The 1,153,433-nt window shown below is 44.9% G+C and overlaps 6 protein-coding genes, 6 long non-coding RNA genes and 1 other non-coding gene across 46 annotated transcripts; 8 read left to right on the forward strand and 5 right to left on the reverse strand.

Moving 5' to 3' along the window:
* Positions 1-19,275: 19,275 nt before the first annotated feature.
* On the forward strand, positions 19,276-56,253 carry KIAA1614 (KIAA1614 ortholog). Of its 17 annotated transcripts, XM_070591742.1 has the most exons (12): positions 20,459-20,539; positions 22,299-22,506; positions 22,658-23,245; positions 23,980-24,043; positions 33,421-33,564; positions 41,224-42,788; positions 44,492-44,648; positions 46,327-46,585; positions 46,782-46,931; positions 49,567-49,694; positions 50,452-50,636; positions 54,987-56,253. In XM_070591742.1, exons 2-12 carry the CDS (start codon positions 22,431-22,433, stop codon positions 55,178-55,180), a joined length of 3,510 nt encoding a protein of 1,169 aa, XP_070447843.1. In that variant the 5' UTR covers positions 20,459-20,539; positions 22,299-22,430; the 3' UTR covers positions 55,181-56,253. The 17 variants fall into 17 exon arrangements, 12 of the variants coding, with proteins under 12 accessions (XP_070447844.1, XP_070447835.1, XP_070447837.1 ...); XM_070591743.1 differs by lacking the exons at positions 20,459-20,539; positions 46,782-46,931 and adding an exon at positions 19,276-19,351; XR_011532250.1 differs by lacking the exon at positions 46,782-46,931 and adding an exon at positions 45,325-45,542 and having other exon boundaries at positions 20,355-20,539; positions 22,299-23,245.
* A 5,449-nt stretch (positions 56,254-61,702) lies between these two features.
* Positions 61,703-107,115, reverse strand: STX6 (syntaxin 6). 3 transcript variants are annotated; one of them, XM_008543695.2, is made up of 8 exons: positions 106,824-107,115; positions 90,283-90,452; positions 89,151-89,245; positions 81,215-81,277; positions 77,892-78,017; positions 76,550-76,656; positions 72,373-72,467; positions 61,703-67,601 (listed from the first exon to the last, which is right to left on the reverse strand). In XM_008543695.2, the coding sequence occupies exons 1-8, from the start codon at positions 106,856-106,858 to the stop codon at positions 67,525-67,527; spliced, it is 768 nt and encodes a 255-aa protein (XP_008541917.1). In that variant the 5' UTR covers positions 106,859-107,115; the 3' UTR covers positions 61,703-67,524. The 3 variants fall into 3 exon arrangements, with proteins under 3 accessions (XP_008541917.1, XP_070447849.1, XP_008541921.1); XM_070591748.1 differs by lacking the exon at positions 106,824-107,115 and having other exon boundaries at positions 81,215-84,008; positions 90,283-90,449; XM_008543699.2 differs by lacking the exons at positions 89,151-89,245; positions 90,283-90,452 and having other exon boundaries at positions 106,824-107,102.
* Positions 107,116-116,249: 9,134 nt separating this feature from the next.
* Positions 116,250-137,069, forward strand: LOC103567096 (major histocompatibility complex class I-related gene protein). Of its 4 annotated transcripts, none has more exons than XM_008543711.2 (6): positions 116,250-116,445; positions 126,487-126,747; positions 127,439-127,714; positions 131,378-131,653; positions 132,262-132,366; positions 133,563-137,069. In XM_008543711.2, exons 1-5 carry the CDS (start codon positions 116,391-116,393, stop codon positions 132,363-132,365), a joined length of 972 nt encoding a protein of 323 aa, XP_008541933.2. In that variant the 5' UTR covers positions 116,250-116,390; the 3' UTR covers position 132,366; positions 133,563-137,069. The 4 variants fall into 4 exon arrangements, 2 of the variants coding, with proteins under 2 accessions (XP_008541933.2, XP_070447850.1); XR_011532255.1 differs by having other exon boundaries at positions 116,267-116,445; positions 132,262-132,613; positions 133,563-136,283; XM_070591749.1 differs by lacking the exon at positions 131,378-131,653 and having other exon boundaries at positions 116,256-116,445.
* Positions 137,070-142,092: 5,023 nt separating this feature from the next.
* Positions 142,093-158,963, reverse strand: LOC139079001 (uncharacterized). The gene is made up of 3 exons (XR_011532257.1): positions 158,833-158,963; positions 147,466-147,540; positions 142,093-142,216 (listed from the first exon to the last, which is right to left on the reverse strand). It is a non-coding gene; the product is annotated as an uncharacterized lncRNA (long non-coding RNA).
* A 759-nt stretch (positions 158,964-159,722) lies between these two features.
* IER5 (immediate early response 5) lies at positions 159,723-162,159 on the forward strand. The gene has a single exon (XM_070591751.1). The coding sequence runs from the start codon at positions 160,256-160,258 to the stop codon at positions 161,189-161,191; it is 936 nt and encodes a 311-aa protein (XP_070447852.1). The 5' UTR covers positions 159,723-160,255; the 3' UTR covers positions 161,192-162,159.
* Positions 162,160-179,396: 17,237 nt separating this feature from the next.
* Positions 179,397-188,398, reverse strand: LOC139078885 (uncharacterized). The gene is made up of 3 exons (XR_011532059.1): positions 188,244-188,398; positions 188,001-188,133; positions 179,397-179,666 (listed from the first exon to the last, which is right to left on the reverse strand). It is a non-coding gene; the product is annotated as an uncharacterized lncRNA (long non-coding RNA).
* A 13,611-nt stretch (positions 188,399-202,009) lies between these two features.
* LOC139079003 (uncharacterized) lies at positions 202,010-236,610 on the forward strand. 2 transcript variants are annotated; one of them, XR_011532259.1, is made up of 3 exons: positions 202,010-202,339; positions 230,751-230,861; positions 235,083-236,610. It is a non-coding gene; the product is annotated as an uncharacterized lncRNA (long non-coding RNA). The 2 variants fall into 2 exon arrangements; XR_011532258.1 differs by having other exon boundaries at positions 202,155-202,339; positions 233,479-236,610.
* Positions 236,611-351,739: 115,129 nt separating this feature from the next.
* On the forward strand, positions 351,740-826,981 carry CACNA1E (calcium voltage-gated channel subunit alpha1 E). 3 transcript variants are annotated; one of them, XM_070591752.1, is made up of 49 exons: positions 351,740-352,200; positions 456,371-456,806; positions 523,196-523,462; positions 549,505-549,610; positions 550,494-550,633; positions 619,978-620,081; positions 621,166-621,318; positions 622,478-622,659; positions 681,996-682,099; positions 734,017-734,132; positions 738,436-738,489; positions 739,108-739,197; positions 740,161-740,370; positions 741,131-741,243; positions 742,868-742,980; positions 743,337-743,468; positions 743,941-744,013; positions 744,898-745,015; positions 746,784-746,851; positions 748,342-748,439; positions 752,615-752,671; positions 753,879-754,532; positions 754,944-755,257; positions 757,400-757,562; positions 758,752-758,881; positions 759,473-759,532; positions 760,312-760,418; positions 773,195-773,291; positions 776,335-776,495; positions 777,021-777,158; positions 778,004-778,205; positions 779,030-779,194; positions 779,846-779,956; positions 783,479-783,562; positions 784,317-784,442; positions 787,468-787,533; positions 791,849-791,940; positions 792,534-792,699; positions 797,549-797,676; positions 802,838-802,934; positions 805,017-805,122; positions 805,978-806,085; positions 806,766-806,866; positions 807,165-807,271; positions 811,182-811,293; positions 814,132-814,260; positions 815,286-815,466; positions 816,474-816,664; positions 818,214-826,981. In XM_070591752.1, the coding sequence occupies exons 2-49, from the start codon at positions 456,385-456,387 to the stop codon at positions 818,754-818,756; spliced, it is 7,359 nt and encodes a 2,452-aa protein (XP_070447853.1). In that variant the 5' UTR covers positions 351,740-352,200; positions 456,371-456,384; the 3' UTR covers positions 818,757-826,981. The 3 variants fall into 3 exon arrangements, with proteins under 3 accessions (XP_070447853.1, XP_070447854.1, XP_070447855.1); XM_070591753.1 differs by lacking the exon at positions 752,615-752,671 and having other exon boundaries at positions 352,064-352,200; positions 523,196-523,461; positions 549,504-549,610; XM_070591754.1 differs by lacking the exons at positions 752,615-752,671; positions 802,838-802,934; positions 814,132-814,260 and adding an exon at positions 800,830-800,926 and having other exon boundaries at positions 352,064-352,200; positions 523,196-523,461; positions 549,504-549,610.
* On the forward strand, positions 718,290-718,397 carry LOC139079033 (U6 spliceosomal RNA). The gene has a single exon (XR_011532295.1). It is a non-coding gene; the product is annotated as a U6 spliceosomal RNA (small nuclear RNA).
* Positions 826,982-974,190: 147,209 nt separating the features above from the next.
* On the forward strand, positions 974,191-981,440 carry LOC139078823 (uncharacterized). Its single transcript, XR_011531935.1, has 3 exons — positions 974,191-974,521; positions 979,511-979,608; positions 979,805-981,440. It is a non-coding gene; the product is annotated as an uncharacterized lncRNA (long non-coding RNA).
* Positions 981,441-995,174: 13,734 nt separating this feature from the next.
* On the reverse strand, positions 995,175-1,005,869 carry ZNF648 (zinc finger protein 648). The gene is made up of 2 exons (XM_008521511.2): positions 1,005,710-1,005,869; positions 995,175-1,002,299 (listed from the first exon to the last, which is right to left on the reverse strand). Exon 2 carries the CDS (start codon positions 1,002,236-1,002,238, stop codon positions 1,000,535-1,000,537), a length of 1,704 nt encoding a protein of 567 aa, XP_008519733.2. The 5' UTR covers positions 1,002,239-1,002,299; positions 1,005,710-1,005,869; the 3' UTR covers positions 995,175-1,000,534.
* A 27,889-nt stretch (positions 1,005,870-1,033,758) lies between these two features.
* On the forward strand, positions 1,033,759-1,099,270 carry LOC103551854 (uncharacterized). 9 transcript variants are annotated; one of them, XR_011531940.1, is made up of 7 exons: positions 1,033,759-1,033,937; positions 1,056,311-1,056,403; positions 1,082,111-1,082,181; positions 1,082,361-1,082,428; positions 1,085,741-1,085,849; positions 1,097,608-1,097,727; positions 1,099,152-1,099,270. It is a non-coding gene; the product is annotated as an uncharacterized lncRNA (long non-coding RNA). The 9 variants fall into 9 exon arrangements; XR_545104.2 differs by lacking the exon at positions 1,033,759-1,033,937 and adding an exon at positions 1,048,474-1,048,633; XR_011531937.1 differs by lacking the exons at positions 1,033,759-1,033,937; positions 1,056,311-1,056,403; positions 1,082,111-1,082,181 and adding exons at positions 1,074,044-1,074,116; positions 1,075,490-1,075,627; positions 1,076,399-1,076,475.
* LOC139078825 (uncharacterized) lies at positions 1,059,474-1,073,941 on the reverse strand. Of its 2 annotated transcripts, none has more exons than XR_011531946.1 (4): positions 1,073,857-1,073,941; positions 1,072,461-1,073,315; positions 1,070,626-1,070,924; positions 1,059,474-1,060,973 (listed from the first exon to the last, which is right to left on the reverse strand). It is a non-coding gene; the product is annotated as an uncharacterized lncRNA (long non-coding RNA). The 2 variants fall into 2 exon arrangements; XR_011531945.1 differs by having other exon boundaries at positions 1,073,514-1,073,876.
* Positions 1,099,271-1,153,433: the final 54,163 nt, after the last annotated feature.

The following is a 1,153,433-nucleotide window of genomic DNA, read 5'->3' on the forward strand; positions in this document are numbered from 1 at the left end:
TGCTGCCACCAAAGTCATCCACCTGCAACAGAAACCAACACTGAGTCTCCAATATGGCACCATATTGATTGACCTTCCTCAAGAGAAAAACCAGCCACTTGGTAGTAAGTTGATTACATTAGGCCCTTTCCATCCTGGAAAGTTTGTTCTTTATTCTCAGAGGAATAGATACATATTCAGGTTATGGGTTTGCCTTTCCTGACCACAGAGTCTCAACCAGCACCCCCATCTGAGGGCTTACAGAGTGTTTGATCCACTGGCATGGGATTCCACATAATATTGCCTCAGACCAGAAGACCAACTTTACAGCATAAGAGGTGTGAGAGTGAGCTCATGACCATGGGATTCACTTTATTGTAGCATGTAATTCACCACCTAGAAGCTGCCAGCCTGAAAAAGCATGGCAATGGTATACTGAATACATAGCTAAGGTGCCATATCAGAGGAACTTCTCTGTGAATATGGGTGTCATCCTCCAGGATTCAGTACGCACTTCGAATCAAAAATTTGTATGTAGTACTGTGCCCCGAAAGGAAGGACACAAGGGTCTGAGTACACTAGAGTGGAAGCAGGAGTAGCCCCACTTACCATCACACTCATTAATCCACTTTCTGCTTTAACTCTGTCCCCTTAACTCTGAGCTCGGCAGGATTGGAAGTCCTGGGCTCATTGAATTATGAGCTAGGACACTTTGGGCTTCTTATGTCCAGGCACCAACAGGCAAGAAGAAGAGTAACATTTTTGGCAGCGAAATTGACCCTGATCATCAGGAAGAGGAAGGGCTGCTATTATACCATGGGGCCAGGGAGGAATACGTTTGGCACCCAAGTGTAGAAAACATGTTTGTGTTTCAATGAACGCTACGCATCGTTTATAGCATACTCTTCCAGATTATAGATTCTAGGCCTGTTCCTTGTCTTCAAGCTATTTTGCAACTCTTTGTAAGTTGTAGGTAATGATATGTAAATTCTGCCTTGTCTGGTAGTGATTTTAATTGGCTTCCTTCTCACTGTGGAAAAAAATTTTGTCTCTACTGGCAATTCATCCCAACATTCCTTTACGCCATACATATCTTTTGACTTTCTTGGACTTTTGTATATATACACATACCTCATTCGTCTTTATATCTATTTGAAAGTCATGATTTTATATTTTTTCTGCAGAGAAAATGATCTTTTAACACAAGTGTCTTGGGCACCCTTGGTACTTCCTTGCCCAATTGTGACTGTAAATGGAGAAATGCAGAAATTTCAGCCCAAGAAGGACCTGGTGACTAGATCTCAGGCCCCTTGGGACTGATGTCTGCGTCATACCATCAGACTAGGCTCTGAAGACAGAAGTGCTGGTAACTGATGATGAGAGGCATCTAGAATGGTTAAGTATCGATTGTGGCTCAGAGACCAACTGCACCAGAGGAGGCTGGCTCATGCTACTAACCTCCCTCTTAGGAGTTTCCCCTCAGGAAGAGAGGCTCGCCAGAATACTGGAGCAACTGCCATCTGAACATGTGTGGAAAATGAGCCAAATGGCATAAAGGGTGAACTACGGTGGACGCAGAAGTGCACTGCCCAAATCTCTCTGCAAGGAAGGACTTACTTCACAGGTATGGGGGCACAGAGGGGGCGCTGCTGTGAGCAGTGTCTCCAGCTGACGACTCCTTCAGTCTACCTCAATGGCAGAGAGCTCCCTTGCCCAAAACCATGCCCTTCCCGGGGCAATCCACATCGAGACACTAGACAAATCCACATAGAGTGACTGTACTTTATACCAGGTGTATCAAGGCCCAGCCATCTTATCCCACGCATGACAACTCTGAGGGGCAGTATTCCATGCTGAGTTGGCCAAGGTTTTGTCAGGCCTTCTTCATTGCAGTTCAGCTTCTCCCTCCACCCCATCCTGCTTCTCCCCCTTAATTTCACAGTTGTAGATCTCTAATAACCTTTGTACATCCCAAACTCGCTCTCAGTGCCTTCTGCTGAAGAACCCACCCTCTGGCGCCAGTACCCTTGCTTCTAATCCATCTTCCCTCTGCAATCCAGAACTTTGTTTTTAAACACACGTCCAACCATGTCATTCCATCAGCAACTCAAAATCATCAGTGACTTCTCAGACCAGGGTATTTTTCCCCGCGGTATGCCAGGAGATATGAGAAGCCAAAATTTTACTCTCTTCTATCATTTTAAATGTTACCTACAATCTGTCCTATATATTGAAGGACATAAGACCCTTCGGAATCTGACCCCTGTCTGCTAGTTCACTCTATTCCCTCATCTCTATCCGTCCTCAGAATGGAACCCCCACAAAGGCATATCTTTCTGCCTCCATGGCTGAGGAGGATTCTCCAGAGAATTCTCCCCTCCTGCCCTTCACCTGCCCAGGCAGTGCCAGCAAGTGCTACTTCTTCACTCACTCCTTCAAGAAGACTAAGAGGCGCCCATTCTTATATTCTGCCACACCCCCATTGGAGCCCTCCTTATCTTTATTTGGTCACTTGTCAATCTCTACCCACTGCCCCGAATCCTCCCCTCCACTCTAGACTGTTCTCAAGGGCAAGGATACTATTTTTCTATCCTCAGCCTGGTGTACACTAAGAAATATTAGATGAATAAATGAATTGAATAAATTTGTCAAAAGATAACTGTTTGTATATGAATGTAAATAGCAGCTTTGTTCATAAATGCCAACAACTGGAAACAGCCAAATGTCCATCACCAGGAGAATGGATAAACCAATTGGGCATGTCGTCTAGTCTACTAGGGCGACCAGAACAAAATACCACACACAGGGTGGCTTATGCAACAGAAATTTGTTTCTCATTGTTCTGGAGGCTGGGAGCTCAAGATCAAGGTGTCAGCAGATTTGGTTTCTCCGCAGGCCTCTCTCCTTGCCTTGCAGATGGCTGCCTTCTTGCTGTGTCCTCACATGGTCCTTTCTCTGTGGACGCATCAAAAGATAATTTTTTAAAAAGGGCATGATCATGCCTCTCATTAGCTATAAAATGAACACATCAGAGATTTTATTTGTCATTAATTAATGAGAGAACCAGCAAAATGTTACAAACTGTTCAAAAGAGAATCCAAAATGCAGACAAGTATATAGACATCTGGAATGCTGAGAAAAATTTACAAATAAATGCAAAATCAGCAAAGCTGGTGAATATTCATGAGGAAATTCCACCAAATACAATTGGCATTTCTATGGGCAAAAGTCATTTGCGTTACTATCAGCTTTTCTACAACTTATAGAAGTGCAAAATAGCTCAGATAACCTGGAAAGATGCACAATAATATTTTTGATCCATTTCAAAGTCTTTCCTGTTTTCCCCCACACTTTAAGTAATGGCTAACTCCTTCACCATAAATTAGGCATTTATTTATCAGGTCATTTGATATAATTTAGAACACACGCACACACTGAAATGCTTTGTTCTCAATACCCTGTAGGAAAATCCTGTACAGTTTTAGCCAGTTAGCTAAAGCCAGCAGCCTGGTTTAGGTCCTGGGGCAGACGGAATCTGCCTCAGTTCTCCTCGTTTCCTCTAAATCTTCACAGAACTGGCCTAACTCTTAGCAAGAGATATTATTAGCAATATTGATATTAGCAAGAGAAAGAGTTTTTGTGAGTTAGATGCTCCATACTGAAGAATTAGAAAAAGCTAACCACTTTATTTGGTGACACGTAGGGATCTACCAACCATGATTTTCACCGCTGCTCTCCTAGGGGGCAGAGACAAGCCTCCAGGGCCCAGGGCCCAAGGCTGCTGCCAAAGTGGAGCTGGAAGCTGGGGGAGAGGCTTAAGGGGGAAAAGGGGAGTGGGAGACTAGAGAGGCAATTCTGGATGAGCAGAATCTTGGAGGGAAAACAGCCATGAACCATACAGAGTACCTTTCCAGATGTGGCTGCTTATGACGGGGTGACATGGAGCTCAACGGGGCAGGACTTTGCACATATAAAATCACAGTTTTCAAGTGCTTAAAAATGCTCAGAACTGGCACTTCCAGAAGGCTTTCTAAGAAGTTGTATATTGGACAATCTAGAAGAAATGGATAAATTCATAGACTCATACAACCTCCTAAAACTGAATCAAGAAGAAATAGAGAATCTGAATAGGCCAATCACAAGGAAAAAGATTGAAACGGTAGTCAAAAACATCCCAAAAAATAGAAGTCCAGGACCAGATGGCTTCCGTGGAGAATTCTACCAAACATTCAAAGAAGATTTAATACCTATCCTTCTCAAACTATTCCAAAAAATTGAAGAAAACAGACCTCTTCCTAACACATTTTATGAGGCCAACATCACCCTGATCCCAAAGCTAGACAAGGACAACACAAAGAGGGAAAATTACAGGCCAATATCCCTGATGAACGTAGATGCAAAAATCCTCAACAAAATATTGCCAAACCGAATATGGCAATACATTAAAAGGATCATACACCATGATCAAGTCGGCTTTATACCTGGGAGGCACGGCTGGTTCAACATCCACAAATCAATCAATGTGATACACCACATCAACAAAATGAGGACTAAAAACCATATGGTCATCTCAATGAGATGAGATGCAGAGAAAGCGTTTGACAAGATCCAACATCCATTTATGATAAAAACTCTCAATAAATGGGTACAGAAGGAAAGTACCTCAACATAATAAAGGCCATGTATGACAAGCCCACAGCCAACATCATATTCAACAGGGGAAAACTGAAAGCCATCCCTCTGAGAACAGGAACAAGACAAGGGTGCCCACTCTCGCCAGTCTTATTCAACATAGTACTGGAGGTTTCGGCCAGAGCAATCAGGCAAGAAAAAGAAATAAAAGGTGTCCAAATTGGCAAGGAAGAAGTGAAACTCTCGCTGTTTGCAGATGATGTGATTTTATATATAGAAAACCCTAAAGAATCCATCAGAAGACTATTAGAAATAATCAACAACTACAGCAAAGTGGCAGGGTACAAAATCAACTTACAAAACTCAGTTGCATTTCTACACTCTAATAATGAACTAACAGAAAGAGATCTCAAGAATATAATCTCATTTGCAATTGCAAGAAAAAGAGTAAAATATCTAGGAATAAATTTAACCAAGGAGGTGAAAGACCCATACAATGAAAACTGTAAGACGTGACTGAAAGAAATCAAGTAAGACATAAAGGAATGGAAAGATATTCCATGCACATGGATTGGAAGAATAAACATAGTTAAAATGTCCATACTACCTAAAGCAATCTAGAGATTCATTGTAATCCAAATCAGAATCCCAGTGACATTTTTCACGGATGTAGAACAAAAAATCCTAAAATTCATGTGGGGCAATAAATCACCCCAAATAGCTGAAGCAATTCTGAGGAAAAACAACAAAGCTGGAGGCATCATAATCCCTGACTTCAAAATATGATACAAAGCTGCAGTAATCAAAACAGCATGATACTGGTACAAAAACAGGCACACAGATCAATGGAACAGAATTGAAAGCCGAGAAATAAAAACACACATCTATGAACTGCTAATCCTCAACAAAGGAGCTTAGAACATACAATGGAGAAAGGAAAGACTCTTTAATAAATGATGTTGGGGAAACTGGACAGCCACATGCAAAAGAATGAAAGTAGACCATTATCTTACACCATACTTGAAAATTAACTCAAAATGGATTACAGACTTGAAGATAGACAGGAAACCATAAAACTCCTAGGAGAAAATATAGGCAGTACACTCTGACATCAGTCTTAGAAGTATCTTTTCAAATATCACGTCTACTTGGACAAAGGAAACAAAAGAAAAAATAAGCAAACGGGATTTCATCAGACTAAAGAACTTCTGCAAAGCAAAGGAAACCAGGAACAAAACCAAAAGACAACCCACCAATTGGGAGAAAATATTTGCAAATCGTATATCCTACAAAGAGTTAATCTTCAAAATATGTAAAGAAGCAACTCAATAACAAAAAAACAAACAATCCGATCAAAAAATGGACAGAGGATATGAACAGTCATTTTTCCAAAGAAGACATACAGATGGTCAACAGGTACATGAAAAGATGTTCAACATCACTAATCATCAGGGAAATGCAAATCAAAACTACAATGAGACATCACCTTACACCTGTTAGAATAGCTATAATTACCAAGACCAAAGACAACAAATGTTGGAGAGGATGTGGAGAAAAGGGAACCCTCATACACTGCTGGTGGGAATGCAAACTGATGCAGCCACTATGGAAAACAGTATGGAGATTTCTTTAAAAATTAAAAATAGAAATACCATATGACCCAGCTATCCCACTACTGGGTATTTATCCAAAGAACTTGAAATCAACTATTCAAAGAGATTTATGCACCCCTATGTTCACTGCAGCATTATTCACAATAGCTAAGACATGGAAGCAACCCAAGTGCCCATCACTGATGATTGGATAAAGAAGATATGGTATATTCATATAAATAAAGGAATACTACTCAGTTATAAAAAGACAAAATCATCCCATTTGCAACAAGGTGGGTGGACCTTGAGGGTATTATGTTAAGTGAAATAAGCCAGACAGAGAAAGACAAACACTATGATTTCACTCATACGTGGAAGACAAACAAATGCATGGACAAAGAGAACAGGTTACCAGAGGGGAAAGGGGTTGAGGGGTGAGCATAAAGGGTAAAGCGGCACATATATATGGTGACTGACAAATAATAATGTACAAGTGAAATCTCACAATGTTATAGACTATTATGACCTCAATAAAATAAAGTTAAATTAAATTAAAAAAAAATAAAGTTGTATAGAATCCACTTTGGCCTGATCCCTGAGCCCACTGGCCTGCTGGGGACTCTGAGGGCTCTGCTCTCCTCAGCTCAGTCAAGGTGGCGCTCCACACTCTGTCTCAGCCTGCTGGGACCCGGTGGAGACCCTTCCCCAGCGTGCTCTGTAGGGGCCACTGTGTCACAGCCGCTTCACACATTAACTGCACGCTTCTGCATACAACCCCATATCCCCCAGAGGCTCCTTGGGGCGGCTTCCTCCCTTGGAGCACCCCTACCTCCCTGGATCCCGGCTACCCGTTTGCTCTCCACCACAGCACTTTTAAACTGGTGTGCAACCCAACCTCCTTACCTTTTCATTACCAGCTGATCCGTTTATTATTTCCATGGACCTGAAGTTTGTAAAGATTTTGTCCAACAAGCCAACCATATTTATTGCATAATAATCCTTGTCCCCATGACAACTGATGTTGTCACACTGAGTTGATACAATACCAGTCAAAAGCAAAGACACTTCTCATGGTAAATGTATACTTTTCATTAGACTTCTTTAAATATTGGAAATAGCTTATGCTCCCCGCCCCTTTAGGTGTCTGGAGCCCCCAGGTTGGGAACTTCTGTTTCGAGGGCTAATGTTGAGTGAATGCCAACCAACTCCCCCTAGTTCTCCCTTTTCACAGATGGGCAAACTGAGGCTGTTGGTTTCAAAGTGAATTGACTTAATCAAATTGACAAAGAATCAGAGTGGAAACTGCGATTTTTAAGTCTCCCCATTTTTGGTCTCTAAATCCTCATAGCACTAGAATTTCCAGAAAAATAAAACTGGGATCGGCTGCCACTTGCCCCCCTGAGGGAGGCTTTTCTGGCCCTTTCTGTGGCATCTTAGAATTTGTGGTACAGGAGCTGCTGGCTCCCCGCCGCTGGGTGGAGGGGCCTTGGCTACCAGGCAAGAAGGAACCTGAGGGGTTATCTGGTCCATGTTGTCCCAAACTGTGTTTCCTAGGATGTTAACGGCTATTTTGAGGGAAGTGACTTCTGCGGTCAATTACCCTTGAGAAAGGCAGGAGCGAAGGTAGCCTGGGTTAGTTTAATTTAGTCTAGTTTTCCTTCGGGACTTCCCTGAGCCGTTGAAATGCCTTTGGGCCTGATGACCTGCCGGGAGGATGAGATGGCACATACTGTCGCCCAGACTTGTTGGACTGAACTCTCTTTTTCATAGGACACTTATTAACACCTCGTGGGACCCTGGGGTTCTGAGGAACTTAGTTTGGGACCTGTTAGTCCAGTCCACCATTTTTAGATGAGGAAACGGAACTCCACCAGCACTTGGTCCCACCAGTAGATGTGGCCCAGCTAGAATGGAAACGGGCTTGTCAGAGTCTAATCCTGGACTTTTCAAATTTGGGTCTTTCCCCCCATACCTCATCCACCACGTACCTTAATTTAATCCAAGAAAAAATTTTTCAATGGACCGCGGAAGTGGAGGGAATTCTGCTCAGAGAGAGGCTGCTTCTGAGGCTCATTTGTGTCCTCAGCTAAACCTCCCAGGCTGGCGGGGGCAGGATGAGGCATTGCACAGCCTGGGGGCTAGAAAGGGCTTTGCTCTGGAGGCCCCAGATAATCCTAGGTCTAGAGGGCCAGGCTGCAGCAGAGAAGTTCCAACGGCAGCTTCCACACGGGCAAAGCCCCCCCACCCTCCCGGGCCCTGCAGACTAGCTACTCTGGCAGGCGCCCCTGCGAGCCCACATCTGTGGCCTGGGCCAGTTGGAGATGACCTGGCTGCAGCTGCTGGTGAGGGCTCCCAGATGTCTGTCCCCACCAAGGTGGGGACGACATCTTCAGGAGGAAGAAAGGACCCTGTGGCTTGAGGAGCAGCACCCCCAGCCAGCAGTGAACGGTTGGCAGGGCTCTGTGCTGACTCCCCTCTTGCTTGAGGCATGTTCAAGGGGCTGCCAAGAGCAGACAAACAGGCACTGGGCTCCCTGTCAAGAGCAGCCTGAGGCACCTAGTCCAGAGAAAGGACACAAAAAAGATAGAAAAATGAAGAGGGGGCTTTCCAGTGCAATAGCACTGCCTTCTATGCAGCTGAGACGTTCTGTCTTTCCCCTCGGCCCAAAGCAGCTTCTGAGCCCTGGGAGACCCTTCCCCACCCAACACCCTGGAGCCACTCTGATTGGCCAGGTTAGACCTCCACTGGCAAAGCCAGACCTCCCTCCCTCCCCACCGGCCCCCGAGAGTGTGGGAGGCGCACAGTGAGCAGCTGTCCTCCATGCCGAGGCGACTACCCCCTTGTTTTCTTTGGAGCATTAGCCAGGGGGTGGGGGTGGGGGATCTGATTTGAGAGGGAAGCAACCATGGGGTCTGCCCATCTGAGAGCACACTGGTGGGGCCACGTGTGAGGCTCTCTCCAGAAGGCTAGTCCCTGCCGTAACACAGCCAGAAATGTGGTTCCCAGGCCTGGAGTGGACCTGGGGCTGGTCACTCACCTTGTAACTTGTAACAGCCTTGTAACTGTGGACATGTTCCTAGACCTCCTTGGGTCTTAGCTTCTTCCTCCGCAAAATCTGACATGGGAGATGATTTCAAGACTGCGCAGGGCCGCTCTAACGCACAGGCTGGGATCCGCCTTTCACAACAGGAGGGTAAGGCAGACGGCAGCGCTTAACTCCTGTCCATGTGGACGTGGGAGGGTGCCCCCAACCCAAGACCCCCAGTCATCAGTCCTGAATGAAAACCTCCTTAGAGAGTTTCTTCAGCAAGTAAAATGCATTTCCATTCATTACCCTCCTCTCACTTGATCAAGCTCATACCCAGACCTGAGCTTTTCCTGCGGCCAAACCAGTCCTCAGACAATCCGCGACCTCTTGGAGGCTGTGGTGTAAGGAAACAGAGGGGAGGGGGCAGGGGGCAGCTTTCTGAGCATAGGTGCCTTTGGTTGTCGCAGGTGTGGAGGGGAATATCCGGGCTGATCCAGGGCTTACTTCAGGTCCCGCTAACAGAGAAGGGCGAGGTGACAGGGGAGTAGATGGGCCGTATGAACAAAACAGCCTCTCTTAATAGAGACTGGTTGGTCACACCACCCCTTGACAAGATCCCTGTCTAGTCACAAACATGCTTCAGAGGCAGATCACAAGCCTTTGAATCCTGAGACCACCACCTACCAGCTGGGGAAACTTAGGCAAAGTAGTTAGCCTCTCTGAGCCTCGGTTTACTCATTTATAAAACGGGGATGATAATATAAACTCTTAGGGTTGCCTTGTGAATTAGACTAAGTAACGTATGCAAAGTCAGCTGATTCCAAACCTAGGCCTCAACCTCCGCAAAGAGCTTGTGGACGCATCGAAGAGACAAATAAACCCGCCCAGAAGGTGCTGCAGACAGTGAGTGGTGTTGGGACACAGGGAAGGGGTATTTACTCTGGCTGGGGGTGATCGTGAGGGCCCCCCAGGTGGGGAAGGAGGGACCTTCGAGGTGGGAACTACAGACATGTTCATGGAACATGAATCCAGGGTGATGTGAGTGGAGCGTGGGGTGTATACAGGATGTGGGGGGAGATGAGACCAGAGAAGCTGGAGAAGGGGGATTGAGGAGCTTTCACGCTGTGAGCCAAAGTCGTGGACCACACTTCACTGGTCACGAGGACTACAAGCCGGGAAGGCACGACCAGATTTCGGTTTGAGAAAGATCACCGGGCAGCTGTAAGGAGAAGGGATGGGAGCAGGGAGCCCAGGCAGGAGGTGGGTTCAGTTTGTGATGGGAATCCTGTTGCTCTGGACTGAGGCAGCGGAGACGGGACAGGGGGTGGCTCCGAGAGATGGGAACGGGCAGCATCGCTGTCTTGGAGGGTGAGGGAGGGGGAATCCCTCAAGCTGCTGGCTTGGGTGGTTGCTGATGCAGGTCTCTGGGATAGGGTTCAGAGAAGGTCAAGTTGAAGTGTCTGAACAGGTGGAGGTGTCCTGCACCCAGTTACGTAGCACTCAGTAGGAACTTTATAAATATCTGTTGCATAAATATGGTTGGGGTCCAGGTCTGGAGCTCAGCAGAGAGGCAGCCTCATGAGGGTGCAGAGTGGGGCTCTTTAGCACATAGCGGTGGAGGGCATGGATGTCTTGGGTTTAGATGATGTCCCTTAGGGAGTCTGCACAATGTAAGAGGGAGGGGTAGAGCTCTGGGTCACAGACCAGGAGCAGGAAGAGGAACCAAGAAGGAGCAGGTAGAGATGAGCAAGGAACCAGGAAAGAGAGAAGTCGTGGAAGCTGAGAGAAGAGACAGAGCCAAGAGGGGCTGAGTGACAAAGAGTGAGGGGCCCAAATCCTGCAGCCCCAGCCCTGGCACCTGGGGACAGGGAGTGATCCCTGTACGGCTGCAAAGACATTCACTGTTTTTATATAAAGGAAACACTCATTCAGATCCAGAATGAGCAACATTGCCCCTTTTTAACATTGTTTTATAACCTCCACAGAATTTGCATTCATTTTAACCACATGACTGCACATGCAGGCCCTGGCGTTAGCTGGGAGATTTCACAGAAACTCAGGAACTCGGTCGAGAAAAGTGGTTCCGTGTGGCCCTTGGAGGCAGGCAGTGGTTCAATGTGGCCCCCACCACTTACTCGCCCTGGGTCTGAATCCTGACTCTGCCACCTACTGTAGTGTGGATTACTTGACCTTTCTATGCCTCAGTTCTTCATCTAGAAACGGGAGTTCTTACTGAAGAGCAGTATTGGGAAAATTCCCCGAAATGAAGCGTGTAAAGCACTTGGCATAGTCTTGGCATATTAGCATTCAAGAAACCTTAGCTATAATAATAATAACAATTATTATTAATCCATTCGACAAATATTTATTGAATGCCTACTGTGTGCTAGGCAATACTCTAGGGCAGAGCTGTCCACTAGAAATAGAATGCAAGCCACATATGTAATTTCAAATTACATATAATAGCCACACTCTAAAAATGTGTAATAAATTAAACATAGTCATCACATGACAAATATAATAATGTTTTATATTTAACCCAATATATCCAAAATACTATCATTTCAGCATGTAGTTAATATAAACAATTATTGGTGAGATTTTCACATTCTTGTCTTGTACTAACACTTTGGAACCCAGTGTGTGGCCATCATATTGTACAGTCTTGTTCTAGAGGCTGGAGATACAATGATAAATACGAACAGACTCCTTGCCCTCATGAAGCTTACATTTTGGAAGGAGAGATGGACAATGAGGAGGAAAATAAGTTACTGAATAAAATAATTATTGACTATAATATCTACTCCCATCCCCTCCAGGCTTAGGGGTCAGACTCAGAGGGTGAGGTTTTATCTTACTGACTTTCTGTCTCTATCCCACTGTAGGGTATGTTTGCCCAGTTCTATCTCCCTGATGTCCAGGAAATTCTAATCCTGTCCCCTGCAAGGGACAAAAAAAGCAGAGAAGATGCTTACTGAGCTGGTGAACTTAAAGACAATCAGGTCTTAAGTAAAAAGAAAAATAATCATAATATTGGTTGAGGGTCTGATTAAATCATATCCATTTTGAAGAGCCACTGCTTTTATTTGAGTTCAACAAAGGGAAGGCAGTGCGAAGTCACCCTACAAAATTAGATGGCAGAGAGAATGTCGATGCTCTTAGAAAGAAAGTTATTTCTCTAAATTCTTTTTATAATTTATTATAATGACTTCTGTTTATGAAAATGGAACATTGTAAAGAGCCTGAAAATATCAAAAAGCATAAAGAAGAAATTACCCCAAATTCAGAGATGAACATTTTGATGTATTTTCTATCTTATTTTATATACAGATAGATAACTATAAACGTAGATATTTGCTGACTCACTTATGTTTTATCTACTTAAGATCAAACTGTAAATTCTGTTTCATATGCTGCTTTTTTGCTTAATGTTATTGCATGAGCATATTCCTAATTACACATTTCAAAATAAACTTTACTTCTAATGGCTACATAATGCTCCACCTTAAAGAGGTACCATAATTTCTTTTCTAGTGGGACGTTTGGGTTGTTCCAATATTTTGCGACTACAAATAATGCTGAATGAACTTCCTTTTATTCAAATCTTTGTCCTCCTTTTTTATTTCCTTAGCATCGCTCTTAAGAAAGACATTGCTTTGTCAGGTGCTATGAACACACTTCAGACTTTTGCTCCACACTGTCGGTTGTGAGCCTGTTTCTGGACACTCAAGTCTGTTCTGTTTGTCTCTCCTTTCATCAATACCACACTGTCTGAATTAGAGTAATTTTATTATAAGTCTTGATATCTTCTAGCACGAGTCCCCCAGCATTGTTCTTCTTTTTTAAGGTTGTCTTGACTATTTTATATCCTTCATGCACCCACATAAACTTTAGAATGAGCTTGTCAATTTGCACCAGAAAGAGAGCTTCTTGTAATTTAGACTGGAATGTACTGAATACTGTTACGGGTTAAGCTGTGTCTCCAAAAACTCTTTTGTTGAAGTTCTCACCCTCAGCGCCTCAGAATGAAATGACCTTATTTGGAAATAGGATTGTTGTGGCCGTGACTAGTTAAGTTGGAATGAAGTCGTGCTGGAGCAGGGTGAGTCTCGAATGCCTATGCCTGGTGTCCTTCTGAGAAGAGGAGATCTGGACGCAGACACACACACGGCGAGAGCGCCCTGTCAAGACTGGAGTTGTGCTGCCAGGGGCCAACTACCAGAAGCTGGGAGAGGCCTGAACACAGCTTCCCCGATGACTTCAGGTGGAGCGCGCCCCTGCTGACACCTTATTGCAGACTTCCAGCCTTCTGAACTGAGAAACAACAAATTTTTCTTGTGTAACCCACCCAGCTGGTGGAACTTTGTTACCACAGCCCTGGCAAACCAAAGCAAATACATAGATCAATTCTGGAGGACTTGCCGCCTTAACAATATTGAGCCTTCTGATCTATGAACACGGCACGTCCCTCCACTTATCTACATCGCCTTTAATCTGTCTTAGTAACGTTTTGGAGTTTTCAATATGAAAGTCTTGCTAGTAATCTTTCGTCAGATTTATTCCTAGACAGTTGATGTTTTTGAGGCTTTTATTCATGGTACTGTTTTATAAATTTCCCTTTTTACTTGTTTGTTGCTCAGTGTATAGAAATACAACAGAGTTTTATATACTGATTTTGTAGCCAGAAGCCTTGCTAAATTTAGTTCTTAATTTTAAGAGTTTGTAGTTTCTTTTGGATTTTTCTATCGTCATGTAAATCTGCAAAAAATGATTTTATTTCTTCCATTTCTTCTACTATTTTTTCTTTTTCTAGTTTTATTGCACTAGATAGGGCTTGCATTTTAACATTGAATAGAAGTGGTGATATTGGACATCCTTTCTTTGTTCCCAAACTCAGGAAAAGTGTTCAATATTTCACTGAGTACCATGTTTGGTGTATATTTTTTTGGAAATACCTTTTATCAGATGAAGAAAGTTTAGGGTCTGTTTTTTTTTTTTTTTTTTTTTAAAGATTTTATTTTCTTCCTTTTTCTCCCCAAAGCCCCCTGGTACATAGTTGTATATTCTTCGTTGTGCGTCCTTCCATTTGTGGCATGTGAGACGCTGCCTCAGCGTGGCTTGGTGAGCAGTGCCATGTCCGCGCCCAGGATTCGAACCAACGAAACACTGGGCCGCCTGCAGCGGAGCGCTCGAACTTAACCACTCGGCCACGGGGCCAGCCCCAGGGTCTGTTTTTTACTATCCATTATGTTACACTGATCTGGTTGGTTTTTTGCATCAGTTCCTCTCTATTTTAATAGTTATAACCTTATAATACAATTTTATATTTTGTAGAAAAAGTTCCCTTTCTTAACTCTTCTTTTAAAAAATTTTTCTCTTGAGTACTTTTGCCTCTATATGGAATCCTGACTGAAATTCCATTTAAATCTTTAAATTGAAGGAAAATTTTCATCTTCATAATATACAATAAGTGCCATTTACTTAGGTCTTCTCTCACACACATGGTAAAGCGGGTTCTTTTTCACGTAGTTTCCACATATTTTTTAAAATTATGAAATGTTTTGTGTGATATTACGCATTATAATTATACTCCTTTTTAACAATTATTTAAAATATCTGATGTTATTTCAGATATTAACTATATCTGAAATAATTTTCAGAACTTATAAACCACTGTTAAATGAATATGACTATGCAAAGCATCTTTGCTCAGTCCCTAATTTTGATAGGACTACCCGGGGTTTCGCCGTTTTGTAATGTGCTGGCTTCTACATGCTGGATTTGAGAGAGAGATTTTTATCGTATTCAGGAAGCCCCTACTTCTAGGTACAGTGTTGAATTTTGTCAAATACCTCTTTACCTTGCACTGAAGAATCCTAATTTTTAATTGAACTATTGGTATGAGGATTATACTAATATATTTTTTCATAGTCTCTCATACGTGTTAAGCCAATCATTAATACTGAGCACTTTCTTTTTTCGAGATCAAAAACTGTCACAAACACGACATCAGGTCTCAGTCCTCCTCCAACATCTTTCTCCCTAATCTGCTCTCGTTTTGTAGATGAGAAAATGGACTTGGCCAGGATGACAGTGACTATCAACAGACAGGTTAAAGTTGGATGGCCTCCCACAGGGCGGGTCGTCAAGTAGGAGGGAGAGCGTTAAACTATTTCTCTAAGCCCAGTTGTTTTCCCGTGATTAGGATCATGAGATGAAAAGCTGCAGCTTGGACTCAGGCATGGGAACAGATGCCTCGCAGGGTCAGGGTAGATGCGGGGTGAGCAGGCACTGGAGGCAGTGAAGTCTGGAGTCCACATCTCCAGGGAAGGCCCCTGTGCCCTTCCTGTGGGCTCCCTGCCTGCCAGCCTTGGGGAGTGGCACAGGTTGACCCTGACCAGGTAAGAACCACACTTTTGTTCTCCTTGAGACTTAGTTCAGGCAAGTGCGGCATAGCTGTGTTCACACGTGTGTGTGTACGTGTGTGTTGGAGTGTGCGGAGAGGCACAAGGAAACAAGGTGGCTGCTCTCTGGACGTGCCCAGTGGTCATGTTGCCTGACTGTGTGTATCTCTGGTCCTCTCCCAGCCTATTTTTGCATGCGTCACTCTCAGCAGCTTCTCTCCCCTCCTCCATCCATTTCTTCTTCTGATAGCTATTTTATCTCCAACTTTCCAGGTTCACTCAGAACTGAAGCAAAAGGCCCACGCCAGTCGTCTCCCTGTGATTAAGATCTGTGATCAAGGACCATTTTGGGAAGAGGGGGGAGGGGCAGGGGTTAGGAGGCCTGGGCATCAGGCGTACATGGGAGTCAGTTAGGGAGCAGGGGTGCAGTCCTGGGGCAGGCCCTCCGTATTGAGTGAATGAACCAAATCCCTTGGAAATGACCTGGATCCTCTTAGTAGGCAGTGGCCCTCTTTTCTCCTCTTCGGGATCCTTACCTGACAAGAATTTTTTTTTCTTTCATTTAACCATCTGGCATTTAGTCAATACCTTTTATGAGGCAGGCACGTTAGGGGCCAGGGACACAGATACGGATCAGGAAGCACTGTGCAAAGCGTCAGATTTTCACAACTCAGTGTGCTAAGTGCTCTGGCAGAAGCAGGCCCAGGATGCTCTCGCCCAGGTTGAGAGGACTGTGGAGGGTACTGGGGAGGGCTTCCCCGAGGAGGCAACGCTTGTGCTGAGAGGGGAAGGCCTAGCAGGAGACAGGCAGATTGGCAGGCGTATGAGGAGTGAAGCAGGGTCAGCCTCAGGGACACCCTGGGGAAAGGCAAGGAGACAGGAATCCGTGTGCCCAGTCAGGGGGAACTAGAAGCAATTCAATATGGCAGACACGCAGGACAGGCTGTCGCGGGGTGAGAGCTGGGGCTGGAGGGACCGGAGTGCCATATGAAGGAGCCTGAGTTTTAACCCTAGGACTTGTGCTTCTCAGAAATGACTGGGCCTCAAAATCACTGGGGAAGCTTATTAGGAAGCAGATTCCTGGGCCTTACTCCAACCTAAGGAATCAGAGTCTCCAGGAGTGAGACCTCAGAATCAGCCTTTCACCGGCGTCCCCATCCCGGGAGACTCTATACAGGCACAGGGTCAACCAGCCCTTGGGAAGTCGTGGGAGGGTTCTAAGTAGGGGAGAGGCAGGCGCATGGGAGACCAGTCCCATTGCTCCTTGGGGCCCCGCTGGAAAGCAATGACGAGGGCCTGAGGGGGCCCCGGGGCAGTGAACAGTGTCCCCAGGAGCTGCTGCCAGGATCAGCTGCCTCCATATGCTCCTCGGACCGTGTGCCCCATGACCAAGACAAGAGCGACCAGGAAATTCGGGTTTCCAGTTGGACAAGCTCCTTCAGGCAGTGCAGTGAAGGGATGGCCGAGGTGTCCCTCCCATCTCATTCCCGCCCCACCTGGCTCTAACGCTGTGACCTTGAAGGACTCTCTCTCATCTACCCTTCACCCTAAGCGAAACCCAATTTCCACATCCCTCATGGCTCCGTTTTCAAGCTGAGTGTTCAGAGAGCGGTGGGGGAAGGTGAGGAGGAGGGGTCGGCTCATGTTTCATCCGGGCTGAGTCGGGGGAGGCTTCTCGGGATGGTGGGTTTCCCTAGTTGTTCAAACAGAGGAAGGGGACCATGTGATTGCTACTTACAATGTATCTGTGTTCCTCCTAGATTTCTCTCCAAAAGATGGGAACCAAAGAGTCTGAGACATAAGGACATAAGGTGGTTCCCCAGCCCAGAAACGTCCCCTGTGTACAGGCTGAGCCAGCTTCTAGGGACTCTCCACTTCACAGGATGGAGTCCAAGCTCCCCACCAGGACCCCAGAGGCCCTCACCTAGGCCACACCACCCCTGCCCTGCAGCCTTGGCGCTGCACGTGCCTTTCCCCGTTTAACTTTTATGCTTAGTAACACTGCAACCAGGCAGTTTCACAGCTCGATGCCTGATGCCTGTGTTTATGCTAATTTCTCCATCTGAAATGCCTTCTCCCACCCCTCTCCCTCTGTCTGGCTAATTCCTGCTCATTCTCCAGGAAATCCCCTCCCACCCAACATGCACCTCAATCCAGCTGTTCCTATGAGCTGACCTGCACCCCCACCCTGCCCCTACCTTGACAGGAACGCTTACATAGGAAGTTTATGTGCCTGCCCCTCCTCTGGCCCTGCCTGACCAGAAATTTCTCAAAGACAGGATCTATGCTAGAACATTTTGTCTCCCCAGAGCCTGGCACATAGTAGGAGCTTAACGGATATTTGCTGAACCCAACAGAATCCAGATGAATGAAAAGTGCCCTCAGACATGTGAATGTCGTGATAATTTAATAGCATTGAGGATTTGCTTACTGGTATCTTTAGGACCCTATATTAAGGGTAAAATAACAAATTTAATGAGTAAACTGAAGGTGATTATTCGCATCTCCAAAGGTTGGGGGGCAGGTTTCCTTTAAACATTAAGCCTTTGCTGGAACTTTCTGAAACTTGCCTTACAGATCATTAACTTCTGGGGGAGGGAGGGAGCAGGAGTCATGGAGAAGTTACCTCCAACAGTCTGAGCTCCTAGATGCCTCTGCAAGGAGGGAGCCAGGCAGGATTGGGCTCAGATTCTGACTATACTAGCTGTGCAGCCTGGGCAAGTCTCTTAACCTCTCTGTACCCCGATTTCCTTATCTCTAACATGGGAAGACACTATACTCACTTTGCAGGGTTGTGGTAAAGATCTAAAAGACCCTATGTGAAGTACCTTGGTTCATACAAGGTCCCCAGGAACAGTAACAGTATTGTTGTTGTTAGGTTGGACATTGCACATGGAGGAGAGGAAGGAGTCTTTCGAAGTTTACAGGATTTTTCCTCGGATGGCAGGAATAAGGAAGGCAGAAAGGATCCAGAAAGGAAGGGCCAGACCACCGTGGCAGCATATTTTGACTATTACCGCACTTCACAATTTTTTTGATTTTTAAACTACATCCTTCCATGTTGAACATGCAGAATGCTGTGCAAACCACACTGTGCAGTGTGGTTGATGTGAGGGCCTTGGACTCTAGAAGGCCTGCCACTTGGGCAGGTCGTCTGACTCAGTTTCCCCATCTGTAGAAAGGAGACAATAAACAGTACCCATCTCTTATGGTTGCCATGTTAGATAAGAAATGGAAAGTGCTTAGCCCAAGGCCGGGTGCACAGCCCGCTCTCCATATGGTACAGTACTGTATTATGAAGTGCTCGGTACTGATAAAGAGTGGTAAGTGCCCTGTTGGAGGAACCACTTGCTCTGGGAATATGGAGCCGGGAGGTGATTAATTGCAAGAGCACTGGCCCTAGACGTGGGAGACCACCTGTCAGGGAGCTGTGTGACCTTGGGCCTGTTCTGTAACACGGAGGGTTGGCCCTAGATAATTTCTCAGGTTCCTAAATTAGCCCAAGGCCAGTCCAGGCACAGCTCCCCCAAAGAGCTGCTCTCAGGCCTGGATGCTCCTGCCCTGCCCAGACGCCCCACCTTCTGCAGGCACTCCCACTCCCTCAAGAGACGGCCTCCTGGAGCCCGTGCTTCCCTCCACCTGGCTGCAGCGCTCAGCACACGGTGTGGTCCTTACTGTCGCTATGCCTGTGATCTAGGTGTGACTGCAGTGCTCAGGTACAATGGGAGAGCAGCCCGTGCGAGGGAGGGAATCTTGCAGGCTGAAGGAAAGATGAATGAGTGCTTTCCCTTTGTGGGGGTTTCCGGAATCTCCTGGGTCCTAACTCTCTTATTGTTTCCCGTCCTTTGTGGAAAAATGGAAATAGGTGAGGCTCGGTCACCTCGCTCTGAGAGGACAGAAAAAGACAGCTCCGCGGCTTTGGGCCACAGCTGCAGGTCAAGCCCTTCGCTGCTACTTCCTCCCGGGTCTGGAAAAGGTGACAAAGTCTCTAGAGGAGTCCCCAGGACCCTCAGAGCCGGGCCCTACCCAAGGGGGCCGGCCACGCGGGCACGGGGCTCTCCCCTTAGCAGGACAGGAGAGGGAACCCACCTCCTCTCCGGGGGACCCCCGCGCCTCTGGAACGCGGAAAAGAATGACCTTGACCTCGGAGGAAGCGGCGCCCCAGGCCGATGGGGACGGCACCGCGGAGAGCGCGGCCCGACTCCTCCGGAGAAGCTGTCTAACAAAGGGCCTTGCTCCGCGGCCCCCCCGGGGAGAGTCACTCGCGTTCCCGCGATGCTCGGGGGTGGCGCGGGGTGGGCCTCGCGTGCGCCCCCGGACGGCACGGATCCGGCGCGCCCTCGCCCGCAGCCCGCGCCCGCCCTCGCGCCCCGGTCCCCGCGCACGACCGGCGGCCCCGCGGTCCCAGCCTCGGGCCCGGTCCTCGCTCCTCTCCCGCCCCTCGGACGCCCGGGAGGCGCTCGCTCCCTCGCCGCCGCCGCCGCCGCCGGCGCCCGGAGAAGCGGCTCCGCTGGGCTCGGGCGTCCGGACCAGGGGCGGGGGGAGGCCCGCTTCTCCAGCCCCTTCCGCTCCCCTCCTTCCCGCCCTCTCCGCCCCTCTCCTCCCTTCCCGGCCCTGCCAGGCGCCCGGCTTGGCCTCTTCCCTCTTAATGGCCAAGCCCTGAGCGAGCAGCCGATGCCACTTCCTCCCCGGCCCGCGCCCTCGCCGCGCCCCGGCGCCCGGTCAGGCCCAGAGGGAGGCCGCGGCCCGCAGCGCCGGGAGCCCCGACCCGGGCCCGGGGCACCGCCCCCCGCAGCCCCCGAGCCCTGAAGGGGCCCGGGAGGGAGAGAGGGCTGGAGGAGGGCCTCCCCCCCGGGGCCGGAGGGGATGCAGGCGGCGGCCGACCCTGCCGGCGGCGGGCCCCCGTGAGTATGCAGGGATGGCGGGAGCGCAGAGCGGGGAGCCGGCCGCCCGCCGCCTCGGAGCGGGGACTGGGGGCCCGCCCTGCACGTCCATCTTCATCTCAGCGTTGCTGAGTTACAGCGAATACAGTCCTTGGGCCCTAGGATCGGCGGCTCCAGTCAGCACAATCTGCCCCAAAGACTGTGCCCCAAGTCCCCCAGTGGAAGGTTCTCACTCTTTTACCTGTCCGAAAGTTCTTTTAATTTAGCTGAAATTGCTCCTATTACATTCTCACTCCCTGCTTTCTGGACTGAGCTTTGGAAGAGAGAAAACGGTGGCTGGGCTGCAAAGAGAAAGGTGGTAAAATTGTAGATTAAACGAGTGGAGTAAATGATCTTGTCCTCCTAAAGACAGTCCTTAAACTCCACTGGCTTAAAACTGATGTGACATTTTGCAGTATGTGAGTATTTTGCTTTATCAAATATGTGCATTCCTGAAACATGTATAAATTGAATTGTAGTGAATGACTATAGAGGGACTTGCCATTTGAGAGAATTCTATGGTGAATCTCTAGTCTATATATGAAGTGAGTAGTAAACTCCTAGTTTGTAATTTAGGTAAATACGGATTTTTATATATGCAGTTTACTTCTAGTGGGATATAGCTAGATATATGATGCTTAAGGAGCATCTTCTCAGAGAGCAGGATAAATATCAAGACAGTGTGGTTAGCACAACCAGAGGCACTCACAACTAGAATATCCAACTATGTCCTGGGGGGCTTTGGGATGGAAAAGGTGGGGGAGAAGAAATGCAACAATTGTTAGCTCAGGTGCCAATCTTTAAAAAAAAAATAGACATTGTGGCATGTATGTGTGCACAAAACCTGGTAAATAAAGTCCTGTGCTCACTTTTGCTCCCTGTGAAGACATTGACATCACCCATGCCGCCAAGGAGCTGAGTGATTCTGGCGGGTCCCTTAACCTCTTCAGACGGGATATTCTCATCTACAGAATAAGGGGCAGGAGGGGTGAGCGGTCACTGAGTGCTGTGGAAGAGCCCTAGCCTTGGAAGAAGAAACTGTGCATTCCAGACTCTTATCGCTGTGTGACCTAATCTCTCTGGGCCTCAGTTTCTCTATCTGTAAGAATGAGGATAATGTTCTGGTTCTGGCAACTGTGTGAGGATTGAGAGAGAATGTTTGGAAGCACTTGCAGGCTCACTGGGCACAGAGCAGATGCTGACGGGAGCTAGTGACTGATCATGGCCACGCTTTGAGCACAGCCCCACGTTGCGGTGGTGTGGCTTGTGCACAGGGGGCAGCTCCACTGGAGGGTCAGATCCTGTGTGCTATCTTCCTGACGTGCATCGTCTGCATTGGGTCCCCTTGGAAAGGGAAGAGCTTGTTGGCTGTTAGCAGATGTTGACATCCTCCCCTGAGACCACTTGTCAGCAAAGCAAGAGGCCAGGGATTGGGGAATCTGGCCCCCATTTTCACTCTGGTCCATGTTTGGCAGAGGATTAGTTGTTGTTTGAAGTTTTCATTGTGCCCCATCTGTAAAATGGGGATAGAAAAACTAGAACACTACTCAGACTTGAAAGAGAAAGCTCAATAATGACTTATTGTTACCATCCAATGATTGGTACTTTTCAGAGTGCTTTGACATTATCTAGAGAGCATCCTTTGCTTTGCCCCCAATACCAAGGCACTCTGGGGACCCAGGAGGTTGTTGGAGCTAGCCAGGCCCTGGGTCTAAGGAGCTCTGTCTGTTTTCTCCTCCAGAGGGCTCAAAATAGGGAGCAGAACAGCCAGCTCCATGGAGGTGACCTCAGCTGTGGAGAGAAGTGACCCCGAGCCACAGCCAGATAATGGACACCTCCCAAGACCCTGGCCCTGTCCTCAAGAAGACAGAACATGCAGCCTGATGGCCCCCCAGCCTTCCAGGGCATGGGGGATACAGTTCCAAGGCCCTTCTGTGCTGGAGTCCAAGGTGAGGGCCTTGAAGGAAAAGATGACAGCAGGCAAACAGGGAGCCAGCCCCTGCCTCACTTCCCATGAGCGGCCGTCACCCAAGAAAGCCAAAGCTAGACGAGTCAAGGTGGGTAGAGCCAAGACTCCATCAGAGGGGTCTTCCCTTCCAGATGCTGTGGTGGTCCGCCATGCTCAGAACCTGACCGATGGGCAGCTGGACAGCAGTGTCAATGAGGAAGAACCTGCCGGGAACGGGGGCCCCAGGCTTTCCAAGTCCCCTGCCCCTGGGCTTGAGTGCTGGAACAGGAGGAGCCGGTGGCCTCCAGAAGCTGTAGGGACACTGCCTGACCGTGAGAGAAGTCTGCTGCCAGGGCCTGGCTCTCTGCAAGACAGTCCCATGCACAGAGTCACTCCTGGCCAGCCTCGGGACCCTGGTCCTTGTAACAAAATCACCCACATGCCCAGACTGAGGAAAGGAAGGTCATATCCCCTTCAGGATGGTCTGGTCACAGGGGGAGACCTGGACAGCTTGTCTCTGACCTGCAAGGAGGACTTTGTCCCGAGGCCGGGCCTGCTGGGGGGGCTCTGGAGAGCTGGAGACCTGGGGGCTCTGGGTCCTGGGTACAGTGCCTTGTCGCTGTCTGATCGAGTGGAGAAGAACCGCCTTCTGCTGCAGGAGATGCTAAGTGTTGGGGGACAGGGCCTCCCCAAGGTGGGAATCCCAGCCTGGACTCCATCCTGGGACAGAGCTGTACCAGGTGAGGCTCACTCTGTAGGTCTGGGTGGGTGGGGGCAGCAGGAGGAAGCCCAGGAGGAGGAGAGGCGGGAGAGGGTCCCCACAGAGGGGTGGGTGGGAAAGGGGGGAGAGCATAGCTGCCCGTCACCAAATCATCAGGGTGTTCTTTTGTTCTTGGCTTTGACCCTGATTCTTTACCACCTAACAGCCAGCCTGTCTGCTGAAGGCCCCAGTGGCCCCTGAGACCAATGAGAGGCCGCCTTCTGTGCTTGGGGTGGAGGCTACCATGACTTCTTCCCTGTGGCTTGTGGCCCATTCAAGAGTGGCTTTTTGCATCTCCCTCAGATGACGTACCCTCACCCCCCGGTGGACCTCGTTGTCCTCTTGGCAGGACCCCTCCTGAGAGAGCTTGAGCATCCTGTCAGGCGGGCTGAGCTCAGGCGGTAGCACTCTTGGGGTGGGCAAGGGTTCAGGCCTGAGACAGCCTTCTTTCTTTCCCCCTTCCTCATTTGAAAGCTCGTTCCTCACCCCGTGCCTGAGAGAACCCACGCGGGCCCCTCAGCCTACAGCAGCGCCCACCACAGTCACCATGACAGGCTGTGCCTCCACCTCTCAGGCCAGACACAGGCAGGGGATGGGGTTTATCTGGAGAGTAAATGCTTCTAGAGAAAACTTTCTCCTCGATATTCATTGAGTGGCAGCTGAGAGCCCAGTTTCCAGCTCTGCCCTGATCTCTGCTGCTGTTTTGGGTCCTAGAGCGACCGGCAGGGGACGTGGACTGGGACTCGGGCATCTCCCTGCAGGACTCGGACCAGAACAGGTAAGAGCTCAGGGCGCACATTTTCTCTCCCTCCCTCGTCACCGCTGTCCCTTCATTCTCCCAGCATCAGGAGGGTAGACCTGAGACAGCAAGAGGACAGGCAAGCCCCTGCACCGGGACAGTGGGCAGTGGGCCACATGGACCATCATCCCTGGGATGGCAGAGATGGCACCAGTCACTCCCAGTGCCCCAGGCTGGTGCCACTTGTTATTCAAGCAAAACCATAGGGCACAGAGGCGCAGGGTAAAGAGCCTTGCAAACGACCTGCTCTGCGTTCTTGTTAGTCATTTCCCTGCCCCGGGCTCTATTTCTTTATCTTTAGAGTGGGCCACATAATATCTGTGTGGTTTACTTCACAGGACTGTTGTGAGGCTAAATGCTTGTGAAAATCATTAGGGGAAGTATAGGAATGCAAAGCAGTGGGGTGGGCAGGGGCAGTGGGCTGCCTTCCAACATGGCAGTGTCCTGAGGGCAGGATACACTCTAGGTGGGGGTAAGGGGCCATCTGCAAGTTTGAGCTGCCGCCGTGGTGCCTGCTCAGCGGTTGGCCCAGCGTCAGTATTGCTGAGCTCCTGGCTCCTGGCACACGAGTCTGAGAGTGGTCCATTTCCCTCGCTGTGCCTTGATGTCGTCCTCCTGAGGGTCTGTGGTTTCTGCTGAGGGCAGAGGTTGCTCTCTGTTATCAGGCCACTCCCTGCATAAATTCTGCTTAGTTTTGACCCCCCCCAAAAAAAACCTGGACAGGGCCCCCCAGTCTTGCTTCACAAAGTGAGGGCTGCACAGATTCGGGCAGTTCAGCCTCTGCTCGGCTGCTGGGCTTCCCGGTGGCTTTGGCCAAGGGCCTGGTAGAGAGGGGCTGTCTAGCTCCTTCACCCCTCGTTACTTGTATTTGGCATCCTAGTGGCCTCCCCTTCTGCCAGGGGTCTCTCCTGCCTCAATGGCTGCTGTTTTCAGCCTCTCCTCACATCTCCACCTAGCCCTGCCACTGTGTGGAGGTGTGTGGCTGCAGAAAGGACGTGGTCCTCTGCGACACCCTGTCCCCTCCTCCTTCCCTGGGGAGCCCGCAGAGGAGACGGCTTGTCCTGCCGAGATGGCGCCTCCTCCTGTAGCCACCCCTTCCCACTAGCGCTCCCACCCTTTCCTCCCTGGGCGGGAGAAGGCCCAGCTGCAAGATGCTGCCACTGGGGGTTTTGTCCAGAGGTCACTACTGAAAGGAGGTGCCGAACTCCTGACTCACATGTTAGATAATAAGTAATAAAAACATCCATTTTGAAGGAGGAGAACCTCAGCCACGGGGCAGGGAGGGACTTTCCCCCAGTCCTGTGAGGAGGTGGCATTCGTGTTGAATCCTCAGGATGAGCATTTCTGTTTTACCTGCCAGGCCGTCTGTAGCATTTCAGGTTCAGGTCGGGTGTGGGTGTGCAGGTGTAGGATCTGTAGGTGTGTGCGTATATGCTGTCTGTATATACAATGGCGGTGTGTGTGTGTGTGTGTGTGTGTGTGTGGAGAGAGAGAAGGTGCCTTAGTGAGCTTTAGGACTCTGCTCAGCATGTATCTGGGCATAGAGCTGGCATGTGGAAAACTTTGTCCTCTGGTTTGTGTAGAAGGTCATTCAGAGTGCCCTGTTGACCTCTGTTGGCTATCCAGTCAGGCCCCTGCTGAGTGGACACCAGGCCAAAGGGCTCCTGGGCAGTTAGTAAAGTGGTCACTAAGATGCTGCAGGGGTCCATCTTTCCCCTAAGCAGGATGGCTTTATTGATGCCACTTCCCAAGAGACCTTTGAAATAAGGCACGCTTCCCTCAGCTCTGTGCCCCAGGAGTGCCACATGGACCAGGGTCCTGGGTCTTAGTGTCCGTACTGAGGGGCTTAGCGAGTGTTCTGAGACGGTGGCCGCCCATCATGATGGCCATCCTGAAGGGAGCCAGCACGTCAGTCAGGACACGCTCTGGCGGTGAGCCCGTCAGATCTTCTCAGAGTTGGAGGCATAAATGGTCCTGCTCCACACTCTGTCAAGCTTAACATCAGTGCAGTTCAGTGTTGCAATCCAATAACCATTTTGACCAAGTTAACCCAACATGTATTTAATTTTGTCCACAACTGTTACTGCTCTGCGTGGTACAAAGACAAGCTCATGAAAGGATGGTGACTGTGCAGCCCAAGACAGCAGTCACTGTCCGACTTGGGGGGCTGGCCCTGCTTGTTGGGGGGTAGTCACAGGGAGAGTCAGCCATGGAGGTGAGACTGCCAAGATGCGGAGGGAACACCAGAAATGCCCCAGGACCCTAAATGCTAAGGGTCAGATATGGAAGAGACCTCCCTCCCCCGACCCCAGGTCCCCTCTACTGAGTCCTAGAGGACCGGAACCCCCTTCCCTCCAGAAGACCATCCCAGTGCTGCCATCTTCCCGCCCAGGCACCATGCTAAGTGCTGTACCTGCATTCTCACTGTAGCCTAATAACTAACTGTGTTGATGGCTCCTGTTTCACTGACAGAGAACCCTCTGGGGAGAGGTTAAGTGACTTGCCCAGAGTCATACAGCTATTAAGTGTTGGAGGCAGGATTCGCACTCAGAGCTGCTTGGCTCCAAGGAATGTGCTGGAACCATTATGCCACATTGCCACAAGCTGTCCTGTCTGTGCCCCACAGGCTCCTTGAGTTAGAGACCTGGAGGTCTTCTGCCTCCCCTGGCCTGGTGGTCTCAGGTAGGGGCAAAGCAGCGTAGGTCACAGCTCCACAGGGTAAGCTGGTTTCTCTCCCAAGTCACTGCTGAGATGATTCAGGAAATGGGGTTTTGATTTGTGGGGAGAGGATGAGGTGAGAGGTAAGCGCTTCAGAGAGGGCAGAAGGGTCAGTGCTGTCAGCGCCTTGTTCGCAGGCTGTGTCTGGGCGCTGGACTCATTAGAGACGGGAGAGGGGAGGAAAGTGAAGTGGGCGCCCTGTTCAGGGCTGTCTCTCCCCTCATCCGTTCTTAGCAGCCCGTGGGTGTCCCATCCCCTTTCTGTAAAATGGCCAGGACCAGCTTGGCCTCTCCCATGTCTTGAGGCTCTGAGAGAGCGTGTTAATCCCAAATGAACCCAGCTTGTGCAAAAAGCACGTGAAACCAGAGGGGCAGCAGCAGGTGATGCAATGCTCACCCCAGGCCCCACACTGGAAGGTAGTCGGGCGTGCAAGGCATGCAGAAAGCACGCAGCAATGGGCTGCTGTGGGTGCCGGGGCAGCCCCTGAGGCCCGAGCCCTTCCTTGGCAGTCTCGTTGCAGAGGTAGTGCTGTGTGACCCAGGCCCGCTCTGGTTCGAATCAGGCCCTTTGTGTGTGTCATCTTGGGGGTCCCAGATCCTGAAATATGTCTACAGGGGCTGTAATTGTTGCTCCACTGTGGGAAAAATGGCGAGGAGAGGGTCTCTGGGGCTGTGTTTCATTTGTGCTATAGTGATGAGGGAATGTCAGAGGATTTCCTGGGCTGCTGATGCCCCCCATCCCTGCAGTGGAATCGTGCCCATTTCTAGATACAGAAGCTGGGGCTGAGAGGGGCAGCCCAGACCCCAGTGGGCACACTTCTTCATGAGAAGAGAGGGAGCGGAGGGCCGGCCCGCAGCAGCTCGTGCTTTGGTGGGTCCCAATTTTCAGGCCCCTGTTGGGATTGCTAGAGGTCACAACTGCCAGCCCCAAAGCAGCCAGTAGACTCCAATTTAAAGGAGGGCAGGCAGGGAGCCCTCAAGAATTTCAGAGGCCTGGCCTGTGGCTCAAGTGGTCAGACCCACTAGTGGGAGGAAATCTCAGGCTTTTAAAATTTAATATCTTAACTAGCATTTTTGGCGACTCTCCTTTGAACCGACCACTGTGTGTAACTTCAGATGGAATTTCCATTGTCGCTTTCACCGCCTGCCCTGCCTCCACCAGCTTCGGCCATAGCTGTTGCTGACGCATCTCCTTCTGGGAACTCCTTGGGACAAGAACTGTGCTGTTCTTGTCTCGGGGTCCCAGGACCTGCCAAGTATCAGCAGAGAACAGGCCTTCAGAAAAGAGGTGCTCGAGCACGAGTGTAAGTGGGGGCTCGCTAAGGGCTGGGCTGCGTGGACTTGACAGGATCTGGGTGCCAACGGGAGAGGGCATTCCAGGGGGGTAAGACCTGCAGGAATGCGTGGGAGAGGCTGAGTGCAGGGTGGGAAGGTGGACTGAGGCCTTTTATGGAGAGCCTTGGAATTTAGATTTTGAGTAAGGTGGTAGGAAATGGAGAGACACGAACTGTCTTCCTCTAGCCACACCCGCTCCCTCCGTGGTGGGATGAGCTGGTCGCCTTGCAGTGCTGGGCACTTGCTACGCCCTGTGGCCTGGGACACGTGTGGTCTGGTGAGGGTGTGGGGATCACTCTGGCTCACTGTTGAGGTTCTGGATCTCCTGGGCCTCTAGTATCAGGGGGTCTTGATGAGTGCTGAGGGTGAGCATGGGAGGAGCAAGTCCCCAGGCTTCTCAGGGCGGCAGGTGTGCCTGAGGACCCCCCAAGGCCAGGGTGTAATGAAGAGCGGCCGAGCCTCTGCCTGCACTTCCCCATCCTGCCCGCCCACTCAGATATACGGACACAAGGGCACCCCCTTCCACTTCCAAACCCACCAAGACTAAAACTAAAAAGAAAACAAATTAAATGGAACCGCTCAACAGTGTTTCCAAATGCTTACAGAGCTCCCGAAGTATCTAGGGTTCTAAATCCCCGGTGGAGCAGAAGGGATGCTAACGCTTGAAGCCCTGCGCACAGCTGGTGCCGCCTGGAACTTTCATGCCAGGTCATTGTCACACTCGCATACACCCCACACTTGAAATCTCATTATGGTCCCCATCTTTAGGAATAAAGAGACTCCAGAAAGCTAATTTACCCAAGACTATTCATCTGTGGGGAGTTGGGCTGAAATTCAAGATGAGGAAGCCCTCTTCCCCGGCCTCCAGAGCTAAGCAGGCCACTCTGCCGCCCACCTGGACACCTGCCTGCACACAGCGAGGCCAGGCAGCACAGGCCAGAGAGGCGGCCAGGTGGGGAATTCACTAGCTGTCCTCAAGAAGGCAGGAGTGGGGCCGGCTCCATGGCCCAGTGGTTAAGTTCGCACGCTTCGCTGCGGCGGCCAAGGGTTCAGATCCTGGGCGTGGACATGGCACTTCTCGTCAGGCCACGTTGAGGCGGTGTCCCACAACCCACAACTGGAAGGACCTGCAACTAAGATATACAACTATGTACTGGGGCGGGTGGGTTGGGAAATAAAGCAGAAAAAAAAAAGAAGGCAGGAGCATGGCCACTCTGCTCTCCCAGTCGATGTCTTAGGGAGGCTCTGCGTGCATCCACCCAGATCCTTTTAAAGATGTTGAATGAGGCGTCTCCCACGGCAGCTGTTCTTAAGGATGCCCGCTCTTCCTTCTCTGTTGAGAGCAGCACCCGTTTGTTGTCCTGGCTGTGAAGCCCCATCAAAGGCTTTCAAAGTCTGGAGCAAAACTGCCAAACCCTCCCTAGCATCAAGATGGTTTGTCACTTCCAAACACGCCTTCCCCTTGCAGCCGACGACAAGGGGATCTCTTCAGCAGGTGACTTAGTTCATGCTCAGGGAGTCTATCCTTTATGCGGGGAGGGGGTGAGAGTAACCCAACCAAATAATGGTGCTACTCCTAAAAGCAATAATAATAATAATTGCTAACATTGATGGAATCTCACCAAGTGCCCGACTCTGTGCTAAGCTCTTTTAAGGGAATCAATCTCGTCTTAACAACTGAGCCCTTATTTAGCAGGTGAGGAAACTGAGGCTTCACCTCTAAGTAACTGCCAGGTGACACAGCTAGTAAGTGGCAGTCCAGAGTTAGCACTGGGCAGGCTGCCCCAAACCGTGCTTTTACCCACGGCCCTAGGCTCTGTCCTGTCAGTGTCTCGCAACCCTGGGGAGAAGGCGCCTGTGAGGGCGAGCCCAACACCGGCTACCCCCTCATGGAGCACGCCGTCCAGAATCCATTCCCGCCTACCTTTCCTCTTCCTCTCACTCGGGAACCTGCACCCAACATGGCAGCAGGAGAGCTCTATCCTTGGTCATCGAAAAGCTTTATAATATACAAAATATATATACATATATACACCACAAAAATAGCTGGGAACAAAAGCTAGGCAAAAAGGTTTATATATGTTCTGTCCACTGTATTTTCCGTCTACCTGCTGCATCCTGGAATCTGGGAAGTGTCAGATCTCTTATAGTCTAAATTATTTCCCTATTCATGTTCCTAGGATGAAAGGGTTAAACCCGGACTTGCTGGAGCTTATTATTTTAATCCAGGATTATGATGGCTGTGGAAAGAGGCCACTCTGTCCCCGTGACCTCGCTGGCTAGGAGAGGAATGGTGGTTGTCCTGACTGGAGATCTCAGCCTGCCTGGCTGGGAGGAGGGCTGAGGTCGGAGCTAAGCCTGTCCCTCCACCAGGAAACTGGCTCAGACGGAGAGACCGGAGGGGGAGGGGGCCACATGCAGCCCTTTGTTCTTGGGAAGCAGTTTAGGATGCTGGTGGGCGGCAGAGCAGAGGGAAGGGCCGGAATACTCACGTGGACTCCAGTTGTCCCCAACAATTAGCTCTTTGGAGGGTTTGCTGCTCTTTGAGGGCCAAACATCTGTAGTGGGAACCCCCCAGGGAGGGGACCTCAAAACACCCCCACCCCTCACCTCGTGATGCTCCAGACTACCTGGCCAAAGACCCAGACTCACAGGGTAGCAATGTGAGTCCTCTCCAACTCCTACTGTTTACAGATGGGGAAACTGAGGCCCAGGGAGGAAAAGGACGCAGCCACCTGATCCCTATGCCCTAGCCACTGAGCTCATGAGCCCCAGATGTGCAAGCTTTCAAGCACGTGACAACAGCTGTCTATTCTTAGGTGGAATCCCCTTTGCCTAGCCATGACTGAATGCCCCAAGTCTTCCAGGAAATTTCCGGAGGAGCTGTGGGAGCTGGGATTGTGGGTTCCAGTCCATGATGAGAAGGGTCGGCTCCAGGGCTGTGTGCCCTTGGCAGAGGCCAGGGTCAGACTAGACTGGAAAGCCTCCCTCGGCCTGCCTGGCAGGTTGGCGCCCCTTGAGGGGACCAGTATGACGCAGTGATGGGAGGCGGGCGGTTAAACTGGGACAGACTCAGCATCCCACAGCCCGGCACCTGCTTTCCCCCTGCTTCTGGGAGAAAGCCCGCCTTCCATCGGGGCTGGTTAGCGTGCACCACGACCAGGGGTTGCCTGGCCTGCTGACCTTGGCTGCCGTCTGTGAAGGTGGCTGCAGTCTCCTCCTTGCTCCGACTGTTACTGCCTGGGTGCCTCCGGGTGCCTCAAAAGCCCTGCTTTTTCTAATCAGTGAAGAAACCAGCTTTGTCTGCGAGGAACCAAAACAGGGCAGCTGAGGAGGAGGAAAAAAAAAATTAACAGCTCCAAGTAGAGGGAGCAGAAAGGAAACAGCAAAGCTGGAAAATGGCTTAAAAACCTGGGGGCAAGGCTGATCCTGGCAGCATCTGGCCAGCTGCCTGGGGGCCCTCCTGCCTGCCCACCAGGTCTTGTGACAAATGCCCTCCGACAGCCGGGGAACCACAGCTGTCACCGGAAGGCTCCGAGTGTGCGGGCTGGCAGCCAGAGGCCCGCGGCTGCAGGGGCGTCTCTTTGGGCTGGTAACCTCATTATCTCTGCTGTTGGAGCGGGAGCCCCAGGGAGCACAGCTGCTCTCAGCGGTGCGTTGGAGCAGCGGCCTGCTCGGGAAGTGTGCAAAGGGAGGTCTCGCCTGCCAAAGGAGGCTTCGCAGGGCGGCGGGCCTGGAGAGTCTCTTTCACATCACTTCAGTAAAGCCCCCCCAGTTCCAAAACTGTGCCTGGGCCCTGCCAGCGTTCACAGGCACAGATGGTGCCTTTATTCTGGCAGTCCTTTTTTTTTTTTTCTTGGGCCCCAAAGCTGGGTTAGGTACAAATAATGAGCAAAAGAAAGAAAAAAGCGTCATCTGCGCAGAGCTTGTCCAAGGATGTCCTAAGGAGGCCTCAGAGTTGTGCCATTTTCCGCTCACTTCTCTGTCCTCCAGGAAACTACTTGGTACCTTCCCCCTGTCAGGACAAGACCCCCTTCTCCAGGTGACATATGGGGTAGGTAAGGCGTGGGAGTAGGGGGGCTGCAGTCTGAGATCTATGCCCGCTGAGCCTCCCCCTGCCTGAGTTCTTTGTGGACCCTCCCTGGTGAGGACAGCCCAGTATATGTGACAGTGAGGAGAAGGGCAGCCATGGGGGATGCTGAAGTCACATCAAAGAGCATGTCTGACTCCAGCCACAAACATCCTCAGCCCGTCCTGGGACCCAGGGAGGGGAGGGGAGAGGACGCAGAAAGGATGCTGGAGGCAGTGGGGCTGGCCGTTGTCTGCTCTGCTCTCAATTCATGTTCGACCTTGAGCAATGTGCCAAATGTTCCTCTCTGCTCCGGAACACCCTCATCTGTCAAGTGGAGAGAACACGTGCCCTCGGCCAGCCTGGCTGGGGAGAGTGAGCTCCGTGGAGAGAAACGGCTTGTCAGTGGGAGGTTGTGGGGCTGCTGTTATTGCTGTAGCCCGGTGCTGGCTGTATGTCACTGTCTGAGAGACAGCTTTGAAAAAGGGCTGCTGTCACTTTCTGCAGCTCTGGACTGGCCGAGGAGGCAGCACATCTGGTAGGTGGGGAGGGCCAGTGGAGGACCCTCATTATTATGAAAATCAAGCCATTTGCTGAGTTGGTGTGAGTCCAGCTTAATTTCTCTCAGCCCCAAACTGATGCCTGACAGGTTTGGGTTGGGACTGAGGCAAGAAAACACCAGGACTTATAAAAATGTCATTTCCTCAAAGGAGCAGAACTGTGATGGGCAGAGCCCTGATTCCTTGTGTCTGTGGAGGGAGCTCGGGGTGGTGCTGTGTGTGCTTGAGTGGGTACGTGTGGGTGCAGAGAGAGACAGAAGGAGAGAGGGAGGTGATGCGTGTAAAGACCATCTGGCTGGGCGCAGGCCCAGCCTGACAACCCCGGGCCCTTTTCTCCCCCTCCTTCCAGATAAGTCCCACTGTCTGCCCAGGGAAGGAACAATAGAATAATCCGGAGATTCCCCTACCCTTTTCTAGATCCTGCTGGGGTCTCTGCCTTCAGTCCCTGAGCAGAGGTCCAAGGTGGGCCAGCTCCCCAGCCCTGTCCACCGTCACTCAGGGCCGTTTCCCAGGCCCCCAGCAGGGTGCCTTCTGTCTGGGAGCTGGACAAGGAAGGCTGCACATGCAGGGCTTTTTCTGGCAGAGCCATGCTCGACACTGTGAAAGCCCTCCTAATCCGTGTTATTTTCTTCTAATCCCTCCCTACCCCGCTCTGGCCTGTGTGCCACCCTGCAGGACCTTTGGTCCCAAGCCGGAGCCCGTGCAGAGCCCCAGGCATGAGGAAGCCAAGCATCTGCTGCAGCGTGCCCGGATGAAGGCCAGGACCCGGCCCCTCCGTGCCAGCCATGATATTGTGCCCGCCATTGCCCAGGGCAGCCGGTGAGTGGGGCCCCGGGCCAGGCTGACCTGGGAGGGCTGTGCAGAGAAGGAGGCAGGGAGCAGAGACGGGATCTAGCCAAGATGCCGCTGCTCCCTCCTCCCTTCTGTCTGTGCACGTGTTTTTCCCATGTCAGGCACTTGCCTTCGTTCAGTCAGTCAGTCAGTCAACACACCTTTACTGAGGGCCTACTGAGTGTCAGGCGTTGAGGAATTGAAGATGAATGAGACAAAACCTCAGTTCCCTGGGGAGACAGAGGTCACAGTCTCCAGGGAGAAAGACTGGCAAATGGATCAATACAATTCTGTGGACGGTGGCGAGGAAAGGAAAAGGTGGTGAGGAGAGGAAGGATGTGTATGCAGAGCGGGAAACCTGTGACTCCACCTGGAAAGGATGCGGGAGGCTCTCGAGAGGAGGTGGCTTCTAAGTTGGGGCTTGAAGGAGATGTAGATGTTCACTGGGCAGGTGTGGGCGGCAGGGCGGAACCCGTGAGCAGGAGCTCGGTGCTCAGGTGTTTGGCCAGGCTGGAGCGTGAGGACATTGGCGGGGTGCGTGGTGTGACAGCCAGAGAGCTCAGGGGAGGCCAGTCTGGAGGCCATCAGGCCCACTGAGTAATTTGGATGCCTCCCATAATAGCGAGGAGCCACTGAAGGATTTTAAGCACGTGGTTAGCGTGGTCACGTTTGCATTTCCACGAAGCCCTTCCGGCTGCAGGGACGTGTCAGAGCTGGGGACAGTGGGAAGGCTGCACGTGGTCCTGGTGAGACGAGATAGGGAGGAGGGTATGGAGATAAGAGATTGCAAAGAGCCAGAGGCAAGCAGATTATTGAGGCAGAGAAGTGGTGAACACTCTGGAACCAGACCACTGCATTTGAATTCTGGCTCTGCCACTTATTAGCTGTGTGCCTTTGAGGAAGTCTCTGTGCCTCAGTTTCCTGACTTGCAAAACGAGAATTATAATAGTGCCTGTCTTACAGGGTTGCCGTGAGGGTTATATGAGTTAATACAATTAAAGTGCTGAGAACAGCACCTGGCACATGGTGAGTGTTATATAAGTGTTACCTCTTACTCTTGATCATGTAATTAACTGGATATGGGAAGTATGAGAAGGGGAGGCATCCAGGATGGAGTCCAGGCTTCTGACTCGGTGTCTAGAGGTTTGGTGGGGTCCTAGCCAAGGGGTGGAGTCTAGGTGCCGTGTCAGGCTTTGGAGGGGGTTGCCCAAGGAACATCCACTGGAGATGCTTATCAGGCAGTTGGATACAGGCTCTGTAGAGGAGGAGAGAGGTTAGGACTGCAGATTTGGGCATTACTCTGATTTCACGATACATGAGCCATGGGTGAGGGTGAGCTCATCAGGGATGAAGAGATGGGAAAAAAACAAGTTCAAGGACATTCAGACCAGCACTTCACATACGTGGCTGCTCCCTGAGTGACATCCCATCCCCATCATTGTGCCTGTTCTGTGTACGGTGCACCTCAAGGAACCACTGAGACACAGAGTTCACCACACCAGAACTGGTGCACCTGGGCCTGAGATCTGGTTGCCAGCCCATGCCACACTGTGCCTGTCCCAAGCAGGACCATCTGTGCAGCTGACAAGGCCTGTGGCTTGTTTGGCACGGTGGGCATGCTGGGTCTGCCGGTTTGCCTCACCACGTGGCACTAGAGGGAGCGAGGATTCTCAGTGGAACTGGACCACATGCTCTTGGATGGGGGATGCTGAGCCTGCTCATTAAAGGCTGAGGAGCTCATGGCACCATTGAGATGATTCCAGCACGAGCAGAGGGCTGCAGCCTGCCTCTGTTCAGCCTCATTGTCATATTTAGGAGGGGGGCTCAAGAGACCCTAAATCCTGGCAAGAGGTGCCAAACAGGCTCTGCTTTTATTTCTACATTTTGTGCCTTGTCTCCCTCTAGCTGGAGGGCACCAGTTAGGAATGGGCATAGCCTCTTTGAGGCATCCTAGCTATCCTCTGCATTTACGTGGGGCCCAGAGCCTTGGACTCCCATGAGACCCTCCTGTTCCACTTTCTGTGGGTGCTTGGGTTGGCTTGGGTAGCCTCAAAATAGGCGAGACTACCTGCACAACAGCCTGGACTGTGTAAGTGTACTCTTGGACCCCTCCTCCTCCCCAGATCACATCAGCAGCTCACAACAACCCCAATCGCTAGCCTTAAAGTAGGTTCCCTTTTGTAGGCTGCCCCTGGCCGCAGAAATGCTATAGAAATGCAAGGTGACCCACTTTAGCAGCTGCTGTGTCCAGAAACGAATTACTTTGACTTGGCAGCGCTGATGAATCCTCTGAGGGTATAGCTGAAACTCAACGCCAGATGGCTTGCTGCAGATGCTTCTAAAGGTTACGCTTGTCAGATCCCCCTGGAGAGCCACGCTGAGTTAACATGGAGATGTCACATGGGCCCCAGGCCTTGGTTAGATGCAGGAGCTCCGCCCCCCAGCCCAGGGCCATCAGCCCTTCCAAAGGGCAGCTTGGTGAAAGATGATGGAAGCCCAGGGGCAGGCAGAGCATCTCCAGAAGGCCCTCTTTATCCTCGGTCTGGCTGGAGGTGGCTGGGGGAGGCCGAACAGACAGGCTTTTCCAAGAGGTGAAGAGGTGGCAGTAGCTGCATTTTCTGGAAGCAAATCAACGTAGAAATTGAGCAGCTCCTGGAAGCACAAGCTCTTGCCTTTTGGGGACAGGTACATCTAGGTTGGTGTTCCTAGTCCTGGGAGGGCAGAACATGTCAGCAAGATGCTGGGCCTGGGAGCGTGACCCTGGAATGCTATTGGTCTGTGTCAGATGGCAGCTGTGTCAAGACTGTAGAGCTTGTGCAGGTGACATTGGTTGAAGGCAGCAATTGTTGTAGGACCACACTGGTGTAGAAAGTGGGCCTCTAGAGAGGGGCCTTCCCATGGAGGCCATTCAACCCTGGGTGCTGAGGCAGACAGAATCCCAGAATCCTCCCCTCGAGGGATGGTTGTTGGGGCATCCGTGGTGGCTGGCCTTGAGAAGCTTGGCGTGTCCACTGTTTGCTTGTTGCTGAAATGCCTTATTCGCTCTGCACTTGTCTCCGAAATCCTTACCTTTATGCACGTTCCAGCACTGCTGGGGGAGGCCTCTGAGTTTCAGTAATTGAGTTGAAGCTACCTTATGTGATTAAGCTCTGCTTTTTTCCTTTTAGAACAAAACAGTTATTTCTACCTTTGACGAGAATTCTAGGCCAGCTTGATTCACTATCTTGTATGTGAAAGTTAAGGGCACTGACGTGGCTGGCAGGACCTGGACTCTCTTGTTAGATTAGGAATGTACTGTCTTTACTGGGCTTCCTTTTTTCCTCTCCAGAAAGTGCAGCCCACGTCCTGTCAGCAGAGCAGGGCATTGCGCTCTGGGGCCTGTGCAGGAGTTGTTGTGTCTAAGCCGGGGTACCCAATCTCCCAGGAGGCCTTTCCTGCATTGGGTGGGCCTGGCCAGTCAGGGTGTCCTGCCTTTGCAGTGGGGGTAGACCTTCTGTTCCGTGGGGCTCCCCTTGTTTCTGGAAGGTGAGGTGATGCTGTTTCTCTGGCTAAAGGCTTCCTTTCCTGGGCAAGAATGTTCTGGAGAGCTGAACACATGGACAGCAACCCCACCAGAGTGAGTGTCCACAGCCCCTCCCTCAGGTCCTGAAAGGCTAAAGAGATACAGGTACCGGTGCAGGTGGGGTCCTCAGGGGCAAGGGCTTAGGGTTCCAGGGCCTCATGGTCACCAGCAGAACACGTCCCAAGGGCAGAGGGACCTCCCCAGCCCCGCTGAGACAAGCACAGAGACCCTGTACCATCTTCAGGCCGGGGAGATCCTGTCAGGAACTTTACCTCTCAGCTGTGAACCCCTCTCTGAATGGAGGCCCACGTTGTGACTTTCGGGGGCCCTGAGTACTCTTGCCTTCGTGGACCCCTTCCTCCATAACAAAAGTTAAAAGCTATATTTTATGACCATGCTGGTTTAAAGGTGAATATATCAATGTTCTATATTAGACTGTTTCCTTTGACATAAAAGTTATTTATTTATTTTCTTCTGACTTTAAAAGAAATGAAAACATTTTCATGGGCTCCTGGGCACTGTGGCTATTGTACCTGATGGATAAGTTGGCCCTGTCTGAATGTGAGTTCCGGAAAATGGGGTGACTGACAGCTCATCAACATTCCTCAAAGCAGCCCTTTTAAGCACAGGATCTGCTCAGATCTCAAAGCAGGCGGATCCACTTGCTTAGCAATAGTACTTTTCTTAAAAGAACTGCCTCCTGGAGCAGTGCTAATTGAGGAGAATACTGGAGTCAGGAGGCGTGGCACATGTGCAGGTCCCTATCGCCCACTGCATCCCAGGGCAGTGTAAATATATGGTGGACACCCAGGTGGGACTCCAGGGAGGCCCCCAGTGCGGGCACCACAGCACTTCTAAGCTGCATGATTTAGAAACTGCTAGGAGACAATGCAGTATGACATTATGACATCTGCCAGCATGGCGTTCACAGTTGGGTGAGCACTAGCCTCTCCCCTGGTGTCATCAGAGGCCTGGGGACCAAGATTTGATGTTGCAGTCTATGTGACATGGTACAGGGAGTGAGTGCCCTAAGCCCTCAGCCACAGCTGCTTCCCAGGGAGCTTTGCAGGGAATCAGCCTTGCACAATTTTAACTCTGACCTCTCAGTTCACCTCTGGATCCCAAAGGGTAACCTCTATACATTGTGCTCCATGCCATCAGCAATCCACACCATTCCAACCCCTCAGGGCTGGGAGGCTAGTCAGTGGCTTTGCTGTCCAGGCACAGAGGGAGGGCAGGGTTAGGAATGGCCAGTGACACCCCCAGGGCGTTCACCTGAGCCAGGCAGGCAAGGCCATTTATCCATTCAGAAAGAAACAGCCTGGAAGGTTGCCCTGTCCAGTACAGTAAACGCCATGTACGGTTCTAGAAGTCAACCAGTTCAGTGGCCGCTCTCCCCACTGGCTGGCATGTTTTAACAGTAATTCTTAAGCGCAGATGGTTTCTTCCTGCTGTTATCTGAACTCCTTTCCTTTTAATTGCATGCCATATTTGTCCTTCTGTTGGGTGGCTTAAATTTGGTGAGGCAGGAACTCACGTTGAGGCAGCCTTTTTGAGAACATTGGCATCCTTCTTCCAGAATCAGTGAAGCATCCAATTAGAGGAAGGAGTAGTAAATCCACTTTTCGCTCACATACATTTTGTTAGAATAAGTTGTTGGAGAGTCGAGGCGAGCTTGAGCAAGTTGTGCTGTGTACAACATGCTACTGGAGCAGAGTTTAACTCTCTGTTCGGGGAGAGGGAGGAGGAAGCCTTCGTAGGCACGTTGAGGATGAAAAATAGTAACATAACACATAGAGTATGCCAGCATAGATAACTGTCTACGTGGGTACACTTCTGGGAAATTGGAAAGGAGTGGCAGGTCCCTAACATCCAGGCCACTGCCTCTAGGCAGGACTTGACCATCAGCATAGTCCGTGTCTACTCCTATTTACATGGCTCCTTATGAGGAGAGAAAATTGCCACAGCTTGCCTTTCCCAGCTTCTCAGGTGCTAGTCAGCTGGAACTGGTCTTGTGTGGCCCATCCTTTGCAGGAATGAGGAAGGGCCACATGGTCATGCAGTCCCTTCCGGCCTTAGCATCTTCTGAGTCTGTGATGACAAATGAGTGACACAGGTGTTCAGAGGAGGAGGCATTATCATGGTGTGTTAGTCAGGGTTCTCCAGAGAAGGAACCAACAGGATGTGTGCATATATATAGAGAGAGAAAGATTTATTTTAAGGAATTGGCTCACACGATTGTGGAGGCTTGCTAAGTCCCAAATCTGCAGGGTAGGCTGGCAAGCCTAAGACCCAGGGAAGAGTTGCAGCTTGAATCCAAAGGCCGTCTGCTGGCAGAATTCCTTCTTGCTTGGGAGATCAGTCTTTGTTCTTTTAAGGCCTTCAACTGATTGGGTGAGGTCCACCACATCATGGAGGGTAAGCAGCTTTGTTCTAAGTCCACCAATTTAAATGTTAATCTTATCTAAAAAACATCTTCTTACAAACATCCAGAATAATGTTTGACCAAGTACCTGGGCACCATGGCTCAGCCAAACTGACACATAAAATTAACCATCACAGGGGCCGGCCCAGTGGCTGAGTGGTTACAGTTCCATGTATACCACTTAGGTGGCCTGGGTTCGTGGGTTCAGATCTTGGGTACAGACCTACACTGCTTACCAGCCATGCTGTGGCGGTGTCCCACACACAAAATAGAGGAAGATGGTCACAGATGTTAGCTTAGGGCTAATCTTCCTCAAGCAAAAAATTTAAAAAAAAGAGGGAGATTGGCAACAGATGTTAGCACAGAGCAAGTTTTTCTCAGCAAAAAAAAAAAAAAAAATTAACCATTACACATGGTATCTCTACAACAGGTAAGATTAATGAACAAGATTCAAATGCAGACAGGTTAAGAGGAAAGATTCCAGGAAAGGATGACAGGAGGGCTGCATGACAGGATGGAGTGGGAAGCCTGGAGGCCCTACAAGTAGGTAGTGGGGGACAGAGCTGGAGAAGAAAGCAGGGAGGAATGTGGAGGGCTCTGTATTTACCGCACAGTGTGTGAACTTGATCCTGCGCCCCCTGTGATGAAGCTGTGCTCCATGGGGACCAACAGACAGGAGGCAGCCAGGCCAGATAAGAGGCCACTGCAGGGGTCCGGCGTGAGTGATGAAGAAGCGATAAGTGAGAGAAATGATGTGAATCTCGAACATTTAGCAATAGATCGGGGGGAGGCCGCTGCAGGGGAAAGGAAAGGAGAAGTAGGGTCCTCACTTAGGTGGCCTCTGAGGGGAAATGGCCTATGGGCCTGGGTCCATTTGCATAGTGGCCTGAAGCTCAGGTTCCCTGGCTCGAGGGGACCCTGGTGTGAGATTTGTGGGGGCGTTTCCTTGGGCTGAGTGGGACTTGACCGCCAGCCTCGGTGCCTCCAGAAAGTGGGACTTCCCAGCACAGCTTCTCAAGGGGAGGGTGTGCGAGGGGGCTGGGGAGGGCCAGGTACAGGAGTGGATGTCGGACAGACAAGGTGGAGAGTGCAAGGAGAGACACAGGAGTCACTCTGCCTAAATGTTGTCTAAGCAAGATGACCAGGAGTCCCGAGTGGACACTTTTGGGAGCGAGAATGCTTAGGACCCCTGACTTCAGGCCCCACACAGCCTCTGTAGAGACTTAAAATATGCTCTTCCCATTAAACCTTTATAGGAAATACAGTGTTGCCGCAATCCATCACTACCACATGCCTGTGATGGCCGGGCTCACGTCCTCTCCTAGACGCACACACATCACACACACGAGGACTTTGGTATCATACTTCTCGACAGTCCTGAGTTTCATTATATTTCCTCTGAACTCAGGCTGAGCCTGGCAACAGAGGGGGACAAAAGGGAGGAAGGTCGTGTTGATTTTGTTTAGCGCTGTGTCTCAGAGTCAGGATAGGCTTGGAAGCAACTCTGATTTGCTGCCTGACTCCCCAGGAACCTGATTTGGGGTAACTTTGGGGTTGTAGTGACCATGGAGCACTGTGGGAGACTGTACCCCAGAGTGCCTTCCTCTGCATCCTTCGGCCTGTGACCTCTCTCTGTGACCTCTCTCCTGTCTCCCATCAGAGATGGCCATAGGAGCCCAGCCCTGGGCCCAAGGATGACCTTTGCCTGCAGAGACAACCTCCAGAACGGGAACACCAGTGACTCCTCCAGCGGGGAGAGTCCGAAGCGGGGCACCTCCCCGTCCCACGTCCGCTTCGAGGATGAGTCTGCTCGCGACGCTGAGTCCCGCTACCTGGAGCGTCTGCAGCAGCGGCAGCGCCACGTGCTCAGCTCCGCGCTGCAGACTGTGGACCAGGGCCCCCTGCGCTCCAAGCCCGAGCTCGCCGCCTACGTGAATGGGGGCTTCCAGCGCAGGGACGCCGTGGAGGGGGCCCTCCGCAGGCCGGTGGGCGGGCGGGATCGGAGGGCCCTCCCCGCGCCGCAGCCCGCACGGGGCAGGGAGAGGAGGTGCCGAGCCTGTGGCAACTGCATAGAGGACCGACGCCCCGCCCAGGGGAAGGCAGCCCCCGACCCGAGGGCCCACCAGGAGCGCAAAGCTGCCTGTGGGACGGAGAGGGTGCTGGCGGAGCCCCTTAGTGCTCGAGGCCGGAGCGCCCCTATCAGACTCCTCCCTGTCCCCCCGGGGCTGCACGCCAAGTGGATCCGAGAGACACACATCGGAGCCCCTGTGCGCCCTGAGGAGGTGGACTCTGCCCTGGACAGCACGGACACCTCCGACAGCTGCAGGACCGACAGCGAGGAGGCTGGGACCTCTCAACCCGACAGGACCCGCAGCCCGGCCCGAGGCAGCAGCCCCCGGCTGCCGGGCTCCAGGCCTCGAGAAGGCCACAGGTGGTTCCGGAAGGCTGAAATGGAGCTGCCCCGGTGCCCTCAGGCCCCGCACTGCCTGCCTGGGGTTGATCCCCTGGAGGTTTCAGATGAGGGGAAAGAAGGCAGAGCACACACACCCGAGGGGACTCTGTTTCCCAGAGAAGATGCTTTCTCTAAGCCTCCAGTCCTGGAATCTAAGAGGACTTCCCTGGGATCCCAGGGGCAGCCTGGACCAGAGCTGGGAAATCACTGGGCTCACCCTGTGGCTTCCCGGGCTCAGTACAGGACAGTCTGTGCCACGGCCTCTTGCATGAAGCTGGTGTCCTCGGGGCCGGGCAGGCAAGCCCAGGTTCTAGAAAGCCACCGGTCTCTGGAAACTGTCTCTGCTTCCTCCCAGCAACAGAGCCATGCAGAGCCCTCTGCCCCCCACCAGGCCGAGCAGCCAACCGCTTCCTGCTCCCCCAAAGGCTGGGTGCCAACCCCTCCCTCTTCAAGGAAAACCACCTCACCTGTGTCTCACAGGAAGGCAGCCCTGGCTGGGCCCCGCAGGCCGGGTGATCAGGGACAGCCTGCGGACACCCCTGTGCCTCCTTCAAGAAGTGTAGTTCCCAGGACCTGTGAACTCAGCCCCCTGCAGACCCAGCCCTGCAGCCCCCAAGTCAGGCACGCACTGCTGGCCCTGTCCACCAACAACTGTAACAACAGCGTGCCTCGGGGGCTGCAGGAGCCCCAGGAAGGAGCCGTCCGAGAGGGCAGAGTGGAGAAGGGCCCCCGAAGCCAGGAGCCTGAGGCACCCCTGGAGAACCATGCAGATGGTAAGGGATTGCCCCTGGTCTAGGGCAGGCCTAGAGCAGAGACCCTAGGCCAGGTCTGTGGCCCACCAGGCACTCAGGGTCTTCACTTACCTTTCATCTTAATAGGTGACGTAGCCACGAACACTCCCAGCAGCCCCTTGGAGCCCCTCCGAGCAGCGGCAGGTGTTGGGGAAGCTTGGGATCTGTGGGCTGGGTGCAGGATTCAACATCAGCCTGGAGGCGGATTGGCCAGCTCCCTCCGGGGGTGCAGAGCATGGGGAGGCAGTGGTGGGAACTGCTGGGCGCCCTGAGGGGTGTTCAGAAGCTCCACGCTCTGTGGCTGCTGGAGGCCTGGGCTTTAAAGGCGTTTGAATACCGACCCACAAAGCAGGAAGTGGCACCAGCTCCAGGATTTATTATTTGCTCAGAGGAGCAAATGCCTAGCAATCACATGGTTGAGGCCCCGCCCCTTCAGCATCTTCATTTCATTCATGCACTCCTTCATTCATTCAGTATGGATCGAGCACCTGCTACATGCAGGCCCTGTACCAGGCACTGTGGGGAATGTGTGAACTAAGTCAGCAAGAGTCCTGCCCTTGAGACCTTCTGTGGCCAGGCAGGCATGCTGTCTGGAGGACACAGTGACTGGCGGGCAGAGCCTCCCAGACCTCTGGCCTTGCTGGGCAGGCTGGTAGGTTTCAGCAGGCAAGGCTGCTGAGGGATGTAGGATATTACCTCTGCCCTTAGAAGGGGTCCTCGTATTGTGGGCACGTGCTGAGCGTCAACAGCCTTAGGCTCTGATTCCCGATGTTGTGATTTGAGGTGAGCAACTCAGCCACTCACTCTTAGGCAGAGAAAACGAGCCCGCCCCACACAGCTTTGCCTTCCTGTGCCATGACTCTGGCCGCCCTGGGGCTAGAGGAGGACAGGGCACAGAGATGACAGGCCATATCGAACTTACTGAGGAGGTGGACAACCCCCGGATGTGGGTGGGGCTGACCACCCCCTCCACTGCACAGGGGGACACAGACACTTCCCCTCTCCAGCCCTTGCTCACATGAACCTTGAGGAAGCAGGCCCATCCTGAGCTCCCTCCCGCCCTGTGCTAAGGTGCGGGTGCCTTCTCTTTGGTGGGCTCCAGGCTGGCTGCTGGCTGCCCCTAACCACTTCCTGTGGGGCGTGTCTCCTGAGATCTGCTGCCCTTTCTGGGCAGCCTGGCCTCCACCTCTCGGGCCTGGAGCAGAGGCCAAGTGAGGCCCCTCCTCTCATTAGCCAGGAGGTCTTGGGCATGTCACCGAATCCCTCTGCGCTCCAGGCTCCTGCCCTGTTCCTGAGGGTAATACTAGGAGCTATCTCCTAGGAACCCGGACACAGTCTCTGTAGAGGGTTTAACTCATTGCCTAGCACATTGCAGCACAACAACTATCTGTTGATATAAGAGGGTCATGACTTATCACAAGCAGCCGCTTCATCTTACAGACACTTATTAATTATCTACTGTGTACCAGGTGCTGTGCTGGGGGTGATGGGGCTACAGGGGTAAACAAGACCCCATTCCCTGCTTCGTGGATGTGTCACCACTGTATCCACTGCTCTCTTGGAGCTCCCGCCTCGGCCCAGCTTCCCTTGGCTCTCCAGCCTCTGTCATTGGGAATGACCCCTCCCCCCACCGTGACCTGTGGGGATGGGTGAGTGACACAGGAGGGATGCTGTGGTTGTTGCAGGAGGACTCCAGGGCTTTCTCGGCTCAGCAGCTGCCAGCACCATCAGCTCTAAGGGCGTCACCCTCTCCCTGGCCTCAGAGGAGCCAGAGTCCAGCCAAGAACCAGAGGGAGGCCTGCAGAGGACAGAGTTGAGTTCTGGAGGGCATGCGTCATCCCGGTAAGTGACAGGAGCAAGAACTCTGACCGCAGGACTGGGGGACCGGGGATGCTGGGTGGGGAAAGAGAGCCCCCTGGAGTGGTGGCATGACTGGCCTCACTACTCCCAAATCCTCGAAGGTTCCTGGACTGTGTCCAAGCATGGAACCCTAATACTCTTTTCCCAACCATTTTAGTCTACTATACTTGATTATTCACTCAGTGAGCATTCATTGAACAGCCTCAAGCTCCAAGGGCACAGCTGGGCACAGCCGACCAGACAGCCCCAGCCCTGAGGTGCTCCCAGGATGGGGCTGTCTGTCTGAGAGGACTCGCTTCTGACTCTGGGCTTGGAAACAACTAGATGCTGAGGAAACTGAACCCAGCTTTCACATTTCCATTCTCTCCTGCAGTGTGGAGGGTCTGAGTCCACGCTCTGGGGCCCCCCAGCCCTGGTGAATCAGTCCTCTGGCTGGGGCCTTCTGCACTGCGCACCATTCCTGGTGACATGTGGCCCAAGGCTTCACATGCCACCAAGAGCCAAATCGCCGTCTCCAGCCCAGTAGGCTCCCCAGAACTCCAGATTCGTACCTCGGGTTTCCCCCGACATCTCCACTCGGGTGTCTGAGAGGCGCCTCAGACTCAACACCACCAAACCGACGTCTCATTCTCTCCTGCTCCTCCGGTCCTCCTCCCAGCAGACACACCGCCATCCACATGGTGCTGCCCCCGCACATCCGGGCTGCTCTTCTTCCTTCTCCCCCACTCGAGTCCACTGCGAGTCGTCTCCAGCTCCTCATCCCCCTGTCCCACGTTTCTCCTGCTCTGAGCTGCGGTCCCTCTTCTGTGGAACCCCTGCCTGCTCTCTGCCTTCGCTCCTGCCCCCTACAGTTCCTTCGCCACACAACAGTCAAAGGTATCTTTTTAAAACCTTAAATGATGTCATTTCTCCTGCTTAAACCCCCCAATGGCTTTTCCTCTCACTTGAAATAGAATTCGAACCCCTTACCTTGGCTTATGGCTCAGTGTAATCTGGCCTCGGCCCACTTGTCTGACCTCATCTGGCACCTGTTTCCCCCTCGCGCATTCCGTCCAAGTCCTAACGGCCTGGCCCCGTCGCGTTCTGGAACACGCCGAGCCTCTTCCTGCCCGAGAGCCGTGATGCCAGCTGTTCACTCGCCCTGGAATGCTCCCCTCCGGGCTCGGCAGGACTGGCTCCTTCTTGCCACTCACTTCTCACTTTCAATATCACCTTCTCAGAGAGACCTTTCCTGGCCACCCTGTCGCTCTCTGCTTCACCCTACTCATCAGTCACGGACGGTTTTCCTCATTGGTTACTAGGCTTTGTTTATAAGCTCCTGAGAGTGAGGACCTTGTCTGTCTTGATTACCACGTGCCCCAGTGCCTACAACAGGCCTAGAAGAGGTCCTGAAAAAAATACTGAATGAATGAAGGAATGAATGATTAGGTGAACCCATAGTCGGGTGGGACGCCAAGGATCTTGGCTGAGCTCTTCTCCCTAAAAGCTACCCAAGCAGAGGATCCAGCAGAAGTCCGCTTGGCCTTTCTTTCTGCAGCCTGGCCCTCACGTCCTCCACGAGGCATCCGTGCTGGCCCATCTGGGGCCTCTGGTGCAGTCCGCCCTGGCCTCTGCCCCCTAGCCCTCTCCTGCCCGCCTCATGTCCACCCTTGCATTTCAGAGCATTACCAGGGGTCAGCGCGGCTCCTGGCCCACCCTCAGCCGCCCCTTCTGACAGGAACAAGAAAAGCAGCAGCGGCATCGCCTCCACCCTGGGGCTGAAAAAGTTCTTCTTGGCCCTGGGCCAGGGCACGCGGCCCAAGTTGGGCAAGTCGCGCAGCTACAGCGTGGAGCAGCTGCAGCCCCCTGCGCCTGGCCCAGCTTCACACACCAGCACCCCCAAAGTGAAGAGAGCCCCATCGTTACAATCCCTCCGTGTGGTGAGTCCTGAGGGCCCCAGCCGAGGGGTGTGTGAGGCCGGTGGTGGAGGAGCCGCCATTGGAGCGAAAGGGGAAAGGAGAACTGGAGCACTGAGGATGCGCCCAGGGAGCCGGAGGTGGAGGCCGGGAAGCTGCTGGCATTCCCACGGTTGATCTGGGAGACCTGGATTCCCCTGGACACGGTGGGGGTGGGCAGCCTCCCCCACTTCTGTTTTTCCACCAGCTGCCCCTGCCTGGGCTCATCCTGGACTCCTCCCTCTCCTCTGCTCAACCCTACCACCTCTCCCAAGTCCTGGAGTCTACTGCCTGGTCATTCTGGAACCTTCTCCATGGCCACAGCGACTCCGTTAGTTGAGTACAAATCACTTCACACCTGGATTACCTCAAGGGCCTCCTGACTGGCATCTCTGCTGTGTCTTTCTCCACGTGCCTTCCAGAGTGGTCCTCTGATATGCAAATCTGGCCTTGCCACCCCCTTGCTGAACATCCGCTGTACTTTTTCATCCTCAGAATAAAGTTCAGATCACATGGCATTGCCAAAGCGTTTCTGTGATCTGACTGCTGCAGTCTCCCATCACACTGCTTCTAACACCTGACCCCGCTTCCCCTCGGCCTCCCTGCAGTTCTGTAATTAGGTCACACACTGACTTTGAATCTTTACCTGAAATCTTTCCTCCACCTTCTCTCCCTGCTAATGTCTGCTCCCCCATCCACACTTCAGGCATTGCCTCCTCCAGGAAGCAGCTTCCACCCCTTCCTTGGGCTGAGCTGGGGGGCCCTGCTCTGTGTTCCCATCTCCTCCCGTGCTTCCCCGCTTCACGGAACTTGTCACATAGTATTTTCACTGATGTTTGTCTTTCTCCCCTCACTGGAGTGAATTCTTTGAGGGAACGGCACTGGATCTTTATATTCCCAGTATTCAGTACAATGTTAGTATAGTGTCCATGCACAGTGAAGGAGGGAGGGAGGGACCACAGGGCAGCGAGCTGAAGTCCTGCCTCCCCGTGGGCTGGAGGATAGACCAGCGGCAGCGCACTGACTCTCAGCTATGTTCTGAAAACCCTGTTCTGTTGAGGTGTTTCCAGGTTTATGTTTGTTATTCTATTCCTTGCCCCCCTCCCCTGGGCACAAGGAAGCAGGTGATGTGGTCTGGGGCACTGGAGCCTTTCATTTTTCAGGCTGAAGTAGGGAAGAGAGTGCGGGCCGAATGGAGATTCCCTTGGTTGTCTTGAGCGGGCGTGGTTGGTGCTCAGTGAATATTTGCTGGAGGAATGAATGGAAGCAGAGCGATCGTAAGCTGGGGAGAAGAGCCCAGAGTGGCACTGTGCTCCAGGAATTCACTTTCCTCGTGATGTTAGATTGTCCCCTGTGCGTCTGGGCCGGGGCACCCGGACGTGTTGCCATCAGAGCTCCGATCTCTGTCCAGCCCTCCAGGGCGATGGCGTGTTAGTGTAGTAGAGGGGTTACGGCCCAGGCAGCCAAGGGGCGAAGAGAGAGTAGTCTGGCCCAGACAGGGTGGGAGCAAGTGTGGGGAGGATGGAGCAGCAGAAAGAAACATTAAGAACTGAGAGAAGAAGAGGAAAGAAGAACTCTCGCCCAGAAATATTTCTGACATATCTCAGGGTGGACTCCTTCCTGTTTGATTGTTGTGCTGCCAAGGGGGTGTGTGTGGTGAGAGGAGATGTGTGTGGTGCTCAGGCGCAGCACCGGGTTGGTGTTCATTTTGCCCTCCTGAGTGGGCAAGTGACCTCACACTCCTGACCACGCTGGCTGCTCCTAGTGGCTGTGGCTCTTTGACCTTTGAACCTGCCTCTGCAAGGCTGTACCCCCTTCCCCTTCTCCCTTTCCCTAGGGACCTCCTGCTTGCCCTTCAGGTCTAGGTTGGACATGACTTATCCCAGGAAGCCCTGAACGCTGATACAAGGCCAGGCTCCCCTATGAATCATCTTGATAATTGGCCATATTTCTTTAGAGCGTGGGTTCCAAATGTGATCCATGTGTGTAGTATTGTTTACAAGTCAGCTTCTCCCTGCCTCCATTGCCACCACTCCCACTCCCCACCTTCGGAACAGCCTCCTCATTGGGTCAGTTTCTAGAACACAGAGCTGATCTTGTGACTGTCCTGATTAGCATCACTCAGTGGCTCCTTAGCAGGCCAGGTAAGGCCCTTCCAGGTCTGGCCCCTGGCTCCAGCCCATCTCCCATCACCTCTGCAGCCTAGCCACCCAGACCATGTGTATGTTCCAGAACATACCATGCTTTCTCTCGCCTCTCCGTGTCTTTGCATACACTGTTTCTTCTGCCTGGAGCACCTGTACCTCTGTCTTCACCTGGAGAGTTCGTGCTTCAGGCCTGGCTCAGGTGTCAGCTCCTCTAGTGTCCCCAAACCTCGTGAGCGGCAGTCTCTCTGCTCCCCTGCACGTCATCTGTGCTTTCCGCTGAGCACTGACAACATGCATTCAGAGCTTCTGACTTCCCTGCGCTCACCCCCACCGTGGGGTCAACTCCTCAGGGACTTTTGTCTTGTCCATCTTTTTATGCACAAGGCTTTAAGCTGCATCGATACTTAAATAAAAATTTTTGAATGTAAGCAATCATAAAAGGGAAACTAGGGAATCACAAAATAATATTTAAGATTTTAACTCTAAAACTCTGTTTATTATCTTATAATTAATTTTCTTTCACTTTTTTTCTTAATCAATGAGAAATTTAGATTTTCGTAATCAATGAGATCATTAGTATTATTGTACTAAGTTGTTACTTTAGCCAAAAAGAAAACACTCGAAGCTTCAGATCACCTGTCTAGGCCCATCCCCTTGAGTAAGTTATGGGGATTCCTGTTGAGCACGTTGAAGTAATCACAAAAGCTTGTACAATGCATTACTGTCCTAGAAGGCCCTCAGGTTCTTGGTTGGGGTCAGGTCATGTCCACCCATGCCAGGTGGCTTTTCTCACCTGCAATATTGGGCCTTTCCCACCAGGTGTCACCCTCTCACCAGCATCGGAAAGCTGCCTCCTTTCAGAACCTCCATTCTCTGCTGAGCGGCAAGGTGGACCGGTCCAGCCTCTACCTGGTAGGGGAGCCCGGGGCCCACAGCACGGCTGGCAGGTAAGAGGGGGCACGTGGCTTGGAGGATAAGCCCAGAGAGTGGAGTTCTCTGGAGTGGAGCTATAAGCCTAACTCCTTCCTGCCTCAGCAGCATGGCCCTGAGTGGGAACCTGGTCCGGGAAAGTGAGGCCAACTGCCTGTGCCTCAGCTGCCACCGGAGACTTGGAGCTGCACCTCAGTGCCCTTGCCCTGCTCAACAAAGCTCTGAGAAGGGGTGGGGCCGTGCTTCCCCTGTCTCTCTACTGTCTAATGACAGACACGGAAATCAGGGTGTTCAGAGAGCTTCCTTGGCCCAGCTAAAGTTCCAGTTAAACATCCAGAGACAGGGACCCCCAGAGAGGCCCTTGACCTGTGACCCTGCCTAGAGCAGTCCCACCCTCTCTGATGAGACCCTCTGGGCTAGCTGCTCTTACCTGGGGCTCCAGGGAGGGACTTCTGGGGGTCCGTTAACTCCTGGAAAGTTTATATGAAATTATGGCTTTTGTCAGATTCTCAGAGAGGTCTCTGCACCTAAAAAGATGAGAAACCACTGCTCTTGGTGGTTGGGGTGGCTTCTGGTTCTGCAGCAGGCTCCGAGGAGTCTCAGACAGCCGCGGAACCTGCTGTCTCCATCCTGGCAGGCTCTTTTTGCTGTTTGAGGCCGGTGGAGGCCCAGCCTCCAGCGCCAGTGGAGAGGCGACAGTCATCTTTAAGCCAGAGGTGCTGGCCCCAGTACCCGGCCCTCTTTGCCCTCACTCTGTCTCCGGTCCCCTTGCAGGCCAGCCAAGGCCCCACCCCGGCGTGCCCTCAGCATCGAGGACGTGGGTGCCCCCAGCCTGGCGCGCACAGTGGGCCGCGTGGTGGAGGTCTTCCCAGATGGCACAAGCCAACTGCAGCTGCAACGCTCCCCAGAGGGCACTTTCGGCTTCTGTGTGGCCTCGGGGAACGGGCGTCGGGACTCAGGTATGCCCCCTCCCCTTTCTGGGCCCCACAGCCCTGGGACCTTAGCACACCCAGCAATGCCTTTTGGCTGGGGTCATTTCTGGTCTTTGGCCGAGCACGGAGCTCAGAGAGCCTCTCAGAGAGCCTCTCAGCAAAAGCCGGGATTCTCCCCTGAGGGGCTTTCCGAAGAGTCCAGGTGCCGGGCTGCTGGAGGAGGTAGACGTGGCGGCTTGACTCCACTGTCCCGCTGCTGTCTGCTGACGGCTTACAATCAGAAGTTTGAAGCCATCTCTTCATTGGCGAGCCAGAGGGAGATGGTGCTTGCTGGTTCTGGCAATCCCTTCGATGTGGCTGCTATGTTCAAATGGTTCCCTTCCTCCAGCTGCTGAGTGTGTCTGCATCCAGGCTCCTCCCCCAGGCTGGCTCCTGAGGGCTGTGTTCCCCTGGATCCTGGCCGCAGGCTGCTGGCTCGGCTGCCCGCTAGGTCTTGATCCAACACTGTGGGGTCAGGGAGGGGCTCTGGACGTCCTTCCGCACTCTGGCCAGCTCTCAGGCTGCTCCATGAGTCTTTTGGAGCAAAGTGGCTTGCCCAGGCCATTACCCGAGGTCTGTGAGCCAGAATCCATCTCAGGGCGAGGGCCCCTGAAAGATATTTCCCAGACAAGATGAGTAGGGAAGGAAGACAGCTGTGCTAGGGGTGGAAGGAGGGGAGAGAGAGGGAGAGGGAGAGAGAGAGACACGTTCAGAAGCCTGCCCTGGCCGTGCTTTGATCTCCTGGGTCAGTTACTTAACCTGGAAAAGAACGTGCCTGCTGCCACATTTGCAGACGGCCGCGAGTTCTTGCATCTGCTCCACCGTCGTTGTTTCAATGAATGTGTCCTGAGCCCCTCCTCGGTGCTGTACGGAGTGGGGAGATGGCAGTAAGTGGACCAGACAAAATCCCTGTCCTCGGGGGTCCACATTCCCCTGGGGGGTACAGACTATAGCTACGAAAAGCATCCCTGTGTTATCTACTACGTGTTATATATGTCAGCTAGCGAAAAGAACTAAGAAACAAAGTGGGGTAAGGGCGGAGAGGCGAGTCTGGAAGGGAGGTGGGCGGCTTCTCTGAGAAGATGGCACTTGGAGGGAGGGAGGGAGGAGCCAGGTGGTGTCTGGGGGGCGGGCAGGCAGAGGGAACAGCAAGTGCGGAGGCCCTGAGGGTGGCAGCGAGCTTGGCCTATGGAGGAACCACTGGGTGGTCAAGCTGGACAGAGCAGGAGGGGGCGGGAGGGGCTGAGCTCAGAGCACGGGGCCTTGGCTTCCGAGTGAGACAGGAGCATGGGGGGCTTGGCGCAGAGACTGACGGGCCCGGATGCACACTTTTAATGGGTCACTGGCTGCTGTGGGAGACTGGATCCTGGTAGGATGAAGGTGGAACCAGAGAGACCAGCTTTAAAGCTACTTCAGTCATCCAGCAAAGACATGGTGGTGGTGGCCTGGCTGGGCTGGCCATGGAGACGGTGAGAAGTAGCTGGATCCTGGTTGACTTGCAAGTGGTTTTGACTCAGTTTGCTGATGGATTTTACGTGCATGTGAGAGAAAGAGAGGACAAGTTTCTCCCCACTCTGGTCAGGAGGGTACAACGTCTGTCCTCACAGGGAGATGGCATTTGTCACAAATATGGATCACCATAAAGTATTCAGCAGGCTGTTAGCCACTCCGCCTTTTCCTGCAGCTTCCTCTCCCCTCAGGTCAGGGGAAGTAGGCCCTCCCAGAGGCAGCGTGAAGGCATGGAGCTAGATGACATAGCATGGTTTGTACTCCAGCACCTCTGCTGGCTGTGTGACCTTGAGCAGGTTACTTACCCACTCTGAGCCTCAGTTCTCTAACCTGAAGATGATAAAATCTCCTTGGAGTGGTCATAAGGAGCATTCAATGAGGTACATAGGAAAGTGCCTGGTACTTTTCTTCCCTTCCCTCTTTAGGAAGAGAATGAACTCCAGACAGGGACGGGCATGATCTGCAGCACCTGCCCATGTGAGGCCACACACAACTAGGCAGTGTCCTCTGCCCTCCTCCTTCCCCAAAGTCCCTTTGGGCCCTTTTGCGGCAATGGGAGCCCCTCCCCCACCACCTGTCATGGAGTTCTCATGGGCAGGGGTCTCTTGGCTCTGCCCTGCCTGCTCCCCAGGGCACCCCTCCCTTGGGCTGGTGTGAGACCTTCCCTGTCCTGCCCAGGGGTGCCCTGCTCCTGTCGTTGGCCGTTGGATGTCACACAGAGATCCCCACACACACAGGACCTGGCTGGTGCTGGTGTCTCCTTGCCACAGGCTATCCTCCCACAGCCGAGGGTCACTTCTTCTGGGCCTCAGAGGGGCCTGGGCCGGGGCTGGTTTGCATTCCTCGCTGAACGTCAAGATGTGGTGTTAACTTGCTGCCTGTCACATCGATGCTACACAGCCTGTGAGAACAGCGGGCTGTGCCTTCTGCTTCTCAGTGAATACCACACTGAGACCACGCACCCTACCCGAGGCCATTGCCAGCAGACGGTCAATCCTGGAATAGCAGTCTCTCTGTCGTATTTCTGTCATAACTTTCTGTTATGAAACCTACCCCAGTCTCCCCCAAATGGCCGGCATGACATCAGGGTCTGGTCTGGCTCTGGCTGCATTCTTTGGGCTTTCCCATCACTCCCCACGCGCACATCCTGCTATGCAGGAGCCATTTCTGCAGGCTCCACCCTCCCTTCTTACCTGCTCTCTCCCCGTGCCACCAACACGCAGCAGGGCGGGCAAGTGGTTCCAGCCCCAGCTCGAGCAGTGGAATGAGGGTGCAGGCCCAGAGGGAAGCCTGTGTGGCCGCCTGGCTGATGTACCACATCAGGAGACAGCCTCGTAGGGACAGGGACCGTGTCGAAAGGGTGGATGGGCTAAGCCCAGAGCTACAAACCTTCAGGTGCCTTGGAGGAGATTTCAATGCACTTTAGAACCCAGATTGCGGAGCGTGACCTCTGAAAAGCCTGACTTCTGTCGGGGCCAGAAGTTGGGCTGAACCAAGCTCCTGGGGGCTGGGTGGACCAGAGAGATGATCTCCTGCCAGTCCACGATGTGTCAAATGGCTTCAGCCAGAGACTGAGGACAGAGGAGATGCCCTTTCGGGCCCGTCTGAGGAAGCTGATTTTAGGAAGAGGAAGTAGAGAGTAATGTGGGCAGCTGCTTGCTGTTCCTAAGTTGGCGCCAGCCAGCAGCCAGGAGCCGAGCCGGCCTGTGTTGGGGAGCAGTGGGGGTGCTACGGCGGCACTTGGTGAATCTGCAGGTGTTGTCGTCCCCTGCAGCCCGCCAGCAGCCTGGGCTGAGCTCTCAGACCCCTGCATTCACCCAGAGAGCAGGCGGGGTGCCCGGCTCTTCCTGGAAGAGCCTGGGCTTCCTTTAACCTCTCAGGTGGAAGCAGCTGAAGGGAACTTTGAAAGGTTTTGCACAGGAGTTGAGGCGAGAGGGGCTCCCTCAGCAGGACTGTTCAGTGCTGTGTGGCCAGTAGAGGCCGACGGGACCCAGCCTGGACGGCCCGAGGACCCCAGAGTCTGCCCCACTGATGTGGGCTCTGGGTCAGACCCAGGAGAGGAGGAGACACAGGTTCTTCCCGGGCTCGCTCTGCACCTTAGAGACCCAGGGAATGGTCCTCCTGGCCAGGCACCGCCTCTCAGGGGAAGCTGGGGGAGAGGGTGTGAGTGAAGAAGGGAAAGCTGAGCCACCGTGGCTTCAGATATGGGGGTAGAACCTTTACGTTTTCTGGGCTTTTGCCCAGATGCCTCCAAATCGTAAGTGAGGAACCCCATCCGAGGAAGACTGAGGCCAGGGCTGGTCCTAGACAAGACTGTGAGGCAAACCAGGGTTGGACTTGACCTCAGCCTTGTTCGCTACTCCAATGATACCATCCCACCCCTCCAGCTACTTGAGGCCAGCAACTGGGTCTTATTTGTGAATCCCAACTAGCACAGTGCTAGGCATTGAGTATGTCTCTTTCCTAATTTTTTAAACATTACTTTCCTCCCTCTTCTACAATCAAAGCTCATCTCAGAAAAAGATTAGCTCATTCACACTGGGGTATACATGAATAATAACAGCTTAAAGCATTATTTGTACTAGGAGCATTTAAAAGAAGAGATGGAGAAATGAAGTTATGCCATAGAGGCGGGCCCACTATATCTGGGTATAAGGCTAGTTGTGGTTGTGAGGTGGAAATAATGAGTGTGTGTATGTGTGTGTAGCAGTGCCCTCTATGAGCACCTGCCCCCACTATCCCAAAGAGCACCCACTAGGTCGGCCTTCCCCAGAGATGCATGTCTCTGTTTGGATTTCATGTGCTCAGTTCTCCCGTTTTCCTTTGCAGGGTTCTACGTGCAGGAGATGGCCGACGAGAGCACGGCCAAGCTGTACTCGGGGCTGCTGGGGCTGGGGGACGAGATCCTCGAGGTGAACGGGGCCAAGGTCGCGGGGCTGGGCTTGGCTCACATTCAGGAGCTCCTGGCCCACGCGGAGAGCTTGTCCATCCGCGTGCTGAGGCAGAGGCCTGTCCCACGGTGACCCAGAGGTGCTTTTGACCTCACCGTCCCCCCTTGGAAGCCCTGACCCGCCCCGGGGAGGTGGCTGGGGTGCGCTGACAGAGCTGAGCTGCTTGTTCCCCAAAAATGAAGAGCACAGTGGCACGTAACCGCCTGGGCTGTGGCAGGGCCCCCGCGATTGACCCCCCGGGGGAGAGGGAAGCAGCCTGCTGGTGTGCTTTGTGTAAGGATGTCACTTCATGCAGAGCTGGGGACAGAACGCACGGGTCTCCCTCCGCGCCCAGCCCGAGGTGGTGGCAACATCTTCCTGCACCTTTGTTGGCAGGGGGAGGAGAGGGATTCAGTGGGTCCTTCGGTTGGTCCCTGAGTGTCGCCTCGCCCCAGGTCCCGTCCCACTCTCTGTCAAGGGCTCCCCCAGCCTCTCACACTCCAGAACCAGAAAAAGTGCTTGCCCATGTTGGCCTTGAGCCTGCCTTTGTCAGTCTCTTTTCTCCCTGCTCCCATTCGGCACCTTTGCTCTTTTTCCAGAAATGGGCAAAGTGTCCTGGAGTAACAGTCTTACAGCCATTGACCGTAGCTTCCAAACCCCAAACTGGAACATGTTGGTGGTTCTAAAACTAGAACAGGTCTGGTGTGAGAACATCTGGGTGATGTTATTTGGTAGCCAAAATATTAAGAATTTCTGGGAAATTTTTGTGATACACAAGGTTGAAGGAAAAAAATGAAATCAATTTCAGGGAAGTGCAGCTGTGGCCAGTGGGACCGGCCAGACCAGCCCCACCCTCAGGGCCCGGCCCTCTGCCTTTGCCCAGAGCGAGGCTGGAGCTGCCTGGCTTCTCCTGTCGAGCTTGGACACAGGGCTGCAGCTGATGGCAAGCTGTCCCCAGTCACGAGCTCTCTGCCCAGATTCCCTGACGGCAGCTGTGGGTGGGGGGTGGCCAGCAGAGAGAGGGCGGGGCATAGGCGGGGGTATGGGCTGTCCCCCCTGGGCGCCTCCCCGCTCTAGGCCTCAGCACTACCCAAAGAGTTGGGACGCTCTGGGAGTGGATGGCCGTGTGTCAGTCTTAAATTATTAAAAAGCAAAGCTGAAGCTTCTCCCACTCTGAGTTCTAAATTCTAGGTGGAACACTCACTTGACCTTCACTAGCTGTGGGCAGGGGCCGCGGGAGTGGGGGGAGGACACAGGTGCAGCAGTGGGGAGGCCCCGGGTGGGGTGAGGCCAGGTAGCTGCAGAAGCCTCATGAAGGAGGAACGGGGAGGCTCCAGCAGGTGTGCAGAGGGCCAGTGAACAGGTACTTGGGCCTTCAGGATGTGACGAGAGCACTGGGACACCTCAGAGACCATCTGGGGCCCCCACAGCAAAGACGTGGCCCCACAGCAGGGAACTACAGGGGAGGGGAAACCCTGGCGGCTCCTGTACCCCAATTCCTGGCCTTGAGGTCATGAAACTTTGGGAAAATTTCACTGTCAAAAAAGCTTCTAGGGGCAAAAGGCACCTCTGCTTTCCCAGTATGGTGCTTTTCCAGTCCTGGCCAGGAAGAAGGTGGGGCGCTCAGGCAGGGTCAGGACAGGGCAGGGGGAGGACTCCAGGGAGAGAGAGCATCTGCTTCTATTACCTCCCAGGTGCGGGGCCAGGCTCTTGACACATGTTATTTCATCCTTAAAATCGTCCTGCCAGGTATGACCTGTTTATTGTCTTCATTTACACAGATGGAGAACCAAGGCCAGTGACAATGACAGGACATTCAGATCCAGACCCTCTGACTTGGGGCCACTGTTCCTCCTGCGCCCGCTCACCCCCCCCATGCCAGAAAAGGCTTGATGGAAGGGGAGGGAGGGAGGCACTGGGGACTGTGTGTGAAGTAGACCAGCCCGGGGGGCGGGGAGGCGAGAGCCCTGGGAGGGGGGACGGAGGTCTGTCGCGGGCCAGGGACCAGGAGGCGACTGTGCGCGGGCAGCAGCCCCGCGACCTCCCCAAGAGGCTCCTTCACTCCGACGCGGGTGTCGCCTGCAAATCGGGGTGGCCCTGCGGGTCCGGGAGGTGCAGGCGGCCGGCCGCCGGGAGGTGTCCTCCAGCCTGGGTGCGCGCCCCTCCCCCTCGGCCGCCGGCTCCGCGCCGCCCCTTCCTCGCCTGCGGGCGCCCTGCCCGCCCCGGAGGTCCCTCCGGCCCCGGCTCGGTGAGAGCGGGGATGCAGGAGCCCGAGGGCTCACATGGCCTGGGGTCCCGGGGTTACCCGCCCCCACTCCCTACCTCCGCCACACACACGCACGACACCCGGCTGGGCGCCGGAGGCGAGATGAAGAGGACCTCGCCGAGCCCTGGAGGAGTGCGCCGTCGAGGGCGGGAGGGGCAAGGAGGCGACGCGAGGCGGGGGCGCAGTGCCCGAGGTTTCGCGCGCGATGCAGGAACCGCGGGTAACTTTCAAATTTTGGGAATCGAGCTTAACCTGGGAATTCAGGGACGTGCAGTCTCTGTGCCGTCACCCCCCTGCTCCGCCAACGTTCCAGAGCTCTGATAGAGACATTAAGGACACAATCCTGAATCCTCAGGGCAACTCTGCGAGGGAGGGACTACTGAGCCCCGGCTTACAAACTGGAGCCCGAGCCTCAAAGGTTAAATCACTCATCCAAGGTCACAGCGAATAATTCGCGGAGGATTTGAACCCGGCCCTCTGTGACTCCCAGCCTGCGGCCCTGCACCCTCCTGGGACCCTGGGGGACTCCCCTACCTCACTCGGAGGCCGTGTGACAACCCTGCCAAGCCGCCCGCCCCGCTTCCGTTTCGCAGCCAAGACATGCCATGGGCTGGGCCTCCCCACTCCCCGCCGGGGAAGGGGAGACGGACGGCAGAGCACTTTCCAGAACAGTGTTTCCGAGCTGCAGGCACGACCCGCTCGTGGGTCACAAAAACTTATCTTGTGGGTTGAATCCAGTATTTGAGAAAAAAGAAGAAAGTATTAGTGCCCCGCACAAGGCAGGGGCAGATTTTTTTGGGGACACGCTGCTTTCAGATGTGTGTGTCTTGAGTGCTAATGTCTAGTCTTGTTAAGGCCCCGCCCTGGAGGGAAGCAAAAACACGCCCCCGCCTCCATTCCGCCCCGCGCTCGCCTTCTGCCCGGCCTTCTGCCCTCCCGCTGCCTGCGGAGGCTGCTGGAAAACTTTTCCGGCCTGGTGGCTGGTCTGTGTGCCTGGCCCCTGGGGAGAAGAGGCATCCTTGATCTAACATCCTTGTGGCCAAGAGGAGACCTGTGTCCCAGAGGCAAAGTGCAATGACATGACTGGACTTCCAGGTCCTGCAAACTGGCCTCTAGGCTTCCCACACGGGTATTTATTGGCGGGAGCTTCACGCTGTTGATCCCTGATGCCGGCAGGCCCCAACTCCACGCCTGCATCCACCCACCCATTCATTAAGCTTATGCCTTACAAGGGCCTTTGCTGGAAGGCCCTTCTCCTTGTCCACCCACGGACCCCCTAGCAGCCTTCAAAGATATTAGAAGTACCCACCCTGGGAAGCGTTCCATGACACCTGCATGCTGACTTCGGCCCCTCCCCTTCACCACCATAGAATCTGGTACCCAGGGCTCTGTATGGCAGCTCTCTCTCTATAGAATTGCATGTTTATTCCCTACCGAATTTACCTGGCAACAACTGGACTTCCCTGGTCCATCTGCCCAATCCGTTCCCCACCATAAATCCCCAGGCTGGCTCTGCAGCTGTTCAAAAGGCCCTGCTGTCACCGATCTCCTTCATCTGCTCCCTCCCTCCCCATCATCTCTGAAGTTTCCCTCTTTCCGCTAGAGCCAGAGCACCTGCTCAGACATGGCAACAGCCTTCCTTGGCAAGAAGCTCTGCCCAGCTCTCTCAGGCTGTGGGTTTGGCCAGGTCGGAGAGCTGGGCCCCGAGGAAGGGGCTGCTGGGATTGGCTCTGAAACGCTGCCCATGGAGCCAGGCCTTAACAGCTGCCCTGCCAGGCCTGCAGGGATCCGGGCTCTCCTGTGGATGCCTGGCTGCCCACTGGGCCTGCCTTTGTCTTGTCCTTCTGCAGTCTGGCCTCAGGCTCCGACTCACAGTGTGGAGCTGCCCTTAGGGGTCTGGCCAGGTGCCAGCACTGGGGAGAGGTCTGCTCTGCCTTTGAGATGCCCATGTGCCCAGGGTGGGGATAGCTACAGCTGTGAAAAAAGACAAGCCAGTGTGCCAAGGGCGATGGTGGAAGCCCCAGGCAGGAGGCTCCACTCCACCCGGTGAGAAAGGCCAGTCCCAGGCTCGCCAGCCTCCATCCAGTTCTGGGGTTAAACTCGGGAACAGGAATGATGGCAATCACGGGAGCTCACAGCAGCTCAGATGCTACGACTTTGGTTCTCATCCTGGGCGGCTCAAACTGAGTCTCCAGGCTTTTCTGAGTTTATGCAAAAAGGAGCTTGGCTGGCTGACTTTTTGCACATTACCAGCCAAATAAACAAAAGCTCCAAAACATCTGATCAGCAAGGCTGACCCGCCTGAGGTCCCTGACCAGATTTCTTGAACCCCACAGTGGGTCCACAGGGTCTGAGACATGGTCAAGTCTAAGGCAACTGGTGTCCGTGTTTTTCTTCGGCACTTCTGAGTTCAGTGCTTTAACCCACTGCTACCCTGTACGACCCTCCTCCCCTCTTCCGCTTTCCTGGACCATTTCTGTGGTTGGAAAGATGGCTTAATGAAACACCTGCTTGCCGCCACTAAAATCTGAAGGGTGTCTTTTTTTTTTTTAGAGAGAGCCTACATAATGGTCGAGTCAGACCTGGGTTCTAATCCAGATTCTACCACTTTCTGGTTGTATCCTTGGGCAAGCTTCTTAATTGGTCTATGCCTCGGTTTTCCTGTATAAAATGGGCCTCAACAGTATTTCCCTCATGGGGTTGTGGGAATTAAATGAGAACGGTGTTTTGCTCCTCACCGGGTCCCTAATGCCTTGGTCAAAGACCTGCCTGGCACATCAGATTCTCATGAAACGTTGGCCAGAAGTGTTAGCTACTAATAACAGAAAACCTGAGAAGTTTGCTCCTGAAGAGTTGAGGACCCCTTCCCAAAGGCCAGGCAATCTTGATGTGAGCTTTAGTGAGCGGAGAGAGAAAGCACTTAATGGTGTGCGTGAGGAAGGGGGATGAGGAGGGGGGAGGGAGGGACACCATCGCAAAGGTCAGAGGCCAGACTTGGGAGTAACCACCAATCCCGAGGGGGCTTGTGGAGCAGGTCACTCTCTGAGAGGCGTCCCGGTGGGCTGTTTGTGCTCAGGCTGTGCTTGGCCTGCACCAAACAGGAGCCACTGCTAACGTTCCAGGTGTCAGCACCTTGGTAGGAGGGGCCCTGTTCCCAGAGCGCCCACATCCCGGAGGTGCCAAGGCTCAAGGTTTACCGATTTGAAATGTATCCCGTTGGGCAGTGGAACATTGTGGCAGCGTGGGTGGATCTTCCACTCCTGTGGTTCCAGTTGTGCCTCAGGTCTTGCCTTTTTCCACGTCTTATGTACGACTTGCAGCCAGTGGGGCCCTTCTGATGCTGGCACTCTGCTGCCCAGCAGCTGCGAGTGGAGTTGAGGTGCCGGCACACCGGGAAGCCTCAGCCTTGCAAACGCACTTTCTCCCCGTCCACACCACAGTCCACGCTTCCCCCTGGGGTGGCAGGAGGTGATCTGCTCTCATCAGGGGACACACGTAACCATTTCCTCTGCCTAAATCCCTTCCTTCTCAACTCTTTAACTGTAACTCTGAAGCACGCCCTCATTCCTCAAGCAAGGCTGGTTGTACGTTGATCTGCCTGTACCCCTTCCAGCTAGATATGACGACATCTGGGGGGAACCATGCTGAGCACTCAGGAGGCACTGATGTGCCAAGTTCTGTGCCAGGCGCTGGGGGCAAGCGGCTCTGCCTCTCACCAGCTGTGTGACCTTGAGAAATTACTTCTGTGTCCCCATTTCCTCATTGGTCAATTCAAGATAATATTAGAGTGGAAACTCCACAGTTTCATGCAGTCATTTTAAGGATGATATGCATTAATACAGAGTACTGAGAACAGATCTGGGCACATGGAAGGCGCTCAATTCCTGGAGTGAGGACATGATGGGGAATGGAGTGAAGACTCCTGCTCTCTGTCACCCTGTGCCACACAGATCTGAGGGCAGGCTCTTAACTAGCGATTCACATGGCCAGTATTCTTGTTTGCCAACACATCAGTGAGGGCGGACCTAAAGGACTCGATTCCTTTTGTGTTCCAGTCTCTCTGCTCCCCTGTAACTCCTTGTCCCAACTGAAACACTATAACACTTTGAATACACAGTATGGTTATTTTGGGGTTTAAGAATTTATAAAACTTGCTCACTAGAGAAAGCACAATTTAGAATTCAGATCTCCGAGCAGCCACAAACTTTCCCCACCCCAGGCACAGGGGTGTGCCCATATCTATTAGTGCTGGTGGAAGGAGGGGAGGGAGCCGCGTTTAGGTATGAAAAGAACTAAAAAAAGAAAAACAAAAAACAACCAAACTGAAAAAAACCAACCCAGAAAAAAGCTCATGGTCTCTCCATTTCTCTTTAATACTGAACAGTATTCTTTATACAGTTGTAACATGATTTCAAGAGCAGAAGTAAGAAACATAACTGATAAACTTCAGGGTGTAAAAATATCACTTTTTAGGATGGCTAGTTGAGGTTTCTTTTACACAAGTATTTTTTAAAAGTTTTCAAGTTTATAGTGTCATCAAAGTTTGTTTAATGTCAAGATTACAATCAAAGCTGTGGAAGATGTTCTATTTTGGAGGATGGGTTACTGCACCCTAGACCCCACGAGGTGGTAGCAGTGGTTCTGAAACTACAGTGGGCATCACACTGACCCCAGCCCCACAGTGTGTGACTCAGCCAGTCTGGGCCGGGGCCTGAGAATCTGCATTTCCAATGAGCTCCCAGGGGACGCTGCTGCCACTGGTCCCACACTGCACTTGGAGGCCCAGCGTGTAGAGGAAGCAAGAATCTCTCCCCCGTGGTGAGGGCGGTAAACTTCTGGCACCAGGGCTCTGGCGCTCTCCTCATGGGGGTCGGGGGAGCACCAGCTGGAAATCACCCAGGCATTTGCAACTCTAATCCTTGATCTCACTTCTTTAGCTTGTACCTTCTAGTTATTTAAAAATAAAACACTGTGGGTTATTTATCCTTGGAAGAAAAATGCAAGTTTAGTCCTGCTGAGTACTGCCGTGTATTACACATTCTGCTAATGACACAAATTTCTGATTACAAATGAGGCAGTGAAAGCGTATTTCCACATACAAAAACTCAATGCGTATCGTTTACAGCTTGTCTCTGGCCTTTTCGTGGTTTCCAGGCCACCCTTGGGCATTCTCTGAGCTTTCTCGACAGCAGCGCGCAGCCCAAGCCCATTAGGACGCAATCAGATGGCACTTACCAGAAGTTCCAAGAACTTACTAGTGGGACACCTGGCTGACCCTCCTCACCCGCTCGGACGACAGGGCACAGGTACTCTTTTCCTGAGGACTAGGACGTCTGCCTCTCCCAGAACAGACCTTAACCACAGGGTCACAACTGCCCTTCAGCAGCAGGGTCTCAGCTAAAACCTACTTTCTACAGAGCAGGAAGAACCACCGTGAACCTGGTCCTACCCTGGGGCTGACAGAAAGCCTGGCACCAGGCTGCCACCAGGAAGCAGGGCCCGAGAGCTCTGGTCAGCCAACAATGAGGCTGGGTGGTCTTATTTCTAACACCTCCTGGATAATCAAGTGGCTTCTGGGCTTTACGACTCATAACCATAACAAAAAAATGCTAAAATACACTGTCGCACAAGGGTCTGGCTGCAGTTGGCAAACCAGGCCCATGAAACGTTCATGAGAAACCCAAGGCAGGGGGCAGTAACGGACCACCACTTCTAAGCACGGTCCCATCTACACAGCCTCAGGAAGGGCATCTCTGGACAAAGGGCACGTCAGAAGGAAGACAGCACCAACATGTTGGCTCACGTCAGAGCGACACCAAGTTCTTTTTCTTTCTGCCTCACCTCCCCAAGTGTCTGTGTTGGTGAAGAGGCCGTAACCTAACAAAGCACTCCCCACTGTATGCAGCCTGCAGCAACACCAGCAGGGCGCCACCACACATCCAGAGTTCCAGCGTTCTTCCCGAAGCAACAAACATCACACGGCGCGGGGAGGGGTGAGTACAAGTTACTATCAGCCTGTCTTTTATGTCACTGAGGTCAGCTTTACATCCTTAAGCTTGTCCCAGACAGGATGTGGGCAGCCTGCGGCCAAGTCCAGGATGCAACAGGCCAAGTGACTCCCATATTGTGGGGGGGCTGTAACCATTTCATCTCTAAAACAGCAGGGCTCAGCCAAGTGAGTCTGCTGTTAGGGATGCTGACCCCAGAAGTCAGCGAGTTTGGCCTTTTGGCCCTGCCCTGGATGCCCCAGTGCCAGGCTTCAGCCTGGAAGGTTCACAGCAGTGCCGTTCTTGTCTGGAGGGCTGTCTGACTCAGAACTCTCTGGGCTTTCTGGACTCGACACCAAACAGCAGTTCCCCAGTGAGCATTCTTAAGTCAACACAGGTGAGAAGGGCATGCATGTTTACGCATGGCAGACAGATGCAGGCCTGATAAGAACAGGACGGCCTTATTCTGAGCATAAGCACGTCTTCTGAAGGCTGGGAGCTGGGAAGGGCAGCTGGACATTACAGAGAGACCACCTCCTCTTATCAGGCCAGCCAGGGGACTAGACCGTCCCTGACACAGAAGCAGAGGCTGAGAAGAAGCGCGCGCTGCGCCTCCGACGGCCCCCAGGCCTTTTGATGGGGCCCTGTCTTCATGGACTGACCCTGGTCAGGACGGCACAGTGTGACTGTAAGGAGGGGCCCGTAAGTCTGCGATCTCTTTGGTTTCACTTTCTGTCTGCTCTTGATGGACAAAGAACATACTTTAAAAAAATTACTCTTAGAAAACCTGGGAAGGAAAGGAATGCCAGTGGGAGGAAGACGCAACATCAGAGGTGGTGCATTCCCTCCTTCGGAACTTCAGCTTTCCAGACCGCCCGAATTTTGTTTTGTTTACAAATTCATCCCATGGTACAAGGTGAAGCCAAACAGTCCCCATCCACAGGGGAAAAGCAGCTCATATTTATCATTCAGTCTTTAGATCTTCAAAAGCTATGAATTCTCTCGAAAGGTAACGGTCTCACTTCACAGCCAGGGAAATTACCAAAAGAAAAATCTTGGCTCTGCCACCTTCACGTACAGAAGGTAAAACACTTCACAGAGACAGATTTCTGTTGGAGTTCGACTAGATTTCTCTTCACAGCCCTTAATCTCACGAGGTGAGAAGGAGTGGAAGTTGCCAAGTTGTTGGCTACCAGACCCATCAGTCTGTTTAACTCTGGCTAAAAGCAGAGAATAATGGGCAAGTTACCAAGCTTCCCCGCTCCGGCTCTGGCGCGAAGATCCTCCTGTAACACACACGCTGCGGCTTCCAATTGCCGCACGGCAGCGGGCGCACAGAGCGCACTGTGACTGTTCACAGGCCACGCAAAGACGAGATAACAAACTGGGACGGAAAACCAAAGGTATTTTGGTTTTCCAGCTGGATTCCCACTCTGGCAAACTCTCTCAATGGTTCATTCCCCATTTTACCCCCAAGTCAGCTGATTAGTGAAACGTTCTTCCGATAAACATGGATTGAGCTCTTTCTCTGGTATCCATCACGTTCTGCCAGTTCTTTAGAAGAAATGACTATGGGATGAGGTGCTGAAGGAGAAAAAAAGCCCAAATACCACAGGATGTGCTTCTAGGCAGCGTGGGGTCAATGGGGTCTATGCTCTGCTCGTTCTACGACACAGGGGCAAGGGACCACCTGGGTGCCCTCTACATCACCGATGAGGAAATATTTGTCCTTAAAAATAAACCCAGGCCTCTGGTCTGCTCTCTTTGACGGCCACAGTTTGGAGTCTGAGAGGAGGGCCTTCGAATGAATACTGTCTGTAGTGACTGCCCAGTCCGGGTACAACAGGGTCAGACCTGGGATCAAGCCAGCGGGGCCAGAAGTTATGCTGGGGGCGGGGCCGGCTCTCAAAGAACAGCTCCTTGGAGCAGTGGAGAGAACGGCGGCCCTACAGGGAGAACGCATGCTATGCTAGTTTTAAGAAAACTTGCGCTCTCTAAATATTTCCGTCCTCAGCTTCAGCCCGTGGTTGGTCCACAATAGCCGCCCTCTAGCAAACCCCTGAAGTCAGTGAGGCCAGCATGCTGATTCTAAATATAGCCAACATTTAGTCACAATACTTGGTCCCTGAAGTGAGGGGAGTATCTTACTCGTTAATGACCATGCGTGTTCCCAACAGGCCCCACTGACACACACAGCAGTTCCGCAGGGCACAGTAAATCTGGTAACAGCAGGGCAACAGCCTGGCTTTTAACTACGGCGACCGCAGACTCCACTAAGATGCCAGTGCTTCTTGTAATGTGGAGAGTGTGGAGTACAGTACTGAGATGAGGTCCACATTTATTTTTAACACAGACTTGTATATTTTAATGCAAAGCTAAGGACCACCTCTGTTCTCTATTTATAGAAGACTATTTGAATAAGTCTCAAAACTTTGTAAAACAAATAATCTAGTACCCTACATTTGAAGCCCTTTGTATTAATCACTTGTTTTTGCTAATTTCAAAAGAAATAACTTATCTATATCTCAAATACAGTTGAGTGTAAACGTGGATGTCAGCCACCCCTTTAGTTTTCTAAATCTGCTTTTAGCTTCATCAACAGGCAGACTGTTACCTATCATGATCCTAAACATGAGAAAATACCCTTCTTTTAAAATTTGTTACAAATATTTATTAAAAAGTGCAATTCAAAAGTTAGCTGGGCAAGTACATCATTGCAAATCACAAGGGGGGGAAGCTCAAAACAAAGAAAAAAAATACAAACAAAACAAGAAAAAAAGTTAAAAACAAAAAACAAAAAACAAAAAAACTGTGCTGAGGAATGAACTCCAAAAGATGAGGAAAGAAGACAAAAAGCTAGCACTCTGTCCAAGGCTGCTGTGCTTTCTAAGCGCAAACGACAGCGGGGAGGGGACACGCGCAGCATCCGCGCCAAGCTCGGGCTGTGGGTTCCGCTGCTACTTCAGCATTAGGTGCTCCCTCAGGGGTTATAAAAATACCGTGTGTACAGGTATACGCCAGAGGCATTTTAAAGTCGTGAGAAGCTTGACGTTTAGTGTCTCAGCAGTTTCAGCTACTAAAACTCAATTAAAGCGCCGGTCATTTAACTTTGGATTGGCTCAGTTATCTGAATGGATGGTAAGATTGAGTGGTCATCGTAGGGAAAACAGAACCCAGTTCACCTACCAATCCTTGCAGTGGTAAGAAAGTCTGGTCCAGAACTAGCCTTTCCTGTCATTAGTTTCTGAGTAAATGTAATAAATGTGCTAACCATGCCCAACCCCATCCCCCTACGTGGAGTGACCCAGGAATAAAATAACTGTCAGCGAGGCTAACCCAGGTCTTGATCCACTCAAGGGGACCGCCGAGCTGCTCAGCAGCCAGACATTTAGGGGTCACCCTGCAAAGGCCAGTTGCTCCTCTGGGGAGAAGGCTGTAGGACAGGGATGGGAACTCCGCAAGACTGACCTCTGGCGACCTTGCCCGCGCTTCCCTGGGCTGTGCACTCAGGGTCCTGCTGCCCTTTCCTCCCCTTCAATTCAAGCCACAAGTCAGCACCCCAAAGCCCAGTGCTTTTCATTTGTTTCCATTAGTTATTCCTACTACAGAAAAACGTGCCAGGAAAAGCAACTTCATCCTAGCACTTATCCCTGAAAAATCAATCACTCCATTTTCTGTCACAAACCACTGAGCCCTCTATCCCCGTTAATAGCCAGCTCTCGGGGGCCAAGGAATGCTACCACAACAGGATAGGAACCTACCCGGAGCGGCAGGTCGACAGGGTTCTCTTGGAGGAACAGCGGTGTGCTGAGCGGGGGGAAGGGGCTGAGCAGGAGGAGAGAGCTGCCAGAGACGAGGGAACGAGCAACAGCGAACACTGAGTCTGCGAATTTTTCTGGATTCCTCAGAGGCCCTCCAGGCGGAACGAGGTCCGGGGAGGCAAAGCTGTGGCCAGCTGTCCTCAGAACAGGACAGGCGGTGCCAGGAGTGTGCAGTTGTCTGCTTCTTCTTCCCATGGGCCCCGCAGCGCGGGGACGGAGGAGCTGTCTCAATTGTGGATCACAAAGAGAAAAGTCAGTGCAGGCTGTTCTCCGGAGAGGACCGTGAGGAGATGGCAACGTCGGCATGCCGCCTCTCCTTCTCCCCCTGGGTTCGTGCTGTGTGTGCGGGAGGAACAGCACCCATCACAGCACTAGGAAGAGGACCAGCACGACCAGCAGGACGGCGAAGAGGATGGCGATGGCACACCACTGGCGCCGATCTGGAAGGCAGGACACGAGGATCAGCTCTCTTGGGACTCTCCATTCCCCAAGATACAGTTACATGAATCTTAAGGTAACACCCTTAAGAAAATGGACAGACCATGCAAATGCCCGGGGCAGAAAGGGTCCTGAACCTGCTGAGGCGTCCGGGACTGTCCCGCTGCTCCGCTCCTGGCCCACACTGATATGCAGTTGCAATTCTGCCAGGGCCCTGCAAGTGAGCCTGGGAGTAAGTACGGGCTTTGTGTCTCAAGTCTTTAATTAGGCTCTGTGGGTCTCAGCTTTCTGCTGGTGGTTACCTGTCCCAGGAAAAGGCGCTGGCACTGGTGGTACAGATCAAAGCCTGTCTGCTTTAATCCCCCACGAAAGTCACATCAGTCAGTGCAACAGTAATCATGTGCTTTTCTCACTGAGCACTAAGGGAGGATGGCACGGAGATGAAAGCGACTTCAGGAAACGAAGGGCTGAAAAAGCAAGCTCCAGTGATCACTGGCATGATGGGTCTACACCACACCTCATCAGGAAGAAATGAGACTATTTAACCAGTGACCGTGTGAAAGTAGCTTATATCTAAAGGAAAGTGGAATGTCTTTTCTGAGACTTTCTGCCCTACCAACAACTTAGAACAGGCACAGGAAACAGTGGCTCCAGTCCATCTAAATGGCCAAGAACAAGGAAGCCCTGAGGGACAGAAGGGCCCACACAGGCCCGGGGGAATCTTGTGCCAGCCCACAATCCTGACTCAACAGCAGCGGCCTCACAGGCTGCTGAGGGAACTGAACAACACAGCTGGCCTCACACACATGCTGTGCTGTGTCCGGGGCACAGGACGCTTCCCTAACTCAGGGAGACGGAGACAGAACACGCAGTCTTTCTGTAGGTGAGTCCTGGTGTTTTCCACAAAGGGTCAGACTCATACAAAAGAATTTCACTATGAAAGTGTAGTTTAACTGCTAGAAATCAGAGTTCCATTTATTTTTTAAATTTTTATTTATTTTCAGGTGAGGAGGACTGGCCCTGAGCTAACATCGGTTGCCAATCTTCCTCTATTTTGTATGTGGGACACCGCCACAGCGTGGCTTGATAAGCAGTGCGCAGGTCCACGCTCAGGATCCAAACCTGTGAACCCCAGGCCACCGAAGCGGAGTCCACAAACTCAACCACTACACCACCGGGCTGGCCCCTAGTGTTCTATTTAAATACAAATATAAAGGTATACTGATTCATCAAAAGTTTATCTGAAAGCCTGCAGGTTTTAGCACATCATTAGCTATCAGATTTTAGCTATTGAGAATCACATTATACAAAGGTCTGAATCTAGGAAAATAGATTGCAGAACTTTCCACAAAGAAATGCTAAGTCCACAAAACACGGGTAAATGTCATGGGTAGCAGTCTTAGACCCAGCCAAGAGAACTGCCACCAAATGACAGTCACTAAAGCAAGCACCTTCTTGGCGGTGGCCATGTTGCCCTACCTCAGACACGCCAGAAACTCAGGTAGTAACTGCGATTAGGGCAGGGACCCCTGCTCTCCGTTCCCTTTCTGAAACAGGACTGCTCCAAAGGGCACGGGGAGGCAGAGCTGGCTACTCCAGATGATGTTTTGAATCTGTTTAACTATGACTTCAATGGTCAAGAAAACTCGGCTATCTAGCATTCTTTCATCTATTCAAAAATGTTTACAATAATTTAAAACCCCTCTCGTTAAGATGATTAGTCAGCATTCTTCCAGGAGTAAGCAGTAAAGGTAACTGCTTGCTAACCTCCACCCCCTGGGGTCCAGCCATTTTCAAACCCGAATTTCAAACCCGGAACCAGCTTTCCACTTTTTGGCTTTCAGTCTGTACCCACCCCCCTCCCCACCTCCAGTCGCTTTCTCTTCTGCAATTGCATTCAACAGGCGTTTTCATCAAGGAGAACACTCTCACACACGCTAGTACAACCCGGGAACACTCTTTTAAAGCTGAAATCTTTGAAGTGGTGAGTTGCTTCTGTGAAGCATGAACTAAGCAACCCCAGGGAACTACTTTCCTAGCAGGCTCTCCCCAGAAGGGGCGGGTACTAACCACAAGGGCTTTTGTGACCTCAAGTGAAAAGTCCTAAGCAGCTTTTTGCAAGCTCAAGACCAGCCTCAAAAAGTCAAGAGGGAAACAAAGGGAACTCCATGGTCATTTGGTTTTTTTTCCTCCCAATATATTTTCCTCCCTCAAAGAGAAAACATGAACAACAGAATTTTGGAAAGTGAGCAGAAGAAAACCTTGGCTTCTACTCAAAAGAAGATACCTTCTTTGTAGGAGAATGAGGAGACTAGCATCGCTGTTGGGTCATTCAAAAAAATAAGTGTGATGTCTTGGCTGATTACTGCCCACAAAGCAGCCAGGCATGGGGAGAGCAGACGTGCTGCCTCTCAGGAATTGAGAAGTGTGCGTTCAGTTACTGCCCAATCAAACCTCAGTGTATCTTGATAAACTTTCTTTACGTACAGGTTTGATTAAAAGGCAGTGAACTTTCCTGAAAGTTACAGAGGAGAAAAGACCTAAATACAAATTGCTTTGTCATCAAATTGAAGCCGACACCACCCAGCAGGAGGCCCCGGGGAATCTTTGTTTGGGGAGCACAGGCAAGCTGTCCAACTGGGGGGCCTTTCAGGCTAAATGCCCTGTTTCCTGGCTCTCTTAGACAAACATAACTAAAGTTCTTACTTTGCTCCCCAAACTCTTCTTTTAGGAGAAAGTAGAATAAAGCATAAGGCAGGCTCAGTGCTATTGACACACACTATGCCACTCATCACAACACAAGTCCTTTTCTAAATTCTTCGTGCCCGGATGCTGGGAGACAAGGACACAGTGCGTCTTTGTGCACTTGTTCTTCCCCAGACAAACTGGTGCTGAAGCAGCTACTTGACTTTGGGACTAATACATACACTAGTGACAGGCCCTGTGTTTAAACTGGGTTATATGATACTTCATTAAAGCTTTAATTTGTTTTTAATGAATCTATTTTTCAGTAGATTTTTAAAAATTTATTTTATTGAGGTCATATTGGCTTTTAACATTGGGTAACTTCAGGTGTACATTATTATATTTCAGCTTCTGTATAGACTGCATCGTGTTTACCACCAACAGTCTAGTTTTTATCCGTCACCATAAATATGTGCCCCTTTACTCCTTCTGCTCTCCCCTGACCCCCTTTTCCTCTCGTAACCATCAATCTGTTCTCCTTATCTGTGTGTGTGTTTATCTTTCACATGAGTGAAATCATACGGTGTTTGTCTCTTTCTATCCGACTTACTTAGCTTAGTGTAATACCCTCAAGGTCCATCCATGTTGTCACAAATGGCACAATTTTGTTTTTTTTTATGGCTGAGTAGTATTCCATTGGGTGGGGGTGGGTGTGTGTGTGTGTGTGTGTGTGTGTGCGCTCACCACATCTTCTTTATCCATTCCCCCCATTGATGGGCACTTGGGTTGCTTCCACATCTAAAGCCTTTTTTTTTTTAAGCAGAAGGGTGAGAGCGGAAGAGGAGAGAACAGAGGGAATCAGGAACAAGACTCTGCAAACCTTTCTCTAAGGGAGTGAAAGATGAACTAAGGTGGTGCCTGTTCCAGGCAATGAAGAGCCTGCTGGAAGCATGAAGACACATGCCCCTGAGAAGAAAGGAGGACTCAGTCCAGCTACAAGTTTCTCTCCGTTTTGGATATACAGGTCCTTTGCCCCTTAAGGTCAACTTCTGCCCATCTTACTCTTTTTCTTTAAAGAAACATTTACTAAGTACTAATACATGGGAGATACTGGTAAACACTTGTACATTAATTATTATTATTTAATAATATTATTTAATCCTCACAATGACCTTGAGAGGTTGGCATCAACCTATTTTTACAGATAAGAAACTAAGCTCCAGAGAGCTTTTATGTATGTAACTTCACTACGAGTTAAACTGCTGAAAAGCAAATATACGTATGTATTTAAATCTTGCCTCAAAAGGCTAAACTGTTAGACCCTATAACGTGCACCTGACAGGAAGAAACCAATAGAGGAACGAGGTGTCAAGAAACAAGAGATGTTCTAATGGAGGAGGGGTGCCATGGTCCAGGAACACTGAAGTTGCCTCAAGGGGTATCTCAGTTCCTCCCTTCACAAAGCCACCCTGACCAAATCACGAAAAAAGGAGATACTGAATTTTTTTTAATTTAAAATATATCATGTCTCTTGTAATAGGGGAGGTGGGCTGTAGTAACTTAAAAACAGAGTCAGTGGAACACATCTTCCTACATAGCAACTAATCTGAAAATTGTTACTTCTTCACCCCCATCCTGGAGCAAATTTCCCGGAACATTTCACTATGGATTTAAATAAAAACAACTTAAATTAGATCTGCAAGGTCATCTTATTCTGAAATGGTAGGCGTTTTTCTTTCAATAAAAGAAAGTCAGTCTAGGAGAAACAGTAATGGCTCTTAATTATTCTTTAAAATAAGTTCCCTATTTTGGCAAGGAAAAAAAATAAAATAAAAAGGGATTTTGTAATTGCAAAGAAAGTTGCCTCACCAAGAGAAAAGCCACCAACCACCAGCAGCCTCGTGCAGGGGCAGCACAGAGCCGAGCGAAGGCCACAAGCGCAGACAAGTCTTTCCTGCTCTGACCTGAAAGTATGACCAAAGTGTGCCCCAGGAGAGGGATCCAAATAGGCACACCTGTGAGAGAGCCCCCAAAGACTGTGTTTCTAGAAGTAAGAAAGAATTCTTAAGCTTTAAACACCATACATACCACTGGTCATGTGAGATACTTTTGCAAGTTTCTTCATCACATTGTCCAGCCGAGACTGAGTGCTCTCCAACTCGTGAGAGAAATCATCCAACATACTAGAAAGAGCAGCAGACAGAGAAGGTGGCTGGTAAGCACCAAGTCTCAGCAATGCATCGCTCCTGGAACTAAATCAGGGTCTAGGCTTCAGTGTTAGCGAACATAAAACAGGCCATATTGGGATTCAAGCCCCAGTCTACTGCCCAAAATCCTTGGGACAAGATACGTTTTTGATTTCAGAATTTTGGGAATTTAAAAAAAGTAATGTTATAACATGCTGTATATTTAGCCAACAGCCTCAGCAGGGTCTGGGGCCAACCCCATAATCAAACACATGAACACTTCTGCAGAGAAGACTACGAGGAATCATAGTTGCACTCTGTTCAGGTCAGGTTTCTCTGTAACATGAATTTACTGCAAACTTAAAAAAAAATCCTTTTTACATTTCTCAACTTTCCAAATTTCAGAATTACGGACAAGGCAGCGTAGACCTGACCATACAATAAGACAAACTAAGCGTCAGTGAAATGTGGTAGAAAGGCGATGTGAAGTCAGACAACTATCCTCTGCCACTTGCTTACCTTGGACAAGGCATCCTACAGCTGCTGGGAGTGCTTCCTCACCTGTGCAGTGGGGCAATCCTGTCAGCCCAGCTTCCCCACCAGGGTCTTGTAAGCACCATGTAGCATACAGAACACTCTACCGCAGGATGAGTTAGGAAATGCACTTTAATCAAATAATCTCTCCTTTTTAAAGCAGTCTGTACTTTATCATAAAGCCAGAGGCCTTAGGACTGACATTCCCGACGGTATGTGCTCTTCCTTGTCTATAGCCACAGGAAGCCAGTGTTTCCCCACTAAGAGAACTGGCTCCAGGAGGCTCAGACTATTTGCTGTCCAAGGTGCAGGTGGCAAAGAAAACACCAAAATACTGCTATTCCAATAGTGTTTATTTCATAAATTATTCAACATTCCAGACTTTTCAACTTTTGATTAACATATGACTATTCTGAGGATAGAATGCAACATAACAATTAGAAGCAGAGGTCTTACTACAAAGGGTTTATTACTCTGACAGTATCAATGGCAGCTCGAAACTACTGGTCTCGGTCTGTGCCCACACAAGGCACGTGACAGCTCCATAGGATTCAGGGCAACCGACTCCTCATTAAGTCAATTATTAAATAAACTCCCTGCTGACAACTAAATAAACAAGTCTTTGTCCCTTAACTGAATTTTCAAATTAAAATATTTCTAGCTCATCTTAGATCCTGGTGGCATCTTGGCTGTGCAGGTCGCAGACCTATCCAGGCAGGGCAAGCGCTGACAAACAGAGCTACCTTTGTGCGCTGGGCATGACTTTTCTTCCTGAAGATAACATGAGCAAGTCATCTAACCTCCAGCCCAAGGAAACCCACTAACCAAGTCTCTAGCTCAGATCTATGTACCTCACTGCTGTCCAAAAGAAATAGGAATGTGAAAAATGGGAGGCACATATGCCACTTTATATTTTCTAGTAGCCACATTAAAAAAGATAAAAAGAAACAGGTGAAATTAACCTTAATAATCTGTTTTATTTAGTCCAAAACACCATCATTTTGAAATGTGATTAATATACAAAAATTATTAACAAACTATTTTACATTTTTTTCAAACTAAGTCTTCAAACTCTGGTGTATGTTTTACACTCAGGGCATGTCTCAATTCAGACTGGCCACATGTCACGTACTCAATGGCTACGTGTGGCTAGCGGCGATAATACTGCACGGCACAGGTCTAAGTCTAGACCCATGTGTTTTCTTTTTAATTTACTTATTATTTTTATCAGTTATACACATTCACCGTTTAAAGAACTAAAAAGTCCTATAAGGCGTTTTATAAACACCACAGCTGTTCCCACTTCCTCGGGCGACGGCTTTCCACCCCTCGCACTGCCCCTGGTGCTCTCCTCTGTGCCGCAGTAACAGACTTGCACCTCAGGATCCTGACCCCGCTGGTTCTGCACTGTGAAAGGCTAGGGCTTAGCTCTCTTCCCATTTCATTCCCACCCCAGCATCCTTCCTACTTCCCTTTCCCCTTCCTTCCAAAGTAACTGTGTCACAATTTGATGAGGTCACTATTCGGGGTTTACACTGTCATGAGTGACACACTCTTCCAAGCTGGGGGGTTCGTGGCATGAATCACATTGCTTGGCTCCCCCCTCTGCTGGTTGAGGGTTCACTTTCTCCGGTCTATTGAGTCAGTAACCATTCATCTTTCTACTTTCCAGGATCTAAAGTGCTACCGTTGTCTCTTATTCCATGCTGTATGTCCCCACGGGTTTATGCCATAAAAAAAAAAATCCCTTTGCTATTGTTCTATTGGGCTTTAGAAAGGGAAATGAGATAAAACTGGCTGTTCAGGGGTCTGGCCCCATGGCTGAATGGTTAAGATCGCATGTTCTGCTTCAGTGGCCCACGGTCTCGCCAGTTAGGATCCTGGGCGTGGACATGGCACCGCTCATCAGGCCATGCTGAGGTGGCACCCCACATGCCACAACTAGAAGGGCCCACAACTAAAAATATACAACTATGTACTGAGGGGCTTTGCGAAGAAAAAGGAAAAATTTTTTTAAATCTTGAAAAAAAAAAAAAAAAAAAGTGGGTGTTTAATTCACCATCTTTAACTGGAAGTCTCCAAGGTTTGCTGTATCATCTACCCAAAGAGGAGCAGCTCAGGCAATTAGTCCTTTCCCATTACCACACTGGAACTTTAGGGTAAGAATGCATTTTACAGAAATTAAACATGTCTGCCTAGATTCCTGCTACTCCAGCCTCCTGCCTGGGGTCCCTGCTTCCACTCCTGCTCTACTGTTTTTCTTCATCTAAACTAGACAGATGGCCTTCCAAAGATGGAAACCCCACCACGTCATTACTCCTAACGCCACCTTCACTGTTTCCCATCACCCTTAGAATAAAGAGTCCTAAAACTCCTTAAAATGGCTTCTAAGGCCTCCCTGATCTGTTTCTCTGCCTCCCTGTCTTGATTCTGGAACTCCCCTCTCAATCCCCATGCTCCAGACACACTAAAGCTTTCTGTTCCAGGCACCTTCTCACCTCTACATCTGCACAAGGGCTCTTTCTTCCTCCTGGTACCCCCTCCCCCTGACTTGACTCTCGGCTCACCATCTTCTACTCACCCGTCCGGTTCCAGTTAAACCTCTCTCCTCAGGGGCCTTAGACTAAGTTGGGTCTGCAGATCAGGCTAAGCCAGGGCCCTCAAAGCACCGTGCACTTCCCCCATCACAGCAGTCCTTCCACTTCGCCATCGCCACTTAATGACTCGCATTCATTTATATCATGTCCATTCTACTCAGTAAGCGGTAAACTCTGAGAGCAGAGACAGTCTGTTCTGTTCACTCCTCTATCAACACCCAGCGCCTCCCAGTAGACTAGACGCCCAATTTGAATTTACAAGGAATGAATGTATAACGTTGAACATGAGATTGAGATAGGAGAGTGTCTGAAATATCCTAGTGGATTGTCTTATTTTTTTCAAAAAAACCTTGTAAAATGGTAAAGGTGTTATGTAGCAGCATTTAAGAATGCTGTTTCTGGTGTTATACATCAGACAGCAAAAGGAGACAGCAAATAAACCCAGTTATATTTTCTTGTGTGTTTTTACATTTTATTTTAGAGGGGGGATATTTTTATTAATTGGAGTTAAATTTATAAGTTTTTTTCATAAAGTTAAAATTTAAGGCAGAACAAAAAGTTGTGTTCAATGTAGCGGGAGAGTCACGGGATGATAAAGTTAAGTTAGCTCACGTCCTATCCTCTTTGGGACAAAAGTTTCCACAGAGGTTATGCAGCCATTTCTTTCACATCATAACTACACTTCAAGTATCTACTCAGAGGAATTCATATCTGTTTTTGTAGGTGTTTAAAAATAATGGTAATAATAATAACTTTGCCTAAACCCTGTTGAACATTTTATCTGATAAATCTTTTGGAGAGGCTAGTCTGCAGAGCAGAATAAAGATGCAGCCATAAATAAAACAGCTTTTGGTTTTACTAGCCATGTAACTGTCAGGCTTTTTGGGGTCCCATAAGATGGCTTTCCCCTCACTTTTGCTGCAGTGGAAGGGGCATTTTGGTACTCACACTGCCTGTTCCTCCAGCTCCCCTCCAATGCGCTGGGACATGTTCTTCAGCACCCCGATGCTGCCAGAGACCAGCTCCAACTGCTCATCCTGCTGTTCCACGATCAACTGGTGCCAGAGAAACGGGAAATAAGCAATTAAAATCCATCTTACCTGGTTCTGAGCCCAGCACTCTAGCAGCTGCTAGCTTCTTTGCCAACTTGGGACAATTCGCATTCAGAAGCAAAGCCCAGAAATCAAAGGACCAGACCGTCGCCTCCGAGAACACGCTGCTCAAAAGGCTGGGTTGTCAAGCTACTGATGTCTCCTGCTGATCCCACTTGTGAACAGTCAGCGGGGCTTCAAACCACCGAGAGAGCTTTACTCTGGCCGGCGGAGGCCCAACAAAGGAACAGACAATGGCTGAAAGCACCTGTGCAGCGACCACCGGCACACGGGGTGCTTGGGGAGAGGAAGCCCAGTGCCAGGGTCAAGGTCTCAACTCACAACAGACTGCCACAGCTTAAATACGAGAGTCTGGCAAATCTCTAGATGCGGGAAAACTACGCCCACAGACTCCCTTCCTCCGTCCTCAAGGACAAACCAGAGACAGCCCTGCGGCAGTAAGTTACCTCAAGGACAACTACTGAGTGAGAAATATTTACTTTTTACTGTTGTAGCCTCCTCACATTTTACAAAAAAAAGTTTGCTTGGTAAATAGCAATTTAAGTAGATAATTGTCTAGACATGCTAGTGGAAAAAGAACAAAAGAATACATAACTTACACGTACACATAACACAGTATTTATGAACCAATCGTTTCAATGGATAGATGATCCTCAAGTCCCCAGACACACTATTATTAGCTTCCTTTTCTTAATACAACTACCTATCAAAAGCAACAATGCAGACATAGTCGACCTCATCTTCCTTCTACCTCTTAACCTCCACCAAAACAATCATGTTTATATAATGGAATCAACAATAATTTTCAATGAAAAAACAATGACAATTTTTCTGAAAATGGGTTTGATGAAACGAACAAAAACTGAGTATACAAACAGAGGCTGGGGAAGAGGCTGTTTTTTTTTTAACCAACGGCCTTGTCTGTCAGTTTTGGATGTCTGGTCAGCTTTTCCTAAGGGACCTAATCAAGCTTGGTTCTCCTGAAACAGTCGTGTTCTGAAGGAGGTTTTAACAACCCTCTATAGATGCAATCATTACACATGAGACACAGGCAGCCGCAGGACAAGCTCTGGCCCGCCTGCCTGTAATCAGCAGCGAAGCCCCATGGCTGGCAGAGGACCAGAGGGAAGGGCCCTGCCCCCCACCTCCTGGTCTTTAGCTGGTGGGTTCTCAGGTACCTGTTGCTGTGCCTGCTGCTCCTCGATGAAATGGGAGTTGGCCAACTGGAGCTCACGGTCAAGGCGTCCGTATTTATCCGCCGTCCCAGTGCTCCAGTTCTGGCTGCCACTGTCTCCCAGCAGTGCCTGCGGGACGGGACAGGGGAGAGCGGGGCCAGGAGGAACACAGTTACTATCTCTGAACCAGCACTCCAGCAGTGACATAAAGAGTTCTCATACTGCTCATGACCTATCTTCCCCCGGCTCAGCCTTTCATGTAGTGGAGTAGGTTGGTGCCTGCGTGGTACGTTTAAGGAATGCCAGGAAAGGCACTCTCTGTCTCCAACTCTCCCAAAGGGACTCACAAATGGGCTTTGTCCCACTAAACTGCAAATAAATGTCAACTTCAAATCAACAAATGCCCATCTGTGTACTGCCTTACAATCTACAAGCACTTGGTCTCTTCAGGCCAGCTCTTCCTAAGCACTCTTGGAAGTTCACCAGACCCCCACAGGTTCTAGCCTGACTCCAGAGATCTAGAGTTCTTTTTATTTAAGTATGACCCAGGAAAGCTTCTGTGTTTTTGGAGGGGGGAGGGGAGAGTTCCCTAGAATGACAAGAAGCTAAGTCATAGCCCCTTACGTACAGAAGGCACAAGAACCACAAACGTCTGTTCAATTTAACCCATGAATAAATCCCAATGTCCTTCAGTTGAACTAAAAGGCTACAGGCTTCCCAGATGGGAACTGGGGGTTGCTTCACCAGGCAGGTATGGCCTCAATGGGTGCCTGACCCTGACAACCCAGGCAGGTGCTGGCCCCAAAGCCAGAGTTCTCTACTGGGGCCCCCAGACGCCAGGGTCAGGTTTCCCAATACAAATTCAAGGAAGTTTGTAGCCAGAAAAGGCTAAGTTTGGGAATGTCTGTGTTGCATGAAGAGGCCAGCCAGGAATGTGAGAGCTCCGTCTAGGCGGCCAGCTCCAACAAGGATCCCACGAACCTTTCTGAGCTGCTAGTCAAAGTAAATTCTTACACCAGGCCTGCACAAAGAACCAGAAGATGCTGGCGACTAAGATTCTTCTTCCTTGTAGGGTTGCCAAGTTTTCTTACCAGTACTTTATCTCTCTGTAACTGTTAAAAGCCTAACTGGTGACCTGGTTCTGTCTGAAAAGCCCTCCAAAAGCCCCTCTATATGACACTGTCTGCCTTGCCCTGCTTTCGGAGATGAATTCAGTCAAACGGCCACACTTTAGGGCCTGGGCTCAGCGGGGCTCAGGATGCGGAGCCTAAGTTCTGAGGTGGTTACAACAAGAGGATCAGAAACGCCTGAGAGCTTCCAGCCCAGTCGAGAGGCTGGACGGTGACTGTCTCTGGTATAAAGCAGACCCAAGGCTTTTTGTGGATGGCTTTGCCCCAACCTGGCCTGAGGGCTGTAAACATTTAAAAGATCCTGCCTGTTCTTTCTGATGGAAAGACTATAAGGACCTCTGTGGAGGGCCCTGGGGCTTAGTGACAATTTTTTCAAGGTCAGAAAAAGGCTATAGTGCATCATTAGGCTACGGACAGAGAACTGGGACTCTGCCAGGGCCTTGTGTGCTCCTGGGACCACAGCCATGGCTATTTTTTCTAGCTTATCTATGGTGGACACATGTCACACTGTTGAGCGTCATCTATGCTTCACTGTGAAGTAGCTCAGATTTCATCAGTCTGACCTCCAGGAGAATTCTGTTTTAATGGGAAAGAAGATGTGGAGAGGGCCCAGTGCACTAAAGACCAGCCTGTGTGAGGTGCCAGAGCAGAGGTCTTGGACAAGCAGCGAGTAGCACAGCACCTGGTCTGACACGAAGCAGGAGGCCGACTCTGGCAGCTTCAGTGCTCAGGGAACCCTGGCCCTGCCACTCCTGGAAAGTCTGTGACTCTAAGACATTTCACTCACCACCCTAAACAAAGTTCCAAGCCATACTTGAAACGGCAGTGTATAAATACACATTTTATTTATGTTAGTTCAACTACACTACCTAGAGAATAAAAAATGCAAGTGAGGAGTGATAAAAGATAGGTGTTACCCACCTCACTGTCACAACTACTTCAGGCACTGCCACTCAACTTCCGCAAGCTGGGGTGGAAACGAAAAGGGAACTCTCAAACTAGCCAGCTTGTGGCCATTCACTAGCTTCTTTCAAGAGGGAGTGCCACGTGGAAAGGGCTAGCTCATGGCTTTTCCTAGCTGCACTGTCAGAGCAAGGGAGGCAGACAGGACGAAAAAATGACGACGACTTGGAAAATGAAACGCAGGGAAAGGAAAAATAAGTTAGGTGATATGTGGAGAGCCCCCTTCCCTTCTTCAAGCTTTTATAATACTTGTTTTCAAACTTAAGAGGGTCAATGAACACCCACAGGTATAAAGTAAGGATTTATATTATGAACTGATTCCCAGTTAGTTAAAAATAGTGAGCTGCTTTCTTGAGATAAAAGTCCATTAAATGGAATATTGGTAACTTTATGGAGTCTGAACAGAATCTAAATCAAGTCTAAATTTCGACTTGTACATTTTTTAAAAAGGACTGTATTTTATCAGTTGGAAAGGAATTTCTATCATACACCAAAATGTCTAATTTTAAAAAGATACTTAAAATTCAAGGACTGGCCTCTTGTAGCTTTTATTTTTGATGTGTCAATATCTGTGCTTTGGTTTCTGAAACTTATTAGGTTTCATAAGTTATTTGTGATAACTAATAAAAACTGGACCTCATCTCAAAAAAAAGAGATACTTAAAACAATGAAAGATTTAATTTAACACACATTAAATTAACACACAGTTAAGGTTCCTCAAATTCTTTACACAAAACTTCAATCATTAAATGTTTAGTGAGTTCTATGGGTAGGCAGTGTAACAGCAGCTAGAGATTTAAAAACAAAACCAAACAGACTATGACAATCCCTCCTCACTCTCACGCAGCTTGGGGTCCAGCAGAGAAAAAGACAAGAAACTAAGCAATTACAGCTCTTAACAGAGAGCCTGGCACACAGAAGGTGCTCAAGAGGTGCGGAATAAATGGCTGTGTGCTAAGGGCTGTTGAGGGTCAGCAGAGGGTGCTATGGGAGTCCAGAGGAGAGAAGCGAGTAGGGGAGTAGGGGGTGGTGGGGACAGATGGACACTTGACAGTGGTGCTGGGGCAGGAGGCTGACCAGACCTTCATAAAACTTGCCATCATCATTCCGGGCTCAGCATGCACAGGGCTTCTGCTTGATCACATGACACACGAATGGTCAGCATTTTTAAATTCCAAATATCCAAACTGTGTATTTTCTTTGATGATATTGTATATTGTGATGTTTACTCACCTGTCTATTTTTTCTTTCAGCTAATGCCTGCACAGATGAAGTTGACATCTGATCCTTCATGTCCTAATAAGTAGAAGACCAGAAAACAAATAAAAAACATACTTACTTTAAACAAAATCATGGTTAATATTTTGCACACTAGCAAAATACACACAATTATTATTATTATTATTTTTTTACAGAAAGAGCATTCTTTGGGCTTTATTTCAAAAATAAAGGAAATAAAGAATGACACCCCCTTAAAAAGAGGTAAGCTGGATACTAAATTAAGAGGAAGGAACTAGCATTTCCTGGGTACCTAACAAGCCAGAAATACTGTTAAACAAGTGCACACAGCAGCAATGAATTCTCACAATGACCTTGTGAAGCTGGTATTACCTCCATTTTACAGCTGAGGAAACGAGATCGAGAAAGCCTAAGACACTTTCTCAAGGTCACACAGCCAATAAATGGCAACCCTGGGCTTCAAACACACAAGCCTGTGCTCAAGGGCTAGCATCTTCGAGTATGATACATATGAAAACCATGTACTTTAGGATAAAGTACATTTACCATTAGAGAATGCTTTCCAACTGTGACGCAACAGGTCACTTCTTTTACTTCTGAGTTGGACTCATGTGAAATCTAGACTATTTCTAATGTCAGAGTGAATCTCCAGAGTGGTACCAAAAATAATTTTGTATGGAAAGAAAAATGAATGGAACCATTACTTAATTTGAGGCAAAACACTTTATTAAATATGAGCCATTTTGCTTATCATGTTTAACCGCAACCCCATATACTATAAAATGATTTGAACTGAGTACATGATTACTATAGTACAATTTTTCTTAAAAAAAAAAAAAAAGGTTGCAAAAATACTTCATAACTTTCTGTTGGCAAGTAGACTATTTTATAGAGGCAAATGTTAAGGTATTAGACTTTAAGAAACTTCTCCCAAGACCTATGACAAGTGAATGGTAGCCCAGACAGTGCCACAGCTTCCATGACTCCTCTGTGCTAAGTATGAATAACAACCACTTGCATCAACTTTCAAAGTGCCCATTCCTTCCTTCAGCAAATACTCCCTGATGCCTGACACGCGCCTGGCATGCAGCAGTGAACACCACAGACCCAGCCCCTGCTTCATGGAGCTCGCCCATGGCTGAGAAGAGGCACAGTCATCACACAAACACGTCAAGAAGGTCATTACCAGGCTGGGAAGGAAGGGCATAAGCTGGAATCGAGTGGGTGAATGCCGCTTTGGAAGGACAGGGGTGACATGTGAATCGAGACCTGAAGGATGAGAATGAGCCACCCACACAAAGCACGAAGGGCAGAGAATTCCAGGCAAAGGGAACAGCAAGTACAAAAGCCTGGAGGCAGGAAAAGGCTTAGTGCTTTTTAGATTTTAAGAAGGAAGGCCAGTGTGGCTGAAGGAGCCAACTGTGTGTGCGGAGTGCAGGGACAGAAGGTAAGGTTGGCCAAAACACGCAGGGCCTTTGGCTGCTTAGATTTTATTCCGAGGCACGGGTTGGCAAACTTTTTTTTATAAAGGACTAGATAGTAAATATTTGGCCTCTAACATATATTCTTTGTTTTTAAACTACCCTTTAAAAAATGTCAAACCATTCTTAGATCTCATGGGCCACAGACTGCAGGCCTCTGTTCTAAGGCAATGGGAAGCCCTTAAAAGTATTTTAAGCAGGGCCGTGGAGTATTCTGGTTCATGTTTTAAAAGATCACTTTGGTTATTCCGTGGAAAAAATGTTGGCAATCAAGCAGAGCAGATCACCTTATTAGAACCTGTCAAGAGGAACTGTGCTGCTCAAGACGAGAAAGAGCACACCCAGGAGCCAGCTCCCTGCTTCTGGGGGCCTTCAACAAGAGCATCCATGAGCCCTTGGAAATGACACTGGGTAGGCAGGGGGGTGCTCCATCTAGGGTCCAGCTGACCCAGAAATTCTAGGGTTCTCTACTTATTTCACCTGCTCACAAACCTCAAAAGACAAAAAATAAATGAATGCTACCCACAGAAACTGAGAAAAATATTCTTAGTAAAAACAGGTATTCATTGTAAAAATATAGATATTGGTATATTTAAAAGAAGGGAAACTCAGTGCTATAAGGCATGTTTCTGAAATGTTTGAGATTTACCTCAGTCACCTGAAGTGTTAAAAATGCAGATCCCTAGGCCCCACTCAGACCTACTGAGTCAGATTCTAAGGTGCAGTTAACGAGTGCCCCAGGTGAGGCTCATGAACACTGAAGTCTGAGAAGCTCTGGTCCACACAAATTCTAGAAGCCTCAAAGTGAGACCGTTACGCTAATATCTCCTGGACTGCAGAATTCCTTTGCTGCTTACCTATAGAGTTTAAGATGACATTCTGATATTCAATCAAACAATATAAATAGTATAATCCCATCTGTTTAATATATCTTAATAACTATGCAGAGCAAATATCTGAAATGTTCACTGGTGGGATAACATATGCTTTTTAAAATGGACTTAATATATTTTTTAATAGTCTTTTTTTTAAACAATGAACATTACTTGCATAACTAAAAATATCAACACACATGTATGGAAAAGTCATTTTGAAGTTCAACTGAACTTTGAACATTATCTGTAGAATGTGTTTTTGCTGTTAGAAGTTAGTGGGGGGCGAGTAACGACTGTAAAGGAGCATAAGGAGGCTTCACAGGGGTGGGGGGAGCTGGGAGTGCTCTGGAATGCTCTGGGTGCTGCTTCCATGGTTGTGATCAGTTCATCAACTCTTCAAGCTGCACACCTGGGATACATGCAGGTACATACCTGGGGTACATACATACATATTCACACACAATTCACAGAAAAACACAAAGGATCAATCATGAAAAGACACACTAACTCACTAATAATCAAAGAAATGCAAGCTAAGAGATATTTTTCCCAATTTAGATTGGGAAAGATTAAAAAAAGACTGGTAATACTTAGCAACGGTGAAGGTATTAAGAAATACAGAATCTGACACTGTTATTAGAAGTATAATTGATAAGGTCTTTTTGTAGGATACTTTAATAATATTAACCAGTATTTAAAATGAGTATTCTCAATGAACTCTTCATTACTTAAACAAATATCTAGGTTATATTCACAAAGATGTTCACTGACATATGATTTGTAATTGCCAAAAATTATCAGTCATCTAAGTATCTACCAACAGGGTCAATGATTAAGCAAATCATAACAGAGCCAGGTAAGAGAACAGGTTAAGAGCATGGTCTTTTACGCCAAAGACCTGGGTTCAAGACTTAGCTATGCTTTTTAATAGCTGTGCCAAGTTAGGCAGATTACTCAGTTTCTCTCAGTGCCCATTTCTTCTGTATAGATAATACCTTATAGGGTCACTGTAGGGATTAACAGAGATAAAACAGAGAGTGAATAACAGTGGCCAATGACATAGTAAACACTCAATAAACATTAACTATTATCCCCATACAAAAGTACTCAACCATTAAAAAGGATAATCTAAATCTGCTCTGTCCAATACAGCAGCTACTGGCCGACTGCAGTGATTGAGCACTGGAAGTAGGGCTGGTGCAACTGAGGAATCCAACTTTTTACTGTATTCAACTTTAATTCATTGATATTTAAATTCAGTTACGGGGAAACTTTTAAGCATATCTGGAAAATATTGAGTATGCAAATCTGCTTTTTCAGTTGTAAGTTTTATAAACTCTAAATACAGATCAAGTATCTTCAATGAAAACTTCATGTCTGAAGTGAGATGTGCTTATGTGTAAAATACATGCCAGATTTAGAAGTCTCAGCACAAAAAAAATTAGAAATTAAAAAAATATATATTTCATTAATATTTTTATAGTACTGATTACATGTTAAATGATAATCTTTGGGATATAGTGGGTTAAATACAGATATATTAAGTTCACCTGTTTCTTTTTCCTTTTTCAATATGACTACTAGAAAATCTAAAATGATGCATGTGGCTTGCAGTACACTTCTACTGGACCAGCACTGCTCTAGATGTGTCTATAGTGATATAAGACTACGTCCACAATATACTTTCATAGAAAAAAATTATAGAACTTCATGCCAGTTCTTTTAAGAGTGTATTCCAATGTCCATAAAATGGCTGGAAAAAATATATGAAACCTGTCAGCAATTATTTCTGGGGAGTGGAATTATAGAATAGAGGGTCATTTTCACCTCTCATACATCAAAATTATTTGCATTTAAAAAATAAGTATAGATTTTTAACTTAAAAAAGTAAAATAAAAAATGCTTATGATTGCATAACAGTATCATCACAATCATGTAAAACCACAACTGTCATATATTGAGAAGAAAACTACAAGAAAATGCAACAAAGATTTGTGTTTGTGTATTATTTTGAGTTTAGTTTTCTTTTTCTATTTTTTCCTCTTGTAAAGTCTTCCTAATTTTCTTCAATGAGCAAGCACTAGTTTAATGAAATAAATATTCACAAGTTCATTTTTAATGCTCTCTCCTTAATAAAAAATATGTGGGGTGGGGATGTGTGCGAGTGAGCATGCACATGTGTATGCATCGGCCCTGATGGTCAGTGAAGTCTTCAACAGCTGTGTGGTGTGCATCTTGCATGTGGCCATGGCTGCAATTAAGGAGCTACGGCTTTCCCCTCTAGGATGGCCTTTTTCCTACACAGGTTAAAAGTCACCAGATACCATAAGACACATCACCTTCATATCAGGATTTGGAATTTTAAGCTATGTCACTAAACAGTTTTAAACAGTTTTAAGCATTATGTAACAACCTGTCATGACAAAAACATAATTACTCATCTTCTTCCTAACATATGAAATTTAGAAACAGCAGTCAAGAAGCTGTTAGTACGAATAAAATATGGTTCATCTGCCAAAAGAACAACAAATGTCCTGATTATTTATGCTCCTGTTCCCATTTCACACTGTCTTCCAAGCCGAGTGACCAGGACAGTATAAACCCCAGGGCATCCTGCTCATAGGCCTCACATCCCAACATCATCTGTGGCTACACTGAACACCTCACCCTTCTTGATTAACCAAAGTCACTTCTATCTTGATGCATAATTAACTATACACAATTCTTGGGTTGGAACAGGTTGGATTTTTTGGGAGGGGGGTATAGTTCTGATAGCCCTCGAAAGCTAAAATAAGTCAGAGAATGTTAGTGAGGATCAGCTCATCGATAAAGAAAACTAAGAACCAGTGGGGCTAAAGGACTCGCTGCGATGAAACTGGATTAGGGTCACGCAGCTGAGCCTAGAACTCAGGTCTCCTCACCTCTCAATCACTGTTCTTTTGCCATATACCACAAAAGCTTCCATTATTAAAGTCACTCGACCTTACTTCTCAAATATATTTCCATAATACAAATACTTCATATGCAAAATCTGATGTACAGGCAACTCCGCAAATGTAAAAATGATTACCTCAAAAATTTCAAGGCTATTTACAGAAAAACAAAAATATTTTGCTCTCTTCAGTAAAAATGGCCAGCAAAAGATAATAAAAACTGCACAAACTTGGGGCTGGCCCCGTGGCCGAGTGGTTAAGTTCGTGTGCTCCGCCGCAGGTGGCCCAGTGTTTCGTTGGTTTGAATCCCGGGCGCGGACATGGCACTGCTCATCAGACCACGCTGAGGCAGCGTCCCACATGCCACAACTAGAAGGACCCACAACGAAGAATATACAACTATGTACTGGGGGGCTTTAGGGAGAAAAAGGAAAAAAATAAAATCTTTTAAAAAAAAAAAACTGCACAAACTTAAAAGATGCTTGGAAAAACATACACAATAAGACTCTTTTTAAACAAAGGGGCTTACTAAACACAAAACCAATGAACATTGAGAAGAAACATGGGAGAAAGATTTCTTCAGGTAGAACAACAACAACAATATATATAAATACACACACACACACACACAGAGTGTATCACCAACTTCCCTTTCTAAGAAGGAGAAAGGACAATTGGCATACACTGTGGATCAAAATGCATCCCTTTTGGAGCAACATTACGAAAACCTGCTGACAACAGTAACAGAAGAGTTTACATAAACTTGTGATGTCCAAATCTCTAACCTGAGTTCAGTCCTGCGTCTCATTTCTCCAATCTGCGAACTCTCTGACCCCTCTCTATCAATCTCCTCCACCTGGAACCCAGAGAGCTCTGCAGACAAGTACTGTTTAACTGAATGCAGGAATACTGAATCAATACAACGTGCTTTTCATTGTTTAAAAATCAAGTTAGCATCAATACCGCTTCCTTCTCTTCCACAGGATTTCAATTAGAATTTACTAAGATCAGATGTGCAAAAGCTCAGTTAGGTGCTACTGTTACCCCACCAGTGGCAAACAGTAACAGCTTTCCAACAAACAGTCGTAAATTAAAACAAGAATGATGAAAACCCCCAAAATATTCAGTTGGATCATCTAGTTGAGCATGGTTTAGATCTCAACTCTAGAAGGACTGTAACATTTCGAAGCACAGATTTGATTTAGAATACTTCTCTCAAAGAAGTATTTTTAAATGCTTTTCCAATATTAGAAAACGAACTTTGGATTTTACTTCCAATTATACCAACTAACAACTTTCAATATATTGACCTCTGAATTTCACTGTGCAAAATTTACAAGCATGACATCACAGAAAGAACAAATATAATGATTAAGGTCAAAAATAAATGCTTCACTGCGAGGTTGGTAGGATTTAAATACCAACACCTACAGAAGTCTCCTTCTGGAAATCTATTACAAAAAATTAAAAAGCAAACTACATTTATAAAATAAATAGTTGGGGAATCATTTACCTTATCAAAAAATGTCACCTAACAACATGTTTCCTTATCAGGATAGCATTCTGAACCAGCTAGAAATTAGGAGTGTCTAATCGAAATGCTCATTGTATAGACGGGGCACCCGAGGACCAAAAAGGGTCACCGCCCCATCAAAATGTGGGTTTATTCATAAACAATTTAGATATATGTATGTAGAAGGGCAACTGATGAATAAAACAAGGAACAAGAATATTTAAAGTTCAGTGATAATCTACCATTTGAAATAATTTCAAAAAGAAATCACACGACATAAAGTCTTTGGCAAACATATACCAAGGTTCCTGCCTAAGATGACTCTTAAAAAGCCATATGTTAGCACTGGTATGATCCCAAGTCTCTTTATTCAAGGAAGCTGCTTTCTAGTACATATGTTAAAGACAGCTGGTTCTCTTATATCTAGTTATGCTAATCAAATGGCTTAGCCATATAGTTTCAAAATACAAACATATCTTAATGATACAAGGTTTTACTTAAACGCAATTTTCTCAGGTTTTTAAATAATAGGTTATTACCTAAATAATTGGAGACTAAATATTTGTTCACTTGGACTGGGTTTTTACACTCTGATACATGTCTGCTTGCTCTGGATAACTCCCGAAAGGCTGTCAAGCAGTTGTATATGGAAATGTCAGTAACATGGGTTGCAAGAGTTCCAGAAGCAATTCAGATGGTGGAAGGGGCCGACATCCAAACCCAATAGAGTCACTCCTCACAATGCAAAGTGATTACCAATCAATCAAGAAACCAAATGGTTTCTACAACAGTAACTCGTCCTTTTGTCCAGAAATATAGTACACTAAGAAACAAAGAGGGAAAAAAGATAACTAGCTTGGAGGAAGGAGAGGTATGGACAAGTAGGATACCATTAAAGTAACCTTCCCAAAGCCAGCAAGAAACGCTCTCATTTCTGCTCTAAGAAATAAGCCTGACAAGACTAAGGATAGATATTTTTTCAATCAGAGTAATTGTATGTGAGAAACTGGCATTTAATTCATACTAAGAAGTGGTTTCAGAGCTGACCTATTAGTTTACAAGTAAGGGAAAGAGTTCTAAGAAGTTTGGCTATTTCTTACACAAATAACACAAGATCATAGTTCTTACCCTGACAACTTGCCGAGTACTAGTGATGAAGGCTTTTCTTATACTCAATTCGGTTGCATCAAGATTGAATTTTCTAGGGTTTGCTTCAACTATGCGTGGGTCAAAAAGTCAAGGTAAAGCAATTTCATCATCAAAAGCCTAACAAACAACATCATGTTAAACGAGAGAATCTCTCACAGGCAAGCAATAAAATCTGGCCCAACGTTTCTGAAACCATAGTCAACTTGACACAAATCACGCTCAAACTTTCTCTGCCCACAGCTATATGAAGATCCTTATGCCCAAGGTGCAAATGACCCGCCAGGTTCAGAAAGAGCCCTTGCTAACGGGGTTCACTACAAATCCGCAGCTGTCTGACCACAGCTGAGCTGGGCTCTTCCAGATGCCTGTGGGCACTTTGGATCTATTCTTTTTTGACTCCAGATCACCTTTAACAGCTTTTGCAGGCCTTTCTCATTTGCCGTTCTAAACCATTCCACTTACATCAAGAAACTAACTGCTTCTTAATCGAAATGCTTCTTCAGTGAAGCTTCCCCAGATGGCCTCACCCCCAGCCTGGTCCTATCACCCCATGTCAGACACTCGCATGGCTCTCTGTACTTTTCTCTCAGTCCGCAAGCACACATTGTACTATTTGATTAATGTCTGTTCCTCTGCCCCCTGAACCCCTCTCTACCACCATCATAAAATCCATGAGGGTTGGTACACTGTGTGTCAAGCACCATTCTAAGCTCTTTATGTGTTAAACTTTCAACAACCTACGAGCTAGGTACTGGTTGTTCTCCTAACTTTCTACTGAAAAGGAAAGTGAAGCACAGAGCAACGTGCCCAAAGTCACACAGTCTAACTGGTGCAGCCAGGGCTTGAACACTCAGTCTCACTCCAGGGTCCGAGCTCAAAGCCATTGCACACGCTGCCTCTAAACTGCAGGACTTGCCATGCACTGTGGAAGAATTTGCTACTCTACCTTAGCTTACTGGGCAATTATTTTAAGTGTGGCATGGTACAAATAAGAGCAACATCCATCAATTATGAAAGGAAATGCCTAATCTATGTACTTGAGACATCTGAATAAAAACTTGTTCATTTGCCTGTTTGCCCCAAATGGCACAGACCCCACAGAAAAGGATATTGATGGTTTCATCAAGGTCCTCTAGATCCCACTCTATGCTGCGGAGGTTGTTTCTCAGCTCGTTGGTGGTCCAGTCGATTTCTTCCCTTGTTGCCGCGGAGGGGTCCTGGAGGAGCTCTGTCCATCTCTGAAACAATCCCTGGGCAGTGTTGACTGCTTTCTGTACCTCTCTGTCATCAAGGTGAAGGGAAAGGAAAGGAGAGAAATCACAGACAACATGTCCTGTGAACAAGTTACCGCATGACTTAAGTTAACATTTATGATCACACCCAATCTTCAGCAACCACCATTCCCAAAAGTTTCTAAGTCTTTATAGAAGGCTCCTCATAGACAAGTACCAAAGTTCAAAACTTTAAAATAACAGTCTGAGTATTATGTTCTCAGCTGACATTCAGAATAAAATAGCCACTATTTAAGCAGTTATAATATCAAGTTTGTTTGAGAAGGACAAAATTTAATTTTTCTCTGAACAGATGATACTTAAAAGTAGTATAAGAAGAAATCCTACAAATTAACTAAGAGGTCATTAACATTTCCACATGCTGCCCTATGGTGTGATAGTAATTTCCAAGATGAAAAAGTCCTAACACAGCTTTTCTTTGGGGGGTGGGAGGAAGGAGAGGCAGCATTATTCTTACACAGCTAGTTTTTTAGAGGTTAAGTTTGTTTTGTTTTGTTTTAGTGAGGAAGATTGGCCCTGAGCTAACATCTGTTGCCAATCTTCTTCTTTTTGCCTGAGGAAGGCTGTTGCTAACATCTGTGCCAATCTTCCTCCATTTTCTGTGGGATGCCACCACGGTGCAGCCTGATGAGCAGTGCTAGGTCTGCTCCCAGGATCCAAACCCGTGAACCCTGGGCCGCCCAAGTGGAGAGTGCAAATTTAACCACTACACCACCAGGCCAGCCCCTAGAAGTTAAGTATTTTAATCTGAGACATTTTTAAACCCAAAATCTCATTAGAGGATTTCCAAACATTATTAGCTTTAAATATATCTACTTTCCTGGATTAAGCAATGCTGTATAGCAGATTAGTGTATTGTTTAGAGAGTGAGACTAGGCCACTAAGTGCCATGATCTAGTATGCTTTTAGATTAGATATAATCACAAGGTTTTAAAAACTTTTCTCCCCACCACTGGGCCAATATTCACCATTTAAATGTTATAATCTAACATTACTGCATATGAAAATCAAAAAAGAGTCATTTTATAATCACATGGTCTCTTGTGTACAAAATAATTACCTTACTGCTCCCAAACTAAGAGATCTATTTTGAACCTTCTATGATTTAAATTTTTTTTTTCTTTTTTGCTGAGCAAGATTTGCCCTCAGCTAACATCCACTGCCAATCTTCCTTGTTTTGTATGTGAGCTGCCACCACAGCATGGTCACTGACAGATAAGTGGTGTAGGTCCATGCCTGGGAACCAAATCCAGGCTGCCAAAGTGGGGCACACCAAACTTAACCACTAGGCCACCAGGGCTGGCCCTTTCTATGATTTCTTAATCAGTTCTTCTGGGTGCTCAATCAGGGTGTTTGTTCTCTGTAGCTTTAAGACAGATTTGCATGCATCCTATTCCTTCTGACATTTCAAGTACCAGAAGAGAAAATACTAAAAAAAATGAAGAAAAGTGCCTTACTTTCCGTCTGTGGAATACTGATGAGAGCTATAAGGCTGAGCATTAAATAGAGAAATAGCAACTGGACCCAGGTGGAATAAATCATTGAACTATATGGCCAAAATGAATCTACCAAGGTATGTTCATACCCAATTTATGGGTTAGGCAAGCCCTCTCATTGTTCCACTCACGTCAGCCTTTAGACTTTCAGTGTCAATGAGAAACTCTACTGGAAAATACCAGGGGAAGGACTAAATAAATGAGGTGTAAATTTACTATCCTTACTGTTATTGAGGTTTTTGGCTGATCTGATAGAGAAACAGACACATCTTCCCATAGTACAAGGTATTTGGTGTATTTATAGGTGCTGAATATCATCGCTGATAATGGAAGACAGTTAAAGAGGTATCTATAATGATACCTCATTTTAAAGAATATAAAATTTGACAATTCTGTAAATATAAATTTTTTTTGAGAACTAGAAGCCTCAATTCTAAGAAGCCACAGGCTAGGGCATACCATGTTCTCCACCACCAGTACATTAACTCGGATGCTGGAATTAAATTTTCTTAAGTAGCAATCCATAAACTTTTTTGGTCTCAGGACTCCTTTGCCTTCTTCAAAATTACTGAAGATTTCAAAGAATTAGGATTGATGTGGGCTACAACTATTGCTATTTATCATATTAGAAATTCAAACAGACATTTAAAAAATATTTATCAGTTAATTTTAAAATTACAATGAACTTACTAAGTTAACATATTTTTGCAAAAACTAACTTCTAAAATAAAAACATTTAGTGAAGAGTGGTGCTGTTTAACATTTCTATTTTTGCAAATCTCTTTACTATCTGGTTTAATAGAAGACAGTAGGATTCTCATATCTGCTTCTACATTCAGTGTGCTGACATACTTTCAGTTGAGTATATGATGAAAATCCAGCCTCATATAGATATATAGTTGGAAAAGGGAGGAGAATTTTAATACTTTTTTCAGATATTCTGGATATTCTTTTTTGACACTATAGCAAAACCTGACAAGTGGCAGTTTCTTAGAGGTTAGCTGCAATGTGGAATGTGAAGCTGTATTCAAGAGTTTGTGAACTCTCATACATGACAATCCATCGCTCTATCTTGTATCCTAAACGGCTTTTTACCCAAGTATGATTTTATAGCATCATGTACTGGTCATTTGGAAAATATTAGTTTACTGAGTATCACAGATGTTTCAAATGCTGATTCCTTTCATTATGCAATATCCAAAACCTTATAATAATTTCACCACCAATCTCATCAGAAAAATCTAAGTACTGGGAATCTGCAAGATGATAGTAGTTGAGATAAGCTTTCCAAAAATTCTGTTTAAAAAAAAAGTTTCTAGGGGCTGCCCCGTGGCTGAGTGGTTAAGTTTGCGCACTCCGCTGTGGCAGCCCAGGGTTTCGCCAGTTCGGATCCCGGGCGCGGACATGGCATGGCTCATCAGGCCACACTGAGGCTGCGTCCCACATGCCACAACCAGAAGGATGTGCAACTAAGATATACAACTATGTATGGGGAGAGTTTGGGGAATAAAGCACACACACAAAAAAGAAGATTGGCAACAGTTGTTAACTCAGGTGCCAATCTTTTAAAAAAGTTTCTAATTTTATCATCAGCAAAAATACTGTCAGTTGTTTTCCATGAAGTGACAGGTTCACCTCACTCATTTTTAAGAAAATATCAAATATTTTTGGATAATTTTGAGATTTGAGAACATATGCAAGTCTCAATAACCAGTTTGTCAGTCATTATTTCAAGCAAAAATGAGATTCTGTGTGGGGAGATTCTGTGAGCTCACAACTCAATCACAGAAGTGCTTTTCCTGGAGACAACCATCGTATCTTACAATATAGCAAAAGTGCTTTATGTACATTCTCATTTTGTCACATAGAATACGAAAATGTGTACTAACTAAGGCAGGGAGAAAACATTTGTGAATCGCACATCTGATTAAGGACTTACACATCTAGAATACATTTAAAAACTCTCAAAACTTAACAAAAAGACAAATCTAATTTATAAATGGGCAAAAGATTTGAACAGTCACTTCACCAAAGAAGACACAGAGATGACAACTAAGCACACAAAAAAGATGCCCAATATCATTAGCCATTAGGAAAACACAAATTAAATCCACAATGAGATACCACTACATACTTAGAATGGTTTAAAAAAGAAAACAAAAAATAAAACTGACAATGCCAAGTGCTGACCAGGTGGGGGAGTAACTGGAACTCACATGCTTTACTGGTGGGAATGCAAAACAGTACAGCCACTTTGGAAAATAGTTTGGCTGTTTCTTAAAATTAAGTGTATACGTACCATATGACTCAACAATCCCACTCCTAGGTAACATGAAAACTTATGTTCATATGACAACCTGCAAATGCTTATAGCAGCTTTATTCATAATAGTCCAAAACTGGAAACAACCCAAATGTCCTTCACCTAATGAATGGACAAACCGTGGTACATCTGCACAATGGAATACAAGTCAGCCATAAGAAGGAATAAACTACTGATACATGTGACAATGTGGACGAATCTCAAATGCATTCTGCTAAGTTAAAGAAGCCAGACTCAGAAGGCCACATACTGTATGACTCCATTTATGTAACATTCTGGAGAAGGTAAAACTATGGGGACAGGAAACAAATCAGTAGTTGCCAGGTGCTGGGCATGGTGGGAGGGACTAGAAGGGACACAGAGAAACTTTTAGGGGAGATGGATCTGTCCTCTCTTATTTGCGGAGGGGTGGTTACATAACCATATGTGTTCGTCAAATTTCGCAGGCCTGTACTCTAAAAGGGGTAAATATTACTGTAGGTACATTTGTTTGTGTGTGTGTGTGTGTGAGAGAGAGAGAGAGAGAAAGACTGGCCCTGAGCTAATACCTGTGCCAATCTTTCTCTACCTTATATGGGATGCCTCCACAGTGTGGCTTGACGAGTGGTGCTAGGTCTGCACCCGGGATCTGAACCTGCGAACCGAACCCAGGCCACCAAAGCGGAGCACACAAACTTAACTACCGGGCCAGCCCCACAACTTTTTAAAAAACGAAGAGAAGTGTATTCGAGGATCAAGATTTGATACAATTAATAATTTTTACTGTTTTGTGAAGAACAGTCTTAAAAGAATACAGCTCTTTTCTTTTCCCTGTGAAGGAGGAATACAATGACTACTAGGATGGTTTGGCACCACTGCCTCAATTTAAACTAAGGCACCAGCAGTTTTACCTGCCACAGCTTATGCACCATCAGTGTAAATATCAACACAATGAAAAAAGCAAGTAACAGCTGAGTATTACAAAAAGCGTTTTAAGCTGAGGGACTCTTGCGAAAGGATCTCAAGAATCTCTTGGGATCCAAGGATCTCATTTTTAGAACCACAACTCTTAAGACATTAGTACTCAGATCTGAGGGAGTAGGGGGGCCCACAGGGGGATGTGATATAGTAGCACAAAGTGAAACCAAGAAGTCCTCAAGCATGCAAGAACTTAAGCATGTTCTGAGGAAGCAACCAAAGAAATGACAGGAATTAGAAAAATGCTACAAAGCAATTCCAGAATAACATTCAACACCCCACAGGCCTAGCCAGTGACTTGGCTTATTCCACTCTCAATCTTTAGTTTTTAAAAGCAGTTTCATTTTTAGTTTTCATTTAACAGCACAGGCATTAGGAAGGCAAAGCAGTCATTATTTTACGTTTCTAAGACAGATCTTTTAAGGGATCACAAAGGTGGGAACTGTCAGCAATGTTTCAGATCTAGAAAGAAAAGCCAGAACCTGCAGTGTATCAAGTGTATCCTATCTTAGCAGCAGCTAAGGGCTCCCTCAAAGCTTAAAACATCTCCCAACCTTTCTTCTTCCAACATCATTTCACCTTAGCATGAACCTGAAAACAGTAGCAGGAATGGAAAGTAGAAAACAACGTGCGTCACCAACAAATCCTATTTTTAAGCCAAATATTAATGGTAATCAGAATTTCCTAAAGAACTGGGGGGTTTCTGAGTATGAGATTCTAAATAGTGAGACAACCCACTCAATTCAGAACCACGTGTAAACATGGGAACTCAATATTTATAATCACTTGGCATTCCAAGTACATCAATTAAGAGAACAAAGGAGAATATAACCACGTTATCTGTTTGAGATCTGAGGGTTTTAACAAGAGAGAGACAAGAGCCCATAGAGTTTTCTTCACTCTTTCTTAGAAAAGGCAAGGGAGTTGTTTCCCTATGAACTGGCTAGTTTGGCACTTCCCACGCCCACACACCCAGCGCTGTCAGCCAGACACAGTCTGCCCATGTGAGCGCTACACCCTGTGAGGCACTCTGCGGGAGCGGCTGCAGCTGTGGACCCCTTAGGCAGTAGCAATCTGCTTTTGTCTGTGGTCTCCAGAAATGTCAAAATCACAAGACACTGCCTCTTTTTCCTGGAGAATCTGCTTTAGCTATTTTCAGGTTTTTCTTCCAACAATGTAATGGCAATGATTAAAGCCTGACACCCAGAATTTTCCATGAGAAGCCAGGTATACCTTGAAGTATTGGGGCTCTTCAGCTTAGCGAACTTCTTGGTAAATAACTATCTGCTCAGTGACAGCTTTGAGAATTATATCTGGCACCATTTCTCCGAAAACTTGCTAATTACTTTCCTAGGAATTACAGGTGTAGCTCCTGACCCAGAGAAGTTTTTTTCAGTTCCTTGAAAGGAGAGAGATAGGGATCTCCACAGCAGTCAAGTAGACTTTCTGCTCCCACATCTGCTGCATAGACTTCCAAAGTCAGTCTGTCTTACACACTTCGTGGGCAAAGAGAGCCACAGCACTGAAAACACTAGGATGAGGCTCTTCCCCCTCACTGTCCACCAAATGGTGTATCAAAATCATGGGACCTGTCACATCCTCAGGGACTGAACTCCCTATGAACACCAGAATGAAAAGTCCTGCACTGTAATCCACCCTAATGTCTGTGGGAGCACTTGTAACGCACAGCCTTTTTCCCAGTAAGCAACTGTCAAAAACAAAAACACAGTCCACTTCGAAGAATGTTATCTTTTGGGCAAAAATAAAGTCACTCAAGCTATCAAAACCAGATTCTTCCATTCCTTATAAAAAAAGGTTGACACTGGCAGGACTAACCTAGTTTGTTTTGGAAGCCAGCCCAACGCTAACCCCTTGCCATTGCTAGCTGAGCCTCTCCCATACAACATTCCAGTCTGTTCCACCATGGTGACGGGCTCACCATCCCAATCCACCTTTAGGGCTACAGGCCATACAACCAGTTGTCCATGAAATCATAAAGTTTTCTTATTTGGATCTAACCTAGTTTGTCAGTAAAATGGGAGGAAGGATTATCTCAGCCATTAGGGAGCTTTAGTTCCCCAGAACTTGTCATTCACTTGTGCCAACAAATTGCAGAATAATTGTAGCTGCAAACTCCGCCATCCTTTTGAGTTCTCCTTTCTTCTTTGACCATGCTGGCAGATGCTGAATTGGCATCTGTTTCAGTTACTGTGGTTGTGTAACAATTACCCCAAAACTTAGTGGTGTAAAACAACCATTTATCATGTTTACGGATTCTGTGGGTTAAGAATTCGTACCGGACACAGAAGGGATGGCGTGTCCCTGCTCCACAATGTCTGGGGTCTCAGCTGACAAACTCAATGGGGTGGGGCTGCAAGAGTGGGTGCTCCTCAGCAGCATCTCTGTCTCTGTGTAGTCTTTCCACACGATCTCTCCAGCAGAGGGGCTTCAGGGTAGTTGGACTTCTCAAATGTTAGCTCAGGACACCCCAGGCTTGTGTCCCAAGACAGAAAAATGCAGGTGGAAGCTGTATTGGTTGTCTTTTATGACTTAAGCTTCAGGAGTCAAGCAGTGACATTTCCGCCTCACTCTGTCAGTCTAGGCAGTTACAAAGGTCTGCTCAGGTTTAAGTGAAAGGAACGAGGACACCAGCTTGACAGAATGCCAGCTTCATAATTTAACAAAAGCAAATGGGACAGGATATATATTGGGGAGGCCATTGGTAAAAAAACAAGAAGTGCACAATGTCACACACAAAGAAAGGGAAGTGAGAGTTTCAAGAAAATAAATACGAGGGCTGTAGTGTCAAGTACACTGAAAATGAGGATGACGTCGAGTCACAACACCTGTATCTGGGGCAGCACCTATTCTGCATGTCTCTTTACAGAGAGACCCCGTTTCATTATATATTGCAAAGCTAGTAAAGGCACATAGTTTCCGTTCTAGTAACGAAACCTGAAAAACCCAGGCTCTGTAAGCCTCTGCAACCACATCGCCCTCCTACCCACCCCATACTCCACCAACCTCATTGCACCACCAATCCCTTGGGCTAGCTAAGGGAGGAGCTCTTTTTCTGCTTGACTTCCACATCCACATCTTTTGCATCTGAGGGGGAAAACACGTGTACCCTTCACTTGCCCTTACTGCCATTTCCAAATTCAACATCACTATGATACCTTTTGCAATTACTCCTGTGGGGGAAAAAAAACCATCTTTACTTAGTTACCTATAGTTATATACAATTTTTGACCTCAACCTGCTGCTGCTTCCACAACTCCTCTGGGATAGTACTACTGCCACCAATGACAGTGCCGGTCAAAATCTTGAGTGGCTTGAAGTCACCCTCATTTTCAATGTACTTGACACTACAGCCCTCATATTTATGTTCTTTAAACAATCACTTCCCTGTGTGTATGTGTGACATTGCGCACTTCTAGTTTTCTACCAATTTTCTCTTTCCTCTTTCTCTACTTGGTCCCAATGGTTCTTAGCACTCTTTTTACAGCTCCTAGGTGCTCATCAACATTCACAGGTTCAAAACATCCCATGAAGATGATGGCTCCTCAAATGCATTTCCAGCCCCTAACCACTTACCCAGGATTAATTTCTACACTTTTAGCTGCCTATAGTATTATTCCATTTGTCTAAAACTGAACTAGCCAGACCTGATGGTCGAGTGGTTAAGATTCAGCGCTCTTACCACCAGGGTGTGGGTTCATTTCCCAGTCAGGGAACCACACCACCCGTCTGTCAGTTGTCATACTGTGGTGGCTGTATGTTGTTGTGTTGCTGAAAGCTATGCCTCCGGTATTTCAAATACCAGCAGGGTCATCCGTGGTAGACAGGTTTCAGCAGAGCTTCCAGACTACGACAGACTAGGAGAAGGACCTGGCCACCCATTTCTGAAAAAATTGGCCATGAAAACCCTGTGAATAGCAGCAGAGCATTGTCTGATACAGTGCTGGAAGGTGAGAGGATAGTGCAAAAAGACCGGGCAGGGATCCGCTCTGCTGTCCACAGGGTCGCTGGGAGTTGGAATAGACTGACGGGACTAACACCAAAAAAGCAAACTAACAAAAAAGCAAGTATTCAAACAAAAAGATAAAACAGAAAAAAAAAAATCTGCTTTCTTAACTTCCCCATTTTAGTCAATAGTGCCACTGTTTTCCAAGCTACGAAACTTGTCTAGACAAGTGTCATCTCTGACTCTTCCTCTTACTTCTTACCTTGCACAACCTCTACTCAAGCCCAATCACTGGATTCCAAATCCGGAAGGAACTTTCAAGATAACCAGTCTGCACTCACTGAACAAATCACAGAACTGGGGCTCAGACGTTTTGGCTGTTCGCCACAAGTCCTTCTGAGCCTGAGGATGAGACACCTTCCACGAGGAAGAGCTATCCAATCCCCTCTTCACTAAGCCTCCAGACTTAGGAAATCTATTCCCTTAGGAGAATCAGAAGACCTGGGTTTGAGCCCTGAAAAGTTGTTTGACCATAGGTAAGTGAATATAACTGCTACTTAAAATTGCCTCCTGATAAAGAATTTATGATAGGAAACATTAAATTTAAACTCCTCATCAGGGTACTCCACACTTCCTCTTCCCCCAAACTGGCCAGCTTGAATATCCAACCTGATTTCTCATTAAAACAAATTCTGTTTCAGTTGGCAGGAGGTCTTCCTACCCTCCCTTTTCTCATTCTTGGTTCTAGAATCTTGTTCAGCTGCTTCCCCAGCCTGGGAGTCCTTACGCCTCTGCAAATGGAAAGCAGACATCCCGCGATCTCAAGGCCCAGATTGAGACGCTGCCTGCTTCACTAAAGTGTCCTTGACCAGCATTCCCCCGTGGGTCTGTCCTGTTTTCAGCCTCCACACCATCTCAACTCTATTCCAAAATCTCACACACAATGCATGCTGTCTTTCACATACATTCTTTCACATATCTGCATAGTGTTCTCCAAACTAGACTACAATGTCTAGAGCCAAATATAGTATTAGGCATTCAATAAATTTATAAGAAATGTTCGGAACGTTTTTCACAATGAAACATATGAATCTGATTTTTAAAAAGTAGACAATGAGATTTGACTTACATTCAATTTTACTGCACTAAAATTACTCTGGAAACAAGGATTAATTTTTTCACATTGACTGTACCAACAAACACTTTTCTCAACATTGTGAACAAAACTCATGATGCTTGCCTTCAAGGACCTCATAATCTAGTGTTTAAAAGGCTGAATATACGACAAGAGATGATTAGAGAATACAACAACACAACCATCTCGCTCATCTGCTTACTTATGCCATCATTCCCACCACTGATCCACGGCCAAGAACCTGGAAATAAAACTATCCCTTTTCAGGAAGATAAAGCCTCCAGATCAGCAGAATATGAAAGAGCCACAGCATTCGCGCCTTTTACCTGCAGGAGAGGCCACACTCTCATATTCCAACAGCTTCAGCTCTGTGGTTTCCTTAGCTGTCTGTTCGATTAGAAGCTGCAAATTTTAAAAGCTTGCCAACAAGAGAGGGAAAAAAACCTACAGAACTAAAAACTGAAAATGGGTTCACTCATCAAACAAGCACTGCATAAGTCTCTACTGAATACAAAGATGAAAATGACAGGATTCAAATGTGGCATTTTTCACCTGGCAAATTAGTAAAGATTTCTTAAAATGAGAATCCCAGTAGTGGCAAGAGATCAAGGGAAATAGGCCCCTCAAGCACTGGGGGTGTATTTCTGGAGGGCAATTCAGTAATATGCATCAAAAGCTTTGAAATGTGCATTCTCTCTGAACTAGCAATTCTGCCACAGAAATACAGACTACGGAAACAACCTGAAGCAGCAATAAAGACCTGTGACAAGAAGGCTTCCCACCACATTAACTGTAATAGTGAAAAATTAGGAACATCACAAATTCCATTCTGGGTGCTACATTATGTTATATTTATATGATGAAATACAATGTAGTCATTAAAAGCACTCCCTTTCAAAGACATTTTAAGGATATAAGGAAATACAGATAAAAAGATTATAAAAACAGTATTATCCCAATTTCTAAAATGATTATTAGTAATAATACACACATATATAAATCCTGACCCTTCCACTTACAAGCATATGAACTGGAAAAAGTTTAATGTTTCATTTTCTTCATTTGTAAAATGATGATAACAGTACTACTACCTACTTCATAAGGATTAAAAGGACAATCCCTGACATACAATAAGAAATCAAACACGGATGGACAATATTACATAAAACTGTTAATAGAAACAAAGGTCCAAAAGACACCAAAATTTTAACTAATTATTTCTGTATGGTGGCATTTTAATAAGTTTTTATTCTCTATAGTTTTATTTCCTAAGTTGTCTAAAATAAGCATCTATCAGTTTAACTTTATTTTAAATGTTACTCAAAAAATGATCAGACATGGTCTCTCCTCTCAGAAAGGGCAGCCTGGTTGGATGGAAACATTAAACAGACACTTAAAAGAGGATGTTTACTGAGCACTTAACATGTTCTCCCAGCTGTGCTGGGCAATTTACATGCATCGATTCATTTAATCCTCCTAACTGATAAAGTAGGCACTTTTTAGCCAATTTTGGACATAAAGAAACAGGTTCAAAGAGGATAATCAACTTGCCAAAAGTTAGACCAAGTAACTGCTGAAGTGAGATTCCAACCCTGGGTCCGCCTGATTACCAAAGCCCAGTTCTTTCCACCAAACCTCACTGCCTCCCGAAGTCACACAAAAGAAAATTACACCCAGAACACGCATTTCCTTTCCCTTTGCCCAGCTTATTCTCACAGAACTCATCACCAGCTGACATACCATATATCCTTCACGTTTATGGTCTGGTCCCTAGAATGTAAGCTCCATTAAGGACAGGCGTGTTTGTTCACTGCTGTCGCCTCAGCTCCTAGCATGCAGAAAACAGACACTCACTAAATATTTTAGAATAAAGGATTCTGAATAGACAAACGCCCTGATCGTGTCTCTGTGGTCGCATCAGGTAGCAGTGTGAAGAGACTGACAGCAAGCAGACTTGCTGAAGAAGCTGCTTCTGAGAGCCCAAGTGTGAGAGGAGAGTCCAGGAGGGAGAGGGTGATGACACAAACTAGGGCAGAGGAACCAAACTAGAGAGGAGGAGAAGATTCCAGAGGCTGGCACTGATAGGACACGATGAGCAAGTGGACACGGGACTGAAGGAGAGAGCTGAGTCAGGAGTGAAGAGGGATAAGAGGAGGAGGGTGGGTCAGGCATTTGTTGGGGGGGAGGGGAGAAGAAAAAGAAGGGGAAGACATCCACCCCACAGGGTGGGGGATATGGAATATTTAGTAGAAAACACAGAACAGCTCTCAGGAGAGAGCTGGGTCAGTGACTGGGGAGGGGATGTGCACGATACCCAGGGGGAATCGGAGGCAATGGGATCATAAAGCTCACCCAGTGAGAACACACAAGAAAGGACGACTAGGGAGGCCACACTCAGGAAGGGGCGAGGGGAGAGAGGCAGGCCAGAGGAGATTCAGTGGAGCCAGGGGTTTCAGAGACCGAGTTCTACCAGTGTAAATACCACTGTGAACGTCTGCGCCAGGTAGGGCCACCTCTGCCTAAGAGCCCAGCTGCCCAGCTGTGGGCTCCTTCTCCTCTGTGTGCTGGGATTCTGCGCTAAACCAGACATGGACAATGTCTGAGCCTCAGAAAATGAGCCTCAAACACTCAGGCACTAATGATTGCATGTTTAAATGAAAACAGCTTTCTACTGGTCTCCTTTTTGTAACTCTTCCTCACACTGAAGCATCCATCACCACTACCAAATCAACATCCCTAAAACCCTAACTGCATGTCATTCCCCTGCTTTAAAAGTTGGAAAGGAGACTCTCCTTGAGCCTATTCTATCTGTGCTGTGAGGTGCTAAGAGTACCAGTAAAATGAGGCAATTCAAATTTGAATCCTGGGTCCATCCCTTATTAGCTGTGTGACCCTGGCAAGTAACTTAACCCCTCTGTCCTCCCTCAGCCGCTCACTTCTAAAATGTGGCTAATACCCATGTCATAGAGCTTCACTTATAAAGTGAAAATCTGTATAAAGTGCTTACTTAGCACAGAATGCCTGGCATAGGAGTGGCAGCCTTTAAATGCTGTTATTATTACTTCCCCAAATAAACTTCCTACTCCACCTGGGCTGCTCTCCTTGATTTCTCAATACGCAATGCTCACCTCAGGGCCTTTGCTGGTAGTGTTCTCACCATGAACCACCACCACCACCACCAAGAGTATTCATTCAACATCTGCACTATGTATTTAAGGTGCTGGCCTGGAAAAACAGTCCCAACCCTCAGAGCTCACAGTCTAACAATGAAAGACACCCAGAGGAAGAGGAGCGACAATGTGTTTCAGGTGTCAAAGGAAGCACTTCCCGGAAGCAGTGGAGATGCTTACAGTGAATCCTGAAAGCTGAGCGGGTGAACGAGGCAGAGTGGGCGCCTGTGGAGCAGAGCATTCAGTACTGCGCTCACGGTCACTGTACTGAGTCTGGCGTTGCTGGAGCCCTGAGCTGAGGGCGGGCAGAGTGAGTGGAGGGAAGAGGAGGGCTGGAGGTCATGAAAAATTGCACTTTATTCTGTAGGCAACAGGCAGCCACTAAATGATGTTAAGTAGGGAACGCCTACTGGGCTTCTAGAAAAGCTACACCTGTGCTGCCCAATATGGAAGCCACGTGTGAGTAGTGAAGGCTTGAAATAAGGTATGTGTGACTGAGGAACTAAATTTTTAATTTTAATTAATTTAAATTTTAAAACTGATACACAATTCAGTTATTGGAAAATTTTTAAGTATGTTTGGAACAATTTGGGTATGTGAATCTACTTTTTCAACTGTAAGTTTAATATACTCTAAATACAGATCAAGTATTTCTTTTTTTTTTGTCAGGAAGATTGGCCCTGAGCTAACCTCTGTTGCCAATCTTCCTCTTTTTGTTTGAGGAAGATTGTCCCTGAGCTAAGGACTGGGCCCATCTTCCTCTATTTTGTATGTGGAACGCCACCACAGCATGGCTTGATGAGCAGCGTGTAGGTCCCCACCTGGGACCCAAACCTGTGAACCCCAGGCTGCTGAGGCAGAACGTGCAAACTTAACCACTATACCACCGGGCTGGCCCTGGATCAAGTATTCCTGATGAAAATTTAGCGTCCAAATTGAGATGTGCCGTAAGTGTAAAATACACACGAGATTTTGAAGACTTGGTACAAAAAAGTCTCATCTTTATATTAATTATACGTTGAAATAATATTTTGACTCTTTGAGGTTAAAGATATTAAAATTAATTTCACCTGTTTCCTTTTACTTTTTTAGTGTGGCTATTAGCAAATGTAAAATGGCATACATGGCTCACATTATATTTCTACTGGATAACACTCATCCCACAGAACTAGGGGCAGATGAAAGAGGAAGGAGTCCAGAAGCAGGAAGACCAAACAAGGGACTCTCTGATAAGAGTCCAGATAAGACAGGCCTGAATTATCTAAATTCCACTCATCTCAAAACCTCATTCAAGACCTTTTACTACCTCCAAAAGCTTTCTCAATCATTGCAATCCCTAATGTTGCCCTTCTCCGAACTTCCGGGGCTGTCATCTTCTGCAGCACTCCCTTTGGCACTTAATCATTACCACCTGTCATTTCTACTTAATTTTGGAGAGAGTTGTTTCTCAGATTAGACTATAAACTCCTAGGCTAAGGGCCATAATTTAGGCATCTTTAATTTTTCCACATTGTGTGACTCATCTCCAGTACTTTTAATAAATGGAGGTCCATGGCTCCCCAAATATGCTGTCACACAAACAGTCTGGAGACACCCACGTGGTCGATTTTACTTTTCTGCAGCAGAAGGTACTGAGAGAGACTCTTTTCCTTCAGACAACTTAAGGACATGAGCTAAAGTGATGTAAAAGTCAACCAAGACTCTGGACTGATGTTCAAAGAAAGCAGTGACATCTCATCAATGAGCAAGCATTGGCAGACTGTACTGGGTACTATCAGGAAAAAAAGTGTCAAGACGGCAGAGCATTTAGCATTTTCACAAATTCCATTAAAAATCAAACAAATAAAAATCTGATTCTCTGGTCTCCACTGTCAGAGTTAATCTTTGCAACCTAAGCATTAAGAACTTTCATTCAAGGGAAAAATGCTTAAAACACAGCTTTAACATTTAAAAATTAAGCCCTAAATCAAGCCTTTTAATATAACACTTTTTCCAGATAGAGAGCCACATATTACTAACAAAACTACAACTTGGCATTTTCCCATCTAAATTCAAGGAAGCTGAAGAAAACCCATTTTAGGGAAATATTAAGAAGTACACAAATATGTTTTACAGTTTTACAGTATCATGGATAGTAAAGCATTTCACCTAAAGTACCATTTAAATTTTCTGAGAACTCTTAAAAACAGCCCCCCGCCCCAAGCAACTTGTCAGCTTTTACCACTACAGAAATAGGAAGCTAGCAGCAACTAGTTGAAGGCAAACGGACACCTTATGATAATTAGTACTCATCTTCTGAGAACTTCGTAGTTCTCGGATTTTTTTTTACGTTTCTTTGACATTTACAACATAAAGCTGACAACCTACAACAGCATCAGAATGATCTTTCTTCCATTTGTTTAATGGCTACAAAGCTGATATAACAAAGTGCAATTAAAGTTTCTATCTCTAAACCACCGAGCAATCAAAGATGGAGTCAGGGCAGCTCAGAAGGAAAAATGAGTTAAGGCAGTTCTAGTCTTTCCGACTAGAAGAAGAAATGGGGGAAAGCTGTCAAAAGGCCTGGATGAAATCTGGAGTTAACAAGAAAGCACTCATTTCCTTCAGCACTGTGGGAAAATCCCGGTGCTAATAGAAAGCTGAGGAAAGTTTAGTTTGGCTGATTGCATTTTGTTTTCCTTCCAACATCATCCCCGAGTATGAGCGCCTGCTTTACCCCCCTCGCATTACTCAGTAATAACTCCCCCACTGAACTGAGTTGCCTTCCGGAGCCCTGCTCCCAGCCTCCCCGAGCCACACCGCCCCCGCCTCCCCGCCCGCAAACGTGCTCAGACGCCTCTGGGCTTGTTGTGGTCTCACCAGGCTGCGGGCGAGCGCTGCAAACTCAATGGACAATGGGAGCGCACCCCCGTCCAGGCCAACTACAAAGCTCAGGAGGGCCATTTCCCTTTTCCTGCCCAGATGCTGTTTTCCCTCCTTCGAAGCAGGGCCCCGTGCTCCGCTACCGCCCCAGTTGGGGCTGGGACCCGTGTCTCCCTCCCCACCTGCAGAGCTGCCGGACCCCTCGACGCCCGGATAAGTTGTACCGCAGCGCACAGGCCAAGGGGACATCCTCCCCAGGGGCTTGGTTGGGGACACGGGTTTCACAGTCCAGGTAGGACGGGGAGGGATGTCTCGACGCTTGGTCATGGCCCTCAAGGCTACGCCGTCCCCACCGCCCCCTCCCCAGCCTCAACTTGTCTCCCCTCCCCCAACAGAGAGCAGAGCGGGGAGGTGCGGGCTGGCCGCCTCCAGCGGAGTCCTCGGCGACACTCACCCTTTCACCACAAAGAAGGGGTCCTCCATGGACATGGCGTCCCGGCCCCCGGCCGCCTCACACCTGCTTCGTGCACAGGGCGCCCGCGCCCTCCTGGCCTCCCTCCGCACACCCCGCTGGCCTCCCTCAGCAGCCACCGGCGCCTCGGCCCGGGGGACCCGGAGCAGCGGGGGCGCGCAGGCCAGGTGCACCGGCCCGCCGCCGGTCCAGCGCTCGGCCGCCTCGGCAGACCGAATCCCTGACTCCGGCGCTGCCTCCTCCCCCGGCTCTTCCCGGCGCGTCCGGCCGGCCTGACCCCGCCCCCGGGGCCTCGGCCCGGCCAACCACGAACGCCGCCCGCTGTAGCACTTCCGCACCCGCGCTCACGTGATCAGGGTCGGCCCGCCCCTCGTCCGCAGGCCTGAGCAGCGCGTCAGGCGACACTGGGGGCGGGGCTTTAGGGGCGGGGGAGGAGAACTGGTGTTTTCTCGGTTGGCCGCTAAGGATTTTGCGGGAGGAGCTGATTGCTCCCTCCTAGGAGGGCGGTTAGGTTTCTAGGCTACTGAGTAGTGCTTGATTTGCGCAATTCTTTTATCTTTCCTCTACTTTCAATACTTGATTTTGATAACGTGTTATTTATAAATCCCTCTTGTCCTAGATTTACAATAAAGCGTGCTCGTATACCTTATCTGACTATGATAATGTTGTGCAACTTCTTTACGTAGGTCTTACTCTGTGTCCGGCCACGCGCTAAAGGTTGTATACGCATTATCTCAACATTCTTGAGAGGAAGGTACTCCCATTTCGTAGATGAGAAAAGTTCAGAGAGGTTTCAAGATTTCCTGTGGTCGTACAGCCTGGACTGGGGAAAGCCACAGATTCTGTGCACTTTCCTCCAGATGGGGGTGTATTTTCTTTTGGTGTGCGTTTTGCAAGTGACCACTAAGGTAATTTTTTCATGCAGGAGAGAGCACCTTTGAGGGACAAAGAAGGGGCCAGGTAAGGCAACTTCCTCTCAGCTATGGGTCAAAAGCTCTTCCAGAAGGATTCTGGTCAGAGCAATTAGCCAACTCATATGCTAGATATGCTGTGGGGTTTATAGACTTTAGTTGCTGATAATCATTGAGCACTTACTGTGTTCCAAGCACTGTGCTAAGTGTTACCTCAGTTGCCCTCTGGATGAGCTAATTACTGTTATTATCTCCATTTTATGAATGAGGGATCTGAGAGTCTTGGAGTATAAGCAACTTGCCCAAGGTTATCAATCTCTTTGGGGATGGAAGTCTTCTTAGAGTCGAACAAACCTGGTCTGCGCCTGGGTTCTATTATTCAGTTCCTCATCTGTAAAACATACATCATTATATTTAGCTCGTGGGTTGTTGTGAAGGTTAAATAAAAATGCATTAAACCCCAAGGCCCCAGTGGAATCACGTGGTGAAGTCAGGGAAACCAGCCAGGAAGCTGCAGTGGTCATCTGGCCTGAAGGGGTGAAGACCAGACCAGGATGGACAGCAACTGTAAATAGAGGGGAAGAAGTGAATCTGAGAGATGTTTCAAAGGAAAAACAAAACAAGACACCTAGACCTGACGAGAGCTTGAATGGGGTTGGGGAAGAGAGAGGTGAAAGTCAGAGACTCCGTCCGGGCTTCTCTGAGACCCTGGAGGAGCAGCGGAGAGCACATGTGGGTAAGCAGGCTATAGGGGGAGAACCGTTTAATGTGGTTATGGGTATATTGAGATGGGGAGGTGAAAAGGGATCATCATTCATTCATTCAACAAACACACGTAAGTTGAGGGGCGGATGACAATAGTAATTAAGAGGTGTACTTGGAGCCAAATTGCCGGGGTTCAAATCCCAGTTCTGCTACTTCCTGACTATTGTCTTGGGCAAGCTGCTTGATCTCTGACTGTCCTCAACTGTGACATGGGTGTCACAATAACACCTCCTGCATAGAGTGTCATAAGGATTAAATGAATTGATGTGTGAAAGGTTCTTAGAACAGTGTGTGGCATGTGTGTGGTGCTCTTACTCTGTGCTAAGCACGGGAGGTGCAGAGATGAGCAGGCTTGGTCCTTGCCTTCAAGGAACTCTTAGCCTGGTAGGAGAGACGGGCAGTTACACACACTGAGAGAAGGGCAAAGGTTGCTAGAGAAACACAGAGACAAGGTACGAGTTTATTTGTGTCTGGATGGGACGTTCTAAAGAGTGACCAGAGGCAACCAGGAGACAGCATGGCAGCCTGTGGGGGAGTCATGGCAGAGGGTGTTGGAAGAATGGAAGGAAGAGGATGGTAGCAGGAGGAGCTGAGGCTGGTGGAGAAGGGCAAGGTCAGATTACCGAGGGCCCTTGATTGTGATTTTAAGAACTGTGGATGCGCTCCTGTAGATCATGGCAGCTGAGGGAATTGGCAGGGTCAGACTGGCACTTGACGTGGATGCTGCGGTGGCTGGGATGTCATTTGGGTGGTTGTGGTCCAGAGGAGGAATGAGGGTGTCCTAAGCCAGGCTCACGGCAACTAGGATGGAGAGGAGGGGTACATTTAACACTTTAGAGGCCAAATCAGTGGACCTGGTGACTGATTGGTTCGGGGGATTGGCGGTTGGTGAAAGAAGACGGAGGAAGGCCCGCAGGGTTCTGGAGTTGGAAGTGGGTCGTTTTTAGTTGCAATAACCAAGAAAGAAAGCACAGGAGGAGGATGAGATTTAGGGGAACATAAATCAGCTGCTGGCATATTGGTTTTGCCCACTAAACTGCAAACTCCTGGAGGGAAGGGAGACTATGTTAATGTCATCATCACCTCAATGCCTGGCATAGCCTCTTATTATCTATTCCGGGAATTTATTAATTAAACCACAAATGAGAGGTCAATGTTTTATAAGTAGAAACATAAAGGATAGAGGGCAGAGGCTTGGGGAATTCCCATAATTAGGGGTTTGGAAAAAGTACCAACAAGGGAGATAGTGGAGGGTTGAGATATGAAATGTGTGTGGAGCAGGGGAGAGTCCCTTCTGTAATATGTCACTCTCCTGCACCCTCTCTCAAACCAAACTAGGCCTTGGCTTCCACTACCCCAGAAAAGGGAAACATGGCTAAAATGCAAGGAGAAACAAAGGAAGCTATTTCTTTTCTTTTTTCTTTCTTTCTTTTTAGTTTAACAGCCTCTGAGTCTTGGCATAAACAGTAACTCGGAAAGAATACTCAGCAAGCAGCCTTCTCATCCCATGCCCCTTCATCTCCCCAACAAAGGAGAATTAAAAATTCTAATAGAGTGAAAAAATCAAAACAGCTGTTGCAGGGGTCGACCCTGTGGCCAAGTGATTAAGTTCACACACTCCTCTTCGGCAGCCCAGAGTTTCGCTGGTTCACATCCTGGGCTTGGACCTAGCACCGCTCATCAAGCCATGCTGAGGTGGCGTCCCGCATAGCAGAACTAGAAGGACCTACAACTAGAATATACAACTATGTACCGGGGGGCTTTGGGAGAAGAAGAAGAAATTTTTAAAAGATTGGCAACAGATTTTAGCTCAGGGCCAATCTTTAAAAAAAAAAGCTGTTGCCTTGGGGTGGGGAGTATTGCCTGGGAAGGGAAACTTTCCGGGGAGATAGAAATGTTCTGTATCTTGATAGGAGTGTGGGTTTCACAGGTGTATGTGTTTGTGGAATGCATCAAACTGTGACACTTAGATTCTGTGCATTTTTCTGGAGGAGGCTAATGCTCGAACTCTGAGTTTTCTGTAGGGTCCTGATAGGGCTTCCAGGAGAAACTCTGGTCCCTGAGTGACTCTCCACAGTTAGGAGAGTGAGTGATGGAGGGCGCTTAGTGGGTCCTGCAAGGCATCTTGTGCTGAAATAGGAGAACCAATGCAGAGACTAGGGCACAGGCCACCAGGCCACAGATCCCATGAGGATAAGGATCAGAAAGGATCAACTCACATCCTACTGCTAAGGATGCCAGGATAGACTCAAGCCACCCCTCCCCCTAAAAGCTGTTGGAATTCCATGACCCCCTGGAAGAGGAGCCCTTCTACTCTTAAATGGGAATGTTAATGCCCAACCTGCTCTCTCGCTAGGTTGTTTTAAGGATCAACTAGAATGACAAATGTGAAAGCATTTTGCAATCAATGTGATACTGTAAGCCACCCTAAATCCTTTTTTAAAAATAATTAAAATGTTTTAATTGTGGTAAAATACACATAACATAAAATTTACTATCTTAACCATTTCTTTTTTTAAAAAAATTTATTTTTCCTCTTTCTCCCCAAAGTCCCCCTGGTACATAGTTGTATATTTTAGTTGTGAGTCATTCTAGTTGTGGCATGTGGGACGACACCTCAGCATGGCTTGATGAGCGGTGCCATGTCTGCGCCCAGGATCCGAACCAGCAAAATCCTGGGTCGCCAAAGCAGAGTGTGTGAACTCTACCACTCTGCCACAGGGCTGGCCCCTTAACCATTTTTAAGTATGTAGTTCAGTAGTGTTAAGTACATTCACATTGTTGCTCAACCAATCTCCAGAACTCTTTTCATTCACAAAACTGAAATCCTGTACCCAGTAAACACTTCCCTGTTCTCCCCTCTTCCCACCCCCTGGCAACCACCATTCTACTTGGTCTCTATGAATTTAACTACTGTAGATACTTCATATAAATGGAATCGTATAGTATTTGTCTTTTTGTAACTGGCTCATTTCACTTAGCATAATGTTCTCAAGGTTCATTCAAGCTGTAGCATGTGTCAGAATTTCCTTCCTTTTAAGGCTAATATGCCATTTATGTATATACCACATTTTGTTTATCCATTCACTCATTGATGGACACTTAGGTTGCTTCCCCCTTTTGGCAAATGTGAATAATCCTTCTATGAACATGGATGTACAAATATCTCTTCAAGACCCTGCTTTAAGTTCTTTTGGGTATAGATCCAGAATTGGAATTGCTAGATTATATGGTAATTCTGCTTTTAGTTTTTTGCGGAGCTACCAGACTGTTTTGTGTACTGGCTGCACCATTTTACATTCCCACCAACAGTGGACAAGTGTTTCAATTTTTCCACATCTTTGCCAGTACTTGTTATTTTCTGTGTGTGTGTGTTTTCTATAGTAAGCATCCTAATAGGTGTAAAGTGGTATCTCATTGTGGGTTTGACTTGCATTTCCCCAAGGATTAGCGATGTTGAGCATCTTTTCGTGTCTTCATATGGCCATTTGTATCTCTTTTTTGGAGAAATGTCTACTTAAGTCCTTTGCCCATTTTTTAATTGGGTTGTTTGTTTTTTTGTTGTTGAGTTCACCATAAATCCTTTTTGAAACAAGACAGAGTAAGGGAGAAAAGTGTTACATAGATGTTAGGTTTTATACTCTTCATCGTTATCCCAGTCTTTTAAACGCCCTAACATGCATGTACATGTTCTGGAACACTCCAGGAAACAGTCGTTCATGTGGGCTTCCATTGATCTGGCTATAGCCGTCACATTTCCCAGCCTCGACCACAGGAAATATCCACACATTGGTTATGTTTTCTTTCCTCTCCTTGGTTGTTACCAACACCTCTACCCTTACCTACACACTGGATTCAAATAAACAAGAAGGAATTCCAGTTGACTTATATATCCAACGCTAGGAAGTGGTTAAGAATTCACAGAGTATCCATTTGATGGATGCTCATTAGAAATGTTGTTTAAAAGTGTGTAATGACATATATTGAAAGTAGCAAGACAAAAAATTGTATAAATGATATGATTTCAACTCTGTTCATTTTTATATATAGGAATGTTTTATACATAGAAATTTTTTATACATAGAAAAAAGGAAATGTATTTAAGGTTTGGCAGTTTTCTGCAATGAAATGTTTACTTGGATAACCAGAAATATAAAAAGTAAAAAGAAAACTTTTAAAAAGAGAAGTGACAAAGCCAAGTGACGACATATGAAAAAGTGCATCGAAAGTTAGCAGTTTTAAATACTTTTTAGAATAAGGCGAATTAAGAATGTTTGAATGAATCGATATTGGTGAGTATAAAAAGTTAAAATAGGAGCCAGCCTGGTGGTGTAGTGGTTTAGTTTGCCCTCTCCGCTTCAGTGGCCCGAGGTTTGCAGGTTCGGATCCCGGGCGTGGACCTAGCACCACTTGTTAAGCCACGCTGTGGTGAGGTCCCACACAAAGTGGAGGAAGATTGGCACAGATGTTAGCTGAGCAACAATCTTCCTCAAGCAAAAAGAGGAAGATTGGCAACAGATGTTAGCTCAGGGTCAATCTTCCTCACACACACACAAAAGTTAAAATACGTTATTCGAATTCAGTGAACTTCTTGACAAAACAGTGGATTTGAACCATTGTAGCAGGACAGGTACAGCCTTTCCCGTCCTCTATGAGTTTGTCAGTGCACAGGGAAGGAAAAACCACGACTCTTGGTAAACTAGTGAATAACAATAATAGTAACAACGATTGCTACCATTTACTTACTGTGTAGCAGACATTGTGCTAAGTGATATACGTGCATTATCTGCAGCAGTGGCTCCAGAATTTCTATGTGGGGCAGGTTTTAGAAGGTAACTTGTTTGGCTGGCAGGTCTAGGAGGCTTGAACTGAGGTTACGTGGTAGACCCGCTGTCTTTTCTTAAATTACGGGTTTATTTGGGTTGGTTCGGGAGGGCTGATGGTGATTATGTGTGTGTGATAATCGTGTCCTAAAGTCCCAAGATGCGGCAAGTCACCTCTTGGTTCCACCACTGCTGATCTCATTGAGTCCTCACAACAACTTCTCAAGGCAGATTTTCTACAAGAGAAATCTGAGGCTTAGACAGATTAAGAATTTGCCCGTGGTCTCATAGGTAGGAAGTGGCAGAACCCCATTTGAAAACAAGTTTATCTGACTCCTAAACCCATGTTCTTTGCAACAGTTCTCTACTGCCCATTTATACCAGGGCTAGCCTTGCCCAAAACCTGGCAAGTGAGGTTTACCTAAGCACAGAAAATGGCTCAGATCAGACTTCACACACACACACACACACACACACACACACACACCCCTATTGAATTTTTAAAAACAGCCCAGAGGAAACTACTTATTGGACGTGATAAAATACATTATATTGAAAACAACATTATTTAATGAACAAGACCCTCTTGCTAACTTGATAATTTGTCTTCTGGTTTTTGACGATGATTTATCCTGTTTGCAAATGGATCAGATTCTTCAGAAGGGCTTTAAGCCACATATCATAAAGCAGGTATTAAAGAGCCAAAGACATAGTTAAAGAGACTGGTAGTGAGCAAGAGAAACACAAGCCGCTGAAGAGTGCAGCCTGAGATTCTAGGATAGACAAGTGTTCAGAGGCAGAGCTTGTTCCTCCCCAGGAGAATGTGCAGACACTCCCCACCCCGATGCGTCCCAGCTTAGTGGGGCAGTCTCCACCAGTCCCTTAAGATCACGATCCTTATCAAATCGATTTATTTAAAAATTTAAGGAGTATTAAAGCTATGCCATAAAAAATGCATGTTAATATTGGGAAATTGCTAAGTGAAAAATAATTTACAAAATAGTATTAGGATGTGAAACCTGTTTTTGGTAAATGAAATCCAAAAAAGTGCGTTTATGTACTAGTATATATAGTCATAAGAAAAGCACTGAAAAGACGTGTACTAAAACGTTAACGGTGGTTTACTCTGAGGGGTGATTTTTGCCTTATTACTCTGATTTTTGGTGTGTTTTTCAAGTTTTCTGGATTGTATTTGCTAATTTGCAATTAGAGTAAAATGACTTAAAAATCAAAGGCATGGTCACCACACCTACTTTTTAATGTAAATGCAGCAGACCGTGGTACAATATGCATTTTTGGAAGAAGATAGGGACAGAAATTCAAAGGGACAAATACACTGCCATAGAGCTCCAGTGCTGGCAGGGGACATCTGGGACTATGGGGGCTTGGGAGGGGCACATGGTGCTCCATGTTTGTTCAAGGAAGAATAAAGGGAAGAAAAAAGGAGAGAAGGAGGAAGGAGAAGAAATACATGCAAAGATCTAAGACTCGAAGCTGCTAGGAGGTGCTGAGAGGTTACCAAATGTTAATTTCCATATTTGGCTTCTTTTCTTCTTTTGGGAAATGGAAGACATATAGTTTCCTATTGTTGCTATAACAACTTGCCACCGACTTAGTGGCCTAAAACAATACAACTTTATTCTCTTACAGTTCTGGATGTCAGAAGCCTGAAAGTGGGTCTCGTGGGCTAAAATCAAAGTGTTGGCAGGATTGCCTTCCTCCTGGAGGCTCTACGGGAAAATCTGTTCCTTATCTTTCTAGATCTAGAGGCTGTCTGCATTCCTCGGCTCATGTCCCCTTTCCAGCAATGACACTTCAACCTCAGTTCCGTTGTCACATCTTCTCTGACTCTGACCCTTTGCCTCTCTCTTATGAGGACCTTTGTGGTTTCATTGGACTCACCAGATAATCTAGGATAATCTCCCCATCTCAAGATTATTAATTTAATCATATCTGCCAAATCTCTTTTGCATGTAAGGTAACATACTCACAGATTCTGCAGATTACGATGTGGATATCTTTGGGGTGAGGGGGCATTCTTCAGCCTGCCACAGAAGGAAGCCAATATGTATATTTCTACTACCTACTGGGTACATAATAAACAGAACCTCATCTAATCCTTCAACACCCTTGGGAAATAGATGCCAGGATTTGCTTTGGAGGTTGAAGAAACTGAGCCTTAGCACAATTTGGGATTCCACCCAAGGTCAAGTTACTGGGATGCAAACCCAGATCCCTGAACCTGAGCTCAAGCCAGGCTGCCTCGTGGCCCTGCCTCCTCTCATCTCTCCCATCCACCTCTCCCTCCTCTTTCTTGTCTGGGCCTGGCCCCCAGCTCACGGGGCAAGCTGAAGCTGCTGTTTCCCAACTCGTCATGCTTGTCTGATGACAATGTAGTCACAGCTTGATCCTAGGGCCTCAGAATCTTCTTTTAGGCTTTTTTCTTGACCTCCAAAAATTCAACAAGCATTTTTTGAGCTCATTGTGCTGGGTCCTAGAATAGCAGGGAAGATAGACCTAAGCTAAAAAATGACAGGACAGTCTAAGTGATACACGCTGTAGCAGACATTTGAACTATAGCGTTGTAGGAAGCCAGACCAGGGAGTTCCAAGTCTTTGGAACTTTATGTGAATCTCCCTCATCGACCCTGGGCAAAATCTAAGGTCCAGAGAAGAAGCAAAGGCTTCTTTCTTTCCAGCCCCCTGAGGGACCAGCTATTGTTAGTCTTTGTGTTCCCTGTGCTTTGCACATAGCTATACTCTATAAATATTTAAAAGTCGGGGACAGGGTCAATCAAGACAGATGCACCAAAAGGAACAAGCAGTGTCTGAGACCAATAAAGGGTTAAAAGTCACTGTTTGGTCTCTCTCTATTCTGCCTGGCAACTGATGACACTAAACGTTTCCCCTGTTTTCACAGGGAGAGGGCCCTGAGTGTGCTCAGTTGCTAAATCACGGAAGAGTGAGCGGTATAGAGCTTCTTGGAAGATCAGCCGGGACCTGTCAGAGTTTGGTTAAAAGAATCCGAAAGAGAAGGATTTCACGGGGCAGATGGTGCTCCTGGTACCTCTCATCATTGTATTAACGGGGAAGCTCAGCGATGCCCGTGAGTAACCCAAGTTCTCTTTGCTCTCAACTCCAAAGCTGAGGCAGCCTAGGGGGAACAGCTTGTCTTCCCAAAATTTGTGCTGAAAGGAGGAAGAAGCCAGGGGTGGAAAAGTGTATTTATGAAGCCAAGGACTTGTAGGAGCGAAGAACTAGCTGAACAGGTTCCCAGTTTATGTGTGTAGGATTTTGATGTCACCCACCTGAGGGGGTGGAAATAGTTCTGGAAAGACCCTCCTAGTAACTTCCTAACTTTCCTTCTGAGCATTGCTCCTATTTTTTTCTGCTCATATCTTGTTTTACTTTCATTTCTCCTCTTTACTAGCCTGGTGAGTCTCGTGGGGATGTAGTCAGAGTTTTCAGGGGCATTGCAGAGTGGAGCAGATCATTGTCCATGTTTATTTATGTTTCCTCCTCATCACAAGCCCGACTTGTAACAAAAGATCCCAGAAAGATAAAACTATGGTTCTAGACTAGTGTACTGGGTGTAAGAGACGTCAACTGAGTAGAGGGAAGAGTTTGTCATTGTTTCGGGGCCCCATGTCACTGGGGAAGCAGGCACCTTCTGTTACCCCAGATACATGAGAAGGCCCATGGGAGAAGCGCCAGCCTTCTCTACCCTAGCAACTGCTCTCCCAGCTGGGGGCCTGCACTCCCAGGCAGGTGGGCAGATAGTGTCTAGAACTCAGTTGTCTGGGCCACCACCAAAGGTGGTAACTCATGAACATGACAGGAAGGAGCTCTTTCAAATCATCTATGTATTAATTCCACTAATGTTGGTTGATGACCTACTATGTGCCAGGCACTTTTGAGGATATGACAGTGAACAAGACAGACATAGTTCCTGCTTCTGTAGAAATTTAATTCAGAAAAGTCCTACCATTCAAGTCATAAATGGGAAAGATTGGGGGATAAGGAGACAGATGATGGAAAGAAGAAGGGAGGAGGGAGGTAAAGGGTGATATTTCTAGAAGTTAAAAGCTTATATGTTACCCGCATTGATCCTCAAAGAACTCTCCGATAATATGACCACAGTATCCTCTAAGCACAATCTTTCATGTGATGGTCTCACTAACCCTTGTGGTAGACTAAGAAAATATGCCCATAACCAGATGAGGAAAGCTAGACCTAGAGAGGTTGACTCAGCTCACATAAGGAGCGGAGTCCAAGGTGGATACAGGTCATCCAGCCTGAGTCCCAGGCTTTCCACAATCTCACAGTGGCTCTGGATGTGAACACTTGGCACTTTGATCATCTGTGGAATTTGGAGTAAAACTAGTCAGCTATAAAGGGTAGGGAAGGTCACTTTGTGCTGGTTATTCTCCTTTTGACTCCTTAGACTCCATCCTCCTCTGTCCCATCTTGTGCCCTGAGAGGCTGACTGCTACAGACTGTGTCACCTAGTCTCTCTTGCAGGCTGATTTCCATTTGGGTTCACCTAATGGAAGACGCTGAAAGGAGAGAGATCAGACAGCAGGGAGGTTAGGGTATTTCCTTCCTCCTTCCTCTCTTTCTCTAATGTCTCTGGTGCTAGCTTGTCCGTCTGCAATATAGTTTTCTCTGAATAGCCCCTTCTTCGTGGTTCTAGCTCCCACTGGGCCTCCATAATTTGCTACTCTTATCTCTGCAGCCCTAGGGGTGGTTACAATTTCCCATAGTTGCCAGCTTCTGGTGCCTCCTCATCCCTCATTTGTTCCCTTAACCCTGCCCATACCTCTGCAAGGAGGCCCTTCACTAAGGTCTCTTCATGTGACTCATCTGGAGTGAAGGCTGCTTCCTGCCAGGACCCTGACTGAGCACTCTTGAACATTGAGGGACAGGATTTGAGAGGGAAGGGAGATGAGGTTATGAAAAAAGACTTGCTCTACTTGGTATTTGTGCCTAATGCTGGCCCTGAGTAGGAGCTTCTAGATATGGCAATGGAGGGAGGAGATAGCAGAGTGTTTGGGGTCACAACTCCAGGAAATGTCAAGATAACTCCAACAGTACTTCCTGTGTGTTGCTTTCATTGACTCCATGGCCTGCAGGTGATTGCTCTTTCCTTTGTACTCCCATAGCTCCTGGTCACAGTTCTATAATATTCTGTTTACAAAATCTTTCCTTCGAGGCTCTCCTTAAAGGCAGAGAGAGATCTCCTCACTTTCCTCTTCTTTATTTCCCTGGCACTACCTAGTGACCAATAGGCACTTAATGAATGTTTCCAAAGTGACTTTACATTCAAAGGTAAGGTCTCTAAGACACTGAAATTATCTGACTGTGAGCCACAGAGAACTAGGGCAGCCATAATGACTAGAAATTTGCAACTGTGGTTTACTGTAATTGCAGAATTTGTATATAAAAAAAAACTGTTTCATGGTTTACAACTCATCCTGTTCTTTATTTCATCCTGTGCGAAACTGTGATTTGGTGATGTGGGTGGGTGTAATTAGTCTAGGGGCGTGAATGGGATCTCTCTTGCATAGCCATATGTGGTTTGTGTTTAATCTTTAAATAACCAGGGTCAGTCTCTTGGTATTACTCACAATTCTATGGGTGTTATCAATCTGCTTAACGAATGATGGAGTCTTTCACAGACAAGGACTGATGATGGATAAGCCCCTAAGTTGCCAACTGGGCTAGTGTTAAAAGACTGACTTGCAGATTGTCTGTTTAGAAATCACCTTGAGTTTAAAGAGTTAACATGAGAAAATATGGGCATTTGCTATAGACTTTATTAGGCTTCAGTCTGTTTCCATGGAGCTGTTGCCAAGGTACATGCAGTAGAAATTTCTCCAAGACGATGTTTCACTCCCTTAAGGCTCTCTTCTTCTTGGTTGACATTGAATCTGTCTAAATCTGAGAAATTCGAATAATTTGTAGGTTTTCTTCTGACTAGTTGGAATATCTATCTATTCTCATTACAATCCATTGACTTCAATGCTCTTACCCCAGAGGATTACGAAGAACTGGAGGGAGGGAACCTGGGTTAAAGATCAAACATGTGGTTCTTTAAACACTTGCTTTATGAAACTCAAACTGAGACAGATGACAAAGGACATTCTTTCTGATGTCCATATGCATAATGATTATGAAAAGTCTTTCAAGAGTATACATATCAAATCACATTTTCTTACATCTTCAACAAATCATTTAAAAAGAACAGAATTCATAAAATTGGAATTCTTCTGGGAAATGTGAGATATATGGTCATCATCATATACAGAGAGTCCTGAGAAAAAAACCGCCAGAGCTCATTCGTCTATCCTCCAAAGCTCTACATCGCCCTACAGTGGTCTCCATCCTACTCCTCAAACGCGCGGAGCAGGCACCCTCCTTGAGGACTTGGGCTTGCTGTTCTGTCTGGAAGGTTCTTCTCCCATGGCTGACTTCCTCACTTCATTCACATCTCTGCTCAACCACCACCTGCTCGGAGAGGCCTTTCCCGTCCCTCTATCTAAGAGATCCGTCCTCTTCACACTCTATCTCCTTTCTCTGCTTTATTTTTCTTCTCAATCTTCATCACCACCTGATCTTGTATTATATATCTATCAATTGCCTTTCTTCCTCCTAGAAATTAGCTCAGAGGGCTGGGACTTTGATGTGTTCATTGGTGTGTCCCTAGCAGCTCAGACTATGCCTGTGGAAATTCAGAGAAGAGTAAAACTGATATGAAGGAAGGTATTGGTAACCTCCAAAGGATAGCCTCAAAGGAGTAACTAAAAAATCAACCTGTCCCACTCAGCACTTTCAGGCCCTCAATGAGTTCCTGTAGTTAGATGAGTTGTGAGGAGAGGGGCTCGCAGTTCTTGCTGTGCATAGTACCATTCACATCACTTCATGGTTGAGAAGTGTCCATAGATCTCTTAACTAAAAATATCGCCATCCACTTCTCCCCCTCATTCCCACGATGCCTGAAATTCTGAAGAGTAGTTCCCAGGAATCCTACTCATTTTGACTATAATGAGGCATTGGGCTATTTGAGAGGGCCAACAAATAATTGGGATTTTGTTGACTTCATTATCCAATCAGGACTCACAGCTACTTGTAGGAAGATCTGGAGCCTAGGCCCCTAGGGACTGGGAAATCGGGGACAGTGAGTCATCCTTGGCACAAGGGGGCAAGAGAGAGAGAGAGCAGTGAAGACAGGATGAGGAGCCTGAAACAGAGCCTGGGTTGGGAAAGTGCCCCTGCGTTAGGGCCAATTGGGTAATCTAAGGCAGAGAGACTTCCCATCAGAGAGATCAGAGTGTGATTCCTGGCTCTTCCACTTACGGATTCTAAGGATGATCTTGGGCAATTTTCTTCACCTCTCTGCACCTATTTTTGGTCTGCAAAATGGGAATTACCTACCTCAAAGCATTGCTGTGAGGAGTAAATGAAACTCATGTTTATTAAGGGCTTAGCATGGTACCCAACGCATAGTACCTACTCAATAAATCAATGCAGTTCTGATAGTTATGATTTGGATGCTGCTGCCCTTCATGGCTCATTGAAGGCTCAACTTCATGGAAGGTTTGCCACCTCCTCCTTGGAGCGTTTCTGGATCCTTCATAGGAAAGCAGGATCTCTCTCCTCTGAGCTTCTGGTACCCCTTTCACGGCACTTACTGCTGGCTGCCGTGTGTTATTGCATTGTATTTATTTATGTTACGTGCTTTAGTTCTCCAATAATCCTGTAAGTGCCTGGGGAAGAGAACTGGTGTCTGGTTTGTTTTTCTCTTCCTGACAATGCCTCACAATTCCTTGTACATGGCGGATACCCAATAAATATAAATTGCCCCCATGAATGAATACCTGAAAACACTTCATCAATTATTTTATAATCCAGTGATTTTCACAGCCTTTTGTAAAAATGGCCCAACTAGTCAATCTATAGGTTAAAGGGAACATCATTTAGGACATAAAGTAACCACGGCATGTGGTCTTCTAAGAGCGGTTTTGTTGTGTTGTTCAGGCTTTCTAGCATTGTCTCTCAGAGGCTACTGGGACAGGCCAGCAAATGCCCTTTGCAAAGCAGCTTGACCGGCCTGGACAGAAGACCAAATTCTCAATTGTAGGTTTCAGTTCAATAAGTGAGTTGATGCTGATGATCTGTTTCTTGAAAGGGAGAGAGAAACCCAATTTCATAATTATTGGAGCAAGAAGAGTCAGAAGATTAGATTGAATGGCATGAAATTGCCATTTTTGTAGATCAAAAATGGTCAAATATAGGTCTTTTCAAATGATCAACCTTCATAGTTATACTAGAAATCTGATCATCTGGGCAACACATCCATAGGAGATAAATTGTTACAAGGTCTAATGTACCATGAGAGAAAGAGTACCATGGACTTTGCCCTATCTTTTCTGTTCTGACTTAATACCTGTCAACTAATTTCCCATCACACCGACATAGCCTTTTGGAAGCCCAACTAGGAAGCAAGCGTGACTGTACTTGTGGATGCACCAGATGGGTAATGAGCCCTTGGCAAACGAAGGGGAGAGGGCTGTGATGTCGTGGAGCCGAGCCATACTGCAGCTGCATGAGGGATGGACAGGCAGACGACCGGCAGATGGAGGCCAGCCTTTAGGGGCAGAGCAGCCTTTGAAGTCAGGGCTGGCTGGTGGAGAACTCTGCTCCAAAACCAGGAATTAGACTGAGATTGAGGTTGGAGAAAAGGACATTACAGTGTACTTAGTATTATCAACAGACCCTATTTCTCTGTATTTACCTCTTATAAACTCTGGATGACATGGACTTTTACGAAGTTAGGTTTTCATAAGAAAGCAAAATTACGTGACTTGTAAATGGTATGTGTGGAGATGATGTCAATGATACTCACTTAGAAGAAATCTTCCCATTGAGCTTTAATGTCCCAAGTCATTAATGCTTTTTTTTTTTGCTTGTTGGCATCTACTAGGAATGCAGACCCCAGAGATCATAAAAGGAACCCTGGATTCCAAGGGAAGTTCTGTACCAATCCAACTTAGCTCAGTAACAGTCTCTTTTTTCATTCCTTCTTCCTTCTCCTCTCCCCTTCTTTGCCTAGAGTTTGATTTGTGAGGTTTTTTCCTATGAATAACTGTGGAAGCGATTCCTACCTATTTTTTTTTTCCCCTTACCCCCTCAGCTCCAGCCACAGGCCTTCTTGCTGCTCCTGGAACATGCCAGGCATGTCCTTTCCTCAGGGCCTTTGTGCCATCCCCTGCCTGGAGTGCTGTCCCCATATATCTGCCTGGCTCCCTCACTCCCTGCACGTCCTTGTCACCTTCTCCAGGAGGCCTTCCTAACCATTGCTGTTTAAAATTGTATTGCTTAGTCTTCTTTGCAGCTTTTTCTCCATTGCACTTTTTAAAAGACATGTTACATATTTCATTTATTTTGCATTGTCTCTCTTCCTCCCCTCCTCCCATTAGGGTATAGGTTCCATGAAGACAGACATTTTTATCTGTTTTATCTGTTGTGTGCTCAGGTCCCAGAACAGTGTCTGGCACAGAGGAGACGCTCACATGTTTGTTGAATACACAAATGGATACTAAGAAAGTGTGAGAGCTGATGCTCATGACTTGTTCTTCCTTTTGCTCGCATCTTTAAACAGCTGTATATCTTCAGAGTAGCTGCAAAACCTTTCCAGATGTGGAGAAATAGAATTGTTTCAGAATCGGTTGCAGATTCAAGCATGTACACCTTTTGCAGACTCTGGACTGGATATAAATTAGATTTCAGTTCTGCTCTCCTTTACCAGCCTGCCCTTTATGAAAAGTATTTGTGTTTTTTTTTTTTTGCTGAGGAAGATTGGTCCTGAGCTAACATCTGCTACCAGTCTTCCTCTATTTTGTATGTGGGTTGCTGCCACAGCACGGCCACTGATGAGTGGTGTAGGTCTGCTCCCAGGGAACTGAACCCAGGCCACCAAAGCAGAACACGCCAAACTTAACCACTAGGCCTTGGAGCCAGCCCCTGAAAAGTATTTTTTTTAAGTGTAAGTTCCAGGTTGAATAGATTCATATTCATGTTGGCATGTTTCATTATTTCAAAGCAGAGAAATAAAATGCTTAGCCGACAATTTAATTCACAAATATTTACAAAGTTCTTACCATGTTCCAAGCTCCAAGTGCTAGGCCTTGCAGGAAATACAAAGGAAAAAAGCTAAGTCCCAGTTCTTAAGTGCCCTAGCATGGAGAAGTGGGTAGAAAGTGAGCAAAGAAAGGAGAGTAGAAGGCAGAGAATGGTAACTGCTGGTTTGCGGATAGAGCTTGTGCTTCTGCCTCAACCCCTGGCTCTTGTTTTCCTAAGAATCAACACTTTGACCTTGGGCAAATTACAAAACCTCCGAACCTCTGACTTCTCACCTGTAAAATGGGGATAATAATCATTTGCGGGTTGATCCAAGGGCCAAACAAACCAATATATGGGATAATACTTTCTAATAAACCATAAAGTAATAAATTTTTAAAAACCCATGATGATCTTACGTCCAACCTCAGAGGCTTCCACTGAATTGCCTCCCCACCCCCCACAGGAAGGGAAAGGCAGAGGTGAAAGGTCAAAGCAGTGCTGAGGGGCCTTGGGGCCTTATGCTCTGCCCAAGCCTGGGGGAGACCAGCCTCCATCTTGCTCAGCATGGCAGCGCACGTGCAGGACCCAGCCTCCAGGGAGGGGGCCCAGGGGCTGGGTGCCTGCTTTGAACCCTGCCAAGCAGCCTCCACCCCAGCTGGAGGGCAGGGAGAAAGGGGAGCTGGACCTTGCACTGTGTTCACAGCTGGTACGATTAGCCAGCAGGGGCCTGGCAGCCTGGTCAGTCTCAGGGAATCCTGTCTCCCCTCGTAGTTAAGGTATGGGTATCCTGGCCTTGGGGTGGTCAGTTCTAAAAGATGCTCTCCATGTTATAAATTCTTTCAGAAGCAGTTTCCGAGAAAAAACAATTATTGACAGACTTGCATGCACAAAAGCTGACCCAACCAGTTGTGAGCTGATGTTTTAAAATTTGATGTTTTTTTTCTTAAATATATATTTATAAATGAAGAGCGCAGAGTGAACATCCTTAAGTGGCATTCGGCCTAGGGAATGGGAGCCTGATACCCATCCATGGTTCTGCACAGTGACAAGGGCCATGTGTGAAGATCTGAGTGCCCAGGGAATTCAGAAAGGGGACAACAGCATTGAGTCGGGCAATCTGGAAGGACTTTGGGGAAGTGGTGTCTAGTATATCCCTTAGACAGGCAAGAGAAGTCCCTGGCAGTGGATGTGGCCCCACAACTTTAGAGGGCTCTACTCTGGCCCTCCTCTACCACATCCTTCCCCACAGAGTGAGGAGTCCATGTGCTTACCCTGTGTCTGGAGTTCGCTGCCCAGATGACTCAGGGCTGCTGGGTTTACACAGGCCTCTTCCTTTGGTCCATTCTCCTAAGGATGGACTATGCTGCTAGGCCTGAGGAGCGGCCAGGAGGCAGTGTGTGTGGATGCAGCTTGAATGAGACAGCAGCAGTGTCTACATGTGGGCAACGAGGCCTTTGGCAGGGCTGGGTGGAGCCAGCGGAGGGCAGTGAAGGAGGTGAGTCTCAGGTCAAGGGCCAGGGGTTGGAGGATGGAGGCTAGCTTTCTCTGTGCTACCTCACTCAGGCTCAGAATTTCACAAAGTCTGATATTTTTAAATTTGAACTTGGCCTTTGAAGTCATACGAAGGGATATTTGTCAAAGTAGGAGGATAGAACTATTTAACAGTTTGTTAGCTTGATTTATTCCTTTTAAATATTTGGATCTCTGATGTGTGCACCTCCTTTGTCCTCACCCACGCAAATGTCAGAGCTGGTCCTGGGAGTGTCTTTGGAGATGGGTTTTGATGACTGAGAAGGATTTAGGTGAGTCAAAAGGGCAGAAGGTTACAAGACAAAAGGCTCTGAGATGGGCGTTTCCAGGGAACAGGGAGCAGAGTAGGGACGAAAGCCAGCGTTGCTGTGTGCCTTCTGTCTGCAGCTCTTTGGCACGGCATGGATGCCCTGCGCCTTCCCAGCCTGGGCTCTGCCTACTTCTCAGGTGTCATCTCTCCCAGTCTCTGTGACACTTACTCCAGCCATCTTAGGCCATCAGTTCCCACAGTCTGCCACATTCTCATACCTCCTACCTACACACAAGGCTTCTGCCCTGCTCCCACCACCCTCCCTTTGTCTCCCCTCCCAGCCCTTTGCCTGCTCACCTTCTACCTGTCCTTGAGATCTCCCCTAAGACATATCTCCTCTGGAAAGTCTTCCTGGAGGGCCCACGCCCCACACAGACACCGTCACAATACCTATCACACTGTTTTGAAACTGTCTTGTCTGTCTCCACCAGACCGTGAGCTTCTTGGACGAGCTGAGAGAAGCTCAGTGTGGAAGTGGCAGAGGGGGCCAAATGCTTTTGGTTTATTTTAGCCTACTTTGACTTTTAGAGATTATTACAATTCTTATCATGATATTCGGCCAGAAGAAAAAGTAGAGAAAGAATAAGAAAATAGTTGACAGAGATGGTTTGGTATAACAGGAAAAGCACTGTGCTTTTAAAGAGATTTTTCTCAGGAAGCCTGAGTCCTTATGTGAATTCTCACACTGACTGACCTGGAGTGTGTGTGTGTGTGTGTGTGTACACTCATGTGGGCACACGCAGTGGTGGAGTGGGGGCCCTCATTTATCCACCCAGAAGCTTCTTCTGTAACACAAGGGGTTGAGGTATCAGGGTTTTCAAACCCTCAGAGTCCCTTAGGGACAGCTCCCTCTGGGGAACCAATGGGTAGTCCTGGGCCCCTCTCCCACAGACCACAGCAGCACTCTCTACTTCGCTTACAAATTGAGATGACCTGTAAAATTTCGTTCTAGCGTTTCCAAACCTGAATCAAAAAGGCTCCAAGTCTTGGGCTAGAGCTCTAAAATCCTTTCCTGGTCCCAGTTCCTGGGGTTGTGTGATTCGGTAAGAGGAAGTAGCAGCTGGCCCCCAGGAGGAGTGGGTGCAGCTGAATGTGGAGCACTGACATGGGGATTAAATGGAATGCAGCTTATGGATCTGGATCATCTGTGACTCTAAATACCTTCCTTCTTTGCTTCCCTCCCAGGGAGTCACTCGCTGAGATATTTTCGCCTGGGCGTTTCAGATCCTGGCCATGGGATCCCTGAGTTTATTTCAGTTGGGTATGTGGACTCTCATCCTATCACCACATATGACAGTGTCTCTCGGCGGAAGGAGCCACGGGCCCCCTGGATGGCAGAGAACCTCGCGCCGGATCACTGGGAGAGGTACACTCAGCTGCTGAGGGGCTGGCAGCAGACATTCAAGAAGGAATTGCAGCACCTGGAGAGCCTCTACAATCACTCAGGTGGTGAATGCAGCAGCGATGAATGCTTTCCCTCGCTAGGCCCCACCCCGACAGAGAGGTCCCTGGGCTGACAGTGAATGTGAACATTGCTGAGTTGCAGTCTCTCTGGTTTCTGGAAAAGGCTGGAAATCTGGTTGTTGGGGTTCAGTGCCTGCCCACTGCCCTATGCATTTTCCAAATTGTCTGTCTCCTCTCTAGGAGCCCTTTGTCCTTTGCTCTCCATGTCCCTACCCTATCCTATTCAGGCTCCTGACCTGTATCTTCTCCTTTCCCATTCTCAATTTGGCCGTTCTTTGTCTCATTTCCTGGTGGCCCGGCCTAGTGAGTTGCTTGCTTATGCGTAATGACTTACTGCATTAAGTTTCCCAGGGATATTTCTGGCTCCTGCATATTTCTCCCTCCTCCACCACACTATAAAGTTTATCAATTAATCATTCCCATTGTAGGATAACTCCCCAAGGCAGGAATTATCATGTTCTTTTGGCATGCAGTAGGTATTCCACAAATATCTGTTGATAGATGGGCTTATGTCACAGGAACCTCCTGGAGACTCAGTGATGCCATGGCTGGCCTGTGGGGTGATGTATTCCGGGATAGAGGATGCTTCCAGCCATGCTCTCAGTCACATCACCTGGGTGCTCACCTCCACATCCCTGTGTAAACCCCTTTCTGGCCTGCATGTGTGTTTCAGGGTTTCACACTTACCAGAGAATGATCGGCTGCGAGTTGCTGGAGGATGGAAGCACCACAGGATTTCTCCAATATGCGTATGATGGACAGGATTTCATTATCTTCGACAAAGACACCCTCTCCTGGACGGCTCTAGATAACATAGCTTACATCACCAAGAAGGCATGGGAGGCCAATCGGCATAAGTTACAATACGAAAAGAATTGGCTGGAAGAAGAATGTATTGCCTGGTTAAAGAGATTCCTGGAGTATGGGAAAGATACCCTACAAAGGACAGGTAAAGAGAACGGACAACACCTTGTCCCCACATCCTCAGGACCCTTGGTTTTATACATAATTTCCTCTAATCTAGGTTATATTCACCATATTCTGAAATCCGTCTTGTTAGTTTGACTATCGTGATCTATAACTCCCTGTGAAAACTTTCCCTATTACTTTTTATCAGCATCTTGACAAGAGTCAGCAATTTCACTTTTCTTGCCAGAGTCGAGTACCTCCAGGGATGCCTGCTTTTTGGGGGACCCAGTGAGACAAGCCCTTCCATCTTTGTCGGTGATAAGTTGGGAAGTGGAGCAATTCTAATAAGTTGTTTAGTCCCTAAGGGCTTACCCAACACCAGTACGAGTGACAAACTGGGCTTACAAAGAAGACAAATGGAGGGTCTTTGTTTTCCTAAAGGATTTATGATAAGATTCCTTTCAGTAAAAAGCTCCTCTTATACATTAAAGACATGGCCGAATTGGTCAACTTTTACTTAATACAGGACTTTTCACTTATAATCTTATTCAGAGCGAATTATGTCTGTATCATGTGATGGGAAACTCCTAGAAACAGTGTAACTTTTCCGACAGGGGTGATCTTTAGTGGTGGACTTTCCAGAGCTGTAGAGGGCCGCTGGGGAGGCATCTGGGCCACAGTTGTGAACATGGACTGTCTGTCCAAGAGTGCTGGCCCTGGAGGCAGATGACTAGATTTTGAGCTTCGGTGTTCCCACTTGCTAGCTGAGCAACCATCTTAATTATAATGGTTGCAGGTAACAGAAACCTGCTCAAACTGGCTTAAGCACAAAGATGGAAACTATTTGAAAGGCAGAAATCTGGGCAGTGTGGGGACCTGGGGAATTAAAATCAAGATTTAATTGGCTTTTTCCAAGGTGAGGATGCGGCAGCCAGCATAAAGCTCATATCCTTGAAGCTTCACCATCCCGGCAGCAGGGGCCTCTCTCTCCCAGCTCTAGTTACAAAAAATTTTACCACAGGAGGATCCTGGTTGGCCTGAGTTGGATGGAGGGCCATCTCTCGGACTAATCATTGTGACCATCAGGATGGGTTTCTAAGGTTGGCCATGGGTAACAGAGTTCCAGCAAGAACTAAATGACCTGCCCAAAATGGTTTAACTGAGGAGAATTCAATAATAACAGGATTATCTACAGAAGTATAATTAGGATTGAGGAAACCAGTAAGGTCTGGTGAGGTACCTAGAGACTCGTAACAGAGCGAAGCCATTACATACCCTAGATCTGAAGGGCAAGGAGAGGGACCGTCATTACCAGAGCCTGGCAAGGGGAGTAGCCTGGAGGAGCCTCTAGCAAGAGCTGGGGTTGTGGAGGAACTTGGTCACTGGCAGACAGCAGTGGCTGGGGAACTGGGAGACAAGACCCCAAGCCCTCCAGTTCTTTGATCTTTTGCTGAGGATGCTCTTCCCAGCGGCCAAACCCAGCTGGAAGCTGGGGACAAGAGAGCCCTAAAGGTGGAGTCTGATGAGCACAGGCTCCTGGGGCACAAAGCAGAGTACAGAAGGTCAGAGACTAGATCTGAGGGCTAGTAAAGAGAGAATAACCAGTGCACACAGTTTGGGTTAGGTTTGGGTGGCAGGATTAAGATCGGTACCTCTTAACAGAAGCACGTGTTGGAGCGGGATGGACAAATTTTCCAATGTATGTCTTGTGTCTGTCAGGAGAATAGGTTCTTGTTATCAGAAAAAGTGGACTAATTGATGCTAGGCCAAGAAAGCAATAATCTTGAATAAAATAAATAGGTGTGATAAGCATGACATAATTTATATTACATATATTTATGCCTGATGACAATCACCGTCTTCATCCATTCAGGCTGCTATAACAACATCCTACAGACTGGGTAACTTACAGAAATTGATGTGAAATGATGTATATGAAAGCACTTTGTATACTATAGGTCTCTGTTCACACATTAAATGTTATTATTGTAGCCAGACTGAAGAAGGCTTGGAAGCTTAGTATCTGGTTGAAATCTATGGCCAACTTGGGGTTGTATGGGACCCTTAATCACTAAGATGTTCTAGGCCAAGGCTGGGCAGATCTGAAGAGGGGCCATATGAGTCTCCACTTGCTGATCTCAATGAGGGGCATAGCCTTTGACTGCAAACAAAGAGAACCCCTGGCCTACTGCTCTCAGCCTACTGCTCCTCAGCCCTGGGGAGAAGGTAGGGAAATTAGGACAAAGTTGCTCTGAATTGGGATTTGAGGGTTAATACTAATCCTCTTGATTTTCTCTGGGGTGAGGAGCTCTTTGGGAAAACAGCGGGGAGCCTGGGCACCTGGGTTGTGTGGGAAGAGTGTAGGAAGTCTGATTTCAGTCTATCTGCCTCCTCTCTTTCTACGATGAGTGTCCTCATGGGGTCTCAACCCTTTGGTCAAAACCTGCTCTTAGAAAAGGATCTGGGATCGGTTTCTTACAGGCAGTGTCTCTCCTGGTGGCGTTTGTATTTTCTTCTAATGTTGGAAAGCCTTTTTCTCCTACTAAATTTCATACCTCAGGAAACAGACAAGGAAGGTGTCATTGAGATGAAGGCTCTTCTCTGGATCAGGGTGGCGGAGAGCAAGGAGGAGTGAGGAGCTGAGTCTTAGAGATGAAAGGAAGCAGTCCCTCCAGGTGTGCCACCAGGCTCTGTGTGGCTCATGCCAGGATGTGACCCAGTGTCAGCAGGAAACGTTGAGGACAGCACCATATGGAAAATTAGCAGAATAGTCAAGAGGAAGCAAGGCCACAGATGGATAATTTGTTGATGTCACTGCTGGAGCCACTCCCTGATAGGAATTTCTATAGCCCCTTAGAGGGTATAACCATGACATAATTTATATTACATGTGTCTATGCCTGATGACAATCACTGTCTTCGTCCATTCAGGCTGCTATAACAACATCTCACAGACTGGGTAACTTACAAACAACAGAAATTTATTTCTCACAGTTCTGGAGGCTGGAGGTATGAGATCAGGGCACCAGCATGGTCAGATGGGCTTGTTCTGGGTTGCAGACTGCCAACTTCTTGCTGTGTCCTCACATGGTGGATGGGGGCTAGGGATCTCTCTGGAGCCTCTTTTATGAGGCACTAATCCCATTTATGAGGGTTCCACCCTCAGGACTTATGTACCTCCCAAAGATACCACCTACTAACACCATCACATTTGAGAGTTAGGATTTCAACATGAATTTGGCGGGGGGGACGCAAACATTCAGAACATAGCAATCTCCAAAGAGCCAGCCCAAGTACACAAGGCAGTCAGAGCCAAGGCTGAGCCGAGATGGCTGTGATATCTATTTGTACTCACACAGAATTAAGAAAAAGGAGTGCTGAGTTCTAATCTCCAATCTTTTGCTTAATTCCTTATCGCAAACAGTCGCTTATGCATTTTGTAGCTCAGTTTTCCTTTTCTTTTTCTCCCCTTGGAGGACAGAGCATGGCTCAGCTCCACATTCGTCGTTCCCAGGCACACTGCCCTAGTAGGAAGTACACGATAAAGCAGTTTGTTGGTATAAAGCTGGGTTCTGGGACATTCTTGGTTTTAGATGTTTCCTGCAATGAAAAAAATTAATTGGGAAACCCAGTTGCCAAGCTGTAGTATTGTATGCTCAGTGCACAAAAGATACTTCCATTTAACTTTAGCTTCTTCTTCGTAGAGCCTCCACTGGTCAGAGTAAATCGCAGAGAAACTTTTCCAGGGATGACAACTCTTTTCTGCAGAGCTCATGGCTTTTACCCCCCAGAAATTTCCATGATCTGGATGAAAAACGGGGAAGAAATTGTCCAACAAGTGGATTATGGAGACATTCTTCCCAGTGGGGATGGGACCTATCAGACGTGGGTATCAGTTGAGCTGGATGCTCAGAGCAGCGAACTTTACTCCTGTCATGTAGAGCACTGTGGCCTCCACACGGTTCTTCAGGTCCCCCAGGGTAAGGACAGGGTTGTGACTCTCGGTAGGGGGGAGGGGTGGTGAGACTGAGGAAAGAGGGCAAGCAGGAAGCATGGATCACTGCTTGCCTTAGAATGGTTCTTTTAAATCAGAGAGTCTCTCACTTTTTGTTCTCAGGGCTCCTTTATACTTTAAAAATTATTGAGGGCCCCAAAGAGCTTTTGTTTATGTGGGTTATATCTATTTTATTTACTGTATTACAAATTAAAAATTAAAAAAATATTAACACAAGAAAACAAAAACACATATTCCATTAGCCATCAGAGCGATGATGCTATCACATGTCATGTAGCCTCTAGAAAACTCCACTGTACACGTGTGGGAGATTGAGATAAAAAGTGGGAAATCATGACTTAGACTTCGTGGACTCCCTGAAAGGGCTTTGAGGACCCCTGGGGCATCAGACACATTTTGAGCACTGCTGTTCCTCTGTTTTAGATTATTGGTCCCCACGGAGCTATGAAGTGAGAAGGGACAGTAAGAAAAATAGTGTTGAGCTTCCCAGTCATCACAGGGAAAAAAGTCTTCCAAAGTTAAGATAGACGGGGAGGAAGACTTGTGGAGTTTTCCTCATTTTCTTGCTTTCAGAATCAGAAACTATCCCTCTGGTGATGAAAGCTGTTGCTGGGTCCATTGTCCTCGCCATTGCCCTGACTGGAGTTGGCATCCTTGTCTGGAGAAGAAGACCCTGAGGTGAGAGGCATGTGGAAGGATCCTGGGGGACTACTGATTGTCTCTCCACAGCTCCAGTTCTACTTTCTGCACCTGCCACTCTGAGCCCATTGAGAAATGGGTTGGGCTTTGCTTTGCGATCACAGAAGGACCTGGAACACCTCTCCCACCCTACAGCCAACACACACCACAGATAATGCTTGCAAGGAGAGTGGTCTGTTTCATAGGTGATGCTGGACATCAACAAAGTGGTACAACTCCTGTCCAGGTGAACTATCCCCCTAGAAGTTGGGTCAGAGAAGATATAGTGATCTTGATTTGTCTTTTTCTAAACTATATCCTTATTATTTATTACTATTGACTTTTAAGGACATTTTGTCCTTTGTTGCAAGACTTTTTTAAGTTTCCCCATTTTGACAACATTTTTCTGCCCCAATGATGAAAGTCCTTTTCCTTCTAAATTCATCTTTCAACACATAAAATGTTGGAGAGTAGATACCTTTGGAAAATGGAACTCGGGATGAGGAAAAGGGAAGGAGAAATGGGAGAGATATAGGCTTTTGATACCTTGGGGGAAAAAATTCATTCGTTCACTAAATGTGTGTTAAGTACCTACTATGTTCCAGGCACCGTACTGGACGCTGGGATATAGCGATGCAAAAGGCAGACATGACCTCTGCTGTTTGAGAGTGTACAGTCTAGTCTTGTAAGGTCTGGCTTCACTAGGTGCTCAAGTCGATCACAGCATAACCTGGATTATGAGTTGAACCCAGTGTGGACCGGGAGTTTGGCTTTGCTTCATAGCCGTAGACTTCAACCCCAATTCAGGTGATACCGTACACAGCATGTTATAGATCAAAGTAAAATCAACTCCTTTATTAGAAAATCAACTCAGAGAGTTAATAGGTCATTAGTGTTTCCTTTATTAAAAAAGTACAGCACTAATCCCAATCCAATAAATGATAGCTGCTGAAGGAAAAAAAATTTCTTTTTTACAATGACACACCTCTCCCAGGAATGCAATACACTGTGAGTTCCTGCTTTTTATCTTATGGAGTTTGTGATTTTGAGTTAAAATTTATCAAGCAAGAGGATCTTGACAAAGCAGGCTAAAAATGTCAACGCTGGCTTCTCAGATTTTGCTGAACATTGCATAATTTATTTTTGAGCTATAAGGAAAAATGCACGTATCTGACTAAAAACTCTTTTCCTTTCAGAGCAAAGTGGAGTCATCTACCTTCCTACACCACATCAATGACAGGAGATAGCTCTTTTCCAGTTGTCTCTCCTCTAGGGACCGTGCTCTTCTCTGTCCCCTATGGATTCAAGTCCAGGGCTCAAATCTCTTGACCATACCCACAACAGACATGGATATTATAGGATTGAATATTTATGGCAGAATATTTGCCAGGAAGTTTTCTTTGTTCTTTGGCTCCAAAAGGACTGTCAGCTTTCAAGCTCTTTTGATGGGCTCCTTTATCATATTTGGCTCTAAATATAGCTTGTCCCATGACACAATACTTCTCTGCAAACCATTTGTCAACAATAGTTTACAAGTATTTTAGAGAATCTCAGAGCTGGAAGGAACCATCGGATCCGGAGCAGGAAATGTCTTCCACAGAGCCTTTGACTTTTGCATCCAGCCTCTACTTGAATACCATCAGTGGAGGGACACCTCACCATATCATAAAATGGCCTTCCTCCTTCATCTTCTTTCATGAGAAGGTTTACCAGGCAAGAGTTTCAACTATTGTGGGTGCCATGACTGTGTCCCTACAGACAGGGTTGGATCACCCCCTGAGAGTAGCCAGCGAGTTTCTACAAGGACCTGTGAATGACCGGATCATTTTACACATTTCCTGGCCTGAGAGAAAGCAAAAATGCCCCTGTTCTGATGACAACTCTGCCTGGTAGCTTGGAATCTTGAAAATATGCCTGGTTGGATCTGTGGAGGTGGTCTTGTTCTTTCTGTCTTTCATGGGAAAGTAAGAATGAGAATCATCACACATATTATCACCTTCAGTGGAACTACAGAAACCTGGACCCAAGTGAAATCTTTTAATGTAAAAATGATACGGAGCCAGCCTTGTGGCATAGTGGTTAAGTACACATGCTCCGCTTTGGAGGCCTGGGGTTCACAGCGGACCTACACACTGCTCATCAAGCCACGCTGTGGCAGCGTCCCACATATAATAGAGAAAGACTGGCACAGATGTTAGCTCACTGACAATCTTCCTCAAGCAAAAAGAAGAAGATTGGCAACAGATGTTAGCTCAGGGCCAGTCCTCTTCACAAAATAAATAAGCAAATAATAAATAATAAAAAATGATAGCATGTTTATGTCTCAGAAGAGGATTCAATTCTAATTTCTGTCCTTCTATTGGTTTACTGTAGATGAACCTGACTCATCTTTAGACATAAGCTATTCTCCATACACATGCATGGGGAATAAATAAAAGCCCCACTGTGAGAATTAACATCCCCTTGATCCTCCTTACTCTCCCCAATCCCCTGAATCCTCACCATCACTTACCTCTTGTCCTGCCATGTGTAGCTGCTGGTCCTAGGGCCGACTGTCAGTTACAAATGCATCCATCCTGCTCCTCTGACCTTTTTTGACTGCACACTTCAGCCCTAATACTACTTCAGTGGCCCCAACATTGACAACTGGCTTGGAAATGCACCTCAGGCTTGACCTTTGCTCTCCCTTGACCATGACGTTTGCCGCCTGGCTTTAATCATCACAGCCACAGGTAAAGACACTTTCAGTGTGCCAGGCCTGAGAGAACCCACCTGCCAGGCCTGCACCTTGCTCCACAGTCCCCACCTAGTTCCATGGATGAAGCTCCCACTGTCTGCCTCTCTTTTCTGGCACTGGTGGAGCTGCACAGGAGCACAACTGTGGTTGCTTATTTTGTTTTTATGGTTGCCATGGGCAATTTCCATACCATCTTTTAAGCAGTATTGCACTATGAAGACAGCACTTTATTTCTGGTTTCTTCTTACAATCAGAATAGTTAAGCCTTAATATGTTTTTGGATGGATGCATAGTGATAGAGGTGATGTATCTATGTAAATGTCTTGCCTCTCTAACTGCATGGTACTTTCATCAAATATACGAATGGCCAACGATAGAGACGAAAACGACATGGTACTGGTACAAAAACAGGCACACAGATCAGTGGGACAGAACTGAAAGCCCAGAAGTAAAACCACACATCTATGGACAGCTAATCTTCAACAAAGGTGCCAAGAACATACAATGGAGAAAAGATAGTCTCTTCAATAAATGGTGTTGCGGTGCCAGCCTGGTGGAGCAGCAGTTAAGTTTGCACGTTCCACTTCGGTGGCCTGGGGTTCCCCGGTTCAGATCCCGGGTGTGGACATGGCACTGCTTGTCAAGCCATGCTGTGTATGTGTCTCACATATAAAGTAGAGGAAGATGGCCACGGATGTTAGCTCAGGGCCAGTCTTCCTCAGCAAAAAGAGGAGAATTGGTGGCAGATGTTAGCTCAGGGCTAATCTTCCTCAAAATAAATAAATAAATAGTGCTGGGAAAACTGGACAGCCTCATGCAAAAGAATGAAGGTAGACCACTATCTGACACCATACAGAAAAATAAACTCAAAATGGATCAAAGACTTGAAGATATGTCCTGAAACTATAAAACTCCTGGAAGATAATATTGGTAGTACACTCTTTGAACTAAAAAGGATCTTTTCAAATATCATGTCCTCTCAGACGAGGGAAACAAAAGAAAAAATAAACAAGTGGGAATTCATCAGACTAAAGAGCTTCTGCAACGCAAAAGAAACTGGGATCAAAACAAAGAGACAACCCACCAACTGGGAGAAAATATTTGCAAATCATATATCTGACAAGGGGTTAATCTCCATAATATATAAAGAACTCACACAACTGAACAATAAGAAAACAAACAATCCCATCAAAAAGTGGGCAGAGGAGATGAACAGACATTTTTCCAAAGAGGATATACAGATGGCCAATAAACACATGAAAAGATGTTCAACATCACTAATCATCAGGGAAATGCAAATCAAAACTACACTAAGATAGCACCTTACACCTGTTAAAATGGCTGTAATCACTAAGACTAAAAATAACAAATGTTGGAGAGGGTGTGGAGAGAAGGGAACCCTCATACACTGCTGGTGGGAGTGCAAACTGGTGCAGCCACTATGGAAAACAGTATGGAGATTCCTCAAAAAACTAAAAATAGAACTACCGTATGACCCAGCTATCCTACTGGGTATCTACCCAAACAACTTGAAATCAACCATCCAAAGTAACATATGTACCCCTATGTTCATTGCAGCACTATTCACAATAGCCAAGACATGGAAGCAACCCAAGTGCCTATCGTCTGATGACCATAGAAGATGTGGTATATATATACAATGGAATACTACTCAACCAGAAAAAAAGACAAATTCATCCCATTTGCAATAACATGGATGGACCTGGAGGGAATTATACTAAGCAAAATAAGCCAGACTGAGAAAGACAAACACCAGATGATTTCACTCATATGTGGAATATAAACAAGCATATGGACAAAGAAAACAGTTCAGTGATTACCAGTGGGGGTTGGGCACAGGGGATGAAGGGGAGCACTTATGTGGTGACGGTCAAGAAATAATGTACAGCTGAAATCTCACATTGATGGAAACTATTATGAACTCAATAAAAAAAAAAGACATGAATGGCCAACGCTTCTTGGTGCTCCCAGGGCCTTGCTCCACACCTGACACAAATAAAAATGCCCAAATGGATGAAGAGGAGGAGGTGGAGGCAAGGACAAGGATGTGGTGAGAAGATATTCCGTAATGCACTTGCACCATTTCTGTTTCTTCCTTGGGGTTTTTTTTTTGGTTTTTTTTTTTAAAGATTTTATTTTTTTCCTTTTTCTCCCCAAAGCCCCCCGGTACATAGTTCTATATTCTTCCTTGTGGGTCCATGTAGTTGTGGCATGTGGGACGCTGCCTCAGCGTGGTTTGATGAGCAGTGCCATGTCCATGCCCAGGATTCGAACCAATGAAACACTGGGCCGCCTGCAGCAGAGCGCGCGAACTTAACCACTCGGCCACGGGGCCAGCCCCCCTTGGGGGTTTTATAATATAAGGAGAGTGACCCAGAAATATAATATAAAGGGGCGACTTTAAAAAATACATAAAATTTTGCAATCTTCATTTTACCAATTGTTCAAAATTATATTATTTCTTAATAATATTAGACTTGTTATCACCTCATTAATTCACATTTGATGAAACATTAAAAACAAAGAACCGTGCTATCACCACAATTATGTTTGGACTTTGAATTGTCTTTACTTAATATTTGGATTAAGAACACTAGAAGACAAGTCTGTTCAACTCTGTTCTTTTTTTTTTTAAATCCACTCCATTTATTATGTTTTCCTTTTCAGCACATACAGACCAAGACGTGGTATGTTTAAATGGCAGAGTAACGGGGCGGGGGCGGGGGGGGGGGGTGGCGCAGGAAAGCAGTTTGAAGAGCAGTGTGAAAGTCAGGCAAGGTTTTCTCTTACCAGACTTCTCTGTCACTGGGGTCCTGAGCTGTCCTATCAGATGGCTGGCCTCTTCTTGCTTCCACTGTTTTCAAGTTCTTCCGAGGCTTCCCTTATGTCAGAAGAACAACTTGGTTTTCCCTCTTCTCTTTATTTTTGGCCTGAGAGGAGATTGTTTTCACAGTCGTGGCCATGAGGAATAGTCATCCACTTGGGAGGCCAGTTGATCATTTTCTGGCAGGGTCCCTCAGAACGGTCACATGTTATTTTGATCATCCATGTGTGGGGTCTTGGTCCTCACATGTGCAGGTCAAGTGTCCCCATGGGCTGATCAGATGGGTGCGTAAACTGGAGCACCAGTGTATTAATTTACTGTGAGAAACATGACTGCCAAGTGGGTCAGGTATTTGTCTTAGCTAGTCAGCGCATCTTCCAGCAGCAGAGTCTACAGGAAAACAACTAACCACAGTCAGAAGAGGGCTCGGTGGCCTCAGAATTGGTGCATGGGGACACATTCCTGCTGTTTAGCTCCTCCTTTCCAGGGTTTGCTCTTCTTTCACACACAATTTATCAGCTCAAGGAGTGTTCTCCAGGGAGGAGAAGGTATTTGCCCAAAGCCTTAGGCAGTGGACAGCAGCGCTAGAGGGAGCACAGGTCACTCATCTCCCAGCCCAGGTGTTTCCCGCTTGACTGCATTGCCCATCTCCCCTCTGCCCCTTCTGAAATGGCTTCACCACCCCTCTTGCTCTGGGCCTTCACCGTCTTTTAGCCCTTTATCTCTCTGCAACATCTCTGCATCTCCCTTTCACTCTGGGCTCCCTTTCTCCAAAGTCCTTCTATTTTCTGGTTGCCCTAAAGCCTGCAGGCTGTGTAGCAAATCCCAAACCCTAGTAGCTTAACACAGCAACAGTTATTTTACTATCTTGCATGGTTTCCGTGGGTCAGGAATTGGGTAGGGCTTGGCTAAGCAGTTCTGGCTCAGGGTTGCAGTCAGATAGCAGCTGGAACTGAAATGGTGCAGGACTGGAGCAGCTCGGGGTGGGCGTCAGGCATCTCTCTCTCCACGTAGACTCAGGGACTCTCCATATGGTCTCTCTGTGTGGATTAGTTTGGGCTTCCTCACTTTATGGCGGCCTCAAGGGCAGTGAGACCGCTCACATGGCAGCTAGCTTCCCTCAGAGAGAGTGTCCCGAGAGATCAAGGCAGAGGTGCATGGCATTTCTATGTCCTAGCTTTGGAAGTCACATAGTATCACTTTTGCCATACTCTATTTGGTAAGGAAGTCCCAAAATCCTACTCAGTTTCAAAGGGAGGGTATATAGACCCCAGGACTCAATGGGAATATTGTGAAAGTCACTGTGTTAGAACATGTGTGTGGGGAGATATTGCTGGGGCCATTTTTGGAAAGAGACAGTCTATCGCAACTGCCACACCCCCGCGCAACTCCACTCTGTGTTAGTTTCCTAGGGCTGTGGTAACAATGTACTGAAAACTGGTTGGTTTCTAGAACAACAGAAACTTATTGTCTCACTGTTCTGGAGGCCAGAAGTCCAAACTCAAGGTGCTGGCAAGGCCATGCTCCTGCTGAAGGCACTAGGGAAATATCTGTTTCAGACTTCTCTCCTAGCTTCTAGTAGTTGCTTGGCTTGTGGCTGTATAACTCCAGTCTTCACACGCTGTTCTCCCTTGTGTGTGTGTCTGTGTCCAAATTTCCCTTTTTATAAGGACACCAGTCCTGTTGGATTAGAGGTCCACCCCACTCCAGTATGGCCTCATCTTAACCCACTACTTTGACAACAACTCTATTTTCCCAGTAAGGTCACACACTGAGGGACTGGGGCTTAGGACTTAAATATGAATTTTGTACCCATAGCACACCCATACCAAAACTCTGCAGGCTCCCCTTGGTCCAGCAAAGCTTCTTTTGCTCCAGTGGATCAACTGACACTTGGGAAATCAAAGTATTAAATGAATTAACCCTACAGTGAGATTGACTAATAGTCCACCTTACCTTAACTCTCCATGAGAGGAGTTAAGTCAAATGAATCTGGTGGAATTTTGGATGGTTCTGGGGGGATTTTGGGGGCGGGGGGTTGTTATCGTTTCTTTAAATCACATGACTTAGTTTTCTCCCATTTATAAGAGTGCCCCCCCAACCCATGGAGGACAGGAAATGTGTTCCTGGCCTCCAACTTTCATCCCTGATGGTAAAAGGAGTTGCTCATTGATATACTTGCCCAACAGCTTCTCCTCTAGAGCCTGAGGCTTCTGATGGCTGCTGTCTTTGATTCTCATAAGAAGGTCACACAAGAGGGCTGATGCTGACGTCTTTCGGTAGGTTCAATATGAGTTCAGACCCCCGGCCTTAAAATTTCTGGAAACACTCAGACTGTGGGGAACCCCTGCTGAGGAAGAAGCCCAAACTGTGGCTCCAGGGGGACTCACTGAGGCTTACACTGTGGCCTCCTTCTCCAGAAGATTTCCTTCTTGCTTCCCCACAGCTGGCTTGACTGAGTAAGAGGAACACCAAATCCAGCCACTTAAAGGAGTGACTTACATGTAGCAAGATAAAAATCATATACACCATTAAGGGTATCTTGTACATCTTATTTGATTACAACACTAAGCTCTGCCCATTTATTTTATTTCTGGCTCGTGAACCAACTGAGGACACGAGCAGGGCCACAGCTAGACCATGGGACATTTGTGCAAATTAGGAAATTTTTCCCTCCTCTAGGTGGACACTGACCCAGCTGGGTCACATCACTTAGGCAGCAGAACATAGAGTGAATTTCTATCCCGTTTGCCCCCTCAGTGGGGTATCCTTGTGCAGAGAACAACCTCATGTGGCAGCTCTGCTCATCCCACTAGAGAATAGATGGGAATTTGCTGTTGACTAAGATGAATGACTTAATTTGGAAGGGAGGGGTGATGGTGGAAAAAACCAGATCAATTCATTCAAAACAGTAAAACTAGAAGCCCTATTTATATATCCAAACAGCTAAAATTATCTGAAAGGTTTTACATAATCCTATCAGAGTTTATTTACGGTGATCTATTTTTAAATTTTTATGTCATATTACACAGTCTGTTTACACAATGCCTTGTATGTAGTAGGAACTCAGTAAATACTTCCTGAATGAACCAGTACAGTATTTTAATTAGCTAGTCCTCATATACCGGTGCAAAAGAACAGTGTCACCTTACAACTGAAGTCATAGAGGGGAAATATCCCACTCAGGATCATATGACATTCCAGGGGCCCAGAATGAATGCTCCAAGGACTTGTCTGAATTCTCCAAAGGTTTCGGCAGCATTAACATTCTTTATTTAATACTTTATCTTGTCTTTGCCTTATCTGTGAGGTGAGGGATCCCAAACATCCTAACCACACTCTTCCTCCCCCCACACATATTAGGGACAAGGACAGAATTCAGAGGTTCTTATACAAGGCACCATTTTTCTTGAAGGCTGTGAGAAGAGGTGCTAAGAAATGAGTTCTCAGCCATCTTGGGGGCTCAAATATTTGATAACTAATATACGCCTTCTTATTCTTAAGACCAGTAGAGCTGTTATACAATCTGAATTTTCCTTTCTATCGTCATTTGACTGTTTACTTAATGAAATACAAATTTGAAATACAAATTTCATCGATCCTTATCAATGAACAGGTATGTGAAGCTGCTTGTTCTAAGGAGAACTGATCCTGCATGTTTTTCCGTCCTTGCCTTCCTCCTATTCGGTGTTAGCTAAACCCAGCAGGAGCTTCTGCATTTGTCCCTTATTTGGCGGGGTTTGGGTGTGAAAGAATGTTTGGGACCAGAAGGTTGGGAGTTAGTTGGAGCTGGACAGTTGGAGCTCAGTGGCTAAGTGGCGGCTGGAAGGCTGGGTTGGCCTGGAGCCCTGGCAAGCTGAGACTGGGTCTGAGGCAAGTGCCAGGCAGCAGCCAGACCTCTCAAGAAGCAAAACCAGGGCCAGAGAGTGGGAACAACCGAGGAGAAAAACATCATCTGAGAAAACGACTTCTCAAATGGAAAATAAATTCAGAGAACAAGAGGCTACAGAACGAAGTGGGAAGCCACCGGAAAGGAAAAGGAAGTGAAACCAGGAGAAATGAGTCTGCAACCCTACGCTACAACAGCCTTTGTTTTCTTTTCCTTTTTGAGGTATCAGTGTGGATTCTAAGGCGATTCTGTTACCTGAACTGAGTAAAAGCTCTATTTTCTTCTCAGCAACACGACGGCAGCATAAATTGAGAATTCTGGGAAGACAATGAGAAGACACAAACTCTAAAAGGTGACAATTCCGGGGAAGTTTGAAGGGCTGGAATAACAAAAAGTGAAACATTTGGAGTTTCATCAGATGCTGAAATACAATGCCTTGAGGTAATTTAAAAGATCTAAAGGCCTGTACTCTGCATATTACTCACAAAACAGCTACAAATACATAGTCTGTGCATTACACACAAAAGGAAGTTGCCAAACCAGACATAACCCACAGAGGCTGCCCCCACTCTACTTTTAATGACTTAATTGTGTTACTCCTTGATCCCTGAGGACCAAGGAGGGCTGGAGACAAAGGCAAGCTGCTCTAACCCAATTTAGGCTTTTGCAACTAAAATTGAGATCAAATTTCAAACATTTGTAAACTTGCTCAGCTTCATAAACATGATATCAGTCTATAAGATGATGTGTTTATAGGCTCAGAGATGAAATTTTCAAGGATTGTCCCCGGCCGCAAAGAATTCGTAGTTTCTCTGTGTGGCATGGGATACACCATATTTCATTAAAGCCACAGAATTTATTTATTCCAATTTCTTACTAATAATTTGCCATGAATGTTGATATTCAAATTAAATTCTTACGGCCTTCATTCATTAATCAGTCATTCATAGAATGTATGTTCCATGAGGACTGAGACTCCAGTGCCTGGCACATAGTAGGCGCTCAATACATACGCATATTGACTGAATGAGTTTCTGTAATACCTGCTATGAGTCAGACTATAGGCAGCAGAGCCCACTGACCATTTGAAAATTAGCAAGTGTAAAAATGGCCCAGACATATGCTTATAAGCAAATCGAGCTCACTTCGTAGAAAATGATTTTAGGGACGGTAATCTGAATGTATTTGTATAAAATGGACCCTGGGCTTTATGTGAATAGAAGAAATACAACTCTGACAGTGACCTTTTGCGGTAATGCTGAAAAACATAGGTTGGATAAAACTTTAGAGTGAGATGGGAGGGCCTGCATATAAATATTCCATCGACGAAAGGGAGGAGGGAGAGCTGGGAAGAATGGGACGGGCCGAGGGCTGCCTCCCTCCCCACAGCAGCCGGGCTGGGCTTCCAGGACCAACAGACAGTGGCATTGGTGACGTCTAGGAACTCAGAGATGTCCAGCAACACAAGTAAGTTCTAACCCTCTAGTTGCCTTTTGCCTTCCCCAAATGGCCAGTCCTCAGAATTAACTCCCTCTCTAAACTGCTAAATACTTTTTGGCTCTGCCACTCAACTGACACTTGCTACTCTGTGTTGGTATTTATCTGTTTCTGCATGGCTTATCTCTCTGATTAGACTGTAAGCCCCTAAGGACACAGTTTGAATTCCATGTCCTTCACTTGGTATCAGGGTGGTCTTCAGTTGTTTAAATTCTCAGCCTCAGTTTTATAAAAACAGGTTTGTAACTACCTGCCTCCCAGCGGTAATGTAGTAATTAAATGAGTTAAGTGTGTGTGTGAAAGCACATTGCGCAGGGCGTGGCACAGGCTGTCTCTTCCTCCAGGTTTCCTCCAGGGACCACCCCCCTGGGTCCCACATAAGCATAGCTACCATTTCTTCAGTGCTTACTATGAACTGGGCATGTTACATACATTTTCTTTCTTCCTCACAACAACTTTAGCAGCAAGTATTATCTCTATTTCACTGAAGTTCAGGTAAGTTTTGTTTCTCGACAAGGTCACAGCTAATAAATGGCAGAGGCGTGATTCAAACCCAAGTCCTTCTCCATATACAGCTTGTGCTCTTTCCAGTACACCACTCTATCTGCATACAGTAGGCACTCAATTGATGCTTGATGAAAATTGTAAGCTATCATCTACTTAAAACTATGTTCTATAGTAAATCTTGGGAACAAAGGAATAAAAAGGACTTTATGATGAATCAGAAAATTAATAAAGTCTCATAAATTTGTGAAAGTCTGAATATTTTTTCTCAGCCTTTGATGATGTGACTTAAATGTTGAATAAGGCCTAGGGCCAATGAAGCACAAAGGGAGTTGTCACACATTTCATGGAAATGTCAGTGAAGCCCATGGATAAGATTCATTCCTTGTCAATTCTTGGCAGACGGGAATAGCTGATGCACAAGGGAAAATTAAAATCTCCTCACCTCGCTAACAAACTCACCAGGGAGATCTAGTGGTACATAGAATTTTAGACCTGGAGGGTCATTTAGTTAAATTTTAGGGATCTTATAGCGAAATTTTCTCATTTTACAAATGAGAAAACTGAGGTTTGGAGAGAGTAAAATGATTTGCCAAAAGAAACTATGAAACCAATGACAAATTTTCATGTCTTTACATAAATATGTTCAACATTACTAGTGATTGGGGCCATGCAAATTAAGACCACAATGAAATATCACTACATCCATAAGAACGGCTAAAATAAAAAGTAGTGACAACATCAAAGGCTGGCGAGGGTGTGGAGAGATTGGATCACTCATCCATTGTTGGTGAGAACACAGAATGGTACAGGAACTCTGAAAAATACCTTGGCCATTTCTTAAACTAAATATATACTTACCCAGCAATTACACCCCTGCGAATTTACCTCAGAGATATGAAAACTTCTGTCCACATAAAAATCTGTACACAATTGTTCATAGCAGCTTTATTTGTAAGAGCCCAAAACTGGAAACAACCAAAATGTCCCTCCGAAGATGAATGGTTAAACAGTGGTACATCCCTGCTGTGGAATACTACTCAGCAATAAAAAGAGATGAGCTACCTATACATTGCAACAATTTGGATGAATCTCAAGGACAGCAGGCTGAGGGAAAAAAAAAAAAAACAATCTCAAGAGGTCACATACTATTTAATTCCATTCTATAACATTCTCAAAATGAGAAAATTATAGAGATGGGAAGCAGATTGGAGGTTGCCAGGTTTAGGGACGGTCAAGGGAAGAGGGGTGGATGTGACTATAAGGGCTAGCGTGGGAGAGGTCTTTGTTGTGACGGAGTAGTCCTGTATCTTGACTGCAGTGGTAGTCAAACGAATCCACACATGTGAAAAAAGTGACGTCAAACTATATATACATATTGTATCACTATCATTTCTCGGTTTCGCTACCATAATTATGTAAGATGTAGCTATGGAGGAAACTTGGTGAGGGGTACATGGAAACTCTCTGTTCTATCTTTGCACTTTCCTGTGAATCTGTAACTATTTCAAAATAAAATATTCTTTTAAATTGAAGGGCAATGCAGCAACTCATTTTTGTTGCCATATTTGTAATTATCTGGCTTAACTACTTATATGAAACTAGTTCCATGTAGAGATTGGTCAAATAATAGAATCGACTCGCAGTTGTAGCTTGTTAAAGTGGTCTGTGCCTGTTGTAGCTATCCCAAAACTCTTTTTAAAAAAATGAATCCCACTTACTTTGTAATCAGTAGGTTGCAAATTAAGATACTTAAGGGGACCTATTAATAGTGGAATAATCTGAAAAGGCTGTATTCTTAGAATTTGGTAGTCTCATGTTGTAACATTAAAAGTAATTTGTTTGGGAAGTACTGGGGGAAATTCCACCGGTTAAAATCACTGGTTTTAAACCCTATAGAAGAAAAAAATACAAAGTATTTGGTGCCTAGATCTTGCTGCCATCTTTTGTAATTTGAAGATGCCCCCTCCTAAGATGAGCGTCACTACCTATGTGACTGAGAATTCTCATCATTTGGTGGCGAGCAGCTCAAGATGTTTGAACTTTAAGCCTCTTTTTGCACAGGCAGGAGGGCTCCCACTTAAGACTCATTACACTTCAGCTCTTCTGATTGTTGGGCTCAAGCTGGTTTCCTTGTAGCAGCTGTTTTCGAGTTGCTCACAGCTGCACCTTGAGTCTACAAGTAAACCTCCCGTTTTGGGGGGCTCCTAGTCACCTCGGGGATGTGATTAATGCTTTTGATTGTGACTGAACTGGTCAATCTAATGAGTAAACTTCAGTTAACTGCATATTTCCTTAGGGGCGGTTCCTCCTGGAATTTATCCACATATTTATCCACATATTTGGTTAAGCATGATGGCCAGAATCTCAACTCTGCTTGGCATATATTTATAAATGTAACTCTGGCCAGTTTTGTCCACAACAGCTATCCCAAATTTCCTTTACTCCCTCAGGCTCCCTGCTCGATCCCTCCCCATTTGCCTCCAACTTCACAAAGAAAGTGAAGGTTCTCAGAAGTTCCTCAGCTCCCCAGCAGAATGGACCTACTCCCACCCCCACCTTTCCTTTCTTACCTTCAGTCTCACAGAGGTAGTTTACTTTTGTTCCGGGCTGGTCCCCCACCTTCGGCTCTAGATCCCTTGCCTTACTGACTCGCCCAAAACTTTTCTCTGCCAATTATCCCCTCTCCCTACTGTAGTTTCAACTTCATAGACTGGTGTAGCTGTTTATAGAAAAGAGCAGAGATTTCACAGCCAACCAGGTGAGAATTTGAATTCTATCTTCCCCATTTACTAGCTGTGTGATGTTAAGCAAGTTCATTTTTTAAATTGTGGTAAAATACACATAACATAAAATTCACCCTCTTAACCATTTTTACACGTATAGTTCAGTAGTGTTAAGTACATTCATATTGTCATGCAACCAATCTCTGAAACTCTTTTCATCTTGTAAAACTGAAACTCTACATCCATTAAGCAACAGCACCCCATCCCCACCTCTCCCCAGCCCCTGGCAACCACCATTCTACTTCTGTCCCTACGAGTTTGACCACTTTAGGTATCTCATGTAAGTAGAATCATATGGCATTTGTCTTTGTGACTGGCCTGTTTCACTGAGCACAATGTCCTCAAGGTTTATCCTTGTTGTAGCATATCTTAAGCAAGTCTAAAAAACATCTCAAACCCCAGTTTCCTCACCTATAAGTCCCACACCTTCACAAGAGTTGTTGAGAGAATTAAATACAATGGGAACTCAGCGTTAGTGGGTTCCCTTTCCTCCTATACCCAGTGGACCTGCCCTGGATGAAGACTCCTTGTCCTTTAACGAATCTCTCTCGACTGTCAGAAACCCTCTCAAGTTCCTGGATTTCTCTCTCTGCTTAAGACCTGTCTTCATCTTCACAGCGACAGTTCTTAAAAACAAAGCTATCTGCTAGCTGTCTCCATGCCTCACTTCCCTACCACTCTTCAACACCCTGCAGAAGGACTTATGTATGTCACTACCATTCCAGCTCTACTCTTTCTGGGGAAGTCACCGGGAAACTCCCAACTGCTCAATCTACTTCTCAATCTAATTTCCCTTGTCTTTTCTGCAATATGTGACATGAATTATCATCACTGGATATACCTTTTTGTTGAAATCTTCTTCCTTGGCTTCTGTGATGCCACTGTGTAGCATTCTGAACTGGTCAAAAAGATAGGGCTAAGGTGAACAGAGGATATGTTTTAATGTATTGTTTTTATTCATTCATTCAACAACTATTTTTTGAGCATGACTATGTGCCAGCTACTGTCCTAGGTGCTAGAGATACCTCAGTGAACAACACAGACAAATGTGGTGCCCTCGCATGCTTTGGGGGCAGATGCTACTTCATTAACAGTTGGATGGTGGCTGGAGTTCCGCCTACCCACTCCCATCTTTCTATGTATTATCCTCCTCTACAACTAGTAAAAGAAAAAGTAGCTGAAGCATCTTTCTCTGACACTGTGAGTCTTGGGCCCCCGCTCTCCTCTCGTCTCCATGCCTGGCATCACAGAACAGTGACGTTTGCTCTCTTTGATCCCATCCTTGTCCTTGCACATTGTCCTATTGTAGAGCTGATAATGATGAATTTCTATTATGTTCTCATCTATCTCCCCTACTAGGGGGTGAGCTGCATGAAGGCACTGCAAGATGGGGTCATACTCATTCTGCTTCCCAGGGTCCAGTATGGTGCCTGGCACATAGAAGATGATCAGTGAATCTTCACGGGTGAAATCCAATTTATTCTTTTAAGTCATTAACCAGAATGTTGTGATGGCTTTTTCTGTCCTCATATTTTCTTGGTTTAGAACCTGAACTGCAGGGATTTTAATAAGTACCGGAAACATTTAGGAAACGTCTCACTTCCTTTTTCCTTTAAATATTCCTCCACTGCCACTAATTTGGCAAATAAAGTTGAGCTGCTCAAGGTCTTTTTCATTCTCTTTTTCTAGTGTTTTGGAACTGGAAGGGACCTTAGAACTTCATCATTTCACGGATTAGGATCCTAAGGCCCATGAAGTGCCATGGCTTACACAGGGTCACCCCACTGCCTAGCAGCAGAACCCAAACTTGAGAATCTGATTACTCATCCAATGTTCTATTACCTCCTGCTATCTCTCAAAAATTCAAAGCAACAAATACTTATGGAGTACCTATTAGACACAAGACAGTAGGCTGGATTCTACTGGAGAGATAGAGGCTGAGAAAAGCTCCCTACTTCAAACCATTTTATAATTTAGTAGAAAGAAAGAGATGCATGCAGGGAATTGTAGAAAATACATGCAAAAAATAAGGTGCATGAAAAATACATGCAGCACTGAGCTCCAACTTGAGGGACTGGCAGAAGACTTTGGAGTAAAGGTGGTATCTTAAGTAAGCCACCCCCACCCCCTACCCCGCTTCTCCTTTGGGAGAGTGGTTATGGGTGTGTGGAGATAGGAGTCTTCGAATCCTTCACTGGTCCCAGAAACCATTTCCAGCACAGCTGGCAGAGTGGGAACCCTGCTCACCTCTCACTGTGTGCTTACAGGAGAGGCGAGGAACCATGAAGATGCTGAGACCAACCGCAGGTTTTCTGAGCAGAGACGAAAGAGTCAGGCTCATTATTTCAGGCACATATTTACAACCATATCTTTTCTTAATCTAAAATGTTCCTGAACAAGGGCTTTTGAGTCAAAAGTCTTAGTTTGCAATTCTAGTCAACACAACTTGATTTTGTAAAACCCCTTCCATAAATGCCCAAGATATTAAGTGATACAGAACTACAGAGAATAGTCAGTAGAATTAATGTGCTAATGAGGTAGTAACACAGCTTTGCTCAGGATTAACACATTCAGGAGCCAACCAATTAACTGCCCTTTCTAATACCTCCCAGGCATATTCTGTGTTCAGAATTTGGTAAAGCTCCTGGCCTGTGTAAATCTCAGCTCTCCTATGCTTTTTGCTGTTTTTTGTGGGGTTTGGGGAGTCGGGGAGGAATTGGATAAATAAATGACCTAAAGGTAGCTGAGTGACAAATCTCAGATTGAGCTATTGTGTCGTTATATTAAATATTGGTTACATACCTGCATAATCACATATTTGCTTAGCATCATCTCAGTCCTTTGTTAACTCACACATCCTTTCCGCCACCCCAATTTGGGTCAGAGTAGAAGCTGTGCTCTCTGGGCTGTGGGTATTCTATTTCGCCTACTGTTCTGGCACTCACCTTGCTTCCTAATTAATATCCCTCTATTATGCAGAGTCCTTGCCAAAGCGAAAAGAATGTAGGCATCTCTGGATCCAAACGTCTAACATTAGAGTCGGCCGCGAATGCCTTTGAAAGAGCATCCTTTGGAAATATCACACCACATACATACTCCCATTCCTCTCTCTTTACTTTGAAAGCCCTTCCATGGTCTCCAAAATATCCCTTCTCTTTGTAAAGTTTTTTCTTCTTAAGATATCTCACAAAGTCAAGGCTGGGAAAGATAATTTCATAAAATGCTTTCTATTTGTATCACTATATACTGCTCCTCCATTCTCTTTCCTGGAAACCTTTCCCTTAAGGGAGAATAGCTGTTTAATTCCTCCCTAAATCATTAATTCAACAAATGTGTGCCGAGCATAACTTTGTGTGTGCCAAGTATAGCACTACGGGCTGAAGAGGATATATGAAGAGCAAGTGTTGTTGGAAATCAAAATTAATCATATCACTTTTTTATTTTGCCTATCTTTCAGAAGAAAGTTTGTCAATACATTCTTTTTTCTAGAATATCAGGAGAAAAAGAGATAATTTATGAGTATTCCAAGTGTCTTCCTCTACTGTCTATTCTCCCATCCATTCATCCATCCATCCATCCATCCATCCATCCATCCATCCATCCACTCACCCCAACACTTTAAGAATCCTTCCAACATTTGATCGTCTCCTTTGGACCAAGTGCTGTGCTTGACACTGATGATACACACAGGAGACCCGCCCGATGCCTGCAGGGAAGTCCCAGTCTAGGGGGCATGGTCATATGACCAGACCGTGAACTAGAACATCACTGTTAGAGTGGGAGCATATGCACAATGCAAAAGTAACCAAGCCCGTAGTTTCTAGCAGCTGAGGTTGATTGTGAGTTAATTCATGGAATGGGTTTCTGTTTTTGATAGCTGCTTTAATTTCCTTTGGGTATATTTTCAAGGAAATTTAAAAAAACAAAATCCAGAATCCAATTTGATATGCACAATCTTTTAATCCTTTGGGGGCATATTTGGTCCTTCCATTTCTCCACCTTCCTCCTTTATCTTCAGGTTCCCGACCTTCTCGAAGGTGTGTTGCTGGTCTGTTTTCTTTGTTTAGTGCATCCTGTGTTTTCTCTTCCCATCCAGTGCCCCACTCATGACAGGTGACATTCCAGGACCCCAGAGAGCCTGGGCTGGCAGAGCAAACTGACATGTGGGAGTGTGAGAGGCGGTCTTTGAGAGAAAAGGAAGAGGAAGAGGTAGAAACGGCAGTCTGAGAGAGCAGAAAGGGAGAAAGGGAAACAGGAAAGAAAGGACAAGGCAGAGAAGGAAGAAAAAAGAAAAAAAAAAGCAACACCAGCCCTAATCAGGTCTCTCCAGACCCGGTGTTGAGCAATTTCTGTAACTGGGAGTCAGGTTTAGAAAAGGGCTGGCTGGAACAGTCCTTCCAAACACGGGGGCGAGGAGGAGCAGCATTGCAGGAATACCAGGAGACCTGACTCATTCACCGAGCTGCATCTTAAAGGGCGATTCGCTTTGAAATTATGAACTGGGGGGAAAGAAAACCTTCCCAGCATCCATCATGTGTTGCTTCTGAAAAGTATTATTTTGGAGCACAAGCTGTTTCCTGTCTTTAAAGCCTATTATCTATTTCCCTTCCAGGTGGAGCCTGGGCTGCCTGCTAATTTAATCCCCTGGGTTTCCCCCTCTGCCTTCAAGAGCTCACAGAGGATGCGGGCTTCATAAAGAGGGCACCTTTGTGTCTTCCTCCCCTGAAGGCCCCCATCTACACTGGCAGCCAAGGGGATGCTATTTTGGGAAACAGCAGCTGAGTGGGGAGGATTGTTAATTGTTTGTCAGACCCTTCCAGTCTAGTTAGAGCTCATGGAGGAAAAAAAAGAGCAAAGCCATAACCTTCATTCTATTTTACTCTCCCATCTGTGAGCGGGGGTGGGGCTAAATGGCTCCTTTTCCTCCCCCAGCACAGGCACACAAACTAATGTTTTAACAAAACAAACCTAATTCCTCTACCCAATAGGAAACACATAAACAAACATAATATTGGCCCAAGAACCAATCAAAGTAGTTTAAAAATCATTTATAAGCCTCAAAACAAACAGCCCCCCCCCCAAACCCAAACAAACAAAAATCCCTGTCATAACAGAAAAGAGACATCAGGGGCTCTGCCATCCCTTCCAACCATAGCATTTTATTCAAACCACTGTGGCCAAACTGTCTAAGCAGATCCCCTCTCCACCCAACAGCCAGTGACACACCCAAAAACAATTCCACGCAGGCACGCTGATCGGAATATCCGTGGTGACACGCACTCACTCCATCACAGCGTGGACACATTCAAAATCAAACGGAAAGACTCAGACTGAGAAAAGGCTTCTCAAGACTCTGACCTCAGGGGCCCCCATGTGACTCTGAAACTTCCTAAGCATTACGTCAGCCCAACAGCCCAGAGAGGGAAAGGAGGGGAAAGACTGGGAACCAAAATCTTAGGCTTCTTAAAAGGGCAATGCCACAAAACATTTCATAACTAGTTTTTCTTCCTTGACCAATTCTCATATGGAAGGATGTCTAATCCTACTTGACTTTTAAAGGGCACTTTTTTCCCCCACAATGGTCTTTTGGCATTTTCAGGGAATGCCAAAAGGAATTATCTTTTATTAAGAGAGGAGTTGGACTCAGAGAACTTTCCAAGTGACAATGATGCAGAGAAGACTATGAGAGTGCTGCCTATTTCACAATCGTTCTTCCTGCAAAGAGCTCAGACTGCCTTACAACCATAAATTTGCTATTCCACACACTAGCTCCTGGTTAGACAGCAGATCTGAAACTTCCTTTTACACTGGAGGATGTGTCTGTATAAATACTTACTCAGAATTTGCTTAGTCAAAATGAGCATGAGACGGCTTAGTGCTTTGGGGTTTTTGAACTAAATGAGCATTCATGTTGGAATTTAGATCAGCTATGTTGATCTAAAATGGACTTGACTGATGATTAAAATGTGTTCTATTAGCTACAGGAATTAGAATGGGAGTGGGGAGAAGAGGCCAGACTTTCTCATCAGCTGAAAGATATAGAGGTTGCTCCTAAATGAGGTGCTAATACCCAGTAGGATTTCCAGTACATTCCCTAACCTGTAGTAAATGTTTAATCAGAAAAGAGTAGGCAAGCAATTACGTTCTTTTTTTTTAAAGATTGGCACCTGAGCTAACATCTGTTGCCAATCTTCTTCCTTTTTTTTTCCTTCTTCTCCCCAAAGCCCCCCAGTACATAGTTGTATATTCTAGTGGTAGGTCCTTCTGGTTGTGCTGTGTGGGCCGCCGCCTCAGCATGTCTTGATGAGTGGTGCTAGGTCCGTGCCCAGCATCTGAACCGGTGAAACCCTGGGCTGCAGAAGCGGAGCGTGTGAACTTAACCACTCGGCCATGGGGCTGGCCCTGCAATTACTTTCTCAGTAATAGAATCACATATTTGTAAACTGCATGGCAGAAAAAGCAAACGGTCTATCAAAAATCAGCTTATTTTATGTGAAAAATATCTTCTTATGGGGAAACGGTAGAGCTTAGGGTCATGAATAATTATGAGTAGGGTAAGAAAAAATGTATTTGGGGTGATAGTTTGGTTAATATACCACTAGAATTATTTATGTCGAGGACGCTCTTTTTACCCTCTGGTGGGCTGTGTTTGAATATTTTAGACTCAAATTTTGGGAACCCACTAATTAGTTTATCAAATAGTTCCTGATCCCTTGATATGTAGGTAGCAATATTCAGGGTTCTGAGTATAGAGGAGGCAGGATGTAAAAGTGTAATGTAGCATCTCCTGGCACTTTATAACATTACTGGGAAATGAGAAGTATGTCCACATAAAAGTGAAATAATATGTCAGTAAATAAAATACGAAACGGAAATATAAGGGTTATCACAAGATAAACGGTATTGTGGTTTTAAGTAAGAAATGACTGTTAGGTTATGAAAGAGAGTGTGTGTGCCCCAGTGAACATAACGTAAACATCACTGGGCACGGAAGGCTTCTTGGAGGAAGTGGTGGTGCAGAATTTGGGTAGGAAAGGAAAGTTGAGGAAGTAGGAGACAAGAGATATACCTTTGATTAGAACTGTCTATCTGGGGGAAGAGGGGGCATTTATGCTACTCAGGGTAGTAGAAATGTTGGAAAGGTTTGCCTAGATTCATAAAATCATAGAATCTAGACCTGAAGTGATTCTAAAACAATCCACTAGTCCACTGGTTCTCAAATGTGGCTGCACATTGAAAGCACCAACGGAACTTTAAAAAATTCCAAAGCCTGGGTCTCACCCCAGAGATTCTGACTTAAGTCATCTGGGGGTGAGGCCTGGCTGTCTCAGTATTTAAAGGCTCCCCAGGTGATTCCATTGTGCAGCTGTGGTCCGAGGACCACTGATTTAGTCCAACTCCCCAATTTTACAAGATAAGGACCACCTGCAAATCTGCCCACTCACAGCTGGTGAGCAGCCAGGCTCTGTTCACTATTCCAGCTGTGTGTGTTTGACACTGTATCTGGAGACCAGGCCAGAGGTTGGATTTTTGCTGTAGAGGTCACGGGGAACCACTGAAGGTTTTTGTGCGGGAAAATGGCACATTGAAAACAAATGGTCCTGCAGCTTCCAGGAGGACATCAGAATTGTAAAGAATAAATGTGCCCTAACAACGCACGAGATTGAGGCTATCCAAGCGAGTACTCTTTCTCCGAAATTTGTTTGCACGTTTGTATTTTGAATTTAGACATAATAAAGCCATAATTTCTGTGTCATCATATTCAGATAAGTAGAGTTGTGCTTTTCTACCTTTGTGGCTACTTCCCAGTTCCAGAAAGAACTTTCTTCTGGCCAATTAGCTCTGTTTTTTACATTTTTCTTTGATTTTCTCCTCAACGGTACAGCTGTTTTATGTTTTACTTCCTTTTCACTTTATCTTTCCTCTCCTTTCCCTCTTCTCCAACCAAGGATGTTTGTTAATTGCTCACAATATGCTCATACATATTCATATGTCCACACCTCCCTATCATTTATTATTCCTAGGGCAGTGTGGTCCAATAGAAATATAATTTAGCCACATATGTAAAAAGAAACTGGTTAAATTAATTTTAATAACATCTCTTATTTAACCCGATATATTCAAAATTGTATCACTTCAACATGTAACCATTCTAAAAATATTATTTTATGTTCTCTTTTTGATGCTATGTCTTTGAAATCTGCTGTGTATTTTATAATTACAGCATCAATTAGGACACCAAATTTTCAAACTTAAAAAATGACACAAACGGGGGCTGGCCCTGTGGCCGAGTGCTTAAGTTCGCGCGCTCCGCTGCAGGCGGCCCAGTGTTTCGTTGGTTTGAATCCTGGGCGCGGATATGGCACTGCTCATCAAACCACGCTGAGGCAGCGTCCCACATGCCACAACTAGAAGGACCCACAACTAAGAATATACAACTATGTACCGGGCGGCTTTGGGGAGAAAAAGTAAAAATAAAAAAATAAAAAAAATCTCAAAAAAAAATGACAAAAAAATTGGGTTTCAGGAATAGGATTTTATCCTGTTTCGGTTTTTAGATTTGAGATAAATAAAATTAAAAATTCAGTTCCTCAGTTGCACTAGCCACATCGGCTTAGTGGCTACCATATCGAATAGTGCAGGTCTAGGGTTTTCTATGGTGGTGTTTGCTCATTCTGTGGCTTGAGAGGGTACTAGGCTCACTTTAATGAGTTTGAATGGACTACTTATTGAGGAATTTGTTTTCCTTAGGAGTACTAAAGGAGGCAAGCATGACAAAGACGATCATAAAAACAACTTAAAGTTCTCTGAACCAAGATGCAAAATTTAGGACAAGAAGAAGGGTGGGGCTGTAATGGTTTAGAAAAGGAAATAAGGAGGAGGAAAAAATGCAGGCAGGCTTCGGTGTCCACCCCTAGTCAAATGTTATTTGAAGATAAAGAAATTCCATAGTAGTCAAGCAGCCAAGAGAAAAAAAGATGTAAAATACAACAGAATAGTGAGGAGAAAAAGTTGAATTGAAAAGCACGTTCGTCAGTTTTCAGAAGCGCAAGAGGAGTATTGTTTGCATAAAGTGCTAATAGTGTATTTTATAGAGCTTTTCCCCTAAAGAATTCAAGATGCCATTCAAACGAGTATTCACTCACAGAAGCAACTTGGACCAAAAACAAATTCCAAATGTTCTAACATTGAAAGGTAGGCACAGTGCAGAAAACTTATTTTTGCTTCACCCTTCTCACAGAGCTGTTGTGGCATAATTCATGTGGGTTTGCTTTGTTTTTATAGAGACCAGACTCAATTTAAGGCAATACAAGTGCTATACTCATCTGATAATAAGACAGCCTTCAATTAGTCATGAAAATAAGATACAGAGTCAACAGCAGTGGGCAGAGAGGCCAGAGCCCAGAGAGTGCCTGAGTGGGAACAGCTGCGGCCAGCACTCAGCTCCTGTCCAACGGAGAAGACGGGGCTAGAAGGACAGAACAGACTGACGGACATGCTCTGGCCACTTCTTCCACAGCAATTCCTTCCTCTGTTCTTCTGATACCCCTAATGCTTCTCACCATGCTACCAATTTTTTTCCTTTTTTTTTTTTTGAAGATTAGCCCTGAGCTAACATCTGTTACCAATCCTCCTCTTTTTGCTGAGGAAGACTGGCCCTGAGCTAACATCCATGCCCATCTTCCTCTACTTTATATGTGGGACACCTGCCACAGCATGGCGTGCCAAGCAGTGCATAGGTCCACTCCTGGGATCCAAACTGGTGAATCCCGGGCTGCTAAAGCAGAGTGTGCGAACTTAACCACTGTGCCACTGGCTGGCCCCTACCAATTTTTCTTTAACTCAGAAATATCTCAAAGACTGTTGAAGGCAAATTCTAACTCAGTTCCCTGCTTTTTACAACTTAGAGGAATATGTTCTATGTCTTCCCATTTTTCTTTGGTAGGAGGAGGTGAACTTGCTGATCATAAGAGCCCAGGCACTCCAGAGATGAATTCTCACGTTTCCGTTTCGTTGTCTCAGAACTAGAGGAAATCCTGACAACAACAGTGATTGTGCTCAATTTCGAGTCAGCAGACATTTATGGAGCACCTATTATGTGGTATAGTAGAAAAAGCATTCAAAATCAACGAGTACTAACCGTGTTCCTGCTATGTGCTTGGTACGGAGCTAGGCACCGGTATAATCACAACAATAGCGATAACTAGACTTAGTAAGTCTTAGTTAGTGCTTGTATGGTGCTAGGGACTGTGTTAAGCACTGTAGGTACTTTTATTAGTCTCATTTTGCACAATAGGTGACTGAGGCACAGAAAAGTTAAATAACTTGCCCACGTTACAAAAGTAGGACATGATATTCTCATTTCACCTAGACATGAAATAACTGTCCAAAGGTCACATAGCAAGTAAGGGGTGGAACAGGGTAATCTAGCCCCAGAGCCGCCCCCTCAAGCTTTAGAGTTAAATAGGCTTGGAGTTGAAGCCCATCCTCTCTACCTACAGCTATAAGACTTTGGAAAATTACCTAACTTTTCAGAGTCCTAGTCTCTTCATCTGTAAATGGAGATAATGACACCTACTTTCCGAGCTTTACAAGGATGATAGATAATGCCTGTAAAGCGACTAGCACAGTGCTGGGTAGACAGTATCACTATTAGGGATTCATGGATCCAAGCGCACAATCACTCGGTACGCATTGGGTATGGCCACTCCAGTTGTTAAAATATTGAAATGCTTCCATGCCCGTTGGCAGAACCTCTGCCCCAGGCCCTTTGAGTGGCCCCCTTCCTTGTCATCCAGCCCCTCCTGCAGGAGCCCCCATAATTCCTGGCACCGTCAGGGCCTCCAGGACTCAGTTCTGATGGTTAGTGCCTGTGTGGCACTGTTGTTAAATATTTTTGCCGTCTCCTGGGTACAAATCTGTGACGGGCTCCTGCCTTTGATGAGAGCACAGGCTGGGAGGGGCCCTGGCATGACAGGAGAAAGTGGTGAGGGCAATGACGAAGGAGGGTGCTGCATACGGCGGAGGACTGGAAACACCCAGGCTGGGGGGTCAGGAAGCCTTCACCAAAGGCCTGCTCTATCAGGACCTGTTTGGGGGGCGGGGCATCCCAGGTCATCACTAAAGTCCCTTTTGTGTCTCGGTGTTTTCATTCTTGCTACCTCCACTAGTTCAGGCCTTCATGACCCTTTGCCTAAACTCTCACAAGAGCTTTATAATTAAATGATCCTCTTTATAATTAAGTGAAATTAAGTGTACCAACCGTTCTAGAATCCATTCTGTGGCTCCCTCACTCAACAACCTTTAGTAGCTCCCTGTGGCCCCATCTCCTCACACACGACCCACTATCATGTTGCCCCAGCCTCTGTTTCCAGCCTTTTCCAGTTACTACAGGTGCCTGCCACACCTGCCACTTGCGATATCCCCTACACTGGACTCTGTTTCTCCTGCTGCTTTGAACTTGTGGATCCTACATTGTGGTTTTTCAACACCCTCCTCACATACAACTTGTTTCTCCCATCTGTGTTCCTTCCCTCCCCAGCCTCTTCTCCCACCCCCAGGTCATGTGCAGGGTAATGTGTCCTAATAACTAACATACATTGATAGCTTATTATTATTATGCCGGGCTGTTCTAAGACCTTTGCATGTGTTACCTTGTTTTATTTTCACAAACACTCTAAGAGGTAGGCACTATTATTATCTCTATTTTAAAATGAAAAAGACCTAGGCACAGAGAGGTGAAATAACTTTCAAAGGTCACACAGCAAGTAAAAAGTGGAGTTGAGATTCCAGCCCAGGATGCTTGTCTTCAGAGCCTGTGCTCTTAATTAGTGTTTTAAAGTGACTAGTAACTCTCAAAGAAAGAGAAAATAGAAGAAAAAATTTGTCATGTTATAACTCAAAATATACACCTTGCTTTTGTAATTATTCGTTATAATTTTATCTCCTTCTTTATGCTAGCTGAAAATCCCTAGAGGGAAGGAATTCTGGGTCTCATGGAATGGTGTCTCAGTTACCATCAATAAGTTGTGGGCATAGGTAATGTGACTGAGCCAGCACATCCCTTGCAGGCCTCCTGATTGTGAATTGGCCATAACCAAGCCCACCCTTCACTGGTATTTCTCCTAACTAAATACACTATGTGGCCCAACCCTCGTGCAGGATCAGGCCGATTGTTTCACATGGACTCCAAGAAGGCTATACTTACTTTTACGATTCAGATTGTGGCTGAGAGTTGTCACTTATCTTCTGCACAACAGAACAGATGTGTGTGTGATCCCTTTTAGAGTTGGAGAAACTAACGTGTCCTGAGGTTATTTATCCAGAGTCATCAGGCAGGTCTGTGGTGGAGCTTAGGTGCAACTAACTTGAATGGACTCTCCAGGAACCCACTCCAGGACCCTGGACAATCCTGTGGTGATTCTGCCACAATGCTGTGTACTAAGGATAGTAGGTAGACTAAGTCATTGACGGACCAGAAAATTCCGGAACACTCTTCCCCTATATTTTTACCTTGACACAAAATAAGATTATGACATCATCATGGGAACACAGGACTTCTGTATTTGTATTTTTAGAACTTGGCTAGACTTTTCCAAGAGTGGACTAGTCAGTCCTCGTGTGGGAAAAGAAAAAATCATTGTGGAGAACCTGTACCACCTTTCATTGTAACATGCGACATGTGTGTTTGTTCCAGAATCTAGAGAACAAAGTGATACATGTTGGCTTTCGTGAAGAACCAATAACTTTGTACCTAGACACAATTCCTTGATAAGCAGGCAAACACAGGCACTTTTAGAACCCCGTTTTTCTTTCTCCGGGGTTAGAATTGACAGATGCTAAGAGCGTGTGACTCTAGGGGGCAAGGGACTCATCCAAAACTAATATCTGCTAACTATCTTGTAGTAATACAATTTGTTATCCAGGGGTCTCCTCTGCGGCATTTTGCCATCATCTCCATTTCTGCCAGGATTGACCGGCAACTTGCAGATGTGTGCAGCTTTGGAAATTGTGGCGGGGGAGGACAGCGGGGCTGATCAGGGAAAGATGCGGACTTTATTGAGGAGCAAAGTCCACTACCACACTCAGATGAAAGTTCGAATGATTTACTTCGCTTTGGTTCGGGCAAGCCGAAATCTTTAACGACAAAAAACACTGTGGCTACGCCCCCTCCCCACCGCCCGCCCCGTGAGCACAGACCCGACCCACCTGTCCCCCGCCACCGCACATCGGCGCCCCCTTTAAGAGCCTGCTCCGCGGGACTAACGTTCGAACTGCCCGGCGCCCCTCCTCGGCCTCCGATTGGCCGCGCGCGGCGCACGAGGGCGCGACGACCGGCCCGGAACGGTTGGCGGCCCTTCGCGATTGGCGGGCGGGCCGCGTATATAAGGCGTCGGGCGGCGCGGCTGCCCTCAGTTAGCGGCCGGATCCAAAACTGGCCGGTTGTCTGTTGTCACTGGGGCGCGGGGGGTCCGTGAGCGCGTCAGCGGAGTCGTTTCCCTTTAGAATCTTCAGTTGCGACGGGCCACCCCGGGCGGACTTGTGGACGTCGCTCGTCCCTTCCCAGTTTCCGAACGCGGCCGGCGCTCGGCCCTCGCCCCCGCGTCAGCCCGGTGCGGCAGGCAGGCAGGATGGAGTTCAAGCTGGAGGCTCACCGCATCGTCAGCATCTCGCTGGGCAAGATCTACAACTCGCGGGGCCAGCGCGGCGGCATCAAGCTGCACAAGAACCTGCTGGTCTCGCTGGTGCTGCGCAGCGCCCGCCAGGTCTACCTGAGCGACCCGTGCCCCGGCCTCTACCTGGCGGGCTCCCCGGTGCCGCCGCCGCAGCCCGGGGAGCCGGCGGCCGGGCCACCCGCGGGCTGGGGGGAGCCGCCCCCGCCGGCCGCCCGCGCCGCCTGGCCGGAGCCCGAGACGCCGCCGGAGCGCCCCGCCGGCCCGGACGCGCGGCGGGCGGTTGACGCGGAGCCTGCGGCGCCGGGCGCCGGGGACACTCTCCAGGGCGGAGAGGCGGCGGCGACGGCGGAAGCGGCTTGGCGCCGCGCGGAGGTTCCGCGCGCGGCGGCGGCCGGGGGCGCCGGGGACCCCGCCGGAGGCGCGGACGTCTGCCCCGAGGGGCCCCGCGCGGCGCACCGCCCTTGTGCCTGCCCCCCAGGAGGCGAGGCCGGGCCGGGGGCGCTGAGCTGTGCGCCGCGGCCGGCCAAGGACGAGCGCCCCGTGCCTCCCCCCGGCTGCCCCAGGAAGCGCGGCGCGGCGGCGGGGGACGGCCCCGCGGACTGCCCGGCACCTGGCTCGAGCCCGCTGAAGAAGCCCCGGCGGCACCCCGAGGAGCCGGCGGGCGGGGCGGCGGCCGATGAGGAGGAGATGGAGACCGGGAACGTGGCCAACCTCATTAGCATCTTCGGGTCCAGCTTCTCGGGACTCTTACGGAAAAGCCCCGCGGGCGGCCGGGAGGAAGCCGAGGCCGAGGAGAGCGGCCCGGAAGCCGCCGAGCCCGGGCAGATCTGCTGCGATCAGCCGGTGCTGAGAGACATCAACCCCTGGAGCACGGCCATCGTGGCCTTCTGAGCCCCGGGCCCCTGCGGGAAGGAGCTTGAGCAGCGGGCGACTCCGACGCGAGCGCTGGGCCTCTCCGGGCTCGAGGACGCCGCAGGGAGCGGAGGCGCCGGGCGCGTGGGGAGCCGGGGCGCTGCCGGGCCGAGCGGACGCACTGCCTTTGGCCTCGGCCGCCCGCCCTGCCGGCCTCTCGGGTCTCCTGCGGAGCCTGGGGGGCGTGAGGCTTATCGGAAGAGGACGATCGTTAACTGTTGTGTCTGTGTCTGTCAGTCTGTCTTGTTGAATTGAGACCGTTTTGTCCTTCTGGAAGACATCACCCCTTCCCCGGGGCTTAGGAGGCTGGGGGCAGACAGGGACTTTCCTCCGCCGGCAGCGCCGAGAAGGAAGCGGCTCAAAAGGCCGGCCCGGGGAGTTCCCCATCCGTTCTCGGGGGAGGAAGGGACTTTACACACACCCCTTACATGAAAGCTGGAGCCTCACCCGGGCCAGGAGTGGCGTTTCCTCCCAGGATTTCCTAAACCTGGAGGGATTTAGTCTGGAGTAGAGACTTGTATTATTTCTCTCCCTCCCCATCTTCCTCTCTCACTGAAGAAACGTCTATAGCCTGTGATTATTCTGGGAAAGGGGGATACTAGCGGCCAGTGGCTTCCCCACGGGGAGAAAAGCTTGATGAACTTCACGGAAGACTTCGAGCTTGGAAATAACGGAGTTTATAGAGAAAAGATATATTTTTAAAAGCTCTAGATCAGAACTACTACACAGTGCTTTTAAAAAGTGTTTAATGAAACAAAGTTTACAGACAGACGCCGTAAGTGGAAAGACCTTATGGTTTTGGTAGATATGGTGACTCCAGTCTTTGTTGTATAAAGGTTGGGGGAGCTGACAAGGTTTTTGTACAGTATTTTCTCCTTCGTTGTATTGATTTTTGTATAAAAATGTAACTTTACGTGTCTAACACGTATTAAATATTTTGAAGCAACTGCACTGCCTCTGTCTTTCTGTGATCACCTGTCTGTACTGGGAGGGAAATGGGAGGAGAACTATGGTCTGGGCTGGAAAATTGGAGGTGTGGTTTTTACTATCAGTCATGCACAGACTGGGGACATTGTTTGCTGACTTGAGTCAGTATCAAGAGAGACACATTTAAGGTTTCTCCCCCAGATCAGAGGACTGCTATTAGATACTAATATCAGTGGCCTGCCAGTTTCTTGAAACCTGCCACTACAACTGTCTTTTTCTAAAGTCATTTTAGGCCAGTGTGATTTTCTACAGCCCAATCTGATGGTGTCTAATGTTAAGTAACTTAAGCACCAAGTTTTGAAGCCCTTCCCATCCACAAAAATGGTTTTCACTAAAACTTTTTTATAGTCTCCTGTTAAACTATATAACATGGGTCATTTTTCAGCTTTGTTACTGGAAAAAAAAAAAACGTATGAGGGAAGCTGAGACTGACTCGCCCAGCTGGTTAGGTCCACCTCTGCATTCCAGTGGATATCAGGATGGAATTTTCAGTGGTTTTTTTCCCCTTTTATTGTTACATCTGTAGAAAGTAAATGCATCAGTGAAAGGAAATTGCTTGTGTCAAACTAGCTAAGGAAGGAGGCCAAGGAGGGCTGGGCGAGTTTGACTTATTTAGCAAAACTTCCTGATTTGCTTTTGTCACCCAAATGGTGACATCAGTGTTTGGGTCATGGTAAACATTTAGGTGATGACAGCCAAGTGATCTGTTGATTTTAGAATTACTGCATGTAAGAGAGCTTTTGTCTAAGGCAAAATGTTTAATATTTGAGAGGTATACAGTAATCTATTTCTGAAGCAAATCAATTAGAAAATGGTATCTTAAAATATGCTTGCTAGTTCTTTAAAAAATGGCATTGGTCTATAACAGCTTATCAATAAATGTGGTGTTTGAGCGATGGGAGAAATTGAGGGAAGATTACACAAAGCTTTAAGTAAAGGTTAGAGACTTGGAGGGAAAGGAGCAGGTGAATGGGGCTTTGGCCTTCCAAAGTCCCGATTATAGGAACTTCTGTCATAGCTGAGTAGGCCAATGCTTTGATATTTTTGCAAATGTGTTAGTGATTCATTAAGTGAAAGGAACTTTCTACTTTATGCTCCATCACCATAATGATATATTCATAGAATTAAACAGTCTCTAATCAGTCTTGTTAAAATTGTCTTTCGGATATTAGCTACTTAAGTTCCGTTATAGCCACGAGAGATCCATTGAGTGCTGACTCCTTAAACTGAAGCAGGTGTCCAGGGCCTTAATTTTGCTAACATTTCCTGTTGCTAGAAAGTAATCATTATGCTTGAACAGCTATCTCAGTGTGTTTTTACATTTGAAAGGGGTAACATTCTGTGTGTTTTAAGAGGGTTCATATGTTTTGGATGAGACTAATGTTCCTGTTGATCCTTGTTTTCACATTAAGATGAACCATGGGACCATGTATCTGCTTAATTTAAAAAATGTAAATGGATGTATTTGATCGGGAAATACAGCTTTGTAGGAAATCAGAAAAGATCATTTTTGTTGCGGAATTGTTGCAGAAGCAGCATAGTGTAATGGTTAGAGTGTGGGCTCTGGAGCCAGACTTCCTGGTTTTGTATCTTTGCTCTGCCAGTTATTAGCCAAGGGACCCTGGACAAGTTACTTCATCTCTCTGTGCCTCCGTTTTTTCAAATGTGAAACTGAGATAATTGTACCTTCTTCACAGGTTTGTGAAAATGAATGTTACTGCCCCTAACGTTCTTAGAAAAGTACCTCATACGTGTCAGCACTCAGTTGTTACTGATTGTTAATGTAGAAGTGAATTCTGTGTATAAATAGATATATTATGTTCCAAGAATTGCCTATATTTGTGAGAAAGGAGGGGGAAGGGAGAATATATTTTTAAATTATCCTATCTGTGAATAGTGGGTTCTTTTATCCTTCTGTTTTTCTCTGGATACTTGGCAGTCACGAAACTTGGTTCCATCAGCATAGTGTTGCTGTTCTGTATGTCTCACACCAACCCTGTGACTTTCCTGATTGTATCAAACAACCCTGTTTTCAAGGAGGAGTAGGCGGGAGTAAAAACACTCACTCAAGGAGCACAGATCTTGTTGACATACAAATGCTTTCTGTGGATGAGTAAAGGAAAAGAAATAGCCCACAGAGTTATTTTTAGCCCGAACTGCTTGGGCATAGAATGTCTTTTAAGCTGTGTTAATTGATAGGTCCTGGAAAAGAGCTTTCCCAGTGCCAACGTGGGGTTATCACATGAACTGAATCAGATTCAGTGTGACTACAAATGAACAATAGTTTTAGTACCTAACCTCTTCTTGACCACTCTGGGAGGGAGCTGTTCTCTTGAGAAAATTAACCTTAGCTCTGGTTTGGAAAAAAAAATTTTTTTGACTGCCGTGTGAAAACTAGATATTTAAAGTACTTTCTGACAAGTATTCCAAGAAGATCACATTAATAGTGAATAAAGCTAATAAGTTTTAGTGCAATGCTTCTCAACCATGTCGCTCTAAACCTATCTTCCCTCTCAGAAGCCATTGATTGTACCTGGGGAAAGGAAGTAATGATGGAAAGCTTGAACTGCCCCTCTGAAGTGACTGGATTTTCTCTAAGGCACCTAATGGAGTAATAATAACCCTTCCGTTCCTACTGTTGATCACTGACTGGATTTTGGGATGAGAAGTGGGAGAGAATGGGCCATTTAACCACTTTGGTAGAATGCTTCTCAGAATAAAGATGTAATAAATATTGGGAACAGAATTAATAATGACAAAACTGCTCCATTTTATCACTGGATTAGTCTGAGTCTCTTACTTCAACTTGCTAGGCATGACAGCTTAGAGCCTGTGAGATGGGGTCGAAAGGCTAATACCCACTGTGACATGGAGTTTGATGGACATTTATTTCCTCATACTTTTTTTTTTGAGTAGAGTTAGTTCAGTTCACTGAATAACCAAAGAACTTCTGATCTCTTGCCCTAAATATTTTATTCTTGTCCTGTTTGTGAATTTTTTATTCTCCTAGGCTTGCTTTTATCCCAGCAGTTACTGAAAGAAGATGAGAATGAAAAGAAACACTGATCCAAGCCTCCTGTGACTATGAAAGCAGCCATTACTCTTAGGTGCAGAGCTCCGGTGGGGAGCGAGTCTGCTTCCCAGGATTCCTGGCAGTCTTTCCAGTAATGAGCAGTTTGTCTCTCAGCCTTTGAACCATTGTTCAAATTTAAAATTCTACCCAGTGGAAAGCCTTGGGAGGAAAAATATAGTAGAAGCAGAGCTGATGTTAGGAATCATTGTGATCTTAACTCATGCCCTGAGAGTTTTTCAGGAACAGTTCTTGAGGATACAATAGAGAAGAGAATATGTAAGAGCAGAAAGTGTAAAAGGATATACACATCTAGTAGAATGCCTCCTTCCTGTTGCAAACACAGGTTCTCCCAGTGCCTGCCACCACCCCCCTCCCGCAGCAGGGATGAGGGTTTTAAAAATAAAATCCCTCTCTTGGAATTGCTCTCTCCCAGAAGAATATAGCCCAAAGCGTCTTTGCTGGACTCTATCCTGGGGTTTATCTCAGACCTTTGGAATCCTACAAGCAGGGAGGGAGACGCCTCCAGGGACTGCATTCCTGAAAGGGCCTTTCCCTCTCCCCTCCTCTCTCAACCAGCGGCAGCCTCTACCACTGGATGCTGCCCACTTAGGGGCAGGTGGGAAAGAATATTGGCTCTCAGCTTTTGAAAGCTGCAGGAAGAAAGCCTGGTCCCTATCACTACTACTGAGCATCTCTAGCAGGTGGTTCTCTTATGGGTTTGGGATAGAGTAGGCCTGTGATCTTTGTTGGTAAATCTACTTATTTTATATAATAACGTTTTCTGGGACGTGGTCACAAGAAGTCCTTAAGCCTGGGTAATAAGCCACATCCCTAACTTACAGGACGAAGGTGAGACTCGGCTTCCCCTTTTCTACCGTTTAGCACTGTCAGCCCCGGTCCCAGCCTTCTGCTTTCTCCCTATGAACTGGGCCTCTGCCAGACTACCCCAGCCCAGTGATTCCACTAGATGCCAAGGCAAGGCTGCTTTCACTTTTTCTAGAACTCGGGGATGTGCCAAAAGTGATGTGTTCCCACCTGCTTGTTCTTCAACCCATTCCACCTCTCAAGTCTTGGGGCCGGGCAGCTGCTGCAAACTCACTTTCTCTGAGGTGAAAGAAAGCCATTCTGTTCCCTCTGCTCAAAGCACTGAAGTTGTTGCTGAGGTGCAGGATTTCCTTTGGCTACTCCCCATACTTGATCCCTTTCCTGAATCCAGGATACCACCCATGAGAGTTTTTCTCCAAAGTGACCCACATCTGCTTGGCTGTTTCTTTCTAGCTGGTCACAGCATCATCGTTCCCCTTGTGGCATAGATAGTTCCTTCTGTGCTGTAGTTGTTTTGTCTATCCATCTCTCTGTCGGGGTCTTTCTAAGACTGCCCTCCTTCCACCCTCTCCTGAAGACGCTCACATTCATTGTTTACCTGGGGAAGAGCTGTGATTGGGAATGCTGCTGCTGGCTGAGAAGGAGCAGAGGTGGATTTCTTGACCTTGGGATTTAGAGTTTCCAGAGATTCTATGCCCTGGAGATCAAACTACAGCAGTGGCAGCTGGTTGTCCAACTCTGATGCCTCACCAGACGCCCCAATTCCATCATAATAGCAGGGGGTGGGGAGGGGAGTCTCCATCCTAGAAACAGGAGCAGCCACTGAAAACCAGCTTGGCTTGTGGCCAGGTGGAGGAAAGGAGAGGCAAAGCCAGGGGAGCCCAAACATGGGCTACACAGCATTTCTGCTCCTACTTCCGTTTGCTGGAACTGCGTGTGCCACTTTCTAGAAGAGAAAATGAATCACAGAGCTGTTCTGATGGAGAAATCCAAAATTGCCTCTTTGCCTTGTCTCCTCCCTCTAGACTTCGATTGATTAATAGAAATTTTTTAGTGAGTTACCAGAAGTGGGAGCGGGGGAGTAGTTCTAAGCCACTGGAATCCTGCAACAAAGGTGACCAGCAGGAAGTGAGCTAGAGGGTGTGAAGAGGTACTGTGCCATCGGGGGCACCGCCACTGAGTCAAGTTCTCCCGCTCAAGAAGGTCTGTGGTCCCAGCGAATCCAGGGCACGAGCGCCCCACCCACTTTTTCCTCAAGTTGCACCCAACCTCCCATTTTCTTCAATTTCCAAGTTTTATTTTTGGTCTGGAAAAGGGTGAAAGTGCCTTGGCATCTGCATTTATCTGCTCGCTCTCTCTGTGTGACCTACTTTAGAGACGGAAGTTGCTTTTATTTTTATGGCCGTGGGAGAAATTGCTAAAAGCAAAGATTTCAGTTTCAGAAGCTAACCTTAAGGTACATGGGACGCTATGCTGAGGTGGTTATTACTCTATGATTTCTGTGGTTTTCTCCCCCACCCCCACTCCCTCTTCAAAATGTCTTTTAAAAGGCACTCCTCGTCTGCGCTGCTGAGAGCAGCTGTAAAGATGTGGTGTGTGGGCGATTCTGGCGTGTGGGTTGGCCCAGCTGTCTGCTTCCCAAACTTGTAGTCACCTCAGCATCAGGCATCTGGCCTCCTAACATGGCTTGCAGCTCTTTAAGACTCGAACTCCCCTATGAGAAAGGGAGACAGAGAAGGGAGAGTCTCCTACTTACCAGTCAGGAAAGAGTAAACGAGGTCCAGAGAGTGAGCAGCTCCTCTTGAAAGGTCAAGTGAAGACCCAAGCAGAGGCAGTGTTAGAATTCACCCTGGATTGGTGCCTTGGGACCCCTCTGAGCAAGGGACTTGTGGACCAGAATCTGAAAATGTGACACTACTTGAAGAGTCATTCGTCTTTCTTGGTTTCTGTTTATAGTAAAAAAAAGTGTCCCCTTGCCTCACAATTGTGATTTGAAGATAAACTAGTGTTTGTAAAGCAAAAGTAGAAGGTATAAACAACTCAGCCGTGGGTCCTGTCAATTAAGTATTTATGGGAATACTCAGAAGGAACACATCAACGGGGGACACACAGATGCAAACAACTGGATCCTGGCCCTCAAGTTGGATTGCATCCCAAATGAGATACAAAAACAGTACAGAAAACCCCTAGAAAATCTGAGAGTAGGTAAGTGTGATCTAACCCCTGGCTTCTCAAAGTTGGGTTCACGGACCATCAGCATGGGTATCATCTGGGAGCTTATGGGAAATGCAGAATCTCAGGCCCCACCCCAGCCCTACTGAATCTGCTTTTTAACGAGATCCCCAAGTGATTTGTATGCACATTCAAGTTTAAAAAGCAGATATTTCCAGTGATCTCAGGGTCGAGTATGAACTTTTCAGCTTGAGGTCACTCAAGGCCTACCTCCCTCTTGCCATTTCTTCCTGCACATGCTGCCTCCAGCCATATGGTACTATCTACAAGCTTCTGGGCCTTTTCATATGCTGCTCCCCAGGGGGCCATGGCCAACTTTTAGAGATGGTCCTTGAAGCTGAGAGCATAAGGAAACTCCAGGCATGAGAGAAGGGCAGAAGCTAAGGACCTGGTAAAGGGGAAAGCTAGTGGTAGGGGCTGGAGTAGGAAGAGGGCGCTGTCAGCAGGAGCACAGTTTGTGAAGGGGTGGGAGCAGAGCCAGGCTACTGTGCCAAGGGAGCTGGGCAAGAGAAAAGTCAAGGAGAACAAGAACAAGGAAAATGTCATTGAACTAAAGATCGTCATCGGTGAGAGACGTTCTGGTAGAAGATGGGAGAGAAAACCTGATTATAAAGGGAATGAAGGGAAGGGTGTAGAGGCTCTGGCTTTAGCCCCCTCCCCAAGAAACTTGGCATAAAAGCCAAAAAAGAACCAAGATGATAGCTAGAGAGGACGCTGGGTCAACTGAACGGGCCTGTGCATGTCTTAAGACAGAACTAATGGTTGCAAAAACAGCTCTATTGAGGTGAATGGGGTTTGAATATATAAACTGCTAAGTAGGAGGCTCATCAGAAGGAATAAACACTTTCTTTTCCTTCTCCTGTCAAATAAAAGGAGACTGGAGACACTAACAAATCACTCCAGGGACCTTGTTAGTATCAGCAGCCAGCTTTCTTTTCCTCACTCCCAGCCCACAAAGACTCTTGCTGCTTAAACTCCAGCATACCAGTTGGCAAGGTAACAAACTGCGAGAGGCTCCTGGAGGATAAAGGATTGCTTCCCCAAACCCTGGTTCTGCCAGCTACTAATCTAAAGATATATATTTCTGATGCTTCATCCTCTTTATATATTAGGTGTTTAAAACATATTGGAATGCAGGCATGTGCCATGAGGAAAGCAGGATTTGGGTTTCTTGTCAGCAGAAACACACACACACACACACACACACGCACGCACACTCTTGTACTGGATTCTCATTTGCAAGGCCAGTTATGAATGAGTGTGTTTTCCTGGGTAAGAAATTCTCTCTTCCTTCCCTCCCAAGCAAGTCTGACCTCATCTGTCATTTTCAGTGTTGCAGAGGATTAGTCTGAGGCTGAGAACAGGTTGAGGCATGTCCAACAAAGAGGCTCCGGATACAGAGAGAAGAAGGAGGGAAGCTGGGCAGTTCTCCGTCTCTTAAGGCAACTGATGAAAGGTTAAGGAGGTGAGAGGAGGAGTGGGAGAGGAGAGAGGAGTGGACGGCTGGGGAAGGCAGGAGAGACAGATGTTGGTGATGATTTCAAGAGAAACGCAAGACTAAAATAAACTCAGAGTCAGAAAACAGGAAGAATGTGAGAAGGAAAAGGTGATGCACTGAGAACTGCAGTGTATTTGATAAAACAGCCCCGTCCGGTGGAGGAACAGCAGCATCCCCCAGCAAAGTCCTCTGGAACATGGGGGAAAGTGCAAAAGAATTAATAGCTCTCCTTGGTAGTAGGATCATTTTGTGCTAAAGCTGGAAGAGAGATTTATAAAGCCATGGCACTACTGGACTTCCATCATGATTTTCTGAAAGGACAAGATGAGGCCCTAACTTGTTAGTCTTTGCGTGTCTAGACCACCCAGAGACAAAATTCAACCCAGAACTCCAAATTTCTCCAGTCTGTTTGCTTTCTGTCCTAATTAGCTGAAGCTATTTCTAAAAACAAACAGATCATCTCCTCTCACGGATGCCTTCGCAGCCCTTTCCCCACTGCTACCTGCATCCAGTGCCTTCTCCTGACTTCTGTCTGCTTCTTCTCCTCAGGTTCCTTCTTGGGCACCGGGCTGAAGACTGTGGCCTCACCTGCCCCCACCGCCCCGTCTGCCAACACATCCAAACACATGCTAAAGCTCCTGGCATTACCTCCACAGTGAAGCTCCTCTCCATTCCTGCGCTCCAGTTCCCACTGTCACCTTTCTCATTCCTTACTTCAAAAGTCCTTATGACTTCAGTCTGTTCTCCTCTTTGCCTCAAACCTCCCTACCTTATAACTAATGGATTACTCATCTTACAATATAGTTTTGGTGATGTTATCAGTCTCTGACTCAAAAGCCTCTGATGACTTCCCATATTCTCTATGAACTCCTCTGCCTGCCATTCAGCCTTTCATTCAACCATCATTTATTGTCTACTCTGTGCTAGGCACTGGGTACAAAAGTAAGTACGAGACGATGTCTAGAGGTGAGAGGAATGGAAAACTCGTTACAATTTAGGCTTAATACTATGGTGATAAAAAAAAAAAAAAAAAAAAAACCACTGATGGGGGTGCTTAACAAAGGGTGTCAGAGAAGGGTTCCTGGGAAGAGGAGGTTATTTCTGTTTTGAGTCCCAAAAGGCAAAGTGGAGTTAGCCAAATGAGGAATAAGAGAAAAAGCATTCCAGGCAGATAGAGCTGCATGAGCAAAGGCTGCATGAGAAAGCTGGTAGTATCTGGACATTGCAAATGCTTCATTCTCATTGGAGCATGGGTGTGGAGTGGGACATGGCCCCAAGGATTTGGAGAGGTCAGGCTACAAAAGGCTAGGCATGCCATGCTAGGGATTTGGTTTCATCCTGAAAGTTTTGGGGGAGCCAAGGAAGGATTTTAAGCAGGGGTGGGACCCAATCAGATCTGCGTTTAGATCCATCACTGCCTGTAGTGTTGAGACAGGATGGGGAGTGGAAGAAGAGGAAAGACTGGAGGCAGGGTGAGGCAAGGGCTAGTTAGAGGGTTGTTTCAGAATCCAGGTGAGAAGTTACTGGGGCTAATAGCAGCAGTGGCACTTCTCCTGAGGCCCCTATTGTACATTGTTTTGTTTGTTATTTATATACATGATTTTTAATTTCCTGAAATTCCTTACCTCTCCCTTCCCCACCAGATTGTAAATTCTTTGAAGTGCTGGACCTTAATCTTATCTATGTAGAGACCTTTGCATGCCAGGATCTGCAGTGATATCAGTTGAACCAGAGAAAGTGAAAAAAATGGGGACTAGCCTAGGAGCAGTAGGCAGGAGGGAGCTCCCAGCCAAAAGAGAAAGGAATGCGAGGTTTCTTTCACTCCCACCCCACACTTCCTGCAGCCCAGCTGGGTTCCCACTCCAGTTTCTGAGAAGCAAATTCTGAGTCACCTCTTTCTTCCCAAATTCTGTTCCCCAAAAGGATTCAAAGGCTATAGGGTTATCAGAGCAGAGAAGGCAGCAGCCCCATCTGATCCTTCCCCTTTCTCACAATGTAGACAAAGAGCAGCAATGTTGACAATGGCCAAGCCAAGAAGAATGTAGCCAGAACAGAGCCATCTACCTCTCAGCCCTGGGACTCTGCTTCCATTGAGGGTGGAGTTGCACTAGCAAAGTACCAGAGGGTGGTGAAATTAGCCTTGAGAAGCGGGGTGGGAGCGGGGCCTGAGGGAAGGCGGACGTCCTCTCAGGCAGGGAGTAGAATCAAATCATTTAAGCCACTTCTCTGGTTACCCCGCTGTCTTGTAGGTAATTGCTTGTTTACTCACTTCCAGTTCTCAGAGGCTGTTGGACTCCTGCTGCTCTGGGAGTCGTGGGCTCACCGACCCCCCTGCTCCCCTCACCTTCTCCATTGTATTGAACCCGCTGGGAAGAAAGAGAGACCAGAGTTCAAGTTCTAATGAGGTCTCCAGTGAGGTAGAGGTGATAGTCTTCATTCGGTCCCGGGCAGAGAGATGTTGAAATCCCAGAACCAGCCCTTAAATTGGCTGTTGGCCTGGCGCTCAGAATGAGTACCCCTGGGAGGCAGGCAGGCCTCTGGAATCGGGTTTCTGGGAGGGGGGCTTGAAGTGCAAGTAGCCCTCCTGGGCTCATTTCTTCCCCAACATACAGTCCCTCCCCCGGGGAGGGCATGCGAGTGCTGTGGTTTAATAAATCCCTGAAAGTCTGAGCGGATTAAAGATGTGATAAACACAAGTATGCAACTTGTACTCATAAAGAAAACGGTAGAAGATAAGCGAATTCTCTATTTGACTATAACTGGGAAGAACTTGGACTAACGCTCCCAGGAGGGGGCAGATAGATATTAGTCCCCTCATTAACTAAGGTCCTCATCTGCATTTCTATTGTGAGGGATGATCATGGATTAGTCTAAGTAAGACTTTTGTGCCTCTGCAGACCAGAATTCTGTGAAAACATGCACACCTTGCTAGTGAAAGCCATAGGTATGCAATTCATACCTTCTCCTAATAAAGCACATTATCGCTTATTTACAAATGCTTAGGGCTGCAATAAACTAACCCTTAGCAGACCCCCAGGTCAAACAAACAAAGATAATTTACGTAGAATGTTTATAGGAACCTAACTGAGGCGCTCATTGTTGATTCTCCTAAGGGATATTAAGTCCTTAAGGACTCTTAGCCTTGATCTCTGTTCAAGTTCAGTTCTCCCCTTTGGCCAAGACCCTGGGGAGGCTATCAGAGTCCTTGGGCAGGAGGAAGAAGAGCAGTATCTCCAACGGCATCTGGGGCATCTCTGCTCCTTCCTTCCCTCTGCTCTGCCCTGCTCTGCTCTCAGCAGTACTGCAGCTCCCCCAAAAGCCATGTTTCCCCAGGATTCCTCTGTCTGGACTACTTTCCCCACATACTTGCTGGGCCAATTAATCCTGGCAGACATTTCTCCTTGCTGTAATTATTTGCTCACATGTTTCTTTTCCTGACCAGACTGTGCCCTCCTCACCTCTAAATCACATTCATCTTTCTGTCCCCATAATCTAGACCAGAACGTAGCACAGGGTAACTCCTTCGCATTAGTTGACTACACGTTGTCTGGGGAGACTCAAGGCTTGGTTCGGCTATTCACAATCTGTATGACTTTCAGCAAGTCACTTTGAGCTTTAGCTTCTTCACTTAAAAATAAATCCTGCGAATTCCAACTCACACGGTTACGAATTAAAAATGAGACAACTGTGGAAGTGCTGAACAAAACGCCAGGTGGTGGAGGTGGTAGGAGGGGTGCTCAGCTCCAAGAGAAGACATATTTGTCTTAGTCTGCTCCGGCTGCCATGACAAAATGCCACAGACCGGGGGGCTTAAACAACAGAAATTTATTTTCTCACAGTTTCGGAGGCTGGAAGTCTGAGATCAGGGTGCCAGCATGGTTGGGTTCTAGAGAGGGCTCTCTTCCTGGCTTGCAGACCGCTGCCTTCTCATTGTGTCCTCACCTGGTGGTGGTGGTGAGATCTCTCTTTTCCTCTTTATATAAGGCCCCAGTCCTTATGACTTCCCTTAACTTTAATTACCTCCTAAAGACCCTATCTCCAGATACAGTCACATGGGAGTTAGGGCTTCAAGGTATGAACTGGGGGCAAGGGGACACAGTTCAGTCTATAGTAATCTAAAGGGGGATTCAACAGCATATAGAACCCTTCAGTCCTGCCCCCATGCCCTCCCTTGTAGATCGGCCACCCCCAGAGTCCGAGCAGCCTCTTGTCTTGCTCTCTGAACAACAGATTGTCATTCTGGTCTTATGTCAACACTTATTTGAACTCCCTGTCTCTTTCTGGGGCTGCTCTTCTGGGCTTGGGTTTTGATGCCTACACCTGGAGTGTGTAGCAGTTGAAGCTGTCTTTTAGGCTCAGAAGTAAAAAGGAAGTCATCTTGTGTTTTAATGCCAAACTGAAGGATGCAGGAGTGGCCCTGGAAAAACAAATGACTTTCTCTCTGATACAGAGGTTGTCTGTATCTTACCAGGATATCTGGAGACGTAACCAACAAAGTCTTGGGAAAGCATTTTGCAGCTACAGTATATGAATCGTGATTTGTATACCAATTAATAGATGTTCGGATAACTGAAGCATTTGTGTGGCATATCCTATGGCTTATGAAGATTATTTCATACATTAGCTCATTTTCCCAACGACCGTTTCACAGATGACGAAACTTAGGCCTAAAGGGCCCAGCAAGTCTCATGGCTAGGTCCTCCGACTGTATATCCCTAACCTCTTTCCACCACATCAAGGTAACCCCGCTATACCACTGCAAAGAAAATACAAGACTCTAAGAACTATCAAAGCCTAACTCTTCACACTCCTCTATTATGACCATTGATAGTGAGACTCTTGTTTTATTTGCCCCATATGAATGTTTTCTTCTTGCTCTGGAATTTTTATGGTGTTTGCAAGTAGAAAATATACATGGAATGAGGTGACATTCTTAGAGGAAAGGACTTTACAAATGCAAGGTATTGTTTTATGTTCATTTGATTTCAGACCAAATTTCAAAGGCCCCGTAATACTTTCGTAGTGTATTTCCTTGGATGCTCTGCCCACCCAGTACAACTGAATGAGGGAGGCACTATCTGGTTTTAATCATATCCATTGACTAAACATTAATTTAGTTCAGAACCTTCTGTGTGCCGTGGGATCTGCCCTGCAGGAGCTCCCATTCCAAATAAGTCAGGGGTAGATTCTGCCCCTAAGAGGGATGGTATAAATGGAACTGTCTCTGGTCTGCCCCTTTCCTTCCTCCTTCCCTCGCCCCCACTACCCAGTTTGTTCGGTCGGGAAAGTCTCAATTTTCACCCAATCACCCTGGAAGCTGGAGACACTCTTGGGGATCTGCAGTGCTCCCTCCTCACTACACCAACAAAACGCGCCAGGGCCATGCACGGTCGAAATCTTCCTCTCCGGGGGGTGGTAGTCCCAGCAAGGAGCAACAGGGACTTTTTCTCACGAGGTGCAGTGCACTTGGGGAGGGACCCTCCCTGGAATGCACGACCCTGGCTCCGGAGGGCGATTTCCCCTCCAGCCCAGTGCCCCCTTGACCCACACTTCCCGGTTTCTCCGGCCCTCGGGCACCAGAGGGCTTTATTTTCCGAGGCCCTCTTTCATCTGGCCCCGCAGGCCGGGGACCCTCTGCCAAGGTCTCCTCCCATCCCAGGAGGAAGGGCGGGGTGATCTGGGGAGGATTTCGAGGGGCCAGCAGGTCGGCGGGGCCCGGGGAGGCTCCAGGAGAGCACAGAGCAGCGCGGCGCTCCCGCCCTGCTCCCGCCTTTCCGGGCCAGGCCGGCCGAGGGCAGGCGTGGAGGCGAGGAGGCGGGGAGGCTTCCTGCGCCCGCTCCCGCGGCGCCGGCTGCCCGGCCCGATGCTGGCCCGGGAGGGGGCCGGGCGGGGGGCGAGCGCGCGGCGCGGCGGGAGGGGAGGCCGGGGCCGGGGCCGCGCTGCGTCCGCGGCCGACCCCCGCGCGCCGCGGCGCCGTTGCCGGGGTGACCGGGGGGCGCGCAGGCAGCGGGGAGGCGGCCGCGGCGGGGGCCGGCGGCGCGGCGCAGCGGGCGGGGCGGACGGGCGGGGGCGGAGGCGCTGCCTGGTCGCCATGGCAACGGCGCAGCTATTTCCAAGACCCGGGCCTTGCCCGTGGCGCCGTGCCAGGGGGCGAGGGTATTGCAGGACACCGGCAATCTGCTGCGGCCGGGGACGCGACAATGCGCCCTTTGGTAGCGCTGGGCCGCCGGCAGGAGGCCCGGCTCGGCGCTGGGGCCAGGGCCCACCCCGCGCCTCGCGCCTGCTCGCGGGCGCGCCTCTGCGGAGAGCCGGCGGCCCCGGGCGCCCCGCCGCACGTGCTGGCCTCGCCGCCGCCCTCGGCGGACAAAGCGGCTGCTCCCGGGCGCGTTTCCTTGGCGCCCTCTCCACTCGATGGACCTTTTGATTTCTTCGCTCTCTCGTCTTCATCTCTCACTCGTTGCACCCCTCAACTGCCTCCTCGAGTGCCTTCTCTTTTGTGCTCGCCACCTCAAGTTTCGCCCTCACTCCAAAGCTTTGCCTTAAAACGGGCTGCATTTGACCTTGTCCCTGCCCCGCTCTCATCGCCTTTGGTAGCTTCATACATTTGTTATAAGGGCGACTGCTCCCCTCTCTCTGCTCGTATTTTTCAGCTCCGCGTTACCTTTTCTATTGTCCGCTCCCCTTTCTAGCGATACCTACTTTGAGTCCTCAGCATCTTCAAGACTTTCAGAAACCCTGTGGACACTGCCTCTTTCCGGGTTTGCTTTTCACTTTTTCCTTCCAGAGGGCTGTGGACAGCAGAAGAGAGATTGCACATGGCTACCCTAGGTTGAGTCCCCTTTGTATCTCGTTGATGCCACCCTTTTTTCTGGACCCTGAAATCACATTTGAGTACCGTGGGCGGGGCTGTGATGGGAGTGTGGGGATTGTGCTGCTGTAGTCTCTTTGCTTGTAAGCTTAAGTAAAGGAAGCTTCTGGGAACTGGCCAAAGACCCCTGAGCTACTTCAGGAGTAAACATACCTCTGTCTTACTCCATCTCTGCTTGGTCACTCTTTGCTTTGGTTCGTACACTATCTGCCTCCTCCCCAACTGCAGACTCCCTTCACCCCTGCCCCGCCCCCCTCAGCGTCACATTGTTCATCCCTTTGGCACCAGCCCTAAAAGAGGAAAGGGCAGGTCCTCCTCCCCAGGAAGGAAGGTGGGGCAGAGTAGCTCCTGCAGGAAGGGAAGGAAAAAGAAGGGAAGGAAGGAAGTGGCCAACAGAAGAAGGTGGAATCCGGTGGGAGGGCTTTGCATTGTTTTAACTTCTTTCCTTTTTAGCTCTGCAAAGGCAAGCCCAAGGCCATCCCAGAACCAAGGTTCTGCTGCCATCTCCCAGAACCCCAGCTGGGGCTGCCTCCCTGAGCCTGGAGGGGACAGGCAGAGGTTTTGGTGGACATATTTAAGGGAGGTGTGCGGAGTTCAATGGGCGCTGAAGATCGCTGGCACTTACCTTTTTATCCGTTTCCTTTTGTTTCTTTTCTGTCCAACAAAGCCAGCTTTTATTTTCCTTTTTTTCCATGAAAAGCCCCAGGGTGGAACTATGCCTCACGTAAGGAAAATGTGTCTAAATTTCCTCAGGATCTTCTATGTGTGGATCTGCTCTTATAGTCTATAATATTTCACCTTTACATAAGGCTTTATACTTTATAAAGACCTGCCACTTTAACGCATCTCAACCATTATTACAACTCCTACTTGGTCCCTTTGAAACTGGCAAACAGCCATTGATGATTAAGTATCTAGGTACTAAAGTTTTTTCCTTTTTGCAATTACTGATTATAGCTTTTAGCTGTCAACCCACCCATTGTTAACTGTGCTGTTTAGGCAATATGCGATCTGACTCCCACCAGGCTCCTATAGATGACACCCCCCTGGAGCCTGGGTCCCCATGGTAATGGGTGTGTGAGCTGTTTTTCAGGAATTAGAACTCCTTGTCCACTTTAAACCGGTTGAGACCACCAACTCATCAACCAAGCCCACGGAGATGTCCAATAGGCGACGTTTTGACTTCAAGAGGCTAAAAACTCCACCCTCAGACGGTGTGAACACCACCATTTTGTGAGCATGCATCCTATGAAGAGCCATGAAGTCTAACTACGCTTGCGCACATCATCAATTACCTCACCTCTCCTCACCTCCAATCACCTCTCTCCACATTTCAGACCACCTTGCTCCCTACCCCATAAATATCCCTGAGTCCCCATTTTCAGGGAAGTGAATTTGAGGCTCATGCTCTCACTTCCTCAAGTGGCTGCTTTGTGAGTAAACTGTCTGCTGCAATCTCGTCATCTCGGTGTTTGGCTTTCTGGGTGGTGGGCAAAAACGAACCTGGGTCAGTAACACCTTTCACCCACTGACTTTAAAACTCAGCCTTTCAGGGAAGAAATATTCATCAATATTGCTCTCTGATATCCCCTCCACTCTTTTTCCGGCCTAGAACCAAATTGCAGGCCCCAGGCAAGAAAGTGCTTTGGCGTGTTCTAGGCCTGTGGTCCAGTACCAAAGGTGCTTAGTTATAGACTAGAAGAGGTTTGTCATGTGACTGTCATTTGCATAGTGTATCTTTGCATCTCCATTCGCTTAATATCCAAATGCCTAGAAAACTGCCAGCCAGGTCTCTGGCTCTATAGGCAGCATCTTGTTCTTTGAAAGCCTCAGAATGAGAAAAATTGACTGGTGCTTTGGAAGAGCTTGTCTGAAACCTAGTCCAAAGTTAACCTGCTATTTGTCTTCCCATCTCCTGGGTTAGTTAACAGTGTCCTGAACACTGAGCAGAGGGCAGAGGGAGTGGGTTTTTGTTTTTCGCAGTCTAGGAAAGCTCATCCTTGCTCTCTCCGTAAGCATGTCCTTCTGGTGGGAAGGCGTTAACAACATTTCAATGGCCTGGGAGGGGAGTGAGGGTCAGGAAGGGAGCCCAACAACTCTAAGATCCCTCTATGTTTCTTTTGGTTTTAAGCGGCTGTCTTCTTGGTGGAGGAAGGTATGAAGAGGTGGACACCTGGCTGTGTGGCGTTGGGACTAGTGGGGCCTGGCTTCCTTTCCTTCTGTCTTACCCAGTGCTCTAGAGGGAATTCGCTATCAGCTTCAGTTAGCAAACCAGTCTGCAGGCCGGTTTGTCCTGGGCGCTTACTCAGGGCACTGAGTTAGGGTGCCTCGGGGAACTTACACTCTCTCAGAAAACACAAGCCCTGCCAACAGTTCTGTGGTCATTATGTGGAGGGGTGTGGCATGCGCCAGTGCGGAGGGGAGATTGCTGGTAAATAGTAGAAAGGAGTTTCTCATAACCAGAGATCTCAACTATGAGAGGGGCTGGGCTTCCTTAGTCATTCATGGTCATGGAGATGATCAAGGAGTCTAAGCTAGATGTCCACCTGTCAGAAATCCTGCACTGCATGTTCTTGTGCTGGTTGGGGAGTGAATTGATGACCCTCATGGTCACTTCTAACTCCAAGAGCCTGCAATTTTGAAATATGCTAGTGATTCTAGGCAGTGTTCAATGAAAGGCTCATTCATTCATCAATTTCATTCATTAGTTATTTACTGAGTATGTACTTTTTACTGTGTTCTGCTAGATGCTGTGGGAGATTCAGAGATGTGAATGGTGGGGTTTAAGATCTTTGTGTAGGCCACTAACACTCAGAGCAAACTGAGGCAGGAAGGGTTCCAAGCCAGTGTGAGAGGTCCTGTCTCACATTACTTCTCAATCAAAGCCCAGAGGTCAGCATCCTCTTACACCATTGCTCTGTGATTTATTTCTTCCTGAGAGGCTGGATTGAAAGGTTTCCAGGGCTTTGATCTGTAGGGGTGGGGCATAAAAGTGAAACTGTATTAATCCAAAGAGAAACACGGAGGAAGTGGGGTCGTGTCTGCAAGGGCGAAGGCTGAGTGAGGATAGAGCCCACCCTGTAGGGTATGCTGGGATGGGGACAGGACTGAGAACCAGAGGAAAACACGGTGGAAATGAACGGGCCCCTGTAGGAGGAGGTAATGAGGTGAATCAGAAAAATCTGTCACTGAGATCCAAGAAGAGACCAGGAGGTTTAATCTCTCTTGGTCTTTTTAAAAGATGAGACGTGTCAGTTAGAGGGCCTGGATTTATGAAGACAGATCTGTTTTGTTGACTCCTACCAGGAGCCTGGGGATGGAGCAGGTGGGGGCTTGCCATGGCTGCTGTGAAAGGCGGTGATATCCTAGCACTTGGGCAGCCTGCAATCAGCTCTGGGGCCCATCTTTCTTTTCCCGTCTTTGGCAATAGGAGTCTTGCTAAGCCCAAAAGGTCCTTCCCTGGCCAGTGCTTAGCACCATCCTCCCCTCCCCCGTCCCTGCCCCCATCAGCAGCCTCCTTAGGAAGAGTCCTGGCATCTGTAGGACCTGTAAGCCAAGGAGACCGGCAGGATGTGGGTTCTCTCCAAGGATTCTGATTTGCTTATCTGTTCAAGGGAGCAACCCAGGAGTTGGTTTAGAGTCCTTGGCATCCTGGAGGACGGCAACCTCTGCTTTGTTGGTTTATGTCTGTGTTTGCCCTGGAATAGCCTCCCTCTCTCACAGCCATGGACATTCGAAGAATCCTATGCCCAGAATGTCCTTCAGGGGATCATGTCTTGTAGCTCCAGAGAACCTGGGTGTGTGATTTGAAGCCCTACGGGGGTAGAAGGCACTCACATGCCCCTAACCACGACTCCTACTGGCCTGCAGCTTCTGTGGGGACATTGGTGGAGCTTCAGGCATAATCTTCAGGACTCACTGAAATGCAAATGTTGCCTCTGTGGGGATGATGCAGCCATGGATCACCATCTGCTGTAAGGAACAGACCAGCAGGCACAGAAAAGGGCCTCCCAGCACAGACCAAGAGACTGAAGGAATGGGATCCAGGGCCAGGGAATTTTGCTGGGGTAGAGACAGGTCAAGGGAGAAAAAAACCCAAACACCGGGGCTAGGGTTAGGAGCCATTTTTGCTGTCTTCATTCCATCCCTGTGAGCTGACCCCGGGCCCTGGCTGAGGGTCAAGGTGCTCAATTGCCTCTGAACTCTAGGGCCTGTGCCCCCGTGACTGTGGTCTGGGTCATCTCAGAACCTCTCTGGGGTTGGAGGGTGCTGGAATGAGACTTCATTCTACTCTGAATTTGAGCACAGGAAGGCTGTTGCTGGGAGTTTTGCTCTTGTTTGCATTCAGATCATTGCAGGCTTCTTTGCTTTGAAGAATGAACGGAAGCCAGGGGCTCAGTTTGACAAGGGATCTGCAGGGGAATTGCAGAATGTGCTTGTGGGTTGCAGGAAGCCTCTCCTGCCCAGATGATGGATGTGATGGGTCTCTGCGAGCGAGGTAGCCAGATGTTGACTGCTTTTCTGGTTTGAGCTCTCGGTGGTGGGGGTTCAGCTGGAAAGCCCTGGCCAGCATTTCATGCAAATGAAAGGAGGGCCAGAGGCAGCTCGCTTGAACTCAGGGTCCTCAATGTCACAGACTTCTGGAGGCAGCCCTTGGTATTCTGCCTGCAAAGGGCAAGGCCGAGGAGGGGAGGGGCTGAGTTGGAAGCTGAAAGAGATGGGGTAGACGATGGATTCTTCAGTCTCAGAGAGATTGACCTTGAGGCTGATGCACTGGGCAGAGTGACCAAGAGTGAGCCCTCTGCCCACTGTGCCTCATCAAGTGTTGAGATCTGAGTTGTTGACATGTAGCCCGGGCAACTCAGATCCAGCCATTCTCAGATATTCCAAGGCCAGTGGGGCCTATCTCTGTGTTGACTAGTTGGCTCTACCTCCGTTCTTGACTGAGATGTTCAAGAGCTAATTGGGCTTAGAGGACTAAAAGAGACTCGCCTTTGCTTTCAGAATTAAATCCAAATGCTTCAGTATTAGGTACTCAAGTCTTTGTGGTCCATCCCCTGCCTATCTTTTCTGCCTCATCTTTTGATACCATCCTGCATATATATCACCCTCTAGTCTCACTAAATTATTTGTAACTTTCCAGAGCATGGCATACTCTTATTCCTCTCTTGTCTTCGCTCAGGCTATTCCCTCTCCCTGGAGCACACCGTTCCCTTCCCCCACTCCAGAGATGCCTGGTCTTCAAAAGAGCTTGTGTCTCATCTTTTCCAGAGAGCCTTTCCTGGTGCCTGCCCCCACCCCCCAACCCCAGTCTGGAGTAAGATGCCCCTTCTCTGTGCTCCAGAGGAGGCTGTGCATTCCCTAACCACAGCAGTTACCACATTAGATTGTGGTACTTTGTTCCCGTGTCTCTCTGTTCTGGAGTTTCCCAGTGCTTGGCACTGTGCCTGAAATACAATCAGCACTTGTTTATTTGTTCAGCTGCTAATTGTTTGTGTTCCCCATACCACCACCACCACCAGAATTTAAGCTCCATTAGAGAGCAAGGATCTTGCCTCCCTTGTTCACTGCTAAACCCGTGTCTACCTCATAGTGGGCCTGCCATAAATATTGAATGAATAAATGTTGAATGAATGGATGGAAGTCATGGACTGTGATTCACGTTTGTTTCTTCCCCTGAGCACCCTAGTGATGGTATGTAAGTTACTCACCATATCTAGGACAGTGTGGTGGGACCTGTGTCCAGAGCACTGCCCTTAGACACCACTTCAAGTCTCCACCGCCTGGAATCTTATTCCAGCCTCTGCCGCTGTGGCCAGTTCTATGCAGGATTCCCAGCCTTTTGCATGTGCAACTCAGAAATACAGAAGAGTTAATACCCTATAGGGCAACTCTTGACCAGTGGGGAACCAGAGCCAGTGGATAAATGCTTTCCCCCTTTCTTGCCAGTGGATGATCCTGAAATACATTTCTAAGTGTCCTTAGATGGTCCCATGGGATTGGTCAACCAGTTGACCCTTATGGACATCTTCATAGCGCACCACCATATTGGCTCTCTCTCCTGTCCTCTTTCTGCCTCCTTGGGTCACATTCCCAAAGACACTATTCACATATAAGCCTTTGTCTCAGGCTCTGCTTTTGGGGGGAACCCAGGTGAAGACAACCAAGTTCCACTCCTGGCTCTGCTGCTTACTAGCTCTGCCTTTGGGTCAAACCATTTAGCTTCTCTGCTTCTGTTGCCTCAGCTGAAAAATGGATGTCATAATGCCACACAAGGTTTGTAAGATTTGATGATATAATATATGTGAGCCTGTCTGCTTCAGTTCCTGCATGTATTAGGCACTAACTAAAGATTTCTTTCTTTTCCTCCTGCCTGATTTTGTGAAAGAGCAGGTCCAGAAAGTCTGCTTGGCCTCCTGGCTGGTGAGGCCTTGTGCAGAAATGTGGCTCAGCGTGATCTCCACTCTGGTAGGAAGGCCAGACCAGGAGCAAAGGGTGACTAGGCCAGATGACTCAGGCATTTGGCAACTGGAGCATTCTTCTTTGGAGCATTCTGTAAACATTGGTCAATGAAGTCTTGCAACATGCCTGACAGGTGGGAGGCAGGAAGAGGCGAGGGTGTGGAGGCTGAGAGGAGGCTGAACATGTTGCTCACAGGGGCCAGGGTGGCATGTCTGAGATGCTCCTCTGGCACGAGTATGAGGCCACATGTTCAGGGGCCTCTTCACGACCTGTAGGGTAGGGCACTGCCTTCTCAAGTTCTCTTTCTCTCCTCCACTTGCTTTCCTATCTACCCGGTGCCCTCTCCCAGATGGCATCCTTTTGCTGCAGAGAAGACTCCCAGAACTTTTCATGCTTCCTCCCCACCCCCCGACCCATGCTTCCCCTCCAAAATAGCTCAAGTCCCAAAGCAATGAAAGCAAATTTCTGGCCCTACTCTAGGTGATGGGAGAGGATTTGGGAACAGGAGATCTGCCTGGCTCGCCCTTAAATTGTACATTATAAGCCACCTCAGCGTACAGGTAAGGCAGTTTCTGGGCACGTTAAGTCCACTGGCTACCGCGAAGCTCTTTGGGAACTGGCTCAGGAGGGCTGGGCCAGCTTTTTGGCATTTAGTTACTACCTCTTTGAGCTGTAAGGCCTCTGCTTCTCACCCTCCCTGGCAGTCTTGTGCTCCGAGCACTGATGTGCGCTGATTTGCACAGGGATTGTCTTTCTCTCTCTTCCTGGGCTTTCTGACACCAAGGGACCTGGGGGAAGGGAGGTTGGGGCCAGGGAGAATGTCTGGATGCCACCCCCCCCCCCCAACAGAGGTAGCCCCTTCTCCTAGAGCCACCCCCGTCCAACTTCCGAGAGACTATATTCCTGCCCTCTCGGAAATCTGGCAGACATCTGGCCCTGCCTGGGCCCTCTGAAAGAGCCCAGGACGGGAGAGGGGCAGTTGCCAGCAGAAGACAGGCAATGGCTAGGGCTGTGCCCCCTGTCCTGGTGCCTCCCTCTTCAGCAACCCATCTGGGCCCCACCTGGCCAGCGAATCAACTCTCTGAGCCTCTTACTGAGCCTTGTAGTCAGGTGCACTTAGAGACCTGTGGCTCAGCAGTGCAGTCTGCCAATCCTGCAACCTTCTCTCCCGACTCTCCCCTCGCCCTGGCACTCCCACCCCCACTGCCTGTGAGGCACCTGCCAGCCAATTTCAGGGAACTTTCTCTGGAGGGAAGCCACTGAGGGTGGAGGGGAGAGGGAGAGTGAAAACAGCAAGTGAACTGTCAAGTTGGGAGTTGCCAGGGACTTTCATCTCTAGGCTCCCAATTCCAAAATTGCTACACTCTTCTGGGGAACAGCATCTAAATAGGCACATGTGCATGCACCACCTGCACAATGTAGGTGGCTTGTCCTCAAACTCCTTCCTGGCCCCAACCCTGACCCTCCCCATACTGCAGACTCGTGTAGTTGACCACAGATTCCCTGAGTCGTGTCCTTTATCACAGTGGTTCTCAAAGTGGGGTTTCTGGACCAGCGGCATCAGCATCCCTTGGGAACGTGAAGTGAAATTACAGGCTTACCCCAGACCTCCTGAATCAGAAACTCTTGGGATGGGCCTCAGTGATCTATGCTTATCAAGCCCTCCAAGTGATTTGATGCTCTCAGAAGTTTGACAACCACTGCCTTATCACAAGATCTGCGAGGATCTGAGCAGAGAAACCCTTGTCCAGAGCAGGGAGGCCAAGGCAAGAGCAGGAACTGCTCTAACAAGCCAAGCTTCCTCGTGGACACCCTACAGCTTGCAGAAGGTGCTGGAGGCCCCCCTCGCTGACAATAACACCAGAGGCATCCAGGAAATCTGAGCGAGCATTCTCACTGACATTTCTCTCACAGGAGTGGGAATCAATGGAGGAGGAGAAGAGCTCTTCTCCCAAAGGCACGGAGAAGCTGAGAGACAGGGACAGTGAATAGGGAAAGGGAAAAATGGCTTCTCCTCAAGGAGGAAGTTCCAGGGACCAGTGACTTGCATGAGGAGGTAGGTTAGCTGAGAAGTAAAATGCTGTGGTGGTTCTGGATGTGCGTCCAGGCCTGTTCTCTGGAAGGGGCAGTTGTGACAGTATCATTTGGTTAGTTTGGTTAGTTGGGTGACAATGCCTAACTTATGGAGTCATGGAGTACAGTGGAAGGAGCACTGGATAAAGAGTCAGGACACGTGAACTTCTCTTCTCACTTTTGATGCATCTTTGTTGTGACTTAGGGCAACTCTTTCTGGCCTCAGTTTCCCAACCTATACAACGAGAGTAATATTACCAACTTCATTTAGCTGAAAACAGTGCGTCAAGGATAGGATAAGATCCTTGTAAAATTTTTTGGAAAAAGTTCAGTGTTTGGTACCTAACCCTACAATGCTAGGTTAAAAAAAGAAACAAATCTATGTTTCTGTGATCTGAACCCAAAGTGCAAGCACAATCAAGAGGCAGGTCGCTGTGTTGGAAAGAAATATTGAGTAGAAGTCAGGAAGTTTGCGCTCTGATCTCAATATTACCACTAACAAGTAGTGTGATAGTGTGTCAGCAACTTTCCCTCTCTGGGCCTCAGTTTCCTCATCTGCAAAATGGGAACATAAGATTAGATTAGATCTAACGTCACGCCAAACTTTCCTAGTCTAAGATTCCATCACTTTGGTTAGTTGGACCTCATGGTCTTGATTCCCACGGAGGCTCTGTGTTGTTCTCGCCTTTGCCTCACGGAGGGAGAGAAACCACAGAAAAGAGGTGGGACACATCAGGATATTGTTGCTACAGCCAGGATTCAGGTCCCAGGGCACGGAGGACGTAGACCGAAGGCAGAGCAGAAGGCTTTCTGGAAGGGTAAAATGTCATTCTCAGAGAGACCATTTGCTGAAAATCTGGGTGTTTTTTTCACCCATAAAGCTTAGCTCAGCAGCTCGTAAACAAGGGAGTTCCCAAGGGAGAGAAGCAAGTGGGCTGGCTTTATAGACTTCTGTTCTCCTTCCTGGTTGGCTTCTTGGCATTGGATGGAATTCCCTTTTACTCATCTCTGCCACAGTTGACAAAGCTGGAGACATGGAGACCAGGAGGGGTGGGGGTTTGGGGGGGTGGAGGATGGGGCATTCTCAGCTCCACACCTATTCCTCATCCTTAGCCTGGCCTTGGGTGGGCCACTCAGAAAGGAGGGCAGAGAGCAGACCACTGGATTCAGGAAGGAAAAAGAGAGCTCACATCCCCTTAAGGCCAGCACCTCCTGCATCCCAAACATCACCTCTGGTTCTCTTGGCCCTGGACGCTCCCTGTCCCCGCCGCTCCCCCACCCCAGGCCAAGGGTGTGTGCACTGAACTTCACTCACATCCTTCCTCCTGCTTCTTTGGGGGCCACTCACAGCTTTGGGGAGCAGCCGAAGTGGCAGAACCGGTGTCAGAGCAGCCTGGGGCACTCTGAGGCTGTACCTTCTACTCCTGGGAACAGCCTGAGGCTATTTCTACTCCCTTAGTCAGCATAGGGCGGGAAGGGTGAGGGCCTGGGAAAGGCCAGTGGTGTGCGCTTCTGTAGCAATTGCTCCTTGGTAAACACAGTAATAGCAGGCCTGGGATTATGGTTGTTACCCCTGATAATTATCAGCTGCAGCTCATTCTCCTCTAGGTGGGCCACACTGAGCTCATCGCAGCACAGGGGGTTGTGGAGTAAGCTCTGGATTTCCCAGATCCCGTCCTACAGTTGCTAGGCAACTGGAAGTCTGTGCTGGAAGAGGGGAATCTCCTTTAGGAAAATCTTCCTGTGTCTCCCAAACTCTGAAAGCTAAATTGATTGCTATCCAAGTGGAGAACGTGAATGGCTGATTGCTCACCTGGGAGGGTCAGAGGCTGGTCCGAATGCAAAGATAGGCTGGACTGGCCACTGAAGGAGGGGGTCCAGCCAGCCCAGGGGAATGTGAGGGAGGGAAGGCTGGTCTGGGTGCAACCCTTTTGCTGAAACACCATAATCGCTATAAAGGGCATGGGGCTGAGTTAACGTGCATTATGGCTATAGCTAGTTGGGATGAGAAGCAGCCCAGGGATGTCTGCCTTGTACTGCCAGAGAAGTCTGAAAGGTGACCCAGAAGAAGAGAAGATGTGAGGAGTGGAAGGTAGATTCATACTAGTTGGCTTATTATTTATTTATTTATTTATTTATTTATTTATTTGCTGAGGAAGATTAGCACTGAGCTAACATCTGTGCCAATCTTCCTCCACTTTATATGTGGGTTGCCACCACAGTGTGGCTGATAAGTGGTGTACGTCTGCCCCTGGGATCCGAGCCCGTGAACTGGGGCCGCCAAAGCAGAGTGCACCAAATTTAACAACTACACCATGGGGCTGGCTCTAGTTGGCTTATTTTTAGTGGCAAGTGTCCATGGATATGTTAGGGACAGACCCTAGAGTCTTTTGCTCCATCCAATGCTCCACAGACCAGTGTTTGAGACCATGGGAGAATTGTGAGCCCTTGGAGCTGCCTCAATTTCTTGCTAAAGGTGATATAATTCAGGGCTGGTGAATTGAACTTTATTAAAGAACCTAACACACTCAGGCATGGATTAGGAATCTACTCCCCAGACCCTCAGCATCATAGGCTGGGGTAGGTGCAGAGTTGGGAAGGAGGAGGAGGAAGCAGCAGGGCCTGTTGGCCCCAGACCCTGTTAACCTTGACCCAGAATGAATGACATTTTCCTGCTGAGTTTTGAGGAAGGCATCAACTCTGCTTACCTGGTAGAACACCCTGGCTCAGAAGCAGAAACCAAACACAGAGGAATTAAAATTCAACAAACCTCAGGGGCCAAGTTCCTGCCCTCAGCGAGCTCCCAGCCTAGCTGGGGAGATGTCCCATGCGAACTGCAACCAGAGGTCATTTTTCTTCTCGGGAACGAGCCTCCCACAGCAGCCAGAAGTTGAAGCTTTTTCCTCAAGTGGAGATAATAAAAACCTGTTCATCTTCCCAGAGCAAGACTTGCCTCAGGGCCTGCATGTCAGAAGCCAGGAGCTCAGTTTGCCTGAGTCAGGCTGGGGAGTACCTCCCAGTCTCTGGAATCCCGTTGGGCAGGGAGGCTGTGGGAGAGTGGGAAGAGGCGAGGCACAGCCCTGGCGTGGGAGCTGAGGAGGTGGACACGAAGAGCTCCCTTCTTACTGGCTGCTCTCCTGGCAACCCCAAGCACAGTCCTCTCCACCTAGCCAGAACTGCCCTGAGGAGACCACGATGAAAAGAACAAGCTGCCCACACGTTGGTGGTAATGGTATTTAGACAAAGAAACATCCATGGTCATGATCACCTTCAGGTTCAACGAGCATGCGTGGAGTTCCCACCACGTGCCAGCTATAGGGCTGGGTGCTTTCCCATGGCTATCTTATTTAGCGTACGTTCTCTCAACAATTCTGTGAAGTAGGTCTCAGTCTCATTTTACAGATGAGAAAACAGAACCTTGGTGGCCTGAGAGTCCACAGTGACTTTCCACCAGACTCGCGACCGAACTCTGTGCTGCTTCAAGTTCCACTGGACACTACATAGGTCCATTAAGTATTTCAAGCTCATTGTATGAAACCAGGTTCACTATTCTTGACTCCTCCTGGGTTCCCTGTCTAAGTAAATGGCCATTGGTCTGGCTGCCTGAAGTGTGGAACTTATCCTAGATGCCTCCCTTTCTCTCATCCCTAATTTCTACAGTTGTTTTTCTTACCACCCAGCATCGCTTGAATCCATTCCCTCTTTTCCATTCCTGGGCCACTGTGCTAATGCAGGCTCTAATAATTTATCAGCCTGGTCATCACAGTGGCCTCTGCCCAGACCCTTCCCCCGGTCTCTCGTCCAAACTTCTGCTGGAAAGCGTCTCTCCATGACCTTCAGGATAAAGGCAAATCCGCAATTGTGAATAAAAGGCCCTCTGGACTGGACCTTGATGACGTGTAGTGCCACCATCTCCTCTCCGGTCTTCACACACCTGTCCCGCAGGCACAGGACCTGTTTGTGCTTCTCCCGGCATGCCATATGCTACCCCGCCCCCATGCTTTGCTCAAGCTGGTCTTTCCTTCTGGAGTGCCCTTTGCCTCAGCCATCTCCACTCATATCCCCAACTCCCATTTGTCTTCCAACCTAACCCAGGCTTCCCCCATTAAAAAAAAATTGTCCATGTTATTTTATGTATTCTTAGAATCATTTGTATGGTTCAAAATTCGCAAAGCATAAAAGCTTGCCGAGTGAAAGGCCTCCCTGCCACTCCCACCTGCTTCCCATCCCTTCAGCAACCTATATGACTGGTTTCTGCAAAGCTTCCTGACCTCCTTTCAACAACTTTTGCCTTGACTCCATTTCACCCACTTTCTTCCCAGAATCACACTTTGGGGATTATCAGCATCTGGAACTTCTTTCTCTCTGAAACTTAAAGTGCCAGCATAGCATTCCCTGAGAAGTCCCCAGATGGCTCCCTCCTGGTGGGCAGCCAGTGTGCCTGCTCCACGCCCTCAGGCAGACCTCCAGTCATCTCATATTCCCCTGTCTGAGAGGCCCCTCATTTCCCTTCCCTCCTCCCTTCCTTCCCTGTCCAGCCAAGATGCCACTCAGGATGCATCACTCAGCTGCTCTTAGCTGGCGCCCTTCAGCTGGGTTCTCAGTGCTGCTCGGAGCACCTGGACAGGCTCCCCCCAGTTTTCATTGGCATTTCCAGATGCCCCAGGTGGATGTGGTTGCCCCTCCCTTGTGCTACCTGTCCCCAGAATGGAGCTTGGGTCTCTGCTGACCAGAAGTGAATTATCTGGTGGTTGACAACTGTAGTGGTTATTGGACAAATGAACGGCCTTAGAAAATAGTGTTTTAAGTGGGGGAGGCACTGCAACATCTCAAGTTTTTTTTTCTTTTTTCTTTTTGCTGAGGAAGATTCGTCCTGAGCTAATATCCACTGCCAATCTTCCTCTTTTTGTATGTGAGACACTGCCACAGCATGGCCACTGACATATGAGTGGTGTGCATCTGCACCTCGGAACTGAACCGGGGCCACTGAAATGGAGCACACTGAAGTTAACCACTAGGCAACAGGGCTGGCCCCAGAAAGAAATTGATAAAACTATATAGATGTACTGTAGAGTTCATTATTCAAAGGAACAGAGTTAGCATTTGTTGAAGCCTACTGTGGACTGTGCTGGGCCTTTGTGTATGTCATGTCATCTAATCAACAACGATGGCACTAGGGCACAGAGAGCCTTCATAGCACAAACACAGTCACTCAGCAGTTACCTGCCACACCTGGGGTTCAAATCCAGGAAATCCTCCACTCCTTCCACTGCCTCCTGTGACCTCTCCTGTTTGGAGGCAGGTTTTCCAGGGTGAGGATTATCTTTTGGCCATTTTGGGGCCTATCAGGACTGTTACAAGGAGGGGACAAGGATAGGGGACTAGGAATGAGAGCTTTACTGATGCCCTAGGCACTACAACTCAATCTTCTGATTTTTCTGGTGTATTTCCATTGCACCTTACTGCATGTCTCCTGAAGCATGATTCCTACAGTAGGGTTGTTACAAGGCGGCCTGCAGGCTGAGATCGCTGTGACTCAATATGCCAGCATCAGGCCCCTGGGGAGTGGGCCCCAGGGGGCCCATAGTCAGCATGGAGAGAAGTAGAAACAGAGCTATGCCCACAGGGGCTGCCCAGGAGCCCTGGACAAGAGGCCCTGCCTGTCCACCTCGGTCTCTTTGCTCTAGAGAGCGCCCAGTGCTAGCTGGTACTCGGTACAGATTGTTGCATGAATGAAGAAATGATGGAGTGAGTTCCAGAATACCACGTTTGTCAAGAAGGAGGAGAGGGGAGTGCTGTCCCTCTTTCCTGGGTGTCTGTCCCTAAGCTCAGAGGCATTTCCACCATAAGCCATCCCAGGTGCTCCCTCTACTCTGCTCTTCTCCCCATCTCCCTTCCTCACATCTCTTTCCTAGTCTCATTACCCCACCTGGGTGATTAGCATATTACTTTACTTTTGCCAGGCTTCAGGGCCTCCTCTAGAATGATTCATTCAACATTTGTCCACCAAACATTTAGGTGCTTCATCCCTGTGCTCAGCAAGTGCTCAGCAATAGGCTCTGCAGGGGGAGAAAGGAGGACAATATGCACCGGGAACTTCTGGAGCTCACAGCCAGTGGGAGCAGACAGGTCAACGGCAGGTACGGTGGAGTCTGACTGGAGCTAAGAGCAGTGAGGGACATCCAAGGAGACTTGGATGGATGGGGTTCAGGGAGGGCTTCTCGGAGGAGGTGACATCTGAACTGAACCCTGAGCATTTGCAGGAGTCTGAGAGTGAGAACCTCCTTAAATTTTGTGCTCTAAATGTCTACTTGGTTTCACTTTAGTCCTGGCCCTGAAGATAGGTTGGAGTTGGTAGGAAAGGGGAAGTTGGGGCAGTGCCACAGATCCTTCGTTCCCAGCTGTCAGGAGGGGCCCGAGTGCGGGGGAAAGCTGTGGGTGCCTGCACTTCGTCAGTCATGCCAGAGAGCCAGATCGCTGTTCCACCGCCAGCATTGCCAATGCTTTCGCTGGGGAGAGAAGGTAGTTTAAGCTGGTGTGGAATCGAGTGTCGTGGGCTCTGACGTCTGTCGTGGTACTTCTTAACTTTCCCACCAGAGCAATAAAATGACCAACATTTACCTGGTGCTCACCATTGCACTTTACACACGTGTGCTATGAGATAGGTACTATTACTATCGGCCCAACATTACAGATGGGGTAACTGAGGCACAGAGTGGTTGACTAACTTGTTCAGGGTTATATAGGCAGAGCCTGGATTCAGACTCAGGGAGTCTGGTGCCGGAGCCCGTGCACCTACCCGCTAGACCGCCCTTCCTAGTGATCCCTCTGAACAACGGGAGAGAGGCCATACCTGTTATAAAGACTACTACAGGTGTGAAACTTCTGAAAGAGTCTCCTTTTATCTTAAAAATTCACATACGTCTTGCATCTGCTACAAAAGAAATCCTGATATGTTTAATCAAAACAATGGCTCCCACCAAATAAGCAAGTGAAATTGATGCTCCAAAGAGATGTGCTGCATTTTCCTGAGGCACCCAGGATCCCCAGGGATCCAGTCTGTAGCAGGTAAGGTACGGCCAAGCCCGGGGTTCGGAGCAGGAAGAGCTTGGCCCTGGCTGGAAAATTGCTCTCCACCCTCCACCTCTCACCCTGTCTACGCCAGCCACTCTCTGAAGTCAGGGTGCACGTTAGGACTTCCCCACGTGACCTTCACCGTGAGGTCATCTGGAAACTGGCTACTCCCATTTTGTGGTCACTGGACTGCCTTGTTTGTGACTGCTGTTCTTCTCTTTCTCCTCCCCTTCTCTTCCTCCTCCTCTCCCTTCCCCCGCCCTCCTCCCCCTTCTCCTCCTCCGCCTCCTTCTCCTCCTCCCCCCTTCTCCTCCTCCCCCTTCTCCCCCTCCCCCTTCTCCTCCTCCCCTTCTCTTCCTCCTCCTCTTCTCTTCCTCCTCCTCTCCCTTCCCCCGCCCTCCTCCCCCCTTCTCCTCCTCTGCCTCCTTCTCATCCTCCCCTGCCTCCTTCTCCTCCTCCCCCCTTCTCCTCCTCCCCCTTCTCCCCCTCCCCCTTCTCCTCCTCCCCTTCTCTTCCTCCTCCTCTTCTCTTCCTCCTCCTCTCCCTTCCCCCCTCCTCCCCCTTCTCCTCCTCTGCCTCCTTCTCCTCCTCCTCTTCTCTTCCTCCTCCTCTCCCTTCCCCCCTCCTCCCCCTTCTCCTCCTCTGCCTCCTTCTCCTCCTCCTCTTCTCTTCCTCCTCCTCTCCCTTCCCCCCTCCTCCCCCTTCTCCTCCTCTGCCTCCTTCTCCTCCTCCTCTTCTCTTCCTCCTCCTCTCCCTTCCCCCCCTCCTCCCCCTTCTCCTCCTCTGCCTCCTTCTCCTCCTCCCCTTTTCTTCCTCCTCCTCTTGCTTCCCCCTTTCTCCTCCCCCCTTCTCCTCCTCCCCTTCTCTTCCTCCTCCTCTCCCTTCCCCCCTCCTCCCCCCTTCTCCTCCTCTGCCTCCTTCTCCTCCTCCTCTCTTCCTTCTCCTCTCCCTCTCCCTCCTCCTCTTCCTCATTCTCCGCCCCCTTCTCTCCCCCCTCCTCCCCCCTTCTCCTCCTGCTCTCCCTCCCCGCTCCTGCTCCTCCTCCTTCTTCTGTTTTCTTTTCTCCTGGAGGAGGCCTCCCTGATGGTCATGTGAGTCCACACACGTGAGGTCAAGCTCTGGGGAGCCTCTTCCATTTTAGCCCAAAACATTTAGTTCTCTCCATTCTTCCAGTTCCTCTATTTTCTAGAAGTTTCATGTTTGCTCATGGTGAGCCACTGTAGAAACCCCCTGGAGTGGCCTTAAAAAATCAGAGCAGCCAGGACAAACCCAACATTTCTATTCTCCTTTCTTTAGCCTCCCAATTTCCAAACTGTTCTCCCTCCTTGGCCAGGCAATTGCCTGTCTTCCTTATGTTCCAGGCCTGGTGAGCTTTCGTGCGTGGCTGACTGTGAAGCTCTGCAGGGCCATTTCTATGTCGTGGGAGAATCCGCCCCAGCTTCCCGCTCCTCTGATGGCCCGCCAGTCAGCCCATCGTCTCTGAGGGCTCCTTAGCGTTCATTTCTTTGCCCAGCAGATAATTATTGAGTACCTACTATTGGTCAGGTGCGTTCCAGGCATGAAGGATGCAGCCAGAAACATGACCAAATTATCGCATGGACCTTCCATTGCGGAGCAGGGGTTGGAGCAGGCCAAAAAACCAAAAACCAAACAGACAAAAAACCCCAAGAATTAAATAATAATATACTTTCAGATTGTTATGAGTACTATGAAGAAAATAAATTGGGATAGTATACAGAGTGAAAAGAGGAGAGGAGAAAAGTCAAGTCTTTGCACTCCCAGGCCAGGGAGACGTTTGAGGAGTGGAAAGGAGGCCAGCGTGGCTGGAAGGTAGTGGCTGATGGGAAGTGAGGAGCCAGATGGGGGGGCGGGGCAGGACCAGATCACCTGGGGCCTTCTATGCCCCAGGTTAGATTTCATTTTTCATGCAATGGGGAGTAACATGATCACTTCTTGAAAAGGACCACTCTGGCTCTTGTGGAAAACAGATTTTAGGGACCAAGAATGGGAATGAGGAGACCAAGTGGGAGGCTATGATAGTGACCCAGGGCAGGAGTGATGGTGGGTTCCCATGTTGGAGGCAGCAAAGAGGGAAAGAGGGGCTGGGCTGTGGTCGAGTGGTTAAGTTCGCGTGCTCCGCTTCGGTGGCCCGGGGTTTCACCAGTTCGGATCCTGGGCGTGGACATGGCACCACTTGTCAAGCCATGCTGAGGTGGTATCCCACATAGCAGAACTAGAAGGACCTACAACTAGAATATATAGCTATGTATTGGGGAGCTTTGGGGAGAAGGAAAAAAAAGGAAGATTGGCAAGAGATGTTAGCCCAGGGCCAATCTTTAAAAAAAGAAAAAAAGAGGGAAAGAAAGAAATAGATTCAAGATAGGCTGTAGAGATGGGGCTGGCCTGGTGGTATAATGGTTAAGTTCCTGTGCTCCACTTTGGTGGCCCAGGGTTTGTGGGTTCAGATCCCGGGCGTGGACATAGCACAGCTTATCAAGCTGTGCTGTGGCAGCGTCCCACGTATAAAATAGAGGAAGATTGCCACAGATGGTAGCTCAGTGACAATCTTCCTTACACACGCAGAAAAAAGACAGATTGTAGAGAGGCAGCCAACAGTGGTGTACAATGCTCTAATATGGGACTCTGGAGTCCTGGAATTGAATCCCAGGTCTACCAGCACCAGCTGTGGGAGCTTGTAAGTGTGGCTGAACTCCTGGTGTGCTCGTCTATAACAGGAGGAGAACGGCCCCGCCTCCCCACTGCTCTGGTCGGGGGAGGAGAAGGTGAATGAGCCCAGCAGGGTGCCTGCCCGGTAGGACCTCCACCCATGCTCTTGTGACCATGAATATTGGGTGAGTATATGGAGAGTTACCTCCATGTGTGAGGGATTTTCTGGAACCTACTTCTGCTCTATTCCAAGGATGAAAAGGCAAGATCCTCACCCAGGCTGCTGGGAGTAGGCCTACCCTCAAAGTCAGTCAAACGAACTCAGTGTTACCTGTGAAGGGTGCATTTAGGGGTCATCACCTTTCAAAATGGGGAAATGAGTTTTGGGCAGGGGCTAGAAGATGCCCTGGGCTGGTGGGAGAGAGGGGCCTGAGGGGCTGATGGTGGCTAGACAAGGCAGGAGAGCTTAGGCCGGGGGTGAGCCTGTCACTGTCCACAGGGGCAGCTGGTAAAGGCGTCTGTGTGTGGACATGTGGACATGTGTGGATGAGGGGAGGAAGGCTGGGGAACAGTGTGATGGACTGACAGGTTTCGAGAAACTCTCAGCAAGACTGGGTTTTGACCTTGTGTGGGTGGAGCAGGTCCGTGTTGAGTCCTTTCCGTGGAAGCTCTGAGAGCAGAAATCTCACCCCTGGAAATCACCTATCCCACGCTGGCTTGCCGTCAAGTCTGTCCTGCAGGCCTGTGGGAGCCAGCTGACCCGGGGCAGGGTGCACGGGCCTTTATAAAGGCATGAATCAAAGGTCGGTGAAGCAGGAGAGTGTTTGTGGGTACCGCCCCTCTCTCTTTAGCTTTCTGGAGTCTGGACTCTGGAACCTCAGGTTTCTGAAGGGAAGTGAAGGGGGCCTGACATCAACTGTTGACCTACAGTACGCCTGGCGCCATGCCAAGCACTATGCAATATCATGGCACGGTGGTGAAGTAAACATTATCATCTCCATTTTTTTTTATACTAGGAAACTGAGGCTCTGCAGGATAAAAGCCTCTTTTCCCAAAGTCATGTGACCAGGAGCCCCACAGTCGTGTGACCGGGATCTCCTGCTCCCACACCAGTGTCTCCTGGAGGGGCGGGGGGGACCTCAGAACCTCCAGAGGAGGGCTCTTGGGATCTGGATTTTTACGAAAGCCCCTCAGGCTCTTGCAATCGCCAGCTGGGTTTGAATCTTCTGCCCCACGCCCACCATGCGGCTTTTCCAAAGGCCGTCGTGGGGTATTTGGAGCAAAAAGAGAGAGTAGGCACCCAGCTTTGGAACATGACCTCAGCAGGACTTGCAGCATCTTAGCTGGAAAAGGAGCTTTAATCTTGCTAACTGGCTATCCAGCTCTGATGCTTGGGGCAAGTCACTGAACTTCTCTGAGCCTCAGTTTCCTTGTGTGTAAAATGGGGCTCCAGATACTTACCCTGCAGGACTATTGAAGGATGAGGGAAACTATGGTAAATGACTTAGCACCATGCCTGGTTCAGCTAACCACCAAGGAAATGGTAGCCGTTAACACTACACGCTGCGTCATCAAACCCTTTTGGGGGGGAGTTGGGGGACAGTTCACTCCTCTGTGGGCCACTCACCCATTGATGAGACACAGCCTGTCCCCTAGAAAGAGCAGACTGCCAGGACTCGTCCTCCCTCCCGGGAAAGCCCAGTATCTGCCCAGGCCGTTGGGCCCTGGCCCCTGGGGCTTGGACATGTGGTGACACTCTCTGCTTTTCAGCTGGCGAGCATGCCCCCTCCCTGGGCTGGCCTAGGGGGCAGGCTGGGCAGGAGGAGCTGGCAGGGGGAGCTGGCCTTGTGCTGAGGATGCTGGCCCCGTGCCCCGCTCCTCTGCCAGCTGGGCGGCTGGGCCGGGCAGCAGCTTGGACTAGCTCGAAGGCCCAGCGGGGGCCTCTGTGGGGCGGCAGCCTCTCCGAGCCCCTCAGCTAGCACCAGGCCATCTGGTGCCTCTGTCCCCTTTTGTGTGCCTGGGAAGAGAGGGGGGAGGCAAAGGGGAGGAGACGGGTTTCTCTGGCCAGCTTTCTTCGGAACTGAGGAGAAGGAGGAGCTTGCAATAGAGGGGCACAAGGCCTGGGAATGAGGCTGAGGGCACTCCAGTCTCAGGACTCAGCAGGAGAAGGGACAGAGGGAGACTGAGGCATGAAAGGGGGCTTGGAGAAGGAAGAAAGCTCAGAAGGAATGGGTGCTCTAGCGCCCTGGGTAGGAAAGATAAAAGGGGAAGAGAGCAAGAAAGAGAAAGCCGAGCGGAGAGGAAAACTTGAGTGGTGCGGAAGATGGAATAAAAGATGCAGAAGAGAATAAAGTCCGGGAGTAGGAAAAGGTCTACGAAATATCTCCAAGTGCAGTGTGTGAAGCTGCTGCTGTATTTCTGTTCTAGGAAAGAGGAAGCGAGAGTGTGTGGGCTGGGGGCCCTTCCCTGGCCGGGCTGTAGGTGAAGTGAGGGTGTACTGAGAGCAGCCCAGTTTCCCGTCAGAGCAGCCTGGGGTCCAGCCTGGCCCCGCCCAGCAGCTGGGAAGGTAGGGTCCCCGTCAGAACTGCTCAGAACCGCCACCCACCATGGACTTTGGAAGGGATATGATGGTCTCTAGGGATGGGGAGAAAAATGGTGTTGACAAATATATCCTTTGATGCGGTTCACTTGGGGAGTAAAAGTGTGCATTCCTGAGGCCATTAGGGACGTGACTTTAATGAATTTTACATTTGGAAATTCACAGTGACTTTGAGGGAGCTGCCCCATCAGGTGGTGGACTGTCCCTCCTCCTCCATGGAGGTCCCCAGGCGGCACCGCATGAGTGAAGCAGACCCAGAAATAACAATGATGAGTGTGCTGCTTTGTGTTTCTCTGGTCTTCCCCTGGGCTCATGGTCTGTTCTGCATTCGGTGAAGTCAGGAAGGACACAGAAAATGGTCTGTTTTCTCTGCTGGGGACAATACAAACTGGGCTTGGGTTGGAAGCATCCCTCACTGCAGCTCTTCTGTCAACTCTGTTCCTGGAACCCTCTCAGAATTAAGCAGGCCTCCCCTCCTGGGGTTCCGCTATGCAGCGCCAACCCCTCCCCAGCCCCTGGCCCTGAGATGTGTGCTCGCCTTCTTGCTGTCCCAGAAATCTGCCCTGCCATCTCCGGTAGGCCTGATCAGCCTCTGTCTTCTATTCCCATCTGGAAAGTGGGACTAATCACCATCAGCTTCCTTGAAGGGGGAACTCTGCACTGAACTAATTCATGGCGGGGCTCCGGGAGAGCTCATTAGGCAGGAACCAAGCTAAGTACGATTGATTTAGTGCAAATAGGTTCATTTAGCATCAACCAGCGTGCGATGGTTTTTTTCTCCCCAGGTTAAAGTCATTTGAAGATCATCGACTGGCAGCTCTGGGAGCACTTTGCAGCTCTTGGGTTGGTGAGGGTACCCCAAAGTGGATGTGTATGTTGTGGAGCCAGCCCCGCTGGGCTTTGATGGGCTCTGGGAGGAGCTGTGAGCAGGGGGGCGGGCGATGGGGATGGGAGATGGGCAGAGAGCCTCATGCACCTTGAGGAAGGTCAGACTGCAGCTCAGAAAACCCCCAGGGAGGAGGTGACCAGATGTAGCCCATGGACAGCTGAAAACAAGCAGGGCTGGACAGGAGATGTCCGTCCACGTGTGTCTGCAGGCGGGCTCACAGCTGGCTCAGCTGAGCCATCTGAAGGAGTATCAACCGCTATTTATTGAGCACTTATAATGTGCTGTCACAATTTGTCTTCACCGCAACCCTAAAGATGAGGAAACCATGGCCCAGAGAAGCTAAGGGACTCTCCCATGGTCACTCAGCTAGTAAAGGGCAAAGCTGCTGTTTAACTGTGGCCAGGGGACAACACAGGCTGGGCGCTCTCCATTGAGCAACACTGCCGGCTGGGCCTGATGGGAATGCAAAGGAAGGAAGGGTCAGGAGTGGCTTCAAGGGGAATGCTTTTGAAATGGTCCAGAAGAATGAGCAGGACTTTGACCTTGGGAAAGGTGATGCTTCTAAATGCAGAAAGGAGCAGGCACAGAAGCACAGGGCGCACTTGGGGATTGGGGCAGAGTGCAATAGAGAGAGGTGTTTGGCAGGAGAGCTGGGCCAGGAGGCAAGTTGGAGCCGTTTTGTGAGTCTTAGTGGTGCTGTGGGAGGCTGGGTTTTCTTCTGTAGGGGTGGGGTCCCAGGAGAGCTTTGATGAGGGGAATCACACAGTCAGGGCTGTCCTGGCAGTGGTCTGAGGGTGCCACTGAAGGAGAAGACACAGCATTAGGGGCCAAGGCAGAAGGCCACTGCTTTGGGCAGTGGGGAGGTCCAGGATGGGGGTGTGCGAGTGTGAGGAGGCCGAGGCTACAGGGACACTGGGTGGGGGAGGGGGATGAGTAGGCCAGGGAGTTGGGGGCCTGGGAAGAATAAAAAATGACTGCAATGTTGGCTGGGAGGATGTGGGGTTATTTATAGAAATGGGGAAGTCACAGGGAGGAGGCACTTTCGGGTGGGGGAGGGGTGGGAAGGAGATCTGATTTGGAACCCAGCGAGGTCAGTTGTTGGCTGGACTTCCAGGTAGTTGTGGCAAACAGCAGGGGCTCCCTGATAACCAGTGTAAAACCTCATCTGGAACGTTCAGCTTCTTCATCTCCCCTGAGGCGCTCAGCTCTCGGATTGGGAATCACGGCCTCGCATTTTGTGCCTCTCAGTGGCATCAGAAACTTGGATTCCCTGGGAGCTATGGACGCCAGTCACCACCTGGTGCTGAGGGTCAGAGACAACGACTGTGCAGTCCCTGCCCCAGATGTGGCCCCTCAGACCTTCGGGGAAGTTACAGATGAAGAATTTCCCTGGGGGACTGTTCCTGCCAGGCCTCCTCCCTCTGTTTTCCCCAGGAAGACCTCCTCCACCTTCTCAGCTCTAGACCCTGTTGGGGCAAGAGCAGCCCTGCCTGGACCCCAGCGGTGGGAACACAGAGGCCAACGATGGAGGGTGGGGGGCGTTTTGGCTCAAGGGACCATGGCAACGAGGAGGGAAGAGACCGCTTCCTTCTGCTGCCTGTGCTCAGCAGGAGAGGGCGGGAGCCGCTGTCCTGGCTGTCAGCTCATTTCACCAGTTCTCCACCTCTTCTTAAACACTCCACCTGCACAGGGGAAAAACCTTCTGAACCCAAATTTTGGACTTGGGTTAATCCCAGTTCTTAGTGAGAAGGTAGAGCTCTATTTTATTTATTTATTTATTTGAGGAAGATTAGCCCTGAGCTAACTGCTGCCAATCCTCCTCTTTTTGCTGAGGAAGATTGGCCCTGAGCTAACATCCATGCCCATCTTCCTCTACTTTATATGTGGGATGCCTGCCACAGCACGGCTTGACAAGCGGTGCGAAGGTCCACACTTGGGATCCGAACCGGCGAACCCCAGGCCGCCGAAGCAGAATGTGTGAACTTAACCTCTGCGCCACCGGGCCGGCCCCAAGGTAGAACTCTAGGAAGAGGCAAACTATAATCTAAATGAGATCCATTCATTCATTCTCTTCATCCAATCAGTATGTATCTAGTGTCTACTCTAGGTCAGATAAAGGATAGGTCAGCTGAAGTCCCTGCCCGTGAGGAGCTAAGAGTTGGGGAGCACCGGTGCGCAAACCAGCAAGGACAGCTCAGAAGGGGCCCAGAACCCAGAATCGGAGGAATCAGGGGTCCTTGCAGAGAAGGTTTCAGCTAACTCGGGAGGCAAGGAGGAAACTGTCTGGTGGAGGAGGAGGGGAAGCTTCTGCAAAATGGGAACAGTGGAGCACCCCCAGAGGTTCTGATTTCATGGGTCTGGAGAAAGGCTCGGGCATTGGTATTTTAAAACTGCCCTAGATGATTCTCACTTGCAGTCAGGGCTGAGGACCACTGACCCACCGCTGGAGTACTTGCAGCCCAGCGTGGGAATGATGACGCTCCCCCACTCCCCCAACCCCCGCCCCAGTCCGCTCCCAGAAGGAGACTCCTCGGGCAACCACCAGCCTGTGCTCCTGGAGGGGAGGAAAAACTATTCTTTTTCCTCTATACACCTGAGCTGAATGACTGGGCCCTGCAAATTAGACTAACAAAAGACAGATGAACAAGAGCAAAACCAGCAGAAGCTTAGTACGCATCACGCGTACACATGGGGACATTCAGTGATGAGTGACTCAAAGCGGTGGTGAGAACTTGCACTGATGCAGCATTTGAACAAAAGAGCAATACATCTGTAGAAAAGTGACAACACAAAGGGAAAGGGTTGTAGGCTTCCAAAGGCAGCAACCTGTGGGAAGGCAAATATATGGGGGAGGCTAGTGGAAGACAGTGCTGGTTAGTCGAGTTTGTGATGTAGGTTCCTCTGGGGCCACCTCTGGGCTGATAAGCATCTAGCGTTGTCTCTGGTGATTAACTTCTGACCTTCCTGCTAGACAAGGGAGGGGAACATCTTTACACATTTGTGCCCTGCTTCAGAGCAAATAGAGGAAGGGCAGAGAGCTTTTCTTGTATTTTCTTTTCCATTGCCTTCAGCTCAAAACAGTCCTTATGCCCAAGTGGCGTATTTTGGGCTGGCGCGTTCTGCTGCCCTTCAGCACACATCAGGTGTGCAGGGAAGACAAAGATCAGTCCGCTGAGCGTAGCTGAGGTGAAGGTGATGGCAATGGGCTCGCTGCAGATGGACAAGCAGTTTAGGCCGCTCTTCTGGTGTTAAATGAGGAAATTGTGGTTCCCCCAGAAGACGAGAGACTTGTCAAAGGTCACTCTACAAATGACAGAGTTGGCATTTAAGTCTCAGTCTGGGGAATGCTGCCTCAAGTGTTTTTCTGGCTTTGTGTTGACAATGCTGGACTTGCACAGGGGGCAGGGACTGGGGAAGCTGCTGTGTTGTTCCCACCTTTCCTTGTCGGCACCTCCAAGTTTCTTTGTGTCCCAGCCATTTTCTCCCATTTGCCTGATTTTATCATGGATGATTCATCCATGGCTTTCACCACTGACCTCTCCCAGGGCCTGCCGATAATTTCAGGGACTCTTGGGAATGCTCCTGTTTTATTTGTGACCCCTGCCAGGAGCTAGTTTCTTCAGAGTCTTGGCCTGGCCCGGGAGCCCGGGGGTGGCACGCCTTGCAGGAGGGGGCAGCCAGGGACAGGGAGCAGCAGGATTGCTAGCGGTGTGTTTCTGGCCGTGCATCTCCAGACTTCTGCATTTCTGTGGCAGCAGCCCAGCCCGAGGCTCAGGGTGAGGAGGCATGCCTGGGCATGTCTGGTGGGGCAGGCTGGTGAGGACGCCACTTGCATGAAGACAGCAGGATCCCTGGAGCCGAGACTGGACTCGGAGGCGTGGTAAACTGGGCTTGGGAAGAACGCCCTAGTCAGGGGAGGGGGCTGCGGAGGGATGGGTATTGATGATGATAATGATGTGATTGGTGGTGGAAGTATCATTTTTGAGCACTTCCTAGACCTGAGCACCGTGCTTTGGTCCTTTACAGGAATTAGATCATTTCATCATACCTGGAGGCGAGACTAATCCCCACTTTCAGATTGTACATTTCATAGTTTACAGATGAGGAAACTGAGGCTCACACCTCCAGTCATGGGCGGAGCTCCCGTCTGCCTGAGCCCCTGACCACAGTCCTCTCTGAGACCTTCTCAAGAGCCCTTCTGGAGACATCCAGAAATACGGGTGGGGTGTCACAGGGGGTGCCTAGAGCAGGTGTGGCTCAGAACCATCCAATAATGGGTTCCTATAGTTCTTGTGGCTCAGACTGGCAGGATCTGGGAAATCTTGGGTTACATTTATAGGTCTTTAAAAATGAGCATTTTTTGGATACCGAATCCTTTAATCTCAAATTCCTGTGCAAGCCAAACACGGAGACATCCGTGCTTGGAGATGGAGAAAGATTTATTCCAATTGGCCAAAATGAGTTGGTGGGAGCCTGGGTTCGCTCAAATCCATGCCCTCAAGAACAGAGAGCAGGGGAGGGTGCGGTTTATAGAGCTAAGGGGCTTTGCAGGAGGAGCTTTGGGGAAGCAAAGGGGTCACTCCCGTTAAGCCCCTGGGCAATCTGACCTCTGGGCTTCAACTGCTGAGGGCTGGCCATTCTTGGTGAACGCAACCTCCCTGAGGGCATTCTCTTTCTCCTGCAAAACAAGCTCACAAATCTTCTGGAAAACAGGCTCACAAATCCTCGAGACCCCTGAGTCACCCCTCAAGTTAAACAGGAAAACAGCAAATTGATTTAATCTACAGTACCCCTCAGGTACCGGCTTCATTTTCACCTTTGACTCTAATATACTTTCTTTAGCTTTTGCTCATAAGGAGGTATGGCTCTCTTGAAAAGACCCTCTTAAAAATGCTTCCTCCTATGACTACTCTGGGCCATTCTACTTTGAGTTGGCACAAAAATGAACAGCTTAGACACTTCTGGGCAAAACTACAGAAGAAAATAAATCCTGGAGTGTCGTAGCTGGCCACAAGCTGCCCATGAGTGAGCAGCAGAGATACTGATTTGTAGGAAAAAGCTGATTTGTGGCAGTGCCATGTGCGAAAAGGGCGTGAGTTAGCCGCCCTGCCTCAGGTAGGGTGACTGTCCTGGAAGTTGTCCTCCCAGGGTTTATTCACAGGCCCCTCGTCAGGAACCAGGAACGTGGAACCAGTTCCTTCAAAGAATCACTGTTACAAATGGAGGCAAAGTGCTGAAGGGAGGCTGGAGATGCCCACCTATGGCTCAAAACCCCATATTTATGAGGAAACAATAGGAGAAAGCAATTTAGTTCTGATGTGCAGTTAATTTTCACCATGCCTTTGTCATGACCGGGATACTTCATGAGGGGGGCAATGATGGCATGGCCAGAAGCACAGCTCCTTTCAATTTCCAGGTTGTTGGTATTTGGCCCACCTCTGCCTCTTTCCATCCCCACCCCTCCTGGATCTTTCTAGAAGGCTTTCAGTTCTCCCCCAAATCATTTGCATGTGTGCACACGTGTGCAAACACACACACACACAGCAGAATCTGTCTCCCAGTCCTCCCGCCTCTGTCTGACACACATCCCTCACTCCTCACCTCTGTCTGTCTGACTCCCAGGGTGCGATGCTCCTTCATGCACTTTCCCAAAGTCTGACAACAGCAACATGACAAAGGGCAGACCTCCCTCTGAATTACCCCCCCTCCAAATTGCATCTCCACCCTCCCACTGCCTTCCGTCTTCATTACCAACATCCTGGTCATCATTTCCGGTGGGGACAAGTGGGAGAGCCTCACCGGCTTCTTTCCTTCCCAGTCCCTCCCCTGTCCCATCCCCTGTTCCATTTTCCACACCGTAGCCAGAGCGGGCTTTGAAAGTGTTCATGGTTCGTGTCTCCTCCCGGTACGTACAGTGAAATCCAGCTCTTTCCCTGACGTGCCAGGCCCACGTGGTCTCCCTGCCTAGCTCACCGCCTTTCTCTTTTCTCAGCCCCCATTCCCCTGATTGCTGGAAGACATGAGGCTCAGCCCTGGCTCTGGCTTTTGCTCTTGTTTTCCTCTCAGTCTGGAATGCTTTTCCTCTCTGCTGCCTCTTTTCATCTGGCACGTGTCAATTTAATATTAGTCCCCTCCTCCGAGAAGTCTTCCTTGGTCTCCCTCTCTAAAGTGTGTCCTTTTGTGTTCCCTTACACTAACTACTTATTCCCTTCGGAGAACAGAATGCAATCACTCTGTAGTGCTCTTGCTTGTTTACCTGTGTCCTGGTCCATTGTGCGTCTCCACCAGAATGGATTTCGAAAGCCTGGCTTTGTCCAGCCTGTTGATCCGCATAGCTGCAGTGCCCAGAACAGTGCCTGACAGTGCAGGTGTTCATAAATGCTTGCTTGGTGAATGAACGAATGAACCTAAAATTCATTTAAGAGAACAGATGAAAAACAGTTCCCATGACAGGGAAATTCTACAGAACGTGAAGGGATTTGAGCCATGGACGCCACGTAAACCCGCAGCATCCTGCTGACTGGGGACTGGCTCAAAATCAAGGTCAAGGCAGACCTGTGGGAGGCCTTATTGGTTGCAGGGCATCTGCAGGGTTGGGTGAGGATGAGGTTTAGAAGCAGAGACCCTGGGGTCAGTGCTGGACGGGGGTGCTGTAGGCCTGATGCTTCTGGAAGGTGACGGGGAGGTATGGTGGCCACTGGTTTCGACCTCGTTGCATCTAGGCTTATAAAAATTTGGGCTATGTGGTTTAAACACAAACAAGCCCCACTTTCCCATCCATACTAAGTGGAGAGTGATATTGCTGGGTGAAAATAATCACAGTTCCATTGGTTTGAAATATGCTAATGCCTGTGTTGAAAACACAGTGATGTGAGCAGATGCCAGCACATCTTTGGGGGTGTGACCTTCATGCCACAAGGTGGGCTGACTAGTGAGTGAAGCAGAACCCCAAATGATAACTCACAGATGTATTTATGGAGAGTCAAGTAGAGTTCTGGGGGAAGCAGAATCAGGACGTATGGAGGATTTGGTGGGGAGGAGAGAAGAGTGTATAGGGATGGGAGGAAAAGCCATAAGATCTTTTAGATGTTTGTCTTGGGCCATGAGAAAGAAATTAGATATTATTTCTGAGATATTAGAATAATGAGTTTTCACTCTCAGTAATCAAGAAGATGCTCCTACTCACTGAATCAATAGGTTTGTGGTTTAGGGAAGACCTCATATCCTGGAACGAAGAAGTCTTGCTCAGTTTTGCATTTCAAATTAGATTTCTGAAAGTCCATAGCAAGCTAGTAATCAGTAATCTTGAGAAACTGGCTGTTGAGAGGGAGAAGTTTTTCTATTTTCCAAGAAGATCCCTTTTCTGTATCTGGGGCAAAGCTTAGGGATCTGAGCACAGAGTGATGTGTCAAGCGTTGTGTAGAGAACAGAGAGTTCGACACAAAGAAGTGCCCCACAGGAAGGAAGAAAGATCCATCTGGTGCTTGGAGAAGTGTGGAGTGAGACTCAGAGGGGCAAGGAGTCAGGGTAAGAAGCTGTGTGCCCCGCCTACTGCCCATGGACTCAGGCTGGGGGTGGGCAAGGTGGTAGAAAAGCCCAGATACGGTGACAAGAAGTGGAAAGTGCCTCACTTCACATCTGGATCACTGGGAAGAGAATCCTTTGCGGGTATCTATACAGGAGTGTCATGGCAAGGTGGAAACACTGGCAAGTTGTGTTTCAGCAAAGGGAGGGTCTGAGACAGCGGCCCTTGCTTCTACATGGCCTGTATGAGGGTGTGTCGAGACATTCCCAGGTGACACCTGGGGTGCATAAGGAATCTGGGAGTGAAGAGCCAGCATGCCTGGTGAAGGGCGACTGAGTCAGGGGGACTCCTTGGCAGAGTCTCAGAGTGGACATCCAGAGCAGAGGCCAAAGGGAGCATGTGACTGATCCCTAGTGGGTCAGTGGTGCCAGGGAGCACTGAGGAGTGGCCCCACGTGGCAGGGGAATGGCCAGACTGCCCAGGAGCTCTTGTTAGGTATTGCCTACATGAAGAGAAAGGTCATGAACATCCCAAGCCCAGCTGGACAAGGGGCGGGAGAGGATGTGGCTTAGGAACAGCACATGGGAAAGGAACTTAAGGGTTATTATTCATGATGATCAAAATGAGTCCCAGCATATTAACCTGTGAAATAAATGAAGGGGTTATAGTCTGGTCCTATTCTTCCCTGGGCCGGTCAGCTCACTTCTGGAGTGCTGGAGTCATGCTGGGGTCTCACCGTGAGGCTGAACCAGAGCCCACGCAGAGGAGAGCCGTGAGAAGCTGCCATCTGGGAGAAGGTTGGAAGGAAGGGAGAACGTGTAGTCTGGAGAAAGACAACTCAGGAGGGATACACTGCTTGGGTTCTGTGTTCCCAAGGACAGACTCAATGTGTGGACACTATGGGGAGAGAGATTTCAGCTCTAAACCCAAAAGGACTGTCCAATAACCCTAAGCAGGCAGGGGCTGAATCGCGACAAAATGCACTTCCTACACTTGGTAGCAGCCAGGCCGTTATGCAGGAGATTCAGACATCTGCCCAGGTCCTAGACCTGAACAACCTTCAAACCGTCTTCCAGCCTTAAGATTTTGTGAATTGCTGAATGAAATTCTAATTTTATAATTTCTGACTCAGAGGAGACTCTTACTTTGAGTCAGAATATCCGAGTGGGAAGATCCCAGCTCCTTAGAGTCAGACAGATCTGACTTCTGAGACTGGCTCTGTCACTCACGAGCTGTGTGTGACCTGGGGGAACTTCGTTTACCTTTCTGAATCTCAGTTTTCTCATCTGTAAGACGGCGATATTTTCCTGGCAGGGTTTTGTTGGCATTAGTGAAACAATATAATAAAAGATCAAAATACAGAAGATTACGTGTGTGTGTGTGTGTGTGTGTGTGTGGTGCGTATGAGTGGTGTGTGTGTGTGTGTGTGCAAGCAGGGAGAGTACTGGCCCTTTGCAGTGCTACAAAATCACAATACTTACTGTTTAATTTCCTTCTTCATAAGACTGGTTTCCAGAGCATCAGTTTTAGTGAAAAGATGGAACAGACTCTGATGTAGTGTGGACAGATCCTGGTTTGAATCCTCTTAACAGGGAAGGGAAGGGTCTGACACGCGGAGGAGGGGGAGGCACCTATGACTATGCTGGGGAAGGGGCAAGAGAAAGCCATCCTCTGACAGCTACCAACAGACACCCTCTGGTCCTGTGCCTGGGTTTCTGGCCACGGGCTGAATCTGGCTGTGTAACACAGTGCCCACCCTCTCTGGGAGAAGAGTGGGCCTGGACAAGGCCCCTTCCCGCCCAAACTGACTGTCCGTGTGGCACCACACGGAGCAACTTTCAGTTGTGAAGTGGGCACAGGTTTTCTCTTTGCCTTCTCTGCCTCGGCCTTCTGTATTTACTCCCCCCCAGCCCCAACTCCCTCTTACTTAATCCCTCCTAATTCCGCCGTCACAAGTTTTCCCCTTAGAAACAGCACATCTTGGTCACAGGGAGGTCCGAGTGACGGCAAATCTAACAGTGCCCCCTCTCCTCCCAGGACACTTGTGCTTCAACCCCAAGCCAGGCGTGAGTCTCCACTGGGAGCCTCCCTTCCCCCGTGTGAGACGATGGGGTGGGGTGGGGGTGGGGTGAGGAGAAGGCACAGCTGGCCCCACCCTGGTGTGTCTCTTTGCAAAGCTGATACTCTGGGCCAGGGCTTGACTGTCTTGAGTCCTGGTGGACAGTGGTGAAAAAACAGGCACACAGCTTTGCTGGGGGTGGGGGCGTGCTCCCCCCTCTGCCTGGTTGGAGGAAGTGAGTGGGTCCCGCCTGCGGCCTGAAGCTGACTCAGTGATTCCTGGAAGGTGGTGACATCACGGTGACATAGCGATTCCCCTCCCGGGCGAGTGTTTCTCATTGGCAGCGAGGCCTGAGGCTGTCTTAGGAGTGACCAAGTCCCCTGGATCTTAACGCCACGTACCTTAACAGCTCCCTTCTCCAAATTCCCGCAGCTAGGATCATCTGTCTGTACAGTGACCTCACATTCTGGGCAGTCTTGATTGATTTTAAACATTCTGTCCCTTTATTTTTCCATGTAAACAAATTCACAAATCATAGAAATCACTCCAGGTCTGACCTTCCGTCCTGGGGTTCTGGGAACACGGAGTGGCCACACTTGAGCAAAAACAGAACACCTGGTAGTGATAATTTGTATTTTTGTGTCTTTCTCCAGTTTCACATCTGCATGTCTTTTCAACATTGTTAACAGCTCCTAAGAGTGGGGACCCGGGAGCCGTGTCCCTTTATTTCTTTTGTCTCCTCCAGGACTCCCCCACGGGGCTGATGGTGCCGGGAAACAAAATGCTGGGGGTGGGGGTCTGCTCCCCATCTTGTCCTTGTCAGGCGCTCTCTCCCATTATACTTCATGGGGGGAGGAGGCATCTGCAACAAGGGCCCTATAGATAGGTAAGAAGGAGATTCCTTTTCATCAGCGCTATTTTGAAAGGTAACAATAGTCCCCGTGTGGGTTTGGGGAAAACCTGGCTGGACTTGTTGGGGCCAGGGGTGCTTTCAGAAAACCACTCCCTGCTCCCTTGTCAGCCAAAGACCCGACTCCCTGGGAGGTCGCGTGTCAGACCCACGTTGGGTAAAACAGGTCCTTTGTCAGCTGGAGTCTGAATTCAAACGTGCTCTGGGGTCCTTCCCAGACTCGCTCCAGCGTTTTTCAGGGGGAGTCCCCGCTTGCCTTACGCTGCCCGATGCTGCCCCCTGCAGGCGGTTCGAGGGCACAGCCCTCACTCCCGGGCTTGCCAGCTCTGGGCCTGTGCCGCCCAAGTGGGGGCTTTTTATCGCCTAAAAGTTGTAAGAGCATCTAATAGCGCATGAAAAGGGAGAAAATCAGGCTTCTGTAAGTGAATTGCGTGTTGAAAGACACTGAGATAAACGGTGGAGGCAGTGAGAATGACTGATGGAGATTTAAATCTGGAATGAGATGGAGGGTGTGGGAAGGCGGCAGCAGAAGAAACCAATGTTTGCTATGACCATCTCATTTAAAGCAAAGCTCACAACAACCCGGAGAGGCCGTCTGAGCCCTTCTTTAGTGAATGATGGGATCGAGTCTTAGAAAGGTTAACTAAAGGGGCCGGCCTGGTGGCGCAGCGATTAAGTTCGCACGTTGTGCTTCTGGGAGGCCCGGGATTCACTGGCTCGGATCCCAGGTGCGGACGTGGCACCGCTTGGCTAAAAGCCATGCTGTGATAGGCGTCCCAAGTATAAAGTAGAGGAAGATGGGCATGAATGTTAGCTCAGGGCTAATCTTCCTCAAAAAAAAAAAAAAGAAAGAAAGAAAGGTTAACTAAGGTGCCAAGGCTGTACAGCAAGTAATTGGTAGAGCCAGGACTTGAGCTCAGAGACCCCCAGAGCTCGGTGATATCCATGTCTCATTACGCCAGCTAAGAGAGCAGAATCCTGCCTAGGAGGAAGATCCCTTTATCTATGGTGTGAACAGGATTCTTTGGAATGAAGGTGAAATATCAATCACTAAGGGAGTTTAGCTATAGCCTCTGTGTGTGATTTTAGGGATGCTGGGAAGACCTCCCTAACTGAAAATATGCCCCCAACTTGCCCATCACATGGCCTGGAACTTCATTACGGGAAGTTTGAGGACCATTGGCTAGGTGGTACCCTCTTGTTAACTGGAAATATGGTTCCTAAGGGAGAGTCACAGGTTAAGCCTTCTGTCTTTATTCGATGCCAGGGGGATTAGCTTGTCAGATTGCTAGGATGGTTGGCGAGGATGGGGTGGGGTGGGGGGTGGCGGTGGAGGGGTGTCTCTGATTTTGTTCCTGGACGTCCTGGAGACTCTTCAAACTGAAAAAGTCCCAAACTCAATGCTTCATCCTCTCCCCAACCTTGTTCCTTTCTTTGACCTCACATGGGCCCAGAATTCAAGCTATCCTTCACTGCTCCGTCTAACTGGTCATCAAGTCCTGCCTGGCCTGCCTTGTAAGTGGTGCTCGAATCTTCCCCGTGTGCACTTCTGGTCTCTGGTCCTCCCAGGCCCTTATCAGCGTGTCCCTGGCTTCTTTCTGGCTCTGGGCCTTCACCATTTAATCAAACCCCAGGGCAGTGGTGGAAGAGAGCTTTCTGGAATATAAATCTGATCATGCTGCATTTCCTCTTAAGATCCTCCTCATTGCTTGAGGGGTACAGACTCCTTAGTGTTTCATACAGGTCCCTCAGGACTTCATTGCTACCCCTCTCTCTAGGCAAACTCTCTTTGTCTCCCCTCTGGATCTCCCTTGTTCACCCTCCTCCATCCCATTTCCCAGCCTTATCTGACGTTTTTCCTTTGTTATCTCCAATGTTTGTTCACCTCTCTGAGCCTTTACCCATGCTTTATTTTTGTTAGGAAAGCCCTTCCCCTTCAGTGGTCCGCTGACCACTCCACAGTAAAGCCATTCCTGATTCCCACCCTCAGCCCCAAGGAGGAGGCAAGTTTTTATGTCTCTGTCTCGGCTACTGGGCCGGGATGTGTAAATGAATGAATGAGTAAATGAAGTCAGCTGATGAGTGAGCTATCCATTTCAAAGGATGTGCTGCTGATTTTGAAATGAATACAAAACAAACCATGGCTGCATTTGTGAATGTAACTGCGATGCACTGAATGTGTACGCGTGCACATTGGTGGGCTACGCTGGCTCTGTTATGATAAATTATCTGACGGGCCTTGAACTTACACAAGCAGAATAGTTTCAGAACATTGCCATGGAGATGAGTGAGGATTCAAGCAGCAGGGTACCACTTAGGCAATGACAGATTTTATAGAAAATGGGCTTAGATACACCTTTCTTGTCAAAAACCCCCCCTGCTAATGGGAAGAGTGCTTCAAGGCAGAATAAAACCTTGCACCCCCCCAATGAACAAAAAGCCCCGGAAGTTAGGAAAACAGGAAGCAGCAGGTCAAGAAGATTATAAATTCTTAGCGATAGACTGAAAGACAAAAGGAGAATGAAGATGCTGGAGCTCTGACATGATGCTGGAGTTACGGATATTATCGGCAACTAAACAGAGGGGGAAGATGTTTCAAATATATAATTACCTTAAAGAATATGAGGACAGAAGCCCGCTGTGTGAAGCGATAGAATATTGCAAAGAGTATTCAGGGCTGGAGAAATCTGTCCCTTGGAACTTGGCGAAGCGTTAATCATTTATGAGAAAACTAGAGCTGAAGTCTTCCGGTTCTCCTTAATCTGCAGAGAATGACCTTTCCTGTCTGGTGAAAGCCTATTCTTCCAAGAGCCAGTTCAGAGGGCACTACGCTGAGGATGAAGCCTTTCCTGACTCTCCAGACACGGTTAATGACTTCCTCTGTGAGGCTCCTTGGAGCTGCTCTTCCCTCTGCTCATTGCATCAATCTATGGATCATGGTTGTTCTCATAGCAGCCTTGGCTAGATTATGAGCCGCTTGAGAACAGTGCCCCTGTCTAGCCATCTTTATACCCCACCACCCGGTGTGATGTCCGGCATACAGCATGTGATGAGCTGAATTGTGTCCCCCCAAATTCATGTGTTGAAGCTGCAACCTCCAGTGCCTCAGAATATGACTGTATTCAGAGAAAGGGCCTTTAAGGAGGTGATCAGTTTAAAAGGAGCCCGCTAGGGTGGGCCCTAATCTAACCTGAGTGGTGTCCTTTTAAGAAGAGAAAATTTGCATCACAAGAGACATCAGGGATGTGTGGGTACAGAGGAAAGACCGTGTGAGGATTCAAGGAGAAGGCGGCCATCAGCAAGGCGAGGAGAGAGGCCTCAGGAGAAACCAGCCCTGCTGACACTTTGATCTTGAACTTCCAGTCTCCTGAGCTGCAGGAAGTAAGTTTCTGTTGTTTAAGCACCTAGTCTGTGATCTCATGGATCCCACACTCAAATTTTCCAGCTGTTAACATTTTACCCCATTTGTCCTATTGACCTCTCTCTCTCATTCTCTCTCTTTCTGTATGCGCCTGCACAATGTGTATATATGTACATGTATATATATGTCTCTGTGTGTGTGTGTATATATGTACTCATCGTTAGTCTTTTCTGAACCATTTGAGAGCAGATACCATGCACTATCACTTCTAAATATTCCAGTGTATATTTCCTCCAAAAGAGGGTACCCTCACCCAAACAAGGGTATTCTCCTACGTACTCACCACACAACCCTCCAAGTCAGGGAACGAGCTTTGATAATCACTACTTTCCAATCTGCGGACACCCCCATTCACCATTTCTGGGCTGTGCCACATGTCTCCTCATTTCTGGTCCAGGATCACACCCAGGAACACACATTTTGCACTGTCCTTGTGCCTCTTCAGTCTCTCCAATCTGGAGCAGTTCCTTAGGTTTTCCTTGTCTTTCATGTCCTCAACTCTTGTGACAAGTACGGGCTTTTCATTCTGTAGGATGTCCCTGGGTCAGTCTGGTGTCTTCTCATGACCAGGCTTGGGTCATGCTTTGTAGATAAGAATACCACAGAAATGAGGCTGTGCTTTTCTCAGCGAATTACCTGAGGGTGGGCGGGGGGAACACATGATGTCAGCCCATCCTACAACTGGTGATACTTGGCTTTGTGTTTGTACCTTTTGACCAGCTTCACCTGTTTGCTGATATTGATCTCGATCACTTGTCATGTTGGTATCTATCAGGTTTCTGTCATGTAAAGTCATCATTTCTCCCTTTTATACGGATTGGCATTTAATATCCTCTTCTTTATCAAACGTTCATCCACAGTCTTAGCCTCCACTGATGACTCCTACTGGAATCAACCACCACTCTGACAGTTGCCACATGATTGTTTTCTATTTTCATCAACCTTTCTCCTTTTCTTAGTTGTCAGACTACTGTAAAAAAGAGCTTTCCCATTTTCCATGTTTGTTTATATATTTATTTCAGGAAGGACTCATTTTGTTCAATAGCTGGTATGACATTGCTATCCTTGTTTGTTTTTATGTTCAAATTGTCCCAGTTGTGGCCAGTGGTCCTTTAAAGTGGCTCCCGCATCCTTCTGGCAGGTCCCCATCTCTCCCAGCACTTTCTTATTTTCTGGCATGACATTATGTTCCAGGTTCATCTTGTACTTTTCCTGCTCCAGCCTGGAATTAGCCCTTTCTCCAAGGAGCCCTGTTTCCTTTCGGTGGAGGGTGGTATTTAGAAACCAAGATCTGGGCACTTAGTGTGTTTATTCTTACTGGAGTGTCATTACTCCTAGGCCCTTTAGTACAGAGAGCTAGGAAATATATGTATACATATGCACCCACACACACACTTAAATCTATAACTATTTCTATCTCTACCTATGTTTATACATTAAAAAAAAACCCCATGAGTTATTACTTATACCTCTAATTCCAATCCACCTTCAAGTTTTTTTTCCTTTTTTTCTTTTTGAGAAAGATTAGCCCTGAACTAACATCTGACGCAAATCCTCCCCTTTTTCCTGAAGAAGATTGGCCCTGAGCTAACATCCACGCCCATCTTCTTCTATTTTATATGTGGAATGCCTGCCACACCATGGCTTGATAAGTGGTGCTAGGTCCATGCCCAGGATCTGAACCAGTGAACCTGGGGCCGCCAAAGTGGAGCATGTGAACCTAACTGCCATGCCACCAGGCCAGCCCCCACTTCCAAGTTTTTTATAGCTCTCTCCCTCTCCATATTTGCAACTCCTTTCTCCAACCTGGCTCTCATTATCCTTAATATGTGTACATTCAAGTGCTGTGCAGTGATGTTTTGGTCAATGACAGATGCCTTATACAATGGTGGTCCCATCAGATTAGCACCGTAGAGCTCAGGTGTGTCGTAGCCTGTGCCATCTAGGCTTGTGTAAGTGCGCTCTGCGATGTTTGCACAATGATGGAATCACCTAACGACTCATTTCTCAGAACACATCCTTTTCATTCAGTGGTGCATGACCGTACCTATTTGCTCAATAAGTTTACTTATTTGCTTAATGTGACCAGTTTCCCAATCACACCAGCTGTGTCTCCTTTCACCTCCACTTCCTGTCCCTTTTGTCTCCAGCATCCTTGGGTGCCAACGGTACACCATCAACCACCTCCATATGGCAGTCCTCTCTCCCTGTCAGTACCCCATGGGGACCCAGCGCTGACTCTTCCGTGCTGGGAAGGGAAGGGAAGAGAAGAAGAAAGAAAGGGAAGAGCAAAGGAAGAAAGAGGAAGGCTATGTAGATTGTTTTAACTGAAAGCTAAAAGGAAGGAGAAGGAGGTGCCATTTCACCTAGCCAGCAGGTGCTTGGTCAAGTATTGATTAATAAGAAAGTATGGATAGATGCACATGCGTGTATGAATTGGTAATGAATATTGTTTTAATAAATTATCCAATTACTTATGTTTACAATATAATGCGTTATTGATGTACCTGTCTTCATAAATGCTATAAGACCTTGTAGGTGGTGGGATAGGAAATATAAAATAGTAGTGAAACAGTTGAAGAAATGTCTAAAGGACAATTGACAGGGATACATCTCAGAATTTTGCAGACAAAGTAAAAAAAAAAATTTATCCTTTGAAGTTGAAGCCAACAGAAATCAGCCTCAAATGGATGAGATCAACCACTTGTGGGTGGAACCATCTTGAAAGATGACTTGTAATTGGCGATTGGATACAACCAGGGTGCTTTCAAATCTCCATCAAGGAGACTGGAGAGCCTTCCAAAACCTACCTGTGCAGTTGTTCATTCATTCAACACTAGTCACATTGGTGTCTGCCAGGTTTGTCCCCAGTAAAGTTATCATTTCTCTCTTTGGAATTATGTGTTAGTCTGCTAAGCACTGTGGGGAAATAATGGGGGAAGAACACTGACCTCATATTCACAAAGTTCATAGTCTGGTCGGAGGGACAGACCAGTAACCAGGCCATTTCAATACATGTGCTAAGTGCCCTGAGAGAAGTGAGCACCCAGCTCTGACTTGGTGTGGTGTGTATGGAAAGGATTCCCAGAAGAGGTGCCATCTAAGCTGGGGCCTCAAGGACTAGTGGGAGTCAGCCAAGAGAAGAGGTGGGGGAGAAAGGTAGAGAGGAGAGAATATTATAGGATGAGTGGCCACGTGTTCCAAGATCTGGAAAAATGAGAGAGCATGGAGCACTCAGGGAGTGGCAAGTGGCTCAGTGTGACTGGGATGTCAAATTCAAGGGGAATGGGGGGATGTGAGACCGGAAAGCTCTGCAGGGGCTGAATCATGAGAGGTCTAGGAAGCATATTTAGGCATTTGGGCTTCATCCTAGGGAGAGTAACACGTCCCTCGAGTGTTTTAGGCAGACGTGTGATATGATCATAGTTCCATTTTTGAAAACCCCTCTGGCTGTGTATAATGAGTTAGCCAAGCTTGAGGTTAAGAACACAGTTCCCACAAGCCTGCTGTCACTTCACACACCAGACCTACGTTTGGGAGTCCCCAAGATCACCTTCACTTCAGGGCAGCCATCTACAAATTCAGGCGTTCCCATGACTACCCTTGGATTTGATAATTTGTTAGAACAACTCATGAAATTTAGGAAAGTGTTATATTTAGGAGCATAATTTTATTATAATAAAAAGATACAAATTGGAGTCAGTCAAAGATAGTTGCAATCAGTAGAGTGGCAACTGAGAGGGTTCCAAACATGAAGCTTCTGTATCCTCAGGATGCACTGCCTCCCAGCATTGCAGGGCGACAGTACACAGGAGGACTGCCAACCAGGGAAGTTCACCCACGCTTCAGTGTCCAGAGGTTTTATTGAGGCTTCCTTCCGGGCATGATGGATTGAATAATTGCCCCCATGGCTGAACTCAGTGTCCAGGCCCCCACCCCTCTCTCATGGTCAGGCTGATATCACGTGGTCTAAAGCCCCAACCACAATCACATGGTTGGTCTTTCTGGAATGGCCAGACCCCACCCAGGCTCATCTCATTAGCATAAATGAGAGGTCCACTTTGAAACCATACTGAACTCTTCTCACTGTGGAAACTGCAAGAGTTTAGAGGTTACCTCCAAGGAGCCCTGACAAAGGCTGGATCTCTCTTTAGGTGAGGCCGTATTTCTTACCATGCACTGTGGTATGGCAATTAGACTGAATGAGAGCAAGTCTGGAGGCAGGCAAAGCAATTAGGTGGTTGCTGTAGACATCCAAGGAAGAGAACATGGTGGCCTAGACCAAGGAACGGCAGAGGGGGTGGGAAGAAATAGAGGGATTTCAGATGCAGAAGGATGGAATATCAGGACTTGGTGATTGGGTGGATAAGGGGCTTGAGGGATGGGGAGGAGTCAAGGATGATGGGCAAGTGTCTGGCCTGGGTAAATAGCTGGTTCAGGCCTGCTGTTTGCCAACATCTCTGGATTTTTAGTTTCTTGGTCAATCAGTTTAACACGATGTGTGGTACACAGTAAGCATTCAGCAAATATTTGTTGAATGAGCAATGAATGAACGGACCCATCTTCCAGCAAAGGAGGAAGTGACTGGATCCAGACTGCAAGCCAGGCTCAGTAAATGTTTACTGTCCCCTTCTGAAACGGCCCCAAACGAGCTCACTCATCTTCAGCAACTGGACATTTTTACCGTCCATGTGGGATATGTCCCAAGATTGTGTAGGTATGTGTATGTGTGTAATAACAGGAAATTTGATGCCAGCTGTGAATTTTAGTGTCCATTTGGAAGCCAGACACACATAATACTATACTGGAGAGGCTTGAAGAGGGATGTGTGTGTGCCTGGAATGGAATTGGGATGAGTGTTGGGAGGAATTTTCTTTCCCCTCTCTTCACGTTTCCATATGGAGGGAGTTTGATTAGGGGAACACTCCTGGCTTCTCTCTGTCCCTTGCTCTATTCTCGCCAGTAGTTTAACTGCTTAGTGAGCTTACAAAAAGCAGCTGAGAGTACCTAGCTCAGTCCTTCCTCACTCTCTCTTAGGATCTGCTGCCTCCAGAGAGCGTAGGTTATCATCAGCTGTCAGCTGGGAGCCCAGTTCCGCGGGGCCTGCCCTGCAGTGGGAGACCTGCAGTGATGCAGCCGCGCCAGCACCTGGGAGGGCGTGTGCCTCACCCGAGAGGCAGGGTGAGGAAGCCCACTGGTACTGCGCACCTAAGTCTCAGCCCCGGAATCAGGTTTACTATTAATAAACTCATGAAAGAGGGATGGTATCTCTTTCTGCCTCTCCCCACACTGGGCTCCCAGAGGGAGAGCAAAGGTCTAACCAGCTCATCATGGCCTGTCCTACCCTGCCCTGTTTCCTGGGTAGCGGTTTCATGGCTCCCTGACGGCCTGAGTTCCTGTTTGTATTAGTCAGCTCCGGCTGCTATATCTAAATACGGGATGGCTTAACAACAGAAGTTTATTTTCTCACAGCTCTGGAGGCTGGAAGTCCAAGATCCAGGTGCCACTGGGGTTGGTTTCTGGGCAGGCCTCTTCTTGGCTCACAGACAGCTGCCTTCTCGCTGAGCCCTCCTCACGCGGCCTCTTTTCTGTGCACGTGCAGAGACACAGCACCGTCTCCTGGAGCTCTTCTTCTTCTTAGAGGAACCCAGGCCTGTCGGATTAGGGCCCCACCTTACGACCTCATTTAACCTTAATTACCTCCCGAAAGGCCCTGTCTCCAAATACAGTCACGTTGGGGGTTAGGGCTTCAACATATGGATTTTAGGGGACACAATTCAGTCCATAACACTGTTCCTTCTAAAGAGCTTTCCAGTGTCCTTTCATGATTAGCATATACTTATACAGTCTGAGCTGGGTTAAATTAATGGTTACTGGATTGTAATTTCAAACTGGTTTTGAGAGCCATGAGCTTGGTGCTCAATAATTGCTGGTTGATGCCTTCAGGGGGTGATGCTTAGGTTTTGTGTAATATTGGTGTCGGTGGACTTTGGCCATGACACCAAGGTCATGGGCAATATCTTGGTGCCAGTGTCAGCCACACCTACATGCATCTGGGGACTTTCCCAGTGCTAACCGGCAGGTGCTGTTTATTGCATCAAAAAAAATCCTCCAGGTTGGAATGATTTAAAGCTGGAGGCAAAGGTCACCTTTGGAAAATTATTCCTGTGTCATTCCTGAAAAGTCCCTGCTGCTTGTTACGGGTTGTTGTGGTGATAAAATGGGTGAGTTGCTGAACTGGGAAAAATACTACAAAGTGGAAGGAGGGGCTTAAATATTTAAAACTGTCAAAATTGTTACTTTGATCGAGGCTTTAGAAGTCATCCCATCTTATCCCATGAAACTGGCAGGCAAAATGAGGTCAATATATCTCCAAAGAATTTGCCAGCTACGCTGGGCAGCATCCTCCCTGTTGGAAGTCCACAGCCCCATTCCCGGTCACAGACAGCCCAGGTCTGTTCTGGGAGCCAGATTTAAGGGAGGTCTTAGCAGTGCCAGGTGATAGAAGCAAGAACAGGGACTGTGGGGCAGGTAGAACTTGGTTTGAATTCTGCCTCTGCTGTGTGTGACTTTGGGCATAGAACTTAACCTCTCTGAGCTTCTCTGAGCCACTGTTTTCCAATCTGTGCAATGGGAATGAGAACCCCACACAACACTGTTGTCAGGACCAAAGAAGACGATGTACTGGGTGTGTACAACACTGTGCCTTGTCGGCATCCACATGTGAGACCCTTTCTCTCAGACTATGCTGACCGCGCCAGGATACTACAAGCCCTGATGCCCACTGATTATGACATTCGTTTCCTCCACGAGGCCTGCTTTGACCTCTAGAACCCAGCAGAAACCGTCTTCCAAGCCCTCCACCTTATCACCTGCATGGATCGCATCCTGCTGTGCTGGGTGAGCTCTCCATTTCTGTACCTGCATTTTGCTTCCTCAACAGAGACTTCCATCTTTTGTTTTTATGTTCCAGTTTTGAATCTTAGCACAGTGCCTTTTTGCACATAACACTTGCTCGAAAAATAGGGATTGATTGCTATTTCACCTACTTGCGTCTCCTGAAACCTGCCCCAGAATCATGAGCTGAACTCAGCCGCCGTGAGGTCATTACTACGAAGGAACGTGTTTATTCCTGTATCTGTTTCTCCAGCGGCCCTGCGGTGACTCACGGTCCAAATGAGGACAGCCGCCTTATAAGGAGGCACTTTGAAGGCTCGTGTTCCAAGGAGCCTGTCACCTCTCAGAGCATTTCTGAAACTGCTGCTTTGAATCAGTGCCAGAGTCGGGCGGTGAATCCTCACACCTCCTGGAACGAGTTATTTTTGGAAACAATGAAAGCCGTCTTGGCCAAGTTTGGTAGATATGGTCATTCAGGGGGCGGGTGGGAGTGGAGGAGGCACAGTGGACTGACAATCAGTTAATGTTTAATTGGGCATTTCCAGTGTGTCACGCATTCTATATCCTCTGCCTTATTTTAATCTTAATAGCACCTCTCTGAGGCGCGTGCTGTTAATATACCCACTTCATAGATAAGGAGCCTGAGGCACAAAGAGTGCAAAACACACTCTGTACGGGGACTCCATGGCTTTTTTCCCATTACTAAGCTAGCGTCAGGGGGCCAGAAAGCAGGCAGGACCGACGCACCTGAGTGACCCTTCTGCACCCCAGCAGCGATGAGGGGCGTGGTCGCCTTATCCAAAGACAACAAAGCCAAGAACAGCGTCCTTTGAGCCTGTGGGGGCGGGGAGGGTATGGGGAATGCAGGAAGCCCAGAGGAGCTGAGAGAACCCGTGCCTCACTTGGAGGGCTCCCCAGGGAGAGACCAGCGAAGCGGCGAGAGGACCAGTCAGGACTGGGGATCAGTGAGCAGGGTGAAGACAATCACTAGAATTCCCAACCAAAGGAATTCCTTTCGTGCCTTTCTTTTCTTAAAATTGTACTCACATTTGCTGATGATAAAAGGAGTTTACGTTCATCGCAGAAAACTTGGAAAAAATAGAGACGCATAAGGAAAATAAAAATTATTTCTAAATGACCCGTCCTCCCTGAGCTCTCGGGCCTTGCCAGGACAAGGCTGCTGAGCAGATCAGCACACATGGGGTTATTTCTAAAGCGTCCTCTTCTCAGCTGCCCACTCCCCTCTCTGCTGGGGCTTGAGCGAGGCCTCCAGCCAGGACATTCCCTCGCAGCCTACTCAGGCTGCTAAATAAAGCCCTGCCCTCCGAGGGCTGATCGGGTCGTTCCTTATCTCTTTGCAGCAGGGTTCTGATAATCTGCCCAGTTGGCAGGCGCTCTGAGATGTACCGGTGGGCTCTGGCTACTGCTATCGGGGCCTCCAGCCCCCATGTGGTCATCTTCTCCTGTTCCCGCTGAGGCTTGGCTACGACACCAACTGAAACCTTCAATATAGGAAGTCCTGTGCTCGTTTTATTAGAGGGCAGTTGCCAGATGGCTGAGATGAACTCCATGGGCTTGGCATGGGTGACGGGTGGGTCCGGCACATGCAGGCCCTGTGGTCAGTGTCCCCCTCCTGAAGCAGCTGTGCCTGCCCTCTACTCTCTCAGCCCCTGCCCTGATCTCCCTCATCTTTCTCTTCATTAGTGCTTGGCTCAGAGTCTTCTTCATCCATATGGCTTCTGCAGGCCAAGGCTTTCCACGGCTGGTGCCTGCTGCATCTCAGTTCCAGAATTCCGGGCTGGACTTCTCCCTAATCAAGAGTGGACTGTGGCAGACCTACTCTCTCTGCCTGGAAGATAAATTTTGTTAAGGGAGGCAGAACCATCTTATTGCTGCAAGTTGGGGCAGAGGAAAGACAAGAGAGGCATCTCCCCCAAAATGCATAGGCTTTAAATCAGACAGAGCCTGTGTGAAATCCTTGCTCCTCTGCTTAAAAAGAGGTGTGATCTTAGGTAAGTCATGTAAACTCTCTCAGGCTTAGTTTTCTCGTCTTTAAGATGTAGAGTAGGATATCTCTATCACTCATGCCAAAATTAGATAAAATGACATATAAAGCCCTGGAAACACATATTAGATGGTATGATGGTAGCCCTTATAATGTTTGTTAATAATATGGTTATTTATGACCATTTGGATGGAGGAGAAAAGGTGGCTTCTTTTTTCCCTCTTAGATTTGAGGATTAACAGGGGAACTCTTGATGCTGGTTGTTAAGAAACCCATCTAGGCAAGTAGGTGCATGTTTCCACTGATATTTAAGTGAGTTTTTCTAGTTCTGAGAGAATCCTTTCAAAGCAACTTCTGGGCCCTGCGGAGGTCCTGGTTCACCTTTGTATTGGCTTCACGAGAATCGAATCGGGACAACCTTATTTGAACAGGCAAGTCATTGTACTTATTGCCTGGCCAAAATCTAGTAGCAAAACATTCCTGCTGTAAGCCACAAGGCACTTTCGAGATGGGCTGATTATCTGTAAAATAACTGATAAGGAAAACATTACTTATCAGAATCAAGCAGTGCCAGAGAAGAATGCACAGTGGCATTTTGTGTGTCAACTGGATTGGGCCACAGGGTGCCCAGGGACTTGGCGAAGCATTGTTCTGGGTATGTCTGTGAGGGTGTTTCTGGATGGGGTTAATATTGGAATTGGCAGACTGAGTGAAGCGCCTGGCCCTTCCCGATGCCCGTGGGCCTCACCCAATCTGTTGAAGGCCTGAATAGAATAAAAGGCTGAGTAAGAAAGAATTCTTTGTCTCTGCTGGACTGTCTTTGAGCTGGGACATTGGTCCTCTTCTGCCTTTGGATTCGGCCTCGAGCTGGAACTTACACCATCGGCTCTCCTGCGTCTCCAGCTTGCTGTCTGCAGATCTTGGGAATTCTGAGCCTCCATAATTGCATGTGCCAGTTCCTTATAATAAATTTATTTATATAGCCTATGGATTCTGTTTCTCTGGAGAACCCTGACTAGTACACATAGCCTTATAATAAATTAATAAAAAATTAAACAGGAATGAAAAACAAATGCATCCAACTGCAGTAGTTTGAAAGAAGGTAATAAACCTAAGGAAAGTAGAAAGAAGAAATTAATAACCGTTAAAGCAGAAATGGATGAATTGTAAGACAAGAAGAGTTTTATAATTAGTAAATTGTAATAAACAACTAATAAATAAATTCAAAGCTAATTCTTTGAAAAAACAATAAGGTTTATAAATTGTCAGCTAACCTTGTCAAGAAAAAAGAAGGAAGATGCTGAGGGAGAAATAACCACAGATGGAGGGGATTAAAAGAATCCTTAGAAACTATTTTGCTCAACTCCATATAAATAACTTTTAACACTTGTGTAGTTAAAAAAATTAACCTCACCCAAAGAGAGATCTGGCCTTAGTCCCTGGCTCCTGGGAGGTAACCTCTAGGCCCTTGGAATATCCCACCTGATAAGAGTGTCTTTGTTGACCTCGGGCCTCTGGCCACACCTGACAGTTTAACAATGTGATTTATGATGGGAGTTTTGGACCATACAGTGTTCCCTCCATCTCTGGAGGATTTGGAGACTAAAGGTCAGCCATGTGGGCAGTCAGTCAGGTCTGTGTGTTTGAACCCCAATCGAAACTCTGCACACCAAGGCTCAGGTGAGCTTCCCTGGTGGGCAATACTCTGAGTGTATTGCTGCATGTTGTTTCCGGGGAAGGTCTGTTGTCCATGGCTCCACTGGGAGAGGACAGTTGGAAGCTCTGTGCTTGGAACTTTCCTGGACTCTGCCCTATGAATGTCTTTACTTAGCTGATGTGAACCATATCCTTTCACCATAATAAACTGTAACCATGAGTACAACAGCTTTTGGCAAGTTCTATGAGTCCTTCTAGCAAATTATTGAATCTGAGGGTCATCTTGGGAACCCCCTAACTTTGTAAAACCTGATATGGTGGATACTCTTCTGGGAAAATATAATTCGCCGAAAACTGACTCAGCATCGTATTCAATGACATATTCAATGTCAGTTTTATCTTAGTTAACCTAAAAATGAAAATAAATACCAATAAAACTAACAGTTCATATGGAAGAAGAAGCTGAAAAATGAATGGGAAACTAACCTTATAAGATATAATGTGTATTATAAAACTAGAATAATTAAAATTGTGTAGGACATCTTGTAGTTGGAACAAAATAGGAAGTCCAGAAATAGAACAAAACTTATTGGGAATTTAGCTTATGATAATGATGGCATTTCAAATCATTGGAAAAAAAAGATGAATTATTCAATAAATGGTGTTGAGACAACTGGGTGCCATCTGGAAAAAAATTAAGTTGGATCCATACCTCATTTCTTATATCAGGATACATACCAGGAACAATCAGTGATTTACATTTTTAAAAATGCTAGAAGAAACTATGGGAGTCTAAAAAAATTGTCAAATGACTATTTTGGAATAAGGAAGAACTTTCAAAGTCATTTCAAAGTTTGACACAAAATACAGAAACCATAAAAAAAATAACTTCTATTGTATTAAAAATTATGTATGGAAAAGCTAGTAAAAGCAAATTCTAAAGAGTAATGTCGAACTAGGAAAAATATGGTAATATTTCTAATACACAGAGGCCTTTATTAACCATAAGAAAAATGACTAACTGTATCATAAGCAAATGGGCAAACGACATGAACAGAGTTCACAGAAAAAGAAACACAAATGATTTATAAACATATAAGAAGATGCTTCTCATTACCCGTAATAAGAGGAATTGTAAAATAAAACTACAGAGAGATAGTATTTGCCATTTTTCACTTACCAAACTGATAAAGATAAAAACTTTGTTTACACACTATGTTGGTAAAGGTATGGGGGACAGAAACTCATGTGTTGCCAATGGAACATTGAATCTGTACAACCTCTGTGGAAGGCAAAAATAACAAATGCCCACACCTGTTGACCAACATTCTACTTCTAGGAATTTATCCTAAGCACTTTTGGTCAAAATATAGAATATATTTGGGGAGATGTTTAAGGGTGCAAACTTGCAACCAGTAGATAGATAAGTCCTGGAGATCTGATGCACAGCATAGAAATTATAGACAACAATACTGTGGTATTAACTTCAAAGGTGCTAAGAGACTAGATCGTAATTGTTCTTATCACAAAAAAATGATAATTATGTGGCACGACAGAGGTGTAAAAAAATATGCAGTATTTACAAACTTATTCATTGCAGTATTGCTCGTAAAAGGCTGGAACCACCAAAATGTCCATCAAAAAGGACTGGCTAAATACATTATGGTGCATTGAGGCAATGGAATACAACACAGCTCTAAATGGGCTAATGAACATCCAGATACACTTGAAAGTGAAAAAAATAGGGTGCAGAACAGTATGTGCAGAACAGTATGTGCAAAACAGTATGCTATCATTTCTGTAAAACAGGAAAGAAAGAACATCCGCGACAGGGAGAGCTTATACGTGTTTTTAACCTCGCTCCAATCCTATGAGGCAGGTACTATGATTGTATTCTGTTCTGCAGATGGAGGTGACTGGGGCACAGAGAAGTTGCCCAAGGTCATGTGCCAGCTGGAAAGGGGCAGTGCTGGGTCTTGAACTCAGGCAATCTGGCTCCAGAGTTTACTCTTAGCACCATCCGTGGACCCTCCTATGGATACATGTGCATCTTTGCTTGGATATTCATGAGCTATCTCTGGGTGGCTAAGGGAAAGGTATGGGAGGGCGTATTTCACTGTATTCCCTTTTGTACATTTGATTATTGGACCATGGGAAGTATTATCTACCAATACATTTAAAAGAAACAAATTTCTGATTGGGAGCACGATTCAAGGAAGGGGATATATTGTACAGGACCCGGGTTTCTTGAGGCAGATATAAAATTCCATCCTGGGTACCAAAAACCGAGAGTCTCTGCCTGCCATGCTGGCGAAACCTCAGTCTCACCATGGCTCTGATCCACCCATGGGGCCCTTGTAAGAGTGATAGGTGGAGGTGGCAAGGAGATGCTCATGCCTGCCTCATGCTGACTCTGGGCCCAGGGTCAAGGAGGTGGGCATCCGGCTGGGCACTCCACTTGGGCCTCCGCTATGACCTGAGGCGAGTCATGTCTTCCCATCATGCACCGCCCCCCCCGCCCCCAGCAGAATCCTGCTTGTTTGTTGCCCCCCACCAAACTATCAGCACTGTCTGGCCAGGCTTGCTTGACACATCTCAGGGTAGCGGCATTGGGCAGGGTCTATTTTTAGGGTTGCAGGTAATGGGTTTCTGCACCGGAAAGTGTTCTTGGAAATGGACATGGCGCTGCGCAGAGGAGAACCCTCAGGGTTTCGAGCACTTGGACCTCACTCCAGCTCCGGATGAGTGGCCTACACAGCCATGCTGGCGAGTCAATGACAGCCAAAGAGAGAGGGCTGTGGGCTGGGGAAGTTCGTGCTTCCAAGATCCGCTCACCAGGAGATTTCCTTTCTGTTTTCCTGAGCACAGCCTGGCTCTGAGATGAGACGGTGTCAGGTGTCAAGAGGCCACCCCTCCAGAGTGCTGGCTGCTCCTCAGGCTGTGAAGGAAGAGCCAGGATACCTGCCACAACCACACAGCCGCACAACCACAACTGCAAGAACCACACAACTGACATGACCACAAACTCCACAGCAACCACAACTGCATCAACCACAATGGCATCAACCACAACCACATGACCACACAGCTACAACTGCAATAATTGTAACTGCAGCAACCACACAAGCACACAACAGCAACAACCACATCTGCAGAACCACACAACCTCCACACAACCACAGCATCCTGTAGCAACCACAGCATCAGCCGCCATTTATCAACTGTGTGTTAGGTTCTGACTTAAGACCTGAAAGGGAGGTTTCCCCAGCCTCCCTCCAGATCAGCCAAGGCCCAGGAACCTGGGAAACTCCTCTGGACCTTCAGGCAGGGCTGCCTGGGTGGGAATTTGGACCCAGTAAGTTGGCTCACGCCAGTGCCTCCTCCGTCAGTGAGGGATGGCGTGGTCTCTTAAGGACTGCCAAGTCAGCTTGGCTCTAAGCCCTAGAGGAGGGGGCATCCTTCTTGTCTTCCTTCGAGGGGATGCTTGTGATGCTCGGTGCTGAGCTCTGAGCATACATGGCCCTCTCTGGTTGACGGGGCAGGACAAGTCAGGCACCTTTCCTCTCATTCCAGTGTCCCATTTGCTTTGGCACGTCATGGGATGGAGCAGGTCTCTGGCCTTCTGAAAACCACTTTCCAAAAGGGGGGATGGGGACAGCAAATTGTTGAACAGAACACCCTGAGTACGCAGCATGATCTTAGAGAAATTCTCTGTCTGTGCAGCCCACTGTGCCGGTGGTTCAGCTCAGAGGAAGCCATGGTTCCAGCCTGAGAGGGACCGACCGTGTGTGAGGAGACAGGACTGTGCACAGAAAGACAATTTAGACTCTCCAGGCAGCGGCTGCTCTGAGGGAGGGAGTATCACAGACAGCCAGTGCCATGGGAGTGCTGGGGAAGGGGCACACTGATGCTTGGGGCTCTCAGGAAGGCTTCCTGGAGGAGGTGGGGCTTGCTCTGGCTCTCAAAGGAAGGATCCCACTCACCTAATAGAGAGAAAGAGGAGAAGGCACTCCAGGAAGGCAACAGCCTGAGGGGTGGAGGGCTTCTGTGTGCAGGAAGGAGAAAGGATGCTGGAGGGGGTCAGAGGGGGAGCATCTTTGAATGCAGAGTCCTGTGGGCAATGGAGACTTCTGAAGGTTTTTGAGAGGGGTGGGCAGTGACATATGCAGGGCAGGGTCTCAGGGTGATTTTCTTAGCAGCCCTGTGTGAGACGGAGTGATAGGATGCTGAGGGTGTTGTGGGGTAAAGAGGTCAGGCCAAGTGAGAGGCTTGGACTTAGGCCAAGTGTCCCCAGCTGGAGCAGGAAAGTAGGGAAGGGGTGGGCAGGAAGGACCAGGAGAAGAATAGCCGAGATCTGGCGGCAGCTTGGATTCTGGAGGATGAGTCAAGGATGGCCACTGCAAGAGATGGTGGTCGGGATACTGGGCAGAAACATTCAGAGGGGTCCTTAGTTTACGGGGAGAGGAGATGCACTTGAGGTGGGGTCGTGACCATGGGGTGGAGAAGTCACAAAGGCAGTTGGCTATGTGGCATGAAGCTGAGGATGACCAGGGGTGGGGTAGGGTGGTGACAGCTGTAAGAGCAGAAGGGACCGTGGGTGAACAAGTGTCAGAGAGAAAAGCAGACAGGCCGGTAGAGGACCAGGACCCAGCTCCCAACACAAGAGAGAATGTGAGAGTGTGATGCTGAGTGGGAGGAGAGGGGAACCAAAGCCAGAGTGTCAGGCTGTCGAGTGAGGCTCAAGCTGTCCATGTGCCCGCAGAGGTCATCTTTCTCCTCGGTGCCTTCCCCGCCTCCTTCTGCTTCATGGCAATCATCAGCACACTGTATGGTCACAGTTCTTGACCTGTCTGTGCACCCACTTCCCTGGGAGCCCCGACAAGGCTGGCCCTGTCCTCCAACTGTGTACCTCTATGTCCAGCGCAGGGCCCCGCATCACCAGGTGCTCTGACAGTGAAGGAAAGAACTTACCTGGCAGGCAGGAAGCCCCGAGATCTTTGCTGCTGGGTGATATGTGTAGTCCTAGGGGAATATCTGAGCAGCAGGTTGTCGTTAGGAAGCAGGGCCCCAGAACCCCGGGCCCCAGTGGGCAGGCAGTCCCTCTTGGCCAGGATGCTCCGGCTTTCTCTCCTGGGCTGCTCAGGCCACACCATTTCCTTTCCTAGGTACCTGCTAGGTACAGGGCACAGTGGGGCAAGTCTGGTGATGAAGTGAGTACAGTCACCTCATGGTTCTTTCAGCTTCTGCTCCTTCTTAGGGTCCCAGGATGAACTCAAGGGAGAAGGGAGAAGAGGGTGACAAGGCAGACAGTCCTCGCCCTAGGAGAGCCCTGAGGACCTAGACAACACTTGCATGGGGAGCAGGAGTGGCTGGGGCATGGGAGATGAGGGGGGTGGGACACAATGAGGGTTCGTGAAGGAGGAGAGGAGGAATTGGGTTTGGCTCAGAGCTTTAAGTTTGAAGCCAGTGGTGAGAGGAGGGGAGGGCACTGGTAACCTCCTGTGTGAGGGTGGAGAGCCCAAGCCCAGGAGCCACAGGCGATGGGGAGGGAAGGGGTGCGGGGAGCTAAAGGAAGACCTGAAGCTTCTGCTGAGGAGGTGGGGTTTATGTAATCAGCAACTGGGAGTCACGAACACAGGAAGATGCCTCAGTCAACACATGGCGGCTTAGGAAGACAATTCCACCTTCCGCGAGAAGGTCTGGGGTGGGGAGCCACCAGCGCGGGCAGCCTCTGCAGGGCCTGCTGCAAACTCAGGCCTTAGCCTGGGTCCTGGCCGAGGAAATGAGCACCCAGGACCCTGAACTGGCAGGGGTGGCAGGGTGAGGGCTGGGAAGGGTGGTGTGGGGGAGGCAGGGGGCAGGAGCACCGGCCAGGTGCCTGCAGGTGCTAGGCAGGGCAGTGATGAGGAGGGAGTTGGGAGGTGTGAGTGAGCCAAGCTGGACCAGGATTTAGAGAACAGTGGGGACAGAGGTGGGGGTGGCGGATAGGGAGAGACAGATGGGAAAAAGGGGGAAGTGGTTTTTACACGCGAGGGCTTAAGGTTTAACAGAACTTATGTTGTCTGGTCATTTCCACGTGAGGCCATGCACATGGGGAACTGAAGTGCCTCCTCATACCGCCCTGAATTCTAGGCTGCTGGCCTTTAACTCTGTCCATGTCAGGAGAAGAGGAAGCTCCCCTCACCCACTGTGGGAGCATTGCTAGCTTTGCTGACAAGCACTGTGTGCTTCCTCTTTTCTGATTTCAGAGAAGACCTACACTCTTCCTTCAAGGAAAGGGGAAGCGGTTCCCAAAGCTGTCAGAACAGCAGGCTTTGAAGTTTGCCAAGGTGCTGGTGCTGGGTATGGATAAGGGCTGACAGCCCTCTGTCCCCAGATTCAGCCCTTTGGGCAGCAAGAACGTTTTCCTTTGTCCTACCCAGTTCCAGGCCAGCGGTCCTCAGCTGTGGTTGAACACCAGTATCCCCGCTCCCCCACAACTCCCCAACTGCCCACCCCCCCCCACCACCAGGAGCTTTAAAAAATCCTATTGCCCAGGTAGCAGCCCAGGTCAGCTGAGGACAGATCTTGAGGGGAGGGCATGGGTATATCTGAAAGCTCCCCAGGAGGTTCCCGGGTGCATCCAGATTTGGGAACCTCAGTCCAAATATGTGGTTCCCATAAATGCCTCTTTATTTACAGCTTTGAAAACCCAGTTCTGGCTACCAGCTGGGCAGGTGTTCCTGATAATGTAATGTTTAAATTGGGGCAAACTCAGCCTGGGCCTAGGGGAAAGGTGAGAAGGGCAGAGGTGATCACCAGCATGAATTTCTGAGTTAGAGTAAATCCAGCTCCTCCCCATTGAACAGCTGCTGGTCCCTGCCACAGGCCCCCTGTTCTCGTCCCTAAGGGTCAGTAAAATGCCACCGGCACCTCCCTTCTTGCTTCATTGGCTCCCTATCTTTGTGCAGACCCAGACTGTTATGCATATGTCTTAGCTTGGGCTGCTGTAACAAAATCCTGCAGACTAGGTGGCTTAAGCAACAGATGTTTATTTCTCACAGTTCTGGAGGCTGGGAAGTCTGAGATCAGGGTGCCAGCATGGCTGGGTTTTGGGGAGAGCCCTCCTCCTGGTTTGCAGACGGCTGCCTTGTTACTACACCCTCACATGGCGGGGAGGGGAAGCTTGGGTGTCTCTTCCTCTTCTTATAAAGGCACTAATGTCATCGTGGGAGCTCCACCCTCATAACTTCATCTAAACCTAACTTTTCCTCAAAGGCCTACCTCTAATACCATCACATGGGGGCTTAGGGCTGCAACATAAGAATTTGGGGGGGACCCAAACATTCAGTCCAGAGCAGCATGATTATCTTGTTCTACCAAAAAGTTTTCTCATCCTTACAAAGGAGTTAACAATACCTAGTCCATAAGCTGACGCTGAGAGAGATGTAATTCCAGGCTCATAGCTGGAAGCAACATATCCTGGCCGTTATTGTTATTACTGTTCAGATAGATTGTGCTTTCGTTGTTCAGTTCCAAATTTTTGTAATTTCCGCTGTGATTTCATTCCTTAGTAATTCTTTTACCTGGGGCTCCTGGGCTGTAATTTCTCTAAATTATTGTATGCTTGAAAACTATATATATTTTCTTCTCAGTCTTGAATGAATGCTAGTTTCGCTGGGTATAGAAGTCTATGTTGATTAGTAATTTTCTCTCAGCACTTTGCAAGCTTCCTTCCATGTTTTCTGGCATCTGTTGCTAACATCAGTTTTTCCTTCTTTTGTAGGTAGTCTTATTTTCTTGGGTATAAATTTTTCTTTATCCTTGTGTGTCTTGCAGGTTCACTACAATATGTGGGCACCTAGATACATCATAGCGAAAATGCAAGTTCCTATAGCTCCATATCTAGAGTTCTTGGTGAAGTCTAACTTTAATACTGGAAAACTTCAGGTATTATCTCTCTGGACATCACTTCTCTCTCGTTCCTTCTATTCTTTTCTTCTGGAATTCCTATTAGCTCTAGGTTGGTGCCTGTCGGTCTACCTTCTATGCCTCTTAATTGCTCTTTCATATTTTTAAAAAATAGATTTTCTCTCTTTGTGCTGCATTATGGGTGATTTCTTCAGTATCATACCACCTTCTAATTAATGAATCTCTCTTGCACTATGACTTCATAGCATTTATCCAATACTACTGAGTTTATGTATTTCAATGCGTATATTTTTCATTTCAATTAGTTCTTTCTCATAACTTGCTTTTGTTTAATTTTGCCTATTTTTGCTTCATAATTTATGTTTTTATATATCGTTGTTAATCACTCCTTTATATCTTCAAGGATCCTAAAGATTTGTTCATAGCACTGTTACTACTTGGCCTACTATGCAATTTAAAAAAAATTGTCTGTCTCTTCCACTAGAATGTCAGTTCCAAGTGGGCACTTTCTTTTGGTTATTATTATATCCTCAGCACTTAAAACAGTATCTAGGACATTATAGGCGCTTAAAATATTTGCTGAATAAATAATGTATTCTTATTTTAAAAGTCAATCAGATCACCTTACTATTTTCATTTCGTCTGAAGTGAATTTGCTTCCTGCCATTGCATCATTTTAATTGCAATTTTTGACTGCCTTTCTTAGTCTTTCTCTGAGGTGAGTTATTGTTAGTAATTTTAATCTCTCTTGTGCTCGCCCCACCCAACCTAGTGGTTTTGCAGTTGCTTCCTCTTGGCCTCCACAGAACCAGATTTTCTATCGTCAGCTCAGGTAGCCATGCTGTCGTGATTTGGGGATATTGCTGATCCCGTCCCTGGGCCAGGGGGCCAGGTTCCTCCTCATTTGGGGTTAAGAAGCTTTGTATAAGCCTCAGTCCCCGGAAGCGGTTTGTTATGTATTTCATACCCCTGGTTCTTGCATGTGAGAGCCCCACACAGTCCCTGGTTTGGGGATACCTCCTCACGTGGTAGTTCCCATCTCACCACAGGAGAAAAGCTCCTCACTACCTCTGCCTGTTTCCTGCCCTGGAGCCTCAGTCCCACAGCATCTTCCCAGCTTACAGTGTTGTGTCTCTACTGTACTGATCCTCGGAGATGTTGACCTTTTTGAGCAAGTCTTTGACTTTCAATTCTTTAATTTCTGTATTTTATCTGTTATTGTTAAGTGTTTGGAGCAGAGGGAGGTTTAAAGCATGAATTTACAGCACCACTGTGCCTGCAAGTCCTATAGTTACTACTCCCTTTGACTCCCCATCAAGCCTGTGATAACAGGGGGCTCACAGGCTTTGCTCTTGAAGGTACAGAATGCTGAGGTTGTAGGGGATGCCTTAGAGCTCACTTCACTCCACCTCCTCGTTTCACAGAGGAAGACTCCGAGGCCCAGTGAGTTGCTTCGGGCCACACATTTCGTTAGTAGCAGAGCCAGGAAAATAAACCTGACGCTACAGCCTGAGTGTTCGAACATTTGCCTTTACACACAATTTCTCATTCAGAATGGCTTTCCTGCTTTGCTGCTCTGTCTGAGCCTCACTCACAGTTTAAGGGTCGGCTCAGGCTCTGCCCAGTCATCTGTGGTCTCCGCCTCCCCCGACAGCATACAGCGCTTAACAGAGAGCGGAAAAGGATCAGCTGTAACAATCATCACAGCATTCCTTTAAGAGCCGAGCCTGCGAGGTCTTCTCAGTCAAGGGGTGTGCGAAAGCTCACATTTTTATATACGCTACTGCCCTCTAGTGGCCATAGTGGGCATCAAGTGTATAATCTGGAACCCTAAGTAAAGACGCCCCACGACGAGGTTGTCTCGAGCACATTCAGGTTCCCATAGTCATGGCTTCCCTGCCCTGCGTGAAAACATAAATTCAAGTCCTATTTACTAGGTATTTCAATGCCAAATATATAAGATATATATGAATATAATCAGAGGCTATAATCTACCTCTGTGGCATCTAACATTCTCCACTTGATGCTGGTCATCTAGGCAGCACTGTCCAGTAGAAATATAGTATGAGCCAGACAGTAATTTAAATTTTTCTATTAGCCTCATTTTTTAAAAAATAAAAAACATGTTGAATTCATTTGAATGATATATTAATATATCCAAAATATGATCATTTCAACATGTAATAAATATAAAAATGACGAAGATGTTATACATTCATTTGTTTTTTGTACTGAGGCTTTGAAATCTGGTGTGGATTTTACACTTACAGCACATCTCAGTTCAGACCAGCCACAGTGCTAGTGCTCAACAGCCCTGTGTAAGTAGTGGCCACTGAATTGGACAGCCAAGGTCTAGGGCAGTGGGTTCCAAACTCTGTCTGTCCCTGTCATTGCACTGATGTTTGTAGGTCCATGAGGAACATTCTGACCAATCTGCAGCAAAATGAGAAAAATGTGAACCATGTTTTTTTAATATATAGGTCAATGTGAGATTATCACCTATCTTGGAGGTTGTCCTTCTGACTTTGTCGGGGTTAATATACTCGTTCTTGTATGAAATGACGATCATAAGAGGTAACAGATTATTGATCAAGTGTTCTTATTTTGCAAATAAAACATTCATGATTCTCCCCAGGGCCCTGAACTTTGCATGCACATTTTGCTGGCGTGTGATGTATCAAATCCTGGAAGTCACCACGCTAGGCGGCTTTTCCCCCCAGCTTGGACAATTGACAGTCACAGATGGGACATGCGCCTGTGTGGCGAGGCTACTGGGCAATTCTCAGAGTGTCTACTCTACACCTTTCTCTCTGTCTCACAAAGCACAAGGAAATCTTCACACCTCATTGAAAATCCAAGCGAATGAGCATGATGTGAATATAGGGGTAACTTGGAATTTAACGACCACAACTAAAAGAGAAGAGTAAATCGTTAGCAAAGTTCAGTTATTAGCAATAATTATAACAAATTACTACTCAATAGAACCTAAGACTTCGATGCCACGCACCTGGAAGATGGCATTGCAATTTCGCGTGGCTGGTTTTAAATGCAGAACAATGGAAGCTGATGACATACTGACAGAGATGCCACTGTTCTATGGAAAAGGTCTTTGACATCCTCGGGGCTTTACATCAGGTGTATCTGAAATGCTGCTGCGTAGGTTTGCCTCACTGCATGTGGCGGGGGGGTGGGCGGGGGGAGGCACAGAGAGGGAGGAGCCTCCTTTCTGTGAGCCAGGGGCTTCCCCCTCTGTACACACACAGAAGGAGCATCTATCGCAGTAGCTCCAAATTGCAGTCTGGTCTCTGGGTCCCCTCATCCCTGATTGACACTCCCCTTGGCTCGCTGGTCTGCGCTGCGTGTCCTATCAGGTCACAGCCCTACCCCAGGTTTTGAGGCTGATCTTCAGGGTACCCTTAAAATCTGTCTTCTGGCCACTACCCTGTTTATAGACACAAGCCTTCAGCTTTCCGCTCAGCCTCACTAGCTACTCATTAGCAGCTGTGTTTCTTTTTCAAATATAACCTTTATGCTTGGGTCGTAATGTGGAAAAGATGCTGGCAAATTGAATTTTCGTAAATCAAATAATTTTGATTGCTCTGGGAGCTCATTATTTAAGAAATCCTATAGTGAGTTCTTTTGTAAATTGAGTCATCAGCCCTCTGTTTTAAAAATTCAAATTTTAATATATTATCTTGCCTGAGGGGGATGAGTCCATGCATATTAAAAAATTAAAAGGATGCAAAGAAAAGATTGAGTCTTCAGTGCTCCCCCTCTATATTTAAACAGTGGTATATAATCACAATTATCTAGCTCACAAGCAATTACGCTAAGTATTAATGAAGGGACCCTAGTCAAAAACCACCCACGGGAAGCTTCTGCCCGAACGTCAGGGTTAATGGCCCTGCCATTGTTTTAATGGATTTTCAATGAGGTGTAAAGATGCCAGGCCAAGAAGGGTGAAGTTTTATGATGCAGCTAAACAAGCACGATTAGCGTCTTGCCATTAGTATCTTGACCTCGTTTCTGTTTTCGTTTCTTTACAATTCTGGTGAACTGAGTCCCTGGAGGCTTATTTATTAATTTATGTTTAACACAATTCATAGAGGCTTTGTTAACTCCAAGTACAGCTCTCAGGGTGTTAATAAAGCTCCCTCCCTAGGGCTGTTTCAGTGGAGAGCCTGAGGTCCATGGACTCTAATGACCCACCCATTTCTGCTCTCCATCATTTCTTTCCAGGCGCTCTGGCCCTCTAGATGCCCAGCCACCCCAGCCTTGTCATCTGGAGTGACCAGACCCTCTCTGGGAGGTGTGTGGCTGGTGGTTACGAACTCAGCCTCAAACCAAACCATGTGGGTTTATTTCCTGCCTTGACCAGCTCTGAGTCCACATCCCTGAGCCCAGACCCTGTGCTAAACTTGCCTTGACTCCGCCCCTTGCACTTCTGGGGACTCAAATTTTGTTCCTGAGCTCTATTTCCTTGCTGAATCCCCTCTCTCAGAAAGCCTGCCTGAACCCCTTATTTCTTGTTTAGAAAATTTGTCTCCTAACCTAGGAGTTGGCAAACCATGGCCTGTGAGCCATATCTGGCCCACCGCCTGTTCTTGTAAATAAAGTTTTATTGCGACACAGCCATTCTCATGCATTTACACATGGTCTGTGGCTGCTTTCCTGGCACAACAGCAGCTGAGTAGTTGTGACAGAGGAAATATGGCCCTCCAGTCTAAAACATTCACTATCTGGCCCTTGACTGAAAAAGTTTAGTGTTCCTTGTCTGTGTGGGTTGAATTATGTCCTCTGAAAAAGATGTGTTGAATCTCCAGTACCTCAGCATGTGGCCTTGTTTGGAAATAGCATTGTTATAGAAGTAATCACATTAAAATGAGGTCATGAGGGTGAGCCCAAATCCGATATGACTACTGTCCTTATAAAAATGGGAAATTTGGACACAGAGTGTATTAGCTATGTTTTCTTATTTTCTGCATTTTTGATGCTCTGGCATCTGGGGCTTTGGTGACTGGAGTGGGACTGCCCCTCCCAGGGCTAGCCAGTCCCTAGAGATAGCAAATGACTTGCACAGAACCACACCCTTCATGCATCCTCACCCATCTGGAGCCCATTCTCCAAACCACCTCCTCTGTCTGGCTCTTACGCTCCAGGAGGCAATGGCAATATTCCTAATCACCCAAGGGCAGCATGGGACCACTAGGAGCACCCCCACAGCCCAGAGCCTGCTGACATTATTCAACCCATCCAATCCGAAACCTGCTCAGCTTGCGCACCTTGTTTTCCTTCTTCCTTCCCATGAAAACCACAATAAGGACTCCTGCCCACACTTTCTCCTCGCTCCTTCTGCCTCCTCACCAGCGCTGCTGCTTCCCTCTGTGGCCCTGCGTGGCATGCTGTGCCCCCTCCTCGTGGGAACTATGAGTAACAAACTATCTTTTCAAAGACAATCGTCTCCTGATCTGTTGGGCTCACCATACCTGAATAAAACCAAAATCACAGACACATTTCAAAACACAGAGACAGAGACACTCAGAGGGAAAGTAACATAAAGACACAGAGAAAGCGCCATGTGAAGACGGAAGAGTGAAGTGATGTATCTGTAAGCCAAAGAACACTCAAGGCTACCAGAAGCTGGAAGAAAAGCGTGGAACAGTTCCTTCCCTAGCACCTTCAGAGGGAGCACGGCCCTGCCAACACCTTGATTTTGGACTTCTGGCCTCTGGAATGTGAGACAATAAATTTCTGTTGTTTGAAGCCACTAAGTTTGTAGTATTTTGTTATGGCAGCCTAGGAGGCCAATACACCACCTAACCAATTATTTTGTTTTGTTTTCTTTATTTCTCGTTGTTCTCCTATTGACACTTTTGTATGGTGTCTTACTGTCATTTCATGGTGACCCTCACACACATTATTGCATTTGGGTCTTGTGAGGTAGGTAGGCCAATGGGCAGCCCGTTTAACCCAAGACCGAGGCTCAGAGATTTCAGGGCACTTGCACAAGTTCACCCCACAAGGCAGTAAATGGGGAAAAAAACTAGTTTCTACTGAGGGCTCGTTATGTGCTTTCCTCACATTGTCTCAGGACACCTATACAACCGACCTGAGGGTTAGTTGCTGAGCAATTATACTAATAATCAGACAACCATCAATGTGAAAAGGATGCTTTCTTCTCTCCTCACTTCCCCCTGTCTCTACTTGGCATCTCAAGGCAGAGTGTGAAGGAGGTCAGACATCCACAGCACTGTACCGTCCCGAGTGGAACCAGCCTTCACTGACTGGACCACCTAGGGAAGTGGTTTCCTCAGAGGGCAATACCGAACCTTCCAGTGTGTAGTAAAACAGGACAAGAGAACTCCAGAGACCCCTTCTGCTGTCCCCATGGGCTGTGTGGGGGTCCGAGGAGGGGAGAGTGGGGAGAGGTCTGAGGCTATTCCAGCGTGTAACGCTGGCGTGAAAGCTGGAGCTGGTTCTGGTCAAGGCTTGGTCTGGACGCCGTGCATGCCCCCGACCTCTGACGCCAGGTGCCCCTTGAATCTCCTGAGGTCCCTGCAGCTGTGTTCTCTGTTTCTTCCTTGTCCAGTTGTTACAGCTTCTTCCACATCAAGGATATTTTTTAAAGTTATGCCAGGATTTTGGGGACCACAAATGGGTGTGGCATCCCAATAGGGACATTATCTCCATTTTACAGGTGAGGACATTGAGCGTCATGGGGTCAGGTCTCACAGACAGTCAGGGATGATGCTGGCACCGGGAGCGGGCCCTCTGGCTCTGCAGCTCTTGTCCTCACACAGGCTGAGGCAGGGCAGGGTCCGTGCCCTCGGCCTCTTTTACCGTTGAACACGGTTCAGAATGCGATTCAGAATGTGATTCTGTGTGCACGTGTGTGTGTGTGTGAGAGAGAGAGAAATGGCAAAGGCTCAGTGAACTCTCTCTCCTCGATGCACTGAGTACGGAAAGTGCTCTGTGTCCCTGGTGTCACTAGCTGAGGTGGGGGAGGATGGAGAATAAGAGAGAGAAAAGAATGCGTCCTAGGAGAGAAGAAGCAGGAGGTGAATGAATAGAAAGAAAAGTGCCAAAGAGACCTGGGGGCACCAGCTGTACCTCTCACCGCCCCTTGTGTCTACACCCTCCTAAGCCAAGTCCAAGAGGGTGCTGCTGTCCCAGCCTTGGCGACGCTGGTCCTGAGACTGCCCAGCCTGGTTCAGCCTTTGGAGGAAGAGGCGACTGTAACCAGGGCCTGCAGATGCTCGGGGACCGTGAGAGAGGGGGGAGCATGTGTGCGGGGTGCCATCTGGTCGGGAGGGCCTGAACCGGGGTTGGGGAGAGGCTGATGGCAGCACCTGGTGAGGCAGGGCCCCAGTTCAGGAGGGTGGGGTGGGTGGCCCAGCACTAGTGGCATGGCAGCTCTTGGACGTCACGACAACGATTGAGGAGCCGGCCTCTCTTCCTGCCTGTGGTAGGTGAAGAATGGCCCCAGATATGTCCTCATGCCTGGAACCTGTGAATGTGTTCTTACATGGCAAGAGAGACTTTGCAGATATGATTAAGTTAAGGATCTTGAATGGGGAAATTGTCCTGGATGATCCAGTGGGGCCCCATATAGTCACAGAGGTCCTCTAAGTAGCGTCAAGACTATCCAAGCACATGGTGGGGCAGAAGCGTTTCCTTCATCTGAAATTTTACTGAACGCCTAATTCATGCCAGGCACATCTCGGGGGCCCGGCATATGGCGGTGACCAACACAACTCAAGTTCCCTGCCCACGTGCTGTGTAGAGTCTGGTGGAGGAGAACAGACAGGAAATAGGCAATGCTGGTGTAGCAGGGGTGGTAAGTGCTGTGGCAACAACGAGCAAGGTGAGGGCGTGGACAGTGCTGGGGGGCAGTCGGGGCAGGTGGTGGGGGAGGGCCTGAGGAGATGCAGTTAGATCCCGGAGGTCTCTAAAGGAAGAACATTCCTTCAGAGGAAGGGGGAGAGCAGGAAAGAGGCCTGAGGGCAGGAGACTGCTGGGCACTTTCACGGATAGCAGGGAGCCTGGTGAGGCTGGCACGGAGAGAGCGGGGGTAGTGATGGAGGTGAAGCGTGTGCAGAGTTGGGGGCTGCGTGGCGTGGGGCCTCGTGGACTTTAGGCCACCAGATAAAAGGAGCCCCTGAAGGGTTTGGAGCAGAGGAGTGAGCTGGTCTGAGGATTAGAAGGTTTCCTCTAGGAGACCTGTGATGCCCCCTCTCTCTGTTCTGCCACGGGGCCCGCTGCAGGGTTGGCCTTCAGCTAAATGACAAGAAAGACAAAGAAACCAGCCTTTGTGGCTCCCTCCTCCTCTTTCTCACCGGCTTTCTCCTCATGAGTGGAAGCAACCTGCCTTTGCATGGTCCTCTCCTCTCTTCATTCCCATGGAGGTCCCTTGCCCCCAATACCTTCTCGATCATTTACATTTAGTGAAATCAAGGATATGTACTCCATATCCTTCTCCAAGGTTATGAGTTGGATTGTATCCCCCAAAAGATATGTCGAAGTCCTAATTTCCAGTGCTTCAGAACGAGACCTGACTTGGAAATAAATTCATTGCAGATGTAATCAGATAAGGTCAGGCCATGCTGGGGCACGAAGGGCCCTTAATCCAACATGTCTGGTGTCCTCGTAAGAAGATGGTGTGAGGACACCAGGGAAGAACACCATGTGAAGATGGAGGCGGAGATCCGAGTGATGCGGCTGTGAGCCAAAGAATTGCTGGAAGCCACCAGAAGCTAGGAAGTGGCAGGGAAGGATCCTCCATGAGAGCTCTCAGGGAGCGTGGTCCTGCCAACACCTTGATTTCAGGCTTCTAGGCTCCGGAACTGTGAGAGCCTAAACTTCGGATGTTTTAAGCCACCAGTTTGGGGTACTTTGTTCTGGCGGCCCTAGGAAACCAACACCAGGGTCATTACCTTTTTTAGGGTCTTATTCCTAATTGTGAAATTTGAGATTTTTATCCCATCCAAAGAAATGTCCAGCATCCTATTAGCCTACTAATCAGACATTACCTGAAGATAGTGATGCTTTGCTTTTTGGGGGGACCCTGGGACTGCATGAGAGTTCAGAAGGGCCCATTTCTCTCCCCTGCCTGGAGGCGCTTACCTCTGGGGAGTGGGGAGCTGGGGAGGAGCCCGGCCGGACCCCTGCCCCACTGCTGGGTGCAGTGCAGCTCGAGGACACTGAGAGTGTGGGAGTGGGAAGGGAAGGACGTGGTCTAGGGCCCGGGCTGTGGTAGAGTGGGCGCATGGCGGGGCCTGCAGCCTGAGGATGTTAGAGGCCTGAACCTTGTCTTTATTTATTTGTCTGAGGGGTAAACTGTCCACAGCCATTCATTATTGAGCCTTTCCCTGGGCAGGTCTGTTCATGGGCCAGAGATAACAGAGTGATCCAAACAGAGGCCCCTTCAGACAAACACTTGGACGCAGATGCTCACTGCAGCATGATTCATGATAGCAAAAGGAACAAACAGCTGGGATGCCCATCAGCTGACCGACGGATAAACAAAATGTGGCATGTCGGTGCCGTGGAATATTACTCAGCCATAAAAGGAACGAAGTACTGCCGTCTGCCACAACATGGATGAACCTCAGAAACGTGATGCTAAGTGAACGAAGCTGGACACAAAAGGCCACACATTGTACGACTCCATTTGCGTGAAATGTCCAGACTAGGCAAATCCATGGAGAAGGCACGTTAGAGGTTGCCAGGGGTTGGAGGACGGAGGAATGGGAAGCGACTGCTTAACAGGTATGAGGCTTCTGGAGGATGAAAATGTTCCGGAAGTAGGTGGGGGTGATGGTTGCACAACATTGTGAATGTCCTAAAGGTCACTAAATCGTACATTTTAAAATGGTAAATTTTATGTTATTTCACTACACACATACAAAAACCGCAGAGTCCCAGCCCCCTGCATTCAAGTGAGAGGAGGTGACAATTAACAAAGAAATGCATATTTAAGGTAGGTGCTATGAGGACAAAGAAGACAGGCTAAAGGGACAGAAAGCGAAAGGAGGTGCTATTTTATAGGTGGTCACAGTCGGCCTCTCTGAGCAGGATGAGAGCCTAGGAGATGGCTGAGCGGAGACCCTTCCAGGCCAAGGGAGCAGAAAGAGGAATGGCCCTGAGGCAGAAGTGGTGGGAGTGCTGGGGAAGCAGCAAGAGGCCAGTGGGATGGAGCTGGGGGAAGAGGGGCAGGTAGGAGGGGAGGTCAGGGGAGAAGAGGCGTGCACCTTGGGAGCCCTGGTTGGGTGAGGGCAGAGCATCATAGAAGCTGGGAGTTGGGGGGAGACTGTGGCAACAGGGATTCATGTCTGCAGAATGAACAGGACGCCGACACTAGAAAGGCTCGCTTTGGCTGTGTCAAGCAGCCCCAAAGAGAGTGATACACACAGCGTCTCTCCCATCTTGGTTGCCACGTGGGACGGTCATGATCAAGCAGGTGTGTAACCAAATGAGGACTTTAGTTGCGCTTTTTGAGCGCAGTGCCGAGGTATGTTCATTTATTTATTTTTCATTCCCGTTTGTCTCGAATGACATACTGTATTTCCCACATGTGGGTCACCTGTTGTCCCCCTGCTGAGGGCTCCCTGACCCCCTCACCCTGCTTTCCTCTCCCACACTGCACTTACTTATCACTACCCCATACGGGCAGGTACAGCTGTCCTGGTGAATTTCTGTGTCAGCCTGGCTAGTCTAGAGCACCCAGTTATCCAACCAAACACTAACCTCGTGCTGCTGTGAAGGTCTTCTGTAGAGGTGGTAAACAACCACAATCAGTTGACTTTAAGTAAAGGAGATGACTCACCATAGTTGGGTGGGCCTCATCTAATCAGCTGAAAGGCCTTAACTGCAAAACCAAAGTTTTCCTATAGAAGAAGAAACTCTGCCTCAAAACTGGAGCCTCAACACTTGCCTGAGTTTCCAGCCTGCCAGCCTGCCCTACAGAATTCAGACTTGCCAGTCCCCACAATCACATGAGCCAATTCCTTGAAATAAATTTCTTTTTCCATATCCATATCTGTATCCACACACACACACACACACACACACACACACAAACACACACACACACAAACACACACACACACACACACACACAGATATTTCCTATTGGTTCTGTCTGGAGAACCCTGACGGATACGACATCTCTTTACTGTTTATCACCCCCACTGCCGCCAAGATGCAGGCTCTCCAGGGCAGGGTCTTGTCTGTTTCCTTCACAGCTGTGTCCCCAGCGCCTAGGACAGTGCCTGGCAGTAGTAGGTACTCAGTCAGTCCTGCCCAAAGGATAGTTCTTCATCATTCTTGTTCATTCCTGCGGTTGTTGGTTCAGTTTGAAAATCAAGGGAGAAAGAAAAAAAAAAAAGAGGTACAATTGTCTTATCTGAGCTGGGGATTTCCCAGGGGGACTGAGTGCTGTGGGTCCTGCTGTTGAGCATGTGTCTATTTGCAGCTGAGGAAAGCTGTGGCAGCGAAGGAAGGCAGCAAATTTAAACTCAAGTTCAGGTTCACCTAGCAACATGCACGCCCCCAGCTGCTGGCTGCTGCAAGCCAAGCGCGGAATCTGTGCAGCTGGGGCCCTTCGTGTTGCTAGGAGAGCGACGACTCTGTTTCCAGCCGTGGAGCGGAGACTGCTGTGTGTTACGAGGGGTGAACAAGGTGGGCGCTGGTTTTTTTCCCCCAACTAATTGTTTTTAAAGCAAGTTGTGTGAGGAGGAGCCAGTGAGTGCGAGAAGCAGGGAAAAAGCGTAAGCCCTGATTTCTGCTTGTTTTGGAACGAGTGGTTAGTGCACAACCTCTTGCTTCAGAATATGTCCCAAACGGGTTTGCAATCAGGGACAGAGTCGTGGGAACTTACGAAACAACCAAGTCCCCACACTGTTTGGCTCCCGCATCCACAGGCCATCTGGATCAGAGCATGGAGTGTGGGGGTGGTTTGGGGGTGGGGTCTAGGAATGGAAAGGATCAAGCTGCCGTTGGTTGGGCCGAGGGATTTGGGTTTCCACATTTTGCCTTCACTTAATTGCGTTCACAGACCATCCTGACCTCCAGCCTCTCTCGCTGAGTCATCAGGTTGACCAGCTGAAAAGCAAACCAGAAGGCCGGCCTGCCATGTGGTAGGTGGAAGTATGCTTCCCCTCCCGGCGGCCCTGACTCTTACTTGGTCTGTTGCTCAGAGGGACATTAGCTGGGGGAGGACAGTGTGGTGTGGTTGGGGGACGAGAGGACAAGATGAGGAGGAGGGCCAAAGAAAATTCCACTCATGGCCGCCCTTTATGTGTACTGTCTCGGGTTAACCACCCTGTTTTCCACTTCCACTTCATAAGAGGCGCTGACGCAGAAAGGCTGAGCTGGCCGAGTGAGGGACAAAGCTGAGAGCTGGGCCCAGCTCCGCCCCATTCCGAAGATTACCTCTTCTCCCCCAGCTGCTGCCCAGGTGGGATGGGACATCATCCGCGACAGGATTTGAGGGGAAACACGTGGAGCATTGCTGTGGGCCTATTTTCTAAGAGAATATCCTAAAGAAAACAAATTCAAGTTTCCTGCTAGAGAAGCCTCCGCTTCAAAAGGAGTAGGGAGCAGAAAAAATGCTATGAATTCATCGAACTGATGTTATTTTCCTCTTGGACACGTGGAAAGGCTGTTTTTGAGCTTCCACTATAGTAAGGTGGCGTCAAGGGGCTGAGCTCCTGGCCAATGGAAGGGGCTAAAGGGACAAACACCCTGCCCAGCGTGCTCCTAAAGCCTGCATGCGATCCTCGCTGTGCTTTCTTCCCACTTGCTGGTTGGATGCAGGGGACCCAGGGTGGGACTCCAAGGCCCTGGAAGATGGTGGAGCCACTAGGAAGGGGCCTGGGTCCCCGAATGCCTTTGTGGAGCAGAATGTCCCCTCCTCTTGATGATATTGGACTATGCTGGGTTGAGCCCTTGGCTTTGGGGGCTGCTTGTTTCCGTGATGAGGTGGGGAGGGGCCCCCTGGTGACAGAGGGGTAAGGTTTAATTAGCCACCCTGAACTGAGAAAAGGGAGCCTGTGCGTGGAAGAGTGTATGTAAATCGGAGTAAACACCCTCTGGTGGGGCCCTTTCTGACCTGCAATTAAAGGTAACAGTAACAATTGTAATAAAAGTGAACTTTTATTGCATACTCACTTTTCAAAGTGCTTTACGTGGCTTATCTCATTTAATCTTCATAACATCCCAATGAGGAAGGAACTATTAATATCATCCCCATCGTATAGGTGAGAAAACTGAGGCCAACAGAGATGAACTTTCCCCAGCATCCCCAGAAATGACATGGCAGAGCCAGGATTGGAGCGGAGCCTGCTGGCTATCAAGCCTGCCTCTTACCTGCTCGGTCTGTCTCTAGGGAATGGGCACTAACGCTTTTCAATGAAGGTGAGGAATTCTGCTTTCCTACTTTGTTGTCTGAAACAAAGGCAGAAGTAATTTGGGTGGCTTAAATGTCCCAGGTTGCTAAGGAAGCCATGCCATTCCATGCTCTCTGAAATGGTGCCACACGTTCCTGGGAACATCCCAGAGGGAGCAGGGAGCACCGGGGTGATGGGCAAGAGGACAGTTGGGAGGGGGCAGGCCAGGCTGCATTCATTGTAGGTTTAAAGAGAGGGTCTTGAATAGAGCCATGCTCAGGCAGAGGGAGCCACAGGGGCTGGGCAGGTGCTCCTTTGACCCCTGTACCTCCCTGGAGCCCCCTGGCTCATCTGCAGAGGGGGCTCTTGTTGGGGAGAGCACTGACCGCCCTTGCTGCACTGTGTCCTAGGAAGAAGGACAGGTCAGAAGGCAGGAAGTGCAGCCTGTACATCTTTATATCTTATGCAGGAGAGGGGCTCAGCCAAAGTTTGTTGACTCTACCTAACAAATACTTACAAAGAGCCTACTGTGTGCCAGGCGAGGTACTGGATGCTGGGGACACACTAGGGAGCAGACGACACGGCCCCTGCGCTCCTGGAGCTTTCAGTCTGGATTCTGAACCCTGGATGTTTCGTTGGTGGATGAGCTGAAGGTCACAGGCACTAAAGAGGTGGGCCGTATGGGGGAAGGGCTCAGAAGGGGGCATCTAGAAACCTCCAAAGCGAAGCCCTACAATTTGACTGGGGCGGGCTTGTTTACTTGCGAGTGTTTTCAGACAACTAGAAGCCATAGATGTCAGTAATTTGTCCACAAGAACTGATAAAGTGCATTTCAGGGGCGAGGGAGGGTCAGGGAAGGAGTCCTCAGTGGGCTGGCTTCCCCCGGGGGAGCCAGAAGGGGCGCTCTGGAGTGGAAATTCAGATAATTCTTTTGTAGGACCAGCAGAAACTATGCCCAAACAGGCTCTTTCCATTTTCGATGTCACTTTGGGATCAGCATTTGATTTGCTCAGTGCCACAGGCATTCAGATGGAGCTGAAGTCTTGCATCAAATTAGGAGAAACAGAATCCTTGTCAATCTGGAGCCTGGAGATATGATTTGCTGTCTGGGGCACTGCACGGAGGCTGCTGCCCTTTTCCCCACGACTCTGTGCTTCCTGGAACAGGAACATTCCATAGCGAAAGTGTTTTCTCTTTGACGGATGTCTGGCCCTCGGGCGCAGGCGACTCGATGTCCTGCTTCCTTCAGTGGGATGTGTTCTGAGTGGGAGCAGCCTCCCTGGGCTCAAGGACATGTCTCCTGTTAATCTAAGCTGTGTCGAGAGGGCAGAGGCTTCCTCACTTTCTTTGCGTTCCCTGTAAGCTCTGGGACCCCCGTACTCTCCATGTCAGGTTTAGTGTAATTCGTGTTAACCTGCAGGTGAGTGGGCAGAATTCCAGAAACAGCCCTTTTGCGGTCATCTCTCCCGGGCTCCAGCGCTCCGTTCCCAGCTGCTTTCTGGATGCGCTGCCATGCTTCAAAATCAACACGTCCCCCCTTCACTCACTCATCATGCATGGAGAGTCTTCTCCGTGCCAGGTCCTGCTGGGGTGGGAGAAAGAGTCAAAGAAGAGACGGCCCCCTGTCGTGTGGAGAGTCTGTTTGGTCACCTCCTTCCCCCCCAGGACCAAGCATTCCTTGATAGTGGGGGCTGCATTTGCTCCCCTGGGGTGTTCTCAGCACCTGGGAGGCAGGACCTAGCAGGGGTGCAATGAGCACCATTGCTCATATGCTGAATAAACTGAACCCCTGTCCTCCAAGGGCTTTGGGGTGATGGGGGAAACAGAGAAAAACTTTTTGACTCAGCATTCCAGGACCCCAACCTGTAGGTTCTACCTAACTTTCTAGAACCTTCTTGCATTGTCCATATTCATGCACTTAGCACCAAACTGGACTCTTTACTCTTCTCCAAACATGCCTCTGTTTCTTCTGCCTGGAATACCTGTCCCCATGTCCCCAAATGTCTATGGGGTCCTATATATCTTTCAAGGCCAATCTTAAACTCCGCTGTCTCTGTGAAGCCTTTCCCAAACCCCTGATAAACTTTATTTTAGCTCTTACCTCGTATCCCAGCACAACTCTAACTTTCCTGCCGAATGGCCTCTCCTGGAGCACGGGGCACTGTTATCAAAGCTTTGGCAGTAGTGAGGGGCTAATACATTTGTTACGGCCCGAAGACCCCGGCAGACCTAAACCCAGCAACTACCACCCATAACGTCCCAGAGGGAGACCTGGAGGAGGAGCAGCGAGGAAAGAAGAGTCACATGGCGGCAGCTGGGCTTGGGCCCCACCCCCACATGGCCAACGCGGGTCAGCTGGGCTGAGCCTGGGCCTCATTCTCCCCAAATCTCTGCTCTTCCTGTGCTCTCTCTGCCACCTGGAAGGACAAGGGAGAGAGCATCAGCATGGACCAGTGAACTGCATCTGCTGCATGAATGGAGGAGAGCAATGGGCCAGTCACCTCCCAGCCCTCCTTTTACAACAGTGACCACACCCACCTGCAAATATGGGCTAATCAGTGTCCTGCCATCTGCAAGGAGGGAGTCCTGAGAGCTTTCATCTTACCTCTGAAGTCCCCTGCATAGCACTAAAGATGAAGTGGGAGCAACGGGGACTTGCTGAATTAATCCGAGCCCAGTACTCCGGTGTGACGGACCCAGTACTACTGGGTGACGGTCTGGGTCTGTCCTCACTTCAGTGTCCAGGCCTGGAACCTCTGACAGGATGAGAAGTGACATCAGAGTGACCCCTCTCCCTGCCTCCATGTGAGTACACACACAGTCGCGCTCAACTAATGCTGATGACCCCCTTGGCTTGGAGGATTGAGAAGAGCTGTATATCAAGGTTCACACCCAGAAATTCTGGCACCCTTTGGGAGACCATCCCAGGGGAAATAGGAATTGCATGGCAGCATGTGGGCCAAGGGGAAGAAAAGCCTGAGATGCAGAACAAGTCATGACATGACCACTGGGAGGTGGAAAGACAAGGGCTATGAGAGCGAATGGACCCTTTCTGGGGAGGGAGAGAGGAAGAGGGGAAGGGAGGCGGTGGGGCCATGAGGACCTGCCCAGGGACCCTGTATCAAAGGGGACTGTTAAGAGACATGTTATCCAGGGAAACTGAAGTCCAAAACTCGTGTCTGCCCTGCCAGGTGCCAGGCTCTGGTCAGCGTGCCCCAGGCCTCTCTCCTAGAGCAGGTCTTCTCGCTCTGCCCACAGCATAGACACACTGAGTAAGTGCTGGTTGGCTCAATGCTCCGTTTTGGGGTGAGACTTGGCGCCAGGCCCGCTGCTTATTTCGCTTCCTCACTCTGATGTCAACTCAACCTGTCAAGAGGTTCCAGGTCCTGGACTCTGAAGAGGGGGTAGCTTTGATACTGCACTGATGGTCGGGGGCCGGGCTCCACCTCGGAGGAGATCAGAACTGGGTCAGCTGTAGGTTTGTTCCTATACCGACAGTGTGCCTCTGCAGGTAGACTGGTGGAGGTGTTCATGCAAACTCGGAATAGATGCCTACGCTGCCAGGGACGACATAGGCCAAGGTAACATCCCATGATTCCGTGATTCTCCCTTTGAAGTGGTTCTGAGTAGGATCCTAGATAACTCTTTTGGCTTCTCCATCCTCCAAATGTTTTTGGGGATCGTAATGTCTATTCCTCTGGTTTCCTAAAGAGCGAACTGCCTTCTAAATTCTATATAGTAAAATCCTGAAGACATTCTTGATCATTTAAATTTCCCATATGGAACTTTGTATTTTTGGATCCCAACTGCATGTTCCTTTCTTTCCTCTCCAAATGAAAATCTCTCCTTTGAGCTGTTAATAGTCAGGACTTGAGGGTCTTGCTCTTTAAGCAAGTGTATTTGCATTTGCCTATAGTCACATGGTTACCAAAATGCTTTTGGGTCAGAGATTTTGCATAGTGATGGTTTTTGTTTTTCCAAACGCTTTCCTCAGCATTAACTCATTTGAGTCACACAATCCCTCTGTGCAAGAAGTAGGGTAGGCGTTTATTTTTATCGTCCTCTTTCCCAGGTGGTGAAATCCAGGCACAGGCTGACGGGGCACCAGGCACGCAGAGCCAGGGCAGAGCTGGGGTTAGAATCTGGACTCTGCCTGGTTCCTAACCCCCGGACATCACCACAGGGGGAGGAGATGCTCCTGGCCTCAGGTCCACAGGGGCCCTTTGTCTCTTCATCAGCCCAGGCAGTGGGGTGTAAAACGCTTGGAATAAGGAAGCCAGGGATATCAGGGGACAGGAGCCTCAGCCCCCAGGCAAATATTCTCCTATGGGGGGGGGGAGGGGCTGTGTGCAAGGGACAGGGAGAAAAGGGCCCCTGCCTACAGCCCTGCCCGGGGATCACTGCTTTCCCGACTAAATTAATTATTCCTTGTGGCCTAGAGCCTACCAGTCCTTTTGGTGATATTCTCTCCACCCGTCAACTTTCCCTTATTTTTGCCTTCTCTCCTTTTGCCCTGCAGGGGCCGGAGCGACCAGGGCCGGCTCGGGACATCCAGGCTTTGCAGACCGCCGCCACCGCCGATTCCGCAGGTGGCCACTGGGCGTCGCAGCCGCCCGCGTTGTGCGGTCTTCATCCTGGCGGCGCATCCTGCCTTCCGCCTTCCCCAATCCCCAGCTGGGAGCCGGGCTCCTGGGGGCGCAGGAGAGAGGAGGCCAGGGGACGGGGCACCTTCCCGGAGCCTGGGGGCGGCTCCCGGGCTGTCGGCAGGGCTGAATAAGGCTCAGGGTCATTTCAAGAGAGATGGAGGTGGGTGCTTTGGGCTGCTAGCGGGTGATGCAGGGTAGAGTGGGGAGGGGTGGAGCAAGGAGGAGGATTGCTCGGATCTCTTTTTCCTTGGGGAAGCCCTCTCTGGAGTAGAATGGGCTGGAAAATTGCATTTGGAGAGTGGAGGAGAAAATATCTCTGCACACAGATTTGGGGAGGGGCGTGGGGGTTCCTCCACTGTTTGACAAACACACAGCGCTTACCATGTGCCAGGCATTTTACAAAGGTTAACTCCTTGAACCCATGCAGCAACCCCACAACCTCATTTACAGGTGAGGACACAGCGGCACAGCTTACCTGGTTGGTGAGTGGGTGATGGGATCCAACCCTGGCAGGCCGGCTGACAGGCACTTCTGCAGCCTCCCCTCAGGGCTGGAACCTTCCTCACAGGGCGGATAGAATGTGCTGGAGGGGAGGCAGGCCTGGGCGTGCCAACTTTGTGTACAGTTTAGCTCTGATGCCCTCCTGCTGCATCCATGCATTCAACAAATGTTAATGTAGGGCTTCCTGCTTGCCAGGCCTGGGGCACCTGGGGCAGGCACCTGGGCTCCAGCAGTCAGCAGAACCCGCCACAGTCCTTGTCCTTGTGGAGCTAGTGGGGGAGACGGAGAGTAGTTAAACAATCCCACCAAGGACATTTACTGAGATTAGCGTTCTAGAGAAAGGAGTGCTGCTTTCCTCTTTAGCCCCACTCTTCCTCCTGGGCTCCCATCCTCTCCCACCCCAGGCCCACTTGGCACGTCTGGGCCCTAATGTGTCTACTAAGATGCTAGCTCAGAACTAAGGGGCTGGATGGTTAACTTAGTTGCAAGCCCCTTGCGACATAGAAAGCAGATCACGTCCGTTGTCTTCTTTGGCCTTGTCTGGATGGGCTGGCGTGATTCTCCTGGGGAGGCAGGCTTTTTCAAAGGGGATGCTTCAATCCAGAAAAGAATCTGGGCGAGACTGGAAAACGTCTTTGGTTCCAGACTTTCTGAATCCAGACTGTCACCTGGTTTGTAGTGTTTGCCAATCTCTGTGGTGCCTCTGTTGGCGGATTTCAGTAACCTGTGTGATGTCACTGAGTGAGGACTGAGTGAGGAGATGCACAGCCTGAGTGACCACGCTCCGGCACACCGGCGGTGGTGGTGTTTCTCTCTGGTTGTGTGAATTGAGGCCAGTGATTCGTAACTTCAGTTTCTTCATCTGTAAAATGGGCTAATAATCCCTCCCTCAAGTGTTGGTGTGAGGATTTAATGACTTACTGTTGTCCCTGCCTATCTCACTGAACCCTTAGAACGGCCTTACTCGTTCTAATTATTTGGTTTCATGCCTGTTTCTCCAATGAACTGTGAACTTAAAAGTAGGGGTCATGTCACATTCGTCTCTGTATCCCCAGTGTCCAGCACAGGGCCTGGCACATGGTAAGTGCTCAATAAATGTGTCCCTTTCAACCCAAAGTTATGGCCCTCTGAGAGCAGATCCTATGGAGGGGATGTTCTGTGAGTAACGGCCACTCCAAAAAAGGACCTTTCCCTGGGGTCCGGCTCTGGGTTGTTTGGTTCTTTCTGTGACTCTGGGTGAGTCACCCACCCCTCAGCCTAGGCTTTCTCTGTGAGCCTGGGGAGAGCTGACCCACTGACCCCTGTGTAGGTCTTTCTGGAGGAGCCAGCATTGCTGCATCAGATTTCAGCTTTCCAAAGTCTGAGGACCGTGTGTCAGCTGAGGGCTGGTTGTCAGAAGGATCACCCTGAGGGTGTCCCTTGGGCCACCTGGAGCCCCTTGCCCAGGCCCGTCGACATGGGGGCTGCTTTATGCCCATGAGGAGCTCCTTCCAGGAGGTTCCCTTAGTTCCTCCCTCAGGTCCCTCAAAGTTTCTGGAACAGGGTGGAGGGAACACCAAGGTAATGACGTCACCACCCCAGACCTAAAAACCAGGCCTCTACACGGGAAGAGGAGCCCTCTGACGCTCTCCCCAGGAAGCAGCGAATCTGTGGTCAGTCCCTCCCCTGCTCTGATGCAGCTTGAGAACCTGCTTGTGGACTCCGCTGGTGGAAGACGGGCTCTCCCGACCTCCTTTGTTCCCTGTTGCCTCGTGGCTGCCCGCAGTCCCCAGCCTGGCACCACCCACTGCTGCTCAAGAGCCTGCAGGCCCCTCCCATCCCTGCTTCCCTTCCTGCTCTTGGCTGCCCCTCTGTCTCCAGGGGTGCGTCCTGAGGGAGGGGCTGGGCAGCATGGTGACCAGGGGAAAGAGCTGCAGGGAGACTGAGCTCTGTGGGAGTCTGCCATAATGTGTTCTTGCTTTGGCCACTGTGGACGTTTCTCACCAGCTCTGGCTGCTCCCCACACAGCTGCTCAGTGGAGCATGCGAATCCTGTTCCCCGGGGTGGCCCTGGAGCATCTTACATCTCCAAGCCTGAAAGGTTTCTTCTCCCACGCAGCCATTGAGGAGAGCCCTCCCCGCCTTCTCCCTTCTTCACCAGGATGCTTGGCCAGGTGTCTCTGAGGCCTCTTGCCCTCTAGACACCCTATCCCATTGGTTGACAAGTCCTGTGGAGTGCGCCATCACTGTTGATTGGCTGTGTCCTCTCCGGTCCATGCTGTCACCACAGCTTTCCCTCGTTAGTTCACACCTGGACTCTAGCTGTGAATTCCTAACAGGGCCTGCTGTCTCCTCCTCCCCATCCTCTATATTCAAATACATTCTCCAGCATAAATTTAGTCACTTGTTCATCCTTTCATTCCTTCCTTCGACAAATGTACACTAAGCCCCAGCTATGTGCCAGCTCCTGGGGATATGGCTGTGAGCGAGACAGATAGGTCTCGAGTGTCCTTGGGGTGCCTGTGTCCACGGCCTCCAGGGGGTTTCCAGGGCCCTTGGGGGTGAAGAGCACATCCCTGAGTCTGGCATTTGGAGCCCTGCAGTATCAGCTCCAGACTATTTCTGCAGCCCCTTGATTTCCACCTCCTGCCTGTGGGCTCAGCTCCAGCCTCGCCAGACCCGTCTGCGTTCTCCAATCACACCATGCAATTTCTTTAGTCTAGAACGCCCTCCTTTACCTTCTCCATCTGCTTCATGGCCCCCAGCTCCAGAGTAACAGCTCTGCATCCTGCACTGTGCCGCTCATGGCATTGGTGCTATACACAAGCATGTAGCCAAAGGGGGTCGGTGGGTTGGGAAAACCAAAAGAGAGCCTTTATTTGCAAAAGTGAGCTGAGAGCCTGCATTTAACCTTCTCCAACCACCTGAGGTCCTGGGAGTGAACTCTTCATCTCCCTGTCTGTGCTTTCATTTCAGTAGGATTCTCTTTACTCACTTAGAAGTTGTCTTGGTGAGTCCACTGTTAGTGTTTGCAGTGATTGTTAAAAGCTGACTGCTACATCCCCAAAATCTCATGAAAGATTTAAAGCCCGTGTTGTAAAAAAGTATGGGATTGGCGCCGGCCTGGTAGCACAGCGGTTAAGTTCTCACATTCCACTTTGGTGGCCCGGGGTTCACTGGTTTGGATCCTGGGTGTGGACATGGCACTGCTTGTCAAGCCATGCTGTGGTAGGCATCCCACGTATTAAAAAAAAACTAGAGGGGCTGGCCCTGTGGCTGAGTGGTTAAGTTCGCGCGCTCCGCTGCAGGCGGCCCAGTGTTTCGTTGGTTCAAATCCTGGGCGCGGACATGGCACTGCTCATCAAACCACGCTGAGGCAGCGTCCCACATGCCACAACTAGAAGGACCCACAACGAAGAATATACAACTATGTACCGGGGGGCTTTGGGGAGAAAAAGGAAAAAAATAAAATCTTTAAAAAAAAAAAGTAGAGGAAGATGGGCCTATATGTTAGCTCAGGGCCAGTCTTACTCAGCAAAAAGAGGAGGACTGGCAGCAGATGTTAGCTCAGGGCTAATCTTCCTCAAAAAAAAAAAAAAATATGGGATAATTAAAAAAAATTTTGTGAAACCTCCTCTACCTACTAGTTTCAGTGAAAAACACAGAGAAAAGAATGTCAAAAGCTATTATTAAAAGATAGGAACCAAAAATAAAAAGTGAGGGAAGAAGGAAAAAAATATTGGAAATACCCTCCTGGCTGGGAGCCTTCATCAACTATTCTCAGATGCCCGACGTTAAGTAGCAGCGCCACCCTCACTGGCGAGGCACCTTGGGCCGGTTGCTTCACCTTTGTAGTTGTTTGGAGAGCCACATGCTACACTTCAGTAAACCAGCCTAGAACAGCGCCCGTGTGGTGAGCGCTCAGTAACCCTGGTGAGACACAAACCAAGCTCTTCCGAGCGGCCTGGGTGAGGGGAGCACAGCTCATTATTCTCCACGGGCCCACAGTCCTCAGTGTGCCCTTCTGACTGCCAGAAAGCTCTGGGAGCTCAAAGCTTTCCTATTTGTTTGCAAGTAACTAATTTGGTGGCAAAACCCGACCTGAGCTGATGCTGGCCTGCTTCTAGTCTTTATGTGTCCCACTCAATGTAAACATTCAGTTCACATACACACTTCTCCGCAGAGCTATTAGGATGTTTAATCACAAGGTGCTGGCCCAGACCTCCAGGGGAAATCACACAGTAGAGTGTCTGCACTCTAGTATCTCGCAAAAGTCTGAAAATTCTAAATTCGGAAATGCGTCTGGCTCCAAGGGTTTTTGGGATTTTTGACCTGTTTTAGGAAGTTCTCCAGAGGGAATAAACTCCTCGAGTTCTGAATCTATCATGGTCTTTGAATAAGGAGCCTTGAGCAATATGATAATTGATAATTGATAACATTTATTTGCCTAACAGTATTTGTAGCAGTTTAAATATAATGCAGCTCTATCTTTTTCTCAATCCCTGTGGAGTTTCTCTCAACTCCTATAACAGCGACTGGTATAATGTGTATCAGGCTGTGACGAAGCGAGGTCTCTTCCTCTGCCTCTATCTAAAAAGCTATAGTTCAGAAATCTTACCTAAAATCTGGATCCTCACCACAGTTGAAGATTGTTTGGCTAGAGCTGGCTCCAGTGTTCTTGCAGCGCCATGACTGGACTAATGACAGAATAAGCATCCTCACCTTCCTGGGGCGGCAGTTTCCTCCTGCAGAGTGGGGGTGACAATAGCAACATTCATTGAGCACTTGCTAGGTGCTGGGCAAAGTTCTGAATGCTTTATATGTTATTTTATGTAACATTTAATTCTTGCCACATCTGTATGAGTTATAATATCCCGATATTACAGACAAGGAAACGGAGACACGGAGAGGTTAAATAACCAGCCCGAGGTTATCCAGCTGGTAAACGGTGGGTCTGAGGAGTGAACCTCGGCCGTCTGGCTCCAGAGCACAGGTTCTCATAATAGCAGTTTCTCCTCCCCTGGCCTCCTCTTTCTTTTTCCTAACTGCGGAAATGCTAATTACCCATCAGTCGAATTCAGTCCTTTAAATAGCCCCTCTATTTCATTAGTTTAGCTAATTGGGAAGTTATGTGGTTTTAGTGGCCTTTTCTTCTGCTCTTCATCTGTCCATCCATCTGCCAGCTCATCCATCTGTCCATCCGTCCGTCCATCCGTCCGTCCATCTGTCTGTCCATCCATCCATCCATGCAAGATCAATTCAGTGTAAATACTTACAGGAATACCACTTACCAGCTGTGAGCTTCTAACCCTCTGAACTTCAGTTCAATGACCAGTGTAAATGGCATTGTCGTGTTTACCTTGCAGATGCTTGTGAGTATTAAATGAACCACTTTAGGTATAATGTCTACCCTGGAGTTCGTCTTACTCTATGGTAATTGAAAGAGACATAATTACATTGAAAAAATTCTACAGCTCGTGGAACTAAAGATTTCACTAGTGCTCCCACCTTCACCTTATCCTAAATCAGTGCTATTTTAGTTTTTAGAAACTTAATCCTCCTGAACCCTGGGAGAAGATAATCCTCCAAATGTGGAACTGACTGAGGAGCCGATGTCCACCGTGGTCACCCCCCCCTTCCCATGATGGAGGGAGCCATCTGCCTGTGGGCTGGCAGGGACTTGGGCGTGGTGGAGCGGCCTGGTCTCCTTCCCTTCCTGTCCTCGCTGTCGACAAGTCTGGGCTGCTTTTCCCTGGAAGAGGAGGGTAGAAAGCTTTGAAAAGGGGCTGGCCCTTCCTTCGCCAGGGAGGCAAGGGAGGGGGAGAGATGGGGGCTGGTGGGTTGGACTGGCCTCGGGGTGCAGCTGGAATATGTATTAGCTTCTAGAGAGTGTTCCAACAGCAGGGCCAAAGGCAGCATTCAGAAATTTCTAGTCCCCTGCGCTTGTGATCCTGGATATGGTAGGAGGTGGGGGCAGACAGGCTTTTGCCAGAGAGAGCTTGGCACTCAGACTCCTGCCATCTGGGTTGTGAATACTGTGTGTGTGTCTCTTTGTGTGTGTGTCTCTTTGTGTGTGTGTATCTTTCATAGACTCTCTGGCCAGATGTCAGAAGGTCTCAAACCAGGGGCAGGGGAGCCCTCGATCAGCTGTCTCCCCAACCGCACCCCCATCCTGCCACTTTCCACAAGGTAAATGTAGAACAAATTACAGTTCCAGAGAAGGTGGATTTTCCTCCATTCGTTGCCTTACATCTATTGTCCAGGTAATAAGCTTTTAAAAGCCAGTCCGTATTACACAATAACCATCCAGGGTAAGACAAAGATGCTAACCAAAACAAAAGACCAACGAACCGACCAAAGGCTCAGGCTCCCTGCCGCGGTCACCTCCCCGAGCCCTGGGAGGAAGGCTGACATTTCTGGATCACTCTCCCCAGCCAGGGAACAGGAGGGGACAGAGTGAACTGCAGTGTTGGTCAACAGTCCAGGATGCCCATCATGTGGGACTGCCAGCCAGAAGCCCACAGCTGAGGCTGAGCTGAAAGATTGCCTTGATTAAGGGACATTGATGGGGAAGGCCGTGTGAGACCCTTCCAAGGCCTCAGAGGCAAGGGACCCCCAGATTTTGTGTGGAGCCGATGTTGGAGCATCTGCACTATTAACTTAGCTGGAGAAGAGCAACCTGTTGCTTCTGGAGTCTGAGGAGGAGAGAGTGTACCCTAAGAATAAAAAGTCATCGAGCCAGCCCTGGTGGCCTAGTGGTTAAGCTCACCATGCTCTGCTTCGGTGGCCCAGGTTCAGTTCCTAGGCGGGGACCTACACTGCTCGTCTGTTAGCAGCCACGGTGTGGCAGTGGCCCATAAAAAAGAAAAAAACCAGGAAGATTGGCAACGGATGTTAGCTCAGGGGCCAATCTTCCTCAGCCAAAAAAAAAAAAAGGTCATCTGCTTGCTCTCGTGAACAGCAAGGCTTGTGGAACCATTTGACCTTGAAAATGTAGCTGTAGGACAAACTTGCAATTACTGAACAAGGACTTGTAGATTATCTAGGCCCCATGCTTAACCCTGAAAAAGCCACAATTCACTCATTCAACAAATTCTTAGTCAACACTCACCTGGGCAGGTGCTGGAGACACAGCAATGCACAGAACAGAATCAGTAACCCTATTGTCCTGAGCCTCCCTCCTGGTGGGGTGACACGGATCATAAATAAGTAAAACATATGGGATGTTGGCTGGAGATAGGTGTCTGGAGGAAAACAAGGGACGGGAAAGGAATGATGGGGAAAAGGTTGCACAGTTTTAAATGGAGTGGTAAATAAAGGCCTCCCTGAGAAGGTGATATTAAAATGTAGATCTGAAGGAGGTGAGGGAATAAGCCTTGTGGATATCTAGAGAAAGAGTGGACTAGGCAGAGGGAATGGCAGGTGCAAAGGCACTGTGGCAGGGGAGGACAGTAGGTCTCGAACAGAGAGGACGAAAGGGAGACTGGTTGGAGATGTTACAGGGGTAGATCATGCAGGACCTTGCAGGTCACTTCAAAGCCTTCGCTTTTATGTTGATGAGACAGGGGAAACTCTTGGACCATTTCTATCAGAGAAGTGACTTTGGTTTTACAGGATCATTTTCTCTGGGATATTGAAGAGAGACTGAAACAGTGTTTGGGCCCAGCTATTGGAGTGTGGTGAGATGGTTCCCAGGAGTAGGAGAGGGAGATAGGAGCATAGGGACTTGCCTGAGCCTGTCAGATGTGACAGGCTACTGACGTTGGGTACCCGGGGATGGAGGTCTAGGGAGGAGACAGCAAGATGAATTCGCAAACTGTGACAAAAAAGAAAGAAAGAAAACCGCAGCCTGTGTAACACGGTTCCATCTCTGTATTAATTGCACAGGTGTGTGTGTGAGAAGTGTGAGTGTGTGAAAACTGGCCACGGAAAGCAGGGAGTGGTCACGTCTAGAGGCAGCTGACCCCGACTTTTCTCCCCAATATGCTTCTGTGTTGTTTAATTTTTTTTTTTTTACCAGAAGCAGATATTATTTATATAACCATGAAAAAATCCAATAGAGGTATCTTCATCATGGAAGAATAAAAGAGAATCGATGCGATTCCTGAGGATTTTGTGGTTCATTCTGTTAGCAAGTTTTCTGTTCCCACGTCCTCAAGTGACCAAACCCCGAAATGAGACAAGCTGTAGCTAATCGAATGGGGATGGCAAGGATTTCTTCTTCAGTTGGTCAAACAGCTAAATTCACAACAGCTAAAGGCGGTTGCTTAGCTCGGGCAGGATTCATTCCAGCGTGCTCTGGGTGGCATTTCCTCTCTGTGCTACAACTTAACCAACAGCCCATCTGCGTCCCTCCAAGTTCATTACTGCCCAGAGGTGAGACACGGTAAGGAGAATGAACTGGAGACTTATGGCCGAAACCTACCAGGCGCCTGATTGAAAGTGGAGAAGCAATAAAGGAAGGAGCAGCAAGTGCCACTGCCGAGACGTTCTGGGCCTGAGAGCAACACTCGGCCCCTCGGCCTCAGCCCCTTTCAAGGAAAAAGTGTTTGTTAAAAAAAAAAAAGAGTGAGGAGGAGACGGGTGGGGCCTATGCCTGTCTGACCCCCGCTCCCCTGGAGTCACCACACATGAATAATTAACCCCCAGCGAGCTGAGAAACCCAGCTTCAGCAAGCAGAGCTTTCATGAAAATTTAAAGAGCGTTGCTGAGGGAGGCACTGCGTGCTGTGTTAATGGCGGCTTAGACATTTTTGAAAGCCCAGAGTCTCAGTGTCTCCCAGGGAGGCCACTGTGCCGTCTGTGTGGGTTTCCTGACCCCAGAGCCACTGGGGCCCCGTTCCCCGGGGCTGCACAGGGGAAGGAGGCCAGTGCCGGAAGGTGAGGGGGCCCTCGGTTCCTCTACCTGAGGGTGGGTTACAGGTGTCCCCAAGGCAGCGGATCCACATTGTCGTGTTACCAAGGCAACGCCCGTTCCTCCCGGGACAAGGCAGGAAGGGAGTGCTGACAGAGGAGGATTTCGTGAGCTGCCTTTCCAGAGGGATCCAGGCTAAAAATACCCCCACAATTGGCAGTCGTGGTTTCAGGAGCTGCTGCCTTGTGTTTCCCTCCCAGGCGGAGTTCTGATCCTTGCAAACAGGGTGCGGCGCTGCCCCGGGGGAGCGGGAAGGCACTTAGAAAAGCCCAGATGACCCGAGTGGCCGTGGGGCGGAGGCATGAGTGAGGGCTGATGTGAGGAGGTGGAGGGGACTGTTCTCCTGGCAGACGTTTGACCGCACTAGAAGTCATTAGCTCGGTCGCTCCTGGGCAGCCTACCTAGAAAACTAAAGCCACGGGCGGCTCCTGAGGGCCCTGGGGATGGTACAAGATGCTCTCCTTTGAGTGGCTGCAGAGGGCTGAGGCGGCCCTCCTAGGTCACTGCCAGCCTGGGCCCAGGCCAGCCTTGGATTTGCTGACCCTGGGACTTCCCTGCTCCTTTCGGTCTACACTGCAGGGACATCCACCGAAGCAGAGAGGTGAGCTCAGGCTCATTCGCAGGCTTCCAGCCTGTGCTTTGGAAGCAGCCCCCGTTCTGGGTCTACACACGGTAAAAGATGTTGCCTTTCTGTGGAGCAGCAGCTGTGTGTAGGAAGGCTCAAGGACAATAGTTCCCATACAGGGGGGCAAATAAAACTCCAGATTCCTGGGCCCCGTCTGCCGCCTCCTGAATGAGAGTCATCACACGGTGATACACCGGAGAAGCTAATGGGGGACTCGATGCACGACTCTGACTTGCACCCGCTGTCTTGGAGCCTTCAGTGGACGGTAGACACAGGGAGAAATGCCTCCCCCACCAGTGTGGTCCAAACATTTCTCTATTTTTAGAAAGATTTGCCCTAGGCAAACCTGGCCTCCCATCATTCATTCTTCAACAAATATTTATTAAGTCTCTTCTCTGTTTCCATAAGAGTCCATGCTTTCCCTTCTAGCTGGACAGACAGCAGAGGACAGACTCTGCTTCACGCCTCCAAGCCTGCAAAACTGAGTTACAGAACTCTCCAGTGGCTCAGGGTTCACGAGGTTGTTTTCCTTACATGGTTACAGAGCTCCTAATGTGTTCTTAACGAGCTGCCATTTACTTATGCAAATAGCGGGGCACAGATGCCGGGGGCATTAGGGTTGAGCAGAGAGGCGTGCCTCTGCCTATCGCTCATGCTTTACCACACAGGAGCTGCTGTCCTTTCAGACCTACCCTCATTTTTCGTCTTTGTGAGATCCAAGCAGTGCTGTGAATTTCATTTCTGGTCTTCATCAACAACTTTTAGCAAAGGTTCCCTTGCATCTTGTCAAAGGACAAAAAAAAAAAAAAAAAAAAAAAAAAAAAAATTAAAAAAATAAAAAGCATTATCTTCATTTCTCTCCTGTTCTCCCGAGAAGCTTCCTCCATCACACAAGAGAAGACGCTGCCTGGAGTGTGATGGTGTGAGGTCTCTGAGCGTGTGGTTCTGGCATCTTCCTTGGCACAAAGGAGCTACCTTGCGGGAGCTACTGATATTCAGCATCATACCAGGCCCTGTCCAAACAGAACTGAACAGGCCTCTCTCCTCCTTCCTGAGAGCTTTTGGAACACGTGTAGGAAAGCAAAGATCTGTCCAAACAGGCATGGCATTCTGGGAAGAGCTGGCGCCACACTTCTGAGGAGCTTCTAGACCTGCCACCCCTGGCAGCTCATTAGCACCGTTTTGCCGCCACTGCAACCTGCAATAACTGGCTGGAGCTGCTTGGGATGTCCCCCCGCGCGCTCTCCCTATCTAGCCGGCCTGCCCCATCCCCTGGTGGGAACCCCTAATGCTGGGGAATCCCATATGCTGCCAGGGGAGGCTCTCTGTATGGCTTCCTAAAGATGCCACACTTGTAATGCGCCCTTCTTGTCCCCATGTCCCATGCCTCTCCAGGCCCCGCCCTGTCCCTGTCTCTCTCTGGGGCTGAGGACTCCTCTGCTGTGAGCCCACATGGCCTCCTCCTAGGAACCCAGCCTCGCAGGAATGGTTGGACACCACCGTCCCCGGGAAAATCTTTTGCTCTGTGCCTATTCCTTCCGGCCCAGGAGTCAGCCCCTTTCTTTCATCAGGAGTATGTGTCTTGAGCAGGGCGAGCTGACACCTGCTTCCTGGGGAGGGAAGGCCGTGCGTGTGCTGTGGCGGACGGCAGGCACGCAGGGTAGCGGGTGGCAGTGTGGGTTTCAGTCCTGGCTGTCGCTTACAAGTTGTGAGACATAAATTGCCTTGTCTCGTGAGTTGCAGCTTCTTCATCTGCAAAATGGGACAGTGGTCTGGCCTTACCTGGCCCACGCGGATTCAAAAAAGCAAAAACAAGAACAAAACAAACCAAAAAACCATTTGAGCTAACATTTAAAAGTCAGAGTCTTCCTATAGAGGTGTGGATTTTTTCCTTCTTTAGAAATATGGCAAATTTGGTAACATCACTGCCTCTTGGCAGCAATTGTCTGGAGGTGAGTAACTGCGGCCCCTTTTTGTTGGCCCCATGCTCTGCACTGGGGTCCACTTTGGGGCCCACTTCTGACACCGGGCCGGTTCACTCAACTGCTTTACGGAGTTCGTCCTCTAGTCACGTGTATTCATTTCTTTGAGCTGCCACAACAAATCACCACAAACGAGTGGCTTAGAACAACAGAAACTTATTCTCTTCCAATTGTGGAGGCCAGAAGTCTGAAATGAGGGTGCTAGCAGGCCGGGCTCCCTCTGCAGGCTCTAGGGGTGAATCCTTCCTTGCTTCTTCCCGGCTCCTGATGGTTGCCGGCAATCCCTGGCGCTCCTCGACTTGCAGATGCATCTCTCCAATCTCTGCTTCCATCATTACATGTGTGTCCATCTCCCTGTGCGTCCGTGTGTTGCTTTGTAAGGACACTAGGCGTTGGATTAGGCCCACTGTAAGCCAGTATGACTGCATCTTAACTTGATCACATCTGCAAAGACCTTATTTCCAAATAAGGGCACGTAAGACTGCTGGTGGACATGAATTTTGGGGGAACACTATCCAACCAGCATAGCCTGTGGGCTGGCAACCTTGGACCTAGCTGGCTACGCGTCCTCCGACTTGCTGTTCTCCTGATTTCTGCCCTCAGTTTCTTCCTCTGCGCGGCATTTTCACTTCTCTAGATGTGAAGAGAAGTTACCATAGTCTTCTGGTCTGGTCTGGCCACTGGAAGGGCCACCTTGTGGACAGTCATTGCTCTTCTGGGTGTTTTGTTTCCTTGTGTCACTGCAGGACAACAGAAGCTGCTCTGGGCTGGTGGGGGAGGATGCTGAGAACAGGATTCATCTTTTTGCCCAGTCAGATGCAGCCCTCAGTGGTGCTGTCTCTGAGCAGTCTTGCCTGACTTGCCCAGAGGTCCGTTGTCCTTCCTCTGGGCTCCCACAGCACCTCGGACACACCTTTGCTGTAGCGCTGAACTACAAAATTGTGGTGAAGTGGCTACAGACCGGTTCCTCTCTAGACTCTGAGCTCCTTAAGGTCAGAGACGGTGCTTTCCATCCAGACAGTCAGTCAGGAACACGGTAGGCCCTAATGCAGATGATGCTTCGAGAGCTCTACCAACTCTATGATCAGGGGGTTGCGCCTTGCCTGCCCCCTCCTTCACGCCACCGTGGCCCAAATCTGCTGTTCTACTTTCTTGAATGTTCCAGCTTCTGACTCTTCCATGGTCTACCCAGCCTTAATTGGTGGATAATTGAGAAGAGTTAGAGATCTGGATCTTTCCTTGCCAGCCCTCTCACCACTAGCTCTGATGTTGTGTGTGCTTTGGAGTTTCCTTCCTCCACCCTTCAATCCTGTTGAATAGAAACATTTCACTTAATTTCAGGAGAGTATATTCCCCAGATCTATCTCCAGAGGTCGGATGATGGCTCTGGTCTGCCTAATCCTGGCAGATTTCACGTCCTTTGTCAAGGTCCTCCATCCCGATGAGACTCAGTTCCCCATCTGCTGTGTCCATGCTTCACCCGTTAAGTTTTTCCCAATAAACATCTATAGAGTTCTGATCATGTGCCAGGTGATGTTCCTGTTGCTAGAAATGAAGTGGTGAACGAACGAACAGGGGCTCTTGTCATGGAGGATTGTTTGATTTAAACTGTGATGGAGCTGTAAAGGCTAAACACGCAGCCCTAGGGCAGTGTATGTCAGGAGGAGCAGACCCAGCCGTGAGGGCTAAGGAAGGCTGCTTCCTTAGAACATGGCAGTTGAGCTGTGCTTTGAAGGATAACTAGAAATCTGGTGGGTGGACGTAGGTGGCGACAGAGAATGGCAGAAACAGGACACACGGAGACCTTGAAGTGGGAGCATGTAGCACCAAGAAGGAGCAAGGAGAAGCCTAGTGTGTCTGGAGGTTGGGGAGCGAAGGGGCGAGGTAGCTATGGAGAGGCCAGAAAGGCAGGCAGGAGCCAGATCACACGGGGCCTGGTTGGCCATGTTAAAGATTTGGTGCATTGGGAGCTATGGAAGCATTTTGATGGGGTGGGGAGTGACATGTCCAAATTTGCATTTTCAAGTGCTCGCTCTGGCTGCAGTGTGGAGTATAGATTGGAGGGAACAAGAGAGAAAAGGAGGCTCACAGTAGGAAACTTTTGGAATCACCTCAGGCAAAACTTGATGATCGCATGGGCTGAGGTGGAGGGAGTGAGATGGGGCAAAGAAGGTGGATGTGGATAGTATTTAGGAGGTCAGATTGGCTTGGCAATGGATTGGATTTGGGGGGTGAGGGAAAGGGAGGTGTCAAGGATGACTTGAAGTTTCTGGTTTATTAAACTGGGTGGTGGCATCCATCATGGTGAAGAACAAAGGTTGGGAGCCAGGTTTGGGGGGAAAACTTCAAGAGTTCAGCTTGCAATATGACTGCACCTACTTCCTGGGACTATTGGGAAGGACACCGCTCATGGAAACCCTGGGGTGGTTAATTTCAGAGATGAGCCACTGTGTTCTCTTCTCTCTGCCCCTCACCTTGAATCCGCTTGACCCTTGTAAGAAATGGTCACTGAAAACACGCTCCTTAGGGGGACTAATTGATCCAGCGGGGTGACAGTTAGTGTCATGTGGGCATTAAAAAATATGGTGCCCTTGTGTCCTGAAAGAGTTAAATGTCCTTCCCACAACGAGCCGCTCCCTCAATCCTTGTTACAACTGCGAGTGGGCGGGAAGCAGTGGACCTCAAAGCTGGGCTTCAGCCACTCATATGCTCTGTGAACGGGGGAGATGCTGCACTTTTTTGAACCTCTACTTTTGATGGTGAGGATCAGATAAAATGGTGTGCTGAAAGGGCTTTAGAAAGTTAACTGCTGTATAGAAAGAAACAGGATTTTATTGTTGTCATTGTGGTTGCAGCTTCCTCAAGGCGCCGTCTGCCACCCCTTGCAGATTAGGAGGAGGATAGGATTTGTGTCAATGACCACGACTTCACTCGGTGGGTTTGGCTGTCGGCGTCGCCCCCATCTGTGGTCCCGCAGCCAGATTTTTGTTGCACGTGACCCTGTTCTTACGCAAGAATATTGCAGATTCAGTTCCTTGACACATTGTGCCAGATCCTTCAGCAAAATTGAAATCTTCCACATCTGCTCTGTTCCTCTTACTCACTAATTTTGGTAATTTGATTACAGAGAAACCCTCTCTGTTGGAGCCTTTCTGCTCTGGCCCAGGAAACTGGTTCTGCTTGAAGTGCTCTCTCCTCTACTTCTGAACAGGTTGTTTTTACTTCGTGTTTGGTTCTTGAGTTTGGAAAATACAGCATTGACGTGAGCTAGCTGCGGTGGGCGAACTGCCTCTAGTTCTTTTTAGAGCAGGGTGGGGAATAAACAGATAAACACACTCATATACACATAAATACTCTGGGCAGGTGCTTCTGGAAAGCATCAATACCTGTGTGTGTTTTCCTCCATCAAAAGGGACAAGCGAAGTGTTACTGATGACCTCACGTATTGGCACTGGGAGCCCAGCCTGGATGTTTGAGCTGTGAAATGTGGGTGGGTCTATGGTTTCTCTGGGTTTCCATTTCTTCACTTGTAAAATGAAAGCATCTAAGTTGCCCCTTCTGGCTCAGAAGGTCATCCATTCATTCAACAAACATCTGTTCTAGGTGCTGGGGATGTAGCCACGAATAAATCAGACAAACTCCTGGCTCTGAGAAACCTGAATCCTAGCCGGATTGTTCATTCATTTGGGAAATAGTGACTGGGCCCCCGCTGTGTATCAGGTACTGTGCTGGGCACTGGGGAAACAGTGGTGGACGGTGCAGAAGTGGGCCTTGCTTTGGGGGAGCTGGCAGTCTGAGAGGGGAGAAGTGACAGCAATAAAGGGTCCTTACTGTATTTTGATGAGATGAAGGCAGGATGCTAGGATGCCAGGGGGCACCGAGTCAGGGACCTGCCCCATCTGAGGGTCAGGGAAGCTCTCCCAAGAGGAGAAGGCTGAGCTGAGGGGCAGGAGGAGGAAGAGGGGAAGGAGGGATGTTCTGGGCCCCGGAAGAGCCTTTGAGAAGCTGTGAGGAAGTGGGAAGGTCTGAGGTGGCTGGAGCTGGGAAAGGGCTGGCAGTGGGGCGGGAGGAGGCCCGAAATCTAGGCAGGAGACAGTTCTCCAGGGCCTGGTGGGCCTCAAAGGCTGGGTGGGGACAGGGAGACCAGGGCCGCTGGGACCCCTCAGAGAGTGAGGTGCCCCTAGTGGCAGATTCTAGCTGACAGGTGGCGCTCTCAAGTTCAGGGTCCTCTTCAGCCAGCCCAGCGCCCCCATAGGTTACACTCAGGCCCTCAGCACCTTCTGGGCTATCGGAGCACCCTTCACATTGGGACCCCCTGATAAAATTGATCACCCCTAATTTCTCTCTTTTAACCCTTTTTTTCCTGAAGATGTCTTTATGGGACTTGAGTCATCCGAGGCATTTGCAGTGTGAAGGAGGCCTTTTATAACTGAACAGTCTTCTCCTCTGGTACGTTTGTGTCTTTTCCCTGCACATTTTCTTTGAAAATCTTGCTGAGAGTTTGTCTGGGTGGGGCCTTACCTTTGGTGAGAAGGCCATGAGAGAGTTGGGGGGAGGGGACATGGATCATGAACCCTCTAGTGCCAACACCAAGAAGGAGCCACAGACATTTCCCCCACTGTTGAGCCTATGCCACACTCTAACCACGCTGCACTCAAGCAATTAGGAAACAAGAATCTTGTTTAAAAATAAAACACATGGTTTTCCATATGACTTGTGTCCCTTGGGGTTGTGGCTACTAGTGGCACTCCTGTCCTCTGAGCTTCAGCCACATTGGCCACCTTGAAGCTCCTCAAACACTCCACGTTCCCTCCCTCCTCAGGGCCTTTGCACATGCTGTGCCCTCGCCTTAGAGCACTTATTCCTTCATCTTGTAGGTACCTCATTTATTAAGATTAAGGGAACCTCATAGTGTTCCCTTAATCATCCTTCTTAGCTCAGCTTAAACATCATTTCTTCAGAGAAATCTTCACTGACCCACCCAGGTGAGATTGGGTCCTCTTTTATATTCTGCCATAGCTCTCTATTCTCTTCCTCCCTAGCACTTACCTTAGCTTGTAGTTGCATATTTGTGAAGTAATTCGACTGGTGCCTGCCTCCCCGACTAGACTCCAGGTTCTCTGAGAGCAGAAACCGTGTCTGTTTCAGTCATTGTTGTGTTTTCAGTACGAAGCACAATGTCGGACATCTAGTGAGTGCCCCATAAACATTTGTTGGATGAACAAACTGTCACAAATCACAATTTCCTAGTCTTTTTGGATGTGCCTTTTCCATAAGGGACCCTGAGTAAGTCAAGTCACACTGTCCTTCGGCAGTGCTCTGGCCTGTGCTTCTGTGAAACCTGGGCTGAGACAAGCCTGTCAAGAGATGTGTTTTAGTCCATGTTGGACAACTGCTCTGGCCAAAAGGGAAATGAATGGAATCTTTGGGGGTAGGGAGATGAGTGCACTAGGAAAAAGATCAGACGTTTGGGCGGAGAGCTGGGAGTTTAATGTGGCTGGGATAGTTGGCATTCTTCAGATAGCCATGAGCTCCCTATGTCTGCCGGCTTCCCTTGGGCTTACACTGGGGCCCTCAACCTGGTTCCCTCCGATGGGCTGTGAGCGGCATTGATGGGAGCCGTTTCCACGCTGAGGCAGGTAAGATGTGTGTACCTTTTTTTCCCTCTCTCTCTTCCCTTATCTTGAAGGCCTGTGTCCACAGGACATAGTTTCAAGATGAAGAAAGGCCTCCTAACATGCACCAGATATTTTGTGAATGAGAAATAAATCTGTTATATCAAACCTTTAGGATTAAGATGAATTTTATGAAAATTTCAGGGTTTATTTGTTACTGCGGCATATCATAGACTGTCCTAATACTCTTTCACCACATTAAAGCTTCCTCATGATTCAGTTTTCTCAAAAGCAAAATATTTATATCCTTCTAAATTCATACCTGTTAACCAGATGGCTTCAGACTTTCTGGAATTTATATTCAGAATTCCAGACATCCCACTGGTGATTTTCAGATGCTGCAGCTCCTGCCAATATTCGGTTTTATTGGTCTCTTGATACGGCTTCCTTCCTCTCCTCCTGGAACAATGTTTGATGTTAAGTGAACGTCTTGCAGCCCTGGGCGGCGTTTCTGACAGCTTATAGGAGAGGGGTTCCACTTGGCAGATTCCTGGAGAGTTGCACACCTTTCAATCTGCCCTCTCCTGGGTGAGCTGGGGCAGAGAGCATGTCCATCTCAGGTCCCATCTCCTCCAATTATTCAGCAGGCTCAGAATTGAAAGGCTCAGACCTGGATCAGACCAAAAAAAAAAAAAAAAAACAAAACCCCAATAAAGCATCATTTATCAGGGCAAGGAGGCTCCTTGCCATGGTAGCTGCTGAGGAACAGCTCCTGAGTCCTGCTGCTCCTTTCTCTTTGCTCCTTTGAGAGCTCCTCAGGGGCCTGCTGAGGAGGACGGGGCTCCAGCTGGGGTCCAGGAATGGGTGTCAAACGATGGATCCTGCTAGTGCTGAAGGCGGCTTCTTGCTCGCCTCAGGGTGTGATTAGCTGGCTGACCTTGGGCAAACCACTCCAGCTGCCTCCTCTGTGGAAGGAAGGGTGTGAGTGGAGGTGGGGGGCTGTAGCAGTCAGCAGTTTTCAAACCACTGACCCTCAGGGATCACAAGGATGGATAATGGGGGCATAGGACACTGGCCTTCTTTGCCAGAAAAATCCTGCTTTTATTTATTTCACTGGTGTGGCTGGATGATCCATTGAGGTGTTAACTGATCTATAAATTCATGCTTTGTTTTGGCTGTCATGAGAGATGCCAAAGAACGAGGTGAGTTTTTTCTCCCACCATCTTAAGAAGGTAGTCAGACCTCTCCTCTGTATTTCACTGTCCAGTGGGGCATGAGGGCCTTCCCCAGAGCCTGCTCCACAGATGTGCCAGCTCTTTCTGTCCTCTGGAACTTGAGTCCAAGTCAATCTCTTGTTTGGTTGTGCTCAGGGGCTGTGAATTTACGAGGCTGAGGCTCCGGGCTCTGGGAGGTACCAGGAGTTGAAGCGTGTTCTCAGTGGAGAGGGGAATTTCTATGTGAGCATTTCTGGTAAATTGCCTAAAGAGATCGTGGTAGAAAAGGTCCTGAATTTCTAAGAGTCCAATAATAACTTGTTATCTTATCTTATTCGAAATAAATGTGCTCTTTCATACCTAATTTTATGTTAGTTATTTTGTGTTCTTTTTCTTACAGAGGGCACAAAAATTGCATAAATTTCAGGCATCACAAAGCCCAGATCTGTCCCTGCTTATGCTAATCCAAATCAGGATATGTTTGCAAGGATCAGTGACCAGACAGAGTGTGTCCACGATGCCCCCAAACACACTCTGTTGGTGCTTTGTCCAGCCCAGTGCCCTCTGGGAGTGCCTTCCCAATCCTTGTGGTAGCTCCAAAGCCCAGGTTTGAGCCAGCCGCACCTGAAGCTGTCTGTCTAGGTGTGGCCAAGCGTGATTTCTTCCCTGTTCCAACAGTTCTGGGCATTTTATTTAAAATCTATTTAGTGAGTTCTCATTACAACCTTGTGATATTTCTTCTGTAGTTTGTCTTAAATTGGAATTTCAGTAGCAGAGTGTTATTTAACTTTTTATGTTATTTTGTCATATCTCCCCAAATCAGAGTGCAAGCCCCTTGCAGCCGGGCTGCCTTCACAAAAAGAACTTTGTATTTCCTGAAAAGCAAGGCTCACAGTCAACTTCTCAACACATTTCTGTCGGTTCATTTGAATAACAAGACCTATCATATTTTCAAAGTTTAAAAAAATGTGTTATCTTAATTAAAAGAGGCAGAACAGGTAGATATTTTCTCTGCTTTATATAATTGAAAATTGCAGCTGAGATACAGCTCAGGTAGGAACCAGAATTAGACACTGTTCCAAGGTAAGACAATTATAAACCATTTTAGATAGATGGTTCCATCTTATTTTTCAGTTCTTGCAAGAAAGCAGAAATTCCTAGCAAGTCCCTTTCCAGCTGGTCCTGCTTATCAGAAAGCCTTCTCTTCTGGCTGCCCTAAGCCTCCTCTGCTCTGATTTAAAGTTTATTTGCATTTCCCCCACACCACTAAAGAGAACTTTTCAAAACACTAAGCATGTTGGCCTCCTCCAATGTATTGAAAGAAACCCAGAAGCATCTTCCGTGTCTTCCCACCCAGGGTGAGCTGGCCCTGCCTGCCTCCTCAGCTGTTCCTGCCCGCCTCTTCTTGCACTCTGCTCTAGTCACATGGGTCTTCTCATACTTCCTAGGACGTGAGGAGAGCTCCTGCCTCAGGGCCTTTGCACGTGCAGCCCCACTGTCTGTTCTTCCTCCTGTTTTTTTTCTCTCACATCTCTGCTTAAATATCACCTCCTCCAAAGGGCCTTTTTGACCACCCATCACAAAGAGGCCCCTGCTCTGCCAGACTGTATCACAGCACTCTATTTATTTCCTGGACAGAATGTTTCACAGTCTGAAATAATTCTAATTATTGCTTGCTTCAGCTGTTTATGATCTGTCTTCCCCACAAGTGAGTTCTCTGAGGGCGTGGACCCTGTGTGTTTTATTCACTGTTGCATTATCCATTCCCACTTCTACTCATCACGTGGCAGGGGTTCGATATATATTTGTCAACTGGAAGACAGAAGTATTTGATTTGTTGATCTTGGGGTGAAAGAGAGCTCAGGATCCACCCCTCAGAGTTTGGTTGCAAGAGGTTCACCTGAATCTGAGAGGCTGCCTGATGACAGGTGGCCACCTTTGGATCAGGTCAGTCAGCTCGCCCCCTGACAAGGGAGTGGTCTCCTCCTGTCTCTGTGCTCTGGCCCCTGTGTAGACATTCTGAGTCACACATGTTCCTCCCACCTTCCTCCCCGGCCTCGTCCATCTGGCGGGTCCAGGAAGACCAACAGGGAGCTGGTGAGCACCAGGTGAGACCAGTAGGGAGCTGGTGAGCTGCTTGTACGGCTGGGAAGACACGGTTTGGGAGGCCCCCTCCTGCCCCTCCCAGCCCCGTCTTTTCCTGAGGCCTCAAGTGTGAGCACTGCCACTCAGCGAGGCTGACGGGATGGGTCTGGTGGTTTGTCACCTCAAAGGGAGGTGGGGATCACTCAGGGAGATGAGTCCAGATGAGATTTTAAAGGATGCCGTTGTCTGAGGTGACAGGTCACAGCCCGTTTTTGGGCCTGGGGTCTCTCTTGGGAGTCGATGGATAAGAGAATGATTCAGTAGCTAGAGAGAGGGAAATCAGCTTCGGAGGCTTTTTCCCGCTGCTCAGCCACAATTCCGTCCAAGAGCTCACCTTTAATGTGGGCGTGTGAGGCCAACCTGCTGGGACAGACCAGAAGAACCAAGCCAAGAGATACCGATGACAAATCCAGACCAGTCGGGTGTGGAGCAGCCAAGGGCACAGCCTCGCAGGGAGGCAACCACGGAGCTGGGAAATTGGAAACAGCAACCAAATGTTTGAAATGGGACCAGTGGGTGCAGAGGGCTTCTGTGGAGGATGGAAACAGGGGCAGCCACACTAGGCGTGAAGGCTATATGGGCAGAAGGAGCAGCAGTGTCTCCGGAGGGGACGGAGAACGTCACTCCCACCCCAGAGCAGGGTGGGCAGTGATGCTGGGCCGTGGGGAGGTGAGTGTCACACAACTTCGAGGACTGTTAGCGGCACTTGGCAAAGCCCATTTCGTGTAAACGGCCTAATTTGAGTCTATGAGGAATATATTACCACCTTCACTTCCTCAATATGGAAACAGGCCCTGGAGGGGTCGAGTGAGTCACCTGAGCTTCTGCCCCAGCTAGTTAGTGGCAGAACCAGGATTGGAAGCTGGGTTTTCTGATGCTCAGATCAAGCCTTTGCTGTTTCCACCCGGCCACAGGGGTGTTTTGTGAGCTTGCATTCCCCCTGGAGACTATGCCCACCCTTCCTTTCTGGATCTTCCTCCTTCTCAGCTCCAAATCAGATCCGTCATCCTCAGTTCCAATCGACTGGTGCACTGAGAGCCTTCAGAGGGCCCCCGCCTGTGCAGGTTCTGACGCCTTGCTCCATCAGCCCATGAGACGACCCTTCTCACCCCAGACACAGCCCCCGCAGGAGGCCCAGAGACTTGGGGCAGAGCAGGATGGTAGATTCTGGAATCCAGCATTCTCTCCCAGGCCGTACCATCAGGGGGATGGAGAGCCTATATGTTTGCAGGAAACAGCTGATTCCACCGAGACCTCCTTCACGTTCAGGATGGACCCCTGGCCTGACCTGGGTGGTATCTCTCCTTGTTCCAGAGAGGCTGTGGTCGATTGCATTAAGGCCCCTATTCTTCCGTCTCTGTTTATCCATGCCCTTTGCCATCTGACTTTGTGGATTTTATTTCCCTATTTCTTGACGCTGGCATTAGTCATGTGACTTGCTTTGGCCAACAGAATAAGGTGAAAGAGGTAGTGTAGTTTCCAGCCTGGACCTCAACGTGTTTCTACTTGCCCTCTTGCTCTCCCCCTGGGAAGAGCACACCTGGGCTAGCCTGCTGGTTGTTGAGAGGAGCTGGATGAGAGACACGTGGAGCAGAGCCCCCTGGCTAAGGTGCCAGGCCAAGCAGCCCAGAGAGAGCCCCCAGCAGATCTTTAGACGCCTGAGGAGCCAGCCGACGCCGGCCACTCCACACAGCTGCGTGAGCTAGAATTGCTTAATTTTGTATGCCACAGGGGTTTTGTGGCTGGTAAGCAGCAGCCTGCTGATGGTAGCTAATAGATACGGAGGCACTTTGAGTTAGGAAAGTACCAGAACTCTGAAAAAACTAACTCAATGTATTATATAGACATGAGAAAAAGTAAGAAAGTTGGTTGACCAAACCTTAGCTCAGAAAGAGACTTAGGGATCCAGAGTCCTCCCCTTTCACCTCGTGCATGAGGACTCTGAGTCCCAGAGAGGTAAGGTGACGTTTTCCAGGCCACACAGCTGGCTTGAGTTTCCCAGTCCAGAGCTCTTTCCTACCCCTGCCTACAAACCTGCCTGCCTCCTTGTCTGGTTTAGATGGCCACACTAGGCGGGTGGGGGTCCGAGCATGTGGGCGAAGGTCAAGGGTGGGGTGTGCTCCACAGCCATGCTCTTAACCTCTGAACCGTGCAGCCTTTTGGTCCCCGGGGTCTGAGACTGAGTAAACAAGCTTAAGCAGGAGGTTGATCCCAGAGTGACCCCTCCACCTTTCAGTAAGGGTCTCCTGGCTTCAAATGGCAGCCAGTTGCTGCTTTCAGCTGCTAAGCCCCAGAGGTCACTTTGAGCTCTGCAATGCCAAATTGGTCCCGTTCTCAAAAAACTGTGACGTGGCTTCAGGACCTTTGGGACACTCGCGTTGCCTTGCCTGTGGAGGCTGAGAAACACTCCTTTGTGTATGGGGCGTGTATAAAGCAGTTGGCCTGTGTCTTCCATGCCAGCTGCTTTTCTTGTCCATCTGTTCTCCCAGAGGTGGGCCAGGGTGTGAACTCCTGACAGGCAGCCGGGTGTGAGTTAGTATGTGCGTGTCTGCGTGTGTGTGAATGTGGGGAATGAGACGGGGTGAAATAATTCTAGGGTGTTTATGACTGCGGATCTGTGAAGCTCTCCTTTCCTGGGTAGAACATAACGGGTTTAACGAATGTAGTACTCTTCAGTAATTCTTCTGTTCCAGGGTCTTCCACTTGCCTTGTCTCCTTTTCACTCCCTTCTTTGTGGAAGGGCATTAATTAGATCTGCATTGGGAGAATCAAGATTCCAGCCCTGTTACAGGAGGAAGAGCAGGTGTGGGCTCCAGGCAGGCCGACTAGACAAGCACAAGCTCTACGGAGCCCTTCTGCTCGGCCCCCACCTGTCAGCCTGGACTCTTCCTTCAGACTTCAGAAGGAGGTCTCTTGGGATTCCTGGGTCGGTTGACTGGTCAGGACAGAGAGGCTGAGCTCAGGCTGTTGAAAGGAGACTTGGGGCTGCCTTCTGGTTCCCCAAGACACTTTGTGCTGTGGTTTTCCTACCTGGTTGCACATTAGAATCACTTGGGAGTTTTCAAAGTACCCATGCCCAGACTTTACTTCAAACAACAGGATCAGAATCTTTAGGGGTGAGCGCCCGAGCAAGGTATTTTTATGTAACTCCCCAGCTGATTCTCATATGGAGCCAGAGTTGGAACCACTGCTTCCAGAGATGAATCTGTAAGAGCCTGTGAGAACTTTGACCAAACACTGTTTGGGGTGTATGATGGTGAGGCAGTTCTGTGGGTTAAGACCCTGCCTGCAGTAGGCTGAACGTTGGTCCCCAAGATATCAGGTTCTGATCCCTGGAGCCTATAAATATTATCTTATTTGGAAAAAGCATCTTTGCAGATGATTAAATTACGAATCTTAAAATGGGGAGATTATCCTGGATTATTTGAGTGGGCAGTAGAGGCAATCACAAATATAAGAGGGGGCAGAGGCAGATTACACAGACACAGAGGAGAAAGTGATGGCAAGACAGAGCAGAGGGGGATTTGAAGATGCTAGCCTTGAAGATTGGAGTGGTATGACCACGGGTCAGGGAATGCTGGCAGCCACCAGTAACCAGGAGGAACAGATTCTCTGTAGAGCCTCCACAGGGAGCGCAGCCCTGCCAACAAATTGATTTTGGCCCCATGAAACTGATTTTCGATTTCTGGCTTCCAGAACAATGAGAGAATAAATGTGTGTTGTTTTAAGCCAAGCAGTTTATGGTAATATGTTATAGCAGCCAATGGAAACTAATACACCACCCACTGCAGGCCCTTTGAGCGTTACCCTTTATGGGTAACATCCCCTAGCCCTACATATAACCCACATGAATCCAATTAATCAACCAACTGGACAACTACTATTAACCAGGGGACCAGCCCTGTGCTGGATACAATGGCAGTTACCAAGCAGGATGGGCAGCAGCCAGGAGCACAGTCAGGAGGGGGATGGAGTCAGCAGACAGGGCTGGCATCCCTCGGGGGTTTCTACCTACTGGTCACATGACAATCAGAGGGACTTTATATAGACCTGGAAGAGCTCATATAGGCAGGGAGAGGAGGCTGAGGGAACGGAGGCGGAATCCCTGGAGAGGATAGGATGGTTTGAAGGTAGGAATTTGCCCAAGATTTTGTGGAAACGAGTGCATGGACCAGCTCGGCTGGAGCCCAGCTTTGAGGAGGGAAGTTGTTCTCAAACTTTGGTGCGTTGAATTGTTGAACGTGGCATCTAGGAATCTGTACTTGATACAAGCTCCCTGGATTATTCTCATTTAGATGATCGGCTGATCACATTTTGAGAAACACTGAGTTTGGGGGTCATGGGGTTAGAACTGAAAATACTGATTATAACCAGGCTGGTTGACTCTTCAAAATTAGCAAAACTTTCAGCATTATTTGTTTTACTATGCAGCTTTTCTTTCATACCTATACCATATCTTAAATTCTTATTTTCATCAAACTAATGTATATACATAAATTTAAAAGTTAAAAAAAAGTACTACAAGGATTATGATGAAAATCGTCAGTCCCCATCCTACCTCTTCCTGTATCAAATTCCCAGAGGCAACTTCTTTCAACTCTTTTAGCTATGTTTTCTGGTTTTTAGCTTCTGTATTTCCAAAGGACATGTGTGTACTGCTATTTCTTGACTTTTCAGTTTGAGGCATAATCTAGTGACTTTCCACCGAAGTTCATGAATAACTTTTCCATCTGTATCTCGTCTCTTTCAACAGACCCGGTTCTCTCCCTCCATCTTCCGCCCATATCTATCTTATCATTTTTGGTTACATAAAAACCAGGGTTTAGATTTCTAGGCAAAACTGTTCACACCCAAGCCGCACAGTGTATCATGACTACATTTTCTTTGTTGCGTAACTTAGATGTCTCTTGGAATAGTAAATTGCTTAGTTTTAGTTTTCCAGGTACCTGTGGCAGAGACAGATAGCTGTTCCCGGACATCCTTTCTCCCTTCTGTGGTAAGAGAAGTTTTAGGTGTACATTGAGCAACCAGCAAAAGCTACAGTTCTTAGCACCCCTTGTAGCTGGGGAGGGTCACCATGACTCAGTTGGGCCAATAGGAGGTGAGCAGATATGCTGTGGTAACATCTGGGTCATGCCCTTAAAGGTAGAAATATGCCTTCCTCTTTCTTCTTTCTCATTCCTGCTGCAGAAATGCAGATGTGGTGGCAGGAGCAAGATCAGCTAATGTAGGCTCCAGGGTGGAAGTCATGTGTTGAGCAGAGAAGGACCACGTGATTGGAGATGCCTGCACGACCTTGAGAAAGAAGGGTGCTATCTTGTTTGAGCTCCTGTACCATTGGGTCTTTCTGGGGCCTAACCTGTGTAATAACTACTAAAATGCCCCAGGGCAGACTTTCCGTGAAGCCAATGGAGCTGATGCTTCAGGGCTTCTCACTGGCACAGGTCTCTTTCAAGGCCCTGGGGGGCACTCTAGCCATTTTTTACTTTTAGTTTTGTATTCTTTTCATTAAAGAAGTCCCCTGCCCCAATTATATAAGCTTCAGGGGCCCCTCCAAAGTGGATCCAACCCCTCTCAGTCTCTAAGCTGGAGACAGCTAGCTCTCCACCAAAACCCATTCTCCCCTTCTTTGGACCTCAGTCAGGCTGGCTTTCCCAGCCTATCTTGCGGTTAAGTATGGCACTGTGAGTGGCAATGATGTGTGCTGCCTACAGGATGTGCTCGTCCAAACCTCCTCCAGTCTCTTCCATGCTTTGCCCCTATTCTGGCTGATTGGGAAGGTGACAATTAGGGTGTTCTTGGAAGGCATGTATGGAAGATAATGAAGCATCCATCAACCAGGGTTGCTGATAAATGCATAGAGGGAGCCACTCACCAACCTGAGTGTCTGCCCAGGACTGTTAAACCAAAGAAGAATGAACTTGTCTTTAAGCCACCGACTTTTGGGGCGTATATTTGTTTCTACAGATCAGCTTACCCTAACACAGTACCTCTCACTGATCGATCCCCACCCTACAGAATTCTAAATCTCATGGCAGCACAGTTAACGGTATTCAGTAATCCACCAGTTCCAATTATTTCGTTTGGAAAGTCCTCAGGCGACTGCTGAATTCCTCCTCTAATCTGTTTTCTTGCTGGATCTGCTGTGGAGCTATAGCATTGATCATTGTCTTAGGGAATTCCCTTTGCTTCTCTCTTGTGTTGGAGCCTGTTTTCTGGATCCTATGACTTCACATTTCCTTATTTATTCTTTTGTTTTGCTGTAACACGCCTTCTAGTAGCTTTCTAAGAAAGAATGCATGAGAAGTCAAATTGTAGAAATTTTGTATGTTTGATTTACATTTTTGTTTTATGTCTAATGTTTATCTCAACTTATAGTTTGGTTGAGTGTAGCCTTCTAAGTTGGAAAGTTTTTCCCTCCAAATTTTTAAGGCATTGCTCTATCTTCCCAAGTTGCTACAGATGAGTTCAATGCTAATCTGATTTCCTTTCTTAGTATGTGATCTGATTTTCCCTCTGAAAGAGTTTCAGAATACTGTCTTTGTTTTCAGTGTTCTTATGTTTAAATGATATGCTTTGATGTGGGTCGCTTTTCAAATGTTCAGATAAGTATGCAGTGGGCTCTTTGAATTTATAAACTTAAATCATTCAGTTCTGGGAAAGTTTTTTTGATAATTTTTCCCACTCTTTCTGGACGTCCCCACTATTCAGATTTTGGCTTTTCCAGAATGATCCCCTAATTTTTTCTGGGAGATTTTCTCAATGTTAACTTCTAACTCTTTTATTGAAATTTTTATCTCTTTGGTTGTTTGTGTTTCAATTTCCAGAAGTTCCTTCCTTTCCTTGAATCAATAAACCATTCTTACTTTTTTTTAAGTGTTGTATTCTTGATTCATGAATGTAACATCATCTTTTATCTTCCAGAGGATACAATTATAGTTTTTAAAAAGTGTTTCCTTCTGCTACTTGAAGTGTCTCTTTTGCCTCTGAACTTCTTTTCTTCTGTTTTGGATTTTCTCTGTCATGTTGAAGGGTTTCTTCAAGTGTCTAGCAATTCTTGGCTGACTGTTCATATTTAAGAGAGAGGTATTCAATCTGTTTGGAACTTCTAAGAGATTTGTTGACTGGTGGGCCTCCCTATAGCCAATTCCATTGCAGACCCCCAAATGTCAGTATCTCTAGGATTTTCCTATGGCCCAATTTCTTTATAGAGACATCCTCTTATCTCTTGATTTGGAGTGTAAGACTGGCTGCTTAGAAGTGAAAGTGGCCTGAAGTGAACATAGAGATCCACCTTCAAGGAAGGCCTTGTTGCATCAGTTTCTGGGACTGCCATTGGAGGTAATCTTCAGCTGTCATCCCCTTCATGGGTAGTCACAGCTGCAGAGAGCCCCTTGCCCAAGATCATGTCCTTCCAGGAGTGGCCCATATCCAATGATTGATCGAGATGGAGGTATAAAGCCCTGGCACTTTTGGCCCACTGTGGGACAACTCTGATGGGCCATTTCAGCTCTAGGGTTCCCTGTGGGGTTGGCTGAGGCTATCAGACCTGGATTGCGGCTCTATTTTTCCTTCTGCTCCATTCTCCTTCCCGTCTACAAGTGTCGATCCCAGGAGTACCCCCTAATAAACCTCCTGAGCAGTAAACTCTTTTTCACAGCCTGCTTTCTAGAAGACCCAACTTGAAATAGCTCCTTAAGGAACATTCCATAAAAGAAGATAATAAGTTTTGGTTTTGAGGCTGGATCATTCACCTCCCATTTGGCAACGAAGACCCCATCATTGGTGATAGGTGGGCACAGATAGTCCCTGGTGCAAGTCCACTGGTTACAACTTTCACTGGTGGTGAACTGGGTGGTGCACTGACAGAAGAAAATGCACTAGCTGGTGCTATACATCAGGTGTTTGGAAAAAATGAGGGAAATAATGCTATAAACACAATGGGACTGGATGGGGTATTAATTTTCTATTGCTGCTGTAGCAAATTACCACATATGTAGTGGTTTAGACCGTTCAAATTTATTATCTTACAATTTTGTAGGTCAGAAGTCTGACACAGTTCTCACTGACCTACAAGTCAAGGTGTTGGCAGGACACTCCCCTCTCCTAGAGGGCAGAATCTGCTTCCTTGCCTTTTTCAGCTTCTAGTGGCTGACTGTATTCCTTGGCTCACAGCCCCTTCCTTTGTCTTCAACGTCAGCAGTGGTGGGCCAAGTCCTTCTCACGCTGCCATCGCTCTGGTTTTCTAAAGCAGCCAGGAAAAGCTCTCTGCTTTTAAGGACTGGTGTGATTAGATTGGGTCCACCTGGAAAATCTAGGATACTCTCTCCATCTCAAGGTTCTTAATCTAAATCACATCCTCAAAGTCCTTTTCGCCATGTAAGGTCACATATTCCTAAATTCTGAGGATTAGGGCAGGGAGATCTTTGGGGGCCATCATTTTTCTTCTACAGATGGATATTGCTAAGCTTTACGAAGTGCCAGAAAAAGATAACAAGTCTGAGAGCAGTTAACAGCCAATCCAAACCACGTGAAAGCCTCCTTGTTTCATATAAAGAGGCTCTCATCTCACAGAGGGAGGGCAGAGAAAGCTGAGCCCTGGTGTAGGACTTAATGGTTGGAGTAGCCAGTCTCCAAAGAAGGCTGAACTCTTGAACATAGCTGGTCTGCTATGCCAAGGTCAGGGCCCAGGTTGGGAAAGGATTGGACCTTGCCACATGGATATCTGGGTCAATGTCACCCAAATCTTGACTTCTCAGGTTCCCCTGAACTCTCTGAGCCTGCAGAGGTTGGCCACCCGTCTCTGAAGAGCTAGCACTCCCACCCTTGCTTGAAGACATGCAGAGGCCTTTCCCCTGCAGGATAAAATGTTCCCTCTGCCTCAGGATCTGTCCCTGCCTCCTCCTGGCCACTAGGCCTATACCTAGGGTTAAGTCACAGCACCACCCAACCAGGGATGTGCTGGGCTTGAAAAGGGAGGAAAGGAACTATCTCCCAAATCTAGCCAGCAGGTACTAGAAAGAGCCAGAGGAGTACACGAGACTGGATTCTGAGAGTGCTTGGTCACGAATGCCAGAGCATAAGATTGAATAAGCAAAAGCATATTGATTTGGGAACACTCACAAGATACACGATTTAATCAGATGGTATGAACTCACTTCTAGGATGACTATAAGAAGCATGGAAAAGGAGATGGTCCACTTAGTGAGGTAGAAATGCCAGAATGACCATAATAAGTGGTAGAGAAAGGAATTAAAAGACTCAGGGATGCAGGCATGCTGAATGGATATACTAGTCAAGGCCAGAAAACCCACTAGATGAGGCTACGTCATTCAAGGAATGCACTGACCAGAGAGGCACCACCATCACTAAGTGCGGTGGCAGGTCTCTGGGAGCTAATGGTAGCAGGGACCATATAGAACCAGGCTCACTGATACCAGAAGGAATAGGACCCCAAGACAAGAGGCCACGTGGCAGTGCTTAACCTCAGAAGCTATTTATGGATGCAACAATTGTAACAAGTGACAGGAGCCATTACTGTGGATGCAATTATTATAGTAAACAGCAAGTTAAAGAGTGGTAGCCAAGGGGTCCTGACCCACAGAGAGTTGAGATGGTTAATGGAACACAGTATCCTTAGGGGAAAATTACAAGAGCAGCAAACACGGGTACTACTCAACTTGTATCAGCAGAAGAAATCAAGGAGAGATGCTCAGGAGGCTGAGGGCAGTCAGACAATAAAAAGTCGGGATTCCATGCTTGGCTCCTGGATCTGAGCCAGATTTCCCATTGATTGAAAGAGAGCCCAGGTGCCCAGGAAGAAGTACCCTGCAACACTTCCATAAGTATACATGGTCCTTCCTCCACAGGGATCTATAACCATCTACTCTGGTAATTGTACTCCGGGGAAAGGGGAATACCCAAATATTTTATGGCCAGTTGGACATAGAAGCTGAGTTGACACTGATGTTCATAGACCTGAAGCATTATCAGGCCCCCTAGTTAGAGTGGGGGCACAGGAGGACCAGGTAATAAATGACTTCCGGCCAAGGTCTTGCTTTCAGTGATTCCACTGGATCTTGGGGACCACCTGTCATCATTTCTGTAGTCCCAAAATGTATAATTGGGTGGATATAATTCATTGTAAGATGGAAGTGGTATATCAGAATTGAATATGAACAGAACTAGAGTGCAAAAGCAAGCTGCATGAGCAGGTAGCTCAGAGCCTACACCACCTACCATTCTTTCACCATTCATCCCTCCCTCAGCTCACACTTACAGCCTTATGGGAGAATCCTTTATGACTACCTGATGGAGAAAGAAAAGCTCAATCTTGGATTGTAGATGAGTCAGCTTGGAATCTGGGCTCAAGCCAAAATAAATATAGCAGCTGCACTACAGCCTCCCTTGGGGGTTGCCTTGAAAGAGAGAGGTGAGGGAAAATCCTTCCAATGGATGGAGCTTCAAGTGATTCATTTGGTCATCCACTCTGTGTAGAAAGAGAAGTATCTCTAGGATATATGGACTCATGGACAGTGCCAATAATCTGACCAACTGATAAGTGACCTTAAAGGAGAAAGATTAGAATGTTGAGAACAAGGATGTCTGGGGTAGAGGCATATGGATGGACATATAAGAATGGGCAAGAAGTACATATATCTTTATATCATATGTTAACACTCACCAGAAAGTATCTGCATTTCTATGGGAGAGAGAATAAACAAGCAAGTAGACAAAATGACTCAGCCAGTTGATGTCAGTCAGCTTCTGTCATTGGCCACCACAGTGCTGGTATGATGAGAATAAGAATGAGGTGGCCATGGTGGCAGATGCTGAAGCTAATCTGGGCTCAAAAGCCTGGGTTCCCATTTGTCAAGGCTAATCTAGCTACTACCACCATCAAATGTCCAACTTTCCAGCAAGAGAGATGAATACCGAGCCCCCAATTTAGCACCATTCCTTGAGGTAGCAAGTTGACTACATTGGGACCCTTCCACCCTGGAAGGACTACCAATTTGCTCTTACATAAATTGATACACATTCTGAGTATGGGTTTGCCTTTCCTGCCAATGCTGCTCTCCCAGCATGTACACGTGATCCCACATAACATCATGTCAGACCAGGGTATCTACTTTACAGAATGGGAGGTACAGCAGTGGACCCCTGACAATGGAATACATTGGTCACATCACAGGCTGTACCATCTAGAAGCTGATGGGCTGGTAGAGCTTTGGGACGGCCTGCTGAAGGAACGGTTGAAGCTCCAGCTCAGAGGTGATACTTTTGAAGAGGAGATGTCATACTCTGGGATGCAATATACACCTTGCAGCAAAGCTCTTTATATGGCACTATGTCCCAAAGTGGGAGAATTCATGGGTCCAGGGACCAAGTACGGATGCAGGGGAGGCCCTGCTTGTGATCACTCCATGGCCCACACAAGAAATTTGTGCCTTCTGTTCCTGCAATTGTGGCTCCACAGGGTTAAAGGTCCTTGTCTCCAAAGAGGGAATATTCCCACCAGGGGACTCAGCAAGAATACCTTTGAACTATAAGCTTCAGCTGCCACCTGGCACTTCAGGGTCCTTGTGTCCAGGGATCAGCAGGCGAGAAGGCCACCATCTTGACAGGGATGATTGACCCTGATCATTAGAGGAGGTGGAGCTGCTATTTATACAATGGGGGCAGGGAGGCAGATGACACCTTCGTGTCTCTTTAGTAGTCCCTTCCTCAACTGTGATGGGAAAAGGACAAGTGCAGAACCCTAGCCTGAAAGGGCAAGGTGAATGGGGCTCAGACCCTCCGGCTTGAGGCTCTAAGTCATGCCAACAGCATGAGGCCAGCAGAGGTACGAAATGAAGGTGATGGGGAATCCAGACTAGACAGTGGTGGAAGGAGACAATGAGTACAGGCTGGGGCTTCGGCGCAGCTGCAGCCGTGGAGCTGTAATTTGTTCCATTACCTTTTTGAACTGTAATTTGTCTCATTAACCTTCCGCTCTTAAGTCTCCCCCAGGCAGAGAGTCCTAGGGGAACTGTGGAGAATTTAGCAGCACTTTCCAACAAGGCAATTCCCTGAAGTCCTCACCCCGTTCTGGTGACATGAGTTGGGATCTCAAAATAGGTTAGCGCACGGAGAGCTTTATCATTTCCTTATCTTGGATATGGCTGCTTCTTGGAATTCGTGTAACACATAGTAGGCATGCGCTTCCTGTCAGCGCCATCTGTGACGGTTAATTTATGTGTCACCTTGACAGGGCTAAGGGATACCCAGACAGCTGGTCAAACATTGTTTCTGGGTCCATGAGGGTGTTTCTGGAAGGGATTAGCATTTGAATCAGCAGACTGAGCAAAGAAGATGGCCCTCCTCAAGGCAGGTGGGCATCAGCTGATCCATTGACAGCCCGAGTAGAACAAGAAGGTGGAGGAAGGGTGAATCTGTTCTCTGCTTGAGCAGGGCTGTCCATCTTCTCCTGCCCTACGACATCGGCGCTCTCGGTTTTCAGGTCTCTGGACTCAGATTAGAACTGATGTCATCGGCTTCCCCGGTTCTCAGGCCTTTGGGTTGGACTGGAACTCCACTACTGGCTTTCCTGGGCCTCCAGCTTGCAAACGGCAGATGGTAGGACTCAGCCTCCATAATCGTGTGAACGAATTCCTTACAATAAAGCCCTCTCTCCCTCTCTCTCTCTCTCTCGATGGATATAAGATCTATGTCTCTCTATATCTCATAATGGTTCTGTTTCTCTGGAGAACCCTGACTCATACACTATCCTTGCCCCGATTCCAGTCCCTCCCACCCCCCGTGAAAGCCTCCACCAGTTTCAAACAATCAATTGGTCAGTCAAAGGTATTTCATGAACACCTTTGCTCAGCTCTGTACCTTGTCTTTAAGGGCCCCCTAGAAGAGTGTGTTTAATCCACCCCCACCCTCCCCACTAGACTACACACGCCATGAAATCATGGACTATGTCAAGCATCCCCAGTCCTGGGATCAGGGCCTGGCACATTCTAGGTGTCCTATACATTTATTAAAAAAATAAATGAAGGATCCTGGTCCTCAAGAAGCCCACTGCCTAGTGCAGGGATGGGGCTGGGCGAAGAAAATGAGGAGGACAGGAGAAGACAAATCTGGGAAGCAATTATCAGTCTGCATAAAAACTGTGGGGTATAACTAACTGCTAAGTGAGCGTGGTGGTCCTGACTGTCCCTGTGTCCGAGGTCAGAGGTGTACGAGATTGGAGCAGGAAAGGCTTCCTGGAGAAGGTGGGACTTCCTCTAGGCCTGGAACGGTATGTAATGTCCACACAACTGAGAACATTTGGGGTTGAAGGGGCCCCAAAGAGAACCCATTTGTTCATTCAACAGATAAGTTCTGGGTGTTTACCAGGTGTCAGTCCCCATGTTTGGTGCTCAGGAGGCAGCAGGGAGCAGAAGAGACAAAACATTCCCTGTCCTTATGGAGTTTACATTCTGGGGGAGACAGACAACAACAAAGTCAATAAATGAGCTCATGGTGTATTAGCAGGCATAGAGTGTTCTGGAGAAGAATAAAGCAAAGAAGGATGATACAGAGGGTTTGGAGAGTGGAATGGGTGCAAGGATGGGCTCCCTGAGAAGTGAGGCAGAGTGACATGCAGATCTTTGGGAGAAGAGCATGTAGGCAGAAGGAACAGCAGGTGCAATGGTCCTGAGGTGTGTATATGTCTGGTCTACGCAGCTGGCTCAGAGTCAACTAGGGCAAGAACAGTAGGAGGTTGGGTTCAAATTTTGTCTTTCATTCTGAGTGAGAGAAGAAGCTTTGAAAAGTATATTAATTTTCTATTGCTGTGTAACAAATTACCACAAAATGCAGTGACTTAAAACAGCATCATTTTACTGTCTCACCATTTCTGAGGGTCAGGAATCTGGCATGTTTTTACTGGGTCCTCTGCTCAGGGTCTCACCTGGCTGGATCAAGGTGTCTGCTGGAATTGCAGTCTCATCTGAGGCTTGGGGTCCATTTCCCAGCTCGCTGAGTGTTGGCAGAATTCAGTTCTTTGCACTGGAAGACTGAGATCCCTGCTTTCTTGCTGGCTGTCAGCCTGGAGCTGTTCTCAGCTCCCAGAGGCCACTCGCTATTCGCTGCCACGTGGCCCTCTCCACAACACCGCTGTTTCGGAGGGCATCTCAGCTGCTTCAAATTTCTCTGACCGCCTCTGTGGCTGACCATTGGACCCTCTTTTAAAAGGCCTCACTTGATTAACCCCGGCCCACCCACACCAGGGGCAGGAATCTTGGGACTATCTCAGAATTCTGCCTACCACAGGGGGCTTTGAGCAGACGAGGAGCACGGTCTGACTTAGGTTTCAGCAGGATCCTGCTGGTGCTGCATTGAGAGTCGACTGTGGGGACATAAACGGAAACAGGGCGACCTGTTAGGAGGCCACGGCGGGGAGTTGGGATGGAGAGGGCTGAGAGTGTGTGCTGACACTGTTGCATGGCCAGGGAATGCCTGGAAGCCCAGCAGGGGAATCTGGACTTTATCTTGGTGGCATAAGGAGCCATGGTAGCATCCGGTGTCGGGAACAAGTATAGCTTTAGATCCACAAAGCACAGTGCTCTGATGTTCCTTCGCCTCGTCCTGTAAGAGGGCACACCTCTAGAAGAGGCAGCAGCAGGGGAGGGGCAGAGCGGAGGTGAGCACGGTGCCTGGGTTCGCTGAAGATGCAGCCGGGTGTACTGGAGACACAGCCCAGAGCCCCGAGGAACCTGCGAGCTCTGCCTTAGACCAGTTCCTCCGTCCCCCCTTGTCTTGGCACCTACTGTCATCTTTTCTTTTCCTGTCAAGGGAGACATGTCACAGGAGCCCACAGAACGGAAGGCAGCGATGGCTCGGAGCTGTGGGAGACAGAAGCAGTCTGAAAAGCACAGCAGGGATGGACCATGAACATCCACTCCTCTGTGTCTGAGACTTGTCACCGGTCCATGAGGGAGAGAGAAGGAGAGAGGACGAGGACGCATGTGTGAGGCTAGCATGGAACTTGATGTGAAAACGCTTACCTGGGTGCCTGGCACAGAGCGGGCCCTCGGGAGAGGCTGGGATGGCCCTCGGTCCAGGGTGTCTACTCAGGGCCACTCTGTGCCCTGGGACTGACACCCCATCCTTGCCTCAAGCAGTTCACAGTTTTGCTGGACACGAGTTTTCAAAGAGTCTCTGTACAACAAACGTGTGTGCATGTGTGCACACTCTAAAGTCAGGCTGTCTGACTGAGATCCTGGCTCCAGCACTTAATGGCATGACATTGTGCAAATCACTGAACCCCCCGTACCTCAGTTTCCTCTTTGTAAGTGGGGTGATAATAATAGAAGTTGCCTCAGAGAATTGCTATAAGGGTTGCATGAAGGACATGAATGAACATTTGTGAAGGGTTTAGGACACTGCCTGGAATCTAGGCACCTTATAAAAGTGCTTCATCCAGAAAAAATGTGAAGCTTGAAATCTCAAATGATGTCTCCTCATCTTGTGAAGTTTTCTCCATTCTTGGAACTGCCTTGTACTGGGTGTGAGTGGAACTGAAGGGCTGATGACAGGGTCACACCTTTTGTGTGGACCAAGGGGAGACGGACCCCAGGCCAGCCTTCCTGGGGAGACATCTGTGGTTCCCTGAGCTCGGCCGACAGCTGGGCTGCCTGCCCGGCGTGCATGCCGCCTCCAAACTCCACCTCAGGCCGCTGAAGCCCAGTTTCTTTTCAAAGTCCTCTGGAGATTTTGATACCTAACTGGCTGTGGGACTCACTGGTGGTATGGATTTGTCTTTTCTGCCTGTGTTTAATCTTCACTTTGCCTGTGGAGAGTGAGTGTGTGTCTGCGTGTGGGGTGATCCTTTGTCATCCACCTGCTCTGACAGAGTTATGGTAACAACCGGTTTGGATGTGGGTTTTGTACCAGAGCTCGTTCCATTGTCAGGTGGGTGAATAAAGCTCATTATTTGTTTCCGAGCCACTGTCAAGATGTGGAGAGCTTTCCAGTGTTCTCTGCGTGCAGTTGCTAGACGAGCACGGATGCCCTCCCTGACTGTTTCCTTTCTGAGTCAGGTAGAAATATTTGAGGCCTGGCAGGACGGATAACAACTGTTCCAGGAGGTCAGACAGGGAAGCAGAGAGACAAGGCCTGAGCTTGGTGTGAGGAGAGCAGGAGAGCTTCCGAGAAGTGGAGAAAGAAAAGCCCCTCTGCGGAGCCCTCCAGCCCCCGGTGTTGCTAGGAGGACAGTCAGGTTGAATAATTGAGAATCGCACCTCGAGTGGGCTGTTTTTCTCCACTCCCGACGCCCTCAGAACCGGGATAAATAGCTCGGATCGGTGCTGTCTGTCTTTCTGACCCTCCCTGATTGTTTTGTTATGGCTAATGGGCTGATTTCCACTTACATAACTTCTTCTCCATGAGCGGAAAGCTCATTATTCCGCAGTGTGGCGCACGGCCGTTCTGGGTTCATGTTGAGCTAACTCAGAGAAGCTGGCAGCATGCTGTTTCCCGTCATTTCCACCCAGCAAGAGAACCAGAGAGAAAGGGCTACACCCAAGCCAATTATGGTGGGGTCCTTCGGGCTGTTATGTAATCTTCCAGGGACAGCAGAATGGAGCAGGCCTCAGCGTGCCAGTGGGTGAACTGGCCAGGACAACATTTTGTTCTTACTCGGCAAGTCTTGAGTACGTAAGTTCTCTTTCAAACCCAGAGGGTTTTGAGGAGCATTTGTATGGTATTATAGGAGGGGACTCCTAAATTTACTTGAGATTTTCTTGCACGCAAATAAGTAAGAAAACAAACAAAAGAGAAGAGAGGCCTTCCTTCTAGGCCTGGTAACTGCTGTGTTTTAGGTCCTGAGTGGGCTCTGATGCAGGCAAATCAGGTCACCAGCACAATAACCTTTGAATCCGAATATGAAAACCCTGACTCCCAGGACAGATATTCGGCTCCAGTGGGAAGCAGAAGATTTGATGAAATGCCAAGGCCTGGAGTCCTCTGAGGCAATTAGGGTGACAGGATGGCCTGTTGGGGAGAGTGGGGGCTTTGGGGTCAGCAGAATTGGTTGATTCTGCTCTGTGCTTACTAGTCGTGTGGTCTTGGATGAGTCACTGCATCAGTCAGGGTCCAGTTAGGAGAGCAGAAGCCACTCTTTGTCTTTCGATAGAGGGTATTCAATGATACAGGGAATGGAGGAGCTAAAGAGACAAACAGGGGGAGGGGCACACGGGATCAGCACAGCAAGAAGCTGCCGTTCCATGGGACCCCAGGAGGAGGAGGTCTTATCAGAGTTCAGCAGCCAGGACTGTCCCCGGGAGCTGGGACCATGGAGGCGGAAATGTCGGGGGGACCTGGAATTGTGGGGGAGACAGAACCATGGCTGGAGATGCCATTTGCAGTAGAGAGAGATGAGGAGAAATACCCTGGCTTCTCCTTTCCTCTCACCCTCCAGTCTTCCACTGGTGCCCTCATTGCCCAAGCCTGCTAGAGGACAAAGGATCCTGGGAAATGAGTCTTCTGTGATACAGAACAGAGCAGGAAAAGGGCCGGCAATGGACCTAAAATAAACAGACACATGGCTTACACAGCCACTAGTGTCTTTGAATAAATTGTTTCTAATATTAACCACTACTGACACCCCTGGGGCTGCAGCTGTGGAGGTGGATGGCTGATGGCACTCTCAGTTGTCTGGGAGGGGAAGGGAATAAGTTCTTGCCCATATAGATGCCTTCTGTGGATACAGCAGCTCAGTCCTCTGTGACGACCTCAGTGGGGCAGGGTCAGAGCAGGGAACCTGTGCGCTTTTGTCTTACTGCTTTGTTTCTTTCTTTTAGAAGCCGCTACCTCCTCTAAGATTTCCCAGGCAAAACACAGATCTGCCTGAGTGGGTCCAGAAAAAGAGATTTGAGGGAGGGCTAGAAGCTGATGTCAAACGGGATATGGTTGAGAGCATGTGTCAGACAAACATGCAGTCCCGGCTTCCCATCTGCTGGCGGTCAGGAGACCAGGGCTGTCTTCATCTCTTCCTCCTCCTTCCTCTCCACTTGCTTTCCACCACCCTGTCTCTGTCAGTCCAGTTCCTAGCAGGAGAGAGATGGTTTAACTGAAGGAAGTTTAATGAGGGTCTCTTTATGTGTGGATAGAGTTCAGGGAACCCACACGGAACGGTGATGCATGAGGGACGAGCAAGAGCTCGAGGCTGTTACAACCCACAGGCCTTCAGGGCGAAGGGAGAGGACCCACACTGCTGGGGCCCCTGGAGAACTGCAGCTTGGAAGAGGGCTCACCCCTCAGAGGCTATAACCATAGAGAAATACAACCGCTGCCCAATCCAGGGCAAGACAAGGAGGGAGCAGGAGATAAAGATCCTTGCATCTCCTTTTTGCTGCACTCTGATCTCCTGTTGGTGTCTTGCATTGACTAAATAAAAAACTGGAGGGCAAGGATGCCAAGTGTAGCAGCCCATGGAGGTTAGCCCTGGAGATCAGAGCAGGACAGAGAAGGTGGAGGAGGGGCTTAGGGGGACAAATGGAGCATAATCGTCACAATCTACCCTCTTTGTAACTTGGCGTCTATTCTTGTTCTTTATTTAGTAAAGAAACTCGTGTCTCCAACTCAAGAGAAACTCAAAGTCCTAGGAACCCCTCTATCATCATAAGGTCATGTTGAGTGAATCCTACTCCTGTTTGGAACCTAAACTGTAATGGTGGCCATTGCTTTCACATAAGGCAGTAGAAAAAAAGTGGGGGAAAGAAACAACATAAAGCTTTTCTTCTCACACCACCCACTTCATTTTCCGCTTACCCCCTGTCAGCACCTTGACTGTTGGGCACCTGGTGGAGGGTCCAAACCCTCATTTCCACAGGATCCATGGCCTTGGTGGTCCCATCTTTACTGGGGTGCCACAGTCCCACTGACCCTTATTATTGGATATGGGAGCATTGAAAGATGCCCCACGGAGTCCTCTTGATTGCAGTCTTAGTCCTCTTTGCCCTCATTGTGTAGCAGCAACCAATTTCCCTTTGGTATTTGGGATTAATTGCTCTATTCTCTGTCCATTTAGCAGCATGAAGAGCCCCAGATGGCCAGGGAGGCTCAGCTTCCAACTGAATGTAGCTCTGACTGTGTTCTCTGGTGGAGCCTTGCTCTGAATGTGCTTTCTTAGTCTGGGTTCCTCCAAAAGCCAACCTTGGGACAAGGACCTGGGTGCAGGTCGTTTATTTGGGAGGTGATCCCAGAACACATGAGTGAGAGTGTACGGAAGTGAGACAAAGAAGGGAGAAAAGCCAATTAAAGGTGAATTAGTGATCAAATTACTATTGGCAACTGGGCTGTGTCCTGCTGGAGACTGAGAAATAGTGTAGAAGACACTTCAGAATCATCCTACCAGAGAACAGGGAGGGGTCTTTACTCCTCGCTGGTAGAGGGTTTCTGCCTAGACAGTAACTTTTCCTTGAATTCTGGTGTGTCTGTGATGGAGCATGCTCCAATGTGCCAGAGAGAGCCTCTGGGCAGAGAAGAAGGGAGGTGTGGCCCTTGCAGCTCACAGCATGCTGGCCTGCCTGCTGTGTCTGTGGGTAATTCAGAGGGTCCTAGAGAAGGAGAGCATGGCATGAGCAGCGTGTGTCACAGTCACTCAGCCCAAGAGAAGTAAAAAATCCTGGAAGTGGGTTATTAGGTGCCGTAAGGAATCTTCACTTTTACCTCTTGGTTCCAGGGACCTGGGTTACCTGACTTTAGGGTAAATAACACCATACATTGGCTGCTGTACCTCATCCTGTAGGATAGCATCCCAGTCTGGGGGCATGTGGGCCCCCAGCTAGCACCATGGAAAAGGGCCTGCCTGCTGAAGCTGTGGCCATAGATGAACGCAGCCACTGCCAAACCCTTGGTGAGGTAAGGGAGAAGTGAGGGGAGAGGGGGCATGGAAAGAACTACCCCGACCTCTCCTCTCCATTCCTTCCTTCTCCAGTCTGCTGCTGGTCTTCTCGTTGGCTGAACTCAGCTGGAAGCAGAGGGGAAGGTTGCCTGGATGATGCAGCCCACAGGGGTCAGTGTTCTGGAGAACAGCACAGGCCAAAGAGAGCCAAGGATGAGGGGAGAGCGGTGGCAATGGAGGATAACCAGCACGCAGTCTGACTGATTGCCTTCAGGACGCCTGCCCCTTTCTATCCATTCCCACAGTCATTGCCTTTGTTCTGGCCTCATTATCACACTCCTGGACTATTGGAACAACCTTCTAATGCATCTCCCTATCTCCAACCCACCATTCCTAATGCCTGTCCTGCAGACTGGGTCCTATCACTCCTTTTGAGAGAACCCCAGTGTTCCCCAATCTCTACTTGTTACAGAAGATGGTCAGGTGCAAGCCATGTAAGGGGTAAAAAGATGATCCAGAGACTCCATATCTCATTTCTAATAAGAAAGATTGGTATTAATAAACTAGAAATGGATAATTTCACTATAAAAGAGGTGTGGTTAAAAAGATGTGAAATTTGGACTTTTAAATGTCTTAGTATCATCTTCAAGGCTCTTCACAGTCTGACTCGAAATTTTCCTTCAGACTTGCCTTCTGAGACTTGTGTTCTGTTGCTTTATCCCATGTGCCTGGGTCTCAGGTCTGCTGATTGCCCAATGTACTTTGCAACATACACAATCAGGATTCTATGCCTTTGCTCCTGCGGTTCCTTCAGCCCAAACATCCCTTCCTAAGCTGGCCTTAGGGGGTGGCCTGATCAGTCACTCACAGTCAGCGCTGAGTCAGAGGACCTCCTTGTAGGGCCTCCTACTCAGAGTGTGCTCCTTAGACCAGCAGCATGGCATCACCTGGGAGCTTGTTAGGAATGTGACTATCAGGCTCACCAGTACCTCAATCTGCCGCTGGACCGGAGCCGCAGGTGGTTCCCATGCACTTGATTCCTACGCGCCGATCCAAGAAGCGGCAGACGTCGTGTGAGCTCCCTGAGTGGGGCTTGTAGCTTGAGCAGGGCAGCTCGCGCCCCCCCACCCCGGCCCCGACCCAGTCTTCCTGGAAGAAAGTGCAGGGTCCCAGGTTTTAGTTAGTATGCTTGTGTTCTTAGTTCGTAAGTTATGAGGATGAGGGGGCTAACAACATGGCTAAGAGAATGGGCTCTTGCGTGATGTAGCTATGGGTTCAAACCTCAGCTCTACCATGTATTAACTCGGTGCTTTAATAAAGGCACTTAACCTCTCTCAGCCTCAATTTTTCAAAACATAATGTGTTAATGATATCACAACATAGGTGGAAGGAGCAAATGAGATCAGATGTGTACGTTGTTTAATAAATGTTAACAGCATTTATTGTTTTGTAAAAGTGTAAAGCAAAGTCCTTAGGCAAGAATCAAGAGGCTCTTGTGTGGGAAGGTCTTGGCCGTTTAACCAGTGATGGGAGGCGCAGGGCTTTGGTGACATGGCGGGAGTCCAGGGGCCTCAAACTGGCAAATCAGAGCAAACAACGGTGCATCCAAGAGTGGTTTCATCTACCTGGCTGAACAGATCTCCTCCAACAGAAGGATGTCCACAGGCACTATCTGGAAGGTAGGCGGTATCCTGGAGGGCTCCCTGGAGGTAGGGTTGTGGAGGATTGGTGACCCCTCCCCTTGAGGTATGAAGTCAGCTGTGTCTGATCAGGCAGGACTGAAAAGGAGATATGTCACTGTCCTCCTGGACAGCTCATCTCAAATAACTGCCACCGTGTAACATCTGACTAGTGCTCTGCCACTTACAAAACACATCCATTTCCATCATCTCTTTTAATATGGGGTGTGACAGGGCTCAGTGAGCTTGTTCAGGTATCCCGTGACTGCCCACTTCTGCTGATTCATGCAGGATAAATAACCCAGGCAGGGTAAAAAACAAACCTGGAAGGTGTCTCCACAGACTTGGACAGTTTGAATAGGACATAGAAGGACTTGAGGGCTCATGCTGTGTTTCCATCCCCTCTTCCGGTAGAAGGGTGTGACTTTGGAAGAGAGGAGGCTGTGGGAGGTGAGCAGCTGGCTCTGGGGAGGGTTTCAGAGTATGAGATCTGTGGACTTAACACGCTAGAGGGATGGGCTGCTGGCGGGGATGGAATGACAACCCAGGAGGGGTGGGGTTTGGGCCTGGATGCTCACCAAACCCATCTTGAAGACTTCAAAGGGGCATTTGAGACTGTGGAGAAAAATGCCCAGAAAAAAATGGAAAGCTCAATATGATGAATGGCATAGGAGGCACATAGAAGCAGTGGATAAATTTTCAAATAAAAACAGGAAGGGGTTGGGAACATGACTGTAGACTCCAGACCCAACTACACAGGGTGTGGGCCACAAACAATTAGAATTTGAATGTTAGCACAAGAAGGTAAATACACCATCCTGTAGGTTTTTGTGGAGCTGAGGATGGTCACGATCGCTGAGAGGATGCAGCCCAGTGGATGTGCCACACGCCCCGTTCCAAAGAGGCAGCATTGCACAGTGGGGAAGTCTTGGCTTCAGGAGTTCACATCTATCATCAAATACTCTACCACCTACTCTCGGTGTGGCCTTGGGCCAGTCCCCTAACTTTTCTTAGTAGTAGTTTTCTCATCTGTGAAGCAGGAATAATAATCAAGTCTATCTCATCGGGTTATTCAGAGGATTCATTGAAATGATGTAAGCAAAGAATTCCATTTGGCACACAGTAAATGGCCTATTATCATTGGAGCCTGTCCTATTCTGGTGACCTAAGCTGGCTCTTTGAGGTGTTCACTCCAGGCCCCCACACTGGCCTGACCTGGTTTTCCAGAGGCTCAAAGAAGTAGGGAGGTCCCCAAAGCCACACAAAATACCTCATGGGTAGAGAAGGAGCTGCCCAGGTAGGAGACTGGAGGGAGCTGACAGTGAAGCAGGAGGAAGACCAGGGGCCAGCGGCGTCTTGAAGGCCCAGGGAGGGTAGATTTGGTGAGAGAAGAGTGATCGCCAGTGTCACGGGCTAGAGAGAGGGGAGACGTGCCATGCAGCGGGAGCAGAAGAGCACCCCTGAACCCGGGAGGGGTGGTGTGATGGGAGGTGGGAGGCCTGGGGGCTGGCCCCCCTGCTCTGAGGTCTTGGAGAAGTCCGTTGACCTCTCTGTCTTGGCCTTCCTAACTGTTATGGTTAAATGATTTATTCTTTTAAGTTTCTTATAGCTTTAAGTGATTCTATGATTAAAGAGTTGACTTTAAATTGGAAATTCAGTCTCAATCCAACAGCCATCTATTAAGCACCCAGAAAACAAGACTCTGGCTGTGTTTAGGGCACCTTGGGGAGCAAGCACCTGGGTGAAATCCTGGATTTGTCACCCACTATAGTTTGATCTTTGATGAACCTTTCATCTTTCTCGATCCTCAGTTTCCCCATGTGTTCTAATAGTTGTTAAGCACTGACTGTCCGGTCAAGGTACCTGGTGGTTTCAATCAGATTACCTCAATGAATGCTTACAACCCTGTGAAGAGTTTACAGGTGGGGAATAGGCCTCAGAGAAGCTGTGTAATTTATTCAAGGTCACACGTCTGTGAGCCATGCAGCTGGGAGGTGAGGGGGAGTCCACCGTCCCCACACACACTGCCTCTCCACACCTGTTGTCCACCTTCTCTATCAGCAGAAGAGGCACTGCCAGGACTGTGTGTCGCTGCCATAGAGCAAACCTGGTGAATTATAGTTGTTCATGTGTCTCTCCTGCTAGGTGTGGATTCTTGAAAACAGGCTGAATCCGAATTGCCTTTTTGTATTCCATGAGTCTAGTAGGACATCTGTAGGTACAGGGGCTCAAGAGATGTTGGACCAGGGATCGGACAGGCGCTGGGATTTGGGGTTTAAATACACAGTCCCTGCCCTCAGGGACTCACAATCTAATGATGGTGTGGACACACAGCTATAGAACGACAATGCAGTGAGATACTCACGTTAATGGATATATGGATAATAGGCGCATTTTCTCTTAGGACTGAATTCATTTTAGCGAATACACTTTTTAAACGTAAAAATTAATTTTTATTATGGAATATTTCAAGTATACAAATATAAAGAATTAGATAATGAACATCTGTGTCTCTATCACCTAACTTCATCAAATCTTAACATTTGCCATATTGCTTCAAATGAAAACACACCCACACATGCACAAATGCATTTGCAGATCAGCTGAAAGAAGCTGTGTATTCCTTTGGCTCTCATTCTCCCTCCTCTTTAGAAGTGACTGTTAATGTGAATTTGGGTTTGCTATCTCCATGCATATTCTTATATACCATTGCTATGTATATATGTGTCCATAAATATTATATAATATTTTTATGTTTTAAAACTTTATATCATTGTCTTCATAGTGTATGTATTAATCCTTAATTTCCCTCTATTGCTCAAAATTATTGTTTGAGGTTTATACATGTTGATGTAACTCTAGTTCATTCATTTTAACTGCTGTATAGTATTCCACATCACCTTTTTGGAGTGTTTTGTAAATAATAAAAGAAAAAGTAAGACTTGCTGAATTAAGTTTAGGTAATACAGAGAAAAGTTACCCTCCCACCCCGTTCTATCTCCTGATAATTGTTTAATGGGGGTCCTTCTACAACTTTCTCTTGACTCAGACAAGCATATACACAGCGTATATTTTCTTCCTGCCTGCCTTCTTTCCTTCTTCTCTCCTTCCCTCCCACTCTCCTCCCTTCTTTTCTCTCATTCTTTCTAACTGCTAACAAAGCGGGATGCTCCCAAACACGTTACTCTGAGCTGTGTTTCTTTCCACTTAATCTGCGCACATTTATTGAATAAATGGCTTACTTACTTTTCATCCCGTGTTTTGTAAAAGTGAGAGGCTAGGTCAGGGGCTATGCCTCTCCCCAGAGAGATGGTCTCTCTGCCCTTGAGCTGGTGAGAGAAGGTCCTAAGAGAGGCAGTGTGGGAAAGAGGCAGACGTGCCCAGCCAGGCCATGTAGGACCCCGGGCTTTGGAGCAGGAAGGGCCTTAGCAATCATCTGGAACAGCACAGAGTCGAGTATGTTCAAGTTGGAGTTAGGCTACAAGAAGGTTTTAAAAAAATTTTATTTTTTTAATACTAACTAATAGAAGCTTTAGAGTTTTTTGTTCAAAATTACCCTGGAGCAACCTCATTTCCCAGGAAACCCTGGGTCACCCATGGGCTAAGTTCTATATACATACACCTGAGAACACGATCGCCCACTTCCCACGGCTGCTTTGTATTAGTTAGGATGCAGGTTTTGCTGCTATAACAAAGATTTGAAGCTGGAGCTGGCATAAATTTTCAGAAATCTTGTAAGCTGGTTGTTAAACATAGCTGTCATTAAAAATTAAATTATATAAACTAAAAAGGGAGGAATATATATTAAAAACGGATAGTGAACACTCAAAACTCATCCCTTCCTAATTATTTTACTACATTTTACCATTTTCTGTGCTCCTAGGGTGATTTTCACCTATTGCATGTGCATGGTGGCTCTGGAAGGGTTGGTGCTGCAGCCCCACAGTTCTGAGCATCCTCATCCAGCCTCCATTGATCTTGCTGCTTTGGCATCTCAACACCTATATGCCATCCTGGGCCCAAGGAGGCTTGTCCAAGCTCTGACACTCTGCCAAAGGAAAGAGGAGAAAGAGAGGGAGGTTCACTCCTTCCCTTTTCAATGCATGGTCTTGAATTTACGTACATCACTTCTGCTGACATCCCACTGGCCACACTGAGCTGCAAAGGAGCCTGGGAATGTGGCCTTCCTCTGGGCTGCCATGTGCCCAGCTAAAACTCTGTTACTCTAGCAGGAGAGAATGGATACTGGGGAGACAGCTGGCATTCTCTGTTAGAATATTTCTAGGGTTCTTCTCAGCCAGCTCTGGGCCACCAAGTGCCTATCCCACTTCACCCCACCTCTTCTGAAGGCCTGTCATAGTGCTTCAGGAAAGGCTCTTGCCACTGGCCACAGCTGGTATAGACGCAGCACCTTTCAACCAATCTCACATCCTGCAGGCAGCGAGAGGAGACTCGGAGGCACATGAGCCAGGACCATCTCTTCCAGAGGGAGAGCACCAACAGATGAACAGGGGCGCAGGAGCCCCGCTCTGTTCAGGGCTGAGCTGGGCTCCGGGTGGGGAGGGGATAATGATACCAGGGAAAATTGGACAGTACCTTCCTCCAGGAGCTCCTAGTCCAGATGAAGCACTTACACCTGGATGACCAGTAATGATACAGGCTGTAAGTGGTGAGGACAAGGTAGTTCCTCTCTAATTTTGAATTCTGGGCAGAGAACCAGTCTCCGTGAGCAACCAACTCATTGTTGGACTAAGCTCTAGCTTTTAGCTTTTGCAGTTATAATCAAATAAAACTTACAACAAAGTTAGGCTGACATTAAAGATCTACATAGTTGTTGTGTCGCCTGGTAATTAGGCAGGAATGGTAAGCAATTCACGTCAATGACTGTAATTAGCATTATTTTTACAGAGCCGAACAGTTTTTCATTTTCCCTGTTAGCCGGATAGTTTATTGCTTGTCGCTCTTGGCTCCAGCCATCAGGAACCCTTTGCAGCATGCAGGCCTCACCGGCTCTCTCCAGCCTCTGGCCGGCCAGGAGCAGCCCCTCCTGCACTTGCCCCCAAGCCCCCTTCAGACGGAAGCGGGGGAAGCAGCAGGCAGAGAGGTCAAGCGCTTGGGCTCTGGGGTCAGAAAGCCTTCATGACTCCCTCCGTGACTTCAGCCCAGCGACCTTAGTGAAGTGCTTGATCTTTTGCTTCCTCAGAGTTGCCTAGACATGATTCCCAAGGCCATGCCTAGGACATAATTAATAATACACGTTAGTTGTTATGAGCTGATCTATTCTTTCATCGGTTCAACAAAGAATTGTAGCACCTGCTATTAACCGGGCGCTCTAGGTGCCGAGAATAAGTGGTGAACCAAAGTCCTGCCCCCCTGGTTTCCCTTTTAGAGAAGGGGGACAGACAATTAGCGAACATCGAAGTTTATGAGGTGGCGCCAGGGCCGATGAGGAGAACAAGGCACACTAAGGTAGAAGGGTGAGGGAGCTTGCTGTTTTAGCAGAGGGGGTGTATTGGTTGGGATAAACTAGGTGAAACTGCAGTAGCAGACAACACCGGATCTCAGGGGCTTAGCTTTTGCTCATGCTCCATGTCCACTATGGGACAGCAGGGAATTCTACTCCACTTCTTTACCACTTGGGGACTCAGGCTGACCGAGTCTTCATTTTCTGGACGGTCCCTGGTCATTATAGTAGGCGGAAGGGGGAACGTGATGACTTATGTCTGGAAATGACATTGGCCAAAGCAAGTTGCATGCTGTACCTGACGTCCAGGGTGTGGGCATGGAGTGCAGGAGACTGCCTGGGGCCTAGAAGGAGAGAACCAGAAATACTGATGTGCCGAGGAATCTCTGTTTGTCCCAGATCTGCTCTCTGTCCTTCTCTGCCCTGCTCTGTGCTTTTGAGCCTGAACTCCATGGACTGTATCACCAGGGATCCCTTGTCCTCTGGCTTCTGGTTGGATGTGGCCAAAAGGATGCAGCAGCAGGAGACCCAAGGGTGGGAAAAGATGGGTCCTTGTTCTTCCTACTCCCTGCTCAGCCACAGTTCACAGTGGCTGCTTTCCCACAAAAGCAGCTCCACCAAGCCTCTCATGCCTGTGGCTTCAGCTCTCAGAAGGCTCTGGTAACACCATGTCCTTGCCTTGGTCCTTCAGGACAAGGGTGAATAAGGGTGGTGTCAGGCTCCCAGCATTGCTAATCTTTGGGGCCTCAAAACCTCTTCTTGGTTTCCTCTGTGAACAATACCTTCATGAAAAGACCTTGTCAAAGATCATAGCTGTGTGTTCCATCTGTGTCTTGCTAGGACCCCCTGATACAACAGGTAAAAATATCTACGGCACAGAGGCCCTGTGAGGAGCCGACATTCAAAGCGAGGGAGAAAGTCAAGCAGGTGTCTGGGGGGAGGTGGCCGAGCAGACACGGAGGGCCTGGGGGAGGAGGGGAGAGTGGTTCTCGGCACATTCAAGGAACAGGAACGGGCTGGTGGGGCTAGAGCCCATGAGAGGGGTGGGGGTTGGGGTGGGGAAGGAGTAGGGCTCTGGACCAGAGAGGTGGAGGTCCAGATTACGTCAGGTTCTTCTAGGTGATGGGAGGGATTTGGGATTTTATTCTGAGTGACATAGGAAACCAGTGGGGGAGTTTGAGCAGGTGAGTGACGTGAGCTGACTTACAATTTTAAAGGATCATCCTGATTTTAGGGACTAAGCAGAGGTGAGGAGCTCAGCTAGGAGGCTGGTGCAGGAGTCTCGGAGGGAGGTCTGGTGGCTTGGACCAAAGTGAGCGCAACGGAGGTGGTGGCCAAATTAGGGCTGTATGTTTAAGGTAGAGATAACACAAGATTTGCTGACCGATTGGAGCTGGCAGAGAGAAAAAGAGAACTCAAGCATGACTCCAGGGTTTTGGCCTGAGAGGGAAAGATTGAGGGGGATGCAGTTCTCTGCGGAGGTGAGGGTGGAAGTTAGGTGTTGAGTTTCACTTGCAGTAAGATAAAGATACCTGTTGGACCTTGAAGGGGAGCTGTTGAGTTAGTGGTCAGAGCTAGAAACAAGAATTTGGCGAGTTTCTCCTGGTAGGTGGTGGGTAAAGCCAAGGTGCGAGTGAGGTCTCCTAGGGTGTAGGGGCAATAGAGAAGAGGAGAGGTCTAAGGATCAAGTGCTGGAGATTCTAACATTTAAAATCCGGAAGATAAGGAGGCTCCAGCTAAGGAGATTAGGAAGGAGTGGCTGAATAGGAGGGAAATTAAGTGAAGAATGTATTTCAAGGAGGAAGGAGTATCAACTGCATCAAACGCTGCTGAGAGACTGAGTTAGATGAAGACGCTCTTTCAGGTCTTAGCTGCACTGTCCTCTCCTCCAAGAAGTCTGTTCTAGGCCCTCGGAGTGGATTCGGTAGCCTTCTGCTGTGCTCGCATACACCCACCGCTTCCTCTCTGTATTGTATTATTTTCTGTCATTATCCATCTCCCCCACTGTAACCAGAGTTCCTTGAGGATAGGGATGGTGTCTTACTCATTAATGACACGGAGCTCAATGCTGTGCACTTAGTAGTGTTAAGTTAATACTGGTTCACAAAATACATGCATCAATAAAGATGCTGTATACACTCATTCCACAACCTCCCTGCCCCCAACATACATTCACTGTCCAAGGCTCCAAATTTTATTCCCAAGAGCTGAAGTTCCCTATTTTTTTCACCTTGCAGGGGCCTGAAGATTTGTGGGCCCCTTTTAAGCATTCCCATTATAGTAGTTGATGCCCCCACAAACATTCCTCCTCCTTATTACGCTGAGAGCTGCTGGGACTATTTCCACTGGTTGAAGCCATGTAGGTACCACGGGATGGGGCTGCAGAAACAAGGAGATGTAGATTTATAGATGTCTGCCTTGGTGGTGACTCACTGAATTCTGAGGGAGAGACAGTAGGGGGAAGAGGGAGGGGAGAAGAAGAGAGAGAGAGAGAAGGGAGGGGGGGAGGGAGGAAGAGAGAGAGGGAGGCAGGGATAGAGGGAAGCAGAGACGGAGAGCGGGATGGAGAGTGGGAGAGGGAGAGAGACCCAGGACAGGGGTAGTGGCACAGTAAGTACAAAAGACGTGGCCTTAGGCGAATGACCTTCTTCTGCTCTGGCATCTCAGAAATGGTTTAGCTTAGCTCCTTAATTTCACTAAAGGGGAACTGAGGCTGAGAAGTGAATGGCTTACCCAAGATTTTAGAATTGGTGTGGCAGAGCTGGCCAAGACAGTATTCCTGAGTCTCTCAGGACACTGCATTTTCTGTAACATGCTGGTGACTCTGGAGACAGGAACAGTTGTCTCCTTCCCCAGGTGAATATCCTATACTTATTCAGTGATACCTGGAACTGCCTTAAAAGACAACCTTCTTGTTCCACAAATGAGAGACGAAAGGCTACCATTGCAAATGATGGAGAGAGAACTGCGTCGGGGATGCTTCTCTGCTGAGAGAGAAATGATGGTAGCTGCTTGGGGGACAGGCAGGGAGGGGAGATATCCCAGGGTCCAGCTGGTAAGAGAGCGAGAAAGGGAGAGAAAGAAAGGCCAGAGGCATGGGATTCAAACTGGAACTGGGTGGGCGGGAGAGAGGGAAGCCAATCTAGCTGTCCAACTTCTTCTGGGCGCGAATAGAGCCATCTCATGATGGAGCGACTGAGCCGAGCACACCTGAGAAGGCAGAAGAAAGGGAGAGAGGCTCAGTTCTCATCCAACTAGGGAGAGAGTGAGGTTTGAATCTCAATTCCACTCCTAGTAGGGGACAAGTGGCCTGTCGAGGAAGGCTCAAGTTAGTGGAGTTCCAGTGTGACCCAGTAGGGTTCGAATTGGAACGTTCTCCTTCTGGTGCTTCAGTGTTATCTCAGGCATCTTCCATCCTGCTCTGGTGGCCATGAGCTGGGGGGCATGTTCCAGGCCTTTTGAGATCTGCAAAGCTGGGCAGTCCTGGGGTTCAGCAGTGGGCTTGCTCCTCAGGCCCATGAGCTGAGTGTTCCTGGGTTTGCTCGAGTCTGGGGGCTTTGCCAGACTCCGTCTACTTAGTTCTTTCTAACAGTGCTAATTTCCAAACCCAATCATTTCCACAAAGAGCCTGGCAGCCTCACCTCCCTTCTCGTGAAGGTTTAATAGCAGTGCGCTGAAACAGGTCTCGTTGCTAAGCCTTCATTATTTCCACAACATATACTACAGGACTCCTACTAATACACTGTGAAGCATTGTCCTAATTAAAACTAAACGACTCATGTCAAATTAAATGAGCAGAGTACATTGGGTTAGCCAGGGCCCTGGCTTGCAATTGCGTGTTTGTTTACTTGTTAATTGGCCAAGTTTGATAATCTACAGCAGCCTTTCTTCTCATCAGTACAAATTACTGATGCTTCAGATTTGGTCTGCTGGGGAGCCCAGGCCTGGGAGTTAGGCTACCTGACAATTGGTCCGACCGTGCCATCTTGTAAAGCTGTTGAACCAGTCTGTGCTGAGGTTCTCCTGCAGCAAAGGGAGCACGATCTTCACCACCCACCCACTTCTCATGGATGCTACAAAGCTCCTCTGAAGTGGGGGCATCTGAAGAGCTCCTGCACATGCTCTCTTCTGGAAGAGCTTTGGTGCAAACGTAAGGGCTTACTCAGTCCAGGAGTCGGGCGGGGCTTTGAAGGCTAGTGTATCAGTCAGGGTTCTACCAGAGAAACAGAACCGGGAGGAGATATCTATATCTGGGAGATATTTATATCTCTGTCTGTGTCTATATCGATATCTGTATCTACAGCATATCTAGATCTATCTGTAGTATCTATATAGTACTTATATATAGTACTTATATATAGATTTATGTGTATATATATCTAGAGAGATTTAGTGCAAGGAATTGGCTTACACAACTGTGGGGGCTGGCTAGGCGAGTCTGAAATCCCTAGGGAAGATCAGTAGGAAAGGCAGACTGGAAACTCTCAGGGAGGAGCTGAAGCTGTAGACCACAGGCAGAATTTTTCTTCCTCATGGAAACCTCGGTTCTGCTCTTAAGGCCTTTGAACGAAGTGGATCAGGCCTACCTAGATTATTGAGAATAATCTCCTTTACTTAAGGTCAACTGGTTGTAAATGTTAATCACACCTACAAAACACCTTCACAGCAACAGCTAGGTAAGCGTTTGCTTGAATCACTGGGTACCATAGCCTAGTTAAGTCGATGCATAAAACGGACCACCACAGCTAGAAACTGGAGGTGGCCGTCTTAGTTGGAAAATAATGCTATAAAGTCCATGGGTTCAATTCCACTTTAAGAGAAAGATTCTCTTCCAAATCTTTCATTCATTCACATTTTCATGAGACGTAATTTGGGGTCCTTGCTAGGAGTGCAGCACTAGGAACTAGGAACTAGTGCGTGCTAGGACCTAGAGGCGTGTGTATGAATGAGCTGTGGTTAAGCTGTGCCACAGGGGAGCTCAAAGTCCAGTAGGTGAAATGAGCACATACATAGAGGACAACATGGTGAGTGTGATAAGAGAGATATGCACGTGATTTTCAAAGAGCCCAGCCTAGGGGAATAAGAGGGCAATTCTAGGAAGAGGTAATATCTGAATGTGAATAGATAGGAAAGGGGAGGAAAGGGTATGAAGGAAATACGAGGAGCAAGGGCATTCCAAGCAGAGGGGACACACAGCTAAGCAAAGGCACAAAGATGAGGAGTTCCATCGATTTGTAGGGGACTATAGGCGGGTCTGAGAGCCAGCAGTGGGGAGGGTGAGGGGCTGGAGGGTAGTGAGGCCAGGAAGGTGGTGGGGGCTGCATTCTCAAGAGCCTCTTAGAAGAGTTTGGGCTTGCCTGTAGATTGTGGGGACAATGTGATCACCTCTGCATGTTAAACAGGCCTGTCTGGAATCGGTGGGGAGGATGGGAAGAATGGGCACAAGAGTAGAGAGAGGAAGGCCTGTTGGAGCTAGAGATACTGAAGGTCAAGACCAGGGCAATTGTTTAAGGATTGGAGTGAAGGCATCCAGAAATATTTGGGAGGTGAAGTCCACAGAACTGGGTGGTTGGTTCTCTGGGTGTGTAAGGAGAGGAAAGAAGTAGAAGATGAAGCTATAGGCTCCGATGGAGAACAGGGAGAGGCAAGGATTTATAGGGGTAGATGATGAGCTTAGTTGGGGACATATTGAGATGTCTGAGGGACACACAGCTGCTGGCTGGAAGCTTTACCTATGGATGTAGGGCTCAAGGAAGAGGTCTGGGCTGGGTATTTGGAGTATTATATGGTTGGGAGCTATTAGAAATAAGCAGTAGTCCAAAGCATGGAGTAGATAAGATCATGCAGAAATAGCCCCATGAGTCAGACATTGTCTCCAATTCACAGATGAGGAAACTGAGGCTTAGAGAGGTTGGGCAGCTTACGCAAGTTCACACAGTTAGTACCTCCCTCTGGTTTTGGTGATCCTCCTCAGAGTACACATCCTCCATTGCATCCATCATGATGTGTGAGCACCGCCATTTACCTTCTTGTCTCCGCTATCACACCCTGAGCTCTTGAGCACCCAGTTGCTTCATGGTGGGCGGGTGTAGTTCATGTCACTATGTGATGGCCCCACGTGTAGATGGTCACTATGGGAGCCCATTGCTGTGACAGCATATCTGTTAGCTAGTGGCTGAATTTCTACAATTTGGAATTTATTCTTTTGGTTTATGGCTCCTATTTTGTGAAAAAAGGCAAATACCAGTGGGAAGTGCGTTTGCCACATGTTATCAGTTTCACCTACTTATGAATGAATCCTACTAGGTTAGCATTTTCTACCGACATGCAGCCCTCTCTCACAGGGGTGGAGACCAAGACTCAGAGAGGTCACGCAGCAACTAGGTGACAGCTGCTAGGTGGCAGAGTAGGGCTAGAACACACACCCTTTAAATTCCAGCTGGGTCTTTTCCCCTTTATGTGATACAGAGGGATGGCTTTGATTGGGTGGGTGAAGGAGAGTATGTGTGGTACTGGGCCCCTAGGGCAGGAACTCCCAGCAGGGAGAGGGGGTCTTAGGGAGAGGGACCTGGGCTATTGCCGCTGCCCAGCAGACAGGGTGTGCCCAGGGGCTCTCTCCCTTACACCAAGGCATGTTATTGTCAGAGTGAACACCCCACCCTTGTACCACCAATGATGTTCAAAAATAACCTAGGCTGTCATTAACCCGTTAGCATAACTTCAAACCAGCATTAAAAAGAGGGAAGGAAAAGGCAAGCAAGGGAGAGAGTTCACCCAGGAAGGAGACAGTACAACCTCTGGATGGCTCTCCCTGAGGCTGTGCTGGCATCCTGCTCCACCTGGAACCTGGGCTGCCGCTAGTGTCTTGGTAGCTGAGGAGTTGCGCATGTGCAAGCTGACCACAATGGTTAGCGTGCCCTGCTCTGTACAGACCGTTCAGGGGGATGTTAGCTACAATCCAGTGCATGGTGCACAAAGGCAAAAAGATGTGTATGAGATCTTAGAACGTTAGTTGCTATAGCAACATCTGCCTTTATTATCACCTAAATCCATTCACAGTATAAATATAGTAACTATTTGACTTCCCCCCAGTCCACTTGGTAGGATTTGAAAAAACTGTGACAACCAAAAAAAAATAAAAAGACCAACAAACTCCAGTGTCCCGGTGTGTGTAGAGGGGACTTTTGGAGGTGGGGAGATTGTGAGGTCATTTGTGGGGGAGTGCAGATTGCACAGGTTGCAAATTGGTGGAGATGACTACTCCTTACAACCAGTTCAGGAAGGGCGAATTCCTAGAAGTAACGGGACAGATTTCCACGTGGAGAGCTGAAAGAAGAGGAACGAAGTAGGAGAGGTGCATGAGAGGGGACTATTGTAGTGGGAAGAATTCTAATTTGTAATCAGACAGACCTGGGCTCAAATCTTGGCATTGCTGCTTATTACCTGAGTAACACCAGGCCACGTAATCCCCTGAACCTCAATTTCCTCATCTGTAAAATGGGAAAACCATATTCTACAGCCTGTTTCAGCAACTTGATCTCCTCACATGAGGCCTGAAGACCCCATCTCTAATGTCAGGCCAGAGTTTGAGACCTGTTCACCAGCAGGAGATTATTTCCTATGCACTGGCTCAGTCCACTGAAGGGGAGGAAGAAAAGAGTGATCATCGTGCCAGTCTGCACAAGAGGCTAGGCCAGCTAGAGAGCAGGCAGGGCAAAATAGGGAGTGGGAAGGAGAGGGCTCCTGCCAATGGGCATTCCGTGGGCTGTTTTTCCTTCTGAAGATCCAGTTTCCATAGGTGGAGCTATTAATTGGATGGGGGTGGAGAAGGAAGCCATTTTTGGAGAGCTTGCTCTGAGCCAGGCACTGTGTTGGGAACTGGGAATTGAAGATGGGCAGATACAGTCCCTCTGAGGCCCCAGGGACCACTGCTGTAGAAAGGACAGGAACTCTTTTCTCACATCCATCCTGAGCCCCCAGCTTCCTTGCTCCCTGAGATGAACTGATTTTTTTCCTGGAATCCAAATAACCAAAGCAAACACACAGCATATGCTACTACCGGACAAGCACTGTGCTAGTGCTTTACAGATATTAATTCATTTAATCCTTATAGTAATTGCATAAGGTAGGAACCAATATTGTCCCACTTTGCAGATGAGTAAATTGAGGCACAGAGAGTGACATGGACCACAGAGTGTGGTCCAATAAGATACTGGCTCCAAGGGTGAGACCCAACCTGAGAGCTTCTTTTTCTGTAATTCTCCTGAGGGAATGCACATAAAGCGTTCAGCCTGCGCCTGGCCTAGTAAGTGCTCAGTAGCTACTGCTGTGGGTGTTATTCTCTGCTAGAACTATTGTCAGGTCCATGAAGTTCGACGTTTTCTTCTCTTTTTGGAAATGGCTCTCTTTGCCCCCAAAATCTTGGCTTGGGAGAACCTCTTCCCTCTGTGACCAGAAGTCTCCAGGAACAAGTAAATCCTGTTAGGAGGGAAGGGAGAGGGGATGAGAAAGGAGCCAGGCAGGAGGACTAGGGCTCTCCAGCCAGTCATTGCCTTAATCATAGTCAGACAGGCCTGGGTTCAAAACCTGCCTCAGGCATTACTACCTGTGCATCCTTAGGCAAGTCACTTAAACCTTCTGAACACCACTTGTAGTGCTGTTGTGATGATTAAATGACATAAGTCATGGAAGGCGCATAGCACGATGCCTGGTATGTAGGAAGTGCTTGGTAAATGTGGCCCCTGTGATGATGAGGACAGCGATGCTGATGGTAGGTATGGTGATGATTTGAACTCACCCTGATTCCATTTTCTTGCCCTCTCTGCTGCTCATCAGGTTCCTAAAGAAAGGAGTGAAAAGCACTGAGCTTCTCATGCCAGCTCTGAGAAATCCTGCAGTAAAAACATCTGTTTAGCTATGTGGAACCTAGATTTCCCAAAACTTATTTGGGCACAGACCTCTTTAAGCAAACAACCCCAGGCTAGGAGACAGAGGCTCCTGTACCCAGGGCACCATTCTCATAGCCTGTTTTGGAGTTGGGTGCTCCCATGGGGCCATATGGGTGTATGGGCAGTGGCTATGGCTCTTTCCTCCACTTCCCCCTGCCCTTGTAGGGCTGTATGGACCTATGAGTGGAGATAGTGGGATTGTGCCCCCTGGAGACGTTAGTACTAGAATGACCAACCATCCTGTTTTGCCTAAGACTTTCTGGATTTTAGCTCTGAAATCCTGCGTCTTGGAAACCCCTTAGTCCTGAGTGAACCAAGATGGTTGGACATCCTAGTTAGTTTCTTTCTGTGCCCCCTCCATCCTCTCCATGAGGCTAGACTCCTTCATCTTGCAGGGAGTGCAGATGTAACAAGTGGGAATACAGATGAAAATGCAAATATGCTGTTAATTCAGAATATGATGACTTTGGATCCAGATGAAAGCCCAAATGTGATAATGACTGGATATACAAATAAGACTGCAAAATACATAATAAGGAAGCAGCTTCTGTGATTCCCCAAACCACCTCAATCTCCAATACCATGGCCTTGAGTTATTTTTTTCTTTAACAATCAAGCCACCAATCTCTTTCTTGTGCTGAGAGCAAGGCTGGCTTGCTGAGTCCTGCAGGGGAGGGAGGGATCCTAGTGGGTGTGTTCCAGGAAGCTGACCCTGCCAGGCTGGGGAGAAAATGCTGAGATGAGTGCAGGCTGGAGGGGCACTGTGGTGGGTCACAACGTTCTGATGAAGGAGCTGTTTGCCATGTCAATGAGACATAAACAGGGACCTTCAATGCCCCAGCCCTAACTTTATCTTCCTTGTAGGCATCAGGGTACATCTCTCTAAAATTAGGAGAGATAGAAGCATCTATTTAAGCCTTCCCCACTCACCTGTGGAGCTGACTCACTCTCCTCATGCCCCTTCACATCTTTCTTCATTCAATGTGCTTTGTTAATATCATGATTGAGGCTCAACATGTCTTTACAACTAGTCTTAGACTGTGTTTTTTATCTACTGCTGCATAATAAGCCACCCCAAAACTTGTGCTCCCAGACTCTGTGGATCAGGAATTCTAATGGAGCACAGTGGAGAAGTCTTATCTGTTTCAGGATGTCTGGGGCCTCAACTCAGAAGAAATGAACAACTTGGAGTGACTTGAAAGAGCAGAGCAGAAAGAGCAAGCTCTCCTGTCTCTTCTTATAAGGGCACTAATCCCATTCCTGAGGGCTCCAACCTCATGACTTAATTACCTCCCAAGGGTCCCACTTCCTAATAACATCACGTTGGGGGTTAGGATGTTAATATATGAATGTTGAGGGGACACGAACGTTCAGTCCATACCATATGTGGTGGCTTAGAGCCTGAAGAGCAAGTGTTTTAGCAAACAAGGCAAGAGCTGCCTGGGCCTTTATGACGAGCCTCCATCACACTCTAGGGTGAAGGAGCCCACCCTTATTCCAGGGGAGGGGATGCAGACTCCACTTTTCAATGGGAAGAGTATCATGAGTTTGTCAGATTATCTAACATTCAAGAGGTTTGTCCATTATGGAGAGAAGTGAAATCTAAAGGGCTGAGCCAAAGGCATGGTTAACATAATGTGGATAATTTGCTTTTTGTCAAAATTTCCTTTAAAAAATAATTTCTTTAAGTTTCTCAAGAGAAAAGAATACCATAAATGATAGGTAGTACTTCTCAAATGATATTTCTTGTACAGAGATTCTTAGAGCGATCTTACAAAATAAACAAACAAATGAACGAAAATTCTTATTTCCAAATAAGTTTGGAAGGTGCTTCATATCATACGTAGTCTGCTCTTGGAGAGTCATGATGAATATGACACATCAAAGTCCCTGAGAAGTTGTACAGCAAAGAATTATTTATTTTCTTTTGGAGTTAAGATTTTCCAAAACCTATCCAAGCATAGAACCAGTAAATTTTTCTTTAGGTTGCAATAACTGTTGAAATCTTGCGAACTAATGTTCCTTGAGCTCGCTTTGAGAAAGGCTGTCTAGACTAAATCAGAGCAAGCTTTTTCAGACGAGCAAGTCTTAAAGAATTGTTCAGTAACCTTTTCAATAGTGGAGCATAATTTCCAGAGCTTGATTGGAATATTTGCACCAGACCAATTAAATCAGAATCTTTGAAGGTGGGGCCTGAGCATTGCAATTTTTGAAAAGCACCTCAGGTAATGGCAATGTGCAGTCAGGTTGACAGCCATTGGCTTAGACTATTAGTCCAGAGAATGATTATTTTTTCTTCGGAGTTTGTACACTTTGTTCAACAGTTACTTGCTGGAAAAAACAAGGAGGCACATTTGCAACTCTTAGTGAAGAAGGAGTCACAAAAGAGACAGACCAGACCCAGTGTCCAGACTCACTGTGTTCTGCTCCATGGGTCCTGGATTGCTACCCCCTACCCCTCCCACCTTTGCCCATCTCCAAATTGCATTGTCAAAACCATTATTGACTGTTATGCTGAAGTCCTGCCTCCTTCTCACCTCCCCACCCCAAAATGCCCACGACTTATTCTAGAATGGATAATTCAAGTTGGAGGACATTCATCACTGGGGGAGGAAGACTAACTTACAGATTGCAAGAGGGATTTCCAAAACTTATGTGGAGATTCAATGGGAGAAGTTTGGAAAAGAGGGCAGATGTGGGGATGGGGCAGTAGAGAGAGGAAATGTGATGTGTCAATGAAAAGAACCTTCCTCACATCCATGAAGGACTTAAATTTTAGAGTGCTTCTCTCACAGACTGGGGAAAATTCATATAGCACACAGTTTTAGGTCTTCTGTTCCTTTTGTATAATTTTCTCAAATTAATCCAATCTTTTGGTAAAAACTCCTACACTCAGAGTCTTGTAGTATGGTATGTGAAGAATAAATTGGGAAGTTAGTAAAGGGAAATGTGGCCAGCCCCAAGTCCAGCCTCCATGGTGTCCTTGGAGGTGGCTACCTCTAGCAGTTGTGTTTTGTTTTGTTTTGGTGAGGAAGCTTGTCCCTGAGCTAACATCCGTTTCCAATCTTCCTCTTTTTTTTACTTGAGGAGGATTGTCCTTGAGATAGCATCTGTGGCAGTCTTCCTCTATTTTGTATGTGGGATGCCACCACAGCATGGCTCGATGAGTGGTGTGTGGATCCATGCCTGGCATCTGAACCCACGAACCATGGGCTGCCGAAGTGGAGTGCACGATCTTAACCACTACACCACTAGGCCTGCGTCTAGCAGTTTTACACGGAGACCATCTGTGAAGTGAATGACGGTCCAAGGTGGTTGTGGTGGTGGGGGCGGGGGGGCTGGAAATGGTGAGACAAACACCTTGAGTACGCTTAGGATAAAACATTTTCCTTCCATCAAATAATAGAAAAAAGATGACCTTGAAAATAAAGGGTAGAGGAGAGATGGGGAAGATGGAAAGCCTGACACTTGAGCTACACATGGATGTACCTACCATTATTTATTTATTTAGCTATTTCTCCTTTGTTAGACATTTGGTTTGTTTCAAGCCTTTCTATTATATGACATCGCATGAGCATCATGGCACATAAATCCTAGCCTGCATCTTGGATTATTTCCTTAGGATAAACTCCCAGGAGTGGAATTAGTGGATTAAAGGATATCGGTATTTTTAGGGCTCTGATCTATATTGCTAACCACCCCCCTAAAAATTTGTATCAATTTATAGTCCCATTAACAGTGTACAAGAGTGCTCATTTCCCCACGTCTCTCCACACTGGGTATTTTAACTTAAAAGATATTTCTTAATGCTCTTCTTATTTTTTCTTTGCTCCCTTTCTGGATTATTCCTAGGAAGAAATTTTACCAGCTTTATTGAGTTATGATTGACATATAACATTGTGTAAGTTTAAGGTGTACAACATATTTATTTGATACACATGTATTGTGAAATGATTACGTCAGTAGCATTAGTCAACACTTCCATCACCTCACGTAATTACCATTTCTTTCTTGTGATGAGAACATTTAAGATCTATTCTCTTAGCAGCTTTCAAGTATATAATACAGTATTGTTAACTATAGCCACCACGCTGTGCATTAGATCCCCAGAACTTATTCATCTTATAACTGGAAGTTTGTAGCATTTGAGCAGCATCTCTCCATTTCCCCATCCCCTAACCCATGGTAACCACCATTCTACTCTCTGTTTCTATGAGTTTGGCTTTTTTAGATTCCACATATAAGTGAGATCATACAAGTGTTTCTCTTTCTCTGTCTCACTTACTTCACTTGGCATAATGCCCTCAAGGTCCATCCATGTTGTCACACATAGTAGAATTTCCTTCTTTCTCATGGCTGAATAATAATTTATTGTATATATATAGTACAAATAAGAAAGTTATCCATTCATCTGTAGATGGATGCTTAGATTGTTTCCACATCTGGGCTGTTGTGAATAATGCTGCAAGGAACATGGGAGACGTCTCTTTGAGATATCTTTGAATATGCAGATATCTCTTCAAGATCCTGATTTAATTCCCTTTGGATATATACCCAGAAATGGGCTTACTGGATCATCTGGTAGTTCTATCTTTAATATTTTGAGGAACCTCCATACTGTTTTCCATAGTGGCTGTACCAATTTACATTCTCACTAACAGTGCCCAAGGGTTCCCTTTTCTCCACATCCTCTCCAGAACTTATTATCTCTTGTCTTCTTGATGATAGCTATTCCAACAGATGTGAGGTCATATCTCATTGTGGTTTTGGTTTGCATTTCCCTGATGATTAGTGATGTCGAGTATCTGTTGGCCATTTGTAGGTCTTCTCTGGAAAGATGTCTATTCAGTTCCTCTGCTCATTTTAAAAATAGGATTGTTTGTTTAATTGCCATTTTTTTTTTTTTTAAGATTGGCCCTGAGCTAACATCTGCTGCCAACCATTTTTTTTTCTTATTCTCCTCAAAGGCCCCCTGTACGTAGTTGTATATTCTAGCCATATGTCCTTCTAATTGTGCTATATGGGATGCTGCCTCAGCATGGCTTGATGAGCCGTGCTAGGTCCATGCCCAGGATCTGAACCGGTGAAACCCTGGGCTGCTGAAGCGGAGCGAGTGAACTTAGCCACTCAGCCACGGGGACGGCTCCAGTTTAATTACTGTTGAGTTGTATGATTTCCTTATATATTTTGGATATTAACCCCTTATCAGATATATGATTTGCAAATATTTTCTCCCATTCTGTAGGTTGCCTTTTCATTTTGTTGATTTTTTCTTTTGCTGTACAGAAGCTTTTTATTTTGATGTAGTCCCACTTATTTATTTTGGTTTTTGTTGCTTGCATTTTTGGTGTCGTATCCAAAAATTGTTGCCAAGACCAATGTCAAGGAGCCTTTCCCCTGTTTTCTTCTAGGAGTTTTACAGTTTCAGGTCTTATGACCTTGTTAAATCTTTAATCCATTTTGAGTTAATTTTAGTGAATGGTATAAGATGGGGGTCCAGTTTCATTCTTCTACATGTGATTATACAATTTTCCCAGCACCATTTATTGAAGAGACTATTCTTTCCCCATGAGTATTTTGATTCCCTTGTTAAATATTAGTTGACCATATATGTAAGATTTTATTTCTGGGCTTTCAAATCTGTTTCATTTGTCTATGTTTCTATTTTTATGCCAATATAATACTGTTTTGATTACTATTGCTTTGTAGTATAGTTTGAAATCAGGAAGCATGATGCGTCCAACTTTCTTCTTTCTCAAGATTGTTTTGGCTATTTGCATCTTTTGTGGTTCCATACTAATTTTATGATTGTTCTATTTCTGTGAAAAATCCCATTGGAATTTTGATAGAGATTGCATTGAATCTATAGATGGCTTTGAGTGGTATGGACATTTTAACAATATTAATACTTCCAATCCATGAACATGGGATATCTTTCCATTTATTTGTCTCCTCTTCAATTTCTTTCATCAAAGGCTTATAGTTTTCAGTGTCTAGATCTTTCACCTCCTTGGTTACATTTATTCCTAAGTATTTTACTGTTTTTGAGGCTACTGTGATGGGGTTTTAAAAAATTTCTTTCTTGGATGTTTTGTTATTAGTGTATAGAAATTCAACTGATTCTTAGAAAGAAATTCTTAATGGGGTAAATTAGATCGTGTGTATTCTCTCTCTAGTCTATTTTTTCTTCAACAAGTAAGATGGTAAATATCTCTTTGTTTTAGAAACATGACAATCAATTTTTTTCTTTTATCCATTCTCCCCAGTCAGAAGTGGATAACTTTCAGGTAGCTAATGAAGAACAAGAAAGCCTTTTTCTTTAATGCATATTGCAAATAGCAGATGGTTGTAGGAGATTTTCTACTCAGCCTCTCCCTAGCAATGGCCTCCAATTTTGTTGCTGCAGGAATCTCAAAAACGTACTTCAGAGAGCTTGTCTTCCAGCCTGAGCATGCCTCCTAAAATGAATTTTAAACAAGAGTTCTCGATGGAGATTTAAGTGAAGTCATGAGTTACTTCTTTCTTTTGTTTGTCCTTCTAATTGTCTGATTAAATCATTGAATGCCTATTAAATGTCTTGCACTGTACAAGATGTTGTGAAGTGTAGATGATCCTCATTATTCATGGATTCCATATTTACAACTTTGCTTACTTGTTAAAATCTATTGTAGCCCCCAAATCAATGGCTCTTTCACTGTCGTTTGTGGTCATGCATAGTTCAGGGAAAATTTGAGTTGCTCAACATGCACATTCCCAGCTGAGGCTGAGCAAGGCATCACTCTGCCTTCCAGTTTTATCTCTCCTTTCTGAAAGTATTTAGTGCCATGTTTTTGCATTTTTCTTGGTGATTTCTCTCTTTAAAATAGCCCCTATGGATAGAACTGAAGTGCTGTCCAGTGTTCCTAAGCACAAGAAGACTGCGATGCGCATTAGGGAGAAAATATGTGTGTTAGTTAAAGCTTAATTCAGGCATGAGTTACAGTGCTATTGGCTGTAAGTTCAAGGAATCAACAATATATATTAAATAAGTTGTCTTTAAACAGAAACACACATAAAGCAAGGTTAAGTACTGACTGGTTGATGAAAATGTTGTGAGCAGAGGCTCACAGGAATCGAACTGTAAGTTGCCTAGGAGCAATGCTTCAGTATTTGCTAATCTAGGGTTCACAGAAAATCTATAGAATAGAGCTACCTGGAATAATGAGAATTGACTGTATATCAAAGAGTGGCAGTTTACCTCGGGAGATGAGAGGAACACACATAAAACAAATAATGAACAATGTAAACAGTAAAAGTGGTACAAATAACAAAGGATAGAAAAATCAGGGTGAGCTAGAGGAAGGTTTGGGGAAAGGGGTGGTCATAAATCTGGGCCCAGTGAAGGAATAGAGTTTATTAGGCCCAGGACGCTAGGAATGAATAGTCTTATTTGGGGAGGACAGTTGTAAGACCATTTGTTTGAATTTGTTATTTTGAATCTGGGGCATATGAGAAATAAGGTTGGAAAAAGAGTGCAGAGAGAGGTTATAGAGACTTCTGAATGTAAGTCTGAGAGGGTCTGGGTTTATTCTTTAGAGCAGTAGTTTGTTTTTTTAAAACAAATTTATTGAGATTTAATTTTCATCAAATAAAATGCACCCATTTTAAGTGTACAGTTTGATGAACTTGGACAGATGTATATACCCGAGTAAATACCACCACAATCAAGATATAAAATATTTCTATGACCTCCTAAAGTGTTCCCTCATATTCCTTTTCAATCAATAACCCTACCACTCATAATACTAGGCAAAAATTACAGCATAAATTTGCCTCTTATAGAATTTCATATAAATGGAATCAAATAGTATGTACTCTTATCAGACTGGCTTCTTTTGTTCAGCATAATGTTTTTGAGATTTACCCATTTTGTACATAGTATATAGTTTTAAAAAGTTGCTGAATATTATTCCATTTTATGGATATACCAAAATTTGCTTATCCCTTCACCCATTGTTAGATATTTAGATTGTTTCCAGTTTTGAACTATTCTAAATAAAATTGCTATGGCCATTTGTGTACAACTCTTTTTGTGGAAATATGTTTTCATTTTTCTTGAATAAATACTTAAGAGTGGAACTGCTGGGTTGTGTGATAAATGTATGTCTAACTTTTTAAGAAACTGCCGAACTATTTCCAAAGTAGTTAAAGCATTTTATATAACCCTTCCCGTATACAAGAATTCTAGTTGCTCCATATCCTCACATCTGATATAATTAGTCTTTAAAATTTTTGCCATTCTAGTGGGTGTGTAGTGGTACCTCATTGTGGTTTTAATTTAAATTTTCTGTGTGACTAATGATGTCAAATATCTTTTCATGTATTTGAAATTTGTATATCTTCTTTTGTGACGTGTCTGTTCAAATATATTGCCATTTAAAAATTTGGTTGGTTGTCTTGTTATTGGGCTGGAGACATTTTTAAAATGTTCTACATATTAGTCTTTTGTCAAACATATATATTATGAATATTTTCTTGTGTCTTGGCTTTTCATCTTTGTAGTGATATCTTTTGAACAGCAGAGGTTTTTATTTTTGATGGCCAGTTTACCAATTTTTTCTTTTACCATTCATGCTTTTTGTGATCTCCTTAAGAAATCTTTCCCTATCCCAAGATCACAAAGATTTCTCCTAGGTTTTGTAGAAATTTTATAGTTTTAGCTTTTATGTTTAAGTCTGTGATCCATAACAAGTTAGTTTTTCTGTACAATGTGAGGGAAGAGTTGAGGTTCATTATTTTTTATATGGATATCTAGCTGTTTCAGCAGCATTTATTGGAAGAACTATCTTTTCCTCTCTGAATTCCCTGCCACTTCTGTCAAAAGTGATAATTGACTACATGTGTGTGCATCTATTTCTGCACTCTCAGTTCAGTTCTATTGGTTCATATGTCTATGCTTATACCCATACCACACTGTCCTGATCACTGTAGCTTCCTAGTAAGTTTTTAAATTATATTATTTCATTGAGGTCATAGTGGCTTATAACATTGTAAATTTCAGGTGTACATTATTATATTTCAGTTTCTATATAGACTGCATCAAGCTCACCACCAGTAATCTAGTTTTTATCCATCATCATACATATGGGCCCCTTTATCCTTTTCTCCCCCCCAGCCCCTTCTCCTCTGATAACCACTAATCTGTTCTCCTTATCTATGTGTTTGTTTATCTTCCACATATGAGTAAAATCATATGGCATTTGTCTTACTCTGTCTGACTTATTTCAGCTGGCATAATACCCTCAAGGTGCACCCATGTTTTCGCAAATGGCACAATTTCGTTGTTTTTTTTTTATGGCTGGGTAGTATTCCATTGTATATATCTACCACATCTTCTTTGTCCACTCATCTGGTGATGGGGACTTGGTTTCCTTCTATATCTTGGCTATTGTGAATAATGCTGTGGTGAACATAGAGATGCATAAATCTTTTTGAATTGTTGACTTTATGTTCTTTGGATAAATGCTGGTAGTGGGATAGCTGGATCATATGGTATTTCTATTTTTAATTTTTTGAGAAATTTCCACAGTATTTTCCACAGTGGCTGCACCAGTTTGCATTCCCACCAGCAGTGTATGAGGGTTCTCTTTTCTGCACATCCTCTGCAATACTTGTGATTTCTTGTCTTGATAATTATAGCCAGGTATGAGGTGATATCTCATTGTAGTTTTGAATTGCATTTCCCTAATAATTAGTCATGTTGAACATCTTTTCATTTGCCTTTTGGCCATCTGTATATCTTTTTTGGAAAAATATCTGCTCATATCCTCTGCCCATTTTTTGATTGGATTGCTCATTTTTTTGTTGTTGAGTTGTATGGGCACTTAATATATTCTGGAAATTAACCCCTTGTCAGATATACGATTTGCAAATATTTTCTCCCAGTTGGTGGGATGTCTTTTCGTTTTGTTTCTGGCTTCCTCTGCTGTGCAGAAGCTTTTTAGTTTGATGTAGTCTCATTTGTTTATTTTTTCTTTTGTTTCCCTTGCCTTGTGGTATTCGAAAAGATATTGCTAAGACCAATGTCAAAGAGTGTCCTGCCTATATTTTCTTCTAAAACTCCAAGAGTTTTAGGTTTCAGGTCTTACATTCAAGTCTTTAATCCATTTTGAGTTAATTTTTGTGTATAGTGCAAGATAAAGGTCTACCTTCATTCTTCTGCATGTGGCTGTCCAGGTTTCCCAGCACCACTTATTGAAGAGTCTGTTCTTTCTCCATTATATGTTCTTGGCTTTTGGGTCAAATATTAGCTGTCCATAGATGTGTGGGTTTTTTTCTGGGCTCTCAATTATGTTCCATTGATCTCTGTGTCTATTTTTCTGCCAGTACCATGCTGTTTTGATTACTGTAGCTTTATAGTATATTTTGAATTCAGGCAGTGTGATATCTTCAACTTTGTTCTTTTTTCACATGCTTGTTTTAGCTATTCAGAGTCTTTTGCTGTTCCATGTAAATTTTAGGATTCTTTGTTCTATTTCCATGAGGAATGTCATTGGGATTCTGATTGGGATTGCATTGAATCTGTAGATTGCTTTAGGTAATATGGACATTTTAACTATGTTTATCCTTCCAATCCATGAGCATAGAATGTCTTTCCATTTCTTTATGTCTTCTTCAATTTATTCCAATAATGTTTTATAGTTTTCAGTGTACAAGTCTTTCATCTCTTTGGTTAAACTGATTCCTAGGTATTTTATTCTTTTTGTTGCAATTGTAAATGGGATTGCATTCTTGACTTCTCTTTCTGCTAGTTTGTTATTAGTGTATAGAAATACAGCTGATTTTTTGTATGTTGATTTTGTACGCTGCAAGTTTACTGTATTTGTTTATTATCTCTAATAGTTTTTTGGTGGATTCCTTAGGTTTTATATATGTAGAATCATGTCATCTGCAAATAGTGACAGTTTTACTTTTCCTTTCCAATGTGGATAACTTTTATTTCTTTTTCTTGCCTAATTTCTCTGGCTAAAATTTCCAATACTGTGTTGAATAAGAGTAGTGAGAGTGGGCATCCTTGTCTAGTTTCTGTTCTCAGAGGAATGGCTTTCAGTATTTTTATCATTGAGTAAGATGTTGGCTGTGGGTTTGTCATTTATGGACTTTATTATGTTGAGATACTTTCCTTCTATATGCATTTTTTGAGAGTTTTTTTTAATAATAAATGGATGTTGGATCTTGTTAGATGCTTTCTCCGTATCTGTTGAGATGATCATGTGATTTTTTATTCTTCATCTTGTTAATATGGTGTATCACATTGATTGATTTGTGGATGTTGAAGAATCCCTGCATACCTGGAATAAACCCCGTTTGATCTTGGTGTATGATCCTTTTAATGTATTGTGTCTGATTTACTAATATTTTGTGGAGGATTTTTGCATCTATGTTCATCAGCGATATTGGCCTGAGTTTACCTTTTTTGCGTTGTTCTTGTCTGGTTTTGGTATCAGGGTAATGTTGGCCTCATAGAATGAGTTAGGAAGCACCCTGTCTTCTTCAATTTTTCAGAATACTTTGAGAAGGATAGGTATTAAATCTTCTTTGAGTGTTCGGTACAATTTTCTACAGAAGCCATCTGGTCCTGAACTTTTGGTTTTTGGCAGGTTTTTGATTACTGTTTCAATCTCTTTACTTGTGATTGGTCTATTCAGATTCTCCATTTCTTCTTGATTCAGTTTTGGGAGGTTGTATGATTCTAAGAATTTATCTGTTTCTTCTAGGTTATCCAATTTGTTAGTATAAAGTTTTTTGTTGTATTCTCTTATAATCCTTTACATTTCTGTGGCATCCATTGTAATTTCTCCTCTCTAATTTCTAATTTTATTTATTTCAGTCTTCTCTCTTTTTTTCTTACCCAGTCTGGCTAAGGATTTGTCAATTTTGTTTATCTTCTCAAATAACCAACTCTTAGTTTCATTAATCCTTCCTATTGATTTTTCAGTCTCTATTTCATGTGTTTCTGCTCTGATTTTTATTATTTCCTTCCTTCTCCTGACTGTGGCTTTGTTTGTTCTTCTTTTTCTAGTTTTTTAAGGTATAGTGTAAGCTTGTTTATTTGAGATTTTTCTTATTTGTTGAGGTAGGCCTCTATTCTATAAATTTCCCTTAGTACTGCTTTTGCTGCCTCCCATAAGTTTTGGTATGTTTGTTTTCATTTTCATTTGTCTCCAGGTATTTTTTGATTTCTCCTTTGATTCTTCATTGATCCAATAGTTGTTCAGTAGCATGTTGTTTAGTCTCTGAGCATACGTGACTTTCCCAACTTTTTTCTTGTAGTTGATTTCTAGTTTCATAGCACTGTGGTTGGCAAAGATACTTGATATGATTTCAGTCTTCTTAAATTTATTGAGGCTTGCTTTGTTTCCCAACATATTTGAGAATGTTCCAAGTACACTTGAGAAGAATGTGTATTCTGCTGGTTTTGGGTGGAATGTTCTCTATATATCTATTAAGTCCATCTTGTCTAGTATTTCATTTAAGGCCACTGTTTCCTTGTTGACTTTCTGTCTGGATGATCTCTCCATTGACATAAGTGGGGTGTTAAGATCCCCTACTATTATTGTGTTGCTGTCAATTTCTCCCTTTAGGTCTGTTAATAGTAGCTTGTTATACTTTGATGCTCCTGTGTTAGGTGCATATATATTAATAAGTGTTATGCCTTCTTGGTGGAATGTTCCTTTTATCACTATATAATACCCATCTTTGTCTCTTGGTATCTTTTTTATCTTGAAGTCTGCTATGTCTGATATAAGTACGGCTACATCCACTTTCTTTTGCTTGCCCTTTGCTTGGAGTATCATCTTCCATCCCTTCACTCTGAGCCTATGTTTGTCTTTAGAGCTGAAATGTGTTTCCTGGAGGCAGTATATCATTGGGTCTTGTTTTTTAATCTAGTCAGCCAGTCTGTGTCTTTTGATTGGTGAATTCAATCCATTATACTTAGAGTGATTATTGATGTATGAGGGCTTGATACTGCCATTTTATCTTTGTTTTTCTGGTTGTTCTGTATTTACACATTTTTCCCTTGTATTTCTGTCTGCCATTTCAGTTTGGTGGTTTTCTGTGATGGTTTTTCAGTTTTCTCTTTATTTGTGATTTGTGATTTTGCTCCGATTTTTTGTTTAGTGGTTACTATGAGGTTTGTATAAAAGATCTCATAGATGAGATACTCCTTTTTCTGATAATCTCTTATCTCCATTAGCTTATGCATGTTCTGTCCCTTTTCTCTTCCCCTTCTATGTTTTTGTTGTCACAAATTATTCTTTTTTGTGTTGTGAGTTTGTGACCAAATTGAAGTGGTTATAGGTTTTTGATGCTTTCTTTCTCTTTATCCTTTATGTTATAATTAATGTGTACTAACCTATTCTGATATAGAGCTGCAATTTTCTGATTTTGTCTCTCTATTTATCTCCTTGCTCAAAGCTTGTAAACCTTTGCCTTTTTGTTTCGAGTAGGAGGGCTCCCTTCAACATTTCTTGTAGGGCAGATCTAGTGGCCATGAAACTCTGTCAGCTATTTGTCTGGGAAAGCTTTTATTTCTCTGTCATATCTGAAGGATAATTTCACTGGATAGAGTATTCTTGGCTGATAGTTTCTGTCTTTCAGTATTTTGAATGTATCATTCCACTCTCTCCTAGCCTGTAAGGTTTCTGCTGAGAAATCTTCTGAAAGCCTGATAGGGGTTCCTTTGTAAGCTGTTTTCTTCTCTCTTGTGCCCTTAGCATTTTTCTTTGTCATTGACTTTTGACAGTTTTAACCTTATTTTGCCATGGAGAAAGTCTTTTTGCATTGATGTAATTAGCAGTTCTATTAGCTTCATGTATTTTCATTCTCCCATTCTTTCTCCAGGTTTGGGAAGTTGTCAGCTATTATTTCTTTGAATAAGCTCTTGGCTCCTTTCTCCCTCTCTTCTCCTTCTGGAAAACATAATCCTTACATTACTTTTCCTAGTTGAGTCAGATATTTCTTGGAGAATTTCTTCATTTTAAAAAATCTTAGTTCTCTTTCCTCCTCCTCCTGAATATTTTCTAGATTTCTATCTTCGAGCTCACTAATTCTCTCTTTCATAAGGTCTGCTCTATTTTTAATGCTTTCTACATTATTTTTTATCTTATTGATTGTGTCTTTCATATCCAGAATTTATGTATTCTTTTTCTTTTAGAGCTTCAATCTCTGGTGAAGTAGTCCTTCTGTTCATTAATTTTTTTTCCTGAGCTCATTGAACTGCCTTTCTGAGTTTTCTTGTAACTTGTTAAGTTTCTTTATGACAGCAATGTTGAGTTCTCTGTCAGTTAGATTGTAATCTTCTGTGACTTCAGGTTTGGTTTCTGGAGAGTTGTCACTTTCCTTCTGTTCTGCCATGTTACTGTAGTTCTTCATGGTGTTTGATGAACTGATCCTCTGCTGGCACACTTGTGGAAGTAACCACCATTTCTTACTTGAGTATGACTTCGGTTACTTTGGTTCTGAATTGCTTCATATTGTATTTGAGAGCCTGCATTTTACACCCTCCGCTGCCTCTGCCAGAGGCATCATCAGTGCCCTCCTTGTGCCACTTGTGCCTCTGGGGTGGCTGATGCCTTGCTGTTTATGATGTCACTGTAGTCTCAGGTGAAACCACTGGGGTCACCAAGCTGCAACCACTTTTGATGCTTCCAGGATCTTCTGAGTCACATGTTCCTCCACTGTCTCTCAGTGGGCTCAGATGCTCCTTCCTTGTGCACCACCTGCACTGCTGTTCCCATGTTGTCTTGGGGTGCTGGTTACATCACTGCCATGGGTGCTGGGTTCATGAGTGTTGCTGTGCTGTCAGGTGCCTGGGCACCAGGGGACTTGTATGTAACCCCCACTGCTGGTGGAGTTGGTGTCAAGGATGCTGCCACTGGATCTTCATCACTGGTTCTGCTGTGGTTCCTGATGCCTCAGGCTGCAGGTTCTAGCTGCAACTGCTAAGGGGGAGCAGGAGCTGTTTTTTCTGCTCCTGCCCCATCTGCTGGTGGTTGTGTGGTGTGGGGCACTGCTGCTGAACCACTGATCCATGGGCAGTCTTGTGATCTGGGCCACTGCTCTTGCCGCTCCGTGGGCAGTTGTGCAGGCTGGCCTGCCCTTGCCTCGCCTCGCAGTCAGGTGAGCCACTGTGTGAGGATCTGCACCCTGGATCGCTGCCACTGGGGCAGCAGGAGGGAGTTCCTTCCCTAGTTCCACTGCCTCCTGGGGGCCCAGTCCACCCACCTTCAGATGTATAGATGCATGGATCTCTTAGGAATCCTGTTGTACTGTGTATGGAATGCTCTATTGGTCAATGGATGTCTGTTTGGTTGTAACTTAGAGTGGAAAGACAAAGGGAACAACTCAGTCTGCTGTGATGCTGATGACACTCTCATAAGTTTTGAGTTCAGGTAGTGTAAATTTTCCAAACTTATTCTGCTTTTTCAAAATTGTTTTGGATATTCTAAGTTCTTTGAACTTCCATATAAATTTTAGAATCAACTTGTCACGTTCTACATGAAAGCCTGTTGGCATTTTCATTGGAATCACAATCTGAATCTATAGATGAATTTAGGGAGAATTAATATCTTAAGAATAGTGAGTCTTACAATCTGTGAACATGATCTATCTCTCCAATTATTTTAGGTTTACCTTAATTTGTCCAACAGTATTTTGTATTTTTCAGTTTACAGGGTTTGCATATATTTCATTTGAATTCTCCCTAATATGTCATGTTTTTTGATGATACTGCTAGTGATCTTTTCAAACAGCCCTTTTGGGGGTTATTTTTTTCTCTATTTTTATCCATTTCTATGCCATTGTTTCCTGCTTTTATTACTTCATTTTTTCTTATTAATTTGGATTTAATTTGCTTTGTTTTCTAGCTCCCTAAGGTGGAAGCTTAATTTTAGACTTTTCTTCTCCTCTAATTTAAGTGTTTAAAGCTATGAATTTCCCAATTAGCACTGCTTTAGTTGCATACCACATATTTTGATGTGTGTGTTTTCATTGTCATTCAAGTCAAGATACTTAAAATTTTTTCTTATGATTTTTATTTGACTCGTGGATTAGAAGCATTTTGTTTAATTTCAACACATTTTGAGATTTACTAGATAATTTTCTGTTGTAGATTTCTTCATTCTGTTGTTGTCAGAGAACATCATAAGTTCTCTAAGTAAAAGCTGCTGAGTGAGTGGAGTGTTCTATAAATGTCAATTAGTTCAAGTTGGTTCAAATGTTGTTCAAGCCTTCTGTATTTTATTGAATTTTTGGTCTGCTTGTTCTATCAATTGCTGAGAGAGGCATGTTGAAATGTCCAACTATGTGTTTATTTTTCCTTTAAGATCTATACGTTTTGCCTTCTGTATTATAAAACTCTGTTGTTAGGGGCATAGAATTTAGGATTATTACATCTTCTTGAGGAAGTGATCCTTTATCATTATGAAAAGTGCCTCTTTATCCTTGTTATATTCCTTGTTGTGATATTAACATAGGCACTCCAATTTTCATTTGGTTATTGTCTACATCATATACTTTTTAAACATCTTTTTAGTTTTAACTTATCTTTGATTTTATATTTAATGTTGGTTTCTTCTGTTGGATTATGCTTTTTTATTCAGGCTGACAATCTCTCTGCCTTTTAATTGGACTATTTAGATCATTTGCATTTAATGTAATTATCGATATAGTTGAATTTAAATCTGTATTTTTCTATTTGTTTTAATCTGTTCTTTGTTCATATTTTCCTCTTTCTTTCCTTTTTTTTGATTAGATATTTTGCAATATTCTATTTTCTCCCCACTACTGGCTTACTAGCTATACTTCTCATGTGTACGTATAAGAGTGTGTGAGGCATTTGCTCTAGGGTTTACAACATGCATCTTTAACACAGTTTACCTCTAAATAATATTACATAACTTCATATATAGTATAAGAACTCTAAAAGAATTTACGTTTGTGTTTTCCTGTCCTGTCCTCTGTGTTATTCTTGTCATGCATTTTACTTCCACATATATTATAAACTTCATATATAGTGCTAATTTTTTTAAACAGTGTTATCCTTTAAAAAGTTAAAATACAAGAAAAATGATTTTTAAATTTATCCTCATTCTTGTTATTTTCAACTTTCTTCTTTACTTTGGGTACCTCGAAGTTTCCATCTGGTATTATTTTCCTTCTTCCCAAATAATTCGATTTACATTTCTTGGATTGAAGATCTTCTGGCAACAAATTTTCTCAGCTTTTGTCTGAAAAATACTTATTGTGACTTTATTTTTAAATTTCATTTTGATATTTTCACTGGATTTAAAATTCTAGGTTGACAAGTTTTTTCTCCCTTTCAACACATTGATGATGTCATTCTATTGTCTTCTGGCTTGCATTGTTTTTGATAAGTCTGCATGACTCTTGGCTTTGTTCCTCTGTATGGTATGTCTTTTTTCTCTCTGACTCTTTTTAAAGATATTCTCCTTGTCACTGGTTTTGAGAAATTTGATTGTGGGGTGCCCTGGTGATGTTTTCCATCTCTTTAGACTTCTTAGACTATGTGCTTAGACTGTTTGTTCAATGTCTTTGATCTGTGGATTTATAATTATTATAAAATTTGGAAAAATTTCATCCATCATGTCTTCAAATTTGTTTTTGTTTTCCCCTCCTCCTTTCTGGGCTCCAAAGATATGTATATACGTTATAGAGCTCAATATTGTCCTACTGGTTACTGAGATGCTGGTATTTTGTTTTTATCTTCTCTCTCTGTATTTCACAAGGATTGTTTCTACTGTTATATCTTCAAGGCCATTGATCTTTTCTTCTGCAGTATTTAATCTGCTCTTAATCTCATTCCATGAACTTTTCATTTCAAATAATGAATTTTAACCTCTAGATGATCTATGTTATTTTTATTTATATTTCCCATTTCTCTCCTTATATATGCATGTTTTCTTTTAAATATTTATACATGGTTGTAACATTTATAGTTATTATTTTACATCCTTGCCTGAAAATTCCCCATCATAGCCATGATTTTTAGATCTGTGTCTATTGACTGACTTTCCTCATGGTTTCACATCACAATTTTTTGCTTTTTTGCATAGCTGATTATTTTTACTGGAAAGTTAACATTTTGAACTTTCTTTGTTGAGTGTTTGATTTTGTTGCATTCCTTCAAAGAGTGATTAGTTTTGTTTTGACCATCAATTAAATTACTTGAACATCAAGTTGATCCCCTTAAGGTTTGTTTTAAAGATTTTTTTAGGTCAGATCTGCAGGATACTTTCAGGCTCCAGATACTAGGGCTTGTTTGCTACATTACTAAGCTATGGCCCTGTTGGTGACTCTACTGAATGCTTCATGAATTCAGTGATGTCTGTCAACTCTCTTTTATGGAAATTCAAATCTGGATTTTCTGATCTTTTTGAGCTCTGGGAATTTCTTGGCTTACAGCATTCTGCCAATTATTCTTTCCCAGCATCATGGAGCTTCACCCTATGCATGTTCAGATTAGTAGTCATGCAAAGAATTGAGGGGACCCTGTGCAGATTTCTGGAGCTCTTTCTTCATATAGTTTTCTTACTTTCAATATTCTACCTTGCAATTCCTAGCTGCCTTGGGCTTCTCAAACCTCGATCTCTGTCTCCTCAACTCGGTAAGACAACAGGCTTTGTTTGGATTCCTCCTCCTTGTGCTGCAATTTGGAAGTTGCATCCAGGTGGACAGTCAGGCAAACACAGAACATCCCTCATTTATTTCACTTTTCTCTGGGATCATAATCCTGCATTGCTTGTAGTCCAATATCTGAAAATAACTGCTTAATGTATTTTGTCTAGGTTTTTATTTGTTTAAGTCAGGAGAGCAATTCCCATAGCAGTTACTTGTTCATAGGTGGAAGCAGAAATCTAGAGGAGTATTTATCAACATGTATGTTTGAGTTTGTGTAATCGGGTGTATGCGTGTATTGCGTGTGCCTTCATACAGTTAACATGGGTTGTACACATTGTCTTAGTTGACTTGGGCTACCATAACAATATACCATAGACTGGGTTCTCAAACAATAGAAATTTATTTTCTCACAGGTCTAGAGACTGAAAATCCAATATCAGGGTGCCACTATGGTCAGGTCTGTTGAGGACTCTCTTTCTGGCTTGCAGATGGCTACCTTTTCACTATGCCCTCTCATGTAAGAGTGAGAGAGAGCAAGAGAGTGAGAGGTTGAGAGCTACTGCGAGCTCTCTGGTGTCTCTTTTTACAAGGGCACTAATCCCACTTTGGGGGCCCCACCTTCAATGATCTCATCTAAATCTAATTACCTCCCAAAGGCTCCATTTACAAATAGCATCATATTGGGGGTTAGGGTTTCAACACATGAGTTTGAGGGGGATACAATTCAGTCCATAGCACACATTCCTCAGAAATATCTCTCATTATTCACAGTGATTTTTTTTTCAACTTATGTGGTAGCCACTCTTCTAAGATGTGTTTTAGAATCTAACAGACAAAACACCCACCTTCTACTCTGTTAGTGCTACCCAGATTGAGAATTACTGCAGGCAATAGGGAGCTCTCACATATAGGTTTTTGAACAGGGAGTTGACATGATGAAATGGTGATTTAGGCATTTGAGGCAGGAAGGACTAAATGTAGGGGGGTTAGAGGGACAGCAGCTTATTTAATGATTATTATGGTAACCAGCCGATGAGCTCTCTCAGGGCTGGCAGTCAGCAGAATTTGTCACTAGTGATTGGCTTAGCTGGTTGTGCCCAAGCTTATCACTATCCTCAGCACCAAAGCCTTGGACAGCTCCAGCAGCGAAGAAAGCCTCGAAAGTTCACATGCTGAAATGCGTTGTTCATTCATTTTATTCGTCTAGTTTGGTTTTATTTAGCAATTGTAGCTTGCATTTTTAAGGAATACAGAAGTCTACTGCTCTTGCCCCCAAGGGTCTTATGAACTCTTTGGGGAGGCAAGAAAAATATATAAGTTAAAATAAAATAATAATTATTTATTATTTTGGTAATATCTTGCTGCTTTTAAAGTGAATTCTCATACCTTCTTTGGTCAAAAAGATAATCAACATACTGTCTTACAGATTGTCCATATGTTTTAGGGGAAGAAAAAGGATAGTCAGTGTGGGATGGTGTTAGCCAGAGAAAACTTTTCAGAGAACTTGTTTTTGAGTATTTTCTTGAAAGATATGCTGAAGAAGAGGTGGAAGGTCCTTTGGGCTACAGGAATCTCCTGAGCAATGTCATAGGTGTTCTGGCTGACCCAACCAGTGTAGGATTTGGACTTTGAGAAAAAAACTGGATGAAAGGAGGACCCCAGATAATAGACATCTTTAAGGCCAGGCTGAGACATGTAGACTTGATGCAAAAACTAAAGAGAGAGCTGTGTGAGGCTCTTCCGCAGTAAAGTGATGGAAGTTTTTCCCCTATGTTTTCTGTTCCGTTCTTTTTCCTCTGCTTTTATGTGAGCTTATTTTTAAATTCACTTTTGACACCACACCAATGAGCTTTTAAAATCAGCTTGATGCTTACATTTTATTTTTTAAACAAGCCATAACATAGATTTTCACCACAAAAATCTGTAATAAAAGTTTAGGACCATAAACATGGAGTTAGTGTGTTAAACCAATAACTGAACACTTTTTCTCTCCCAGACATAATGCTAGACACTGAGAGGGTTACAAATTTGCAGCATTTGTTCATTCATGAGTTCAGTCAATCAACATCTTATGATGAGTAATAGGACATGGTCCACGTCTTTAGTTTCTTACAGTCTAGTGACCAGAAGGGACTGAAATGAATGGCTGGTTGAATGCAGGTCTCCTCAGCTATTGGAGAGGTTTACTTGCATCTCATGCCTCTCGCCAGGGCTTTCTGATCCGTTTAGGGACACTGGAAGGGAGAACTCAGAATGGAAAGCGGGAACAGTATTAAGGTCTTCTGAAGCTACTGAAACCTTTGTTTTCATGTCATAGAACTCCATGTTAACATCTTCCCATGGAGGTTTCTTGGTCAGGAACAGTGTTTCTTTTCCCAGATTTTTTAAACAGTCATTTGTGTCTATAATTGGGGCTCAAGTAGAAAGGATGGAAAGAACATGGAAGACGTCACTTTTTTACATAGTTTTGGGGATAATGCACAGCTGAGGGAGAGAATCATAATAAATGAATATCAATTATTTCATCAGCAGATGGGAAGCACTTACAGCTAAAGGATTTTGGTTTACAGTAAACACATGCCATGCCATGTGACCACAACTTAAAGATGAAGACAGTTTTAGATTGTGTTCCTAAAAGTATAGTATCTAAGTATATAAAATGAAGAGTTTCTGTTTTATTTCACATTGCCAGTTTATGTCCAGAGTGTTTTATTCATTTTTCAGGGCCAGGTTTTAAGAGAGATATAGGCAATTTGATCTCTTAAAGCATTAAGAAATCTGATAGGAAAATAAAGGATTTGAAACCAAGTGATATCTGGAATTGTTGAAGGAAGTCTATATGTTGCTCTTGATGAAGAAAGGACTCAAGGAGACTTGAGAACTTTCCAATATCTGACAGGCTATCTTTGTGGAACAAGAATTAGATTTGATCTGGGAGGACCCAAGAGATGGAATTAGGAACAACCCAAGGAAGTATCAGGGAAATCTGAGCAAGGGAGACTGTCTCCACAATTGGAACTGGTCCCAGATGGACTACCTAGTCCATTGGGGTAGTAAGTTCCCCAGTACAGGATAGATTTAGTGAACATCTGGGGGAAATGTTGTAAGAGGATTCCAATATCTGAAAGACACTAGGACTGTTTGATTCTATGATTCTGTACTCTATAACAAATCCCATCACAGTTCAGTGTCCTCTGAGTGGTGAGAGGTAGAGCTCATAGGAACCACGGGTGGATGGATAAAGGGGGTGATTGCCAGAGGCCCCAATTCTGAGTCATATATGAGCTACCCTTAGAAGCAGGGCAGAGGGAGGAAGAGAAAAAATTACAAGAGGGTAAACACCTTCTGTTGCTCTTGGCAAACATTTGAAACAGAACCACCAGCCTTATGCAGCCCTACAGGGGGGAGGATGGCCCCTGGTGTGTTGGCCCCTCTATCTGCCTGTGCTTCCCAAGGCAGAAGGCTGATTTTGGACAACCTCTACATCTGGGAGGTAATTAGGTCCTGAGGTGGTAGGTGAAGCGAGTGTAGAACTGTTTTCAGTAAAAGAGACAGAGCTTACACCAACTCTAAAGCTATATTTGATATTTCCTGGTACCAGGATAGAGTCTCAGTTGTTCTTTTTCCCTTTGGCTTGTGGATGATTTCTCAATCTTTAGAATGCATGGATCTCATCATTAGTCCATGTGAATGTTCTAGAGTTTCTGCAGATGCCTTCTCTCATTTGACATTAATGCATCCTGTGTTCACCCTCTTTGGTGGTTCTCTTTTCACATGTATTTGTCTTATATCTTGTGAAAATCCTGAGGTGAAGATTGGCTTATACTTTTGTGTATCCCCTATAGGACCTAGCCCAGTATTCTTGCATAACGAAGATGCCTTTTCAAGAATTAAGGATAAGTGCTAATTTGTGAAAGTAGATCTTTTTGTAAAGGAGACGACGTTGGCTAGTTTCTATCTAGGGAAGTTGTAGACTCTTCATTATGAACATTAATCATTGAACACCTGATATTTTCTTTTTAAAAAACCCTTTAGAAAGTTCTTGAAGTTTGGGTAGGTGTGAGACACCTTGAGGTCTTTTCTGGCCCAGCATTTGGGGATCACCTTTGAGGTTGTTTGACTCTGTTACAGTGAGTTTGGGGGATTCTGCTGCTGATGACATGAGTCTACTCAAAGTCAACAATACACTACCTGCACCTCTCCCACCCCCCATGCGCTGGCTTGATTTGGGCTGTTACTTCTCCTAGCAGAACAGAAAGGTTTTCAAGAAGCCATGCATGGCTATTAATTTCCTAAGTCCAAGAGGAAGATAAGCCTAAAACAGAGCAGCTAGAGCCATTTTCAAGTGCTGGCTTCTGTGTGGGTTGCAGTGTGATGGTGACCTTGCACATCGCATCTCTTGGGCTCTTTTCTTTTTCCCTTCTGGTAAAGGGCAGACAGCTTGGCACTCCTTAAAGGAGAGCCTTCTCAAAGGAAAAGCAAGCCATCTCAAAGTGGGGTTGTTTTCACTGCCTGGCTGAAAGTTCATGTGTGGGGAAACCAAGGAAACCACCTTTGAAATGCTTCACACGGACCAAAGAGCTGAATCTGAAACCTTGTTGTTGTATTTTAAAAATAACAAAACTTGGCAGGTAATGGGAGCAGACCATGATTTAATTGCTTTGTGTATTAATTAAAAAAGCTAGAACAGGCTTTGGGGGAGGGATTTTCATGACTGTGGGAGTGTTTGAACATTATCTTTGTGTGTATGTATATATATATCCTATAAATCATCACGAAAACTGAAGAAGACAAAGAAAAAGCATGGCAAACTCATTTTTGCTGCCAAAGCGAAGATTGTTGTCTATAATAAAGTGCCCAGGATTCCTATGTGAGTCTGTGCTGGGCAGCATTCTTATAATGTTCAGCCTTAAGTTTTCCTTTCTTGATTCCACTTCTTCACCTCCAACTATCTTCCCTTGTGCCTCTCAAATTATTTTTCCTCCTTGATATGTAACAACTGCGAAACACCAAACCATTGTCTTGTCCCATCCTTTAAACCATTACTGACAGAGCTAACCTAGCTGGCTGGGCTATGGGACTCTGTCTTCGGTCGGTCCTTGTATTCACCTAATCATGATTGCTCTTCTCTGGGACACTAGCAGGATTTTTTATGGCAAGAGCTAAGATAGCTGTGAAAAAATGTCCTGTTGCTCTCAGGGGTGCTGAGCAGCCTTGCCTCATTTTTCTTCTGTTTTTCGGATGAGAGGAAGTCAGGAAAATGTCTAGTGCTGTCTCTATCTAGCGGTGACTTTGAGAAAGTAGTTTCTCAGACAAGAAAATGTTGCATTTCAAGGGTGGGAGAGCTGAGCCCCAGGGGGTGAAATGGCATTTACAAAGTCCTGAGAAGATGGACCCTGCAGCACTGAAGAGAGAATATGCTAATTCATTAAAATATCCCAGTACAGTGTCCTGAGCATTTTAGAGGAAAGAAGCTATGTAAATACAAATAGTCTATTAGTGTGACAGAAATTGGAATGCCCATAGTTTACATCTTTATAGTACTTTACCATTACAAAAGTGCTTTTCCTACCTAATTTAACAACACTGTGAGGTAGGTAGGGCTTGTCTTATTATTATCATTATTACCATCAATGCCATTGTTTTGAATGAGATATGAAAACAGAGAATACACTAAATGATTTATTTAAAGACATGAAACTATTAAGTTGGTAAGTCTAACTCTATATCCTAAGATTTTCATTAAATTTATGAACACACGCACTCTCCAAACTGCAAAATGTGAGGGAACAAGATCCCTGATGCCTAATCTTTATAATGGTTGGTCTGACCACACGTGCTCCTCTTTATGCCCTTCTCAGAATTTCCCTCCTGGAATATTCACTTCTGATTGCTAACTCCTGGGCCCCCCTACTCATTCTCCTTGGCCTAGAATGGTCTTTTTCTAACCTTGGCTGAGATCATCTGGGAAGGATCAGCAGGTGGGTCTGGGAACCTGGGGCACTAAGTGGCTCATTCAGGGTCTAATTTGTGGAAACCCAAGGAGCAGCTGAGTATATCCCAAGGTGCACAGCTGGTTTCTTGTAGCGTTGCTATTATGGGATGATTGGAAATGGCAAACAGGCATCAAACAGTGGGGCCTTTTTTCTTGGGCTCTAAGGGAAATTCAGCAGTGGTAGTCCACGCCCTTGGCAATCTTTGGCCTGAGGAAAGGGGAAATGAGTGGACAGTGGAGGAGGATGATACTGAACTCATTTTAGTGAGGAGAAGATGATCTTATTTTTTAAAGACCTCCAAGGAATAATTCCATGTTTTGTCCCAGTTCCTAGCCAATTTCTGAAGTTCTTCATTTTGCTAAACCCAAATATCTCTTGCTGACATTTAGCAAGTTGATAACACTAACTGAGCGCTCCCTCTGTGGAGATGATCGGGAGATGCAGGACACGTGCACATGCTCCTTGACTTTAAGGTGTGCTCAATTTCAATTTCCCAAAAGGACAAAGAATTCTAATTGTTGGCATTATGGTGGAAGTGTCAAAAGTGTCAAAAACTGGGATGCGTAAATATGGTTCCATTCACTATACAGCAACATATTTTTTTAAAAAATTGTATTTTTTAAGTCAAGATAGAAAGTAGAAACAGAAAAAGTATGAGCATGTGAGAGACTGGACAGGAGCACGGTTTGAGCAACAGGCCAGGGACAGCCTTCCATCTCTCAGGTCTTCCCTTCCTTTCCAACTCTCTGTCCCCACCACAAGTTGGAGTGGCCTAGTTCTCTCCTTCTTTGTTTCCTAAGACTTCTTACAATTCTTGTGTTCTGAGAGACTGTCATTCCAAAGCTTCTTTTCTATTATCTCAGCTGGCCTAGGGACCCTCAAGGAAACAGGTCACCTTGCAGCCTGTCCAGAGACCTGAGATGGTTTTGCAGAGAAGCCCTGTTTGGGTACCCAGTCCAAATGCCAATAGCTGTAGGCAAATTGCCCGTGGTGAGGGCTGCTGATGTGAAGGGGATGATGGGGACAGGTACTGTAGTCATGGAAGGCAACCTGGCAGAGACAGGTTGTCAGCAACGTTCCGAAGGTGGTGAGTGTCTGGACTTGGGAGGTAGGGAGATAGAGACAGAACCTCGGAGGGAGCAGGATGGAGCCAGACTTGAGCATGAGGGGGAGGGGGCGAGAAGGTTCTAGGATGATTATAATAATTCAGATCTTTAGAATTTGCGTCCCTGTTCCCATCCCCAGCCTTCCTTTTCTCTTTCCTTCTCCCTCACGTTCAGAATACACTGATAGCTTTTTTATTACACTGCTCTCAGGGGGCAGATGGATGGAGCAGAACAAAAAAGTCCATTGGATTTTTTGATTGAATCTTCTTAACTTGCCAACATAAACAACAATCTTAAAAGCTGAGGCTTTACATTTTTTTTTTAATTCTAAAAAGCTTGGCATGAAATATCAAGAGCCAAAGTCTAGAGAGCTGAGATTTTAGAAGGCAGGATGACACAGTTTATTTCCCACTCAAAAGGAAATAAAAATGTGACCAGCTGGAGGAAAAAGGAAAACCAAAGCTAAGTGGATGTTGCTGGAACTTAGATGGAGTTTCTGTGAAGGGCCTCAGCATCCTTATCCCTTAGGCTGAATTATGGGCGGGGTAAGATTGGGAATTGAAACTGTAAATAGATTGAAAGGAGCTTCAAGAGCAGCAGACAATTATGCCTCTCTCTTTCTGGACTGTGGCCCAAAGACCAAATCAACCTGCCCCCAACATGGCCCTGGGCTGTAAGTAGTGATGACTGGGGGAAGTCTAGTTTGCAGATCTGAGGGCAGCCTCATGGAGTTCCACACAATTCTGTGATCTCCAGGGTGGTGGCAGAGAGTATCCAAAGAGTTTCCATGGCACCCACAATGGCTGCAGAAGTAGCTGGGAGCAAGGTGGTAGGTCCTAGAAAGCCCTAGACTTGCATTCTACAAGGACGATGCAGAAGGCATGTACCTCCTGGTGAGAAGCTATAGCAGGACTACGAATGGTGAGCACCAAAGAGGACGAGGTATACACCTCAGTGGACTCGGTCAGTACAGAGGACAGCTTGAAGATCAGATGTTTTTCCCCAGAAGCCAGGACTACACCAGCCCCTCCCCAGAATAGGAATTTAGAACATCCTCAGCAAGAAGGGAGGAAGGAGGAGGGGAGATAGAGTGTACATCCCAAATTAATCATATTTAAATCCAAAAGAATCTGAGCAATCTTGAATTGGAAAGATTAAGATTTCTAATGCAGAGAAAGAAATGAGGGCTCATGAGATAAGTTCTGTTAGAGACAATAAGAATGTTGCATTTTTTGCAGTCCATGATTGCACATTTAACTTGCCACACAGGTTTGCCTACATGCAGTGAAGATATCAAAATGAACTGAACTAGGAGATGAATGCAAGACCTTTAGAGGGGAAGCTCAAGGCACAGAGGAGCTAATTAGGATGAGAACTTGACCAGTTTCCGAGAGGAGGCTGGGAATGCGAGAAGCATGTTGACGTTGCATAGAGGGCTGCAGTGAGACCCCAGTCAACCTTAGTTTCCAAAACATTGATCTGTTTAATTGGTGGCTTTTGTCATGCTCTCAAATAGCTCTTTACAGGGAATCATTATGAACCTAAGGACGACCTTGGCCTCTCCCTCACCCTCCCAATGAGCGTGCAAAGCCTGTCTATTAGCGCTGTGAGACTGACTCCCATACTTGAGACATGGGTGATGTATGTGAGTTGTGCCACTCTAGGCACTGCATGTGACCAGATGGGGTCAGACCTAGAAGTTGCTTAGGCCTCGCTGTCTGCTCCTGCTGGGTCTGGTGATGAGAATGGGGCAGTGGAAGGTGAGATGAACTTGCTTGTTCTGGGTCAGAGTGTAATGAAAGAGCCAGATAAGAACATCTAAAACTAAACCACCACACCCACTCCTACTTCTGATCACTGAGCAGCCACCTTTGAAATTTAATAGGAAAATTATTTGTCAGCTAGTTCTCTGGATCAAGATAGATTTACATGAGGAGAGTGGATTTATGGCATCAGTTCCTGTCTCTGTGGTCAGGGAGTGTCTTCCCTTCTTCCTAGGTCTTCTCCTATTCCCTTGATCTGTGCTACCTTTAGTCTTTACGTCTTCCCTTCCCCTTCTTTCTGTTTGCCTTTCCTCCCCTAATCTCTGACCTTCAATTGTGGTTTCCTGAACTTCGATTTTGCACCCCAGGAAAAAAAGTGGATTCTCCTCTCTTAGGAGGAACTGGGTTTTTCTTTGTGATTTCCTGGATCTATGTAAAGTTCAGAGAACATCCTCAGATCCTAGATTGTTCCTAAATTCTGAGTTTCACTTTCTCTCAGCAATTTTGCTTGTGAGCAGGTTTGTTAGAAGTGTGTGAGCTGCTGCTAGAGAAGAGAGGGATTCAGAAAGATTTAGTACATGAGCAGGATTGACTAATCCACGTACAGATGCTAGACGTCATGGCTCCTGGGGAACGGTACAGGCATGGAGAAGTTTTGATGGGGCAGGGGGACCTTACCTGGTCTACCCCTGATAGGTAATCATGTACTCATGGGCTTCTCAGATGAACTAACTACAGTTACAATGCTAATGAGTACATTACGTAGAACTCCTCCAATTACTTTTTAAAGGAACAGTCATGATCTTTTATTTTTATTTATGTATTTTATTTCTTTAATTTTGGGGGGCTTCAGATTTAGAGAGTTGCGTTAATTGTCCTCCTCTGTTTGTGGACTATAATTATCATCATTCATTGTACTCATTTTCTTGTATGATTATTTTATTTTTTCTGTGTTATCCTAGGTCCTTATTCCCATCCTTCTCTCCAACACTGACACTTGTGCTGAAGTGCTTGATCAATGGCCTTAAGTATGCATGTGCTGTTTTTTGTGTGTTTCTTTTGAAAAAATTATTATGGAGAATTTAAAACATTTACAAAAAGAAAAAGATGGCCTAATGCATCCCTGTGTACCTCCTTATCACTCAGTTTCAACGATTATCAACACATGGCTGATATTTTTCCCCTCTATATGTTTTTTTGAAGGAAATTCCAGACATGTAATTTAATCTATAAATACTTCGCTATCTATTTCTAAAAGACAAAGATTCCCCTTTTTAAACATGACCATAATACCATTGTTGGTATTAAAAATCATCAATCTGTAACGTTTTCAAATATCGTCCAGTCAGTGTCCACATTTTCCTGATTGTACTGTAAATGTTCTTGTCTTTCTTTGATTTTTATTTCTTTCTGCTTTGTTTGAATCAGGATCCAAACAAAGTCTGTACATTACAATTGGTTAATATGTCTCTTAAATCTCTTTTAATCTACAAGTTCCTATTCCATTTCTTTTTGTCCATGCCAGTTTTTTTTTTAAGAAACCCAGTGGTTTGCCTAGTAGAATTTCCCACCATTGTTTTGTTGATTGCATCCTGTGACAGTGTGTATTCAACATGCTCCTCTGTCTCCTATATTCCTGTAAATTAGACATTAGATCTAGAAGTTTGATCATGTTCAGGTTTGTTTGATTTTGGGAGAGGCCGGACTATTTCATAGGTGGCACTGTGCACTTCCATCATAAGGGTTATAATGTCTTTTTGTGACATTAGTAGCCCTTAATGATCAGTACTTATATTCAATTCTTCAGAAGTTTCAAAATGGGGATATCCTAATTCAAGGATTTCTGTCTGTCTTTATAAGCTGGGATACTACTGAATAAGATCAGATCCACTGTTCATACCGTACTCCAGAATAAATTCCAAATGGATCAGAGATTTAAGCAAAAGAATTAAACCCTACAACAAGTATTCAAAAAATATGGGCGAATTCCTCTATAATCTTGGAGTAGGGAAAACCTTCCTAACTATGGCTTAAAATCCAGAATCAATAAAAAAATTTGATAAATTTTATTACATGAAAAATAAAAAACTTTTACGTGGCAAAAAAATTACCATAAGAAGAGACAAATGATAAAGCAGGAAAAACTATTTGCAACTTATTCATAAACGAGAGTTAATATCCTTAATATTTAGAGACTTTCTCTCATCAACTTCCCTGAATCAGTTTGCACGGGAAAAGCAGAATAAAGGCTCGATTCTTTCCTGTTGTTACCAGTTTTCAAAAGAATGAATTGATTTCCAAGGGTAATTAATGAAAGTTTATTTTTTTTTAAAGTAGCATAGTGAATTTGTGGTTGTAAAGTCATTTCATGTGTTTCACTTGACATTGTCCTTATTGGTGGTCAAATTGTTCCATCTTTGGCTAGTAGGAGCCTATTCAAGTTGGCTTCTGCATCCATTTGACATGACTCCAGTGGTCTTTGATAGCTTCCTTTACTTTCTGGGAATTTTGCTAGGTACTATTAAATTGTTACCCATAGGCGTTATAGCGTTTTGCTTGCCCATCAGTTGTTCAACAGAATATGATATCACACTTTAGATTTTTACCAGTGTGATTGGTAAGAGATGGTATCTCAGTGTAGTTTTAATTTGTTTTTCTCTTATTTAAGTGAAAGCGAACATCTTTTAATGGCGTTAGGAGCCATTTGCCTTTTTTCTATAAACTATCAGTTATCTTTATTACATGTATTTTTAGATGTTGTTGGCCTCTTTCTTTTCTATTTTTAGAAGATCCCTCTATATTAAGGATATTAGCTCTTGTTTATGAATAAGCTGCAAATAGTTTTTCCTACTTTGTCACTTACCTGTTTTCTTTTCTTACGGTAATTTTTGCCAGGCAAAGTTTTTTTTTATGTAATAAATTTATAATTCTTTTTCATTGCTTCTGAATTTTAAGTCATAGTTAGGAAGGCTTTCCCTACTCCAAGAGTGTAGAGGAATTTACTCATACTTTTTTTGAATACTTGTATGATTTAGTATTTTATATTTAAATCTCTGATCGGGAATTTATTCCAGATGGCAGTATGAACATTATACAGTTATCTTACACCAGGTTTTCTCAACCGATTTGGGATGCTGTCATTACCATGTACTAAATGTTCATATCATATATGAAATGTTCGTATCATATGTGAAATACTCATATCTGGGTCATTTTCCAGATTTTGTTTTCTGTTCACGTAACAATACTGAAGTATTTTATCCTAGAGATTTATAGTAGGGTTAAATTCTGACAGGACCAGCTTCCTTCCCTCCACATAATCATTGCTGTTTATTTTAAGATTGTTCCTGGTGATTTTTGCTTGTTTTGTCTTCCAAATAAACTTTATAATCAACTTGTCCAACTCAAGATAAAAAAATTATCTAATGGTATTTTTATTGAGATTGCATTATGCCTAAAAAATATCTTATAAAAAACTGACATCTTTAGGATGCTGAGTGTTCCTATCCAAAAACGTGGTATCTTATTTGACTTGTTCAAGTCTACTTTTGTTTCTTTCCGATTGTTTTATAGTGAAGCTCATAGAGATTTTGGGCATTTCCTTTAGGTTTATGCCTAGGTGTTTTATTTTATTGTTGCCACAGTGAAATGAGTTTTTCTCTTCCATTAGACTTCTACCTGGGTTTCCTCGGATGTGATAATTTTGGTCCCTGCTACTTAACTAAGTTTTCTTATTATTTGCAGTAGTTTTCCCATTGATTCTTTTCAATTTTTGATTATATCATATGCAAATAGAGTCTTACCTCTTTCATTCAACTTCTTAGTCCTTGAGATGCTTTTTCTTGTCTAATGGCATTAATTCAAAGACAATGTTAAATAGAGGAAGGGATGGTGCTCGTCATGTCTTGTTCCTGAATTGAGCAGAAAAGATGGTGTTTCCTCACTGTAAGATGCTGAATTTGGGATTTTTGTCTCTTGGTTCCTTTTTCTGTGTATTGGTTCAATATTGAAATTAGCTAATAATCTCTCTTTTCCCTCCCTTTCCTTCCACCGAATCTGTTTTGAAGTAAAATCCTTTCACTCCCAATTAATTCCTGTAAGGCAATCAGTGAGTTTATTTTACTTTTCGCATATTCTTTCCAGTTTCCCTCTGTTTTTTTAATAGTTGTACTGCATGGAATTGTCAGAACATATAACTTTAACATACTGTCTTTTGTAAATATATTTTAGTCCTAGATTTATCAATAAATATACGTTTAATGTTTTAAAAAATTGCATTTTCTAATCGTTTCGTACTGCTGTATGAAAGTAGAACTAATTTTTGTACAGTGACTTTGTATCCTACAACCTTACTAAAATGCATTTATTAGTTCCAGTAGGTGTTTTGTAGTTTCCTGAGGGCTTCCTGCGTTAACAATCATGTCTGTTTCCTTGTAGATATTTCTTACCTTTTTATTCATTACAAGCATTTTTTCCTTTACCTCATTGAGCATAGTTACACTGGTTACTTTGAAGTCCTTCTCTAAGAATTCTAACATCTGGATCATCTCAGGATTGGCATATGTTGATTATCTTTTCCCTTGAGAATGGGTCACATTTTCCTGAGTCTTCTTTTTTGAATAATTTTGGCTTTTACTCTGGACATTGTGAATGTTGTGTTGTAGAGACTTTGCATTTTGTTGTATTTCTCAAGGAGTGTTGACGTTTTGTTGCAGCAGAGGATTAACTGGATTTAGACTCATATTGCCAATGGTCATGCCTGCGTGGAGTGGTGGCTCAGATCTTATTTCAGTTCTTTAAGCCAAACTATAATCTGCTTTCAGTTGATTCCACGTGTGCTGGTTCAAGGGTCAGCCAGAGACTTGGTCTGGGTTTATATAAAAAATTTGAGACTCTCTGTTTCTTACTTTCTCCTTTCTGGGGTCCCCTCTTCCTTTCTTGCAGTCTGGTTGTCCTGGATCCTTTGCATTTCTCCTGTGGTCTGAAAGATTGTGGCCTTTCTGCCAGAACTTAAACAGTGGCTTGATGTTTAAGAAACATGTCTCTAAAGAAGTATTGCTTGCCTGTTACGTTCCAAGCCTTACTGTGGCCTTTGCTAGCCATAGAGCTGGATGGAACTGGGACAGTATCAGGGGTCATACCTCTCACCCCTGAGCATGCAGGCCTGGGCTCAGCACGCGTCCCAGTTTGCAGAGCAGGTGTTGAGTTGATATGAGCAACATCTTCTTTAAATCTCCGTGTGTGAGGATGCCCCTCAGTCTGACAGTGAGAGGACCACCTTGTCTCCATCAGGCAAATATTGTATCTACAAGAGCCCAGGGAAAGGGGACTGGGATGGAGTTACATTTCTTGAATCCTGAGAAATGCAATCACTGGGGCCAGTATATACTTTCTGCCTTTGTATAGCATGCATGCTATCTTATGGTTTCTTTCAAGTCCCACTTCTTTCATAAAGCCTTTTCTAATTGTCACTAATTTCCTTCTTTTAAAATCTCGCAAAGGATGAAGTGTCTGTGGACTAATATATCCTGTGTTGTCTTCTAATAATTTCACACATACGTGTTCTGTCTTTTCTACCAGTCTGTAATAATTTTGAGGGCTGGGTCCCATTTCTTAAACAGTTTTCTACCCGTCACTGTCTAGTGTAGGACATGTTGTCAAAGTAGAGTTGAATCGAGCTTGAAACCAGGAACCAATTTTGACAGCTCAGAGCTCTGGGTTTGCAGCAGAAAATAATGACTGTAAATTTCACTGTAGGTGGTCTTAAAACCATGCAGAGAACATAGCAGGAAGGACAGGGCAATGTTACCAGTCCAGGGCTCCTGAGTATACAGTACAGGTTATTAGGAGAGAAGCTTTAAAAGAAATAAGTAAATAACAGACCTGTGTATCTGAAGATTTCCACTTAAGTTGAAAGGCTTAAAGCCAAGATGAGAATTATCAAGACAGTAAACATGACTGTCTCAATAGCTTGGGGATTTAACCAAGTTAAATCCTGGGGCTTGATCCTGACACTTTAATTGAAATTAAAAGTTAACATCAATAACGTAAGGACACAGCTCTGAGAAAGAGCAGCACTTTATTCTCATCCTGAACACTAAATGTCAATCTGACTTTTTTTTTTTTTTTTCATTACCAAAAGCCTCTGTTAATCCAAGGAATTTTCTGAGCAGGTTGTCTCTAGATCGGCAACCATATTTACATTATTGTTATTCTAGTTGCAGGTGATTTTTGGACATCTGCATCCATCAATTTATTTTCTGACCCAACATGATATACTCTTTCAATTGTTTTCCCAAGAGTGCTACTGGCTTTGTTTTATTTCGTGTGCTTTTTCTCCTGATCCCTCTTGGGAATAAACCTCACTGATTTTTCTTTCCTCTGAAAGTCCAACACCTATTGTCCATATTGCCAGTAGACTCCAGTCATCACATCTCTGACGCTTACCTGGTTCAATTCACTCACATTGCACATGAGAAAACCAAGGCCCAGAGTGCCATAGTCAATTTCCTAATGTCACACAGTATTTTGATGGTGAAACTGTGATTAGAATCTGAGTCTTCTTGACAGTTCAGTATGCTTCTACCTATATGGCACCACCCACACTTATTATTATAAACATATAATAACAATAACAATAATAATAATGTGATACTTCTGTATAATTCTTTATGCTTTATTTCTTATATTAATTTTTTTACTTTTATCAAGAAAATACTGATTTGGTTAGAGGGCTAGCCCCTAAGATGGGCAACATCATGCCAATATTTAGTCCCTAGAATGGAGCTCTACTTTTGTATGGGAATACTTATTAGGATTTTCCATGGGCTGCAAAAAATGTGCCAACGCTGTCCTCCTTCCTTTGTTACGATTCTGTGCTCACCAAGCAGCCTCTGATGACTAATTTGGTCAGATGTGTTGATAGCAAGAAGGAGGTATGCTGGCTACAGAATTTGAGTATATTACTCTTGCTCCCAGAAAGAGCAACTCCCTGTGTAAATTAATAAACCGGCATTCCAGTTTTTCAGTCTCTGGAAACTTTGGTTTAATGTGACTTTTCCCCTGAGACTGGTTAATTTCGAGGGAATTAACAAAACTGAGTGTCTGCAATTGCCCAGCTGAGGTCAGATCCTAAGTGGAGACGACTCTGCTTAGCTGTGACCGCCTGTGGGGCCCGTCTTAGGCAGCAGCCGGCCTCCTTCTCGGCCATTTATGAAGATTTCTTGAATTGCAACAGCTCCAACTGATCAGAGCCTTCCAAGGAGTTCCTTAATCCATGCTTTTTGTTTGGCACATCCCATTTCATGCCAGGCTAAGATTCTTTCGCAGGCTGGGGTTTGGTACTAGCAAGACGTGATGACAGGTCAGATAGAGAACAAACTAAGAGGGCCCCCAGGGAACTGGAGAGCTATGAGACAGCGGGGATGTCTGGCTTTTAATTCAGGTTAGAGTGGATTAAAAAAAAAATCCTGGAGCCAATGGGAGTCTTATACTATTTACCAATTCTCCAGAAATTTCATTCTCACATAGATTTAGGATAAACAGTAAATGGGCACTGTCAACTATTGCCACAATGACACTTTGTCATAAGCCACCCCAAAACTCAGAGGCAACAATCATTTCTTCTCAAGGAGCAGCAGATGAGCTGGGGTGGCTTTGCTTCAGATCACAGTGACCAGGCTAGCTCTGTGTCCCACGTCCCTCCTGTTTCTCCTGGGACTGGTGGGCCAAGTAAGGCATGTTCCCTTCATGGTGGTGACAGAGGGTCAGAGGGCCTGTCCTAACATGCAAGTACAGTTCACGCTCCTGCTTGTGTCATGTCTGCTGGCATCCCATTGGCCAAAGCAAGTCATGTGACTGAGCCAACGGCAAAGGCTGAGAAGAGTTCCCTGCCTTCTTGTGGGAAGGGCCGCCAAGTTACACAGCAAAGAGTGTGGATACAAGGGGTGAAGGACTGAGGATGTTAAAACAGCCTGCCCCTAGGCCTAACTGGCTCTTTGGAATTCTTGGAAATGTGCTGTCGTCTACATTCCTGGGAAGGGCTTGTCTGCAGATGAGAATCTTTTAAAAGAGAATGTGGTAACAGTTTGGTGGTTCCTGAAAAAGAGAGACATAGAGTTACCACATGATCTAGCAATTTCACTCCTAGGTGGACATCCAAAAGAATGGAAAGAAGCAACTCACACAAATGCCTGCTCACGTTCAGAGCAGCATTAGTCACAATAGCTGGAAGATGGGAACAGCCCAAATGTCCACTGACAGATGAATGGGTGAGCAAAACAAGGTACATACATACACTGGACCGTCAGTCAGCTTTAAAAAAGGAAGGACCTTCTGACCCAAGCTACACATGGATGAACCTTGAGGGAGTGAAATAAGCCAGCCGCAAAGGACAAACATCATATGATTCCACTTACATGAAGCACCTAGAGAGTTAAATTCATAGATGCAGAAAGTAGAATGGTGGTTGCCAGGGGCTAGGAGGAAGTCATTGTTTACTGGGTTCAGAGTCACATTCGGGGAAGATGAAAAAGCTGTGGAGATAGATAGCAGTGATGATTGCACAACGATGTGAATGTGCTTAACGCCACTGAATTGTGCACTTCAAGATGATTAAAGGGTAAGTTTTATGTTATGTATGTTTTACAACAATGAAAAAAAAAAAAGAGAACAGAAAATGTGGTTTCTGGGCTGGGTCGTCAGATCTTTAAAGAGACCTGGGCATCAAAGCAGCAGAGACGATGGGCAGGCCCTGCCATTGGCCCTGGTGTGAGGGTCTCTGTGTCTCAAAGATGGGGACAGAAGGAATTATGAGTCTGGAATATGGAGATTCCATATGTTTACAAAATTTTATTTGCAGAATTAAATTCATTTGGCCAGTCTAGAAGCTTGCTAATTTTGTGGAAACTGACTCAATATTATATCCAACAAGCCATGGGAAATAGAAGGATTCAGGACCAGGGGAAGTGAAAATTAGGGTAATCTGGGGGCTGGTGAGTGTGGGTCTCTTATCTCACTTTTTATTAAGGGAATAACAGAACAGAGCCAACTAATGAAAGAGGGAGGGATTAGACTCCGCAAAGCCAGTGCAGTGACACTGAAGCCCAAACAGGTGCTTTACAGAGCTTGTCTGGGGGCGATGGAGGAAAAGATTTGATGGAAAGATGCCCAAACTTTCCTATTACAATGATTGGGTTGTTAATATTGTTTTCTGGGAAGAAAAAGCTTATGGGTGCTTCAGGAACTACCAGTTTCTAGTGGACAAGGAGCTACATTCACCTGTCCAAATATTTGTGTTTTCCTTTTTTTGTCTTCCCAAAAATCCTCTTTGAAAATATGCCAATGCCATTAATATCTCAGTGTGGTGAGAGAAGCAAGATGGTGTCTGGCTTGCATATTAGCAACTGAGGAGGTCTTCCCTTGCACAAAGGTTTCAGACCTTCATTGTTTACTCTTTTGTTCCTCTCTCTCCTGCCCCCCACCTCCACACACTTGGAGAGCCACAGATTCTAAATTGCCGTCTTTGCATGTAACAGCATTTTAGGAGCGTCTGCCTGGAAGGACAGGGTGGGCACACGCTGGGGAAGCAGCACATCGTCTGATTAGCTGTGCGTGCTGTCAGACAGGCTCTAGGCAAGTGTCTGCTCCAGACCTGGGAAGAGAACATTTTTAACTCTTCCTCTGATGACTCATTTGCTCTTTGCTCGAGGATCCTGGGCCTCGATGACTTGAGCACTGCTGGGCTCTCTGAATGGACAAACTGCCATTTTCAGCATTTCCTGGAGGTGTGGAACTAAATGTTGCTGCCTTGGCCTTGGCCTTTCCTTAGGCAAAGGTGGCCCGTGCAAGTCTGCGTATTACCAGAGTCCCAAGAACTGCAGGTCTGGGTTTCTTGCTGTGGTTCCTGAGGGCAACAGAGGCTAAAGAGATTGCAAAGCAGAACCAGCAGCAACCAAATCAAAGGCTGCGAGGTGGACAATTTACAGGGTGGCCTGTGGTCCAAGTGATGGAAAGTGAAGGGACATTTGGTGAGGCATCATCAGAGTGTCCATAATACTCAGGGAACATCACCTGCTGTTTCCAGGACCCTGTAGCCACCATCTGTTTCCCATCAATGGAAATGAATTCCTGCTTGTGCTATTCTGGTGTCATTAGGTTAAATTTCTGGTTCCCCCTCCTCTGATTCTAAACATCTGACAGGGACAGAATGGAGAATAGATCAGCTGTCCTTGCAGAGAGAAGACTTGAGGGAGTGGCTTCCTTCAAAGATCTGACAGGGATGGTGTGTTCACAGGGATGGAAAATCAAGACCTGAGAAGCCCCAAGTGGGCTATAAGGAGAGATGAGAGCATCTGTGGGGGACAGTTCACAGACTGTGATGGTTTTGAAAAATTATGGATACTCTTGGCTTATTGATCTTTTCTAAAGGAATCAATATGTGTGGGATTTAAGGATTAAAGTTTGAAGCCTTCCTTGAAAGGTAGTGAGATGGTGCTCAGACTTCCGAGCAATTTCAGAGCTAGGAGGGTGCTCGGGAAGTTATCTTATCCATTTCCTCGTCTTCATACAGGACTAACCTGGACACATGCCTCAATTCCAGATTTTTTAAAAAAAACTTCAGTTAAAAAAATTGCTTGAGGGCTGGCCTGGTGGCATAGTGGTTAAATTCGTGCACTCTGCTTTGGTGGCCTGGGGTTCGCAGCTTTAGATCCCAGGCACGCACCTAACCCTGCTGGTCAAGTCACGCTGTGGCAGCATCCCACATAAAATAGAGCAAGACTGGCAACAGATGTTAGCTCAGGGCCAATCTTCCTCATGCGCATGCACACATACATACAAATTGCTTGGCTGTATTTGCAATAACATTTATTGAGTATTTTCTATGTTCCAGGCACTTGTTCTAAGTTCTTGGCAGACATTACCTCCTACAATCCTCACCATTGCCCTAGGAGGAAGGTGCTATTATTCACATTATCTAGATGAGGAAACTGAGGCACAGAGAAGTTAAATAGCTCGCCCAGGTTCACATGTTATTCCGTTAGTGCTAAGCGGGCGGTGAAGCCCAGGTGGTCTGACTCCACAGCCCCCCCTCTGGATGGCTGCCCGGGAGCCATTCCTCACTGCCTCGTTTCGGTGCTCCTTGGCTAGTTTGGTGTCAGGCTGTGTGAGTCAGCTCAGGCTGCCCTAACAAAGCGCCACAGACTGGGGGCTTAAACAGCAGGAGTTTATTTTCTCACAGTTATGGAGGCTGGAATTCTGAAATCGAAGGGTTAGCAGGACTGATTTCTTCTGAGGCCTCTCCCCCTCGCTTGTGGATAGCTGTCTTCTCCCTCTGTCTTTACATGGCCTTCCCTCTGTGTGTGCCTGTGTCCTAGTCTCTTTTTATAAGGACACCAGTCACATTGGATTAGGGCCCACCCCAATGACCTCATTTAACCCTAATTACCTCTTTAAGACCCAATCTCTAATACAGTCACATTCTTAGGTACTGAAGGTTATGACTTCGAGATGTAAATTTTGGGAGGGGACACAATTCAGCCCATAACACAGACGGGTGGAGAATGTGGGTTCCATTGAAGACCGTAATGATCTCCTGCTCTTCTCTTTTGCCTGGGGCAACAGTCCCACAGCCTATGCTGTTTGCGTCCCAGGTCTTCTTTTCCAATTGATTAATTATCTACAATGTTCTTTTCTCCATGAGTGTGTTCAATTTCATGTCCTCCTTTGTTTTTAAGTAGTTGGATCCAAAATGAAAGCATACTATGTTTATTTACATCAAGTTTTCCTCTTTCCTCCTACTGATTCATAGATATTACCCATTCTGGGTTGGAGGAGAAAATTTAGAGTGGAAATGGAGGAGATAAAAGAGTACAAAAGAGTATGGACATTTGGAAAATAATTCTGATTTCCATCTTAACTTACCATTCAGGTTCCCCCTTAGCACTTGAGCTGGGTCCTTTTTGTCCTACGCCACATGCTGAATTACCAGACCAAAGGGTTTTCTCCTATATGTGGAAAACCATCTGGAGCCCCAGAAACCAAGAACCATAGAAACATAAGATGCCTAGGCTGAGGGAAGCTAAGAGGCTTGCTTGAGGCCTCCAGGTTGGCTAATGGCTGGGCTGAGACAGGAATCTAGGTTCCCGTTTACCACCCAATGCACAGAGTTGCCTGTTCCCTTCTGCGACCTGAGCCCTACTATATTGCTCCATTGATTAAATTATACTATTCCTTTTCTTTACTTCTTTAGGTCATCAAAGTCTGAAGAAGAGTCTGGCAATTGCTTCCCAATAGGCTCCTGGTTCTGTTTGTCTTGTTGGACTCATCGGAGAAAATGAGACACCAGCACGTGAAGTGTGTTGAAGTATTCTATTTGACAAGCCAGACTGGGCACTTTCCCATATATACAGATGGAACCATGTCTGAGGCCAACACTATCCTGAGAAATCACTTTGCCCCAAAGTGATGCAAGATGACCATTTGGAAAGGCCTCCTGGAAAAGGCGGTGGAAAGGAGAGGAAACACCGGTTTTGGAGCCCTGTTCCCATTCCTGTGGTTTATGCTGGCCTGGGCCCTTAGATTTAATTCTCTTAGAACTTTTTATGAGTTAGTAAATATGGGTTTTATCACCCATTCTGGGGTGGTTTCACAGGGGAGAAAGGGTGGGTCTATACGACCTTGGCTACCCCTAGACTCTAGTTAGTCTGAGACTCTTCCAGGGTAACTTGTAGGTTGAAGTCAGTTTTTAATACCCTCCTTCAAAGACAAAGCCAGAACCCTAGGAAGTTTCAACTCTATTACAATGTACTTGACTTGAAACTGTCACTAAACGCTGATAGTCATAAAATGCAGAGCAAGCCAGTGAGCGAGCAAGCATGCAGGAGTGAGCAAGCCACATCTGTTGAACGGTGAACCCCAAGAGTTCACTTACCCCAATTCCCTCCACAAAAGGTAACCATGGAAACCTCATAATCCAGAGCATCATCTGTCTCCAAGCAAAATACACACACACACACACACAAGCATGCCCTAGGAGGGCAGTGTGTGTGTGTGAGTATGTGTGCATGTGCTCATGTTTCACTTCTGTGGATGTGGGGTGTGTCTGTGTGATGCTTCGACAGTTTGTGTGTGTGTATATCAAATGGAATCAGCATGGGCGTTCGCTGCCACATGCTTTCCGGTTCTGCTCTCAGGGGTGGTGAAAGAGCGTAGGTTTGTCCTAATGTTTGGGTGCTGTGCTCGGAGCTGGTTAGAGCATGTGGGCGAGGACGTGCATTTTCAATTTTGTGGAGGGCAATGTGGTGGCATGGTGTGGGCATACAGGAAGCTTTGTAACTTATTTTTTTCCCCTATCAGATTTCTATTGCACGAAAGTGTCCGGGAGTTGGGTTGTCACCAGCTGGGCAGTATCATTCCCCTGGGATGGGAGAACTCAGCGTGGATCCATATTGAGCTTCTCAAATGATCTAGTGTGGATGCAAATTCAGGTTTGGGGGTTATCATTTTTACAAAGCAGCGTCTTTTCGTCAGGGTGTGTGCTGGTTTTTTCTTTTTTCCCTTCTAACTTTTTTGCTTTAAACCTTTCCCTTTTTCTGGAGCCTGGGGTAGCCTGCATATGGCATGGGGGATATGAGAATGTGGCACTTGGGAAGGGGGTGGTGAGGACAACTATTGGAAGTCTGCTAATGAAATGTGTCATTCAGTATGTGCATCATATCAAGATGGTGTGTCACTTGGCAGATCTTTGAGGGTAAGGCACTCCATCTGCATTAAGGATTATTTGGGGAAAAAGCTATATGAAGGCTGGGGCCTCAGGTAGGCATGCCTGGGTTTCTGGGTTAGGAATGGGGGCTGCCCACCATGCAAACCTGGCCCTGAGCTTCAGGCTGTCTCAACTCAATGGCAGCTCCATGCACACAGGTATAAGGGCTTAGGTGGTGTCTGAGTGTCGATCAGCTCTGTCCCTCCCCCTTTCTGTAATATATGAATGAAAGAGAATTCTTTAGGGAACATGAGGAAGAAAGCCTTGTCTTCTGAATTCTTGCTTTTCATTCACATTTCCAGTTAAGGTGTCTCAAATGGATAGGTCTTGTTTGTCCATAAAAGATCACTGTCAAAAGAGTATTTTCTTTTTTCTTTTTAAAGCAGTTGCTTCCTGGATGACAGAAATCCACACTGGCATCTCCCAGCAGGGGCCTGAACCACTGCCCACATCCTCCCTGACTCCTCCGCTGATGGCCCCTCTGCCTCTGGCAGCACCACCTCAGCCTCCATCTGCTTTCCTCTCGGCCCTGCTCCCAGAAGAAAGCAGTCAGGCTAAAGGGCTACAAGATATTTGCTGTCAGGCTGTTGCCTGAGGCTCTGACACCTTGGAGGGAACTTCCAATGCTGCATGGGTAAGAGTTACTTTTTGAGTGTGCACAAACGGTGCTGGAGCAACCCGGAGACGGGCTGAAGGGAACCATCCCATTGGTGTTGTTCACGTCCCCATTCCTGCTGGAGCCCATCCTCGGTCCCTCCAGGAGCTATTTCCACTCTGGACTGTCCCCACCAAAATGTCTGAAAGGGCCTCTTGCCCTTGGCTCACCACCTCATCAAAACAGTTTGGAGAGGAGGGCTCCTTCACCCCATCCATGGTGTAGAGGCGAGGCGGGGACTCCAACGGGCTCCCGCTCTGGCTTCCTCACCTGTGCCCCTTCTGGGGGGTGTCTTGAGTTTTTAACAAGCAGCCATTCAGAAACCTGTCGTTTGAGGTTATTTACTATTTCATTCAACTGCTACTTAAGTGTCTCCCAAACGGCAGCCAGCGGGGTACAGCAATGAAGGAGGCACTCTTTTTCCCATGGTGTGGAGGAACCCACAATACAGTGAGGTAAGGTATAATAGGGGTTAACCTGGGGCATTATGGGAGCTGATAAGCGGGGCAAGGGGGCTTCTTAGAGGAACTGATGTCTGATCTGCAACCTGAGGATGAGGGGGGATTAGCTTGGTAAAGGGAGGTAATAAGACACTTTCCAACAAAGGAGAATGAGATATTTATTAAAAATAGGTGAAACTTTGGGCCAGGCCCAGTGGCCTAGTGGTTAAGTTTGGTGCACTCCACTTTGGCAGCCCTGGTTCAGTTCCCAAGCATGGACCTCCACCACTCTGTTAGTGGTCATGCTGTGCTGGGTGGCCCACATACTGAAAAATGGCAGAAGATTCACATGAATGTTAACTCAGGGCAAATCTTCCTCAGCAACAAAAAAAGTAAAACCTGATAGCAAACGGCATTCATGAGACAGAAAAAATGAGAAAGAGAGAAAGATGGAGAAACATAGCAACAAAGAGGCAGACAGATGGAGAGACAGAGATAGCCAGAGAGAGATGAAAGGCTGAGGGTGGAGAGATGACAGAGACAGAGAGAGGACCATAGAGTCATGGACTGTTAGAGCTGGAGGGAACCACAGTGAATGTCATTTTACAGTAGGAAAATAAGGCAAAGAAGGGCATTTGCCAGAGTCATAAAAGTGTTTAGTTGGAATGCCAAGTCAGGAACCTCGATCTCCTAACTTGCAATAGGTTTGAGAGAGGAAGAGATAGAGAGGGATAAGATGAGGAGAGAGGGAAGTCAGAGATGGAGGAGAAGACAGCTAGGGAGAGGCACAGAGAGCTGAGATTCGCTGGCCTCACACTGTCAGGATTACCATGTGGAGTGAAAGCAGAGAAAGTTTAGATGCTGTTTGAGCTGGGTTTCTTTCTTGTCCTTTCTCCTTTACCATGCTCTCTCTCCCTCTCTTTCCCCTTCCAACCACATCCTGCCTACCAGTAGATGTCAGGGAACTGGTTGCCATGGCTACTAAATGGCATTCAAGCAGGCTGAATTATTAAACCCGGGTCTTTTCTTTGAAGCCAGGGCCCCAGTGCGAAGTCCCGTTAGGGGGCGCAATACAGGTGTGGGTCTGTGCCACGGCTGTCCAAGGTGCACCCTTGCTGGTCCGGTGAAGAGAAGAGAGTGCGTCTTGAGCGCTGAGCTCTTTTCCCCGCTGGGTCCAGCAGAGGCCTGGCAGCAGGGAGGAGATGCGTCTGCCGGGGTGAAGAGCTGGAGAGACATGCCTTGTGTACTGAACTGAATCCCTGCATCCCAGCCTACTTCTCCCACCCGCTCTGCCTAGAACAAAAGGCACTGGACAGCAGCCACGACTCATTCAAATGGAAGAAAACCCAAAACCAACATTTGTGTTATGTATGAAAGGACACCATATTGTTCTAATTAGTGGAAAGAGATGCAAGAAATAAAATCATAGGTGTGTCCGAGGGGTTGTCCTCGGGCATCTGGGATTCTGATGCCTTCTTGGACAGGTGAAGGGACTCTATCGTGGAACCACACAGTTGATGGGCATGGCCCTCTCCCAAGAGCATGAATGGGCCATCACAGAGAGTCTTGTTTGTGGGCACAATTCTTGTTTGTTTTGATGATGGTGGGGGGTGAGTATGGATGCTCTTCTCTCAAGGAGATTCTACGCCAGGAAAACCATCAGCCTTCTGGTATCCTAGCTCTTTAAACTTTTCCATTATTAAAAGAAACCCAAACATTGTAGTGTGGATGCTCCTGCTTATAGGCTGATGGAAGAAGGGCCTCAGTGGCTGGTAACTGCACTGTGTACACGTGTTGGGGTGGAGTGGGGGGCGTGAAGAGTCCATTTTGGGCTAATGGAGTCATTCCTCTTCCACAGATTCGACAGGTTGTGAGGTTAATTTCCTAAAGTGGGTAAACCTCTCCCTCTTCCTCCCCACTTTGTGTTTCTTCTCCCTTGAGAGGAGGGCTACTGATGCCCCAGGCCCTAGGATTCTGGCTTCCCTTTGGGCAGGGCCCAAGATCTCCTCCACAAGAGAGGGTCCCACTGTATTCTGATGCTTGAACTGAAAAAAAAGTTCTTAATAAGGGAAACCAGATCTGTGAGACTTTCCAAAAACCTGTCAGCCTCTGAAAAACTGTGCAGCCTTGCTTTGTTTCCCAGTGCCCAGCTGGAGCACTTTTTAATATCAGGGCTAAAGGCCTGGTGTTCCAAAAGTCTAATTCATAGAGACCAGACTCACTCCTTTTCAGGGTAGGTGATAATTTCAGGATTTACCTGACCCTGGGGTGGAAGTCCTGGGTCCTCACTGAGTGACCCTCCCAAGCAGACTCTCTGGGGTGAAGTGGGAACTAGCAAAGAGGCTGCACAGGCCTTGGTCTTCACTTGCTTTCCACACCCCAAGCTAAGAGGAAGGGGACAGGAGCCTGTGGCCTTGTGGCTATTTAGTTCCTTTCTAGGAATGTTTTCCAAGGTGTGCCAGGCCCTGGGCGGGCACGGTGTACGGGTGCAAAGTTGACTAAATAGAATCCCTGCTCTTAGCCATGGGAAGCTCTCCGCTAAGAAGGAAAGGCTGACCACCCTCCATCAACTGTGGCATCCCCCGGCTCAGCCTTCAGAGGTTTTGCTGGTCTGTGTCAAAGCCAGGCCTACAGAACAAGAGCGGCGAGTGAGGGAACCCTTCCTTTGCTCTTTTTCCTCCTTCCCTACTTCTTCCTTTCTGTTTCTCTTCTTGCCCCTTTTGATCCATCCTACTGCCCCCCGCCCCCTTTCTCTGAGGCCTTTCTGTGCTCGGATTCTGAGCTTTTGGTGGAGGCTGGGCAGCTACTTAGAGCCAGCTGGTGAAGCCCGTGGGGGACCCACTTGGACTGAAGAGATGGGCCGGTGGGACCAAGGTCTTGGCCAGCAAGGGCTCTGGGAAGCTTTTCCGCTGTTTTTGAGGAAAGATATGCAGAGAGCCAGAGAAATGGGAGAGAGGGAGCCCTCGGAGGGATTCGGGTCCAGAAAGCCTTTGGAACACCAGTTTGACTCAGTTTTTAGGGCTGTTTATTTTTTGTGCTCCTTAACTGCCCCCCGGCGAACAGGATCTCCCTTAGAGCCCTCACCCGGCCCCTGGCGTCCTCGGAGAGCCTCTAGGTCCCTCCAGAGGCACAGAGATGCTCCCTACCGGGGCTGGGGCCCCCTGTCCTCGGGCAGCATCTGGCTCAGCGACTGGTCCCCTCTCCCTTATCTTGATCCTCAAAGCCCCCAGTTCGCTTCTGTTCTCTTTGGATATAATCATGCTCTTCCATCAAGGGTTTCCCAGGCCCAGCGAGCCAGGCGGCTGGGACCCTGGAGCCGGTGAGGTCCCCAGCAGGACACTGGGAGGTGCCACTCCTACCCACAAACGGGAAATCGCCTGTGCAAGTTTGAGGTCGCTGAACTTTCCCACAGAAACCCTGACCTAACTTCCTCGCCCCTGGGCTGTTTACTACTCAGAGCCCCGCACGCACGCTGTAACCCAGCCGGGGGCTGCCCCGCCCAGCCTCACCGGGCGCGCTCACGCCGCGTTCGTCTCCGCACAGCCGCCCGCTCGCTCCGCGTCGCCGGGGCTGCCCGTGGCTGGACCGCGATCGCTTCCTCCGAGCGGACACTACACCAGGCTCCCCGTCTCCTTTGTTAGCCCCGGTCTGCCCCCTCTGGGGGCATGTGTGCGACTTCTCTTTCTAATTGTCAGAAATTTGTTTTCCACTGTGTGGGCAGGAGACATTTTTTTTTTAACTGTCTCCCTTCTCTTTATTTTATTTTCCGTTTCTCTACCTTACCTCCTTCGGCCTTTCTTCCCCGCTTCTTTCTGTTGATTGCTCTTTCTCCCCCCTTCAATTTCACCATCTTTCCTCCCCGCTCTCTCCGTCCCCCTCCCCCACCGTTTCCTCTTTTAAAATAATTCAATGATGTCTCGGGATTACTAGCACACTCTCCTCATTCAGCTGAGCGCGGGACTCTGCATTAATTCAAGGTAAGCCCCGGGTCTTGCTGCCCAGGAAATGGTTGTCTGCGCCCTGGCGCCCGCTGCCTGCGGGGCTTTGCTGCTCTCCCCGGTGGCAGGCGCCGCGCCTCCGGCTCCGTGTCCCCGGTGGTGCTGCTACCTGTTGGGGGATGCATGGACTGTGGAGATTCCTAGTTGGCCCAGAGTGTACCCTAAGCCGATTCTTCCTCTGCACCCGCTGCCCTTTCCTTTGCAACTTCCGTGGCAATTTCCCGGGCCTGGGAAAGCCCCGCAGCGTTTGGCGTTTTGGGATGGGAGTGGTGTGCCCCTTGCCGGGGCGCCCAGGGCTGGCATCTCGTTCGTTGTGGCGCGTGTGCTTAGCTCACAGCCCGAGAGGCTCGCGCTGCCCGGTTCGGAGCAGGTGCTGACCTTCGGGTCTCCACGAGCCTCGGGGCCTCCTGCCACCCTGCCGCGACTCCTGGTGCCGGGAAGTTTTGTGGGGGGACCACTCAAGGGGAGGGCTTGCTGAGCAGGGGCTGAGCTTCCAGCGAAGTTTCTGTGAAGGAAGCTGCGTGCCACCCTTGGAGGCGTCCCGGGACTGGTGGAGGGTAGACTGCGTGTCTTTGGGGCCCCGGGTTGGGCGGGGAGGCGAGTGGACCCCATCATGGCCAAGGGCTGGGAATTGGGGCTCAGAGGAGAGAGGCGAGTGCGGAGAAGAAGCCGGGCTACTTAGAGTGACTTGCTTTTTGACGGGATTCGGGTCTCACTGCCCCAGGGTGGTTGTGTGTCCTTTTCCAGGGATGGAATGCCCGGTTCTCTGCACCTGTTTGCTTGTGCCGGTGCCCAGGAGAGAATGATGGGAGACACTACCCCTTCGTCCCCCACGTCCCCTTGAGATGGAGGCTTCCACCTCGCTCTGGGGACGAGGTGGTAGTTTGGCCACTTGCCCAAGGAGGCATCTTCCCTCTCAACGGGTCTGTGACTCCGTGGCAGCTCAGAGCGGGCAGTTCAGGCTGCGTGGGTGGGTGGGTGACCCAGATCTGAGGGCTTGTGGTGATTCACCTGCTCTTCCCTCTGGAGGCTATGGTGCTGGAACATTGATTCCTACTTACTCTTGGAGGCCAAGAACTGTACCGTGTCACAGAGACATTGTCATCAGAGGAAAGGCTAGAGGAGCCGGAACAGCTTAGTCCAGAGAAGAGGCTGTGAGACCTGAACCCAGAGAAGTGTTTTCATGCAAGGAAAGGATGTTTCTGACACTTAAGTAAGAGCATTGCTTTATCTCCATCGACATCAGAGCCAGAGAAAAGGGCTTTCTTCACTGGGGCTGGGGACTAGGGTAGATAGCAGGGGAAAACTTCCGGTTGACAGATCCAAAAGGAATTACTAATGGAAAATATAGAACTTCCTCTCCTGCAAATGTGTGGGTCTTGTGGGATTGTGCAGCCATCCTAGAAGAAGATGACCTTTTCTAGTTTGATTCCATTCTCCTGTTCTCTCATATGCTAAGTCTCTGAGCAGCTAAGATGTTTTTGCCACTTTGTGGTATTGGGTAATCATAATTTATCATCCAAGCTGGGACACTTTTGAAAGTGCACAAAGGCGTTAGTAATAATTACACATGGATAATAGAGACTGTCTAGACAGATGGGGATGAATAACTGCCCTGAGAGTGACTTTATGGCCATAGCTAGGGACAGTTCACGAGGCAACACACAGATGCTTTCCTGTCATTGGGATCTTACGTCTTCCTTCTTGGTGTGGTGCTTCCTGACTCAGACCTCAATTGGACTTTACTGGGTTCCCTCTGAGAATCCAGCTCTGAATACAAATCTCTTTCCTTTAATGAACTTCTCTTTCCCCAACTCCTCCAGTCCCTCCAGAAATCTCATTCTCAGAACCGCGCTTCCAGCTCTGACTGCAGGGCTTAGAAATAGGGGGTAATTTACGCAGAGCTGTTTCTAGCCCTGTGTCTACTTCCTTATGGTATTTATGAGCCTGGGGCTCCCCAGAGGCCATCTTTCTGCCAGGAATTGTGAGTGTTGTGTTGATGGCAGCTTGATATATAGTGACCCTCGCAGTCACACGGTTGAGCTATTAGATCACTGCTGTCATAACTCCTCAGCTCTCCTGAGGCTGGGGGTGGGATGTGTTGTTGGGTGCGAGAGAGGAGAAGGGAGAGGAAAGAATCCTCAATGTGTTTGGGTTTCAAACTGACAAACTCATGTTCAAGAAGCATCGTATTGCAGGGAAATGCCTGGCTTTTACTTCCTTGCTTGTGTGAGGGAGTGATGAGGATTCTTAGGGGATGTGTCAGTCACACCTCCATCCCCCTGGGAGCCCGTGGGTTTGCCAGACAGCCAAATCCCTGCCGGGCTTCAAAAAGCTTAGCTACCATTTATTGAGTGCTTATTATTCTCCAGACACTAAACCAAGCAGTCTCTAGACTTTATCATACTTCGTCTTTATCCAACCCTATTAAGTAGGTATTCCCATTCTATAGGTGAGGAGACTGAAGCTCGGAAAAGTGAGTTGCTCAAGTTTACTTAGTAAGGGGCAGAGCTGTGATTCAAACCCAAGGCTAGCTGACTCCCTCCATGCAAAGGTGCCTCTTTGTGCTGAAGTTGACGTGGTCAGTGTCTGGCTCACAGATTTAGTCCCACCTGTTCGGGGCCATGGGTGTGATAGACAGTTCCAGAGTCGGGTGGCTTGAGCAGTCCACTTGTCCATCCTGCCTGGTTCTTGACTCGTGTTCAGTGAGTCTGATTGTCTCAGAGGGTGACCATGGCCTAGCCATGGCATGAGCCTCCCCACTTGGTTTGCCCTGAAGTGATTCTGTAGACCAGCAGGGGAACCTGAGCATACCCAGCTGACCGTGTCTTGGTTAGGTCCCTCAGATCATTTCTCTATCGTGCAGGCAAAAATAGAGCCTTAGATAGATAATTCTAGACATTGTTTCCATCTATTCATCTTTCCTGTTTACCCTGAGGCACTATAATCAGCCAGACCAAGAACGGCAGGCCTAGGGGGAAAGGGGACAGTATCAGGTGGCGGTGGGGTAGATAACAGAGCATTGGCTGGGAGACTTGACTTCTAGCCCTGACTGGGCCCCATTAAGTAGCCATGTGACCTTGGGCAAGTCACTAACCACCCAAGACCTCATTTATCTTGCCTGAAAGTGAAGGTTGGGCAGGTGCTCCCCAAGTTCTTCCCAGTTCCCGCAGTTTAAGACCCTATGGTTCAGGTGGCTTTGCACTCTGCTCTGCAAATCCAAGGCAGAGCCACGCCTCTCTTCCCCTCTCTTGGTGGGGGGTAGGCGAGCCGATGGGGCTGATGGATAGATGGATAGCGGTTAGATGGAGGGGCCGTGCAAGAGGCATCCTGGGGAGGGGCAGTGACTGCCCTTGGTCTGTTGTGGGCAGGCTTCAGCCCAGGTCTGGTCTGGAAAAGGGGGGTGGCTTATCTGGCCAGGGGAGAGCCTTCTCTCCTGCCTGCCTTGTGTTCCCTTGCATCCGCAATAAGTGACAGAGAATTGGGAAGAGCAGGAAATTCAACACTCCGCTAACCAACATCTAAAATATGCCCTGAATGCTGCACTAAGCACTCGGGGATGGGTGGGGGCGGGAGGCAGGGCAATGAGAGAAGGTGGTCTACAAAAAGAGAAAAAAAGGAGGCACAATCTTTGTCCTCATAGCGCTTAGACTGTGGTGGGGAGCCTGGATCTAGGGCGTTGGATGAAGTATACATGCGACAAACTATAAAGCCATGTGGAACCAAAAAGCCCATTACAAAGCCATTTGTTACAGTAAAGAGTTGGTTACGTGCAAATCATGTACCTTCCTGGCAGAAGCGAAGACATGTGGTGGCTTTCTCACTGTGACCTGGAAAACTTGTATTAGAGGTGTAGTCCTCGTCATTAATGTGAGGGTCTAAAGGGTTCTGTGGTCAGCTGTACACACATAGTCTTAGGGGAACTGCAATGAAGGAGATTCTAGAACAGAATTGGGCTTTACTGAGGAAAGGTCTTTCCATTTATGTTCATATGGAATTACTTGGGAAGATCCATCCTCTGGAGTCATAGAGCTTTTATAACTACATTGACCACACTTAAAAAAAAATTTTCCCCCTGTAAACACTAGCCTGGGATTGGGATAAAGAGAGAATGTTCCAGATTCTCAGCATAGGCTTAGCAATGGCAGCAGCAGCTGAATGGGTGTTAGGGGAGGGCACAGACAGCTGGAGAGCACCAGCAGGAAGGTGCCATGCTGTCTTGGATATGAGTACAGCAGCCTGTGGCAGGGCAACGTGTTCATCCCTGTGGGTTTTCCTATAATTTCTAACTTGGGGAACACAGTCTAGGGCTACACTCATAGGCACACTCTTTAATGATGGAAATATCAGTGTTGTTGCAAAAACGCAACTTGATGTCTGTGTCTTCTGAACTGCAGAGGGTACCTGTGTTTATGCCTCTCCTGTGCATCTTTTGGGGTTACCCCCTTTCTCATGAACCAAATGGGGACATGGCCTTTTGCTAGGAGGAATGGGAAAATAAAGATAAAAATGACATGGTTCTCACTCTCAAATAATTGATTTTTAGCTCTAAGTATAATACTTTGAAGAAGTCTTTGTTTCTTTTACCAAATTATGTGTTGTCTGACCATAGTGGATCTGGTCTTGCTCCAGTCCTTGCTGGCTACAGACCTTGGGCAACTCACTTAACTGCCGGGGCCTCAGCTACTTTACCAATACCCAGGACCAGTACCCCATCTTTCAGAGAAGGGGCCTGGACCCTATGGTTGCTTGCAGCCCCTTCCCATTTTAAGAGCAATGACTGTTCTATGATTTTGTCTCCCATCCCTTCTCTCTCCCCCTCCCTTTATTCTTTGTCTTTCCTTCTTACCTAGTCACACAATAGAATTTTTTTTGTTTGCTATATTTACTGAATAAGAATTTTATTCTTTGTTCTTAATTTAAAAAGTCATGAAGAACATTGTATTATTCTGCCTCCTAAAAGAAAGTGAACTGAATCTCTCTTGACTTATTTGGTCCTTGATTGATGTTTTCTTGAGTGTAATGATCCTAAATACAGCCAGAGTTCCATGACTTCTTTCGTGAAGGGATTGGGAATGACAGGTGAACGCAGATCCAACTCCTGGCTTCTCTTATGGCATCTCGGACTCTGGGTTAATGAGCTGTTCAGCACTGAAGTCTGAGAGTCCTCGGTGCATCTGCCTCTGTGCCCAGGCAAGGAAAGTCAGCCTGCCAGCCTCAGAACCCGGGTGCTGGCCCAGAGTGGCCCCAGGGTGGGAGCCACCCTAGGGGGAGGAGCCTAGGCTCAGGGGAAGCCCGGATGGATGTGAGCCTCAGTTCTGCCACTTAGGGAGAGGAGGAGGGTGGGAGAGGAGGATTCTGGAGGCCTTGCCCGTTCTCCCACTCCTCCTTCCCCACCCTCCTTCCTTCTGCAAGTGTATCCTGAGTGCCTGTTCTGGGCCGGGCACTGATTTGGGTACTGGGAATACGGCAGTGAACAAGGCAGACTCATTTCCTACTTTGGTGAAATTTATATTCTGCTGCAGGGAGAAAGAGGAAATAAATAGACAAATAAATTTGTAAAAGATCAGACTGTGATAAATGTCACTCAGAAAATTTATACCAGGTGACGTGGCACTGACAGGGTAGCTCTTTAGGTTGGGATGTGAGCGAGGCTTCTGAGGGGGGAGTATTGAAGCTGAAGATCAGAATGGCAAAAAATGAAATAGGATCCATACCGCCAACTCTCTGTGGCCGTTATGAGGAATAAGTACGATTGTATATGAAAGTGTTTCATAGACTCTAAAATAAATGCAGCACATTTTATATCTCATTAGGCAGCATTCCTTGAGGGCGAGCATTGTGATTAGTTAATATTTGCAATCTCACTACCTAGCATGGTAGTAAGTGTGGGTTGAAAAAACTTATATACATAAAATTGGGAGTTCAGAAGAGATTTTTAAGGAATAAAATAAGAGGATATCTGTGACAGGCCTTTGTTAAAAGATGATCATATCCCTTCACTCTTGTCATTACTGGGCTTTCCTGGAGATTTCCATACGTGCTGCCCTGGGTAGAGTGGGGAAGGTTCTGTGGGTATCACAGGGCCGAGAGGGATGGAGAGGGATGGACAATACTGGGGAGTAGACTTCCCGAGGAAGTTCCAGATTGCTTTTCTTGCTTTTCAGGGTCTTCTTAACCCAGAGCAGAGGTGAACTTATCTGAAATTGGGAAGAGATGCCATAGGCTCCCTCTTGCCTTCCAGACCTGGGAGGCAGGCTGCCTTCCCAGATTCCACCGCCTTTGCCCTCCTCCAGCCCTGCTGCGTCTCTCTCTTCCTTCCAGCCCCGGGGCCTGGCTCCTCGGGTGCCCAGGAGACCTCAGTCCATTCTGCTGACTGTTGGCTGTGACTCTGCAGACCTGCTCCCCTCCCTGCCACCCTCCGTAAGGACTGAGTCAATGTAGGCCACCTACTGCATCCAGTGAGTCACGGCTTTTCAAACACCCAGGTGTGAATCACTCAACTTGTAGCCCTTGAGATGTCTTGGGTGACAGCTGAGGGAGAAGACTGTGTGCCTGTCCCCATTCCTCACCTTCCTGCTGCTTTATCATGCTTCTGCACTTAGAACCCAGAGCTCTAATCCCACGGCCGTTCTCTAGGGCCACACACCAGTTTTGGGGGTACGTGGAGTGGATATTCACTCACATGGTAGGGATCCTTCAAGGAGAACATCCTGTCCCAAAATGTGGTTCTTAGACCAGCAACATCAGTATCATCTCACACATCCCGACTCAGAAACTCCGGGGCTGGGGTCAAACCCTCCATGTTTTGAATCTGATGCACGGTAAAGTTTGAGAACCACATCGACGAAGGGTGTGCCAGAAACTTGGTATATCTTCTACCTCTTTGAGATACAGGAGTTGTTACTCCTGTTTTATAGGATCAAACAAAGGCCTCCAGTATCCAAGATCACAGTAGGCGGTGGAGCCAGGATTTGCCTCAAGTCTTGGCTCCAAAGCCAGAATTACTATGAGGTTTAGACCCCTAATTAAAATGCAAATGTTTCTAGAGACATCTGTTACTAACCGTTAACACCCTAGTGCTAATTGCTTTCCTGGCCATTTACAGTAGACTTCAGAAGAGAGCTGGAGCAGCCAGAGAGCAGTGGTATCTCTTCACTGCTTGGTAATTTCTCCCAGCTTCATTTTGGCTGGGTGCCTCCTCCAGATGGGAGCTGAATGACTTCCACCCCTGGCCCTTTTCACTTCTTATGGTCCACACGCTTCCAGAGGGATTTCATCTCCTCCCTTTGCCTCAGCCATCACCCATCTCCCGATGATTTCCAAATTTGTTTTCCGACCCAGGATTCTTTTTTGAGTTTCAGAATTTCTCTTCAACTGACTACTGGACATTTCTATTTCAACACTTCATAGTATCTCAAACTTACCTTGTCCCAAACTGAACCCATCATCAGTTACTAAATCTTGTCCTCCACTTGTGTCATATTTGCTACTGTTCCATTGTTTACAGGAAGTCACAGGGCCAAGCTCAGATTCAGTGTGGCAGGGCCCTCTGAGAAGCAGACACCAAGATGGGATTAAATGTGTACAGATTTTATTAAGGAAAACATCTATGAAAGGGAATGAGGAGGGAGCTGGGAAAGGCCAGAAGAGCTATCAGACCACCATGCGAGTCTGACCCTGAGTGATGGGTAGAGGAAAGGGAGGTTGGGTGCAATCTAAGGATGCTCAGCAAGGCTGTCAGGAGGCCCTTTAACCAAAGTCAGCCGTTAGAGGGGTCCTGTGTCTCCCAGGAGTGGACCTGCCTTAGTGTCCCTTCCCTGCTCCCTCTGTGCAAAGGCAGTGATGGGTTTCAGAGCCCAGCAGTGAGGGCTCTTGGTCAATAAGCTCCTTGTAGTTAGACCTCTGCCAGGCACATCCTCACGGGTACTACCAGGCCATTACTCAAGCAACTTATTGCAAGTGCCAAATTTACGGTCTAGCGCAGACCTCTCTCATGAGCTCCAGACCCCTGTATCCAGCAGCCTTCTTCATGTCTCCGTTTGGCTGTGTCAGAGGCATCTTGATCTTAATATCTTTAAACTGAACTCTTGATCCAACCACCAAAACTGCTTCCCCTCCGGTTTTCTTTGTGTGGGTGAATGGCACCTTTATCCACCCAGGAGTCCAGGGTCACTGTTCATACTTGTCCCTCCCCATGCCGCTAGGCAGTCCATTATGAATCCTGTCCATCTAACTGCCTGAATACTTCCTGCCTCTGCACTCTTCTCTCCACCTCCACTGCTACCACCTAGATGAAGCCTCCATTACCTCTTATTAGATGACCACAGCAGCCTCCTAACTGATCTCTCCACTTCCTCTTTGGTCCCTTTCATAGCTCCATGCACCACATGGTGGCTCACATGATCTTGAAAAGCAAACATTATCATGACACTTCTCACCTTGAAATCCAAGATCTTAGCCATGGCCTTGTGTGTCCCTCATGTTCTAGCCTCCTACTCTCTCCTGCTTCAACTCCTTCACCCACCACCCTATAGCCATACTGAACTCCTTTAGAATGTGCCAAGCTCTTTCTCACCACAGGGTCTTTGCACATGCTTTTCCCATTCTCTGTAATTCTTCCATCCTCTAACTCCCCCTTTACTTGGTGAATGCCTATTCATTGTTCAGTTCTCAATTTAAATGTAATTTCTTCAGTGATCTTCCCAGGCAACCACTATCCCCGCACAGTCCATCTAATTTTGGCCCTTCCACTGCATTGCCTTATAGTATCCTACACTTTTATAGAACTCACCCCAGTTTGTGTGTGTATATTTAATATCTGTGTCCACTAGGCAGAAAGTTTCCTGAGGATTGGGACCGTGTCTCCTATTGTTCACTGTTGTGTCCCAGAGCTCAGCATAGTCCTGGAACACAGCAGTAGCTCAGTAACTGCTGGCTGAATGGATACAGGTCCAAGGGAGTGACGGGGACTGGGGAGACTGGGTCTTGTGGGGATTCACCCCTCCCAGTTCCTGGTGCAGGATTGGGAAGGACCCGGGATGCCCAGGAGGAATTAAAGCTGCTCTGGTTCTGAGAATGTGAGGTCGTTTAATGGAAAATAGTATCAGGACTCAGCGCTGTTCCTCCCTGCACACTCCTTGCTGTTCCCCTTCATCTTCCACCCTACCCCTCCGTTCATCACCGGACTGGGGACGCCTCCTTACTAAATGACCGCTCCCAAAGGGATAGTGCTGTTCAGGTGTTCTGGGACCCCTTCCTCAGGTCTCCTGGCCCCAGGTCTGCATTCCGCCTCCAGTTTCCTCTGGCTTTTGCCCACCTCCTCTCCCTGCCATGGCCACCTCCTCCCAGCCCTCTCTTTTCCCCTCTTTTCTGCCTGCCTCCAGTTCCTTATGGCTGAAACCAAAGGCTGAAGCATCTCATAAATGTGAGAAGAGGCGTTAGTCATCTTGGTGAGGCTGGCAGCCCAGGGGGTGAGTGGGGCAGAGAGCCTGGTCAGTCAGCCCGGAGGATGGTGCCTGGGGAACTGGGTAAACACAACCTGAGTGGGTTGCATGGCTGCATCAACTGTGTCCCCTACTTCTGTCATGCCCTCTTCCCCTTGGGGCGGGGGCAAGGCCTGCTGACATCTAAGAATTGTTGTTGACACTCTGTGGCTGAAACATGGAGCTGCCCAGGTCCCTGTGGCAGGGTTTCCTTGTGGGTGGATAAGTCCAGAGTGGTGTCAGACAAGCAGTAACCAAGCAGACAGGAACTCAGTTCTGTGGTGGAGGACTTAGAGCACCTACCCTGTGGTCAGGCAGCTTTTCAGATAGGGTCCTGTCTCTCCCATCCATTACTAAGGGGCTCTGCACAGGTGACTTATTTCCTCAGCTTCCTTAAATGTATGTAGGAGTAATACCTACCTCTCAGGATTTGTGTGAAGTTGGAATCAGTATAAGCAATTGACAGACATTAGCTAGAGGTGATCGAGACTTGTGTAGGATCAGGGGGTGCTGCTGAGCTCTCGAGGCAGGGGAGGGAAAGCAGAATGGCAGGGAGGTCTGGCTGGGCACTGCTGCATTGCCCATGGCCCACCGTCTTAATCTGCTCTCCTGCAGCATATCAGGACCTCCAGCCCAGTAGGCATCCAGTAGAGGTTGGCTAAATGAGCATATGAACTATTTGAAGGAGGCAGACAAGGAAGATTGCCCTAGATTCCACAACCTTTATGGCACGGCCTTGGTGGGGATGTGAAGTTGGGAGGGTTTGGGGTCTACCGATTTGCAGGGGCCATTCAACCATTAGGACAAACACAATTCAATTAAAAACTACAAATTACACCCCATTTTATTGCTTTACTCTGCTTTTTAAAGTTTTCATAGCAAAATTCTCAAAATGAAGAGCCTATGAAATAATTTGCTTTGTCAACTGTAGGGCTTGAAAAATATGTATAATGTCAGCTGTTACGTGGGAAACAGCTCCTGATAGGTTTGCTATTTTGTTCGGCCTGTAAGGGGAGAGGATGCTTGAGGTTTGCATTGCTGTTAGCCTACCGTTGAAGAATTTTAATTTTTGTTCTCGTTGATCCTGAAATAATCTTCTATTTTGGGGGGCAGGAGGACCTTTGAAGGAGGCCTAACAGATGTAGTTGTACCCCAGACCTCACTGCAAATCCAGTACATCAAAAAATTATTAAACCTCTGGTCCAGTGATTCTAAACCTTTGGAGTCATAGAATCCCGTGAAAATTTGATGAAGGCTGTGGACTCGACCTGATAAAATGCACACCCCAAATATTCACACAATATCAGGGGACCCCAGAGCCTCATGAAGCCCATCCTACTTGGAACCTGCATGGATCACCCCAGATGGAGAATATTCTCGGCATCATGAGTCATCCGCGAGAGGAGTGGGCAGAGCTCAGAGGACTGAGATGCCAGGTGGAGAGGCAGGCCTGGGGTTGCCCTTGCTGGAGCGTCTGGTTGTACAGGACTCACACAGGGATGTTTCCCTTCTCATTGTGCAAACTCTCACTTTTTGAGGAGGCCTCCTGCAACTCACAGAGCCAGGGGCTCACTTCTGCAGTTATGGGCCCTGAGGCAATCCAGAAGGTTGGCTGTGGGTCAGCGTGGCTCACAGGAAGCAATCCAGAGACACAGCAGAGGGTGGTGTGGAGGATGGATGTCATCATTTCTCAGCCCCTTCCAGCATGATCTCTGTAAAAGTCTGGAAAGGGCTTCCCCGCTGAGCCCTAGCCTTTGCTCATGTTACCTCCCTTCCTAAAATGCCCTGCTTTGCCCTCCCTGCCCGTCTTCCAGGGCCTCACCTCCTCCAGGAAGCACTTGGCATCTCTCTCAGCCCACCCCATTGTTGCTTCTCTGGACCAGCGTCTCATTAAGACCCTCACATCCTCCGTGCTCTATGTTCCCATTCAGCTCGTCTCTTTTGGTGAATTGTCAGCTGTGGGATTTGACCATGCAATTAGAGGGCAGCTTCTAAAGGACTGAGACCACACCTTCTCCCTGGCTACCTACAGGCTCCGAGTGGGAAGTTTAAGAAGAAACCAAAACTGTTATTCAGGAGAGCCGCCAGGAGCAGCAATAAACCTTCCGTGAAAGCTGTGGGGACTGTGAAGGCAGCCTGGCGGAGATGACCGAGGTTTTAAAACTCTTCTTTCCTCCTCCAGAAATCGCTCCATTTCAGTTCCTCCCAAGAGTTGCTTCTGCTTGTTGGGGGGTCCAAATTCTCTTCTATTATTCTCTTCTTTTTAAATTAGCTTTTTACTGTGCAAAATTCCAAACATGTACTAAAGTAGAGAGAATAGTATAATGAACCCCTAGTAGCCACCACCCAGCTCCAGTAATTACCAGCTCATGACCAATTTTTTTCACCCAAATCTCCCTATTCTACCTCCCCACTGGATTATTTTGAAGCAAATCCCAGCCATTATATAATTCCATCCATTAATATTTAAATACTGGTCTTTTAAAGATAATGATTAGAAAAATAACCATAATAGCATCATCACATTCCCTGAAATTCACAATTTGTTAGTATCTTCAGATAGCTAGTAGGTGTTCAAATTTCCCCAATCGTATCATTTTTTTGTTGTTGTTAGCAGTTGGTTTGTTTGAATCAGAATCCAAATAAGGGTCACACATTATATTTAGTTGAAAGCTTTCCTTAGTCTTAATCTATAAGTCCTTCCTCCACTTTCCTTTTGGCCTTATAGTTTATTTGTTGAAGAAATTTAGTTGTTTTTTTCCCCACATCGTAGCCTTTCCCACATTCTGGATCTTGCTGGTTGCATTCCATTGTGTTGTTTCCTTCTATTTCCTATGAACTGGTACTTAGTTCCATCTGATTTAGATTTGATTTTTTATTATGTTGTAAGACAGCCTCCTAGGGAGTGGTGTGTGCTTCCATCAGAGGCACATAATGGTCTGGTTGTTCTCTTCTTGTGACATTAGCAGCCACTGAGGACCATTGCCTAGATTAGAGTTGGCAAATTTTTTCTGTAAGGGGCAGACAATAAATATTTTAGTCTATGGGTTGTGTGGTCTCTATCACAACTACTCAACACTGCCGTTATAGTGCAGAAGAAGCCAAAGCCAGCACATAAATGAGCGGCATGGATGAGGACCAATAAAACTTTATGTACAAAAACAAGCAGGCCAGATATAGCTCACGGGCCATAGTCTGCTGACCTCTGCCTCGATTGTTTGTTTCTTTAGGGCCTTGCAAAATGCTGAAATTCTAATCCTGTCATTCCTTCTTCATTTATTGGTTGGAATAGCTTATAAAGAGAGATTTTCTCTATACGATTTGGCTGCTTTCATTGTTTTTGAACCCTGTTTAGTGGGGCTCCCTCTGCCCCTACTGCACGAAAATTGTTCTAAGATCATCAATGGCCATCCTGTTGCTAAATCAATTTTCAGTTCTCATCTTGAGATACTTGACCTGCCAGCAGCATTTGACATAGCTGATCACTTCCTTGAAATGCGTCACCTGGCTTTCAGGACACACCACCCTCTCATGGTGTTTTTCCTACACCATTGGTAACTCCTTCTCAGTGGCTTTTGTTAATTTTTCCTCCTCAATCAACCTGTGCATCTTGGATACCCTGGGCTCAATCTTCTGACCTCTTCTCTTCTTTATCTACAATCACTTATCCAGGGATTTATATGCAGATAACTTCTAAATATATAGCTATATATATATATTTAATATTATATTTAACATGATATTAAATATATAGCTCTAGCCTGGTCTTCCCCCCGAACACTACACGTGTCTATCCAGTTGCCCATGAGACATTTCCACGTGGAGGTCTAAGAGGCATGTCAAACCTTACTTGTCCAAATATGAATTCTTGATCTTCCCCATAAAACCTGCTCCTTCTTTAATCTTCCCTATCTAAGTTAATGACAACTCCATCCATCCTTCCAGTAGCGTAGCCCCGAAAATCTTAGGGTCATCCTTGACATCTCTTTCTCTTTCACTTCTCACATCCAATCTGTCAGCAAATCCCTCTTGGCTCTGTCTTCAAAATATATTCACTTCTTGCCACCTCCACTGCTATCAGCCTGGTTCAAGCTATCGTCACCCCTCCCTAGGATTGTTGCATGAGCCTACTACCAACTGAAGGAGCTTGTCGTGCTTCCCTACTCACGTGAATTCTCAACCCAGCAGCTCTAGGGATCCTTTAAAAACAATAAGTCAGGATATCTCATTCTTCTGCTCAAAACCCTCCAATGCCTCTCATCTCCTTAAAAGAGGAAGCCAGAATCCTTCAGTGGCCTACAGAGCCTTACAGGGTCTGAAAGCCACCCCCAACCCTGACCTTTCTGACCTCATGTCCTGTAACCCTTTTGCTCTTCCTGGGTCTCTCCCTCTCCAATCATGCATACTAGGCACACTCTTTGTCCCTGGCTCTTTGCACTTGCTGTTCCCTCTGCCTGGGATGCTTTCTTTTTTTCCCTCTTTTTTTTTTATTGAGGTAACATTGGTTTATAACATTATGTAAATTTCAGAGGTACATCATTATATTTCATTGTCTGTGTAGACTACATTGTGTTCACCACCCAAAGACTAATTACCTTCCATCACCATATACATGTGCTGGTTGCCCTTTTCACCCTCCTCCCTGCCCCTTCCCCTCTGGTAATCACCAATCTAATCTCTGTGTCTATGTGTTTGTTCATTGTTGTTTTTATCTTCCACTTAGGAGTGAAATCATATGGTATTTGACTTTCTCCATACCCTCAAGGTCCATCCGTGTTGTCACGAAGGATGCTTCCTGCAGATATTTGCATGGCTTGCCCTCACCACCTTCAGGTATCTGCTCAAACATCATCTTATCAGTGAGGCCTTCCCTGACCACATTACTGTTCCCCCTGCCCCTGTGCTCCAGGAAAGGAGAAAGCCAAGATCTCAGCGAAGAGGAGCCGGGCTGTCTTTCCTCTGAGACCTTTAGGGAAACTGCCAGGCTGAGACCCTGTGGGAGCATCTCCCTGCCCTTCCTTTTCCTCAGCCCTGACTCAGGGCTGCAGTGGAAGTCTAGACCAAAGATACAGTTCTAAGACTGAGAGGGGAGTTCTGTTTTTCCTTCTCTCTTCTGGCAGGATACCCTCAAATCCCCAGAAAGAGACCCCTTTTCCCTTTCCTTATAAAATAAGCTCTTAGACTCTTCCGGGTGGCTGGACTAGCCAAGGTGTCCCTGAGCTGTGGGCTACTGCAGGGGCACCCTCTTTGGATTCTCAGCCAGCCTTGGGGTATTTTCTTCCATCTCGTCCCACACCAATCCTGCTTCAATGTTTTATTCCAAGGCCTGGAGCCTGGAGCTTGCGCTGGCCCAGAAAAAGGCCGTGGTGGCCTCCTTTTTGGGTCTTTCTACCCTTCTGTCTGTCATCCAAGGATGGTTGTGCCTGGTTCCTCTCCATTCATCTATGTGAAAATCGTGTCTGTCATTTCAAATTTGAATCCACACCTGACATATGGAGACTTCTGGTCCCTGCTGAGGGGAATTTGGATGATGTCATGAAGCAGAGATGTCTGCAAGGCTGACACCCCAGCCAAGCTGCTCATGGTCCAGTCCTTGGCCCTCACCTCATAGCATCACAGACTCTCTGAACCAGATGGGGCCACAGCGATCACGTAGCCTAACCTTTGAATCTCTTCTGTGACATGTCTGATAAGTCGCTATTTAGACTAGCTCCCTGCTTTTCAAGGTAGCCCATTCTATTTTCAGACAGGTCCAATCGTTAGAAAACACTTCAGATTTTCAGTCTAATTGAGTCTCTTTTTTGCCTCCTTAGGGGTACTTCCACAGTGACTTTTTCAACACTTCCTCCTAAAGCGAGGGCCTGGGTGAAGATAGAATCGATTAAGGTCCCATTTACTGAGTGGCGAGGTTCTTAAGGGCAGGAACCATCCTGTTCATCTCTGTATCCCCAGCACTTGGGATAGTGCCTGGATATAATAGGTGCTCAATAAATGTTTGTTAAAGACAGTGATAAACAAGGAGCTTTTACTTATTAAGCACTTGCAATGTGGCAGGCACTACTCTCAGCCCTTTATGTGTCTCAAAACAAGCCAATACAGTAGGCAGGGCTGTTTTCACCATTTTATGGATGAGGACGCTGAGCCTTACCAAGGTTAAGTACGTTTCTAAGGTGACACAGCTATGAAAGGGAGTAGTGAGGATTCTAACCCAGAAGGGTTGACTCTAGAATTCACTCTTCTTTGTATATCTTTTATGGTTTATTTCTTTCTCTTTATTTTTTTATTGTGGTAAAATATATGTAACATAAAATTTACCATGTTAACCATTTCTAATTGTACAGTTTAGTGGCATTAAGTTCATTCACATTTTGTGCAATCAATATCACCTTCCATCTCTAGAACTTTTTCATCTTCCCAAGTTGGAACTCCATATCCATTGAACCATAACTCCCCACTTCTCCCTCCTCTCGGTTCTTGGCAACCACCATTCTACTTTCTGTCTCTATGAATTTGACTCCTGGAGGTACCTTATACAAGTGAATCATACAGTATTTGTCCTTTTGTAACTGGCTTATTTCATTTAGCGTAATTTCTTCAAGGTTCATCAGTGTTGTAGCATATGTTAGGATTTCTTTTCTTTTTAAGGCTGAATAGTATTCTATTGCATATATATACACCACGTTTTGTTTATCCATTCATCTGTTGATGGACACTTGGATTGCTTCCACCTTTTGGCCATTGTGAAAAACACTGCTGTGAACATGGTTGTACAAAAGGCTGTTTGAGTCCCCGCTTTCAGTTCTTTTAGGTATATACCCAGAAGTGGAATTGCTGGATCATATGGTAATTCTGTCATGTTTAATTTTTCTGAGAAACCACCATACTGTTTTCCATAGTGGCTACACCATTTTACATTCTCATCAGCAATGTACAAGGGTTCTAATTTCTCCACGTCCTCATCAACATTTGTTATTTTCTGTTTTTGCCTTTTTATAATAGCCATCCTAATGGGTATGAAGTGGTATCTCATTGTGGTTTTGATTCACATTTTCCGACTGATTCGTGACGTTGAACATGTTTTCATGTGCTCATTGATCATTTATGTATCGTATTTGGAGAAATGTCTATTCAAGTATTTTGCACATTTAAAAATTGGGTTGTTTGTTTTTTTTGTTGAGTTGTAGGGATTTTATATGTTCTGGTTATTAAAGCCTTATCAGGTGTATGATTTACAGTATTTTCTACCATTCTCTAGATTGCCTTTTTGCTCTGTGGACAGTGCCCCTTGATGCATAATGGTTTTAAATTTTGATGAAGTCCAGTTTATCTATTTTTTCTTTTGTTGCCTGTGCTTTTTGTGTCATAGCTAAGAAATCATTGCCAAATACAATATCATGAAGATTTTTTCTCTTTTCTTCTAAGAGTTTTATAATTTTAGCTCTTACGTTTAGGTCTTTGATCCGTTTTGAGTTAATTTTTGTATATGATGTGAGGTAAAGGGCTAAATTCTTTTTTTTTCCTTTGCTAGAGGGAGATTGGCCCTGAGCTAACATCTGTTGTCAATCTTCTTCTTTATATTCTTTTTTCCTCCCCAAAGCCCCAGCACATGGTTGTATATCCTAGTTGTAAGCCATTCTAGTTCTTCTATGTGGGTGCTGCCATAGCATGTCTTGATGAGTGGTGTGTAAGTCTGTGCTCAGGATCCGAACCAGTGAACCCTGGGTCACTGAAGCAGAGCATGCAAACTTAACCACTCAGCCATGAGGCTGGCCCCCAAATTCATTCTTTTGCGTGTGGACATCCAGTTTTCCTGACACTATTTGTTGAAAATACTATTCTTTTCCCATTGAACAGTCTTGGAACACTTGTTGAAAATCATTTCGCTGTATATGCGAGGGTTTATTTCTAGGCTCTCTAATCTTTTCCATTGGTCTAAATGTCTGTCTTGATGCCACTAATACATTGTTTTGATTACTGTAGCCCTATAGTAAGTTTTGAAATTAGAAGTGTGAGCCCTTTAGCTTTGTTCTTTTTCAAAATTGTTTGGCTGTTCCTTGAATTTCCATATGAATTTTAGGTTTGATTTTTCTTTTTCTGTGAAAATTGTGGTTGGGGTTTTGATAAAGATTGCATTGAATCTGTAGATCACTTTGCGTAGTATTGACATGTTAAGAATATTAAATTTTCTAATCCATGAACATGGGATATCTTTCCATTTATTAATATCCTTAATTTCTTTTAGTAATGTTTTATGGTTTTCAATGTCTTTATTATTAAAATTTCTCTTTATTTTAAAAATTTACCCCTGCTACTAGTTCCTCTCCTAGAGGGTAATCATTGTTACCATTTTCTCATGCATCCTTCCATTTCAATATATATAAATAAAATGATAATATATAAAATTTTCAAAATCAAATAGTAACATGCATAACTTACTGTTCTGCACCCAGTTGTTTCTCCACTTAAGAATTGATTTTGAAGATCTTTCCAAATTAGGACACTGAAATCTGCCTCTGTCCTTTTAAAGGCTAGGTACATTCCACAATTTATTAAGGTGATCTCCTTTAGATGAAATTATATGGGTTTATTTTTTTGCAATATTTTGTTATTATATTAATTCTTCAATGAATGAGCATATGAAGATGTCATTTGCACGCATGCCAATATACGTGAAGGAAATTTCCTAAGGGTAGAATTGTGGAGCCAAAGAGTGAGTTAAAAATTTTGCAGTATAGTGCCAAATTTCCTTCCATGCAAGTTGTACCAATTTATCCATTTACCAGCATAATGACTATTTCCTTGCATCCTTGCCAACACAGTGTATTATCAAACTTTTTTGGCCCTTGATTGGGAGACTAAAAGTGGTATCTCCTAGTTTCAATGTGTATTTCTCTTATTGTAAGATTAAACATCTTTTCAAATATTGAGTCGTTTATATTTCCTTTTCTGTAAATTGATTGTTCGTATCTTTTGTATATGTTCTTTTTAATTTGTAGAAGTTCTTCATATGTTAAGAAAATTAGTCTTCTGTCTGCAGTATAGATGTAGAAAATATTTTCCAAATTTGTAGTTTGCCTTTTGAAGTTATGATTTTATGACAATTTTTACATTTTTGTGTAGTTGAATGTATTAATCTTTTTTTTTTTTACTGTGTCTTAGTTTTATATTATGCTGACAAAGGCCTTTGCAACTCCAAAAATTACACATTTTTTCCTACTTCTAGCACTTTCATGTTTTCATTTGTTACATTTGGATCTTTGATTCACTGATATTTTATTTTGGCATAAGACTTGAGGGGAGGATTCTACTTAACTTTTTCCCATATGTCTACTCAGTTGTCCCAACTCCGTTTATTGAATATTCAACTTGTCCTCAATGATCTGAATGCAATATTTCTCACAGGTATTTGGGTCTATTTCTGCATATTTATTCTTTTATATTTATCCATTCATATGCCAGAATGCATATTTTAACTAATGCAGTTTTATAATATACCTGACTATGTGGTAGGGCTAGTCATCTTTTATAACATTTCTTCTTCAGGATTTTCCTGGATATTATTTCTTATTTATGGTCTCATATGAACTTTAGATTAAACTTATCTAGCTCTCCCCAAAATTTTCTGGTAATTTTGTTGAGGATAATTCAGTTTATTAATTTACTTTAGGGAGAATTTGCATCTTTATGTTGTTGAATTTCTTTATCCATGAACGTGGTATGACTTTCCATTTGTTCAAATTCTTTTGTGTCTCCAAGTAGTGTTTTAAACTAAACATTTCTGCATACATCTTGCATTTTTCTTAGCAAATTTTTTCTATTGTTTTAGTTTTGTTTTCATTTGTTATTGAAAGGATGCATATTCTTAAATCCTGGAGATCTCACTGTGCTTTTACAAACTTAGTCACTGCAGGTTTCCCGCCCTCCTGGACTGTGGCACTACAGTGTCCCTAAAGAAAAAAATCTTCCCAAACATTTCCACTTATTCTAAACTTGACCAATGATTTACTATCTGTTTTTAATTTCTGAGTAATGTGTCTGTTTCAGGCCCATTACTATCTTCCGCTTTGTCTGAATAGCTCTTTTATATGTGATTTCATTTGATTCATACAATAACCTTGAGATATTAACAAAGGGAGTATTTACTGATGTCCATTTTAAGGAGGTAGTAATTTCCACTTGGGCAGATTAAGAAGCCCACTTGAGATCACACAGGTAGAGATGGACAGGGACAGAACTCAGGCCCCTCGCGTTCCAGTCCAGGTTTTTACAGTCACTCTCCTTTCCTCACAGTGTCCCCACCCTCCTATTCTATCTCCATTAGAGCCTTTCTGTCTCTCCTTCTAGGACTGCCCCTCATCCCAATCTTCCCTCCCTGAAACCCCAGGCTTGCTGCTCTGCATCTGTGCAGAGATGGTCCTCAGACTGCTTGGAGCATACCCCACAGCCCAGCTGAGAGATATGGGGGTCTGGTGTTGGCTTCTGCTGCTGACTGGATGTTTACTGAGGCAGTAGTTGGGAAAGTTTGTCATTCCCGGAGGTCATGTTGGCAGATTGATAACCTAAATTATCTTATACTGCTGCCTTGACTTCTCAGAGAGAATAATGAAACACCTCCACCTTCCTCTCCCCTTGTCTAGATCAGGATTAAAGACAGCCTCACTTATTTTTCCACTTCAGCAGGGGTTAGCCTGTGCTCCGAAGTAAGTTCATTGTTCCCTTCCTCACAGGGAACCTCTTCCAGGCTCCAAGATCAGCCAGGCTGCAAGAGGCACGCAGCCCTCCAGTGTACCAGAGACCAGACCTGCAGGGGCAGAAGAGAAGCCCTCAGCCCAAGGCACAGAGCACAGAGTTTCAATCAGTGTTAATCTCCTGCCTCCCTTCCTTCCTTTATTCTTCCTCCATTGTTCTCAAAAGTATCCACTGCTCTTTACTCTGCCCTCTTCCTCCGACTGCCACCAGACTGATTATTCTGCCATCTTTCCTGGAGATTCATTCACTCATTTATTCAATAAGCTTTTATTGAATACTTGTTCCATGTCAGACACAGTTCCAGTTGCTGAGGATACAGCAGTGAACAGATAATGTCCCTGAGCTCAGGGAGGTGGGAGGAGGTAAACAATAAGCAAGTAACCAGACATATAAATAAGATGGCTTCCCATAGCGATGAGTGCCATGAAGAAAACAAAACAAGGGGATGTGAAAGAAGAAGATTTGGGGGGGTCTCTTCCAAGTTAAGTGGTCAATGAAGTTGTCTAAGGAGGTGGTATTTGACTTGAAATGTGAATGACAACAAGCCGACTATGCCAAGAGCTGCAGTCTAGGCATAGGGAAGAGCAAGCGTCAAGGCCCTGAGGTAGGTGTGAGCATGGTGTCTTCCAGCAATAGAAATACTGATGAGGTGGGAATGTTGTGAGCAAGAGGGGGAGACATAGAAGAGGAGTAAGAGAAGGAAGCAAGGGCTATGTAAGCCATGATAAAGAGTTTAGATTTTAATATGGCAGGAAGATTTTGGAGAGATTTAGGCGGAAGAATTACATGGTTTGATCCATGTTTTAAGGCTATTCTGGCAGCAAGAAACAGGTATTCCACTGTTCATAGCAACATTATTCATATTAACTGAAAAATTAGAAGGAATCCAAATGCCCATCAACAGTAGAATGGATCAGTAATGAACTACCATAGAACAATAAAACAAACGAGAGCTGCACACATAACCTGGAGGAATCTCATAACTATAATGCCAAGTGAGAGAAATCTGACACAAAATAATACATGCAGTGTGATTCCATTTATATAGAGTTCAAATATCAGCCAAATCCAAACTATAGCTTTTAGAGATTGTGCTTAGGTGGTAAACTGTAATCAAAGTTAAAGAAGTGGTTACCTGAAAAGCCGGATGGGGATTATCTTTGGCGGGGAAGCAGGGACAGTGACAGGAGGGAGCACAGGAAGGCTTTGGGGTAGAACTGTTAATGTTTTATTTCTTGACTTTGGGGATAATCGCATATGAATGTTGTGACAAACCACTGAGTTGTACATTTTAGTTTTTTTGTACTTTTCTGCATATGTGCTATATTTCACAATAAAAATGTGTAAAAACTTCACTTTGGCTGCCATGTGACACGTGGGTTGAAGGGAACCAAGAATGGAGGGTTAGCCGACTCATTTAGCTGACTGCAGACGTCCCAGTGAGCGGCGAGGGCTCCTGGGACCGTGGTGGTTTCGATGGAATGGGTTTAAGATGTGTTTTGAAGGTGAAGTCCACAGGGCTTGCCGACACATTGGCTGTGGTGGTGACGAGGGAATCAGCAATCAGGACGCCCCCTGGGCATTTGACTTGGGTGTTTAGTACCATTTACTGAGAAAGAGAAGACTTGGGAGAGGGGCAGGCTTGAAGGGAGATACAGAATTCTGCTTTGGTTCTGTCAAGTTTCAGATGCTTATTAGGTATTTAAGTGGAGAAATCAAGTAGCCAACAACTTCCTAAGTGGCTACTTGGCCTCCAGTCTGGTCCTCTTCATTGCATTTTTCCATCCCCTGGTTCACGCCATCTATCTAGAGAGTAAATCGAGTGATGCTGCTTCTCTTCCCCAAATCCCTCTGATGACATGGCCCAATGAGTAGAGAATCAACTCCTCATTGTGGCCTCAAGCCACAATGCCTAACTGGGTCCTGCCTCTCCAGCGTTGTCTCTCCTGCCTGCTCCTCCATCATCCCACACTGGCCATATAAAAGAATAGCAGGCTTTTGCACATGCTGTCCTCTTTATCTCCAGCTTTTCCCTCGCCGTCACCCTTCATCTGACCACTTGTGCTCACTCTTCAAGTCTCGCCTTGGATGCCTGTCCCCCCAGGCAGCCTTTCCAGGTTTCTTAGCCCCCAGGACCAAGGGGGGTGCCCTTCTATGTGCTCTCAAGCCCTCCTTCATTTAGCTCTCCTGTTAGCAGTCCCATTGCTCTGTACCTCTTCATTCCCATCTCCTCATTCAACTGTAAGCTATTTGAGGGCAGGGTCCTGTTCACAAGTGCACCCCAAGCAGCTGCACCACACCTGTTTAAGGCAAACTCTCAATAAACACCTCTGACAAACTAGTGTTTGATACCCACCCTCTCCTGCACTCATTCTAGGCACTTGCTCATTCTATTCCACCAGCAAAACCTCCTCTTGGACTCTCTCCACCCTAAGGCACACTTCGTCTTGCTCCTTTCACAAGGATCCTGTCTCAGGCTAAAGAGCTGAGGTTCCAGGGCAGACCTGCAGGGAGACGGGAACTTGGGCGGGTGGGGCTGTCTCCTAAAGTCTTCTGACACTGCAGATGCTCTTTTGCTGAAGGATTTGGAAGGTCATCAAGGAATAGGCAGAGATGATATAAGAGAAGCTTGCGAAAAGGAGAAGGGAGGACAGAAATCAGCTTTTCTGGTGCCCTGTCAGACAAATGACCCAAAAATTGCCTTGGGGGAGAAACCTGGGTCTAAGTGGCTGAAAATGCTGTGTGTCCTCCTGGGATATCTGGCACAGCCAGTCGAATGACATTACGTCTATCTTCCCTGCCCAACACCCCCACCTCATTTAGCGTGAATTCTAGAGGAGCCAAGAAGTGGAGAAGGAGCCATACGGAGTCTGAAGAGAGGGTGGCATTTGTGGGCTGATAGCGGTGAGGTTTCTAGGGGGACTGCCTGGGAACCAGAGGTCTTTTTTTTAAGGCCCTGTGGGCAGAGCCCCGATTGCCTCTGTGGTTTACACTGGCCAGGTCGGCCTAGGGATTTAGCTGGATCTGAGGTCATTCTTGCAATTATATCCCCTCCCTCCCCCTGCCCCACTGCTACCCGCCATCCATAGGTGGCCAAGGTGTGATAAGCTGAATTTTGTCCCTGTAAGAAAAAGATGAGCCAACCCAGACCCTGGAGTGAAAGACAGTGGAGTGGGGCTGGCAGAATTGCCATAGTCTCAGCCAGCTCCCCACTGCCCCCCTTAACAGAGGTGCCAGAGCAGGGAGCCCCTGCCTCAGCCTTGCTGTGGGGGCCCCAGCCTAGGCTGCAGCCCCAGCCGCTCAGCTCCTGGCCCACAGAGCCAGGAGAAGCTGCCTTGCACGGTGAGCGGTCGCCTGCTATGCTGACGGGTGATGATTGCCTTGGAACGCTGGTGGCTTATTTCCTCGTAAAGCCTTTTTGTGAGGGCTCTGCAGACCCTGGGGTTGGAGTCTCTCGCAGTCAATGTAAGTCTCGGTGAGAGAAAGCACTGGCTGATTAGGGGCCGACTGTACAGGGAATTGCTTCATTTCTCTTCATTGTTCTGCACGGCCACACGCTGAGGCGGTAGGTCAGGTGGCTGCGCCTGGGGTGTGAGTGGGCCACTGAGAAGGTCGTGGGCCTAAAATAATGCCCCAGGGTCTGCTGGCTTCAGGGCCTCCCTCAGGCATCTGGCTGTGTGACTACAGGCCACTGAGAGGTGACACAGGTGAACACATTGGCAAGGATGGGTTTATTGGCACAGAGTTGGGCTCACCAAGGGCTGGAAGAGATAGTTATCCAGCATCCTCATTTTACAGATGAGCGCACCGAGGCCGAGGAAGTCTGATGACTTGCTCAAGTCTCCATGCTTCTTGAGTGGCCAGGCCAGGCTGAGCCTAGATCTTCCTGCCGGCCAAGGGCCCTCTCAACACTTCCCAGCTTCTGACAAACGGGGAGGAGTGGGCTCCAGGGGGCCATGGAGTGCTGCTGGAGGTGGGGAGGGGGTGCTCACAGGATGGGGAACTGCAGGCAGTGAGGACAAGCTTCGCCTCCCCCACAACTACGTCCAAGGCTGGCCTCCTTGTCACACCTCTGTCTCATGCAGGACCAGCTATTCCCAAGGGAAGGGCCATCTGACAATTTAGATGGGCCACCGGATGTGAAAGGGCTAAGCCTGGGGCTTTGCCCAAGGTAAACGAGCTCTGGTAGGTGTGTAATGGAGACCCCTGCACAGCAGAAGGGGCAGCGGGACGACAGGAGTGCTGGGAGGAGGGGCGTTGAAGGGCAGTGAGGGCATGAGCGGTCCCTTCCTGGCCCCATCACTTAGTGCTCCCTGTCCTTCCCTCTGCTCCAGCCAGCACCTCCTCCTCTTCCTCTCTCTCCCGGGCCTGCTCTCCCCTCAGGGCACCTGCACTAGCTTTTCCCTTTGTTTGGAATGTATTTCCTCAGAAAGCTCCACAGTTCCATCCTGCACTCCTGTCAGACTTTTACTCAGAAGTGACTTTCTCTGAAAGATCTTCCTTGGTCGTCCTTTCTGAAATTTTAGGCCAACACATCTCCCTGATTTATTTTTCTTCCTTAGCCCTTATCATCATCTAAAATGCCATTTGTTGTACTTTTAAAGAAAACCTTTGATATTGCCTGTATCCCCCATGAAAATGCAGGCGATAGGAAGACAGGGGTCTTTGTCTGATTTGTTGCTGCCATAGGCAAGCCTGCCAGGCAGCCCCCAGTGGAAGAGAGAGGGCCTTCCCGACAGGGTAAGGTGACTTCACCACGGGAGTCACCGGCCTTGGCTGCTGTAGGTTGCTATTGTAGGTCTCTGTTCTTCCTAATTAGTGCGGGTTACTTTAACCTCTCCTAAATCTCTCCTTGCAACTATCTGGGCAGCGCTCTTTCTCCCTCAGGACACTCCCCCACAGGGACTCGGCCAGTCTGAGGTGTGGGTTAATGCCTTTCCCTTCTAATGGCTTTTAACAGAAGGCACTTGGGACCACAGTCCCTTCATGCAAAGGGCTGGATCTCTAATGGTGGGAATTCCAGGCATATGGCCAGGGACAGGCCGCCTGACCCCAGGCCTCCAGTGGTTGCCTGCCAGGTATTGGGAGGAAGTTGCTGCTGACTCCACCTGCCATTGCTTGGACCCTCATGGAAGTCATTCTGTGGGAGCAAACCCTGGGCCATGCGCTCTGAGGACAGCCTGTTGTGCAGCTGGGGTACAAAGTTCTTTACAGACTTGCCAGAACAGAGCTGGGAACCCAAGAAATGCTTGCTGACCAAACATCCTGGGCTAATCAAGAAGGACCACAGCTCTTGATGGGAGCACCCCAGCATTGCGTTATAGTCAGGAACAAGGGGATCTTTACCTTCCCGAATTCCTTTGCTCAGATCCCTTCTCCCCTCACTTGGAAGAATGGCCACCACATTCCTGCATGTACACCAGGGTCACAGAAATGAAGTGTCCCACAGGCCTGTCTCACAGGCTTATTTATGTTCACTCTAACCTGATTTCTCTTAGGGCTGGTCTAATTATCTCTAAAGCATGCCTGTCCATGGAGCCGGAAAGTCCCAAGAATCTTCCCAATCTCAAGAGATACAAACAAAGAATGAAAGAATAAGAATACATCTGAATCTTCTTCCCTTCCCTGTCTTTTCTTCTTTCCTCCCGTCCCCATGTTTGGTGCTTTTGCCCATGAATCAATGTGTGGCTTGTTTTCGCACGGTACGGCAGATAGGCTTCCTACTCGAGAAAGCTCCCACTCCCACCTAAGAGCTTCAGAGCCTTCCCTTCATCTGCCCCCGCAACTGAAGACCCTGCAGGCTCAGGGACAGGGGGTAAGAGGATCCGGAGCCACCTCTGTACCCGTTCCTCCTCAGCCCATGGTTTTGGGTCCTCGGGCCTCAGGCCTTTATTCACTGTCTGTTTTAGTCGTTTGTGGGGCTCATGGCAGGCTGCATTCAATGACTGTGTCCACTGTCTGGGTGATGGAGTTGGTGATAGCAAGCAGCCTCAGCTTGCTGAGGGGAGTGGCCCCTTCACCACAAAGGGTTTTCCTGGGTATTGTGTTCTGTGGAGATTCTCGTCAGAAGTGCTCTAAGATGGTAAATATTCCCCTTCTTATCAAGAAGCAACAGTATCCCAGCTGAAGGCATAAAAGGCTCTTTGCATAGTGTTAATTCTTGACGCTGCAGGGCAGCTCACCTCAGGGTGCCAGTCCAGAGGCGACTGCAGCCTGGAGCGCAGAGGCAACCCTTGGGGAGAGCCTACCCAGGGCCAGGCTGGGCTGGGATGGGAGCTGGGCTCTGCATCCTCACCTGCTCAGGTGACTAACAGGTGACACCTGGCCACTGTTGAGATGATCCAACTTTCTGCTAAACCACTCCTTTCGATTACCACTATCTGGTCATTGATACTTAAATTGGTGGAGGTTGGAGTGTGGGAGGGAGATGAGCAGGGTCACCTTCTCCAGACAACCTCGACCCCTGCGACTTGTGGTTCTAAGGTGAGCAGTTGGCACTGATCATCATAACAGTAGTCTCAGACGGTTCCTTGAAGTCATTTGTTTTGGGGGTAGGGTGTCGATACCAGTTGTGCCCTACCACTGAGCTATCCTCTGGCCTTCGATGGGGTTTAGGTGGACAAGATGGCCTTGCAGTGGAGACAAAGGGTCACATGTGGGCATACTTGGTCACCAGGGGAAAGATAGGGTCATGTATAACTCAGAGCTGCCAAGCCTGCGGTCTGCCTATCATAGGTTGGGTCTCCCCACATCTAGTCCATCCCTCATCTCGTAGTTGAAGAAAACTTCCATGATATGCGGAGCTGATTCAGCGGGTCGATGTGGTTTGCTTAATGGCAGTTCCGCTTGTTACAATCTTAATGATGAGCCTTGATACAACTTGCCGGACCCTTTATCTAATTAACCATTGCCATGCTCCCAGGAAGCTGCACGTGGTGGTGTTCAAGTGTGTGTGTTTGCATGTCAGGTGGGTGTATTGTTGCCTCAGAGGTTTCTGTGCTTCTAGCATTTACTGTACCTCTATTCTGGGAGATGCAAGCCAGACTGCCAGAAAACGGGCTTATTTTCCTCCTTCTCTTACATGCCCTAGACTTTTAAGGCCACATTTTGCTTCTAACTGCTCTGCTGATCATTTGTGCATGGAGACATTGATGTCTACTTAAGACTTAAAAAAGTACAGGGCAGTGAGCCTTCGGGGAGCAGCAATGAACTCTAACATCCTCATTTAACAGACAAGAGCTGCAGTGAGTGGACAAGGGCACGTGGCCCAGGTCCTGGAGCCAGCCTGTAGCGGGCAGGATCAGAACCCAGGACTCAGCCCAGAGTTCCCCATGCAGTGCTCTTCCCACCAGCCATGCTGCTCCCCTTGTCTCCTGGGCAGGTCTAGAGAGGACACTGAAGGTGGGCAGGGAGAGCAGAGCAGTTGTTGGACTTGTGGTCACAGAGCTCTTCAGACAGCAGCACCCTTAGGGTGATTTTGGGGACATGTGGGGAGAGCAGGGAGATGGCAGGCCTGGGACAGAGAGAAGGTGCAGAGAGACATCACAATGTGGAATAAATTTGGCCCTCGGCAGTGTTCGTGCCCATTGTTTGGGTGGGGATGGAGAGACTGGTCCACTGTAGGGCTTGTCCAAGGCCACAAAAGTCAACAAAACCTGGGCTGGACTCAAAGCCCTGATTTCCGAGGAGCAGGGAATGATGGAGCTCTCACTGTGTCCTGGGCTGGGCGTGGGCTGGGATGCGGGGAGCTACGGAGAAGAATCCACGTGGAATCTGCAGTCTTGTTGGGAAGATGAGATAAAGCAGCCCATAGGAGACAGGGTAGAATCCAGGGCTAAGATGTGTTATATGAAAACTCCGAGTGCTGGAGTTGTTCAAGGAAGGGAATGAAGCACTAGTTTTGCAAGGGAAAGCCATAGGGAGGAGAGGCCTTGACTTAAAGCCTCCAGCATGGGTGAAATTGGAGAGGCGGGAAGGTGTGAGGGCTGCCAGGTGAGGGAGCATATTGAGAAAAAGCACAGAGTTGTTGAGTGACAATGAGGAGACAAGCCTGTGTAGGAAGGATTCATTGGTGTGTGCGTGTGCATGCTTGTTCACATGCATGTGTGTGTGTGTGTATCCATCTTGGATGTTGTGGATGAGGCTCCAAGAAATGTGTGATGAAACAAAATTGGAAAAGGAATCATCCTGATATCAGGACACTTGAATTCTAGTCTCCACTCTTACTTACCAAAAGCTGTGTGACCTCAAGCAAGTACTTCCCTTTCTGCGCCCCAGTTTCCTGGTATGTAGTTGTGTTTCCAGACCTTACCCAGTCCTAACTCATAAGAGAGACATTTTGAGTGAAGATCCTCAACTCCCTGACTTTACTGCCTCTGAGTACTTCCCTGAGGATGACCAACTGGGGACTGAGAGGAAAGGGGTCTTTTATGACCCTGCACCTTGGCCAGGAGACTGCTTTGTAGCCACCAGTATTTATTGGGAGAAATTTAGTGGGTCTCTCAGGAGCCCATTGCTCTCACACAAACCAGAGCCTGAATTAATGCTTTAATTATCCAGGCAGCCTTCCCGAAGGCCCCATTCTCCATTTTAATTTTGGGAAACTTGCGCATGTGATATTCTTCTCTTGATCTGTCATCAGTCAGGCTGAAAACACTCCCCTGGAGCCCAGTGGAGGACGTAAGTGATGGCGACTGGTGCTGGGAGCCCTCCATCATCCAGAGAGGGAGCTGGTCCCTCGCAACTGCTCCCCAAGAACAGGGGAGTCCTGTGACAGAAAGAAGAGAGAGAGGGGAGCCCTGTTCTCCATGGCTTTGAGCACCCCTCCTCTTTCCTCCCCTCCCTCCCCTTCATATTCCAAAGGTTGGGGAACTCGAGTGTCCTCTGGCTCCATGTCTCTGATCTAAGCTCATCAGGACTCACCCAAGACAGAGAATCTAAGACTAAATGAGTCCACACACCTGTCATTTGCCTGCAGTAACGCTGATCCCTGGGTGTCAGAGTAACTCTAGGATGACACCCCTGCATAGAGGCATTTCCAAGCAGCTGAGGAGGAAGCAAGGATTATCAAGAAGCGGTTACCATTGAGAAGGTAAAGTGTTACATTAAGTGGTCCAGAAAGTATAAAAGTACATGTGGAAAGAGCTGGGTTGCGGGAGATGAACGTGACCATGCAGTGAAGTAGGGCTTCACTGCCCTGCATACGGCTTCTTCAGCTAAGAGAGACAGAAATTCAACACAAGCTGGATTAAAAAAAAAAAGGCAGGGTTTAGTTCATGTAACTGGGAAGAGTATGGGTGGCTCTAGCATTGGGTTCTACGGGATCAAGAGTTCAAATGGCATCATCTTCCATTTTTCCCTTGATGGCTCATCCTTACTCATATTTTCTCTTCTGTTTCTTTTTGAGTATTGACTTTATTCCTCAGTGTTACAAATATGCTTTGTTTGAGTGATGTGGAGGATAGTATTTCCAAGCCTCCTAATCTCAGTGTAGCAAAAGAGATAGCTTCTCTCTTTGAGTATCCATAAATAAAATCTTAGGAAAGGACTCTGATTGGCCGAGTTTGGGTCAAACACTCACCCATTGACCAATTATGTCATGAGAATGAGGTACTTTACCTGGGCTTCCATCACATGTCCAACCCGTGTCCAAAAGTCGGGTAGGTACTGGGATTGCCCTTCCCATCAGAATCACGTGAGTGAGGTGGGAGGAGCAATACCTCAAAAGAACAGAGGTTGCTGGCCAGACAATAGCAACAGATGCCCATTGTGGGCTTTCAATGGCCCAGATATAATGATGGTGACTTAGCTTGGAAGTGGTTTGGGACCCAAGTAGCAACTTGTGGGAGGAGGAACTGGGTGATCTGGGCTGAGGGGAACTCCCCTGGCTGGCGTCCTGCAAAGAGTGATCAGTATTGCACATCACATTGTCCAAAGGGGCATGATGACCTCAATTCTGATCTGGATCCAAGAGCATCTGATGAGTGGTGGCATTGCAGGAAGGGTTTCTAGGTAGTGGGCACACTCATCAGATAAGGATGAGTGTGTGCAGGTGCTGTGGCTCCAGTCGTCTGACAGCTGCCTAGATTGGAGCAGGACAAGGGCTAAAGTGCAAATCAGAAAATGGAGGCAGCCTTAAAAAATAGACAAATCTAGCAAGGAAAGAGGGAAGACTGCCAGTCCAGAGAGCCTATGAGGCCAACCCTGGGTGTATAAATCCTTGGTCCTCATCATTGGGGGATGAAGCTTCCATGGTCTTCTCTCTCCCATCATAGTCTAGGCAGGGCAGAGGCTATAGGAGACCAGCTGAAGGGGCTGGAGGAGCTGGCAGCTGATGAGCCTTGAGGGATGGTGGAGAGGAGAGAGGGGAAGCAGGGAAAGGCATGAGTTAGAATGACCATGCAAGTCACGGTCGGTGAGCACAGGTGCCTTTAGCCATCTGGACAGGACTTCTGTCTCAACAGGGTCAGCCCCATGGCTCAAACTTGAACATGGTCAGAAATGTCCCCCCACCTCCTTTGCCTCATGTGTCCCCATTGTTTTCCATCCATAACCTCTACAGTTTAGGGAGTGATCAACTCAACAAGTGTTTATTCAGTGCCTGCCATTTACTATGCACAGTGCTGGTGCCGAGGAAACAGGGAGAGCAAGACACACGCAGTCCCTGCACTTTGGGAAGGAGGCAACCAAAAAGTGAAAAAACAAGTAAATAAGCTAATAAATGAAACAATTATAAATGGTGGTAAGTCCTATGAAGGAAACAAACAGGGGGCTGGCTGAGAAAAACAGGAGGGGAGCTCTTTTTGATGCTGTGTTAGGAAAGGATTCTCTAAAAGGAGGCATTTAAATTTAGGTTCAAGGAAGGAGCCAACCGTTGGAAAAGTGGGAAGAGCAGAATTCCAGAAAGAGGGAGTGGCTGGGAGCATTGGAATGACTGCGGGAGGACTCTTCACTCATGAGTAATGATGGAATTAAAGCAGGGTGGGGGGTTCAGGCAGTGAATGTGCTGATTTTCAGCCTGGACCACCTCTAGGGCTGAGGTCCCAAGGCCCACAAGAAATGCTCAGAGTCCACGAGTGTGTCATGGAACATGGTGGGTAAAGATTGGTCCTACTCTGGACTCTCCAAGACTGGGCAAAATGGCCACCAATGCCCTGGAGCTGCAGAGCTTTGGGTTTTTACTATGGAGAAAAAGTGCTTTGGATGTTGTCTCAGTTCTCTGCAGTGGCCATAAAAATTTACCACACACTTGGTGGTTTAAATAACAGAAATGTATTCTGTCACAGTTCTGGAAGCTAGAAGTGAGAAATCAGTATCAGTGAGCTGAAATCAAGGTGTCTCAGGGCTGGGACCCCTCTGGAGGCTCCAGGGGAGAATCTGTTCCTTGCTTCTTCCAGCTCCTGGTGGCTGCTGGCATTTCTTGGCTTGTAGCCTCATTCCCTCCCCTCTCTACCTCCTGGTCACATTGCCTACTTCTGTGTCAAATTCCCCTCTGCCTCTCTTTTGTAGGGATGCTTGTCATTGCAGTTAGGCCTACCCGCATTATCCAGGGTAATCTCCCCACGTCAACATCCTTCATCACATCTGCAAAGTCCCTTTTGTCATATAAGGTAACATTCACAGTTTCTGAGGGTGATAGAATGTGACTATATTTGGGGCCATTATTTAGCCTGCCACAGCTGTGGAAGGAGGAGGGGGAGGTGGGGAGAGTAAGGGCAGGGTCCACGTGCCTGCGTCTGAAGTGGATGTGCTTGACACCTAGTTGGAGCCCCAGTAAGCACTGGCAAAAATATTTGATTGTATCTCCAGCTCTGGTATTTTAATTTTTCATTACATTTTAATCCTGTCATTCCCGGGAGAGGATTTGACCAGCATGAAAGAAGGATGAGAAGGTTGGGGTGGCAGAAACCCTGGATCTTTCAGTTGCATCAACTCTTTGTGTTTTGAATAAGCAGGCTTCTGACATGGAGTAAAAGGGCACAGAGCAGTGGGGAATGATGGTATCCAAGTGTGTGGGTGTGATGAGGATGGTGGAGAGTGGAGACTTCCGTTGGCATTAACAGGCTCCTTTGCTGACTTCAGTTCTGAGTTATTTATCATTAGATTTTAAGACTTCATGGACTTAAATAATTGCATGAGATTAGATTAAGTAAATAAGAGAAGAATGCTGTATTTCCTAGATTTGTCAAAGAAAAATTAAGGTCTCCTACCTAGACAGTCTTTCCAGAAATATTGAATTTCTTTTTATTATTTCTGAAGTTAAACAAGAATAAATTTGAATAATTAATGCATTGGTCTCTCTCTTTACCGCCTCCTCTGCCACTTGTTAGCGTCTATACCGTCTTAAGGTGCTGAGAGGAAAGAAATAGATCAGAGATGTGGCAGTACAATTAGTAGATATCAGCTAAATTGCTCATTTGGCTTGTGGGTGGAGATGGTGGTTATAATCAGAGAGTGAGGGCTCCTTGGCTATAAGCTCTCAGGGAACCGTGCCTATGTCTGCTCCTGTTGATCTGTCTCAATGTAGGACTCAGGTTGGTGAGCCCTGTAAAATAAGATATCTTTTCTGCTTGGGACCGGGAGTGGGCCTAAGTGCTGGCTGGGGAGAGGAGCAGATGGGTTTTCTCCAGGCAGGACTAGTGAGTACTGCTCTGACCTCAAGGGGGCAGGACAGGGACTTGGACTGACCCCCAACGCCCCTTTCATAGTGGTCTCTGGGGGCTTCAGTTGTGCCACCCTGGCTTCTGGACAACTGCTAGTTATTGGCTGTGCCACTGACTGCTCTATCTAATGGAGGTCATTGCCAGCCACACAGATTGGGAATTAATGGGATGGCAAGCTATTTGTCTTCTGATGAGCCAATGGCTTCCTCTGATAACCTAGAAGGGCCTACAGGATACCATCTCTTTGGGGTCCTGTAAGGGGCCTTCCTTTATATATCCCACGAGCTTTTAATGGAGTTTATTAAGGGTCAGGCTCTGGGGATACCACAAGGCATGGTACAGGCTTGGCCCCAAGTGGCTTTTGTCTAGTGAGAGAAATGGACCAGTAACAGGCAATCATAACAGAGTAGGCTAAAGGCTGCTTTGCTACAGGCCTGAGAGCAGGGTGATCTGAGAACACAAAACCTGGTCTTGAAAGTCAAGGGTAGGAGCCGGCCTGGTGGCACAGCAGTTGAGTTCGCACATTCCGCTTCTTGGCAGCCCAGGGTTCACCGGTTCGGATCCTGGGTGTGGACATGACACCACTTGGCAAAAGCCATGCTGTGGTAGGTGTCCCACATATAAAGAAGAGGAAGATGGGCATGGATGTTAGCTCAGGGTCCGTCTTCCTCAGCAAAAAGAGGAGGATTGGCAGTCGTTAGCTCAGGGCTAATCTTCCTAAAAAAAAATGAAAGTCAAAGGTGGCTCTCTGGAGGAAGTTGTATCTACTCTAAAGTCTCAAAGATAATTTGGGATTAGCTCAGTAAAAGGTGGAAGAGAACATTCCAGATAGAGGGAACAACGTATGGACAAACTCTAAAGAGCGAGAGCATGATGTGTTGGAGGGACCTCCAGCAGTTTGGTGTGAATACAGTGTTGGGTGAGGGAAAGTGTGGGAAGGGATGGGGGTGAACCAGGTGCAGGCCCTCTGGATGGGACATGAGGGCAAGGGGTCGCGAATGGGTTTAAACATGGAAGTGACATGATCAGATTTGCACTTACTATTATTTTAGAAAATCACACTGGCTGTAGTATGGAGAATGGTTTAGGGAGAGGCTAGGATTCTTTAGCAGGGGCACCAGTTCAGAGGCTGTTGGGCTCATCTGGACAAAAGACATTGGTAGGATGGACCAAGGTCTCATCGATGGGGATGAGGAGAAGAGAAGATATTTGAAATATTAAAAGAGTAGAAGTGATACGACTTGGAGGTTGTGGAGGGTGAGGGAGGAGGAATAGAGGATGACACCCAGGCTTCAGTTTTGAGCAGCAGGCTAAATGATGGATTCATTTGCTCAGATAGGAAATACAATAGGTGCAACAGACTTTTCAGGAAAGATACTGAGTTTGAGATGCCTGTGGGATATTCAAGGGGAGATGACACTGGTCTGGAATGCATGAGACAGAGCAAAGCAGGAGACACAGAATTGGATCTTTGGCACATAGATAATAATGGAAGCCAAGGGAGAGATGAGAGCTTCCAGGAACAGCACTGAGTGAGAAGAGATGAGGTCCATCATGTTCTGATCATCTATGGCTGCGTAACAGATGATCTTCAAACTTAATGGCTTAAAACAACAACGATTTTATTATATCTCACTGTTTTGTCCATCAGGAATTTGGGCAGGGCTCAGCTGGGAAGTTCTTCTGTCCCCTGTGGGGTTGACTCAGGTCACTAGTTGTATTCAGCTGGCAGATGGGCTGGTTGGGGGGTCCAAGAAGTCTTCGCTCACACATCTGCCATCTTGGTGGAGATGACTGGAAGGTCAGTTTTAGCTGGCACTCTCCAGGAAGGCAGTCTCAAGGTGGCTGAACTTCCTGCATGGAAGCTCAGGCGTCCCAGAGAAAGTATTCCATGAGAGAGGAATTAGAAACTGTCAGTTTCTCAAGGCTTAGGCCCAGAAACTGGTGCTGTGTTATTTCCAATGCATTCCATTGATCAAAGCAGTCACAGAACCAGTCACCAAGATTCAAGGGTTAGGGACATAGACTCTACTTCTTGGTTGGAGGAGTGTCAAATTTTCAAACCTGTGGTCACCATAATGAGGAAGGAAGGTGATGGAAGGCTATAGGAGGCAAGGCTATCCTTATTTACAGGCAAGGAATTTGAAGAGACTCCCTGACTGCTAAAGAAAATAATTAATTGCTATGCACCAGTATATCTATACTAGATGGTTAAAAATAAAATATTTCTATACATATTTGATAAATAGACACTTCCCTGATCTCCTGAGTGCTGTCTAACTGCCCTGGCTGACTTGGTCCCTCCCCTGGACTCATAAATTGCAATTTTACTTTACTTGTGTACTATTTAAGTTTAATATTTATCTTCACATCAGACTAGAAGCTGAATGAGGGCAGAGGAGTTTTTTAAAATCAATGCCTATTGTAACAGTGCTTGCCACATGGTAGGCACTCAATCAGTGTTTGCTCAATGAAGAAATGAGTAAAACCAATGTCTACCATGGTAGATATGAGTGTCTACCATATGCCAGGCCCATTCTGGGCATAGAGAGAGACAGATCATAAACAAAATAAATAAGTACCATCTACAGTATGACAGCTGTTGATAAGTGTTCAGGAGAAGACCCAGGCAGGAATTGCCTTTGGGCAACTTTGATGTAGGGTCTCATGGAAGGCCTAGTGAGAGGGTGAATTTTGAGAGAAGATCTGAAGGAATGAATGAACAAGCATACACTGTTTGGGGCACTGAGAACCCACCTCATCAAAATTAAAACCTTCCTTCCAGCTTCCTGGGATCAGAAAGGTCACAGTTAGTGACCCCTGCCTGTGATTTGGGTAGTCTCTACCTCACCCTGTTCTTTTAGAGGGATGCTGAGCTGTAGGTACTGTTAGGGTTTAGTGTGGAAGATTCGGGTGATCCCACCCCAAGAGTAGGTTTTCCCAGAGCGAGAGGGGAAGAGCAGTAAGGCACTGGCTGCCTGAGGGTTCTGGGGAGGAGACGGCATGACGGGTGTGATGTGAGAGGGTGGGGGAGCTGAGTTCCACTGGGGAAAGGAGAAGAGGGAGGAGGGGGAAAGGAGGACTTTGCCTGTGAAGAAACCAAAGCAGAAGAATTAAAATGGCCGGCCCCAAACCTAGTATGTGTTGTCAATGCAAATAATCCATAAACAATCTATAAATCAAAATTGAGGTGAGTTTATTATGAACTAAGCCTGAGGACTACGTAGCCTGGGAGAGTCCTTTCACAAAGGAAGGGAACACTCTAAAGAAGTGGGCGTACGGAGGGTTACGTACCATCAAAGAGCATGCATCACATATGACTGGAATGTCTCTTTTACAACAGTCACGAGATTGCTTTGCTGGCACAGCAGTTCGGTGAACACAGCGCATTAGGGTCCTAAGGTGGGTGGTCACAAGGTGAGTGTAGCAGGTCAGCAATCAATCCTTAGTTTAGAGAGAGATGCTTATCCTTAAGGAGATGCCAATGTGGCAGAAGTTGTATGCTTATCTTTAAGGGCGTTGTTCTTGTCTTTGGGACATAGTACTTAAATACTTTAAATACTTAAAGCAGATATACAACGCATGCTCAATGGCCATGTCAGGCCCTTTTGGAAAAAATAAGTTCAGGCTGCATTAGTTTTACACCAAATGGCTTCCTCGTATACTCCAATATCCTATTGCTTTTCATTTATTTATCAGTGTCATTAATAAACGAAGTTCAGGACCTTAACGCTCTTGAGCAAGACTTCCAGGAATCCTGGCTGTGTTCAATTGTGCAAGGAGATCGAAGAGGCCAGAGTCTGCTGGTGCCCTGCTCCATGAGAAGACATGAGCCCCACTAGGAGAAACCCCACAGAAGAAGGGGTAAATGTCACAAAGTAGAGCAGACCCTAGGGGAATAGTCCAGTGAGATGGTTAAGCTGGAGGAGACCCCTGGCCCTGCCTCACACTAGCTGGTGATCTTAGGCAAGATCTTTATCCTTTCCACATCAGTTCCTCATCTGAAAAATGTGGAAAGATGAGACCTACCTCACGGGTGGAGGTGAGGGTTACATGAGGCATTGTGTGCAGAGTTCTTTTTTTTTATTGCGGTAACATTCGTTGATAACATTATATAAATTTCAGGTGTACATCCTTATATTTTGATTTCTATGTAGATTACATCATGTTCACCACCCAAAGACTAATCACAATCCATCACCATACGTATGTGCCTAATCACGCCTTTCGTCCTCCTCCCTCCGCACTTCTCCTCTGGTGACCACCAATCCAGTCTCTGTCTCTATGTGTTTATTTGTTTGTTCTTGTTTTTATCTACTACTTATGAGTGAGATGAGTATTTGACTTTCTCCCTCTGACTTATTTCACTTAGCATAATTCCCTCAAGGTCCATCCATTTTGTCACAAATGGCTGGATTTCATTGTTTTCTGTGGCTGAGTAGTATTCCATTGTGTATATATACCACATCTTCTTTAGCCATTCATCCCTTGATGGGCACCTAGGTTACTTCCAAGTCTTGACTATTGTGAATAATGCTGCAATGAACATAGGGGTGCATGTATCTTTATGCATTTGTGTTTTCATGTTCTTTGGATAAATATCCAGCAGTGGAATAGCTGGATCATGTGATAGTTCTACTGTTAATTTTTTGAGGAATCTCTATACTGTTTTCCATAGTGGCTGCACCAGTTTGCACTCCCACCAGCAGTGTATGAGATTTCCCTTCTCTCCACATCCTCTCCAATTCTTGTTGTTTTCTGTCTTGTTAATTATAGCCATTCTGATAGGAGTGAGGTGATATCTCATCATAGTTTTGATTTGCATTTCCCTGGTAGTTAACGATGTTGAACATCTTTTCATGTGCCTGTTGGCCATCTGTATATCTTCTTTGGAGAAATGTCTGTTTGGATCTTTTGCCCATTTTTTAATTGGGTTGTTAGTTTTTTTTTTGTTGTTGAGATATATGAGTTTTTTATATATTTTGGATATTAACCCCTTACCATATATATGGTTTGTAAATATCTTTGCCCAATGGTTAGGTTCTCTTTTCATTTTGTTGATGGTTTCCTTTGCTGTGCAGAAGATTTTTAGTTTGATGTAGTCCCATTTGTTTATTTTTTCTATTGTTTCCCTTGTCTGGTCAGACTGGTACTTGAAAATATGCTGCTAAGACCGATGTCTAAGAGCGTACTGCCTATGTTTTCTTCTAGAAGTTTCATGATTTCAGGTCTTACATTCAAGTCTTTAATCCATTTTGAGTTAATTTTTGTGTATGGTATAAGATAATGGTCTACTTTCATTCTTTTGCACGTGGCTGTCCAGTTTTCCCAACACCATTTATTGAAGGGAATTTCCTTTCTCCATTGTATGTTCTTGGCTCCCTTGTTGAAAATTAGCTGTCCACAGATGTGTGGGTTTATTTCCAGGCTCTCGATTCTGTTCCACTGATTTGTGTGTCTGTTTTTCTGCCAGTACCATGCTGTGTTGGTTACTATAGCTTTGTGGTATATTTGGTTTTGTTTTTGTTTTTTAAAATGAAAGGAATAGTGTGTTTCTTTCTTTTTTTTTTTTAAAGATTGGCACCTGAGCCAATAACTGTTGCCAATCTTTTTTCCCCCCTCTTCTTCTCCTTAAAGTCCCCAAGTACATCATTGTATATTCTAGTTGTGAGTGCCTCTGGTTGTGCTATGTGGGATGCTGCCTCAGCATGGACTGATGAGCAGTGCCATGTCTGCGCCCAGGATCTGAACCGGCAAACCCTGGGCCGCTGAAGCAGAGCATGTGAACTTAACCACTCAGCCACAGGGCCTGCCTCTGTAGTATATTTTGAAATCAGGGAGTGTGATACCTTCAGCTTTGTTCTTTTTTCTTGTGATTGCTTTGGCTATTCAGGGTCTTTTGTTGTTCCATATAAATTTTAGGATTCTTTGTTCTATTTCTGTGAAAAATATTGTTGGAACTTTGGTAGGGATTGCATTAAATCTGTAGATTGCTTTAGGAAGTATGGACATTTTAACTACGTTAATTCTTCCAATCCAAGAGCAGGGAATATCTTTCCATTTCTTTCTGTCTTCTTCAACTTCTTTCAACAATGTTTTATAGTTTTTGATGTACAGGTCTTTCATCTCTTTGGTTAAGTTTATTCCTAGGTATTTTATTCTTTTTGTTGCAATTGTAAATGGGATTGTATTCTTAATTTCTCTTTCTGCCACTTCGTTGTTAGTGTATAGAAATGCAACTGATTTTTTTTTTATTATTAAGATTATGGTAGTTTACAACCTTGTGAGATTTCAGTTGTACATTATTGTTAGTCATGTTGTGGGTACACCACTTCACCCTTTGTGCCCTCCCCCCACCCCCACCTTTTCCCTGGTAACCACTGATCAGTTCTCCTTGTCTATATGTTAACTTCCACCTATGAGTGGAGTCATATAGAGTTCGTTTTTCTCTGTCTGGCTTATTTCGCTTAACATAATACCCTCAAGGTCCATCCATGTTGACATGAATGGGATGATTTTGTCCTTTTTTATGGCTGAGTAGTATTCCATTGTGTATATATACCATATCTTCTTTATCCAATCATCAGTTGTTGGGCACTTAGGTTGGTTCCACGTCTTGGCTATTGTAAATAATGCTGCAATGAACATAGGGGTGCACGGGACTCTTGGAATTGCTGATTTCAGGTTCTTAGGATAGTACCCAGTAGTGGGATGGCTGGTTCATAAGGTATTTCTATTTTTAACTTTTTGAGAAATCTCCATACTGTTTTCCATAGTGGCTGCACCAGTTTGCATTCCCACCAACAGTGTATGAGGGTTCCTTTTTCTCCACAACCTCTCCAACATTTGTCACTCTTGGTTTTGGATATTTTTGCCAATCTAACAGGTGTAAGATGATATCTTAGTGTAGTTTTGATTTGCATTTCCCTGATGATTAATGATGATGAACATCTTTTCATGTGTCTATTGGCCATACTTATATCTTCTTTGGAGAAATGTCTGATCATGTCCTCTGCCCATTTTTTGATGGGGTTGTTTGTTTTTTTGTTGTTGAGCTGTGTGAGTTCTTTATATATTATGGAGATTAACCCTTTGTCAGATAAGTAGCTTGTAAATATTTTTTCCTAATTAGTGGGCAGTTGTTTTGTTTCAATCCTGTTTTCCCTTGCCTTAAAGAAGCTCTTTAGTCTGATGAAGTCCCATTTGTTTATTCTTTCTATTGTTTCCCTCATCTGAGGAGTTACGGTGTCTGAAAGGATTCTTTTAAAACTGATGTCAAAGAGTGTACTGCCTATATTCTCTTCTAGAAGACTTATTGTTTCAGGCCTAATTTTTAGGTCTTTGATCCATTTTGAGTTTATTTTTGTGAATGGTGAAAAAGAATGGTCAATTTTCAATCTTTTACATGTGGCTGTCCAGTTTTCCAGCACCATTTGTTAGAGACTTTTTCTCCATTGTAGGCCCTCAGCTCCTATGTCGAAGATTAGCTGTCCATAGATGTGTGGTTTTATTTCTGGGTTTCAATTTTGTTCCATTGATCTGTGCACCTGTTTTTGTACCAGTACCATGCTGTTTTGATTACTGTAGCTTTGTAGTATGTTTTGAAATCAGGGATTGTGATGCCTCCGGCTTTGTTTTTCTTACTCAGGATTGCTTTAGCAATTCGCGGTCTTTTGTTGCCCCATATGAATTTTAGGATTCTTTGTTCAATTTCTGTAAAGAATGTCATTGGGATTCTGATTGGGATAGCGTTGAATCTGTAGACTGCTTTAGGTAGTATGGACATTTTAACTATGTTTATTCTTCCAATCCATGCACATGGAATGTCTTTCCATCTCTTTATGTCGTCATCAATTTCTTTCAAGAAAGTCTTGTAGTTTTCATTGTATAAATCTTTCACTTCCTTGGTTAAATTTATCCCAAGGTATTTTATTCTTTTCATTGCGATTATGAATGGGATTGAGTTCTTGAGTTCTTTTTCTGTTAGTTTATTGTTAGTGTATAGAAATGCTACTGATTTATGTATGTTGATTTTATACCCTGCAACTTTGCTATAGCTGTTGATTGTTTCTAGTAGTTTTCCTATGGATTCTTTGGGGTTTTCTATATATAAGGTCATGTCGTCTGCAAACAACGAGAGTTTTACTCCTTCATTGCCTATTTGGATTCCTTTTATTTCTTTTTCCTGCCGAATTGCTCTGGCTAACACCTCCAGTACTATGTTGAATAGGAGTGGTGAAAGTGGGCACCCTTGTCTTGTTCCTGTTCTCAGAGGGATGTGCAACTGATTTTTTATGTTGATTTTGTATCCTGCAACTTTACTGTATCCATTTATTATTTTTAAAAGTTTTTTGGTGGATTCTTTGGGGCTTTCTATAGATAATAAAATCATGTCCTCTGCAAATAGCAACAGTTTCACTTCTTCTTTTCCAATTTGGATCCCTTTTATTTCTTTTTCCTGCCTGATTGCTCTGGCTAAGACTTCCAATACTATGTTAAATAAGAGTGATATAAACGGGCATCCTTTTCTGGTTCCTGTTCTTAGAGGGATAGCTTTCAGTTTTTCTCCACTGAGAATGATATTAGCTCTGGGTTTGTCATATATGGCCTTTATTATGTTGAGGTACTTTCCTTCTATACCCATTTTATTCAGAGTTCTTATCATAAGTGGATCCTGTATCTTGTCAAATGCTTTCTCTGCATCTATTGTGATGGTTATATAATTTTTATTCTTCATTTTGTTAACATGGTGTATCACATTGATGGATTTGCAGATGTTGAACTATCCCTGCATCCCTGGGATAAATCCCACTTGATCCTGGTGTATGATCTTTTTAATGTATTGTTGTATTCGATTGCTAGTATTTTGTTGAGGACTTTTGCATCAATATTCATTGGTGATATTGGCGTGTAATTTTCTTTTTTTGTGTTGTCCTTGTCTGGTTTTGGTATCAGGGTAATGTTGGCTTCGTAGAATGAGTTAGGAAGCTTCCCCTCCTCTTCAATTTTTTGGAAGAGTTTTAGAAGGATAGGTGTTAAGTCTTCTTTGAATATTTGGTAGAATTCACCAGGGAAGCTGTCTGGTCATGAACTTTTATTTTTTGGGAGGTTTTTGATGTGTGTTTCAATCTCCTTACTGGTGATTGGTATATTCAAATTCTCTATTTCTTCTTGAGTCAGTTTTGGAAGGTTGTATGAGTCTAAGAATTTATCTATTTCTTCTAGATCATCCAGTTTGTTGGTGTATAGCTTTTCATAGTATTCTCTTATAATCTTTTCTATTTCTGAGGTGTCTGTTGTAATTTCTCCTCTTTCATTTCTGATTTTATGTATTTGAACCTCCTTTCTTTTTTTTTTGGTGAGTCTAGCTAAAGATTTGTCAGTTTTGTTTAACTTTTCAAAGAACCAGCTCTTGGTTTCATTGATTTTTTTCTATTTTTTTCCAGTCTCTGTTTCATTTATTTTTGCTCTGATTTTTATTATTTCCTTCCTTCTACTGATTTTGGGCTTTGTTTATTTCGTTTTCCAGTTCCTTTAGGTGCACTGTTAGATTGTTTATTTGAGATTTTTCTTGTTTGTTGAGGTAGACCAGTGTTTCTATAAACTTCCCTCTTAGAACCACTTTTGCTGTATCCCATAAATTTTGACATGTCATATTTTCCTTTTCATTTGTCTCCAGGTATTTTTTTAATTTCTCCTTTGATTTCTCCATTGACCCAATCATTATTCAGTAGCATTTTGTTTAATATCCACGTTTGTGGCTTTTCCAATTTTCTTCCTGTAGTTGATTTCTAGTTTCATACCTTTGTTGTCATAAAAGGTGCTTGATTTTATTTCATTCTTCTTAAATTTATTGAGACTTGTTTTGTGGCTTAATATGTGATCATTCCTGGAGAATGTTCCATGGGCATTTGAAAAGGATGTGTATTCTGCGGTTTTTGGATGGAATGTTCTGTATATATCTACTAAGTCCATCATGGATTAAGTGCTTATTTTACTAATAATTGGAAATAAAATCTGGAAAGGCCTTCTTTAAAAGAGAGCTCTTCACCACAATGCTTCTTTACAGATCAGTGACTGCTCGGCAGTTGCTGGAGGACGGGGGATGTTAAAGCTAAACTGACAGAAGGCGTTGCCAAGTGTGGAGGCAACAGAAATGAAGGAGAAGCATCTCTGAGGCTGTGGGGCAAACAGCAGGGCATTGAGACCCACTTTATAAGGCAATTTGTGTACTAGTTTGTGATCCAAAATTTCATATAACATATGCCAAGTTATTTTAAGTGGTTCATTTTCCTCTTTCTTTTTTTTTTTAAAGATTTTATTTTTTTCCCTTTTCTCCCCAAAGCCCCCCAGTACATAGTTGTATGTTCTTTGTTGTGGGTCTTTCTAGTTGTGGCATGTGGGACGCCGCCTCAGCGTGGTTTGATGAGCAGTGCCATGTCCGCACCCAGGATTCGAACCAACGAAACACTGGGCCACCTGCAGCGGAGAGCGCGAACTTAACCACTCAGCCATGGGGCCAGCCCCTTCCTCTTTCTTTTTTTGCAATACTTCCCTTTTACCTTTTCATTGGCACCCTCGGGGTACCCCCTCCCCATGTTCACAACCTGGGGTACGTCGTTTTGCACTTCTCTCTGTCATGCTATCATTGGACAACATAGACCACAGCCATCAAACACTATTGAGGGCCGACGGCTGATTTATAATCCACTCCCCAAACTCACCCCCAATACCTAGCACAATGTTTTGGATGTTGTAGATATTAAATGATTGTTTCACAGATTAAAATGCTATAATCCTAATACAGCAATGGCCAAAAAAGGTGTTCAGATTCTCTTTAGGATGATAGATTAAAAATAATTATTTGAGAAAATCCTGTTTGAAAAATGTTGCTGACTGGCTTATAATGGTATTTTCTGTAAAAAAAAAAAAAAAACAAACATAGAGATGTATAGATTGCAAGTTGTTTTTGTCATTGTCTTTTCAAAATTAAATCATTGTATATACGCTTTTCTGCCTCTTGCTTTTCTGATTTAATAATACGTCCCACAGCCCGCTTCTCAGGAACACATTGATTGATGAACTGAGACACCTGTGTGGGCAGGTGGTCCTCAGCTGTTACAGAATCCATACAGTGGTGAGGGCTTATGGGCTTAGGGCATTTCTCAGAAGACGTGGGCTGAGAACCTGAGCTGACCTACTCTGCTGAGATTAAGGACAATGCTTTCACCAAAATCCACCGGCCCGTGAGCCCTGCAAAAGCAGGTACAAGTAAGTCTTGCTCACCTTTGCATTCCCAGGGCCGTCAGGGTGCCTGTGCCGAGTGGTAGCAGGCATGTTGAAAATGCTCGGTTAGCCTTGGCTGGCTGGCCATCAGGTGATTTCCTTGACTCATGCAGGACTGCTTCTGCGGACAGATTTATCAAGAATGTCCTGGGTGACTTGGAGGTGCTCCCGGCAGAGTTACTTTTCCTTGGCCTGTTGGGAAGTGAAGCCTGAGGGAGCAAGGATGGAGAAGGGGAGCAGGGCTCTCTCCAGCCACCCTGTTCCCTGTCTGTTGCCTTCCAATTGTGTGTGTGTGTCCAGGTTGCTTGTGGTGACATCATAGAAGGTGGTTCCTACATCATCTGTTGGCTCTGTATCTAACCTGGACCATCTCCTCTTCCCCTAGTTTAACATATGACTTTGTGCCTGGTGCTCCGGACATCAAGATGTGTGATAGACTCTTGGTCTGGCATGGTCCCTTCCGTAGCGGCTGAACCCGCCCCAGAGCCCTGCCGTCCCTAGAAGACGTGATGCTCTGGCCTTTGCTCAGTCTCCCTCCAGGCCTTGCAGGGAGGAGAGACGGGTCCTGCAGGCCTCTGCCTTGTTCAGACTCCTCTGCCACTGGCTTCAGAGCCAGAGCCACCTCAGAGGCTGTTCCAGGCTGTACTGCTGTGCTCTGTTCCTACCAGCCTGGGCTCCTGCTGCAACCTGGGGGTTTCCTCATCCTGTGGCTTGAGGTGGGGGGAGACTAGGTTCTCTACACCCTTGTACTCACCCCCAACTCCCAAGTCCTGGGAGGAGCCCTTAGAGTATTCTTTGGCTCCAGCGGACAAAATAACTGGTTGCTCGAATTGGTTCTAAATATAACCAGCTCAGCAAAGAGGCTCAGCTAGAGGATATGGAGAAGTTGTGCTTGGGTAAACGACTGTTTATATCTGATTATTTTACCAATAATTGGAGCTGCCCTCTCCCAGGGTGCCTCTTTGCCTCTTTTTTAGCAGCAAATGTAATTGTTTCCGTTGAAGCTGTTCCCCTCTTCCCTTTCCACCTGCTGTTTCCTCGCCCACCCACTGTTTGAAAGGAGTCTTTACTCTTGTTCTTGTTCTTGGATGATCCCCAACAGCTCGCTGAGCAGAACGGGGGGGGGCTAGGGCAAGTCCCTGGGGGCCCTGGCTGACGGAGCTGGCGCCCACTCCTCCTATTTTCAGGTCAGAGCCCCCAGAAACAGGCATGACCTCACATTGTCATGCTCAGAAGTCCTCAGTGAGGCACTTTGAGGACTTCTTAATGTCCAAACCGCTACTTGTTCCCTTCTCTGTCTGTGAAAACCAAAGAAGGTGCATAATTCTGACTCTTCTCAGGCCACCTGGTGAGCAGAGTTGGTCCCTCTGCCCCTGCCCTGGGCTGCCGGCCTCTGCAGTGGGGACAGACTCCTGTTCTTGTTTCTCTATTTTTGTTCCTGATTTTGAAATAAAGGACGCTGCCAGGCACCCCGTGTGAGTTCAGTTAGAGTAGGTGGATGAAGATGATTCACAGACAGGATTGCCCATGTTTTACCCAAAGGACACCTCCTCCCCACTCCACAGGGGAATTCAGCCCTGTCTAACCCATCACTGTTCAATTTGAGGTAAATAAAAGGGTATTTGCTTTTGCTGGATTTCAAAGATATGTGGATTGACCCCCAAACAGCTGAATGACATTTGGTGTCTAGATGCTGTGGTAGCCTTTGGTGCCCTTCCTGGGTGGACACCATCCCAGGAATCTCGGCCTCTGGGCTTGTGAGTGAGGGCAGCAGGGAGGTCGGTTCCATTCCAGTGAGGGGTATTTTCCTGCTGCTCGCTCGTGGTAAGTGGAGGAAAGGATGGGGAGCCACCGCCATTTGCCGTGGAAGGGAGTGAAAGGTTTGCTGGTGGAGGGATCCCTCTGTCACAAAGTGGCAGGTCCAGTCATCTGCCGAGTGTAAGGGTGGGTGGAGTAGAGAAGGCTTGGCATGCCTTTCCGGAGGACAGGAGAGTGCTGGCTATGGAACAGACTGGACTGTGTCCGTCCGTAGCTGGCTCTGCATGTGGAAGCTCCCATGTCTTCCTCAATGCAGTGACCCCAGCAGTCTTACACACCTCAAACTTGAGGGCAGCAGGTGGCAGTAGCCTTTCTTTTGGTTGGAATGGGTGAGTTCTACCCACTACTCCTGTCCTTGGTCAGGAACTGTTTCTGGATGCTCAGCCAAGACCTTGGAAGTATGCAAAATCATGCTAAAGGTCACATACTAGGTTTTATTTTGCTGCAAGGCACAACAATAGGGTTTGCAATGATTTCTATGCCAGTGTATAATGGGACATTTTAAAGAGGATGTGGTGAAATCTTATTCAACGTGTCGTCTCGTGAGAGTTTACAAGGTTGCGGGAAGGATTTCTTTTAGATGGTAGAAAGAGCTTTCTTATTGTGGGCTGATGACCCAGTGAACTAAGCAACATTAAGATTTGTCCTTCCATGGAGATTTCTCAGAAAAGCCTAGAAAACTGCTTTTTGAGAATGGGTTGAATGTGAATATTCTGTTTTGTAGGAGGAGTGGTGGTGAGTGGAGAATCTGGCCATTGCACAGCTGTGTGTTAGGTCTGATTTATTCATAATGAACTATCATTTCACATCAATGTAAAGCAGGCTTCAAGAAACTGTCCTCCTTCAGAAGTACACCCAGCACACTACATAATGTCCTTGTAACATTTTCCCCCATATGTCTCTTTCTCAAATACCAGCCTAATGCATATGCCAGCAATGTTCCCCACTTATAACATTTCCTTACTTTTGTCATCTTATCAGAAACTCAGGGAAGCAGTGTGGGACCAACGGGAATTTTGGATCATACTAGAGTACTTATTAGGATGTAACTTCTGGCCATCCTTGGAAAGCACCATGGATGTGCTGGGTTCCAGCACTGGCTCAGCCCGCCATGAGCTATTGGAATCCTTCGTAAGTCCCTGCCTTCCTTGCCTTAGTCCCCTATTTGTATAGTAGAGGTGTGGCCTGATTAATTCACTCAACAGGTATTTATGGAATCCCAGCTATGTGCTAAATGCATGGGATGCACAATCGAATAAGATACAACCCTTTACCTGAAGGGGCTGGGAGGGCCTTTGGACGGAAGACAGAGACGTATAAGCAAATCAGTACAATGCCAAGTGTGCAGCACGCTAAAGGGCATAGATGAGGGATGGATGAATTCTGCCTGAGAGGGGCAGGAAACAGCCCACTGAAGGAAGTGGCATTTGCGTTTGCCTTGAAGTAGGATTTTTTTTAGTGCACAAGAGGGGAAGGCAGAAGAACAGTGTGGGCAAAGACACAGAGGTTCAAAACATGCGTCATGGATTTGGGGAAGAGCAAACAGTCCGGTGTGGCTGAAGTGGGGGATGCTGGAGAGGAAGCTGGAAACCAGCTAAAATGAGTCTAATAGGCCGTTCTGAAGAATGCCGTCTTGCACGCCCACTAGGGGTCTACTGGTTCTGCCATTCTACGGACCTGTGCTTACTATGCCATTTTGGATAAATACACAGAGGCCTGGGTGATGGAGGTTTTAACAACTCCTCATGAGCTTCCCTGGCCTCTTCTCTGAGATTCTCCTAAAATTAAGCTGTGTAGTAGGTATTTGTCTCTATTCACAAATTTAGGTGTGCAAGAAATGTAACTTTATTTCTCTATAATTTAACTTAATTTCTATGATAAATCCCCATTCTGCTAGAGAAGGGAAGTTAATCTCACTGAACGTGGGCCCCTCCTTTCCTTAGGGTAAGAGATAAATGTGGGGTGCATGGGGGGAGCTGGCATCTATATTTAGGCTGGTAGTCCTGAAATGCCGACATTGCCGCCCAGCCTTGCTGTTCACTGCTGCGGTTTTAACTTTCCCTCTCTCAACGATAAGGCCCCCTCAGGTCTGGCTCTCTCAGCACACATGAATCATAATTGTTTTGCTGCTTCCACGACACGTTAGGCCATGGGTAGCTCCACAGGCTGTCAAAAACCCTATGTCTGGTGCAGCCTTCTGTGGAAAAGAGTCTTGGAAGTTCCTCAAAAAGTTCAACATAGACTTACTGTATGACCCAGCAATTCCACTCCTGTGCACATGCCCAAGAGAACTGAAGGCATCTGCCCACACAAAAACTTGTACACGAACGTTCATAGCAGCCTGATTCATAATAGCCAAAAAGTGAAAACAACATGGATGTCCATCAGCTGAGGAATGGATGAATGAATGGTGACATATCTACGTGATAGAATATTGTTCAGCCATAAAAAGGAATGAAGTACTGATACATGCGATTACATGGGTATGGACTTTGAAAACGTTATGTTAAATAAAAGAAGCCGGACATAAAGGCCATGCATTGTATGATTCTATTTTTTTTTAAAGATTGCCACCTGAGCTAACAACTGTTGCCAATCTTTCTTTTGTTTCTGCTTTTTCTCCCCAAATCCCCCCAGTACATAGTTATATATTTTAGTTGTGTGTCCTTCTAGTTGTGGCATATGGGACACCGCCTCAGCATGGCCTGATGAGCGGTGCCATATCCACGCAGAGGATCTGAACCCACGAAACCCTGGGCAGCCGAAGCGGAGTGCACGAACTTCACCACTCGGCCACAGGGCCAGCCCTGTATGATTCTATTTTAATGAAATGTCCAGAATAGCCAAATTTATAGAGACAGAGAGTAGGTGAGTGGTTGCTAGGGGCCAGGGGTAGGAGGGAATTGGGAGTGACTACTAAAAGTACAGAGTTTCTTTTGGGGAGAGGAAATGGAAATGTTCTAGAATTAGATAGTGGTGATGGTTGTACGACATCGTGAACTTACTAAAACCACTGAATTGTACATTTTAAAATGGTGAATCTTATGTGATGTGAATTATATCTCTATTTTGAGGATTGAAAAAAAAGAAGAAAAACCCACTATCTCTCTGGACACCCTACACAGCTATTTCTTCTCTGAGATCTTATTGCCTCCCTAGGGCACTACCTGGGAAAAGGATGAGAACCTCTAGTGCTCTCAGATCCCCTAAACCCGTGGGGAGGGTAGTTCTAGTACCTTCCAAGAGTGTGGGTATAGGGCACAGCACTCCCCTTTCCCAGAGGCCCACTACATCTCTGCGCTCCTGGGGTCACCCCTGATGTCGCCTCACTCCCCTGCTGTGAGCAGCTCTGAGCTTCTTTGTGTGGTCTCCTCGGTCTATGGTCTAGGCATTGAATCCTGTCTGCTCCTTCCTGAGGGCTGGGCTTTGAAAACTCAAAGCCAGGAACCAGCTCTTTTGCCTCCTCTGTCATTCTTCTGTGCCATTCTTCCGGAGGCAATGCACACAGACTGTCAACAGAACCAGTGAGGGAGGACAAAGCAGTGCTGGGAAACTCCGGGGCTGGGTTTGGAACCCTTGGTTAACATTTCAGAATATTATCCTGCTACGAGCAGCCCAATCTGCTTTGTGCGGGACCCCCTCCCCAATGTGGCTGGGAAGGTCTCAGAGGTTTCATGGGCCAGGAGATTTGACTGCTAGACTCCTTTTCCCACACCCTCCGGGGAACACGTTCTGACTCTGGGCAGAGGCAACATGAAAAAGGGCCTTTGATGCCCTGACACCCCCCGATGCAGGCAGCTGTTTACTCCCTCCCCACCCTCCTCAGTGCAAATGGACCTTCCTCAGCCACCTGCAGGTATGTGCCTTGGAGCCTGCAGGTCGGCCTGGGACCCATCCCTGCTCCGTATGTATCTCGGGATGTCTTGGGGAAGAAAGGGGAGTTGCATTGATCTGGAAGTCCTCAGGACAGCTCTGCTACCCACAAGCTGAGCGGCTTTGGGCAAATTACTTAACAAGGCTCATTTCCACATCAGCAAATAGTAATATGATTGCTTAATGCATTCTACCTCTCCAATCTATGAATTAAGGGTTATTAGAATTATTAAATGTATATATTACTCAGCACAGTGCCTGGCACATATCATGAGCTCAATAAATGGCTGATGTCATGTTGCCTATAATTACTAGATATGTGATGAGCTTGAGCTGGTCATTTACCCTCTCTGAGCTTACTTCCTCATCTATCAGATGGGTCTCCTATTTCCCCCTTTATAGGACTGTTTTGAAGACTAGTTACGTGTCTGCATCTGGCATGCAGTAGGTGTTAGATAAACCTTAATCCACTTTTTTTCAAGTTTCCTCCAGCAGCTTTGGGTCCTTCCTCATCAGAGACCGAAAGGAGAGGTGCTTTGTCCCCATCATGACCTCACAACGCTGGGTCTGTTTTATGCCAGCCTCTTTTCCCTCAGACGCTGGAGTCTTATGTGTTTTCCCAGAAGGTGCAGAAATGGAAGAACAGACTAATTTGAGGTCCTCTCTGCTGTGGCTGACAGCAAGACCTCCTCATTACGGGAACGAGTCTTGGTCTTCACTGCTGTTCATGACATGGACACATTCCTCATCCAGCCTTGGCCTTGTTGCTTAGTAGGTGTGTGGTCCTGGGGGAGGAATACAGCCTCTCCAGCCTTTCCTTGTCTGTACATTGGGAATAATGATACTTTTTGCCTCACCATCTTCCAGGATTGCCACTGGCATCTAATGGAATGGTGAATGTGAAAATAACAAGTACTTTGTAAAACGCCATACAGTTGTAAGGGATTATGATTCCAGATTCCCTGACTACCTAAAATTTTTTGCCAGTTCTCTTGAAACACAAATATCTCCCAGAGGCAGCTCACCTGAGGCCTTCTATCAGTGGGAATGAGAGCAGAGCATGATGGGAATAAGACTGAGAAACAAATATCAAGGAAGGGGAACTGAGGAGTTGAGGAGGAAGGTGAAAGAGGAGGTGGGAGAAACCAAAGATGGACTCTTTTTTTAAAAGATTTTTAAATTTTTATTATTATTATTATTTTTGAGGAAGATTAGCCCTGAGCTAACATCTGCTGCCAATCCTCCTCTTTTTTGCTGAGGAAGACTGGCCCTGAGCTAAAATCCGTGCCCATCTTCCTCTTATATGTGGGTTGCCTGCCACAGCATGGCTCAACAAGTGGTGCGTAGGTCCGCACCTGGGATCCGAACTTGCGAACCCTGGGCCACCAAAGCAGAATGTGTGAACTTAACCACTGCATCACAGGGCTGGCCCCCACTGACGGACTCTTCTGACTGTACAGTTTGTCTCTGGCTGGCTCAAACCCTTGCTGTAACTCTCACTCTGGGGCTTCCTCAGGAACCCCATTATGAGTTCACTGGAGAGACTGGGGTAGACTGAAAGGTATAAACATCCCATCCCAGGTCTGACATCACACCCCTTAGATTTGTTAGGGAAGCCCCAAAGGCCCTGTGGGCTCAGTTTCCCTGGGGTATGCAGCTTCATTTCCAAGAGAAGGTGTGTGGTGCAGATGGTTACCTTGCTGCCTTCTTTGAAGCCCTGTGTTCCAGGTTGCTGTACCACATGCGGGAGACAGATAGACCCACATTCATTTCAGGTTTTATTCAGTACGTCTTGAGGGCATATTTTGTGCCTAGTCTAGTGCCGAGGGTTATATACCATCACTGCTCTCAAGGTTCTCACCACCTCCTTGGGAGGATAAGAAATAGACATATGAAAGCTATTACTAAAACCAACCAAACCGAAACGAACCCCTGTGTGAATACTGGCCAAAATGTGTGTGTGAGGTGTCCATTGCTGTGATAATTCAGAGGACAGAGATGGTGCTGTCAGAATGGCTAAGGAAGGAGAGAATCCATGTTTGGGAGTAGTGGGAACTAAATTGGGACAGTGTCTTGGAGGCACTTTCTTGGAGGCAGACCTTGAAATAAAGACTGATATGCAAGTGATTTGTTAAGGAGTTTCTTCCAGGAGAAACCAGTAAGGGCCCGGGGGAGCAGGACAAGGCAGAGAAGGCACCAAGCAAGATGCCATTCCAGGTGATGTCTCAGCCTCAGCCTGGTCCCTTGGGAGCTCTGGAGCATAAATGACGTGGCTGACTGTGTCCAACCTCTGGGCAAGGGACCTGGGCTCTCATAGTCCTCTCATGGTCTATAGGCTGCTGCATCATCTACGGTCTGTAGAGCCCAGGTACTTCTGGCTCTGCGTGGGTTGGCAGGGCCCTCAATAAGGTCGCAGGTGCCAGCTATTAGAAACGAGGCACACAGAATGGAGAATGGGGCACAGAGGCAGTGAGAGGGATCCAGCAGAGCGCCGATGGCACCCACTACAGAGGGAGATTGGGGCTAGGGTATGGGTGTCTTCAATGCCAGAGTTAGAAGTCCAGACTGGGTGCTCCATTCAGTAGTAAGCCCTGAGTAGGTGATTGGCTCAAGGGAAACAGGAAGATTAACCCAACAGAGATGCTCATGGGATGGAGCAAGCAGAGCCTAGAGGCCAGGCAGGCCAGGCACACACTTCCCTTTAGGGCCTTTGCACTGTCTGTACCCCAATGTCTGGAATGTTCTTCCCCCATCCATGTGACTGGTGACCTTGCTCACCTCCTTCAGGTTTTGGTTCCAATTTCATCTTCTCACTGAGGCCCCTCCCCTGACTTCTGCACTGTGACCTGCTGCACCCCACACTCCTAACCCCCTTTATCACGCTCTGCGTCTTCCATTTTCCATGGCACTTATCTGCTTGCAACATGTTTTATAACCTACCTATTTATTACATCTATTCTTAGCTGTCTCTCCTCCTTAGAATGGGAGCTCTGTGCGGGCATGGATCTCTGTTTTGCTCGCCATTCATCCTGAGTGGGCGAACCCATCAGAGGCACTCAATACATGTTTCCTATAATGAATTGCTTCGAGCCAGAGGTAGGATGGAGGCAGCCAGAGATGGAGCTAGATAGGAAGGCATGGACCCCAGAGACATTTTGGGAAAGAAGCAACAAGGACCTATGAGGTTGACAGAACAGTTGAGTTGAAAGAGGGCACAGAAAGATGATGACAATTTGGACAGGGGAGAGGGAATGACGCTGGGTCATTGCTGCGCCAGGACAGAATGCCAGGTGGAGTGGCGTGTTGGAGGAATGCACAATACAGCGAGGTTCCAGGGAGCAGAATTTTCTTTGAGCAGGCAGGGGGGTGTGGGAGGAGATGTATCTGTTCTCCGTCTACCTGAGTCTGACGCCTGGGCCGAGAAAGCCAGATGCCTCAGCGGGGCGGATGGAGGCCTTTCCTGCCCTGTGGCCTCCATGCTGCTGACAGGCTGTTGGGATAACGAGGGCTTCCCCAGACCTTTCCTCTCCACAAAGTCCTTGGCAAAGCTTCATTCGCCAGCCTCCCGGCCCTGCTGAGGGGCCCTGGTAGTTTCATTCGTTCCCGGCGTGGTTGGGTAGCAGTGTGGAGCGTGCACTTTGGGAAGGGTAGCGCTGTTAATAGTGAGTGTGTGTGAGTGTGGAGGAGGGTGGGGACGGCCCCTGTGGGGAAGAGGATCCCAGCCTGGAGTTCAGAAGCACCCGGGGGAATGAGGAGCTGGGGTGGGGCACCTACAGCCAATTGACATGATTTCTTGTTGTTCCATTGAAACATTAGCAAGGGGGACTTACGCTGGGGTGGACAGTTCTCACTTCCCACCCCAAACCCAGGGACCTGTGATCTGGAGAGCTTCGGGAAGGACGCCTCCAACGGAAACTCGAGTTGCTGTATTTGCTTGGTGGGCAGGAGAGGGCTCTCCCCTTGCGTCCCTGGGCCATGAGCCTGCTCTGGCGTCCTGACATTTAGCAGGAAATGGTACCCAGGCATGGGGCAGCCTATTTGTGGGCAGTCACAAACATCCTCAAGGGGGATGTGGAAGGAGGTGTGAGGGGGCCAGCGTGGGGGAGGAAGATTGGGGCAGAGGCCCTGTGGAAACTGGCCGGCAAGCACACATGAAGTGGTTCTTGGAGACCTCCCATCGTAGTTGGGGAGACCTGGCAGGGACTGAAGTCCTGCCAGAGCCTGACTTGAGGTTGTCCTTGTCACTCTGACTCCATATCCATAGGCTGGTGAGAGCTAGAGAAAGGCTGTCAAATAGAACCTGGGATTGGCGCCCCCGGAGAACAGGGTGCCCCTCCCAGGGATCTGTTCTCATCTGGCTGTCCTTTCTGGATGGTTATGCTCATCTTACACCTTGCATTTCATGTTGGGAGGAAAGGACCAACCCACCTTGCTCACATTACATCTGTTGTGTTGCATCTTCCTTCTACCTCCCCCCTTTTCTTGCTACAAGGGGCTCTGATGTTCTGTGGTCCCTATTATCAGACACTGGCTCGTGGCAATGCCCTGCGCTGGAAGTTGATTGGCTCCACTTGGATTGTAAGTTGCATGAGACCTGGTTATGTCTAGGTGGGACTCAATGAATACATCCGACTGACTGATTTGACTTATGGCACTTTGAGGGCTCCCAGTGTAATCCAGTCATTTTCCTCTACTTTCTCCATTTATCCCCCCCACCTTTTTTTTTGGCCACTGAGAAGTGAGCCACCAGCCTGCCAAGACAAGTCCAACCCTGCAGAGGTGGCATTCCCAGGAGCTGCAGGAGGAGACAGTGTCCTGGCACCCGGGTGGGCTAAGTGGCAGACTGCAGAGGCAAGGAGCAGGAGTGCGAGCCCTGGCTCTGCCACTCATTTGCTGGGGGACCCTAGGCAAATCAATTTACTTCTCTGAACCTGAGACTTTTTTCACAAAAATGGAAGAGAAAACATATACCTTTCTGTTGGGTAACTAAAGAGATGATGGACAGTGATGGATAATAATAGTAGCTACCCTCCCTTGAGGCCCATTTTGTGCCAGGTACTTACTTGTATAGTCTACAGTCCTCACAGCAGCCATCTGAGGTACTCAATGGCTTGAAGGCTTGCATCCCTTAAAACGTGCTCCCTTTCCATTATACGCTCCTGTGTCTGTACTGAAGGAGGTGCCTTCCTGCCTAACATATCTTGGTTGCTTCTTTTGGGGCTGTCAAGGAGTGAGCCCCAAATGGGCTGTGGACACCCCGGCTTCCTGGGACAGGTCTGTGTCTCCTGCATCCGCATCCCTGGAGAGTTGGAGTCAAAAGAGTACTGTGGGAGAGCCTTCTGCATTCGGGGACCCTGTTACTCCTCAGGATCAAGGCAGATTCTTAGCAAAATTTAGAATTTGTCAGAGATCTTTGGCCTGTTGCCTGACCCAAAGTGCTGCTGAGGAAACTCTTTTGTGGATTGACTTGGCACCGTCTCATCTCTCCTTTCAAACTTTCTTTTTCCCATCTTGAGCCCCAGGAATTTTTTTCTCTGTTTGTCCCAGGACCACCTGGACGTTTGTTTGTGCACTGCCATCTTGAAAACCATCTAGGAAGCATACCCCCTCAAAAGGGTATCGAATTTGCAGTAGTAGAAACAATAAAAAATAAAATTTGAAGCTTTCTGGACGAACTCGGTTTGGGATAATAATTATGGTTCTACTAGTTAGAAGTGAAAATAACAGAGAGTAACTAGTTGACTGCTTAAAAGATGTTTCATAAGGGATGGGTAAGATATGGTAAATTAGCTTTTATATTCTAATTATTTTCAAATGCAATGAGTATAATTCTGTTCCAGAACCATGAGAAATATGTCAACTTATTTGTAATTTACTCTGCTTTCCTTGAAAATAATGCTTTGTTTCTTATGTAGCTTTCAGAAAACTGTTTCGATGCTTTCCATAGATGGCCATGTGAAATACTTGGCAAAGAGAAAATGCATCACAGATTTACCAGAATAACCGAAAAGAAGATATTTTTAACTAGGTGACAAATGAAAATTATTTCCACAGACAACCTGTGGTACAAATTTTATTGTTGAAAAGATTTCTCAAAAGTTATTAAAACATCAGAATTAGAAATAATAAAAGCCGCTGAAAATCAAAATTAGCCTGAAATAAGAATATCAGCCTGAGTGCGAAAAAGGTTGTTCGGTTGTGTAACAGAAATAATCCAGACATCCTTATGGAGCTTTAATGAAGGCTGCTTTTCAGAATGTACATCTGACATTTTCCCTCTTCTGCCTGTGAGGACAGAGACAAGCAGATGGAGGTGGAGGGTGGGACCAGTGGAGGAGTATTTTGCCCCCAGTCAGTGTTGATACAAGTGAGCATGGACCCAATTTTGAAAAATTTTTGTATAAAGAAAGCAAAAAGGGAAAAAAAGATTTTGGGAGGGGGTGGTCTCTAGCTACACTGAATTTGTTTCCAGCTTTCCAAGAAGGAGAGAAATGAAATATCCTGGAGGCAGCCCGTGTGAACGGACTTGGGGTTTGGGGTCAGATGGCTCAGTTTCCACATCCGTAGGAAGGATCTCCTAACACCCTCGCTGAGGATTCTTGGAGGACTGACGATGATGTATGCAAAGCTCTCAGCACACAGTAGGTTCTTTTTAAATTACTGAAGGCTGATTTATCAAGATGATGACACTGCGCTAAAAAAAGCGTAATGAAGAAGGGTCGGAGCAGATGCTGTGGAAGAGAGTGGATTCTTTTGTCGCAGTGACTCCCCTAGTTCAGGTTGGGACATTCTGTGCTTAATTATGCAGGCCCGCAAGTACACCAGTGAATAGTTGCATGTCAACATTTCAAAGCTAGTTGGCTCCAAGGTATTTCTAGCTTGGAAATTTCCACTAATTCAAGCCTTGCACAAAATGCAGTGTGAGGGTTGGAAACTGGAGAAATTACCTGGCTCGCTCCCAAGGCTTTTTAATGGCAGCATTCTTCAGTCTCTGTTTCCCGGTCTGACTGGGTCCCAGGAGAAAATGGACGCCTGTTGTGTCATAAGCCTTGCTCTGACTGTCAATCAAAGTTCCCCTTGGAGGGAGGGTTTTCTCTGCACATTAACTGAGCCATCCTGGGACTTGTGGAGCTCAAAAGGCCACATGACAGAACTTTCTCTCAAGTGAGTTTGTTGAATGGAAGTCATCCTATAGTTCCAATACACAGGCCTCAAAGATGGAGACCTCACACCTGGAGGCACTTCCTTAGCAGCTGGAAGCGTGACACTCAAAAGAGCCAAGGGATTCCAGCTCCCAGGGCCAGGCTGGACCAGCCACAGTGCACTGGAGACCTGTGAAGACCGTGAATGCCCTCTCCAATGCCATCAGGATGCCTGAGTGCCTTCTGAGTCTCAAACATCATTTGATTTGTAGAAACAGCCTCAGTAGGAAATTCAACTCTGAATTGATTCCATTTTTGCCCCTAAAACCCAGAGATAACCTAAGAGAAACTGTTTTAATTCAGTAGAGTCTAAAATAACATTAAATAGTAAGTTCAAACTCCTCCCTGCTACCTAAGAGATTGGGGCTCAATAATAAAAATGAATTTGGTTTTGGGGCTGGCCTGGTAGGGTAGTGGTTGAGTTCATGTGCTCCGCTTTGGTGGCCTGGGGTTTGCAGGTTCAGATTCCAGGCGGGGACCTAGGCACCGCTTACAAGCCATGCTGTGGCAGGTGTCCCGCATGTGAAAATAGAGGAAGATGGACACAGATGTTAGCTCAGGGCTAATCTTCCTCACCAAAATAAATAAATAAATTTGGTTTTAAAAATAAAGAGGTGTATCTTTTTACACATCTAAGTTGTGTGTATAATTTTTGCACCTCTACATGTATCAAGTAATCAAGATAAAAGGCGTTAAAGGAGGACTAGAATGAAGAGAAAATAATACAGCATAGTTAAGACCAAACAGAAAGCTGGTACACTGCACAGTTAAATGCCTTCACAGTGAAAAAGTGGACTTCAAATTTGGCTCTGAGTTTCTTTGCAGCCAGAATAGAAAGAGAAGCACAGTTAGTCACAGGTGTCACATTTTCATAAGGTGGAAGAAAAACAGTTGCTCTGGAGAAGGTTTCCACGCGCCAAAGATGGAGTGACCGGAAGGTGCCGAGAGATGTCGTGGCTGAATAACCATACAATAGGCATTTGCTAATTCATTCAAAAAGTATTTACGGACTTTGCACCAGGTGTTTACCCTTACAGACTGTGGATAAGGTGCTTACCCTTACGGACTGTGCACAAGGTGCTTACCCTGCCAGGCACTGGGATGACACTGTGAATAAGGCTCAGCCCTGCCCTCACAGACGTTACAACCTAGTCGAGTTTTGGGTGATGGTTTCCTACAGGTTTGTCGATGCAGACTGGGGGCATAAACCTTAAAAGCAGTTCTGGCAAAAGGGGTTTTATAGAGGGGTCAAATTCATGTCGGTCGGGTTTGTAGCTCACTAATAGTCTTGTCTTGTATTTAAATTTTAATAGGAGCCTCTATAAAATTGAAAAGTAATTCAGTCATTGTTGCTTAAATATTTATTAGCGCTTATTTGTGCCAGCTACTAGGGGAGATGTTGAGGACACGAAGATGAACATCAGACGTGGTCAAGGCTTTCTAGAACCTCACATGACACATAGGCAAACAAATCAGAGAGGAACATGGTGGGTGCCGCTACAGGGGTGTGAACTGAGATTTCTAGGCATGTCTGGCTCTTCCAGAGGGAGTCAGGGTGGGTTTACCAAGAGGAGAAACTTGAGCTGGTTCCTGAAGGATCAGGAACAACCACAGGAACCATAGCAAACACTTGTGCTGACTTCGTCAGGAACTATTCTGAACTCTTTGTGCATATAATATGTCTTGAATTAACTCATTTTAATCCTCACAACAGCTCTGTGAAGTAGGTACCATTCTGAACCCCATTTTACAAATGGGGAAACTGAGGCACAGGGAAGTCAAGCAGCAGGCCCTAGGTCACCTCAGCTGGGAAGTGATGTCAAGCAATGGAGCCCTCATCCTTCTCGTCGCCTCTGGGCGACTTCTCTTGAGAGCCCAGATGAGACTGGATTTCCTGGCTGCGTGCTCTAATGACACTGTGCTTTTCCTTCTTAGAACTTACCCTGTTGTGTAATTACATGCTTATTTGTGCAATTATTTATTTAAAGTCTGCTTCTCCCCATAGACTGCAATTCCCCTTGGGGCAGAAACTGTGTATGCATTTTCTTCCCCGTATTTAATCTCTCCTGCAAGAGTTTGGCACATGGGAGGCACTCACAGATCACGCAGTGAGTGGAGCCAGAAAAGGGTCTGAGCTGGATGAAGAATGATGGTAGGAGCCTAAGGTGGCAGGGACGTGGGAGTGGGGTTTGGAGATATTTGGATCAAACCTACAAATCAGGCCATCTCTGTGGATGCCTCTTTTGTTGTTGTTTTTGCTTTAGAAGAAACCTCGACTGGAATTACCCACCCAGGAAGGTAGGCTGTTTACTTTTCTGGGGCAGAGACAAGAAAGAGGGAAGGAGGTTGGACAGTGCCAATTTGTAGTCTTCGACAGCACTGGCCTACCGGATGTTTCCTGAGCCAGTTTAGGGGTGCAGAACCTGCAAAGATAGGTTTTTGTATCTTAATTCTCTTTTCCGCCCTCAGTCTCTAGGAGACAGAGGCAGAGAGGACCTCATGCTGAGAGATGGCTTCTGACGTGCCTTCCTTTGTTGTCTCCTTTCCCAACCTTTTGGGAAGGCCCTTCACAGCTTGGGGTAGGAGGGGTGGGGAGTGGTTCCCACCTCTGGCTCTTCTCTTGCTTGCTGTAGGGCTGGCAGGAACAAGCCAGTTCCCATCCTGTGACACCATGTCACTCTTCCTTTGCCTCCTGAGCTTCTGCTGTCTCCCAGTTTCTATTTCCAGGGGACGATGGCGGCTGAGTCTATATTTGGTGGGATGTTCTGCTTCTCATTGGCACATTTGACTCAGTGAGGCTGTGTTAATTAGAGAAGTTCAAGAGCCCAGAAACTGGCAACTGGAGTTTCATGGCCTTTGGTACTTCTGTCTCCCTGAGGCTGCTAGGGATAATCTAGGTGTTTCAGGCTCAGTTCTTCCTGCTATTTGCATGAGGAGGAAATCAGCTTCTCCCAGGAAGAACTGCCTAAGGAAAGAATTTGCTGTATGGTCCTTTGTCTTGAATGTCCCTATTAGTCTCTCAGTCAAATTAATTTATTTGTTCATTGAGTAGATGTTTATTGAGTGCCTTTTGGGTGCATAGGTCTGTGATAGCAAGTACTAAGAAAAGGAAGTAAACAGGAGTCATATGAAAATCATGGGCAGTTGTTGCCAAGGGAGTTGAGAGGACGTAGAGAATGATTATTGTGACAGTGGTCAGGAGAGGCTTTGCAGGCAGGGGGAGTCTGAGCTGCACTCTTAAGGATGGATAGGATTTTGATTTGGGGTGGACTTGGGTGGAGGGGGCCAGAGAATAGAATTCTAGGTGGAGGTGATTGTGTGAGCAGAGGTCAGAAGAAAGATGTATTTGGGGTCTGGCAAATGAGTGGATATTATTGGAGCAAAGGGTTCACGTGGTGGTAGTGGTGGTGGGAAGATGAATTTAGAGATGAGGGCTGAGGATAGAGACAGGGAGCAATTCGGGGATTACGTGGGGAGCCATAGAAGGTTTTACAGCAGGGATGTAATAGGATAAAACTTGGATTTTAGGAAGCATCTTATAAAAGAAGAATCTCCTGGAGGATAAATTAAAAGGAGGAGAAGTGAAAGCAAGGAGACTAGTTTAATTCAAGTCAGTAATACTAGCTAACGCTTACAGAATGCTTACTGTATACCAAGCATTGTTCTATGCATTTCACACATATTAAATCATTTAATCTTCAAGACAATCCTCTGTGTTTGATACTATTATTATCTCTGTGTTATAGCAAGGAAAATGAATGCACAAGGAGATTAAGTGACTTGCCCAAGGTCACATAGCCAGTGAACTGTGGAGCCAGGATTTGTACTCGGGCAGTATGGCTCCAGCATACATACTCTTAATACTACACTATACATTTTTCCTGTATTTATTGATCCCCAACAATGTGAAAGGAGCTACTAGTAACATATAAATGTAAGTGAAATACACCTAGTTTTGTTCTTCATCACTTAGTTAAGAGGTAATTGTTTTGATAGTTCAGATGATAATTAAATTTTGAACTATGGTGATGGTAATAAAAAAGGAGAATAATGGCCAGAATATGGTGTTAGATTTGCTGTGGGGTTTGAGAACATTTACAATTTGGTTCTTGGGCTGACCTTTCTTCAATTTACTCATTTGTAATATGGATATAATAATCATGACAGAGACTTGGCTTCTGGAAAAGACAGAATAAAAGAGATCATATTTAACTTAGGACTAAACACCAAAAATCAGACACAACATATGAAGTAATGATTTGCAAGCCTCTGGACAACAGTCAAGAAAGGAATCCTTGAGAGATGAGAAACACATGAGGTGAACTCTATGATTGTCTGAGCCTACTGTCTTGAAAGAGTTTCTGGCCACATTGCAGGGGAGGGAAACGAAGGTAGATCCCAGCAGACTCCCTGAAATGAGGAGACAAAGCTGAGAGTCTGGGGACACCAAGGCAGTTAGAGTTCTCAGGAGAGAGTAGCAGAGAGGAGAGAGTCACACAGAGAGAGGACTCCAGAGTTTTGTAGAGGATCACTTTTAAGTATTTGGCTGAGTACTTATGAGTGCGTGTGTGTGAGGAAACTACCCAAGGCTGGGGCAAGAGCCACCTGGAAGGATCAGAGGTAGCAGTGCCCAGTGCTCACCCGGGGCCAGAAATAGTGCCTGTTCTCAAGAGCCAGATTCGAAACCTCAAGGTTCAAGGGCATTGGGTAGAATACACAGAAGAGTCTTCTTTGCAGTGGGGGATAATGAACTCTAGATCAGACACTGCTCTGGTTCTGCCTGCGTAACAAATTTTAAAAGCAAGACACAAAGGGATTGAACTATTTCCATCCCAGGAACTGCATCCCAGAACAAAACTCACAAATATTTATGGGGAAAAAATTTTCAGCATCCAATAAGGTAAAATTTACAATGTCAGCCATCCAAACAAAGATTACCAGGCATACAAAGAAGCAGGAAAATACAACCTGTAGTGAGAGAAATCAATCATCTGAAACTGACCCAGAAGTTAGAATTAGCAAACAATAGTTCTAACTGTATCCACATGTTCAAAAAGTTAAGTTGATACATGGAAGATATAAAAAGGCCAAATCCAACTTCTAAAAATGAGAACTACAGTGTGTGAGGTGAAGAATACACTGGATGAGATTAAACATGAGTTAGACTTTGCAGAAGGTAAGTTCAGTGAACTTAAAGTCATAGCAATAGAAAATGTCCAAAATGAGACACAGGCACAAGAGAGAATTTTTAAAAAAGAACGAAACATTAGTAAGCTTGTGGGACAGGTTCTAGTGGCCTGATATACATGTAATTGGAATCTACAATGGATAAGAGAGAGAAATGACAGAAAATATATTTGAAGAAATAATGGGTGAAATTTCCAATGTGATGAAAACTATAAATTCACAAATCCAAGAAGCTCACAAACCCCAAGCATAAGGAACCTGAAGAAAATTGCAAGACACATCATAATTAAATTACTTAAAACCATTGATAAAGAGAAAACCTTAAAAGCATCCAGAGGGAAAAGACACATTATGTACAGAGGAACAAAGATGAGGATGACAGCAGATTTCTTCTGGAAACAATTCAGATTACAGGTAGTGGAGCAACATCGGTAAAATGTTGAAAGAAAAAAATCCCCGTCAACTTAGAATTTTGTGTCCGTAGAAAGTATCTTTCAAAAATGAAGGAAAAATAAAGATGTTTTCAAACATATAAAAGCTGAAAGAATTCATCACCAGCAGAACCACACTACTAGAAACGTGAAAGGGAGTTCTTTAGGTGGAAGGAATGTGATACCAGGTGGAATTCTGGATCTACACAGAGGAATGAAGAACACCAGAAATGGTACCTGCATGGATACATGTCTAAGATTTTTAGTTATTACTTAAATCTCTTTAAAAGAAAATGAGCTATTTAAACAAAAGTAAGACCAATATAGTGTGGGTTTTGTCATACACGCAAGTCAGAAGCATGACAACAAAGGTTGGGAGGGGAGAAATGGCAACGTGCAGTGTAAGGTTCTTACACTGTATGAGGTGGTGTGCAATCACTTGAAGGTAGCCTGTCACAAGGTAAATGCATATACTATAAAGCCTATAGCAACCACTAAAATAATGAAGCCAGGAGTTATAGCTTGTAAGTTAATAATGGAAAAAAAATAGAATCATAAAAAAATACTCAGTTTATCCAAAAGAAGTCACATAAAGGAGAGAAAGGAGACAAAGAACAGATGGGACAAATAGAAAAACAAAACAAGATGACAGATTTACAGCCAACCATATCAGTAAACACTCCAGTTAAAGACAGAGATCGTCAGATTGGATAAAAAAGCAAGACCTCACTATATGCTGCCTATAAGAAACTGGCTGAATATAAAGACACGAACTTTATAGCACTAAATGCCTAGATGAGAAGAGAAAGGTCTCAAATCAATGGCTTCAGCTCCCATCTTAAACTAGAAAAAGAAGAGCAAAGTAAACCCAAAGTAAGTAGAAGAAAATAAATGATAAAGATCAGAGCAGAAACCAATGACATAGAAAACAGAAAAAAACAGAGAAAAATTAATGAAATCAAAAGCTGGTTCTTTGAGAAGGCCCATGAAATTGGTGAACCTCTAGCCAGACTGATCAGGAAAAAAAATGAGAGAAGACACAAATTACCAATCTCAGGAATGAGAGAGGTGACATCACTATAGATTCTACAGATATTAGAAAGACAATAAGGATAGTATTATGAATAACTTTCTGCCAATAAATTCAACAACTTAGATAAAATTGACAAATTCCTTGAAAGATACAAAGCACCAAAACTAACTTTAAAAGAAATAAAAGATAAGCTGAATAGCTGGATATGTATTTAAAAAATGTAATTTTTGGTTAAAAACTTTTCCGTGAAGATGACTCCAGGCCCAGATAACTTCACTGGTGAATTCTGCCAAACATTTAAATACGAATTCGATGTAAACTCTTCCAGAAAATTAAAGAGGAAGGAATACTTCCTCACTCATTTTATGAGGCCAGCATTACACTGATCTCGAAACCAGACAAAGATCCCACAAGAAAAGAAAACTACAGACCTGTATCCCTCATGGGCACAGTCGCAAAAGTTCTGAACAAAATTTTAGCAAACTGGATTCAAACAAGTGGTAAATAAGCACATGAAAATATGCTCAACATCTTCAATCATTAGAGAAAGGCAAATTAAAACTTCAATGAGGCACTACTAAGTGTCTATTAGAATGGCTAACATTAAAAAGACTGATGATATGAAGTATTGGTGAGAATATGGAAGAACTAGAACTCTTAAATGCTGATGGTGAGAATGCAAAATGGTACAGTACATTGGGAAACAGTTCAGCATTTTTTTTAAAAAGCTAAACGTATGTCTGGATATGATATAGTCTCCCGCCCCCTCCCCCAGTTATTTACCCAAGAGCGATGAAAGCATGTGTGTGTATAATGGCTTGTACACAAATGTTCATAGAGGCTTTACTTGTAATAGCCCCAAACTGGAAACAACCTAAATATCCATCCACAGGTGAATGGACAACAAACTGGTATATCGATACAATGGAATACTACTCAGTAATAAAAAGGAACAAACTATTGATACAAGCTACAACGTGGGATGAATCTCAAAACAGTTATGCTGAGTGAAAGAAGGCAGATAAAGATGAGTAAATAATTTATGATTCCATTTATGTAAAATTCTAGGAAATGCACACTAATGTATAGTGACAGAAAACAGATCAGAGGTTTCCTGGAGGGGATGGAGAAGTGGGGAGGTGGGAGGGAGAGATTACCAAGGGACACAAGGAAGCGTTTTGGGATAATAGATATGTTCATTATCTTGATCTTGGTAATGGTTTCATATTGCATTCAATTCTATTTCGATAAAGTTGTCAAAAATAATAATGACAACCTCAGTGATTAAGAAGATGATATGTGAAAGCCCTTTATATATTTCACAATGCTACAGAAAAGTTAGTTACTAATTATATATACAGAATTAATTAAAGATGACTGTGTGATTATAAGCTTAGCAAATTGGAAGGGTGGTGGTAGAAGTAGCAGAAATAAGGGAGAAAGGAATAGGAACTGGTTTGAAAAAGATAGTGATTTCTGTTTTCCCAAATATGACACCCGGGTGGGAACACCCAAGAGCTGGTTGGGAATGTGGAACTGCAGCTGCAGAGAGGTGAGCGCTACCACAAATATGTGCAGATGGGCACAGAGAGGGGAGTGGAGGCAGGAGAGTGCAGGAGCTATGTGGAAGGACAGCGTGGAGCAGGGGAAGACTAGAAGTCTGGGGACACTCCCAGAAAATTTATAACTTGGGAGCGGGCTGTTTGGGAAAGAGCGATTAGAGGTCATCTGGCATGGTGACAATTGAGCTGAGCCAGCCATCTCAAAAGGCCAGCCATTCCTCAAAAGGAAGAGGGTTCCAGGCTTAGGAACAGCAGCTGCAGAGGCCTTGAGATGGGAAAGACCGTGATGTGTTCTGGGAACAGTTTAGGGTGGCAAGAATTGGTAAGGGAGGAGGAAGGTAGTGTAAGACTTGGTTGGGCTGGTAGGCTGCAGTGAGCTTAGGTTTTATTTTCAGGGTAATAGGAAGTTGTGACAGGTTTTAAGAAAGGTCATTCTGGCTGTAGATGGACAAGAGCTTATGGAGGAGGCAAGAGTAGAAGCAGAGAGATGAGCTAGAAGGTTCTTTCAGTAGATCAGGTGGCGTGTGTTGGTGACTTGGGCTAGGATAATGACCATGGAGTGGGTGGATTTAAGGTAGTAAGATCAGGGCTTGATAGAAACCAAGGTGCTCAGGAATCTTACCCATGACAAAATCATTGGCCCTTGAAATTTCAGAGTGGGAAGTGGTGTTAGGGATTGCCTGGGAGAACTCTTGACCAATTACTCTGTTTCCCACTCTGCTCTGTACAAATATCTTAGCATATAGCAATAATTATCTTTCAAATTTGTGTGGTCCTTCAAAGCTTCCAATGTGTGTTCATACTTAGTGTTCTCTTCAAGGACATAGCCTCATCCTCCCTTTATCTCAGCTCATTGCCCTGGTGCTCTGCCCCAGCTAATTTGGTCCTATCTTAATACTCAGGTGCAGGGAATGGTGGTTCTTTTGTTGCAAAGCAGGACTTAGGGAAGGGTAGGGGCCTCAGATGGTGGGACAGAAGCTGAGGGAAGTGACTCCTCCCAGAGACTGACTCTGGGTGCACAGTTGGCCATCTTGTCTTCAGGGCAAGGCCAGCACAGCTGCTTCCTCTTCTTGGAAGCTCCTTCCCACATCCCACCCTGTTGAAATCAGACGCAGCATTCACGTCCATGCTATATTGTCTGCTCTTCCATGCAGTTTCCCTGCTTCCCTTACCTGATGTCATCTCGCATTCTTTTGAACTCTCACTTTTGTATTGCTCTTTGGGCATTTATCTCAGCCCAATGTGTTATAATTATTCCTGACTTTTCCTGAGGTATCATGTCTTTTCCGCTTCCTTATGCCCTACAGCCCTTACTGCATATAGCTCGTGCATATAGCGTGGGCCTAGTGAAGGTTGTTGAATTGAATTGAACCCATTCAAGTTCAAATACCTGTGTCAGACATGGTAGGTACACAGAAAAGTTAGAAGGGAGCTGATTCCCCTGTGAATGTTTATTTTTAATTTGTTTTAATTAAAAAATATTTTTATTGTTGGGGCTGGCCTGGTGGCATAGTGGTTAAGTTCACCCGCTCCACTTCAGCAGCTGGGGTTCACAGGTTTGGATCCAGGGGTGGACCTACACACTGCCCATCAAACCATGCTGTGGCAGCATCCCACGTACAAAATAGAGGAAGACAGGCACAGATGTTAGCTCAGGGACAATCTTCCTCAAGCAAAAAAACGAAGATTGGCAGCAGATGTTACCTCAGGGACAATCTTCCTCACCAAAAAAAAAGGGATTAAAAAATATTTGTATTGAGATATAATTGACATATAACATTGTATTAGTCTTAGTTGTGCAACATAACGATTTGATATATGTGTATATTGTGAAATGATTACAAGTTTAGTTACCATCTATCACCACACAGTTACAATTTTTTTTCTTGTGATGAGAACTTTTAAGATCTATTCTTTCAGCAACTTCCAAATATATGGTATGATATTGTTAACTATAGTCACCATGGTATACATATATCCCCAGCACTTATTTATCTTATAACAGGAAGTTTTTGCATTTTGACGAGCTTCATGCATTTCACGCAACCCCCAACCCCCAGCTCTGGCAATGACCAATCTATGAGTTAGTTACTTTTTAATTCTACATACAAGTAAGATTATAAAGTATTTGTCTTTCTCTGACTTATTTAACTTGGCATAATGTCCTCAAGTTCCGTCCATGTTGTCAAAAATGGCAGGATATCCTTCTTTTTTATGGCTGAATAATATTTCATTGTGTATATATACAACCTTTTCTTTATCCCTTCATCTGTTGATGATCACTTAGGTTGTTTACATGTCTTGGCTATTGAAATAATGCTGTGATGAACATGGGAGTGTAGGTATCTTTTTGAGATAGTGATTTTGTTTCCTTGGGTTAAATACCTGGGGGTGGAATTGCTAGATCCTTTGGTAGTTGTATTTTTAACTTTTTGAGGAACCTTCATACTGTTTTCCACAGTGGCTGCACCTGTTTACATTCCCACCAACAGTGCAAAGGGTTCCTTTTTTCCCACGTCTTCACTAACACATGTTAATTCTCATCTTTTTGGTAATAGCTGTTCTAACAGGTGTGAGGGGATATCTCTCATTGGGGTTTTGATTTTTGTTTCCCTGATGATTAGTGATGTGGAGCCTCTTTTCACACACCCGTTGGCCATTTGTATGTCTCCTTTGGAAAAATGTCTGCTCAGATCTTCTGCCCATTTTTTAAGTTAGATTGTTTATTTTTTTTTTGTATTGAGTTGCATAAGTTCTTTATGTTAACCCTTTATCAGATATGTGATTTGCTAATATTTTCTCCCATTCAGTAGGTTGCCTTTTCATTTTGGTGATCATTTCCTTTGCTGTGCAGAAGCTTTTTAGTTTGATGTGATCCCACTTGTTTATTTTTGCTTTTGTTGCCTCCCCTGTGAATGTTGATCCAAGTATCTTTATACTAGGTATAAATGATGAGGTGGAGGAGGCAGAAAGGAAATAGGGGGTGTAAATGGAGCAGTTGGGAGTGCTTAGAATTAGGAAAATATGTGTGTGGCAAAATGCCTTTAGGGAACTACAGCTCTGAGCATGAGCCTTGACCACCATCTTAATTCTTCCTTGTTTAAAATTTAAAACAGTCTGTGGGGAGATATTCTCCTTTTAGGGTCATCAGTCTGATTTTATTACAGAACTTAGTTGGGAAATTAATTTTTTTATTTTAGGAATTTGCTAGAATATGTCTGTGGCAGAAACTGGTAAATGCCCACTAGACCCATTTCCTCTTCTTCCTGGGTACATAACTTGACTATATTTCTTTGTCTCCCTTCTCCCTTGCAGTTATGGGATGGTATGGCCTTGCAATGGAGCTCTGGCTGGTGGAATTCAGGCAAAAATGATGTATGGCACCTTCAAGCCTGGCCCATTAAATCTCCTACATAATCATGCAAATTCTTTCTCATTTTTGCCTTGCTGGCTGAATGCCAGAGAGCCAGTGGCAAGCAGCCCTATGCAATAGAGCTTTCTGTGATGATGAAATGTTCTGTATCTCTGCTGTCTAATATGGTAGCCATGTGCCCACTGAACACCTGAAGTGTAGCTAGCATGACTGAGGAACTGAATTTTAAATTTTATTTAATTTAAATTAATTTAAATAGCCACAAATGGCTGGTGGCTACCATACTGGATGGTACAGCTATCAATGGAAGGAGCCTGTCTTGCTGAGTGACGAGATGGAGCAGAGTTCCCAGCCCACCTGCCTTGTACAGTGAAGTGCACGAGAAATAGCTGTTTGCTATATTAAGACACTGAGACACAATATCTGTTCCATAAAATGGGAGATACTTGCTGATTCACCTACACTAAAAATTCACATCGTAGGCATCTTCAGCTGGGCAACAATGTAGCAGGACAAACCCAGTATCTAATATCAAACCCAGTTATCCAGGGTCATTCTTAAATGGGCAATCGAATCTTCTTCCACCTCTCTTGAGTTCCTAATATTGCCCCACCCTATTTTATTGGGAAAGGAAAATTGGAGGCCACGAAGCAAGCCTGACGCCTGTTTTCCGCATAGGGTAGCAGAAACTGCTCAGGGTTCTGGTTTCCCCTCCACCCTAGCTCCCTGTGTGGGCTTGGGCAAGTCACATTGTTTCTCTGGTTATTGGCTTCCTCCCCTGTAAACTGTGATTTCTGGGTTTGCTTCTGTTTCTAAAATGCTTCTTCCAAATATCTGCTTTCTTCTTGCACCCTCTGTTTATCCTCCTTCTTTGGAGGAGGGATTCTCACTCCCAGTGCTCCTGGCTCAAGCCCCTCCCAGGCCCTTCCCTATTCTCTTCTGTGCCTCTGTCTCCAGCCTTAGCACACTTTCCTGGTTCACTGCCTCTTTCTTCTCTACCAAGGATTATGCCCACACCTGCCACCACCACTGCCTCACGCCTCACTCACTTTTAGCCTCGCCAGCCCAGCTTCCACACCAACTTCTTTGCTGAGATGCTTTTAGGAATATCACTCTAATGACCCTCTGTTCAGCTTCACAAGGGTGGGCTCTGGGGACAGGATGCGTCTCTCCTGTCTGGGCACTTAATTCTGTCACATGGCTCTTCTCCATCTGTAAATTCTAGACTCTTACCTCCTTCACTCCCGGGATGTCAGGAGAATTAAAAGTTTGTAAATTGCCTTGAGTTCCTTGGGGACAACTAGCAAGTGTAAAGAATAAAAATCATTTCATACAAAGCTGTTGAAAAATATGCAGTGAATGGATTCACAGTCTCCCCCGTTGGGCTATGATTATGAGCGTCTCAGATGAAATATCACATTTCAGCAAGGCAGGTGATGCCAGTGTTAGGCTGCTAATTGCAATAAAAAGCTTAATTTGCACTTCCATCTATTTCTCATTCCGCTGGGTTGGGGAGTGGGGGTGGCAAAGAAGGGGCTATTCAGGGAGGCTTTATAAGCCTGTCCTTGAGTTGGTGACGGGAAAATGATGGTTCTAGCATTGTATAGTCAAAGCTTGACTGCTTGGTGCCATTAGCTCCCCAGCTATTCTGTTACTCAATAACGTCGTCATTTTTCTTGTCTCCTAAGGCAGACACTTTGCATCCATCATTTCCTTACCCACCGCTTCCTCTTGATTTCCTTACTTTTATCTCCCTCCCTTCCTCCCTTCCGTCCTCCTTCTCTCCGAACCTCTCTCGTCTCTTGTTCCCTCCTCTTTCTCTCCCTTTGTTTCTTATACCACCATTCCTCAATAATTTTGATCATCTACTATGCTGAAAAGACTGGAAATAAGATAGTGCATGAGATAAAGTCCTTGCCTTCATGTAATTTGCAAACTATGATGGATCACAAGCAGTGATACAAGGAATTCTAACAAAGAGCTCTTCACTCATTCATTCATTCATTCATTCAACAGGTAATTATGGAAAGCTTACTATGAGCCAGGCAATGTTCTGTTTGAGGTACATCAATGAACAGCTGATAGAGGGTTGTGATGGGCAAAGTGCAGACTTCTAAGAGGTTGCAAAGCAGGAGACCTTGCCTCATCTAAGGGGTCAGGAGGGACCCCAGAGAAGAGATGCTTTGACTGAACCCTGCAGCCTGAGAAGTTAGGTTGGCAAAAGGGGCCAGAGGAAGTGGTTTGGCTAGCTGCTACAGGGAGCAGTTTGGGAGAAGGATGGAAAGAAGCTTGCTCAGTGTGCTGGCACTACGAGGTGTGGGGCCAGATTGGCAAAATAAGACCTGAGAGCCAGGCAGGGGCCAATCCCTAAGGGCCATCTAAACCACAGTAGTGAGTTCGGAGTTCATTCAAGGGCATTTGAAGGAGGCTAAAGGGGGTAAGGACAATTTGAATCAGAGCTGTCCAATAGAACTTTCTGTGATGATGGAAATCCTGCTCTGGCCAATACAGTAGCAACCAGCCTGGTAACTATTGTACACTTAAAATGTGGCTAGTGTGACTGAAGGACTGAGTTTTAAATTTAATTAAATTTTATTTTATTTAAATTTGAATAGCCACATGTGGCTAGAAGTTACCATGTTGGAGAGTGCGCATCTGTATTGTCTGTTCATCATATCCAGAAATATAATTGAGTTTCTGCCGCACAGCACCCTATGCAGACCCTCCAGTTCCTCTTAAGCCTTTCCCAACCACTGAGGCCTGCTGCACCAGTAAAATCTCCAGGGTAGCTGGGTAGCAAATGTTTTTTTTTTTTTTAATGTGTGTTTTCCTTCCTCTTCAATGAATTTTCATACTCTCAGAGTGGGGACTTCTCTTGGCTTTTGTTTTCTTCTCATGACAGGCCACACAGCCTGTGTTCACCGAGTAGTTGTTGTCTCATTGATGAACTCTTGTTTTCCTCCGTGGGCTGATGGGCAGAAAGCTCAGGGATGCAGATACCAGTTTGGTCTATGGGATGCCCCGTGAGGTCTGTGTGTCACAGCCCCCCGGGGTGCACAGGGGACATCTGCCCTTGAGAAGCCAAACCGAATGGCCTGTAGGAGCCCTTCCAGAATCTGTCTCCAGAATCCCATCTCTCGGACAGTTCAGTGCTGTGGATAAAGTGAAGTGGAGAGATTCTCTGCTTCCTCCTGGAAAGGGGAGCTGTCGCCTCATGGGACCTTGTTGCCACCCTGAAGAACTGTTGGGCCACTCTTCTGAAAGCCGCGTGGTGACAGGGAGCTTGCTTTCCATTCCTATATTTTCTCTTGACAGTCAAGTCACTTTCCCACTGAGATTTACAGTTTTAAAATGATTGGAAAAGGATCCTATTTCCAAGCTTATGTTTTTCAGCTCAGCTTGAGGCATAAAAGGAAATGTTCTTACGGTAATTGCTCTCTATCCTTTTGGGGATAAACGATGATCCACCACTTCCCCAGCTTCCCTTAACCATCAGAGGCAAAGTTGCTGAAGCTCCTGCCCTGAGGGAGAGCCATTCCTGCGCGCACTTCTCCTGTGTGGCAGCAGAAGGGCCACGTGACATGGCGCCCAGGGCTAGTTCTCCTCTCTCTGGAAGTGCAGATGGTGTCGCTGCATTTTCAGAGTACATGAGACTGGAGACGTGGTACTTTAGTGATGGAACAGGGTTTTGCCCTGGCAGAGCCCTGGTTCCACTTGGGGAATTTATTTTCATAGAATGACAGACTCTCAGTATCATTTAGTCAGTGCTTACATTTTCTGTGTCCCCTTTGGTTGTTGTCACCTGAAGGGACAGGGACCTCATTACCCCATGAGGCTGCCCTCCCATCCACAGGCCCTTCTGACTGCTGGAACACGCTTCACTGGGTTGAGCCAAAATTTGCCCGTTTGTCGCTTTCACTCCTGGATCTGGACCTTCCTCTGAGGACCCTATAAACCCAGCCTGATCACGCCTCCTCCACGTGAACACAGCCAGGTATTTGATGACGGCTGAGTCTTTCCTTCTCCAGACAGGCTCCCAGAGTTCCTTTAACGATTTCTTGGAGGATAAGTTATCAAGCCCTGTGGTCATCTTGGCTGGCAGGCTTTCATTTCTCCCCAGAGTGGAGCACCCAGAGCTTAAACGTCACAGTTCACCAGTGGGCTCAGCAGAGCATGTAGAGCAGAGCCGTCTCCTCCCTCATTCTGGATGCTCTCCTTTGTTAACACAGCCTGGGAGAACCGTTGAAGACTACAGAGCTTCAGTTCCAGTCCCTGCTCGTGGTTCACAGTAGTTACGTTGTATAGAGTCGCTGTGAACACTGAATTAGCGAATACTGAACCATTGATCCCTGGGGAGGTACAGGGCTAGATTCCTCTGAGCCTCTGGTCACAAATTTTCATCAATCAATCAATATATAACCTTGTTTTATGTGTGTTTCTCCTTATTTAAAGACTCCTTATTAAATATATGTTGTTGATTTGTTATCATTGACCTCACAGCCAACAGCACCACAAACTCATACCTGGATAAAGCTTGTCTAACACGTGTATTTTCTCTCTAAAGCACATCACAGCCTTCTTGTGCTTGGGAACACCAGACAGCACTTCAGCACTAGGCTTGGGGAGCCATTTTAAATATCAAAATCACCAACAGAAAGCACAAAAATGCAAAAATCATGGCACTAAATAGACCATGAAAAGGCCACTTGTTTACAGCACGAGAGCTAAAAGGAGAAGGCAGAGCCTAGCCTTGCTCAGCTTCAGCTGGGAAGTGTGCAGTGGGGACTCACATTTTTTGCCACCTTGCGCATGTCCATGGATGACTGTGGAAGTGCCTCGAGCACTGATGTTGAGGTTACAAGTAAATTTTAGTGAGCAGGCAGATTTGTAAATATAAACCCTGCAAATAATAAGAATCGATTGCACTGTGAGCACGAAGAGGAAGTAGAAAAAAGGAGGCCAGCTTTATGCAGAGATGGGGAGAGTGAGTGCCCGCGGCAGAAATGGTATGAAATCCCATGCAGGGGTGTGTCACAGGGAGGTCCAAAGCAGTGGTCCTGCCCCAATAGTGAGTGAGTCTTCTTTCTGTCCTGTGTCTTCAGGTGGACTCAGCTCTGGGCGGACGTGTCTCTTGTTTGTATCAACACCGTCTGGCACGTGTCTCCCCCAGAGTGGGCACTTGGTGAATATTTGCTGTTGGGGCTGTGGAGATGATATCAGCGCCGGTTCAGAGCAGAGGGAGCTGAGGGAGAGAATGAAATGAGACCAGGGATGCGCGTAGGACCCAAGGAGGACTTAAAGTGAGGACACAGAGCTTAAGATTAATTCAAAAGATAAATGAAGAGGCAGCGGAAGGACTTGAAAGAGGAGACTGAAGTGGCTGCAGCCACGAGAAAGATGATGTGAGGACAGGCGGACTCTGTGTATTGGGATGGGACTGGTGAGAAGCAGAAGGCTTGTTGTTTTTCATTTCTCCAGGATGAGTCCTTCTTGAGAACATGCAGCCTCCCCCTCCACATTAGATGGCTGCTTTTCACGACGGCTCGCTGAGACGGGGCAGGGCTGTTATGTCCACTGTTCAGATGAGCAAAGGGTCCGGGGACTTTAAGCCACCACCCCAACAGAACAGGATCAGTGATGGACCCAGGGCTCCCACTGTCACTGACCTGCCCATGGGAAGTGGCTTCAGCTGAATTCAGTGATGTCCAGAAGAGAGGACACCATTTTTCTTTCTTTCTTTCTGTTTTTTCCTTTTTTTAAATGAAAGTTTAGGAAAGGGGAGGAAGTTGAGAGAGCTTATAGAAAAAGACATGCTATTGGTGCTGTTGGGTCGGCTAGATAGACATGTGTGTGTCCTTCCTTCTGGAAAGAATGGAATCATGGGCTGGGCAGGGAAGGAATCTGGGCATATAGGTCAGTGACAACTGCCCATCAACAGGGAAGTGGGTTTAAACTGTGAGCTGGGGAAGGATAGCATGGGCTCAAAGTGGCTGCTGAAAGCCATTCGCTTTTGTGTAGTAAGAGACTGGAACTTGCGGTCTGCTGCTGAGAGGCGGTTCTGTTCTCTTAGGCTCCCCTCTGCCTCCACGTCCGGGAGCCCTAGGTGCTGGGAAGGTGGCAGAGATAACCAAGATACGGTGAAGCTGCAATGCATAGCAGTCTAGCAGGGAGAGTAAGTCAGATGGACCTATTGCTTTGTAACTAGAATATTTTTCCACTGTCATGTGTTTACAAAGGAGGGAGAGATTGCTTCCTGCTACAAGGGCTGCTGGAGGCTTCGTGAAGAAGCACGTGATTTGACATGCTATTTGACCCCCAAACTGCCCTGCACTTGTTTTCCCACCTCTGTACTTTCCACCCAGTTGCTCAAGCCAAAAATCTAGAGGAGTCATCGCCGATTCTTCTCTCTTCCTCCAATCCATCCCCAGTTGGCTTAACGTCTATCTCCAGCACAGAGCTTGATTCTCTCCATTTCACTCTTCGTTCATGCCACTACTAAAGCCCTGAACATGACCATCTGTAGCTGGGACTGTTGAAAGAGCTCCCTAGGGAATTTAAAAGTCTAGTCATCTTCCCTTCCTATCGGTAGTTTTTGCAGCAACTGGAGTAATCTTTCCAAGAGATAATTTAAAATCTTGCTGCTTCCCTGCTCACAGAAACCTTTGTGGCTTCCTGTATTAATCAGTGAAACAGGGGCCGGCTCCGTGGCCAAGTGGTTAAGTTTGCGCGCTCCGCTGCGGCGGCCCAGGGTTTGGATCCTGGGCGCGGACATGGCACTGCTCGTCAGGCCACATTGAGGTGGCGTCCCACATCCCACAACTAGACGGACATGCAACTAAGATGTACAACTATGTACAGGGCGGGTTGGGGAGATAAAAGCAGGAAAAAAAAAAAAAAAGATTGGCAACAGTTGTTAGCCCAGGTGCCAATCTTTGAAAAAAAAAAATCAGTGAAACAACTTTAGGGGTTCCCAACAGGGAATGTTAATACAAGGATTTTGTTGCAGAGATACAAATTGAGGGTGAGAGGCAACCCAGAGCAGGAAGCCACTGCCACCTCTAGGCTGGAGGGGCCCAAGCCCTAGAACTCAGAAGCTCCTCAGCCATGGTGGGCCCTCCTGGTGGGAGCTGGGACCTTGGAGGGTGGGCTGTTTGATGGGAAGCTGCAGTGACAAAGGAGACACCATTGTTGCCACAAAATGCCAGCTAGAGCTAAGAGGGAGAGGGAGAAATACTCTGGCCTCTCCCTTCTTCCTATCTTCCAGTCTCCCACTAGGGCCTCCCAATGGCCAAACTTTGCCAGAAGCCGCTTGTCAATGGAGCCTGGGAAATGCTGAAGGGCGGAGACTGATTGACAGCAAATAGACAAGCAAATAGACTGGTACACTTCCAGCTCTATGTTGCTGTATACAGACCCTCACACAGTCTGTCCCTGGCTACCTGTCCATCCCTGCTTCGTACCAACCTGCCCTTCCTCCTAGGGGGCCACTCTAGTCCCCTCTCCAGTCATGGAGCACCCCAGGCTCCTCCTTCCTCACTCCTTCGGACAATGCCTCTCTTTCTGGAATATGCATCCCTCGGCTACCCTCATGGCTGGCTCTTCACATCCTTGAGTCTTAGCTCAAATGCCACTTCCCCAAAGGGGCCTTCCCTGACCCCCCAGCTAAGCTAGCTCCCCTCACCTTACTGATGACCGCTCCATAATATCACCCTGACATTTCTTTATGGCACTTGTTCTAATCAGAATTATTTGTTTGGTTTGTTATTATTATCTGTCTCCCCGTATTTCGTTCAGATCTCTGCTCAAAGGTCACCTTCACAGAAAGGCCTTCCGACCACCAAGCTAAGTAGTGCCCTCTCCTATCACACTGTAGTTCATGACACAGCTTTATTACTATTTTTATAAAGCTAGTCATTGGCAAACACACACACAACACACACCCCTACACACATATACACACACACACACGTATTCATCTTCCCCACTGGACTTGTGAGCTCCATGGAAGCACTGGGTTTATCTAGTTCACTTGAAAGGAGCGCTCTGAAGGCCAGGCCTTGCGTGTCCCATTCAGCAAACTGAACGGTTGTGAACTTCCCAGCACTAAGAACGGTGCCGGACCCAGCACACACTTAGTGAATGTGCGTGGCATGAATGAGTAAAGAGCGTTGACGTTGAGTAGAATCTAAGTAAGCAGTGATGGGAGAGAAGAAAGGACATTCTCAGATAGTGGAATAACGAAAATAACTTAGAGATAATAGAAAGTATGCATTTGGGGAAAGATGAGAACTTTGGTTTGTTGGAGTATAAAGAACATGACGGGTGGTTAGTAGAAGTTAAGAGCAGGTTGAGGTCAGATCATAGAGGCTTAAAGGCGAGGTTAATGAATTTATTCAATTAGGTAACAGGGAGCCATGGAAAATTTCTGAGCGGGTCATAGCATATCCAGATCTGTGTTTTGAAAAATGCATAGAAAGTGTCCAAAGATTTACTTCATTGTTAATACTGGTGAAAATTTTGTGGCTATTCTAGTGCCATGTTTGGTTTAAACAGAGGCAGGCGGATGAACTTAAGAGGAATTCTAGCTTGGTTGGTTGATTGAATCATTTATTCATCAAGGATTGGAGGGCCTGTTAAGAACTAGGTTTCGCTGGTGTAAGGGGAGGGACATTTACATGTAAAACACAGTGTTCATGTAAATGTAAAAACAGGGTCCCTTCCCTTGGGTTCACTGTCTAAGACGGGAGATACACCTGTAAATAGATCATTACAATGCATTGCGGTTCGTGCTAACAGAACCCCATGTGCAATGGGCTGGGGCCAGAACAGGGGGAGCAGCCAGCTCTCCCAGGGGTGTCATGAAAGCTGCTCACATCCGGGCCAGCTGTGGAAGGTGAGCAGGCGATGGTGGTGAACAAAGGGTGCAGGGAAGCGAAAGCAGAGGGACAGGCGGTACAAGAGCGTGGCTGTCTGGAGAACGGGAAGCAGCAGCTCTGAGGGCAGAGCGTGTGCGGGTGGGGGTGGGGGTGGGTGAGGGACCCTGGTCGTGATGGACTGTGAGAGGTCAGGAGGACGGGAGGGGCCCGCGATGAACACCTTTCTACACAACGGGGAGGAGTTCGATGAGCACAGCTCCCTGGCTTCCGCTCCTGGCAGAAACGGCCTCTTTATGGCCCTGACACACCCAATTTGCACTCATTCATTCATTCGTTTTTTTCCAAAAATAGTTAATAGATTGCTATTATATGCCACATGCCGTTCTAGGCCTTGAAGATAAGGTGATGAATAAGGTAAACAAGCTGCTCTCATGGAGTTTATAGTCTAGTGGGAGAGAGACAAACACAGACATATGTATATGTACAGACATATGTGTGTGTATTTTTTTTTTGCCAAGTATTGCTTAGTTTCATGAAAACATATTTATGTGTGTGTGCACATTTTTTTTTTTTGCCGAGTTAATGATTAGTTCTACGAAAAGTAAAACTGTGTAAGGAAATAGAATGTGATGAGAGAGGAGTACTATTTAGCTTAGGAGGTCACAAAAGGTCTTCTGTTCTGTAGAGCTGAAGTCTGAGAAAGACCTGAAGTGAGGAGCAAGCCGTGTGGATATCGTGAGGAAGAGTGTTTTAGGCAGAGGGAATAGCGAGTGCAAAGGTCCTGAGGCAGGAGATATTCCAGGAGGAGCAAGGAGAACAGTGATGCTGGAGGACAACGAGCAAAGGGAGAGGGGTAGGAGTCAAGGAAGCAGTGAGGGACCAATCATGGTGAACTTGTAGGCAACAGACCACGTTATGGATTTTATTCTAAATGTGATGAGACGTCATTGGAGGGTTTTGTGCTGGGAATTGATGTAACGTGACCTTCGCTGTAAAAAACCATGCTGCCTGCTTCTGAGCAATAGACTCTAATGGGGCAGGTGGAAGCCTGAAGGTGAGCTAGGAAACTGCTGCCCCAGAAGAGGTGAGAGACGACGGTGGCGGTGGTGGCTTAGTGTAGCTTAGCAGCAGTGAGAAATGGTCAGCTTCTAGATATATTTTGAATGTGGAGCCAATATGGTTTGCTGGTGGGTTGAATGTGGGGTGTTACGGAAAGGGAGAAGTCAAGGATGATTCCCAAGGTTTTTGACTTGAACAGCTGGGTGAATGGTGGTGCCGTTTTCTGACATGAGAGACTGACAGAAAGGCAGATTTGTAAGGGCCTAGAGAGCAGGGGAATCAAGAGTTTTAAGTGGAAGAAGCCTATCAGACACTCTGGTGGAGATGCCAGGTGGGCAGCTGGATGCACGAGTCTGGAGTTCAGGGGTGAGGTCAAAGTTGAAGTAGACACTTAGGAGTGTTTGCAGATAGATGCCATCTCTGTGAGTCCTGACCATCTTTTCAAGGCCAGAGTCAGTGCTGCTCCTTCTGTGAAGCCTTCCTTGACTGTCCTGGGCCTTTCCTTCACCTTCTTGTCATTTCCCTTAAGCTGAAGCCTTTCGTTCAGGTTGCTCAGGGAAACTGTGGGCTCTGCCTCTGCTCTGGATCTCTGGCCTCACAGGGCCTTGACTGGGCAGACGGGCCTGGATCTCCTTAGGTCGGGGGGATGCTCACCTTCCAGACCTAGAGCCAGGTGGGCTCTGATTCCAGGGCTCTGTATGGTCGGGTCCGTCAGACAAGGCCCTGTTCTCTTCGTCATTAGAACCTAGACCCTTGGGGTCCTCAACACACATAAGGATGGATTCAGAACATCATCAGGGAAGCCAAAAACAAAAGGGCACATATTGAATGATTCTATTTATATGAAATATTCAGAATAGACAAATCCATAGAGACAGCAAGCAGATCAGTGGTTGCCAGGGCCTGGGAGGGGCAAGATTGGCGAGAGACTGCTTAATGGGTACAGAGTTTCATTGGAAGTGATTAAAATGTTCTGGAACTAGATAGTGGTGATGGTTGCACGACATTGTGAATGTACCTAATGCTACTGAATTGTATACTTTTAAATAGTGAATTTTATGTTCTATGTTATGTTATTTTACCACAATGAAAAAAATACCAAAAAAAAAATGTCATCGGGGATGACAGTTTCTACAAGCCTTCTCATTCTGTTCTTTCTTTTGCAGCCTCCTGCCTTCCGCTGGCTCCCTCTGCTTGGGGCAGGGCTGAGGCTAGGAGCAAACTCCAGCCTTTCTCTTTCCAAGGTGGGGGAAGGAGGCCAGGAGGGGCTGGCTCAGAGGACCCCAGGGGAGTTGGGAGAAGCTGGAAAAGCTCTGATGGTCTGATTATTTGCCCCCTATTGGGGTGACCACCCTGAGATGTTCAACCACGTCACATCATCATCACATCAGCGTGCCGTGGGCTGTGATTTTGGGGGTTCCTAAGGATCGGCTAGCTTGTCGAGCACCTGAAATTTCCACCAAGATGTTTTTACTTTGGAGCATAGTGTTGCTTTGGGCAGACTCTTGAATATATGTGTTACTTGGGATGGGAGCCTATTAGCTGTTGCATTAGCTCAGATGAGTACATCAGCCTAGGGTCAGCCACAGGGGCTACCGATTTTAGGATGAGGAAGGTGGTTATGTTTCCAAAAATTAGATGGTGTGGTGGAGATGGAAATCCAGAAAAGTCTGGAACATGGGGACTCCTTGTGAAGGTAAGCAAAAGGGAAGTTGCTGGTTCTTTATTGTGGGTGCTGGGCCACCTATTTCTGGCAGCTATATTAGCGCCCTGGGTGTTTGCAGGCCCAGGTCTGTACCTCAGCTGTTACTCTGGGGATAGGAGTTGTCTTGGTCTGTGTGGGCTGCCATGACAAAATGCCTCATACTGGTGGCTTAAACAATCAACATGTATTTCTCCCAGTTCTGGAGGCTGGAAGTCCAAGATCAAGGTGCCGGCCAATCTGGTGTCTGGTGAGAGCTTTCTTCCTGGCTTGCAAGTGACCGCCTTCTTGCTGCACCCTCACGTGACAGAGAGAGAGGAGGAGAGAGAAAGAGAGAGCTCTCTGGTGTCCTTTCTTATAGGAACACTAAACCTGTTGGATTGTGGCTTCACCTTTATGACCTCACCTGACCTTAATTACCTCCGAAATGCCCTGTCTCCGAATGTAGTCATGTAGGGGATTAGGGCTTCAACATGTGAACTGGGAAATGGGGGCACAATTCAGCCCGTAGCAGGAGTCATGATCAGAGAGCCCCAGGAATGCTCTCTGGTGGGGTCCAGAGTTCTGGAGCTGAGGCTGGGTGGCCTGGTTTCAGAAACCCACTCTATGGATTGTGAGTCGTATCTGAGGTGTCCTGTGCGAGAACCAGCTAAGCTTAGGAACTACGGTGTAGACAGAAACTGAGGAGCCCCTGGACCTGGAGGCCCTGCCTCTTGGGGACAGAGTCCTGGGTGGACGGATCTCTTCCCGGTATTCTGAAATGCTCTGCGGTGCTCAGGATGTGTGTGGAGGCTGGGGGCCAGGGCAGGTGGCCCGGGGGACTGAGCTGTATCCTTGGTTGGGTCGGGGGGGTGGGTGTGTGTGGTTACAATAAACTGTTGGCTTATGGAATATCTTCAGGAACTGGCTGAACTATTTATGCCGACTGAGTTTGACTCCTGAGTGGAATGGAAAGCTGCAGAGTTTGTCTGTTAGAAAGTGCCATCGCCCAGGAACCTGGCCAGCGGCTCCAGATGTGTGTGTGCGTGTGTGTGTGTTTAGTGGAGGGACCGACCTCTCTGGGGCCAGGCGCTGGGTGAATGAAGGAGAGCTTCCTCTTGGCATCTTGTTGACCTGAGACCATAAGCACAGAATAGTATTCTTAAGAGAATTCTGTAGCAGATCGGCACAGGAAGTTTGGTGCTTCCGGAATATGATCTCACTGTCTTTTCATTAGGCATTAAAGTCTTTTAAGACTTCATCCAATCTTATTTCCCGTGTTTCTCCAACTAGAATCTTTTTCCTCACATTTGACTAGGCCTTACTAACTTCAACCTCCTTGCTGTTGCATGTAAGATCCCCTTCAGCTAAATCCTATCCATTCTTCAAGAACAGCTCACATCTCACCTCCTCTATGAAGCCTTCCTGGTTTCCTCCAGTCCACAGGGATCTTTCTCTCCTTCTCAGAATACTTAAAGGGTTTAAGCTTGCTTTTGCTGCTTGGTTAGATTGTAGCTTTGCCAAAGAGGGATATTTCAGAGATGTCACCACTATATGCAGGCACAGGGTGGATGCCTGACCAGCATCTGGTGAGTGAAAATTTATGCCATCCTAAAGATCAAGCAGTCAGTGTTAAAAAAAAAAGAAGAAAAAGCAAGGCAGGTAGAAAAAGTGTGTGATCAATGTTTAATGAGCCCTCCAAAGAGAGCTTTAGAGATGAGACAGAGCCATGCTGTCACTGGAAGCAAATAGGAAATGGTGGCTCTTAGAGAGACGAGAGGGTGCCCTTAATTAATGGGTAGCTGGGAAAAGAAAAGACAGTGGTGAGAGAGGCTGAGATGGGGAGCAGGCTGAGAAAGCTTAGCATGAAGATACTGTGTGATGTTAGCAATTTTGAAATGTTATGTTTAGCAATGAATAATAGATGACTGATCTAGTGGAAAATGTAGGGCTGGTCCTTTAGGAAGGTAAGAGTGTGGTCTGAGAAATGATAAGGAAGTTAAACGTGGATGGCTATATTGGGAGAAATGATGTCAGTTTGTTTACCAATCTGGGTGCTGTCTGTGAGTATGAATGGGTTTGCTCTGTGGCATGCTAGAGCCTTAAACAGCTGCAGGTGTCACTGACGTGTTCACACCCTTTCATGCTGAAGTATGGTCTCTTAGTTAAACACAGGCCATCAGGGTAGGGTGCCTGGGTTCAAATCCTGGCTCTACAGCTTACTAGTTATGGTACCTTAGGAATGTTACTGAACCTCTCCATGCCTCAGTTTTTCTCATCTGTAAAACTAGGTGAATAATAGTACCTTCCTTATAGTGTTGTTGTGAGGATTAAATAGGGTGTGATATGGTGAAGCATTCAAGAGTGTCTAGCGTGTTGTAAGAGCTGGTATAACATTAGCCACCATTACCGTTAATCGTCAACGTCTTCACTGACGTTACTCTTCAAGGCTTTCGGCTGTGCACTTTTCTGATGGAGGCAGTGAGAAGTCGTGGGCCAGTGTATACTCATCTGGCTTCAAAGGCTTTGAAAGTCCTGATATTTCAAACATTTAGAAGAATGTTCGCAACTTTCAAACAGTGAATACCGAGAACTTCTTCCCGGGTTTGTGGGTTTGAGGTGCTGGAGCTGTTTGCGTGACTGTCAGTCACCGTGTGTCACAGGTGGGACTGGTGCCTGCACCTGGGCACAGGAGGAAAGTTAGGGAGTGGCTGCTGTTCTCCAGACAGGACCCTTAAGGGACGCCATGAGGGCGTGATGCGATGGATTCTCTGGGCCAAAGACAGTTGTCTCAGGTGACTGGATCCCTGCCTAGTCCGGGGTGTGGTGGGGGTTTGGTGGAAGGGTGGGAGGAGCAATGGGTGTATCCTCAGGGGCTTCAGTGCCAGCCAGACCTGGATCCATATCCAGGCTTGGCCTCTCACCACTGATGTGACTTTAGGAAGCTACTTCACTTCTCTGAGCCCTGGAACAGGGGAGGAATCAGTAAGGTAATGTATATAGTGTCTGGTGCATAGTGAGATTGAGGGCTATTAATTCGCTTCTCTTCGGTTTCATTTATAAAATGTGGATAATAAAATAAATCTTGTGAGACTTTTACTATAATTATAAATAATAGTTATTCCTTCAACAATTTCTTTTAGTATTGACTCTATGTCAGACCCTGTCTGAAAGGCCTAGGGCATATCAGCAAATAAAACAGATGAAGATATTCACCCTTTTGTAGTTTAAATTTTAACAAGGGAAGATAGACAATACACTAACATAAATGAGTAAAGTTTCTAGTGTGTTAAAAGATGTTAAGTGCTGTGGAAAAAAAAAGAAAGTAGGATAAGGACGCTTGGGGGTGCTGGGGGTGGGGCAGCGTGCAGTATTAAAGAGGATGGCCAAGATGGCCTCACTGACAAGGTGGGATTTGAGCAAAGACTTGCAGAAGATGAGGAACTTAGTCATGATGATATTTAGGGAAAGAGCATTCCGTGCAGAAGAAACAGCAAGAGCAAATGCTGTGGGAGTGTGCCTGGCCTGTTCCAAGAACAGCCCGGAGACCAGTGCGGCTGGACCAGAGCAAAGGGAGCATAGAAGGAGATGAAGTCAGGGAAGTCATAGGAGAGCCAGACTGTGTAGGGCCTTGCTGGCCAGTGGGAGGGCTTCGGCTTTTCACTCTAAGTGAAATGAGGATAGATTGCAGGTGTTGGGCAGAGAGAAATGTGATTTTCCTACTGAAGAGAATCACACTGTGTGCTCGCCACGGTGTCCAAAATTGACTATAGAGATGCAAGAGTGGAAGCAGAGAGACCAGCTAGAAGGTTATTGCTATGTGCAGGTGAGAGATGATGGTGATTTGAACCAATGTGGTAGCAGTGATTGGTGAGAAGCAACTGGATCTTATTATATTTTTTTCTTTTTTTGAGGAAGGTTAGCCCTGAGCTAACATCTGCCACCAATCCTCCTCTTTTTGCTGAGGCAGACTGGCCCTGAGCTAACATCTGTGCCCATCTTGCTTTACTTTATACTTGGGACGCCTGCCACAGCATGACTTGACAAGCAGTACTAGGTTTTCATCCAGGATCCGATCTGGCGAACCCCGGGCTGCCAAAGCGGAATGTGCAAACTTAACTGCTGAGCCACTGGGCCGGCCCCAGGATCTTCTTACGTTCTTGAAAGTAAAGTCAATCGGATTCACTGATGATTGGATGTGGGGTGTAAGAGAAAGATAGGAATCAAGGATAGTCTGAGCAAGTAGAAGGATGGAGCTGCCGTCAATTCCAAAGAATGTAGAACAGATTTGGGTGAGAAAAATTAGGAATTCACTTTTGATCGTGTTGAATTTGAGCTGTGTATTAAATATCCAAGTGGAGAAGTCATGTGGACAGTTGGTTATGTGAGTCAGAAGGTTGGGAGAGATATGTGGGTTGAGATATAAATGTGGGAGTTGACAACATATAGATGGTAATGATCAAAGCCATGAGACTGGATGAAGTCACCAAGGGAGTGAGTGTAGACACAGAAGAGGACCGAAGGCTAAGTCTTAGGGCTTCCAACTTAAAGAAGTTGGGCAGAAGTAGAAGAACCAAGAAAGGAAGTTGAGGGGAGTGATCCATGAGGTAGAAGGAAAACCAAGAGAGTGTGGTATAATGGAAGCTAAATGAAGAAAGTGTTTCAAGGAAGAAGGAGTGATCAACTGTGTCAAATAATGAAACACGTCAAGTGTATTAGTTATCTATTGTGTAACAAATCATTCCAAAACTTAGTGTCTTAAAACAAACATTTATTATCTCACAAAGTTTCTGGGGGTCCTGAATCTAGGAATGGCTAAGCTGGGTGATTCTAACTCAAGATCTCTTGCAAGGTTGTGTTCAAGCTGTTAGCTGGGGCTGCTGTCATCTCAAGGTTCAAGGCTTGCCTGGGGCCGGGGAATCCTACTCCACACTCACTCTTGCAGTTCCTGGCCATCCTCAGTTCCTCATTGGCTGTTGGCCAGATACCTCAGTTCCTTATCATGTGGGCTTTTCCATAGGCTGTCTGAGTGGCCTCATGACATGGCAGCAGCTTCTCCAAGAGCAAGTGATATGAGAGAAAGAGAGAGAGTGCAAGAGAGCACCCAAGAGGGTAGTCACAGTCTTTTATAACTTGATTTTGGAAGTCTCATACCATCACCTCTGGATGCTCTTGATCACACAGACCAACCCTGCAAGACCGAATACCAGGAGCGGGGGGTCATCTTGGAAGTTGGCTATCAATCAAATCATTGGATTTAGCAATGTGGAGGTCATTGGTGACCTTAACAAAAGCTGTGAAGAGAAATGTTTGATTAAAGTTTGTCTAAGAAAGGAAGCGAGGAGAGGAACTAAGACAATGAGTAAAGATAACTCTTTTGAAGAGTTTTCTGTAGAGGCAAGCAAAGAAATGGGGGTAATAGCTGATGAAGGAAGGGTTTTTTCTAAGATAAGAGAAATAACGCTCTATTTGTATGTTGATGGGAATAGTCCAATAGAAAGTGAAAAATGGATGATGTAGGATAGAAAGAGAATTACTGGAGCATTGTCGTTGAGTAGGAGAGAGAGATTAGAACTTGTGGCAAGAAGGAGTGGTTGACTTTAGATGGAGGCGTGCTGGGTTCATCTACAGTAATAGTCAGGAAGACAAACTGTGTGGCAGTCGGGCAGATATGGTTGTGGGAGTTGGTGGAGTTATTGTCTGATGGCTCTGTTATTCTCAGTGAAGTGGGATGCATGGTCGTCAGCTGGACTTATTAGATGGTGTGTATTTTTAAGAATCGTGGCTTTGATTTTTAAAAATCATCAAAATCACCTTTGATGACGATGGGTGATTATGGCTGCAGTGTAAGCACTTTCCCCATGATTTCTTTTGCTTTTCGTCAAAAGGTAGAACTTTTATTCTCATAGCTTGTCCAGATGGTGGGGCATCTGCAAAGTCATGGTACTCTTTGTGAAATAACATAGAAACAAAGAGCTATTTAACCCAAAATAGTTTATGCTTTGTTGTTAATGCCATCAAGTCAATTCTGGCTCCCAGCGACCCTGTGTACAGCAGAGAGGAACCCTGCCTGGTCTTTTTGCACCATCTTTCCACCTTCTGGTTCTATATCAGACAATTCTCTGCTGCTATTCATACGGTTTTCACGGCCAATTTTTTGGGAAGTGGATGGCCAGTTCCTTTTTCCTAGTCTGTCTTAGACTGGAAGCTCTGCCAAAACCTATCCACGATGGGTGACCTGCTGGTATTTGAAATACTGATGGCATAGCTTTCAAAATCACAGCAACATGCAGCCATCACAGTATGACAACCGACGGATGGGTGGTGTGGTTCCCTGACTGGGAAACGAACTCGGGCCGCAGCAGTGAGAGCACTAAATCTTAACCACTAGAACACCATGGCTGGCTAAAAGAGAGAAAATCACCTACCACATTCTTATGTTGATAAGAGAAAACAGATCTCAAGAGTTTAGGGAGGAAAAAAATTACAGGAGAGAAATCTTAAGGTTGAGAAAATTCTTTCCATTAGCTGATCTTTCTTCTGGGAATTGGGAGAAGACTGGAATCTTTTTATTTCAGGAATTGAGCACATCTGTTCAGCCTGCAGAAGATGCCTTGTCTGAAAACCTCTGTAGTCCACCTGGAAAATGGAAGCACTGGGACTTTTAGGGTAGTTCAGAGCCCCGAAGATGGTCAGGCTTTCTGTCTCTGGATGAGGGACCAAACAGACTGCACGGGGAAAAGCGCAGGGAGCTGTGGGAGCTCCCAGAACGTTCTGGACGAGGCGGGAGCATCAGCCCCATCCCAGTGCCTCCCAGGCTCCCAGCAGGCCTTACATGATCAAATCCTCTCCTCTTACTGGATCTCACTGAAATGAATAGTGGTTAGGGCTCTGCCCTGGGCCCCTAAGCAGCCCAGCCTCCTGCCTGACTTAGTTTCCTATTGAGCCTGCTGGGAAGGCTCCAGGAAGGACAGTAAGAGAAGATTTTGAATGGGCCTCATCTGTGATGCTTAGAATCCAGCTTCAGGATCTGACATCCCTCCCTCTGCCTTCTCCTTGTCCTCTCCTCCCCTGCCCGGCTCCTCAGCCCTGGGACCTCCTTGTGCAGCCTGAGTGTGGGGTCAACCCTAGCCCGTCCTGTCCTGCAAGCAGTTTCCCTGGGCATTCTCCCTGTTCTCAGAAAGCCCTAGCCCCATTGGCTGGGGCAGAAAGTAACCCTGGAGATCCTGGATACTCTCCTAGCAACTGTGCCAGAGGTGATGGCAACCTCATTTTTACAGGGACAGATGCTCCTGTAAGAGGAGCAAATCATTTAGGCACCCTGATGCTAGTGCTAAGGTCACCTTATCAAACTGGTGCCTAGCTCAGGAAAGCCACTGCTCCCTCCCATCCCCACTCTGGAGCTCAATTTTCCATTGTTGCTTCAGCTCCAGGCTTCTAGGGGGCTCCTTAGGCCACGGGATTCCTGCAGTGGGCTGACGCTTGGCCTTTGTCTATTCTGAGGTCAGTTGGAAAATGAGACTGCTGCCATCTCAACATCTCTGAAGACCACAGGCTCTGCCCAGATGCTTCGGCTGAGGGAGGGGCAGCTCCATTCCCATTCCTCATACGGTCTTCGGAGTGTGAGGAACAGCCGTTCTTTTCCTCCCTATTTCCTGAAAAACATGGGAGAAAACTTGAAATTGGATAATAAAAATAATAACAACACTTTCCTCCGTAAGCTTTATAGCTTAGAAAGTACTTTCCCCCACTTTATCTGATTTAATCCTCATAATAAATCTATTTCGAGGCAAGGACAATTATCTTCATTTTACAGATGAGGAAACTGAGGCCCAGGGAGGCCACTGACTTGCTTGATGACGTTAAGCTGGTAAAGGACAAAGTGAGTGATAGAGGAAAGGGAAGAAAGGACAAGTCACAGCAGAGGCGAACTCTGGAGGGAAGCCCTCCTGGCAGCTGGCGCCGGGCAGTGCAGAGAGTGCTCTCCCTCCTCCGGCCTCGCTGAAGGAGACCGGTGCTCCAGGGAGCACCAACACCTCTCTGCTTCCCCCGCATCCAGCCTGGGCCACCCTTCACTGTGACAACTTTCCGTTCTGTCTCATTTTCAGAAAAGATGTCATAGCAACGCTGCTGGACCTATGCTAGGATTGCTTTCCGAGGGCTTTCACTTTATCAAGCAAAACCAAGCACCTCTTTGAAATCTTTAGCCCCAGCCCTAAAAATCAGCCGCTCAGCTTGGTCAAAGGGCAAACAGCAATAGAGAGCCAGCTAGAAAGAGAACTCGCTTCCAGGTGGTCCTGCTGTGCAGAACGTCACTTCAGAAATTCTCTGCACTATGAGGACATAAATATTAGGGACAATCTCCTCTGCAGATTCTAGGTGAACCTTGATCCTTCAGTGAATGCCCCCACCCACCTACCAGATCCCTTAAAGATTCTTCCTCATGTTGAGCCAGCCCTGATGGCCTAGTCATTAAAGTTTGGCATGCTCCACTTGGGCGGCCCGGGTTCGGTTCCCAGGCATGGAACCCCGCCACTTGTCTGTTACTAGCCATGCTGTGGGGTCAGCTGGGGTCAGCTGACACCGAAGAACTAGAAGGACTTACAACTAAAATATGCAACTATGTACTGGGGCTTTGGGGAGGGGAAAAAAAAAGCGAGAGAGGAAGATTGGCAATAGATGTTAGCTCAGGGTGAATTTTTCCCAGGGAAAAAAAAAAAAAAGAAAGAAAGAGATTCTTCCTAGTATTGTGACCTTTTTTGCCCTTCTTCTGAAGTTGTGGGAGTTGACTCTTCCCGAAATAACCAGAATCAAAAAGTAATGGCTTGCAGGAAAGTTACAATTAGCTTTTCACTGGGAAGAAAGCTGAAAAAGATGGGTTTTTTTTGAAGGAAAAGAGGTGGAAGAAGAAAAAGAAGCAACTGAAAATGCTTGTGGTCTTCTGAGTCAATTGAGAAAACATTGAATTATTTCAGGGGAGAGCTGTTCTGACAGGCGACACATTGATTTTTGGCTTCTCTTTATTGTTTTTATTGCTGATTATAGCCTCTTTTTCTAGTTGGTCAGTGGTGGGCAGAGGTGAATGAATTACTTTTCCTCATAATCCATTGATTTCCGTGTTGACACACATCGATTTCAGCTCAGGATAAGAAAGAGCATCCTAATAGAGCTATCTAGAGTTGAAATAGTTGCCTTGGGGGCAGTGAGATCTCTGTCAATGGAGGTGTTGAAACACAGGCTGAATGACTGTACGGGGAGTCTTTAGAGCTGACTCAAGCAGCGACGGTGAGCACTGCTTGGGAAATCTTTAATGTCCTCTATCTCATGCTCAGCATCATACTTTGGAAGACTTATGCACATTAGGTAGAGCCTGTGTGTTGACTGGGACAATCTTTCCCACATGGTGGCATGCTAGATGATTTTCGATGGTGAGGAATTTGCTATTAAAAACAGGAAAAATCTAAAACAACAATGAGATACCACTGCATACCTATTAGAATGGCCAAAATCCAGGGCACCAAATGCTGGCGAGGACGTGGAGCAACCGGAACTCTCATTCCTTGCTGGTGGGAATGCAAAATGGACTTGGAATACAGTTTGGCAGTTTCTTACAAAACTAAACATACCACGACGTACAATCCGGCAATCGCTCTCCTTGGTATTTACCCAAAGGAGCTCAAAACTTATGTCCACACAAAAACCTACACACAGAAGTTTCTAGCAGCTTTATTCACAATTTACAAAACTTGGGAGTAAGATGTCCTTCTCTAGGTGGGTGGATAAATAAACTGTGGTACATCCACACAATGGAATATTATTCCACACTAAAAATAAATGAGTTATCAAGCCATGAAAAGACATAGGAGGAATTTAAATGCATATTACTAAGTGAATGAAGCCAATCTGAAAAGGCTACATACTGTATGATTCCAACTATATAACAGTCTAGGAAAGGCAAAACCGTGGAGACAGTCAAAAGATCAGCGGTTGCCAGGAGTTAGAGGAGAGGGGGCGTGACTAGGCAGAGCACAGAGGATTTTTAGGGCAATGAAAATACTCTGTATGAAACTGTAATGGTGGATCCATGTCATTACACATTTATCCAAACCCATAGAATGCATGACACCCTAGAGTGAACTCTAATGTAAACTACAGACTTTGGGTGAGGATGACGTGTTAATGTCCATCATCAATTGTAATAGATATACCACTCTGGGGGGGATGTCAATATGGAGGAGGCTATGCATGTGTGGAGGCAGGAGGTACATGGGAACTGTTTGTGTTTTCCTCTCAATTTTGCTTTGAACTTAAAGCTGCTCTAAAAAATAAAGTATTTTTTAAAAAACTGAAAAAAAAGTAAAAATATAATTAGCACATCAAATCATGATTTTATGGATATCGCTGCCTAAGATGAAGCTAAGACAAACAATGCTATGGTAACCCAGAGTAAGACTGCAAAAATCACAGGTGGAGTCCTAAGACATGACTGTGATCATTTAAAACCTTCATTGCTGAATTTCAGCCCTGATGGTTCCAAAGAATGAATGGTATGAATGATCCAGACAAAGACTATGGACTCTTGTCTGCTGTATTTCCACGCCATATCTCAGTGCTCTTTTCAATGATACAGTGTGAAGCAGATATGAATCCGCACAGCCACAAAACTCAGGTTATAAAAGTGTAGCTTCCGTTATTTCCAGAACCTTATTTGATTTCTGAGTCCTCAGCCACTTTAATGGAAAACAACTTGATCTTTCCAAATTCGTGTTCTCCCTTAGTTTTAGCCAGAGATTTTCTAGTTAACTCATGATGCATCATTCATTTGATTAAATATATAGCTAACTAATACTCTGCTTCCTACTTCTTCTTTCTTGGCACTTACATGACCTGACATTGGGATGGAGCAGCTGGCCTGTGGCCTCTCGGGGGCTGGCTGCAGACTGGCTGTGGCTAGAGGGCAGGTGTCTTCCCTGTGTGTGGGCATTGGCGTCCATGCCCATTCCATCAGCTGCTGGAGCCTCTGCCTGCCCCGCCTTGCCTCTAGTCACCTGTCTCTTCCTTGCCCAAACCTTGAGGCTCCTTCAGAGCAGCTGGCAAGAGCAGTGGGCAGGAGTGCATGCTGAGGCTAGGAAATCTTCAGAGATTCCTCTGCACCACTCAGGGGACACAGGAGCTTTAGGAGTGGGCTGTGGCTATCTCAGGCCCTCTCTCTCTGCCTCTACCCAGTCTTGTCCTGCATCCATTTTTCCTTGCATATGTTGGACTCCTATCGATCAGGGTGCTTTGTATGGCTGTCTCTGCCCAGGGTTCCAGGAGGAAGTGGGCACGCTTGCTGTATTATTGCCGAAATAGCTTCTAGATGGTCTCCTGGCCGCTTCCCCTGCTCCCCTACAGTCTATTCTCAACAACAGCCAAGTAGGGTAGTGTCATAACTCTGCTTAAAACCCTCCAATAGCTTCCCATTTCACTCAGAGCAAAAGCCAAAGGCCCTCATGATTGGCCCTCCACATTACGTCTCTGACTTCATCTCCTGCCACTCTTGTTCTAGCCACACTGGTCTCCTGGCTGCTCCTAGAACGTGCTAGGCATGCCCCCACGTTGGGGCCTTTGCATTGCCTTTTCTGTCTTCTGGATATCTGAGTTGTTCACTCCTTCCCTTCCTTCAAGTTTGCTCATATGTCACCTTCTCAGTGAGCCCTACCCTGCCCACGCTATTCAAATTGCAACCCACCCCAACTCCTACCCTCTCTGCCTGGCCCACTCTGACATAATGTACAGTTCTCAGCTTTAATAGCCTGTCCTCCAGGCAGCCTCCTCAACTCCCCAGTGCCCTCTTTGGACTCCCAAAGCACTTTATTCTTCTTTCTCATTTGAGCACTGATCACTGTCATGTCAACTTCTGTTTAGTGGTCTGTTTTTAGCCCTGATGCCTAGCACAGTGCCCAGCATTTAAGAAGTGCCCATTATAAATGCGCTGAATGCATACATGATTGGGTGAATGAGTGAACGACTCAGTTCATTTATAAAAAAACCTTAAAGATGGTTGAGATGATTAGCTAGAAGGCTTATAAAGCCTTTAGTATGGTGCTTGGCTCAAAAAGAGGTAATTTATATTTATAGTGTATATGATAAGGAAGGGCTTCTTGCCATATTTTGTCTATAATTCAACTAGTCCCAGTGAAAAGGGCACTGATTTTTATATAGGAGAAAGCAGACTAAAATGCTTAAAAAATGTGTGTATGTTGGATGGAAGGGGCACTCCTATTTTTTTTACAGTATCAAGTCTTTCTTACACACGACTAACAGAGGCCTCTCTTCTTGTCTCACCTCCTGTTGTCACTGCCTGGCTGTTAGCAGCCCAGCTCCTGGAATACTGGCACTTAGGATGTGCTAATGTATTTCAGTGATTTTCATTTCACCTCTAACTAAGAGCCTGGTGCTGGGGGAGCTCAAGTTTGGGGTAGGAAGAAGAGGTAGAAGAAAGGCAGGCTGAACTATCTCGGAGCATGTGTGTGTGGCTAGATGGTCCAACCTTTCCGGTGCTCCCCAATTTTGTATAACTATATTTTTTCAATATAGGTAACTATACGACACATTTCTGATATATAATTTTGCAAATAAGAAAAAAAATCCTTTTTTCGGACCCATTTTAATTTTGGATTGAATAGCAATGTTACCTTAATCATGGGGATTTTTTGTAGAAGATAATGACGAAGACAGTCAGGAATTTGGCAACAGCCAGTGGGCGGCATAATGACCCTGGCAGCTGGAGGATGCTGGAGGGATACAAGGTGGTGAGAGAGCGCCCAGGGACCAGGAAAGGAGTTGGGAAAGATCCCAAGACTCATTTTGTCCATTTCCTCCTTTTATCCCAGAGTAGAACCATGACTTGATTCTAGTCAGGTGGTGACAAGATGTGTTGTGTCAAGCTAAGAGCAAGCAATACTGTGCTCAGATAGAAAGTGCCACTGACCACAGCTCTGCTTGTTCTGCACAGACCTGTGTAAACACATAGAGCCAGGCCTGGGGGGAGTGGGAGGTGGGCGGGGGTCAGGTAGAATCTGGTACAAATATGCATGAACTTATTACCCTCTGCACAGCCATGTCCATGCAGTCACTGAAACATGCAAGGGATAGGACTGTTTGAGGTCCCATCCACTTTCAAAGTACAGCTTCCCAGAGAGACATTGGGTAAGGAATCAGAAATTGAAGTTCACATTCAATGTTTACTAGCTATGTGACCTTGGGTAAATTTCCATTATTAAATGAGAATAGTAATAATACTTACCTTATAGAATGGTTAATAAATATGAATTTCTGGCTCTGAGTAAGTGTTCAATAAGTAAAAGCTATTATTACCATTATTATAGTTATAGTATTACTTTACTGGAGCCCAGTGCCAGGCAGTGGGTGACAGCGAGGCATTTGGAGTCCGTCAGACATGGATTAGAGGCTCTACTCCTTAATGACTGTGTGACTAACCTTGGGGAAATTACTTAACCCTTTTAAGTCTCAGTTTTCTCATTTTTAAATGGAGTTAATAATAATAGTTTTTTCATAAGATTTTTTCAAGAATTAAGTGAAATCTTAAAGGATCTATTGCATCAAAGGCCCTTAATATAATATTTACCATAAAATAAAAATTTAGTAAATATTAACCATTCTACGTATTGATGATGATAATGATGGTGGTGGTGGTGTCTACTATGACCACTAAATCTTTTTGTACTGTACGTAATTTAGTAAGAAGTCCTTTACCATATCACCCAGTTGCAATGTTCACTTCCCCACCTAAAACTTACTGCTGGCTCAGTTGAGTTTAACTTTATTCAGTTTGAGTTGAGCCATTTTCCCTTCATACGAAGGATTCTTAGAATTAGAACCCAAGGCTCAGAATTTTATGCAAGACTGAAGTCTCAGTGTCTACATATAAAAGATGGACTGCAACCAAAAATCACACAGAGGAGTGTGAGGGGACTATCCCCCTGCTGAGACCAAAACAATTTAACGGTTTGGTAGACGTGGGGAGTAGTTAAATCTTTTCATTGTGCTACGGGGTGGCCATGGGGCCTCCTTCACTTAGTATGTTTTGGGGTGCAAGCAGCAGAAAATTTAACCCAAAGAAATGGGCCTCAGCCATCGGGAGCTGTATTGCCTCATCTTGCTAGTGGTCTCGAGGTGGAGAGGCTTCCAGGTTGACTGAATCTGTGGCTCCATCTCCATTGCCTGTGATCCTCTTAGCCCTGCTCTCCTCCAGGTGGCAGCTTCCTCCTCAGGTTAGTGCTGAGGTGGTGGCAGCAGTTCCACACTTCACATCTGTGCAGGACAGTGTCCAGAGGCAGTTCCCTTAAAAGCGTCCCTTAAAAGATGGGGGAAATTTCCCAAAAGCCCAGGTAAGTTTTATCTTCTACTTCATTGGCCCTAAATGGGTCGTGTGCCCTTTCCTTGACTAATCACTGGCAAAGGGCTGGGCTTACCTTGATTGACTTAATCTAACCCTCCCTGGACCTGGGGCCATTGCCCAAACTGTATGGATACTGCACAAGGGTAGGGAATGGAAGGATCTTGATGAGGTAACCATAACGCTTACTACCGATTTTCTTTTTAGCTTGTTGGAGGTACGCAGGCACTTTCAATTTGGGTGTAGTTGTTGGTCTAATCTTACACATGCTCTGTGTCATATCGCAGAACTCCAGGAAACACCAGTCTGATTGCACACCTGGAATTGCCAACGTTGTGCACTGTTTGTATTTATTGAGTAAAAAATCCTTAAGGTCATATTATCCCTGGAAATGCAAATTTTGTTCTCAACTAATTCTTTGGCTTAAAAAACAGGTTAATTATAATATCACTGTTAGTTATTATGTGGTAAAATACACAATAAATGACCAGGAAGGAAAATCATAAAAATGAGCAGTCAGAGAGCACACAGAGGAGAGTGGCATGAAGGAAAGAGTCTAGAAGCTTTCAGAGACCAGATATGCTTCCTTCTTCCATTTCTGTTGGCGCCTGAGTATCCAGCTCCTAAGCCATGACCTTTCCACTGGTTGGCAGGCTTCTTTGTAACTTACCGTGCCTTTGCTCGCAGCTAAGAAGGTGGGTGGACAAAGGCTGAGTTCTGAGCCAGGTCTGACATCTGGACCTGACCACCAGGAGGGGCTGGCACTGGCAGGTAGACAGGGCAGAGCTCAGCATCTGGAAGGGATGGCAGCCACCACAGACCTCACAGCTGGCTAAAGTGCAAGGCCCCTGAGGGCTGTAGGCTCGCCCTTCTTCCCCCGGGGTCACGTTGTGGAGGCCTTTAATGCAGGCTTGGTGCTTTGCGTTGTTTCTCTATGTGGGATTCAGACCAGGTCTCCCAAAGCAAGCCATGTTCCCTACTTAGAGCTGCAGAGTGAGGGCCGCCTGAGATGCTATCAGGATCCTGCTTAGAGAGGAGATTCCATCTGGCTGCACAAACTGTGCCATCTCCCACCATAACTTTACTGCAGTAACTTACTTCTCTTTAGAAGACGGCTTCCAAGGAAATCAGTTCAAGTAATCTTGGTCTGCGTGGGTGGGAGGGATGTTATCAGGCACTAGTTGGAGAGTGCCAGTGCTCCTGAGATTGACACTTGAGAAGCGTTTGATGGAAAAGAGGCTATTGGGGAAGTTTTTGCAGCACTGTGGATTCAGTTGTTGGCCTGATGCTGCGTGTCTTGGGCACATACCTTTCAGGGAATACATGTGGTCCCCTGGAAGTTAGCCCCCAGCCCCTCTCTATCCAAGGCCAGGCAACTGGGGCACCTCCACTCTGTTTCTGCAAGTCCAAGGGACAGTGGCATTTGTTTTCTCTCCAGCTGTCACCTTTACTGACTCCTTCCAGAGACTACCTGAAGAGCAGTCTTCTGTCTTATTTCTGCTTCCCTTCAGGTGCTCAGAAAAAGTCCACATCCCTTTTTCTTTGTCTGTCTGTCTGTTTGTTTCTGTCTGGATGCTTTTGGAAAGTAGAAGGAATAATAGAAGCAACAAATGCTGGAAAAGTCACAAATGCTCAAAGAATTTTAAGGCATCCTTGTAGAAGTAATTCTTGATCTTTATTAAAAAGTAACTGTGCTGAATTTTTTTTTTAAACTAACTGTGCTGGGCCTAACCCCTTGGCTTTCTTTCTGGACTCTTGCTGTGGTACCACAGAGAGTTTCCAGTGCCCTACTCAGTCCCCAACCCATAGTAAGTGCTCAATCAATGTTTGTTGAGTAAATCTGTTGTCCTTTTCTGTGATGACTTCTGCACAGTGGTGTGTTAAGACTGCCCTCCCTTATTAAAGGGTATTTCTTCCTTCTCTAAGGCAGGCAGGTCCTGGGGAGGTTCTAAGCAGCTTCTTAACACAGAACAGTAAAGGTGAATATTTGTGCAAATTAGAAAGTTGCAAGCAAAAGCCTCTTAAAACAACTCCTACCCCCTCAAGGGTAGTTGTGAGGATTTCTGTAGAAGCTAGCTCTTAAAGAGGACTCACTTACCACCACAGCAAAATGATGGCATGGAAACTGCAGAGCATCTTCCTCCCTTCCTCTCTCCTCCCCACCCCCCTGCCCCCCGCTCCTTCGCTTCCCCCTAGTCCTTCCATTTATAAAGATTGGTTGAATGCTTTCAAGGGCTGGGTGCCAGGGATACAGTAGTGAATAAAGCAGGCGTGGTCTCTGCCTTCATGTAGCTTAAAGGCTAGTGTGTGTGGTCGTTAATCACAGGACTTTAGAGACAGACATGTCTGTGGTGTGAGCCTGCTATGTAATTGATTAGGACCCCCCCAACATTTAACATTTTTGGGGTCTTGTTCTCCAAGTCATCAGAATCTTTTGGTGAACTGATTGTCACAATATTTAGGGTTTCTCCTTTTTCTTTTACATATCTCTTTATCTTTCTCTGTACACATTATGATGTGGCTAATTTTCAGCAATTGATTAACACCCCAGTAGATTGGCCAATAGTCAATGTATTTGACATATTTGTAAGCATTTGCATTTGTATTTACTTTCATGATCATATCACAATACAAATAATAATAATGAATGGAGATTGCTAGTGCTTATCCACATTGGTTTTCTCCTCTTCTTCCTGGGCATCCACGTTGACTACATTTCTGCTCTCCTTCAGTGAAGCAGAGCCAAGTGACTGAATTTTGGCTAATGGAATATAGGGGAAGTGATACACACTAGTCCCCCCTTATCCATGAAGGATACATTCCAAGACCCCCAGTGGATGCCCGAAACCATGGATAATACTGAACTCCATATATACTATGTTTTTTCCTATACATACATACCTATGATAAATTTTAATTTATAAATTAGGCACAGTAAGAGATTAACAACAACAGTAATAAAATAGAACAATTCTAACAATATACTGTAATAGAAGTTACATAAATATGGTCTCTGTCTCAAAATATCTTATTGTACTGTACTCACCCTTTACCTTCTTGTGATGATGTGAGATGAAAAAATGCCTACGTAATGAGATGAATTGAGGTGAATGATGTTGGCGTTGTGATGTAGTGTTCCGGGCAGGACAAAGCGAGATGGCATGAGATTTCATCACGCTACTCAGACTGGTGTGCAATGTAAAGCATATGAGGTGTTTATTTCTGGAATTTTCCATTTGATATTTTTGGACTGCGGTTGACACAGGTAACTGAAACCACAGAAAGCGAAACTGCGGATAAGGGGGACTACTGTGCACCACTTCTGGGCATGATCTCTAGACCTCTTGCAAGCTCCCCCAAGGGCTTTTTCTTTTTCCTTGTCTCTGGACTGGAGAGAAAAAGTCTAGTGGGAGACTGTGAGGACCTAGGCTCAGGTGTTAGCTGCCTGTTTTTGTAAATGAAATTTTATTGAAACAGCCACACCCATTTATCAATGGCTGCTTTTACTTAAAAAAGGCAGAGTTGAATAATTGCAACTGAGACCTCATGGTCTGCAAAGCCTAAAATATTTACTTTCTGGACCTTTAAGAAAGAAAATTTGCCATCCTTATGGGATGACAGCCGCTGAATGAGAGAAACCTGGGTCTCTGAATGACTGTGTGGAGCAGAGTCTCTCTTTCCCATCTTCCAGGCTGACTGGCATTAGTAGACTGTGACATGAGAGAGAAATAAACTCTTACTGTATTAAACTACAGATTTTTTTAGGGTGTTTACTAGCACTATTTACTCTAATAAAATATGTCCTTTTACATAATAAAAATGACAGCTAACATTTATGGGGCATCTTTATGAGGTACTGTTCTACATGTTTCTATATTCAGTTCTCACAACAACCGTAGCAAGTATCAACTCTTAATGACCATTGTACAAATGAGGAAATGAAGGGCTATGGAATTTGCCCAGGGATTCAGTTGGTGAGAGGAGAGTGGGGTTCATACCCAGGCAGCCTGGCTCCAGCGGGCAGGCTCCTCACCTCTACTCTTTCCTCCAGGTTTACATAGTGTACAGTCTCCAGGTTCTTTCCTGGATGCTATCTTATTTGATTCTCACCACAGACTTCTGTAGCACAGGTTGTATTATTATCCTCATTGTTCAGGTGAGGAAACCGACCTAGAGAAGAGAAGTGACCTGCCAAAGCTTACTTGACTAGCAAGTGGCAGAACTGTACCCTGAATCCAGAGATTCGGACACCAGGATCACGAGCTCTTTCAACTCCTCCACGGGGGACTCGGGCGGACTTAGCGATCACTCTACATTTGAAGCAGTGTGTTTTCCTTGTGTCTTGGTTTACATTCAAAATGCACCAGCCCGTCAAATTGCTGTTGGACATTAGCCCATCCTTGAGCAGTCACCATAACAACGTAGACATACGGAGAGGAATGTGGGATGGGCAGAAACTGATGCCAGTCCAGGGGAGGATAGAGTTTTGCAGGGAGTGGGGGTGGGTCAAGGAACTCATACTGGATGTTTTTTGGTAACTTCATTTCATGATATAGACTGAAAATGGGTCAGAGGGACACTGTCCTAGGGGCCTTTCGCATCCTAATTTATCCAGGACAACACCTCTAACCAACTTAGCACAACCTCTCAGGACTACATGCTGCTTTTAGACAGTGTTTCTCAAGACATGATTCCTAGGGGGAGGGGGTGTTTATTAAAAATGCAGATTCCTGAGCCCACCCAAGATCTATTGCATGAGACTCTCTGGGGGAGGTCCCAGGAAGCTGCACTTTGAAACCAGCAATGTAGATGATTCTAATGTACACTAACACCTGAAATCCACACCTTTAGGAGGTCACGGCAGATGAAAATAACACCCAGCTTTTGCTCCTCCTTGGGATTGGTTAGCAAGCTGGCTCAGATAAGAAAATTCCTAGATGAATATTCATTTCTGCACCAGGAATGTTTCCTCTCTGAGCAGGTGGGGGAGGATGATGAGTAGGGTCATTCACTGCCTTCCCTTTTGCTGGGCAGAAACCCATTGACTAAATCTGTTCTCTTCTCTAGAGAATCCCTTTTGGAAAGGAACTCAGCATGGTGTCTCAGTTGTGTAGTATTACATTTTAAAAATTGTTTCCCTCTTGTGATTTTTCATTTCTAACAGTTAGGAATTAGAACCTTTCTGTCCTCTTCTTGCCCAGGGCAGACAGAGGGAACAGAGCTAGAATAGCTCAGGGCCAGCTCAGAGACACTTGCGTGCCCACCACTCACCTTTGACTGCCCACCAGTCCCATTTCTGCCCACCGTCTCCCAGCCTGTGCTACTTGGTGGTGTCTGCAATGGAGACTTCTTCCTCCTCGCTGAGCTCAAAATTTTCAGGGTAGGAAGACAGTACCTTCTCAAGAGCATAAGCTTCATTGACTTCCTGGTGTGCTCACTTTTCAGAAGATGGCTGGAGGATGTACATGTTCTGGAGGAATCAGAAAGTGAGCAGTGGAAAGGCAGAAGCGGGATGGGCATGAACCCAATGAGAGGAGGATGTAAGTCCTTGACATGGAAGACTCACCTGCTGGGCCTGAGAGGCACAGACAAGCCAAGGGGATGCATGAGCCACTATTGCTAAAATGATCAAAAATAGATGAATGACAATTAAAAGTCTTGATAGGATATAAAGAGAAAGATGGTGCAAAGGACATAATATTCCTTTGGGGAGGAAGATCTCATCTTTGACTCTGGAAGGATGAGAGAGGGGGAGACTTCAGAGGCAGGCAGGAGTGTAGCTACTGGCTCACGTGTCTTTGGCAGTGCAGGATGCTTGCGGGGGTCGGGGGTGCGGATGGAGTTCGAGAGAGCCCTTACCCTGCTCCCCAGGTGCCCTGACAAGCAAGGGGAGAGTTTTTATGGGGCTGCTGGGTTGCAAATGTGTCACTAAGCCCTCTTCCTCCTTAGGACCCCCATAATTTAAAATTTCATCCCCTGCCCATTAGCCAGACATAGCCATAAAGAATAAGAAGAGAGGTGGGTGGAAAGCAAGGAAGATAGGTGCCCTTGGAACCTTCATTAGCTCATTCTTGGACCAGTATCTCAGAGCAGCGGGGCCTGTTTTCCTTCCATTAGGGACTTGGGGCAGGGGCTACACAACAGCAACTTTGCACTCAGGAAGCTTCTTACTTGGTGTGTCCACCCTTGATTCTGTTTTGTGGATCTCCATTCCTTCTTTTTGCCTGCTGCTCTGTAGAAGCTGCCCTCATGGGCGTAGACTGAGTGACAATGAGGGGGTACAAGAGATGCAGCTGAAAGGCCAAAGTTTATAAATAAAGTTTTATCAGAACATAGTCACGCACATTCATTTACGTGTTGCCTGATTGCTTTCATGCTACAATAGCAGAATTTGAGTAACAGAAATTGCATGGCTTGCACAGTCTAAAATATTTACTATCTGGTCCTTTACAAGAAGAGTTTGCGAGTCCTTCTAGATCTAGATTGCTAGATCTAGAGATCTTGCCCTGGCATTTAAATGCTTAGCCTTGAAGTGACACATATCACTCCACTCACAACTCACTGGCCAGAATGGTCACACGACCCTGTTCAACCACTGGGGGCCAGGCAGTGCAACCTACTATATGCCCAGGAAGAGGATAACCAGAATATTTGGCAAACGGTACTGATGACCATCGCCACAACCTACTATGTGTTGAACAACCTACTGTGTGTTGAACTTGGTACTAGGTGCTGGATATAGAAAGATAAGTCAAAATCCCTGATCTCAAGGAACTCAAGGAATGCCAGAATTTGGGGGCTGGGGGAAGGCTAAGTATAGAGCAGATTCAAGTGTCCTTCCCTGGAATATGGAGAGCCTGTCTTATCTAAATTGCCTGAGATGGAAAATGTTCTCTCAGCTTGATGATAGCCAGACATGGGGACTGGCCGGCTTGGCAGGAAGTGGGGGCGACAGATTCCCCTGGTGAACATTTATATCAATAATAGAAGGGTTGTTTAACAGGAATTCTTAAAGGAAAGATGAGATAATTTCATGTTTTGATATTTGTAAAATTGATTGTTGAAGCGGGAGCTCTGCAGTGCATATTATTGCTGCTGTAATTTTGGCAGAGACGTGATTCAAATTGGCAAAGTGTCTGGGAAGGGGAAATCCAGCAAGGAGAGAGAGGCTTCGGTGGGCCAGGAAGCAGAGGCAAGGAGCCAGGTCATGGTGGCCTGGTGAGAGCTGTGAGGGTGGCCCAGGAGCATCGCTGTGGACGGACATGAGGGAGAGGAGGCTGCAGGCGACAGAACCTGAGGCCGCTTGAGTTTCTGGTGGTGCTAAAGCCTGGGGAGGGTGTGGGAGCAGCCTGGGGAGGGGTGCGTGCATGTGTGTGGTGAGGGAGAGACATTTAAACATCGTAGGAATGAAGGATAAATTTAAAATCCATCAAGCAGAGTTGAGACAGAATGACAACGTGAGGAACATGAATCACTCTTTCTAGGGACCCACCCAACTGTTTGCAGGGTTTGAAATGTATTTTCTCTTTCTTTTCTCCTCCCTACCAAGCTTATCCTGGACCCTTTACCTTCCCTCTCCCTGCTCCCTTGACTCAGCCCCAGTGCCTGAATATCTAGCCCTGACCAGCACATCCCAGGGCCTCCAGCCCAGCGTCACCGAGGCCTTGGGGTGCGGTGCCAGGAGGGCTGGGAAGAACAGTCTAGACGCTAGAAAGGCAGGAGAGACAAATGAAGAAGACGCTTTAGGGAGGCTCTTTCATAAGATCCCCTTGGCTTTTCCTTTTCTATCTACTACCTTAGTGTAATGAGGAGGGGGTGGGGAGAGACATCTACGGATTCTGCTTCGTGTGGTAGAAGCAGAGTGATGACTACAGTGGAAAAAACTATGAGCAAGGATTTGAAACCTGAGCTCTCTCCCAGCTCCAGCTTTTACTGGTAGTGTGCCCCTGGGCAAGCCTCTCTGCCTCTCCACACCTCAGCTCCCTCACCTTTAGCATGATGTGACTAGACTGTTAAGGTTCCTGCCCATTTTCACATTCTTCGTTTTTGTGATTTGCAATTTGACTTGCAGTCCAGACCAGAGAAGGCAGGGGCGGGTCCTGGAGGGCAGCATTCTGCGAGGACGCCTCCCCTGGGGGCCCAGCACAGTCCCCACAGTGGCGGCTGCCCACTAAAGCCCCTCCGAGCATGTGGAGCAAACGGCACTTCTTAGGGCCCAGGGGGCATGTGTGTGCCACTTGTGGTCACTAGGGGCATAGTTGGGAATGTGGCAGAGGAGGAGGCTGGGAATTCAGGTCTTGGGCTCATGGCTGGGAGGGAGACATTAAACAGGTATCTCGAAAAGGTGGTAAGTTCAGGTCCTCTCAAGTCAGGACTGTCCCCCAGACCTCAGGCTTGCTACGGGAACTCTGTGAATCCTTGGGGTTCCGTAAGTCCTCTCTGCACATGCTCCTCCTCTTGCTTATAAGCCTCTCCTGTTTGTTTCTCACCTGGCGAGTTCTGTCTAAATCCAGCCTCAGGGTCACTTCCTCCACGAAGCCCTCCTGACCTCCCCCCGGTGGGCCGAGGTGCCCCTCCTGTGAGCTCCTATAGCCATCAGGACTATCTCATCATAGCACACCATGTTGTGTGGCCAAAGCAACCTTCTTCCTGTCTCTCCTGCCAAGAGACTGAACCCAGCTCCTCTTGGTGTGCCCAGGGCCTGGCACCGGTGGTAAGCAATAATATGCAGTCAGTGTAGACTGAATGAGTATGTCTTTAAGAGGCAAATCTGGCCACATCCTCCTTGGCATGGAAACGGAAAAGGAGGCTCAAGGAGCCAGCAAAGGCACCTGATTCCACACATGCTCCCAGATCCTGCAGCAGATGCAGGCATTAGGAAAGGAAGAAGGAACGGGTCTTGGGGACCCAGTGCTCAAGAGTAGCCCGCCCGAGGCTGGTCCTGAGGGAGAGAGCTGGAGAGTTAGGGTGGCAGGTGGGGGTGAGACCTCCCCAGAGCAGGTGGGACACCTGGAGAGGGTTAGAGGAATTCTTCCACCACAAGTGGCAGAGGACAGCGTGCTGTCAGAAGGGGGCGTTGCTGAGAAGGACAGCCTTTGGAGTTCTCCTCTCCTGGCAGCAGCACCTGACACATTTATCACCTATTGCTTTAACCTCGGTCTTCTGCACTAGACTGTGAAGTTCACGGGGGCAGAAATTGAGTCTGCTTTGTTTAACTTTGGATACCCAGCACCTGGCACGGGATCTGGACCACAGTGGCTGCTCCTGAGTTCAACCATCATTTTTTGAGTTCCTTCTGTGTGCCAGTTTCTGGGCCAGGCCGGGACGTTGCACTGAGTAAGCCCGAAGAAGCCTTGCCCTGGAGGACAGCATCATTAACCTCTCTCTCTTCTCTATTTCCCTCGTGCCCACCCCCTCCCCTCCCCTCCCCTCCCCCTCCTCCCCCTTATCTCTGCCCGCCTCCCCTCGCAGAGCAATGTTCTGTGATGGTGCCCGAGATGCGTGGACTGAGCCCAGGCCGCAGGCTGCCCGAGCCCGCCCCCTGCCCGACTGCGGGCGGGAGCCCTGAGCCGGGGCCCGCGGGCCGCCTCCGCCGCCACGTCCTGGCCTTGCCCGAGGAGGAGGCATGGCGGCCCCAGCAGTGCGCCCTGCTCGAGGCCGACGCCTCCGACGAGGTGGGCATGCTGCCGGCCTCCCCGCGCGCCGCCGCCGCCGGCTTCGACAACTTCTTCCCGGTGCAGGAGGGCGAGGGCCCGGGCTGGGAGGGCAGCTCCAGCCCCTTCCTCCCCGTGAGCCCAGAGGTGATGAAGCGGCGGCGCGGCGGCCTCATCGAGCAGCGCGACATCATCAAGGCCCACGAGGCGCACAAGATGCAGAGCACCCCGCAGGCCCGGCGCAAGGAGTGGGAGTGAGTACCTGGGGCGGGGCCGCGGGGACACACGGGCGGGCCGGCCCGGCGAGGCAGCCAGGGCGGAGCGGGAGTGGGCACGGCTTGCCCGGGGTCGGAGTCGAGGGTCCCCCGGGAAAGGATGATCCAGCGGGAAAGGATGGTCCAGCGAGGCAGATACGCTGGTCTCTGTTGGTGCTGAAGAGGCATTTGACCTTCCGCGTGAGGTTCCTGCATCAGCCTTCATCTCACTAACTAGCTGCAGGCTGCACGGTACAGCGCTGAAGTCTATGGCTGTCAAATGGGGGCGAGTCAAGTTTGCCTCCTCAAACACGCCTAGTTTTCCAATAGTCTATGGGGAAAGAACTGGGGTCTGTTTGGCACTCTGAGTCCCCCTGAAAAGTGGAGCTCTATAAAACCACGGAAAAGCCACCAGAAGGTGAATCATCTGTGTCGTCTTTCCTTCTGGAACTGCGGCTAACCCTCCTATTTCTAGTATCATCCTTGGGTGAATGATTACATTTGGGGACAAGTCTTCAGTGGATGGAAGATTGACTAGGATCTGTGGCGCCCCCGTGACTTCATCTCTGATCTTTTTGCATCGAGCAAAAGGATTTATGTTCTGTCTTAGGCTTCCTTTAACCTAATTCCTCCCTGTTGAGAACTTGGGCTTTTATTTCTAGGAGTCATAAATTAAAGGAAGATAGTATTTCCTATAATTCTCTGTTGCCCAGGTTTATGCCCTCCCTCCAGCTCCCCCGAACTTCGTTTTGTCCTTTGGACGCCAGTGTTTATTCTACACGTTTGCATGTCCTGTGGTCTGTATGTCTCTATCTCCTCTTTTTTTTTTTTTTTTTTTAAAGATTTTATTTTTTCCTTTTTCTCCCCAAAGCCCCCCGGTACATAGTTGTGTATTCTTCGTTGTGGGTTCTTCTAGTTGTGGCATGTGGGATGCTGCCTCAGCGTGGTCTGATGAGCGGTGCCATGTCCGCGCCCAGGATTCGAACTGACGAAACACTGGGCCGCCTGCAGCAGAGCGCGCGAATTTAACCACTCGGCCACGGGGCCAGCCCCTGTCTCTATCTCCTCTTGCCTTCGGTTGTTGAGTTGTTAGATGTCATCAAGTGCCAAAAGACCAGCAACAGGTGTATTTTGATGATGGTGGGCATAGTGGAATTTACCTACCTGGGTTTGATGGACATTCTAGATGGTGCAAATCTGGGGGTAGATTAGCTGATCTCTGGTGGTCTTTTCCTATGAGGTTAATGTTTCTTACTTTGTTCATTTGTTCAGTGAGCCCTATTATGTGCTGGAATCCTGGGATTCAGGATTCACAGTTGGGTACCCAGCAATCAACAAACCTTCTCTCTTGTTCATCTCCCAGTGCTATTAGTCTTTAAAACCTCACATAGCTCTCTCTAAGTGCCAGCAACGTGCTAAGCACCTTATGTATATGAACTCATGTTAAACCATTGCTATGAGGTAGGTACAATTATTGTCCAACTTTAACCAGTGAGGCACAGAGAAGTTAAGTGCCTTTCCCAAGGTCACTCCAATAACTGTACCATGATTGTGATTTGGTACTGATTAGGGGTGTGTACCATGGCAGTCTGGTTCTAGAATTCATGATGACACAGTGCTTTCATTCCAGTTCCCGCAGTACTTATCTCAACCACCTGTGGAGATCCCATGGCAAGAGCACTGGTTTGAGTGTTGAGAGTCTTGCGTCTGATCCCCAGGGTGACTTAACTAGTGGTATGATCTCAAGTAAGTCACTTCATTGTGGCTTTGAGATACACGTAGGAGGAAGTGGCTGGCTACCTGAATACTGTGCAGCTCTGGTGGTGTTTCTTCATATTCAGAAGTACCATATTTTTATGCACCTCTGTTTGTCTTCCTAAGAGGACTCTGAACAACTTGCGGGCAGACACTGTCCTGCACATTCTTCATGTCACTCAATGCCTGACATATGGCCTAAGCCAAGAATTCCTACAATGCTCACTGAAAAACTAGCTTCACCATGACTAGCAATGTGCAAATAACTCTTATGTCTTTCTTTAAGTTAGACTTTTGTTCATTGGAGGACGTAAAGGTCTAGTACCAGCTACCTGCTTGGGGTGGCAGTGGGGATGGTTGGGAGACTGTGCGTTCACCTGGGCAGGTCCAAGAGGAGGTGAAACAATGTAGACAGACCAATGGCCTGGGGCATGTCAACCTTCAAGGGTGTAGCTGTGGAGGAGTAGCCCACAAAGGAGTTGAGAAGGAGTGCCCAGGAAGGAAAAAGGAAACCCAGAGAGGACTGGGACAAAGAAGTGAAAAGAAGGAAGAAGTCAACATCTGTGTAGGATGTTGCTGAGGTCAAATAAAATGAGGATGGAGATGGAATCGCTGATTTTGGCAATATGGAGGTGACCTTAATGGGAGCAGTTTCAGTAGGCCAGGGCCCAGTTGGATGGGTTGAAGAGAGAATGAGAGGGGACAGACACAGTGACGTTGCCCCATAATCTCTGCTCCCCAACACTCAGCCTCATGGCTGCAGTCCATATGGAGGCCTCCATGGTCAATACCACCATGCTTTTTTCCTCACCACCCCAGCTCCCTCCCCATGTGGTTCTGTACATGCCTTAATCTGACTCACTTCCCACCCCTCCCCAACTCTCCAAATCCTAATATTGCACTGTCTGAAACTCAGGTTCCAGCATCAGAAAAATCCTCTACATCCTCTCCCCTTCTCTGGACGTTCCCTTCACCTCCCTGTTCTGAGCAGAAGCTGCCTCTCCCCTGAGAACGCTGCTTGAGCTGCAGCCGCCTCGTGTGGTGGCTGTCTTCCGTCCCACACTGCCTCGTGCTCTTGAGCCAGGAGGTGAGATAGGCATTTACTTACTCCTCCCTGTTGCTTCCCGACCATTATTCCTCACTCTTGTCCTAAAATGGCAGCTTTGGAGCTCATGCCATCAGACCATACACCTGCTCCTCCTTCTTTTGCAGCCGTCTGCAGACTCCCAGGTCACTCCCTGCATCCCAGGAAGATGTTAGCTCTTGGTTTGCCGCCTCTCTCCCCATCTCTTCTCCTGCCAGCAGTTCTTGGTGATTTCCGTAGCCACTTAGATGACCCTTCCTGTATTCTGGACTCTTGGTTCCTAAACCGCTTCTCTCCAGTGATTTTGCCTCCATGCTTCCCACTGAGACCTTATTTCTGTGGCTGCCTGGACCTTGTCATAACTGCACTGCTTCTAATCTCAGTTTCAGGCCTCCCAGTCTTTCTGTCCAGTTCACTCCCTCTAGTGCTCGATTCCCAAGATCCTTTAATCTCACTGGCATCCACAAGACATCGATCCTGTTACTTTTTCACTGTCCCCCTCCCCAACCGTATCCTCACTTCCCATCTTAGCAAAATTAAATTCCATTGTAGGAACCGAAAGTACTCCCCTGGGCAAAATGGTGAGATTTCACTTGAGGTCTCCTCCTGCCCTCTCAACTCTTTCTCCTACAACTTCTAAGATAGAGCCAGTTGTCAGCCAAGGGCGAGAATGCTGGAAGCCTCCTGAATTGATCTCTGGTTGACTTCATGCTTCTCCATCATTATAATCACTTCCTGTTTTCACCCTCAACTTCCTTGCCCCTCTGTTGCTCCATGATACCAGTCTGGCACAATGCCAGTTCTGGTTAAATCCCACTTGCCACCTAAGCTTCACCTGCACTGGGGCAGCTGAACATTGCTGAGAAGAACTCACAGCCGTGCTGAATGGTCTCACCATAAATTCATGATCCCACCTCAAGTTGGCTCTTAGTCCTGCCCAGAAATCCTACTGCTTTCCCCCTTTCCACTCACCCTCACACTCGTTTAGAGATTATTTCACACTGCTTTCCCTTAATTCTCAAACCCCAATGTCTCTTGCCAGCCCATTCCTAGCTCATGACCACAATCGCCTCCTACTTCACTGGGAAAACAGCAGTCATCTGAAGAGGCTTGTGTGAGTTTGCATTGGGCCCCTGTACCAGGCCTTTCCTCCTGTTTCTGTGGACCAACCACTCATCCTGCTCCACGTGGAGGTCTGGTGTACATGTGAAGCTCAATGACCCCTTTTCTCTATACTCTCTGTCTCCAATTTCTCTCCCACAGTTCCCTCTGGAACCCATTACGATCGGGCCTTTTTCCCAGTCAGCAGCTCTTGACATGCATACGTTGGCCTCCACATTGCCAAATCCAACGGATGATTCTCTGGGTCCGTCTCCTTTGTCGTGGTGGCAACAGCAGTGGCAGCAGCATTTGACCACTATCGCTCCCTTTCTTGAACCTCTTTTCTCGTGCGCCTTTCATGACCCTGCTCTTGGTCCTCTTCCGACCTTGTCGGTCACCCCTCAATCTCTTCTGCTGGTTTCCTCTTCTGTGTCCCAAGTTCCAAACACTGGAGGGCCCAGGTCCTCCACCTATTCTCTTTTCACCAACGCTTCCTCCTGGTCCCATCCAGTCCCAGACCTTTAGCTACTATCATGTACTGGTAACTCCAAAATTTGTATCTCTGGTGAAGGCTTCTTCTCTGAGTTTTAAATGCCCCTCCACTTAATCAGCATCTTCACTTGGATGTCCGTAGGCATTTCAAACACTATATGTCCAACAGCAAAATGCCAGTTTCCCCCCAAACCTGCTGCTCTTGTCGTCTTCCCCATCCCAGTCAATGGAACCCACATTCTTTCTGTTACTGGGGCCAGAGGTGTTGGAATCATCCTGATTTCTCTCGCACTGACACCCAGTTCTTGCCAGTCCCCACTGGCTCCCCTTCGAAATATATCGGATCACATTTCACCGCTTCTGCCACTATCTCCCTGGTCCAGACCACCTTTAGTTTTTATTTTCATTCTGTAAACTCTTATACGGTACTTACTAGATACCCAGCCCTGTTCTAAATACTTGGCTTCATTGAATTCTTGGAGCAATCAAAGGAGGCTGGTCCCATAATTATCCCCATATTTCCAGTTGAGGCTCAGAGAGTTGGAGTAATTGCCCAAGAGGATTCCTGCAACCACCTCTTAACTAACTAGCCTCCCTGCTGGAGTCTGTTTGCCCCACTGCAGTGAAGGAGCTTTTTTTTTTTTTTTTTAAGATTTATAAAGGGGTTGGAAAGATAGTACATAGAGTTTCCATCAAAGAGTCTTCAGAAACATGTCCCATAGGCCCTCTGCTCAGAGCCCTCCAGGGGCTTCCCATCTCACGCAGAACAAAACCCAAAGTCCCGTGCATGTCCTACGAGGTGCTGCGGGATCCCCCGCCTCTGCCCCTTGGACCTCCCCCACCCCACCAAAGATGCACCGGCGTCTTTGACCTCATTTCTTAATCTTTCCCCTGCTTATCTGCTCCCGCTGCGCTGGCCCCGGGCCTCCTTGAAACTGCTCAGGACCACTCCCACCTCGGGGACTCTGGCTTTGCTCTTCCCTCTGCCTGGAGTGGTCCTTCCCCATAGACCTGCCTGGCTCCTCCCTCACTTCTTGTAGGTCTCTGCCCAGAGAGACCTTCCTGATCACTTAGATAGAATAGCATCCCCCATTACCACTCTCTCTATTTTGCTTTATTTTTCATCATAGCCCTTACTGTCGTTTCCCCATCACACATGCAGACACACACATGTATTTTGTGTGTGTATATGTCTGTCTGCCTGCACTGAAGGGTAAGCTTCTTGAAAGCAGGGACTTTGTCTTATCTTCAGACCATAGAATAATGCCTCTATGTAGTTGGCTCACAATAAGTATTTGTTGAATTAATGATGAAATAAATGCACTGAAGGGAATTGATATCCATTCCAATCAGCTAGCTCCCAGGGAAAGAGGCAGCTGAGTTCCCTGTATCAACCGTGTAGTTGTGCAGGTTGCTGACTGCACAAGATCTCCAGTGGAACAATCAGCAGAGGCATTGGGGAGTGTGTTCTCTGTCGTCTTCCAGGGCTGCTCAGGACCCTGTGTCTGTTGTGTACCTTGGAGAGATGGAACCTTTTCCTCACTTCTTCATCTTGACTTCTGGCTTCTTCTGACTTACGTTCTGTGGACAGGATCCTCCTGGCACTAGGAGGGGGCATCCTGGTCCTTTCTCGCGGCGGGTGGATTTGCTACAGGAGGAAATCAAGAGGGATTCTCTGTGGGAGGCCCTGCCAGCATCCTGCTCCTCCCTCAGCTCCAGCCCCTCCCAAGGCCCTGTCCCCCACCCCGCCGCATGCTGACAGCCCACACGCACACTGCCAGCTTTACAAACCCTGCCTGCCTCCTAGGCACTGATCAGGACTCTGGTGATGCACGAAGCAGACCCGAAACCCACCTGAGACGGTGCCAGCACTTTTCGCCTTTGGCTGGGTGAGCCAAATGCTGGCGGGGGAAGGAGCTGGCAGGGGAAGGAGCTGACGGGGTAGGAGGGCACCTCGGGGCAAGAGTCCCCGTTTTCCTGCAAACAGACTGTAGGTGATTCGGAGGAAGCAGATTTTCTAGTGCAGAATGTTATTTCCTAAAGAACCTGTTAAAAGGCTTCCTCAGGCCCAGCTTGTGGGTTACGAGCTCCTCTCAGTGACCACTAAATGTCCCGTGTGTACTGTTTTGTAGCTGTAGGGAGTGGGCAGGAAACCATGTTTACTAATACTTTAGTATAATTCCCTCCAGCTTACAAAATGTTTTCATCTGTACCATCCCATCTGACCCTCACAACGACCCTATGAACTGGCTGTTATTATCCCTAATTCACAGAAGAGAAAAATGAGCCCCAGAGTTAGCGATGGTGCGAGGTCAAAAACCCCGTGTCTTAATGATGACGGCTACCGTGGATTGAGGACCGGCTCTGTGCTAGGTGCTTCCCATGTATTATTTATTCTAATGGAAATCATAGGTACTAGTGTAAAGAATAGAAACACTTCATATGGGACCATAATTGCATATGGATTTGGAAGAAAGGAAATTGTGTGTAACTTTACAGTCTGCGTAGGTTGCTACAACTTACTCTGTAAAGAGGGAAGCGGTATTTCCATAATCATAGTACTTATCACTTTCGATTGTAATCATCTGTTTACGTGTGTGTGGCCCCCACTAGACAGTAAAGCAGAGAAGTCTGTGCCCCGATTGTGTCTCCATCACTTAGCACAGTGCCTGGCACACAATGCACGCTTAATAGATATTTGCAAAACGAAAACAACAACAACGTGCTTTGACACACTGAGGTTTGAAACCCTGGGCTTTGAGGAGGTTGCGTTAGTTGTCCAGGATGACGTGGCTGGAGAGGGGTCACACTACGCCCTCTGACTTCAATGCCCACCTCGTTCCACGGTGGCCTCCTCCTGCCCACTTTAGCATCCCCTGCAGTGAGTACACAGTACTAGACAGATGACAGGTTCCTAGTAGTTGGGCTTGATTCTTGCAGTGCTGCTTGTAAACTCCGGGACCAGGGGAGGCAGTAACCACTGCTTTTTAAGAGTGGAGGTGGGTAAGGATACTCACCTTGCAGGTCCGTTGTAAATTTTGATCACAGTTAGCGGATCATGAATACTTGTGTGAGTGCTCAGAAGGTTGATGAGCCCCAGGGTTCTTCTGGGCCTCTCCTCTGCCTACGCAGTCTCCCTGGGGGATCTCAACCAGGTCCACTATCGGCAGATGACTCCCAAATGTGGATTTCCTAAGAACTCTTGACTCTTGTAGCCAAATGCCAGCCTGGCATCTCCACACTGTGGTCTAATCAGCATCTAGGACTTAACATGGCTAACTCTTGATCGTCTCCTGACTCCGCTGGGCCCCCTGGGTCCTCCCCACCTCACATCTACCCAATTGCTCAAGCCAAAGATTCTCATTGTCCCTTATTCCTCTCGTTCCCTTTTCCCCACTTCCAATCAGCTGGCAAGCTGGCAACACACCTCGCAAACATGTTCCAAGTGTGAATGCTTCCCCATTCCCACTGCTCCCAGTCTCTTCCAAGCCATTGTCTCTTGGACCATTGCAATGTCCCCTCATTGGCCTCTCTCCTTACTTCCTTGTTTCTGTGTTATCAGGAATGTGTCTATTCACATAACAGATGGGGACATTTAAAAAAGATGTAAAGCGACTCGTGGTTCTGTGACGTTAACTCCCCCTGCACTCAGAGTACAGCCTGATTCACCTTGCCCGGCTCACAAAGCCCTGCACCACCCAGTCTTTCGGCGGTTCCTTACCTCATCCCTATAGCTTACTCCCTTGCTCCCTACGCTCCTGCCTACCAGCCATCTCTCAGGCCAGGCCTGTGCCTGCTATGTCTCGGCCTCCTCCCTCAGCCTGGAATGTTGTTTTTCCAGATCTTAACAAGGTTGGTCCATTTTTATCATTTAGACCTCAGCTTAAATGCTACTGCCTCAGGGAGGTTGCCCTTCACCATGTAGTCTAAAATAGACACCTGGTAACTCTGAGTCACATCGCCCTGTGCACCTGACTGCCTCCTCCCGTGCTGGGAGCAATGCTAGACACCTCAGCTCTCAGTGAATATTTGTGAACAAATGAATGAATGAATGAATGCTCAGTAAGCGGTTGGAAGGGATAGATGCTCACCCAGCCTTTCGCAGCGCCCAGACCTATTGTTGGGTCTAGTCCAGGGAGCTCACAACACCAGGGCCTCCGGGTCTAGAACCAGAGTCAGCCCTTGGGATATGGAGCCTCATGGGCTGTGTAACCCGCCTTGGTTAAGTTGCAGGTTGCTTGGGCACCACCCTCCTTCACACCACTGAACTATGCGTTAGTTGTCCTTGGGAAAAATATTCAACCTCTCTGAGCCTCCTTTTCCTCCTTTGCAAAATTGTGGTTGAGGACATGGACCTTCGTGAATTGTTGTGAAGAGCTTGCAAAGGCCTTAGTCCGGTGTTTGGCTGCTTTTCCCCTAATGTCTGATTCTTTGCCTTCAGGAGCCTGTCACTTGCCTTCGCTCTCTACAGCAGGGCGTCAGAGGTCTGCTGAAGCCCATGGCGCAGAGGGCGTGATCAGGATTGGGATCAGCTGTATCCGTCTTGGACCCCAGTATCCCCCGGGTGATTAAATGAGGAAATTCACAGTGCCTGGCACGTGGTAAAGAGTCAGTGCATATCAGCTGTTATTATCATCATATCCTCATCATCACCTTGTCCAACGGCCTCATTTACAGATGAGGCAACTGGGGTCCTGAGGGCAGGGTGACTACTGGGGCTCTACACAAACCATCTTCTGTTTGCAAGGTGGGCGAAAGGCTTGGAGGAACCAGCCCTGAAGGTCCCACCCACTTCCTCTCACATGCCCTGCACCTGTGCTTACTTGGGTGGGTGGGCGGGGCCCCAGCAGGTCGACTGGGAGAGAAGATAACTCAAAGATCCAGCCAACATTCTCACCAGCTTTAACACATACTCAACATTGGCGACAGATTCTATAAGGAAATAAGCGGCACAGCCTTGAAGCCTTCTGGTTGAATTTTAAAAGCCACTGGGCCAGTTTTTCTCTGACCTCTTGAAAGGCAGCTAACCCCATGCAGATCTAATCAGACTAAGTGGGGACATCGTTCCACATGCTGCCCCTGGCCGGCAAAATCAGGCGCCATTTGGGTTTGTTCCGTTGAATAGAAGTGCTTTGTTGAATGATCTGATATTTTAATATAGTTTAAATTTCTATGCTTTTAGAAGGGGCAGGAAGTCTCGAGGTGGCCATAGTCCCCACCATTCCCTATTGCCGTAGTCAAGGCTGATTTGCTTATTTAGATGACTGGCTTGACCCTAAAGGCACCTGGGTTTGCAGCCCTGCAGAGTCCAACCCCCTCACTGAAAGATGAGGCATTTCAGCCCCCGAGGGCTGTAGTATAACAGACTCGCAGAAACGAGAACAGATGCCAACGGAACACAGAAACCATGAGCTTCAACACGCTGCGACTTCAACACTAGCCAGCAACACGTTTGAAAACCATGAGCCAAGTAGGGACCTGTAGCATATGCCCTGCCTTCTTAGAATTCTGAGCAGAACAGGAAGCCACCGAGAATCCAGACAACTGGGCTCGCCCTGGGAACTGACACAATTCGGGTGACTCCTAGAGATTTGCTTTACGATGTGCCCTTTGGGAGAACTTCAACACACCTCCTTGAATTTTCTTTACCTCTCCTCTGAGATTTGGAAAAAGTGTCTCTTTCTAGGTCTGGTCTGTAATGACTTTCTTTCCCTACATTCCCCCCCGCCCCCCTTTGAACAGTTCTATAACAGCTTCCTCTAGAGAATAGGCTACTGGGATATGCATGGTGGGAGTGTGAGCAGGGGCGTTCCTGCGCAGGTGCCTGGCCCCTCGCTCAGTCCCTGGTGCCTCTCACCCTCAAAGAGAAGGAATGCATAACCTCTGCTCCTTCACTGATGCCTGGATGCCCTGAGAGAAGGCAGAATTGTCTCACCTTCTCCAGAGCGTGGTGCCAGGAGCCAGGGCTTAGCCAGGCCAAGTGTTTATCTGTTGTCCTGTTTCTTCCCTTCAAGGCCAAGCCAGGAAGGAGGAGGCAGGGGAGAAGAGTTTGTGACCCTGCAGCCTGGCTCTCAGTCCTGATGTGCCCCAAGAGTCCAGTCCACATCTGTGCTTCCCTTTCTGGCACCGTCAGAGTCTTGTCCCTCTTTTGAGGGGCAGGTGAGGCAGTCTCTCCTCCCCCCATCCCCTGCCACCTTCACTCTGCCAGCATGGGCCTGCCTGGGTATCTTCAGAAGGAATCCATTCAGCCTCCTGAACATGTCAAGATAAGAAGCCATGCTGCCCTCTGAGCCACCTTTTTGAAGAAAATGGGAAAAACAGCGCCCTGTAGTGCCAGCTGCATAATTTGTCCCACTTTCCTTCTTTTTCTCAAAAGATAATTTTCCTGTTTTATGGCGCCTCTAAGTGGTCATTTCTATGTACTGCAGCCACTGTCTCTTGGAAGCTTTCACACAAAGCTGTGTAGCTGGAATGGGCTAGAGCAGCCTAGCGGTCACCTATCATATCACAGGTAAGGACACAAGTCGGAAGGCGAAAGGGCCTTGCAGAACAGGGTGAGAGCCCAGAGATTCTGGCCTCAGTCTGGGGTGTTCCATCTCCCCCACCGCCCTGCACTGCCTTTCCACCCTCCAAGAGCTCACCTGGACGCATGGCTGCTGCTGAGTCAAGGGTGTTTTTCTCTTGGATATGACAGGCTGGATGAAGACACATGTAGAAAAGGAAATACTCAGTGCCGAAGAACACACACACACACACACACACACACACACAGAATGCGCCAACAGTATTCCAGGCACTGTGATAAACAAGACCTTTAAAAACATCATCTCACATAATTTCTCATTTAATGTTCAGGTGAGAAAGCAGAGGCACAGAGAAAGAAGTGCATCGACCCAGTCATGCAGCTGATCTGTTGTGGCCCTTTAAACTCTGTGCTGTTTTCCGTAGCTGTGCCTCCTCCCAGCATGGGACACCCTTGTGAGGACTGCTCCATTGCCCGGTTCCCACCACACTGCACCGTCTTCCTCCTCTCTTCTGCTGCTGGCCCCTCTCGCCATCTTTCTCTTCTTCCTTTGTTCTCCAAAGCTCGGAGTGGAGAAGGAATGAATGAATGCAGACTTGGGATCCTTTTTCGCCTCTCTTCCTTCCCTCCAGCGCTCACCTGGGAACCCCATGCAGACCCTCTGTGACTCTGCACACATTCCACTGCCCAGCTGCACTGCTCTTGTCAGAATGTAACTCATCACCTACAGATCTTAGGGATGGGAAACCTACATCCCTTCCCAGATTTGTAAAGAAGACAGGGAGGGGTCAGGTACATCCCCTTTCTGTTCTCAGGGTACAGAAATAATGTACAGAAACACTTACTTGGGGACAGTGCTCTTTGGTGTGGGGCAGTGTTGGCCTGACATATCTGGCTTGGGTACGCTGGGGTCGAGTCCATCTTCACCCCCCTTCCCCTCGACTCAGCCCTCCTCCAGCTTCCACCCATTGTGGTTGCTGTCTTCACTGTATTTCTGTGCTTAAGCTGGGAAAAACTTGTCCCTCCCTCTCCTTCTGTCTGTCACGAAAATGGAATCATAGCACACATATAGATCTGCATTTTGCTTCTTAAAAATTATTACTCTATCATGGGCATCTGTCTTGGCAGTTTCTGGAGAAATGGCCATAGCGTCTCTTTAATGCTGCATAGTATTCCTGAGCACGGCTGAACTGCACTTTAGTCACGCAGCCCCTCTCAACAGGAGTTCTGGTCGCTTTGCAGTTCTGAGCAGCAGCCACCGTCCCTGTTTGTGCTTTTGTGACATGCACTTTTATTTCTGAAGGATAGAGTCCTGGAAGCGGTCTGTGGAAGGGGCGTTCCCACACTGTGCCCTGTCCCCTGAGGACCGAGGCTTCTCCCCACAGCCCTCCTGTCATCTCAGCCTCCAAGTGAAATGTGAACTTTTGCGTTCTGTGTTATCTCTCTGGCCCCACTGAGAGGCCCAATGAATTAATAATCTGCCAGCAGGAAACAGAGAGATGGAGTCATTAATTGTCAGCCAGTGTGCCCAGCCTCTCCGGGTTGCTCATTAGCACATTGACAGCGTCGGTTTTATCCAGAGCCAGAGCAATGCTTTGGGGACACGTGTGGCTCAGCTTGTGGCATCCGGCACAGAGGGGGGGAACCCTGGAACCTTCCTGGGCCGGGTGAGGGTGGCCTCGCAAGAGGCTTGCTGAATTCAGAACTTCCTTCAGGGAACTCTGTGTGCCTCCTAGTTGGGGGGTGGAGGGGAGAGAAGTGGGCCAGGGAGGGGACAGGAGTGAGGGGGCTGGTGTCCAGGTGGTGCTGGTGGTGTGTGCTGCTCTCGGGCCCTAGTGGCGGGTTCGTGATTCTGGTTCTGCTGCAGGTGAGTGATGCTTGCCCAGCTGCGTTGGGTGTAGTTGTCTCAGGGAGGGGCCCTGCCTTCAAACCTGGAGGGGGAGGTGGCCCATGAAGATTGCCTCCACATAAATACTACTCTAATCCCGTGGGCCTCTTTCATGGCACATACACTCCCGCAGGCTCACATGGGGTTGCTCAAGAAATGTTTCTGCAAAGGAGACTGCCACCGAGAAGCTGTGTGACTGTAGCCAAGCCTTTTCACCTCTCTGGGCTCTGTTTGTAATCTGGATTAGAGGTAGCCCTCATTTGCTGTCTGAGGCAGTGTGGCTGGATGATCAAGAGTGCAGACTGTGGGGGCTGGCCCCGTGGCCGAGTAGTTAAGTTCGCGCGCTCCGCTGCAGGCGGCCCAGTGTTTCGTCGGTTCGAATCCTGGGCGCGGACATGGCACTGCTCGTCAGACCACGCTGAGGCAGCGTCCCACATGCCACAACTAGAGGAACCCACAATGAAGAATACACAACTATGTACCGGGGGGCTTTGGGGAAAAAAAGGAAAAAATAAAATCTTTAAAAAAAAAAAAAAAAAAAAAGAGTGCAGACTGTAAGCCCAGACTGCCTGTTGGCTATAGCACCTGGAAGCTGGGTGGCTTTGGGTCAGTCACTTCACCTCTCTGGGCCTCTGTTCCTTCATCCCTTTAACAAAGAGCTAATCTTAGTTTGAAGTGGAGGTGAATGCCAATCTGGTGAAAATCACTTTTTTCTGTGTTTGTCAGCTGTTTGACAGATGGACTCCAGGTGGGGTCTTTTAGGCCACCTGGCTGGGACTCAGCCCTCTCCCTTTCCAACGCCCCACACTCCCTGTCTCCCCAAGTGGGCTGTGGAGCCACTTTGGGGCCACATGACCAGAGACAGACACACAGCCTCTGGGCCCAGATGCTGGTGCCGGGCCTCCTCCTCCAGGCAGCCCTGGCTCAGCTGAGGGCCAGGCTCCGTGGAGCCAACCTCTGTCCCCTATGCCAGCACACCGGCCCTTCCTCCCACGCGCTCTTGGGCTCTGCCCCCGGCTGCTGCGGGCAGGACCAGGCTGCTTGCTGCCGACTGGGTTCCGGGAAACAGGCCGTGTGGCAGGGCCAGAGGTTTACTGGGGGGTCCAGGGGGTCAACGCCTGGGCAGAGGAAGGGAAGGAAGCAGGATTGGGCAGAGGGAGAAGTCGGGCTGCGATGCGTCTCAACAAAGGCCTCAGGTGACCTCATGGGGTGGGGTGGGGGCTCTGAAGCTTGGAGGGGCTTCCAGAGTTGTCCCAAGTTGGGGCAAAGGGGCCAGGCCATCCTTTTCCTTATCCACCAGTCACTGGCTGCAGACTGCCCCGGGAAGGTGTCACACCCGGGGCCAGGTGGCCGGCTTCAGCTAAGGCGGACCTGAGGCAGCCTGACAGCTGCAGGCTGTGCGCCAGCAGTGTTCCTGGTGGCTGGGGGTCGGACCTGCTGTCCTGAAGGGTGACAGGGGGCATGTTACAGCATCCCCTGCCCTGCTGTAAGGCCTGCTGGCCTGGCAGCTCCTGCCCCACATAGCGGGAGCATGTTGTGTCCCCCACCCCCACAGCCCAGGCTTGCCCTCTGAGCAGAGCACAGGGCCAGAACATTCTGGAACACCAACCAAGACCTGCTCTCCCAAGGGTGCTCCTCTGCTGTGAGTGCTGGGCCCCCGCCCCACGTGTGGAGATGGTTGGAGCCTCTCAGTGGACCGTCTGAGTCTTTCTCCACTTTCACCAGCGAGGATCCTCTGCCCCGGCGTCCGTGCTTTGCTCTGCCATCTCGGGCTCCTCTCAGACATTTCTGGCGGAGCTTAGTGGCAGCTGGGAGTCTTTGCAATTAGGTAGACCTGGGTCTGTCACTCAGTAGCCTGGCACGTCCCTTAATCTTGCTGGGATTGAGGACAGCAACGTCGCAGGGTTGCTCCTGTCTATGTATTTACTTTTACTGACAGGTTTCATACTTTCTTGTGCTCTTGTCACGTGCTTGGTATCGTTTCACTAATGTTTATTATTAGTCTTTTCTTAGTCAGTTCAGGTTGTATAACAAAGTACCACAGACTGAGTGGCTTATAAACAGCAGACATTTCTATCTCACATTTCTTTCTTGCTGGAGGCAGCAAGTCTGAGATCAGGGTGCCAGCGTGGTCTGTTCTCCTGGGGTCCTCTTCTGGGCTGCAGACAGCTGACTTCTCGCTGTGTCCTCACAGGGTGGAAGGCCTGCGAGCTCTCTGGCCTCTTCTCACACGAGCACTAATCCCATTTGTGGGTGCTTGGCCCTCATGCCCTAATCACCTCCCAAAGGCCCCGCCTCCTAATGCCATCACAGCGGGATTCGGGCTTCAATATATGAATTTTAGGAGGACACAAACATTCAGTCCACTGCAGTCTTGGTCCTGCTTCCCCTAGGCTGTAGCTGGGAAGCAGAACAACCATTTACACAGTGGGCTACCCTGTGGCCCCATCTACCTCATTCCCAGTTTGCTTTGAAAAATATGGATGTCTAGACTCCAATTCTGCAAGATTCAAATTCAGTTACTCTTAGGTGGAGCCTGGCATTGAGATATATATATATGTTTATATGTTGTGCTATATCTACTGTTTACATCTCCTCATGTGATGCTACGGTACAGCCAGGGTTGAGAACTATTGCTTTAGTTCTGTGACTAAAGAGGTGGGCAGGCACTTGTGCCCAGCTCTTGTCAGGAGCGGGTCCCTCTATCATCTTTCCTGGGACATGGTGGAGTCTGAGACTATCTCCTGGTGACCTCCACATTTTGTTTTCTGGGGCAAGGCTGCTCTTCTGGGTCTTTCAGAGGCAATCAGAGCTTCTCTCAGAGGTTCTGGATCTTGGTCCATGTAAAATAAGGGATCAGAGCTTGCTGGATGATAACTTACGTCCCTTAGTCTGAGTCCTGGGGTAATGGGATGGGGGAGGCTTATCTGGATTTGAATCTAGTTCAAATCCAGAAATTCTTAGTTGTCTGATCTGGCATAAATTACTTAGCCTCACTGAGCCTCATTTTCCTCATCCATAGGACGATATGTGCCTTCCAATAATCACATTATGTTTCTAGAACGTGGTACAGTTGACAAAGCACATTCACAACCTCGTCTGATTTGAGCTTGTAATGACTAGGCGAGTTGTTATGGATAAAATAGAAGGCTCAGAGAGATTAAGTGTCTTTCCCAGAATCACACATGTAGAGTTAGAGTTGAACCCACTTTTTCACTTACCTTACAACTTTGCTGGAAGTGGACCTTGCAATTCCATGTGACTGTAAATAAATAAAGTCCACAGATAGCTCAGAGACTAAGAGGCTGTTACAAAGGAACAAGGCTACTCACACTCATCTTTCTGTAGTTCCAGCCCTTGTTAGTTAGATCTGGAACGTGCTGACCTTTTCAGGGTTATGGACTCCTCCAAGAAGCCCAGGAAAGCTGTGGAGCTCTCTCCATCCCAGAAACACATATTGTACACACACAAACCATCTTGAACAATTTTGCTTATGATTTATTTTATTGATTTATTTCACATACATGAAATAGAAAAATGATATTCCAAAGAATTATGCCTCTCACTCAATCTTTCATGTAGAAATTAATGATCATTTGCTAAAAAAAACCAATTCAAATTGTGCAAGTGAAACAAAAGGTAAATTTAAGCTCTGCTTAAAAGTAAATTTCAGTAGAAGTCTGCGTTGTTTGCCTTGATAAAAGAGCTGAATTGTGGAGTGGTGTTTGATGTGGCAGAGTGTACGTCATTCTTTGCTATCCAGCTGCTTTTGACTTGGTTTTGATGGCAGTGTATACCGACTCTGAAACTCAGAGGTATGTAATCTCATCATTTTGCAGACATCATGACTCTTGAAGTTTCCAAAAGGGGCTCTCAAAATAGAAATTCTTTTGAGATGGCATCAGTGTATTCTAAGCCAGTGAAAACCAGGGATTGACTGAATGGCTAGATCTGGAAGTTTCAGATAGTTGCAAGCTGAAGGAAAATGGCATAGCTGCTAATTCCTTCGTGACCGTGACCCGCTTCCGGATACTAGCAGAAATGCAATGACCCTGGGTGCTTGATATTACCTAACAGAGGCATCACTTCCATTTCTTCCTTCTGCACTGAGCCACAGGGCAACTCAGCCATTTCCAGGGCTTGTGGCTTCAGGAAGGACCCTGCAGTTGCATTCGGCCTCCTTTGCTTGGCAATCCGTAGGATTTTTCAGGACAAGATTTTTTGCCTTGGGATGCTTGAAATTTGAGGAAATTGCTGCTGCTTAAAATAGTCTTCTCATAAAATCGTTTCATACATGCAATGGACAGATATAAGATGCTTTTGTGGTCTCCTGTTTTAGAAATTGAGTTTGACTTTTGAGGAGAGGGATCTGAAGAACAAGTTGAGGTTGTATTTTTCTCATTACAAAAGTCTGGAGGAGGCAGCCTGGGGCTGGTGAGGCAGTTCTATGATGTCATCTGGGTCTTTCCACCCAGCCATCTTTACTGTGGGCGTGTTGCCTCGTGGTCCCAAGTGGAGCTCTGTGGCCAGCATTGTGGGAAATATAGGCAGAAGGAAGAGGAAGGGCAAAGGGCAAAAGGAAGCCTGGTATTGGGGTCAGCCCCCTCTAGAAGAACTTTCCCCATAGTCCCCAGCTAGTAACTTCCAATTATATCTCCTTGGCTTGATCTGTGTGACATGACTTCCTCCAGGGGAAAAGGGGGCTGGGAAATGTAATTATATTAGTGGACCACTCAGCTGTCCCTTATAGAATCAGGGTTCTGTTAGGAAAAAAGAAGGAGAAAATGGCTATTGGATAGACAATTCCTATCCTCAGCTATAAGAACTTTGTCAAAAGCAAGAAACAGTGCAGCATGGCCTCCTTATGTTTGGCAATGAAAGTAAACCCAAAACGTATGTAAGCTTTGTCTTATTGTAATTTCCCAGCTTAAGCTGGATCCAGCATAAACAAAGGCTACATCCCTAAACGAGATGGCAGGATCTAGTTTAATTTTTATCAGTGGGAAACTCTTCCAGACGTCCTTCCATGGTGATGGGGTTGGCTGGGCTTTATCAGCTGGTCTATAGAATGTCTCATACCATCCTACACTTGCTTGGGTTGAAACAATACATGAATGAAAGCATTTTAAAGATGTTTTCACAAAGACAGTTTTCTAAGTAATAGAATATTGGGGGAAAAAAATCTTTAGTCGTTCCAAGTTTACCAAACATCAAATGACAATAACCTCAGTTTTCCATAGAGAAACTAAATCTAACATTTATATGTCTCTGGAACCAAACATGTGATATGTATATTGGGTCAAAGGCAAGAAGACTGGATTGGGTGGTAGGAACTCTGAGATTTAGGCTTACCTCTTTCACTGACTAGCTGTGTGGTATTCACTAAATTGCTCTAGCCACTTAGACTCTCTAGCTTCAGTTTGGTCATCTGTAAAATGACAGGATTGATCTTGATCAGTGCTGTCTAGTTGAAATTATTTCAGCTACAAATGCAGGCACCTGTGTAATTTTAAGAGTTTTTGTAGCCACATTAAAAAAGTAAAAAGAAACAGGTGAAATAATTTTACATTCTTTTATTTCTCATACCAAGTCTTTGAAATTGGTGTATATTTTACACGTATAGGACGTCTCAATTCAGACTGGCCACATTTCAAGTGCTCATAGCCACATATGGCCACTGGCTACTGTTTTGGACTGCACTGCTCTGCATGAGCTCAAAGCTTTCTTTCAGTTCTGACCCTTGTGTTACTGAACCAAAGTGGCTTTGCTTCTTGATTTGGAATCAAAGCCTTCACCAGAAGTAGTTGTCACACAAAGTGCAGTTTATTTGCAGCAAATAAGGAGAACACAGGGAATTATTTCCAAAGCTGTGGCTCCCTGAGCAAGGGAAAGCAGGAGCCTTTTATTTTGGACGGGCAATGAATATTCAAAAGGGAGAGTTGGGTATTTGCTCTGGAGGTGCAGTTGGAAAACATGCTTCTACATACATCACATGTTATGGTAATAAGACCTAAGCTCCTCCTGGGTCGGAGATGTTAACATTAAAATGAAGTAAAGGTAATCTCTTGGGCACTTCTGGGCCCATCTGCCCAGGTGTTGCTCTTGCAATGGTGTCTGGACCAGTTCAGGGAAGTTGGTGACTGCATCTCTTAACAAAAAAAAAAAAAACAATTTGAAGAAACAGTTAAGTGCTTCTGAAACCTCCTTTGAGTTACTTTGGGCAGTTAGTCAGTGACACTTGGAGATTCTAAACTCAACTCTCCTTCCTTAGTTTCTGAGTGTCATGGCCCCTTCTGGCAGATGGCCATCCTACCTGCAATATTGTGATTTATAAGAAAAATGTATCACTTGGTCATTCAGATAACCAAATTCAGATGACCAAATATATATTTCTCATATATATTTGATCTTCGTCTGTGGTTCCTGACTCACAGCTCCCCAAACCTGAAATTTCCTACATGATGAGAGCAATAAAGGTATCTTTTGTTATGTTAATGAGGTGAGTTTTGGAAAGTACCTGAAGATCTGGGCTGGATGCCAGGAGAACGAACCATGTCATTAGAGAGGTGGAAATTTCAGTCCCATCCTCCAACCCCTGGAGCAAGGAAAGGGGCTGGATGTTGAATCAATCACCAATGGCCAATGAGTTCATCAATCATGACTGTGTAATGAAACTGCCATAAAAACTCAAAAGGACAAAGCCTCAGAGAGCTTCTGGGTTAGTGATCACATGGAGATTGGGGAGAGTGGTGCATCTGAGAGGGTATGGAAGCTCCACCCCCCCCCCCCCATACCTTGCCCTATGCATCTCTTCCGTCTGTCTGTTCCTGTATCCTTTTATAATAAACCAGTAATCTAGTGGGTAAATTGTTTCTCTGAGTTCTGTGAGCCACTCTAGCAAATTAATCAAATCTGAGGAGAAGGTCATAGGAACCTCTAATTTATAGCCAGTTGGTCAGAAGTACAGGTAACAACTTCAGCTTGTGACTGGGATCTGAAGTTGGAGAGTAGGGGAGTCTTGTAGGACTAAACTCTTAAACCTGTGGATTCTGAGGCTCTCTCTAGTTAGATAGCGTCAGAAATTGAGTTGAATTACAGGACCTCCAGCTGGTATCTCGAGAATTGTTGTTGGTATGGAAACTGCTCTCCCCTGGCAAACGCAAGTGTTGGAATTGGGTCCAGGAACCCAAGAGACTATCCTCACCTGGAAATTGCCTCCCTTCCGTGTGGGGGGAGGGGACCAGCCCTTGGAGTATAACCCACCCCTGTCATCTTCTTCATCTTCACTTCTCTGTCCTGTGCCTGTCCCTTCTGTAACTACTTCCCTCACTGCTTTTTCTCAGGTTAAGTGTGTGAGGTCTCTCCTCACTGTCTTATCTTAGCCTGGCCCTGGAGAAACCCTATTTGCAGCCTCCCAATCCTGCTTTAGCTGGGCTGTTTAACATTCACTCAGTTTTGCATTCTGTTACTTTAAAAGTCTTCAACCATTTTAAAACAGTGATACATATTTTTTTCTCTCATTACAAAAGACATGTTCACTGGCAAACAATTGGAAAATATGGAAGAGTATAAAGAAAAGTATAAAAATCACTCATAATCTGATCACTCCAATCCAAACACTGCTGACATTCTGGTGTGTTTTTCCTTCTGGTCTTTTTCTAAGCATTATATATGCATACAAATGTGTTTTTAATTTTTTCCCCCAAATGTAGCTCTTACAGAATAGATAGTTTCCTATGCTACTTCTTTCACTTTTCATTATATTGTGAGCCTTATAACAAGATCATTAAATATTGTTTGCAAACGTGATTTGTAATGGCTAATGGTTGAAGTGCATGGAGGGATTTTGGTGCTATTATGCTGCTGTAAGTAGGAACTCGGATAAACTTAGTTCCTGTCCTCCTTCTTATTTTTCCTCCTCAAAGAGCTCTTGACCAAGGGAACTACAAATGTGAAGAGCAGCAGCCACCTGTGAAATAAGGAACTACTTTATGAACAGTTTAGCAAGCACCTGAAACCGGCACTTCCACGTTTCTTTGCTCATTTAATCTAAGTGAAGCTTCCTGATCTCCCTGCTGGAATCTTCGGTGATCTAGATGGGCCTACGGAGCCAACTTGGGCTTGACTGATTTACTGGCTCTGTGGACTTACTTACTTGGCAGACGACTTGACCTCTCTGGGTGTTTCCTCATCTGTAAAATGGGGATAAGAGCAGTGCTCACTGTATAGAGTTTTGTACAGATTAAGTGAGGCGAACATATCACGTGCTTTTCACAGTACCTGGTGGATAGTATGTAATCAATAAATGTTAGTTTTACCATTTTCCCTATCATCAGGCATTTATGTGGTTTAAAATTTTTTCGCTATTATAAACTAATCAATTTACCAATATTCAACAAATATTTATTGCATACTTACTAAGTACCAAGTATTTCTCTATATGCTTGGAATTACATGGGGTAACCATGAATTTTAAATTTTAGTGGAGTTTAAATTTTACTGGAGAGAGATGATAAATAAACAAGGCAAGTTTGGGCAGTGACAAGGGCTGTAAATAAAACAAGATAGTCTACTGAACTAAGGGTGGCAGCTTCAGGTGGGGCGGCCAGGGAGGACCTTTCTGAACAGGTGACCTGAATGACAAGGAGAAGAGCTGGGAAAGGGCAAGTTGAAAGGCTCTGAAGTGGGCGTGAACTTGGAGAGCTCAATCAGAATTCAGAAGCAGTGAGTAAGCAAAGAGGGGTTGGGAGGAGGGGTTCCGGCAAGTGGGCAGGGGCCACCTCATCACGGAGAGCTTTGGAGGACAGGCCAAGGAGTGTGGACTTTCTTGCAAAGTGTAAAGGACACCCACTGGAGGGTTTCGACACACATTCGTTGGTGCATGGGACTTGGCTCGTATGGGCTTGTGAGAGCCGACTATGCCCAGCTCTTCCCGGCTAATTGTTTAGTGACATCATGTTGGTAATATGAAATGGCCACGGTGAGAGTATTTACACCACAGAAATTTGTAGCAGATGCTGTAAATCAGGGCTTTCATCCTCCAGAGAGCCAGTTTTTAAACATTTACCAGCATACCACTGGAACAAACTGATCTAGTTTGAAAAACACTTCTTTAGCTGCTCTGTGGAGAATGAATTATATGTAGGTGATACTGCATTGAACCGTCCTGAACGTATCGCTTTGACTGTAGTTCCGAGTATTTCCTTAGGAGAAATTACTGTAAGTGAAATTACTGCTTAAAATTACCTAATAACTGCCTACTGAAAGTTTTCACCAATTTCTACTTCCACCAGCAATGAGAGACAATTTTCCTGTACCCTTGCTAATACTGATCATTAGCAAGAAGAAAAAAGGGAAAAAAGAAAAAGAAAAAACTTAATTTGTTAGATGAAAAATGGCGTCCTATTCGATTAATGATTGGTTTTTTATTGATAATTTGTATATCTTCTTTAATGAACTATTTATTCGTGTCATATGCTTCATTTTTAAAATTGGTGTTTCTATTTTTCTTGATTTGTCAGAACTCTTTATACATTAAAAGTATTACTTTTTGTCATTATGTTGCAAAGATTTTTCCTTGGTTTATTCTTAACTCTTTTAATTTTTTTTAGCATATAGAAGTTTGACATTTGTGTGGAATTAGATCTATATTGTTTCTTCTAGTGCTTTCCTGTTTAAAAAATTCTTCCCCTTCTTGAGGCCAGAAAAATTTTCATTTATGTTTTACTTATGTTTTTTAAAAAAAACACCTCTTTAATTTATCTGGAATTTATTTTGGTTTCAGATTTTAGGTAATTCCATTTCATTTTATTCTAAATGGTTAACCAGCTTTCCCAGCATTCCTTATCGAATAAGTATTTTTCTCCACTAACTTTTAATGTTACCTGTATCATCATCTACAATTTAATGTGTAGTAGAATCTGTTTCTGTTTTTGTTTAATTCCATTGAGCTATCGTTTCCTTATTATCAGGTTGTTTTAATTTTTAGCTTTATAATAATATTAGAATATCTGATAAGGCAAAGTCCCTTTTAGGTCACTTTAGAATCACTTTTCAATAATTTTAAAAAATTAGGATTTTGTTGGGAGTTGCAACAATCTTTAATTGGTTTGGTTAGAGAGAACATTTATAATCTTACTTCTTTCATCCTGGAACATGGTATTTAATCAAGGCTTCTTTTATCTTTTGCAGTAAAATATTGTCATTTCCTTTCTTTATACCAATTCCGTTTCTGCGTATCTTGTTAAGGGTTTTTTTCTAGGCATAGTTTTTGTCAATGTTATGAACAAGAGACTTTTTTTCTGACGTGTTATTGCTGGCGTATAGGCAAGCTAAGATGTTTTTTGTACACACAGGCTGAAGATTTATATTAGTGTCCCATTGAAATCTAAACTTCCAGAGCCTGTAAATTTCTGCCTGATCTGGCACTGCCTGCCCCTCCAGCTCCATCTCCTGTGTCTTTTCTGTTCTCTCCAACCTCTGGGCCCTCTGACTTTCTCTTACTTCCTCCAACACTTTAAGCTCTTTGTTTTACCACTTTGTCTAGTGTGTTCCTTTTATCTGGAACATTCTGTTCTCTACACAGTTGATTCCTTTTTATCCTTCAGGTCCCCAGGCTCACATATCTTCTCCTCCCAGGGGACTTTCCTGACCACCTTATCAGGCTGTAATTACTTATTTGCAAGAACCATGGCCATTTATTAATCAAGTTATTCCCAATGCTTAGCACAGTATCTGTCACACATAGGCTCTCAGTAAATGTTCTTGGAATGAATGAATGCATCCGGTTACCTTTCTCGACCCTCAAATTAATTCTGATACATTCAGAGGAGTTCTTTTACTTGGAATGTCTAGGATTGGCTTCTTCTAGTTTAATGATATTTCTGGATTGAGGTATCTTAAGTCCAAAGATTTCAGTGATCAATGACAAAATATTATGCAATAAAATGCAACTAAACACCTGTTATCCATTAAAACACGTGCAATAAAGAACTCTCACTAACTGCATGGTTCCATTGAGACTGCCAGGACTCCCCTGAGTGCCCACTGGTGGCATCTCTGACTGCTCATTCCAAAGCCCAGAAGGCCACCCCATCTCCATGTGCCGCATGCAGCCTCATCACCCAGGCTTCCCTTCTCACTGCGTGGCTGATGGGGGTCATCTAACTCCTGACAGTTTTATTTTCTCTTGGTAAATTTTCCACATTTGCTCTCAATCTCATCCCTTCATCTACCTACACTCTCAATTTCTCTCTCTCTCCCACACCATTTCCCCCAGTGTAAATAGTCGCTATAGCATCTCACATTAAAAAACAAAAGCAACCCTCCCTTGACCTCACACCCCTCTGTAACTCTGGCCCATTCGTCTGGTCTCCTTTACAGCAAAACTTCTTGAAAGAGTTGTCAATAGTTGTCTCCACTTTCTCACGTGCTGTTCCCTCCTCAATCCCCCCAGTCAGCTTCTGTTTGCTAAAACTGCTCTGAAGGTCCTTATTGGTGCCCATGTTACTGAGTCCCAAGTTCCATCTCTGCCTTTATTTTATTTGACGTCTCAGAGTATTGCTACAGCTGACTACTCTCTCATTCTCGAAACATCTACTACTCTTGGCTTTTGTGGTAACATGCTCTTCTGGTTTCCCTCTTATCTCTGTGGCTATTCCTTATGGTCTCTGTTGCTGGCTCTTTCTCTCTGCCATCCCCCTAATGTAGGTGTGCCCCAGGGCTGGGTTCTGGCCCTCTTCTCTTCTCTGTCTATACTCACCTCTTAGGATCTCATCCATTTTTGTGGGTTTACATGAATCTGCATGCAGATGACTTCCACATTTATAGATCCAGGCTTCATCTCTCCTCTGAGCTCCTGAGGCTTGAATCCAACTGCATCCTTGACATACTAACTCAGGTATCTAGTGGGCATCTTCAACTTAATGTGTCCAAACCAGAACTTTTGATTTACCCTGTCCTCCAATCAGTTCTTCCCCCATATCTTCCCAGCTCCACAAGTGACACCACCATCTGTAGTGTGATTCCAGCCCCAGTTTATGCTAAAGAGTTAAGGAAGGCGTGTGGTGGGAGTAACAGCTATGTTCCCCGACGGCGCTGTTACCAGGGCGTGTCTTCTCTCCCATCTGACCCACTTCATTTTGTAGTAGATGTCTCAGAACCCCGTGTCAGCGGCCAGTTCTACCTACCCACCACTGCCACTTTCTTTCTGTTCTTAGGAGTTTTGGACTCATAATGGCTCTAGAGGCAGAGGCATTGCAGGCTAGAGGGGGCAGTGGTATTCTGTCTTCTCAGAAGTTATGCCCATGCAAGCCAAGGTCGGCTTCCTGGTTTTCTGGGGCGTGCAGCCCCTGCTCCCTGTGCTGTGGAGCAGCAACTGTGGACGGGGCTGGTGCACTTATGGGAATTCTTTCAGGCCAGTAGGCTCTTTCTGTTCTACTTCCATTCTCAGGGTTTTTTTTTTTTTAAGTGCTATTTATTTTTGTCCTTTTTGTCTTTATCATCACGGGTATTTTGGTGGGGAGTGGGAGAGTCTAAATCAAAGACTATCAATCAGATGATATTTTGAAGCTAGAAATCACCAGAGAAATGCAAATACAAACAATTATGGGAAACTTTTTTATACCCATCAGCATGTCAAAATTTAGAAAGGTGGAGAATACCCACGTTGGCACTGATGTGGGGACGTGTGAATGTTCATGTCCTGCTGGTGGGAACATAACTGGTACAATGATTCTGGAAAGTAATTTGGCAGAATCTAGTGAAGTGAAATGTGTGTATGACTATGATCCAGAAATCCCACTCAGGTATATATATCCTAGAGGAATTCTTTACGTAGGTCTGAAAGGCCACGTACAAAGCTTTCATTGTAGTCTTGCTTGTAATAGCTGAGAGTTAATGGCAACTGAGGTGTCCATTCTAGGGGGAATAGATAAGTAAAGTGTGGTGGAAGTGGCTATGGGACACGCAGAAGAGGAGCAAGGGTCTACATACAGCAACGTGAATGAATTTTTAAAACAGTGTTGAGGGAACAAAAAATTAGAAACCAAATGAAATTTGTAACATCATATGACTCAGGTAACTTAAAAACATCCCCCCAACATTCATATCTTATAAAGATACATGAGTATTTCAGGTTATATGTTAAATGTGTCAGGGAGGGTGCCGTGCTGGGGGAGGGGTTTGAAAGTGGGCATTAGGGATGAAGAGGAAAAAGCCTCGTGGCTTCCTGAGTCATTTCAGGGACGATAGGGGAATTAGCAACATGTATAAAATCAAAGATAGGAAGTTCAGATTTGGAGTATTTCCCCCATGAATTTCAGAAGGCTAGATTTATATTTCCCAAATGTGGTGTCTTTTTTTTTTTTGAAGAATTGCCTTTAAAACCCAGGCCCATGACTAGTCTGAGTAGGCCGTACATTTGTCAATGGCAGGTGGGGCTGGACCTGGTCTCCTTTCTGCCCCCAAACTTCTCCAAGTATAGATGGTATGAAACCACTCTATGTCACCATATTGTCTAGAGGATGAGCCCTTGAGGACACAGACCGCACTCAGTCACCTTGGTGTCCCCAGCACCTAGCTCAGTGATTGTCCGTGAATAGGCTCTCATTCATTGAATGCTTGCCACTTTGAATTACATCACGTAATTGGCAACTCTTCTAGTGTATGTGCTCGCCCTGACAAGAGGCTTATCAAAGCATTCTTCCCCTGCCAAAAGGCCCAAAGAGGCAGTGTGGTAGTACCTACCAAGAGAATAACATGTCATCTGGTCACAGGTAAAAGCTTAAAACTGGACTTTGCTGAATTATGGCTAAATCCATCCCCATACGGAGACAGCATCTTTTCCATTTAAGAAGTACCTTTGTGGAGTTCTGTTCACGTTTATCCAGTCTCACAATTATGTATATTGAATACCTCCTAAGCGCAAGGGGGCAGACGCCTAGGGGGCAGTCCCAGCGAGATGACCAGAACACTCTAGAGTGAGTGGTAAGTGTGAGACATGGAGTCCAATTCTTTATGCAATAATAGGAATAATAGGAAATAAAAAGGACTTACATTTATAGAATGCTTTATACCTTTTCAAAGTGCTTTCACGTCAATTATCTCAGCATGGTTTGGCGACCACAATCTCAAGCAGTACCTGTGATCAGGTAGATGTTTTCTTTGGAAAATGATCTCCAGCGTTGGGCTCCCTACTTTTTTGGGTTGTGAGAGTGTGCGGGGGAAAGAGGCAGTTGTCATGTGCTTCCATAGAAGGAGATGAAGGAGCCAAGTCTGAAAAGTTTCCTGTCCCTAGGAGTGAAACCTTACATCAGTGATTCCCGACTCTGCCTATTGATTCCCCAGGGTGTCTTGAAATTCTTCAAAAGAAATTAATTGTAATTCACTTCAATTTTTAAAATACACGTATATGCTGCAGAGCACAATGCTTCTGGGCAGGGGTGGCCCAGGGGAGGTGGACTGGGAGTTGTATGTGTGTCAAAGAAGCTGTCAATCAGCCAAAGAACAATAGGGAGCTGAAACGCCCCAAATTTGGGGGAGTGATTGGTCTGTGTTCACACCTGCAGGGTAGGCAGAGGCAAAAGGGGGTGGCGTTGGCTACTGAAAAGGTTGACATAACTTGCTGGATCACTGGGGTGACTTCATACTCTCAACCGGAAGATGCTTTGACCGGGGCCATTGCTGTTAGATGCCCAGCTCTTCCCGGAGTCTGGACAAGCATGCTTCCTGGCCCCCAGGGGGTATATCAAATCTGTGCTCCACAATGGGTGGCAAAGCCTCATGTTACCGTTATTATTTTTAATCGGCTAAGTTAATGATTCAATGCTTAACATTTGTTTGTTGATACCAAGAAAGTGCTGTTGGATGGCTGCTCAGTTTCAGAACACAATGGTGTTCGCCATTCTGTTCCTTCCCTACCCAAATTAGAAATGCCAAGTTTGCTTTGTTGTGGCATCTGGTTAATGCAGACACATGGATCACTGTGTGTTCTGGTGCTCAGAACTTGAAAGGCATGGTACTGGATGGGAAGGAACTCATTGACGACTGGGCCTCAAAGGAATGTATCAAGTGCTGCCTCTGCTTTTCTCCTCTGCCTTGCTGGGTTTGCATGGAAAGTGGGATTTGTGGGCAGCTGCAAGTGTGTTTGGGCTGGAGGCAAACTCCTGTGTGTTCTTAGCCTGATTCTACACAGCACAGTAGGAAGGGGGCCAGAGAAAGTGGCTGGCAGTAGGAGAGCCTCTGTTTTGGGAATATGAAGCAGCCTGGGAGAGAGTGATGGAAGAAAGGAGTGGGGGAGAGTTAGGGAAGCCTTAATTCATCTCATCTGACAGATCAGAAACAGAAGTTGCCACATCCACTCATTCGCAGGTTGTGTTGTCAATGAGATCACAGCATTTTAGAGCCCATGTGGACCTTGCACTCTGGCACATGCTGTAATTGGCTGTAAGAATAGCACGTCTGCTTGCCGTTTCACTGGAGGACTTGAGGGAGGGGGATTGGGTTTAGGGAATAAGGGCACAGGTGTAGACGGCACAGGTGTGAAGGGCACAAATGTCAGGGCACAGGTATGAGGGCACAGTTGTGGAGGGCACAGCTATGGAGGGCACAGGTGTGAGGGCACAGTTGTGAAGGGCACAGGTATGAAGGGCAGAGGTGTGAGGGCACAGGTGTGAAGGGCACAAGTGTGGAGGGCACAGGTATGAGGGCACAGGTGTGGGGGGCACAGGTGTGGAGGGCACAGGTGTGAGGGGCACAGGTGTGAAGGGCATAGGTGTGGAGGGCACAGGTGTGAGGGCACAAGTGTGGAGGGCACAGGTATGAGGGCACAGGTGTGGGGGGCACAGGTGTGGAGGGCACAGGTGTGAGGGGCACAGGTGTGAAGGGCACAGGTGTGGAGGGCACAGGTGTGAGGGCACAAGTGTGGAGGGCACAGCTGTGAGGGCACAGGTGTGGAGGGCACAGGTGTGGAGGGCACAGGTGTGAAGGGCATGGGGCTTCATCTTTGTTCCCCATCTTATTCTTGAGGTTCTCTTTCCAGCTACTCCAAAAGAGCTTCCCAGTGGCTCACCTCCCCACTTGCTCTGTTGGGAGCAGGCCAGCTGCCTGTCATCCAGATGGCAGCGGGCCCCAAAGGCCTCATCCAGCTTCAGAATGTCCTGGTTCCGTAATATCCCAGAAAGGATGTGCAGACATGATCATGTCCTGGTTCTCAGTCTTCAGATAAACTCAAACGCCCTGAATTCTCAATCCTTCCACACCTCCGCCCTCTTTCTTTCTTCCCCCCTCCAGGAGGTGGTGAAGGTGGTAGGCCAACGGGCTCAGCTAGTGATGTTTCACCCACGTGACAGCAGGTGTTTCAGCGCCACTGTGCCTGGTCTCCCATTGGCGGGCCACTCAGTGGGAGATCTGTTTCTACAGACCCGCCCGCCCCTAGGAGCACCCCTCGGGCTCACTGTGACTTTGCTCCTTTGCCTCAGCACAGAGCTGGTGGAGCAGAATACTCGTAAACCAAGGAGAAGGAAGGCACCAACAGAGCTGAAGCAGCCCAGCGCAAAGGGGCAGCCTAGTGTAATAGGAAACCTGTTGGACTTGAGATCGAGTCCTGGCTCTGGCTTTGCAAACTGTGTAAGTTTGCACGAGTCACTTCACTTTTTAAGACTTAGTTTCTTCCTCTGCAAAACACCTCTACTTCCCCTACCTCACAGAACTAGTATATAAAACGTGCAAAAGCGCTTTGCAAAATATTAAATGCTAGATGATAGTAAGGTACTGGACGGGATTGTCCAGCCTCAGGCGTCTCAGCCCAGGCTCCACATCCATTCCTCAGTATGTGTGAGCAGATGCGCAGCCCTACTTCTCGTTGTCCCAATCTCCACCTCATGCTTCATGGTTTGTCTCTTCCCTGGATTTTCCCCATTGATGGGAAAATGTGCTCTTCTTATCTCTAAGATATTGGAGGTGACTAAGGAAGTGCCTTAAACATATTTTGAGTCCTGGCATTTTAAAAACAAAGTCAATTGCTGAGGAAAAGTACAAGAGATGTTGCAGGTTTAGAAAGAGGTAGACAGTCTGTTGCAGGCAGGACCACCAGTCTTACCATCCTACTACAAATTTGTGAAGACAACACTGAGATTGCTGAGATGGGGTGTCTTGCAACAATTGTGTAAGGCAGGGATTCGCATCCCTTTTTTATAAATAAGAAAACTGAGCTTCTGTGAGCAGACGGAGCTCACTCTAATGGTAATTGGTGACGCCAGGATTTGATCCCAGGTCTGTCCACTTCCAGAATCCATTCTCTTCCCGCTGCAGCACAATGTATTTGACTATGCATGTGAACCAAATATGACAGCTCGCATCCTGCTGCTCCAAAATAGCTCAGAGCAGGACTTAGCACTTCGATGAATCTGCAAAATAAATCTAGCTTCAGAGCACATTGAAGAGAAATGGAGCTTTTCCTGAAGATTTTCTGGGGCCTGATGAGGAAGACATTTTGCATTGTACGTCTTCTAGAAAAACTTCCTTGAATTCCTTTATGACATCTCTTTTCTCACCCTGATGCTTTTCTCTCAGCTCTGCTTTCAGGGTTGGTTCATATGTTTTCTCTCACTCTTTTCCTTTGGCCCCTGGGTCCCTCTCCATTGTTCTGAGCAGTTCATTGCCCACCCTAGCCAGCATGCACAGGGCGGCCAAGCAGAATCTCTGCAGTTAGTGGAGCTGCCCTCCTTTGATAGCAATCCAGGGGCAGGGGGCATCTGCAGCTATTCTCCCCTGCCCCCAAGTGGCTTATCAAAGTGTTCACCCAACAGAGCTGGTATCCTCCAAGGGGAGGGAAGACTATGCTGTTAGAAAAATAGGATTTTTCTCCATATTGTTTCCTGTGGAAGAGGATGAAGAAGGAGAGAGATAAAGAGAGGGCTTGAACTAGGGAAGGCCAGTGGGGAGAGAGAGGAGGAGATAGCTATGAGACGTTGAAAGGTGGAATTAGAGGGCTCAGTGATTGTCTGGAGAGACAGAGGTAGGAAAGGGAAGGATGATTGCTAGGATTTTGGCTACAGCAACAGGGTAGAAGGAGATGGGGAACTCTAGAAGAGAAACAGACTTGAGATGGGGTGGGAGGAAGAACAGTTTAGGGTCAATAATGTATCTTCTGAACGTGGAGCTTCCTCGCAATCTCTTCGGTGCCCTGCCCCACCTGCTGGCCCTAACAGAGGGGCTCCTTGCTTTAGCCTTGGGTCATCTGCCAAGGGGCTCAGCACCCCCGGGGAGAGGGGAGCAGCCAGCTCAAGAGCTTGGAATGCCACTCCCCAGTTCACGACCATGAGTGCCTTGCACCATGGACTCTGCTTGGAGGCCCCTGGAATTGCTGCCACCTTCAGGGTCTCCTCTTCCATTCTTTCTGGCTGTGGTCTCTCTGCCTTCTCTGTCTGTTAGTTTGTACCTATTGGATTTTGATCTTTCAGAAATTTCTCACCGATGGCACTTTTATCTTCCATTACAAGTTATAGATGTATTCTTAAACAAAACAAAACAGAATGGAGAAAAAGGAAGAGAGACTTGTCCCTAGACTGTTCTCTTGATCAATTCTCCTATAATTACATGTTTTCAGGTCTCATTCTCCTTCCTGACTTTGAATTCCTTGAGGGCAGGAAAAGTGGCTTAGTCATCCCTTTGTTCCTAAGCTCTAACGGATTCTTCTTTTACATGCACTGGGGAGCTTAGTATTTCAGGAATTGTACGTTTACTTCTTCTGTAAACTAAAAAAAAAAAAAAAAAAAAGGATAAATATAGAATACATCATCATCCAACTCAAGATTTTTTTTTTCCTGTATTTTCAATTCAGCACTATTTCTGGGTACCTCTTCTGTGTTTAGCAAAAAAGTAATCAAACGTGAGGAAAATATGCACACTCCAGAAGACCTAAAGTCTTGAAGCTATTTCCCCTGCTCCTAACTCTAGATTTCAGGGCTGGAGAGGATGAAGGATGGCAGTGAGGATGAAGGATGTTGGTGAGGATGAAAGATGGCAGTAAAGATGAAGGATGATGGTGAGGATGGAGGGTGTTGGTAAGCTGGTAAGGATGAAGAGCAGCAGCAGTTCTTTGGCCTGGAGGAAGTCCCTTGTTGGCTGTCTGAGTGGTGGGTGAGCTTTTACTTAGCCCACCCACGTGTCTTTGTTGCAAAACTGCCCTGCACTTGGCATACACCAGGGGTGTTTGGTGCAACAGATGATGCGCCACACAAAGACACTGCCCTCAAGGAGCTAGAGGGATAAGTCTGACACACAGGTAGCAACAGAGGAATATTCCAAGTTAGAGAGTTCAAAATGGTAGCATTTGACAAATCTGATCCCAGCCTCACCTTGCTTGCTAAATTAGTGGTTTATGCAGTAAGGATCACGCAGATTCTGAAAGGAGAGACATCAGTGTAGGAAAAGCATCTTTGCATTTTTGCATATGGCTCCTGACTTTCCATTGGTTCAAAGAGAATCCTCAGAAAATTCTGCTTTTGGGAGTTGATTGCTGTCACAGCCCACCACACTCAGCATCCCCAGCGTTCGTGGGAAGAAGAGGAGTGTAAGGATGCATGCACATTTTTCCTTCTGCAAATGACTGCCACTAAGTCATCTTAGGGCCCACATGGAAGCTTGCTCTCAAGGTGAAATAGCATCTTTTTTCTAGACTGGCTTCTTATATTCTCTCCAGCAGGGCTGACCTCAGAGTCTGGGGCATGAGGCAGCCTTATTTACCTTGTTAGTCTATGATGTTCTTTGGGAGAACTTCCAGGACTGGGAGAGGGATGTGGCAGGGGCTGGTCTGGGGTCTCCCAGCATCTGTGAGGTCACCACATAGGTGCCATCCTGGCCTTGTAGCACAGCCTAGATTTTGCCTCTGCCTGTAATAGAGGAGGAAATAAATCTCAGCTGAGGCCCAGGCTTGCTTGATGCCAAGTGTTGCATTCGAAGCACGTCAGAATACAGTGGGCCTAATGGATAAAGCTATTATAGATGATCTAATTAATACAGCAGACCGCTGTTTCATTACAGGGCCTGTGGGCTCCTGTCAGCACACGCTGCTTAGAGTTACTGCCATCAGCTTCTTCTTGTTCCTGGCGTTCAGGTGGCTAATGCACTATATGAAGATTCAGAGGCATTTAATAAGACGATCAAATGCCAGATTGAATTAATGTTTACAGCTTCTTGGCTTGGGCTCTCTAAATCTAGAAGTACTCAGGACTGAAAACTAAGAATTCATCTTGGTCCACAGGATCTCTCTGCTCACCCTGTTATTTTGTAGGAGGTGCCCTCAGAGACTCTTGTATCCTGTCATTTGTTTGCAGTACACGTTCTAACATGATGGGAGACATCATGAAATGTGCCATCCATGTTGCCAGGAAAGCTCTTCCGGTGGCTGGTGGGGCTGTGGCTTCTGCTGGATCATTGTGTTATTTCTAGATACCCGTATTTGGTATAAATGGCATCTGGTTTGTTTCTTCGCTCCAAATCACACCAGTCTTAAATATGTTCTTTGGAACTGCACCTGTTGGAGCCTTTCTTAATCCCAGAAGAATCTGAGCCATCGTGTTTTAAGCTCGTGATGTTGCCCTATGTTGTAGGGTGATTTGGTAAGGCTATCCTCCGAGGGCTCTTAGATTCTTCCCCAGTGTTGCGCCTCATTTTACTAGAAGACACCAGGAGGAAAGGGCCTGAATTAAGCCTTAGGGTTCAAACATCTAGGATATCCAGGCTTCTCTTAGCGCTTAACTGAGTAAAAGAAAACCTGATTATTACTCTATTTGGGGATTTTTTTTTCCTATCAGAATAGAACTCTATAAAGTTAAATCTCCGTATACATAGTGTAGTATATCTGTTTTTCTGTTGATGCCATAACAAATTACCAAGAGTTTAGCATCTTGAAAACCCCGCACATTTGTTCCCTTCCAGTTCTGGGTGGCAGAAGTCTCGTACGGGTCTCATCAGAGTAAAACCAAGATGTCAGCAGAATGTTCCCTTCTGGAGGCTCCAGGAGAGAATCTGTTTCCTGCTCATTCTGGTTGTTGGCAGAATTCGTCTCTGCGGTTGTAGGATCTCAGTCTCCAGTCTCTTACTGGCTGTAACCTGAGGGCCGTCTCCTTCTAGAGGCTGCTGTTTTCTCGGGCTTGTGACCTCCTTCCTCCATCTTCAACGACAGCAATGCTAGGTTGAGGCTTCCTCATGTCACATCTCTCTGACCCACTTCTTTGCCTTCCTCTGCTGCTTTTAAGAGCTCGTGTGATTAGATTAGAGATCCTGTAAATAGATGAGACCATGATGATCCAGGATCATCTCTCCTTTTTAAGGTCATCTGATTAGCAACCTTAATTCCATCTGCAACCTTAATTCTCTTAATTTACAGGTTCTGGGGATCAGGATGTGGACATCTTTGCAGGAAGCATGATTCTGCTGACCACAGATAGTTTCTTCACAAAGTCCACAGTGCATTTATTTTAGTTCTAGAGGTTACAATGAGGGGGAGGGAAACTAACATTTATTGAGCACCTACTGTATGCCAAGCACCATGCTAGACCTATACATGAATTTTGCGCATTAGGTAAGTATTAGCCTCATTTTGCTGGTGAGTTAACTGAGATTTGGGGAAATTAAGTAATTTGCCTAAGATCCAAAAGCTGGTAAATGACAGAGCCCGGATTAGAGCCCAAGAGAGTAACATTCCAAAGTCTAAACATTCTTCTTTCCGCCACATGATATTGTTTCCCCTGGGATCTCAATCAAGAGCCTCAGAATTCTGGCTTGTTTAAATGTGAATGTTTCCTCTAGGTTCACCGTGGTCTGCGTGAGGCCTGAGCTTCAGGTGGAGTGTAGATTCCCCATTTCCCCACTTCAGTCTCTGATAAGCAGCAGGACCAACTTTATATGACTTGAACCTGGACGAGAAGGACAATGGAGAAGGAAGTGAGGAAACTGAGTCTCAGGGTTTTGGCTGGGCCCAGCTCTAGTCATTTAAGAGTGGCTTTACATGGCCACAGGCATCTTGGCGGATAGTGCCCCACCCTGGGTGTTGGAAAGCTGGTTGAAGCCCTTCGTCTATTCTCTCATCTCAGCTGCCTGGGCTCTGCAGGAGGCTGGCCTTGGGCAAGCAGTGCCCGCTCTCCTAGTTGACCGGAACTGAGGAACCTGAGCTGGCTGTGCCAGCTGTGTCAGAACTGGAAGAGCTCTGCAGGGAAGAATCTTCCAGAAACTGCAGGGACCGAGGAGACAGGGTGGGGCAGAAGGGCGAGCCAGGTTTGATGCATCTGTTGGCAGGGCCACATCTAGAGGCCTCCAGTTCTGTAAACTCCCCGAGAGAAGGGATACGCGATCTGCAGATGCAGCTGGTTTGGATCTGGGTGGACCGTCGATGCTGGGGGGTTCTGGAAGCTCACAGTTCAAGCTGGGGATTTTTGGTTTGTGCCTCAATTGGAAGGATCCTCAGAGACGAGCAGCCCCATCCCCGAGATGCCTGCCACAGTAACAACTCAGGGAGACTTAGCTATTTCCGTCTCATACACACACATATGTACGCTCACGTACACACTTTACATAATGTGATCAGCTTATGTCCTGCTTCAGTATTCTTGTTTTTTTCTTCCAATTTTGGTGCTGCTCTGACAGGCTGGCAGGGCACCATGATTCTGTCTTTGTACGTTGATTAAAGCGACGCTGACAGATCAGGATTGCAAGTTGCTAACTTGCTTTCGGGGTCTGGCTGCTGAGAATTTATAATGTCTATTCTCATCTCTTTTCCCTCTTAGCTTCTGTACTGAGAGTCAGGAGGGTTGTATGAAGTGGTGTCCACGTCTTTCTGTTTGCCTCCGGGAGGGTGGATGGCCCCAGGCAGGAGCCTGGGTGAGCAGACACCTGGGGCCTCTTTCTGTGGATGACCGTTTCCTACCCACAAACCACCTGGATGTAAAGGTGCTGGGCTGAGGGCTCTTTATTTCATCTCAGCAAACACTCATTGAACATCTGCTTTGGACATTCAAAGACAAAAAGTGACAAACCTCTCCCTCAATTAAGAAGGCAAATACAGTAGAGTGTTATAAATGCTACGGGAGGCAGAGAAGGATAGGGTATTATGGGGGCACATAGAAGGTGCCCAACCCAGTCACGGCAGTGGATGGGCAGGAAGGCCTTCCTTAAGGAATTGACGTACAAGCTAGACCTAAAAACAAGTTGGAGATCCTCAGGCGAGGGAGGAGTGTGTGTGTGTGCGTGTGTGTGTGTGCGCACATGTGTGTGTGTGGTGTAGGGGGTTCAAGAAGAAGTGAATAAGAATTTTAGGCAGAATCAATGTCATGGGTGAAAGCCAAGAGGCTAGAGAGAATTTGGCAAATGAGAGAATTAGAAGCAAAGATAATGGGTGGGATTTCGAATGCAGTAGGATTATGGATGGGAGGTGGAGAGAGAAGAGTAGTGGGAACTAAAAACCTACGTAATGATATATAGGCCAAGAGAAGAAATTTGTGCTTTAACCTCAGAGCTAGTGAGTGATTATGGAAGAGTAGTTACCCGAACAAATTTGGCTTTCAAGAAGATTGCTTTAGCTGGGATGTGGATAATGGCTTAGAGAAGGCAGCACCAAAGTCAGGGAAGCTCACTGCAGTAATCTTAAGTGAAAAAAGCGGTAACTTGAATTAAGTTCTGGGATGGAGAAAGTGGGCAAATTTGAGAAATATTTAGGAATTGCAAAGGGTACGACTTGGTGATTGACTCAGTAGGGTTCATGGAGAGGATGTGGCAACAGGAATACCCAGATTTCTGCCTCAGGCAACTGGATGGATAGTAGAGGCATTCATTACCACAGGGACGTAAAGGCAGAGCAGGTGTGGGAGGCTGGGGTGGAAAAGATGCATGCAGTGTGGACGTGTTGAATGTGAGGGGCTGTGGGATAGCCAAGACTGAGTGTTAGTTGGTATTGACGCACATGGCTGGGTTGATTATTGATGTATGAAATATTTCCATACTGTTGATAAAGAGCCACTGCCCTGAGCAGCCCCTCCTCCATGTTCCCCTTCCACTGCCCTAACTCACCCAGTCGCTAGGACCTTCCCAAGGTCTAGAAATTAAATGGACAATGTGGATATTTTGCAGCATAGCAGGAGGTATCTATACTGACTGGCTTGTGCACTTGCCAAACAGTTCAGTATTTTAACATCTCCCCATGGAGGCAGCTAAGTGTCCTGCAGGCAGTTGGTGGTAAAAAGTCAAGAGCTCAGGAGAAAGAGAGGTCATGGCTAGGAATGCTCTATTTGAGGTCATCAGCCTGAAGGTGGAAGCCTTGAGTGGATGAGAGTCTTCAAGAAGAGTATACAGAATAAGGGCTAAGGAATTTGGACTTGACCGTACAGGAAGTGAGGAGCCAATAAATTATTTTAAGCAGGAGCGTGAGGCAACTAGTGGAACCCTCAGGACTAAGAAGAGTGCCAAGGTTGCTGCTCTCAAGGAACTTAGGATCTAACTGGGGTGGCAAGATAAATACTGCCCCTTGGAAAGGAACCACCTCACCATGTGTGATGACTAAGTAGCAAGTGAGAAGCACTGTCCCGCAGTGAGTAGTTCTGCCCCACAACATAGCCTGGAGCCCCCAGGGGGAAGGACCTTCCTCAGCCTAATGGTTGGGGTCAGCTGAGGGCTTAGTCCGTCAATTTGCCTTTCTTGGAATCCTCAATAGTAGAGATTGCTCCTTGGGTGAGAAGATGACTAAATGATTTCTGAGTTCCCTTTCAAAGCCTCGATTCTTGCATAAATGGGAGAACTCTTCATTAAAGTCAAGGTTTTTGCATGGCACTGTGAGTTTACAAAACCCTGTGATGTGTATTACCTCCCTTCAGCAGGTAAGTGAGAGGATACTGCAGAGCTAATGAGCTAAGGCTCAGAGAAGTTTGGAGTTAGTCAGTTATGGAGCCAGCCTCCAAATCTGCGTCTTTAGCACTTTCACACTTCTCTAGTGGTTTGCAAACTGTGTTCCCTGGAGCCCGTAAGGGACTTTGTTGAGTTGCAGGTATTGGGAGGCATCCAGGAAGCAGGGCTCAGCTGCCAGCCTCCCTAGGCCAGGGCTGTCAGGCATTTGTTAGTCTTCTATACCTGCCTTCTTTGGAAGTTTTCTTGCAGGGAAGCATTCCCAGTGTGGGGAACCTATACTATCCTGTGTTCGAGACTTCTCCAGGCAGGTCTGGCTGTCAGCCATTCTCCAGAGTTGGTGTTGGCTCCTTTGTTTACCACACACAAGACCTAGCAAGCCCTTTGCATTGTTCTAGCCCTAACCTTCTCGCTCCAGCTCCGGCCTCTTCTCTCTGGACTGTACTCCGTGCTGCTGGTTCTCCTCAGCAGGGTATCTGTTTGCTTTCTGTCCTCCTGCCCTGTCCTGTAGATTCCTGGTACTCCAGACCCTAGAAGAGTAAGTATAAAAGTTTACCAGCTTGGGGGCCGGCCTGGTGGCATAATGGTTAAGTTCGTGTTCTCCGCTTCAGTGGCTCAGGGTTCACAGGGTCAGATCCCAGGTGCAGACCTACGCACCACTCATCAAGCCATGCTGTGGCAGTGTCCCACGTAAAGTAGAGGAAGATTGGCACAGATGTTAGCTCAGCAACAATCTTCCTCAAGCAAAAGAGGAAGATGGTGATAGATGTTAGCTCAGGGCCAATCTTCCTCACTAAAAAAAATAAAAAATAAAAAAATTACCAGCTTGGATTCTTTCCCAGACACGCATTGTTCCTGACCCTGTGACCATCAGCAGGACAGTTTTAGTATCTTCAAATCTTGATGGACTTGTATTTGGACACTTAATGGCAGTGTTTTCCTGAAACCACTGCATCTCGAGCATTCCAATTTACCAGTTCCTTTGTCCTCAGAAATGGTACCTTCATTAAAACAATCCCTTGTCTGTTAAAATATTTTTTAAAAGGCTACAGTCTGCCTTGATGCACCAGTAGGTATGAGTTGGAAGGTAGAGAGAAAGGGCCCAGAGGCAGAGAAAATCATTTTACTTCCTAATTATGCACAAATTCATTAGCAAAATTAAGAATTAATATTTCTGTGGTTTCCATTTCTGAGAACTGCATAGAATTTAGTGGTAACTTCCTGATTCACAATTTGTGAAACACAGGCCTAATTTTTCTTCTTCTCAAATATTTATTGAACACCTGTAGTATAGGTTCAAAGCTGGGTGCTACACTGTGTAGAGGATACAAAGATAGTAAGAAATGGTTTCTGCCCTCAAGGGAGTTTGCGGTCCCAGCACGTACTTAAGTGCAGTCATGCGTTGCTTAACCATGGGGACAATTCTGAGAAATGCATCCTTAGGAGGTTTCGTCGTTGTGCGAACATCACAGGATGAATTTACACAACATAGATGATACAGCCTACTACACACCTAGGCTACATGGTGCTAATCTTATGGGACCACTGTCAGATATGCCATTGTTGTTGACTGAAACATCATTACTTGGTGCATGAGTGTAATACAGGAGGAGGCAGGGAGGGGTGGGTGGAGTAAGTGCTGAGGGTGGCCTGAAAATGGGAGTAATCAGCCCATTTCAGGAGTCCAAATTACAACATTGGTGTTATGACAGGTGACCCTTTTATATCCTACTCCAGAAATAAGGGGGTTGATGGCAGAGTTTCACAGGGGACAGAGGGCAGGAAAGGTCCGGAAAAGGAGAGCTGATAAATCAACTCCCAGCTGCTGGTGTGGTTGATGGTGGAGAGTTCTGGACTCAAGTGGAATTCTCTTGCCGGGACAAACTCAAGATATTTCAACTGTGTGTTTCTGAAAGTTGCCTTGATCACCAGCAGCTCCTGATCTCTTAGCCCCTGACAGACTGGAGCTGTGGGAGACCACACTCTGGAACAGCTCACCCACCAGATCCACCTCTGGGAGAACACAGGCTCTGGAATCAGAGAACCGGCTTTAAGTCTCTGCTCTTCTCTCCCAGTCTGCTGTGTTGGTTGCTTAACTTCTCTTGCCTCAGTTTCCTCACAGTGCAGAAGGGAAATAATACCTGCATTGCTGGGTTGTTGAGAGGATGGGAGGTGGTGCAGGGAAAGTGCTTGGTGTATGGTAGGCAATCAATAAATAGTACCTCATTACATTTACTGTGAATCCAAGGGCTTCATGGTGGGATCAAAGACCACAGGCCATGGCAGCCTAGCACAGATGTTACACTTTACTCTCCCGAGTGGTCAGGACAGCCAGCCTGTGGTGGAGTGAGGTTCTAGAGACCAGGCTCCTTCCCAGACCCTCTATGGAGCCTTGGAGAAGCCTCTTAACTCCGTATCCTATTCCTGTTCATACAGTGATAAAATGGGAGTGAAAAAAATCACAACATTCTGAGTTGGAAAGGATCTTCCAATACAATGTAAAATAGGAGTATTTGACAGGACAGGCAGCTAGGCCTAGAAGAGGTGAAATGATACCTCAAAGGCAAAGCAGAGACGGTGCCCTGTCTTGACTCCCAGTGTAATGCACCTCCTCCACGTAGTTGCTCCAAAAGTTGATGACAACTCAGGGGTTTGGGAGGATTAGTTCCAGCATCATGAACTAATGATCCCTTTGGCTGGACTACCAAATTTGCCAGATTTATCATAAACAAATCTGTTTTCATCAGCATCATTCAAGGATTCGTAGCATAAAGTGGTAGGAGAGATGTTCTGTCTTCCCTCCTCTGTTTTTATTGCTTAGCTCCCTCCTAATCTTTGGTTCCTTAAGTATTTTCCTGCTCTGACCTGATAGTCACACACTCAGTATTTATTCTGTGTGCACAAGGTTTTGTGTACTATGGGGGATACAAAGAAATATAAGACAGAACTTGACCTGAAGGTTCTTACTGTGTAGCATGTAGCAAAGACAAGTACAGTTGAAAAGTTGGATAAACAATATGAGAGAAAATAAAACTAAACAAAAATACAAGGCACTATATGATTAAGTGTTGAATGAGAAATCTGTGTCTGTGGTTCCCAAATGCTAATTTATGGGTTGGTGCCTGTTGATGACAAAATGTTCATTAGTTAGCTGTGAAATGAGAAAAAAGGGCAAGTAGTGATTATGTCATAAGGCTAAATTTATTCACTTTATAGAATTTTCTGAGATTATATCCTTCCAACAGTTTAGTGCTAACATGTCCTTTCTTTATAAAATGATGGAGTATAAATAGGGGTAGTTGTTTTTGAAAGTCCACACTTAGAGAAACAAAGAGTTGGTCACATTATATTGGTTCGCTTTGAAATTTTGCTCATCCTTGAAGTTCAGAAGCAGGGAACCACTGCTGTGCAACAATGTCTGGAGTGAAGAGGAGGAGTGATTATGGAGTAGTAGAGTGTTCAGGGAAAGCCCTGAGGACGAGGACAAGCATGGATAAGGAGTTGGAAGTTTGGAAGGATTTGATAAAGTAGAGAGGTTTGCGGAGACTTCCCTTGAGGGAATAATATGAGAAGAGCATTGGGGGTAAGATTGGAGAGTTCATTTAGGGTAGCAGGGAGAAAAGTTTGGAAGTCTTGTCCATTTACCTGCTGTGCCCATGAAAAATTCACCCCACTCTTACCACAATAAAAACAGATCTCTGGTTCTCTTGAATTAACTAAGTCACTGTCCCAAACCACTTGCTCAATCACTGAATCAATGACCCAGTCCACCTTGTATTCCAGTTCTGGCCTACCTTCTCACAGGCTGACTTTTGACCTTGCCTTAATACTCATGTCTGGTGAGCGGTAACTCATTTCCAGTTTTGACCTCTTGTTTCCATTCTTGACTGCAATTTGGACTCATTATTGGGTTAGACTGACCTTGCTCACCTGGGTCTTGTCCTTGAGGTGTACGCTCTAGGCCATGACCTTGAGGGCAGCACTCACATTGCGGCAGCCACACTGAGTTAGTCCCAGCTCCTGAGGAAGGCGTAGTGAGCAGTGATATGCAGGATGCATTTCCGAGGAGACTAAGAATGGAAGAAAGCTCAACAGGACCTGTGACTGGGTGGTGGCGTAAGCCTGGATGTCTGGGGCTGGCATGGTCACCACTAATTAAAATGCTAAGAGAGCCTATTTGAAGGAGGGAAAGAACTTGTTTTCAAAGTTGTTGAGACCAGGCATGGGAAGGGAGGTAAAGGGAGGCTGGAGGAGAAGGACCAGGTCCATTTGGAGGCAACAAGGATTCTCGATCAAGAATTTCTGGAGAGAGAATGCATTGTTGCTGCAGGTCCAAGTGAGCCTGGGGGAGGGGGAAGCGGGAAAGAGTACAGGCTCACATGAAGGCTGGAAGTGGAGGGACTGGGCAGCTGGGCAGGGGGCTGGCGAGCCGTGGGGGACGAGACGAGAGAAACCACTGACTTAGAGATCAAGTCTTGGCAAGGACCCATGCTTTTTGGACTAGAAGTCCTCTTTCACTCTAGGTGAGCAGCCCGAGAGGGAGGGAGAGGAGCACTTGTTCTGCGAACCTCCGTGTGATCTGTGATACACTCTTGGCACAAACCTCTGCTTCCTTTGCTTGGTGTCTTCACGCCTTTCCCTGCCTCCTACTCCTCCTCAGGGGAAAGAAGTCTTTGCTTCCAGGAACGGAGTGGCTGTAGGGCATGGAGAGGGGATGTACCAAGGGGGCCATCCTTCCTTAGGCCTCCCTCATGGGCTGCTGCAAGCAGTGGATCTCTTTCAGCTTATTTATGTGCCTGGAGTTGAGAGTCCATGTTTTGCTTATTCAACCAGCTTCCCACGCTGCCAGGAAGGTGCTAAGCAGCAGAAATTCATATTCACCCTGTCCCCTCTCTCTCTCATTCTCTCTCTCTCATATTCTTCAACTCCAACGGGAGCTAATATTTACCTGCAGCATTAGCTGTGGGGCCGTGGGATGTGACAGCTGGAGGCGGAGAAGACTTTTTTCTCCCTTCCTCCTTCGCCTGTCTTTCCCTAGAGGTTTGAAAAGGGGAAAAATTGTAATTGTAATCCAAGACTGCCTGGTTGTGATTTCAGAGATTGCTGGGAAGAGTCAGGGGTCTTGTGTTAGCTTCTCTACTAAAAAGGCAAGGAAGGAAGATGAGTTTGGTAGGTAAATGGCTTTTGGGAGACGCCCTAAAGATCAGGCCAGCCACTGGGCAGCCTGGGAAGGGGCGTAGCTGCCAGCCAAGGAACACCTCCATACAGGTGAGGGACTTCAGAGTTGGAGACTAGAGGGCACAGATGGCAGAGTCTCAGGAGTTACTGTGACTAGTCTCACTTGGTGTTGAGTAGGACCTAGGCAGGCCCAGCAGATTTCACATGGCTGGGTACAGAACTGTTCCCTACCCTGTGGGAAGATGCATCAAGGGCAAGTTGCCTCCAACATCCCTGCCTGGTGCTCACTCAGCCTGAGTACCCCTGCTCACCTTTCAGGAGTTGAACATATATAGTAAGTTGAGCAAATGTCTGAGGCCAGGAATAGGAGAAATGTCTCAGCTTCACATGGTTTGTGAATGACGAATAACTGGTGATGTTCTAAGACCTTGATATGTTCCCACCATGGGAAAGGAGGTTTCCCAGGGGCGCCAGAGGAAGGGACCTGTAGGGGAGACGGGGTAGGGATGAGGAGGAACCTCAAAGTTGGGAGTGGGTGGTGATGTCACCCACGCAGATTCTGGACGTGGTGTGGGTCCATCTGTGTCTGCGAGCTGGCTCCCCGCAGCGGCCCAGATGCCCCTCCTCCACTCACTCCTCTAGCTGCCTTTTCCTGCCTTTCCAGTCATTTACCAGAAAGCCTGTTTCTGTTCTTCAAACTGCTCTTTTAAGCTGTATATCATGATTTTCTCTCACCCTATTTTGTCCTCTCATTGCCATGGTAGCTGGCTAGGGGTCTCCAGGTGGCTGAGGCGGGGGGGTATCCTGTTGGCAGGGCGTGGTGGCAGAAGACACAGGTGAACCTGGGCTGGCACTTCTGGAACTCCTCTCTGTCTCCCCTGCTCCCACTTCCCTGCAGTTCTCACAACTTATGCCCACCAAAAGGCAAAGGCAGGGGAGGAAACAATAGGAAAATTTTTTCTTTTGTTCTGGCCATTTCAGAAACAGCCTGGCAAGCCATGGATTGCCTCTTTCAAGGGAGAGCTAGGGAAGAGCTGGGATGGGATGGCTTTTTGGAGGAAGAACTCCAAGGGAACATGTTGGGCCTACTTGTCCCATCCACAACTAGGAAGAGAAAAGAAAGCAGTAGAGAGGGACCCAGGATTTAGCCTGTGAAAATCCACTTCTAAGAAACATGCATAACCTGATGTGCTGTGGGCCCTTGTCGTCTGTGAGCTAAGAAGCTCCTAGTTGGGAATATCCAAGCCCACGAATACAGAAGTTTTCATGTGGACTCGACTTCACTTTTGAGGGTCCTGTGTTTTTGGTGCATTGCATTACCACGTGTTAGCCTTTTCATGTTTCACTTTGGTTTTCTATGACATTTCATGCCTATTTTTCACAAGATAGGTTTTAAATCATTTATTTACTCATCTATCCATCCATCCATCTATCCACTTATGCATTCATTCATCCGTCCATTCATCCATCTATCCATCCATCCATCCATCCATTCAACAAATATTCAAGAAATGGTTATTGAGTATATACCACAACTGTGTACTGTTCCAATTATGGAGATACAGCAGTGAACAAGATTGACAGTCTCTGCTTTCGAGTGGTTTACATTCTTCTGAGACACATCAACAACAAATAAACAAGAAAATACCAGATAGTAAATAGTGGAAGATTAACATAGGGTGATGTCATAGAGGGTGTCTGGGTCAGTGGTCCAGGAAGGCCTCTGAGAGGATAGCATGTAAGCTGAGATCAGAGCACCGGGAAGCAGCTACTGTGGGAAGATGAGGGAAGAGTATTGCTAGCACAGAGAACAACTAACTTAGATGCCCTAGGGCAGGAGAAAGCCTGTTTGAGAAATGTCAAGGCCAGCGTGAGTGGAATGAGTTAGGGAGAGGGAGGTAGGAAATTCCATCAGATACTTTACATGGGCCATGTCAGAGCCTCTTGGCCTCACCTGTGTCTGAGACCTTTGGCTGCTACAGTGACTGTCCAACTCCATACGTGTGAAACCTGTTAGCCACTCACCTCATGCTATGTACCTCCCATCTCCCAGCCTGGAGCTTCTCTATTGGTACTGACCCATGTGATACACAGGACTGTCTCGGGCAACTGCAAGTTGAAAAAGGAAGTTAACTCCCTGAGTGATGAACTTTTGACCAATGGGAGATCCAGCAGATGAATTCTCTTTCTTCTGATGGACTGTCCTGAGATGCAGTTACCTGGGCTTTTGGCAGTGACCAGTTTGGTAATACACCCTCATATTGGCTCACCCTGTTTCCCTGTCTTACTTCCCTTTTCCCTCACTCCTGCTTCCATGTGATTGCATCTAAACCCTTGCCTCAGGCTCTGCTTTCTGGGGAAGCTGAGCTAAGACAGATAGGTAGGCATTAGCTGATGTAGGGCTTTGTAGAACATAGGAAGGAGTTTACCTTTCATTCTGAGAATGTTGAGTGTTAGAGAGTGTTGAACAGGGGAATGATGACCTGATGTACTCTTTAAAAAGATAACTCTCATTGCAGTTAGGAAAATAGATTGAAGGGAGGCAGGAGCGGAAGCAAGACGAGCAGTAGGGAGGCTCTAACTGCAGTTCAGGCAAAAGACAGATGACGGCCCAAACAAGAATGGGAGCAGTGGGGGTCATGAGCATGTGTGTCTGTGACAAGAGTGATCCTAAGGCAAGGCTGCGCTGGGGTGGGTGCTGGGTGGTGGGCCAGGTTGCTCTCAGTGATGACTTCCCTCTGCACAGCAGCCTTTATACTCGGAATTCAAATATGTGGTTCAGCAAGATGACAAATTACTGCCTGCCATGGACCTCCATCACCTGTTGAACATAGAGAGGCTTCCTCTTGGGGAACACTGCTGGGGAGGACCAAAGGCCTTTATAGCCACCTCAGGATGGCTTTATTCAAAGTGCTCCTGGCTCAGGGGGAAGGAGATTGAGTTTCTCTCTGTTGGTTGAATCAGAGTAGCCCTCCGCCTTCATCTGTTTAATTTGTTTACACTTAGAGTAGTATTTCTTTTGTGGGAAGGGATCCATGTCTAAAATGGTGAGGAAATACTTCTTCCATTAATGAAAAATAATTTAGCTTAATAAGACTAGACTGAGTCTTGGATTCAGACAGCCCTGGGTTTCGCTTCCAGCTTGACCAGCTCCTCATTGTGTGGCCTCTGTCTAAGTTTCTTATCTGCAGTGTGGAGATTAATAACACCAACTGCCTGGAGCTGTTGTGAGAATTAAATGATTTAGGTATACAAAGTGTGTGATGTATGCTCTTTCTATCCCTTTACTGCACCCATAAGAAATCAATCCTGTAGAAGGGAAGTTCAGTGGTGTTGAATTGTGGTGGGTTCAGCTCTGGCGGACCTCCTTTCAGAGTTTAGCCTAAGGATTCTGGACTTTGTGCCACTAAGGGGGGTAATAGATTCTTACAAAACATTCCTCTGGAGATATTCAGGAGGCTGGAATCTAGCCCTTTCTTTTGAGAGGCTCAAAGCATTTGTCTGTGAATTACTAGGATGGTGCCCCTGTGAGAGAGTTTGAGACAAGTGCTGTTCAATCCATATGATAGATGGAAGATTCTAGTACTTCAGGCAGTTGTGCCTTCTAACTTTGCAATCAAACTCTGAGGTATTTCCCCCTTGATGCTGTCTTCTTCACTTGCTCAACTAAAAATAATGTTGAGTTTGTAGAATAAACCATCAATCGCTAACAGTGGCTGACGTGAACAACTCACATGAACCTTAGACCCATCTTGGCTAAAATAATGTGTTTTTTTGAAATTACAAAAGTATTTTATGTTTATTTTAGAGAATGTGGAAAAGCACATAGAAGGCAATTTAAGTTATCCACAATCGCATCATGTGCAATTGATCACTAACATTGGATAAATATCCCTTCTTGGGTTTCTCCCCACCTCTTATACATGTGTATGTATGCTCACATACATATACGCACCTGCAGTTTATTATACTAAAGGGGGATTAGAGTGTGCACATATTGCTTTTGTAACCTGCCTTACTGATTAATAATAGACTGTGAGCAATTTCCCGTGTCATTAAATATTATTTTACCATATGATCTATTTTAGCATATGATTTTCAATAATTGTAAGATATTCCATTATGTGACTGTTTTATAATATAGTAACCAATTCCTTATTTTGTTTATTTGGATTGTAGTTTTTTATATGTGAATTAACAATCCAATGGACAATTTTATAAATGCATCTTTGTGTGCAAGTTCAATGATCTCATAAGGACAAATTCTTAGAATTGGAATTATTGAGGCATAGGCTATGCAGATCTTTGTGACTCTTGAGAAGCTTTGCACAATCTCCCTCAGGAGAGTGTGTACTAACTACATCCTACAGTAGTGGATGAGGTTACCCACATCTCTGCCAACTCTGTGTGTTTTAATTAGTAATATCTCCTGAACTTCTCTTAAACATTTATTTAATTATGATATATTTCCAACATTTAGTATAGAAAGCAACTACGAAACATCCATATACCCACCACAAAGACAAATGGATCATAATATTTGCCATATTTGCTTCACCTCTCTCCCATTTTTAAAGAAATAAAATGTTACAGATGCATTTATGTACCCTCATCCCTTATCCTTCGCTCCAGAAGTCACCACTCCTCTGAAATTGACATTTCACTATTGTATGCATTTTTGTAATTTCGCTACATTTGTATGTATTTATGTATGTGAATTTCCTGTGAGTTTTAAAGTTTTATGTAGATGACATATGGAATGTGTCCTTTTGCAGCAAAGTGAACACGTATTTTTAAGATTTACCAATGTTATTACATGCACCCTTAGTTCATTATTTCACTTTCTGCAGAGAACTACATTGTACGAATAAATCACAGGATGTAAATTTACTGCCCTTCTGAGGGGAGCTGGGTTACTACAATTCTTTTGCTATTGTAAGCAATGTTAAAATGATCACCCCAGTCTCCTTGGGCACACGTGTGAGATTTTCTCTAGGGTAGATGCCTAGAAGTGGAATTGCTGAGTTTTTGAATGCACATTTCCAACTTTATTAGATATCAACACATTGCTTTCCAGAGTGTTGTCTACACTCCCACCATAGGCAGAGCTCTCATTTCTGTGCATCTTCCATAACACTTGAGATGATCAGAATTATTAAAGTTTGACAATCTGATGGGTGTAAAAGGAAATCCAATTATCGCATTAATTGCATTTTCCCTGATTACTAATGAAATTAAGCAATTACCATATGTTTATTGACCATTTGGGTTTTCTCTTATATGAATTGTAGGTTCATGTCCTTTCTCCATATTTCTATCAGGTAGTTTGTGTTTTTCTTATGATTTGTGAGAGTTCTTAAATAGATTCTAGACATGATTTGTGGGTTGTAAATATCTTCTCCCTCACATGGCTTGTCTTTTTCACTTTGTTTATGGTATTTTTTGTCATACAGAGTTATTAATTTTAGTATGGCAAAATTTATATGCTTTCTTATTTATGATTTTTGTTCATTTTGTCTTCTTTAAAAATTCCTTCTACCTACTGAGATAAAAAAGAAGTCATCTGTATTGTTTTAAACTAAAATGGCTCTTTCAATCCATCTGTAATTAATTTCTGTGTATAGTGTGAGGTAGGCTCTAATTTTATCTTTTATCCCCACTATGACTAGTCCCTCACCCCCACACCATTTAGTAACTAGTTAATTCCCTTCCACTGTTTCTGGACCTTATTTTATTCCACTGGTCTAATTGTAAATCCTCTTCGCCCTTGTCTCACTAGTTTAGTTTTTGTAGCTTTGTAGTTTTGATATGTTAGGGTAAATTCTCCCACCTCTGCCAGATTTTCTTGGCTATTGACCCTTTATTCATCCACATGGCTTTTAGGGTCAGCTTGTCACATTTCATTTAAAAAATGGGAATCTGATTGGAACTGAGTTTATAGACTTCTTTGAGGGAGGATTGTGATCATTAAGCTGTTTAGTTTTTCCATCCCTGAACAGATCTATTTCTTCCTATGCTTAGATCTGCCTTAAAGTCCCTCAAGAGAGTTGAACATTTTTCTCTACATCTTTTATTGCATATATTCATTAGATTTGTTTTTAGGGGCCTTTGAGTTTTGATACTATTGCATGGTATCTGTTTATCATTGTATTTTCTGGTTCTTTGTTGTAGTAATATCAGAACTTAAATTTTTGGATACTGATTTCATATCCAGCATCCTTGTAGAACTCTCTTATTACTTTGAATGTTGTCTTTTTTTTTTTTTTTTGGTAGGCTCTCTTATAATTTGTATGTATGCAGCATCAACTGTGAATAATGACAGCTTTGTTTTATCCTTTATAATCCATAGGCCTTTTCTTTGTTTATTACATTGACTAGGACTTCAAGTACAATATTGAATAGAAACAATTTTTGTGGGTGTCATAGTCACATACCTCACTTCAAAGATATGACTTGACTTCAGGTCCATACTCCTTCTGAACACTACCCTACCTCTGATCACACTTCCCATCTTCCTTTACACTATTGTCTAGTGATATAGCTCGATCTTGTGTGTGTGTGTATTCACAAATTAAACTGTCTATAACTATATCTCTCTATATATCTGCAATTATACCTATTTATCTGTATCTATATATACATCTACCTCTGTTTTTCATATCTCTCTCTATCTTTCTGTCTATCATACATGTTTCTATTTTAGATTTGTCCTCATATTTACCATTATCTTTTGCTCATCATGCCATTTTCTTGCATGCCATTCTTTTCTTCCACTTAAATTTCCTTCTTGTGGAATATTGTATATTACTTATTTCACCTGAACTTGGTTGGTAAACTCTTCTTCATTTTTCTGAGAAAGCTTTTATTTCAACCTCAATTTTGAGTAATAATTTTCTGAGTATTTTTAACACTAGAAGATATTATTCCATTATTTTCTGGCCTCTATTATTATAGCTGAAAAGCTAACTGTTTCTTGTAGGTAATCTGTCTTTTCTCTCAGGGTGCTTTTAAGATTTTCTCTTCATAATTTTAGATCTTTTAATATCTCACTAGAATGTGTATTAGTTGGATTTATTTTCATTCATCCTGCTTAGAACTCATTGAAATTCTTAACTCTGAGGATTTATGTCTTTCATTAATACTGGAAAATTTATCCTTTAGTTCTTCGAATACTGTCTCTATTATCTCTTTCTAGAACTCCCATTAGATATATTTTGGATCTTTTCATTCTGTTCTCTCTGTTGGTTAACTTTAATCATATTTTCCATCTCTTTATCTCTGTTTGCTGTATCCTGGGGAGTTTCCACAGATTTGTCTACCTGTTCAGTGAGAGTCTCCTTAGTTGTGTCTAACCTAATATTTAACTTATCTACTGCCTTTAATTTCAAGGATTACATTTTTCATTATAAGAAATTATATTTGCCACTTAAAATTTTTTTCATTGTACCCTATTATTTTCTTTCTTTGTAAACCTTTTCTATTATTTCAAGCTCTGTTGCTCTAATTCTCTTGTTTGTTGTATCAGCTAACTTTTCCTTACAGTGGCTTATTTCCTTGTGGGATTAAAAAGTTTTGATTGCAAGCTCATGTCTAGTGATGCTTGTTTTTCCTGTGGAAATGTGATACCATCTAGGTTGTGAGAGTAGCCTCATAGAGTGGTTTTGTTTGGTTCTCTTACTTGACCCAGGAAAGTTACTAGGAGACTAGTTTTTATTTTTTTTTGGCTTACGGGTTGCCGAACACTCCTGAACATTTAGTGTGAATTCAGCTTGTAAATCCACATAACATACGTTCTTGGGTTTTGCTTTTTATTCACTCAGAGATAGAAGCTTCCTCATTATATCCTTCTGCTGAGTTTTAGTTTCAGCTTCTGTTCACATGTGCTCTTAAGACTTTATCTCTACCTCTTGAATGGGCCTTAAAACCCACCCATTAAGTCCCCTAGTTACCAGGACTGACCACTGCCCGTGCAGTTTGCTTCACATGCTTAGTCTTATGTCTTTTATTTCCTTTTATATTTTGCAAGTTCAGCAATATATGTTTTCAAATATATTTGAAAATACATTCCTGTACTTCATCTAGTTTTCTAGAAATTGTAGCAAGAGATTTTTCTCATTCTGCCATCACCCTAGTACTGGATCCTTGAATGACTTTTACAAAAAGAATGCTCTAAAATAGGAAAGCATATTTCCTGGGGGATGCACAGAGTCCTCCAAGACTTATAAGTGTGATGTTCCTAATGGGGGTTAGTCAGAGTTCTGGGCTGAGCATAGGAGAAGATTCGAGGAAGGAGTCGGGGAGAAAGAGCCCTGCATTGATGGGCAATTACTTTCTGCCCCCTCAGATGGTAAATGAGTGCTTAGCTAATGCAACTTCACTTAGAAAAGTGATCATTGATAAGTCCTTAACAGCAGCTCCTAAAAATATCTTGCCTGAAGTGGTTGAGTCTTTTTAGGAAACGAAAGATCAGAATCTGGAAGCAAGGAGATGGTTCTCGAGTTCTGGTGAAGATGAATTCTAGAAGCAAAGTGGGGGCCACAAAGGGCGTTGGTGAAAGGAGAAGTTGAAGGATTCGAGCTCTCCTCGAGCTTTAAAAATTAGAAGAGGAAGCAAACAGAACGAGAAGCAGGGGTGAGGGTGTAAAGGATTGAGTTGAAAACACGAGTGTAGGAGTTTCCCCTGAAAATAAAGCCAATGTGAGGAGGAGGAGCTATTCTCCATGGGGCCTTGTGCCCATATTTCTTAGTCTCCAGAGCATCAGGAGAAATGCTGCTTGTCAGAGATCCACTTGCTAAGCTTCAAGCAGGTGATGTTGGACCATGATCACTCCTGTGTTTTCAGCCTGAGTTCTCCCTTCAGTCTCTGATAAGAATATGTCTCTTATATATTGAGGTGCAGAACCCCATGTAGGGCCGTGAGGCCATTAGAAAACCAGAGGCACAGCTCTGAGCTCACTCTAGCTCCTAGAGACTGTGTCTTACCAGATACGAGGGAGAGCAGTGAAAGATAGTGCCTGGGGTGGCAAGTCATTCGCCAGGGTCACTGAATTCCTGGTTATGATGCTAATGAACTGTGTGATCTTGAGCAGCTCATTTAATTACTCTATGCTGGTGGCCTCAACCAGGGACAGTTTTGCCCTCAAGAGACATTTGGCAATGTCTCGAAACATTTTTGATTGTCGCAACTGAGGTGTGCATCTGGCATCTAGTGGTTAGAGACCAGGAGTGCTGCTAAACATCCTACAATGCACAGGACAGACCACCATGACACAGTTATCTGACGCAAAAATGTCAATAGTGCCGAGGGTGAGAAGCCCTGCTCTCCACTTCTTTTCTCAACTGTAAAAGGGAGTGGTTAGAAGGGGGGCTGATGTGTATGTGGCTAGACTGGGTAAACTCTATATTCAAAATACTCATCTACTGAACACAGACCACTACTACCCATATCACATCCATAGAAACATGAATCAAATGAAATGAGTTAAAAACATCCCCCCCCCCCAACTTTCTACCAAAGAACAAAATCTTGTACTCAAAATTCTGTGAGCTTTGCAGATCCACAGTGACCACTGTGTTTGCCTCCATGTGCTGGGTCCTTCATCATGTCATGTTATGTTTGCAAGTTGCACTTGCACCTGTGAGGTGAGGGGTGAGGGTCATCTTCCTTGAGCTGAACTGATTGTCTCCAGAACAGGTTTATCATTTCTGACTTTTCCCATACAACCTTCCCCACATGGCACGGATCCTAAGATGTCCATGTCCTGTTTGTATCCACTTGGCTTTGCATATAGTTACCATTCATTTATTCACATATTAATTGATTAATTCGATAAACATGTATTCAGTACCCACAGGCATAAAGCAGTGCATTAGTTGCTATAGAGAATGCAAAAATGAGTAAGTCAAGACCCTTGCAGCATAGTGGGGAGAAGAGATCCATACCCCCACAGTATGTGAGGCAGGGGGACATAAAGTGCCAGAGGTTCTCAGAGGAGAGAGAGAGCATGTTTGTTGTATGATCACAAAATGCTTCAGACAGGAGGTATCATATGAACTGGGCTTTTAAGTCCAGTTTTTTGACAGTGGACCTGGAAGAAAAGGGAAGGAAGGGAGAAAGAAAATGAGAAATGAGATGCAGGAAGAATAATTCAAGGTGTATCTGTGGAATGGTGCAGTCCTGCTCCATCGGGACAGGCAGTGAGTGCTGTAAAGTACTGGGAGATCTTGCTGGGAGCATAGATGGGGTAGGGGTGAGCATTTTGTTCAGTCCTGGTCCTTAAAATAAGGACTTAGATTGGATGATTTTAAGCTTGCTTTCAACCCTAAGATTACAAGATCTCATGATTCCATAGTTATATTTGATAGGCAGTAGAAAGCTCATTTATTCATTCCATAAATAAATTTGTCTCAGGATATTTTACCAGACACTGTTTTAGGCACAGGGGATATGACATTGAACAAGCTGTCGAACTTGCTTGCCCTGAAGGGTGAGGATAGGGTCCGAGTTGGGCTGTGCAATGAACTGCTATGGTAGAACCAGGAAGAGGAAGGCGGGTTAGGAGGCTCTTCCCATGTGAGGAGGAGGTATAACGCTCTGAACTTGAGAGGGGGTGGCGCAGATGGAAAAGAAAGGAAGACCGTGGAAGTGGAGTAGAGAAAAAAAGGAACAGGACTTGGAGAAGGGCTGGTGTCGGAGGTGGGCAGGAAGAAGAATCAAAGATGCATCCAAAGTTTTGTACCTGAGTTAAGGGAAGTCTGTGATGCTGCAGACAGAATTAGAGGAGGGAAGCAGCTGGTTTGAAGCAAAAGATGATGAGTCTGTTTTTAAATCAGTTGATTGATTCACGGTGCTTTGGCGTTATCCAGGTGGAGGAGCTCATTTGAGCATTTGTCATTGTGGTATCAGACTTTAAAAAGAACAGGGCCAAAGATAAAAGATTTGAGAGTCTTCCAGATATTAGCTTTAGTTAAAGCTATCCAGATGGATGAGATCACCAAGAGAGAGTGTATACATAGAGAAGAAGTTAGGAAACAGGCTCTGAGGAATGCACACATTTAGGAGGTGGAAGAAGAAAAGGGGAAGAAGAAGATGAGGGGCAGACAGGGAGGTGGGAAGAGAGCCCTGGATTGGAAGTGCTCCTGAGGGGGAAGCAGGGAGGCGGGGAAGCCAATGGCTGCTGAGTCCCGGATGCAGGAGGATGCGTACACACCCTAACTGCCTCCAGGGAAAGACTCTGGTTTTAAAAATCCCTTGGATGTATTTAGCTGTAGAAGTGTTGAGCCACCTGATCATTTTATCACTTCTTGGTGCCTCAGCCAGAGGGTGAGGAGGGGAGGCGGCTCTCCAGTGAGTCATCCCTCCTGCGTGTTAGGAGTTTTGGTTAAAAGGTTTGCTGCGAGAGAAAGCTGCTTGATTTATTTTATAACAGGCTCTTGGAGCACTGTGGCAACAACAGGACTCTAGAAGCTTTTTCTTCTTTGCCCTGAGAGGTGTACCGCGAAAGGGAAGATATTTGGGGACCATCTGTGATTGATTTTGTCTGTGCCATCCTGGATGGTTGAGTGGCTGCGTGGGGATTTGCAGCTCATCAAAGCCTACAGTTTCCAGGTAAAGGGACTTTTCATCTTTTTTACTTTTGGCTGTGGAGGAGGCTCTTTGACCCATGGAGGGGTCACTGCTTGACCTTTATTGACTCTGGAGTGACTCTAAGCTCTTCCACTGTGGGCCCTTACAGCCGTTCTTGTCCGGCCTCGGGGTTCAGGCCACACTTGCTCCCTGAGCTTGTCTCTTGCAGTAAGGTGTAGCGTAAGATGCAGCCTCTGGCATCAGGCAGCTCCCAGTTCCAGGGCTAGCTCTGCACTTATTAGCTGTGTGATCTCAGTTTAGGAACTTAGTATCTCTGATCTCAGTTGTGTCACCTGAAAAATGGTTGAAGCTAAACATATGTACCTCATAGGATTCTTGTGCAGATCAAACGAGGTGACAGATACACCATGCTTGGTCAGATCTTCCACAATGTTAGTTATTGTCACTGCTTTCAAACTTTTTCTTTCATTCTTCTTCACTCTCTTTTTCTTGAACTGTTTTCAGAATTTTTTTCCCTTTCCACCAATGTTTTCCACTTTAAAAGAAAAGTAATTAAACGGAAGACAATTATAACCAGACGCCCCTTAGCCAGCTCCTGTCTGTTTCCCTAGGCAATGAAAGGCCTTGAATGCTTTGATTGTTGTGATATAATTCCCTTGTGGAACTAGGAAGCTGTCTTTTGACATCACCTATAACGCCTAGTGTCTGTCCCAGCAAATATAACAATGAGACCACCCATAGTGGTTTGACATTCTGAGTTTACAGTGCATTTTCACACACATCATCCCAACAGTCTCAACATCATTTTGGGAGCTGGGTGTTTCACCCTGGCGAGCTGGTGACTGTCTTCAGTTTTTAGACATGTGTGCATGCGCGTGCGTGTGTGTGCACGTGCACGAGCTTGAAGGATTGCTTCTTTTCTTTTAACACAAAAAGCTAAAGTTTCAAAGCAGGTGGGGTGTGGGTTAAACACTGTTCTAAATGGCAGGCCTGCTGTTCGTGGGGAGGGAAAGTGGCCTGAAAGTTTAAAAATAACCTGAACATTATAGACTCCTGTGAATTCTACAGCCCGGAGCACTGTGAATCTGTGGGTGTCTTACCTGCTGGAGTACAGGCAGGAAAACAACAAGTTGAGAGGCAGGAGGATTTAAATTTGCTGAGTCCTTTAGGCATGCATTGGCAACAGAAGTCTTCATAAAAAAAATTAAGGCCATACTTAATGATCAGGATCCATATTCCTGAATGGTAGGAATGGTGCCACCCTTGGATTTGCTGAACACAGAGCACTGGACAATATTTGGGTCTGCAGCGTGGCAGACCCTCCTTTTCTGCTGCTGAACACCACCTCCTCTCCCTTCCTCCCTTCCCTCCCTTCTTGACCCCTCCAGAATTTGGCTGACAGCTTTTCCAGCTACCAGGGAGCTCAGGGCTTGGAGCACTTTGGGTAGATTGGGCCATTCATTGAAAAACAAGTAAATGGTGTGCCAAACCATGTTCATCATGAGTAAACTGTGCACAGTAATATACCCTTTGGATTTGGGGAAGTTTCGAAAAGTTTAAACAGTTTTTGAAGCAGGCGTCATTTCATCCTTGGCCTGGCTCATGCTGCTCTGGGCCATGGCACTGCAGGACGGCAGCAGCAGGTCAGGCCGATCACAGTAGCATGTATCGGGCTACAGTGCACTTGGTCTACCAAGTCTCCTGAGATTCAGACGGCAGGCGTCACTGTTGTCATTTTTGCGCATGGGGTGATGAGGTGCACGTCTCCTGTCTGCCTCACTCTCTAATGACTCGCTTATTCTGAGGCCCTTCAGCACTTGCTATAGTGTCTGGACATTTTCTTGCCTCTTGGAATTGTCAGCTCATCATGGAATAAGGTGACTAGCCCAAATCTACTGATGATATCAGTGAGAGTCCCCACAGTGTGGCAGTGAAGATAGTGGGTTATGGAGTCAAATGGACCTAGGATTGACTTTCTGCTGTGTCATGCTGTTCACCACCATCTGACCTGAAGGGAATCATTTAGTCTCTTTCAGTTTTGTTTTTCTTATCTGTAAGATGCAGATTATATTAGTACCTACCACATAGGATTGTTCTGAGAAATAAGCAAAGTAAAGGGCTTAGCACGGTATCTCGAACATAATAAGTATTTAATACCTATTGCAATTGATGTTATTAACCCAATTACCTATACTTTCCTTTGTAATTATTCTTTACTTGTTTGATGCACGTCCATTTTTCTCTTTGTTTTTTAAAGTCCTGGAATGTGCAATATGAAATGATGACTTTTTGGAGAACAGAAATTATTTTAATAAATGGAAAATAGCCTAATAGGAAGCTCTGAGTTATTATATTAATACTTGACCATTTTACGTCTGGGAGAATTGTTTTAAAAGATGTGACTGAGTAATGGAGTGATTATGTGAAAAAAATAAAAACCAGTCTTTAAGGGAAAGGGCTGTACTGTGAGTGTGTCTGTGTGTGTGTATCCAAGAGATTGGCTTGTTGTGGGTCTCAGAGAGGACTATTTCAGAAATTCTCTCTTTTGATCGAGAAGTACACTTCCACCTTTCCCATTTTCAAATGGCACCTTAGGAATATTTAGAAATTTTCAAAAGAACTGGTAATTCTTCCCATCGAATGTGCTGTATTAAGCGTGTCTGAAAGCTCCCGACAGCAGAGGAAGATTACGTGCATGTGTTTGTACCTGAGATCCGATCAGGATCTAGCGTGTGTTTTTGCAAATAGGGAAAAGTGTGTGTGTCTCTTTCACATGTAATTCTTCCCAACAAAAGAGGTATGATGATGACATTTGCCTTTTTTTTGTAGAGAGAAGAGATAGAACGAATTAAGACTATAGTTGTTTTTTTTTGAAGCACAATTTTATTCTTCTATGTTCCATTTTCTGTGGAAAGGGATCTGAAAATATTCTTTAGACGGGGATCTGAATGTCTCTTCTTAATAGCTGATTCCCCAAATCTTAATTCAGCCACATTTTTAAAGGGCAGGAGAACCCTAAAATTTAATGTTTGATAAAATGAGGGTGAGTCTATTATTATGCTGGAAAAGTTGCCCCTGAGTTCAAGTCACCTGATCTCCTACAAGAGAGGTGAGCATCCTTTCTTGATATAGAGGGGAGGATGAACACTTAACCCAGAAAAAACAGCTGGAAACACCTGACAGCAGAGCAGAATGAGAGTCAGGGCCAGAATGCCTTCGGGAAAGGGCAGCCCCTCAGACAGCTGCCGGCTACCTGGTTGATGCCAAAGCTCTTTTTCACCAAAAATAGTTGCAGGAGACTCATTCGTTCACTCACGGACTATATATTTAGTAAAAGCCTGCTATGAGGATAGCATAATGCAGGCACTCTATGTAATAAAATGAAGGGGAAGATATGTCCTCTGCTCTTGAGAAGCTTACACCATCGTTGAGGAGACAAGGCAGACATCACTGAAAAATTAAATAGGAATGTACTGGCGAAGTTATATCCATGACAATGACAGTGAGTAAACAAGGTACTATGTGAATGATGCTGAAGGTCTGTGAGTTTATAGGAGGTAGAGATCATAGAGTTGGAGAGGTTATGGAAGGCTTCATGGAGGACCAGAATTGAACCGAACCACACCTTGAAGGATACCTAGGAGTTGGAGGAGCAGAAAAGAGGAAGGATGTTCTTGGGTCAGTCTGAAGCAGGTGCCGTGAGCAGGAGTTTTGAGGTAGGAGTGGGCATGACATGTTCTAACTATGTTAATACGATGGTCCGTGGGGAGATGGTGTTAGAAAGGTAGGTTGAGGGGCTGGCCCCGTGGCCGAGTGGTTAAGTTCGCGCGCTCCGCTGCAGGCGGCCCAGTGTTTCGTTGGTTCGAATCCTGGGCGCGGACATGGCACTGCTCATCAGACCACGCTGAGGCAGCGTCCCACATGCCACAACTAGAAGAACACACAACGAAGAATATACAACTATGTACCGGGGGGCTTTGGGGAGAAAAAGGAAAATAATAAAATCTTAAAAAAAAAAAAAAAAAAGAAAGGTAGGTTGAATTCAGATTGTCTTGATGGGTCAGGCTAAGGAGGTTGGCCATTTTTGAGCAGCAAAGAACCACAGAAGTTAAGTGATTGACAGGGAGAATGATGCCATGTGGGTAGAAACTGGAATTTTAGGAGGAGGAGCTTGCTTTGAAGGCTTTAAAATGAATTCACTTTTAAACACATTGAGATGATAAAGGGCAGTCCATATAGAGATACCCATTACCTAATTGAGCATGTGGATCTGGAAATGAGGTGAAAGGTGAGGGTTACAGACTAGATGTGGAAGTAGAGGGGAAAGTTGGAACCATGGGTAAGGATGTGACACCGAAGGGAGGGAAGTCAGAAGATTAAGGGGTTGAGGACAGACCCAAGGGGTGCTCCCATGACAAAGTGAGAGGAATAAGAGAAGGAAACAGGGAGGGGTGGAGATTGGGTGCTACGGGGGGAACTCTGAGCAGGCGAGGAGGTCAGTGGTGCCAAGTGCTGCAGGATGAAAGGAAAAGGAGGAGAAACCAGGGCCACAGGAGGTCAGTGAGGATCTGACTCCAATTTCTGAGGAGTGGAAGGAGCAGAGCCAGTGAATGGCCTGCCCAGGTGCACGTTTCAAAACTGGCCTTAAGTCCATATCATATGGGAATGCCTTATTCACTCTGATTATTTTATACCAGGTGGGTGTCACCAGCTGCTCAGTGTAGGAGAGAGTGGGAGAGAAAGGGTGTGGTGGCTTAATCTGCTGATGATTCCAACCCAGAGTCCTGTAAGAGGCAAGACTGGTGGGTGTGGTGGAATCAGTTCTCTTCTTTGGGCCTTCAGGGTTTCTCAAGGCTCTGTTTCAGCTGTGAGCTGCTTTTCCTGCTGTGAGGACACTGTCTCCAAGAGTGACATGTGGTGAGTGGATCAAGATTAGCAAGCTCAGGATACAGCCCAGGCATCTTCTCCCAGGCACTGCCTCCTTTGCCCAGCACCTGACACCACGCCTGACTTGTGGAAGGGGCTCATTTTATGCTTGCTGAATGAATGAATCAGCCTGAGCCCACCCAGGCTGAGCTGGCTTTGCAGTGTGTGGGCTGTATTTTGTTTTCTGAGTCAAGAGGCCAAGGGGGCGGATGGAAGGGCATGCTTCTGTTAGTTGTTCACACCCTTAGGGACTAATGCACTGTCCACGCACGCCCATCAGTCGGAGCTGGAGCTCTGCGCTCTGTGGAGTCGTCCTGCTGCATTTTGCCTTGGCCAGGAAGCAAGGCTGGCCCCGAGGGTGGGAGCCAAGGTGCACGGTGATGGGGCAGGGGTCCTGTGACTCTCCCAATAAGGGTTAACGTCTATTAGGTTAAACGTATTTGACTTTTGTCCAGGCTGAAAAGTGATCTTATGGAAAAGAAAGGATTGAAGTGGTAATACTAGAATCTTTGTGATCCTAGATACACTGAAAGAATATAAAAGTGTTAACTGCATCTTGCCCCCACCCTTTGGTTCCCCTCCACAGCCCAGGCACTCATGTTCTGTCTGCTGTTCCACACTGCTGCTCTGTACCGCCAGTGCCTTCTCTTTCAAGGGGTCTCACTGATTCCTGCCTTTTGCTGGTTGCCTCCCTTCTTGGCTCTCCCGCAGTACTCTCTCATGGTGCACACTACATTCTGCCTGGCTTAGAGCCCTTCATGGGCGTGTTTTTTCCTCCTCCTCTCTTAAATTGTAACTTCTTAGAGGCTGTGACTGTCCTTGAGCCTCAGAGTCCCTGAGAACAATGCCCAGCACTTTAAAAGGGTTTAATGAGTATTCATTAAATAGGTTTATGAATTAATGAATAAGTAAACAGACACACGTCTCTTCTAGGCCTCTGGGCTCTTCAGACTTCGGTCTCTAACATTTTTCTTTCTTTTCTCTTTTCCCCCATTTGTCTTTCTGACCAAGTCTCAGGCACTTACACTTCTCTGCTCCTCCGCCGGCCACATCCACACCAAAGCCACCCCTGGTCCGCTGTTCTAAAGGCTGCGTTCACAAACAGAAAGCTGCCAGATTTGTGGTGTTTGCTGTGTGTTCCTGTGCTCACAGCTACCAGAGCTGAAATGCAGTATTTAACAAGCACTTATGTAGCACTTATTGTGTGCCCAGGTACCGTTCTAAGAGCTTGACACATATCGACTAACTTAATCTTCCTAACAGCCCTATGGGACAGGTGGTATGCATTCTTAGAAATTTAACCCTCTGGGGGACTCTCCGGCTTATGGTCACGCCTCACCTTTCCAAGGTCCAAGATCATGCCTATGACCAGACTCTCCAGCAAGGAAAACGTGATTTTGACTTGCAGTGTGTTAATAGTGGCTGCACACTGTAAGGAATCCTGACCTTATCATCCAGCTCTGCTATTTCCTCTGTGCACTTGGACAAGCTTCTAACCCCCTGGGCCTCAGATAACAGAATGTGCCTCACAGTCCTGCAGCGAAGATGCAATGAGATAACATTACCAAGGTTGGCACCCAGGAAATATGGAGTTGTCATACATGAATGGTTTTAAAAACATTTTTAAGCAAAATTTGCACGTCTATACTTAGCTGATAGAGTGTTGGAGTTGTGGGGTTTCTCAGGCTTAGGTTTGAGACATGCTGGTTCTAGCGATGGACATTACATAAGGATGTGAAGTTACGTTTTCACCCAAGCCGGGGCTGTAAGGTATTGTGGAAGCCACCAGCCTCCCAGATGTCTGTATCGCCATGATGCTGCGTTGCTCTGCTATGAATTTGCACATGGTCTCCTGCCAACTTTTTTCTTAAGGACTCACTCCCAACCCTCTCTGCATTTATGTTCCTTAGAGCACTGCTTTGCATAAGAGTCTGTTTCTTGGAAAAGCTCAATAGGGGAAAAAGAGAACAAAAGGGGCTCTGATAGCTTAAGCACAAGCTATCTGAGGGTGACTGGCAGGGTAGGGGGAGATGAGGAAGCCGGGCTGGCGGGAGGGGCACACGCCTTTTAGATAAGGCCAGATTTGCAGAATCCTCAGTGATGGGCTAAAATCTCATATGAACATGGCCCAAGGCCTGCTGGATCTGGGAAGGGCTTTATGAATGAGAGGAGTGGGCTTAAGTGCTTCTCCAACCTTGCCGTGCACGTCCTTCTTAGTACAAAGTTGCATGGCCTGCCTGGTACAGGAGAGTGTGGCTGCCTTATTTCCTTCCTTTTCCAGAAGAGACTGGAGACACCCCCTACCAGTTGCCTCCTCTCCTGCTTGCACTTTGGATGGTACGCTAAAGTAGAGGGGCTATGGGGTGAATGCTTTGAAGTTGAACTGTCTGCATAGGATTAATAATCTAGGAAAGTCTTCCCTTGCTTCCTCAAATCCTTTTGGGTTTCTGGTTTGCAGAAAAACACATAGAGCCTTTGGCTCCACCATCTTAACTTGTGTGTGTGTGTTGATCTCGTGCCCAGTGTGTGGGCCTGCCCTTTCCAAGTACTGTGGGATGGACAGGCTGCATTGTGGTGAAATGTGGGGCTTGGACATCAACAAAGTCCCATCGGGAAGTGGAGGGCTGGTGACAAGAGGTCACCTCTTTAGGGATGTCTAGGTGCTGAGGTGTGGTGCCTGGGGTGCTGGGCTGCCAAGGACGTGTGCTCACAGAGGTGTGCTTGCAAGTTACCAGTAGATGGTGCTCTGACAACAGGAAAATACAATTACTGTCTCTGCTGGGCTAGAAACGGATATGCAGAAACCGACTTCCAGAGTTATGACCAATTGCTGATTTTCTGCATTTCTATTTGTGGGTCTTTAATAGGACAGTGGAACTAGAGACACTAGATAGAATGCCCCCCAAATTCCCTTATGAAGAGCATTGCAACATTGACCTGATCTCGGGTTTTTTCTCAGGATCCTCCTGGATCTTGAGGGCAGTCAGATGTGTTCCCAGTTAGGTGCATTTCCAGCACAGTCCCAGGAGCAGTGCGCACTGTCCAAATTCCATTTGAGGACGGTAAGCAGAGCATTCCCATGGGTTTGGTGTGATCGTATAGTTTCTTCTCTTGCCGGTGAACGATTTTGAATTGCACTATTCCTGCCCTGAAGAGAAGAGCCTGGGTCTTAGAAAGAGTCATGAAGTGGAAGTCAGAAGATCTGTGAGAAGTCCAAAATCTGCCTCTTATCAGATGTGTGCAAATTGCTTAACGTTTCGGAAAGTCTACTGATTTTGTCTACCAAATCGGGGTCATAATACATGTGTTGCTAGGCTGACCTCAGAGGTTTGGAGTGAGGTTTATGTCAACTGAAAACTATTAAATACACATATGATATGATTCAACCATTGAAATTGTAGTGTTCTAGGAGCTGGGGGAATGGGGGCACTGGAGAGCATGAAAGAGGTTCATAGATGTCAGAGGGCTCAAGAGCTATGCCAGCCAGGTCGTGGGTGGAATATGAGTGTGTGCCCTCCTCCCAGCATTACCTCCCTTAGGCCAAGTGCATTCCCAAAACCATTTATGCCATCATTTGCTTCTGTCCCCATGGGCCACACCCTAAAAGAATTCCCACTTTATACCTCCCCAGCGCACTCTACATTATCCGCAACCCATGCGTTTGTGAGCCCCATCTCCTCAGAAGGCAGGAAGGCAAGCCTCAATCCCAGTGGGTCCTCACATGTCCGTGTGTGATATCCTGTCTTGGGGATTCTAGGTCTCTAAAGAATTACAGCAGCCACAGAGAACACAGGACATTGTAGAGAGAGGAAAGGGAATTAGTACTGGATCTCTCTGAGTGGTTGACATTGAAGACACAAGTCAGGGGTTCCTGATCTTCCAAGAACTTCTTCTTGATGCTCAAAGGCTGGTGAACCCTGCTTAAACGGAGCACTAACAAACACGCATACCACCCGCCAGCCTGCTAAGGCCAGGACTCGAAGGGGAGGGGAGAAGTCACAGCATGAGAGGGACGTCCATCAAGCTTTCCAGCCAGTGATGTTACAGAAGCTAATTTAATCTCAGCAGAGGATACATTATTTTTGTCTCACCGATGTTGTTCATTTCTGTATCCTCAGTGCCTGGTGCTCAGAAATATTTGTCAAATGAATGATTTGAATGAATTTTGTGCTGTGGATTATGGTCCTGCCTGAAAGCACGGGTTTGATCATTTCTGAGAGCCCTTTCTAATCCTCTGTAGTTTACAGGGTTACTGAGACAGCCACTTGTTACTGATTCTAAACGACTAACAGGTTGATGGGACTTCCTGGTTGAGAGCACCACCTGCCCCTCCCTTTCCGTTCTGACTAGGTATTCAGACAGAAAAGGACCCTCCAAATAAGGGAGGTGGAAGGACAGAGGAAGGCAGTAAGGTGAAGTTAAAATACTAATTAGCGCTGACTCACTCGGAATAGTATTCTGGCCTGAAGCCAGCTCCCCTGAATCAAAAGGTCAGCATGAGGTCCCCAAGGGCAGCAGTGCCTGCTGGGGGCGGACATGTTGAGACCATTCCTTTGGATTTCCAGTACCCAGAGAATTTATCTCCACACACACACATATACTTGCATACATTTTCACACAATAGACCCCTGCCAGCGCTCACATGGCCTTGCCCACACAGACACATACGCGTGGGAACACACATGCCTCTCACTCAGATGTCACCTCTCTTCTCATCGGTTACTCTCACAGACAGAGACACTGCCTTTCACACTGGGGAAACCACACTCACCACCATCTCCAACCTCTGGGCTTTGGTCAGTCTCTGTTTTCTTCCTCAGCCCCTTTCTCCCGCCCTTCTCTTCCTTTGCTCAGGTGGGGAAGATTCGGATGGGACTTTGGGTTGAGGCCAAGGCAGGAAAAAGCAGAGGAAGGTGTGCTCCAGCTGGTGTGGACATGGAGCGGGGCAGCTGGTACCTGTCCTCAGTTCAAACCAGAGTCGCCTGTGGGTTAGTGCTTGGTCGCTAAACCTAGGGGCTCCTTCTCTGGTGGTGGGCTCGGAGTCCACCCTTCCCACTTCCTCGGCTCAGATACTAATGGGGTGGGTCTGAGGAAGTCAGTGGAGCTGACTTGAGGGCAAAAGACAGGACTGGGAGGATCCCCCTGATTGTTAAGATTTTGAGAAGGGTGGTTTTCGCCCAGAACTCACCATCTAGGACCGCAACATCGGGACCACCCTTCCAGAAATGGCCTCTGCTAGAGCCGAACCCAAAAGGCCGCCCCGGATTGCCGGGTTTGGAGAGAGAGGGCGGCATCTCCCGGGGGAGCTAGCACCAACACAGGAGTGCGGAGCCCCAGAGGCGCTAGCGTCCCTCACGGGACCTCCGGGCTGATAAGTGAGGAGATGGGGCGAGGGTGCAGCCTTCTCCGCGAAAATCCCTGGGGAGCGTTCGTGGAGACTGGGAGGTGCGGAGAAGTGGCGACGGGGCCCTGGTGCGCGGCGCGTGGCGCGCAGAGGTCTCGACTCCCCGTGGGGCGACCGCGGACCTGGCCCCGCGCCGGGGACCGCGTGGGGCACAGCAGTGGCAGACGCCTCTCAGCGGGGACGGCGTGCGCGCGTGCGTGTGCGCCCCCGCCGGGCTTCCGCTCTCTTGCGGAGACTCCGCCGCACCGCCAGCTGCGCCCGCTTCTCTCCTCTCGGCATTACTTAGAGAAAGGCGACTCTTCCCTGGACCTTTGCAGAGGTGGCCCGCTCCCCTCTGGCTAAGTAAATCAATAAGCCAAACCGGCCTCGCCTCCCAGGAACCCCCAGCCGCGGTTGACCGGGGTCCTTCCGGCTCCATCCCCGCCCCTCGCGTCCTCGCCGGCCCCGCCCCCGCTTCTCCTGGCGCTCCCGTGCGCGCCTCGCTGCGCCTCTGCGCTCCGCTCGCTCTCCCCCTCCTCGCCTTCCTGATCTCCTCGTCTGCTCCACCAAGGGGCCTCTCAGGGTGGAAGAGGAAGACCGAGTCGTGAGTGAGGAAGTTCGGTCCTTGGCCAACTCAGTGTCAGGCCACCGCTAGGCTCGGCTGCAACCTGTTCCTCCCTCGCCCAAGTGCTCGCCCGCCGCCCGCCCGCTCCCGCCCTCTCCCCGGCGCAGCCGCGGATCGCTGTTGCATGCTGATCCGTGGAGGCGGCGGCGGCGAGCGCTCCGGGCGGATGCTAGCACTTGGGCTTCGCTGCTCTCTGGATGCTGCTCAACTTCTATCCCAAGCGCAGGAGCTTTGAAGTCATTTATCCCTCTCCGGTTGGATCGACTTCTTATTTCGATATTTTGGGCGTTGCGGTTTACGCAGGAACCTCAATACCGCTCTCCCCTCCTCCTCCTCTCTCGTTCAACCTTTGGATGCGTCTGTGCTGGCAGATTTAAAGACCCAAGTCTTGGCCGTGGAATTTCTTAGATGGACTTGCAGGGGCTGGCGTTATAAAGCATGTCACCGTAACTCCATCTTTTTTTTTTTTTTTTTTTACAAAAAGTTCTTTTGTTTTCATTTTCCCCCTCCCTCATACCAATAAATCACCAAACTGTTACCTAGCGGGCCGGTGCCTGCCTCTCTCCCAGAACTAGGTGGTGCGTCTACCAGAAGAGGAGCTATGTTTGAAGAGCAGCCTTCTCCACCCCTCTGGTCTCCAGTCCCTGAACGCCACCACACACTGGCATTTTGAAAAAAAAAATTGCCTCCAGAAACTGAGCACCCCCAAGCCCTTCCCCCCTTTTTTCCTCCTTGAGGAATGGAGCTTCGCAGAGGTTGTATTTAGATTCAACAGTTCAGAGCGGTGGGGTTGCTGCTGCCGCCTCTCCGAAGAGCTCCCGGGGCTCCCCGGAGGCGGTAGTCCCCGTGCCCGTCTGGATGCGGCTCTGAGTCTCCGTGTGTCTTTCTGCTTGTTGCTGTGTGCGGGTGTTCGGCCGCGATCACCTTTGTGTGTCTTGTCTGTTTAAACTTCAGGATGGCTCGCTTCGGGGAGGCGGTGGTCGGCAGGCCCGGGTCAGGCGATGGAGACTCGGACCAGAGCAGGAACCGGCAAGGAACCCCCGTGCCTGCCTCGGGGCCGGCGGCCGCCTACAAGCAGTCGAAAGCGCAGAGGGCGCGGACTATGGCTTTGTACAACCCCATTCCCGTCCGGCAGAACTGTTTCACCGTCAACAGATCCCTCTTCATCTTCGGAGAAGATAACATTGTCAGGAAATACGCCAAGAAGCTCATCGATTGGCCATATCCTTTCTTGCCCACCATAACTCCCCTCTCTCCTTTTGCATTTCTTCAGGTGAGGGGGGAAGCTTACCATGGAATTTATCCCCCATCCCCTTCCTGGTGCCGCTTTCCCCTTTTGCTGAAGTGTACGCTTTACTTCCTGCATGTAAGGGGCAAGCTTGGTGCCATAGAGACCAGTCTGGGCACTTGTGTTTTGCAAGGTAAGACTTTTGGTTTTTGATTTTTCCTATGTGGAGATCTCTAGCGTTCCTGGGTGTGTGGTGTTGCGGTGTCTGCCCCTTTTTGGGCTGGGCTCTGACTGATTCCCAGGCCCCCCAGGCCCTTCCCATAGAATGGGTTGCCCCAAATCTCAGGCTTTTTTTCACATTCAATCCCTCTTTTTCCTCCCTGAAGCCACCCCTTCTGCCCCCATCGCCACCAGCTGGGGAGACACCTGCACCATTTGCCTGTATGGAAGTTGAAGCTCCATGAGGGGATTTATCAGTTCTAAGCTTCAAAGAGTCTGGGCCAAAACCCTGTAGACAAACAGACGAATGGATAAATAAAACAGGTTTGGCTGGGGACCCAGCTAACTCTGGGGACTGAGTTTAAGTTCCTCTGAAAGTAGAGTGAATGAGTGTGCCCGGGGAGGCAATCTCTAGTGACATAGCCCAGACAGCTCAGAATTGGAGTTCTCTTCTCAGCTGAGGAAGAGCAGCTCAGCAAGGCCCATCATTTCTTTGGTCCTGGGTTGGGTACTCCTGCCTCTTAATGCTTGATCCAGTTGATCTGCTGGATCCAGGCGCATCTGCTGGGCCTGAATTCATCAGCTGAGGACTGCATCAGCTGAGCCCAAAGATGTGCAAGCAAGCTGTCTCTCTCTAGTTCCAACGGAACCGCTCTCCACAAAGAGCTGGTGGGGGCAGCTCGGATGATGGTGGTGTCAGGGTGAACGGGGCATAGAAGGAGCTTCTTTGCAGGTTTAATCAAATGCACCAAATGCAGGCTGCCGGTAAAGCATCTCACTGCCTTATTCTTCACTAAGATTTTGGGTGTGTGGCAGGGTCTTTGGGAATTGGGGGTTGGTGGGGTGGTGATGGGGGAATAGCAGGAAGTACGCCAGTGGGGTGGTGGTAAATATGGAGGTAGGCTTGGAGACATGGGACTTTGATGCTTGTGGAGAGAGATTTCTTGGGAAGGATGCACCTACAAGGGAGGCCCCTCCTCTTCTTCCCTCTCTTCCCTCCTTCCCACTCCCACCCTCACCCTCCAGGTGTGCAGCAGTGAGGCAGCTGGAGCCCCGTTGGGTCTCTAGTATCAGTGAGGCACGCGGCTCGCATCCCCCAGAGCCTGGGCATCTCCCTGCTACCCCCACTCCAGTCTCTGGCCTTCTCCTCCTTCCTCCCTAGTTCCCTGCCTCAGCAGCACCACGATTGGCTGGCGCATGGTGCTTCTAGGCAGCACCCCTCATTAGAAACGAAGGAGCATCTCTAAGCAGATATTCTTCCTGCTGCTGCTCGCATCCTCCCACAACCACCCCTGGCTGGGCTTCCTCTCTCCTCCTCCTTGCACTCCCCTCCCCCTCCCAAACAATGATCGGGGCCATACTGGGCCTGAGTTAAACATATCTAGGGTGGGGGTATTGGGGAGTGGGAAGAGTCCAGTTTCTGCAGTCCCGCCTGCCGGTGCGCCGCACAAAGCGGCAGATCTCATTGTGTTGCGTGCTGCAGCTGCAGACACTCCTCTAGTCAGGTCTCTACTGATTTCCCCAGCCGGGCCCTCCTCCCCCGCCAGCTTTCTACAGTTCTCTAACATTTCCCACCCTCCCGGTCCTGCTGTACCGTGCTCCTCTCTTAGGGGCGTGTTTACTCAGACAGGCGCCATCCGGTTTCCTTGCGGTGGACAAAGCCGCCTGGCCGCCCCGGGTGGCAAAGTGTGCCAGCAGCCATTGTTGGCACCTCGGACAGCGCCACCGAAACTCCCTAGGCCGCCAGGGCTGCAGGATCACCCGGGTTCAGCAACTCGGGTACTTCCGGGCTGGGCCCAGGCTCGGGGCTGGAAATGCACGTTCCCTACACCACGCGGTCGCCCTAATTCACCTTTTCTCTTCCGCTGCAAAGACACTGCCTTTCCACCAGGCGTTGTGAGCGCAAGCTGCGACTGTGTTTTACTCTGCCCTTTCCTTGTCTTTGGCCAGGATGCACCAGAGAGTCAAAGGAAAGACTAGGGAGTTGATTTCAGCATGTACTCAATGCCTTGGCGGTGAGCCCCGTCCCAGTGGTCTCTTCTATCCCCATAGTTGGAAGTTTCGCAGTGGTTCTACAGCGTAGGCTGTTGCTACAGTGTTCAGAGAACATCTGCTAAGGTATATAGGGGAGCCTGGTTGGAAAATTTAAAATACACTGTGTTTGCTTTTTCCTCCTGGCTGTACAACATAATTGACTAATATATTTTCCCTAGTGGTGACCATGTGGAAACATTGCACTTCTGTGGGTTCTGCGTTTTCTCCAATACCGCATCTAAGTCTCTAGTCTCTTCCCTTCCTCTCTAAACATTCAGCTTTCCGAAATATCTTACTGGGAATCAGTGTGAGCAGAGGCTGCCAGTAAAGCTTGGGAGCTGGGCTGACCAGCTTCAAATCCCAGTTCCTTCACCAGCTCTGTGACCTTGAAAAGTTACTTCATTGTTCTGTGACTCAGTTTCCTTATCTGTAAAATGAAGATGATAATAATGAGTTACCGGGAGAGTTAAATGAGTTAATATATGTCAAGTTCATACAAAATTGCCTAATTACCCAGTAAACACTACCTATTATTGTTAATGGGATCCCTCAGAAATTTCAGCATACCTGAGAAAGGGGGTCTTAGTTCTAGGTGAACTAAGTCTTCTAGATTTTTGCCTCTCAAAGAGAGCAAGGAACAACATCTGTATCACCTGTGGGCTTGTTAAAAATTCAGAATCCTGAGCCTCACTTCAGACTTACTGAATCAGATTTGCATTTTAATAAGATCCCAGGTGATTAGTATGCACATTGAAGTTTGGGAAGTACTTCTCTGCTCTTTGTAAGGGCCAGATTTCGAAAAACGGCAGGCTGTTCAGAAAACATGTCAAGACCTGCTTTGAATTGAGATATGAACATGTGACATGCTTGAGGATTTTGATAGTTTGTGCACTATGCCTTTTGAGACATCTATCTTTTATTGGCTGCAGAGAAGCACTGTAGGGCTAGGGAAAATGTACACTTCTCTGTGCTGTTAGTGGTCTCTTAATGCTGCATATTACTGGTCTTTAATCAGATTGACCTGAAAAGATGAGTTAAATAGAAGGAATTATTTAATTTATACTTTAGGACCCTCTGGCTCGGGTGGAGTCAGGGGGTAACCTTATCCAGTTATTAATAGAGAAGGTCTAGTTCTTATGGGAAGAAAAGCCTAAAATAACCCAGATTTGGCATGAAAGATGGTGGCAAGTCAACAGCCCCCTCTGAATGTGTTTCATTTTTCTTGGAAGCTACATCTGCATAGGGAGATAATTTTATTTTCTTATGGCACTGTCTCCTGCAGTGGCTACCATAACCTTTTTGAAAATGCTAATCTGACTTAAAATGTGATGTTACATTTTATATGATTCCTCCTTTTCTTTCTTGCCCATCTCATAGGTCTAACAAAAGAGTTCTCTTTTTCTCAGTGAATTGGCTTCTCTGAATGTCACTGCATGGCTACTGTCCCAGATGCCTACCCTTCTGTTCTCGGGCCCAGTTACCCTGTGGACATACAAGGTCTCCCTCATGGTCTGTGAGATGCCCCACATGCCCCACATGTGTTTGCACTTTTCTAGGTTAGAGGGCCAAGGGAAGAAATGGTATGTTTGACTTGGAGACTCAGCTGTTAATGGGCAGTGGGAGATTTTTCCCCACCGATGGTATGAGTCATCACAGCGGGGGGGGGGGGGGGGTACATGTTTCACGTGGAAATGAACAGGGTTTAAAGTAGGAAGATCAAATGTGTTTGCAGCCACTGCGATGATGAAGCTCGTTATAATGAACCTGTGGATATTTGTCCGTGATTTCTTGCTGCAGGGAAATTCATTGTAGCCCTAGAGGACCCTGGATCTTGGTCAGAGGTTGTGTGTTTTATAGTCGTGAATTTCCCATTGTAAATTGTCCATTTATTTTGGAGGATTTTGGTGAGGATTACTGAAAGCTTTAGTTCCCAAATCTTGCATTTGGGCATATACTTTTTTCCTGCTTTGGTTCCCTATAAATATCCAGCACCTTGCAGGATAGTAGACGTAATCCTGGCAGGAACTTCAGGTTTGATGTAACTCTAAAGGATCATGAGTCAGAGTGCCTCGATTAGGGCAGAGGGTGGCAGCTAACAAGGACGAAGTCTGTAATTATATCCTATGATCAGATAATGCAGAAAGGCCTCAGTCTGCTGTGTACCTAAGCACAGATGCAGACAGTGAAACAGATAGCGACTCTAACCGACTCTGAGGCTGCAGGATAAAGGTCTTCGTTTTCTGAGGCTTCCAGGGCAATCTCCAAATTGCCCGCTGGCTTTGCCCTTGAAATGAGGTGTGGGTAATGTTTCCTCCGGAAAACAGGCTGTGACTTGTTGTGGGGACGAGTTGTAATTGGGATGCAGCCTGGAAAGCGAGTTGGAGTGAAGGAGTTTGACAGAAATGAAATGACTTGAGGATGGAGACAAAAATATCTTGGATGTGATAGTTTTTCTCTGTTGGTTTGCATATCATTATTTCCCCACTTCCCTCCACTTGCTTTCCCTGCTGTAGGCTCCATGAACACTATGAATTAAGGGAGGAGAGCAAAATAACGAGAAGAGGCCTTCTTTTTATCTTCTTCTGAAAGATCTAGACTCTGGAATTATTAGCTCCTTCCAAAATTGCTTATCTCTTTTTAGCTGTTGCTGTACAAAATGTAGGTGTGTTTTTTTTTCCTCTTCAAACTCTGCTGCATTTTCCCCTCTTTATAGAAACATCTGGTTTCTTTGCATCTTCATATTCGTAGTTAAAATAAAACTGAGTCAGGATTTGCTAAGCTATCAGAACTCCCGCACACCCTTGACTCCTCGTCTTTCATCAGCAAATCGGTAGCCTCGCTTATGTCACTCACAAGACCGCCTGGGAAGCTGCAGCTTGTCAAAGCCCAGCCTTGCGATCCAGCCCATCAGCACCAACTCTGCTGATCTTATTTTATTTATCACTGACCACAAAGACATGAAAGAGGGAACCTAAATGTGCCTGTAATTAATACCCTTTTATTCAAGGAGAGAGAGAGCAGGCCCTTTCCTTCACTTTCTCTTTCTATCTGGTCCTCCGTCCCTTTTTGTCTTTCTCTCTCTCTCATTTTTAGGTTCAGCCTTTGTGAATAATTCATTACATGTGTGGGTTTTTCCTAGGATTTTCAAAAAAGGAAGGCTATTTGTTTTCCTTTTGGATATATGAAAGGTCTCTTGCAGAGGGCCAGCTTCACAGATCCACTTTTTCCTCTAAGTCTGCTGATTTTTGCCGTGGGACTAGGACACAAGGAAAAGGTAGTTGGGGGAAAAATTCTCTCTTTTTATGTGCTTTTTCTTGCTGTTTTTATAATGACTGCCTTCTACCCAGGCCTCTTACATTTGGGTGCCCCATAAATATGCAGCGACTCCCCTCCTCTATTCAGAGAACATGGGTAACAAGATATTTCTGTCCCCAAGTACTTGTCACTCTGAGTCCTCTCGTCATCCTGAGTCTTCATGCTGATGAAGGCTGAGCCACTGAGCTAAAAAGCAGGCTTCTGTAACTGTTTCTTTTCCAATTCCAGTGTGAATTCACATAGGAATTGGGGAGGGGGTGAGCAGCCACCAAAGGAGCATTTTGCCCCCCTTCCACTTCCACCACCACCACCACCAACACTACCATGTGGCTTCTAAAGCAGTCCTTTTCAAAGAGGGATAAAATGCCAGAGACCTGGATCAACGCTTCTTTCCCTCGGCATTCTAAACCTGCACAGAGAGGACCCATGTGTGGGTTCACTAGTCCTGTTTCCAGCATCACTCTTAGTTAAGGACAGAAGGGACAGCACAGAGTTTCTAGGCTCCTCCAACCTAGTGGTCTCTTCTTGTTAAGCCCACTTCAGGGAGATGTCTATGGTATATTTTTGCTCACTGGGTACCCCAAGTGTGTTTACTTAATTTTCCATTCCCTGCATCTTTGGCCAGTCTTTGGCTGTAAACCCCGATGAGCCCCCACGTCCCCATGTCTGGAAAGCAAGCTGTAGCCAGAAAGTGTGTCCTCAAGATGGGGAAATGGGCCAGATTAAGGAGAACAGCACTGAGTGACTTTAAAAGCTGTCAGTTAATACATCCCTGACCTCACACCTGGCAGAGCAGTGGGTAATAATTGCGAGCTTCTTTTCTTATTGTGTTTTGAGTTCCAAGTTTGTAGGATAGACAGTTCTACTCTTAGCCCTCTTGAATATTAAAAAGAAAACCAAGGCCCCCAGTAGACCCATTTTTAAAGCAGTAGTTCACCCCAGAGGCAGGTGGGCAGGCGTTGGGAATGGGACTCAGGCCAGGCTCCAGCGGTCCAGCCATGTGGGGAGCTTCAGGGAGAGGCCCTGCCTGGTGCCTGGGCCAAGTGTGGTCTTTTTGACTGTGGGTGGTTGATTTGAATCGCTGTTGCAACTCTGCATAATTTTGAGGCTATTTTTTTTTTTTTTTTGCTGCGTTTGGTCCTGCTGCATCTGTTTCCCCCATCTCTGGAGAATTTGGAAAGCCTGTTTTAGATGTGTGCCTTTGCTGTCTGAAGGCTTGTGTTGTTAAAGTAGGGGTGGGGGATTGGAAAGGGGGTGTGTGTGTGCAGGGAGGGTGTCTTTATTTCCTCCTCCCCTTTAGGGGAGGAATGAAAAGGATGTGGCTAAACAGTGAGTGACATTAAAGGGAAAAGGAAGACATGCTCTGGTCAGTGGTCAGGAAGGAGGCTTGTGGTGATCAGACTCTGCCATCATTTCCGTGGCTGAGATGCAGCCTGCTGTGAGTGGCCTCGCAGACCCAGGGAAGAGGCTCTGTAAACGAGCGCCAAGAGGAAATGAGTCCTCGAAAGTCTTTCCCAGGCTTCAGCTTAGTAGGTATGAAGTTTTTCAAACTTCTTGTGCCTCTTTCTCAATTTCCACACCATTGTCTCGTGGGGCTGGTCAGAGTCAAAAAGCATGAAATGGATTTTCAACAGTCACTCACTAACATCCCGGCAGTTTCCAGCTGTGTGCTATTGAGAACAATTTTGCTACTATTCTGAGGGTGACTTTTCTTTTCAGCAGGTGACTTCTGTCAGTATCAAGGCTAATTCCTCATTTAGTTTCTTTGTGGTGGAGTCATCCACATGCACTATGCCTGGATCATCCACACCCAGGTTCTGGAACGTCAGTGTGTCTCAGAATCTCCTAAAGGGCTTGTTAAAATACAGATTACTGGACCCACTCCCAGAGTTTCTGGCTCAGTAGATCTGAAGTAGGGCCTGAGAATTTGCATTTGTCCCAAGTTCCCAGGTGACACTGATACTGCTGGTCGTGGAACCATGCTTTGAGAGCCACTGCTCTACAAGATTTTGTTATCTGCCTGGCAGTGCCTTTAGAGAAGGCCAGTCTTACAAACAGCTCAGGAGATTCCCCGTCCCAAATTTCTCATGTACCAGCCCGGAGCCCTGCTGCTCACAAAAGCTGGTTCTTTGGGTTCAGTGAGTCTTTGAGACTTCTCTGTCAAAATGCAGATGATCTTGGGTGTGAGGACATAGTAAGCTAATATGTGACATCAACTTAGAGTTAGGTCATCTTATTCTTTCCGGCCTTATAACTTAGAGCAGGCTCTTCTGAGAATTGGCGTAGGATGTGCCACATTTTATACCAGCACCTGACACAATGCTGGCACTCAGTGAGCATTCAGTTAACTGTTGTTGAATATTCTAATTAGTTAGTTACTATTGATTGATGACAAGCATCCATGAAGTGCCTATTATGTGCCTGGTGTTGGACTGACCTGGACTTGTAGGACCAGATGTGGCCCTAGCTGGGGGAGAGGAGGTTGCTAGGAGGTAGTGAGGGCAGTGGATGGTTGGGAGGGATTGTAGGATCATTACATGGGAATTCAGAGGTTGTAAAAGAGAAGCTTTACCTTCTTCATCGTCTCGCTAAGGATCTCTCCAGTTTCTGTATCACCAAACACAGGCTGTAAAAAAAGTACAGTGTTTGTTGTTATCTGGCATTTTCTTATACAGAATTCTGTATTAATTGGCACCCAGAGATCTACAGTATAATAACAGTTGAGATTTGTACTGTTGGCCCCTAGACACCGCAGGATGCCGTAGTACTTTCTAAATATCACCAATGAAACATCCATTGCATCATGTTCAATGTGGTTTGAAGGTTCTGTGCAGTGTATAGCAGTCAGAGCTGTTGCAAATTATAATCCATATTGATTATATAAAGTAGCTCTTGATCACTTTTTTCTTTAAATTAACCAAAGCATTCTTCTCCAGCTACACTAGATAACAAAGGAATTGCTGCGTTGTTCTAGAAATCAGTCCTTTCAGCTCTAGAAATACTGTAGGACCTGGAGATTAATCCTAGTACAATTGTCATATCATCAGGTGGTGGTTAGAACAAAGCCATTATTTCTTTAATGGATTGATAGCTCAGCAGGCTTTGGATGTACTGGGAAGTTCCCCAGCTGGTGCTACATCTAACTGGTGTGCTTGTTTCTGTAGGCTAACGTCGAAAATGAACCACCAAGATTTCCTAGAGGGCTTCCAGTAGGCATCTCACCGAGAGGTTGACAGGTGATACTTTCCCCAACTTGACTGATTATCCACCTTTCGTGTCCTGGGCTGTTTCCATGCCCTTTTACACTCCCAACTCCTTTCTCTTTTGTTGAGGTCAGGGGACGTTCGACTTGAAACTGTTGAATTGCAGGCTGATGATCTTTAGAGGCTTAAGGCTCTGGGACTTTAGAGTTGGGAATGATCTGAGTGGCTGTCTGGATGACTCTTTTTGGATAGTGGGACTGTTATGTCCCTCCACTACACTATTTACTTTGTATATTGGGATCACAAATCCTATCAAAATCTTATCGATGCTATGGACCTCTCTTTTCTGAAAAGTACACATACAGTTTTGCATTCAATTTCAGGGGGGGTCCATGAATCGCCATTTAAAAACTTTGACTATGTCCGAAAATTCCCACATTCTGGGATGTTGGGATGCTGGGCCGTCAGGAATAGTGACTCCCAACCCAACATCATATCCTTCAGGTACAAATATGACAAGAACTCCACATGAAGGAGCTACAGCGATATGTTTGCGCTAGCATGTCAGCCAGACTGCCACGATAAAACACAGACATTCTAACCAAAGAGCATTAAGTCAATACAGAACTCTTTATGCATCACCCCGATAGAGAGCTTCCAGCCTGCAGTGACAAGTGCTCTTCTGTTATCAGGAAACTTGAGGTGTAGAAAGTTGAAATATTCCTCCTTACAGCTTCCACCTGCCTTTTTTTTTCCCCCTTTGTTTCTGTTCTGTAAAGCACTGCAGACCCAATCTCCTCCTTGTTCACTTAATGGTACTATGGCACTGAACAGCTGTTAGCCAGAACTTTCTATGAGGAAGGATATGTTTTTATCTGTGTTGTCCAATATGGTAGCCACTAGCCGCATGTGGTTCTTGAGTACTTGATGTGTGGCTATTGTGACTGAGTACTAAATTAAAAATTTTTTTGTGTGAGGAAGATTCGCCTTGAGCTAACATCCATTGCCAATCCTCTTCTTTTCTTGCTTGAGGAAGATTAGCTCTGAGCTAAGATCTGTGCCAGTCTTCCTCTATTTTTTTGTGCATGGGATGCTGCCACAGCATGGCTGATGGAGTAGGTCTGTGCCAGGATCTGAACCTGCAAACCCCAGGCCACTGAAGTAGAGTGTGCAGAACTTTAAACACTTGGCCATGGGGTGGCACCCCTAAATTTTAAATTTTATTTGATTTAAATTTAAGTAGCCATGTGTGGCTAATGACTACACTATAGGACAGCAGAGGTAGAGAGGATGGATAATAAGTCAGAAAACCTAATTTTAGTCTGGGTTCTGTCATTTCTTTGCTTTGTAACTGGCAAGGTTTCCCTAGCTCAGTGTGCAGGGCTTCTCATGAGCTGTTCTACACTGGGCTCCAGTTGGCCTCAACTGCCATAATCACCTTAATGGCTGCTAATGCCTGAAGGCACCATCCTCTCCCAGGCCAACGTGCCTGTACTGCTCCCTGCACCTCGAATGTCTTCTCTTACTTCCCCTGACTTCCTGGCCTTGACTGTACTCAGAGGTCATTTCCTCCCAGAAGCCTTCTTTGATTTCTCTTGGTAGAGTAAGGCCAGCTCCCTCCTCTAGGCTCGCATATGCCACCTGGTTTATCACTTCATTGTAACACTTACCATATAACTTTAGTATTGGTTTAAAATCCCTGCTAGGGAGGGGTCATTATCTATTAGTTTTTTAATTACCAGAACATAGAACAGTGCTTATTGAGAATTAGCACATTTGTTTAAATTAAAAACACGTTTTTTTTTAAGAAGTGGCATTCTATTTTAGACTTGCGTTGAGGTTGTAGTCAGCTAAAAACCCTGGACCTTTTAACATGAATTGATGACACAGTTAGTGTTCCCTCACTCTGTTCTGATCAATTTAGTTTATTTATTTATTTATCTTTTGGAGGAAGATTAGCCCTGAGCTAACATCCATGCCCATCTTCCTCTACTTTATACGTGGGACACCTGCCGCTGCATGGCTTGACAGGTGGTGCGTAGGTCTGCATCCGGGATCCGAACCAGCGACCTCCTGGCCGCCAAAGCAGAACGTGCGAACTTAACTGCTGCGCCACTGGGCTGGCTCCCTGATTAATTTAATTTTTGAATCTAAATTCAGAACTCTGTGTTTATTTCAACTACATTTTATGTCCTTGCTTTTGGTCCCACAGTCTATCCTGTAGAGATCCTCTTCCGGTGGGGCCAGGGAATTAACTTTTGTTGAGTATCCACCCAACTTCAGACTCTCTCTATTTAAACAAAACAACAATCCAATGAGATAAATGTTATTACCCACATTTTAAATGTGGGGAAACTGAGGCTAAAGAAGATTAAGTCGCTTCCCCAAGGTCACCACCAGTGAACTTGAACCCCAGTGGGCTGCCTCCCATGTTTAAGTGATTTCCAGTAGACGTCGTCTCTGGCCTCTGCTCTTCAGTGAGTGAGACCTACACCCTGAGCTCCGTGTCATCTGCAGCCCGGATACGCATGTGCTTCACGCTTTCATTCAAGTAACTGATGAAAATGTGGTTGGAATCTGGGAACTCCCCTCTGCTTATCATCAGTGCTTTCGTCACTACTCATCAACTGTTCAACTTTTCTTGAATTTTCTAAACTGTGCTTTAAACAGCTGATGTTTCTCTATTTTGTCTTTAAGAATGTTGTGCGAGATCTCCTTGTCACCTGCTTTGCTGAAATCAATACACACTTTAATGACTACTTCGTGTCTGTTTTAGGCTAGGGTCTAGCATCTTGCTTTTTCCAAAGTTTGCTCTAGGTGTCATTATCAGAGACTCACTTAGACAATATTTTATTTCTTTGTTAGACAATAGAAGTGTCAAACCCTAGAGTCTCAGAGTTGAGGGATGTTAGACATCATCTCGTCCAGTGCCCACTTGATGAAAGCTTTGCCCTAGAATTTAGGATTTACTAGTCCCTGCTTGGAAGCATGAGTGTCATGGTTGGAAACACGGCCTCTTGATTCACGTCTTGGTATCATCTCCACCCCGTCCTAGCTGTGCACCTTGGGTGAGCTACTTAACCTTGCTGTGCCTCAGATTCCTCAAACCTAAAATGCAAATAGGAATTTTACTTATAGGGTGTATCTTACAGGCTTTTTGTGATGGGATCAGATGAGATAACACATTTAAAATGTTAGAACAATGTCTGGCACATAGGAAGCCGTGAATAAGTCTTAGTTGTTCTTATCTGCTTAATTGTGGATGAATCAACCTTAAATTTCTGCAGCTAAGTTTTCCCCTTCTAACAACACCATCTACTTTTTTCTGACTCCTGTCAGGTTTCTAACCCGAGCACTGCCAGATAATGTTTAGGTGACCTCAGGTTGGTCTTGTGGCCTCTCTGAGCCTTGGCATCTTCAGGTTTAAGGTGGAGTTCACTTTCCTACCTTAGAGGACTGTGGGGTAGCTTCAGCTAATGTGTATGAAAGCCCTTTGTAAACGTGTTAGGTATTAGCACTAGTGTTAACATTGAGAAAGGCAATAAATATCTAACATTTATTGAGTGCTTACTACATGCTGGATTGCTGTGCTAAGTGCATGCCGTGGGTTACTGCATTCATTCCTCGTGACGGTCCTGCGGATATACGCATTCTTGTTTTCTACATCTCACAGTTGCAGGGATTAAGGCCTGGAGAGCTTGACTCATTTGCTCAAGATTACACAGCGAGGGAGAGCTGGACGCCTGGATCAGAGCCGTGCTCTCAGCCACTGCAGCTAGATGGTCTTTCCACGAGCCTTTTTTTTCTTCTCGAAGTTATTGGGTTTACACTTTTTAAGATAAATTTAAAAATATCTACATCAGAACCTGTCTTTCTTCGTGTGTTTCTAATGCCAATTTTACACTGATGCTGTCCCTAAGGGCACATTTGGATTTATAACCCAGAAAAATATCTTCAGGAACAATAATGATACAGAATTTTCCCAGCAAGCTTTTGATAAAAACAGATGAGATATTCAAAACCGTCAACCTTAAATTCACTTGATTTTGTTTTTGTTTGTGCGTAAAGGGTATCCAGAAGTTTCAGATGGCCTGATCAATGGCATATGGAGGGATGGTCCCAGAGTCCCACCTTGGCTTCTGGGCAGATTTTCTTCACAGGGAGTGCCAGCCTTCCAGCTAGCTACTCCCTGTCTGTTCAGGTTTCTGGGTATTTAGAGTCTCCATCTTTGTTCTGTCAGAGAAGGGAGAGAGGATTGGACTCCATGAACTGTGGAGGAAGATTCTGAAAGGGTTAGAGGGATGTGACAGGGAGGGGAAAATCTCCATGGCTTGGAGCCCTTGGATATTTGCCTAACGAGCTTGGTGAAGGTCATCTGACTAAGACAGTGGAGGACATTTTACCTGAGGGAGCTGGATACTGGTGTGGCTGTGAATGGAGAACTAGGATGTGCCACTTGGCTTCTGGAAACCAGGCAGAAGACTCAAAAGAAATTAGGGAGTGGGCCTGAAAAAATGAAAGGAACTGCCTCTTCTTTCTGCTCACTTTGGATTGTATTTGCATGGGAATTTGTATTTATGAAATAACTGAGCCATATGGATGCACAAGGATGCATGTGTTCTTCTGGTCTGTTGACATGAGGAGCAGTTGAAGGGTGTGGGCTTGTCTGGAGGTGGGGGGGTGGGTGGTGTGGTAACATGAGGAGGGGGCAGTTCTGGGGAATATGGGCCTCTGTAAATTCAGAGGATCTGGGCATTTTGGCAAGATAATGTTCCCTTCTCATAGATATGTATTTAATCTATGTGTTTGTTTATTTTTGAGATTACATCTGCCCCTCTTCCCCCAGAGTTCTATGGATAAGGATGTTACATCTTCTCTGGGTAACCTCATTCCCTGGGGATGATTAGAAAGTAGCAAATAACTGTCTGTCCCTGAATGTACATGCTCAGAAAGACTGAGCTCATTTCTGTCACAAACATCAGTAGACAGGCTTAAAAGAGCAAAGCAAAGGAATAGATTCTGGGCAATTAGAACTGCCCAACAGCTTTCCACATTTGTACCAGAAAAGAGGCTGGGTTCAGAACTTCCCTGCATAATTATAAGGTTTATCATCTTTCTTTTTCTCTTACCTTCATTTACTTTTATTATATAATGTTACCAGCATTCCCTATGGATTGTGATCCAGGCCTGGAGAGTTGTCTGTTCCTCAGTACATATCCCCGGGAGTGGACAGAGGAACTAACCTTTAAGAAGTGCCTTTTGTGTGACAGACACTCTACTGCGTGCTTTAGAGATGCATATCCTTTAACCCAACCCTGTGTGAAGTGGATATTATTGTTCTCATTTTACAGATGATTGGTCTAGCATCATAGGTAGAGGTGGTCTGACCGACTCCATTGGCCATTCTTTTTTGATTGTACCACACTGCCTCAGGTGAGACCAAAAGACCAGCAAGTACTCTTCCCTAACACAGCGTCCTTTTAGGATGACGCTGTGAACTGCTTGCCTGTATGTGTAGCACCTATTGGGTAGAAGGCTAAACCCGTGGAGGAGTAAAGGATCAATAGATGAGCAAAGAGCAAAGATCTCTTACTCATCATCATGGTCGTCATGAATGGGTCTGAGGCACCTTGCCCGGTGTCATTGGAGGGCAAGCTTGAGTTGGAGTTGGGGCTCTTTGCTATTTTGTCTTCCTCTCACCAAAAGCTCCACTGTCACACTTCCTTCATCACTCTGCAAAGAACCTCTGATTTGGAAATGCCAATTCTCCTTCTCCTTTTAATATTAGCATGTGAAGTCCGTTTACTTTTTCCTGTCCTCCAAGAAGTCTACTCTCAGTCGTCTCTTTCCCAGGGCACCCATAGTGTGAGTTGTAGTGTGGAGGAGGCAACTTTAGTGACCTTTTCTTGAACTTTCACCTTACTGAATGCTTCTGCCCCTGCAGCTTGTTAAGGAAATGGGGGTTGAGGGGATAGGGAGGCTGCAGAAAAAATTTTAATATTCCAATAAGGAGTGTAGAAAAGGCTTATAATAAGTTTATGGAAAAATAGCCTTATGTTCATCCCCAGGCCACCATTATGAGGATTCTGACTTTTCATTAACTGTCTCTTAGAGAAGTTTCTAGCCCATCCAGCTTGTCATGGAGCTCTATTCTTAAAAATTTAAAGATATTTCCATTGACTTTAGACACTTGAAAGATATTCCTGGGTGTACCAGGATTTTCATTTTGAATGTTGTTATTGGATGTCCTCCTTAGTAGCTTCACCCCAAATGGCTTCTCTCAATTGTAATAATGGATGCTCCTCCTTTCTCCCTCACTGACCTTCCCATCACTTTACCTATTAGCACCACAGAATAATAGAAATTAGCATTACAGTGTCCAAAGAGAAACTCTAGTCAAACCCTCACTTACTTGTAAGAAAACTGAGAGCCAGAGAGGCTAAGTGATGTACCATGGTTCTCAGTAAATAACAGAGCAGGGACTCCTGACTCTAAGTCCAGGGCTCCTTTGATCATGTTTCCTCTTTTCTTTCCTCAGTACCATTTCTCTGCTCAGTCATCTTCTGTCTAGTCCTTTCATTCTCTTCTGGGGCTTCCTCATCCTTTTTTTAGTTAGCGAGTGTGTATTTTTGGTGTTTCTCTTGGATTGGGGCATAGGAGGCTGGATATAGGGATCATGATAATAATAAAGGACTTAATTAAGAAAAAATAGGAATGGGTAAGAGAAGGATAATTCAAGAGAAGCCAACCAGCACAGAGCCAATGAGAATGGGAAACAGTGATTCAGAACATTTGTTATTGTCCTCCTTTTCCAAAAATGTTGCTAGAAAGAATCCCTTGTGAGTTGCTGGAGAACTTTATGAAATGATGCTACTATACCCAATAGACAATGGGCTTCCACCCAGTATAAAATAGTTAAGAGAACTCTAAGGCACATTCAATTCTTATTATTGTGTCTCTGGGATTCTAGTTTCCTCAGTTGTTCTCTCACCTGACTTGAGGACATCATTGGTTTTCATGGCCCCCAGCATCTAAAGCAGTGTTCGTTTCCCTGGCTGCATGTTAAAATCAGCCTGGGTCCTTCTAGAAAGGCTGATACCCTGATGGTAGCTGAGACAAATTAAATCAGAGTTTCTGGGGATGGGATGCCAGTATCCTTAATTTTTAAAAGCTTCCCAGCTGATTCTACTGTGTAGCCAAGGCTGAGGTCCACTGATCTTCTAGAATGAGAGGTGAGCCTTTTACTTGATTTGTTTCTTTGGGTTGTGCTTTAATCAAATGTCTTGGCTGATTCCTCTCAGTTCTCTTACAGGCTACGGTGAAATGGCAGGAGCCCCCTGGGTATCCCAGAATTCAGCCCGAGAGAATGGGGCAATTAATTCTTGTGTTTCAGGGCACCAGCAAACCATTCACCTGTGGCTGCTTCTGGGCACACATCTAGCTGCACAGGTAGCAGCCTTCTGTGGTAAGGGTGATGTTTCAGAGTTCATGAATGCAGGTCTAGCTAAGGGGGCAACTTGAGGCTAAGAGACAGAATGAGTCTGCTGACCCAGGAGGTCCTTGAATAAGGGACTGAAGACTCACTGTCCTTGCTTCCTACCCATTTGATAACCTCTTCTGCATGTGAGGGCTGATTCAGCTCAGCTACCATCAAGTTCAGAAATCTCTTCGCCAACATCCTTGATGGTCTCCTAGAGACATGGAACTTACAGTAAATGGTGTGCTAGAGCTGCCTAGTCCCAGCTCTTGGCTGTTCATTGGGTCTCTCTCTCCCCAACTCCATGTGCGTTGATGTTAAGTTGGTAGCTTGAAATTGGCCATGAAGAGAGTATTTACATTCCAGAAATTGGCAAATGCTGCACACTGGGGCTTTTCTCCCTTTAGAGAGGATGGTTGTTAATTTATTAGTATAACACTTAGTTTACCACTTAACAAAATAGTCCATTCACTTGTGGGTCAGTGGGACTTCTCTGTATTGCCTCAGATCTGCCTTTGGGTGGGTATTCCACCCTTTGCTCTTAGTCTTACCCTCTTAAATAGTTTAGACACCATCTATGCCCCGTATTACAAGCTAGCCCTTCAGATATTTGAGAACAGGTGTGACGTCTCTCTCAGGTCTCCCCTGTCCAAGCTGAGTGTCCTTAGTGCCTTCACTGTTTTCTCCTGTGCTTTGGAGGCTCAATAGGTGTCTTTGAACCCTGGGGTACATTGCAGGGTTTTCAAAGGAAAACTCATATTCTCCCAGAGATGATCCATGCACTCTTTCAGAAAAAGCTGTTCATTTTTTTAATACATTCCAAGTAGTGTCTGATGCCCCACGAGGTGAGTGTTGGTACAGGGTGTAGTCTCGGGTGTGGTTGTTCATTGCAGCCCACATTCTGCTTTCCCTAAAATGCACGTTGCTGCCAGAACTCTCGATGGGCTTGGATTCGTCAGAGTGTCATCAAAACACAGATTCTGGTTTCTGAAACAGGTAATTTTCCCACTGCTGTTTTGTTTTCTTCCAAAGGCTTTTAATATTCCCCTGTTCTTTCTTCCCTTATCTGTAGTGTCAATCGTTTGTCTCCTGATCACCGAAACTGTGTGTCGAATGACAGCATTTGAGTCCCGGATTCAGTCAGACACATAAAAAGTGAATTTGTTAAAACTTATCTGGCTGACTGTCACTGAGGCAAAAGAGGGAGGAAGGCCAGTGCTGCCTTAATTCCTCAGGACCGCCACTCCCCATCCTTTGGAATTGGCTTTGGATGAGTCTGGAACTGACCTCAGGATTGGTTAACCTAAGCAGCAATGATGTGAACTTCCTTTCGGTCATTTTATAGAGAGGGCGGGAGCATGGCAGTCAGATGGGAGTCCTTTGGTTTAAAAGCAATGAAAGGGTGAATGTGGCTTCACAGCCAACCTGAAGAGGGTAATACCAGGTAATGTTTTGAGTAACTGAGTCCATTGACCTCCTCAAGAGAGCAGTGGGAGGAGCAAACAGAGAGCTTTTTTGGGGGGGTTCTCTGCCTCTTTGCCGTGTTCTCAATATTGCTTTCTTTGTCTTTCATTCATTAGGATTTAAGTCTTTAGGAGTAGGTGTAATGACATTTCCATCTTCTTGACAGGCAGAGAGAAAGAGAGAGAGGGGGAGAGGTATGTATGTGTGTTCAGGACTGCCTGTCAGATGGTAAATTTGAACAGAGGCAGCTGTTGTCATGGTGATGGCAGGTTGCATCCCACCACCATGGAAACCAAAGTTAAAAAACTGATGTTAAGGCTGAAAGTCACATGATACACTTTTTGTTTTGTTTTGTTTTAAAAAAAGAAAAGGGATTTGGTTTTTCAATCTGATCTTTTTTTTAAAGACGAGATTGGTTGGTGAGAAAATTGCAATAAGGAAAGCAATGAGATAATAGAATGGGACGACACGCAGGAGGCAGAGCCTTCCCCCTCATTTCTCTGCTTGTTAGCAGAGCATTTCTCCTCCCATGGAGGTGGAAAAGAAGGGGGACATAGTGTAGATTCCAGATTTGCAGCCAGAGTTGTGCACTGATCGCTGTCACGTGGAGAAGCCCTCCTGCCCTTTGGAGGTGATGTGTGGTGCACTGTCTGCTGATCAGCCCAGGGCAGAGACTGGAAACCTAAAATTAAGGGCTAAGAAAAGAGATGGGGAATGGAGTTGAGGGCATAACTTGCCCCAGATATGAAGGTGGTTCATACATTAATAAGTTCAGATAATTAACATTGTTTTTCAGGAAATTGAAAAATTCATCTGTAGCCCCTCAGAACCCCAAGGAACGCAGTCCCTCTGTTTATTCCCTTTTCCGAATTGGCCTTCTTTGGGCCACACTGTCCTGCTAGATCAGCACAGGAGCAAGTGCAAAGAAGACCCAAAGGAGCCCACCCAGGAGTGCATCAGCCTCTGGGCCGAGGCCCCTTGGACCTTGACTTACTTCTAACCCGGCCTCTCACCTGGGTGGGGCAGGGCAGAGGCTTGCTGATAGGCCTTAGAGAGCCCGCTGGAGCTCCATCTTTTTGTCTCACACTCACTCCTACTTCATACCAGGATCTGGAGAAAAGGTGAAGCGTCGTTCCAGGAGGGAGAGCTGGCCCCAGGCCTGTTTTAACAGGACTGGCTTTAATTTTCCTTTTGGTCTGTGGAGGGTTGAAGAACTGCTCTCATGGCTGGCGTGGACAGGCTAGGAGGCAGATGTTTCTGCTGTGAGAAGGGCAGCCTCTAGCGAGGGTGAGGAAGATCAGGGAACGAGGGTGGTGGCTCTAGCCGTGTCTGGGTTCTGGGTACAAGGTCCTATCTCTTCAATATGACTGGTCCCTCCAGGACAGATGTATCGTTCTCAGTGGCCCGGGCGAGGGGGATATGATCTCACCAGCATGATCTCACTCCATTTCCATCAGGGTCTGTAGGAGCTGGAGCCGGACTTCTGTGATGGTTCAACCCCTCCTGTTCTTAGCCTTGGCCTTGGGTGTGATTAATGTCCCTTCTCATCACTGGGAGAGATTGCATCAGAGTCATCAGCTTCATAAATCCTCCTCTGAGGACTGGTGTTTGGATGTGCTTTCCATATTCCCAGGAGGCTCTGGGCTAAATGTCTTTGCTCTCTTCCCGGAGGCCCATTACCATAATTTTCTTTTAAATCCTTTGTTGCGGTGGGTCTCCTCAATGTCAGCCCATGGCTGCAGCCAGCCAGCCCTCTCCCGGAGGCTGTGACCAGTAACAGATGCTTTTCCCAAAGCTTCAAGCCACAGCAGATGCTTAAAGATTGATTTAGTAGGATAATACAAATGACTGTGCATTTGTGTAGCACCTTATGGTTTTCAGAGGGCTTTCGTCCTCATGTCATCTTAGACTTTGATCTTTTTGTATTTCTTGTTTGGTTCTGTGGGAGTGGATGGTGGTGGTTTTCCTAACTTGAGTACCATGTTGGGGCGGCTTTTGCATTGAGAATCATGGCCCTGGTTTTCCATTGCCAAGCTACATTTTCTCCATTGCATTGCAGGTCTTGAGAAAGATTCTGATTCTCCTCCTATAAAAAAGGTAACATGAAAGCCTTGGATAGCAATACTCACTGTTGTTCACATCTCCCGTGTCTGTTTGGTGTAGTGCTGCAGGGAGTCACAGCGCCCTTTCCCCATGATCGTCTTTAAGTTAACATCCCACTTGCTGGAATGATATTTACCTGCAGGTGAGGGAGGAGTGGAAAGACCTGCACAAAGATGGCCAGGCCATCTTTTGAGGCTCTTCTGTCTCTTAGAACTGGACATCCAAGAACAGGAGGCTGGGATAGAAGGGAGGGCGAGAAGACAGACCTTCTTGGAGGGAGAGTGTTCTGGGCCTGAGGTGAGGGGTGGGAATGGGTAAAGGAGGCTGAGACCGGCCTCCCCTGAGACTGTGGGCTATTCTAGACTCCCCCAGAAGTTTACAGGAAGTGCTTGAGTGTCCACAGACTGCCCCCCACAAAGTGCCTTCTCCATTAGGCTTGGAGTCGGGTAGAGAGCACAGCATTCTGTCCGCCTGTCCCTGGTGGCCCCTCAGCCGCTCTGAGCATATTCAGTCTCCTTGCTGTCCTGATGTCACAGGCTCTGAAAGGAGGCAGCTGAGAGCAGAAGGGATCTAGCATCAGCATCCTGGTGGTAGTTGAGATGCATGTTTCCCCTGGGGCACCCCAGATTTGCTGCTTAAGTCCTGAGTCCTTCTCAGCGCTGTACCTGCAGATCTGTCCCTGAGAGGTGTTCATAGGGGTGGCTCTGCAGATCGGGATCCAGGCAGAGAGAGGGCTCAGCTCTCAGGCCCCCAGGGCTCTGTTGACAAGCAGAGCCGGCACCACCACTGTCACCTGCCCGCCCATGGGGCAGTCTTCTCCCTTGCCCCAGCTTTCTTTTTTTCCAGGAAGGAAATGCAAAAATGGCAGGTGTGCAGGCCAAGAGCACGGCCCAAATTAGCTGTGTTGCTAAGGAAACAAGTCAAGCGTTCGAAGGAAGGAGCATTGGTAGAGGAGATAAATCAATAAGCGAACCTATTTTTATCGTTTCCCTAATGATTGTCTTGAAGCTGCTAGACGGGAAAGGGAGAGTTGGAGCGATACTGATCCTCATTAATGGGCTCAGAGGGAGAGTGGAGCAAAGGGGTGTTTGGGGAGAGTGCCGGGAAAGTTTATAAAATGAGGCACCTAGTGAGCAGACGGGAAGGCTGTAGGGAGAGGAAGCCTCTTCACAGGTTTCAAAGCTCTTCCATGGCCATTTCCTCCTTCCGTTCTGTCCCTTTGTTCTCCTGCATTTGATCTTATTGGAAACCCTGTACTGAGTTCCATGACCCTCAGGTTGGGATGGGTTTTTGTGTTGCTTCGGATTCTTTTGAATAAATATAGCTGTAATTGATTTTATAATTATAAAGTAATACATGCTTGTGATGACACTAAGACAGTGCATAAAGGAGTAAAGAAGAAAGTGAAAGTTACCCCACTACCCCGAGAAAACTCCATCATCTTTCTAGCAAGATGGAGTTTTTTCTTTTGCTCCTTTAAAAAAATTTTTTTTACATTAAAGAGACCTTCTGTGCATGCTGGTTTCTTTTTTGAATATCCGATGTGTGTACACAGTATACAGTACAAAATGTTCAAATGGGTATATAGTGTGCAGAAAGTGCGGGGTACCTTCTGTAAGGATATCTCTGGCTCTGGTTTCCCTATGCTATTCACTTATCAGTTGATTGATTAATTTACTAATTAATTAAAAACCAGTCATTGGGTACCCACTACGTGCTAGACACCAAGGTGCAGAGGTGAATGAGATGGCAGAGCCCCTGTCCTCAGGCTCCCATACCTCACTGCTCCGTTAGCTCCGTTTATTCAAGATCTGAAACTACAAATGGTCTGGACACTAGGGAGAGATATTGTTCTCCAAAATGTGCTTCGTGTCAGGCACAGAATGCAGTGGGAGTCACTGAATTCCTGGGCAGAAGGAATCAGAGTCCTGGACAGACTTCCATCCATCCTGTCCCATAAAGGGCATTGTTCTTGGAGGCCTTGGCAATGTGGAGCTTCCTTTGACGTTTCCAAGTCACGTCCTTGTCCAGCCTGTGAGGTGCATTTGCTTGACCTATGAGCCATTATTTGCAGTCCAGGCTCTTCCCTTTGGGAAGCAGAGCCATTGCAGTTGGGCTTCAGGTTCTGCTGGCAGGAAGAAATGGGCGTGGTGCCTCTCAGTCAGCTCCCAAGGATGAGGGTGAGCAGGACCCGGGCCTGAGCCACAGTGAGGGACAACAGCCTGGTCTTTGTGATGGCTCCTCAATGGAGCTGCTGCTCAAGGGGATGCCTCACAGTCATTTCAGGCCTGCATTTAACATTGAGTGAGCTCCTACTGTGTACCAAGAGCTCTGCTAAGCACTGCCAGTGGAGAGATGAGCAAAACACCATCCCTCCTTTCAAGGTATAATTTCTTGAGGGAGATAAATATGAGGAGAAATGATAAAATTGCACAGTACAAGTGCTGTGGGGCATAGGGACAAACCATCACAGACAAGGTGACATTTCAGCTTGATCTTGACATATGATCAGACAGGAGAGAAAGGCCATTGTAGGGGGAACAAAAGCACCAGATGTCAGTGCCCCTTCTCTGTGCTTTCTTCAGGAGGAGACGAGCATACGAGGTTGAAGGAAAGGGCTGTGAAGGAGAGTGGCTGGCACTTGGGCAGGACTGTGTCTCCGCTCCTGCTTTCCTCTTCTAAGATTTCCCCATCGCCATCCTTTCTTTAGCCTAGTCCACAGAAACATGGAATTTCCATAGTCTCACCTTTTCTTCTGTCTCAGAATCTCACCTCAGGTTCTTAATTGCCCCAGACATGAATTCATCCTGAGGTTGAGATGATCTCTAAGGTCTAAAGGGACATCCCTCTCAAGGGCATGTACATTTGAACAGCTTTCAAAATTTTAAGCCAAAGGATCCCTGCTCTCAATGGGTCCTTAGACGTCAGACTGCAGGCAGAGGATTTGGGTGGGGAGCATGTGGGAACGGGATCTTCTCAGAACCTATGAATTACCAAACCCTCACCTTTAGATTCCAGGCTCCAGGGCCTTACATAGCGCCATTCATTGAGACCTCATGAATTCGCAGCTGTCCAGACACCTGGCCAGTCACGAGAAGTCTGCCTCATCAGCACTCAGGACTAAGAGCCTTTCTGCTGCCCTGAGCCCCCTGCAGTGCTGATGGCCACACCTTCCTGAGGCTAACCCTTTGTTCCCTGACAAGCCTCGTATATCTGCACCTGGACATTCTGGGCTAGGTGAGCTTAAGTGTCCCAGAAGGGAGCTCCATGCTTAGATTATCTGTCTAGGAAAATGCAGGTGTGGAAGTAGGAGCAAGGAGTGGGAGTCACAGAGGGGCTGCCGCTGTCCAGGTGGTCACTGCTGGTGGAAAGGCCTTGGATGTGCCCAGCTGCCAGGACCTGTGTTGCCTACAGGTCAGCAACTAAGAGCTCATTTACTTTTAAGTTATCACTTTGAAGTTTTTAGGGGAAGAAACCTGAACCGCAAAAGGCAGTCATTGACCCCAAGCAAACCAATGAAATCTTATAATGTCTGCAGCTTAAATGAGAACATGAGAACGTGCACATCCTCAGTCGTATTTCCCAGGTCACTTGCTGGGCTCCTTGGACCTGCCAAGCAGCTTTCTGAACTTGCCTGGGGCATTTCCAGCCATGGCAAATGGCCGTTGGAGCCAGACACCTGTGAATACTTTTGTCAGCAACAAGGACAGGGCATGGGGTGGAAGAGGCACTAGCTTCACTCCTGTCAGAACCACCAGCACTCCTCTGCCTACTCTTGGGGACTGGCCGTGAGATCTGTCCTTTGTATCAGGGCTTTTCAAATATGTTCCTGTGAACACCATTCCCAAGAGAGAGACTCTGACAAAAGGGTTATATGGTGAAGCGAGTTCGAGGATGCTGTGTATTATTCCCCAGCCCCTCTGGGGGAGGTAGCACACACTGTGTACAATAGTATTGAAGGCTCCAAGAAGTCCTACTGGGAGGGAACCTGCTTAACTTTACTGAACCACAGCTCTCCTCATCTATTTGATTGCAAGTTCCTATGGCACTCGTATTCTGTAGCCTGCATTTTAGGAACACTGCCACAAATGCCCTTGACTCCTCTTGTCCTTTGTCAGTGGCTTGTAGGCATGTTCTCAGAAAAGGGCATAGATTCCTGGGCCACCATTTCTGCCATGTTCCCATCTTTATTCTACCATGTGGATCTGGGGAATGGAATTCTGGGTGTCTGAACCAGGCCCAGGACAAGCTGTTCAGAGGGCATATGGGACACCAGGTCCTAGTGTGGTCCCTGGTCACTCTCCACTTATTCAGAGCTCTGGGTTAGAGCCCGTGATGGGAGGGAGGAGAACTCCCCCTGTGATCAGTGGGTACTGGTAGCCCGGGGTGGGCTGTGTGTGGGGCTTGTCCTGAGAAAGTGGGCATGCAAGCTAGGTGGGCATCTGTGGGTATGTCTGCCAGCATGTTTAGCTCTCAAGGGGCCTCGCTTGGTACCCAGAGAGACTGAAGGAGGAGGAATGGCTAGGTGTGCTGAGGGATTTTCCATGCAGCGAGCCTCCCCTCTGACCGGGAGGGTTTAATCAAGCATCGTGGGATGTGGAGGCAGGGGACTGGCTCAGAGATCCTCTCAGCCCCATCCAGTTTTCATATCTGGTAGCTGAGCCCTGCAGGGCAGCATAGGCTATCAGTGCTGTCCCTAGGGTACGGGTCCTGTGTGAGTGTTGGGGGTGTGTGGGAAGGAAGGATGGCCAGCTGCTGGAGAATGAGCTGTGACTCAGGGATGCATGGTGATGGGGGAGGAGATGGCGCTGCCAAATGAGAGTGAAAAGTACTCCAGGCTCAGATGCAGCCAGTCATCTCGCCCCCTGCAGCCTCCCATTCTAGTGCCCCGACCAGAGCAACTGGTGGGACAGCTCACATCTTGCACATACCACCTGTGCCTGGACGTGCCTTATGCCCTACCCTCCCCGGAGATGCCCCGAATGCTCTTTTACCAGTGATCTTCACTGACACAAGTATCGTGGTGGGGATGGGGCGGCATCAGGGGATGTTATGATTTGCCATCCTTCTGTACTCCCTTGGGAGGGCTCTAGGTCCTACATCCTACACAGCCAGCCTGGATGTGTGGGGAGACAAGGAGAACAGTCCCTTCCCTTCCCTCCACTTTGCCAGATCTACTGTTCTTCTCTCTTGCCTGGATTCCAGAATCTGCCAGAGCATAGGTTGCTCAATAAGACCAGTGGCAACAGCTCGCTTGTGTTTGTCACAACAATAGTTACAGAATGAAATCCAACATGCAGAATGACTCCACTTGGGAGCCAGTGATTCCCTCTCTCTCTTTTCTAACAATCCCCCCTCCTACCTCCCCCTGAGCTTGTGGCACAACCTTTCCTCGGGAGTCAGGATGCTGGCACTAGAATCGTTGTCCTGTTTTTCAAAAGGGCACAGGGAGCCCCCTCACCTGTCTTCAGAAAAATGCAACAGACAAAAGCCTGAATTCATTATGTATTAATTTGTAGTTTGGTTCCTAGAGGCCTTGACTTTGCTGTCCTAGATTCAGACTCATGATGTGTCTCTGTTTCTTATAGATGTAGAAGATTAGGAGAAAATAATACGGGACAAAGCAAGCCTCTTCTGGCTCCATTAAATATTTTTCTGAATTGGATATTAAAATAGAAAAGATCTTGCATGGAAAGGGTTGTTCCTTTTCCCAGGGCTCTCCTACTCAGTTGAGCAGGGTTTCTAGAGGAGGGGTCTCCAGACGTGAGGCCCAGAGACAGAAAAAGACAGCCACAGCTGGATCCTTGCTGAAGCATCATTATATGGTCCAGTGGTTTGAAGACTGAGAAGAACCGGGGCCTGCAATGGCCTCAGTGTTTCTTCCCACTTCTACTTTCAGCCCTGGCTAATGCCTGGATGTGTCGTTGAATTCATGAAGTACCTGGAGTGTCTACCATATGTCTAACTACATTATTTATTGACTACATTTTTCCTTTTCTTGGAGAAGATGCTTTGTGTTCAGAGCCCAATCAGAAATGCTTATAGTTTCGTGTGCTAAGAACCGTTCACTGTCCTGCCTGCCTGCGTGTTAATGTAAATCATGCAGCCTGTAGAGACACAACGCGGGTTGATACAGTCTGTGTATCTGTGTGCACAGCCATCGGGAAGGCTGTGTCCCTCTCTCTTTGGTGAATCTGTTCCTTAACTCCTCTTTTCTCACGCCATTTGAGTACATGATCCTGGCCACCATCATTGCCAACTGCATCGTCTTGGCCCTGGAGCAGCACCTTCCAGAGGATGACAAGACCCCAATGTCCCGCAGACTGGTATGTGATACCCTCCTTCTCATCTTTCTTTCCCACTCTCCTTCTTCTTCCCTGGTTCCCTTTTCCTTTGTCCATCACCAGGCCCCCTTCCCTCCTTCCTTACCATATGGCTCTGTGAGGAGTTTGTTCTTTGACGAGGGACAAGTTGGTGACAAACTCCACTGGGATTCGTAAGGACAAGAGGACTGACCTGTATAACTCCTGCTCCCAGGAAGTTCTGAAGGTGTTACAAACACTTGTATGTACCTTGCATGGCAGCCAGACAAAAAGACAGGGCAGGCACAGGGTCCATTCACTTCCCTCCCCTTGCTAAGGGACTTTTGAAGTGAGAGGAAAAAGGAAGGGTAAAGGAGAGAGGATGAAGGATGCTCAAACCCTATGTGCAATCTCGGTTATGAACTTCCTAATGTCATGTCCATGTTCTCCTTAAAGAAATGATTCATGTGTCTAATGTATTCCCCCTAAAGAGAGCAAACAAATTGCTTAAAATCCAAATGTATGGATAAGCAGCTCCAGCCTGATGGCCTGTGGATGAGAACTCTTAAGCTTCCATTGTGAGCAAAGGCCAGCAATGGAAAAGCCAATTCCTTCAAGGCAGAGCCAGCACCATCAGTCACCTTCATGGGTGGAAGTCTGGTCCTGAGCGTGACCCCCTACATCCATCCCCTTCTGCAGCTGGCTCCCCTGGGGCTTCCCTTGCTCTTGTGCACTCCGTGAGTTCTTCAGCACCCTCACTTCCCACCTGTAAACCGGGCTTGCCCAGCACAGACATCCAGGTGTCCTGTGGAAGAGAAGACAGGTCAGAGCAGAGGGTGTGACCAGGGTGTGCCTCTGATGAAGCGCAGTCCTCCCCTTACCAGCACCTCTGCTCCTCATCCTACAGGAGAAGACAGAACCATATTTCATTGGGATCTTTTGCTTTGAAGCTGGCATCAAAATCGTGGCCCTGGGGTTCATCTTCCATAAGGGCTCGTACCTCCGCAATGGCTGGAATGTCATGGACTTCATTGTGGTCCTCAGTGGGTGAGTCCTCCTCCTGTCTCTCCTTCTTTGTGTGTGGGGGCATGCCTGTGGTGTCATAGGTGGCTGGGTGCAAGGAACCCAGGGCTGGGAAGACAGCAGTCTGTGGAGTGGAGTCAGAGGAAAAAGTTCTCGGATAAGATTCCCAGTGGGGCTGGATGATGGGCGACCCACCTGCAGGGGGGTGTGAGTACTCTGTGGAAATGCACGTGGCATCTGGCAGAGGGCATGGAACTGAGATCTGGCTGCTGCTGCCTCTGGTTTCCCATTCTGGGCCTGGCTAGTGCTGAACAAGCATATCCAAGTGAGTCTTTGCACTAAAGCAGGCAGTTTGCCCTAGCCTGAGGGGCTCCACCAAAAGATGGGCCCAAAGATGCCAGCAGGTGCAGGTTTTTCTTGGAGGTGGGAGAAAACCCCAAGCATATTTTCTGAATTGATAATTGAGATTTGTATTCTGACAACAGAATTCTTTTATGATTTGCAGATTAATATGAGGAGGTATAAAATGGAATTGCATTAAAACATTTGATAAATCATTCCTTTGGAAATTAATATAGTAATACTACATTGTGGCTGATCCAGTGTCATAAACAGCATATGTGATGGCAGTACGCCTATTTAAATATTTGCAGAATCATTCTTTTGGGGATGGACGTAGTATGCCTGTATTGGGGCTGATCCAGCACCGTTGGTGGCATATGTAATGGGCCTTGGGCCTGGTGGTGATGGGCATGCCTCCCTTGGCTTTTATGGCTTCTTGTTGGTCTTGGTGTCAGGTGGCTTTGGGTGCAGCAGGGGAGGGGTGTGGACCAGGCCCCGTGGGGAGCCCATGTCCTGTGTGGGTGTGACGTGGGCATTCCCTTACCCAGCTGCCTCACAGACAGTAGTTTGAAACTGTGAGCAAAAGAAGAGAGAGGAGTAGAAAAGTGAGGAGAGGGGAATGTGAGCCACCATTATGAGTGACTGAAAGGAGAGGGGAGCAAGGAGGACATTTTTTTCTAGGGAATAGCCAGAGGAGTGGGGGTGGGGAAAATCTGACAAGAGTAAGAGCTTGGGGGCATCTGCATCTACTCGTTATCTGTGGAATAGACACAATCCTCAGATGTTTAACCTTCACACCCACTGTGATTCAGTGAAAGAGAAAAGGTCGAAGGTGTAAGGGACCGGAATGTATGAATGGAAGCTCACAAGCAGCCAGCGCTTCAATAGAGGGAACAAATAGACAGAGATGACTATTTATATTTAAAAACGTCTATTGCCTTACAATAGGATTTCCTGAAGGTTATTTTTCTAAAAGAAAATTCTACTACTGAATTTTAAGTATGATTTAGTGTATAAAGATAAAATTTATACATAGTATTTCAGAAGTATGTGGTCATAGACATTGCAGCACAGCTGGGCGATGTTTTGTGTATTTTCTTATTTTTTCCAGATTTACTGAGGTATGATTGACAAATACAAGTGCTATATATTTAAGGTGTACAATGTGATGTTTTTATATACGTATGCATTGTGAAATGATTACTACAATCAAACTAATTAACATATTCATCCCCTCAAATAGTTACCTTTTTTTATGGTGAGAACCCTTGAGATCTACTCCTAGCAAATTTTAAGTATGCAATACAGTATTATTAACTGTAGTCACCATGCTGTACATTAACTCTCCAGAACTTGTTAATTTGTAACTGAAAGTTTGTACTCTTTGATCAATATTTCCCCTTTTCTTCCACCCACTAGCGCTTGGTAACCGCCATTTCTTTCTCTGTTACTATGAGTTCGACTTTTTTTTAGATTCCACTTATAAGTGAGATTATGAGGTATTTGTCTTTCTCTATCTGACTTATTTTACTTAGCATAGTGTCTTCCAACTTCATCCATGTTGTTGCAAATGGTAGGATTTCCTTCTTTCTCGTGACCGAATAGTATTCCATTGTACACATATATACTACATTTTCTTTATCCATTCATTCGTCAATGAATGAATTTAGGTTGTTCCCATATCTAGCTATTGTGAATAACGCTGCAATGAACACGGTGTAGATATCTCTTTCAGATGGTGATTTTATATCCTTTGGATGTATACCCACAAATGGGATTGCTGAATCATATGGTAGTTCTGTTTTTAAGTTTTTGAAGAATCTCCATACTATTTTCCGTAGTGACTCTACAAATTTACATTCCCACCAACAGTGCACGAGGGTTCCCTTTTCTCCACATCCTCACCAGCACTGGTTGTCTTTTGACTTTTTGATAATAGATAGATGATGTTTTAAACGTCCTTAAAATAAATAATATATACTATAAAATAAAAGGCCTAAATGAGACTCTGAGTCATTTAGAAATGTTGTGATTCTGTCTAAAACAAAAATGCTGTAATGTATATGCATTTTATATTAAGATTGTGTGACCCTGCTGAGTTCTGTATGTGTCAGAGCCCATTTGAAGTTTCTTGACTAGTCCATTTATTTTTATTTTAAATTATTATATGTTCATTAAAGAAAATATGGAAAATACAGAAAAGTCAAAAGAAGAGGAAAACAGTTCACTGAGTAAGAAAAATTCCTAATTATTTTGTGGCATTTCCTTCCAGCCCTTCTAATGCTGAGCAAGCTCTCTTTTCAGTGTTCATAGTTTTGCTGGCTTTTCTCAATATAATATGGGCACAGCACATAATACTCCATATTTTGGTAAAAATCTGTAATGAACGATCAGCATTTTGTTAAATAGATGGACATAGCTTCTCCACTTTTGCAATTATTTGACACTTAGATTGTTTTCTGCTTTGGGCTATTATAAATAATTATTAAAGATGCTCCAGTGTAGAGCTTCTGAAAGAGAACCCACCATTCTGATGCGGGGTCTGGGAAGTAGGATGTGCAAGGGAGGCGGGAGGAACTGGACCATTTGACAGGATGAGAAGACTAACAGGAGCTGTAAGCACTGCCTTCAGATAAGGGATGCCATGTGGTTGAAGGAGCCGATGTGTAGGAGTCAGCAAGGTCCTTCTGTTAGCGTGGCCAAGACAGCCCTCCGTATCCTCACCTGCATATGGGGCTGCACAGGAGTGGGCACAGGTGCTGAGCCCTTGGCCAACTCACTTGTCCTCTCTGTTCTCTCTCCACCTGGCCCTTGCATCTCCCATTCTTGGTGGCTCTTCAAACTTTGCTGAAGGGCCACTGCTGTCCATCTGAACCGATAGGACTTTGCCCCTGTTCTTCATGTACCTAATGGTTTCTTTCTCTCTCCTTAATTCACACGCACATGTGCTCCAGGGAAAGACCTTGGCGCTCTTGAGATCCATGCTGAGGTTGTGGTTCTGTCCCACAGGAATGGCTAATCAGATTGTCTTACATTCACAGGGTGTTTTTAACTACCACATTGCATCGCTTCTAAGATGCACATTTCTCGTGCTGGAACATCTCTAAAATCAGCCTGTGTCTTACAAAAATGGCGTGATATAGTTTAAATGACAGCATTTTTCTTTCTTTCTTAGTGGTACATAAAATTGTGGGGCATCTTACAACTGTTGGGGTCTCAGATGCAGTGAAACGTGTGGTAATACCAACCCACGGAGGCAGGCAGATCAGGCTTGAGATAGGAGTCACCTAGTGCTCAGAGGGGTTAAGTGCTCAGCCCAAGACCAGCAGATACAGGAGGTGTAACTGTGCACTTTGACCCAGGCCTGGTGCCTTTACCCTTGCCCCGTGCAGCCCCCTCTTCAGGCTTCCTGATACCCGCCCAGGCAGCAGTCCCTCCTGGCAGCTCTTACTTCCCACCTTAGCTCCAGGTGTCACCTCGCATTCTCTTCCTGTGTACAGGAGGAATGACAGATGCTAGAACACGACACAGCACCTCAGGCTGAAGCTGCACAACTTTTCAGCTCTCAGTGTGCGATGGGAGGGGAGGAAGGGGGTGGGGGCTGAGGTTGAGGTGTCAGGTAGCTGGCTCAGTGGAAGACTTTCTGTCACTGACCTTTGCTAAGAGATGGGTTGTTGGGGCCCTGGGCTGCCACATTCTGCCTGACCCTCTAATCTTTAATATTCTTAGGTCTGTAAGTTGAGGGAGTTCATGGTTTAGAAAGTCAGTTTATATACATTATTCATCTCATCCTCATAATCTCCCAAATGGGATCTTGTTATCCTCATTTTATAGATGAAGAAACCGAGGTTCAGAGAGGGCATGTGACTTACTAGGAGGTACTAGATCTGGGACTTGAACCCACATCTGGCTCTAAGTTCCTTCCTCAACACTTATTGTCCCACACCATCAGTCCCCTCACAACCTCATGGGCTCCATGGTTCTATAGCTCTGATTGCACGTTCCTTCGGTCCCCTTGAAGTAATGTGGGATGGGCTCAGGGAGGGGGCATAATCAGGCAAGTGTCCCCAAGCTAGAGCTGAGGCTTCACCTGTGACCTGAAGAGGACGAGAGCCCCACCTGTCCATCCGAAGACTTCTCTCTGTGGGCTTAGACTAGAACTCCCTGCTCTGTGGTTAAGAAGGCACATTACTTAACTCTCATTGCTTAATGCATAAAAACTGAATCAGAAGTTCCAGCCTATTACTTCATTAATTGGCTTGTTCATTAATTAATTAATTCATTCCTCCATTTATTTATTCCACAAAACCTGTATTGTTGAATACTCAGCAAATGCTAGGACTGAGAAACACCAAAAGTTAATGTATTCTCATTTCTTCTAAAAGACAGTGAAATTTCCATTCCTTTAACAAACTGTTACCTGACATAACTTGGGATCTCTCTTATACTGGTAACAATTCAGGAGATGTCATTTCTAAACACTTGTTAGGTCACTTGGAGAATTCTAAATTATTTGAAGTCATTATTATGTATTAGTCTTAATAATAAGTCATAGTACCTGGAGTAGATGGACAAGTGATAGAAGAAGGTGAGAACTCAAAGGCACTCCCAAACCATAGGTAAGGACAGGGAAGTGAGGCCAGGGACTGTGTCTTTGAACCCTGTTCATCTCTGTAGCACCAGTGCCTGGATTATAGTAGGTACTTAATAAATGCTAGTGGAATTGAACCCTTGTCTATCCCAGACTCTCTCGTCACCTATAAGATACAAAAGAGAGTGCTGAGGGAAGCGGGGGCTGGGAGTAGGGAGGTGTTGTCTAGTCTCGGTCCTTCCTCTTGGTCTGGGTGAGCCAGGCAGCATCTGCATCTCTCTCACGTAGCTGTGACTCAGCCCAGCTTGCTCACAATCTGATCACCCTGTTAGAGAAGTGAAAGCTGGGAACTCCACCCCTAGATTAGTAAGAGGTATTGGGCTTCCGGTCATCTGGGCCTATTTACCAGGTTCTCAGTGTTGCCTTTTGGGGATTGCTTCCTGGATGATGAGTGGGAGGTTAGGGATGAATATCGAAGACCCAACCTCCTAGGGTGGCTATGCGCGCGGAGGGGTAAGGAGAAAGCAGCAATATCACATCACCTGGTGTTTGCTGTATAATGAAAGCTGCCATTTATTGAGCCATATGCCAAAGACTGCGTTTTATGTATATATATGGTATTGCTCAGAACATGCTCTGCCATTGATTTTGCCAGCTTTGCTGTGGGAGATGACCTGTTTGACTGTTCCCTTAACTGCGAGCCCCCAGGTACAAACTCTGGAGAGTGGACAGGTGTATCTGAGCCTGGGGCCCTTCCTCCTTCCTCTACGGAGGCCTTCACCCCAGAGCCCAGACGATCACCTGTCTCCACCCCACTGTCTTCCTTCAAGTCCTTCAAGAGACATGATTGAGTACCTACAGTATGCCAGGCACTGTGCTAGGTGTGGGTGGGGTGGGGCTGAATGTCCCTCACCAGGAGGCCACATGTCATGAAAACCCAGAAGAAGGGCATCCAACCTAGCTCTGGGCAACTGGGAAAAAGCTCCTGAAGGAAGTAACATTTAAATTGGGGCGTGAGGATGGGCAGGTAGGACTTTGACAGATAAGGAAGGAAAGGAGCTTTTCTGGGAGAAGAATACTACATACAAATCCTTGGAGGTGGGAGAGGGAGAGCCAGCAGGTCACTTCTGAGGAGTTGGCCAGTGGAACGGTGAGAGATGAGCCTGGAGAGGTCTGCAAGGGTCAGTTTAGGCCGTGCTAAGGAGCTTATCCCTTAGCCAGAGGGCAGTGGGGAGCCACTGAAGGTTTTGGGCTGGGGGTGGAATGATTAGTTCTATCTGTGTTCTGGATGCCGCACAGAGCTTTTTTATCCTGGAGTCAACTCTGAGGAGAGGGCATGGAGGGAGAAGGGAACCATCATCGTATCCTCAGCTGCAGTTTTGGAGGATGTGCATAACCCAGCAGAGAGAGGGAAGACAACAGGAGAGGGAGCAGGGAAGAGAAAAGCCCGAGGAAATGGTGCCGAAGAGCTGGGAGCTGCCCTCTAAGTCCCCAGCTTCTCGCCAGTGGCACACGCAGCGTGGTTCAGCCTGAAGCCTTTTGGTAGGAGGATGCTATCTGGAGCTAAATATACATCGATAGATATTTTTAGAGGGCTTCTGTAAGGAGGCCACCCTAATACACGAGTTTCCCAAGCAGCTAAAGATCGAGGAAAGCACGGTTTTCCTCTCAGAGGAGCACTGTCACCCAGTGCTGAGAATGTGGGGGAGGTGTTACCAATGCAGTCCCGGGGCCCCCAGCCCAATTTAAATCCCTGTAGTAGTAGTATGATAACGCTGGGTGTTTATATAGCATCTCCATGCCAGTGAGCCTGCATGATTTTACAGACCCATCTTTTACTCATCTTCTCTGCTCTGAGGGGGTGAAGCAGGAAGGTGGGGAGCAAGGAAGGGCTGGGTGGAGGGAGGAGGCATTGGAGCTTGTTGTTGTAGAGGTGGGGGAACAGGCTGAGTGAGGAGAAGTGAGGGGCTTGGAGCTACTCAGAGGAGCCAAGTCAGTAGAAGGAGACGAGGTCTCCTGTACCTTCGTGCTGCTGGTGGGCTGTTCGGCTAGTCCTTAGCTAGACTGTTTCTCAAGTTCTTACTCCCAGCAGAGTTGGTGGATGCTAGTCTGGAAGATCTCCACCTCCTCACTGGCTCTGTTCATTTCTAGCTTCACGCTGGGGGCACATGGCTGCTCCTTGCAGAATCTCCTATCATCAGAACAACATTATTTCTCTTTTAATTGCATTTCCCTCCAGAAGGGTGAATGATGGGAAAGATAGAGTCAGAATGTGGAATTTTGGGGGCCGGCCCTGTGACTGAGGGGTTAAGTTCATGCGCTTTACTTGGGCGGCCCACGGTTTCACCGGTTTGGATCCGGGTTGTGGACATGGCCCCACTCATCAGGCCATGCTGAGGCGGCGTCCCACATAGCACGACCAGTGGCATTCATAACTAGAATATACAACTATGTACTGGGGGACCTTGGGGAGAAGAAAAAAAAAAAGAAGATTGGCAACAGATGTTAGCCCAGGTGCCAATCTTAAAAAAAAAAAAACGAATGTGGAATTTTGATTCAGGGAGAGAGGTGAGCAAAAGGCAAAATGTGGAGCTTAGGGCTCTCTTCTTAGCTCTGTGCTAATGATAAACCCCATTCCTCCAGGGATGGGAGTACTAGGTAGTAGCTGACAGGCGGTTGAGTTGGGATTACTCCTTGGGTGGTAAATAATTTACATGTATTCTGTCTTTTTCTATATTGAGATTCATTACTGATTCACTCACCAGATATTTATCGAGTCCCGGCTGTTTTCTAGGTATAAGACATTGGTGTCGGGATGGTTTCCCTTTCCTGAGACTTCTTGTTGCCACCCCCACTGATTGACAGAAGCTCAAACTGGAGAGAACTGAGTGGGGGCCAGAGCTGGCCCTGATGTCAACAGGAGGAGGGAAAGCCAGCGAGAGTGGAGACAGTGTCCTAATCCCCGGGTAGTTTGGTTTGGGGCTATTTTTCTGGCTTTACATTCGTTCAGGGTAACATAGGGGAAGAAATTATGGCACAGTGCTTTCTAAGTCAGACCACTTCCTTGGCCTGGAGCTCCCATTTTAAGGCAGTTAAATCTATACACTCTTGGGCATATGCAGGAGTGTGTGTGGAAGTGGGCAGCAGGAGCAAAAATCCCAAAGTACGTTTGCAAAGCAGAGATGGATATAGCATAAATGTTCACTCTATAGCTTTATAAGATAGCCTTGAGAATAAAAGGGAGTGTTTGCATTTCTCTTCTGTGGATGATGTATGTCTCCTCACTTGGGTAGAGATTTGTGTACTTGGGTCTATGTCGTAAATAGAGTCCACAGTTAAGTATGAATGCGTCAGTGTGAAATGTGAAATTCAACAGTCCTGTTTAATGCATGGATCTCCAGTGTCAGGAAGGAGCAGATGTTGATCAGTGCAGAGTGGTTAGCAAAGGGGAGGGGAGGAGAGCAGTGCAGATGCTGAAAGGAAGAAGGGTGTGCTGGTCTAAAAGGGACCATAAAAGAAAGTTAAGTTTAAGGTCACTAAAGCTTAATCACGGAATTTTAGATCTGGGAGGAGGATGAATTTGTCCAGCTTTCCCTTATTTATTAGTTTTCACAGAAGAGAAAACTGAGCCCCAAGTGGCCACGCAACTTGTCCGGGGACTTAGAGGTGGAAAGTCCTGAGCTGGGGCTCGGGTCCTGGTTTAACTCCAAATCCAGGACTCAGTGGTACTTATACTCCACTCTCCCCGGCAGCGAGCGAGCATCTGTTGCTGCTTGATTGTGAACAGGCCATCAAGCTGGGCTGTTAACAAATAAATAAGATTTTTTATTAGTTGGCTGGAATATATATGTGCACTTTATGTGGAAACAGAGTTCAATCTAGCAGACTAAATGCTTCGGGGGTCTTGGGTCCTGGTCCTGACCCTCATATACATTCCCTCTGTGATACTAGGTGATACATAAGCCAACTCAGCTTCTGTTTCCTTTATGAAACTTCATTTATGAGGTGAAGATAATACCTGCCCTAGATTTCTCGCCAGGTCTTGTGACAAGCAAATAAAATAACAATGATGCTGATGCTGATGGCTCTCATTTCACCAGGAGTTTGCATGTCTTATTTTAAACGTAGAAGCTTTCATATACCATCTCAGCACTTGCATATATTGTTTTAAATATGGAAACATAAAGTAAGGCAGATATTATCTCCATTTTACAGATGAGGAAACCAAACCTCAGAGGCTAAGTCGCGTGCTCAAGGCCAGTTACTAAGTAGGGAAGGATTGGCATTTTATTTCTATTATCAACGATTCTAAAGCCCGTGTTATACCCACTGTACAGCCCAGCTGCCTCCGTAAGAGAGTTTTGAAAGACAATGAAGTAGAATATGAAATCGGTGAGCAGTAATACCTTCTCCCAGGATAGTGCTATTATGAAGATAAATGTTAAAATACTTCTAAAGCTCCTTGAGTGCCTTGACAACAAAGGTGTATAAAAATTAAAAGTATTCAAAATACTACAGTTCTGAGGCCCCATTCAGAATAGTCACTTACCTCCATATAACTCGCGACCTCAGAGACAAGTTTCACTGCAACCCACTGCAAATTCCAAAACTACCGCTCATTTAAAAATTTCCATTCGTTGTAGTTTTATTTCAAGACAGAAGTTGACTGCAAATTGAACAAGATAGGATATATCTTATTCCTGTTAATAGTGTATCTAATTTCATCAGAACTAGTAAAATGCTTCTACAGTTATTATTGACAACAACAAAGAAAATCCAAGGGTAGAAATTGAAACAAAGGCCTTCATTTTTAACCATATCAACAATGAAAATATTACATTTCCCCAATTCTCACTTTTTGTCTTCATATTCTGGCCCCTACTCTCTCCCCCACTTCATACAGGTCTTACATATACACGAACATACCCACGTCAGAGGGGCTGCATGTTAAAAGAAAGGCTGAAGAGAATGCCCTTTTGCCTAGGAGGAACGTCTGATCAGAGAGACCGAGCAGAGAGCTCCAGTCATCGCTCTGAGGAGAGCTGACAGGAAAGGCTGCGCTCTGACATCCTCCCTCTTGTCTTTCATTTCCTTCCGTCTCAGCTGCCATTCTTCTGTCAGGAGCTTGGGCCTTGGTGACAGAATGGTTAGGAGACAGGCTCAAGGCCATGGCTTTTCTCCCTGGCCTCAAACTCTGGGACAGTGACTGGGAGGCAGAGTGACTGGTGTGACTGCTTCACACTTCAGGAGGCATTTGCAATGAAGTCTTTTGATTTATGTCACTGTGGGGTCCTGTGTATCTCACCTCCTTCCCCACCACCCCTCTAGGACCAGGCTGGACCTTATGGCATCGTTCCTCAGTCCAGGACCACACAACCGGCCATGAGGGAGCTGAAACTGAAATAGAACTGGTTTGGGGTGTCTTGGCTTTTGAGTCTTCGTCAAGGCTCTAGATGAGAGGGGATGACCAGAGTGATGTACCTCCTGGCCCCAGCCTTCTCAGGGCTGAGCAGCCTAGCACCCGTATCTGAAACTCTGAATTATGGGGTGGGGGAAGACGTAGGAGGAATCAGGAGAAGACAGGAGGGAAGGAAGGATAGAGGCAGCCAACAATATTTGAGTACTTCCTGTGTTCAAACATTGTGCTGAGGGACACAGCCATGAACAGAGATAGAGTTTCTTTTATCTTAGAGCTTGCTGTCTAGCCGAGAAGACAGATATTAAATTACGCTTAAACTTAACGGTATATAAAGTGCTGAAAATGAGAACTGTCAGAGTGTTGGAGGATTTTAAATTGGGACCCTGACCTTATCTGAGGGGAGGAGAGTCAAGGAGTTGATGTTGATGTTGACACTTAGAGACAGAAGAGTGTTTGACTGAGAGAAGAAGAGAAGAGGGAAGGGGGCAGGAGGAGGAGGGTTTAGGCAGAGGGTAGGGCAGGGGTAAAGGGCTGGAGACAGGAGAGGGCACAGCAGGTCTCGGAAACAGAAAGAAGGCCAGCAGGGCTGACGTGTAGTGACTGAGGTGACATGACGGTAACCTGAGGGATGTTGGAGAGGGGAGCAGGGGCTACATCATTCAGGGCCTCCTTGGCGTCACCAAGGATCTTCAGTGGGAGGCCATTGACTAGTTTGAAGCAGGGAAGTGGATAGATTGGCAGAAAATGAATGGGGATGGGGCAATGTTTGCTGAGAAGATAGAACAACTTTCTTCAATGATTCCGAGTCTGCTCAGAATTAGCCACATAGAATTAATGTCCTCAGAGTCCCTCCCATCTCTCTTGCCTTCCAAGACTGGCCCTCAACTATAATTTTGTTTAACCTATTGGAGCTGTTCCAAGACCCAGTCTATAGACCTTATAATCTAGCCCATTATGTGGATAGAGACCTGTTAACCCTGCCTGGAGTAGAGACATCGTCCTGCCTTCTGGGTTCACACTCTGAGCATCTCCTACTGATTCAAATAATGGGTAAGAATTGATGAGTGCGTGGGCTTTTATTTTTGATGTTCAGCAGAGAAATTATTTAAAAAATGCTGTGCTTAGAACATTGCTATATGATTATTATGATTTTTATTTTTCTGATAGAACAATGGTCAAAAGATAAATCCAACCCACTTGTTTGTTTTTAGGATGTTTCTCTTGTTCCTGCTCTCTAAGCCCATGACACATCATGATGCTGAATCTGGATCCTAACTGAACGGTGGTTAATCACCACCATAAATATAACATTTTTTCATTTAGGGGCCCCTTCTGTGAGGAGCTCAGAGTGCTCTGCAGTTCAGCCTCTCTCTATTCCTCGTTTGGGAAGAGGCAATAGAGGCCTCCCTCCCAGTTCTCTTTCTGGGTAAGTGTTGTGTCCTCTGTTCTAGAGATAGGTCATCCAGATGGATGCTCCACACCTGGGCACTGGTGCTAGCCATGGGGAGGTGTTCACTGCTTCCCCATCTTTCCCACCGACTACTTAAATTCCACATCCTCTCTCCAGAAGAGTGCAGCCAACTCTTTAACGTGTGGGGTTTCCCTGCCTGCTCCTTCTTTGTCTTCTTCTTACTCCCTCTAACCCTTCTCTGTTATCATTTTTCACCCTGGTTCAAAATAATAGACTGGGTGAGTTGGGGACAGGTGACATGGAGGGTGTGTATGAGTGTTATGTGCGTGTGTGTATGTGTGAATCACACTAGTTCCAACGGACTCCTTCTTAAAGCTCTATCTGTTAGAGTGATTTTGACGTGCAACCCTGTTTCTCCAACAAACAAATCTCAGTTTGGGGTGGGTTCTCCCTGTTAGCAATATGATAGCTCAATGTTTGACCGGCTACTACTGCAAATAGCAGAGGAGCAACTTCCATGACTTCAGCTCCTACCAGCTGTGACTGGTCTGAAGCTAAACATCAAGAATTCACCCAGGAATTCAAAGTTTATAACCACAGACAGAAAGTCAAAGCAGGAAGATACCTTAAGAGTTCCCTAGTCGTTCCAGTGGTTTACAATCTGTGGGCCATGGGACTCTGGAGACCCCTGGAATTATTGCAGTGGGCATGCAGATCCATGGCCACACTCAGCATTGGCTGTTCCCTGAATTATATTTCCCACAGATATGTACCAAAGTATCATTTTTCTGAAGTGTGTGGGTGCCATTGTGATTTATAAAATATAAGTATATTTAAAAGCGTTGTTGAATGAATAGTGGCTCCCCCCCCCCCCCCCCCAGTTTAGTCAGTATAGCATAGTGGTTAACAATTTGGGCTTTGTAGACAGCAAACCTGAATTCATATTTCTGCTCTCCTGTCTACTAGCTCTGTTGTTGTGGGCAAGTGACCCAGCTTCTGTAGCCTCAGTGTCCTCATCTCTATAAAAATGGGCGGGGTTGGGGTGGAGAATAACTTCTATTTAACAAAGTTGTTATGGGGCTAAATTAATGAAATAACTCCTCCAGGGGGTAGAGTGGGTCTTGGATTTCTGACATTAAAAATGGAGCCTCATGCTTGAAAGGATGAGAACTGTTGATCCAGTGTGACTCCTTATTACGGATGGGGGGACTGAGACTCAGAGAGGGCTTTGGGGGCTTGAACTCCAGTGTATGCCTGGTACTCTTGTTTCTGCCTATGGATAAAGCCTGATTGTAGTCAAGCTTGCAGATTTCTGGTATTCAGCCTGGTGTAGGTATAGTGGGAGAAGTAGAAGTTAGACACAGTGCTTGCACTCATGAGTGGAATGGTCTGATTGGAGTAGAATACACATCTAAACATAAGGCAGCCATAAAGCAGTCAGGACATAGCCTGGTTCTGGTTCGGTGTTCCAGTCGCTAGGAGTGGCTAGAAGGAAAGGATGTGAGTTGGGTTAGTGATACCCAGATCTCTGTCAAAGGTTAGTTATTCCATGGTCGGCCTTCCACCGCTGGTCAGAAATGGCTTCTTGGTTAGTTCTCTTTTAGTGGTTGCATGCCCATCTTTCCTCAACCCTGCGTGTATATACACCTTGTCTTACTGTCCTCAAAATAAAATAGCTTTTCCTCAAGCTTTGTCAGTTTGAATATAGATCTTGATTTGATTACTGTTTGAGAGAGGAGAGCAATGTTAGATCTTTAAAGATGTATGTCTGCTTCCTGAAATTCACCAGTGGAAATTTATAGATTCACAGCAAGGCTGAGAAAGGCTTTGCAGGGAACTGAAAGGCAAGAATGTATACTGCAGAGTCTATGAAGACTCTCAGCATCCTTGGCCCTCGCTGTGGGAGGATGTGGGATGGGAGAAGAGGTGGTTGATCCTTTTTAATAAGATTTCTCCTAGCAGTACTTCTTTCCCATTCATCCATCCATCCGCCCATCCACCTATCCATCCACCCATCCATCTAACAAACCATCATGTATTATTTACTAAGTCCCTACAGAATGCCAGGCACTATACTGAATGCTGAATATGTCAGTAATATAACTGTTATAGTCCCTGCCCTCCTGGAATTTACCATCAAACCAGGCTTATGGAGGAATAAGAAAGCTTAGTTTGATGTTGCCTGGACTGTACTTGGTAGCGTGGGGACATAGTGGTTTCATAGATGTGTACTCCTCTATTACCAACATCAAATCACCTTGATAATGCATCCTAGTGGGAAGACTAAGGACTTTAATGTTAGGCAGACCTGGGCTTAAACTTCAGCGTTGCCACTCAGATGTTACTTTGGGCAAGTTATTTAGCCTATTTGGATCTTGTTTATAAAATCTAAAATACCTCTTTTGCAAAACTTATGTGTTAGGTTAAGCAGCACTGGATATTCTAAAAAATAACCCCCCAGATTTCAAGGGATTCACACAATAGGTTTATCTCTTGCTCCTTCAACAGGCCAGTGTGTTCTTGGCTTTCTCCCACTTGGTGATTTAGGGACCCAGTTTCCTTCTATCTGGTGGCTTGGCCATCTTCTAGGTTCTCATGGTTTACATCTCCTCAGTGGAAGTGGAAAGAGAGTATGGAGAAGGAAAGCTCACTTTTTACGTTTCTTGGCAGAGAAATGACACACATGATATCTACTAACATCCCATTGTCAAGGACTGCTGTAGGACTCAACCTAGTTGCAAAGGAGGCTGGGAGATCTAACTGGGCGGCTGCCTTTCAGGAACAACCCAACACTGTGGGGAGGAGAGCATCAGTTTTGGAGGACAGGTGTGACCTCTTCATTGTCTACATGAGGGTTAATAAGAAAATGTACGTAAATTGTCAGACGTAAAGTAGATATACAATACATGTTTTCTTCTAATTACTAGTAATGCCCATTGATTCATGGACTATTTACTATGCATATATGAAACATTTTACTAAGTGTTGGGGCTAAAAAGATAAATACTAAGATGTCTGCCCTCAAGGAGCTTTCAGTCTGATGTAGTATGTGTGTGTGTATATATATACAGATCATTTTAATTGAGCTCAACATTTTTGATCAGGAGGAAAGATTGTGCAAATATCCATTCGACTATCCATCCATCCATCCGTCCACCTTTTATTAGTGCTTCACGCGTACCAGACCTGGTTGAGAGTAGTAACAGGGACAGTAGTAGAGTTAAATGAGAAGGAGATGGAAGGTTATTGGGAATTTGGTTTCATTTTGCTCTAACACAGCAGCTGTTGACACTTACACTACATGCTGGTGTCAGCAGCCATTGACCTCTTTTTGTCACCTCTTTTGATCAGGCTTTGAAGATAAGAATGGGAAACAAGCAGTTTATTTCATTTTATTTTTAGGTAGTCTTTTCCTCTTCAATATAACAAAGCCTAGAGGTAGTGAGCCAGCTGAGGCTATTTATAATCTGTCCATGGTGGCGTAGATAACACTGCTTGTTAACATCTGTCAAACACTAAACTCTGTGGCCAGTAGGAGAGAGGATCAGGAGTCAGTTTCAGAGGGTAAACCTGCTTTTCAATTTACTAATGTCTTTTCTCTCCTTAGTTTGCACAAAGAAAGTTGAGAAGTCAGAAGTTTAGGAATGAGCTCTGTATGACTACAACAAGTAAATTGGAGTCAGTAACAAATAAATGGTTATTGTGGGTCTTCAGGGAAGGATTTATTGTTGTGGCCAGAGTATCAGAATGGTCCTTGGGGATGTCAATTATGTTGCTCCTTGCTGCAGCTTATGACATGCCTTCTATATGGGAGTTCTGTAATTGGATCTAGGAGAGGTTTCTTTTTCCAAAGGAATAGGCCAGTTTGGTCCCAAGTTCACGACCCTGAGGAAAGGAATTTCAGAAAGGAGTTGCCCAAATTCTTCAGCCTCCTTGATATTTCCTGTGTTCAACTCTGGAAAAGGGCTCCTTCGTTCAGAAATTGGCCCTTGTTGTAGCGATGCTGGGTCAGGAGACGGGGAGGGGAAGAATGGATGAAGAGCTGGGATTACCTGGTTGTTCAGGACTGCTGACTTCATTAATAGCTGATGGTCAGTGCTAAGCACTGCATTAAACATTTTAAAGAGTTTTCTTCTTTGATTCTTACAACAACCCTGTGGCATGGATACTGTTATCACCACTGGATGAGCAAACCAGGGCTTAGCTGGTTCCGTAATTTTCCCCGTATCACACTGCTCGTACTTAGTGGAACCAGAATTCAAATGAGATTGTCTCATTCCAGAACCCATGTTTTCACCGTGATGCCATACTGCCTTCCTAGTGGGTATATCGTGGAGACTGCCTGCTCTGGATTTTTGCCCCTGATGCGTCTTAACTAACAAGGGTAGAGGGATGTATCTATTGGTATGTCAAAACCCATCAAGGGGAATATGAAACCCGCTGCTTGATTTTAGTTACTGGGAAAATGTCTTTTATTGAAAGGAGTTAAAAGAACAACAGATTATTGAATTTTCTGTATCACTTTGATCTCAAAATCATTTTAGACGTATTATCCATTTAGCTCTTTAAAATAGTTCAGTGTTACAACACAGGACAGCCTGGCAGGATGGAAGGAACAAAGACTATGAAATTACATAGTTCTGCATGTGAAGTCTGAATCGGGCTCTATGACCCTGAGCGGTTATTTAACCTCTTAGTCTCAGTTTCTTCATTGGGAAATTAAGGATTCAGGGTATTTGTGAGTATTTTATGAGCATCCTGATACGTATGGAAAGAACTTGGCAGAGTGCTTTGCACATAGATTTTCAGTAAATAGTATCTATGATGATTTCCTAGTTTACTGATGAGGAAAAGGAGACACAAAATGAGCAGATGTATTCCTTGAGTTCCTCTAAGCTCCACAGAAATTCTTGGTCTGGCTGTGATGAAGTTGATGTCCCTGTATTTTCAGGCTTTTGTTACTTGCACTGGGCCATACTAGCTTCTAGAATGTACTGAATCTTGGGTGGGCTTCAGGGTCCTGGAATTATTTTCGTATTTGATCTGTAGTCACAGCTCTTAGTTTACCTAGGATATAGGTTTCAAATTATAGTTGAATAACTGTATTCACCTAATGATAACAAAACAGGTCTGTACCTAACAAGGCACAATGTCACTTGGCTGTGAACAATAATAATGCTGGCCTGATGTGTGGTCTTCTTTTTCTCTCTTTACCCTGTGTTTGAATTCTCTTCCCAGTTCTGGTTTTAAATTTACCTGCTCCAAGAAATTGATCCATTTTACTTCCTCTCTAGTCGCTAATTTACTTCCCTTCCATTCATATTAATATAATCAAAATCCTTTGATAGTTCTGTTTTTCGTGTTTCTTTCTTATTACACATCTGAGTCTTCCTCTTTTGAGAGAACACAACACGTTAATATTTGTTGTAATAGATGATTTATTTCTTTCACTTATATAATGTTTGCTATTGATTAGACCTTATTGTTATTTTTCATTTTTCTTTTCTTTCTTGTTTTCTGTATTGGTCAGAATCTTATAAATCAGTTTCTTGTAATTATCAACCAAGTTATTAAATTTTCATAGTGGAGATACTAATTTTTATCTTTTTTGTTTTATTCCCCATCCCTTCCCCCACTCCTTTGCAGACTATAAGCGTGCGTATGCATGCAGGACTAACCTTGATGCTGAATTTATAGCAGACTTGTAATACTCATTGTATAACTGACAGTTTGACAGTCAAACTCAGTCAGTTCCAGTGAGAAACTGTTGTGGTGGAAAGCCCATCCAGACCAAAGTTGATCAAGTCCTGGTACTGGTCCTTATTGGTGGTATGACTGTAGGGCTAGTTCTTGAGCTTCCTGAGTCGTCATCTTCTCTGCAAAAACAGACAGCAATACTAGCCTTCCGGGAGTGTTGAGGAGATTAAATGGAATGGCATCTGTGAAAGCCTCTAGTACCTTCCTTGCTTCTGGTACCTTTCCCTGTCCACCTTCCTCCCATGCCTCTGCTCATCAGTAGAAGGAGTCGTGGAGGTACCTTATGCAGTTATCTGTATTCAGGCTATGGTGCTGCAAAGAAGGGAGCCATTAAAGTTTGATGATGCTCCCAGGAGCTGCTGGCCTTGAGAGGTGAGGTGGAAGAGAAAAAAAAGAATAAGAAATAAGAATAAGAAATTTTGTAGTTCTTAAAGAAGATAGGCACAGGCTTATGGTTTCTGATCTGCCCATATGTGTGCCTGAGGATGGGTCATGTATATTCCTGCCTGAGGTTGCCTCAGAGGACATCTGCATCTGTGCTTTCATCTGTATCCACCATACCATACGTCTTCCTAAGGAGAACTCTTGGTGCAAAGACACCCTAAGAATTTACTGGAAATAAACTTCCTCAGGTCATCATTTCTGGAATGCAAGTTCTAGGCCTGGATGGACATTTGAAAATGAATTTGTCACAAGGACAACGACTCAGCCCTTATTTTATTCATGATTCTGACCATTTGAAGGCAGACCCATTTCCCACCAGGGCAAACTGAGATTGTCTTTTCTATATACATGTGAAGGGAGAGAGGAAGGAAAGCCTGTTTGATGATTTTTGGAAGGCAAACTCCCTCCAAATTTAATTGTACATTAAAAACAAAAGCAAAAACAAAAAGTCAAAGGATTACAAAAAAAGTAATTTTATTTCTTTGAGTAGATGCAAAGAGACATTCCAGAAAGGGTAACTTCTCAAACTATAATTTTATTTAATTTTTTTATGCCTCCTTGATTTTGTTCTTCCAAAAAGAAATTCTTTCCTACAAAATGACCCCCTTTCCAACATTATTATTTCTGTCAGTGGTGTTGGTAGTCCACGTGGTTACAAGGAAAAGATCTTGAAGTGTGTCAGGAATACTGAGACCTACCCCAGGCCCTGCCAGTCCCTCGCTGTCATTTATTCACGTGCAGCCTGGAAGTTTTGATGGATGGACCTGTTAGGGAGTCTTGAATGACCTGAAATGGTATTAAAGGTTGGTATATATGAGCATTTTCCCCCAGGGAAAGGGTCCATAGCTTTTATCAAAGGAGCCTGTGACCCACATTTTAGGACCATTCTTTTAAATGATCGCTTAGGAAGCTTGATACTAGCTTGATAATTTATTTGGATTTTATCACCCTTCCTGTCGTGTAGACTTTTCCGCTATGTTCGATGTCTTCATCAGTCCAAGACCTTGTTTCTCTTTCTGCCTGTTTCTACCCTCTCTCCCCTCATCTGGATTATCATCAGTGGGTCCATTCCCTGCAAGAGCATCATAGCTTGACTTCTGGCCTCAGATTTGCCCCTCCTCTGGTCTGTCATCACATGTGCAACTGAATAATTCTTTCTTCGTCTCTCTCTCCTGATCAGGACCTTTTGCCAAACTTTTCTTTCCTCTTTGATATGGAAAGAAGCTCTTCAGCATGGCATCCCAGATGTCTCTCAGCTGAACCTCCTCCTCCTGCCTCAGTGCCCTCTGCCCCTCTTGTCTCATCACTGCACCGAGGGCTCCGTCATCCCAGCAGGGCCAGACTCAGTGGTGCCTTTATCATCTCAAAGCTTCTTCCCGTGTTCCTTTACTTGCTGTCACCCTGCCTTATTTATATGCTCCTTGCCCTTTACCAGTTCCAGCCATAATGGTCTATCTGTGGGAACCAGCTCAAGACCCAACTCCTCAGAAAGACGGCGCCCCTCTCTGGACCCTCTTGTCACTTACCTGCATCTTCCTTTCATCAGCAGGCACTGTGTTCCCTCTTTTGTTATTCTTGTGGCCCCCTTGTTTACTCCCTTGAGATTGAGGGTGGGGTCATGTTCTCCTTTCCCTGTTCTCTAGGATGACTTGGGTTTTCTCACCCGTGAGTGATGCCCAACAAATGCCGGATAACAGAGGAGGTGAAAAGCAAGGGTCCATGTGTACCTGTCGTGGAGCTGATGGGGAGAGAGTGTGCAATCACAGACTCAGCTTGAGCCTGTACTCTGGTTTCACTCCCTCTGCCCAGGGGTGTTTCCCAGTCCTGAGCCCACGTGGCAGAAATCAAAATGTAGGCCATGACCAAACTTTAGGCCAGTGGGGTGTGTGTGTGTGTGTGTGTGTGCACTGAGCTCCCAGTGCAGCGGGGGCTGGTGAGGCTGAAGGTAGAGAAGGGGTCACATGGGGTGCCGTGCTTGTATTAAGACTTCCCTCCTATTTCAGTGGCAGCCCATATCCCATATTAGTTATCTCATTAACTGAGAGGAAGTTATTTTCTTTCTCTGTGTGCTTTTTCTGTTGTTGTTTTTTTGTTTAAAGTAAATGAGGTATTAGACTGTCAATCGTCAGATTGACATGGATTCCTTTTCCTTCAATCAATCTCTCTTCCGCCTGCACCCCACCCCCCCTTCCTGGACAATTAGCAAAGTGTTTGGTCTTTGGTTTGGATGAATAATTGATTCAGAAGCTTTGTGAATGATTCATGGCCCATATGGTGGGGCAACAGGATGTGTGTGTGTGTGTATGACCAGCATCTCATTGAAAAGGTCGAGGCTTTTCCCTGGCTGTGTGGAGTGGCTGGTGCAGACCACCCCTCAGGGGCACAGTAGGTTGCACGTGGTCTTCCTCTCCATATTCTATCAAAGATTAAGAGGGTTGGAGCTTCTCCCAGGAAAGCACGCTTCTCTATGGGTGTATGCATTTCAGTCCTTCTCGATCAGTGGTTCTGTTTCTCATTAGGTTAATCAATGAATTGGAGTTGATCCCCTTTAAACCAGCTGTCCACCCTCCCCAGGATGAGTGGCTAATTTGATGTTCAAAGCATTTGAGAAAAGGGCGATATCTTTCCTTCTTTCCTTTGCATTGTAGTATTTCAAACCTTCCCAGGCAGGGGACATTTGTTTTCTTAACGTAGAGTCTTAACCTACGTACTCCCTGCCGGACACTAATTCTGTTTCCCTGTGTATCTCCTTCAGTGGAGACGAGAACACCTGGTTACCATTCATTATATAGTTCTTCCTTGTCTTTGAAAACTGTTATTAAATATTGTGTGCATGGGAAGTGGGACTGATGCCTAGCTTGTAGAAGTGTGACATTCTCTATCTACAAACCTCAGTTTTAATCATTTTGTAGGGGAAAAATTGGGACTGCTGAATATGCCCTGACCTTTGGAAGCCAGCCAAAAGAAAAAAATGCGTTTGTTACCTGAACAGAGTTCATTGCCTCTTAGGCAGTCAAACTACACATTTAATTACAGGCAGTTAAGACAGAGGCAGTGTATGAGTAAAATGCAAGACTCTGATGAAGATAGGGCAGTATGTTTATTGGTCTTTTGTTTTTTTTCAGGAATGTCATAAAGATGTTCCCCTATATTTTCTAGTACAATTTGAAAATTATGCTTGTTATATTTAGGTCCTTAATCCATCTTGATTTTATTTTTGTGTATTACGTGAGGTATGAATATACCTATTCGTTTTTCCATGGGTTCCCAGTTCCATTTAGTGAATAGTACATCTTTTGCCTACTGACTTGCGATGCCACTTCTGTTCAGACACCAAGTTCCCATATATGCTTGGTCTCTTGGAAGCTTTCTGTTCTATCCCATTGTTTATTATTTGTCCATCCTAGTAATGATTGACTATATTTTTATAATGCTTTTGGTAACTGGCAGTGCTAATCATCCCCTCTCCATTTGTCTTGAAAGTTGGCTAATCTTATGCATTACGGTTTCATATGAATTTAGAATTTACTTAAGATTTTGTTTGGCAGTACAGTGGGTTTACTGACTAATTTAGGGAGAATTGACATTTTTACAATGTTGAGTCTTACCAATATCTCTTCATTCATTTGGGATATAGTTTAGGCCCTATAAGAGTTTTAGAGATTTCTCCATTTAAGACTTGCACATCTTTTATTAGGGTAATTTCTGTGTATCTTATAATTTTATTGCTCTTGTGAATGAATTAATGTATCCTTTTGCATTTCTAATTGAATAGTGCTAGTGTTTAGAAATGTTACTGCTTTTGTTTGTTGATGTTATGTCCAGCAATCATGTCAAATCCTTTCATTAATTAAAATCATTTATTTGTAGATTCCCTCAGATTATCTATGTAGAAAACTACATCAACTGCAATAACTTATTATATTTCTTTCTTTCCAATTCACCTACTATATATATTTTTTATTACTGCATTAGCTAGAATTTCTAGGAAAATGTTGAAAATGGCAGTAATAGAAGCCTTTCCTATTTTATTTCTGAGATGAAAGGGAATGTTTTTAAGGCTTCATCATTACGACAGATGTTTGTTGTAGTGTTATGGTGGGCACTCTAAGGTAAGTGAAGAGAAACAGTTAAATTAAATTTCACTATTTGCTCAATATTTTCATTTAATTTATAAACTCAAAGGTTTTAGAAGTTCATTCTGTATAAGGTGAAACATTGAAATTATTGTGAATGCTATTGAAAATTCAGTTAAAAAGTTTAACATTAACAATAAACTTATTTATTTTTGGAGTGATGGTATGCATACAGTTTTGGTGCAACATAGTGTTATTGTATAAACAAAATTTTTACTAAATTAAGAAACCTATGGAATGGAAATCTATGGAGTTGTGTTGAACACATAATTCTTAATCAAAGCTGACAAGATCTGGTATCCTACAAGTTGAAATTGAAGCTGTAGGCAAATAGAACCAGTCAAGAAAGAAAGGTACCAAAGGAAATTCAGAAAGTCCATCAAAAAGCAAGAAAGGAGAGAAAAGAAACAATTAGTAAGACAAATAGAAAATATGAATGTAGAAGTAAGTCCTAACTTAATAGCAATAAAAACAAATGTAAATATGGGGCTGGCCCTGTGGCGTAGTGGTTAAGTTCGACATACTCTGCTTCAGTGGCCCAGGTGCACGGGTTCGGATCCTGGGCTCGGACCTACACCACTCATCAGCCATGCTGTGGCAGTGACCCACATATAAAGTGGAGGAAGATTGGCACAGGTGTTAGCTCAGGGCTAATCTCCCTCAAGCAAAAAAAAAAAAAATAGAGGAGAACTGGTGATAGATGTTAGCTCAGGGCTAGTCTTCCTCAGCAAAAAAAAGCCACAACCCAAAACAAATGTAAATAGACTAACCTTATTTTTAAAAAGACAGTCACCCTGTGATTTTATTTAGTTTTTAAATCCTGTGTTTAAAAGATTCAGATAAATAAAAATTATACTGGAAAATTGAAAATAGAAAGGGTGGTAAAGATATGCTAGACAAATGCAAACCCAAAGAAAGTGAATATAATATTTTTTAAAAACATTAAGGTGAAGGCATTATAGGGGACAATGATGACTGTTTCATTCTGATAAAAAGAAAATCATTCAAGAAGATGTAAAATTATGAATCTTTCTCATCAGCATAATATCTGTTAAATATTTAAGAGTAACTGCTAGTTAACTGGTTTCTAACTGGTTTTGAACAAAATACAACCAAAATTTGTTGTCATTTATTCTTTGTGGTTGACGACAATTCTAATATAAACCTGATTATTTCTTTACAGAAAATTAGCATTTTTCGTTATTTTTGGTGTTCTAAAATTTTACTGATACATGTCTTATATGGTGCTTTTTACTTAATTTTTGATTTTTCGTGCCAGTTTGGGGGGCCCTTACAGTCCAAAGATTCATATCTTTACTCAGTTCAATTCTGGGAAATACTTTTGAATTGTTTCTCCCTTCTTCAAATTGCTCCCCCCTTTTTAAAATTTTTAATGTTGTTTTCTCTCCATTTTACCTGTTCTTTATTTCTAGCATTCATTATAGATGATGTTGGGGCATCTCTATATATCCTATATGTCTTTTAATTTTTCTTTATACTTTTCTTCTTTTGAGTGCTCTGTGTTGATTTCTGAGAACATTGCTTGCTTTCAATTTCCAGGTCTCTAATTCAGGTATTTCGCCATTCAGTCTATTTAGTCATTTTTAACTTTTTCAGTTATTGGAATTTTCATTTGTACTCTCTCTAGCTAATTTGTTTAAGTGCTTGCAATGTTCCCACACTTTCCCCTAAGGTATTAATGATCCGTATTCGTTCTTGTTGAGTATGAGTTCTTTCATTTTGTGGTGTTTTCTTTCTTTGTGGTATTGTGTTTCCTCGAGTGTTTGGTGATTCTTGACTGAAATGTCATCTGTCTGTTATATCTGTGCAAACTGCTTGAAGGGCGTTAGACTGTGGGGCTAGAAGTCTCCTGAGAGTGTGGGAGCAATGAGCCCTGCTGCTGGGCCGGTCACTTTGACGGCCACTCGCCTGTTCCTCTTGGGGATAGAAAGGCACTGCCCCGCTTTCTCTCTTGACTTCCAGGCCCAAGGCCCAGGCTTGTAGGGGCATATTCCTTTATTGGTGCCTGGTCCAAGGAGGGAAGGAGGAGCGACAAAGAGAGGAAGGAGTAAAGTGCTTGCTTGATCGTTTTGCACTATACCCAAACTGTCACACCATTGGTCACCGCTGGATCCCTCAGGACTGTGATGTCCACCATCTGCAGGCAGGAGCACTCATGGAGCCAGCCCACATTTATGGCAGTTACACCCTCCTCTGGGAGCTGGGAGCTGTGGTTTCCTTTAAAAATCAGATTGCAGGGCCGGCCCAGTGGCTCAGTGGTTAAGTATGCACCTTCCACTTCAGTGGCCCCGGGTGCGGACATGGCACTGCTTGGCAAGCCATGTGTGGTAGGCCTCCCACATATAAAGTAGAGGAAGATGGGCATGGATGTTAGCTCAGGGCCAGTCTTCCTCAGCAAAAAAAAAAAAAAAAAAAAACCGAGAAAAAAGAGAAAAAGAAAAAAAGAGGAGGTTTGGCAGCAGATGTTAGCTAATCTTCCTCCAAAAAAAAAAAAAAACCAAATTAGATTGCATCTGCTTTCTGTCCTGAGGGCATTCGTCACGGTCTCTTGTCTGACAAGGGTTTGTTTTCCTTCTTGCTTTCCAGGGTGGTTATTGTGTGTACGTGTAAAATGATTTCTAGGAATTTGGGGGAGGAAGAGGCCATAGTGTGTGCTCCACCGGCCTGTTTGAGAGAGAAGTTGGGGCAACTTCTATCCTCACTGAGCCTCAGTTTTCTCAGGTTCAATGTGAGATGGTGACAGTGGTGGTGATGGGGGTCCTTAGTTACTAAGTGAAAGTGCAGCATCTGTCATGAACTGTTCTAACTACGTTACAGGTGTGAACTCATCTACTTCCTCAACTACCCTGAGATGTGTGTTATTATTGCCCTTTAATAGGTGAAGACACCGAGGCACAGAAAGGTTAAGTAATTCACCCAAATAAGTGACTGCTTACTTCGTAGGGTTAGTTTGAGGATTATTGCATTAATACATGTGCCACCAAAAATGGCAGCTCTCGTTTCTCTCAGAGCCAACAACAGAGCAGGCTGATAACAGGCACTCATAAATACATGACGAGTGAATGAAAAGACACCAGAAAGCTGCATTCCATTTGGTCTGCAGAAGCTTGTCTAGGGGGTGTTGGACAGGAAGCTCTGTCTTACTGTTTTCTTATGTAATAAAAAAAAACTGTGGATTTCTGGACATTGGCCACTTGGTTCCCACCGTACCAGCTCAGCATTTTAGATTTTTAGGTACTGAGTTCTTGGTGCTTGAAACCATTTTAACATTTTCTGCTTTGTCAAATGGCATGATTTGGCTTATTAGCTTAGTTAATGTTTTAAAAAAATCAGCTGTTTGTAATTTCTCCTGTTTAGAGTACTGAAAAAGATATTAACTTGTGCTTTAAGGAATGTACGCTCTAATTTTCATATGCATATACATTATATACACATTTACACAGACCGCATGGGAAAATTTCCTTCATTCGGTGGTGCTCTGTTGGAAACCAGCTCCAGCACAATGTCTGGTACAGAGCAGGTGTTGGATAAAGTAGTGCTGAGTAAATGGGCATGAATATGTAAATTAGAATGCAAGTCTGCCTTCACGGGACCCACAGTCTAATGGAAGAGAGAGACGTGTAAGAGTAACTGGCATACATCACTGCAGTAATGCTCTATAAAATGTTTCCTAGGAGGGGCTGGCCCCGTGGCTGAGTGGCTAAGTTGCTGCGCTCTGCTGCAGCGGCCCAGTGTTTCGTCGGTTCGAATCCTGGGCGCGGACACGGCACCGCTCATCAAGCCATGCTGAGGCGGCATCCCACATGCCACAACTAGAAGGACCCACAACTAAGAATACACAACTATCTTTGGGGAGAAAAGGGAAAAATAAAAAAAATCTTAAAACAAAACAAACAAACAAAAAATGTTTCCCTATATATGTGACTATATTTAGGGGAAAAAAAAGTCACAGGGCAAGTGTTTATTTTAGCTGGATGTTGAAGGTGGGTAAGGGTTTGCCGTGGAGAATGACATTCAGTCACGGAAAGTGGAGGATATCACCCATTGTCAAGCAGACTGGACTGCGAAATCCCGAGAATCTACAAAGTGAAATCTGTTTTATGAAATCTGAAAAGGCTTCTGTTGAGTTTTGAAAAAAGATGTTGCAGAAGAAGATAACCATGGATTTATAAAATGCAATATGATTATGCAATTCTTTGCATAAAGCCGTTCAGTGATTTGATGTTGTCTGTGACAGAGTACAAGGGCCATTCCAGATCCCTCCTGACCTGACCCCATGCAGCCTGCCCTCCAATGATGCTCGACTACTTGCAGTTCCTTGAATTTTGCTATTTCATACCTCCTTCCGTTGTGTGTGTGTGTTTTTGGTGAGGAAGATTGGCCCTGAGCTGACAGCTGTGCCAGTCTTTCTCTATTTTTTGTACAGTGAGACGCCACCAGAGCATGGCTTGACGACTGGTGCGTAAGTCCGTGACCAGGATCTGAACCTGTGAACCCTGGGCCGCTGAAGTGGAGTGTGTGAACTTAACCACTATACCATCGGGCTGGCTGCCGTGCCTCCTTCCTTTTGAACACATTCTTTTGCATGCTGTTACACCTCCTTTGCCATTCCTTTGGCTAATGGTGATCTAGCTGAGTGCCTGTTGCCTGACTATGCTTCCTTCTCATTGTCCTCCGCCTTCCCTTCCTCCCCAGCCAGGCTCACTCTGAACTTTACTCCCGTGGTTGACATTCATGTCTCCCCAACTAGATGGGTGGCGTGCTGAGGGCTTGGGGGCAGGGTTTATATCTTATTCTTATTTGAACTCCTTGTATGCCTGGCACCTAGTAGTCATTCAGCAAATATTGCTGAATGAGAAGATGAATGACTGAACAAGCTAATGAATGAATTAATGAATGGCGTATATGAAAGGGGGAAGAATTTAAGAAGGGAGGCAAAATATTTCAAGGATGTTCTTAAGGCCAAATGAAGAAACGCCAGGTTAATCCAACCTTTGTCCAAGGATTACCTTCAAGGGAGGAAGAATGTATCATTTCAGTCTCCGTCTCCTCCCGCCTTCTCTAATGGTCCTTTTAACAATCCCATGTGACTTAGAATGTCTGAGTCCCATTTAAGCCTTCCTCGAGCCAAGTAAAAGCAACCTGAAAAAACTGAGAAGCTTTTTTCTTAGTTAATAGAAATCCTTCCTCAGGCAGTAACCTCTGAATATTAGATGTAAAGCTCTTACCTTGCTTAATGGATAAAACTCCACTTTTTGCCTTTAAAATTTACCTTTTCTCCATAAAAGACAGACGAAGAGTCTAGACTTTGCTCTCAGTTGCCGTAAGTAAGAAGTGGTATACGGTGAAGCTGTGCTATTTGACCTGAGGTGGTAAGTTAAAGTAGGACAAAGGTGAAATTAGAAACCAATGTCTGATTTCAGGTCCCGGGTCTTACAGCAAATAAAACTGTTTCCTGTTTGGTCTCTATCCTCCTTATCATCACCATCAACAGATACTCAGTGAACACCTGCTATTTGGGTATGACATCCTGTGGTGTGCTGGTGATACGGTGCACGGTTGGAGCCTATCCGTGATGAGGGAGATGAAGGATCTTCACAAAGTCCACGTTAACATAACCACGTTTCTTTCATACTTTGTGGTGTTGATCTTGATCTTAATTACGCGCGTACATATAGTAAACATCGGAGGTCTCTGATTAGGAGCCTCCTCGTCAGGAATTTCCTGTCTCCTTATCTGATTTCCTCTCTGTTTGCTACCATGGTTTCCATACTCCAAGGCCAGTGGGGTGTGTTGTGATTTGGTATATGGTAGCTTTTATTCCCTGTGTGCCTAGCACTCAGCAGTCACTCAGCAGTATTCTATGAATATTGAACAAGTGAACGACTGAATGGCAGAAATGAAAAGGAGCAGAACTTAGGAAGGCAGGCAGATATTTCAAGAATGTTTTTAAGGTCCCAAGAGTCCTAAGATTTAACATGGTTTTAGGCAAAAGTGTTGTACTTCTCATTTTGAAAGGAGCTGAAGCTTTATAGTCAACCTTCTATGGCCATAATAATAGCAGTTAAAGATACGCTTAAAAAATATGGAGGAAATTTTTAAGGAATAGGGTTTTAAGAGCTGGAGGTGCTAGGAGTTATGTCTCCCAATTAGATAAGTGGACAATGAAAGGAAAAAAAGAGAGGGGGCATGATTTATAGGTTAGTGGTAGCAGGATTGTTGAGAGCACAAACAGAGGTAATTGATGTTCATCTCCCAGATTAGTTAAGAACAGCCTAATTAGCTAATGAACAGTTCCAGTCCTGTGTTCTGAGAAGCTTGGTTTCTGGGCAAGCTGCGTGCTTAGCAGCAGCTGCAAAAGCGTGTGAACATGCTAACACCAAGGAGAGGAACACATACTGAGTTATGACCTGCAAAGGCTGGTGTTTTTGAGTTACCCATTCTTAAAGGAATATCAGAACAAGCATGTTTAGTAAGAATAACAGAAAGGCATGGGACACAGTGGCCTGGACTCTGAAGCCAGACTGCCCGGGATCAAATTGCAGCCCCATCACTTACTAGCAGAGTGATCCTCCCCTCCTGGTCCTCATGCCCTTGCATAGTCCTCTCTCACACATTGTGTCAGGGCTGGTCCATGTGACTTTTGAGGCTCAGTCATAAAAGACTTTGCCACTTCCGCCTTGCTGTCTGGGATCACTTGCTCAGAGGGAATCCAGCCACCATGTTATGAGGACACTCAGCGAGCCCTATGGAAGGTCATGTGGTGAGGAACTGGGCACTCCTGTGAAAACCCTGTGAGTGAGCCATCTTGGAAATCCAGACTAGTCAAGTCTTCAGATAGCTGCAGCCCCTGCTGACGTCTTGACTGCAAGGTCGTAAGAGGCTGAGCGAGAACCACGCATTTAAGCCACTCTCAGATTCCTGAACCATTGTGTGAGATAATAAATGCTTGTTGTTGTTTTAAGCCATGAAGTTTTGCTTTACAGCAATAAACAAATGAAGCAAAAGACTGTAAAGAACCAGTTTAAAGGATATTGTTAACAACAGACTTGATTTGATAAAGAAAATAGTGGCTTACCCTTTTAATTTCTTTTACAGAATACTTCTAAAGTAGTGTTTCCCAAAGTAACTTCTATGGAACACTAGTTCTGCAGAATGCTCCGTATAAAAGGGATTTATTTGATGCTTATATAAGTTTGGAGAATGCTGCACACTATTTGTCCATTTTGGAGATTCACAGTGCTTATAAAGAATCTGAGAAGTCTTGAGTAAAGAATTTTTTGGTTAGCCCAATGTTTCCCACTTCTTTCTTTCTTTTTTTTTGCTGAGGAAGATTTGCCCTGAGCTAACGTCTTTTGCCAATCTTCCTCTTTTTGTATGTGAGCCACTGTCAGAACATAGCCACTGACGAGTGGTGTAGGTCCACACCCAGGAACTGAACCCTGGCCACCAAAGTGGAGCATGCCAAAGCCAACCACTAGGCCACCAAAGCGGGCCCCCAAGAAATTTCTTTATCAAATATCACTTGGTAAAATACAGTGGAACACCCTGTAAGAAACATGATTGTACAGCAGTGATTCTCAGACTTAAGCCTACATCAGAATCATTTGGAGAGTTTTTAAACAAGGATTGCTGGGCCCCACTCCCAGAATTTCTGATTCAGGTGATATGGGGTAGGGCCTGGGAATTTTCATTTCTAATAAGATCTCTGGTGATGGCGATGCTGCAGGTGTGTACATGTGTGTGAGGGGAGGGGACTATACTTTGAAATCCACTGTTTAAAAGGGTTGCTGCCTCTTTGGTAAAAGCTTTAAAGAATGAGTATGCAAATGGCCAGTGAGCACAGGAAGGGATGCTCCACAGCATTAGCCATTAAGGAAATGCAAATCACAACCACAGAGAGAGACCTCTTCACACCCACAGGGATAGTTATAACAAAAAACAGACAATAACAGGTGTGAGGCAGAAATATGGAGAAATTGGCTCCCTTAAAGGTTGCTGGTAGGAGTATAAAATGGTGCGGGCACTTTGGAGAACAGTTTGTCAGTTCCTCAAAATGTTAAACATAGAGTAACGATGACCCAGCTATTTCACTCCTAGGTGTATTCTTAACAGGAATGAAAACATGTGCCCATACAAAAACGTGTACATGAATGCTCATAACAGCATTGTTCATAATAGCAAAAAAAATAGTAACCACCTAAGTGTTCATTAGCTGATGAATGGATAAGCAAAATGTGATTTATTATACAACGGAATACTATTTGACAATGAAAAAGAATGATGTACTGATTCATGCTACAACGTGAGTGAACTCTGAAAACATTATGCTAAGCGAAAGAAGTCCTTCACAAAAGGCCACATATTGTATGGTTCCGTTTATATGAAAAATTCAGAATAGGCAAATCCATAAAAACAGAAAGTAGAACAGTGGTTCCCAGATGCTGGGGGTGGGGGCGGGGAGGGACTGATAATGGGTATGGGATTTCTTTGTGGAGAGATGACTATGTCCTGGAGTTTGATAGTGGTGACACTTGGACAACTCTGTAAGCCACTGAATTGTACACTTTCTATGGGAGAATTTGTGATTGTAAAGAAACTCAATAAACCAGCTATAAAAAGCAATATGTATAGCTTCTAAATTAGGATAGCAACAAAAATAGCAATATCCAATTACAGCATACATTGTAACTCTGTTATGATCTATAAGGTGCAGAAACATGCTACAAATGGTGGTGGTGGTGGGCCGATGCACAGAGTGCATTGAGATATGGATGGCCCTTTAGCTCTCTTCTCTCCTTCCTTCCCCCCATGAAGATAATGAATGTTTATTGTTGTTTTATTGTGGTTCTAAGTGAGCTGTGGAAGTGATGGGGAAGCAACAGGCTGACCCCAGACAGATTGGTCACCGGAGAGAGTACAGAGCCTGCTTCCCATCTGCCATTCACATGGAGCAGTAAGTGACAGATAGCAATTTAAAGGGTTACCTTCGCCAGGGTTAGTTGGTTTGTTTTGGTCACTGTTGTTGTTTGTTCTGTATTTTAAGACGAGTTAAAGTCCTAAGCTAGAACAGTGGCTCTCGAAGCTTCAGTGTGCATCAAAATCATCTGGGGTTGTTATATAAAAAGCAGAATTTTGGCCTTACCCCGAGAGGGTCAGGAATCTGCATGTTAAGCAAGCACCCCGATAACTCTAATGCACGTGGTTCGTGGGCCCCGTTGAAAACATTTGAGCTAGAAAAACACCTAATTATGTTGGGACAGAACATAGATCTGCGTGCGACTGATAGAACCAACTCCAGGAAGGTGATTACTCTAGGAAGGGTGGGAGAAGATGGGTTGACGTGGAGCCCTAGCTGTATCTGAATTGTTCGTGTCTTTTAAAAAATGGTTTGAAGCACATATCAGAAAATGGTAACCCCTGTTAAAGATGGGACTGTGTACAGCTGTGTACAACTTTGCGTCTTATATTATTTTCTGAATATCTGAACTCTGTCATAATAAGGAATATGTGAAAGTATTTTATAATCTTTGGAATTTTAGGTTTTGGGGCCCTTTTGGGGACCCTCCCCCCCACTTTTGGCTCTGTGTTTCATTTTGGGCTGGCAGCTCTCAGCTTGGAAGCCCATGGTGGGCCCTGCCCCTCCCACCTCCTCTGCCCACAGGCCTTCTGCATTGAGGGTCCCTTTGTGACTGCTCCTGGGGCTCCACACAGGCTCCATCGGGGCAGGACGCAGGAGCTTGAGAAGCCGCGGATAGAATTTTTACTGGCAGAACGAGAGAGAGAGGAGGGCCAAGGAAACCATGGCCTGCCTGCTTGGTCCCAGGAGACGTCTGTTCAGGGAATCTGGGAGGATTCCATATTTGCATCACAATGGTGGTCCCTTCCTTTTCCCTTGTAGGTTTCAAGACCCCTGCCTTTTCCCCCTGTCTCCAGAAGAGAGGAACTTTTGTTTCTTGGTGAAAGGCTACCTCAGGGACCCCGAGTCCAATCTCTTTCTTTGCTGTTTTCTTCAAATATGTTTTTTGCGTGGTCCCCTTTTACATGGCTGTGCACTGATGTGCAGATGAGGTGACCCGGTACTCCTCCAGGGTGGCATCCTGCTGGGGGTGGGGAGGAAGCGAAGGCTCTGAACTTGGAGCAGCCATCTTGTGGATGGTTGGGAGAGGCTGCAGGAGAGCTGGGATGGCCGGCCCCTGTGGAGAGGGAAGCTGGGGCTCTGGGGAGCGGTGCAAGTAGTGGGGGACGCAGCAGGCTGGCCTTTGACAGGTTGGTAAATGGAGAGTACACATCCAGCAGACACAAAGCGTGGTTTGAAAGGGGATGGATGCCAAGTCATCAAGTTTTATGGCAGTCTCAGGCCAATTGGGAAGCCTGCCAGCGTGTGCCATCCCTGAGGGGGAGGGAGGTCTGGCAGAGAGCTCTCTGGCCTGGGAATTAAGAGGCTCAGGTTCTTGCCAGCTTCTTCTTCCCCTGAACCTCTGCTCTTCTGTCTGAAAGCAGGCGGTGTCCTCGGTCTGCCTCACGGAGGTGATGAGGATAAGTTAGGGCATTTGGAAGACTGATTTGTAATCCTGTAGTTACTGCAAGGCCTCACCTCTACCAGCTTTCCACCCCTCCCTCCTAATTTCCTGCTCCTCTTGGCCCCCACATCAGCCCCTAGTGGGGCTGTGCTACCTGCTTTCTGTCTCAAATAGTCTCCTCTCCCTCACAGACCTTCTGTCTTCCGTGTTGGATGACTTTCATGGTTTCTAAAGTTACACAAGGGATTATTTGGGGTTCAGAGTAAAGGGGGGCTCTCAGATAATAGACAACTACTAATCCCATCCATTCTGTGCCAAGCACTGTGCTGGCTGCTGGGAGATGCAATGTTAAATCGGCCCTTTTCTCCATAGAAAGGAGTCTGCGGGGTTGGTGCACACTCATCAATTCCTGTTCTGCTTCTTCATGTCAGCTGCCCATCTCTCAGGGCGTGAGATGCTATAGGAATAGGTGCTGGGCTATTTCAGACTCTGGGGTTTGGGGGTCAGGTGTTAGCCTGGGGTCCGAAGTAGAGAGCTAGGTACTGGACTCATCACTTTTCTGCATCCTTCATACCAGAGTTTCCCAAGTCCTATCGGTCCTTTAAAAATAAGCCACTGTTCTTCCCTTCAGGGTCATCCTCCCAGCCGCCATCCCACATCCTCATCATCTCAATAACTTGGATGATTTAATGGCTCATGTATTGGCTTCTTGTCTTCATTTCCTCCCTGGTTTCAGTCTGTTGACTGTCAGGAGAATCTCCCTAAAGCCTCTTCCACGGCAAGGCACGACCGTGCATAGGAACCTAGAATGGCTACCCATTTCCGGTTGCCTCAGGTCTGACCTCTTCTGCATGGCCTTTGAAGCCTTCCTTGTTGGTGATGCTGTCCCCACCCCTGCCCCTGACTCTGTAGCCACCTACTGAGAGCTCTGTTCTCTTAAACACCCCTTCATCACTCTGACTTTCACACGTTGCTTATGATCTGCCCTCGTCTGAAATCCCTTCTGTCATCCCTCTGTACACATCTCCCGTGCATCCTTCCAGTCTCTCCTCTTCTCAGAGCCTTCCACGATGACCTCAGCTCATTCTTTTGGATTCAGAACCATGCTTCATTCGAATTGGAAGGGACCTGGGAGATCCTTGAGTCCCTTCTTCTCTCCAGAGGCCCTGAGGGGGAAGTAATCTGCCTCTGAGTACACACCAGATGATTCCAGGCCTCTTGTTCCTAGGCTGGTGCTCCTTCTGTCACATGCCACCTAAAGATGTAGAGGAATTATCGCCCACAGCTGGCTGGGATGTTGTCATCAACAGCATGGAGATGCAGTGGAAGTAAATAATGTTGTTGGTGGCGGACTCCTTATTCATTGCCTTTGCCGTGCAATTAGTGCTTTATTATAGCCTCATCTCATTCTTATTGTCAGTTCCACACATTGAGCCCTTTATTATATCAGAATATAACACTGCCTCGTTCACTAATTACTTTATGCATGGAAGTCAAAACTGTCTTAAATATCTTTTGTAGCCCATAGCATCTTGCACAGTTCTAGGCATGGAGTAGAACTCACTATTTGTTGATTCCCTGAGTTTTAAGGACAGTTCCAGGCAAGGCTCACACTTAAGCTATTAGTTGTGACGAGGACAGGACACCAGTGTTGGCTTTGCCTGAATTCTTGATCTGAGGCTTCCCAGGGCCTCCTGATTAGAATTAGATACCCACTCCCCTCTGTTCTCATAGCACTTTATTAGTGCCTTTATTATTGCTCAGATCATGTGGATAATTTTGAATTCATAATTCATATGAATTACGAATCCTGCCTCCTCCTGGATTCTGAGTTTCCAGGGACAGTAAGAAGTTTCTCTGTATGACCCATGGGTTTCTTTGGTCACACAGTTTCTTGCACATGGTTGTGCTCCATGCATGGTTGTTGAATTGAATATTATGAATAATGACACAGTTAACACCATCTTATCCACATGTGGTCCATCTGCACAGCCCAGGGCCTCTTTCCACGTTGTGGCCAAACCCCAGGCCGGGACAGAGGCCAGGCTGGGAGGGTTTGGGATGGTTTCCAGATGGGCAGAGATAGTTGTATGTCTCTGAGTATGTCTCCAATCGCCTCTCAAAGTCAGATATACCATAAATTACTTTGGTTTCATCTATCATGGTTAGCTAGCTAAGCCTCTTCCTCCCTCCATCAGTCCAGATAATGAAGAGATGACATTTTTATTGTTTGCTCTGTGGCACCGAGAATAAAGCAAGTTCCCAAGTAACAAGCACCCAAACTGAAATGGTCTGGAAAGGAAAAGCATGTCTGGGAGAAACAGGAAAAGCCAGACAGAAAGAGGATTCCAACTCTGAGAGCTGGAAAGTCCAACCTCATTTTACGAATAAAGAAATGGAAGTCCAAAGAAGGAGAGCCAGCCCAAAGTCACAGGGGTGGGGAAGGAGTTGGGTGGGGACTAGCAGAAAGAGCTCAGACTCCGGGGCCACTGCTCTGGCTGTCCGTGTGGTTTTCCTTAACACCACAGCTCCATCAGGTCCTTAGGAGAAATGTCACACAACTGGACTGTCAAGCTGTGCTTTGAGGGCGTTAAGAAAGGAGCAGAAGTGAATGCATCAAGATGGAAGTACAGGGAATCACCAAAGGCTGGAGAGGGAAGAGAGGAAGAAGGGCTGGAGAGAGAGGGCCCAGTGGTATTTGCTTCTGATTCTGGATACTTTCCCTCTCTGGAAAGAGGAGCAAGAGTAATAGAAGGCCAAAATCACACCACAGTCATCAGGGGTAGGCAGATGTAGATAAAACAACTCACTTCCAGGCTGCTCCCAGATTTGCTTATCTCTTTCCCTTATAATAATATTACCTCAGTTTTAGAACTTTCTGGAAACTTCTGGGGAGTGAATCTGTTCAAAGGGGGAGGAGGGAAGTGAGGGAATTACCCTGGGGTTCCCACCATACTTGCTGGAGCAAGGAGTGTTGGCAGAAGTTGCTGTTGATAAGTGGAGCCCCCTGGGGCTAGATGTGTGTCTTCTGGTGGGGGAAGGGAGTGGATAATAATGATCAGATTTCCAAAAATCCCTAATTAAGTAGATCTGTAGTCCTAAATAAGTGATAAAATGGAAAGGGAGAGCTGTAAAGTCCTGAATTAGGATTTCATAATTGAGTAACTTAAGAACCAGATAACAAAGCTGTGTCTTTCCAGCAACACATATGCGAAGGACTGGTGTTTTTATGGTTTAACTGATGCTCTGTTACTTTGCATTAGTAACAAGATAGGGTCCAAAGAAAAGACAGTCATGGTATGTGTATCCTCCTGGCTTCACTCCCCGTGTAAATGATGTGCTAATTCAAGGTGCCAGGCTGCATAAGGGATCCTGACCGTCTGGAGAGCCTCAGAGGAGGGCAGCTGGACAGTGTGGGGCTCTGGAAGCCAGAGTACCTTTTAGCAGGTGTTTTTAAGTGCTTACTAAATGGTGAACCCTGTGATGAGTTCAGGGGACACAAAGATGGAAGACACAGCCCCTTCCTGCAGGATTCAGAGTGTCTTGGGAAATTAGACCTAGAAGCCCACCATTGCAATAAGGATGATGTGGCTATAAGAGAGGAAAGTACAGGATGCTCAGGGAGTGTGAAGGAGGGAGCATCTAGATCTGATTGGAGAAGTGAGGGAAAGAGGCCACAGAGTGGAGACTTACTTGGAAGGGGTGGTGGTGGGGCTGCGGAGGGAGGCACAGAGGCAGGAGCACACAGGCTGCATTTGGAGAATGGCATGTCTGTAGTGCTCAGGGCTGGGGTGTGGGGAGCTCGAGGGGGCGTAGTTCCACTTGTGGCTGACCAGGCAGGTGGGAACGTTAGGGTCTTGTGTGCCTCGATAACACATTTGGATTTTCTTACAAAGGCAGTAGAGGGTCGTTAAAGGGTTTAAAGCAAGAGTATGATAGACTCCCTGGATGGGTGGACTTTCCAGCTCTCAGGGGCCTGGCTTCTTGTGATGTGCATGTGTGTGGGTGGGGTGATGATTAGGGAGGAGAGGGCAAGACTGGAGCCTGAGGACCCGCTGGGGGGCTATCCTTTGTGTTTTTTACTGTCTAGAAAAAAATGGAGGTATGAACCTGGACTGTGTCAGTGAGACCAGAGAGGAAGGGACATGTATAATTTCGGGATCTTTAAGTTTGGGTTATGAGCGAGAGGGAAGAGTCAAAGATGAGTCCCAGGTTTGGTGGCAGGGATTTCTCCCCTGAGAGATAACACACCGGATTAGGAGCAGTCTGCAGGCGGAGGGATGAGGCTGACTCTGTCTTCATTGAGTTGCATACGCCTTTTGGACCATTGGGTGTGGAGCTCTGGGAGAAAGGTGGGCACTCAGCCCTGTGGGGCACTCAGCAGATGTGTGGACATCTGCGGTTCAGCAGTGTGTGGCTGGCAGTTGAAACACAGACGTGGGTCAGATTGCCCCAGAGAGCAACAGAGACAGAAGAGGCTGAGAATAGACTCCAGGGTGTGGAAAATATGGGTGACCTGGGATGGAGGCTGAGAGGAGGCAGCAGGGAGAGAGGAGGAGGCAGATAGTGGAGACAGTTAGCAGGGAAATGAAGGAAGCGTTGAAGAAGGAAGGGTTAACGGGTCAAATGTGAGGAAGAAACTCACTGCTGGCATTTGTTTGAGAAACCTTGACCTTTTTCTGCTCCCTTGCTAGAAATAAGTGCCTTTTCTTTGTAGCAGGCAGTCATGTTCGGGGGCCCTGCCCCTATGGAATGAAAATGTTATTGTTCCGTGTCTTAGATTCCATACGTCAAGTCCATTCTGGTTCTAGGCTTTTGTCAAGGAGCAGAGAACAGTCACCCTTGGGCAGTTTGCACTGAGGCGGGGTGGGGGCTGGGTGCGAGGGATTAGCACCTTCATTTTAGCAAGACTCTGAGTTCCTTGGAAGGCAAGCTTTATTTCTACATAAATAGAAAGTATTATTATTATTACATCCTCACACTGTATCAGAGCCAAACACTGGAGTCCTCAATACTGTATTTATTTCTCTGGGCTTTTGGAGGGGTGGGGGAGAATGGGGTGTTTAGGTTGCTAAGTGATTGTGCTTCTAAAAATAATGAAATTTCCCAGTGGCTCTCTTCCCTGTTTCTTTTGGTTAGAGTAGGAGGATGCCAAGGTCAAGTTATGGATGATGGTCTGTGTCTCGAGGAGGTGGCCTCAGGGCAGCCTGTTGGAGAAGGACAGGAGAGACTCTCCCTCTCCTGTCCTCCTCCCTGCCTCCCCTCAGGGTTCACTACTTTGAGAAATTGCAGGAAAAACTGGGCCTCCCTCTGCCTGAATTGAAATGCCTTGCGAGGTAGTCAGCCCCAGAGGTTGCTATGGTGATGGTGGGTGGGTGGGGGAGGTGGTGATGCAGTGTTTGGCCTGTGTGGCTGAGGTCCCCAATGCAGGCTGCTTGGAGCCCAGGCTCCTGATGCTCTCTACAGTTCATTTGGGATTTCAGAGGGTCACTTGCTGCAGTGTTGAAATCTTCAGACAGGCCAGCCAGGTCAGCCGGCTGAGTCCTCCCTTGTTGAATATGCATCTCGCAGGCCAAATGTTGGCACGTGTTCATGGGGTTGGGAGCTCCACAGTGACCTTGATGGGGAAGAGGATGTGTGGAAAAGAGCTCTGAGGAGGCCAGAAGGGGCCGGATGATAGCCTCTGAGAATTGAAAATGGCCTTTAAGATCATTTAGTTCATCAGTCTCTTCAACAACATCGGTGACAGCTGGTCACCACGCTCCTGCTTGGACTCTCCCTATGATGGAGAGCTCACTACTGGACAAGACACACTATTCTGTTGTTGGATAGCTCCTAGGTTTCCCCTTGCTCCCTCCCTACCTCTCTCCCTCCCTGCCTTCCTACCCTGTCTTTCTGTCTGTCTTGGCAAAATCTGGCCCATTCTAATTTGATCCACTAGCTCAAGTTATGCCAAGAAGAAAAGCAATGTAAGTCTTCATCCAAGTGACAGCCACTTGCTACCAAACAAAACATTCATACTTTTCTCAACTACTTCTCACCTGGCATCATTTCAGGACCCCCTTTGCTACCCCCATCCCCCAAGTTTCTCAGTATTGCTCTTAAAATGTGACACCCAGAACTGAACACAGTACTCCAACTCGTCTGACTCTCATAAGGTTCTTTCAGGTGATACCCCATGTCGATGGACACAGATGGAGCTTGTTTTTTAGTCCCCTCATCACACCATTGGCTGATATGAAGCTTATGATCGTCTGTCATTCTCAGAGATTTTACAGATGAACAATTGTCACTGTCCTCCAGTTTTCTACTTTTTTGCTGTTGTCATCTAAACTGTTGATAAATATGTTGAAATGGACAGAAATGATGATAAAGCTGAGTGGCACACCTCGAGCGGCCTCCCTATAGGTTGAAAGGAATAACGTAATTACATTGATAGTTAACATTTGCTGCTTATCTATCTGTCAGTCTATCTATCTGTTTATCTATCTGGCTAGCTAGCTATCTATCTGTCAACCCTCACTGGGCTTCTGAGATGGTTGCTATTTTTATTATTACTTTTCTGATGAGGAAGTAGAACCACAGAGAGGTTAATTAAGTTGCCCAAGGTCTGACAGGCTCTAAATAGCAAAGTCAGTATTCGAACTCCATCTTTTATCTACTGGTCAGTATAATTTCCTGATCTATTTGTCCAATAACCCCACTGAGAAAAAGAAATAAGGTTAGCTTGGGTCTCTTTCTTCCAAGCAATCCCATGCTAATTCCTGAGAATAAGAAACAATACTAACGGTGAAAGTTACTGAGCCCTCCTCGCCTGTGCTGGCTCTGGGCTGAGCTTTCCCAGGCATTATTTGATCATCTTGCTTTCTCATTGCTCACAGACTATTTACCAATGTATTGCTGAATTCTTCTGAGATTGACAATGAGCTCACTTGTTATCATTCCAGAATCTTCTTTTTGTAAGTCAAGACATTTTCTCAGTTTCCTAAGGCCGTTGTTTTTATCCCCAGTTTCTCACAAGCTATTGGTTTAGACGTTCTTTCAGCAAATCACTCAACCTTCTTGAGCTTTGGTCTCCTCATCTTTAAAATGGGGGCAATAATCCCTATGCAGAATATTTCTAAGCGTGTTGAGATGCTCGTGTAGGAGAATGTTTATGTAAAACGGCTTCTTAGACTTCAAAGTTCCAGCCATATTTGAGCCATTGTTATTATTTAAAGTGGTTAGGGATTCTCTCTTATATAATCTCCTATCTGGGTTTTACTTTTCTCTAAACAGAATTTGTCCTGCCCTTTTTTGGTTATTTTATAAATTTATAAGACACACAGTAGACGTCCTCAAAGAAGCAAGTCACATTGGTCCTGGAAGGAGGGGACCGTATGCACTGATCTCCATTTTCTTCTTTTCTTTCCACCCTTCCCAGTGTCAGCAGGATAATCTGGCACCCCCTGCAATTTTTTCTGGTGTTACGGTGGGAGAGAGGACCGCATACAGAGAGCAACCAGCTGTTCACCCCTGTGGTACCCGTAGTCTCATTATCTCACTGGGGAAACCAAGGCATCAAAGAGTAGGCAGGGACTCACATGGTGTCGTGACACTGCAGAGCCAGGAGCTGCCCTATTCCATCCCTGGTCTTGGCTCTTGGAAGATGTGGTCCACTAGATTGTAAGCTCTAAGCTCGCGACCATCTTGCTTGCCATTCATCCTAGCTCTTCACATTGACACCGGATGTGTATGAAATGTCAGCCTGCGTTCATGCAGGAATGAGTGAATGAATGAATAAGGGGAGAATCCTTTTCCGTGGGAACTGTGGCTCCTGCCACGACATGCAGCCCTTCTTAAGCTTTGTGAAGAGAAATCCCAGAACGCAGTTAATCAGAAAAGCTCTACCACTCTTTACTCTTTAAATCCTGTCAAGAAGAATGGAAATGTTCTGAGATTGTTGGAAACATGGGCCCAGACTAGCACATGACTTTGGAGTGACGTAGGTATGCTTGGACCTCCAGCTTCTGTCACTGGTGAAGAACACTGTAGTAGTAAGGATGCAGGATGGGTTTTCTGCTGCAAATATGGGTATACTAGATTAGTCCAAGGCGTCTTCTTCCTGGATGTCTTGCAGGGTGGCATCAACACTCTTATCCCCTGAGGTGGAAAGGGTGATGTACACCCTCATGCAGGGTTTATACTAAATATTGCTGATCCGAGGAGAGTGAATTCTCATACAGTTTGCATTCCACCATATCCCTGAGGGATAGTCTTGCTTCCTCTTGTCCCCATAATGGCCACATCTAAAGCAAGATTGTAAGAAGCAAAATTCAGACTTTCTTCACAATCGTAACAGATCTTAACTGCTTGAAGAGGCGACAAGTGTGAGTGATGGAGGCTGGAGGTGGAGCAGACCAGTGCATCTCCCCTGGACAGCTCATCCCCAGAGAACCCCTGTGGGCACTGGTCTTTGATTGCCCTCGTTCCCACAGTAGTACTAGGACCTTCTCCCCGAAGGAAGGAGGGGTCACCCTGAACTGCCGATCCACTTCCTATTTTGCATTTGCTTGCAGGGTGCATGGCCTCAGGTTGCATTTTGGGGCTGGGGGAAGAGGTCGGGGAGGGGGACAGGGAGGAGGGCACTGTGGTCATATTGACAAAGTGACATGCTATCGCTTCCAGTTCTGAGGGGCTCAGGTTCCTGATTCCTAGAATGGAGACCACACTGTGTGAGCACGGCTGCTGCCGCCACTGCTCTGAAAAGGTGTAAATTGAGAGTTTGGAGGGAGAACCGGAGATCATTTGCTAGTTCACAATCTTTCTCACACTTTGCACAGAACTTTTAGTTAACCCCCCTCCTTTTCTTCTCTTCTAAATATGTCGGAGATGGTGAGATCAGCAGGCCAGGAGCATCACGCGGTGTGAGAGCAGGGAGCTGCCATGTGCCCCTCCTTAGCTCTGGCAGGGGCTTTGGTGAGGGCTCGGGGAGTGTCTGGGTGTCAGCTCGGGGAAGAGCATGGGGTTGGCATTCCCACAGCTCTCCTCCCTGTAACCCTGGTTGCTGGCTTTTGGAAGGCCCAGCCTGCCGGCCTTCTGCTGGGCTCCTCTGACAGTGCCATACAGGGTCCCCCAGATCTGAGCTTCCTGAGAGGAGCCAATAGCAGATGTGGCGGGATCCGTAGAGAGGGCTGCCCGAGAGACCCCTGTGTTTTGCTCAGGACCACCTCCTGATTTTTCTTTATAGCCTTTGTTTTCCCTTCTGGAAAATTACACCAGCAACTCTAACCTTACTGTGGCCACTCTTTGCCATACAGGGACTACCTCAATCCTTTTTGACAGCTTCAGACATTGTAATAGTTCTCTGCTGACAACCATGTGGAGCAGGCGCATTCTGTCGGCATGTTGAGTATTCTGGGAACATGGAGATAATGAACTTCCTATCCATCCCAGTCACTGCCAGCACGCGCAGAACCTCATTACCTCGCAGCAGGACTGCAGCAGAGCCTTCTCCTTGTTCCTCTGTGCAGGCGTCTCTCCTCTCTCTAGCCACTCTCTCAGCGACTGCTGGCTGACCTTCTAAAGCATAGCTTTGCTCACGTTATCCCCCTGATCCAGAACCATCCATGGCTCCCCATACTCAAGAGAGGAAAAGGCACAGCTGGCTTAGCAGCATTTTGTGGGGCAAGGACTCCGAGTACGTTAAGAGAGGGAAGTGGCTTCTGAAAGGGATAACAGCACCTAGGCCTGCTGTAACTGGAGTTTAGGGTCCCGAAAAAGATTCAGACTAGTCCCACTTTTAAACTCAGCCCTGGCTTTTGAAATGGGCCCTAACTTTGGAGAGGCAAAAAGGAGTAGTGACAGATAAAATTGTCTAGACTAACTAGGGTTTGGCCTCAAGAAAATTTACAGGGAAGTGAGAGAAGAAAGAGGATGGAAGCCTGGAGAAATTAATAATTCCGGGAACACGTGATACTTATCTTTGAACACTTGAAGGACAGTCTTGCAGCTGCATTAAGAGGGGATTACTTTGTATAACTCCAAGGTCAAGGATGAGCTGCCTTGGAAGGATGTGAGCTGTGCATCCGTGCAAAGGTCCAGATAGAGGCTGGAATGATCTTTGCCCAGGAACACTGTATAGTGGCTTGGAGTTTGGGCTTGATGTTTTCCAAGATCATTTCCAACTTGAAACTGATCCAATCACTCTTTCCTGCAACATACATTTATTAAGTACTGTGTGCCAAGTACCTTGTCATAGACTGAATGTTCGTGTCCCTCCAAAATTCGTATGCTGAAACCTAATCCCCACTGTGATGGTATTTGGAGGTGGACCTTTGGGAGGTGATTACTTAATGGGATTAGCGCCATTATAAGAAGAGGCCCCAGAGAGCTCCCTCACCCCTTCCTCCCTGTGGGGATAAGTGAGAAGACGGCAGTCTATGAACCAGGGAGCCGGTTCTCACCAGACACGGAATCTGCTGCCTCCTTCATCTTGGACTCCCAGCCTTCAGAACAGTGAGAAATCAATTTCCATTCTTTTAGCCCCCCATCTATGTGTTTTGTTAAAGCAGTTCAAATGGGCTAAGGCATGCCTTACTCCATATTGTACTGGAAGTATAGCACAGGCCTTGCCCTCAGAGATCTCAGTCTAGTAGGGAAGACAGATAAGAAATGTGAATTATGGGGGCCAGCCCCGTGGCTGAGTGGTTAAGTTCGGGCACTCTGCTTCGGCGGCCCAGGGTTCAGATCCTGGGCGTGGACATGGCACCGCTCATTAGGCCATGTTGATGCGGCGTCCCACATGCCACAACTAGAAGGACCCACAACTAAAATGTACAACTATGTACTGGGGGGATCTGGGGAGAAAAAAGCAGGAAAAAAAAAAAAGAAGATTGGCAACAGTTGTCAGCTCAGGTGCCAATCTTTAAAAAAAAAAAAAAATGTGAATTACAGGATAGAAGATTGAAGGAGAGCGTGATTTGGGAAGGCGTCCTAAAGGAAGTTCACCTGCACAGAGTTTTGAGGGAAGTGTTTTCAAGAGCAGGTTATAGCTAAACAAGGCGAGGTGCAAGCAAGGGCGCTCGTGTGGGAGCCTGGCGCCTGTGAGAAACTGTAAGTGGTTCAGGTGATTGGAGGGTAGCGTGGGGAAGGTGGGATGGGACGCTGGGCTAGATCATGGCATTATTCTAAAGTCAATATGGAAGCATTAGAGGATTTAAAATGGGAAGCTACATATCAGACTGAAATTTTAGAAAGATTGTTCGGGTAATGGTCTGGAGATAAGATTGTGGGAGAAGGGGACAGGGGCATGGAGAGAAACCAGTAGGTAGTCAGTGAAAAGTGATGAGGACATTGGCAGTGGGGATAGAGAGAGAGAGAGATATTAATGGGGACAAAGCTACAGGAGTACTATAAGATCATCTCTGGAGAAAGACAGAAGAGGTGGCGTTTGAGACCTGAATGATGGGAAGAAAACAGCCATGTGAAGTTGTGGGACAAAGAGAGTTCCAAACCAAAGGACCAGCAAAGCCCTTGAAACAGAAATAATTCTGGGATGTTCAAGAAACAGAGAGGAGACTGGTATGGTTGGACCACAGCGAGTGATGGAGATGGTGGAGGGAGATGAGGTAAGAGAGGGAGGCAGGGCCCAGATCATGCAGGACCTTATTCACAGGAAAGGATTGAGATGCTATTTTAAGTGTGATGAGAAGCTAGAACATTTTAAGCAAGTTGATCTGATTTGCACTTTAGAAAGTTCATTCTGCTGGGTGAAGAATGCACCGTAGAGGCATATGCAGGCCAGGAACCCTGTAAAAGTTGGTTGGACTGCAGAGCAGAAATGCCCTACAGGGTACTGGATGTGCAAGGAGAGTGGTCCTCAGTGGAGATAAAGACTGGGGAGTCATTTGCATCCAAGTGTTGGTTGGAAGCATGGTTTCAGTGAGGCCGCTTAGAGAAAATGTGTGGATTGGAAAAAAAAAAAAAGGGGGAGAGTTCAAGTATGAAACCTTAGGAAACATTGCTTTTAAAGGAGAGTGGAGGAAGAGGAGTGACCAGAGAAAAAGGTAACTCACAAGGAAAGGGCGGAATTTCCAGAGAGGCACCAAATACTACAGAATTATAAAGTGCTATAGTATGAATACCAAGAAGTGCATGTTGGATTTGGGGATCTGGAGGCCATTGATGACCTGTAATGGGAATATTTTCATAGAGAGATGAGAGCAGAAGCTAGATGGCAGTGGGCTGAGGAGGTGGAGTTGCAAGTGCTTACCAGCTTCAAAAGCTGGACAGTGAAGTGAGGACAGTGAGGCAAGAGGGGTGCCTTTGAATACCCAGGAAGAGCTGTGTCAACAGACGGAGGGTAAGGAGTTGCAGAAACAGGAGAGGGAATCGCACAGCCCAGTGCCCTTGAGGGTCTGGGATGCAGGGCATCAAATGAAGATTGGTGTGCAACATGAGGAACAGTATCACCTCTGCCCAGTCCACATTGATATTAGAAGGTTTTGATTGTTTTAAGTACGGATTCAATGATTATTGGAGAATTTTTTTCTACATTTGTTGAATTTTAGTCATATTTGAAATTTGGCAATCAAAACATATCTGTAGCTCTTAATATGAATATAAAACTCACCATCAGTTCAGTGGCCCTCCTGGACAGGGCCATGAAGCCTGGCTTTTGTGAAAAGCATGTGAGTTGCTGGGGTAGGAGGGAATGGGGGTTTTAGTGTTTAATGGGTACAGCATTTCACTTTTAAAAGATGGAAAGAGTTGGGGGATGGATAGTGGTGATGGTAGCACAACAATGTGAATATGCTTGATGCCACAGAACTGTACATTTAAAAATGGTTAAGATGGTAAATTTTATGTTATGTATGTTTTTTAATTTAAAAAATCACTAAGAACTCTGATTTTTTAAATTTATTTTTTAATTTATTTTTTATTGCAGTAGTATTGGATTATAACATTATATAGCTTTCAGATGTACATCGTAATATATTTCAAATTCTGTGTAGATTACATCATGTTCACCACCAAAAAACTAATTATAGTCCATCATCTCACATGTGAGCTTAATCATCCCTTTTGCCCTCCCCCCTCCCCCCTTCCCCTCTGGTAACCACCAATCCAATCTCCGTTGCTATGTGTGTGTTTGTCATTTTTACCTTCTACTTATGAATGAGATCATATGGTATTTGACTTTCTCTGCCTGACTTATTTCACTTAGCATAATACCCTCAAGGTCTATCCATGTTGTTGCAAATGGCCGGATTTCATCATTTTTTATGGCTGAGTAGTATTCCATTGTGTATATATACCACATCTTCTTTATCCCTTTGTCCCTTGGTGGGCATCTAGGTTGCTTCCAAGTCTTGGCTATTGTGAATAATGCTGCAATGAACATAGGGGTGCATGTATCTTTATGCATTTGCGTTGTCATGTTCTTTGGATAAATACCCAGCAGTGGGATAGCTGGATCATATGCTAGATCTAGTCTTAATTTTCTGAGGATACTCCATACTGCTTTCCATAGTAGCTACACCAGTTTGCACTCCCACCAGCAGTATACGAGGATTCCCTTCTCTCCCCATCCTCTCCAACACTTGTTTCCTGTCTTGTTAATTATAGCCATTCTGACCGGAGTGAGGTGATACCTCACTGTAGTTATGATTTGCATTTCCCTGATAGCTAATGATGTTGAGCATCTTTTCATATGCCTGTTGGCCATCCGTATATCTTCTTTGGAGAAATCTCTGTTCAGATCTTTTGCCCATTTTTTAATTGGGTTGTTAGTTTTTTTGTTGCCGAGATGTATGAGTTCTTTGTATATTTTGGATATTAACCCCTTATCTGATATGTGGTTTGCAATATATTCTTCCACTTGTTAGGTTGTCTTTTCATTTTGCTGATGATTTCCCTTGCTGTGCAGAAGCTTTTTAGTTTGATGTCATCCCATTTGTTCATTTTTTCTTTTGTTTCCCTTGCGCAGTCAGACATGGTACTTGAAAATATGCTGCTAAGACCAATGTCAGATAGCGTACTGCCTATGTTTTCTTCTAGAAGTTTCATGGTTTTGGGTCTTACATTAAAATCTTTAACCCATTTTGAGTTTATTTTTGTGCATGCTGTAAGATAGTGGTCTACTTTCATTCTTTTGCATGTGGCTGTCCAGTTTTTGCAACACCATTTACTGAAGAGACTTTCCTTTCTCCATCATATGCTCTTGGCTCCCTTGTCGAATATTAACTGTCCATAAATGTGTGGGTTTATTTCTGGGCTCTCGATTCTGTTCTATTGATCTGTGTGTCTATTTTTGTACCAGTACCATGCTGTTTTGGTTACTATGGCTTTGTAGTATATTTTGAAATCAGGGAGTGTGATACCTCCAGCTTTGTTCTTTTTTCTCATGAATCCTTTGGCTATTTGGGGCTTTTTGTTGTTCCATATAAATTTTAGGATTCTTTGTTCTATTTCTGTGAAAAATGTTGTTGGAAGTTTAATAGGGATTGCATTGAATCTATAGATTGCTTTAGGAAGTACGGACATTTTAACTATGATGATTCTTCCAATCCAAGAGCACGGAATATCTTTCCATTTCTTTGTGTCTTCTTCGATTTCTTTCAACAATGTTTTATAGTTTTCAGTGTACAGATCTTTCACCTCTTTGGTTAAGTTTATTCCTAGGTATTTTATTCTTTTTGTTGCAGTTGTAAATGGGATTATATTCTTAATTTCTCTTTCTGCTACTTCGTTGTCAGTGTATAGAAATGCAGCGGATTTTTGTACATTGATTTTGTATCCTGTGAATTGACTGTATTCATTTATTATTTCTAAAAGTTTTTTTAGTGGATTCTTTAGGGTTTTCTAGATATAGAATCATGTCGTCTGCAAAGAGCGACAGTTTCACTTCTTCTTTTCCAATATGGATCCCTTTTATTTCTTTTTCTTGCCTGATTGCTCTGGCTAGGACTTCCAATACTATGTTAAATAAGAGTGGTGGCAGTGAGCATCCTTGTCTGGTTCCTGTTCTTAGAGGGATAGCTTTCAGTTTTTCTCCATTGAGAATGATATTTGCTGTGGGTTTGCCATATACGGCCTTGATTATGTTGAGGTATTTTTCTTCTATATCCATTTTATTTAGAGTTTTTATCATAAATGAATGCTGTGTCTTGTCAAATGCTTTCTCTGCATCTGTTGAGATGATCATGTGATTTTTATTCTTCACTTTTGTTAATGTGGTGTATCACGTTGATAGATTTGTGGATGTTGAACCATCCCTGCATCCCTGGAATGAAACCCATTTGATCATGATGTGTGATCTTTTTAATGTATTGTTGTATTCAAGTTGCTAGTATTTTGTTGAGGATTTTTGCATTGATGTTCATGAGTGATATTGGCCTGTAATTTTCTTTTTTTGTGTTGTCCTTGTCTGGTTTTGCTATCGAGATAATGTTGGCTTCGTAGAATGAGTTAGGAAGCCTCCCCTCCTCTTCAATTTTTTGGAAGAGTTTGAGAAGTATAGGTGTTAAGTCTTCTTTGAATGTTTGATAGAATTCACCAGGGAAGCCACCTGGTCCTGGACTTTTATTTTTTGGAGGATTCGATTGCTGTTTCAATCTCCTTACTGGTGATTCGTCTATTTAAATTCTCTACTTCTTCTTGGTCCAGTTTGGAAGGTTGTATGTTTCTAAGAATTTATCCATTTCTTCTATATTATCCAATTTGTTGGCATGTCGCTTTTCATAGTATTCTCTTAGTATCTTTTCTATTTCTGAGGTGTCTGTTGTAATCTCTCCTCTTTCATTTCTGATTTTATTTATTTGAGCCTTCTCTTTTCTTTTCTTGGTGAGTCTAGCTAAGGGTTTGTCAATTTTGTTTATGTTGTCAGAGAACCCACTCTTGGTTTCATCAATTTTTTCTATTGTTTTTATAGGCTCTATTTCATTTATTTCTGCTCTGATTTTTATTATTTCCTTCCTTCTGCTGATTTTGGGATTTGTTTGTTCTTCTTTTTCCAGTACCTTTAGATGCGCTGTTAGATTGTTTATTTGGAATTTTTCTTCTTTGTTGAGGTAGGCCTGAATTGCTATAAACTTCTCTCTTAGAATCACTTTTGCTGTATCCCACAGATTTTGGCATCTCATATTTTCATTTTCATTTGTCTCCAGGAATTTTTTGATTTCTCCTTTGATTTCTTCATTGACCCAGTCGTTGTTCGGTAGCATTTTGTTTAATCTCCACATTTTTGTGGCTTTTCTGGTTTTCTTCCTGTAGTTGATTTCTAGTTTCATACCCTTTGTGGTCAGAAAAGATGCATGGTATTATTTCAGTCTTCTTAAATTTATTGAGACTTGTTTTGGGGCCTAATCTGTGAGCAATCCTGGAGAATGTTCCATGTGCATTTGAAAAGAATGTGTATTCTGTGGGTTTTGGATGGAATGTTCTATATATATCCACTAAGTCCATCTGGTCAAATGTATCATTTAAGGCCAGTGTTTTCTTATTGATCTTCTGTTTGGATGATCTATCCATTGGTGTAAGTGGAATATTAAACTCCCCTACTATTATTGTGTTACTGTCTATTTCTCCTTTTATGTCTGTTAATAATTGCTTTATATATTTAGGTGCTTCTGTGTTGTGTGCATAGATATTTACAAGTGTTATATCTTCTTGTTGGATTGTTCCCTTTATCATTATGTAGTGCCCGTCTTTGTCTCGTGTTACAGTTTTTGTTTTAAAGTCTATTTTGTCTGATATAAGTATTGCTACCCCTGCTTTCTTTTCTTTGTCATTTGCATGGAATCTCTTTTTCAATCCTTTCACTTTCAGTTTGAGTCTCTTTAGGTCTGAAGTGTGTCTCTTGTATGCAGCATATATGTGGGTCTTGTTTTTTTTTTTATCCAGTTGGCCACCCTATGCCTTTTGATTGGAGCATTTAATCCACTGACATTTAAAGTAGCTATTGATAAATATTTATTTATTGCTGTTTTGTTACTTTCTTTTTTCTGGGTGTTTTAGTAGTTCTTCTCTGTTCCTTTCTTTTTCTCTTGCTCTCTTCCTTGTGGTTTGATGGGTATCTTTAGTAATATGTTTGATTTCTTTTGTTTTACTTATTTGCTTGCTTATTATAGGTTTCTGATTTGTAATTACCGTGAGGATCCTATATAATATTCTATGTATATAACAGTCTATATTGAGTCGATAGAGTCTTCAGCTTGACCTCTTTCTGAAAGCTCTACCTTTTCACTCCCCTCCTCCCACATTTTATGTTTTTGAAATCATATCTAATCTCTTGTTTTGTGTGTGTCTATCCATTACCTTCTTATTATTGAAATAGGTAATTTTAGTACTTTTGTCTTTTAACCTTCATCTTATCTTCATAGGTGGTTGATCTTCTACCTTTACTATATTTTTACCTTTACCAGTGATTTTATTGCCTGTTTTTTTTTTTTTTTTTGATTTTTTTTATCCTTATTTTTGGTCATCGCTTTCCCACTTAAATAAGTCACTTCAGCATTTCTTGTAGAACTCGTTTCTTGGTGATAAACTCCTTTAATTTTTGTTTGTCTGGAAAGCTCTTTATCTCTCCTTCCATTCTAAATGACATCCTTGATGGATAGAGTATTCTTGGCTGTAGGTTTTTTCCTTTTAGCACTTTAAATATGTCCTGCCATTCTCTTCTCTCCTGTAGGGTTTCAGCTGAGAAGTCCACTGATAGCCTTATGGACTTCCTTTGTATGTCACTTGTTACCTTTCTCTTGCTGCTTTTAGGATTCTCTCTTTATCTTTAATTTTGGACATTTTAATTATAATGTGTCTTGGTGTGGGCTTCTTTTGGCTTCTCTTGTTTGGAGCTCTCTGTGCTTCCTGTACTTGGATGTCTGTTTCCTTCCTTAGGTTAGGAAAATTTTCAGCTGTTATTTCTTCAAACAAATTTTCTGCCCCTTTGCCTCTCTCTTATCCTTCTGGGACACCTATAATACAAATGTTAGTGCACTTGATATTGTCCCAGAGTTCTCTTAGACTGTTCTGGTTCTGTCTAATTCTTGTTTCTTTTTTTTGTTCAGCTTGGGTGATTTCCTCTAGTGTTTCATCTAGCTCACTGATCCATTCTTCTGCATCCTCTACTCTGCTATTGAGTCCCTCTGGTGAATTTTTCATTTCCAGTACTGTATTCTTCATTTCTTATTGGTTCTTCTTTTTTTTTTATATATTTTCCAATTCTTTGTTGATGAGCTCACTGTGTTCATCCAGTCTTCTCCCAATAGCTGTGAGCATCCTTATGAGTTTTTGTTTGAACTCTTTGTCAGGTAGGTCACTTATTTCTGTTTCATTTAGTCCTTTTTCTGGGGTTTTGTCATGTTCCCTTGCTTGGAATGTATTCCTTTGTCTCCTCATTAGGCCTCTTTCTCTATGCTTATTTCTATGTATTAGGTGAGTCAGCTATGTCTCCTGATCTTGGAGAAGTGGCCTTATGTAAGAGATGCCTTTTGAGGCCCAGCAGCGTGCTTCCCTCTCATCATGAGTCCAGATGATCCAGGAGTGACCCCTTTGTGGGCTCCTTGTGTCCTTCTGCTGTGGCAGAGTTGCTCTTACTGTTGGTACCCAGGGAGTCTAGTCTTTCCTTCCCTGGCCAGCTGTTTGTAAATCCAGTTTGGGGAGCCTCAGCACTGTTGGCTGTAAGGTCTAACAGCACACTCCTGTTGCAGTTTTCCTGTTAATGGGGTAGGTACCCAGTGTAGCTGGTTGCTAGGCTCAGGTGCTTGCAGTTGCTGTAGGCCTCAGGCCTAAGGCTGTTGTCAGTTCTTTTGGGAGTGCAGCTGAGTGGGGCTGGCCCTAGGCATGAAAGCACTCAATTGTTTCAGGCTTTGGAAGGTGGGGCTGATCCTTTTTATGGCTATTTGTGAAGCACAGGTCTTTTGCTTCTGATAATCCTCACCCCTCACAGGACCACACACTCTGTCAACACAATCCTGGTCCATGCACACTTTCCAAACCCCTGGAGTGTACCCCGATGCCCCACTGCAGAGATCCCCACCTCTCCACCCATGCTCCCCACAGTTCACCTGGTCCTCACACTGGCCCTGCCCCACAAAGGCAGACACACTCGCCTGCCTGTAGAGGATCAAGGCACCCAGTCAATGCAGGCCGTCAAGTAGCCTGAGGGCTTACTGTTGGGCGGGGCCGGTCCCTAGGGCAGGCTGCCTGCCCTGGCTGAACTGGATTGAATCTGCACTCTAGTGGGTGTGGCAGACCCCAGGGCTAACAGGCCAGGGGAAGAACCTCAATGGCAATGGCGTCTGCTGGAATCTGTGTCAGCACGCCTGCACCAGGTTGTAACAATGGCACCCACCAATGTCTCAGTCTCCAAAGAGGTCCCTCCTCTCCCTGAGATGCCCCCAGAGCCCACCAGGTGAGTCTCTTTTCACCAAAGGACTATCAGCCTTCTCTCTGGTGATTTTAGGTAGCTGAGTTGGATGAGTTTGTGTGTGGATCCTTTAAGACCTGAGTCTTTTCGGCTTTTGTCTGATAGCTTTTCTGGGGGTATCCTCACTGCAGCTAATAGCCAGCGAAGCCAGGTAGTAAGACCCTCATTTCAGTTGTGCTGAGTCTGAAGGATGCTTATAGCAGTATCGGCCCCCACTGCAGACCTTACTCCTCCAGGGAGGGCTGAGTACCTTAGGGTCACTCCCGCCTGGCCAGCTGAGAAGCTCTGCTGCTCCCAAAGGTGGATTTTTTTTCTCTTCAGCAGGAATTTCTTCCTCTTCTGCCTTAGTCAGGACTGTCCCTTGTTGTAGGGGTTCTTTTTATCCAGTTTTCAGTTTTCTATCCAGGGTAATTTTTCCAAAAATAGTTGTAACCTGGTTGTGTTTACGGGAGGAGATGAGTTCAGAGTCTGCTTACGCCACCATATTGATGAGATCAACCTGATTTTTTTTTAAAGTCAGTTTTACTGAGGTATAATTTACATAGAGTAAAATGTATCCTTTTTAGATATCCAGTTCTGTATGTTTTGACAAATGTATATATTCAGCTAATCACCACCACAATAAGATATAGAATATTGTTGTAACTCCGAAAGTTCTTTCAGTTCCCTTTCTAGTCAGTCCCCTCTCCCCATCCCCAGTCCCTAGCAACTACTGATCTGTTTCATCTTTATAGTTTTCCTTTTCCAGAATATCATATAAGTGAAATCAAATAGAATGTAGCCTTTAAAATTTTTTTTAATAATTTTGGGTGTACATTATCGTTTATCAATTCCTGAATACACTTCATCGTACTCACCCCCAGTAGTCCAATTTTTATCCATCACTGTACATATGTGGCTCTTTATCCCTTTCGTCCCACCCCTCCCCCCCCCCCACCAACCTCCTTCCCCTCTGGTAACCGCTAATCTGTTCTCTTTGTCCATGCATTTGTTGATCTTCCACATATGAGTGAAATCATGCAGTGTTTGTCTTTCTCTGTCTGGCTTATTTCACTTAACATCATACCCTCAAGATTCATCCATGTCATTGCAAATTTGCCCTAACACAAAAATGGAATGTAGCCTTTTGATTCTGGCTTCTTGTATTTAAAAATCATAATGCTTTTGAGATTCATCCATGTTGTTGCATGTATCAATAGTTTATTCCTTTTTATTGCTGACTAGTATTCAGTTGTATGGGTGTGTCACAATCTGGTTATTCACCATTCGAGGGATGTTTGCATTGTTTACAGTTTGGGGCAGTTATGAAGCCACTGTGATAAATAACTATTCATTGCTAGGTTGTATAGCAAATGTATGTTTAACTCTAAGTAGCTGACAAACTGTTTTCCAAAATGGCTGTGCTATTATATATTCCCACTAGCAATATATGAGTTCCAGTTCCTCCACATTTTTTGCCAGCATTTGGTATTGCCAGGCTTTTCATTGTTTTGTTTCATTTTTGTTTTAGCCTTCAAATAGGTGTGCAGTAATAACGCTGGTGGTTTTAATTTGCATTTCCCTAGGGATTAACAATGGTGCGTCTTTTCATGTGCTTATGTGCCATCCATATCTCTGTTTGGTGAAGCGTCAGTTCAGTTCTTTTGACCGTTTTTAATTGGATTGTCTGTTTTCTTATTATTTAGTTGTGGGCGATTTTTAAAGTTTTTACTATCATAAAAAGTGCTTTAGTGAACAATGTTGTATGTAAAACTTTGCCGTCAGTTTGGAGTGTGTACTTAAAATAATTTCCTAAAACTACTGGATCAAAGAGAGTGATCATCTTCAATGTCCTTGTATACACATTGTCTGATAGCTTTTCAAAACAGTTGTACCAATTTACTGTCTTTCTAGTGGTGGCAATTTGATGGCAGAACAGGCTCTTGTGTTGTTTTAATTTGCATTTCTTTGACTATATTGCTGTGGAACTTTTTGATAGAATTATTAAACATTCTATGTTTCTCCCCCTGTGAATTGTGTATAGCCTTGCCTTGTTTGTTGCTAGACTGGCACAGAAATTTGCCGTGGCTGTGTCTATATAGGGTCAGATATAGAGTATGTGAAGCACAGTGCCGGGAATGGTAGCTTACAGTATTTTCGTTTTTTCATAAAATATTAACGTGGTCTCAGCCTGGTTTCTTTCATGCTCAGAGGCTGTGAGCTCATCTGCATAGCTGGCAAGGTAAAAATAACTTCAGAGCCGAGAAGAAAGATCATTGCCATCGAGTTAAACTTGGACCCTGCGTGCCAGCACCTCTACAAGGAGCAGCAGTCCCTTCGTCTAGACTCCACTATTAATAAACGTGCTTCATTGTTCCTTATACATAGAAAAAGGTGCTCTTTTAAATTCCTTTCTGAGAAAATGGCCATGCCACCTAGTTCTTCTGCTGGGAGAGTAACCTTTTGATTCCTCCAACAATGGAGCATTTTATTTATTCACAATGAAAGTACAATTAAAACCACTTACTTTGTTTATGCTTACATATCTCTATCAAAGAGATTTGGGTAACAATTAAAGACTTCCTGTATACAGGCACAATTCTTTTTGATTATTAAAATTGCTTGTATTTTATTGTATTCCAGATAGGTGGTATGGGGTGTGATATGACTCAGAAGTACTAGAATGATTTTTGGTTTAATGACTCCAAAAGGTGAAAAGCATTTCGTTTTCTCTGACAAATAGCTCCAGTTCACTTGGGTGCTCTACAGACAGGTGATATTTTAGAACAACTTTATGGCTGCCTCTTCGTCATGCACTGTTAATTGGAGGTTTGCCTTCCACGCAAGTCTGCGAAATTATCTTGGAATTTTTTTTTAATACTTGTCATCCTGGACAACAGATAGCATATGCCTGTCACGCAAATCAATCTCCTGGGCATTGCAGGCAGAAGTAGGAAAGTGGAACAATGGACAAATACATTTTTTCTAAAATTATGGACCCATGATTTGTCTGAAAGGGTCAATGATTTGAGAAGGTTTTTTTTTTTTTTTAAGAATTTTTTCCCCACATTTTATTGTGAAATTTTTGGACACTTAGAAAAATGGAAAGAATGGTACAGAGAATAATCATATCCCTGACACCTAGAGTCTGCTATTAATATTTTGCTTTATTGCATATCCATTGAAAAGGTTTTTATAAACTCAAACAGATTCTTTCAGCCAGATATTTCCCAGACATCTGAAACAAAAGTCTCCTACCCCAATACACTGTGACAAGGTAGAGTTTTATCACTGATGTTTTTCTTTTCCTCCTCCGTTGAACGCTCCATCCAGTGTTAACCTACACTCATCAGCATTTGATGTCTTGAGAATAGGACCATAGCTCTGTCCAGGATCATGAATGTGTGTCATTTGTCAGTCTTTCTGAAGCTGAAGAGGGAGCAGTGTTTCAGTATCTTAGGAATTAAGTCATTTGCTAAGGAGATATCAAGAAAAAAGCTTGCGCATTCTCTAATTAGTATATTGGCTCCATGCCAGAAGCCCGGTTCTGAGCTTTCCCTTGTTTTTCGTGTATCTTATTTAGCTCTTGTCTGGCCACACCAGTCCCATCAACTTTCACCCTGGTTTCTTATCCAGATGGTATTATCTGGACAAAATAGGTGAGTGGGTCATTGTGAGTGATGGAAACCTAACTTGGACTAGTTTAAGCAGGGAGGGACTTTTCAAGGAAGGGGTGTCTCACAGAACCACAGGTTGCAGAAATACAGGAAGTAGTCAGGCTTCAGGTGCAGCAGGATCAGGGCACTATCTCCAGCAGAATCCCTTCCTTCTTTCATTCCTCTTACCTCCGTGGGGTCAGCTTTATTCTTCTCTCTCACTGCAGCCAGCTTTGCTCTGTGAGAGGCAACATGGAAAATGACAGCTCCTGAAGCCTTTTATTTTATGGCTTGAGCTGCTTCAGAAGAGAGCAACCAAACTCTGGTCTAAGTCCAAGCATCCCAGGGGAGGAACTTTCTGTCCTTGAACCTGTTAACTGACCATCAGTGTCACGTAACAACATTGCAGTTTTTGAAAGAACTGTGGGGATAGAGTGGTATTGTCAGAGGAAGAGGAGGTACGGGTGGTAGAAACAGTAGGTGGCCACTCTGTACGGGCAGTGTTGGATTGTACAGCTGGTCTCTGTAATCTGACACTAAAGTTCACCGGTGCATTCTGCAAACGAGGCCAACATTAGAAGCTTGGCCCCCACATTGATAATTGGCAGGTCGTTTTCCTTAGCTGGGTTCTGTCCCTGGCCAGCCATCTCACAAATACTTATTCCTGGTCCTGAGGGGGACCTGGTAAGAGAAAGTGTGTGGGTGGTAGATCAACAGAAATCCCTCACCACTACTAGAAAAACAACTCAAAGAACACATTTATGTTAGCGAGTTTTTCTAATGTGGGATTTCCCTCTCCGGCAATTCTCCTTTTTTGCCAACTCTCTGAAGCACAGTTTTGGTAACATTCATATGATGCTGCAATCACAGGACACCATAAGACTCTGCAAAGAGGCAGCTCTGTGGTTGTCCTAGAGAAGGCATTTGTCAAATATATGTGCCTTTGGGATGTATTTCTAGCTAATAGCCATTATCTTTTGTAGCTACAGAAAGCATTCCAAATTTGGAATCTAAATTTCTGAGTTTGAGTCTCAGTTTGACCATTTACTACCTCAGTGACCTTGGACTAGCCAGTTTCTCTCTATGAACCTTAATTCTCAAACTTATAAAATGGGAGATAATGGTATCTCTATGGAATAGGGCTGTGTAAACTGAAACAATGATGAAGTGGGTTTCCTTCTATCATTGTTACCGTCATCTCCTGGACCTGAGTGACAGTCATGGAGTTTCCACCCATTGCTGGGTGTTTCTCCTGGCTGAGTGTGAGTGAATAATCCGGGACTTTCTCATAAAAAGGAAAGAAACCCAGGACCATTGATAGGAATTTGACCTCTGTTTCCATTACACTCAGGTTTAGCAAATAAAACCTCCTTTGTATGTCTCTGTGTTCCTCACTTACATCCTTTGGGGAAACTTTTATTTTGGATTAAGGTGTCCTTTGGAGACACATTGGGGTTAAGCTTCATTCATGTTTAAAGAAGATGTTTAAAGAAGGCAGAAGGGCATTTTCATCAATGCTGGTGGTCCCTCAAAATTCTGACTTGTGGCTGGGGGCCGTCCTGGCAACCTCTTCATTTCTGCCTGGTAAGGGCTGTGTGTATATCTCCCAGAGTGGAGAGAGGCTAGTTGTGAAACACGTACATTGTTTAAACAGGTTATTGCTGGGTTTGAAGGAGTCATTATCTGAGAAGGTCTCCTATAGCAGTGCTCTCAACCAGGGGTGCCCCCCAGAGGACATTTGACAATTCTAGAGACATTTTTGATTGTAATAACCTGGAGAGGGGGCTTTTAGAAGAGGAGTTGCTACTGGCTCCTAGTGTAGAGGCCAGGGATGCTGCGAAACATCCTACAATGCACAGGACAGCTCCCTACAACAAAGAATTATCTGGCGTCAAACGTCGATATAACCCCCTCTCCTTTGTGTGACATGGTTTGATTGCTGAACTTCCTTTTTATGGGAAAGGAAAGAGGATTTTTAGGCCATGATTTTTCTGCTCAGTCAAAAGGCATATTTGGGGACCACTTCATATCCTTTAAGATTCTTATGAAACTTAATTAGGAACCCCATTTTAAATTCCAGGAAGGGTTGCCTTACCTTTGTTAAATACAGAACCAATTGTTCCCTCCTAGAAATGGCACAGATTTTCTCTATTGGAAAGGGGCAACTTGACCCCACCCTCCTTCTCATCCTCCTAAGAAATATTAGGGCTTCCTGGCTATCATTTATTGTCTGTGGGCTTAGAAGAAAGTCCAAGCTCCACTTTAGCCATCCATTAACTCAGGTTCAAGCCAAAGAAAACCACACACACGCACACACAAAACAGACAGAAACAACCAACCAACCGAAAAAAACAAACCAGAAACAGATCGTTGCCTCGTGGTGTTTTTGAAGTTGGTGGGTATATATCTGATCTCTTTAAGACTGCCCATTCCAGAGGACAGCAAGATGCTGTTGCTACTTCAAGTACCATAGGAGGGAACAGGGTCTCTCCTAGAATGCTGTGTCTGCCATTCTTGGAAAAGCACAAAACCTTTCAAGGCAAACTGTTTCATCATCCTGGGAAACCACCGAGAAGCCACATGCTGTTATGAAAGCAGCAGTTCAGGTTGGTCCATGTTGTCCTCTTTAGAACAATCTCCTTAGAGAGAATGAGCATGTGTACTGACTGATCTCTACATCTGGATTTTTCAAGCTATGGGTCAGCCCTATTAGAGGATCATGAAATCAATTTATTTGGTTGCAACCAGCAATAAACAAAAGATAGAAAGGAAGAATTGAAGAGAAAATATGAATTATATCACACGTAGAAAGAGTATTATTTTATGAAGCATTACATAATTATATGTGTATATGCAACATGGCTTGTGATGTAAAATGTATTTCCTACTGTAGGCTATGATCAAAAAAGGTTTGAAAATCATTGCTTTACATGCTTTTACTTGTGTTCTAAGAACATGGGTCAGTTGAAGCATCCTGTAGGATATTTTCCCTTAAACTCAAAGGCCTGAGTTCCGTCACCTGCCTGTTCCTAAACCAGTCAGTGCTCAGGAAAATGGATGATGTGCTTAGACTGATCTAGATTCACCTTCTGGGGCCCAGCCTCCCCAGTTGGCATGACCATAGGATCTCGCTTACCGGGGGAGATTACTCTAGGGGAGGCAACTAGCAGCAGCCTGTGGGGCAAGAAGGTGTCATTACTTCAGGTACGGAGACTGAGGTAGACACTCAAATACAGACCAGGGCCTGGGGTTGGGGAGAGGGTGAGAGACCAATGGTTAAAGCAGGGAAATTCCTTGGAGCTCTGAGTAGCAATGTGGGTGACCTCATGTTCCATCACCAAATGTGAGCCTGGAGCTTTTGAACACTGCCAGGCTTGGTCCAAATAACCTATAAAGTCTTTTTTATTTGATATTTCCAGCCCCTCCACTCTCCACTCTTCCCTGGATCACTAGGTGCCAGCCACACCAGCCCTTGTTTGAATTTGTCAAGGATGCCAGTCTCCTTTCTGCCTCTGGGCCTTCTGTGCATGCCTTTTCCTACACCTGGGGTGCTCTTCCCACATTGCTTCCTTTGGCCTACTCATACGTCACCTTTGAGCTCGTATGCCATTTCCACAGGATAGCCTCCTCTCCCTGACCTTCCACTTCCTATAATTGTGATCTGTTTAATGTCTGTCTCCATTAAGTTTCCTGAGGATAGCCACCGTCTCCAGTGCCTGCTGCATAGTGTACACTCAGTAAATATCAGTAGATTGTAGATGGGTTCTGGGCTCTGGGATGGAGCTAAGTCTGGATGGGATCAAGGGGTCCAGCAGAGGGGCTGGGGAGGAAGAGGAGGCAGCTTGCAGAGACTGGGAACTGGGCTGGGCATGTCATCTGTTTTCCCTTTCCCAGCCTCACCCTCCTCCCTCTAATTTATTTGGGTCAATTTGAATTTTTTGGAGGGCTTGTCTCTATGTGAACAATTTAATACACAGAGACTTTTTTGTTTTTGATAAAATGAAGTTACATCTTTAGAAATTGATCCCCAAATCAAATCACACTTTCAGTAATTTATTTAAAAGAAATGGAGAGCAAAACATTATGTGTAATTCAGTAGATTTTTGATAGGTCATCATTATTTGCACATGTGATTAAACCTTCCTCAGTTTGGATATCCAATTATATAGGTGCCTGTGGGCTCATTCACAGCTCTATGGATGAGTCCAGCTAATCTGCCCCAATGGGGCTGTATTAACACTCATTTATCCCCGAGTCAAGGGTATTCCTTGGCCACCACTGTTGCATCTTGTTAGGGAAGTGGCCATAGTAGATGTAAGTGTGAAAGGCAGCTTCTGTCACCAAGGAGCTGGCTTTGACCTGACTTATGAGGACCCAGCTAATTATCATTGACAATCAGACTTTTGTTCTAAGATACAAGGACAGCATGCAATCAGGTGTTAAATGTTGTGTGGCTCTCTGGATGTTCAGAGAAAGGAGAGAGGGATGTGAGTTGCTGGAGTGCAGCACCGCCTAGGCAGGCTGTGGCTCACAGTCTTATAGCTAGGAGGGGTCTGAGAGGGCCCTCTATCTGACCACCTCATTCTATAGATAAGAAATGGAGCTATTCCTTCTCTTCTTCCTCCACAATACTTATTTATTAAGCACTTTCTATGAGCCAGACTATAGTAGACGTTGTATTTTTTAGCTCTCCCGCGTCCAGCTTCCCCGATGGCCCCCGGACTTCATTATGGGAGAATCTTTTATTGCTGGTGCTCTTGGTTGGGAGTCTTGTTCATCTTGGAAGTAGGCAGAGGACTGTCCCAGTGCAGCCAGTTGGGGGTCGGGAGGACATGTGACTTAAGCTCGTCCCCATGACTTTTAAGCTAGTGACACTATGACAGTACAGTTGGCAGACACAGTCCTAGCAATATCCACTGTGGCCTACGAATTGGATTTCCTGGATTCTTTGACCTTTGCCAAGTGGAACAGTTTCCTGTTGCTACTGTAACAAATTACCAGAAACCTGGTGGCTTAAAGCAAATTTACTTTCTTACAGTTCTGGAGCTCAGAAATCCACAGTCACTTTCACTGAGCCAAAATCAAGCCTTCAGTAGGGCTGTGCTCCCACCAGAGGCTTTAGGAGAGAATTCATTTCTTTGCCTTTCCTAGCTTCTAGAGATGCATTCCTTGCGTTCTTTGGCTTTTGAGCCCTTCCTCCATCCTCAAAGCCAGCAGCATAGCATCTTGCCTCAGTCATCGCATTGTCTTCTTCTTTCTAATCAAATCTTCCTGTGCCTCCCTCTCATAAGGGTACTTGTGATTACATTAAGGGCCCACCTAGATAATCCAGAATAATCATCCCGTCTCAAAATCCTTTATCACATCTGCACATTCCCTTTTGCCATATTGGGTAACATTCACAGGTTCCAGGGATTATAATCTGGATATCTTTGGGTATCTTATTCAGTCTGTTACACCAAGATGTCTGCTTTCCTGTTTTCCCAGCCTGGTCTTCCAATACCCTCCAATTCTGGAACCAGCTATATTCTCAATATACTTCTTCTTCTTTTTTTTTTTTTTGGCTTAGGAAAACTAAAATCAGTTTCTGTTGCTTACAATCAGGAACTCTACATGGTAAATCAACACTATGTGAAGAACTTTACAAGCATTATCTCTTTTAATCGTTACATCAACTGTCTTAGGAAGGCACTGTATCTGTTTCACAGATAAGAAGACTGTAGCTCAGAGAGGCAATTGGCGTAAGCCCAGACTGCTAGAGTGGGTGATGGAACTGTTATTTGAAATCAGCCTGTATGACTGGAGAGCATGTGCTTAACCACTTTCTCAGAATCCTGGTTCAAGTCTCTTTTGATTGTAGAACTTTTCCAGGTACAGGCAGGATGTCATCTGAGCCCCGAAGTCTGGATCATATTATTTAGGCAGGGGAGAGAAGGTAAGCGAGGGGCATTTCAGGCAAGAGGGAGGCTGGAGAGTAAGAAGTGAATCCAAGAGATGTGTTAAAGGAAGGATATGATAGACTTTGGTGTCTGGTTGGAGGTAATATAGTCAAAGAGATGAAGGAGCCAACCACCTACGGAACACTTTTAAGTGGATACGGCAACTCATTTATGTTGACTACCCATGTAAATGATATCCTGACTCAGCTCTGGGGTGGGAATCCAGCTTGAATTAGATTCCTTCCTGCCTCCTCTTGGTCTCCTCATAATATGGGCTGGTTAAACACCTCACACCCTTGGCTAGTGTTAATCGGCCTTTTTGCACAGATATGAACAACTTGCCTTTCAAATGCTAATGAGGTTCTCGCTTGGGATTTATATGGGTGGAGACAAAACGGATCATTTCTGGAACTCAGGAGGGAATCCTGGGCCTATTCTAACAGACCCCTGGCTTGTGTCTCTTCTCAGAAGACAACTTGCACATTTGTTTAGGGCTCAGGCAGTGACTGGGAGGGAAGCTCTTTACCTGGTCATTTCTAGTCACCGCGTAAGTAGAGTTGCCTGATTTAGCAAATAAAAATGTGCGATGCCTAGTTAAATTTGAATTTCAGATAAGCAACACATAATTTTTAGTGTAATATTTGTATAATGCTTCAGGGTATTTCCAGCCATGGAAGGGTACAGTGAAATATACCTGTGATAGGAGACTGTTAAGCCTGGATTCACGAGGAGGCTAACAGAACCCCAAGGTCAAAAGGAATGCAGGGTTGAAGGAGTCTTTGGGTGACTGACTTGGGGAGAGACCATTTGGTTGAGTCGCCCAGAGCATCCCCTGCATTGTCTGCTTGGCTGGGCCCCTGCAGTGATGGTCATGCCACACCCGCAGGATCTCATCTGCCTCCTTTCTCTTCTTACCTGCCTACCACTAAAAGCAGAAACGTTAGAGGTAGGGCTGAGCCATGTCATCCATCAAGAAACAGTTTTTGAACCTTTACAGTGTACAGAGCATTGCCTCTGTGCTTGTGGTGGTCACAGGTTTGTGTTTGCTCCCTGACTAGCCTCTGCTTTGGAGGGAAAGTAGTAATTAAGCACCCCTCTGCGAACAGAGCTCTCTACCAGGCTCTGTGCTCATGGTGACAAAAGAAATAGACAACACAGCCTCTGCTTCTGAAGAGTGCACATATATGCCTCTTGGGATGGTGGAGAGCTTAGGCTTTTATTAACTGGGAATTGGAGTTATCCTTAGCGGCCTCACTCTGATTTTGTGCATGTGTCTCTCTTCGTGTGTGTGTATGTAGATACTGTGGCGGTCATCACCTGAGGCACAAGAAGCCTCAGACCCTGCTGGTCCTGGGAGTGGTCAGTGGCAAGTTTGTCGGAGTTAGTGGTTTGTGGCCTTGGAATGGGGGGAACCAAGTTCACTGCTTTGTTTGGGGACCAAATACTGTGACCTTGGTATTTTTAGCACCATGCTGGACTCAAGAACAGTGGAGTCGCCCAGTACTGAGATGTTGCGCAGCCTAATGGCAGAGTGGGAAGGGAATTGGCTTTGATATCAGAAGAGAACTGACTTTAACTCCTGGTCTTGCCGTTTATTAGCAAGTTAATTTTTTCTGAACCTCATCTTCTTCTTCTGTGAGGTGGAGACAATAGTACTATTAGGATATTTTTGAGGATTTAACCAGATAACGTATATGAAAATGCTGGCAGGTAGAAAGCACTGTATTTGTAACTGTGGTGTTTCCTGTTCTCATGGCCCTTTGTAAACACCTCTGTTATGACAGTCTTCACGGTGAATTATAATGGTTTCATTTCAGTGTCTGTCTCCTTCCACTAGACTGAGGACTGGGGCTTTTTCCTACTGTTTACTTTCCTCTAGCCTCCTGCATCGGCCCTCATATATTGGAGGAGGCCCAGAGCTGTGCTGAGCTGTCTACTCTTCAGTATTTGAGTTTTGCTGGGAGGCAAGTCTTTAAATTTTGAGTCTTCCTCCTTCCCTCCCTCTCTCCTGAACTCTCCTCCTGAAGACTGGGAAGATCCTTTCCTGTGGGATCTGCTTTGGAGCAGGAGTCTTTGAAGTACACTGAAAGATCCTCATAGGTTCTAAAATGCTCGAGGTCAGACTTCCAGTCTACTCCTGGTTGCCCAAACTGATGCGTGGCTGAGTAGTATCCCAGCTACATGCTACGTGCTCTTTTCATCAGTAAGTTCTAGGGTTTCTGTGGTATTTCTGTCCTTTTAATCTCTGCTTTGACACAGTTATTACTTTCATCAGTGCAGTTCGATCCATCAAGCATTCATTGAGCACCTCTTACTTGCCAGCCCCTGGGTTAGGTATGTGGGAGGTAGAGATGAGGAAGACAGTATCTCTGTTTGAAGTGTTTCAGATCTCATCAGGAAGACAGATGAGAAAACAGAGAATTTCTCTAGGATGTGGTAAGGGCAGTAATGGCAGTAGGCACAGAATTTTATGGGGACACAGAGCAAGGCCCTGTTCCTCAATTATCTTTTCTCCCTAAGAATCCCATTGCCTTTGCTTCTAACAGATGGACAGGGGAGCCAAATTGTAATTCTTGCCCTTGAGGACAGTTTGAGCACTAGGAGTTAGGAAGCAGCCAATGGTCAATGAGCTAAAGGCCCAGTTGACAGCCTTCCTGCATGGGATGAGAGAAAAGAAAGTACTGCTCACTGTTTGCAGATGACATGATTTTATGTGTAGAAAACCCTAAAGAATCCACCAGAAAACTATTAGAAATAATCAACAACTACAGCAAAGTTGCAGGGTACAAAATCAACTTACAAAAATAAATTGCATTTCTATACACTAATAACTAAATAGCAGAAAGAGAAGTCAGAAATACAATCCCATTTATAATTGCAACAAAAAGAATAAAATATCTAGGAATAAATTTAACCAAGGAGGTGAAATGCCTATACACTGAAAACTATAAGCATTATTGAAAGAAATTGAAAAAGACATAAAGAAATGGAAAGATGTTGCATGCTCATGGATTGGAAGAATAAACATGGTTAAAAATGTCCATATTACCTAAGGCAATCTACAGTTTCAATACAATCCCAATGACACTCTTCATGGAAATAGAACAAACAATCCTAAACTTTATATGGAACAACAAAAGACGCCGAATACCCAAAGCAATAATGAGTAAAAAGAACAGAGCTAGAGGTATTACAATCCCTGACTTCAAAATACACTACAAAGCTACAGTAATCAAAAGAGCATGGTACTGGCAGAAAAATGGACACACAGATCAATGGAACAGAATTGAAAGCCCAGAAATAAAACCACACATCTGTGGACAGCTAATCTTTGACAAAGGAGCCAAGAACATACAATGGAGAAAGGAAAGTCTCTTCAATAAATGGTGTTGGGAAAACTGGACAGCCACATGCAAAAGAATGAAAGTAGACCATTATCTTGCACTATACACAACAATTAACTCAAAATGGATTAAAAACTTGAATGTAGGACCTGAAACCATAAAACTCCTAGAAGAAAACATAGTACATTATTTGACATCAGTCTTAGCAGTATCTTTTCGAATACCATGTCTACTCAGGCAAGTGATATAAAAGAAAAAATAAACAAATGGGACTACATCAGACTAAAAAGCTTCTGCACGGCAAAGGAAACCAGGAACAAAATGCAAAGACAACCCACCAACTGGGAGAAAATATTTACAAATCATATATCCAACAAAGGGTTAATCTCCAAAATATGTAAAGAATTCACACAACTCAACAACAACCAAAAAAACCAAACAACCCAATCAAAAAATGGACAGAGGATATAAAGAGACGTTTTTCCAAAGAAGATATACAGATGGCCGATAGGCACATGAAAAGATGTTCCACATCACTAATTATTAGGGAAATGCAAATCAAAACTACGAGATATCACCTTACATTTGTCGGAATGGCTATAACTAACAAGACAAGAAATAACAAATGTTGGAGAGGATGTGGAGAAAAGGGAACCCTCATACACTGCAGGTGGGAATGCACACTTGTGCAGCCACTATGGAAAAAAGTATGAACATACCATATGATCCAGCTATCCCTCTTCTGGGTATTTATCCAAAGAACATGAAATCAAGAATTCTAAGAGATTTATGCACCCCTGTCTTCATTGCAGCACTGTTCACAATAACCAAGACATGGAAGCAACCCAAGTGCCTGTCAATGGATGAATGGACAAAGAAGATGTGGTATATATATATGTATATACACACAATGGAATACCACTCAGCCATAGAAAAGACAAAATTATGCCATTCTTGATAACATGGATGGACCTTGAGGGTATAATGCTAAGCGAAATAAGTCAGAGAAAGACAAACAGCACATGATTTCACTCGTAAGATAAATAAACACATGGATAAGGAGAACAGATTAGTGGTTACCAGAGGGGCAGGGGGTGGGGAGAGGACAAAAGGAGTAAAGGGGCACATATGTATGGTGATGGATCAAAACCAGACTATTGGGGCCAGCCCGGTGGTATAGTGGTTAAGTTCACATGCTCTGCTTTGGCTGCTCGGGGTTCACAGGTTCGGATCCCGGGCACAAACCTACACTGTTCATTAAACCATGCTCTGGCGGTATCCCAAATACAAAAAATAGAGGAAGATTGCCACAAATGTTAGCTCAGCAACAATCTTCCTTAAGGAAAACAGAGGAAGATTGGAAACAGATATTAGCTCAGGGCCAGTCTTCCTCACCAAAAACAAAACAAAATAAACTACACTATTGGTGGTGAACACGGTGAAGTCTATACAGAAACTGATATGTAATAATGTCCACCTGAAATTTACACAATGTTATGAGCCAATGTGACCTTAATAAAATAACTTAAAAAAAAAAAAAAGAAGTTTCCAAGGTCCAGGGGAGCATGGAGCCAGAGGTGGCATGACCCTGGCTGAAGAGTGGCGGGGCTTGGAGGCCTTGGGGCGTAGGTAGGTGCCACCGAGGGCTGCACTTGGTAGAAAGAGCATGGACGTATCTCAAGGCTGGCTGCACAAGGCCCCTGTAACAAATGACATATTTTTGCTTCCCTTTCAAGTTAGCTTTACTTTTATTCTCTTTCCCATGCGAGCATTCTTATTTCTCTGACCTTTGCTTCTCCATCAGCTTTTATTTCTTATTTCCTTTCTTGCTTTCATCTCCGCGTTTTCTCTCACAACTCACTCCTCAACCTCTCATTCCTCCTTTCCCTCTCCCGTTTTGTCTTTCTCTCCACACTTGCGCCTTCTTGACTTTTAATTTTTCCTTCTGCCCCTTCCTCCGTGTTCTGAAATGTATCTTTTTCGACTGAGGGTTGGGGAGGGAATTTTCATTTGCAACAGCCCTTTTTATGATACAAAAGAGCATCTTGTGTGTGTCTGGGTATCCTAGGAAACAGGACTCTGGTGTCTGAACGCGCAGATTCTAGCTGCTGTGTTTGTAAGACAAGAGCGAGCCAGAGGGACAGCAGTCTCCCCATGTGCATCTCAGAAGACAGTGCCGAGCTCCTTCCTATGTTAGCAGAATCAGCTGAACCGTGACCCCATTTTCCTGGGGTTCTGGTTCTCTTTCACTACACCTGGAAGGTTCTCTTTCTCTCTCTCCTCTTTCCTTTGTTTTTTTCTCTTTCTGTCCTGTGTTTCAGTCCTGTTTTCTGCGTTTCTCCTTGCTCTCTCTTCCCCTCAGTTTTCCCCCACTCATTAGAGATGATATCTCTCCCCTCCCTAGTTTCTCTCTTCGGCCTTGGAAGATAGAGCCAAAAGCAGTGTCAGAGACTCTGCTGCCCATAGCCCCTCCTTTTCAGATGAGACTGTGGAAGTTTGGGTTGGGAAAGATGGAGAAGACTTGGGAAGCTTGCCCAGCTCCCGAGATTCGTTGTGAGAGTAGGACTGGTTTCTGGTTCTTATTTTAAGCTTAGATTAACATAGAATTATAAAATTTTAAAGTTGAAAGACATCTCTATTGGTCCTTTAAATGACCTTCAACGCAATGTCGGAAGCTTCTTTACTTCCTAATAGATAGTCTACAGCCTGCGCTTGAATGCTTTTAATGTTGGGAAGTGTACTACCACATAATGCAGTTCCCTTTGTTGCTGGCCTGCACAACTTGTTTCAAAGTTATTGCTCGTGATTATAATGTCCTGGATTTGTGTAGTTTGTCCCTGTGGGTCCTATATCTGCTTTCTCAAGATATACAGCATAAACCTTTCATTTGAGTTCTCTTTCAAGTATTGAGGGCACTTCAGGTATCTTCTTCAATACTTGAAATATTTCAGAGAGGTTCCACCAAAAATAATTAAATGAAATAAACCATTCTTGCCACCCTTTGACTTTACAGAAAAATCAGTTTGCTGAATGCCTCATTCCCCAATAGTTCCAGATAGCTGAAATTGTCCTGGAGAGGTTATGAGGGAGAAAAGGCATTTCACTGCAGAAGGAAGGCTAAAATTAAAGTTGCAAAAAGAAGATTATTAATATTTGTGTTAGACACAGTGTCTATTTTGTGCATTGTAGTTTACAGAACATTCTTAATATTCAACACCGTGTCATTTCATTTTTATAACTAGGCCCTGGTACTGCCTCATTTTGTACATAAAGGTAGTAAGGCTCACAGAGGTTGAGTGACTTGCCTCAAGTCACCCAGTTCTCAAGTGCATGAGTCAGGAGTTAAGCCCAGTTCTTTGACTCTTGGTCTTCTGTGTCTTTTATAAATACTGAAGTGTCTCTGTCTCTCCAAAGTATCTGCAATGTCATGGGAAATAAATTGTCTCCTCAAGACAAGGTACTTGGTGTACACAATCTAATAGGATTGTTATGGATTTTTGTTTCTTTCTGGATATGGCTGTGGAAGTGGAAAAATGGAGGCAAAGAAACCAAATCCAGGTCATGCAGTGTTTTGGGGCAATTATAAAAATACTGGATGGGAACCAATGAAGTTACTCCCTAACATAAGCATCAGTGAGATTGACTGGTTTGGTGAAAATTCTAAGTGTCAAGGTGGAGAAGAGTGAGTTACTCCTTTACTACAGTTGATCCAGAGAAAGTCTGAAGGAGACAGGGGTCAGGGTAATTTAAGAAGATTTTGAAATAAAAAATGTGAGGGGTAAGGGCCAGCCCAGTGGCATAGTGGGTAAGTTTGCATGCTGTGCTTCAGCGGCCTGGTGTTCACCGGTTCGGATCCCAGGCGCGGACCTACAGACTGCTTATCAAGCCATGCTCTGGCGGCGTCCCACATCTAAATAATTAGAGGAAGATGGGCACAGATGTTAGCTCAGGGCCACTCTTCCTCAGCAAAAAGAGGAGGAGCGGTGGCAGATGTTAGCTCAGGGCTAATCTTCCTCAAAAAAAAAAAAAACGTGAGGGCATTGGTAGGTTGGAAAGGGGGGAAGGAGGTTGGCAAGGGGCAGAGATGGAAAGTAAGGGACAGGTTTGGGGGCAGGAAGAGGACAGATGCTGGGGACCTTGTGTTTTACTCATGATTTGGAACTAGGATTCTGATATGATGATACGTTTTCCTTCTTTGTAAACTGAAACCCAGATGTGGCTAAATTTAATGCTGCTCAGAACCACCGTGATTCACCTGAGCTCAGGTGCACCCTCACGCAGCTGGCGTCGGCTCTGTGTGCTTTGCAGGCTGATCTTGCTTTAACCCAGCTTCCCGTATGGAACCGGGGGAGAAAGCCAGACTGTGATAACCTTGACCCTCTGTGTCTCCATCCGCAGCATCCTGGCCACCGCGGGAACCCACTTCAATACACACGTGGACCTGAGGACCCTCCGGGCCGTGCGTGTCCTGAGGCCCCTGAAGCTCGTGTCAGGCATTCCTAGTGAGCATTCACCTTTCTTCTTTCTCCTCTGCCGATAGCTTTACGGACATGTCATCAGCTGGGTCCAAGGGCTAAGAGAATTTGGGGGAAACAAAAAACAGTTCCTCTTGGAGGAAGCCCCAGTGGTAATAAATAGTGGGGATGTAGCAGCTGGCATAACATTTCATTTTTAAATTTAACAGCTTTATTTTTGGATAATGAAAAATTTTACAGAAAATTTAGAAAGTAAAGCAAATGATATAAAATAAAAATGAAAAACACTCATCCTATGACTCAGAAATAACTTTCGTTAACATTTTAGTATATGTTTTCATTCATTTTTTCCTGTGCATTTTAATATAATTGGGACCGTTCTGTATATATAGTTTTGGATTTTGTCATAAGCATTTGATTTTCCTGACATTAAAAATTCTTCAAAAATATCATTTAAAATCTGTATTGTAGTCTTTGTTAGATGGGCCATGACTTATTTAGCCATTTTTATGTTGCTGGTTATTTGTAGCTTTTTCCAGCTAGAAGTAGTGCTACAACAAACATCTTTTTACTTAAATCTTATTCAGATCTCTGATTATTTTCTTAGAGTAGAATCCTAGAGTACAACTTCTGGGTCAAAGGATATGGTATTTTATAAATGGTGATTTTACTAATTGTGCTCCCCCAACAGTGATGGGAGAGCTGCGTCTGAGATAGATAGAGAACAAAAGATCAACTTCGTTCTTGCTCTCAAAGGACTTACAGCCTAGCAGGGTAATTCCCTTTTGGAAGGAAGCACGTTCTACTAAGTTTAATCTATAAGGAGAATCCAGGAGACACCATGGGTGAAACAAACGAGGGAAGGCTAATAGGCATGTAAATGATCAGGGAGTGGTGAGGAGGAGGACGGGATTGGTCCCCAGGGGAAGGGATGATGGCCATCTTTGGCTTGACTTGTCATGCTTATCCTTTGGTGAATTTATCATCTCAGGACCCATGGTTCTTTTCCCTCAAAGACTTGCCCTTCTCCTAGGAGAGGGTAAACTGAGGCTGCTCTATCAGATGGTGCTAAGTGAGGGCTCCGCTTACTGTTCTCTTTCCTTCCCTCCAGGCCTGCAGATTGTGTTGAAGTCCATCATGAAGGCCATGGTGCCTCTTCTGCAGATTGGCCTTCTGCTCTTCTTTGCCATCCTGATGTTTGCTATCATTGGCTTGGAGTTCTACAGTGGGAAGTTGCACCGAGCATGCTTCATGAACAATTCAGGTAGGGTCACTATTTTGTCCTCTACTTCTTCCCTTCATCTCCCTTTGGGTGTTTGGGGCAATTTCAGGGCATTTGGAGACTGGTTGGAAAAGTATGTGCTATCCCAAGCCTAGAATTAAAGTCAGAAAATTCCCAGGAAGCAGCCTTTTGAGGCACAACCAGCCTAGACTAAAGATCTCCATTGTACACTGATATTGCAAAGCAAATAACCTCTGAGGTCTGCAGTCAGAGGATTTCAAATAGGATGTCTCAGTTCCCCCGTCCCATGGTAGAAGGCTATCAGAATGCAGGTCAGAAACCATTTGTCTGACGAAATACTGTTCGTACAATGGCCTCTTTGGCCCAGAAGCCATGGAGACCCAGGAATCCAGAGTCTCTGGAGTCAGACTTGCATCCCTCCAGGTCTGTGGAGACGTTTTTCTTCTATGCTCCATCTCATGATCTTCCCCTCTCTCTGCCATGACCCACACATAGTGTAAAGGACTGAGGGAGCTCTGAGCTTGGCTTGGCAGGGGGTCCTGGGAGATGGGTGGGGGTACACAAACCCCAGATTCTTGTCTCTTTGTATCATATGGTTCTTTGCAAGTTGAGTAGAGTACCCTAGGAGGGGTTGAAGAAGCCCAATTAAGTACCATGTTTTTTTATGAAAAGGATCTTCAAAGGGCACCTTCCACCTTAGATTTTTTTTTTTATTTCTGTCTTATTCAAGACCAGGAATTTAGGCCATAAAAACCAGTAGTTAAGACCTAGGGAAGGGACTGTAGTATATAATTGTCCCCAAGGGGCCCAAAAAGAACTCAAGGTTTATCCTGGAGTCTGAAGTTAGAAAATCAGTAAGATTCTGCCTTCACCTCAGACCTTTCTGTGTGATCCAGTCCTGTGAATTCTGTGGTTCTCAGGCAAGGGGAGAGGATGTTACCTGCAGAAAGTGGGCCAAGTGGAGAAGAGGCTCCACTTTCAGAGGAGGTTGGGAAATATGGGCTTGAACACGTGGACTGTGAGCTGTGAGGCGTAGAGAGGCCAGAGCGGAGGGAGACTGAGATGAAGGACAAACCTTTCTGTGGGAAATAGAATTGTGTGCTTGTGGCTTCCTGGGGTCATTTCGAGATCATTCTAAACACCATGTGGTTTATCTTCCACCCTCCAAATGTGTCTGCAGGTATTCTAGAAGGATTTGACCCCCCTCACCCATGTGGCGTGCAGGGCTGCCCAGCTGGTTATGAATGCAGGGACTGGATTGGCCCCAACGATGGGATCACCCAATTTGATAACATCCTTTTTGCTGTGCTGACTGTCTTCCAGTGCATCACCATGGAAGGGTGGACCACCGTGCTGTACAATGTGAGTAGAGCTGGCTGGGGGAGGGAGCAGGAAGGAAGACATGTGGAATGAGCCTTCTGGGATTGTTTGGGCCGGTCAGCCTGGGGAAGAGGAGGGCTGGGGATGTGTGTGTGTGTAGACTCAATCATGGGAAGGCTTTGCAGTTCATATCCTTCCACTGTCTGGCCTCTTGCTAGGTAGAAGCACACTGCTTCTTAATACGGTTAGGAAATTGCATCTCGCGTTGGATGGGTGAATAAACCAAGTTAAATCAGATCACCTCAGCAGTTATAGAGTATGTTCTGCTACAGCTTTGACGTGGTAGTGGGGTTTGGTGAGGGGTACCAAGATGTATCGATTTCTTGGCTGCTGTCTTGAAAGAGCTTACCATCCGTTGGTGTGGGAAGATATTACGGTAGTTCTCAACCTTGGCAGTATGTTAGAATCAGCTGGAGCATTACAAATTTACATCACCTGGGCTCCACTCCAGACAAATTAAATAGGTATAGCTAGGGGTAAAGACCTATCATTTTTAAAGCTTCCTAGCTGATTCTCATATGCAGCCACTGTCAAGAACCATTGCATTACATGCATGTAAGAAACATGCTTAATTGTAAGACTCACTAGGGATGCTTGTTAAAAATTCGGATTCACAGGCCCTTTCTCTGCACGTTTTGATTTTGTGTAGCTGTGAATAGTTGGTGAGCTGTACTTTTTACAAGTGTCCCTGGTGATTCACATGATTGGGCATGTTTGGAAGGTTCTGAGGTGTGCATAAGACAAGGCTGTCTAACTGCCTGTCAGGGATGCTGGGGAATTTTTGCATGGGGACAAGGTTAGACAGGGTGACCACTGAAGTCTCTTCTGCCTCCTGGAGTCTGATTTTAACAATTTATGAAAGGCATGGTGCAGAGTCTGAGTTCTAAATGAGAACTTAGACTAAATGGGGAGATGCATAGGGAGCCTAGGTGGGCAAAGCAATTTGGGCAGGTTGCCTTTGTAAATAGGTGCTTACAAAGGTCTGTACCCTCATATGCATCCAGCCAGCCCACCTCAAGGTAGCTACCTTTGGAATAGTCATCTTTTACCTGCACTCCCACAGCCTGCCTTTATCCTAAGGTGCCCTCTGTTTCCTTTGAGCCTGATTCCATCTGTATAAAACTTATTGGGTGGGGCATGGCGTGGCTTATACAAAGGCCCCTTTAGAAGGAGCTCTGGGTATAATCTACACTGGAGGGAAAGGAAATGCTATGTCTCAGAATGGACTCAGTCAGATTATAACGCCTGGAGAGCCAGGATGTGTGTAAGACCTGTAATACTAGGTGCTTGGTAAATGTCCATTACTAACCTGGATCCATTCCCATATAGCTGGAGCAAGGCAGGATGGAGCTTTGCAGAAAAGAGCCATAGGCTGTTATGCTAAAGCTCTAAAGGGCAGTGAGGAAGTCCCAAGGGCCAGCTTATGCCCAGCAAGCCCAGGGATTATGTGTGACCTAGAAAAACCTTGAGGACACTCTGGGATTCTCACCAGTTGTGAGAGGTGACAGGAAGGAGGGAAGGGAGGCAAGATTGATGCATGCAGTCGCTCCTCATTTGAGATGTGAAGAATGTCTTGAGGCCATGTCACTCAGACTAGCCAGGTGCCTCTGGAAATTACAGCACTGGCCCCACAGTGGCTGGTGTCACTTGTGGGGCTTTGGGAGTGATGTGTTTCAATTACATGTGTAGACTCACCTAAGTGATGTGATAAATGCATTGAAAGCCTGAAAGGGGAAGTGTTGTATTTGAAGATACAGGCGCAATCTGTTGGTCCTCTGGAGCCAAGGCTCAGGTGGTACTGAGACAAGCAAGAGCACAGCTGGAGAATCACTCATCACTAGCATTAGTTCCTTTGTTCATTCATTCATTCATTCTTTCAACACATGTTAAGTGAGCATCTACTGTATGTCAAGCACTGTGCTAGGCATTAGAGAAACAGAGGGAGAAAAAAAGTGCCACGTTCCCTGCTCTCATAGTGCTCTCTTCAAATTCCCTTCTATCTCCAGTTATCTACCCAACATAGGGATGGAGGTCACATGAAGGGACAGTGATCTTGCTCCCCTCCCTAGGTTTGCTCTATCAAGGAAGCAGGGAGGAGAAGAGGTCAAACTGCAGATCCCCTGAAACCTTTCATTGCATGGGCTCCCAGGGCTAGACTCACGCTCCCTCTGACTTCCAGGCCATCAGTCATTGAACTTCAGTTTACTGAAGGCCTCCTATGCTACCCCTGTGGCTGGATCCAGGGTTGAGGGAACTAGTTGAGCTGTAGGGCTGGTTTCCAAAAAGAGGCTGGCTTCTCTTGGGGCAGAATGAACTTAGGTCCACTTAGAAATGACATCACTTTCCAATGCATTGGATCTAAGGGCAGAGCATGGAGCGGGAATCCATAGGCAGAGGTGATAGGCATAGTTAGGTGGATAACTACACCTTGGTACAGGATAAGTTGGATGAAAAAGGCACCCAGTTTTCAGCCAGTGGAAAAGGGTAAAGTCTGGCTCTGTAGGAAGAGAGAGCCAGCAAAGGCTGGGCTTCACTTGAGCAGCGAACTGTTGGGGAGCGAAGCATGACCCAGGCAGAGCTTTCTTACAGGAGCTGGATGCAGATGCTGGAGTTAGGGTTGTCTGCTGACAATGGAGAAGCAGGTTCAGAGTAGTGGACTCTTCATGCTGTTGGACATAGGGCTTGCAGTATATGGTGGAGTCGCATCATTTAAGCTTTAAATTTACCCAAATTCACCCATTCAGCTTGGGTAGGAAAGAAGGACTGGGAGAGGGAGGAAAATAGCGATTTAAATAGTACAGATTAATTCACCTCCCTTTCCTCTGAATGTGCTTATTATGCCCATTGAAAGTGTGAGATTAGAGTTGCCTAGGATCTTGGCTGAAAAATTGAAGATTCTAGTAGCCCGTGTCAACAATACCTGAGTATTTTTCTTTCTTCTCTTAATTTTAACTCAGGGCTTTGTAATGACAAAATTTTACGTATATATTAGAACTGGTTGCACACCGTGGAATTGCCTAAGAACAACTAGTCAACTTAATATTATAAATACATGTATGTATTATGTACGTTTCTGCATATAGAGAAATTGCTCACTGTGCTATTATCACCACCACCACTAATAAGATGCAAATATAGCACTCTTCATTTCCCTTTCTACCACTTATTCTGAGAAGGCCCAATTCATCCAGCTGCTGTATTTCCACACACAGGCCACACTGAAAAGGGGAGCTCCTGTTTCCCCATCCAATGCCTCTTCTGTTCAACAGCAGCAACAAATATGTAAAATTTATTGGCACCAGTTTCACCCAAACCAATTGGAGAACCTTTAGGTTTACACTGCACACAGAAGCTCTCTCAAGCATGGGGACTCAGTTTAACCTTTTAATATGCAACTTAAATACTTCCTTCCTGTTTGCATCCCTTTTCTGCTGAGCAGGCTCTTCCTGAATGCCTCCTGTGACCCGTGTTGTCCGCCATTGATTACTATTAACTTCTTTTGCATGTAGCTTTTCTCATGATTACGTATTATTATAAGTGGGGGAGGGTTCCATTGTCAGGGCATCCTGGAGTCCTGCATGCTCAATTTAGTCTCTACCCAAACTTCAACTCTGCTTGGTCAAACTCCAACTGTTTTCTTGGCTTCCCTCCCTCTTGTGGTAGAAAGAATGCAAAGCAGTCTATGCTTCTGCTGGCCGCTGTTTCCTGTGTTGACTGTCTCTCCAAAGGTCTCCTCAACTTGCAAACTCTCCCCTATTCTTAGTAGTTTAATTCATTTTCTTTCTCCTAATCTGGATAGGGGTTCTGTCTCCAGTACAATACATTCTCCCTCTGATCAATGTTGTTCACTCTACAGATGTTACTGTGGCTCCAGTGTTAACTTCTACCCTCTTCTCCTGGGCTAGATGTGGCTCTGAGAACTGACTTTCTCCTGATTCTGGTCTGAGTCTTATTTCTCTGTTGTCATTCTGGATTTGTGTTATCTGCTGTTTGTGTTATGAGGACTAATATACAGATTGCAGAAGTTCCCAGTCTCTGTTTGCGATTTCTCGAATCTGTGCTCTGAAAGTTCAGTATTTTTCATCTGAATTTGTGTAGCTTGAGCTATTTCTCTTCTCACTTGATATTGGTAAACTCATGCAGATGTGGAAATTTCTTGGAGGTGTGCTGTTTCTCCAGCTTTGCAGGTGTGAAAATAATGACTGCCTAGGACACTCTGTGTTGCTGTGGTGCAGGAAATTTTTGTAGACTTTACTGGCTTTTGGCAAGAAGAGGCAACTTGTAGTCTGGATGCTTTCTGAGAGTCTTCCTGACTCATCAGAAGTCCTTTGGTCTCCAGCAGTGCCTATGGCCCTTTTTAAAATTGTCTTCTCCCAGCTGCACATCGTTAATTTTTGTTAAATGGTTAACAGCTATCCACTTTTTGCCTCGTTGACATTTTGCTTGTCTGTGTTATGCATAAGCACATTGAAAGAATAACGCCATATCCAAGGGTTGATGAAAAACTGCCATCTCCAGTTTCCTGAAGTTTCTACGATTTGATGGTATCTACAGAGAACGCTTTTGGTTCTGAGTTCCACAAGGGGATATGTCTACTCGTCTTTGCTTCAGTCTTCCCCCACCACCTCCTACACATGCCCTGGGAACAGAACATACTCAAAACTCATTTGACAAATAAGGGACAGGAACCTACCATCATCTTATGGTGGTAGAGCAATCAGTTGTACCAGCTGACCTAGGATGAGGTATATAGTTGGTAAAATCTGTAGACTTCTGTATCCAGGATCAGTCATGCTTTGAATTAGGCTGTTTTTCCCCATATCCCTGTCTGTACTGCCTCTTCCTGTGTCCGTGCAAGAGCCTGGGACCCTGTAATACAGATGACACTTGGAATCTGATACCAGTATCCCTTCACCTGTGACTTGTCTTGTACACAGAGGGGTTGATGAGTGGATCCTCAGGGGACAGAAGTTAGTCTGTCCCCTTTCCCGTGAAGGCTCAGAGGTGAAGTAGGTTGGGAGGAAGATTAAGAATTGAGTTTGGACGTGAATTAAGAATTTGCGATGTTTATTTGCTATAGTGATGTAAGGAGGGAGATGGATAAATGGGTTCAGGGTAGACGCCTAGGCTGGAGATATAAATTTGGGAGTTTTCAGTATATAGATGATATTTAAAGTCTTAAGACTGGATAATCCACCAGGGAAGTAAATATCTAACTATAGGTAGAAAAGAGGTTCCAGAACTGAGTTCCAGTGTTAAGATGTTGGTGAATTGAGTTTCAGCAAAAAGACTGAGAAGGAAGAGTAGGGAGGAAAGATGAAAATCAGGGAGTGTGGTACCCTGGGAGGCCAAGTGAAGAGAGTTCTTCTGGAAAGAGGAAATAGAGGGGATCAGCTGGGTCAAATGCTGCTGATGGGTCACATAAGATGAGGCTGAGAATTAACCATCAGAGGCCAGGAGCAGTCTGAGTGGACTTGGAAGGCTGAAAGCCTGATTACAGAAGGTTTAAGAAAGGGTTGGAAGCAAGGAGACCGTTGTGTTGAGTTTTATTTGAAAGGGAAGCAGAGAAAATGGGACAGGTGGAAGCAGTACCATTCGTTCGCTGATGAGAATGAACCGTTCAGAATAAAAACCATTGCTGATGAAGGTGAGGGAAGACAGTTGGTGGAACAACCTCCTAAAGAAGGTGAGAGGGAATGAGGTCTCAGCCCATCAGAGCACAGGTGGAGGGCCCACCTTGGAGCAGAGCTCTGATGGTTCATCCTAGTCCTAGGAGGGAAGGCTGCAGAGCCTGGGACATGGGTAGACATGGTGATGGAAGCTTGTGGAAATTCTTCTCTGCTTTCATTTTCTCAATGAAATAGGAAGTAAGGTCATCAGTGGAGGAGGAAGGAGGAAAATGTTGTAAGCTTGAGGAGAAGATGTAAAATAGTTTTCTAGGAGAGTGAGGGAGTAAATGGAGCGGGGCCCTGATTGCTGGGCAGCATTCAGGACCCACTTGGGGTTAGTGGTGATGAGGTTGAAGTGGGACCAGTGAACGTGGCGTGTTTTCCTCTGGTTGTATTCGGCCACTGAGGTTCAGGCAGGAAGTAGGTAGAGAGTTGGTTTTTATCAGAGTAGTTTTGCCAGGTGAGTACGAGAAAATGAGAGACGGTCAAGAGAGGGATCTTAGCATAGCAATGGAATTTGAGCTAGGTAGGGAGGAAGGAAGTAGGGGAGAGACTGTGAAGAGAGAGTAAAATAAATGGATTATGGGCCCTTTTTGAAATGTTACTCTTGAATCTGCTGGACAAATTTTGTCTGTGGAATAAGTTGAGAAACCTGTCTCATTGCATAGAGGAAGTAGGAAGTGAATTTTGAAACCAAATGTTCTGATTTCTAATTTGGTGCTCTAACTACCCCCAGTAGAGGGAGAATGAGTGTGTGAATGAGTGAGGTGTGTGTGTGCCATGTGCAGAGTAAGCTGTGACTAGAAGGTTCGGCACACCTCCTGTCCCCTCTAAGGCTTCATGCCTGGGCGCCTGGCCCTGCTTCAGCCCAATTCAGAATGTTGACTTGGGGAACATTTGGGGACTGAAAACCACCAGGCCCGCCCACCTTCCTCACAAGCATTGTACTCTGTAATCTTGTTTTCCTCCGCGGAGTGTCTGTCTAACTCTTTTTTTAAACACATTTACGTTTGCAGCTTCTGCTGCTGCTTCTGGCAGCCTGTTCTCCATGGTAATTACTTGTCCTCTCTCTAAACCCTGCAATGCTTTCCTCCTCCCCACTGCCCGCTGGGCCAGGAGCCCGGGGTCTACAGCGCTCCACTCCCTGGCTCCCTCTGTGGGAAGAAACCAGGGTTTTCTTTCTTTCTCCCTCACACTCACATGTTCCCATCCATAGCTGCCTCCACCCTGAAATTATTCCTACTCTTTCCTATCCATCTTGGTTTCTTAATAATTTGTCAACCAGGGATGCCATTATGTTTGGGGTTTATTCCAAATATACCAAGTCCGCCTCCTGATCAGGTGCCTGAATTTCATGCCGCACACCAGGCCGGTCTCCAGATCTTTTGTCTGTGCGGAGCTGATAGTCTCGCTCTCTCAGTTCCCTTCCTTTCTTTTAGCCCACTCTAATAGACAGTTTAATTTCTGATCTGTGACCAGAGGCCTCGGTGCCTGATGTGTCTCACAGCCTTAGGCTATGATCCCTCTGTTCTAAGGCAACACCAGGCCTTAGGACTAAGGAGCAGAAATTAACTGGGGTGGTGCATTGGTGACTCAGTGGCTGTTTCAGATCCTTTCCACTGGCTCACTCTGGAGCCCAAATCCTTACGGAATCTCAGCCAAATAGGGATGGCGCAGATCCAGTCTCTGGCACACTGGGCAAGCCAGGAGGTCTCTATTCATTTTTTCCTCAATCTATCATTCACTGGAAAAGTATTTATTGAGCACTTTCTTTCAGTAGCCCTCAGAGCGTGATCCACCTTCGAATCACCTGGGGGCAATTCGTAGAACTGCAGATTGCTGGGCCCTGCCTAGATCTAATGAACCAGCAGCTCCAGAGGTGGGAGGAAGGAATCTATTTTTGCAAAGTTCCGCCTGATCGTGAGGCCACACTGAAGTTTTGAGAGCCACTGTTCCACATGACTGTAATTGCTAGGCATGGGGAGGGGGCGGTGGGGTGCAGAGTGGGAGAGAACTGAAGAAAAAGGCTTCATCCTGTCTCCCCTACTAGATGGATTTTCATGAGTCCCTGCTTTATTCAGTATTTGTCTAACATAAAGTGATTGACACACACTGGGCTCTCAGGAAAGTTAATTTACTGACTTGAGACTAGAAGGGGTTATCAGTCATGTGCTTGGGAGCACACACATTTCTGTAACAACAAGGCAAACTGAATATAGAGAATGATTGGGACACAGTGAGCAGAGATCTTTGGGAGGACTAGGAGGGAATAGTTCGTTTACAAGGAGCTTCCTGGGAGCCTGTGTAGGCTCTAGGCCTGCTTTCAGTGAGGGCTGGCGAACTCCAGGGGAGCCAGTGATACTGAATTGCAACCTGTTGGACAGGCTGTTGGACAAAGAAATCAGAGCTGTTGACAATAAACCAGGGGCATCATTTGCCTATTGTGCATTAGATGCTGTTCTACATTTTTACTTTCTTTCAGGCACAGTTCTCAGAAACTGACTTTAAAATTGGGGGTGGGGGGTTGGGAGTGCTAACTTCTCTTGAGGACCCTCTCATTGACCCTTCCTCATTCCATGTCTATGAAAAATAGTCTGCATAGTTTGCCCATCTTTGCCTTCTTCAAGTCTTATGTTTTGCAGTTAGAGCTCAACTTTTTCTCAGTGTTGAAGCTCCAGCTGATGCTTTTCCTGTTGACGTATGCTCAGGCCCTCAATTGCACCTGGTTCTCTCCCAAAGAGAGGGAAGGCGTGAACAAGAGCCTCTTTCCTCCAGGGTGCTAGGTGCCAGGGGGCCGCCCTTTACACTGTGGAGAACTCTCTTTACAGGGACTCCTGAGAATCCCCACTGCCTTCCTACCTCTCCCATGGGCTCCCATTGTTTGTCCATGGGATGAAACAAAGGATTCCCTGTACTCCTGGAGAGGCAGAGTAGTGGCGTTAGTCACAAGAAATAGATTTGATGTTTGACTGGTGAGTTAGCTTTGGTTTATCATCTGCATATGAATGTCTGATATTCTGGGAAATCACAACACTTGCAATAAAATAAAGAAGCCACAGTGATGAGCCCAGCCCCAGAGGACCTGGGATGCCTTCTGATTTTTATCCCCACTAGCTTCCTTCTTCTTGGGAAGCAGCAGCCTGAGGCTGGGCACTTCACCCCCGGGAGCAGGTGGGTCGCAGCAGCCTATGGTGGTCACAGAGGACCAGAACCACTGGCATCTCCGTCCTCTGTGGACGCTTTGCCAGGTGCCTCCCTCCTCTGCCCTCTGGTCTCTCTCTCCTGTCTGCCTTCCCTAGGCCACTGCCCATTGCCCTGGGCTGGGGACTTGTCAGCTGAGATCCTTAGATAGACTTTGGTGACTTCTATTTTAAAATAGATCTTTTGGCTACTGCAATTCCTTGAATCCAAGATGCATACCATTGACTATAAGATCTACTAAAATTTAATAACAGTATTTCAATGGGGGAGAAAACCTACATTCTATAGGTTATGTATTCATATATTCTGAGTTCCAAAACCCTCAACGGTGAAGAAAGGTATGTCTTAGAATTGAGGAAGTAGAAAATTCTGAGAATAAATGGAACTAATTTAAAAAGTCACACATAGTCAGTGTGTTATAGACCAAATTTTCACCCTCAGAGACCACCTGTGGTCGTGCTGGCTTAACTCCTTTTTGGGCAGACCTCGGAGTCAAGCTCTCTTTGGCTTCTCTGCCTTCATTTGAACTTTGGATAATGTGCTATTGATTGGAGAGCTTGTAGTTCTGTGTTAGTCTTTTAAAAAAATTCAGGCCTGAGCTTGTTTGCTCACATAAAGTGATATAAGTGAGCACAGTATTACTTTTCTGTATGATTCAGGCTTTTCTCAATACTGTGAAACTAAAGCAAAATACAGAGAGAAACTGGAAGCCAAAGCTGATTCGAGACTGCCGCAGTCATCTGTAACCCCGACTTCCAATTTTTATCTTCCAAAAAGCAACCTCATTTTTTTGAGTGATTGATGCTATATTAAATACCTGTTTTACATTATAAATATGCTTTTGTTAAATAGATAACATGCTTTTATGCCAAAAGGTGTCCATTTTAATAAGTTTAGGCATTGATGCGCTGATAAAGATCTTGTTTGAAAGAATGGTTTCTGATGCTCCAGGTGGTCTAACAGTGGTTGGGGAACCTGGCCCCACCTTTACCACCTGTGGGACTTGGGTGACTGACTTGACCTCTGTGTCTTATCTGTAAAGTGAGAATAATGGAACCCACCTCATGGAGTGGGAGTGAGAATGAAGTGAGATATCTCGGATCAGGCTGTTGGCATGTGCCTGGCGCCCAGGAAACACTATGGTGTCGTATTATCGTTTAGAACATCATGTGAAAACCACTCACCTAGAGTAGACAAGCAGGGCATCTTCTGCTGCTCACTGTGCAGATCTGCTCCTCTCAGACTCCTCCCTTCCTGTCTCTCAGCCTCATCCCTTTGTTCCTTCCATCTGCATCTTTGACAATTTTGCATCATGTTCTCAGTGATTACTGAGCTCAGTTTCTTCCTCCAAAACTTTGGTGGCCCCTCCTCCACAGAGCCTTCTCTGACTATCCCTGGGAAATTCAAAGAAGAGGAGATCTTTCCTCGGAGCCGTCTCCCCCAGACCTCAATGTCCATAGCATTCATTCAGTGTTTTTCCCAGATTGTCTTATTATTGTCTTATTGTCTTTTAGGTGTCTCTGTCCTTTTTCCTTATCGAAACATCATTCTGTCTTGCAGCATCAACCACAGTTCCCCAGACATGATTACGTATTTGGAAAACATCCACTGAAGGACTGATTTCACAGCGTGGCTCTGTGAACTCACCAAAGGTGGATGGCTTCCAGACTGCCCAGGCCATCGGCATCTGTGGCACAGGTTCTGTGTTCAGATGAGTGAGCGGCTGTCAGGAGGGACATGCTCATCTTGACAGGGGGCTGTCACCACTGTTACTATGGTCTGCTTTCCCTGCTTCACTCCAGCTCAGCTTCCTGCTCCCTTCTCCTGTGACAGGTGGAGAGGAAAACAAAAAAACAACCAGTGAAAAGTGGGGGGATGATAGTTTATTTGAGTGTTTACAGAGAGTTTGTCTGTAATTAGCAGCTTATTTCTGTGACACAGTTGGCCTCCCTGGCTTGGAACCTGGCTCTGAAATGCTCTTAAGGAGACGCATACCTAGGCAATCTGAGAGATGGTTAGGGTTGGAACAGAAGGAAGAAAAAGCATGCCCTTTCTTCTGTGATGAAACGTGTGCAAGAACAGCCCCCAAACAGAAGACCCCCTACACGCACACCGTGATTTTGTTTCTCGAATCACTTTCTGTTGCTGAATCCATCTTTGACTTGGACTTTTTACAAGCTCTGCTCTTTACCTTTGTGAGCACCAGCTTAGGGTTTGATACTTAACGGAAGCACGGCCCCTGCATCCCCTTCTGCCACGAGCCCTGTGATTGCAGGCAAAACACGGCTCTCTTTTTAAGTGTCGAGTCGATGGATAAGTAAATGTGCATTCGTCTCCTCATGAGTAATATGGGGTCAACACCACCTGCTCTTCCTCCCTCGGAAGAGTCTTGTAGCAATTACATCAAAGAAAACATATGAAAGTGCTTTGAAAAATACACTCATCCTTTGCTATGTGAGTGTTCATTTTATAACTCTTTGCTTATGTGAGCTGTGCACTTATAAACTCAGTTTGGCTAAATGAGCAGATTACTTTTTGCTTATTCAAAGAGAGTGTCTGGTGGCTTCAGGGGCATGTAAGGCAAATTCTCCCCTCATTTTCTATTCCTTGGCATCTGCTTGCTCTCTGTCTCTGTTCTGTGTGCTGGGTGCTCTCATATCCTGTGTTTTTGCTTGGAAATATAGTGTTGTTTATATCATGTACATATTGAAAAACATACCTGTATTTGGTGTGAAAATGACTTCTGAAGGCATTTTAAGTGTTCATACCATTCTTGCTAACTTGCATAACTTCTGAATAGCTGGGGAAATGCTGATGTTGCAGCTGCTGCTGAATTCTAATGTGCTTCAGGACTTCTTACACGTTGTACGTGTCAGGGCAGACCTGACATTTAGCTACAGCAGTGTTTCTGGAAGGGCTGGGGCTGAGCCCTTGACCAAATTTTTACCAGTTTGGCATAATGAGAGAATAATGGCAATATGGTTGTTTTTTCTAGGAAGATTAGCCCTGAGCTAACATCCGCCGACAATCCTCCTCTTTTTACTGAGGAAGATTGGCCCTGAGCTAACATCTGTGCCCATCTTCCTCTACTTTATACATGAGACACCTGCCGCATCTTGGCTTGATAAGCAGTGCGTAGGTTCATGCCTGGGATCCGAACTGGCAAACCCCAGGCTGCCAAAGCAGAACGCACGAACTTAAACCCCTGAGCTACTGGGCCGGCCCCCAATATGTTTTTTTTAAATGAAACTAAATTTGCTTAACTTGAAACTGAATTTAAAAATTTTAAATGTTAATGTCCTTGGCAAACCAAAAACGTTAACAACCCTCTTGCAAGCCCACATTCTCTTGTTTTTGTTTTGTGAAAATTCTCTGACGTGTGAAAGCTAAAAATACCTACAGTGATATAGACTTTTATCTATATAATAGATTAATCTATTAATATAATTATGTTGGTATAAATGATTTACTTGTGAATGCACAGTATTGCTATGAGCAGCTTGGTGCTTGAGTTTTCTTTTCCATTCTACTGGCCTTGAGCTTTTTACATTACTTTTAACAAAAATTAAAAGCCGTTTATATGACTTGTCACTGAAGAATGAATATCTTAGAAAACGATTTAGGCTGGTATTGCAAATACCATGAGGAATAAGGTAGTGTTAGACCTTGGACTGTACTGAGAAGACTTGAGTTCAAGGTCACGTTTTGTTGTTCTTGGAATCTCCCCTCCCCCAACCATGGTCTTAGACAAGGCACGTCACCTCAGACTCATTTTCGTCTTCTGTTAAACTGGAACACAGTACTTAGTTCATATTATGATTGTAAGAATCCATTAAGAATCTATGTGTGAAAGTGCTTTTTGCACTGAGATACGCTTTATAAATTTATGATATTAAGATAGTTTAAGGTTATGAACAGTTATGTTAGGAGGATTTCTATTATTGAGCCTCACGATGCAGATTTTACACATATCATCTTTAAATGTGTTTTGACAGATATGGTCAATGGGTTCCCTTGGAAGAGAGGTAAAATATATATTCAAAATATTGTTAGGATCTTTCTCTTTCCTTTGTGCACAAAATATCGTAAATACCATGACCTTTTTCAGTCGTTTCCTTGATGATGTAAAACAAAGGCCCCACTCCCTGAGTAATTTGTATGAAAACAGTAGATTTCTAGATGAAGCAGAAAAGAAAGGGAGTGTAGGAGCTTGAGTCCTTTCCCAGGGGACTCCTCCTTTATCTGAATGGTTGAGGTGTGGCCCCGGCCTGTATTTGTGGGTGTGCCAGTTACAGCTTCTTATTGAATCAGAGAGGCTGCCCTTAATGATTTGGAAGGAAAGGCCAGACCCAAAGGGCAGCAGGCACGTGCACACCCAGGTGATCACACCTCCCTCACCACCAGTCATGTCACATTCAAGTTCCGGGCAGCACGTGTCCCCTCAACTCAGGTGGGGCTGGGCAGTCAGGCAGGCACATCTCTGTCTCAAGCTTCCCTTTGCCCCAGGGTTTCCAGTCAGGGCTCTCTCCCTACCTTCCTCACCTTCCCCAGGTCTCCTCCTTTCCTCTGTCTGTGACAGGTTCCTCTTCCTTAGCAGGTTGCACCAGAGTGGCGTGACATAGCCCCTCAGGGAGCAATCCACCTGAACAAGTTGGGAAGGAATAGCAGAGAGGCACCCATGCTAGCCAAGTCACCAAGATCAATGGGTGGGCATCCGTGGCTCCAGTGCTCCTGGACTACAGATTCCACCGCCTCACTGAGCCAGCCAGTGTTGGTCCATCGTCTAGGACCTCAGTCTACCCAGGGACGTGACCCTTGCCTGCCACCCTGCACTACTCGGAGCAGCTGTGACTGTCAGCATGCCAAGCCTGGGAAAGGTTACCACAGAGAGTAATTGCCCGTATTTAGTCTGTGTGTGCACGTGTGTGTGACAGTGAGAAGGAGGGCGCGTGCCTCTCTTTTGTACCCGAGTTATTTATTGCATTTGTCTTACGACTTCCATTTAGAGCTAAATAAACTGCAAAGTAGGTTATTTAAACTGGATTTCGGGAGCCTTTAGCAACTTGGGAGGTGGGCGATGAGGAGGGAGAAAGACGGGAGAGTGGGCAAAGGAGATTCAGAGAAAGGGGCCAAAAGAAACACATCGTTGTTTCTTCCCTCCCTTCAGTAGGGTGCAGCGTGCGTGTGCTGAAGCTTGTGTCCATCAAGCCCTTTTGCCGGAGGATCTTGAAGAGCTTTCTCAGTCTCAGGCATTTGGAAAGCAGCCTCCTGTGGACATATCTTGATTTCAACTTATAAATAAAAAAACTAAGGCATAGAGTAGCATTGTAGATTGCACAAAGTCTGTATGACCTACCCTCCCTGGAAAGGTACGCTCGCCTCTTGGCCTGCCTGACATGATCACATCTGTCTCCTGTGTGCCCCAGCCTTGTGCGGCCTAACAGAGGGCAGACACTCAAGGGTGAATGTCCATAGTGTGTATTATAGTCACTGGATCCAAATGAGGTTTCAGGAGTCTCATCTCCACGGAGCGGTGTGTCCCCCGGGATGCGTGTGTGTGGGTGCGTACCTACGCTCGAACTCCCTGCAGGCCTGGGTAGCTCTTTGTTCTTTCAAGAGACTCGTGGTCGATCAAAATCACTCCTGAGTTCTCTTTTGTACAGATTTGATAAAGGGTCTTCCTTGAGTACCAGAAGTAGTGTACATAATTCATAACATGAAGCAAGATGAAGAAGAAAGAGCGAGAAAAGATAATAACTGGGGAATTAAAAGTTTTAAGCTTTGTTACAAGCTGGGAGAATGAGTCAGCAGCACATATGTCTTGAGGGAGAGCTTTGCACAAGGCTGGTTTTGGGGTAGGGGCCTTGGTGTCCAAAAAAAGGAGGAAGAAGGATGCCCAGGAGGAGCGAGAAATAGGGGGTGTGGAGGAGATGGGGTGAGGGGCAGGGAGGAAAGGGGCAGATTGTGAGTGGGGGTGAATTCTAGCTCTGCCCTGCCTCCTCCCCTCGCCTCCAGGGAAGGAAATATCCTGGGGCCTTAATCATCTCCCCATCTCTCATTTCTCTCCTGGTTTAATTAAATTCCTGTTCTCATTTGGAAGAGCTTGCATATCCTTTTCTGCTGTGACAACCACTCTCCTTTATGAGACCCACCCTGGCACTCAGAGGAGCTATGACCTCTGTGCGGACCTGGATCCTCTGTGGCTTTTGCCGGTTTCCCATGGCTTCAGTCTGCCACTTTCCCCTTGTACCACCTGGGGTGAAGCCTTTCCTCCCAGCTGTGTATCTTTTTGCCTCTGCCGTTGTGTTACCCTTCCTCTCTTGGGACAAACCATGCTTTGTCAGGATCTCTGAGTGTTAGGTAATGCTGAAAAGAGAGATGAAAGACAGGAGGCACATGGATAATAATACAGCTACCGTTTACCTTATACCAACTGTGTGCCAGGCACCATGCTGGGCACTTTACAGATGTGACCTGTAGTTCTTACAGTAACCTTGAAGTCGACTCTGATCATTCCTCATTTAACAAATGAGACAGTTGAGGCACAGAAAGGTTGAGTGACCTGCCCAAGGTTGTACAGCTATGGAGATGGAAAGCCTGGATTGGAACCTAGCATTGCCCAACTAGAAAAGCCCAGATTCTTTCCACCACTCCCTACTGCTGTCAGAGCAGAATAGGAGAGGAGGTGGTGGATGATTGGGCAATTCAGTTCAACTTAATTTACACAGCAAACATTAGAGGGCCTCCTAATTGCCAGGACCTGTGCAAGGTGTTGGATGGTAAGAGAGATTTTGTTCTTGCCGTTAACGAGAGAAGACAGACTGTGTTCTTATTGATGCCATGATAAAGTCTTATAATCCCTTTCTGCATTGTGGACCGAGTGCTATGGGGGCATGAAGACGATGGCCATATTCTGTGTGAGGTGGTCAGGAAAGGCTTCAAAGAGAAACCACACAGTGACTTGCTTGGCAGAGTGATTGCTTGATAGATTCAAGGAATAGCAGGAAGGCCAAGGGCATTCCAAGAGGACATGGAGGGCTAAGGGATCAGAGAGAGAGTAGGGGCCAGATCACATTGGGCCTCGTTGGATTTTGTTTCATGTTTGATGGGAAGTCTTTGAAGTATTTTGAGCAGATGAGTGATATGATCTGATCTATGTTGAAAGATCACTCTGGCTACTGTGTGGAGAACTGGCTGTGGTGGGACAAGAGTGGAAGTGGTTAGAAGGTGATGGTGGCAAAGTCTGGAATGGTCATACTGGTGATGACAAGAGTGGTCAGATTGGGATATATTTTGAAGGTAGAGCTGGTAGGATTTGCTAATGGATTGAATGTAGAGTGTGAAAGAAAGGCAGGGACCAATGATGGCTCCTCAGTTGCATTAATATATTAATATTGTTGCCATTTACCAAGATGGAAAAGCCTAGAGAAGGAGTAGGTTGATTGGGCAGGGTCGGGAGTTCAGTTGGAAGTATGTTAAATTGAAATGCCTATTTGGTGCCTATGAGCTATCCAAGTTGGAGTTGTCATGATGAGTGAGTGTTTAGATGTATGAGTCTGGAGCTCAGAGAAGAGGGCAGGACAGGAGATACACATTTGAGAAGCATCTATCTATTAATGGTTTTAGAGTCATGGGATTGATTGGCGGATGTCCCATAGGAAGAGGGTATAGATAGAGAAGAGGACCAAGAATTGCTTCCTTTTCCTTTTGTCTGCTCCTCTTCTCCTGTAAAAATTATATTTTCCCTCAAGAGAATGTTGTTTGTAAAGCTTGGTTTTTATTTCTGTAACTGTACTCCTTTTCATTCAAAAAGCATGTATGGAAGACCTACTATGTGCTAGACACTGTGCCAAATGCTGGAATGCTCCCTTTTCCAAATACATGGCTCCTCTCCTAATTCCTTTACTGCTTTCAGAGGCATCTATTGTCTCCCAGCTGGTCTCACTTTGTACATCATTCACCTGTACATCATTATTAATACTTGTTATATCATTCCTTAGTAGACACTATAGCTACCAAATCTTGGAACCATTCTTGATTTCTCTTTTTTTCCTTATACCCCATATTTAACTCATCAGTAATTACTGTTGACTCTGCATTCCGTATTTATCCAGAATCTGCCCTCCAACCTGACTTCCAGCACTATACCCTGGTCCAAGCCACCACATCTCTTGCCTAAGTTGCTGCAGTGTCTCCCTGATTGCATCATTGCTCCTCTTCAGTCTGTGCCCTGGTCAATGTAAGTCAGAGCAGGCCACTCTTGTGGGGAACCCTCCAGTGGCTTCTCCTCTCTTGTTGAGTGAAAGCCAAGGCTCTTGTGGGGATCCACCGGACCCCAGCCGACCTGCTCCCCACCACCTTCTGCTCATCTCCTACTCTTCCCCTCACTTACCTGCTCCAGCCACAGTGGTCTTCATGCTTTAGACACATCAAGCATGCACCTACCTCGGAGCCTTGCTGTTGTGCTGTCTTGTTGGAAGTTCTTGCCCAGTTATCAGAGTGGGCTCACTGTTTCCCCTCCTCAAGTCTATACTCCGTGAGTCCTTTCATGACCTCCCTATTTAAAATTGGACTTCCCCCTTCACAGTGCTCTCTATCTCCCTTCCTGCTTTCTTTCTTTCCAGAGTACTTATTACCATTTACCACAGCATATATTTTACCCATTTATTTTGTCTACAGGCTAACTCATCTCACTAGAGTATAAGCCTCATGAGGGCAGGAATTTTGTCTCACTCACTGCAGTGAACAGTTGCTGCTCGGATGAATATCTGACACAAGATAAGTTTTTGATAAATATTTGCTGAGTGAATAAGTGATAGACTATGAGTTCATGGTGTGTGTGGGGAGGGGAGATGGTCAATGCACTGTATCTGTTACAGTTACTATTACTCCCTAGCCATTGTACCAGGCCCTCTGGTGACCAGTGGAGTGCATTTGTAAGATGATTGACTTCCATAAAGGACCTAATCTGTGCTCTCAGAACAGCATTCTCATGGGAGAAGCCAGCTGGCCTCCCCAGGGTTGAGCTATTCACCTGGGCGTCCTTAGTATTAGTAGCAAACTGACCATCCCAGGTTTGAGGTTAGATGAATCCACCAAGGGGCTCATTGAGGTCATATTAACAAAAGCAACAGTCATTCATTTGAGGGTCCACAAAATTCATATTTATGCATAGAGATAACTGTGGAGTCTCTGACTGGGAGACAGGGAGGAGATCAGAATTCCCCAGGGAGTCCTCCTGAGGCCTTCATCCAGGCTCAGAGCTGGTGTCACAGCAAACCTCAAACACCGCTGGGTAGCGTTTGAATCTGTGAATGAATTGGAGGTAAGTGAACCTTAAAACCAGGAAGGAAAACCTACTGGCCTTAAGAATTGGAAGACCTCTTGTTTTATCCTTGGGGATATTTAGTGTTGTGGAAAGACCAGGGTGAGGAATCATAGCAAGCACTTATGTAACACATCTTATATGCCAGGCTCTGTTGCCAGCACTTTATAGATATAAATTCACTTAGTTTTCCCAACAACCCTTTGAGATAGGACTGTTCCATCCCTGTTTTACAGTTGAGAAAACCAAGGAGTCCTCCTCTTAACCATTATGCTACAACTGTCAAAATAAGTGTTGATAAAGGGCCATTAAGGAGAATAGAGAAGTTGTTTAATATGCTTATGTGTTATATTTTGATTGTGATATTGTTGTAGGGAGCGGCTGTATGTGAAAACTGACTTTTTTGTGAGGCATGGCTGTGTGAACACTGTAATTAGTATTTCCAAGGTAACCCCCTCCCCCCACACTGTGCCTAGCTGGAAACTTTGCTCATGGCACTTTTTTCGTTTTTTTGTGTTTTCTTAAGAGAGAATGTTAAAGTAGGGCTGTCCTTTTGATGAAAGTCCTGGAGTGTTTGGGCCACTTGAAGACTGGTTGAATGCTATTAAGCATTTTTCACCTTTGATCCTCTGTACTAAGGAATTCTTGATTACCCAGGAAGGATTCTTTAGTTATTAGAGGAGCCAGTTTCTTGTCCTGTCCTGTTTTTGCCTCCGCCTGCCTGTCTTTCCGTCTCTGGTGATGTGTGCTGGCTCACCATGGGGTGCCCAGGGAAGGGGGGATCAGGCTGGCAGCAGCCCACCTGTGATCTCTGACCGTAGCTAAGGCAGAGTGACAGTAGAAGCTATGCAGCACTTAGCTGAAATGAAGCTTGGGGACTGCCCTCTGACCCTTCCTCCACTCTTTGCCGTCCCCTGTGGGTGACGGTGCTGGCTAGCTATTCTTATTCTAGAAGCACTGATTTTAAGAGAGGGGCCAGGCTTCTCGTGTTTGCTGGACTCATCCTGATTTGTTGACTCCCATGAGTCGTGCCCAAATGTCCAGCCTTCAAGTCCTGGTGCCTTCTGAGGCCTGTAGCAGGGGAGTACTTCTACCCTGAGCCTGTCTCAGCCTGGGGGCCCACCCATCACCAGAGTGTGGGCCTTTGGGAAACCCTCCCCACTTCTGTTGGCCTTCCTTTTGGGAGGATAATCAGGACCCTCAAACCCCGTCACCTTTTTCCAGATATCGGAGTTCAACACAGCACATAGAACTTCCCACCCTTCTTCCAGGCAGGCTGGACATAATGCTTTTCATGGAGAAGGCAGCTGTGACATCATTTTGGAATAGGAACTGAGGTTGAGTACACTTTCCTTGGGATGAGTCTGGCAAGTGGGAAGAGCTGGAGTGGTTGGGCTTGGCCCCTGGAGGCAGTGGGTACCTTGGGGCCAGTAGCTTCTCCTTGCATAGTGCCAGGCCCTGCACTCATGTAATTAGGCTGTTAATGCCACTTTCTATTGACAAGGGTGAGGCTGCTGCCAAGTCACTTGAGATGAAATTGGGTCACCTGTCACGATTCCTGTGGGACTGAGGTGGAACTGTGCTTACTACACACCTTGCCCTACTTTACCCTCCAGCTGGATCTGATCCCATATCTCAGCTGGAGGGAGGGGAAGGAGGGAAGAGAAGAGGCCCCCCAGGGCCACTCTAATCTTCCCCGGGGTGGGGACCTGGCAGTTGGATGCCTCCCTTAACTCAGCACGGAGTTTCTTAAGGGAGGTCAGAGTGAATCTTTTATCCCTTTCTAAGTCCAATTTGTAGAACAAGGGGACGCCGGTGACCCTCGAACCCTCCCAGTGTGGGAGAGATGAGAAGGGCCCCATTTGTCATTCTGGGTGGGCAGGAAAGAAAGGGCAATATTTGTCTTCTCTCAGAAAGCCACGATCTCTGGTTGATAGCTTTCCTCTGCGCATGGAAATAGCAGAGCTGTCCAGAGATGGAGCGAGCGGGGGAGGAAAAGGAGAGAAAAGATGGTGATTTTGAGCGTATGCACGCGTGCTCGTACGTTCATGTGTTTAACGTAGGAGGCAAACAAGGAGGAAACAGAAAGAGGGAAATTAGAACAAGCAGGAAGAATGCTCCGGTGGGGGAGGAGGAGGCATAGCCTGGACAAAAGGAAGGACAAAAGGCTGCCTGAAGAGGGAGGGAAGGAAGCATCTGTAAGGGAAGAGAGAGAAGTCTGGCTGGCTTGAGAAATGGCAGAAAGCAGATAGGGGCTGGGAAGCGGGGTGCGTGCTCCCTCTCCAGGTGCGGTGGGTGACACTGCCTTTCCTGTGAGCCGGTGATGCCCAGGCAGCCCTAAAACCTCCAGCCAAAACACATGCAAGAAAAGCATCCCTTTTATTGCGTTTTCTTCATGTATTTGAGATAGGAATAGCAAGCAAAAAAGAAACCCTGGAAAAGAAAAGAGACAGGGAAAAAGAAATCTGTCATGGAGGTATGAAAATTTAATCAACACCCAGTGTTCTTAGCAGTTCTAGAGCAAGTGCAGATCTTATTATCTGTGTGGCTATTTCTGTCACCTCCCAGGGGCCCGCAGAGCAGCCCTACCACTGCCCGGAGTCTGGAAGCCGGCGCCTGGGCCTCTGTTGTGCTGGGCTCTGCCGTTGGGGGAGAAGAGGGTGATCTCCTCTCCTTGGGGAGCTTTTAGAGAACAGAGGTGTCAGGCTTTCCCTTGTAGGTGTTTATGCTGATGGAGATTTTAGCATAGACTCTTATCCTGATGGGCTGCATATAAACTCCAGGTAATTTGAGCATTGGAAACTGAGCCATGTTGCCTTCAGTATCTGGAAATGGATCAGTGTATCCTACTTTATCTCTCAGTGACATCCAACAGAGTTGCTCCTTCCTTCCCTGTTGAAGCTCCTGACTTTAGTGCCATCACGCTGTCCTGTTTCCTTCTGTCTTTGTGGCTGCTTCTCTTTTGGGCCCTCATTTCTTCTCACACACTCTTTCCCTAGATGATATTGTTGAAAGTCCCTTGACTATACACTGACAACTCAAATTTATATTTCTGCCCCAGAACTCTCTTCTGAGCTCCAGCCTTATGGATTTAATTACCTGCTGTTAGCACTATTCCTAAATGCCTCCGATTAACAAGCCTTACACTGAAATCTTGATTCTTCCCACCATCCTCTTTTTCCAGTCTACCCATCCCAGTGAGAGAGCCCCACCACCTATGTAGTTGAATGAACCAAAAGCGTTCCTGTCATCCATGTTTCCTCCCCCTCCTTCACCTTCTGTCTCCCATCAAATACCTAGTCTTATGGATGCTACGTCCAAAATATATATCCCAGTCCGTCCGAGTTCTCCGTCTCCACTACACCTGCTCTGATTCAGCCACCATTTTCTTTCCCTGGATCGCTGCAGCCACCTCTTGACTGTCTTCCCAGCTTGCTTTCTTGTTCTTCTTCAACCCATTCTCTAATCTGCAACTGGAATGATTTTTAAACAGTGCACATCTCCCATGTCGCTTCTCTTTTAAAACCCTTTACTGGGTTCCTGTTGCACTTGAAATGTAGACCAAAATCTTTAATATGATCCACAAGGCATGTGGCCTCTGCCAGCCTTTCTAGCCTCGCTGGCCCTTGCTTTTTGTACTGTAGCCGTGCTGGCCTTTGACACACGCACCCGGCTCCACCTACTTCAGAACATTTGGACATGCTGTTCTGCATGCATGGGAATTTCTCCCCTTGGTACCCCTTTCCCTTTCTGGCTAACTCCTACCACCTTTTAGATCCCAGCTTAAAGGACACACTCTCAGGAAAATCTTCCCTGGGCGTCAACCCTAAACAAAGTCAGCTTTCCCTAGAAATCACCTCTAGGCTCTTTCTGTTCTTCTTTGGAGCACTTAGCACCATTGTACTATTCCAGTTATTTGTGTAATGTTTTACTTCCTTCCATTCCTCTCACTAAATGTAAGCTCCATGAGAGCAAGACCACATCTGTCGTGTTCACCATGGTGTCTCCAGGATATGGCAACCTGTCTGGCCCATTGTAGAGGCTGAAAAAATGAATGAGTTGTCTTGAATGCCCCTGTGTCTGGGGCTTTGATTCGAGAGCAGGGTGGGGGTGGGGCAGGGCAGGTGTTCAGAAAGATGTAACAAAGAGTCCTTGGCCTAAAGGCCCTTTCCTACCTGGCTCCATTCTGTTTTGTGTGCTATTATCAGCTTCTGTGCATATGCATTTTTTCCAAATAGAGGTTATGTGCTTCCTGAGGACCGTGTCTTAAACTGTTGTGATCACATATTCACTGGGTTTTATTTTCTTGGATTCTGTGTATACATAGATACCTCCCAGCCCCTCTCTTACCAGATCCATCTTCCTCCCTTCCCCACTGGCCTGTATCCATGGGATCCCGGTGTGTCCTATGGCCCAAACTGCCTGCGGATGACAACCTAATAGCTGTGTGTTCTCTGCCAGGGCTCTTATTATCCAGAAGCTTCAGCTCTCTGCAAAATGCGAATGAGATTATTAATGGTAATAATACCTTGTCTATCTTACAAGGTTGTTGGGAGGAAAAGATGAGTTCATTTATGTCAAATACTTTGAAAACCATAAAGCTCCCTAGGAGGGTTGGAATTAAGTAAGGATGTTGGGGAGTGAGGAGAGATGAGCAATCACTCTTAACTACCGTGGAGAAGAAAGTTTCCTGGAGGAGGTGGGGTTTGGAATGAGGCTGGAAAGACGGTGTTTCAGGTAGGATGCTGGCAGGAAACAGAAAGCACCTTCAGCTGGGATTTTGAAGAGGCTTTAAGGAAGGGAGGGTTTAAGAGATGTGGACAGGGCCAACAAGTGATGCTGAGACCTCAGGGACTAGCTACAGTGGGACGCATTTCCACTCCTTGGCCTAAAGAAGAAAGGGGAGGAAATAGGGTTACCAGAGCCCACTGAGAGCTGGGAACAGGAAAGCGGGGTGCCAGACTGTGATCGCAGAGGGCACTGGCCCTGCCTGAATTGCTGCACGGACGCTGGAGGGAGTTGGAAAAGATACACGTGCATCTCTCTCCTGCTGCTGGTGCCTCCCGTGAGCAGCGAGAGGGTTGGGGAGCCAGGTGATGCAGTTTGAAGGGTCTGGCCCCTCAGTGCACAGAGAAGGGCAGAGGATAGACGGGGGAGGGGCAGGCAAATAGAGATTAACCAGCCTCGATGGGTGTAATTTGGGAAGATGGGGCCCAAGGAGCAGTAAGGCTGTCCAGGTGAGGATATTGGTGTGAGAAAAAGCAAAAAGGCTGCAAAATATTTAGGGAGCAACTGAAGAAATCAGTGGGAAATAGGACTTAAGAAGTAGGTAGTAGAGGCAGGCCCTGTGGCCTAGTGGTTTTGCCGATTGGGATCCTGGGCGTGTAGCTAGTACCGCTCATCAAGCCATGCTGAGGCAGCTTCTCACATAGCAGAGCCAGAAGGACCTACAGCTATTTACTGGGGGGCTTTGGGGAGTAGAAGGTAAAAAAGAAAAAAGGGTGGCAGCAGATGTTAGCTCGGGTGCCAATCTTTAAAAAAAAGAAGAAAGAGGCAAGATTCTTGGCAGCAGGATCCCTCTTCAGGATCACATTTGCTGCAAAATGAGTTATAAAAGAAAGAAAGTAGGTAGCATGGAGCAAACCACAAAGGTTGTTGATTGTCAGCTTCGGAAGGCTGGGTTTTATCCTGCCCTCAAGGGAAGTTATAGAAGCTGTTTTAACAGGGAAGACCCGTTGTGAAAACTGGGTTTGGAGGAATGTTTTAGGCAGAGATATGTGGGTTGAGGGAGGCAAGGAGTGACTGGACGGCTGTTGTATCGGGGCCTGATGTGGGGGACAGGAGGCCTGGAAGGAATGACAGCCAAGTGAGAAGAGAAAGTGCTGGATGAACACGAGGCCCATTGGAAATGGATGAGACTTGGGTGTGGAGGTTGTCAGCCACCAGGAATGTGCACAGGAGACCCAGGGGCACAGAGAGGCCCCCAATCCTGGCATTTCTGGGCAGGATCCCTTTGCTTGCCCTTTTACCTCCCTTCCCTCTATTCTTGTCCCAAGCCAGGGTTATTTGTGACCAGTGCTTTTCTCTTCTCTTCCTTGGGGCATCTCTGTACAGCTGCCTGCTTTCTTGCTTCTGGAGGCTTCTTCAGTATCCTGATTACCGATTGCATGTTGTTACTCTAAGACTCAGGAATGATGGGCTGAGGCTTCTGGGCCTGCCAGGCTGGGGCAGTGGTGTCTCTTGACTGTGTTTCAACCCTTCTTCTGCTCCCTGGACCAGGCAGACATCTGTCGACTCAGAGGAGACAGCCACACCCAGAGGTGGGCTCCCAGGGTCTGAAAAGGGTTTTAAGCTTGGGAAGAAGAAATAGAGAGAGTATTTTTCTTCCCTGGCTTTTTCCTTAGCACCTGACTGAATGTTTTACCCGGCAGGGCCACCTCCTGCCCATCTATCTGGTGCCACTCCTCTATTGTAATGCCAATTCTTATTAACATCTGCCAAGCACAAAAGGTGAATCAGGGCCACATGGAAACAAAGTGAGATGTTGAAGGTGCCCCCTGGGCTTAGGCCTGAAATAAGACAAACAAGAAAATAAAGTATAACCCCAGGAGATGAGGGCAAAGGAGAAAGAATGCCAGGGGAACCGGGTTGCTTTCTTCCTGGCTGTCTGGCCCCCTCTTCCACTCTCCCCTTCTTTAAAACCTGTTATTTGAGAGATGTTCATGTTTTGTTTGTTTCTTGGTTTGTTTCTTTCCTCTTTTCTTTTGGTCAATGATAAGAAAATGGAAGATGTTTGGAAAGGATGAATTTTGAGGGGGAATGTTAAACAGAAAACAGCCAGCTATGATGGAGAAGCATTAAGAATAATAGCCCCAAGTGTGGCAGAATAGAAATAGAAAGAGAAGAACGGAGTGGGCAGATAAACGGGGTACCCCAGATTCAGTGCAGTAGAAGGAACTCTGGAACAGGGTGGGGAGCTGGTGCAGGCTTTGGCTGGGTGCTTGCGTGCAAGTTGTAAGAAAATTGCCAGTGCCAATACAAATCATAATAATCATTTCTTCATTATGTCATTAAGCACTGTGTTTAGCTCCTTTATGCATTATCTTATTTAATTCTCATAACAGTTCTATGAAAGAGAACTATTAGCTTCAGTAACTGAGGCTGAGAGTGAGTGGCTTGCCTGAGGTCACACAGCTGGCAAGTGGCACAGGTGGATCTCAAACTCAAGTGGGCAAAACTAGGATTGTCCAGGGTTTGTTCCATCTGGATGTAGCACCTTAGCAAGAACTCCTAACTGATTGGATGGAGTTACAGAAGAGTTGCCAGGACAGAGCACGTCTCCACCCTTACCCCATCCACCTTCCATGTGCTTGGAGCTGGCCCAGAGATGCCAACACAAGTATTTATTAGATGGATGGTCAAACAAGGCTGGGAAAAGCCTCATCGGTTTGGTGTGTAGAAAGCATATTCCTGACCTGGAGCAGACCCTCTTACTTTATAAGTCATGATGGTTTGCTCTCCATGTTGTACGAGAGAAGAGGGGCAAGCCTTTTGCCTCCAGTACTATGTAGAGGGTCTGTGGTCTGGGCAGACTTCCTGAAGGCCAGCCTTCTCACAGGCCCTGCACGTTAGTACCAATTGGGTAATTTTTCCAGCCATTGCTCTCACCCCTATCCCAAATCATAGATATCCCAAATCAGATAACCTGAGCATATAAGGTTGAGAAGAAGTCTTCCCTCCAAACATGTCTTGGGTAATTGGGGGATTACGGAATGTATACGAGGAGTGTTAGGAGATATCCAAGAGCACTTTCTTCTTTGCCTGTTCTAGAAAAGACAGCCAGCCTCAGAGTACAACGTTGTGTACCTTTGGTTTTGAAGTCTGACGTGCCAAATATTTTTAACCATTTCTTGCAATAAAACAAAAATTTCTGATCCAGACATTGTTTTTTATACTTCAATCACTAAAAAAGTTGAAAGCAGGCTTTGTGAACTCATCATCTAAAGTTTTATTTGCAAAGACCCATACTTACTCATGTAGCCATGTCAACACTGGCATTCTGAGGCTGAGGAGAGCCCTGTGTGAGCTCCTCAGCCTCAATGGGGCACCTGGCTCATTCCAACAAGGCCCTTTCATAGTCAGCTCAGCCCCATACACAGCAGCACGCAGCTTTGCTGTGGTGTAAACAAAAACAATGGAAAATGGCTATTCGTCATTGCACTTTTACTGTAGGCTAAACACTGTATGCTGAGGGCTTTAAATCCTTTATTTCCAGCTCTTCTTACAGAAAGTTTGCAATGTAACATCATTACTATTTTTCAGATGAGAGAACTGAAACTTAGAGAAGTTAATGACTTACCAAGGTCGCACAGTGGGCGGGTCTGTCTGAAGATTCTTAGTCCATGGCTCTTAACCTCTACTCAGTTATGAAAGACCTGCCTCCTTCTGCATAGTAGTCCCTGCAGGGAGTAATTCACATGCTAATCCATCTCCATGATCGTGAGCATCAGAATCCATGATTGTGAGCATCAGAACTAGACCTTGGAAAAATATGATGAGGTGTGTTTTCTAGCTGCCAGCCCTCCTTTCCTTTCCCATATAAACCTTTTGTAAAAATCCCCACCTCCAGGGGGCTGGCCCCGTGGCCGAGTGGTTAAGTTCGCGCGCTCCGCTGCAGGCGGCCCAGTGTTTCGTTGGTTCGAGTCCTGGGCGCGGACATGACACTGCTCATCAGACCACGCTGAGGCGGCGTCCCACATGCCACAACTGGAGGGACCCACAACGGAGAATATACAGCTGTGTACCGGGGGGGCTTTGGGGAGAAAAAGGAAAAAATAAAATCTTAAAAAAAAAAAAAAATCCCCACCTCCATCACCACCACCACTTTTGTCTCTCAGTGCCTCTGTCAAATTCTCTTCTCCATTCATTCATTCATTTAATCAACTGATACTTATTGCATGCTCACTGTGTACCGGGCACCATTGTGGGCACTGCTCTGAGGAAAGGTGCTAATTTTAGTTACTTACACTTTTGCTTGATTTTAAATCAGTATTTTCTCTTGGAAACAGTTAATGCTAAGGGTTTACTTCTAATCAGAGAATGGAGGACCTTGCCAATTATCAAAAGAACGTGAGACATCAGCAGGCAGATGGCGAGGTGTTTTGAGCAGATGCACGTTTGCTGTCAGGCCAGGCATCTGCCGCCTTTCCTCAAGGACAAGATAACTAAAGCACAGAGAGATGGGTTCCAGCATGATTTGGATCCGCGTCCAGAGGCATATCCTATTTGATGATCTGAAGATTCACTAGGGGCAGGATGCTTTCTCACATAGAGATCGGCCCTCAGTCCTGGCGCCATCCCTGTACTGGCGGCTGGGAAGAACCAGTGGGGTCATGTTTACTGCCACAGTTCATCTAGTGTCTTAAAAGCCACAATGCTGAAGGACTCTGATTAGCAGATTTTTCGCTGGGAAGCTGGCTTATGTTACAACTGGTTTTTTTGGTTTTTTTTTTTTTTTTTGAGGAAGATTAGCCCTGAGCTAACTCCTGCCAGTCCTCCTCTTTTTTTGCTAAGGAAGCCTGGCCCTGAGCTAACATCCATGCCCATCTGCCTCTACTTGACATGTGGGAAGCCTCCCACAGCATGGCATGCCAAGCAGTGCCATGTCCGCACCTGGGATCCAAACTAGCGAACCCTGGGCCGCTGAGAAGTGGAACGTGTGAACTTAACCGCTGCGCCACCGGGCCGGCCCCTGTTACAACTCTTAAGTGAGGACCACTTGTATCTGGTCATTCTAGTGTGCAACCCTCTCTAATCACCTTTGGTGAAATTTTAGCTGTGGACAAACTGTTCCCTTGTTTCATACAGGAGGCAAAATTAAGTATCCTCTAAAAACACGAAAGTAAGAAGATCTCCCTCTGAATGTCAGTGTACAAAGCTATGAGCAGAAATTGCCAAGTCACCTTACAGAGGTTCTCCTAGGACAAATGACAAATCAGTTAGGGGATTAACATACTTGAACAAAATGTGGCCTTCAGAGGGGGTGCAGGCCACCTGTGGAAGCAAGGGAAAGAAGAACCTGGGAGGAAAGCATAGGTAGGACCCATCCCAACATCTGTAGGGGAGAAGGTGCTCTGCCCAGGGGCTGGAGCTTAAGGTCTGCAGGGGACTTCTACTCTCCTGGAAGAGAGTGGCTGATGCTGCTGACCTTTCCAATCATGTGATTCAGTCTCCTTGCTCTACAAAACATTTCAATTACAAATTGGCTACACAAGTAGCTTGCCTATGGGAGGGTGACAGATTAACCTGAGCACGTGTGGGCCCTGGTCCTTGCATGGTAAGCTTGGTCATGGTGTGGGTGACATGAGAAAAACAGTTCTTGGGCTGATGAATCAGGTTTGTGACCAGCCTGTGTTCAGGGTCAGACTCTGGAGTGTATGGAATTTACTCAGAGAAGTATATGACTGGGCGCCTCCTAGAAGTCGGTGACCTCCTGGCAATAGCCCTTGGCACTGTCCCTTTTCCGGTTCCATGCCATCCTGCTCTCTGGGCCATCGTTAGTAGCAGTCAGTTGAGACACTCCCATGGAGTGTAGACTTACACAGAAATCACCTTAATAACTGCTTTTTCCTGCATAGCTACTCTGATCTATAATGCCAAGCAAGATACCCCTCATTCACTTCTTAAGTGTACACAAAGCTGTTAGGTTGACTGAGTAATTTTTCACACCTGAAGGTCATGAAGACATTCTCCTGTCTTATTTTCTAGAAGTTTTATTGACTTACTTTCATTGGTTAGTTTTCAGTCCATCTGGAGTTGATTTTTATAAAGGTTGTAAGTGGGAGTTAAGATTCATTTTTTTCCATATGGACATCCAATTGACCTACCACTAATTATTGAAAAGCCTGTCTGTCCTTTGTTACTCTCTCTGTCACCTTCATCATAATTAAATGACTGTATGTCTATGAGTCTGGTTCTGGAATGTCTGTTCTGTTCCATTGTGTCTCTTTGTCTCTATTTGCACCAAATACCACAGGTTCTTAATAATTTTAGCTTTATAATAAATTTTGATATGTGGAAATGTAATTCCAAACATTGATTTTTTTGAAACCAAAACAATGTAATTCCAAAATTTGTTCTCCCTTTTCAGGTTTGTCTTGGCTATTTTTTTTTCCTTAGCATTCCATATACATATTTTAGAATTAATTTGTCAACTTTCATCAAAAACTTTCTGTGGGGCTTAGTCTAGGACTGCCTTGAAAATGTAGATTATTGGAGAGAATTGGCATCTTACAATACTGAGCCATCCTATTCACAAACACAGTATATCCCCCCATTTATTACATCTACTTCAGTTTCCTCAGTAATGTTTTGTAATATTCTGTGTAGAGGTCTGATACATCTTTTATTAAACAGTGTTTTTTGATACTCTTGCAATAGGTATTTAAAGTTTGGTTTCTATCATTTTGTTGCTAATAATCAACATGGGAATGAATTTTGTATATTGAACTTGTACCCAGCTGTTTTGCTAAATTCACTTATTTAATAGCATATCTGAAGATCCTTTTGGACTTTCTACATACATAATCATGCCATTTGCAAATAATGATAGTTTTATTTCTTCCTTTCCAATCCTTATACCTTTTATTTCTCTTTCTTGTCTTATTGTATTGGCTAAGACCTCTAGTGCAAATTAAATAGAATTGGTAAAAATGGATGTTCCTTTCTTATTCACAGTCTCAGTGGAAAAGCTTTTAATATTTCTTCATTACATATGATGTTTGCTATAGGTTTTTCATATATACCCTTTTTCAGGCTAAGAAAGTTTCCTTCTGTTCTTAAATTGCTAGTTTCTTTTCATTATGAACGGAAGTAGAGCTTCATTAAATTCTTTTTCTCTGTTGCATTGATCAGATGATTTTTCACCATATTCTTAAAATATAGTGAATTACACGGATTTTCCAGTGTTAAATAGACTTCAACCCTGGACTACCACCAACTTTGTTGTGCTTTTTCTCTATTACTGGGCTTGATTTGCTCTATTCTGGTTTAGGATTTCATTATCTATGTTCATAAGAGAGACTGGCCCATAACTTTCCTTTTTTGAAATGTCCTTATCAGGTTTTGACATCAAGGTTTGGTTTCCCTCATGAACCAATACACTGTCCCTCTTTTTTTGTACTCTTTGGGAGAATTTGTAAGAATGAAGGATTGAAGTTATTTCTTTCCTTAGAATTCATCCATACTGCCATCTCAGCCTGGTGGGGTTGTTTTTTTGTTTTTTGTTTTAGTTTTATTTTGGCTTTATCCAAGTTGCAAGTTTGTTTTATTAACAGTGGAAAATCAATCAATGTAATTCACTATATTAAAAGCATGAAAGAGAAAAATCGTGATCGATGCAAACGTGATCAATATAGAAAAAGATTTTAATAAACTTCAAGTTTTGTTTGTTTTGTGATTTTTTTTAATTTAATTTCTTTGCTAGACATTGGACCATTAAGCTTTGCTACTTCTTATTGTGTCGGTTATTTTAAGTTGTATTTTTAAAATAATTTATTCATTGCATCTTAATTTTCAAATTTAGTTGCATAAAGTTGTTAATCATACTTTATTGTCTTATTTCATGTTCATAGGATCTGTGGTGATGTCCTCTTTTTTTGTCATTCCTGATATAGCTAATCTATGCCTTCTCTCTTCTCCTTTATTTGTTTATTTTTTGATCAGTCTTGCTAGAGGTTTATCAGTTTTCTTAGTCTTCTCAAAGAACCAATTCTTGGTTTTGTTGATTTTTCTGTATTATTAAGTTTATTTTTATTTTAATTTCTCTTCTTTATTATTTCTTTCTAATTTTAAGGGGTTTAATATGCTATTCTGTTGTAACTCTTCTGTGCATCTTTATATCTAAGGTGTGTTTTTTTAGTAAGCAATGTCGTCTTTTAATTGACATCTTTAGTGTCTTTTTTTTTTTTTTATCATGGCAAGTTGTGCCTGGAATAGAACCTAGCACATCCTAAATGTTCTACCAGAAAATATTGAAGAATGAGTGAATGAGCACCCACGTGTTTGTCAAGAGCAGGAGATTGGGAAAGGGATAGTCAGGGATCTGAGTTTGTCCATCCACAAGTGAATTGGTACAAACCCCTTGGGTGTCTTTGTTCTCTGTTTACTTGCCTCTCTGACTATGATTTAACCAGCTTTCATGCTTATCTGTTTCAGACCGATCTCTCTCCCTATCAGGACTTCTGCCTCCCTGCTCCCTCACCCTCATCACTCACAGTTATAGCGGCGAGAGGTACTGCAGGCTTAAGTATATAGCATGTTCTTTGCCAACATTCCCAATGGCCCCTCCTTTTCAGTGTTCTCCCAAGGAAAGATTGCCTCCCACACCTCTCTCCATTACAAAAGAGCCCAAATGACTCTGGGTATTTTAAGGGGCACAACGTTGTGACAGTGACAGAGTGATGTGGTATTAGCACAAATGACTCCATTGGAAGTGCCATTAGGGCTTTTCATGTCATCTGGGTGACTGCTGCTTTGTCCGCATTTAGCTGGGTGAGCCCCGGAGCTGAGGGAGTTTATTTTCAGTGTGGGAAGAAAAGCTTCTTGGATCTGCATGGCAGCTTCTTTTTTTTAAAGACTCCAAACTTGATATGGCTTTTCCTCGCTGCCTTGTTCTGGAGGCCCAAAGCTGCAGACAATGAGCTCCTGCATGACATTTAATTTACTTACAGTGGTGTTTTGAATGTTACAGATGAACCAACTCTGAATTGACTGTGTGTCTGTATTTATGTGGATATGTGAGACAGGGGACTAAATGAACCAGAGAGAAACATCCTTGGGAAGAGTAGGAAGATGCCAGAGAAAGGATGAAAGTGGGCATAGCAGATAAGATTCAGAGTAGTAGAAGTGATAGCAAAAAATCATCTGGTTAGCCCTCTGTCCTTGGGTAGGTGAGATATCCTCTTCCATGTTTTAGAGACAGCACAAGTGATACCCAGAAATGTTTCATTACTTGGTGAAGAAGTTGAAATCTTATTCTGCTAGATTGCAAATTTCAAAGGTCAAAGACTATCTTTGTTTTGATCACTTTTCTATCTACAGCACTTATTTCAGTACCTGGTACATGGTAGGTGCTCCATAAATGTTTGTTCAATGAACACCAAATACATAGCTGCTGCTAGTAAAAATCCCTTCAAGGTTACTCTTTAAGATATTCTTCAGAGTACCTGGTTAATCTGGTCCTAAAGTATTTTCTTCAAGGTTATCAAATTTTTTGATTCATAGATATACAGAAGTAACAGGTAAAATATGCAGGTTTCAGTGTATTAGAGTTCATTCGTATAATAGATTTTTATTGAGCATCTATTATGTTCCAGGCACTAGTCTAGGTATTGGGAAGAAAACAGGGAGCAAAATAATCTAAATCCATGCCTTCATGGAACTTAAATTCTAAACAATGTAAAAAGCAAAATAAATAAATAAGTAAGTAATATATATAGTGTGATAGAAGGGGATACAATCCCAGGGGGCATAGGCAGTTTTGGTAGGAGGGCCTAATGGCATCATTTTATATAGGGTAGTTAGGAAAGCTCTCGAAAAGAAGTTGACTTTTGGATAAAGATCTGAAGAAAGCTAAGGATTGAGACACATGGGTATCTGGGGGAACAAGCATTCTGAGAAGGAACAGCACGTGTGAAAGCCCTGAGGTAGGAGTGGATCCAGAGAGGTCGAGGAAGAGCTAAGAGGGCAGTGTGGATGGAGCTTATCAACAAGGGGGCAGTAGTAGGAGACGAGGTCAGGTATGGGGGTGGGTCATGTAGGTCATGATGAGCTTTGACTGTTACTTGGGGTGAGACAGAAAGCTTTTGGGGAGCTTTGAAGAAGCAATGACGTGATTCAGGTTACATTTTAACAGGGTCACACTGGCTGCTCTGTTGAGAGTAGTCTGAAAGATGCCAAAGGCGGAAGCAGGGAGACCAGTGAGGAGGCGATTGAATGATCCAAGTAAGAGATGATGGTGGCATAGACCTGGGCAGTAGCAGTATGGGTGGTGAGGAGTAAAATTCGACATAGGTTTTGAAGGAAGGGCTGATAGATTTGTTGATGGACCAGAAGTTGGATATGAGAGACAGACGAGGAGTCAAGAGTGATTTGAAGGTTTTTGGCCTGAACAAATAGTAGAATGGCATTGTAATTAAATAAAATGGGGGAAACTGTGGGAGAAATAGCCTTGTGAGGGGAGTATCAGGAACTCGGTTTTAGACATATTAAGTTTGAGATGGCTGTTGGACATCCACGGAGGGTCTTGGATTGGCAGCTGGACATATGAGTCTGGAGTTCAGAGAAGGTTTGTGGTGAATATATGTATTTCTGCGATATAATAGCATATCAATGATTTATTTATTTTTTTGTTATTTCGTTTTATTTTATAATGATTATTATAATATTATTTATTATTATAGCATATAGAAGGCCATGAAAATTAGATAAGAACAAAGCTGATGTCATGAGTTCTATTAGTATGTGGCCCAGATAGGTTTTCCTATTTGGGGGGGCGGGGCATTGAGTCATTTCAGGGCCACTAGCCCAAGCTAGCTGTAGAGTGCAAGTATGTGTTAACTCTGCAGGTGAGCCTGGTGAGAGAAGGGGGTGGATCAGCATAAGCCAGCTTCACTACTGGGAAAGCAACCTCATGTGGTGAGTCATCCGTGTCATCATCCTTGCTGTGAAGGGGAGCACATCTTGATTGCTGTGACAGATATGCAGATACAGTTCACCTGGATAATGTCATTTCACCATGCTGACACCCCTCATCCACATGTTGAGATATGGGCTGACATGTGCAGTTGAATTCATTTCTTGTTTTTCTTAGGGTTCATTCATCTCAAGGTGAGTCTTTTAGGTAGAGTTGACAAATGGGCCAGAGATAACACAGATCTAAGTGTACTTAGACTGATCAACACTTGACTGCCCCTGAAACTGAGAAGACAGCTGCTCCCAACTTGTTTTCAGAAGATGTGCCCTTCCAAAGAGTCCCAAATGGATTACACTACATTTGTAGCAATGTGGTGGGGACTAGGGGTGCAAAGAGGTGGAAGACTTGGAGAGTTCCTTTATGGGACTTCTTATCTGGTGGACTTACGTAGAAGTTCAAATAATAATGCAAGATGGAGGGTGCTGGAAGGCAAGGCCCTGGTGTAGACAATATGTGTCATGAGGAATGCAGCAAAGAGAGGGACTCCTGAGTGCCATGGAGTCAGAAAAGGCTCTTTCCTACAGGAGATGAGGCTTGAGTTGGCCTTTGAGTGATGGAGGGACTTAAATAAGTAAAAGAAAGTAGGGGAAGGCTCCCCTATGTGGCTATGCAGGTACTTCAGACCTAACTCTAAACAGCACCAAATCGTGTGCATAATCAGTGGCCCCAAGACAGAGAAACACTCCAGGAGGGAAGAAGAACATGGACAAAAACAAGGAGGTAGAATTGGGCATGGAATGGTCATTTGTTTGATGCTGGTCAAACATCCATCTACTTGTTCTACAGATATTTATTGTCTGGCATCAATGAGCAGGCCACGTTGACCATATTGGAAGATCCATGTAGGAAAGTAGTGGCAAATATGTGTAGTTGGCGGTACATTGTGAGGCCTTGAATGTCAAACTAAGGAGTTAGAACTTTGCCCTATGGGCAGTCAGTAACTGACTAGAAGGTTTTGGATAAGAGGTTGAATGTTTTAAAAATAGCATTCTAGAAAGATATCTTGGTAGCAGTGCAGGCTGGCTTGGGTTCCAAGGGGGCTGGAGGTGGAAATGTGAAGGTAGACCATAGACCAGGAGAAGAGTTGAGAGTGTTAAAATAATGCCTTTAGGGTTCATGGAAAGGCATGGAACTATTTCCAAGCATAGAACCACAGGGCTGACTGTACATTAGCCAAATAGGTGCTTGTTAAGTGCTTACTGTGTGCATAGTTCTCTAAGACATTAAAAGGGAGACAGGAAAAAAAATCGAACATATGCCTCTCTCTCTCAATTGCTCAAAGTCTAACTGAATGTGAAATGCATGTCTACATTGCAAGTCAATCTGCCAATAAGAGAGGACATAACTGAGATAAGCAGAAAGAGATATGGTAAGCAAATTTAATAATTGCCCAGATAGCTAGCATTTATAGAGCTCCATAATGGCTTCAACCATGACCATATATCATCACACTTGATTCTCACTACAACCCTATGAGATTGGTATTATTATTCCCATCTTATGGTGAGGAAACCAAGATGCTGAGAGGGTGAATGACCGATTAGGTCGTCTAGCCTGGAAGTGGTAGGGCACATCTCAAGCTCTTGACTGCTGGCTCCAGAAATGATGCTTTTTCTACTCCCATGTTGCCTTATGCTGCATTTTGTGTATCTCCTCTGTAGCCATGGAGACCCTGCAGAGGGTGCAGGTAGGACTATATGTGTGTGGAGAGGGGAGGAGGACTTTCTACGTTACTAGTCTGTTTTTCATGGAGTGGGCCCTGACCCTTGCCTGAGCCCTGGCCTGTGTCAGGCTCTGTCTCTCTATAATGCATAAGCCTGGGAGCTTCTACTTACAGAGCCAGCTACGGCAGCTGTGGTGAGGGTCATGCCCAGCCTTGCCAGGACCATATATTCTCCTCAAGGGGGATACAAGACCCTGCTGAGCTAAGACATCCAGTATGGCACCTCTCTCACTCCCCAGAATGCCCTTGGCCTAATTATTATGTCCTCAAGTAGTAGAGTCCCTACTTCCTTCTCCTGGATGAGTTGGGTCAATGGGGCTCCACCACCTCTCCTTGGCACTGATCCGTTAGAGCTGCCTCATACCCGTTTCCCTTCTCAGGTTAGGCTTGGCACATCCAAGCTAAGATCCTCCATTTCCTTCCCCTGAGAGTCCTCCACAGTCACTTGGGACTCTTGCAAAGCCAGCTCTTGCCTTAGCGGAGGGCTGTTCTCTTTCAAGGAGTCAAGGCTCTCTCATTATTGAACCTTCTCTGATTGTAAAGGCAAGGTTAGAGTAGTTGGTAGCTGTATTAGTTTGCTAGGGAAGCCAAAAAAATACCACAGACTGGATGTCTTAAATAACAGAAATTTATTTTCTCTCAGTTTTGGAGGCTGGAAGCCCAACATCAAGGTGTCAGCACATCTGGTTTCTCTTGAGGCCTCTCTCCTTGCCTTGCAGATGACCACCTTCTTGCTGTGTCCTCATATAGTCTTTCCTCTGTGCATGTGCATCTGTGATGTCACTTTCTATTTCTATATTTCCTCCTCCTGTAAGGACACCAGTCAGATCAAATCAGGGTCCACCCTACAGGCCACATTTTAATGTCATCACCTCTTTACAGGCCCTACCTCCAGGTACAGTCACATTCTGGGATACTGGGAGTTAGGACTTTAACTTATGAATTTTGGAGGGATATAATACAGCCCATAATAGTGGGGAAGCTCTTTCTTGCCCTGTACTTCATCCTACTGTTGTCTCCACTCCCCCCAACATGTTTTCTGGGAGTCCATTTGGACTGGATACAGAGGACAAAAGAGTGAGATCTGAAGTAGTTGCTTAAAAATCCTACACAATAAGTAGGACAAGGACCATACCTTATATTATTTTTTTCTGCCATAGTTTAGCAGAGTAGACACAGAGTTGGTTCTCAAAGGTTTGCTGAATGATTAAATGATTAGAGGACTTGTCTGAAACAGGGGTATTTATTTGGGTCCATAAGTTTAGAAAGTTCTGTTTAATCAAATATAGTACTTAATAGACTGTTGTACAGATTTTGTGGATTATGAATTTTGAAAAAATCAAACTGTAATAAAATATATTTTAAATTCAAACAATATAGAACTAATCTCATCTTTCTTAGATGTGTGACATAAAGCAAAGGACGCTAGAACAAAGTTAGAGTTCTGCTTCCTGCTCTGCTCTTCATGGGCTTTTGGACCTTGGGAAGTTACTCAACCTCTCTCAGGACCTTTAACCAACTGCCAAGTGAGGGGATGGACTCTCAGACGACAGCTAGGTTTACATGGCATGCAGTTTTCAGTCAATGGATATGGTTGCCTGGAGAAGGATTCTGAGACCATGTCCAGTCCCACCTTTAAAGAGTATCCTGAATGATTTTGTCTGCCATATGCACAGGAGGGAGGAGAGGTGGATAAATGGAGATGCTCTCTGAGGTCATTCTGTGCAATGAAGTTCTATGAATTTATGATTCAGAGAAGGCACTTCAGAAACCTGCAGGGCCCCATAGTCATCACCAAGAACATTTGCTCACATTTACTGTTGATATGTAGGAGTGCTCATTAGCAGAGATTTCTGGTCAACCAAATGCTGGGTTGAGTATATAGTATGTGACTTGATCTAAATTCAGAAAGACATGCACAGGGCGTAGGACTTCCGTACGTAAATTTGTTTAATTGCATTGATGTAAGATGTGCAATTAAGGGGGTAATGAAAATGGTTACCTCTAGGTGATGATTGTGGGTAATTTTTATTTTCCTGTTTATGCTTTTCTGTACTTTTCAAGTGTTCATGTGTTTCTTTTATAACTAGAAGACCAAAATCCTATAAAAAAGAATAATTAACATCCTGGGAGGGTAAAAGAACAATGAAAAATTTCAAAATTCAGTTCAGTTCATTTCAACAAACATTTATCCATATCATTTAATAAATACTTATTTAGCGTTTACAGTGTTACGAGTATGTAAGAGTTATGAGTAATTATGATTCAAGATGGAGAGCTGTTCATGGCATAAGATGTTTCACAGAAAAGAAAGCTATTAAACTAGGCTTAGTAGGAAGAGTTATTAGCAATTGATAGAATATGGAAGATGGACATCTTAGTCAGAGGACATGGCACCTGTATGTGGAAAATGTAGTTTGTTATCAAGAGACTGTGAAAGGTTCAGGTTAGGTATATGGGAGGGATTCTATCCAGGAGTGGGGAGAGAGAAGCCTCAACAGACAGATTGGGCCCAGATTGTTGTGCTCATGGCCTCTAACTGGCAAGCAGAGTGTAGCCACTGCAGAGTTCTGAGCAGAGGAAGGCAGTCATGAAGTGGTGTGTTGGCTGCAGGGTAGTTTGAAGGGGACTCGTTAGGCCTGCACCGTAGTTCAGGTATAAGGAAATGTTGTCTAAGCATTCTAAAGTTTAGAAAAAGGTCTTCCAAGATGGTAGATACTCCTATGAGTTCCAGGATTCTCCCCAGTCTTCTTAATTATTACAACTTAGGGAGAGAAGGTTTAAGTTGTGTTGCTAACATGCTCATCCAGTGAGTGAGGCAAATGATTGCTAAACTTCTTGGAATAGTGATACAATAATTTCATCATTTTAGTGTCGTGTCTTGCCAACCCACCTCTGCTTTCTCTGTCTAGCCTCCTTCCATCTTGTTATTGACATTTAGTTCATATTCATTTTAGTACTAAAGTGAACTAAATTGTTTCTGTATTATGAAATTCACATGCGAGATCATTAGAAATATTCTGTAATGCTGTAAGCCAGAACCATGGGACTGGTTAAGTCATATATTTTAAAAAAGAGAAAATCACCCAGAAGCTAGATGGAGGGATGAGGTGTTGAGATGGGCTGTGTGTCCTTCAGGTGACTGGTTGATGTCAATCATCTTTGGACTCTGTCCTAGATGAAAAGCTCAACTGTCTTACCACAAATGTGTGGGTCCAGCTCTGAGCTCGCTCTGGGGATCATCAGGACATCTCAGAAACCTTCCATTCTCGCATTCTTCAGCAACCCCCAGGAGTGGAGACACTCACCCTCAGGGAATACATGAGACCAGGTTGCGGAGTAAATGTCCATAGCACTTACAGGGTAGGATGGAAGCAGGGGCTCAATTTTTAAAGGATTCTGTAGATCCTTCTTCTATTAAAAATTTGAAATCCTTTCTCCCAGGAGCTCATTGCCATTGGCCTTCTTTGTAGCCTTAATAGTCAATTCAAAAATACATTGCTTCTGGAAGATGCGAGCTTGAAGTATGAATGCTATCCCGTGAATCATTTTTTATCATAGAAAAGTCTTTTAGGTGGGGTGTTGATGTCAAGATTAACTCAGAGAAAATTGGCTGCACTTAGAGCTGAATGATGGTGATCATCCCAAAACTTGTTAAGAGTCTGAAAAATGAATATTTCGTCTTCATCCTTGACCAAAAACCATTTGTCCCCAAGTGAAACATAGTAGCTGGAGAATGGCAGCTCAGCAAGCCTGAAGTGTAGGTGGGCCTTTCTTTATGAACCAGGCATGTTCTTGAAATTTTGTGTGTCAATCAGCTTTTTGTAAATGGAATCTTTTTTTTTTTCGTTAACTTACCCTGTAATTTCAGCAATGTTTAACATTCATTCCTGATTGATCTTGAGTTGGCAGTTAACTGCGAACATTCGGCTTTGGATTTTAATACCTCTTTCTCAATTTCTTGCTGTTTCTTTGCTCTCTTTCTTTCCACAGCAACTTAAGGAGCAAATACTATATGTCAGGTGCAGAACTAGGTGTCGGGAATAGAAATAAGAATGACAGGTGAATAATTACCAAACGGGAGGTGAGTGTAATACTGAGGACTGCGGGAGGCCCGTGATAGCACAGAGGCCCTCTGTCTAGTGAGGTGAGGGAGGGTGTAGGTTGCTTGAGCTGAGTGGTAAAGGAGACCAAAATGTGAGAGGTATCTTGCTTGGGCGATGCCTACCCAAAGGTGACCAGAATCAAGCATGGTTGGAATCGACTGGCTGGGAGGACTTTGGTGTTGAGTAGTATCAGTGTCAGGACAAGCAGTCAGCAGGTGATGGTCTTTGCTTAGCCTTCTGTATGGAGTGAATATTGGTGGAAAGTTGTTCGCAACCTTTGTTTCCCTGATGTCCAGGGAGAGGTAATTTCACTATTATTTTTCTCCCAAGTTTTCTGTCAGATACACTTGTGGAGTTCTTGTAGTATGAATTGTTATACTTCAATCTGTAAGTTCAGTCTGTAAGATCGGAATCTTAATATTCGTGAAGCAGGGCATCACCAAGTAAGAGGGAGAAGAACATGAATATTTTAATTTCCAGTGGGAACTCTAATTTCTGACTCAGAGACTTTAAGACATGATTATATAGAAATTACAAATTTTTCTATGGTAAAAGACACCATAAGTAATGTCAAAAGGCAACTGATAGACTAAGAAAAATGACACATAAAACAACGTTCTAATGTAACTAATATACAAAGAGGCTCTACAAATTTATAAGAAAAAGACAAACAACCACACAGAAAAAAGGACAAAGGCTATGAATAAGCAATTCAAAGACAAAGAAATCCATATGGCTAATAAACATCTGAAATGATGCTAATACTCAGAGAAATGCAAATTAAAGCAATAAATAGAAGACACTTTTTGTCCGTCACATAGCCAGCATTTAAGGGACATGGCATCCAGTACCTGTCAGGATGTGGAGGAGGAGGCATCCATGAATTTTTCTTGGAGAATGGGGTGGATTGCTACAACCTTTGGAGGAATTAATACTAAAAATACATGTACCCTTTGACCCTGTAAGCCCATTGTTGAGACACCCACCTATTGAAATAAAAGACCAGTTGGTAAGGATACAATATGTAAGAGAGTATTTCAGCCTTGTTTTACAGCACCAAAAACAAAGCAAGCAAACAAACATCAGCGGGAAGATCACTGGAATGTCGCATAGCTGTGGTTCTGTGTCTGTGCATATTTTAACAAATTAGATCCATGTGTTTTCCTAGAGGGACATTCCTAATGTGTTTTAAATAAGAAAAGCAAGTTACAGAGTAATGTGTATAGTATAATCCTATTTAAAAAAATAAACATATAGCCAAATGCTATGTATAAGTTTAGATGTGCGTGGAGGTAGGTGAAGAAGTATACACATCAGGCCATAAACGCCTGTGTAGACACTGCAGGTTGGGAATGGAGGTGGGGGAAACTAAACTGTTTCCTAACACATCTTTGCATTGTTTGACGATCACTTGTTGCTAATACATATTGCTTTTGTAATTTAAAATTTCACAGGTAAAGCTAAAATACATACTGAAAAATTAAGAACTGATTAGGACACTTTTTCTGCTGCTCTCTGGCTCTGCTGTTGTTCAAACCAGCTAGAAAACAGTTACGTGATGCCAAGTGAGGTCTGTGCTTGTCTCCTCCCAAGAGGGTATGCTGTCCTGCATAGAACAAGCTGTGTAATTGATGCTACCTGCTACCCCTGTCTTAGCCTTTCTGCTTTTAGAACCTAACATTCATTGGTTCATCAATTTCTTACCTTAGTTATAATTTTAAAAAATGTGTATGTATGTATCAATTGTCTGCTATGCGCCAGGCTTTCCACATGTACGGGCTTTGAGCCCTGCTCACCCCCTAAGTGTTAGCACTGTTTTTTTCTCCTCAGACCTAATTCTTCCCAGGCCAGGTGGGCGAGCACCTTCTGGAATTGCTCTCAGGTAGCCAGAAGGCCTGACTACAAGGAGCCTGGTTTTGTCACTCTCAGCTGGGTGGTGCTGCTCAGAGGCCCACTCTCCAAGAACAAACAAACCCAGCCTGACACTGCATAATAGGGCCGCTTTGGCAGCCGGGTGCCCAGGGCGGCCGAGCTGCCAGCCAGGTGCATGATCCCTGGTTAATTAGGCGATTACACGCGGTCCCGCAGCCCTGCTCTGTGCTACTCAGTCTGCACTGACGCTGGAGCCCTCTGGCTGGGAATGGACTTGCTCTGCAAAGAGCTCAAATATATCAGGCCCCAGGATGACTTTGCTTTTGAGAAACTCTTTTTTTTTTTTTTTTTTTTTGGTATGTTCTTTGCTGTGCCTTGACTCTTTGCACTTCCAGGCCGCCCTGACTGCATCTTAGACTGCCTGCGGTTGGGGAGTTGCTCTCACGGTTTGCTTCCCCAGCACAGTGCTTCGGGCATAGGTGGTGCTCAGGACGTAGATAGATGCCTGGAGTGTTCGAGGATCCCGGGGCTGCCTGGAGCTGCGTTCCCCGATGGCAGGGCCCTGTCGCAGTGGGCTGGGCAGCGGGGATGGACGTTTCATGCCAGGACCTCCTGCCGCCCCTCAGCTGGGTGGTGCCCCTCACAGCGAAGTGAAGCCTGGAGCAGCTGAGGGCAAGAGGAGAGAGAGGAGCTGGGTCCTCTGCTTCCGGGGACCACACTCAAAGCTTGCTTGTTTAAGCGTCCATTTGATACCCTCTCATTGCAAGCTGAAAGGAGAGAGTAGAGGAACCCTCGATTTGACCGCTTTTTCTGGTTGGTGGCTCTGGCTGGGTCCCTGGGGGAGACCCCTGATCCATATGGCCTTTCCTAGGGCCCCTTGTCTGGCTCCACAAGCCCAGGGAGAGCAGCTCAGGTTTCATGTGATGATAGCAATACTGCTCAGTGGATCTCAAGACCCCACTAGAGCTCAGAATTCGGGGGATTTCAGAGTCTGTGCACGAAACTGAGGAGATGGGTGTAAAATAGCAGCACGTCTGTGTGGGAGTCTGAGGGAAGAGTTCATCCCAGTGTAGCCCCAAGGACTGTAGACTGAACCAGAGTCACCTTGAACTGAATGAGCTGAGGCAATAGTGGCAGCTACACATTCTCTCAGCCCGTCTCCACCCTGTAGTCAACACAGGGGTATCACTGAGGGACATCAACAAGGGTAAGCTAACCTGTTTCATGGCACTGAAAAAGCAACATTGGTGCATTTTCCCTTTTCTTTTATACCTACATTTCCAGAGGAGCCAGTTATAGAGGGTAGAGCATAACCCAAGAATGCAGGTTTGGGAATAAGGGAGCTAGCTTCTGTTCCAGGTGCTGTCACTGGCTTTCTGTGTCACCTTGGTAGGAGGTGAGGTGGAAGGAGAATTCTGTCAGGATTGGCTATCCCTAAAGAAGCTTATGCCTCTCTCACAGGCATGCTGGAGGATCAGGTCAGCAACACCTATCTTTACAGGTGTGAGCTTTGTTTAATATTTAATTTTTAAAGAACTAATAATAATAGCCCGTATAACCTACTTCCCTGGTTTGATTTGTGGGGCCCATTTTTCCACAGTTACTCTGTCAGAGGGATTTCATTTATAAAATTCCTCACTGCTGAGACTCCGTGTGCCCCGGTTATGAGCCATGTGTGTCAACATCGTAGAGATGAAATTCGTACCCCCTGGACCCGTGCTGGTTGGTTTGATTCTGGGCTGAATAGAAATATGGCCTGTACAAGTCCAGTATGTTTCTAAGGATCTGCTGTCTTCAGAGTGCTTGGAGGAAACATAGAGACATTCAGGCCACAGTGCCTCTCCTCAAAGAATGTGCAGTCCAGCCGACAATCTTATAAAGCTTCCAGGAGTGCCATCTACCATATCATGGTCTTTGAGTGTGAAGACTATCATGTTTGCTGTTATCAATTACCCTTTATTGAGCATTCTCTGAGACATAGATACTGTCTTACCGTGGGGTCCCCGGAAGTCAACTCTGTACTGGAGAATTGCATGCAGAGTGTTTACTGGGGTGTGCTTTGGGGAGACACACCTGAGGGAGTGAGGAGGCAACACTGGACAGAGGGGAGGCTGACCCACACCAGGGGAGCTGGATTCCCCTTCAGAGCTGCAAGGGCAATTTCCGGGAGGGGTGGCTGTGAGCTGTTAGAGGCAGATGTTTCCAGCAGCAGGGGGATGGGAGTGTCCTCTCTGAGGAGGGGACCTGGCTAGAGCATGTAGTGTCCACTTGTCAAGTGCTTTCTGCCTGCCATACCTTGAGTTGAGTGTTGTAGCTGTATTGTTTCTAATGCATACATTTTAGAGATGAGGCAGCTGAGGGGCAGAAAATCTAAGTAACTTACCTACGATTGCATAGCTAATACATCGTGGCGGGTAGGGGGGTTGGGGGGTGTTAACCATCAGACTGTATTTCTCAATCTTCACAACACTAGTCCGTGATAGGGATTATCATCCCCATTATACAAATTGGGAAACTGAGGCCTCTGAGAGTTTAAATTATTTTCCCACTGTCACACAACAAAAAGAGGTGGGCTGGTGTTTTCATAATTATACTATAGTGTCTCACAGACATCACCTGACCAGTGCGAGACACCCAGTTCTGGCTGGAATAGGCATCACAGCCCTTTATGGACCACCAGTCTCTCCCCCTCCATACTGTGGACACAATCGTGTCCTTTGTTGTGGGTAAAGGAGCGTGTTCTTTGAAGTCAGGCACACGTGGGTTCAAATCTTAGCTCTTTGTTTCACTGCTTGCATGCTGCTTCTCTGAGTTTCCTCATCCATAAAATGAAGTAAGAATGATGACTTCATTGGGTCATTATGAGGATTAAAGAAACCAGATATGAGAAATCTCTCAGCACATTCTCCCCTACTCCCACCCCCACCCCCCAAAAAAGCGTTCAAGCCTGCACAAGGAGTTTGAGGGTAGATACCTTGAACATAGTGGTGGCTCAGTGATTTGGCTTTTCCTCCTTTGCTTTTTCTCTCACACAGAGAGAAGGCAAGACTAAGTCTTCCATGCAGTTTGCTCAGGATTCTACCACTAGCCTGTTAGTCTAATCATAACACAGTTCTTCTTGGAAACAAACATAGCAACAGCAATTATATCTTACTTTTGACGTCTAATTGGCTGTAAACTCGCTTTCACTAAGTTATTTCCACCGAACGTCTGGAGCATTGTGTGTTTGCCTGTCTCAGTGTCCTCCTCCTGCAGACCCCGACCCTGCCTTTATTAGGGAAGCCAATTGATGTGTTTGCCTTGTGGGTGCCCTGGAAGCTCCAGCCATTCCCAGCAAAGGGCTGTGACCATCTTGTGAGCCTTCTGCTCCTCATTATCCCTCTGTTCTCCCAGCAGAGCCTCTGGCCTTGAATCTGTGCGTGGGTTCTGCCCCTGTTTTCCTTGCCCATGTGGTCTCCTCCCCAGGCTTCTGGACTGTCCTTCCCAGGTCTCTGAGCCCTGCTTCATTGTGCCCTCCTCTGCTTCCAAGCCTGCAGCTCTGCAGGCTCTCTCTCTTTCCTTTTAAGCCGCTCATCCTTTCTCACAGTAGGTCCCACAGGGCAGCCGAGCCATCCTAGCCAGGCTGTGTTACAGTGTGAACTGGGTGCAGAGAAACAAACCCAGGTGCCTCCACGTTGTGTCTTCACTGCCTATCAGACCGATAACTCCCTTCTGTCCTTAGGAAGGTGCGGCCTTTCCAGGAGTCCAGCTCGGGGCCAGAACCCCTGTGGGGAGCTTCTCCCTTAAGCTTTTCTCGCACTGTGTTTTTCCAACTCACTGAAGCTTAAATCCTTCTGCGGGGCTCAGGCCTCAGCGTGGGTGTGTCTAATGCCTGGTCATCCCAGAGCTGGGGTTGCGGGGGAGGCTGTACCTGTTGCTAGGTCAGTACCCAGCTGAGATCACGAACCCATTTCATTCCCAGGAGATTTCCAGGTGACTCCATCTCTCTGTTTTACCCACGCCCCTTCTCCTCTCTCTCCATCTCTCTCCTCAGCATAGCAACTGAAGCTACCCGTGGCAGACTTTTTTTTTTTTTTTTACCAGAAGCTCACACTTTAGCAGGTTTCACCTGAAAGGCTCATTAAAACACAGCTTGCTGAGCGCTGACCTTCATCCCTGGAGTTCTGGTCTGAAGGTCTCCATTGGGATCCAAGAACATGCTTTCCCAAAAGGCCCCAAACGATGCTGATGCTGCAGGGCTGGGGCCCTTTGAGAACCACTGCTCTAGACTATGTTTGCCCAAGTTGAACTAGTGATGGCTGGCGTATTCCTTTACATTCTGCTTCTAAATGACTTGATCAGCTCATTCATCCATTCCTACAGCAGATTTTTGTTGAGCGCCTATTCTGAATACTGGGGCAGGTACTCCCTGTGCAGAGAAACACAAAACCCTGTCCTGCAAGAGTTCACAGCTTTGTACAGGGGACAGACAAGGAAATAATTATTATATGGTGTGACAAATATTATAGTAACCTGCAAATAATAAAATAAGAGGTTTAGAAATAGCCAGCAGTCTCCTTGCACAAAGCAAGTAAAATATTTAGATGAGAGGAATATAAATAATAGTGATTCATTCATTCTTTTATTCGTCCCCCTTTTCAAGGGTTGAATAAAGAAAACTGAGCTTAATGCATTAAAATAATAATAATAACATTCAATGTTTGTGGGGCATTTGTTATGTTTCAGTTACTTTACCAAGTATAGAGTATATTGATTGAATCCTGGGGTCACACTGCTGGCTGGCTGAGTCCTGGCCCTATCACTTACTATCTGTGCAGCCTTAGGCAGGTTACTCAACCACTCTGTGTCTCAGTTTCCTCTTCAGAGGAAAAGGCCATAGTACTAGTATCTCTTTTAGAGGATTCTTGAGAAGATTAAATGTACTAATGTAGGTAAAAGCTACATAGTAATTCCTCCAACCAATGTGGACTCTTATTATCAATATTTTGTGACCTCATGCTGAATATCAGAGAATTGGCCTAGGGAAATTTGTGCTCTGCAGACTAAATAAATCGCCAGGATTTAGGCAAGAGAAAGGTTTGGGGCTGGGTATCAGAGGATCTCAGAACAAGGCTGAAAAGCCCCTGGGGCACCAGTCAGAGGAGGCAGCCCTAGCTGGGCTGTCAGGGGATCAGTTCTTCCAGATGGGGTAGAAGAAGGGCCTTGAAGCATGGCCAGGATTTGGACAGTGCATTTTTTTTTTTGAGAGGATGAGGGAGGATTGTCAGAATTGAGGCTTAAAAGCGTTCCCAGCAGAGGGAATATCTCTACCCCTTGAAGCGTAAGAGGGCAGAGCCCTCAGGCTGGGATCTAGAGAGTTTCAAGCTTAGCCTTGCCCAGCCTGGCCATTGAAAGGACCAGCCAGTTCACCTTCCTTGAGAGATGCTTTCTCTCCCATCCGCTTCCTGCCCAAATGCCATGTGGCTGGTGCTGCCAGCAGTGCCCACTGGGCAAAGAAGCTATGTTTTCTGCTGCTTCCTCAGAGGGGCTGCACTCTCCCCTCTAGTTACTGTTTCCATCCCTGAGAGATGTGGTTCTCCGTTCTTATTCCGACATAGGGGAGTATTCCCCTAATCTTTGTTTGGGCCCCCCTTGGAACCACGGTCTACATTCATGTTGAGTCAAGTCTGTATTTTCTGCCTCCCTTGGACCCAGCTTTACAGCGGAAACTGTAGCTGGATGAGAGGGCAGAATCTCTTGGTTTTGTTTTAATCCTTTCCTGAGCTCCTCAGAGAGAAGAGTGACAGAGCCTTTCTTCTTCCGGAGAAGATTGGAGGATGAGGTCCTTCTCAGCAGGATACACCTGGGAAGGGCTTATTACGTGATAATCCCTGATAAACCCCCTCTAATTATCCTCTCACTTTCCCTCTTAGTGATGAAAAAAACCTCTAGGCATTTAATTAATGCTTTCAGAAATCCTCTTTCTCATCACCTTTTCTTTCTTTCCTCCCTTCTGCTTGTCTTAGATTTAATCAGAGCCATACATTCAGCCTATGAACTTACTTATTTATTTATTCATTCAACAAACACTTGCTGAGCACCTACTGACAGCTGATTTGGGTTCTGGACAGATACATAGACAAATAAGACCTACTCCTTGTTCTTGAGGGCTGTCAAATCTTTGGAAAATGACATACAGGCAAGCAATGATTCTATACAGAGTTCAGTAGTATGGTAGCATCCAGGGCAGGGAGTGATGAAGAGTGACTGACTCTGGGAACTTTACCTGGTGAAGGTAACATTTAATCAGGGTATGCATCGAGGCTTTCCAGTTGGACAGGTGGAAAAGATATTCTAGGTAGTGGGGACAACACAAGCAAAAGCACAGAGATAGGAAAGAACATGGCATACGAGGGCATTGCAAGACGCGGGGTGTGGTGGTGTCACTTGGTATGCAGGGAGGCAGGGGCTGTGAGACGAGTAGAGAGGTTCAGCTGGGGTCAGTCTCGGTAGGGGATTTGGCAAGGGCAGCCGTTGGAGGGTTTTAAGCTGGGTAGAGACAGGGTGAGATATGTTGATTAGAAATGACAACCTTCTCCCTCTCTAAAGACTGAAACCAACTGTGGCTGGGGATCCCTTGTCCCATTCTATAAGATCTCCCTAGCGACAGAGTGGCTGTTGCACTGCTGGCCAGAGAACCTGCTGTGGCAGGCTTCCAACCTTATCAGACATCCAGGGCAGAGAAGAAACCACTGAGTTAAGGTATAGACATCAAAGGAGTTGAAACAATATACCATTTGGATAGGATTACAATATGCGCCTGGTCAGAAACTGCTTCTCCTGCTGGCATTGCTGTTGTAAATGCCTGCCTCCATAGCTCTGTTCTCTAATATGTTCCAAGTTAAACAACACCGTTATTTCTATCTATCTGCTCCCCTACCCCCACCTGACACATAAGAGGTAATACAATGTAGTGTCTTGACAAACATGGGTTTCAACTTGGTTTCTGCAATATACTGACTGTGGGGCCTTGGGCAAATCCCCTAGCCTTTCTGAGCCTGGATTATGTTGTTGTTTTGTTTGTTTTTAACATGTAAACTTAGAATTGCACCTCTCTCGCACGTGGTTGTGAAGAGTAGAGTTAATGTATGTCATGCACCTAGCTTGGTGTTCAGCATAGAGTAGATGCTTAACAAGTGAAAGCCATGATTATTTTTCTCTCCTCAGTTACACTGAAGCTTTAGGATATAAGTCACAGGAAAATGTTTAGATAAAGATGTTGTAATCAGATCCTTTTAGTACTGCCAGGAAAAGGTCTGACTGCATCCATGTTGGAGCTGCCATCCAACAGCTTATATGCACTCTTGTGTTAGTCATCGTCATTGATCTTAGTACATTCCACCCTAACAACAGCAAAGAAAGTTGTGCAGAGAATGGTGAAAGCAAAAGGGGATTCTTTCCAATGGTTCCCAGATTGGGGAAACAGTGAACATTTATTATTTTACTATCTGTATTGTGTTTCGACCTTATTATACCCATAAAACAATGGGAATACACAGTGGAATGAATTTTGTGTATCTTAGAGGAAAGAGGAAGAACTAAGATGAATTTCTAACATCATAATGAGCAAGACAGTGGAAATCAAGAGATGAGAAGAGAAGGTTCGGGGGAGTGTAGAATCAGAACCCGAGATTCTAGTCCATGAGACAGAGGAGAAGCAGAGTGAGGAATATGGGTCTGAGTGGGCACCTCACAACTGTAGTCTGATGTAGGCACCTACTCAAGTGAGGAATTCCCTCCTCGATGTCCCTGACAGATGGTCGTCTGGCACAGTGATTTCCGTTCTTTTTCACATCATGGCACACAGAGAAAATAACATTTGTAAGACACTGGGGTAAATGGACGAGGCTGCTCACAAGTGGAGGTGACCAGCCTGGGGACTCTGGCTGTGCCAGGCTTTGCCAGCGGCTGTGAGACATGAGTGGAGTGATAATTGGGCACACTTGTAGCCCGGTGTGCTTTGAGAAACTCTGATCCAGCAGGACCAGAGTGGAGAGCCTCACCCATGTACTCTCAGGCCTTCAGATGATTGATAGGCGCATAGGACTGGGCATTTCATTATCACTGTCATCAACACCAGTGAAGGTTTTTTGGGCCTGTTTTCCAGGGGTCTGTCTTGGATTCTGAAGATACAAAGACTTTAAAGCCATGGTTTCTTGCTTTCAAGCCATTCTTACTAAGGCGTTAGAGTGCTTCCTATGGCCACAAAATAAATGAAACTAACTGACCTGGGACTTCAGGGAACCAACTGAGCTTACCAGCCTTAAATAGTGTTTGACATACAATCATTAATTAAAACAGGGACGTTCAATGATAAATTAATTCACCTGCTCAGAAGCCCTTGTGGAGGGAAGAATGAAAGCCAAGAAAAATGATTATCTGAAGCTTTTTTCTTGAGTGTCTGCTCTTATGTGCTGTGCTGAATGTTTGAGTTAGCTAAGGGTACTTGCTGTATGTCAACAGAGATGCCATTTTACAGGTGATGTATTTATATTCTATAAATGGAAACTCATCTAGGCCTGTGAAACAGAAGAATGCTAGTGGTGTTATAATCCCCTATTAGTCAGCAACATTATTGAGAATCTCTTGTTTGTAGAATAATATTCTAGGCATTAGTAGTGAACAGAGAAATAGAAGATACAGTTCTGTCTTTGAGAAACATTCAATCCTTATGGGAAGAGAGGACCAATATGTGAAAGAGACAGAATACATATAAAGAAGGTCTGTAAATAAATACAAACAAAAACCCAAGTGTAACACTTAATGGTCTGGTTTCTATTATAGGTATTTATACTCATGACTTGGCCTTCTTATGGATACCAAGGCCCTTAAGGACTCTTTTCTCAGTCATTTTATACAGAGTGCACACTCAAAAGTGTTGAATGAATATGTATGCAACTGTGGGGTGTGCCTAAGTGCTGGAGGAATTCTGGAGTATAGTAGAATGATGTGCTCAGGGGAAGCCTTATAGAGACTGAGCAGTGTTTTCCAGGATGAGAGAACTCATGGTTTGGCAGACGGGGAGGGAATAGGAGAGGGAAGAAGGAAGGAGGAGTTCATAGGAAGTGAGCAAATCCAAATGATTTAGGCCATCCTCAGGGGTCCTCCACGACCTGCTCCTCCTCATCTTGTCTTGCTTTTCTCACTACTGCCACAGCAACTCTTTGTGGCCCCATCATTCCAACCTTTCCCTCTCCTTAGATTGTCTTCCTCCAATGATTGGGCGATCTAAATCCTATTCCTACTTCAAGTGCAGGTGAAGGTATAGCCACAGGAAGCCTTCCAGGACATCTCTAGCCTCTCTCTTTTCTTCATTAAATCAGATAGCAGTGTTCACAGGTCTGAGCTCTGTGCTCTGAACCTTCAGAAGTGAGAGATATCCTCCAAAAGGTCTTCAACTTGAGGTAGCTTCCAAGTGAGATCATGAGGCTAGACTAATTACATGCAAAATAACTACAGATCTTCCTCGAGTTATGATGGGGTTACATCTGGATAAACCCATCGTAAGTTGAAAATATCATAAGTCAAAAGTGCATTGAATAAGAAGTTGAACAAGATCAACAGGTTTTTAAAGATTTATTTAAAGCAGTAGAGACCTTTACACACACACACGTACTGTTGTCTCACAAGATGATTTAAGTGTGTATGTGTATTTCAAAAGTGAAAAAAAATGAAACAATCCATTCCAACGTAGACATATTCATCCTTCAGTAAATCTTTTAAAGTAAGATGAATCCCACAGCTGACCTTGTCTCAGAGTTATGCAATTCAACAATAGATTGAGCTCCCATGCTGGAACCCACCACCATAAAGTCGAAAAATTGTAAGTTGAACCTCATTAAGTCAGGAACCATCTGTAGTGGGAACAGGGCCACGTATAGCATGAAACTGAGTGGTATAGAAGAGAAGGGCTGTGCAGAGTGGACTAGAGGTCAGAAATTCTGCATCCTACTTCTACTTCTGTAACGAATTAGTGGATCTCTCTCAGCAATCACTTAGCTTTTGACTAAGTTCTTCATCTGTGAGATGAAGGGTTTGTGTAAGATGCTGTGATTCTTTCTAGATCTCTAGCCTACAAGATGATGAAAGTTACAGTTAAGTTAGACTGAATGGAAAATGGTGATTGGCTACTTGGAAGGGACAGGGGACCAATGGAAAGGCAGTAAATAATGGTCACTAGAAGGATTGACCCCTGAGGACCATAGGATAGACTAGAGAACTGGCTAGCGACTGGCTGAAGACCTGTTGCCCTGGTATCATCAAGGACGAGGCTGGGTGTTCTGTTTTTCTCTGGCTTTCCTCTTTGCCAAACTTGTCCTGCTCTGTTTTCCCACTGGCAGGAGAAGGGGAAGATAGGTGGTGAAATGTCCAATAGAAAGTTACTCCTCAGGGTGCTTTTGCATCTGAACAAAGGCACTGCTGCATCCTCAGTGATGGTCACTGACGCTCCAGGCAAGCGGGAGAAAGTGGCTGCTGACCATCAAGTCTAGGGGGCTTGGAACAGCCAGCATGTGTGGGGAGCCTTGATCGCTTATAGTGGGCTCCTGGCTAAGCCAGATGCTGCCTTTGGAGCTTGTTTGTGCGGGGAGACTTACCATGTTTTTTAAATATGCTTGGGGATCTGACACATAATAAAATGCGCTGCCTTCAGGACTGACAGGTTCAGCCTCCTTGCTGGGTGGCAGCAGGTGGTTGTGTTTTGCTCAGAGCTCTCTGTCCTCGCTCTTTCCACCTGCTCCCCACCATTCTTTCTTGCCTGGGGGCTGGGAAGACAGCTCTCCTTTTCTGGCTGCCAGATCCTACCGTTGGCTTTTCTGTTTATTTTTTGTTACTTTATTTTTAATTATTTTTATTATTTTAGATTACTCCCCTAGAAGGTGGTAATAGTGTGCGAAGGATTGCTTTTAAGAGACCTGGGGCTCAATGAGATATGGAGAGTCAAGGGTTCTCAAGAAGTTGGCCCATTGTGGTTCTAGAATGTGGCCCCAGGTCTGCTCCCGGTCACTTTGCTTGTTTGGGCTTCAGTTTCCTCTTCTGCCAGATGAGTTGGATGACGCCTCCTCATATCTTCTTCCAAAACAATGGCTAGAGTTCTTGGTTTGCAGGAAACCAGGTTGGATGGTCCATAGCCTTTTAATTGCCCAGTGGCTTGTAGGGTACACTGTACATTGTGTCCTTTTCCTAAAATAGGGGTGTGGTCAGAGGGCAGTGGCTCTGCCCTTAGAAACACCATCCAACTGGCATGACTCGGGGAGGGGTGTTACCAGCTTTGTAAGCACGGGCAAAACCCTGATGAAAAAGGGATATAATGCCTCAAGTCAGATTCCCTAAAACTGGCTATGGGACAGGGATTCTTGGGGAAATGATTTATTGAGGGACTGCTCTCAGGAGAAACTTGTAGGGATATGAAGGAAGCAGGATAGGTCAGGGGAAAATACTAGACAAAGATGTAGTTTCAGAAGTTTTAGCCTCAGCCTGATCCCATAGGCAGCTCCAGAGTGTGAACTGTACCACAGAGGTTGTCCCACCCAGAGGCAAAGGGGCTGGGCCCCTGATACCCCTGCATTAGTTAGTTACTGGCTACAGGCCATCCTTACTGCCCCCACCCCGTGGGCAGGCATAAATTCCCAGGTGAGGTGGGTCTGTCAGCCGGAGGCCAACTTCTGAGAAGGGTGGAGGTGGGAGCCATTAGCAGCCGACACTCGTGGCTGCTGGGAAAGGTGTGACCTGCCGGTAAAAGAGATCTGCTGGAGGCAGCGCAGAATCTGCCATATCCAGACAGGTGAGAGCTGGGCAGGGAGGAGGTAGGAGGCAGGAGTGCGAGAGAGCTATCCTGAATGGGAGTCCTGAGCAAAGAGGGAATGGGGATGGCTCAGTGTTGGATGCAGGGAAATGTTCAGATGTGATTTCCCAATTAGGCCAACCTACCTGATGGTTATGGAAGTCAGGACAATGTTACATTGGAGGGGAGCGGGGTGGCACCTAGGAAGGGTCTTGCAGGAAGCACTGTTGTTGTCTGGGTGCTGGTTGCATAGGTATGTACACTTTGAAAAACTCTGTCAAGGGATACCCTTATGATTCATGTACCTTCGGTATAACATCCACACAGGGACCTGGGGGGCTGCTGTTGCAAAGTGGCAGGAGCTCATTCCAATGGCGCATTCCCTACCCTCCTTTTTCTCCTATGTCTCCCACCTCTTGTCACTTCTTAATCTTAACCTTTTCCTCCTCTTTCTTTTACCTCCAAAATAAATCTTTCTCTGCCTTCCTGGCCTCTGCTGTCTCAGCCAAGTTAGCTTCTTAGATCTCATTTGATTCTTTTCTCTGAAAGCTTCAGCAGATCCTTTCCTGTCCTCCTGGACCGGGGGAGAAGCACCTGCACATCAGCACCCTGTGTGGTCCCTTCACAGCACTCACCACAGTTCAGTTGTACGAATATTTGTGTGCTCATCTATTTAATGTGGGTCTCCCCGTTATACTGTGTTTCACAAGGGCCAGGACCTCAGACTGTGTTGCTTATCATTTATCCCCAGCACCGAGGAGAGTATCTGTCACGTAGGATGTGGTCCACAAATTTGTTGAACAAAATCCGACATTCAGCTCTGAGACATGGACTCCAAGTCCCTTGGGGCGAGGGAGGAATGAAGGGGTGGAAAGAAGTGGGGGCCAAGGAGAGGCAAGTCAGCTGGGTAGGGGCCAGCCCGTGTGTGCTGCCCTTAGGGAAGGTGCTTTGCGGTTGGATCAGTCTTTGGTCTCTGTCCCTTTCCTTCCCCACTCTCGCCCTCTCTGAATGTTCTTTCCCTGGGGTGGTCAGCAGAGGCCTTGGACAGACACTTTTACTGTGATGAATGGCCTAGCCTTTTTGTCCACCTAGGGTGGCTGCTCCAACCATCCCTTCACTGGAGCTCAGTTGGTAATTCCAAAGATCCTCCTTGAGACAGAGCCTCCTCTAGGCTAGAGGTTCTCAGCTGGAAGCCATTTTGGTCCAGGACATTTGGCAATTCTGGAGACACTTTTGGTAGTTACAACTGGGGGAGTGCCCCTGGCATGTAGTGGGTAGAAGCCAGGATCCTGCTAATGCATCACACAGAGCAGCCCGCTACAACAAAGAATTATCCAGCCTAAACTGCCAGTAGTGTCCTGGCTGAGAAACCCTGCTGTAGGCCAGCCCAGGGCTTGCCGGCAGGCACTGCCTCCAGCCTGGGAAGCAGGTGTGCCACAGAGACCCTTTTTTCTGAAAGGACTCTGGAATCAGTATCCTCCTTTTTCCTGGTCTCAACTCTCTCAGCCTCCCCACTCAGATAAATTTCAGCCTCCCTGTCAGAGCTGCTCTGTGAAAGGGGTGTACGTACAAGAGATCCTTCAGCATATTTTCCACAGAGCCCTGTGGAATGCTGATAGAGACCTGCTTCCAAGGATGGGGGCCTAGCGCCGCCTAAACAGCTTCAGGCCAGGAGAACCATGGGACCCCTTTCCTCTTCCCTTCTCCATCCCCATCTTTCTCTCCAGTCCTGCTCCTCCCACCCCCACTTTCCACCAGCTCCCTCCATACCCCTGAGATTAATGTGATAATTGGCGAGTGTGCCTGTTTACGCAGGGAGTGGGGGCGCTCACCACCCCCAGTCAGGCAGGTTCCCAAAGGAACGCTTTCCCACTGTCTCAGGACTGGTACCCGCTAAGCACTCCTTGTGCAGGTGGGCTGCCACCCCCGACTGCTTTCTCTGTCTGTTATCACCCCCATCATGTGCACGTGTGCATGTGTGTGTCGCTCAGGGAATGAGCAGGTGAGAAAGATGGAGCGCAGCCAGCCTGCCAGCCGAGGGGCTTGGCTGGGTCAGGTGGGAGGAGAATCAGCACCTTAAATAAGAGGACATTACCCTAAAGAAAAGCACTCTTCTGTAATGCCTAACGCAGAGTAGGTGTTCCATGAATGGGGTGGAATGAAGAGGCTGGTAGCCTTCTTTGCATGGAGGGACCTCGTTTACACTTAGCTGCTCCACAGCAGCCTTCTGGGCAGGGAAGCTTCCGCTCTCCTGGAGCCAGAATCCAGGGCATCATGGCTGGAAAGCTATGGGTCTCCTTCCCCAGGTTCTTGCTCAAAATACTTAGCATGGCTGTCCCCTGTCTTTGAAGGAGGAGTCACTAGAGAAAAGAAAACGTGATGCTCCTACATACAAGCTGCTGGTGAGAGTCGCAGAAGCAGAGGGGCACGGTGGAGAAAGGAGGAAAAGTAGAAATTCTCCCTTTCGCACAGGCAACCCTCCTCTCTGCCCCCTCCTGCTGGGACACAGACACACCTGCATACCCCCAGAGAGAACACAGTCACAACTCTGGGGTTGAACTGGCAGCGTTCTGCGTGGTGTTCCTGCCTCCCACCTCACATGATAGATGGGCACTTGCTGCCTTGAGAGTTGTCGATTACTTTCTTCTTTTTTAATCTCAAAAGACGCTTTAGTAGTTGTCTCTCCTACACTGGACAATTTTAAGGTTTTGCTAATGATGAATCAGAAGGAGATTGAAGCTCTAATTAGCATCAGAAGGAACCCCGTCATTTTGGAGGAGGGAAGTGTGAAGTCCTTTGCTTGCCCGCTTCCTGCTGAGGTGTGTCGCCTTGTCCTACTGCATGCATCCTTGACCCATTGACAGGCACGTGAGGTGAGGGTGAGGCCACCTGGCGAGGAAGGATGAGGCGGGGAAGAACTGCCAGGAAGCCCGAGGGAGAGGAGAAAGGTGTAGGGAGGGCGCGGCAGGTCTATTTAAAGGTTTGTGAATAATCGCGGGAGCTGTCACTCTGCTTTCTCCAGAAGAACCTTTTAAGCTGTCAGTCATCTTTAATAACCCCCAGGGCATAGTGCTGCTTCTGGTGTCCTGCCAGAGATTCTTTTTCTCCTCCTCCCCTTCCTCCTCTTTTTCTCATCCAACTGGCCCCAATGCTGTAGTGAAGGACTTTTTTTTTTTTCAGTAATTTACAAATCTCCACAGAGTGAGAGGGGAATATCAGAATGATTTCTTCTTCTTCTTCTTTTTTTTTTTTTTGGTATATTTTAAGCATAATGATCATCTTATTCAAACTGTGGTCATTTATCAATTAATCGAGCAGCTATGTGTGCCAAACAGTTTGTTAGGAACCAGATACAGAAATGAGCAGACAGTTAAGGTTCTTGTCTTAGTTAAAGCAAAACCAAAATATTTTTACAAAACACTGAATAAAGAGACTGCTCCTCATTGATGTTTTATAGAAGAACTGAGAAGCACGTTCCAGACTCTGGGCCAGTGAGGGGAGTCCTTTAGTCCCTGCATTTCACAAGCTGTATATATTCTGATAATAGATTTAGATTAACAGATTAGTTAATAGATTTCCTTTGAAAAGGGAGGTTTCATAATCAAGGAATTGCCTGAAGTGATGGAGTAAAAATTAATAATGCTTCTTTTTTGTGGGTCTTCTCACAAGCTAAGGGGAAAATGTAATCTACTGTGTTTCCCAAGTTTCTTTGGTTACAGAAGCTCATTTTCCACAGAACATTTTAATATCTTCCAGAGCTCTAGCAGTGAGAAGAACACAATTTGGGAAATGTTCTTCACTCTGTAGCATCTCTGGCAAATAGTCACCCGAATGAAATTGCTCCAGCCAGCCTCAAACTGTAGCCCAGTCACTCCTGGGACCAAAGACACTGTAAAACTCACAATTTCATCATTGCCATTGCTGACACGAACTAATGTTTATTGGCAACTGAACCCTGATCTGGATGCTGGGAGCAGACTCAGTCCTTCCTGCCAAAGAATGCTAAGGGCGAGGGGTGGGAAGTGGGGTGCTTGCTAAGCCATAGAGAGAGTGAAACTTGTCAATCTGGAGCATTACTGGTGAACCATCTGAGCTAACTAGTCTTTACAAAATGTGGCATTTGTAATTATGAATAAAGACAGAGCTAGTTATACAAAGGTCATTCAATCCATTTTTCAGCTCACAGGAAGGACCATATCTCAACTACATCAGAAAACCCAGCTTCCTATGTCCGTTAGAACCCCTGTGACCCTTGGCATTTGGTTCTTCTGAGCCTTCCTTCTGATAATCAGAAGCAGTTTTCTCAGAGGTCTGGCCCACATCTTCCCTGCTTGCATTTAACTGACCAGATCTGGTTGAACTAAAGAGCTGCATCTTACACACTGCAGTCAGCAGCTCCCTGGCTTTGCCCCATCTGGTTCAGAAGGCATTTGTTTTTAACTTTTATTCTGTTTCATTTACAATCATCTCTCTGAACAGTGTAGGGGCCAGACAAAACACACAAGTTTGGTGAAAGAGGTTGCCTTAGAAGCTATTTTTAATGGAAAAACCTAGTACAGTGATAGCTGCCATGATCAGTGGGAGGCTGTGTTCTTTGGGCTGATGTATTTGAATGGGAGGCAGAGAGAAAATACGATAATTTGGCAGAAAAACAAGGTAGAATGTCATAGAAGTCCACGGGAAGCATGGGGAGAATGAATCAAAATATGTTTGCAAAGTTTAATAGTGAGAGGGAGAAAAAGGTAAATCCCAGGGACAAGAAACACTTTTCCGTAGAAATTCTGTGTTTAGATATTAATTTAATTCAGCATGTGAATTTTAAGCATAGCATTTGACTTTGATGGCCTTGTTTCTCCAGTGAATTGGGAATGAAATATCTTTCTTTCCAGAAACTGTTGAGTTTCAAACAGGTATTAAAGCTTGCGTGTTCAGGGGTGAGGTGGGGTTGAGGGGATTTCAAAGCCCTGCATATGTATAATGCAATTCAAGGGGAGTATTTAGAAAGATTTGGGGTAGATATCATGGGGAAGGAGAGTCAAGGTAAAGCTTAGTTGAGAGGCTCAGGTGTCGGAGAGGACTTTTCAAAAATGCTTCAAAACTTTTTCAAGGTCCTAATAAGACATTCTGCCATGAGTTGCTTCTTTGGCTAAGTCATGTGGTATAATTCTTCCTCAACCCCCTGCCATCCAAGGGCCTTGCATCTCACTTGTAGTACAAGAGTCCAGAATGTAGATTTCCGTGCATTTTTCAGCTCACTGTGTGTTAGCATTAGAGAGAGAGCCAGGGATCACTCTTCAAATCTAGATTTATCCCTTGTTCTGTCCAGAGCCTTGCTAGGGCCAGGCCTGGTCTAGCTCTGTACTATTGGACTATGATGGAGGAAAGAAAGCCAGAGCCCAGGGTCAAGAGCTGAGCAGGATGTGGATGACACTAATTTCTCCCAAGCAACCCTGTCAAGGCCTTTGCCAGCATCCATGGACTAGAGTGATGGACATAGCCAACCTCTGTATTTTTGAGAATCTGTCCAATTTAGAGTGCAAGGGCTTAGAACCCACATCACCAAACACTATAAACCCAGTGATTGTTTGCATTATCTTGGAAAAGTATTTGACCTTTCTGGGTTCAGCTATCTCATCTGTTAAGTGAGGGTGTTAGACTGTTCCAATTCAGGATGTTACATGAGGCTGAGGCAGTGTCCTTCACAAGTCAGGAGTGAAGCGAGGCGGTGTTTAAGTGTATTGTGCTGTGCTTGTCACATCATCCTACGTGGAAAGCTGCAGGAATGGAGGTCTTCTTCTGGCAGATGATTTTGATGAAGTATTAAGGAAGCATTTTTCTTTCTTTCAGACCAATGATGCCTTAGGAGCCACCTGGAATTGGCTGTACTTCATCCCCCTCATCATCATTGGATCCTTCTTTGTTCTCAACCTAGTCCTGGGAGTGCTTTCCGGGTAAGCCAAATGTATCTCTGTCCTCTTCTTTCTAACTGTGAACTCATGCTCTTGACTCCTGGCAGATTCCTTCATTTAACCTTCATTTAGAAGACGTTTGCCGAGCAGCCCCTATCTTCCAAATGCTCTTCTAGATGCTGGGAATGGAGTAGTGAATCGTCGTTCTAATAGTCTTTACTATTCTTTGGAATTAAAAAATCTTTAGATCAGGTACAACATTGAACACGGTGTCCAGTGAGGTTCATTTATTCATCCCTCCTTTCATTCATTCAACAGTCAGAGACCTTCTGTGTCAAACACTGTCCTGGTTGTTAGGGATATAAAGTTGAATAAAATACAGGCTTTACCCTCAAAAGATTCTTACTCTATCGTGTATTGGACATCAGATATCATACTTGTGGCTTGAATTGGTGTACATCAGTCAGCAAGCACTCAGTGTTCAGTGCCACGGTAAGCATTGCAAGGAGCACATGAAGAATAAGGCACAGTTCCTGCCCTTAAGAAACTTATGTTGTGCCAAAAGGACAGCAAACACTTGAAACAGCTAGGATGCAGGAGTTCTTTCACTGACTAATATAAAATACAAACCATTTGTTTTGAGGAAGGGACAAATATATATAGTCTGAAGTTGTCAGGGATGGTTTCATGAAGGGTTGGGATTTTGCTTGGGATGTAAAATATGTAATAGGATAAAATAGAATATATGGGAGTGAATATTCCAGGAAGGGGAGCACCACACCTTAAGCAAAGATGAAGAAATGGGACTTGTCATGAAGAGTGAGGAGAGTGTAATGCAACCTAATTTAACCAGAGTGGAACGTTCACTTTAGGAAATGAAAGGTATAAAATAGGAGGGCTGAAACAAGGGGAGATTTTAGAGGTAGATTTGCTTCTTTTTCTAAGCAAAACTGAACTTAATTTCTTGTCTGAGTGGCATAAGTTCTTCCAATGGAAATTTATAAGGTGGTGCTTCTGTTTAAACACGGCTACTTGAAGTAAGTTGGTCATCCCTTATAGCTCCACTACCACAGGAAATCAATTTAAAAGAAGGAGACAGTGACAAAGAGGACAAGAGCAAAAATGACAATAGATGAGAGATGTCAACAAAATTTTTGAAGACAGAGAGTAAATGGTGACTGACCTAGTAGCAGGAAAACTGAGATTTAATTGCCTACAACGAGGAATACCAATAAAAAAGCAAAATGAGAGCCCTAGAAGGCTCAGGAATTAGAGTCAACCACTGTGTCTGAGAGTTGGAATGTGGGTGGTACTAGAAGAAGAGGATTGGTCAAAAGTCCTTGTAAGGAACACTTAGATCTGCTCTCCTCAGTACCTTAGATCTCTACCCCCAAACAATGCTGACAGGTGTCTGCCCCACCCAACTCCCATCCCAGCCAAAGTTAGAAGACTTACTCTCTGTAGAGGCTGAATCAGAGGAGCTTGGAATGGTAACATCAGCTGCCTCTGAGGGCGGCGTTGATATGCTGGAGTGAAAACAGGAAAGTTAAATGAAAGTCCACAAACTGAATGTCATACTCCCAGCCCACTTCTACTGCACGACTCTCGGAATTGTAGCAGTCTGGAAGGGGTTCATGGGATTCCTCTCCGGGGAAACTATTCATCTTAAGAGAAAAGACCTACATATACTGATATTTGAAGGTGATCAGAGAACCGGTTCCCACCCATCACCTTCAGTGAAGCACATGATCTTAGATTTCTATGGCTGCTGCAATAATTTACCTCAAAGTAGTTGGCTTAAAACTGAGAGAAATTAATTCTTTCACAGTTCTGGAGGCTAGAGGTTCAAAATCTGGTGGGGTCATACTCCTTTTGAGGGCTTAGGGGAGAATTTATTTCCTTCCTCTTCTAGCCTCTGGCAGCTCCAGGCATTCCTTGGCTTGTGGCTGCATCATGTAGTCATAGTTCCTCCTTCTCTTCTGTCTAGAATCTCCCTCTGCCTCTCTCTTATGAGGACACTTGTCCTTGGATTTAGGGTCACCTGGATGATCTAGGATGACCTCTTCATCTCAAGATCCTTAACTTAATCACATCTGCAGAGACCCTTTTTCCAAATAAGGTAACATTCACAGGTTCCTGGAATTAGGATGTGGACATAACTTTTTGGAGGGGCACCATTCAACCCACTGCACTCACCATTCTACAAGCCCCAACCGTGCAGACAGAGTTTTCAATAAGCCTTTTGTGCCTTGCTCTTAAATATGAACACACAGGTAGGGATCATCAGCATTTGAAGAAAAGATCCTACACAAAAGACACAAACAAAATAAAAATAGAGAAAAGGAACTTGAGGAAGTATGAACAATGCAGGGAGCAGAAGATAACCTTTAAAGCATGTAATTGATATCAGCAGACATAGAAGGGAAATAATTTTATTCACAAATAACATTGCTATAAAAAAAGAGAACATTTAGCAGTTAAGAAGAGCACTTGGGAATTAATGTAAAATAATGACTGTAGAATTTACACTAATGTAAAAAATGTAAAAATATAATAAAAAGATAGTAAATGGTTGGAATATAAAGTCGATGAAATTACCTAGAAAATAGAACAAAAATAAGAAAATCAGAGGATTGATCCAACATTCGACTAAAACTGAGAGAAATTAATTCTTTCACAGTTCTGGAGGCTAGAGGTTCAAAATCTGTTCCATAGAGAGAACAGGGAAATGGAGAGGAAGAAATTAACAAAGAAAAATGCCAAAAATGTTTCCAGAACCAGTAAACTCACATTGCCAGATTTAAAGATCTGTTGAGACATGTGCAAGGATATTCTTTCCAGCATTGTTTTTTGGTGGTGAGGAGTTGGAGAAAACCTCAGTATTCATAACTGGGAGAGTAGGCAGATAAACTGTTGGATGCATACCATGATAAACTATGTAGCAGTTAGGAGCAACAAATACCATGTGCACTTGAAAACATAGAGTATCTTAAAAACATAGAGTTTAGTGAAAAAGAGAAGGTGAAATAATAGCATCTATCTAAAAAAACACATGAACACATAATAGTTTGTAAAAATGCATTCACATAAAAGGTATACACTGAATACATTGTAATGGTAGTTTGTATGGCAGGGAGATGGGAGGTGGGTATGGAGATAAAAGGGAACAAATGAATTTAATTACTTAATGATGAAAATGCCCACTGAACACTCAGCATAGCTGTTGAAAAGAGACCGCACCAAGGTAAATCATCATGAAATTTCAGAGCATCTCAGTAAAGATAATATTCCGAAAGCTTCTGGTGATTGGGAAGGCAATGGATTTTACCTACAAAGAATCAGGAATTAGGATGGCTCTGGGCTTCTCAGTGACACTGAAAGTTAGAAACCAATAAAGAAGTTCCTAAACTTTCTGAAGGACGAAAATTTCCAAGATAGAGTTTCATACCCAGCCAAAATAGTGATTATTTGTGAGACTGGAATAGCAATATTTTGAGACACTCTTTCTGAAAAAGTTACTGGAGGATGTGAGTCACTAAAACTAAGAAATTAATTGAAGGAAGAGAAAGACGTGATACTCATGGAAACAAGGGATTCAGTAGAGGATGGGGCAAAGGAGATTCCCAGGACAGTGTTGAAGGGAAGTGTAGGATGACAGCTGTCAGAGGCCTAGAGAGCAGCAAGTTCATATTTGCGTAGCATGACAGAGGACTCTCAAAATGATACATTTAAAAAGAATGAAACTAATATATTCCTTGTTGTATATTTTTGTATTCAGGAGAGTTTAATGGTTTTGTCAAAACTATACATATGAATATATAAAAAATATATATGAATATATAAATGTAGGTATTTGTATGTGTGTATACACACACCCCCGATCTAAGCAATCAATTTCACAAAATACAAAAGTATTACCACTACAGGAGTATGAGCATAGTGAGTCCTCTGTGCAGCTCAGCTGTCAACCACATTTACATTGTTAACACTGGATTCTGAGATAGCCCCTTGTGGGTGCTATAATTGCCTCAAGAGTATGGGGACGGGAACGGAATGTCGAAGACTAAAATCCTAGGTTCCTCAGTAGGGAAGTCTTTAAGCAATTTATAATATTGAAAGATAAAGAAATAGCAGTTGTATAAGTACAATATTTAGAAAATTAGAAATGAATAATAGAAGAAACAGGTAAAAGAGTTACAAGTGGTTGCCTCTGGAGAGTGAGATTCAGGGGTGGGGATGGTGAGGCCGTAAGCTGTTAGTTTTTCATTATAAGTCTCTTAAAAATATTCGACTTTAAAACTCAACATACATCACTTTGAGAAAAATAGAAATTAAATTTTAAAGTAAAAATATTGCACATGCACAAAAAAGTGTAGGACGAAAGGAATATGTAAGACCGTTCATCTAGTGTCACTGGGGGGAGGATTAGCATGGGGAGAGACCAGATGCAGCAGGATTAAGGAAGAAACAACCACACTAGTCCAACATCATGGTACTAAAGCCTGTGGTGACTTGTGAAATGGTTATGAAGGAAAAACAGGAGACACTGTGAAGGAGTTCTTAATAGCATATGTCTTGAGCAGAGAGTCATAAGACATAATGGAATTTCTTATATATTTACCATTCAATGAGCCTTTATTGACATCCTTTATGCCCAAGCACTGCTCTGGGTAATTCTCTCCGCATAGCCTGTACCTGCAACTCAAGTTTTCTCCCTCAATGACTGCCTGCAGGAGGGGCCTGACCACACTTATTTCTTCTTGTATTTCTACTGAGGGGATAATCTCTTGTTTGTGTAATCTTATTTGATGTTCTTTATCCTTCCTCACTTCCTAAGTGTGTCCACGTTTTGGTTTAGAAAATTCAAGTCAGACTCTTACCATTCAAAGAGGAAGAAAAGTAGATGTTGTGCTAAGAAGTCGTTGGTGTTCCAGATAAGGCTCCAATATGGGTTCCAGATGTATCTTAACAGAGCTGGAAATGGAACAGAATGCTTGCCTACAGGAAAATTCCTTGTGTCTGACCATATCCACTCTGATGGGCTATCTCCGGTTTGGAATTGCGTCTTTTAATTCTCCTGCATCCTTCTCTGGCAGGGAAAGAGTGGCATGTTGGGAGAAGCATGAGCTTTGGCATCTGACAGTCGTGGGTGGGAAGAACCTAACCATGATACTTCCTGTTAGCATTGTGCATTTGGACAAGTTGCTCTGAGCCTGCTTCCTCCTCTGTGAAATGGGATAGCGATATCTCTCATAGGCAGAGGCCCAACCCAGGGTCTGGCATGGGAGAGCCATTGGCTCTTATAACCTTTGATAATATTGACATTCATTTTTTTCCACCTGTTAGGTCCGGGTGGCTGTCATCTGAGTAGCAGCCTGTGAGGGTTGGCTTGAACCAGCTGTGAGGCCATCAGCTCCTCTCCAACTGGGAGACGGCCTTCTCAGATTGGGAGATGAAACAGGACTGGAATGGCATATGCCTCCTTAGCACTTGTGGAGAAGCCTAGGAAGTGACAACAGCAGCTGGGAACAGCTGGTGTGAATAAATTCTGACATTTAAAGAGTGTTAACAATAGGGACCTTACAGGCTGGGACTGAAATATTTCTGTCCTGGTTTCTTTTTCACATTCTGATGCTCAACACATATGGGGGGTTTTCACTGGTGTCTGCAGAAGGTTCAGCAGCAGCTAGTTCTGTGTACGGGGTGAGGGGGGCTGTGGGCTCTCTCTTCTGCTTGGTCTGGCTCTCTCATGCCTCTGGAGGGGATGTAGGTTTTCTCTTTGGAGTGAGGGTTTGGTTGGGAGTTGTACTTGAAAGCCAGAGAAAAGCTCTGAAGGTTTTATCTCCCAGGACATGTTTCCAGCGACCTGCAGGCAGTTTTGAATGTTAGTACCAAGGCTTTCCTAAATCTGACAGAGAAGGCAGTGGATGGAGGCGCCCCTGTGTTGGATAAGTGATGAGAAGAATCGAAGGGAGAGAGGCAGGCAGCCTACACCAGTGCGCATGGCCCACTGGATATGAACTGTGGAAATGACTGAGGTACCAATCCCTGGGGCACGGGTGTTGGTAGAAGGAGGGCTGTGGGGTATGTTTGTCAGCCTCAGTGTATTTAAAGAGAAAGTGTGGCTAGAAGCGTTGTAGCATTTTTACTTGTCTCATAGGAAATGGGATTTGATGAAAACCATTAGCTTAGGCTTGAAGAGAAGCAGAGCTTCCTGTCTCCATGGAAACAAACCAGGGTTGCATGAGCTGGTCCTGAAGTGCTGTCAGGGGCTACAGGACAGAAGGCTCACACCAACAGAAAATGCCCCTGAGCTGTCCCGCTACCTCTCCCCACTGCTCCCAGGGCTTCTGAAGGGAGGGAGGGAGGCTTGGGGGCAGGAGCTGTTGCGCTGTCTCCAAACTAGGGCAGGGACAGCCAGGCCAGGGACTGCATACAAATGCACACAAGGAGCAATGTGAAACCTCGTGTATGTAAAGCATGTCATAGTTTTCAAAGCACCGTTTCTTCCATGGTCTTATTTGTTCCTCGTAACAACTCTGTGCAGTAAGTAGATGCTATCTTTATCTACACATGGGAAGAGGGGGTTTTAAAGGTGCTAATCTCCAAGTGGTTACAGGCCGAGGTGGGGCCAGAGATCACACTTTCTCATCTTCTGGTTAGGTGCTTACTTTAATACACCAGGTAGGTGGCCTCCATCCAGGGATACTGGCCCTAAGGTGGTACAACTAGAGAAAGTCTGCCAAGGGTTAACCTAGAATATCATCCTGACCATACAGATTTTGGTGCAAGTTTTAATCTGTACATGCGTTGCTGCACATACTTATTTAGACACACCAGCCTTCACATACACGTGACCTGGTACACGTAGAGAGAAGAATGCCGAGACCCGCTGTCCAGGTCCTCTTGCCCTAGGGACTAATGGGGAGTGGTGAACTGTCCATATTAGGGGAGGAATTCTTCTGGTTGCATCTCTTGAATGAGTGGAGTGGCTCCCATAACAAGCAAGGCGATAGTGATCTGACTGTCTTGCCACCAGCTCATTTGCTGCATGGGTTTGACAATTCAGTGAAATTCAGCACATGTTTATTGAGTGTCTGCTATGCTCAAGACATTTTGCTGGACTCTGAGATTACAAAGATGAATAAAATGAGATTGTAGATTAATTAAGGAGATCATTCAAAATACATGTAATGGAGTCTAAGTTCAAATAGATCCAGAATTTTAGCCCTATCAAAAGCTATTTATTTAATATTCATACATGTCATATATTTATTTAATATTCATATATGTCACATATTTTGGGCACCTACTATCTTGCAAGGCATGTCTGAGGTTACAAAGGTGAATTGGACCTAGATCCTGTCCATGAGGAAGAGACTAACAAACGTGCCTTCGGTGTTAAATTTGGATCTCCTGAATTACCTGCCATTGCTTTTCTCTGGATATTAGGAAGTGGAACCTGAGTATTTCCCAGGCCTGACCTGAGGCAGGAGTGGCTGGTTCTCTTAAGAGGGAAATTACTCGTGCCCAGCTCCATTGTCCAGATGAGCTCTCTGGGGGTTGGTGGGTATTGGTTTGACATGTGTCTGATCTTCCCACGGCAGGCCGACATCAAAGGTGACTAGCCGAGATAAATGTGTGGGTGAACTACACAGTAATTCTTTGGGTGAACTACACAGTAATTCTTCTACAGGGGTTCTGACACTGGAGTCAACCAGTAGAAATTTAATCGTTCATTCAGCCAACAGTTACTGAGCACTTGCTGTATGTCAGCTGCTGCTGGGGGCTGGGGATACCAGATCAGACAGAGAGCTGCTACCCTCAAGGAACTTGTAGTCTAGGTAGAGAGATAGCACAAGGTGGGCACTTAAATTAGAAGCAGGCAAGGATCAGGCAAGGCCAGCTGAAGAAGGTGACTTTGATGTGAACTTTTGAAGAATGAGTGATGGCTAGTTAGCAGAAGGGGGAGGACATTCCAGCATGTTGGTAGTCAAGAAGGCGTAAAAGGCCACTCTAAGTGAGTTAGTGATCGTGGAGGAGATTAAAATAGAGCCTCCTCTTGAAGGGCTCATCATATGGGCTAAGCTAATGAGTTTACACCTGATCCCAGGAGCTTGTGGGAAGTTCTCAAGTTTTAAGCAGGGAAGACGACCAGTTTGCATTTGAAGATGATCACCCTGGAGAAAGTCTATAGAGAAGCAAGACTGGAGGCAAGGAAATGCATTAGGAGCAACAGTTGAGGAGAGAAGCAGAGAAGCAGTGAGGGAGACCTGAAGGAGTCCAGAGGAGTGGTGATGGAGAAGATGGCCAGATCCAAAGGTGTTGATAGGATGGGATCTGCATGACTTGGTGACTATGTGGGTGTGTCTGAGTGTGTACTGGGATTGGGGATAAGAGGAAGTCTCTTGGACTGCTTCTCGATTTCCACAATGAGCCACTAGGTGGGTGGGGGAGGACACAGGATAAAGAGGTTTTGAGGGAAGGAGTTTAGGTTTTGGGCCTGTTGAGTTTGAGAAAGCATAACACACTACACCTTTTAGCACAGCACAGCAGTGGTGTAGGGGTTGTTTTAGGTTGATTTTTTTGAAGCTGTTGTTTACTGAGACTGTGCTCTGCACCAAGCATTGTGCCAATCCAATGACACACAGGGTTTCATTTAATCCTCACAATGACCCTATGAGGAATTACTTTCTGCTTTTGTAAATAGGGTAGCTGTGACAGGGAGGTTTGGCAATTTGCCTAGGCTCACAAAGCTATTAAGCAACAGGTTCAGAATTTGGACTGAGGTCTGCCAGGCCCAAACCCCCATGCTCTTAAACACATCCTGCATAAAGTTTAAATGTTCCATTTGGAAGGAAATTACCTGACATCTAGTCCAGCAGAAGTTGATGGAAATGAAGGTGCCCTGGGTGGCTGGCAAGACATGTAGAGCTTTCCAGCCCTGCAGACAGAGATTTCATGTTAAATACCTGTAATGACCAGAGTAGAGTGTTTGTAGTTCTACCTTGACTAGAAGGACACTTTCCTGGATGAGTTGCATGACCATGGGTGTCACATATAAAGCTATGAAAGTTTATAGAAAGAGTCTGCATTTCCCCCAAGACACTGTTTTGTGTATCAGTTGTCAAAGTTATGTCTTAGAGTGTGGTAGAAATTATTTGAGGCATAAGGAACTATAAGTGTAGTTTACTTCTGGCCTCTGTGTTAGAATTGAGGAAACCTGAATAGAGTGAAGCAACTTGCTCATGTTATACACAGCTATTTAGTGGAAGATCTTGACTAGGACCTAGGTCCTCTGGCTCCGTTTCCAGAGAGCTTTTTCCTTCTGCACAGTAAGTACAGCTTAGTAATAAAATAGACTCCATAGACAGGGTATCCATCACTTGTCATCTGTATGAGCTTAGGGAAGTCACTTCACATTTCTCTACCCTCAATTACTCAATTGAAAACAAGGATACTAGTATCCACCATGTAGGATTGTTGAGGAAACCAAATCAGATCATGCATGTTAAGTGTTTAGTACCTGGGAGATAGTGAATCCTTGATCAATGTTAGCTGGTAGTAGCAGATTTTTTCTCTCCAGAACCTGGTTTACACCTCAGTAAGTGGGGCTGGGAAAGAGTCATTCTTCTTACCTACTAAGTACCCCCATCGAGTCAATTAGCATGAGCTCACATGTTTTCAGATACCACTGGTAGGGCTGACCATCCATGGCACCCTATAGGGAATAGTAATGATGGACCATTGAACCACACCCCTCTACCCCACATGTGGTCATCAACTTAGACGCTCCACCTCTTGCAGTTTCTTGGAAACACCTTGGCCTTTCTGCCCTCTGCTCCTGTGATCTGGAGTATGCCCCTGGCCCCTTAGTTTTTCCTTGTTGATTTCCTGCTCATCCCTCACAGCCTGTTTCAACTTTAACCTCCTTCATGAGATCTTTCCAGATCTGTACTCCTACTTCTATTCTGCTATTAGGATTAAAATCTTTCTCTCCATGCTCCCATAGCACGATGTCTCTGTCCATTATAGAACCTATTATCCATAATAGCGTTATGCAATTTTATTATAGAATTCAATAATAATGCTAAAGACAAGAGCTAACATTTATTGAAAGCTCATCATCTGCCGGGTACTGTGCTAAATACTTCATATACATTATTTTGATTAATTTTTCTAATAGCTGCACATGTAAGGTACTGTTGTTAAGACCATTTTATAAATGAGGAAATGAAAGCCAAGAGGTTAAGAGTCTTGCTGCACAGTTAGCAAGGCGCAGAGCTCTCCTGTCTCCCCGAGGACACACTGTCTTCCTTGTATTGGAGTTACGAATGTCCTTGTCACCTGTTAGATTTTATTTCTTATGCTGGAGATGGCTTTCCACATAGTTGGACCTCTCCTAATGTCTTAGTGCCTTGTTCTTGTGCTCAAAAAACAATTGCCGAATTGAAGGAAAAGCCAGTAACACCAGGCCTCTCTTAGGGGACACCGTACCCGCTGGTGACTTCCTGGAAAATAGTATTCCAGAGGACTGAGGAAGGGGATGGTATCTTAAAAGTCAGGAGCATAATCACTGGCATTGGAGATCTAGGTAAAAGCTCCAGAGAAATTGTTTACTTTGCAGAGTGATGGTCCCCACAAGCATCTTACAGGTGTTTCAGACAAGTAATTGACACACATTGGACATTTTTTCACATGGCCATTGATTTGTTTTCTTTTAGTTAATTGCTCATGACCAAGTATATGCATACACACATTTATAGACATACATGCATACACACATTTTCACACATGTACATGACGCTTTATATTCATGCTCCACTCTAATGCACATGCATACTGTCCTTCCATAACGTAAGTACTTAAGGAACCCAGTAGATGACTGTACCATTCTCTGAGTTTGCCTTGTACAGGGTACACTATATTGCACACTTGCACGCTATATTTAAACCTATTTCAAGACTGTTTCCATCTTAAAATTGTATTTTACTTATCTGTTTTTCAGAGGAGGAGTTAATTTTTACTTAATAGAATAATGTAATATGAAGTAATGTTTAAGGAGATGACTTTGGTAATAGACAGTCCTGGATTTAATTTACCTCCTGCTACTACGCATCGAAGGGTACATCTTTGCTTATGTGTCTCAAACTCAGGATGCTCTAACTGCATTCTTTGTCTCCTTCTCCTACTCCCCCACTAAATACACCCACTACTCCTCCGTATTCTCCCTCTGTTATCTTTTATCACATTCATTATCCAAGATAGTAACCTTACACAATCTTGATACTTTCTTTTCACTTATACTCTGCATCTAATTTTCATCAAGACCTACTGATTCCACCTTTGAAAGCTTCCATGATCTGTATCCTGGACTATAGCAATTGCCTCTTTAAATTCTCTCCCCATTCTGATCCAGCCTCTTCCAGGACCAAAGCAGTCTTTCCAAACTAGACATTTAGTTACACGATTTGTGTATCTTAATTATTTATAATGGCTTCCTAGTGCCTAAATAATAGAATCATTTATGTGTTCATTCATTCACTTTTCCCACAAATAAGTATCGAGCTTCTACTGTGTGCCACGCAGTGTTCTAGAAGCTGGGAATATAGCACAGAACAAAAAAACCCTAAAAGTCCTGCCCTCACAAAGCTTCAGTTCCAATATGGGAAGACAGATCCTGCTCTTCAAAAGGAGCACTTCAAATTTCAAAGATGTCTATTTCCAGAGCCGGCCTCATGGCTGAGTGGTTAAGTTTGCACACTCTGCTTTGGAGGCCCAGGGTTTCGTCAGTTCGGATGCTGGGCGGGGACATGGTACCACTCATCAAGACATTCTAAGGTGGCGTCCCACATAGTAGAACCTGAAGGACCTACAACTAGAATATACAAGTATGTACTGGGGGGCTTCGGGGAGAAGAAGAAGGAAAAAAAAGATGATTAGCAACAGATGTTAGCTCAGGTGCCAATCTTTAAAAAAAAAATGTCTGTTTCCCTTAGTTTAGTCTTTAACTTGAATGTAATAGTAATAAACACAAATAAGAGTTTTACTTTACTAAATGGAAATTTATCTGAAAGCTTAGTATATAAGAATAGCCGGGACATTTCTTAGAAAGAACAATGAAGAACAGGGACTTTTTCTCACATAGTAAAATATATTCTAAAGCTACAATAATTGAAATGGTGCACTATGATGAAGGAATAGGAGAGCTGAAAGGAGACTAAAATATGTATATGGGAATTTATAGTATATATGTCATTTAAAATTAGTGAAGATGAATTATTCAGTGAGTGGTATTATAAGTGGCCAGTCAGTTGGAAAGAAAATAATCAAATTGGATCCCCATCTCTCATATCTTATACCAAAATAAATTGCAGGTGGAGCAAGTGCATATATATATTTTTTTCTTTTTTTGCTGAGGAAGATTTGCCTTGTTCTGAGCTAACATCTGTGCCAATCTTCCTCTATTTTTTAGTATGTGGGCTGCCAGCACAATATGGCCACTAACAGAGTGGTATAGGTCCGTGCCCAAGAGCTGAACCTGGGCCACCAAAGCAGAGAGTGCCGAACTTAACCACTAGGCCACCAAAGCTGGCCCAACAAGTACATATATTTTTGAAATTAAACCATAAACGTATTTAAAGAGATTATGGACAATTTAAAAATCTTCAGAGGGAAAGGACTTTCTAAGCATGCCACAAATCAATAAGCCATTAAGGAAACAATGGATAAATTTGAACTTATAAAAATAAAATTACACTGACTGCCATAATTCATTAATAAAATCAAAAGACAAAACGAGTTTGTTTTGAATTTTAGATTGAGTTTATAGAGGATTAGGAAAGGCGTTAAGAGAAAAAAGGTGATTGATTAGTAACAAGACTATAAAAAAGCACTAGTTGTGGACAGAAAGTGAGGATCGAAGCGCCAATGGCTGAAATGTATAAGGAAAACAGTGGTGACGATTTTAGGGAGTACGATAGTCAGGACGTGGTGAATGATTGGCTGTAATGGGTGAGGGAAGATCATCTAGCATAGATCCCGAGATTCAGTTGTGAATGTCTTGGAGAACTTAGGTTCTGTTTACTGAGATGAATAATATAGGAAGAAAGAAAAGCTCTATTCTGGGAGGAAGACGCATTCAATTTCAGACAGAGTTTGAGGTTCGGGAGGGCCAAACAAATAGATAGGATCAGCCAATATCTGTGTTTTGAGAACAGAGGGAGAAGAGATGGGACACAGTATCAAAACATGATAGAGAAAATGGTACAAATCGATAAGGTTATTCATAGAGGGCACATATAGAAGAAAAAACTGAGTTAAAGATAGAGATTTCTAGAAACACTAACCATTAAAGAATTAGAATATCAAGACTGGTCAAAAGGATTTCACAAAAGCATCACATCATATAGGACAAAGAAGTACAGATTCTCAAAAAAGAACAAGAAAACTCCAAATGCTGAATGAGTCGTAGAGATACACTTCAAAGATGACTGAAAAATAGCTGTTGAAGTTGGCAATGTGGAGGACCTGGCTGGCTTTAAGTTTTTTTTTTATTTTGAAATAATTATAGAGTCACAGGAAGTTGCAAAAAAGAAAAAAATACAGAGAGGTCTCATGAACCCTTCACCTTGTTTCCCCCAGTGAGAACATCTTACGTAACTATAGTACTATACCCAAACTAGGAAATGGACATTGGTATAATCCATAGAGCTTATTCGGATTTCACTGGTTTTACATGCATCGTGTGTGTGTGTGTGTGTATGTGTATGTATGTGTGTAGTCCCATACAATTTTATCAGGTGTAGATTTGCAGAGCCACCACCACAATCAAGATACAGAACTGTTCCATCACCACAAGACTCCCTCGTTCCACCCTGTTATGGTCACACCCATTGTCCGTCACCTGCTCCCCACAACCCCTGGTGACCACTGATCTGTTCTCCATCTCTGGAATTTTGGCATTTTAAGAATGTCATATAAATGGAATCAGACAGTATGGAACCTTTTGAAATCACTTTTTTTTGCTCAGCATAATTTCCCTGAAGTCCACCCAGATTGTTGCATCTATCACTAGCTCATTCCTGTTTATTTCTGAATAGTATTCCTTGGTATGGCTGTACCACAGTTTGTTTAACCAGGCACCCCTTGGAGGACATTTGGGTTGTTTTCAGTTTTGAGCTATTTCAGATAAGCTGCTCTGAACATTTGTGTACAGATTTTTGTATGAATGTAAGTCTTCTTTTCTCTGAGGTAAATACCCAAGAGTACAGTTGCTAAGTCATATGGTAAGTGCATGCTTAGTTTTATAAGAAATTGCCACTCTATTTTCCAGAGTGGCTGTACCATTTTACATTCCTTCCAGCAATATATGAGAGTTCTGTTTTCTCCATGTCCTCATCAGCTGGTTTTAAAAAATTAAATAACAATATATAATGAACATTCATAAGTATCACAAATTTATGTTGAAATTTTAAGACAATATAAATAATGTAGATCAATGATTATTAAATGGGTCACATTTTTTAATATTATGAACCAGTAAATTCTCAGGAAAAGAGAATAAACAGCAAGAAAACTAACATTTGGTGAGTAGAAAAGATGAATATCGAGTTAATAATTTTAATTTTAACAGTTAAAGGTTTTAAAACACAATAATCACAAACACAGCTTCAACTGCTATCTTCTCTCATCATCTATTTATTAAAGAGTCCAATTTAATGGTCCTTCTCTAACATGACCTCTCAAAGCTCAGCCCAACCTGCTTTTCCAGCCTCAGTCCTACATTCCTGCTTCTTTAGCCTTGCCACACACTCACTTTTCCTACATTTCCCAAGTACACACATCTCCTTTGCTTTGTTCCCTTAGCCTAGAAATAACCAATCCCCACAATCCCCTCCACCAACTTGCCTTATTTGACTGGGAGCTCCAACTCATCTTTCAAGGTCAAATTCCCCTTGTGTTTCCTCATCTGTGTTCTCCTTGCAATATATATAATCCTCTGTTGGAGCACTTGTCTTATTTTATAGTTGTTTGTGGAGGTCTTTACTCCTTTCACAGGATTATGAAAGCAGACACTATGGTGAGTTCACCTTCCTTTCCCCAGCACTTTGCAGCATAATTAACAGGCGCACAGTAGACTTGCAGTAGATGCCCTCCAGTGAACGAATCCAAGGCCATCTTCCTGTTTGTGGGATGTCTGTATTCATCAGAAATTTTCCTGAGATCTTGGGTGTTGTTTTCAATGGGTATAATTCCCTTGAAACCCAAGTTTAATATGAGTTGAAGAGCTGAGCACAGATTATTGTAGTAGAACTCCATTATTTTGCTGGTGTCAAGGGACAGCTCTGAGAACTGTGCTTAGACCTTCTCCATTACATGGAGAAAGAGGGAATATTTGCCATTATCAGTATGATGGTCATGACCCAGTGTAATCAGATTGTTGCTACTTGAGAGGCTTTTTAATGGCTTTTTTTTTTTTTTTTTTTGCTGTTGTAATTTATCCCATATGCTCATTTCACTGTAGCTTTTATGCCAAAATCTTAGGCTTTTCCAGATGAGGAAAAATTTTTTTGCTTGAACCTATGTCTCTCTTTCTGGTCTTTGGAATCTCTTAGTAAGTGATTTCACCAAGTGGAAATTCCGAATAGTGTTACAGACTTACCTCATTCTGAGCGTATAGCCCATAGGCAAGCCCCTATAATTAGACATGTTTTCTGTGCGCTTGCAGACACATGCACACTGAGGTGGCTGAAATAATACCTCCCAATTTCCCCGGTTGATAATCACAGTCTTTACAACTTGGTTATATAGTGGGGGCTTGGCATTTCTAGCTGTTAAGTCTGATGCTGTTAGAGTTGTAGTTGAATTACAAGTTCTTTGTTTTCCCCTTGGTGTCAAGTGCATCGCTACATTCTCAACACTTAATTATCATGGTATCCCAAAATATTCTTCATTTAGCAAAAATATTGAAACTACTCTTTCCTGTTGAAGAAGCAAGCTCTGATATGCAGGGAGAGCACTGAGATGCCGTGTTCTACAGAGAACTCGGGAGATGAATAGCAACTGAAACTATTCGGGAGAACAAGAGGGACCCCAAAGCCTGTTAAAGGAGCCACATTACTCTTACCCATATTAAACTAAACTTGATAACTAATCTACTTACCAGCTGACAAATCTATTGGCTGAAGTTGACCAGACCAATGGAGGCCCCCTAACCCTCACCAGAGTTGATTGAAATGCCAATAAAATGGGCTGTAGTCTTTCCCCAGTGTCCCCATGACCTTCTGTGCTATACACAGAGGAGCGTCTCCTCCATCATCTTGCTACCACATTTTCACATCATACTCTTCCTTTAGCTGAGGGTGCCCAATGATCAAATATAATACGAGGGAGGGATCATCTTATTACCAAGTATTAATACCTCAGCCAACAGGTATCTGAGACCAGGAACTGAGGAAAGAAGATACAAGATAATTTTTTTTAAGTAGAGAAAGGTGAGAAGAAACAGTCATTTGATCATTTATTAAAATATTTTTTCAGCAGATACTTATTAAGCACCTTTGTGTTGGGCACTCTGGGTTTGATAGTGAAAGAGAAGATGTGGTCCCTCACCCTCATGAACTCATATTCTTATGGCTAAGATAGAAAACAAGCAAGTAAACACACAAATAACATAATATTAATGGTAAATGTTATTAAGAAAATGAACAGGCTTTGAAGAGTAGCTCTGACTCTCGTCTTAAGATGGAAAAAAATCAGACTTGCAAGAATAGTTCCCAGACCCCAACAGTCTGCATGGGTCTGGCCTCTGTGTCCATTCTGTAGGTATGCTTTCCTCAGCTGACACAGCTACTTCCTCAGTATTCCCCACAGGAGAAATGTTGCGTGGACAGTGTCAGTTATTCTGAAAATGTCATTTCCCAACCAACTGAGCTACAAAAAATAATGAAGCAACAGTATCTTGAATGCATTAATTAACTGTGTGGGGCACCCCTGTCCTTCACTCACTTAAAAAGGATGCCTCTGTGTTAACCAGCAGTGAAGGATGTCCTTAAGTAGATTAAGCAACTTAATATTCTTTCCAGAAATAATGAGCTGGAATCCAGAACTATGCTTTTATTGATATTTCTACTCTCTACATTCCCTCTGCATACACCTAAGAATAGGACAAAATGTCGAAAATGGTCAGAGGGAACCTCAAGGCCAAGTTGTGTCCCAGGTTGTCCACCCCAAGAGAGGAGGTGTGTGGTTCATTCACTCACTCGTTTCTGGTCCTCTTTCTCAGCACTGTCCTCAGAAGCAGTAGCAAATAACTGTCTCTAGGTTGGGGTGTGCTGGTCACTTTTACAGACAAGTTAAGCAAAAATTATCCCTTCTTTCTAGGAATTTCTTGTCCATAGAGTCTGTCAACCCTGGACAAGATTTGCTCCTGGGAAAATTTGAAAAGTAGGTGGCATGCATATTTGAGAATGTGCACCTTTGCTCTCTCCCGGTTTAATGTCATCCCATCCTTTTGTCAGGGATGAAAATGATTTGATGGGCTAACTAGTTCACAAATAGTGTTCTGGTCTGGGTTTCCCTGAAAGAAAACCCTAAGAAAAGGATCGAATATAGGAGGTTTATTTGGGAGTTGATCTCTATCTGCAAAAAGGAGAGAGTGGGGAAACTGAGACAGAGAAGGGGAAAAAGCCAAAGAACATGCATTCCTTGAGAGGATCACTGGTATGGCTGACTGAGGCTTAATCTGTTGGGAACCCTCTAGGAACCGTAAAGAATGTACCTCAAAATTGCTCCACCGAGGCCTGGGGAATTGGGTATATATTTATATATAATCTCCATTAATTCCTGTCCCTCCTTGAGTGATGACAGTTTAGGATTGCTCTGCTTGTGGGCTGAGCAAGCTCCTGGGGGACTGGAGAAATCTCTCAGGCAGAGAAACAGAAAGATGTAGGCACTTAAGATGGGAGCTGTCATACGTGTTAAAGTGCACAAGATCTGTCCACTGCAACATCAGGTCAACTCAGAGGTGGTCTAAGGGGATAGGAGGTGGGGCATCCAAAGCATACACTGCCTGCTGACCATTCAAGGACTGTTTCGTTTGTTCAACATTTATTGAGTACCTACTGTATGCCAGGAACACTTTTTCTGAGGTTAGTGTCCAGGTCAGTTAAAAGAAGTAGGTTGAGAACAGAACTGAGGTATGTGGTGGGCTGGAGAGCAGGTGGTCCACTGCCCAGAATGAGGACATCCTTCAAGGGGCCAGGAGATAGGTGCTCTGGGAATAGATATCTGCTTAGAAGCCATGGGCTAGGTAGGATGCTCCTGTCACATCCTCAAGGCCAACCAGAGTCCTGAAAGTTAAGATCAAGGACCTCAATGACCCTAGCCATCTCTTGCAATCTGGTTTCCTCCTCCCAACTCTTCAGTAATCCATATCTGATACCTGCTCTGCCAGCTCGAAGTCATTGCCCATTTCTCTTCTGCCTTGTCTCCCCAGCACACCCACCACTGCATTTGATGGAGCTGCTCAGACTTCCTGCCCTTTCACCCTCCCCCTCACTGCAAAGTACAGTCTTCACGTTATCATCGTTTGGTTCCCCATCTACACAGCTAATCCTGTTAAGGGCCAATTTAAGCAATGCTAGAGTCTGGAGCTTTTATGATTTAAGCAATTGGGGATCTCCTTATGTTACCAGTGATGAATGATAAAATAAGTAAGCAGTCTCAATTAAAATACTCATCCATTATGTTTGATGGCACAGAGTCTAATCTCCAACTCAATAGGTCCGTAAATTAAAAATATTGGATTTTGGTAGCCAGAGGGTCATTCTATCTTAGAGCCTCTGGACACTGTCCCTTAATCTGGGTCAGGCCCTGTCTATCAGTTTCACACCTCCCTCAGCCCAGGATTCCTAGGTTCTGGCCCCAGTCCTGTTCCCTCCCTGCAGTGGGAAGAGCAGTAGAGGCATAGGGCTGTCAAGAGGAAGAGCGACTCAGCCATAGTCCATGTGAATGCGCTTGTCCTGACAACCTCTCTTGGGTCACCTGCACTCCAGTCCAGAGAGCCAGAGCAGAGGTCATCGGGGGCCCCAACCCGTTTGGCAGCTGTGTGGACCAAACAACCGTTTCACCTGCAGATGCCTCCTCAGGGTGCCGGAGCACAGGAGCTCACTCCCTGCAGGTGAATAAAGCAGGTGGGAGCAGGCGCCAGCCTTTCTTGGTGGCTGTGTTTGGTTTGGGAGTTCAGCCTCTCTCTTCCATGTTTCGGTTTCTCTTCCCTCTCTGTCTCCATCCGTTTTTGATAGCAAAGGTTAATGTTATAATTAAACAATCAATTTAGCAAATTTTCTTTGGGGGTTTCCTTTCCTTTCATTTTGGCAACTGCAGCTCCTCTGATCTCCAGAGATCCCCTGTGAAGTACATCGGAGGGGTTTTCCCTTTCCCTCATCCACAGTCGTTGTTTTGTTAAATGCTGTTTTCCAGGGCTAACAAATCATCAATAAGACACAGCATGTTCACGGTTTACATAAGCAGGAAGGAACGTATCTGCTTCTCTCTGCAGGAAGAGAGAAGGAGGACAGGAGAGGGAGGCGAGCTGATGGCTGCTACCCAGGGCCTTGCCCCCAGACATCACCGGGATTTGGAGTCTGAGAATATTAATTGGATACCGCGAGAACAGGGCCAGTTTCAAATACCCAGTAGGGACATGCTGTGCTGAAATAGAGAATGGGAGAGAAAAATTTACCTGGCGGTGATACTGGTCTTTTTTTGTTCCACGTTTTGTTTCTTGTGCAAAACATACATGTGGCCAGAGATGAGAATAGGGACTGGGAGTTCATGGAGGGGAGAAGAGGAGGAGAAATAAACTTTGAAAATTCTAGTTGCCATGACAACATAATGAGCTCCAAAAGTGGCATCTCTGAACTAGTTTTGCATGGGAAGGCAGGAGAGCCCAGAAGGAAAGAATTAAAATAATAAAAATAATAAAGCAGTGATCCTGAAGCAGAGGGCACCTCTGAAGAGGCTGTTAGCACTTCTTGCCTCTCTCCGGGGGCCTGGACTGTGGAAGCTGCTTGCTCCTGGCTGACCGTGGCAGAGACTGCAGGATTGCCATTCGGGGCTAGAATGCTTTTCGAAACCTCCTGGGCTCTGGACAATGCACAGCTAGGAGCTTCTGACAAAAGAAACCATGCATTGTGTGTGAAGCATATTGTGCAGGAGAAGCCTCTGAAAGCCACGCTCTCCTCCTGCTCTGCTTCCCCTTCCTTCCTCCCGCCCACCTGCCTTCCCCGGCAGCCCAGCCTTACTCCTGTCTGTGGGTTTCACTGTAAAAGTGTGTGTTGTATCAGTCTTACAACAACAGATTAGAACATAGAGTCCCCATTACTGAGCATGCATTACAACTATATGGCTCTTCTCCCCAGCCAAGTGCCCCAGAGCTGTATGGGGTTTACACAAAGGAAGGCAGCATTCAGAAGCCTAAACTGCGAAGGCCCAGAAGGATTTGTCGGTAATGGTTTGTTTGTCTACCGCACTCAAAGCGGAAATGCACCCAAAGCATCTTAGAATTGTTGACTCGTAAAAAAGGTATTTTAATGAAGAAATCTCTTAGTACTTACTCCCTGGTCGTGGTTCAGATATCATTCGTTTTTTCCTCGTTAGGATGGCCATGGACACTGCAGTATGTACCCTCCCCTCATAGAGCCAGTGTTGATCTTACGGCATTTTGAACCAATCCATGAATTAACACGCTTGTTCTTAGAACTGGGTAAATTTAGGGATCCTGCTGCCACCTTGTGCTTGCTTGATATTGGTACCCACTAGTCTTATATGCTATTATATCTCTGCCACCGAGCACAGTAGCTGGGACACAATAATTACTTAATATGTGTTTGTTGAGTGAAGGAATAAATATTTGATTCCGATTTAAGTATCGAGTCCTCCTTATTGTATGTGCTCTGGCTAGACTGCAACAAATGGCTGTTTGGCATAAATACCACATCAAGCTCGACAGATGACATAGGTGCATGGGTGACCTAATACCCTTAAGGAGGATGGCAACTCTATGGAAATAAACAAATCCTTGAGTGAGGTCTTTGGATCAGCAAAGACTAATCTACCAGTTTTCCAGCCTCTTTCATATATTATCCAGTTAAATTATTATTTGAGTAATACTTCCTATCCATATTTTTTGAACCATTTATTAGTGAGGGAAACCTCCTTTTCCCAACTTCATGTTTCCATATGGAGAAACTTCCTCCAGAACACACTAGGCTTCTTTTCCCACCGTTCGTTCATTCCTCCTGACTCACAATTGGTGAGCTTAGAAGTGGGTGTGCTTCTCTCAACCTCTTTTTCTTTTTTAGAACTGGCCTGCCCTCCAGGTGCATGTACCCCCTCCTTTGTGCTCTTAGCTCTCAGAGACGACACCCTGGATTAGGGCAAGCCTGGGTTCATGTGCTTGTGCCTGTGACTGGTGGCTCAAAATACTGGAGTAAACATTAGATAGGACTCAAGCCATGCTCTCCAACGGGCTTCATCAGAAATAAAGCTGATATGTTTGTCTTCATTATCTGACTCCTGTATATCCTGTTTCTCTCAGTTGGTTCCCTAATCAGGAGGAGAATAAATACATTGATCCCCACAGTACTGTTACGCTTGATTAGAAAGTCATTTTTTTCTTTTAAAAGTGCAAGTTAAATGAGACAATACAATCTCAGATGTGATTTTCGTCACATCCAAGGAGTCTAGAAATTCCAGTGCACGTACCTTAGGTATTTATATCGAAGGTCAGTGGGGAAAGAGTAGTCACAGAGCAGAAATGATCTTCATAGCACGCTTGATTAGCATGTGACCTCTGATCACTGAAAATAGCAGAATGCAAAGGACGCCTGAGAACGGGGTCTTTCTCTTGGGGGCTTCTGTCCTCCCCAGGAAGCTAAAACCTGCCCTTCTTTCATATTGTCCATCACTGCAATGGGCATTCTGTGACTGGGACTCCACTGTGGCCTCTGCCTTAAGAGCAGCTTTGCAGAAGAGGTGCGGTTTGAGCTGGGCTTTGAAGGGTGGCTAAAATGTAGATAAGCCAGGGGTAACATGCAGTGGGGTTAGGAGGAGGAGCATTTTAGGTGGGAAGAACAGGATGAGCACCAGCTTTGAGGCAGGTCCGGATTTCTTTGTGGGTAGAGAGGACATCGCATCTGAGAGTGGTGCAAACAAGGATGGCTGAGCTGAGTCTGGCCACATTATGGAGAGTCTCACAAAAGAAGGGGTTGGGCTTGATCCCGCAGGCGGGTGAGTTATTGTGAGTACTGGATGGAGCATACAGGATGACTATGTGGGACATAGTATTTTAGGAAGATTAACCTGCAGACCTATCCTGTGGGCAAGGACACCTGCTTATCTAGCTCCTTTGCCACCTCTGCAACTCTTTAACCCTCTAGGAGCTCTGAGCTGCCCCTGCACGAGGATCACGGCTGTGTCCCTCCGTCAGCCACTCTGCCTGGCACAGAAGTTAGGTTAGGCTGTATCTAAAAGGACTCAGAGAGCATTTATTCCACCCAGACTGTGGCTTTGAGATTGAATATCAGGATACACCTTGTTTCAAAGTAAAGACCTTTTCTTTTAGATAAGTGAAAAATCAGAAATAATAGTCACCATTCACCTGTAAACACACCACTCTCTGGGAGCTGTAGCAAAGGGCTATATGTAATGACAATAAAACTAAGAATAACAGCTGCTGTTTATAAAGTGTTTGCTGCACATGAGGGCTTCTCTTACTGAGTTTTGCTGCATCTCTACCCTATGTGTCTCTAACAGGGACATACTGAGCAGCGTTAAAGTGCTGGGGGTAAATACAGTCAAAAAAGGCAATCCCTGTGAGGTTTTGGAAGGGCCCCTTGCCACAAGTGGGAGGCAGTGTAGCATGGTAGTTTTAGAATTAGAAGGCTCCAGCTTGAATCCTAACTCTGCATTTTACTAGTTGTATGACCATGGGCAAATTTCCCCACCTCTATAAGCTTCAGTTTCCCAATCTGTAAAATGGGGGTTATAATACTGCATACAGGGTTTTTTTGGTGTTGATTAAATGAGATAATTAATGCAATGAACTTAGCACAGAGCCTGACACATAATGGATGTTCAATAATATATAGCTATTATTAAGGGCCTCCTTAACTAGTCTCCTGTGAGACATAATTTTTCTATTATCCATTGTGTCTGAGTTGAGACTTTGTAAATTCCTCGAAATAACTAAAAATATGATGTGTGGTGACAGTTACACATTTTCTCCTTCCTGCTCCTTTAACACCTTTGCATGATTCATTTATTAGCACCTTAGAATAACAGAGCCCCTGGAGAGAGGTACCCAGGCAGGACAGAATCATCTTAATAGCTAGGAAATAGAGTTATAAGAGATGAAGGAATCTGGAAAAAATAAGAAGAAAGTTAACAAAATGTATTGAATAGCCACAGTATGGTAGGAAAAATTTCATGTATTATCTGTTTAATCCTCATAACAACTCAGTAAGATAGGCTATGTTCTCCTCATCTTATAGATGGGGAAATATGGACCACGAGATTATTTCTAAGGATTTCTAGCTAGTAAATGGAGGGACTAGGATTTGAACTCAAGTCTCTCTTAATCCAATGCCTGTGTACTTTGTCCTAGACTCTGCTGGCCCCCCGGGAAATGCACAGAGCAACAATGCCTATTGGAGGAAGGCAAACTTGCGGGGCCAAGGGTCCTGGGGAAGCCAGGGGGAGGCTAAGGGCATAATGCCAGAGAGCCTAGTGTAAACATGTGCATGAGGTGAACATGTTGTGGAAATGAGGAAAACGTGGAGGAAAGGTATACTTTCACAATTTCTACTTCCAGTGTCCCTTAGGGTTGGCTGGTTCTGGGAGAGACAGAGAGACTGAGCCCCTAACCACACTCCCAAGGCACATTACCCATCAGGACAGGGCAACAGGGGTTGGGGTTCTCAGGCTGCTCAACATCCTTACCCCTATCAGTGGCTGGGCAAAGAGCAGGCCTGGCGGGCAGTGGCCTGGGGAGCTTAGGATAGGCAGGCCACCTGTTCCTTGCTGTGGCAGTGCGCAGAATTGACGAACAAATTGATGGCTAAAGGGGACCAAAGTCAGAGCAAGGGCTGATGTTCTAAAGCTGAGTCCCCAGTCTAAGCAGCTAGACAGAGAACGAGAGTCAGGATACAGGCTGGAGGAACTAGTGGGTAGGAGGAGGACAGTGAGTGAGCAGAGTCAACATGGGCATTGAGAGATGGCCCTGAAAGTATTTCCTGGGCAATGAGTGGACTTTTAATGTGTTTTTTATGTCCTTGTGAAGGTGGGCTGGGCACTTTTCAAGGAAACAGGTCTATGTGTAATGACAGATGAACCTCCAACCAGTGGGGTGAAGGATGTGATTTGAGATGACAGCATAAGCCAAGGATGTGACAACCAAATGGGCTTGAGTGAGTGAAAACTGCCACCATGAGAGATGTGTAGGCTGTCAACCAACAGGGCCAGGGAGGGTCAAGGAACTATGTGTTCCGCCAAGTGCCTGCTCTCTAATTCACATGCAAACCAGCCCCAGCCCAGCTGACCCTGCTTCTCACACTCCCTGCCTCTAGAAATAAAGAGCCAAAAAAAGAGAACTGCCTGAGAATGGTTTCTCTACTTTTCCAGACATAGCTCCCCTCAACAGCAGACTTCACCACATCCCCGTACCTGTCCTCGGTTGTCCCCAGTGAATCCATGTTGCCAAATCAGTAGTCTTTTCAGTCATGAAGTTCTTTCACATCCTTGAAGCATTTGAAAATGTTGATCGCTTCATTGAGACCTTTCCTCTTTCCTTAAGTTTCCCTTTTATGACTTCCTACATTCTGACCACCGCCTCTCAAAATTAGTCAGTGTAGATTAGGCTTTGTTGCTGAAACAAACAACCCCCAAATCTCAGTAGCTTAAGTCAACCGAAGTTAGTTTTTTCTCAAGTCGCACAGTCAAAATTGCGTATCATAGATGCCTCTCAGAGACTCAGGCTGACAGTTAAATACTTTGGGACAGAAGAGTCATCTAACGATTCTGTTCACATTTCCTTGGTGAGAACTAGTCACATGGCCTTGCCTCATGTCAAGGGGGAAGAAGGGCAGTCCTCCATGTGCCTGGAATTCTAGGAGAACTGGATGAGTGCATATCAGTAATGCCTACCCCACTCTCTTTGCTCATTTCTTTTTCTCTACGTCCTGGTGAAACACTGGTTCCCCACAGGGAGCCATTCTGAGCCTTATTGTCCTGCTCTTCCTGGGAGGTCTCATTTACTTCCACAGCTATCAGCCTCCCATTTTCTTATGACCCTCAGATCCCATATCCCCAACTTTTGCCTCTCTCCTGTACTGCAGAGCCATATTTTCAACAGTGTGATAGATCTGAATGAATTACTTCAAGCTTATCATACTGCAAACCGAGTTAACTTCCTATACCAAAATCCCCACCTCCTCTCTCTACTAATACACCCACTTTGCCATCTTTGGGGCCTTTGAAAATTCTGGCTTTTCCTTATCTGGTCTCCAAATTCCTTTTTATTCTGTGAAATGTCTGTTGGTCTATCCATCCTCCTTTCCATTTTTAATGCCCTTGATCATGTCAGACCCAAGTTCCTGTCATAGCTTACCAAATAGTGTCCCCACCTTACTTATCTTTAGCCTTTGGCACAAACATAGCCATCTTCCTAAAATAGAGTTAATCGTGTTGCTCCCTTATGTAAAAACCTTTCAGAACTTCCTACAACCTACAGAATAAAGTAAATCACATCAAGTCCTTGTGGGGAACGGGGTTGTATTTGAATAGAGCCAGACAAGGATTTGAATCCTGATCTACCGCCTACTAGCTGTGAGTAAGTTATTTAATCTCATTGACTCTCAGTTTCCCAATCTATAAAAAGAAGGTAACAATACCTACCTCACAGGGCCACTTTATTTTTTGCTCTTGTTACGTGTTCATCATCCAGTTGTCTGGGGGCACTATCATTGTTGTGCTTTCTCTAGAACCTGGGCTGATGGAGCAGCCACTCTCTGACCTCCTGCTCTCTCCTTGCCTACTGCACTTTAGCCACATTTTCTCACATTGTGTCAGAGGGAAGGAGTTCTGGAGGCGCTTACCGTGGCAGTGAAGTGTTTGGCCTCAAACATATTTGCCTAAACTGGTCATGTGGCTGCATCCAACCTCAGAGGCTGAGAAGGCAGAGAGCCAAAAATATTATGTGAGAGCATTAATGTCAACCCCATGACCCCAGAGCAGTTACCTCAGACCCTTACCCTTTGGATCGCCTCCTTGCTGATCCAGCTCTGACACAGAGACTCCATGTGACCATTAGTTAGTCAACCTTGTTGGATTTCTTTTAGCCTCCTGCAAAAGCGATGGGACACACAATAGTTTTAAGTACGTTGAGGACTTCAAGACAAGAACTCACCCTCAAAGATGCTCTAACTAGAAGTGAAGGAAACTATCTTTTAGTCAGTTCTACTTATCACAGATGAGGAAACTTAAGGACTAAGAAGGGTAAGCCATCCCCACCTAATGCTCCCTGGCATCTTAGACTCAGTGTGTCCATCTCTGAACCCTCACTTTCCCTTCCAGCAAATCCTGCAATCCACCCTGTATTTTCTCTGTGGCAAATGTCACCATTTACTCTCTACTTATCCTCCAAAAGACAATGTCTTCTTCCCTGGACACCTTCCCTCCTCTCCCATAGTGTTGGAGTCTCCCTCCTCCCTATTGCATCCATGTCCCATTTATAGCATATGCCATTTTTGTTGGTTTACTTGTCTGTCTCCTGGGAAGATTGGATTTACTTAAGTACAGAAATTGTGTCTTATACATTTTTGCACGTTGCGTTGTAGCCAGTGGCACGTTATCCAGTGGCACTGAATAAGATTCTCTGTCTGAATGGTTGGAAAAAAATCCAATTCCCACAGCCACACAAACAGACAGTGGCAGAGTTGGTACCAAAACCTAGGACCCCTGAATCCTGTTCTCAGTCACTTTCTACTGAATTTTATTCAGCTTGTAATTTTTCAGTCTCTTAGGAAATTGTCCCCCATGCTCGTGCGGGTTTAAGAGACTGTTTCCTATCAGATTTTCTTCCTCTGTTCTTCACTAGGTTTGCTGATTTGCTTTATTGGTTTCTCATTTGGCAATAATACCACATTCCCATTCAAGATGCATGTTCTCCCTAAACAAAAAGGTTTTGTTTTGTTTTGTTTGCTTTTTCAGTGTCATGCTACAGGGAATAAACAGGTTGATTCTAATTTGCAGTTTGACAGACTTTGAGTTAAAGTGGTCAATGTGACTTTATGTAGGGCGCTTACTGTATTGCAAAGACTGAGTTATTCTCGAGACACTCCTTGTGAAAGTATTTTACAAACTGTAAAGTGACATACTGTTACAAGTATTATACTTAACATTATAGTCTTATATTATACTTAACATCCAGCATCATGTCTGGTGCGTAGTAGATGCTGAATGAGAATTTGTTGAAGAAATGAAGACCTTTTTCCTCCAGGTGCATGCTTACAAAGAAAATGTTTCTTTGCCTAGCTGGGTAGCACATAGCCCACTTTTAACTTTTCAAATTATTTTTACATCTATTATTTCATGTTGTCCTCATGACAAGCCATTTTGCAGCCACAGACTATACCCTTCATATCAGTCAGTGCTGTGTTCTGAAGACCTTGTGCAGGTCTCGGGGGAACGAAGCTGGACACTGGATAAGTAACCCAGTGCAGTCTATTTTCTATCAATGGCAGGCCCATTCCACCATCTTCCTTCTTAGAGGTCAGTCACCTTACCTCCCCTGACTCGGACTCTCTTGGGATGCCTCCTATTTACTTCTGAGAGGATCCCAGGTCTTTCTCACAATGTTCCAAATTGCCATGTTTTGGGCAGGTGTTTCCAGTTGTAAACATCATATCAGCAAACCCCACTCTAGCAGATGTTCTCAGTACTGGTCTCATTCATTCGGTAAACGTGTATCGTTCCTACTGTGATCCTGTTAAGTTCTGTGGGAAAATCATGAATAGACCTACTTTTAAGAGACTCTCTCAGACTTTGCCTAGAAGCCTTTTTAGAATAAGTCACCTATATTCCATAGTTTTATTACCCCTGGCTTCCAAAGCTTACTCATTTTATACCCCAATTGTTTTGCATTTTACATAACATAGTCTTCTCCTTCATATTCTTTATCCTCTGCTTCTAGTTCTCTAAATTTCACTTTCTAGGAGCAATGGGGCTTCATTTGAGTTACAGCCCTAGAGTGCTCGAGCTAGCATGGCCCTTAGAGAACATTTCACAGCTGAAGTCAGTCCACCCCCATCTCACAATTGTCTTGACACCCAGAGGTGGTGAGTGGCAGAGTAGGGCTGGAATCCAGGCTCCCAGACTTCTGTTCAGTTCTCTTTGTCTCCCTGTCCTTGTCAGATGAACCTTTTGATATTTGACTCCCAGCCCTCTTATCCCTTTTTCTTGATTTGGAGTCAAGGACCAAAGTTTCCATCCCTCATTAGATGGATTACACAGCCTTGGAGGCCAATAAGAACCCAGGTTACAAAGTGATGGATGGCTTCGTGTCTCCAAGGGTTGGCCTTTCAGGCTGATGTGCTATGACTGGTAGCAAGATGATGAGCCTCTTGTAATCCTTATCGCTATCCAGATGATGCAGCGTGGATGGAATTGTAAGGCCCTCCTAATCCAGTGAGGACATGTTCAGAGGACAGGTCAAGGTGGGGATTCTAGCAGGACTTCCATGCAGAGAGTTCCCCTGTATGGAGGTGTTTGGTAAGCAGGCTTGCAGGTAAGGGGCCAAGGGCGTTCTCAAAAGACTCTACATTGGACTTTCCTCTAGCTGACCTCAAAGAGAGGTGGAGATCCTGGGTGATTTGTGATGCTGATTTTTATTGTTATGCCTACTGGTACTATAGCTGTGTGTTTCATTGACTCCTTGGCAAGAGAAATGTGATCAGCTTGATTGGGAGTATGACATAAAAGGCGGGGTTCAACAAGCTCCCCTTAATTCACAGATTTCAAGAGAGGTGGTTGGTGGAGGTACAGAAGAGTTCCCACTGAAGGGAGGAATGCATTCTCTAGCCTCCAGTAGCCAGATGGGAGCTGGGATCCTGGAGTTATCGGGGCAGCAGGTGCCAGGCAGAGAGAAGAACAGATGGCACTTTCCCACCAACCTTCACAGTCTTCTACTGGGATTTTCCTGTCTTCTGTCCTGACCTTTAGTGTTCCTTTAATGAGCTCTGGAATCTGTGACTCTTTATGTTTTGGGGAGTCACTCAGAGCAAGATACACGAGGAAGTAGGGTTTGTTATTTGCTAATTTAACAGCCTGGGGTGTTCCTCACCAGCTCCTGCTGGCTTGTCAAGCCCACCCCTCAGCTGGCTGGAGCTTGGCCCTTTGAGAAGGTGGTTATGTGCACGGCTAGGAGGAAGGTGTGCCTAAGGTTCTATTTAAGTGAATACGAGGCAGCTGGGTCTGAGAACCCCAGAGGCTCACCCCTGGACTTGGTGAGGGTAAAAATTAAGATGATTTTTGACTGCTTCTATAAATCTTTGAAAGAAAGGGCACTGGGCCAGCTGTAGAAGGATACAGCTGACAGACATAATTTCTTGTAATGGAAGAAAAATTATTTCCTGTTTGTGTTTTTAGGGTCTTCGTGATAGTATATGGCTTAGTATAGTTTCCAGAACACCTTTGTATATATTTATTCTTTTATCCCCACCATAACTTCGAGAGAAATCATCATCTCCATTTTGTAAAGAAACTGAGGCTGGTTGGTGACTTACCCAGAATCACGGAGCTAGAATATGTCAGAGTCGGGACTAGAAACCAGCTCTTCTTCCAGTCTGGTCCTTTTTTTCTTATTACTCAAAGTAACTTAACTCCCCCATAACCATGAAGCACTGTGTTTTCATGACTCATGATTCATTGACTTACAAATAACCTTCTGTCTGAAATATTTCATAAATACAGAAGAAAAAAATGTATGGATATAATTTTATGTATGGTTTGTACATATATGTGGTACAAACATAAATAAAATCAACATCTGGATGCTCACAAGGAAGCTTGAGAGAGAGAGCATTACCAGGAGCGGTGAAGCCCAGTGGCCTTTGCCCACCTGCATCTCCCCGCCTCCCCCTCGAGGGTAGTGCTTATTATTCTTTTGCTTTTTATTAGTTTTACTACCTAGGTATGTTTCCCTACATAATAAATCACTGAATGTTACATAAATTTTGTAACATGCTCTATTTTTACACATGTTGGTCCACTCACTTTCATTGCTGTATAGAATTCCACTGTATAAATGCACTACAAGTTATTTATGCATTCTCCACTTGATGGATACTTCTAGTTTTTTGCTGATACAAATATGCTGTGATGAAAATTCTGGAAGTAGGTTTCTTGACTCCAGGGGTGGAGGGTATTTGCACATTCAACTCTATAAGAGAATGCTCAATTGCATTTTTAAAATCTCTTTTTAAAGGGATTGTGCCAATTTACAATTTCACCAGCAGTTTATGAGATGCTGTTGTTCCACATCCTTGTCAACACTTGAACTTTTTGACTTCTCAATTTGTGTCAATTTGACGTATGTAAACAACATCTTGTGGTTTTAATTTGCATTTTCTTGATTACTAATGAGGTTCAGCATATTTTCAAGTATGCATTGCCCATTTGTATTTTGTCTACTGTGAAATACCTGTTCCCATCTTTTGTCCATATTTCTTTTGTTTTATTTGTCTTGTTGATTTCTAGGAGTTCTTCATATACTCTAGATAAACATTAGTTTTTTTGACGTTTGTTTTTTGTCTTGAAATAACTCCTTGTAGTTTGTAGCATGTCATCATTTTGTTCTATGATGTCCTGACTATGAACAGAAGTTCGAAGTTTATTTGTTTATCCATCTTAGTCTTTATGGTTTATGTTTTTTAGTCTTGTTTAAAAAATCCTTCTCTCCTTCAAGATTATAAAGATATTCTTACATTCTCTTCTAAAGTTTTTGTAAAATTTGCTTTTTACATATGGCTTTAACCTACTGTGATCTTTTTTGTGAATGGCTTGGGATCAGGATCCATTTTCATTTATTTTCCATATAGATAGTCAATTGCCCAGCACCGTGTATAGGAAAATCTCTTGACTCTTCTTAGTGCTTTTCTTTTCCATGTGAATTTTAACATCCTTATCAGGTTCCAAGAAAATCTCTGTTAGAGTTTTTATTGGAATGTGTTGTGTCCTATAGCACAATTTAGGGAGAACTGACATTTACAATAGTAAGTCTATCCATGAACATATAGATGCCTTCATTTATCTGTGCCTTCTTTAATGTCTTTCAATATAATTTCATAACTCCAGAAGGGTCTTTCACATCTTTTGTCAGATTTATTCCTAGGTACCTCATGACTTTGGTAGCTTTTACAAATGGTATCTTTTTATGATTAATTTTCTAATTGTTCTAGTATCTAGAATTTCAGTGGATTGTTGGATATTGATATTCTTATTCATTAATCTTGTTATACTCTCTTAATTCTGTTAAATTATATATAGATTCTTTGGGGTTTTCAATGCATAGTCTTATCAGAGAAACATGGCTTTTTTATTCTTTTTTCCGCTTATTCTGCTTACACTTGCTATCAGACTTGAAGTTAGCATTCTACGTCTGTTTCAGTAGCTAAATTTTAATTTTTTCCAGGCATTCTTTTTTTATTTTTTTTAATTGCAGTAACATTGGATTATAACATTATATAGCTTTCAGATGTACATCATAATATATTTTGAATTCTGTAGATCACGTCATGTTCACCACCCAAAAACTAATTATAGTCCATCCCCTCACATGTGAGCCTAATCACCCCTTTTGCCCTCCCCCCTGCTTCCCCCATGGTAACCACCAATCCATTCTCCGTTGCTATGTGTTTGTTTGTCTTTGTTTTTATCTTCTACTTATGAGTGAGATCATACGGTGTTTGACTTTCTCCCTCTGACTTATTTCACTTAGCATAATACCCTCAAGGTCCATCCGTGTTGTCACAAATGGCTGGATTTCATCATTTCTTATGGCTGAGTAGTATTCCATTGTGTATAAATACCACATCTTCTTTATCCATTTGTCCCTTGATGGGCACCTAGGTTGCTTCCAAGTCTTGGCTATTGTGTATAATGCTTCAGTGAACATAGGGGTGCATGTATCTTTATGCCTTTGTATTTTCAAGTTCTTTGGATAAATATCCAGCAGTGGGATAGCTGGATCATATGGTAGATCTAGTCTTAATTTTCTGAGGATACTCCATACTGCTTTCCATAGTGGCTGCACCAGTTTGCACTCCCAAGTATATGAGGGTTCCTGTCTCTCCACATCCTCTCCAACACTTGTTGTTTCCTGTCTTGTTAATTATAGCCATTCTGACTGGAGTGAGGAGATACCTCATTGTAATTTTGATTTGTGTTTCCCTGAAAGCTAATGATGTTGAGCATCTTTTCATAAGCCTGTTGGCCATCTGTATATCTTCTTTGGAGAAATCTCTGTTCAGATCTTTTGCCCATTTTTTAATTGGGTTGTTGGTTTCTTTGTTGCTGAGATGTATGAGTTCTTTGTATATTTTGGATATTAACCCCTTATCTGATATATGGTTTGCAAATATCTTCTCCCAATTGTTAGGTTGTCTTTTTGTTTTGTTGATGTTTTCCTTTGCTGTGCAGAAGCTTTTTAGTTTGATGTCATCCCATTTGTTCATTTTTTCTTTTGTTTCCCTTGCCTGGTCAGACATGGTACTTGAAAATATGCTGCTAGACCGATGTCAAAGAGCGTACTGGCGGTGTTTTCTTCCAGAAGTTTCATGGTTTTGGGTCTTACATTCAAGTCTTTAATCCATTTTGAGTTGATTTTTGTGCATGGTGTAAGGTAATGGTCTACTTTCATTCTTTTGCATGTGGCTGTCCAGTTTTCCCAACACCATTTATTGAAGAGACTCTCCTTTCTCCATTGTATGCTCTTGGCTCCCTTGTTGAATATTAGCTGTCCATAAATGTATGGGGTTTTTTTCTGGGCTCTTGATTCTGTTCCATTGATCTGTGTGTCTGTTTTTGTGCCAATACCATGCTGTTTTGGTTACTATGGCTTTGTAGTATATTTTGAAATCAGGGAGTGTGGTATCTCCAGCTTTGTTCTTTTTTCTCAGGAATCCTTTGGCTATTCGGAGTCTTTTGTTGTAAGCAGGCATTCTTAAATTAATGAAATTTTTATAAACTCAATACCTTAACCTTCCTACCATTTGATGTAAAAACTCAGTATTCATTTTACCCTGCTTTGGCTTATAAGCTATTATTGACCAATATGCAGTTCTAATTTATAACCCAACATTTTAGACATAATGCTTATTATTTTAAACAAATATATTTTGTTAGATTTACTCACGTCTACCACATTTTTTGCTTACCATTGTTTATCCCTTCTTGGAGTTTTGTTTTTAGATTGCTTTCTTTCTTTCTAAAGTACATTCTTCAGAGATTCCTTTAGCAGTGCACATTCCTTCAGTGTTTATTTATCTGAAAATATCTTTATTTTGACCACATTCTTAAATGTTAGTTTGTCAGGATTCATAATTCAAAGGTGACAGTATTTATTCTCAGCATTCTAAAGATATAATCCCTGTATCCTACCTTCCATCATTGCAGATGAGATCTCATTGTCATCCTTAATAAGTGATCAGTTTCTTCTTTCTCTTAGGCTCTTAAAGACTTTGTCTTTGGTGTTGGGTAGTTTTACTCTAGTGTCTAGTTATGGATTCCTTTGATTTATCCCACTTTTGTATGTGTTGTGCTTACTATATCTACATATTTCCTCAGTTGAGTATTTCCTCAATTCTGGGAAATTCAGTTATTATCTTTTCAAATGTTTCCTCTCCTCTTTCTATCTCCTCTCTTTTTTGGAACTCTGACTTGACTTATTTAAGACCTTCATTCTATCTAACATTATTATTGACCTCCTTTTCATTTTTCTCATCTTTTTATTTCATGTGCTGCATTGAAAAAAAAATCTTACAGTTCACTGGCATTTTCTTCACTGCCATCTGCTTTACTTTGTAACTTACCTATGAAATTTAAATTTCAAAGAAAGAGAAAACACAAATTATCAACATCAGGAATGAAAAGGGGTTATCACTACAGATCCTACAGACATTAGATAATAGGGATATAGTATGAATAATTTTATGCCAGTAAATTCGACAACTTAGATAAAATGCCAAGTTGAAAACATAAATTGTCAAAACATATACAAGAAATTGAAAATGTGAATAAACCTGTATCTATTAAAGAAATTGAATTCATAACCTAAAACCTTCCCCCCGCCACACACACACAAGAACCTCCAGGCCATGTGGCTTCACCAGTCAATTCTACCAAACACAATACCAAGCCTACATGAACTCTTTTAGAATATAAAGGAGAATAAACACTTCCCAACTCATTTGAGGTGGCAAGCATAACTCCAATACTTAACCCTGACAAGTATATCAGAAGAGACGAAAATTACAGCATAGTATTCATCATGAGCATAGATGCAAAATTCCTTGGCAAAATATTATCAATCAAATATGATAGAATATAAAAGATAATACATCATGACCAAGTGATATTGAATCCATGAATGCAAAGTTGGTTTAGCATTTGAAAATCAGTCAATACTATGTGTCATATTAACAGTATAAAAGGAAAAAAGCATATGACATCCCTATGGATGCACCAAAAGAATATAGCAAAATCCAATACTCCTTTACAATAAAAACTCACAGTAAACTAGTGATACAAGAGAACTTTCTCATCTCATAACAGGGCATCTAAAAAAACCTACAGCTAGCATTATACTGAATGGTGAAATATTAGTCCCTTTTCTCTTAGGATCTGAAAATGAGCAAGAACTTTCACTTTCACCACTTCTATTCAACATTATCATATAGATCTGAGCCATTTTAATAAGGCAAGAAAAGGAAATAAAGGGCATGCAGATTGGAAAGGAAGAAGTAAAACTATAATTTTTTTCAAAGACGACATGATCATATATTTTGAAAATCTAGCGATAGAATCTACCAACTGCTAGAGCTAATAAGCAAATTTAGCAAAGTAACAGGATATAAGATCAATATATAAAAGAATTAATTAGGTTATATATACTTGCAATGATAATTCAATTTAAATGAATTAAAAGTAATTTAAAAGTAACACAAAATGGGGCTCGCCCCGTGGCCGAGTGGTTAAGTTCTCGTGCTCCGCTGCAGGAGGCCCAGTGTTTCGTTGGTTCGAATCCTGGGTGCGGACATGGCACTGCTTATCAGACCACGCTGAGGCAGCGTCCCACATGCCACAACTAGAAGGACCCACAACGAAGAATATACAACTATGTACTGGGGGACTCTGGGGAGAAAAAGGGAAAAAAAATAAAAATCTTTAAAAAAAAAAGTAACAAAATGAAATACCTAGGAATAAATGTGACAAAAGATGTGCAAGACTTCTATACTGAAAACTACAGAACATTGCTGAAATAAATTAAAGAAGTCTTTAAAAAAAATGGAGAGCATACCATCTCTATGGATTGAAAGACTTATTAAGATATCATTATCCCTAAATCAATATATAGATTCAGTAGTATCCCTATCAAAATTTCAGCAGGCTAATTTGAAGATAGAAGCAAGACGATTTGCAAATTGATATGGAAATGCGAAGACTTTAGAGAAGCCAGAACAATTTTGAAAAAGGAGAACAAAATTGTAGGACTTGCATTACTTGAGTTTAAGATTTACAGTAAACAAGACAATATGGTATTGGTGTGAAGATAGACAAATCAGTGGAAAAGAATAGAGAGCCCCTCATATAGGCAGTTGCTTGGTTTTTTGACAAAGGCACAAAGTCAGTTCAATGGGGAACGGAAAGTCTTTTTGATAAATAATGCTAGATCTACTGGATATGGGTATAGGGAAAAAAAGTGAATCTAGACAGTTATATCTCTCTGTAGATAAATATTAATTTGGGAATATCTATGAGAGTTAGGGATAGACAAATATTTCTTGGACAGAACATGAAAAGCACAAACAATTAAAACAAAAAAATTGGTAAATTAGATTTTGTCAAAAAAAATTCCTGTTCATCAAAAGACACCATTAAGAAAATTAATGTAGTGCTTGCTTTGGCGGCACATATGCTAAAATTGGAATAATACAGAAAAGATTAGCATGGCCCCTGCGCATGGCTGACGTGCACAAAAAAAAAAAAAAAGAAAATAGTTCAGTCACATACTTCACAGTTTTGCAGAAGAGCTCATAAACATTTTATCACGTCTGAAATTTGTCATCAGGTGTGTGGGAACTGTCTTAAGGAATCTGCCATCATTCAAATTTGAAATGTGCTATTATACTTAAAATTAAACTATTTCTTTTTCTTAAAAAGAAAAGAAAATGATGTAGACAAGCTGCAGACTGGGAGAAAATAGTTATATAACATGCATCTGCTTTTGTTTTTTTGACCGTGGAGATTTCTATTACTTTCCTAAAAGCTTAAGAATGCATGAATTAGCATGTTTGTTGTCATTTATCTAGCATCTCGGAATTTTGTGAAAAAGGTATTTCAGAACACTAGTGCATTGTTCTGCCAGAAGTATAACAGTTTTCTGAGCAGCATTAGTTGGAAATACAGTTATAGCGTCGTAGTGACTGTCTTATTTCACATTTAAGCAGAATTATTTAGCCAAATTCTATCTAATTACCACTTTAGAAATAAAGCCTGTATTTACTAGTTCCCAGGTAGGAGGCATTACTGCAAAGCAGTAGGTACACCTCCGGAAAAAATGTTAGCATGGGAATCTTTTCAGGTGGCAGCCTTCCTGTGAGTAAGGCTGTGGCTGTATACGTGTGTATGTGTGTACCCATACGTATGTGTGTGCCTTTTCATGACTGTGGATGTAGCCACGTGTATGGACAGATAATGTTTTCAGGTAAGACATATTTTCAGGTAAGAGTGAAGATTTGGAAAGAAGTGATATTTTAACTTAAAGTTAGAATTCATTGTAATACTTGGATGCAAGATATCTAAAAAAAAAATGATTTGAGTTTGTTAGCAGAGCATGTTTGCTTCCAAAAGGATATAGCTATTATTTATGCTATTGAAAATTGGTGCTGTTAATGAGAATCCATTTCTCTTAACTGCTGTTTGATAATAAAAGGACAATGCCAATTTCCTACTTCCTGCGCACAATGAGAATGTGAATTTAATGCCTCCTTATGGCTTCATCCTTCCAACTGCACAGAGCAGGGACATCCTGTCATGGAGTTCATGGGCTTTTGTGACCTCAGGTCCTAGCCTTTTGGCTGAGCCCATGCTTGGGGATGAGAGGCAGAAGGGAAGACAGAAAAGGATGAAAAAGAAGAAAAACAGAAAGCGGAGGAGGAGGGCACACAGACAGAAAGAAGGGAAAGGAACATTGAAAAGATGTGGCAAAATGCTGCCAATATAGTTTTAAGGGCCTTACGCGGCACAGGCCTCCCTCCTGCCTTCTCATTTGCCTCTCTAGACCTATTTGTGGTCAGAAGAATATTGGTTCTGTGGCTCTTCATTTTATAATCTTGAACAGATTTTTTAACATCCTCTGACCTCTTTTTAAAAATGAGATGATATCATGTATTTTGTGAATCTTAAATGATAGAGTGCTTATAAAACATTTAGCAGAGTTTCTGGTACATCATAAACACAGAATAAATGGTAATTAGTATGATGATCTCAATACCACATCTTCAAGCTGCAAAGAAATGGTTTTGCTTCAGATAGTGCTTCTCCATCTATCTGTGGTGAAGAATCCCTTTGTAATGTTCCCAGTCTAGTGTGTACTGAGACTTTCGTGAAATGCAGTTGCAACCAGAATGGATTGCCATAGAAAAGAAATAAATGCAAAGAGATATAAAATATAAGCCCTCAATTTTTATTGTTAAAGTCAATAGAAATAAAATATCTGCCAAATTGTTAGAGAAGTTACTAAGCACTTTGAATTTCTGAGTTTATCGTATCATGAACTAGTAGCAGTGTGCAGATGGGCATGGGTCCGTGGCCCACACTTTGAGTACCACTGCTCCGTGATGAGTAGATCTACTGATAGCTATAAATACATAAGGGTAGACTTTGGTAAGGGAAGGGCCTTGGAAGTTCTTAGAAGGCTATGCTGGGGTGGGGGTTGCGGCCCAAACTGTCAGCTCTGTCCCTAATGCGTTCATTTACACACATGTCCCTGATCGCTCCAAACTCTAGAAAGTCTTCTCTGAAGGAAATCCTCATCTAAAAGCCCTATGCAAAAGTGACTTCTTCTGAAGGAGGCAGAGTTATCCAGAAATCTATGAAGAGAGCAGTTAGAATTGAGAAGTAGTCAAATAGGCTTCAAATGTTCAGTATCATAGACTTTGTCAAAAGATGTACTTTCCTCCTCTCTAAACCTCACTGATATTCTTTCCTTTCTGGTGTTGATTTATATTGTCCTTGACCCAAATAGGTGTTTTGAGTTAATATCCCAAGGGGATAAAATAGCAAGAGTCATCCACTCACAGATCTTTGGACTTTAAGAGAACCAGCTACTTTGGGGCTTCAGATTCGGATTCAACTTGCATATTTGAGACTTAACCATGTGAGACACCAAGATTGGTGCCTTTGCTCTTGTGAGCCCCTTGACACAACAGCGCACAGAGGTTGGTATTTTTATCAATGCCATTTATTAGGAAATCGAGCCTCAGAGGGGTTAAATGACTTCCCTGTGGTCTGCGATTCAAAGCCAGGTGTATTGAGTCCAGATACAGTTCTTTTTTACTCTACTACATGTTTAAGTATCTTTCCTGACATCTTGTTACTTTAGATGTGTATTTATTGTTGTGCAGCCCTCGCTGGAAAGTGCATAGCCTACAATAGTCCTAAGCACTAATGTCCACCGCATGCCAGCCTTTCAGGGAGAACATCTTTGCTTGTACACCACCTGCTTTTGTAGCGTTTGTCTCTAAAAGACATTGAAGTTTTCAAGGAGGTAATAATTAATTGAATTTTAATGAAAAACTTAGGTTAACTGTAAGACAGACTAAAGAAGTTGGTGATTTATTAAATATCCTCAATTAGAGAAAGACTTCTAAATAAAAGATAACCATCAATTTAAGTGAGACTACAAAGGGATAAGGTCTCAAATGCAGCAGAAAATATTTAAGCTGAATATACTAAAGAATTGCCTGCCGTGATCACACTTTACAGCTTTGGAGTGGTTTTGAAAGTTCACATAAAGTGTGAAAGAAAAGGTGCATAGCTCATTTTCAGATTGGCTTGGTTGAGAATTAGTTCTTGGAGGTAGAGGAATTGACCGCACAAGTAGTCAATAGGATCTGCAGTGGTCATGACTCATGGAGGGGACTTAACCTCCAGAGGAAAGACTATATAATTCTGAATGTTCTGTTACCTTTATTCACTCATGCAACAAATATTTGTTGGATTCCTTCTAGGTACCAGGCACTGTTCTGAGCACTGAGGTGAACATGAGAGAAGAGACTCTTTCTTCATATAACTTCCATTCTTGTGGAAAGACAAAAAATCCAAATAGATGAACAAGATCATCTTTTAGTGACAATTGTTATTAATGGAATTAATAGTGGGATTATTAATTTTGATTCTGGGGCAGGGAAGGCCTCCTGAAGTCAGGGAGACAGACAAGGGTCAGAGCCATGTCTTGTAGACTATAGTTAGAAGTTTGGATTTTAACAACAGAAGCCAGGAGTCTTAAGCAGGTGGGGTAACATGACTTATTTTGTATTTAAAAAGTCAGTCCTTGGGATTGGGACAAAGGTGGAAACAAGAAGTCAGTTAGGGAGGCTGTTGTGGGCTACTGGAGACGGAAGCATCCAAGCAAAAGACCAGAGGAGCCTGGACTTGAGTGATAGTCATGGAGTTGGACAGAAGGTGGTAAGACTGCCAGCAGTCACTTATGGATTGGATTGGGTTTGCAACGAGAGAAAGGGAAGAATTGAAAATGACTCCTAGCTTGAATGGTATTATTTTCTGAGATGGGAGAGACCAGAGGAGGAGCAGTTTGGAGGAGAAATAAAAAAAATCTATTTTGGCCATGTTAAGTTTTAGATGCCTGTTTGACGTCCAAGTGGCTGATATCAGGTAGACAGTTGCATGAATGGGTTTGGAGCTCACTGGTGAATTGGGGTTGGAGATATACATTTGTTAGTCTTTAGCATAGAGATGATGTTGACACCATGGGCCTGTATGAGATCACCTAGAGGGAGAATGGCTAGAGGCAAGGACCTAGGCCTGGGCCCTGGGGCACTCCAATGTTTACAGAAGAAACAAGGGAGATTACGGAGAAGCAAACCAGGGAAGCCTAAGAGCAGAAGCCTTTCCTGGAAGAATAAGCTAGAGTCAGAGATCCATGGGCACCCCCCACCCCTGTTGACTCTACACGTCCAGGACCCACACCTCTTCAGGACTGAGACACAGGGCACATGCCTCACTCATCTGGATCCATTCTCTCCTCTTGTTTCAAAATCCATCCCAAACTCCCTTTGCCAGTGGTTGCCTCTAGCGTGTGGTGCAGTTCATTCACTTGGCAAACATTTCTTGAGCAGCCAGTCGGTGCTGGGACTATGGGTATAACACTGAACAAGAACAATTCAGCACAGCTCCTGCCCTCACCGAGTTTATTATAGCATGAAAGGGTCGCCAACAAGGGAGTGGACAGTACAAGGAGCGAAAATGGTTGAGGTACAGCTGCTTCTGGTATAGACTGTGTGATTTGGGCAAGTCAGGTTGCTGTTCTGAGCCTTGAGGTTCTGTCTGAAAAATGGAACTAAGTTTGAGGGGCTTTCTGATATACCCTGAAGATATGAATGAGTGGATGTATGAATGAAAATGCCTGTGTATCCCATTGTGGAGACGTTTTGAAGGGCAGAGAGGGGAAAGCCTTTCTGTGTGGTGAGCTCATGTTTGGTGCCTTAGCCTTGACCAAGTCTCCAAACTTTCTTCCCCTCCCTTCAGGCCTCTCTCCTCATCAGGTTCTCTCTGGCCCGTTTTTCCTTCAAATTTCTGCTCCGCTCCTCACTCTCCACCATTCCTGTTCCGTCAGCTCTGGGCCTTCTGTTTGGTTGCACACGTCCATTCCAAAGCCGAAGAAAGGGCTTGTTTTGACAGGGAAGAATCTTTTGATGCTGAACCAGGAAGATTTTACCTTCCTGAGAGGAATCTTTAATGTTTAAACTATCTGGAGATATCAAACAAAGGATTCTGGGAAATTGAAAGTTTTTTACAGAGGAAAAAAAAATGCTCACACCATGTTAAGTGTATAATGACCCAACTTGGTAATAAACTCTGTCACTCCCTTGAACACTGACACACCCACTCCTCAGGCGCCTCAGAACCTTTTGGCGGGGGGGGGGGGGGGGGGGGGGGGGCACCTACCCCTGCAGCTTCTCAGAGGAGTGCCAAAAGTGTCTTTTAAAAGAACACAGCCGTTTGTTCTCTGTCAAGATGCTTCTTTCATACTGTAATTAGAATGCTGTGGGGGGGTGGAAGTGGGGGAGAGAGAAGAATATGAAATGCTCTTACCTCCCCAGGGCTCATTCTTCCTGCACTATAGGCTTTGAACCCACTGAAATATTGTGACTGAAACATACACTATTATATATGCATAGGAGAGAGAACACGACATGTGTGCCCCTGAGTTTGTGCCTTGATAGTGTCTGTGTGCTAAAACGAGGTGGCACAGACTGGTAGGTAATTCAACGGAATCGAGAGATCTGAATTCCGCTTTGTAACTCCTTGTCTTTCACTAGTCACGTTGATTCTTTATGCCTTTATTTTTCTGATAAGAGTGAAAGCGTGGTCCCCTAGTTCCGTTCTTAAAAGGTTGTAAGGACAAGCATGTGAGAACTCGTAACTTTTCAGTGTTCACGGTGCACACTGTCCCTTGGTCATCCCTGCTGATGGAAGGAAATGAGCAAGTGTTTGAAATGGTGCAGAATTCAAGAATATTTGGGGGAGGGGGTTGTTTTGTTTCATTTTGAATTTTATTTGCAGCAATAGCAACAGCAACTTCTTGATTATATTTTGCTCAAAAATTAGTTAATGTCTTTCTAGCACATGCCAGCAGGGGAGAAGAAGGAAGGGTATTGGAGAGACAGTATAGGATGACTCTGTTTCATTCACAGCAGATAATCCTTGAAGCAGCTGGCACATCTTATGTGGATAACAAAGAACTGGTGCTGTTGGGCTTAGTGATCTTTAATATAAATGTGTCAGGATGTCTAGCTGACTTACATATGCAGCTAAACTCCTCATCTTCCCCCAGACACCACTCTTTCCAGTATTTTTCCATCTGTTAATTGAACTCCATCCTTCTAGTTGCTTAAGCTAAAAAACCTTGGGGTCACCTTTGACTCGCATCTCTCTTATGCTCCACATTCAAGGTGTCAGCAAGTCCTCTTAGCTCTCCCCTTCACAATATACGCAGAACCCTGATATTTCTCAGTATCCCCACTCCCACCACTCTGGCCAAGGCAGCTATGATCTGGAAATAACCTAGAAGGTCTCCTTGTTTCCACCTTTAGCCTTCCTCAGCCTGTTCCTGTTCTCAACAGGGCAACCAGAGACATTCTTTGAAAACTCAAATCACATTTTTGGCTCCTCTACTGCAACTCCTCCGATGGTTTCCATATCACATCAAGTAAAAGTCAAATTGTTATAGGGCCTCAAAGGCCCTGCTTGGTCTACCCCTCTACCTCTGTGCGACCTGTTACCCCCGCTGACCTCACTTCATTTGTTTTCCATTCGTTCAGTCCACTCCATCCATGTTGACCCCTTTCTGCTCTTCAAAAGCTCCTACAGCATGTTCCTGCCCCACAGCTCTGCCTTGGCTGTTGCCCCCCCTGGAATGCTCTCCTTCAGATATCTCCTTGGCTCATTCCCTCACATCTATCCTGTCATTTCTCAAGTCTTCTCAGTGAGGCCTTCCCTGACCGCTCTACCCCGAATTCCAGACCCCTTCCTCATACTTGCTATTCCTCTTCTAGGCGTTATTTTTCCCTTAGCACTTGTCAGTATATAACATACTTTACTTTGCCCTAATTTATCTTGGTTATTGTCTGTCTCTTCCTCTAGAATGTAAGCTCCCTGGGGGCAAGGATTTTTGCTTTTATGTTTGCTGCTGTATCCCCATTTTCTACAACAATGCCCATCACGTAGCAGGCAGTCAATAAATTACATTTAGAAGCAGAATGAATATATATCTATAGATGAAGGCCTTGATAAGAGGTTATGTGTGTTTGATACATTCTCAGGGGTGTCAGTAACACTTAAAATTGGTACTTGGAACGTCCACTCTCTGCTGGATACTATACTTTTCACTTTCCATCTATTACTTAATTTAATCCTTACACAATTTTGGGACAGGTATGGCGTTTATTCCTATTTTACAAATGAGGAACCTGAGACTTGGAGGTTAAGAACTTGCCCTAAATCATACCCTGATGGAGCCAGGATTCAAACCCAGTTTGGTCCAGGTCCAGAGCTTTTAATCATTGTGCTTTAACAGTCTGATTTCCACCAACTTCAAAGTTGAAAAGGGAAACAGGAAACATACTCCAGCTCCTTCATTATCCCACATCATTTATTATGTGAATTGCCAGGCTTTGCCTTGCATCTACTCAAACAAATAAGTAAACAAGATCTCAATGACAAGAAGAGCGAGAGAAAAAAAAGATCATGCATTCCCTGAGGTGGTGAAATAATCTGCCTCTGAGTTCTTGGGACTGAAATGTCTTGAAGATGTGGAATGGCATTGGCTTTGGAACCTGGAGAGGGAAGGGATGCTCCTGGTCAGCCACCATGGACTGTAGGCCTTGGGCCAGCAAGCTGTCTGACCTCTCTGTGCCTTGGTTTTCTTGCATATAAAAGGCCAGGCTTGGAGAGGCCATTTGTCAGGTCCTCCCTGCCTGACATTCTGGCCTGTGAGACCCATGGCCTTTCTTTCATTGCTGTGGGTGAGGGTGGAGGAGTGGGGGTGGGATACGGTGCTCTGTGTAAGGCCATTTATTTGCTTTAGGGAAGGACTTCTGCTCGTCAGAGGAGCCCTCCCAAAGCCCCTGATCTCTAAGGAGTGAGACAATACGATGCGGTGCCTGAGTTAATACGTCCCTCACCCTCTTGGATGCCCATCCATCCTGCTTATTAGAGTCAACACTGGATGGCATTTAGAGGACTGGGTGCTGTTTTGGCCTTTATTTATTGACAACCTAAGTCACCTTAAATCCTTTCTGGAACTATGTGACCTTCAGTAAGGTGTTTACCTTCTCTGGGCTGTGTTTGCTCCTTTGAAAAATGGGAGCAAAGCTTCCCTATGCTCATAAGAACACTGAAAAGCTGTTTTATGCCCCATCCCCCGGCCTGTTTTCCAATGAGACTGAAATTAAACCACTGCCAGCACACAATTGCCTATCTGACTTCCCCCAATTTCTCTGTTAGTTTCCGAACATTTAGGGTCAGAGAGGTTTTTCTTGATGTCTAACCCAAATTGCTCCCTCCTGAAGCAAACGTCTTACAGGAACACTGTCAAGGTTCCCTTGGGGACTGTGAAGCACTTTGGAAATATGGGCTCTGAAGATTAATAGGAATATGACCATGTGGCCATTTGTGTTCTTGGCAAAGTCTGTCTACATATGCTGCTGTGTGCCAATGTGAGCATGTGTGTATCTGTGCCAGTGTGTGTGTGTGATGAAGTGTACAAGTGTGTACAGGAGTGTGGGTAAACAGATCTTTGAGTCACACAGGCCAGCCCATCCTGGCGGGCTTTGTCTGCCTTTTGGTTGCCATGACAGCAGTGAGAGCCTTGGATCAGTAAACAGAGCTCCCTGTATGTACAGAATCAGGAGGAGGGGTCTGGAGCTGGAGGCCAAAACAGGAGCCAAAAAGTCCTCCAACAGAGCATTTCCTGTCACAGCAAACCTTCCAGAATATCTTCCTCACTAGAGAAATGTAGGGATACCTGTCCAGGTGCCCTGTGACTCTGAGATGACGCAACGTGGGCAGGAATTTCAGGCTGGAGCAAGGCTTCAGTGAACATCACTTCTAATTCCCAGGAGTAGTCAGCTCATGATAAATTCTGGCAATGTTAATGTTAATGACCAAAGCTCCTCCCATCACCCCATGGGCTAAAACCAGTCACTGTAATTTATTAATGTACAGATTAGCCACTTTGTGAATTATGTGTGTCGATGGCTTCCTTACAGGTCCATAAGTTCATAAAATATAAATCAGTTTTAATATTAACATAAATATGATTTGAAAGACAACTGTGACATACCCCTCCCAGGCACACCTGATAAATATTTTGGGTGTTTATGTCTTGTCTGAGATTATCTACATAATTCTTCAATTCCATCTACTTGTGAACAATATAGAATTGGCTATGTATGAATAGTTGATTTTTACAAATTATGCCTCTCCTGTAATCTGCTGGAAAACAAAAGTAGTCACAAATGTAAATTCACTAACTGGATGAAAGAAGAAAATTGTAGTAAACTATGCAGTACAAGGAGATCAGCCGCCTTCTTAGTTTCCATCACTGAAATTTAGAAACCCAAACCTTGCGTACACATGTGACAACTAGAATATAGACTCATCCATGCTCAACTCCAGCTCACCTTCCTTACATCTGTGTGAGAGCTGTGTCAGGAGAGCAACCGCAGGTTATCCTCCCAGGAAAAAAAAGCAGTGAAAAATTATGGATAACAGAATTGGGTAAGAAGTATATCTACAATGAAACACAATTTGGTTTTTACCCCCAGTTTTATTGAGATATGATCGACATACAGCGTTGTATTAGTTTAAGGTATACAACATAATGATTTGATATATGTATATATTGTGCATGATTAGCACAGTAGGTTTAGTTAACATCCATCACCTCACATGGTTACAAATTTTCTGTCTTGTGATGAGAATTTTTAAGATCTACTCTCTTAGTAACTTTCAAATATAGAAATACAGTATTGTTAACTATAATCACCATGTTTTAACCCCAGAACTGACTTATCTTATAACTGGAAATTTGTGTCTTCACCCATTTCCTCAATCCCCCATCCCCCACCTCCGGTAACCATCAATCTGTTCTCTGTTTCTATGAGTTCAGTTTTTTTAGATTCCAGAAATAAGTAAGATCATACAGTATTTTCTTTCTCTGTCTGACTTATTTTACTTAGCATAATGCCCTTAAGGTCCATCCATATTGTCCCAAACGGCAGGATTTCCTTCTTTTTTATGGCTGAATAATATTTCATTGAGTATATATATCTGTATCCATTCATCTGTTGATGGACGCTTAGGTTGTTTTCAAGTCTTGGCTATTGTAAACAATGGTGCAGTGAACACGGGGTACAGAATCTCTTTGAGGGTGTGATTTTGCTTCCTTCAGATGTATACGCAGAAGTGGAATTCCTCGATCTTATAGTAGTTCTGTTTTTAATTTTTTGAAGAACCTCCATACTGTTTTCCTTAGTGGCTGCACCAATTTACATTCCCACCAACGGTGCAAAAGGCTTCTGTTTTCTCCACATCCTCACCAACACTTGTTATCACTTGTCTTTTTGATGAAAGCCATTCTAACAGGTGTGAAGTAATATCTCATTGTACTTTGATTTTGCATTTCCCTGATGATTAGTGAAATTGAGCACCTTTTCATGTAACTGTTGGCCATTTGTATGTCTTCTTTGGAAAAACGTCTATTCAGTTCTTCTGCCCATTTTTTAATTGAATTGCTTGGTGTTTTTTACTATTGAGTTTTATGAGTTCTTTATGTATTTTGGATATTAACCTCTCATCAGGTGTATGATTTGCAAAATATTTTCTCCCTTTCCATAGGTTGCCTTTTCACTCCATAGGTTGCCTTTTCCTTGGATTTTTATCATTTTACAGTCTCTTACAAGAATTCAGTCAGGACTCCTAGAGTAAACCAGATTTATTCCTGCCTCTGGCTATGAGCAGAGGGTTTCTGTGTCCTAATGCCAACACTGACTGATGAGGAAACTGAGACAGAGAGGTTACTGCCCAGTTCATTCAGTTCATTAGCAGCAGAGGTTACCTGGATTGCCTAGCCTTGAGATGCCCAGTATTTATGCTACATCACAGGGGGATTTATTTTTGTTCCCCTACTTTGGAATTCTGAAAGCGAGATGCATCCCATCTGGAGTTCTGTTACATCTGTGGGTGTAGAAACACTGGATGGAGCAAATGAAAGGGAGCTGATTACTCATCCTCTTACCTTAAGCCACAGGCTAAAGCCAAGAGGGCTTAGGGGGCATGCACACTGTTCTGTAAGCCAGATTTCCTCCTTTTAAACTTCCCGTTCCTTGATCCAAGGAAGTGGATAAATTGAGGTATTCATAGGGCCAGCCTTTGGGGTACCTTTCAATGGGAATTTTGGCAGTGCTTACCTGAATGACTAAGTGAGGTAACTGTCATATGCTTTATCTTTGCAAAAGCATCATCATCTGAATAACCTCAGGATCCTCTGTGAAGAGGAGAGAGTACTCAGGTACTCAGGGTAGAGAGGGGGACCAGTGGGAGGAACACGCTTCCTTTTCCTAGGTCTGGCTACATATATGCTCACGAGACTGGCGGGCTTGTTGAATCTAAGGTTAGAATAGTTACTTATTTTTGGCGGGTAGTGGAGCTGAATCCTGTTTATCCCTATTTGCTCCAGAATGCAGTATGCATGTGCATAAGTGGTGACTATGATATGGATGCAAAAATCAAGCAGTATATCACTAGCTTGACTAATACTGTGAGTTTTATTCTAGGTCTTTGTTAACCCAACACAGAACAGTGGATTTTTATTGTTTTAGAAAAAACACAAAACTCTGTTGTTATATCTTTATTTGCCTCAGCCTGGGCTGAAACTAAATCCCTTTTGTAGATGTTAAATGTTGACTTCTAGACCGCATGGAAGACAGCTGAGGCATTATGCAAACAGCACTTAACGTGGAATCAGAAGACATTAGTTTGAATTCAGGTTCTGCCTCCTGCTAATTGGGTGATGTTGGGCAAGTAACCTTTCTGAATCTCCCAGAGTTTTTGCAAATATAAATGAAATAGTTTATATGAAAGTGATTTGTAAATTAAAATTTTCACAAATGTGTTATATGACTATTAACTGTTCTTAATATTTTATTTCCATAATCTATGGAATCTACTGTATTACTCGGCCTTGGATTAAATTCCCTAGGTCCTTGTTGGAATGTTATATGATGCAGGCTCTGCATGGCCTCATGGAGCCTGCAGACTAGTCAAAGGGAGAAGTCCTGGGCACTTAGGAAGTGTCCCCACTGTACACATTGTTTGCTTTACTTCTTTTAGCCAAGAGGCTTCTTTAAAACATCAGGCCAGATTTGCTGGGCTCTAGGCTTGTGAGCCCCAGTGAAGAGGCCAGGTGGGAGGGTGGGAGGAAACAGGGTCTGCAATGGCAGAGGAGAGCAAGGAAGCCAGCTGGTGAGGTTGGAGCCGGGAAACTTCCAAATACACAGGGAGGTTAGACTGGGGTTTATTGGCCTCTCTCACCAGAAATCAAGCTACGTGTTCGTTCTGGGGACCAGAGGGAGCTGCCACACGCATACTTCATAGACTAACTGGACAGAGATTTTAGGGGATCCAAACAAAGAGAAACAGTGGTGACCATGTCCAGGAGTTACCTGGCAACTACTGCATTCCCACTAGTTCACCTGGCTCCCTTTGGGTCAGTGCAGAGATGGAGCGCTCCTTCATTTAACCTTTGGGAACCAGGGCAGAGCTATCAGGATGCTCACCAAGTTAGCTCGCATATTTTTAATTAAAAAACAAATTAAAAAATCTATTGAACATACACCATAGGCTAGGCCTAGTCTAGACCAGGAAGATATAAAGTTGAGTAGGATACAGAATGTTTTCATGGAAAGCTCACATAGAGGGAGAGACAGTGACATGTACAGCTCACCAAAATAAAGGTCTGGCTGTAAGATGAGCTGTAAAGAGACAGAGGGAAGGTAGAGTGGAGGCCAGAAGACAGGGCACGGGGGAGAGAGAGGAGGGGAAAGCTAAACAGAAGAGGTGACATTTCAACCTGGCCTTGAAGAAGGATTTTGACAGACTCAGGCATTTAAGAGGGGATTTCCAGGCAGAGACACAGTGTGAACTAAGCCTTGAGAGCCCGCACTGCATTTTCCAGAAGAGTGAGAAGTGTGCTGTGGTTAGAGCATGACCCTGGTGGGCTGCAGGGAGCCAGGGGGTGGATGGGAATGACGAGAGATGAGGTTTGAAAAGAAAGGTTTGGATCAGACTGTGAAAGACTTTGAAGGCCGTGTTAGGTGTTTGTGCTTCATTTAGCAGTGGGTGGAGGAGCCTGAGGAGAAGGGGAGGATAGAGTAGAGAGAAGATGGAATTTAGAACATCTGAAGGTCATGGTTCCTCTTAGCGGCTGTGTCCTTGGACACTTGCCCTCTCAAAGGGCCACTTAACTCCCCTTAGATTCAGTTTTCTGAGCTAGAAAATGGAGATGTTGGTAATAATGCTCAGCCTAGATGCTGAACGATTATTGTGTTCCTCTGGTCATAGACTGCTTAAATTCTCCTTTTTCATGGTCTTGCTCAAAATATTGCGTCTTCGGTAAACCTTCCTGGATTCTCCAAGACTGTAGTTGAAAACTCAAGACACATATGAAGACGCATATGAAATGATAAAGCAGCATACACGTATGCCACTAGACTCACCAGATATGTGGGGCAGGAGCTCGGGCTCTCTGTGCACACAGGTCTGGGGGCCAGTCCTGGCTCCATTTCTCACTTCAACTTGAACAAGTTGTTTAACTTTTAAATTAAGGCTGAAAATGCCTGTTCTACCTTCTTCTCAGAATGGTTGTGAAGATTAAATGAGCACAATGTACGAAGGTGCTTGGAAATGAGGAAGTCCTCCACAAATACTGCTAGCTGTGGTTATTATTTTAGGTTTGGAAGTGATCAGATCCAATGAGTGTTTTAGAAAGATATCTCTTATAGTTGTGAGAGGGACAAAAGGAAGGGAAGAGAGACAGGTGGTTGAGACTGGTAGATGATGTCGCAACAGTCCAGACAGGAGAAGATGAGGTCCTGGACCAAGGCATTGAGGACAAAGAGGGAGGGTGGATCCAAATGCCCTTTTGAAGATAGAATCAGCAGAACAGTGGCACTACTTGGACGGGACGGGTAGGGAAAGACAAAGAGCCAAAGGAAGAAACTTTGGTAGATAGTGACACCATGAACCAAGCCAGCCCCTAGTTACTTTCTAACTGATGAAATCCAGAAAAGAAAGTGAGGGAAGAGATGCCCCAGGGCTTGAACTCTGTTACCCTGACTCTCACTGGCCCTGGCACTCTTCGTTTTCACTCTCTCCCTTCCCTCCCCCACAATACCAGTTAGTAGAATCTGCTGAACCTGAAGCCAAGCCCAGGAGAGTTGCTCCTTCCAGTGTGCCGTATCCCCATGCCCTCAGCCTGACTATGACCGTTATAAAGTGTCTGTGCCCAAGGAATCCATCTCTGTCTTGGCAGGAGGGGCCAGCTGAGGTGTCTCCCCTTCCTCTGCAGTGGGGCTGGGACACATCTCTCAGTGCCCAGCTCGTTTCTTCCTCCCTGGACATGAGGGAGTAGCTGGCAGGACCCACAGTGGGCGCTGGGCTCCCTCATCTCCAGGCTGAAGCTCTTTTTTTATGGGGACTATCTTGAGTAAATGGAACAGCTTCTAGGGCAGTAGGAGAGGGCCCGAGCCAAGGCTGGGAGGCACTGCACTAGCAAGGGGCATTCTAGCCTGGAAGGGTGTTTGGTGATGAGAAGGGCATTGGTAGAGGTAGTTTCTGGAGGGGCCTAATAGCAAAGGAATATTTCTTGATCCCGATTTCCTCCCCCATTGAATTTGATCATCTTCCTCTCTGCCAGGAAGCCCTCCTTCCTCTTCTCTCTTCTTTTTCCCATGAGGCTTTAGTCTTTCCATCGTCTTGTGCCACAGAGTGACTCTGGTCCCCTGTGCCTGTCAGTGGACCCTGTCTTCTCCCAAACCCTCACCTTGGCATTCCCTCTGACTCCTCATCTCTCCTCCACCCCACCAATCTTCCCTCGTCTTTCCACTGGAGCCAGGTGCCCTTCTCATGTCTCTTCCTTTCTGTTTTGACCTCCATCAGCTATCTTCAAACAGCGTTTCAGCCCCTCTAGGCATCAGTGCCATTGGTCTTCAGTGGCAGCCCTTATTGAGCACCACAGGATACAGGGCACCCGAGGAAGTGTAGCATTCTGGTCAGAGTTCAGATCCCAGCAAGTTACTTCCCTTCTCTAAGCCTTGCTTTCCCTATCTGTTAAATAGGAGTTTAACAGTGCTTACTTCATCGGGTGGGTGTGAGGATTAAATGAGTTAATGGGCATGAAAAACTTCATACAGGGCTGGTACATAATAATTGGTCAGTGTACATTAATAACTGGTATTAAAAGCACAAAAGGTAGCTGTGCCCCTCGAGGGTTAAGGGCCTTGTTGTGACTGGGGAAATTTTTGAAACCTAGTTTGTGGCATGACTAAAGAAGTACCTTCCAAAATAGAGCATGCAGAGGGCGTGAGGGCTGATGAGAATGAAACTAATCCGGGAAGGCTTCTCGCAGGAGGCTGCAGGAAGTGCGCTTCTATGCGGTGTCTTAGGGAGATCAGAGTTGCAGCCAGGGACAAAGGCAAAGGGAAATGGGGTGGACAGAAATGGCTGCTCAAACTCTCCATTTTTCCACTTGCTTCACCTTTTTCTCAGTCACGGCACTATCCAAACCTGATGCATCTTACCCTCCTTGTCCACAGGGAATTTGCCAAAGAGAGAGAGAGAGTGGAGAACCGGAGAGCTTTCATGAAACTGCGGCGCCAGCAGCAGATTGAGCGCGAGCTGAACGGGTACCGCGCCTGGATAGACAAAGCAGGTGAGACCGGTGGGCTGGAGGAGGCTGGTGGGCTGCACGGACGTCACGGACCTACCCCGCTTCTCGCTCCCAATACTTCCATTCAAAGGGGCAGCCTGGACCAGAGCAGAGAGAAGCTCGCGATGCCTCACTACTTCTGTGGGCCCCCTGCTGGTCCCACTTTCTTTCTCTGGGATCTAACTCTCCCTGTTCTTCTACCAAACTTCTTTTAAGAGGCAGGCATTTTAGCAAGGTGAACTGAGCAAACGGTAACACAGGCCAACCCTGGAGCCGAGGTCGGGCTGATTTCATCTTACACTGCTACTAATAATAACTATCCGTTCATTCCACAAATATTTACTGATTGCTTACCTTGTGCCAGGTCCTGTTTCATGCACTCAGGATACAGGAATGAGCCAAAGCTCTACTCCCGTGGAGCTCATTACCCTCTAGCTAGGGAAGGCGGCGGTGAACAAAACAATAAATAAGTAACTTGTAAGAAGGTGATAAGCACAATGGAAACAGATCAAGGTAGGGTTCTGGGTATAGGATGAGTTGTAATTATAAATAGGGGAGTCAGGCAGACTTATTTGGGGGGTGACTTGAAGGAGATGAGGGGTGAGCCGTGGGAAGATCTGAGGGAGGAATATTCCAGTGCCAAGGCCCTAATGTGGGAGCAGTCCAGGAGCAGAAGGGGGAGTGAGCGAGGAGACAGGAGGAGGGCAACCCTTGGGTGAGTGGGCAGCAGATGGTGTGTAACCTCGTGGGCCATTGTAAGGGATGGGGCTTTCCTGTGAGTGAGACAAGAACTGCTGGAGGGTTTTGAGCAGAGGAGGGACATGCTCTGATTTAAGATTTTCAAGGAGCCGTTGGGTGCTTCATTGAGGAGGACAAGGCTGAAAGCGGGGAGACCAATTATAAGGCCACTGCAGGAAGCCAGGTAGTAGATGATGGTAAACTGGCTTTTCCTATTCCCTGAGCTGTCATCAGTTCCTCACTCTCTGGATCAGCATCAGGAATAATTCTTGCCCAGCCCCGAGGATAGGTCCAAACCTATCGTGATTTCGTTAACTCACAGAGCCACCAGATTCGAGTTTGACTGCGGCTCAGCTGCTTATAAGGGGCATCAATCACCCTATATCTGTCAAAAGTAAAAAGGATGCATTTGTTTTGCTTATTGTTTTAAAAGTTGCATTGCATTGGTGTTATATATCTTCATTTTATTCCTGAGCAGAGTAGTTTGGTTTTTTTTTAATAAAAAAAGACACATGACAGTCACCATCTTTTCTCTGTTCCTGGTAGAAAGTATAGCACAAATGTGAGATCTGTCAGGAAGAATTTGGAATATGATTTGATGCTTAGTTGCAGCCTTATTCTTCTATAGGAGCTTTGGAATGACACTGACGCTCTTATTCTAAGCAGCAACACACTAAAGTTCTCTCTCAGCTCCGGAGTCCACGTTTGATGATCCAGGTGAGAGAGCAAGTATGATTGAAAGTCTCATTTCAAAGCCAGGTCAAAACTGCCCCCTGTTTGGGACCATCTGCATTTCTTTGCTGCTTCTGGAGGCATGAGCCGTGTGCATTCTCTGCACTTCCGTTTCGCCTTTTCTCCTCTGAGGCTCTTGCTTGGGGGTGAACCTCCCCTCCCTCTTCCCAGAATGGTAACTCAGGCTTCCTGAGCAGATTTGTTGCCAGGCCGGGCAGGCAGCTTGGAGCTCCCGACTGTCCTTGGCTTCCTGAGCAGAGGAGCCATCTGACAGACCACCCTGGTGAGCGGGCTGGCAGCAGAACCAACAAAGAACCCTCCCCACCCTTCCCGTGTCCCCATTCGGGGTCAGGCAGCACAGGATGCTGCTCTGTGTGGCTCTGCTTTTCCAATACATGCAGAATTCCAAGGTTCTACTTTTTTCCAGTTGGCAAAGCCAGCTCTCTCCTCCTTCTAAGAAAAAAGACGCACTGCGACGTCAAGTTGTGCTTCCTGGCCCTTCCCTCTACAAATGGAGCGTGAGTGAATCAGAGACATATGGGTTACATTTCCCTGGAAAGACACTCTCAAGTTCGAAAGCAACTTGGCAGGAGGCAGTGGGGGTGGGGGCCGTTTCAGCACATGCATAGCCCTGCAGCACGTCCCAGGCCCAGAGATACCCAGCCATGCCACACCGCCTCCATCTGCCTTGGGGGTCCTCAGATCTGCCCACCCCAAAGCCCAGACCCTATACATAGCAAAAGCGACTCTCTGGCTAAGGTCATTCATGTCACTAGGAGGTGTTTTGACAAGTACCTAATTTTCAAATGTGCCCTCTAAACAATATGCTGTAAATGACTTTAAAACCCTCTGTGTTGGCCTGAAGGAGCATCTCACCAGTAACACTTAGCCTGTTAACTGAGTGTTTCACCAGAGGCTGCACTTAAGGAATAAAGTTAAACCTTCATGACTTGTTATAATGGCCATCCCGCATGGTACCTCCAAGCCTCAAAATGTTCCCCTCCCCGGGAAATACATTATATACTTTCAGTTTTATATGCAGGTGGAATTATGGTAATGACTTTACCCTCTTCTGCGTGTCCTTTTACTTGTTACAAGTGCTAGAATTAAAGCACTGTTTAACAGGGCTGCTGCCTTCCCTGGCAGCTGGGATCCTAGGCAGTGTTTGCTCAGGCCTCCAGCTCCCTTGCCTACTGCTGAGGTGGGGGTGGGGATGAAAACGCAGGCACATCAGTCCCAGTAGGCGACTCAGAATCCCACCAGACATGGGGCAGAAAGGCTATTTTCTTGGTAAGTTTGGAGGGATGCTAGTGAGGTTTATTGTAACAAGTTTTACTAGAAAATAATATCCCACCGATGATGAGACCTCCTTGGAGTATAGGACTGCTCCTGGGGAGGCAGAGAGGACTGTCCCAGGGACTGTGTGGTTCTTTTCCAAACACCAACAACTAAATATATCATTCCAGCGCCAACCATTCTTTCAATTCTCCGACACCAATTGGGTATCCAACAGTTCAGTTCAATTCTGACACTAAACACCCCCCCGAAGTTAGGGCAGACCCCACAGGTTAAAGGCTCAACCCCGCAATCCTGCCCCCGCTTCACATGCCAGCTGCAAGTGGGGTCCCCGGGTGACCTCATTTCTGCCTAGCCAACTACAAATTTTGGGGGGTTTCCAGGTTTGATAATTCACTAGAATGACTTACAGAACTCAGGGAAAACCATGTTTACTCTCACCAGTTTATTATAAAGGATGCAACTCAGGAACAGCCAATGGAAGAGATAGATAGGGCAAGATATGGGGGTGCCAGGGGCAGATCCTCTGTGCCCTCTCCAGGCACAGCACCCTCCCAGCACCTTGGTGTGTTCACCAACCCAGATGCTCCCTGAGCTCCATTGTGTAGGGTTTTTTTAGAGGTCTCATTAGGTAGACATGATTGATTAAATCATTGGCTATTGGTGATTGGACAATCTCAAGCCCCTCCTCTCTCGGGAGGCTAGATGGGGATGGAACTGAAAGTTGTGAGCTTCTAATCATGTGGTTGGTTTTTCTAGTGGCCAGCCCCCATCCTTAATTGATCTAGACCTCCCCCACAATGAGTCATCTCATGATCATACAAAAGGCAGTAAATTCCAAGGGTTCTAGGACCTCTGTGCCAGGAAGGTGGGCAAAACCCAAATATTTATTTTCCAGTATATCTCAGGAACAAATTCATGATGGGCCCAAACCTCTTTAGCTCAGGCTTTGCCCAAGTGAAGCAGGATGGAAGTGGTGGGGGTAAGAGGAAGCAAGCCCACAGGCCCTGCTCCTCTCCTTGAGGGCTGTCAGCAGCTTCCTCTGCTCCCTCCTCAAAGTAGACAGGCGGGGGCCCCAAAGATGGTCTCACCTCCTGAATGAGGGGTAGGTGTTGTGACCTAGGGGCTGCACACAAGAGAAACTAAGGAAGCTCATATTGCTAGAAAAGCTTTAAGGGACCTGGGTAGAAGGAAAAACAGAAATGGAAATTTTTTATTCCTCCAAATGTAGGGGATTTTGGTTAAAAAGATCAGCTCTTCCTCTTGTGGGTATCCTCCTGAACAAGGATCAGACAGAGCTGAATTTTACCAATCATCCCCCAGGCGCCCTCTCACTGAAGAGCTTCCTTTCTGGTCTTATGTGTGTCGGGAGCTCCCTCCTGACCCTCGATGTCTTTCTGATGCTGGTGTCTGCTACAAGCTTTGAACTCTTTGCTCTCTCTCTGTTGCCCTGGAACCAGAGCTGTCCCTGAGGGATTTTCATTTTGCAAAATAATTTGGCATTTACAGATAATTTACTGAACCATTTGTTTCCATATAGAGGAAGTCATGCTTGCTGAAGAAAATAAAAATGCTGGGACGTCAGCCTTAGAAGGTAAGGAAGTGCTCCACGGCCTTACTCATTTGCATTTGCCCCCTCTATGCGTGGCAGTCTCTCTTGATCAAAAGAGGAGAAAGAAATAGAAGAGGGGCACTCTGGGATTTGAAAGGAAAGTCTCTCTGTCATAAAATCCCTCATGCTTTAAAATGAAGGGAATTGACTCATGGCTTTAAATGCTTTTTAAAGTGATGAAAATGAAATCCAAGAGTTGCTTTCTTCCAGGGCGTATGATTGATACTGTGCAATGAAAGATCATCATACGACCAATGGCATTTAAAGGGATCTTCTTTTAAAATTTGTGGGGACCATCTTGGGACCACTTTCCTTGCCGGGAATTGTTTTTGAGGAGCCAGAACAAATAGATATGCAGTGCCTGGTACCTACTGCATTTAGATAAGCTCTAGCGAGGATTCTGGAGCCCTTGTGTCTCAGAAGGTCCTGCTGAGCACAGGAATCACGTTCCTGTAGGCATTCTCCGTGTTTGTAACCCTAGCTCAGCTATTTAAGGTATTCGTCTGTGTCACAGGGGCCTCTTGCCACAGTCCTCAGTTTTGACCATAGTGATCTGGTTGTCCTTGTTCCTTCTCACTGGCCTCCTCTTCCCTGGTGTAGTGCTTCGAAGGGCAACAATCAAAAGGAGCAGAACGGAGGCTATGACTCGAGACTCCAGCGACGAGCACTGTGTCGATATCTCCTCTGTGGGTGAGTGCAACCAGTCAGTTCTTTCACTTCTCTGAATCTCCCCTAAAAAGGAAGGCTCTGTCTTTTGAGAAGCACCACAAGGAGAAAGAGGGTCTAAAGAGTCCAGAACTTAGGGACATAATTAGGAAAAGTCATGGGAGTGTTATCTAGATGACAATGACAGAAAAAAAAAATGGATCGGGGATACCATTTATATGAAACATGGGGTTTAAGGCTAGGAAGCCGACCGAAATCCTTCAAGTGTGGCAGGTGTATCCATTTGCATATATATCCTCTCTCCTGGGTGTGATAATGAGAATCCACTTTGGTATATTATTCAAAGGATCCTGAAGACCTATAGTTTTAGGGACCCCTCTTTGAGAACCTGCAGTCATTTACTCAACCACAGTAGCACCCACCCACTTCCATCCCCTACTTTCATGTGATATTTAAACAAATTCCTACTGACAACCCCTTAACATGAATCCCAGATTCTCTTAGAGGTTCTGGCTGACGTCTGGCAGAGTTTTCCTCCCCAGAAAAGAGGAACGGTCTCACTTCATCCTCAAAAGCAGAAGAAGCTTGTAGAGCTCATTGCTGCTTTCTGCTGCCAGTAGTAGAAATACCACAAATACGGCAGAATGATTCCAGTGCCTGAAGCATATTTAAGAGGAAAGGCCTGGGAGAAGCCCAGTCTATTACAAACATAAACACAATCCTATCAAGATTCAAGACACCAGGTGGATGTCTGTTGTCCTGCCCAGAGATTCCGTCAGATTCCTAGGACTGAATGTGCTCAGAGGAAAGCAGAGATCTCTGCTGTGGAAGCTACTGAGCCCCTAATGTGGGGTATCCCCGGGCCTGCACAGTGCTGGTCACCCAGCCTTGAGACTGAAGCTGACTACCTTGACCTCTGAATGCCTTTTGCTGTGGAGGGTGATCTTTTTACAGCCTCATTCTTCCTCCTTACTTCTCCCTGCTTAGGCACACCTCTTGCCCGAGCCAGCATCAAGAGTGCCAAAGTGGACGGGGCCTCCTATTTCCGGCACAAGGAAAGGCTTCTGCGCATTTCTATCCGCCACATGGTTAAATCCCAGGTGTTTTACTGGATTGTGCTGAGCCTTGTGGCTCTCAACACCGCCTGTGTGGCCATCGTCCATCATAACCAGCCCCAGTGGCTCACCCACCTCCTCTGTAAGTGAACGATGATGACTGCCTCTCAAGGGGACAGCGTGATTGGGGGTGAATGTAAGAGAGCAAGGCGTTGTGCTGGGCCTGAGCTCCTGCCCAGGGTTCTGCCTCTTCACACCGTAGGGGAGGCCAGAGTTGTCCTCCAGGGGACAGGATGATCACATGACCATTCCCAACTGCCATTCATTATTGAATCAGAGAAACAAATCTCTGCTCGTGAGTCAAGAAGATAGTGTTACATCTTGAGTACCGTGAAGGCCTTCACTTAGTGTCTTAAGGAGGCTCAATGGTGTAGGGAATTTTGGTCACCAAAGTCCTGGGGAGAGAGTTCTTAGGCCCGTGGATACCTGAAATGACCAAAAAGGGGACTTGTAGGTCAGCTGTGGGTAAGGCTGCCCCTGGGTGTGAGTGAGGCTCCAGGAGGGTGTGTGTAGGGCAAATCTGGCTCTTTCATCAAAACCATGGTAAAGCCCTTTCTTTCTCTCCTGCGAGCCATCTGCCATTTTAAGGGCAGTGACAAACCCTCCTGTTGAAAGAGAGCAGAGCTGATCTGTGGAGTGTGCCCGGGACTCCTTCTGGGTCAGATGGAATTCAGACGTCATTAGATTTTCCCTGGCACTGACCTGACGTGGTCATGGACCATCCTTGCATGTGTGGGTCCTGCTGGTGTGGAGGGTTCCTCTGTAGGTGAGCGTGTTGGCCTGGGGAGTGCAGGCGCCCCTGCCACCTGTGGAACAAATGCTTCTGCTTTTGATGCTTTCAGACTATGCAGAATTTTTGTTTCTGGGGCTCTTCCTCTTGGAGATGTCTCTGAAGATGTACGGCATGGGGCCCCGCCTTTATTTTCACTCTTCATTCAACTGCTTTGATTTTGGGGTAAGTGCTTGGGAGCCCACCTGTCCTCCTGCTTTGTGTTTATATGCCATGGTTTGAGATACGCAGCTTGCTCCGTTGCTCAGTATGAAGCACTGAAATCAGAATTTATATAGGGGACTAGATTAGATTAGCTAAAGGGGGGTTAGGAATGAGTGAATCCTTGTCATACGAGGGTTTGTTTGGGTTTTTTAAAAGTTCTTTTATTTTTAATGTTTTTATTGAAGTATAACACACATACCATAGAGTGCACACTTAAGTGTATGGCTCAGTGAATTTGACAAAGCCATCCATAGCCAGAGTTTTGAACCACTTATTATCTTGGGGGATGCCTGCGAGAAAAGGACAAAAGACTTCATTCCAGAAGGTGGTTCAATAAAAAAGAGAAGCTTAGATATTTGGGGGTTTTTTGGTTCAGTTTAAAATTGGAACATTGCCTCCATATACTCTCATGCAAGTATGCACATGCGTATGCGTACACACTATTGCTATTCTGCTAGCACGTCGCCTCGCAGACTTTCATCCAGCGTCCACGTCGTAAGTAATATTGATGTATGAAAGTGTGCCTTTATAGCACTCTTCAAGGTCTTTCACGTACATTTGTGTCCTCTGCTGCTTTCAGGAGTCCTGTCCACTGTCGTCCGTATCAGGAGTTAGCCTGCCCATTTACACAGGGGTAAACAGAGGACATCCTGTACAAGTGCACATGGCCAGTTAGCAGCAGAACTAGGTCGCAAAACTTTGGGTTCCTGAACCACTTCTCTTTCTGCCAAACCGCTTCTTTATCTGCCAAATCTTCAGTTAGGTGCTAATGATTTTGAGCAGTTGCCAATCTGCATTTTAACTGGGAACATATGCTTCTGGGTACGGACAATTTGCAGGCATAACAGCCAGGGAAAGACCATTTTAACCTTAATTTCCTTATATACCTCTTTTCAGCATGGCTGTGAGGATTAATTTTTGTTATTTCTCCTAGTACTGTGCGTAGAATGTAAGACATTCAGGAAGTATATAATTAAAACAAAAAACAAATCGAATTGTTAATTTGATATTGTTACTTCCTATGGCAATCACATTCTGTGCCACCGCGTAGTACTGTCACATTCGGGTACACGGGACCTGAGTGACTGAAAGATATTTAATAAACAGGTAGCTGAGACCTTCTTGTTAGCGCTAAATTCTAGGACAAGGAGAGGATGTGGACCTTCTCTGATATTTTTATATTGGAATGCAGCCTTTGTTAATTCAAATTTGTTTCCTTGCTTTGAGTACCACTCCTTTGCATTTTAGTTCAAGGTGTTACAATGTAAGAACAGTTATGCTATCAAATTTGTGCCGAAGTGGCAATCAGTGGTTGTACTTTTCACCAAGGACAGAACAGGGCCCAGCACACCAATCTACAGTATGAAGGAGTAAAGTTAGCAGGAGAGTGGAGAGCAGTGGGGAGAAAGATGGTAGAGTCTCATTCCTCTTTGGCAGCCTTCACCACCTCCTGGAGATGGGCTCAGTGGGGAAGGAGAGTTAATTTCCTCATAGCCCAATGAGAACTGTTGATTGCTGAATACTGGAATGCTCCTCTCTCCTCCTCCTTCTCCTTCTCTCACTGTGGCTGGCTTTGGCTCTTTAGGTCACAGTGGGCAGTATCTTCGAAGTGGTCTGGGCAATCTTCAGACCTGGTACATCTTTTGGAATCAGTGTCTTACGAGCTCTCCGGCTTCTAAGAATATTTAAAATAACCAAGTAAGTGATCAGGAATGGAGACTCTTTCCAACCTCCTTTGAGAGTGGAAGCTTCTCGCTGTCTTAGTCTATTTCCATCCATCCCCTATTCTTCCTTACCGCATGTTCCTTTTCCCTTCTCTGGCCCCCACTCCATTCTTCAGCTCTTCCTCCTTGTCCAAAGTTCAAACCAGAAAAATATCTTTGATACCAGATCCTGTGCCACATTCCCAAGGGGAGCCACATTGTTGCCACCATCTCCTTCCTATAAGTATACAATGCAGCTTATTTCACAGACCACCAACCAGATGCCCAGCTGGACTTGGGGATAACTTGGTATTCAGTGCTCACTGCTGTAATGTCATCTGGGTTTTGTAGGTACTGGGCATCCCTGCGGAATTTGGTGGTCTCCTTGATGAGTTCCATGAAGTCGATCATCAGTTTGCTCTTCCTCCTCTTCCTCTTCATCGTTGTCTTTGCTCTTCTAGGAATGCAGCTGTTTGGAGGCAGGTAAGCACCAATGAGCTTTCCATCCAAAGGAGCCTTGAAACCCAGCCTTCAGCCTGTGAGCGCCAGGGTTACTAATTTGATCACCATGTTAACATCTTGTTTGCTCTTGTCCATGGCCCAAATCGACCACTGAGTGTGTGTGTGGAACAAATGTCCCTGCTTTTAATCTTTTCCCACCGTTCTTATTCCAGGGACCCGTCCCTTTGGAGTTGTCCCTGAAATGTCCAGCATGGGGCCTTGTAACTCAGGATCAGCCCAAACCCCATCTCATTACCCACACTCTCCAAAGTGCATAGTCCATCAGTCGTAGTCACTAATACCATCTTCATGAGTATATGGAATGAGGGAAAAGTAGGGAAGAAGGGGATATGGAAAAGGGGAAAAGAAGTGATGAAAACTGTATAATCTTGGAAAGGGAAGACTCGTTGTGTGAGATTTTCATTCTATTCTTCTCTCTGAATATTCTTTTCAGGTTTAATTTTAATGATGGGACTCCTTCAGCAAACTTTGACACCTTCCCAGCAGCCATCATGACTGTATTCCAGGTATAAGGCCAACTAGCAGTTAAAAATGTGATGTGGGATCCCTTTGTCCACAGACTACAAGATGATGATGTGTTAGGAGGATCCTACTTTTCCTCTCCAGGCTCCTCCCAGGCAACTGGATGCTCTTATTTGTTGAGTAATCATCACCACAATAATCTCTAGGATTTCTATAGCTGTTCTTACAAATTATGGAAGAGCTCTACTGTCACTACCTCATTGGCTTTCTCCCTACACTTGTGAATTTGCAAGAGAGAAGTCTAAGACATTGAGTAACATATCGCATTGATGATTTTCTGAAATCTAGAATCATCTTCTAACCTATGCGTCCATTTATTGAAGTATCTTTTCCTCTCATCTCCCCCCGCCGTACACACACACAAAAAAACCTTTTTAAATCATAGGGGAAAACTCAAAATCAATAAGGTCTCAGAGCTAAAGAAAAACACTTTTTAGCCAGAGTCTGAAGCTGAACCAGAACCCAACATCCTGACCTCCTGAACTCCTGGAACCCATGAGGCACTTTGCAGTAATGCTACTGTCTCAGGAACTGTATCTTGGCAGCCCTGGGGACAGTTGGTTAGTGATCAGAACACTGATCTGTGATTCTCACAGTCCTGGCAGAGCTGGAGGTTGGAGAGACTCCATAGTTTGAAGACTAGACTCTTTCCTTTTGGTGCTTTCCTTCCATTTTCAATGCCTAAAATTCTCTTCCATGTCAGAGGAAAATTGAAGATTATTCATGGGAGTGACATTTTTTTTCCTCCTTGTCAGGATGGCCAGGCAAGGGGATAGAAGTCCCAGGCCCAGAAAGTTTTCCTTTATGTTGGCCCCGTTTTCTCAGCCAACCCAGGTGTCTGAACTTGTCTGTTGTTTGTTTTACGTAGATCCTGACTGGTGAGGACTGGAATGAGGTGATGTACAATGGGATCCGCTCCCAGGGTGGAGTCAGCTCAGGCATGTGGTCGGCTATCTACTTCATTGTGCTCACCTTGTTTGGAAACTGTATCCTTTTAAAGAAGCTCCTCTTTGTGCTGCCTGCCTGCCCAGATGAACATTTGAGGTGGTGGTGATAGAACTAGGTTAGGGAAGGGAAGGAGGCTGGACATGGCTCAGTATACTAGGGGAACCAAGGGTCCTGATCTTAAGGAACTTATCCACTAGTTAAGTAAAGACGACAAATATTAACAAGATAGAGTACTATCTAAATCTGCAGCATACACAAATAGTAATACATGAGGTTGTTATAGTGGATGGCTGGAGATGCTATGAGCTGGGGAAAATACGAGAGGACAGAAACATGGTAGGCTGAAATAATGGCCAGATTATACTACTAGTGAGTGAATTACATGTTAATATAGAACAGCCTGCCACATAGTAAGATCTCAAGAAATTAGTGTTACAATTAATGCTAATACTACTGAGCATAGCTTACGTTTATTGTGTTTGTGCTATTCATGACACCCTGTGTTAAGTGTTTTACAGGCGCTATTTCATCTAATTTTTACCTTATAAGACTTAGAAGAAATAACTTGATCAAAGTCAAACAACTACTAAGTTATAAAGGGAAAGCAGAAAGCAAGTCCATTTAACTGCAAAGCCCATGCCTGGTCACAGGATCTAGACGAGGAAGATTTAGATTTTAATCCTAGGAACTCTGTGTACCAGCTTTGTGGCCTTGGGAAAGTCACTTAATCTCTCTGACCTTCTAGTTTTCACATCTGAGAGGAAGGTAACAATACCTATCTCGTTTGTTGTGAATAGTCAATGAGATAATTTATTTGAATGCACCTTATCAATGCAAACTTCTACAAGATGTTAGATGTTTTGGGTGAGTGGGACTTGCCTTGAACTGGGATTGGTAGAATAAAAAGGGAAAGGGAGAGCCGTGTGCTGCAACTGTAGTTTTGTGTTTCCATGGTCTCACAGAGGAGAGATGCTTCTTTTAAGTTTTCTGCCCTGAAGACTTCTAGGGGCCAGAGCAGATTATAAACTAAGCATGAGAAATCCATAAAAAGAAAGCTATGCAGTGAGTCACAGAAGTGGAAGGCCAGTTTGTCACATGTTATCTTGTTACTCTGAGGGTAGTCAGACTTAGACTTTTATGCTAGAACCAGTTTTATGTTCCACAACACATGGGCCTCAAAGACAGTTGGGAAATTGGGACTTCAGATGTCACAGTGTGGAATAGAAATGGGTTCCATAAAGATCTTGTGTGCTCGGTGACATTTTGTTAAATGAAATATAGAAGCCTTCCAGACTAGAAGGATGAGAGAAGTAAGTCAGCATCCCATTATTGAGAACTGGTCAGTGATGGGGCTGTGGAATCTCATTTCTTTTCATCTTCAAGAACAAAATAGCATGATTGGTGTAGGTGGGCTGCATTTCCAGCTTCCCAGAAAGGAGAGAGGGGCTCCTACATTGAGCAACTTCCCCATCTTGTTGTTCACTGACTCTCTATTCGATTGCTCTGAGTGGAGGCCATTGCTGTCTAAAGGCCTCCTCACTCTTTCTTTGCCCCTGGGTCATTTGATTCCGGTATTTCTTTGTCCTGCGCAAAGAGATGATATGTGGAAGGAGGGAAGACATATTCTCCTTCAAACAGAGTTGTATAACATCTCTTTGTCTCTTCCCACAGCCCCTGCTTAAGTGACTCTTTAGGGTAGCTTCTGTTCCTACTAGTATCCCAGGCAGAAAGACATGGAGATGCCCTCTCAGCCTTGCTGAAGCCTTTTGCTTTTCTTGCTTGTCCATCCTTAACTCATCGTCCCAGACACGCTGCTGAACGTGTTCTTGGCCATTGCTGTTGACAATCTGGCCAATGCCCAGGAGCTGACCAAGGTAAGCATTGTTCTCTGAGGATCTAATGGTTCTTTAATGCCATTGGGTGCCCTCTGGCCTTTGGAGCTGTCTCAAAAATCTGTGATGTCTGGCTTCAGCCTGCCAGGAAGGCCCATTCTGGGAGCTTCTGGACAGTTGGAGAGCCACACATCCGCGGAGGAAGCCTGGTTCACTTTCATTGAGTTTGGTCAGCCTCGGACCAGCTGGGGTCTCTCATGGGATACAGAAAATAACAGTTTAATCACTGTGAACCCTCAAAGGTGCCCTTTTCAGGATTATGACATGAAGAATAAAAAAGACACTAAAGCCCTGGATTTAAGTTCCACCTCTGCTCCTGTGACCTATCACTGCGTGACCTCAATTGTGTGACTTCATCCTTCTGGGTTTGGGTGTCAGAGGGACCAGGGGCATCACAGTTCCTGGACTATGCCAGTGGCCATGGTCATTTTGGGGAAGTTTCAGTGAAGCCAGACACTACATTTCTCAAATAACTGTTCCTTTCTTTTTCTCAGAGTCATTTCTCCAGGGGCAGAGACAATGCTAATTGAAGTGGGATGATTTAGGGAGATGAATGAAAACTTCTTCTCACCCAGTGCTACTTTGGTTTGCGGCAGAAGCATCCTAGTGATGTTTCTCAGCTTTTTCCATGTGCCCTGTGGACACATGTCCTGCTCTTCCCTACATCCCTGAGGGTTATCTTATATCGTGGTGTGGTAGGGCAAATACAAGCTTTATTATCTGAAAAGCTGAGTTTGAATCCCACATCTGTCACTTACTGGCTCTTGTAGCTTGGGCCAGATCCATGATCTCCATTAGCATTGGTTTCTTCCTTTGTAAAATGGAGATGATATATCTGTTTTGCATACCTCATAGGATTACTATGAGGATCAAGTAAAATAATGTATGTGAAACCAGAACATGCTGTGAAGATGTCTGTATTCTTAGTAGCTCCAGTCATTTTGCCTGAACTGGCTTTCCTTGACGTCATCACATAGAGGGGGCACTTACAAGTAAGAATGCAGGTGAGGAGATGAGGCTCCTCTCTGAGCATGTGAGGTGGGGCCACTTAGCTATGCAAGGAATGGGGCATGATGGGAGGCAAGTCTCAGTGCTTTACTTCAGGGGGCTCTGCCTGGAAGGGCCCTGCTCTATCACTTCCAGACACTGCAGAACATCTGAGAAGTGTTGGCTCCTGCCTCTGGCCTCCACAGCTATGGCCAGCTCCACTGAGGGCTAGGGGTTGCAGTAGACTTCCACAGCCTATGGGGCAAGGCCCAGACCAGAGCTGCTGGCCATGACAGGGCTGTGGAGGCCTGGCCCCTGACCACCTGAGCTATCGGAGCCAATCTAACCTCATACTGCCTTGTTTTAACCTCTTCCATTGCTTTCCTTACTCACACCTGGTCTCCAGAACTCCTTCCGGGGCAAGGCAAAGGAGCTACTCTCCTTCACAGGGATCCCAGGCAAAGCCATCTCTGCTTTGTGTCTAGGATGAGCAGGAAGAAGAGGAGGCCTTCAACCAGAAACATGCACTGCAGAAGGCCAAGGAGGTCAGCCCGATGTCCGCACCCAACATGCCATCTATCGAGTGAGTCAGCTGTCCCCACTTCGCTGACCCTTGGGCTCTGGTGCTAACAGCCAATTCATCAACTCAAAAATGGTTTATTATCTGAGGGCGCCTACTCCATGCCAGGAAATGTCCTGCAAATACAGCAGTGAGCAAGACCAAGTCTCTGTCCTCACGGAGCTTTTATTTCAGTGAGCAAGATAGATAATAAACACACCTAAATAATTTCAGATTGTGATAATTGCTGTAAAATAAGTAAAACAGGGTAATAAGGCAGAGGGACAAGAGTTGGGTGGAGTACCTTTGGGCAATCTGAGAGGGAGTCTCTGAAGAGGTGATGTTTAAGCAGAGACCTAAATGTGTAAAAGGTGGTCACGTGACGTTATGAAGGAAGAGCATTCCCCAGCAAGGTCCAGTGTGGCTGGTGTGTAGGGAGCAAGGGGGAATAGAAGGAGACAAGGCCAGGGAGGTAGGCAGTTGCCAGCTTGGGGAGATCCTGAAGGCCCAGGTGAAGGATTTCAGCTTTTATTCTAATTGCAACCATGGGAGGGACTAAAGTGAAAGGAGGGATATGATATGATTTACACTCCACTCTGTGGAGAAGGGATTGTAGGAGCCAAGAGTGGAGGCAGGGAGACAGAGAGTTGGCTCTTAGTGTAAAGTAGGCAAGAGATGGTGGTTTGGAGCATGGTAGCAATGGAGGAGATGAGAACTAATCCCATTCAGTCTGTATTTGTAGGGAGAACCCACTGGATGAGCTAATGGATGAAATGTGATGGGGGTGGGGATGAAAAAAAAAGAGAAGAAACAAATATCTCTCCCAGGTTTTAAGGTTTGAGGCCTGAGAAACTGGGTAGATCACAGTGGTGTTTACTGATAGCCTGGAGAATGTTGGAAATCCAAGGTTTATTTTGGCCAAATTAAATTCGAGATACTTATGAGACATCCAAGCAAAGATGTTGAATAGGCTGTTGGTTACTTGAGTCTGAAGCTTAGAAGAGAAGTCAGGGTTAGAGATAAAGGTTTGTGAGGAGCCATTTGCAATTGGATGATGGTTAAACTATCAGCATGGACGAGCTGACCCAGGGAGAGTTGGGTGGAGAAGAGAGGAGCTAAGGACAGAGGCCTAGAGCACTCCTGTGCCTCGAGGGCTGGCAGAGGAGACACCCACAAAGGAGACTGATGGGGAGCAGCCAGGAGGTGAGAGGAAGAACTAGGAAGCGTGGTATCCTGGAGACTTAGAGAAGAAGACTTCCAGGAGGCAGGAGTGATGATGGAGCTAAATACTGTTGAAAGATCATGTAAGATGAAGACAAAAGAAGGACCAGTGGGAAAGCTGTTGGTGACCTTTACGAGAGCAGTTTTGGTGGCCCAGTGGGTACCGAATCCAGTTGTAATGAATCAGGGAGACAACGGGAGGTGATAAAGTAAAGCAGCGAGTATAGACTCTTTTTAAGGAACCAGCCTGGACCTGTAGCTGCTGGTAGAACTAACAGAGCTTGGGCCCTGCTTGGGGCTGACCTCTGTGTGGTCCTAGAGGAAGGTGTGGGAGGAGAGGCTGAGAAGTGACTACAGAACCATGGAATTCCTGTTGTTGCTTCTGAGCCTGTGTGAGGACTGTGTGAGTGGTCCTGGGATATTGATGGGGAGGGTCTGAGACCCTCAGGAGGTAGAACTCTATCCTGGCACCAGACCCTGTCATCTGTTACTTGAAGCTGTTAAGGGAGGACCCCCTGTTTTCCCAGAGCTTGCGTGAAGGGTTCCTGAACATCCTCTGCCTACCTTGTGGAGGCATTCCAGAGTTATATGTGGGGGCCTCCCTCCCCTGCATGGCCATCATCTTGCTGTCACCTTTCAAAATTCTGAAGGCCTGGCCTCTGGGCCCCTCCTTTATGAGTAAGAAAAAAAACTCCCCCAAAATTTGTTTAAAATTGTTGGAGAAGGCAAAATAACTCCTTCCTCTCTAGAATATTCTCTGGACCTTGAGTAGTTACTATCCCACTTTCTCTGCACTCATGAATTTGGGTTAAAAATACACACACACAGGTACCCAAACATGCTGATGAGTAGAGCTGGCTGTCACTTAGGAGTGGGTGATTCTATTTACTGGGACAAGGAAGCCTGGGGGAGGAGTGGGTTTGGAGAAAGGCGAGTTGGAAAGGTGCTTGGCCCAGAGTAGAAACTCGCTATTTATGGAATGAAAGAATGAATGAAATGCTGGTAGGCATAGAGCTGTAGGAACTGAGCTGTGTGTATCCGGGTGCAGGAGGTGGGAGAACTTACTGTAACCATCCAAGATGAGCAGAGATCCAGGCTTTGGTTGCGGTGTATGTGCTGTGAGGTGGGCGCTGCTGGCGGGAACTGTGTTGGGGTGTGTATGCACTGCTTGGGAGTGCAGGCAAGACGGCGGGTTTCTGGACTACAGTCTAACTAAGTGAGAATGTAGCTGTCCTTGGAGGAACATGGGAAGAGCTTTGTTACAAACCCAAAGGCCTGAGCACTAGTCATAGTTCTGTCACTCGTATGCTCTGTGACCTGGGAGAGAGAACTGCTTAGGACCTCAGAATCTCTGTTTCCCCATCTTTGAAATGGGAAGAATACCAGCTGCCCTTCCTGGTCCACAGGCTTATTGTGGGGTGTGTATGAGGACACGGGTGCATGGATTGGAGATATGTGTGATTTTAGGTATGAACGTATGTTAATGATTCTGATGGGATGTGAATCTGGATCTCTGTATGTATGAGTGGAAAAGCGAAGAGGAAATTGAAGTGTGTATCTGATTTGTGTGGGAATTAGAGGTTGGGTCTGTCTTTTGCCTGGCCTCTGTGTGAGAGTGTGTGTGTGTGTGTGTGTGTGTGTGTGTGTGTGTGTGTGTGTATGTGTGCATGCACACACATGTGCATACAAAAAAGAGAGAGAGTTCTTCCATATACTTACATTCTTACACAGGTGCTTCTGGAGGGCTGATGTTGAATATTTGAGAATTTGCAAACAGATGGTAGAATGTGCTTTTCCTAGCGTGTGTGCATGCTGCCTGACTAGAGTGTGTGCTTCTATTTCTACATGCAGGCACATGCTTCTTGGCACCACTGCCCCACGTGTGCCTCGTGGCATTGCAGCTGCTGAGGGGTGCATGCAGTTGGGGAGCTCACAGACATCTCCACAGTGATGTCTGCGTCTTTTCTGTGGGTGCTCATGTGCATTGTGCCTCTTCCAGACACCGAGTAAGACTCAGACCAGCTGCCTGTGCTCCCTCAGCCCACCGTGTATCAGGCTTCTCTCCTCTCCTGTCTTTACCGAGGAAGGAGCAGCATTTGCCGACCTCCCAGGTCCAGGTTGGGCCCATTGGGCCAGACTGGATCTGTCAGTCCAGGAAGTGGGGCAGGCTCACTCTGCACGTATCCCAGGAGTGTTGTCCTCCACCTGATTACTGACCCTGTGCTGACAGCTTTATTGTTCCATGAGTCCTATTTGCCTTTGCAAATGATGCCCACACCTCTCCCATTGACCTTGTGTTTGAAAGGACACAGCATGTGTGTGTCTGTAGAAGAGATTTTTCCCTGTGCAAGGCTGGGAAGGTGAATACTGTGCTTTACCCAGCTGGACAAACCGAACCTTCAGGGCTCTGGCCAGGGGCTACTGTTTTGCACAGATACGGGGGGTAACACTCACATACTGAAGTGTGTGGATGGCAGCCCTGCCTTTGGCCATGGACTACATTGTGACCTCTGTGGTGTGCATGGCAGAGCATTTGTTCCCTGCATGTTTTGTGAGATTGGAGTGATGAGTTGGGGAGTCACACCCATGTGAATATCCTAGAAATGAATGAGGGAAATACAGTTCTTCATCAGGATTTCCAAAATAGGCCTCTGGAGGATAGTTAGGTGAAATTGTGTGTGCCAGTGGGGCATGGCGATGGAGCATCTGAAGCTGTTGACTCTGTGAAATGGTATGTCCTCTGTGTCTCTGCATGCCTGCTTCAAAAACTGGATCGGTGTGTTTGCACAGAGCAAGGAATCCAAAGCCACTCCCTTGGAGAGTTGAAGGTTGGGAGTCTGCAGAGGGCAGCAGGCACGTGGAGAATGTACGGGCATGTGGGGGACTCTGTGCCTCTCCTTGGAAATCGGCTGGTGGCTGTGGGGCTTGCAGTTCCGAGAGGCTGGGGTGGACTGAACCTGTTCGTTTTTCTTTCCCAGAAGAGACAGAAGGAGAAGACACCACATGTCGATGTGGGAGCCACGCAGCAGCCACCTGTATGTGTGTACCAGTTTGCGTGTTTGTGAGTGGTTATGTGTGGGTGCGGGGACACTGTGTCTCTGTCCTTGCCATGGACAAAGTGGCACTGGGTGTGCATGTCAGTGTGTGCCGTGGTGTGTGCGTGTGTGCTCCATGCACATGGTCTGTGGATATGCCCTCTGCACCTTTCAACGTGTGCTTATATCAGTGTGTGTCTCAGGTATGTAACTCTGTGTGTTGTTCGCTCTTCTGTGTGGCCTGTGAGTGGGCATGTGTTGGTGTGGGTAATTAGTGTTGGTGGGTGTGCCTTTCACGTAGGCGGTTGTATACAGCTACATGTGGGCCTCAGTGATGGTGCGTGTGGGCACATGTGAGCATCCCCTTAGCAGTTTGTAGGCGTGTGCCCACGGGTACACGTGAGTGAAGGAGCAGGTAACTACCCTTCTGCCTGTGGGAGCCCGCTGCTGTGTGCTCCTGTGTGTGTCACGTTTGTGTGTTCCTGCTGCCACGGGAAAGCTCCTCTAGGCCCCTGGGCTGAAATGTTCAGCAGTGGTTTTGAGTACGAGCTGCTGGTGGTTTCTGCCCGTACAGCCCCCAGTGGTTTTATTGGCTGTTGTGGAAGAGACCCACAGCACTCTTTTTGAGGGCTATGCCGGGACTTTTTGTTGCGTGGTCTGCTGGTCACTGTCCTCACCCTTTGTGGTATCTGACCCTTGTACTTCTTGCAGTCCCAGGCTAGAATCTGAAAGGGAAAGGAGAAGGGGGAGCAAGAGGAAGAAAGGTCTCTGACCTTGAATTAAGGGCCAGTGGTGGGCACGGAGTGGGTACAGTTTGATGCCCTGAAAGCAAAGGAGGGAAGGGGAGGGAAGACCTGGTAAGCCTGTGCACCACTGCACTACTGGCCTTGGGGACTGGGAACTCCACCCTGGGTGATCCCACCCCTCACCCCAAGCCCTCAGCTACTGCAGAGCAGGGCTTACAGAGGGAAGCCCCACAGACTGGGAGGCACTGGTCCAACCACCTACCATGCGTGGCCCACTCTGCTCCTTGCATCTTTCTGTGCTTCCTGTCTGCAGGTCCTGGGCTCTCCCATTTGCTCCCCCGACCATGTGTCCCACCCTTTTCCCACGGCCGCTGAGGGCTGGCCCACACCCCTGTGGCTGCCCTCCCTGGCCTCCAGTGCTTGGCTCCTGATCATGGCCCTCGCCCTTTCTCCTTTGCCAGGAGGGAGCGGAGGCGCCGACACCACATGTCGGTGTGGGAGCAGCGCACCAGCCAGCTGAGAAGGCACATGCAGATGTCCAGCCAGGAGGCTCTCAATAAAGAGGAGGCCCCGCCAATGAACCCCCTCAACCCTCTCAACCCACTGAGCCCCCTCAACCCACTCAACGCCCACCCCAGCCTCTACCGGAGATCAAGGCCCATTGAGGGCCTGGCCCTGGGCCTGGGCCTGGAGAAGTGCGAGGAGGAACGCATCAGCCGTGGCGGATCCCTCAAGGGGGACGGAGGGGATCTCTCAAGTGCCCTGGACAATCAGAGGAGCCCCTTGTCTCTGGGCAAACGGGAACCGCCGTGGCTGTCCAGGCCCTGTCATGGGAACTGTGACCCGACCCAGCAGGAGGCTGGGGGAGGGGAGACCGTGGTGACCTTCGAGGACCGGGCCAGGCACCGGCAGAGCCAGCGGCGCAGCCGGCACCGCCGCGTGCGGACAGAAGGCAAGGAGCCCACCTCAACCTCCCGGAGCAGGTCTGCCAGCCAGGAGCGGAGTCTGGATGAAGGGGTGTCTACCGAGGGGGAGAAGGACTGTGAGCCCAGGGGCAGCCATGGGGTCAAGGAACCCACAATCCAGGAAGAAGAGCGAGCCCGGGATTTAAGGAGGTAAATTAGTTACAGGAGTGCCCTGGAGACACATAGCACGACTGGTGGTAGGGATTCTTCAAAATAAGCTTTTCTGAGCTTCAGTTTCCCCTTTTGTGAAATAGGGATGATGCTAATGCAGCCTTTATAAGGTATGTGTAAATATGACAAGTGCTGGGGTCTGTCCCCCGGAAAACCAGGGCCTTTTCTTCCAGGGGTGCTCCTCTTGGGAATGGGTCATGGAGGGATGGATGGGAGTAAGCCAGGGGACCCTGCCCTCGGGTCTTAGCTCCTCTCTGCCTGGCTGGGAGGCGGTGGAAGCCATGCGATCTCCAGCAGGGCTCCTCGGCTCCCCTCACCTTTCCCACTTGCCTGGTGCATCAGAACAGCTTCTTAAGATCTGAGCACCAGCTGTCTCCTCTCTTTTCACAGGACTAACAGTCTGATGGTGTCCAGAGGCTCTGGGCTGGCAGGAGCCCTCGATGAGACCAACACACCCCTAGTCCTGCCCCAACCCGAGCTGGAAGTGGGGAAGGATGCAGCGCTGACAGAGCAGGAGCCGGAGGGCAGCAGTGAGCAAGCCCTGCTGGGGGACGTGCATCTGGACATGGGCCGGGCCATCAGCCAGAGTGAGCCTGACCTCTCCTGCTCCACAGCCAACACAGATAAGGCCGCCACTGAGAGCACCAGCGTCACTGTTGCCATCCCTGACGTGGGCCCCTTGGTGGACTCTACAGTGGTGCACAGTGAGAACACAGTCCCTGTTCCCCTGTCTGCCTCTCCTGCTTTGCCCACATTGCCCATCCCACCCAGAGCTGGGGAGCGAGATGGCTCGGGAGTCATCCCAGTAAAGCTGTGTGGAAAACCCCACCAGCAGGATGAAATCTTTCTTCAACAAGAGGAAGATAGTGGCAGTTTTATCCTGGTTTTCAGGAAAAATAAGTTAGCATTTTCTCAGTGTTAAGTTTTGCCCATAAAATTTCCTTAGGCCTTTGGGCCCTGTGAGTACCCTAGAGTCTTCAGAGAGATCACAGGTGGTTTTGTACCCAGTTATGTATTCGGCTCTTTGATTGATCATGTGACTGTCTGGTGGCATTCTCAGGACATCCAAGCTGCTGCCTGGCCAAGTTAGGGAGACTCTGATGAAGCCAAAGATGTCAGCGGGGCTGGGCTGGCCCTGGCTCTGCTCAGGGCCGGCCTCCAAAAAACCTCTGCATCTCTCGAGGCCTCAGTTTGCCCTCTACAAAGTGAAAGCACAGAACCAGATGATGTCAGAGGTCTTTCCGTGCTAATGTTTTATGACTCTATTACTCTTATCTACTCTTTTCCTCCTAGGAGCTTTTAGTCACACTTTCTCTCACAGTTCCCTCAGGCAATGGATGTTCATCTACAGACCTTAAAGGGAAACACAGCAAAAAAGCACTTAACCTACACCGTATTCCTGCCTAACCCTGAATCCCTGCCTGATGCCACACCCCATCCCTGCCTTAACCCTATGTCCTGTCCCTGCCCTAACCCCACCCCTCACCCCCACCCCATCCCTACCCTAACCTTACCCCATCTATGCATTAATCCCGCCTCTTGCCCCATGGTCACCGAATTGTGACCACAAGATTCCACCCCTGCTTTTATTTCCTCCCTGACTTTTTCCATATTTTTCTCTTTTGACAGGACAGCCTCCTCTCCCTGCTCTTCTTTCTTCAACTGCCCCATCTCTGTTCCTTCACCTTCTCTACACTCACAATGCCAATACTACTTAAGAAGTGAAATCTCCCGTGTCTGCTGCCCCTGGGGTTGGCTGGGGAGTGTCTCAGGATCTCAGACCCACAGCCTTTTGGTGTCTGTTGAATTTTATACTCTAATAAATAAGTGTTTGAATCCTCTTTTATGAGAAACAACCTTAGGAAGGTTTGACCCTCCCTCTGTTGCCCTTCTCGGGCTGGTTCTTCTCGAGCATGGCCTTGGTTGTGGGTAAGAGCATGTTATCAGAGGTCTTTGGATATTTTGTATGGCTTACCTTTTGGAAGGACTCTGAAGGGGCCAGAACCTCAGAGGTTTGCTGCTTACACAAGGTTCCAGGGTGGAGTCACTCACTGAATGGGAACGGTGGGAGAGGTTGACTGGTCCCTTGCCCCACTCTGACAGACGCACCCTCTCTGCTGCTTACCCCACACTGTAACTTGAGTGCAGAAACAGCAGCTGCCCAAGAGCCCCCTTCAGTCTCTGGCTCTTCATCCTCTCAATCCTGGAAGCCGGTCATGGGCCCATATTCACATGAATATTGCATCCTCATTTCTGCATAATCATGGCTGGAAAAAGCACAGCCAGAAAGGCAGCCTCCAACAGAGTAATGATTTCTTCAAATCTTCCATTGCAGTGGGGTTTTGTTGAAAGGATACAGAATTTTGAATTGTGAGCCCATACTAGCTGAATAACCTCAGGATAGGTCTTTGAGTTCCCTGAACTTTGCTTTTCCCATCTATATATTGGGAATAATAATACATGTCACTCAGGGTGTTTTGATATGAAAATTCAGTAAGCAAATATATACAAAGAATTAAGATTTTAGATATAAATAAATTTCATAAACTTTACAACAGAAACAGCCATTCTGTTTACTCTCCTGTTACCTGGGGAAACATGACTATTATTATTTGTATGGCAAAAAAGGCTATAGCACGTAAAATGAGGGCAAGGATAAGGCTAGGAGGAGAGCAGGGCTTAAGTCAGTGTAATCTAACAAACACCCTGAGGTTTGCAGGACACCTTGCTGGGGACGATCCTGTAGCCATTTCCCGTCCTCTCCATCCCCTCCCCAGTGGAAAATGAAGGGCTCCATTCCCGCATGTAGCAAAGTTTCTGAAGATTTCGACGTGTTCCTCTTGCAGTTAGCAACAAGACGGATGGAGAAGCCAGTCCCCTGAAGGAGGCGGAGATCAAAGAGGAGGAGGAGGAGGAGGTGGAGAAGAAGCAGCAGAAGAAGGAGAAGCGTGAGACGGGCAAAGCCATGGTGCCCCACAGCTCTATGTTCATCTTCAGCACCACCAACCCGTAAGACCCACCCCCATGGCCCCCCTTCGGTGCCAGGGTACACAACCTGGGTTTGAGCCGGGGCAGGGTGATGAGGAGGACGAGAGAGGAGCACCCAGTCATCTTCCTGATCCTTCCCATTGGGATGTGGCCAGACATCTGAAGCATCCAGTGCTCACTGGCTGACGTGGGTCATGGGATTGAACAGCCTCTGAACTGTGTGCCCATAGTCTAAAGACTATTTTAAGACAAGAAAGCATGAGAATGTCATCAGGAAAGGACCCTTCTCCTATTCTTTGGTTAGTAGGTGGCGTGAGGGGGATGGGGAGGAAGGAAGTCTCCTTGGGATGTGTCACCAAATATATCCAGAGGTGGACAGAGCTGACAACGTGGAGCCTGGAATGATTAGATCATCCACTGGAGTTTAGGTGTACTGGTCCCATTGCCCTACATATGGATTTTGAAATGGACGTGTTCCTCAGAGCAGAGGTAGGGGCATGAGATGGGGATGGCAGAGAAGAGTCTGGAAGGTTTGATTCAGGTAAGATGGAATTTTGAAAGAGAAACTGCCTTCTGCCCTGGAAGTGAGCAAGATGTACACATAGACCAGCTTCTGAGGCTAGGAAGGCAAGAAGGCTTTCAGAGGCCACATGGGCCTTGTTCAGGCAGGGCTCTGGGAAAGATGGAATCTGGCCTAAGGTATGTCAAGGGCACGCGAGGCCAGAATGCTATCTGTAGAATATAGTCGCTTTAATTGCAATGCCTGGAGCTAATGAAAACCTGTTGCTGCTTTCATCAGGAATCTTAGAATCAAGGTGTATTTTTATGTTTCTTGGTTCTTCTGATTTCCTTGCTATGCCCCCATTTCTGTACAGTAGGGGAGCAGACATTGAGATCCAGTGGAGGGCACCATGTAGCCACCCTGAGCGTGTGTAGTCTGGTGCTGGCTGCTCCCCGTGGCTCAGACATGCTTGCAGATAATGTATCTTGGCTTGCGTACTGCAGCCTCTAACCAATCTGATTACCTTCCCCCACTGGGGCTTTAAATCAAAGGTGGTGCCTAAGAAATTAAATTGCTCTCCCCATGGCTTCCTCTGGCCAGGGCCTGGCTGTCTAGAAGAGGTTGATGTACGTGGGGGTGGGGAGTACAGGATGGGGATGGGGATGGGAGGGAAGCGGGGCCAGCTCAGCGGGCTCATCCACCCTTCAGGATTCGCAGGGCCTGCCACTACATCGTGAACCTGCGCTACTTTGAGATGTGCATTCTCCTGGTCATCGCAGCCAGCAGCATTGCCCTGGCGGCCGAGGACCCTGTCCTGACCAACTCGGAGCGCAACAAAGTGGGTGCACAGGGGCCATTTTCCAGCCTCGATAGAGCCCTGGTACCCACCCCATCCCATGCCCTCCGCATCCCTCTCCCTGTCCCACCCCTACTTCCCAACCACGCTGTGTGCCTTTATGCTTCATGGTGGACCTTACACCCAGAGCCACCCAGGGCTTTGAAGTGGGTCTGCAGTCACCCATGGGCTTGGATGTGGGATCTGACCTAAGGTCATGGGTGATGTGTTTGAAGTTGGGCAGCTCTACCACAGGAAGTTGAGACATCTCCTGGAGGTCCCAAGGGTGTATATCAGGAGGTATGAGGGAGGTGAGGAAGATTGCAACTGACAAGGATTCAGGTCCTGAGAGAGAGATTTGTGGGACAATTCAGACCCAAGAAGTTAAGTTCTGGCCAAGGGGAGGGAAGGGCCAAGGACTGGCCAGCGGGTCATGCAGTTCCAGCAGTATCCATGGCTCCTCTCCTCCCTGCATCCAACGAGCAGTTACGATGAGTGGGGTTGGGGGGCTGCGTGTGTCCATGGGCAGACGGGCATGTGTATAGCCTGGTGGCCTCACACGATCCCCCTCCCTCCGCCATGCGTGTCTTACAGGTCCTGAGGTATTTTGACTATGTTTTCACTGGCGTGTTCACCTTCGAGATGGTTATAAAGGTAAAAGCCTCCAGAGAACACCTGGGCTCCGGGGTTTGGATGGGTCACCTGTCTGCTCCTCTAGTGTAGTGCCCTTCCCCAATGCTGTCATCTACCGGCCAATGACAGAACCTCAGAGGACCTCTGCCGACCCCTCCTCTGGCCTCAGAATCCTGATACAGTCTGTCTTGGCACGACATGACTGCATGGACCTGTTTGGACTGGTGCAGACCTGTGGATGTGGCCCAGGGAGGAGCCTGGCCCATTGTCAGGCGGGCAGTGGGAGTGTAGACAGACTCGGGGACCACAGTCACCTCCCCAACTGCTTCCTGATTTAAACTTGGGTATGTGTCAAGGAGGCAAAGGGTGAGGGAGAGATGAATCTTCCCAGACTCCATCTAGTCCTAACCACACTCACTGCCCTCTAGTCTGTTCCCCACCACCCTAACTTCCCACATTTCTATCTTGTTCCCAGTCTCACCCATCTGGGATTTTTCCCATCTGTGTGTGTGTGGCGACGCCCGGTGCTCTGAACCACTAATGAGAGGAGAAATGTGGCAGGGTTCTTTCAGAACCAAGGAGTCTAATTGAACCCTGGTGGCTATGAGAAGGGACCTCAGGCCTCATAGTTAGGCAGAGAGAGCCTGTGAAACCTGCCCTCCTGCTCTTCAGGTCCCCAGGGAGGTTTGGTTGTGGAGATGATGGCAGTGGAGACATTGTCATGGGGAGCCCAGAGCTCAGGGTGCACGTTGCTGGCACCTCCTGGTTCATCTGTGGCTGTTCACATCCTTCTCCTGCAGATGATAGACCAGGGCTTGATCCTGCAGGATGGGTCCTACTTCCGAGACCTGTGGAACATCCTGGACTTTGTGGTGGTGGTTGGCGCATTGGTGGCCTTTGCTTTGGCGTAAGTAACTTTTTTCTTGTTCGGTTCCCTTCCCTTCCTTGTTCCTGAGACTCTGGCTGATTTGAGGCCTACTCCAGGACCAACCTGAGAAACAGTTCACTCAGAGTGGTGCCACAGAATGCTGCCCTGGAAATCTGCTTCCCAGTTGCCGTCAGCAGAGCTCCTAAAAGCCTTACAGCTTCAGCTCACATGCCCTCAAGGGTACGACTGGTGAAGGAGCAGGAGAGAGAGTCACTAGGGAGAAGTCAGAGGCCCTGGAGTTCCTTTCTTGGAGATGAGTAAGCATGGGCAGGTGCTCACCTGCGTGGGGCAGTGCCTTCATGAGCTCAGGGCAGGACCCAGGGATGGACAGCTGATGTCCCCTTTCATTTCTTGATTCTGTCAAACAAAGGATTAGCTTGAAAGAAAAATGCAGAGGGTAGAGCAAAGTTGGAGGTCACAGAATCCTGGGCATGGGGAGATTCTCTGCGCATGAGCAGGGGTACCCCAGAGCTATTCCTGGGCTGTAAGAACCATGTTAATATGTTTAACTCCAGAAGGAAAGACTTTCCCAACCTTCCTTGATAACACTTAGAAAAACAGTCTTAAACCATTCAGGTGACTAAACCCTGTTCCTTACATTTGAGGAATTTTTTTTCAATCATTGATCCAGGTGTAGCGGGTCAAAACCACATTTTGACATTTCCTGTGGAATTTAGCCAAGGAAAGGGCTCTCCCAGGCCCCCAGGGTGTAGATGGGAAATAGGCATGTTGTCAGGGCCGTTTGCCTAAGCTGATGTGTTGAGTGCCCCAGAAGATGAATGGCAGCCTTTTGGACTCTGTCTGTCCCTTGCTTCACTGCCAGAGTAGCTTCACCCTCTTCTGGGTGGCATAGAATTCCTTCCAGCCTCTCTGAGGACAAGAGGAAGCTAAGTCTTCTAAGCATGGCTGCCTGCACTATGTGATGGGGCAGAAGGAGAGCTTTTGGGAACTGCCCTCATTGATGGCAGCTACAAAATGGAAGGAACAAAATCCTTCCATAGATTTGACCTTCCCCAGGCCAAGTAGTGGTCAGAAAGGAACCATCCATCCTGCCTTCTCCCCAAGCACTGTCAGCTTCTATCCCTGTCCATTCTAGCAGAGAAAAAGGTAGGGTGAGAGTTAAGAAGGAATGTTCCTCAAGTGGCCAACGGTAGGGAGCTCCATGCGTATAGGAGGGTTGACAGGTCTCCAGCTGTGGTAAGAATTTAAGATCTCCCAGAACCTGGAAGTGGACTGTGTCCATTGCTGCCCAGTCGTGGGGAATCCTCCAAAGGAGAGCCGGATAGAGTGTGGCTTGTGACCCTGATCTGGGCTGGCAGTCAGGGCAACTCCAGTGTCCCTTGGCCCCATGTGCACCAGTGTATTAACCCCATTAGAGTCACATGGAATCATCTGTGCTCCTCACAAAGAAAGCCTCCTATTAGATGAGGTTGAGCTGTTCCCAAGGAAATTTCACAAAAGCATTGTATTTTCCCAAGCATCCAGATGCTGTACGGATTCTCACAGCGAGCTAAATATCAAGGCACCTCTGGCTCTACCGAGAGGACTCCCAGCTCCTCTTCCTCCTCTTCTTTGAAAGAAGCGTTAAAGTCGCCTCTGTCCTAAGGAGGCCCACCTTTTCTGTTAGAGATGAATATTACCCTTGGGTTTTTAAAAGGTCAGGTTCCCTTCTCATTTTATCAGTTCATTTCCACGCATTGTTGGCCATAATGTTCTTTCTTATTTTGATCTCAGTAAAATAATTTGTCTCTCTTTGAAGAAATAAAGAACAAGGAGAGAGAAGCACAGAAGAACTGCCCCCTCCCACCCATCTTTAGGAAGAACAGAGGGCCTTGGGGGTGACAGGGCAGAGTGGGAGGGGGGATGTGGCCTGTGGAGCCAGGCAGACCCTGGTTCGAATCCTAGCCCCTCTACTTACCACTTTCATGTCCTGGAGCAACATAGCAAGACATTAACCCTCTTAACCTCAGTTTCTCATCTCTGAAACAGAGGCAAAATCATGTGTGTAAAGTGCTTAGCACAGGGCCTGACCAGTGTGAGTGAGCAATAAATGTTAATTCCCTTCCTTTTCCTTCCGTTCTCCCATGACATCATGAAGTCCAAATCTCATACCAAAGTGTATGTTGATGCACACATGCAAATAAATGAGATGAACACAGGCTGGTTTCCAAGACTTGGTTGTTTTACACACACACACGCAAGCACGCACACACGCACGCGCGCGCACACACACACACACCCACACCCCCCCCCCCCCCCCCAGGCCTGTGCCTGTGTACCTGGAAACCAGGCAGGTGTGTTGGTGACCGTGGGAAGGAGGTATACTTTAGAGAACTCTGCATGCCTGCCCCGTGTCCACAGTCCAGCTGTCTCTCCTCAGATCCAGAGCAATGACAACGGGCTGGAGGGTTGTCACCTGTCTTGTTCTTTTTTTGTGTCCTCTGAAACATGGTGGTGGTGGCTTTGGTGCTGGCGGCAGGGGAAGCCTTAACAGCCCCGGAGCCGAAGCCTCTCTGTTGGTCCTCAGATCAGGTACAGTTCAGGGAATCCAGGAGTCCCCTGGTTCTGGGATCCACGCTTATGTGATGGATTGAGGGTCATAATCTATCACTTGCTTTTAGTGAAGTCACTTCTTGAACTTGTTCATTTTTCTCTGAAATGTAAATGGTACTTGCTCATCCTTCTCCATCCACCAGCTCTTTTGTTATCATCCTTCTAAGCTTGCCATGCACATTTCCTCTCCCCTTTCTCCTGCTTGTGGAACAGACTCACACTTCCCCTTCTGTGGCCTTCGTCATGTTTGCTGAGGTTCAGGTAATGCTTTCTCTCGCTCGTGTGCCCACACTTCCTAACTCTGTTCTCTACTTTTCCTCATTAAGGGCACCAGAGAATTCAGCTCTCCCATCACTTTGGTGGGGTTAGCCAGAGTCCTGCCTGCCAGCAGAGGGAGGGCCTGGCCTGGGGCAGACAGCAGAATAAAGCCTATGTCCCAGTGGGGGGCTATGACCAGGGGCTCAGGCCGACAGGAAACCAAATGTGGGTTTTTCTACAGGCTTTTCAAGGATCTCCCTCCTTGTAGTTACGACTCTCGTTATTGTATGCCATATATTTGCCCCCGGGACTGTCCACCATTCAGAGAACCTTACTCCTGCCTTCTCCTAAAGGAGAGTCCCCCCTCCTTGAAACTGAACCTTAGCCTACTGAGGCTTCTGCAAAGGCCGTTGCTCATTTTAAGCAGAACTGATGGTGATTGCCATGGTAACACCTTTATGTGGCTCCTCAGAAATCAGAGGTCACTTGGCATCCCTTCTACCACAGCCAGCCAGAGCCTTCTCAGAACCCAGCCCAAATCCCAAGAGCAAGGCCCCTAACCAACGGGAGGGAGGGGCCTCTAGCTGAATTCTCAAAGAAAGCCGCGTGGCCCCCTGAGCCCTCCTGCGGAGGTCTGCACTGGCACCATGTATGTTTTCTATAAGCATATATGTGGTTTATGTAGTGGCCAAAGAGAACTCTCTCTTCTCCATAGCTGCATCCGTCAAGTGAAGGGATTCTTTATAATGTAAACCTGATGAATTCCATTTGGGAACTTTATTGACTTTTGAGCAGGAGGGGAAGGGGATTTATTTTATAAGCCTGGGCATACCAAGGTGTAAGAAAATAAACGGAAAGATACTCATATCGCAACTTTCCTGTTCTTCCCAGTCCACTTTTACATTATAAAGCATTTATAAGGACACTCGGCTCTCCTTCCTTAAGCCCAGGGCCTGTGTAGGGAGGTGGGCAGAGTTTGGCAGAGGTTGGGTACGGCTCTCTCTATTCCACTGCCATCACAACACCCCACTTTCTGGGCCATATGGAGACAGAGTGTTTGCCAACTATAAATGTCCCAACTGTGCCTTTTCCTCGTTGAGGTTTCAGGAAAAGTCTGGTGAGTGACTTGGTTTATGAAACCTTTCTCTTTTACCTTTTTCTATCTGAAAAAGATGGATTCTTCTCTTTGATGATTATTTTACACGGAAGGACCAGAAATTGCTTTTGCCAGTTTCCTCACAGCCTGTTGCCATCACTTCTGCCTCCCAGCCTCCTGGGTGGGAAAGCAGAGATGGTTCCAGCCTTGGCATTTCTGGGTATCTGCACAGCAGGCATATGCCCTCACTTTGGGGCACCCCCCGCCGCCAGAGTTAGCTCCTTTGGAGGGGAATCATGTGGCCACTATGCCAGATTGAGTTCATGAGCCTTATGGGATCCCGCACAGTAATGGTGATGCTGTCTGGCCCTAGGTTTCATGTCTTCAGTGTTTAGTGAAAGGCTTTGGGCAGGTAGGTGGGTGGGGACAGCACCTTGGGAGGGAGTGCAGGAGAGGATTAGAAATGTGTCTGTGGTCCTGTACTCCAACACAGGCCCCTCAGCTTCTGTACCTCCCTTGCTCTACAAGTTACTTGACTGGCTCAGATCAAGTCGCCAAGTGAGATCTCTTGGGTTGGATTCTAAATAGTAAACTCACGGCTTATAAGGGCTTGTCAGCACCAACAGTTTAAAAGAAAAATAACTAGCAATTCTGCTCCCACCTCCTCCCCCACTTGGGCCTGTGCATCAGTCAGAGTCATGCAGGCTCTCTGGTAGCGGATGCCAAAGCTTCCCATTGCCGTTCACCATCATAGTGGGGCACGAGGTAAGGTCAGGACTCCCTGGCATGCAGGGGATCTGGATCACAGCCGCACTTGGCCTTTCATTATTCAGTCTTTAGCCAGAAAGGAAAAACATGAGTCAATCTGCCTCTTGATGCCAGAAGAAACCGGAATTCCCACATTAGCTTTTATTACATTCTTTTCATTGAAGTATGTCACTTTCCTGACACTTGACACTCTGCCCTAGTCTCTAAGATGAATAAAGTCTTTTGAATGCATTCAGAACCAGCCATCGTGGCAGAGCCGGTTCTGAATGCATTCAGTGAAATACACAGGCACAGACAATTTTAGACTTGGAAGGGCCCTAAGGAGCCATAGAATATGATACTTTGGTTCTGGTTTTGCACTTGGGGCTTTGTGTTTGTGAAGATGTGAATGAGTACGCGTGAGAAAGGAGTAAATATTTAGAATTGAAAAGCTAGCATGTGCTTACGCTCAGCAGAGCCTAATAACAATAGAACTGACATTCCGCCCTGCGCCTTGCTCACCCGTCCTCCTGTTCTTCACTCCCTGTGCATGTCTCAGGCAGGCCCCCTCTAACTTCAGGCTTTGCCTTTGGGGCTTCTTTCTTGACAGCCTCCACTCTTCTGGAACTGAAAGGGGAGTCTCCCAAAGGAAGCTGTGACTACACATTAATCTTGTAGGGGAAGAAAAAAGAGTGGACAAAGTCCTGCTTCATGCAAAGAAGACCCATTTACCACTGAGCCAGACAGGGCATCCAGTTCCCCTGCTCTGTGGAAGCGAATGAAGGATTAAAATTAAATTTAGCCGTCAGGTAGCCCATTAACTGTGGATTTAGGATGCCGGCTGAGCTGGAATTGGAAATTTCCAGCAGAGAGGAGATAGAAGGATGTTGTTCCTCGAGACTCCAGCTTTAGGAGTCACCTTGAGAGTGACTTTACCTGACTTTGTGCCCAGGCAGGGACACTAAAGATGATTAATGGCCGTGGACTCTTGGGGTGCTCACTGCTTTGTTATACCCTAGCAGCCTCGAAAATGGGCTTTGGGAGGGAATAAGGAGGGTCAGTGTGAGAGCCACATGGAGGGAGTATCTGAGAGAGAGAAGTTGCTTATCTACCTGCTCTTGGCATTAAGCCTCGGCTCGTATGTTTTTGGATGAGCACTGGAAAATCTTGTCTGTTGCGTGTGCCGTTGGTGATGCTGGGGAACCCTCTGTAGAATGTGTACTTGGAGACCTTTATCATATGAAGGCCATGGGTGTGAGTACCCAAGTATTTCTCTTTATTAAGAAGCACGAATTTGGGAGATGGTTGGTTGTAAATGGGATCTTAGCCTGTGGCCACAGAACCAAGCAAAATGAAATGGTCCAGTCAGAGAACATGGCTGTATCCACGTGGTAACCAACAATTTGGCTAACCAGACTCATGCAAAAATCCCCCTGTACAGGAGGTGAGTCCTCACAGCTGTGTGAAGAGCCCAGTCCTGCAGGATTAGTAGACACCCATCACAATGCCCTCTGGATTTAAAATTAGGTTTTAGAGTAACTCAGGTCAGAAGATTTCATGATGGGACTTGGGAAGTATCAGCTCGGATCATGTGACTTGCCAGCCATCTGCTTAATCCGTACTCACAGAGGCACAGCCTAGCATTACGAATTAGTCTCCAGCTGGGGGAATGTGTTGGCTGGACTTCAGGTTGCACCAAGGCCTTCTTAGGAAGATCAGCAGATGAGGGGTCTTTGGGTATGTTTAGAATATGAAGACTAAGAAGCAAGACAAATCAGGTCACCAGATTGAATAACAATACTGCTAGGAGACAGTTATATGCTTTGATGTCTCCTGCTGCTTCTCAGTGCTTGGACAAAAATACCTTCCAGTTAGAGTATAGTGCTGTGTTTTGCAAAGGAGGAAGTTTGCAAAGGTAATGATGAGTGTGTCCAGGGAACTGGTTGAGGTCCATGTGCAAGAAGGAAAGGATTCTGCACTAGTCACTTAGCAGAGAGCTAGTGCTTTGGTCACAGGGCAAAGAAAGATGACAGGGTCACAAAGGATTTAGGGCTCATGGGTAACCCCAAGAGATGCTGAGGTATGGGTCAGGAGGGAAATAATCCCCAAATGGCAGCAGCTAAGCAGTGACAAGGTCAAAGTGCTGAATTTAGATTCTTCACACAAACAGATGAACTAGCCTTACCAACAGGTCCTAAAGAGTTCACTCTCAAGAGACAAGCATTGCCAAGGCAAAGGAGGAAACTTCTGCCTCATTTCCATGGGTCTTTAGAATTTTTAAAGAGCTTTCACACTCTTTACTTAATTTATCATTTGATAGTCCTGTTTTACCGTTGAGAAATGGATTGTCTGAAGCTTGACTAGTTTGACTCATTTGAATAGTAAGCCCCAAAGCCAGTTCTTAAACAACTGATATTTTTGATTTCTAGTTCAGGGCTTTCTCCAATACATCAAGCTTTCTTCCACCTCTGATGTTCTGGTTAGTTCTGAGCCATTAACCTGTGTAAACTCAAAGTGGTAGCTTGGTATGGGTCTCTCCCCAGCCTGTAGACCTGTGGGCCAGATGGAAAAAGGCATCCCTGTCCTTGTCCATCTTGCTGTTCCATCTGTACCTGTTTCCTCCCATGAGCCCTTGCAGACCCTAGGCTGATCAAGGATACTGGGATAGAGAGCTCACTATTTGAGTTCAGGAACTACTGGCTTCTTTTGCTGTTCCCTTCTCTGGTTAAAACCCTCCAGTGGTTCCCGTATGAAAAGGCACTGTAACATCGTAAATAAGAGCATAGGTTTCAGAGTCAGGTAAGCTTAGGTCTGAATCCCAGCACTACTAATTATTAGCTGCCTTAAATCTCTGAGGCTCTACTTGTTCATCTGTAAGTAGAAATTTTAAAAAAACTGTATTTTGGTCTTGTGAGAATTAAATAAGGTAAAATATATTCAGTGTCCACTATAGTGCCAAACACTTAGTAAATGCATAATAAACAGTAGTTGTTATTGCCTACCAAATAATAGTCTAGACATTTTAGCAAGGCTCAAGGCTCCTCATAGCATGACCCCTCCTCTATCCTTACACTCCAGCAAGTGTGTCCATTCCCCTTCCAAGAGATGCCTTCAAATCCTTGTGCTCTTCCCTCCTGGGCTCGTGAGGGAGGGCAGAGGGCCATTCCACTTCAAGGAGGAAGGATTCTTCAGAACCTGGTGTCCCTGCCCTGCCCACCTTGGAAGGAGAGTCAGTTCCTAGCAGAAACCAATTTGAGAGCATGTCCTTTGAGAAGAGGGGGACCAGGAAACTGAAGAGCAAGATTACAGTGAATGATGAGTGATAACACATGAAAGATCTGGAGGGCAACTTGACAGTTGAGCTGGAAAATTCTCATCTTTTACTGATGAGACATAAGAGAAATGTGGCATTTTTTTTCTGGAGAGCAGTGAGGAATGTACCAAATAAGTAGGAAATAAATGGTAAAATGAGTGGCCCAATTGAGTCCCAATTAAAGTGGGACCAGCACATCCTAGCATGTGAAATTATCCTCAAATGTTGACATTACAGTCAATTTTTTAAACCTGGTAAAATTTCACTAATTAGCTAAGCAGTGTAAAAAAAATTCTGAGTATACATTTAGTAGCAAAGACTAGCAAAGTGTTATCAAATGATTATATTTAAATGATTTGTGAAAAGCATAGAAATTATTTCTAAAACAATGTGCCGCAATTAAAGTGCTTGAAGAGTTTGTCCTCTTAGTTCGATAAAAACATCCTCCTTGCAATCTTGTTGACTTTGATAATGGCTTGAATAACTCTTATTTCATGGATTTGGGAAAGGTAGTTTGGCCCAGCCCATGTGTAAATTATGACATATTTTAATTAATGGGGGCTGAATTGTTGAGACTTGTCCTGCCTCTGTGGCTTTGTTATCCTGTATTCCTTTCATTTCAAATGATAATTTTCAAATTAGTGCTGAACATATATTAACAAAACTGAGAATACAAACGTGCTTTTCTGCAACCACTCAAAATCATAGCTTTTCAGTGGCTCATCTGCAATAAGAGAACTGTTGGAAAGTTGTGCAGAGCAATGACTAATCTTTATTTTACTTTTGGCCTGTGTCTGATTACTATCCCTGGCTCAAATTTGTGGGAGTCAGAATGGGACAAGTAGCACCCCCTTACAGCACCTTGGCAGCTACAATCAGCTGTTAAGAGCAGAGTGTACCATCAAGGAACCCCATTTTCCACAACAAGGGACACACACACAGACACACACACACACACACTGGTCAGAGATCCCCTTTGTTCCACAGCATGATATTTTATACTATGATTCTGGGGCAAAATTAATTGTAGAGAGCAAATTCTGTCCTTTATCTAGGGTTTAGGAGGAGCAAGAATTATTGAGCCTTCCTTCATAGGATGGGTGTCAATGAGTATGAACCTTTGAGAACTCATTCAGGTGCTACTGGACATAAAGTTCTCAGGGTTAAGGACTTGGGCTAAAGGAAATGCGGAACCCTGGAGTGTGTGACCCTGGGCCACCTGCCCATCCGTTGATCTCCCTTTGCTCTCTCATTTTAGGGATACGGAAGATTCTCCCTTAGCTTTTTCTCAAGATGAATGTAGCCTGGGGAAAAGAGGGTGACCTATGTAGTTGTTTCGGTAAAACTTTTAATCCAATGATCCCATTTTCCCCATGGCATTTAGCTTGCAATTTATGTTTTCATTTATTCCTTGTTGACTTGAGGCCTTCCCTGCTAGCCTAGGTAAGTTTTAAGAAGTTAGGGACCTCATTTGTTTTGGTCGCAACTGTGTGTCCAGCACCTAGAAGAGTGCCAGACATACATCAAGGACTCCATCAGTGCTGTTATATGAATGCATAAGGGTGTGTTTGGCTGACCTACCCTGTGCCAGTCTCGTGCATGAGAAGACACCATTATAACTGAGGGGAAGATGTTATCTCTGCCCTCTGCACATTTACAGATTATCACAGGAGGCATTTAAAGTTTATAAGGCCTTGGGTTTAATTCCCAAATCACCATTCATTTGGCATTTACAGCGAACATTAATATAGTTTTGAATATGGGATCATTTACTTAGTAAAATGGTCATTAGAAGTCTTTGCTTGTGGCATATGGTGGTATAACATAGGTTTGTGGTGCAGTGAAAAAATTTGGGAAAAGTACCTTCACAGCAACCAGCAACTAAGAACCATAGCCTGAATTCTAGGCACTTCTTCATAGCAGCAGGCCAGTTCACCCAAGGCACTGTGGCTCACTCATCGAGTGATCTGACGCAGGCACATCTTCCTGGGGCTGCAGTTTCCTTTGCAGCCAAGTGGATTTCAGGGATCTTTTCCAGCTCTAGAATTCGGTGAGCTGTTTGACAGAGCCTGGAACCAAAACCTACTGGAGCAGAGGCTTAATGGCTCAGAGCAAGAGCTCCAAGCATCATACAGACTTGGGTTCAAGTCCCAGCTTGACTTGCTAACACTGGGCACTCACTTAACCTCTCTGAATGTTATCTGCAAAGTGGCGACAGTAATACCTACATCCTAATGTTATTAGGAGGTCCAAAAAAAAGGTTCACTGAAAGTGCTTAGCACAGAGTCCTACCAAGAATAAATATTTAAAAAGTTAGCTCTCATTATTTCTATCTCAAATATTTTATATTCATGCCCTTGCCCTTTTTTGTTCTCGTTGTTAAGCCTCACCGATAGAGCTGGGATGATTTTTCTCCAAGCTGCACTATAAATAGCTGATGATGGACAGTTGGTCATTTAATTTATCAAAAGGCATCCCTTTATGTGACATGAGGACCTTGATTGACAATGCATCTCTCATACTTCGAGAAGGTTTTATGGTGTTGCTCATCTGCACTTTTGAGAGATGTCAGAGTAGCTCTCTCAGACTGATTGTGTGTCCCTCTTCAGAGGAAATCCTTCATAAGCATAAATATGCCACTATGACTTGAAACGCCTTTCCAAGAGACATTTTCTGGCCCTGAGCAGGCATGATTCTCCTAGCCTGGTTTCTTATAAATTCACTGGAAGTAGAAAGAGTTTGTCTGAAGACTACTAAGGAAATGGAAGGAAAAGCCTACATTTAGAAACCTTCCGTTAAACTAGGTTCCATGGAATAAAGTACAAGATGGGGAGTACCATCTAGTTAGAGGCAGCTCCACTGGTGCTTGCAAAGGGCCTTGGCAGGTTGGAGAGGGGAATGTGGAGCAAATGGCGTGCTGGCCCTTCCTTTCACAAAGTGTGTGGACTCCGCAAGTGCCAAGGCTGTAAACAGCATCCCCTGGGCCCAGGCTTCTCCGTTTTCTCTCGTGGTGTGAGGTTCTCTCTCCTCCCTGAAGTTTTCTGACTTTTATTTCTCTTCACTCCCCCCCCGCCCCCCGCCACTGCTTTCTGCCTTGGATCCTCCATAGGAACGCTTTGGGGTAAATATTTTCTTCTGTTTTCTTTAAGTAAAAACTACAGGGTGGGCGTGGGTTGGAGGAGGGAGAAGTATGGTTGGGAGGGAAGGAGCTGGCTCATTGAGAAAGGAGTGGTGAGTTGATAGGAACAGTGAATTTTCACTGATATCCAAGAGAACAAAAATTAGGAGTCGCCAAGCCTCTTTGGGAAGTGATCATTCTTACTGGTTTGGGTATGTATTTGGCTTATATGTTGCCTTTTTAGATAGGTAGATAGATGAGCCTAATATAGTAAAAGAATTTGTAAAATCTACAAAGCCTGTGGATACGAAAGGCCATATCAATGGGATACTTTTGGATTATCTATATTCAGATCTAGAGTTGAATAAAAGTGACTTGTAGGCCATGACCATTAAGACGGTCTTAAAATTCATGTTCTAGGCAATGTCAGCATTCCTCGAATTATATTAAAGGTCTTCCTATCTTGCCTTGTATGAAAGAATTGATGGACTTTGCTCTCCTTCCTGGGGGGTGGGTGTGACAGAAAGGACAGGTAAAAAGCGGGCAGAAGCCCATGTAGTTCCATCTGATGTTCTGGATCCTGTTTCCTCCGATTGTTGGTGTAATGGTAATCTGGGCCAACGTGAGGCAGGAACCAGAGCCTGAGCTCACGGTTAGAGTCTCATTTCCTACCATCTGCGTGTTTTACAAATTGCAATTGTTTGAATTGAATGCAGAGATCTCAGGGGATGAGCAGGGTGGAGAGAGAAATGCAGGTTGATTTATTCATTTCATTCCTAAAAATAAAAAGGGAAATGTCTTTTATCTATTAGGGGCAAACATTTCCTGGAAGCTGAGCAGGGAGAGTTACTAGCCATAGGGCAAGGATGAAGGGGCAGGGACAGCGATGTGGGTCTTCTCCAGCTGTGTGGCTCCCTGCAGCTTGCGCTAGGTGCACAGTGCCTGAAACGAGGAGGGACTGTGGAAAGACCCAGCCACACAGAGATCACTGGGGTTTGAGCCAAGGTCCTGGCAAGGAGCCTGCATGACATGCTTTCTCCAGAGCAGGCAGCCCAGCACAACAAGGGTGTCGTGTCCCCACCACCCTTCCTCAGCCTGTTCTCCTCTGAACTAATGAACTGTGCAGAGCTGACAACCCTAGAGCTGAGGAAAGGGCTAGGTCAGGTCCCCTGATGAGACTTACTCTCAATTCAACAAGTATCATTTGAGAGCCTGCTACTGAAGCACTAGATTAGGCACAGTGAGGGTCCGAAGTGGGTGACCAGTCCTGTTCCCTAGTTGATTTGTCTTCCATTTTCAGTTTGCCAGTGTGGTGATGAGCAGCATTACTCTGGCATTAGGGGGAGGAAGTCTTTATTAACAGATGTGCATGGATGCCTCTGTGTGTGCATGTGTGCCTGTTCCACTGTCTTCCACTGTGTGATGTACGTGAGTGTGGGTGTGCATGCGTGGGTGTGTGTGCATATGAGTGTGCGCACACCAAGGAGCGATTTGAAAGTTTTCTCAGTGCATGTTTTGTGGGGTCTCCCTGAAGGAGTCTACTCTGACCCAATTTCTGGCCTCTTGGATACCTTGCTCCCCCTTTACCCTGTTGCTGGTAATGCAGTAGTGTGAATGTCGCTTTTATTTCTCCCCTGTCCTGTGATTCCCTGGGGGCCTCTCCCCTGCAGAACCAACAAGGGGCGGGACATCAAGACCATCAAGTCTTTGCGGGTGCTCCGAGTTCTGAGGCCACTGAAGACCATCAAGCGCTTGCCCAAGCTTAAGGTAACATTTGCCAAGTTTCTTCCCATCAAATCTCCTTCCATCCTCTCTCTGTAGCCTTGGTTGACTTGCTTTTGGAGAATTGTTTCTGGGAATATTCTTTTTGCTCACACAGGGTCTGAGGTTCTTTGCATCTGCCTGAGCTAAGGGTCTTAGTTTCAAAGGAAAATAACCAATATCCCAAGAAATCTATAAGGGGGCTTTTGCTTCTTGAGTCCAGAGCCAGGTGGTATTTTATACACTTTGGTTGTGGCATGTCATCCAGGAAGAGGCCTCTCTGCCTTTGTCCTGGAGCCTCCTGTGTCTTTAAGGTGGCCCCAGAACACCAAAATGGAAGCCTCAGGGGCCGTCTGTCTGTGTTGTGGTCTGCACACTGGGTCAGGCCAAGTAACCTGGAATGGTTTCTTTCCTCATAATTCTAGAGAAGCAAAGGATTTTCTAGCCCTGACCCTTCATATTTTTGAGGCACAGATAGGCCCATAACTTGCCCAAGGATGCAGAGTCATTTTTGGCAGAAGCAGAGAAGAAATGGGGAAGTGAGCTATCATTAATTAAGTTCTTCCTGTTGCCAGAAGCTGCACTTTCATAGGTACATTATCATGGTTCTCCTGCTCCCTGACCAGTGCCGCCATGCTCAACGCCCCCCCACCCCCAGGCTCCTTCCCTGAGCCTTCTTGCCCTCAGGGTCTGCTTTACCATTGAGTCATTGAGTCTGCTAGCCTGGGAATCCTGCCTCCCTCACACACTTACGTTGCTGCTGCAGAAGCTGAAGCCTCATGGGAGAAGAATTCTTCCTCCCTGAGTTCCTGTGAATGACAGCCAGTTGCCACTCAGGAGAGGACCAGGGCTCCCGGTTCACAGCCCTGAAGTGCCCCTGCTGCTGCCCAGCCAAGCAAGCTGCAACACCAGGCCTAAACCCAGCCTTCAGGGGCTACGCCAGCAAGCTTCCCAGGAAGCAGGTTGAATTACCTGTCTGCACAGTCAGAGACTAGTGCAGTGCTCCTCAAAGAGTGGGTCACAGGCCACCTGCATCAGAGTCACCTGATGCTTCTTGAAGTGCAGATTCCTGGGCCCACGCAGAGCAACAGAGCCAGATTCTAGGGGCAGGGCTTGGAATGTGTCTTGATAACCCCTGTCCACGTGGAAAGGAACCTATTTGAGTGCCAGGCTCAGCTCTAGCACTTAGGAGCCGACCCAGAGCAAATTACTTTTTCTTTGACTTTCTTTGAACTGGAAAATGGAGATACTTTGTAATGACACATTTGTGATATGGACAAAATAAGCTGATGCAGGTGGTCCCTGTAAGAAAACCCAGCAATCCCTCTAGATTGCCTGGGCCTGATCTCCTAAGCCAGCCACAGAGGACAAAGCTGGGGGAGGGGTCTTATGACCTCAACTCCCCCTCACTTTCCAATTCCCCTTTCCCACTGAGTTCTTATAATATTGATATTCCATGCCCCTCCATCACCACCCCATACTGGCCTCAGGACATGCTTCCCTTTCGGCCCTCTGGCTCTGCAGAGAGGTGGTAAAACCAGTTGGGTTTTATCAAAGGCTTGGGACTGAAGGAAAGTCATTTCTGAAAAGCCCCAAACTGACTGAGATGTGGCTTCCTCTGAGAGCCCAGGGCCCTGGCCCGCCTGCATGGATTCCCCAGGAGAGATACTCCTGCTCCAAAGGAAGTGTCCTCCCTGCCCGCTCTCCTCCTTCACTGCCCTGCCTTCCTTCCTGGGGGAGGCACCTCCCACAGTGTCGGGCAGTCTTTCACACACTGTTCATTACCACCCTCCCGCCTGGTAATGGGCCCAGCACAGGGTCTGGCCTGGGTCAGTGCCCATAAATATTCATTCCTTTCTGCCCTACCCCCAACAGAATTGGGCTGGGAGGCCTGGGGCCCTAACCACTGCCATAAGCTGCAGCCCAGGTTCCAGTTGTGTCATCTCCTCCGAGCTGTGTTGGGGTCCTGAGGAGAGTGCAGATGGCGTGATGAGATTAGTTAACAGGCTGGGGAAGGTGACCACAATCTCCGTTAATTCCATTTAATTAGGAAGTGCTGGTTCCTCTTGCTCTCTGCAGCTCCGTAACCTGAGGGAAGTGTAGGTGGCTGTGATGCTTCCACAAGGCTGCGTGTCACTCACATTCCCCGCAGTGTTGAACTAATTAAGCCAGCAATGTTCACCAGTGTTGGGAACAGCGAACCGCACAAATGTGGCGCCACCATGAGGCTAGACTCTCCAGTGAGCCAAACCTAAAAACCTAGAAAATAACCTAAAAATGGCTTGAAATGTGTCAAATTCCCATGTAACTCCTCGCGGCTTAGGGCCTAGAATGGATTCTCCAGAGGCAGATCCATTGCCTTTAATGGAAGTCCAAGTCCCTGATGCTGTCTGCCGCATCCTCCCATCTCTACGAGAGGGCAGCTGTCGGTCTCTTCCCACATCATCTGTTGAATCTGCATCCCCAACACAGCCAGCTGTAAGCTGGAGAACATTTATGTGAAGTGTCGAATATAATTGGGACAACTATATGAACTTATTACAAATTATCATTAAAATGAACAGAGATGATAGTTTATTATTACTCTCTGGTCCATTTAGAAAGGTAAAGAGAAAACAATATATATTCAGTATATAAATCAAATCTAAGAATGTCACCAAATAGATGTAAGGTCAGGGACAAGCTATTTCATGATCTCAGAGATCCCTTTCTGCACTAAATTTCTGCGCTTCACGCTAAGTGGAGTACACCTAATGGGATTCCTCAGAGGACTCCCTCTATTGACCGATGCCATCTGGTCTCTTCTGCTTTGGGTTTACTTTCAGATTCAGGGCATGTGTTCCCTTCCCAGGGGTTGGTCCTTGTAGTCGTGACCAGCTTGGAAGCCGGCTCTGAACCCCATGAGTGTCACTTTTTAGTAGGGCGATATTTCCTGGAGCACCTTCTCAGTGGGGCTGGCGGGTGGTGGTGTGGCCCTAACTCGGCTCTAGGCAAATGCACAGGCCATTCCAGGGACTCACAGCCCAGGGCTCCTTACTTCTGTCCACAGGCTGTGTTCGACTGTGTGGTGACCTCCTTGAAAAACGTCTTCAACATCCTCATCGTCTACAAGCTCTTCATGTTCATCTTTGCTGTCATCGCAGTTCAGCTTTTCAAGGGAAAGTTCTTTTATTGCACGGACAGTTCCAAGGACACCGAGAAAGAGTGCATGTAAGTGCCGCCAGCACAGACCACTCACTTTCTGCCAAAGGGTGTTCCGATGAGGCCCACTTGACCCTCTATAGATAAGTCTGCTCTTTCTCTCTTATCCGTCTCCATTCCTCTTTTAGGAAAAATGCAAAATAGGTTGCTAAATTTTTATTGAGCACCACTTTTGTGTCAGACATGGTACTTGGTATTTTACATCCAGTTTCTAATTTTAAATCTTTATAATGACCTTTTGAGACAGATTTTCTTGCATATTATAGATGTGGAAGCTAAGGCTCAGAAAACTTAAGTAAGTTGTTTGAGGTCACACAGCAACTAGTGAAAGGATTAGGATTTAATCTTCCATGTCTATTGGGCACCAAATCTCATTTTTATTCCATGATAATTCACTGCCTTCAATAAAATTCCTTCTTCCTTGCATTCATATGCTGATCACTACTACCCTACATTATTGAAGTCCATAGAATTTCCTTAATCTTCCATGAGCTATAGTGAAGAGGCCCTATTTCATTTCTATTCTGGTTTTAGAGGCAACTATGTAGATCATGAGAAAAACAAGATGGAGGTCAAAGGCCGAGAATGGAAGCGCCATGAGTTCCACTATGACAACATTATCTGGGCCCTGCTGACCCTCTTCACTGTCTCCACGGGGGAAGGATGGCCTCAGTGAGTGATGAGTTTGAGTTGGCATGCTTGTCTGTGAGCTAGAAGAGGACCACGTGGTTGCCTTGAGAAGCTGATTCACGATGAATGAGGCTAACCCTTTGTTATTGTACCGGGGAAAGTAAGTGGTGATGAGTGGGCGAGGGAGGCAGAAGAGAGGAAGAATGAAAAGCCTTAAGGCAAAAATTGAGAAGGAGATGACAGTCAGGGAAATGTTGAAACTCCTCATGTTTAGCCAATTATTGAAGAGTTGAGTGGAGCTATCAGACTCCATAGAACAAATGAGTTTTGAACCCCTTGGGAGAGTCCCTGGGGCCATGTTAAACAGATTTGTCCTCCAAGTTGGCTCTGCACATGAGGATTGAGGGTTCAGAATGAGCTGGAAGAACCCAGAGACACTTTCTGTGAACACACCTCTTTTAAAGATGACAACAGAATGCAATTTCTTATGCTGCCCATAGCTGAAGGCTGATTTTACAGAGACTTGGCAATTACTAAGATACCACTTTCTGGTGGCAGCATACTCTAGTTGGCAGCAAAATGCCAAATGGAAATCCAGGAGTCTCTTGGTATTGACTTTGACAGCCTTAACTATAAAATAATGTCACTCTGTTGCTTAGAAGTTGAGTGCATGATGGAAGAGGGGCTAGGAAGAGCAGCGATTGGGTGTCCCTGAATCGTCACCAACTCGGTTAATATGGACCCCCCAAATTAATACTGGCTCTGCAAAGATAAGGAGGTCAGATAAGAAAATATAATTGGTGGCACACATCCAAATGACGCTTTGAGTCAGAGCAGCTGCCCAGGTTGCCATCCACCATCCATGCCCCATCATTCTGTCCCCACAGAGTTTTGCAACATTCTGTTGATGTGACAGAGGAAGACCGAGGCCCAAGCCGCAGCAACCGCATGGAGATGTCCATCTTTTACGTGGTCTATTTTGTAGTCTTCCCTTTCTTCTTTGTCAATATCTTTGTGGCTCTCATTATCATCACCTTCCAGGAGCAAGGTGACAAGATGATGGAGGAGTGCAGCCTGGAGAAGAATGAGGTAAAAACCAGTGGTCTAGAGTGTGGGGCTCAGGGGTTCCAGAAAGGACTCTCGGACAGCAGTGTTAGGAAGGAAGACTGAATTTTCTTAACCTCACTAGGAATTACAGAGAGAAGATGGGAAAAATTATTTATTCTGTCATTAAATAAACGCTTTTTGAGCATCGGCTCTGTTTAAGGCACGTGGGTGAGGCACAGGGACCTGGAAGATACGTAAAGAGTTTAAGATGCAATCCCTACCTTTATGCAGTGCATAGTCTAGAAATGGGGGTAAAAGGAGTGTGCCAAAATTACAGCATTAAGACATCTGCTTACCTGGCTGTGTCCGTCTGTGACATGTATTTGAGGTAAGGGCAGGGAATATGGCTTGCTGGTTACTGCTTTTCTAGCAGCAAGCATAGTTCTGGCACATTGTAGGGTTCATTATTTTTGTAAGAGAACTGAACTAGAAACTGTTAGAGTCTATAAGAGAAATGCAAATAATGTGCTATAAGAATGCATAGGGAAATTTCTACTTCTGACTAAAGGCATCAGATAAGGCTTCCTCCCTAAACATCTCAGCCTCAGGCCATGAAAAAGGACATTATCAATGACCGTTAAGTCCTTACCCCATGTGACAGAACCCTTCCAGCTCTGTGTTCCTCTAGAGTGACATCTCACCTATAGTTTTGTCCAGATAATCCCTGGTGCCATTTTTACTTCTGCTTGTCCAGCCCTACCCTTTTTTTCATATAGTCCTCTTCTTCTAACCATCTAACAGAGAGCCACCAATGTGCAAGGTTTAGGGAATTTGAGCTTGCACTAATAACCATGACTTTCCTACAGAGGGCATGTATCGACTTCGCCATCAGTGCCAAACCCCTCACCCGCTACATGCCGCAGAACAGGCACACCTTCCAGTACCGTGTCTGGCACTTTGTGGTGTCCCCATCCTTTGAGTACACCATCATGGCCATGATCGCCTTGAACACCATCGTGCTGATGATGAAGGTGAGAGGGTGGCGGTGCTCAGACGAGCTGAACCTCAGTGACTGTTCCCTCACAGATCAGTTGTGTGTGCACCCCAGACACTGCAGAAATACTCCAACTTACCAGTCTGTTGCCTCCTTACCTACTTTTCCATTGTGGAATCTCTTTTTGATCTTGTCTCGCTCAGCAGCCCAGCCTCTGGGTCTTTTGGGAAAAATGCAGTGAAACGTATAATAGCAGTCCAGTAAATCCCAAGACCAAGGGTGGTGAGGGCATTCAGATCTAGACAAGGCTGGAAATGTGCAGAGATACAGATGATCATGGGGTTCCAAAGGAGTGCTGGAAGAGGTTTGATCTTATTTAGTACTAAATGGTAAAGTAATTAACTCCAGAAAATGTGTCTGCCTGCCCACCTTCATCTCTAGGAAGACAGGGTGTTTGGCTAATAAGTAGCCTAAGTGGGGCATAGTTTGTGTTTTCCTATTTTTTGTTTTGTTCTGCTATGCAGGATACGTAGTTCTCTCCAGCACTCAATGCCCATCTCTCCTCCTACACCACACACTAGGGTGTCCCCCAAGGGCAGGGATGAGAGATGGCCAGTCTCGGTGACACAGAATACCCCTCTCACCGTACGGGTTTGATTCTTTCTCTCCTCTTTTCTCTTCCTGGCAGTACTACTCTGCTCCCTGTACCTATGAACTGGCCCTGAAGTACCTGAACATCGCCTTCACCATGGTGTTTTCCCTGGAATGTGTCCTAAAGATCATTGCGTTTGGCTTCTTGGTATGTCACGGAATCTATCCCAGCATCACGCTTGTCTTCCCTTCCTTTTAGGTGCATTCCCAGCCTTTGTTGGAAGGAAGGTGCTTACCGCCATTCCAGAAATGGTTCACACTCCTGCCCACCTAATGGTGGGCTCACATCGACTGCTCAATAAATTGCCATAGAGACAAGATGATGTGTGAGGGTGTTAGGAGAAAGGGCAAAGGAAACCAGATCCCCAGCTCCATACTCATCCAGCCATCAGCTCTGGTCCTGTCAGATTCTGTCAGTGATCGAGGGGTGACAGTCACTGGGTCTTACTAGAACTGCGATTTCTATGTCGATAAGGAACAAAACAAGGATTAAACTAATAAACCTTGAGTGCTTATTTACCGGGAAAAGGTATAAAATTTTATAACTCAGATGGGAATATATCTGTCCCTGTTAGCCTTAAACATAGCAGAGAATAGATTTTTACTTAACTGTCCTCCTCCCATTAGTTGCATGAAGAGTAATTTCTGCCAACAAAAATAAATCTTTATTACTTAAACTTGCAAAGGTTCACGACCATTAATGTGTGTGTGTATATGGGTGAGAGAGAAAAGGTGGGGGGTATTCTGGAATCAGGTTTGGGAAGGGCTGGGATGAGTTTTTCTGGCAAGGCTCCTTTTTTTTACTTCTCCCCAAGTAATTATAATTGTTTTGTAAAATCTTGCGTCTGCTCTCAGGAGTGTTAAGCAAACCTGGCCTTTTGCTTCAGTGTCCTATAAACAAAATAATCCTCTCTGCCAGCTCCCACCTTGCTTCAGCATTTACAGTGAGATCAGTGGGATGCAGATAAAACCCACTTGACAGCTGTTTCACACTTATTTCGTGTGTGAGCTACCATTTCAAATTATGTGTGTATGTGACTTTCCCTGCAAGAAGAGAAACTTTGCTTATTATCTGCTTAAGGGTTTGTCTGGTAGCAGCTTTAACAGGGACTCCGGGCTTGGTAATTGTGAGTGTTGATTGTAAGGGTTGCTTTGGTCTCCTAGTGGTTCTTTGAAAAGTCATTAATTTGATGGTTTGGGGAGGAGAGTTGAAGGGAACCCATTGCAGGCGGCTGTGTTGTTGTTTGCTTGACTCCCTTTTGAGTGTTTTGAGACTTGGGGAGTAAAAAAATAAAAAGAAACTACCACCAGCAAAGATGACTTTATAACACAGTCTAGCCCTGAGCAGGGTGAGCGAGAGGCCAGAGCCACAACAGGGAGAATTCTTCTATGCGTCTTGATTACTTGCATGTGGTATTGACATTGTCTGTGACTCAAATCCCCAATTATGTGTCTAATTATGGTGAATGCTGAATACATACTTACAAGCTTAACTAGATGATTCGGCCCCAAAGCCTGCCTCCTTCCCACCCTCACTCCCATATTTTCATACAAGGTCTAGAGGCATTTTCACACTATAAAAGGCACTACTAGTCCCAAATGAGTCCTTACATTGATGTAACACTCAGGGTTTTCAGAGTACCCTAATATATACTATTTTGTCAGATCTTCTCAATGACTCTGAAATAGGAATGGCAGATACCATCATTATCATTATTATGACTGTTGTTGATTTAAATGAGGAAATTGAAGTTCAGAATAATTGCATAGCATTTTCAAGATTTCACAATAAAAGGCAGTAGAATTGCAAAGTGGAATAGGAATAAAAAAGGAAAGAAGGAAAAAGAAAGAGGGAGAGAATTAACATGCGTTGGTTGTCTATTAAATACCAAATGCTTAACGTATTATTCATTTTAGGTTTATAACAGCTCAATTAGATCAGCATTATTTTTTGCTTCTTTTCTGGATGAGCTAGGGCTCAGGAAGATTCAACACTTTGCTCAAGGTTAGTAAAAGGCAGGGCCAGGGTTCAGATCCTGGTCCGGCCAACTTTGAAGCCCACACTCTGTCCACTATAATCTACCCACCTATACTGCACTCTCCTATTCTATGCTATACTGTGTTGTAAAGCAGCCTCAGCTGGAATCCAGGGCTTCTGTCCTCTGAGACCTAGGTTTGTCTTCTCTCTACTCTGTGGGAGCCTATCCAGGAATTAGGAAGCTCACCCCAGGTTGGGAAAAGGAGACCCCTGAGAACTGAGGAACTTAGAGACTTGTCTTGGCCTCCCTCCTGAAGGAGTAGGTGTCCTTAACAGAAAGTGAGTTTGTGAAGCTGTGTGCCTCAGTTTCTCTACATGCCTGGCAGGTGCCTGTGGCTTTGGAATCAGACAGTACTCTCAAAGTCTCAGTTTTCTCACTCATAAATAAAGATAACAATCACTACCTTATAGCCCTAGATACTTTGTTGTGTGTATCCAAGTAGGTAATGTACCCAAGGAACCTAGTCTTGAGTAGGTGCTCATTAAATGTAGCTTCTCTCTCCCCATGACTCCTTTTCTCTCTCTATTGTACATCTCTCCCCACTTCTCCTTCCAACCCTACCGCTCAATATTTTCTTAAAATAGGGTATTTATCACTACCTACCTAGAGGATCCATGGGAGGAATAAATGAACTGAAAGAATGTCAAGGACCTGGCCCAGTATCTGGCACATATAGTAAGGATTCACTGACGCCAGTGGTGAGGATGGGAGAGGGTGTACTTCTCCAGCGTTCTGAGAGTCTCTTATGGCAGGTGCTGCCCAAGGACAAAGGGGCTCAGTTCTTAGAAACCCAAGTGTCCTGTTTCTTTGAAGGACTATAGTCCAAGGTCTGTGTTCACCTGAGCCCTGGAGATGGGAGCACCCCCCTCTCTCTTAGGTGGAGTGTTGTTTGGTTGGTGCATTTCCTGCGTCCTTTATTTCTCCTCTCTCTCCTTCAACTCACTCATTTTATGATTGCCTCCTTATGTTTTATTTAGTTACACCTCCTTGAAAGGTGTTACAGAGCGGAAAAAAGGGAAAAGATGAAGTCTATTCATTCTACTGCTAATCAGCAGTTGGTTTGAAAAGGTTCAATGGAGTTGGAAGGAGAGTTTTGGCCCATCTGTGATTTTTAGTCATTTAGGACAGCTCTGTAACATTTGTTGATTGAAAGTCAGAACTGTATACTTATTGGTTATCTTATAGTATACCTATAGTATACTTATTATACTCACATGATATGATATAGATAATTTAAAAGTTATAGTTGCAGAAACCTTAAAATAATATTGTAAGTAATTTTACTGTCTTGTGGGGGACAATGATGATCATTCTTTTCTGGTCCTTATAGTCTTGGCCACAAATCTCTTTCTTACATAGGAGCTTTTTGGTGACAGCTTCAAAAACAAGGTCTTCAAATAGTCATGAAACTGCCTCCCAAATGGGAAATTCCCAAATTAGTTAAGGAGAAATAGCATTTCTGGTTAGAAATAGGAAAGTAAAACCAAAGTTAGAATGAATTTCTACATGAATTGACAAGTTTTAATTCCAAGCGGCAAAATTATGTAATGAAAGATGTCTTTTTTCTATTTTCTTTCTTGTTCTCTTTTCCTCCTCTTTCTGATGCTCCCATGACTGAATTCACTTGGCAGAACTATTTCCGAGACACCTGGAATATCTTTGACTTCATCACCGTGATCGGAAGCATCACAGAAATTATTCTGACAGACAGCAAGGTGAATGGCTCCTCGATCCTTGTCTTTAAGTTTGGCCCTGGACTAGCATTAAAAAAGTCCTTTGCACATTGAGTCTCTTTTTAACTCCCCAAACCAAATGTCTAGCCCTCTGAGTGTTAGGAGTTCACTTCCTCCCTCCTGAGCATTAGCCAGAAAATGCAAACATTGGAGTGGTGCTGGATCTCATGGAAGGCTTTGTTCCATGTGAATAACTCAAATGGCAGCCATCTAATGGGATAAATGGAACAGAGGGTACCAGAAGGGGCCTGGCATGCACACACAGTGTTCTGCTAGAGTCTTTGGGAGATACAAAAGAGGCACAGTATCTTTGCCCTCAAAGTTGTTAGATCTGAATTGTTTCCCTAAAATTGTGCATCCTAAAGAACGCTTGGAGAGCTCATTGTAACTCTCATGGAACATGTGCTAGAGGGATTATTAGGTCTGCTCTTTGGCATGTAATTGCAGAGTTAGGACCACTTATAGCAGACTAGGGAGGCCAGTTTTATCTAATATGTTCAAGCCACCCTTCTGGGCTACTTCCATACCCTTCCACCTGTGAATAGAGGTCAGGCCTGGGAAGGCTTGGAGAGCTGGTCCTCACTGGCCCATCAGCTGGAGATGGGGTTAAAAATGAAAGACAGAATCCATGTCCAATTTTATGATCTGAATGAGGCATAAATACGCAAATACTAGTGCTTAGATTCTCTAAATGACCATAATGTCCCTAATTATATGTTTCCTTTTGGTCCACCAGCTGGTGAACACCAGTGGCTTCAATATGAGCTTTCTGAAGCTCTTCCGAGCCGCCCGCCTCATCAAGCTTCTGCGTCAGGGCTACACCATCCGTATTTTACTTTGGACCTTCGTCCAGTCCTTTAAGGTAAGAGGCACTGGCTCCTCATCTCTGAGAGCTGAGGTGGCCCTGTCATATCACAGCCAGGCTACATGACGTCATGACACAAGGCCCCCACCTCTGGCAATGGGTGTTTGTCAGAAGCATTAGGTATAGCACGGCTCAGCCAGGCTGCAGGCAGCTTATGTCTAACTGGATAGAATCCCATTCTGGAAAAACACTTCACCTTTGTTATCACTCAGTTATCTTCTGGGTCCCCTGAGGCAGAGGACTTGTTCAATGAGGTGTACTCCCTCCCTAGGAATTCCAAAATCCCCTCAGCAATCCTGTCCATGTATAGAGCCAGCCACCTGTAGTCACACATCCTCTGCATTTTCAGGGACTTATCCGTGGCTTTATTTCACATAACAGCTTTTCAGAGGACTCCTTGAGTTGTGTTTTACAGCAAGACAATTCATATTAGTTGCACCCATGTCTTCATCAGTGTGTACTTCCGGAACCACTGAATGTATGGCATGCTAATGGTCACCTCTGTGTCCTACAAACTAAGAGGATGTCTGGGCAAGGTTAATGTGGTGAGCTGCTTTTAAATGGTCTCACGGGGCCGTACAGAGATGTATGTGTAATATATAATAATAAGCTAAAAATCAATGCGTGAGACCACTTTAATGACAGAGATTTCCAGTAAAAGAAGTTTTCCAAACAGATTGAAATATCTTCAGGCTCTGGCAAATATCATAATTAATTTGTTTTTAAGGTTTTGAGGGCCTAAGTGCTGTCCAAATGCCTATTATTTTCCTCTTATTAAAAAAATGAGGTTTTCAATGAATGTGTTTTAAAAGTAAATTTGAGGACATTGATTCAAAGAGGAGAAATCGTGAATTCACTAAATTTGTCTTCTTTAATTATTTGCATGTTTCAATTACAAATGGAACTAAAGAAGGCAGTCCAGTGACTTCATGGTTTCTCATCATTTGAGAAGGGAGTCCCCCCCACACCATCATTGCTAACCTACTTCTCTATCACGGCCCCGGGGGTTTGAGATGTGAGACCAGCTGTAAGGCTGTGCGGCTCCTACGATCAACCTTGACATTTTTATCATATCCAGAGTAATTATTTGGTGTGATAACTCCCACAAAGGACTTACCTCAATGAAAACTATTTTTGCAAAGGTAAATGGCAGAAGAGAAATCTAAAACTTTCGCAAGAATTTGCCATCTGAGTCTCAGGTGAATTTGGATTTAGAATTTGAAACACAAGATGTTCTTAAACCCTTTTTTAGACGCCTGCCCAACAAGCTACAGTTGTTTGTGAGTCTCTTAAGAAATACGTCTCAGCCTGTCATATTATCACGATCACCTATTCTCTGTAAAATTGTATGCTATTGAGGGCAAAGAAAAGCTTGTCAAAAATTAATGGCCAAATGGTTGGCTTATTCCAGTGAATGCACAGAGCATGGTGAAAACAGATGAATCTGCCTCCAGGTGACACTGTGATGGACAGGTGTTTCCTTTCTGGAACACAGTGTAGAAGATGTTTTCTTAAAGTCAGCTTAAGAAAGGCCGCCTCTGCAAATACACAGCAGAGAGCCACTCACTAGAAACAGCATCGCCGTGGCCTGTACGCACCCTCGACCCATCCCTGAGCATCACCTACTTCTCCACTGCCCCTACTCAGTTCTTCCCTCTTTTCCCTTATTTTGAGTTAGAATTTATAATATGATAAGAAAAATGAATCTTTGGTCCTTTCCCCAAAGCTGGGGGTAGAGAGAGATGAACCAGGGACTGGAGACGTTAGAGTGGAGAAGGTAGGACAAGGGCAGGAAGTAAACAGAGAAGGTGATAGAAGGTGGCAGCCCCCAGTGGCAGGAAGCCTGCCTCCCTACTCTGTCCTTTCAGCAGAGGGAGTCTGCACACGGCCCCTCCAAACGCAGCCTTTCCTCTTCACAGATCTTGGGAATCCGCACTTCATTGGAGAGGGGATTCTCCCACCAACTTTCAGTTGCATTTTAATTTTATCCTTTATTCAAGTTGTAAAAGGCTCCCAGGGCTCCTCATTTAGTTAGCTGCGTTGATAAGCTCTCCCATCCTCATGCAGTCTGAAAGCCTTCAATTGATCTCCCGGGATTCGTGCTGGACACCCTCAAGATGGAGTAGAGACTCGTAGTTGCACTGTCTTCCAGGGAGCCCACTGGATGGTAAAGAAGGGAGACTTCCATGTCAGCACTAAGATCACCCCAGAATTATAGTGCCCACCCTGGCCCCAGACCGAACTGCCCTGTGTCTACATCCTCCCCCCGCCACTGAGGGCGGTACCCTGCCTTACATCTCCTTCGCTTGCTCCCTTTACCCCATGATGACAATTGAAATGTTATCATCCCAAAGTGGCAGTAAGCTTGCACAGTATGGAATTTTTGGTTTCATGGCTTTGTGGCAGAATTTGTGGTGGCTAACACTTAAAAGGCTTTTTGGAATTTTGCATGACACAGAATGAAATGTCAGGTGGCTTAAACATTGGAAAAAGATGTTTCATCAGAGGATGAAGGAGCCTTCCAGGAACCAACAAACAACTGAAACCCAAGCCATTTCACTTTGCTTCCTGATTCTTCTTTGTGGGCTTCCCACTGAGTGAGGGAGTAGGAAGGGGTAATACAGGGTTTTGGGAGCCAAAGCTAGATGCTCACTATGTCATTTGCATCACAACTGACCAGGTTATTAATATTCTGCATGCAAAGTGGGATGAATCCCAAGCCCAGAAAGTTTCCCCGCTCTCCTTGGAGATCTGGGCCACACTTCTGGGGGAAGGAATATTCTTGACAGAAGGTAAATTACAAGCCTCTCTGTGGCCAACAGCTTACATGTCTGTCAGAGGACATGGGCATCTCACAAAAGTGGCACCCCAAAACAGAACAGCCCCAGGGAATAGAGAGTCCCAGCCCTCTGTTTAAGGCAGCCTCAGGGCAAGAGTTCCTGTACTGCCAGCGACTGCAGGTTGTTGAGCATGGGAACTGCCTGCCTTCGAGTTCACCATCATATCTCTGCTTGTCTTCTAGGCCCTGCCCTACGTCTGCCTTTTGATTGCCATGCTTTTCTTCATCTACGCCATCATTGGGATGCAGGTGAGCTGGTGCGTCAGGGGCCTGGTGGGGGCAGTTGTTGCCCAGATTGTCTCTGGCTTGCCAGCCTGAGCATACAAAATTGAGGGTGCTTTAAAGAACCCCTTCTTGCCCAGGAGCATGCTCCCGAGATTTTGTTGGAATGTAACCTTGGAAATGTCACATGTGCGGGGTTCCCCACTCAGGTTGCCCAGGTATTCAGGGCGGCCTGATACAGGGGCTTGTACCAGAACCCTGAGGTGGTCAGGTCATGGTGCTGACTTAGAAGTAGCTGGACTTCTGTGGGCACAACAGCAGAACCACGGGAAAGATGACACCATTGTTCTTAGCCAGAGGGATCCCCCATGAGACCAAGGAGGGGGTGAGGCTCATGAGGATCCATTGCTCAGGATCTCTCATATTTGAGATAAGCCTCAAAGAAGGTTAGATGGTTCTTTTCCTGTACACAGCAACGCAAAATTTGTCTGAGTTCACTCCTGAATGAGTTTTATGCTCTAAGCCCCACCACTGGGAATGATTTGTAGAGTTCCTGGCCAAATCCTAGGGAGACCCAAGGGCCACATTCCAGTTAATTCCGCTCAAAAGGCCACACAGATTACTGGACGGTTCTCTTGGGTTACCATGTCCTTTCCAGTTTTGGAACTGAGAAGTGGATCAGGTTCTACCCCAGGTATTTATGCAGGTGGCCAGAGGCCCACTGAGCCGAAGAAGCCAAAAGATCTTTCTAAGGTGACTGCCACTTGCGATAGGCGGACTCCACTGTAAGCAACTCATCCAGCCAGATACACAGGCTTGCTGCTTGTCTCAGGGAGGCTAGTCTTCTGACTTGAGATGTGGAGACCATCCCCCAGCAGAGAACTGAAGCCAAGTGGCAGTCTCCTGCAGTCAGGCAGGCTGGCCGCCCCTGGACTGCCAGCTGTCTTCTCAGTGGTGCCTGCCATCTGCAGCCGCTGCACGCATCTCCAGGGCTTGATGCGTCAGTAGCCCTTTCCAGAGCATCTCTGAACTGTCTCTTCTTTTTGTTCCTCTTTCTTGCCTGCGCTTCTTAATTTTCTTCATCTTCTAACCCCGTTACGGGAGAGTTTTATTCTCCAAAAATACAATAGAATGTCAACTATCAAAAAGGATGAGACTAGTTTGAGAAGTAATGAGTTCTCTTTCACTGAGGATATTTTGGTAGAGATTTAAGGACGATGTTAGGGGTGTGTTGTAAGCAGAACCTGCTGAAGTTTAAGGTTAGCTTGGTTTCTTCTATTAAGTTCCTTCTAACTAAAATATTTGATTTTAGAATTAAAATGTTCTTGAACAGCCAAGTGAAACTTGACTAAATTAAGTTCTTTTTTGCCCTTGCTTAAGATAGTCCTTAGCCCCTTTTCGTCTTCAAGCAAAATAAACTAGAATAACACCATCTCCAATACGAACCTGCTACTCTTACTACTGATCATGATGATAATGCTATTTACCATTACTTGAATTCCTGGGTATGCCGGACACTGCGCTAAATGGATGTTCTTAACCCCTCCTTCCCCACTTCCCCTCTTCTCTCCTTTCTCTCTCTCTCTCTCTACACACACACACACATACATATATATGTATATATACATATGTATATATATATACACGTGTAAAATACATCCAAACACTCAAGATATATATGACTAATGTATTCAGGAGTGATGTAAGAATGTTTATGGGTGCATTTCCTTGTCTCCATTGATGCTTAGCTTGGTTAAGTAACTTTAAGATGCTCAGGTCTCAGATAGTAGGTGGGAGAGCCGAGATTTGAACCCAGCTCTGTCTCCTCCACAGCCCATATTCTTACGGTACTATATGTTCTCTGTATTGTCTCTCCTCCCACCAATAAGCAAATACTAATATTTCTTTAACCCTTTAGTGGGAAGTGGGAGCTGTTCAGTCATGAAACTGTGATCTTTGCAATAACTGTAATGCCTTTTATTGCCCTTAGACTTCTTTCCAACAAATAAGAGCACTATTTCCATTCCACGGAGACATGAGTGGCATTCCCACTGTGACTTGCCTTTAGCTGGCCGTCCTCATCCTGGTCTGTGACAGAGAGCCTGCACCATCACAAAGTGGACACCTAGCTTGTGACTGGAGAGACTGCATCTCGTATAATCAGGACAAAGCAGAGGGATCCATACAAAGAGAAAGACACGAAAGGGCAGGAGACAAGCGTTAGGAGGATTTAAATAGCAACAGGATGTATCTATGGGAAGAACCGTTATTCTAAACTTTCAAAGGCTCTTTGGAAGAAGAGCGCTTTGCAGAGGAATCTGAAGATGGAAGGAAGGAGTAACTTGCTGAGTTGGGGAAGGAGCCCTGGGGCCACAGGCCATTAGGAGATGAGGTTTTCAGCCTCATCTCCACCAATGACCAGCTGTGTAAACTTGGTCAAGTTACTGAACCTCTCTGGACCTTAACACCCTCACCAGTACAGTAGAGCAGTTGGATAGATGGCTTCACAGGTCCTTTCTAGTTCTAAAGTTCTGTGATTCCAAGTGAAAATGGATTTAAGACTATACTTTCGTTAAGTTTTCTGATGGGTCTCTGCATCCCTTCTTTCTCTTCCATACCTTTTGATGCGGAGACTTGCATTAGTGACAAGGATTAAGTGAAAAGCTTTAAAAAAAGTGGAAAAATCTTAAAGACCACCTTCGCAGTAAATATACAGTTTTGGCTTGAAAATTATCTTAGTGTAGATTCAAAACAGCTTTGGTTTCTTTGACTGTTACACATATGCCTCATGCAAAATCACAGCGTGTCCTCCGACTAGTTCACGATTGGATAAAGGGTTTGAGAAAATCATAATGAAGACAACTAATGATGGCTTCAGGAGTGTCATAGGGAGCAAAAACACTGTGAGTTGTGTTTATGTGATGAATCAGGGTAAATCATGGATTCTGAACCAAGAGGGTGGAAAGAGAGAGGGAGATGTGAATATAGGCAAGGATATGTGACAGTTTCCTCCTGGGGTGTCCAGAACTAGATTTGATTATTTGGGATGTTTTCAGTACTACTATTTGCCTGTTGGGGGCCACTAGCTTCTCATCTTTTTCGTTCCTTTCTTCCCCAGCCCTGCCTAGCTTGCCACCTCCATTCTCCCTAAGAGACAAGTAGTATTTGGGTTTTGAAAAACAGTGTCGAGAACAAATTCCCCAAGCAGGTGTCAGTGGGAGTTATTTGAGCAAAATAGCTGGGGGCAGAGATTGTCCCTCAATTGCACATTCTAAAAACTGTTAGGGGAAAAATGTGTTCTGTTTAGCATATATTAGATAAACTAAAGCATGTTACATGTAGGCTGAAAATTGTTTCAAATGGCTGGAAAAGTGACCTGTAAGCCTTCAGTTGTACGAACATTGCCTTGTGGGAATAGATCCTGTTATCTGCAAACATGGATGGGGAGAAAAGTGTATGTGTTGGGGCTCCCTTCTCATCCAAGAGACTTAGGGTCGAGCTTGGCTCCAGGCAGCACTGTTCATCATTATTCACTGTCCGTGGATAAAGATCTCTGAGTTGTCCCTCTTTTTCCACATGAATTTGTATGGTGACTGCGTTCTAAGCCCAGCGGGCAACAGCAGATTAGAAAACTTCGCTTTATAGTCATATCTGCCCAAATCCTTTTTCTTTTTCTAAGTATGCACTTGTCCTGACTTTCTGTATCCTATTGGCCTGGACTTTGTTTTGTGTGTGTTCATTCTCACGGACTCTGTGTTGTAGACGTATCAACCTTCTGAGATTTCACTCTGAATAGGAACATATCCAAGGGAGACAGAGATGCCCTTCTCTGACCTACACTGCTTGCAGATTCCAGGGCAGCATCTGCCCAAGCCCTAGATCACATCTTCTGCAAATACGTATGTGGCCATCATTCCTGCCTGAGACAGGAGTAGAGGGGCGGCTCCTTCCCTGCACTCCTGTGATCGGGTAATGTCTTTGACACACTGCTTGAGTACTATGGTGAGTACCATGGTGACAGGTACCATGGAAATAAGAAGACCTAATTAGGTGTGGGAGGAACTACATTCAGGCAGAATGACTTCAAAAGATCTTGCCTTCTGTGGTCCTTGCTAGCATTCATCCTCTTTGCTGCACTGGAGAATATCATTACTCTGCATTTCAGCCAAGAGCATGGGGTCCACCAACCCCCCTGGATCTGAGTTATATGCTTCAGGGTGAGGCTGTCAGGAGGAGCCATGCATGCAAGTTTGCCAACCCTGCAGGTGCATCTAATATCCATGTGCTGTCCACATCACACAGCTCAGTAATGCTCGTTACTTTCTGTTGTTCTTTCCTCAAGGTATTTGGAAACATAAAATTAGATGAGGAGAGTCACATCAACCGGCACAACAACTTCCGGAGTTTCTTTGGGTCGCTCATGTTACTCTTCAGGTACTGGATGCGTGACTGTCATAGCTGGAGCTCTCCTGCCCAGGGAGACAGAGCTGGTCTGCCTCTTCCTCCTGTTTTGCTTTGTCTCTTTGTTCTGCCTGCTCTGCTCCTATCAGGATATAAGGTGGAGTGGGGGCGGGTGGCAGGGTGGGCAATGTCTCTGAAAAACTGCTCTGATGACATTAGAAAACTTTAACATCTTTAATTCAGTAGATAATTTGAAAATTGCAACTTCAGTCTCTGAGAGGGGGAAGGCCAGCACAGTTTCTTGCAGACCAAATTCCATTTAGGGGCTGAAACCTGGGATGGCCAGGTTTACGTGGGGTCTTAGACAGTCCCACCACTGTCTCCACCGCTGTCAGCAGAGACTCCTCAAAAGACAGAGAAGCAGTGGTTGAGGTGGCAGAACCCAAGAGAGACCTCCTTGGTGCTCGCCGTCTTTGGATGGAAAGCACTAGAGGGAGGCTAACTGAGCACAAAGAGAACCTGTTGGGATGAGGGCAGAGAGAGGGGTGAGTGGATTGGGCAAGAGGGCCACGGAGAGGATAGGACACCCGACCTGGACTACTAACCACTCTGTCTTTTGGGCTCAGGAGTGCCACAGGTGAGGCCTGGCAGGAGATCATGCTGTCGTGCCTCGGGGAGAAAGGCTGTGAGCCGGACACCACCGCACCCTCAGGGCAGAACGAGAATGAGCGTTGCGGCACTGATCTTGCCTACGTTTACTTTGTCTCTTTCATCTTCTTCTGCTCCTTCTTGGTGAGCAACATTGTGCTCTTGGCTTGGGGTGTGGCCTGCCCCTCTGATAAATAGATAAGAGATGTTGCGTTGAACTTATGTTCGCACACACGCTCCAGCCCAAGTTAAGGAGCAGGTCCTTCTCCAGAGAACTCTTGGAGGCCAGAGTGCATATCAGACTCCTGGGTGGGTGACTCTCCACGGTTGAGAAGTCTGCTGCTTCTCGAGAAGGATTGTTGTGAGAAGAAATGACGAGTAGAGTAGAGTTTGGTGAATACAACATTAAGCTTCATGTTGTATCTGTTGTAACCCAGAGTAAATTCTTTCTCTTCTGTACCTCAGGTATTTTGTCTTATAAGAAGGGCTAAGAATATCTTATGTCTCTTTTGGAGACTTTTAACAAGAGTAGAATAACGACAGTCTACAATGTAAAGGCGTGGTTCTCTCCTGACCTGTGATGTCTTTATGTTCAATGACAGTTAGCTAGCTGCATAGACGTGAAAAGATGATTGCTTTGGGCATTAGTAAATATTAATTGGGTAATATATGTGGAATACACCCACTTATAAAGTTGTGAGAAGCTCTAGGTGCCTTCTTAATTCTATCTTTGGGAGAAAGTATGAATCAGCACACCAGCATCCAGAAATCTCTACCCTGCCAATCAGACAAGCAGTGATAAACAGAATAACGCCTGAGGTGCTACCAAATCAATAAAAGGGTCAGTCTGGTGTCTGGCCACCCTGACATCCCTTGGCTCAGCTTTGCTGCTAATGCCACTGGCTGTACAAAAATCTAAAACTAAAGCTATGCCACTGAAAAGTGGTCAGTTTCATGGTTGTGCATCAAAAAGTGAATTAATGAAAAAAGTGCTCTCGGGTCCAGGTGTTTTGACCTCTTTAAGGTGACCCCAAGGGGACTTGCCACATGTCCAGCTCTCAGGTGTGGGGAAGTGGCTTGCACATAGACTGTGTGGTCAGCAGGTTAATGTAACAGGGAGTAAACTAACTGGACGCTGGGTAGCCCACATTGTGCTGTTGGCTTTGTTGCTATTCTGCACTTGGCCAAGATCTCTTCCCTTTTGTAGTTTCTGTAAAATGGGAAGAAAAATGACTTGATAATGAGAGTATTATTTGCATGGTGAGCTCATACAGTATTTTAATACGCTTCTTTCTCATCGGTGTGAAAGGTTTTTCAGTGAAAAAAGAACACGAAATAGTATCCTATTTACAAATTATGGAAGTATAATGAAAATAACTGAAAGAAAATTTTGAATGATGCTATTAGAGTTTTACATTTATTCATTCACATATTCAGCACATTTTTATTGAGTGGCTATTAAAAGGCTTGCACTGAGGGGGCTGGCCCCGTGGCCGAGTGGTTAAGTTCGCGCGCTCCGCTGCAGGCGGCCCAGTGTTTCGTTGGTTCGAATCCTGGACGCGGACATGGCACTGCTCATCAAACCACGCTGAGGCGGCGTCCCACATGCCACAACTAGAAGGACCCACAACGAAGAATATACAACTATGTACCGGGGGGCTTTGGGGAGAAACAGGAAAAAAATAAAATCTTTAAAAAAAAAAAAAAAAAAGGCTTGCACTGAGCTAGGCACTGGAGTAAAGCTGCCAGCAAGGCATGGTCTCCCCCCATCACCTTTAGTGGAAGGAGGAAGGACATACAGGGGTATCAGTGTTAGTTGGTGGGGTGAAATGGAGCGTATAGAAGGGCAGGCAGACATCTAAGTTGTATCCTACATGGTTTAAATGTTTAATAATAAATATTTAAAAGAAACCAAAGATATAACTGGAAAATTAATTAAAGACTATAAAGGTACTTTTAGAATCTTGAGATGGAGGGTACTGCATAATTCACATTAATGATATTTTTAAAGAGGCTATATTCAGTATCAGATCATCTGCTTTCAAATCTCAGCCCTATGCGACATTGACTTTGTGACCTTGGGCAAGTCACACAGCTTCTCAACTCAAACCCACTACTCTAGAAAGATTTACTGATGCACTGTGATGGGTCAGGCCGTGTGCTTAGAGCTAAGAATACAAATGTATAGAGGCAGTGCTTGTGTCCTTGAAGCGCGGGTGGTAATTAAATCTGCTTCACAAGGTTAGAGCAGCGTTAAAACAAATGGTAGGTGTGAATGCACACCCCACACTATAAAGGACTATGCAAATGTAAAGCAGCGTTAATACTAATAGTTTTTGTTAACAATAATAGGTACTGTACTGTGAAAACAGCGTAAAAGAAATGTGTGGATACAGGGAAAACCCATTATACCCCAAGGAGTGATTGAATAAACTCACTGTGGCTGCACTCTCAGCAACAGAAAGAAAGGCCTATGTTAGGATTAGGTTCAGCCGCATGAGACAGAACTTCCTGGACAACAGTAGCTTAACCAAGAGGGGTGTTTATTCCCCGGGCACATTGGAGAAATCTGGAGGAAGGCAGTGCAAGCTTATTCTAGAGGCTCCACAGAGGGGTTAGTGCCCTAGACTCCTTCCCTCTGTCTGCTCCATCATCTCCAGGGAGCGTCCTTCATCCTCATGGTAGGCGGACAGAGGATGGCTAGACTTCTAGGCACTTGTATCCTAGGAAGCAAGATGGAGGGAGGAAGGAAGAAAGGAAACTGGTTATTAGGATGCAGCCAGCAGTCTCTCTGTATTGCAGAGAAGACTCCGACCAGGTCCTCCCTGCAGACTGTCTCCTTATCCTGTCTGTGTATCTGGCACTTCCCTCTACCCAGCCACTTAACCTGGGAATCAGCAATAGCCAGTTGTTCTCTATCAGGCAGAACTCTTTCACTTGCAAGCAACAGAAATCCTAGCTACATCTGGCCTAAGCGAAAAGGGATTTTATAGGCTCATGTAAATGAAGAGTCCCGGGACAGGACAGGCTTAAGCAAGCTTGATCTGAGGCTCACGTGACATCACCAGAACCAGACTGCTTTATTTCTAATCTCTTCCCCCAGCCTCCCCCATGTGAGCTCTTTTCTCAAACACCCCCACCCTGTAGCTCCAAGATGGCTGTAGCAGGAGCTCTAAGCCTCAGTCCTCACGCATTCAAGACCCACAGGGAAGGACAAGTCTTTTGCCCAGAAGTTTCAATGCCATTTTGTTGCCCTTGATTGGATCCCCAATCACTGTGGCCCATGGAATTGGGATTCAATGCCTGGCCGAGGCCTGGTCACAGGTGTTGCCCCGCTGAACCATTTTAATGGGAATAGGCAAGGGGCGGGTCCCTGAGAGACCAAAAATACAGTAAATGGTGCTGGATAACCAAGAAACAACAATGCTGTTCACTGTGGTCATCAAGTCCTGTCGAGTCTACTGCCTTTAACTGTCTACTCCTGTCTGTGCTACTGTCCTGCCACTGGCTTGGTTCAGGAGCACCCCAACACTCTCCCGCTGCTCTCCCACTCACCCTCCATGTGGCAGCCTGGGGCTCTTTCTGAATAATAACATCCCTTGGTTTCTCTCTGAGTATAAACCCCTCTAGTGGTTCCCGTTGCCTCCTGCATCGTCTAGCTCAGAGGCAGGCAAACTATAGCCCACGGGCTGAATCCAGTTTGTCACCTGTTGTTGTTTGGTCCATGGGTTAGCAATGGTTTTTACGTTCTTTAATGGGTTGAGAGAAAAAATCAAAAGATGAATAATATTTCATGATGTAAAAATGATATGAAATTCAGATCTCAGTGTCCATAAGTAAAGTGTTATTGGAACACGGCCATGCTCATTCTCACACGTATTGTCTGTGGTTGCTTTCCCCCTACAAGAGCAGAACTGAATAGTTGCAAGAGAGATTGTATGGCCCACAAAGCCTAAAATACTTACTCTCTGGCCAGTTCGCTGGCCCTAGTCTAGACTCTTTAGCATGGTTTACAAGACGCTTCTGTGCTCTGTCCCTTGGGCCCAGCTGCACTGCCCTCAGGGTTGACTGAATGTTCCCCATCTCTCAGTACCTCTGTGCTCTCTCATTCGTGCTGGCTCCTCTGCCTAAAAGACCTGGTTTTGTGCCCATGTCTGTCTGGTGAACAGTTCCTGGTCTTTCAGGACCCAGCTCAAGCATCAATCCTCTTAGACACTTTTTCTTCAGCCAGGAGAAATTGCCTTCATACTCCTTTCTGTTCCCAATGTAAACTGTCTACACTTCTTTCATGGCTCTTAGAGCAATTTGTATGTTCCCAATAAGTCACAGTCTCTACTAAATACTAAGTCAGTCTTTAAGGATATTCAAGTATCAGCATTTAGTGACGGTCTGCTGTGCTTTAGGCAAGGTGCTAGGCATGGGAATATATCTCTGGACAAGAACTTTCTTATCTCCCATCCCCAGCACCTGGATCTCTGTGTGGAACACAGTGGGTGCACAATAAATGTTGAACAAATGAGCAGGAGAACAGGGTCTTGGAAGCCACTTAAGAGCCAGGAACAGCTTCAAGTTGTCACACAGTAAGCCATGCAGTCAGCTCGACATCTCACCATTTCTCTTTCGGGCTCCTTTTGTGGAGCAAGCGTGCGGGTGGGAGGCTGTATGGGCAGGCTGGTGCCAGGCCTTGCCTTCCTCTGGCTTTGAGAATGTTGTGGCTGCTGGTGCTGCAATAACAATTAACTAAATTGAACAGATAATAAAAGTGACCATGGAGTACCTTGCAAATATAAAGTGGCATAGAAAGTGAAATCATAATGCCCACACAATAAGGTGTGTGGAACAAATAATTAAAATGTGTTCAGCAAGATCAATAGTGCTTTAGTGAGGAACTTCAGCCTTACAAACTTTGGAATTCTTTATTTGCCTCGAAGCAATAAAGAAAAAATTCTGTTTTAGGTTTCTCCTAACTCCTCTTCTCCTGTTTGCCCTTCAGATGCTCAACCTGTTTGTGGCTGTCATCATGGACAACTTTGAGTACCTGACTCGGGATTCGTCTATCCTGGGGCCTCACCACTTGGACGAGTTTGTCCGTGTCTGGGCAGAATATGACAGAGCTGCATGGTGCGTAGGCCTCTCAGCGAGCCCAGTGGGGTCCATATCAAAAGCCTGAAGGAAGAGGTTGGAATTGGAGCCACTCAAATGCTTGCCTGTTACAGAAGGAGAAGAGTTTCCTCTTGGTTGTGGCCCAGGGAAGAGGCCGGGTCCTCAGATTGATGCTAGTTTCAAGCCAGTCATCAAAGACTTAGCTTCTTTATCTTCTTTTCCTCTCTCTTTCCTTCTGTGACAGGCTTTTCCCTTTCTTTGCCAATCTCATCACACAATCCTCACTCTGAATATTTGGGTTCAGTCCCCAGAGGAGCTTCCAATAACCTTTCTTCTTCTTTTCCTACGAATGGTCAGTGGACTTCTTTGAGCCATCAGGGGAGTTGACAAGGGTTTTCTGGGCCAGCTGGACATCTGGTCATCGTGGTCAGTGTTTTCTCTCTCTCAACCCCCACAAAAAGTACAGTTTCAGATAACTCTGAAATTATATTAAAAGCCAAGCAACTTGTTTTTCCAACTGATCCCTTAAATACTTGTGGATTTTTATTGCATGAAACTGAATTAAATGGCAGGAATTTTCAGGGATAACTTCCCTAGGTCTCTTTCAATGTCAAGTGATGATGCCCCTTTTGGGCTTTAGAGCAGAGGCTGGCAAACTACAGCCCATGGGCTAACTGTGGCCCACTGCCTATTTTTGCAAATAAAGTTTTACTGGAACACAGCCACACTCACTCATTTATGTATTGTCAGTGGCTGCTTTTACATCGTGAGGCAGAGTTGAGTAGTTGTGACAGAGATGGTGTGACTCTCAAATTTGAAAATATTTACTGTCTGACCCCTTACAGAAAAAGTTTCCTGATCCCTGCTTTAGAGGACAAAAGCAACATTTTGGCCCTCACATTTGAGGACAGGGTAAGGGTTCTGTGAGCACTCACTCCACGGAAACTTTTCTGTCCCGTGTCATCTTAGCTTTAGGGTCTTATCTCACCAATCTATCCATTCCGGTCCCCTCTGAAAATACTACTAAATGCCATCCTTCAGAGAATGGACCATGTTGCTTCCACCTGGAACCCCTTCATAATCTGAGGCCGTTCCCAAAATCTATCCTCCTGTGAGGCCGTTGAACTTGGGTCACTGCTGTAGGGATTAGAAGAGCGAATCAGAATTCCTCTTCCCCTCAGCAATTATTAATGAGTTAGATAGAGTTCTCTAAGTCCATTCCTATTACAATGGCTAAGTAATGGCTTTTTCTTTCTGGGCCTACTTTCTAGTAGATGGGCTGCTTAGAAAGCAATGGCCTGTGTGTTAGAGGGGAATGCAGCCAGGCCTGCATCTTAGCAGCTCTGTGGCCTTGGACAAGTCACTTAACTGCTCTGAGCTTCCCCATCTGTAAAAATGGTGATAATGATACCTACCCACCTTGAAGGCTACTTGTGATGATTATATTAAATCATGTATGTAACATTATAATTGACAATAATTATAATTGACAATAACCATATAGCAATGCAACTGGAAAGCATGGAAAATTGGTCTGTAAAGCATGAATGGCCATAGGGTTGGGACCCTAGGAAGGGATGTCTTCATTCACCTGAAAGAGGAGAAGCCAACTGCTAGCAAAGGAGTTCATTGCTTAGCCTGCCTCACTCAGCTGTCCTTGGCTCTCAGAAACCCCCGCTTCCTGTGGTTTCATATTATCTTGGGACCCAAACACCATGTGCAATAAACATGCTCCTCTGCACTCATTCCAGCTGCTGGGAAGAAACAATTCCATGAGGACTCATCACGACACTTACATACCTGAGCTATGAGAGAACAAAGAGAAAAAGGAGAACATCTTCTGTCTGCCTTGAAATTCACAGCATCACTTGTTCTGGTTAGGGTTTCATTGGCCTTGTCTATGAGATGAGGGGGGAGAAAACTAACAAAGATAAAGCGAGCCAGTGTCTTCACAAAGAAGACTGATGCAGTTGCAGAGAACATCAGCCTGTCGCCTGTACCAACCCATCCACATCCCAATCTCAATAAGAAAGAAAAGAACAAATGGTTAAATTAACTTCCTCTCAAGAATCCAGAGACTTGGAAGTCCTGATGAGCTGCTATTTGGAAGAAGAGGAGGAATCAACACCCAAATCAAGAAAAGACTAGAAAGAATGAAGCTGGGGCAGAGCCCTGGTCTCGACGTGGCTGCCGGCGAGGCCTGGATGCTCCGAGATGAAAATGTGTATAGTTTCTGGTGGAAACCCTGGTTCAAAGCAGGATCTGTCCAGATCTGCAGATCCCTAGCCATTGCTTCCTTGTTCTGGCCCCTGACAGATCAGATGTTTTAGCCACTGAAAATGAATCATGTGTTGATTCCATCCTTTCCGCAGAAAGCCAGAACTCTGTAGCAGGTTCATGTGAAAAGGGGTTGGTGAGATAGGTCATATTGTTCCTACAATTCTGACTGGATCCCACCAAGCCACCTGTGGGCTGGGTGGCAGGAGCGGAGCTGGGAGGAGGATGGCCATGGCTCCCTCCCAGGCTGCTCTCTGAGCACGGATCCCAGGAGGCTCCCACCTAGTAGAACGGAGCTTGCCCAAGCTGAACTCTAGAAAAATCTGCCACAAAGAGAAGCAAAACCCTTGGCAAGTTCTCTTGTGCCAACTGTGCTCCTTGCTAATTAGCCTAATGGGGAATTTGTCTCTCCCGGTCTGCAGAAAGATGCCGACTTCCCCCTGCCCGGACAGGCAGGTCTGAGCAACTGACTGTAATCAGTGTCTGTGAAAAGCAAAACGTTCTGTGGTCCACTTCACGGCAGCCTGGCCCCTGCTCCTGACGGCGGCCAGAGGCATCTGTGAATTGACAGGCTTTGTTCTTAGAGGCCTAGCTTGAGCCAGGGTCCATTTTCTGCATCTGGCCAGGTATAGGTATCTTGGGTGATCTTGGTTGCTAGTCAGTACCTTTGGGCATTGGACGGGCTCTGATTTCCTTAGAAAATTGGAGACAGTGCTGTTCACAAGGGGCTAGTGCTCCAATGTTTACTGTTCTCAATCTCTCCTGGTCTGGCTTTGCCAAGCCCAAGGAAAGAAGCTGCTCTTCCTGTTCTAGCCATCCCCTTCTTGGCTAAGCTGTCATTTCTTTCTCACCCTTCTCTGAGTGTCCTATTAACCCCCTGTGCTTCTTTTACAGCGGCAGGATCCCGTATAAGGATATGTACAAATTAGTGCGGGTGATCTCGCCGCCTCTGGGCCTGGGAGAAAACTGCCCCTACAGGGTGGCCTGCAAGGTTTGCCTGCCACTCCCCAGCCATGACCGGCGGTGGGGTACAACTTCGAACCCTTCCTCTCCGTTCTGCTCCACCACCACTGCGCCACATGAGGGAACCTTCATGTTGCTTTCCTTTGAGTTTAAAGAGGTCCAAACCCTCCCAGAACCAGCAGCTGTTACATAAGGAAGAAGGGCACGTTATGGGGGGAAGGCAGAAAAAAAGAGTTAAGGACTCAATAATGAAGGTCAATTTGAACTTTCTCAGTTTTCTTCACATGTCCACACTCATTCATGTGTGTATACACACACACACACACACACACACTCTCTGTCTCTCTCCCCACTCCTTCTTAATCTGTACATTTAACCAGAGGGCCTTCCCTCCTCCAGAGAATACAGAAATCTTTTTAACCCAGCTGAGAGTTGTGGTTTCCCTTCACTGGAAACAGAGAGCCTCCTATTAGCAAAAGAGCATCATCACGCCATGTGGATTGTAGCAAAGTGTGGTTCTAGTCATCCTTACCTCTGCCCACCATCCAGCTCGTGGGTAGGTTGGCCACAAGCGATTGTAAAAGCTGTAGGACAGACAGGAGGTGAGAAGTGGTAAAGGATTAGGGCAAGAGCTGAGAGGGGGTGAAAGAGGATAGAGTTGGTGGTGTGTGGAAGAATCCAATAGCTCAGAGGATCTGGGAGGGTCTTGGTGGATGATGGAGTGTTCCTGAGCACATTTCTTGCCTTAGGGTCCTGCCGTATATTGTTGAGGGGGCTGAGGGCTCTGTCATAACTGCCGAGTCACTGCTTGTTTGTGAGACCGAGGACATTGTTCGGGGCATGTAAGGCCTCCCTCTCCAACTCTGCCAGAGCCCGGGAACTCTAACATCCCAGCGGCTCTGCCAAGCCGCCGTCCGAGGCCAAGCCCACTAGATAAGGAAGCTTCTCCTGGTGCTGCAGGCGGGAAGCGTGGGCTCCCTGGGGCGTAGCACAGCAAGGCAGCTGGAAGAAGACTTAGGCCCAGGAAGATGCCAGCCTGGGCAATGGGAAGGAGCTGGCTTGGGATGGTGACAAGTGACTCCCACACGCGGGAGGCCGAACAGCTGCCTCTGCTGAGACTCTTTAAACTCCGCCCTGGTGAAACCTGCAGCCGCATGTGGGGAGAGCTGGGAGGGCAGCATGGCATGCAAGACGCTCTTCCTCCTCCTGGTTTTGTTTCTTCTGTCCCTAGCATGCCATCGCCCTGGGGCATGCTGGGGCATAAAGAGCACTCTTCTCCACAGAGCCAGGTGGAAGCAACGGGCCGACTCTGACAAGCAGCCACAGCCAGCCACTCTCAGTGCAAGTCGCCGCCTCCTGTTGCACACACACCACAGAGGGGGATACACGGCGTTCTGCCTGTGGGTTCAGAGGAAGAGAAAGGCCTGACTTCCAGGCTGGCATCCCCATCCCAGCCAGGGCCAAAAATTCTAACCCACGGCTGGAGCACCGTCTATCCGGTTTATACCGCTCACACACAGCCCTGGGAATTGAAAACAAGCTTTTGTTTTATGGGGCACGGATGGCGTGAACCGGGAAGTTGGCTGATGCTAATCCAGAAGGAGAAAACGAGTCCTCATGATGTCAGAGGGACCACCAAGGTTGCCGTAGGCCTTCCCGGGTCTGTGTGGGGCGTGATATAAATCCGCGCCAAGATGGAGTCGCGTGTATGGTTTGCCTTGATTAACAGGTTTCCTATTCTTTTCCTGTTTGTCCCTTTTGTTTTGTTTTTCTTCTCCTGTTTTCTGTACTATTTTGTTTGTCTGTGTCGTTTGGCTCTCTGGGAATGCCTGTTCTCCTTCCTGTCTGCATCCTTCTCCCCTGGTCCTTTTCCTTTCCCTGCCACCCCCCCTGCCCTGCCAACCCACCCCATCCCCACTTACGACCCCTCCATGAGCAGTGGCCGCATCCATTACACTGAGATGTATGAAATGCTGACTCTCATGTCACCACCGCTAGGCCTCGGCAAGAGATGTCCCTCCAAAGTGGCATATAAGGTAGACCACCCCTTCCTTTGTTCTGGGCTAGAGACCAACAGGAAATGGGATCCAGCCACGGGGAGGAAGCTGGGCTGGGGAGGTGGAGGAGGGACCCAGGGAAGGAGGATATGATGAGACGGCAGGGTCAGGAAGAACCAGGAAGATGAAGTCCTGAAATGATACAAGGGATGGTTTGCAATGCTCTTCAGCGTGGGCTTTTGTATGTGTTATTCTGTGTTTCTACAAGTGTGTGGCTTCTTGCGAGTGGGTTGCTAGAGAGGAAGTGTTAAGTAGCGTGTTTTGTTTTAGAGGAGGCAGAGTGGTGGCCTGTGGGATAGCATATATGGGCAACAAGGAAGCCTACAGCTAAGCAGCTCTCAGAGCATATATATAAAAAAGAAGCATCTCCAACCAGATAAGCGAAGGAAATAATGCAGAAATTCCTCGAAACATGTTTCAAGAAGAAATTTTTAGGAGAGAGGAAAACTCTTAACAAATTTCTTCCTCCATGACATGGGAAGGAACTGTGGCATGGTTCCTTCTAGGTATCAGAAAAAAGAGGAACATGACTTCTATCCCATGATACATGATGAAGGATGCAGCTCCCTTCCCCCATTAGCCCAGCTGCCCGGTTCTCTTGGGAGTGCAAGGGAAAGGGTGACAGTGGGCACAAGTTGCATCAGCATTAGATTTGCCTTATTAACATGACTAATTATGAGGCCAGGCCTTGAAGTTATGGGTGGATTCCCCATGGTTGCTTAGAGCAGCATTGTACGTTGGGAGTCACTTGCCGTTAGGGTGCTCATAGCTTTGGGGCCTGAGTTTTTTCTCCATAATTAGTAATAGTTACTGTTAATTCCCTTTTGGTGTTTAGACTGACCCAGAACTCTGGAGCTCTTTCATGCATCTAGGAATACACCACAGCACTGTTGCCACTTCTTTAGAAGTTTAAAGAAGTGGGAGAGAGATGGAACTCAGATATAAACAAGAAACTGGCTTTACGCTCTAAGACACCATGTCTGTGAAATCACGTTAGGTGAGATGTTCCAATGGAGTGTTGGAGACCCTGCCTTGGAAAGAGACGTGTCCCTCCCTGCTAGGCTGGTGGTTCTGCCAGAGGGCCTTCTGCTGCTACCTCCAAGTTGGGTAGCCGCAGAGAGCATCTCATTGGAATGAGGCCCACAAGGCACCCTCATCCACCCTAGTACATGGCTCCTTGTGTGCGGCTTAGGGGCTGGCATCCTTTTTGCTCATGATGGCCACATCCAAAAGTACCAGGTGGTGGAATGTGGCTCTGAGTTCATTTAATTCCTAGGATGAAGCTTGGTGGGAGGAGGGGAGTGGGGATTGGAGGAAAAGTTAAAGGATTCCAAAAGCAAGATACTCTCTAGAAAGTGGATTTGGCCATTTCAGTTTGCTCCCTTCCTTTGGGTGAAGGGAGCAAGGCCTGCCCACTCTGCTCCTGCCTTGGTCACCCTGCTCTCATCCTCTCTTCTCTGCTCTCCCTGGCCTTCTTACCCTAGACCCTGTTTGCACTCTCTTCCTTTTCCCTCCTGCTCCACCTCATTCTTTGGATAAGTTTGACTTATGCATGTTCAATCATGTGCTGGCAAATGTCATCTTTTAAAGACTCAAAAAGGGGGCATCAGGATGCATCTTTCAAGTCAGATAAGCGAAGCAAAATCTCCCCCATCACTATCTTTCCATCTGAGTTTGGGGGGTATTCATGGGACAAGTGGAAATATAGAGCAGCCTTGAACCAGGGAAGGGAGGCACCTCCCAGAGCTGACTCCTTTCCCCGAGCCACTTCGTTTAAAAATCGCTTCCCATTCCTATTAAAGACATTCTTAGGACCATGGAGAAGTCCTACAGAATGATTAATCCCCCTTCCCTTGGAATTTGGCATCATTCCCTAGGAAAAAAAAATCAGCAGAAAATGAGCTTAAGTGAGAGCAGCGAGAGTAGGCATGGGACAGGATGGGGAATCCTTGCCCTTCTTTTTTGTCTCTGCATTTGACCTCTGCACCTTTCTTCCCTTCTCACCAAGGTTTCTTTCGATATTTTTTTCCTCCTGCTGTTTCTTTTTTCTCTTCCACACAGAGGTTGGTCCTGATGAACATGCCAGTGGCTGAAGACATGACAGTCCACTTCACCTCCACACTTATGGCTCTGATCCGGACAGCTCTGGATATCAAAATTGCCAAAGGTCAGCTTAGGAAGGAGGAAGAGGTTCTGGAACAACTCACTCAGGGTGGTGCAGGACGGAGATGTTTAAACTTTCCTCCATCCAACACTGTAGTGACCTGGAAATCAAATAGTAGGGTCCCAGTTTCACCTCTGATTCAATAACTGTAAGATTTGCTGTTTCTTCCTGGTGAAATGAACCGTTTGATTATTTCTAAGGTCTTAACAGTAGGTGATCTTCAGTGTCTGGCACGTAGTAGGCATTTGAGAAATACTTGTTTATTGAACAAATGAGTTTTAAATTTGTCCTTTTTTCCTTATGTGGCATCTTTAACGTCCTGGAAGGTGTCTGTGGCAGGTGCTCTCATGGAAGTTCTTTGCACCTCTTGAGTTCTAATTCAGTGATGTAGGAGAGAAAAGGTTTACTACTTCCAGATGGACCTCCAGCCTTCCTGCTCCTGCCTGATCCAAATCCTTTTTAAATCAGTTCACTCAGACTGTGGAGTCAGAGTCACTGGAAGAATTGATGTACGTATAATGAGGCAGGAGAGGCTCGCTTGTGGCTCTTTCATTTTCCCCTCTGATAACTGAGCACCTGGGAAGCTTTTCGAATGAATTAGGAAGCTGATCCTGGGCTCGGGGCCTCAGATCTCTGTAGCAGGATATCCCTGAGTCACTGGAAGTGGGAGCCAAAATGTGTTCTGCTTCTTCAGCAGAAAGACCTGGTATGGCAAGATCCACTGTCACTAAGTGCCAAGATTTCCTCTGAGACTGGGAGCCGCCATGCTGATTCAGCTGCTGCCCCCACCCACTCCCTCAGTCCTTGTTATTTCTGTGTCTGCTCTGTTTTATTTATTAATAATTTTTCTTACTCTAGGTGGTGCAGACAGGCAGCAGCTAGATGCAGAGCTACAAAAGGAAACCCTGGCCATTTGGCCTCACCTGTCCCAGAAGATGCTGGATCTGCTGGTGCCCATGCCCAAAGGTGTGGGGTCTCCTCCTGGGTGTGTTTGTCCCTGGGGCCCCAGCATGCCCAGGCCACATCTTTTGGAGGAATACAGGACAATCAAGGAGATAAGGGAAGCCTGCTCTCTTATCCTTAGGAAACTAAAATCTCTCACTTCCTAAGTCTCTTTTGTCATTATTAATTGAAAACATTTTCTTTTTTTTTTTTTCTTTTCTTCCTGCTTTTTTTCTCCCCAAATCCCCCCAGTATATAGTTGTATATTTTAGTTGTGGGTCCTTCTAGTTGTAGTGAAAACATTTTCTTAAAATAGGTCACTGTGGTTGTGGGTGAAGCTTCTTGGGTGTATTGCTCTCTCCCTCCATGTAATACTTTTCAGCAAACCCTCATGCAGTTGGGAAAAAGGTGGTGTAACTTAGAGATGGAAGTCTAGACCAGTGGGAGGGGATGCTTGCTAATGTGTTGTTTACCATTGCCCTCATTGGGTGGCCATAGAGGCTCCCTGAGGATACATATGGGGACCTATTCACTTTGTATCCTCAGTGCCTGGCACATATGGAACCCTCAATAAACGTTGGAGGGATGGGTGGCTGAAGGGGCAAACCTGCTTCAGAGAGTGAAGAACAAAGGTTTAGAAGTGTCCTCACTCTCTCCCACCTGTCTTCTCCCTCTTCCTTTCCATGCCACATTTGTGTTTTTAGCCTCTGACCTGACTGTGGGCAAAATCTATGCAGCAATGATGATCATGGACTACTATAAACAGAGTAAGGCGAAGAAGCAAAGGCAGCAGCTGGAGGAACAGGTGAAAGTCAACAACAGCATGGTGGGTGGACCATGAGGAGCCACATGAGGGCCCCTGTAGGGATAGGCCTGTGCATCCCTCGGGCATGGTGCCCCGCAAGGGCTTAGAATCAGAAGTAAGGAGTGCAGGGTTCAAGAATTTTCTAGGATCGTGGGATTAGGAACCCAATGGGTCAAGGGTTAAAATGGTCAAACAGGGTATCAGTCCTGCTCCTGTTTTGCTCAAGCATGTTGTATTTTCCCCTATAGCTGACCCCACAGTCATTCGGGTTCCTTTCTTCTTCCCACTTTTAACACAGAAAAACGCACCCATGTTCCAGCGCATGGAGCCCTCATCTCTGCCTCAGGAGATCATCGCTAATGCCAAAGCCCTGCCTTATCTCCAGCAGGACCCCGTCTCAGGCCTGTGAGTATAACCAAGGGTCCTTGCTCTCCTGCCTGCATCCTGTCTCTCGTGCCATTGTTCAGTGCGGAAACCCATTGCCAAGAAGTGCCTGAGAAATAATACTGACTCTGAGCTGAATGCTCCTCTCTGAGGTCGAGAAACAATATTTTGTATCTTAAAATGGTTATTCAGCAGGGGTAACAGAAAAGCAGACTAAGCATGTTTGGTACTTTGGCCAACTCGAGAGACAGTGAGCACTGTGAATGGACAAAGGAAGAGGGGTGTATGTTAGTGTCACCACTTTCCAGACTGAAGCCTAAGAGGTTAAATAAGTTGCCCAAAGCCATATGAGAGTAGGAAGTTGAACTGGAATTTAAGCCAGTTATTTCTAAGTCCAGAGTCTTCCCATTATATTGTTATCTGTAATCAACAAAAGGAACCTTAGACTGGTGACAAAACATTTTTTTTTTTTAATTTTCTATATTGAAAGCAGAAACAGAATCCTTATTAAGGAATTTGCCAATTCTTCTGAGTTTCATGCCTTTGCCCTAAGTTGCTCATTACTCCTAAATGATCTATGATGATATACACATCTCATTATAACATTCTCTATCATCGGCAAGCATGTAGTGAGTACCCAAAGGGCATGAATCCCTCTACCCAGGGTAAATGAGTTTTTGTGGTCAGGTCTAACCCAGTGCTAGTTCTCATGGAACCAATAATCACTAAGTATCGCAACTCCAGTAATCTGGGGAGTGAAATTCAGAGCTTGGGAATGAGACCTCTGTCAGAATACCATTTGGAATCTCTCACACCACTGATTTCTTTCTGCCTGTGATGTTGGAGGCCCATTTTTGAAAAAGCCTTGTTTTCAGAGGTCTCAATCCAGCTCATTTGGAAGAAAAGAAAAGGACCAGAGTCACGTCCAGAGTTCGGTCATTTTTACAAATATTCCACGTGATGAGGTAGCAGGGTACAGATTCTGCTGTCTACAGAAAACAAGGAGCAGTGGGACCACCTCTTTAGAGGGGTTTATAGTGTTTTTCAAAGGTTTTTGGCTTAGAAATGGAGGACACCCCACCTCCATCTAGATCTGTTGTATCCACAGCAATTTGCTGCACATTAACTCCTACCATAGGATCAGTCCAGCTTCTCTACCATGTTTATTGATTGATTTACTCCTTGATTTGACCAATATTTATTGACAGCCCATGTGACCCAAAAGTTGGCTCAGGCACTGGGGCTTCAGCAGTCAGCATGATCACAAGTCCTTGTGGAGACAAATCTGAAAAAGACATTGCAAGAGTGATAAAGGTTAAGATGCGGACGGGTAGGCTATTGTGATGCCATGTAAGGGAAGCAGCGCACCTAGTTTGAGATCTGGGGAGGCTTCCCTGAGGAAGTACAAAACATTTAAGTGAGACTCAAAAGCAAGCTCTTCAAGAGAAGAGAAAATGTGTTAAAGTTTAAGGAACCTAAAAACTGCAGAGATGGTTGGAGCACAGAGAGCTCAGGGAGGTGGCAGGATTTGGAGAGTTACAGAGGGGCCAGGAGGTAGGAGCATTACAAGCAGAATACAGAAGTTCAATTTCATCCAAAGATAATGGGTTTTACACGTCAGTGACATGATCAAATTTCAAAGATCATTCTTGAATCTAGTGTGGACTCAGTGGATTGGAGGGGAGCAACTCAAGCAACAGAACACCGTTTAGTAGTGTAAAATATTGATGACTGTGGCTTGGGCTAACAGGATAGAAATGGGGAGAGAAGGTCAGATTTGAGAGCTAATTCATATATAGAATGAATAGGATTTGGAGGTTAATTGCTACATGGAGTAAAGGAGAGGGAGGACCCAAAAATTACCCTTGGGTTCCTGATTTGAGCCTTTGGGTGGATGTGGTACATTTCCCGAAATGGGGGCACTGGTGGAGCAGCAGCCTGGTTCCTCAGGACCATCTGTGTTTCTAGAACCCTGTATTATTCAAGGAGAGATTGCTCTTGGGGAACCATGGTAAACATGATGACAGGGCTCCTGTCTCATAGAGCTTACATCTGGTGGAAAATCAGAAATGAAAGAGAATTATTGGAAAGAAGAAAACTTGTCATTTTCAATGATTTAATTACAATTCTGATAAGTGCCAGGAGCAAAAAGGGCAGTACGATCTGAGTGCATGTGAGAGGGAGATCTGCCCAGTTATGGTGGGGGGAGAGAACAGAGAAGATTTCCTTAAGGAAGTAACTTTTGACAAGAATTTTGAAGGATGAATTCAAAATAGCATGGGAAGAGTTTTCAGGGGAGGAGAGAAGCATTCTGCACTTTGGGAACAGCCTATGTTCAAGTCTTAGTTTATTGAATATTCCAGGCTTCTTTCTGCCTTAAGAGAGTCCAGTGTGTCTGGAATTCAGGGAGCAAGGGGGAAAGTCACGCAAGAGGAGGCTGACAAGGTAGGAACCAGATCCTAAGAGAGGGCATGTTCAGGATTCTGGACTCTATCCTAACAACACTGAGAAGTCAGACAAGGTTTTCAAAGTAAGATGTCACTCTGAGTTCAAAGTATTCAACTCTGTGATTCCAAGGGTCCTCTCTACTTATTGGGAATTCTGCAATTGCTCATTTTCTGTAAGACGAAAGGGACCATTTCATATACAGCAGCGCTTATCTGGTTCCCAGTGGTGCTCAGGAGAAGGCACACTGAGGAAGATGACTGACAATTAAGCAGGTTATTTGAACATCAGATCACTTTCTAGCAGTTGTAAAAATTCAGCTAATGCCCTCACCAGCAGCAAGGGGACAGGTTGGGTGATTCTCTGCTATTCAGATCTTTCCTTGTGATCCCAATCTAAGTAAGAGTGTACCTGTGGATTAAGGAACTGGCAATCCTTGCCCATGCCTCCGATTTTCCATTGGATTCAGGGTCATCAGCAGTAGACTATCACTGGAAGAGACAATGTCCCATCGCTCCCTCCTAGCTCCACCACCACTGAGAGCTGCTGCCCAGTCGCTGACTGCTGTCCCTCTCCCCATAACCCGCATTCTTGAGTAGGTCAAAGATAACTGTTACTGTACTAGCAGCAGTGAATGGCAGCCACAGCCAAATTCCCAGAAAAGATTGGCTGCTTCTTTTTCTCCTAACTAACCCAGTGGATCCCATCGGCTGAGAGCGTCTGCAGGTACCAAACAGTGGTTTATTAACAGGCATATTGTGATGGCTCTCCATACTTTCATCCAGAGGCCTCTAAACACTTGGCCAACTTTGTCCCTGTCCTCTTACCTCATCACCATTTAAGCATCCTCATACGTAGCCATCATCCCAGAGGCTGTCACCACAGCACCACCTCTGAAATCATTCCACCTAGTCCAGAAACCAACAGACACAGTATCTGGCACAGAGTAGTCCTTCAATAAATGTTCATGGCAATGAATTGTTGAGTTTGGCCAGGGATGTTGGCACAATAAAACCATATTCTTACTGAGAGTGGAGGAGATTTTTTTAAAAGACCACGACTGCTTAATATTTAAACAAACTGTTCACTGTTTCAACTACGGCATTTTTCTGCCGAATGGAGAAACTGAGCAGAAACAGGTTTACAGTCAAGCATTGGGCTTCCATATGGCTGAGTGTGACAAATGATGTCATTTATCACAGATATGCTAGTCGCCAGCAGAATGATGAATGGTTCCACATGCAGGTTGAAAACAGTGGTTTCTCTTTTCTGATGCTCTTTTTTTTTTTTTTTTTTTTTTTTTAATATTTTATTCTAGGGCCGGCCGACTGTAAGTTACCAGGCTTACAAGCCATCCAAGGCTCAAGACTGTTACCTTTGCTGGGAAGGAGGTCTTGTCTGGGTGGGAATTAGTAGTGGCAGCAATGGCATGATGGTTTCTCTCTCTCATGCACACATTATCTCTGAATTTGGCATTGCTTTTCAGGAGTGGCCATAGTGGATACCCTTCGATGAGTCCACTCTCCCCCCAGGAAATATTCCAGTTGGCTTGTATGGACCCAGCAGATGACGGACAGTTCCAGGAACAGCAGTCTCTGGTGAATGAACGATTTGCATGTCCTCAAAGATACTTCCTTGGCTTCCTGATCCCTCCCATTCTCATTTTCAAAATTTTATTTCATAGCCACGATCCATCAGGAAAACCCTCTCTGATAGTCCCACCAATTACCCTGGGAGTTTCCTGCCATCTCCGCTTTCGTAGCTGAGTTTCTCATGTTCTCTGACAAATACTCACCCTTCAGGTTTTACAATCCCAGTGCAGGAATTTATATTGCTTCAGGCCAAGCCCTCTTAATGTATGCCCTGATCATCAAATGTAGAAGCAAAAGTCACAAATAAAATCTTACCTTTGATAGGATAGAGAGCCTCAGGATGAATCATCAAAGAATGAGTGCCACCCACGGGGCAGTTTCGTGGAGCCAGGTACTGCTTAGGGGAACACAGGAATGCCACATGCCAGTCTATTAGCAGTGCCCGCCTCCTGATGAACTCGGGTAGCATGTGCAACAGTGACTAGCTGTCCACCAAGAGACACAGAAGAGTCTCTTACCTCTGCTTTATGTGGGTTCAGGCAAATTGGCCCTTTTGCTCACAATTCCACAAGGTCAAATACATTCTATGAGGTCCCTAAATTCACTCTCCTGATCCTAAACTTTTTACTAGCATAAATGATAAAATTCCCCAGAAATCTATTGAATCAAGTTTAAGCTTGGAGAAGAGAGGGCCGATTCAACTTTAGGTTTTGCTAATATGAAGCTAGAATCTGATTCCCAAAGAGAATAGACTTTACAATTATTGTTAGTTTAGGAGTCGTGAGATCAAGTTCCCTCCTGAGCTTGTAATTGAAGCCCAAGTGTCTATTGGCCTGGAGAGAAAAAGACAAAAGCCAAGATTTGCAGAAATCCATATAGATAGCTTGTAGTAAGTGAGTTCCATGTCATTTTGATTATAATTCATCTGGTTTTTTTCTCTCCCCTTCATTTCTCTCCTGACCTCTCCCCACTGCTACTGTGTACTGGTCCTGTGTACCCCAGAGCCATCCTGAATGGATAACGCCTGTGGAGTGCATGTCTAATGGAATGGGTACCCTTCAGAGGGGGCAAAACACTCTACTGGCTCAAACAAGTGGGTGCTTCCATCTCCTGTGACTCCTGACACAGGGAATTGTGCATATTTGTGTTGGGGAGACAGCTAGAACAGATCCCCCCAGTGTATGAGTGATTGCCTGAGGGTGTTCTCGGTAAGGCGGGTAGGAATCCATGGAATAATTCCTTGCCTTCCTCTGAGTAACTTAGCACCAAGACCTGGGGAGTAATTGGTACAGATAGTTTGATTCTTGAAAAGCCCTCTCGGCACTTTATAGCTTGTCTGCCTGGTGGTGTGTCTGGTGGGAAAATCTCAATAACATGTCCTCTCTTTCACAGGAAGCCTTTCTTTCTTACGTCATCGTTTCTGCGGGTTCCCCAGGGCTGAGCCGTAGTGCCAGGACTTTTGGATATGTGTTCATCTCATTGTCAGTACTGGTGTCTGTAATTCAATTCAGGTGTCAGCTCGTGCTACACCCTTACCACTGTGTACTCCTGCCCATCCCTCGGGGCCCCCTGCTCTACATCCTGAGGCGTGGCCATGATTTGTGTGTGCGCATACGGAGTGTATGTGTCTTGCACCACCTCTGACACCCATAGATTGCAGTGTTGTTACCACATCTGTTTCGAGTCAGACCTGTGTGCCATAGAACATGTGCTGCAAACACTATAACTTCCTCAAGTGCACACATCACACGTCCTGGGAAGCCAGTCCACCCATTCCCACCGGGAACCACTCAGCCAAATGTTCCTGGAGGCTGTGGGGGGTCTCGGGCACCCTTTCCTTTAGCAGTGCCCTACTCAGATACCCGGGTTTTTAGGGTGTCACTTCCTAAATATAAAATAGCTTTTTTTCTGGTATAATCTCCAGATGTTCAAGATGTTCCTAGGTCTCCTTGGTGGCTAAGGCAGCTCCACTCTTTATGCAGTGACACTACCTATCTGTATAGAGTGCCTACATTTGCTAAACTAATGTTCTTTAAACAGGAAAATAACATGCAAGAGTTAGACAGTACCTTAGGGCTTTTCAGTGCAACCTTCTAATGCTCCAGAGTGGCACCGTGCTGTACAAGAGCCACTGCCCACGTGTGGCAATGGAGCACTTGAAATGTGACTAGTCCACATTGAGATGTGCTATATTTATTACATGTGGACATGAGAATATTTGGATATAGTGAATTAAATAAAATATATTAAATTTCATGTCTTTTTATGATTTCTGTTGGACTGCCCTAGAGCACCCCTGGCAGGTGGCCACCGACCGCATTTTTTGGGTGTGTTCAATCATAAGAAAACTCTTAACTAATAAAATCGTGTGTCTTAGGTTTGAGGAGATATATTTGACATCAGAAATTGGTGACGTTCCTTAGAAGACTGGTTCCTATTTAATTAATTGATAAATGACTTCTTCAGATTAAAAGAATAAACCCAACACAACCAACTCTCAGAAAGTAAACTTCACGTATCTAAAACATATTATGCCCAATAATGTTTGTTTTACAAAGCTATAAAATCTGAAGCATTCTTAGTGGTAAAGAAGATGACACTTGACTAGAAAAGATGGTCTTTACCTCTCAATCCCAGTTAGAGCTTTCTGTTTGGGACATCTGGGGTACCACTTATGTGCACACATAAACACACATGTATCTACACATACAACTGAGACCTTAAAGATGCAAGTCTTTCTTCTAAAAGCCATTCTTGGTTTGGAGGAGGCAGAATCATTCACTGGAGGTGAGAAGCAATGAGATGGACCAGGTCCCACAAGCTTGGCTGTGTGTTTATTTCCAGGAGCCAGAGGTTAGTGAATTTAAAAGCGTGCAGCCCTCTAACCATGGCATCTACCTTCCTTCGGACACCCAGGAGCATGCGGGATCTGGGAGGGCATCCTCTATGCCACGCCTGACTGTGGATCCCCAGGTAAAAAGCAACCACCACCTACCATACGCAGTGGCATCCTGGGCTCTATTGAATTGGTGGGTTATGAAAAAACAGCTGATATTTTCAGGTGAGCCCCTGACTTGCCCCTACCCCTTCTATATAAGCAAAACCCAGCTTGTGGGCCTTCTCTGTAGAGCCATCTCCTCCACAATGTGTTTTCAGTGAAGTGCTAACCACGACAGCCTAGCCAGCAAGATGGCGTAACTCCCTCTGGATGGACTCAGCATCCTCAAGACTCAACCAGCCATGCAACAAATATTTTCCAGGATTTTCCTTGTGTATTTTTCCTTCCTTTCCTCCTTTCCTGGCTCCTCCAGCACATATGCAGTTACTTACACACACAGCTCTGTGTCAGGACTGTCTGTCCTAAGCAGTGCAGGCCATGCCTCATTTCTTTGTCTGTTTTCCTGGTTTCCTTTTTCTGTCTGTCTGTCTTACATCAAGTTTTGACAGAGACAAGAAGTTTTTGTGAATCCGTTTTAACATCTGTGGCAAATCTAAATGCCGGAGTTTAGGTGGGGCTAGGGTGGGACTGGCGCGAGAGAGAGCAATGCATTCTTAGCAGCTGTTCAGTTACAAGCTCTCCTCAGCCTTCATGCTATAGGGCAGGGCCTTCTCTGATGAGGGCAAAACACAAAAGCAAAGCCGTGCTTCTTTCATGGTGTAGACTTTTGGACAATTGTCCTCACATAGTTCAAAGTTCACTGAAGGTCCTGGCTGAGCCCCTGTGGGATGTGGCTCTCTGGGAAGTTTGCAGAGTACACTCAGCTGCTTGCTCTCCTGAGCGTAAAGAGAAGACTCTGGACCAGTCCCAGTGACTGTGTTAACATAACGTAAAGACAGTTTCCAGAACAACCTCCTCCAGCTGAGGTCTGAGCAAGAGGGATTCAAGGGAGGTTGCAATTTGCCATCTTCAGCAATCTCAGTCCCACTTCTTCCTGACCTGGAGACCCTTTCAGTAATTAATCCAGATGTTGTGTTCCTCTGGGGGCTCATCTTTCCAGGTGGTGACAGATCCCAGCTCCATGAGACGATCATTTTCCACTATTCGGGATAAGCGTTCCAATTCCTCATGGTTGGAGGAATTCTCCATGGAACGAAGCAGTGAAAACACCTACAAGTCACGTCGCCGGAGTTACCACTCCTCCCTCAGGCTGTCAGCCCATCGCCTGAACTCTGACTCAGGTGAGGAAGCCTTCGCTGTCTGCCTCTTTTCGGGCTCATGCCCTGACAGGTGGATTCTGACAAGGGCTGCAAATCTCTGGAACAGAATGCAGATAACCACACAGGTTGAGGAGAGCTGAAGGAAGGAAGAGTGCTCCTTACCAAAGGGGATCCTCTGTCTGACTCACATCATGAAACAAGGTCGCAAAGCCTTCTGTGTTCATCACAAAGGCTGGTGAGATTCCTTTCTTCCAGGGTAGGACTAGAGAAGTCATTAAAACTGGGATTTTCAGGTGGCTGTCTGCAAAACCCCTGGGGTCCCTTAGGAATGTAGTCGGGGTCCCTTAGGAATGTAGTCGAGACCCCCTGGCAGGGGCAGGGGGCTTTAACCCCAACTCCACTTCCATCCAAATAGTGCTACCTGAAATTATGGATTGGAGTTTTGTTTTTTAAGGAGAAAAGGCATACTGATTGAAGCAGACTAAAGATTTTCTGTTTCTAACTCTTTATTTTACTAGATGAGGAAACAGATGAAAAAGCAGTGACGTGCCCCATAGAAGAGAGTCAGGAAGAGGCAGAAATGGGACTAGAAGTGAAAATCCTTTGACTGCAATCCCAGGATGCTCACCCTGGCATTACATTAGCTCTGTCATTATTTAATTCACAGCAACTTCTCAATTCCCTCCTACTGGTGCCATCTTTCCCCTAAAAAGTCCCATTCTCATGTTTAGGACGTAGAGAATCCCTGGGCCATATTGTTGGCAAAGATTCTGTCTTAATTGTGTCTCGTGTAAACGGAAGCAGAAGAGAACCAATTAACATACACGTCTTTCCAGTGGCAACTTGCATATTCCCCTCTTCACAAGAGGGTAATTTTCCAACCTCCTGCCTCCCTTTCAGATCACCTGTTGACGTGCCTGGAAAAGCCAGGATTCTTTAGGGTCCAGTCCCAGGCTGTAAGACTTCTTTTTATATTTAGTGGCCAATATGGTTGGAGTCCTGATCGGTGCTTTTCTTATATCTCACAGGCCACAAGTCCGACACCCACCGCTCAGGGGGCAGAGAGCGGGGACGATCGAAAGAGCGAAAGCATCTTCTCTCTCCTGATGTCTCCCGCTGCAACTCAGAGGAGCGAGGGACCCAGGCTGACTGGGAGTCCCCAGAGCGTCGTCAGTCCAGGTCTCCCAGTGAGGGCAGGTCACAGACCCCCAACAGACAGGTGAGCATAGAGAGGAAGCTGAGCCTGTGCAGAAAGACAGGGAAGGGTGGTCTGTTAACATTAGGTGCAAAATGTGGGCATCCAGCCCCCACACAGACCTCCAGTTTCACAGGAAACTACATCCACTGTGCATAGAGTTTGGCTACTTAATGCTTGTTACTCGGAAATTATGTGAATTCACATAAAACCAGATAGTCCCCCAAGAAAGACAATGGTGTCTAGAGGTCATTCCACCCCAGTCCTGAGAATCCTGAGGTACAGAGTCACAAATAAGTTCACAAATGTCTCAGCCAGATTTTGGAGGAAAGGATGGTCCTTTGGCTGGAAAAGTATCTTAGATCAGTCGTCTGATCCTTAGTGTTAGTTGGAATGGTGATTCACCTCTTAGCACAGGATTCATGTCGGATGGATTCAGCCTCATTTACCTAGCTTCCAGCCATCCCAAGAGGAAGACTGCCTCTCCTTCTGGCCTGTTGCTGAAACAGCAGCCTAGGCCTGAGAAATAACTAGCAGAGTGGTGTGGAAACATTCTCTGGCCCTGTTTTCCTCCTTGCTACCGCCCCTCATGCCCATCCCTGCCTCTCTCAAGGCTGTCAGAGCCCAGGTGGCCCCACTCAACAATGAGCAGTGGGAAAGAGAGAGAGACTGCTACAGCAGACTTTAGAGACAGAGGCAGGGGAGACGTTTACTTCTAAAGCAGTGGTTTTCGAGTTTTGCTACAGAACAGTGACCTATAGCTTGTTATAACTGCACGTTCCTGGGACCTCAAGGATTCTGTTTCAGGGGTGAGACCCGCTGAAAAGTAAAACCCAGAAATCTGCATTTGGCAGGACCAGGTGGCTCATAGGTCACACATACCTTGAGAAACACCACCCTGGAGGTCCGTGTCCCATCACCTGGGCTCAGGGATGCTTGGGAATAGGTGAACCAGTCAAGTAAGGCCTGACCCAACAAATGAGTATGCTGGGCGTCGAGGCTGAGTTAACCTCAGCAAGCCACCGAAAACATGGAGGCAAGAAGTGAAGATGAGGGAAAGTATTTGCCACCCACTTCCCAAGAAAGGTTTCCTAGACAGAGCGACTCCAGAGCATCTTTCACCCTTCATGTAGTCATCTTAAAAGTTTCAAGTCTTTCTTCAGTGTGCCAGTTGTTACATGTATACAGCTTCCGGATCCTTGCTACTCAATGTTTGTTCCATGGACCAACAGCACCAGCAACACCTGGGAGCTTGTTAGAAATGCGGAATCTCAGACCTCACCTCAGACCTGCGGAGCCTGCATCTGCTGTTTAACAAGATCCCCAGAGAATTGCATGCATATTAAAATTTGACGTGCCTTGGTCTAGGTGGTATTGACGACTCAATCTCCTTTAATCCATGTGCCCCTGAGTGGATATGACTTGTAGCAGAGGGGACTCCCACTTGGGTCTCCCCCACCCAGAATTCAGACTCAAAGGGCTCTCTGTAAGAAGGGTTAGGGACCTTAACAGGATCCCAAATAGGGGTCGTGCCAAACCCAGTCTAACATGCCATGTCTCTCCTGCCATACAGGGCACAGGCTCCCTGAGTGAAAGCTCCATCCCCTCCGTCTCTGACACCAGCACCCCAAGACGGAGTCGTCGGCAGCTCCCACCAGTCCCTCCTAAGCCTCGGCCCCTCCTCTCCTACAGCTCCCTGATACGACACACCGGGAGCATCTCGCCACCCGCTGATGGGAGTGAGGGTGGCTCCCCACTGGCCTCCCAAGCTCTGGAGAGCAACGACGCTATCCTGACCGAGTCTTCCAACTCCCGGCACGCACAGCAGGGCCCACACTCCTCCCCACAGCGCTACATCTCCGAGCCCTACCTGGCCCTGCACGAAGACTCCCATGCCTCGGACTGTGGCGAGGAGGAGACGCTCACCTTTGAAGCAGCTGTGGCTACCAGCCTGGGCCGTTCCAACACCATCGGCTCAGCCCCGCCCCTGCGGCACAGCTGGCAGATGCCCAATGGGCACTATCGGCGGCGGAGGCGTGGGGGGCCTGGGCCAGGCGTGATGTGTGGAGCTGTCAGCGACCTCCTGAGCGACACGGAAGAAGACGACAAATGCTAGAGGCTGCTCCCCCCTCCGATGCATGCTCTTCTCTCACACGGAGAAAACCAAGACCGAATTGGGAAGCCAGTGCGGCCCGGGGGGGAGGAAGAGGGAGGAGGAAGATGGAAGGACACCATGCATTATCAGAGAAGAAGGAAAGGACAAAAGGAAAACCAGTCAAACCCACCAAATTGCTTTATTTCCCTTTGCAAGACGGGTACTGCCATAGTTCTGCCTCTTTGCTGGGGAAAGAAAATACCGGATGGTTATTCCCATGGGAGAAGAGACACGAGGATGGCTTTGCTTCCCCTTGCCCCTTCCCACTTTTCTAAAAGCCGTGGAGGGATTGAGCTGGCCTGTGTCTACGCCCATTGCCCTGAGAAGCCTGGAAGACTTTCTGGCTCTTAAGTGGGGAGCCGTGGAGACTCGGAGGGGAATCTCCTCCCTCACCAGCTCTTGCTCTTCAGCCAGCACCACTGCCACCAGGGCAACTGCAGCAGCATCTCATGCGTTATCTTGTGGCTTGCTTCCCCCAAAGAAGCACAGGCTAAGTTCAGGAGCATTGGATGCCAGGGGGAGGAGGCGGGGAGGGAGGGAGGAAAGAGCTGAAGTGGAAGGGGTCAGGGTGCTGTGGTAGCAGCAGCAAGGGCTGGTCTGGATGAGCAAAGCCATAGCCGAGCAGTCCACAATGTGGAGGAGAAGGGCAAGGAGACAGAGCACTGGTTGTGCTGGTGGGTGCAGACCTGTCTCTGAAGCCTGTCGCCCACTCAGTAGGTGCTGTGTTAGGATAGGCCAAGGAGGTCCCCCAGGGTCCACAGGTGCCTGAGGCTCCGTAAGGGTGATATTTTAAAAGCATTTAACAACCTGTATGGCCAGGGCACCAGCTGATGAGAGTGGAGTCTGGCCTTAGTGCTGGAGCCCCCAGGCTATGCCGGGCCTCAGCCCTGCACATGCTGGTCATGGGGGAACGCTGAGGGTGGGGTAAGTATGGCAGGGGGTCACTTAAGGGACTCACGGTAGAATGTTTTCCAGCCCTTATAGAAGTACGTGAAACAGCGCTATGGTCGGAACCAGCAAACAAACACTGGCTGAATGTCAGCCCAGACTCTGGTCCAGGAGGCAGCAGCCTCTCTGCTGGGCAGCAAGGCCAGTGCTGTGCCAAGCCCAGGGAGGCCAAGTGCCAGTGGCCCGGCCTTCACTGCCACTCCTTGAGAGGGCAGCACACACATATCCAAGATGGGCCACACATCCCTTCATAGGGACTTCAGTAGAGAAGGGAACGGTCGACAGCCAGAAACAAGAGAAGCCTCAATGAGAGAGTCAGTCTGAGTTTACCGAGGGACCCTTGGTCTAGCAGCTTCTGCAGCTGGTGGTGGTTGAGGGTCAGTTTGTCAGGATGCTTTAAGGTGGTTAGTAAATATACCTCAGCTTAGACCTGGACTGCTCCTTCTAGCAAAGCAAGCTCTGATGGGGCCTAATCATACAACGTGACAAGACTGGGGCCCCAGGGGCCCTGAATATTTCCCTGGGCCAAGATTGGGCTCCCCCCCCCCCCCCAGAGTAAGAGCTGGGCAGAAGACAGCCTCAGGCCACGATGTCATTCCTAAACCCCCAAACTCAGAAGCATTGACAAAAAGAGAATCCTGCCTGGGCTAATGAGCACTCCTTTAGCATAGATCATCCATTCAGTGGAACACATCACTGTCTTTATCTGGTGGCGATGCACCATCCCCTTAAGTCCCTCCCCAGTCCCCCAGCACCATCACAGTAGCTAGAAGGATCCCCTGGAGAGGGGTGCCAGGCAGGGCCCTCGTTTCCCAGCCAGGAACAGATGGAGCCTGTCTCACAGGACCCTCTGTAGGGAAACTCGGAAGCCTGTGGACTGAGATCACAGTGGATAAACACTCTTTTTATCCTCCTCCAGCCCAGACTCCACCTCTTGGGTAGGAGCAGTTGGTGGCTGTTGCAAGGAGCCTCTTTTTTATGAAGTTATTTTCTTTTTTTGGTTGAAATAGAAATAAGGCATAGCTGTATCAGCCCTGAAAAGCCAAATACAACCACGTGGCTGCAGAATCATTTGTCATGGCCCTGCCTTCTCTTCTAGAAATTGATGGAGCTTCATGACCCACTGTCAGCCCCCAAACCAAAGCAGTCCCAGGGCAGGAGATCAGTGAGTCAGAGACAGAAGCCTCCCACTCCCAGACCCTCTTCCATCTCCATTTTCCCCTCCCACTCAGCACCTGTGTGCTCGGGAGTAGCTGGGAATGTGAATGTGACTAGATAAACACCCCGATGCTAACGGGCGTGGTTGTTATATAAGGCTGACGCTGGGCCGGGTATTGTTTCTAAGGTTTCCTCTGTTCAGCGTCATTTCATGCCAAAGGGCTGCTATGGGCTGCTTTGTGGGCACAAAATTGCTTTCTTCCACCTTGGAAAGGCAGCTTTCCCCAGGGACAGGCCTAATGACAGGACAACCATCCCGATCCAGCGAGTCGATTGCATTGTGTTTTGAGAAAGGGAATTGAAGAGATACCTTGTGCCGTAGGCTGGCAGAGCAATTACCAGAAATGGAATTTGCCTGCAAACAACATTACGAACACTACATTTACTGTGCCAGGAAACCTTCCTGGACACCTGAACTCTTTACACTCATGTACACACGGGCATTGAATCCCGAATACAGTGGCATAAAGCACTGTAGATGCGGTCCCCTGACCAAGCACCCAGACTCTTCTAGAGCCAGTGAACTTAGGAACTCATTTCTTTTATTCAGCTTCCCCTGACCAAGAAATCAGGTTTCTTATCCCTTAGCCTGCATTTACTCTTCTATTAAGAACAGAAAATTCTGTTAAGTCACGGAACTCATTATCATAATCTTCCAACAGTTTCCTTCTGCCTCTGAATAAATATAAACTCCAGCCTTCCCACTAATAGCTGACCAGGACATCCCTTCCTAGGCATCAGCTTCTGCCTCTTTTTTCCCTTGAAAAGAGGCCCCTTTAGATCTTAAAATTCGGGCTTCTCTTTGGATGAAAAAGTATGGCAGCATCTTGAGAAATGCCAAGCAAAACAGGACGACTCCCAGTGTTCGAGCTGCACAGCCTGATTAACCTTAGCACCGTAGGTCCCCCTGGGAGACTCTTTAGCTGTATGTCCAGTTTCCCCTGCTAATGTTAGTCTTCAGCATCTCTTCAAAAGAAGGAAGGAAAGAGAGGGAGGGGGGAAAAAAGAGAGGAGAAGGAAAAGAAAAGAAACCAAGGCAGGGAGATGTTCTAACTAGATTGGTGTTTAGATAACTAACTCTTCTCTTCACGAAAGGCTCCAGATAGACCTCTGGTGGGGAATTCACGTCTCTGTCTCGTTCTGTGTGTGTGGTCTCCTTCTCTCAATCAGCAAGAGGGCAGGTGACAGCAGGCCTTCCAACGTGGCTCTAGGCCTGCAAGCTGAGGGCAGGATGGGATTACCTGCACCGTAAATGGAGGTGTCTTGAGTGTCTCCCAGGTTCCAAGTGAGCCATGAATACAATTGCCCAATGTGGGGCTGTCCACTCTTCTAGCTGAAGAATCTGTTTCTATTCTGGGCTTCACTTTTGCTCCCCACTCGATGTCCCTATGGGGTACTGAGATCACTGAGAACATTTCTCTGAAGCTGAACTCCAGATGTTCTGGACTTTGCCCTCCCTTAACTCTGGGACCACAGGTGAAGACCCCATATTCCTCCACTGAGCCAGCATCTCCCTTGCCCACACACATCCTCCCCCCATGCAGCCTTCGTGATGAGCCTGAGTGTCCTCTGCCCCCTGTACTCCCATCTCCGCCCTTGTTTTGTTGCATGTTAGCATTGACCCAACTCCTGAGGTGGTTAAATCTGCCCAATCCAAGCTTATTTGCTGACCTGCCTACCTCTGCTGTTGGGGAATGCTTCATTCTCATGAAACAGAGTTGGGAACCCACCAGGTGATATTCGCAAGATGATCTGAAAGAGGGTAAGGTGCAGGACTGTTGGGGTGTGTAGAGGAGTGTGTATGAATTGTCCACAAACTCAATGAAAGCCCACTGCAGGGAAATTAGGTCTCTTCTGGCATAATGGAACAAAACTGAGTAAGTTTTGTTTTTTAAAGAAAGTTCTCAATTTTCAATACATCCTATTTCTGAAGCCTGCTCTGGATGCTCATTTTTGGACAGAATATTTCTTTAGTGGGTTGAGCCAGCGATAAGTTGAGAGATTCTTTAATTTCTCAGCTCAGCTATAATATATAAATATTATGAGATTGTATTTTTTAAAAGGCATATGTATAGCAGGAGGGGAGCTGATAGTCACCTACCTTGCAGAGATTTTGTGAGACTTGAAGGTTAAGGAACTTTCACTGCTGTTTTTATCAGTTTCACATCTGTTAGGTTTTGAGACACTCAATGCCTGGTGCCGGTGTGCAAAGAATCATGGTGAGGAGAGGTGTTTCCATGCCTTGGGGTAGATTCTTCCTCACTCACTTCTCACCCATCCTGTCTCCCCTTCCCTTCTGGATTCCAGGGTATTGAGCACCATCCAGGCGTTCAGGGGAGGACTTTATGATGCAGGAAAGAAGGAAGAAGTGGGCCTCTTGCAAATAGCCAGTCAGGGCATGATGGTTGAACTCCAGACAAGAGCCCCATAAGGAATCAGGTCCAGATTTGGGTAATTATATCCACATGGAGACTCTTACTTTAACAAAAGCTAAACAAAATTAACTCAGGAGTTATGACCTAATCTTTCCATGAGGTGATCAGAGGAGATCCCGTGTTAATAAGCACTGCCTACATCTGCAGCTTTATCTTCCTGACTTTTGGTTTTCTCCTCTCTGAATCACGCAGTACATTGTAGCTGGGTCTAACCCAACAGAGCAGTGGCCAATGGCTTCTCTGTTGGCTGCAGTGGCAGACTCAGCTACAGAAAGACTGCTGGGGGGATTTGTCAGCTGTCATGTGCTGCAACTCACTCAGTCAGAAAATACAGATGTACCCCTTGCAGGCACAAAAGACTAGGAACAGAAAAAACTATCTTTGGTTTCTGATGGCCATCTTTTCCTTCCCTTGAATCCTTTCTGCTTTGACCCTCTGAGACTTATGCGTCCCAGAGAGAGCACTCCAAACCAAAGATAACGGATTCGTAGATTGTCCCAAACCACCCAAAGGGCCTGGAAAGCTTCTCTTAACAAAACTCAAGCCAGTAACTTGAGAAGTGAAAGGGGTACTCACAGCGGAGTCTCATCACATTGCTGGTGATGCCAAGCCACCCCAAACTGCACTTCTCTTTTTGTAGTGTTGCTTTCTTCCACTCCCTCCTCCCATGCTAGAAGTAGGGAGGATAGTATCATCACCTTTTAAATGCAAAAAGAGATTTTATAATAAGCCATGCTACTATGTGAATACATTATTATTGAATTCCTATTTCTGGGAGTTTGAAGAGTTGAGTAGATCAGGTAAAAAGAGGCAAGGGGATTTATGTTTCTTTTTATTTGGGTTTTTTTCTTTGTTCAGTTGGGTTTTTTGCAGCAGACCTGCTCTAGAGCAGCAGAGAAGGATAAACATGTGCTCCGCAGTATTTCTGAATTAGCTTCTCTTTAGGAGTTAATTTCCATCAAATTTAATGATGTGATATTTGAGTCAAAAATCTGAGGTTACGCATTACCAGCTCCATCTTCTCTGGTTTCCTTTTTGTCTTCTTTCTCCTTCTAAGTCAACCTCTATCTCTTGTTTTTGTGTCCATATCTCTGTCCCTTCTCCTTCTAGGGATTTAAAATATAATCTAGATTAATGAAAAACTTTCTGAAAACTTCAGTGAAAGCCAAGGAAATAATCAAATGGATATAGAATTTTTTCAGGACATTTTTAACCAATAAATACAAAATTTGTGTGTTTTCTCTTGATGAGAAGATAAAAATTTTAAAGAGTGTAGTAATCTGGTAAATGAAAATTATTGGGAGTCAAAATAATCAATTACATTCCAGCCTTCTGGAATTCTACTTCACAAATACTAACTTGTGCCTTCAGCAAGGCCACTACACCTCTCTACTTTCTTTCCCTATTTAGGAAAATTGAAATACTAATGCTGAGCTAGTTCATGGGTGTGTCAAGTGTTTGTAAGTAAGTTAATAACTCATCATTTAAAGCGCTTAGTCTCCACAAATCAATTTAGAAAAACCTTCACTTCTTCTATCCCATTAAGCACCTATGAATTTCTTGGCATTGCTATAAGCAATTTTTTTGAAGAAACTTCATGTTTAATGGAACCTGAATCCAGGATTTGCTTTAATTTCACACTCTATTCTTCCCTCTTCCCATCTTCCCTTCTTCCTTAGCTTTCCAATAACAACAACAAAATGTAGACTTTTTTTTTTTTCAATCCAGGAAGGAATTTGAGTTTCCAAGCTCAGAGCTTCCTGGGGTCTTCTCTCTGTGGATACCTCAGGCAATCTTAGATCAAATACCCACAAGCCGATACTTAACAATCCTCACTGAGACCTTGTCTCCTACTCAGCACTGGAAATCTGAATGAGTCTTTTCTCTCTCTCTCTCTTTGTTCTGCCAGTGTGTCAGAAGAGTGGATTGCTCTCTATATTCTGGAGCCTGATCCCAGAATTTGTACCAGATAGTGCCACTTTCTTCTCAGTTCACTCAGATTAGGGCCCCAAAACTGAAGGGAAGCTAAATCAGTCAAACCTGCCAAATCCGAATTTGACCTATTTGGTGACTCGATTTTCTTTCCAGTGTTCTGATTTCTTATAGTGATGGCCTGCGTCACACAAGAACCGCCACTCAAAGCAAGTCTATTAGAAATCTTTATAAGGGATGAGCAGGAAAAACACACTCCAAAATTTTAAAGTGCCATTAATCAATTTTTAAAAATAAAGGTAATATGAAATGAGGGCTAAACAATGTAATCTTAACTGCCAATTAAAGTACATGGTAGTTCTGGTCTTAGTACATTTGATATGGAGCTGTATAACATTCAGCACATCCCAGCAGATTTAGTAAAAACATAGGTATTGAATTTTAATGGCTACCAATGGGATATATACTTACCCTGCAGGCAGAACTTCAATCAGTGTTTTTATATCCTGGCATTTTGTGACCAAGCCAAAATTTATACAAAGCCACCCTAAGTGCTGCAATTGCAGAGGAACCTCCCTCTTGGTGACATTAGAGAGCAGTCCAACTCCACTCAAACTGAGTCCAAGATTTGGAACTCACCAAGAAAAACAAATGGAGGAGAAAAACCTAGTGTGTGGCATTTCACAGCTGGCACAACTGGAGTAGAGGCTAGGAAGTCAAACTGTAGAACAAAGACAAGGTGGAGGTGGGAAATACCAGCTAGTCCCAGGAAGAGGAAGGCTCAGAGGGGTGTGACCTGGGATCCTCTTTTATACTAGATCACGGTAAACTTGTTAGTGTGATACTGGATGCAGAGGGCTTCTTCCCTTAAACTCACCTAGCGTGGTGGATTTGAAGGCCTCAGGAGATTCACAGAGCCCCAAAAAACTTTTTCAGACCTGGGAGATGGAGAGAAAAGAGGTTCTTGTTTTAAAGCAGCTCGAAGACGATCTCTATGACTGGCAACTCTTCAATTTAGTAGTGCCATTGCTGGAGAGATTTCACTGATCTTCCTAGTGGTACCAGTGCCACAGGAGGGGAGAGGGGCGGCAAGTGGGACAGGGGACAAGTTTTATCGGGAAGAGATTTCAAACTCGGCAGGATGCACCGGTACTAACCTCAAAGGATAGCGTTACAAGGATAGTGAACAATGGGGTGTCCAGGCCATGCCCTCTGTTCTTTGGGACCCAAGGTCAGGCCATTCCCTCCTTGAGTTGCTCTTAGAGGATGAGCATGTAAGATGGGATCAAGAGGGAAATTGGGTGCTCTGCCTTAGGCTATTAAAACGCTGCCACCTGCATTACAAAATAAGTGTGAGCGAAGGCGCTTGAGACACTTCTTAGGGGCAGCATCCACTGTGGTATGCCAGCCTGATGCCCCTTCAGTAATGGTGTTTGAATGGCAGCCAGTGCTGGCCTGCCCAGAGTATCGGTGCATCTCTCCTAAAGCCAGAGTTCAGCACTGCATGTTGACCAGGTGGATATCCTGTAACATAATGCTCGTTTGGATCCAAAAGGAAAACCATTAAAAATAAAAGAAAGATGAACAACTTTAATGTTTTCTGGGGGGGGGCTCAAAGAAAAGAATAAATAAATAAAACCTTGTTGTAAAGAATTAATTGGCCTGATTCCCCTCACTCACTCAATTTGTTTCTTTTCTCCTAAAAAGGGAGATCATGGGAGGGAAGCCTCACCAGGACTTGGGGTAAACGGGCAGTGGCTTCTGCAGTGTGTGGTTGACATCTGCTGAGCCCAGCTAGTTATGAGGAATTCCCGAGTTTTTTCCACGTTCCAAGGACATCCTGGCCCTAGAAGATTTCCTTTTATTAAAATTGTCGGTTGTCTTGGAGGAAAGATAAAGAATAACTGGACAAACTGGTTTCCTGAAAAAGTTGCAGAGATTTTCTGATCAGAAAAATCTTATCTCTAGGTGAGGAGTTTGAAAGGAGGGAGAGAACCTCTTTATGGAGTGCAGGGTGTTATGACTAGAACTATAACCAGCCCCCTCTCTGAAGGAGGAGGAGGATTATGGGACAACAGCTTAGCTGCCAAATTCAGAAAGGAGCAGACTCACCAAGACTTCCAGGAGATACTGTCCATACTATATCACTCCTAATTTACCCATAATAGCTTCCTTAATCAAAGGAAAGAAGGGGGCCCACCCGGTGGTGTGGTGGTGAAGTTTGAATGCTCTGCTTTGGCGGCTCAGGGTTCACTGGTTTGGATCCCAGGCACAGACCTACACACCACTTATCAAGCCATGCTGCAGTAGGCATCCTACATATAAAGTAGAGGAAGATGGGCATAGACATTAGCTCAGAGCCAATCTTCTTCAGCAAAAAGGAGAAGGATTGGCAGCAGATGTTAGCTCAGGGCTAATCTTTCTCAAAAAAAAGAAAAAGAAAAAGAAAGAAGGCAGGAATCCCTGGGTCCAGTGGTCCCTTTGATTCCACTTTGAGAATAATTTTCTTCTGATTCTCCCTGAAAAAGTGTCATCTTGTAATCATAGTGTTGAGTTTATTATTTTAACCTGAACAATTCTTCTATCAATTAAATAAAAACCAGCATTCTAGGATAAGTCCCCATTTCTGCAGTTCTATCAAAGATGGCTTCTCGAGTCCTAAGATACATGATTTTATTAAGTAAGAATTTTCTCATGATCAAAACCATCCAAAAATGTGCCAGGTAGCCAGATGGCTTAGGTCCATGGAGGATGGACTGGAAATTTCTAAGATCTTGTCCAACTCTCAGATTTGGTGTTATTTTCCCACTATAATCTCTTTCCCATGGCTTTCATCACCATTGGAGCTTGAAAGATGGAATTTGAGCAACAGTTTTCCCTAACTTCACACATTTATGGGATGACTGGTTGGTTTGGGCAAAGGTTGGTTTCTAAGGAATTTTTACATGTATTGCTGATCTAATCTAGACTTTCTAATCTAGACCTTAGGTCCATAGAATTTCACAAACTAGTATACCAGGAAACACATAAAAAGAAAAATAGACTCTATTCTGAACTCCCCTCTGGTGTTTCTGTATTATGCTTCCGAGCATCTATTGGTGCCACTAATACAACATTCCTTTAACCTAAATTTTGCCTCCAGGATATTACAAACTTGTCTTTACTTGTACCATGTTCTTTTGCTAATAAGCTAGGAAAATTCCCAAACCAAAGACCAAGATTTCAGTTCCTTAAACATTTAAACACAAAATGTTAGGACTAGTCACAGGTGTATATGGTCAAGAACACCTCAAACATAAGAGCAACAAAGAAGGAAGAGAATAGAGGCTAGAAATACGAGTGCTGGAGTCAGACTCAACTGAGTTCAAATCTGTGTGCCACCATTCATTAACTGTGTGCCCTTGAGCAAGCCACCTAACCTAAAACTCACTTTCTTCATCTTTAGAATGGGAACAATAGTAGGAACTAACCTTCAGAGAGTTGTTGTACAGAGGGAACAAGTTATTGGATATAAAGAGCCGGCGTCTGTCCCATAATAAGCATTCTACAAAAGTCAGGTACCACCATCATTGTCATCATCTACACATAAAAGTACATTCCCCAAACCCCCGAAGCCCAAGAACTGAACAGAGACACCTTCTAACCAGAAGAGAGTGCTGGGTGAACGCTCCCCTCCTGTTAGTGAAACACAAGAGGACAATTTGATCCTCAAGATGGGTTTCTAAGGAAAATGGAATAAATTAGCTTTAAAAAGCAAACAAATCATTATTATATATCTATTTTTAAATAATGCCTCTACTCTTGTCTCAGAAACAAGCCCTAATTTGCTTATTCTTCACTTCCAATTTCCATATTCATTTAATAACAAAATGGGAGAAACATTAGTGGGAGACAGTAATTGTAAAACTAGCAATAAAAGTTAATGGCAACATCAAAAATACTGTACACATATAAACATAGCAATATTCAAGGCAATTTAAAATATCAAGCAACTCACAAATTAACAGCACACGTAAGTGAATCATAAATTCAGCATCAACGGCCTGTTACTCCATTAAAAGAAAGGAAAAAAAAATCAGAGTAATCCTTTTAAAAGACCGTTCCTACATGGTTAATAAAGAACTATTAGTTGATAAGGCGTCAGCTCTGGACATAAATGAATTGTGCGGTGCTTTGCAGGGGATTGCCAGGGGGAATATGCAGGATGCCACAACGGCAGAGCAACGTGAGTCAACCACTCTTGAGTCCATCTGGGAAGGGGACTCCCATGCCCCAGGGTATTGCTTCCAGATCTCTGGCCTCTGCTTTTGCGTGCAAGACCATGTGTGCATAAAAATCATACCTATAGCCTCCATCTGCTGATATTTAAATGACTCTACAACACACAGGAATCATAGAACCTAGAAGATTAGAGCAGAAAGGAGCCTAGATGTCAATTCTGGCCCGGTCTATTTCATATACAAGGGATGTGAGATTTAGAAAAACTCTAAGATGGGTTTTGCAGAGGTCAAGGAGTTCTCCTGTGAATCTGGACATCCATACTAAGCTCTTGAGGTGGCCCCAGCCGTCCTAGAACAACCTTCCAAAAAGGAAGAGGGGAAGGAAGCAACAGAGAAACACCCCTGGAGGCCCTTTTTCTCATAAGACTTCTTTGGGAATCTAATGGAAGCTGTGGACTCTCTCCCTGGAAAAGGACACAAACAAATCTGAGTCTTCACATCCCCCAGCCCCACCCCAGAGCCTGTTTCTAACCCCTGCGACAGTCCCAGGAGTTATTAGGGGAAGACTAGGCACAAAACAGAGCTATTTGCATCAAAGCAATTCATAGGAAAGAGCTGTGACAGATCAAACCGCTCAGGCCTGGAAATAAAGGATAGAATCCAGGCCCATCCCAGGCGCGTTGGAAACGCTGCTTGCCTCTGCCTCCAGATCTGATGGCTTAACTTGGATGGGAGTACAGTGTGGATGGCTGGGAGGGGGTGGAGGGGGGAAGGGTGCCTCACATAAATACAGCTCAGTAAATATGCTGACATAAAGCGACAGGTAGACCTGGATCCAAATCCCAGCTATGCATCGAATAGTGACCCCAGCTCTGTGACTTAGCCTCTAACCCTTGGTTTTCTCAACTATAGCATTAGGATAACAAGATCAGCCTTGCATGGTTGTACTTAGGATTAGAGATTGTACACTTGTGTGTGTGCGCACACACATATATATACGCACACAGAGTACCTGGCATAGTGCCTATCATATAGCAGGCTTTCAGTAAAACATGATTGCTGGTATTATGGATCCATTCACTCATTCATTAAGTGTATTAATCATGTACCATGGTGCCAAGCACTAGGGCTTCAGTAGTGAACAAGCCAGGTGAAGTAGTGGCCTTGAGTTGTTGACAGCCTAATGGAAGCTACAGACAACAAAAAAACCCACTGCACCATAGTGTGATTCTTGTCAGGGTGGGGAACTTTCAAAGTACTGTAGAAACCCTAGGGGTAACTTGGGGAGTCAGGAATGGCTTCCTGGGAGAACTGATATTTGGGCTGAAGGCTGAAGAGTGACACAGGTTAGCTGGGCCACAAGGATGGGGAAAAGAGCGCCAGGTAGAGGCGTGGGAGAAAGTAGCTTGCTATAGATCAAGAGCAGAGATTTGAGAGAGCATTTTAAGGGATAAACTGGAGCATTAAGGGAGAGCTCATAAACCACGTTCAGAGCTTAGCCTTCACATGACTACTGTGTTGGCAAATGGCAAGTCTTAAATCATGAGAAGACTAGATACAGATATCACATGAGTAAGGCAAACTGAGCTTGCTTACCCAAAGGATAAAGAAGAATGTCTGGATAGTCAGTGTACACTGCAGAGAAATAACATTCTCCAAGACATCCAGAGATACAAGCTTCTGGCCACCATATTCCCACACTGGGGGTACACAGCTGAAGATGACAATGTGAGTGAGCAAGGGTCACAGCAGACCCTGTGGAGGCTGAGCCATCTCCTCTAGATCCTGCTCACAAACATGACACTGAAGCCGTTCTCCATGTAGGTGAATCTGGAGAAGTGACAGGGTATGTCTCCGCCAGCGCACTTCATTTATTTTGAAGTCACACTATGGTGACAGAGCTTGTGAAGAGCAGAACCCTCAGGCTGGAGGACAGTCCCCATTTATCACCCTCAACCCCACACCCTCCCCAGCCTAACACAGTCCAGCCCACATAAACCCCTGAACTGAGTGCTGTAGAGCCCAACAGGGCCTGTTTCCCAGAGCGTCTGCAAGCAGTGAGGAGCCTTTCAACCTAGTGACTCTGTTTATCCCTGAGGCTTTATCCTGAGGGCAGTGAGCAGCCACTAGGTCGGTCTGAAGCAGAGGAATGACATGGTCTGATTTGTAAAAACAAAACAAAACATAACCACTTTGGCTAAAAGAAAGAGAATGGGATTTGAAGGGGAGAAATCCATTATAGTAGAGCAGGTGAGAGGGGCCTGGGCTAGGACAGCAACAGCAGAGATGGAAAAAGTGGACAGAACTGAGAAATCCATTCAGGAGAGGGATAGACATGATTTGAGACTGGATGGTGTGTCTCACTGACATATCAATCTGTGGTTTCCAACTAGTCAGCATTAAATGAGTTGAGATGGTATATTAGTTTCCTTTTGCTCCTGCAACAAATTCTACAAACTAGTGCCTTAAAATAATATAAATTTAGTCTTGATAGTTCTGGAGGTCAAAAGTCCAAAAACCAGTTTCGATGGGCCAAAGTCAAGGTGTTAGCAGGGCTGGTTCCTTCTGGAGTCTCTAAGGGAGAATTCACTTCCTTGCCTTTTTTAGCTTCTAGTGGCTGCCTGTATCCCTTGGCTTGTGGCCCCTTCCTCCATCTTCAAAGTGTATCCCCTCCAACCTCTGCTTCTAGCATCACATTGCCTTCTCCTCTGACAGGCTCCTCCTTCATCCTTCACAAAAGAAATGTTGTGATTACATCAGCTCACTCACATAATCCAGGATAATCTCATCATCTCAAGATCGTTAATTTAAGCACAACTGCAATGTCTCTTTTGCCGTATAAATGGACATTCGCAGTTTCCAGAGATTAGGATGTGGACATCTTGGGGGCCATTTTCAACCTACCACAGAGGGTATCCTTCATTTATTGAGCAACAGCAGCTCCAAGTATCTGCACCTCCCAGTGGAAGGCAGTGGGCTTGACCAGCATGGCAGAGCCTTCTGGTCCTCCCTACCCAGCTAACTGCTGCTCAAAGAGACCCAAGGGACCCTCTGTAGGATAACTTCCATGTTTCCCTTCACGGCACATACAGCTCTGTCACTCACATATTCAGCTTCTTTAGAACATTTTTTCATAAGATGAGACAAGGACCAAAAGAAATAGACCAGAGTCTCATTTTCTAATGAGAAAATCCTCTTTCAGAATCAGAAGTCAAGATAAATTATAGAAGCTGATTTATGCCATCAAAGCATCCTTTGCTTCGTTAAAGAATAGTATAGCAGTGGTCCCCTTATGTGTTTAAAAATATGATTGAGTTTAGAATAAATTGATTCATAAACAACTTTCAGGAGCACATCTTAAGCATAAAGTGAAATACACCTCAAACATCTGTCTTTGTAGAAGCTAGCTGTAGAAACTAGCTGCTGAGATGGAGTGGGTAACTAATTCCACTCGAAGTCCTCACTTAGAGGATAAGTCCCTTTGCGTGAAACTTTTTATTTCCCTGTTATATTTCTGCCCCAGACCTACCAGATCACCTTTCTTCCTTATTTTCCAAGTATTTAGAAGCTGTCTTTTCTTTCTCAACCACTTCTCTTTTGCTTTGTAACTGTGGGACCTTTAGAAAAAATGGAGGAGAGGGTCTTCATAAATGGATTGTAACTGTGAACAGTCTCAGGGAAGTTTTAAATCATTCCTTGTTTCTTAGAATCAATTTAAAATAAGTCATCTTGCATGGGCCTGAGTGTTTTTTTCCTGGGGGTTGGTAACCCTTCCCAGACAGGCACTAAGGAGGGGTGGACGAACTAACAAGTGTTCCCAGGCACTGGATGGGCCACTTGGCTCCCCACTGACACAGCCCGTGGCAGCCTTTGCATCCTGAGCTGGGCTCCACGGGACAGAAGGAGCTGCCACTCGGATCAGAGCTGCGAGGTGATGGCTTAACTTTGGGCAATAACCAGAGTTCTAAATGGCAGCTGCTCTGCCAGATCGAGGGACTGAGAGAGGGTTTTCAGGCAAGATGATTGGTCACCAGGAACATAAATTTCCTTGAGAGACGGGAGGGAAAGGAGGGACCAGAGAGGGAGGAAAAGGAAGCAGAAGTATTAACACAACCAAAGTGCAGCTTTACCATCATCAAAGTTGATGAGGGTAAACTTTGGCGATCACAATCTAGTCAACAAACATAGCAGAAAGGTTCTTTTGTGATTAGAAAAATCAGCAGGTTAGTCACACACTAATCGAGACCTATTTTTGCTTGAATTAGGTCAGCCTTCGTTAAATGCCTGTCTAGAAATAGACGGAGGTCGAACTCCCCATGGGTGGTTTGCACTGATGCAGTAGAGATGACTCACGTTCGCTCATCTTACATGCTGTACAGATGGCTGGGAGTGGCTGATGGAAGCCTGCCTGCCAACTCCCCCGAGTCTGAAGACCACCCCCTTCCATATTCACTGGGAGCCACGCCAATGGACTGCAGAGTGGGCAATGATGGTTTCTGAGCCGACCCTCTGCTGGTGGGGCACAATGATTTCTTGACCCTTTGCTTTGCTAACAGAGTGCCAGGGAATTGTAACTGCAGCTAGCTGCGTACTTGAGGCTGGCACAGAGGAGTTCCTGGCATCTTTGTGGACTGGTAGGTCTCTTCAGTGGAATAAATAAGGACCCACTATAGCTGGATCCTCATGAGGAGACCAACTTGTTTCAGTTTACCTGAAAGGTCTGCATCCTGGAATTCCCTTGGTCCTGGACAAACCATTGGTCATCCTAGGCCTCTTCATAAAGGGTAGGATCCAGGTCCAAATCTGGTCTTGAAAGATACTCCGGGTTATCCACAGTGGATGAAAAATTATCGCATGACAAAATGGTCAAGATGAAAGGAGTATTAGCAACTATCTGATCCAGTAGGTCTCAAATTCCAGTGTGCATTAGAATCTCCTGGACTGTTTATTGAAAATGCAGATTCCTGGGTTCTACCTCCAGAAATACTGATTCAGTAGGTTTTGGGTGGGGCTCCATATTTTTCAGTTTCATAAGCACCCTGGATGATTCCGATTACAAATGGTCCAAGAAGCCAGGTTTGAGAAATAGGGATTTAATTCCATTCCCTCTTCTTATTGAAAGGAAATCTGTGCTGCAGGAGGCCACACAATATGCCAATTACAGCCTGATCTAAAATAAAACCTTAAATCCACACTCCTTTCCTAGTCCAAAGTTATTTCCATTTACAGCATTTGGGGGCTACATAATCCTTTCTTCTTGCGAAAGTCTGTTTATATAGTCCTTCTAGACTATATCATCTATCTGAGAAAATATTTGACAAAAAGGAAAACTGAGACTCCCTAGCTGTAGCCATATTTATAGGGTTTGGCATTTCTTTTCTGTGAGTAGCTGATGTCAGCTTCAAAGAAAAAGAAGCTGTAAGGTTTTGTTTTCCTTCTTGAGGAGTTCCTTAGAAGCATCAGCTTCTGGGAGCCAGTCTGCTCTTCCATACAAGGTGCTGAGACTTCACAGTGACTCAGCCAGGATAAGGGATGTTAATTATAAAGGTACCTGGGATCAGATGCACACATAGGAAAAAAAACCTTAATTTAGGCTCCCAAATTTGTACATTGTGGATACTGGACCCAGGGCATTTCACATGGATGTGCCTCCTCTCTGGTTTGCCCATACCATGTGGAACCAGCCTTTAGATATCAAAGAGTAAGCTTTTGAAAGTAGTATTCTAAGGTGGCTCTGACTAAAAAGGTGGCAATTTGAGATGGGCCCCATTTCATGGCGTTTTCTTCCCTCCCTGTGTAACTTTCATCTCTTGCTCATAGATTGGTCCTCTGGAGCTACCTAAGTCTAATTCCTCATCCAGAAGACAGTCCTTCAAATATTTGAAGACAATTATCAAGATTTACTCAGGCTGAATAGCCCTAATTTATTCAGGCGTCCTCTTTCCAAACTCCTCAAGGCATGATCTAGAACATTGATGTCTTCTTAAAGTGTGTCATTCAGAACTGAACTCAGTTCCTCAGCTCCACCCACATCCCTCACAGCAGCATCCATCCTGAGAAGGAGAGGAGAAAGGTGAAGGGACGTAACACATCTCACTTGGAGGCTTGAAGGTTTCCAAGATTAAAAAGAGTTTGTGACAAGGGACCACCCCAGGAATGGAGGGAGAAAGCACCCACACTTCCCCCCTGCCAGCTGTGGAAAGGGGATTGCTTTAGCAGTGGTGACATTAACAAGTCACGTGGAGATAATCCATTCAAAACTCTGGTATGACTGACTCCCTCAATGATATTTCCTCCAGGCTGAGTTGCATATAGTTCAAACAAAAGTATAATATATTTCTTCAGTTATATGGAAACATTCATTTATGAATTGCAGAGTTTCATGTTTTATCTTTTATTTAATAACTTTAGTGAGATACAATTCACATATCACACAGTGCATCCACCTACAGTTGCAAGTTAATGGTTTTTACTATATTCACAGAGTTGTGCAACTGTCACTACAACCAATTTGGGAAGACTTCCATCACACCAAAAACATAATAGAATTTTATAATAATTGTCACTCATTTACAAGACATTCATTCTATGCAGTGATAACTGACCTTCCAGTGAGGTACCAGATATTATGAGAACTCAGGATGAAAGAATGAGGAAAAAAAAACAAACAGAGCAATACACTTCCTAGAGACTAAATGACCCTATTGTACAACATTAATATACCACATATTTGACAGTTTTGTATAAAGGCTAAAAACAAGGACTCGGGAGCCAGATTGGTTGGGGTTAAATCCTGACTCCACCACTTACTGACCTTGGGAGAGTCAGTTCTATCTGTAAAATGAGGACAACAATTGTTCCTACCTCATGTGGTTCTTGTAAGGATTAAATAGGTTAATATACAAAGCATTTAGAACAGAACCTAGTTCTGCATCCATGCTTGCTAATCTAGTTATTGTATATACAATTTAATCTCATATACACCGACCTCCTACCAGGGCAACACTTTTTGATGATATGGGTCATGAGACTTTGTACATCTAATCAGCTAGCAGTTCAGTATGTATTAAGAGTCTGTGGTTAGAATTAAAGTCTCTGTGAAATTATTGGTTATTGAGTATTTTACTTGGAAGGAAAATGAGATAGTCTAGTCTTATTTAATGAACACAAAGGATAAAAAGAATCCCGGAGAGGTAACTTACTCACCTAGATACACACAGCTGTGGAATGGCTTCTTCGAACTCTCATTCCAGTTGGCCAGTACGTAATAGGCACTAAAAATGTTTTATTGAAAGAATGAACGGTTCACTTAGAATGTAGAAGAGTGATCTAAGAAGGCCACTGACCTTCTTTAGGTTTCTTTACTGCACATGCACTAAGTCTCTCACCTCAGGATGTAAACACACACTTTTATTTACCTAGAAAATCTTTCCTGACTATATTTTGCCTAGCTTCCTACTCCATCTTCAGGGAGAACTGAAGCAGGAACCCTTCCCCAATGGTTCAAGTCTGGGTTGAGCACCTCTCCTATATATTCCCATAGCACCCTGTGGTTTCCCAGTTATAGCAATGTCATATAATCACACCAAATTATAACTTGTCAGTCCGCTCCAGTAGAATGTCAGCAACACAAGGGCGGAAACTATGTTCATGTTCTAACATTGTCTACTCTTGGCACAATGGGGACCTAGCATATAGTAATAATATTTTCAGGTGAACATGAGAAGCTGTGGAAAACACTGAGGACTGCTTCCCTGTATTCATTCCCCCTTATTCTTTCAAGAATAGGATTCTCCCAGCCACTGCTATTTTAGGTCACATGACTACCAAACCAGAGAAAACATTTCCCAGCCACCCTTTCAGCTAGATATGGCCAGTGAGTAAGTTGTCACCAAGGAAATGTAAGCAGAAGTGATGCGTACAACTTCCTTAAAAGGAAATGCTTGCCACCTACTTTTTCTTCTTTCCTTCTTTCTTTGGGCTGGAAGGCAATTGTGTTACCGGTAAGCCAGATTGGAACATGTGGAGACAGAAAACACCCGGAGGGATGGCGAAGCAACAAGGTAAAAGCAGTCTAGCCTCCTGGGTGATCTGGTAGGGTAAAACTGCCTGACCTACCATGGATTGACCGCCTAACTTTGCACTGTTAAATGAGAAATATATAAACCTATAACTTGTTTGAGTCTCTCTGTTTTGAGGTCTCCTTGTTACAGTTGCTTAGGCCATTCCTTAACTAAAATTTAAATCAGAGCATGAGGATTCTAAACAATCTCTGGGGAGGCACTGACCTCAGGACCTTTGAAATTCTAGGCATCAGCAGTACTTAAGCTCCATTGCTTGCAAGGAATAGCTATACTCAGTAAGGTTAGCCAGAGGGAATTTTATACATCTGGATGTAAGAATAACAGCGATCTTGACCATACATCCAAGTGTCAACAAAACTGGGAAAGATTTTTGATGCTGCAGAGTTCTGGTGACTTGACAGGCAAATAAATAACTGGCCCCTCAGAAATGGACATCTATTCATGGCAAACCCTGTGCCCTGTCCCTACTAGCATGACTCAGCTACTCCCCTCAGAGCTGATTCCCTCTGGGTCTTTCCACTTCTTCCTTCTTTTTCTCCCAAACTCTCACTCTCTCATATATCTAGTGTCAAGGCTCAAGGAAAAATATCTGATTAATCCAATTTAATCAATACCTGACAGGCCACCAGTCAGACTACAGATGGGCAGCTTTTATGTGGGATCTCCTCCATGCATAAATTAGCTGTGGCTAAATTGGGATTAGGAGTCCTAGGATGTAGCACGTGGCCACGTTGGTGTAAGAGTCCATTTGAGATTTTACCCTCAGCAAGAGTATTAGTTTTCTACTACTACTATGACAAATTACCAAAAATCTGGTGGTTTAAAGCAGCACAAATTTATTATCTTTCACGTCTATAGACCAGAAATTCCACAGGGACCTCACTGGATCAAGGTCAGTGTGTCAGCAGGTTGCATTTCTTTCTGGAGGTTCTAGGGAATAAGGTATTTCCTTGCCTTTTCCAGCTTCTAGAGGGCGCCCGCATTCCTTGGCTCATGGCCCCCTCCTCTATCTTCAAAGCCAGCAACATCAACCAAGTCCTTCTCATACTGCCAGAGCTCTGGTTCTCTCTTCTGCCTTCCTCTTCCACTTTTTAAGGACCCTTGTGATTAATTTGGTACCATTAGTTAATCCAGGATGGTCTCCATATTTTAAGGTTAGCTGATTAGCAAACTTAATTCCATCGTCTCCCTTAATGCCCCTTTGCTATGTCTGGCTCTGATCACCAATTACAATGCACCTGGGGGGCTAGTTTTCCCCACATACCACTAAGAAATTCTTTGACACTAGCTGGGTGTCCTACAATTTAACTCAATTCTGACACTATGTACCCAGAGATAGAATCAGACTCCACAGGTTAAGGGCTCAATAAGCCCATCAGTGCAGAAAGCCTTAAGTAAGTGTTCACACTTACCCCCTACGTCAGACACCAATCGCAAGTCCCAAGTTGTTACCTGTGCTTCTGACCAACAGGCTATAGGTGGGAGATTCCAATGACCCCCGTCTCAGGTTCAATTAGTATGCTAGAGCAGCTCACAGAACTCAGACAAACATCTTAGCTAACAGATTACTGGTCGTAAAACGATGTAACTCAGGAGCAGCCAGACGGACAAAAATGCACAGGGCAAGGTAAAGGGAAGGGTAGAGAGCTTCCACACCCTCCCCAAGCACACCACTCTCCCTGAATCTCCATGTGTTCACCAACCTGGAACCTTCCTTTTGGGTTTTTATGGAGGCTTTATTACACAGGCATGATTGATTAAATCATTGGCCATTGGTGATTGACTCAACCTCCACCGCCCCCTCCCCTCCCTGGAAATCAGGGAGTTGGACGGAAAGTTCCAACCCTACATTCATGGTTGGTTTCCCTGGCAACCAGCCCCCATCCTTAGGTTGCTTATGGGGAGTTCCAAAAGTTGCCTCACTTTATCACTTTTTGACACTTTTGACACCTTTATCACTCTCATCGCCTAGGAAATTCCAAATGTTTTATAGAGAGCTCTGTGCCAAAAACAGAGATGAAGACCAAATATATATTTCTTACTATAAATCACAGTATCACACCAAGTAACCTATTAACAGTTCCCAGGATTAGGATGGGACATTTTTGGAGGACCATTATTCTGCCGACTAGGAGAAGGATGGGTGAAAACTTGCCAGCCTCTCATAATGATTGTCTTCTGTTTTCTTGCAGGACAAACAGTTTATATCTTGTTATTGTTGTTAATGGCACTGAATTAAGGTTCCAGGTTCATTTTTCCCCCATATGGCTATCCACTTGTTCTGGCACGATAAAAAAAAAAAAAAAGACTGTCTTTTCTCCATTAAATTATATTGGATCTTCATTAAAAAAAATCAATTGACCATATACATGTGGTTCTATTTCTAGAAGCTTTATAATATTCCATTATTCTGTATGTCCACGTTTACACCAATACCACACTGTTTTGATTACAGTAGATTGGCAATAAATCTTGGAATCAGGTAGTGTCAGTTTTCCAATTTTTCTTTTTTCAAAATCATTTTGCCTATTCTAAGTATTTTGTATTCCCATATAAATTTTAGAATTAGCTTGTCAATTTCTTTAACAGCAACCTACTATAATTATGATTGGGATTGCATTAAATCCTTTTATACATTGCTGGATTGATTTTATAAATTGCTGGGTTCTATTTGCTAATATTTTATCATGGATTTTTACACTTATGTTCATGAGAAACTATACTTTTCTTTTTTTCTAATATTTTTGAAATAAGATTAATGCCAGCCTTATAAAATGAATTGGGAAATATTCCCTTCTCTACTGTTTTCTGAAAAAATTTGTGTAGAATTCGTATTATCTCTTCCTTAACATATCCATGTCTTTATATTTAAAATTACCATCTTATAAAGCATATAGTTGGGTCTTGCTTTTTTTTCTTTTTCTTTTAAAATCAAGTCTGACAATCTCTGTGTTTCAATTGGAGTATTTGGACCACTTATACTCAATGTAATTATTTATGTGATTGGAAATTTACATCTTCCTGTTTGTCTCATTTGTTCTTTGTCCCTTTTTACTTGTTTTCTGCCTTTTTAGGATTAAGTACATAGATTTTACTACTCTATTTAATTTCCATTCTTGGCTTATTAGCTATACTTTTAAAAGAAAATTTAGTGGTTGCTCTAAAGTTAACAAAATGCATCTTTAACCTTTCACAGTCCAACTTTTGATTATATTGTACTATTTCATGCATAGCATAAGACCTAAACAATAGTATAAATCTATTTTCCTCTCCCATTCTTCAGCTATTTTTATCATATACTTTACACTTACATTATAAACTCTACGAAATATTGTCATTATTTTAAACAGTCAATTATCTTCTAAAGAATGTTGAAAATGAGAAAAAAAGATTTTATATCTACCCACATGTTTATTCTTTTTGGGTTTTTTGTTCTTTTGTATAAATTTGTGCTTCCATCTGTTATTTTCTTCCTTACTACAGAACTTCCTATGGTGATTCCTGTAGTAGGTGTCTGCTAATGACAAAGTCTCTCACCTTTGGGTTGTCTGAAAAACTTTGAATTTCACCTTCATTTTTGAAAGATACTTCTACTGGATATAGAATTGTAGGTTAATAGGGTTTTTTTTTTCTTTCATAAACCTGAAACTGCTAGTTTGTTGCCTTCTGGATCATACAGCTTTAAGTGAGAAGACTGCAGAAATCCTTATCTTTCTCCCTTCTATATAATATGTCTTTTTTTCCTTTGGCTTTTGTTAAGCCTCTCTTTTTATCATTAGTTCTCAGAAAATTTTGCTTAGAATGTGCCTTGGTGTGGTATGTGTACACATCTGTTTGTATGGGTGAGAGTGTTTATTCTACTTGGGGCTCATTGATTTTTTAAAACATCTGTGAGTTTTTCCTTTTCATCAAATTGGAAAATGTTCATTTACTATTTCTTCAAATATTCTTTCTACACTTCCTTTTCTCCTTCTCTTCATCCATTTATACATATCTTAGACTACTTATTATTATCCGTAGGTCAATGAGGCTCTATTCTTATAATTTTTAGTATTTTTCCTCTTCTGAGCTTCATTTTATGAACAGATTCTCTTGCTACATCTTCAGGTTCATTGATCTTCTGCAGTGTCTAATCTGTTAACCCAATCCAGTGAGATTTTAATGTCAAATATTTTATTTTTCATATCTGAAGCTCCATTCGATTATTGATTATATCTCTATTGATTTTCTCATTATATTCGTGGTTTACTCTAATTATTTGAAAATGGTTACAGTAACTATTTTAAAATTCTTGTTTCTACTTCTATCATTTCTGCATCTATTCCTATTGACTGATTTTTGCTGTAATTATGAGTCACATTTTCCTGTTCCTTGGAATGTCTAGTAATTATTATTATTATTTTTTTTTTTGCTGAGGAAGATTCACCCTGAGCTAACATCCATTGCCAATCTTCTTCTTTTTTTGCTTGAGGAAGATTAGCCCTGAGCTAACACCTGTGCCTATCTTCCTCTGTTTTGTATGTGGGTCACCATGACAGCATGGCTTGATGAGTGGTTCAGGTCTGTACCCGGGATCTGAACCTGGGAACCTGGGCCACCGAAGCAGAGTACATTGAACTTTAACCACTTGGCCATGGGGCTGGCCCCTCGTAATTTTTACTGGATGCTGGACTTTGTGAGTGTTATGCTGTCGAATGTCTGGATTATGTTGTCTTTCTGTAAAAAGTGTTGGGAGGCAGTTAAATAATTTACAGACTAGTTTGATTTCTTTGAAGCCTGTCTTTAAACTTTTCTAGAGCAGGTCTAGAGTGCTGTTCATCCCATGATAGCAGAGTCCTACTGCTAAACTGTGAGGTCTCCACTGAATGCCCAGGTGTGATCACCAGTGGCTCTCCAATCTGGCTGGTCAAAGTTTGAATACCACCTCACGGCTTAAACATCTCACCAACCTGTGTAAGCTCCACAGATTATTCTGAATACAATTCTCTTAGGTATTCTTTGCTTGGCTTTGTAGAGTTTTCCTCTATGCATATGCAACCTAGTACTCAGCAAAGTCTCAAGAGGATCCTTTTTCAGTTTTGTGGTAGTGTTTTTCTTCTCGCATCACATTTTTCTGAAATTATGCACTACAAGATCCAACCAGCTTAGCTTCCTTGAGCTCTACTTTTCTAATTCCTATCTCCTGAATTCCTTGAGGCCACTGGGCCCTGCTTGAGTTGACCCCCCTCCACCTATGCCCACAGTTCAGAAATTAGAAAGTCACTGTATATACCCAGAGGAAGACACAGGTTGAGAAAAGACCTGAGAAGACCTTAAGTTTATACCTAAGTGATCCTTTGCACAGAGATAGCCTACAACAATCAAAAAACAAAAAACAAAAATGTAAAAATCCATCAAACCCTGGGGAAGGGAGAGAAGCAGATTTCCAGAGTTACCACATTATTAGATTCATATGTTCAGTTCCCAACTAAAAATCACAGGCCGAAAAAGAAATAGAAAAATATGGCTCATTCAAAGGAAAAAGTAAACCAACAGACAGTGTCCCTGAAAAGAAAAGATGGCACATCTACTAGACAAAGACTTTAAAACAACTGTCTTAAAGATGCTCAAAGAACTAAATGAAGACAAGGAGAAAGTCAAAAACGTGATGAACAAAATGGAAATATCAATATAGAGATAGGAAACCTAAAAAGAACACAAAAAACTCTGGGACTGAGAAGTACAATAATTGAATGTAAAATTCACTGGGGAGATTGAGCAGGCAGAAGAAAGAATCAGTGAATTTGATAATAGAATAATGAAATTATTGAGTCCATGGAACAGAAAGAAAAAAGAAGAAAAGCAAACAGAACCCAAGGGACCTGTGGGACACCATCAAGTGGACCAACGTACACATGCAGGAGTCCCAGAAGGAGAAGAGAGAGAGAAAAGGGCAGAGAGAATAGTTGAAGAAATAGTGGCCAAAAACTTTCCAAATTTAATGAAAGATGTGAATATAAACATCAAGAAACTCAAAACTCCAAATAGGATGAACTTAAAGAGACTCATGCCAAGACATATTGTACTCAATGTCAAAAGCCAAAGACAGAATTTTGAGAGCAGCAAGAGAGAAACAGCTTGTCAGACACAAAGGATTCTCAATAAGAGTATCAGCATAGTTCTCGTCCAAAACTTGGGAGGTCAGGAAGCAGCAGACTGATCCAGTGAAGTGCTAAATGAAAAAAGAAAACTCAACTGATAATCTTATATCTGGCAAAACTAACCTTTAAAAGTGATGGAGAAATTAAGATATTCCCAGATAAACAAAAACTAAAGGAATTTATTACCACTGTATCCTTTCCTGCAAAAAATGTAAGGGGAATCCTGTAGGCTGAAATGAAAGGACACTAAGAATATACAGAAAAAGAAATGAGAAAGAAATTTAAATGTTCCACTGCAAAAAATCAACTAAACACAAAAGACGACAGTAATTCAGGAAATGAAGGACAAAAAAGTTATAAGGCATATAGAAAAAAATAGCAAAATGATGGAAGTCAGTCTCTCCTTAGCAGTAATTACTTTAAATGTAAATGGATTAAACTTTCCTATCAAAAGATAGAGGCTGGCAGAATGGATAAGAAACTTGATCCAAGTGTATGCTGTCTACAAGACACTTGCTTTAGATCCAATGATATAAGTAGGCTGGAAGTGAAAGGCTGGAAAAGGATACTCCACTCAAATAAGAGAGCAGGAGTGGCTATACTGATATCAGATAAAATAGACTTTAAATTAAAAAAGTGTATGAGAGACAAGGAAGAACATTATATATTAATAAAAGTTTCAATACAGCAAAAAGATTAATGATTATAAACACTTAGACACCCAATAACAGATTATCAAAATAATCAATGCAAAATTCGACAGGATTGAAGATAGAAATAGACAATTCTACAATAATAATCAGACACTTCAATTCTCCACTCGCAATAATGGATAGGTCAACCAGGCAGAAGACAAGTAAGAAAACAGAGTACTTGACAACACAATAAACCAACTAGATTTAACAGATATACAGAACACTCTATCCAACAACAGAATACACATTCTTCTTAAGTGCACATGGGATATCTTCTAGGATAGACCACAGATTAGGCCGCAAATTAAGTCTCAATAGATTTTAAAAGATAGATATCATACAAAGTGTCTTCTCTGACCACAAAAGGATGCAGTTAGAAATAAGTAACAAAAGAATAATTTCCACAAATTTATGAATTTTACAATTTAAGAACAAATTCTTTTTGTTGTTGTTGTTTTTTGGTGAGGAAGATTGGCCCTGAGCTAACATCTATTGCCAATCTTTTTGCTTGAAGAAGATTGTCATGAGCTAACATCTATGCCAATCTTCCTCTATTTTATGTGGAATGCTGCCTCAGTGTGGCTTGATGAGTGGTGCTTGATCTGTGCCTGGGATCTGAACCTACAAACCCCTGGCTGCTGAAGTGGAATGCGTGAACTTAATCACTATGCCACTGGGCTGCCCACAAACAAAACACATTCTTAAACAACCAATGGATAAAAGAAGAAACCACAAGGGACATTTGAAAATACTTAGAGATGAATAATAACAGAAGCACAACATACCCAAATTTACACAACACAGTGAAAGCAGGACTGAAGGGGAAATTTACAGCTATAATGCTTACAGTAGAAAATAAGAAAGATCTCAAATTAACAACCTAACTTTACAAACTAAGGAACTAGAAAAAGAAAAAAAAAAAGCTAAACCCACAGCTAGCTCAAGGAAAAACTAATATTTGGAGAAGAAATAAACTAAATTGAGAATGGAATAATAATAGAGAAAATCAATGAAACCAAAAGTTGGCTCTTCAAAAAGATCAACAAAATTAACAAACTTTAGCTAGATATACTAAGAAAAAAAGAAGACTTAAATTACTAAAACCAAAAATGAAAGTGGGTACATTACAACCAATTCTGTAGAAATAAAAGAATTATAAGAGAGCACTATGAGCAGTTGTGTGCCAAAAAATGGGATAATTACATGAAATGGAAAAATTCCTAGAAACTCAGAATCTACCAAGAATAAATCATGAAGAAATAGAATAAATGAATAGAACTATAACTAGTAAGTGGATTGAATCAATAATCAAAATCTCCCAACAAAGGAAAGCTCTGGACCTGACGGTTTCACTGGTGAATTCTACCAAATATTTAAAGAAAAGTTAACACCAATCCTTCTAAAGCTTTTCTAAAAAAATTAAAGAGGAGGGAACACTCTCTAATTCATTTTCTGAGGCCAGCATTAACCTGACATCAAAGCCAGATGAAAACACTACAAGAAAAGAAAACTACAAACCAATATTCCTTATGAAAACTGATGCAAAAATCCTTGATAAAATACTAAGGAAACCAAATTCGGCAGCATACTAAAAGAAATATACACCATGAACAAGTGGGACTTATTCTTGAAATGTAAAAGTGGTTCAAATATCAGAATATCTACCAGTATAACACACTACATTAACATAATGAAGGGGGAAAAACTAGATGATCATCTCAATTGAGGCAGAAAAAGCATTTGGCAAAATTCAATGCTTTTTCATGATAAAAAGAAAACTCAAAAAACTAGGAGTAGGGGCTGGCCCGGTGGCACAGTGGTTAAGTGCACACGTTCCACTTCGGTGGCCTGGGGTTCACCGGGTGGGATCCCAGGTGTGGACATGGCATCATGTGGCATGCCATGCTGTGGTAGGCATCCCATGTATAAAGTAGAGGAAGATGGGCATGGATGTTAGCTCAGGGCCAGTCTTCCTCAGCGAAAAAAGAGGAGGATTGGCAGCAGTTAGCTCAGGGCTAATCTTCCTCCAAAAAAGAAAAAACTAGGAGTAGAGGGAAACTAGCTCAATATAATAAAAGCGATAGATGAAAAACCCACAGTGAAGATCATGCTTAACGGTGAAAAACAGAGCTTTTCCTTTGAGGTCAGGAACAAGGCAAGGATGCCCACTTTTACCACTTCTATTCAACATAGTACTGGAAGAGCAATTAGATGAGGAAAAGGAAGTAAAATGCATTCAAATTGGAAAGAAAGAATTAAAACAATCTGTTTTCAGATGATATGATCTTATATTAGAAAATAGAAAGCTCTAGAGACTCTTCACAAAAAAAACTGTTAGAACAAACAAAGTCAGCAAAGTAGCAGGACACAAAGTCAGCACACAAAAATAAGTTGCATTTCTATACACTAACAATAAACAATCTGAAAAGGAAATTAAGAAAACAATTCCATTTACAATAACACCTCCAAAAAAAATACTTAGGAATTAGCCAAGGAAGCAAAAGACTTGTACAATAAAAATGACAAAACATTTCTGAAAGAAATAACACAAAACATAAATAAATGGCAAGACAGTCCATGTTCTTGGAAGTCTTAATAGATTGGAAGGCTTATTATTGTTAAGATGTCAATACTACCCAAAGTAATCTACAGATTTAATGCAATCCCTACCAAAATCCTAATAACCATTTTGGCAGAAATAGAAAAACCTATCCTAAAATTCATATGGAAACTCAAGGGACCCCAAATAGCCAAAACATTCCTGAAAAAGAAGACAATAGAGACTCACACTTCCTGATTTCAAAACTTACTACACAGCTACAGTAATCAAAATAGTGTGGTACTGGCACAAATTCAGATATATAGACCAATGAAATAGAGTAGAGTCCAGAAATAAATCCCTGCGTATACAATCAAGTGGTTTTCAATAAGGGTGCCAAGACCATTCAATGGGGAAAAGACAGTCTTTTCAACAAATGGTTCTGGGAAGGGTGGATATCCACATGCAAAATCATGGATTTGGATCCTTAACTAATACCACATACAAAAATAAACTCAAAACGGATTCATGACCAAAATGTAGATCCTAAACTATAAAACTCTTCGAAGAAAACATAGGGCAAAAGCTTCATGACATTAGATTTGGCAGTGATTCTTAGATATGACTACAAAGGCACAGGCAACAAAAGAAAAAATAAACAAATTGGACTTCATGACAATTTTAAAAACTTGTGCACCAAAAGATACTATCAAGAGAGTAAAAAGGCAATCCAAAGAATAGGAGAAAATATTTGCAAATCATATATCTGATAAAGGATTAATATCCAGAGTATATAGACAATTCCTAAAACCCAACGACAAAATCAAACAACCCAATTCAAAAGTGGATATAAGACTTGAATAAACATTTATCCGAAGAAGATATATAAATGGCCAATAAGCACAATTAAAGATGACCAACATCACTAATCTTTAGGGAAATGCAAATAAAAACTACAATGAGATACTACCTCACACCCATTAGGATGGCATATATATACATACAGACATACATATAGATATTCATATACCAGAAAATAACAAGTGATGGTGAGGATGTGGAGAAATTGGAACCCTTGTGCACTGTTCATTGGCATGTAAAATGGTACAGCCACTGTGGAAAACAATATGGTGGTCCCTCAAAAAAATTAAAAATAGAATTACCATACAATAGAGCAATTCCACTGTTGGGAATATACTCAAAAGAATTAAAAGCAAGGGTCTCAAAGAGATGTTTGTACACTATGTTCAAAGCAGCATTACTCACAATAGCTAAAAAGTGGAAGCAACCCAAGCGTTCACTGATGAATGAATTGATAAGCAAAATGTGGCAGATACAAACAACAGGTTATTTATCTTTAAAAAGGAAGGAGATTCTGACATAAGCTACCTTGTGAATGAACCTTGAGTACATTATCCTAAGTGAAATAAGGCAGTCACAAATAAACAAATACTGTATGATTCCACTTATATGAGGTACTTAGAGTAGCCAAATCATAGAGACAGAGCGTAGAATGGTGGTTGCCAGAGGCTAGGGGACAGAGGGAATGCAGAGTTATTGTTTAATGGGTACAGGATTTCAGTTTTTCAAGGTAAAAAGAGTTCTAAATGGATGGTGTTGATGGTTGCAAAACAATAAGAACATACTTAATTCTACTCACTGTACACTTAAAATAGTTAACAAAGTAAATTTTATGTTATATGTATTTTGCCACAAAACTGGGAAAGATTTCTCCTTGCTTTTCCCCTCAGTCCCATTGAAATCAATAACTCATTGGATAGTTTCGACAGCAGACTAGACACAGAAGACAGAATTAGTGAAGTGAAGGTATTTCAAGAGAAAATACTCAAATTGAAAAATTGAAGCAGAGAGGATGAAAAAGAAGTTTTGAAAAACAGAGAAGAGGGTAACAGATGTGTAGAACACCGTGAAAAAAAAAAAAAAAAGTCCAGCATGTGTATAAGTCCCAGAAGGAGAGGGGAGAGAGAGAGATGGGGGCACAAGTAATAACTGAAGAGATAATACATGAGAATCTTTCAAGACTATGAAAGATTCAAAATGTTCAGCAAACTCCAAATAGGATAAATACAAAGAAAGCCAGCCAAAGCACCTATGGTTAACCTGCTAAAAAACAAAGACAAAACAACAACTGCTGATTTCAGTTTTCCCCAGTAGCCAGCGCCTGCCTGGGCCAAACCTGACACCAGGTCTTTTCCCTGATGTATAAAATGCCCCTAGGAAATAAAATGATGCCAATATGATCTCACATAGGAAGGGGTCTTCTTCTCTCCAGAATTTTCGTTTGTCTAGTCCTTATTGCTTCCACATTTCTCTGATATCTTAAAAAATTAATTTTTGCACTTTTCCCATTATTTCTATTGGATCTAGTTTCCAATTCTCTAAGAAAAACTGGAGTGTCAATCTGCTAACAGTCAACTGTTATGAACTACTTTGATGTGGAAGTTGCCTTATAGTACTTTTTATTTAAAGAAAATAGTTAAAATAAATTAACAGCATCACTTTAGAAATCTGGGAAGTTTAACCGTCCACTAATCCTAATGACATTTTATTTGAATGCCTTTGAAAAATAAAGGAGTTTCATAAATGATTTTATTCAGTGTTAAAAGTTAATAAAATTTTAAACATTAAAAAAAGATTTAAAAGATTATGTCATAGGAACATGGATAAAAAATGAGATATAAATGTTGTATTTATGCCTTTCTTATGTTCACAATCTAATTATTATTATACGTTTATAATACAACAGGCCTGAAGTAGGAAACTCATTTCAGTGTCTTGTGAGATATAGGTGGTTAGATCTCTATCCTTCATCTCCTCTGAGCTCATTGAGCTGACACAATGCCATGACCGTAACTTTGGACAATGGTTTCCTGCTAAATGTCTAACAACTGGCTCTTCAAAGGGAAAAAACCCTCTAATTTGTAGCATTTGCCAAATCCTATGGTGTAAATACTCCTACCATGTCCCATTTAAAGCTACCAATGTGCAGTTTCTGAATGTGAGGTTTGGGAAGGGATATGAACAATTGGTTTGCATGACCATATCAATCAGCTCCAGCATACCAGTGGGCCCAGGATTGACTGAGCTCAGGGCAGTGAGAGGGAACTCTTTAACAAAGTCCATTCAGGCTCCATTGCGGCCTCTCCACTGGCTACAATGATGTGGTCTGAGTGCATGGCAGGCCACCTTGAGTGATCCTTCCTTGTTCCCTGGCCCATTATTAGTTTTACATAGGCAACCCAGAAACATAGCTTATCCTACAGAAACACTAAGGGAATAATAACAATAAAATGAAAAAATGTTCCTAAAATCCAGCGGTGTTTCTCCAGCTTGGATGTCTATTAAGATAGTATACACAGATTTCAAGTGAGAGCCAGCTCTCAGTTGGAAGGGAATCTTGGCAGAAGGTGGGAAGAAACCAGTGGTAAAAAGAAAATCTGGAGCTGCTGCCAGTTACTAGTTACCCTGAGAAAGAGTGACTGAGAAGTCTAAGAAAAGCCACGATGCTGCCAGACTGTCAGGGTTGGAAGAGCTCTCGAGGATCTTTTAGCCTTACCTCCAACCCAGGACAGTAGTCTCTGCCACAGAGGAAGCTCACCATCCCCTGGAATTTGAGATTTCTTTCTTACTCTTTAACTCAGTTTCTCTATATTCTAATCAAGTAATATCCAAATAAAATCATGACTCTGACAATCCTAAAATATGCTGAGAAGCTATGTCCTTACCAAATGTAGACAGAACTTAGAGAAATAGGAGTGTTTCATGTTGGTTGCCAAATTCAGGTGACTAGCTCAGCCATGATCCATTACTGATACCTACTGCAGACACAGGAGTGGCAGGTGACTGTGCTCACACCACAAATCTGTCTTCCTTGACTTAAAAGAATCTACTCCTCTCAGGTCCCTCTAAGTCTGATAACTCAGTAACACAACATTAAGGGAGAAGAAATAAGGAGCTTTCATGTCATAGTTTATCTTTCATAATTCATGGAGCACACACGGAGGCAAAAACAAGGCATCATCCCGAATTTGGGAAGGGGGCTAATTTGCCTCACCGAATTATGATTCAGACATAATAGGTTACAGAAGAGATATCAACATAATCTTAAAAGACGGCAAAGTTTGTAACTCGAATGTATGTATGAACAGACCTCAAGAAAGCATATAACAATGAGGATGGGGTCAGTCAGAAAAGGAAACTTAGAAAAAAATAATTCATAGAGGGATGATTTAAGCTACACAAAGGGGGCAGAAAGCACACAGCAAGAGACCAATGTTGGGAGAGATTTTGAGTCCCACTGGTGAGGCCCTCTCTGTAGCGCACAACAGGATTACAAGCCTTCTTCTTCTGGGGAGCAGAATCTCGCCTAAATAAATGTCTTTGTTCTGTTTGCCTATTCCTGGAGCATTTAGCTATCCAGACAGATCTGCCTATTTATAGTAGATGTGATCAAAGTAGAGAAAGACAGTGGAGGATAGGGAGGTTGTCTGAGAATCACCTAGGGAACTTTCCAGGAGATGTGGGAGCATCATGATAGAGAAGGCAAGTAGCCATGTGTATGCTGAAATGCTCTCCAGGTGATCCAACTCACTCTCAGAAACCCAAAATCATTTTCTGGTGCTCACAACTGGTGACCAAAACGTGGACAGAGGTGAAATCACCTGATTAAATAGCAGCCAGTCAGCTAGACTTCCATGATGCTACATGACCTTGTTATGGGGACTCAATTAAAGGAAACAAAATGTGGCATGTATAAGCTCTTTTTAGTGCTTACCTATAAAATGGGGATAATAATACATAGGATTGTTGTGAGAATCGAATGACATAGTGATAATAAAGTGCCTGGAACATTCTTTCTGTGGCAGAGATAAACTAGATCTCATCAATCCAATTTCTTGTGCATGGAGAAGTGCTACATTTCCCAGCCTCCTCTGACATTAGGTTGAGGCCACCAGATTCTGACCAATGGGATATGGGTGGAAATAATGCCATCACTTCCGGGCTTGGCCATAAAAGTCCCTGCTCAATTGCTCCCTCTCTCTCTTCCCTTTCGATGGTGCTCTTGGAAGCCACATGTTTGAATGGTAGTTTCACAGGATACAAAGATACTAAACCCAGGGGTCAAAGCCAAGCAGAGAGCCCTCAAGGAGAACCTCTGACCTGCATTGGATAGGGCTAAGCAAGAAATAAACCTCTGTGATGCTAAGCCATTGAAATTTGCAAGATGTTTGCTAGAGGAGCTAGCATGAATTCCTCTGACTAACACGGAACTTGGTACTTAGAATTGGGATGCTGCTGAATCAAAAGCCTAGAATTTGTGCCAGGGACTAAAAATTCAGCACTGAGTGGCAAGCAAACCAACGTTAGAGGCTAACATGCATATTAAACAGTGCCATACATTTGGTGAAACACTAGAACTTGAAATCCAGTGCTATAACTTGAAAGTCACATCACATGTCTAAAGATTCCATAGCTTTAAGGGAAGAATTCGGAAAACAGGATGCTACCAGTGTGTATTGACTACTGTTGGTTGTATTTGGTAAGGTATTACAAGAAAGAGTTGAGTTCAGAAAAGCATCAGCGTCTTTGCAAGCAGAAATTAAATGAATAGTGAGTCCAGAAATTCAGGGCTTTGCAGATTGTAGAATATGGCTGCTTCAAACTTTAACGTGTTAGAGATGGGATTTTAGAAGGCTCTGATGAAAAAGCTCTTGTAAAATTTCTCAGTTGATGAAAATGACTCAGGGAAAAGATTAAGGGCTCCAGGTTGCTTCACGATAGCCATATTTAAGCTGAGATATGGAGGCACGGGAGTGAGGAAACAAAGATTTAAAAAAGCTTATTTGAGAACTTTGTCTCCAAAGAAATGTGAGTGTGTTTACTAAGATATGAAATGGACTGGAAATAGACAGATCAGAAGCCCACCATCTTTTTGAGGGAATTATATTACCTAAGAACTCATGAATGTGGACTAAAAAGAAAAAGCTTTGACTATTCAAAACTTAAAACAACCCTTAAAACTTCCAGGAGTAGGGCAAGGTTCAAAAGCTGCACTATCTAACCCCCAAATGGCACTTTGTATGTAGCTAAGAAAAATTACAGATGGAGGGCCTCCTAGAGGAACCAGGAGCCACAGAGAAAAGTCAACAAAAGACTTGTTCCCAGAATCATGGCCTAATCAAGGAAAAACCCCACCCCGAGGGTGAGGTGCCTTTATGACATCTGCCTAACAGGACTCCAGAATTGCTCCAGACAAGTGTCTGTACAGTACATCCACTCTTCCCCTTTATGACGTGGTGTTTACTGGGGTTACCGCAGCCCTGTTCCAAAAGTGTATACTGTGTGTATAGGTAGGAGAGGAATAGAAAGAAGCATATAACTTTCTTCTTATTTCATCAATTGCCAAGCTAAGAAAAGCTACATCTGGACTTGATGGAAAGGACCGCATAACACCTGGGTTCCTGAGCTTAATTAGGATATAGGGTCTGGGTGGGGCTTTGGAGAGTATGTCCTATGTGTGAAAACAAGAGTGAAAAAGACTTCTATGATCAGATGGGTAGTCTGCAGCAGAGGCTTGCTATATGCTCACCAATGCTGTTTTCCTCTTCTTGAGCACACAGAAGATTACATTTCTCAGTATAGTTTGCAGTTAGGTTGAAACAATAAGAAAGGGTGCTGGCCGGTGGGTTGTGGATAGAAGTGATCATGCATAGCCCCTGTACTGTCTGATAATGTGGCCACTAAATTTAAATTTAAGTGAAATTAAAAATTCAGTTATTTAGTCACACTACATTTCAAGTGCTCAGTAGCCACATGTCTAGTGGTTACCACACTGGATGGTGCAGATATAGAACATTTCCTTCATCACAGAAGGTTCTGTTCAACAGTGCTGGTCTAGCCTTTCTGCAGTGACCTTGGCAGTCTTTCCCTAAATGAGATGAAAACTCTGAAGGCCCAAAGAGTGGGGAGAATGGTGACTGCAATCATTAGGACAGTTTTGTGGATTTAAGCATCAATTAGAAATAATAGATGCATCTAGTTAAAAAAAGTAAAGGACCAGTGGATGAAACAGTCCTATTTATGTCTGTAGCAGAGAGTTGGGGACAAGGGGAGTAATATTTGCTGCTTTAATATCAATGTTATCTTTCTCACCACTGAAAAATGTTTGTGTCATTTATCTGCTTATGGTATTTGCAAGGTATTACGAAAATAAGCCAACAGATTATCCTGACTTCTAGACTGATTATCCCCTGAGAAATCTTATTAGCACACTTGAATTATGCTCTCTATGAAAGGAGAATTTATAAATCAAAGGTAAACCTCGGGTCTTGTTGAAACAAATTCCTAATCAATAAAGTCCTGAGATGCCTACAAAGTGCTTTTTGAAATATTGAATATTATCTGAATTATGATTAGGGCCAATGGCTGCCTGTATGGTTGAAAGATTCCCTGCAGAAGTCATAAAAATTCTCCCCACCTCCAACAGAATCCAACAGAATCAAGTTAATTAGAGTATTTTGTGAAAATGTTCAGAAGGAAATGAAGTGAGTTTCTTCCTAAAGAAAACACAATCCACAATAATTTCCAACCTGAACATCTTATCGTTCCTGATTTGGTTTCTTGGATGTTTCTCCAAAAGAACCTAATGGGTAACAAGCATCATTCATGACATTGGCTTCCTCCCTGATGATTACGATGAGGTCAAACAGCCCATGTTAGTTTGGAGCCACAGAAAATCACAAATATATTTGTTTTTTCATGTATATGTCTATAGCCTTCTAAATGGGATACCTTCTTCCTTTTTAAGATTTTGCCTTTCTGCATATCTAAATCCACATGTGTTCCTATATAGACAAACACATCACATTGGTAGCATTTTTAGGGGAAAGACAAACAGCATGATTCTATGACTATCCATGTGACCTTAGGCAAAATCCCTTTACTCTAAAATGCATGCATGAACTAAGTAATCTCTAAGATCTGGTCTTATTAACTTACATTATTTATGACTTCCATGTAAAGGAAAACCAAATAGTAAAATATATTAATAGATATTCTACTTAAAATTTCACTGTCCAGGTTAACCATTTATTAGTTTTAGGTAAGAATAATTGACTTATTTGTTAATATCCATAAACAAATTAAACTTTGTTTCAATTTCCCACAACTAGTCTTGAATTTTCCCAGGTATCCTTGAATTCACAAGAACTCTTGGCTATAAGGGCAAACTATTACACCATTTAATGCCAGGGCTGATGGGCTGATCTTGCTGGCTAGACAATCCAGGATGACATTTGCCGTGATACAGGATTTGACCAAACCAAATGTGTATTTTTGTCCCATAAATTAGAAAACTGTCCTGCTGACTACATTATCTCATGTGAGGCCACATCCATCTAACTTTGAGTCACTGTTATCGCTCAAATGTCTTTCTTTCATCAGGTACTTTTTAAGTACCACAAGTAACTGTATGATCCTCAGAGCAAATACTTGATCCTTGTCAATATCCCCTAACATCTCCATAAGAAAAGAATGCTCAGTCAGGAGGCAGGACTGTAGTGTGGAAATAGTGTCACACTGGGAACCAAAAAAACTAAATTTGAGTCCTGGTTTCCATTCAGTCTAACAAACATTTATTGAGCAATGCACTGTGTGCAAAAATGTTGGGCTAGCATCTGGAAATCTCATGAGGAATAAGACAACAACAGCTTACTAATTTATTGGGGAAGATAAGCATTAAACCTGTAATTTCAAGCGTGATGAACATTTCCAAGGGGGAGGTAAAGGGTACTATGGGAACATAGAAGAGGAGACTTTTACTCAGTTTAAGGGATAAGCCAAAATCAGAAAACTAAATGAGACTTATCCAGAGAAAGATAAAGGAGGATTAATCCAAATGGTGGGGAAAGCATGTGCAAAGTCTTAGAGACAAAATAGAGCATCGTACATATGAGGAATTAAAGGAGGTTCAGACCAGCTAGAACAGGGGAGAATAGCCTGAGATGAAGATGGGGTGCAAAGGAGCCACAGTGTGGAAACCCCTGAAATAACATTAACCAGCTGTGATCTTGGGAAGACCCCCTCACCTCCCTAGGCCATCACACTATGGGAGACTGGAGTAAGTGGACCATAAGGAACCTTCTAGCTCTGAGGTTGCAAGAGTCTATGACATCTAATTATTCCATCCCAGAGGTCCACTAGCTTAAATGGAAGGGTTGAGAGAAATTCAACTATTTAGGGTAAATCTTAGCCTGGTGCCTCGAGAAATTTTCACTATTCTGTGAATTTTATGGATGTCTCTGTATGTTGCTAGGGAAAAAAAATCATGAGGATGCCAAATTGTCATGCTGTGTGGTCTAGTCATGAGTGGAAACTCTGAGAGTGTGAGGTCTTTGGTCCTGCTTTGGGTCCTTTGCTGACTCATCCAGTCTGGGCTGATTGTTACTTTCTGCCTTATCACTTCCATTTGTCCCCCTGAAACTCTCATGGGGGTACTGAAAACGCTTCTTCTAGGACAGTCATGTTGATTACACTGTATAAAATGTTGTAAGTATCTGGAATGAAAGGCATGGGCAATATATAAATTGGTTCATTTCAGCCCAGCCAGATGTCACCTGAATTTCAGCAAGATGACATTTCTTGATATTCTTATGTGCTAGGTGAAGTAATTTGGCCTGGAACAAAGTTCTGGTAAGCAGATTCCCAGCTGGCAAGCAACAACTGCCAAGACTGCGCGCCTTGGGAAACCAGGAAAATGTCTTTTTTGTTCTGCTGTATTTAGAACAGCTAGACTGTGTCAGAGTCATAGCTCAATAAATATTTATAGACCATGCAAATTAACCAAGGTGTCTATTGGTATGATTTATGTTGACTCAATTTACCTTGATGGACACGCAGCAAGAATACATAAAAATCATCAAGAATCTAATCCACATTTCCAAAACTAATCAGTCCCCTGCTATTTACTCATTTTGATTTGCTTTGCATAACTCTTGACTTCCTTGGTTTTCCAATCTTAGTTTAGCTCAGTCATTCTGTGTTAAATTTCCTGTAATGCATTCTTGTCTTTGACAATCCATTTTGGACTCACTACTACAGCTTACCTGGCATCTCACTTTGTACCAAATGCTAATATTTGACCTTTGGAATAACATATACCGTGACAGGAACCTTTAATTTAATTCTTCTGGTGATACTGAATGAGACACTTGTGAAACCAAGGTCCATGCAGCACTAGGAAACCTTCCATTGCATTAGGGCAAAAGTTGCTTCTTTTAACTTCAAGTCATTTAACCTATTTGTTTCTCTTGGAGAAATAGAGTAAGTCTACTCCTTCTTTCAAATGACAGTCATTCAAATATGTGAAAATTAGTGATTTGATTCTTCTTCAAGCTCTTCTTCTCTACAAACTCTTTTCATCATCCTTTAGGATATAGTCTTGAAATCATCTACATTTCTGATAAATCCGAATACATAAAACAGAAATTGTGTGGTAAAAGCCATAATAACCAAAGCTAAAACTTGGAAAAAAAGTCAAAAAAGGTAAACTGGGAAAAAATATTTGCAAGATATATCACAGATAAAAGCTAATATCCCTGATATGCAAATGACTCATAAAACTTGAGAGGCCTCCAAATCTGATAAAAAATATAGGCAAGATATAAATAGACAATTTATAAAAACGTATATAAAATAGCCCTCAAACATATGCAAAGATATTCAATCTCACTCATAATTAGATTTTATGCAAATTAAGTTAATGAAAATTAAATTACACTGAGATACCATTCCTTATCCATCAGAAAGGTGAAAACTAAAAAACAAACAAGACATTTTGTTGGTGATGTTATGTTGAAACAGACACTCTCATATATTGCCAGTGAGAATATAAACTAATGCAATTCTTTTGGAGGAGAATTTGGGATTACATGATAAAAAATATATATGCACTTACCTATTGACCCAACAAAAGAGTCAAAGCAATTGCTATAAATAGTCCTAGGAATTTATCCCAAAGATGCACCTGCAGAACTGCAGATTTGCTGATTATTCATTGCAGAATTCTTTGTAATTACACAGTATGGGAAACAATTTAAACATAGCAAAGTGACTAAATAAACTATGGTACATCCACACAATGCAGTACTATGCAGATATAAAAAAAGAATGTGGAAGTTATCCATGAACTAATAAAGAGTAATTTTTAGGGTATAATGTTAGGTGAATAGAAACAACCTACTCAAGAGTGTCCACAGTACACTATTTTTAGTGTAAGAAGGGAAAAATAAGAAAATAGACATGAATGTGCTAACTTATGAAAAAAGAAAATTGAAAGAATGAAGCATAAATTAATAAAATGGGTTACCCACAGACAGTGGGTAGAAACAGGGTGAAAAATGGGAATGTGATAGAAGGGACTGAGGAAGTAACACTTCTTGAGTAAAAAAAACTTTTTATAGTTGTGACTTAGAACTATGTTAATATCTCACGTACTCAAAGAATAGATGTATAATGAAAATGAATGGGGGGGAAGGAGACCACAAATGGAATATAAACAGAAAGGATGAACCAAACTCGATTACCAACAACATAACCACACCGAAGGCATGGTGGTGGTGGATAACAAACCAATGTAACTTTGGAAAACAGTAGTTTGGCTACATACTCTACAACTAAATAGAAAAAAAAAAGAAAGAAAGAAAAACTGTACACAAATATCGAGCTTTAGTTAGTAGGCTTGTCTTCCACAGAGCTATGGGTTAGCTAGTCTAGAACCACCTTATGTGTATTCTATGAGTCAGAAAATATGTTGTGAATAATGAGGGCTAGGTTGCTCTTTGTTAGAGAAAGGAGTTGTGAACAAGGAAAGGGGGAAGGCTAGAATAAGCCTTATTGTGTTGGACTGAAATTGGAGGCATCAGTACAAGCTCAAGAACTTAAATTATAAGCAGACAGTGATGTCAGCAACATGGTGGAGTGAGCTGTTCCCTTTATCTCTCCCCCTTCAAACTACAACCAAATGGACATTCATTGATCAATGGAAGATAACCCACACAGCCAACAGGATGCCTGAGAGGCCCACACAGCTGCACATCTGAAGGTGGATAGACTGCCCCCAGGGAGGTGGTGGAGATAGGTGAGCACTCCCCTGGTCATTGGAAGCCCTGTGCACATGCACAACTGCTCTCCTGGCTGGTGCAAGTGCCCATAGTACCACTGTGACAAGGGTGAGGGTGTGCCTCGGCATGACTGGGGAACAGGCAACAGCAGGCTTAAGGTCCCATATGATCACTATCCCATCTGGTGGGAGAGGTCACAGTGCTGCTGTGGTTCCAAGGAGTGGCCCAGGCTCAGACCTGATGAGGAAGGCCTGTCCAACAAGCACACTGACTAATGAAACTGTAAGAAGAGGCAGTAGCAGATCTATGCACCCAGGTGAACAATTTAATGGCTGGCAAGAACACCCATAATACCCTGCAGCCCTGAAGGGGGTAGTGCATCTTGGTGTGACTGTGGGAGGAGGTAGCAGTAGCCCTGAGCCCCTGCATCATCACTTTCCCATCTAGTGGGAGAGCCAAGAGTGCTACTGCGGTCCCATGGAGTGGCCCAGGCTTGCACCCCATGAGGAAGCCCTGCCCACCAAGCAGAGTGGCTGGCGCAACCATAAGAAGAGGCAGCAGCAGATCTACGTGCCCAGATGAAGGTTTTCCCAGTTGGCACAAGCACCAATAATACCCCACAACTTCCAGCAGGTGGAGTGGGATCAGAAACACAGCTCCTACTTCCCCTCAGTAGTAGCAGGTGGAATCTGTGACCTGATACTACCACAAATGCCCCAGCAAAAGATTAGTTTATCAAACACCATGAGAAACCACAGCAGCAATTCAGAGCAGAAGGAGAATGACAATTCTCCAGAAGCCAACTGAGAAGTCACAGAAATTTACAGTCTAAATGACAGAGAATTCAAAATAGCTGCCATAAAGAAACTCAGGGAGTTGCAAGAAAACTCAGAAAGACACTTCAATGAGCTTAGGAATAAGATTAATGAGAAGAAGGAATACTTCACCAAAGAGATTGAAGCTATTTTTAAAAAAACAAGCAGAAATTCTAGATATGAATAACACAATTAATGAAATAAAAAATAATCTAGAATCCTTTAAAAATAGAGCTGATGTTATGGAGGAAAGAACTAGCAATTTAGGGGGTAGAAATATAGACTTGCTTCAGGTGGAGGAGGAGAGAGAACTAAGATTTTTTTAAATGAAGGTATTCTTTGAGAAATAGCCAACTCAGTTAGGAAAAGCAACATAAAGATTATAGGTATTCCAGAGGGAGAAGGGAAGGAAAAAGGAGCAGAGAACTTATTCAAAGAAATAATAGCTGAGAATTTCCCAAACCTGTGGAAGGAAACTGACTTACAAATACACGAAGCCAATAGAACTCTTAATTACATCAATGCTAAAAGACCTTCTCTAAGGCATATAATAGTAAAACTGGCAAAAGCCAATGATAAAGAAAAAATATTAAGTGCAGCAAGGTGGAAGAAAATAACCTACAAAGAAACCCCTATCAGGCTTTCAGTGGATTTCTTGGCAGAAACCTTACAGGCTAGGAGAAAAGGGAATGACTAATTCAAAATACTGAAAGACAAAAACTTTCATCCAAGAATACTCTATCCAGTGAAACTATCCTTCATATATGATAGAGAAATAAAAGCTTTCCACAATAAACAAAAACTGAGGAAGATTATTGCTACTAGACATTCTCTACAAGAAATGATTAAGGATGTTCTCACACCTGAAACAAAAAGGCAAAGGTCTACAGAGATTTGGCAAGGAGATAAATAGACAGACCAAATCAGAAAACTGCACCTCTCTTTCAGAACAGGGAAGCAAATACTTAATTATAACTTAAAAGATAAAGGGAAGGAAAGCATGAAAAGTAACTTTAAATACTTGAACTTAGTTGTAAATTCACAACACAAAACAGAATAATTTGTAACAAGAATAACAGAAGTGGAAGAGGAAAGGGCTGGAACATGCTTAGGCTAATGGAGATAAGAAGTTATCATAAAATACGCTATCTCATCTATGAGATCTTTTATACAAATCTCAAGATAACCACAGAACAAAAATCAGAGCAGGGCCACAATTCATAAAAGAGAAAACTGAGAAAACTTCCACAGAAAACCTCCAAAATGAAATGGCAATCAGAAATACAAAGGAAGAGAAACAATGGAAATATACAACAGCCAGAAAACAAGAGATAAAATGGCAACATTAAGCCTTCATATATCAATAATCACTGTAAATGTAAATGGATTGAATTTTCCAATTAAAAGACAGTGTCTGGATGGATTAAAAAACAAGACCCGACAATATGCTGTCTTCAGGAAACACATCTCAGCTCCAAAGACAAACATAGGCTCAAAGTGAAGGGATGGAAGACGATACTCCAAGCTAATGGCAAATATAAGAAAGCAGGCGTTGCCATACTTAGACAAAGCAGATTTCAAGATAAAAAAGACAATGAGAGACAAAGAGGGGCAGTAGATAATGATAAAAGGAACTTTCCACCAAGAGGACATAACACTTATAAATATATACACACCTAACTCAGGAGCACCAAAATACATAAAGCAACTATTAACAGCTCTAAAGGGAGAAATTAAGAGAAACACAATGATAGTAGGGGACCTAAACACCCCACTCACATCAAGGATAGATAATCCAGAAAGAAAGCCAACATGGATATAGTGGATTTAAATGAAACACTTGATCAGATGGACTTAATAGATATATGTAGAACATTCCATCCCAGAACAGCAGAATACACATTTTTCTCAAGTGCACATGAAACACTCTCAAAGACAGACCATATGTTGGGAAACAAGGCAAGCCTCAATAAATTTAAGACTGACATCATGTCAAGCAGCTTTTCCAATCACAATGCTATGAAACAAGAAATAAACTACAAGAAAAAGGCTGGGAAAGTCACAAATTTGTGGAGACTAAACAGCATGCAACTGAACAACCATTGGATCACTGAAGAAATCAAAGGAGAAATCAAAAACATACCTGGAGACAAATGAAAATGAAAATACAATATACCAACTCTTGTGGGATACAGCAAAAGCAGTTATAAGAGGGAAATTCAAAGCAATATAGGCCCACCTCAACAAAAAGGAAAAATATCAAATGAGTAATCTTAAACTACACCTAACAGAAGTAGAAATAGAAGAATAAAGAAAGTCAAAAGTCAACAAAATGAGAGAAGTAATAAAAATTAGAGCAGAAATAAATGAAACAGAGACTTAAAAAAACAGTAAAAAGGATCAGTGAAACTAAGAGCTAGTTCTTTGAGAAGGTAAACAAAATTGACAAATTCTTAACCAGACTCTCTAAAACAAAAGAGAGAAGTCTCAAATAAATAAAATTAGAAATGAAAGAGGAGAAATTACAATGGATACTGCAGAAATACAAAGGATCACAAGAGAACACTATGAAAAACTGTATGCCCACAAATTGAGTAACCTAGAGGAAATTGATAAATTCTTAGACTCACGCTATCTCCCAAAACAGAATCCAGAAGAAATAGAGAATCTGAATAGACCAATCACAAGTAAAGAGATTGAAACAGTAATCATAAACCTCCCCCAAAACAAAAGTCTAGGACCAGATGGTTTCTCTGGAGAATTCTACCAAACATTCAAAGAAGATTTAATACCTATCCTTCTCAAACTATTCCAAAAATTGAAGAAGATGGAATTCTTCCTAACTCATTCTATGAGGTCAAAATTACCTTGATACCAAAACCAGACAAGAACAACACAAAGAAGGAAAATTACAGGCCAATATCACTGATGAACAAAAGTGCAAAAATCCTCAACAAAATACTGGCAAACCAAATATAGCAATACATTAAAAAGATCATACACCATGATCAAGTAGGATTTATACCAGGGATGCAGGGATGGTTCAAAATCTACAAATCAATGTGATACATCACATTAACAGAATGAGGAATAAAAATCACATGATTATCTCAACAGATGCAAAGAAAGCATTTGACAAGATACAACAACCATCTATGATAAAAACTCTCAATAAAATGGGTATAGAAGGAAAGTACCTCAACATAGTAAAGACCGTATATGATAAACCCACAGCCAACATCATACCTAATGGTGAAAAAATAAAAGCCATCCCTCGGAGAACAGGAACAAAACAAGGGTGCCCACTCTCACCACTGCTATTCTACATAGTATTGGAGGTTTTGGCCAGAGCAATTAGGCAAGAAAAAGAAATAAAAGGAATCCAAATTGGAAAGGGAGAGGTAAAACTCTCGTTTGCAGATGACATAATTCTATATACAGAAAATCCTAAAGAATCCATCAAAAAACAATGATAGCAAAGTTGCAGGGTACAAAATCAACTTACAAAAATCAGTTGCATTTCTATACAATAATAACAAACTAGCAGAAAGAGAAGTCAAGAATACAATCTCTTTTATAATCACAACTAAAAGAATAAATATCTAGGAATAGATTTAACCAAAGAGGTGAAAGACCTATAAACTGAAAACTATACGACATTATTGAAAGAAATTGAAGAAGATATAAAGAAATGGAAAGACAGTCCATGCTCACGGATTGCAAGAATAACCATAGTTAAAATGTCCACATTACCTAAAGCAATCTACAACTTCAATGTAATCCCAATCAGAATTCCAATGACATTCTTCAAAGAAATAGAACAAAGAATCCTAAAATTTACATGGAACAACAAAAGATATCAAATAGCCAAAGAAATCCTGAGAAAAAAGAACAAAGCTGGAGGTATTACAATCTCTGACTTCAAAATATACTACAAAGCTACAGTAATCAAAACAGAATAGTACTGGCACAAAAACAGACTCACACATCAATAGAAGAGAATTGAAAGCCCAGAAATAAAACCACACATCTATGGACAGTTAATCTTTGACAAAGGAGTCAAGAACATACAATGGAGAAAGGAAAGTCTCTTCAATAAATGCTGTTAGGAAAACTGGACAGCCACATGAAAAAGAATGAAAGTTCACCATTATCTTACACTATACACAAAAATTAACTCAAAATGGATTAATAACTTGAATGTAAGACCTGATGTCATAAAATTCCTAGAAGAAAATATAGGCAGTACACTCTTTGACATTGGTCATAGCAGCATCTTTTCAAATACCACGTCTACTCAGGCATGGGAAACAAAAGAAAAAATTAACAAATGGGACTACATCAGACTAAAAAGCTTCTGCACAGCAAAGGATACCAGGAACAAAACAAAAAGACAACCCATTAACTGGGAGAAAATATTTGCAAATCATTTAGCCAACAAGGGGTTAAATCCAGAATATATAAAGAACTTATACAACTCAACAAGAAAAAGTGAACAACCCAGTCATAAAATGGCATAGGATATGAAGAGACATTTTTCCAAAGAAGATATACAGATGGCCAACAGACACATGAAAAGATGTTCAACATCACTAATTATCAGGGAAATGCAAATCAAAACTTCAGTGAGGTATCACCTTATGCTCATCAGAATGGCTAAAATTACCAAGACAAAAATTAACAAATGTTGGAGAGGATGTGGAGAAAAAGGAACCCTCATACACTGCTGGTCGGAATGCAAACTACCAGTACGGAAAAGAGTATAGAGATTTCTTAAAAAATTAATAATAGAAATATCATGTGATCCAGCTGTCCAACTACTGGGTACTTATCCAAAGAACTTGAAATCAACAATCCAAAGAGATTTATGCACGCCTATGTTCATTGCAGCAATACTCACAATAGCCAAGATGTGGAGGCAACCTATGTGCCCATCAACTGATGTGTGGATAAAGGGGTGGCATATACATACAATGGAATACTACTCAGCCATAAAAAAGACAAAATCATCCCATTTGCAACACCATGGATGGACTTTGAGCTTATGATGTTAAGCGAAATAAGCCAGACAGAGAAAGCAAACACCAGAGGACTTCACTCATATGTGGAAGATAAACACAGATAAAAAGAACAGATTAGTGGCTACCAGAGGGGAAGAGGGTAAGGGGTGGGGCAAAAGGAGTAAAGAGGCACATATATATGGTGACAGATAAAAATTAGACTATTGGTGGTGAGCACAATGCAGTCTATACAAAAACTAATAAATAATAATGTACACCTGAAATTTCACAATGTTATCAACCATTATGACCTCAATAATTTTTCAAAAAAGAATTGGATAAAAAAGAAAAAAATTTCAATCCAATAAGCCAATACAGTAATTTAGCTATTAAAAATAATTAAATGATAAAAAAAGTGAAGATATAGAAATAATTATAGGGATGTGTGTGTGTATTCGTACATATATTTCATAGCTCTGTCTGCTGAGAAGGCCTAGAAACAATTATACCCCTAAATCAATGAGCACATCTGATGCCTATTCTCTAGTAAATGTAACTGTTTCAATAAAATATCATTCTCAATAAAAGGAACCAGGACTCCTTGAAGAAAAGGCACATTTTAAGGCTTGGGAAGGGAAAATGCAAGATGAGCCTGGAATATCTTGTGGAGTCAGAGATTAGGAAATGCTCAAAAAACGATAGGGCCATGTCAAAAGGACACTGGAGTCAAATAAGCTCCCAATGACCAAATCCAGAACAATCTGAGCAGCAAAATAAGTTAACTGTAGGTTATGACTTATAGAATAAAATAAAATCCATGAGTCCACACGTCTGTGTGGATATAAATAAATAATTGAATAGATATATAAATGGTGGAGAAAGGAGAGCACTTTCTTGAATTAGACTCCAATTAATAAGTGTAGAAGGAATACTAGAAAGAGAAAACTACATTTAGCAAACCGTTTAGCAAACTACATTAATAGTTGTACAGGCAAGAAACATCAATGTAAGCTAATATTAGTAGATAAAACTAGGAGAAACAAGATGCCTACATGGTCTCAAATTCTCTCCCCATAAGACACTTACTCTTTACAAAGGGAAAAAAAAAAATATGGTGGAGGAGCCTGGCAGACACCACCTTTACAAATGGTCCAAGATCACATCCCCAGTAATGGGACAAATCAACATTATGTGCTTCCTGACATGATGCACTGAGAAGGACACAATATCGCTTCTGTGGCATTCTTGAAAATGTGTATAACCTGAATTTAATCATGAGGAAACATCACACAAATTGAGGGACAATGTATAAAATAACAGTATGCTCTAAAATGTTGAGGTTATAAAAGACAAAGATTGAGGAGTTGTTCCAGACTAATGAGATCACACAACTAAATGCAATGTGTGATCCTGGATTGGATCTTCAATCAGGAAAATGACATATCTGGGACAACTGGTAAAATTTGAACAAGGTCTGTAGAATACATAATAGAATTGTATCACTGTTAATTTCCTGATTTTGATAACTGTACCATGGATGTTATGGGCTGAATTGTGTCCCCCCAAAATTCATGTGTTGAAGTCCTCACCCCTAGTATCTCAGAATGTGACAGTTTAGAGACAGGGCCTTTCAAGAGGTGATCAAGGTAAAATGAGACCATGTGGGTAGGCCCTAATCCCATATGGATGATGTTTTATAAGAAGAGGAGACAGTGCACTGACAACACAGGCTGAGGGATGACTACATGAGGACACAGTAAGAAGGCAGCCACCTGCAAGCCAAGGAGAGAGGCCTCAAGAAGAATCCAAATCTGCTGATACCTTCATCTTGGATTTCCAATTTCCAAAGCTGTGAGAAAATGAGTTGCTTTTGTTTAGGTTACCCAGTCTGTAGTGTTTTGTTATGGCGGCCCTAGAAAGCTAATGCAACATACAATGGAATATTATTCATCCTTAAAAAGGAAGGAAATTCTGATACGTGCTATAACATGGATGAGGCTTGAAGACATTATGGTAAGTGAAATAAGCCAGTCACAAAAGTACTAATATCATATGACTCCACATATATGAGGCACCCAGAGTGGTCAAATTCAGAGACAGAAAGTAGAATAGTGGCTGCCAGGGGCTGGGGCAAAAGGGGACTGGGGAGTTATAGTTAATGTGTACAGAGTTCAGTGACACAAGATGAAAAGAGTTCTGTAGATCGATACAATGATGGTTGTGCAACAGTGTGAATACACTTAATGCCACTAAACTCTACAGTTATAAATGGTTAAAATGATAAATTTTATGTTAGGTATATTTTATCAGAATTAAAAATAAAAATAGAGGGAAATTTGGATATAGAGACAGAAGACACACAGGGAGGATGCCATGTGACAGCGGAGGCAGGAATTGGAGTGATGCATCTACAAGCCAAGGAATGCCAAGGATTGCCAGCAACCACCAGAAGCTAGCAAGAGGCAAGGAAGGAATCTCTCCCAGAGCCTGCAGAGGGAGCATGGCCCTGCTGACACCTTGATTTCAGATGTCTGGCCCTCAGAACTGTGAGAGAATAAATTTTTGTTGTTTTAAGCAAAGAGAGGGAGGGAGGGAGGCAGGGAAGGGAGGGAAGGGAGGGAAAGGAGGGAAGAGAGGGAAGGGAGGAAGGGAGGAAGGGAGGGAGGGAGGGAGGAAGGGAGGGAGGGAGGGAGGGAAAGAGGGACCGACAGGAACAGAGAGTGGGGAGAGAGAGTGAGCAAGAAAGAAAGAAAGAAAGGAAAAAAGAAAAAAGACGTGAGACTGAGCGCTCCTGTCTGAAGCTTCTGTGATACATAACACATGCCGTCTGCCTCGCCAGCTTGGAATGGGTTCAGGAGAGTGAACCATCATTGTTTCATTGGGATTAAGTGCTTGAAATGTGCAGGTCTGAAGTGCCTGTAAGTGCATCTGCCCAAACAACAGCCAAGTACCATTATTTTCCCCGGGGAAATACATTGCCTTCGTAAATCACTACCCAGAGCAAAGGGTGAGTATGTAAACTTTGTCTCTGTGGCCCTACTCCCAGTTCCCTCACTCTTGCTTTTCACTCAAGTGGCAATGGTGGTGGACTACTTGTACAGGAGTTAGGAGACTGACTTGTATTTATTTTGTGTGTTCACTTCTTCATTTATTTGTTCAACAACCAACTGAATAGCTTATATGTTCCAAGGAGTAATTCATTGAGTTGATAAATATTTATTGAGCATCTGCCATGTGCTAGACATTAGTCTAGGTGTCAGAGATGCTGTAGTGAACAAGACAATATCCCTGTGGCCACCATGAAAATGCACATCTCAGAGCTCCTACTGCAGGGACTGTCATTAACTGACAGCCCCAGCTGCTATGCTCTGAAATCCATCCTGATGTTCCGGCCAAGGCCACACTTCCCAAGGGCTGTTCCCAGTTACTGACTGAACCTGGCAGAGGTACTAAGGCAGTCAGGATCTGGAAGATGTGGGACTCCTCTGATGGGTGATTTTGCCTAGCCTTTTGAAACTTTCTTACAATTATACTGCAATCTATGGTCTTCCTTCTTTCCTTCCTTTTTTCTCCTTCCTTCTCTCTCTTCTTCACAAAGGTCAGAACTCCATCATGGTCTAACCTCTTCTCTTCCAGCTTCCTCTGGCTTCTCGCCCATATTCCCTTCCTGGTGTTTCTCTCTTAAATAAATCTCTTGCATGTCTAATTCCATCTAGGTGTCTGCTTCTTGGAGGACCCTGACTAACACTGTCCGCAACTCGCCTCAGAAAGGGGCACAGGGAGTGGTTAAGAGCATGGACTCTGGAGTCAGGCAGCCTGGGTTTGAAGCCATGCCTTGCCACTTACAAACAAGTTATTTCATCTCTTCCTCAGTTTCATCATAGACTTTGCCTCAGTTTCATCATCTGCAAAATGAGGGTAATAATAGTAGACTAATCTTAGAGGGTTGTTATTAGGATTAAACACATTATTATATATAAAGTGCCTAGAACGGTGGAAGGGCACATGGTCTATATAAATGATGGTTATTATAGAGCTTGCATTTTAATGAAGGAGATAGGTAGGAAACAAATATGCAAATACCAGGTGGTGATAATACTCAGGTGAACATAAGGAGGATGACTTGATGAATTGTGACATGACGACTAATGAGCCATTTTAGATAGAGGAGTCAGGCAAGGTCGATAAGAAAGAGTCCACCATGTTGAGATCTGGAGAAGGGCTGATCAGTAAAAGGAAACAGCTTGTGCAAAGACCTTAAGGCAAGAATAAGCAGGTCACGCTTCAGAAAGAACAGAAAGGTCAGGGAAACTGGAGGATAGTGAAAACATGGAGAACAATCAGTGAGAAGACCAGCAGACAGATGGAGGCCAGATCACGGCGGGCTGAGTAGACCAGAAGGAGTTTCATTTCTTCTTTCATTAATTCATTCGATGTGTATTTGCCAGCCACCCAATTATGTACCAGGAACCCTGATAATTCTGGCTCTACATTTTCTGGTCACATTAGATTAGACGTAACCTGAGGTGGTAGTCAGGGCCCAGGCAAAAGCCATATAGGAAGCAAAGCCATCTTCTAAACACTCTCTTTCTTTGTGTTTTTGAATAACTTGATTCAAATTTTCTGCCCTTGGCACATTCTTTTCAACTTGTAGACATTTTTGTGATGGACATAGGCTTGTTGTTTTATTAAGCATTCCTCATAGACTTTTCTTAATTATATGTACTGCTTTATATATGTATATATTACATATATATACATTTAATATATTATGCTAAATATATATATATATATACACACTAGTTTCACTTTAATCACCGAAGATCTGATGGTTTGAAAACAACAGCAACAAGCCAACTCTGTGATTGGCAGCTATTCTAAGCATTGCTGAGTTCTGTTTTGCTAAACTTGACTGTGCTTCAATTGATCTGAGCAGCAGTCAATGACTCCCTTTCATTAAGGGGGAAGAATTTGATAAGCACTCAAGCAGATATATGATTGTCCTGAGATGCCCAGGTAGAGATATTTTTATTTTACTTTGTGTTGTCATCTAAAGTGAAGTCAGAGACTAAAGTTTTGCATCTTCAAGGTCCTAAGCATTCACTTAGTTCTCCTTAACATAAAACTATCTCTGCACAGGCCCATGGCCATATAATTCATCAGGATCTCAATTTCTTCGTTTATAAAATGGGGATAATATACTATTTCTACTTGCCTCAGGAGCCTGAGTGAATGAAGCTTTCTCCACCGGCTTATTCTGAATCTGGAGCCATGAGGCAATGAGGCGATTTTGAAGTTGTTTTCGGGTAACCCTTTTTTCCACAAGTTGAGTAAAGGTGAGAAAAAAACTCCTCTAACGGGAATTCTAGATGGGTAAATGATAGCTAAAGTGGGAAGGTAGTTAGACAAGCTGCTGTGTGTTTTCATCCCAAATTAGAGCTCCGAGGACAAGAATAGTGTTTGCAGCAGCACTTGCCTGGGCAAAATTACAAGGGACATCAGTCTCCAGGTCTCAGGCTGCAGGTTGGCAATACTGGGTCCTCCCCCAGGGATTGCCTTCCTTCCACTGTTAAAATCTGTGGACTCTCCAGGAATTTAGAGATTTCCTTGTTAGACCTGCCTCTGGCTTGGGTTGAGGCCCTGTGCTATTCACTGGCTCTTGGACCTTAACTATTCAATCTGAAAAGTAGAGCAACACATAATATAATCAACTTATCTTCTTCAAAGGGTGATGGTGAGCTTTACCCGTAACTATATATGAGGGAGGGAGAGGGCAACTTAGAGTTAGAGAATAGAGTGAACAATTACAGGAAGCATTCCTGGAATCTTAACACTGAAGGAGGAGAATATAAGATCGGCTATGGTCCGGGCTAGACAAAGGGCCGTAGCAGCCAGAAGGAAATATCTTCTAATTTTGGATTACAGAAGAAGGAAAACAGGATTCCCCTCCATTTTGTTGTGCATTTGACTATGGAAAGTAAAGGCGTCATTTTTTCTAAAGTTATTCTTTATCCTAGAGCAGTAGCTCTCAAGCTTGGTTGCTTCTCAGTCATTTTTTAAGCCCAATTCCATAGTTACTGAGAGAGAATCTCTGGGTCTTCCACTTCTGGCTAAGATAGAGTGACAGGAAACACATTTACTCTTCCATTGGAAACAGCCAAAAGATGGACAAAATATATAATACAATGATTTGCAAGAAATTGAACATAAGGGAGAAAAGAATAGTGATCTCTGAGTCATGGGAAAGAAATGGGGTAAGTCTTATGACTACCCCAGCTTGCAGCCTTGAGAAAGTTGCCAGGCTCTGGTGCAGGATGGAGCCCAACTGTACATGGATTGCAAAGAACATTTTCCAGGATAGATCACATGTTAGGTTACAAAACAAGTCTTAACAAGCTTAAAAAGATTGAAATCATCCCAAGTATCTTTTCCAACCACAATGGAAAGAAACTAGAAATAATAACAATAAGAAAATGGGAAAATTCAAAAATAAATGAAAAATAAACAACACACTCTATATCAACTGTTGAGTCAAAGAGGAAATCAAAAGGGAATTTAAAAAGTATCTTGAAACAAAAGAAAATGAACATGCAACATAGTAAAACTTATGGTACACAGCAAAAGCAGTACTAAGAGGGAAGTTTATAGCAATAAATGCCTTCATTAAAAAGAAGAAAGATCTCAAACAACGGACCTTTACACCTCAAGGAATTAGAAAAAGAGAAAACTAAGCTCAAAGTTAGTGGAAGAAAGAAAATAATAAAGATTACAGCAGAAATAAATCAAATAGAGAATTTTAAAAATAGGAAAAAACAAAACTAAAGGTTGGTTTTTTGAAAAGATAAGCAAAATTGACCAACGCTTAGCTAGACTAAGAAAAATATAGAGAAGTATCAAAAAATAAAATTAGAAAAGAGAAAGGAGACATTACAAAAGATACCTCAGAAATAGAATGGATCATAAGGAACTTTTATGAACAATTATATGCCAATAAATTGGATAACCTAGAAGAAAAGACTAAATTCCTAGAAACATACAACCTACCAAAACTGAATCAAGAAGAAATAGAAAGCCTTAACAGATCAATAAAAAAATAAGGACATTGAATCAGTAATCAAAGACTTCCCAACAAAGAAAAGCCCAGGACCAGATGGTTTCACAGGTGAATTTTACCAAACATTCAAAGAAGAATTAATACCAATCCTTCTTAAACTCTTCCAAGAAGTAGAAGAGGGAACACTTTCCAACTCATTTTATGAGGCCAGCATCATCCTAATACCAAAACTAGACAAAGATACTACAAGAAACAAAAATTACAGGCTAATATCCCTGATGAACATAGATGAAAAAATCCTCAATAAAATACTAGCAAATAAATTCAACAGCATGTTAAAAGGATCATACACTATGACTAAGAAGGATTTATCCCTAAAATGCAAAGATGGTTCAACATAAACAAATCAATCAATGTGATACAACACATTTACAAAATGAAAGAAAAAAAGCCCCATGATCATCTTGACACAGAGAAAGCATTTGATGAACTTTAAAATTCATTCATTATTAAAACTCTCAATAAAATAGGTATAGAAGGAACTTACCTCAACATAATAAAGGCCAAATATGACAAGCCCACAGCAAACGTCATAATCAATGGAGAAAAACTGAAAGCTTTCTTTCTAAGACTGGGCACAAAGCAAGGACACCCATTCTCACCACTTCTTTTCAACGTGGTACTGGAAGTCCTAGCCAGAGAACTTAGACAAGAAATAAAAGGCATTCAAATTGGAAAGGAAGAAGCAAAATTGTCTCTGTTTACAGATGACATAATCATATGCATAGAAAATCCTAAAGACTCAGCAAAAAAACAAAAACCAAAAAAACTGTTGGAACTAATCAATGAATTCAGTAAAGTTGCAGGATACAAAATCAACAGACAAAAATCAGTCATGTTTTTATACACAAACAATGAATTACCTGAAAAGGAAATTAAGAAAATAACCCCATTCACAATAGCCACAAAAATAATACAGTACTTTGGAATAAACTTAACCAAAGAGATGAAAGACTTATACCCTGAAAATTATAAAACGTTGATGAAGGAAATTAAATAAACACTGATAAATGGAAAGACATTCCATCTTCATGGTTGGAGGAATTAATATTGTTGAAATGTCCATGCTACTCAAAGTGATGTACAGTTTATCCCATTGACATTCTTAACAGATATAGAAAAAAAGTCCTAAAATTCACGTGGAATCACAAAAGATCCCAAATTGCCAAAGTAATCTTGAGCAAGAAAGACAAAGTTGGAGGCACCACACTTCCTGATTTCATAATATATTACAGGGTTATAGTAAGCCAAACAGTGTGGTACTGGCATAAAAACAGACATGTAGACCAACAGAACAGAACAGAGAGCCCAGAAATAAATCTATGCATCTACACACAACTGATCTTTGGCAAGGGTGCCAAGAGCACACAATGGGGTGAGAATAGTTTCTTCAATTAATGGTGTTGGGAAAACTGCACAAGCAGAATGAAAACAGACCTTCATTTCACACCGTATACAAAAATAACTCAAAATGGTGTAAAGACCTACATAAGACCTGAAACTGTAAAACTACTAGAAGAAAACAGAGAGAAACTAGACATTGGTCTAGTTCATGATTTTTTGGATTTAACCCAAAAAGCACAGGCAACAAAAACAAAAATAGACAAGTGAGATTGGGACTCACTAAAATAAAAAGCTTCTGCACAGTGAAGCAAACAATCGACAGACTGAAAAGGCAACCTATGAAACGGGAGAAAATATTCATAAATCATCTAGCTGATAAGGGGTTAATATCCAAGATATGTAAGGAACTCATACAGCTCAATAGCCAAAAGCAAATAATTCAAATAAAAAAATTGGCAAAGGACTGGGGCCGGCCCAGTGGTGCAGTGGTTAAGTTCGCACATTCTGCTTCCATGGCCAGGGGCTTGCCGGTTTGGATCCCAGGTGTGGACCCAAGTGCCACTTGTCAAGCCATGCTGTGGCAGGCATCCCAAATATAAAGCAGAGGAAGATACGCAGGTATGTTAGCTCAGGGCCAGTCTTCCTGAGCAAAAAGAGGAGGGTTGGTGGCAGATGTTAGCTCAGGGCTAATCTGCCTCAAAAAAAAAAAAATTGTCAAAGGACCTGAATAGACGTTTCTCAATAGAAGATGTACAAATGGCCAACAGGTACATGAAAAGGTGTTCAACTTCACCAATCATGAGGGAACTGCAAATCAAAACCACAATGAGATATCACCCTATGACTGTTAAAATGGCTAATATCAAAAAGATAAAAGATAAACGTGGGTGAGGATGTGGAAAAAAAGGAACCCTTGTACACTGCTGGTAGGAATGTAAATTGGTATGGTCATTATGGATAACAGTATGGAGGTTCCTCAAAAAATTAAAAATAGAACTACCTATGATCCAGGAATCCCACTTCAGAGTATATATCCAAAGGAAATGAAATCAGAATCTTGAAGAGATATCAGTACTTCCATGTTCATTTGGCATTATTCACCATAGCCAAGGTATGGAAACAATCTAAAAGTCCATTGAGAGATGAATGGATAAAGAAAATGTGATATATAGATCTAGATATCTAAATAAATAAATGTGATATATAGATGCACACACACATATACACAGTGGAATATTTTTCACAGCCTCTAAAAAGAAGGAAATTCTGCCATTTGTGACAACATGGCTGAACCTGGAGGATATTAAGCTAAGTGAAATAAGCCATACACAGAAAGACAAATATTTTGTGATCTCACTTATATGTGGAACCTAAAATAGTTTAACTCATAGAAGTAGAGAGCAGAATGGTGGTTGCCAGGGGCTAGGCAGAAGCAGGAATGGGGAGATGTTGGTCAAGGGGTAAAAAGTTTCAGTTATGCAAGATGAATAAGTTCTGGAGATCTAATGTACACAACGTGACTGTAGTTGACTATATTGTATTGTATACTTCAAGTTTGCTAGAAGGTAGACCTTAAACGTTCTAGCCACAAAAAAAGAAAAGAAAATGGTAACTATGTGAGGTGATGGATGTGTTAATTAACTTGATTGTGAGAATTATTTCACAATGTATATCAAATCAAGTTTCACACCTTAAATACATACAATCTTTATTTGTCAATTATACTTCAACAAATTTGGGGAGAAAAGAAAACTCTGGGTACAAATGGCTTCACTTGTGAATTCTATTAAACATTTAAGTTAGAAATAATATTAATGACATACAAACTCTTCCAGAAAATTTAAGAGGAGAGAATATTTTCTAATTCATTCCACAAGGCCATCACTTTCTTTCTTGCTTTTTTTTTTTAAAGATTTTATTTTTTCCCTTTTTCTCCCCAAAGCCCCCCGGTACATAGTTGTATATTCTTCACTGTGGGTCCTTCTAGTTGTGGCATGTGGGATGCTGCCTCAGCATGGTTTGATTAGCAGTGCCATGTCTGCACCCAGGATTCGAACCAACGAAACACTGGGCCGCCTGCAGTGGAGTGCGCGAACTTAACCACTCGGCCACGGGGCCAGCCCCAAGGCCATCAATTTCTTAAATCAAAACCAGAAGAAGACAATACAAGAAGAGGAAAACTGAAGATCAATATCTTTCCTAAACAAAATTGTAAAAATTTTAAGCAAAATTTTAGTAAATCAAATTCAACAATATGTAAAAAGGATAATACACTTCATGATCAATTAGAGTCCTCCAGGAATGCAAGGTTGTTTCAACATCTCAAAATCAGTCAGTGTATTTCACCATTCACCATATTAACAGACTAAAAAAGAAAACCTATATGATTATTTCAATAAATGGAGAAAAAGCATTTGATAAAATTCACCATTCATTCCTTATAAAAACTGTCAGCAAACAAGCAACAGAACTCTTTCTTAAACCAATCAAGGGCATCTATAAAAACCCACACAATGATGAAAGAATGAATGTCTTCTCACCAAGATTAATAACAAGACAAGGATGTCTGCTATCATCACATCCATTCAGCATCGTACTGGAGGTTCAAACTAGTGCAGTGAGGTAAGCAAACAGATGAAAGGCATTCAAATTGGATAGACATTCGGATTCTTTTATTTAGAGACAACATGATCATCTATGTAAAAAGCCCTATGAAATCTATCAAAATGTTACTAAAATTAATAAGCGAATTTCACAAGGTTGCAGGATAGAAAATCAATACATAAAAATCAATTTTATTTGTATATACGATCATTCAACAATTGGAATTAGGAATTTAAGAAAACATGTACAATAATGTTAAAAATATAAAATATTTATGGATAAAATTTACAAGAGATGTGCAAGGCCTATCCATTGGAATATACAAAACATTGCTGAGAGAAATGAGACCTAAATAAATTCAGATTTACCATGTTCATAGGTTAGAAAAGTCAATTTTATGAGATGTCAGTTCTTCTAAGATTAAACGTTATATAAATAAAAATTTCAGCATTTCTTTATAGACACTGACAAACTGATTCCAAAATTCATATGGAAATGCAAAGAACCTAGAACAGACACTTCAACTTTGAAAAAAAAAAAAGACAAAGTTGGAGGACTAAGACTACCTGATTTCAAGATTTATTATAAAGCTACAGTAATTGAGACAATATTGCGCTGATGTCAAGAGAGACAAATAAGGGCTGTCCCCATGGCCAAGTGGTTAAGTTTGCACCCTCTGCGTCGGCAGCCCCGAGTTTCGCCCGTTCGGATCCTTGTCAGGGACCTAGCACTGCTCATCAAGCCATGCTGAGGCAGTGTCCCACATAGCAGAACCAGAAAGACCTACAACGAGAATATACAACTATGCACTCGGGGGGCTTTGGGGAAAGGAAGGAGAAAAAAGAAAGAAGATTGGCAACAGATCTTAGCTCAGGCGCCAATCTTTTAAAAAAAGATAGACAAATAGATCAAAGATACAGAACAATGAGTCCACAAATAGACCCACACATTTATTGAAAACTGATTTTTTTTTTATTAATGTTATGATAGATTACAACCTTGTGAGATTTCAGTTGTACATTATTGTTAGTCATGTTGTGGGTACACCTTTTCCCCCTTTGTGCCCTCCCCCCACCCCCCCTTTTCCCTGGTAACCACCAATCAGATCTCCTTGTCAATATGTTAACTTCCACCTATGAGTGGAGTCATATAGAGTTCGTCTTTCTCTGACTGGCTTATTTCGCTTAACATAATACCCTCGAGGTCCATCCACGTTGCTGTGAATGGGCCAATTTTGTCTTTTTTTATGGCTGAGTAGTATTCTATTGTGTATATATACCATATCTTCTTTATCCAATCATCAGTTTCTGGGCATGTAGGCTGGTTCCATGTCTTGGCTATTGTAAATAATTCTGCAATGAACATAGGGGTGCAAGGGACTCTTGGGATTTCTGATTTCAGGTTCTTAGGATAGATACCCAGTAATGGGATGGCTGGGTCATAGGGTATTTCTATTTTTAACTTTTTGAGAAATCTCCATACTGTTTTCCATAGTGGCTGTACCAGTTTGCATTCCCACCAACAGTGTATGAGGGTTCCTTTTTCTCCACAACCTCTCCAACATTTGTCGCTCTTGGTTTTGGATGTTTTTGCCAATCTAAGGGGTGTAAGGTGATATCTTAGTGTAGTTTTGATTTGCATTTCCCTGATGATTAGCGATGATGAACATCTTTTCATGTGTCTATTGGCCATATTTATATCTTCTTTTGAGAAATGTCTGTTCATGTCCTCTGCCCATTTTTTGATCGGGTTGTTTGTTTTTTTGTTGTTAAGCCATGTGAGTTCTTTGTATATTATGGAGATTAACCCTTTGTCGGATAAGTGGCTTGTAAATAATTTTTCCCAATTAGTGAGCTGTTTTTTTGTTTCAATCCTGTTTTCCCTTGCCTTAAAGAAGCTCTTTAGTCTGATGAAGTTCCATTTGTTTATTCTTTCTATTGTTTCCCTCAACTGAGGAGTTATAGTGTCCGAAAAGATTCTTTTGAAACTGATGTCAAAGAGTGTACTGCCTATATTCTCTTCTAGAAGACTTATTGTTTCAGGCCTAATCTTTAGGTCTTTGATCCATTTTGAGTTCATTTTGGTGTGTGGTGAAAAAGAATGATCAATTTTCAATCTTTTGCATGTGGCTGTCCAGTTTTCCCAGGACCATTTGTTGAAGAGACTTTCTTTTCTCCATTGTAGGCCCTCTGCTCCTTTGTCGAAGATTAGCTGTCCATAGATGTGTGGTTTTATCTCTGGGCTTTCAATTCTGTTCCGTTGATCTGTGGACCTGTTTTTGTACCAGTACCATGCTGTTTTGATCACTGTAGCTTTGTAGTATGTTTTGAAATCGGGGATTGTGATTCCGCCGGGTTTGTGTTTCTTGCTCAGGATTGCTTTAGCAATTCGCGGGCTTTTGTTGCCCCATATGAATTTTAGGATTCTTTGTTCAATTTCTGTGGAGAATGTTCTTGGGATTCTGATTGGGATAGCATTGAATCTGTAGATTGCTTTAGGTAGTATGGACATTTTAACTATGTTTATTCTTCCAATCCATGTGCATGGAATGTCTTTCCATCTCTTCATGTCATCGTCAATTTCTTTCAAGAAAGTCTTGTAGTTTTCATTGTATAGATCCTTCACTTCCTTGGTTAAGTTTATCCCAAGGTATTTTATTCTTTTCATTGCGATTGTGAATGGGATTGAGTTCTTGAGTTCTTTTTCTGTTAGTTCATTGTTAGTGTATAGAAATGCTACTGATTTATGTATGTTGATTTTATACCCTGCTACTTTGCTGTAGTTGTTGATTATTTCTAATAGTTTTTCTATGGATTCTTTGGGGTTTTCTATATATAAGATCATGTCGTCTGCAAACAGCGAGAGTTTTACTTCTTCATTACCTATTTGGATTCCTTTTATTTCTTTTTCCTGCCGAATTGCTCTGGCCAACACCTCCAGTACTATGTTGAATAGGAGTGGTGAAAGTGGGCACCCTTGTCTTGTTCCTGTCCTCAGAGGGATGGCTTTCAGTTTTTGTCCATTGAGTATGATGTTGGCTGTGGGTTTGTCATATATGGCCTTTATTATGTTGAGGTACTTTCCTTCTATACCCATTTTATTGAGGGTTTTTATCATAAATTGGTGTTGGATCTTGTCAAATGCTTTCTCTGCATCTATTGAGATGATCATGTGGTTTTTGTTTTTCATTTTGTTGATGTAGTGTATCACGTTGATTGACTTGCGGATGTTGAACCATCCCTGTGTCCCTGGTATAAATCCCACTTGATCATGGTGTATAATCTTTTTGATGTATTGCTGTATTCGGTTTGCCAGAATTTTGTTGAGGATTTTTGCATCTATGTTCATCAGTGATATTGGCTTGTAGTCTTCCTTCTTTGTGTTGTCCTTGTCAGGTTTGGGGATCAGAGTGATGTTGGCTTCATAGAATGTTAGGGAGTACTCCATCTTCCTCAATTTTCTGGAATAGTTTGAGAAGAATAGGTATTAAGTCTTCTTTGAATGTTTGGTAGAATTCTCCAGAGAAGCCGTCTGGTCCTGGACTCTTATTTTTGGGGAGGTTTTTGATTACTGTTTCTATTTCCTTACTTGTGATTGGCCTATTCAGATTCTCCATTTCTTCCTGATTCAGTTTGGGGAGGTTGTAGGAGTCTAGGAAGTTGTCCATTTCTTCCAGGTTGTTCAATTTGTTGGCATATAGTTTTTCATAGTATTCTCTTATGATCCCTTGTATTTCATTGGTATCTGTTGTGATTTCTCCTCTCTCATTCCTAATTTTATTTGAGATTTCTCTCTTCTTTTCTTGGTGAGTCTGGCTAAAGGTTTGTCGATTTTGTTAATTTTTTCGAAGAACCAACTCTTTGTTTCATTGATCCTTTCTACTGTCTTTTTTGTTTCAATATCGTTTATTTCTGCTCTTATTATTTCCCTCCTTCTACTGACTCAGGGCTTTGTTTGTTCTTCTTTTTCTAGTTCTGTTAGGTGTCGTTTGAGGTTGCTTATGTGAGCTTTTTCTTGTTTAGTGAGGTGAGCCTGCATTGCGATGAATTTCCCTCTTAGGACTGCTTTTGCTGCATCCCAAATGATTTGGTATGTCGTGTTCTCATTTTCATTTGTCTCCAGATAATATTTGATTTCTTCTTTAATTTCTTCAATAATCCATTGTTTGTTCAGAAGCATGTTGTTTAGTCTCCACATTTTTGCACCTTTCTCTGCTTTTTTCTTGTAGTTGATTTCTAGTTTCATAGCATTATGATCAGAAAAGATGCTTGATATTATTTCAACTCTCGTGTATTTATTGATGTTTGCTTTGTTTCCCAAAATATGGTCAATCCTTGAGAATGTTCCATGTGCACTTGAGAAGAATGTGTAACCTGCTGTTTTTGGATGAAGTGTTCTATTTATATCTATTAAGTCCATCTGGTCTAATTTTTCATTTAATTCTATTATTTTCTTGTTGATTTTCTGTCTGGATGTTCTGTCCATTGGTGTTAATGGTGTGTTGAGGTCCCCTACTATTATTGTATTGTTGTTGATGTCTTCTTTTAGTTCTGTTAAGAGTTGCTTTACAAATTTTGGTGCTCCTGTGTTGGGTGCGTATATATTTATAAGTGTTATGTCTTCTTGGTGGAGAGTCCCTTTTATCATTATGTATTGTCCCTCTTTGTCTTTATCTGTTTTGCTTTGAAGTCTACCTTGTCTGATATTAGTATAGCGACACCTGCTTTCTTTTGTTCATTATTAGCTTAGAGTATTGTTCTCCATCCCTTCACTCTGAGTCTGTGTTTGTCTTTGGGGCTGAGGTGTGTTTCCTGGAGGCAGCATATTGTTGAGTCTTGTTCTTTGATCCATCCTGCCACTCTGTGTCTTTTGATTGGGGAGTTCAATCCATTTACATTTAGAGTGATTATTGAGATGTGGGGGCCTACCACTACCATTTTATGTCTTGTTTTCTGGTTTTCTTCAATTTCCTTTGTTTCTCATCCCATGGTTTAATCTGTTCTGAAGAAGAGCTGCTACTCTCTGTTGTTGTCCTTCTACTTATCTCCTCTGCTCTTGGTTTTGTAGCCCCTTTCCTTTTTTCGATTTTCAGGAATGAGGGTTTTCCTGAGGATTTCCTGAAGAGGAGGTTTTGTGGCAATGAACTCCCTTAATTTTTGTTTATCTGGGAAAGTTTTTATTTCTCCATCGTATTTGAAGGATATTTTCGCTGGGTAGAGAATTCTAGGCTGTAGGTTTTTGTCCTTCAGATTTTTGAATATATCATTCCACTCTCTTCTAACCTGTAAAGTTTCTGCTGAGAAATCTGTTGATAGCCTGATGGGGGTTCCTTTGTAGGTTAGTTTCTTTTGCCTGGCTGTCCTTAGTATTTTCTCCTTGTCACTGACTTTTGCTAGCTTCACTTCTATATGCCGTGGGGTTGGTCTTCTTGCATTGATAAAGTTTGGAGATCTATTGGCTTCTGTCACCTGAAGATCCATCTCTCTCACCAGATTTGCGAAGTTCTCAGCCATTATTTCTTTGAATAGGCTTTCTGCCCCTTTCTCCTTCTCTTCTCCCTCTGGTATACCTATAATCCTTACGTTGCATCTCCTAATTGTGTCTGATAATTCTCGGAGAGTTTCTTCATTTCTTTTTAGTCTTACTTCTCTCTCCTCCTCTGCTGGCAACATTTCTATATTCCCATCTTCCAAATTGCTAATTCTTTCCTCCATATTATCGGCCCCACTGTTCAGTGCATCTAGATTTTTCTTAATCTCCTCTATTGTGTTCTTCATTTCCAGTATTTCTGTTTGGTTCTTCTTTATCGTATCAAACTCTTCTGTGACATAGCTCCTGAACTCGTTGAGTTGTCTATCTGAATTCTCTCTTAACTCATTGAGTATTTTAATGATGGCTGTTTTGAAGTAATCATCATTTAGGTTATATATTTCATTTTCTTTGGGATTGTTGTCTGTGTATTTGTTGTTTTCCTTCTGTTCTGGAGATTTAATGTATTTTTTCATATTGCTTGATGTTGTAGATTTGTGCCTCCACATAGAGATAGAGATTAGTTGCTCCTTCCACTTGTTTCTGCTGGTGTGGTGGGGGAGCAGCTGTTTATACTGCACCAACCAGGAGCCCTATCCGCAGTTGCTAACTGGGCCTGGGCCCCTCCTCATAGTCACAGTGGTCCTTTGGATTCCCTCTTCTGCCGTGGGGGCCGTCACAGGGGGGCTTCAGGCTGCTGGTGCCTACTGTTGCAGCCCACCTAGACGCGCTCCCTCCTTGGGGTCTGCAGCTGTGTCATGGGCTTTTCCAGTGGCCAGGGGTAGGATCACTTATATTTGCCGCTCCGTCACTGTCGGCACCCAGAAAATCTCACTTGTTCACTATGGGTCGCAGCAGAGCTATTGGCATCTTCTACAGTCTGTGGTTAGCTCACCTAGCTATGCTACTTTTGTCCCGGGGTCTTCCAGCCTTGTGGCTGCCGGATGGGTGCTCTCTACTAGTGCTGTGCAGAGGCTTTCGCTGAGGCTGCTGTGAGCCTGTAGGGTTTCCCCCTAGGCTACGGAGCCGGGTCGCTGGAACTCCACCCAGCCCCAGTCCTGTTCCCCAGGAACTCGGGGAGCCCTTTGCCCTGACTGGGGGATAGCTGGAGATCCTGATTTCAGTGGTAGATGGTCAGCTGCTGCCCTGCCTGATATTCTCCTCTCCAGGACCCTCCCGGTGTTGTGGATGCTGGGTGTGGTCCCTCCACTAATGGCAGACAGAGAGTTTTGTCTGCTGCCTGGGCGGAACTCTGGAGCTTCCCCCCCCCCCGCCCCCCCGGGCCATGGAGCTGGCCTCTGGAGCTCCACCCAGCCCCAGTCCTCTCCGAGATCTCTGGCAATCCCTTGCCCTGCCTTGAAAACTGATTTTTGACAACTGCAAAGGCAATTCAGCGGAGCAAAGGTAGTCTTTTCTATAAATTGTTCTGAATCATTTGCAATTAGATATCCATATACAAAAAAAAGGACTTTAATTCATTTTTGTGTTGTATACTGAAATTACATCAAAATGAATTTTACACCTAAATGTAAAAACTATACAGCTTGTAGAATAAAACAGGAGAAAATCTTTGTGTCCTTGGGTTAGGCAAAGATTTTTTAGATATGACACCAAAAGGATCGTCTACCTAGGAACAAATGGATAAACTGAACTTCATGAAATAAAAAAAGTTCTCTTTGAAAGATATTGTTAAGAGAATGAAAAGCCAGGCCACAGCCTGGGGAAAACACTTGCATATCGTATACCTGCTAAAGGACTTGGATCTAGAATACATAAAGAACTCTCATAACTCAATAATAAAAAAGTAAAAAATCCAATAGAATTGGGCAAAAGATATGTACATTTTACCAAAAATGGCACATAAGCACATGAACAGATGCACAACATCGTTAGTCACTAGGGAAATGCAAATTAACTCCACATGACATATCATTGCACATCTTTTAAAAAAATAGCTAAATCTTTAAAAGATTGACCACACCAAGTATTGGCAAGGATGTGGAGGAACTGAAACTCTTACAGGCTGCTGGTGGGAATGTTAAATGGTGCAACCACTTCAGAAAATGGTTTGGCAGTTTTTCGAAAACTTAGGAATACAACTACCAGGGCTGGCCCCATGGCTGAGTGGTTAAGTTCGTGCGCCCTGCTGCAGGCGGCCCAGTGTTTCGTTGGTTCAAATCCTGGGCACGGACATGGCACTGCTCATCAAACCACGCTGAGGCAGCATCCCACGTGCCACAACTAGAAGGACCCACAACACAGAATATACAACTATGTACCAGGGGGCTTTGGGGAGAAAAAGGAAAAAAATAAAATCTTTAAAAAAAAAAAAGACTACAACTACCATATGATCTGGCTATGCAGTTCCTAGGTATTTACCCAAGAGAGATGGAAAGCATACATCCATACAATGACTTACACATGAATTTTCATAGCAGTTTAATTTGTAGTAGTCCCAAACTTGAAACAACCCAAATGTCCATCAACAGATGAATGGTTAAATAAACTGCCATATATTCGTACAATGAAATATTACTCAAAAGTAACGAACTATTGATCAAACAACATGGTTGAGTCTCAAAAAAATTATGCTGAGTGATAGAAGACAAAAAAAGAGTACACACTGATTTCATTTACACAGAACTTTAGGAAACGATAATAAATATATTGTGACAGAAATCCTATCTGTGGTTGTCTGGGTATGGAGGCTGGAGTAGCGTAAGGGAAGTATTACAAAGGGGCAGGAGGAAATTCTTTAGAATGATGAATGTGTTCATTTTCTTGACTGTGGTGATGGTTTTATGGGTATATATGTATGCCAAAACTTACCTAATTGAGCATTTTAAGTAGGTTTAGCTCATAGTAAGTCAATTAAACATCAACAACGGTTTTGTTGAAAAAGAGAATCTCTGGGATGGGGCTTCAGGGATAGAGTTTTTCAAAATGTTACATAAAGGAGAAGACAGAACCACAGACTTAAGATGAGGAAAGGTAGGGGAGGTGAAATAACGACTCTCCTCGAGAGTTTAACTGCGTTTGCCTGGACAATCACTCCACAATGGCAGCCTTGAGGGGTCTTGTCTGCAGTGCAGCTCTGATGCTCAACTGCAGTCCCTTGCCTGGAGCCACTGGCAGTGCTCTTGTCCTTGTGATTTTTCTGGCATAATGTTTCTATGTTTCTTACGATCCCACTTGTAGCTCCCCAATTTTAGTCTGTTATAGAACAGTTGCTTAGATACCTATTTGGCTATCATCTGGCCTCTAAGCATACCCACTGCAACAGATGAGAATACATTTAGAATTGTGAAATTGCAAAATGGTTTTTTTGTACGTGGGACTATCCTATAAGGCCATCAGATAGATGTGTGTTCCCTCCCACAGCCCTTACTCACAATTTCCAGAGAAGGAAGATGCTTGGTTTGTTCTGCCAGTGGAAATCAGAAAAAGACAAAATTTTACCACCTAATGTTAGAAATTCAGGATTTTTTTTCTTTACAACTATTAAGATAGATATTTGCCCTCCAAAAGGTCCTCCACAAAGTCTTGTAGGAGGAATATGCTGTCTTTGTGAAGTGTGCTCGGGTGTGATAGAGAGCCTGCTGAGACCCATCGAACCCTCGAATGGCCTCCAGCTCCTGTGAGGCATGACTTGCAGAAATGATTCCACCTGGAAAAATCGAGGGACCCATAGTTAGGTTTTGTGAAGTCCTCAGGCAAGAAGCTGAAGGTCTGAGAAACCCGTGATGAGGTGTTTGGATAAGATAAGGGCTGAGAAGTGACTGGCCAGCTGGCCAGCTGACCAGCTGTACCCACACTGTACTGATTGAGTTCTGGACTTTCTGATCTGTCTCCAGCCATGACTGGACTCTCAGGGCTTCCCAGCTGCCCTTCTGTGTTTCCCCATCTTCACAAGGCTATTTCAAAACTTCTCTACCTCTTCTCCCATCCTACAACCTCCCCTAACAATATATTAACTTCTCTCCTCCATCAGATGGGACTCCCTCCAATTCTGGTCCCCAGATGTACAAGCATACCTGCATCCTTATTCATTCTTTCCTACCTCTCTCCTGATATAATTGGAGGGAAAGGTCTCTGGATCCTATGCCACCTGCTTCTCAGAAAGTTCCACCTATTGATTACCTTTTCCTTTCCCTGTATCTTAAATCACCCTCTTTACTGTTTTCTTGCTGTTTATATTTAAATGAAGTCAATTCTCTTCCATCTTAACACACAAACATAACACAATCTCCCTTTATCCTTTCTCTCATTGAGCTACTATCCTCTCAATGGCATACTTGACACGTCCATTGTCAACCCAAACTCATCATGTGTAAAACAGAACTTATTACCCACATGTGCCCAAGTAAACAAACAATGAAAATGAGAAAACGTCTGCTCCTCTACCTAGATCCATTTATGGATTGGAAGAATATTATTAAAATGTCTATACTACTCAAAGCAATCTACAGATCCAATGCAATCCCCACCAAAATTCCAATGGCAAAATCCCAGAAACAGAACAATCCTAAAATGTGCATGGAACCACAAAAGATGCTGAAGAGAAAAAGCAATCTTGAGAAAGAAGAACAAAGCTGGAGGCATCATGCTCCCAGATTTCAAATGATCTTACAAAGGAATAGTAATCAAAAGAGTATGGTACTGGCATAAAAACAAACACATAGATCAATGGAACAGAATAGAGAGCTCAGAAATAAACCCATGCATATATGGTCAATTAATTTATGACAAAAGAGACAAGAATATACAATGGGGAAAGGACAGTGTCTTCAATAAACGGTTCTGGGAAAACTGGACAGCCATGTGCAAAAGAACAAAACTCGACCACTTACACAGTACGCAAAAATTAACTCAAAATGGATTAAAAACTTGAATGTAAGACCTGAAACCATAAAACTGCTAGAAGAATCCATAGTTGGTAATCTCCTTGATGTCAGTGTTGATGATGATTTTTTGGATCTGACACCAAAAGCAAAGGCAACAAAAGCAAAAACAAACGAGCAGGACCACATTAAAAATCTTTTACACAGCAAAGGAAACCATAAACAAAATGAAAAGGGAACCTACTGAATGGGAGAAAATATTTGCAAATTACGTATCTGATAAGGAGTTAATATCCAAAATATATAAAGAACTCCTACAACTCAATAATAAAGAAAAAAATCCAATTTAGAAATGGGCAGAAGATCTAAACAGACATTTTTCCAAAGAAAACATATAGATGGCCAACAGGTACATGAAAAGATACTCAACGCCACTAATCATAGGGGAAATGCAAATCAAAACCCCAATGAGATATCACCTCACACCTGTTAGAATGGTTATTCTTCAAAAGACATGAGATAACAAGTGTTGGCAAGGATGTGGAGAAAAGGGAAGCCTTGTGCACTATTGGTAGGAATGTAAATTTGTGCAGCCACTATGGAAAGCAGTATGGATGTTCCTCAAAAAATTAAAAATAGAACTACCATATGATCCAGCAATTCCACTTCTAAGTATTTATCCAGAGACAATGAAAACACTAACTCGAAAAGATATATGCACCCCCATGTTCACTGAAGCATTGTTTATAATAGCCAGTATATGGAAACAACCTAATTGTTTATTGATGGATGAACGAATAAAAAAAAATGTGGTATATATATATATACAATGGAATATTATCCAGCCATAAAAAGAATGAAATTTTTCCATTTGCAACAACATGGATGGACATTGAGGGCATTATGCTAAGTGAAGTAAGTTAAAGAAAGGCAAATACCATATGACCTCACTTATGTGTATAATAAAAAAAAAAGCCAAAAAACAAACACCAAGCTCATAGATACAGAGAACAGATAGGTAGTTGCCAGAGGTGGGGAGTCGGGGCTGGGCAACATGGATGAAAGAGGTCAAAAGGTGTAAACTCCCCCTTATAAGAATTAAGGGGCCAGTCCAGTGGCACAGTGGTTAAGTTTGCATGTTCTGCTTCAGTGGCACAGTGTTCACTGGTTCAGATCCCGGGTGCAGACCTACCCACTGCTTGGCAAGCTATGCTGTGGCAGGCACCCCACATATAAGGTAGAGGAAGATGGGCACGGATGTTAGCTCAGGGCCAGTCTTCCTCAGCAAAAAGAGGAGAATTGGTGGCAGATGTTAACTCAGGGATAATCTTCCTCAAAAAAAAAGAAGAAGTTGTCCTAGGGATGTAATGTACAGCATAGTGACTATAGTTAATAACACTCTATCGCATATTTGCAAATTGTTAAGAGTAAATCTTAAAAGGTCTTAATACAAGAAAAAATACTGTGACTGATGTTACATATGGTGACTGATGTTAACTAGACTTATTGTGATGATCATTTTGCAATGTATACAAACATTGAATCATTATATTATATAGCTGAAGCTAATATAATATGTCAATTAAGCCTCAAAAATAAAAAATGCATATTGTAAAAAGAAAAAATCAAACCATGTAAGATCTCCCTTCCAATCATATTCTCCATATTTTATAAGAAAAAAAATACATGAAACTGAAAACCATGTCAAGGAGATCAGAACACACCACCCCAAAATATACTTTAGGGTGGCGTATTGGCATATTGGTTATTTTGAGCTAAAAGCAATTGAGAAATAGCAGATACAAGAAGGGCTTTCTGACTTTCCCCTTTCTACCTAAAAACAGGTGATAGATTTCCCATTATAAAGGTGCCCTCCCTGTATCAGGAAGAGGAGAGCATTCTTATCACCAGAGATGGGAAGGTGATGCCAAGATGAGTCTGTACAAACAAACCTTACTAAAATAACCTTTATCTTCCATTAGTTTCCCCAATTAATTCCTAGTTATTTCCCATAATATACCATCCCTAGCCCAAACGTTTTTCCTTTATCTTATCTTAGCTTCACAATGTATCATTCTTTGTTAATATGGTATATAAGTGCATGGGCCTCACTGCTTCTTTGGGATTTTAATTTCTTTCTATGAAGCCCCCTGTGATAAGTAAACATAGTAACATCAAATAAAATTGGTATACTTTTTTCTCCTGTTAATCTATCTTTTGTCAGTTCAATTCACAGGCCCTGGATACAGAATTTAAGGGAGTAGAGGAAAAGCCTTTCTTCTCCTACACATGTGAAGTGAAGAACTATTAAAGGCTCAGCATAGACATGAACACTGCCTTCCAATAGAGACAAGCCCTTCCAATGCTGAGTTTCTACAGTTGTGGTACTTAGGTCTCTTAATATAAAATACAAGATGTCTAAGAGAGTGATTGAAAGCAATATGCCTCAAATACATTTGCTGATTGGTCAGGGACTTTAGCAATTGATCGAGGCCTTCTTAACAAAAGGCTGAGTGGTTGTCTTATTCCTATTAATATTGCACAGTTTGGGACCAGCCAAGTGGCCTAGTGGTTAAGTTTGGTGTGTTCTGCTTTGGCAGTTCAGGTTCAGTTCCTGGGCACAGACCTACACCACTTGTCAGTGGCCATGCTGTGGCAGTGACCCACATACAAAATAGAAGAAGATTGGCACAGATGTTAGCTCAGGGCAAATCTTCCACAGCAAAAATAAAAAAATGCTTAGTTTATATATAATTAAGTACTGATTTTCCATTTTTCTCAATTCCTTAGAATCCTATGATGGAACAGAGAGAAAGATTCTCGAATTGAGCAGTTTGGCTTCTCCACTCTCCTGTGGGAAAGTAGATGAGGTGCAAGGGTGCTTAATTACTTTCCTGTCTCTCTAAATAGGTGTGAGATTCCAAGCTTTATGGACCTTGATAGCTGTAGCTAGCTTATGTAAAGCTGCTCAAAGTAGCTCCTATGGCCCATTTCTTCTTTCTTTTCCTCCTGAAGTTTACTGAATACTTCTAAGATGCAACGTTTGCATGCCCAATGGATATTGAGGGGGTCTAGAATATGCCACCCCAAAATATGCCACTTTGGCATAAGACTTATTTTGAGCTGAAAGCAATTGAAAATTAACAGATGCAGGAAACGTTCTGTGCCTTCACCTTATCTGCTTAACAGCTGGGCATAAATTTCTCTTTGAGGAAGGTGCCCCCCCTCCCACCAGGGAAAGAGCACTCATTACTGGAGATGGAGAGTTGACACTGAGATTGAGTTTGCATACACAGACCTTACTGAAATAACTCATATCTCCCATTGGTCTCCCCCTGTATGTTTCCTAGTCACTTGCTCATGGTTTATCATCCCTTGAAGCCCAAATCCCATTTCCTTTGTTAAAATGGTGTATAAGCCCTGAGTCTAACCAATTTCTTTGAGTTCCACTTCTGTTCTGTGGACTCTGGTGCATATAAATATTAGTAAAAATTGTGTGCCTTTTCTCCTGTGAAGCTATGTTTTGTGAGTTTAATTCGCAAGCCTGCACCTAAGAGGGTAGAGGAAAAGTCTTTCCTCTCTCACAGTATGCTCAATCCCATAACTGTGCTGGGTGTGAAACAGTTCACCCAAAGCAGGATCTCTGTCCTTAGGGTAAATTAAATGAGATACCAGATGGTAGAGGAATATTGCATTGAGTAAGTGCTCAAAAATAGTTGAATGCAAAAACAACTATCTTGCCTCTAGGCATCATTACTGGGGACTAGCTGTAAATACAGGTTAATTTTCAAGAAGTATAGAAGAAGTAAAATTCATTGCTAAGGAGACCAATAGAGACAGTGAAAAAAGTACCCGCTCTGTTCCTTAATTTGGGCACCCCCTTTTTCCCCCAAAGTGTTTTTCAGCTCTTAGGTATTCTCTGGAGAAGAGAGGCTCACAAAGAGTGGGTATAGTCCCCCTGGTAGTAAAGCTCATGGCGGCATTTTGAGAACAAGCAATCTGTGCCCTCTACAGCACAGTAGACTTGGAGACAGACACCCTCAGTCAACACTATTCACAAGAAAGTGGATAATACATCTGCTCCCTGTGAAGCTGTGTTCCATGAATAAGACCGCAGAGGCCAGATTGGTTAATGTGATTCCGTGGGCCCCTGACTGGTTGGTTGGCAGACTGATTATTCTGAAAAGAGCCTTGCTCCTAAAGGGTTTCAGGTGTTCCTCACAGAACTTGGAACAAATTAAGGCCACTTGATAAGAATATATAGCATTGACACTGAAACCACTTGAATGTTATATATTCTTTAAATGTTAAGGGCAGAGCGAGCCCCGTGGCCGAGTGGTTAAGTTCGCATGCTCCACTTCCGTCGCCCAGGGTTTCACGGGTTCAGATCCTGGCACGGATATAGCACTGCTCGTCAAGCCACGCTGAGGTGGCGTCCCACATGCCACAACTAGAACGACCATGTACTGGGAGGATTTGGGGAGAAAAGGCAGAAGAAAAAAAAAGAATACTGGCAACAGTTGAAAAAAACATTAAAGGCAAAATTCACCAAATTTGTGATCATGTGAAGTTGCTGTCATGGATTCTCAGAAATGTTATACAATGTGATTATGTAATTTCTGACATTCTAGCAATCAATAACAACAGCTCATATTTATGGAGTGCATACTATGTGCCAGGGCTTATACGGCCTTATTTAATTATCATAACAACCATGTAGGATAAAAAAGTTAATATTCTGTATTTTACAAGTATTGATGAAAACACTTAGCATTTACTGAACACTTACTAGGCGCCATTCTAAGGGCTTCATGAGACTTATTGCATTTAATCCCTTTAAGCAAAATGATCTAAAACTTAGAAATAAGGCAAAAAGACTACATCATAACCTTTCAAATTTACATGGTAATGTCTAACAATCTGCCTAAGGGTCCTATGATTCTCTAGGGGAGGTAACTTTGACTCACCATTTACTACTGTTCAGAATCCAGATTCTGTATACATGGTTTTTAACTGCTAGAAAATTGACATGTGACAAATAATTTTTGCAAATTATTTTTGTCCGATAGAAAAGACGACCTCAAAGCTCATGGTTCTTTGACTCGTAGGACATCAAGCAGCTCTGTACTGAACGTTGCACTCTTACTGCAGCACTCTCTCTTTTCCAGTGACTACACATCCATTTCTTTTATCCTCCTTTAAACCAGCTTTGTCATCCTCCTGGTTCCGTCATTACCAAGTCAAATAGATCTTTGATACAATCCTTACCATATATATGTATTCGAATTATGTTTTGAACTTTTCGAAAATTATATGTTGATGATACAATGGTCTTGTGAAGCAGTTGCTATAGTCATTATCCCTAGAGAAAAACTGAGGAAACTGAGACACAGAGGAGTTAATTACTTGCCCAAGGACACACAGACAGCAAGTAACAAAGCCAGGATGCAAACCTAGGCAGAATATCAGAGCTTACAGACTTACTTCGGAATTTTCTTCTAAGAGGTCTGAAACATTAAAAGAGTTAAACAACTTCAGTAATAAGACCTTGCTGTAGTAACTCTAAGAACTTGGTTATTCTGACTCTGATCCCATGCAGCCCAAAGGAAGTAATCCATAAATGGAATGAAGGGGGATTTAAATAAATCTTAATTTTTCTCTCTTTTGCTAACTCCAGCAGGGTTACAGCACAAGAAACCAAAACCAAAATACGACAATGAAACAAAACAGAAAGAAGTCCAGACATCATAAAAATGACAAAGTATTTTTCTCTTCTACATCAGCGTTTTCTCCTTTGCCGAGTCAACAAATGAGCTTGCTAATTGCCAGAGTTCCAAATTTTTGGTTTTGCCTTCATTCTGATTTGCACTTCAATGCCATTAGGGAAGATTACTGGAAAAGAATTTAGAGGATGAGTCCGCTGCTGGTACATATGCCAACGAGAAAGCCAAGTTTACTTCTTATGAAGTGAATCAGCGTCAGAAGTCACTTACTGGCACCTACCAAATAGAGATTTCTAGTAGCCAGGAAAACATATGCCTTTTTAAAATACTTCTGCTAGTCCCTGAATTTGGAGGTTTTTTGGAAATACAGTGGCGTAGAATCCTTCCACTCTCTGTAATGTGCTCTCCCCGTGCTCTATCTGACCTGGAGAGAGATAATACGCCCTAAACCAGGGGTTGCTAATGTGAATGCACGTGGGAAGGTAACTAGTGAGAGAATCAGGTGGTGGCTGTGGCTCCACTCTGACCAAACGGGGCGGTCATTCCCTCATTCAGCTGATTATTGTCTCATGTTGACACAGGCCCAGTGTTTCCACATTATCCCATTTTTAAAAAGAAAACTAAACTACAGATTTTTATGTAAATCTCCTACTTGTAAATGTTAGCAATTAATTCAACTTTTTAACACTGGGCCAACTAAACAAAACATATCTGAAGTCCAAATTTAGCCCAGAGTTTACTGGTCCACAACTCCTGCTTTAAATAAACCTATTATGGGAAATCTAGATTTATACAGATATTAAAAAGGGGGCATAATTATTGTTTAAAAAGATTTATCATAGGTTCCTTTATGGAGCAAGTTCTTCTCTGTTTTTAAAATATTACTAGGTTCAGGGAAACTTAATTTTAGACTCATTTTGAGTAATACACCAATTATGTAAAATATCTTATTTGCAGAGATTTCCAAATCTTGCTTGGTCCTGTCCTTGTTCTTGAATTCAGTACTATTCTAATTAAACTTAACACTTCACTCATTCAGTAGACAGTATAAGATGGCCATTAGGTGACAAGAAATTTTCAAGGTGCTGAAAATACCAGGGTAGATAAGATTTGGTCCTGGAAGAGCTCACATTCACAGGAGGGTACTGTACAAAGCGGGAAGAGTGGTGATGCCTTTGGAATTGACAGACATGATCTGAGTCCTGAACCTGATTGTTATTAGCTCTAGGACCTATTACTGGCTCTATCAACCTTTCTCAGTTTCAGCTTCCTCAACTGTAAATGAGAATAATCCCACCCTTCCAAGATTTCATTAGATATATGTGAAAGCAGCAGGCAAATAATAGGTACTCAATAAATAGTTAACTAAATCTTCCTCAAAATTCACATATTCTCCTACTCTTTTATTAAGTAGAAAATTTCATTGCAAGTGACATAAGCCCAATTCAACTGGCTAGGCAAAAAGGTGAGTTTTGTTGTTGTTTTTTCTAAGAATACGAAATCACGTAAGCAAAAAAAAAGTTGAATAACCAAACCACAGCGTGGGCAGGGATGCATCAGGCAGGGAGGGCCTGGAATGCCATCAGGGCTTGCCCTCCCTCTCTCCTCTCTCTGTTCTCTTTTCCTGCAGTTCAAGCTTCCTCCACATGACAGTGCAGATGCCATGGACAGTGCCCAGCCTCACATTTCTTAGCTTTTCCCTCCAAAGAAAGCCCACCTCTGTTATTTCAGTGCCAGGCCAAAGAGGGCCAAGGAGGGCCCTTGATAGACTTGGGTTGGGCCAACACCCACTTCTAAAGCAGTCACCAAAGACCTTGGACGTGCATTATGTGAACGCATGGAAGTTCCCTATGACCACATGAGTGCCTGGAGAAGAAACAGTTCCAAAGAGAAGAGGAGATACTGGGCCCACGAGGAGAGAAAGCTGTTGGACAGACACAATGGTCAACAATCTCAGCTCCTAAGGATTGGGTTCAAGACACAGGCAACCAAATTCCTCTCCACCAAGAATATCTACCATAACGGAAAATAGTCCCCTGAAGACAATGCAGGCGCTGTTAGGAAGAGGGGATGGCATTTGGACAGTCAAGAAATGACAAATATCTGTCACTTATTTGATCTCAAATTATCATGTTCCACATTGATAAGTTGGGGCCAGATTTTCTGCTCTTAGCTAGTATAATTATCCAGCTAAAGGGGTGCCTTCGGGAACCACTTTCTCCTCCTATGTTCCCTACTTACAGGAGGCTCTACCTGAAAAGCCCACCAATCCTTAACCATACAGTCTTCACCTTCTGCCTCTCCTTGTGTGCACCTAATAATAATAACTGTCATTGGAGTAGTTATCAAACACTTTTCCACAATTATCTAATTATTTGATGCTTATAGCACCTCCACAAAGGACAGGATAAGTATTGCCATCCTATTTGATAACTGATGAAATAATTTCAAATCAGATCACAGAATTGAACTAAGATCTAAGTCTACTGTATAATTTTTATGTTGAGTCATTATATGCTGAGGCTGACTTGCTTTTTTCCACTAGAGTCATAAGTTCCTCTAAGGATTAGACTCTCCTTGGCTTTCAACCATGTTCCCAGGAGCACTGAGCACAGGACTAGGTTGGATGTGTGTCAAGGTGACCTGCACTGTCAATAGATGATCCACAGATATCTTCTTCACCTCAAAAACAATCCCAGATTACAGGTTCAGAATTTTCTGGAGATGTCCCCACGTGATGCTCCATGAATCCAGAACCTCATGAACCATCAGCATTTCTAACTGCACAGAAAACGTATCCCATGGGATGCCATTCCCAGGCATTCGTAACAGTTTTATTGAGGTATAATTAACATACTATAAACTGTACACATTTACAGTGCATAATTTGATGTTTTAACATTTTAAACACCATCACTTCATCAAGCCATTATTACAATCAAGATAGTGAATATATATCACCTCACTCCTGTCATAATGACCATAATTAACCAGACAGGAAACAATAAGTGTTGGAGAGGATGTGGAGAGAAGGGAACCCTTGTACACTGCTGGTGGGAGTGCAAACTGGTGCGACCACTATGGAAAACAGTATGGAGGTTCCTCAAAAAAATTAAGAATAGCACTGCCGTACGATCCAGCTATTCTATTGCTGGGTATTTATCCAAAGAACATGAAAACATGAATGTGTAAAGATATACACACCCCTATGTTCATTGCAGCCTTATTCACAATAGCCAAGACTTGGAAGCAACCTAGCTGCCCATCAAGGGATGAACGGATAAATAAGATGTGGCATATACACACAATGAAATACTAGTCAGCCATAAGAAATGATGAAATCTGGCCATTTGTGACAACATGGGTGGACCTTAAGGTTATTACGCCAAGTGAAATAAGTCAGAGGGAGAAGTCAAATACCGTACGATCTCACTCATAACTAGAAGATAAAAACAACAATAAACAATCATATAGAGACAGAGATTGGATTGGTGGGTACCAGAGGGGCAAGGGAGGAGGGAGGAGGGCTTAAGGGGGATTAGGCACATGGGTGAGGTGATGGACTGTAATCAGTGCTCGGGTGGTGAACATGAGGCAATCTACACAGAAATCAAAATATAATGATGAACACCTGAAATTTATATAGCGTTATAAACCAATGTTACTGCAATGAAAAAAATAATAAAAAACAAACAAAAAAAGATAGTGAATATATGTTTCAATCCCAGAAGTTTCCTCCTGCCTCTTTGCAATCCCTCCTTCATGCCCTTCTCCCCATCTTTATCCCCAAGGAAGCATGGATCTGCTGCCATCAGTATATGTTAGTTTGCATTTTGTAGAATTTTATACAAATGGAATCACACAGTATGTACTCCTTTTTTCCTGGCTTCTATCACTCAGCATAGTTATTTTGAGATTCATCCTTGTTGCTAATGTGTTTTAGTGGTTCATTCCTTTTCATTGCTGAGTAGCATTCCATTGTATGGCTATGCCACAACTTGTTCATCCATTCACCTGTAGATGAATATTTGGGTTGTTTCTAGTTTGGGGCTGTTGCAAATCAATCTGCTGTGAGCAGTGTGCAAATTATAGCTTGGACATATACTTTTATTGCTGGGGCAAATCCCTAGGAGTAGAATAGCAGGATTGTATGGTAGGAATATGTTTAACTTTTTCAGAAGCTGCTATATTGTTTTCCAAAAAGACCATTTTACATTCCCAGTAGCAGTGTATGAAAATTTGTCCCTCCACATCTTTGCCAATACTTGGTCTGCTCAGTCTTTTTCATTTTAGCCATTCTAAATGTGTGTAGTGGCATTTCATTTGGTTTTAATTTGCGTTTCCCTAATGACTAATGATGTTGAGCATCTTTTCATGTGCTTAAGTGCCATCATAGGTCTTTTTTTGGTGAAGCGTCTGTGTAAATACTTCACCCTTTTTAATATTTGGTTATTTATTTTCTTATTGAGTTTTGAGAATTCTTTATATATTCTAAGTACAAGTCCTTTATCAGATATGTGCTTTGCAAATGTATTTTCCCAATGCATGGCTTTTTTTTATTGCCTTAACAGTGTCTTGCAAAGAGCAGTTTCTTAATTTTGGTGAAGTCCAATTCCTTGTTATTTTTTGGATTGTGCTTTTGACTCCAGGCATTTTTGAATCTTTAGAAATCCATAACGTAAAGCAGGAAACTGGGGAGAATGAGAAAAAAGGAGAGATAAGGGAGGGAAAGGATTTACTAAAATTAACCAGTGATTTGGCTGTAGCTGGCAAACCTTGTTCTAAAGGGATTATTACAATGCTTTTATTCTGTGGGTGACACACGCACAGCTATTTAAGCACTTTCCAGAAGAGATCACAATGTTTCCAAACAGCATTTCTGGTTAGTGTTGTCACATCCAATTGGCTTTATTGGTTTTTCTGTTTTGTTTTGTTTTATTGGCTCCTCTGCTTCTGTCTTGACATAGATATTCAAGTGGTTTGGATTCCGAACACTTATGCCTAAAATATGGCCCCTTTGGCTTTCCTAAAAGCATTCAGCCAAGATTGGCTTAAATTCGGTGTTGATGACTGTAAGTGATCCCGAAAAGCCCATCTCAGTAACGCTGGGCAGTGACGGCAGTGCGATATGTTGGTTTTTTGGAGCAGCAGAACAGATGCTGCGTTGCTGGGATGCTGTGTGGAATCAAGGAGGTTAGATAGCGTCAGCACACGTGTTACCGTGCACACACTGGACAATGCAGCACGGACTCCAGATCCATGTGCTGTACCTGCACCACAGGATCATTGGCTGGTGCTTTCATCAGACTTCTGACTACACGACCACCCACAGCAGTCCCCACTAGTGTGCACACAGATGCTTGGAGGCGCATGGGCTGCCTGGTTGTGTTACAATCAATCACTCCGCTCTCCTCTGGAGCCGGGAAGCAAACTCGAAGCTTGGTGCACACTCAGCATCTTGCAGCACGTTGCAGCTTCCTATGTGGGATATGGCTGCAAATCAGCAAGTAGCCTGCATAAAACAGCAGGCAGAGCGCTCTCCAGCTGTGGTCTCCCCGCAGGGTGGCTGAGGCCTGGAATTTCCCCAAACACCACCGCGGTGGCATGGTGGGAGCAAGCAGTATGGTGGGGTAGTCCATACAGGCAGCATGCATCCCATTTCAGAGTCATCTGCAATATGCTTGATTGCCTGGAAATGCCCAGGGGCACAGTTGTGTCGATTTTTTTTTTCACAGACTGCCATCTGTCACATGAGCCTATTTGCCTTCCTAGGGTCTGATGTCTGACTGAGAAACATTACCCACAGCCAGAGTTTATATCACCTCTGTCTTATTGGATTACAGGTGACCAGGTTGAATATATCATGGAAATTACCTGATCGGATGAGGGTGGGTGGAGGGGGAGAAAGGAATAGGACCCATATTTCTGACAGACTAAAATAGCTACAGTGGAGCAGGGTGCTCTCTAGTGGAAGCAAAGAACTTTTTTTTTTCTCTCTCCAGAAATAGTCTTTGAGCCCAAAAGGTGCTACATCTGGTAAATTTCCAAAAAGCATGCTGTATCTGGTAAATTTCATCCTAATCTCTGAGGTTTCCACCAAACTGTTTAGCTGAATTTGAGGAGGCAGCCGGGGGACCAAGTTTTTTGGAAGAAATAATTTTTCAGGCCCTGAGAAAATCGCTGTCAAGGAACCACAAGACTTGAAGTCCCAGATAATAATTCTGTGGAAAGCGTAGCTAAGAAGTCTAAGAAAGATGCCCTGGGCAAAAGAAGGCAAACCTTTGCAGACTTGGATGGCTAAAGAAAAGATGCCCCAGTTGGGCTTCTAGTCATCGGGCTGCAGACCTCCCAAGGTGCCCTGGAAGGAAGACTCGGAAACCTTCGTGGCAAAGTCAGTCAATAAGGGAGTCCTGCGGGAAGGAAATAACCATTGAGTGAAGGCCTGCATGTGCCAGATAATGGGAGGAATTTGAGCTATGACTATCCCACACAGAGCACAGGCAGCATCTCACCTCATCCCAACAACAGTGTTGTGAAGTAGGCCTCCTTTTTCCTACTTTAAACAGATGTTCAGAGGGGTTTCCTTGATTCCATTCACTTTCCCTAATGTTTACCAAGCAGCTTCTCTATGTCGGTACTCAGAAGGTCACTGGGGCCACAAAGATGATTGAAAAACAGCCCCTCACTCTGAGAAGCTCATGATCAGAGCAGCCCAATTCATAGGGACAGAGAGGCAACAGGAAAATTACAATATCGAGTTCTGTAACATATCGTTTTAGCTCAACTGTCTCATTCAATCTGAGTGACAGTGCAATGTTATAACAGAAGACTAGAGAAAGGAGCAGTAAATCTGGCCTGAACCAGTTGTGGAAGGCTTCTCATAGGAAGTGACATTGAATCAGGTTCTGAAGGACAAAGAAATTAACCAGGCAAAGGGAAGAAAAGTGCTTTCCAGACAGAGTCCTGAGCAACTACATTACAGAATGGATTTTGAGCCTGGCTCCGTCTGATTGGGAAGTTTTTGTCTTTCTGCTCTACCAGCTACAAGAGTCTCAGCCTTAGAGATTCCTGAGCTACTAGAACCTTGCTGCCTCCTAAGGAGTGGGAAGGACTCTAGTCATGTGGGAGGGTCCAGGCATCCAGGAGGCAAGATAATCTTTGATGATCCCATTTTGACGATGCGCCTAAACTGGTAGACCATTGTTTACTCCTTAGCTTCTGAGACTTGTGGAGCAGATCCTGGGAACCCCTCAAACTAAGACAAAGAATCCTGATCACTTTCCTCTTTCATGTAAGGATCAAGAATAGTTTACTCCTCACAAAATCCAATGAGTTACATCTTAGCACCTTGTGATTTTCTTAGTGGTTAATGAGAGCTAATATTTATTGAGTGCTTACTAAGTACCCAGTATTGGCCTTAATCTTTACGTATGTAAACTCATTAAATACGTGTAGGTAGTTAAATACATTTCCCATTTAATAGATAAGGAAAGTGAGGCACAGGGAAGGCAAGTTGATCTGGTAAGGACCTAGGCATTAGGGCTATGGTGGCCTACCCTTTGAGATTCAGAACCAGATTTAAAGTTAGGAGAAGCTCTACAAATCAAAAGGGGAAACCTCTCAGCACATCATTTGAATCAGAGCCATGCACTAAATTTGGACAAAGACCCTCATTTTACAAATCTTGTTTGCGTGTGAAACTCTCACAATTGCAGGTACCAAGTAGCTAGAGGTGGCAACTCAGCAAGACTGAGCAAAGGAAAGGTAGTGTTTCCACCTGACTTTGATGCTAAGGTATTAAATCTGACGGTCAGCGTTTAAGCCACCCTTATCTGCCCTTGACCCTCCAGAGAACCTGAGAAGACTCCTGGTAGTGTAACCCCACTCTCCTGCCACATACACCCCCCGAGATATATGTCCGTCCTTTGAGACACTTTCCTTCTTTTTCACACTTTCAAGCTTTCCCTTAATGGTCATTGAAATCAGCAAAGAACAATTTGCTCCAGGTACCACAAATTCTCCCAAGGAGGGCTTTGCTATGGTTGGTGTTTTGCACTCATTGGACATTCTGTCCTGGGCTCACTGCCTTTAGTTTAAGGAGATGCTCCTTGACGTAAGGGGTTGCCATTGACCATTTGACTTATGGACTTCCACCTAGAGGGAAGCAAGTGAGGCTTCTCCAAGGGAGGGCAGTGTTCTCCTAGGCAAACTCGCACAGATCAAATTCTGACTATTGGAATCCTTTTCAGGGTTTAAAACTCATGTACACCCAAGGCAGTTCTCAACAGCTGCCCCCACCTTCCCCAGTACAGACAAGGATGACAATTCCTTCCTGGTTGCCCTTGGCTTGACTTCTGGTTTTCCTCTTTCTCCAGACCCAGGAATGTGTTTTAAATTGTAGGTTTTATTATTATTCAGGTATGTCAAGGCCAACAGACCAGGAGACAATTGCCATTGAAAAGATAGTTCGTTATACTCACAAATCCCAGTAGGCATGTCATGCCATTAGAGGCCACATGGGAAGCACCAGGGGCAGTGAGGAGGCAGAGGCAGCAGGGAACACATGAGCATGAGCTTTTATTGTGATTTCCGTGGGGGAAAAATGGGTGAGGAATAGAAATGTAAAGCAGACTTAGCATTGGCTAGTTTGAATAATTTTGGCAGGCTCTGGGGCATAAGCTGTCCCTGGTTGTCTAATACCTGGCACTGGGGTGACTAGGGCAGAGGAATAGTGGCTCTGAGTGTGAGTCAGATAGAGGAGGTGGTTGAAGTATGGGCTCTGGATTGGTTGACTTGTAAAGGAAAGCCATGCCTGTAGGCTAGTCCTTTATTATCTCTAGGAACTGGCTAACCCTGGGAGGGGCAGTCCCTCTGGGGTCAGCAAGGTCCCAAGATGTCAAAGCATGAAATACAGAAACTAGAAAACATGGTTATTCTAGAAGCGAGCTGTTGGATTCTTCTCTGTCGCCTCTCTCTAGGGTCCTGTCTTAAGTGGCTTTTATCAGACTGAGGTGCTCTGACTCATCTTGAGAACACTCCATTTTCCCTGATTTGCATCTAAAAATTAAAATATCCCAATTCAGCAGTGGATTTGGAACTCACACATCTTTGTATACGAGGCTAGTTTCCCTGGATCAAATGTAACTTCCTCTTTTGAAGTATTTTTAACATCTCTCTTAAACTGCTGAAAATGAGGTTATGGATCCCTAGGTCAAGTATGAATACCCCATTGGTTCAATCAGTTGTGGGTCAACTGCTGAGAAATGCTACAGCAGCCAGTTCAAGCCAGTCACCTAATAGCGACAACAACGAGGAGAAGGCCAGGTATCCTTCATAGTAGCAGCTCTCAACCCCAGCTGAAAATTAGAAACACCAGGGCAGCTTTAAAACATAACAGTATTGGAGCCTTGCAGCAGACCAACTAATCAGAATCTTTGAAGGTGTGTTCTGGGTAGCAATATTTTTCAAAAATTCTCTACGTGATTCTTATGTTTAGCCAGCACTGAAAACCCACTGTCCTGTAACTAAGGGAATTATTGAACAACTTGACAATGGGGCATTAGAATAACTCGTTAATACCCAAAGGATGATGTAAAATGAAGACTTTGGGTTAATTTGAACCATCTTGATTTTATGACATAGAGTCCTTGCCCTAAAAGAGCTTGGTCTGAGGCACTCAGCGTCGGCTGCTTCCTGCTTCCAGTGACACCAAAACTGTCTGCCTGACCCCTCATGCTGCCTTGATGGACTAACCAGACTGGACTGAAAGAATACTGTAGTATTCCCTTCACCTTGTGAAAGCAAAAGATTGTTGGAGGCTCTGGTGGATTCCAAGAGGCATGTTTTAACTTCCAGTTGCCATTCTGGTGGGAAATTGGAGAGCTACTCTCTAGCCACGAGACATGTCTCAGCTTTGGATGGAGTTTGAGTGCAGTCCCAGGAGGAAGCTGAGGCATCTGACTCTGGGCCAGGAGGTCCGTTCTCTGTGAGATTTCAAGATCCCTGGCTGAGCCCTTTGTGCTCCAGTTATTGAGAGAAGGAGCAGGAGAGCTCTTCACCCAAATCAGCTCAGCGCTGGGGCAGTTCATGTTTCTGTAGGTACCACGAAGAGAAGTGGATGTTCCTCCAGAATCCTCCAGGTTCCCACAAAATCTTGGGGAGAGGAGGATGGTCTCCAAGGAACTCCACACCTGGCTGCTGAGAGGACTTAGCAAACCTTTCTTCCAAAATCTTCTGTTTCAGCGATCTCATCACTAAGTAGTGTGAAAGCTTACTTTGGCTGGATTTTGGAGACTGATTATGGCGAACCCCTCCTGACTACGGCAGCTTTCTCCTGCCTTGATTAAGCCTCTGAAATGATCATTTTATTGGGGAAACAGAAGTATCCAGGCACGAATTAAATGGATTTTCTCAAAGTCACTGAGAGGTCATCTTCAGATTCTCTTACAAAAGATGTCCTATGTATCAGTAAGTCATCCCAGTTCTCGTGGAACCAAAAAATATACTTGAGAGTCTGTAACATTAATAATGGTAGTAGCAGTAGTAACCCCCTAGCATATGATGACTTATAAAGCATTTTTTCACAGCATTGTTAATGATAGCTAAACTTTTATGAGCGTTTACTATGAGCTGTTTACATGCATTTTCACAAAACCTTATGGAAATAGGTGCTATTATCCTAACTTTATGAAAGGAAGGGAGGAAAGAAAGCAAAGAAAGAAAATGAAGAGAGCTTAATAACTTTCTGAAGTTTTCACACTGATAAATAATGGAGTTGTGTCTCTGTCTTGGGTGGGTCTGACCCCAGAGCTGATACTGTTAAGCCCCCAAATGACTACAGGGGCCAGCCAGGTGACATAAAAAGGGGAGGACAGGTGTCAAATAACACTCTGTGCTGGGTCCTCTGTTCTTCCAGATGTCTAAATGTAGAAGAGCTCTTCTCCTTGGGTCTCTTCTCTATCCATCCTTACTCCCTAAGTGATGTCATCCAGTCCCTTCTACATATCAAGGACTCCCAAATTTTTATGTCAGTCCCCAGCCTCTCCTACACATCCAGATCTGTATATCCCATGCCTATTGTTCCTTTCCACTTGGACATCTAATAGGCATCTCAAATTTAATATGTTCAAAACCAAACTCTTGAGTCCTCTCCTTAGAGGCCGATCTTCTCTACCCAGTGTCCCTGTCTCAATAGACAGCCCCACCACTCCATGTTCTTATGCCAAAATCCTTGGAGTCATCCTTATTCCCCCTCTTGCCCTCACACCGCATTACTGATACTCTAGCAAATCTCATCCACTCGACCCTCGAAGAATATCCCAGATCTGCCTCTCTATCCCACCTTCACTGTTATCATCATGGTTCAAGCCACTTTCCTCCTGACAGTTCTCCCCATAGCCTCTTCTGTAAGCCCTCCCTTGTCCCTAGACCAATTCAGGCTGAGGGTAAACATTAGTTAGATAACAAACTGTCAGCACGTGGAAGGACTGACTACTTAAACACCGACAGTGTTACTTACATCCTCCAACTGGTGTAGCTTAGAAACTCTCACCCACCATGACATCACTCCTACAAGCACCAGGACCACTAGGCTTTTGCATTGGGTTCCAAACAACTCCTCTGGCAACCATGATGTGGAGTCAGGCTCACCACAGGGCCACTGAGTTCTTCTTCGGAATCAGTCTCCCTTCTAATAATGGGGTTCCTATCCCAAGTTCCTGAGGTTGCATCTCTACTGCACCCCTGTCCCAGCCTCTGCACTGTAGGCCTCAGTTTGGGTGACTGACTGTATGCTTGTTTTGTGATCTTTTATGAGATGGTCAGTAAGATGCAGCCACAAGTGGAGACATAAGAGAGGCTCAGGAAAACAGAGTTTATTATCCTCACAGGTCCTAGAGACAGGGTTACTGCCTGACATGCAGGGTCATAAGGTAAGAGCCAGGTTTTGGTTAGGTGGCAGAAGACGGGAGTGAGGGGAAAGCTTAGGCCATGGTCTTTATTGGTTTTTCTACAGGAAAGGCAAGGCAGGACAGTGTATACAGTTTAGGATTGGCTAGTTTGAATAATTTTGGCAGGCTTCAAGCTATAGGAGGGTCTCTACTTGCCTGGTACCTGGCCCTGGAATGGTTAAGGTAGAGGAATATTGCCCCCTGGGGTGAACAGACAACGGATAGAGGAGGGGTGGCTCTGGCACAGTGAGTTTGCATATCAAAGGCTTGCTCCAGGCTGGGCCCTTTGCTATCTTGAAGAATTGGCTAGCCCCTTTAAGCCATGTGCTATACTGGTAGCATTTCTCAAAGTATGGCCCTGGGACCTCCTATATCAAAATCACCAGAGGCACTTGTCAAACATATAGATGCCCCAAAGTCTGGGGATGGGGACCAAGAAATCTGCATACTCAACAAAAGCCCAAGGAAACTCTCATGCCCACTAAAGTTTGAGAAACCCTATTCTAAGGTCTACTACCATTCCCAAGCCTGCCGAGTGAATGGATGCATTCCCTGATAGAGACAGGACTTGGGAAAGCTTTGCAATGAGCACGTCTTCCTTATTCAACTGAACACGGATCCTCAGTTTGTTCCAAATATAAACCCTTTCTCCCATGCCCTGCCAGGGGTGGGTGGTGGCAATCATCTTGACAGGACTCCACTGGAGGTGGTTACTTTGCAAATGGTTCTCCCCAGTCTGACCCTCAAGGCCAGGCCCAGACTGGCGCTGAGACAGGCTTCTGCAGGGTGCTGGGAGGCAGCATAATAACCAGGCTGATTTATAGATGGCCTGTCTGCTCCCTGAGTCTGGGATGCCATGTATAATAATGAAAACTCAATCAGCTCGGGGGACGGAGGTAGCCAGGTCCCCTACCGTCTCAGGCCAAAGTACTCAGATGGGCCTGGCTGAGCAGCCAGGAAAAAAATCATATAAATGGAAACAATTTAACTTAGACCCAAGAGCCAGAAACTGACTATGTAAGAAAACCCTCAAGAAGTAACCGGGTGGATTCAAGTCCCCAGACCTCTGTCTTCATGGCACCCATGGCCCAGGGCTCTTAAAGCATTTTGAAGAGGGGAGTTACTTGAAGCCAGCACTAGAGGCGCAGCTGGGCATGCTTCTCCTATGAGCCTAGAGGAGGCAGAGGAAGGACCATCTGGGACTGAGGACAGGCTCCTCTCAGATCCGACAACTGAGTTGGCCTGTTAGACAGTGCTGGGCTGGGAGCTCTGCTCTCTATCCTCAGCTCTGTGGCCCAGACTTTTACAGAGCTTCTCAAAGCACTTCCATAGATCCTGTCTCAATTGACCTTCTCAAAACCCCAGGGGGCCAAGGAATGCTGTGTATTAGTTTCCTAGGGCTTGCCATAATGAATTAACACAAACTGGGTGTCTTAAAGCAACAGAAATTTATCCTCTCTCAATTCTGGAGGTCAGAAGTCTGAAATCAAGGTGTTGGCGGGGTCGGTTCCTTCTAGAGACTCTGAGGGACAATCCATTCTATGCTTTTCTCCTCACACCTGGTGGCTGCTGGCAATCCCTGGCATTCCTTGCGTATACACCTACCTGTCCAATCTCTGTCTCTGTCTTCACAAGGCCTTTCTCTCTGAGTTTCTCCTATGTCTCCCTTTCTATCTCTTATAGGACAACCACCATTGGATTTAGGACCTACCCTAATCCAGGACGGTCTTGAGATCCTTACCTTCATTACATATGCAAAGACCTTTATCCAAATAAAGTCACATTCTGAGGTTCCAAGTGGACATATATTTGGAGGGCCATTATTCAACTCACTTCCGGCTGATGTTACTCCTATTACACAAATAGGGAAACCAAGGCTCCAGGAGGCTAAATTACCCAAATCACAAAGCTATTGATGAAATTGCCAGGATTGGAAGAGAGAGAGAACACGGCATACTGCCTCTCTGGGAATGCTCTGAGGCATTGGGTTCCCAACTGCTGGCTTTAGCTATGAGGGATGTCCCAAGTTATGCGCCGACTGTTAATTGTAGATGAAAGAAACATCTTTGGCTAAAAATTAAGGAGTAATGTCAACACCAAATCACCTTTACATAGTTTTAGTTGCCTTGTTGCTTTCAACAGAATTTCCTTCTCAATTTGTAGGTGGTTTCTTTAAACCTACTGCCTCTGAGAATGTACACATTTTTCAGGTTATTTACTTAGATTTATGTGGCAAAAGTTTATCAAGTGCCTATTATGTGGCACACATTGTTTGGGGCAGCACAGATATGAAGATGTGTGAGACACAGCCCCTACCTGCAGGATGTTTTCTGCCTGGTGATAGACACAGGGGTCTAACAGACCATTGCAGTCCAAAACAGGGATGAGGGTAATAGGGGATGTTCTAAATACCAAGAAAAGACCAAGGATGGAGGCAGTAATTGTGCCTGAGGACCAAAGGGCAGCACCCAGGTGAGCTTTTATGGAGTCTGGAAAGAAAAGCAGTGTTTCCTCAGGGAGATACATAGGGAGAGTATTCTAGATGAAGAGAATAACATGTGCAGAAGTAATGACAAGGAAGTAAATAGGGTTTTTTTGGGGAGAGGTGGAGCAGCTATTAAAGGGTTGAAAAGGTAAGCAGGGGCCTTGTCATTACTAGCCTTGTGTGCTAGACCTGGAGTTCTGGTTTTATCCTAAAGCACAAGAAACCACTGATGCGCTTTAAGTAGGGTGAAGTGTGTATGTAAATGGATTTGCATTTTTAAAAGATCCAGCAGCAGAATGGAAAATATATGGGTAAAGGGTTAGTTTGGAGACAACTCACTTCACATTAAGAGGTTTTGCAATAGTCCAGCTGACAATGCTCAAGGCATGATGGGACACGTGCCAGTGGAGATGGAGGGGAGGCATGAACTAGAAAACTGCTGGGTGGTGCCCTCCCTGAAGCCCCACCGGGCTGAGTTCCTGTCCTCTTTTGTGCTTCCACAGCACTCCTGGCACAGCAAGTTGTTCATATATCACATCACACCACAGATTTGGTTTACAAGTCTGCTTCCATCATTAATCATGGGTTTCTTGAAACTATGCCTTATTCATCTTTGTTTCCCAGAACCTAACAGAGATGTCCAATACATACATATTGATCGAATTTTTAATGAGGCAGAACCAACAAGAATTGGTGATCAGTTAGATATGGGGAGTGAGCAGGAAAGGGGGAGTCTAGAGTGACTCTAAAGGCCTCGCTTGTGTAGCTGGGGAAAGGATGGTGCCTTTACTAGTACAGGAAAGACCGAGAAGTTTGGCTGGCCTGGACTTATGGTTGCTATTGTTAGTTCTTTAAGGAAAGATACCTCATCAGACCCAGCTTGGCACAGTGTCATAAACATTTCATAAATTTTGTTAGGTTGAGTTGCCTGATGGAGAAAAACCTAGCATCTAATGACTAAGCATCACTAAAGTGGGATTCAGGAGAACTGCGCTCCACCACTGGTCCTACTCCGCCACTTACTAACTCTGAGCTCAGAGAGGAGGTCCAGCCTCCCCGCCTGGACAGCCATGCTTGCAAGCCAAATACTTCAAAAGCTTCCTCCTCCTGGAAGGCTTCCCTGACCTCCCGATCTGATGTAATCGCCACCTCTTCCAATAGTTATAGCCTCTCTTTCCCCCTGCATCTCTCATCGTACTTTCATCATTGTTCGTTTTTACTATATTTCAGGATGTGCTTGTCCTGACTCCCTTCACAGATTAAAATGACCATGAGCAGAATTCATGGTAGGTTTATTTATGGAACCTAATACCATTTTCAACAATTTTGTTGAATAAATGGATGAAATTCATTAAAAGGTGGGAAAACGGATCTTGAAGACTCCTCCTAGTTGTTTACCTGTATTTGACCATCATTACCTGGCCTAGAGGATGAGTCTAGTGTCAGGAGAAGGAGAAGAGGGCAGATTTCTGGGAAAAAGGACTCCGGCCTTCTTGTAAGGCAGGGCATCCCACAAGAAATTGCAGCCATTTCCCTGATGCTCCCCTCGTGCAGAGGACAGGATGAGAATCTAGCCCTTTGAGTCTGGAAAAAAAATCGAAGATGACATGGATGGGCAGGTTGCTGTTCCCCTTAAAGCCTCTGAGAATTTCTCTTCTGCTGTGCCCCTTCTAGTCAATGAGAATGCTTCCAATTTATAGCCTACACAAGCCTTTAGTTTAGCTTGGTTGTTTATTTCAGCGTCCAATTATCTGAACAGCCTCTGACTAGGATTCCCTCAGAGGGTCACTTACCCCGGCTACCCACACCAACACCCTTGCAGAGTCCTGGCTGGAGCCTTCCCAGTCAACGAAAAATGCTCCCTAGCTGGGCTCTTTCATCAGCGCCTGTGGGAGCGGCTGACAGTTCTGCAGGCTCCTCCTTGGTGTGAGGGCTCCTAAAATACTCAGGGCTGCTGTGACTCATGCCCGCCTGACATTTGCCTAATTAATTCTGGCTCTTAAATTCCCGCTCTCTCATCCATGAAGGGGCAGCTGGGAGCTGTGGGGGAGTGGGATCCTCCAGGAGCTCCAGGTGAATGTTTGGCAGAGCAAGCAAAAGGACAGGCTGCGGGGAGGGGCTCCTCTGGGAGAGAGGTGAGCAGGCTGGGGCCCTCCCAGCTCTCCAGGGAACCTGCTGGGGCCAGCTGATAGTCCTGTAGCCATATTGGGGAGGGCTGGGCAAGGCAGAGGTCCAGGGGGCCTGTGGGAGGTTGCCAGAAGCTGGGGGCTGCCCTCTTGCTATTGATCCCATATCAACACAGATGCACTCCTGGCAGCTCAGCATTGCTAGGGGAAGCCAAGGGTCTGACATGTCTACACTGCTGGTGCAAGGCAGCTGAGGGGGCTTCCCCTCTGTAGCATGATCCGTGGCCAAGCTATTGCTCTATCTGGGGGTGTTTTGATGGGCTAGAGATGTATCAGGAAGCTGTCCAAGGATTTTAGACCTCAAGAAAGAGCAGTTTTTAAACTTTCGTATACATCAAAATCATCCAGGAAGCTTGTGAAAATACAAAGCCCTAGGCTCCGCCCCTCAGAGATTCATGGCAGGTATTACAAGCTTGGAGGTGATTCCTAACACAAGCAGTCCTTACACCAGCTCGTCCACTCCTAGAGGGAGAATTGGATCAACCGGTCATCCCATGACAAGAGAGTTCCCTTCCAGAAGCACTGATAGCCTCCTCTGATAGTGCTGCCAATTTTCTCTCCCTTCTCTCTAAACTCGCGGGGCAGAACCCAACACCAGATCTATCCAATTCCCTCTTCTGGACTCTACCTGGGACCTGAGTGCTGTCAGAAAAACACACATACTCGGCAGACGGGAGGTCCTCAAAGGCAGGGCCTCTAATTTAGCTGAGCTACAAACCAACTATCACATTTTGGCCCTGTCACCTCACTAACCTATTTCCAAGCACAAGTTTGACATCCCTTTGCCACTTTCCCCAACACTGCCTAGACCATCTCTTTGCAAACAGCTCTTTGCACCCCACTCTTTGCAAACAGCTTTAACTTCCACTTCACAGCAAAATAAATGTCCTGAAGTTTGAAATCCATTCTCTCCCAAACCTATCTAGAACCATATCTGCATAAACATCCACCCGTCCTTCTAATCTCAGAGGAGGAGATCTCAGTCATTCTCCTTCATCAGTGTCTTAATTACCCTTCTCCTCTCTTTGTCTTTTCTTTGTTGGCTCTTTCCCCTTAACACATATATATGTCCAAATCTCTTTGGCCCTCCTTTCAGTACTCTATGAGCGCTCTTCCTTTCATCAACTTCTTGAATAAGTGGTTTTACCTCAACTCTCTCCACATTTCACCTCCTCTATTTGTTATACCCCAACCTCCCCCCCCCCCCCCACCACTATCCTTCTGAATTGCTCTCATCAAGAGAGAAAATTACCTTCCATTGCCAAATACAATGGACACCTTTCTCTCCCTATCTTACTTGGCCTCTGGGCAGCTCTTGACCCCATTGGGATCTCCTTCCTTGAAATTGCCTTCTTCCCTGGCCACCCTGCCTACTGGTTTTCTTCCTCTCTCTCTCTGACTGCTGCCTCTCACTTTCCTTCCCAGAGTCCTTTCTTTTCCTGCCTCCAAAGAGCTTTCTTTCCCTGGGTCCCATTCTCATTCCACACACTTTCCTGGCTTGAACCACCATCCATGTCCTGATGTCTCCCAAATCTGTATCCTGAGCTCATATTTGCTCCACAAGCTCCGATATATTCAGTGGCTTGTTGGATATCTCCTCTGAGACACCTAACAGAAAGGTTTAGCTCATGTTCAAAACAGAACTTACCACTCCTTCATCCCTACTGTTTTTACATTGCATTCTGTAATTTTTCCTATATTTTGTAACTCAGTGTTTCTCTAAGTTTTTCACTTTTTTTTTATGTCCTGGCATAGATGTCATCTTTTCAGAGAAGGTTCTCTAGCTACCTTACCAAAAATAGCAATCCTATCCTCACCTTCCATTAAATGCCATCCCCTTATCTGATGTTTTCTTCAGAGACTGTACTGCTACCTAAACATTATTTATTGTACATATTTTGTTTATTCTCAGTTTCTCCCACTTAAAGGCTCTACAAAGGCAGAGAATTTGTCTCACTCACGGCAGCATCTCCATTGCCTAGAATGATGCCTGGCACATAGGAAATATTTGTTGAGAGAATGAATGAAAGCATAGTCCCATAGAATGCCCTGAGGTGCTTTGAAAATGCAGGTGCATGAGCCAAGCTCCACCTACTAAATCAGAATCTCCAGGGGTACAGTCCAGGAATTAGAATTTTAAGAAGCTCTCCAAGTTAGTCCTTGTAAGAACTATTTCCTAACAAGATAAATGTCACTACCACTAACCCACAAACCTACGCATCCTCCCTAACTCATCCTTACCCCTTACTTTGCAGATCTGTCATAACCACACCCCAATTTTCTGTCATTTTGTCCCATCTATTCTAATGTTTTTGACATCACTCAGATGTGTACCCTCCTTTATATTTGCCAATGTCACTACCTTCACACCATTACCATTTTTTGGCATTTACTTAGGGATGTTTCCGACTGATACCTCTACCTCCAGTCTTGACCTAATGCAATCCATTTTTCTATCCTTTCCTCAGATTGAGCTTTCTAAAATGCAAATATCACTACATCACTCCCTTGTTAAAAATTTTTGCCCATTTTTTATTGCCTTAAAAATTAGGCTCAAATGTGTCTTCGTGTTCTGGCTACCACATTCGTCCAGTGTCAGGCTTCCTGAGTGAACCTTCTCCTCTCTACTCCAATCAAACCCGACAACTTGCACAATCCCGTGTTTACCATCTCCCCTCAGTTCTGCATGTTTGTAGCTGCTGCTCCTTCTGTCAGAATGCTCTTCCCTCTGCTTTCTTCCCTAGCCAACCCCAATTAGCCACATCTTCTCAGTCAGGTTTGGGTCCTCTCTCAGAACCAAGTGCACTTCTTGGTCACATCTGAATTGGAGTGCTTTCTCCCACTCAACTATAGGTCTCTCAAATGCAAGGAATGTGCCTTTGAACTCTGCATCCTCAGAACCTGCAGGCAGCTTGCTCCAGCTTGGGAGAGCCAACTGGGCACATCTCTTCCCAATTCCACATTTACATTGGTAGCTTGTGATCAGCCATGGTGGGAGTATTTATACCACAGAGATTGGCAAATGCTATAAATCAGGACTTCTTTTCTGGAGAGCTGGTTATTAAACATTTACTAGCATACCACTGCCTACAGGGAAACATGTCTAACACGCAGTACACACTCAGTTCAGTTGATGTGTGTTGGGTGAGGGAACAAATAGATGAGTGAATAAAAGGTTTGTCTTTTGTCTTCTTGAAATTTCCAACTTCATGTTGTTTCTTGTATGGCACATTGCCCATCTATTGTCTCTTTCATAAAATAATCTTTAAACTAAATAAAGAAATAACTGTCCAGTTTTCCCAATACCATTTATTGAAGAGGTTTTCCTTTCTCCATTGTATGTTCTTAGGTCCTTTGTCAAAGATTAGCTGTCTGTAGATGTGTGGGTTTATTTCTGGGCTCTCAGTTCTGTTCCACTGATCTGTGTGTCTGCTTTTCTGCCAGTATCTTGCTGTTTTGGTTACTATAGCTTTGTAGTATGTTTTGAATTCAGGGAGTATGATAACTCCAAATTTGTTCTTTTTTCTCAGGATTTCTTTGGCTATTTGGGGTCTTCCTTTGTTCTAGATAGGATCAATGTTCCATTCAGGATTGTTTGTTCCATTCAGGATTTCTGTGAAGAATGTCATTGAGATTGTGATTGTGATTGCATTGAATCTGTAGATTGCTTTAGGTAATATGGACATTTTAACTATGCTTATTTTTCCAATCCATGAGCATGGAATATCTTTCCATTTCTTTATGTCTTCTTCAATTTCTTTCAATAATGTCTTATAGTTTTCAATGGATAGATCTTCCACCTCGTTGGTTAAATTTATTCCTAAGTATTTTACTTAAATGGAAATACCAGATGATCCAGCTATTCCACAACTGAATATTTATCCAAAGAACATGAACTCAATAATTCAGAAAGATTTATGCACCCCTATGTTCATTACAGCATTATTCACAATAGGCAAGACATGGAAGCAACCCCAGTGCCCATTGACAGATGAATGGATAAAGAACATGTTGTATATATATGCATACATATATGTATATATATGTATGTATATATATATATATATATATACACACACACACAGTGGAATACTACTCAGCCATAAAAAGACAAAATCATCCCATTTGAAACAATATGGATGGAACTTGAGGATGTTATGTTAAGTGAAATAAACCAGACAGAGAAAGACAAACACTGTATGATTTCACTCATATGTGGAAGATAAACACATGGACAAAGAGAACAGATTAGTGGTTACTAGAGGGGAAGGGGCTGGGGGAAGGGTGAAAGGGGCAAAGGGACACATATGTATGGTGACAAATAAAAACCAGACTGTGGCTGGTGAACACAATGCAGTCTATACAGAAACTGATATATAATAACGTACACCTAAAATTATACAATGTATAAGCCAATATGACCTCAATAAAATAGTTTTTTTAAAAAAAGAAATGTCATGTTTTTCCTTAGTCTTCCATTTTCACACTAAAATTCCTTGATTTCTTGAACCATTCCTCAGGGCACTCACCACATTGGCAATGTTGCTGGGGAGGTTCTGGTGCATCAGCGTTCCTTTTTGCAAACCATGGCTCCCACATGTGACACAGCGCTCTAGGGATGGTCTGACCAGTGCTGGCCATGGTGGAACCATGAATTCCAGTAACTGGTGTGTGGTGCTTCTGTCACTGAAGCCTGAGATGTGAGCTGTGCTCACGCACAGACACACCCATGTGCACACATGCATACACACACAATTCCATCATACCCTGTGCACTAAGTGGATATTGAAACAAAATGTCAGTTTTCACATATATCCTTATTAACTTTAGCCTATTTTTTTCAGCTTCATTGTTCCAACCTATTGAGATGCTATTTAGTCTTAATTCTGTCATCTCTCAATGTTTTTTTCTGCCCTGGCATCTGGGCTCCAAATTATGCATCAGAGATTCTTGAGTAGGCAATAGAAAACGAATCATGGGAAGGAAAGAATCTAACATTCATTAAGGAATGCCTTCTATGCACAAGGTATTAAGCCAGATATTTTCATAGGTTCTGCCTCCTTTAATCCTAATAACAACCAGAAAAGTAAGCATTTTAACTGGTGGAGACCTCCCAGTGCCTCAAGGAGTTAAAGAACTTGTCCAAAGTCAAGAAGAGCTGGAACTGGAACCCACGTTTGTCTGAGTCTTAAGTCTACGTTCTGTGTACACTATTGCACATCTTCCCAGAAAATACTACTGATAACTAATATTAGCATTCATGAAATGCTTTCATACCTATTTCCTCTTGGGATGCTTACAACTTTATGAGGCAGTTTCTACTCCCCTACTCTCTTTGGGAGACTTATTTCTTTGGCCAAATTTAGATAGTCTTCTCCCAGTGACCAAGGAATGGTCCATGCTGCCTGACCACAAGGTAGAATGCCACACGGGCAGGCCGTTACTGTCCTCTAGCCTTGAGAGTGGTAATAAAACCAACACTCTCTCTGTAGCATGTGCTGGGCACCTATGCGCCAGGCTCTGTATGAACATTGCTATTCACATGTTCTTGAGTAACATTCATAACCAGTCTATAAGGGAGGAATTACTATTTTTCCTATTTTCTGTGTGTGTTAACTAAAGCCTTGAGAGGTTAATTCACCCGCCCAAGATCACAGTTAAGAAGAGGCAGGGCTGGGACTTAGTCCTGTGTGCCTGACTTCTGCAGCCATGTTGTGTTCTCATCCATGACACTCGAGGGCCTTCTTCACCCAAGGGACTGTAAAAGCTCAAACTATTTCATAGGCCACTTGGAAAATTCCTGGCCTTGTTTGACCTCTTCCCTAAGATTCTCTGGGGTTTCTAAGGGCAACTTCTGTATTTGCAATTCAGTAACATGCAGATCCATATCCAAATTTCATTTATTGTTTAAATCTATTATAAGAAGGAAAATAAGCAAAGGAAGAGGAGAAGGGGCGGGAAGATTTGTGCCTATCTATTCCAGAGCTTCAGTTTTTTTTCCTCCCAATGTTGCTGTTCTGGCTGTGACAGTCTACTTCCTTCTAGCATGTGCATATCTGATGTCAAAACGGTCAATCATCTAGGCTCACAAGGCTGCCTGGATTCCGTGACAGCATTCCACATCATGTCAGAGACCCAAATAGGCCAACAGATTCCTGACAGGTTTATTTCCCCAGACAGATGTATAATCTCCACTCACTCCTAAGAAAATGGCATCTTTTTTCCTTCTCTTGTTCTCTCTTACATTCTCTCTCCTGCCCTGGACAGGTCCTGCCTAAAGATTGTCAGCACAGTGAGTGGTGACCTGTCACGCAGAAAGAAGCATCATACTGCAGGTGGCTTTAGCTGTTAACAGGAGCCTGAGATCTTAAGAAACAACCCTTCTGAAGCCAGAATAGCTAAACAGAGAGAAATACTGCTAAGCTTAGGTGTTTGGTTCAGACCAGCTCCTTTAAGCTCCATCTCATTCCCTCTTCATCTCACCTACCAGATTAGATGCACATAATTGGTCCCCAGGTGTGAGTTTTGTACCTCTTTTCTCTGTTCTGCCGCATAGGCTGGCACTGCCTGCTCACATTGCTGGATTCATGCTTCTTCTAGCTTCACTTCATTCCAAAGACCTTCCTGCCTTTGTGGACTTTCCAGTGGTCCAGGCTGCTATTTCAGGCTGACTTTCTACAATCTAGATTCTCCACCTGAAAGAGCATAGTTTCAACTTATTAATGCATCTACTGCATGGCTTCTTGGTCACAGTGTGAGTCATGCTTCCTGAATTCCTGCCTAGTGGGGAAGAGGCAGACTCATTGAGCAACTCAGTAAAGGAGGGTCTCCTACACTGTCACTTTTAGCTAGATTCCCAGCAGAGTGATCTGAACCAGGCCTGTGTTTATATCACTAAGGCCCAACAGCTGCTGGAGGCTCCTCAACCCAGCCCAGCTTTGGGTGGCTCTGCTTTCACTAGACCGAGCTAGGAAGTCTGTTCTAGGACCAAGGAACATTTAAGGAGGTTTGAGAGAATACAGTACTCACTCCTGATCACACTCCATCCACCACACACAAAGATGGTGATCATAAACACCCATCCTTCCAGAACCACGACACCATGCTTATCCTGACTCAGTGATGAAAACAACCCAACTTTCCCTCTGTCCCAAGGCCACCCTTAGTTCCAGACCCTGCTGCCCCATTCTTGAGGGAGGTAACCAAGCCCATTGCATGTCCAGGTTTGAAAGAAATTCCTTAGGAAAGATTAAGTCTGTAATTGAACTGCTCACCAATCCTAAGAATGATGAAATAGAATTTAGGAAAATATCCTCATTTAGGGGCTTTCTGCTGCCAGGACAACTGGGTCATTCATCTCTCCAAAGCTGAGTTTGCTTGTGAAAGATACCATCCAATTTCTACTCAATACAACATGCATTCATTGAGCATCTTGGTACCTGGTTCTGTGCTAGATCTTGAGGATGTAAAAATAGATAACAGGACTCCTTTACTCAAGCAGTTTATAATTCAGAAAGAAGATCCAAACTTCTTATGTAATCATGTTATGTATGCAAAAAAAAGTGTGCACAAGGTTCAGATACAGAAGCGCTCTAAAGCAGGAAACCCATGGTTCTGTAGGTGTGGGGCAGTCAGGGGAGGTCCTAGCAGGTCATCATGCTGCACAAGGACTGGAAAAACAGTCATGTGCTTTCTGTTGAAACTGATGGACTGACACACATTATCTCTACTACCTCCCAAAACCCTGCTAAAAATGACAATACAGGGATTTTTTTAAAGGAATAAATCTTTAAGGACAAAGAACAACAAAGGAGATAACACCAAACACATTATTTTGAAGCGGAAAAGCAAGTGGGCATTTGATAACAGACTCCACAGAGCTGAGAAGCTGAAATCTTAGCTGGCCGAGGAAGTAGCTGCACTGCAGAACTCTGGAAAGTTACAAGATCCCTCTAACAGTGAAGGTGAAGCTGAAAGCAGAAGGAAAGGCTGAAAGTTGGTTTCAGAAGCAAGAAGACTTCCAGATGCCTTTCTCCTACCACCACCCTCTCCCCTCCACATGCAGATGGCTGCCCCACTCTGCCATGGCAGGAGACTGGAGAGAGTGGACTGGAGGGATGCTGGATTGGGGTGCAACTCAAGACAGAAGTGCTGTCCTGAAGACAGGGAGATTCAGTGAAAGTCTGCACACAGAAATGGAAGAGCCTTCTACACTCTGCAACCGGAACATTAGCAATAGGCTCATCTCCTCTAGGAGACGAGTGAAAGCTTTTTTTCTGAAAAAACTGACTGGTCCAAGAGAAATGCCTTTAAGGGTTCCACAGGGGAACAGCCCAGCCAGGTCACCTAACAATGAAGCTGTTTCTAGTCAATGGACCCCACCCACCAGCATGGAGCTTTCAGGACACCACTCTCAAACTAGAGAGGACAAGCCCAGAATCTCCAGATGTTTGAGAAATGCCTCTCATGTCAAAGGCAAAAACAAACAACAACAACGAAACAGGAATTCAGAAGACAATTCAGGGAAAAGAAACCTATAAAATTATATATATTTTTCAATATCCTTAGAGAGAAAAGGAAGAATTTTATTGGTGAAAAAAAAACAGGATGCTCGACAAAGAAGGGGACATTCACAGGACTGAAAATTAAACAACTCTTGGAAATAAAAAGCACAAAGACTCAGTAAATATTCAGAAGATAAGTTGAAGAAATCTCCCAGACAATAGAACAAAAAATACAAAGAGAGATTAAATAAGTGAAAAACAATGAAATTAGAGAAACAGCCCAGAAATTCCAAAAAGAGAAAAAACAGAAGTATCAAATACCTAATTCAAGAAAATTGCCCTGGGGCCGGCTCCGTGGCCGAGTGGTTAAATTTGCACGCTCCGCTACGGCGGCCCAGGGTTCGGATCCTGGGCGCAGACATGGCACTGCTCGTCAGGCCACGTTGAGGCGGCGTCCCACATCCCACAGCTAGAAGGACCTGCAACTAAGATATACAACTATGTACGGGGGGCGGTTTGGGGAGATAAAGCAGAAAAAAAAAGATTGGCAACAGTTGTTAGCCCAGGTGCCAATCTTTAAAAAAAAAAAAAAAAGTTGCCCAGACCTGAAGGACATTAACTTCTGGATTACAAGAGTGCAGCAGGTGGCCAGCACAGTGGAGGAACACAGACTCACATCACAGCACATCATTGGAAAATTTCAGAACATCGAGGACAGAAGAACCTAAACATTTTCAGGAGCCATACACAAAGGATCAAGAACCAGAATGGCATCAGACTTGCTTACTTTTCTTCTCTGCACTTACCACTAATCGATTGGTAACAGCACAGAAAGCTAGAAAACATGGAGCAATGCCTTCCAAATTCTAAAGGAAAATAATTTCCAACCCAGAATTCTATACATGGCCAAACTATCAATCAAATTAAGGGGAGAGCAGACATATTCCCAGACATGCGTGTTTTCAAAAAATTACCCTCACATACGTATTTTAGGACACTACCTCACAATGTGGTCTGACAAAGAGATGGAGCAATTAAAGACAAGATGACATGGGACCCAGAAATCAAGCGATCTAGCATCTAGCACAGGAGAGACGGAAAGAGTTCCAGGATGGTGAGGAAGAGCAATCAGGAAGACAGCTGCTCAGCAGTCCTAAAGTGTAGGCAGTACAGATGGGGGAGGAAACGTGTCCAAGAAGATGAACTTGACGAAATACCTGATGTGTGTGAATATATCGAGAGGAAATTTACATATGTAGAAGAATGTCTACGTTGGAATCAGTGGTGGGTGAAGAGAAAGCCATGCAAATGAAGAAACAAGACAATTACTAACTCCAGGGAAAATTAAAAGTTGTACAAGAAAGGAAATGTAATCATGCTTTCCTACACGGGCATCCTGTGAATATAGTCATAATTCAGTAAATGCCGAATACTGATCTAACTAAAAACAATGATATAAGTCTATTGGAAGACTGAGGAGAGGGCAATTGTGGAGGTGGGTGAGGGAGGTGCTAAAGAGAGCAAAATCTTCATCTTCCATAGTGAGAATTCAAGAGATAATTCCTAAAATGGAAAATCAAGAGGTTGGTAGTAGAAATGTGTTATTTAGCCTCACCGAAGTTAATGCTCAAAGAGCAATTAAAATGGCTGCCGCTGGGAAGTGGAAAGAAGGGATAGGTCAGGGAACTGCTGTTTTCCATAATAAGGTTTACAGCTATTTGACTTTTTAGAATATGTATAACGTAGAAGAAATTTTTTTTTAAAAAAAGAATAAGATTTCCCTAGGTGGAGAGGAGGAAGAAATTATCTTCAAGGTACAGGAAATATGTACAAATACACAGATGTGTGAGACAGTGAGGAGTACTGAGAATTGCCCTGGAGTGTAGAAGAGACTCAGGAGGCATGGGAGAGGTGAGCAGAATCCAGGTCTGAAGGACCCTGTGTGCCATGAGCCCAGACAGACCACTTCCCAGGGTGTTGGGAGAAATTAGACCACTGAACCATGGGTAATGGAACAGCGGCCATTGTGTTAACATGGACAAATGCTAGTCTGATTTCCCGAACGGGGAAAGAGTGTGGTTCTACAGAATAATGGCCTATTGGTTAGGTTAAATTCTAGAATGGTCTTTCAAATGGACAGTTTTAGAAAACAAAGGATAAGAAAGAGATCAACACGAGTTCATGAAGAAGTCACACCAGAATAATCTCCCATCTCCATCCAGCATGGTTATGAGATTGAGAGGCCCAGAAAAAGCTGTGCACATGGAATCTCTTAATTCCAATTTGATATTGTCTTCCTGTTGTCCCTGCAGACAAGATAAAGACATGTGGGCTAGGTGACAGTACCATGGGGTCACTATATAACTGACCACAAGCAACAGTGTATTCATTGCTCAAGGACTCGGAAGGAGCAAGACCAGTCTGCAAAGACACAGAGGAGACCCGTGTCAAAACCGCAAGTAGTTGCCTTTGTTCTGCATGATTTCTGTCCTAAGTCAATAATTTTAACCATGAATTGGGCGGTGGCATTTTTATCAAGTTCCTGCATATCAGAACCTGAATAGGTTCATCAGTAGTTGGGATGGAGAGTGCTGTCTCCTAAATGATCTTGACACGTTTGAAAAACGGACTGAATCTAACAATCTAAGCTTAACAGGAACAAAGTGGATTCCTCCGTGTGGAGTATATGGTCCCATCATCACCTGGCCGCCAGTGTCCTGTCCAGCTTTACCTGTTGCTACGCGTTCCTCAGACTCCGGACAAAGGTAACTGCTCGCAGTTTGACCCACGTCTCCTCTGCATCTTTGCAGACTGGCCCTGCTTCTTCTGTTTGAAATGTCCTCCCCCTCCTCTTCCCCTTCTATGCTTATTCAACACAGACTCAGCTATCAGATTCAGTTCAAGTCCTCTATAAATTTCTTTCTCACCACAACTTCTCTTTCTACTCCAATCCCAGCAGAATTTAACCTCCCCTGCTTTGGGCTCCCACTGTACCCAGTTGATGGCTATCAGAGTAGCCATAGCACTTTAGGGCCATTTTTCCCTCTTTTTAGTGAGGAAGTAAGATGAGATAAGCAGCAGCTGGAACCTGGCTCTGCTGCTTATTGGCTGTGCAATGCTGAGTAAGTCGCTTAACCTCTGTGTGCCTCACTTTCCCTCTCTCAGAGAGAGGGTGATAATAGTTCCTACCTTATAAAGTAGTAAAGACGATTAAATGAGTTACTACTAATGACGAGCATATAGTAAGTGTTAGCTGTTCTTTTTACACATCTGTCACTCTTTTCATAGCTACTGCCACCCTGTCATTTGCATCTCTGTATTGCAGCACTTAATGCAGCACATGGCACATAGGGCACCTGCTTAAAGCCCCTCAGTGGCTCTCCACCGCCCCCTAGGAGAAAACCCAAATGTTTCCCCCTGCATACTACCTCACCAGCCTCCATGCCTTCCTCAAAACCCCTCAGAGCCTACACTCCAGCCCTGCAAAATGAACTTTTGGTGGCCAAAATATCTCAGTCACTGATTTTCCCCAGACCTTTGCGCTGGGATGTTCTGTTCCCTCTGAATAGTGATGTGCTGGCCAGAACCACATTCATGGCTAGGCAGCTTGGAGGGGAGTGACAGAGCCAAGAAGGGTAGAGTGAGGCTCACTCTGTGTGGGTACATCGCTGTGAACCAGGACACGTCACCCCTAAACTGCCAACAGGCTCTTTCTCCATTTGAGCCTGCAGAGCCTATTGGCACAGTAAGGGACCCCTCACCCCATGGAGCTGCTGGCCCTTCAGGACAGCTTTGGCAACATGTCCCCATCCTTCCTCAGTGCAGACATACCCAGCTGGTCCCATTAACTCTGCGCTATTGTAAAACAATCACATTAACCAGACCTGAGGATATTGGCTGAGAACATTCTGGTTTCTCTCACGTTCTAAGGGAGCTCTTGAGGTCAGAGACTCTCACCTCCACATTCTGGACCCCTCAGAACCTCAATCCAGAGTGATGAACTTGGAAGCTGCTTCCAAAACGTTTCTGTTGATTTTGATAAGCTGAAAGCCCCCAGTTTGGGGTAAAGTGAAAACATCCTTTGTTCTGAGGAGAAAAGAGTTTACATTGGCCTTTGTGGCAACTTTTAATCACTGCTTTATTTAAAAAAAAAAATTAAAATAAGAAAGTACTGTGTGAGTCTTCCAGCTTTCCAGGGACTTTGAGCTTCCAAGAGCTAGAAGCCATTTCCCGATTCAGACGCTTAGGTCATCTGCGAGTGGGACAGCAGCGCCATCCAGTGGCCGTCTTGCGCAGCAGCTCCTCTGTATTCCTCAACCCGTAGTATTTTTCCTTCTGCTCCAGAACATGCAGTCTCGGAAGTCCTGTAGTATAGAAACTTGTTTTCCCAAAGTCACTTGGATATACCTTCTTTTTTTTTTCCCCTTGGTTCAACATCTGTTAACTTTTTGAAGAATTAATGTTCTACGGAATTTCTTGGAGAAAAAATTTTCTCAAAGTGTGGTCCAAGGACCTTCTGTGGGGGTTTTCAAGAGTCTTTTAGGGGTTCTGCAAGGTTAAAATTATTTTTGTAGTACTAAGACATTATTCGCGTTTTTGTTCTCATTCTTTCTTGCATGTGCAGTGTAGTTCTCCAGGGGCTACGTGACTTGTGACAAAGCAGAGGCAGATATGAGAATTAAGCTATTAAACCAGATGCTAAAGAGATTTGCAAAATTACAAAAACAATGTCGCTTATTTTTTTGTTTTGGAAAATAGTTATTTTTCTTAAAATTATGTAATTTATATTAACATATAATGGATTATTATTTAAAATTAATTAATAATTTTTAAAATGTGTTTTAATTTTGAATTTGGTAAGTATTGAGAAATATTGCCCACTCACAGAAACAAAGCTTTTGGAGGGGCCGGTTCTGGGGCCGAGTGAAGTTCGCGCGCTCCGCTGCCGTGGCCTAGGGTTCGGATCCTGGCCGCGGACATGGCACTGCTCATCAGGCCACGTTGAGGCGGCGTCCCATATCCCACAACTAGAAGGACCTGCAACTAAGATATACTACTGTGTACGGGGGGTGGGGGGTGGGGGTGGGGAAATAAAGCAGAAAAAAAAAAAAAAAGCTTTTGGAGTCCTCTATAATTTTAAGAGTGTAAGGGGGAACTAAGGCTAAAAGCTTGAGAACCATTGCTATACAGACTTCATTGAAATGTCAAGCTGTGTCATTGTCATCATTTCTGTACTGAGTGGTCCACAGGGAGATCCATGACCTCGCTGATGTAGGCTACGAAGGGATCTGGGTATATTTTTTTTGAGGAGGGGGTGCTCAGCTTTCTTTAGGTTTTCAAAGATATCTGTGACACCGTTCACCCTACAAAGGGTAGGAACCACTTCAAAGTGGACACAGACGAGGAGCTAGACGGCTTGGAGCTCTTGTCCTAATCTATCTGTGCTTAAGAGAAGGAAGAGGGGGTAAAAGATCGATCCAGTGTTTCTCTTCATTTAGAACCCCTGTCGGAACTACGGAGAAATCAGATAAATCTCCATTTTCATTATTTTACAGTTAAAAGAGAAATCTTTCATGACCTTTTAAAGCGTGATTTATACCAGGCTGTGCCCCTAAAAGGACTTACCCAACTAATATGAAGTGTGATCTATATACTGGAGTAGTCATAGGAGACTAGCCCGGAATTAGAATGCTTTTCCAAATGTTTGTCTATGCTACTGACCTTTCAAATATCAGATTATTGGATTTATTTATCAATTCCACTGTTTTTTATTTTTTTGTTTTCTAGTTCATTAATTTTTGCCTTGCTTGGTTGAGTGTTTTTAAATTTGTATTACTTTTTTATAACAAATCATTTAACACTATGAATTTTCTCTTTAAGTACAGCCTTGGCTCTCTATCCCATTCGTTTTTATATGCCAACTTACAAAAATCAGTTTCTTATCTATGCTCCAATAATGAGCTTACAGAAAGAGAACTCAAAAATATAATTCCATTTGCAATTGCAACTAAAAAAATAAGGTACCTAGGAATAAATTTAACCAAGGAGGTGAAGGACTTATACAAAGAAAACTATAAGATATTACTGAGAGAAATTGATAGTGACTTAAAGAGATGGAAGGAGATTCCTTGCTGATGGATTGGAAGAATAAACATATTTAAAATGTCCGTACTACCCAAAGCAATCTACAGATTCAGTGTCATCCCAGTCAGAATACCAATAATGTTCTTCATGGAACTAGAGCAAAGAATCCTAAAATTCATATGGGGCAATCAAAGACCCCGAATTGCTAAGGCAATCCTGAGAAAAATGAACAAAGCTGGAGGCATCACAATCCCTGACTTCAAAATATACTACAAAGCCATAGTGACCAAAACAGCATGGTACTGGTACAAAAACAGGCACACAGATCACTGGAACATAACTGAAAGCCCAGAAATAAAACCACACATCTGGGGACAGCTAATCTTCGACAAAGTTGCCAAGAACATACAATGGAGAAAGGAAAGTCTCTTCAATAAATGGTGTTGGGAAAACTGGACAGCAACATGCAAAAGAATGAAGGTAGACCACTATCTCACACAACACACAAAAATAAACTCAAAATGGATCAAAGACTTGAAGATACGTCCTGAAACTATAAAACTCCTGGAAGATAATATTGGTCGTACACCCTTTGACATTGAACTCAAAAGAATCTTTTCGAATATCATGTCCTCTCAGACAAGGGAAACAAAAAAAATAAACAAGTGGGAATGCATCAGACTAAAGAGCTTCTGCAACGCAAAAGAAACTACGATCAAAACAAAGAGACAACCCACCAATGGGGAGAAAATATTTGCAAATCATATATCTGACAAGGGGTTAATCTCCATAATATATAAGGGATTCCCACAAATGAACAATAAAAAAGCAAACAGCCCGATCAAAAATGGGCAGAGGAGATGAACAGACGTTTTTCCAAAGAAGATATACAGATGGCCAATAAACACATGAAAAGATGTTCAACATCACTAATCATCAGGGAAATGCAAATCAAAACTACACTAAGACACCACCTTATGCCTGTTAAAACAGCTATAATCACTAAGACTAAAAATAACAAATGTTGGAGAGGGTGTGGAGAGAAGGGAACCCTCACACACTGCTGGTGGGAGTGCAAACTGGTGCAGCCACTATGGAAAACAGTATGGAGATTCCTCGAAAAACTGAAAATAGAACTACCATATGACCCAGTTATCCCGCTACTGGGTATCTACCCAAACAACTTGAAATCAACCATCAAAGTAACATATGCACCCCTATGTTCATTGCAGCACTATTCACAATAGCCAAGACATGGAAGCAACCTGAGTGCCCATCAATCGATCATTGGATAAAGAAGATGTGGTATACATATACACAATGGAATACTACTCAGCCAGAAAAAAAGACAAATTCATCCCATTTGCAATAACATGGAAGGACCTAGAGGGAATTATGCTAAGCGAAATAACCCAGTCTGAGAAAGACAAACACTAGATGATTTCACTCATATGTAGAATATAAACAAGTACTGGGACAAAGAAAATAGTTCAGTGGTTACCAGGGGAAGGGGGGTGGGGGAACACTGGGGGTGAAGGGGAGCACTTATGTGGTGACAGTCAAGAAATAATGTACAACTGAAATCTCACATTGATGTAAACTATTATGAACTCAATAAAAAAATACTGTTATTAATTTCTAGTTCCATGGCATTTTTATAATAGCTTTACTGAGATATAATTCATGTACCATAAAATTCATCCTTTTAAAGTATACAATTCAGTGTTTTTTAGTATATTCAGAGTTGGATAATAATCACCACAATCTAATTTCAAACATGTTTATCACCCCAAGAAGTAGTGTTGTACCCATTAGCCACCCCTCTCCAATCTCCCCATATGCCCAACCCCTGGCAACTCCAACCTGCTTTCTATTACTATAGATTCTCTTGTTGAGGACACTTCATGTAAATTAAATCATACAATTTGTGGCCTTTTGTGTCTGGTTTCTTTCACTTAACATATTATCCTCAAGGTTTATCCATGTTGTAGTATTTCATTCCTTTTCATGGCTGAATAATATTCCACTGTATGGATATATAACATTCGATTCATTAATTGAGGACATTTAGATTGTTCCAACTTTTTGGTTATTTTTAATAATACTGCTATGAACTTTGTGTACAAATTTTTGTGTGGATTTTGTGTAGCTACATCATTTTACAATCACACCAACAACTTCTCCACATCCTTGCCAAGATTTTTTTTTTTAGTCATTCTAGGAGATGTGGTTTTGATCAGCATTTCTCTAGTAACTAATAAGGCTAAATCTGTTGCATTTTGGTCAGAGATTTTGGCCAACTTTTAGAATTTGTGATTTTTCTTTGCAGCTTAATATGCGGTCAGTGAAATAGTCCATGAATTATAGAAGGAAAAAAGTCTTTGTTCTTTTGTAAGACATAGTTAGTTTTCTCCAGAGAATCCTGACTGATACATGACACAAATTTTGATACACATATTTAATTATATCCTTGATTATTTACCTGTTTAGTTTATTAAAAACTCAAAATATGTCAAAATCTTTTACTACTATTGTATTTCTGTTTCTACTCATTTTCTAATGCCTTTCGCTTAAATATATTGAAGTAGTGTTATTCGGCACTTAAAGGTTTATGATAGTTTCAGCTTTGAGAATTACATCCTCATTAATAAAATGGTTCTCTTTGTGTAAAAATGTTTGTAAAAAATAATGTCAGTATTGTTCACCATCAATATACTATTCCTTATTTTGATATTGTTTTTTCTTAGTTGTATTTCAATAAAATACTTTTGTCATGTTTGTTTATAAGTTTTATTGCCATTTATCCAGTTAGGTTTTTTATTTTTTTTACTCAATCTTAGTGTCTTTGTCTTTTAGTGGAGAAATTCATCTAATTAACATTTATTTCTATAAATTACGAACTTGGTCTTAGTTCTTTCATGGTGTTCTGCACTTTTAAAACAGTGTCTTCTTGTTATTTCTCTGTTTTCAGCCCTTTGATAAACTATGTTTTCTCTGCATTGATGATTTACAGTTTTTGAAGCATGTAAGCAGTTCCCAATTATGTATATAAGCAGTTCCTAATTATGTTATTTGTTTCCTACAAATTTTTCAGAAGCATTCTGGTAACTTATATTTCTTTAATATTAGAGTGAAGAATTTAACAGTATTTTTAAATTCTCCTCATTTAACACCATTTTTCTCCCATTCCACTCTTCAATCACCACCAACTTCTGGGTTTTTGTTACAATAATCTAGGTATTTTTGATCTATAGAGCCAATATTATGCCATTTTATATATACGTGTGTTTGTTTATATACATATACATATATATATGTGTGTGTGTGTGTGTGTATTTGGTGAGGAAGATTCACCCTGGGCTAACATCTGTTGTCAATATTCCTCTCTTTTTTCTTTTTTTTGCTTGAGGAAGACTAGCCCTGAGCTAACATCTGTGCCAATCTGTCCTCTACTTTGTATGTGGGATGCCTCCACAGCATGGCTAAGGAGTGTAGTAGGTCTGCACCTGGGATCCAACCTGTGAACCTGGGCCCCCAAAGCAGAACACGTGGAACTCTAACCACCAAGCCACGGGGTTGGGCCCCCACTTTATATTTTTTATATTGTGTTTTATAATCACTTTAAGTTGTCATAAAATTTCATGATCAGACATAGAGCAGGTATTTAGACAGATCTATTTTAACTGGATTGAGCAGCCATTGCTGTTCCATTCATGCCCCAACTTCCCTAATCTTGAACTTTAGTTTTGCTCCCTCATTTATTTCAGGCAAATCTTCAAGTAGTTATTAAAAGAAATGTGCATGAGCATATTTTGGACTATATATATATTTGGAGGATCTGAGGACTTTTTCTGAATCCCTAAATATCTGAGGATATCTTTGTATTGCTGACATACAAGGAAAGAAAGCTTAGCTGTGCACAAAATTCTTAGGTTACACAATTTTCTAGGTTGTGCTACATTGTTTTCTGGAATTTACTATCACAGGAAAAATATAATGGTTAATCTGTTTTATTTAGGTAAAGTAAAAGAAAATACATATCCAGCAATAAACATATGTAATGCTTTGATGTTAATAATTTCAGATTATCTTCTGGCAATGATATTGTTTTCCACTTCAAAGATGACATTGATCATGATGTGTACCATTAATTTAATAAAATCTTTTCAGGAAAAGACATTAAAGGATATAAAAGTTATTTGTTTTCATTTATTCAGTATTGCTAGCAGACAATAAAACACATTTATCCATATAATATTTTAATATTAAAATCAAAGTTTTAATCTAAGTCTTCTCATCTAAGGCTTGAAGATTATTATAAGACATTTTGGCCATTAGCAATCATATCAAATTATAGTAATTATGCTTTTTAAACCTATGTTCATAATGTTGATTGTTTTGGTACCATTAGGATTAATAGCATAATTTCAAGGCACATCAAGGAATGCTAGGATTTTGTCTACATTCCCTATTTGGAAATTTTTATTATTTTAGAAATTATATTACTTGACAAGGTCCGAATGATAGCTCTTCCAGACACATAAATTGGCCATACGCAACTCCTCTGGTTTTGAAAATTCTAATTAGTACAAGGGATTTGGCATGACTGATTTTTATTGCATTGCCTAGCAGACGATATGCAATCTTCTATTTACAAGACAGCTCTTTATTTCAATGCTGTCATCATGCAGATATCTTTTTAGGACATTGTATGCAACTGTAGGGGAGGAAAAACATCTTTTTCTTCAATCCTAAGTTCTCAGGACCTTCGAAAGGAAACGAAGACCCAAAGAGGCGGTTAAACCTGAATGTCTTTATGCTAGCTTTGATGAAGACTAGAAAGTCGTGGGAAAATGTGATAGGACCAAAAAAAAAAATAGGTATGAAGTAAGTGTAGTAAACTGGGGGAAACAGCAAGACCTGACTGTTCTTTCAGAATCCTTTCTGTGTTCCTGTATCTTAGGAAATAAGGATGCTCTTTTCCTCCACCTGTCACGTGGGGGTCTTATGACCTGTTTCAGAGGAAGGTCAGAAAATTCTTCCTGCATTTGCACAAACTCCTTCGGCTTGAAATATTCACTGTGACATATTTTGAGGTAGCGTGCCATGAACTCTGTCACAGTAAAGAGGCATCTCGAATAAGGTAACAGTGCAAGGGATCTGGCAGTGTTACACCAATGCAATGCTCAGTGTTAAACCAATGCTAATAACTCAACTAAAATGACAATTTGCTATAAAGTTATAGTCTGTAGTTAAGTTTGTACATGCAAAAGCAATGATGACCACATCATAACTTACTGTTCTACCCCACAACAGTAGGCAGTCTTTTAATATCAACTGCAGCATGCATTTAATTTGGAAAGATAAGAATGTCTCAGCATTTAGGAAATACATTATAAAAAACCAGTTGATATTGATGATGTTGACAATTTTGGCTAATTTTTTTAATGTTGCAATTGGGATCTCATATATACCTTTTTAAACTTTTCGAAACATTTCCTTCAGATAAAAATCCTAAAAGATTGTTGAGCAAAGAGTTAGAGGAATATTTAAAGGTTTCGATACACTCTGCCAAATTGCCATCTAGAAAATTTGCCTGAATTTACAGTCCTGACCAGAAATGAGAGTGCATGCCCCCATATGTGCTTGCCAAAATTGGTTTTATCATTTTTTATACTGTAGATCTGAGAGGTGAAAATGAAATCTTATTGTTTTAATTTGCATTTTTGATGTCTAGTAAATTTGAACATTTTTCATGTTTCCTATTCTCTGATTTGAAATACCATTTTATATGTGAAGACTATTAACGCTTTATCTGTTGTATATTAAGAAATATATTCCCAATGTCCCATTTACATTCTGATTTACTCATGGTGTTCAGATCCTACAAAAGTTTTCAATCTTAATAAATCTTATCAACCCTTCCCTTTATTCTTTTTCCTTTGCTGTGATCCAGCCTGTTTTCCCCCTACACTAGTTTTTAAAAAGATTTTCTCTTTATTACCAACTTCTGGCAAATTTATTTTGAAGTTCCTGGGTGTCATTTTTTCTATATTTATCTTGCTTGAAGTTCATGTACTTCCTCAACGTGAGGCTCAGGATCTTCCTTCAGTTTTAGAAAATCATCAGTCATATCCGAAAAATTTTGCTTCTTCCCTCATTCTCCCTATCCTCTCCCTGGGTTTAACATTACATTCACCATAATCTATGCATCTCTTCATGTTTTTCCCTGTGATTTCATCATTTTCCCTTTGATTCTTGTTTTCTTCTTTCCTATCTTGTCTATCTTCCATTTCAGCTGTATCTAAACCCATTCATAGTTTTCATTACAGCTGTTGCTTTTTTCAATTCTGAAATTTCTACTTGAATTTTTTAGTAGTTTCTAGTTCTCTGCCAAAACTCTCCCATTTTAATTCCCTCAACATAGTAATCATAACTAGTTTTAAGTTCATAATAATTTCCCTTATAACTCCCTTATCTGAATTTCCCATGGATCTGTTTCTATTGTCTGTTTTTTTTTTTTTCATTGTTTCATTCAAATCTTGTGCTTTCACACACTTGGTTCTATTTGACTGAGTGCTGGACATTGTTAACAAAAGATTCTAGAGATAGTTGAGGCTTTCAATGATACCATCTTCCTTCAGAGACTGTCGATGTTTTCTTCTAATGGGCTCCTAGGCTAGGAGCACCAGCAATCCCAGACCACTTCATGCCATCAGATATTTAGGCGATTCAAAGCTAGCTTTGTCCCTGCAGGAGGAATTAGATCTATTGCTAATTCATGTTTCCTCCTAGTGTATAACCCTTCAGAGCCCCAGCTGGAAACCTGGACCCTTCCTCCCAGTTGAGCTCCTGACTCCAATGTTTGTCCCCTAGCCCCACGGCTCTAAAGCTCTCACCAGCTTTTCATTCTCTCAGCAGGTGCTTTTGAACTTGAAATTTGCCTTCAGAGGTATGTGCATTGCTGAGCTTTTCCCCTTTGCTTCCTTTTTCTCCCAGTATCTTAGCCCCACAAATTCCCACTGCTTTGGAAGCCCTCTATTGCTTTCAAGCAGATGAATTTTCTAGGTTTTCTTGTTAGTCTTATGGAGAGAGAAAATAACCCAGTTTACCATTGCTGAAAATGGAATCTCAGCCTGATTTAAAAAGATTCTTCACTGTTAGTCTGTTTTTTGATGTCTATAGGATTATTTTTCATTAAAAATATTTTAATCAGTGTACATCTAACTATGGTTTCTTTTTAAAGTTATTAATTTTGCTTAAAGCCTGGATTCAAACACTTATTTTTTTTAAGATAATGGAAATGCTTTTCTCTTATTTCTTGGACAATTGCACTGATTCCATTTACTCTGATGTTTCATCTAAGAATACCTATTACATCCATATACTGGGCTCTCTATTTTCTACCACGCATATACATTAGCTTCTTGGTCAGCATTTTCCCCTATTTGTCCTTTTAATCTGAATTCTGAAGATCTTCCCAATTTTTTCCACTGTTTTGGTTCTCTACAGTTTCAATTCTGCTCTTTATGTCTGCCATGGTAAATTTTAATTTGTAAAATTTGTATTGCAATTTCCTTTCAAACTTTCTTATATCTATTTTTAATCTCATTTTATGATTCTCATCTCAGCTTAGTCTCCCTTTGTGACTTTTTTCCTCTTAACTCATAGAGTTCATGTCTTTCAACTTCTTGAGGCTGTTGAATGGTTTCTTGAAATAATCTAAATCCTTTAATAGGTTATTCTCAAATGTATGTTGACCCATGAGTCTCCCAGATACCGTTAGATATCTTTCCTTTGAGGGGCTCAGTTTGCATATCTGTAACTTCTACTTGAAGAACCATTTTAAATGTATATGCCTAGAGAACAAATATTTTGAGTCCTGGAATTTATAAATAACTCTGCGGCTCACCATTGGAAAATTTGGAGCTAATAAAACAATAAAATTGAGTGATTACATTGTATTCTTAAACTTTCAATAATTAAATGGACCCAAAAGCTGCATTTTTATTTGTTTAAATATTTGTAATACTCAAAACTAGCTTAAATGTCAGCAACACACTTTAGTTTCTATTACTTGTTCACCATTTAGTAATTTCCAGCAGTAATAACGAGAAAACAGTATGAAAGGACATGTATCCTAATTTCATATAATATTAGAGGAGAAGAGAAAAAAGAGTATGAATGGAGAAAAGTATATTAGTGGAGAAAGGTATAACCTATTCGAAAAAGGCTTGACGAGGGAATTGGGAATCGTCTGACCTATTTCATCCGCAGAAACTATGTATAACGTTAAGTCAGTCAGCTGATTTATCTGAACCTAATCCCATCTGTAAAAACACTAATTATTTCAGCTCCTAAGTTGCCTAAATTTTACGCAAGCGTTAATGTGAAGATATATGAGGAACATTTTGCATTTGATATAAGAAAGTCCTTGTACAAACTCAAGGTGGATTATCAATGCTATTATTTTTACTATAATTGTTATTCTCCTCTATGCATCTCTAGGTCAGTAGTCTATTAACTTCAGAGGGCTGGTGAGGAAAACTCACAGAGAGGACTCTATTAGAACTGATGCATCTTCAGAACAAAACCTATTCACAAATGGATACATTCTCCTTATACTTCTTGGTGTTCCCTCGAGAAAAGAAAAACAAAGCTGATATTTGATACTTAAAACCGAGTTTTCTCGTGAATAAAATTTCTAAAGAAACTTGTTACTTCATGTTTACATTTTTGCCTTGCTGTCTTTTTAACTATACAAAGTTTTTCCTACATTCCTTTGATTCTCTGCTATTCCCATCATTAGACATTATTTTGTCTGTTTCAGTTAACTTCAGTGTCCAAGATTGCTGGTGAGAATGTATGATGTTATGATAGCTCATGTTTTTGGGGTCATCTACTGGTCACAGACATGGTCAGAAACATACATGCATGTATGCACACACACACCAACATCGTAGAGATGATTTGTCCCCTTAAAATCTTAGAAGTTTCTTTCCTTAGGTTCAGTATTGTTAACCCATGTGTTAAGGGCAGTGAAAATGGCTGTGACAGCCGTTATTTCATCCAAGCAAGGCAAGCATATATGAGTGTGTCAGGATAGTAAAAGATCATGTGTCTTGCACTTTGCACATTCAACTTTATAGTACTGGAAATTAGGTGGTAATTTTTCTTTTTAATTTCAACCCCTAACCCCTCTACTCTCTTGAAAAGGGACACAGAGAGCCCTCCCCATGAGCCACTAGCACTGCGTTTTATGGTTCATTTTCTGAAGCAAATTGTCTTCCATAATTGCATGTTTTGGATATTTTAACATAGAAAACACTCTTTAGTTCAAAGACCTGAAATAATTTCCCTCCCCATCTATGACCTAGTGTTCACTAAATTGCATACCTACTGATTAAATAGGATGGCTAAAACAGAAACAGGGATTGCAGTAATTCAAATACACGTTAGAGAAGTGGAATCTTCTGGGAGAGGAGGCTTACTCATTTGACCACATCCTCTGGTCTTACTCACCTCTAAACTTTGGAGTAGACAATTTAGTTTGTTTTTCGAATTTAAGCGGGTGGTCCCTAAATTTCTGCTGAGCCATGGTGATCTTTGCTCATAAATGAATTATTCTGAAAAAGCATGATGAGTGCTAACAAAATTCACTGTCATGACCTGACCATCATTTCAGCAAACATCTACTGCACAGACTATGCATTGAACATCATGCCAGACAGTGCAAAACAAATTGAATGAAAAAAACATCATCTTTGCACCAGCAGTTTTTCTCAGGATACCAAATTTTATTCAGAAGGGGGAATTCAAAGTAAAGTCTAGAAGACAACCTTCCAAGCCAAGGATGTTAAGGACTCTGGGATCACCGAGGAACAAGGCTCTGAATATTCACATGGTAGCACTGGGGACCATGTGCTCAGGAAAATGTAGCCCTAATCATAGCTGCAATTGGGCAGCACTTTACAGTCTGCACAACTCTTGTTGCTGCATAGTTATATTTTGTCTGGACAGTGATTTCCCCACTACATGACCCTGGGAAACTTATTTAACCTCTATAAGCCTTAGTTTCCTTGTCTGTAAGAATGGGAATAATGATAGTACCTGTCTCCTAGAGTTGTTCAGGAGAGTAAGTATAGCATTTAAAATCTTGGCACTGAAAACTACAAAACACTGCTGAAAGAAATTAAAGAATACCTAAATAAATAGAGGGAAATACCATATTCATGGATTGGAATAGTCAACATTGTTAAGATGTCAGTTTGCCTCCAGGTGATTTATGTATTAAGTATAATTCCAATCAAATTATCAGGATTTTCTGTAGAAATTGATAAGATAATTTTATAATTCAAATGGATATATAAATGACCTACAATAGCAAAGAAAATCTTGAAGAAGAGTGAAGTTCCAGGATCCGTTTTAAAGCTACAGTAATATAAACACTATGTGGTAGTAGTGAAAAAATAAAGAGGACAATGAAATACAATAGATTACAGAAGTAGGCCCACAAACATCATCACTTGATTCAAGATAAAGATGCCAATAGAAGTCGGTGGAGAAAGGATGGTCCTTTAATCAATGGCATTGAATCAATTGGATGTCAGTATGGAAAAAAAAGAAATGAAACTGTCACCCTCCAGCCCATACCGTATGTAAAAATTAACTTAAGATGGATCATAGACCTAGACATAAGAAGTAAAACAATAACATTTCTTGAAGAAAGCACAAGAGGACATCTTCACAAGCCTTGGGATAGGCTAATATTCTTAGGACACAAAAAAATCAATAACCTTAAAAGGAAGGATATATTCATAGGATTTATTTAAAATTAAGAACTATTTATTAACAGAGTAAGAAGTCAAGACATATGGAGAAGATATTTGCAAAACATATATCTGATAATGGCCTCATATCTAGAATATATAAAGAACTCCTATAAACAAATAAAACGATGCAAGCGACAAAATTCAAAAGGCAAAAGACCTGAACTTCACAGAAAGGCTATTCAACTGGCCAATAAACATGAAAAAAGTTGTTCAGCTTAAGTCACCAGAGAAATGCAAATAAAAGCCACAACAAAATACCACTGTACCTCTACCAGAATGGCTAAAATTAAAAAGACTGGCAATACCAAGCATTAGTGAAAATATGAAGCAACTAGGATTCTCAAATATTTTTGGAGGAGTGCAAATTGGTATGATCAAATTGGGAAACCACTTGGCAGACTCTACTAAAGGTAAATATATAAATCCAAAATCCAGCACCGTCCATCTCGGGGAATATACCTAAAAGAATTGAAAACATGGCCACCAACAGACTTTCACAAGAGTGTTCATAGCAGCTTTACACATAGTAGCAAAACCTGGAAATAATCTAAATGTCCATCAACAACAGAATGGATAAAGTTTAGTCACAGAATGAAATAGTATACAGGAAAAGAACAAATTACTGCTACATGTAACATGGATGACTCTCACAGACATCATCTTGCACGGAAGGAACTAGAAAAAAACAGCACATTTGATATGAGTCTATCTATGTAAAAGGTCAAGAATAGATATAATTAATCTGTTGCAATAGAAGTCAAATAGTAGTTACCTTTGGAGGTCACGGATTGGGAGGAGAAGAGCTGATAATGTTCTATATTTTGATCTGAATAGTGGTTTCACAAGTGTATAGGTATGTAAAAATTCACTGGCCTTTACACATAAGATTTGTGTGGTTTACTGTCAGCATGTATATACAACTATGTATTTATATATACATATGAACATACATATATATATGTAAACTTATACGTGTATAAATTTATACACACACTTTTAGCATTGTCTGGTACACAGTAAGCACTTGACAAATATCAGTCATTTTCATTATTATTAAGGTCCCATGGAGCAAACAGCCAGCAATGCTATCTTATTTCAGAGATGATGGAGATGAAGCTTGAACATGCATTCAAGCCTACTAAGCTTATGTAACTGACAAGGGGAGGAGCTGGGGTTTGAGCCACACCTTCTGACACTGGATCTAGGGCATGAATGCCACCAGCCTTGTCTGGCTGGTGCTCTTTCAGTGGTGACTTGAGCCCTTCTTCTGCTTGCTAGCTATCAGGGCATGCTTTCTACCTTCCCTGCACACACTGGGAGACTTCTCAAGTTCGAGTGATCAGGGAAAACAGGCAGGCAATCAGAGTAAGCACACCCGAGTTTTGGACAGGATGCCACACAGTAATTGATGACAAATTAAAGATGTGTTTACAACTATGCAGAAATTGCTTAGAGCCATGTATTACTATAATTACTTACAATTACTAACTTGGTATATTATGAGCCCAGAACATAAGGATTGAGAAATAATGGAGTTTTGTACAGTGCATGCAAGAGATGCCCCTATTTCCTGTACTCCCAGCCCTGCAGATGCCTGTGCTCCAGGCAGAGGATAGAAACAAGCAGAAGGGGAAAAGATTGCTTCATGAGTCCCTTGCTTCATGATTCCTCATCTGTGATTCTATTTCCAGTTTCTAAAAGTACAAACGTGGCTACTGTTATTCAGTATAATCTGAGCTGAACAGATTTTAAGTGTAGCCACAGGTGCTACCAAAGTTTGCCCGGGCAGCTCTGTGTGCCTGGGGGAAGAGCCTCCTGGAAGGCAGAGAGAACAACCAGTGCAAAACTCTGAAGTAGGAGCATGGCTGCTGTTTTTAAGGAACGGCATGGGGAGCAGTGAGGCTGGGACAGGTGACGAGGGGTAGATGAGTAGGAACTGAGGTTGTGTGAGAGCCAGAACATGCACCACGCAGTTTATTTTAAAAACACAGAAAGAAAGGACCTTCTGAGAGCTACTACTTTCTTCTTGCAGAGCCCTATAATTAAAAGGCGTTGGGGAGGGAGAAGCACTATGGAGAGGAGCGATGGATTCGTACCCCTATGGTGTACCATAGTCTAGAAACGAAGCACCATGCTGGGAATGACCTGAAGAGCTCTGAACCAAGGAATAAGTTTTTAAAAAATTCAATTCCCCTCCACTATCTTGCCCAAGATTCCTGGGCCTCAAGGCAGCACTGCTGGCTGGTCAAGTTTCTGTTCCTACTTAGCTTCAACCAGAATATATTCTGTCTCTCATATTCTCTCTGTCTTCCCTCCCTCCCTCCCTCCCTCCCTGAGTCAGGCAGAGAAGGTACAGAATTTATTTTTGCACTTTTGTGGCGAGGCTGAGTTATTTTTATCTTTATAAATTATTTCCCATTCTTTAAAAAAAATCTCATTTAATGAGATAGATTTCTAAGTGACTAGGATTATACATATTTCAAAAGGTGCCCTCGGGGCCATCTGAGAGCTTAGCGTGGTAGGAATGTTTCCAGGTCCTCCTCGCTCCTGTTCTAGGTGTGGCCCCAGAAGCCAGGTGGTAACTGAGTCCCAGGAGAGAGTGAAGACAAGGGATGTGTATATAAGCATGAGGGGACTCCACCCTCCCAGTCCCTTCTAGATTGCCTTTGTCAACTAATAACTTTGTAGTAGCCAGGGCCAAATTTCATGGGGTCTGGGTTTGAAGGAGGCAGTAAGATGCCTCTCAGTCCTCAGGCAACGATTTTTACTGGACATTGCTGTGTATAGATCTTTTACCAGAATAAGTCGAAAAGGAAGTCTCAGGTCCTCTCAGCCCGAGTAAACATCATGACATCTACATCTTCATCATAGACACTTCAGTTATTGGTTGAAAACATTTTGATGCATGAGCAAACCTCTGGACTTGATAAGGGTGGCTGTCTTAAATAAAAAATCTGGAAAAATCCAGAAATGGCTTTTTGATGTAGGAAAAAAGGAAGCAAGAGGAAATGTGAATGAATGAAAGATGAAAAATGACAGCAATGGTTAAATATAACAGCTAGCAATTATTATGCTATTATTATAATCTGGATACTGAACTACAGGTCTTAGCTATATTATTTCATGTAACCTTGCAATAACTATGAAGTAACTATTATGATCCTCATTTTTCAGAAGAGAAAACTGAATTTTAGAGAGGTTAAGTAAGAAGTCGAATTCCAAACAGCCTGGGTGCATCAGGGAAGGGCTGTCTGTCCAAAATCTTCAGGGAAAAGGGAAAAAGAGTGCAGAAATGGGGGACACCGGGAGAAGCAGAGAGAACTTTACAGATAGGAATACAGGGAACAAGTTCTGTACGGATGGGAGGAGAAAAAAAAATGTGTGCTTAGAAAATGAACGTCATCTTGGGAACCTCTATGAGGCTGTTTTCATATAGAAACATTCTTTTTAAACTAGTTGACAGGTGTTATATTTGTCTGCTGTCTACAGGTTTTTTTTTTTTTAAGCAGTAGCAGATGGATTATAAGATAATGAAAGGTAAAATCTGTTCCTGGGGTGTCAGCCACTCTTCTGGTAGGAGGGAGTAATAACTCAGAAAGTCATGACTTCTCACACATTCAGAGCAGAACCAGGTCTAGTGCCCTGTCAGTTCGTGAGAGCTGGTTAGGCCCAATCAACTCTTCAGCAGCGGACGGGTGTGACTCCAACTGACCTCTAAAGTTCCCTCCTCCCCCAGGGTGTCATGATTCCTTCTTCTCTCGCATTTCATTTACTCTCTCTCTCATCCATCTACCTATTTTAACATTTATCTTCATCTCTTGGATGGTTTCCAAACCCAAATCATTGCAACTTGGAATTGGATGTTTGTGAAGCTTTAAAAGGCTAAGATCAGGTAGAAAACTAGAGCATATAATACGAACAGACTATGTAGTACTAATCCCTAGATTGAGTGCACAAACAAGCAGGTCTTTAACTCTCTTATTTGGTTTGCCCCATCCTGAGTTTTCTAGAGGTTCAGGTGGGATGCAGAAATGGCAGCCTCAGGGATTGCTCTTCCAGAGCTGGTCACAGGCTGGTGACCTCCTGGCGATAGAGCTGGTAGGAGGAGGTGCCCCTTGTGTTGTAGCTCCAAGAAATCCCCTCCCAGCTTTGACTTCTCTGTCTCTGACTAGATTGGGGAGCATACGGGGGTGGGGGCAGATTTTTTCTTAGCATCTTTTGAAGATCATCTTGATATTCTCACTTGGGTTGAAATTCTAAAGAACCAAAGGGCTAGGTCTTAGGTTAGTCTATTACTGAAGGGCAAAAGTAGAAGTTACTTGCATTGTAAGCACTATACGGATGTCTATAGATAAAATGGCTTTTCTCGCTTTCTACACTTTCTATTCCTCTTTCTACTATTTCTTCATCCAAGACAAGAGCTTGAGGGATAGAACATGTGGTTTATCTTTATATCCAGCGAGGCAGCTAGTTCTGTAACATTTTGGTGTTCAGTATTTGCTTATAGAATGGGTATAGAGATGGATGCAGTGAGACTGAGCAAATGAGAGAGGAGATGGAAAATCTCCTAGCTTTGCTACCTACTAGCTGTGTGAATTAGGCAGTTTACTTAGCATCTTTAAGCTAGAATTCCATACCTTCCAAAAGCAGAAGCTGCATCCACCTCATAGTTTGTTATGAGGAGCCAATGAGATAATCTTCGAAAAGCACTTAACACAGTACCTGGTGCTATTAGCTTGCTCAATAAATATCACCTAGTTAAAGGAAGATAGGAATAAATGTTAAGATTGAGAGAAAGGAAATTCATGGAGCTTATGGTGAATGAAAAGTAGGATGAAAGTCCTTTTATTCCAGTTGGGTCTTAGATAATCTCTCTGGGAATTCTGTCGGGTAGGGTCAATAAGAACCCAACATCTGGTACCTAGAGGAGACAGAGTGAGTAAGGAATAAGTTGGGAGACTGGGATCTGATCAAGGGTCAAAAGGTTTGAACAAGCACTTAATTCTTACCTAAAAGAATAAAAGAAAAAAACCCAGAAAACACCAACATAATCTCACTTCAAAATCAAGAAGTAAAGCTCCTTTTCTCATAATATAGCTGGAAACAAGTCCAGTATCTTTAGGGGACTGGCCTCCCAACTCAGTGCTTCCTTCTCTTAGACTTTGACCTAGAAAATATTTGTCGAATATTTGTTATCTTCTAGTTACTATGTCACTACAAAGGGCTTCAAAGATGAATGAGACAACCACAGTTGCCAGTCTAACATGTAAAGAGCTTGGAATTTGTCACTCCTGTCCTCATAATAAGAAAAAACCTGAACAAACTGAAAATCAGCCATTCTTCTTAGATCAATCTGATAATTGAGGTCATAGGGCAAACTGCCACCCCCAAAACTGGAACGACGGGTAAATACAAAGAACCACAGCTTGCTTGGAGCGGAAGCTTCTGTAGGAACCAGCCAGGAACATTTAAGAGTAATTAACTAACTGCCGGAGACTGAATACAGACTAGCATAAAAGATAAAACTCCTGGGGGCCCAGCCTTAGGGGAGGTCTCCACACTTTCATGGGTTTTACCTCAAGGAACCCCACCAGGTTTCTGGAGTAAAGATTGAAGAAAAATTCCCCCATGCTTGTGGCAAGAAGAGATTAAGCAAGCACCAAACCAGGCTCAGATGTGGCAGAGATTTTGGAATTAGACTGGAAATTTAAAATAACTATGATTAATATGCTAGGGGCTCTAATGAAAATGTTAAAAACATGCAAGAGAAGATGAATAACATAAGCAGAGAGATGGAAATTCTAAGAAATAATCAAAAGGGAATGCCAAAAATAAAAAAAACCACTGTAACAGAAACAGAGAATGCCTTGATGGGCTCATTAATAGACTGGAAACAGCCAAGGGAAAAAACCAGTGAGTTTGTCAATAAGATATGTTAACAAAAACTTCCCAAACTTAAAAGCAAAGAAAAAAAAAGAATGAAAAATAAAATGGAACAGAACTTCTAAGAACTGTGGGACAGTTATAAAAAAGTATAACGTATGCACCATATGAATTCCAGGAGAAGAAAGGAAAGGAAATATTTGAGGTAATAATGGTTGAGAATTTTCCAAAATTAATTACAAACACCAAACCACAGGTCCAAGAAGCTCCAAGAACACCAAGTAGGATAAACACAAAAAAATGTATACCTAGTTACGTTATACTCAAACCTCAGAAAATCAAAGATAAAGAGAACATCTTGAAACAAGCTGAGAGGGGACGACATCTCATCTATAGAGGAAGAAGGATAAGAATTTTAGAGGAAGAAGGATAAGGAGAATTGGACTTCTCTTCAAAAACCATGTAAGTAAGAAGAGAATGGAGTGAAATATTTTTAGTATTGAAACAAGCCCACAATCTAGAAAGGGAGAAGACATGTAAGCAAAGGATTATAGTGCGTGTTCAATGAAAGGACAGAAAACAAATGTTTGTCAGCTCAAGTCAGTCATGTGAGAAGATACCTAGAATAAGTAGAAGGAAGGAGAAAAATATAGGCAAAAAAGTCTAGCTTGGTAAATCAACAAAGTTAAATAAGAGTTTGATGTTCCCATTTTTATTTCTTGAAGTAGTATCTGTTTTTTTCCCCCTGCATTAGGACCAACTCTATGGAGCAAGACAAAAGAAAGCTGTCTGCAAAGACATGAATAATGATGGAGCGTCTGTGACCAGCTAAGTGGGCCCAGTGTTAACCAGACAAGGTCACAGGGTTTACTGTTCACAACCAATTCTCGGTTTGGGTTTTGTAACTGGTAATGCTGGAGAGTTCCGGAGTTACTATGGTTGAGAAATGATAAAATCGAGGGTCCAGGTCACAAGAGATCCTGGTGAACACATGGTACACAGTGAGAAGGGAAGTAGGTGAGGTTGGGAGTAGGAGGGATCGGATGATGGAATTAGGGAGGACTGCGGTAATGACGGGGCAAAGAGCAAAGGTGAATATAGGAGAGGTGAAAAATGAAAAAGTTAGAGAGGGGATTTTAAGTCCAGAGATGCCATAAATGTGAGCGATCTGGAGTTCAATCTGTTTGTTCATACTAGGGCAGGTCTCAAAGGATGCAGGAAAACGAGAATGGATACGTTGAAAAGTATCTGCACTACTGAACGAGTCAAACAACATATCCAAGGGATAGAGGGCAAATTTTTACATCTTTATACATTTGCCTTTTATTGTAGTAGAGTAATTTTTGATTCTCTGGTGCAGATACCTCCGGTCTCTATGTTTTATCTATGCAGTACCTTTCCAGACTTGTCTCCTCCTTTCTCCCCCCTACTCACTACACCACAGCCACGCTGGCCTTCTCTCGGTGCCCATCCAAGTAGTTCCCACCTCAGGAACTCTACACTTGCTCTTCCCTCTACCTGGAAAACCCTTCCCCAGATCTTGCTCCTTCTCCTCATTCAGGTGAAGACTCAAATATCATTTCCTCAATGAAGACTTCCCTGCCCACTCCAGCTCAGCAGATAACTCTATCACGTTACCTTGCTTTACTTTCTTCATAGAACTCACCACTAACACAAATGGTCTTAGTGGTTTGTTCACTTGCTTATTGTCTGTCTCTTCTACTAAAGCGTAAGCAGGAAACTTGCCTGAATTGATCTCTAGAACAAGGCCTGGCACATGGCAGGAATTTCAGTAACTTTATGAATTAATGAGCTCTCTTCTATTAAAATATAAAGTATCTTAGGCGATTAATAGTTGAAGACATTATCACTTATTAATAGATTGTTGTGAATTTGTTTATCAGCTTCTTTCCAGACCACCAGCTAGGCGGGATTCATAACTATCCCCAGCAGCTCAGTGAGGAAACAAAAGAGGATTAAATGGGGTTGCAGATTGGCAAAGAGGTTTTGTTATGGGGAGGTAGAAAAGAGAGAGGCTCAGCTGGGATGCAGGGCATAAAAGACAGTGCAGGCAAGTAGCGGACTCCTGGAGGGGCTTCTGGAGGGGAGAGGTGTTTGTCATCAGGACCGCTTTCACTCTCCTCACTAGTGGGCCTAAAACTGACCCCAAACAAGCCATTTGTAGAAGCAGGCAGAGGAGAGCTGGAAAACACCAGGGCATTTGTTCCAACTTAAATGTGACCTTCTTTCAACGCCATCACGTGTGTAATACCAGCACAATCCTGCCTTGACCATCAGGATTCTCATCACTCTGTACCACTTGCTAAGAGGAAATTCAGAGAAACCGTGTAAGCAATGACTAGATGTAAGCTGGAAGAGGAATCTAAAGGAAAGGATTCCTAAAAACTCTGGAGGCCTGACTCTTTCTGGAACCACTCACAAGGCGAGGCTAGAGAAAGGAAAATGGGAGGGAGAGTGATATGCAGAGGGACTGAGGGCAGGTGACAGAGATTCTCCTTTAGGAATTAAATGAGAACAATGATAAAGGCTTTTGGAAATAATTAACGACAACGATGACAGCTCTATTCAGAAGGGAGAAATGAATAAATTTTAGAACCATCCCACAACATCCAGGTGGGAAGCACTTAACAGACATCACCTCCAATAGGTGGCGCCACTCACAGCTGCAGGGAGAGAAAAGTCAAAGCTTGGATTTTCCAGAGATTTTTATCCTCTCAAATTCTCAGTTGGATTTCTCTTGGTGGTTTTTTCGAAATAGGGCTGTGCCCTTCCCATCTAATTCTTCTGTAGGCCTGTGGCACAGACTTACGTAAGACACATGCAAAGAAATAACAGGATTTCTGGGAAGCAGATCTTAAAGGCTTATTTTTTTTTAAACTGCATTGCTAAATTTAGGGAAATGATTCAGAAGACACCCCCACTCCATCACATGCACACCTCTCTGTCTAGTGTTCCACGCACATTTAGCTGTTCTTGGCATTTTATTTTTTATCTAGTTTCAGAAAAGGGCCTTGCATTTGTCCGCAAAGGTTCTTTCTGCAAGGATCACTTGCCTGTGTGTGTGTGTGAAGCGATGGCTTGGACTAACGTGAGTAAAATATAAAGCAGGGCATGACATCTCTTCGCATAGATCAGATATTTGCGAACAGCGTGGTTCATGATGGAAAATGCACTCCCCCTCGAAGGGCCTGGGGAGGTTTGGGGTAATTCTTCTTGACGGTCACAGGGCATCAATCTTTGAAATGTCAAGCTGAAAATGGGGACTTGACAGATCCACGCTATTGGCTCATTCATTTTGTTCTTTCCCTACCACGCGGACGCAGAGGGTTGTGTGGTGACCCCCTGTGGAAAATACACAGTAAGGAGGGGTCTAGATTCTAACCGCAGACGTGCTAGTAGTAAGCGAAATATTTCTGAGCATGTAACTTCCTCATTTTTTTGGTGTATAAAATGAGAGGCCGACCCAGCCTTTCCCAAACCTAAACAGCACTCTAGCAGAAATACACAATCACACTTTTATCCCTTCTTTGGGTCATTCACAAGGTTCAGAAGCACTTTCAGGACTTGGAATATTCTATAACAACAAAAAAAAACCCCCAACTTTGTTGATCACATTATTTTCAAAACTAATTTGGCTATGAAATAGCTCCAGTACCCCATTCTTCCCTGTCCCATTTCCCCTTCCCTCAACCTTTTAACCTCTATCTCATTGGGCCCTAATGTTCCAAGGAACCCATTTTTTGGAAACCCTGAACTACATGACCTTGTAGACTCCTTCCAGCTCCAGATTCAGCTCATTTCTGCTACAAGGGCCTACTTCTTGCTAAACACGTGCTAGATGCAACGAGAAGAGAAGTGGGTCCTGCCTTCAAGCTGCTTACAGGCACAGACTATTTTGGTCCATGTGATAGAAAAGCAGGTTTCCTAATTAGTTGATGACATCACTTTGAAGGTTCAGCAGGATGCCCCAAAAGTCAAGGATTGTTTATAGTTCATTGGCCTACAAATAAAAAACCTGTCCTATGTCCTCCATTGTTTACTTGTGAGTTCATCAGAAATCTGTGGAATCATGCTGAAATATTGGAATAAAACCGTCACTGTTTTCCAAAAGAAGCCCTGAATCACTGAGCTGAGAGAGCTCTCTCCTGGCTCTGGAGAGAACCATGATCAAGTGTGGCCATTATGGGATAAGATGCTGTAGATAGTGTCAGGAGCTTCTGCCCATGACTGTCACATTCGAAAACATTTGGGAGAAATAAAATTAAATTGAGAACAGGAAGACTCTTGTTTGATGGTGAAATAGCTTAAAATCTGTTCCAGTTTATTTTATCAAAACATTTCTCTGATTTCGGATTCTCTCTTTTGGGGACGGCAACTGCAAATCTGCCTCAAGCTTTACAGCTAATGGTACCACCCACCACGTCTCCATATGGCCCCGTGACTAAGGACATTTGTTAGAACTTTAAAGTGGCCCCTAACTGTGCCACAGGCACAATTGCACATGATATCAAGCTATTAGTGATACAACTGAGGGGCAGAAGATACAGAGAGAAAAAGCTGGCAGAGAAGATGCTGCTTCATGGTACCTGGATGACAGATGGCTCACCTATGGCCTGTGGAACATCTCCTAAGTGACAGTTCACCTTTAATGAGCATGCAAGGACAGGCCTTCTCTGCTCTTCTGATACAGTGTTAACAGAGATGACATTTGATTGGAAGAACAGTAAATGAAAAATGAAAGATGTGGGGAGACTGTGGGAGGAGAGGAAGGTGAGGAAGACAACTTGTGAGCAGTAAAACCATGAGATGATAAAACTGAGCAAAGTTAAATTGGACAGAATTTTAGGAATAGAGATGTATTCGATTTCAAGTCTAGGGAAACCAAAAGCCCTGTCCCCTCATCCCATATGTGTAGCAGCAGGCAAAAGAGAACATTGTTCCCTAAAAAGAGAGTGGGATGTTAGGGAGAGACGTGGGAGAGAGAGAAACAGCAGCTATCGTGCCTCTGTGCGCTTCCTAGACTGGACCACCACTTGAAGACATGCTGCGGCGAGCCGTGTAAACCCACTGGGGAGGGGTTAGGTTGTCTCATTCGCCTTTCTCATCTCCTCTCCGTGAAGCTGGTGGGGTGGACCACTTATGCCATTGCAGCTTTGGCAGTCTACCATCTTGCAGGGAGAAAATGGGAGAGCTGAGAGGCAGCCTTCTGCTGCTCAGAGGCAGCACCTCCACACTAGGCATTCAGGTCCCAGAGTGCCAGGAGGGCCAACCAGCTGCTAAGTCTCGACTCCGGGACCCCCTTTCTGACCACTACCTTCTCCCCATCTTGCCCTTCCTTTCATACTCCTGTTTTTCTATCTTCTTGAAACCTCATTTTTTCCTCTTCCCTTCCTTTTTTGGCCCCACTTCCTCACTGCCTGCCCCCCACCCCCCGCCCCCAGAACCACAGCCCGTGTCATCAGCCACTGCTCATCAGCGCTTTGCACAACCCTGCATCTTCATCTTTATCCTGTGATCCCTCTGCAAACTTCTAACCTCATGGAACTCCAGCCCTCTTCCACCTTTTTTCTGCATGGATAGCTGGAGAAAAATCGAACCGTCTCTGCTTCAGCTGAGTCCTCTGCCACCCCTGGCATTCCCTTCCCTGCAGAGGCTACCTGACATTTTCACCCCCTTGCCCAAGCCCTTTCTTACTCCTGCTCTCCCCTTCCCAGCTGCCCGACTCCGTAGATGGTCTCACTTTTATCTGCACACAGGGTAACATAAGAATCAAAACCAGGCAGCTGGGCCAGCCCCGGGGTCTCGTGGTTAAGTTCAGCATGCTCCACTTAGGCAGCCCAGGTTCAGTTTCTGGGCACGGACCTACACCACTCGTCTGTCAGTGTCCATGCTGAGGTGGTGACTCAGATACAAAAAGAGGAGGATTGGCAATGGTGTTAGCTCAGGGCGAATCTTCCTCAGAACAAAAACAAAAAACAAAAATCCCACACCCAGTGAGCTGGATCCTATGACATGGAAGGCCCTTTTAATCAGGGAGTGCCTCCACGAAGTTGGATTTGCAAAGGAAGGCTTAGACCAGTAGAGGGGTGTAGGGGACAGGGACAGTTGCTTGGCATCCTAGAATGAGAAAATTTTAGCACTCTCAAGGATAACAAGGAAAGAGGGAATAAAGAGGAGAGAAAAAGGGAGGAGTCGGCAAATTGGCAGAGGTAGGCTGACACTCTCAGGTGAAGAAGCCAATGAAAAATCCCAGTGGGGAACACTAAAAGGCTTGTAAGAACAAGAGTGAGTTATGTTCAAGTGGAAGCTGTGTCGCTGGGATAAATAGCCCTCCTTTGCTCCCGCCAAAAGCCTCTGTAAAATCCACCACAGTGAAAGTGCTTTGTGAGAATGCTGTTTTATAGAATTTGAGGCATAGACACCAGAGTGCCCACAGGATGCAAGAGGACCTCCCAGCTGAACCAGTCCAGTAACGCCATGATGGAGGCCCAGAGGAGCCAGAGAAGACACTGGCCCCGGCAATCTGCGGAAGGCTTTAAGACTTTCACAAGGTTTGAAATGACGTTGAGGCAATCTTATCTCAGTTTAGAGGGGCAGATAGGATCCCATGAATGGATGCCTGGATCAAACAGAAGAAAAACAGGCCTTCAAGTATAAATTTCTTCAACTTTGCCCCCTTTCTACAAACATATCTCCAGCTCTGCCTATCTTACCTGTCTCCTTCATCTCAAAGAAGTTATAGAAGCAGAGAGTAAAATATTGATTGGCAGGGGAGCTGGGGGTGGGGGAGAAAGAGGAGATGTTAGTCCAAGAGTGCAAAGTTTCAGTTATGCAGACGAATGAGTTACAGAGGTTGAACGTACAGCAGGGTGACCACAGCTAATAGACTTGGATCATACATTTGAAGTTCGCTAAGAGGACAGATCTTAAATTAAAGCTTCTCACCACACACACAAAATGGCATCTATGTGGAGGTGATGGATAAATTATTTAGCTCGATTGTGGCGATCTTTTCACAATGTATACATATATCAAAACATCAAGGATGGCGGAAATGAGAAGATATTGGTCAAAGGGTACAAACTTCCAGTAATAAAGAGGATAAGTTCTGGGCGCTATTGTATAGCATGGTGACTATAGTTAACAACATTGTATTACGTACTTGAAAGTTACTAAGAGTAGATCTTAAAGGTTCTCACCGCAAAAAATGAATGGTAATTATGTGACATGGAGGTGTTAGCTCACACCATAGTGGTAATCATTTTGCAATATACAAGTGTATCGAATCAACACATTGTATACCTTAAACTTACACAATGCTATATGCCAATTTTATCTCAATAAAACGGGAAAAAATAAAATCTCACACCTTAAATATACACAATTTTTATACGTCACAGATCTTAAAGTTATTTTTAAGAAGCAACTAATTAAATATCTACCTTGAGTTTACCCGAACCAATCTCTTGCGGGTTTTCTCACTTTGTGTCAGTCACCACAAGAAGCCTCAGGTTCCCATATTCTCATCCCTACATGGCTCTGCACAACCCCAATCCCATTCCCATATTCCACTCCTTCCAAGCTTCCCAAACCACCGACTGAGCTCTCTTGAGTTCGTGGTCCATCGTTAGCATGAATCCCCCTATGTCTCCAGCCTCATCTCTGAGAAGTTTCACTTTCTTGCTCTAAGGAAAACTTGGCTGTGCCCCAAGTACACTGCCTCCAGTAGGGCAGAGGCTGTGTTTCCTCCCACAGTCCTCAGACTTCTGGACTTGAAGGTGGGATGAGGTCCTCCTCAGTCAGACCATTCTCCCTCTCTCCTCCCAAAATATCCCAGCTTTGAGTCATATGTCATCAGACTGTATCACTGACTGCCCCTCATTGTAGCTATAACTTGCTGACATTTGGCTCACTGTCATTCTCTCCAGCATTGCTGGTGTCTTAATTTTTGGTGATTTTAATACACAAGAAGATGAAACTTTCTGCATCCTGGGTACTCACTTCACTAAAGGCCCCCACTTTGATGATCTTGTCCTCCATTCACCCTCACTTCCTCCCTCCCGTGGTAACACCTTAGACTTGTCATAACAAATTATTGCAACCATTCCACGTTACAAATCCCACGTCACATTTCCCCTAATCCCTAGCTCCTAATTTTCCCTCTAGAGCCCCAGATCTATAAAATCCTCTAATCCCACCAGGATCTATAATCCAGTAAACCTACCACCATTTCACTATCCCCACCTACTTCTCTCCTTAGCCAGCTGACATTCCATGGTCAATCCTTAGTAACTTCCATGTATATATCATTCCCCGTACTCCTGGTTTCATCATATTTGGTGGACTAAACTCCAAATTTGATTATTTCTAATTCTTTGCCGTGCTGGCCTACAAACTCAGTGCATCTGGAAGTGGCTGGAAACACACAACACAACCATGCTGACTTGTCTGCTTTAAATCCACACCCTTCACCTCAAGGCAGCCCTTGATGCCGCCCAGCAGCCACACTGGATTCCCCTGGTACACTCACCCTCCCACTCTACAAGATGATTAGTTCACACCTTCTCCTTTCTCCTCACACATCCAACACCTCTGCCCCCATACTCATTCTCAGCAGACAACCTTGCTTCTTACTTTCCTGACAAAATTGGAGCAATCAGAGGAGAATTTCCACAAACTCCCACGACCTCATCTACCCACCTCCAACCATCTGCTCTCGTACACTCTGCCTTCTTCCTGTTACGAAAGATGAACTCTGCACGCTCCTCTCTAAGGCCAGTGCCTCCCCGTGGAGTTCAGAATACCTGACTCACTGAGGTAAGTTGTGTGTGTGCAGAGGGAGGATGGGAGGACGGGAGGGAGGGGGATGGTGGGGCAGGGGTATTTCCAATGTCTTGCTGTTATAAAGAAGACTGCCATGAATATCTCCTTGTTTTTTGTTTTTTAACTTGGGCTTTTTCTTAGGATGGATTCTCAAAAAGTACAATGATGGGGGCAAACTAAGCAGCTTCTGGCTCACTCTTGGATACGAGGGGAAAAAACTAACCTTACAAAACAAGAACTTTAATAGAACAAAGGCATACTGAAAACACAAATAATATTCAGGAAATATGTCTGAGGTTACATGTGGCAATACAGTCAATCCAAATGATAACTTTCACATCCATTCCTTTCTCCAAAAAAAGTCAAGTTTTCATGTTTACAGTTTTGCTTGGAGAAATAGCCAAAGAATAAAGCAATAAAAAGCTAAAATATTAATTTCTGCTTGTACCATCTGTGCCAATTTGCAGAAAACAATTCTGGAAAAGGGTTTCAATGATGTGATTTTTCTCAAATATTCATGAAATTGAATTACTAAACTTTCCAAGATTCCAAGAACTGCACAAGCACCTATACACCCCTGAAGTCTTAGCTGATACTGGAGGGAAGAGAGCGGCTAGAAGATCAAATAGGTCATGTACATTGGCCACCTTCTTGCTGTACTTAAGATTTCTGTTTTTCATAATGAGCAGTGCTGATGTTTCCCTATCATTATTTCAGATTTTTCCTTTACAAAAGCAATACATCTCCAGTTTGAAAAGGTGGTTTATAATTTACTTAAAAAAAAACCTCTTCTGTCCCTAAATGTAATAAAGTCACAGTGAAGGAATAAAAATATATAAACCCACAAGGAACAAGAGAACCTAGAAGGAAACCATAGATAAGAAAATTTGGCAGTTGTGGAAGATCTCATTTCTACCGAGTCCAAATACCAGATGGAGTTGCAGTGACAGACTTTGCAGCGTGGAATAAGCGCCAGCCCACGTGCCTGCAGAGCAAAAGGTAACTTGCCTAGTAGGTTCCTGGAAAGCCTCAGCATTGGGAGACCCAGGCATTACCAACGATGAGGGAGAGTGGGGCGTAGAGCTGGACATAAGGAGCTTGATCTGAATCTATATAAGGAGCAGCTGGATCCTCCCAGATCCCCTTTCCAAAACTACACGGGCAGACAACCCGCTCCTGTGAAAGATCAGAAGTCGATCCTCCAGTGAAATTGAATAACAGAGATTCTGGATGTGGAAACACTAGGCACTGAAAACAGGGGAATTTAGGGAAAGTTTGCATTTAAACAATGGAAATCTCAATGTCCTTTCCCTGACTTGCTTCCAGAACAGTTATGCATATGTGCTGTCCCACCTCCCAGACAAGATGTTGGCGAATTCTGTTGGAATAGTGGATAGCCCCAAAGAAAGAAAGGTTTTCATATTCTGACACATGTGATTCTCCCAATGAAGAGCTAGCCCCTGATTATACCATGGTGAAACCCAACAGCCTATGAGACCTGTGCATGCATACAAAACATCAATGTTTTAGTACCTTGTTTTAAAACTGAATGGTCAAAAGTCATAAGACATTTAAGGAGAATCTCTAACATGAAAAAAAAACAAACAACAAATGTGAAAAATGAGTCAGAAGAGAAGCAAAAACTATACAAAGAAGAGAAGGATTATTTACAGTATCCTGAGAAAGAAGAAATATTGCATTCATGAAATAAGACAGAGTACTATGAAAAAGAAAGTGTATTATTTAGTATATAATATGCCCCACTGTAGCAGCACTCAATTTTGAACAAATGAGAACAAATAAGTTTATTTCTCATTTATAAGAAGCCCAAAGCACTCAGAAGTTGTTCTTCTTCACCTCGGACTCAGAGATCCAGCCTCCCTTTGTTTTGTGATGCCACCATCCATACATGTGTCTTACAAGGACACCACAGCAGGAGGAGAGTGGGATGAACTGAGGGACGGTAGCTCTTAACCGCCTCAACCTGGAGGTGACATGTCATTCCTGCTCACAGACCATTGGCCAGAACTAGTCTCAATCTAACTGAGGCTGGGAAATAGAAGGACATGGAATATTTGTTGATCCCAATATCCCTGCCAGACGAACGATCAAAGAACAAGAGCAAGCTCTTGCAAATTAATAATATGATAGCTGAAATTAAACATTCTAGAGAGAAGATAAAGTTGAGGAAGTCAGGAAGTAATTTTTCAAAAGACAGAGATAGAAATTAAGAAAGGCCTATAATTCATCTAATTATGAGGAACTCCATGAAGAGGACAGAAAGAAAGAACAGGAGGAATTTTTCTGTGAAGTAATACTGGAAACTGTCCACAGACTAAAACCCGCAACTCTCCAGATTAAAAGTGCCCACCGACACAGGCACTCACCCTTTGCGCAAAAAGCTATGGCCAGGAGTCATGTGATATAACGCCCAACAATGTGTGTCTCAAATAACAGCCCTCAGAGCCCTGGCCAGGACTTGGTTTGATGGAAGGCTGCAGTATGACCAGCAAGCACCTCGCAGAGCCTGCTCTGTTCAACATACAGTGCTGTGTCTCGTGTTTATCACTTAACATTATATAATACTTGTATTTCCATGACACTGGATTATCTTCATAGCTATTACATAGAATGACTACAAATATTCTATAGAACAGATATACCATGTTTTACTTAATGCTACCACTAGTTAGACTTCAATGTGGTTTCCAATCTTTTGTGTCTAAATTTCAACTTAATTTTGGATTATTTCTCTAGGATGGATACTTCCTTAGGATTACATCCAAAACTGTAAAGATGGAAGAAAACTTTATATTTTCGTGATTCTTGGCAGATCTTACAAAAATCGACTTCCACAACTGCACCAATTCATAATGCATCCAGGAATACATGCATGTACTTGTTTGGCCACACGTTCCCTAGCATTGTGTACTTTCATTGAAAGTTTTCTGGTAACTTAGGAGGAGGAAATGGCTTTGTATACATTTTTCTGTAATTTGTTTATAACAATTTCATTTTAATGAATTATCTGCCCATAAACTGCTTATTTACCCATGTGGTGGTTAGTGCTTTTCTTATTACTTTGCAGGACTTCTCTATGTTAACCCTCTGAAAGTCATTTACATGCCTTTTAGTTTATTTTTTAGTATGTCAAAGTTTTAAAAATTTTTAATTAGATCTGTTGATCCTTTCCCTAGCAATTTATTACTTATAAGCACATACTTATACAGAAAGTTGATAACCACTTAATTTCTTGTTATTTTACTATGATTAACTTTTCACAAGTCCATAGTAAGATAAGTTTAGCCCTTATTTAATGAGTGCCTATGTTCCAGGCAGTGGAGTTTCAAGAGGAGTAAAGGGGTCCCTGGCCTCCAACAGTTCATAGACTGAGATGTCCTACAAATCCTTAGCCCATCCCAGTACTGCACTATGCAGAATGCTCTCTTTTCCCATTGATGTCTCATATGTCACAGATTCTTACATGTAAATATATCCTCTATCAAAATTCTGATAGCATTCTTCATGGAACTAGAACAAATAATCCTAAAAATTTGTATGGAACCACAAAAGACTCTAAATAGCCAAAGAAATCTTGAGAAAGAAAAACACAGCTGGAGGCATCAAACTTCCTGATTTCAAACTACATTACAAAGACATAGCAATCAAAACAGTGTGGTATTGGCATAAAAACAGACACATAGATCAATGGAACAGAATAGAGAGCCAAGAAATAAATCCACATATATGGTCAGTTAATTTCTAGCAAAGAAGCCAAGAATATACAATGGGGAAATGATAGTCTCTTCAATAGTGTTGGGAAAACTGGATAGCCATGTGCAAAAGAATGAAACTGGACCACCGTCTTACACTATACACAAAAATTAACTCCAAATGGATTAAAGACTTGAATGTAAGACCTGGAACCATAAAACTCCCAGAAGAAAACACAGGCAGTAACCTCCTTGACGTCAGTCTCAGCAACAATTTTTTGGATTTGACACCAAAAGCAAAGGGAACAAAAGCAAAAATAGACAAGTGGGCCTATAAACTAAAAAGCTTCTGCAGAGCAAAGGAGACTATTAACAAAATGAAAAGGCAATCTCCAGAATGGGAGAAAATATTTGCAAATCATATAAGTGATGAGGGGTTTATATCCTAAATATATAAAGAACTCACATAACTCAATAGCAAAAAGATCTCAAACAATTGGATTAAAAAATGGGCAGAGGATCTGAATAGACATTTTCCAAAGACGACATACAAATGGCCAACAGGTAAATGTAAAGGCGCTCAACATCACTAATTATCAAGGAAATGCAAATCAAAACCACAATCAGGGGCTAGCCCAGTGGCATAGTGGTTAAGTTCATGCACTCTAACTCAGCAGCCCAGGGTTTGCAGGTTTGGATCCTGGGTGCAGACCTACACACTGCTTATCAAGCTGTGCAGAGATGGTGTTCCACATACAAAATAGAGGAAGATTGCCACAAATGTTAGCTCAACAACAATCTTCCTCAAACAAAAAGAGGGTTAGCAACAGATGTTAGCTGAGGCCCAATCTTCCTCACCAAAAAACAAACAAAAACCCACAATGAGATATCACCTCACACCTGTCAGAATGACTCACAAAAAAGACAAGTGATAAGAGTGCTTGTAAGGATGTAGACAAAAGGGAGCCCTTGTGTGCTATAGGTGGGAATGTAAATTGGTGTAGCCACAATGGAAAACAAGATGGAGGTTTATCAAAAAATTAAAAATAGAACTACCATATGATCCAGCAATCCCACTTCTGGATATATATTCAAAAGAAAACAAGATATGAAAGAGATATCTGCACTCCTGTGTTCATTGCAGCATTATTCACAATAGCCAAGATATGGAAAAACACAAGCATCCATCAATGGATGAATGGATAAAGATGTGGCTATATATACACAATGGAATATTATTCAGCCATGGGAAAGAAGGAAATCTTGCCATTTGCTGATGGCAAGATGGAACGTGGATGGAACTTGAGGGCATTCTGCTAAGTGAAATAAGCCAGATAGAGACAGACAAATATCATTTGTATGCGGAATCTAAAAAAAACGTCAAACAGAGAAACTCAATGAAAGTGTAGAAAAGTGGTTGCTACGGACTAGGGGAAATAGGGAGAGGTTGGCAAAAGGGTACAAACTCTCAGTTATAAGATGAATGAGGGTCTGAGCATCTAATATAAAACATAGTGACTACGGCTGACAACTCTGTATTGTATAATTGAAATTTGCAATCGTTATATCTTCTTGATGAATTGACCCCTTTATCATATATAATGACTTTCCTTACTTCTTATTAGCATTTTTGCTTCAAGTCTATTTTGTCTGGAAAGAAAAGCTACCCCTGCTTTCTTTTGGTTTCTACCTGCATGGAATATTTTTTTCCATCCCTTCACTTTGAGCCTATATGTGTCCTTAAATCTGAAGTGAGTCTCTCTCAGTCTCTGGCTGCCATTCTGACCTTGCTGCCCATTATCGTAATTATACCCACCAGTTAAGTGCTGCCACCTGGCCTCTGCTCTTCCAGAATCCTATCATCCCCTTGCTATGAAGGAGTCTAATCGTGTAACCATCATTCCTAGCCCACAAAAGACGGCCACTGCTGAGATTCTCAGTGAAGCCGAAGTCCTCCTCGCCATTCCTTATTGCCTTGCTAAATGGGGTGACCTCTGTTCCTTCCTGAGAATTTGGTCAGCTAGTGGGTTTTATGGTCTTATACAGCAGAACCAATCCAGCATACCCATTTCTCTGAGCTTTCCGATTCCTTCCTCCCGCATTTGCTACAGCAATTCTTGCATTTTTACTTCATTTTGTGTAGGTCATTTTTTTCCCCAGTCTTCTGAGAGCTATCCCAGCAACACTTTAGAGCCACCTCCTAGGCTCTTGCTGGTGTATTAACTCATGGCTGTGATGGAATTCTCTCATACTGACAAGCTCCCTTAGCCAACTTTATATTAGGTTCCCTCTCGGTCAAGCACTCTCAGGGTCCTCTCTCCCAGCTTCTGCCAATAAGTTTTCTCTAGGTCCTGGGGCTCCTTCAGTGAACAATATCATCTCCCCCTTGGCTGGCCCAGAACTTTTCTGATTGAGCTATGCTGAGATTTGGTGCTAGGGATGAGTCTTGTGGCCAGGAGGGAAACGGGAGCATATCCCGGAAAGGGTCCTGCACTGTGTTATAAGGCCTTATTTGAAGTCTCCTCATAGTCTTCAAGCAAGCTGGGGGTAGAAGGCTCTATCTTCAACAATGAGAAACAGGCCACTTCTCCGGGATCAGAGTGTTCAGGGGAATCAAAGTTCAAAGTGCATCTATGCAGAGATACCTCTATCGCAAGACTCAGGGCACACTCTCCCCATCACAGCCCCAACTTTGGCCTAAGAGACTTGCCCAGGCTGAGAACTCAGCCTTCTCAGAGCCGTTGCAGTTCAGTCCTGTGCCTGATCTTCAGCTGTTTCTGCCCCCACCCTCTCCCAGCTGCAGGAGATAAGGCCTTCTGACTCGCAAGCTTTGCTTTAAATTTTTGACCGACAAATCCCAGTCTGTAATTTTCTCTTTTCAACTACCCATCCAATTCCAGAGGGCTCATAGTTATTATTTTTCTGCACCTCTCAAATGCTGAGCATTGCACCAATTAGCACACCCCCTTCTGCGTGAATCCCACGCCAGCTCATTACAGATGGAAATCTGAGCAATCACACTGTTGTGTAGCAGGGCTCACCAATGCTCCACCTACCTTCAGCTATGGGGTCTTCATTGCCATCCAGCCAGCAAGCAAGCCAACTCCAGAATCCCATCCTCAGAGTCAGCTTCCTGAGACCATTTCTGATGCCAGCTGTCTTAAAGTTTGGTTCCTGAGCAACAAGACTGAGATGAAGATTCTTATAAGTGATTGGAAAGGTGCTCCCAGGAAAAGAGGAGTGAAAGATGCAGAGTAAACAGGAGCAGAAAGCTTAAGCAAGAGTGTGGTACCTGCTAAAGATTAGTTTCAGTTTGATTCCACAGAGAGGCTGGAGTTTCACCGTAAAACTAAGCCCACCTTCAGGCAATGGGGCCAGCTTTTTGTCCCATTAAGTCTGCTGCCATTGGCTGAGATCTGCCCTGGGCAGTAGCGGGTGTTGCCTCCTGGGCAAGGAGACTTCTATTTGGCTGAGGACTATTTTCAGGAGTAGGGGCAGCTGTGAATTGTCATCAGGCAACACAAACAGCAGCCAGGGGGTGGGCGCACTGCCTGTAAAGAGGATCCAGGTGGGGCACTAAGAGAATTAACCTTGAGAGTTTAAATCACTTTCTCATGGTTACACAATGAGGGTCCACGTTTTCAGGTGTAATAACTTGTAGACAAAATGAGTACCTCAGCTTATGTAATTGTAAAATGGGTGCACACAGAACCCATTTCTGTTTATGTCTTTGGAAACTTAAATTAGGGACCCTGGAGTTAGCCAGCTGGATTCAAATCCTGAATTTTAAGTGCTTTGCAATAATGTTGCCTCTTGAATATAATTGTGAATGTTATTCCCCAAATATTCTTGATTTCATGCTGATTTTGTGTGTATCAACTCAGTTACTCATAATATCCAGTTAGTTGAAACACTGCATTTCCCAACTCTTTTGGATAATAGATGTTAAAAATTACTAAAAAATTCTCCATTTAGCAATCAAAAAGCCAGAAAAACAGTCTAGATATGAGATTAATAATAATTTATTTAGCTTTTGGCTGTGAGTTAAGCACTCTATATCCATTTTCTCATTATGAAGTAAGTACTGGCATCATATCCCATAATATAGATAAGACAACTGAGACCCTGGGAGGTTTATTAACTTGCTGCAAATCACAGAACTAGGAAGAGATGGGTCTGAGAATTGAACTAAAACCACTATCTAACATCGAAGCTGCTGTTAGACGTTAACAAGAAAATGGCACATTGTAGATTCGCATATATAGAGACAATCGGTGATGCAGATCTCTGTACGGGTAAAGGAAATTTTCCACCTTCTCAACTCTTTTTCACATGAGCCAAATCTGAAAGCTATGAAGGAGATGGAAAATTTCAAAAAACACTCGCTCACCCAGCACATCACTGAGCAAGAGAACATTTCTGAGACAAAAAGAAGAATCATTAATAATGACCTGCTAAAATAAAAAGCATTTTTCTAGAGGTAGTGCCCTGAGCTGGCACAGGATTGAGTGGCTCTGACTCCACAGCTTGAGTGAAGTCATCAGATTGGGTTCTCTGGCCTAGAGGAGGATGAGGTTTTGTGGCAGGGGTGGGTATCTATTACCATGGAAACCATGGCAGCCACTTGCCCTTGATGGTGGCCTTTGCAGAGTGCTACCGAGGTTTCCTTTGCTCCCTCTCCCTACTTACCGCCTCCCCCTCTCATTGAATACACCATTTACCGAATCCATCTATGCTCTGTTTCCTGGGGTCACTCTTAAAAAGGAAGCAAAGTTGTTCCACTATTGGCAGAAGGCTACTTCTGTTGTCCTCAGACAAGTTACTCAGGCTTTCTAGGCATCAATTTCTTCATTTGTGGAATAAGAATAACCCACTTCTTTGGATTGTTGTGGGGGATATATTCATTTATACATAAGTACATTATGCGTGTGGGGCAGAGAGTAGGACAAAAATACTTCTGAATAAATTCAGATAGCTTCTTCATACCTCATTCTATTAAAAGTAGAAAGAACTGGAGGAAGGGAATATTACTTCCCTGTTCAAAATTCTTATTGGCTCTCTATAGCCTATGAGACTAAGAATAAACCTTGCCTTGTATTCAAAACCTTCCACAGTATGGCCCCCAATTCCCTTCTCAGCCATTTCCCATGATGCTCCACCTTTCACTAGTCACTGAACGTGATCTGCATTTGTTCATCTCTATGATTTTCGCATGCTCCTTTCTCTACTTGTACTGGTCTCTTTCAATTTTGCCAAAATCTTATCCACCACTTTAGTCTCAGAGAGTATGGAAATTATATGCAAATTAGATTTCAGGAAGTTACAGAAATTGAGAGTATTCCATTCCTTCAATGTATCTTATTTGTCATGGATAAAACTCCAATTTAAAAATGTTCCTTAGTGTTATCAAACTATCTATTTTAAGTGTACAACTTGATAGATTTTCATGAAGTGGATACACCCATGTAACTACCTCCCAGATCAAGAAATAGAATATTATGAATACCCAAGAAGCCTCCCACATGCCTCCTCCCAATCTCTACCTTTTTCTCCAAAGGTAACTACTATCCTGATATCAGAGATTAGAGGGGTTTTTTTTAACTTTATATAAGTGGAGGCATATAGTACGTATTCTTTTGTGTATGACACCTTTGGATCAATATCATGTTTGTGATACTCATTCATATCGTTGCATGTAGCAGTAGTTCATTATTTATCGTTTCTTTATGGCATTTAATCATGAATATTCTGCTGTATGTTTATCCATTCTACTGCTGAGAGGCATTGGATTGTTTCCAATGGGCTAAGCAGGACATGTGCTGGGAAGGTCCCCATCTGTTTCAGGTGCATCTCACCAATCTCTGGCCCAGACACTGTCCAAGGTGGCTGCAGAGTCTGGTACAGTGTACTGAGATGTGAACATATACACATTTTTATCCCTCAGCCACCCCCTCTCTCCAAGGCTAGCACGGCTTAGTCTGAGAAGTTTCTTGAACTTAGAGCTGCAGAATTACAACGAGTCAGTTACCGAAATGTCTCATGAAATTATGTTAATAGGCCCTTAAAATAGCCATATGGCCTGTCTGTCAGGGTTTTTTTCCATCTCATCTTTAATATGGTGTTCAGGAATTATGAGTATGATCCCCACATGGAGGAGAGACCTATTTCCTTACGTTTTTTCTAAACCAATGTGATTCACAAATTACATAATTCTATGATATTAGACCTGGAAGGGATTTTGAAGCTCATCCATTCTAATGCTCAACTTTCAAATGATAAAAAAGAGGCATAGAAACATCAGTGATTTTTCCAAGGTAAAGTATTTTAGGGGAAAAATTAGGTCTAAAACCTGGCAAGAAGGATCCTTTCTTCCAGAAGATGCCATCGCAAGACACTCAGAAGATTTTATAACAGTAACATGCCAATCTCACCTCCCTAGAAACATGCAGATTTCCCTACTGATCAGTAGACACCTACTTTCCTTCCAGTGTTGGGTGGGGAGTTCCACTCTGGGTTCACTTCACCAAACACCAGTGTCTTTCTTTATAGAAAAACCACCAATAGAAAATCTGAATGTACTGTTCTCCAAGACCTTATTAGAAGAAGTTACATGGGGATGCAGGAGCAGAAACTGACTGTCCACCATCATTCCTTTGAGAAACGTTAACAGGCAAAGGGCCTTTACTGTTTATTCCTGAAGGAGTAGAGCAACAACAGCTAACCTAGACCGATTGCTGATTACATATCAAGTGCATTCTAAGCTCTTTACACGCAGGAGCTCATTTAATTCTCGCAGCAACTCTCAAGTACATACTATTATTATGCCCATCTTGCTGATGAAGAAACTACGGCACAGGGAGGCGAGGTTATTTATGTATGGTTCTACTAACTCTGGTGATGAAGATACCTTTATTTTCCCGGGGGAAAGTAGAGGACCCAATGAACCTTCTGGAAGTTCATGTGATGTAGTTGTGAAGGGAAACAGCCACAGCTTCAGAAAGTAAACGTGTCCTCTGGTGGAGACAAAAGTTCTTGGCATGAAGCCTGTAGCTCTGCCGTATGTGTGTGTGTATATATATATATTTTTTTTGAGGGGGGTCTTTGTAGCAAGTCTTCCTCCACCTCAGACCAAAAACACTTCCTGAGACGTGGCATACTTGCATGGTACATCCAGAGAGAAAGTGGTCAGCTGAGTAGAAGTCCATAAGCCTTATAGGCTGTGTTAATGCTCCTTCATCACTTCTGGTAACTGAACCAATGGAGTAGGCAGTTGCTTCTGGAATACTCTGTTTTCCCATAATATCCCATTTCCCATAAACTGAAAGTGGAACATGCCAATCGGTAAATTTATTTTTGCCACGGGGGCAGGGAGAGTCCCTCACAACTGTAGGCTTTAGACAAAATGTCAGCCTTCTCATCCCAGCCCCTGACTGCCAATATAGTCGACTGAACAGCTGTGGCCGGATTAGCTTCCTCAGGACTGAGCCTAGGGTGGGCAGTTCCCATGGGAGGCAAAGGAAGAAGTTGGGAGGCAAAGGGATGAACTAGAGGAAGTTTGAAGAGTCAAGCTAGGACCAAATTATCAGGTAGGATATATATAGATAGGCCTTCAGAGATAAAACTGAGGTCAAGGTCACTACATTGGGAGTTGGACCTGGATTAGAGTGCCAGAAGTTCAGGAAAAACAAGGGCTGGGAATTCCCAGGCAATGCCCTTGAACTCAGGCTGGAATCTGTGGCTCACCCTTATAAACTGGCACATGCATACTTAGGGTATGTGCTCAGCTGACTTGAAGTTCCAAGGAAGAGTATTTAAAATCTCATTACTGTTTCAATGTGCATGTTTTTTATTTTAGTGAGGATATTTTTCTGTGTGTTCCTACATGAATATTTCCTATATATCTGTCATTTGTTTTTCAATGGAGGCTCATTGACTAATTTCCAAGAGGATCCTTGAGAGATGCAGTGGGGGCTATTTGGGAATAATCTAAAATGTCAGCTTAGGGAGGTCGCCTCTCATACCTTTTTTCTTAGGTCTCACACTGAGATAGAACAGTATAGAGAATGCACCCTGCATAAAGACACTAGGCTGGACTCCCAGATCTGCAAATTTTTAGCAGTAACTCTTGCTTTTTGAGCCTGAGCTTTACTTTCTGTAAAATGGAGATGGCGATGCCTATTTTATAGGCTATTGTTATTCAATAAAAGAACATGGGTAGGGTACCCATACGATACCTGACACATGCTCTTCCTTTAGCCTTCTGAAGGAAGGCTGACATCGTACTAAGACAGAGCAACAAGTAAGGAGATGTTGATTTGAGATTCGATCCAGCCAAGGAATATTCCACAGGCATTCAGGGCCCTCTTTGCATGCAATGATCTCTCCAATGGCATTTGACCAAGTACCTTTCTTAGACCTAACCCTGTTGGTATCAGAATTCCTCAGTTCTTTGATATCGGTCTTAGCAGCATATTTTCAAGTACCACATCTGACTGGGCAAGGGAAACAAAAGAAAAAATGAACAGATGGGACTACATCAAACTAAAAAGCTTCTGCACAGCAAAGGAAAACATCAACAAAACGAAAAGACAACCTTACAATTGGGAGAAGATATTTGCAAGCCATATATCAGATAAGGGGTTAATATCCAAAATATATAAAGAACTCATACAGGTCAACAACAAAAAAACCAACAACCCAATTAAAAAATGGGCAAAAGATCTGGACAGAGATTTCTCCAAAGAAGATATACGGATGGCCCACAGGCATATGAAAAGATGCTCAACCTCGTTAGCTATCAGGGATATGCAAATCATAACTACAATGAGGTATCACCTCACTCCGGTCAGAATGGCTATAATTAACAAGACAGGAAACAACAAATGTTGGAGAGGATGTGGAGAGAAGGGAACACTTGTACCCTGCTGGTGGGAGTGCAAAGTGGTACAGCCACTATGGAAAGCAGTATGGAGTATCCTCAGAAAATTAGGAATAGATCTACCATATGATCCAGCTATCCCACTGCTGGGTATTCACCCAAAGAACATGAAAACTCAAAGGCATAAACATACCTGCACCCCTATGTTCATTACAGCATTATACACAATAGCCAAGACTTGGAAGCAACCTAGGTGCCCATAAAGGGACCAACGGATAAAGAAAATGTGGTATTTATACACAGCGGAATACTACTCAGCCATAAGAAATGAAATCTGGCCATTTGTGACAACATGGATGGTCCTTGAGGGTATTATGCTGAGTGAAATTAGTCAGAGGGAGAAAGTCAAATACCATATGATCTCACTCATAAGTAGAAGATAAAAACAATGACAAACAAACATAGCAATGGAGATTGGATTGGTGGTTACCATTGGGGAAGCGGGGAGGAGGGCAAAAGGGGTGATTAGGCTCACATGTGAGGGGATGGACTATAATTAGTTTTTGGGTGGTGAACATGATGTAATCTACACAGAATTTGAAATATATTACGATGTACATCTGAAAGCTATACAATGTTATAATCCAATGTTACTGCAATTAAAAAAAAAAGAATTCCTCAAAACATTAAATAAACCAAGGAATAGCTAATAAACTCAGCATAGTGTTTCACCCAATACATAGAAGCTTTATTGTCTAAAGAAGGAAAAAGTTTTTTAAAAAATAGGTTATCGTGGTTATACCTGGTGAGTACATATTGGCAGAGTATTTTTGTTTGACTGCTATAATCTTCCAAGTGTTGGCATTCACTGCCCCACGCTGCAGCTGAGCATGCTTCATGCATTCCTCAAATCTTGGAAGAGCCACAGAGACCCATCCTAATTCTTTACTTTCAGTCAGTGAAGCAGGACCAGTTAGGGCAAAGAGCCTATTACTGGGAACTCTCTTCTGTTCCCTATGCTTCCTTGAGTAATGTGATGGAAGATCACATAAGACATGATGCAGCTCTGGTGTAGCCCCTTCCACCAAGCAGAATCAAAAGAACTTGAATAGATCACAAAGATGGTCATATGCCAGACTCATTCAGGATGAACAAGAATATTTTCCTGGGAGCCTTCTGGACCCAGGTCTTTCAAAGTCTATATAAGTGCTACCCTTGAGCATTGATTTGAACTGATCATTCCACATCTTAGCTTCCAAACCCCAACTTCTTGTTCATTAATTTGAATAGTGACTGACCCTTGGGTCTTTGTATTTGCCTTGCTCAGTTGGGATCTCTCTGCTCAAGGTACTTGATATTTATGACCTGACTCTCAATTCCGTTTCCGGCTTCATGAACTAGATTTTCACCCATTTCTGTTTTTAAGATCTCTCTTCTCTCCCCACTGTCACCACTCTCTTTTCCCTCAGGATTTTTCCTGATGGTTTAGCTTCATATTTTTATCTTGGTGCTGACACAAGTAATCAGTATATAAAGAGCACAGTTGTTCAGTACTCTCAAGTATTTGGCACTGGGGTAAACTCAGAAACAAATAAAGATGCTTCAAAGAACTGGCACCTGAGGGAAGACAGAAAAATGGGAAGTATACTATATCCATGTGGTTGAAAAAATAAAACCTAAGTTTAATGATCATTGCTGGTAATGTTCTAAAAATCCACAAAATAAGAGTAGTTTCTCAAAAGAGAAAGAAGTGTCTCATTCCAAAAGAAATTAAACGTAGCGAACATTTCTTGATTACCTATTACATGAAAGGTATTATCTCATGTAATACCTTTACATGAAAGTAACGTCCAGCAAGCAAATGATCAGCAAGTTATAGTCTCCATTCTCAAAGAGTTGGCAGTCCACGGCAGAAACTGTTATCCACACCCTACATTCTAGACCAGTGCTGTCCAATAGAAATTGAATGTAATCTATATATGTAACTTTAAATTTTCTAGTAGTCACATTAAAAAAAGTAAAAAGAAACAGGTGTAAGTTAATTTTAATAACATTTTATTTAGCCACTATATTCCAAATGTTATTTCAACATGTAATCAATGTAAAAACTATTGAGATATTTTTCATTCTTTTCGTCACACTAAGTCTTTGAAATCTGAAGTGTATTTTATACTTACAGCACGTCCCAATACAGATGCTAAATTTTCATCAGAAATATTTGTAGTTATATTTCATAAAATTGACAGTTCAAAAAGTAGATTTATATATCCAAGTTGTTCCAAACATATTTTAAAGTTTTCCCATAACTGAATCAAGTACCAAAACATCATATCCTTTAATATCTGCATTCACATTTATAAAACTGGTTCATCCTTTTTTAGAAGAATTGCTTTAACTGTGAAACAAACGTATTTCAGATTCAAAACTATTTTTGTCCAAGTTAAGCACACGCATTAACTCGTGTATTATTAGCACCAAATTTAAAGGGATTTTATATAAATTGAAAAGCAATACTATATTTATAAATATTAATAAACAATTATTCAAATTTTTTGGAAGTTTTTGCATCTAACTTATATAACACTGCCTATTAGGACTAAAACTTGTACATTTTGATTTATATTAGAGAAATTGTAGGAATCATTATTATTGATTTGTATTATGAAAAGTTTCGATTGCAGTGTCAATACCTGACTATCTAGGTCTTATATGTGTTTTTCTTTTCCTGAGAGCTTCAAATTTGGTTGTTCATATCAGAAGCATGAGAGTGAGAAATCATCAATAACACACTGCCATTTTTATCTTTGATTATTGAATATTTGGCAAGCATTCCTTTGGCTTCCAAAACGAAAATCGGAGGTAATAGTACAGTAAGTTTTTACAAAACTCTTCTACTACTCAACAAATAATGCAAAGAACACAAAGATCATTACATTTACTGACTCCTATTTCTTTCCACATTCCATCAATCGGCAACAATTCATAAGCATTTGCCCATATACACTGAAAAACTTAACTTTATCCATGACACTTGTCATAATCTGCTTCTGAAAATTAACCACAAATGTTTTCATTCTTTATCATACAGAGGAACAAAGCAATGAATTGTTTTTCTCTGGCAATTTTCCAAATTTGGAATCAATTGATCTTTGATATTGTTAGAAAGGTCTTGTGTTCTATGGAAAATAGTTTGATGGTTTAACTGAAGATATTTTACTTTTTGTAAAATACGTTTTCAGTCTTTTGCTCATAATTTTCTAACAAAATTTCCATACAAATAATAATTTCTCATACCATCTCTCCTTCTAAAACTGCATATGTGTATTGTGTGTGTGTGTGCACACGCAAGAATCCAAGTTGTTTTATAACCAATGAATGTTACAAATTCAGATCCTGCTAAAACCATTAAAAAATATTTTTCTTGGTCATTTAATTTTGATTTCAGGAAATTAATTTCATTGATTCTTTCTTAACTATTGATCAAATTTGCCATATATTTGCTGAAAACATCCATTTTATTATCTTAAAATATTTTTTTACGCAACAGATAGTTTTGTAAAATTTTGCTCAGTAGATTGAAATTCATTGTGAAATTTACATCATACCTTCTCTCAATCTGCCGTTTTTCCTTACTCTCCAGGTGATAGTGCCAGTTTCTGTGTTTCCATTTGATTCCACTTCAGTTTTATGCCTTCATTTTAAATTTAAAAATCTGTCCATACTTATTTTTTAAGCTGGAAAAATAATTTAATTGCATTATAATGAAAATAATATGTATTTAAATTTAGTTACCAATTATAATTTATATAGATACTATTGTAACTCAGGCTGCCTGTATAAAATATTCAAATAAATGCATTGAATGCATAGAAAAAATTATTCAAACTGAATCAACAGATAGACACAAACTGGATCAATGATGTGGTTATGTAATGACGCACATGCCTGACACACACTGTATTACAGTAATAATATCTGAGACAACACAATGGTCAAAGTAAAATACGATGCTACCAAAAAAAAAAAAAAAGTTGTGTTTAGTGGAGAAACATTTTACACTGCTATAGTTTGAAGTTTTAAGTTAATTAATATTAAACAAATTTAAAAATTTAGTTCCTTAGTTGTACTAGCCACATTTCAAGTGTTTAACAGCCACATGTGACTAGGGAGAAGGCAATTTCTGTCTGATTCTCTACCTTCTTACCTTCTCTTCTGTCACTTCTTTAGCTCTTTGCCCTTTCCCAAGGGAGAAGGAATTGTTAATCGAGTTGGATTCCAGGCCATTGATTGAACCATATTTCTTAGTGGTTGTTTCTTCCATTTTTCAATGCCATGTAGATGAGTGGGCAAATTGAGCCCACTTCCTTGGATCTCTTCTATTTTCCTTTATAGCTAAGCATCTGCCTCCTCACAGCTGACTCGCCATCTTGTTATCTCTCTCTCCTACTCCTTCTATTCCTCTAAGTGGGTAACTTGACTTAGGGCTTCCCCCGTCAAAACATGCCCTGCCATCTTGCACTATCTTCTGTGTTCCTCATTCGTACACTGCTATAGACTGAGTGTTCTTGTCCCTCCCAAATTCGTATGTTGAAACCTAATCCCCAGTGTGAGGGTATTTGGAGGGCAGGCCCTTGTTAGCTGATTAGATCATGAAAGCAGAGGCCTCATAAATGGGATTAGTGTTTTTATCAAAGAGACCTCAGAGACCTCCTTTGTACCATGTGAGGACACAGCAAAAAGATGTCAGTCTGTGAATCAGGATGAAGGTCCTCACCAGACACCAAATCTGCCAGAGCCTTGGTCTTAGACTTCCCAGCCTCCAGAACTGTGAGAAATAAATTTCTGTTGTTTAAGCCCCCCAGTCCATGGTGATATGTAATAGCAGCCTGAATAGACAAAGACACACACCTAAGTGAAAATCTTTGGGTTGGTCTCCAACAGTGGCATGCCACTGACCAGAATTTGGCAAAATCACAGGATTTGGCACATGGTTTAAGGAAAGAACAGGTCTGCAGTGGCCTGTAGGCTCGGCTGTATGGCCCTACCCAGGTTTACCAGGACACTGCTCTGGAGGTATATTTAGTCAGGACTCTCAGATGCAAGTGAACAACTCCAGTGGAAGTACATGAGGAGAAAAAAAGGGAATTTATTGGCCCATATAACCAAACTATGGGAAGAGTAGAAATGCAGCTGTTCTTGGGGATGACTAGAACTGGATAAATTGGCCTTCTGGACTTTCTCTCTTGACTTTGCTTTCTTCAGGAAGTTGGATTCTTTTTCTCAGACCAGCATCCTTAACAAGAGTAGAATCATGGGCACCAGCATCTTTTGTCTTCAACTCCAGAGAAAAGAGAATGTCTTTCCTTAATTTCTATTTGAAAAAATCCCAAAGGGCCCTGAATGGCCTAATTGAGATAACATACCCTACCCTTGCAGGGCTGGGAAGGAAAACTGTTACCCAAAGGACGTAAGGAATGCTTTAGTAGAAGAAGAGAGAGGTGATAGAGAGACAAAACAAAAAACTGTCTATTATCGGAGTAACAAACACTAGCCCAATTTATAGTAAGTCCTTCTGTATTACTTTGTTCCCTCTGTTTAAACCCTTCAGTAACTTCATGAAGGCAATGTGTCTTGGCCGAGTCAAGATTTCTAGAATTTCTGGAACCTGGAAATTAATATCAATATTTCATCCACATTACTAGTGCAGGTCAAGAAACAAATGCAAACTTTAGAGTGCTTAGGATGCTTTAGGATGCTTATTGATGCATGTGTCCTTTTATAAACAACGTAAAAGTAATATGCTATAATCTGATTATTCAATTAATCAAGGCTCTTTCTATTGTAAATTAAAAGAGAAAAAGAATCCATCTGGCTTAAGCAAAAAATAAGTTACAGGCCCATGTAATTGAAAAGTTCAGGAGTAGTCTCCCATCAGACATGACTAATGCCAGAGGCTCAAACAATGTTCCCAAGATTCAGTCTCCTCATCTCCATCTCTCATCTCTGCTTTCCTCTGTCTTGGCTCTTTTGACAGATAGATTCTACCTCATGGTGACAATATGGTGCAGGATTCTACCTCCTGCAGCTCTAGACTTCCGTCCTATCATCTTAACAAGTGGAAAGAACTTGAACTTTCACCAAAAGTTCCAATAAAAGTCCTAGAATTGGGTCTAATTGCCTCTGATGATCTTGGCCTGGGCTATATGCCTGGCAGGGGTGGCATCAACTTGACTGAAACCACATGAACTCAGAGAAGGAACGGGGAATTCCTATGGAGAGGCAGGGCACTTTTACCAGAAAAAGGGGAAGTGGTCACTGGGAAAACAAAGATGACAAATCTCTGATACACAGATAATTTGAAAAATTAAAAAATAATACTTAATCCCCCCATTCAAATATAACTCGTTGTTATTTTGTCAAACTTACTCCCATTATTTTTCCTATGTATTTTTCAAAAAATTGTAATTATAGTTACTTAAAATTTTTCTCCTTTTTCCAAAACTCGTACCATTCTATCCTATGCATTTTGCATGTCTCTCTATAATTCTCCTAACCATAATTTTAATGGACACATATAAATGAACTATAATTTACTCCTGCGGGCACCAAGGTTGCTTCCTTTCCTTTAAAAATTATACATAAAGCTGTGATAAACATCATCATGCATATACCTTTTTCCATTGCTTAGATGATTTCTTTATAATTGCTGAATTTTCCAAAAGCTGAATTACTGGGTCAAATGTATACATACATTTAAGCTGTTTCTAAATTTTGCCTATTTTCCAAAAAAGATTGTACTCACAATGCTATCACCAATATATAACTGGTAATCATATATAAAATGTTGTAAAGTCAAAGGACACTGCCAAAGATGGTGAAGGTAGCAATTTCTTTGAGAGTGACAAAATGCTTATGAAGAGGAATTTTTTTTTTGAAGGGAAAGATTCACCCTGAGCTAACATCTGTTGACTATCTTCCTCTTTCTTTTATTTTTTATCTTTATTTATTTACTTTTTCCTCCCCAAAGTCCCAGTGTAAAGTTGTATATCCTAGCTATAAGTTGTTCTAGTTCTTCTATGTGAGCTGCCACCACAGCATGACAACTGACAGACAAGTGGTGTGGTTCCGTGACAGGGAAACCAACCCAGGCCACCAAAGTGGTGAGCCCCAAACTCTAACCACTAGGCCATCAGGGCTGGCTCCTGAAGAGGATTTTTAACTCATGGCTCTATCTTAGTTTTGCAGAAATCAGCCATATACTGCTTAATCATGCAGTTGAACATTTGTTCTTTTTTCAATATTATGTTAATCATACAGGAACACAACTTGATAGAATATTATTTAAGAAAGCAATATCATTAACATGGGATAGGATTATTATAGATTTCAACTAATTCTCATTTCACTAATATTGTCTGCTGAGTATGGCTCATTAAGCATCTGGGCAAAAATTTACCCCCACGAACATGTCACAATTTTTTTAACAATAACATCACAATGGCGACATGTCTCTTAAGTTTTAGATGCCTTTCTCTACCTGTTAGCTAGACATCTCAAACCTGAATGTTTCAAGGCATCTCAAACCTATATGCAAAATGGAAATCATTCAAGGGCTTCTTAGCACATTGCTTAGCATGTAGAAAATGCTCAGTAAATATCTGATTGGGGGATGAATGAATGAATGTTGTCCAATAAATCTACTTCACTTCTTATAATCCATTGTGCTGAATAGTTTTTCATCTACCCACTTACTCAAACTAGAAACCTATCATCCTAGAGTCCACCTTCTTATGTACCTTTTTGATAAATCACCAAATTCTCGATTCCACTTTCGAAAAGCCCATTGTCTCTACTACCCAAACCATTTCTATTGCCCTAGTGCACTCCATCATCAACTTTCACCCGGGTTATTGGCAAGGCTTCATTGGTCTCCTGCCTCTAAGTCTCATCCTTTCTTCACCCTCCTAACATAATGAGCTTTCTAGAATTCAGAGCCAACCATGGTACTCTTCTGCTCAGAATTCCACAATGGCTCACCATACACAGGGTAAAATCTGAAACCATCTGCATGGCATGTAAGATCTTTCATATCCTTTGACCCCTGCCTATCTGCCTAGCCTCACCTCTCGTTTCTCCCACCTCTGCCAGTTCCACATCATGCTGTAGCGTGACTGAACTGATTACAACTCTTTCAATCTGTCCTCATCTTTCATATCTCTTTATCTCTGCATATGATTTTGCAGCTGCCTGCAAATATTCTCTATTTTATGAGTCTGACAGCAAATTTCCACTTTTTCTTCAAAACTCATCTTAAGAAAAGTAAGTCCTTTGAAAATATTGAAGAGGAGGTGAGGTGAGGACATAATCAGCTATATAGTTTGGTGTACAGCTCTGCGTCAAAGTGTTGGTTGAAACTATCAGAGTGGGAAAATTCTCAGGACAGCATGAAATGAGAGACAAGCCGTGGGCCACGTTAGAAGGCAGAGGAAGCATAAAACCAGGAAATAAAGAAGAGCAAAGATGGATACAATCTTCTAGAAACCAAGGGAGGACAGAGTTTTAAGCAGAATGGGATGATGAAAATGGTCAAATGCAACAGAGAAATGGAGTAGGATGGTGACCTCAAAGCATGCATTGACTTTGACATTTAAGAGGCTTTGTGTAATCTTGGAGCAGTTTCAGTGGAAGGTGAGGGCAAAATCTGACCAGTCGGTTGGCTGAAGAAGAGATGGAGGTGACATCTGTAGATTACACTTTCCTTTCAAAAGCTGGTTAGAAAAAGATGGAAAGAGTGTCGTTGTGTGATGACTTGAGGAGTGGATGGGATTAAGGATTTTCTTGTTTGAAGTGGGAATATTAGTAAGCAGAGAGGAAGCTGTGGGGAGGAGGGAGACAGGGAAAGATCTCAGACTTGAACAGAGAAAGATCCCAGAGACTGAAAGGAATGGGATCAAGGGTCTAGATGGATGGGGGTAGGTCTCATATGGAGAAAGGACACCTCAGCCTCTAAGAATGTAGGAAAAGAGAAAAAGCCAGCTGTGATTGTCAATCTCCAAAGAACTGTACAAGGCGTTGTTAAAATGTGCCAAATGATCAAAAGAAATGAGGATGCCTGAGAGGATTTCTGCATACTTCACGATAATACTTCTGGCCAATTTTGGAAAAGGAAAGCGAGGATTTAGTGATATATGTGAATATGGAAAATGACAACTCCAAGTGACTTCTTGGGAAGGAAATGGGAAAAAGTAGTGTTAGTTTCAAAATAATGCCACAAAGAAGGTGATGGAAGGAGGGGAGAATAATACGTGTGACTAAGGTAAACTGAGGAAAGCATGGTCTTTGGAGCCATATAGAACTGGGGAAGTGTTGGCTCTATCATATACTAGCTTTGATCTTAAGCAAGTTTCTTAATCTTCTTGAGCCTGAGTTTTTTTTCTTCCAAAAATAAGGTTGATAATGCTTGCTTCACAGGACTTGAATGAAAATCAGAGATAATATACTTTAAAAGGTGCAAAACACTTACTACTTTTTCTCACCTTCCTTTCCCTGATTTCCAGGAAATATCACCTAGAGATATTTATTGACTGTATTTAAGAGGTTTCATTAAGGTGTTGCTGGAGAAGTTTTTAAAAAGAATATGCCATGTATAAATAGATTAAGATGGTTTACTTTAAAAAAAAGTTAAAAAATGAATAGGGTGAGGCAAGAAGAGGGTGAAAAGCAGAACTTATAGCTTGTGACTATAAAGGATAGTCTTAGAAACATTATTTTCAAAGATGGTATTGCTAGAGAATTCTTCTAAAGGAAGTAATATTGTTCATAGGCAATATTGTAGAGAGAATAGAAGAGAGGGAAATCACTTTTCTGGTATGAGTCAGTATTTGGTTTTATATCATTTCATCACGGTAAAGTAGAACCAAAGATTGATTCGCCTCAGTCTAATCAAAGAAGCATGCATTTAGGAGCCAGACAGCTGTGGGTTTTAACATTGACTCTGTCCCAAACTAGCTGAGTGATCTTGGACAAGTGATTGACAAATTCCTTGAGTCTCAATGTATTAGTTTCCTAGGCCTGCCATAACAAAAACCGGGTGGCTTAGAACAGAAATTTATTATTTTATAATTCTGGAGGTGAGAAGTCCAAAGGGAAGGTGTCAGCAGGACCCTGCTCTCTCGAAGACTCTCGGGAGGATCTGTTCCATGCCTTCTCTTAACTTCTGGGAGCCCCAGCTGTTCCTCGGCTTGCTGATGCATCACTCCAGTCCTCAGTCTTGATATGGCACGCCCCCTGTGTCTCTGCGTCTTTCCATAGCTGTCTTCTTATAAGGACACCAGTCCTATTGGAATAGGAACCAACCCTACTCCAGTATGACCTCATCTTAACTTAAATAATTACAGCTATAATAACTCTATTTCCAAATAGAAGGTCCCATTCTGAGGTACTGAGGGTTAAGACTTGAACACATTGTTTTGGGGGGAACATAATTCAACCCATAACACTCAGTATCTTCATTCCTGAGGTGAGAATAAAAGTACCTTCCTTGCCAGGTTGTTTTGTGAATCCTACATGAGTTATGAAAAAATACCTAGCACAATATCTGACACATAGTAAGTAAGAAAACTGAAGAGGAATAGAAGCCAGTTATCAGAATGATACTTTGGTGTTACTATCCGATTCCCTGTTATTGCCAAGAACTCTTGGTGGAGAGGTCTTCCCAGGCTCTGTGACTCTTTAATATTGCGTTCATGGGTGACCTTGACGCAACATTTATGAGGCACCTACTGTATATTTGGCATTACACCAGCACAGAGGTATTGATGAGGAGGGGAGCTGAGGCCACCTCTGTGGTTTTCTGAGGTGGTTTGCACTGCAAAACAAACTCCTCATCCCAGTCAGCACTCAGATATAGAAATCATGGTGCAGAAATGGAGTTGGAGAACTATAACCCATGCGCAAAATCTGGGCCACTGGCTGCGTTTGTAACTAAAGTTTTATTGAAAGACAGCCATGTCCATTTGTTTATGTATTGCCTATGGTTAGTTTGTGTTACCATCGCAGAGTTGAGCAGTTGTGACAAAGTTAGGCCCACAAAGCCTAAAATATTTACCATCCGGCCCTTTACAGAAATGTTACTTTCTCCAACCCCAGGCTTTGACTTATGCTCTTCTTAGTCCACAAGCTCAACAATCCTCAGAACTTCAAGTTTACACACAGCTTGGGCCCTGGCCTCTCTAACAACTTTAGTTTTTCCAGTTTTGAGACTCAAAACCTTGAGGTCATTCATTCATTTGATCATTCAACATATGATTCAGTGAGTCCTTTATGGCACAATCTAAGCAAAAGAAAACCTGAAAAAAAAAAATGGCGTCCATGTCTTCAAGGAATTTATAATCTGGAAAGGCAATAAAGTCTCTGCACAGATGAGAATCACCAAAGGCAGTAAGATAATGGCTATGAAAATGGTAAAGACATGGAGAAGAAAGAGAGAAAGAACTCTTATGGTCACTATCCACCTAGTTGCTAATGCCAGAAATCAGAGTCACCCTTGAGTCTTTCTCCTTCCTCACTTATCTGCTGCACCATCCAAGTTTTGTTACTTCTATGTCCTAAACATCTTTCAAATCCACCCATCTTCTTCATCCCCACTGCTACCCCGCTAGCTCACATTACTGGATCACCGCCAATCTACTAACTGATTTTCCTTTCTCTAGTCTTGCCTTCTTCCAACGCATTGTCCACACTGTCATCAGAGCAATCTTTGTAAAGTTTAGATCTAATCAGGCCACTTAGCTGCTTTAAAGCCTTTGAGAACTTTTCATTAGGATAAAGTGTGGGCCCCTCAACCTGTCTTACAGAATCCTCTAGAATCTGACTTCTGGTTCCCTGTCCAGCTTCATTTCTTGCTGGACTACTCTCTGATCCAGCCACATTGGTCTTCTCTGAGTGTCTGGAACTTACTGTGATCTCTCACCAGAAGACTTCCCAAATGCTGTTTCTCTTACTGAAACTCTGTCTCCTCTCCTTTGCATCCCGGCTTCTTTTGCCTAGCTAACTCCCTTATTCTTCAGGTCTCAGGTTAAATGACAGTTCCTCGAAGAAACCTTCCCAGACCTACTAGTCTAGTTGGATTAGTATTTGCTATTTACTCCCACAGCCTTCTGCACTTTCCTTAGATAACACCCACTCTCTTGTTTACTTATCCTGTTTTGCGGGACTGAAGTTGGGAAGAGCAGGAACCACTACGCCTTTTTTACCCTTGCGCTTCCCCCACCCCTCACCTCCACCTCTCCAACCCCCACTCCCCACACCCCACCGCGACTCCCCGCGCCCTTCCCTTGCTTGGCCCACAGCCCTGGGCACCGACAGGTGCTCAGTAAATGCTGGATAGATGGTTGGGCAAGTTATTCTTCTGGAGTCCACTTTCCTCTCTGATACGGACTGGGGGCGGAGCCTCGTCTGCAGGGGGTGTGTCTCATTGCTAGGGCGGGGCAAGCGAGCAGGAGGAAAATTCGAAGCCTGGTTGGCTGGGACGCTTATCTGTCAGGACCGGGGGCGGGGCTGGGGGCAGGTTTCTTTGCTCCACGAGGGTGGGCGGGGCAGAAGTGGCCGAGGTTGCCGGCTGGGATACAATACGCGGTGAGCCGCGCGGGGCGGGGCGGGGCCCATGCGTTGTGGTGAAGGAGGCGGTGCTGGTGGAGGGCGAGCAGGGCGGCACCTGGAGCGCAGAGCGCGTGGCGTCTCCGGTGGATGGATCGGGCGCCGCCTTTGTCGCCCGAGCACGCGGGCAGGGCCTGGCGCAGCGCAGCCCCTCCGAGCGACTCCGGGCCAGAAAGTGGGAGCTTGGGGCGGGGCGGTTGGGCCAGATCATAAGGAGACCAGGGCTGCGGCTACCTCGTGGTGGGTTACTTTCGTGAAGTTCCCTAACCGAGCTGGGGATAAGCTGTCCATTGGGCAGCAGAATCCGTGGAGTCAATGCAGGGACGGACGTGAGGAAAGATAATTCTACAGAAGCAGCGAGAGTAAAGCCTTTTAGAAGCCAGGACTCTAGGTTTGTGCTTTTTTCCTCCTCTTTTCCCTCATCCCACCCTGGCTGCAGGCCACATCAGCTTGTCCTTAATTTATTCAGGTGACAGAAGCCCCCTAAACAACTAAGAAACAGTCCCTTGACGCCGCAGAATGATACACCACAGCTTGGATGTTAATACTCCCAGTTAGAGATGTGCAGTAGCTTGTAATTTCCTCAGAAATAGTTAGAAGTAGTTTTTCCCTTTGCGGAGGCATGAATACTATTATTACTAAGTGCGTAGTAAAGAGTAAAAGTTGTACAAGAGGAAGAAATGGGTGAGTATCTAACGATTTACTCAGTATTTTACTTTCTTTGAAACAACTGATGATGCCTGCCTCTTCTTGCCTTGACTTATTACTTAGTCAGGTTGCTGTTTAAAATGCTTTTAAATTTTCAAAATTTATCTGTAAGGAGAGGTCTCCACATCCTGAGTTGGAAATTGGGGAAAGCAGAAGGAATAGAGTGTGCCTTTGAAAAAAGTACACCTAACTAAGATACTAAACAGTATGTAGGTGGATAGAAATTCAGCAGCTTTCTTCATAGGATTTGAAACGTCACCTAATGAAAAGGCCATCCACCATGTCATCTTTGTCCGCCTCTTTAGTCATCTCTGATTATTCATTCTAGTTCTAGCCAGGCCAAACTACTCAGTTTCTCCAGACTCATTTTGCTTTCCTATAACTCTGTGCCTTTGTACATACTGCTGCTTCTCCACTTTCCCAATACCTATTTTTCCTTCAAAATTCAGGAAATATATCACTTCCCCCAGAAATTTCCAATATGTCTTTTCTCCAAGTACAGACATTGCCTCTGTACTACCACAGTGCTCTGTGATGCTCATCTCTGATGATGCTTTTCACACTGTGATAGAGTTTTCTGTTTGCTTGTTTCTGTGCCAAATTGTTAGAGTAGTGTCTTTCTCTCAATATTCCTATGCCTTGCACAGTACCAGTGGGTATTCTGTAAATGTTGGCTGGGTGGATGTACTGGTGGGTAAGGGGATAGCTAGAAAGATGGACATATAGGTGGGAGGGGAGGGATGGACAAATGAATAGATTGATGTTTGGACTAAAGATTCGACAGATGAGTAGATGGAAATAAAATTTGTTTGGGGAGTGAGTCTTGATGGACACTCTGGTTGGGCAGCACTGAGAAGATCTTGATAGGAGTTCAAGGAGGTTGATGGAAAGGGATGGGGGATAGTTGAGGATGGTTCATTGAAACTATTCCTTCTATTGGAAAAATATGGATAAAACATGTACTGACGTTAATAAATGCCATTTTGTAAGGAGAAGATAACACTCGTTTGATATTTTTAGTGTTTAAAATGTGAAATGTTAACATTTCCCCTCTCCTATTAGCCTCTATTTCTTTCAATCTCTAGTATAAATATTATTTGAAAGTCAATTGTAACATACAGTATGGAAATTCTCATGACTGTGATTATTTTTGAAAGTTGTCTAAAGTTTTTTTGTGTGTTGTTGTTGCTGACTAAGCCAATTGAATTCTGTGCTTCTGGTCTCTGAAAACAATCATTTTAACACCAACAAACTTTTTTCTGTAATAATGTCTTACATGTGTAGAACTTTATAAAACTTGGAGATATTGTGTGTACACAGTCTCATTTGATTTTCATACTAATTCTGCAATGTTACTTGAAATTCTTCTCATTTTATAAATGAAGAAACTGAGACTCAAAGAAATTGAGAAGTTAGCATTTTCGTAGTCACCACAGGCCGGTGTAGTAGATGGGATTATTGTTCCCAATTCTTCACTCCTTTCCTCTCTCCTGCTGCGAAGTGACTTTGCAATGTCTCCCAGTAGAGTAAGTGGAATATTCAAATCTGACCTTTTGGCTTTGGTCTTGGCCATGTATTTGCTGGCCAATGGACTGTTAGCGGTCATGTCGTGAATGGTGGCCTGAAGTCTGCATGGGTTAGCCTGGCCTCTTGTGCTTCTCTTGCCGTGAGAAAAACATGTCCTGGATCACTATTAATCCCAGAATGAAACATGTGGAGTAGACCAAACCTAACCTACAGCGTAGATCCAATCCTAACTGAACCTAGTGGAGCCCAGCTTAGCCCAGCCGAACACATCCAAGGTCAGCTAAACCCAGCGAAGCTGCAGATTTATGAGCAAGAAAAATACTTAAAGCTGAACATACACTTACCACAGGATCCAGCAATGTCCTCATAGGTATTTACCTAAATGAATTGAAAATGTATGTCTACACAAATGTTTATAGCAGCCTTATTCATAATTGTCAAAAATTAGATGCAACTAAGATGTTCTTCAGTAGGTGATAGAGTAACGAATTCTGTTACATCCATACAATGGAATATTATTCAGCAATAAAAAGAAATAAACTGTCAAGCCATGAAAAGATATGGAGGAACCTTAAATGCATATTGCAAAGTGGAAAAAGCCAACCTGAAAAGGCTACATGCATACTGTATGATTCCAACTATATGACATTCTGGAAAAGGCACGACTACAGAAACAGGAAAAGATCAGTGTTTGCCAGAGATTCAGGCAGAGGGGTGAGGGAGCAAGGGATTTTCAGGACAGTGAAACTATTCTGTATGATACTGTAGTGATGGATACATGGCATTATGCATTTGTGAAAACCCATGAAACTGTACAATATAAAGAATGATCCCTAATGTAAACTATGGACTTCATAATAATGTATCAGTATTGGTTCACCACTTATAACAAATGTACCACACCAGTGCAAGGTGACACTGAAAGGGTTGTACTCCCCATAGCCCACTCCAGGCCTTACTGTGTTAACCCTAGAACTTCCTTCATTTACATTCTTTTCCTGGATCCTATTGAATAATTTGTGATTCCTCTATAAATTTGGAAAGATACAACACAGAAAAACTCATTCTTCAACAAACATTTGTTGAATACCTATTTCCTTAATTATGTAGGTAGTGGCACGTAGTAGTTTAATATATTTTTGCTAAAATTTGAAAGTTATATTACTTTGTAATAGATTGTGTTTTTATTCAAAATATTCGTTGCCTCTTCCGTAGGTTCCCTGCCTATGGAAGGATGACATATCTCTGCTTGTAGCAGCCGTGGTCATGTGACTTGCCTTGATCACTGAAATACTACTGAAAATGGCAGTCCCACTTCTGAACAGAAGCTTTAAGAGCCATTTCTGTGGTCAGTCAGTCACCACTAGCTTTTTCCCTTCTGACGTGAAACGTTTATTTTAGGTAGGGGCTGCTGTTTCGTCCTTGGTTCTGCAATGAAGAAGACAAGGAGCTGAGTCAAACCTGACTCCACTGGAGACGTGAGAAGTAGACCTTTGTTGTTGTGACCCTCTAAAATTACGAGATCATTATTGCCACGTAGCCCAGACTGATGGAAAAATCCCTAGTTATATTTTCTTCGTGTTTCTTAGATCAAATAACATATAAAGTTACGTTTCTAACTTTAATATTATGGATGACAATTTACAACTTAGAGATAATCAAAATAAGGCCTAGGAATAAATGTCACTTGTGTATTAAATAGCAAAGAAGTATCCAAAATTCTAGTTGGCAACTTAGAGTACTGTGTATGTGGTACTCTGATAAAATAAGTACTATTTGACTTAAACTGATGTGTACCATATATTTTAACATTTTACAATACTTGTTTTATTCACATATCTAACCATGTACCCATCCAAAAATTCATCCTATCTTTTAAGTATTTTAAAGTAAGTTGCAGTCAGCAGTGCACTTCACCCCTAAACACTTCAGCATATACATCGTTAACTAGAGCTCAATATTTGCTTATGATTTTTTCTCTTGAGATAAAATTTATATGTAATGTACAAATCTTAAGTATTCCATTCAATAAGTTTTGCCAAATATCCTCCTATGCAACCCAAATCTCTATCGAGATACAGAGCAAGACCATCACCCCACAAAGTTTCCCTGCTTATTTTCAGCCCGTAGATTTGGGGTGTGTGCTTCTGAATGTCACATGTATTTTTGTTTGGAAGGATATGGGCTTTATATATTTAAGGAGAGATTTAAATATATTCCAAAAACCACACTAATATGTCACATTTAGATACTTCTCTAGGCCTTAGGAATGATGTACTTTAATAGGAATCTGCTTCTCAAAAATAAAACCTTTAGCATCTGGTACTGTATAGATTTTTTTCTGGGCCTTTATTTTTCTTTCCCTGCCTTTGCTTTTTGAACAATAATTTTGTTTCTGTAATGACCATCATCAGAAGGAATGTGTCTACCACATCAAGCAGTATAATCATCGTTGCCACATAATTGAAACTTTGGCAATCTCACATTCTACAAAAGGCATTGGTGGTGCTGGGATGTATTTTTCTGATGCTAATTGCAACACAATTATGTGGGCTTAGACTGGCTGGGGCTGAGGCTGGTTAGTAAAAGTAGGATCGTGCAAATAAGAGGGAAGGTTTATTCTATGTATGTTTTGTGGCTATACATATGTGACAGACTGGAGGAATGAGCAGAAACAACACCAGCAGATATGCTGATCCAGCATAGAAAAGGCAAGGGCAGGTACAGGGATAAATAGGGTCTTGTTTTTAGCCACCTGGAATGCTCGCATTCCCTACTTCCATCCCTTAGGTGGCCTTTAGCTGCCAAAGAGAATATGTACCCATACCACAAAAAATGAATATTTTAGAATAGCAATCTCCTTATATCTTTATTGTACAGCATGGATGTAAAGTGTTTGTACCTAAAATCTGGAGAGTCGATGGATTAATTCATATTGTATGCATACGGGGAGAGGTTGCTCTTACTGGAAATTGGAACAGTGAAAGATGGCTTGTATTTATTCAATTCACCCTGAAGTACCATTTTAGTTATCTTTCTCAAGACATTTGTCTTTCAGGATTTGGGCACCAAAATTTAAAAGGCTGAAATCAGATTTTACAGAAATTACAAATTAATGGAAACTAACATGCATCCTTTTTTCCAGGGAGTCTTCAATGGAACCAAGTTTGGGAAGAATAGAATTGCTGGACAATGTATAAATCCTGCTTTCCATAGAGCGAAGGAATTCATGGCTGAATTGAGGTATCTCACCGCATTTTAGTCTTAATAATGTTTTCATAATGATCTTTCTTGCCTATGATTTAAAAGGCCAGAAATAGAAGAATAAGGAAAGAGACAACAGACAACATGAAAAATCTATAAAATCATCTGAGACCTTTCTTTCTGTATGTGCTCTGAAGGTTCCTTTCATCCTAACTCACTGTTTTCTCCTCTCCAGGTGCCTTCCTGGCTTTCTTTTGGGACATTCCTTGGACTCCCTGCGTGTGACACTTAGCTCAGACGCAAATTACTAGAGAGGTTATGACAAGCTTGGAGTCAGGGCCAAAAATCCCTTTAAAGAAGTTCTATAATTAAATCATTCTCCTGAGCCCCTACTTATCTCCAACCCCATCACTGAGAATTAGCTGTATCCTGGCATTTATTGAAATATAGAAATGTGTTAATTAGAAGTAGACTCAGTGGAGACACGACTGCTCTCTAGATATCTGAAGAGCTGTCATTTCTAAGATGAACTTCTTCTTATATCTCCCTAAGGCAAAGTTAAGAATTACGAGTATACTTAACTGAAGGCCAACTGGGGGTTCGCTCTAAGGAAAGTATTTCTAATAACTAGAGCAGGCAGGCGGTAGAATGGAAGAAATATGTGAGAGTTATATCACTCAAATCACTTGAAGTGTCTCGGAAGAGGTTAGGTGACTGTCTGTATGAGGTTCCTGCATTAAGTTGATGATTAAAGAAGATGACTTCCAAGATTCTTTTCTTCTGTTTCTAAGAATCTGTAAACTAAAAAAGAATTCAGTGACCCTTTTTCAAAATTTTGACTTGGAGATACTTAAACCTAAGTATTTTAATCAGACTTTCATTGATCCAGCCAATTGTCTACATATCTATCTTATCTGACTGGGTGTCAGAATCAAGGGTTTATAACTGATAGGTATATTTCTTGCTGTCGGCAAACTTGCTTCAGGTTTCTGAGATTCAGTACAGATGGAATCACATCAAATTGTCTTGTCTCATTCATCGGTTGATTGCGTATCAAATGCATATCCCAGGCGCTGGTCTGATCATGTGAGACGAGAGCCTCAAAACTCACAGTATCAGAGCAGGGTACTTTTGGACATTAGAGAGACCAGCATATTGTGAACAAGGAGAGCTGTGCATGTGATTGCAAAATTCTACAGGTGTTCTTAAAGAAGTTCACTCTTGGGCCATACTCATATTCTGTAATTTATTTAGCTTCATATTTTCTCTCTAGCAAGGCACTATAAAGAGTTTGTAGGAGGACATTGTTACCCTTGCTGACATTGTCTTAGGACAGCTAAGGCTATACATTATCACACCCCTCTCTTTCTGATAGTAGGTGACCTCAAAAATAGCATGATCTGAGATCTATGCTAAGAAAATTAATCTTCTATATTATTTGACTTCCAGAAAAGTTTAATGTATCTGCACTATATTTGTAATTCATGCTGGTTTGAAGTTGAATTTGTGATTATTCCACTGACTCTATATTAAAATAATTCTCTGGTGGAGAAAGTCAAATACCATATGATCTCACTCATAAGTAGAAGATAAAAACAACGACAAACAAACACATAGCAACGGAGAATGGATTGGTGGTTACCATGGGGGAAGCTGGGGGGAGGGCAAAAGGGGTGATTAGGCTCACATGTGAGGGGGTGGACTGTAATTAGCTTTTGGGTGGTGAACATGATGTAATCTACACAGAATTCAGAATATATTATGATGTACATCCGAAAGCTGTATACTGTTATAATCCAATGTTACTGCAATTAAAAAAATAAATAATTGGCTCCCCAAAATAAAATAAAATAATTCTCTGGTTATATTTATTATGCTTGTGAGATTTGGTGATTTATTATTAAACCTCTTAGAGTTAATTATGCTTATCACACCAATCTTCTCTGAAGGAAAGTTGGGAATTGTCTTTCTCATCCTTAATTAGGAAATCATAAAATGCAATTCTGAGGACGTGGGAATTGTTTTCCTTTGCTCGATAAGACTAACCCACTGAGTTTATTAAACAAAAAGCTCTCTTGAAACCAGATAAAAATTTTTAACTTTACTGTTAAAAATAAAAGGATATTCTATTAAATAGCAGATCAGCTTTTCTCCTTAACTTCTGGTTCCTCATGTTCCAGTTTTAAGGGGAGCAAGGTGTTTTTCTTCCCTCTGCTGAAAACATGCTTTTCTTTTTAAATAACAAATTTGCCTTGTAAGTTATTAATGTTTTATTAGTCTGGCTGGGTTTCTATAAGAAAATACCTCAAATTGGGTGGCTTAAACAGAAATTTATTGTCTCACCGCTCTGGAGGCTAGAAGTTTGAGACAAAACTGTCTACAGCCTTGGGCCTTTGAGGGATGTGAAGGAAAATCTGTTCCAGGTCTCTCTTCTTGGCTGGTAGATGGCCTTCTCCCTATCCATGTCTGACTCTGTCCAAACTTCCCCTTTTTATAAGGGTTAGAACCCACTCTAATGACTTCATTTTAACTGGATTAGCTCTGTAAAGACCCTATCTCCAAGTGAGGTCACATTCTGAGGTTCTAGGGGTCAGGACTTCAACATTATCTTCTTTGGGGGGACACAATATAACCCATAACAAATATCACCAAGGAAAATGTCCTACAATGTGAGTTACTTGTCCAGCAATATTTTTGATTTATTAAAAGAAGCTGGAGTTATCTTTGCAACCAATTTTTCTTCTTTATTTTTTCTCCACATTTAAGTAGAGAAGATAACATGGCCTCAAAATATGTAAAGTAAAAATGATCAAAACCAGAAAGAAATAGGCAAGTCTATAATAGTGGGAGCAATTTATACGCACTCTTTTTTATTAATTTATAAAACAAGACAAAAAATAAGGATATAATATCAGGAAAATATAATCAAGAAGTTTGACCTAGTAGACAAATATAGAACACTCTACCCAAGCACTTCAGAATGTACTTTCTTCTCAAGCACAGGTAAAACATCTAAAGATATTGACTATAAACTGGACCACAAAGCAAGTCTCATCAGAGTTCAAGTGAATGAAATCATATAGACCAGGTAGAATATATTACCGACCCTGATACCGTTAAGCTGGGAATCAACTATAAGAGATAACAAAAAACTCTCATATATTTGGAAATTTAGCACATATTCTAATAACTCATAGTTGAAGAAGAAATCATAACAGAATTAGAAAATATGTTGAATTGAACAATGCAAAAATATTAAGTATCAAAATTTATATAATTTAGCTAAAGAAATCCTTAGAAGGAAATTTATACCCTTAAAGGTAAGTAGTAGAAAAGAAGAAAGACTGAAAATTAATGAGTAAGTATTCCATCCATCTAGAGAAGTTAGAAAAGGACTAAAAAATAAGTAGAAGAAATGGAATAATGAAGATAAGAGCGGAAATTACTGAGATAGAAAACACATATACAGTAGAGAATCAACAAAACCAAAAAAATTTTAAGGACTAATAAAAATGACAAGCCTCTGCTGAGACTTTCAAAGAAAAAAAAAGAGAAAACAAATATCCAATATAAGGAATGAAAAAAGAGACGACACTACAGATCCTGCACCCATTAAAAATATAGTAAGAGGAGAACCTAAGCAACTCTTTCAGACAGAAATTCTTAATATCTTATTCTCTCTACTCCCCGGCTTTGAAAGTCTGCCAAAATTACTGCTTAAAATATGTGGATTATTGAATAGACCTTGGAAACTTTATCCTACAGATTTTTTGGCAGCAATAATATAGGAGATATCTCCTAATTATTAATGTAAATGAGGGCCACAAGAAGTTTATGCAATCAAATTTTGGGGATAATCCTCAAGTTTCCTTTAAATCAATACTATCAGTTCTTTTTTTCCCACTAAAATGTAATTAATTCTCCCAAAAAGTAGTACAATAGACCAATTTTAAGCTTTAGCATCTTTCTCTCTAGTAGAGGTGGGGTGGGTACAAGGTGCAAACAAAAATGTCATTAGGAAGCCAAATGTTAGAGAAATCTAAATTAATTAGTCCCTGAATAATAAAAATGCTTTCATTATACAGGTATAATTTGAAATAGTGAACTAAGGGAGCCATCAGCAAGAGCTTGCTAGTTTTACATAGAAGCTGTAGTGGGCTTTAATGTATATAACTCAGCAATATGCAACTTTTGTATTGTTAAATCACTTTTTAACCTTTGAGAGAATTTCCAGTCTTATCCTTGCATAAATCAAGATAATAATCAATGGCTTATCACTGCAGAATATTTGGGTTCAAGAAGACATCACTTGTGGTTCTATAGTCTCCTTACTAGACTGATATTTCCGTAAAATTAAGAATACATTATGAAGATAAGAAAGATGAGTTTTCTGTTGATAAGTATTTCTTTTGGAAGCTCTGACTTAAGGTTGCTTTGGTGAGGCCAAAGCTGAGACATGTGGAGAGTTGTAGGAACAGGTCTGACTTGTCGGGTGATTTGGGTATGAGAATTGTAATCCATCAGAGAAATGAAAAACTTCAGGTTTGTTTGGTTTTTTGGAAAAAGCAAAAGGTTCAGAAAAGTTCAAAGAGTAATAGAGAAAACACCCATGTATCTGCCATACAGAATTAACCATGTTAACGTTTAGTAATATTTTCTTCAGATCTCTTGATCTCTTTTTTGAGGGGCGGAGGGGTAAAGAAATAAAACTGTACAAATTAAGTTTAAGCTCCAAATAATCTCTTCTCTGGTGCTCACCTCCTCTGTCTTCCCCAGAGATAAGAAATATCGTGACTTTGTTATCCAATCATTGCTTTTGTTTTTAGGACAGATTGAAATCCATTAGCAACACATGGTGTTTAGTAGTGGGTCTTTATTGGTCTACAACTTGTTTTTTTTACTCAACATTTTCTAAGCCTATCCATGTAGATACTCATAGCTTTATTTCATTCATTTTAGCTACTTTTTAGTGTCCCATCATACGAATAAAACACAGTTTATTTAACTTTTCTCTTACTGATAAACTTTCAGGATGTGTCCAAATTTTTGCTACTACAAATCATGCTGCAGTTAATATTCTTATATGTATATCGTCTCCTGCATGTTTTGAACTACTTAAGGGCAGTGGTCCCCTGCTTTGTTCATCAGGCTGCTCTATGAATAAAAAATTTACCTATTTTCAATATTTCTATATTCATTTATAAATTATATAAATCTCCTATCATATCAATATATGATATCCACTACAAAGTATAAATTTTTTCTTAAAAGATGAAATAAATAAATATGAAGTTCTAGTATTTTCTTCCCACATCACATTTGAATTGCTGGGTGACAGGATATTGACATGTTCATCTTTACTTCTGATATATATTATATATCATATATAATTGCAATACTACATTATCATTATTAGTTCTTCAAAGAACTCTACTATTTGCATCCCTTCTAGAAGAATATGAAAATTTCCATTTCCCAACAACCTTACTAACACTTGATATGAACAGATACTTTAAAGATTTTTTTTCTATTTTTTTTTTATTTTTATTTTTTCCTTTTTCTCCCCAAAGCCCCCCAGTACACAGTTGTATATTCTTCGTTGTGGGTCCTTCTAGTTGTGGCATGTGGGACGCTGCCTCAGCGTGGTTTGATGAGCAGTGCCATGTCCGCGCCCAGGATTCGAACCAACGAAACACTGGGTCGCCTGCAGCGGAGCGCACGAACTTAACCACTCAGCCACGGGGCCAGCCCCATGAACAGATACTTTAAATACTCTATTTTGAAAAAAATTTCAAACCAGCAGAGAAGTTGCTAGAATGTACAATGCCCTCTTGTATAAGCTTCACCTAGATTTACCAATTATTAATTTTTGCTACGTTGGTTTCTTCCTCTCTCTCTCTGTTCTTTCCTCCTTCCCCTCCTTCCATATGTGTTTATATTTTGTTTACTTAATTTTTTCCTGCACCATCTGAAGGTAAGTTGCGACATTTTGACCCATCTGTCCTAGTCCCACATGTAGCTCCCAAGAATGAAGACATTCTCTTACGTACTGTGGTACAATCATCAAATTCAGGAAACTTAATGTTGATATAGAACTATAAAATTTCATCAATTTTCTCAATTAAGTCCTTTCTAGAGATTTTTTTCTGACTCAGGACACATTTTGTTGTCCTGTCTTATTCTCCTTTAATCTGGAACAGTTCCTTAGATTTTCTTTTTCATGACATTGACGTATTTGAAGAGTACAGGCCAGTTATTTTGTTTCCTGTTCCTAAATTTGGATTTGCCTGATGGTTTACACGTGATTAGACTGGGTTATCCGTTTTTGTGGCAGAAGTACTATTTGCAGGTAAGTGATGCTGTGTTCTTCTCGGTGAATCACATCAGGAGGTTGTCAGACTTTTTAAGTTTTGCTAAATCTTATGGACATGAAATGGAATTGTATTTTATTTTGCATTTCCTTGATTGCTGGTGAGGTTTAGCATCTTTTCTTTGTAATTTGAGTTTCTTCTTTTAGAATTGTTTTTCATAATCTTTGCCCATTTTTCTCTTGAGAGGTGATTTTTTTCTGTTGATTTGTCTGAGTTATTTGACAGTTATATGCGTCATCAATGTTTTCCCAAACTGTCACTTGTCTTTTATATTTACTTATGCTACCCTTTGTTTTATGGATCTTTAAAATTTTAATGTAGTCTGATTCCACCAATTTCCCTTTATGATTCCTTTTGGTGTCTTGTTAAAAAAAATTCTTTCCTATGCTGTAAAGATATCTTATGGCTACTTCTTATAGTTCTACCATTTGTTTTTCACATTTAGGTATTTAATCCTTTATGGTGTGAGGAAGAAATCTAATTTTTTTTTTCTGTATGTATATCTGGTTATCCCGATATCATTATTGAATAATTTGGTCTTTCTCCACTAATTTGTAATGGCTGCTGTATCATATACCAAGAACCTACATGTGCTTGGATCTTTTTCTCAGTTCTCTATTCTGTTTTATTAATCTGTCTATCCTTATATCAATATAAAACTGACAATTACTCTAAAATGACTTGCTGTGTCATAGGTCTTACTAACTGGTCAGGCTCCTCCTCCTTCTCGTTTCTTTTTATCGCCCCCCTAAAATTATTTTGGCTGTTCATGGGCCTTTAACTCTTCCATATGAGTTTTAGAATTAGTTTTTCAAGATCCTTAAAACATTTATATTGGCGTTTTTATTGGAAGTGCATCAACTTTATGGATTAAGTTACAGATAATTTAATCTTTATGATAATGAGTCCTTCCATCCATGAGCATTAATCTGATCTGTCTTAATTTAATCAGGTCCTATGTTGTGTTCTTTAATAACATTTTATCATTTTCTCCATGAGTCCTGCTCATGTTTTATTAGATTTTATTCCTAGAGATCATAGAGGTTTTATTGCTAATGTGAATTTAATCTATTTTTGTTACATTTTAAAAATGATTATTGCTGTTGTATAGAAATTTATTGATTTTTATAGGTTAATCTTGTGTTTAGTTCCAAAGGGTTGTCTGTCAAGTTTTTTAGACTTTTTTTGTAGACAGATATATCATCTACAAATAAACAGTTTTGTCCCTTCCTTTCAAATTTTTATACTTAGTTTTCTCTTTTTTCTTGATGTATAGCATCAAATAGTCCCCCAAACAGTGCTGAATAGTAATGGTCATAATGAGGGGCATCCTTATCTTGTTCCTGACTTTCGAGAGTTTCACCATTATGACATTTGTTGGAGGTTTTTGTTAAGTAACTGTAGCAGATATTTTTGGTACCCAGCATCACATTCCTTCTGTCTATCTCTAACTTCAGCTGTACCTATGGTGAACGTTGTTGATTCCTGCTAGCAGTATCTTACCTCAAGCATATGCCGTGTGTCCACCCCTCCCACCCTGACCCCATCAATGGCCTTCTCTGCAAGAGCATGTCTTTTCAGAAACGACAGGAGCCCGCTCAGTCCTCATTTGGGAATACAGCCTAGATGTGTTGGGCTAGGGTCACTCCTTAATCAGTGGTGAATGAGAACTCAAGGATAGATGCCTCAGCCTAAAGTCTTGCCTGCCCCCAATGGACAATTCTTTCTATGCTTCTAGCAGTCTCCGTGGTATTGAGCAGCGATCTTGATGACCCCTTTACACTGGCTTACCTTCCTGAATTGTTCCATTCTCCCTGTGACATCACTGCTGTTTCCTGGGATCACCTCCCAAATAAAGTACTTTGTCTTAAGCTCTGTTTCTAAGGAAATCTAAACAAGTGTCTCTCTATTTCATAGTTTTTAAGAGTTTTTATCATGAAGTTTCTAGTGAATTTTGTTGAATATGTTTTCCATCATATCTATTGAAATACTCCCTTGTTTCTTGTAATTTAATCAGCTAATATGGTTAATTACTTCAGTAAAATTTCTTGATGTTGAAACATCTTTTTATTTTGGAGTAAACCCTTCCTAGTCAAAATGTGTTTTGTTTCACTGTTTCTTGGCTTTTGGGTTTTCTTTTCCTACCGGATTTGATTTGCTAGTATTTATTGAAGATTTTTGTGTTTGTATTTATAAGTGAGATTTGGCCATAATTTTCTTTCTTTGTATTGTCCTAATCCAGTCTTTATATAAAAGTTGCCTTCTCTCTTTTATTTTCTAGGATGACCTAAATTAGAAAAAGATTATTCATTCTTTGAAGATTTGGTAAATTTAGTGCAAAACCACATAAGCCTAAGGTCTTTACTTTAGGTTGAGTGAAATGGAGTAAGATTTTGTGTAAGAGGTTAAATTTATTGTTTCATTTAAGTTTTTATCTTCTTGAGATCATTTTGATAATTTATATTCTTCTGGAAAATTTCCATCTAAGTTTTTAAATGTATGAGCATTGTATTGTTTAATTTATTGAAATATTATTTATTCTATTCTAGTTTTTAAACTTTCTACCATAATATAATTTTCTCTTCATTTTCATTTCTCTTTCTCGTGTGCTCTCCCTCTTTTCCCTTTATCAGTCTTGCTAGTGCTTTCTCTTTTTGATTAGTGTGTTCAAAGAACCAGCTTCTCATTGTCTTCCTTTTTTCCCCTGTTTTCTAGATTGCTAATTTCCTCCTACTTTGACCACATCCTGGTTGAGAGGCTGTATCTGCTTCTACCTGCTATTCCAGGTGTGCAGCTTTACATAAGCCGCCTCACAGGCTGTGATCATGTGCTCCTCCAGCCCAGCTCCATTTTTATTTCATTTACACTTTGAGAATTATACTCCCAGCCTCTTCTGCCAGTTCTCTGACCCAGAACCCGACAAGGGTACATCTTCAGACCCAATTACTGTACTCTGTTTCTATGCAGCTATAACCCATGAGAGTTTTTACTTTGTTTTTTTTTTTTTTTTTAAAGATTTTATTTTTTCCGGGGCTGGCCCCGTGGCCGAGTGGTTAGGTTCGCGCGCTCCGCTGCAGGCGGTCCAGTGTTTCGTTGGTTCGAGTCCTGGGCGCGGACATGACACTGCTCGTCAAACCACGCTGAGGCAGCGTCCCACATACCACGGCTAGAAGGACTCACAACGAAGAATATACAACTATGTACTGGAGGGGCTTTGGGGAGAAAAAGGAAAAAGTAAAATCTTTAAAAAAAAAAAAAAAAGATTTTATTTTTTCCTTTTTCTCCCCAAAGCCCCCCCGGTACACAGTTGTGTGTTCTTCGTTGTGGGTTCTTCTAGTTGTGGCATGTGGGACGCTGCCTCAGCGTGGTCTGACAAGCAGTGCCATGTCCGCGCCCAGGATTCGAACTAACGAAACACTGGGCCGCCTGCAGCGGAGTGCGCGAGCTTAACCACTCGGCCACGGGGCCAGCCCCTTTACTTTGTTTTTGAGCACAGCTGCATTTCCTTTTATCTTCTCTTGGTGGTGTTTATCTGTCATTGTATTCCCAAGTATTTTGGGAGTGGTTAAACTATAAACTCACATACCATCTTGACTGAAAGTCTAGCATTACTATTCTAATTCTTTTTTACTATTATTTATTTTTTATTTTATTATTTTTTTTGGAGGAAGATTGGCCGTGAGCTAACGTCCGTGCCTGTCTTCCTCTACTTTATGTGGGGGACGACTGCCACAGCATGGCTTGACAAGCAGTAAGTAGGTCCGCACCCAGGATCCAAACCAGCGAACCCCAGGCTGCCTAAGCAGAACTTGCGAACTTAACCACTGTGCCACCAGGCTGGGCCTCTAATTCTTTTTAGAATTAAAAGCTATTTAACTGTTTAGATAAACAAATAGCTTTGTAGTTCCTAGAGTAAATTTTAACTAACTCTATGAATAAAAGTTATTTCTCTTTTTCCCTTAGAATGTTTAAAAGCTAAAATGAAGCTGTATCTGTTCAGGAAGTATGTAAGACCAAAGGACCAGAACCTCAACAATAAGCCAAAAATAAATACCTAGCCCAGTAGCCCAAGGATGGATGTAGAGGCAGCATGGCAGGCAGAAGATGCCTAGGACACAGAGAAGTCATCTTCAGATGAATCCAGCCTGAGCCTGGGGAGATCCATCAGAAATACAGCCTCCATCTGGAACCCAAGTAGTGTACTGGCTGCCCTCCAGGGCTGGCTGTATCTCGGTGGGTCTCCCGGGCAAGCAAGAGTTCCCAGCGGAACTTCAGTGTGAAGATGAGGAAACTATGAAACTTACTCCCACTCATGGACTGAAACCACGGCAGGAGTCTCTGTCACTTCTAGTACCAACTTTAACTTACAGTGTGAGGATGAAGACTTAGAACCATATTCTCCTGGGCACTCAAAAGAGCCTCAAGGAGAGCTTACTGAGGCTGATGAAAATAGTGTGCTTATTAACTCATTTGATGATGAAGACCTAGAGTCGGTCTCTGGAGAAGATTGCTCTTATCAACATAAGAACCGTGGAACATCTTTTCAAGACGTTACAGGACTTCGAGAGCATAAGCAGAACCATTTAGGGGAACGTTCCTACTGCTGCCCTATCCGTAGCAAGGAATTCTTCTGGGCTGCCAACCTATGCATGTACAAATTGATTCACTCTAGGGATCAGCCACATAAGCGCCCTGAATGGGATAAAGTCTTCATCCACACAGGAGATGTGTGGAGTCACTTGTATAACATACCCAAGATAGAGTGCTCTAAAATGGCAGTGGGAAATGGTACCGTGAGAAATCCCTGGTCTACCTATACCAGAACCATCACAGTTCAGATGACTGAAACACAGTAAAGGAAGACTCCAAACCACATGTCTGACCTGTTTGTTGTAAGGGGTTTTGCCAACCAACCCTTCCATCGATTCACAAGGTGATCCATGGGTGGGACAAGCCGTACAAGTGCCAAGAATGTGGTATGGCCTTTGTCCAACTGGTCAGGTTAAAAAGACACCAACAAACACAGTCTAGAGAGCGCCGCTTCTACTGTAATGAGCGTAGTGAGACCTTCACCCGCTGACATCCCTGCAAGGCCATCAGCGGATTCATACTGGACAGAAGCTACTCTCTTGTACTTCCAGTAGACGTGCTTTCACTGCGGCAGGCACTCTGAGGGGGCATGAACAGACTCATCAGTAGAGGCATCCTGTGGCTGGGACTGGTAAGTTTATTATTACCTTTTGTTTTTATCTCTATTAAGATCTGCTCAATAGAACAAACTTTCTAATATAGTCATTAACTTAGTCCAGGTTTTTTCCCAGACCCTGCCCCCTCATGAATGGCTTAAAATATATCTAAGAAAGTGGTTTCTTTTCCCCTTAGAAATGCTATGGTCATTTCTGGCAGGAGTAAAGTAGGTATTTATAGGTGCAGATAACACTGTCATTAATGGCTGAGAGTTAAGTGAATTTTTACAGTTGACAGACTCCTTATGAAAAAGCCTGGCTCTTTTCATAATTTGGTTCTCTGCTTGGTCCTTTAAAGACTAGTCTTTATTGGAGTTTTCCACAATTGTAACCCCTGTGCTGGTTTGCATGCAGTTCAGGATGCAAATGCAGCTCTTTTCCTAGAGTACATTAGTAATTTGGTTTATTTTTGTCATTAACTATTGCATTTTTTCAAAGTAAAATATTTATTTTTCTTAAAAGCTGTGACAATACTTATTTGGATGAACTTGTACCTTTTTAAACCCACGTATGCCATTTTATATATTCCAAGAGGAATTGTTACCTTTGTAAGAGAGAATATAGCTAATTTACCAAATCAGTAATAAATCCATTTCAGTATTTGAAGAAATCTGTTTACTCCTTTGGAGTGTGAATAGTCTTAGTCATCTTCTGTAGGTTTTTCCTTTTTTAAAATCACCCAAAAGATAGTCTTTGATGAGCCTTACTTTGCAAGTCTGTTGCAGCCGTTTCCTGTTGTAACTGAATTAAGTTCCTCAAATTTGGTGCTGAACACATATTTGGAAGTGGAGTCTATCAGAGATTCTTAATTTCAGGCCAATTGATGAGCTCTGCAAAGTCTGCAGACTCTCTGAAATTGTAATGCAAAACATCAATGCTGTGGGGTTTTTGATAGGATCCATAGCTTTCATGGGATTCCCAAGGAGCCTGTGATTCAAGAAAAGGTTCAAAATCACTTTATAAGGTTTAGGGAGTTCCTTCCAGACTCATTCACTCTAATTTCTTTACTGCTTCTCTCAGGACTAGTGTATCATTAAAAAAGCACCATCTTTAATATACTTCTGATAAATGTTTTCTTTTACATTTGTGATCATATTGGCAGTAATCTTTTGCATGATGTAAGCATGTTTTCAGATCTTTTGAAATTTGATGGAAGGAGAAGAATTTGGAAAATTGCATGCTAAAGTTGAAAACTTGTTTTTGCTTTATATCTGTACCCAAATAGTAAGCGGTAGAAAACAAGTTAAAATAAGTAATATGGTGATGGAATAACTTGAAAGCTTAGGTAGATCGTTTCATTGAGATGGAAATGGGAATTATGAATGTCTATTAGAAGATGGAAATGGCTATAGATCTAGAATGGAAAATATAATCTTAAAGCAATTTTCATTACTGTAAAAGGGAAATGTAAACATTTCCATTTTTGATCTGTTCTAAGTATTATCTACATCTATCATAGCTTTTGAAATTAACAGAGCTAATTAAGGTTATGATCTTTACTGAACTTAAAGGATAGAAATCAAACTTCACATGAAATAAAAAAGAGGACCTCGTGGGATGGGAAGAGCTCTGGATTGCTGCTAAAAGCTGTTTAATTTGCAGCTTCCTCACAGGTAAAACAAGTGATCTCTAAGATCCACTTTAGCTCCAAAATTTCTTTGTTTAAGCGGCAGGACAAATTTCCATTGTCCTTTCAGCCACCTGAAGTGAAATAAGTGATTATCACTTAGTGTATCTAGTTGTAGGAAGACACTGAGACTATTCATTGTGCCGTAGCATAGTAAGCTGAATAACAGCCACCTGAAGATATCACGTCCTGCTCCTCGGAACATGCAAATGTTACCCTCTGGGGAAAAAGGGTCATTGCAAGTGTGATTAAGGATTTCGAGATGAGGAGATTTCCTGGATTATCCAGATGGGCCCAAACTACCATCAGAGTGGCCTTATAAAGAGAGGCAGATGGAGATTTGACACAGACAGAAAAGGAAAAGACAGTGTGACTATGGGGACAGAGATTGGAATGATGTAGCCACAAGCCAAGGAAGGCTGGCAGCCACCAGAAGCTGGGGAAGAGAAGGAATGGATTCTCTCCTAAGGCCTCAGGAAGAGCTTGGCCCTGCAGACACCTTGATTTTAGCCCAGTGATGCTAATTTTGGACTTCCGGCTTCCAGAATACTGAGAAAATATTTCTGTTGTTTTAAGCCACTAAGGTTGTGCTACTTTGTTACAGCAGCTATGGGGAACAAATGCAAGTGGCTCTCACACACAGGCCCACGGGCATCCAGGCAATTATATCAGGGAAGATAAGATGCACGCTAACTATATCTCTGTGTTGTCTTTTTAGTGTTATAGATGTTCCAGGCTGACATAGAATCTTTAAGTGTCTATTTCCAGATGTATGTCTTGTGATTTGAGAAACACCAGGAAGGTGCCTCTCCCAAATATCTCCCTCCATTGATGCCTAAAATCCCTTTTTTTACACACCTCTGCAGTGTCAGATTGGAAAAATTTTAGCTATCTCTATGTATATCTGTATGTATATCTATATCACTTTCCTCCTGGAACACACTGAGGAGTTCCAAATAGGGGCTTCAGTTGCCTCATAGATGTGCCTGCACTACCATCTTATTAACCCCCACTCCCTCATTAATCCCCCATTCCTGGGAGGTAGGGGTTTGAAAGTGAGAGAAAGAGAAATGAGAAAAGGCCAGCTATGGCACTTACATAAGGCCTAGGGCAGGGGAGTGGAAACAAAAAGAGATTAGAAGAGACAGTGGCTATAGTGACACAAACACTGACTCTGTCCCTTGAGCCAAGGGAGAAACCTGGGGCTTGGCCTCAGGTCCCACACCCTCCCCCACTTCAAGGTGGGAGGGGCAGGACAGCCCTGCAGATCTGAGCTGGTGTTCTGATTCCATGCTGACTAGCTATGTACCCTTGGCTATGTGCTTAATCTTTCCACTCTTTTATTTCCTTATCTGCAAAATAGTGATAATAACACTTCCTTCCTAGGATTGTGTTCTAACTCTAGAGAATGAGAAATTTCTCCCCTTTCAAGAGACGACCATGCATTGCTTCAGTCATCTCCATAGATTAGGAATTGCAGTATTCCAAAGAAGAGGACAGTCAGAAGGGTTTCCTTCTTACCATTCCCTATCAAATGTGGTGCTAGTGTCTAGATATTACCCACAGTGCTTCTGCCGCCTTCCGAGAGGGTCCCTCTTACTGGACTCTAGAGTTAAGATGACTTGCTTGACAAAGGGACAGATGACAGAGGAGTTGCCTGTACACCAGCTGAACTTCTGCCAGCCTTAGCAGTGACCATTGGAGGGGTGGGATGTGGTGACAGGAAGTGGAGATGTGTTCCAATCTCCCTGTCAGTTTCCTTAGGGCAGAAATGAGGGCTCACAGTGACATCTAGTGACTGCTCACTTACTCATTAGGAGCAAGTTGTTCTCTATATCCTACCTGTTATCTATTGCTGCGTCACAAATTACCAAGCCAAACTTAGCAGCTTCAAACAACAAGCATTTATTATTTCACACCGTTTCCAAGAGCCGGGAATTCGGGGGCCACTCAGCTGGATAGTTCTGGCTTTGGGTGTCTCAGAAGGTTTCAGGCAAGCAGTCAGCTGGGTCAGCGGTCATCTGAACTCTCAACTGGGGCTAGAGGATCCCCTACAAGCTCACAGATGTGGCTGTTAGCAGATTTCAGTTCCTCACCATAGGGCCTGTCTATAAGGCTACTCGTGAGCAAGTGATGAGAGGAAAGGAGCATGCGTGTGAGCGACGTGGAAGCCACAGCACCTTTGAGACCTAGCCTCAGAAGTTTTGCACCAACACTTCTGCTTTATTCTGTTCATTAGCACTCAGTCACTGAGCCCAGCCCCTACAAAGGAGAGAGAAATTAGGCTCCAGTTCTCGCAGGGAGGAGTGTCAAAGAATCTGGGGGCACGTGTTTTGTTTTTATTAAACAATTTTTTAATTCTTTTTTTAAAATTTGGCTTTATTAAGGTATAATTGACATATAAAATTGTAAGATATTTAACCTGTACATCGTAGTGACTTGATACACATATACATTGTGAACAGATTCCCCCATCTAGTTAATTAACACATTAATCACCTCACATGCTTATCTTTTTTTGCTTTTGGTGAAAACGTTTAAGTTCTATTCTCTTCACATATTTCAATTGTACGATACAATATTATCAAATATAGTCACCATATTTTACATTAGACCCCCAGACCTTATTCTCTTATAGCTCAAAGTTTTTACCCTTTGACCAACATCTCCCCAGGTCCCCACCCCTCCAGCCCCTGGTAACCACCACTTTACTCTCTGTTTCTAAGAGTTCAACTTCTGTAGATTCTACATATAAGTGAGAGCATACAGTGTTTGTATTTCTCTGTCTGACACATCTCATTTAGCATAATGTCCTCAACATGTCTAACCATATTGTCACAAATGGCAGTAGTTTCTTCTTTCTCATGGCTGAATAATATTCCACTGTGTGTGTACACACACACACACACACACACACACATGCACATATATATATCACATCTTCTTTACCCCCTCATCCATTGATGGACATTTATGTAAGTATATTTTCTAAACCACCACAATTATGGAAAATAAAATTGTAAGCAAGTGTAATTTCTAAACCAAAAGGCAGGGGATTTGCTACATATTCTCCTGTTGTAGATCTGCAGCTTATTTCTTAGAAGGGGCACAAAGACCTTACTGACCCTTGCTTAACAATAACAGACATGAGCCACCATCGATTAATCTTATCTGCTTTCCTGGAAAGGAAAATTGTAGCAGACCCCACGTGGGAATATTTTTGAATAGTCTCCCATAACAGATTGTTGTAAGAATTAATTGAGATCATGACTATAGTGCCTGTTCCCTAAAAAGTGATCACTAAATGGTAGCTGTTAATATCCCATCATCAAGCCTAATTGACTCCACCTCCGAAATCTCAGGCATCTCCTCATTTTATCTACCATCCCCACTTGCCCTTGACTTCATCTGAGCTACCGCATAGGATCCTTCTTCCCTTCTTGTCTTTGTCCTCCACCACATTGTCTTTGCCTTATGGAAGAGGCCTGTTTTTCTGTAAATCTTAATTATAGCTTAAGTTTTTATAGAAGCTCTATTCATTCACTGAGCCCATCTATTGAGTGCCTGACACTCCTGAGATGGTAAAACCCTGAGCCAACTTGACTGAGGCTGGTTAAGGAGAAAACAAGGAGGAGAGCACGAGAAAAAATATTCTCCAGCCATAGTGGAAAAATTTTAATTGTACCGGCATGGTTTTATGCAGAATGGAGAGAGGTGATTGATGTCAAAAATGAGCTTCCTTCTCAACTTTAAAAAGATACCCTTTTCTGGTTTATGAAACATTGAGTCATTCCATCTTTGGCAATATTTTCATGGGTCATTGAGTTTGTAGTTCATAGTTTAGTCTGAGTCTAGCAATGACGTCTGCTTGAGTATTCTAGCAATTAAGTTGAGGCTTTACACAAAATTTCCTTCCAAGTAAGATTTTTCGAAGTCCTAGTTGGAAATCCTGGATGATATATTGTGTTCATATCAGGGGTAATATAGCTGTTCAGTACGCATGCATTTGGTTTATAAATTGTTGTGTAAATGTTGTATGTCAAAATTCAATGCTGGTGCATTTTTCTGTGTCTAGCACAGGCACAGACTGTTTCTTTAGTCAGAGAGATGAAACAATGGCAGCCCTTCAAGGAACCATCATTCTTTAACTCCAAGTCCTTCCTCCTGGCCAGCTTATTGACAGTTTTGCCAAGGAATGAATGATTAATAGCTGCCAACCCAGGCTCCCCCAGACCCATTCTTAAGTAATTCACAGGTCTTCTTCCTAGAGTCACACCATGGTTTCTGCTCTGCTGTTTCAACCTTTAGTCTTTTCTTGAATTTATGATCATGCACTTTTAAAATGCGTATCATCAAGAATTTCAGAGTATTCTTCTATACCAACCAGAAGCAGTTAGCCTTGTGGTTAAGAACGCAGTCTCTGGAGCCAGCATGCCTAAGTGTCAAATCATTATATGCTACTTTGCAGCTATGATATGTTGGGGAAGATAACTTTTTTGTCTCTTGATTTCCTCATCTTAAAAATACGGATAATAATCACCATAGGTTTACTTTAAAAATTAAATCATTAATATATGTGAAACACTTAGAACACTTCCTGGAACACTGATCACTATGTGAGTGTTAGCCGTTACCTTTATTGTCTAAAGGACGTGGCTTGTGATGGCTGCAGGCTCTGGTGAATACATTAGGAGAATTTTTATTAAGCGGAAACTTATAAATGAACGTTTTTACTGGGTATATCCAAATTAATTTTGGCAAACTAAACTGTGGAAACAGCACTAGTCCAGAGAGAAAGAATTTAAAGAAGACCCTGCTCCAATTTTTAATTGCATAAGGGGGAAATAAGATGCGATATGCAGCGGGTTTATAGAAAACAAGAAAAATAGCTCAGCATCACTTGGGGCAACAATCTGAGCCAGACTAACCTGTGTTGTAGCATTGACTCTTCTGCAAAGAGAGGATTCAGTTGCCTCTACCTTGGATAGACAGACTCTATTGGGCAGAATTTGTGTCAAGCCACGTTACAGCTGGTTGACTTCTCTGTTGTCCACTCCATGTATTACCTTCCACTTCTCCACCACGGAATGGTCCAGTGACCTGTGACTACAATAATGGGATTGCTTTCCCCTACAATACCTACTCAGCATGACCCTTGCAGCTGATGTGAGAAAAGACTGGTTAGGACAAATTTTCCTTAATATATGACTTGTTTACATGGTAAGCATTGAAGGACTAATGAACTTCTCTTCAGTATACAACATTAATATTCAGTATACTGTATCGCCTTATATTCCAGAAATAATACATACAGCTCTGAAGATACCCAGAACAAGTGAATCCAGTTATTCTGCCTATTAGCGAGAAGTGTTCTCACTCTCTCCCCAAAGCTGTGCCCACCTAGACACTGCATCTCACCTGCAGAAATGAGATGACGGGACACTCCACAACCTGCTTGCTAGTTTGCACCCACCATATCCAAGTCAGGAGGTGTTCTAGCAGCTTGTGCTTATTTTCAGCCTAGTTCTATTGGGATCTCATCCAGACTGCCTGCTTCTTATTCCTCTATTATCTGTTTACCAAATGATAACATTTAATCATCACCAACCCCAATATATTAATTATACCAGTGACCCCAACTTGGCTGTGCTTTAAAAACTACATCCCAAGATACAGTGCACACCTGTCTCAATATTCCAGGCTAGGATTCAGCAAGTTGCATGGTTAACAAACAGCCCAGGTGATTTCTCTTCAGCCATTCTATCAACTGGTTTGGGGAACAACTACCTTAAGAAATTATAGAACCAAACCAAATTTTTTAATTAGTAAAAACTGTACTAACAACCATCTTAAGAAAAAACAATACAAAGAAAAGGAATAATAACTTCAATCTTCAAATATTTCATTGACTACCCAGAAAAAAAATACTGGCCTTTACTCTGTTCATAGTCCCAAGGTTATAGAGGAATTTTATGACTTCTCTACCAGTTTAATGCCTTTGCATTCAGCCAAAGTTCCTCCCCTGGTAGGATGACTCCCACTTTTATGACCTCATTATTATTATTCTGCCAGCGCAGATGCAGAAGCAGAAGCCAAGGTCACATCACTGGTAAATGCTGGGGATGAACTAAGATCCCAAGCTCTGGCTCTGGTGCGAGACCGAGAACAGCTAACTCTGTCATTGGGACACGCAGAGGTCTGGAAGCAAGTTAATACACAAAAGCTCCAGGCAGGCGGTCAGTGCTCTAGTTACCTCTGTCAAACAAGCCATGACGATAATATCACTTCTCTTCGGGCCCCATGTGTCACACATGAGAATGCTATTTAGCAGTCACTCCCTGAGTCCAAATCAGGTAGAAACCAAGAAAAATTCAGATTGGGCACCCTTTGGCGGCAATTTTCGGAATATACTAAAGATATCCTCAAAAAGAGAGTACTACACTTTCTTGTGGATTGTCGTATTTATCTTTGGCGAGATGAGAAGTGCTGTTTGCCCCCTGTGCATCAAGGGAACTCTGAGAAGCCATGGATTCCTCACAGTTGAGGTCCAGACATAAGAACTACTGACTTTAAACTAGACAAAATCAATGTATGTATCGATACATTTTGAAGAAGGGCTGTTGGTAATGCCAATTTCAGATAATCTCATTAGAGAATAACTGTGTCATGTACATTTTCAAATCTGGTTTTAATGACTCTGAAACACAGCTAATTGGCACTTCGGCAAGTGGTACTTTTTTATTTACTTCAAATCAGAGCTCATGATCCTGGCAAATTTAAATGAACCTAAAAGGCTTCCTGAACCATCAGGCCCACAGAGAGAAAGTTTCTCTCTCTCTCCGTCCAGGGGCAGACTCCTCTGTAAATACTACATACGATTTAAGCTCCCAGGGTGGGAACAGGAAAAGATGTGGCCAAACAGGAGGCACGAGTGAATTCTGTAGGTGAGACTCAGCTTAGATCCAGTTACGAAGTTCCACTGTAAAGAGGAATGCACTTCTTTTTCAGAAGCTAAGGCCGCTCTGGACTTCTAGAATAGCTGGTTCCTAAACACAGGGCATGAACTCCCCTCACCCCTTCCTCTCTGTAAGTCAAGCCATTCAAAGCCAAGACTCACAAAGACATTCCCCCAGGGTAAAGTCGTTTCAGCAGGAAAGTGTAACGGTGGGCTCTCTGCTGGGTTTCCTTAGTTACCCCCAGGCATGCTTTGTCGCTTTGGAATAATCCCTTACAGAGACCACTTCTGAGGATTTCTTTCTTTCCAGAAAACTGAAGAGTACGCTTCTCTAAAGAGGACCAGCCCCAGATGCCTTCTTCTCAGGATCCTCATGTGGCTTTGAGGACAAGACAGGACAGTCCTTTCCCTTCCCGTATCCCTGGAACCCTGCATAATGCCCACACATACTTCTATAGCTTCCGATCCCCCAACCAAGGAACGCAACTCTTGACCAGCCCTCACTACTTTATCTTATCCTTTTCCAAATGAATACAACCTCTGAGATGCAGAAGAAAGACTGATATGAAACCACACACCTGAGTGCTTTCCCTCCAGGTACTTGCTACACAAGGGATCACAGACACAAATCAAATGCGCCACCCCACGGCCGGCGACCCGCTGAAGGCTGACAATACCACATGAGTGGGCTGGCCCACGGGGGAGGATTCTAAGCGATGAGGTGGACGGCGTCTTCGCCCTCCCTGAGAGTTAACTGAAAAAGCCCTCACTCGTCAGAGGAGGAGGGGTTGGGCTCCTTCTTGCAGGCGTGGTGCTTGGCCCGGTGTCGTTGGAGGTGATTGGACCGGGTGAAGGCCTGGCCGCAGTCCTCACACTGGTAGGGCCTCTCCCCGTTGTGCACCCGAATGTGCTGGGCCAGCTCGGAGGCAATGCGGAAGGCCCTGCCACACTCGGCACAGAGGAAGCCCTTCTCCCCGGAGTGGATCTGTTGGTGCCGCTTCAGGGTGGAGGAGCGGGCAAAGGCCTGGCCGCACTGCGCGCAAGGGAAGGGCCGCTCGCCGGTGTGGATGCGCTGGTGGCGCACGAGGCGCGAGGGCTGCGCGAAGGCCACGCCGCAGTCGGCGCACTTGAAGGGCCTCTGGCCGGTGTGCAGCGTCTGGTGCTCGATCAGGTTGGAGGATTTGGTGAAGCACTTGCCGCAGGTGGGGCAGGGGAAGGGCCGCTCGCCGGAGTGCACACGCTGGTGCTCCATCATCCGGCTGGCCACGGCGAACTCCCTGTCGCAGGCCGGGCAGCGGAAGGGCTTCTCGCCCAGGTGCGTGCGCTGGTGGCGCAGCAGCGACAGCGGCTTGTTGAAGGTCAGGCCGCACTCGGCGCACGGGAAGGGCTTGTTGTTGCTGTGCATGTTGCGCTGGTGTTTGCGCAGATCCGAGGAGCGCACGAAGGCCTTCCCGCAGTCCGGGCACGGGTAGGGCTTCTCGCCTGTGTGGGTGCGGATGTGCTTGCGGTGGTCGGAGGACCAGGTGTAGGCCTTGTCGCAGAAAGGGCACCGGTAGGGCCGCTCGCCCGTGTGCAGGCGCCGGTGCTGCTGGAGCGTGCCCCGGTGGGAGTAGGCCTTCCCGCACAGCTCGCACGCGTAAGGCTTGGCGCCCCTCGTCTGCGCCGGGCTCAGCCGGTTGCTGGGCTTCTGGAAGGCCCGCCCAGCTCGCCTGCACTTGTTGGGACGCACCTCCTCCTGCCCGCCCTCCCCCGCGCCCGCTGGGTGCTGGCCCTTTTGGCCTGTGCGCGCTTTCGCCAGCACCGCCTCTGCCAACCTGGCGGCGGTGGCCGACCCCTGCGCTGGCGTGCGTGTCTCTTGCGTGGGGAGGTCCCAACTGCCCCCCAGCTTGGGGAAACACGCCAGGGAGGAGTTGTTTGAGGCCCTGTCTACACCTTTCTGTGCACGGAAATAGCTTCCAGGACCAGAGAAGCTGGATGGGACACCCAAGGCGGCGTCCAGGTTTGCCCTGGAGTCTCCATCATCACCTGCAGGTAATGAGACCCCAGGAGGTTGCCTCTGACCTAACAACTTGTGCGAGAGGCCGCTGGGGAGGACACCTGGAGCTGTGCTTGCTTCGGGTGAGTCCTGGGTCTGCGTGATCTTTGACTCATCTCTTCCCCAGCTGGCCTTCTTTCCAGGCGTCGCCATAGGTTTCTTCCCCACACTCCCAGCTCTAAAAGAGTCAGACACTTTCTCTTCCTTCTGGCCAGGTGGATGCTGCCACCGCGAGTCAGGATTGTCCTGAGTCACTTGGGAGCTGCCCTTTGAACGGGCCTGGTGATCCTGGTCACCAGTGCCTCCTTGGTCTCCTGTCTCCCCTCCATCCTCATCCTCACTCCCTAAGTTAATGCTCGGCATCCGGGGGTCCTCAGTCAAGCTGCAGAGAGGAGACACCTCGTCCCACCTGTCCTGGGGGTCCACCTGGGCCATGATGTTCAGGCACCGCTAGTCCCGCTCCTCCTAGACAGGACCTTTGCTTGGCTCACGACACCTGCAAAAGGAAAGTGTGAAGAGGAAATCACAAAGAATGTACTCAGTCACCTGCCCAGCCACTGGGGCTGAGGTTCTCACTAAAGATACGCTGGTGGATCTGATACCAGATCTGGTACCAGTTCCTGCTGGTGGCCATGCCAACCACATTGTTGTGCCTCCCGGGAGAACAAGGAGCTGGGCCCTGCTGAAAAATCCACACAGTCACCCTTAATGCCTTTGGAGGTCCCACTTGCTAGAAGGCCCAGGAGACAATGCTGTCGGGGATGGCAAGGGTGGGACATTTGCTGAGTGCCAGCTGTGCCATGCTCTGTCCAGGGGGCTCAAACCTCAATTGCTAGCCAGGCACATTCTCTGTGAGCATGGTGGAAGCCTGGGTAAGAGGGCAGGAAGCAAGGTCTGGTCCTCCTCAGGTCTCTTAAACTGTCGGCCCCACCAGGAAGCTGAAAACCAGCCTGGTCTTGCTGTTCCTGCCAGGAGCGCAAGTCTGCCATCTCATGATGGCGTCAGCTGGGGTTGCCTCCCGAGCACTGGGCTGCGTGGGTCACCTCTTTCAAAGACAAGGAGCAGCCCCCGGGAGAATGGAGGCGAGTCAAGAAGACACTAGGCATGTTCTCAAGAAGATACCCAGCCGCCCCTCACCAGTTAGGCAGGGCTTCTCAAGGTTTTGCAATGAAGAGCCCCTAATTGCTGGGCAGGGTAAGAGTATGCGCCCGGGGAGGAAGGGATGCCCGTGGAAAGCTTGAACTATCTTTGAAATATTGCTTCATCTTAAACATTCATGAGAATGTACATTCCATGTCATGTTTGTTTTAATATAAAAATAATGTTTTAAGTTATCTTCAGTTTAAATGTTTAGCTTACCCCCCCCAAGTGTGCCATATTTATCCCGTGGCCTCGTGGATTCCTGGCATACCCCCAGATGCCCCCAGGATGCACATACCCCAACGTGAGAAGCATGGACTTAGGGTTTTGACAGCAAGGCATGAGACAAGGGTGCCATTGAGTTTTATTTTCTAACTAATTTTGTTTTATCTTGAAGACCCAGAGAAAGGCTGCTGGGGTGGTTAATAAGGCTTGTTTGTGTGAGTGACGCATTTTACAGGAGTTGCTGGAGGGAGAGGCAGGCCACTGAGGGCTTTGGGGAAGAGGGGGCAATTTCTGACCAGAGGGCTGAGTTTGCTTTGGTCTGGAGGGAACCTTCTGAGAATCCCAGAGGTGGGTACTGCCAGTAGTTCCATTTTCAGACATTATGGGTCAGGCAAAATGCTGAGCACTTCCCAAGCATGATTTCATTTATTCCTCCCAGCAACCTTTAAGATAGATGCTCTTATTCTTACATCATTCTTTCCATTTTACAGACTGGGAAACTGAGGCTTGAAGAGGTGTTGTACCTGCCCAAGGCCACACAGCTCATAGCAGCCTCGGGGTTTCTCTTTAACTTCAAGGTCGTTATGGTAAACCCCAAGCTGTGCTAGATGTGGCCTCCAGACTGAGGCCTGCCCCGGGGCTGGGCCCTGCCCAAGAGCAGCCGCAGCATCCTGGTGGAGGAAGAGCCACTGCTTTCTGTAGTCATCAAAGCCCCTTGTGTTTTCTGGGCCAAGGAGCCTTGGCTGCGGGACCTCACTGCTGGGCTCCTCCCTGCTCCTGTTGACCCAAATTGCCCTCCGCGGGAGAGAGAGGCCGCGACACATGCTGCAGAGGCCGAGTGGTCAATGGTATTAGTCACTGAGTGTTTACTTTCCGAAGGTTCCTTCTCTCCTCCTCCGCCCACCTTCCAGTGGCATCTCAGAAGGAATCAGAGGAGCGATCTCTGCATTTGGTGTGGCTCCAATGCGCTCCTCTCAAGGCAGGAGGCATGCTGTTACCGCTCAGCAAGATGTATTCATTTATTCCACAAATGTTTACTGAACGGTCAAAATCGTATGCCTGTGCGTCAACAAACATCTCTGGGCCCTGTTTCCTTCATCTGTAGGATAGAGATAATCCTCCCACTGTATGGGCTGCGTGAGGTTCCTGCTCACGGCTGGCATCCAATGACTAGAGCCTTGTTACTCGTGCTGTAGCTGGAGCTCCTCTGCACCTCAGGGGTGCAGACTCCAGGGAGGTGTCTAGATGGATGCTCTTAGCAGTTGCTGATCAAGGTTCACCCAGTAAGGTCATGTCCCATTACGCTATCCCCCATCACATCAAGCCAGCCTTCCTCTGGCTGCTGGGTGATCATAAGCCCAGTTGCTGTGTGAGTGGAGGTGGGAGCACTGGGAGGAACCATCCCTTTCTACGCGGATACAGAAGCCGTGGGTGGAGGGAGGACACAGTGCAGTGGTGACTGGGGTTCAGCGTCTCATGTCCCTTTGTGCCCTGAAGCCCAGGGATCCCTCACCCCCTCTGACCTCTCTGCTCTATCCCCTTCACATGTTAGAGTGTGGCTGGCTTACTTCTCGACAGGAAACCAAGGTCTGACATATTTTCAGCAGAGTAGTTCTTAGAGAGAGAGACAGGGAGGGAGAGAGAGTGTGTGTGTTTGGGGGTGGGGTGGGGGTGGGAGTGTAGTTAACAGAGGGGACACAGCACTTGCCAGCTTAATATGACTTCCCCAGGCCAGCATGCCTGATCAGGGACTGTGTCCATGGGCAGGGACAGCAAAGGGAAGCTGGATTTGATTGATGCAGGCGTCTTAGGCTTCTTCTTACTCTGGGACAACATGCTGTGCGTGTTCAGGTGGAACTCCGCAGACCATTACTTCACCCACTCGCCACCCCACCCCCAGCGCACGTATTCCATTCTACGCGACATGTGTCTCCTCTCCCTTCCTCTGGGCCGCAGGTGAGCCTCCTCAGGGCAGCACACAGCCCTCTGCTGGCTCTTACCTCCTCAGAAGGCTGCCAGGATCCTGCCTTTGCAGATGGGAAATCCCCCTCTGTCTGCCTCCACATCCTCAGTGAATACATCCTGCTTTCTTCCTTCTGTAGCTGCCAAAGCTTCTCTCTTGACCACCAGGAAGACCCAGAGGAAGGTAGGGCTCAGGGTGGGATTTTCTGGCAAAGTCTACACAAATATTCCTGTTCTAGAAGAGGAACACCGATGCCACGGTGTGGCTGGCCCCTCTGCTCTCCAGATGCGCTGACCCTCAGAGGCTGTCAGAGCACAACCCATTCCTGGAGCTTGCGCCACACTGGTCGGCCAGGAGTGGTCCAAGCGCAGCCTCCAGCTCACCTACCTCTTCTGTGCACACTTTGCAGAAGCCCGGCCTGAGGGCTTGTTCCGGCTCCGTGCCTCTGCCCCTCTTCCTGCTTTCCTTCCATAGATCGTGCAGGTCCACCCCAGCACCGCCACCTCCCACCCTCTCCTCTGCCCACTGCCTTCGGGCCTGGCTCTCCACCTCTGGCTCAGACACAAAGAGTTGCTTACCTGGGAAATGCAGACAGCAGCGTGGGCCCCTACCCTGGCTTCTGTCACATGTGGCCTCTTAGCAACGGGAGCCAGAGTTTGGTACAAATCAGCAGAGACAGTGTCTCTGTCCCTCACACTTTTGTGTCCAGTCCAGTAGCTGCAGAGAGAGCTTCAGGAGGTGGGGCCAGTGTAACGCACTCAGCCTTCCTGCCTGCATCTCAGAGAGCAGCCTGGGAAACACGGTGGGGCTGCCCCCTCTCACTGCCTGCACCGATCCGATCCGCGGCTCCCTCTGCTCCCGCCTCCCCCTCCTGCCGGAGCCTCCCTCCCTCCCTCCCTCCCTCAGAAAGGTTGCTCAGTCCTCCTGCAGGTGGTTCTGTCCCTCCTCTTCAGGCTCATGCCTTCTTCCCAGCAGAGCAAGCAGTCCATCCCTCAGTCCTGTGCTGCTATGCCCATGGGCCACTTGTCACACGTGAGCTTCCTGGGGAGGCATGCTTTTTCCCTCCCTGGGAGGCAGGACAGGGCATTGACCTATACCCCCACCTCCTCTAGTCTAGTCCCCACCTTTCATCGAGCTGTGGTTTGAGCAGGGGTGTTCCCAGAATTTTTTCAAGTAGTCCTTGGCTCAGAGATGCCTGTGAGCACTTCGGGCGGGGGGCGGGGGGGGGGGCAGAGTGCAGGGCGATAGTTCTCTCCTTAGTCATACACGTACCAGGCTGGTCTGGGACCTCTCTCCGTATTTCAGCATTGATTCCCAGGCAGGTTCATTTTGAAGAGAAGAGTCAGCCCAAGATATGAGACTCAGTATGTCCAGAATTTGTACCTACTCAAGTCTAATGTGCCTTTATTAGGGTGAATGCTCAGGACATTAAAATAGGAGATGGGAGTACGAGACTTATGATGCCCCTAGGTGGCCAAAAAGTATACTGGTTGACAGCAGGGTTCTGGGACTATGTTTGAATCTTATCACTCACTAGCTGTGTGACCTTGGGTGAGTTACTTAACCTCTCTGTGCCTTAGCTCCTCATCTGTAAAATGAGAATTATGATGGTATCCCCATCACGGGGGTCTTGCGAGGATCAAACAAGATAATGCATGTGAAGATCTTCGCATGGTGTCTGGAACAGCAGTGTTCAGAAGAGTTAGCTGTCCTCATTTTTGTTATTGATGATGTTGTTTCTAGGGAGGCCATGGCTCATGGAGTTCCCTTTATACCCCCATGGCCTTGTTAGGGCTGCCACTCTGACAGCAATACCGACACCTAACACATTTTTCTGAAGAGTCATTTTCAGAGTGTGATCCCAAGAAGCAGATCCCTCTGCTTTTTGGCATTTTGTAGGTGTGGCTACTGAGGGAGAAGGCAGAGAAATGCGTGATAGCTAAGGGTCCTCTTGGGATAAGGGGCCATGATTCAAAGAAGGTTGAGAACCATTGGTGTCACGGAGAGCGTAGGATGGGGAAAGTAGATACTTAAAATATCCCCCACAGCAGCTTATCAGATGGTGTTGCCACCAGCGCACACCCCAACGCTGTTGTTCAAAATTTCCCCATTGGCCATATCATACGGGCTCTGGGCTTCAGGTGCCTTTGGCAAGCAAGTGGCTGAATTCCTCAGGAGAGGTCTGTGGAGGTGAAGGCTGGAGTGGGGATGAGAGTGTGCGTCCCTCCCCACTCCCAGCCTCACGGCAGCGGGGTACATGCATCGAGCTCTCATTCCTGCCAACGGCATGCTGACACGCCACCTGCAATGTCCCATTAATCCTCATCAGATTCCAATGGAGTGGCTACTGTCAGTGTTATTCCCAGGTACATACTGAGGATGCTGAGGCACAGACAGCTCAGTACGTTATCTAAGGGCACAGCCACACAGTCACTACATCGTGGAACTGTGATTCGATTTCAAAGTATCAGGATCTACACTTTTAACTGAATTCTGGGTCTTGCTCAGACAACTGGTCAACCTGCTGCTCAGACCCCAGCGGGCAGGAATCTCTGTCATGTCTTGGATGCTTTTCACTGTTGACAACACAAGCACATTCACTGTCTCATTTCATCTTCCCAACAGTCGCTATGGGGACCACCAGGCATTAGAGGTGAAGGGCTTTTCCATAAGGCCATGTCTTTTAAGAACTTTTGGAATCTATATCATTCTGCCCAATCCCTTAGGAATGGAAACAAGGGAGGCGTTGTTTTTATTTATTTGTTGTTATTTGCAAGTCTGCCTTCCAAATCTGGCATTTCCCTTGAGCTGCCCTGGCAGCAGGGGTGAAAGCAAGGGCCCTCCTGTCTGCCTGTCTGGGAAGGGAAGAAGGGAGAGCCAGGCAGTCGGCAGAGGGAAGGGCATCGGGCCCCCGCTGGGCACGGAGTAGGAGCTCAGCGGTGCCCGTGAACTACACAGACTTGACAGGTAGAGCCGAGTGACATGGGTGGAAAATGGCCAGACTGGCCCTCCGTCCTGGAGGACGCCTGGGCACCTTGCTGGGCTCGTGAACATTGGCTAAGTCTGGGCATCGGGTCAGAGTGTGATTCTGAGAGGACCTCAGAAGCTTTTCAATTTCTGTTGATGAGACTGAATCCAGGACCTGTGCCCGCAGGGCTTCCCTGAGCTGTGCTGCCGGCCGTCACCACCGTGATCTAGTTGAACTGCTTTCCATCAGTGGGAACACCTGGTGAGGTGCTGGCCACGCAGTCTGCTTTCTCACCCCGGTCCTGTGTCATCCTTGAGGAAGATTAATGGAGCCGCCTCAGTGGCCCACATGTGGTGGAAACTTCAAATATTGTTGTTTTTCTCCCAGACATCGAACTTTGTTGAGTAAGAGTACACATTCAAAAAGCAGAATTGTGGGAGAGACAGGAACACCAGAGCCCCTTGGGTGGGCTCCAAGGAGACCCCTCAGCTGCTCAAGACCCACATTGTGCTGTGGTGGGCCCCCCAGATGACCACTACAGCCCCTGGCCCAGGCTCTGGGAGAGTGAGCTGCAGGCCCCAGGATGGGAATTCCTGAGGTTCGTGGAGCCCTCTGCAGACAACCTGGGGTTAGGCAGACCTGGTTTTGAATCCCAGTTCTATTTGTTTGATGACCTTGAGCAGTTTCCTTAAGTTCTCTAAGCCTTAGGCTCTCCGTCTGTAGAACGGGCATAAGAATACCTCCATTATAGGGTTGTCATGAAAATACTCTGAAACAATATTTTTAAAGTATTTAGCCCAATGTCAGTCACATAGTGGTTTTTCCGTAGATTATTATTTTTATCCTAGAGCTGGTGGGAGCTTGTTGGTGTCTTTACCCTATCCCTGTTCCTCCAGAATGCTTGTCTTTCATTATGCTGCCATCCGAAGGGCGCCATCTTTCTGGCTCTCACTCTGGTCTCCTTGCCCCAAGTATTCCCGCTGAGAGGCCAGTGACGTTCCCAGAGCAGTGATGTTGTAAACCGGGGCTCTCCATCATGTGCTACACTTGCCACACGTGGTAATCAATTACAGGGTTGTGACGTTCATGCTCGAGACAGGATGAGAGGACATGGCGATGACTCCAAGTGTCAGTATTTCCCAGCACCTCCTGCAGAACAGCACCAGGTGGAAGGCCTTCCCTTGACTAACTCAGCAGCACCTGCGAAGGCTTTACAGTGTAGTGACTGAGCCTGCAGCCTTTGGAGTCGGTCTCCTTGGGTTAATTATCCTACTTCTGCCGCTTGCTGCAGAACTGTGGGCAAGTTACTTAACCTTTCTGTGTCTCACTTTCTTGATCTGGAACTTATGGTTAATAATAGTGTCTACCTTACAGAGTTGTGTGGATTAAATGAGATGATGTATGTTGCAGAGGGCAGATAATAGGCAAGCACTCAATCAATATTAGCTAATAATAATATAATTTGGGGAGGGGAGAACTAGCCTCTACTTTATTCCAAACAACAGAGAAACCTACCTCTGGTTCCCACCAGAACTCTCTCCTTGAGCTGTCCCAAGGCCTTACCCTATGGATGAGCTGTAACCAGGTCCCACTGGAGCAGGGGTCAGCAGAGCCCCTTGGGTGGGCTCCAAGGAGACCCCTCAGCTCCTCAAACCCACATTATGCTGTGGTGGGCCCCCCAGATGACCACTACAGCCCCTGGCCCAGTCTCTGGGAGAGTGAGCTGCGGGCCCCAGGATGGGAATTCCTGAGGTTCATGGAGCCCTCTGCAGACAACAGGCCAACCCTCAAACACACTCCCTCGTGACAGCAGCACATTTCCTCAGACCCGGGAATAGCATCCCATCCAGGCCACAGAGGCTCCTCCACATTCAACCTCGGCCTCCGGACCATGGAGAAGACAAGGAAGGAGCACCACAGAAAGACTCCTGGGAGCTCCTGTGCTCTGGGTGTGCCTCCTGCCTTTGCTGGTCCTTCGGGCTCAGGGATGGCAGGTCTGGGGGGGCTGGAAGGGAAGACACTGCATGTCTTTAGTTAATGAACAAATTGAAATAGAACCCTCTGAACTCTTGCATCAGTGGGAATCCTTTTAACTAAAGATAACCAGAGCCCTGGGACATGGTGAAGCTGTTGGAAATTGAAAAAAAGGCATCAGATCTCAGAATTTTTTTTCTCTTCTTCTCCCCAAAACCCCTCAGTACATAGTTGTATATACAGTTGTGAGTGCCTCTGGTTGTGTTATATGGGATGCCGCCTCAACAAGACCTGATGAGCGGTGCTGTCTCCGCACCCAGGATCCAAACCCCTGGGCTGCCGAAGCAGAGCGTGCAAATTTAATCACTCGGCCACAGGGCTGGCCCCCCAGATCTCAGAATTTTACATGAAGAGATCTTAGAAATTATCTAATGCGTCCCCTCTGTTTTATAGTTGTTGAGATACAAGTATTCATGCATTTCTTCCAACTTTCATTTATTCACTCATCAAACATTGGTTGAGCATCATTATGTCTGTGTTTTCCAGACTGCAGGACGCAACCTGTGAATAGGACAGAGAATCGCTTTAGTGAGCCACAGTCAACATTCTTGTTTGAAGGGAATAGAGTAGAATATATGAGTGTCTCACACATTGTAAGGAAAAGTGTAGTTTCAAGTATTTTTTGTTTTATTTATATATATATATGTGGGTCTCTAGTGAAAACTGTATTTCTTAGCCTGGTTGGCTTTGACTCTTGGTCAAAAACATTTGAAGAACACTGTACTTTGTATCAGTCTTGCTGTGCATAAGAATAACCTGGTTAAATATGATGATTCCAGGGTCACCTCCCAGAGAGTCTTCAGGTCCAGGCAGACCGTAGAATCTGCACTTTGACAACCCTCTGCATGATTCTGAGGCATGAGTCCCAGCTATCGCAAGCACTGCTCTGAGCCAGGTGCTGAGCTGGGCCGGGATACAGAGGAACCAGGCCAGGTCCCGCTTTGCAGGGTTTCCCTGGGCTTCGCAGCACGCTGGAGAATTCACAGCCATCCGCGGACACTTCTACGATGGGCCAGCAATGCTGTGAGTTGCAAGGAGGAGGAGGAATTGTCTTTGCCTGGGCTTTGGGGAAATATTCCCAAAAGAGATGCCTTTTGAGTTGGACCTTGAGGGATGAGTTCGAGTCTTGCTGCCGTCAGGAATTTCACACCCTAGTCCTTGGACCTCACTCCCCTCGCTTCTGGAAGAGCTGCCCTCGCTCTGCCTCCCTCTGCTCCGGGATGGAGCCCCCGGCCCTCTGGCTCCCCCTCTGGCCCCCTTGAACATTGCCCCCGGGATTCTGGCTTCTGCCCAGGCCGCTGCGGAGCTCCTGGCTCGGCTGTCCTCCTAGGCCACTCCACCTACAGTCGCTGGCCAGGGTACAAGGGGCCTTTTCTTTCCAAGGCCCCCATCAAGCACACACGCCTCTCCTCACAGCTGTCTAGCTCGGCCGCCTGAACACAGAGGTAATTCACTAGAGACGTGGAGAGGCGTTTGAGGTTTCCGTAAAAACGCACCTCCCTTTTCCTTTTCCAACTGCTGCACTGAACATAACTGGAGAGGACCTCTCCTCAGAATGCTCTGGCCGTGATGGGAGGCCAAGATTCTTGAAAGGAATTCCCTTTAGGGCTCCTGGAATGCAATACTACTCTGTACGTGTGGATTCTCCTGGCCAGGGTGAACTGAGGACTGGTCCCGTCCCATACCCCGGCAGTGCGCATGTCTGTTCTTTGAAAGGACCGTGAAAACTTCGGACGAATCTAATGCGAGGGTGTGGGTGGAGGATGGAGATAAAAACACAAACAAAATTGTAAGTGGTTATAAAAATATAGAGGCATACTCTGCACAGTTTTAAGCCGTTACATTTGAAAACAACAATAAGACAAAGTATGTCCTTGTACGAAAAATGAATAAAAATAAAATCTTGCATTCAGAATAAAAAATACCAACGATCTGCCAGTGGCTGGGCCTCATCAGGTGAGAGTGCCCTGGCCGACTCCAACCCTCAGCCTTCCAGAAACAGACTTGATTCTGATGGGGCCCCCCCCAACGTGATGGGGCCGAGGGGGACCAGGGCTGAGATGTGACTCCAGGGCTGCTCTGGAGATGAGAACCCAAAGTGTCCTCGTTCAGGTCGTCAGCCAGGTTTCTTCATCTGGGGGGAACCGGAGAGGAGAGGGAGGATGAGGGACGGCAGAGGCTCTTTGCAGAAAGATCGGCAGTCATTCTTCACCGGGAGAGGTGGGGTGCGGGTGAGTACTCCAGGCAGAAGAGCAGTAAATGCAAAGGCGCTTAGTTCAGATCCTGCCTGGCATGTCTGAGGGACAGGAGAGAAGCCAGTGTACCTTTGGGAAGGACAGCAGGAAAGGGGGTCAGAGAGGTAACAAGGGGCCTGGTTGTGTAGGGCCTTGAAGATTAGGTAAGGAATTGGCTTTCTTTGGAGTAAGAAGGGGACTCTTCAGAGGGTTTTGGGTGGACGGGAGCATTAATTCATTAATTTGACAAATATTTCTTACCTACTGTGTGCCCATTACAGTTTTAGACTTTAGAGTTTTATCAGTGAACAAAACAGACACAAATTCCAGCCACAAGAAACTTATAACACTGGAGGTCTCTGTTATCAAAGAAGAAAGGTCTCAGATAATGAGCTCAATTTCCACTTTAAGAAATAGAACAAGAAGATCAAAGTTAACCCAAAGTAAGCAGAATACGGGAATGATAAAGAGCGGAGCAGAAATAAATAAAACAGAAAACAAACACAATCGGAAAAACCAATGAAAACAAAAGCCGCTTCTTTGAGAAAATCAATAAAGTTGATAAATCTCTAGTCAGACTGATCAGAGGAAAAAAAGGAAAACAGCAATTACTAATATCAGGAATGAGAGATATGAAATTCTCTACAGCTTCTACAGATATTCAAAGGAAAATAAGGGAATATTATGAACTTTATCCCTATAAATTTGACAACTTAGAATAGAAAAATTCCTTGAAAGAAACACACTGCCAAAGCTTATTCAAGAAGAAGTGGATAATGTGAATAGCCCTGTGTCTATTAAAGAAATTAAATGTGCAGTTAAAACCAGCACACAAACAAAACCCCAGCCTAGAGACTGAGTCTTTCTGCCTCCCCAGCACTCAGTCACCAGATGCAGGAAGCCCTGGGAAGAGCATGGTCCTGGGCAGCAGGTGTTAAACTCCATAAGAAGTTTTTACTGATGGAATGGTGTGAGGTGACCCATGTACAATGCCTTGTGTATCCATAAAATTCCTCCTTACCCTCCACATTTGTTGAAGTTCTCTGTGCGGGTAGGTGTGTGTCCCCACCGCAGGCTGGAAGGTCCTTCAGAGCAGGGCCCAGCGATGATTCCTAGCCATCCCGGTGCCTGGCCACAAAGGAGAGCCAGTGTACTGAACAGAGGGCCTGAGGCCAATATCACATCTTATCTAACAACAGATGAGGTCAAAATGCAAATGTCTTGTCCTTACTCTACGTGGCACACTCATGGGAACACACCTAAATGTGTACCTCCTTTTTTTTTTTTTACTTACTATTACTCTTCCTCCACTCGCACAGATTGAAAAATCTAGTAGTCAGACGGGACTTTCTCACACTCCACTGACTTGTGTGTCATAGTCCTTCCCTGTTCTCAATTTCCCTTGGATAAGACTTTGTCAAATGCAAAGACCTCTAACTCAGTCCCTCAAGTTGATTCATTTGTTCATTTAGTAAATATTGAGCGCTTAGTAATCGTTTGATGTTGTCCATCAAATATTTCCAGTTTCCGCCCTTCTTAGCATATGGTAGGATTTTATTCCCTGGCCCCTTGTGGTTAGTTGGGACTATGGGATTACTTCTGGCCGATGACATGTGAGTCTCTTTCAGACAGAGCAGTTAATTGCCTCTCTGAGACTCCAAGATCCCTCTTCCCTCTCACATGGCAGTCAGCAACATTTGAGACGGTGGTACCTCCATTATCTGGTAACCTTGGTCCCTGAGTGGCTGTAATGAGCAGAGCCTCTGTGCTGACCACAGAGAGCATGCAGCATGGGAGAAAAATACACTTTTTTATTTCAAGCCCCCCACCCCAAAAATCAACATAATAAGTAAGCAAATTATAGAGTCTGTTAGACGTTGATGAATGCTATGGAAAAAATAGAGCAGCGTTAAGGGCCTTGGAAGTGTGGGGGTGGGGACTGCAATTTGAATTGCATGGGTGAGCTAGATCTCATTAAGAAGATGACTTTTGTGCAAAATCTTGAGGAGGCAAGAGAACAGGATGTGCAGATATCTGGGAAAAGGCAGGAGAGGGAAGAAGGAGTAAAAACTCCTGAGATGGGAGCATGCCCGAGTGTGGGGAACAAGGAGGCCTGGGTGGATGGTTAGAGTGAGCTGAGGGAAAGAAGGAGGAGGTGAGGTCGCAGCCAGATCATGTAGAATCTGGAAGGTCATTTTAAGGAGTTTGGCTTTACTGTGAGTAATGTGTTAACCAGATCAGTCTGGCTGCTGTTTTAAGAAAGCTGATGCGAACAACAGTAGCCTCGGGAAGATCAGTTCAGAGGCTTTGCGTAATCTGGGTGAGAGATGGTGGTGGTGTGGACCAGAATGGCTAGAAATGGTGGGAAATGGTCAACTTGCAGATGTATTTTGAAGTTAAAGCTAATGTGATTTGGTTATAGATTGGATGTGGATATGAGAGAAAGAGAGGAGTCAAGGATGATGCCAAGATTTTTAGTGCAAGCAACTGAAAAGATGGAGTTGCCCTTAACTCAGTTGGTAAGACTGTGGGGGAAGCAGATTTTAGGGGAGAAGATCAAAGAGTTTGGGTTTGGACAATGTTTCCAAGTGGAAACATTGAAGGGACAATTGGATATTGGCCCTGGATTGGATATAGGCACCTGGGTTTCAGGATGGAAGTCTTGGTAGAATATAAAATTTAAGAGTTATCAATGTATGGGTAGTGTTTAAAGCCACGTGATTATATGAGTCACAAAGGGAATGTACATAGTGAAGAGAAGAGGTCCAAGGACTGAGCCTTGTTAATAAGTTGGGCAGGTGAGAAGGCCCAGTAAAAGACATGAAAAGAAGAGAATGAAGGGGTTTGAAGGGAATTTGGAAGGATGTGATATTCTGGAGATCAAGGGAAGAAATGATACAAGGAGTTGAGAGCTCTTGTTAAATGAGGACTAAGAATTGACCATTCGATTTAGCCATATGGGCCTCAAAAGCTGATTAGACTAGATTTAAGAGGGAGAGGAACCATAGTCAATGAGTATAGACAGCTCATTCAAGGAGTTGTACCATGAGAGGGAGTGAGAAATGGGAACAGTATGTTTGTATGCTGAAGGAAATGACCCAGTAGAGAAGGAAGAAGTGATGAGGCGGGAGCTGAGAGGATTGCTGGGGTGGTGTCCTGAGAAAGTGAGAGGAGGTGGGATCCTGTGCCGGGGCAGGGGTGGGCCTCTGCCTAGGAGCTCATCCACGGGAACAGGACGCGGACACAGAGCCAGGTGTGTGGGGAGATGGAGAGGTGGGCGCTTGAGGCAGCGCTCTTTCCAGGGCTGCTGTCTCTCAGTGCAGAGGAAGCAAGGTCATGGGCTGAGCTGCAGCGGAGAGAAGGAGGTGTGGGAGGGCTGAAGAGAAAGGAGGCATGAAATATTCGTCTAGGAGAGTGGGAGAGTAGACAGGTCCATGATCACCAGGCAGCATTACAGGCCCACTGCAGGTCAGCGGTCATGATCTGAAGGTGGACCAGTCAGGAAGAGTGTGTCCCTTCCTCCAGCCCTGGGCAGCTGTGTGGGCGCAAGCCTGGAGGAGGCTCAGAAGTAGAGGTAACCGGGGTTAGAGTTTTGCCGAACAAAACAGTGAAGCCAAAGAGGCGACTGAAGATGAGGGTGTGCGAACAAAGGAAGTGATTAAAGTGATAAACCATGGGATTTAAGCCGAGTAAGGTGGGCAGAGATGACATGAGGGGAGTAGGATGAGTTAAAAGGTGGAGAAGCCAGCAATCCCACAGGAACAAAAGATGGTTGGCGATGGGATTTCAGGAGCGGCGAGCTGGGAAGGTGGGAGGTGCTGGTCAGAGAATGGGATGCACCAAACGGAGACTTTGGAGGGGCTGTAGTTGTTATGGATGGCAGGTGCTGGACTTTAGCCGTTTGAGTGAGTATTTGAGATAGGGTGGAGGATGAGATCATTGGAGGAGAGGAGCTCAGGGGACTGAGAAGCTAGCTGTGGGGGCTGTAGCCCCAAGAATTATGACAGGATGGTGTGGATGAGAGAGCCCATGAGCCAGGTTGCTGAGGTCCATATGAGGAGTGAGGGGAAGTGATCTGGGGTTTGTGGGAGACTGTACCAATGAGGGGAGGTGGCTTGATTTGATGTTCAAAGCCAAGAAATTTTATGGAAGAATGGCCTGAAACAGCGAGAAGGAATGAGGAAGACGCATGGCCCACCCAGCAGTAGGAGGAATGTGGAAGAGAAAAATAAGTCAGCACTTGAGTAGGCGGCAGGGGACTGTGCTCAGAAGAAAGCCTGTGTTCAGTGAGAGCAGGAATGGGAAGAGATGATTTGGAGGGTATAGGATAACATTTCTATCCAGCTTAACACTTTTCAGTGACTTCCCACCACATTTAGAACCTCTCAGGCCAAATCCCATGCCACCTGCTCTCTCCCTCTCTACATTGCAGCCACAGTGTTGTCAGCGTGTTTCGTGGACATGCCAAGTTCTTTCCAACCCCAGGGCCTTTGCATCTGCTGGAATGCTTTCTTTTCTTGAAATCACACCTCTGCCCCCACCCTAATCCTTAGGTCTCATGTCAAATGCCATCTTCTCTAAGAAAACTGCTGAATACCCTCTTTAAATCAGGGTACTGTGCAACAGCAATCCACACACAGTTTATTCCCTCAAGTGGTCCACAGTGCGGTGAACAGATGAAGAGTGAGCAGGTGGTTTTAGAGTGTGCTGAGGGCCAGGATGGGGCAAACACCAGAGTATGTGGAGCTCAAAAGAGACAGCTTTAACCCAGCCATGGCGCTGTCATGGGGATTCAGAAAATGACTCCACAGAGGCCTGGAAGGTAGACAGGAGTTAGCTGAGGGAGGGTGGGAGGCTGCTGAGAGAAAGTGGGGAGCTGGGAGCCCTTCTCATGGCTGGAGTTAGAGAGGGTGAGGGGGTGATGCTGTAGAGATGAGGATGCTGCAGGACGTGCTAAGGAGTTCGGGCTCCATCCTGGGACCATGGGGAGCTACTGAAGGGTGATTTTTTTTTTGTCTTCAGAAAGTATATAATTCTTTTGCTGAAGGATTATGCGAGAATCATTGTCAAATTTGGTCCCAAGTGCCGAGCCAGCACCCGAGAGCCAGATGACTACAACCTTCTGGGGCACAGAACAGGGCTGTCTGGGGAAAGATTTGGCTAGGATCCTGGAACCGCTAGAGCCACAGAATGTCCTGGACTCTCGGCTGTCCACCCACCACTCAGACAGTTTTATTAACCAGCTTTGCAATAAGTGCACCTCCTCTGTTTTATTCTCATGTCAGTTCTTTTTCTTTCTTTTCTTTTTTTTAAAGATTGGTACCTGAGCTAACATCTGTTGTCAATCTTCTTCTTTTTTTCCTTCTTCTCCCCAAAGCCCCCCAGTACATAGTTGTGTATTCTAGTTGCAGGTCTTTCTAGTTGTGCTATGTGGGATGCCGCCTCCGCATGGCTTAATGGGTGATGCTAGGTCCGTGCCCAGGATCCGAACCGGTGAAACCCTGGGCTGCCCAAGAGGAGTGTGCGAACTTAACCACTCAGCCACGGGGCCAGCTTCTCATGCCCCTTCTTGACCTTCTTTGTGCCATGACCAGTATGAATCTGCTACGAAGCACTGCTGTGCAAAAACGTTAGCTCCTTTATGTCCTCCTTGTGGTCTCAATTTGTATTTTTCGACTTCTGGGGCTGTGTCCAGGTCCTCGAGTCCTTCACAGGTCCAAGTGGTCTGGTCCTTGGGCATTTGTCCACATGGGTTACCATGGAGACATCTGAGGCTCTTTCAGCTCGGGGCTCACAGGTCTCCTGGCTCAGGGATGCCTCTCTGCCATTCCTAGGACCTGGAAATTCTTTGCAAGGCTGTAAGTGCAGTGCAGCCTGGCGCCATGCAGCCACTTCCCTCTGGGGCCTTGACCCTTCTCCGGGGCCCTGCAGGACCAGGTTGGGAGTGATGGCCTAGAACCCTCTCCCCACAATGGCCAAGAAAACTCTCCAGTAGGAAGATGCCTTCTCTGCCCTCGGCTCCCCCGGGTCATGGGGCTTCTTCCCCAGCCTCCCTCTTGTACTTTTCCAAGAGAAACCCAGAATCTAATTTTAGCAACTGAAAAACTTATTTCCCTTTCTTTTATTCTTTAAATCCTCCCAGAAATTAAGGGGAAGTGTTAGCATTCTATCCTTTTGGGGGAAGCAAAGAAGTGGATTAAAAATAAAACAATTAAGGGTCTATATTCAAATGGCCAGAATATTCCATCTTGCTACTGCTTTTGTCTAGAATCTCTGTTCTCATTTTTCACCAGGCCAACTCCCCCTTATCCTTTAGGACTCGGCTCAGATGTCCCCTCAGATAGAAATGATCCATATTCATGAATCACCTCCACGTTTCACTCCCCTCTGTAGAAGTAGGGCCCTGAATGATTTTCCTCTGTGTGGCCAGCCCACACTGGGCTCATTCCGAGTGTGTGCTAAACTGAACTGAAATCAGGGCAAGGTGGTGGATTAGCAGGATCTGCCTGTTGACCAGTGCCTGCCCGGGGAAGACAGGCTTAAATGAGAGGCAGCAGAAGAGGCACAAGTTTGGGGGATACTGTAGTTCTCAGAACAGGACATTCAAGGCAGAACAAGAGAGGGAGGCACAGGCCATGCCACCTGGCTTCCTGCGTCTGTTTTCACCAGGCATCTGGAGAATGGGAGACAATTCTAGAACTGACCAGCAGGTGGCAGCATTGCCCCTTGGATGGGGACAGGATAAGCAAAGGACATGTTTCTTGCTCTGGAAGGCACTTGGGAGGCCTTCTCTAGGCGGGTCTCACAGGATGATTTGGGGCACAGACAAGGCCAGGATGTGGCTGCCATACATACAGTAGGTGTTTGTAACCATTTGTCAATCCAGCTCTGACTGACTCCATCCCTTCTTCTAAGGGTATTGTAAGGGTTTATAAAAAAAAAGAAAGATTTGCAGGGCTCGCCTGGAGCCACTGATTCAGAATCTCCTGGAAGGTTCCTTGGAGTTCCCAGGTGATTCTGATGTAGACGATCCAAATTCTTATTTGCATGATTAGATTCCTAGGTCAGCCCTTCGGTTACAAAGTTGACTTTATCCATTGGGAAAACCTAGCACGGCCGGGCCCCCAGCCCCTGGCACACAACTTCAGCTGGGAAGGCTGAGCAGGCAGTCTCCAGGCAGGAGAGGGCTGTTGGGTCGCAAAGACAAGCAATGCCTTTGGGACACAGCCTCCATGCTCCCAAGGCACAGCCCGGACCCAACCCACCCCCACATGCTGAGCTTTACCCAACTGCAGGGCTCTCTGGGGAGTCTGCACAAGCAAATGGGGCAGCTGAGGAGTGCTTCGTGGGCAGCTCCATCACCTCTCAGGCAGGCAGTATTTTCAGGACCACCTCATGAAGTGGAGGCCCAGGGAGGGCATCCTGGTGTCGACTGGGGTTACAAGTCAGCTACCCGTGGGTGGGAAATCTGAGCCGGGTGGCTGACTTTGGTTTTTAACAACAGGTGCCCAAATTGTTGCTTCTACTTATTCCCCAAGAAGTGCAGCCTCCCTAAGTCACGGCCCACAGTTGGCCGCAGCCTCCCTAAGTCACGGCCCACAGTTGGCCCTGGACAGAAAGCTGCCAAACAGTAAAGCTGGCGGGAGGGAAGCCCAGGTGCCGACAAGGCCAGCTTGAAGGAGCTAGTTGGTGGTTGGGACCCGTCCTGGTGGTTCCCCCCATAGCCATCCACCATTTCCTGTCTCCATGTCTTTGTGCACTCTGTTCTTCCACCAGAAAGTCTTTTCCTAAACTGAGCCCTGACATCCAAATCCTGTGTGTTTCAGAAGATCATTTTCCAGAGGCATCCTGTGAGGTCCCCTCTGTTGCCTCCCCTCGGGTCAATGCAGTGTTTTCCTTCTCTACTCCCATAACGCTTTCTCTGGATCTCTCTCATGGAACCATGTGAGATGCTTGTTTCTGCATATACATCTTCTCGACTGCCTTGGAAGCAACTCTGAGGGATGGGAGTACCATGTTACATCTGCCCCCCAGCCCCTATTGCAGGGTCTTGTGAAGGCATGGCAAATGGAGCTGCACAGGAAGTGATGAAGGAAGCCAGAGGCGAGGTGGTTGTTAGATACTGTGAATGTGTAAGGGGGAGGGAGAAGACGGTGGCAAGTTGCAGTTGACAGGGAAGGTATCATCAAATAGGTGGGAATTGATCTGGGCTCTGAGCATGGATTAGATGATTAAGTGAAAGGTCATTAGCGTGTTATCAGAGCTTTCTTAAAGTCAAGTCAGTGCTGAGATGTTCTGGGTAGGATGAAAGTGGCCCATGGGTGGGGCAGGCCAATCACATCAGTGGTCCATCTTGTTGATGCTCCTGGTCAGTCCCCAATAGAACTTTCCAGAATGTGTGGAACCACCAGGGAGTGAGGAGGTCATGGATAGCAGGGCCTTGGCTTCTCTCCTGGACCCAGTTCACACCAAGAAAGGAACATCAAGCACAAAGCCAGAGAGAGAGCTGGAGGCAGAAATGCTGTCAGAGCGGGCACAGCACCCCCAAACCCAGTCCCTGTGCTTGAAGCAGAGGCGTGGTGTGGCCAGTGCCCCAAACCAGTCCAGCAAAGCCACGTCCAAGAATTGAAGGGGGATCCACGTCTTTGAGCATCTCAGGCACAGCTTCTGGGCTGGAGCCTGAGGGCTTCTGCGTTCTCAGGAAGCTCCCTACCTTCTCCACTCCTGCCCGCAAGGTAGATGTTGCCACACTTTGGGACTATAGCCAGCTTTCCCCCTTCAGTGAAAAGTCTGGGGTCTTTGCTTAATGAGGTGAGGCTGTTTGGAGGGGACAACAGGGAGGATGGAGAAGGGGGAGGGCTCATCCCATGAGTAAAAACATTGTTCTCTGCCTTCTTGGCTCCACCCTGAACACATGGCCCGCACTCACCAGGTGTCCTTCCTGAGTTTGCCTAAGACAAGGCAAGGTCCCACTAGGGATTCCCCTTTCAGCCACCCAGCCGTGGGCTCCCGAAAGTGGGTGTGGGTGCCGTGGTCAGGGAGCTGCAAGCCTGTGATGACACAACTGGCACTCCACCCTCCATGGCTTGTCTGGCCTCACCCCTGTTCTCTGGGGAAATAGCAACTCAAGGACAGAGCGTGCCTTGCATTCCCCTAGGAGAATGCACTCTTTCTCTACGATATGATGGAGCTCTAGGCAAAAAACGGTTCTCTCCCTGCCTTTCCTTTCTGCCCTGTTGGGGGCCTCACTGTGTCCTTTATCAGGCCACATTGCTGAGCTCTGAAAAAACAGACCAGTTAAGTCCATGTAGGAGCAGGCTCCTCTCTCGTGGCATTCTGTAAGATCTGGGGCAGCCCCCACTCCCAGCCCCAGGCTGGCCTGTCACCTCCCATGAGTCAGTCAGGTAAACAGGAAGGCGACCACAGGAGGAAAACCTCATTGCCCCTGTGGCAGTCCCAGCCCAGGGCACAGTAAAGCTGGGGCATTACTTTCAGTCCATCAAAGTCAGGCGTGTCCCTGGGGCAGCAGGAAGAGGCTGTGGCGGAGATGCTGACAGGAGCAGCAGGAGAAGCATCCCGGAACTTGGTCTGTGTCTGGACTTGCCATTTCTGACGTTGGTATCTTCCGATGCTCTTTCATGGAGTAGGAACCAGGAAGGGCAGAGGTAATGAGATCAGAACAGGGCCTGTGAATTCCAGGGAAGACCAGCGTTGAGCCCATCATGCCTATTGGTAAACAAGCTGCAGCTCTTCCCTCCTGGCTCATCCCAAACACTCACATCCCAGGGTGTTATGCTCTCCCTCCCCTGCATCCGTATCTTGGATTTGGTTCTTCATTTTAAGGCATGTGATTTGTTTATGGGTCTGTCCTCCCCATTGGGGAGTCCTCCGTTCTCCCTCTCTGACAACGAGCACAATGCTTGCCATCTGGTAAGCACTCAGTGGACATCTTTTGATTTAATGAATGAACGTTTAGGCTGCATCACCCCCCAGTGATGCTGGGGTGGTTCTGATGCCAGAGCAGCTGCTGAACTTGGGGTGCTGATTTGGGTGCTCGTGCAGCCCCTTGGGCGCTCCTCCAAATGTGAGAGGAGAGATACTGTGGCAGAAGGTTGCATCCTCTGAGTTGCTAACCTTACAAGAACACCAGGCTGGTCCTCAGGGTGCTCCTGCCTCTTGGGTGGGTGAACCAGTCTGGTTATACCTGTACATCTGCCTGGTGCTGCTTCTTCCCCTTGACTGTGCCTCCTCGACAGCAAGTCCGGGTCTTATTTAGCTTTGAATTCTAGCACAGAGCCTGGCCCATCCCAGGTGCCCAGCAAATGCCTCTTAGAGGAAGTGTGCATGCCTCCTCCATATCTGGGTCTCTGTGCTGTCGCCATCCATCATTGCTGAAAGGCGGCTGTTTGAGCGGTGTGTTGACCTACCCCTTCCCCAAACATCCTGGACAGGAGCTCCCAACAGTGGTGGAGCATCTTCCTGCTCCCTCCCCAACATCTGCCCCAGAGCCTGGTTGTGGCTTCCTGGGCTCCTGCAGCCCTGGGAAGCCCTTAGCACACAGAGAATATTTGTAAGATGCTCCGACGGGTGAAGGAAAAGGATTACGCATTCTGTTTGACAGAGGCTTGAGAAATTCTCAGAAAAAAAGAGTTGGCACCTCAGATTTGACCCCCAAAATACCCAGAATGTCGTACCTTTCCTTCCTCTGCCTCACTTTCCTTCACTGAACCACCGAAGATGGAGTGTCGAGCCTGTCATGCTGACCAATGCCCTTTGGTCACTGAAGGACCTAGGAGGACTGGCACCATCCTGGGGCGTCTGTGAGCGAAAGCCATCTCCTCCTCTCCTGCTGGGAGCCCTCATCCCCTCAGAGAAGCCCACTGGCTCTGCAGATTCTGGATTCTGAAACTGGGTCTCACACTTGGTATCCCGAGCCTAGTGGAAGCAGCGGGAATCACCTCTGACTCGGGAATAGATTCATGCAAAGAAAAGGAATTCTCCCAAGCCAGCCTCAACAGATGCTCATGGGCTCTGCTCTGTCTCGTCCTGGGTGTTTGTTTAAAGAGCACTGGTTGACAAGGCTGAAACCTCCTGCAGCTGTCACGCACACTCACACCACCTCCTTTCAGCCCGGGCTCTCGGCTGCACACTCACCAGCCTGCAGTGCAGATAAACCTAACGAAGGGGACTTCTTGGCTCAGGAAGTGGGAGAACATGGGCCTGCTGAGCAGGAATCGTGTCAAGAGAGTGGGGACCCTGAGAACTGAAACGGCCCATTGGACAGATGGTGGTAGGAGTGGGGACAAAATCACCCATAGGATCAGACCCCAAATGACACGTGAACATGGAATCCATGAAAAGCCCATGTGGAGGCCCACAGACCAGCTAGATTCCCACCTTGCCTGTCTCGGCCAGAAGCCCGTTGAGCAATCCCTTATCCCCATAGCAAGCAGAAGTGACAACAATTAAAAAAAAGAGAGAGACCTTCCATTAGGGGTTTGCGTGTGCTGAGGGGTGCTCAGAGGAGGCGGAAGAGCAGCCTTCTGAGCAGGGGGCAGTCTCGCAGCCATGACTGCTCACTAACTGGGGCCATGCATCTGAGAAAGCCCGTGAATGCTCTAACTCAGCTTCTGAGAAATGGGCTTCAAGGCCTGTTCTTTGCCCTGCAGCTGAGTGGGCGAGAGCCAGCTCTGCTCAGGGAGACTGTGGCCACCTGACCACCTCTATGACCTTGTGCTCCAGGCTGCGCAGGGATGGTAAGATCTTTGTTCCTGAGAATTGGAGCCCAAGGGCAATGGCCTCTGTGGACACGAGCCCTCCAAGCAACGTTAGTGCAGGACAGCTCCTCCTGCTCACAGGCCCCTGCCTGCCCCACGGGATCCCACCTACCTAGAACTAACTGGAGCCTGGCTCAGAGTCACACTCCACTAACTTATTTAAGTGTCACTAAATGCTAGGAATGGTAATGGGCTTTTTCATGGTTAGAGCTCATCACAGCCCTGCAAGGGGCATATTTTCCATTTATAAACACAGAAATTAAAACTCCGATTGCTTCAGTGACTTGCCTAAGATCACAAAGCTAAGTGGTCTTCTGACTCCTACCTACTTCAGTGTTCTGCCACGACACAAAAGCTACCTCCTTCTCCGAAACCTGCAATAGGGCCTTTTACCCTTTCTGAGTCCCTCAGCATCCAGACAAAGCAGGGAGTGGGGAAGCCAGTGTAACCAGTGCCTGAGGTGTGTCGGGCGTGGTGTTAGACACTTTCTGCCCTGGGGAGGATTACTCGCCCCCCTGCGGTGGGTAGTAAACAGGAGTGTTCTCTGGAGGCCACACAGTGGTTAAGAACATGGAGTCAGGAGCCAGGCTGCCTAGGTGTAGGTCCCCTGCACTGCCACGGACTCTGTGTGGTCTCTGACGAGACATTTCGCCTCTCTGGTCCTCAGGCCCCTCATCCATAAAATGGGATTCTAATAGCACTGCTTCACAGAATTTGTTTTGGGATTCACTCAGTTAATTTGTGTAAGGCACTTAGAATGGTGGTTAGCACTTGGGAAATGCTCCACATGTGTTTATTATTGTTGTTAATACCAGTTATTTTGGATATTTAATATTACTTCCAAATAGGGCAAACCAATTGCCTTATTCTCATTTTATGTAGGAAAAAAAACCCCAAAACAGCCGAAGCCAAACAGCCAGCAGCTGCTCTAAGCTCAGGGTCCCGGGCCACACTGCCTGTGCTAGCCCTGTGAAGCTCCCCAGTGAGCTCCCTTCTGCTGGGAGGTATAGGGTGCCTGACATGGGCCTTCTAGAAACTTGTTTCTCTGGCTAAGAGTTCAACCTGCTTTCATTTACTCCCTGCCACCCGGGCTCTGCTTTCATTTCACCCATCTGTCCTGGGAACCTCGAGCTGTCACTGAAGCATAAAGGCTGCACAAGAAGACACCAAGCCACTCGGTGGCTGGACCTGACAGCAGCTTCTTGCTGCCTCACATGCAGGGTGGGCAAGAACCTCCTTCTTGACCTGGCCCTCAGGGCCAGATGCAAAGTCTCATACGTGGCCTGGAGCTTGTTCCAGGCTCCCCAACAGGAAGAACCCAAACGCTGGCCTCCTCCCTCAGTCCTCGCTTCCTTCGTACTCTCCTCTCTCTTGTAATAGGATCCAGATGGCCTCTTACCAAGCCAGTTGTTTAGAGAGCTTCATCTGCCTTTCATGTCTTTCGACAGTTTTCTCTTCCAAAAGGTAGAAAGCATCTTGAGGGGAACTGTGACATGGAGAACTTATGAAGAGGCAGCCATAGGACTGTTGGGACGTGTACCTATTTATCTGTAAAGCTCGTGGTGGCTAAGGAGAGAAAGCTGAGCTACAGGCTCAATGCATTTTCCAGACTGTAGAGAGAGGATTGCAATAGGCTCATGGAAAAACATACATATGGTTTATCTTAGTTAAGGTGATCTTAGCTATTGTAATACGGTCATATGCCACATAACAACATTTCAGTCAACGACAGACCAAACATATGACAGTGGTCCCGTAAGATTAGTACCATATAGCCTAGGTATGTAGTAGGCTACACCATCTAGGTTTATGTAAGTACACTCTATGATATTCACACAATGAGGAAATCACCTAATGACACATTTCTCAGAACGTATCCTCGTCATTAAGTAATGCATAACTCTATGCAAATTCTCAAATCTCAGTGGCTTAACATGACGGAAGTTTATTTTATTATTTGTGTGTGTGTGTGAGGAAGATTGGTCCTGAGCTAATATCTGTGCCAATGTTCCTCTATTTTATGTGGGATGCCGCCACAGCATGGCTTGATGAGTGGCGCTAAGTCCATGCCTGGGATCTGAACCAGCGAACCTGGGCCGCCAAAGTGGGGTGCACAAACTTAACCACTATGCCATTGGGCTGGCCCTTAGAAGTTTATTTTGTACTCCCACAAACTCTAATTGGGAAAGAGTTGACTTAGTCCCCTGGGCCAGCAGAGGCACTACCCTTTTAACATGTGGCTTCCAAAGTCAGCTGGAGTGGAGACATCCAGCTTGCAGATCGGGGAGGGGGCTGTGGAGAGCCAGGAGGAGGCCTTTTTGGATTAGCCTTGTATGGGGTATACATCTCTTCTGTCCACATGCCATTGGCCAGAAGTCAACCACAAGGTTCCCATCTCAAGTGGGGCTGGGAAATGTAGTCCCTGCTGGAAAGCCCCTCTCGGCAACAACTCCACACTGTGGACAAGGAGCATGACTCTGCTGGAGTCAACCCAATGGGAATGCCAGCTGAGAGGCATTCTAGAGTGAGATTCCACCAGTGAGATCTCAGCTGCCCCTGACATGGAAGGAGAGCACAAGGGATCTAAAAAGGCCATCTTAATAGACATAGATCAGTAAATAAAAAGGCATAAGTGGCTACCCAGGCAACTCTCAGATGAACTCAGTCTTAAAAAAGAACAGGTGCCAAAGGTGGAAGAGTGACTGTTGACCCAAAACAACGTAAGATATAAAAGACTGGTATTGAGCTATAAGAGGCGTGTCGGGAAGGTAGGAGATCCGAAAAATGTTAACAAAGCTTTTTAAAGCTTTATTTGAGCAAACAAATGAAGGAGATTTGAGTCTGTCCTTAGGGATGGGTGGTGGAGTCTATTTTGCTTTCAACTGCTTTGTCAAAGTGAATGATTTTGAGACCAAAAAGAGCAGAAGACATCGACATCCCCAAAGAACGAGGAGCATGCAAGTGAAATTGTCTCCTCGAGTTAGCTGATATATCCTGGCCTGAATGAATTATATTCCAAAATCCTGAAAACGTTTTCTAGAAGGCATTACTGTAGATGCAGATGAATAGTTAAGAACACAGGCCGTGGAGCTAGACTACCTGGGTCTGAATCTCGCCTCAGTCACTTGCTGGCTGCATGACCTTGGAGAAATTACCCAGTCAGTCTATGTCTTAGTTTCTCCATCTGTTAAATGGGTAAAACAATCATACCTGCTTCATAGGATTGTTGAAGGGTGTCAATAAGATTCTGTCTATTCCGAGCACTCAGCCTGGAGCCTGTTAGGTGCTCAGTCATTGTTAGCTGCTACTCCCACTCCTGTATGGCTGATCTGCTGGTAATCGATGAGACATCATAGCAATCAGAGAAAAGTCTAGAAGACAGAGATGAACAAATACATACCAAGTTTGAAAATCAAAGAAGTGAGTTTTCTCAGTGCTGTCAGTGCCAGGCAAAATTTCTAACTATATGGTTATTCAACAAATATTATTACATACCTACTGTGTGCCAGGCTCTGTGCTGGGTCCTGGGAATAGAGGAGGGAACAAGATAAACAGAACTCTATGCCTTCTTCAGTGTAGTAGGTCTAGCAGGGGAGACATAGAATTTTTTAAAATAAGTAGATATATAATAGGTTTGTTGCTGATAGGTGGTACGGAGAAGAACAGAGTAGGACAAGAAGATGTGTAATATTAGAGGGAGAGGGTTCCGTTTTAAAGAACAGAGTCAGGCAAGGTCTTTGACATAAGACAACATTTTAGTAAAACCTGAAGACTCATGGCTCTCTGGAGAAGGAACCACAAGTCCAAGAGCCCAAGAGGGAAGCGTGTCTGGTGTGTTCCCAGCACAGCTGAGTCCAGTGTGGCTGCAGTGGAAGGACTTGGGGAAAGAATGGTAGAGGATGGGGTCAGAGAGAAAATAGGAGGCCAGACTGGGCAGGACTTTGCAGGGCCTTGTAATGACCAGGAATGTTACTTAGAGAGGTGGCAGCCGTTGACCAGAGGAGTGACGTGCTCTGGTTTACATTTAAAAGTTCGTTCAATGGTGTACTACACTGAAGGGAGGCTACAGTGGAAGCAGGGAGGCCTGTTACGAGGTTCCTGTAATAAACCGTGCAGCTATGATGGCTTGAATCAGGCTGGGACCCAAAGGAGGTGCTGAGACGTGGTCTAAGAAGTAGTCAAATTCTGGATAGAAACATTGGATTTTCCAATAGATTGAATGAGGCTGAGAGAATGTGAGAGAAGTCAAGGTTAATTGCAAGGACTTTGGCCTGATCAGCTGGAATGATGGAGTGACAGTAACTGAAACAGGACAATTACAAGAGTATCTGGCTTACAGGATGTGAGGATATGAGGAGCTTTTTCCTGGATGTGTTATATTTGGACGTTTATTTGGCATCCAAGAAGAGACATGTGGCAGCTAGTTGGATTCATGAGTCTGGAGATCAAAGAGGCCAAGGTTGGAGAGGTACATCCACAAGGATGCTGAAGTCAACAAGGGACTAAAGTAACTAGAAAAGACAGGAAGTCTCAGGACTGAGCTGGAGTGCATCCTAATGATGAGATGTTGAGAAGAGGAGGAAGAAGCATGGGGAGAACAAAAAGGAGCAGGCTGTGAGGTAGAAGGGCAACCAGGAGAGGGTGATGGCGAAGACAGGGTTTTAAGCAGGAGGGAGGGATCGACTGTGTCAGCTCCGCTAAAAGGTCAAGTAAGATGAGGACTGAGAAGTGACCATTGGAACAGTTGGTTGAAAGGATTGTCAATGGATCCTTGGAGAAGAAAGTGATAATGCCCAGGATTCAAGAATGGTTTACCAAAAACAGCTTTTGTCAAATGAAGCACATTCTTTCGTTTGGAAAGTGTCCCTGGGCGATGCCATAGTTTGTCCAGATTTCAACATGGTGTTTGAAAAAAAGGTTCTTCTGTTATTTCTGAACATCATGGCAAAATATTGACTTGTGAAGCAGTTTTATCACTTGAATTTATAAATGGCGTATTCTACCCTCTCACCCTTTGTCATGTTCAAAAACTTTATCAAGGACTCAAATAAAAGCATCATTGGAATGATAGTCCAATGTGCAGATGTTGCAAAGCTAGGCAAGATAAAAATATGTTGACAGAGCACACAGGATCCCAAATAATTCTGTTGGACTAGATGAATGGGCAGAGCTAACAAAATGACATTTAACAAGAAGGAATGGAGATTTCTGCATTTTGGTAGCAAGAACTGAATATCTAAATATCAGATGAGGGAACCAGTATTTGGCCACAGTAAAAGAGAAAGTGACCCCAGAATTTATGTTGATAATGAGCTGCATATGAAGCAGCAGAGTGATATGTCACTTAAAGCTATTGTCATCCCAGGCAGCAATCACAGAAGAGTGGTATCTACAATAATTAATTATCTTATGGAATTCTGTGCTGGTCAATTCACACCTATGGCATGTCATTCCATTCTGGCATCATGCTTAAAGAGGGAAATTGACACAGTAGGGTTCATAGAGAGGAGATAAACATGACCCATGAAAACCACTGCAACCTGCTGGTCTTCCCATATCCATCTCTTGCCTTCCTTGCAGGTTCTCCACACTGTTCCCGGAGAGGTTTGCTTTGAACATAAACAAGATCACATGACTCACTTACTTAAAGTCTTCAATGCTCTTTCTCCCACTGCCTAAGTAATAAAACCCAAGACTTTCCATATTCTAAGCCTGTCTCTGCACCCACATTCCGTGTACTCCCCCGGTGGGCTCCATGCTGTCACTACCCTGTCCACTGAGCTTACCAAGCTTGCTCTCACGCCGTGCTTTCACTGATAGACACAGATTTAGCGCCCTCCTATGGGCTCTCAAAGCACTTATTTTTTTCCGTGTTCTTGCATTGCTGTGTCTTTGCTGCCTTTTTTCTTACCTGTATCCCAACCTAGACTGTAAGCTTCCTGAGGGCAGGAGCAATGTTTCTTTTTTCACTCTTATTTTCCTACTTAGGGCAGGTCTCGCCACAAGGCAGGTACTCGGTAAATATCAGCTGATTGAAGGAAGGAAGGAATGAGTCAGTGCTAGTTCGTCTGCCTAGAGTACCCTCCTTTCCCATTTGTCCATCTGGTAAATCTCTTGCATCCTCCAGAGCACCCAGCTCAGGCAGCAGGCATTCTGAGAATCCTTCCTATTGCTGCCGACTGCTCCTTTCCCTGCACTTCCTGCAGCACTTGGCACGTGGCTCCACAGGGCACTCAGGGCGTTGTACTGATTTGCCACCCTCAGTACTCTGTCTCATTCATCTTTGTATGCCCGGGATGGTGGCTGGCCACATACCTGTGTCTAGTGTCATATCTTATAAAGAATGAGTAAAGCTATGGAGAATGTATAGCCCAGAGAAAAGCGAAATATGATTCTTTTATTAGAAGAAAAAACTTACATGGCCCGTTGGCTTGGTGTTGCAGTTGTAACTCGCATCTATGGGGGGTAAGGATGGATAGCCTGCAGTCTCTTCCAACTCTGGGACTTTGTGGCTCTGAGCTCTGGAATTCAACAGAGTTGCTGTGTTACTTAATTGATAGTCTTGCTTCAGGGCAAGTGGCCCCAGGGAAGGGCTTGGAAGAAGTGCAGCCCCCTTTGCTACACGTGGATTGTGGATGAGAATAAGTAAGATGGTCACCCTCTGAGGCAGCAGAGAGGTCAAGGGAGAAGTCTCTAATCTCCCGTGTGCCTCATGGGTAGAAGGCTTCCCTGGTCCACGACATCCCACAGGGGGTGAGAATGGGGGGTGGGGAAGGGGGGGGCGCTACTCTTCACACCCTGCCCCAGCAGGCTCTTGGCCTTGGCCCTCTCCAAAGCTGGTGCAATTCAGAGAGCCCTGTACTACAAGGCCTTTGTCTTCCTCATTTGGGGTACAGAGATTCAACCTTGCACCAATGCCACAATTCATTCTGGTTCAGTGCAGGTCTGAATTCTCACAGAGGTCTAGCAGGAGGTCATCAGTGTGGGCAGAGAAGCATCATGGCAAAGACTGAATGTCCTCGTGGTCCTCAGCTGCATGGCCACTTTGGCCCTAGGATGTGAGTGGAGGGAGGAGGGGGAGCCCAGAGGGGTTAGATCTGCAGAGCGTCTCCACCAGCATTCTCCAGTCAGAACAGCTTTCCAGGAAATCTGTGAGTCAGCAAAGCAAGAGCCTGGCCTCAGCTTTCAGGACTTAGATAAAGGTTCAGAGGACATAGTATCTTGTCCCCAAAGGCCTGGTTCCCTGGAAAGCACATGCAGAAGACGATATCATCTGCATTGACCTGCTTGGGTCTGCTCAGGTGTCTACAGGTCTGGACTCTGAGTGTAGGGCAAGAACCAGGCTGGCTGTCAGGGGACATTTCTAGCTTTGTTTCCTGAGAAGGTGTGTGATAAGATAACAGCACTCAGGTTTTCTGTTCCATTCCTCTATCAAAGCCACGAAGTTTGTAACGGCTGCTCTCACTTTTACACCACCTGAGAAGACACTCTACACAGTTTCACTGTCACTCTGGAATGTTCCCCTTGCTTGACTCTCCCTGAGTCTCCTAAGACCCCATCCTTCCCTCTGTGCTGCCTCCCCTCAATCCTATTACCAGAATCTCAGAAAACAATCCAACTCATAATGAACCAATAAAACTCTTAAGCTGAGTTCCCTTCTTTGTCTCTTGAGTGAACTTTGGGACCCTACAGGCCCCTAAAACTTGTAGCAGTAACTTGCTTCTGGCCTGTCAAGCTCCGCGGTAGGTGCTGGATCACTCAGAAAGAACTGGATCAACCCTGCTGTGGACACTGGGCTGGAGCTGGCCTGTGGGAAGCCAAGGAACGGTGCCCTCCCCTGTCACTTCCCGGAGGCAGCTATTCTGGGGATAAGTATTGATATGATGGGCTATTTTTGAAAACGAACTGACAACAGTGTCGTAATGGTGAGCGCCTACCTAGAGAGTTGCTTGAACCTTTAAAAACAACACCTATTTGTCATAGCGCAGTTCCTGTCACACAGGATCCATTCACTAAACATTTGGCAGATGTTTGTTGAATTTGTTCTATCGACAAGAATTTAGTGAACACCAAGCATTAGTTCTAGAGACTGAGGGAGAAATAAAGAAGAATAATGACCAGTCCCTGTCCTGAATTGTCCTAGAATCCAGCAGTGGAGGAAAGACTTATGTATGTGAAGGGTAAACATCCCACCACACAGCAGTCTATGACTGACTAGGGCATATCGTTGGATTGTGGTCCTGCTGGGTGTGAGGGCTTAGAGAAGCTCGGCTTTGCTCAGCTCTCCAAGTTGGCTGAGATCCTACCTTTGGTGCCCTTGGGTCATCTGCAGTAACTATGCAGGGCCCGTGGCTTCATCTCGTGGAAAGAGACAGCCTCATCTCCCTCTCTCTGGATGTTAAAGTCCTATTCTCCCTGGTCTAATTTGGCTGGAAAACACTTTATAAATATTGAGGATGGTGTCATGGGGAGGATTATGGAGGGTATGTTGGTTTTACACTATTTAATTTTGGCAGTGAGCATAATGAAGGTAATGGAATTGGAATTGCTATAATGAGTGTTTTTGATGCTTTGCAAATGAGGAAATTGTTGAGGGAAGAAGCTTGCCAGGGGTCATGCAGAGGAATCCATAGCTCAGTCAAGACTAGGAAGTGCTCCCCTTTCAGCTCGTTCTGCTGCCTGTGCACCAGTCCCTTCTGGAAATCATAGCATGACCAGACCAGCAGGCAAGCCTCATCCCTGGGTGGATCTCTTACGTGCCCCAGATGGATGGGGACATTATAACTTCAGCTCTCCACCCACGAGCAGACTGGCAGTATGTGTCCTTCTTGGCTGACCTCTGGGCAGTCCACCTCGCATCTGCCACTTGTGTTTTATTTTCTCTTCCTTCTAGTTCTGGACTCCCTGGAAGAAGATAGATAAGTATCTGTGCTGTTACTCTGATTATTTTTGCTATTTTGCAAGATGGCGCTGTTCTGGCCTTTAGTTAATCTGCCTGGTTCTTGACACAATTTATATATTTATGTAGATAACCAATCTCCCCAACCATATCCCTGGGTTCTCCTTTTCTCTGGCTCATCTTGACCATGTACAGTTGGGGTCCTTGTGGATGCAAGCCATCTGTGACAGCCGTATACCCTACCCTCTTCTTCCTACCTTGCGCTCCTGCCAGACTTCTGCAGACTTGAAATGGAAGAATTGATGGTTGTTCTGACCTGCAAATTCTCCAACTGTCTTTCTTCTCCTTTTTGAGGCTGGTCACCCTACAATGCCCTTGTGGACACGGATGTTGCTGGTTCACTGGGAGTCTGCTTTTGAGCCCCAGCACACCCCTGTCCTTACACTCCATGGGGCGAGGGCCACAGTGTGTCTGCTTGGCTAGTCTAACTCCTGCACCTAGCACAGGCATACTAGAGGGTTCAGTAACTATTTGCTGAGTTAATTAATCAATAACCTAGTCTTCAGAGATTCTCACTTCTATAAACCAGAGGAATGCTTCTGGCCTAATTCCATGGGTCCAAGAAAGCCAAGTCCCAGATGTCTCCTTCTGACTCCCTTCCCCTGTCCCCCACCTCCGTCCAGCCCATAAGGAATTCCAGTCTGATCTGCCTTGCAGAACAAATCTCTGCTACATGCAGAATTTCCTTTGAGGTCACCAGAGAGAGTTTCAACATCAGCTGAAAATAAGCCTCCAAAGTCCTTTGTGAATTCAGCATTTGGCCCTTTGAGACTTGTTACTCATTATCAGGCCCAGAAATCTCATTCCTTCATCTCTTTCCAAGATTGGTATCTGGTAGGTGAATAGGACGTATGGATGTGTGGGTGGGGGGGGAGGGGAGGATATGGCTTGGGGGGAATAATTTAAAAGTGGCCTTTGGCACCTCCTTGATTTTCGGATGTCTCTGATAGATTAAGTGTTTTTCCCAAGTGTTGTTCTAAACATGTCAAGCGGCTGTGGGTAAGAAGCTGAGGCTTGAGAGCGGGAGGGCGATGCAGACACCCTGCCCGGTGGGTGCAGGCTGAAACACGCCTGCCGGAGCAGGAGCAACTGAGTGGCAGCTCCCTGCAGCCCACAGCCCGCTGTGCCTGCCACCCAACCCTGTCCCCAGTCCTCCCCAGGCGTTGCGATCCCATGGAGGACAATGCCTCCACTGCTGACCTCTTGCTTCTCTGACGCACAAAGAATGTCTGGCTCGATAACCATTCACCCAGTGATTATAGGATTAACTGCAGTTGTGGGAAAGGTAAGCCTTTAAAACAAAGGTTTTGCTTTGTTTTTTGGAAGGAAAAATAAAATATAAAACAAACACATTATCCGTTAATGGGTGCCTTTGGCTTAGGGCTCCAGCAATTCAGTGATTAGCGAGGATTTCCTCATGCAAGGAGGTAATCAAGTTCAGGCTGTCATGCTCATGTCCCTCCTTCTCTTCACATGCTCAACCTTTGGTTGCAGTTGCCATGGCAATGAGATTGTTGTAAGAAAGCAAGAGAATGATGGTGCCTGTACTTGGGAAATGAGATGTTTATGAAAATTCACATTTTCCTCTTTTTCTTCTCTCCTTGCTGGAAAGAAAGAAGGAATGGGGGAAGAGAAGCAACCTCATGTTCTCTGAGCATCTGTTATGTGCCAGGCATGAGGCTGGGTGCTTAACATTGTGTTAAATATGTAGACGTGTGTGTGTGAGTGTGTCTATAAAACCCTTTTTATCATGAACTATAACTCACATACAAAAGAGTGCGCAAGACAAAGATGTTCAGCTCCGTGATTTCTCACACAGCAAACACCTGTGTCAAATCAAGAACTAGGTGTTGTCAGGATGCCAGAAGTGGCCCTTTGTGACTCCTCTCAATTCTTACCTCCTCCTTCCTTCAAAGGAAAAAAAACTGTCATGACTTTTATGGAAACTACTTGCTTGCTTTTCTTTATAGTTTTACCATAACCTGAGCATTAATCCGTAAACACTGTGGTTTAGTTTTACCTTTTGTTTTTGTTTTTTTTTTGGCTTCATATAGATGGAATCGTACAGTGTGTGTGTTTTTTGTATGTCTGGCTTCTTTTGCTCAACATTATGTTCATAAGCTTTATTCGTGTCATTGTTTGTGGCCTTAGTTTTCCATGTTCACATCTTTAGGATATCTCATTATATGAATAGAACCCAATTTATTTCCCCAGTCTACTGTTGATGGGCTTTTGGATTGTTTCCAGCTTTGGGTTCTTATAAATAACACTATGATGAATATTCTCGTACATGTCTTTTGGTGCATGTGTACTCACATTTCTGCAGGTATGTAACCAGGAGTGGAATTCCTAGGCTGGAAGGTACATTAGTTAATGCCAATGCTCCTAAGCAGGTGGACTCCCACCACCAGTGTATGAGGTTCTGTTTCTCTACATCCTCCTCAATTCTTAATATTCTCAGTCTTTTTAATTTGAGCCATTCCGGTGGGTGTGTAGCAGCATCTCAATGTTATTCATCATTTGAATATTTTCTTTGTCATGTGACTTTTCAAGTCCCACTTTTCTGTTGAGTTTTTTTACTGATTTCTAATAGAATGTTACGTAATTTGGATACAAACAGATGGCTTGTTTATATGTCTCGCAAATATCTTATACTGTGTGGCTTATATTTTCACACATTTAATAGTGTCTTTTGGTGAACAGAAGTTACTAGTTTTAATATGGTCCAATTTATCAATGCTTTCCTTTGTGGTTAGTCTTCTTTGCGTCCTGGTTAAGAAGTCTTTCCTTTATCCCAACATCATAATGGTATTCTCCTATATTGTCTTTAGAAGGTTTATTAAGACCTTTCACATTTAGGTCCAAGTTATACCAGAAATTAATTTTTTATTGAGGTATAATTTACATATAATATTATATTAGTTTCAAGTGTACAACATAATGATTTTATATTTGTATATGTTGTGAAATGCAGACATTAATTTTTATGATAGTGTTAGTATGGGTTAAATTTTTTACTGTAACTCAGTATGGACATCCAAACTGTCTTAGTACATTTGTTGAAAAGACCATCCTTTCCTCACTGCTCTGGAGTGTCCCCTTCATAATAAATCAAACGTCCATATATGGGCTTTCTCTTTGGTTTCATTGGTCTGTTTTACTATCCTTGCCCCAATTCCACAATCTTAATTACTGTAGCTTTGCAATTAGTCTTAATATCCAGTACAGCGCCTTCCCACTTTGTTCTTCTTTTTCAAGAATGTCTTGGTTGTTCTTAGCTCTTTGTATATCTAAAAAGAATTTTAGAATCAGGTTGTCAGTTTCCACAAAAGAAAAAAAACCCTGTAGTTATTTTCACTTTTTGGAGAGATTGCCTGAATCTATAGATCAATTTAGGGAAAAACGACATCTTTACAATTTTGATCCTAATTTCCAACATGATTTCTTCTTTGACTGAATTTTCAAACATACGAGTAATTTCTAGTTACTGTTTTGTCATTTTTTTTTTTTTGCAGAGAAATACTTTGAATAACTTTAATATTTTGAAATTTATTGAGGCTTGTTTTATGATCTAGCATATGATCAATTTCTGTGAATTTTCTTTGTGTGCTTGGAAAAAAATATATAGCCTGCAGTTGTGTGCATGTTTTGTAAATGTCCATTAGGTCAAGTGTATTGATTGTGTTGTTCAAATCTATATAGTCAATGGGTTTTGTCTACTTCTTCTATCACTTCCTGTGAGAAGTATGTTAAGAGTCTCCCAGTTATCATAGTGGATTTGTTTTTCTCTCAGTTTTGCTTTGTATATTTGAGGCTATGTTTAGTAGTATCATAAAAAATTAGAATTAGTACATTTTCCTGGTGAATTCAACTTTATCATAATGAAGTGGGTCTCTATTGATCGCCAATAATTCCTTTTGTCTTAAATTCTACTTTAATTGATACAGCTCTCCCAAGTATCTTTTAGTTATTATTTGCTTATTATACTTTTTCTCTTCTTTTCCTTTCAGCCTTCCTGTTTTGTTATGGTTTAGATGTATGTCTCTTATAAACAGGGTATAACTGCTATCTCTTTCTTTTTGAAATCCTGTCTGACGATCTTTTCTTTTAATTGGAGCACATTTACAGTCAGTGATATGTTTGGGTTTAAATTTGCCTCCTTACTTAGCATTTTCTATATCTCCCATCTATTCCATGTCTCTTTTTACTTTCCTGGTTGCCTTTTTTTCTATTGGTGAATTTCTTATTATTCCATTTTTTCCATTTATTAACTTGGAAATTACATTTTAAAAAATAATTCTTTTAAATGTTAACTTCACTCCTTCCCTTTCCTAAAATATATACCATTGTTGTTGTGTACTTTAATTATATGTATATTATAAACTTCCTACACTTTGTGATTACTGTTTTATATGGTTGATCTTTATATATTTAACCTCATATTTATTCTTTCATTGCTCTTCATTCTTTCCTTGATCTCCAGCTTTCCCTCTGAAATCATATTCCTTTTGTCTGACTGAAGAGCATTCTTTAATTGTAGGTCTTTCAATAGTGGGTCTGCTGGCGACAATTCTCTCAGTTTTGGTTTGCATGCAGTTTGGATGAAAAATTGTTTTCTTAACCTTCAATCTTGATAGATTGATATACTGTCTTCTGACCTGTCTTCCAACTCACAGATTTTCTCTTCAGTCGGATCGTATCAAATGCTAAAGTCATTCATTTATTTAATTCAAAATTAGTTACAATTTTGATCCTTGCATTTTTCTAATTCTAGAATTTATTCTCATCTCTTTTATATTGTCTCCAGGTCTCCTTCTAAATCTTCAATCATTTCTTATTTATTTATTTCCTTGAAAAGTGACGTGTGTTATTTATCTTGTTGACCTCTACAGCCGTCTCTTCACCCGACTCCAGCTTGCTTCCCCCCGACCCCATATCTGCATGGGCTATATTAACGGGCTTTCTTGTCTTCTGGCTTCCAGCTGTGTCTGGCTACTGGGAGCACCAGAAGGATCAGAGGGAAGGAGAGGAGAGAGACTGGATGCTGTTTACCTGGTCTCTCCCTGTGGAGTCGCTGTGGGCTGGCCGCATCCCCTGACCATAGACTCTGCTTCAAGGTTCTGATGGCTCGTTCCTCCTCACACCTCTTCAAGCCTAGAGCGATAAAGGCTCTTTCTTGGTAATATCCCCAGGGAACTAGACTGTCTCTTCCTTATCATTACCCCCACTTTTGTAAATTATTAAATTCTCCCCCAAAATATCATAATTTGACTGTGCCATCTGTTTCTGGTTGGAAACCTGACCGATAAAAGATATCTATGTTAAAAATTGTTTTTGATTATTCGAATATTTAGATCCCATGTGGGTTTGTTCCTACTGCCTTTTGTTTCTGCTGTTTTGTTATTTATATTTTTTCCTTTTTTTTTGTGCCTGTTTTTTAATTATGTGCCAATAATTGTACATGCAAAATTGTTTGCAGAAATGTATTCTTCTTTTGGAGAGGATTAACATTTGCTTTTCCCAGGCCTGGGATGATTCTAAGCTGAAATGCATGGCAGATTTTATCTACTTCTGATTCACCCTCACTTCTTCAGCATCTCAACTCAAAGTGAGGGAATTCACCATCGACTCTCTTCACCGTGGCAGGCTCTGGACTGCCATCGGTTCCCTTAGTTCAGCCTCTTAGCTTCTCTCCAACCCCTTAGGAATTACCAAATGCTCTCAGGGTCTATCTACCAGTTTAATTCTCTGGGCCCCCAAACTGGCCCAGTAATTCTTCACCCTCTTGTTAGCTTTCTTTTTCTTTTTTCCCTGGCTTTTCTGGTTATCTTCAATAGGGCAATCGGTCTGAATTATCTAGTTTGCCATTTTCAAACTTGGCTAGGCCAAGGAACTCACTGCAGTCATACATCTAGAATAGCTCAGCTAAGGCTGTTTATAAAACCTGTTTTGTTTTACGCTAAAACATCATTTACCCTACCTGGAAAAAAAAAGATCATTTTGAATTAAACCAGAGTTTTGCACTGTCAGCTGCAGAAGTCAAAATAATTTCTTAATACTCAGCTGTGAGTCTCTTAAAGGTGTTCTCTAATTCTTGTTCATCTTTGCATCCTCAGCACCTAGCACAACGAGTGTGCAGACACTATTTGTTGAGTAAAAGAAGACTAGGTAAAGGGATGAAGTAGACAAAATGCTGATGAAGGCAGTTTCTACATGGACCACTAGACTTCTCAACCTAAAAAGTCCTCATCCAGTAGATCGCAGAGCATCTTCTCTGCCCAATCTCTCTTTTCAAAATAAAATTTTTAGTGGTATGAGTGGAAAATGCCTATAAATTTGGGCCCCCCATTCTCAGTCCCTCCAAATCCTGTAAGGGATCCTCAAGTGGAAGACTGGTCTTGTTTCTTTCCAAGGGTCTCTAGGGACACAGAGGAGTGCCAGATGATAGGCTAGTACAAGCTACCAGATGGATCTGCTCACTGTCAATCAGCTTCAGCATGCCCTGAACTAAACTCAGCATCTCTTCCCCCATTTCTAATTGCTTCTCCTCTTTGTTTACTGCCTCACCTGGTGCCACTGTTTCCTCCCAGTTGCCTGTACTAGAATCCTAGTGGCCATCCCTTATTCTCTCCTACACCAAATCACCAAGTTTGATGAGTTTGTGTCCTGAATATTTCTCATATTTGTCCCTATCCTGGACATCTCCACTCTGACTGCTTTAACATGGGCTCTCATCACTGCTCACCTGCAATTCAGCACCAGCCTCCTAACTGGTCTCATGTCGTTCTATCTGGACCATCCTTCATAGAGTGATCCCACATCGACATTGCATTGTTTAAAGCTCTGCTGTGCTTTCCTGTCATCCACTCTAAGCTCCTTGTCATGGTTTCATAACCTGGTTCCTGCCTACCTCTTAAGCCTCATTTTCCACTGTTCGAGGTCTAAAATTACCAAACATATCATGCTTCCGAGCATTCCTCTTACTCCTTCTGCGTGGATTTCTCGTCCTTCCTTCTTTTCTTCAGTTGTTTAATTTGTGCTCCTTCTTCAAGAATCATCTTCCCCTGCTTCCCCAGGCTAGTCCAAGTGACCCTTCAGTGTGCTCCCATGGCAGAGCTCAGTCATAAAACATATTCCCTCTTAAGAAACTTGAAGGCACTCCAGGTAAGTGGTGGCGCTTAATTGGTCTTTAATAACTTCGATAGATCCTCAGTTCTTCAGTTTGAAGAATTTAATTGAATAATACTCTCTAAGATTAATGAAAATCAAAATGCATATTGTCCAAGCATCTTGGTCATTTCAATAGGTGGTTTATTATGTTGTTTCTTGAGTTTTATTTTGCATCTTAATTTTTAATACTATTAATAAGCACTAGTATTATATTTTAAAGGTGTGTTATATTTTGCAGCTTATTAATCATTGTTTATTATTTGAAAAAATTCATTTATTTTTTACATAACCAGATGAGGATAATGAGAATGAACTCTCATTTTCTCTTTTTAGAGCCCTCACATATACATATTTTGTGTGTGTGTAAGGAAGATTGGCCCTGAGCTAACATCTGTTGCCAATCTTTCTCTTTTTGCTTGAAGGAAGGTTGTTCCTGAGCTAACATCTTTTCCAGTCTTCCTCTACTTTGTATGTGAGACACTGCCGCATCATGGCTTGGTGAATAGTGTGTAAGTCTGCGCCCAGGATCTGAACCTGTGAACCCCAGGCCACATAAATGGAGCCCACGAACTTAACCACTATGCCACTGGGCCAGCCCCATAGAGCCCTGACATATTTTTATGGTTTTTTTCTTCCTCTCACTCCATGAAAAGAGATCCATGCTTCTTTACTGTGTCCCATAGCATAGAGCTCCACTTATTAATATGTTACCCTCCTTACTAGTGAGATTGGAAGCTAGATTTGTTTATGCCTTCATTCCTCCCACAGTTCCTTATATCTGTGTCCTGGAACTACACCCCTGATTCCTCAGAGTAAAACCCTCCCTTCAGCAGAAAGAAGTTCCTTTGTTGATTATTCCAGTTGCTGGAGCAATAGTTAGTCTTGTTCTCCTTACCCCACTGTCAGTCCTGGGATCACTGTCAACCTTCTTGTCTTTGATATAAAAATCTGAGTTTCCCTTGGCTTTCTGACTGACAGAAATGGTGGTGCCTGCTTCAGTGCCTGTTGCCAGTGGTTTGAAGAGGCAGAAAGAATAAGAAGAGGATGGATGCTTTTTGCAACTGACTTGGCCTCTATTTGGTTTTATTGCTTTATCCTCTTATAGCTTATAACCCTCAAAAGGCAGTAGTTCAGAAACTAGTAACACAACAGGATGATGTCCCCTCCATTTGGTTACTCCTTATGACAGGTCAGACTTTCCAAAAATGGCCACAACTATATTTCTAGTCCTACATGCTGTCCCAAAATGTTGTCAGTCCCCTATCAAGAAGTGAAGTCTTCCCTTCACCCCCAAACCTGGGTGGCTCTTGTGAATGCCTGATGAGTCTAATGTGGTGGAAGTGACACTGAGTAACTTTGGAGGGTAGATTATAGAAGGCAACCTACACTGTGGGAACTCTTGAGTTGATCTGTGAGAAGTCCACCTACCCTGAAACTGCATGCTGGAACATCACATGGAAATAGAGAGATGCCCATGGAACCCCAGCTCTTTCGGCCCCCAGTTTTGTGTCTTCCCGTCAAGTGACAGACATGGGAGCGAGTGAGGCTTCAGAGGATTCCAGCTCCCATTCTTCGAGCTGCCCCAGCTGACACAAGGTGGATCAAATGGGTTCACTCTATATCCTGCCCAGATTTCAGATTTATGAGCAAAATAGATGTTGTTGTTCTAAACTACTAAGCTTTGAAGGGGTTTGTCATGCAGAAATGTACAGGCAGAACACTCCTTATCACCAAATTTCAGACACAGAGCTCTGATTTGATGTCTTTTTCTATAAAAAGGTGGAAATTTGAAATTCTAGATGTGCACTTGGATGGCAGAATGGAATGGCCAGTCAGGGGGTTTTTAACTCCTGGTGTTGAGGCTTCTGCATGAAAATAACACTGGAGATACTTTTTCATGGCCCTTTGGAGGCTGGAGGAAGAAACAGGAACTAAAGTGGACCAGAAGGAAGGGAAGCATGTGACAGGCTATTCCTGGTACCTCCATACCAGAGGACAAGAAACTATCATTCCTTTCTTGTTTCATGTATCACAGTCTTGATTCTCCAAAAAAGTGTTCAGTGCCCTACAGAAGAACACAAGAGCCTACTTTTCCTAGTGCATCATTCTTCCCACAGATTAAGAAGACCTGTCTCTCTCTTCTCCTTTGCCACTTCTTATATTTCTAGGGCATAGGGCATGGGGCCTCAGTGTTCAGGAGAAAGATGGGTGACTGTCCATGGTGCTGGCCTAGGATTACTGTGCCCTTTGAATGTGTCCTGCTCCTGATGTGCTTTGTTTTTCACAGGAACTTACATCTACAGGCTCCCTGATTTACAATGACAAAGCATCCTGGACCCTTAAATGATCTAGGATTTGTCACTAGATTTCATGTATTTGTTATAGGATGTGATATAAAGAACAAGCTAAAAAGGAAGAACATCATGTTTGTTTCTTTACTTTAGTACCAAAGAGATGTGTGTGTTTGTGTGGCATATGTGTTTTGTGTGTGTATTTATTCTTCTCAATAGAACAAGGATCGAACAAGGCCCTCTAGAGAGCTTTGAGGTATTTTACTCATTGACAATGTAACATTCCTTATACTGGACCCTCAAGTATGCTAATCAGAATTTTCTTCTGCATAGTTCATTGAATATCTTTGCTCGCTGTTACTGGATGTGGACATAGACATTCCATGCACCACTGTCCTGGAAAGGGGAGGCTTGGAACCCTTGGATCAGGGGCAGGACCAGAATCTGGGACCCGCAGTTGGAAGTTGGTTGGTCTACCTTCCCCTTTCCTCCCCCATATCTTTCTGTCTCCCCATGTCCTCTCTCTCCAGGTCCTTTTATTGCTGCCCAAGACCGTGTTCTGGGATGGAAGTAGAGGTAGAAAGGGAATGTCAATGACAAGGTCCTGAGGAGCAGAAGGATAGGCTTCTGCCTCCCATCGTGCTTCACAGTTAGCCAGGCAGCTGTGGTGAGGGGTGAGGGAGAGCACTGCATCTGAAGCCAGACCTGTGTTCAAATCCAGCCTCTGATGCTTGATTGCTATGTAACCTCAAACCAGAGACTGAGTCATATTTTTTCTTATCTGTAGAAAGATGACTCAGCCTGCAGAGTATTGTTGTGAGCATTAAGTGAGATGATGTATTAGAAAGAATTTTGTAAACTACAAAACACTCTACTAATGAAGGATTGTCCTCTTCTGTGGGGGCCCCCAGGAGACAAAAGAAGTGGTGAAGCGGTGAATCTAAGCGGCTACTGAAGGCTGCAGCAATGAGGGGACCAATGAGAAGAGAGGAGAGAAGTTCCAGAGGCAGAGGATGTCTGGACCAGAGTTCCTGGGACTCATGGGGCTAACCCAGGAGAGGGAGAGCAGAGGGTCACCTGGACGTGTGCATATGCCCCAACTGAGGCAGCAGGCACGGCTGAAAGCCGTGAGGGGAGAACAATTGAATAATAGCAGCCATGTGCCTGGCACTGGCTAAATGCTGAGGCTTCACATGCTCGTTTAATTCTCACAAGAGCTCTGTAAAGCAGGTGCTATTATCCCTTTTTTACAGGGGAGAATAGGTTCTGACAGGTACAAGAGATTTCTAAAAATCTCACAGCCAGTAAACGACAGAATATGGATTCAAATCTAGTTTTCTCAGACTCCAAAGTCCCAGCCAGTAAGACAGAGATATGATTTTGTTTTAATGGATTTTATAACAAGAATGAAGGTCAGAAAAATCTGTGCGGCAGTCCCCAAAGGTAAGGGTTCAAAGAACCAGAGTGAGCAAAACAGTGAGTGGAAGGACAAGTCAGAAGGTCCCAGTGAGCAGCAGAGACAGAGGCATGTACCATCCTCCCTGAGGAATGGCTCATGGCTGAGCTGGGTGCATTCACAGGACTGTGGACAGAACAACCTCTTGCAGACTTTTCTTATGTGAGGACCAGAAGGTCTTCATCTTGCATCTACCTGTGATCTTGTTCTCTTTTCATTGGAATTAATAGAATTAGGGAATCGCGTAGACCAGCATTCACCAAAGGGTGTTCCTGCCCTTTAGTTCTGTAGGATGTTAATGTGTATGAGTTGGAAAGAAGGGTCAATTAAATTCACTTCAATTTAATTTAGTACATTTATTGAACACCCACAACAGGACTTTGAACTACAAATTCAATGAACAATGCTGGCAAAGTCCCTGTCCTCATGGAACTTGTGGACTAACAGTCAAGTAAGTTTGGGAAATGTCGCACCAAAGTGATAGAAGTTTCTTTACTGCAGACATTTCAGGGTTTTATTATGCTGACATGCATGATGGCTTTCTAAGTGTGGGGTAGATTATGCAGGATATACTCTATGCAGACAAAGATACAGGGTATGCAAAGTATCTGGCCATGCAACCCTATTTTATTTGCCGTGAAGCCTCTTCTCATAGCACCAGGGCTGGTGCTCTGCAGCACAAGCTTGGGGGAAATGCTGGGGCAGAGAGAGGAAGAAGGATAAGCACAACTTCCACCTTCCTTTGTTTCACCCCAATGTTGGCAGTGTGACCAAAAGGGATGATGGATGACATTTAAGCCCCAAACTTGCATCCAGGTTATGCAGGTGTAGGAGATAGGAGATAGCAGCCCCATTCATGGATGCCAAGTGATGGCAGCCTATCAACACTGAGCTCTGATGAAGAGTCAAGACCACCTGGAAGTTGCTATAGGCAAGCCGGGGGGTTGGTGTGATTCTCTAAGCAGGACTGAGGGGCTCATGGGCCAAGGATGTAGCAGGAGAGGGAGGCATAGAAAGTGGTGACTGAGGAGGGGAGAGTCCTTTCCTCCTAGGCCATGAGAGGGAGGACTTAGGATTCTTGTCAGAGTCTCGTGGGAGGATCCAGGTGGCAGCTCTGCCAGTGTGGATGTGAGGGTACAGCATGTCCTGTCTTATGGATAGAAACAGAAGGGTTCACTTGAGCCAGCCCTGGGGCTTTGTATGGCAGCAATCAAAGCTTATCACTCAGGCAAACACGCCAAAGGAAAAGAGCTGACAAATGGCTAGCATTTTGTTTTTCCTTCTCCAGGAAGGCATTTTGGTCTTGGTCACCCTCTGGGTTTTTCCTTTCTCTCTGATCTCTCACTCTCATGCAACGGTCCCCGCACAGGCGTTACATAACAACTGAGGCCACAGGGAACACCTATACAAGAGGGCATGACAGTTCGACAATGGGCAGGCAGAGGATGCCTTGAGAAAATGGAGTCATTCATGAGCTGTATGAGAGGCGGCTCTGTTCCCAGCTTGGCTCGCTGGTAAATGAAGTGCGCTGGGGACAAAGAGGGAAACTTTACACTCTCGCAATTTTCCCACAGTGGCAGGCTCACAGGAAAACAAGGCACCAGTTGGCTTAGAGGAGAAAAGGCAACCACATCCATAGACTTTGCTTTCTCTCCCAGATTGTCATCCTGTGCCAAAACCACAGAATAATCTCCCAGCAAGCGAATGGCAAGGCTAACGTGGGGGCCTAAAATGGCAGAAGCCAGAGGGTAGGTATGGGTCTGCCTTCTGCTTCTGTCTGTTTTCATCACCACTCGATGGGGTTTCATTTGTGAATCAGATCCTATTTTACCCCCATGTTAGCTTGCCACTTTGGAGGGAGAGAATATTGTCAGTCAAAATGATTACTCTGAGACAGAAATAACAATGTCTTCTCTAAGTGCAGGATACTAGGCAGAATCAGAATGTACCTTCCTTGACACAGCAGCCAGCTCCCCTGTTCCAAGGCACTCTTCAGCCCGAGGACAGCATGGCCATTGCTCCAGGCCTGAGTCTGGGGTCACATCCAGAAAATACTTATTGCTGGGCCCAGGAGCTCTTTGTATGGGAATCTGTACTATTGTGTAGGTATATTGGTGTCTTGACTTATGAGCCACAAAATGTTGAAATTTTAACCAAGTTATGAGTGTCTTGCAGTGTTTTGTATTACACTAAATTTCATGCCAAGAAGATAACAAAATTATAACAAATAATCTTATATATCAAAGGAAATTCCCAAACCCCAGCAAAGACCTACTTATCTTGGCACGAAGCTCTTATAAGCAGAGCATACAAGGGCATGGGAGGCAAGAGAGCCCACGTGTTTGATGAGCTGCAGGAAGTCCCACATGGGTGGAGCATTGGAAGGTGTGATGAGATGGGACGCGGTGAACAGGAACCAGAGATGGAGATAGGGGCCAGCTCTCCATAATATTCCTAATTAGCCCTGAGACATCGTTTCTCCCTAAACAATACCTTTAAAAGAGATCTTTACTGCTCTAAACATTTACTGATGTTTTAATCATTCAAGCGGAATGGTAAAGCAGAGAAAACCCAGGGGTAATTCCTCACATTTTCACATCGGCAATCCCTTTATCTTTTTCTTTCCAATTTTAAAAGAATTTTTCAAGTAATTAAGTTTCTGCTTCTATAACTATTTATCTTCTCCCTACTGACCTTTGAAAGTGATCTTTGCTTAAAAAGCTATTTTTCATTAAATTGATCTCAATTACTCATTGACTAGTCTGTTGACCACAGTTGCTTTTCAAAAGGGCCTCCCCTTTTAAGCTTAATGCCAGTTACCTTTACGGACTATTGTTATCTGCCTGGCACTGTGCTAAGTGCTTTTGAAATATTTTTATTCAATCTTCACAGCAAATCAATGAGGAAAATACTGTTATTGTTTCCATTTTACGGATGAGGAAAAAGAGTCATGATAAAGTAATAGCTTATAATTGGCAGAACTGGGATTCAAGCTTTTGAGTCCAAAATCCCCATGTTTTGTCAGCTCACTCGGCTGCTATTTTCAAATAGTTTTGAGGATAATAACTTAAAACTAGATGTATGGGGGTTGCTTCACAGCGGATAGCCAAGTTCTTAAACCAGAAGACATTTTTTCCTTTGCAGAAAGTAGACAGCAAAGCAGCGAATGACCAGGAAATGTCTCCTCTCCAGAGGTGATGGGGGAGACATCAGCAAAGAACTTCTCTCTGTCATGTGAAGGCCTGAGTTTAGATACCTCTGAGGAATTTTAATGCCAATTCTCTAAATTTTCTAAGTTGACAATTTAATGCCAATTTTCTGTAAAACTCCCATTCTCTAAAGTGTGGACTTTAGTTAATAATAGTGTATCAATATTGGTTCATTAATTGTAACAAAGGTACCATATTCATGTAAGTTGTTATCCATAGTGGAAATTGATTGAGAGGTACATGAGAACTCTATACTCTCTTTGAAATTTTTCTGCAAATCTAGAACTGTTTTAAAAAATAAAGTTTATTAAAAAAGGAAACAGAACCTCATTCTCCAAAGCCAAATACATATTCCAGAAGATTTTTTATTCTTAGAAACTTCCGGAAACAATTGATTAACTATACATAAGATTATGGCCCAGATTAGACCAAGCAGTAGTTATTAATGATTAAAGTTTAGTGCAGAAGTTCCAAAATTCTACACTGCAGTGTTTGGGTATCTCTAAATCCTACGATACATATGTCAGCAATTCCTGTTGCTCTTTTTTTTTTTTATTTTGTAGAGAAAGCAAGATTGACAAAAATTATGTGTCACATACTTTTTAACTTTGTTATCTATGTCTTTTGGAATTGAGGCCATTTGAACTCTGTGTTTGATTCAGGCCCCTCTGTCCATCTCTTCAGAGCTGTCGCTTTGCAGCCATATTGCCTGGGGTTGAAGAGGAGGCTTCAGAAGGGCTGATCTCGTGAATTCAAACTGGTCGACCGGCCAGTCGCTTTTCTCCATTAGTTCTCAGACACATAAGAGTGTTCGCTGGTGCTTACCATCCCATCCTAGTTTTAACCATCTGGGGGCCATGGTTCATGCAGCCTCGATGCTTTCGCTGGCTGCTTTTCCCTATTCTCTGCCCTGCTCCAGCCAGATTAAAGAGAGCTCGTTTTATGAAGAAACAATTCTCTTAGTCAGGATTATTCAATTCATATTACTCTCATCCCCTTTCTCCAGGTGGAGATCTGATGATGGGTCTGAGGAGGGAGATTTCATGTCTGAGGTTGGATAGCCAGGCAGGAAGCCAGTAGCTGGGCAGAGGGAGGAAGATGCTCAAAAAGGTTTGTTCCCCAGGGCCCCCTCCCAACCACATCACTACTCTCTGTTTTTAGATAATTTTGTAACAAGGCTGGTCAACATGAGTTTAATTATTATCCAGAAAACCAGCAGGGGCTGGATGAGCTCACTCACAGAGGCCACTGGATTCCAGAAGCAGGGACTTTTATCCCTCTGGACGGGGAGAGTTGGGCCATATGAAAGAACCCAAGCTTTACTGCATTCAGGCCCACATTTCACTTCCTGGCCAAAGGTCATCTTGAAGCAGAGCAGGAAGAAGAAGGGGGTTCGAACCTGAGGTTGGTTTATCTCTTTACATTCAGACAATAGGAGGGCAATTTATTACTTTCATATTGTGGTTATAATGCATAACTTAGTGAAAAACAGTTCTCAGGCTATTTAGAGTTTGTTCTCTCTCTGCCATGGTGCTTACGGGGTACCTCCACAAATCCCTTCTCTTACTAGCATTCAGGGACTATTGAGCAGTCCTGTGGAATTGGGATCTAGAAAAGGCAATTCCTTCTTTGGTTTGAGCTTTTTCAAAATGCTCGTGCAAGGAATATGAATTTGCTAGCCATCTTCCTGGGAGGAGATATCAGCATCAACTTCAAGATCTGGCTCCTAGCTCATTAAGAGTGAGATATCGTCAAACAACTGCCCTGGCCCCTTGGCTTGTGAGGGGCTCCCTCCAGGGTTAATAGGAAAAGAGATGAGGGCCAGGAGAGAGGCCTGAGCCTGAGATTCCAGTCCACTTCCTCGCTCCCAGGGCAATCTCACCAACCCACCAAGGGTTTTGTGCCCTGAACCCTCTTGCTCACCCTTTCCATGATGGAACAAGCGGGAGGTAGACACAGTCAGCCATTCTCCAAAGCCAGAATGGTACCCTTGGATGCCTTGAGCTTTTCTAAAGTGATGTATGAAAGTTGAGGGGAACCAGTAGACGCAGGGACTTCGCGAGTTTAGGCTGTAGCACAAGGTCACATGGCCCGGGAAGGATCAAGCTCTGTCTCCAACACAGGGGTCATCTGACTCCAAAGTTCAGGCCTCTTCTGCCTAAGATTTGAGCCTCTCACACTAGGATGTGGTCAGTTAAATGTACGAAAGGCAGAGGAATGGAATCTCAGTGTTGAATAGATACGAATATATAAACTCCTGAATGTTGTCCACACTAAATAGCTGGGACCTCATTTCAGATATCATTATAACCAAGCCAAAAAGCTGGAATTAACATTTAAAACATCTAGTGCACTTGCTGTAGAAGCAGTTGAGTGTTCCTAACCCTGTGATGTAGAAAGAAAAAAATAAAACCCTGAGATTTTCTCTAAAAGAATTTTCTCTAAAAGAATGAGAATTCAGCTCATTTACCCAAGTCACTGACACATCAAAGGAAAAGCTCTTATAAGTCCGTGGAGGTGGTTTAGGGCTGAGGGACATGCCCAGGATCCCTAAATAGAAATAAGTGATCGTCATCAGAGCACTGTGGTTGGGCCCTTTCTGGCTGGGAGGTCACCTTGGGCTTTAAGAGATCCTTGGTCAGCTCTGGTATCTAAACAGCCAGAGAGGATTATTCACTTTCGAGGGTGAAAAACACTCAACTCTCCCAGATTGCCAAATGGAGTTTTCCAGTATAAAATGTCTGAGTCACTTGGAATCTGGCCAAACTAAACTCCTAATCCTGACCCACCCTTATCTCTGAGTTGGCTGGGAAGGGAGAGAGGGAAATCCCAAGACAAGTGTAAAAGCCGCTTGTCAGCCTGTACTGTGGCCCTCCCCTCGCCGGGGCAGGTCCACTCCAGGTGAGACAGAGCCTGAGGAAAGCTGTGGGTGATGAGCAGGTCATGGACAGGCTGTCAATGGCATCTCTGTTTGGGTCCAGGCCTGAGTGGGGCTGTGGCTTACATAACAGTTTGGCAAAGAGAAGCAGCCAGGCGGAAGCATGCGGGTTTCTAGCAGGGTATAATCATCTTTGATTTCTCTGTTTGTTCAGCAGCTTTTATGTGGTGGGGGAGGCAGCGGTGCAGGAGGAGGAGCAGGATTCTGACACACTGCAATCTTCTGTTTCCTTCTGCAGAACAAACAGTCCCAAACAGACCCCCGTGGCCAGAGAATTAGCAAGTGCCACACAGGTCCTCTCTAGGGGAGAGGAGCCCTGTCCTGGCCTAAGAAGGCTGGAGAGTGACCTAAAGTCAGGCCCTCACCAGGTGCCCACGAGCCCCATGGCCTATGGGGAGGTGGGGGTCCTCGCTGCTGGCAGTGCCTGACACTGTTTGCCCTCTTGGCTGTGAAGGCTATGGTGTCCCCCTCTGAATATGCAGGTCAGTGTGTCCCATGCCATGTCTGTCCAGAAAGGCAGTTTTCAGGCCTTATGTCTTGCTAACCAATGTCTCTCTCTCTATGCAATCACCTCCATGTGGGTACCAGACTCATCAAGCTAGAACCCTGGGCATGTGAGAGCAACCGATTTAGACAGTAACATTTCACTTGATAAAAACACAAATTTCCAGCTTCTTTTGATCCTAATTTGCCTGGAGTTGAGTAGCAACTGTCTCCTTTAGAATGAGCACATACTCTCTACCCACTGTGGTCCCCACTAGTCCCTATTGTCTCACACCTGAAGCTCTCTTCATTTACTTAGTTTACTTTTCTGGCTTTTGCAGACATTTTTGGGATGAATTATCTGCTCTTTCTTAATTGTAATTATTTGATATCATAATCATCTTCTTACCTCTCTGATTCTCCCAATAGACTGTGAGATCCTTGGGAAGGGGCCCAAATCGATCATTCATCTATTCATTCAGCAGCTGTCTATGGAGTCCTCACCTTGAGCAGAGTGCCAAGTGCTGGCCATTTTGTTAGCAATGTAGTATTCATCAAGGGGCTTCCAGCGCCTGGCACTCAGCGCATGCTCTCTATATGTGTTTAGATTAAAGGAATAAATGACTACTTCCACCTTGTGTAACCTGTTGATCTAGGCAGTGTGGTTCTGTTAGCAAATATGCCCACGCACTCAACCTTATGAGGAGGTTTACTGATAGGGTACACATTGTTTTGCAAGTAATTTGCATAAACTGGTGTAATATGGATGTGCTCAGATATTTCCCTGTATTTGGATATGTCTAATCCCCAGGTTGCATCTCTAGTTGCATTTTCTGCCCCTCCCTGCCCTATCCAGCCATGCTGAACTGCTTGTATGATTTTCCTGCATTCACCTCACTCCTGGGACCTCCATGCCCTTGCTCACACTGTCCTCTCTGTCCAGAATGCCCTCAATCTTGTCCCTTACTTTATCTCATTATCACCTCTCCTGTCCAGCTCCCAGTCAACTCAGAAGACTCAGCTGAGATCTCACCTCCCCCAGGAGCCTCCCCTCATCCCTCCAGGCAGGGTTAGAGGCCTCTACTTTCTGTTCTCATTTTTTTTGTGCAGATTCTTTTGAGTCTGTCTCCACTACCATGCTGAAAATCCCCTAAGGGCAGGGACTGTCTCTTTTCATCTCTGAATTCTCAGGGCCAAGCATGTAATAGGAACTTCATATGTAGAGAGAGAACAATTCAGTCATACTTGTAAATAAGCCCCTGGCCTGGCCCAGTGCCTGCTTGCCTTAGCACCACATCAGTGCACACACACCCTCCACTTTGACACTCCCCTGAAGAGTCCATAGTACTGGCCAAGGAGCCAACTGGACTCTTGCTTTGTACAGAGTCTAACTCTCTGTTGACATATCATGTTCCTTCCCCATTATAATTACTACCCGTGCTCTGTGTGTTTTCTCAAGCTTTCAGTGTTTGAGTACATAAAATTCTTTTGCTCTTCATATGAAAACAATACCATCTGTTCACTAGACAGAAATTCCAGAAAGCTTCAGAAAAGCAACAAGGTTTTTGCTGTAGCACAGCCCCAAAATACCTCAGTGGGATTCTGCATGGGAGGCAGATAAGGTTATGATAAGAACAACTGAGAGCTCTTAGTTTTGTGTGATTTTTTCCCCCTTTCTTCGATCTTAGAGTTCAGAACTTTTCTCTCACACCCATTTCAATAGGACCTATGCCCCAGTGAAAACTAACATCCTCCTTAAATCTCAGCCTAGCAGCCTTGAGGAGGATGATAATCTCAAGGAATTCGTGGTTCAGTCCTATGCATCAAATACCCACAAAGCACTTGTGCCTACTGTATACATGCCTGTGACAGGCACCTTGGGATCACAGAGATCCGGAAGACGTTCACGAGGCTTACCTTGCAGGCCAGATGGAGAGGGTGGAGGGGAGGCACACGTGCAAACCACAGCAGCAAGAGGCAAATTGAAACAAGTGGTGTGATCAAGGTCAAGCCAATTGCTGTAGAAAAGTAGGAGGGGCAGTTCATTCTGACTGTGTGACCCCCTGCTTAAGACCATTGGGTGAGTCTCCACTGATTTCAAGGTAGTGTCCAGATGCCTTAACATGGCATTCAAAGCCTTCTGTGATCCAGGTCTTCTTGGCTGTTCCCAGCCCCCTTTGTCTCCTTGATGCCTCCGTTGACCCACACTCGCACCCACTGCTCCAGCCACAGGGACTCATTTGTCCCCAGAGGAAGAGTGCTGGCTTTCCCCTCTCTGCATCTGCAGTTTCCTCTGCCTAGAATGTGCTCCTCTTCCTCCTCCCCAGCTATTAGATTCAGCTGGGACGGCCAGTCCTATGAAGCCCTGGAAGGCAGTTATGGCTCTCCTCTCTGCAGCCCCTCAGCACCCTGTGCACACCTCCTGTCCTCCACTACAGCTGCCTGTCTTCTCTACTAGGCTGTGAGCTTCCTGGGGACAGGACTGGTTTTCATCTCTATAGCCTCAGAAAATAATAAAATATGAGGAACCTAGTAGATGTGAAATAAATATCTGTTAACATTAAACTTGTTGAATACATATTGTGACAGTCAGGGAAGTCTTTAGGTAGCAAAATCCTGAAAAGTGAATTTTACTGTAATTGATGGAGAAAGGGAGAGGATATTTCAAATTGAAAGAACAGCTTATCTGGATGCATTTCAAAGAGCTCCATAAATATTTATTGCTAGTTTGGCAGAATCCCGTAAAGTTACCCCTACCCTGTGATCCAGCAAATTTACTCCTGAGTATTTATCCAAGAGAAATAAAAACATCCATCCACTAAAAGAATTGTACAAGAAAGTTTTTGGAAGCTTTGCTCATAGTAGCCCCAAACTGGAAAAAGCCAAATATCCATCAACAAGAGAATGGATAAACAAATGGTGGATACAGGCATACCTCATTTTATTGCTTCACAGATATTGCATTTTTTACAGTCGAAGGTTTGCGGTGAGCAAGCAAGGTTGCTTTTCTTATAAATTGAAGGTTTTTGGCAAGCCTGCATTGAGCAAGTCTATCAGCGCCATTTTTCCAATGGCATTTGTTCACTTTGTGCCTCTGTGTGACATTTTGGTATTCTTGTAGTATTTCAAACTTTTTCATTATTATTATATTTGTTATGGCAATCTGAGATCAGTGATCTTTGATGTTACTGTTGTAATCGTTTTGGGACACCATAAATCAAAACCATTGATAAATGTTGTATTCTGACTGCTTCACTGACTGGCTGTTCCCCGTCTCTCCCTCTCCTTGGGCCTCCCTATTCCTGAGACACAACAATATTGAAATTAGGCCAATTAATAACTCTACAATGGCCTCTAATTGTTCAAATGAAAGGAAGAGTCGCACATCTCTCACTTTAAATCAAAAGCTAGAAATGATTAAGCTTAGTGAGGAAGGCATGTTGAAAGCTCAGGTGGGTCAAAAGCTAGGCCTTTTGTCCCAAAAGTGAGCCAAGTTTTGAATACAAAGAAAAAGTTCCTGAAAGAAATTAAAAGTGCTAACCAGTGAACACAAGAATGATAAGAGAGTGAAACAGCCTTGTTGCTGATATGGGGAAAGTTGTAATGGTTTGGATGGAAGGTCAGGCCAGCCACAATATTCCCTTAAGCCAAAGTCTAATCCATAGCAAGGCCCCAACTCTCTTCAATTCTCTGAAGGCTGAGAGAGGGGAGGAAGCTGCAGAAGAAAAGTCTGAAGCTAGAGGAGTTTGGTTCATGAGGTTTAAGGAAAGAAGCAATCTCTATAACATAAAAGTGCAAGGTGAAGCAGCAAGTGCTCATGTAGAAGCTGCACAAGTTAGCCAGAAGATCTAGCTAAGATAATTAACGAAGGGGCTACATTAAACAACAGATTTTCAATGTCGACGAAACAGCCTTCTATTGGAAGGCTGCCATCCAGGACTTTCATAGCTAGAGAGGAGAAGTCAATGCCTGGCTTCAAAGCTTCAAGGTATGGGCTGACTCTCTTGTTAGGGGCTGATACAGCTGGTGACTTTGAGTTGAAGCTAATGCTCACTTACCGTTCCGGAAATCCTAGGGCCCTTAAGAATTATGCTAAATCTATTCCACCTGGGCTATATAAATGGCCCAACAAAGCCTGGATGACAGCATACCACTTTACAACACGGTTTACTGAATATTCTAAGCCCCCTGTTGAGACCTATTGCTCAGAAAAAAAATCCCTTTCAAAATATCGCTGCTTATGGACAATGCACCTGGTCACCCAAGAGCTCTGATGGAGATGCACAATGAGATCAATGTTGCTTTCATGCCTGCTAACACATCTATTCTGCAGCCCATGGCTCAAGGAGTAATTTCGACTTTCCGGTCTTATTATTTAAGAAATACATTTCATAAGGCTATAGCTGCCATAGATAGTGAGTGATTCCTCTGATGGATCCGGGCAAAGTAAATTGAAAACTTTCTGGAAAAGATTCTCCATTCTAGACACCATTAAGCACACTTGTGATTTATGGGAAGAGGTCAAAATATCAATGTTAACAGGAGTTTGGAAGAAGTTGATTCCAACCCTCAGGGATGACTTTGAGGGGTTCCAGACCTCAGTGGAGGAAGTAACTGCAGATGTGATGGAAATAGTGAGAATTAGAATCAGAAGTAGAGCTGAAGATGGGACTGAATTGCTGCCATCTCATGAGAAAACTTGAACAGATGAGGAGTGGCTCCCCGTGGATGAGCAAAGAAAGTGTGTCCTTGTGATGGAAACCACTCCTCGTGAAGCTGCTGTGCAGACTGTGGAAATGACAACAGAGGACTTAGAATATGACATGAACATAGTTGATAAAGTAGCAGCAGGGTTTGAGAGGACTGACTCCGATTTTGAAAAAAGTTCTAAAGAGCGTAAAATGCTATCAAACAGCATCTCACACTACAGAGAAATCTTCATGAAAGGAAGAGTCAATTGATGTCTCAAGCTTGATTGTTGTCTTGTTTTAAGAAGTTGCTACAGCCACGCGAACCTTCAGCAACCACCACCCTGAGCAGTCAGCAGCCATGAACATCGAAGAAGGACCCTCCACCAGCAAAAAGATTACCGCTCACTGAAGGCTCAGATGATGGTTAGCGTTTTTTAGTAATAAGTAATTTTTAATTAAGATATGTACATTGTTCTTTTAGACAATGCTATTGCACACTTAATAGACTATGTATAGTGTGAATATAGCTTTTATAAGCACTAGGAAACGAGAAGATTCATGTAACTCACTTTACTGTGATATTCGCTTTATTGCAGCTGATCTGGAACCAAACCCGCAGTATCTCTGAAGTATGCCTGTATTCATGCATGGAATACTACACAGCAATAAAAAGGAACAAGCTACTAATACCTGCAATAACATGGATAAATTTCCAAACATGTTGACTTTAAAAATCTGGCACATGCAAAAGAGTACATATATTAAATGATTCCATTTATACAAAGTTCAAGAACAGGTTGTTCACTGTAAGGAAATTTTATCTCAACTTAAAAAAATCATTTCTTGAGTATCAGCTATGTCCCTGGCACTCTTTTGAGGCCTGCTCTGGTAGCATTCCAGGGGTACAAGGGGATGCATTAGAGAACAAAACAAACAAGATACAGCCCTTGTGGTCCTTTATTCTTGCAGGTCAACCTGATATGTTCAATGCAAAGGACAAGCTGATAATTCTCCTCATTGAAGTTGTTGACCTCCTTCAAGGGCTTGTCAATGCCAGGACTGGTGAGTGCTCAAAACACTTGGCCAGGTGATTGGGATAGCATTGGAATTTGGTTAAGCGTACTGTGAAACATTCCAACGATGTTTGCCTTGCCTACTGATAAGCAGGTGCTTGGCACAGGGGATGGAGCACAAGGCTTGCTTTATCTCAGAACACAGACATCAGGGACTGTGAGAAAGAGTGCTCTGGAAGGAGGTCCCCTCCCTGGGGCCGGCCCTGTGCTGGGCATAGAGTGCAGACTCCATATCAAAGAAGGTTGAGTGGAGGAGGAGGGCCATGGTCCAGGCCTGTAGAAGAGATGGAGCGGATGGCCGCATCCCTTGGTCAGTCTCACCAGCAGCCAGAATCAGGCATCTAAAACAGAGTCATTTAGCAAGGCACTTTATGGAAGAGAGAGGCTGTAGTAGAAAACCAAAATTGCTCCAGAGTATCCAGAACAAGCTCATGGGGAAGAGGCCATTTTTCATAAACATATTCATTTAAATTGGGATGAGAAATTGAATTGGGAGCTTTGGGGTCAAATGCTTAGTATAAGAAATTTGGGGACATTTTGCAAAAGCATTGCAACTCTCCATGATTTACATTACTAGTAGTAAATTATCATTGCCAAACATGCAAAAGGAAGCTTTGTGGTGCTTGGGCTACAGTGCGTGTCACTTAAGGAAGTTATCATGCTCCTGATTTTGACAACTGATGAATGGCATAGGAACTGACCGGGTTACTCTAGTCTCAGGCAACAAAAGTAATGTGCGTCTGCTGACTTGTGCTCAGGCCAGCCCACACCAATCTCCCAGAGACTGTGCCCAAATCTTCCGTATGGTCTTCATCAGCCCTCACCCTTTCTTTATTAATGCCACACTGCAGCCAGCCTGATGAATGGGGGTAGGTTGGAGACTGTGGGTCAGGGAACCCGGGACAAATCACATGCAATTCCTCACCTCTCTATAATTTTTATTCTCTAATGAAGGTCAACATACAAGGGAAAAATGAATGCAAGAAGGGCACCTTGAGTGTTAAGGGAGCATGATGGTGCTGATTGTGGGCTGTGTGAGCCACTAGTTTTCTCACGTCAGCCCTCGAAGAGCAGTTTCCTTCTTGCAACACCACAATGCCTCCTCACTCACCCCTACTTGGTAGTGAATACATGAAGAGGTACCATTTTTGTGGATTATGTTGTCCTTTATTATTAAAGTTTAGTTTCTAGCTATCTGATTTATTTTGGTCACCCTCTAAGTTATTTAGAGCATGGTGGCATGCAGGTCTTTAACCATTTTTATGCCTTCTCTAATACTGCATGTCAACGTGCCGAAGTAAGCATTTTAGAAAAACACTGCTTCAGAATTTGAGAGATCTCTGGAGCGGTTAATTAGTTCCAAGGATGTTTACTGTAGCTTTAAAAAAGCCAAAGAATATGGGATGAATTAATTAAATAATAGAATGCCATACAAAGGGATGCAAATCAGTTATTGAAATAATGTTGTAGGTAAATATTTATTGGGATATTAAATGGAAAAAATAGGCTATTTGTACAATGTAATACTGAGTGTGTGTGTGTGTGTGTGTGTGTGTGTATGTGTGCATATGCATGTATGTGTATAGATCTGAAAGGAAAATAAAACAAGTTATTAACTGGTTATCTTGAAGGAGTGAGATGATTAAGTTTTAAAATTTCACTATTTTTGCCTATCTGTATTTTCTAAATGTTCTATAATGAATATCTGAGTTATATAGTAAAAAAAGTTACTTTAAAAAGAAAGTGAGGCTGGCCCAGAGGCATGCTGGTTAAGTTCAGCATGCTCTGCTTCAGCAGCCTAGGTTCATGGGTTGGGATCCCGGGTGCGGACCTACACGGCACTCATCAAGCTATGCTTTGGCAGTGACCCACGTACAAAATAGAAGAAGTCTTGGCACAGACATTACCTCAGGGCTAACCTTCCTCAAGCAAAAAGAGGAAGATTGGCAACAGATGTTAGCTCGGGGCCAATCTCCTGCACCAAAAAAAAAAAAATTAAATTAAATAAAAAAATAAAAAGAAAGTAACCAAACATATCTAAACTTTAATAAACTTAAAAAAACAAACTAGCAACTCATGATTCTTTCCATGAAAAACATTACTAGGGGCAGTCTTAATTTCATGTATTTATTCTTTTTCATAACTGTGTTTAGCTAAGTGCATGATCACATGCACTTTTATTTTTACACCTTTATAATACTTTCTGCATAAATTAACTCACAATATAAAGCAAACCTTTGCCAGAATGAGTCACAGCTTTTGAAGTTGCAAAATAATGTCACTGTCAGGGAAAACACAGGTTGGTGAGTCCTTTAGGCTGCTCAGCTGTGGACAAAGACACAAGGCTTCACAGCAAATTTGTCTTTGGGGAGAAGTGTTATTTACAGGCCTTTTATGGAGTAGTCATCGTGTTTTGTAATCTGGGATTCAAGTTTAAGATTGCAAAAAAGCCTCCGCCTGAGGCACCCTACATGGCTAGTTCTAATGTTCTCAGGTCTCAGATCCAGGTGAGGTAATTACAGTCCTTTTGCATTGAGGATTATGGGACCTCGTTCCCCACTTCCTACTCATACCTTTAAGGAATGTAGAGAAAGACTAAGACAGTCTAGAAGGAAAGGACAGATTGATCTTTGTCTTTAAGATCTTCCCCTCAAGCACCTCTTAGCAAGACCCTTTTGGCTCACCCTTAGGTCCTTCAGAAAAACTATGTGGGAAGGCAGTGTGGAACTTGTAATGATTGATTTGCCCATCTAAAATGGTCCCGGGTATTCCTCTCAATCTTTCACTGTTACAAATTATAGGAAAAAAGAGAATAACACCAGTAGAAATGAGCCTCTGTTTTGCCACTGACTGGCTGAGTAACTAGGAAAATCACCTCTCACTTGTAAAACGAGGCAATCTCTGTCTTCCAAACCCCTGGGCAGAACTCTAGGAGGCCAAGGTCATTCGCCGGCTGGTGTAGCTCCACAGCACCACTGTGATCTGATGGGTAAAGTGCACCCCAGATACAGAATATGTGGCGTGATGAGAACTTCTGGTGTTCATAGGGCACCCACATATTTGAGGCTTCATTGAATGACTTTATTTTCTTTCCTCTGATGGACACAGATTTTCTGGCCTCCAATAACAAACAGCATGGCTGAGAGGGCAGCAAGAAGGGCATATACCCAAGGAAAGAAAAGAAAGAGGTCAGCAGCTATGGAAGGAGGAGCAAGTGAGCCACAAAGGGAATGTGAACCTGATGCCAGCTAGAAAGCAGAATGTGAAACCATGTATGGGGAGTCAACTTTGTGAAGGGTGCCATACATCTGTTTTGATGATATTAATATTCGGCTGTCCCGTGAGATGAGAGCCTCAGCTCAGGTCACTTAAAGTCTGGTAATTGGTGCATCTTCAGGAAGCCCATGTCATAAAACTTGTCTTCAAACTGAGGGTTATTCACAGTCCCAAAGTTGATGCCCCTTCCCAATCCTAATCACACAGGTTAACTTGAAATCTCTCTAGAAGGTGAATTCCTGGAAAAAGTACTGGAGTTGATCAGAAGTTCTGGGTTTGACTCTTAACTCTGCTAATCATAGTCAGATCATTTACATGCAGAGACTCAATTCCCTCGTTTGTAAGATGGGAGGGTTAACAGCACTCTGCCTGCCTCCCTGAGCGGCCATGAGGACAGGCTGAGAATCCAATGAATGGAGGTGAAGGCTGTGCCACTGGAATGAGGGTTGGCACTTCCCCATGCATTGACTGTAATGCTGTGCTCAGGGCAGGCGTGTACAGGTTAAGCAGAGTGATTATAGCAAAGGTGATGCTGCTCTCTACATCTGCCATCAAGAGATCAGGTTGCAAAACAGGGATCTTGTTTCAGTACCTGTTTCTTTAAGTTTCAAGGAACAGGATACACAGCTTCCTTTCCCTGCTTTAACCCTGACACCTACCAGGCCCGAGCCTCATACCCAGCCTGTGCAGCCCTTGGAGGAACCTTTGACAGCCACAGCCAATGTCATTACTACTGTCCTTTTTCTGCTCCATATCATGAATACAGCAATCAAAGGGGCTTCTTGTGCTTGATGAGCTGTTTTCCCAGCACCTAATACTTGGGAGTACGTGCACCAGGAAGGGTTCTTTGGGGTCTTGAGTGCTTATTAGTTTAGTAATTGGGACACTCATGGTTCTTCCTGCCAAGCATCCAAAGATGTGACCTTAAAGTCTTTCTATTTCACACTGGTGGCTCAGGAGGTGAGTCCTGCTGGCACATGCGGCCGGAGCAGAGGGGCTGGAGGTCACCCTGATCCTCGCTCCTAGGGCCCTCACTTCCCTGTCCATGATCATCAGGCTTGCATTTCCATGTGAATGAGCCAAGGGAAGAGAGGATTTCCAAGTTTTATGGGTCTTTCATTCTCTTCCTTTCTTTAAAAAGTTGGACCAGAAACTCCAGTCCTTTCAGCATTCTTCCTCTCCCTGGAGTCCCGCGGAGGCATATTACCGCTAATGGGGCTTCAGGGTCTGCCAACTCAAATGGAGAACAGGTCCGCGCTGCATCGGTGGCCTAATGAGGAGCCCTGAATGGAAATGAGAATCGGACACGCATTGAAAATATTCCGCTCTCAGCCAGCCGTCCTCCACCCCTCGCCATCCCAGGGTCCTGAGTCCAGTGCCAGCAGAAGGTGACCTGCCAAACTGATACCCCGTGTAGCTTGGGGAAAGGCGCTCAAATGGGACCCAGAAGCACACTCTGAACTCATTTTCTCTCTGCTCAGCAGCTGCCAAAGGGGGCCCGTGGAAATGGGAACAGGGTTCACATGACTGGGCAGAATGAAGAATCTGGGGGTTAGGGAGCAGGAAGTCAGACACGAGGCAGGGCCTGAAAATGCATCATTGTGAATTTCACTCTACTCGAAGCAGAGATTGGGAACATTTTATCAGCATCTATAGTGGAAAAAGCACAGAGTGGGGGAGTAGCGGAGAAAATGTGGTCTGAGGCCTGGTGTTGGGGCAGGTTGGCTGCAGGAGCTTGGTGAGTTCTCTCCGAGCCTCGGCTCCCTGGTGTGTGGGATGGAGGTGGTAGTACGTGCTTTACCTGCCCAGCAAGCCCGTCGGGTGGACTTCTGAGACGCTACTTGTGGAAGGGCTTTGTCAACTAGGGGCCCATCGAATGTGAGGTATTGTTAGATGATTATAGGTCTTTTTAGGCAAATGAATAGAAATCTGGAGGTGGCAAAGCTAGGTAAGCAGCTAGGGAATGGGCTAGGTAGATGAAAGTGGGCAACCCTCAAAATTGTGAGGATTCAGCTAATAAAATCAATACTCAGTATTAAAAGGTAAGTTGTTCAGGCCAGACTGAAATGGAGCAACTCAGCAGTAGCCAGAGCGATATCCATGTTGTTCAAGAGCATGTTGACAAAAATGCATCACCAGCATGAAAGCCAGCAAGGAGTGGAGCGCTGATAGCGCTTACCCAGACTGTCCGGGGGAAATGGCCAGGAGACATTCCTATGTGGAGTTGCGCCATCATGGCTTCATTCCCTTTAGACCACACAACTGGTTTCCTCCCTTGGCTTCATGTTCACCAAACCCCTTTTGATCCTGTCCTCACTTGTGTGCAGATTTCTCACCAGGGGCAAATGTGCAGATCGAAGAAGAACTTTACCATTTTCTGTAAGACCAGTACATTTTTTACTATAATTCTTTATACATCAGTCTCCTATGACTTTGATTCAATATAAATCTTTTCCCTTTGGGTCCAGTTTGGGGCACTGACATGACTGAGTTTTTAGACCTGGAAGGCTGAGGGAGGACCAAAGTTCAATGTGGTGAGATTCCCAAGGATCTGCTAACTTGGACTATTTCTGGGCATCCGATTGGCATCTCCTGGGCTATACTGCTTCCCTCTACATGACAACAACATTGATAGTCTAAAAAGCTGACCTGGACCAAGGCTAGGGCTGGAGGAATGGAAAGGAACAGAGAGGTTTCAAAAAGGCCTTGTTGATAATATAGCTTTGAGTGAGGGCGAAGAAGCAAAAGAAGCCAGGGATCAATGAAGTCTCCACGTTTTAGCAGTAGCGAATCGGGATGGGGGTAAGGAAGACAGTGTTCCTACTGACAATACTGTGAGGAGTGTAAAGTTGATATAAAGTCGACAAACACCATGTCTAGGTTACCTTTCTCCCTCCTGTACTCATGGAGTCATCACTAATCAGTGTCAGCTTTCTTTCCTTCTGAGAACTGTCAAAACCTTAGAATCCTTCTCAACCTAAAACATTCCAGGAACCATTTGAAGAGGTCAGATCTAGTAGCTGAGATGAAATCATGAGATTCATCTCAGAGCTGATAGGTAAAGTAGTAACTCACCAAATATTCATTGGTTGATTGTTGATAATAACCTCGGGCAAATTCATTTAGACAAATTCCTGACTCCAGGAAAAGAAAAAGAGTGGTTGATCTTCTCTGATGTCTAATCTCTAATAATAGGACCACATAAAGTATGGAAAGTATGACATTCCCCAGGTGTGCTGTGTCTGACCATATTTCCTGTCTCAGTAGAGGAGAAGAGAAAATTTTGACATAAGCAGAAGCTAGCGGTAAGCTCAGCATATATCCAAACCCTTGCTTGTTTGAGACACAGTTGTCTTCCTAAGTTTAGAAACCCAGGAAGCTATTATACACCTCTCTGATAAAGGTTATCCCTCCCACTACCCCCATACACACTTCTCTACCATTGTCTAGTCCATCTAAACTAGACAGAATGCTCTGAGCGTCTGCCATCGACCCCTGCTGAGGAAAGTGACCCTAGACTTTTCTTTCTGCCTGAATGGCTATGGTTTCTATCGTTTGTGATGTGAGATAGTAACCCTGTCCTAGCTGATTACAACAGGAATGGGGCCCCAGTCAAAGGCAATCAAGTGTAGGATGACTATGATGCAGAACACTCCCCTGGACAGTGCCTTGGGGAGAAAGTCTATCCAGTGGTGGTCCTCCATATTGGATAGAGACAAGTCAATCACATTCTCTCCCGGGGAGTGTGAGAGGTGCTCACAGAGGAGGCGGGTCACGGGAGCTACTACAGTAACTTGAATCATGTCAAACTGCTCTACTGCTCTCTGGGATCCAGTCTAGACCTACTGTGTACCCCATTGTGAAAGCTCTGGAGCAGTATGTGGGACCCAGAATGACTGTGGAACTGCTGAGCACTTGGCTCGCCCCCTTACTTCCCAGTGAATTCCAACAAGAAACCTCCAGCACTTAAGATAATCTAGGTATGTCTCTCTCTTGTAATCTCAAAGAGCTTGACTAATATATCTTCTGTTGTGAAATGCAGAGCATTGAAAGGTCTCAAAGGTATTTTGAGATGTCATTTGAAAACCATAAACTATTCTGATAATTCTACCTACAAAATGCATCCAATATTTTAAACCTCATCTAAAGCAATTAAATATTTGGAAGATTAAATAAATCATGAGAAGCCTATAAACTTTGATATATAGACATTTATATAACACGATATTCTGTAAGTAAAGCTATTTGACGTTTTGTCACTTTGAGAAATGAACAAAGGCTACTTAAGGCAACGTGAGCAGGTGGTATGTGTTCAATATTTTCTTGGAAACATCTACCATACCTGTAACTCCCTTTCCATTTGTGCTGGTATACCCTGGTTCAGGCCCTTGACGTTTCATACCTGTATCTTGCAGTACAGATGTAATGGCTCGTTCCCTTGATCCTAGTCTATGTGTCCTCCAAATCGTCCTGCCTGCCAGGATAAACCTATCATCCTTTAGAACTACATTCATGTCACTTCTTGGCTCAAAATCTCTTTGTGCCTCCCCATTTCCTATGGTGGCTCATTTATGATCTTTTTTGGGGGGAGTGGTTCCCAGGAACTATACCATCTAGCCTTGTTCCCTGCCATTCCATACCCTCTTCCATCCCAGTCCAGCCAACGATTCATAAAGATGCTCTGCTCATTCCTTTGCCTCTGCCCTCCCTCTTGGTGTTTCCCTCCCTTGGTATGGCATCCCCCATTCCTAAATCTATCTCATTCTATCCAAGGACTAATCCATGTCCTATCTGCCACATGAAGCCTTCCCTGTCACTTCCAACCCTACTGAGCTCCCCCTCCAGGCACTTCGCAGAGCTTATCCTTTTAGCTCACAAATCTACTCTGCCTCGCAGAGTCATTGCTTTTCTGTGTGGGCCATTCTTAGCTCCTGGACTAGACGGTAAACTCCTTGGTTTTGAGCATGAGAAAACTATTGTTGACGTTGAATAGATATCCTGAATGTTACCTGCCACCCCCAGGGACAGCTTCAAGCAGCAAGATTGCATTAGGAATCTCATTTTACTAGAAGAGAAAGTGACAACGTGTTTTAATCTCCCATAATAAAAACTCCTGAGACAATTCGTACTGCCAGAAGGGCTAAGACTGCTGCTATTAGCTATAAATAGGACTTGTAAGAAAAGCACCCATGAGACATGGTGCCATTACCAGAGGCCAGACGTTAGGAATCAGACTCGATGCTGGAAAAGCATTGAACTGGGCTCAGGTGCTCTGGACTCCCCTAGACCTGCCACTCACTCGCTGTGTGGCTTTGGTCAAGTTCCTTAAGTTCGCTAAGCCTTGCTTACGCCATCTGGAACTAGAGTAGGGACCTCTGAGGTTGTTGGCTCTAGCACTAAAATCCTGGTGGTCGTTACTATGCCTAGGCTTAATTTCACACTGAATTAGAAGGAAACATGGGGATATCTTAGGAGGTGATCTGGACTATGCGGTGTACTTCAGAGTGCCCCTGACCTTCTGTCCTCAGTTCTTGGTCTCATCTCTGGCTAGGGAAGCAGCTTCCCTGGTAACCCAGGGCGTGCCTGACTTTAGCCCCACCCTTGGCCTTGTATAATGGTTCCAAAATGCTTCCTGGTTCCTGTAACACTTGCCGGTTGGCTTATAATAGTTTCTCATGCATGAGCTTGTTTCTTCTCACTTAGTTAACCTTGAAGTTGAACCCAATTTTGCTTTGCTACTTTCATTCTTGGCTGGTTGTTGAGCAGGTTAAGACTCGTGGAGCCTTTTATGTAGCGGAACCTGGATTGTTCTGTCCTAGGAGCTGCACCCCCGCCCCCCATGTGTTCCTGCCAGTTTGGGTCACAATCTCTTCTCCTTCTTCTAGTGACATTGCAGAACACCTCTGTGGCAGTAGCCACAGATCTTGCTCTATGAGTCTAAATCCCACAAGGAGATTATCAGGGGATCTAGTGGCCGAATGACTGGGCTCGAATTCAGTGGAGATTTGGTGAAATTTGGGACATTTTTTTCTTCTGTTTAGCAGCCCCTAAAGCCATTCTAACCTCAGTAGCTTGAACGACAAGCCCACCTCTCAAGCTTACAAAATCTGCCTTGAAAGTCACCATTAGGCCACTTCATGTGTAGGCCCGCAGACTCAAGGGGGATCTAACTGGTAATGCCTGAAGGAGCACTGGGTGTGAGGGTGCCTCTTAATTTCAGGCATATCACGTCCCATGCTAATGTGGATTCAGTGACCTCAAGTTTTTAAATCCAAGCCTGGGGTGTGAGTGGGTGCTCTTGAGAAGTGCTCCTGGGGGCCAGGGGTTCCTGCAGTAGTAAACACGGGCTTGGGGAAATGGCTAGAAGAGTTTCTAGGACTCCAGAAGGCACTATCAGTGAGTGAAGGACCCTGCTCGATTCCTGTGACATTAGACACCTTGCCTTCTTTGTTGAATATGGGATTCTCTTTACTAAAATAAAAATAATCAAAAGAAATAAAGAGAAGTAGACTTTCAGGGGCGATGCGAGTTCGTTGTCAGATCATGCTGATGAACAGTGAACCGAATAGAGCCTCCCTGTGAAGCTGGAAAGGCGCTGCTGAAAACTGCAGCCTCGGGCACAAGAAGGGTTTGGTGTCAGTCATTCTTCTTCCTGGGACACGTATAATGAGAAGCTTTCAATTCTTCTTGAAAGAAAGTAGAACTGAAAGAGAAGAGTGCTGAGTTCTTAGCAGCTTGCAAATCCCAAATCCATTGAAGAACAGCTTGCATTTCTCAAGTGTTTTCTACGTACTGAGCACATACACAGGGTTTGAGGTAATTGCCCTATTTGCTAATCCTCACAGCAATGCTGCAAGGTTCCTGTCTCTGTTTTACTGATGAAAGAAATGATGTCCCCAAGTTTGCAGAGCTGGTAAATGGCAGAGCCAGGGGGAAACTCAGGTCCTTGTCCTTACTACCTCTCAACCCCCAATTACAAGAGCTCTCATTGCCCTGGTTATATTTATTTGCCAAAATTTTAGAATATTGTAGCCAATCTACTCAGCCGCAGCAGCAGTCACATATTTTTCAGAGATTTATATTCCAAGAATGAAATCAACACGGCAACGCTGCGCGCCTCAGCACTGTAGTCTTGAGGAATCTTAGATCATACGCTGTTGTCTTTTAAGGCGTTTCAATGGCTCCGCTGCCAAGGCTGAGAAACTTCATCATTGGCTGTGACTTCGTGGACCCTCAGCTCCCTCTGACCTCAGGCTCCTTGCCATCCAATAAGCTTCTCTACACATCCATGTCCCCCCAACTAGGGCAAATCGGAACTCCTGGATCTGCTGATACCACCTACAAATCCCAGGATTGTGCTACTGGGGCCATTTCTCCAGACAGTTTCCTCCGCCATGGTGGGCCCCTGCTTCTTGATGTTATGGACGTAATACGATGCTGAATGAGGACATCCCTGACAGACCTACAGTCTCCCCAAGCTAGACCCAAGGAAGCAGTTCTTAGGTTCCTCCAAATACATTTGGCTGTTTCTATGGACCCAAAGGGATTCTACCACAAAGAGAGAGCAAGGATTCTCACATTGAAACCCCTGCCCCCTCTCTGTGTCCCACTCTCCAGTGACTGGAAGAGGTTTTCTCCTTCATTCGGCTGGGAATTCCAGGTCCTATCCTGCTTCTCTCAACACCATGGCTTAGAGGAAATCCTGAAATCAGACGTCCAAGTTCTGCCCTTGATATGTGAAGGGAAACTTTGGAAACTTAAAAATCCCTTTATTTCTCAATAAACCCTGGCTTTCAAAAGGAATTCCTCTCCATGACTCAAAATCTGAAACTGAAACCGAAAGCTGGGCAATGATTCCCTTGTTCTAGGGCATTTCTGCTTAGCACTGGTGCCTATTCCTGATCTGTTTGTTACCTGTCTGCAACGATTAAGTACAGGAATTGAGGGTGTTTAGAAACTTTCATAGAAATTTGACAGAAAAGTTTTATGTTTGCTGAATTTAATAAAAACATTATACTTTCTATGTTTATGTTTGTTCTTAATTTATTTTTTCTAGTAATTCATGCTTTGATTCTATTTCACAAAATGATGGATTGGAAAATGTTTAAAACAACCCTTTACCACAGAAAGTTTGAGAAGCGCTGTTCTAGGCTATATCTGAACTTCTCCCTTAAGGGATGGCATGCCAGGGTCTTGATGGATGGAGAGCCATCGACAGTGGAGAACTAAGTATTTCCTAAAACAAAAATACATTGGTTTACTATCTCAAAAAATAGATCTGCATTATGTAGCCATTACATTAATTCCTTTGAAAGAAAAAAAATATACCTTCCAAAAAGAGAAGACTAAGTTGTATATAATCAATGAGGTATTTCAACCACTGCCCATTGGCCTATCACAGTTGGGTCAGGACTAACTCCTAATGGATATAAGACTTGAAAACAGTGCATTGTGAGGCACTAAACCATGCCTGCAATTCACCCACTGTCAGGTGTGTTAGCTGGGCTACAAGCTCAACTGCAGCAAAATGAGTCTCAAAAGTACAATCCAAAAGATAAAGTTAATTTCCTTTTCATGTCTTGGTCCAGAAGTCGGCAGTGCAGGGTCGGTGGTATTACTCTGCCATCTTCAACATGAGGTTCCCCTCACTGGATCCAAAGGAAGCGATCCGCTCCTCCCTATCTCCCAGCCAGAGAACGGAAAAGGTACTGGGGAAGTGCAGACCCAATCAGTCCCTTCAAGGGCAAGACAAGCAGCCTTTCACTAAATGGCCAATTGCCCAGTTACAATTCTATTTCTATTAATCACGGGGAAAATAGATAAATAAGTAAGATTCTGCCACACCATAGAATTTTACTAGGCTGAAAATTTTTTACAAACCTTGAGCTTTTCTGAACTTGTCAACATCTAGGCACTCATAATTTTACACTTGGAAATCTAAATAATAGTTATTCTTCCAGAGCTTTCTCAGTTAAACACAAATTTATATTGCACTTAAAATTTTCCAATTTTTCTTGAAAAATTTCCCCCAGATATTTTGATAGTATTATGGTCATGAGATAAACAGCAAAGTTGATTCATTATAAAAAAAAAAAAAAGCTGTAGGTTACCAGAATTGATTCAAGAACATATATAAAACCTGAGCGATTGTTAGCCAATAAAGAAATTAAATCTCTAATAAAAAAGTCTTCCTACAAAGGAAACCCTAGTCCTGGCTTGCCTCACTGGAAAGTTCTACCAAATATAATCCCAATCCTGTGTAAACTATTCCAGAGAATAATGTATAGACAGACAACGTGGGGAACAGCATCCTAGGCAGGAACAGCATGTGCAAAGGCACAAAGTTAGGCAAGAATACAATGAATTTTGGAAATAAGTGGTTCAGTACAGATGGAGCTCAGGGGACTTATTGGAGAGAAGCAGAAGACGGGGCTGGGAAGTCAGGCAGGAGTAAATCTTTTTAAGCCATGCCAAGGACAATGAGGAATTTTCTTTTGTCGTGTAAACAATTAGGATCCAATTAGAAAGTCAGATCAGACCTGCACTTACCTACAATGAGGGTCTGTGCTGGTGGATGAGCCTGAGATACCACTTGATATTTATGCAGGAAAAAAGATGTATCTATAGAATGAAACTTAATACCAACATCTACTGAAAACTTTTTGCTAATATCCTAGGAACAAAATTCCCACAACCTCTATAACCGCCTTTGAAAGGTGTCTCAGTCACAAGTCTCTACAAGGATTCATCTAAGCCTCAACCTGGGATGGCAGATATGCTGAGCACAAGCGGCCTCACCTTACTCCTGGGCCCATGATATTTATGATAATAATAGCTAATATTTATTGAGAACTCTGTGCCAGATACGTTGCTAAGCACTTGGCATGAATTATCTCAACTAATCCCCATAAGAACCCTGTGAAGTAGGTGCTATAATCTACCTGCATTATATTGATGAGAAACAAGCCTGAAAGTGATTAGGTAACTTGCCCAAGGTTACCCTGCTAATAAGTGGCAGAGACAGAACTTGAACTTCTGTTTCTCTGATGACAACGCCCATGCTGTTAACTACCATGCTGTCCTGCCATGGCCGACATCACTAATCGATCATTGCATTCTCTTTTTACTCAGCCCAGACTGGGCCTCCCCACTTCTTTTCGCATAGTGCTCTAGGAAACCATTAAACATTGATCAGAGTTGGCATATGAGATAGGACTGATGTCATCTCAGATGCATCCTCAGATTCTGATTCGGCACTGCAAGCCTGAACAATATAAACAGCTGACCTGCTACCATGGATTGTATTCTAAAACCTTTACTTGGAGTTTTTACATTAGAAGTCTTCCCAGACTGCTTTTCCAAGCTGATCCGTATCGGTCATTTTGTTGGTGTGGAAAAATGATGGAAGGAATTCAAACTATCCATAAGTTGTCAATGTGAGTTTGCTGCCCATAAAGAATATCTTAGATGAGAAAATCATAGAAGTGATTCCAGAAAGAGGCTATGGCTTTATGTTACACGTTCCACATATCTGGATTGTTTGAATTAATGTAGAAGCTGGAAGCATTGTTGAAGACTCAGAGTTGACTTGGATTTTGGAAAAGATTAGTGTCTTCCTAGATATTTCCTATAACACATTCAATGTATCTTGTCATTCCATACAAAGCAGTAAGAAGTCGAGTACCACATCAGTTTTATAGGGCCCATCTAGGCAGTCACCTCCACCGTAATGCAACTGCTTTTCCTTTTATCTCCAAACTCCACAACAGTCATAGTTTGTCACCAAGTATTTACAACGCACAAATGGCGTGGTGGCGTGAGGTGGTTCAGGAATTAAGAATAGGAATTCCAGAGCTCGGAGGAGGGGAGAGGTCTGCCTGGACCAAGCAGCTGCCTGATCCCTTGTGAATAAAGAGGGCAACAGGAATGACCCACCTTGGTTCTAGACTGGTCCTAGAAGGGCAGCTGGGTGCTCCAGGAGCAGCTTCACGGGTAGCACGGCCATTTCTGTCTCAGTGCCGGAGCAGGTGGGTAGGTGGAGGAGCAAGTCAAAGTCTAGGAGCCTGTGGGTACCAGGTAGCCAGAAGCTGATACCGGAAGATGTGCCTACACAGGCTGGAAACCCAACCGGAGCTGGGATGTGAGGGCCAGGCCCTGGTCCCAAGGAGGAATGATGACAGGAGTCAAGCCAAGTACCAGGCTAGACACGCACACTAGGTCTCCCTGAAAGTGACCTAGGGAGAATTCAACAACAGTTAACTCAGGTCAAAGTCCCTAACAAGTGGACAGGGACAACGTGTGGGAGTAGCGGGAGGCAAGGAGAAATTGAAGCAATTTAGGGACAACCTGGGCATTCAGATCCTAGGACACTGGATCCGAAGTAGAGTTGACAGTGCTACGGACTTCAGGACCACATGGGAGCTCAGCTCCCACAGCATGTGGGGCAATGGCTCTGATGCATGTCTCATCTCTTCTAGGATTGTCTCAGCACCCAGGGAAGGTCTGTAAGGGACCCAGTGGTGTGGTGACAAGGAAGGTAATTGACATATGTCATAAAGCTGCCAGTTTTGGGTGTTTAAATATCCCATCTCTTTTAATTCTCAAAATACCTCAGAAAGTTTAGGACCTGCCCAAGATCACAACTAGTAGATGATAAGGCCAAGATCCAAATTCTCTACCCCTTCAAGCTGCCTCTATGAGGACCTGGCCGTGCTGCTGGGAAAGACAGAGGCAAGAGACACTGAAGACCAGACAAAGGGGTCTGATTCTGTCAACATCTCAGGGGTTTTCAACCCTGGCTACATGTCAGAATCTTCTGGGAAGGTTGAAAACACACAGGCAAACACCGCCCCCACTCCAACACATGTCAGGGCCATCCCTGGAGATTCTGGTTTAATTGCTCTGTGACGCGGTCTGAGAATTGGTGTTTTTCTTTAAAAGCTCTCCTGGTGTCTCGAAGATGCAACCATGGCTGAGGACCCTCGGCCTTCCTTGTTTCTGGCCCTTCGAGGCAGTCTACGCCCTCAGGCCTGCTGGCCATGGGGGCCAACTGAAAGCCCAGGGTCCCTTCCTTCCCTGCCTTTTCCCAGCTGACTTTTACTTTGTTCTTATCCCTCTTGGCTCTCAGATCCTGTGCTGTCTTGGGCAGAAACACCCAGTTCCTGTTCAGGCTGTGGAACCCAACCCCTGCTCTCTGCTATGGACAAGCAGGAGCCCTAGGGGCTGGACACAGGCCAGGTGCTGTGTCTTAGAAGCCAATGGTGCCGGGGTTCTGGGAATCTCACAGTGGGATGCAGTGCATGGAAGGGAGAGGTGAGGTTCAAGGGGAAAACAGAATGACATCCAGGGAGAACATTCCAGAGAGTCATCATCAAAACAGAGGACCTAGGCAAAGAGATCCAGGAAAAACAGCACAGAGAGGAGAAGTCTTTATAGCTGAGGTCAGGAGGTAGAGCCTGGAGAAATTCTGTGCATGCAGCTGCTGCTCACCAGGAGCCTGTTGACCTAAGGTGGGTGAGGTCACCCTTCAGCCTGGCCTGGACCTAGCTGTTTATCTGCCTGAGCTCAAGGAATCTGCACGATGTTATCCTTGCGCTGCCTCACCCTCAGACAAAAGGTTTGGCTGAAAGGACAGTGCAGGTGAATAAGGGAGCCTCAAGCAGAATTTCAGAGGAGATTAGCCGATGAGACTGTGGAGGCCTCTTTGTCTCTCAGTGTGTTGGTCCCTGTTGCCCACGACAGTTGATCTTGCTGAATTGCTAGAGACTTACCTGAATCAGCTCCATCCAGATCTTGCTGAGAACTCAGAAGACAAATATACACCTACTCTTCGCTTATTTTATCACGAGAAGGGGTCTTCTGCCGGCAGCTGTGAGCTGGCCAAGGAGAGCCCCACCCGGGAGGGCTCAGACTGCAATGCTCTTCCCCGGGCCAGAATTCAAATAGCTTCTGCGCCTTCATAGCTTCTTGCCGACTTCCGTCTTCCGGGGTTCAGTCGCCTTCCATTCCCAGCCCTGTTTTGAGCTAAACTAACCGACTCTTCCTCCCCTGGAGAGGCCAGACTATGGAACACAGAGGCCTGTGGACCAGGTGTCTAGTTCAGTTCTTGCCAAACGTGCTTATCATCAGAGTCTTAAAAGCACAGATTCCAGGCTGGCCCAGCGGCGTAGTGGTTAAGTTCACCTGCTCCATTTCGGCAGCCTGGGATTCACAGGTTGGCCGAGCGAAAGGCCAGGTGGGCCTCATAAAGCTGGGCGAGGCGACGTTAACCTAGCTGCTATCAGCCAGATTCCCAGCCAAATCAGCCACGAGTTAGCAGTCATTCCCAGCAGGGGGCGCTAGAGTACAGGCTGCGGGAGAATTTTCATGATTGCTCAGCAGGTATGAGGAGCCGGCAGAAGAAGGGGGATTTGAGGGGCTGTGGGTCTCACAGTTTCTCGAGTGTCAGCTCAGAAGCAAAGACAGGAAGACATACTTTGGTCTTCACACCCCTCAATGTCCTTGCCTGGGCGGGAAGCTAACGGGCGCTTGCTATACCGGTTTCCCAGTGACAAAATTCCCAGCTGGCGGATAGTTAACATTTCAACAGGCACTGATGTGGTTTGGGACAACTCGGTGTCAGTAACCTGCAAAAAAAAAAAAAAAAAGCTGTTTGCTTCCCGTTTTCCAATTCATTGAGAATTCCATGCCACTGTGATGCCAAACTTGATGAAATATGTAAAAAAGAGCCTTAGCATAGTGCCCTGCACTCAGGAAATACCCAGAAAACTTGAGTTCCCTTTCCTCGGTAAGCTCCATTTGACAGTCCGCCTCCAGCCTCATACCAGGGTGGAGCCGTGCCCCTCAGAACTGAAGTGCTGTTGGCCCCACAGAGCCCGCAGCCCCTCTGGCCAGAGCCGCTTTTGTCCCAGCGCCTTTGTTGTTCCCGATTTCTCCCTGTGAGGCCTAGGCAGCTGCCAGGGGCCACCCCAGGAGCTGGAATCTCAGCTCACAAACAGAGCATTATCCGCACTCCTTCTTCTGCCCCCTCCGCGCCCGGCCCGCTCGCCGGGGCCCCACACCCAGACTCCAGCCATGCTGCCGTGCACAGTCTCGCCCCCGACCCCCCTTCTCCAACAATGTGTTTCTAATCTGCGCAGGACCAGTCACCACGCTCGGTTTTCCTGCCTGGGCTAATCTACGCCTCTGGGCCCCAGCGTCCCCGGGTGTGTAACCCAGAGGCTTGCACGGAGGTGATCAGATTGCAAAGAACAGTATGTTTTCCTCCTGCCTCTGCTTGTTTTCTTCAGGGGCAGGGGCCAGCCAGCTGAGTTGTCTTTCTCTTGCTCCAGCCCTCCCCCTCCCTCCACGTGGTCTGTCTGCAGAGGGTGCGGGGCGCAGAGCCCAGGGAGCATGCACAGCTCGGTGGGAGGAAGCCCGAGGTGCAGGCAGGTTTGCTACAGGGAGGCAAGATTCTGCTGCTTGGCTTGCTGGCTGCTGCTATGCTCGCGCTCGGGAGAGCAGAGAAGGCAGGACAGCGGCGGGGAATTCGTGCAGACCAGTTCTGGCCAGTTCTCTTACAACGTTTTGTTCTTGCTTTGCTGCTGCTGTTGGAGTTTTTTTCCCCTTCTCTGTGCTGAGCTGTCATTTCTTAGTGCAGCCAGGCCCATATGAACTTCTGGTTCCTCTAGGCAATAAACACCCTGGTTTCCCCAGCCACACTATCGCTCCTTTTCTCGTTTTCTTACAAAATGCACTTTAAAAAAATTAGAAAAGTGGCAACGTCCATGATAGGAGCAGGATTTAAATGCTTAAAAGAAGAATTTAAAGTTTATTGAGCCTGCTCCTTTCTTCGGCTTTGTTCTCTTCTTTCTTGTTCTTGGCAGCATTAGATAAGAAATCAGCGGTGGGGCGATAGCTGAAAAATGTTCACTGTTTTAGAGCAGTATAAAAATAAATATTTTCAATAAAAACTTGAAACAGTTGATAATTAAAGCACAAGCATGTTTATCTCTAGAAGGAGTTGGAGCCCTTTCTGGCCACATCATATTTTCCACAGGAGCTGGTACCAAGGTAACTAGGAATGAAGGATGTGAGATGAGCCTCCCCAAGGATCACGAGGCCAGCTGGCGGCCAGCTTGCCTCTGGTCCACTAGTCTCAGCCTGCTGTCCTTGGCTCCTTAGACTTGTCCAGGCAAACACTGGCCCACTGACCAGAGATGGCCGCTTGGCTTGGTTGGTGTTCAGCAAGCCCCAAGTCCAGCAGCCTCGTTTTGACCATGCCCACACATCCCCGGAGATGCTATTGAATGCTTCACCTCCCTCCTGGAAGCAGATTTTTTCACTTAAACCAGTTTACTCCAGGAGAAAACTGTATAGTTTCACTTTAGGTGCAAAATCAGTATGACTTCTGTAAATAAAAAGTAAGCATAAAAATAATGACGGGGGCCAGCCTGGTTGCATAGTGGTTAAGTTCATGCACTCTGCTTCCGCCGCCCAGGGTTCACAGGCCCGGATCCCATGCGCGGACCTAGCACTGCTGGTCAAGCCCCGCTGTGGCAGCATCCCACATAAAATAGAGGAAAATTGGCACAGATGTTAGCTCAGCGACAATTTTCTTCAGCCAAAAAGACGGAGATTGGTAACAGATGTTAGCTCAGGGCCAATCTTCCTCACACACACAAAAATAAAATGACAGCATGAAACCAAGAAAACAATGTTCTTAATTTTTAATACCTTGCGTGTAGCCATAAATGTAATCAATTTCTGAAAACAAGCTCCTCAATGAGAAAAATGAAACGGTTTATAATGTTTCCCTAAGAAAGGAATATTCGGCTCAATGTGCTAAGTTTGTGAGGACGATGAGGCACTCCATCTATTGGAGGCAGTTACACAGGCGCAGTGGCCAGGCTGCTTGGATTGGAGTCCCAGCCCCCACTAAGGAGCTGGGAGACCCAGGGTGAGTTTCTCCACGTCTCTGTGCTTGGTTCCTTGTTTGTCACATACGGCTAATAGTAGCACCCATCTCAGAGTTGTTTCTGACGGCTGCATGAGTAACACGTGTAAAACACTTACAACAGGGCCAGGCCCGGCACTTAGCAAGCTCTCAATGAATGTTAGCTATCATAATAATTCGTAGTCATAGTATTAGCATTCGCAGCGTTCATGGATTTAGAGTTCCTGCTCGCTAGAGTATAGTGTTGGAAAGACTGAAAAAATTATTAGACTATTTTCCCTGCTAAGATTGGTTACTGAGAGTCCATTCCTAAGCAAAATGATCAAAGTGACTTTTGCCCAACAAACTTCTTCTTGAATAAGGCCTCTGAGGCAATCTCCAAAATCTAGTCTTCAATATATCGAGTTACCTGGTAATGTTTGGTAATGTTGTGATAGAAAATGGGCTCCTCATCCACTCCCTGCTGAATTCCAGTCTAGAAAAATCCTTACAAAGATATTTTATTTCATTTTCTGAAGATCCCTAGATAATATTCCAAACAAGGAGCTAGTTATTCAGATGAGGGCATAACCATCTGATTCAGATAATGAAAATATTTTCTGATATTTGAAATTAGTTGAATGCTTGGGTCCGTTTAGTTGAATTTCTGGGTCCCTGATGTACTATCTGATGCCAGCCATCACTCGCTGAAGATTAACTATGTGCGATGCATGAATCAATTATTTCATTCTCATGATAACCCAAAGATTTAGCTACTCTGTCTCTATTTTACAGCCGAGAAAACTGAGGCTCAGAGAGGTCAAGTGACTTAAGGTTACACCATGAATGATGGGTTCAAGACTGGAATTCAGGTCAGTGCCTCAGCGCCCGGGGCCTGCTCTCTGTCTCCGTGCTTCCCTGCCTCAGTGGGAGCTACGGGATAATCTGAGACTGCAGCTCTGCCTTAGTCATTCCCATGAGCCTGGACCTCAGAGCAGCACAGCAGGGCGGGATGTTCTGCCCCCGTAGACTCCTTCTGACCTAGTCCTACTTGGAAACCCAGATGGTGAGCGAAGAGGCCTTGGGCATGGGTGTGTGTAACAATATGTGCAGGGGTAACCAATGGCCCCAAAGCCTGAAGAGAAACCACAGTGCCCCCTCCTTTGCCTGGAATTGCTTCCTGCCTTCTGCCCCCTCCTCCCATTGCTGGTAAAACCTACAGTTCCACTGTAGCCACCACCTTTCCTGCCTCCTTTTGTGTCCCGGCAAAATCATCTCTTGTTGGCCTATCTACCATGTTTGGGAAAAACTGAGTAAGTCTCTAAGACACGTGTGAATAAATGATAAATATAGTTGGAAGTTTCTTCGATTATGAGCTCCTCAGGGGCAAGAACTTTCTCTGATTTATCTCTATCTGACTAGAATCTAGAATAGTGCCTAGCACATAGTAAGTGCTCAAAGAGTATTAGTTACAGGCATACCTTGGAGATATTGTGGGTTGGGTTCCAAACCACCACAATAAAGCAAATATGGCAATAAAGTGGGTCACACAAATCTTTTGGTTTCCTAGTGCATATAAAAGTGATGTTTACACTATACTGTAGTCTGTTAAGTGTGCAATAGCATTATGTCTCAGAAAAATGAACATACCTTAGTTAAAAACATACTTTCTTTCTAAAAATTGCTAACCCGTTATCTGAGCCTTCGGCGGGTTGTAATCTTTTTGTTGGTGGAAGGTCTTACCTCGATGTTGATGGCTGCTGACTGATCAGGGTGGTGGTTTCTGAAGGCTGGGGTGACTGTGGCAATTTCTTAAAATAAGACAGCAATGAAATTTACCACATCAGTTGACTCTTCCTTTCACCAATGATTTCTCTGTAGCGTGCAATGCTGTTTGATAGCATTTTACTCACAGTAGAACTTCTGTCAAAATTGGAGTCAATCCTCTCAAACCTTGTCACTGCTTTATCAACTAAGTTTATGTCATATTCTAAGTCCTTTGTTTTCATTTCAACAATCTTCACCAGGAGTAGATTCCATCTCAAGAATAGTAAATCCTTTCCAGAAGGTTTTCAATTTACCTTGCCCAGATCCAACAGAGGTATCACTACCTATGGCAGCTATAGCCTTATGAAATGTATTTCTCAGATAATAAGACTAGAAAGTCAAAATTACTCCTTGATCCATGGACTGATGAAGGCTGTGAAAAGAGGCATGAAAAGAGCATTAATCTCATTGTACATCTCCCTCAGAGCTCTTGGGTGACTAAGTACATACATTGTCAAGGAGCAGTAATATCTTGAAAGGAATCTTTTTTTTTCTGAGCAGTAGACCTCAACAGCGGGTTTAAAATATTCAGTAAGACAGTGTTGTAAATAGATGTGCTATCACCAGGCTTTGTTGTTCCATTTACACAGCACAGGCAGAGTAGATTTAGCACAATTCTTAAGGGCCCTAGCATTTTCAGAATGGTAAATGGGCACTGACTTCACTTCAAGTCACCAGCTGCGTTAGCCCCTAACAAGAAAGTCGGCCTGTGCTTTGAAGCTTTGAAGCCAGGCATTGACTTCTCCTCTCTAACTATGAAAGTCCTAGACAGCACCTTCTTCAAAGAGAAGACTGTTTTGTCTCCATTGAAAATCTGTTGTTTAGTGTAACCTGTTCATTAATTATCTTAGCTAGATCTTCTGGATATCTTGTGCAGCTTCTACATGAGCACTTGCTGCTTCACCTTGTACTTTTATGTTATGGAGACGGCTTCCTTCCTTAAACGTCATGAATCAACCTCTGCCAGCTTCAGACTTTTCTTCTGCAGCTTCCTCCCCTCTCTCAGCCTTCAGAGAATTGAAGAGAGTTAGCGCCTTGCTCTGGATTAGGCTTTGGCTTAAGGGAATGTTGTGGCTGGTTTGATCTTCTGTCCAGAACACTAAAATTTTCTCCATATCAGCAAATAAGGCTGTTTTGCTCTCTTATCATTCATGTGTTCACTGGAGTAGCACTTTTAATTTCCTTTAAGAACGTTTCCTTTGCATTCATAACTTGACTGACTGTCCGGTGCATGAGGCCTAGCTTTTGACCCACCTGAGCTTTCAACACGCCTTCCTCACTAAGCTTAATCATTTCTAGCTTTTGATTTAAATTGAGAGACGTGCGACTCTTCCTTTTACTTGAGCACTTAGAGGCCATTGGATGCTTATTAATTGGTCTAATTTCAATAGTGTTATGTCTTAGGGAATAGGGAGGCCCAGGGAGAGGGAGAGACATGGGGGAACAGCCAGTTGATGGAGTAGTCAGAAGACAAACATTTATCAATCAAATTCACCATCTTACGTGGGTGCGGTTTGTGGCGCCTCAAAACAATTACAACAGTAACATCAAAGATCACTGATCACAGAGCACCGGAACAAATATAATAATAATGAAAAAGTTTGCACTATTGTGAGAGGCACCAAGATGTGACACAGAGACATGAAGTGAGCAAATGCTATTGGCAAAATGGTGCCAATGGAATTGCTCGACACAGGGTTGCCACAAACCTTCAATATGTAAAAAACGCAATATCTCTGAAGCACAATAAAGTGAAGTGCAGTAAAACAAAGTATGCCTTATGCCTGTTATCGAATGTTTGGCACAAAGGGGCAGGAGGAAAGTTAAGAAGAAGCGATGAGTTTGGGTTTCATTTTTAGTGCCAATGTTCAAAAGTATTTAAAAGAAAAAAAATTTCTACTAACCCCAAATATTTCATCGTACCCCTAGGACATCTCAGCTCCGAGAAGACCTTCCTATTACATTTCACTCCTTTCCTATTCCTACTTCATTCTGGAAGTTCTCTTGTTATTGGGAAAAGTTTTACAGGCAGAGGGCTGGGTGTAGGGAGGTGGGCAGGCACAAGAGGCAGGAGTAGAAGGAAAATAAGGGATGCGGCAAAGAAATACAAAAGTGTAAAATGCTTCTCTCTCTTCCCATGCACTCTCAGGTTGCCAGGAGGGACGCTAAAGCCTGTCATCAGCCCTTCCACCCTCTCTGGGGCCATGGCCTCGGTAAGGGGCTGCAGAGACCTGGGCTCTAATGCTTGAGGAACACTGAAAGTTGTGATTATGATTGTCACTACCCAAGGTCACACTTCTCTCTGACTCTATCTGATTTCTTTTAAGTCTTGACTGTTCCTGAGTGCTGGTGTTTCTTTTCAAAAGAATTGAGATATGTAAACTCAGGGGAGGCTTGGGGAGGAAGCCTCTGAGGAGAGCTGGGTTAGGTTTTAGAGGAAGGTGGGAGAAGGGAGCTGTCTTTGATGGGAGCACTAGGGAGGGAAGGGTCTCTTTGGAGGTGGTCCCCAAGGACTGGCGACAGAGGTCCTTGTGGGGAAACTCATCCAGGGAGGATGGATGCTGTTCTGAGAAATGAGCTCACAGGGGCCCCAGGAGAGTCCTGAGGGGCCCCAACTTCACGTTGCCATGGACAGTCTCATTGTACCATTACAACAGATTTCCTTGGACATCATCTAACTTGCGACAGAAGAGCTCTTAGAAGGGGAAGGAAGACTGGCTCCAGCCCTACTGAGTCATAGTGGTTGACTTTTGTTGCTGTCTACCATGTTTCTTTAGAGGTACTCAGGACTGTTCCTCACAGACCAGCTCTGAGTCAATTTTTGGTTATGCAATTCAGCTTTGCATTCAGCTTGGCCATAGGATCATTGTGTCCTCCAATTTTTGCCATGTGTCCTATGGACCCATGACTCTCCTGGTTTTCCTTGACTCCTGAGCACTGTGTGCTTTGATGTTTTCCCCCCACAAGCAATTTCAACTTTCTCTTTTCTCCCAGGCCAGTCAAGGCTCCCTGTTATTTCAATCCAGGCTCAATATCACACTCACTCAGGCCATACTTTTTGAGCCTGGTGCTGACACTCCCACAGCTAATGAGAGAGCTCTCGCTCTCTAAAACCTTAGTCTCAGCCCAGCCCCGGGCACAAGGCAGGATCAGTCTTGTGTGGATTTTGAGCTCAATGGTTGAAGATTTTAGATACCTAAAATCAAATTCGCATGTGATCCAGGCCACTAACACTATAAGAACACACAGTGGCAACCCTTGGGTGTGTTGCTGAGCACATTACATACAATACACATACCTACTAGACCCCTTATGAAGACAAGCTTGGACATATTTACTAACTCCTTTGGAACCCTAAATTCAGACCATAGGAAACGTCTCCCCAAATTGAGCCCATGGTCCATTCTACTCAGGCAATAACTGTAGCAGCCCACATCTACTATACAGTACTGGCATGCTGTTAAGCACTTCTTAAGCATTTTCTTATTTATATGGCTGTTCTCATAACAATCCTGTAGGATGGACGTCATTATCACCATTTTACAATCTGGAACTTGGAGAAACAGCATAATTTGCCCAAGGTCACATATCTTGCAGGCTACATAAAAGGACTTGACCCCAGATCTGACTGAGGCCCAAATCCAAACTTTTAACCAGTTATGCTCTGGGGCCGAGGTTTTTTAGGGAGAATCATACTCTTTGCAAGGTTAACCACATAAGATCAGAGTTGAACTCCCCAGCACATTGTTCAGTTCTTTCAACAACCGTGACAGTCTTGTTGTTTATAAGTTAATTAAATTCCTCTTGAATCTAAATCTTCTGCTTGCACAACATCTCGAGTAAATGGCTTTAATCGGGTCAGCGTGTACTGTGTGCTTTCTCTCATTTGAACTGATGCTTCTGTCTTTAATCTTTAAAGAGCAGTCCTTAATTCTAATACTCCAAGATTTGTAAATTCCAATTTCCCCTCATAGAAACTCTTGATTTTCTTTTGATTTATTATATCATGCTGTAAGACCTCATTTTTCCAGGCCAAAAAGTCATGTTTTCAATGTTTTTGGAAGGCAGCCATCTCCCACCTCCCTTCCAGATCCGGTGCTCCAAGAGAACCAACAGTTCTAGGCTGTTCCCTGACTGCCTTCTGTTTCCCACCACACTTAAAATTGAAATGCCCTTCCTTTTTCCCCACCTCTTCTTCATCTCCTCATAGCCCAAATGTGCACTCCATGACTGGCTCAAAGATTACTGCCTCCTCGAAGCCTTGTTTGATGCCCCTCGGATGGAAGTGATTCCCTCTAGTGTGGAATAACTACAGAACTATATACCCTTAGATCCTTCGTGTGGTACTCTTTACTTTGTCTATTGGATTTTATTTACACTAAATATCTCATATTTCTCCTAGATTGTAGCTACTTGAGGGCAGAGTCTGTAGCTATTTCCTTAGATACTCACATATTGGTTCAAGGCATGAATGCATCACTTTGCTTAACTTTAATCTGAAAACAGTCTACCTTACACACAAAATGAAGATTGCACTGGGCACTCTTTCAAATTATATATCTTCCAGAGCGTTTCTCATTTGTCTCTTGTGCCATTACTACCATCAAAATCCCAAAGTTAAAGATATTTTTGTGGCAAAAGAAATTGAGCATCCTAATTCATCTCTCCCAATATTTAAAGTCTGCAGTGTGTTGGCCTGAATTTCTGACTCATGCTGGAATGTGGAACTGTCAGTCATGGCAACAGCTCTGGTGAGTGCTGGCTAAACCTTCATTCCCTGCACTTACACTGTGAATATTTTGATTAACATTTTTCAAAATATATTGTGCCCCCACATGCATCTGATGCTGTACAGAATACTGAATGGCACAATCTGCAAGCAATTCAAAGACTAAGAGCTGCCTTTCTGATCAATAAATGTTCTTTTTAGGGAGACCTGAGGTTGTGCAAAGAAGAAAAAGAAATCACGATTATCTAATAGTTCCTGCTGCAGTCAAGGTACCTATGTGAATACTTTCTTTTGAGGAAATTATGGTGCTTGCAAATAAGGACTTTCAACCCATCTTAATTTCTATTCTGTTTTCCTACCCTATAAAAGAAATTCTCCTGTGTCATAGAGACCAGGATTCCAGAGTCACTCCAGGAGCAGCAGAACTCAGAGGTTATTGTGCACAAGTCACCTAAGAGGCTTCTCGTCAAAATGCAGACTCACAGGTCCCACCTCATACCCACTAATTCAACATCTCTGGGGGTGAGACCCATAACCTGTGTTTTTAAAAATGCCCTTGTAGGATTCTGATCAGCAGTCCTGGGATCAGACTTTGAGAAAAAGTTGGAAATGGTAAAGGAGAAAGGTGGTGAGGGAGTTACCCCAACAGCCGGGGCTGACAGAATAGAAAGGTGCTTACTTTCCGTGAGTTGTGGGGTCAATGCCTGCCCCCTGCTCAACACCAGCACCCTTTGCCTGGGTCAGAATGGGGAACAGAAATGCACAGGCTGATTGTGCAAGAAGACCAGGGGTCTTGTCCAACCAGCTCGGAGATTTTGGGGAAGCACTTCACCTTTGAGACCATCATTCGTAAAATGAGAGAGCTGGACCTGATTTTCTCCACGGTGCTCTCTTAGCCCATGAGTTCATTCAGTCAAGGCCCAAGCACGGCCTCTAGAGCATCGCTGTCCAACAGGCATAATGCGAGCCACACATGGAAATGTAGATATTCTAGTAGCCATATTTCAAAAAGTGAAAAGGAACAGGTAAAATTAAGAATAAATTTGATTCAACCCAATGTATCTGAAATACTATCATTTCAACATGTAATCAGTACAAAATTAGTGAGATATTTTACATTCTTTTGTGTACTAAGTTGTGGAAATCCGGGTGTATTTTATACTTCAGCACATCTCAATTCAGACTGGCCACATCTCGAGTACTCAAAAGCCATCTGTGGCCATGCAGCTATGGAGCAGACTTCTAAAAGCCATGCCCATGGGCTGAATCTAACACGTTGCCTGTTTTTGTATGGCCCACTAGCTGACAATGGTTTTTACATGTTACGTTATTGGAAAAAATCAAAAGAAGAATAACATTTCATGATACTTGAAAATTATATGGAAATTTAAGTTTCAGATCCACAAATAAAGTTTTGTTAAAACATAGCCATGCCCATTCAGTTACATATTGTATAAGGCTGTTTTTGTAAACAGCAGAGTTGAGTAGTTGCAACAGAAACCATATGGCCTGTGAAGCCTAAATATTTGCTGTCTGGTTCATTACAGAAAAAGTTTAGACCCCAGAGAGAAATCTTAAGAACTGTCCCTGAAGGGCTGGCTGCTTCTGGCTCTCCGCCATATAAACAAGTTTGCATATAAACAAGGCTTGGCTAATGCTTGGCTTGGATGACTTAGCAAGACTCAATCCAAAGAGATGGGGGGCTGGACAGTAGAAGTTCAAGGGGCCTGCCAACAACATGGAGACTGATGGAGATGCTGTAGCAGAAAGGAAAGTCAGGCAGACCTAGCACAGGGCCTTGGAGCAAAGTGGGACATCCTAGGTGGCAGGATACTAGACTAGACAAGGGCCAGGCATGGAAGTTGCACCCTGTGGAGGAAGGGGCTCTGAAGATGCACTTGGCCAGCTTTATAAGTCTGACCCATTTACCTGTGGAAGGATTTGGATTTGAACCTTAACTAAAATGAGAACACATAAGAGCACCTATCTGCTCTTATTTCTCACTGTCTTGTCTTTAAATTTCTATTCTTATCTGGTGATGAGCTTATTCCACCTCTTTCAAAATCCATTACTTGAGCCGCAACCCCCTAGCTGCCCTCTGAAGCTCTGGATTCGGGTTCTGTTGGTTGGTTGGTTTTTATGTTGCCCTGGCTGGGAATGTGAATGACTGAGGGGCAGCTCAGCCCAGGACTCTGCGTTTGGGGAGCCTTTCCAGGACTATAATTACCTGGGATGTAGCTCCGTCAAAGGACTGTTTTGATCCATCAACCCCTTGTCCCTGCCCAACCCTTTCAGTTCCTGTAAGTCACCTTTGGGTAAAATAAAGATAACATTTATTAATTTTTCTCTTTTAAACAATTGGAAAAATATGACCAAGCCTTTGGGGGGAAAAATCCTTTCCCTGACCTCTTAGATCCGTTTCCTTGCAAGTTATAAATTCCTGGTAGTATTTCTTTAATGTGGTAGCATTTTTTTTTTTTTTTTTGCTGTATTATTCCATAATTGCTCTTTACCCTTTTGACCTAATCATTTCTGCTTTTATTCATTAAAAGAAATTCTTTTCAAGCACTTTCATGTCCTTAAGCTAGATTAGTCTGAAAAATAGCCCCATGTTGTGAGAAGGGTGTTATTAGTTCCATTTTTATTTATTTTATTTTTTTATTTTTTATTTTCTTTATTTTTTTTTTAAGATTTTATTTTTTCCTTTTTCTCCCCAAAGCCCCCCGGTACATAGTTGTATATTCTTCATTGTGGGTCCTTCTAGTTGTGGCATGTGGGACACTGCCTCAGCGTGGTTTGATGAGCAGTGCCATGTCCATGCCCAGGATTCGAACCAACGAAACAGTGGGCCGCCTGCAGCGGAGCACGCGAACTTAACCACTTGGCCACGGGGCCAGCCTCTAGTTCCATTTTTACAGATTCAGATATGGAGGCCAGAGATGTCAAGAGATTTGCTCAGGTTCACACAGCTCATTAGTGGTCAACCTGAGCTAAACATGAAGTCTGACTGCTGGGCTCATGATGTTTCTGCTACATTTTACTCACTGCCTGTTATGCTTCCCCTTTTCTTTCTTTCTTTGTCTCAATATTCCTTCCTCTCAACTCATTTTAGCTTTAGTCCACATTTTCTCCACCCTCCAGGTCCTCTCCCTCCCTCCCAGCCCCACTCACCTCAAGGACTCTCTGAAGTAGCCACTCCCCCCTGGCCTCCTCAGGATGTCTTCTTGCTGGACTGATGGGGCCACATCATGTCCTGAGACTCTATCTTCTCCTCTTCATGCCCTTGGTCCCACATTCTGCTCCTTTTCCACAATCTTTTGAGACATGATCCACTTGATGATGTGGGAAAGAGGGTGACTCTTGTCTGCTCTGAGGGAGAGAAACAAACCTGAGATGCCCAGAGCTGAGGTTCCCAATGAGAACCTTCAGCCTTAGAGCACCCTCAGTGAGCTCCCAAGACACTGCGAATTTTTCAAAGCCTTCAAAGGTCAATGTTAGTTTCCTTGGTTGTTTTTTTAATCATAAAATGTTAGAGCTGGAAGACAGTTTAGAGATGTTCTTATCTATCCTTCTCATTACAGATGAGGAAACTGAGGCCCAAAGAGGGATCCAAAATTCAACCCCCATCCAGTGTTTCAAGATTTGGGAATGAACATCATAAAATCCTGTAATGTTAGGACCATTTCACTGGTAAGAGTTGGGATTCCTTTGTTTAATTTATCTTTAAAAACTCACCAAATCATTGCTTGCCTGAGTTACTGGAATATCATCACACAAAATGAAGGGCCAGGAAACATGAGGACCAAATTGTACAAGATTGTTCTTCTGAAACTCATCTCTGTCTCTTTTTGTAGTAGCCCCACCCTGAGTTTTCTATACCTCTCTGAAATTACTTATTCATTCAGTCATTGAACCAACATTGGTCAAGTCAGGCAATCTCTATGTGTTGGATATTTTTCTAGATCCTATGGATACAGAAATGAGTTACAATCCTGCCCTTACAAAGCTCACCATTTGCTCGAAGAAAGGGACACACTGGCAGGCACCATAAGGCAGCACAGAGAGGTAGGCTCAGGGTGCAGAGGAGCACTCAGGGCAGACACCCCACCCAGACCTGGGAGCTGAGGCTGGGGGGGATAGTCAGGAAAGATTTAGACAGGAGGCCACAGACTTCCAGGTGGAATTTGGAAGGATGGGTAGAAATGAACCACTCTTTCATTCATTCAATAAATATTTAAGGAGTACCCTGCACCAGGCAGTGTGATAAAGCATTCCAACTTCAGAGCTGATGAAAGCATAAAAAGTCCTTGACTCATTGGCCCTCGCAGTTTAGTCAGAAGTCAGACAATAAAAAGTGAACAAATACTACAAAGTGTGACATGCTAGGCAGAAACGAGAAGGGTGCTGAGATAGAGAACAAGGAGGGGGCATATTAGAATGATGAAGAAAGGCCTCGCTGAGGGGCTGATGTTAGGTAGGACCTGAAAGATAAGCAGTAATTAACCATGGGAAGCCAGGTAAGAACATTTTAGACAGGGGGTCTAGATGTACAAAGGTCCTGAAGCAGAAAATGGCCAAGTTTGTTTTAGTAACTACAGAAAGGCCTCTGTGTCTGGTGCAAGGTGGATGTGAAATGGGAGATGCATGACATATAGTTGGGGAGGAAAGCTGGGGCTGGTACATCAGGACTGGGTAGGCCAAAGTGAAAGTGGGTAGCAAGGACTTTCCAAGCAGAACAAGGAGCCGGGGTAAAGGCCCACAGATGTGGAAACAGTTGGCAGTTGGAGGAACTGGTATGTGAGCATAGTAGCCTTCAGCATGGTGGCATAAACTCCATGTACAGCATGAGCCAGTCAACTAGAGGCCTTGGTCATTCCTAACCGGGGTCTAATAAACCTTTCAAATAAGCTAACGCCATTGATTGTCTCCCTGGATCATTTGGATGGCCATCGTTCCAGCCTTACTAATTAGTTGCTGGAGGCAAAACTTTAGAGAACAAACTAGAGACAGTAGCTCAGCCAGTCTACCAAACTAGGTGGAAGCAAACTCTGGAGTCTCTATGAGATAAACAGAAATTCAGAACTGAGAATGGCAAGGACAGCTGGCCAGCAGGGAGACAGGCAAATGGCCAATGGTTCATGTTTGGATGACAAGAGAAGAAAGAATAAAATGCAAAAGAAAACAAGGGCTGTCTCTTCAAAGAGTTGGGAAACACCCTCTGCTTCCCTTCCCTTCCCAGCTGGGGAGGGCGGCAGCAGCCGGACAAGAGGTCAGGAGGAAGCATTCAGTCCCGGACACCCTGCCTGCTACCAGGAGACCTGTTGGGGTGGATGCCACTGGGCCGGATGCCGGAAACGGGAGACACAGGATGCGGTGCCCAGGGCCCTGCCAATGCCAGGGCCTGCCCCAAAGAACTGGATGTCAACAAACAGAAACCCATTCAGATGCTGCAGCAGGCGGGGTTCCCATGGCAACCAAGGGCTCCCCAGCAACTCCACATCCCTTCTCTTATGGACTAAACTTTCCATGTGATCACTTTGGGTAAAGTTGAGTTTGGATAAGAGGTGCTGGGAGGGGGATGGATATTGAAGGGGGTGTTGAGTGTGAGAAGAAATCTGGTTTTCATATTAAGTTTGAGAATTAAAAGCCAGTGGATCTCTAGGCAGAGATATAATCAGGCTGTGATTTTTGGAGGCTGACTTTGCTTCCAGCTCTGGCATTTGTCCGAGGCTCTTTTATAGCCAAAGGCCACTGGTCACTGCTTCCACTGGCCCTTCCTGGCCATCACTCTTCCTTGCTAGAAGGGATGCTCTGCTGCCCGATATTGTTCCCAAGTCCGAGCTGGCTGAAGTCCTTCTGCCCTTTCAGTGGCTGACAGATTAAGGGAAAAAGAAAGGCACCCTGGGAATGTTAAAGAAAGTCCAGTCCTGGGCCCCACCTCTGAGTTTCAGAGTCGTTAAGCCTTCAGTGGAATTTCAAAATCTGCACTTTTCACAAGCACTCGATTTTATGCAGCTTTGATGGGTGCTGAACACACGCTAAAGAAACACTTTCTCAGGGCCCGTCTAGGTTGGAATATAGCTAAGGGATACACAGGCTTCCAAACATATGACTGGGATTCAAGCCTGGAGGGCAGATGCATTGGAGAAAATGTCCTCCTGTGTGAGGAGAGGTCTTTCCTAACCAAGGGTGTGTACTCCTCAGAACATTTGGGCCAGCCAAGTATCCTTCAGCATCTTTCAGCTGACACTAAAACTTTTCAAAAGAAGGAGGTCCTCGTTCTCCTGGTGAAGCATGTGCTTCGTTCCCTCTTCCAAAGCGACTCCAGAATTTCTAAGAACAGCAGGGTTCACGCAGTGCTTGACTGAAAGTGGGTTCACTGGCTGTCATTTCTGATTCAAACAATCCAAAGAAGACCCAGGGGAAGTCACATGAAATGAACCAGAAAATGAACAGAAATGAGCATGACCAAAAAGCTGGGAGGAATTTCTCTCATGTTGGAAATGGAGGAAATGTTTGTGTTGACCTTGCTTTCCTCTTAAGCACTGATTAGTTTCAAGTGGGGTTTTTTTATTTTTGTGTGCAGTGACTATTTTTTGCTTTGAGCCTCATCTGGCTCTTGGTTTCCCCGCCGTTTAAAGCAAGGAAATTAAGGAAATCTTCAAAGGAATATTTTAATTCTTAAAGAAATTGATTGACAAAGACTACACAATGAGGAAGAAGTGAGAAGAGACTTAATCTCTGCTCTAGGGACAAAGATGAGGGGTGACTTGCAGAGGAAATGTGCTACTGTCATATATTAAAAGTTAACATGTAGAGATTTCCCTTGATGGGCCATCCACTGCTTGACCCCCATGTGTTGGAAAACTAAGCCCATGCTTGTGTATCATCCTGTATACGTTCATTGGGGCTGGCTTTAACAAAGGGAAGGGTCATGTCATGTCTCTTTGCATGCATCATAGTACTCAGCTTGGTGTTGCCCATCTTAGTAGGTATTCAAAAAGCTAGTGTTATTTGGTGGACTCTAAGAAGTAATTTTGATCGTTTTAAGGTCTCAGTGAGCTATCTTCAGGAGGCACTTCCTGGACATTGCCCCTGGGATGAGATGACAAAGAAAGAGACTTGCGCTGTTTCTTCTGAGCATCACGGTGAGCTTGCTTACCTGTAGTAACTCTCCAGAGGCACACAAGATTTTGAAGTTCGGGATTCTAAGAAAAAAAAATCATATTGTTCTAACCTTTTAAAACTTCCAGAGTCAGCAAAAGAGAGGCAGAGAGGTCAGCCACCAGAGAGTTTTGGCTGCGGGATTTTTGATCCACTGTCTCCAGGTCTTTTATGGGCAATAATAGCTTCATAGCATCTTCCTTCTGCTGCTGGTCCAAGATGAGCACCACATAGTCAACACCAGGGGAGAAGCACAAGAATTTATTTAAAAAACATCTGAATGTGTACATACAATGCAATACTATTCAGCTTAAAAGGGAATGGAATTCTGCCGTATACTACAACATGAATGAACCCTGAAAACATGCTAAGTGAAATAAGCAGTTTCAAAAGAACGAATATTATAATTCCACTTATATGAAGTACCTAGAGCAGTCAAATTCGTAGGAACAGAAAGTAGAATGGTGGTTGCCGGGGTGGAGGGAGGGGCGAGCTGAGAGTTGTTGTTTAATGGGCATAGAGTTTCTGTCTGAGATGATAAAAAAGTTCTGGAGATGCATGGTGGTGATGGTTGCACAACAATGTAAATGTGCTTAATGCCACTGAGCTGCACAATTAAAATCAGTTAAAATGGTAAATTTTGTGTCGTTTACATTTTACCACAATAAAAACCCATCTGAAGCAGGAAGAAAAATGATGTCCAAACAGTGGCTGAAGTTTCTGCCGCCCTTCCTGCACAAACAGCTTGCTCCAGCCCTATTATGGAATGGCTGCCCTTTTCCAACTTGGGAGGCAGAGGTTGCAGTAAATGTTTCTCAGTGGATGTCATCGCAGGGACGTGGACTCTGCTCTGACCTTCCCATCTGCCTCGGCAGTTCTGATGCCTCCTCCTCTTGAGGGTTCCACTAAGGCAGAGGAAGGAATGAAGAAGAGGAAGCTGGCTGAATTATGGGGCATTTTCCTGGAGAGCGTATGGAGCAGACTTCCTATGAGACATATAGGTTCTTGGAGTCACCGGGTTTATGCAATGAGTAACTGAAAGCACTTCTCTCCGGTTCCCTAAATAAATGATAGGCTTGTCACCTCCCCCAACAACGAGATTTTTGGAGATAATAGAAGCAAACTTCAATTTAACATTTCAGTAGCTTTCAAATTATGTTGGTTGCAAGCCTACGGTAAGAAATGCATTTTACATCACGACATAATGTGCACTTCATATTGTTGAACTTGTATAACTGAAATAACAGTTCCGCCAAATAATACTTATTACATACGGGGCACTGTAGTGTTTTATCTTCTCTTCTCAGCTCCGTTCTACTTTATTGCATTTTTAAAATGTTGATTGCAAGTCATTAAATTTGTTTCGGGATTCTCTAATGGTTCCCGATCTGCAGTTTGAAAAATACAGGTGAGATTCTCTCTGCTGGAAAGAGGAGTCTTCAGGCAAGTCAGTTTCTCTTCAGTCCTCAGAGGAAAAGAGCCTGTGTGGCAACACAGAAACCGGTTGCGAAACGAATGTGCACGAGCCACGGGCCACCAGCATGGCTCAGCAGGCGAGGCCTGGATCATGTGTCTGACCTTCAGCAGAAGCAGTGAATATGGGCGTCAGCAAAGTTCACCCTTCTTGGATACCATCGCAAAGAACTATCAGATCAGATCTAATTTGAGCGATCGGGGCAGGGGAGAAGGCAAAAACAGGAAACTTGGGAGATTTGCTAAACATTTCACTAAGGAGAAGAGTCTGCGGGCTATGAGACAGTTTTTCAGAGGGAAACTAAAAGTCAGGCAGTGTTTGAGGGCACATGTGATGTCACCTAGACTTTTCAGAGCCTCTGGCACCCAATTACCCAACCCGCTTCTGACTCCATCGTTCTTTCTATGTTCTCTTGGGAGCTGGGAAACAGAATATTGGAAACTCTTGCCTGGTTTCTCTGCTGTTTTAGGGTTTTTCCTGTGCGTGTTGGAGAATTTTGAAGGAAGGTAACCCATCTGGGGGAGATGTACACTTACTGGCCTCTTATGGTCCAATCCAGGATGACAGGAATTGGCATTCATTGAGATTCTGTGGGAAAGCACAAATAAGGTTGTGACAAGTACCAGGTGCCATAAAGACACCTATTATTTTTGGTAGCTTATGTTGAAATGATTCATTTTCCGGGGCTCAGAAACTAAACTAAGAATTTAAGAAAAAAGTGATGCCTATCTGTATAGACTGCAGAACACTCTCTAATGTGGTATAAATGTTCAAGAAAGTCATCCAACATACTTTATTTATGGCATTCTCAGGCTTCTAAAGTCAAGCTTCTGTCTCCCTTCTCTACTCGCCTTCTCACAGATATGCCTAATGATATAAAAGGGGGGAGACCCATCTGTGCTACCTCATGCAGGTACTTGTACAATAACAAGGTTGTGGCTTCCAGAATACACAATGGAAATTGCCACCATCAGAGTTCATAGGAGGCAATATGGATACCAAACAGTTCAGGTTGCCATCTCCTTTAGTTTCCAAGGGTAGAGTGTTAGGCTGGAACAATGTTTAAAGATCACCTTCATCAATTCCTTCAACACGTCATTGCAAGTCATCTGGGGTCGCTGGGAATGGCCTTCACTCCCAGTCATGCCAGCTCATCCTTTCCATTTTCTAAATTCCAATAGACAGGTTGGGTTTTCCTTACCACAGAGTTCAACTCATTTCTGTTTTATCCATGTGGATAGTATTCCATGTTTCCACCTAGATTGTCACTTCCTTCTTTGGCCTTCCCCTCCTTCTTCCCTGGCACATGGCATTGGACTCTAACTGCTTATCAACTGACTCCACAAAGTCTCTACGTTGTGTGTGTTCATTCAGAAAGGAGAACCAAGCTGAAGAAGTTGTCTCTGAATCTCCTCCTAAGACAGAGTTCAGCCAGAAGGGAGAAGTGCGAATTTCTGATGAGGAATCTGACCGTGTGAAAGAGACTTTGCTGAATTTACCAAGATATTGCCTGTAATTAGCAAAATGTGTTGGTTATGACACTTTCAGCTCCCTGAAATAGAAAATGCTCATTCAAACAGGCTTAAACAATATGAATATATTGCTTCACACAACTTGAAGTCCAGAGATGGCTTAGGTTCCAGGAGAGAGATGATTCAGTACTACTCAGTAATGTCATTAAGGACAGGGGATATTTCTGTCCTTCCATTCTGCTGTCCTCAGCATCAGCTTCATTCGAAGGTTGGTTCTTTTCTATGTAACAACATGGCTGTCACTGGATATCAAGCTATGCGCTTCTTATTCATATGCAGCAGGAGAGAATGAATGAAAGTAGACTGTCTTCAAAGCCCTCTCCTTTAGTCTGATTAGGCCAGAATAAGTCATGTGTCCATCACTGGCCCAAAAGCAGTTGCCAGAAGAATGCTATATTCTGATTGGTGTAGATGCAGGCTTCTTAATAGCAATACTATGGATATTTTAGACTGGGTTATTCTTTCTTGTGGGGCCATTCTGCGCATTGCAGGATGTTTAGCAGCATCCCTAGGCTTTACGGCTGCCCATTACCACCAGTCATGAGACATTACCAACTGTCCCTTGAGGGTGGGGTGAGGGCAAATTCACCCCTGCTTGAGAACCACTGGTATAGACTAATCAAGTTACTTATTGACTCTGTGCCTCCCTTTTCTCATCTGTAACATGGGAATCATGATAGTAGCTCTCTCGTATGATTATGGTGAGAATTAAATGAGTTAATTTATGTAACAATATAGAATATAGTAAGCACTCTATAAATGTTAGCTATTACTTTTATCCACTACTTTTAGCGCCTGGAATGTAGGAGGTACTCAATAAATATTTTCTGAATGAATGAATGAATTTAGTAAAAAAGTCATTTGTATCCATGTAACATTGACGTAGTGCAGCAAAATAATATTCTGTAATGCCTCTACTGCTGAAAAGTTCTGAAGTTAGGATTATACTGAGTTTGCGGGGCATTTAATTTCTTCGCTTGAGAAGAAATCTACTGTTCCCATGGGAATATAATGCCTTAAAATATGTAAAAAGGTAAAACCTGGTGCCATTCAGAATTTATGTGGCCACTGCAGTATGAGAAGGGTGAGCTAGCAGGAATCAGGCCTTCGGTGGACCTGCTCATCCGTTCATTTAACACATGGAGTGAGTCCTTCCTGCCGTGTGACCTGGAGACCAGGACTGAGAGCATTTCCTTAGCTGAATGCTGTAGAGTTGGAAATGCAGCCTGAGATCTAATGACTAAAGGTCCTGAGAGTAGTATCTCGATGACATTATTGAAAAGTTTTATGCAGGTTTTCACTATGTTACTATTGATAACAACAACAGTGCTTATATTTGAACAGTGCCCCATACAGTTTTAAAAATCGCTTTCACTGCCTCTCTCAGAGTGTTACTGGATGAAAGGGGCAGTGAATCCGCGTCATAAAGATATTTTATCTACAGAAGCTGAGCTTAAGGAGTCCCGAAGAGAACTTAAACGGCCACATGAACTGGCTTCACCAGGGCCGAGGAAGCCAGCTGATGACCATAAAGCCCTTCATGTGAGGACGGTGGTGGCATAAGTCTTCTTCAGGGCCACGTGTGTTAGGGGTGTGTGTGAGTGTGTGTGAGGTGTATGTGAGGTGTGTGAAGTATGTGTGCTATGTGAGTGTGTGTGAGGTGTATGTAAGGTATGTGTGGTGTGTGTGTGTGTGTGGTGTGTGTGAGGTGTGTGTGAGGTGTGTGTGTGGTATGTATATGTGAGGTGTGTGTGTGGTGTGTGTGAGGTGTATGTGAAGTGTATGTGAGGTGTGTGTGAGGTGTGTGTGTGGTGTGTGTGTGTGGTGTGTGTTTGTGTGGTGTGTGTGGTGTGTGTGTGTGTGGTGTGTGTGTGTGGAGGGAGCTTGTAGGAGAAGCTAAGGTCTCTTCTTCACAGTAGGAAGTTGTCTTAGTGCGCTTGGGCTGCCGTAACAAAATACCACAGACTGATTGGCTTAAACAACAGGCATGCCCTTCTCACAGTCCTGGAGACTGGGAAGTCCCAGATCAAGGTGTGGGCCAATCCAGTTCCTGCTTGGCCTGAGGACAGCAACCTTGCCACTGTGTCCTCACATGGCCTCTCCTCTGAGCGTGCTCCGATTGACTGCTCCGGCCTCTCTTCCTCTTATAAGGACATTAATCCTGTAAGATGGGGCCCCAGCCTTATGACCTCATTTAACCTTAATTAAATTACTTGCATGAAGGCCCTGTCTCTAAGTACAGTCCCATTGGCAGCTAGGACGTCAACATGTAAATTTTAGGGGACACAATTCATTCCATAACACAAGTCAACAGAAGATATGAATTGCTAAAATCAAGAAATAGCATATTATTTAGAAACACGGTGGTAAATGTAAGAAGTAATCGCTAAGAGTTAGAACAGATTGCTCCTGGGGCAGAAAACAGGGCAGAGAGGACTGAGGCGAGGGATTGTTTTTTTATTATAAGCCCTGCAGTCTATTTACTTTTATAATATATTACATTTATAAAAATAGAAGTATGATTTAATTTGAAATAAAAGAAAAGTTGCTACTAATAATTATTATCTACCTTGAACGCTCAGTTCCTCTGTGAAGTTTTGTTGACTGAAATTTGATTGGTGAGGGTTGGGAAGAAGAGGAGTAGCCGAGTGCCTTGTCTTTGCTTGTCCAAGCTGGGGCACTTCTGAGAATGAAAGGGAGCACTACGTGACAATTACGCGGGGACAATACGTGCAAAGTGGGACAACCCTGGATAAACTGGGATTTACGATCAGCCTACTTATGAAGTCACTATGGTTTGGCTTTATTGAAAAACAATGGGGAGGATTATTTCAGTGCTACAGGGGCGAAAGGATAGCTATCCTTCTAGCATTTGTGGAGTAGCAGATAAGCCGGTCATCTCAAGTGACATCCACTCAATTGAGTGGCAGCATTCAGGGAAGTGGCCCCTCATCCCTCTGCCAGACACCCCAGGGCAGAATTCTGCACCCCTCCATGCCTCCTAGATATATTCTTCATACCTTTATTGAAGAACTTACCATACCCCTTTGTTACTGTGATTTTCTTGTCTACGTACCTGAGCTCCCCTTGTGGGCCCCAACCTCCAATAATGGACATAATTTTGGAGGGGAAGGACTGTGTTCATGTCACCTGTTTCCCCAGATTCCATCATAGTATGATAAACAGCAGGTGCTCAAAATGTTTACGCTGAATAAATACTGAGTGAAACTACAGTGGGATTACAGAAGATTTCTTTTAAAAGGAGCACAGGATAGAGAAAGGAGAGCAAGCTAATACTTTTCAATGTCAAGAGGAAATCAGATATATCTGGAAGGTCAACCATGCACAGGATAAAATAACATACTTAGGTTATTGATTTCTAAGATTATTCTCTGGGAGATTGCTCTAATCTTGTAGCTAGAGAGCACTTAATTTGTTGGTATCCACTGGAAGGTTAGATTTTCTTCTGTTTATTTTATCTTTGATGACAATTAGGGTGAAAAGTTATGGTGAATACCAGTGCTAAAAAATTTAGAAGTAAAAACATTCACGAGAAGCTTAAGAAATAAAAGTCACGAGGGGTCTTGGATTAGAACTACGGGCGGAGCTGTGTAATTTGACAGTAAGAAGCAAAACAAGCTGAAGCTATAGGGTCATTTTGACAGATGCCAACAGGAATTTGACTTAAAATTTAGTAAACATTCTTCCCCAGAACTCCTAGTAAACTGGATGTGGTATACTACTTCAATAAATGTCGGAACGTGAATGCACACCCTAGAGTCAACACCACGGGCAACAGTGAAAAAATAGGGGCCTTCACATCAAAGGCTGGAAAGAATGTAAGCAGGTCGCCATCTTGATGCTATTTCAACGGTGGGAAGGAGGTTCTAGGCCATGAAATAAAAAGAGGAGAGTGGGTAGAAGAAAAGAGGATGAAAATTATTGTTCACCGATGATGTGATTGTCTACACCACAAACCAAGGAGAGTCTATTGGAAAAGAAAATAATATAAAAGATATGGTTGGTTAGAAAATAAATATACATATTTTAATACCTTGTCCTAGCAGTAGCAAATTCAAAAATGTAATGAAAAATGTGCCATTTATGGTAGAAATTTTAAAAAAATATAAAATACCTCAGAATCAACTTCTCAAAAATGTGTGACATGTATATTTAAAAAATTAAATATAAGCTATATTTAAAAGCAAGGGACAAATCAGGAAAAAAATTTATAAGTAAATGACAAATCAAATTTTCATGCCTCTAGCATATAAATAGTTCTTACAAATAAATAAGAAAAGGGTAGAATTCCAATTAAAAATTGACAAACGGCAAATGATTCACAAAAGAAGACGTAGTCAACAGTCTATTAAAAATGCTTGGCCTCATTAACAATCAAGGAAGTGCAAATTAAAACAGTGAAATGTTACTTGTGGCTAGTCAAATTGTAACCTTTTCCTAAAATCTATCAGCATTGATAAGATGTGAAGAAACTGGCACACTTACACGTTGCTGGTAGAATGTAGTTAACTAGTTGTGATTTTCCTGAGGACAATTTGACAATATATGTCATAAGCCTGAAGCCATCCTTTGGCCCAGAAATGTCACAATGTCACTTCTAGAAATATATTCTAAGGATCTAATCATAGTCATGGATGTATACAAAGCTTTGCTATGACAAAGTTTTGATAAGAGAAAACTACTGGAGACAACCCAAATGGTGAACAACAGGGGCTGATGAAATAAACCATGGTCCATCCAAGGTAAGGAAACCATGCAGCATTCCACGTGACATTACGGAAGAGCATTCCAGAACACGGAAAAGTGTTTCTCAGGTATTACTTAAAAAGGCAGTCTACAAGATGTGTGTATTAATACAACTCTATTTTGGCGAACAAACATGTCTTAGTGATCGTTCCACATCAGTGCACAGAGAGAAATCCACCTCATTTTTTAGCAGCTATAAGATGCTCCAGTTTATGAAAGCACCATGAATATTTAACAAAGTCCTGTTGATGGACAATTAGATTGTTTACAGTCATTTGCTACTAAAAACAACAGTGCAATCATCCGCATATATATAAACCTATTTATATACATCTGTGTACTTACACGCGCAGTCTTAGAAGTGGATTGGCTGGTTAAAAGGCACTTATATTTTAAAGAAATTTAAATTTTCTTTTGCAAGTTTGCAAAAAGACTTTGCACCAGCTCTTCCTTCTGCCGGAACAGTTTTTTCCTTAGATCCTCACAAAGCTGTCTTCTTCTTGTCATTCAGGTTTCGGCTAAATGTTGCTTGCTATCATGTCACCCTGCTTTGTCTTTACCATGGAACTCATCACCACCTGATATTTTATTTTTTGCTTTATTGGTTCATTGTCTATTTTCCCAGTAGAAGGTAAGTTCCTTGAGAGAGCTCAGTAAATAATTGTTGGAAAAATGAGTAAATGAATGAATGAATGGTGAGTGGGTGTCATATGTACCAAGTAAAAACAAGGCCACAAAATGTTAGCTGTGGCTATTTCTTAACAAATCACTTGCCCATGAATGTTGGTGACAGGGTCTATTTCTAGAGAACCTGATCTAAGACATTATTTCTGAAATTGGGGTGCATCTTGTAATTGATGGCATATTAAATTTGGTGAAATAAGTTAATAGCATTCTCAACTGGGTTGTCTTTGTACTTTATACTAGCTCCGAAAATAGCACTGAGCACATGTAAACGGAGTTTATTGAATTTGCATCGGTCTCCCTCACTCAGCTATGAGATTCCTGAGGCCGTGCTCTGCATCCCTTTATCTGTATTGCACAGGACCGTGCCTGGCTCTCAGGAATTGCTCTGTAAGTGTTCGTTTAATGAATGAACCAAGCAGAAGGAAGGAACATCCTTTTTCTCCCCCCTGCTGAAGCAGAGACTGCATCACACAAGCTCTATCTCAAAATACACTTATTTTATGGAAAACTGACCTAGCCATGTTAAAGGAGCAAGAACCATTCTAAGGGGAGACTCTGTTGTGTGTGCACACATTTCAGATTTGATCGATTACTCTATCCTTAATATAGATAAAGAATATTTCAGTCTGTGGGGCTATTATCGCATCAGTGAAAATGATAGGTAGGGTTTTCACCCAGTTTGGAGAGGAAGTTTGGAGACAAGCAGTCTTTTACCAGAGCAAATGAAACTAAGGATCAGCAAGACTTGATCCTATGTGTCCACCAATCAAGAGATGTGCCGCATATAACGTGATGCCACCGTGGTTAACAAACAAGCCTCAAACAGACAGGGAAGGAACAGGTGACACTGAGAGCAGGCATCAATTTGTGTTCAAGCCGCTCTTCACTCAGGCAATTTTTATGTAGAGCTTTCCATAGTGTGAGAACATCAGAGATTTACTCATTTAACAGTGGTTAATTAGTTTCCTGAGGAATGCTGGTAGGTCCATCAGCTTATGAATAAAAACTAAAATAACCATCATTTACTATGCACTTATTACGCACCAGGCACTATGCTAAGAACTTCGTATCATAATTTTATTTAAATTTTATAGCACCACTATGAGGCAGGCACTGCTATTATCCTCATCACACAAATAAGGAAACTGAGGCTTAGAGAGTTCGAGTAGTTTTCTCAAAGCAAGGAGGCAGTGGAGCACCTTGAAATTCCAGGGCCCTTTAACTCCAGAGTCTCTGTTTAATAACGAAAGCACCTATCTATGCTGGTGAGTGATTTTTCGTTTGTTTGTTTTTCGTTCTACTTTTAGAAGAGAGAGAGGATGAATCAAACTCTTTTCATAGTTACCTTACATTTTTTTCTTGTTACAGACTGTGTACAGTTCTAAGCCCGCCTTGCAAGTCACTGCCGTACACAAAGTCCATGCCCGCTGGCCCAGGGTCTGAAAGAAGCCAAGCACAACCTAGAATAAAGGCAATTCTGTAGTTGACATGTTCTTTTTCTCCTCCCTGCCTTGTGTTGCTCCTGGAAATCAGAGCCTAGTGCTATTTGCAGGACAAGGATGAGCTCCAAAGCTTAAGTTTTGTTATCTGTAGCTTAGGAAAAATACTTAATTTTAGAAACAGGATACAAAGTTGTGTGTGTACCATGATTGCAACTCTTTAAAAATGTGTGCATTTTGGGGGGGGGGAGTTTGGGGGACAAAAAGAAATAGGCAAAAATGCTCCCATTAGAATGACGGAATTACGGTGATTTTTGCCTCAATTTTTCAAACTTTCTATAATCTTGCGTTATGAGTTCATTCGCTGAGTTGATTATGTAGTGATTGCTTATCATATGTAAAGCTCTGTGTTAAGCAGTGGGCATACAACGGAGAACAAAGCAGTCCCTGCCTTCTCAAAGCCACCCTCTAGCAGAGAAGTCAATTCAACAAAAAGAATAGGGGCTGGCCCAGCGACATAGTGGTTAAGTTCGTGCACTCCATTTCGGCAGCCCAAGGTTTGCAGCTTCGGATCCTGGGTGCAGACCTACACGCTGCTCATCAAACCATGCTGTGGTGGTATCCCACATATAAAATAGAGAAAGATTGGCACAGATGTTAGTTCAGGGCCAATCTTCCACATCAAAAAAAAAAAAAATTAGAATAAAATTTGACAAGTGGTATGTAGGAGGAAGTTCAGTCTGTGGTAGGGATACGTACAGGGATAACTGACTTGCATAAAGGACTTGGAGAAGGCCTCCTGGAAGAAGTGAAAAGGAAGATGAGACTTGAAGTCCTGCAAGGGTGGGGAGGAGGTGAGCATCTTCATAAATTAAGGAAGTAGCATACTGATGTGAAGGCCTAAGAGGCAAGATGAGCTGCAAGCACTGAAGGAAGCAGAGAGCACAGGGCACAGTGATAGGAAGTCGTAAGAGATGAGACCAGAGAGGCATGGAGAGGTAAAGCCATTCAAGGCCAGGTGAGCCATGGGACCGAGGGTGAGCTTTATTCTGAGGGCGTAGGAAGCTGCAGAAGGGCTCGAAGGTCAGGGCCATCACCTTTGCATGGTAAAAAGATCTTTATGCTGATAATGTGGAAATTGATCAGAAGGGGGCAAGCCAGGAGGAAGAGAGACCAGTGGGAAGTGGTGGCATATCCAGAGGAGAAATGATGCTGGCCTGGATGAGGGGCAGTAGGGGAGAGAGAAGTGGACTTTGGGAAGTCAGCTCAACAGGTGATGAACTGGATGAGGGAAGATTAGGGAAACAGGTGGTCAAGGACCCCTCCAAGAGGCTTGGGCCACAGGACAGGTGGTGGTGCCAGCTGCTGAGAAGCATAGGAAGGCAAAATGAGGAGATCAGGAGCACCAGCCAAAGAAATGGGAAGAAAGACAGGAGACTTGCTGTCATTGAAGCTAAAGGGAAAAAAAGGCGTTTCGGGAAATAAGGACTGGTTATATGTGCTGAGAGGTGGAATAAGACAAAAGTTGAGATGTGTTTGCAAGGGAACATTAAATGGGACTCTCATTTTTCACAGTGAGGTTCTAGATACCTATGCTGGGCTTGCAAAGGAGGTGTCTAGAAATTTTGCTTTTTAGACCATTAGCTGATCACCCCATACTAGAGGTTAAAGAGTCTGAGAGAGACGAGAGGTGTTTTCTGAAGAGTCATCTGTATGCTGCAAGTCATAAGTGGGGGTGAGGGAGAAAAGGAAGTGCTCTCCCTACTTTACTCAATCAAGTGAGCGGGCCTTTGATGCAACCACTTGGAGAGCTTGGTATGTGTCCCCTGTAGCTTGTAAGACACAGAGGACTTAACTGTCACATGCTAAGGCATCTTAAGGCAGGCAGCTCTGGCCAGAGCCTCCTGGTGTGTGGGCAGAGCCAGGAGAGGTGGCGGTGTCTGACAGTCCATGCTCCTAGGATTTGTCAGAGCCAAGGCTTGAAGAGTACTTCCATGAACCACATGTGGGCCAAAGGAGACGGCCTGCAGGGCTTCTTAAACTCCCCTCAGGATGGCCTCTGGGGGTGGGAAGAGAGGAGAAAGAAGACAGAGGTATTCTGAAGTACTTCTGGCTATGGAGGTGGGGTGGGGGTGGGGGATCCTAAATAACCAGCCAGAGATGCATTTGTCCATTCAAGGGAACTGCAGAAGAGGGATCCCTGCAAGGAAGACTTCAAGGAATCCCCCAAGGGCCCCAAGAGAGAGGGTCTGACTGAAGTACCCGCTGCATCCAGATAAAAACATTGGCAATCCATCGTTGGAGCAAAGTGAGATTTTTGCTGACTTTTACCTCTCTCTCTCTCTCCTCACTCCAATCTGTGAGGGAGAAGAATCTGCTGCTTTCAAGTCTAGGAGTGGGGAAGGGAGGTAAGGGATTGTCAGCCAAGTAAGGAGAAGAGCAGCCAACCATGGCCCCTTACCCAAACAGGCTTCCCACCAGGAGCTGCCCTGAGCTCAGGGAGGGGAGAAGAGTTAACATTAAATAAAAGTTAGACCAGACATTTTAGTATTGGAAATCAAGATGTTTGTGAAATTCAGAATGACCGGAGGGGTTCTTATTATTTAAGAGTAGTCAGAAGAGTCATGGACCTATCTATTCTAGATTCATCCAAAGGGTATAGAAAAACTAGCCCCAGAGAGCAGGTTTGAAGGGGCAGTGGGTGTCAGAGGAAGAGGAGATTAGTTGCACGTGTAGGGGAGGAAGAACTTTTCTTCTACCCTTCTAGGTCCTTCTGGCTGGTCTAAGACTTGAACTGACATGAGATGGAATAATGAAAGAAAGTCAAACAAGTTTAATAATACGTATAGATGGGAGAAACCCAGGAAAATTGAGTAACTCACCAAAGTCACCACCTTAAATATCATCTTCAGCTAAAGACAAGGAGGATGTTGGGGGTAGTCGTTTGGGACTTCAAAGGAGAGGAAGGCAATTCACATGGAGATGGAAAAGCAAATGTTTTGTAGACATTTGTCTGAATTGCCTTGCAGAGACAATGGGACGTGGAGAGGACTTTGATCAAATGGGCCTTGCTAGGTTCCTCCCTGTCTACCACACCTAGTACATATTATACTATAGTTATCCATGGTGACAGCTCCTTCCTGAAACAGGCCTTCTGTCTTAAATTCTTTTAGGCAGTTAGGGGGAAGTTCAAAGACTTTATTCCTGAGTCTTTTGTTCTTCAAAATAATCAGCTCAAAATAATCCTCAAGTGAAAGAGTCACATTTTGGGGTGGCAAATTCTGCTCCCCTACACACCCTTGTATGAGTAACACAGACCTTTTCCAAAACAGTTTCAGTGGAGTCATGGAAGCCAGACTACAATGGGTTAGACTGAGTTAGAAGGAGCTGAGAATGTGTACGCAGCAAACGAGGACGCATTTTCAAGAAGTGTGTCTATGAACAGGAGAGAGAGGGGCAGGAAGTGGATCATGGGGGATAGACAGAGACTTGTTTTAATAAATGGGAGAAATCGGAGTATGTGTAAAGACGAGTGGAAAGAAGCCAGCAGAGAGGATGATGATCAATGTGTGGTCCCTGAGCAGCCCAGAGAGGGTGGAGTGCGGGATGCAGCTTCAGCCTTAGATGGGAGGAGCGGACGCTTCTTCCATTAGGAACAGAAAGGGACAGGACGGGTAGGCATGGAGACAGGCAGAAAGCTGAAGGAATTTTCATCTGATTACTTCTCCATATTTTCTGTTGAGTAGGAAGTGAAGGGAGAGCTAAGAGTTCAATTGTTTCAGGAGAATGAAGAAAGGTTGAAATAGCCATCTCAGGGAAAAGGAGACACTTGTTTGTGAAACAATGTTGGATGGCCTGGCTGCCCTGAGGGTCTGCCTGAGGCTGGAAAACATATTTAATTGAATATTCATCTAACTGTCTGCTTGAACCTCAGGAAAGACCCACATGTAGCAACTACTGCTGCCAAGCCCCTGGAGTTTGGGAATGTCTGCATGAAAATGAAACTATGTGCGGATTACACTGATTCAGAGCCATTGCTCCTTCTGAGATACTTACAGAGTTTCTGTCCCACATGAATCCACATTGCTATCTCTATCATTTGGTGATTATTTTTTTTTAAATAAATGGATGGTATCTGCCAATGAAACTTATAACCTGAGCTTGTGAAAAAGACACGAGAGATCTGTCACCTGGTTACAGGCCGTAAGACATTGTGACCGATGCTTCCACACTTTTTGCCACTGGGGGATATGGCTGCCCTCAGTCTTATCTTCCCAAAAGTCAGTGACAAAGCATTTTAGGGAAATAGATAATGATGCACGGGCCCCTGTTCTCAAGTCTACTGACAGACTGATCCACTGAAGCCAGATAAGGCCTGTAGGAGGGTGGGAATGAGAGCACATGAAAGGAGAAAATAGAGAGGAGTAAATATGTCACTCTAGTCTCCAAACTCACGGTTTCAGATAGAGGTCTAGCAGATGTGAGTTTATTTTCATGGAGAATATGACAGAGTATTTTAAAACAGCATTCCCAGAAAAGATATGCGTTCTCTCTCTTATTCTCCATGGTGTCCACAAGGCCTAGCACGGGCCCTGTACAGAAAGGATGCTCGATAAATAATTGGACAATGAGTGAATGAATGGTGCTCCAGGGCGAAGGGCTGTTCTGCTCCTCCCCTCTGCTTCATGCGCACAGTCATGGAAGGCAGCTTTTCTCCTCTGAATATGTGTGAGAATTTGCATGTTGAAGAAAAATTAGCATTATTTTTGGCAGAGAATTTCTAAGGCTGACGACATTGAAACCAATAAAAGATGTACGTTGACCCAAGGCGGGGGAGAATGGATTCCGTACAAGGACTGGGGAGAGAGTGGGGCAGGCAGGAGACCCAAGAAATTCAGGGTTCTAGGTCCTTCTGAATGTCTGTAAATCAGGCAAAAAGGAGTTCGCCCAGTGGTCACTCTCATTCGTCCATGCTGATTTTGCTGGGGTGCAGCTAACATGAACTAACTGGTGTCGTGACAGCTACCAGTGAGCTGCACCCAGGAATTCTCCTTGCAAGAAAATACAGCCCTTACTGGCTGGGTGAGCCTTGGGAAACACATTAGATGATTCATCCTGTGCTTTAAGGCTGTTTTGTCTTTGCTGGAATCCTTGGCATATAACTACTGAAAGATTTTTTTTAACTTTACTTCCATTTGTTTTAAATGGAATCCATACCCAGCACTCACTGTCATCCATGCTCTAATGCTTGAAAAATTCATCACCTCGCCTGTCTGTAATGAGCTGTTTTTCTTTAATTAACTTGTTTGTTCATTTTTTTCATTTTAAATCAATGGTCAAAACTGAAATGGTAAGCCCTCCTCTAATCTGACATAGGAAAAAGGAAGTAAACAAACATTCTTCACACACTAAGTCTCTGAATTACACCTGAAGGCAGTGGAAGATGGGATTCCATAAGCATGAGTAGCACCCAAAGAGTCCTGGGCGATGTCGGGGCTCTCCAGGGATGGTGTGCCCTGCTGCTTTGGAGGGCGGAACGTGGGAAGAGCTTTGCAGGGTTTGCCACAGAAGTGGATTTGCATATGTCAACTTGGTTAACCAGGAAGTTTGTTTCCCAGAACTCCCGTCCCTGTATAGTCCTGGGTTAGCGTTGTCCGAAAGAGAAATCTGGGAGAGACTTAGAAGGCTGCAGTAAAGCAGCGTGATGAACTCTGGAAGTCATCCAGATTAAATGTGGTGGCAGATGCACAGGTGCTGGCAGATTCCGGTTTGTTCTTGCTGTCACCAGCTCCACATTCTACTCTTCTTCCATCTCCTGACCCTGCTGACCAACAGTGACCATCACCAGATGCCTGGCAGTGGAGGAGCAGTGTCCCATGGACCTCCCAAGAGCTTTCCTTTTTTCTTTTCACTTCAGCAGTGGGATACGCTTGTCTGTGTTACGGACTCTCTCTCTGATCCTTCAACTTCCCACCTGGACCCTCACTTTCTCGTTCCCCCTATAATTATGTGAGATCTAATTTTTCATAATAAATCCTTTATCCTATAGTGCACAGCGGTTCTCCTTCCCTGTCGAATCCTGAGATACCTGGTGGGAGGGGATTATTAATTACCAGAGGGTTCCTGCTGGGAGAGGCATTACCGCTCTGGAGTCAGAGACACTGGGTACCAATGTTAGTTCCACTGTTATTAGCTGATTTATCTTGGACAAGATATCTAAGCTTTCAAACCCCTTTTATTTTTTTACTTGTAAAATGGAGCCAATAATATTAGCTACCTCATAGGGTCAATGTGAGGTTTAAATGACATATTGCCTGTAAAGCACTTAGCCTGGTCAATAGTTAATGCTCAGTAAATGTTAATATTATTGAAGGAGTTTAATGTCTGAAGGGGAGTCAGGTAGCAGAGGCTGAAATATATGGAGAGAAGCAAACGATTGAGCGCAGGTGTTCTAGGATTTAAGGAGAGCTGAGATTGGAGAGACAAGCAGGAATTAGCAATAGGGAGGCGAGATGAGAGGAATAGGCAGTTCAGGACAGAAGCCGTGAGTACTGGCGGTCTAGACACCAGGGGCAGACTCTTAAAGCCAAGGTTCAGAAGGGGCATTACTCACTCTCAGCCTAAGGCCCCTCTTGCTAGGTGGGCAGGGCAGGTCTCCCTGGGTTCACTGTGTGGAAAGCTGCTATGTAGGGTCTGAGGGATTTTCTGGATCACTTTGCTGATGCACAGAGCTCACCCTGCTCCAAATATTGAAGTTGGCTTTTGTGGTACTATAAGAAACCCAAGATGGCCTGAACTCACTTTGGTCCCCTCCCAGAGTATCATAACATCCACAGTGGGGGAAGGAGAAGTGATGCCATACAGAACCTAACACCCCAACCTCAGTGAAAAGAGCTGAATTGAGGGTGAAAGGGTGTGTGGGTGTAGCACGAGATGACAGCTGGGTAAGCAACCAGTTCATAACCCCCATCTCTTCAAAGGGACCCAGGCACCTATCTTTGGGTTGGAAGAGTGCCTAGACTAGAGAAGGAATAAGCCCACACTGCCCTCCTCCTGAGCAAACTGCACTAGGATTGTGTTCAGTTGGAGCATTGCCCGTGAGCAACAAGAAGCCTGATTGGAGAGAAGTGTAGATGGGTAACTTTAAAGGAGCCTCTGGATAAAACCTGGGATAAAGGATTTATTATGAAAAATTAGATCTCACATAACCCTAGGTGGAAAGGGAAAGTGAAGGTCCGGGTGGGGAGTTGAAGGATCAGAGAGAGAGTCAGTAACACAGACAAGCACGTCCCACTGCTGAAGCGAAAACAAATAGCTGTCTTTGGCTTTCCGAAAGGTTTCATGTGAAGACAGGTCTGAGATCAATGAATGGAAATTATGAGAGGATAGGTTCGCCTCAATGTATTCCCGTCATAGATAATAATTTGTTGTTAGTGCTGTGGAGTTGATTCCAACTCCCAACAACCCTGATGTACACCAGAGCGGAACCATGCCTGGTCTTTTTGCACCATCCTCTCACCTTCTGGTGCTGTATCACACAACGCTCTGCTGCTATTCATAGGGTTTTCATGGCCAATCTTTTCAGAAGTGGGTGGCCAGGTTCTTCTTCCTAGTCTGTCTTAATCTGAAAACTGCTGAAACCTGTCCCCCATGGGTGACCCTTCTGGTATTTGAAATACCAGTGGCATAGCTTTCAGCATCACAGCAACACGCAGCTGCCACAGGATGACAAATGACGGATGGGTGGTGTGGTTCCCTGACCAGGAAGTGAACCCGGGCCTCAGTGGTGAGAGTGCTAAATCTTAACCACTAGACCACCAGGGCTGGCTACTGATAATAATGGTCAGTATTTATAGAGCACTTCCTACGTACTAGGCATTGTTTTAAACAGTCTACATATATTATCCTGTTAAAATCTTACATTATCCCTGTAAAGTATTGAGGTACATAGAAATCAAGTAATCTGCCCATGTTTCTAGAATTTGAAATAATAATAGGACTAGGACTCAAAGCCAGGAAGTCTGTCTCCAGATCTGTGCTCCAGACCACAGCACACTGATTTACAACGGAGGGAATTCCTGCATCGGGCAGGAGTTTGGGCTCCATTATTTCTGAGCTTTGTTCCAACTCAGATCCTCTGAACTCTTTCCAGGGCCAGAATGGTTGGTATTCACTGCAGTTCAACAAGTAGTTATGGAGCACTGACCATTCACAGGGTTCTGGGCTGGGCTGTAGGGATGTTAAGATAAATAAGACAAGATAGTCCCATAATAGATAGAGGTGCAGAGAACTTCTGTGGTCCACAAGGAGAGCATCACAATCTTCTTTCCAAGAGCTGGCAAACTTGTTAAAAAAGTAATATTTGCTTTTGGATCTCCGATCCCAGCTCCTTTTGTCACCCTCTCCTCCCTTTCCCAGTGTCAGCCAGCAAACTCTCCAGCCGTCTCACTATTGAGAGGGTTCCTGACAGTGTCTGGCACTGAGAGGTTGAGCAGCAGAGCGATTGTACCATAAACCAGGAAGACCTGGCTGAAAGGCTCAGCTCGGCCGATGATGAGTGGGATAAACCACATGTTTAAGACAAAGCAACCGAAGATATCAGCCCTCCCTCCATACCTGCCAGCTCAGGACTCATTCTCTCCTATTTAACCTAAAACTGTCAGACCTGGAAAATGAAAGGGTATTGGGTAATCCCCTGTTGAGCCTTCTATTCTCACACATTAGCATTGTTTGTAGAGCAAAGGAATGGAAAGACATTTTTGAGGAAGGGCATTAATATCTTTTTTCTTTTTACTAGAGCTAAAGTAGGAAGAAGACATATATAGGATTGTCCCAGGACTAAAGATAACATTTGTTAAGCCCTTCCTACATGCTAGGCATCATTCATGAGCTTTCCTGGTATTAATTCATTAAATCTTTAGCACAATCACCTGGAGTCAATGTCATCAAATCTCCATTTTACAGATGAGGAAATTAGACACAGAGAAATTAAACAACTTGTCCGAAATACACAGCTAGTAAATGGAGGAGCCAGAATTTGAGCACTAGCAATTTAGCACTCAAAAGATTGCTACCTTAACTGAAACTAAAAATGAGCCAGTGAGAAGAAATTAGCCTGGAAATCAGTTAGTCGGCAAGAGAGCCAGAATGCACTGTGTTACCAGTGATCACCATTTGGGGGAGTGTCCCTGCAGTTCCTGCAGCTCCCAAAAGGTCACAGAAAAGATCCTCAGTGATCCTTGCCTGAATGCACATGGCCATCAGTGGCACTGAAATGAGCCTTACAGGGCTAACATCAAGGTGTCTGCAGAGCTGCATTCTTCCTGCAGGCTTTAAGGGAGAATCCCTTCCTTGCCTTTTCCAGCTTTTAGAGGCTGCCGTCATTCCTTGACCCATGACCCCACCAAACTGACCAATGTTTCCATCCTCACATCTCCCTCTCTGACTCCTCTGCCTCTCTCCTCCATCTTTCAAGGACCCTTATGATTACATTGGCCCACTTAGACAATCCAGGATTATCATCCCATCTCAAGATCCTTAAATTAATCACAGCTACAAAGTCCCTTTTGCCATGTAAGGAAACATATTCACAGGTTTTGGGGATTGGGAAATGGACATCTTTGGGAGACTATTACTCTACCTACCGCAAATACCAACTGTTGGTGAGAATGTGGAGCAACTGGATCTCATACGCTGCTGGTGGGAATGTAAAATGGCACAGCCATTTTGCAAAACATACACAACAAGACTTGTACACAAATGCAACTTTATTTATCATGATCATGACCTGGAAAAACCCAGATGTCCAGCTATAGGAGAACAGATAAAAGAAGCTGTGGTGTATCCATACAATAGAGTATTAGTCAGCAAAAAAAAATGAACAAACAATGGCTACATGCAACAACATGGATGAGCAAAAGACGCCAAACACAGAAGCGTACATACTGTGTGACCCAATTCATATAAAATTCCATAATAGTCAAAATAACCTGTGATGATATAAAGCAGATCAGTGATTGCTTGGGACCCAAGATGGGAGGAGGTTCGCTGTGAAGAGGAATGAGGGAATTTTATGGACTAATGGAAATGTGTTATATCTTGATTGTGGTAGTAGTTGCATGATTGTTAAAACTCATTGAATTCCACCCAATAAATGGGTACATTTTGTCGTATATAACCTATACCTCAATCAAGTTTATTAATGTTTTTTCTGGAAAGGCTATCACCTGCCCTCCCGAGGACACTAATTGCTTCTAGGAATTTCTTCCTGCCTAGCAAGAAGTGCTCCAGTTGCCTTTGGGTTTCATTTCCTCTTACCTTGCCCTCAATGGAGATGAATAATAGCTCTTCAACACCCTTCAAGTTCTTTAGGGCATTGAGCCAAGAATGAGCCCCCTGAAAACCATCCCTTCAGAGAGCTTCCCAAAACTATAACTTGTCTCTGCAAATATACCCATTCTCCTTACTGTGAAAAGCTCTAAATTGCTTGCATTTGGAGAAAATACCAAGCTGAGACAAAAGATTGAACAGCAACGTGATCAAAAATCTAGAAGGAATCTTGATGTACTACTTCTAATTCCTTCTGCTTCCTCCGAGCTAGGACCCATTTCAGTCAGGCACTCAAAAAATGTCTATCAAGTTCTGTGTGCTATGCTTTGAGCTAATTATAATAATGTCTATGTCCCAGGGGCTGGGCTGAGTACTTTATGTAAATAACATAAAAATTAATCTTCAGAGCAACCGATGAGATAGGTAGCATTATCATGCCCATTTTATGGATGAGAAATTGAAGGGAGGGTGTTTACGTGACTCCCCATTGTCGGTGGAGAAACACGACTAGAACCCAGAGTTGTAGATTGCAGAGTACATAACTGTCGTTGTATACTGCTGATCCTTGTTCTCACAGAGCTTTCAACATGTTGGAAGGATGGCATAGAAGCCTAAAACTAACCATACAAGGCAGTGGGGTTCTAGCCTATTTGAAAAGGCTCCAGAAAGATCCTATTCTACTCCCTCTTCCTAACCTGTGCTTTTTACACCGAACACCCAAGTCCCTGGGGCCTTTGTGATTAAGCAGAATGATTCCAGAGCAATGGACTGCGTGCCTCACCAAATTCCCAATTTATAGAGGAGACCCAAATGAGATGCTTTTATAAAGAGTGTTTGGAGAAGGAAGCAAGAATATGGCATTCGTTCAGTCAGTCATCATTTAACATCCATTTAAACAGTATGGAGCAGTTACTAAGCCAAGTCATTGTGTTGGTACCCAGGACACATAGAACAGACTTGGATCCTCTTCTCAAAGTCTAATGCTCTAATGGTTATCATCTCCTGTCGCGCTTTCCCTGTTGTTGGCTGAATTCCACCTCCCAATCTGGACCATTTATCACAGCCTGACACAGCCAGCCCTGCCCCTGGGATGACCCTCCAAAGCCTACTCCCCTGCCTGGTGTAGGATGGTAGGGGTCCCTGTGGATTGGCCAAACAATCACTCAGGAAAGAACACGTCTCCCCTTTCCTGCTCTCCCACATCCTTTCCAGTGAGCTGTAAGGAAATGGTGAAATAATGGGCTGGGATTAGCCTCAGGGCCCCTTAATAAATTGCTCCTACACACCCCTCTTACATTTTAATGGAAGGAAAATGAGTGGGATGGATCTTTTGCACAATTTCAAAATTGAATTGAGTTTAATTCTATAAAATAGATTCTAAGTTACATCATAAATTATGGTATGGGAACACAGAGATCTGAACCAAAGAGATGCGAACAGACTGTTCCTAAAAGTAACAAAGCCTGATGTACAAACAAACATCAACAAATGAGTGGTTAGCTTCCCAGATTCTGGGAGGCTCCATTTCCCTGACAATGAAGAAGTCCTGGAAGGTGAAGCCTTGGCCAGAGGCTCCGACCAACATGACTCATCTGTACAAAGCCTGGAACATAGTAGGTACACCCTGTATGTGGTTTGCAGCTGTCCTGGTTGGTGACGTATGATAGCCACACGGAGTACACAGTGCCCCAGCACTTGGCATGGTGCCTGCTTTAGAGTAGGCATCCAGAATTTTTATTGAATGAATGAGCAAGGTGTATGGTGGGGACCCTTGCTCCACATAAATGGAGGAGGCCTCTGTGACCATTTAATAGGCGTCACATAGCCTGTCTGGTAAAACAAACGCACGAACAAACTCTCCCGCCAGCCACAGATGGCTATACTAAAGTTTACAAATGCATTGAACTTTTACTGCATTTAGAGCACCATGTTAGGGTGAGCACAACAGTGAATAAGGAACAGTCCCTGTCTTCTAGAAGCTACATTTTAGTGTGCGCATGTGTGTGTGTACTTGGGGGGGAAGGGACAGATACGAATGTAATAAGTGTTAAGAAAGAATACATGGAATTGTAGAAGAAAAAAATTTATTCTTTGAAGAATCTAGAAAGGAAATGAAATTGAGCCGAGCTTGAAGGAGGGGTGGGGTGGGTATTCCAAGAAAAGGAAATATCTGCACAAAAATAGAAATCTATGGGAATAGAGAGCATATTTAGGAAAGGGCCAGAGACTCCATGAAAGACCGCTGAGCTGTTTGTCTTCACGGTGAAGCTGAGAGGGCCTCGGTGGTCAGGAAAGCAGAGTTGGTTGGGGACCTTCTCAAGCCTGAAGCATAGAAACTATTATGGTGCTCCCTGTGTGCTACTTGAAGTTTTAAAAGCACTAAGTTACAAAATAAGGTTAAGGAAGTCCAACAAAGTTCTGCCTTTGCCCATTTAGAATAGTTTGATCTTTTTTTAAGCCTAAATATCAAATTCTTTAAAAAAAAAAATTTGTTCCAGAATTTCTGATTTTGGGTATTAGACTAGGAGAAGCTTTGCCACAGAAAAATGAACTCTGGAAACCCAGGTTTAACTCTCATGCGTTTGGTTGGGCGGCCCCCTCAGGTAGCTCTCCTCCAATGGTGACTCAAGAGTCCAGGCGCCTTGCAAACAGTGGCTCTGCTGTCCACGGGTCCTCCTCGGAATCCTCTACTGACCTTGTACTGTCGGCTGTCTAATAGTAGGGAGAGAGATTACAGCACATTGGGCAAGGGTTCAGAAGCCAGGCCCAGAGAGGGCGCACACCACATCCACCCACATTCCATGAGCGGAGCTGGTCTGAGGGCCCCACCTACATTGTCTCTGTAGAAGGACTGGAAAACACAGAGGAACACGTGCATTCATCCCCTGTGGAGGCTGTAACAAAGTACCACAAACCCAGTGGCTGAAAACAGCATAAATTTATTATTTTACTGCTCCGTAAGTGAGAAGTCTGCCATGGTCTCGCTAGGCTAAAATCAAGGTGTCAACAGGACTGGGTTCCTTCCAGATGCTCTAGGCGAGAACGTTTCCTTGCCTTTTCTAGCTCCTAGATGCTGCCCGTATTCCTTGGCTGGTGGCCCCCTTCCTCCATCTTGAAATCTAGCAACACTGACTCTCTTAGAAACGTTGATCCCTTACCCACTGGATATTGTTTTGATTCTGAGTCAACAGTTATGTCTTTGTATTATGTCTTCATATTTTCACATTTTTTTCACATTTCCAAACTTAGACTATGTGTGGTGCTTGATTGAATTCTACTTAATATGGTTCACCAAAATATTACCCCACATTTCAGCCCTGAAATGAAAAAATTCCCCATGAGCAAAAGATCAGGAAGACACAGCTCAGAGAAGTGAATCAAAATTTGTTAGGAGACGAGTAAGCACACTTCCACATTCTCTGGTAAAGCAACGACCAAGTGTCCTCAGACCTGACTTGGGTTTTGTTTTGTTGTGGAGACAGACAGTAAAATTAGAGGCAGCAAATCTAGGTGGAATGATTTGGTTTAACGGACTCATACATCATGAAGGACCATGTTTCAGTCTGCAAACACGGTCGGACAAACTCTCCTGGCTGATTTTCAAGAGGAGCTCTTTAAGAGGCTTTGATACATAACTTAATCAAAGAGAAAACAAAATATCTCTTTAATCAAATAGTAAATGCAGGCAAAATCCAGGTATTCTTTGACATACCTCAAGTTCAAGGTCAATATTAAATCTGCAAAAGCAGAAAAGCTCCCCAAAATAGCAGCTCCCCACTGCAGTGCTCTGTATAGCTGCCCAAGGCCCAAAGTAAATCAGAAGAATCTTTACTTAAGTACTGAAAGTGAAAAAAGATGCATTTTGCTCTAGTTAAAAATAAAATAATTTTTGTGTATGTTTAATATTTCTTTTTTGCCCAAAAGTTTTTGCTGAATCAGCGAAGGGATTCAAGGAAATATAGTATTTGCAGCAATTTACTTGTGACACCTCTTTCATGGTGCAACACACCATGAACAAGAAACGTCTGTGGTAGACCGCCAAGTTCCCTTCCACCCGGAATGTTTTTGATTCTATGGCCCTCGATCAGTGGTGTGCTGGAATCAGCTTGCACCGGCTCTTAAGAGCCATTGTGCACATTTCTTCCCGACTCTGTGTTCAGTGACAACTCACTGACAATTTGAAATGGCCACAGTGAGAGTATTTACATCACAAAAAAGCGGCAAATGCTACAAATAAGGGCTTTACTTTTTACTATTTATTTCTGAGAGCCAGTTGTTAAGAATTTACCAGCACACCACTGGCCCTCATCGACTTTAGGATATAATTGGGGCAATATTATTCTAACTTACTATTTGATACAGTATGGAACAATGCTATTGTTTCAGTGGGACTTCCAGATCAAGAGATATGATGTCCTATGGCATTTAGTAGTCCCATCAACAAAAAAACCAATTAGATTTCTACCTGTTACTTAAAAAGAAGTGCTTTTATTGGTCATTGCCTGTTGTCCTTGCTAGAATATAAGGACAGGAAACTTTTTCCCTTTTATTCATTGATATATTCCAAGAACCTAACAACATACGGTAGGAGCTCAATAAATATTTGTTGAGTAAATGCATTAAGATTTGCCTGAAGCAAGGTCACTGTCTTCCTGGGAGGTGATTCCACCAGGCTTTCTCTGTCATGAGTATTGCACATTCTCTGTGGAAAAGAGTTAAACTTGTCTTAATAACTCCTTCTTCTGCATTCTCGGAGTAATTTAGAGAATACCTGTATTACATGAGTGGCAATTACCTATATTATAGTCATCTCTTTTATTATATATAGGTGTGACTCTTCCTCTAAAATAGCAGCTCCAGGAAGTGGTCCCATGGCCGAGTGGTTAAGTTTGCACGCTCTGCTTTAGCGGCCCAGGATTTCACCAGTTCGGATCCTGGGTGCGAACATGGCACCACTCATCAAGCCATGCTGAAGCGGCATCCCACATGCCATGACTAGAAGGACCTGCAACTAAAAATATACAACTATATACAGGGGGGTTTTGAGGAGAAAAAGGAAAAAATAAAATCTTTAAAATAGCAGCTCCAAAAACCAGAGTCAATGTTTTTGTTTTGTTTTAATGTTTATTTCCTTTTTAAAAGCAATGTTTCCTTTCTTTTTGTTATTTGTTCTCATGAATGTATCCCACGGAAAGGACTTGTCTGCCTGTGACCCTTAGCACAGTGCCAGCCCATCTGCAACAGGTGTGATGACCACACCTGCACGCCTTGTCTTAGTCCTCTTTCTGTCCTCAGCCCTGGCAAGAGTTCAGGCTCAGCACATGATTATTGAAGGAAGAGGGCTGACTTAGCTTTTGGAAAACTCTGGAGGGATGTTAGCAATACTCAAAGGAAAAAAAGCTGAATTTCCTCCTAAAACTTTGCGTGGTCTCTGCTTCCCACACGCAAGTAATAGGTATGAGCTTAGTCTTTGCGCCAGCCACCTGTCAGGGCATCTTTCTTAAAGAAGCTTAAGCGGAGGCCAGCCTGAGACTTTGCTTGGACAGAAGCTCTACGTCTGAGTGAGGCTGACCACGGCCTTGGTTTTGGCTGTCCCGTCTTGTGACTCAGAAATAACCTGAACTCCTCTGATGAAACAAGCTTCGAGAAGTTCTGCCAATCTGATTGACAAATCTTTTCCAGGACAGCCTGAGACACCCAGACTACGTACGATTGGCACATTGACAATGATGATCAAATTAGGTAGCTCTCCTTAAGTTTTCCTTGCACCGTAGCAGAGGGTATCCTGAAAACCTGGGCCTTGAGAAAAACATGCTTGGAGCATACTGTGACTGCTCGCTAGCGCCTTACATTTCTAGTTTGCCAAGAGGCTTCAAGCTGCTGGCATAAGCACAAGTGCCATTATATTGCAACCACGATGAAGTAAATAGAAAGCTCAACGCAAGAGGCCAGCACACCCTGAACTGATTTTCTGTGGAAACTCCCTAGGGACCCAGGGTTGCATAAAACTCAGTGGGAAAAGACAGCCCAACACTGCCTAAACTCTCTTTACCCAATATAGGATTCTGTAATCTTTGAACTTGCCAATTGTTGCTTGCAGAATCAATCTACCATTCAGATGCTTCACAGAAAATGCATTTTGTTGCTGTATGGGGCGGCTCCTTCAGGGATAATTGAAGGTCAGAGAGTTGTATGTTCCAGAACTTCTGTCTTGAGCTTTGGGGCCAATTGGCCAAGAAACCAGGCAACATTTTCCCAGGCAATCAAGCTCAAAGCTTAAGGTGCTTGTTCACATTGGTGGAATATAAACTTATGTGTGTATTATGTATTTATGCATGGACTATGTATTATGGGACGGAGGATCCAGTTCTGAGGCAAAGGGAATGAAGCTGCCTCCTAGTGGGAGAGAGTGAAAAATTGAGAGAAACAGCCACTTAGAATAGGCTGGAGGAATTAGAGAGGATTTTGGACCCCAGACAAACATACAGACTCTACCCCTTCCTGCCTTTTAAAAATCTGACTTATGCAATGCCAAGGATCTCCTTCTAAATATCTGTACAGTCTCTTTGGGTAGCCCATTTGAATCCAGCAACTAAGATATGTTTTACTATTTCCTATATGCTCAAACATGTGTCTGGAATCATAGATGATGAGGATTATTTTAGGCTGGTTAATTTTAAAACTGCAGATGAGAAGCAGACTCCAAGGACTGGAGTTTGCTTGCCCTTTGTTGGGAAACATTACATTTGTAAGGGAGAGCTCCATCTGTAAAGATGCCTCCTTCTCTGTGTCAGGAAGAAGGGAGATGACCTTATCTCTACAAACTCTTAATGGGGAAGGCAAGGACTTAAGTCGTTACTGTCTGGCAACCTCATGTAACTGATTTAGGGTGGTGGCTTCTGGCCTTTACTTAATCCGATTTGATTCTTATCTAAAAATTGTGGGACCACCCAATGGCCAGACCCCACCTGCACTGACCACTTTAACTTTTTTACGTGTTCTTTCCTTTGTCTTGTAAAGAGATGGCTCACATACCTATGCCTTAAATTTAGCCTTGCTCTCCACTCATGTTTGCAGCAGAAGCAGCAGCAGCAGTGGCTCCTCCTGCCCGTGGGTCCTGTCCCCACGCAGCAGCTCTGCCTGCCCATGGGTCCTGTCCCCATGCTATTCCACGCTATTCTCTAAATAAAAGAGCACTACCGCCAGATCTTGAGAGTCCAAGAAATCTTTCTTTCGACTCCTCGGCTCACCGACCCCGCATCAGTAGAGGACGTCAAGGAAATAGTAAGCTGGATTTTTGCCCTCAGAAAATGTATGCTTAATTCAGAAGGAGACCAGCTTGTACCTTAGAGCAATTAGGAGTAAGCAAGTTTTCATCTTTGTGGCTCAGTTTATATGTCAACAGCCTAATCTTCATTTTGCCCCCTCTGTCCACTTTTGGCATTCAAAGATTCTCATACTCTGGTTTCCCACTCATACTCCACCTAGACACATTTCTTGTCACTTCTTTCTTACCTTCTATGTGTCAGCCACTCTAGGAGCTGGCTTAAGGGTGGGCCCCTCAGGGATCCAATTTCTAAGACTTTCTAATGCATCACTAGAAACAGCAAAACATAGAGAACAGGATTGTCAGAACTCCACAAGGAGAGGACATTATGTGGGGTCTTGTGATAAACTGCTAGGGGTGGGGAGTGATACCTCCCAGGGGCACACTTAAGTAAGAGGAGAAGATTTCTAAATTGTTTTCTAAACAGAGTGTGTCCATCCAACCGCAGAATTTTGTTGGAGTGAGGGGCTAAGGAATGGACTTGCTTGGGACAATTGAGAAGAGCAGCTGCCTGATGCCATCAGCGAGTCCTCCTGGCCTCTCTCTAAACAAAATTAGAGGAAACTAGTTAAAACGGCCACCTAATTATTAGCAAGCTGAGAGAGGCTGGTTATGGGCTACTGAGTTATCTGTAGTTCTCTGGCTTTCCCATGCTGTCCCACGCCTCTGTGCTTTTGACAGGTTTGCCTGGAATGACTCCACTGATATTCTATCTCAAGTCAATCTCAAAACTCAACAAAAGCCATTCCCTCCTCTGGAAAATCTTCCCTGACTCCATCCTACACTCTAGCCTGGCCCGGTCTGTATTAGATGCCCAACCTTTGTGCTCCCACTGTTCCCGATGCACATCTCTCATCACAACCCTGTGTTGGAATAAGCTATTGGTGCGCTGTCTCTTTCCCTAGGCTAGAAGCTCCCTGCTAGGTACAGGTTGTGTCTCATTTTTCTATGTACCCCTGGTACCTCTCCTAGCTCCTGGCCTTTTCTGGTATTAGTGCTGTCTTAAGACTAAGGAAAAGAGAGATCACTGAAAAAGCCTGAGTAGTTGGATTCATGGAAAAAGACTTGGGTTGGGCCCTGGCCAACAGGTAAGTAGGATTTGAAAGGTCAAATCCTTCCTGCTAGTAGAGCGATTCTGAGCGTGCGTATGTGAAACAAACAGTAGAGGACACAAACCAGCTGTGGGAGGCAGCATGTTCTTCCTTATATCTTATAAAGATCTAACGAAGTTATTCCTTTAGCTCAGTCCTTCTCAGAATGTCAGAGAGATAAAAATATGGTGTAAATTTGCAGCTGGAATTGTGAGCAAACAGAAACCTTGGTTGACATTCCGGCTATGAAATCAAGGCTTCTCAGGAGCTGGATGAGTTCAGAGGACAAGATCTTTTGCATCCTATCCCCCTCCTCTGACTCCCCCCAAAAGTCTCTAAACAGAGAGGTCTTGGTGGGGGAGAAGGGGGAAGGGTAGTCACCAGCTAATGGCCCCTGAGGAACTCAGGGGTGGGTTTGGAAGCATTTAACTGTTTTTCTAAACTTTTTTTCCTTTTTGTTACGTTAAGGAGATGCAATAACCAACCACCCTGAACCAGACCAGGCCTTACCACAAGAGCTCCGCCTATGACCTTTGCCTTACTTTTAATGCTAGGACCCCTCTAGGAGGAGCTTAGGCCTTATTACCATAACCAGCAGTGTATGTGGAAACCTGTTTCCAACTGAGCCTGCAACAAGCGAATACCCACCTCTCCCTTTTCAATATTCATTTCCCATCTGCAATAAAAGGTCCCTGCTTCCCTTTGTTCCGGGATGCCATGACTTGGGAAATGATTCCACATGGTCTCCTATTTACTGCAAGTATAATTTACTTTGTGAGACAACTTACTTCTGGTGGAGAATCTGATTTAACTCGCCAGGGGGAACCCACTTTGGTTTTGGTAGCAATATCACAGCTTGAAATTGGAATAGCTAGAAGTTATCCAGAATAGTGGGTCCTTGACCTCTCTCCCCTCCCCTCAGCTTCCTACTTGTGATCTGTTCCTTGAGCCCTGTGCTGAAGATTATTTTGCAAACAATGTGGGGTTTACTTTCAAGAGGGCTGCTCGGGCCTGTTATCTGGTTAAGTGGATAGAGGGCAGAAAGTGTTGCGCAATACTTCCTTTACCGGTCTTTTGACATGGTTTATTCTGAAACAGAAAGATATCAGAGTAGACTGGAGTTTTCCGTTGCTTGAGACTTTAGCAGGGAGGGGAGAGTCGGGGTAAGAAAAGGAGGAACACATCCCCTCTTAGGAGAAAGAGTGAAATGATAAATACGATGTCGCCATGAGAGATTTTGTTTGGAAAAACAACTTTTAGGCCATTTTTCAAGACAGGAAGCATTATATTCATATGCTTAAACCGCTTCATCTGCATCTTCAGTACCCAGTGGATGAAGATGTGTTTAGAAAGCCAACCCTAAGCTCTACAAGAATTTTAATAACCAAAAACAGTGTCAATTAAATGGATCATAGACCTAAATGCAAAAGGGAATACTATAAAACTTCTAGAAGAAAACAGGGAAGAAAATCTTTGTGATCTTGGTAAGGCCAAGATTTCTTAGATTCAACACAAAAAGGATAAACCATAAAAGGAATAATTGGTGAATTGGACTTCATCAAAATTAAAAATTGCTTTTTGACAAAAATGTCATTTACATTGATTAATTTATTCTAAATATTTATTAAATGTCTATTATGTGCACCTTCCAGGTGCTGGATTATGGCAATGAATTGGATTTCCTCTATTTTACTGGACTGTGGCAGGAAAATGAACATTCTAGAAAGATTTTCAACAAAGAAAAACAAAGCAGAAAAAACTTCACTAACCAAAACATCCCTACTATCCTTTTTAAGTTTTCATTTAAATATATGGACAGGATCCAATACGAGGAAATGATGGGAAAATGCTGAGAAATAAGAATGTGTACTGCCGTTCGGTATTTGTTGAATTTTGTCCTATTTGAGCAAGAATCTTGGGGATGTGGATGTGAGGTAAAGAATATTAGAGCTTTCAAAGATGGTCTGACGCCACATTTCACTCCGTACTGTTATCATACTATGGGACTTTAGCATCAGGCAATCCCAGATTTGAAAACTAGTTCCTTCCTCCAGGTATGAAATCCCGGACTCTAATGAAAATGCCTACCTTGTAGAGTTGTTGTAACGATTAATGAGGTAATAACTGTGAAGCACATGACTGTGCCTCAATAAATGGAAACTGGATTGGATGATGATGATGATGATGATGATGATGATGATGATGGTGATGATGATAGAATCAAGACAGGTTCCAAAAGTTGACCGGGACTGAGTAGCTTGCTTGTTATTTTTGAGAAATGTGCCCTCTCCCCCATGATAGCTTTAGGGTCTGTGGGAGGAATGGGGCACTTCCCTTCCTCCTCCCATGCTGTGCCCATGACATGTATCACTCACCAACACACCAGAGACTGGACTGGGCTTCAAAACTCTCTCCAGGTAGGGGCTGGCCCCGTGGCCTAGTGGTTGGGTTCGCGCGCTCCGCTGCAGGCGGCCCAGTGTTTCGTTGGTTCGAGTCCTGGGCGCGGACATGGCACTGCTCATCAGACCACGCTGAGGCAGCGTCCCACATGCCACAACTAGAGGAACCCACACCGAAGAATACACAACTATGTACTGGGGGGCTTTGGGGAGAAAAAGGAAAAAAATAAAATCTTTAAAAAAAAAAAAAAAAAAAAAAAAAAAAAAACTCTCTCCAGGTAGACACATCTGATCCACTTAGAGTTAACGCTGGAGATAAAACATAGTATCTACAATTCCTGATTTAAGGGTTCCGCAGACAGCCCCTCCAGACCAGGAAGAGTGACTGTGGGTTTATTTTTCCTTCTAAGTTAAAGACCTAAGTCTTTAGAGAGATGACTAAAGCCTAAGGAGGGATGACTAGAGGTTCTAGAAGGTGGTTAGCCACACTATAGTACAACTTCATTTCCTAAATAATCAGTCACTGGTTGATTTGTTTTTTTGGTAAACTATGTTTTGTTTGTTTTACACTTGGAAGTAAACTAGGAATCGTTTACTCAACTCCTGGGATTTCTTGAAAGTGGTTTTTAACTTTTTGGATTCTAGAGCCAAACACCCCCGTCCCACCTTATAATTAGAGATGTTGTTCCTCAGGTTAAGAGGCCCTTGGGCTCTAACTGAACAGGAAATAGCTCTATGAAGCAGAAAGAAAGAAAGGCTGTCAGGTCAACGGTTTGGTGATCTGACTCAGCTAAGGCATTGATGCTCAGAGGGGCAGAAACACCCCTCAGGGGATTCTCAACCTTGGCTACTAAGTAGAATTAACTGAGGAGTTTTTAAAACCCTGATGACCGGGGACAGTGGCCCTGAACAATGACATCAGAGGTGCCACAGGTGCTCCCCCGCTGTCAGTATTTGAGCTAAAGCTTCTCAGGTGATTTTAATGTTCAGCCAAGGTTGAGAACTATTGTCCTAAGGTGTTTTGGAAATTTGCAAGGTGTCCCTGGTAGCCCAATAATTGGGGCAGAGGTGTTACTGGCATTCTCTTGGCAGAGAGATGGGTTACATGTCGTTGTAATGGCTTATAATACCTACTACAGTTCCCTCCCAATGAAAAATTGTCCCACTTCTTGAGTGTCCTACTAGATAGTGATATAGTTGAAAAATATAATACGATCTGGAACTTCATCTGACATATAAACACAAAGTAGTTTTTGCATGTTTTTAAGTAATATACGTTGAATTTTTCCAGGATGTAATCAACATATAAATCAAGGTAAGATTGTACTTTCTTCTGTTTAGAATCTTAGAACTGTTTAGAACGAGGAGCTGTTTACCTTGTCAGATAATCACGTCACCAATGGCAGCACCACTTGTGGTACTTGAGTAGTCAGCGTTTGTAGATGTGGTTGTCATCATGGTTCTAAGTACAGGAGCAAGCATCTGATGATCTCATTATGCTCAAATGTTTACACGTTGCAATATACATTCCTTGTTATAATATACATTCATGTCTCTTTATGAGAAAATACTGATTTTCAAACACTGTGTGTTGAGGTGGGTTATAAACCTGTGAATTTCATTTCAGGATAATAAATGTGGTCTTATAAAATATTTCTTATAAAAAGAGACCTTAAGGTTGAGAAGTTCTGATCTGGAGATTCCCTTTGTGATCTGTAATAAGGCACTCCTGGTTTGCTTCTCTGTTTCTTCAGCATGGAAGTTCCAGAAAGCCCAGCGACAGGGGTGTGTGTAACTTTGAGCAAATTACTTAATGTCTCTAAGCTTCAGTTAAATGCAATAATAACAGTACTTACCTCATAGAGCTGTCAGGAGAATTCAATGAGATGAACCAGGAAAAGCTCTTAGCAACATGTCTGGCATGTAGGAAGCACTGTTTTGATGATGATGACGATGACAATGACAATGATGATGGTGATGATGATAAATTAAGTAGTACAATTCAGAAAGGGACCAAAGCTCTTTAATCTCTTCCTCAGCCACGTACGTCATCTCTACACTTCGCTTCTTCTTTTCTCAATGTTGAAACACTACCCAGAATATACATCAGAACACTCAGTCTGAGAGGGAAACAACTTGCATGATCTCTGCTTCTTCATTCCTGTAATTGTTTTGAGCAGTATCCACGGATGGAAACTCAGAATCTCTTTTTTTTAATGCTTCGTCTATGGTTATAGGTTTTTCAGGGTGGCAGTGTGCTGGGAGCTCAGAGACTTTGCACCTGGAGATATGCTGCTATGATGAGAGACTCTTACGGTCTTTCAAAATGGAGCCAGCACCGCCTTTTTCTGTTTGTTTGTTGTTTTCACTCTCTTTTCACTTCACTTACCACCCTTTTTTTTCATCCCTGCGTCCATGTAAACTTGCGAGAGAACTTCCTTTTCTATGGAAAAATCTAAACTAGATATTCTGTGCTATCTTATGAACAGAAGGACTAAAACTCTTCTTTAGGGGCTCATCAGTAACCTTACAGCCAGGATCATAGTGCTCCCTTCCATTTCTTCTACAAACCCTGACTGTGCTCACCTGGAATATTTGCTAGTAAAGAGACCCCATTCTCCTCAATCAGTAAGGACACTATCTTTTGTCACTGTCAGAATCCATCCAGGCTATGGCATATAAACTGTCCAGTTCTGTAAGCATAACAAGCTAGGGTCTCTGTCCAGGAGCAGTCCTGTATGTCATCCAATTTTTCACTCTAAAGACCTTAGGTATCACAGTAGGAGATGGTGGGGAGGGGTCCATAGCCGGCTGTGGATTTCCAGCTGAAGAAGCACTGAAAAGGTACATAGCATCCCATACTTTGGGGCAGGATGATACAGGAACGATTACAGATAGAGGAGAAAGCATCTAAAGGTCAAGGACACTCCGAAGTGAAGATTCTACAATCAGTATCTAACACCATCTAGTAATAGAATTTCTTCTTACTTAATGAGAGCTAGTATTTACTGAGGACTTATTAACAGTCAGCAATAGTATTAAGCCTTTTACATTCATTGTTTTAACTAACTCTTACAAAAGCCCTTCAAATTAGGAATCAAGACAATTCATTTTACAGATGAGAAAACTGATGTTCAGAGAGTTTAAGTTATTCAACCAAGTCTAGATTCAGCCCTAGCATGTCTACTCCAAGGTTCAGGATATTAGCTGCCATGCTTTAGGTGACATTGTCTCACCTGAACATGTTGTGCATGCTTTTGTGTACACCTGCTCCCTTGTATATGCTTCTGGCATATCCATCAGTCTTACTCAAAGCCCTGTGGTTGACCAGAGCCCCAGGCTAACCAGACCAGCACTATCCAATTGAAATATAATGTGAGCCACAAATGTGAGCCACATTTTTAATTTTAACTTTTCTAGTAGCCACATTTTAAAAAGTAAAAAGAAATGGGCCAAATTAATGTTAATAAGATATTTTATGTAACCCGATATATCCAGTGTTACAATTTCAATATGAAATCAATATAAAAAAATTAATGAAATAATTTGCACTTTTTGAAACTAAGCCTTTGCGATATGGTGAGTATTTACACTGGCAGCACATCTCAGTTCAGACTTCCCACATTTCAGTTGCTCAACAGCCATACACGGCTAGGAGATACCAAATCGGACATCGCACATCTATACTCATAGATCACAACCCTCTTAATAATCTTGGGAGTTCTTCAGAGGATGGAAAAGAAAGAATTGCCAGGATGAAGCACATGTTTCTAGTTATTTGGATCAAGAAAAAATAAAAAGAATAAACTCCACAATTTCCATCCATAACTAGTGATTGGCTTAGTTGTCCAAGAGCAGGTGAGAAGCTGAGTGATACAATCTATACCATTGTATAATATGTGTCAGGTGTCTTCATGCTCTTAGAGGGGTCTGGGGCACAGGAAGGAGGTCAGGAAGCCCACGACAGCTCACTGAGGGCATCCACAAGGGCCACCATCAGCTCCTGGTCCTTCTACTCACATTCGCTCTCACACCTGCCCCAGCTTGAAAGGCCAGCTGTATGAGCCAGGCCTAAGGAGCGTGGTGCAGGCTCTGTCCTCCTCACATGGATTCTGACATCTGGAGAGCAAAGAGAAACCTCAGACCTCTTCTTTCCCCAGCCCCATGGAGAATCCTCTACCTAGGCGTTCGCAAACTGTTGCAGACATCAGAATACCCTGGAGGGCTTGTTAAAACACAGACTGCTGTGCCTGTCCCCCAGAGTTTCTGATTCAGCAGGTCTGGGCTGGGGCCAGAGAATGTGCATATCCCACAAGTTCACAGGTGATGCTGACACTGCTGGCCCAGGACCCATTTAAGAGCTAAGGCTCAACCCTAAAGAATCAATACATCTTTCGACAACAAGAACAAATCTAAGAAAAGGCACAGGCACCTTTTTCACTCTTAATGAGACAAATATGATTTTTCCATAATTGATGTGTCTGGCTATTTCTTCCCTTCCCTCCATTAAATCCTCTAGTCCAGGAAGGGATGAAGTGATCACGATAAGGAGAGAAAAGACTGAAGAGAAGAAATGAGGGGGCAGGACTGTGATAGATCATGCGGTGTTCAGGGTGGTGGATTTCATGTGAAATCTGTACTCAGGAAGGTATAGGGCACAAAGCTGCCTCCAGTCCTCCTGGGCTAGGACAGATGCACAGACTAGAGGTAAGTATGCCGAGTCACAAAGTCATCTCATGCAGAGATTATTTTCCTCCCTGCATTTTAAGATGGGAAACTGTGGCTGAACAAAGTGTGCTGGTGGCAGTAGCTAACACATTAAGAGTCGTGGACACCCCTTTGTGCAGGCTTATTCATCTCTAACCTTTCAGGGCACCTGGATTTGAAAAGGAGAGGCAGTGAGACTTGCTGAGTTGCAAGCAGCTGGGAATTTGGAATGCATTTCTGGAGATACATGCTGAGCCTAGCTCAGAACTGCCAAGAAAACTCAGTGGGAGGGAGGAAAAACAGTGCGATGACATGATGCCTTGTAGGTCCCGCGTCAGCCGTGCTGAATCGCCCAGAGATTGCGTTCCAGCTGCACTGCAGTGACCCAATGTTCCAGTAAACAAGGAGGGGAGGGGATGGACAGACTTCAGATCAGGCTACTCTGGAGCCTTTAAAATAGAACACAGGAGGCCAGCTGGGTGTGGCTGGAATGGGGGAGCTGCCTTTGTGCATTTCCTGGATCAGGGAGGCACACCCACATCACCCACCAGACATACAGAACACATCCTCACTTCCAGTGGGGCTCCGACAAATACCCAAAACTCAGATGGTCTGGTCTACAGTGGTCAGAAACTAGTGACCTCCTTTAGCATACTTCCCAGGAACCCCAGAACTTGAGAGTGTGCAAGGGGGACACTGATTCAGGCCAGGCCAGGCCACTGACTAATGGGGTCCACTCTTTAAGCAATACTTCTGCCTTCCAGGAAGGCAAACAGAGCTGCGGCAGACAAGCACAGTCATTCAATCCATTTCGCCATTTGACTTCAAGGCATCAAACAACTGACTGATGGCCCTGTGATTCCTCAGCCTCATTCTACCCTCCCTGCCTCGCCCCACACCCTGCTGTTGTCTCCAGTCTCAACTTCTATTTCACCAGGCAGCAGATGGGCCTGAGGAACAATCAGAGTGGCTTAGTAAAAATATGAGGAAGAGTGACCTGGCTCATAGAACAACGTTCTGGAAGTACCTTCTCTGAGTGTCCATGTGCCTGGGTTAATTCAGGGCTCTGTAGCCTAAATAGTATATATGATTTTCCCTCCCACCACATAAATGTGGGTGATATTCTAATTCCATATGACTAAGCAACCAAAAGATTTATTATCCGTGCTGGGACATCTCTGAGAATAAAAGGGGGTGCTGAAAACAATTCAGGGACAGAGCTGTTAACCAGGACATACAGTCACCTGCACGCCTGGTGGGTCTGTCTCTCATCCTTCATGTCACTCCCACCCTTTTATAATCCCACCATGTCCACAGGGGACGTCTTTGCTATGACGGATTTGTTCTTTCCCTTTACTGGTTTTGGCCTATTAGTGCTTTATTCTCTTGGATAATAGTCATCTTCAGGCAATACGTGCATTTCTATTTCGAAGTGAGGAAAAGGCAGGTTTTGAAAATTCCCCACATAAAAAGCTGTATGACTTCTCAGTGATGCTCTGCGTTGTGTGTTCCAATAGACTCCAAACGCTAGTTTTCCATTCCAGAGACTTGCTTCATTCTGAGTTTTAGTGCCCAGTAGAGTATTGTCAGCTGTTACTCACCAAGTGGTCACACCCTGAATTTTGGACAAGCAAAACAGCATGAAAAATGGTGATGATCACTTGAGTGCTCATGGCAGGAAAAAAGCCTTTTTCACGCGATTTCCTTAATAATAATGATAACAGGACATGCCTCCTCTCCATCTCTCCAGTGAGCTTAAAGCACCATGCACATTATTCCTAATGTTTACAGCCTCTCCATGAGGTTCCAGTCATCCTCATTTTACTGACTGGGGCCGTAAGCGGAGGCCAGAAAGGGCAAGTAGCCAAGTATTATCCAAACCCAGATCTATCTGGCCCCAAAGCCCATGCTTGCATTCCACCAGGCCATGTACCTGACTTGATCTTCTTTCCCAGGGGTCGTGGGACCTTTAGACCCTGTAGATGTCAGCCTTCAAATCATGCCCAGGCCCTGCCTCCTAATTGGCCACTCCTTCTCAGTCAGCTGACCAGCTTAGCATAACCCATAACGGGCCCTTGCTTAGTCTTCAGAGACCCATTTTTATGTATTAACCCACCGATTGTCCTTTTCCATTCTGGCTGGTGATGAGTTCGTACTCCTGCAAGCCTTGCCTACTGCACACCAAGACTCAGGCAGCCCCAGAAAAATACTGGGCATGCCAGGGCTTGGGCTACAGGTCTTGCAGTTTCAACTGAAGTTCAGAGAAATCAGAACAGCATGGAGTCAACAAAAAGATGAGGGAAAAAAAGAATGAGATAAAAGGCTTAGTGACTTAGGGTCCCAGCATCCTCCATGAGCAAGACTGCGTTCACACCAAGCTTCCCCAGGCCAAGCTGTTGCCAGGGCAGCACTCTGTGCCTGGAAGGAATGAGCACATTTGCCTGGAGTGGGGAGCAAATTGGGGGAGACGAGGACAGGACTGTAACTACCTGGTTCTTCCAAGCACCCTTCCTCATTCCAATTGACTTACCTCTGATCGTTCTGCCAGGTGTGTACATTTCCATAGCCATAAATGACTGTGTCTCACAATGCCTACCCTCCTTCCTGTCCCCCTAAACATAGCATGGTGGACGCTTGAGCATGGGCTTGGGAATCAGAGACCCCTGGGTTTGCTTCTTATTAGCTGTGTGACTTTGGGCACATTTTTGAACTTCCCTGATCCTCAGTCTTTCCATCTATAAAATAGGGACAAGAAGAACCTCATAGACTTGTTAGAAGGATTAAAATAAGTAAAGTTATAATATGTACCACATATAGGGTAGGCACTCAATAAATCGTTATTGTTGATATTACTCCTGTTGCTGTTGCTTCCGGTTGCTGTAAGTTCTTCCTCCAGAATCAGCTAGCCCAAGAGCAATAGGAACGGAGAGAATGTTGGAGAGAGAGGGATCTTAGCAGTAATCTAGTCCAACTTTATTTGGGAAGGAACCTGAGGTTCCAAGGAGCTTAACTGCCTTGTCCAAGGTTATATGGCTGCCTAGTTTCAACTTTCATACAAGGAAGTTAATCAGTTGGAGCAGGAGGAAGAGCTTTGGCTTTGGAGTCAGACACATGCGAATTTGAATCCCACTGACCAGCTCAGAGCCCTTAGGCAAGTTACTCCACCTCATTCTGCCTCGTTTCCTCATCTGCAGCATCAGGATGGTAGAGTCAGTGTCCCAGGATGGTGGAGAGGACTAAACAGAATGATGTATATCATGTATGCAGTGGGCACCAGTCACGTGGTTTCCCCTCACATCATTAGAACATTCCAGACTGGTTAGAACAGGGGCAGCCCAGTGGAAGGAACTGGGCGCTAAATGGCACTTAAAAACACAATGTGCTTTGCCTAAAAGTTGAAATAGGGACATTTAGAAATAACTTTTGCTTATCGACCGCCAGATGCCAACTTTAAAGAGGAGTTTGACACATTAATCAGGAAAGAATTCCTTCTGGTGAGGCCAAGAGCAAAGACTGGGAAGATTATCTGTGGGCTGACCCAGAATCCTAAGATGAGGGAGAGCGAGGAGAGCTGAGGGGAAGGAAGATGATCCTGAGCATGTTAAATTAAGCTTCTGGAATGTCTTCCAGAACAATTTTGAAAGCACCCTGGTTTTTAGACACAAATCGTATTTTGAATTGGCAACACAAAGGGAGAGGTGGCTTTGAGATGAGTGGCCATTCTTCAGATGCAGCCCCTGCAATGGTTTTGAAGTACAAAGCATAGGCAAGTATTGCAATGAAAAGTGAGTTCTGGTGTGGGTTTGCTCCAGGCTGAATATGGACAAGGACGCCGAGATGCTCCACAGCAGGCTCTGCCCATGAATGATCCAGTTACAGGTTTTGAAATTGACCCCGGGGCAGAATTTAGAAAGCTAAAATGGCAAGGCAGGGGAGAAGCAATTCTGCAACTGGAAAAATGACTGACTTCAAAAAGTTCTCTGGGGAGAAGATGTTTTGGAAAATGCTGTGTAGGCAGTTTCTAAGTGACCCATGGGAGTTAGAGTGGACTTTTCTAGGAATGATCAGGGTGAGGTTGATTGGGGTCTGAGAGAGGATTGTGGTGTTCTGCTTGCAATTCACCCAGATGACTGGGTGACCTGTGCAGTGGAGAGTAGTGACAAGTACCGTCAGTAGAAGCAAAGTATTTTAACAAACAAACAAAGAAATAGCAGAGAAATTTGTTCTGAACTGTGAAATTTTTAAGTACAGTGCCTAGGTTTTTGTCACACTGTATTTCTCGTGCCTGGCAGAAGGAATGCATTAAGAAAAAATATTGCATAGGAGGTATTCAAGCAATATCCCTTGGCAGGAACTGTACAGAGGGTTTCAAGCATCTTTCATATGTGACCGATAATCATTAGGGTTCTTAGCAACCCTAAGATTCTGGGTGTCTAGCATAGCACAGTAACTCTCTATGATAGTTGGATGTAATTTGAACATTGGGGTTCTAATATTGACTAAGGGAAACAAATCAGAGCCAAAGTGTTCTCCCATTGGGAAAATTGGCCATTCTAGCCCTCCATTTTCCCATCTAACTTGTGATTTAAAATCCTTCTTTAGACAAGATTAACTTTGCACTCTCACTGCTGCGTGAGCACAATCCACTCCAGAGCAATCTACCTTCTTTTCCCTTTCATGTCCACTAGGGCTCAGGCCACTGACTGATCAGTAACCCATTCCCTCTTCTTCCTGGGCAGACAGATAGTCCACATGTTCCAGTCTCCCTTGAGTTAAATGAGGCCACATGCCTGAGATCTGACCAGTGGAAGATGAGCAAAAGCAATATGTGCCACCTCCAAGCTTCTTCTTTCTCCATCTGCCTGCTGGATGTGGTTGCCCAGGGAAATACTGGCAGCCAGAAGTTGATGATGAAAGCCTGCAGCATCCCTCCCTCCCATTCATTAGACTGTAGGACGAGCTGGAAACACTTTTATTGTGTTAAACTGTTACAGCAGCTCACATATCTAACTCGTATGTTTATATTCTTTTGTCTTCCTCTCCTTTTTTCTTTCTCTGCTCTTTATTCTCTGAAGTGATGAAGGACTCAGAGAGGAGGGTGAGGGTAGGACCAGGCCAGAAGAGATGGTTGTATGGGGGAAGAGAAACTTCTCAGGTGGCTTCAGTCTCTTCCTTCTGTCTGAGATGTTGGTCTTTGAAGGTCCTCACTCCTAGCGCAGAAGTGTGAGCAGGTAGCCGGCTCCAAAGCTTTGTAACAGATGAGCAACCACGTAAGACCATTTTGCCCTGCTGCAAGCTTCACTTCTCGTCTCCTAGCTTTCCCTGGGCACCCATCCCCTGCCCTTTTCTGCAGCTCAGGGAAAGTGAGGAAGGAAGGCAGGGGTGCCCTTTTTGGGATACAGCCATGGACTAAAGGCCTTGCTTTTCTACTCTGTTCCACGTCTCTCCCCGTTTGTGAGTCACCAGCAATGTCAACACAGAAATGATAATGTGAGGAATCTCAGGGTATAAGCTACATGCAAGAAAGTGAATTGTAGGTGTATGTCTTAGTTGAGTGCTGCTTTGGCCACTTTAATTCTCCCTCAGTCTTGTTTAGAGATTTTTTGATTCTGGCTGCTCTCTGCTAATTGGCCAGAACTCCTCATTTCCTGGCATAGTCTTCTTTCTTGTCTTTCTGCTGAGGTCTCCAGAAGGTCCTAAGGAGTCTATTTTCTCTTCCTTTATTGATCATGCTATTTCCTTCCGTGCCAAGCCAAAGCCTCTGCTTTTCACTGAAATGCTGAGTAATGTGATTTCCCTACTTGCCTTGCTTTTGGACAAAACTCTAAAACAAGCAGACTCTTAATGATTTTGATTCCATTTTAAGCACCAATGTTCTGCTCTACACTTTTAGACAACTCCCTAATTATCCCTCCTTGGGAAGCCCACTCTGGCAGACGCTATTTCCCCTACTCTTATTCCTCAGCAGTAGAGCCCCACAACTATTGAGAACAAAAAATACATTTCATAGATCCCTTTACAGGGACATGTGGCCATAAGACTAACTTCTCACCAAGGGGGTGTAAGGAGATGGCCAACCGTCATCTTGGATCATGAGGTGACCTTGGCAGTGGAAGCCATGCTGGGCATAGAAAAGACAAAGAAGGACCCTAAGTCCCTGATACCCAATTCTAGTCATAGATGGCCAATCTCTAGGCTTTCACATTAGAGAAAAATAATCTTCAAACTTTCTTAAGTCACAATTATTTGTGGTTTTCTGTCACTTACAGTCAAACTAATTCTAGTCAACTACTCTAGCCTCTAACATTAAAAGTCAACCTACCTTCCTTTATTCCTTCTCTTTTGCCTCCATCCTTTCCTTCCTTTTCTCTTCTCTTTTAAAATCACATTGTGTTAAAATAGAAAGGACCTTAATTATCATCACATCTGAGCCCTTGACTTCACAGCGAGGAAACTGAGGACCCCAGAGAAGGGAACTGACTGGGGTGAGAAGGCCTGAACCAAGGACTCAAACCCAGGTCTCTTGACTCTCTGGTCCTGTGTTTTCACTATACCACCCACCCTGGGTCCAAACCAAGCAAGCTCCTTCTTGGAACTGCGTATCTCCCCAAAGGGGTACAGCTTGTTCTTTATTTTTGGTTCTCTTCCCTCCTAGTTCAATTTACACTCACAATAAGATATGGCTTACCTTTTGTAAAATGCAGTCTTGGTATTTTCTGGGCCATTTGGTTGCTTCTTGCCCTCAAAGAACACTTCTCCTGAGGGTGGTCCAGGCTTAGATCCTCTAGGCAGGATTCAGGTGTCCGCCTATAGCTTCCCTACGCAGTTGGGCTGTTGCTAACTCCTCCAGGTTCGGGTGACACCTGGATGGTGAAGGCCCCTACCCATTGGGTCTTGACCTCCCTCCCTGGCCCTCTGAAATACCCCAGCCCCTCCAGTGAGCTAACAAGCTGCTGCCTGGATCTCATACCTGGGCTCCCATCTGGCCCGCTCCCACTGTCCATGGAAGAAAGTATTTCCTGGAAGCTGGCCTGCATGGCATAGTAGAGAGAATGCTGGAAAGGAAAGAATGTTTGCTATAACTTTCATCTTGAAGTGCTGATTAGGAGCCTACTCCATAAAGAAAAAAAAAATTGAAAGCACAATGCTCAATGGAGCAATCACAATCATGGGAGCTAGCATCATGACACTATAAACATTCATCAATTCTGTAACTATTACTGAATTTCTGTCACCTGGGCATTCAGCACTGAGCAAAACCAACACTTCTCTGGCCTGGAAGTTGCCATCCACTGGTCACCTATAATTACTCAGATAAATGCGTAATTAAAAAGTGTGGTAGATGCTACAAAGGAAAAGTGCTGGATGCTATGAGAGAGCATAACTAGAGAATCTAATTTGGATCAGCTTTAACCTGAGACCTAGAAGACAAGAAAGAGGTATCCAGATGTTGAGCATTCTGGTCAGCAGGAGCAGCTGAGGTAAAAACATATAGTAAGCAAAGTGGGTGGCCGGAAAGGAAGGCAGAGCCAGATCACACAAGACGAAGGGGTGGGTCGAGGGATCTAGATTTCACCTAAGAGTGATGGGAAGACAGACAGATTTTTGAGTGCACAGTGCCCTGATGTGATTCATATTGTAAAAGATCCCCCAGGACCGGATTGTTCTAGAAAGGAGCCTCCCAATTAATGCAATCAGGCCATCAATCAATCAAAATATCATTTCAAAATATTTTATAAGTCTAGCTCGTATGAAGAATTAATCCCTCCTATTTGCTGGTTGTGAGCTAAGCCATGGAAGCATTCAGTGTAGATCCCTGGATCAGGCTGCAAAATCTGCGTTCTCACTCCACTGCCAAAATCAGCAAGGTGGGAAGAGTTTCTAGAAATATCAGGTCCCAGTTTAAAGGGGACAGCCCAAGTGGAAATGCAGACAGCTTGGTTTTATTATACTAAACAGGAAAAAGAGCTAAACATTAACTGCAACAAAACAACAATAATTGTCCTCGGATGGGACAAGCTCCAAGATTTAATTGGTTCATATCCAATAATTCCTTCTGTTGAGTGAATCATATAGTTTCCTGAGAGTTCATCTGTGGCTAATCCATTCCGATGGCCAAGGAGGAAGCCATGTTACTTGGAATTAGACATTCCACCCAAGTCTTACAGAGGTTTGGCTCTGGCTATGCTGACGTGACTTGAAATATTCATGCCTGGGGAATTTTGGAGTCTATGTTAAGCACAAACTCTAGTGGTCACCTGTATTTGAAAGAGCTGTGGCTTCCTTCTGCGTGAGAATATTGGGGGTCCTCTACTGTCATCATGAAAGTTGACTTTCTCACTCATTCCTCTGATTTCCAAAACATGCATTATATTAATTGGCAGAATACAATAGCTTCCTGGATGTCTAACCTCAAACACCAACTGCTACTAAAACCTCCCTGAGAGTTATCACCTTAATTAAACATCTAGGTAAGAGAGTCTAAGAGGGGCACGGCATCTATCCACACCTCTAAATATTCTTCACACCCCACAGAACTGCCTACACTGCATTTATGCTTCCGCATGAGGTTTTTTTTTTTTTTGGATTTTATCAAAAATTGTTATGAGAACTAGCCTTATAAAGTCCATTTCTTCATTCACTGTGAGGTTGATAGTGAGAAGCTTGTATGACTTAATGCCTCCTCCTAGGTAAAAAGAATGATCCCACACCATCCTTTCTCTCCCTTTCTCTTTTCAGTTCTTCCTTTTTGTTTCTTTTTCTTTCCTTTGCCTTTCACTGTGGTTGCCAGAAAGTCTTGGTCAAGTTTTGTATTTAATCTCAGCCACTGCCTTGCCTCTTATGCCGGTTGGAAATTGGGTTTCTGTTTCTTAATTCTAAGTTCCCATTTAATATCCTTATTTTGGTAATCTGAATATGTCTGTTTCATGAAAAAAAGTCATTAAAAAAGGAGGATATACATAAATTCAATTAAATATATTTTTCTTATGTCCCGAAGTACTTATCTGCTTTGGATGGAGAGCTATGAGGACTGACCAGCCAACAGAAAATTAGGATGAAAGGTTTCATCATTGCTGATTTATGTGTGATTCAGAGAGCCACTTCTCTGAACCTGCTCTCAGTAAGGCAGGCAGGGTTCTCTCAAGAGATTTATCTTTGGGTCAGGCACTGCTGAGAGCACTGGAGGAGGAGTCAGGTTCCATGAATTCTAGTACCTAGTGGCCTCTTACTAGCTATTAACCTTGGGTAAGTCACTCCACCTTCTTGGTACTCCCTTTCCTCATCTGTAAGAAAAAAAGCTGGACTAGAAAAATATTGTAGAAAAATTGGACTTGAGAAATATTGAGTCTCTTTTCAGCTCTAACACCCTATGGTTCTCCAGTTTCTTCTATAAAAGGTGTAGGAGAGAGGCTGGCCCGCTGGCGCAGCAGTTAAATGTGCACATTCCACTTTGGCGGCCCGGGGTTCACCGGTTCGGATCCCAGATGTGGACATGGCACTAAGTGGCAAACCATGCTGTGATAGGCATCCCACATATAAAGTAGAGGAAGATGGGCATGGATGTTAGCTCAGGACCAGTCTTCCTCAGCAAAAAGAGGAGGATTGGCAGCAGTTAGCTCAGGGCTAATCTTCCTCAAAAAAACAAAAAACAAAGGTATAGAAGATTGGTTCCTGCCCTCAAGAAGTTTAGATCCTTTGAAGGAGATAAAAGATAAACCGTGTTCCACTTGGGAAGAATCACCTATGTGCAAGGAAGCTGCATATTGAAAGTCTGTTTGCCAATATAACACCTGGTTGAGTTAGAAATATTTTGCCTTTGTTTTCTTTCTTTAGGATGATGATCTAATTTGAATAAAATTAGAATTTCATTAATTAATCACCCTAAGCCTTTTTATTTTCAGGTTAAAACAAACAAAAGAAAGTATTCTTTCTATTTTTTGTGTGAAAATTCTTATTAGAAGTATATCTTGTATATACAAGATGAGAAAGGTCAGGACCTGGACAAATACTCATCTGAGTTCTAGTTGAGATAATCTGTAAAAAAGATAACTTAGAATGGAAATATGGAGTCTGAAAAATGCGAGAGGAAACATTCTCTCAGACCCTGCTCATAGGAGCATGTTTCTATATAAACTTTTGAAAGGAAAGATAGCAGTGAACAGCAAAAGCCTTAAAAATGTGCATTACTAATGATTTAGTGATTTCACTCCTGGGAATTTATCCTGCAGATCATTACAGCTGTAGACAAAGATATAGCATAAGGTTCTTTCTCACACCTTTATAGAAAGAAAAACAGTTTAAACCTAAAATTTCTATAATAGGGAGATGATTTTAAGTGACACAGGGGTAACTTTTTAATAGTTAAGGATTCATTTTAACATGAATTTGAAAGATACCCATTTTCCATTTATGGTAGTAATAGAAAGTTTTATTTTAAAATAAATTTAAGAAAACTCATGTAGGTGGAACTTGAATGAATAAACTTTGGAAAAATTCTGTGATGACAAAATTTCTGTAGTAGGTGGAATTGATCTTTAAGATCTCTAAAGTTCTTTCAACTTTCAGATGCTCTGATTCCATGAGAATAGTGCTACGTCAACAGTTATTGGCTCCCCGCCTCCTAGAAATTAACCACCTACTTGGGGAGCCTTGAATCAGGCCAAGTGTTTAAGCTTCATTCTGAAGACAGAAAGAGCTATGGAAGGTTTTCTATCAAACAAGGAAGACAGTGCTGTAGGTCAAATGAAACTTCAAGTTCAAACCAGGTTCATTGGATTTTGAATATTTATGTGGCAAAAATATGGCCAAGTAAAACCAGAAGAGTCAGAGAGAGAGGCCCAGGAGCCAATCTGTTGAAGATGACAGAGGAAGCAACTCTCAAGAAGGCCCTTCAAAACTTTCCAGGAACTTGCCATGTGAGGGTTGTTTTTCTGTTTCAGATGTAAGTCAGCAGATTAAGCTTCCTAAGACCCCTGTATGCTGTGTCGCTAGATGCTGGTGGGGCTTTCCATCCTCAGACTCTGCCTCAAGCATGAACAAAACAGTGCAGTTTCCAACCTCCGTGGTACCCCGGGGCCCCCTGCAGCAAGCTAGGGTCTGCCTCTGCTTCCTGCAGGCAGAACCCCCAGTGCTGATGGGATACTGACCCGTGCCTGCAGCACTTCCCTTTTGTTCTTTTGGGAGGCCACGCATCTTCTTGTGCATGTGCATGTGTACGTGGAGTGTGTGACTTAATTATTTATAGGATAAGGTCAGGCATCTGCATTTGTGAAAAGCAAGCAAGTCCCACCCAGCAGCAAGGAGTAACGTTAAACCACTTTCCCTGACAAATGAGAGCATTTCCAAACATTCTCCAGTCACAGCAGAATCTTATCCAGGAGGAGTTCGGTCAATTGAAGAAGGTCCCTTTGATCAGCGTCAAAATGACACCAATAATCTGCCTTTTCTGTTGGGATGGTGAATGATGTTATGCAAAACTTCACATTTTTGTACTTAGAATATATCCCAGAAAGGATATGCAGTCAGAGTAATTATGTTCAAAAGCTTCTGGAGGTAATTCTTTTCTCTGTGTGGTTTTATTATCAATTTCGTTTGTAGCTAATTTGTTTCTGATTACATTCAATTTTAGGGTTTATTTTTCTTTACTCGTTTAGTTTTATGTTTTGATTATAGAAAGCATTTGCATGGTTCAAAGGCCAAAGTTAAGAGGTATGCCTCAAGTTGTCTTTTTGTCATCCCAACTTTTTCCATCCTATTGCCACATGCTACCGGGAATCATTTTCATTAGTTTCTGGTTTATCCATTCTGAATTTCTTTTGGCAAAAATAAGCAGGTTTTTAAAAATTCTTATATACGTACATACATATATATTACTTTCCTAGGGCTTCCATAACAAAGCCACAAAACTGAGTGGCTTGAAACAACACAAATTTGTTGTCTCACAGTTTTGGAGGCTAAAAGTCCAAAATCAAGGTGTTGGCAGAGCCGTGCTCCTCTGAAACCTGTAGGAAAGGATCCTTCTTTGCCTCGTCTAGCTTTTGGTGTTTGACAGCCATCCCTGGTGCTCCTTGTTTGTAGATGCACCTGCCCCCCGCCCCCCCAAGCCTTGCCTCCAGCATCACATGGGTATCTTCTCCCTGTGAGTCTGTTTCCTCTTTTTATGAGGACACGGCCACATTGGATTAAGGGCCCACCCCACTCCAGTATTACTTCTTAATTAATTACATCTGCAATGATCCTATTTATCCAAACAAGGTCGCATTCTGAGGTACGAGAGGTTAGGACTTATCTTTTTGAAAGACATAATTCAATGCATAACACTAGGTGTAACTATATATTCTTACCTACTCTTCTTTCTTATACAAAAGTTTGTTTCTTGTTTTTCCCTTAACAATATATCCTGTAAATTCATATCAGTTCACAGAGATTTCCCTTTGTTGTTATTGTTGTTGCTTTATGTTGTTTTGTTTAATGGCTGCATAAAGTATCTGGGCCATTGTATGGATATGCCATAACCTATAATAACCAGCCTCTTATGGATGGACATTCTGGTTGTTTCCAACATGTCGCTGTTAAAAATGACATAATGTGTATATGCTGCTGTGTATTTGTAGAGACGCATCCTCAGAGTAAATTCCTAGAGGTGGAATTGCTGGGTCAAAGGATAAATGAATATACGGTTTTATTAGGTGTTGCAAACCTCAGACAGATTATACAATTTTTGTACTCCTACCAGCAATGTTTTCCCCTAGACTTGCCAAAACTATGTTGTCAAGCTTCTGAAATATTTCCAATCTAATAGATAAGAAATGTCATAATAGGGGGCTGGCCCTGTGGCCGAGTGGTTAAAGTTCCACACACTCACTTGTGCAGCCCAGATTCACAGGTTAGGATCCTGGGTGCCGACCTACTCTCCACTCATCCACCATGCTGTGGAGGCATCCCACATACAAAGTAGAGGAAGCTTGGTGCAGATGTTAGCTCAGGGCTAATCCTCTTCACACAAAAAAAAAAAGGAAAGAAAAATAAATGTCATAATAGTGTAATTTTGACTTTGATTTCTATTATAATGAGTGAAGTTGACCATTTTCTCCTATATCTTTTCTGTCAACTGTCTCTTTACATTTCTTTCCCATTGTTTCTTTTTGTGGTTGTTTAAAATGCGTCTTTCTAGGTTTTAGGAGCTCTTTATAGGTTAGGGAAATGAATCCTTGAACTATGATGTAAGTTGCCCATATCTTCTCCCATTTTTTCCTTTATTTTCTGACTTTGGTTGTTTTATTTTTGGGTAAAAGCTTTTTATTTGCAAGTAGTCAAAATTACTATTTTTTTCTTTTATTGCTTCTGGATTTTGAGTCACAATTATAAAGTCTTTTACACATTCATCTTATGAAAGATTTTTTCTTTGACTTTTTTGTCTTTAGATCTTTGAGTCATTTGGAAGGTATTTGCTTGTGTATTTGTTTTTGGTGTATGGGTAAGTTTCATCTTTCTCTAGATGCCTGTTCAGTTGTCCCAACAATACATATTGAAAGTCCACCCTCTCCCCAGTGATTTGAGATGCTGCCTTTATCATATTTGAAGTCAATTTCCGTAGTATTTAGTTCTATTTCTGAATGACTTATTCTGTCCCATTGATCTCTTTGACAATTCATGTACCATTACCACCATGTTTAAACATATGTTTTGCTTTCTGGTAGGTATAGCCCCCCCACCATTGCTCTTTTTTTTTTTTCAAGGTTTTCCTGGCTTTTATTACATGTTTTTCCCCCTATGAAATTTAGAATCAATTTGCCTTGTATCAGTTTTTAAAAAATAACCTCATTACTATTTTTATTGGAGATTGTTCAATTTTATATATTAACTTGTAGGAAATTGATATATTTATGATTTTGTGTCATCTTAAGAACAAGGAATGTCTTCACAGTTGTTCAAATTTACTTTTGTGTCCATAATGTTTTGAAGGTTTTTTTTGTTTTTTCTTATAGGTCTTGCACATTACTTTTATTCTGAAGTATTTTATCTTTTGTGTTGCTATTATAAATATGGTCTTTTCTTTCATTATTTTTTTAACTTGTTATTGTTTATATATGTGAAGGCTATTGATTCTTATATGTTAACTTTACGTCTTGCTATCATACAGAATTCTTTTATTGTTTGGGTGAAATCTCATTGATTCTCTTGAGTCTTCCAGGTACATTATCAAAAGATTTGTAAATAGATTTATTTCACTTTTTCTGCAATACTCCTTCCTCTAATGGTTTTCTCCTGCTTGACTGCATTGGCTAATTCCTTCATTATAATGTTAAATAGTAGTGGAGATTTGGGGCCTCCTTCTTTTTTTCCTGCATAGAGCAGGAATATAATATTCAGCTTATAACAAATAGTATTGTGAATTACATTAGATTTCATAATATTGAACCATTCTTGCATTCATCATTACCACATTTCTACCATAATTTTCCCTTCCTTTTGCTAGAATCAGTGGACTTTTCTCCTATCTTCACCATGAAAACCTGGAAGAAAAACCCACAAAAGTGTGGGATTCCCCCTAAGGCTGGGCCTCCAGGAGTGTTTAATTCTCAAGCTAGTTTATACTCAGCCTCCAGCAATTAGTCAAAATTGCCATTAAATGTTCCTACGAATTAATGGTTCCAATGGCTTCTGCTTCAGATAAGCTGATCTTGGCTGTAATCTTTCTATGTGCATGTCTCTCCTGATTTTAGGATGGAAGTTTGCCCTATGACTTCAATTCTTTCATGGATCTAAGAAATTTCACTGATTTTCAGTTTGTTCAGTGTTTTCTTGCTGTGAGGATGGGAGTAACAGCTTTCTACATGTCAGAGCTGAAACCAGAGCTAAAATTTTGATGAAAATTCTCCTGTGAAATAATCAAGGCCTCATGCATTTGTGTGTGTGTGAGTGTGTGAGAAAGATTCACCCTGAGCTAATATCCATTGCCAACTTTCCTCTCTTTTTGCTTGAGGAAGATTAGCCCTGAACTAACATCTGCACCAGTCTTCCTCTACTTTGTATGTGGAATGCCTCCCGAGCATGGCTGATAAGTGGAGCAGGTCCTCACCCATGATCCAAACCCGTGAACCTGGGCCACGGAAGCAGAGCACACGGAACTTTAACCACCTGGCCATGGGGCTGGCCCCCTCATGCATTTTTTTTTAGGGTAGTTTTGAAGCTGGGTACCTGAGGATTACTGTAAATATTAAATAAGATTACCCTTTGACCTTGTTCCCAACACAGACGTAGACTAAAGGAAGTTAGCCTTGTCAATTTGCTGTTTCCTTATTTAACCTGAAAGGTGACTCAAGGGTCACATGGATTTATGAGCTTGTTTTGCAGAGGAAAAGGAATGCCTTCGAGGAAGTTACCATCACCAGATAATGAGCCCCTAGCTGCCACTGATGCCCAGAGCCAGATTGCCCAGGGGCTTATCTGCAGTGAAAGAAACACAGATTACCCATTTGTTTCTCTAAAATTCCTCCTCCCAAACCTCTTAGCTCTATGCTTAAGAGCTAGAAGAAACTCCCCTGCGTTCTTCTCCTGTTAAGGCAGATTTGAGAGAACCTATCTTCCTGCCTTCTTGTTTTGGCCAATTCAAATAAACCTGTCTCCATCTCTAAGCACTGGTGTCTCAGTGATCGGCTTACTGTGCATCAGACACGAACTTGAGAGTAAGAAGTTCAGTATCAATTTCTATCTTTTTTTTTTAAAAAAAGAAGACCACTTGATGGTCATGTTTAATTATTAGTTAACTGAAAACCAAAAATTTGCTACATAAAACGTGATGAATCTTCCTAGAGTGCCAGTGTTAGTTTTTTCTACATTGTAAAAATTTCTGAATACAATTTTATTCATATTTATTCAATATTGTATTTTATTGACCCTAAGGCATACAGTCCCAGTCTTCACCCCCAGAACACACATTTTGATAGGTCTAAAATGGGGCTACATCTTAAAACCAATGGTACCTCATAGTTTTATTGGCAGTTTTTTTCCCCTAGTGGTACATAATCTAATGTTGAGTCTCAAAATCATTGGTATCCTAAATTCAGTGAAATGAGATATTTGGGAAAAAATACAGAAAAAATATAAAAATACAAAAAATACACAAAAAATTTTAAAAATATACAAAAATATACAAAATCATATAGTGTGAACAGTTGGTCTTCCTTGATGACCTTCCAACCTAGTCCCCTCCCCATAGGTAGCTGTTCTTAACAATTCAATGGTTATCCATTCAGACCTTTTTCTATACATTGAGAGACATGGATATTTAGAAAAATATACTTACAAGCACAAATATCCTATTTGTAATTTTTAAAAATATAAATAATATCATAATAAATATTATTCTCTGACTTGCTTTCTTCACCTAAAAAGGTAGCATGGATGTTTTTCCATATCAATTTTTCCTTTCAAAAAATTGAATGGCATAATGACTGTACATGGATTTAGCATAATGAATTTAGCCCATTAATAGATTTAAAATATTTCCCACTTTTCAATCTTGCAAATAAATGCTATAGTTATTCTTATATATGAATCTTTGTGTACACATGACACACATCTTTAAAATAGCTTCTTAGAAGTAGAATTGCGGGATAAAAGGGTTAGTATGTTTTCAGATTTATATATGTGAGTACTGTAAAACATTTTAATATTAAAATAAACATAAAAATTCTTTTTTTTTTCTTTTGGTGAGGAAGATTGGCCCTGTGCTAACATCTGTTGACAATCTTCCTCTTTTTGCCTGAAGAAGACTGTCACTGAGCCAATATCCATGCCAATCTTCCTCCATTTTGCGTGTGGGATGCCGCGACAGCATGCAAACCCATGAACCCCAGGCCACCAAAGCGGAGTGCATGAACTCAACCACTACACCACTGGGCCGACCCCCTGACATTCTTTTTTCAATTGAGAATAAACCAAAGTAGCTTGACATTTTAATCTGAAATGTAAAACTTCAAAGAAGTCCCTTGATTGTGGGAAACAGCTTTAGGCTTTGGTCTCCAGGTTGCAAGAGAAGAATTTATTTACTCTCTGTTGTAATAATTTGGTTTAAAAAGCCTGCAAAAATTTGAGAAGTTGCATGCACCACCCCCCTTCATTTCATAAATGAGAAAACTGAGGCCCAAGGAGGTTAGGCAACTTGTGCAGAATGATCCAGACAATTTGTGGTGGAATTGGACCTGGAACCTTCCTCAGATCTCCATCGGCCACCTTTTTGATTGGAGCATTCAGTCCATTGACATTTAAAGTAGCTATTGATAAATATGCATTTATTGCCATTTTGTTACTTTTTTTCTGGGTGTTTTAGTAGTTCTTCTCTGTTCCTTTCTTCTTCTCTTGCTCTTTTCCTTTGTGGTTTGATGGCTTTCTTTAGTAATATGATTGATTTCCTTTCTCTTACTTACTTGTTTACTTATTATAGGTTTCTGGTTTGCGATTACCAGTAGGTTCATATGTAATATTCTATGTATATAGCCGTCTATATTGAGTTAATAGTCTCTTTCTAGTTTGACCTCTTTCTAAAAGCTCTACTTTTCTACTCCCCTCTTCCCACATTTTGTGTTTTTGAAATCATACCTAACCTCTTATTTTGTACATGTCTATCCATTATCCTCTTATCATTGAAATAGGTAATTTTAGTACTTTTGTCTTTTAACCTTCACATTATCTTCATAGGTGGTTGATTTGCTGCCTTTACTGTATTTTTGCCTTTACCAGTGATTTTATTCCCTGTTTTTTTTTTGTTTTAAATCATTTTCTTATCATTTCTTATTCTTAGTCTCATTTTCTTATTTGTGGTCTTCTCTTTCCCACTTAAATAAGTCCCTTCAGCATTTCTTGTAGAACTTCTTTCTTGGTGATAAACTCCTTTAATTTTTGCTTGTCTGGGAAACTCTCTATCTCTCTTTCTATTCTGAATGGTAACCTTACTGGATAGAGTACTCTTGGCTGTAGGTTTTGTCCTTTCAGCACTTTAAATACGTCCTGCCACTCCCTTCTAGTTTGTAGCATTTTGGCTGAGAAGTCCTCCAATAGCTTTATGGGGTTACCTTCGTATGTCACTTGTTACCTTTCTCTTGCAGCTTTTAATATTCTCTGTTTATCTTTAATTTTGGACATTTTAATTATAATGTGTCTTGGTGCGGGCCTCTTTGGGTTTATCTTGTTTGGTGCTCTCTGTGCTTCCTGTACTTGGATGTCTATTTCCTTCCTTGGGTTATGAAAGTTTTCAGCTATTATTTCTTCAGATAGATTCTCTGCCCCTTAGACTGTTCTTGTTCTTTTTAATTCTTTTTTCTTTCATCTGTTCAGCTTGGATGATTTCCTCCAGTCTTTCATCCAGCTTGCTGATCTGTTCTTCTGTATCATCTACTCTGCTATTAGGTCCCTCTAGTGAATTTTTCATTTCCGGTATTGTATTCTTCATTATTGATTAGTTCTTTTTTATATTTTCCAGTTCTTTGTTGACATTCTCACTGTGTTCATCCAGTCTTCTACAAAGATCAGTGAGCATCCTTATGAGTATTTCTTTGAACTCTTTGTCAGGTAGATTGCTTATTTCTGTTTCATTTAGTTCTTTTACTGGGGTTTTGGCCTCTTCCCTTGCTTGGAACATATTCCTTTGCCTCCCCATTATGCCTTTTTTTTTTTTTTTTAAGATTTTATTTTTTTCTTTTTTCTCCCCAAAGCCCCCTGGAACATAGTTATATATTCTTAGTTGTGGGTCCTTCTAGTTGTGGCATTTGGGATGCTGCCTCAGCATGGCTTGATGAGTGGCACCATGTCCGCGCCCTGGATTCGAACCGATGAAACACTGGGATGCCTACAGCAGAGTGCGCGAACTTAACCACTAGGCCATGGGGCAGCCCTCATTATGCCTCTTTCTCTGTGCTTATATCTATGTATTAGGTGAGTCAGCTATGTCTCCTGATCTTGGAGAACTGGCCTTATGTGAGAGACACCTTTTGAGGCCCAGCAGTGTGCTTCCATCTCATCACCAGTCCAAATGATCCAGGAGTGACCCTGTTTGGGCTACTTGGGCCCTTCTGCTGCAGCAGAGTTGCTCTTACTGCAGGTACCCAGGGGAGTCTAGGCTTTCCCTCCCTGGCCAACTATTTGTAAATCAGGTGTGGGGAGCCCCAGCATCATTGGCTGCAAGGTCTAATAGCACACTCCTGTTGCAGTTTTTTTGTTAAGTGAGTGGGTACCCAGTGTGGCTGGTTGTTAGGCTCAGCGACTTACAATTGCTGTAGCCCTCAGGCCTGCAAAGCTGTTGTCAGTTCTCTTAGGATTGCAGCTGAGTTAGGCTGGCCTCAGGCACAGGAGCACCCAGTTGTTTCAGGGTTTGGAAGGCAGAGCCAATTTCTTTTGTGGCTGTTTGTGAAGCACAGGTCTTCTGCCACTGATAAGCCCCACCCGTCAGGGGTCCACATACACTGTCAACACAGTTCTGTCCCATGCACACTTCCCGACCCCCTGGAGTGTACTCAGTCACCCCACTGCAGAGGCTCCCACACTCTCCACCAACACCCCCCACAGTTCACCTGCTCCTCACACAGGCCCTGCCCCACAGAGGTGGACACACTCACCTGCCTGTAGAGGATTGAGACACCCAGTCTATGCAGGCCAACAAGTAGCCTAAGGGCTTGCTATTGGGTGGGGCCAGTCTCTAGGGTGGGCTGCCTGCCCTGCCTGAACTGTATTAAATCTGCATTCTAATGAGTGTGGCAGACCCCTGGGCTAACAGGCCAGGGGAAGAACTCCAATGGCTCTGCCAGCGTCTGTGTCAGCACACCTGTGCTATGTCACAACAATGGCTGCCACCAAAGTCTCAGTCTGCAGAGAGGTCTCACCTCTCACCAAGATGCGCCCAGAGCCTACCAGGTGAGTCTCTTTCCACCAAAGGACTGTATAGCTTTCTTTCTGGCGATTTTACATTGCTCTCTGAGATGGGTGAATTTGTGCATGGGCCCTTGAAGAGTCATTTTTTTTTTGGCTTTTGTCTGATAGCTTGTCTGGTGCTATTTCCCTCTGTATAGCCAGCAAAGCCAGATATTATGACACTGGTCTCAGTTGCGCTGAGGCTGAAGGATGCTTATAGCAGTAACGTGCCCCTGCTAAGGTCCCCACTTCTCCAGGGAAGGCTGTGTACCTTAGGGTTGCTCCTGCTTGGCTGTGAAGCTCTGTGGCTCATGAAGGTGTCTTTTGTCCTCTCCAGAAGGAATTTCTGCTTCTTCCGCCTCAGTCAGGACTGTCCCTTGTTGTCAGAGTTCTTTTTATCCAGTTTGAAAAACAAGAACAAAGTGATGGAAGATGTTAAATGATCTGCTTCATTGAAGGCAAGAAGACTAACAAAAATTTGAGAAGATCCTCTATCAAACATGGAGGAACTTCTAATGACCCGCATTGAAGACCAGACACAGAAGCATATCCCTCTCAGCACCATGACAATCACAGCCAAAGGAGAAAGGTTGTTTGCCATGTTGAAAGAAAAGGATGGATCTGACTATGATGTTGAATTTACTGCTAGCTCTGAGTAGTTTAAAAGATTCAAGAATCTTTATTCATTACATAATGTGAAAATGAGTGGTGAGTCTGCACATGCTGATGTGAAGGCAGCTGAAGAATTTTTGAAAACTTTAGATAAGCTGATTCTGGAGGAAAGTTACTTACCAGAGAAAATATTCAATATGGATGAAACCTCCCTATTCTAGAAAGAGATGCCTGAAAGGACTTTCATCCATAAGGAGGCCAAGTCAAGGCCAGGTTTCAAGGCTTTTAAGGACAGAATAACAGTCTTGCTTGGGGGTGGTGTTGCAGGCTACAAATTAAAACCCTTTGCAATCTGGTACAGTGAGAACTCAGGGCCTTCAAGTATATCTGTAAGTACACACTGCCAGTGTACAACAGAAGCAATAAGAAGTCATGGATGACCCGGCTCCTCTTCCAAGATGCCTTCCTGAATTGCTGTGCCAGCAAAATGGAGAAGTACTGGTACTTACATACCTTGCAAAATTTTGGAGAATAACATACCTCTCAAGATTTTGCTTATTTCTGATAATGCTCCCAGACATCCTCCTTTTATTGGTGATCTTCATCCCAACATCAAACAGTGTTTCTCACTCCAGATAGCACTTCCTTGATCCAACCAATCAATCAAGGAGTTACAGCAGCTTTTAAGGCCTACTATCTGAGGAAGACCTTTGCCCAGGCTATTGCTGCAAATGAAGAAGACATTGATGCAATTTTGGAAGGATTACAATGTCTATGACTGCATCAAGAACCTTGCTGGGCTCAAGGTGATATCACCAAGGAGTGTATGAATGACACCTGGAAGGAGAGACTCAAGAGTTCATCCATGCCTTCAAAGGATTTGCCAAGGATGAAGATTAAAAATAAAAACAGAAAAGGCATTTGAAAAAATTCAACACCCATTCATGTAAAGATTCTTAACAAACTAGGAAGCGAAGCAAACTCTCTCAACCTGTGAATATACCACAATATATTTATTAACTTTTATGCCATAGACATTTTGGCTATTACAAACAATGCTGCTATAAATGCTCTTGTAACATAGGCCCTAGTGCATAATTGCGTAAATATTTTTAGACCAAGTAGTTAGGAATGGAATTGCTGAGTCATTGGGTATGGGAAATTGTTCTCAAAGTAATTGTAGCAATTTACACCTCCACTAGCAGTGTCTAAACTTTCCCATTGTTCTACATTCCCATCAACACTTGGCATTAATACATATCTTAATTTTTGCCAATATAGTAGGTGTAAAATGGTTCCTTGTGTTCCTAATTTGCATTTTCTTATTTGCTAATGATGTTGAACGTGTTGTCAGATGCTTATTTGACATTTGCATTTTCTTTTATGGAAATACCTGTTCATGTCTGAAGCCCATTTTTCTATTGGATTACATTTTTAATATTGCTTTCTTTTACATATTATAGATTAGAATATTTTGTCAGTTATGTGTGTTGCAGATATCTTCACCCAGATTGTAGCTTGTCTTTTCTTTTCCTTTATGGTGTTTTTTGATAACAGGTTTTTAAATTTTTAGGTAGTTAAATTTAGAAATCCCTTCTTTTCTTGTTAGCAGGTTTTGTATTTCATTTAAGAAGTCTTCCCTCCGCTGAGTTCATAAAGATTTTTCTATATTTCTTAAAATTTTTATGGTTCTGCCTTTCACGTTTAAATTTTTATATGTGTTAATATTTAGGTATTTAATCTACTAAGAACTGATATTTTTGCCTCGAGTGTGAGATAGTGCTCCAGCTTCATTATTGTTCCATATGAACAGGCAATCGTCCCGACTAGCTTACTGAATAAGCTATCATCTCCTTGTGATGAGTGATGCCCGTTCTCTCAGAAATCAGAATTCTGTATATTTGTGGCTCTGTTTCTTGGATTTCTATTAGATTCTCTGCGCAACTTGTCTATCTTCACAAAAAGCACACTGTTTTAACTGTACCCTCTAATAAGTATTTATTTTTATAATAAGTATCTTATCTTTATAATAATTACTTATATCTCAGTCCATCTACCTTCCAGTACTTTTCAGAAGTGTCTTGGGTATTCTCGCATCTTTAATTTTCCATATAGATTTTAGAAACAACCTATTAAGTTTCAAAGAAATAAATCTCTTGGTATTTTGATTTGAATTTCACTGATACCCAAAATAACATTTACTTGCACAAGATAGATATCTATTTCTTCAGCAGTGTAAAAGGAATCTGAAGTAGGTAGCCCAGGGCTCATTTTCTGCTCTAACAGCCAAGCAAGAGACTTCCATCCTCAAGGTCAATTAAAGTTTAAGATGGCTACTGGATGGTGAACATGATGTAATCTACACAGGAATCGAAATATAATGATGTACACCTGAAATTTATATAATGTTATAAACCAATGTTACTGCAATAAAAAAAGAAAACGTGTATTTATTCTGATAACAAAATTTGAGAAATAGTTTTCCTGTTGGTGATCATAAACTTGAAAGAGTGTGACTGAATGAACAATGGCCATAATTTTTCTACTGATGTCACAATTATAACAATAATTATTAAAGTAAAAAAAAGATGGCCATCGGAGCACCAACTATCATGCTTATGACAGCCTTCCCATAAGTCCCGCGAGACACATCTGCTTACATGTCACTGGCCAGGTCTTAGCAACCTGGCCACATCTAGCTGCAAGGAAAGCATAGAAGGGTAGTCCTTTAGCTTAGTAAACGGCTGCCTAAAATAAAATGTTCTGCTACTAAGGAAACGGAGAGAATGGCAAATGGCAAATCTAAATGATGAAATATAATACAGCGATTTAAAAAGTTGATCTTGAAGAAGTTTCTTAGTGGGAAAAAACAAATAAAGCTTTAATGCCATCTCATTTCCTCCCAAAACCCAACGGGAAGAAAACGTAGTCTAGGAGAGCAGTTAAGGCTTAGGGTTAGGGTTAAGTTAGGGCTAGGTTAGGTTATTCCTTACGGAGAGCAGAGGAATGGGGTGACATTGTTCTGAGAGCATGCAGGCTGCCAAGAAAACAAGAAAAATGCACTTTCCCTATAATGTTAATCAGAATACCAAACTCTATGTTCAGCATTATTTCAACCATGTTTCAATTGCGTATTAAACACAGATCCAAATATATCTAGTTTTAAGACTAGAAAAAAATGCTCAATGTTCATGGTTATTGATAGTTATTTCTAGGTGGTAGGATTATGTTTACTTTTATTATTACTATTTATACTTTTTCTTCCAACTTCTTACTTTGAGCAAGTATTATTTTTATATTCAGGAAAAGAAATCTCATTTTAGAAAAAAAAAGGTAAAGGAATGAAGGAAGAAAAGAGGGCAGGCAGTGGATTCTAACCATAATCTATCATTAGGCCTTAACTGAGTATCATTCAGCAAATATTTACTGAATATCTGTATGTATCAAGCACTGTTGTAAGTTTTGGGGATATACAGGCCTCTATCCCCATTGGGAGGGAGAGACAGAGGGAGTATCAGACATTAAAAATAACTATAATAAAAAAGTAAATTATCTAATATATTAGGAGGTCATATGTGCAATGGAAAAAATAGAGTTGCATAAGGAAGACACGGAGTGTGGCATAAGGAAAGCAGAACAGTGCAAGTTGTAATTTTAAAGAAAGTGATCAGGGTAGGCCTTATTGAAACATAGGACGTAGGCACAGAGGGGAAGAAGGTGAGGCAGTGAGCCTTGGGATTTCTAGGGGACACTTGGTGCAAAGATCCCAAGGCAGAACCGTGCCAAGTGTCTTAACAGAACAACAAGGAGGCCAGTGTGGCTAAAATGGAATTGAGCAAGGAGAATCTAGCAGGAAACCCAAGTTTTATTGTTTCTTGACACAGGCACCAGAAATATGAGTGCCTGCCGAGAGTTGCCAAGCCTGCTGACCTCTACCTGCTGCCACCGGTCTTCACAGAAAGGGAAAATACTGCCCAGAGAAATCTGGTGAGTGCTTCTCAGACGGCTGCAAAATCATGAACAGGAAATGGGCATTTGGGGGGGGGGCACTGAGAATCATTTCATCTCATATTCCAGTTGAAAGTAATGACCTTGCAGGAGCAAAGGAGATGTTGAAAGGGAACTACTACCTTCATAAACAAGTTGGAAAACAGGTTTTATTTTCCTGGACCACGGCTTATAATAATAGAGTAGTGGACTCTTGGCAAGAGACAGAACAGGAAAAGAGAGTTTGGCAGGAAGTTCGTAAACTGATCAAGAGAGCTTTACATTAACATTTGGTGAGAAGGGAGAAAAAGATTCAGATAAAACTGATCACTGGGTATGATGGGGAAGCTCGGGTGTTAAATGGAAAGAACAATAGTGGTGAAGATTCCCAGCTGATCTCAGGAGAAAACAAGAGGAGAAAGCTTTGGTAACAAAACATATGATCTCAGATTTGGGCTAAGCATAGATAATAAAAGAGAATATGATAATTCATATAAAAAGGAAATCGTGCATTTAAAGAAAGAAGAATTTGGCTTTTTAGAAGGTGACTCAAGGCTGGAATGTATTCTCTGCCATGGTGAGGGCATACATCATGTGACAGGGCATCTACTACCCAAAAGATGCACAACTAATTGACGGGTAGAAAATTGCAATATATAATAGAATTATCCCCACCTTTAAGGACATTTGTAAAGCAGAGGATAGACACTTTTGGAGGAGGATTAAAGAATAGAGAAATGGAATAATAAAACTGTGGAAGCATCTAAGGATGTGGAGGACATTTTGCAAATATAGATTGGAAAACTAACACAATAAGATGCCTAATAGGAAATGCAGTTGAGAAGGCACTCTATCTGAACACCAGGAAGATGCATGCTCCAAAAAGAAGAATCTGGTAAATTCTTTCCTTCGAAGAAAGCGGAAATAACTTGAAGAAATGATGCTCTGGATTTGATCCTAATGTACAAGGATAATAACATAAATAACTATATAAAATATAAAATAAAAAAACAAAAAATAAATAACAGAAATAAATAACAAATAAAAATAACAATAGCTTACACGTCCTGAGCCCTTAACATGTTTGATCAAAGTAATAAATGCTTTTTAATTAATCATTATAAAAGCTAACATTTGTTAAGTCCTCACTATGTGTCAAGCATTACTTCCTTTAAACCCCCTGTAATTCTGTAAAACCATCTACATTTTACAGACGAGGAAACTGAGAGTTAAAGAGATTAAAGAGTGCCGGGTTACTTAGCTAGTAGTAAAGGAACTGACAGTCCAACCCACGTCTACCTGACTCCAAAGCCCAGATGTTAACCAGGTCTCCTAAGATTGGTGGAGGGTAACCACGCCATTTTAAAGACGAAACAGTTAACAAAGAGAATTCTAGGAAGAATCAGCCACACACATTAAACTTTAGGAAAGTGGATGTCATAAAACAAACAGAAAAGAGAGAATGACCCTGTGGTCAACGACTTCAAAGGGCAAAATATCTCAAGGGACTTGGAAAATTGTAAAAAATAATATTTTTACTCATTTAGTCATAAGTCATCCAACCGGCTGTGCATATGTGCATAAACATGCCGAAAATAATACATGGAAATTAACAATTTGGCTGCTCAGGGCACTCAGATTTTAAAAGGATGAGTGCAAAAGATGGAAGAAAAGGCCCCAAAAGACCAGTGTCAGAAAAAGCCGAGACTTGTAAAAGGCCTAGGGACAACAAAGATTTTTGTTTTAATTGTGTTCAGAGCAAGAAGAACCAGAAAATGGCTAGGATAACTGCTTTAGGCAGATGGTGTAATGTTACAAACAGGATTCCAGAGCTGGAAGCCTACACAGGATCACTACCAACAAGTCTCATCAAATTCTCATTTGCTGTTTTGATGGGATTACCAAACAGGTAATATAAGGTAGCTTAGTCCGAGCAAAACATTTTACCAAAGCTCTCATGATACTCCCAGGGGCAAGATGGGGAAACCAAGGTGGCTCCTGACTGGCTGAACAGCTAAACCAGAGGCTCCATGGATTATGTTAGTCTGAAGACCAGGTGTGCCTCAGTGTTCTGTCCTCTTCAGCACCTGAATATGAAATTTGATCTGAGAGTGCACGTGATCACACTCACAGATGACCTGGAGCTGGGCGGGGTGCCTGCTATGTATATTAAGTGATAGACTCAAGTGGCAGACATATCTGGCAGGCTGGGGCTAGCAAGTTTGATGCACAACTATGTAAATACCTTGCTTTCAGAAATCATTGGACCAAGTACAGGATGTGAGACGTTTGATTTTAAAGTATTCACTTGAAAAGGACCCGGGAATGTTAACTTAGAACAACAAGGAATGGATGAGAACAGAGCCTTTGAAAGGATTGCAGTTTTGGGCTGTATTTGTAGAAATATGGTGTCCAAATTAGGGAAGAAAGTATTTTCACTGTATCTGTAGTGTACATTCCATATTTGGAGTAGTGGTTTTTAATTCAAAGAACAAAACTATAAAGGATCTTAAACAAATGAAAGGAATTGTTGATAGCAAAGGTCAACCGTGGTATCTTGGGATCAGAAAACATATTACATAAAACATGGGGAAAGAAATGGAAATAATTAGCTTTGAAAAAAGGAAGCCTGTAGGAATTCCGCTACTGAAAAAGCTGAGTTCCTTGGAGACTCCCTCCTCTCACTCTGGATCACATTGCCCTGTGCATGGCCTTGGTAGCAATTGTCACCATCCGGAATCACCTTGATTCTTAGAGTCTATTTCCCCTTCCTGTAATGTAAGGGAAGCGGCTTTGCCTGCTTGGGCACTGTCTTATCTGCAGCACCTGGAATGGTGCCTGAAGCACAGTAGACACCCAGAGGAAGGACAGGATTGTTCTTCCACAGCTTATGGAGGGCTTCCCTCATGGCAGGTGGTTGCAGACAAACTGGCCTCTGGGGTTTACCTTTCAGCAGGGGACATGGAGGGGGCAGTTCTTTAGGAGGGGATACGGGGATAAACCCCCAAACATCTCACTGTATGCAGAGGGATTCATAGCTTAAGCTGAAGCTATTGCTTCATTACTGCTGACCACTGCTGGGGCTTCAGACGTGTCTGGACATGTCCAGAGAAATGGTGGGACAGGCTGGATAGAAGTCAAATTTGCACGGAGACTGAAGAGCCTGCTGGGGGCAAAAAAACCTGTGCCCCCCTGGCAGACTTTCAACGTCTCTGAGCATGTCTGGCAATTTGGTGGGATAGTTAGTCAAAGTTTGCTTGCTGGTGAGGGTGTGGAGAAACTGGATCCTCCCTACATTGCTGGTGGCAATGTGCAATGGTGCAGCCACTCTAGAAAATAGCTAGGCAATTTCTTATAAAACTAAACGTGCAACCGCCACACAACTCAGCAATTACGTTCCTGGACATTTGTCCCAGAGAAAAATGAAAACTTATTTTACACAAAAAACTGTAAAGTAACAGTTTTATTCATAATAGGTAAAAACTGGAAACAACCCAAATGTCCTGCAACAAGTGACTGTTGAAGCAAACTAGCGCATCTTACTCCTGGAATCGCTGAAATACTACTCAAGGGTAAAGATGAACGAACTGTTGATCAAACAGCTTCAATGCATCTCCAGATAATTAGGGAATATGCTGAGTCAAACCAACCAATTCCAAAAAGTCACATGCTGTATGATTCCATTTATATAACATTCTTGAAATGGCAAAATTATAGAAGTGGAGAGCAGATTAGTGGTTGCCAGGGATCAGGGATGGGGGTGGGTACGGAAGGAGGTGGAAGTGGCTATAAAAAGGCCATACAAGGGATTCTGGTGGTGATGGACACAGAAATGTTCTGTATCTTGACTG

The sequence above is a fragment of the Equus przewalskii genome, chromosome 23 (assembly GCF_037783145.1).
Source record: "Equus przewalskii isolate Varuska chromosome 23, EquPr2, whole genome shotgun sequence".
NCBI lineage: Eukaryota > Metazoa > Chordata > Mammalia > Perissodactyla > Equidae > Equus > Equus przewalskii.

Excerpts from the sequence above, each read along its gene's own strand:
- LOC103567096 (XM_008543711.2), top strand. The coding sequence starts at position 116,391 with ATGGTGCTCCTGGTACCTCTCATCATTGTATTAACGGGGAAGCTCAGC. Across the intron at positions 116,446-126,486 it reads GGGGAAGCTCAGCGATGCCC|GGAGTCACTCGCTGAGATAT; the intron begins GTGAGTAACCCA and ends CTTCCCTCCCAG. Across the intron at positions 127,715-131,377 it reads AGATACCCTACAAAGGACAG|AGCCTCCACTGGTCAGAGTA; the intron begins GTAAAGAGAACG and ends TCTTCTTCGTAG.
- IER5 (XM_070591751.1), top strand. The coding sequence starts at position 160,256 with ATGGAGTTCAAGCTGGAGGCTCACCGCATCGTCAGCATCTCGCTGGGC.
- ZNF648 (XM_008521511.2), bottom strand. The coding sequence starts at position 1,002,238 with ATGGCCCAGGTGGACCCCCAGGACAGGTGGGACGAGGTGTCTCCTCTC.
- CACNA1E (XM_070591752.1), top strand. The coding sequence starts at position 456,385 with ATGGTGCCCGAGATGCGTGGACTGAGCCCAGGCCGCAGGCTGCCCGAG. Across the intron at positions 754,533-754,943 it reads CGAGCCCGGGATTTAAGGAG|GACTAACAGTCTGATGGTGT; the intron begins GTAAATTAGTTA and ends CTCTTTTCACAG. Across the intron at positions 779,195-779,845 it reads CCATCGTGCTGATGATGAAG|TACTACTCTGCTCCCTGTAC; the intron begins GTGAGAGGGTGG and ends TCTTCCTGGCAG.
- KIAA1614 (XM_070591734.1), top strand. The coding sequence starts at position 20,502 with ATGCAGGCGGCGGCCGACCCTGCCGGCGGCGGGCCCCC. Across the intron at positions 44,649-46,326 it reads GGAGGGCATGCGTCATCCCG|AGCATTACCAGGGGTCAGCG; the intron begins GTAAGTGACAGG and ends CTTGCATTTCAG. Across the intron at positions 46,586-46,781 it reads CGTTACAATCCCTCCGTGTG|CCTCCCCCACTTCTGTTTTT; the intron begins GTGAGTCCTGAG and ends GGGGGTGGGCAG.
- STX6 (XM_008543695.2), bottom strand. The coding sequence starts at position 106,858 with ATGTCCATGGAGGACCCCTTCTTTGTGGTGAAAGG. Across the intron at positions 76,657-77,891 it reads AGCAGCAGGCACAGCAACAG|TTGATCGTGGAACAGCAGGA; the intron begins GTACCTGAGAAC and ends CTCTGGCACCAG. Across the intron at positions 72,468-76,549 it reads GAGCTGGAGGAACAGGCAGT|TATGTTGGATGATTTCTCTC; the intron begins GTGAGTACCAAA and ends TGCTCTTTCTAG.